The sequence below is a fragment of the Rhyacophila brunnea genome, unplaced genomic scaffold (genome assembly GCF_057557595.1).
Source record: "Rhyacophila brunnea isolate RB1 unplaced genomic scaffold, BYU_Rbru_1.0 scaffold_5, whole genome shotgun sequence".
Classification (NCBI taxonomy): domain Eukaryota; kingdom Metazoa; phylum Arthropoda; class Insecta; order Trichoptera; family Rhyacophilidae; genus Rhyacophila; species Rhyacophila brunnea.
The window spans coordinates 47,842,161-48,995,593 of NW_028233170.1; the positions used below are offsets into that span (position 1 = coordinate 47,842,161).

Here is a 1,153,433-nt window from a genome sequence, read left to right on the forward strand (position 1 = left end):
CAAACGCGCCTAAAGAAGTAGGTATAACTTCAAAAAATAAAAATTATTTAACATATTTTTGTAATGTTGCGTAAACCGAATGAGATTCTAACTTTCATCACTCAATGTCCAGGTGAGCGTTATTATTCAATATTAATTTATTATCAATACGTGCAGGATTCATGCAAAATATTACAAATAAAGGTGTTTAAATTTCCGACAAGGAAAGTGATTTTAGAATTTAAATTAATGTACAAATAATATGACTGACATGATTTATAGGTTTGCTTCGGGAGTTATCCTAGTTTAGTTATGACGTCCTTGTACTTGCTAATATTTAATAAAGTTTATTATGAGAACGAAGCACATAGCGCATTATATATTTTATATTGATTTTGAATATCATGTGAAGATTTTTGATCCCAATTTTTGGTTCGTTTCAATGGTTACAAAAATGTGATAGATAATCCCTTTTTAGTCAGTTATTTTTTAATTTTTTTTGTTAACCATTGCGTATATTAAATTTATAACAAATTATTGGTTATTTAAATATTTATCTATCCTTTTTCATTTAAATAAAAACATGACATTATTACAATTAAAAAAAAAATTGTGCTTTTTCAATATTATAATAAATGTTGTTTATACAATATTTTAAATATAGCAATACTAAAACATTACTATGTATGTACTATTATTCTATAACGTTGGCCCCTGGTTGTCTACCGACTATAAAATATTTAAAAAAAGTGTGTTTGATATTGCTTTAATATAGGTAATAAAACTGAATTTACTTCACAGCTAAAATACATATTATTGTAAATTTTGTGTTATTTTTATAATTGAAAATAAATAATAAAAATAATGATAGTAGGTACAGTAATTCTTCCACATCACTGGTGAACTCTAGCGATGCAATTATGAGACAATATGTAATTAACCACAATTTACTGAAAAATATCTATAAAATAGTTTTAATTATGTAATCAATACATAGACACCTATCTTAAAAAAGAATATTATGAAGTTTGCATTCATTGAGTAATAAATAGTTTGAATATTAGTATTCAATTAATTATTATGAATGAAATGTGATTTGATAAGTTGATTGGCATTCTTCATTGAACAAACATAATTTGAAAACACCTCACATATTATGTATAGGTACCTTATTAATTTCGTCATAATTAGATAGGACGCACATAGTTCAATTGGTAAAGCACATTGACGCGAATCCAGTGTATGCGGGTTCGGGTGTCGCTGTGGGTTAAGATTATTTCTAGTAGGTATACATATATCTGAAATATTGTCTAATTATCTATATTTTTATTTGTTTTAAAATCATCGCAAATGTTTTCTACTATAATTCTTTTTTGTTTACATCTAATCGATCCTCGGTAGTGTCACTCCACCTTAAGAAAAAACGTGATATAATGCAGAGAATAGCAATGTATCGTTTTAATATTTAGCTAGTTTTTATATTATGTGAATGAATTGTAATTCATTACCCAAGTAAACGATTAATTAGTAAAGTAATTCATTATATTTTATGAGATTTTTTGTTACTCTTCTCGTTTCTTTACTTCAGTGGTATTTTTTTATTAATTTAATAGACTCAGTTTTCATCTACATAGTTTATTTAGTGTGGTATATATTACTGTAAATAAAAATATATATTATGATAGAATATACAATATTATTATTGTAAAATAGTATACTTATACCATTTTATGTAGATATGATATCAATCTACACTGCAAGGAAACAAGGTTTGATTAAGGTACGTTGTATCAAGTTAAAATCATTTTAATATTATTTAAAATAAACAATTAATCAAAATAGTATATCTTTCAGTGTTTTTGTCATTTTTTAACGCTGTCAATTTATGGTGTCACTTGTTGTAAATTGAACGTTTAAAATAATCTAAAATTAGGAAGTATTCGTTCTCATTTCTCTTTCAGATTTTAACAAAAAGCATCTTCGGTCTTTATGGTAACACTGTATGTATATAAAATTACTATCGCATCACAAAATAATAATATGTAGAATAATATAAAAATTAATAATTATCAAAAGCGAATATAACTTACTAGATTTAATATGTAGACGAGTGCAAAAGGAATATAACTAAATAAACTTTATTTATCATTATAAACATATGTATCATCTAAATATACTTAAACTACATATTATTATAAAATATTTGGCTAACACTTGCCTTTAGAATAGTTCTTGGTCCTTGGGCCAGCTAATTAAGTAATTATTTATGTTATATAAATATTTTGTTTACTCTAATAATAATTATAATAACCACGACAATGTAGTTTGATTATCAGATATCTCTATTTTTGTATTTCAAATACAAGAAAAATTTTAACGTAGGTATAATAAATACCCACAAAAAAAAAATATTTTTTTTCAACTATAAATTGCAATTCCAAGATCCACCTCGATTTTGTGATGATCTCAAATTGCTAAGTAGGTAATAACTCAAACAAAAAAATCTTTACATAACACTCTGATGCATGAATTATTCAATGATAAATAGCATTGCTCCATCCGTTTGTAACTCCAAATTGTATCTTTTGCGATATAAAATTGTTTGCTCATCTTAATATGTACTGTTTCCAATAATATGAAGACATTAATGTGAATTAACTTCTCCACATAATTACGTATGGGGCATGCATTACTTAGTGCCCCTAATTTTCTACCCCTAAGTTAGGGGTAGAAAATTAATAAGGAATGCAAATGATACCGTGATATATAATAGTTTCCGAAGAGTCAACTCATTATTTGTGGCATTTTTTTAGCATTTATATAATATATTTTGTTTCTTTATCTATTTTAAATAGCGAAATATTTTAATAGAAGAATACAATGCATTTACATGACATTGTAGACATTAATGTACACAGAACAGCATTTTGAGTTCGTTTAAAGACGGATTGATTCCAAAAGTTGAGAAACTACGTGAAGAACAGCAAGCATCTTCTAATTGGTAATTTTAAGTGCGCCATTAAATATTATATCGACCGTGTTTAGGAAAAAGGGCGTAACCCTCACAGAACAAATTTTACACGAGGGGCAAAAAACGTTTTTTGAATGATTTTAGTTTCATATTTTTAAAAAATAGGCACTGACATTGGGCGCATGATGATTGATGATTTGGTGTAATATATTTTCGATCTAATAATAATTCAAGAAGTTATTATAGAAAAATCATTAAAATTGAAGGTAAATGCCTTTTTCCTTAAATTAAAACTTAATTAATCTCAATTAAAACCTGAATTTAGATAATAATTCGGCATTTGCGGCTTACTTCCTTTTTATAGAATGTGTACGTCCTATTTCCTAAACACAGTCGATATTTAGACAAAAGGTTTGAAAACCACCGATCTCGAAAATTAGTTTATAATTAAAAATATTTTTTCTATTACCTACCAGATTTGAATAAAATATATAATATCATGCTAAAACTATAAAATACTTAATAATATTATAAAGAAAACGTTACCTACGTAAAATTGCGGAATATATAAAACCCGCATTACTTAGGCCAAAAACTCTTTCCGGAATTGCAATCCTTGTTAAAACAATACCAATAATATAGACAATTTAAACATGAAAACCATTTAAACAAATACCTAACTTCAATTAATTATAAAAAATAGTAGTTTGTTATTTTAGAAATTTCAATGGATTAATATGTCACTTACAAAATATACGAACACATTTTCTATACATGTAATAAATATATCTATATACTAAATCTATATATTATTTTCATGAATTAAATTCAGAAGGCACTTTACTCATATAAAATATGTTTCCAATACGATCTAATTATAGTTACAACTTTCTTAAATTTAATATACCTAATTAATTTAATTAAAAATGATTTAGTAGATAGTTATTAATTAAAATTCACAACGAATCAAAACATTCTGTTCTATATTTAAAAATAAATAATAAAACGAAAGAAAAAAAAACATAAAAACCAACAAGCAGACCGTTTGCAGTAACTTGTTAAAATTGAGGGGCCGAATATTAAATTAGTACAAGTGACATATTACATCATACATTAATCCATGAAATATGATGTAACTACTTTTTATTAAAAGTAATAAGTAAACTGTTTAGTCTTAATATTGGATTAAATTACATGGACCCCTGTGAAATATATAAATATTATAATGTTGTTATTCATAATAAAGTACATATGTACCTACAATGTTTGAGGCTTTCAAGGTTGTTTTTTTTATCATAGTAGATTTTTGGGTTTCCACCGTGTGTCCTTCTTCCTTCTTTAATCGACGTTTCGGGCTTATTGCAGAGGCCATTATCAAGAGATGATATGTTTTATGATGAAAATGTAGTGTAGGTATGTGAATGTAGACATTGCTCTAAGAATGTCAAAAGGAATCCGATTAGTCTCTGGTAGCCTGGTGGTCTGGTGGCCTCTGCAACGAGCCCGAAACGTCGAGTAAAGAAGGAAGAAGGACACGCGTTGGAAATCCAAAAATTACTACGATACATATGTACCTAGTTATTTTTTCTTTAATTTATAACATGAATAAACATAAAAAATATCAATATTTTTTGTAATAGTAATACTTAATGAAATAATTCTAAATATTTTTAAACAAGACCAAATTTACAAATTTTGATGTAGATACTCGTATATTTAATCTGGTCAACGGTACACTTGTATTTTTAAAACCCTCATCTATTCTAAAATTAATAATCTATACCTGAATGTTAAAATAAATATTTGTTATCTTATTTGACTGCATGTATAAACTAGTAATAAACTCAGAATTTAAAAAAACACATAAATCTCCATCGCGTTCCAAATAATAATCACGTTATACTACCTAATTAATATTAATTTATTTGATGTTCGTTGTGTTATGTGTTACATGTGAGAGTCAAGCCTGTCTATTCCTCCCTGGTAAAGATTTCTCGCATTATTGGCCAGTTTGTTTTGCAGGGGTGCAACTTTACCGGCGGCCATGCCGGAGAATCCGTTGGCCACGCCGGCGACGTATCCGTTCGCGTGGCCGTTAGCGTTGGACAGTCCGTTGGCCATGTGCTTCACGCCGTTTGTGACGGCCGCTCTCATTGGCGCCCCTGCGTTTTGCACCTGCTGGCTTATTGTGCTAATACCTGGAAAAAATCACATCGAAACATTAGTACGTGCATGCGCGACTTATAACAGAATAATATTATGACTTCGCTATCAACTTTTGCATCATGAATGCAGCATGAAAGCCAGAAATTCAATGTCATTTTAATTTCATCACCACGTTACAACTTGCTATAAGAATAAAAATACTTTTTTTGAATTGTCATCACTTATGATCTCTCTTAAGTGCCCAGGAGTCTTTATTATCCGAAATTCTACTTTACCATACATTATATACAAGCATCGCCCAAATAATTGAATGCGATCAAACTTCTAAAAAAAACAACTATAACCTACTATGCTATTGAAAAAAAACAATAATCACCATGCCATAGTATCTGACACTTTGTTTTCACGATAAATAACGTTTTTTTAACAATGATTGAAGTGTCTACGTCATGATTATAAATACTCCAAAGGTAAACAAATAAATAGAAAAAAATATCCAGATGGAAATATAACGTATATCCGATAAGAACTCTCCATTAATTTTTTATGTGGATTAAGTTTTCAAAACCCTATTAACTGACAATTAATACGCCAAACTTACAACAAGTCAGAAACAGGATGATGATTTAGTAATAATAACTTCCAAAAAATAATATATATTAATAACACAAATTAATAGTAATTCAACTAAGAAACACATTGTATGCTAACCTATTTTTTTGGTAATCTATTGTGTCCTAATAACTATAAACCCTTGTGCTTGCCTACATTCTATCTATAACCCCCGTTTCACACGCTGCAAATTTTATCACCGCTACAAAAATACAATTCCAGTGTAGCATGGAACTGTAAAGCAGCTTTCACATTACACTGAAGCGGTTTTTTCCCGCGGTAATAAAATACGCTGCGTGTGAAACGGAGATAGGTATCACTACAACTTCTTAACACTACTTGTAAGGAAACGCATCTTACTAAAACCGTCGTGAGAAAATGTCGCATTGTACATTTCCATCTGTACACTCTTGATTGCATTTTTAATACCAATTTCAATTTGAGATTAAAACCACATCAAATGTTTTGTCTATAATTTCTATTATTATAGTTGTATCAGCGTTAGGGTAGAAGTACGCGGCAACTAAAATTTAAATAAGACATACTGATATTCTATCATGTAAAATTTTAACAATGGACACTTAAATTGAATGATTTTTTTTTACGGAAAATATACGCAAATATTAAATCTAGATTAACCCGTGTCCGGAAATTCGTACGTATGCAATTCGCTGTATCACACTTCACAGTGAAATGTTGTATCAGAAATACATGATCGTATATTAAAGACCGTCCAACCTCTATGGGTCATATTATAGTACTGAGATAAAATTCATTTCTAAATAAAACACGGTTCTCGTCGGTTTACAAGAAGCCACCGTTAAACATATTTTGAAAATAGCCGATATAATAGATTATTAATTGTTAGGTGAGGTTAGGTTTTCATTCTTGAATTCATGAATTTTAGTACATATATGGTCATCTCTTTCCGATAATAAAGCTCACGGTGAATTGTGCTACGGTGAAATGTAATACGTACAATTACATGTAACCAAATTTACCACTAAAAAAATGTTCTTGGGTATTGTATGGCCACATTACACGAACAATCTTGTCGACCGTTGTGGAATTACACAGAACGCTTCAGATACCATTCGGATGGCGCTTATATTTGACGCATAACACACTACGTATTACTAGTCATAATAATAATAATTAGACCAAATAGTCAAAAAACTTTTTTATTAATATATTTCTTTTATGTGGATTAGCGTCAATATTCTAAGCTCATAGTTTTGTACAACTGAAAACTATTGGAGAATGTGTTGAATAAGTAGCGTGAACTGATAATAATAACTGTATTAGAAGTACTAGAGTACTGCTAGACTATTAATGAATCTTCCAAGCTTCCAAGCAGAGTCAAAGTGACAGTTCATGGTGCCGATCGTTGTGCCAGACAATCGAACGGGATCGATTATGTTTGTGTGTTTTGAACACATAAAAATAAATATTGGATTTCTAAAGGCCAATACATACAACGCTGTAAGTTGCAGCCAATTTAAGACGCATGCAAGTTGCCGCGTTGACGTGGATACTAGGTTGGTCTTTACATAGACAATGCAATGCACATCTGGCATAACCAAACAAAGTATTCGCAGCGCAAACACGGCGACTTGCAGGGCCGTATACCTTCAATTTGCTGCGACTTGCAGCGTTGTGCATCTTAGCTGTAATGTCAATATTATCGTTAATTATTAATATACATAATACGGCAAGAGTCACAAACACAAGTGTAAAAAAATCCCAAGACATCACACTATGATTGCAGATAGATCTAAACATAGATACGTATGATGATGTCAAGGGACCCCACCTATACGCACCTGGAAAAGCCGGGGCGGCGTTTGACGCGGCGGCCATAGACCCGGTGGCGCCACTTGCCATTTTGGCCGCCCTTGCCGCCGTGGCCATATTATTCCGACCTGCGCCGGGATTTGAACCGGAGACTTTTGACGGTGGCTGCGGCGCTTGGGCCTCTTGCATATGCTGCAGCATGACTCGGTTGAACTCTTCCTGGACGGGTACTGTATCCGTATCGCCATCGATCTGGAAATGAATTTAAAATTATTAAATATTGTTGCGCTCTCACTCTCAGTTATTCGCATTTAATTAATATTGATTAGTTTTAAATAAATACTTAATTATGATTGTATCGATAGCATGCTGTCTGGTGGGCGTGGCCTTCTTTTGATGCCAAGTTTTAAAAGACCTACGTATTTTTTTTTTAAATATGAAAGTACCCTACATGTAGGTACGCTGAATATTATATGACCACCCCCAGTGGCGGCTCGACGACTTTTTAGGTGATGGGGTTTTGCCATTAATTATTATCAAATATACATACCTATTCATTCTATTCATTCTCATATTATTATACATTAACTTATAATAATATGATTTTATTAATGAGGAAATGAGTAATTTTTCAGAATAAATAATATGATTATCTGAGTCATTACTTAATCACATTTAAAAATCGTGCTTAAAAATATTAACTTAATTAATAATAATTATAGATTTACCATTATATGTTTTGAACAACAACATAAACAAGCGTTTTGCTAACCTATGTGGTCATTTGATTCAGTCCCTAGTATGCATACAGTAACGCTAATGCATTCGCATACTTCGCAGAAAGAGATTTGTACCGCAGCGACGGGATGGGACTGAGTGACCCCAATCAGCGAAAAATAGACGCCATAGCTTTCTTAATTTGTACATAGGTGTCACCATGAAATAGGGCGTATTTAATTTAATAAGTTATTTTCATACCGCGTAATCATCATTATGTTATCACATAATTTACAATTATTGCATTATTTATTTGTATAATAATAATAAATATCTCTCTAAAATTTCGACGGGTTTTGATAAATGAAATAAATTAAATAATTGATTTAATCATTTAATTAAGTAGGTATATTATGATAATGATAAAAATATCGGACGTTTTTTACGCATTTTCGACATGATAACGATGTGGGGATGGTCCCTATGAACCCTTAAGGTAGAGACGCCCCTGATTCACCCCAACTCATCTTCCTCAAAAAACATAGTAGTGAGCTTAAAAATATCTTTAAAGCAATTATTGAGGTCCCCGGAACAAATACTTGGTACAGTAAATATTAGACATCAAACATTATTTTATAAAACAGTTTATCACTTGATAATTACCACATACAAAAATATCCCTTTCCAATTACAAATTACCTGCCTGTATACCTCCCACTTCAAAGTATTAACAATATTAATTATAACCCTACACAAATTCAAATGTAATTTTCGGTGTCCATACTTGGAATAACTTACACAGTGAACGGAAAACGTGTCATAGAAACAAAGCTTATAATATAAGTAGTAAATGCCAAGCAATAACCTGTTTCATAAATAAAATTATAACATGCTGAATGTCAAATGAAAATTATTGTCTTTTAAAAACAACTTAAATAAGTATAAATTTGAAAAGAAAATGAATTAAACAATAAATTTAGCTCTATTTTTTACATCTCTCTCTTATTTCCTACATTAATATGAATAAATTTCAATAATATCTATCGTAAAATTTCAGTTTCTTATAAATATTATTGTGATAACATTTTTTCACAATCCCTAAGCCTGTTTATACCTCTCATATAAATTCTTGTTGCCTCTTCTTACTTAAGTATTGTTACATAATAAATTTCTGAAAGCTGTTGACGAAATACTTATTCCAAACTATAAAACAAACGTCTTACTATAGTTAGCCTCTGGTCTGCATCAAGAGCCTTGAGCATCGGAAGTGACAGCTCCCTGAAGAGTTCCAGGCGGCGTCTGAAGGCGGCGACGCTGTCGTCCAGACGCCCTCTGCCAAGTTGCAGCTTGGAGCAGTCGAGAAGGACAACGGCCGGTTGTTGATGGAACTGCGATATCAAATACACAATTGCAATATCTCGTAATATAGTGATAAACTAACACAATTCAAATTACAGTATATAGGTGGAGTAGTGAAAGATCGTCCTTGTCTAAATCTGTGGATCGCACGTTCGAATACCGCGGCCGGAAAATTTACAATATTATCTTGATTTTTGATACCAAAGCACTGAATCTAATTGAAGTACATCGATTGAATTATTAGCCACATGATTCTGTATTGTTTGAAAAAAATACCCATAGAGTAAATACTTGAAGAATATCTAATATGGTTCCTCTTTTCACATATTTTTAGTACGTGAGTCCATTAAAAACAATTGTCTCTTTTGTAGAATGAGTTAAAGACTTTATTCATAAGTGCTTCAAGCCCAATTAATGATAATAACTATTAACTATATAGTTTATACAATTTAAAAAAAACCTTTGAATAGTCTGCAAGTAAAAAATTACTTACACGAATAAATTACATATAATGATTTCATGTTGAGTTTTATATAACCATAAAAAAATAATTATAAAAGTAGATAAAAACTTGCAATTATATTTTCCTTTATATTTAAGTAAATAATATAACCTAGATAGATAGATACATGTGTAGGTACTTAAATAAATTCATAATTAGGTATTGTACTCATTTACTATTGACACAGTTTCAAAGAATATAATATCAATACAAATACATAGACTACAGAACTTGCCGATTTTCTAAAATGTGATATTCTACTTATGTGTGTCCGGCCTAATTCCCAGGAATATGAAATATGCAAAGGATCGGCAAGTAGATATTATTTTTTCCTATTCATAGCGCCATTTTTAATCGGTGATTATTTGAGAACAATAGTTCAAAAGTTTGTACAAATTAAGCATAATTGGTACGTGCGTGTATTTGGAAGATCAATATTATTAGTATGACGTACGTATATTGAGTCTAGGACTATTTGGCACCGCGAACTGGCATCCGGCGATTGGCCTCCGGTAATTGGCCGCCGGTACAATCGGACGCCGGTCCAATTGGACGCCGACCCAATTGGCCTCCGGGAGGATTGGACGCCGCACAGTTGAATTAAATGCGCAAAGGAATAGACGTACGTTACGATTTGTTGGAGTAAATAAGCAAGTCAGTTTAATATTCTTCTATCTTCTCAGTAGTTGTACCTTATACATTTTGCGCTTGACACATTTTTAATAAGGATTGAGAATAATTATTATGCTTTATGATGTTTATTAAAATAAAATAATTCTTCCCTCGTTAAAAATTAAATATGTGCATAATCAATTAATTTATTGTCTATACATGGGTACTTATTTATATTTACAACAAATATTAAAAATAATGTTAGATGTTAGAATGAAAATACCATTATATTTCAGCGTTTTATCGACTTAATATTATAATAAAGCTTAAACATGTATATTATTATGCATAAATGCGTATTTTAAAATAGTATGAAATTACAAACAAAATATTAAGTAAGTTATCTGCTAAGTGTAAATATTTCAGTAGTTTGATTGATAAACTATTTAGGTACTGGGTGCCGGACGAAATCCCGAAGGCCGAAATCCCGAATGCTGAAATCCCGAATGGCCGAAATCCCGAAAAATGAAAAAATACAAACATCAATAATTGCGCATCAATAAATCAATGTTTGTATTTTACATTTTTTATATTTCCACAAAAAATGGGTTTTTGTCTCTCTTGCAAAAATTGCGCAATCATTGATGTTTGTATTTTTTCATTTTTCGGGATTTCGGCCATTCGGGATTTCAGCATTCGGGATTTCGGCCTTCGGGATTTCGTCCGGCACCCAGTACCTAAGTAGTTTATCAATCAAACTACTGAAACATTTATACTTAGCAGATAACTTACTTAATATTTTGTTTGTAATTTCATACTATCTTAAAATACGCATTTATGCATAATAATATACATATTTAAGCTTTATTATAATATTAAGTCGATAAAACGCTGAAATATAATGTAATTTTCATTCTAACATCTAACATTATTTTAAATATTTGTTGTAAATATAAATAAGTACCCATGTATAGACAATAAATTAATTGATTATGCACATCCTTAAGTTTTAGCGAGGGAAGAATTATTTTCTTTTAATAAACATCATCAGGCATAATAATTTTTCTCAATATATATTAAAAATGTGTCAAGCGCGAAACGTATAAGGTACACCTACTGAGAAGATAGAAGCATATTAAACTGACTTGCTTATTTACTCCAACAAAACGTAACGTACGTCTATTCCTTTGCGCATTTAATTCAACTGTGCGGCGTCCAATCTCCCGGAGGCCAGTTGGGTCAGCGTCGAATTGGGTCGGCGTCCAATTGGGCCGGCGTCCGATTGTACCGGCGGCCAATTACCGGAGGCCAATCGGCGGAGGCCAGTTCGCGGTGCCAAATAGTCCCATTCCCGTTATTACTCTCTTTTCTTCCTTCATGTGCCCCCTAAGCGATGCGCGAATGGACGTCACTACAAGACCATTCAACCGGTAGAGCTTCCTGTACCCGTTCATTTTTCGCGGCAGAATGCAGACAGCAATTTCTGGCAGAAGAAAAACATCGTCGTTCAAGAATCTCAGACTAGTTTGAGATACATTTCAGACAAGGAAATCGTGGCTAAAATCAACACCGACGTCCAATTAACACAAAAGAAAGACTTCGTTATTCACGGGATTCCTAATTTATTGACCTTCACTTACTTATATTTAATTTTTCGTCGTTACGTTATTATTTGCATCAATATATTATTATTATTCAAACGAATAGTATTTTTTTCATTAGGTACGATTAGAGTTGGGTATTTCCCGAGAAAATCTCAATCTCGAGATTCGGGATTTCCAGAAAAGAATTCTCAATAATTCTCGAGATATAGGGAAATTTTAAAAAAACCTGTAAAATACTAAAATCAGTGTAAAAACAGACAAATTCCAAAAAAATATTTTTTTAGGTAGAAGTAGGTTATCAAAAATATTTCAAAACATTACTTATTAAATGGAATTTCAAAAACGACAGACCGTCAATCGCTGCGTCTGACAATCGCGTACGCTTTTGAAACACAAAATTCCCAGATGTTGCAAAAATTGCGCTCATTTTGAGTCGACGTTGGCTTAATTGTGTTAATTAATGCTCCGATCAGTCTTTGAACGTTTTGTGTTTTCTGTCCACTTTTTTCATATAGAAACTCGTTTTTTCAATTAATATTTGATAATAAAGAAATCTCGAATCCCGAGAAAAGATTCTCAAGATCCGGGATTTCCCGAAATGTTAAAAATTTCAATTCTCGAGATTCGGGATTGAAAATCTCGAAAATTTCTCGAGAATTCCCGTCGGGAAATTCCCGAAACCCAACTCTAGGTACGATACCTTTGATCGATAAAAACGTCTAATATGACATCATAAACGATTTCCTTCTAATTATCATTATATATTGAAAGGCGACAACATCTTAAGCTGTTACAGTTTTATAAATATGAATTTTAATATACCACTGCAGTATTAGGTAATATACAATAATACTTCGTTTCCGAAATGGGTTCCAAGGGATCCTGGGGTATTGCAATATTATAGTCAAATGTAATGAAGCTCAAAAAAAAATCATTGTCTCAGGCCTCCACGCTCTATAACACCCAATCTTATACTACTATATACATTTATAACCAGGCATACATAATTTAAAAATGCCTCAGATAATATACTCGTTTACCTACTTGGTTGGGCCATTTATAGTCCCATTCCACTCCTTATCCCCTCACCCACCTCATAATCCCCAGTGTTATTGTTACCAGACAATCAATAACCAATTACGGATCATGAGAGACGGTGTTACAAGTAACATTCAGTTGCATCTCGATAGCGGGTGTGAGCGGGCTTCTAATAGCTTTCCGTCGCTTAAGTGATTGACTCAATAAATACAGACTCATTCAGAATCTATCATCATCATTCATACACCCTCACATATAATCCCTAAGTGTGAGTGTACGAACCGGGTGACCCAAAATAACAATACCGCGCGAATGACAGTGGAAACCAGACCACGGAGCCATCAAACATCATCACAAACCATCACAGACCTCCTCATCATCCCTTAAAATAATTACAGTCCACTTAAAAAGCTCTACCACGACTCAAATACGACGCCCAATCTTCTCAATATTTTTTTTCCATTGGTTGTACACCTGAGATTTTCAAGTCTTGTGAGTTGTTCGTTGAATAAAACAAAATGTTTGTTACATTATTACCAAATGCAAGTAGGTACGTAATAACTAATATTTGCAAAGATTCTGTCGCCGTGTAGGTAATTGATAACTCCATTAAAAACACAAAAGCCGTTTGCCAAAATTAACACAATTTGTTAAGCACTTCAAAATGTAAAAAAAACTATTGTCTATTAGTTAATTTTATCGTTATTAGATAGGATGTACGTTGCTCAATTGGTAAAGCACGTTGGCACGAATCCAGTAGATACTGGTTTGAGTCCCGTCGCGCGTCCTATTTTTTTTTTTTAAGATTTTTGGTAGGTATATCTGGAGTGTTTTTAAATTATATATTTGCTCAATAAAAGAATGTTATGATATTTAATATTTGTCGAATAAAAGAATAAAAATAGTTTATGTAGCAGGTATTGAATTAATTTTCTTACCTGTCGTTCAAAGGCGTGCGCCTGTTCGACGTCTCTTGGAAATCCATCAATAATCAGCCCCTTCGCACCAGAAAGCGCCACCATTCTCTCCTGAAGCATCTTGAGCACAATATTATGAGGAACCATTTCTCCGCCGGTTATTGATTGGCGAGTGACCGACGCGTCAGATCCTGGCCGGAGATCACCACCCTCGGCTGAGAGGCGTAAATTGCGCCCGACACTGAAAACAACATTAAATATTTATTAACATGGCGTCTTATAGTATCTTCCACGTAACTTTGCAATTATTGTACACCGTGACAAGATTTGTGTGTAATGCGCACTGCATATTAGTAAATACCAGGCGCCTGATTGGCTGATTTCATCAAATAATTGAAATTTGAAATTGAAAAAAAAAATCTATTCCAAATTGCAAGGTTACGTGGAGGGTGGTCTAATATGCTAGAAAAATAGTAACTTTTTAGAATGCATCAACAGGGCATGAAAGCCTATCAATTGTTATGATTGAAATTGAAAATGTATCTAAAGAAGGCAATGTTAATTTTATAAATTTACATTTTGCCGCCTTTCTCAGAGCCCGACTGAAAAGTCTACATAGCAGAGTACGAATTGAGCAGACATTTTTCAGGTCTACTAGAAATTTAGTCCAAGTAATTTCTTATATTGTATGGGGCGAACTATTAAGTTAAGCCCTGAAGCTTCAGTCTATAATTTAATTTTATAATTTGTAGTTTTACTGTAAAAATATTCATATAACACTCTAGGAGAGGGCTCGCCTGCACATGAATCATTTATTATGATTTACCACCCAACCTTCTCAAGAAATTCCAACTTCCAACTTGTAGACTGTTATCTATTCAAGTTAAGGGCATATACAAACATTAAAACAGTTTGTAGCGGAACAACTTAACATTGAATTTGCGCAGATTACAATTGTACATCTTTTACTGAGCACGAACTACATTGGTTAAATTTAATTATTGTCTTCGTTATTATTTCTGACTGCTCACACTTACATGAAGCCTATTGCATAATTTTCTCTCGCTCGACGTCGCTCTAAGTACGTCATATTTTTTGTCAAAACCATCGAACTTCACGCTTATGTGGTATGTTTATAGAAGAAGAAGCAGATAAAGAAGAATAATATGTACCTAGTACATAGCTTAAATATTCTCAATTCTATAATAGATAACTATAGTTCTACTACTAAATGGTTCATTGTTCAATTTATGATGACGAGCTTATTTTTTAGTACAATAATAATTTTAAATTTTTATAATAATTATCATATTCTTTATAGTTACCGGATAGCCTAATAATTCGTAATACTTGCTGCGAAAAATCACCATCCTCAAAAATTGAGCATTTAAAGTTTTGGATGAACAATGTTATTGGTAGGTTCATAATAATTATTATTAATTTAGAGTAATAAAGATTTTTTTTTTTATTAAATTATGATTTATTATAGACTTCACATTCACGAGTTTTAAGAATGTAGCATCATCCTATTTATTGCAAATACGTCATTTCAGCGGAAATAATGTGCAATTTTCATAATAACAAAACTGGGTTTTTAGAGGTCACCGCGCTAATCTAAAAGACTGTAGTGATGGTAAAACTGAATACAGCAACTTGAAAAATCATTCTATGAAAAAGTGAATATGCCTTTTTCTATACAAGGATGATTTTTATTGTTGTCAATAATAGACAACTATTCCACAACCATGCTATTGTTTTAATAGTTTTGATAACGACTATAACATTTTGCTCAACTTAATAAGCGTTACCTGGCACTGAACACTGCTTTGATCTAATTAATTAGTTTTGTTGTATAACTTACGTAATTAAGTCATCTATTTACCTGACATGAACCCATCCAGGCATCTGCGTGGCAGCCCGCTGACAAAGCGCAGCCTTATTACTCCCGGGTCCACCAATCACCCAAAGAGCTGCCGGTGGAGTACTCTTGGCAGAAGTATCATAACCTGCTTCCATGTCCGCCGCCTTTACGGTTATGACATCGGCTTGGACTACGTGCTGTGTAAAAATAACAATGATTATTATCTTGTTTGCCACCATGGAACGGTCGAAACTTTGGTCCATGAGTTTTAATTCCAGTAGTAAAATTTATATGGGTAATATTAAAAATAAACAATTGTGAGCAAGGAGCCAAACAAATAGGTTTAACTGTCTCTTACTAAAAATTGTTTCATGATCTTGAACATTCACTCTTTTAATTTGTAGAGTTTATTATTTTCTAAGGTTGGGTTTATATCTAGAAATCAGAGAAATGTAGAATTAACAGTAAGAGCGTCATTAAATAATTTTATTAAAACCTAACGCCATTTATATTAATGTTATATAACATCATAAATTGTCAGGTGTTCAAATTTAGAACTAAGTTCATTACAGTTAGGGATTGTAATATCTAATAAAAATGTCAATACCGGTTTTTCGGTATTTATTATTGAATGCCGGTATTCGTTAAAACATTAAAAAACTGAAGTACTTATCAATGAATAGGTATAGCTATTAAAATCTCTTTAAAACATTATTTTAGCCAAAACCCACCTACCTACATTTATTATGTTGACATCTAAAAATATGTATTGATCATAATATTGTAGAACTAGTGATTTTTACTAGTGACGCCCACGGTGGCCGCGCGGCATAAGCGTTGGACTATAAAGCCGTGGGTCCCAGGTTCGAATCCTGGGTCTGGCAAGTACACATATTGTTTTTCAATTTGTGTGTGTCAGGGTATGGACCTAATAGGTTGAGCAAGTGGCTGACATCCATTTCTCGTAAAAAACAAAATCTGTCAATACAAACCTCCACTCTGTGGAGGCCCATATGATCCTATCAAGATCGGACATGGTCGGGGAAAGAAAAGTGATTTTTACAAATAATTTGAATATACTGATAATTTAAACTAAAGCCCTCAAAAAGACGTCTAGTTCATCAAGTGCAAATATGTAAGTCCGGCTGCAGGAAAAGCGTCTTAAATTCAACGCTTGTGCAGCCATCAATAATTATAGAATAATTGAACATTTGTCACGAATATTTTCTATTTCGAAATAATGCTATAATAATTCATCGCGACAATTATATTTATATGAATTTTCTTTTATTATTATTTCACCTCTGTATGATTCAGTCAATATGTTTGAATTTAAGCAGCACATAACTTATCAAAAACGTAAACGAGTGTGCTTTCTTAATACCGTAAATTCCGGTATTTTGGATTTTGAAAACCGGTATTTCGGTATCGATAAATACTGGAATACCGGTTTTAAAATACCGGTATTGCAATCCCTAATTACAGTATAAAAAGTATTAAATTACATGTCAAATGTTAGCATGAGGCGCCTTCACTCAGCGGACAACTTATACTGGTAGGTCTATAGTATTATCATTACTTAAATTAATCACAAATCTGATTGCCCTTCCCTGGTGAAAGTCTAAACCTCGGATTCCGTATTTGTTAGAATTAATTCCTATGACTATAGACGGATTGATAGCTTGAAAAGTGATATCATTCTCCGTGAAGCTAGTTCGATCCAATTCGATCCTATTTTATTTTGTTTTTAAAAATATACTTTTTCAATAATAAGTATATTTCGTAATAAGTATCTTACGTATATTTCGTGATGAATAATAAAATAATTGTTTAATTAACAATTCTGCATTTAGGAGTAATTTATAAAGTGAAAAATAAATGCGTTTGGAAGATATTTAACCAAAGACTCATCAAAATGTGAATAATTCAGGGCTTCGAACCAAAACTGAACTGAAAACCAGAAAAACAGTTATTTTTGTTCGAACGAAGCCGAAAAAATATATATATTTCGGTTTTTTCGGTTTTGTATATATTCAATCATGCGCGTAACCACGGTCTTACTCCCATTTTCAGCTGTCGTTCAGTTGTCGTGACGCATCTCGACATAATTCTCATAATTTATATATATTATGTGCAGCATAACCATTGGTTTCCAAGCGTGGCGACTGGCTATCATACAAGTACCATAAAATGATCTAAATTATGGTAAAAAATAAATGCTTAATACCTAGAAATAAAATATTTAAAAATTGATTACTCGGAGCTGAACCGGAAACCGGAAAACCCGTTATTTTTTTCGGAACGAAAACCAGAACCGAACCGAACCGAACCGACATATATTTGTTTACTTGAACCGGAACGAAAACCAAGCCGAAAAAAAATAACGGTTCGAAGCCCTGGGAAAAATAAAATAAACTAAAATAATCGTTTTGTATAGAACTACACTTTCATATTAGATTACTTACCTACTCATATATTAAATTCACGTGTTCAGTTAACTGTGAGTACGTTTCTAAATTTTAAATTACTTTCTGCATCTTTAATAACTATGAACAATCAATCAGTAACGCCGATATGACTCAACTGTATTCACTAAGTAGTGTCGTCAAACTATGAGTCAAAAGTCTCATTACGAATTTATCTACAATAGAAGTTATCGAACTTTCTCAGAAAAAAATTATACCATAAAATTATTCAATATAAAAGCAATTGTCTTGACTGTTACTAGAAAATACTTTGATTCATATAATATTATAATTCACAGAATACATGCCAAAGAGGGATGAAAGACGAGATGGAAATTACCTGACCAGTTGAAGGAAAGAATTGATGATGTCCTAGACTCGAGGTTGAGTTGTAAAGCAATGTGAAGAACATAATATTATTATATTGTGGATCTGAGTTACCAATATCCGCATATTGATTCTTCTTGGGATACTGATATTTAATAATAAATTTATTATAATAATTGGTCAAAGTCACAATTAATTGTGAATAGATAAATGAGCTCAATTCAGATAGGGCAGAAGAGTGAGAATGACGCGTAAGACTGGAATCAGTGACTTCGCTTTTTGACTCAATATATTTTTCATAGCCAGTACGTCAAATAAAAAAGTAATGATAAACTGCTTTGCTGAATCAAAAGCAATCCTCATCAATTGTACTCAAATTGAGTGAGTGAATAACTACATCTATCTTGGACAACAAATGTCAATTGACGGGTGGTATGTATGACGAGATTGCTCGCAGAACCAAACTTCCATTCAGTGCATTGGCGCGCCTGAATAGTATCTTCTGTCTTAAGTATAAAGTGGTCAATCAACGTGTGCTACCAACGCTCATGTATACATATGAGACATACTCTTCATGTAAAAGAAATTTAAAAATTACGAGTAGCGGAACTTAGTATAGAAAGGTGCATGTTGGGCATAACGCGTAAATATCACAAAATAAACGGATAAAGATCGCTAATCAGATGAAATGGCAATGACTGGACATGTCACTCGGTGAGTGGATAACCGCTGGACAAATGCCGACTAAATGCCTACCGAGATGCCCTAAAACCCGCTGGTTAGAGAAACTCATAAAGTTCGGTAGATGCACGTGGCAGCAAAGGAACAAACTAACGATCGAGAAGAGTGGAGGGAGCATGGGAGGCCTTCATCCTGCAGTCCAGGGCAAGGTGACATGTCAATAAGTACAGGAAGTGGCGATGGTTGACTCCCTTGTTCTGCCTATATACCTACTCTGAAACTGAGGCATGATTGGGTGAAATAATTATTTTACTAACTTGTGAGTCAACTCTCGGCATGATGTTAGGTATCGCTTGTGCGGCTACAGGCATTATTGGAGCAGGATCTACGCCAACTATTTCTCCTGGTATTCCGTCAGCACCGGTTCCTGTCACTCCGTTCGCAGCTCCTGAAGGATTTTCCTGAGCGCCCAACACCTTCAGCACTGCCGTTCTGAAGTCTTTGTATACTTCGCCAGGATTTCGTTCTCCGTTCACCTATAACCAATGTATACATTAAATTAAATATACACTTTAATTATTATTATGCTATGAGTTGGTTAGATAATAGATTTATCTAATGTAATAATGAACGCGCTATAATTTACTTTATTAAAACACCTCAATAGGAATTCCATAATTTTTAGTATAGTTATATTTGTCAATCTGATGATGATAACATGCTTTAATTACTTTTATGCATACTGCAATTTACGATTATATTTGATCTTTCAGGTTATAATAATGTAAATTGTACGTATTACATTTTGACGATAACGCAGTTTACCGTAAGCTGTATAATCAGAAAGAAACGGCTGTATAGCATTGAGATATAAAATAACACGTTGCTCTTGGAGCATTTCGGATAGTAATATTCCAATTTTATTAGATTCAATAAGAACATTAATTTTGATATTGATTGACAATGCTGTTATATGCAACAATGTTATCAGATATTTGATTAAGGCGATACTTCAGTGAAACGGCAAATAATTTTCAACTAGAGGCGCGACGAAATTTTGGACTTGCTGGCAGTCTGAGAGCAAACGTCGAGGTGTGAATACGTCAATTTGTTTCGTGATGGCGACGGGGGTATTAATTCTTAAATCGTGTAAAAATGACTAAAAACGTTACCCATTTGCTTTAAAAAGAAAACATGTCAATGAATATATTATTATTGTTAATAATAGAATAATAAACAGAACATTAAATGGACGCATGTTGGATTTATATGACAAATTATATTTCGTTCGGCATGCGTCATTTGCACCAGCGACCCGCAATCCGCGCATCGCCTAGCCACGATCTTTTAGACCATGCCTCAACTGAGGTATAGCCTTAATACTTACGAGCACCTACCAGAATATTTATATGATATAGTTGTATTTATAAATTACTTATGAACCCATTTTCACCTGTCTTTCCCTTTTATTCCGATAGTTTTTATTACGCATTGTTAAGTGTTTTATTTAGACACGAATTTGATCTCAATACTATACAGCCATCTATTTCTAATATAACAGCTCACTCAGTTAATTGCACAACAATGGTTCACTTATAGACAACTTATATAGGTTTGTAATACTAATAAAAGGCGTTTTTATCATAATTAAAATAATTTTAGGACCACAAGTATCGATCATATTATAAATTAATCTGCAATGTAAAATTACTTGCTGTTAATTTAATCATTAGCCAAAGTAACATTTCTTTGGTTTACTTCAATATGATAAAGACTTAATATTCTTATAACACTATTTTTTTTCTTCAACATCTTTTTATCTATTAATTGAGTTAGCATTTACTTGGTAGAATTCCATTTTAAAAGAAATGAAAATATAATTAATATTAAATTCTACAGATTTTTTAAAAAGGTTTGTCGATAGCTATTTCAGTTGTAACACCATTATCAAGACTATTCAGATAGCCCGTTTGCCTTTGCTTAAATACTATACGCATAGGTAGAGACAGAATACATTTTCTTATCTATCCATTTACTTTTATAACTGATATAATATGTATAAATTCTGAAAGTTTTGATATTTTTTCCACTAATGATGCCTAAGTTAAAACGATTTTGCTATTGCTTTGATAAAAAAATTAAATATTCATGTAGTGGAGTTTAAAAAACAAGTGTATCTTACCATGTAGATACATAACGCGGCCCAAGTAAGTGAATAGCGAAAAATATGAAGCACCCATCCCTTTATTTAAGGAAATAGTTTTTTTAATTATTTAGATTTATTTTATTATAAAAAACAAATATTATAGATATTCCTAGAGGCCACTGGCTCGATGAAATAGATTCTGCGGAACTATCTGGAAATGAAATGCACCGATTCAACTCGGAGACGGCTACATCCAAATAGTGAATAGTTTGGGCTGATGATGATAACGATAATATACTAGGACCTTAATATAATGTTAACCATTTAAGTGCTCCGAGCGAGTTTATTTGTCACAGTTTTTATGTACAGTCACCCCATAAGCGAATACTCACGATATCTTTTTGACGCCATAGCAAGGTTAGTAGTAGTGCATGTATATTTTCAAACCAATATTTATTTTTTCAGTATGAAAAGATGTCAATTTGTTATTTCATTTTCCTCGCGTCATGTATTTTATTCCAAAAATAGCTGATCTAGAGGTATCCCATCATAATTTAATTGTATTTGTTAATTTTTTCTGGCAATGAAAAGGTTAAATGATCTTAATTTAAAAAACATAATATTTGAGTCTTCACCACTATATTATATTATAAAGACCAAATAACTGACAGATTCTGGAACGTACGCTCTAGACTATCTTCGACCCAACTATCATCGATCACTCAGTGAATCATCTGCGAAAAAAGGACTGATTCTATTTTGGCCATGACTTCAATGAACGATCCAAAGTGACATTTCACGATCGGGTGTGAACGGCACAAACAATCATCGTGAGTCGTTGCATCTGATTGGGTCTACGAGTTTGCCAGTGTAATTTGAACTTAAATACAACTTTAATCAAATTTGCGATCTTATAATGAATTTTACAATCTAAACAGGTACAAGGAAATAAAAATACATATATAAAATACACACAAAAATAAAAATAACCCAACCTTCGATTTAATGAAAAAATCAAACAGACGAGAGTCTATTATATTCGAAGGTAGTATCGAATTTTTATTTCTACTGTGATATGAGTCCCATAGAACTGCATGGTACAAGCATATGAAAAAGTAATGGCAAAATACACAAACGTTTCGCCTTCTTACTTTCTAAGACTCCCCATCTCCACCCTTAGCCCAACCCTCTTTACGAGAGTCAACCTATAATTTCACCCTCTTAATTATTCATATTTTGCGCCTCATTCAAAATACATCGGCGCAATATCGAACGATAGAGTTTTTCACTAACTAACCGCTTTCAGCCTTATTGTTTACAGCCGAACTGTTTATTTCTAGGAAATGCTTTTTAGACCGCTGACTTCTTTGCTTGCCATTCTTATGGAGCAATGTGTCGTAAATGATTCATAATAGAAACCGTTAGCCTCACTTTTCCAAAATGCAAATAAGTGCCTATAATTCTGACCTCAAAAATGAATAGCCAAAACTTTAATCTATATCAAATGTGAGAATTAAGATTTGGGAAGTAATTTTCATCTTTTATCATCATCTTCATCTTTTATCAAAAATATTTAAATTACTTAGGTGTTCAAGATTTAAATACAACTTTTTGGTTGTGTTGTATCTTTTTCTGTTGGAAATTTCCTTATAAACGGACTATTTAATTACTTACAAAAATTCCGTGAATACCCATAATATGATCTTCTTACTATCAGAAATGGCTAAAAAAATACTAGCTTAAAAATACTGAGTGGCACTATTTAGCTAACAATGGATAATACTTACTATTTTTTATATAATAAGTAAAGCAATATTATGGTGATCAAATTGATAGCTTAATAACGTGTCAATTTTAAAACCGAAACAAAATGCAAATACGTAACGCACATGTGAGGGATGCAACATGGATGATCAATTTATGCGACCAAGCAACAAAGACGAAAACTCATGCAAATATACATGCGTCAGAGGGAGACAGCTTATGCGTTACATAAAGAGTGACAGACGGATATATAAATCAAGACAAATATATGTTATATAAAAAAATAAATGTTAATTATAGATGATATAATATATTTTATTTAGTTTTTAGTTAGTCTTCCTTTATCAGTTTTAAATTAATCAATTAATTTAAAATCATAATCGCTCGTCCACGATCACAATACCAAAGCTCGACTTGATATAATAAAAAGTGATTTCAAGCTATACGCATTTAAATTTTCTTTAAAAAAAATCGTTTTGAAATTAAAAGAAAATGCTTTCAAATATATTGAAAAATATCACTGATACAATGAAAACTTAAACTATCTACATTTGTATGATTAAAAAAGTAATTATAAATAAATATGACATAATAAAGTGCTATTTTTCAATGAACGTACGTTAGTTTTTAAGTTGAAAGATTATCCTTTATCATTGTTTTATATTTAGATAATTACGTATTGATTATTTGATGCCCCTAATAAATAAACAATAACACTACACTGTATTTTTTTAATCAAGCACAAATTTAATATACTGAAAATATCAGCTGATAATGTCCATTTAAATATACGAAACTGGTTCTTGTCGTTATTAATTTATTGTCGATTGCGTACCTACTATGTAATACTTAATTATTTTAAAAGTTGACAGTTAACACTATCAAAGTGATCTAGGTACCTAATCAATTTGATATTTCATGAAGTAAAAATGCCTATAAATAAGTCTACATAATGTTATATATCACATACAATCATAATAGCGATGCTAATTTATAATATGTACAAATAAAAATATAGAATCAGAATATTTTACCACAAAATTTTCAAAATTCAAATAAAATTTCAAATTTTCATTTTTTTACATACTTATAGTGAACATTAAAAAATATTAATTTAAGACGTTCACAACATGACATTATTTAAGAAATAAATAAATATTATTAAAACAGTACCGCATAAAAAAGAAATGGATTAGTATTAAGTTATTAAACAGTAGAAAGTGTAAATTCTTAAAATAATGAATTAGATTCCTATTTTAAGAATTTATAAAACAATGCCCACCCATAGTCACCATCACGTATGTGAAATATGTCAATATCTGAAGTAATTTGGTTGAAAAGAGTTATTGCCTTCGCAATTGGCATCATCAATGGCAGGTTAGTTATGCACCTTGGGATAACAAACAACTGTGCTTCCGATTTTTACGATAGTTTTCAGGGACACACATGTCAATACTTACAAGAATGGCAGAATTATCATTTTCACCGCGTATAAGTTGAAAAAAATACTTGGCCAGTTATAAGTGGCGTTATAAATATTTACTAACTGTATCTACAATATTGAAACTGGGTCTGATTGTTATTCAATTGTGCGGATATTATGTGTTATTTTAATGCATACAATATTAATTGTTCCATATAATTCGAGATGGCGCAATAATAAATTGTCATGTTGTTATCAAATTCTTGGCTAATTTCTTACAATCAGTAATCAAACAGCAAATTTCCATTCAATTAATTGCTGTTTACTTTTCGAACAACGTGTTAAAACAATCGATATTTTTGAGCGAAGATAAGCCATTTTATTTACATAGTTGTTTTGAAAGTTTGCATTGACGTTTTTAATTTGTTTGACAATGAGTTTATTGATAGAAATTAAAGATTCACACCATTACAATAACAAGATTTTGCATTATAAATAATTACAATAAATCGATTCGAAGGTTATGTAAATTTATTTTTGTTGTCACACTATAATTACTATTGATAAGTCATTAGCCCTATCATAGGCTAAAACTGTATATGAACGACAACCAAAGCTTTTTAAAGTACTCATGTCTGACTTTTCCTTTATAAATTTTAAATACTAATTAAATAATAATTTGCATATTCCTTAATAAATTATATTAAATTAACACTGACCCAGTGCAAAGACACAATTTTATTTTGGGTGAATACATAAGTACGCGCATTACTATGTTTAATCCTATTAGGATTATATGGGGCTCCACAGAGTGGAGGTAGTATAAACAGATTTTTGTTTTTACGAGAAATGAATATCGGTCACCTGCTCAATGTATTAGGTCCATACTCTGGATTGAAAAACAAAATGTGAATTTTCCACACCCGGGATTCAAACCTATGACACTATAAGCCGACACACGATCATCATGGGCGAATAGTATTTTATTATTATGAACCAAACCTTCGCATTTTCTTATAAAGTGGTAATGTTATTGGTTAAGGCAGTGTAAGGTGCATGAATGTGAACGCCATGATTTTGAGACTAAAATATTTGGTCGGAATATGGGATATTTTTCACGATTACTAAAGAAAGCTATCGAAATGCAAAGGAACCCTGACAATTTTAATAGGGAGGATGGGTTATGTTTATACTTTTGACACTTTCGAGAAAATCCAATATTCAATCTGGTATCTCTGCTAGTTACAACCGACACAGTACACTATCACCCTTTTTACTCTGAGCAACGTTTGCTCTCAACACAACAGATCCTTGTTCGACATACGTCGAGGGAAGAAGGATAAATAACACACGATGATAACCCAAACATCTAATACTACACATAGTACGTATTTTGCATTTATTGAGTGGGTTATACAGAAAGATTAAAATAATATTTGGTTCAGTAGAAAATATTCAAAATTTCTATTAGTAAAGTCAAATATTAATTTAACATTACATATTATTTTAGATTTCTGTAGTGAGTCCCATTCTATTTCCTTATATTTTTATGGCCAGTATTATATATTTTGTTTTGTATTTCATGTCATTTTTGGAGGAGTCTGCAGAGAACTCTGTGAGCTTATCGCCACTGTTCCAGTATTAGGCGGTCGTTAATATTGCGAATGGTTTATTATTCCTCATATAAAAATCTGTTAATATTATGTTTACTCTGTAGATGTGTATATAATGCTTACACTTAACAGTAAACATTGTAATTTACTTTTTAACTAACATGCACATATCTGATATTAAGTTAAACTTGTCGTATTTAGATAGATATATTGTAATATTATGTAGCTACAAGAATGATTAATTAATCGAATGTGTGAATTAAGTGGATAATGCATGTGCATTGAATAAAACTGAAATGAAATTAAAATATTTAGTAAATGATATGATTTTCATGAAAGAAACTATTATTTTGTAATGTGACATCGTTTGTTTTAGAAATGGCAAAACGCAAACATAAACTCTAATGGATTTAAGTTTTGTACTATTCCATTTAAGTAATTTTTGCGACCCGGGTTTCGCCTTTCGGCATCTTCAGGTGCCATGTACACTCACCAAAGGTAAACACAACTGATTTGACCTTGACACTACCTTTGGTGAGTGTACACGGCGCCTGAAGATGCCAAAAGGCGAAACCTGGGTCGCAAAAAAACGACTTAAATGGAACAACTTAAGTCCATTAGAATTTAAATTCAAATTCCATCAAGTACCTTCAGTCGATAGTATTAATATTGCAAACATAAACTTTGACTGTTGTGTGTACAATATTTTTGAAAAACCATATAAGCATGGCTATTATAAAACCAAATCTTAATTAAACGGAGTTGACACAACGTGGCGTAGAATGTGGAAGAGGACCGACAAATTGTATGCTTCCCCTATGCTTCGAAGCAGTGGCGTGATAGAGTGAAGTAATTAGAATATTCTAGAAGTTACAAATGGCTATGACGTAATACAACCATTTCTCTATAATAACAATATAATAATGACTATAAACAGGCATAAACTAAACAACCGAATATAATATCTATCTGTCTACACATAATCATGCCATTTTATAAATAAATATTACCTAAAGTTAATGTGTTGTTGACATAACGCTTTAATAGTACCAAATGGAACCACTCATTTGGACAGTTGTGATATACGCCGTTATCATTTTTTGCAGTATTTCCTAACTAACATATCGACTGTAGAAATGAAAAAGCAAGTAATCTACAAAAATCAAATTTTACAGGACTAATTAAATTTTAATTTAATTATTAGTGAAAGAAAACTAGCAAGCTACAAGGATCCATACAATAGCGTCCATATGTTTCAACTGCAGAGCAAATAGTAAGGTCATAAAAGTTTTCCGTATGTTGGAGCCCGTTGACTATATGGTGCGAAATTATATCAAGCAAAGTGAGTAAGAAATATGTTGTTTTTGTTATATGATATCTTTTGAATATGGAATATATACGTATCTTAAATTAGCTAAAAACTATTGTTTATAAGTACTAATGATCTATTATTAGGTTTGACGATTTATTATAATATGCATATCGAGTGTATCGATTAATAAGATAGGGGTTTTTTTTACTAACACTTCAACTATTCATAATTTGTTTGTTACATTTGTTATTATGACCCTTGACTTGATAGGTAGGTAATGGAGTTTTTACCTACTTTACTGTATTGATTTAGTATATAAGTTAGAGTGCTCGTTATCAGTGTGTGTTCGCCTTTGGTGAGTATACACAAAGCCTGAAGATGCCCAAAGGCAAAACCCGGGTCGCAAAAAAATTACTCAAATGGAATAATACAAAACTTAAATCCATTAGAATTTAAGTGTAAAAGTTCATTGCAGCTGAAAAAATTAAATCGAAATATACAAAAGACTTGTTTGAAACCGTTAACGTTTTTATTTACCATTATTTAGTGTGATTATTGAAAGCTAACATTATCCTATTAATTTTTGATATCTACAGTTATTTATTTTAAATCTAGAAGGTAGATTAACTATTTAAATGGTTCAAACTTAATGACGTCTACGGGGCGGCGTAGAGGCCTCGTAGCACGTACACTTACGCGTATAGGTTTGCATTAATAATGTTTTTTTTTTAATCATCTATTATTTATTCATGTTTGGTGTCTTGTATCTTTTTAAATAGTGATTCCTTTTAAACTGTCACAACAAGATCTGTATCCTGTCGTCCGTAAACTGAGGGTATTGGGTAATCCGTAGAGCGTCCGTCATTTATTCGGACCATTATGTAGGCGACCTCTTTCTTTCCTTTAGAGCCTTTATGTTTTTACTGAAAATAACTCTTACAATGTTGCATTACCATCTGACTATAAATGACAAAATAATTGCAGACATATTTTAGAGAGCGGGGTTTTTAATTTGTGATTTTGCATCATAATAATTATGGCACAATATTTAAGAGCATATTTCAGTGAAACGGCAAATAATTTTCAACTATAGGCGCGACGAAATTTCAGACTGGCAATCGGAGAGCGAAAGTTGAGCTGTGAACACGTCAATTTGTTTTGTGATGGCGTCGGGGGAATGAATTCTTTAATCGTGTAAAAATAACTTAAAAACGTTACCCATTTATTTGAAAAAGAAAACATGTCAATGAATATATTATTATTATTACTAATAGAACAATAAACATAACATTAAATGGACGCGTGTTGAATTTTTATGACAAATTATGTTTTGTTCTGCATGCGTCTTTTGCACAATCTTCGCGTCGCGTAGTCATGATCTTTTTAGACCGTACCCCAGCTGAAGTATAGTCTTAAATGAATCTACGATAGCCGAGAGGTTACGAATCGGGCTTATAACGTCGTAGGTCATGGGTTTAAATCCAAGGTCATGTTGTTTTTTTATGTGTGTATGGACCCAAACTACATACTTAATACGTTGAGTAAGTGGCTGATACTCAATTCTCGTTAAAAATAAAATTCTTCTAATACAACCGCTACTTTGTAAAGGCATGATATTATTCTCACAATCGATCGTGGTAAAAAAATATTCTTTTTAGACTCGTAACAGCAATGAAATGCGTTTTTTAGTGCGGCCTTTAAATATTATAAGTCTTCGAGTATACGAATGTTGTTTGAAACTGGCGCCGTTTTAGCAAGATGCGCTGTCTCCTGGCGAAAACGGTAACTAAAGCACTTCGACTGCAAGTGCATGATGAGCAGTCGTCCTTCCACCGTGTCACTGTTAGCAAGTAACCGAGTGTCCGATTCAACATGTATGCCCGGTTGCACATTGAAAATCGTCTCGACTGGGAAATAGTCATAAATCAAATCTGGGCGGAATATTTTAAGAACTTTCTTCTGCGCGCATAGGCGAGGTCATGTCAAGACAGTCACGTCACACGTCTAGCCGAAATGAATAAAAAATAAAATTAAACTCTGCATGCTAAATGTGTTGTTTACGACACCAGCTGTTTTTTCTTTCAACTAAAATGTTGCATTCGACTTGTGTGCGTAGATGTATTAAATTACATAATATAAAATGAAATAATAAAAGTGTCGCAGTCGAGACGACTTTAGGTGTGTGACCTGCTAACTTCACGGGGCTTGCTTTTTTCAGGCTGAGAGAGCGTGTTGCAATCTCGAGCCCCGCATATGTTAAAAATCAATTTTATAACGGTGTATAATACTATATAAATATTCTTCAATGGGATTTAAAATAATAAATAATAATAAGATAAAAAGAACTTTATATACAACGTTTTTAAATTTTCTGTTGAATAATTATGCTCAATTTGCTCAAACTTGTACTTGAAATGAAGTAAATAAAAAACAAACAAACAAATAAATATAGAATACTGAAATGTCATTTTCACATTTCATTTTGATTTCCATAGTAACGCACGTATATATAAATAATTTGGTTGCTAGGACCACCCCCTTAGCAACCAATAATAGTCTTTTACTTTTTACGGATTTTTCTGAAATAACTGTCCACACAAAACAGAATTAACTAAAAATTAATTCAATTCTGCTTAAAGATGGCTAAAAGTATTAAAAGAATGCATTGGCATCGTGTTCTGATATATTCTAAAAGTTTCAAATGCCTATCTAGTCGGAAAGTTAGTTAAAAATCGATTGCAAGATTTATACTGGACAAAAAACCACCGGACAAACAAGAATACGAGCTAATAAAAACGCTGTAAAAATGTGTTTGGTCAGACCCGACCGTAAATGAAGTGTACCTAATTTTAAATACCTACACCACGGTGATTGGCAGACAACTGGATAAATCCAGTTGTCTGCCAATCACCGTACCATTATCCTAGTATCACAATATATATTATATGGAAATAGAATCAAAGAAGCATAAAAGAAAGTTTTTCTTCGTCATTATTGCATTTAATATTTAATGCATTACCCACTTTTACTTCGACGACGTTGATAGAAACGATATGGTCGACCAACTCACCCATTCGGGCGATATACAAACTAACGCAAAAGTATTTTTCTTATTTGATAAATCTTTTTTGATTTAAATTTTTAATTTTAGCTTATGGACAAATACACTGTACCACAATGAGCAAAAATTATCTATAAAATTAGTCCCCCAGCGCATCTATTCTATACACAGGGTTGTTATCGAGGCTAGTTTATCATATTTATGTATTGAGGCGGTTAATTGTTACAATAATTTAACCGTCTGAACTGTCAAAAAATGCTATATTTTAACAGCACCTCTCTTGGCTGTGTTAACTTTTAGAGCGAGATAGGGAATTTTGACAGTTTAGACGGCTAACTTGTTGCAACAATTATAATACATAAATATGATAAACTACCCTCTGTAGTTGCCGGTAGCCACCGATTGCAGCCTTATTTATATATATCGCAAGATATGCTGGGGTGTTGAAAATCCCAGATATCTTCATTGAAAATCTCTATATCAAATTTAAGTATCGGTTTAATGTGCAATTAAAATTGATAAAAGTATTATTTCTTTTAAAATAATCATCACGCTACTAACTGAGGACAATTGTCGGGAATGGGACGATTGGCCTCCGGACAATTGCACGCCGCACTGTCGTAGACACGTGTAGACGAGGTATTTTAATCAGTTTCTATCTACTACTTTGTAGTTTGAATTCATTTTACTCTTAACATAATGTATTCTTTATCGCGGATTGAGAATTACCATGCCTAAGACTTTATATAAAATAAAAAACTCTTTTTTCGTTGGAACTTAAACATATACACGATTAATCATTGTTTACGTCTGCATATTTACATTCTCACCAACTATTAAATCATATAATCATTGAAATATAAATAATATTATTGAATATTATTTTTAAAGTACCTAACGTCTATTTATTTTCGAATTCCGTGGCCAAATCGTCCTAGACCCCAATAGAATATTGAAGCTCGATTTGATACAAATAAAAATATTTAACACTTAATACTTAACATAATAAACTAAATTTGAATGAAAAACAATAATTGTCATAATTATCCATTAAATAATATGAAATTTGAGTTTATCGTTGATTTTAAATATTAATTTTGTCTCATATTTTCTGCTTATCTCTGCAGCACCTACATTTGGTTTGTTAAGCTTTCATCCGAATACATTGCGTTTATTTCAAATTTATAAGAAAAATGGACGGGAAAGTTATTTTCGCACCACCCTATATAGGCCCAAACTATTCCCATGACCTTACAATAACGAGCGTCCTTCAAAAATATAATAAATTAAACGTTCTTATAATGTATTAATAATCGATTGAGTGGACATAAGTTTAGATTTTATTCTTTCGCGGATCATAGAGAAGAGTTTTTCAACAGTTTAGTACGATTCATCGGTAGAGTTTTAAATATTTAATAGCCACTCGTACTGGCCGGTTCGATTGATTTTATCAACTCGACGGACAAATATAGTTTACAGTAGTAATAATTGGAACTAACAACTATCAATCAAGAAGTATTTTTCTAGAAAGTGACGGCCATCTTTAAGAAACGATTATACATGCTTAAACCAGAGCTAGAAAATGGAACCGAAGCCAAACTCTATAACCTTGAAAACCCTTTAATTATTTTGGAAGCGGAACCGCTACAGGAAACCATTAATTCCGAATCTTGAGAACTTTTTTAGTCTTTCGGGGTTTCGGAGATCCCATTATTTCTTAAGGGGGGACATGCTCAGCGTAGGTGAAAATGGAGCTTTTATTGCATTTTCAAAACACAACCCTGGACATTCCTTAAACGTTGTAGATAATCTATTTATATAATTTTGAAGACTTATTATCCTTTATATTTATTTTAAACATTTGATGACTGCATAAAGTATTTTTATTACATAAAATAGTATTCTTTTAAACCTCTCGCTCTATTTTTTTAGAATATAGTCATATTTCAGTACATCAATATGCAGTGGTGTTAAGATTTTTTACATTTATTAATTTTAAACGCATTTATAAAACCATTAGTAAAATTTTTGTTGACATTATTATAGTGAAATATTTAAAATAAAAAATTATATTGATAATCTCTGTGATCCCAAATTTGACAAGAATTAGGCATTTTATTATTCAAAAAATGGGCAAGATTAACACATTTGAATAATATAATTCTAAAGATACTTATTATAATCTATGTCTTTGAACATTCAAGTGTGATAAACATCCTACGAATAATGATTGCTTTATAATAATTATTGACCTAAGAATAAGGTAGTGTTTTTTTGAAATACGCAATTTCTTTTGGCATTCCCCAGTGGTTAAGCTACAACATAAGGGCATAGGCATAAATTGACAAACTAAAACTGAAGTAGGGAGTAAGATCATGTTAACGCGCGTGTTTGAATACCTAACCTTTGTACCTAACCGATATTTTTTTAAAACGGTACATGTTCAAACACGCGCGTTAACATGGTTAATATAATATCTATATATATATATATATAAAAATCTCGAACGAAATGATTTATGTTGTTGACTGACAGATGGCGCTACATCAGAGAAGAATGCAAGAGAAGCATCGCGTCATTTTGACATTTCATTCGGCATATCACAACGCAGTGCGTGCAAAATTTTGTACGATTTATTTTAATTTATCTATTTGTGTGCATGTATTACAGTGAACAATGCCAGCAAGACGCAAGGGGGCCCATTTGGGCCGTCGAATGAATAAAGCAACAAACATGCGAAACAGTAGAGCAGAAAAAACAGACGAACAAATCCAACGAGATAACAAAAATGTGCGTGTGAGCATGTCGCAATTGCGTGCATCTCAATCACAAGAGGCACGAGCTGAACGAAATCAACAACGACATTTGGAACGGAGCCAAGCGCACCGGTTCGTAGTTGACACACGCAGAGCAAATGACCGGCAACGCCAACAAGTACATCGAGCATTTACATCCGCTTCGTTTCTTCGTCTCGCATTCGAGTACGAGCCAGAAATTGAATATTCCGCTCATCCGAAAGTGCTGATTGGTGCTATGGACAAAGAATGTCCCCATTGTTATGCGCTCAAATTCAAACATAAGTCAGCCGGGATGTGTTGCGCATCAGGAAAAGTGCAGCTACCAGAAATTGAGACACCACCAGAACCATTGAACGGCTTGCTCATCGGCACGGTTCCAGTTTCAAACCTGTTCCTGAAGTCCATTCGTACATTCAATTTATGCTTCCAAATGACTTCGTTCGGAGCAACAGAAATAGTTTACAATACTGCGGCATTGGTCAACAATTCCATTCAACGTTCAAAATCAAAGGCCAAGTGTACCACAAAGTAGGCTAATTGCTGCCAATGCCAAACAAACCACATATTTTTTTTACAAATCTACTTCATGGGCGGTGAGGACATCAATCGTGTGGATGCACGTTGCGGCTACAATAAACTAAATTCGCCTAATGCCAGGCGCATCGTCGGCGAACTGGACGCCCTATTGAATGAGCACAATGAATTATTGAAATTCTTCAAATCACACATGCACGAATTGCAAAGTGACAATCACGCTATTGTCATCAATCCTGATAAAACACCAGCAGGAGAGCACGTGCGTCGATTCGATGCGCCTGTTGTTGACGACGATGCTGGAATTATGGTTGGCGACCGTACATCGACGCGAGAAATCGTGAGTCGAAGAAGAAAAAATAATCTGGAGTTCCTCGCTGACACACGCCGTTTGTACGACGCTCTCCAATATCCGCTAATTATCTGGAAGGGATAAGACAGATATTGCATAAACATTAAACAACGAGATCCCGCCACAGGTAATTCATTCATTATGAACATAATTACTCATTTTGAATTGAGAAAATGAATGGTTGGTGTTTTTTTGTTTTTATCGGCGGACATCGTCTACAGCGCTCCATTCCCTTTTCTGTCATAGATCCCATCCTCTCACACTTACAATACATTCGTTATTTTTTATTTAACAACCAAAATATTCACTAGAAATAATTTATATGGCAGAACAACGTTTGTCAGGTCAGCTAGTATAATATAATAATTAAGAATACCTCGTTTACAAGTGTACGGATGTACTTCTGACAGTAAGTATTATCGCGACCGTAACAAGAAAATGTACGTGTAAACAATATGTATTATCCTGCAGTTGCTTGTTGAAGCTTCTGAATTTTCATCCGACAGGTGGGATTTTTTCGATCTGCCCCTGCGCAGTAGAAAGTGGTGAACCTGCCCGCATAAAAACGAACTACTCCGCGGAGAGACTCATTTTGAGGTTAACTGATTTTTACGACCTATCAAATGGTAACATAAAATGACAACATCGCGTCTCACTTACTCTTGAAGAATGCGATTGGAGGGACAGTCAGAACTTTTACGTGTAAACAGCTTTGTCACAATAGTTTAAATACACACTATTGCTGTCAGTAAATCCATGCACATGTACAGGCGCTAATATCTGCCAACTACTAAAAATATCTTTAAAAAAATGTACTGACGCTTATAAATATAAGTACTCGTAAGTATATTCTTTTTTTAATGAACCGGAACCAAACATTAAATTGTGGAGCTTCTCATAGCTCTGGCTAAATCTCGTCAATATGTTCAGACAGTAATATTATACTATCTCGTAGTAGTTATATAAAATAGGTAACTAATTAAATAACATAGTAATAACCCGATTTAACATTGTACAAATATATCATAATGAAAAACATCGGAACTATTGCAATTAGAAAGAATCCTAAGAAGATAAGCTGGGACGAATGGGATTCGAACTTGCTTCATTTACTGTCTGAATTAAGGATTGCAATACCGAATGAAAATGTCAATATCGGTTTTTCAGTATTTCTTATTGAATACCGGTATTTATTAAACATTAAAAAAACAGAAGAAGGTGCTTATCAATAAATATAGCTATTAAAATCTTTTTAAAATATTATTTTATAGCAAAAACCTACATATCTACATTTATTATGTTGACATTTAAAAATATTTATTGATCACAATTGTAGAACTAGTGATTTTTTTACAAATAATTTGAATATATTGATAATTTCAACTAAAGCCCTCAAAAGTTCATCAAGTGCAAAAAAGTCTGGCTGCAGGAAAAGTTTCTTAAATTCCATAATTACAGAATAATTGAACATTTTTGTCACGGATGTTTTATATTTCGAAATAATATTATGATAATTTGTAAAATATATTTGATGAAATTTGTTTTATTATTTTTGCACCTCTGTTGGATTCACTAATTATATTTGCATTTTAGCAGCACATAACTTATAATTCATTTTCAAAAACGTAAACGAGTGTACTTTCTTAATACCGAAAATTCCGGTATTTTGGATTTTTAAAACCGGTATTTCGGTATTGATAAATACTGGAATACCGGTTTTGAAATACCGGTATTGCAATCCCTAGTCAGGATGAGTGATTCTATCCATAAACTGTCAACCCGTCTATGACTATATAATTAGTATTCATATTAGTATCAAATTAGTATTCGTATATAATTAGTATTCAATACATACGCTATTTGGGGGTTCCCAAACTATATATTTTTCATACAAAAAAATCCATTTGTTAAATCTTGCGTATATTCAATATGTAGGTACCTACATATTTATAAACAAAATAATATAACTAATAGCATTATAATGATAGTATAGCTATTTTATTCATGAATTCATTTTTTTTATTATTCCTGGGTGAAAAAATAAGGATAAAATCTAATCTGAGACAATATTTTTTCTGGTAGGTACTTAATTTTAAATATATTATTTTAAGTCGTAAATTTTAGTGTACCATTATTCTTGTCATTGCTGATAACTTGTAATTTGTGTAGTCACCTATCTTGTATGTTTAATCTACATGCAATACTTTATTCTACTGTTTTTTTTTATTATGATAACCTATTGTTTGTACATATTATAATAGGTACCTAAGGTAATCGAAGGCATTAACAATTTATTAATATTATTATTTTCCAAAAGCATTGCTTTGAAAATTCAACGAATTGTGCAATGTGCAATGTGAAATTGTGAATTGTGCAATGAACAGTGGCACGGTGAATAAACGTTTGGTTTGATCTATTTTCAGTTTAGATATCTTTTTTTATTTTGAATGCACCGTTTGTAAACAAATAAATAAATACTTAATTAAACCATATAAAATGATGTATACTTACATATATTTATACGATTATATTTTATATATTTGTCTTGATTTATTTGTCTGTAATACAGCACAACACAACTCCCCCTCTCTGTAAGCGCATTGAACACATGAATGCATTGAACTTGTTGACAAGAATGTTGACAGCTGGCACTTTGTATTTTTTTCTAGTTAAAAAATAAGGTAAATGTGCCGCAGAGATGGCCATGAGATTTTACAACTTTCTTTTTAGACCAAACCTAACCTAATGTAACCTACGCCAACCTAATTACCTCATATAATCTTAGTTTGTGATAATGGTGCATCAAAATGTATGAACATTTTCAATTAACGATTATTGGATCGAAAAGCCGATGCGTCGACAGAAAAGGGTATTTAGTATATTTCTCTACATAGAATAAACTGTTTTCGTAAAAAAAAAATATAAAAGCTCATGGCCACCTCTGCGGCACAATTACCAAAAATAACACTAAACGCAATATAATATCTACAGATTAATATTAATGTTAAATTAGATAGCATATTAATTTTGATCCTCAGATCATAGTAGAAGTTACCATAACAATTTTTACCAGGAATGGTTGTTAGCCAGATGCTCGACCCATTATGTCCTTACTCGAAATATATCAATCATATAAAATAACTACCTGAGAAACTTCGTTGATTTATCTTCAATAATCATGATGACTTCATTAAATATGCTGGGAGAATGTTCGTAGGTTGGCTCTGCATTAGTTTGTAAGAATATCCTCACCAAGACTTTCTGTATATTTGTCCCGAAGGCTTTGTGGATTCCATGCAGTATGAATTATGATTCAGTTCTCCACACGCTCCAATAGTCACGGTCACATTCTAGCAAAGAGCTAGAAATTCCGCCATTATGATATTGTCGATTTAAACTGGACGAATCTTGTCTTTGAGCAATATCAACATTCGCCCATATTATGAAAGGCCTCTTAGATAATAATCATTTGTTTCCATTTAAAATAACTGTTTAATCTACGGATACATTACGTCAAAATCAAAATTATTCTGACAGCATTAAAAGTCAGATAAAAGAACACTAATTATTTCAAATATAAACCAAAATATGAAAACTTTACTTAATTTAAATTTGGAAGGAACAAACATACAAAATATCAAGTATCCATAGTACATACTACATAATAATAGTTTACATTAATTTCCAATGTATGCAATAACGATTTTCATTAATACATTGGAAAAATATCAATAAGTAAGTACACAATTGAATATGAATCAATGATTGCTCTATCACATGTTTGAATAATTAATATCGTATGTCTGTACTATAATCACTAATAGCAATGCATTTTATATATTATGCAGGTACTAATTTTAAAGTTACCATACTAATAATCAATTTATAGCAATTATTTCATTCAACGCTGCGGTAATGCTAATAATATTTCTTTGTAAAATGAGTAATTATTTATCAAACAGAAAACGATCGATACCAATGCACCGTTTCTTTATTTTTGACATAGAGTGTCATATACTTTATCGTCATAGAATAAATTGTGCTAATATTTTAGAGAGAGAAATGATTATATTTGAGTAATTTTGACATAGAATTACGTCTTCCATTGTGATATGACCGGCGATTCATGATTACAATGCTGATCGAATTTAATTCGGTGGAATTAGTATGTCATATAAACGTAGTTATTAGAAATAATTCTCATTAATTTTAGATGGATCGATAGTTGAACGGATAGACTATTCACCCTAAAAGTGAAAGATGTGAACTCGAGCCCAGCTCGGTTCAACTTTTTTCTAGAATTTTTCTAGAATGTTTCCGATATTTTTCAAAAAGGTGTATTTTCTATATTCTTAAATCTTGTGTATAACTATTCAGTATTGCATAAAAAATAACATTTTATTTTTTCATATCCTTAAACCCTATAATACTTATATAATAAATTATTTATTGAAAACCAAGAAGCGGTTTTTTATTTTATTTTTAAAATCGTGTTGTTAGGTATTTATATGTTATTTTATTTAAAGTTGGATGAAGTATAACGACCATTACCCGTAATTTTATAGCTGACAACACTAAACGAAATAAAAACGATACTGTAATGAGCCGAACGTCATAATGTATATTTGAATATTATTTGTTCTACACACAAAACATGGACATCATTATATACACAGGGTGATTAGGAGTAGATAGCACATATTTTGATAGATTCTGCATTGCATGGAAAATTTGAATGTACACAGTATTACCACATAAGAGTCGCCGTTTCCAATAATTTTATTCACCTTACACACCCACTTTTTTTAAAACACATATTTTTAATATTTCGATGATTAAGTACCGAAATTTCATTATCTATCGATAGAAAAAAAATCAAAGCGACGGGACGTTAAAAAAGAATTTCACTGCACCAAGTAAAACAGGCAACATCCACATTTTTCCATAATCTCTTTGGAATTGAAAAAATTACAATGACACGATTATGTACATTCATGTGATTCAATTTACTTGTGAGTAACATAATAATATTAATGACAGCTGTATTGAGAAGTGCCGGAGTACACTCGTCTTAGAAGAGGTCCCGGGTCACTGACCCGGCGCATTCCTACCCTATTACACCATTGACCATGGCCCCCACAAGGGGGGGCTGACAGGGCCGTAGCCTGGAGGCCCGGGCTCAGGAAGGGCCCGGCGAGGTGAGTCAACCAGATAAGATAAAAAAGCGCTATTTTCTTTCAATAATAATACTATTTAAAATTATGTGGTTGTATGATGCAATTTGTAAGTATGTGTCAATGACATCTTCATAATTCAAATGGATGTATTAAAATATACAATAAAACACTAAATACCTATACACATTGATTTTACCGCGTACACCATTTGGAAAACGCTACTGTAGAGCGTCACACTGCCTTTATCCTTAGCGATAGGTAGGGGGGCCGCCAAAGATCCCAGCCTGGGGGCCCGTTTCATGATGTGGGGCCCATGCCACTGACCCTTGTGTATTTCAAACTATCGATAGTCACAATATATTCGCGTATATTATCAATACGAAACGAGATAAATTGTTTGACAACATGTTGATTGTCTTCTGGTTGTGGAAGGTTGAGTTATCGAATCGGACACCATTTCATTTCTAAGCCCTCTTTTTACGTCTAAATATTTAAATTCATGATAATTATTAGAAACTTTATGATGGAATCTATACTTATCTAAGAAATGCCTCATGTAGGTATAATGACAGGAAAAAAATGGTACCTAATCCAATCATCATTATAAATTATTACCACTGTCAAGGAAAATATCTGTACGCGTGTATAAAAGTATTATTTCCACAATTAATAATTAATGCCCATTTAAATGGGCAAAATGTTTTCTAAAACCTTCCAATGAATAATCCTTTTCATGCTTTGTAAAATTTTACTCATTATTTAAAAAAAAAAAAAAAAACACTTAAGTATTTGATACCTATTTTTTCAGTTCGTAATTCAAATGTCACCAACACTATTTTTATTAGGTTTGTGCATCTGTCATCGACTTTATAATAATGTTTCCGTACGCATTGCATATCATATAATTTTACAAAACATTTATAATCCTCCTGAAACACACTGTATGCATTTTGTTATTATTGATTATGAATAATATATAGATGATTTATTATGGTTTAAACTTTTAGCATGCTTTAAGTATGATAGATTACATGTCTAAAATATGCCATTAAAGAAATGGTTGTTTAAGGTATAAAATAAATAAATGCACGGACATGCTATTTTTATTGATTCAAAATGCATAATATGAAAATATATGACTGTATTGTTTATTAAATTCGATTTTATATATTGACAGTTAAATTAAAGCCATTTTTTAAGCCATTGTCCGTTAACAAAAAATAATGAGTGTGATATCTATATATCTATCTATCTATATATATGTTTATTTTTATATTATATTGTATATATAATATATCTGACTGACTAGAAATTTTTCCAGGAAGGCCTCAGGTTACCAATCCACCACTGGCAACATATAGCTATCATATTCGATGACAGTTCAGAGAGATTCGTTATAAGATGAAAGATCAAAAGAAGAATGAAAGAGACGGGTTACCTGATTAATATTCTGACCAAGGGAACTACGATGAAGTCAACATAGATAATATAGGTATCAGAAAAGATCGAGAAAACAAGTTGGACCGAGTGGAATACGAACTTCTTTCACTGTGCTCTTATCCATCGAGCTATAGATGCGTATATGATGTATGAAAATTATTACTAATAACTTCTCTCAAAAAAAACTTTGTCAATTGAAAGGGAGCCAGTTTTGTAATTAATGAATGTAAGTGACATTACTATCTTATATTGGAGTCCGGTATCAAGTAAATTTATTACTTAACTTTCGTAACAAACAAATAGTTTTTTTTATTATTATTCAACACTGAATGTACACGAGAATCAATCATCAACATATTCTACTGAATGTACATAATTTTAAAACACCCCAGATTATATATTACCAACTAGAAAAAATCTTCTTTTTATTAATACGATGCCCGACGGAAAATCTAATCACTGGATTTGCTTCAATGTGCTGTCAGGCGTCGTATTAAAAAAAAGTGTTTTTTTTCTAGTAGATATAATGATATCTGAGATATTTTCAAATTATTTGTGTTCAATATATCTGTATACCAGAGGTAAACTATTTTACCTCCAAAAATCGTGAAATGGAGTTATTGTTATATTATTACTTCATTACTTATCCTGTATACGTGGTAACAGCTGTAACTCATATTACTCTTATTATAAAAATTAAAAATTAAAAATGTCATTGTAACTCCATAACTATTAGAGGTAAACAACAGTAAGAAAACATACAATTCTTTTCATGAAACATATATATTATTTTATATTATTTATTTATTTTGATCTTTTGATCTTTTTGATCAAATTTGATCTTTTTCCATTCACGAATGCCAGAAGTTGAAAGTACCAAAAATCACAAATTCGTCTCTCCTGTAAAGTTGTCATTTTGGATATACCGTAGTTTACCTCTGGTATACAGATATAGAATGTTGCTTTCTAGAATTTTGTGAATAGTATTCGTTTAATAAAAAAAAATGGTTTATTATATTATATTCTGAGGTTATATAAAGAATATAGCCTCAGGACAGAATTATTTTTGTGGTGCATGAATCTAGTATTCTTAAATCATGTGCATACCGAATCAATACATACTGAATCAATACTGATTGAATTAAAAAATAATAATAGTATAAAATATGCAATGGAGGTAGTCCTTTGAATTGAGTCAAGTTTCCAATGATGACGGATCGATCAACGGGAAAAAAATATATATAATATGTCGTTAAATATCTCATATTGATTGATTTAAAACTTTTGTTGGTTTACTTGCATCACGCTCTTTGATTTTTCACCACATATCCTACAAGGAAGTCGACAATCTAGAAAATCTGGAGTAAGTAGAGAAGTCTCCTACTTGATGAGCCAACCAAGATCTGGATTTCACTGGTTAGTGTACCTACTAGTGTGCCAGAACTAAAACTACTATCGGTTATCCTGCATTGCACTTTTCGTGTTTTGCGACATAGCTCGCAAGGCGGATAATCTGGAAAAATCATTATATTTCGGCCAGAGATAGGTACATATAGATTCTAAACCAAAGAGTCTGAAACTTATTTGGTCTATTTCTCCCTGTTAATAAAAAAAAATACTCGCTGCTACTAGATCTCCCTAGAAATTTATTTACATTTTAAGCAATCAAACAGAAAAATGCAATGACATATTCACGCTATGTTGTAAAAACTTACCGCTATCAACATATTGCTCTGGTCGAAGTAATCAGCTACCGGCATGACATTTTTGTAGAAATTGCTGAGCTCCATCCTGGCTAAGCTCAGGACAACGTGACCCAGTCTTGCTCCATACTCTATCTGACGCTCCAGAACCTTCTGTCTCCAGCTCACCAGGATGACACCATTCACCACTTGTATCTGAAAAAATAGGCAAATAATATTAATGGTATTTAAAGTTTGAAGACGTTTGTTGTTAGGATGCTACTACCAGTGGCGGCTGTTCTAACATCATACAAGTGCACAGTACTTCTTATGATTTTGTAAAAGAAAACATCATTAAATGCTAAGATTTTAAGGTATTAAAAAAGATACATTTATAACTCATCCATGTATCATTTATTTATCGGCCTGACTCAAGCTGACATGTGTGTATGCAAAACAAATTAGCGTCAAATTCAAGCAAAATTTAATATTACCCCACCTATCACTGGGTACTTTAAAACACCTCGAACCGTTAAATACATTAATCTTGATGTAAATACTTATATAGTATACACTGTATAGTTTAGTGGGGAAGGGTGGAGGTAGGCAGTTAAGATCCGACATAAATAGTGCACACAAAAGTTTGTCAGTCAAACGTATATTTTGTTTTCATTGAACAAAGACTACAATGGTAGATAGTATTGGTTAATTATTAAAATTCAATTAAACCCTGTCAAATCCAAGCCATAGTAGAGAATAGTCAAAATATATTTGCTTATCTAAAAAAATATCTAAAATGATGCCATTGAATCACACATAATTTTAGATATTTTCATCGATTATGATTTGGTTAGGCCGGGTTTTATGAATTTAAAAAAACCAACCAACACCATCTGTAATATGTATTCTCATTCAACAAAAGTAAATAAGTATGACTGAAAAAGTGTTTTTACTATTTTTTCGGATTGCCCATAGCATACCTAAACTATTATGATTTGGCTTAGGCAGGGTTTAATTAATCTTTAAAAACTAATCAGCACCGTCTGTGAATTGTATTCTTAGTTCAATGTAAACAAATAAGTATGACTGAAAAGTTTAGTGTCCACTATTTATTTCGAATCTTGACAGCGATCTAGGTATTGAGCGAGCAAGTTAATTGTAATTATACATATCATTTTAACTTAAAGAAATTAAAACTGTACCCCAAATATAGTCTTTAGGATATATAAAATTAAGTTTATGATAAAAGTGAACGAAATAAAATTATGATTTTTTTACTAGATAGAATGCCCAAAATTTGTTGTAAAGATGTTAATAATTTGAGAAAGCATTTAAGTAAAGTAACATAGAGATATATAATGTACTTGTAACTAATCATAATTAATATATTTTTACTAAAAAAACACATTCTAAATTACAGTACATACATGAGGTATAACCATTCTAAAATGGTATAAGTACTAATAAAATAAAAATTTTCAAATTTACCAGTGACACATACGACCTTAATGTCGGCTTTGCAAACTCAAGTATTATCTTACTACGGTAAATTTCCATAAACCTGGATTCAATATTATTATATTATATATTCTTTATTAGATACCGAATACGCAGACCGTATGTGCAACCTTTATCTATGTAAAATCTCTAAGCGTGTAACGTCGCCTTTAGATATTCATCATACGTAATTTGAGTGATACATAATAATTTTAAATTAGACATCACTAATCATTAACGTCGCGGAAATTAAATTTTTTTAAGTTTAAAAATCAAGGAGTATCATGTCCATAATGATGCAGCGGACTTCATGCGGCCATCTCTATCAAGTATCAAATTCAACGTGCAGATGTTTCAAAAATTCACGGTTATATTCTTATACTTTATTTGCACTATGTGTTATAGTTTTATTTCCCCAGGTATAATATGTAAAAAATGGCTACCTGTGAGTAGGACCGTCCTATCGATAGAAAAATTATCGAGACTTGACGTCGGTATATCGTAGCGAAAGAAAAGTATCAGTCAAAATGTACAAATCTACGGCTGCACTAGGGATTGCAATACCGGTATTTTAAAACCGGTATTCCAGTATTTATCAATACTGAAATACCGCGTTTAAAAATCCAAAATACCGGAATTTTTGGTATTAAGAAAGCACACTCGTTTACATTTTTGAAAATGAATTATAAGTTATGTGCTGCTAAAATGAAAATATATTGAGTGAATCCAACAGAGGTGAAAAAATACAAAAAAAATCGTTAAATATATTTATATACGAAATTGTCGTGATAAATTATCATAATATTATTTCAAATAGAAAACATCCGTGTCAAAAATGTTCAATTATTCTATAATTATTGATGACTGTACAAGCGCTGAATTTAAGAAGCTTTTCCTGCAGCTGGACTTATTTACACATGATGAACTTTTGAGGGCTTTAGTTAAAATTATCAATATATTCAAATTATTTGTAAAAAAAATCACTAGTTCTACAATTATGATCAATACATATTTTTAAATGTCAACATAATAAATTTAAGTATGTAGGTTTTTGCTATAAAATAATATTTTAAAACGATTTTAATACGTATATATATTGATAAGCACCGTCTTCTGTTTTTTATTAATGTTTAAGAAATACCGAAAAACCGGTATTGACATTTTCATCCGGTATTGCAATCCCTAAGCTGCACATTGTGAACTTTTGAAAAATCGTATGAAAGCGATATTATCCCACATGAAATAGTACAGGTTAGTTCACTATGCAGGTATACGCGATAAAAGGGGTGAATTAATACTATTATTTCAGTTATCGTTGATGTACGTATGAACAATACAATTGAATTTAATAATTTAATATTCACAAGCATTGCCCGCTAGCTGATATTATACAATATATCCATTACCGGTAATACTGAGAATGCCCAATAAAGTCATTAAATATTTAGTTCTAATAAGTGTAAGTAATGCATTCTAACATTGTTTTTTAGACCATTAAAAGCAACCCGTATTATGTAGGTGTACGTCCACATTATACAAATACTTATTTAATAAACTATTCATTTTATGCAACTAATAATTCAGCTACCTAATAAATAGCATTTGTACTTTATTTATGTAGATATACGCTCACGATGCCCGAGAGACTTAAGCGTCGGTTTATAATGTCGCAGGTCCTAAGTTCGAATCCTGGATCTAGCAAATATACATTTTGTTTTTCAAATTGTGTTTGGAGTCAGAGTATGGATCTATTAGGTTGGGCAAGCGGCTAACATCCATTTCTCGTAAAAAAAATCTGTTAATACAACCTCCACTCTGTAGAGGCCCATATGATCATCTGAGGACCGAAAATGGTGAAGTAGTAGTAGATACAAATTAATAATAAACTAAATCTGTTTGTAAAAAATCGTCGAGTTTTTCTCCATTCTTGAAATAAAACCAATAAACGAATAATTTAGACAATCAAATAAATTTAGAATTTAATAATGGCGGAAATTGAATAAATTGTGTGGAAATACAGGGGAAAATATTAATAAACGCACCTTTCTGAAACATGTGGTGGTGGTCAAAAGACGAAAAAGTCCACCAAATAAACAGAAGGTTTCAAAAAAAAACTAAGAAAACAACGACCAAGAATCGTAAGAGAAGAGGAAAAAGGTAACTACAAATCAGACAAGATGATCTCAAGGGTAAGATTTTCTTATGATAAATTTCGGTAAAATACTCCAAATAATATGAAATAAATTAAAACGTGATAATTTCGTACAAACTACCACAATGTTATCTAAATATATAAATTCCAATTAAATAAATATTATTAAAACCATATTTAAATAATTACGTTTTTATATTTTCTGTTGAATTATTATGCTCAATATGCTCAAACTTGTACTGGATATGAAGTAAATAAAAAAACAAACAAATATAGCATACTGAAATGTCATTTTAATTTCCATAGTAACGCACGTATATATTTATAATTTAGTTGCTAGGACCACCCACTTAGCAACCAATAATAGTGGATTGGATTACGGATTTCTTCCGAAATAACTTTTCATACAAAAGAGAATTAACTAAAAATGAATTCAATTATACTTAAGGATGGCTAAAAGTATTAAAAAAATGCATTGGCATCGTGTTCTGATGTCTAAAAGTTTCAAATGTCTAGCTAGTCGGGAAGTTAGTTAAAAATCGATTGCAAGATTTGTGCCGGATAAACAACCACCGGACAAACAAGAATACGAGCTAATAAAAGCGTTGTAAAAAATAAGTTAGGAATAGTTTTAAAACCTACACAATATATTAATGCGAAAAACAGGATTTCAAACGTTTAACTGCTTTGCACGACAAGTTAGAGCGGAATGCAGAAACATTTGTCATAACTAAAATTTCCTTAGCAGAAAACACTATGCAGAAACACTGTCCTTAGTTAAGATCATTTTTATTGAAAATAATACCATATTTAAAAAATTCTCGTTAGGTAAATTAGGTAAATTATTTTATAATTGTTAAACGATGACAAAAATATGACAACTGCATTTTATAAATGCAATAACTATAAATACATATTAATATTTAATTATAATACTCTTATGTTTCCGTTATAAGTCATTATACGTGATTCCACAGGCACCACAAGATTTTTTTTTAACATGGTAACACTAGCATCAAGTGTCATTCTTCATCTGGTATTTTGTATTTCTGCGGGCTGGCGTATAAAAATAAAATAATATTCTGCAAGTACATGCCAAACGAATTAACACTATCAATATCCATATTGAGATACATTGTTAAATGAATTTGAGTGTATGGACTGTGTTAGAGACATGCGAATTTATTTTGACAGCAGCTGTCAGTGGTAAATGGTAATACAGAAGGGGGCGTGTTCATAACAAAAGTAGTCTATGGTTAAGGATTCCTTAACTCTATACTCAGGATTGTCTATAGTTAAGTCATGCTTTTCGGCGACTTATCCTTAGGAACGAAATCTTAGATTGTGCATTCCGCTCTTAGTTTCGAATGCATTTTTATTAAAGACTATTCATCAAATTGTATTTTGGCCATTCGGGATTTCGGCGTGCGGTATCTCGGTCTTCGGGATTTCAACGTTTACGTATTTCGACTATATAAAAATTTCGGAGTAATAAAAATATTAAAATTTATTTATTAAATATCTACGGAATAAATAAATTAATAATTTAGTTATTGGCTCCGATTTAAATAATTCATTTTTTAATATGCCTATTACGGTATAGTAGCTAATTCAATAATAGCATATTTAATTAGTTCAGTTTATACGCTCGTGTCTACCAACCTACCTACCGCAATCAAATTTTAAATATTATACTGTAATTCAAATACAACCAATAATTAGGTTCCGGCTATAGTACGCTAGAATGTTATATCAAGACTTATCAATTTTAAGCCGATATTAATAGATTGGTCTTATTATTATATGTCTATAAATTTTACTTACATTTTTTTACTAGCTCCGTATTGTCACCATATTCTATCAATCGGAAAAAAAACTTTAAATTTAAATTGTTACTAATAAAATTTGTCTTGGTGTATCTATGTGTATCAGTGGCGAAGGGTGGAGGTAGGCTGTTAAGCTCAGCCGTACATAGCGCACAGTAAACTTTGTCAGTCATACATTGTCAGTCATCATTGAAATAAAACTACAATATTTTACAGACGGTGTTGGTTAGTTTCTTAAATTCAATTAAGCCCTGCAAAACCAAGCCATAAAATTATAATAATAATAATAGTCAAAAAATACTCGTCTATCTATAAAATATATAAATTTCCAATTAAATCACGCATAGTTTTGGCTATTTTATATGGAGTAATATTTTTATATATTATGACATGGTTTAAGCAGGGCTTAATATTTTTTTTAAAACAGATCAACAATATGTGTAATATTGCGTACCTATCCTTAATCCAAGAAAACAAATAATAAATAAGAATAAAAAAGTGTGCACACTTTTGTCGTATCGCCCAAAGTATACCAAAACTATTATGGTTTGGTTTAGACAGGGTTTAATTGATTTTTAAAAACTAACCAACACAATCTGTAAATTGTAGTATTAGTTCAATAAAAATAAATACATATGACTAACAAAGTTTAATGTGTACTATTTATGGGGGATCTTTACAGCCTACCTCCAGCCTTCGCTACTGATGTGAATATAATATGTATGTCTGTAACGCATAAGGGATAACATATTATGTAAATGCTTAGTAAATAGCGAGACTGGATGAAGACGTATTAAAATAGTTAAGGTGAGAAAAAAATGCACGTAAACACAAATAGGTGCTAAATTTGATAAATTAACTGTTACGCATATAAAGGGATCTTTAATTTTAATCGGGTCGTGAAAGACAATAAATTATGGGATACTCTCATAATAGTTTAACAGGTGTGTACAGTGCAGTACTAGCGTATTACCTAGTATTATATAGAAAGTATTGATCGGCAATATTAATTTGTGACAAATTGACAAAAACTAAAGTCGGATTGGAAACACGATTTTGAAAGTTTTATATCTCTAAAAATGTAAATTTTTATAAGAATATGCTCGATTATAATTGAAGAAATTTAAAATAATTTATTTTGCAGAACTAAGCCACATTCAATAATGTTGACAAATGGCACTGGCACCTGATGTTTTCTCCTAATTTCTTAATAATAATATTAAGTGTGATATTCGAAGCATGGGTATTCATAAAATGTTCTTCAGAAAAACATAATATTTTTGTCAATGACGCTATCGATCTGAAGCTTTCACTGAGAGACAAATATCTTCAAGATTATTTTCTCGATTGTCTCTACAATACAATATGGATCTCGGTTACCTTGTGAAAAGATGTCTGAACAGAATTTTGTTTTTACGAAAAACCAAACTCACATTGAAAAAACAAAATGTAAATTTTCCAGACCAAGAACTTGAACCCGACACATTACCGATTGTGTATCGCTGGCTAGCATACAATAAGAAATGAATGTAAAAAATAAACATGGGTGTCGTAGATTAGTTTTTCGAGATAATGAAACATAAACATGACATCCTTGGATGAATTTTTGATGTAGCAAAAGGTGGCTCTGGGAGGGGTAGAGCTTCATTAATTTAATTGTTCATGTATATATATTATTTTTTTACCATGTCCGATCCTAATAGGATCATATGGGCCTCCACAGAGTAGAGGTTTGAATTAACAGATTTTGTTTTTTACGAGAAATGGATGTCAGCCACTTGCTCAACCTATTAGGTCCATACCCTGACTCACACACAAATTGAAAAACAATATGTGTACTTGCCAGACCCAGGATTCGAACCTGGGACCCACGGCGTGATAGTCCAACGCTTAAGCCCCGCGGCCACCGTGGTGTATAATTACAACGCAATTTTTCAATAGCATTTTAAGCTATTTCTTTTCACATTATTTTAGTCACCATGAAAGTTATTTAAAAAAAAGTCAACGGATAAGTCGCATATACATAGTAAAAATTTAACAAAAATACGTACCTATTTGTTATGTTATTTATAATTTCACACAATATGTAATTATTATTTATCAAAACGCGTCAAAATAATACAAAAAATACATGTTGATACGTAGAATTTTATTTTCCAAAGGATTCATCAGCTAATAAAATACAATAGGGCGGAAGAAAAATAACATTGAAATGTATACTTATCGGAATTTGAAAATATATACTTCATACCATGCAAACCAGCGCCTGGATAATTATATGTTCACTGCAACGAGATATATCCTGAAACAACGTACTACAGACCTTGACGGTAACATGGCTGTGTCAAAATAATAAGCACTCATATAGGTGAGTCCCACACAAGGTCAACCGGCATAATATTATTTCAACGACATCCCTCTAACTGTGAGAAATGGTCTAAATTCTAAAACGAATATCATCGGTGCGTAATTCATTTTCAATCAATATATTTGTTTTCGACCAATTGACTGGAAAACACACAAAAGTAACGTATCTTTAAATAACTAAGGAAAGCAATAAAACAATAATAATTTACTTACTGAATTGTGTCGTATCTAAAATGTTCCAAGGTTGGATTATTATTTTATTTTTAACATATATGGAAAAATTCTCCCGAATAAATTAATGTACCTACCAATAATAGTACCGGGTAAGATGTTTATCGGAATCTCTAAACTAAAATTCAACAAAATGCGACATCTGATCGGTCTCTTTTCTTAACAAATTTGTATTATTTAATAATACAATACCTCAGCAAATCTCTACTTCAAAATACAGTTCGTATATATACTTAAATTGATAAGTACCTAATAATATTAATTAAATATATTTTCCACCAATTCAGACTATACCTACACGTCATAATGTCTTCATTTCTTTTGATCACATCTGATCCTAATAGGATTATAAGGGCCTCTACGGTGTGGAAGTTTGTATTAACCATTTCCGGAAATTTTTACGTATGTAGTTCGCCGTATCACAATTCACCGTGAAGTGTTGTATCGGAAATATATGGTCGTATATTAAAGACCGCTCAATCTCTTTGATTCATATAATACGGAGATAAAATTCAAGTCTAAATAAAACACAGTTTTTTTGTTTTAAGGAAGCCAGCGGCAATTTTTGAAAATAGCCGATATACTGTATTATTTGTTAGGTTAGGTTAGGATCTAATAAAATTGGAACATTATTGTCTGCAATGCTCCATGAACAACGCGTATTTTTTCATCTCCGTGGTATAGAGATGACCGTATAGTATGCGGTCATCTCTTTCTGATAAGAAAGCTCACGGCGAACTGTGCTACGGTGAAATTTAATACGTACAATGTACATGTAACCATTGTTAAAAAGCAAATTTTTGATCTTTTCAAGACATTAAGCATATTATAATTTGTTTTTACAGATTTTTGTTTTTACGATAAATGAATGTTGGCCATTTGCTTTACCTCTTTGGTCCATACTCGGACTCCAAACACAAATTGCAAAACAATATGCGTATTTTGCAGACCCAGGATTCGAACCTGGGACCCACGACATTATAAGCCGACGTCATTATTTAAAAATATAATATTATTTTATTGAAAATAACTAATATATTTTAAAAAACTTCAAATAAAAACATATTGGACAAAACCCAAAAAAAAAAAATCTGGTGGGATTCGGAATCACATCTTCTAATATCCGTTATCCATATAAGCTACCGATCTTACTGTCTTGTTTGCTAATAATTACTAATAAGTAATAACTATGCTATCTGAGGTTTATATTCCGTCAAGAAATGGTAACCGTCTTTAAATCGAGGTTTATAGCTACTATAGTCTGATCGTCATGTCAATTCAATGCTTTTAGTTTTTTTTTTGTGATTTTACCGAGGCTTTGACTGCAACTCGCTGTCATATCGCCTCTTCTCTTCTAGAAGGGGATCCGTCGATCAGTTCCTCACTCCTATTCTGTTAAATAACTTTATAATTATGTTGCCTAGCTCTTCCGTCTTTCTTTCTTTCTTCTTTAGACGCCAGTGTTTTATGCACCAGAATCGTTCTCCTCCGTATCCCTCCCCTCTGTATTTTCGAAACATCGTGTAATCATTGAATTTCAGATAGACTAATTCAGACCTCAGCCAAGTCTCTGAGATTAATGCTATTGTTATTTTTTGTCTTATTGAGTAAAGTTCTATATCATTCTTTTTTGGCTTCATACTTCTGGCATTCCATTGTAAAATCCTAATTTGTTTTTTACTATCCATTTTGTTGCAGAACCTCCCCTAGAATTTCTCCTAAATTTCCTTCTTTGAAGTTTTTGCATACCCAGTCCACTGCTTTAATTATTAGTTGTTTAATAATCTGCTGCCAGTCTCCCCTTTCAGCAAGACTATAATTTCTCCCATAATGCTTTTAGTTATGATTTCGTACTTGCTAATAATATTTCTTTTATTAAATCAAATAATTATCTATACATTAGGAATATAATATTATTTTTATTGAAAATATATAATTTTGAAATAGCTCGGAAACACATTCCTAATAGAAAAAACCAAGATTTTTTTTTCACTTTTATTGACATGGGTCGGTCTATTCAATAATCCACCCATCCAACTGTCCTTGAGAATGTTTGATAATAACTACGCTATTTGACTTGTTTTAAAATCCTACAATGGTTACCAACTTTATAATTAATACTATTAATAGTATTTTATGATAATTGTCAATTTCATGGATTTTAATCATATTAATTCGCTTAGTTCTAATAGATTTTATATTCATATTTTTTTAGATTAAAAGCATCGTTTGATTATGATCGTCGTTTTAGCTTTGAAAAAAACCTTCAATAAATATTTTATCACACATTTGCAATTGAATTATTGAACTCGGGCATACGTTTGTAGTACTGATATGCGTGATACATTATTTAACAAATACTTAACGTTCAGTTTATACTAAATTATTCTTAGATAAATTGGTATCGAATATGACTCACATCAATTGTAAATAAAAGTAAACACGTTAAGAAATTTACAGAAAATTCGGAAGGAAATAAATAAAAATTGTATTCTGACTTTGAGCTTCACAATCAATCAAATTTTTCTCATAAATTTAATGTTTGTACATAAATCAAGAAGAAATTTCACCGTAAACGACTTAGATTAATGTCAAATTTGACCCTTTGACTCTGAAATTATTTGTATTGGTTTTCGTTTAGTGAAAAATTAATGAAAATCGTGAGACATGCGTGTTGTCAATAAAAAACCACCCTCAAACAGTGTTCTTGATGCAAAAATAAAAAAAAATCAAAAAAATGTACCTATAAAGCAAGACACATCAGTGTAGATCACGGTGAGTCTAGAAACATTCATCGCCGAGAGTTCATCGCCGATATTTCACTTTCCAACAATTCATCGTCCAAATATAAGAGTTCCAATTGGTGTAACGAAATAAAAACAAAATAAATACATACACAATACAAATATTATTTTTATACCTCAATAGAAAATGACTGTTGTATCAGCGGAATCATTCGTATGTGTGATAGAATTATTGGTGATAATGAATTGTTTCTTTTGGAATTCATCGTCTAAATATCAAATCACTGTTGTACTAGCGGATTCAGTAGCATGTGTGCTTGAATTATTGTGTGGCAATGAACTCTTTCCTTGGAAGCTCAAGAAGCAATAGATTACTTTGAAGATACTTACTTACATAATTTTTGCCACGTGATATACTGTGGTATTCATAGAATTCGCCGAAAACAAATAATTGATTGGCAAAGAGACATTATTTAAAAAAGGGTTAATTGATTAGTACATTAGTGGATATTAACCACAAAATGGAGGAAATATTGGAAAAAATAAGACGTGTGAAAGAATAAATCGTTGAATAATCTAATAGCAAAAATACTAAATAAATCAGATGTACCTAGATTTTTGTGTGGATGTCAATTATTTCATCTAAATAATCAATTATATATTTATAGTATTTAAATAAAAAAAAATATTTATATATAATATTAAAACACTCGATGATTGTTTATAAATTTCAACTTTCTCATGTAAATTCACATACTTTTAGTACGTAACAATATGATAGATATAAGGGTGATAGCTTATAAAATTAACGGTATAAATAATATTAGGTTTAATTGAGCCAAAATATAAATTTTGATTTATTATACAGATATGTTTAATAAATTTTATTTTATTTGCCTTTAAATTTTAACTAATTACAGCTTGTTAAAATTCTATAAGCGTGTATAAAATTAATATTTGTATTCTTTGTGTATTTATTTTGTTTTTATTTCGTTATACCAATTGGAACTCAATTTATATTTGGACGATGAATTGTTGGAAAGTAAATTATCGGCGATGAATTCTCTGCGATGAGTTCTCCAGATGTGGACCATGGGTAATGAATCAAAGTCGTCGACTTGAAATGTTGTAGGTATCTAAAATGCACTAATGAACTCAAAAACACCGTGAGAATAATTTTGAAACACACCTTAGATGAATTCGGCGAAGGCGCTGAATCGGCCCCAGTCTGAGAAAAAGTCAAGTAAAACATCGATTTGAATAATTTTGCTCAAATGTAAGTATTCCACATATTAATCAAATGAAGACCGACCGTGTCTTCCGTACAATTAAATTGTATATTATAATAAAATGTTATATTGATAAAGCTTGGAACGGGCCGCCGTCGCGTGGAGTGCCTTGGTTAGGAGTAGAGTTAGGTTTCGGGAATTTCCCGACGGGAATTCTCGGGAAATTTTCGAGATTTTCGTTCCCGAATCTCGAGAATTGAAATTTTTAACATTTCAGGAAATCCCGGATCTCGAGAATCTATTCTCGGGATTCGGGATTTCTTTATTATCAAATATTAATTGAAAAAACGGTTTTTCTATATGAAAAAAGTGTACAGAAAATACAAAACGTTCAAAGACTGATCGGGGTATTTAACACAATTAAGTCAACGTCGACTCAAAGTGAGCGCAATTTTTCAACATCAAGGAATTTTGTGTCTGTGTTTTTTGAAATTCTATTTTAATAAGTAATGTTTTGAATTATTTTTGTTTTCATACTTCTATTTGTTTGTCTTCTTACTTACATAAATGAAAAAAATTTTTTTTTTTTGGAATTTTTCTGTTTTTACACTGATTTTAGGATTTTTTACAGGTTTTTTCTAAATTTCCCGATATCTCGAGAATTCTCGAGAACTCTTTTCTGGAAATCCCGAATCTCGAGATTGAGATTTTCTCGGGAAATACCCAACTCTAGTTAGGAGGCTAGAATAATACGACGGGTTCCAATAACCATAGCTGTAGCGGAGAACGATATTTATCTGAGGATCAAGATAAAATTAGCATAGGTAGGTTGTTCATAATTAAACCAAGTAGGTATCGGCAGATTGTCTATAGTGCAGTGATGCGTTTAGTGGCGTAGAAGCCCGACGCGTTGACTGATTTTGAGGCCCCTTTGCTTAAATTTGTTTTGTGGATTTTGTTCACTAGGTATTTACACCAGTGTTTGTTCTATGAAATCTAAAACCTTTTTAAATCCTCTGACTAATCGGTTGCGTCATTTGTCTGTTGACCGTCTCTCGTCCCGTTCAAACAGTTTCGTATTAACTAATTCTGATTATCCCGGAACTAGGCTGGTAGTTATTGCGACTCAAGCTTGTCCATATATAAAAATTAAACTGAATATTTGAAACATGTAAGTTTAGAAATATTGCGTCGTGGTCCATTACATTGACTGGCGATCTTTCCTTGCAAAAAATGTTTGGGAAATACTGTACTTTAATAATGTGACCGAGATAACGTAATTTTCTGGTCTTTATACTACGCAGAACTTATCGGTCGTTTCCCATTCGTTTCAGAACTTCAACATTAGTCACTCTGTCAGATTTCGCGATACTATATATTTAAAAATATTAGATTCTTGTTATATTATATAAAAAAAACGTTCATATGGTGGCAGCTCAGCAATACCACAAGAATCATAAATCATAAACGAACCATGTGGGGGTGTTAGGGATGCGAAACACCCGGGTGGCTGGATTCAGAGCGTGGCCAGAGTACGAAAGAAACATCTTAATGATATTATTAAAAAAAATATATGTCATTCAATTATTATATATTGATGAACAATAAAATTCGCCTGCTTCGCAATTCTCTTTCATGACCATACATATTCGTAAATAAATGCTTATATGCCCCATCGATACATATCTATTGACTTAACAAGCTTTATATTATAATTCAGAATGTTACATTATTAAATAGGTGAAATATATCAATATTTTGATGAAAATACAATAACTGTTTCAACTTTTCTTTGACTTCTGTCATATTTCCAATAAAAAATACTTTGGGGTGAATGATCATTTATTTTAACTTCACTAAATGATCAATTTCTGTTGCCTTTATTTCTAGTAAGTCGGTTATTGCCTGTTAAATGTTTTACACTAAATTTGCTTATTGTTTTTACAGTGCGGTAATTTTTTGTCTAAACAGAAAAAATTATATCTCTCTGTGGGAAATTCTATATTTTTATGGATGCATCTTACATCACTTTCAGCGGATTGGTAACCTCTGGTAAAATGGAGTCATACAGTGGTATATAATTGATACCAAAGGGACACTGAGTGACGACCGAACCGCCGTAAAACCAGGTGGATCGTCAAACTGATTGAAATAAATGGAAATATGAGTCTATAAACTATTAACAACCAAAAGATATTAAATAATAATTACAAGATAAAAAAAACTTTTTATATACCTACAACGTTTTTAAATTTTCTGTTGAATCATATAAACTTGACTTGACTAGCATAAACGATCAAAAAAAATGTACTTGATAGAAATAATACTGAAATGTCATTTTGATATTCATTTTGATTTCCATAGTAACACACGTATATATTAATAATTTAGTTGCTAGGACCACCTCCTTAACCACCAATAATAGTGGATTGGATTACGGATTTCTTCCAAAATAACTTTTCATACAAAACAGAATTAACTGAAAATTAATTCAATTCTACTTAAAGATGGCTAAAAGTATTAAAAAAATGCATTGGCATCGTGTTCTGATATATTCTAAAAGTTTCAAATGTCTAGCTAGTCGGGAAGTTAGTTAACAATCGATTGCAAGATTAATTGTACCGGATAAACAATCACCGGACAAATAAGAATACAACCTAATAAAAACGTTGTAAAATAGTAACAGCATTCATATATGTACGAGTAACATGGGAACATAAAAATAAAGGAAGCTTGTTACCTTCTGGGTGAGACTGTAAGAAGGTATAATTAAAAAGTATGGATAAATATGGAATAGATACATAGTAAAAGAATATTGATATTATTTTCAATGGTTAAGTATGTATCATAATAATTCATTGAATGTTTTTCACGTAAACGAAATGCGTAATCAATATTGATAATATTTGAGAACACTCAGCGGGCATTGTTTTTAAAAAAATATTTTATATAACACTATAAGTATATAATATATAAGTTATAATAATTATATATATATAATTGGTTCTTCAATCCGGTATGGATCTTGGTTGCCCTACGCAGATGTTTCTAAACAAATATTTTTTACAATACATTGATGTTAGCCACTTGCCCAACTTATTAGAATCATAGTCCGGGTGCAAACACAGATTTAATAGCCTGTGAATTTTTCTAGACCGAGGATTCAATCCCGATACTGTCAACTCACTAAGCAGATATATCACCCTATGATCTGCGCAAATCCAGTCTAACATGTAATTATCATTATAATAAGACCGTACCTACTCTCCGTAATCATCACATCTGACGTATATCTATAATATATATATCTATAATGACGACTCTTCCACTACCTGTTATTTAAATAAACCACAGAATTGAAAGAATTACAAAAAAATAATTAAATGCCTGTCTTCATTTTAAGATAGTAAAAGATTGTTTTCACATCGGAGATTTTTACAATAATTTAGAAACACTATATTAAATTGAGTAATGAAATCTTTATCATAAATTACATGATATTTCCTTGCGAATTAAGGTATTTTGTCATCACCGTTTTATGTGAGTGATGAGTAATTTTTTTGATGAGAGTTTTATGATTTTCTCATACGTAAAAATAGTTACCAAAGCAGGTTTTTTACAATATAACTATGTATTATTCCAGGGCTCGAAATGGACCGGAGCGCCGTTCCGGTTCGTAAAATCCCCAAAATTATCGCTCCGTCTCGTGGATATAAAGGGTGAATACCCTACCATCCAGCATGACTTGGTAGGAAACCATTAATTTATAACTGAGCAAAATTGCAAAACAAGCGATTTATGTGAGTCAATCAAACTTCAACAGAAAGCTAATTTAGCAAAATAATGTAATAATCCAATTAATCAATAATATCGCAAATTAAGAAATAATCCTATGTAAGTTTACCATGATATGCACAAAAGTTGTTTGTATGAAAATCAATCTTGCTCAATTATTAAAACTGCATAATTGTTCAAATTAAAATCGATTCTTTATAATTTACGAAACGAATCATGCATTGCACAAAAAACTTCATAAGCATGATTATCAAAAATATTCAAGTAGTTGATTGCAGCATTTTCTATTGTATCGAATCAATATAAAACACTCAGTGGAAGAAAGCAACATCGTCAAAGAATCAACCGTAAGGTTATCATTTCGCTTCGCCCGATTTATCTCGTAATCCATCAGAACGCATACTCGTGATTTCACTCGCTAAATTATAATCTGTAAACTTATCTGTAATAATCAAATTAATATTCATTTGGAAGGAGATAATAAAACCAGGGTTCATTTCATTCACGCACCAAATTCTGAGTTATTCATTTGGGAGTCAAACCAACCAACCCTGTCTATTCCCTACCTCATCTCCTAACCAAATATATATTAATTTGACCGTCTGCACATGCAATTAGATAACTATGTTAGATAATATTTTCGTAAAATTATCGAGCGCTCCGGTTCGTAAAATATTCCATTTCTAACGCTGTATTATTCATAACAATTGCAATATACACCTAGCTTATGGCACATTATCTTACGGATTATTATTTTTTAATGTGTTAATTTATAATTAGGGATGGTAAAGATAATGTCATTTTAAAATTAATGGGGTATGGTTCGTTATTGAAGTCAACCATGCGATGATACTCATGTACCATTAGCAATAAGTAAAATTAATAAAGGACACATACTATTACCATCATTGATAATAGCGATCGATAGTAATATCTTTTCCGTACTGACACACTTTCTTCGAAACAAATAAGTATTAACTAATTGAAATCTAATTACATATTGTTAGTCTTTTTTATTTAACGAATAATTTACAAGAGTTCATTGAATGAAAACATAGTTTTTAGTCATTTAATTTAACAAGGGCGAGTACGTTAAGATTAAAACTTCGAGATATCCTGACATCGGTTAGGAATCAAGATGTGTCTTTAAAATTTTACGTTTACTCTATTTGAGGGAATTGACTCCTCTCTCAAATATCTGACCACTTTCAATAATAAGAATCTAACTATTTAAGTATTTTGTGTGTCAGAATTAGACATCCTACCATCCAGCATGACTTGGCAGAAAACCATTACTTCATAACTATAATGCAATGATATTATTAATAGACAACGCACTCAATACAGTAGCTAGCAAGTAAATTCACGCATAGCGACATTCGCATACATATAGGTAGACGTCACGCAATTTCCATTATGCGATATCACGCATCGAGAATTTATAACAATATCACCTTTATTGTAATGGCGTTAGAACATTGTTTCTAGTGTCAATATTTATTTGAGCGAACCCGTTAGAACCGAACCATTCGGCAGACCCGACAAAAAGCATCGGGAATTTATAGCAATATCACCTTTATTGTTATGGCGTTAGAACAGATTATGCCATTCGGCAGACCCGACAAAAAAGTGAGTGTCATTTTTTTCCAGATGCTTCGTCCATATTAATGTCATTGCTATAATGTAGGTATATCACAACATCATATTGTTCAAAATCGTGAAAACAATACTTATGGTGAAACAAGCCTTTTATGTAGGCCAATTAAATTTCAAAATAAAGCTGATTTAGCAAAAGTTATATTAATATGTATTTACAATTTACTAAACAAAACACACCTGGCTAAACATTTAAAAATCAAACATGCTTTTCATTGTCATTGCAAAATAGTAACACACCAGCAAATTTTCAGTCAATAAATAATGCACTCGTAGACAGTCACATCTCACTCTTTACGAGCATACCGGTAGAGTAACGTCGACTTCACTCGTTACGTAATTCGTAGAATAATTCATATCACCATTTTTCATTCTTACTATAAGCGTCATTGCCGACTCAAGACGAAAGCCGATACATTGACAACGACAGGTCCTACTTTTTTCGCCCCTCCCATTGAATGGGCGATGGATCCTAAGGATGACCTGTCATTGCCTGTCATTTTTCTATAGAGTGCTCACACTGACGCGTATGTCGTATTCACACAGGGAATGGTTTGATTTGAATATATAAGTTACATGATAAATAATACACACGAATTAACATACCTTCTACAAATGTAATGCATAGATCAATGCTACATATTTTTTGAAAATCGATATTACCAGCAGTTTTTGTGTGAAGGACTAGTCTGACTTTGACAGCTGATGAATAACAGGAATGTATATTATTTATAATTTATAATATATTTGATTTGAGAATTTTTTATAATTCAATTTGAAATGAGAAAGGGCGAATCAATATGTCAAGTAATTCAGGGATCTGATTTTGACAGCTGAACAGTGGACCACTCGTTGCTTGTGCAAAGATATATGCTCAGGCTTTATTAATCTAAAGATGGCGCTGATAAGCATGCATAATTTTCTTATCTGCGAAATTTGAATCGCATAGTATTCAATTGTAACCTTGTAATATCATAATATTTATATTTTTAATGTGGGAGAATAAACTGGGTAAATTTTATTCTCACACGCATCCTATCTGCATCCTAACCTCACCCACCCTCGTCCTTATCTTCATTCTCCATATGTGTATTCAGTATTGAATAAGACGTACTAGAAAAAAAAATTAAAATAATTTAGATCAAGTGGCAGACCAAACCTTATATCTTTCTATCCGGGCGAGTGTTGTTATCCTCTTTGATGTATCAGTAGGCCTATGACTCGTGTAAATTAAACCTAATATTTAGGTCATCGCAAATGTTTCAAATAATTGTATATAATAAAATAATAATTAGCTTATTTTTGTTTACTTTGTAGTCTGAGAGGGGATAATATCATTAAATACAGATTTCAAGTAATGAATGATCTAAGTATATAAATGGAACATTGTTATTTTCAAATAAATAATATATTTTTTAATTCAAACACACATACATTATTGTGGTTACATGTAAATCGTGCGTAAAACATTTCACCGTGGCACAGTTCGCCGTGAGCTTTCTATTGGAAATAGATGACCATATACTATACGGTATCCAATTTTATTAGATTCAATATGAACATTAATTAATTTTTCACAGCTGATTTTGGCAAAATTCATGAGTGAAAACCTAACCTAACCTAAACAAACCTAACCTAACTATTTTATGTCAGTAGGATACGATCCAAAGAGGTTGAAGTGTAATACGGCGAGCTGCATACGTACAAGTTTCCGGACATTATTATACAGGTTCAAAAAAGTTAATAGCTAATTATTGAAAATTCCTTTCGGATTTAATACTTTTTGCCATATTTTATATATCTGTATGATGGTTTCGACTAATTTTACTTCGTACAAATAAAAATGCTTTCAACAAATTTACCGGATGCGACAAATAATATCTTACCTCATTTTATAGCTTACATTAACCAAAATGTCCAGCACAGACTTGCACTCATTGCATCATAACAATAAGTCAATTTAAAATCAATATTATATAATAGCGACGATACAAAAAGTGATGGTAAAATGATAATATTCATTGGATTAGTGGCGTGACGCGGTGATGGGACAGTCGGGAGGCGCCGGAGAAGGGGTTGAGGGAGGACGGCATTACGGATGGGGTCGTACAGTTAGGAGAGGGTGGTAAGGCGGCAAGGACTATTCCGTATCAATGAAAAACCACATATGGCGTACTGAATACAGTATAAATAAATCGATTGTAGACGAAAAAGAACATGTGACATCACGCTAGCGCATGGCTTATAATATATTAATTTTGTTTTTATGATCTGTCCAAGAAAATATTGAAATTAAGAAGTTTTTAGATAAAAGTGTAAAGTTAATTTGATACTTTATTTTCCATAGACCACCAGCCAAGGCTATATTATAATATATCAATGTAGGTAAAAACGAGAGGGCTTCTCTTCATTACATACAATTCTACATTCTACACAATGAGATAAGCGGACAAATCCATTGTTTACACTAAAAATACAACCTTAACATTACAGAGAGTGGTTGATGTGCATTTAAAAAATGGAGTGAAGCCTATTTGCTTCAAATATATTCAATTAGAGACACATATATTGTTGTTTCACCTATTTGGTGTGATTAAAAATAAAAATTGGGAATACGGATAGATTGAAAATCGAAGGCTAAACGAACTTACTTTTTACCACGTTTTTTATTAGCTCGTATTCTTATTTGTCCGGTAGAGATTTTTTCTTGTGAAGTAGAAATTTTTTCTTGTTTGTCCAAGATTTTTAACTAACTTCCCGACTAGCTAGACATTTGAAACTTTTAGAATATATCATAACACAACGACAATGCATTCTTTTAATACTTTTGGCCATCTTTAAGCAGAATTGAATTCATTTTCAGTTAATTCTGTTTTTTTATGTTTCAGAAAAAATTCGTTAAAAGTAATATTTATTACTCACTATTATTGGTTGCTATGGGGGTCCTAGCAACTAAATTAATAAAATATACGTGCGTTACCATGGAAATCAATATGATATGTCAAAATGACATTTCTGTATTCTATAATATTTATTCAGTATTTATATCAAGTACAATAAAAAGTTATGTACATAGATTGTCAAGTTTATATGATTCAACAGAAAATTTAAAAACGTGTTATGTAAAAAGTTCTTTTTATCTTGTAATTATTATTTTAATATGACAATATCTTCTCCAATTAAGGGTTGGTAATATATGGACATATTTAATCCAGTTTTATGTAATACCTATCTACCAGAGTATCTAATAAGAAGATTAATTCCGAGTCGATAACACAAAATAATAACAGCTGTAGTAAAAGTCGAGAGGTATTCAGGCAACATCGCACAAAGAGTCAAAATTCTTGCCATTTTTTCTTAATTTTTTTTTTACTAAATTGAATATATTGAAGTACATAAACAAAATTTATGATTAATATAAATTTTAATTAATTTAATATTTTCTTGATCAGTACAGCTGAAAAAGAGTATACTAGATTCGTGTATTTTTTTTTTTAAATATACATGGCAATAAATTCATTATAGCATACTATAGGTCTGAGACTGTGTATGGTACGTTGTTATGTTCTCTCAATTCTTTTCTATGGTATGGAAGTATGGACGCTAAGCCAAGAGATGTCACGGAGACTTGAAGCTTTCGAGATGTGGCTGTATAGGCGCATCCTCAAAATTCCTTGGACTAACCGGGTGACAAATGTTGAAGTTCTCGATCGAATGGGGAAGGACCGAGAAGTTCTACGTAGTATCAAAACCAGGAAACTACAGTACCTCGGCCACATTATGAGAGGACAAAAATACAGCATTCCCCAACTTGTCATTCAAGGAAAGATCAATGGGAAGCGTAGCAGAGGACGGCGCCGCATTTCGTGGCTTAAGAACATCCGTGATTGGTACGAGTGCAGCTTCACTGAACTGTTCCGGGAAGCAGACGACAAAGATAAGATGATGGTGGTGATGATGGCCTTGATGGTGGCCGACTTCCGCTAGGGGATGGCACAAGAAGAAGATAGCGTGCTAAGATATCATCCCTTTACAAAATAGTTTGTCACCGTTGTTGATAATTTAATGAGACGTATTTAATACTGCCAGTATTTAAATTATTGTATTTACTCTATATTATAAATATCTTAAACATGTACTTGAAAGATAACCATAGCTTTTCGGTTGTTGTTTGCGTGTATACTCGCAAATCGTAACTGACAGATTTTACCTGTCACTAGTCATATGCGCATGTTTTTACACTCACCACGTGTCGGTATCAGCGCGACTAGCGAGTACATACTAATGATTAGTTTATACTAAGCCCGCGTAAACAATCTCTAAAGCAGAAAACTAGCGTAGTTATTACAATTCACGATATTCCATGCATCTCGACCTTAAAAATTACATATTTTTAAACAGGGTTCTTTTGATACGAGTATATTAAGTACTTTTACCCGCCATATTATGTGCTATGGGCACGAAAATGATGCTTGTGACCCTGATGGGAGCGGAAGGCAATTGATGCCATCGAAATATGCTGATGGCACACAATGCTTCGTATTTCTTGGACATAGCATAGAACGAACCAATCGATCATCCAGAGACAAAAAATAAAGGAACGGCTCTCGAAAATATACTTAAGATGCATTCTGCAGTTTTTTTTTTTGATACATTGTCCGGCACACAACCTGGAGAGATCGGTGGTTTTGGATAGTCTCCGGTGAAGGTCCGACCAAGTGAAAGAGCTTACCGAGGGAAGCCTTCACTCTGTCCTGAGAACAGCAGAGAACCGAGAGGGGTGAAAAGTCTTGGTTGCTCAAAAGATGATAGAATTTCAAGCGGGTGACGATCTTCAGCCATAAGGAAACGACCAAGAAGAAGTACTTTTACGCTAATACCGTTGAACATTTGGAAAAAAGTTAAATAACGGTTTATAATAATCAACGCATTGTCTTTTTAGTATAACAGGTGTCTTCTAACTTCAATAAGTTTGACTTGCGTAATGTATACTAACCTGTACGAAAATATGTCCTCAAATACAATAATTATGACCTTTGATACGCATTTGAACCCGAAGTGGCACAATATTATCGAAATATGTCCAATGACGCTTGTACGAGTGTTGACATATATTATTCAAACAAAACAGGCGCGGTGAGACGGCTCTCTGAAAAATCAGCTGAAAACCTTCAACCCTCACAAGGTTGGAAAACGCGATGAAAATAATATATTAAGTTTTAAACAGTTTTTTTTATTACTGATTATTACTTTCTTTCTGAAAATTTGTTCGTTTGTTTCTTGACCCTGATAGGCAAATGTGGCGTTTAATATTTCACGCGTGTAAAATTCGTAGTTAACGAAGGCAATAATTTGAAACTTAACAATAATAAAAAAACGGTTGTCATATAATTATAGTGCTGAAAGAAATGACTTACTTTTCAATACATATTTCATCACCTAGTTTAAATTAAAAGAAGCTTGAAAGTTACATAAAGGTCACACCGGACATATATTATGAATTAAAGAGTTTGATATCTTAATTTTTTAGTGGCATTAAGTCTTGGTGGATAGCCAGAATTTCAGTGACGACTTTCTTTTACGGAAATGACGCAAGCGATTCGTCAGAAAATAAAAATGATTTTTTTTTTATTAAATCCCTACTCAAATTAAAAGTATTATCAGATATCTACATATGTGTAAGATTTTTGCACCCATAAGACGTCTAATCAATCTTATAATTCTATTTCTTATATCTACATTTAATTAGTATTCAGCATCATAAAAAATAAATCGACAATTATAATATACAATTTTAATTCTGGCCACTGTTTTCAAATTCAAATACAAATTTATATATAAAACAGCCATTGCTTTCAAAAATTGTAATATTTGTATTTGTTCTTTCATTCGCCGCCCTTATGCAACGCATGACGCGCCAACCCCCACGGGACGTCACTGCTCATTGATCACGCCAAAGTTTATTCTTCTATACAAAAGGGCATATTTTTTATGTTATGCCGTTGGACTATAATACGTACCTACAGTGGTGCAGGGCGGAGGTAGGCTGTTAAGATTTGACATAAATAATGCACACTAAATGTCTATCTTACTTATTTGTTGTCATTGAACTATGAATACAATTTGCAGATGGTATTGGTTAGTTTTTAGAATTCAATTAAACCATGCCTAAACCAAACCATTATAATTTAGATATCGACCGTGTTTAGGAAAGAGGGCGTAACCCACACAGAACAAATTTTACAGAAGAGGCAGAAAACGTTTTTTGAATGATTTTGGTTTAATATTAATAAAAAAAATAAGCACAGACATTGGGTGCATGATTATTGATGATTTGGTGTAATATCTTTTCTATCTACTAATAATTAGAGAAGTTATTACAAAAAATCATTAAAATTGAGGGTAAATGCTTTTTTCCTTAAATTTAAATTTAATTAGAGCTCAATTAAAACCTGAATTTAGGTAATAAATCGGCATTTACGGCTTACTTCCTTTTTACAGAACATGTATTTAGTTGTATACATTGTTAATATCTAATAAAAGCACTTTTTGAAAAATCGTGGGTTACGCCCTTTTTCCTAAACACAGTCGACATGTTATAGGCGATCCGACAAAAATCGTGTACAGTTTTTCAGTCATATGTATTTTACTTATTTGTTTTCGTTAAATTAAGTATACATATTACAGATGGTATTGGTTAGTTTTTTTTTTAATTTCATTAAGCTCTGCCTATACTAAACCATAATCGATAAAAAATATTCTTCTATCTATAAAATATCTTATTATGTATGGTTTAATGGCATAATTTTAGATATTTTATAGATGAATAAATATTGTTTTACTATTATCTACTTACTATGGCTTGGATTGCTTGGATTTGGCTTGAATTTTGAAACTTGCAAACATTATCTACCCATTGTAGGCTTAGTTCAATGAAAACAATAATACGTTTGACTGACAAAGTTTAGTGTGTACTATCTATGTAATAATATGGTCATTTATTTTGTATAAAGAGTTCGTTCTTCGACTACATTTTTTGAATTTCAAAATTTGAATATAACATAAATTTGTCGGTTTCTAATGTTTTTTTACTTGTTTTTTTTTTATTTTTGAGTTTTATTAGATTCATAGAATGAAACGATTTTCTTCTTTGCACCATTAGAAAAAAGGACAATGTAGGTAGTCTATTTTGTTGTAGGTATTTACTTAAATTTCTTAAAGATAAAACACACACACCGTTCATTAGTAATTTAAATATTATTATAAACTGTTTAGACGGCCGACTTTCGTGTCGATTCAGATCATGTCCACAACAATTTAATAATTGTTTTTAATATTCCTTTGTAGATTATAGTGTCATCACATATTGTATTCTTTAAGTAAATAGAGGCTACTTTAACAATATGATAGCTACATTTTCAATTCCGGCAAAACATTATGATATTGATATCTATCCAGTTTTCTATGAAACAGTGATTCACCAGATGTGTGGGTGTAATAATTTATCGTGCCGATAATAATATTGTGATGGTTTTGAAAAACATCGATAATTTCATAATGGCGTATTAGAATCATATACAATGTATTTTTTTTAATACTTTGCGACACAACATCGCCAAAGAATCGCTAACAATTTTCAATATTGTATATTTTTATTTGACAGTACGTGGAAGTAAAGCATGATTATTTTATTTATTCATTTATTGAAATAATCCTAATAAGAAGGATGAACCTGTTGTGTCACAACAGAATTATTAATATTCGGTTCTATTATTGTCATCAGCATTCTTAAATCACAATTTGTTATTTACAGTCAGTTTCTTTTCTTAGTCAACAGATTTGCGACCGCGCTGAACACACGTTGCATAAATATGTAATATAACGTTTATACTATAGCCCAATGGTGGCGAATCTATGGCTATAGATGATTTTTCATGACACGCGAAATGTTTTATTTTTAAAAGAAAAAAATAAAAAAGCAGGTAAATACTCCATGAATAAGCATTTCGTTTAATGTAAATATATAATTGTATAGCTCGGTCACATATAATATTATCGCACTAACCTCATCAGGCGGCGGGAAAAGCCGCGCCGCGAACCCCTGATTTTGATCGATTTACAAATGCTTGAGACCATTGTAGCGAGAAAATGTCTCATCTTATTGGAGCAATTCTGGTGTCAATTTGTGCGTAAAGAACCAAATTAAGTAATACAGTAACAAACAATTTCATTTCTACCAACAAAAATAGCTATACCAAATAAGAAAAAAAACTTGATGGTCTTAGCATTCTTAAAATACTATTTTTCTCCATGAGAAAACTGCTCGGCACGTCAAACAGTCGAGAAATAATATTTGGGAAATTTTTACACGAGTACGTAAAAAGGTTCACCAACCTTGCTATAGTCCATAATCCAGGATAACTTATAGGTATTTGCCTTATATCGAAATAACTTAGAAAATAAAACATATCAATGTTATGATTCTGTGCGTTCATTTGAAATAATTACAAGATAAATAGAACTTTTTATAAACCACGTTTTTAAATTTCCTATTGAATCATATAAACTTGACAATTCTATGTATTAATAATTTAGGACAAATAAAGCAATTGTCAATATATACATTTCGAGATGTAATAAAAACATATTGAAGTCTGGCAGTCTAGTGCGTAAGGCGTTAACCTTTCATCAGCGAGCTCCGGGTTCAATTCTTGGTGAAGTCACAATATATTTTTATGTTATTTTCTCGAAGCCTTGGTGTCTGTGATTGTTTCACTTATATTACTAATTACACTACTGTGTTATTCCATTATGTCTGGCTTTGTTGATTACCTGTTATAGTGTTAAAATACGTATTTGATATTACAAGCGAACGTAGAATATGTTAAAATTGTCCAACCGCGTTTCTAACGCTACACGCGTTTCCGATCAATCTATGGCCAGTTTTTAATGTCAAGATCATTGTCCTCGTGTGACACTTTCCACTCAAATTAACACAGAAAAAGTAGGACACCATAATTATTACTACCCTACACTTTAATATCATTATGCTTCCCCTTTTATGGCTTATTACTAAGCAGTGAATCCCTCCGCTTATGCATATCCATGTATCTTATAGAAAAATATGTCTTTTAAAACTATTAACGATTGGGTACATCATTAGAACTATTTTTCATGACGTCACGAAAAATTGATAGCACTCGTAGGTCACGTTCTGGTTCTCACGCTCGCGTCAATCAGTGAAGGTTGTTATACACCTTCTTTTGATTGTATTTTTTAATTCAAAGTGCGAAAACGTTAAGGTGCAAAATTGCGATTCCAATGAAATTATTTATCACCTTTCTTTCACATTACCAACAAAAAGCAACATTCGCCCTTGGCACGGGGCGATACCATTGTATTGTAAAAAAATTCACCGCTAGGTCCTTAACCTAAAAAAGTGTATTCAGTATAAAAACCCTTCCATATTATTTATTATAATACGCAGGGTTTCCAGAATTAATCATTAAAAAACCACAAAAAACATCTTTTGTTTCCACTCAAAGAGCTTGGAATATACTTGGGAAAGTCACTTTTTCTATTACAGCATGCAATGTCAATTATTATTCCAGAACGATGTTATTCAGTGGCGTAGTGATAGATAAAATTTTGTAGAGTCGTTGTTTTTATAAATCTTTCTTACGATACATACTGAAAATTTTATAAAAGCATAACTTACTAGTATCGATGGATTAAAAAAAACGAAAGATTGAATTTCACAGTGCCAAGTAAAACTGGAAATAAATTATCACCTGAAAATCGGAACGATTAATCGTTTATTTCGTATTTAACGCCAGGTTAATTTTGATTCGGTTTTTTAACGACATAATTTTCTATATTCAATTCGTCACCCAATTACTACAACTAGATAACTAATTGATGTTCACTTTTTTGAGATAGATATTGAATATGATTCTACAGCCCTGATTAATTTAGTATATGCAGTAAACACTAACAACTTTATAGCAAGAAATCATATTGTAAAATAAAATTAGTATAGTCATATTACTTATGATTATTATTTAAATTGTATGGCAATTGTGGTCTTAAATATTTATATTCCCACAATATTATATCGTCACCTCAATACTACAACTAGATAACTTGATTTTCACTGTTTTTTGGTTAACTATTGAATATTATTCTACATTTTTCTTCTCTACAAAATGATTAAAGTAGATAAGTCAGAAGTTAATGGGAATTGTATTATTTGTGTCTTTAAAAATATTAGATAACTAACCATAAATGCATTAAATAAATAACATAATATATATACAATATTTTTTCTTACAATTGAACATTATTTAATCCCAATTAGACAAGCACATTTTTTTATTTTAAATAATAATTATAACCTAAATTTATGTTAATCAGGTAAAGTATAAATTTTCATTTTCCCAACAATGACCAAATCAGAGTAATCTAGTTGTAGTATTGAGGTGACAAATTGATTAAAATTATTGTATGTTACATAATATTGATGAGAAGTATCTGGAGAAATAAATAAAGCAGTAAATTGGGTATACAAACACTTCAAAGAAGGACATTTAGGAGAGATTCTGGGGGAGGTTTTGCAACAAAATGGATAGTAAAAATATAATTCGGATTGTGCAATAGAATGCCAGAAGTATGAAGTAAAAAAAAATGAAATTGGAAAGTTCTTTAGCAGAATAAGAGTGAGGATCTGAGCGACAGATCCTCTTCTAGAAGAGAAGAAATGACAGCAATTTGCAGTCAAAGCCTCGGTAAAATCAACAAAAAAAACTATCTGGAGAAGAACAAAAAAAAGTTCTGCTCGCCAACCCGGCGCTCTCCACCACACTGATTTTAGAATGGTAGAATTATTAATAACAATGTATTTTAATTTAAATATTAATCGTATATCTTTTTACGCATTCCATGCCCGTCAAAATGTCATTTAATATAATATTTCCTATTCTATTGCTTGATTTTTTTTAAATCAAATTACTGAACTAAATTAATAAATACACGAAAAATTCCATATTATTATATAATGTTAGTTTTAAAATCAAATTGTTTTATTATAATGTTTACAACTGCACTATAAATACATAAAACAAAAAATAAAAGGGGTTTAAATTCCGTTGTGCGTATTATGATTGAATGTGTTTTAACACGTTTAAAAATAAAATGCAATATTTTTATGTATAGTTTTCGTGATGAATTGCTGGAAAATATTAATAGTAAGCTGAAATGCTGTCAAAGTGAATACTTTTATTTTCTTACCTTATCTGAGTACTCAGCGACGTCTCTCATAGATCTTGGATATCCGGAGACTAAGTAAGTCTTGGCGGCCGGAGCCATCTTCATTTCCAGCATCAGAACTTCAGTCACTGTTTTACTCGAGAGTGTTCCGAAATCTTGCATATCTGAGAAAAATAAAAAAATAAATAACTTGAACTCGCAAGCATATTGTTTGAGGCGATTATTATTCTGACAAAACCTACACTCAAACGGTAGTCATATAAATCATTTAGTATGAACATCCCAACATATTCATTCAACAAATTAATTCTTAATTTCGGTTGACTGTAAAAAAAAAGAGGTTTTTTTGTATATTATCTTTATGGATTCTTCGCATTTACTATCAAGGTTTCTTTAAGGATTTTGGCATGCAAACTACTCTACCTGATGCTTAAGTTAAATAAAAATTGCGGCAGTTGATAAAAATGTCCTGCGCATCTATTCTATACACAAGACTGCTATCGGCAGCTATCGAGGGTAGTTTATTATTTCTTGTATCGAAGTATTAGCACTTATTATAACAACTACAATACGTTAGTTGTAATTGTTGCAATATTACCTCTCTTGGCTGTGTTAAATTTTAGAGCTTTTTTTTCGACAGTTTTGACTGTTTAGACGGCTAATTTATTGTAATTGTTACAATAAGTGCTAATACTTCGATACAATAAGTGAAAAACTACCCTCGATAGCTGCTGATAGTAGTCTTGTATATAGAATAGATGCGCAGGTATTGCTGATTTGGATTCGGCCAAGGCCTGTAAAACCGCCTTTCAAAAACCCTGGAAAATTCTTTGTAGCACAAGGCATATTGGAGAAGATACAATAAAGGTTCTTAAAAAGTCTACTATTTGTAACCACACATATCAGTAAGCAATCTTTCTGACGATATTCACTATCACGAAATCAAAAACGTCATCTTGAAAACTGTTTTTTTACCAGGAATTACGAGTTTCTTTCAAGCGTCGACTTAAATATTAAAGTTATTTTCTCTTATAGTATAGATGATGGCCAACCTATGGCACGCGTGCCACTAGTGGCACGCGAAATGATTTTGAATGACACACAAATGTTTTACAAATAAATATATATTATATAATATTAAAAAATAATGACGACATAGCCATGCATATTTTCTTCGGTTTTAAAAATAGTATTATCAATAATATTTACCAATCGATGCGCAAACCGAAACGACGAAATTCATACTTAAATGACAGATCACATTGTATAAAAAATAGCAGGCAGATAGTCTTCAAGAATAAGCATTACGTTTAATTTAAATTGCATAGATCGTTCCTTAGGTTTTAAGCGTCAGACATAATCTTAACGGACTGACCTCATCAGGCGGCGGGGGATACCGCGCCACGAATCTCTGATTTTGATCGATTTATAATCATTTTACAATTATTGAGACCACTGTAGCGAGAGAATGCCTTATCTTATCTGATCGGAGCAATTCTAGTATCAATTTGTGCTTAAAGAACCAAACTAAGTAAAACAGCAATACTTGAGAACTAAATTATTAAAAAATTTGAACCTTTTTAATAAAATTTATATATATATATTTTCCATATGAAAAACTGCTCGGCACGTCAGACAGTCATAAAATAATATTTGCGATATTTTGGCACGCGTACGTAAAAAGGTTCGCCAACCATGTCCTATACAATACAAGAATGTCATTAAAATACCCAATATATATTAATTAAAGAATTTGTTGTGATTTGAATAATGTGTCGTGACATAAAAATATATTGAAGCACTGGCCTACGCCATAGCTACAACTCCGCTACGAATCCTCTACGCCGTAGCATATTTATATTATTATATATTATATTATATATTTATAAGTAGAGTTATTTTGATTTAATGTATGCAAAATATAATCGCGAAATTTTTAATTAAATGATTAGAAAATATTATCATCATCATCATTCGGGGTCGATCCACTGTTGGATGAAGGTGTCCCCTAACTCCCTCCACTGTTCTCGGTTCCTATTTTATCGCTACCACGTAGGTACATCTACTAAATTTTAGAGCTCGTGTATCCAGTGAATTTAAAAGCATTTCTGTATTCGCTTAGTGCCCATTGTAGGAATTCATTTATCCAGCGGTTATCCACTCACTGGGTGACATATCTACCCCATTGCTATTTCATCTCTTAGCAACCACTACCACATCGCATGCTCTTATCTGGTACTACATCGATTGTATGTTGTGTCTTTCTTCGCTATGCCCAGGGAACTCAGTAATAATGGGAACTAAAATACCTAACGAGTGTTGAGAAATAGGCAACCAATCTCGAGTGTAGAAGAATATGGGGTAAACTTAATCACGTGTTAAAAATACGCTTGTATTTCGTTCTGACAACTGCTCTCGTTTTATGCACTGACGCTCATTCTACATTGGTGTATTTGAAATTGCAACACTCTATAGCACGTCTATAATGTGTGGTTCATTTTCATAGGACACTCACATATTCAAAACCCTGCGTCAAAATGTAGTGTATTGGGATATAGCCTATCGGAATTATATTTATTAATATGTTCTATGGTTATGCCCAACATGTAAATTCCCATGCCACAATGCTATAAGAGTCCGTGTTTCACACGCATACATGAGCATTGGTAGCACACACTGGTTGAACACTTCACGCTTAAGACACAATAGGAGGTCACTTTTAAAGAATTCAGGCACCCGAATATACTATTTACCAATTTGGTTCTGCGAGCAATATCATCATACATGCCACCGTAAATTGGCATTTGCTGTCCAAGATAGTCGATTGACGTAGAGTAGGTATAAATTATATAACTCTGCACTTGTTTGCACTCTTTACTATACTGATATGCCTCTTTGTCTGATTATCTTTCATAAAATTAGATCAAATGATATTTACTTGTATTAATATATGTAGTAATAAATAAATAGACTGATAATATATGTAAAAAATATATTTTTATAATATATTATATCATTTTCATCCTAGAGCTGGGGTGCAAAGTTATGAAGCATATACTCTACTTGTTGATCAAATAATATCTACGCGATTCATTAAATCATTACGGCGGCCAATATATTGAATGTTTCATAATATTATAATATTATTGAAATATATCAAGCTTTCACAATGACGCCTTCCTGACAAACGTCACATGTCAACAAAATTTTCGCGGAGGCTTTCAAACAAACAATGTGTAATACATATTTCCCGGAACCGGTGTTCCTAACCTACCTTCACTGTGTGATAATCATTTTTGTTTGTCAACATTACGGGTATAGATGCAAGTAATCACTTCCATGCGGTCATATTATTCCATCTAACAATAGAAAATTCTACACAGCGTGTAGCGTGTTTTGTCGTGTTGTTGTTTTTATTCTTACCAGTGGCGAAGGGTGGAGGTAGGCCGTTAAAATCTGACATAAATACTGCACACTAAACTTTTGTCAGTCAAACGTATTTGTTATCATATTATTAATATTAATACTATCGACTGAAGGTACTTGATGGAATTTGAATTTAAATTCTAATGGATTCAAGCTCTGTACTATTCCATTTAAGTCGTTTTTTGCGACCCGGGTTTCGCCTTTCGGCATCTTCAGGCGCCGTGTACACTCATCAAAGGTAAACACACACTGACAACAAACTCTCTTTACTCTAGCTTATATAATAAATCAATACAATAAAGTAGGTAAAAACTCCATTACCTACCTATCAAATCAAAGGTTACAAAAAATACAATAAACAAATTATGAATAGTTGAAGTGTCAGTAAAAAACCTAATTAGTAAAAACCCTATCTTATTAATTACAATACACTCGATAGCATATTATAATTTCATTGAACAAAGACTTTAATGTGTAGATAATATTTATTAGTTTTTAAAATTAAATTAAGCTCTACCTAATCGAAGCCATAGTAGATATTAGTAAAAAAATAGTCGAAAATTGCCATTAAACCATACATAATTTTAGATATTTTATAGATAAAAGAATATGTTTTATCGATTGCTGCTTGGTTTATGCAGGGCTTAATAAATTTAAAAAAAACTAATCAATACCGTCTGTAATAGTATGTATTTTTAATTCAACGAAAACAAACAAATATGACTGACAAAGTTTAGTGTGCACTATTTATGTCAAATCTTAACAGCCTACCTCCTTTATTATATAGATATTTATCCACTGTATGTAAACTATTTTTTTTAATTCAACGGATAATTCACAAGATTTGAGAATGTAACATTATTTTTTTGAATATAATTATTATATAATTAATTTGAAATCACCTCATATTACACCTACTAGAAAAAACTCTTTCTTTATTTTAAATACAACGCTTGACGGGACTGATTTATTAAGTGAGCCGCATGCGTCCTATCTGATTCACTATATATATATATATTTCCGCAAATCCACTGACAGCTTTTTTGCTTATTTTATGATCAAATAGACTCTATGATTTCATAGAGACATGAAATTAGCTACAAGTGTCACAATCGATGATAGTGTAAGTACCTACTATAATATTTAAATATGAGGCTATTTCAATATTCCAAATTTTCATTTGAACACTTACAAAAAAATACCTTTTGTCTCTTAAGTCTAAAATTTTTATTAACCAATTTCTCGGTAAATGTAAGTAGCGTTACTATTATAACCTTTTTGTTAGAATTATTAAGCATCTAAGTCGAAAAATACACATCTGCGCATCTATTCTATACACAAGACTGCTATAGGCCACTATCGACAGCTATCGAAGGTAGTTTTTCATAAGTGCTATGTTTTAACAGCACCTTTCTTAGGTGTGCTAAAATTTACAGCGAGATAGACAGTTTTGACTATTTAGATGGCTAACTTATTGTAATTGTTACAATAAGTCTTACTACCTCGATACAAAACTACCGTCGATATCTGCCGTAGCGGCCGATAGCAGTCTTGTATATAGAATACATGCGCTGGTATATGGCATTAACTTTAGTATTATCGACATTATAATTAATAATATCTTAAGAGCTCTCGCAAAGAAGCTTTAATTATTACACCATATTTTTTTTTAACTCAGATGACGCAATCGATTCATCAGCAGATTTAAAGGAGGCTTCTAAACTGTTCAAACCAGTTATTACTCCATTAAATTATACCAACATCTTAAATAAATACGTATTTCTCATAAATTCAGTATAAAATATTATTACCCAAAGTTTAAAAAAATCTCTGCAATTAACATCAAATAAGTGAGCCTAAAAATGTAACTTTATAAATGAATGTTTATAATTCATTATTGTTTTCAGTGTCATCGAAACATCGAAAAAATACCGGTTAATCCCGAACAGCTGTTCCATTTTATATTCACAATGTCAACATGGCCGGATAAATTAATTGTCAAGTGGCAACGCTTTACCAATCCAATCATGCAATCGGACTCAAATCGTGTCACGTGATTACGGAGTGACGTTGCTATTGCTGACCATGGCTTTGACACCGTCATGTCAAATTGACAGCTTATGCGACAGTTTATATCTCCCCTCCCCATCTCTGTTGTTTTGTTGCCCCGCCATACGGGGGGACAGGGAGGACATTGAGTTTGATTGTAGGAAATTATGTATATGCAACTGGAAAGGGTTAACCCTAAGTAACAGGAAATAGACTAATCATATCTTGTCAATGTGTTCACACTTGTGTAATTGTATATTTCCTTCTCTGTTTTTTATACCTGACTGTTTATTGAGTTTGGTTTTGAATTGCGAATTATTTTGATGAACCCGAAAAGGTTAATGATGTTTATTGTTAGTGATAAGAATTGAAATTTCACATAGAATTTTCAATACCGCACTACGGAAATCTAATTCAGACGAATTAAAACATTGTTTATGGCATATGATACTGTCATTTTTTACTAACAACGAAACGTACAACAAACATATAAATTATTGATACATACATATTGGGCGGGTCTAGGACGATTTGGCACCGGGACAACTGGACGTCACGGAATTCGAAAATAAATAGACGTTAGGTACTTATAGGTACTTAAAAAAAATATTTAGGTACTGTTCGGTTATACGGAATACAGCGGAAAACACATTTTGAAAATACCTGATATACTGGATTATTTGTTAGTTTGGGTTAGTTTAGGTTAGGTTGGGTTAGGTTAGGTTAGGTTAGGTTAGGTTAGGTTTGGTTTGGTTTGGTTAACCTAACAAATAATCCAGTTTATCGGGTATTTTCAAAATGTGTTTTCCGCTGTATTCCGTATAACCGAACAGTACCAATATTTAATATTATTATTTATATTTAAATGATTATAAATAATGATTCAATAGTTGTGAGAATGTAAATATGCAGACGTAAATAATGATTTAATCGTGCATATGTTTAAGTTACAACGAAAAAAGAGTTTTTTATTTTATATAAAGCCTTAGGCATGGTAATTCTCAATCCGCAATAAAGAATACATTATGTTAAAAGTAAAATGAATTAAAACTACTAAGTAGTAGATAGAAACTGATTAAAATACCTCATCTACGTTCTGTACACGTGTCTACGACAGTGCGGCGTCCAATTGTCCGGAGTCCAGTCGTCCCATTCCCTATTGGGCGACTTAGGAAAACAAGCCAGAGCCAGTGTTCGTCGGCCAAATAAACGGAGTTAGTTGCAAAGTTTACCACGTTTTTCTTAGCTCGTATTCTTGTTTGTCCGGTGGTTGTTTATCCAGTAAAAATCTTGCAATCGATTTTCAACTAACTTTCCGACTAGCTAGACATTTGAAACTTTTAGAATATATCAGAACACGATGCCAATGCATTCTTTTAATACTTTTAGCCATCTTTAAGTAGAATTGAATTCATTTTCAGTTAATTCTGTTTTGTATGAAAAGTTATTTCGGAAGAAATCCGTAATCCAATCCACTATTATTGGTGTCGAAGGGGGTGGTCCTAGCAAATTATTAATATATACGTGCGTTACTATGGAAATCAAAATGACAGTATTCTATATTTGTTTGTTTGTTGCAAAATAGTAAAAAAATGATTTGTTGACAATTGCCTTATTTGTCCTAAATTATCAATACATATAATTGTCAAGTTTATATGATTCAACAGAAAATTTACAAACGTGGTATATAAAAAGTTCTTTTTATGTTGTAATTATTTAGAATACGTTTAAATATTTTAATGTCTAAATATTAGCTTTAATACAGATTACATGCCTAGAGCGAGGCTGCCCAGTTCCAGGAAGGCAGACAGTAGGTAACGAGACGTGTTATTTTGATGTACCCGACAAGGTTAATGATGTTTATTGTTAGTGATAAGAATTGAAATTTCTTATGTAATTTTCAATACCATACTACGGAAATCTAATTCAGACAAAACCAGTGATATTTGGATTTTTTTAAACATTGTTTATAGCGCATGATACTGTCATTTTTTACTAACAACAAAACGTAGGTACAACAAACATAAATTATTGATACATACATCTTGGACGCCTTAGGAAAAACAAGCCGGAGCCAGTGTCTATGTGCCAAGTAAACGGAGCTAGTTGCAAAATTTTAGAATAAGTTTAATTGTAATATCTAAGTATTAGCTTTTATACAGATGACATACCTAGAGCGAGGCTGCCCAGTTCCAGCAAGGCAGACCGTAGGTAACGAGACGTGCTATCCTACATCGGGATCGTTTTACTACCTACGTTCCAAAAATGGATCTAGGACGATTTGGCACAGGAAAACTGGAAGCCACGGAATTCGAAAATAAAAAGACGTTAGGTACTTATAGGTACTTTAAAAAAAATATTTAATATTATTATTTATATTTAAATGATTATATTATGATTTAATATTTGGTGAGAATGTAAAAATGCAGACGTAAATAATGATTTAATCGTGCATAATTATGTTTAAGTTCCAACGAAAAAAGAGTTTTTTATTTAATATAAAGCCTTAGGCATGGTAATTCTCAATCCGCAATAAAGAATACATTATGTTGAATTAAAACTACTAAGTAGTAGATAGAAACTGATTAAAATACCTCGTCTACGTTATGTATACGTGTCTACGACAGTGCTGCGTCCAATTGTCCGGAGTCCAGTTGTCCCATTCCCTCAAAAATCCATCGGCATTTAAGTCAAACCACACTCAGTCTTCATTGGGATTCAAATGGAGATAAAGTTAGGAAATTGTTTGTTTGCTTTAGTTTTGTAAAGACAGCTAATATATATTTTACATTTGGTAAACATGACAAATTACAAATTTAAGGCGTTCACAACTAGACATAAGAAGATAGAAAACAATATTTAAACAGAAGAGGTTCATATAAGAAGAGTAAATAATTGACCCTATAAAATACATAAAAAAACGTCCATCTAAACTCATCTCACGCAAGCGGAATATATCAATATCCGAAGCTCTGCACTTTGCAAGAACAAACAACTAAGTCTCCCGATTCATAATATAGTTAGTTATCAGACCAGACAGGCCAATACTACGAGAACCTACAAAGAATGATGAGTTTATGATTGTATTAAAGTTGCAGATATATGAACACTTATATAATATATAACAGAATTTTGAAGGCATCTACCGCTTAATCATTTTCATATAATATACATATATAACCGTGTTTGATCCTAAGTGGATCATAATAATATAGATCTACACAGAGTGAAAATTGTGAATGTTTTACGATAAATGGATATTAGCCAATCGCTCAACCTATTAAGTCCATACTCTGGATGCAAACGCATATTTAAAAACTACATGTGAAATTACCAGACTCGGGATTTGAACCCTGGAACCACGACATTATAGGCCGACAAGCTACCTCTCTTCCATCATTGGCCACCCAGTATGAACGTGATGTTATGTATTTTAAGAGGGCTGTATAGAAGTTAACATATTTATTATGTATGCTGTCACACTATAATTATTATAGCTATAATACCTCTTTTTTTCTGACTACCTCATCGTAAATTTGCATGCAGACCTTAAATGCATCAGCGATAAAAATAAAATATGCATGAGTAACGATCCTTCATCCATGTGACGTCATGCATATTACATTAAAACACATATTTGTTTGACATCGTATATTGATTGCATTTTTGCAATGACATTATTAGTGGACGACGCACTCAATACAGTAGCTAGTAAGTAAATTCGCGCATTCGCATGTATAGGTAGACGTCACGCAATTTCCATTATGCGATATCACGCATCGGGAATGTATAGCAATATGACCTTTATTGTAATGGCGTTAGAGCAGTGTTTCTAATGTCAATGTTCATTTGAGCGAACCCGTTCGAACCGAACCATTCGGCAGACCCAACAAAAAGCATCAGGAATTTAAAGCAATATCACCTTTATTGTAATGGCGTTAGAACAGATTATGCCATTCGGCAGACCCGACAATAAAGTGAGTGTCATTTTCTTTTCCAGATGATTCGTCCGTTGAACTGCATAGTAAGTTTATTAAGACAAATTTATTTACGAAAATACTATGACGAATTATAAGCCTTCCATGGAGGTCAGTGACGAAGACTCCATACTAGGCGATTTAAATAATCTTCATCATTTTACATTCTACAAAAAATATTATATATTTGCCACGATATCTGTCTGTAAGTATCTTTTATAAATGATTGCCACTTGTATAACCCTGACCGACACGAAAAAACATAAACACATACACAATCTCAAAACCAGTGTCATGCTGTCAAGTGACCTGAGGCTGTAGGTTTTTAAGCATAACGGGCCTTCCAGTGCGTATAGCTATATTTTTATAACGTTTTTATTAGCTCGTATTCTCGTTTGTCCGGTACAAATCTTGCAATCGATTTGTAACTAACTTCCCGACGAGATAGACATTTGAAACTTTTAGAATATATCAGAACACGATGTCAATGCATTCTTTTAATACTTTTAGCCATCTTTAAGCAGAATTGAATTCATTTTCAGTTAATTCTGTTTTGTAAGGAATGTTATTTCAGAAAAATCCGTAAAAAGTAAAAGACTATTATTGGTCCTAGCAACTAAATTATTAATATATAGGTACGTGCGTTACTATGGAAATCAAAATGACATTTCAGTATTCTGTCTTTTTGTTTGTTTTTTATTTACTTCATAGCAAGTACAAGTTTGACTAGTGAGCATAATAATTCAACAGAAAATTTAAAAAACGTTCTATATAAAAAGTTCTTTTTATCTTGCAATTATTATATAAATACATTCGTTTAAGCTCGCTGGACTCAATGCCAAATAGTTGACGGTCAAAACGTCCAATCATCATGACAGTACATTTTTAGCGGTTAGGCATTACCTTTTTAATATATAATATATGTATATTACAATTATATATTAAATATTATTTTAAAAAGTGCAGTACTAGTATATCGAGCGTATAGAAAGTATTAACAGTATAGAAACACGATTTTGAAAATGATATAAATTTCTGAAAATTAAAGTTAATTTCTAGAAGAATATGCTTGATTGAAATTTCAGATATTTCGAGTAGATAGATCGAATTTCCCAGTAATAAATTGATAAGTGGCAGCACCTGGTATTTTTTCTAGTATATTATATTAAGGCTATACCTCAGCTGGGGCACGGTCTAAAAAGATCGTGACTAGGCGATGCACGGATTTTGTAAATTACGCGTGCCGAAAGAAATATGATTTGTCATAAAAATTCAACATGCGTCCATTTAATGTTCTGTTTATTGTTCTATTAGTGACAATAATAATATATTCATTGACATTTTTTCTTTTCAAGTAAATGTTTAACGTTTTTTAGTCATCTTTACACGATTTAAGAATTAATACCCCCGTCGCCATCACGAAACAAATTGACGTGTTCACAGCTCGACTTTCGCTCTCCGATTGCCAGCGAGTCCAAAATTTCGTCGCACCTATAGTTTAAAATAAATTTGCCGTTTCACTGAAGTATGGTTTTAAGTCAACACTGACCAAAAGGTAACAAATTTTAACTCGATTTTTGCTCTAATATTTCGATGCTGCATATGTCTGAAAGACACGACAGCGCGGACGACACAAAATATTCTAATAATTATAACCGTTAAGCAGTGGCGTTTTTATCTACGTAGAGGCCGACGCACTGATTTTGTGCCCCCTTACGATAAAAAAATCAAAGATACAAATTTACATAGGGGGCGCATTTTTTTGGTTTGTTCAGTGATTGTATCTACCTACTTAATTAAAGTATTTTTACTTGCAATCAAGAGTTATTAGAACTCCTACTTTTATGGAGAGATTTTGTTAGGCTTTGGGCAATACCTATTTTCTCTCACTTTGTGAGAAATATGCATCTTTTTTCTAATTTCAATTTAATTTAAATAAGCCTTCTTTTGAATTTTCTTACGAATCGGTTGCGTCATGTTGCGTTAGAGAAACACACATCTGCCGTTAAACAATGCGCATACGATAACCACTTGTAGATGCGACAGTTCGCAATAATTCATAAGTGAACAACTGCAGACCAAGTGTTAAATGTTGTAATTAAAGTGCGGAGTATGCAGATATTTAGCGATTGAAGCGAATGGATTCTAGGTGTAAATATGAAAGTCTATGACAACTTCTAGATTCCCCCCCCCCCCTTCCCGCCGCGTTAAAACCAATAAAACATATTTTGGATTTTTTTTCAAAATCAACCCATATTTATGTGTGCGCGTCAGTGTTTCCAACCGTACTATAATTATAGTATGTGTACTATAATTTTGGCCCGCGTACAATGTACAATATAAAAGTCTGAAAATACTATATTTTTGAAGTTTCGGAAAATATAGATGAAATATAGGAGTACAGTTGCTTGAGAGAGCTAAAACGGAATTACTTGATTTTGCTGGTAAGAATTTTATCTAAAAAAAAACTCTCGTTAATCACTTTAGGTATAATTTCTTTGAATACGAAAAAAATCACACATTTTGGCTGGAAGACGACCTAAAAAAGTAAAAAAGGTCTCTGTGGTATCGTTAATCACCTTAGGTGTGTAATTTTTTGAAAATACAGAATCGGTCATTCTATGAGTGCTACATTTTTTGCTGAAATACTATAATTGTTATGTCTGCGTACTATAATTCGATGACAAAAATATGGCACCACTGGTGCGCAGCCTAAAATAAATGCATTATAATTTAATATCTACATAAATAATGTACAAAAGCTTTATAGCCACGGTAAATTGTGATTTCTTTCTGTATATCGTTGTCTTATCGAAGATAATCTTGATATATCAGTATTTGCAGTAATTTATTATAAAATGATTAAATTCTCACCATTTCCTATCGCGTACTGTTGAAGAAGGTCAGTCATGTTGATGTGGACGACACCTCGCTTCTCCTGCATCAGGTTGTCACAATGTGTCACCTTTCCGCTTCCAGGGCCGCCTGATATACATGGAGAATAATGTTAGCGCACAGTAAAATGTTATTGTAAAATTGTTATACGATACTTGTACGAATACAAATTGGCCGAAAGCATTAGCACGGTTTACAGATGGTACTCGTAGAACAGGACGAATGAGATTTTAGTGGATCAGCATTTTTCTAACTAAGCAGTAATTTAAATGTGAAGCATTTAATTTGTTTGAGATACAAAGTTTATTCGAAGACATAGATATTCTATAAATTGTATAAGTTTAAATAAATTTGATAATAATTATTATAGTAGTTACTTACTATCTTCAAATCGTTAAAAATGCTTCCGGTACTTATATTAATTATTGGAAGAGGATAACATTTTTTTGAAGTTTTACTTCTTTTGGTGCGTTTGGGAAATCAGATCAGAGTGTATTTTTGGCGTGTGACATGTAACACATAATTTATTTTTTCACACAAAAATAAACGCACTCGATTGGATTCTAACCACCAATTGTTCGGTTATCAGCCGAACGTACTACTTTTACGCCACAGTATAATACTGCAATCGTGACGTGTAGTTTAGAATCGTTCCGTTGCCTAGGCAGCGAATTTATTATTGTCGGCCATTTACATTTCCTTACGTAAACAAACTATTAAACGTCAGAGTGGCAGTTGTTACTTTAAAAATAAAAATAACGATAAATAATTATATAATTTAGTAATATAAGTTAAAGTGTACAGAAATAAACCAACGGCGTCCTTATAAGCTTATTTTAATAAGCGGTCCTTTTTCTTGAGTGTATATTTTAACAAAATAATTAAGAGCTAGTCGAAGAATCTAGGTTATGACAAGTTTTGTTTTTGTTTTATTACGCCAAAGAAGTACCTATAACTTCTAACGCGCGTACATAAGTACACACACCGATTTTTTTTAAATCGAGGAATTAGTATTTAATATACGTAACATGACATTTTGAAAATTGCCTTATATAAGAATACCTAAGAGTAATTTGAAACCACCCAAAACATAACAATTAATATTACATTATTACCTAATGAGATACATTTTGATACTTTCAATTTCTAACAATACGTTGACCTCTTTGTGGTTGCTGAGAATTCTATTAAAATTTAATAAGTACGTAATTGTACATATAATTTTATCAATTTCTATTTATCTGTTGACTCTTTAAAAAAATGCAATGACTTGAGAAAATAAATATACCATTTTGATGCACAGTTTATTTGTTGTGTAATTGCTTAAATTGTTTGTTTTCACATAATGCTAACTTATCTCTAAAACTGTGAAAACAGGGTATACATTATGAAAATACAATACGATAACACAAACGAAAATAATTATAAATGCAAATAAAACTGGATACATAACATTTTTTTTAATTAATTTGAATTTTTAATTACGAGTAATGAATGATGTACCTAGTGCAGTTTCCATGAAGATCAAGATGATCTAGGACTGAGTTATATTGTGTAGAAAAAAGCACAGCACCCCTGAGATTGGGGCAGTGGAAAGACTTTCCTGCAGACATATGAGGATAAAGGTGTCTCCTGGAGACGGCCAAGATCCACAGTGGAATGAATGCATATAATCCTATGCTAGTGGGTTAAATCCGATTTTAAACCATGATTTCTTACCGAGCACGAATATAACAGGCACTTTCGGCGTCTCGAATTTGACATGGCTGTTGTTCTGCATGGGGAACTTGCCAGCTGGCGGAGTGCTGAGAGCAGCTGCAGCCCTTCCACCGGCGCCAGCGCCATCCCTGCCGGAAGACCACGCCGACTGGCCCTCGCGGTCTCGCAGCTCCTGAGACCCATTGTGCTGCTCTGGAACAGACATATATTAAATAACAATTAGACACTGTCTTGATATTGAGGCTGTGTGTAGACAATAGTATCCGAAAAACTTGGATAATTCGAAAATTTAGAAATATTAGTCTGACGTATTGATGCATAGGTATACGGAGCTTAAATTAATTTACTTACAGTGTAGATAGTGTAATCTCACTTAAGTATAAAAAAGAAATATTGAGATACTGACGGTCAAACGAGTACTAAGTTACATCATTAAAAAGCCGCTATCTGAAAATTAGTTAGTCTTTTCAATACTTTCTCTACTTAAAGCGCATTGACACGGTCCAAGTACGATCCAAGTACACTTGGACCGAGTGCCATTCAAGTGACAGCTTCATACTAATTATTCCTATCCAAGCTACTCGGACCGCGTCCTACTCATCCAAGTTAGCTTGGATAGGAATAATTAGTATGAAGATGTCTCATACGAGTGCGCTTGGATGGCACTCGGTCCAAGTGTACTTGGATCGTACTTGGACCGTGTCAACGCGGCTTTAATATTAAATTCTTAGTATACCTACTTATAGTGAAGAAGAATGGATTTTCCCGAAAATCAAAATATATCAAGCTTCGATTTGTAAAATTTGGCAATATTTATTTATCTATTTTTAAAAAAACACACGTTGATTACATAACAAATTATTAATTCAGGACGTTCACAACATCACATTTAGAATATGTCGCATCAAGTATAATAGTGTCAGATTCTTGCGGCAACGCAGACGACTCGTTTAGGTATTGGTGACGTTATTTTCAAATGACACTAACACAATTGCAAAGTAATTTTGTCGTGGCCGCAATGCCAGAAGAATCTGTCCTTCGTCTTCCTGATAACGCTGAGTAAATAGTTTTTATGCCAAAAATCGTCAAAAAATATTTTATTACTGTTTAAAAAAGTTATTGCAGTAATAATATAATTCAAAATATAATTTTCAGAGGCTTTAATAGCTTCAACTTTCTTTCCCACTTCAAACTGAAGGTGATCCGAATAGCTAAGTGTATCTACCGTTTGTCTTACTTACGATATTTTTGTATAATATCAAATTTCAATATTACGCTATTAACATTTACATAAAATTTGCATTACATTTAATTAAATAATTAATATATAATTAGTTCAACGGTTTTCACTGCGAATGCATGTTGGGAATTCGCTAAGTATATAAAATTATATCGAATAAATCTCACAATTACTATTCACGATATTTATAAACCGCGTGATTAAAGGCTTGTTTCCATGGGCTTAGTGGTAATCATTAACTCAATTGTGCAAAAAACCACGGCTGGCGCGGTTTGGAGCAGTTGGCCATTCGATATAATTAACATGTTATTTAAATGTGGTGATTAAAATGTAATTGAAAATTCAGCAGTGATTGTGTTAATATTCACTACTCACATCAATACCGCCATGTTTAAACAGATCAAATTAGTAATGAGAAGGACCCCGAGATCGTTGCTCAGTCTTGTCGAAAAAATAAGCTAGGTAGGCCATGTAACAAAAAATCTAACACACTTATTTTTATAAAATATATATAAAATTAGATAGATATATATTTTCAGAAAATTATCGAGCGCTTCGGTTCGTATAATTTTCCACTTCGAGCGCTGGAATAAGCATTAGTATTCGGCCTGTTTACACGTGTCGGTATTATTGCGAGTAGTTAGTACTAAATCCTTGTAAACAACTCTAAACTATGCTTAGGATGACATCGATAGCTTTGTTTATAAAATATTTTGTATAATTTAATATTCATTTAAATTAATGAACGCTTTAACTTCATTGTGTTCTTAAAAATACATAAATAATATAATTTCCCCAATTATTCTAAATGCTTATAACACCAACAGGAATAACTAAGACAAAAATAAGACAATATGCCTTGTCAAAAAACGAGAGTCTTCTGTCAGAACTCTAGTGTCGGCTTTTCGAAGTTATACATAATCTTATATGAAGAACAGTCAAACACTTCTTTATTCTTTCTTTCGACCATGTCCAATCCTAATAGAATTATACGGGCCTCCACAGAGTAGAGGTTTGTATTAACAGATTTTGTTTTTTTTATGACAAATGGATGTCAGCCACTTGCTCAACCTATTAGGTCCATACCCTGACAGACACAAATTGAAAAACAATATGTGTAATTGCCAGACCCAGGATTCGAACCTGGGACCCACGGCGTTATAGTCCAACACGGCTATACCTCAGTTGAGGCATGGTCTAAAAAGATCGTGGCTAGTCGATGCGCGGATTGCGGGTGCAAATGACGCATGCTGAACGAAATATAATTTGTCATATAAATCCAACATGCGTCCATTTAATATTCTGTTTATTGTTCTATTAGTAACAATAATAATATATTCATTAACATGTTTTCTTTTTCAAGTAAATGGGTAACGTTTTTAGTCATCTTTATACGATTTAAAAATTAATACTCCCGTCGCCATCACGAAACAAATTGACGTATTGACACCTCGACGTTCACTCTCCGAATGCCAGCGAGTCCAAAATTTCGTCGCGCCTATAGTTGAAAATTATTTGCCTTTTAAGACGATAGTCTTAAGCCGCGCGGCCACCGTAGGTTTTTCCAAACCCAAATTTTCAATATTCTAATATTATATTAGTGTACTTTAATTTGTGCCCGCTCCTCCATTTATTTTTATACTTAATAATAAAAAAACATTACAACACGTTTACAAAAATATTTTATAAATTGTGTTATTATAATATCATATTCACTCACACTTTTACAAGGTTCCGATGCTAAAATTAAATCTTTTAAAAATTACGCACCTGTAAAAATTCATCACGAGTAGACAAAGTAGTGAGATAACAGTCACGATGGACCGAGTGAGGAGATGTGCGATTAGAGAGGAATGGACACATATTGAACTTGTTTGTATTCTTATCTGTTCGCAAACTATCGATATAGTCAAATTTAAAATACTATTCCTGCTCTCAGATAATATAGTATTCTATTTTTTACATCTATAAAATATCAAACAATCTTTAGAGGGAAGCCACAATGATATTCGTGTTTGCAAAGTGGCAAGCTATATTTGGGGGTAGTAGGTATATAATAGTTTATAATATTTTTCCACTCGAATTTTAATAATACAAAGCCATATTATAGCACTGCAATTCAGTACTACACAAATAATAATATTCATTGTAAAATGCATTAATTTGCATCAATTTATTAAAAGTACTTTACGAATGTGTTACTTAATATACAAATAAAATTATTATGAGAATATGACGTGCTTAATTAAATATTGTTTATAAAATTTGCATATAACAAGGACCTACATAATATTATAAACAAAACGCTATGTTAACAGCCTATTGCGGAATCGACTGTATATTATGTAGGCACTTACATTATTTTAATCTGATCAAATAAATTACTCGTTCTTCTACCACTTCTGTCGCCATTATTTTTATCGTTTCGTGCTAACAATGTTTGAGGTTACTTATAAAAAAAATGTTTACTTTCTTTAATTACTTCATTAAATTTTTTGTTTGTGGTTTTAAATTAATGAAAGTTTTTCATTCAATGTGATGTGAGGTGTGTTTTTTGGTTATTAACTCCACTAGAAGATATCAATATTATTTTGGCACGTATTTTTTTAGACTTATACGTGATGTAAATGAGAACTGCCATTATTGGTAGTATTGACTTGTGTGTCCCTGATAACGGTCTTAGAAATCGGGAGCATCAGTTGTTTGTTCTCCCAAGGAACATAACTAAGCTGCCATTGGTGATGCTAATTGGGAGGGCGATAACTCTGTCCAACCAAATCGCATCGGATATTGATATATTCCACCTACGTGAGAATGAGTATAGGTGGACTTTGTTTTAAAAATTCTTAAAATAGGGTCTACTTAGCTCATTCGGTGTACTTCCTTCCAGTTAATTTATATTTTTTATATCTACACTTTTCTACTGTTTAATAACTGATACTGATCTATTTCATTTTTATATAATACTGTTTTAATAATATTTCTTTGTTTCTAAATGTCACCGTCGTTGTAAACGTCTTAAATTAATAATATGTAATGTTCACTATACTGCATTTTTTTAAAAATTATTATCTCATTTTCACTGATCAACTTTATTTTCCTGTTATCTAAGACTTTCATTATATATTTCATTAATTTATAACAATAATGTTAATGCCAATCATAGCATTCAAGGAAAATTGGCTGCAGACAATATATTTTAATTCCAGGGTATTTTTAAGATTTTTTTATAATCCGTATCGTTGCTACAATATTCAAGAATGGATAAAAAGAAAAATCTATTGCTGTATCTAGATAATTCGATAAGTTGTCTGTAAACTTAAATCATATAAAATAATAATTCGTATTTTTATTAAACGTAATTCGTGGTAAAAAGGTGGTCAATTATTCACAATTATTATTGCATGATAAGGTCATACTTAGTGATTGTCAATTTACTTTAATAACGCGGTGAGTAGCTATATATTTATAATATATATATCCTGCAGACCTTATACATGTTTGTCTTGAATTATCTGTAACGCATAAGAAAAAACATATCGACTGTGTTTAGGAAAAAGGGCGTAACCCATACGGAACAAATTTACAGGAGAAAACAAAACAAAAACGTTTTTTGAATGATTTTGGTTCAATATTAATAAAAAAAAATAGTCACAGACTTTGGGTGCATGATGATTGATTATTTGGTGTAATATCTTTTCGATATAGTACTAATAATTAAAGAAGTTATTACAGAAAAATCATTAAAATTGAGGGAAAATGCTTTTTTTCTTAAATTAAAACTCAATTAAAACCTGAATTTAGATAATAAATCGGCATTTGTGGCTTAATTCCTTTTTACAGAACGTGTATTTAGTTGCATACACTGTTAATATCTAATAAAAGCACTTTTCGAAAAATCGAGGGTTACGCCCCTTTTCCGAAACACAGTCGCTATTATAATAATGTGTAATAGAGAGGGAGACAGGGATAAGACGCAAATTCTAAATTTGAAAAATAGGAGTAATTAATCGTGTCGGATAGAAAACACGATTTTGAAAATGATATATTTATGAAAACGTCATTTTCTATTAGAATATACTCAATTCAAATTAAAGAGTTGGAGTTGTTAATTCTAAAAAAGAATCAAAAAATCAACCAAGTGGCGCTTAGGTAAGAAATTAGTATAGTATCTAAGAGATTTTAGGGTAATTATAATAGGGATAGGGTGCTGTAACCTACTGTAACCTTAGGCAACATAATATACAAGCAATCAAAAAATAGTAACACTATGGATGAGGAAGAATCATCAGCTAAACTGAATGGGTTCAGAAATGGCGTCAGGATACTCTACCAAGTCTCCGATAGGCATATTATGCAGCAGTTCACAGATAAATAATTAAATATAAAACACCTGCACAAATACAGTAAAACTTACACGTAAACGTATGAGAGAAGGGAAGACATGGAGAAGACGTATGAGATTATTGACATGTGTTACTGCCATTCATTGTTTTTAAATATGTTATTATATTGAATATGATTCAATCAACGCCAAATTAAGAAATTTACTTTGCATACATTTTTTACTACACTCTTGTATGACATTAAAGGTTATGTTATTTATTTTAAAATATTATTGATTACAATACACAATGATTTGTAACGCTACAAAGTATGTTAATAAATTATCAACCGTTAATCGCAAAGAAAAATAAATTTTGAACTTCACCACTTTTAATGCAGTTAAAAAATACACCGACGTGCAACATAAATGAGAAAAAAAATCTTACTATTTTCGAAAGGTTGTGTTTCGTTTTTCACTTTTTTTCCGAAAAAACTATACCATCGTTTTGAAACCTTTTTAGGTTCCATTTTCGATGACGATTAACTGTTTTGTGATAGAATAAACATAAATTAAGTACCGTTGATAACGTCAAACGTTGCTCCAAGAAATTTGATTGTGTAACTGGTAACAGGTGGTGAAGGTAATTACCTGAACGCCAATTTTATTCACAGTCTGAATTGTGTGATTTTCACACCTTAACCTTTTATTCGCGCGAATTTTAAATACACATAAGGCCGACCTACGATCGTGCTTTCAATAGCATATTCAGTGACGTCCATCATAAGGCAAGTACCTATCTACCGCCTGTAAGCATATTATTTAAAATACTGCCATCTACCATTCATAGTATAATGAAAAATACCTACTATATAAATTGTAAACATAATTTTTGTTTTTTTTTCGGATATCTTTAACACAAACATAGACCCCTCCAAACCAACCGGCTCGCACCATACTCGGCCTTAATCAAGCGTATCACGAGTCCTTGCGTTTGATGTAAAGCATTGGTAGTTTTTCTGTCTGGAAATGTATCAGGTGCAGATACTCAAGACTAAGATCACCACGCACTCAAGAGTGGTTTGACTGATTATACAACGACTTTTAATACAAATTTCCTATGGGAGAGAGGAGCACGATGAATTAATAAAAAACAGATGATTCTAATTAATAATTATATACTTACTATATAGTATACAATAAAAGCGAAAACAATAATATAGACATACACAACTATGCATGCGAAGAGGCATTCTCGTTTAATTTTAATTTAATTAATTTTTTTAAACGCAACAAAGTTGGCCTTTGTGGTGACCATCGGGGTTATTCTATACACAAGGCTGCTTTCGGTCCGCTACGGCAGCTAAATATAGTAGGAAAGTATCGAATTATTAACACTTATTGTAACAATTACAATAATTTAGTTATAATTGTTACAATAAGGACTATGTTTTAACAGCACCTCTCTTAGCTGTGATAAATTTTAGACCGAGATAGACAGTTTTGACAGTTCAGACGGTTAACTTATTGTTATTATTACAATAAGTGTTAATAATTCGATACTTTCCTACCCTATTTAGCTGCTATAGCGGACCGAAAGCAGACTTGTGTATCTCACTATAAAATTTATCACAGCCAAAAGAGGTGATGTTAAAACATAGCACTTATTGTAACAATTAATTGTTACAATATGTGCTAATAGAAGGATACTTTCCCACCCTAGATAGCAGCTGAAAGCAGTCTTGTGTATAGAATAGATGCGCAGGAAAGTAAACCGGACGATCGGCAGTCAATTGGCAGGCCCTAACACCGATTTCGACAATGAAGCGACAGCTAAAGAGACATCGAGGATACTGGCCTACTGGCGTATGCATATAACAGCTAACTGCATTCAAGCTATTTAATGCAAATTCGCATGCATAAACCTAAATAGAGGGAGATAAAGGAACTTTTTGGGGGGCGCTAGAACACACCCTAGATCGTTAAGATACTAATGATGTTAGTGCCGCAGGTGAAAAAATATTGCAATATCCGCATTCATTTCAAAAATTTCCGTCCCCTATAATGTGTTACCCTTAGAGTACCGTATGATCTGACTACCCCTACGGGACGTCACTGAACACGCTTCACTCACAAATATTTGGAAGCAATAGCAAAAATATATACGCATTTTTATGATATTTTGTGCCGGTACACATCAATAATGTTGCCACGATTTCACATAATAAATAACATTTGATTTAATATGTACCTTTTCATATTTCGCAATATACTAACAACATGGTTAGAATATATTGTACTTTTATATATAATATTATTGCACTCCCGGAAAATACTGTCGTAAGTCTGAAATCGTAATTTTATAGTTCAATTCAAATATGGTTCAATTCGATTTTATTTGCTATTCTAATCTTCGTATCTCAAACTAAAATACCGCCAGCGAAAGAGCTTGTTATACAGTGCCTATACTTTGTCAACACTACTGAATCTAGTAAAATACTGTTTTAACTAAGTTACGACATCAAAAGCAATATAAAAATTTAAGGCAATATTATTAAAAAAGTCCAATGTAAGTACTAATAAAATACTGTCGTGACACAGAAAGAAATTAAATATCTCCATTAACTTATGTTTTAAAGACAAATGTGGTTAAAAAGATATCATGCTTTTCCATGAAAATAAGTACCTACTCATTCACTATTCAATCAAACATACATTGAAAATATAACACCCATATTATTAAATTTTACAAATAAGTTATTTTATCAAGAGTCTTTAATATTGCGAATCAAATGCGCACTTTAGGCCGACGTAGAATGCCGCCCTTTCGATTTTTAGGCATTTTTTTTAAGTAAGTACCTAAACACATATTTTATTATTTATTCTAGGCTACCTTTAAGCTGACAAATTTCATAAAAGTATTTATAATTTTGAAATACACGCCATCTACTTACTACGTTTATATTGTATAGTTACGGTAGCGGTATAAAAATAGGCGAAACATGTCAGCGCCGCAGACAAAAAATATCTCATTACCTCGAAATCTACCCTCAATGCTTATATTTGCATTTTTTGATCTTTCATTTGCCGCACCTAATACCTCTATGGCCGCACCTTTTCTTTTCTTTCAACCATGTCCGATCCTAATATAAGATCATGTGTAGGTTTGTATTTTGTTTCTACGAGAAATGGATGTCAGCCACTTGCTCAACCTATTAGGTCCATACTCTGAATCATACACAATTTGAAAAACAATATGTGTACTTGTCAGGCCCAGGATTCGAACCTGAGACGCTATAGATAGACCAACGCTTATGCCGCGCGCCCAGCGTGGGTGTCAGTGAATATTCTGCCTACCCCCTCTTGTAACGTCATTGGATGTAGTTACGTGGTAGATCTTGATATTATTTTGTTAACATATTTGTTAATTCTATGTTTTAATTTTTAATTTTGAAAGTTATTTCAGGCTACAAACCCAATACCAGAACAATATATGGTGACCGCATGATCTTTTATAACTTACTTTTTAGACCAAAACCAACCTAACCTAATCTTCTTTTCTTTCTTCTTTCGACCATGTCCGATCCTAATGGGATCATATGGGCTTCCACAAAGTAGAGGTTTGTGTATTGAAAGATTTTGTTTTTTACGAGAAATGGATGTCAGCCAATTGCTCAACCTATTAGGTCCATACCCTGACACCCACAAATTTAAAAACAATATGTGTACTTGCCAGACCCAGGATTCGAACCTGGGACCCACGGCGTTATAGTCCAACGCTTAAGCCGCGCGGCCTAATCTTAGTGTGTGATAAGATAATGATGCATCGAAATGTATGAAAATATCAAACTTTAAATTAACAATTATTGGATCTAAAAGCATCTACGCCGACAGAAAAAGGTATGTAATATAATTGTCTACATGGGATAAACTGTTTCCGTCAAAAAAATTGATAAACGGTCATGCAGTCGGCACTATAATCACCAATATATCGCAAACTGCTGTATGTGTGAAATGTTATATTTACCTGTATCTAAACAGATTCCCATAGTCCATGAAGATCACATATAGTTGCCTTAAATTGTTTTGTATATACTATGAAAATCCATTGACGCACGTCACTTTGATACAAAATCACGGCCTGTGATAATGTTCATAAACAATCAAACACGGCAAAAGACGTACGCTATCGTCGAAACGAAAACAATAAGCAAATAATTATTATTCGTCCGATTATTTAAAACACTCTGTTCATAATTGCACTGTTTTTAATTTATATTCATTTCAACTGTCTCATTTTGTAGGAATAGTTAATTTGTGTGTAGGTACTATTCATGTTTTGGGTTTTGGCCGATAGCTTAGAAAAACAAATAATAGAGTACCTATGTACTATTTTTTAGCGGCGTCTGTTCGAACATTGAAAACTGCCGAACGAGCCATACTACGCTATCGATTTCACGGTCGCATTCCATGTAGATTGATTATTACTGTGTATTTTTTCAATATCGCTTGAAACAAAAATGATCACACCATCAATTGACAATCAAACCAAGTGAAAAATCAAAGTATTCCAAATTTCCCTATAGATAAATTCAAAATAGATACACTTACTCAATCAGTGTATGTTTTTACATAGTTAACAATCAATCACTTAGGTATTAACTACAAAATTACACAAATATTATTGTTAAAACATTTAATAAGACATCAAAATGAAATTAAAAAATCTTGTAGATTGTGTATTTATACGAGTATTTATTGTTTAGCTACTACGTAACGAAAATAACATTGTTATATTTTATTCAGTAGACGACACCTTGTTTTTAAGTACCTACCTAAATTGTAATAATATGTACCTGTTTGTATCACATTTATATCAAATTTCAAGATTTTTTAATACGTCTTATATTGATGATAAATAATTATTTCACACTGTTATTTTGAGCCGGTAATATTTTTGTTTATACCACTTCTGAAAACAACTAAAACTCTTTAAATCTATAAATAATTATTGGTTTAAAACTGATTATTATGTATAAGAAAAACTTTTTCACGGAAATTAACTAAGTATGTGAGTTTGTCTGTCTTTTTTTTGTAATATTTATTAAATTTGCGTTTGATAGAAGCAGCCAAACGGACAATGCTCGATAACCGCCAGTCACGCGTTAAATGAACTCGATGGCCAATAATTTATCGGCGATAGCCTTTTTCCGTCGAAGCCTCATTGTCCAGATAGGGGTGCGTCACCCCTTTTGCCATTCAATGTCGTTTGATGGAACGCTTTAATAGATAGCACACCACATCGCGATACTTGGTACCTTTAAAAGCTTAATTGGAATAAGTTTATTATATTAGTAATATTAATGTGTTCAAAATAAATTTGTAATATTTACGACAGATAGAATTGATATACAGGACCTTTATAATACAATTACATGGCGCTGAATTTAAAAAAAATCCTTGGTCTTTCACAAAAAACTGGTTTACCTTTTTTCTCCTTATGATTTCCCAATGGTAACATTTTCTTACAAAATTTACATAATATTTTTATGAATTTAGATCACAGAAAATGTTAAATGGAAGAGCCAAGAAAAGATCTCGACTTTTATTGGCGGATTTGGCGGAAATTTTTTTTAAGCATGATGTTTGCGTAAGGGTCCAATATTAATTCTAGTTAAGATATTTTTAGTAAATACCCAAAATAAGACAGCAGAGGAGATAAAAATCCGCCTTATCTCCGGGAATAAATGCTGGCATGCCTGCAAGCGACTGGTGGGGTCGAAAATTCTAGGCCGAAGAAGTAAACTTCTAATTTATAAAACAATTATAAGGTCAGTGGTCACTTATAGCTGTAAGACTTGGTGCTTAACTTTACTCAAAACGAGGAAAATAAATTAGCTGTCTTCGAGCGCAAAATACTCCGAAAAATCTTTGGACCCACGTTGGAAAATGGGAACTACAGAATAAAAATGAACCACGAGTAGGAAGAGCTGATTGAACGGCAAAAAATAAGATACTGTAAGTCCCAAAGACTACGATGGGCGGGACATGTGGAGAGAATGCCTGAAGTTAGAGCGCCAAGGATCATGACGAAGTGGCTACCCCAACGGACGCCGTAGAAGTGGACTGGCTTCATATAGGAAGACCCGGTAACCGGAGAAGTGTAGCGAGAGACCGGAGTGAGTGGAGAGCGGTTGTGGAGGAGGCCAAATCCCACCCCGGGATGTAGCCCGTGGAAGAAGAAGATGTTTGCGTAAGGGTCCAATATTTCTAGTTACGCTACTCCCACTTTGAAACAGTCTATTACTTGCCTACCTCACGGGACGTCACTGACATACACTGATATACTCATGAGTAACAAATCGCACTCACAGCAAGTTAAAACTGGGACGCCATTATAGTGTTATCATCATGTGTAATTCGCCAATCCATTGTACGTGCTCGCATAAAAAAATGTTGTCAAAGTTCATTGCCACCCCTGTCAAAATGGGGTGGTGGTCAGACTGCGAGAAAGTTCCACTGGGCGAGGTGGACTTCTTGTCAACTTTCCCGTTCTCCGCGACATTGTTTCTCAGCGCTGTGAAATTGACGCCTCCCTAAATATTTGATGGACCCCCGACCAATACTGCCAGTTGTCACATAGCGTTTAATAACGACTTAAAAATTCAACAAAAATAACCGCCTTTAATCAGCGGCCGCAGTGGGAAATATTACGTCGCAGAACGCTCTAAAATCTGATCGAGCGTTTGACGAAAATAATAAATTGCATACTATCTATAGTCTATGATTGTATACGATTTATTTCCGCTGTGAACGGAACAGTATTCAATTCTATAATCATCAACAGGCAGGCAACAGTAACGTCTCGTGGCTGTAGGGTTAGGGGTCTAGGACGATTTGGCGCCGGACAACTGGACGTCACGCAATTCGAAAATAAATAGACGTTAGGTACTTATAGAAAAAAAATATTTAATATTACTATTTATATTTAAATGATTATATTATGATTTAATAGTTGATCAGAATGTAAATATGAAGACGTAAATAATGATTTAATCGTGCATATGTTTAAGTTTCAACGAAAAGAGTTTTTAATTTTATAAAGCCTTAGGCATGGTAATTCTCAATCCGCAATAAAAAAAACATTATGTTAACAGTAAAATGAATTAAAACTACTAAGTAGTAGATAGAAACTGATTAAAATTCTTCGTCTACGTTCTTTCTGTATAGGTACGTGTCTACGAGAGTGCGGCGTTCAATTGTCCTGGAGTCCAGTTGTCCCATTTCCAGGGGAAGGCAGGTAATGCGTAATATATAAATAGTGACATATTCCAGGAGGCAGAAAATTAAATAAAATATGCAAATAACTATGTATCTATAGTAACTTTTGGGAGCACGTTTCATGAATATGATATTTTTAAGGGCACGTCATAAAGCCACTAACGAAAATGGCGAGATTTGAAAGTCATGTCACCACATTTTATATTCTGTGATACGAATGCGCGTTAACATGATCTTACTCCCTACTACATTTTTCGTTTGTTAATTTATGGCTACGGCCGTATGTTCTAGCTTAACCACTGGGAAATGCCAATAGAAATGGCGTATTTCAAAAAAATACTACCTTATTCTTTGGTCAATAATTATTATAAAACAATCATTATTCGTAAGATGTTTATCATATTTGAATGGTCAAAGACATAGCTTAAAATCAGTATCTTTAGAAATCAAGTAGAATCAGTATCTTTTATCTTCAAATGTGTTAATCGCGTCCATTTTTTGAATAATAAAATGCCTAATTCTTGTCAAATTTGGGATCACAGAGATTATAAAATATAATTTTTTATCGTTAACATTTCACTATATATTGTTAACAGTAATTTTATTAATGGTTTTGTAAATGCGTTTAAAAATTAATAAACCTAAAAAATCTTAACACCATTGCACATGGATGTACTGAAATATGACTATATTCTAAAACATTAGATCGAGAGGTTTGAAAGAATACTATTTTATGTAATAAAAATACTTTATGCAGTCATCAAATCTTTAAAATAAATATAAAAGATAATAAGGCTTCAAAATTATATAAATAGATTATCTACAACGTTTAAGGAATGTCCAGGATCATGCTTTGAAAATAGCATAAAAGGTCCATTTTGACCTACGTGGCGCACGTAGGCCGTTAATATATGGTTCATTTTATCGAATTTCTAAGAATTCAACGATTCGATTTCGCAATATACTGCACAGGGAACCTGCGTTTTAAGTGTTTTACAATCGAGTATTTGATTAAATTAAAAACCAATTTATTCTTGTTGTTTCAAAAATATTATGTGTCTTTTTTCTTCGGCGCTCAGAGCGACCTGGTCCTGACCCAATTGGTCCAAACCGCTCCAAGACGGCAGTCTGTATTTACAGTAGGTACCTATAAGTACCACCCCCACTTATTACGTTAGCTCAACGTTTTCCGAATGAGTAGCCTTGAGCCCAGGTAAAGGGTCCCGACAAAACACTTTCACTACATGGCATATTGACTAAATTTTAGTAATTGTACTAACCGAGAACTGTAGTCTTTATACCACTCCACCTACCTATGGTATAGGAATGGGATGATTCGGCTCTGCTGCAGGCAACTAGACGACAAACATTTGGGCGCCATTAGATGAACAAAATGCAATAAATTCATGTACGTTACGACTTGAACGTACAATTAATAGAAAAGCAAGTCTAATATAAAATAACTACTTATAGTAAAGCGAGATTTGATTGATGCAAAGATTCATGTGAATGGTGTGCTTTCATATTCCAATATTGCACTGAGCTAAACGGTATTCCGCACCGCATAAGTAGGCAGGTACTGATTCAAAGATGACGCGTTCTGCGGTTTACTTATAAAATCGCTAAAAGAAGTTTCATTTTGACATCAGTGCCATTATTGTATGAAAAAAATATAAAAGCACACTCTTGTTTGAAATTTTGTATTAAAATTAGAAGTCCTTTTTGCTTCATTGTTTAGTAAACTTTAGGCTCTACAGTTTACCTTACCCTATGGAAGGTTTTCTTTAACATCATTAATTCTATAGTATATTCAATTTATTATTTATTTTCATGTAAGTACTCCCAATGCTAAGTTTTGGAAAGAGAATAATAAAAATACAATTAAAAAGACAATCAATTATAACATTTATTTTGGAAGCACTTGAATACATTCATAACTACAAATTTTATACAGAATTTACACAATAGTATAAAATATTTGCTAAAGGTACAACAGATGGCAGTTTATAATCAAACATCACATCAATTCATAAAATATTTTAAATATACGGAATTAAAAATGACAATATTTAAATACTTTCCTATGCATGGGATACTATTTCACAGATACAGGAGCTTAAATCCCACTCGAACCAATTCTAGGATTTTTGTGATAGGTAGTTTCTGACGCTTTTTTAAATTACATATTTTTAATATCTCTAATTGACAGACGCAACCAATAATACTGTCTACATACTTTTTATGTTTCTTAAGTGCCTATACAAAATCATTGCTTTTTTGTCTAATGATATTATGTTTAATTTAACATAATGTCATACATAATTAAGAACCTCAGAAGCATACCTACAGTAGAACATTGATTATCTGGACTTCAAATATTATGAGCATCAGTTTTATATGATAAAATAAAAAAATCTAACACAAAAAGGCTGAACCTTCAGAAGTAAAATAGATGTTTAATTACTTTTTCCAATCATCAATGGTTGCCATCATTGACAGTGCTTACGTTACGTGTACGACACTGTGTGATCCACACCAAAAATATAGATCTTCAATGTAATGCGGTATGTTTATAGTTTGGATAATCAAGGTTCTACTGTATTAAAAAAAAAATTACCAAAAAGGATTTGAACCCACATTCATTGCCATCCAGGTGGTGAGCTTTACTGAGACATTAGAATCCATATTGAGGTTTCGAAAAGGTCAGACAAGCATTTGTTTGGCTCTTCTGATACTGATTAAATTGTTTGTATCGATTCTCTGGTTTAGACCACATCAAATAATTCTTTCTACACCTTTTAACAGATCAACAGTCAAAAATAAACTTCAATCTTAAAATTGCACAGACTGGAAAGTGATAATTCAACTCTTGTTATTCGTGTCTATATTTTGTCTTTTTTAGTAAACATTTCAACAATTATATTAATACTATCGACTGAAGGTACTTGATGGAAATGAATTTAAATTCTAATGGATTCAAGCTCTGTACTATTTCATTTAAGTGTGTGTTTGCCTTTGGTGAGTGTACACGGCGCCTGAAGATGCCGAAAGGCGAAACCCGGGTCGCAAAAAAGGACTTAAATGGAATAGTACAGAGCTTGAATCCATTAGAATTTCAACAATTATTATTGACTCTGAATTTCTCAGTCAATTTAAATGGATTTAAATGTATGTGGGCGTTAATCACAGAACAGATAATAAATAGAATTCCGATAGGCTATATACCAATACAGTAAATTTTTGATGTGTGAGTGTCATACAAAAATGAACCAAGCACTATAGACGTGCAATAGTGGGTGTACACCAATATAAAATGAGCGTCAATGCATAAACCGAGAGCAGTTGTCAGTATTCGACATGTGACATATTCTTGACACGTGTTTAAATTTATCCTGTATTCTTCCTTACTCGAGATCGGTTGCCTGCTTCTCTTTACCCTTTAAGTATTTCAGTTCCCATTATTTCTGAGTTCCATGGCGTTAATGTATTACACTAAAATTATGAAGGACTTAGTCTTGTTACACATCGCTGTTTTTTAGAAGCAAAACAATAACCACCAAAAACACTAGTCATCCTATTTACACACATTTAGATGTGATATATAGGGAGCGGATTTATATGTAGCAAAAAACATAATTATATGCATGCACGTATGCACTTAAAATCAATAAAATATGCACTAAAACCGAAGAAATATGCAGTTAAAAATTGTCATTTTTTGTGGAAAAAAATTGTAAATACCCACTTTACCCAATATTACTGACAAAAAATCGAATAACTAGTTCGATATAATACGATAGCAGAACAAAAAAACACAAACAATGAATATAAAGTTAATCAATTACAATTTTCAAAATAGTTTTTTCACAAGTACAAATAATTGAATAATAAATGAAATGTAAACCAAACATAACTTTAAAAAATAAAAACGACACACTTAACTATTCCTAAATACGATATTCTGTTTTTTGCCTGAAAAAAATTACAATATTTTTTTTATTATGCTCTGGCATTAAATTTTTCCCCATAGGCATCTGTCAGTATTTTGTTTATATGCGGAAAATGACCTTTCAACGTCCACAGAGGTGATTGGACAAAATTTAAATAAAAGTGGTCAAGTTGAATTCACTATTACTGATAAATCCACAGCTCGAAGATGGCATTAAAAATGCAAGTGCATCTAAACTATCTACCTTCCTAACTTAGTTATATTTCGATTAAATAATTTAAAAAACTAAAATTATAAATTCAAAAGCTCTAAAATATGCATTTATTTATGAAATATGCACTAATGTCTCAAATATGCTCTAACGTCTCAAATATGCATTTATATGCACAATAAAATTTTATTTTTGGATTCTGTGTCTTTGAAAACAGATTTCTGTGCAACTCTCATAGTTGTGCATACACCCTAACAAAACATGCACTAGCATATAAATCCGGCCCCTATATATTATATATTATGTGACATAAAAGTGGCGTATGTAGTGTTTCTTAAAAAGAACAATGTGTAAGGAGACGAAACTTGGCTTTGAAACTTGTATTATAACAATCGAATACCTTGTAATTTTATTATTTATTAAACATCTCTTATAAGCTTTTAGCCTTAAAAACAACATTAATACTTAAAAACCATTTTATTGCAAAAACAATTTAACTTAAAATAGGTATAAAATAAATTCTTTCATATTAAGTATCTGAAAATTGCGAATATGTACTTAATCATAATTATAACATTCAATGTCAATATTCTATAAACGTTTTATCATTGTGTTTTTTATATATATTATCATGTCTGCTCAAAATGGCTTAGGAGATTTTTGTCAGAATTACTTGCATTTCATTCGCACAATTTATTTACAGGGTGACTGAAAATTTGGAATAATAATTATTAGTCTTGATTTATTAAACGCACATTGCAGTATTTTGAAATTAACAAAAAGCAACATTTTCCTAATATGTATGCAAAACTGTAACAATATATATCGATACACCAGTTCAATAGGGGAACAACTCAAAATTTAAAGGTTTTGAGTTAAGAATACCATTTGATGTAGAAATGTCTTCTCTTTATAATTCAGCAAAAAAAATAATTAAAAATTTCTTCAATGTGTCATAAAATCGAATAGTCCTTTCTAAGATTAATCAGTAATTCCATTATATAATCAAATTTATTTGTTAATTCGTTATTAAAATGTACAATTTCATTGTGCATTGATGAATTCCACTAAATCAAATACAAAAAAATATACACTTTCATCGAAATCAAGGCTTTAAAATTAAAATAAGAATTACTGCAAAAAATTCAAACGCCATTATCTCGGAACAAGGTTTTATGAGTTGTTCCCCTATTGAACTGGTGTATTGATATGTGTAAAAATTATAAAATAAATCAGTTATTCTGTATTTTGTAAAAAAAAAATGGCGACAAATCTATCATGGTTAATACACAAATTATAATCAAAAAGATAAATTTTAAATCACAAATGTTTAATAAAATGTATCCCCTTAACATTAACTACATATTAATAAATGGATAAAATTAATAAAATTCACATTTTACAGTACTTAAGTCGAGCCGTTTTATTAAACAATAAAAATATATTATTTGTCCCAATTTAGGTTAAATATTACAGATATATTTAGAGATATTTCCATGTCAGTCTGTTATGCCAATATTAATTTTTAAACAAATATAATATATTAATTCCATGCTAACCTTTTAATTAGGTATCTACTAATATTATATAAACAATAAAAAAATACTGAAACAGCAGTACAATTATGAAAATAAAAGTAAAATTAGTTAATACAATATAGGGGATGTTTAAAATAGTTATCAATAATATAAAAATATAACCATTTAACCTTTCAGTAGGGGAAGATGATGGAAAAAAGCTAATGTTCTGGATACAAATACAGATGCTCAGAACTGCTGATCTAGCTGTGAATTGTGCCTGGGAGCTCTCCCAGCCAATGTTTTGTGTAATAGCACCTGTCCTGATCCAGATTTCCCTCTGATTAGCGACGGACAAAACATCGAGAGCGCCGACAGCTTCAAGTACCTGGGGGAACACATCACGGAATATGGCATTTTGTAGAAAGAGCTCGCGATCTGAATGGGAATGGCTGGAGTAACATTCAACTCAATGCGGAGTGTCTGGGACTCACGAAGATTGTACTCGGTCAAAACCAAATGCCGCCTATTCGACGTTTCTGACGGTGCTGCTTTACGGTAGCGAATCATGACACCTTACGAAGGCTCAGAGCAACCGTATACTGAGCTTCGAAAACAGATGTTTCACACCAAGCAGCCTCTCATCACACTGAGAGTGAAGAGGCGACGTTGGACCTGGCTCGGCCACATGCTGCGGATGCCAGAAGAGAACCTCAACCTGGCTTGCCTGTTCTTCAAGTTGACCGGATTCCGGCGTCCTGGAAGGCCGCTAAATACTATCTATAGTGTATACGGCGGAGCTACGGGATGCTGGTTTGACCTGAAACGAAGCAAGACTGGCGAGCGACAAGGATTCTTGGAGGCGCCGCGTGGTGTCCATATGCTCCAACTAAGGGGCGGAAATGGCCGAAGAAGAAGAAAAAGCTCTCATATGGAACATTCTATCGGCTAAGGTAGAAAAAGATAATAATACTTCATAATTAAAAGCAATTATTTCAAATTAAAAACTGCAAGCAATTATCATTCTATGACTTAAAAAAATACAAACTAATTCTGCCATGCCATCTTTTAGAGAATTGGACATAGAAAGATGCTTCCAACAAAAAAATGTCCTTTAAGAAAATGTGTTTTAATTTTCATAATAAAATAAACTTAATGTTTGATATACAGTAGGCGCTCGGTAATCCGATGTTCACCAATCCGGCACGTCCAATAGTCCGGCATTTTGCAACTCAGCTCTCTTGCTCTATAATCCGGCAGGTTTCACATTAAACTGCCAGATTACAGAGCGGAGAGCCGTTCGCTCGGCAGTTCGGTGCCCGACTTTGACAGATAAACACGTGTTTCCTATATAAATCCAATAATCCGGCATTTCCGACAATCCGGCATAGGTGAAAAAATATGGGTGCCGGATTACTGAGCGCCTACTGTATATACAAAATGACAAAACTGTTGTTTTCAAAACATAATATTTCGGGCATTCTGACTCATCGCTAATCAATGTCGTATAACTATTGCAACCGGTAGGTGTTCAAAAATCTATTACGGCAAATAAATTTATCTTAACAGAACACTCATAAATATAACAGCAAAATTTAACTAACTGAATTATATTTTTAAATCTACATTTTAAATAGGCATCTAGTTATGATAATATTTAATCGAAACATAGTATTTGAACTCCATGTAATTGATAAAAAACCATCTATTAGCTTCATACAAAATAAACACATCAATCATTTTTTTGGCTCTTAGTTATTTTGCCAGATTCCCCGCAATATCTCAATTTATTCAATAAACATTATAAGAATATTAGTAACATAAAATGATTGCAGTTATTAATATAAAAAACAACTAAAACATAATAATAGTCATTACACATATTGTGTTAGTTTACAATAACAATAAAACAAATATTGTAAATAGTAATTATAAAAAACTTATACTATAATATTAATAAAGTTAGTGACAGTTTTATGACATCTCATCAATTAAATTTTATTGAGTGATTTTATTACTTATTATAAATTTTTACTATTATAATCAATCTTGGATTTCATGTAGGCTGTAAATAAATCACAGAGCCCCAAATATATAATTATAAAAAAAAAACAATAATTCTTAAAAAGTAAAATGCTTTTCCATCACTGCATGTGCATACACTTATACATATGAAACGCTTAGTTTAAATGGTCTTCACTTCCTTTTACATCGGCTATTGTTACGATTTTTTTATTAACTCATATATTTTTATATTTTTTCAACACTACTAAGAGCCCCATTTACAGTACCTATTATAATAGTAGCAGAAACACCCCAGGTTTTGATAAAATCATATACAGGTAACCTCGTTCAGTGCAACCTCGGTGTTGGCGAATTCAATATATTATTGAGACTGATTTTTTTATAATATTTTTGTCCCGCACTTGTTTTCACATGTGCAACATGCCAGGAATCATAATGAGTGGAATCTCGAGCTTATAATCTTTCTCGCTCGTTCACACATAATTAAGTTTACAAGCGTGAGTAAAATAAAAGTAAGCCAACACGTCACAGACAGGCACCGCAGGGTAAACTAGATTCTTTCTTGCAACGTGGAACAAAATAAATGTTATTTTTTTAGTTTATTGCAAAGTTATATTACTTTTATTTTGTTTATCTTTATGATGTATTCTGTTTTTTTTTTTTAATCTTTTGATTATTGTGAAATTTCGCTTATCCATATTGTATTCCCTGCAATCATCGAGGGGATGTTACCTGTATTATGCCCTCACCAGGAATCAAAACCAGAGCTGGATGGATATATTGACCCAAACCCCTTCCAAACCAACTCATATGTTAGGTATCCATTTATATATTATACAAAACCAGCAATGCATATATTTGTATAAAATTTTAAACTCAATTGAAAGAAAAACGAATAAATCGCACTTACAATAAGTTAGAACTGTGGTGACGATATGTTAAAATTTCCGTTACCCAACAACACTGCTATAAAAATTCTACTCATCAATTATTACAGTACAGTAAAACCTCTTTAGTAAGAACACTGATAATTCGAAATTCACCGTAATTCGAAATTTTTGGGAAAAAAAAGTCCCTTGAACATTATTTTCATATAAAACCATACCTTTAATTCGAATTTCGTAATTCTAAATTATTTCAGTGTCCTGGCATATGAAAATATTCAATAAATCGTAATAACGTACACTATTCCATTGAAAATTGTGACAGACTTTTTTTAAAACATCATAAATTGCTTATTTTACGAAGGTAATAAAAATAATCCTGACATTTTATGACCCAATTTGGTAGGCACATTTATGATCGGAAACGAAATTAATGAAAAAAAAAAATTTTCCAAATACATTTCATAAATCGTAATTCGAATTTTTTTTTGATTTTCGGTCCCATGGAATTCGTATTAACGAAGTTTTACTGTACACATGTACATGGTTTTACATAAATCTTATGCTTTTGACACTATTGTCTATTGCAATTTGTCATATTATTATGTTCTCAAGAAACCTAATGATTCCTCTAAAGAAAAAAAATATTATTGGCAAAATGTATTTTAAATGAAGTTCGATATATTACAACACAAACTCATTGAATTAATAAAAAAAATACCTACAAGCCTCATATAAATTATATTATTAAATCAGTTTTTCGGCTCTCCTGTAATGTTGGTAATATTGTAGATAGGCCATATTGACAGATACGACTGTCATGGGTTATGGACACTGTATTTATGTCACACGTACCTATCAACGGAAGGTACTGTACGAAAAATTCTCACATTATTACAATCAATTCCTTTACTTGGGTCGAATCTTCTCATAGAAAAATGTTTGAACAACACTATTCGGGTCTTTATTCAGTAATGTTTTCTTCTTCATAAAATTAAATTGCTCAAGTGCGAATTCATAGAGTTCATTTTCCATCTTCCAAACCGTTGACTTCTGCATTTTACTCACTGTTTTGTCGGAAGGGGTTACTTTGGCCGTGGTCAGACGCAGATGTGACTTGTTGCTGCTCATAAAATGCTCCGTGGCTCCCTTGAACATCCTGGGCAGGGTTAATTCAAGAATGGAAATAAAATCTAACATCTCTTCAGTAACGCCGACAACGAGATAGTGATCCAACAGATTTTTTTTAGCCTGTTCAAGCGCCCATTTATTTCCTGGTTTCCTGTAAATACCACAATACATATTTATTAACATTGCATTATAAATTCATACTAAGACCTTATTTTACCACGTTTTTATTAGCTCGTATTCTTGTTTGTCCAATACAAATCTTGCAATCGATTTTAAACTAACTTCCCGACTAACTAGACATTTGAAACTTTTAGAATATATCAGAACACGATGACAATGCATTCTTTTAATACTTTTAGCCACCTTTAAGCAGAATTAAATTCATTTTCAGTTAATTCTGTTTTGTATGGAAAGTTATTTCGGAAAAAAGTCGTAAAAAGTAAAACACTATTATTGGTTGCTAAGGGGGTCCTAGCAAAAAAATTATTAATATATACATGCGTTACTATGGAAATCAATACGATATGTCAAAATGACATTTCAGTATTCTATATGTATTCAGTATTTCTATCAAGTACAAAAAAAAGTTTTTATTAATACATAGAATTGTCAAGTTTATATGATTCAACAGAAAATTTAAAAACGTGGTAAGTATATAAAAAGTTCTTTTTATCTTGTATTATCTATCTATTATTTTGATTTAATTAAAAGAATCGTCATTAGCCAATATAACAAATTATATAAAAATATTTACCAGCAATCGGCCGCATGTCCACAGAAGAAAGGAATTTGAAGCCACATATTGTTCGGGTCACAATCGGCCTGATTTAGTTCGACACACTCGTCAAATGTCTAAAATGGAAGAAACAAGTTTATAACAAAGGTAGCTGACAAAATGAGGTCTTATGTATGATCACAATACTGAAGCCCCATAAGGTCCAACTGTTGCATTAAAATTCAAAAGCTGCTGAACTTTTTTGATCCATGCATGCAATCTTGCAACTTGCACGATAATTTTCTTATTATGGCCACGACAATACGTACTGTCAGCAGTAAATCCATGCACATGTAAATGGGGTATAAACTTTAATGACAAAAACAATCATAAAAATATTATGTAATTCATAAGATGGACGAATGCACATTTTATAATAATTTTTTTTAATTGCAGTTAAGTACAGGCGGTCCTTGACTTTCTGATAATGCAAAAACAGCAAGTAAAAGCAGGTTCAACAAATTTAAACTGTAGATATTCGTTACATAATATTAACCTAATCACTGCCAGCCAGGCCATTTTCGGAATAAAATAAATCCTTTAAAAAATATGAAATAGGAATGGAATGATAAATATTTGTGAAAACTTAGCAACACAACATGTTTATCAAGTTTATGGTGAATATTTTCACATTAAAATGGTAAATATTGTTGAGAAAATATATACGGAATGTTTATTCAGAAGTTATGACGTTTACAAGAACCCGCGAATATATTCGTCCGTGGCCTGACGCGCCATACATGCTTTGGCGAGTTAATTCGTCCGTGGCACGGATCAGGTTAAATTCACTGGAGAAGCTGCCAGTACAGATAAAGGTGTTGCAAATGAATTTATTTCCTCATTGTCCAAAATATTCAAAAATACACTTTTTGACTTTTTTTTTACATTGCTCCACTTTTAGCAATTATGTACGAAAGTCGAGCACCGCCTGCCTGTACATTGTATCTTTGAATTAAAAAATATTTGTTTTTCTTTAAAAAGTTTCTGGATACCTACTTACGTATTAATCAATTAAAATACTTCTTCTAAATCATTAATAAATTGTATTAGATAGAATTCGTATTCTATCGCTAGATGCCCCTAGTAAAACTACAGTAGCAATGGACTTAATTTCCCCCTATAACTTGTAAATTACTGTTAATTACTTTCTAGAAAACAATCAACTAAACATATTTTTAGTTATAATGAACGTAATTTCATACAGAAAATAGGTACATTTCAATAAAGGTAGCCTTGCTAGTAAGTACTTTGCGAAAACTATTACGTATAGATATCGCTATTATCGTGTAATAAATAACTGAAGAGGTCACATGAACAACGCTGTATGATATATTATTATTTCGGGCTTTATTGGCTCAAGTTTGCACAGTTGCTGTATATCAAATTACACACAGTTCACACATTCAATTTCAGTGAAATTTGATAAAAAATATAATATTAAAATTTATAATTGATTAAAACACACATTGAAGAGCATTTTTTACATCATTAACTGAAATAAACAGTTTTTTTAGTTCCTGTAAAATCACCTCCAAAATGTGCCATAGGTACAGCATTGTTCAGTCACCCGAACGACAATAATTACTTCAATAATTATAAAAAAATCGGTGTGTGTACTTATTTACGCGCGTTAGAAGTTATACTTCTTTGGCGTAACAAAACTTGTGATAAACTAGATTCTTCGACTAGCTCTTAATTATCTTGTTAAATTACACACTCAAGAAAAAGGACCGCTTATTCGCTTATTGGAACACAGTTGGTTTATTTCTATACACTTTAACTTATATTACTAAATTATATAATTATTTATCGTTGTTTTTATTTTTAAAGTAACAACTGCCACTATGACGTTTAATAGTTTGTTTACCTAAGGAATTGCAAATGGCCAACAATAATAAATTCGCTGCCTAGCAACGGAACAATTCTAAACTATAATATTATACTGTATAATCGTCACTATTGCAGTATCATGGTGTCGCGTGATGGTTGTGCGTTTGGCTGATAACCGAACAATCGTTGGTTCGAATCCAATCGAGTGTATTTTTTGTGTGAAAAAATAAATTATGTGTTACATGTCACACGCCAAAAATACACTCTGATCTAACTTTCCAAACATGCCTAAAGAAGTATAACTTCAATAAAAGAAAATTGAATCCGCAAAAATGTTGTATTAGATGGTACTTTGTATTATCTTTATAAAATCATAAATTATTTTTAACGTAAAAAGTTGGTGCACGTTGAAATAACAAAGAAAGGCAGAAAATACTATTTTATAAATTATTTCATAGGAATATTGTAATGTAACCAAACCTACCAAAACTTATTAGTAGGAACTATAAATTATCTAAATACTCTGCATCGATATAGGTACAGTACAAAATAAAATACATACCGTTGTGTCTCCATGTTTTTTTCTGATCAAATTGGCTCGGAAATTATCTCCGTTCCTAAGAAAGTAGTAATATGATACAAGTCTGTCTAGAGGTTTCCTTATTAAATTAATATACATTGGCTTCGAAGTTATTCCTAATCTGTGAACAAGCAACATTGAAAAATTAGTAAAAACTAAGTTAGTTCAAAGGGTTCGGACTATAACTGGCGATTCCACAACATTCTTAGTGAAGACGAATTGATAGACATAAAAAAAATATAACTCTGTATGTTAGCATATTGAAACTCTTAGTCGGCTCGCACATCGGAACTCGTCTTGCCTAAAAACGTGTCGAATACGTCGATGTGACGTCATTGTTATTTAACGAAACAACGTAACACGCGTTGCCAAATGGAGCTTCGCAGATTGATCGAATGCAACTGTTTCGTCTGAAAAAAACATCTGGCTGTTGCATTCGACATGTTGCATCCTTCTCGGGCTCCGAGTCGGAGGGTCGAAGTCACAAAAAAACACCTACGAATTGGTCATTCCTATACCGGCTCGCCGATTACTGCATTTAAATATAAATACGTTTCGAAGGCTACGCACGACTGTCGCTAGATAGATGTGCGAGGTTGTGTCATGCAACACTGGCCGCCCGTTGTCGGAAGTTTTGATTTATGGTCAGGCACACGAGGCGAGTTGTGATGTGCGAGCCGGCTTAGGCTGCAGACATACAGCATTGCAGTAGACGTGCGTCGACGCAGGGTCTTATGTGATTCCGATTACATCCGATTAGAATCACCAATTAAATAAAACAAATCCAGCTGGTGATTCTAATCGGATGCAATCGGACTCAAATACGACCCTGCGACAACGCACGTCTACTACGATGCCGTGTATCTGCAGCCTTATTTACAACCCTGCCATGACGTTTTATTATATTTCAGTACCTACATGTGACATACTGTTTGTGGTTTTCTACATAAATCTCTAATTAATGATGGTTTATTGTATAAAAAAAGTTTTACACTTATAATAATCATGCGAGGCGTTTTATACAAATGCAGTCCTGACAAAGACATCTAGTGTTGATGTTTGACAGTTAAAATTATAATGCTCACCACCCACCCATTCGTAACAAATTCAAAATTCTTGGTTTACCTTGACTATATTCTACACATCTACATAATAATTTATGGAATTGACTAAGTGAATCTAAAATTGTTTAAATGCTTGAAGTTTTTGAAAAATGTGGGCAATAGTGTAAAGTTTTGCTGCAAATGAATCTGCCATGTGAAATTATTATAAATTCAGATTCATCATATCGATGATACCTTAGTTCTATAGGGAAATAACTCAAAATACCTTGTTCTAAGATAATGGCTTTTGAAAATTTTGCACAAATTCTCATTTCAATGTTAAAACCTTGGTTTTTTAAGTAAATGTGTATATTTTACAATTACAACGTTTTTCTTAGGCCGTATTCTTATTTTTCCGGTGGTTGTTTGTTCGGTACAAATCTTGCAATCGATTTTTAACTAACTTCCCGACTAGCTAGACATTTGAAACTTTTAGAATATATCAGAACACGATGCCAATGCATTTTTTTAATACTTTTAGCCATCTTTAAGTAGAATTGAATGCATTTTTAGTTAATTCTGTTTTGTATGAAAAGTTATTTCGATACCATTATTGTTTGCTATGGGGTCCTAGCAACTAAATTATTAATAATATATACGTGCGTTACTATGGAAATCAATATGGAATGACATTTCATTATTCAGTATTTCTATCAAGCACAATTTTTTTGATCGTTTAAGCTAGTCAAGTCAAGTTTATTTGATTCAACAGGAAATTTAAAAACGTTGTATATAAAAAGTTCTTTTTATCTTGTAATTATTTTTATTTAGTTCAAATGAACTTAGAAATGCACAATGAAATTTTACAGTTAAAAAATAATCAACTCAGGCATTCCCGTTTATAATTGAATTAATGATTAATCCCAGAAAGGGTTATTCGATTTTTTGATCCATTGAGGAGATTTTTGATTGAATTCTGAAGATACGACCTTTTTACATCGAATGGCATTATTAACTCAAAATATTGAAATTCAAGTTGTTTCCCTGTATAGGCAGGTTATCGATATATTTTGCCTGCATCTTCATAGTAGATTTTCTGCAAAATCTTGTATTGTTTAATAAAAAAGATTACTTCTAAAATTGCTTATTTATACTCCAATTAAACAGAATACTTGAAATAAATATCAAGGCGATAAAAGTTATCAATGGATATTAATATAAGTAATACAATAAATATGATAAGATGCATGTTTACATTGCAACACTTCCGATGCATTGACAGATACAAGACAATAAATTAAGTGTAAAACATTTATCTTGACCCTGGCCTGTATGGGCCATGTATTTTCTTCATTACATGTAACATTTAATAATACTGATTAGACCGTTTCCTTTGTAATTTTAAACACTACAGTACATCCAATTAGATGATGTTGAAGAAAACTTTTCTCTTTAGAGATAGATTATAAATATATGAAAATGAAACAAAATAATTACAAGATAAAAAGAACTTTTTATACCTATACCACGTCTTTAAATTTTCTGTTGAATCATATAAACTTGACAACTCTATGTATTAATAAAAACTTTTTATTGTACGTGATAGAAATACTGAATAAATATTATAGAATACAGAAATGTCATTTTGACATTTCATATTGATTTCCATAGTAACGCATGTATATATTAATAATTTAGTTGCTAGGACCCACTTAGCAAGCAATAATAGTGAGTGGTAAATATTACTTTTAACGAATTTTTTCCGAAACATACAAAACAAAATTAACTGATTCAATTCTGCTTAAAGATGGCTAAAAGTATTAAAAGAATGCATTGTCGTCGTGTTCTGATATATTTTAAAAGTTTCAAATGTCTAGCTAGTCGGGAAGTTAGTTAAAAATCTTGGAAAAACAAGAAAATTTTTTTACTACACAAGAAAAAATCTGTACCGGACAAACAAGAATACGAGCTAATAAAAACGTGGTAATAAAAAGAGGACCCCTGGTCTACTATTTCTCATACAAACACTGGAAAAAAAAGCAACTCATTGTTTGTTGCACAAAAAAAATTAAACTAGAATTTGCTTCAGCGATTTTGATATGGAAACCACATAAAGAATGCAACATCTTTGCTTATACAGTGGAACCTCTCATAACGAGCAATTCGCATAACAACCAAAACAAATTGTAAAAAAATGGCTCCCTTAACGAGCATTATTTCATATAACGAGTCAAAAACAAATAGACAGCTTTCTAGTAAAAAATAATTAGTTATTATCATAAATAATAATAAATAATTTTTTTTCAATAAACGTTACAAATAAAAACAATTGAGTATTTTTTTCAGTATGGAATGCATTATCGTATTTTACATTAATTTATATGGGAAAAATTGTTTCGCTTAACGAGTGCTTCACATTACGAGCAATGTTCCCTCTAAGGTGTGCGCGTGTGCACGAAACCATCACATGTACAATTCTTTGACTCATTTCTCGGAAGGTGAAGGTCAAGTGTGACTAAGGCAAGCACGCAAGTGAAATTTTACATTGAGTGGGATCACCATATCCCTCCTGTTCTATCGCGGGCCAAAGTATAGATACGAAAAGAAGATACGTATGTTAGTGTTTATCATTTTAATTTAGCTTCTATGCTTTCTGTATAAGATATTCATAGCACAGATATTCCTGAAAATTATGCATTCTATTTCTTTGAAAATTTACCGCACCGGATGACACCAAGGCACAGATGCGTTGATGATCCGCACACACAATACAAAAATTAGAGGGAACGTTGATTACGAGTAAGATTCTGGAACGAATTATGCTCGTTGTGAGAGGTTCCTCTGTACTAGTATTTTTTAATCTATTCCTTAATTATCCAGCAACCAATAAATCGATTTTAATAACCCATTGAAAACAATCGGCGCCAATTTGATGCAGCAATATTGACAATACGGACAATCAGTGTCAATTTGGCACCACTTGTCCTGGAGTAAAGGATTTTTTAAATATATTTTCTAAAACTCTATGTTAGTACCTACCTAAGTACATATTTTAAAAAGACAATTATTAATTGAAATCATTGTAGAACTAAATATTGAAAATAAATATATAATAAAAATGTAGCAATTTCTTGTAAATTTTACTACAGAATTAAATCGGTTTAAATTTGTATCAATGGATTAGAAAAAATTCATGTAGGTAAGTACCCAAAATTTTACATTAGCGATCAATTTTCTATGAATCAATTGCATGCATATTTGTGATATTGGAGTGTCAATATATTTCAATGAGGTTTGATTTTTTCTCTGCCCCCATATAAAAGAAAAATGGGTACTGTTCGGTTATCAGGAATACAGCGGAAAACACACTTTGAAAATACCCGATATACTGGATTATTTGTTAGTTTGGGTTAGTTTAGGTTAGGTTAACCTAACAAATAATCCAGTTTATCGGCTATTTTCAAAATGTGTTTTCCGCTGTATTCCTGATAACCGAACAGTACCGAAAAATGTATATTGCCCACTTTCAGTTTGGGCTCACTTGCATTATAGCGATATAGAATCTCAGTGGCTGAAAACCACTCCATACTACATAATGAGTTGATACCGCATTGACTGTATAACTGTATGTTTCGTATGCATCAAATCTATGTGAATTTAACTAAAAGCTTATCTTATATGGTAAATCAATGACATTTTTATTACCTGTCAAAATTTAAAAACGCCATGTGCCCATGGTAAAGGGCTGGCTTAACAGCATTCCATGTTGTAATATTCTGAGCAAACTTGTATTGGTTGTTGAGAGACATCACGTGCATGTTGGCCGTTATGTTAATGTGCAAAACTTTGAATGCGTTCTTTTTGCAGAGGTCATACGCGACTCCGACAAAACTAGTTGAACCCGTCTTGGGAACCCGATTGTAAACCACAACGAGTTCATTGTCATTTTCTACATTGCTAACTACTCTGCTTGGTTCGTGGATCGGTGGCTCTCTTAAGCGAACCCGTGCCACTGATAATTCTGAAACAAAAAAATATTATTAATACCCATCTTCTAAACATTAGTATTTGTTCATCTAATTAATTTACTTTATTGTTATTTCTTGGTGGTAGGCCAAATTAAATGAAAACACTAATATTCTTGTATTATTTTTATTGTACCTTTTCAACATTCTATATTTAACAATAATTAACAAAGAATCAGTATTGTCCGTTAAGACATTTTACATTAACGGGTGACAAATCATTAAAAGTCAAACAATTTAAACTATTTAGTGCAACACCACATCCTACTTGAATTTGAATTATATTTATATTTGAAAATGTCCTCGCTCAATCATTAAACGTACGAAAAACCCACTTCCAATTACTATATTCACACCCATTTTGCAGTGTAAATATAGTTCATAATTGCATTTGCAATTTACATCTCATTAAAATTGTAACAAAGGTCACATGGACATGTCGAACAGATAGATTCCAGTCTCGCCCTTTGTCTGTGGTGTTTGCCAAGCTCATAGAGCTTGCCAGCCAGTGAAACCGCCATTTCCAATCAAAAATTGACTGGTGTAATGGTCCAGAGTCAAAGCGGTTATTCATCATTTAATATCAGGAAAGAACAACTAAGTATATTGTCTGCGTGCCATTGACAATCTGGCGCTATATGAATGGATGAGACAACTTTGACAGGCATTGTTTTCTCTGTACGTGTATGGAAAGTGATACACTTTTTAATCTTATCATATCAGAAGTGATTTCTTAATACAGTCATGTTAGAATAATACATATACAAGCATAATAATGAGGGTCAAAGTCACATGAAATGGTGGTAAGTACTTAAAATACATTAATAATTTTATATTGAATATTATATTTAAATATTCGAAATGAAATTAAGTAAATAGAAAAAATACAATAATGATTCTTTACCTAAATTTCTGAATTCATCTTCTACTCGGGATAACTGCGATTGAAAATAAACAATGATTAATGTGATGACAACTAAAATTAAAAACACCCACAATCTGGGATGCATTGTTTTCGATTGCTACCAGTAAATTAAGTACAAAAGGTCATGGACGAAATAATGAGGTTCATTATTAAAATCAACAATATAAACTGTAATCGTTCGAAATAGAAATCGACGCTACACGGCGATACGTGACAGATTTTTTACGACCCGACCACCTACGCCGATAGCCATTTTTTACACAATGTTGAGTGTTGACAAATCAAACGTCAAACCTGACAAGCACACTGCACAGTAGGAATCTTCTATACCCACCATCTACTATCGAATTTAACAGATGGTACGAATCTAGGATAAATTGATACAACAGAGAGGGGTTGAATTCTTTGATAGAAAACTATATTAGTATGTGGCTAATTTTTAGACTAGCGATATCTAGCGACAGAATAAAAAGCATGCAATTTAGTAAGGCTTTCAATTTTATTTATTCAAGTCAATATTCAGTCGGCCTTCCGGAAAAATATGCACCTAGCGGAAAAATATGAAGCTTACAATTTTAGAGTATTTTATTGATAATGTGAATGCGCTCAAACACCTAGCGGAAAAATACTAAGCATGCAATTTGAGACATTTTTTGGTAAAAACATATTAGGTACCTACCTACGTCATAAAAAGACATTTTTATTGAAACTCAAAAACAAACGTACCTACAATGAATTTAAAAATATATAAAATGTGAATTTAGTTAAAGAATGTTTTTCTGACGTAGGATTGAAAAGAATTTTGACTAAGTAATACAAAGTTTTAGTATTTTTTTATACTTACCTATTTATTTTAAGCAACATAGATTTTTATAAAAAAAAGTGTATTACTTATTTATATTGTTTGACGTTAGTAGACTGTAAACGGATAGGAAGAGTCTACAAATATTGGAAGGGCACTGACAGGTTTGGAGGCCCCTTGTATTTTTTTACCTGTGCGGTTATAAGATGTCTGGATTTTTTATGGTTTCATTATTTTTAAAACTAAGACATTGTCGGCACTAACACGCGACCGCATCGTCTGCTTCGTGGAAAACCGTCAGGCGCCACGGCTCTCAAAGGTTGTATAATATTCCTTCATCTGCCGCCCTTTATAAAATGTCGCCCCTTAACAGCGTACCTCCTGCCCATGGAACTTTACTATTTTGCGACACCTTAGCTACGTCACTCTTACGCAGCGTACGTATTCGAGTAGAAATGCAATAACTATGGTATGGTATCATCACTTCCGTTTTATGCTACGTCCTACTATCAATGTACATATTTATTATATTGGGATAAAAATGGAAAGAGTGTATATTCTTTTTTATGGATGACATGGTCAAAGATGAAGGAAGAAAACTTTCCTTCAAAAGTAAACACATACTTTTTGAATGACTCTTCTACATAATTAGTAAGTATACAATTAATAGCGCAATAGGGGACGTGACATCCCGTGACGATAGGCAGCCCATGCGTTGCTTAGGAGAAAATTATAATTGGCGGCAAACGAAGGAACGAATACGATCCATTAAGATATTAAAAGGAGTAGTTAGGTATGCACCTAATAATAACATAATTCTACATACAGTTTGTGACCACAAATGAAAGGGGACGGCATTCTAAGTCTGCCTAATGGCGGCACTTTGCCTATGTACGTCACCGATAGGATATAATCAGCTTAAAGCTTTGTAAATGTGTAGGTACATCAGAATTTAATTGCATTCATCTGATTAAGATAACCGAGAAGTAAATAAAATATGACAGTTATTTATTTACATAAAAGTTGAGGTGGTAAACATGGGAGGGGGCGGCATTTTTTAGTTTGCGTCAGTGATGGACAAGTAGACAGGGGCGAACTAACAGTTATATTACATTTTATAATATCGGAGCAGCAGTATTTTTTTTTATGCAGGTGACGCAATCGATTTAAAAGAGTCATAGATTATTAAATTACACCAAACTCTTAATAGATGCATATTTCTGACAAATTGAGAAAAAATATTATCCAAAGCGTAACATCAAAGAGGTCAATAAGAATATAACTACTCAAACAGATACGTAGGTGGACACTAAAAAAACATATTTTATATTTATATTATGTGTCATATTCAAAAATAATTAATTTTAGACGAAGGACGTGATGTGAAGCGCCTAGTTTCAAAAGCCCTTAAAACGGTTTTTGAAAATTTTTGAGTTAGTTATGTACTTAATTAGATGGATATTTTTGTTACCTATATGATGGCCAAAGATTGAACATTAAAAAACGCCAAAAACAATCAATACGTATGATCAAAAATTAGGGTAAATTTCAAAACCCGCTAAAATGGTTGGGTGTACTTTTCAAATACCCCTAAAATGGAAAGCCAAAGTACTCCTTAGAATGTGACGAATTAAAAATTATTAATAGATATGGTTTTTTCTCATTTTTCTCAGAACTTCCTAAAATCGTTTTAGGGGCTTTAGAAACTAGGCGCTTCATGTATGGTTTTTATTTTATCGTGGAAGCCTAAAAATCAGTCAGCTCGTCGGCCCTCCGCTCTCGATATATTAACACGGATAATATCAATTGAAATGACAATAGCTACCTACAATTAGATCATATTTGTTTAAATATTATGTTTACTATTTATGTAGATACCTACTTACCCTGTAGATTTTCTAATACACCCAGTTGAAAAGCTTAGATATTGTGGTCGCCTGTTGCGTCAATAACTTATTATTCAACTATGATTATTAAATTTGTATTATGTATTGAAAATGTAGATACTTACAACGATCCGATAGGTAACCACATACACCTAATATTCAATATCAAAGTAAATTAACAAGCCTTATTCAGAATCCTATGCCCCCCACACGAGGGAGATTGACAGGGTTTTGCCTGGGGGTCTGGAATTCTGGGTGGCAATTTTAATGATCACCTTTCCATGTATCCATCGAATAAATAGCCACGAGAAAAATAATAGGATTTGAGAATACTTATTTATACTTAGGTACCTACTAAAATATTATCGTTTATCCATCTCGGTCCTGATATGTGTAAGCCAGGTAAGGTTTCCGATATTTTACAAAATGTCTCAAGGGTTCCGCTATTCAAGAATGGTTAAGAAACACCGGTGTAGATACTATATTATTATTTTACAAATCATAAAATCATTAATTTGGAGTAAGAATTTAACTAGAATCTAATTAGAAAATTTTCCGGTGAATAAGTAATTTCCTTTGCAAATAATGGCGCAAAGATAATCCTAATGCGGGCCAGATATTCTTTACCATTGTTAATTATAAAACCTAGGTATCCTTTGAGAAATTTTATTTCAGATAAGTGAGTCATAACGTGGTCCATTTCCGAACCCACCCACTACCAAACAGCTGTCATCTTGACAATACTTTACGCGAAATAGAGATAGTTACGAAAATAACCAAGCACAAAACGCTAATTTTGCTAACACAAATCCACCAACTGCTTAGCGCAGCTCTAACAGCGTCGCAGCAAACGCATCTTGACACAATTCCACCGATTGTTGTCTTGTTAATTTATGCTAAAAGAATATCTTTAGAGTATAATATAACTAACTGTGAAAAAAATTCACCCCCTTTCAAATTCCATGTTTGTTTTAGTTCTCCATCGAAGTGATTGTAGTGAAGTTATCTGTATGTGACATAACTGTAGTGTTGCTATTAATACATATTTTGACATAGTGGTCGTTTTCTAGTTTCGATGTAATGTGAATTTGCAACAGAACTGCATGCTGAAAAAATGCCTGCGATGGTATGTACGGTGACAATTTTTTACTCTAAATACATTAAGATTAAACCAATAATTAATGGCTAAAATAAATCTAATATTAATTATATTGTGTTTGAATAAGCAAATGTTTATTTATCTCAAAAGTTATGTGTGCAAAATAGAAACACGTGTTTAGAGTAAATAGAAATTATTGAGTGAATCTTTTTTTAAATAATTGATGCCTACTCGCCAAATAGGTATGTACGTACGTGTACGATAAAACACATTGAAAACATTCCCAATTTCTCATTATACGTTCATTGTTGACTGATTGCCTCCTCTATTTATTCTCAGAGTACCCTAAAAACAGTCTTGTATAGGGAATCCAATCCCGAGCCAAAATTTTGATCCCGGGATTTCGGGATTACAATTTGACAATCCCGGGACTGGTCCCGGAATTGGCATTTTTTTCCATTGTTAATATAAAATTGTTATATTTACAAATAAGATTGATAAAATCGGTCAAAAATAAATCTAGTATAATTTATACTATTTAAGACATTTATTCTTAATATTGTATACGTTCAATCTTGGAAATACATAAGTTTAATGGAGTAAATAATATTGTAATATAAATAATAATGTGAATTTAATATGAGATTGCTGTTTCTGATAGTAGACTTAATGAATGGGTTAGCGAGATTTAAAATAGTAAAGCAAATCATGGTGTACTCATGGCCTTTCCGCTTCATAAATCGAATTAGTCAGCCAAATATGAAACTGCCGTAAAACGTATGAGATCATGGTGGAATTACTTTGTTAATAGTGCGAAGCATTGTTCTTTTCCAATCTTTCTCATTTTTATTAAGGCAACTTACACATGGATATAAATCAAACTTCATTCAAACTCAGTTTATTTCTAATGTAGTTAGTTATTTGCTATTAAAAGTATTTTTTCTGTTATATTTTCGTTTTTATTTTATTTTCCATAAAAATTGATAAAAAAATCAATCCCGACAGTTTCGGGATTATGTTTATCAATCCCGGGATTCATAGGTATCGAAAATAGCTCGGGATTCCGGGATTGGAATCCTTAGTCTTGTATAATTATTAATTTATAGATGTGTCATTTATGCCTTATTAAAATCAGAAAATTTTAACTGTTATTAATTTTCAAATAATATTTATTGTAAAGCCCCTTCTTTTCTAAAATTCACGTTCTTTGATTATTTACACCTATTCGTTTTACATACCTACCTAGAATAGTTGAAAACAAAATACCTAATAATAATTTAAATTGTTTTGAATTTGAATCTGTATCTGAAAATCCCCTAGTAATAATATTATGCTTAATAATAATTATTATGGGTTATAATATTAATCAATATATTTTATATTATAGCTCTTCATATTGACCTATGGCAGGAGGTCGGCATAATAGATGGAATGTTGTTTTTTTTTAAGTTACGATTGTGCAAGAAATTCTTATTTCAGGGCATCTTACTAGAAATAGAATTTCCAAATAAAATATTCTATCAAACCTAACGCCCATCCGATGACAAATACAACGGATTGTGATACAATTTTATACTGATTTTATTATACTAGATTTTAATCCAGACGGAAGATAATATACTTCAAAATTTAGAATTATTGTGTGGATATTAGACTAGACTAAGATAACTAAGATAAAACTAAATGACTAGATGACTAAAAAACTAGATGACTAAGAGACTAGATAACTAGACTAGACATTCGATCGAGCCTGTTACATAATTAAGGGGGCACACAGAAAAAATATTTAGGGGAGGTCCACTTAAATAATATTATATACCTACATAATATTTTATTATTATTTTTAAGGTGTCGGGATTAACAAAATACTTACTTTCATATTTACCCCGCCTACTACTAACAATGTATCGTCGCTTTAACCGCGGAATATGCACTTTCCTAGTACATTCTCCATACCCAGGCACTCTGCGCTTTGAGTCTAGTGATAAACATCTAGTCTGCAGCTATAACTACGCGTGCTCACTTATGCGTCAATTACATTGAGCTGCTTGTTGGCGAATTTACATAATGCCTGTAAAGTCGCCCAGTGTCATCATTGAATAAGCTAACAAGCAGATTGTAAACAATCTAGCGAGAAAAGTTGAAAGCCTGTCAACTTTACACGCTACACGCCGGCGTGTGGGCCTACTGCGTCTGCGCAGTAGAGCGCAGTAGTAACCTCCCGGTAAAAAAAACGAACTACGATCTGTCAAAATAGTCGCTGGCTTGTGGCTTCTCAGCGAATGGAAAGTTTTGTGTGTCATCATCACAATCGCAGTAGCTGAATCGCTCGCTTTTAAATTCGCCAACAAACAGCTCGTAAAGTAGCTCAATGTAATTGACGCATTACGAGTTATTGCGGCCTTTTTCCCATCCACAGGTGATTATCGAATGTGTGTGACCTAACTAAATGTCATAATAATTATTAGGATCTTTTGCGTCCATTTGTGTCCTGTCTTGTCCTTTAGACATGCCATGTCAGAATATTAAAGCATAGATTGGATGCCCCAAATGGTTACTTTAATTCATTAGTGCCACGTGTGGGTCTTGTGTGTCGTAGAATGCCGACAGAAGTGTTCCCATCTCACTGAGAAGGCTGTTTGACAGCCAAATCATCATGAAGAGCTGTCTTACGCGAAAAAAATGGCCACATTGCTATAAAAAAATAACACGTTCTTCATTGCAAACAGCAAATGTTTCAATTTTATTAGATTCTACAAGAATATTAATTTTGCTAAGCTACTTTTGATTAATTCATAATTATATATTTAATTTCCTATTTTCTTCTGTCTTATTTTCCGTTGCATTCCGGTGGCTTTTATTACTTACCTATTTTTAAGTGTCTTATTTAGACATGAATTTGATCTCAATACTATACGGCCATCTATTTTCGATACAACAACTCACACACGTACAAATTTCCGGACACGCTGGTAGGTACCTATCTATATGTCGTTAACAAAAAAAATAGAGATAGATAATAATTATAATCATATTTTTCAATCCATAGTGAAAAAAATTAATCCCTCAAATTGTATTTACGTTTTCGTTTTGTGAAGCCAACCCCATCATACTTGATCCACGCGTAGCTTTTCTATTTTTAAACATTTTTTTTGAGTATTTAATATTCAAGTAGGTATCCACCGTCGTTCTTAGTTCTGATGTTATATTATTATACTTACTATGTACAAGATAAATTAATAATATATGGGTAGATATGTGAACGAGTAATTAAGAGGGTGATTGCTAAAAGTGTGTCGTCTACGACCCTTAGAAACGAAATCGGTATCTTATGGGGGATGTGTATTTTAAAAACAAACATTTACACCCCTTAAAACCAAACCGGAAGAGATCAATATGCATAAAGTGAAATCACATGTTTTTGTTTTATTTATGGTAGTAAATATAGAAAGAACAGGGGGTATTTTTATTTTAGAAATATTCGACCTTTCAAATAAGAAACACTTATTATGATAATAAAAAATAGGATTTAAGTGATATTAACTAATAAACTGATACGTATATAAACCTTTAAACATAAGAACTACAAAATGTAATTAGTTTCTTAGTCAATTTCAATAAATTACCAAACCCTTTTCAATAGACATTAAATTTGACAGGACGTACACGCCTACAAAAAAGCGGAAAAGTTTATTAATTGCCACAAGCGAGTTTTAAAAGATTCCTTATGCAAATAACTACAAAATATATAAGTACATCAAAGTTCTCATTTTTCAAATTAGTTTAAGTACCTACATTACTTCCTACCTAACCCAGTGAGAAAATATAATATTTTATAAATATAAGTATAGTAATTACATTTGTAACCCAAACATTTTCAGCTCGCCCCCTTTTAAATAGTGTATTTCCTTAGCACTGATGCATTGAAAACTTAACTTAAATAATAAAAAAATTACCATATTTTTGTTTTTATACACACATAACTTACCACTTAAAAACATATGAAATGGCACATTAGTACAGTTACATGTAAATTGTACGTAAAAAAAATCACCGTCGCACAGTTCGCCGTGAGCGTTCTTATCGGAAAGAGATGACCGTATACTATACGGTCTCAAATTTTATTAGATTCAATATTATGAACATTGCTGATTTTGGCAAAATTCATGAATTCAAGAATGAAAACCTAACATAACCTAACAAATGATTCAGTATATCTGCTATTTTCAATATTTGTTTGCTGCTGGCTTCATGTAAAGTGTATACCGACAAAAACCGTGTTTTATTTAGACTTGAATTTTATGCCAGTACTATACGACCCAAAGAGGTTGGGCGGTCTTTAATATACGGCCATGTATTTCCGACACAACATTTCACGGTGAAGTGTGATACGGCGAACTGCATGCGTACAAGTTTCCGGACACGCATACTGGGAAAGTTCCATTTAAATTTGTTCAAATACCAGCAGAATGTTCGGTCACTTGAAAACACATAAAATTCCATAGACAATTTAAATATTTATTATTTTACATGCATAAATCATTATGACTAAAAAATCCCAAAATGTTGTACACACGTGAAGTTAAGAGGTATCGATTTGTACATATTCTTTGTCCGCTTTGTTCCCTACACATAAAGTCATGTCTTCCATGCTGATTTTTCATTAGACCTATGGTAAGCAAGCGCATCCATACGAATTTATTCATAAGATGTATAAATTTTCATTACTTGCACCTTTTAATCAGCCTAACGCCCCTTGTCTTCCAATGTCCCTCTACCACCCTTCGAGGGCTCCCTGTGAGGATTAAAAGATATATTCATCGCCTTGCCCTTTATCTAATATTAAATTATTTGTGAATGAAATGTGAATGTCTAACATTATTATTAGTTTTCAAGTAATACAAAGACAATAAAAGCTGGACAGAAGAGAGAAATCGTTTTATTTTCAGTTGCTTTTCAATTTCATCTGTGACGAAATTTTATTCGGTGTTTCAAAGCAAACCACGTTTAATGGCTGCTGTAGCTAATTAACCACATCAAACCCGAAACAAATCGCCTATGTTACTTCAGACTTACTTAAAACAATAACAGACTCTATCCAAACAGAAATGGGAAAATATAGAACCACTACCAGTTTTTATAGACCAAATGCTGGGATCTTTTTCGTATACATAATATGAGAGGCGCTTTTTATTTTGTGATTCGTTTACCTGAGACAATAGTATACACGAAAAATTATGGCGAAGGAGTTCTTCGTACTGTTACGTCCCCAAAAAGTGGAATAGTTTAAGTAAGATAGTTAATCACTTTCACTAAGTCTTTTAGGTTTCGTAATATACGAAATTAAATAGTCTTTATACTTGTTAGGTATTATTTGCTATTTTATTATTATTATACAGAGGACTATGAAATAGGACTCTGTAAAAGTCTCTTTTGATTTGTCAGGAATAGCGAAAGAGGGCGGATATATTCACAGGAGATATCAAATCGAAAATAGAAGAACTTTTGATAGATGTTTGATTTATTAAACGGTGATAAATTACAAGTAATACAGATTTATTACAATTGACAGAAAGCCAACTTACATAATATAGGTACAATGGTCGACAAAGAACTAACAAATTAATTACGTGTACAATGGTTCATATATAGATTGAATAATGTTCTAGATGTTTCCAATTATCAAACACAAATAACATGATATTATTGTTTTGTGGTTTTCTAGAATTAATTAGAATAAAATGAATCAATATTTAAATTGACAATATTATTGATATCAGAGGATGCTATTGTTATCACAGGAAGTTGCGGTTTCTCTAATTAGAATCTCTTATCGACGTATCGATCTAATGCATAACAGTACATTGGTAGTTGTATAATGTGATTTATCATTTCAGTTTCTTTCATAATTCGTCTACTTGTAGGGCTCTTCTGACATATCACATCAATAGCATGAAGTAATATGCTGTATCGTATTCAGAGAGTTAATTATCCCGGGATGTGAACTGTCACGCGTAATGTTTTTTAATACCTACTGTTCCTCGTGACCGTATGAACTATTTTAGAGCGAGATAGAGTAGGTACGACAATAATTACATATTGAGATGCAGCGATTTTGAAAATTAATACTAATACTAACACTAGCGCCTCCAGTGTCATGAAGTATTACTGCAACATATTTTATTAAACAACATCATACTGCAATGGCAATATCTTACTTGATTCAAAATTAATCCGATTAGAATCTCCAATTGGATTGTGTTACCAATTGTAGATAACCGTATTGTATAATTATGGAATTATTCCGAGTGATATATTATGTACCTACGTGTTATTTTGGATCAAGAAAAATAACCTCCCTCTAAATTCAGTCGCCCTTGTGCAATGCATATTTCACACGTCATATAGACGGGACGGTCCTGTCCATGGCCCCCACATCCTGAAGCAGGCCCCCAGGCCAGGATCACTGGCGGGCCCCCCTTCCTATCGCTAAGGTAAAAGGCAGTCTGATGCTCTACAGTGGCGTTTTCCAAAGGGTTTTCAAGGTGAAATAAAATTCAGTACAGATTATTTTAACACACAACAACCAAAAGTTGCATCGCACAGCCATATATTTTAAAATGGGAATAAACCTGGAGTAGAATAGCGCTTTATTAAATAGATTTTTTACTACTTATTAGAACACATTTAAGATGTGTGTTTATTCCATTTATCTGGTCGTCCGCCTCGCCGGGCCCCCCTCTGCCAGGGCCCTAGGCTAGAGCCCTGTCACCCCTCTCCCTTTGTGGGGGCCATGGTCCTGCCTATGTGTACCGAAATGTATGAAATTTTACGTCAGAAAATACAATTTCAAACAGACACTGAACGAACAAACTATCAAATATTAAAATCGAAATTGTATATTATTTAAAAAGTTGTCGGGTCTACTTTTCATTAGGCATATCCGGTTATATTTTCTCAAAATACACTCCTGTTTTTTTTCAGGCCCACACATCGAAATTGCATGTTCGTCTAACCTGGGTCGTAAATCTTGATCATGTCTGAGTACTTTGAATGCACTACGAGCAATAAATTAACAGACGTATTGAGTTCGCCCTCATCTCAGACTAACTTGCATCTCGAATGACGTCATGTTTTCCTGATAGGTTTTCCCTGATTGCCTAACTAAATGGAGTTATCTGTCTGCGTTCCTCAGGTAATTGTGTATTTAAAATATACGTGACCCATCCATGAACCAACAAATGGAAACTTTGAAGATACTGCTACTCTGTATTCCTGAACTGAGGAAATAGTTTTGTCGGTATATATTTCCAGCCACTGGCACGGTTGATAATTTTGGAAAAGGTTAAAACAGAGTTAGTGGCGGTTTTCCATGGAGGAAATACGTAAAAAATCAATCAAAGGATTTGTTAAATTCAAAATACATTTATCACAAGCAGTGGCGGCTCGACGACTTTCTAGGTGTTAGGGTTGAATCATTAATTATCAAATATAAATCTACAAGTATATACCTACCTACATTCTCATATTATTATAGGTAAATTATGTATGAAACTACTTATAATAATATGATTTTATTAATGAGGAAATGAGTAATTTTTCAGAATAAATAATATGATTATCTGAGTCGTTACTTAATCACATCTAAAATCGTGCTTAAAATATAAACTTAATTATAATAATAATTATTATAGATTTACCATTATCAGTTTTGAACAACAACATAGGTACAACGAGCGTTTTTACTCATCTATGGGGTCATTCTATTCGGTCCCTAGTATACGTATAATAACGCTAATGCATTCACATACTTTGTAGAAAAAAATTTGTATCGCAGCAACGGGATGGGACTGAGTGCCCCGATCAGCGAAAAATAGACGCCATAGCTTTCTTAATTTGCATATAAGTGTCACCCTGAAATCGGACGTATTTAATTTAATAAGTTATTTTAATACCGCGTAATCATTATAATGTTTATACATAATGTACAATTATTGCTTTATTTATTTGTATATTAATAATAAATATCTCTTGAATAATTGAATAAAAAAATTGCGACGGATTTAGATAGATGAAAAAGAAATTCATTTAATCATTTAATTAAGTAGGTATATTATGACAATGATAAAAATATCTGACGTTTTTTACGCATTCTCTACATGATAACGATGTGGGAATGGTCCCTATGAACCCTTAAGGTAGAGCCGCCCCTGATCACAAGAATAAATTTTGGTAAGGGGGCCACCCAGAACCCGTGCACCAAAAGCGATAGTGCGCAATAGTATTTACAAATTCGATTGACAACAAAGATGTTTAAAAAAACCTTCGTCTATAAATTATAGATCAGTGTCTGCCAAACTGTGTGCAGCGACACACTAGTGTGTCGCGAGAAATTCCAGGTGTGCCACTAAAGTAGAATCACATGTTAGAACTGTGGACCAGAAAAGTTGAAAACTTACAGTTTGATTGCTTCTCAGGCATATAAACTGCTTCAAACAAATTTAAAACCTTTTCAAATGCAGAACACTTGATTATGAAATGTACTTGTAAAATGCATTGATCATTTTATAAGATATGGCTGGCGGTGCAAGAAAATTTAATAAACTTAAAAAACGATCCTGTGCACAAATTTTATTTCTATTTCCTCAGCATTTTTGATTTCGGGTTGGAGTAAATAATACCTATTCCCGATTGGCTACTATTGGGTATTAAATATCTGTTGTCATTTGGATCGTATATCTTTGCGAATTAGGTTTCTCAGTTCTCATGGAAATGAAATAATAATAAAAAACGGGAAGCGTGTTTGTTTATCTAATTAAACACCGCGTCATTACATAATTAACCAATTGCATCCTTCTCACAAAGAAAATCATTATTTATATTACCTACATAATATGCATAGGTATATTATGTTGATAAACAATATTCCCCAGTGTGTCGTCGAGTAAGAAAGTTTGGCATGAAATTTAATAAACTACTTTTTTCATTCACCGAATGATTTACAAGATTTAAGAATGTAACATTCTTTTATTGAACATATATAATTTGAAAATACTTCTGAGAAATATATAACAACGTTCCATATTATAATAACAACTAAACAATCAACAGTATTGCGCAACCAAACGATCAATAGGTATTCAAGATGTTATAATATAACTATTTTCTTGATAACGGTTTCTACGTGAGCGATATACGTGAAATAAAATAATTTTAAGGAGATCTATGCCTTCAATGGATCCCATCGCATATGGGCATTGAGGGCAATGAAAGGGCAGATGATCTGGCAAAGGAAGCCGGCCATTCAGGGGTACCATATCAGTAGATACCAGAAAACCTGGACTGGAATGAGGCTATAAAGAAAATGTGCCATAGTATGTGGATAGATTTTCACCATAGGGCATCATTAGAAAAGGGGAAATGGAGTAAGTCTATTCTACCATCACCACGAGAGGTGCCCTGGTTTGTAGAGTCTTCTTTGACGAGGAATGAGCTTAAGTTAATACTGAGGCTAAGAACAGGGCACACCATGAGCAAAAGATTTGATGTCCTCATGGGAAGAAGCGAATCGCAGCTCTGCGATGAATGTCATGTTTTAGAGGACATTGTACATATAGCACTGCAATGCCCCAAATATGAAATTCACAGAGTACAGCTGCGAATTGCGGATATCTATGAGAATGTCGACGAATTGAAGGGTGTCCTGGCGGTGGGTAAGACGGAAGAGCTAGGCAAAATTGTAAAGTTATTTAACAGAATAGGAGTGAGGACCTGATCGACGGATCCCCTTCTAGAAGAGAAGAGGCGATATGACAGCGAGTCGCAGTCAAAGCCTCGGTAAAATCAAAAAAAAAAAAAAATTAATACCAAGCGTCTATGAACAAGCGATAATCACACTTTATAAATAATTTTTTATATTGATCATAGATTTAATATAATATGATATTGGTATTCGGTATTTCTACCGGAAAAGGAAGAATAGTCTCGACATCGTTTATCTGATTATAGAACGATTAGTAATCAAGTAAGTATGAAGTCTTAAGTCTGAAATTATTCAGATCACCGCCATGTGTGGTATTTTGTAGTGTGGCGCCTCTATGTTTATCAATGACTTTCAGTGGCGTGCGCTTCGAATAAAATAAGTTTACATATTAATAAAAAAATATCCTGAAATTCACACGGATCTTCTGCAAAGTTTCAATTTTTAAAATATTTATTTGTCGATGATATTTGGATGACTTTACTATTATTATGAATTGTATAGATAATACTGCTACATCCGGAAGACATTTTCCTTGGCAGTGGTAAAAAATGATGATGGAATCACATACCAATGTTATAGGGAGAACTAGGTAATATTTTTTCTGTTATTTTACATGAGCCACGTATTACATATAGAATGATATCACCATTAAATGGGCAAGAATTTTGATATTTTTCGTACATCCTTTGACGGACTTTCCACCCAGTCTGGAACAAAATAATGTTAGATTAATTACTGAGAAACAATTAAAAATTCAATTAATTGTGTCCCTTTTATCTGTTGGTGTCATTGGTACTAGGATAGACAGTCAAATACAAAATCTCAATAATAATATTATTAAAGATGTTACGTTTTTCAGAACATGACTAAGACATTGGTGACTAAGCTTTTAACTTCGCTGGGTTACATTAAGTGAAGAAGAATTCTCTTAGGTCTCGCTCTTTACTGTCTTTTTTAGGTATTCCTGCCAAAAATAATTCCGTCCAAAAACAACCCTAGCGAGCTTTTTTTACTTTTTCTTTCGAAAAAAAAATCTTCAGTTCGATCAGCTTTATATACATACGTTTATTTACTATGTATTATACATACATTTACTATACATATTACATACATACATACATACATACATACATACAAATTAAGTACAAAACTGTCTTTTTGGGGCATGGCCTACATTTCTAGGTACCTACTCTGTGCCTGCGAGTTGCAGATTAGACACGCTAAGCTTAAAACATGACGTAAATTTGTAATAATCTTCTATATTTAAATGTAGATAGATTTAACTTTTATTTACATACCATATTACTACTATGCAAGTTTCATCAATATTGGTTGAGTAGTTTTTGAGTTACAACGGAACAAACAGAAAAAAACTGTATTATGGGGCTGGGACAATGACATTAATATGGACGAATCATCTGGAAAAAAATGACACTCACTTTATTGTCTGGTCTGCCGAGTGGCATAATCTGTTATAACGCCATTACAATAAAGGTGATATTGCTATAAATTCCTGATGCTTTTTGTTGGGTCTGCCGAATGGTTCGGTTCGAACGGGTTAGCTCAAATGAACATTGACATTAGAAACACTGCTCTAACTCCATTATAATAAAGGTCATATTGCTATAAATTCCCGATGCGTGATATCGCATAATGGAAATTGCGTGACGTCTACCTATACATGCGAATGCGGGAATTTACTTGCTAGCTACTGTATTGAGTGCGTCGTCCATTAATAATGTCATTGGGCTGGGGCCGCATTTCGAGGTACCATATTATTGTGTCTACGGATTGCAGATTGAACACGTTTTGTTTAATCATTCATATGTAAATGTAGTTAGAGTTAATTTGTATATACATGTTATATTGCTAGTGTGCAAGTTTCACCAATATTGTTGTATAAGTTGGTATTTGAGTTTCAACGGAACAAACGGAAAATAATATGTACAAAGCGAATAATGTTGGAATCGAAGAATTTTTGCAGTTAATGTATTTATTGTACAATAATACTTATATGAAAATATGCAGCGTATTTTTTTTTTAATTTGAAGTAACGCCACTGTGCATTATGGTAACATGTTACAAATTGTTGGAGGCAAAACAGTAGATGCATCAATTAAATTAGAACAGTGATTTAAAGCTTATTAAAGCTGTGGTTTCAGCTTTCAAAAAAGCTCCGCGATATTATAATATTAGACAAAGATACATTTCACATGTATCATTCGGTTGACTTGGTAGAGCGATCGTTAGTGAAGTCGTGGGATTGATCCCATATTTTTTCTTCCTTCATATCATTCAGTATGTATATCCTTTGAGCAGTGGCGAAGGGTGACTTTTGTAAAGAGGTAGGCTGTGGAGTAACCACGCTTGTCAGATATATTTACGGGCAATAAGAAGATAACCCAATATTACTACTGATGAATAAGTACACTAAATCGATGAAATTTCAAAGGTTCAATTAGTTTGATATAATTAGTTTATGTTTATAAATAAGCAATTAGTTTGAATTATGTATTTTCCTAAACATTTATAAACGTAACATACCTACCCTCAAAATATATTACCTATCATCTTTGAAAATATCAGTTGTTGTGTATAATATGTTCCATAACAATTTATAATTTTACCCGTAAAACTAGACATTTTAAAATACTTCTATATTTAAAACACAGACTTTGGTATAAATAACTGATAAATAAAAATCGCGAGATAAATTATTTTATATTTTTAACAATCAATATTTTTATGTGATTGAATCCCATAGAAATTATTTTTTAAATTATCTTATCACTGGGGAATGACAAAAGAAATGGCGTATTTCAAAAAAACACTACCTTATTCTTAAGTCAATAATTATTATAAAGCAATCATTATTCATAAGATGGTTATCACACTTAAATGGTCAAAGACATAGCTTATAATAAGTATCTTTAGAATCATCTTCAAATGTGTGAATCTTGCCGATTTTTTGAATAATAAAATGCCTAATTCTTGTCAAATTTGGGATCACAGAGATTATCAATATATTTTTTTATCGTGAATATTTTACAAAAATTATCTCGTAATAAATTATACTAATGGTTTCATAAATGCGTTTAAAAATTAATAAACGTAAAAAATCTTAACACCACTGCACAGTTATGTACCGAAATATGACTATATTCTAAAACATTAGAGCGAGAGGTTTAAAAGAATACTATTTTATGTAACAAAAATACTTTATGCAGTCATCAAATGTTTAAAATAACTATAAAGGATAATATGGCTTCAAAATTATAAAAATAGATTATCTACAACGTTTAAGGAGTGTCCAGGATCATGGTTTGAAAATACAATAAAAACTCAATTTTGACCTATGACGAGCACGTGGGCCGTTAAGAGGCGTTTCATTTTATGAAAGGATGATGATACGAATATCTGATGCAATATTTTATACTCACTGTAAAGTGAAGTTTATTTTTTTTAAGAGAAGCATATTTCGATTAAAACACGTTTGATTCAGAGAGTTAATAAAATAAACAATGAATGTGTTTATCCCGAACTGTTTATTTTCTGTTTCGTACAGAAAACAGAATCCATCGAAGCGCACTGGAATTTACCGATGTAAGTCCCAACGTAAACTTACTTAAGAGCGTACATAAGTGAAACGGCAAATAATTTTCAACAGTATGTGGAAAGAAATTTCGCAGTCGTTGCCAATCGGAGACTGACAGTCCAGGTATGAGGACGTCAATTGGTTTTGTGATGGCGTCGGAGGAATATATTCTTAAATCGTGTAAAGATGACTAAAAAACGTTCCGCATGTACTTGAAAAAGAAAACATGTCAATGAATATACTATTATTATTACGAATATAATAATAAACATTACATTAAAAGGACGCATGTTGAATTTTTATGAAAAATTATATTTCGTTCGGCTCGCGTCGATTGCACAATCCGCGCATCGCTTAGTCACGATTTTTTTAGACCATGCCTCAGCTGAAGTATGGCCTGAATGAAAATGCAGTTATAAATAAATTTAAAAAAAATCTTAGGCAGGTTATAGATACCACATTTAACTACTAATTAGGTATCTATCTTTAAAGTTTAGGCTTAAAGCAGTGATGCAACTTGTTTATTTCTCGACGCCCTATGTATGTACCATAGACTTTTCGTGGCACCCTTAATAATATCTGGTATTTTCGCAAAAAAAAAATCCGGGCTCTGTTGTGACGGTTTTCTCTATTGACAAGTTATGACATGAGATCTCATGACAATCAAAAATATTTTCTTAAGAATCCCATATATACTTAATGGAGTTTTGTAGCTTTTCTGACGCTTTTCTTTTTCAGAATCACATTCGGGAGCTTTTTTAAGCTTTCCTAAACGGTGTCGATCGGTGGTTGTCCGTGAAAAATGAAACCGTATTCGATTATCACCACATGTTTAATATCTGCAATAGGTAAATCGGTAAATGTCAATTTACATTTCGTTATCACCCAAAGAAAATGTCCACCGAACCATACGAATCTATCATTGTGATCGTGCATCAGCGCACTGAAGTAAGATTGTCTGATTTTTTTTCCCAACAGCCTGCAGCGCTCCGAGGAAATAATGGGATATATTAATTCTGTAGTGAGATGGCAAAACACGATATGTCCGTTTTTTAAAATGTTCAGGAAGGCAATTTTAAACTTCGAAAAATATTCAAACAATGAACTAACCACATATGACACAGCTTTTTTCTCTCTCAACCATAGACGTATATATACTTACCATATTTTGATATCTTGTAGATCTCACTGAGACGAGTCTGAAGATATACATAACTGAATTTTCCAAAAAAATACATACATATTCTTATCATATTTTGCCATCTTACTATAGATTTTTAATTCAATTTTTTTGTGTTTATTCTAAATTCGAATATGAATCCAAATAAACAATTTAGTATATCTATAGACCTGTTTACCATGACATTTGTGTTGGTTTTTCATTATTTTCACAATGCATCAAAGATTTTGGAGACACCCACCTTCTGCAGGTTTTCTTCGAGATTGTTGGGTTTTTTTATTCAATAGGTCCTGACAATATACAAGATTTAAGAATAATTTTAGATTCCTCATTTCGTAAATACATAATTTTCAAAAACCCCAGAAACATAATTATTCGAAAAAAGTTGGACAGACAGGGACGCGAACTCACATCTTACATTTTCCGGGTGAGTGCTATATTCTGTAATCCATGAATCCGTCTAACATTCATGCCAATTATTTTTAATAACTATACTTATCTGAGACTTCAAATTCCGCCAATTGAAAAGCTTTGTAATCATTTAAAGTAAATTAAATTACTTACTTAATTGTCACCGATGGCCAGCATTAACCATATAACTTAAAAGATAGAGCATTCACCCGTAAAGTTGAAAGATGTGAGTTCGAATTCCACTGGGTCTAACTTTTTCCTACAATTTTTCTAATACTTAAGTGTACTTCTAGGGTTTTTCAAAATTATGTATTTTGTATAATGAAGAATCAGTAATTCTTAAATGTTGTATAATATATTCAGGACCTACCGAATAAAATAGACCCAATAAAGCAGTGCTCGAAATGAAAAATTTTACGAACCGGAGCGCTCGATAGTTTTTTGAAGATATTCACATAGTTATCAAATTTTATGTGTATTTCATAAAAATAAGTGTGTTAGATTTTCTATTATATTATGGCTTATCTAGCTCAGACGGTCAAATTATTTTTTCCACAAGACGGAGCAATAATTTAACTCGCGCTCCGGTGCGCTCCAGTTCATTTCGAGCCCAGCAATAAAGATCTTGAAGAAAACTTGTCCAACTTTTTTCTAATCGTTATGTTTTTCTACACAATAAATTGGGGTGGGTACGTATTATTATTGTTAGGTACTCGATATCTTTTATGACGATTAACGTTAACTCAATAAATTTACAAGTACATAATCAGGGTATCTGCTAATTTCGTATTCAATAAAACAGAATTGGGTTGAATATCGATTGATTATATGTGACATATACAGAAGATAACTGGAATCGAAATACATATTACATTACTACTGGAAGCACTTGGCACAGAAATAGGCAATTGAGGCTTTCCACATTTTCCCCGGCAAATCGGCATTGAGGGGTTTCTGTCACGTGGAAGCCATACAAGTGATCTTAGCTAACCATTAACAAGCTAAGCAGCAGTTAAAAATTCAGTATAGGAGCGCGCGCGTCCGCGACGGTCGTGTGGTTTATTTTTTCAAAAGTGGCAACATTTTATTTTTACATTCGATTTTCAAATTCGAAGAACTGTCAAAATATATTTATTTGTGATATCGTATTAATTTAATTCGATAGAACTAATTACTTATTTAAATTCACACTAATAATTAATATTGTTGCAGTGACCATTTTAAATACAATAATTAAGTAATAAAGAAAAAAATAAGCATTTTTATCGACGATTATCTGCATAATGGCTACGTTGGCAACAGTAAAATAGATTTATTGGAAATTTAAAACTAGGCAAACTAATAATGTTAAATTGTAACGTGATATTTCTACATTATGCTAACAACAACAATAATATTGTGAATAATCTGTTTATTTTGTTATTCTTGTGCGCTTTATTACATTGTCACTAATTTTCCCATCTTATGGATACTTGAATCTATTCTCAAATTATTTTTTAAGACCATTTAATTGTTTAAATTAAAAAGTGTTTTTTTTAATCAAATACAAAATATGGAAACGGATCAAGTGACGTATATCTTCGGCAGTTTCTCGCGGCGCCGTCAGTCGGAGGAGCCGATCGCAGCCAAGCGTCGCTCGCTGGGAGCGGCGATAGCGGCGGGCAGCGGTGCGGATAGTGCCGTGGACAGCGGCGCGTGTAGCGGCGAGGGTAGCGGAGCGGGAACGTCAGCGGAAGAGCGGTTCGCTTGCCCCCTGTGCAGGAGGGCGTATTCGGAACCGAGAGTGTTGCCATGTCTTCACACGTTCTGCACGAGATGCCTAAAGAGGCTCAGGCCACCTGCTAATGAAGATACGTCAGCGCTGCCGTGGAATGGGGTCGATGATTCAGATGGTAATTATTAATAAGTTATTTTCTTATATACACATAATATGTCACATCGTAGTGTAAAAACTAACATTTATTATGTAAAAGTAAAATTTTAATTTTTATCTATGTATTATAATAAGTACCTATGTATAATTAAATACTATACATACTTATAGGTACCTACTTAGTGTAAAATAGTACTTTATTGAATATACATCATTTTGAAAACACTTCTGAGAAAATAATATATTATAACCAATAGAAAAAATCTTTTTTGAAAAAAGAAAGACACCCAGCAGGATCGAACCTGCATCTCTCGGGTTTCGCGCCCATGCACACATACCACTATACTATACGCGCCTTATTTATTTGCAACAAATTTTAACTAATGGCTCTTAATAGTCTCTGAAGCGCTTTCCAAATAGTAGTATTTTATTGTTTGTTTTTCTAGGTAAATGCACAAAATGAAGAAATAATATACTAATTCAATTTAGTTTTCCGAATCAATAATATGCACAATGCTTGGATCTAGGGGCGCGTCTCATCACTGCTAATCTGACCACTAACATTGCCTTGAAAATGCGTTATTTTTTTGATGAAAATGAGTTTTATAATATTAAGGTCGGACCCCTTTGAGATATCGAGATAAACCTCTAAGAAATTAGTTTATTTTAGTAGCAGACTGAACAAATAAGCAGACAGACAAAAATAAATTTTAAAAACTATATAAATAACGACATGTATCATGGAGATCAAATCGCTGATTAAAGAGCAAATTGACAATTTAACACTAGATATTCGATTCGTGAGTGCAAAATTTTAGTGGTGAGTACTCCTCCCGTCTGGATGCTGCGTGGTGGTGCTAGGGAGTTCTACATTTAGGGATAGACTAGAGCAGGGTTTCCCAAGCTATGTTCCGCGGAACACCAGTGTTCCGCCGAACCTGAATAGGTGTTCCGCGACAATTTGGAAAGGTTTTATACAATTTTGCAATATTTTCTGAAAACTAGTAAGGACGATTCCTGGGTTCGAAATCCATTTGTATAAGAGTGCCCCAATTTTTCAAAACAAGCTATTATTGTTTTCATGGCCCCCACAAGAGGGGCTGACAGGGCTTTAGCCTGGGGGCACGGGCTCTGGGTGGGCCCGGCGTGGCGGGTTGATCAGATAAGTGAGATAAACACACATCACAAATTTGCTTTAACAGTTAAAAAAAAAGTCGCTATTATACTTCATGAATTATCATTTGTTAATTTTAAAAATATATAATTGAACGCTATAATTTTTGATTATTGCGTATTGATACTCGACAACTCCACGATGAAAGTAGATGTATTAAAAATAGAAAAAAATATTTAATAATACACTGAATAAGGGCCCTCAATTTGAGCTGTAACAAAATCTGAAAAATGTGAATGTGATATGTCACACTGCCTTTAACATTAGAGAATTGTAGGGGGCCCGCCAAAGATGTTTGGGCCATGATTGTTTTACTTACGTTTTCTACTAATTATTTATCCGAAGTGGGATTTTCTATTTATGCTGCAACGAAGTCAAAGTGCAGGAACAGGCTCGACGCCACACCAGATATTAGAATGAAACTTACCAATATTGTGCCTGATATCAAGAATATATGCAATTCAAGGACTCAAAATTATCAAAGTCATTACCTATGTGCTTTATTTATTCATATTTTCATGTTATATTATATTATAATTGTATATTTAAAAATATATAATTACTAAATAAACAATGTGTTTTAATAACATTTTTTTTTAAATTTTAACTAGTAGGAATGAATCTAAAAGTGTTCTGTTAAAATTTCCGGGTTTGCGAAGTGTTCCATTGCAGAAAAAGTTTGGGAAACCCTGGACTAGAGAACGGGGCACAGATGAATTATATATTGTAAAATATGTAACAGCATAATATTATATTAAAACACAGAGGTTAAAGTGAAAAGTCGTCAGGACAGACTCGTTTATTCATTCAAACAATTAAACAGTAGACCAGTGCTCCGCAACCTTTTCCCACCCACGGCACACCAAAGGTACTTCCCATAATTCCGCGGCACACCACACGTAAAACAATTTATACACCAAAACATGGACCCCACATCCTGAGATCTTTGGCGAGACCCCCTACCTATCGCTAAGGTTAAAGACAGCGTGATACTCTAAAATAGCGTTTTTCAAATAGTGTTGGAGGTAAAATTAATGGTATTGATTTTATGTTTACCGATTTTTCGTATGGTTATATTATATTAATATAATTATAGTTAGTTGTCGGGTTAGGAATAATTATTTGTCGAGTATATGACACAATAATAATAATTATATCCTACAATCAGATGTTTTAAAATATTAATATTAACGTAGTAAAATAGCGCCGCAGGCGACTTTTTTTGACTCTACAGTGGGAATTGAACTGCGATAGCCTTGTCTGAAATCGGAGGATATTTTTTATTAACCGAAATCCAGAAAATAGCCAATGGAATATCGGCGAAGTTCAGTTTTAGCGTCCCGTCATTTATCAATTCAACAAATTCTTCTCGAATTTATAGGAAAAGCGCTTCTATAGAATTTTCGGCATTGGTTGCAAAAGGGTTTCGTCTCCAGTCGCATTGATTGTATGAAAGTAGGTACTGAATTTATTTTGCAGCAAAGTTAAATGTTTTTGAGACGGATCAAAAATTGATTGCTTGTTTTCAATGGTGGTCTGGTAGTTCCTATGGACCATTTGTAGAGATCCTTGCCTTAACTTCTTCTGCCGAAGTTCGAGTTTATTTTTGAATTCTTTTAATTTATCATAGAACGTCAAGATATTTTCATTCTGACCTTGCATTATTTTATTAAGTTCATGCAGGTGCTCAAATATATTACTAGCCATGTACGCAAATTTGGCTATTGCATCGCGGCACACCTAGCATTGTCTCGCGGCACACCAGTGTGCCACGGCACACCGGTTGCGAAGCACTGCAGTAGACCATACACTAAGATTATTATAAGGTGAAAAGTTAATATTACATAGGAGGGATAACATTATAGTTTGGTGTTTGTAGGTACACGAATTACAGTTTCTACGGTTTTACATGTAGGACACGATAAATCATATGCGAAATCAAAAACTCTGTGGCTAGGTACCTATATATTTTTGGCTCCATGACAAAACAGAACAGTGACAAATCAGAACACGATAAAACAGAAAATGACAAATCAGAACATGATAAAACAGAACAGTGACAAAACAGAACAACGATATAATATGACCTTTCAGGAAAAATATTAATTTAATATTGAAATTTGTCCTATCTCTATTATGTTGATAGATTTTTAATAGCACAGATTTTCAATACGCCATAATAAATCTAATTATATACTTACCTAATTTCTGCATTCCTAATCGCTAGAAAGCCTCAAATTAACTCGGTGTTGCCGGCAAGCTTAGGATATATTATTCTCATCTTAATCAATATAATATGTTCAAAATGATTGGGTGACTAGGTATAACGAAATAATGACCTAACTTAACCTAAATAGATTCCACAAAAATGAATGTTTCATTTTTCCCCTGGCTGTTCTGTTTTGTCATTTTCTGTTTTGTCCGGTTACCATATTTTTATAGTTGGCTATTTTCTATTGTATTTACCTTTTATTCTCTCATTGCATATCACTATTTATATATTACTCAATTACACTTACTAAAGGATAATAATATCTGAACCTGTGCTTTTTATATCCAAGTCGTAGCACATCATTTAGGCTACAAATCAACTAGATGTGCACACGGCAAACTTTTTTGGGGGAAATAATATTATTTTTTTTTGAATTTTTTGTGGCGGCAGAGAAAGGTTAACAAATCCAGCAGATGCTACTAACTTCTGAATTTACCCCGCCTACTACATAACTTATTGTAATTTTTACAAGTGTTAATAATTCGTTACTTTCCTACCCTATTTAGCTGCCGTAGCAGACCGAAAGCAGGCTTGTCTATACAATAAACCCGCTGGATTCATTTGACCTACATTGTCGTATTTAGTAATCATTTCCGTTTTAATTTGGTGATAAAATTAGTAGGTTGGTAGGTAATATATTCTTATGTTTCTAAACAAAATTTCACATTCATGCAAAAGGTAGCTAAAATCGTTCAATATTTTAAATATTATATTGCATTGCTTAGTTAAGCCACGGGTTAATTTTAATCCAAGCTTTCATAATATTTACAAAAGAAGCAACTATAAATCGTTATGTCTGTAGCAACATTTTATGTGTCATGCTTGATATTATAATATTATAATCATATTTACAACGCGCTTTTAGAAACATGACATGTTATTGGTTGCTTGTTAAAAACGCGACAAATTAATTCTTGTTTTGTGATGGACGTTTGTGATAATATTACGAAATTTTTCACTAAGCCTTTCTGTGGTTTTACGTTGGACAGTTACGGAATTAGCGTAATTATAATCTGATATCAGCTGATTAATTAGAAGGCGAAAGCCATTGAATAAAACCTATTCTACTACAACTACACAGCAGTGGCGAAGGGTGGAGATAGGCTATATCCGCCATAAATAGTGCACACTAAACTTTGTCACTAATACGAATATGTTTTCATTAAAATAAGACTGCAATTGACAAATTGTGTTAGTTAGTTTTTAAAATTCAATTAAACCCTGAGATAACCATCTGGAAATTGTATTATTAGTTCAACGAAAACAAATACGTATGACTGACAAAGTTTAATGTGCACTATTTATGGCGGATCTTAGCAACCTACCTCCACGCTTCGCCACTGCTGCACAGTGATTGCCCTGCGTGTGGCGCTGCTCGTAAATAGGCTAAAAATGCCGTATTATATTACATCTTATTTAAATTCATAATTTCATATGGTTTACACTTTACGCCTACCGGAAAATATGATGAAAATCTTCAGTTTTGTCTTAACAACTGTAAATAGAGGTCTGGTCTTGAAAAAGGTTCGGAACCAATGTATTAATTATTAGAGTATCACAACTGTTATATTATATATATTATGTTATAATATATTATATTAAGTATATATTTATAGCAAGCTCTTTAGAGACTTTCTGTTAAAACACAAACCAATTTTAGAGGTACCAAACTTTCTATAAACCATTAATTCAAAATCAAGCAGAGTTTTATTTGAAATTTGATTCTGCTCGCGAACTTGATCTGAATGTCCATCGGTGTCTTTGGATGGGAAGTTGGCTAAAAAAGAAGTTTTTATCTCTCTTCATTCTTGCTAGTGGCAACACATTTCACTTACGGAGGAAATTCAATAATCCCATGACCTGCTTGGAGCATATTGAATTTTATTTAATGCGGAGAAACCCGCACCGCAAAGCCGATTATTGAGAAATAGATTTTTTCACCTCGACTAGGTCAACAAGTAAAGTAGAAGCCACATATTAATTAGATTCCTATATGATACACACCGAAATAATAATATATAGTTAGTCCAGTGCACGATTATTATTAACTTAGGTAAAAATTAAATCAGCAATCTAACTACAAGTTTCATCATAATCGGCTGTATTTTACGTTCTACAACCTACTGTGGGTCAGAAAACGTATATATCGATTCTCTCAGCCTTCTCTACTAGGGATTGTAATACCGGTATTTCCCAGTATTTTTCCATACCGAAATACCGGTATTAAACATTAGATAATACCGATATATTCGGTATTGACATTGGAAACAAAATGTATTAATTATTAACATAAAAGGCTTAACGGACTGTATTTTTTGTTAGGTTACGCGATGTCTGGTATACTTCCGTGGCCCTTCATCGTCCTTGGTGACCATCAATGCAATACAAAAATATTATACTTTGGTAGATACCTACTTCTGTTTTTTTTTCAATTATTTTACGAATACCAGCATTAATACCGGTATTCAATAGGTATTTTCATTAGGTATTGCAATCCCTACTCTCTACTGACTTAATTCCAAGAGAGAGAAAACTCATCTATACATTCAAACTAGAGTTCAAGTCTCAATTTTATTGTTCGGAGGGTTCACAAAAATAATGGGAAGTGGGTTACCTTCTGTGCGAGGCTGTATAAGGGTTTAATCCTCTAGTATGAATAAATATAGGATCCACTAAACTTAAAACACTCGTTAATGAATATGGGTTTTTTTCAGAAGCTCTCTGTATCATAATATACATTAAAGTTTGTCATAAACGCGTATTCAATATTGGTAATATTTAAAAGCAGTCAGTGTGTAAGTCGTAAGTTCTTGTCCACATAGCGCGTTTTGACTCGCGGGCATTCGAGGTACAGGTACATGTGACCTCATTTAGCCGTCCACAAGCACTCTCGCCGGCCGTGATGACTGTCGCGCACGGTCGGGGTATAGATGACCTCATAGAGGTGTCCACATACACTCGCGGCGAGACACGCGCCATGTGGACAAGGCGTTAAATAACCAAACATGGTATCTCAGTTTCGCAAGCGGGCAATAATTGACATTGACCAAAAATTACACGCGTGCACAGATTCACAAACATTTTCAACATATGTACTATAAATATCGTAGATACTGTTTGCGAAATTGATGAAAATTAATAATGACAATACAAAACAATAATCGTGATAGATTTTTGGGTTTTCACCGCGTGTACTTCCTCTTCTTTTCGTCGTCGTTTCGGGCTCGTAGCAGAATACATTCTCAAGAGATAGTGACGTGTTGATGAAGTGTACTGTATTTATATAAATGCGAACGCCGCTGTCAAAAGGGATCCGATTAGCTGATAAAACAACCTTGAATTAAAATATAACTTAGTTTATTGTCTACGCTCAATTCTCCGACACTTACAATAATTTATTATTTTCCGTGAACTTCTCAGTTTATGACTTGTCTATCGAAGGAAGAAGGGCCTTTCGTCTGATTGGGTGCGGTTCATCTTTTTGCGACATTACCTTCCCGATGGATTTGTAATGAGTGAATCATCATCAGCCTGAATCTGTCCATTGCTGGAGGAAGACCTCTCCAAGCTGATTCCACTTCTCTCGGTCCTGTGCGTTGCGTTGCCACGTACTTCCGCAGAACTTTACCATTTCATCAATCCAGCGGCCTTTGTCTACCTTGCGGACGTTTTGTACCTCTTCCAGCGTCCAGCGATTGTCCCTTCTTCGAGCTATATGTCCAGCCCATTTGAGGTTTTTAGCAAACTCTATTACCAACATCGCAAACCCTTGTCTGTTTCCTTATCCACTCATTCCTCTTTTTGTCCTTTCACGTTATGCTCAGCATGCACCCCTCCATACCACGCTGTGCTACTCTAAATTTCTGGATTTCTCTTTTACTTAGGGTCCATGTTTCACATGCATTTGTGATTACGGGAAGTACACACTGCTTTAGGCACAGTGGGAGGTTATTTTCGAAGACACCAGCTTTACTCTGCGAATAATTTCATCAAAAATATCTACATCCATCCATAGACACTTGTTGTTCCAGATAGACGTAGTTTTTCACCTGTTCGAGCTGAGTGTCATTGATGAGGATCTCTTTTTGGCCCGCAAAATAGTAATTCACGAATACGTATACTGTAATATTGATACTGCTAGATAAATCTGTTATGTTTTATTTTTAATCAAGAATTGATATTTAATTCTGCACCAAAAATCGGAAAGCGCAAAATATTAATTATTATCACACTGCTTGTCTTGTCACGGCGATAGAAAAAAATCAAATCTCATGCATTTTTATATCCGGCCCACATGCGGTGGCGTTATGTGATTTTGGGTTCGTTTTATTAGTCATAAAACCATTCGCGTGTTGCTTCATTTTCGTGAATTAATAATATTTACAAAATAAAAAATCAAATAGTAACTACGATTTTTTATGCAACAGTTTATATCTTTAAATGGCACAACAAGTGTTGATTTTTTTATCGAGCTAGTGCCAGAACTCCAAGGAACACAAATCTGTTACCTATTCAATTTTTTTATCGTCTTCAGAGGTCGTTTAATAGTCCGATGAAATTGTGTAGTGCCTACCTACCTATCTATCATGGAACCATCATTATCTATAAAATAAAGTAACCTGGACTACGTTAGGTAAATTAATTAAAATCTTCTTCTGTCTATAGCTTGCTCTATTCATGATTCAAAACACTGTAAATATGTGCATAATCTTATATATTAGCACCAAATGGCAATACCTACCACCTGCCAAAATTCGCATGTTTCTTCTCCATAACATGAGATGAAAAACAAAGAAATAAAAGCAATATTAGTACAAGAGTAGTAATACAACAATATATTATGGTAAATATGTGAAAGTACGCCGAAAGAGTTTAAGAATATATAAAACCACGTCTACCTTAACTGATCCTCACGTAGGTGGAATGTATCAATAAATGAAGTGATTTGGTCGAACATAGGTATTGCCCACCAAATTGGCATTACCGATGGCAGGTTGGTTCAGCACAAGAACAAACAACTCAGTGAAAACAGAACAGTGACAAAACAGAACAGCCAGGGGAAAAATGAATCATTAATATTTGTGGAATCTATTTAGGTTAGGTTAGGTTAGGTCATTATTTCGTTGTACCTAGTCACCCAATCATTTTAAACATATTATATTGATTAAGAGGAGATATCCTAAGCTTGCCGGCAACACCGAGTTAAGTCCCGTTTATTTGAGGCTTTCTAGCGATAAGGAATGCAGAAATTAGGTATATAATTTGATTTATTATGGTGTATTGAAAATCTGTGCTACTAAAAATCTATCAACATAATAGAGATAGGACAATTTCAATATTCAATTTATATTTTTCCTGAAAGGTCATAGTTATATTTATCGTTGTTCTGTTTTGTCACTGTTTTGTTTTGTCATTTTCTGTTTTGTCATGTTCTGTTTTGTCATGGAACAGTATTTTTGTACATTGGTGACTATGGCATGTCAATACGTAATATGCAATCAATACAATTTACATTATGCACCATTTTGTGTAATAAAAACGCTTTGGATGATATTATAACCTCGCCTAACGTGTTCACACTTTAAAAATGGTTTCCAATCAGTATCTTGTAAAGCTCAGAACGATGATGTTATAAATAAATATATCGGAAGCAGATTTAATCGTAAGGGCCATCTGTCTCTTGAGAATGCCGCCCTGAATATTTCGTCTGTGTTTCTTCACTTTGATTTAACCGCAGAAGAACAACAAAATACTGCATCCAGAGTATAGAAATTTTCTTGTTTTTACAGGATAAGTAAACTGTGAATGGATTTGTACCGCCTGAGAAGCGACGGATTGAGTAAGCTGTTTGTGAGATTCCATCTTCGATTCGATAGATAAAAACATCAATGGTTGTTACTGGCCATTTGGATCGTCTCACATGCCTACAAAATAAACAAATATACCTATATAAACTAGCAAATATTACCGGGTGCCAGTACCACCAGCTGTTACATTCACATATTATGTACCTTGCTGTTCCTTTCCTAGGTGTTTCGGTAGCCTGTATGTATATCATCGTTGCATGATGGTTTCATGCAGTGTTGCCAACTGTCATCCACAAAAATATGCCAGATAGGGAACGAAAATAAGCTACATGGCAGAAAAAAATGCTAGATTTTCTCAAAATTCAAAAGGTGTCTAGAAACTAGCATTTCAAAAAAACATGTCATAATTATTAACAATGTTTTCACAATAGCAAATTAAAGATTGAAGAAGAAATTCGTGTTTTAAAACTGGTAAATTAAAACATAAAATCAATGCAAGTAAGATGTTCAGTAATTTTTTATATGAAGCATTTTTGTTATTAGATATTATAATGTATAAACAATCACACTATTAATTTTAAAGCAAATTTGGTATAATATTCTAGCTTTATTATGAGAAATTGTAAGGTGTTTGCGGTGCCGAAAAGCGCTAGATTTAACGCCATACGCCAGATACGAATTTTGCAAGCTAGATGCCTATTTAAAAATGCTAGATCTGGCAAGAAAAACGCTAAGTTGACAATGCTGGTTGCATTATAGTTTTCAGTGGTTAGAGTGCTACCCACAGAACAGATAATAAATAAAATTCCGATAGGCTATATAGGTACCAATACAGTAAATTTTGACACATAGTTTTGAATGTGTGAATGTCCTATGAAAATGAACCACGTATTATAGACGTGTAATAGTGTGTATAATACACCAATATTAAATGATCATCAATGCATAAACCGAGAGCAGTTGTCAGTATTCGACGTATGACGTATTCTTGACACGTGTTTAAATTTATCCCGTATTCTTCCTTACTCGAGATCGGTTGCCTGCTTCTCCTTACCCGTTAGGTATTTCAGTTCCCATTATTTCCGAGTTCCCTGGTGCTGCCAATACACAGTACTATAAAGATTCCGGAAACGGTTATAATACTTACGTAGAAATCGTTTTATTACCTATATATTTATAATATTGTTTTTTTTTTACTGAATTACTGGATTTAAACAAAAATATGTTATAATTTTATTTGCGATTAACTGAGGACAACTTGAAACGTCAATGAAACTAATAATTAGATATTGTTACATGACGTGTAGGACTTTTACCTATACATGTAGGTATACACAATAGATAATGTATGCACGTTTTGCGTCGATATAACAATTTGAAAAAGATATTTATGATGTTCCAGAATGAATTAGTTTTCTTTCTTAGAAATGTCTTGTCTCAAAAACCCCTAAAATTGTAGATGGAGTACTTATCACCATATGGCTTATTTTATCAGATAGCATCGCTTTGTTTATTTACCTTGTTCCCTAATATAACTACATGCTTCCTCAATAGAATTTACCGTGGATCCAATGTTTTTATATTCAACACACTGTAACAATGTTTGTATTTCATTTGTAAATGTTTATTTTGTCTTTATTCAAACTACGACTCTGCTTTAATTCGAGATTTAAATGTCTATAATATTCATATATTTCTCATTATCTTTTAAGTGGCTTAGGTGTTTTTACAATAGCATTATATTATGAATACTACTGTAGCTGCAGAATAATAAGTGATCGAATATCTATTGTTTATAAAAATATCAAATTACTTTGCAGTAATAATATATTCCCAATCCATTTCCAGTAAACAACGCAGCTAGACCAGCAAGTCGATTAGGCGAAATAAGAGACGGTGTATTATTACATCATATCACAGCACTATACCATTACGGTGTATGAGCTGAATAAACATTTCTCATAGTATTTTCTTACAACTGTATTAACAAATAATATTTCTTTTCGCTACTCAATTTAAAACGCTGATTCTATATTTAGTTTAATATGATTATGTAACAGAATTTAATGTTAATGTATTAATTTTTATTGTATAAATAACGAAGAACAATTTATCTCAATGTCACTCGAATCAGAGTACTTAGCTAGTAACTATCATGTATAATATACTATTGTACCGATACGCTACTAATAAATCTCACCCTGCTACATCATAGACTTCGTCATTATCATCATCCTCTACCTACACATCGAACACCACACACGAGTGACCCAACACTACGATTATTTTTGCATTAACCCTTTACTGCATGATTTTTTTTTTCGAAAATTCCATTAAATTTTGTATGTTACTGCATAGTGTCGCAGATTTACGACATTAGGAAATCTTACATTTCAGTATAACAAAATACAAAACCAAATGATTATAAACAATTATAAAAAATTAATGTACACACCTTATTATTTTGATGTGTAGATATTTTTATTCAACCAATTTCAATCTTCTGTACATTTTTTTAAATTTATTTACAAATGCAGATTTTCGCGTACATACGAATTCGTCAACTATCAAAGCAGAAATGCAGAGACTATAATGCAGAAATACTTTATTTCTTGAAATGTCCAGACAAAATCGGTAAAGTAGGATGTTTATGGTTAAACAGTTTTCTAGGCATCGAAAAAGGATATTATTTGACAATTTACACAGATGGCATTGGCTATATCGAAATAGTTTGAAATGGCGCAAATTTGCGACACTTTAAAACAGAAAATCAAGATTTTAGCACTTGTGGACCTTGTGGTCCTTTTGTATTGGATGGGCGAATGATGTTAATCTATCATATGGCAAAATGCAGTGATGGTTTTCGATGAAGCTTCATCGAAAAGTTTAGATGAGAAGCATTATCACTTTCTTGTGCCTGGAAATGTCCCAGGAGCAGTTATCCAAGACTGCGGCCACCACACGCCCTGCCGAACATTAAAAATCACCTCGATAAGGAAATGGTCATAAACCAAAACTGGGCACAATGTTACAACTCTTTTCCATACGCACAGGCAAGGCCATGCCGAGTCAGTGACGTCAAACGGCTAGCCAAGACGAATGAAAAAACAGTTGTGCGCCAATGCGTCATTTTTCAAATAAAATCAGTTATACGCGAAAATCAGATGTTTTTTTCAGTGCACCAATACATTAAGTTACATGTGTTTTGTGAATGGCACAAAATCTCAGACAGTTCACATCACGAGATAATTGACTGTATGAATATGTACGATACAGCATATTTATAACTTTTTGATTGATTTTGAAAATTTGAAGTGATATGTTAGAATAGCCGCTGGATATTAGGATAGGTAGAAGGGAAATGTAGTTTATATTCCATGAGGCAATTCTTTTTCCAACTTCTTCGCCTGAACACTGGCTGTTATTGTCTCATAATAACGACAATTCCAATAATCGATAAAAATACATTATGTTATGTTTGCTGTTTTAGTATCCATCAACGGCAAAGGCGAGGAGGGTTCGGGTTCTCATTCCGGATCGGGTTCGGCGGGTTCAGGCTACGAGAGCGAGCAGAGGGACACTTCCTCCGATGGAAGCTGGACCACCCACTACAACGGCGATAAGGCCCCCAAACAAAAGACTCCTCGACATTATGGCGTTTACACAAAGAAGGTATTTGTTATTAAGCACCGTTTTACGACGGCTTCTGCGAATTTACGAGTGCATATATCCTTCGCGTTATTAAGTGCAACACTTCTCCTTTCAATTGCCACAGTTGTAAAACTAACTCGTTAACCGGCAACTCCTAATCCCGTCTTGGCAGAAATCAAATCTATATGGAGAATTCATTGCATTGTGTGCTGCCATTGAAAATATTATCATAATTAAGTTTACAACACTGCAATATAAATACATTACTAATAATATTTCAATTTATTTATTTTTAACATATTGTGGACATTAAAAATTATAAGTTTAAGACGTTCACAACATGACATTTAGAAACAAAGAAATATAAAACAGTATTACATAAAAAATAGATAGGTCAGTATAGAGATAGATAGGTAGTTATTAAACAGTAGAAAAGTGTACTTACATACAAAAAATATAAATTAGATAGGTACAAGGAAGTACACCGGATGAGTTACACAGACCCTATTTTAAGAATTTATAAAACAACGTCCACCTATACTCATCCTCACGTAGGTGGAATATATCAACACCCGAAGCAATTTCGTTGAACATAGTTATCGCCCTCCCAATTGGCATTACCGGTGGCAGGTCGGTTCTGCACCTTGGGAGAATAAACAACTGATGTTCTCTATTTCTAAGATAGTTATCAGGGACACACAGGTCAACACTGCCCAGAATGGCAGAGTTCTCATTTATACCTCGTATAAATCGAAAAAAATTCTTAGCTAAATAAAGATTTCTTCTAAATTGCAGACTGCAGTATGTAAGCATGCCTAAGAGAAAGTCAGTTGGATAAAGCCACGGATAGTATCCATATAACCTCAAGTAAAGGTGTCTCAAGAATTTCTTCTGAACCCTCTCCACCATAAGGCCATACTTCAACAGATGCGGTGCCCAAACAATAGACCCACTCTCAAGTCTGTTTCGGACTAAAGAATTAAATAAAAGTTTTAATACCGTAACATCCGAAAAGACCCGGGAAGTACGCATGACGAAGCCCAACATTTTAAGCGCCTTGTTACAAATGGTAACTATATGGCTAATAAATGTCAGTTTACTCTCAAACGTAATGCCAAGATCGCTTACAGATGATATTCGTGACAGAGCTCTGCCATGCATCGAGTATTGGAAAAACAACACTTTTGAGGCTCTGATAAACGACAAAAGATTGCATTTATCAATATTGAATTCTAGTTTGTTACGCCTGCCCCAATCTAATATACTTATAATCATTTTATAACTGAAGAAAATGCAATCATTATTATTGAATCATTACAGCACCAATAAATTCGAAAACTAAGCAATGTTTTATTATAATTTCTTCATTTTGTACCTCTCATAATATCTAGATTGATTTAGCACAGTGGCGGGTTTAGGGACCATTGACGCCCTTAGACAAAACGCTGCCCCTGGACAGCGCCAAGATGCCGCTCCGTTTTTTTTATACAGTATTTTTTTATCATCCGTGCCCATGTCATTTCTAGTCACCAAGGACGTCGAAAGACAACGGAAGTAAACTAGATATCGCGAACCGGACAAAAAAAAATACAGTCCTGTTAAATCTTTTATGTTAATTTTATACATTTATATTCTGTGGATTTTTTAATGGAAAGATATTTTCGTTATCACTAAGTTTAGGTAGCTATTTCTGTATACATAAGTATATCAAATGATTCTCCTCAATTTGCCGCCCTTTGAGTAACTGCCGCCCCCAAGCAATGCTCAATTTGCCTACCCCCACGGGACGTCACTGTTAGGGATATCAAGACACGAGGTGTACAAAAAAAATAAAAACCGTAAATTCCATCTATCAACGTAAGTAACTAGTAGAAAAAATATCAATGAATCTCTTTCTAGAATTATGTCACGATCACAGTCATGTGGTGGCACATAATAAATTATTAGTAGTTTTTTTTGTGTAAAAGTACGTTTATATTGAAGTGGTTATGTCAAATGGAGAGGTTTTGTTGTTTTATGTTGTATACTCATTTTGTGAGAAATACGTATATTTTTAAGATTTTGGTCTAATTTAATAATTGTATGGCTGGTTTAAGCCGTTTACGCCATATGCATCAATTAAAATTGTCTCTGGTTTCGCAATATAAATAATGTCTACATATTTTACGTTGGCTGTAACACAATATATTTTCCTATCCGGATGAATTTCACAATTTCACAAATTAAGCTGTGTAGTTATTAGATATCATTGTTCGTGCATCACTGTGTTGTCCCATAAGGTACTCGTAGTAAAAGATACCTCGATTTTCCTCAGTTTATAGGATCTCATTGAAATTGCATGTTGTTCCATACTTTGCGTTTCTCCCTACTTATTGACTTGATCAGCAGAGAACCCCATTTTAACATTTATTGTTGTCTCGAATGCGTTCTACAATGTATACCATAATTTCATTATAAAGTTTGCATTGAAAATAAACGGATGACTATATATTTTTTCAGATATCTGGTAAAGCAGTTCAAATCCTGGTGTGTCCTACGTGTTCAGCGGAGAGCCGATTACCTGCTGCAGGGATTCTGGCCCTCCCACCTAACTTCGTCCTGCAGCACAGGATGTTCGTTGCAGCCCTTAATAGAGACACTTCAAGACTTTTGTGCGATCTATGTTCCTCAGACGTTCCGGTAAGTTGAAATGACTTCTTGGAGACGCTTCAATATATAGGTAAATATATAAATGAGACCGGAGCTCACGTTATGGTCGATGGAGGTCGTTACCCATGATCAATGATTTTTTTTTTTTTAAATATGGATGGCATTGATCGAGACGAGGTGCGATTTCAACAGGATGGCGCTACGTGCCATATTACGGCAACTACAATCATCGACTTATTGAAATCAAAATTTGGTGATAAGTTCATTTCGGGAAATGGACCTGTCAATATTATCAATTAAACCTTTGGATAATTTCCTGTGGGACTACGTGACGTCACTGATTTATGCTGATAAACCATCAACAATTTGACGCCTTGGAAACCAAAATTGTTCGTGGACGTCCAGAATGTGCTTCGTCAAGAACAGCCGCGGTGGTCATATGCCCATATGCATTTTCAAATGTTATTGCCATGGGCCTATTGCTCTTTCGAATATTGTTTTTTAATAAAAGTTAATTTATTGTGGTATTTTTTACAATTTCTAATTCTATCGGAATTAAAAAACACCTTTATCCCTCATAATAATATGTAGATAATGGTTTCGCACAGTGGCGGGTTTAGAGTCATAGAGGCACGAGACATTGACTAATTTTTAGGTTTCCCCTAACGTAAAACATAAATTCCAACTATCAACGTATATAGGTATTGCTTTTTCTAGGCAATGTTGGGCTGGCACCCGGGCATCAACTGCCCTTGGTGTGGCCCTGCTTAGGTGCCTTCTTCACAGTTGATGCGTTGTTAATCCCAGTCGAATTCGTATCCCTTTTTAATGGATGTTTCTTATTTGGTTTAAAACACACTTCACCTACTTTCGCATCTGGCGAACAACCTCATAATGTGGCATTATGCACTACAAAGTAACCATATCAAAACATTAAATTTCTTTGTACGAGCTTTACGCAAGCTTAAACGACTTCTTATTTATAGCTTAATGATCTCCGTCCTATAAAAAGGTATCTCGTAAAAAGGAAGCTTTAATTCTAAGTAAATTGAAGATTCATACCAATCAAACGTCAGACCGACGGATGTATGAACATTAGAATGATAGATTCACGGATGTGGTAAACATACATCATAATACATTCTATCAAAAATAAAATTCTAGAAATAAAAAGGCGTTTTTCTTCAACGAAATTATTTAATTACAATTTTAATTCCTGGAAATCAATCAATCATTGAATAAATTAAATTACCTACACGCTTTACTTTACTTTACTTTACCTACGCTAACACCCACGGTGGCCGCGGTATAACGCCGTGGGTCCCAGGTTCGAATCCTGGGTCTGGCAAGTACATATATTGTTTTTCAATTTGTGTGTGAGTCAGGGTATGGACCTAATAGGTTGAGCAAGTGGCTGACATCAATTTCTCGTAAAAACAAAATCTGTTAATACAAACCTCTACTCTGTGGAGGCCCGTATGATTCTATTAGGATTGGACATGGTCGGGGGTGACACACTTTATAGATATAGATACTTTTACCAGTAGAAATGTCCCTTTCAATCAGACGAAACCGGTCCTGGTTATCAGTGACGTCCCTAAGCAATACTTACATATTAAAATTATAATTAATAAATTAATATAGTGATAACGTCTGTATTTTTATAATTCTTACCATTGATGTAGCGGCAGTCCATGCAGGTCATGCGCTGCTTATGTGCCTCAAGTTATGGGAGAAATTTGAATATTACAACCACAGAAAAGATCGATAAGATAGAAATGTGAAAACCAGAACCAATAGAACAAAGACACAAAGCGCGCCGACTATCCTCGAATACCAATTGAATGCGCGATTCGTTTACGTTTACATGACCAATATATATGTAACTATTGAAAATAATAAACACATGTTACGAAATACGCTTGTATTTCGTTATGAAAACTGCTCTCGTTTTATGCACTGACGCTTAGTCAATATTGGTGTATTTTAAATTACAACACACACTATTGCACGTCTCTAATGTGTGGTTAATTTTCATAGAACACTCACACATTCAAAACACTCCGTCAAAATGTAGTGTATTGGGTTATAGCCTATCGGAATTCTATTTATTCATCTGTTCTATGGTACATACGTGTTGAACATATTTAAACTGAAGTATTGACAACATACGAGTTGCGGCACCTCCTTAACAACACGTGTTCCTCAAAGCGCAGTCAAAGTTGGCAAGTTTAGTATTACGATGTGTTGACAAGCGGATTTAATCGTCCGTTTAACGGCTGCTTAAGCGCGACTGTTTCGTAAAAATAATATCGAAAATAGCCATTATGAACCCGAAATCTGACAGATGTAGCGGATGCGAAGCATTATCATCCGGTTTAATTGGGAAAGCGCGGTTTTTTTTCGCCCGCTCTTCGACTTTCTTTATTTGAATAATCTGGCGCTAACGTCTAACGTGTCGAATGTTGCAATTAATGAAATTCATATTTCTTCCGTAGCTTTTTTATTCTTTCCTTTTTCCGAAATTCGTTTCCCATACATATTGTAGAAATTTAATAATAATTAAATTCGTTTAGCTAATACCATATGTAACCACAGACCCGTTTAAATCAGTGGTGTACAAATAAATTAAATATGTAATATTAGGTATAAAAAATAAATTTTAAAACTTATGATCTTAACGCGATGCAGAGTCCCTAAGATACGAAAAATATAAAATAAAATAATGTAGACTTCTTTACAAAGAAGTAGGTAATCCAAATTTCTTCCGGTGCAAACTTGTGCCTATACTAGGTAGGTACATATACATAATACTATTAAGTTCACATTCATTCGGTTATCATCAATATATTTAAATATTATCTGATAAGAAAAACAGCAGTAGATTTTCAACATACAGTATTATAACTAGACAAACATTCTGAACAGCTAATGAAAACATATCTAAAAAGATCCTTTAAATACAATATCATTTTTATCGAAATTATAAGACGGGTCGTTCTTCCCATAAATATTATTTTCTTTTCACTATTTCCGGTTTCTACTTAATTTTCCCACAAATCTGGAAACACTGAACTGGTGTTTGGTGCACAATTTACTAGAAGGCGAAATTCTCGCGGGCCATTATTCACTGTGCGTTTATTACACTGATTTACTCTTGATTAGAGTTGGGTTTCGGGAATTCTCGAGAAATTTTCGAGATTTTCCATCCCGAATCTCGAGAATTAAAATTTTTAATATTTCGGGAAATCCCGGATCTCGAGAATCTTTTCTCGGGATTCGGGATTTTTTTTATTATCATATAATAATTTTAAAAAAAAAACGATTTTCTATATGAAAAAAGTGGACAGAAAACACAAAACGTTCAAAGATTGATCGGGACATTTAACACAATTAAGCCAACGTCGACTCAAAATGAGCGCAATTCATGGAATTTTGTGTCTCAAAAGCGTACGCGATTGTCAGATGCAGCGATTGACAGTCTGTGTTTTTTAAATTCTATTTTAATAAGTAATGTTTTGAATTATTTTTGTTTTCCTACTTCTATTTTATTCGTCTTCCTAGATAAATAAAAAAAATCATATTTTTTGGGAATTTGTCTGTTTTTATACTGATTTTAGGATTTTTACAGGTTTTTTTAAATTTCCCGATATCTCGGGAATTCTCGAGAATTCTTTTCCGGAAATCCCGAATCTCGAGATTGAGATTTTCTCGGAAACTCTCTCTTGATAGTATCATTACCACTAAGCACAAATACCTATCATAAATAACTGTATTATTTAAACGCAGAAGTTTTGAAAATAGTACATTAGCAATAGCTTAAAATTGTACTTTATTTGGTTCAATTTTAAAAGAACACTCCTAGGTCTACGCCCTCCAACTATTTTTGAAAATTGTTTAAGAAATGTGTGCATGGCGCATGTACTTAGTAACATTCTTTTGAAAAACATTTTATTGGCCTGTAATTCTGAATATATATTATAGTGTTACATTACCTACTTACTAGTTCTCAACATACAAAGATTGAAAAATTAAAATTTGAATGTTCAACTAAACTACACTTCTGTGCCAAAACAACCATTTGTTACGCCACTGTACCCGCCATTCACACCAATATTATAATATTAAAATACATGTTCCTGATCAAACCGACTGGGAATCCCTGACTAGCATCTAGCTAGGATTTACAATACTGAGAACCCACTCGATATCATAATCCCAAAATTACGGTAGGTTTATAAATAAAATACATTCTAATTAAATCTATACATAATACCAAGCTTTAACGGGATCGGAAATAGTTTGCATTGCAGGGCTCGAAATCGACCAGAGCGCACCGGAGCGCCGTTTCGGTTCATAAAATCCAGAAAATTATCACTTTGTCTTTGGAAATATTAAATTGACCGTCTGAGCTAGATATGCCATATAATAAAAATCGAATACATTTATTTTTATAAAATATAAATAAATTAGATACATAACTATGTTAATATTTTGTAAAATTATCGAGCATTCCGGTACGTAAAATTTTCCATTTCGAGCGCTGATGCATTGATATAATTAACATTGTATAAGCGGAATCATCATTATACTGCCACTAAATGTGAGATTTTACGGTAGGTACATTATACGAGTATCTTTGTTTTTCCATGCAGTTTATAATATAAAATCTAAGTACACGGTTAGGTTAGGTTAGTTAGGTTAGGTTAGGTAGGTACCAGAGTTTTTTTAAGCAACATTTCACAATATAATACCTGTGTCTAATCCCGAAATCGATTAGAATTCCCTGATTGCATTATTGTGGAATGTAGGGAACATTGTTTAAAATGTTCCCTACATTCCAGTTGGAACGACATTAATAATAGAATTATTCCACGTTCCACGACTCTTAAAAATATATTTAACTAATTAAACCTATAAAAACCAAACAGAAATAAATTTTCGTATGAATACTGTTATCAAAAACATCAATGGGTTATTGTAAAATAGGAAAAGCCAATGCGAATCGAAAATTGAAAAATGCTTTTAGCTAGCGCGATAAACAGCTTTCCTGGTGAAATATACATACTAAGATGTGAGTCAACTATATTGGTGGGGCCGACCTTGTTAAAATGTTTTCTGCAATTAAAATCTCTCAATAATGGCGGTGAAGTTTTGCATAACAAAACGGATGCATGTTTTATATCGAGATGAAGTTCGACTGAAGTATAAACACTTGAAAATGAATCACTGAATTATCTCAATGATTTTCTGTATGTAGATAGATAGCTACATAAGCTTGCAAAATAAAACAAAATGATTTATTGATACGATTTTGTACTCATCTATTCTGGGACTTCATTTCGGCTGTTTTTAATGCTAATATTTAGTTGTAAACACTGATGTCCCGTGGGGGGTCGCGAGCCATGCTCTGCTTAGGGTCAGGCCACACGGCGCTGCAATTTAATGTTTCGTTAATAATTGTTGAAAAAGCCAAACGTTTAATTTTTAAATAATTATGACTATTTTTATCGGAAAAAGTTGTTTCAAGCAAACTATTCATATCTGCTGATGAGAGAAACCCCGGAACCAGTTTTCGAGGGAAAAATACCCATACCTAGGGGCTCGCCTCACTTTTCATACAATTTTCGAACGGTTTGTATTTTGTGTACATTTACTCGCCGAACCAATTTACCTATCTTGGTCTGGATTAGGCATTAGAGCTTGTTTAGATTACGTGTGTCTCACCACGAGTGCATGTGGACGGCTCAATGAAGTCACCTGTACCTTGACGATGAGCGAGAGGTAACTCGTCAGGAGTGCGTGTGGACGGCTCAATTAGGTCACATGTACCTGGAATGCGCGCGAGTTTTTACGCGCGAGTATCTGGACAAGGCCTTACATGAATATCTACTGGATGCAAACCATGGCAACAGTTAGTACTACTTTCCATGAAACCCAGCGCTCGGAATGGAGCGGAACGCCCCGGAGCGCCGTTCCTGTTCGTGGGATTTCCAAGGATGGCGTTCCTGTTCGTTAAAACCTCGAAAATGGCGTACCGGTTCGTAAAATATCCGACGGACAGCGAGTCGTCTAGTAAAATCCTCAAGCGTCATACTTAATATTATTACGTTCCGGGTTAGATTTAAAATTTACAAAAATGAATTAATAGGTACAAAGGTACAAAAACATAAATATTTTTTTTTATTAAAAAATAATTTTACTGGTTTAGAACCACTGAATTTTCTATGACCCGTACATAATGTACTTAATTTTTTTGAAATAGTCATAGAGTAAGTGTAAGACAACGTATTTGAGAACTAACCTTCTTTCAAGACAATACTGTTTTCAACGAATTTTGCCTTGAATGCACTAATAGACAGACCCTTTTGCGTCAATGGTGATAAAACAATAAAATTGTATACAAAGAAATGCAGTAAGATTTATTGCATTGTCGCACGTATGGGACAATAATGTACTTATTTTGAGAAAAAAAAAAGGTTTTTATGACTGTACGGAAAGGTTGGAAGCTATTTTACATTGGAATGTAGATTTACTGTAGTATTAATTTATAAAACGAGACACTTATTTTTTTGCAAGTTCATACATATTATTTTAATACAGTTAAGGTTAAGGTACATGCCTAAATATAGTGAGTTAATAACGTAATAGTTATAATGCACACTGGAACTTTAAATTTTTTTAAATAAAACACATTAAATACATATATTATCTTTACTGTATAAATGACTTAATTGATTTGTTAAATATTGCACAAAAATAACATACTAAAAATAGTGTGAATAAAACTACGTGCCCTACCTAAGTATCTACCGAGATAGGTATACTATATCTGTCCTACCGAGGGTTGAATTTTTTGAGCACGTTTATGATCAATATGGCAGTGGTAGGCAATTGTTTTTTATAATGAAACTTTAAATTTTGTATCGAGACAACCATAATTGACCGAATTGTCCATTTATCATAGTATTATGTTAGCGAAATTTACATGGGTTTGACGCATTCATAGTTTTTGTATTTCATAATGCAATCGGGGTCGTTCATTGGTCGCTTATCAATATTAAGTTGTATGCAGCCCATTAATGATAAGCGTTTTCATCAGAGGAAGCGACAAAATTAGACTCCTTGTTTTTCCAAATTTAATCATTTTAAGTTGTGTTTTGTTGGTTTCCCATTACCTAACCCCCATGCTTTGCTGGTCTACGCTAATTTATTTTTTATATTTCTTACATTATTGATGAATTCATGAAGTTCAGCGGAAATACTATGCAGTGAAAAACTAAGTAGGTACCGAGAGAGATGGAATAAAATAAGGGAGGCCTTCATCCAGCACTGGATCGACCAAGGTTGATGGGTTGGGTTCTAAATAATCATTATTGCATACATGAAAAAACCTAACTATCGCAGCTGCTTTGCTAAATTTTTAAATTTCCGAAAAACTTGTGCTCTGACATCGTTTAAAAACTCTTTGTAGGTACTTAATAGCTTAAATTGTTGTTTAATAATTTCTGAGGGGGTCAAATATTTCATATTAAATAGTAAATACAATGCTTTTCCCTGTGACCAGAACATACGTATTTGCTGTTTTACCTACCTACTCAACGTTACGGAATCGCCAGATAATAATTATTTATCCTAATCTATTATAATATTTTACATTGAGTGACAAAAAAAAATAAATGTCACTTCCTCATATATTTTTATTGTTTTATTTTTATATAGATATTTTTCGGGTTGAATGAACTGTGTTTTTGATGGTTAAACTTATATAATAATACATTTAATAACTTAAATCAAATAATTCCATAATTAATATAGATACATATTCGTGAACATCGTATGCATGTTAAAATTTTTTGTATTGTTTAAGGTACAATACGAAATAAAAATATTTAAAGAAATCAATCAGAATCCAATGGGATAAATATATGAAAAATTTCCCTGTATATAACAATTTCTATAACATTGGAAACCTATTAGAATAAATTATCCTACATATCCACATGACGTAAATATATATTTTTTAATAATATGTGCCTACACTTCTGAGGTTGTTTAAAATTATTCATATTTAATAAAGAATGCTACATATGTAAATCTTGCGTATTACATACTTTTTTAATTAATTTATTAAAAAACATGCCCTTGCTTTTTCGTATACGATGGATTTTAATTTGATTAAAAAATAGTTTACCATAATCAAAATATTTCGAATTTACGAAAAATCAGAGCTTTGAAAAGAGCGGCATGTATTTTGTTTAAACCGAAGTATTTTCACTCATATTTCTATCCACTCTTAGTTGCATATTTTTAATCAAACTACTAATGAAACCAATGGGAAATTGTCATTAGTTTGTCTATTATTTCATGTATTTTAATAATGTTTCCCACTCCAATTAGATTCATATACGTTTAGTTATTTATATATGCATAATTATTAATGTATTTTTTAGAAAACGATTTCGTAAACTAAAATGACTCTATATTTGTATGTTACCACTAATTGTTATAGCCGATATGATGATGATGATGATGAAAAAAGTACATCATGTAAAACTAAAAGATATTTTTATGTTACAGATATTATTATATCTAATATCACACATTTTTGGAAAATTGTCGAGCGTTCCTGTTCGTGAAATTTTCCATTTCGAGCACTGATGAAACCTACTAGCAAACTCCCCTTACGGATTTATTTCGATAATACTATGATTTTACTACAGAAGGATCTCGCATTTTAAATGTTTTATATATAAGTACCTACTTATTCAAATAATTTACAGTAATCAAAAACCAACAATCTATCGTTTCTTTTGTTTCGGCTTCAGGGTGGGTTGAAAATTCACTGTTTTTTTCCCTTTGTTAGTAGATACTTACTTAGGTATACGAATAGTTCGATGATTTTTATACTAACAAAAAATTGGGAATCTTATTTTTTTTCAGTTTTACTGTACTTTTTATTGGTTATTTGATCCATATTATTTAATAATTCTGTTAATGGTAAACGGACACTATCGAACTTAGTATTTATAGGTTAGTAGTAAGTTTGCAAAGGTAGATTACCTACAAGTTTTGTATTACGTAAAGGGCGCATTTTTTGTTACACCCCCGGGCACTAAAATACCTTGCTACGCCACTACTCTTCTTCCACCCATGTCCTCAATTATTTATTTACTTATTTAAAACAGACACATTGAGCACATAAAAAAATATTAATTCAAGACGTTCACAACATGACATTTAGAATAAAAAGTACGGGTAAATTAAATTAGTAGAGAAAAAAACCAAAAAATTATTTTATAGCATGGAAATAAAATTCAAGAAAAATACAAATTAAACAATAAAACAGAATTTTAAAAACAAGATAGGTACATAGCACATCACTAAAAATGTCTACATCTCTAGGGAGTGCATTGACCAGCAGCACAGCCCTCGTTATTGGTGCCTGATGAACCTGACATAAGGAAACAGTTTTCACCCAAAATAGGTCATGGCAGCTGCGACCATGCATGTAATTGACAGGTGTATAAAAATTCAAATTTTCCAGAATTTCTGATTGGAAACAATAACATGTGGAGCAGAGAAAAATGCTTTAAGAGCAGAAGTGACCTTCGAGCTTCAAGAGACGCTAGTCAGAAAATACTCGTTTGAGAAACTGTCTAAAGAAAAATATTTATGTACATTAAAATAAAAATGTTGAAGAAATTTCAAATAATATTTGTTATGTTGATTATGTTTGCAAATATTAATTTTAAATGTTACGGCTACGATGGTTTAAAATTAAGGAATAGTTGATGATTGATGAAGCACTCCCCAATAAAGTACAATAGTCATAATAATATATACATGTGGTCCCCAGGCATCAACTCGCTGCACCACCTGTCTGATTAGCCTGTGCGGAGGGTGCTGCGCCGCTCACCTGAGGCAGCGGGGAGCTTCCCGACACTCTGTACTGCCTCTCGCTGACGCCACCCTTACTCTTCGGAGGCAGCCGCTTTGTCCCAGGCATCCTGACAATGAGCTCAAGCTGTTTTGTACGACATGCTGCCAGGTGACACATAAATAATTGCTTCTATTCTATTTTACCAAATGCGCACACAAGAGAGGATGGGGGTTGGTTGGTTTTTAACATTCAATTAAATCCTGCCTAAACCAAAATAATTAATATTCTTATATCTATAAAATATCTTAAATAGTGCCATTAAATTATACATAATTTTAGATATTTTATAGATAGAAGAATAATTATTATCTAATATTTAATTGAATACCTATTAAAAACTAACCAACACCATCTGCAATTTATATTCTTAGTTCAATGAAAACAAATATGTATGACTGACAGAGTGTGCACTATTTTTGTATTATGGCTTAAATTATCGTTACAATATTTTTTTTATGGTGTTTTATTATAATTCGATTAATGGATTTTTTTAATAAGTATGCATACACCTCTATTGTATTTTTTAAAAATTAGTTTATTAATGGTAAGTGTAAATTTTTGGAGTAACAATACAAAAATCATGTGTATACATTGTAGGTAATCTGCAGAGACTGTTGCCTGATGCTGCACAGCGGACACTCCTTTGATCCGGTCTCGAGGGCAGCCGAGTCATACATCAGAAGCATCCGAGAAGCCGTTGACAGAGTGAAGCCGGTAGCAAGACAGACCACCACCGCTCTCGAGAAACTACAGGGTGCCGCCAAACGGATTCAGGTCTGCATCTCTTTTGCTTGACTGCTTATTTATTGATTTTAATCATAATCCTATAATATAAATCAATAGTTATTATATGATTGGAACACTGTGCTTAGTGTGGCTTACCTAAGAGGAAGCCAGTTGGATGAAGCCACGGAAATTGTGTGGATTTATTTATATGGAAATAAAGGACATGTTGTAATAGTCAGCTTTCCAGGAAACGCATCTCAGTCGAAAACCGAGGTATTAGTGAACCATGAATAAAAATCAACCATGCAAAAACACAAATATATCGGTTGCCATGGAAATCGCAACATCTGGATATATCCACAATACTACAACCATATTCACACAACTATTTTCTTTTCAGATAAAAAGTGGAGTGGTGCAAGATGAAGTTGAACAATTCATAGATTCCTACATCAGAGCTGTCGAAGAGCACCGACAAACCTTACAGATGCAAGCCATCAAAGCGAGAGATGTAAAAATCCAAGCAATCACAACACAGAGGATAGAACTTGAGAAGCGAGCCGAGAATGTCAACGATGCAGTTCAGTTCGCCGAAGATATCCTGGCGGAAGGAACAGATGTGGAAGTTTTGAGCTTTGTAGGACCTCTACTCAGACGATTAGAATGGTGCTCTAATACCGAAGGACTGTTCGATATGAGGGTATCAGAAAACCTGCAGCTTATTAGAGAAGAAAAGATTCTGCACTACGGTGGCGGTAATCATCAGCTGTTTGGGACAGTTTCAACGCAGAGCGTGGAGCCTCGATTTTGTGTTATAGATTTAGAAGGTATTGAAGTCATGATTATTTTCATTTAGAGTAACCATGTCCCGGGTTGGCAAACTAGGGTACGTGTGCCACATGTATTTCTTTGATACAAGTATGCGGTGAGTCATAAATATTAAACTTATAGTTGCGAATAGATCCACACACAAAAGTTCGATAATTTGATGCCTAAAACGCCATCTATTTTTTTGAGACTATAATTATTCCCTTTCATAGATGGCATCTCATTATATCACAATATGAATTGTAAACATTTTTGTTATTGTTATGACTTAGTCATCACCAGACAGTGCAAAAACAAGTTTTTCAAAATTTTTGGTTTTGTCTGAAATAATATTATTTATTTTGTGATATATAGTTTTCAATAATTAAACTTTAAAATGATAAAAACAAAGTGTACATTTACCGATGTTTGTTTCCAATTTCAATTTTATTTTATCCCGGTTTGTAAAAATAATATTTATGTTAATCTTACCTATTTATATGCAGTAGGGTGGAATGAACTGAATCCAAAAAAAATCAGCTATCAATGTTATTATCCTTTTTCTTCAGCACTTAGAGGGGCACGTGTCCACAGAGCTCACGAAATAATCGTAGAAACGAGAGACTCTTCCGACCAGCCTCTATGTCGAGGCGGTGAATCGGTTCTCGGAGTGTTGAGGAAACCAAACTTCCGCCCGCGACCAATCACCGTCCACGACAGGCGGGACGGCACCTACATGCTAACCTTCGTGCCTGATACTCCAGGCAATTTGCAACTTGCCATTCTTGTCAATGGAAAATCAATCAAGGTACTATAGAATAATTGTAAATTTAATATCAATTGTATTACTTAGTTTTAATAGATTTTGGTTGATCCACCATTATCAAAAGCTATCAACTAAAAAAATCAATAAAAATAGTGATTAAACCAATAACTTACAATATAAGATAGGTTTACACCTAACTTTGCATGGATTACTCATACATAATTTCTGACACTTCGTAAGGTAGTCTGTCTTCTACAAGCTGGCGTGCGGTTTCACCCCCCCCCCCCCCCTCCGCTTCAGCATTCCCTCTCGTTCCCTCCCATTGAAATCTTGCAACAGTCGAACGCGATGGAACAATACTATCCGTTCGCAAACGACGTGACGTGCATGCCAGTTTATAGAATGCAGACTCTAGTGTGGGCCATTCATTGGTTGGCATAATATCAAGCAGTATCCAGCCAATGAGGTGTTGACTGATTGGTTTGGAGCGGTTTGCAACCAATTTGATTCTATACCACTAAGGTAAAAAAAGTGAGTCCAAACTGAATGTGAACTGTAAGATTTTTGTTTGTAAGGGCATCTTGAGGACAGCGAAGAATGTCAAACTTAATTATTGAATTAAACCATTTTTTGTCAAATAAATAATACACAAGATTTAAGAATGTAGTACCTATTCTTTATTGAAAATAATATTATAGATTTGGTACACCAATAGCTATGACGACACTCTTGCATTTTTTTCGTTCGATAAAGCACTGTATTGCAGGGCCAGTGTAGCATGCACATAGACTTGCCAAACCAATTTCGAGGTCACCCTTTTGTCACGAAAGTGCTAGCGCACATAATTCTACCAGCATTGAATTTCTGTTCAACATCATGTCAGCACTCCACACTTTCAACCAAATGATTCCACAAAAAAATTTATAATAGTGTATTATACTGAAATTTTACAGCAAATAGCCAAAAATACTAATATTTGAAAGATTCAAAACAAAAAAAGTTCAGTGTGGTTTTTTTCAGATATAGGTATTGAAATTTTTAGATTTTAATAAAAATATGGCTACACCGCTTCTCGTGAGAGATTGAAACCTATTTGACTTAAAAGTGTAGACAGTTGAACGAGTGCGTCCAACACATTCGATCCTAGGCATACGCAAAACCGCTCGGTGTTAAAAGGCAGAATTCCGAGTTTAAGAGAACTCGAAGATGAAAATGAACAGTGCTTAAAAACAAATCTATTAGGAAAGCACAGCACGTAGATTTGTGATGGTTTTGGGTTTCAAATCTCATTTGATACAAATATTTTTCTAATGACTGTCTTTCTATTCCAGGGGAGTCCTTTCCTTTTAACAGTCAGGAGTATTAACCCTCACCACGGTAAATTCCACTGCTGTACCTTTTGCTCGAGCGGAGGCAGCAAAGAGGCGGAGTGCGCGTGCCAAGGGCGGATGGCGGGCGGCTACAAAGGGTGCGGCCACGGCCACGACGGTCACCCGGGAGCCAGGCACTGGTCTTGCTGCGGCAATACTCAACAACAGTCTGAATGCTTGAGGGCTAACTCAGCTATTTACCAATTTTCATTATAGGGCATCACCATTACAATAATCTGTGTTATTCTTCCAAAAATATTTGTGGCATTCGGGCAAAATTTGATTACTGAACATTATTAATCTAGGACCTAGGTCAATTGGTGCATGTTAAGCCAAAACTGACAATTTGAAAATTACAAGAGATTTTTTTTATTTGGTTTATCATAATATCATTGAAAATTCGAAATCAATTTTGTGTTGTTTGCAAAACTTTACCTAGATGCATTGAAGAGACTATGATTTTAATAACTGCATTCCTAGAATGTAGATATGTTTTGTTAAAATAATTCCAGAATATCTTTGATCCATAATCAATGAACCTTTTCCTCCAAAAATGTTGCCTAGTTTTTTTTGTATGCATTTAGCTGATTGGGTCATTGAAGCCGATTTGATGCCGCTTGTCCTCGGTTTTAAAAAAATACGACATCTCATTGTCAGTGTGCATATCTTCATTTGTTCCCATGGTCCAAAGTGGACTAACTAAAGTAACTAGTCTTGACTATTTATAGCCTACGCTTGGCCTCTTATATCTGAAACTCATACATACTGGATAATTTTCCAGATTCTTGGTTTCTCGCTCGAATTTTGCCAAAAAATAGAGAAATATCTAACGGAGATTATTGCCTTTAATAATATATTGTATCAATAAGTTCAGATAATGCATATTATAAATCATTTACGTAATTCAAAACTTCTCATATTAAAAATAAAATTTCTGCAGTAAGCATAATCTTTTGCCAAAGTCCACTCATTGTGCTATTAATTATAAAATTTGCCAAGATATTATATACATTATGTTTCTCTTCTTCTTCTTACTTAGTACATTCCAAACTTTGACCAGTGTAAATAATAAACAGTTAAAAGTGCCAGAACTTTACCAGCTTTCATGTGGTGAAATTGAATAAATAAAATCGCTGATTCAATTGTCACATGTTCGTCAATCTGTTTCTAACTCGTAAAGGAAAAAATACTTTTCCGTAAGTATCACTACTCAGAGTTCTATTCTTCCATATACACCAGCAGATATATTTGGATCATCGCACTTAAAATGAGTTAGAACTGAGATGACGAGTTGTAGCCATGCCTATACATATTATAATTTTAATACTGTACCGATACATTATTATATATTTAAAAATATATTATAGATAGCATTCAAATATAAGAAAATGTAATAAAACAATTTGTTGCAATTTAGTCTTTTAATTATAAGTAGGTATTCAATTGAGGGTAATTTGACAGAGTAATAAAATTCATTAAAGGTGATCAGGAATCATGAACATTGGATTTATAATAATATATGTACCATTTATGTAGTCAAATTCGTAATTATTGTCTTTATAACTATTGTAACATGTAACAAATCCAGTTTATTTTTATTGTAGAAAAAGTTTGTATTTACAAATACATCAATTTTATTATATATTTATTGTAATATAATTCATTGTTCACGATAAATTTAATATTGTAAATAAAATTTAAATATATATATATAAACAAAGAAAATCTATATTAAAATAACCATTTTTTACTGTGTGCATACAGATATCATTTTAAGGGGGAGAGGCATAGAAATTCATTATCAAATTAAAGCTTTAAACATATTTTAATCGATCGATACCTATCTAAATACAATGGGAAAAATAAAATATATTTTTTTATTTCAAAGAGAATGCGACAAATTTGAAAAAACGGCTAAAAATAAGGGTTTTACTAAAATAAATATTTATTGTTCCAAGTAATTTCTTGAAACAAAATTATCGATTTAACATTGTTTAATAAGTTTTCTTGGAACTGGCGTATCTCTTTTGTCAATTAATTATAGTTTTAATGTTTTTTTTTCAATCTAAAATCAATCGATTTTTACGAAAAATAAAAATGTTCAATTTTCATTAATTGCATCAAGCGAATACGTGAGCCTGTTCAATATATTTTTCTTACTTTTTAGGTATATTTAACGTAATATTTTAATTTATATTTATTATGTTATTTACTAATTTCCAATTAAATACAGTCGTCAAGGACGTGCTGCCTCTAGCGGCAATAACGTGCGATACCGAAATAACTGTCATCTGTATTAGATTCTAGTTCGCATGAATAATAGGTACCTACCTCGTATGTAGATACGTGGCGGTTAGTAGGCATTCACAGAATATTTTATTATCTATGCAGATGTGGCAACGTTGCTAACTGGCAACATCGCACTTTTTTGACATTGATTTTTATTGTTTACAGTTTTCCATTGCTTTCGAAAGTTAGGTACGGAAGTTGTGTCGATAGATACCTAATGTTAGTTAGTTAGTGTTGGTTTGATATTGCTTGGTGGAATAGTTAGATTTTTGGGTAGATAGCGGCTGTAACAGTGTCTAATACAAGTGTTGTAACGTGAATTCAGTTCATATTTTTTGCGGTTTTTCTAGGTAGATAGGCAGGGGTTTTAACTATGGAGTTTACAGATTCTCTTGTATTTGTACTTGTATACATTCCAATCAGTACATCTTGGCTAAGGACACGCAGAATTTACTGATTGGCACATTACAGTGGCCACCGAGTCCTAGAAAAGGAATACTAAAAGTTTCACTGAAATATGAGATGAAAAAATCAAACATATCATGCTATTCAAAAATTTTATTTGATAACGGGCTAGAACAGTCAGCGGAAGATACTGTCGCATGAAAGATTCATGTGCGGACAGATCCATAACATGGATAATATAAACAGAAGCTATGGATATGTGGTTTTTATAGAGGCGAAAAGATCATGTGGCATATGAAAATGGAGAGACTGCACTCGTTTGTTCAGGATGAAAAAAGTTTTTGAAGGAGGTCAAGACCCGTTGTAGTGCCATAAATGATGGTGGGCATGTAGTACCGAAACATATTCATATTTGCCGATATTATATAATATATTCCCACAAGAAATATTTTGATGCATTCTAACGTTGAATTATACCCATAATGTTATACAGCACCTGACTATTGTTTCAATTAAATTGTAGTATATTCATTGTCGTCCCTGTCTGTCCACAGCTTTGTGAATGTGAAATACTCATAAATTTTATTATCATCGATTCCAGTCTGAACAAAATTATAATACTTACATATAATTTCATAATTCACATTGATGCTCGCCTCTTTGTGTACCCGAGGAAAATTCTTTATATATGAAGTTTACACGTATCATGAAATAATTGATATAATAAGCAAAATGTATAAATCAAACAAAATTGGAGTCTTACCTATGCCTTGTGGGCTAATTAGCGTCGTGTGACCGTAATGTAAAATATTCAATCAAACACTGTGAATATAAAATAAAAAATAAGAGCCCTTTAATAATTATAAAACTATTTTTTTATGTTGAATGTTAATTTTTATGTATCTCCATAACAACAGTAAATGGTTGTTGGTAAATATAATATGTAAAGAAGCATAATAACGATATATTTCACCTTCTTGATTTGATGATAGTATAGGTGGGCATTGTTTTATGAATTCTAAAAATATGGTCATTCGGTGCACTTTCATGTATCTACTAGGTATATAATTTTTGTACTCGTATTTACTTTTTATACTGGTTTTATGATACTGCACTGCATCTATTTCTCTGTTTTTTTATAGTTACTATTTCTCTGTTTTTAATTGTCATGTTGTGAACCTCTAAAGTTCACCATAATATGTAAAGTAAATAAATTTGAATAATCAATCGATGTCTTCCAAAACTCATAAATCCCATTTTTGTGTAAAATATAAATTTTATTGTCTACACTATCATCGGCGAATATCTTTGAAATCTTGATTTTTGCACCTTTTTGTCATTAACATTTAAAATCAACATAAGTAAAAATAGTCTCTATGAACATTATAGGCAAACGACACCTAACATCAATTGGACATGGATCACATTGTGAACTGCACTTTTCTGGTAAAGAATCTGTTCTGCAAATTGCCATCATGCCAGTTATCATCATCTTCGTCTCCCCAATCCAGAGGGAGGGGGGCTACTCAAGGTAGCAGATTCCATAGTGGCCAAAATTGCCAACCGCTTCTTTCAAAGATTCATGAATACTGACACAGCACTGGCAACAACTTACCTCTGACTCTAACATTCAGCTATTCTTCGACAACAGTGATGAAATCTCAAGAAAGTTACCCATAAGTGTGAACAGTTACTGTGAAGAACTGAATAGGTTGATAATTATCGAACATATTGGCATAATACAGACATTATAAATAATTGTAGACAAAAATATTAGGTACACAGTGCAATAGTCAGAAATAAAGGCAAATTATGTAAATTGTAATGAAGCGAATTTATCTATATATTTCATTATGAATGTATATATTATATAAAGAATGGTTGTCTATTAAAATATTAGCAATGACGAATGTAACATAAAATTATGTCCTGATATAAATTGTTTTATAATAAATAAAAAACATTGTACACCAAGATTCTTTTTCTTTCAATCCTCCACTGTGGATTACTGTTGAATTCCTATCTAAAATCGTGGTACGGTTCGATTCCGGCAACTGCAAAAAACACCCCTTTTTCTTTTTCCCTTTGTCCTGAATGGCTTTGTATTCCGCAGCATCATGAACGGTATCCACCTATAAATGATACATAATTATAAATTGTAATAAATAATCATAAAATATATTATTGTAATTAAGTATGTATATGTACCTATGAGTAATATATTTGTAACAAAGCTTCATTGTCAATTAATTTATCTCATACATAATACCAAATAAATAATAATAGAACTGCGACATTATACTATTTTTTTGGCCATGTCCGATTTTAATAAGATCACAAGCGTCTACATAGAATGGACGTTTGTATTAAGAGATTTTTTTGTTTTCACGAGAAAATGGAAGTTAACCACTTGCTCAATCTAATAGGTCCATATTCTGACTCCAATAATTAAAAACAATACGCATGGGTATTTGCCAGACCCAGAATTTGAAGCTAGGACCCACAATATTATAAGCCGCTCGGCCATTGTGAGCGTAATAGTGATTTACTATGCAATATATAAATAAATTCAACGATTCTGAACATACCTGAAGTAGGGGGTATCTGATCTTATGATACCATATCTAATGTTTCATCGGTGACACAAGAGTTTGGTTTGTATGATAAATTTGAATCAATAAAGGGTTCATCGATTTCAATTTCATTATTCCATTCAAATGGGCATAACTCAATTAGCTGCTCGTTGCCTGGAAATATTAATACACGATTAACATGCTACCTACCTTATAAAAATAAAACGTATTTTGGTAACTCACAAACAAACGTAAACTTTTGATATTTGATACATAACAATATTATTAGTATGAATTAATCTTACCTGAAAATAAATTCAAGATTTTGTTGGTTTTAATATTTCTGATAATTTTTTGCCACGCAAAAATTTTAAATATGTACAACATGGATAATAATTATGATAGTAGAACAATATTAAGTCAAACTTTGAAATTGAGTGAAACACGAAATATTTTAGGTTATGTATAGATACCAAATGTCATGCAAATACCATAGACAATATACATAAAAAAATATTATTATCACCAACTTGATAGGCAATCAAATATTAAATTTAAATATTATTCCATAATATTATATAATTTTAGGACATTGTACAATAATATATTCATTAGAATGACTATAAAATCCAGAATCTGGACTATTCAGTTACATTCATATAATTATTATTACTAGGTCGATTTTCAGTATTTTTATAAAAATATGAAGACAGTTCGATTGAAATTAAATGCAATATGTTATATAAATGTATAAAACCATTGTTTAAATAACAACTGTAATTATAACACTGGTTTTTCGATTTTTTCATCGATTTTTAATACGGAGACATCTAGTCAAGATGACTCGAAGGTTCTTTGAATTGGAATGATATTCCAATATGATTTTTCGTATATGCTTTGCAAATCGTGTAATAGATGTCTCTATGAAATCACAATTTTTGATGACATCCCCCTTAAGCGAACAGTAAAAATATGAGATCACATTGAAAACTTAAATAATGTATCATCTAAATTAAATATGTATGAAAGAAATTATACTTTTTGAAAAGCTTTCAAAAAAAGCTTTAATGAATATGTTTTGTTTTCTTCATTATTTCAATCGAGACAATATGTATTTATTACATTATCAACATGCAGAGGTTAAATAACACTAGTAAAAGAATATAAAAAAATATGCTTTTAAAATCAACATCTGCTGATAAGCCTGCAGTCTTTCCGGCGATAGAATGCAAATGCCAGATGTTTGAACAACATGATGCTTGTTGAATCGTAACGGACTGACTGAGATCTTCGGTGGATGACACAAATAGAATAAACGACATGCCGATTACTCTGCATCTACTTTTCCAAAGATAATGCAAGAGAAAGAAATAATTTTATTTCAACAAAATATTACTGACAGATAACTTTTAAACCCAATGTTAAACGTAGAGTGATCAAGTAACACTAGATATCGAAACAAGTTAACCATAGAGAAAAGTTCATTTAAATATCATAGAAAAATTATTTATATACCTAGTGATGTACCTAATTACATATTTTATTACATTACTATAAAAAAATATTTCAAATTCATCATTTTATTAACATATTCATCATGCACAGCACACAGCAATTACCCTGTTTTTTGCAACAATGAAAATATAATATACATACATATAAGGAAGTTATTAGGACAACGTTTTGTAATGATAGACCAAGCAAAGTATAAAAAAATAGTTATAAATGCCATCTGCTAGTTCAATCTTCAATATTAAAAATTTAAACAGGCAAAAAGATTGATCGACTTTACTATAAGACAGACACAGAGCCCACAGAGGATGGCGGGGCAACCACATGGTTGTCAGTTTGGCAAATGGTGCAACCACTTATAACGCAGAGCCTAATAGTTGTGCAGGACGATTTCATCGGCGCACTCTGGACCACAACAGGCATGTTTTGCCAAAAACTATTTTTTATGGTTGTCAGTGCTAATCAATCTTCTATCGATTCTAGTTGGTAGATTTTCAAATAGAAATTATATGCTGTCGATCTAGATTCCGAGATAATTCATAAAGGCAAACATTTGAGAAAACAACTCCTTGATGATGATAGCGCGACTAAACTGTGGAATGCGGTGGACAGTCTCTTGGTGTGAGTGCCGAGTGTGCCACGTAAGCCTCTGCAAGATGTCAAGGTCCACACCGTTTTCTGTGAGCTCCATAGTTTAGAGATTCGAATTTAAACCATTATGCAAATTATATCCATATATTTCTCTTTTGAAACATTTTCTATGCTTTCGTGGGCTAATAATGGTAATAATAGATATACTATTTACAGGAATATTAAAACTTATATTATGCTGAACGAAATTACAATCATTTTTTCCGCACCAAGTTGTTTGTGTTGAATTTACAGAAGATGATGTTATTCACGATTTTGACAATAATTGAAATGATTTTCTTTTGATATCAATTGATATCAGTCATTCCAATTCTGCACATTACACTGCAAGCCGTATGTCTCTCCATATATAATTGATTACTGGACAACTGCAAGAGCAGCTGTTATTGTTGATTTAAAATTAAATACCCATCAGCAGAGTAGTGGGAGAATGCGGTGTGGAATCAGACTGCGGGCTGCAAGCTTGCCTGACACTCATCTCCCAAGTGTCTAAAAGTTGACTGAGGGAGAACTTCCTGGGCAGAGCGGCAAGGCGAGCTCCGAGAGCGGCGCCCACCCGTCGAAGGAAAGGCGTCGCCGCGTAATCTGACGACGGCGGCAAGCATGTCGGGGGAGATTCGGGGTAGTCCCGCGGGACGGATACTGACACGGGCGGAACGCACGGCAAGCGAGAATCTTCCAGTTGGGCCACCAGCCGTACGGCCCCGCTGCCTGTTCCGACTTGTAGACCTTCTAGTGATACCTGCAAGGAAATATAACAAGTGATGCTTGCAAACATAATCAATCATAACCACAAAATGTAGTCTCGATAATGGCGTGACATCCGAAACAGTCATCGACTAGTTAAAATTTGTGAAATTCAACAAGTAATTGCTATATTTGATTAATAATTCTAGTGGTATCACAGTGAGAGTATAGTGCACAAATATCATTTCATCCCCTCTGCAAGAAGAACATAGGCGGGATTGCCTATCACCGAGAGTTTTAAACAGAAACCCCCCCCTCCTACCCTGTCTTCTTATACGCTTGAAATGTGGAACCTTACCTGCAATGAGATACATTTATAAAACCTATCGGACAGTAGTCAAGCTTTCAGGATGTGAATTTCAAATTATTCTCGTTTCAGAGGTTTAAAACATAATATTTTGTATAGTGCGAACATATATATGCGGCTGGCACGTCAATTAGAGAACTTATCCCCTTTACTTTTTATGTACAATCTCTATGACTTCGTATCTGTCCATTCACAATCTTTATAGCGCTCTGACGTGTAGGCCACTATATAAAAGTAGAACTGAATATATAACATTCAACAAAAACCATATGTATTTATACAAATAATATGTATCGAAACATTTGCCTTTTGATCAGTATTTTGATATATTATTTGAAGCACAAAATACAAATATTTTGAATGTCTGTTCTATTACAAAATCCAACCATACCTTAAACCTGCTATCTAATCGTGCTATTTCGCCTTGCAGTACATCAGGAATGTCAGGGTTTGGTTCCTCAATTTTGGTCTTTTTGAGCGGTGGGGGCATATTTCTGTAATAAAGTAAAAATAAAAATTGGATTCATACCAAAGACGTTGAAGAAATCTAGAGCCTAAATATCGTGGTTATTCTGCGAAAAAGCACTAAGTCAAAATTTTGCTGTTTTGACTTAATGATGAGGTAATCTTATTAAGAGTACGCTCTATAGTCTACAAAAACACACACAGTCATATCTATAAAACTGGCGAAGATAATTTATGTTATAAGTCAAAAAGACATACATCAATTCAGAGAAAAGGCACTAAAGGGACTTAGTGCATTTGCTTCTCTCATTCTCATGCTGTATTCACAAAATTCTGCGTGCGAAACTGCACTAAGTCATACTCAAATCAATATCGCAGAAAGGAATTTGCCTTTTATATGCATAAAACAAGTTAAGACCGTCCAAACTTTCAAACTCGATTATCTCAAAACTAGTATTTTTTACTTAATGCTTATTCGCAGAATACCCACGATATATGAAGGTGAAAAAACATAATGGACAATTAATGTTTAAATTAGCTACATGTCATTTTGCATTCACTCACATCTGTCAAAAACTGAAAGGATTTTAACACAATTGAGTGAGTGACACAAGTGACTCACAATAAAAAAAGAATAGAACGATAAATCAAAGTTTTTAATTCAATCAAATATTTGAATGTGCAAAAAATTTTAAACCATAAAAATCAATAATGACACGTTTCCAATAAACCTATTCAGGACCACTATTAAAAAATAAATTGAAAATTAGCCGATTGGCATCACGACAGGTGCAGAACAAATCATTTTTTCGCAATTCGTTATTAAATTTATCTGTTTGAAATTGCTAATGTCGATTTGTGACATTTCATGAATTGGGCTCTTATAATACAGGTATATAAATTTTTTAAACAAGAGTTTTCCGTTAAACTATTCCCACACAATAACCCACACCCATAATATAACTAGGGGCCTCGCGCACATACTCTAATCCGACCTTGTGCTTGCCGGGACTGGCTCTGGATACACGATGATTACCGCGTCGACATTTGTAATATGCGATCTTCTTGGAGATCGCTTGTATTAAGATGTTGCTTCATCTGAACTGACTCCAATGTTTATTGAGTTATTGAATATGGGACCAGAGTGAGGTAAGTATTATGTACAAACATGATTGGCTCAAGCACCAAGTTTAGTTACCTTATTTCGGGTCCAAATAATGCTTCTACGCATGGTCCAAACGTTCTTTTCAAGGTATGGTTGGCGACAGGGGACTGGAGAGCATTGTTGACTACTTCCAGGAGAGGACAGAATAATTGCTGTTCCTGAAACACAATTATAACAATACTTGGAAGCATTTCAAAAGGAATAAAATACAATATAATATACATACAAAGAAAAATACTGCCTTAAAAAAATCTTTATAAAGCTCTGTCATCACTTAATGATTGACATCATGTGAGTCACATGGCGAAAAAGCTACATTTTCATCCAGCCAACGCCATTTCTGAATGCTCTGAATGATATGAAAACTGATAGAAAATCCATCCTGTCTCCTCTCCGTTTTGGTTTCAGTCGGCCACTTACGTTTTGCATTTACACGTCAGTTTAACGGACAGCTCGACGGAAACGGAGACTGATTGGACAGCAAAACTGATCGTTTAAAAGCACCTAAAACACATAGTGTCGTACAATATAGAATGAAGTTACCTTTGCTTGTAGATACAGTGGATTGGATTGCGAATGAAGAGACATTCCCTCACTCCTTTTAAAATCCAATTTATCTAAAACCACTTCACATTTGAGTAGGGTTTCTAAAGGCATTCGTTTCGACGGATGGGACAATATGTCCAAAAAGTTCTTCATCTTTGTCAGCTTGTCCACATCTGTAAAAATATTTAATAAATAAATAGTTAAGCAGATACATATAGTGGAAACCCGATTTTACGTGACGGAGTTCACGTTTACCACCGTTTGCATGTAGTTTCAGCAGTCCCATTTTATTTTATTACATTTTAATTCCCGGTTTAAGTTTTTATTTCCCGCAATTTACATATTATTTATTATTTACTTATTTTAAGATACGTATATTATAATATTATATGCACAGTAATCATTGAAATTGGAAGTTGCAAATGCACAACCGCATTCCTTTTTTATAGACACGGTTGCAGTGTACAAGGCCAAGTTTATACAACGTAGCTGGTGGGCGATCTTTTACTTCAGTCAGAGTGGGCACACAGTATTTTGTAAATATTATTTTGAAAAAACTTAAAATAGTATAATAAATAGTGTGTGAACATAATTATTGTTTCCTAAGAATGTCACTCGCTGCGCAGCTGCCATGGTACAATGAGCAGTGTATTTGACTGTTGAACAAAAAGTTGGCAGTTCTAGCCCAACCGGGGACATTTTTTTTTTCACAATGAAGTGATTCGTGTTACGTTCAGTAGATATTTTCGTCAATCTGAACCGCAAGAGTGGTAGAGCATTCGATTGCAGATCAAAATGTTGGTGGTTTAAATCCATCCTGGTGCACTTTCAAGTGGGCAGTGAAGCGTTTTCTTTATGTTGCAGCCGGTTTTACTGTAACAGCAATTTTGCTGTTTTAAATTAAGTAACCCGTATGATAAATTTAAATTAAGTACTCACTCTCTCCGTCAGTGATCATCCTGGAAATCATTCTACGCAGCGGTTCAATATACTTGGAGAGCTGGCGCACCTTTTCGCGGTAAGTGTTCTCGTCGTTGACCGACCCGACGCCGAGAGGAGAGGGAGCCGCACCTGCCCCCAGAGGGGTATTCAAAGATGACGATGGACTAGGGGCCATTGTCCCGGACCTGACAAAAATACCAATATCTCATTACATTTTTCTTAATCTTCTCAAGAAATTCAGTGTTTACTTAATGGTAAGTAATTCAAGATAATTTATAAACAAAATTTCCCACTTTATTAATTCTAATCATATGTAGCAAAACACTGTAAATATGTGCATAATCTTATATACTAGCAAATATTATCAGGTGGCAGTACCATCCAACATTCTCATATTATGTCTTCTTCCTGTCATGCGTTTACAAGTATAATGTCTCTCAGACTCAATTATTTGTCTGTTAACTGCTGTAACACCCTGGCGGAGTCGTAATCTCCCGACATTGCCGAGCATGCCATCGCTGAACTTGTTCATTTGTCAAACTAATATAAGGGTATAATAATTAAATTTATGTTTTCGTTCACAACCCTATTAAAATATACGATTCCTCCGATTTTTCAAATTTAGAATTTGCGTTTATATGTGTAGGTATGTATAATACGTCTTCTCCCTGTGTACTGTCTCGCCCTCTCTTACATATTTACATAATTTATGTTTTCTCTCATGTGTTCCAGATAATTCAAGATAAATATATGTATGCAGTAATAATAATCATAGTCATGTATCGTAGCATGATATTTTTCAGTAATTATTGCTGCCAATGCACAGTGTAAAGCTTCCGCTAATGCCATTTACCATCATTTTATTACCTATATATTTATAATATTTTTTTTCTGAATTACTGAATTTAAAAAATACATATATTTTTTTGCGATTAACTGACAAAGACCAACTTGAAACCGCAATGGAACTAATAATAATTATTGTTATATGAGGTGTACGACTCCTACATTTATACACAATAATACATAAATACAGTATGTGCACAGGTCTACTGCACGGTGATATGACTTGAGCATCGATATTACATCAAGCTTCATTATACCTATTTGGAAACCATTCGGAAGATTCAGCAGGCTTTCAGCGATAGCGATGATGCAATGGGAATCACACAAATTAAGGTGTGATACAACCTATTCAAAGATGGCCGCACATCATTGGAGAGGAAATCATGTTCCGATGGCTCACAACAAGCTGAAATGACAAGGTAATCGATAATGTGCGGACATTCATCAAGCAAGATCGACGAGGTACCATTCGATAAATTGCACATATGGTTGGGACTAAGCACCGGTTTGGAATGAGCTTGTTGAATATTAGTGACATTAGTGTATCATTTATCGGTTCTGATTCAGATACAGCACACTTCTGGTTCGATTATTATTATATATATCGTCACCGTTTTAGCAAAACCATCTATGTGTCACTTTTATCAAAAATGACTTTTAAATACCAAGTCATTCCTTATTTTTTTCTCTATAGGCCAGTAAAATGATCTATGTGTTGGGTAAACTCGCTCCGAAGTTATTTCAAAAAATAAAAAACAGCTATGTGTAAGGTTCAAAAACCACGGTTCACAAAAACAGCTATGTGTATATTATAGTAACATATAGATAGTATTTTGATATCGAGAGTGTAATGTTTTTTTACAGTTTGGCTACACATAGTTTGTTTCTATGTTATATGCTATGCATTATGGTCTTGCACGACGGTTTGAAAGATGCTTTCTCAAAAAGAGAGACAGGAAATATTCAATAATTTCTGGAAGATGCCAACATGGTCAATAGGGTATAGGCGAGAATTAATTTAAAAGTTGCATAAACAACTACAAACGTCTCGATGACAGTGGCCAATTGAAAGCAACAATGACAGGTAATACGAATCTGACTGAAGATAAATAATTGGTAGTGCAACCAAAAATCAAAACGCAGAGATTTGTGGAAAAATGTTACATTATGGTTACTAATTCCATCAAATAATGCATGATGAATATAAAAAATGGTCTCTGAAAAATGGTCATAAAGCAGCAGAATATACTCCAGTATATTTAACACCAACAAATCAGTATCCACCAACCACGTAAAGATCAGTGTGCCATCACTGCCATCTGCTGTAGTTATAAAATGAATAATGTTTCAGAAATGAAATACAATAGCCACATTATTAAAAAAAAAAAGATGCTAGAAGACCAAAAATGAAATGAAGGAGAGTACCAGAAGTATTACTGGACGGTTAGTAATCACAATGGATCTCCAAAGTGTGCTGCTATGTCCAAAACACAGGCACAAATGTATTATAAACAAAAGCTGCAACTACACAATTTCACCATATACATTCTTCATAATGTATCTTCTAATGAATTTGTCTCATCTCATCGAAAGCAGGACAATACAATGAAATAATTCTAATATCGGATGGGTGTGGATATCAAAACCGAAATAAATTATTCGCTACTGCTCTAAGTTATATCTTTAGAGAGAAAAAACATCGAGATTCAACAGCTTTTTCTGGAAAAAGGCCACACCATGATAGAGGCCGATAGTGCACATGCCACCTAAGAAAAGTATTTTAAGCCTCCAATATATTCACCATCTGATTATATAGCACGTATGCGGCTAGCAAGACCAAAACAACCTTATAAAATTAATGTCATTGATTTTAAATTTTTAAGAATTATGGATAAGATTAAATCTGGATTAAGTTCAATCAGACCAGGAAAACGAATCGGAGATCCTGTTGTATATGATATTAAAATGTTACAGTATCTACCAGATGGAACAATCTTTTACAAACTCAACTTTATCAGTGCAACCGTTTGACTGCCTTTGTAATATATATAATGAATCATTGCCAATATCGCAGTCGAAATACATACATCTTCAGGAATTAAAAAGTGTAATAGAGAAAGATCACCACTATTTCTACGATAACCTAACATTTAAACCTGCTAATAGAAAGTAAACGAACTTATAAATATAATATCATCTCACTATTGCATTAATAATTAATAAAATGATATTGCAATTTATCACTAACGCACTATGTATATTTCAACTATTATTTATGTAACAGTTTTTCATGAATTTATTATTATTCACATTTTGATGAATAAATTAAACTATGTGTATTTACAAAACGGTCAAAACAACTTATGTGACATCACAAACTGTATTTTTATTATTTTTGTATTAAAAATAAAAGATTTTTGTAAACAAAATAATAATCTTAGACCATTTTCTGATTATAATAAAGCATTCTTCATAATTTTAATGTTTAAATGTAACATTAATTTTTTATTCAGTTTTATCCTTCTCCTGCACAATTTGAGAAAGTGCACATAGATGGTTTTGCTAAAACGGTGACGATATATTCAAATATTATTATTACCTATGCTGTTGCATGATCTGTTGAGGGTGCAATTGCTGCTGAGGATGGTGAGAGGAGGGTGAGGGGGCAAGAGCGGGACTGCCCCCTCCTCCACTGCTGACACCTACTCCCACTCCTCCCCCGAGTCCACCGCTGCCCACAGACATGGGAGATGCCATTGGAACACCCATTAGACCTGATCAAAAGAACAGTAATTATAAACTCAATTACATACATTGGCGTCGATAATAGATATGTAAAACATGTCAGTTCTTTGAGACCACTTTGAATTATAAGTAAAAAAAACTGACATCGTGGCGTGGATACATAATAAGTGTTAGAGACATCCAGTGACCAGCACAGGGTTACTACAAGGGCGCCGTGGAGGTTACCGGTGACCAGCAAAGAAAGCCCACCTTTGAGTTGTTATTCAGTGCCGCAGACACGTGTACTGTGTATTTTCCTATATGGGGTGACCGCCATACCCTTTTGTATGTTTCCGTGTCTTGGCCTGAGAATCTCAGGAGGCTTTCAGAAAACAAGCGACCCAGCATTATTTTTAATCTACTGACACTCCTCTGACAAAAAGTTAATTGACAATCTATAAGTAATTTCTAGTATTTTTCCAGTCTTCTTGTGTCAAAGGTCATTTTTTCATAATAAATTGTATTTAATTGCATGTATCATATTATTATTGTCACTAAATTAATGCTTCCAATACCTACCTATTATATACACTTCCATTAGCTTCCAAACAAATGCTCGACTGAAAATATTTGAAGAGAAAGACTTACCCATTGATGCAGGGCTAGGACCTCCCATGGCAGCGGGTGAGGGCGCAGAAGGAGAAGGGCTCTGTCGCAGGAAGTGACCCCCGCCACCTCCGCCCCTAACCCCGCCGCCCTGGAAGCCTCCGCCCACTCCCCCGGCGGCCCCCATCATCCCCGCCATGCCCTCTGCACTCTTTCGCTGTTGTTGCTGTTGCTGTTGTTGCTGCTGGTGCTGCTGCTGTTGCTGTTGCTGTTGCATGTGCAGCATGTTCATCTGGCCGCCCCCCATGTTGCCTACAATATTAATCAAACAACACAACTGCTTAATAATATTGAACTAATTTGAAAATACAATATGATAAAGAATAAAGTAATGTTAAAAGTTGAAACCAACCATTTACGCTTGAAACGCAAAAATTACGTTTATAAAAAATTAAGGGAAGAAACGAGACCTTGTAAGTGACATTTTGTTCAAAATACGTTTTTTGCATTATTGAACATATTGGTAGTATCAGCATCTACCGAAGGTGAAAATTCTTAAAAAAATATTTAGCTCCCAAAATCGTTTGAAATGACATTTCATATCTACTATGTCAACTATTCTAATTCAACTAACTAATGATAAGTCGTAAATGCATATTCTTTTACTGATCCTCATACTACATACATAAATTTACTATAGATGACAAAACACTGTTATATTAAATACATAGTGTGCAATCGAGGTTTTTCCCTCTCCTGTAAAGTTGTTATTTTGTCACTTACGAGGTTTCGTTTCTTAACCCTCAAAATGTTGAAAAGGGGAAATAGACGCTCAAATTCAAACATTTCGTTTGACTACTTAATCACCAAAAAAAAAGTCTTACTCATTTGTCCGCCCATCTGATTTGGTCCCACCATTTGGCCGGACATGTTGGGAGCCATCTGATTTTGGGCCATCTGCCCGCCCATGGGATTGTTTCCGCCCATCGGATTATTCATAGGGTTCTGTCCGGGCATATTGGGATTGTTCATCTGCCCTTGCATCCCTCCTGCTGCGAGTTGGTTGGCCAACTGATTCATCATCTGACCTGTCATCTGATTGGTGTTCATCTGACCGGGTCCCATGGGGTTTTGATTGGGTACCATACCCATCCCGGGGCCCATCTTGTTTTGGAATTGCTGCCTGGTAAGCAGTAATGTCCCTCCTAGTATCGGAGGTTGCTGCTGAACGCCCTGTTGCCCCATCGGCCCTTGCTGTCCCATTTGATTCTGCATGCCGCTCATTTGGTTTCCGGGCCCCATATTGCCTTGGGGAACCTGCATTTGCCCCTGCGGACCCATGTTATTGTTTCTGGATCCTTGACTAGCGAGATTTTGTAAAGCGTTGATAGGATCAGTGGGAGTCCCTTGATTGCCCCCGGGGCCCGGTTGATTTCCATTTCCGCCTTGATTAGGATTGGGTGCCCCACCGGGATTCTCCTGACTACCGCCCGGACCGCCAGGCAATCCTGTTAAGCCTTGGGGTGTTCCACCGCCAACTGCCATTGAGCCTTTCTTTGTATCTGTTATTAAACAGGATTAAAAAATTATTTAGTCATTTAAACAACAATCACATAATATTGTATGATATAATATATATTATGATACATATGCCTAGTGGACTAAACCACTTGGAGCGGGTGATCAATTTCATATACCTTGGCTCAAGCCTCAATGACTGCAGTAGCAGCGAGAAAGAAATTAGGCGAAGAATTGGGATGTCCAAGAACGCTGAGACATCTTACCATGGTATGGAAAAATCGTAGCAACACAAAAACCACTAACAAAAAAAAGACTTGTTAAAACACTAATATTGTCAATCTTCCCATACGGTGTTGAAACCTGGACTTTCAGAGAAGCCAATAGGAAGAGAATTAACGCATACGAGTTGTGGTACTGGTTCCTAGCAGCAGGTACATTTAGTGCTTCATTTACTAATGCTCAACCAAAATGCAACTCAGTACTTTTGTTAAAACTAGAGTTGATTGCCCTACCACTTTTCATTTCAATAAATTGGTTGTGTAGGTTATTAATATTGATAAAATTTTCATGTAAGTCATTTTTACTTCAAACACAGAACAGATTACTATTATAGAAATATGAAAGTCAGTCACCATAGATCAAGGGTTTGAAGCCACATTTGGTTTATTACTTCATGACAGGTTATAAAACGTAAGAAATACAATACCCATTCATTGAGTGTCCTGAAATATAATCAATGCGCATTTTGTTAAAACTTAATGCATTTTACAGTACAGATATAACTTTTGAAAATAACAGACACGTGTTTAAGTTCATACCATATTTTACACACTTGAGAATTATACCTTCATACAGCCTCACCCAGAAGTTAACTCACTTTTTACAACGTTTTTCTTAGCTCGTATTCTTATTTGTCCGGTGGTTCTTTGTCTGGTGGTTCTTTGTCCGGTACAAATCTTGCAATCGATTTTTAACTAACTTCCTGACTAGCCAGACATTTGAAACTTTTAGAATATATCAGAACACGATGTCAATGCATTTTTTTAATACTTTTAGCCAGTGGCGATTCTCCCTTGAGAGCGTTGGAGCGGTGCACACCCACCCACTCAATTTATGCGAAAAGACTTTTTTTAAATGAGTATTTAATTTATATTTGATTAATTAAAAGTGTTCTGATCTATTACCGTAGTCATTAATTCATATACAAAAACAAATTCTAATATGTGTTTTTAACCGGCTATTTTAAATAATAATATTATATGTTGATGTGAGCGATATTCGCCATCGCTCGACCAAAGCGCCCAGTAATCTAATTTCGATTTCTTTGCAATGAGAAAGAGCGTCGTCTGGCGCGTGGAACAGCAATACGTAAATATTTTTTCTACGTGCTCGGGAGCGACAGTTCAAGTCGCTCTCGGCCCGAACGCAGATTCATCGGTTTTAAAACAATACATCCCGTATCACACGTACAATTATTGTATGACAATTTTTATTCAATATTATTATAAAAATAAATTCTTTTCACAGTACGCATTTAAATTTCTGCACATGTTGACAACATTTCTCAAATTTAGGCGAAGTACAATTTAAAAATAAACTTCAAGTTTTTTTTCAGTTTGATAACTAAATTCACAATGTTTATCAATTATGATATCTCTTCAAACTAGCTCTGTAATACGTCTGACTTTTGAGATAAAAATAAACTCAAAAATGAATTGTCTGTTATTTACAGCTTGGATAATTTTTATAATGCTGATGGCGCCTCAGCATTATAAAACATTTTAATCGAAAAAAATCTCATTGACACATTTACGGAAACGGTTTTACTATTAAATTTAATTTTTACTATTCCGATGACATCAGTGGAAAGCGAAAGATGTTTTTTCACACTCAAACGGATCAAGTGTTTTAGTAGAAACACCATCGCGCAATCAAGATTGAACGCATTATGTATGCTCAGTATCGAAAAAAGAATGATACAAGAGATTCCTGACTTCAACAAATGCGTAATTGAAAAATTTGTGTCGATGAAAAACAGAAGAATGGATTTCTCATACAAATGAACAATAAATCCCGGTCACTGCCAGATACGAGATATTTCGGTACTACTAATAATTCGGTCAAAACAAAATAGTTTGTGTTAAAGTTTAAAATCCATTTTTTTCAAGAAAAACTGTTTTTAGAGGTACAACAAATAATAAATAGTGAGTTATTTATTATTTCTTTTAAATGTACTAAATTAAAAAAACCAATAGTTTTTTTTTTTGATTTTTTGGTGAAGTTTTGATGAAGGCAAATGCCTTTTTACGGCAGTCAAAAGGTGAAAAAAGTGAACTCCCAGTAAAATAACTCACCGGTCGCCACTGCTTTTAGCCATCTTTAAGTAGAATTGAAATCATTTTCAGTTAATTCTGTTTTGTATGAAAAGTTATTTCGACACCATTATTGGTTGCTAGGGGTCTGGGGTCATAGCAACTAAATTATTAATATTATATACATGCGTTACTATGGAAATCAATATGACATGTCAAAATGACATTTCAGTATTATTTCTATCAGGTACAAATTTTTTTGATCGTTTAAGCTAGTCAAGTCAAGTTTATATGATTCAACAGAAAATTTAAAAACGTTGTATATAAAAAGTTCTTTTTATCTTGTAATTATTATATTTTTGTGTTCCCTGACTTGAGCATTAAATATTTGTAGTTACCCCGGGAATGTACCGATCAAATTGTAGCATTGATTTAAATGCAAACCTTCAACGGACAAAAACCTTAAAATGGTAGAGAATATTATTACTCTAACTAATGGTTGAAAATATTTGGCGACCCAGACAATATGTGAATCGACCCAATTTCGGGCCGTAACCGATTGGTTAAGGTGACGCATCAGTGAAACGCCAAATAATTTTCAACTGTACGGGCGACGAAATTTTGGACTCGCTGCCATTCACTGAGAGAATGTTGACCCAGGAACACGTCACTTTGCTGCGTGATGGCGACGGGTCAATTAATTCTAAAATCGTGTAAAGATGACTAAAAACGTTACCCATTTACTTTAAAAAGAAAACATGTCAATGAATATATTATTATTGTTACTAATAGAACAATAAACAGAACATAAAATGGACGTATGTTGGATTTATATGACAATTAATATTTCGTTTGACAGGCGTCATTTTCACCCGCCACCCGCAATCCGCGCATCGCCTAGCGACGATCTTTTTAGACCGTGCCTCAACTAATGCATGGCCTTAAGAACCTCTACTGTACATGAATATTAGAAACATAAGAAACTTTCAAACTCACTAATATCTCTGACGTGAAGTATCAATCTTGCAACCATGCTTAAGTATTCTTCCCTGGATTTTGCCTTTTGGAAGACATGGTTTTCCATTTCTATGCTGTTCCGGGAGGTCGGTATCCCGGTTCTTTGAATGGACTCATCGCTGAAAGTAACATATATATTGTTTATTAAAATTTCTACTTTCTTACATAATCTTTCAATATGTTTACACTTCTTTTTTTTGCTCTATAGCAGCGTTTCCAAATGGTATTCTGTGAGGGTTGCTGGTTTTGTGTGATTTTGTCAGAGGGATTAAAGGAGGCTAGTTTAAAAATATTTAATTTTCATTGTGCCAGACAAAGCTGTCTAGATTATTAATTTTATTCAAAATTTACAAGTGGACCATTTTCGATAATTTAAAATTATATGTGAAGATATTGGTAATCAGCAGTCGCCCTCTGCTTTAATATTCAGAAATTCAGTGGCATTACGAAAAATCATTAGAATGTTTAAACTGCGACAAGAGTTGTTGTAATATTTTCTGGATTATAGATTTCGATTAACAAACGTTTTGTTTCTGAATATGAACTGGAAGAAATTCACAGTGAGAAAAAGGGTCACCTGCATAACATTATTTATTAATGAGCAATAACATAATATTTAAGGAGTTTCGTTATGTTGTGAAAAATATAAAAGGGTACCGTAACTCAAATTATTTGGGAAATGCCGCTCTATGAATTGCTACAAAGGTTAATTTCACTAGATCTGATGTTAACACTCGAGCTCGCAGGGCAAACGAGCAAAATATATTTTTTTGAATATCCGTCCTTCTCGCACCATCTTGCTGGTCACTCTCACAGGCTAAGTGAAGATGTCAGACAGGGCGAGAAGAAAATTCGATCTATCAATTTGCAAATGCTGGAGATCAATCAACATATTGAATAGTATAATTGTATAACCGAGCACCGCTCTGCAAATAGATTTAGTTTTTGCAATCTGATTGAAGAAATAATTTCGTGGCACTCCTACTCTTAGTGCAGAAAAGATTTAAGACTGCCTTCAGCCGGGGAGGAGCCACATAGAGGATCACACTCTTCCCACAGCTTCCTAAGGAGTTAGGTTAAAGGAATTGAGCAAAACAAGGACAACTACTTTTTGATCTATCTTGGTGACATAATATCCTATCTATTGATCGTAGAACACTATCAATATTTAGATGGTTCCATGGATATATTGATGAAAATATTGACCTCATAGTCTATGAGTCATAGAGATAGACAGATGTCTTATGATTTCAGTCAGAATTATTAAGTACGGTGTATATTTATCACTGTACTCTATATCATTTTTGTGGTTAAGCTGTAGTACTCTTTCTTTGAAGGAAGACAGTTATTTTCGTGACAGCCGGAATAGCATTATTTAATGATTCATACTATCGACATTGACACCGCATTTCCTTCGAATAATAAAAAATAGGAATATACATACATTTTAGCGACCACGCTCTGCCTGAAGTTTTGTGTTCGCCAAGATCCCTCTTCCAATCCAATATTGAATGGCTTTAATTCATTCATCTCGATAACGACGTCATAAACTGATAAAATCCCACACAAATCAACAACTCGCAAACAAAATGTCTCGACGTTTCGTATTGTTATAAGATATTATAACCATAGACTAGAGCTGTCAAAAAAGTATCTACTTACAAGTATTGTACTAAGTGTTGATACTTCGATACTTACAAAACATGCTTGCAATAATCGTTATCGATACCATTTTCCTATAATCTAAGTCGATACCTTTTCCCTTCTTGAAAAATATTTAAATGCCGATTATGTACCTACCACGATTACTTTTATTTTTGGCATAGTTTTTTTTGACATTTTTGCTCCCGGTGGAGCATAATATTACAGTGCTCGAAATGGAAAATTTCACGAACAGGAACGCTCGACAATTTTCCAAAAATGTGTGATATTAGATATAATAATAAATCTGTAACATAAAAATATCTTTTAGTTTTACATGATATACTTTTTTCATCATCATCTTCGCCCAATACGCTATCGGCTATAACAATTAGTGGTAACATACAAATATAGAGTCATTTTAGTTTACGAAATCGTTTTCTAAGAAATACATAAATAATTATACAAATATAAATAACTAAACGTATATGAATCTAATTGGAGTAGGAAACATTATTAAAATACATGAAATAATAGACAAACTAATCACAATTTCCCACTGTTAGCAGTTTGAATAAAAATATGCAACTAAGAGTGGATAGAAAATATATGAGTGAAGATACTTCGGTTTAAACAAAATACATGCCGCTTTTTTCAAAGCTCTGATTTTTCGTAAATTCTAAATATTTTGATTATGGTAAACTATTTTTTAATCAAATTAAAATCCATCGTATACGAAAAAGCAACGGCATGGTTTTTTATAAATTAATTAAAAAAGTATGTAATACGCAAGATTTACAAATGAAACATTCTTTATTAAATATGAATCATTTTAAACAACCCCAGAAGTGTAGGTAGGTACATATTATTAGAAAAAAAATATTTACATCGTGTGGACATGTAGGATAATTTATTCTAATAGGTTTCTAATGTTATAGAAATTGTTATATACAGAGAAATTTTTCATATATTTATCTCATTGGATTCTGATTGATTTATTTAAATATTTTTATTTCGTATTGTACTTTAAACAATACAAAAGAATTTAACATGCATACGATGTTCACGAATATGTATCTATATCAATTATGGAATTATTTGATTTGATTTGATTTGATTTGAAATAAAATATTGTGTGTCGCCACATATTAAAAATCATAAGCTTGATAAAAATGCATTTAAATTTATTATATATTTACTTACCTATGTAAAAATATTTACAATTAATATTTTCCCCATAAAATATTATATAAACATTACATGTCTATTTGATTTGATTTAAAGTGTTTATGATTTTTACATTTTGTTTACCGTAGTTTTTTTTACAGTGGCAATACAAGGGTATCCTGTCCAGTCAATGAACCAGATTTTTTTACGTTGTCAATACGAATTAATATAAATATTTTTCTACAGTAAAATTCATTTATAGTAGTAAATGAACATTTAAGTACAAATGTTTATAAGATTGAGTTTAATCTTGTACAATTGACAATTACATCGAATTTCTACTAGAGGTGGAATAAAAGAATGATATGAAATGAATAGCAAAACAAATGCCATTCGAATTATTATTAAACAAAATAAGGAATATACAGTTGTACTTAGTTATTACTAGGAAGGTTGGACCGGCTGAATGTGCTCGTTATAAGCGGTACTCGTTATATCAGAGAATAGGTATTTTTATTGTCGGCGAAACCAACAATTAGACACTTAACTAGTGTTATAAACGTAATCTGTCCCCGGCGGCATCCTGTCCGATCGGATTTTATTGCTTAGGGTCGAAATGTCTTTAAACGATCAACACATTACCAGTATTTTAGCTCGGTATATCCGATAAGTATCTCGTTATAACAGTGAATAAAAATGTACGGAGAAAATCATATACCAAATGTCAACGACTGTTTCCTCATTAAATCCGAGATCTCGCTATGTCCGAGATTGTAATAACCGAGTTCGACTGTAGTTATAATTATGACAATGTCGATATTATATAGACATCCCAATTCATTTCGTTTCAACCATGTCCGATCCTAATGGGTTCATATGGGCCTCCACAGAGTGGACGGTTTGTATTAACTAACTAACTATATCTGAGATAAGAATAAAGTAAGACACGCAACGAATTGAATAAAAAAGAAGTTGGAGGTAAGAAAAAACGTAAATAAACATGCGAACAAATCTTGATAAGCAAACCCATGGACAAAATAAGTGACAAATTAAAAAAAAAATTGTAAAACGTAAGAAAAAAATTTAGAATTTGAAGTAAGTGCACCACTGATTACATAATATTCTAAGAAAAAGACAGAACGTTATTTCTTTGAAAAAATCTAATGTCGATTTTAAAGAACAGTGCAAGATAAAATAAAAGATAGTCTTATTTATTTTACCTATAAATGTGTAAGTGAAATGGATTTGGAGATATAAAAAGAAACCTTATTGGCCCAGTGGTTTCTAGGTGTGGACTTTTGTAATTCCCTGAAGATCTCGAATAAATAATTAAAAATTATCAACACCTATACCATATTCCTAGGTATCTACTATGATTGAAAAGTAGATCTTAATTTTTTGTATTTATGATTGCTTCATAAAAAAAAATATTTACGACTTTATGATGTAGCAGATAAATGAGCAACTAAATAGTGATCCAAATATTATGAAAAGTTCAACTATCAAAGCATCACGGCATAAAATTAGTAATACCACGGTTATACACAATTTATTGTACCTACCTATTGTTATAATTTTCTTAGTTCATTTAATCGTTTTTAATTTAATTTATTTTCAAATTCACCTCTTATGTGTTCATTCACTGAATTGTTTACCCTATATTTTATGGAGACTAATAATAACTTCTATTTTCTACATACTAAATTATCAACCTCCACTTTTTGACAGGACGGCATACAGTTATATAGGCACGTAGATAATAATTTTAAGGCCGTAGACAGGAATGAACGTTTGATGGCCCAAATATAGTACAATAGTATGTATGTAATTAAAGTTAGGGTACAAGTCGGTTATCCTGGATACAGCGGCAAAGACATTTTGAAAATAGCCTATATACTGGATTATTTGTTAGGATTACCTAATCTAACTTAAACTTACCCAAACTAACAAATAATCCAGTATATCGGCTATTTTCAAAATGTGTTTGCCGCTGTATCCAGGATAAACATATAGAACAAAAGTTAGTGAAGTGGAAGTTTGTCGAGGCTGTTTTGATCGGGTTAATTTGTCTTTGAATAATATTGTGACTAGAAATTTTAACAATTCTTATTATTTTTAACATTGTATATTGTTCATAATTTTCGCGACTACCACGTGAATAGACGATTTTTTTTTTACTTATAACATTTTAAACACTTAACATAAATATGGATAAATTGTACAGTTACTAGACAAAGATTAAATTTGATGTGTGTCAGAAGTATCTTAGGCATTTTCGCTCGTATGCTTTCTTTATATTATTATGAAACTATATTTATTTTAAAATCGCTTTATAAAAGGTAGGTACGTCAAAACAGTAATAAATATCTGAAATAATTACACAACACTATTTCAGAAAGTGGAGGTTGATATATGTAGTCCATTGACATATGCTCCAATATCGCAAACAAAAATTATTGACAGCAGAATTAACACAGTTTTTGTCTTCGTACCTGGCGAACCTTTATTTTCAATGTATGCGTGTGTGTATGTATTTTTTAATCTATGCAAGTACTGTTTCAAAAATAGTTCGATTTATTTCCGCGTTAGCAGCATATGTCGATAAAGTCTTGTCAAATATTCATTTTATTTACAATCGATTCGTTAATATACAAAAATACAAGATTAAATTTAAATAACTAGCCTAAAAATTATTAAATAATATTTTTAATAGAAACGCTAAGCGTTTTTTGCGATAAATTAAGTCTGAACCGAGATGTTTCGATTTTAATTGCATGCTTTCTAACCTTTAAATCGATGTTTTTTAAATTTGAAAAAAAAGATATAAGGATATAATAAATTCCAATTAACGTTTAGCGTTTCCCTAGGTAATAGATTTACGTACATTTTTATCGTAATTTTGATAATAAATCTTATGTCATTCATTCTTACCACCCGATAGAAATGTACCGAATTTGACACGTATTTTTGGTATATAGAACTCCACGATACATCTTAATTTTTTATTTTATTTTTCTCATTACTTTTGAATATATATTTACCGATTAATAAACTTTTCTAGCTATTTTTCGATAACAACTTTACCTAGAGACATCACCTTAACCATCAAAAACACAGTTCATTCAATCCGAAAAATATCCATATAAAATTAAAACAATAAAAATATATGAGGAAATGATATTTATTTTTTTGTCACTCAAAGTAAAATATTATAATAGATTAGGATAAATAATTATTATCTGGCGATTCCGTAACGTTGAGTAGGTAGGTAAAACAGCAAATACGTATGTTCTGGTCACAGGGAAAAACATGACTGTATTATTAATATTTAATATGAAATATTTGACCCCCTTAGAAATGATGATTAAACAACAATTTAAGCTATTAAGTACCTACAAAGAGTTTTTAAACGATGTCAGAGCACAAGTTTTTCGGAAATTTACAAATTTAGCAAAGCAGCTGCAACAGTTAGGTTTTCTCATGTATGCAATAATAATTATTTAGAACCCAACCCATCAACCTTGGTCGATCCAGTGCTGGATGAAGGCCTCCCTTATTTTATTTCATCTCTCTCGGTACCTACTTAGTTTTTCACTGCAAAGTATTTCCGCTGAACTTCATCAATTCATCAATAATGTAAGAAATATAAAAAATAAATTAGTGTAGAGCAGCAAAGCATGGGGGTTAGGTTATGGAAAACCAAAAAAACACAACTTAAAATGATTAAATTTGGAAAAATAAGGAGTGTAATTTTGTCGCTTCATCTGATGAAAACGCTTATCATTGTCTGCATACAACTTAATCTTGATAAACGACCAATGAACGACCCCGATTGCATTATGAAATACAAAAACTATGAACGCGTCAAACCCATGTAAATTTCGCTAACATAATAATATAATAAATGGACAATTCGGTCAATTATGGTTGTCTCGATACAAAATTTTAAGTTTCATTACAAAAAACAATTGCCTACCACTGCCGTATTGATCATAAACGTGATCAAGAATTTCAACCCTCGGTAGGACAGAATATATTGTATACCTATCTCGTTAGATACTTAGGTAGGGCACGTAGTTTTATTCACACTATCTTTACTATGTTATTTTTGTGCAATATTTAACAAATTAATACAGTCATTTATACAGTAAAGTAATATATGTATTTTATGTGTTTCATTTAAAAATTTAAAAGTTCCAGTTATCATTATATCAGTTAGCATTATAACTATTACGTTATTAACTCACTATATTTAGGCATGTACCTTAACCTTACTCTATTAAAATAATATGTATGAACTGGCAAAAAAAATAAGTTTCTCGTTTTACAAATTAATACTACAGTAAATCAACATTCCAATGTAAAATATCTTCCAACCTTTCCTTACAATCATAAAAACTTTTTTTTTCAAAATACATTATTGTCCCATACGTGTGACAATGCAATAAATCTGCCCCAGTGCCTTTCTTTGTATACAATTTTATTGTTTTATCACCATTGACGCAAAAGGTCTGTCTATTGGTGCATTCAAGGCCAAATTCGTTGACAAAAGTATTGTCTTGAAAAAAGGTTAGTTCTCAAATACTTTGTCTTACACTTACTCTATCACTATTTCAAAAAAACTTAAGTACATTATGTACGGGTCATAGAAAATTCGGTGTTTCTAAACCAGTAAAATTATTTTTTAATAAAAAAATTATTTATGTTTTTGTACCTATCAATTCATTTTCGTAAATTTTAAATCTAACCCGGAACGTAATAATATAAAGTATGACGCTTGAGGATTTTACTAGACGACTCGCTGTCCGTCGGATATTTTACGAACCGGTACGCCATTTTCGAGGTTTTAACGAACAGGAACGCCATCCTTGGAAATCCCACGAACAGGAAAGGCGCTCCGGCGCGTTCCGCTCCATTCCAAGCGCTGATAATATATGAATTAGTACCTAGTAGAGGTGAGAAAACTGTGTCGATTTTTATATACTTACTACCAGTATAAAAAAATACTTAGTATCAAAACTTGTTCCAAAATACTTACTAGTATTTGGAATACTATATAGAATAGAGCGTTTGGCGTGCGTAGTCTCATACTAAACTGGAACTAAAACTTAACTCCACATTTTATATACTCCGTATTTGAAATATCAGCTTCAATAGAATTGCTAAAAATACACTGAGCTAGTCTTTTCGAAATTTCCCATTTATTATAAAATTTAAACACATTTAAAATTTATGAGTTGTTTTTATGTTAATATGTTATAATATTCTGTTAACAAAAAATTAATAACAATGATTTTTTTATTGTAAACTGCGTCACCTCAGTCACTCACCACATTTCCGAGGGAATAATATGCTGCTACAGAAAATTTATGATCTATTGTTCATACATAAGATGATGTCATTCGCATGCATAGACTACCTAATAAATTAAAATATAATTGTATTCGAGTGCGCATTTAATGTCAATAGTATTGAAAGTTTACCAACTAGCCAGCGACTCGCGATGATATTATCATTACAAGTTTTTTGGAACAAGTTTATTGAGCCACACGTACTGAGTATGGGTAGTTTCATCCGATACTTGAGTATACAAACTGGTGACAGTATTTCCAACTCACCTCTAGTAACCTAGTATTTTCTTTTAGTACCTACCTAGGTATTCTTTGTTCATTGAAATTCATTCACACACTTTTTCATAAAAGCGACAATTTTAAAATTTCAATGAACAAAGAATACCTAGGTAGGTAACCTAGGTATTCTTTGTTCATTGAAATTCATTCACACACTTTTAAAATTAAATATATTTGGCGGGCCGCCCTTTTGTAAATAGTTTCTGTTTTTAAAACATATACCTACCTACTTGTTTTTTAACTGAATATAGAAACCTACATTAATATTACTCTAAAAACAATATTGAAATTTTTTCATCATCCGATTTTTTATCAATTACAATTGTTTGTTTGAAATTAAATTCTGCAATATAGGTTCACATTTTTTGGTGTGAATACGCAAAATATGGCCTCGAAATTTCTCAAATTCTCCGATATTTTTTTAGTGAAAAACAAAACTCCTTTACATTTTCAACAGCTGATGACAAGGCGTCAACGAATAATAACAAGGCATAGGTAGGTACAATATTTTTGCGGAAATAGGTAGGTAGGTACTAGGTACAATTATTATTTATGGAAGTGAACTCGGAGGTATAGACTAACACCATAGACACACCATAGATAATATACGTAGTAAAGAAGTAAAAATTATCTATGGAAATAAAGTAAAAACACGGAGAGCTCCCGCTGCGTTGTTTGTATTTGTTCGTATTTCAGTCGACTTATTTATATTATGATTTCTTATACACACCTAAATTAACCCTACCGTTGTTGAGGTTACTCGACTTCTTTAAAGTAGGTAATTCCAACTAATTTGACTCGGAAATTTCTAGAAAATATAACTAATTTACCAACATTACTTTTTAGGTTATAAGTATTGACAATTCACATGATAATTATTATCCCCATTCCTATATAACAATTAAGTACTCTAAAATCTCTTCGACAACGCTCTGATTTCGCTATATTATATTTAATCAAAAAAAACTTTTATAGCCTATGACAAACAGTTGTCATGTTTTATTTATTACTCATAGTATGTGACCTTTTTGTATTACGACTAGAAACCAAAATATTGTCATTTCACATGACTTGTTTATTAATTTGCTGATACGTATTTTCAGATACGTGATTGAAAAATTATTGAAGAATGACATCTACTATTGTACGTGTGAAGAGGCGTTTGGAAGAGAGTCCCCTAGAAGCAGTAGTCTTGCATTGTAAAAAGTTTCGTAAAGATGAGAACACCGAGCTATCTCCGTCGGTTTTTATATTCTCTGGAACTGTCAATGAAGAGGTAAGAATAATATTGACGAAATTAATACAGGAATCCCTCATACTTGATGATTGTACAGGCCGATTTCGTCTTCGAGGGTAACCGTTCGGTTCAGGGACATATTGACAACTGCGGATGTTCCTAAATGCTCCAGGTTACAGTGTGATTATGTAGATAATGATAATGCGAATGATTAAAAGGCGGCTGGCGCGCTGCGTGCTAGCCGCATTAGATGTTGACTTGTCATGAATCCAGAGCAGAGTAATAATTAATGATCATAATAAATAATCTCACCATGTATCTGCTCCGTGGTGGAGAGGGGGACTGCATACCAGCATACCGCCGCGCAGTATATATCCGATTTCATATAGTGTTGCCACAAGGAATTTGCAAGTGCTGCACTTGGCTTGATATTTTTATATATAAAAATGAGATCTTAAATACAAAAAAAGATCCCGAATGATGATAATATTAATGTATGGGAAATTAAAGAATTTAGGTACATTAAGTGCTGAAAAATTCTTCAGACAATTCTCTGGTCTTCACACTTGATATAGCAGGGGTGGCGAACCTATGGCATTAGTGGCACGCGAGATGATTTTGCATGGCATGCGTTTGAAGAGAGAAAAAAATACATATAATAATAATACATGACAGTCGCATTGTATAAAAAAATGCAGGCAAGTACTCTTCAAGAATAAGCATTACGTTTAATGTAAATATATAATTGCAGAGGTTGGTCTTTAGGCTTTATGTGTTACATATAATATTATTACACTAACCTCATCAGGCGGCAGAGGATGCCGCGCCGCGAACCTCTAATTTTTATCAATTTACGATGCTTGAGAATGCCTAATCTGATCGGAGCAATTCTCGTGTCAATTTGTGCGATAAGAACCGAACTAATTAATGCATTAACAAACAATTTCATTTCTACCCACAACAAATTACCACCAAATAAGAAACAAATACTTGGTGAAGCTAGTAGTAGTAATTCTGGCACAGTTTCAAAATTGGTGGACCGAAATGTATGGCATTACTGAAAAAAGTGATAAAGCTATACGTGTGCTATGTTCTGCGAGTGGTATCTAGAACATCACTTTTTTAATAGGATTTTTAAAAACCGTTTTTTTCTGATAAAATACCTACTACTCGGAACTTCAGACAGTTAAAAATAATATTTTGGAAATTTTGGCACGCATACATAAAAAGGTTCGCCAACTCTGTGATATAGTATGTGATAACCCCCTTTTTTACTCGGAACAACATTTTCTCCCAGGTAAACAGTTCCCTATTCAATATATTTACAGTGTGGTTCACATTCATATACCTAACAGTATACTTCAATACAACTCCTGTGTATGGCCTCTGCAACGAGCTAGAAATATCTAGTAAAGAAAGAAGAACAACACGCGGTGACAATCCATAAATCTAATACGATATCATTATAGTCATTTATATTATCATATAGAACAAGAAATGAAAATATAATTAATATTAAATTCTACAGGTTTTTAAAAAAGGTTTGTCGATAGCTATTTCGGTTGTAACACCATTATCAAGACTAGAATGGTGTTACAACCGAAATAGCCATCGACAAACCTTTTTTAAAAACCTGTAGATTTTAATATTAATTATATTTTCATTTCTTGTAAAATGGAATTCTACCAAGTAAATGCTATCTCAATTAATTATCATATAGGTTTAGAAGCAAACGTGAGTGTCCAATGTGATGTCGCTGTATCTGGTGAAATGGTAGTGGGTTAGAAATTTTGCTTGACGAGTAGATAGTCATGGGATAAATACCATTATAATTATTATATCAGTGTAATATTAGTTAATTTACCTCATGGAGTTTTTTTTTTATTATATCTGTTCCAGGATAACAATTCACCGCATATCAAAAAAGAATGGCTTCAAAATCATGACGCAGAGCGTACCTTAAAAGCTACAAGAAATGTTTCTGATATAATCAACAAACTAAAGGAGGAGCATAAAGATTCTGTCATAAGCAATAGGTTGAAAGTTATCAATTACAGTAGAGGTTTATCACTATGTCCTGAAGATATTGCTACCGGTAGTGAGAACACCGACTACACTCTTCTCGATCTGCATGATTCCAAAGATGATGAAGAAAAACTGACAGCAGGACGTGAAGAAAAATTTGCTTATGATGTGTATCTATCACAACAGCGTGACTTTGATTTTGGGATGCTCGATGACATTGTCAGGTATGTATTACATTATTTAAAGCAGGGAGGGACGGTAATTTCTCTAATGTTTTAATCATCTATCTCGAAACCGACCATGAAGAATCGATTGATAATGATTTCAGATGGATAGGACTAATAACAAAAAAGATAGTTATTGGCTTGCAAATGATGTAAGAGGTGTGTGCCGTTTGAACAAACCTCGTGGTGATAAAATGGAATGCCTGCACCTCATATCTGCTGAGTCTGCACTATTAGTTATCATTGTACTTTGGTTGAGTAGTCGTTTTCGTCTGCAAAACTGACACCCACGCCGCCACCACATTGCTTTCCGTGAGCTTCCACCTAAACCCAGTCGCACATTCTTCTTTTCTTCTTTCACCCTGTCATGCTCCAGCATTTTGGCAAATGGCAAGCATAAGTTCGCGTCACTTCCCTCGGTCCATCACCAACTCTCGTGCCTCCCGCCATACCAGTAGATCACTTTTGTAGTATCGCTGCAGGGTGAGGGTGGGCCAGCAACGGCGATGGAATCCTTGAGGCTGTGCCACAAGGGTACAAAGTGTCGCACTTTCTGGCGGCATCCGGAACACAATGTCAATTTTGTCAACAATTTGTGTATACATGTAAAGCAGTGTGTCCCAAAGTTTTGACATCTGTTTATAATTTACGTAACATTGAGTACCCCTCGTCAAAAAAAAATTGCATATACTTTAATAACAATGAAAATATATTTATTTTTTTCCTTTTTTTAGCAAGTATATAAACAAAATAATAATAAACGAAAAATAAAATTCATTCATAATAAAATATAAATAACATTCATTATAATCAATGAGAAGTATGAAATTGTTCATGTTGAGACAGATCATCATAATTTGGTTCCCTGGTTGTTAATTTTAATCTGAGATGCAGTTCCACATCCAAAAGCCTGTTCCTTTTTTTGACTTATGTCTACAAATGCTGAAAAAGCAACTTCACATAGATATGAACTTGGAAAAGGCAAGATGTATTTCAGGACTTTCTTTTGTAAAACTGGATACATATGTTGCATTCGCAACCAGAATAATATTAAAGTACCCTCCTTATATTTATTTTTCAAGAATCCGTCTGAAGCTAATTCCAACAATAATTGCTCTTCTTCCGTATGCGATAAACCTCCTAGCATGGATGTTGTATTGATGTCGTATTAATGCTTGTTGCACCAGGCGCAGCCAAAGCCCAGTGCAGCGCGTACCCCCACCAAACTCTTCCCGTACCCCAGGGGTACGCATAAAGAATCTACTTAAAATTTATATATAACTTTTCCAGGATCGATCCATACAGTTCAAATTCGTTGTACATGTCGTTCCGAGATAACGGCAATAAATCTTCAGATGATGAGGAACAAGATGATGACTCCAATGATGAAAATAATTACCGCAATGACTATCCCGACACTGATGCCGATGACGACAGCATCAATGAAAACGATATGGCCAACGCAATGCGAAGAATATCGTTAGGTTTGTATCCTTATCGTAACATAATAATTTGTATCATCATCTGCTTCTCAAACACTTTTGTGCACAATAACACATTGCTAATGTGTTATTGTGCACTCTCCAAATTGTTTGCAGTTTCGTCATTGCATTTTTTGCCACTGCTATTATCGTTTTGAAGACAGTCTCGCATCTACCTTTATCAGAGATGCCCGATAATCATAATCGCTGACAGTCTTGTCTTTTAGCAACAGCCTACAAAGTATTATTACAATCTATGAACAAGTTTCATTTCAGTTATGTTTGTCTGTAGTTCTATTGATTCACTTTCTTTTTTAATTCGGTAGTGCAAAATAGCCATCTCTTCGGGTAATTTTCCATTGATTAAGGTTAACTGTGGTAAAAAATATTGTGTTAATACTTCAACGTCGTAGCGTAGACCACGTGGTTGATACGGCTCCTTTGACTAACTTTACTGTCACATCCATCGACTGTTTTTTTGTTTTTGTGTACATGTTATGCTTGTAGATAGCTCTACTACGCAGTATGCCCACACGCCGGCGTGTAGCGTATAAAGTTGACCGGCTTTCAACTTTTCTCTGTAGATTGTTTACAATCTGCCTGTCAGCTTGTTCAATGATGACACTGGGTGACTTTACAGGCAGATTGTAAATTCGCCAACAAGCAGCTCGTAAAGTAGCTCAATGTCATTGACGCTTTAGACACATAAGAAGTTTTTTTTTTTTTTTTTAAATGATGGTAACTTTTTCCTACAGATGAATTATCCTCGGAAGATGACTACGATAAGATGGATGATGAAGCACTAAAAATGCTGAATAAAAATGCAGCACAGTACGGACTATCCTTTCCCGCTCACACCAAAACAAAGAGGGATCTGATCGATGGAAGACCCAGTTTAATAGAATATGAAGATGATGTGGATGATTCATATAGCGCCGAGGGATCCAGAAGTGGTTGCTCCGAGTCAGACAGTCATGAAATGGCCGATTCTGATGGTGATTAGGCTATTAAGTATTTATATAGAAATCTTGTTTAATGTGTGTTAAGAATTTTGTTGGGGGAGTGATATTGAAAGTTGAATAGAACCTTGAATTAACAGACAAAATTTCTGGAATATATGTCGTGAGTCACCGGTTGGAAATAATGTTCGGCATGATGCATGTTTAGCAGGAAATGCATGAAAAGCAGTCAAAATCTTTTTCCTAGTTCAAAAAGAGCGAAAGGTAATGTGATAGATTTCGAAATGGGATGTCTCATAATGTATAATATCGTCGTTTCCCGCACAAATCCTATGTGGATTTTCAACTGTTTAAAAAATTATAGACTAAAGTTTTTAAAACAGTTTTCTTTATTATCTCCTAATGTGCTAAAATCCACACAGGATATATTGTGCGGGAAACGACGATATGCACACATAATTTTATTACTTAATATGTAACTATTTTTTAGTGCGTAATGTGAATGACATTATTTTTTTTTATTTTGTTCATCTGTCATCGACTTCAAAATAATGTTTTTGTAATTGGAACTGCGCAGAAGATCTGTGCGCATTTCAAGCCTTATTTTTTATACCTATATAAGATGTAAGATTTAAAATAAAAGATCTGACCGGTTACCATAGCGAATCATAAAAGATTTCTTTTTATTAGATTGTGGAAGAAAGTCATAGGAAAGAAACACAATTTTTGAGGTTGTAATTGAGGACTTGGATAGGAGATTGGCCCAATTAATATTGTGGTGTTTTAATGTGACACTCATTTCTTGTGACACATAATATATAAATTACGTCCCTCTTCTATCTAACTTATATTATTGTAATGTTATGATTTTTATCCATGTAAGAGTACAGCTTTTGATTTGAAGCATTTAATGTATAATCGTAATAGTACTTTTTGTACTCTGAAGAAATTCAGCATTTAATTGGTCGCATATAACATATTTTATGACACATGCTTTGCTTTATCACTACCTATATCTAATAAATGAGTGTGTGGTGAGCGCATGCGTGAGAAGTGAAACTTTTTGTGACTCAATTTATTAGTTTGCATCTAGAATATGTAATAGTTTTTGTTTATATGTAGATAACGTTTTTTTGTCACATTAGTTGGATTCACTCTCCCGGTAATATTCGTATTCTGCATATAAAAAAAAGGATTCCCTTCAATAAAAAAAAACTACTTGATAAAACTCACAACTACAAGCTATAATTATTTATTGTTATGTAATATTAATTTTGTATTCTTGTAATATTAAAAAAAATAAGCGTAAATACATAATACTGTTAGCATTTGAATTCTATATTTTATTGATTATTACAATCTAATTATTATCAAAGAGTTTGAAGGCACCATCCCACCTCAGGTAATAAATTGAGCTCCTGTTTGTTACCATGAAAGCGTTCTTTTTGGCTTGAATTATGTGTCTTAAGCAATCAACTAAGATTTGCACATCATGTCTGTTGGTTTATGAAAACTCAATACTTTACTGCCATTATCTCGGAATGGAACAATATTTGTAATAAATTTTTCTTTTCTACAGACGTAATAATTGATCCAATATTTTTTTTGATAGGACCAAGAAAATTGGAAAATAATAGTTGTTATTCAAAGAACACATGGAAATTTGTTTATTGTGTAGGTATTGAATGTACTAAAAAAAAAATCGTTTTGTCTGTTGTTATTCCCAACATTACCATATTGTTACTTTTATAGGTTTTTTTAAAGAATTGAAATAAATATTTTTTTGTGATAATAGTATTGTTTTTTTTATTATTTATTACCCATGTAATAGATTTTGTATTCCGTTAAATAGCAGGTAGGTTATGTTAAAATTGAATCCATCCATCGATATCATGTCTGCTATTGGTGTTCCAATTAAGAAATAACTGAAACAAGTAATCGCTGCACATCTCGTTGTTAAGTAAGACCTCATCGTACACCTTACCTTTAACACTGTTATCCCAACTTACATGGATAACAGGCACGAGCTAGTTCAGGGTATTGGGTTGTCGCTCTATCTCTCTGGTGAATTCCAATCCAATACGGAAAGGACCGTTGGATCCATTTGGTATCCGACAGATATATTTGTCATACCGTTGCAGCGGTTAATTGCGAATAGGTGATGAACCAATTAACGAAAGGGCGCCAGCAAATCTTTTCTTATTGAGAAAGAATGTAAAAGAACATAATAAAGGAAACAATTATATTAAATGAAACACCGTGATGTGTTAACCTCACTGTATTTAATACAATATAACAACAAATAGTTACGTTCATCAAATGGCAATACAATGCCGTGAGAAATCTATAATAATTATGCAATCATCCCTCAGCAACTTAAACCTATATCCACATGTGAGGCAAGAATAAACAATGAAATAAACTAAAGAATAACACAATATTTACAACCCCCATATTTACGACCCCCAGCTTTATCGACTAACAAAACAAACATCCAACACCAGCGAGGATGTCACGCCCGCCTTATGCCCGTATGCGTTCCTATACCATTCATCCGATTACAATGAAATTTTGATCAAGTATTGTGCTCACGCCCGCAAAGGTTTCTGAATTTGTACAACCATCTTCATTATATTTTCTTTTATTCGTATGGTTCCTATATCATTTAGCCGATTGCGATGAAACCTTCGTCAGTTGTTGTGGTAACACCCGTAAAGGTTTCTGAATTAGTACAACCATCTTCTTCTTCTTCTATTCAATATTCTTCTATTCGTATACGTTTCTATTGCATTTATCCGATTGCAATAAAATTTTGACCAATTGTGCGCACGCCCGTGAGGCCGCAGGTTTCTGAATTAGTACAACCATCTTCTTCTTCTATTCGTATGCGTTCCTATACCATTCATCCGATTGCGATGAAACCTTCGTCAGTTGTTGTGGTAACACCCGCAAAGGTTTCGGAATTAGTACAACCATCTTCTTCTTCTTCATCATTCTTTTATTCGTATGGTCCTTATAGCATTCATCCGATTACGATGAAACCTTCGTCAGTTGTTGTGGTAATACCCGCAAAGGTTTCTGAATTAGTACAACCATCTTCTTCTTCTTCTTCTATTCAATATTCTTCTATTCGTATACGTTTCTATTGCATTTATCCGATGGCAATAAAATTTTGACCAATTGTGCACACGCCCGTGAAGGTTTCTGAATTAGTACAACCATCTTCTTCTTCTTCTATTCGTATGCGTTCCTATACCATTCATCCGATTGCGATGAAACTTTTGTCAGTTGTTGTGCGCACACCTGCGAAGGTTTCTAAATTAGTATTATATAATAGTATTAAAATATAAAGTTTGTTGTTTGTTTGTTCCATCCAATTTTGATTTTTTTTTACTACATATTAATAATATTAATAACGTTTTCATATTTTGGATTCGATTTTAATTTAGTGTTCTTTTGTTTGACCTTTACTCCTATTAGAATTATTTTCATAATACCATATTGTATTACACAAATATTTTAATATTAAAAAAATAATTACTTCTTATTATTTTTTAAATATCTAAAATAAATATAACCACGAAGCGACCCTGTGCGAAGCCGGGTACTTCAGCTAGTAATTAATAATAATGAATACTTTTTTGGGTTCTGGGGCTCACATAGTCAAAATATTCATAGTCACGCCAATAGATGGTGCCAGTTATAGGGGGCATCCTCTTGTATGGAACTTACGAATATCGTATAATATACGGTTGCCGACGATGGTGGTATTTCCAATAAGCTTGTTATCTGCATGGGTACGGCGGGCTGCATTCAGCGAACTTGGAGTCGCATGGAGGTCAAGGCAGTATTCTGTGAGGACCAAATGTCGTTTATTCAACGCGTGTATGGCTGTGAGACATGGCATCTTACCAAGCTTCAAAAGTCTAGATGTATGTAAAGTATGTCTGGAAAAAACATATATGTGTGCCGGCCCTTGGTCGATTCGTCCCACTTTCGCTGCCAGGTCTTAATGGCCGCATCGAGCGACATAGGTCTAATTCTGCGCTTCAATAATGCTACTCCTTCGCCAGCTAGCCGAGGAGGGGGGACGAGGTGAAAATCACCAACGTCGGCCTCCTCGCCCTTGAGGAGCAATAGTGAAGCGCCGCTGGCCTAAATGTGCAGGTCAAGTGGGAGAATGCCGGCCAGGACCGGGAGCGCGTCAGTTGAGGTAGTACGGTAGGCCTTGGTAATGGACAGAAGCGCGATGCGCTGTCCTCTTAAAAGAGAGAGAGAGTCCTCTAGAAAGAGAGAGTTTGACACTTTTGGGAATGCGCGGGCACCGAGCACTGGCGGCATAAGCCGCGATTCCCATAAAAATGGCGCCGTAGGCGATCTTGAGTGCCCTTACTTTTAAGCCCCATCCTTCACCAGCCATGCGGCCGACCCTCTGGAAGGCCACCCCAGCCTTATGGACTTGGGTTTCGGCATGGTGTTGGAAATTTAATATTGTGTCCATTTTGACGCCTAGATAGGTGACGATCTTCGACACTTTCACTCTCGTGTCACCGAATCGGACTGTAAGTGGTCTCGAACAGCTGAGTCGTCTTGGTCCTTTGTCCTTGGTCCTTCTTGGAAGGTGCGAATGATAGTCTAGTTAATCTACCCCAAGTCTCAATTGATGCTAAGGCTTCGCCAACAGTGCTCTCAATCTTCGCCCTGCTGTCGGCCTGGACCAGCAGCAGCGCATCGTCTGCGTAGGCGATGACAGTACAGTCGGTTGGAAGTGGAATTCTAAGGAGATCGTCGAAGAGTACGTTCCAGAGAAGGGGCCCGAGGACTGAGCCCAGGGGACATCCCATGCTGGTGTTCCTCTCTATTGTGGTTGATCCAACTCGAAAATCTATTGGTCTATTCTATTCGATATATTATATCGATCTATTGGTGAAATAACTTTGAATTGAAGCGAACAAATTTCCTGGTAGTCTCTTGAATCGGAGCTTTTGAATTATAAGAGGCCAAGACGCACTATCAAACGCACCTGCAATGTCCAGGAAAACTCCTAGGACGTATTTACGGCGGGAATTTTCAGCAATGGCAATCACATTCCTTATGGCGTCGACTGTTGATTTGCCTCTTCTGAATCCAAATTGCTTGTCGGAAAGCGGCGAGTGTGTCTCCAGGTGGGCTTCAATCCTGCGGCACAGTAGCTTCGCCAGCACTTTACCCAGAGCGGGCAGAAGTGTTAGAGGGCGGTAGGCTTTGGGGCTAGACGGTTCCCGGCTGCCAGCTTTGGGGATTACCTTAAGTAAGCCCCTCTTCCAGCAGTCGGGGAACGTGCCGCTCCTGATTCAGTCACTGAAGAGGCGTAATCTCTGGCGCGGCGATGGCCCATGTGCGTTTGACAAGTAAATTGTCAATGCAGTCCGGGCCTGGGGCTTTGCCAGCAATCAACGTGCGTACGATGTGGTTGATCTCCTGTTCGGAAGGCAACGATGAGTGATCCGTATCGATGGGAAGAGAAGCCTCGAAGCGGGCCATCCTCATGGCATCATCATCCCTGGATTCATCATCCAGGGGGATGAAGGCCTCGAGTAGGACCGCAGCCGTTTCAGACTCAGTACTGGTGAATCCGCCACCCGGTTTCTCGATACCGCACAAGAGGCTCGTCGGTCTGAGTCCCAGCATCAATGCGTGGTATGGAGGACCCCAGGGGTCCGAACCTCCCTCGATGGTGACGAAGTTACGCCAGTAGTCTTTCTTGGCTTGAGTGATTGCTTTCTTGTATTCCATTCGGGTAGATTTGGCCATGGTTGCAAGGGGATCGATGGAGGCAGGTGGTTGCTTGCGTAGGCGTGCACGTTGATGGGCCTTGCGTGCTTTTCTGAAAAGGTCACGCAGGCGCGAAACATGCTGCGTCCACCATGGCGACTGGCTTGGTGGCTTGGGCTTGCAGCGTCCGAGTGAAGCGTCGGTTGATCCGCTGATGTCTGCAGTCAGTCGTGAGGCGGCCGAGTGTAGGTTCGGAAAACGGGTTCTAGATGTCCTGTCAAGCGTTTTGGAAAGCACCTCTTCAAACTTTTCCCAATTCCCGTCGCGCGTTCTAAATCGCGTAGGCGGGGGTTGGGATACGTCAGAGACGCCATCGTGTGAGGAGTCAGCGGCCAGCTCAAAATTGATCAACCGGTGATCACTCATGGAAGCGCTCTCGGAAGGGGTCGTTGAGGACGACCAGGTTGTGCTGGTGCACCAGCTCCTCGATGACATCCGCGTCGCACAGGGGGATATCCACGGGCGCCCAGAGGGGGGATTGCGAGTTGGCATCCACACAGATGATGACATCCCTGCCATCAACTACGCGTAGAATGCCGTCGAGCACTGATGCCACATGTTCCTTTGTGCTCTTAAAGCTGAAGTAGGCGGAGATAACCACCACGCTGCCTCCTCCGGGAAAGCTTATGTCTGCGCACGCGACTAGCTCAGTTAACAGGTGCGAGAGTGACAGCACGCCAAGGCGGGGGTCAAGAGCGAAAACGCAGGCCTTTGGCTCTGCACATCTGGCATTGACGACAAGGCCTGCGCACCCGAGTCCCTTTTCAGTGACCTTGGGGCCTTTATCAGAGCCCCAGTGGTTCGGTTTCTGCACCAGCGCCAGAGACAAGCCCGCGGCCCGCATAGTCTCAATCAACTCCGCCGAGCGACGAGCCAATGTTAAATTTCCAACACCATGCCGAAACCCAAGTCCACAAGGCTGGAGTGGCCTTCCAGAGGGTCTGCCGCATGTCTGGTGAAGGATGGGGCTTAAAAGTAAGGGCGCTCAAGATCGCCTACGGCGCGATTTTTATGGGAATCGTGGCTTATACCGCCAGTGCTTGGTGCCCGCGCATTCCCAAAAGTGTCAAACTTAGAATCTCTCTTTTAAGAGGACAGCGCATCGCGCTTCTGTCCATTACCAAGGCCTACCGTACTACCTCAACTGACGCGCCCCAGTCCTGGCCGGCATTCTCCCACTTGACCTGCACATTCAGGACGAATCGACCAAGGGCCGGCACACATATACGTTTTTTCCAGACGAACCAGCGAATGGAGATAACCAAATATCTGACTCCATACCATTACACCAGTCAATTTGTGACTGGTCATGGTGGATTCGCTGGCAAGCTCTTCGAGCTTGGAATTGCAAGCCGTCCTACATGTCGATGCGGAGGAGAAATACAGGATGCCAACCACATCCTATGGAAGTGTCTGAGTATGTGCTCCGAAAGGGAGGTAATGCTCAGGTCAGTCCAACCAGCTGTTGAACCCATCGGCCCGTCCGACCTGGTTGCTACTAATGCCAATTATCTTGCTTTCAAAAAATTTGCGGCATCTTACTACGGGCGTGAAGATCTGTTCACATAAATTTTGCTGCCTGTATGATTAGCTTCGTTCTTTGATTTAATAAACAAGTAGCTTCATTTTATTTTTAGTAATTTCCATGTGCTTTTTCTCTCCCTGGCACTTTGCATTAGAGTAAACTCAGTCAGAGCTCACTTTGAGCGTGGCAACTTAAGTCTTGGGCATCTTTTCCCAGGACACTCCCAGGCCAATTCTTAGATGCTTCACATCACCAATTGACGGGTCTCGTGATACTCTCGATTAAGACCGAGGGTGGTACGGGGCGGGTTTGGTGAAGGGAATTTAACTTTAATGTAGATGCTAGTCGCCGCCGTTGTGTGACTAGAGACCAGGGCACCAACCTCAGCTTCCTTGTGAGGTTTTCACGGAGGTGCCACGCGTCGCGCCGGGACACTCCATGATAGCGCCGGTTCCAAGGATAGAAGTCTGGTGATGGGGTTTGGTTTTGGAAGTGGGACCTTGAGTTCTTGAGGAGCGTCGTCTTCTCGCACGTCCAAGGCGTCGAAGCGGTTTGGCCATAGGTGTCGTGGTTTTAAGGCGGGCGTGACATCCTCGCTGGTGTCGGATGTTTGTTTCGTTAATCGATTATGCTGGGGGTCTTGCTGCATCGCTGGAATCCTCCGCGTCTCACTTATTGGCTTCCGCTTCAGTCTTCTTGGTCCCTCACGGTTGCAAATCCAATGTAGCCTTGGGCCATCGGCGATTGAGGCGATGTCTGATGTATCTGCTGGTCACCGGCGACCAACCTCGGCTCGCCGTAAGGTATATCACGAAGGTGCTGGGCGTCGCGCAGGGGTACTCCGTGATAACGCCGGTGTCAAATGATAGGCGGCTGGTTATGGGGTAAGGTGCTGAAGCTTGACCTTGAGTCTCTACGAGGAGCGTCGTCTTCCAGTGCGTTAAGACCCGCTAGGCTTGATAATGCTGGTGGTTATGCTAGGCGAGACATCAGCGCCGGTGGCAGATGTTTCGCCTGGGTTTGAGGTACGAGCGCCGTTGGCTGGCACCTCGCTATGCTGGGTGACTTCGGTCACGAAGAGCATCGGCGTCGGTAGCCGGGGCATCTCCGTGTAGCGTGGCGACGCCATTGGCCATGACATCTGTGTATGACATGTATTCCTCCGTAGGCCAGGGTCGACGGATGATACTGCTGGTCGGAGGAACATAGCGATGCTACTGATCGACGGCGTCGCCATATCTTGGAATGGAGCCGATGTCGATGATGTTGTTGTCAGGCGCCACTTGGGGGGGGGGCTGATGTCCAGAGTTCGGGACCACGCGGCTTTTGCGTGGCCCCCAGCATTGTCGTGCTATGTTGGCTGTCAGGCATCACTGGGATGCTGATGTCCAGGGTTCGGGACCACGCGGCTTTTGCGTGGCCCCCAGTATTGTCTTGCTATGCTGGCTGTCAGGCGTCACTAAGGTGCTGATGTCCAGAATTCGGGACCACGCGGTTTTTGTGCGGGCCCCAGCATTGTCTGGCTATGCTTTCGCGATTTAACATAAAAAAACTGGCCGTGCGTTTCTCCCACGGTAGAGTGAGTACTTGCAAATGTCACTTGTTTGATAAAGTTCACAGTTGTACTCACTCTGCTGGCGTATCTCAGGGTCGATGCTGGCTTCGGGGCGGACACAATTCTGCCCACAAGCCCCACGTTGGGCGCCAAATGTCACCTCCGAAAGGGGGGGGGGGGGTAGCGTAGGAGTAGCTCTGGACCCCCCCTGATGAAGTAATGTCATGGCTATCGTCTGCTGGCTTCTCCTTTCGGGGACATGCTTATTGATTGACAACGCGGAATTACAGGCGAAGACAGGGCGTTTTATTGTTAAGAATACATTTACAGTACAGCGTATAAAGTTACAAAAATATTTATAAAAATAATTTTTAATTGGCGAAGGCACCGGCGAGCGCGGCGCCGCGGCCGACGTCTCGCTCGAGAGTTTGAAAACCGAATGAATCTCAACCTTTTTGAAAGCAGGTCAACTCTAGGCAAGAATTAAAATTATAACTTACAAATTCTGTCACTGAAAAATGACAAAACACCCTCTGGCATATGTACCTGGCTTGTAGGTAGGTACCTTAGGTCTCTTATTTCTGAGAATTCTGGCTCACCACAGAAATAATCAACCAAACCTTTTCTAGGTACATGCTTTGAAAGGGGCTGTGCATTTGTTGGGATTATTATTACTGCATTTCTTTGCTTGATAGGTACATATTTTGAAATATCTGACCTACAAAATGAACAAAGACATATTCTTATAAATAAAATCTTAATATACATAATTTTACACTAGACTTATACATTAGACATTGAATGGCTTGGAATGAATGAATTTATAGGTATTTAATTATTATTATGCATGACTTTAATATAAGTAGGTAAGTAAGTGCTTTTACGGATGTTCTTTTTTAATAAAGCTAGGTCAATGATTTTTTTTATGCTAGGGACGAATTTAATGGCAAGGCTTCTGATAAAATTATTAATGCTGAGAAAGTAATTATTCTTAATACCTACGTATTTATGAAATAATACTTGATTAGTTTAGACTTTGTTGGCTAAGTTTCTAAAGGGTGATTATAAAATTTTCTTATATCTAAGCTTACGGGCTAGAAATTTCCGTGTCGTAGTCGATCCGCTCATGTTTGCATGAATCCGCCCAATGATGATTCAGGCCCCATGGCCTTGGATCCTCTGAGGATGCCAAGGTTTAGGCGGTATTAACAGTTTATTGCAATGATAATAATATTGACATTATGAATAACAACATACATTTATGGAGACGTAATTGTATAATAATAATCCCCAATTAGTGGTAATTATTTGTCAGTACTTCCTATCAGATTGAAGACTTCATTAATTTCCTATATGTAGCTTGAGATTTCATTGTAATTTTTTATCGCTTATGTACTGTTATTCTGCACAATCAAAAACCCCACGATCGACAAGATATTGATGTAGATTCTGAAACAATAATTCTAAAATAAAGTGACAGTGGTCGCCATTTCCATCTTTGTAAGAATGCGCAAGTATAATATACATTTTATATGGCACGTAATTGCAAACGTAAAAATTATAATAGCTTCTATCATTATTCCGATGCCACAATTGCATAGAATTTTCAAGGGACATATTATAAGCGTATATAAACATAATATTTTTTTTTCTTTATTCGGAAGCAATTGAGCTCTTCTCTGAATGGAAGACTATTCTGCTTTACAATCAGGGCTCGAAATTGAACGGAACGCACCGGAGCGCCGTTCCGGCTCGTGAAATTTGTAAAATTATCGCTCCGTCTCGTGGAAAAAATATGTTGACCGTCTGAGCTAGATAGGCCATAGAATAGAAAATCTGACACACTTATTTTTATAACATACACATACGATTTGATGACTGTAAATATCTTCAGAAAATTTGTCGAGCGCTCCGGTTCGTAAACTTTTCCATTTCGAGCGCTGTTTACAATGGTTTACAAAAGTATACATACACCTTTTTAACTACAAACATAAATAGTTACATTATTAATAATACAGAATTACATTTTTGTTACACTATACACTAGACATTTACGTTACATTTTTGGAGAAATTCATGTATAATTTTCATAACTGAAATATTTGGTTTTGCCAGGAACGAATTAATCGTGAAAGGAGGGTATAACCTGCATTTTCCCAATTTATTCATTAACACCTCTCTCTACTGGTCATAGGCATCACATTACCAGACAATGTGGTTAAGATCTTGAGTGGGATGCCCACACTGACACTGAGGGCTATCTACCACTTTAATTTTGTACAATGATTCGTTGAGACTGTAATGCCCTGTCATGCTTCTAGCTATTGTCACTATTACATATCCTTCGCTTTATTTTACAATGTTTACTAAACCAAGTTTTAGGAGATCTATTATAATAATTTTGATAGTAGTATGTTCCCTTTTCTTTCCCAAGATTTTATAAATATTTACCGTTATTTTCGCTCATTGTTTGTTTAAACTGGGTTTTAAAATCTGTGTATGGAATTTTTATATTTTCTGATGGGTATTTTACGGATTTTTTTGCCAATTGATCAGCAATTTCATTGCCATTAATTCCTTTATGTGCTGGAATCCAGTATATCTGTATATTTGTACCGTGTTCGTTACTATTGCTAAATTATATATAAACATAATATAAAAGCGCAATTATCAATAACAGGCCGATTTACAAGCTTCCTGTTTTTGAAAAATTACTAGAAAAGATCATCTCCGACCAAATATTTGCAGCTCTACGTAACTCTATCATATCAAATCAACATGGTTGTTTTAGTAGACGCTCCATAAAAACAAACCTGCTTGAGTTCACTGATTTCATACTTAATTAAGGCGATGTATTTACCTATCAGAGGCACCTAGCAGAAAAATACGAAGCTTGCAATTTGACACATTTTTAACTTCATTAATTGATAAATATGTATCTATGATTATTGACCTTTTCGTCTATAATTATACAATATTCTTTTTTTATTTCACTTTTGTAATTTTACATTCTCTTACTTTCTATCTTGTTAGGCTTTACTATATTATAATTTAAATATGGAAACTTTGCTGGTTGCAATATTTTCTCTCTAATATATTATATTATACATATTTATAATCAACGTAACTATTTTTTTATTGTAAGTACTGAAAAAAATCATTAATTCGTTTTGTCTGTGGTTCAAAACTGTTATTTTTAACATTGCCATGCTACGATTTAGTTTTTTCACTAATTCTTATTACTATTATAGATTTTTTAAAAGAATTTAGCGTTTCTCATTAATTCGGAAATTAATTATTGTTTTATAACTTTGTCACAAATATGCACGTACCTACATTAAATTTTGTGCCACAATCAAAATACCTACCTAATAATTATCGAGATAAAAGGTTTTAAATGACAAATAAAAGAATTATCTGCAAGGCTATTCTAACTAGTAACTAGTACACTTTAAGCTTTCTAAGCTTCTTTAGCTTTCTAACTAACACAGTAACGCGTTTTCGTTATTTTTCTTGATCCAAAATAACACGGATACCTATCACCATCCATTGCGTTTCTCTTGATTCAAAATGCATCCGATTAGAATCTCCAATTGGACTTTCTTTATCCAATTGGATGTATTTGGAATCAAGTATGACGTGTTAAAAACTATGTTGCAGTTACTACTCATCTATGATATTTGACAGTTCGCGGTTAACGCGGTCATGAGCGGCCGTGTTAAAAACAGTACGAATGACAGGTAACTTCACGTATAATTAACTGCCTGAATACGACATATTACATAGTACACTATACGTCTCATTAGTGCGTAGCATTTTTGAATATGGGTCGATTATCTGGTGTCCTTATGAGCAGTGCTCGAAATAGAAAATCTTACGAACCGGAGCGCTGAATAATCATTAAAAAATATCAAATTATGTTAAATATTTTTCGGATATCATAAGGGCGATATGCCTAATAATCAGGGTTTCATTTTTACTCTTACTCTTTGCGCTAATACACATTACCCCCCCCCCAATACAACATTAAAATGTAGTTTTTTTTAAATGGGTACTTACTCATTTTTGCAAAATCACTTATTTTTTGTCAATTTTCTTAGAATTGGGCTCTTATCTTCAAAATTCTAGAAGCTCGTACATTTGTGTATTTTTTCGCTGCAAGGTTTTTTTGTGATTTCAAATTATTTTTCAGGTTCCGGAGACCTACTAATTTAAGGTCCTGGACCTGTAACCCTTTAGCCCTTTTTGTAAACACATCTGAAGTCTGAATAGCCGATATTATATTATAGATATTGTAGGAATAATCATTAATAAATAATAAACACATTGTGTCAGCGCCGCAGGCGAATTTTTTTCCCACGAATCAGTTCTTACAACTTTAAAAACTACATACCTACATGCAATATTATCTCAATAACATGAAACGGAACGCAATTTTCAAAGAAGCCACGAGCCGGAACGGTATCTTTTAGAATTTCACGAACAGGAACGGCGCACCGGTGCGTTCCCGTCTATTTCGAGCCCTGCTTATGAGGTTTCCTATAAGCTTATTTTAGAACGCGTCCAGAAGAAATTTCTTCGATGTCTTTATTTTAAGACATTTAACTGTTTTTCTTTCGATAATTCGTCAGATGATTATTTTCCGACTGCCTTTCTACAAGGCATGTTTACTTTTCACTCTCTTGAATCTCGTCGTTCTCTTCTGCTCTTGAAACCCTTTTGCCTGTTGTCGCGACGGATGGTTTCCAATCCTGGTGTCCTAATGAATTTGAATTTTCATGCGCCTGTCAATTATCTACGTGGTCGCAGCCATGATTTATTCTGGATTGGAACCGTTTCCTCGTGTCAAACCTATCAGGCACCATTAGCGAGGGGTGCAAGATTAGTAAATGCGCTCCCTAAGGACATATACATTTTCAATGATGAACTTTGCATTTTCTTTTTGAAACTGTATTTTTCTGTATAAAATTGTGTGTTTTTTGTTTTCAAAAATTATATTTTTCTGTATTAAATTATACTTAGGTATGTTTTGATTTTTTGTTGTTATTATTATTATTATTGTTATTATATATTTTTTTCTATATTCTCTTCTCTATTGTGAGGGTAATGTTTGACGTATAATGTAAATCTCATGTTGTGTACGTACGTCTTGAATTTAGATTTGTTATGTCCACATTGTTTTGTATACTTAAATAAATAAATAAATATTATTATCATATTTATCGCGTTTTTTTAAATGATTTTTGAGCTAAGTGATATGTCAGAATAGCCATGCAGACTAGTATATTTTTATTATTTTAGTTTAAAGTCACCCTCGGTTGTGTGTCGCTCGGCTGAGACCGTCGTTTGGCACATCCCTGATCTCGCGGATATATCCAACTAGACATGTTTACACGCATGAATTTTTTGCATTCGAAAAGAGATAGGAGGCTGCCGTTAAATTTTTTGGCCTGTATGAATTGTGCACAGAGAGAAAAAAATCGAATCGTAATTCCATAGATCTGGCAGCGTTTCGCGTTCCCCTCAAACGTATCTAGTAAACTGCACTGCGAGAGATAGTGGCGGATTTATCCACTCGCCTACCGAGTATTTTACTCGGTCGCTTTTTTGTACGGTTGTTACGGATGTGATCAGTGCCGGATTAGGACTCTCAGAAACGACAGGCGCATTTATTGAATCAGTCACACTGTTGGAAAAACTTCAACTGATTCGATTGGCAAATCAATTTCTCAGGACATTCGGGGATTTAATACATGTTGTATAATAGTTCCATAAATTTGAAACCTGGAGACTTAAGCGCGAATCAAATTGAAGGGGTTATCGCAAGATCGCATATGCCACATAATTATAAATTTGTTGATTTTGCATAATACCAATTCCCAGGGCATACACTCACGTTTTACTTAAGACACTTTTTAAAAAAATACACCGATGTCTCAATAATTATGATCAATGTGTAGTTCTTACAAATTCAAATTTTGCTAAAAAAATGGTTATAACAGTAATATTATGATATGCCATGCCAGTCATAATTGATATCGGTCAGTCATCCACGCCTTCTACTCCAAACAGAATAATTAGATGTGAGATAGAACATTTTAATGAAGATAGTAATTTTTCCTGTTGCAATACTGAACAAACGAGAAGATTAAATTGGTCATATCTCCAAACTATGTTTCTGTGGTAGGTATATCATTGTCTTGCGATAACCCCTTCAATTGAGGTGCACACAAAAATTGTATCGCTAACCACATAATTTTAAATAGTAATACTATTGAAGATAAATAGCGACTTTTTTACTATTCGAGAGAATATTTTGTGATGCGTGTTTAAATCACTTATCTGGTCTATTAACCACGCCGGGCCCCCAGGCTAGAGCCCTGTCAGCCCCCCTTTAGGGCCAGGGTCATGTGTAAGACCTAGGGGCGGCAGGTTATATGAACGTATGGTGAAGCAGGCAAGTATGGTGAAAAAGTATGGTGAGGCAGGCTGGTAATCAATTTGCGGCAAAATTTCCACGTTAACATTATATTATATGGGTACATTATAATGACCAAAGTAAATCCTCCGTGATGCCCTGAATTTTTTTTATCGCGTCGATATTTCTCGTAAGTTGTCGGCTATTGTTGGCCTGCTTCATTCAGTTGTATGAGAAAGCCGATTTCTTGCCCCTCTTTTTATTTAATACCTCTATGTGTAAGTCAGTAAGGTACAATTCGTCAGCTGAATGCTTCAAATAACTCCCTTCTAAAATATTTCAAATGTGAGTTAAAATAGTTCTGCATTTAGCTGACGAATTGAGATGTTTTCGAAGTGTGTTTTCGATTTATTTCTCATTGTTTGTTGTCACATTAAAAATAATGTAATCCATACAGATTACCAATTAAGCAATGTGCGATAGAAAAGTTAAATATATAAATGGCAATTTTACTAATCTAATAAATAAAACAAGACATCATTAAGATTGATAAATAATTTATTGTCTCGGATATTTTTTCCATCATAATAATATGTATAAGATATTTTAACAAAATCACTTGAAGAGATGCACTCTTTATCCATAATGCCTAGCTCTACACTTTTACAAAAAGATCGAACTCTCGAACTCGAATTGCAATAATAAGATTATTGATTAATTTTAACGGTAAATCTTATTAATATTACAGATAACTTATTGACATTTCAAATATTGATTACATATTTTTTACAATCGTCAAATTTAATTATAGGTATGTCGTTTGGAATTACCATAAGCGGCCTCGCGCACACAAACTCGACGCAACCTCAACTCTCCAATTGCTGACTTACACAGGGTTGACTCAATATTTTTTTTTTGATTATGGAATTAAATTAGTAGCAGCGTGGAATATTTATCGGTTTCCGCTATTGTCATCTTTCAAACGCACTACACAAAAATGAAGGATGATTTTAATAACATTTTTTTCATATAAGATAAATATTCAGTTATGTATATAAATAGAATATAGCTGTTTATCCTTTTGCAAGGGTAACTTACTACTTCTTATTTGGCAAAAATACTTATGCGTCTGTTGACATTTGTTCAAAAATATTTACATAGTTATGTATTGACATTTTGGTTAATATGAATACCGGAAAAGCAAATTTGTTATATTAACTGACTTCTAAGTTGTTGTTGCGTCGATTCTCTGTCATATGTTCCAAAAAGTGATATAAATTATAATTAGGCAGATACCTAATAATAAGTTTTTCTTAATATTTTATAATATTTCTTTTACTCACCTTTTCAAAAGGGCTCTGGATTTTTAAATAAAATTGAATAAAGAACATCAGTAGGTACTTACAATTATTTTTTTGTTTTGTAATGTCGTAAAAGTTTTGAATGCTATTCAAGTTTGACATTATTGAATTATATATTTTTTCTATTACATGGAAACTTATATTAATGAATATAAAGTAATAATATGGTGTTAGAGAGTTAAAATGAACCCTAATACTATAACAAAGCCTTTATCAATATTTCTAAGCTGGCGCGATAAAAATTGTAGTTCAGACATACCTATAGATTTTTATATATTTATATTTTAAGATACTAAATAAATGCTCTTGCAAAATATATTGATGTGAAAAAGGGGAGGCAGGGGTAAGCTTTGACTTTGATAAAAAATATTTTTAAGAGATGGACTAAAATAATCTTTGATCAGCAGATACCTAGATATTAGATTTATTAATTAAAAGTAATTGTAATATAATTGTTCTAGTATGAGCACATTTTAACTTTCTATTTACATACGTACTCGAGACCGAATTCCTGACATCATCATACAAATTATTATAATAAAATTCTAAATGAGTACATAAAATATTAATTATGTTTCCTACAATGATCACGGTGATAAATGCATATTATCAGATAGCTCTAGCAATGCTTTGGCATAGAGAAAATTATGGTATTTTAATTCATTTAAAATTAAATAAGGGTATCAATATTTTATTTGATATCTATTACACTATATTTATATATACAGTTATTATAATATTATAAACATTTTTTAACACATTGTAATAATTAAACACCACGTACAAATAATAACTTTTCCAAGGAATGCGGTTTATTATAATATTGTAGTATTGCATTAAACTATGAAGAATGATATGGCGTCATTTAGATGAGCGGCAAATGAAAAAACTTAACAAGTAAATAAAAAATAAGTGCCTATTTGCATAAAAAAATCTTATATTATATTATATCGGCGAGATATAAGATCTGAAGAAAAATATAACATTTACACTTTTTTTTCTCTTCAATATGTCATGGCTAGAAAAATAACCAATCGATTAGATACAGTGATATTATTACATATTATTTTAAATGACTTAAAAAGTTAGTAATAAGTATACTTAGCTAAAATACAATATGTACAGATTATTACATTTTTACGATTGGAATATTTGAGTGATATTAATATATAATATATTATATTATGCTCGTTTAATAATGAAATAAAAATAGCATTGAGATTTTTTTTATTTAAAGAATCTTAAACCCTAGTACAGACTAATAATATTATCCTATATTATATTCCTGCAAATAAATTATTCATTAATTGTTTGTAAGCTTTTTTCGCCTCTGCGTGAATGTCCACACCACCTGCAAACGTTGCTATCAAATTAAATGTAGTTAAGACAGTCAGCAGTCATATCTCTACACTTTTTTTCCAAAGCATATCATTTGTAAATGTTTCCCATCTTTGGCGGAATACAAAATGACATGGTAATTTGTACAAAAACATTTTAACTTTTATATAATTTTATTACATTTGTTTGCAGACAGATGAACGTAGTTCTGTACTAGGTTTATAAAACAATATTAGTAACTGATATTTTTATATGATACATTCTAATGGTGACTTAGAAACACCTCATTAATGAGTTCAATAAATAATTTAAAAAACCTGAGTCAAAATGACTCAAATATTAATTTTTTTAGACTTAACATTCTCATACTGTTTTTATTTTCACACTTTGGGAAAGAATTACATCATTAATATGTAGTATAATGAGTTTGCCATGAAATGATTAAAATGTACAGTAGTATTTGGTTACCCCGATATTCAATTATTATCTCCAGGTTTACTCTATTCTGAAAAAAATTAACAAAACAAAAATACATTTTTTCCATTATTTTCGAAAGCAATATATTATATTATAACAGTATGTATTCTATGTTAAATACACAGTACTTATGCTACACGTATACAATGCCATTTTTTGGAAGTAACATACTTAACCTAATTGCTACTTATTCAGTACGATTATCGGACTTAACACCTAATACATTTAAGTATACTATGCTTAATATGTAAAAATGGATAACAGTTTCCTTCAAACTGGAAATAATTACAGTAGTAATAAATGCACCGTATATATAAGTAAACATATTGAATAGCACAAGTTGAAATACTAACCTAAAAATATTATTTTTACCTTTATAACTGGCCCTCATCATAGATTCGTGTTTGGAGATTTCTCAGTATTAACTTTCATAAAATATGTAACTAATATTGTATATAAATGATAAAATGAATCGTTACAATAATTGTTTATTTTACATTTAACTCTATACAATAATTGATATTATTTGAAGAATATGAATTTAAAGTTAGATTTAGAAATAAATTGGCATTACGAAGTTTAAATTTATCTTAAATTTAAAAGTGGCATGACGTTTCAATCGATGTGTGCAAGAATTGAAATTCATTCAGTGTCTCAAAGCTGCTAATCAAACGTAAAACGACATTGTATTATTTTTATATCCAATCTGCGTTATTATTTAATGTTGTTCGTGTTTCGAGAACGTGAAAATGATGATTTTTTTTAGAGAACTGAAGCTTCTGTGGCCCTCGCAGTCAAATTGTTATTTCCCGCTACGTTTTCTCCAGCGTGACTCGAGCAGTAAAATTTCTTGTGCGCCATGAATGTTGACATGTATTTGAATGAAATATCACAAGACTTACAGTATTTTGGACCAAGCTTTGTGCTTTCTTCCAAGATCTCTGCTTCAGAGACAGAAATGGCTAAATCTTTACTATTTTCTTTTTTTATATCGTCTGACTCGATCATGACTCTTATATCTTTTTTTGTGTCATCGTCTTCTGTGTTTTTGATGTCGATGTCTGCCTCTGGAGCCTCTTGCTTTACAATAACATTTGGTCTTATAGACTCTTCCTTGTCTAGTATGACTTTGGTAATATGGGTATCATTTCCATTGAGAACAAGAGATTCTTCTCCTTCGCCTATTAGGGATAGCCCTGGTGATTTGGTCCCTGAAGTACTATGAACTAGTCTAGCGTGCCTGACGACGTTCCCTTTGTATGTTGAGCTGTAGTTGCAGGAATCGCAATAATGCAGTTTGTCTGATCTGGTATCAAGACCCGGAGATGGCGTTGGCGGAGGTGGTGGTGCCAGGGGTACTCCGATGGGGGGTGGGGCAGCCTCTGAACCTCGCGAAGCTTCGTCTTCTAAGATGCAAGTGATAAAGTTTTCCTCCTTAAAAAAAAAACAAACACAAATTAGTATGGCATTTTAATAATACACGTTATAGAATGCATGAATTTTTTTAATTTTTTTTTTAATTGGAATTTAGAAGAAATCAGAGATATCATTCAATATAAATTTTAACAGTTAATTTGTTAAGGTTTGAAAATTATTGACTGGGTACACAATAATTCAATTTTTCAAAAAATAATAGTTTTTGAACATTTTTTTACCACAATGAAAAATACGACAGAACGTTTTAGGTGTTGTAGGACAATACCATACATATTTTGTTTCAGAATATTATGGCAGTACAAAAGTTATAATTATATTTACTTCTTGACACCTGCACATCTGTTCTATACACAAGACTGCTATCGGCGGTTATCGAGGGTAGTTTATCATAGGGTTGCATTGAGGTATTATAATTGTTACAATAAGTTAGCCGTCTAAACAGTCAAAACTGTCTATCTCGCTCTAAAATTTAGCACAGCCAAGTGAGATGCTGCTGAGCACTTATTATAACAATTACAACCAACTTATTGTAAAAATTATAATACAAAAAATATGAAAAACTATCCTCGATAGCCGCCGATAGTGGCTGATAGCAGTCTTGTGTATAGACTATAGAATAGATGCGCTTGAATAGCGTAGTTATTAACATTTTATTCATGACATGTGTTCACCTGAAAGTGAAAGTGACTTCAACTCTCAATCGATGTAAAAATCTAGGATTTCATAATATATTATGTCACATTATGTATGTTACTTTTTTCAAAATAATATATTTCCATAATGAATTTTTAACATTGTTAAATCTTGAATAACAAAATAATTTAATTAATTAATGCCAATTTACAGAGAATTACAGTAGATTCATAATGAGTACTTAAATAGTTAATTATAAATTTTACGTAACTGTTAGATAGAAGCAAGTGCCTACCATTATTTTGCACAAAACGGTTACTTTGTATTTATAAATAATGATTTACTTTCAACTCACTTGCAAATCAGAAGCTCTCTTTTGGAAGTGCATCCTGATGTGTGTCCTCATCCCACGCAAAGTGTTTCCTTTGTATCGACATATGGTGCACCGGAAGGCTTTGACGCTGCTGTGCGAGTCCATATGCCGCTGAGCAGCGCTAGCCGTGGCACTCACAACATCACAGCAAGGACAGCGCCAACCACCTCCTTCCGAAGTCACGACACCCAGTCCACCTGTATTACTACACACGTGCCCATTTTCCATTATTCCTTTACATTTTTGACACTTTCGTAACTCTGGTTCCACAGATTTTACCTGAATCTCTGATCTCTTTAAGCAATAATAAGATTGATGTGCTGTTAAATTGTCTAGAGACGTGAATTTGATACCACAGGCTGCGCATATCAACTGCTGGTATTGGGTGATGGGACTAGTTTTTCCGGTCACATTGTTTGGACTAATTGGCGGACTGGTTGTAGATTTACTGCCGTCGCCATCTTCGTGCTGACCTCTGGCGGAGCAATAATGCTTTTTATGTGCTAAGTAATTTTCGTATTTGCAAAAAACAATATTGCATTCTTTGCACTTTGAAACGCCCTGCTTCACTAATATTTGAGGAGAGTTTTGAAGCCCTGGAATTTCGGCTGCAAGTCTCATTGCAATTTCAGGTGTCATCAATGATGCTCCCGATCGCAATAGCAATGGATGAAGTGAAGGAGGAACGGAAAATGGCATCATCTGAATTGGAGTTTTACATTTTGGACTTAGCTGTATACTTTCATCTGAATTAGATTTAGGGGTTAGCGTAGTCCGCTTAGGGCTATTGCTTCGTGATTCTTGATATTTCCGCTTCGGTGAACTACCCGAATTGGGTGAACCACCTTGTCTTGGCGATGGTGTTAATGGCGGCGAGCCAGGTAATGAAGGAGCGCAAACGATCTGCTCCGGTGTTATGGATTGTTGCAATCGATTTTCTTTCTCATGTTCGTCTATATCCATTCCAACATTGTTTCGGTGTGATTCAGGAGTTCTTCGGACACTCAAGTCTAAGGGAATCGATGGATCTGTCCGACAAATTTGTGTTTCGCGTGCTTTATTAACAGATTTCAAAACTTCTGTAGGTGTGTTCATTACGGTTGCTCTTGAAACCGAAGAAAAGGCATGAGCCATAGATTGTATTGTTCCATTCGGCATCAAAAAACAAGGAGTATCGGGATTAGATAGTCCTGGGACGGTTGAGCCCGCTAGTACACTAGCTCCCCTAAATAATGCATATGGTACTATTAGAATTGGGTTTGTAGGTAGAGCGAGAAGAGGCTGCGATGTATTCGAAATCGAAGCAGGCGATGGCGGTGATTTGCAGACGTCATTCGGTGATGGGGGCGCAGATCCAGAAGTACACGAAGACCCACTTTTTACTGCAACTGAAGGGGCCGCAGATGCGGTCGAATTGGGAGTAGACTTAACGACTTGTCTGGTGCTACAGTAATGCATTTTATGTGCTCTGAATGTTTTGGTAGAACTGAATCTGATATCGCAATCAGCACAATATCTATCTTGGACTAGTTGTTGAATCGGAGGGGATGATAGATCTGGATTAACATCTCCATTCGATGCTGTTGAACTTGGCAATGACGGAGGGCTCGGAGACACGGAGTGCATTCGCATATGTCTATTAAGACTGACTTTTTTGTCTGCACTGTAAGAACAATGGGTGCACGTATACTGTTTACCAGTTCTTAGCGCTTTGTTAGATATCTCCGACGTCGAATCATCATTAGACAAGCCAACATTACTCGTCGCGTCTGCTGCTGATGATGTTTTGTCGTCAGCTTCATTTGAAGGTTTTGTCACTCTATGCGAGCAGTAATAAGTTTGGTGAGCTTCGAGGGTACTGAGAGATGAGAATCTGATCCCACATGGTGTGCACATGTACAGAGGGACGGATAGTTGTCGAGGAGTAGAATCATCAGTCACTCGCGGTGTTGAGGATACAGGGCCTTCTACCGGGAACGGCAGAGGGAATAATCCGGCTGCGAGGGCAGACTGCAAGGCGGGAGGTAAAGCAGACTGCAAAGCTGGTGGTAATGATGACATAAAGTCGTGAGCTGGCGGCGGAGTAGGGGCTGGCCCTAGCGATGATGCGGGCCTGGAAGTGTTTCCTACAGCAGGATCTGTAGCCAGACTTGCGTTGAGTCTCAGCCGCGGCAGAGGAGGGCTTGAAGCTGGCACCTCGGCAGGCATGGCCTCGCCGTCGTTTCCCCATTCCTCGTCTTCACCTGGAAGAGAAAAAATCCTTAGTTAGATTGGTTGCCATTGTTTGTAAAATACCCATTGATGCAAATGATTATTTTTTAACTGTCATATTATGTCATATCACACGTATATGATCAATTTAATATACCAATATAAATCTTATATTATTTGAGTATGTACGCATGTTATATTCATAAAAAAAACGATTTTTATTACAATTATAATATTATCTTAAGGATGGGAAAAATATTTAAGTAAATTATTACTTTCCACCTTCCGTCCATTGTAACAGGAATGAAGGATTCAGGTGTAAATGATTATACATAAGCCTAACCAATTGAAAGCTACTTAGGAACCTAATTGGACAATCAGGTTTACTAAGTATTATCATACAGTATTGTTACTAATCACTTGGTTACCTATTTACTTACAGGATATAGATAACTAGCTACAATAGCTGCCCGTAGCAGTAGTGACTGACATCCATAATATTACCATTGCTATCAGTCAGTCGCAATATAATCGGCAAGTAAATAATAAACAGCAATAATTTTACATATTATCAGCACTGTCCCCGCCCCGATATATATTGAAAGATAATAAATTGATTACATAAATGTACCTACTACACCGCGAAATGAGGGTTGCGTACAAAGCAATGATAATTTATCGCTAATGAATTCAATACTGGCTTTAAAATACTTTTGCATAAGAGAGGCGAGCCTGATGTCGAGCCGAGCCCGTTTGGGAAAACAGATCAGAGTGCATTTTTTGCGTGTGACGAAGTTGCGCGCGCCGATGTAACACGTTTGGCATGTGACGGAAGTTGCGCGCGCCGATGCAACACATAATTTATTATTATGATTATATTCATTTCGGTCTCAGGGGTAAATACGCATGCGCATAGTGTCATTTGGTAAGTCGTTCAATACAACCAAGTAAACAGCACGTGTTGTAAACATAACCAATATTGTGTTATAATAAATATATATGTTTATAAACAAATTTCTGGAGACTAACATTCTACACTGGTAATTTATATTCATAAAACTTTATTTATATTGGAGTGTATATTTATTTTTCGTTGTAAAGATTGTGTATCAAGATTTGAGGCTATATTTATGTAAGTATTATTTATGAGTAAAAATTATATATCAATAAATAAATAAACTTTATGAATGTTGAGTTGGTAAATAATTCAAAAAATATATTAAAATTTGTTTTTTTATTAATTCATCATTGGCACTTCTGAATCGAATATAACCGCTGTATGGAAAATATGAGTTTTGATCCAATACAATAATTAAATTACAATTATCATGTGCTATATGAGACACAAATGAATCGCGTACGTTTTCATCAACCTAATCCACTTAGACTCTGGTAACGGCTTATTTTGTTTTGTAACTCCAAAGAAGTATAACTTCTTACGCGCATAGATAAAGTACACACACCGATTTTTGATAGCTTGATTTCTACGAGGGAAAAATTCTCAAGTTACCCCTAGTAAATAATAGTGGTTGTAATTTAGATGAGTTAGGAAAATGGTGTTTTCCAAAGATGCCACATTATTGTTATCAACGCAGGCAGAACCCGCAAGTTAAAAATAATAATGTATGAAACACTACATAACGCATCTAATAAATACGTAAACACCCGATGACCGGCGTAGATACCCGATCGGCGTATTAGGAATTAATAAGCCTGAATGGGAGTTTTTAGTGCAGGGGAGATAGAGATCTTTAATTAGAGCTGGGAATGTGAGATGGCGCGATTGTGATCTTCACTATCATCGTGTGGGTATTATGGTGGACGGAAAATAATTAATAAACGGATGGACCGAGCGGACGGGGCGATAACATCCGAGCTTCTTGAATAATACATCGTTTCGCTGAAGATCGTCTTATTACCCGGGCTCTTTTTTCTCGCTTCTTCAAATTAAAACCAGACCGCTCGCCTTTTTGGTCTTTTCACGTCGCGGAGTGATAACAAAAAACAAATATCTATGGTCATCGGATACTAGAATATTATTGTATTGATTCGATACCAAACATATTATAATAATCGAAATTGGGTATAGTTCGGTTATGAGGAATACAGCGGCAAACCCTTTTGAAAATAACTGATATACTGGATTATTTGTAAGGTTAACATAACCTAACCTAAACTAACCCAAACTAACAAATAATCCAGTATATCGTGTATTTTCACAATGTGTTTTCCGTTGTATTCCTCATAACCGAACTGTACCCGAAATTCTAATGGATTTAAGTTTTGTACTATTCCATGTGAGTCGTTTTTTTGCGACCAAGGTTTCGCCTTTCGGCATCTTCAGGCGCTGTGTATACTCACCAAAGGCAATCACACACTGACAACAAACACTCTTAACTCTAACTTATATAATAAATCAATACAATAAAGTAGGTAAAAGCTCCGTTAGGGACCTAAAAATACTACACTCGCTTACTCTTGAAGAATGAGATTGGCGAGACAGTCAGCAGTTTTACGTGTAAACAGACAGGTAGAGTTATTATCGCGATAGTTTAAAATACACACTATTGCTGCAAATAAATCCATGCACGTATACTATGCTCCCACGGAGCAACTGAAATCCGACGGAACTGAAACTAAAATTACAACCAGTATCTAGCTAATGTATTTTAATGGCTGCTCGCTGATGGCAAGACTGAAATCTTTCAGTTTCAAAACAGTCGCGAAGAGACGCGACATGCTAGTCACGCGTTCTCTCAAGTTTCCAGTCACCGTAAAATAGTGGTACCAATTTCAGTAGATTCGGTGAAAAATCACATTTTCTTACCAAAATTGGTAGCACTGCGTAAGAAGCGTCATGCTTTAAAACCCATAACAACCTAAGACGTCAAAAGTACAAGATAATCAAAATTGAAATAACCTAATTGTATTCGAGTAAACGCAGCAGCGTACGTGTTGTCAGTTATTGTACAAAACAGCTGATGGTCCAGTTTGACAGTTTGAGGTTATGTGATTATTATTTCAAGTGGGTTTCAGTAGCGCCGTGTGCGAAACATCACATTGGCCAGTTTATGAGTTCCATCACCAACCAGTTGCGCCGTGGGAGGAGGGCCTAAGCGACAAGCGTGCAATCGGGTAGTTGGCAAGACGAATAATCACGTAAAACACAGAAAAATGCATATATTATAGGCATGGCGCCCACATGGGAAGGGCTGACAGGGCTCTAGCCTGGGGGCCCTGGCTTAAGGGGGGCCAATTGACACAAACACACGTCACAAAATTGCACTAATGGTAAAAACATATCGTCTGCGGCGCTATTTCACTTAAAGCATAATTCAAAATATGTGGTTATGCGATGCAATTTTTGATTATTGTTTGTTATTGTCGATAACTCCATATTTCAAGTGGGTGTATTAATAATAAATACACAAAAACGCTAAAAAATACCCATTTTTTTACCTCGAACACTATTCAAAATACACAACTGTAGATAGTCACACTGCCTTTAACTTTAACGATAGGTAGGGGGCCCCGCTAAAGAGTCTAGCCTGGGGGCCCGCTTCAAGATGTAGGGGCCATGATTATAGGTTATGTAAACAAATTGAATAAAAATAAAATAATGATTTTTTTACCGATACAACTAAAGAAATATAATCGCTTGATTCGAAAATCGAACAGCTTTCGAAATTCCTAAAACGGAATGCGTATAAAACTCCTTCAGAATCAAAATTATTTAGTTTTACAGTTTGGTTGCTTTAAAAAAACTCTAGGAACACAAGTTTGCATTTTTATTATCGCATAGCGCAATATAGCAAAGTGTATAATAATTATGCAACAAAAAAAACGATCCAGTGGGTCTATTCTATGCTTATCGACCGCTAAAGTGATAAATTGATAAATAGTATCAAACTTAGGGTAGGTTTGTATCAAAATATTAGCACTTATTGTAACAATTACACGAAGCCGGTTTTTATTGTTGCAATAAGTGCTATATTTTAACAGCACCTATCTTGCTGCTGTTAAAATATCGCACTTATTGCAACAATAAAAACCGGCTTCGTGTAATTGTTACAATAAGTGCTAATATTTTGATACAAACCTACCCTAAGTTTGATACTATTTATCAATTTAGTGTTCGATAAGTATAGAATAGACCCAATGGAAAGGTTTTGTTAACAATAATTGTTACCTGTTATAAAAAGTTGTTCGAAAAATGTGTGGATCGACTGAGTAGGTTTTTCTTTATCAATAGATTAATGCAAAAATGGTGTTGTCCCGCATAAAATTATGAATAAATTACGATTGTTTAATTTAAATTTTTGTCAAGATAAGCGTAGCGTCAAAATATACATACAATTCAAACACGCATCGCGAAATATTTCACTAGTCGGTATATATTTTAATAATATTATGTACACCCACCCATAAAATATCTTATATTGCCCTCAGGTTTTTCAATGAAATGAATCAAATTCAAAATAATTTTCCATAAGAAATTATTTTTAACGCTTGGGTTGCTAATAAAATGATTAATTAATCAACGATGTTAAGGCTATACCTTCTATCTAACAGTTAGGTCTATCTATCCAAGATGTACTGTAATACTGCAGATAGACATTTCTTCCACCTCATAAATGAGTCGATGCAGATAGACACTATTTCCGCGTCAAATTTGAGCACTTTAGGATTTTTTTCGTAGAACAATAATATTTCAATTCGATCCGTCACCAAATTTTGTACAAAATACCTACACCAATAACCCAGAATTCGCCAAAACTGCAGATAGATACTATTGTCAGATCACCGTCGATATTTCGTCTATATTCCATGGTATGCATTTAAATATAAAAGTATAAAAACACAATATACTAAAAATCTATATTAATCCAGACACCATTTACGAATTATTACATTTAGTAATTATTATCAGCTATGAGAAATGTTGAAGAAATCATCAGGATACGTATGTATAATGTATGTAGGTAATAGAAATTGTACCCAGAAGAACGATAGTTGAATGATCATAGCACTTGTCCAGCATGTCAAAGACCCAAGTTTTTGTAATTTTTCGAAGTGGCGTATGTCGATGAAAAGCGTCTTTTATAAAGGTACCCACCAATGACATTATTAATGGACAACTCACTCAATACAGTAGCTAGCAAGTAAATTCGCGCATAGCGATATTCGCACATGTATAGGTAGATGTCACGCAATTTCCATTATGCGATACCACGCATTGGGAATTTATAGCAATATCACCTTTATTGTAATGGCGTTAGAACAGTGTTTCCAGTGTCAATGTTCATTTGAGCGAACCCGTTCAAACCGAACCATTCGGCAGACAGACAAAAAGCATCGGGAATTTATGGCAATATCACCTTTATTGTAATGGCGTTATAACAAATTATGCCATTCGGCAGACCCGACATAAAAGTGAGTGTCATTTTTTTCCAGATGCTTTGTCTATATTAATGTCATTGGTACTCCGCATAAATTGTTATTATAGGTGTTGTACAAGTTATATTGCGAATGTCTGACAGATAAATCCATTTTACACATGAAATGAAAACGGCAATCCGCGATAATACGGCGAATCATATTTCCATTAGCGCCGTGAATCCTAAATCGATGCAGCCTCTTTATCAATCACGCAGGTTTAAAGGATCGCGACTGAGGCGTTCGGCGATAGCGTGCGCCACCAGACGTAGCTTGTGGCGGGGAAAACAGCATAAACCACTCACTCCATGCGGAATAATTTATGCGAGATTGCAAACGTTATTCGTTACTCCCTCAGCTGACAGATAAACGCCGCAAATGGACATTGAATCAACTGCAACGCTCATCTTACGAGTTTAACCGATCACGAATCCATGTTCGGACTAAATACATACGAATATCGGTGAATCGTTTGAAAACAAGGATGCCAACACTATCATGTTTTTTCAACGTTGTTTACATAGTTGGTAATAAGTGATAATTTGTAATATATATTTAAAATTAGAACGTGTTCCCTGATGTGGCGAGGTTTATCAAGTGTATGCAGAGTCAAAATTTAAAATTTTACCAACCGGATCGCTCGACAATTTTCCAAAAATATTAACATATTTATATAATGATTTTAGCGTTATAGACCTGGAAAGCTCAGACGGTCAAATGAAATAACAAATCGGATTTCACAACACGTCATGAATATTATTTTTCACCACGATTTTGACAACTTTCGTACAAACTTAAAACATAATCTTGAATGCTAATCTCGAGGATGTCACGAACCTGTTGTGTTCCGGTTCATTTCGAGCCCTAAGTGTCAGTACTGTAAATCATGTATTTTTTTTAACACTACAATAGGTCATGAGGCCCAATGATAGTAATGTAGTGAAACAGTACCTAGTGTAATAAGTAAAATAAGTGAAACAATCGCAAACACCCATGATTTAAGAAAATCACATAAGTAAATATATTGTTACCTCACAAGGAATCGAATCCGGATCCCCTGGATGAAAAGGCAGCGCCTTACACAATGGACTACGAGAGCCGCCGTATAGAAATGCTATAGTTTGTGGTAGAGATAGAAAAGGAGATGTGTAATAATAATAGCATTAAATCGTTTGAATTTGGTTACGGACGGATGGTTAATTATATAAAAAAGCGGGCTTGTATCACTAATACAAGTTGTTTTTACGTCAGTGCGGTACTGGAAAATAACAAATTACAACTCATTAACATTAGTAACCCCTTTTCAGTTTCAGTTTCATACATAAAAGCTCCACCAGCAATGAAAATAAATACGATTTTTAAATAATCAAGTTGATATAACGCAATAATTATATTATGTAGGTAGGTACCTACAGTATTATGTTTGGACAAGAATTATTTATATTATATATTATTCGAAAGATGCAAAAATTAAAATTAAAACTATATGAATAAATCACAAATTTAATAATTTATTTATTAAGAAAACAAACAGTTACATTTCGAATACAAAAATATGTTAAAAAAAGAATAGTGAAATTATATAAAAATGTCTTGCATACGCCGCATTCTCGAATGATTAGAAACAATTAATTATTAAATTTCTAATTTTATTATAGATAGGTATTTTTTTTTCTTCCACTTCCACTTTGAACACCAAAATATTTATAATATTTTGCCCATAGTCTACGTACTCAATTAAATGTGAGTTTTGTTTATTATATTTTTGAATCATCGTTTTATTCCTGGAAATGCACGCAAAAAAGACAAATGCAAAATGAGCACAATCTGAAGTGTGCAGTTGCCTCGTATTTAACTGGGGAGTGAATGTGTAATCCAGTGTTACCACTGCATTAAACGGAGACTGTATCTCAACATCCTAAGTGGTTCGAGCAGGCAACATTATTTATTTTTCCTATCATTTCCCGCCGCCTGCAGGAAAAACATGATGACGTGATGATTTAATAGCATTAAGAGCACAATGCAAGAGAGGTGGGTGTGCAAGTTAACACAATTAGCACGGATTTAGTTTTAACATTTTTCATAAAACCTTCACATTATATTTACTTAATTAATGGGACCTTTTAGTATTCTATACTATATAATCACAAATGAAGTTACACCCTATAATATGCGTTTTAAAATGGAATACATCATGTACCTATGAGTTAGTTATCCTTACATGCAACTCTTTTTTATGTGATAGAGAGACGAGGAGCAAACGTAGGTAGGTATATCTCATACTATGTAGGTATTATCTATATATCATACAATATTATTACATTTTACACGCTAAAATTAATTACCAATTAATTAAGTAGTTTCCTAATTAAAATTAATAATATGTATTATGGAAATAATAGACAAAGCAAATCAAAAAGAAGATTGTTGAAATCATAGAGTATAAATTAATCAAGTTTAGTTTGAATTTAGAAAACTCGCGCGGCCTTTAACTTTAAAAGAAAAAGAAAAGTAAAGTGCAACTGTCACTTGGAGTTAGTAGGCAGTTTAGATTTTCTGCGGTAACTGGCGCTTTAATGAAGACATTAGAAAGGGTATCGCAATCAGAGTTCACGTCTGTTGCCTACCTCCCACATGAGACAATTGCAATACTTGCTTACGTGGAACTGGCATTTCATATGTAGAGTGTAGACAATGTGGGACAGTGGTAGAAAATGCAGATTGAGCCTAAATATTTATATAAACTCGAAGGTGAAAAAAAGTGACTAAAACTAATGTTTATATCAGCTGCAAGTAATTGTGAATTAGATACCCATTTGTAGTGAGAATCACACATGTCTTTTGTAATTTATCTGCTAGGGTCACACTGACATAAAAAGTCCTTTGCATTTATTTTATAATCCAAAAATAAGTTCTTTAAATAATTAACTACATCATTGTTTAGGTTTAGATGAACAATTATTACTAAAAATACTCAATATTGCCAATTGTAGGGATACTTATTTTGTTCTAAATAAACATTTGGTTAATAAACCGGTCATTCTTAAATTGATATAATAGTAAAAAAAATATGATTCCCTGTTGTTCAATTTCTTTGTTTCTCACAGGATAGGTACCTACACTTCAATGGTATAAATTAGTACGTATTTTTATGGGAAACATGCTACATTTTTAAACTACATTTCTAACTTGAAAATGGACCTATTTTAATATTCACGAGTTATGAGTAGGGCCCGGATTTATATGCTAGTGCATGTTTTGTTAGGGTGTATGCACAGCTACGAGAGTTGCACAGAAATTTGTTTTGAAAGACACAGAATCCAAAAATTAAATTTTATTGTGCATATAAATGCATATTTGAGACGTTAGAGCATATTTGAGACATTAGTGCATATTTCATAAATAAATGCATATTTTAGAGCTTTTGAATGTATAATTTTAGTTTTTTTTAAAATTATTTTATCGAAATATAACTAAGTTAGGAAGGAAGATAGTTTAGATGCACTTGCATTTTTAATGCCATCTCCGAGCTGTGGGTTTAACAGTGGAAAAAGTGAAGTCAACTCGGGCACTATTATTTAAAGTTTGCCCAAGTGGACGTTTAGAGGTAGTTTTCCGCATATAAACAAAATACTGACAGATACCTATGCGGAAAAATTTAATGCCAGAGCATAATATTGAAAAAAATAATGTAAGTACTTATTTTTTTTCTGGCAAAAAACAGAAAATAGTATTTAGGAATAGTTAAGTGTGTCGTTTTTGTTTTTTAAGTTATGTTTGGTTTACATTGCATTTATTATTCAATTATTTGTAGTTACTTGTGAAAAAACTATTTGGAAAATTGTAATTGATTAACTTTATATTCTTTGTTTGTGTTATTTGTTCTGATATCGTATTATGTTGAAAAATTATAAACTAGTTTTTGTCAGTAATATTGGGTAAAGTGGGTATTTACAATTTTTTCCCACAAAAAATGACAATTTTTAACTGCATATTTCTTCGGTTTTAGTGCATATTTTATTGATTTTAAGTACATACGTGCATGCATATAACCATGTTTTTGTTGCATACAAATCCGGGCCCTAGTTATGAGTTATGACAGTGTTTAAGTTGTTGACATATTTAAGAAACTCATTTTAATTTGTTAGATATATTTTAGTGTAATAAGTAGTTTGGTTAGAAGAATAAAGTAATTATTGTATTAAGTGCTTTTTCGCAGACATTATTTAGGTTTGAGATACGAAAGTATTTTATTAAATCAGCAACAAAAAAAAATCCAACCATATCCATAACTCTCAAACGACCATATCAGATTTCTTTTAAGATGTTGCATTGTATTAATTAAAATACAAGACAATATCGTGTAATACTAGTTCCACTAAAAATATTAGCCAGGAAAAATAAGTGGAACTAGTACTACGTAATATTGAGTTTAATTTGAATTAAAACCATATCAGAGTTATGACAGTATTTTACTGGGTGTGACATAGGTTCATTCCCTACTTTCCCGCCGTTATATTTAATTTTAAATCATTTTTGCTAAAAAAAACAATTGAATGATAATTATTGTTAGCAATGTTGCCAGAATGTAAAGAATAAATCAGATGGTACAAATAAATTGCCACGTTTTGTCGTTACAGCGACTAAGTAAGAGATCACGGTGCCATATTATTTCCAGATCTGTATTGCCCTCAACCGCAGTATACAATATGCAGAAACTTGCAACCAGTTTGCATTAACATCGAACTAGTTGTTGCGAATGACTTCATTATTGAATACACGCTTTACTGACACCTGTATTGAAAATAATGTATTGTTTAAAATGCATAAAATTATATTCGTGAAGTAACGATTTAATTTTAAGCCATGATCGGAATTTTAAACACCCTGGTATATATTGATCATCGTTGGATCTTATTTTACATATTCATAAGAAATTTACAGCGGTATGTACCTAGCGACTGGATACAAATCGTGCATTTTTTAAATACAATATTCTGATAATTCATTTTTTATGGAATTTAATTAATCAATGTCTAACATCACAAAGATACCTATGTTAAAATATTAAATTTAATTAAAAAAAATTTGACGAATGCACATTCTTTTATTATATTGAATAGAAATAAAGAACTACAAGTACAGACGTTGAAGAATGTAATTATTATTTTTTTCTTAAGTAATAAATATAAATGTATATTAATCAATGTAGCGATTTCGTGCGAAGCCGTGTACTTCAGATAGTTTCAGTCTGTAGCCATTCTACAGATAAGTGTGTAGGTCTGTATATAGAATATAGATACTTCTCTTATATAGAATTAATATTTTTGTCCAGAAACCTAAAGGGGCCCGTAAACGAGCATCAAAAATTGCAGATTGCCGATAAAATTGCCAAAAAAATGGTGCAACTATTGCCAGTTGCTGGGCAATGTATGACTCGTCATCAGTGTCGGGCAAGTGAGGCTGATGTATTTTGTGTGTACACGTGGCAACAACGGCCGGCAATGAAGTTTCTGCACCATATAAATAATCACATAAACAATTAATCCAAAATGGAAAAGGATTTGGACCGGGTCCTACTTTTAAAGAAACGTGAAACACTAAGTAATATAAACCAGGAATTAGTTATTGATAATTATTTATTTAAAAACTGTCAAAATTTGACGTTTAGTGAAATTTGATGTTTGTGCAGCTTTGTAGTTGGCCTTTTCATATTAGGATCATTATATTATAGTTTAGATTCGATGTACCATAGCTCCGGAGGTAAATAAACCTCATTAATAAGCTCAAATACCCTGTCATTTGTCCATTTATTCATTGTACGTAGTGTGAATTGACGATTAGTAATAACACCATAATAATATTAATAACGACACGGCGAAAAATTATAACAATGTATTGTCAAATCGGCTGTCACTAATGTTTTATTGTTGCAAGGGGTGAGATCAAAAACATAGACGCACATATTATGCAGCAGAGAGAGAATGAAATAGATTTATCTAGCAATTTGTTATTGCCATATTTTCATTGAGTTCGATATTCGATATATCGACCAACGATGTTTCCAGAAACAAAGGCAATAGATGTAAAGTTTCGGCAACGTAGACTAGATTTTTCGTATCTTGGGGAACTATTAACGGCGACACAATTGCCGTATCAAATTGCCGTAAAAATGGTTCGTTTACGGGCCCCTTAAGGTTGCTAAAATGAGATATGCGGTGTTATAAAGTCTTGATATGCAGTCATAATAAATCAACATCGAGATGTCGTTCAATTTCAACAATCTACAATAATTTACTCCTGATCGGATGCCTTTTACCGTTCTATCATTTTAAATTCTATGTGGTAGGTGTATTGAAAATGAATCAGCTCCTAATCTAATTGTATCTGACAATGATGGCAATATTATATTTCTTTCCTATCGGATACTGCCAGATTACGAAAACGAAATAAAAATTTGCCATTGTTAAGGAAACCGGTTATCGTTTATCGTGGCTAGAAAGTAATTTTCATAATTGGATCGCGTCCTATTTTTCGCACGAACATGATATTATTATTTCATTGTGTTTTCACCTAGATGCATACAAAATCACCACTTATAAATATTAATTATACTAAATGTACTCACGTTTGAGTAAGTATACGTCACACGGCATTTTCGAGACATGGAAAATCGTTCCCCTAGTATACATATGGAAATATGTTTAATTTATTTTATTACATCATAGTTAGTTTTTTTTTCTCGCAACTGCAATCAATTTAGAATAGCAAAAATATTACCAAAATACATATAGTTAGATCTTTTGTGTTTCACGTATGTATATAATATGCATTTGAGACGCGGCTCTCGTGGTGTAGTGCGTAAAGCGCTGGCCTTCCACCCGAGAGTTATGGGTTCGATTCCCGGCGAGGACACAATATTTATGTGATTTTTTCAAAGCTGGGTGTTTGTGATCGTCCAAAATTACTAACAACCACCTTGTACGAAAAAGCAAGGACATGGTTATTAATAATTCTATAAAAAAAAGCATTTGTGACAGAGACAGTAAATACAAGAGAATGGTAGAGGCTAGACGCTATTGAAATGTGGTGCTGGAGGCAGATGTTGAGAGTTGAATCAAATCAAGAATGTCAAGGGTTTTCCACTGACACTGCGTGCCGTTAAATGCCTAGAGAGACGGAGCCAAGCCGTGGAGAGGACTGTCCGACTGCTAAATCATCCGGGTCGCATTCCTCAGTCATGAGGATGAATATGAATATGATTAAGAGCATTCACCAGTGAAACGGCAAATAATTTTCAACAATAGACGGGACGTAATTTCGCACTCGTTGCCAATCGGAGAGCGATAGTCGAGCCGTGAGCACGTCAATTTGTTTTGTGATGGCGTCGGAGGAATATATTCTTAAATCGTGTAAAGATGACTAAAAAACGTTACGCATTTACTCGAAAAAGAAAACATGTCAATGAATATATAAATATTATTACTAATATAACAATAAACATAACATTAAATGGACGCATGTTGAATTTTTATGGCAAAATTTTTGTTCGTCACGCGTCGTTTGCACAATCTGCGCGTCGCGTAGTCACGATCTTTTTAGACCATGCCTCAGTTTATAGCCTTAAGCGATAGCAATTGACAGACGATCAATTTAATAGAGTAATTTTCATATCACCACATACTTACCTATTTATGTGTGAAACTTGACTTAAACGTGTAACTGATGTTAATGAAATAAGCAGTTTATTGAAATATTGTAGTAGGTATATATTATCTCGTACACAGTATATTAAATGTCGTTATTTTTGTCATATGAATCGTATATATTATTTTGAATATTTACGCTTTACTTATTGTCCTTCTAATACTAAAAACATGTATATAAATAGCAAAATAGTCAATACTATTATTCTTCTATTGAAACTTGCAGTAGGGTTAACACCTCCATATGTCATATCAGATCCCCAACGTCTTCGAAATTGAGCATCCTTCTACCTACGTATCTGTTGAGTTGGTCCCTGCATCATGAGTTGGAATAAATCATACTTCTAATTGTGGAAAATATGGCCAAAGTATGCAGCTTTTCTTCGCTTGGTGGTAGCGATAAATTACTTTGTCGTCTATGCGCGTCTTAAATTACCCTCGTCGGTAATTTGATCTACCCAGTATATCTTCATGCAACGCCGTCACAGCCACACCACGAAGGCATCCAGTCTACTAAACTTACTAACTAGATATAGAGAGGAGGAGATCTATGCCTTCAATGGATCCCGTCGCACATCGGTATTGAGGGCAATGAAAAGGCGGATGATCTGGCAAAGGAAGCTGGCCATTCAGGGGTACCATATCAGTGGATACCAGAAAACCTGGACTGGAATGAGGCTATAAAGAAAATGGGCCAAATTATGTGGATAGATTTTCACTATAGGGCATTATTAGAAAAGGGGAAATGGAGTAAGTCTATTCTACCATCACCACGAGAGGTGCCCTAGTTTGTAGAGTCTCCTTTGACGAGGAATGAGCTTAAGTTAATACTGAGGCTAAAAACAGGGCACACACTGGGCAAAAGATTTGATGTCCTCATGGGAAGAAGCGAATCGCAACTCTGCGATGAATGTCACGTTTTAGAGGACATTGTACATATAGCACTACAATGCCCTAAATATGAACTGCATAGAGTATAGCTGCGAATTGCGGATATCTATGAGAATGTCGACGAATTGAAAGGTGTCCTGGCGGTGGGTAAGACGGAAGAGCTAGGCAACATAGTAAAGCTATTTAACAGAATAGGAGTGAGGATCTGATCGACGGATCCCCTTCTAAAAGAGAAGAATCGAGATATGATAGCGAGTCGCAGTCAAAGCCTCGGTAAAATCACAAAAAAAAACTAAATAGAGAAATTGTCATTTTTTTCGAAATAAATAATGCCATTAGGTATTAAAAATATACAGTTTAATCACACGAAGAATCTCTGTGAAGAAGAGGTGTATATTATTGGAAAGTATTTTTTGTAACAAAGTCCTCACGGGCGATATGGCGTCGCGATAACAAAACATTTACCTGACCCTCAGGATGTATCCATTGATGTTTAATCAGCAGACCGAAAGAGTATTTTAATTCACACCTCGTTCAAACCACAATCGGATGATCCATCTAATTTACAGCCCGTCCTCTTTCCTGATTTGTGAGCCTTCCTTTCCCTTCTTCTGCTGTTGCAAAAGCCACCTCTGAATCGATCGCTCAAATGATTGTGAACACACAAATGAAAGATCCCTAAAGACAATGATATTATTTCGCCAATGGAGATACACATAAGTCGGGTTTCAATGAAAATACGATTTTTCATAATATGCAGGCTGATGTCAGAAAATTTTTGTTACGAAATCTTGATTGACTGTATCATTAGTCCACGATTATTTTAACCTATTACCAAGTATCAACGTAAGAAGTAAAATTTAATAAACCCATACATTTTTAAAAGTATTATTTTATTGGATATTATATTGATTTAATTTACATTATTCATTTTAAAATGTGAGTCAACATGGTTTAACATTACTTTTGATACCCAACTATTTTTCTTTATACCTATAGATTACTGCCTTTAGAATCACTTGGTGTATTTAACTAAAAAATTACAAAATTGCAAAATGTGAGTTATGACTCTAGGCGACTCAATTATTGAAGATATTAGTTTCAAAGTCGGTAACCTTTATTATTACTTTTTTAATTCATTTCTTGATTCTGATTCTGTAAGAACTTATCTATCAAAATATCTTCTCGAAAAACCTTGCGAAGTCAACGGACTTCTGACTGCGAAAGCCGTATGCGTTAACTAGAGTCATAACTCACATTTTTCAATTTTCTATTTTTTTATCATCGTATCACGTATCAATATATTTAAAAAAATAGTTGGATATAAAAAAATCACTATTAATTATGTCTAAAATATTTCCAAAAATTATTTGCATTTTTCTCACATTTTCACGGAGAATTTTACATCTTAATAAGGGGACATATTATATTATGAGATCCATGTATACTTTAAAAAATTCAAATCGACAATGTCACACATATATTTGTCATGATGTTTCATTACTATATTGTGATTAAGAAAAATAGTGCGAAATATAGTGTTTTTTGCGATTTATTCAAAACTTCTTGATTTATGGAGAATGTGAGTTTTGACTCTAGGCGACTCTTATAATAGGTTTAAATTAACGTGATTGTATTAGTCGACTGTTGATAAAATTAATAAACTATATCACTTCGTCTAGTACAGTTTGTAGTCTTATTGAGATATTTTAGACCGTCTTCTTCAATCCCTTTGTCAGTCATTAGATTTCTTTCTAAATCTAGCAACCCTCCATTTGTGTAACCCATTTGTGAAACGCTGATATAAATAAATAATTTATTTGTATTTCAATACAATATGATCAGACATGTGAAGGATTTTAGTGGTATCATGTATATATTATTACACTTTGAATAGGTAGTGGAAACCAGTACTCAGGAATTAAAACATTCGTGACTTACGCGTGTCTCTGTGGAGTCAGTTGAGATCAGCAGAATCTCGAGACCAGGTCCGCAAGTCCGACGAGCTCATAATGAAAACATTTGCCAGTTGCTTTAAAAAAAAGACGCGAGTCCATGCGCTATGTGGCTGAGACGATACCATCAAATTAGTATGAGAGGACAAAATAACAATTGAAAGTATGTTGCAATGCAGGGTGACTGCCGGTTGTCATGTAAATAGATGATCCATATAATCTATTATAGAACACACATAATTCTGAAAACACTCATGAGAAAATATAGCCAATAGAAAAAAGTAAGACACTCGAATCGAACCTGCGTCTCTTTGGTTTCGCGCCCTCTTTTTTCGAGTGTTTTCAGAATGTTCAATAAATAGAATGGTACATTCTTAAAATCTCGTGAATTATTCGTTGAATAAAAAAAATAGTTAGTTAATTTATTATAATAAAATATAAGAGAATTACCGTTTTTTTCTTAACGTACGCATATTATGGGTATTTACTTAAAAATCTAAATCTCTAATAGGACGTATTCAGACATTGAAGTAAATGGCCACACCAAACCACATTCGTCCCTCGTCACACCATAACTTAATCAGACGTAAAAATGTATCCTTCGTTTGGATATAAAGCATCAGTATGTTTTTATGACTAGAAATGTCTCGGGAGCAGTTACCAAAGACTTAGGTCACCATGCAGTTAAGTGTGCTTTGACTGAATTTAGATAACTTAAAATTAAAATGTACATTGAAGAGAAGAGCACATAGACACAAATTTAAAAAATCTCAACGTTGACACTATGGCGCTAGATTTTTTTAAATGCAACAATATTGGCCTTTGTGGCGACCAGGTTGGACGGTCCGATGGGCCCAGTAGCTGGTTGAACTGTCGTGAATAGTGATTCCCTTTCCACATACATGTCAGGATTTTGCAGACACTTACTGCGATATTAAAGAAACTTGATTTAATTAAGTTAATTAGTTAATCAGTTATCGTGATATAAACTTATTTTTAAGTGTATAATGGTAGCTAGCTATTCGACCAAACCGCTGAGTCTATCCGCTGGTACAAAGACACATTGAAAAACATATCATGTATTTTATGGGATTGTGCTGGCTACATGGGTGGAACATGGCTTCAGAGACAAGTATCTACCAAGTACGCTACCGTGGATTTGAAATCTCTATGTTTTTTTTATATTTTATATATTATATTTCATGAAAATGACTAGGTTATTAATACATTTTCCTTTAAATTTGTGGATATAATAATAAAAAGATGAATTGTACAGGTAGAAAGAAATATCAAAAGAAAAAAATAATTGAAACCACTAATGTATGGTTGTTAAGAAAATTTCCGCAAGATTAGCATTGTATCAAAAGCTTCATCACCTTGGATTTCGGTCCATTCGATATTCAAAAAGAAATAATTAATTATAAACATAAAATGAATAAAGACCATGGCCCCCACAAGGGGGGGCTGACAGGGCTCTAGCCTACGGGCCTGGGCTCAGGAAGGGCCCGGCGTGACGAGTCGCCCGATAAGTGAGATAAACACAGACCACAAATTTGGTCTAATTAGTAAAAAAAAGTCGTTATTTTAATTATTTAATTATGTTAGTTTAATAATTGTTAATAATTATAATATTTGATTGTACCATGCAATTTTTAACTGTGTGCCGATACTCGACAACTCCATAATTCAAATGGATGTACATATTAAAAACACAAAAAATCGCTAAAAATACACCTTAATTTTACCGCGTACACCATGGAAAACGCTGCTGTAGCGCGTCACACTGCCTTTACCTTTAGCGATAGGTAGGGGGGCCCGCCAAACATCCTAGCCTAGGGGCCCGCTTCAGGATGTGGGGGCCATGATTAAGACACTGATGATTAGGCATATATTCGAAATTTTAATTTAATACTTGTTAAGTGGGTACAATTTCTAAATTTCATATTCGATAATATTCGACAAATAAAAAATTATCAATGAGATATTTTTTTTTAAATTTTGGGTTGGAGTAAAAAAATATTCATTCACTAATTAGTATTGATTCGATAAATTCAAATTTTAACGAAAGTAATGAATTTTTCATTTAACGAAAAAATATGAGATTAATAAAATCCTATTAATATTATATTATGTTCCAAATACTGCTCAGAAATGTGGTGTTCCCATTTTCCGGCCTTGTAAGGGCCCCTCATACGGTTACGCCCACCAGCGATGCTTATCAGCGATCCGCGAGCCAGCCGACCTCTGCCCCGCTGCTCTCGTCTCCATCGATCTTCAACTTCGCGTCTAATGTTGACCATGGCGTTTGGAATGGACATAACCCGATGTTTGCTTTCCGCTGAACCGTGACACGAGATAAAATTTTCTTCCACCCACATTGATTCATTTAGTTACTAAATTATAAATACTTTCCTATGATGTTGTTACTTGTTAGCACACATTCAGCTCATAAAAATACAGCATTTTAATCATTGTAATGCATTGTTACAATAAATCGAAGGAAATTAAAAGAGATACTGATAATTGAAAGCATACAATTATTGTCATGTGCATCGGTGACTAAAATGGCTTCAAAGATAAATATGAGATTGTAAATTTTACACAACCGCGTTTAACATTCTGTAAAAGATGATGGCTTTATGGGGACGAAACGATCACGTGACATGAAATTGCAGAAACGGCCACGTGCATAATATAATACCGGATGAGTTACAAGTTACAAGCAATAGGTACGCCCCCCTTGATGACAGTCACGTTCCGTGGGGGTAGGCAGGTCATGCGTTGTATAGGGACGGTACATTATAAAGGGCGACGAGTGAATGAAAGAATTAAAAACTTTTAAAGAGTAGTAACGGTTTTCCACGAAGCAGACGATTATATCGCTTCATTATAAATACGCCATTGTTAAAAAAAATCGAACCATAAAAAATTCTTACAACATAACTATTATTGTAATGTAATACACATTGTAATCGTAATAGCGGTTTATAGTATAGGGGAATTGCTTTATTTATAAGAAAGTAAATGATGTGTATGTAAATTTAAAGATTTTTATGTATTGGTCTGTTTAAGATCTTTTTAAGAATTTTAAACTAAAATAATGAAAAGGGATGGTGTTATAATTCTGTTTAAGGGCGGCGCTTTGCCCAGGGATGTCACTGCCTGAATATAACAAACACTTGAAACATAATTTTTATTTTAGATTAGTAGATAAGAACATCATATGGGCCTCCACAGAATAGAGGGTGTAATAACAGGTTTTTTTATTGTTTTAATGAGAAATTAATGTGGGCCACTGTCCATACTCTGACTTCAATTCAAGACTTCAAGCCCGGAATCCACGATAAGCCGATGCGGTAGCCGTTTGGTCGTTGCGGGCGTATATATGTACAATATACATAATAATAAAAATCGCACCAAACCAAAAATGGACGCTTATAATAATTTTGCCAGTTCATATCTCCAATTTTAATCTAACTTAACCGCGCGGCTTAAGCGTCGGCCTATAGCGTCGTCGGTCCCAGGTTCAAATCCTGGGTCTGGCAAGTACACATATTGTTTTTCAATTTGTGTGTATCAGGTTATGGACCTAATAAGTTGAGCAAGTGGCTGACATCCATTTCTCGTAAAAAAACAAAATCTGTCAATACAAACCTCTCACTCACAAACACTCTGTGGAGGCCCATATGAACTTATTAGGATCGGAGATGGTCGGAAAAAAAGTCAATGTAGCTTAGTCCGTTGATTATTTTCCTCTTTTGATGTAGTTGTCACCATGTTTTCTAGGTGCCTTGGATGTGTCTTGATAATATAATTACAGATTGTTTCATTTACGTCTTTCATAAGCCATGAAATGCACGATTTAACTACTTGCCAGAGATTTCCATGATTAAATAAGCTTCTCTAAAGAAAAGGGTATTTCCCAATGGGAGGTGTGCTCAATTCGATTTCGCCGATTCGATCAAGCTTGAAAGTTTCTTAATATGCTTTATAATCTGTCACGACCGGTCGCCATTCTGGGAATAACATTTTAATGAGTGCCAACATAACAAATAAAATGTTGTGAGATCAAGCTCTGACCGTGTTGAACGCTGAATAAATTAAAAATTATCGATTGAATATGGGATATGTCACGGGCAACATTATATTTTTCTATTCTATTTTCAAATAATAATAATAATATAGTACTTATAGAGTTTACTATACCAACGATGATTATTAGAGTAAACATAATTGAGGTGGTGTGTAGGAGTAACTATTAATGACATATAATTAAAAAATAGTTAAGAGAATTTTTAACATTGCCACATAATATTATTTTATGTGCGAAACAGAATTAAAATAATATACAACTGCTTTGTATGAAAAGATGTAAGCATTTTATTCCTAATATCAGAGATGGTATGTGAAACATCAATAATATTTTGATAGTAGGTAACCGTATATAATTTTAATAAAAATATTCTCTTTGCTTGGTTGTTTCCTCCCGGCTGAGGATCGTGACTAACGTGAAATTCAGTCAATTTCTGAGCGACTAAGACTATCCACCCTCTCACATCTTACAGAGTGAAGGCTACCCCTAGTAAACTCCTTCACTTTTCCCCTGTTTAACCTTCCACGGATGCTACCCAAAACCACCAGTCTCTCTTTCAGTCAAAGCCAAAGAATACGTCCAAAAACTGCAGTATGCATCTCAGACATATTGTCGAGAGAGTCGAGAGACATTTCTTTATTTGGAGTCTCTGCATGATCGACTGGTTCGATCTGTCCAAAAAATAATTAAATAGCTTCCACTTCATTGCTCTCAGAGTTCATGACATAGCACTGAACAAACCATATGGAGAACACCAATGTTTGCAGGAGCAAAATTTTCATGGGAATTGAAATTCCTCTCTTCTTCCATATATTAATAATAGAGCGATAACTATGTTCAACCAAATTGCTTCCACTTGCGTGAGGGTGAGTTTAGGTGGACGCTATTTTATAAATTCTTAAAATAAGGTCTCCTTAGCAAACTTGCTGTACTTATTTTAACTTATATTTTCACTGCTTTTGTATGTTTAAATTATGTTCTCTTTTTATATTTTCATTTTTATAGCTTTAATTACTTTTTTCTTCTTATTTATAATAATGTTACGTGTCATGTTGTGAACGTCTTAAACTTATATTGTGTAATGTCCACAATATGTTAAGAAATAAATTGAATATAAATTTAATTGAATTGAACGTGTAATCGCATTTTTTGCAATATTTTTGCGCTTTTGTACTTCTGCTTCACATCTGCATTTTGTGCAATATGGGCACGGCATTAGGTATCTCAAATAATAAAATTGTACTTAAATTTTGATAAAGTTATACAATTAAAACAGGAAAAAATCTTAAATTACTAGTATTAGCCAGGTACCTAGTTTCTGATGAAGAAACCACCTCACCTGCTTCGTGGAAAACCGCTACTAAGATAGGATCTAATAAATTTCAATAGGTATTACATGTTCATATATAACATCTTATATTTCAATTTAAAACTATTCATCACTCACTCGACCATAGACTATTTTTTAGCGTAGGTATAGACAAAAGTAACGCTTACTATTCTACCATATCAGAAAATTTCTTCCTTTGTCTGGCGCGAAGCTACGTTGTTTGAACATCAGTTCTCATTTTCTTTCGAGATGCACTCACAAGGTGGCAGCACACGTCGCAGCTAACTAAAACGCGACATTTCAATTGAGTCGTACTAACCTGTCGGCGTTGTAACGACACGCCGCTCGGGGAGCAACACCGACGGGCTAATCTTCAACTCCGGCTGACGTCCGCGCCCAAGGGGTTTAAGCCACAGATGACGGGGCGGGGTGACATCTGCGGGTGGCTTGTTTGAAAACATCAACGGGCGGCGCAAACGGGCTAACTAACATACACGGAGTAAACATTTCGTGTGGTTAGTGACACGGTTGACGACAAATAAGGCGCATTTCAAAATGCATAGAATTTTAACGGCAGTGACGCCTAGTATTTATATCTGCGAAATGAGTAATTATTTTCTTTTCCTCTATCTAGTCGACAGTAGGTAGTTTTTAAGTCTCGCCAAAAGGTGGCAGTACTTCTTATGTAGAACATTACATTTTTTGGTAGTGCCACGAGATACAGAGTAGAATACATATAACAAGTGTTCGAATTTTAAAAATTTAAGCCCGACTTGCGCTCGTCACTGCTGTACAGTTCGAATTTAAAAAATATTATTTCGAAATCGATGACAGATAAACAAAACAAATGAAAATAGCGTTGCTGTCATTCGCATTACGCATTACCTACTGAAAGATAGTTGTTACTTAAATTATACGTGATTTCTTTATATTGCGGTGGTTACTTAAAATAATGGCGAAGTTTTTAAAAGACATTCTGGACAATTGAAAAAATTCTAGTACTTAATACATAATATATGCAATACAATACGATTATATACTTTTTAACACTACAACAGGTAATGAGGTTCAATGCTAATAGTGTAGTGAAGAAGACAACACAGTAATGTAGTAGTAGAAGCGAAACGATCACATAAACATGCAGGCTTTGAGAAAATCGTATATTGTTACCTTACCGTAAATCAAACCCGTAGTCCAGTGCCTTGTGAACTTAGCCGCGTTGGGCCATTGACATTATTAACGGCGGAGATAAAACATGACGATGGGACTAATTATCAACCTGAGGCAATGTTTTTCTGTTATTTTACATGAGGTACGTTCCTAAATTATAGATTCCAGAATAAACTTCCTACCAATCAAGAATTGAGATATTTTCCGTACAAAACAAAACAAAATACTAAATTCTGTTATACAATTGAATTATACGTCAGGGTTTGTTCTCACAAAGTAAATTCTTTAGTAAACTGATGAACACAGTACAGCTTAAAAAATGAACTATACCTACATATATTGCGATAAGGGTGCATATTACAAATTCGCGTTCACCCATTTGACCTATTCTGCTAACGTAGCCGCTTTAATATTGAAATTAGGTATGCTACGCTGATTCTTGGTATTGGTCAATCTGCCGAGCTAACCTGCTATCGGTTATGCCAATTGGATGGGTGGTCACTCTGTTTAACCAAATCGCTTCGGATATTGATATATTCCTATAATAATTATAAAATATGGTTCACTTAGCTTGTTCTGCATACTTCCAAGTACCTACTTTATATTTTTTGTATTTACTCATTACACTATTTTTATAATACTGCTTCTCTGCTTATATTTCTTTGGGTCTTAATACGGTTTTAATGTTATCTCTTTGTGTTTCCCCCCCTATGTCATGTTTTGAACGTCTTGAATTTATAATTTGTAAAGTTCACTATAGTATTTAAATAAATAGATTTGAATTTGAATACACAGCAATACAATAAATATATTTTTTATGAATATCATTGTGCTATATTATGTAGGTTAAAGATACACAAAGGTAACAATTTTATTTATGAATTATAATATCTTTCCAGCAAAAATTGTTTCCAAATAAAGCTAAAATAAATAATGGCACTTTGTGGTTTAACTGAAAACAGACGGTGTTTTTTCACTGATCATTTATATCGAACTTCGGATATAACGAATCATTTTTTCCCGGTACACTGCTGTACTGTAATTAAAATTAATTGTTTGTGTATTTTATTTTGAATTCATTAATTGTGAGATTTAATTACGCTTAAATAATGAATAACTTTAATTGCTATGATTCTGAGTCAAGTTAATTTCAGTCCAATCAATCAAACTTCATAAATTTGATATAAAGAGTACCTACCCATAGTATAAGATTAAAGTGAGAGTTGTTCGACGACTAAAAACTAATTACACGGTTTTTTTAATATGGCGATGAATAATTAGCGATAATAAGGAAATAAAAACGGGTACGTACTTAGTTGCAATCGAGAATTTTTTTATGTAAATATCATTTCAAACCGATTATCTATCTGACAGATCTAATGATAAAATATCAATCAATCCGATTAAAATTACGTGTCAATATCTTTACGGAACATTTTAATCATATGCACTTTCACTATTTATCTTGTCTATAGGTTCTAACTGACAGCGCTTAAACATTTCAACTTTCGAACACGGTTTTCTAAATTCGAACGGTTTACGCGCGAAACGGTCTGTCACGAAAAGGCGCGAAAAGTTGACTTCAGTTCTCGCCCACGCCGCATTCACAGACAGATTTGTATTTCAGATAAAAATGGTGACGCGTGGGATGTGTTTAGCCCCAGCCCCAGCCCCAAAACAAACACAACGGCAATTAAAAATCAATAATAATATATTGTACATTCATAAAATTTTGAATAATCTAAGTTTTGAAATTATATTCATGCCAGTGCAGTGCGGTTTGTAGATGCTATAGATGAGAAGCAGTGATACTATTATTATGTAGAAATGAATATTGTATGTATGGTAAATTTCAGCCATAGACTATACTACTTATATCGGCCGCCCACAAAATCTTAAGCAGATAATGACCGATGGGTCATATACATGTATTTTTTAACAGCATTTCTACAAGGAAAGGTCACAATAGCCAGAATGGAAAGTTGATGTGGCCAGATTGTTTGTAATACCATATTAAGCGACCTATAAGTGCATCAGTAAATATTATTCCATGGCTAAGTTACAATAATTATTTTTGGTCAGGTTGGTGGAAAATAATATATGACGGCAGTGACGTCACGCGAGGGTAGGCAGGTAATGAACTGCATAGGTGCGGCATATTCTAAGGGGCGGTCAGCGAGATGAAGCTTTTTCGCCTACCATTCTATCCACATCTTATAAAACTCAGTAGATGAACCGAATTAAAAAAAATGTATTGCATTTTTTATATTAGACACTACCAAAATATCATAGATATTAATTTATATAGTGATAGATAACAGTATCATTATTACAAGAAAACCTTTTTAATTCAATGATCTTGGCGTGTTGAAAAATCTTAATTGGATTAAAAAGTGTATTTCTAACGTACAAACAAACGGAAAACTTCTGCCATACGAGTAAAATATATATAGACATGTACATATTATTATACAATAAAGGCATTAATAAATTTGTGGGTAATCGAAAGAATAATATATTATACCTAATTATTGTTTTAATTATATTTTTTTATGAATAATGGATAGATTGCTAGTGTCACACGCTATTGATTGGAAGAAAATTAACCGACCCTATGGATTATTTTATATATATTATGTTGGTGCTGATGATGAGCACTGATTGACGTTAGAGAAGATGCCACCACACCAGCAATCCGTAGAAAGTAAACAAACCATTTTAGTAACGGGGTCAAGACATCAAGACGTCACTTTTCTATTCAATCTACACGACGTCATGGTGACTCATATTGAAGACAGAGCGATATGGAAACGGAAACGGCACTGCAAACTTTTCAGTGAAAATAGACGCGGAATATTTTACTAATGGCAAGTAATTTTATATTTATTTGAATTATAAACATTTTTTTCAACAAAAACAAGTTAACGAAAGCTCACAAAACGTTCAAAATAAATTTAAATGCTATTGACAAATTATTGTTAACAGCACTATAGATTTTGTATGGTATTGATGTCTATGATGTGTAACGAATAATATTAATTCTTTAACCGAATCTTATATAATATATTTTCTTGACCGACGATAAGTAATATTTTTTAAGTTACCAATGATTAAAAGGATATAAGTGACATAATATAAAAATGATTTAAGGGTAGTTTTCATGGGAATCGGACAACTGGGTGCCACGACAATTGGACGCCGCACTGTCGAATAAAATAAATAGACATTCGTTACGATTCTATACAGACAGTAGATGAGGAATTTTAATCAGTTTCTATCTACTACTTAGTAGTTGTAATTAATTTTGCTCCGAACATAATATTTTAAAAGAATTATTTTCTCGATGGAACTTAATCATATGCACAATTAAATCATTATTTACGTGTGCATATTTAAATTCTCACCAAGTATTAAATAAAAATATAATAATTTAAATATAAATAATAAAATTAAATATATATTTTAAAGGTACCTATAATTCATGAACGTCTATTTTCGAAATTCATTCTATTGCGTGGCGTCCAGTTGTCCTGGCGCCAAATCGTCCTAGACCCGTTTTCAAAACATTACAAGATTCACACTAGTAAAAACTTACTTACACATGATATATAAAAGTAAATAATTCTCATAATCGTGGAATAAATTATTCAGCTGAATATAAGTTTAAATTTTTTGCCCAATGATTGGCTTCGGATTTTTTTTTTTATTTAGTCATCAAAAGTCGTTCTATATGCATCGTTATTTATGTAAGAAATATAACACTTTTAATCAAATATACAATTATTTAAAAACGGTATTGAACTGACTATAAAATAGTTTAAAAAATACCAAATATTTCAATTATTGTAGCACAACTTAGTTTATTTTTTTTAGAAATATTAATTAAATAGGTATGTTTTAAAACAAATATATTTTTTGAAAATTTATAGTATTTATTACACAATAAATAAATCATAGACAACCATGATACCTTTAATGTGTCGTTATAAATAATACTATAGTGGAAAAAAAACAAGTTTTGATGATGGTTGTTTAAATAAAATTGCTTCAAGTATACGGCTACCGGTATTAATAATTTATATCGAATTGATTTGACTGCGTTCAATTTTACCAGTTCAAAATACCAAAAGCATCATTAAAATACATTTTCGTCGTTGTTACTTCAATAAAATAATTAATACAATCTATCAATGACGTTTTCAAATTACCACACTTACTCAAAACAAATTATAATCATGTTGAATTTTATTCATGTATTCATATAACGGCCAAAGAACGGATAACGATCTCCATTTTGAAAAAAAAAACATAATCTTAGTGACATAGAAGAAAAAAGGTTTAAGCATACAAACGCAGCATTATGATACGAAAAAAGCCACAATGATTTACATGTAAAAATATAAATAATAACAGGCTCCTGGCTTTATGTAAATTTACAGCTGATTTGATTGACAGGTCGACAATGGTTTATTTGGAAAATAGTACGTCGGTAGTGAGGCGATAAAGATCATAATTATATGCTTATCTCTCGACGAGATTGATACAAATGTATGCGTGCCTCGGGTAGATAGATGTCCACGCTGGATGAATACTGTGCACAAATAAATATTCTTTAACAAAATTGCTTATTCTAAATTCAAAAAATATTGTCGTGTTTTTTATTTCTTTTTCAACACGTATAATTCGGAAACACATCAGAGACATAATATTAGATACATGTTGGAAAATGAACATGGTCTTGTCCGAGACTATATTTTTTATGTATGTTTCTGAGGCCTTTCCAAATTAAATATTATGTTCAATAAAGAATGTTACATTATTAAATATTGTAAATTATTCTATGAATAAAAAATAGTTTAACCAAAAATGTGCCTCTTTAGAATATGTAGTTAATAATAATTAGTTAACTACGCATTTACTAGGTAGAATTTCATTAGTTCAAACTAATAATATTAATTGAAAAATTCATAATGGGAAAATTCTTATGGGTAAAATAAAAATATGTTAATTCACGACATGTACTTCAAAATACTCAAAAAATTTCAACTCTTCAGATTTTCTAAATACTTCTTTCCTTAAAAATGTTTTCATGTTATAATATTGATTTTGTATATACCTAAGTGAGAATTAACAATATTCTGCGATAGTATGAATTTGCCACTGGCGAGTGTGCAACTGTGCATAGTGCCTAAAGATGCCAAAAGGCGAAAACCGTGTCTTCCAAAATGACTCCTATCGAAAAGTAATCAGTGTTAATTTTCAAATTATAATAGTTGATATGCTACTGATGACAACATTTAATACATCATATCAATGGATACAACAACACGTGTTAGTAAAAAAAATGCTGTTAATTTTTCATTCAAAACGGTTACAATTTTTCATGTGAATGAATCTGCCTCTGGCGAGTGTGTAACTGTGCATAGTGCCTAAAGATACCAAACGGCGAAACCCGGGTCTCAAAAAAATGAAATAATACACATGTTAATACACAGGATAAAACACATGTTAATAAAATGCTGTTCATTTTTCATTCAAAGCGGTTACAGTTTTTCACGTTGTGTGATGATTACATTTGAAACGGGCCTTACTCATAAAATCACGTCAATTTTTGATGACGACAAACTCCATTTTGTCGATAATGGTCATAATATGAAGTCAATCATAATTCGATATTCAAACTGTTTGCATAGTGTGGCTTATACAAATCGAGCTTATTAAGAAGTTATATGCGTTGTATGTAACGTTACATACCGCAGATTCGAATTTGGAACGGATAAATAGACCGGCCCGGTAAAAAAATAGATAGGGATCTCCACTGAAACATATTTAGCCTCGGACATCACTCTGTCGGAATCTGACACAATCACGCCTTTGGAAGTTGAAGCATAGATGCTAATGGATGATAGCTGTCAATCTACGGAGCGATGATTGTCTATGGTTGTGTGAAAATATTATTATACATTGGAGCATGTCGATTTGTCATGCGAAGCGTCATGGCGGAAAGCAAATATTGTTAGCGTTCATTAATGAGGAGAGTATGTCAACCGTAACGTGTTTTATGAAACAAGAATAAAATTTTGGACTATGCAGGTGTTATGTAGATTATATCGATTTATCTTTTACGGATTATTAAACGTTTATGTTGTATTTTTTGTCATTACACGACAAGTTTTGTATTATAATATATAATAAATGTGAGTTGTTGTGGACAACAAACCACTAACTGTGGAATATTATGTATTTTCTTATTTCCCGGATAATTAAATAGTAGTCAAGTATAATAACATTAATAATCAAAGGTATTTTCATTTAATTGACGTTGGAATTACCTGAAATACAATGGAAAAGCCAATAGCATTAATTACTTTTAATATCACTAATCCATCATTCATTACGTACATATTTAATCTTTGTTGTTTTAATTTAAAACGAATTGTACCTATAAGTATAACATTAACGAAGACTCGATACTAAACATTTACTATGACTTTTGTTAATGATTTAAGTAGGTGGAGAATTTTTAAAACACATTGCCAGTAAACGTAAGAAACTACCGCCATCTTTAAATAGTATTAAATTATTGAGTCTGTAATCGCAATTAATATTTTTATGCACATGGTTATTAGTGCCACACTTTGTAGGCACGTAGGTATAAGATCATTTTCTGTCGGGCATAATAATTATAAAAAAATTCTGAATATATTTCGTTTTAAATATTCTAGTTGAGCCAAATTGAACCGTACATATTATTATATATATACTGCATAATATGTTTTATTACCCATTATAATATATTCATCACACATTAAGTGTGCATTATTCTTTTAGTTTGTTATAAACGATAACTTTCGTCCAATAAACTTATTTGTAGGATTGTAGGTATGTAGGTACGCAAATCATACAGAACCCATTAAAAATCGAGAAAGAAGAAATTGTCATTTCATACGACATGAAAAAGAGATAGTGGTGACATCTCGTACACAGAGAGTAAACTATAATAATAAAAAATCGAAACAGGAGTAAACTCAATTTTAAATATCGAACGATTTAATTAAAATGAAGTCAGTTACGAAAATTCATTCCGACTTTTCCCGCATGGCGACCCATCCGTCGCGACGCCTGGCTTTGCGTCTCATCATAAACTATGAAAAAAAACTAGCCGAACCCCTCTCCCTCTCTTCCGACACCACACTCCCCCTGCTTTCCCTACAACTGGCCGGGCCTGAGAGATATGCAAATGACTATCCTGATCGTGACGCACGACATTCATCTAACGCTGTGTTTAACTCTTGCTGCCGCACCCTGTACACCCCACTCGCACCCTCTCACTCTACTGACAGAAGTGCTAATGTACAGGGTGGTGTTATAGGTATCATGACTTCATGATATTTATGATAATCATATTAAATTTACGGTACAGTTCGGTTATGAGGAATACAGCGGAAAACACATTTTGAAAATACCCGATATACTGGATTATTTGTTAGGTTAACCTAACCAAACCTAACCTAAACTAACCTTAACTAACAAATAATCCAGTATATCGGGTATTTTCAAAATGTGTTTTCCGCTGTATTCCTCATAACCGAACTGTACCAAATTTACTTATCTATAAAAAGAAATATAAGAATATACATATGTAGCTTATTGAATCAATAGCTCCAAACTAAGAGTACTGTCTAGACCCGAAGCCCACTAATAGTCAGGCCGTGACACGAAAATGTAAACTTCGATGATTGTTGCATTTTTAAATAAATTGTAACAATTTGAACGAAATATGCAACTGAAAATATACATTTAGTATTATTAGGTATACTTATTGATACTATTGTCACAAAAAATTGCAATAAAAAAATATTGCATCAAGTATTATTATTGATGTACATAACTCTTGCATGTACATAATAATCCCCTTTCCGTTTTTACACTACGTATTATTATAAACACAGCGATAATATTTTCGTTGTTTTGTGCTTTATAGTGGTTGCATATTTATAAATTTAAATAATATTTTTAGCTCCTCCAATGTATTCTAGAATGCTATCAATCAGTATGATTAAAGAGTACCTACTTACCGACTTGTTTTGAGTACTTAGTATGTCTTACGTGACTAGAGTATTTACAAAAATACGACTACTGTAAAAGCGTAATGGTTTCTATTATGTCAGTAAATTTTGGAGACTACACATTTTTTCTGTATAATATATATTCTTAAAGCGAATCATGCCGTATAAGCGCCAACAATGCATTCAATTCTGAATCGCATCTCCGATGCAGTCGCTCACGTTACGAAGTGAAAATCGCATGCACATTTCACAGGCCACACACAGAAATACTTTCATGGGTTCAGTCCGCGACGTGACTATCCTTTCTACAATAACGTATGAGTTATATATAATCCAAAGCAGAACTATACCCAATTTAATATGTATAGTTATCAATTTTAAATGGTCAATATCTTTTAAATAATCAATTACTTTTACGGTATATAATTTAAGTTAACCCTGATAGTAGTACTGTCGATATGTAAAGGTCCAGTAGATATTTTACTAAGCATTAGACCCAAAACAATATGAAGAGATTGCAAATGTAGCACAGAGGAAACTGCGAAAAATTTGTGAAGATCTGTCCGCTCGTTGCATCCAGCTGCAACATCGATGATATTATTATGTTTATAGCCAATGACACTGCCATCACGATGACTTAGGTGTTGTTGGAATATATATATATCTACCGCATGGACACGACGGAAGAATATCAAGTTTTAGTGTTATTAAAGTATCTTTGTTTTAGTGAGTTTTGTCGACACACACCTGGAATGATTACCTTAATATTATATGAAAACCTGTAAGAATATGTGGTAAGAAAAAGTAAACTTTCGGATATAATTTACAACAATAAGTTTAAGGGTAAAATGTGTCTTGTGTAGCTAAACGTGAGTGTCTAGGTAAAGAAATCTTATACGACTGCCTACGATCTAATTAAGTCAATAGACTGGCAGGTAGTCTCACCATGGTAATGTCGGTTACCCTAGCATATATTTATTCTCGACAGGATCGAAATAAAGCACACTATTATTAGTAAACATTGTATTAAAAATACAAGAAAACACAGTACTAGAACGTGGGTAATTGTTAATTTCATATCTTTATATTCAGATATGGTTAAATTAAGTGCTACGCACATGGTCTACGCCGTAGACCTAGTGAGCTTTTGCTGATGAATGTTTATTTTTAAATATATTTAATGCAAAAAATAAAAGCATCAAACAAACACAACTTTTACGTATATTTTTTTAATTTTGTAAAGAATATAAATTGTGTACATATGACGTAATAATTGCAAATAAGAAATATATGGCAGAACAACTTACTTGTAGGTAGCTAAACATATTGAAAAAGTATAATAATTATTAAAAGAAAAATAGACACATCATATTTTTAGCATTTCATATGCTAAAAATATGACATATTCAAGTTAAATTTTAAGTAGATGTATGAGTTAAGGCGACGTCTTTACCTACTAGAACCACCTAGCGGAAAAATACGAAGCTTGCAATTTGAGATATTATTTTGATTATTTAGAATTTCAACTGTATTATTTAAAATTTCGATTTTTGACTAATTCGTAGTTTTTATATTTATTTAAAAAAACATCGATTTTATAAAAATATAAATGTGTATAACTTGAAATCCTTTTTATTTATATCAAATCGAGCTTCAATATTGGGACCATACCTAAAAAATACTTGGATTTACATTGAAGAGAAGTACTAAACAATACACACTATTATTTATATACATAAATATAATAATATACATGTTTGATTCAATTATTAGTTATTGTGTTTGACTAATTAAAAGCCATTGTTGTGAAGAGTTTAAACTATAACTAAAGAATACAAACTATAATTAATTTAGAAGTAGTATCTTGTAGAAAATATTTTTTAAATTTTCACTTCATTTGGATATATAGTAATATTAAATTCACATCGCGACAATAGTAATAATATTGCAGTTTGATATTAAAAGTTTAATTAGTTTTAATGTGCCATGTCACATTCCTGATGCGAACCTGTCATCCTGAAACAAAAAAGGATATTGTTTCTGTTAGCTACCAAAGCGGGATTTAATATGGTTGTGTGAGTGTCCAATTGGATGTGTAGAGGTATGAGTATATCTGCTAATAGATATCTATGCAGATTCGAGTAACTCTAGATGTTCCGATAAGAAATAATGTGGATTTAACATACTGAGGATTAAAGAAATGCTTTGTTTTAAATGAGATGCATCTATGAACGTGCAGTACTGGGAATGTCTCAACAGAATAAACATCACGTACCTAGTTAATTAAATTTTATACAACGTTTTATTGCAATTTTGTTTGAATACCCACTGTAGTGGTGAAAACACAGTTATTCAGATTTATTTTCCCGCGTAAAATATTTAATTTAAAATGAATTAATAGTAAACAAATTTTCAATTCCAGCGATTATAGTTAGAACAATTGTAATGCGTTTAATACTTTTCTTGAAGACATATTTCAATGCATTTTAATATAATTAATTAAACTTTTGTGTTTTGCCAATGCAGTAATCACGGTGTAATATTATATACTGTTACAAAATGGCAATAAAATACTTTGTAAATTATCACAAGTATATATATTGCTATTATCTGATTATAAACGAAATATACGTTGTATTATTCAAAAAGATCGTGTAAAATTCATGAAAACAATCTTCTTTAAATTATACACTATTTGCTTCTTCTTCGTCTTTTCTTGGTGTCATATTATGCTATAAAATACAACATAATTGCAGTAGGTAAATTTCCATATTCAGGACCAGACGTATCGGATAATAAATGCTATGGACATTACGCCACTTTTGTATAAACAAGAGAATCATTGTCTTACTATATTTCTGATATTATCTGCATTTCCCTGGTTTATCATTCTAATTAAGATGATTTATAAAATCTAAATTGAACGTAGTTATGCAGAATGTAGCCAGTCCACAATAATGTCGAGCTGAGATAATGGCCACTTTAGTAACAACATGATTGTTAAAAATGTATGTAAAATGTCAAATTGTAAATAGTATTTTATTTCAAGAATATTTTTTTACGGCTTGGTTATTTTCAGCAGAACGTAGAGAAAACCTTCTCGCATCTGATCTATATCATATCTATTTTTTTTTATTTTTTGTGGACTGGCTATTTTCTGCATAACTATGTCCAATTACAGGTGTACAGTATTTCAATTAAGCATAACGCATGTTTAATGCATTGCCTAGTTATAAGTAAATTGCACGTATTACATTTTACCGTATCACAGTTCACTGTGAGCTGCCGTACCGGAAAGAGATGGAAGTATAGCATTGAGATTAAAACTATGACGGGTTGGTCGTGGAGCATTGCAGAGAGTAATGTTACAATAGTTTTGAATCATCCAGAATTTTATATAAATGTAAAAGATAATAATATGATTATATTTCTAATTTACTTACCAACCTATTTTTTCTATAGTTTGATTGTATTCCGGTACAATATCTAACTGTGAACCTTGATGAGGTCAACTGCATACGTATAACTTTCCGGATACGGCATTGACCATAATAATATGTTACCAAAATTTCTTTTGCTATACATATTTTCCATTTTATTTACTATATCGTCGCTATAGGATTGGTTTGTCGAATATCCGTTTTTGTCGAAAACGACCTTTTAATGCAGAATGTTTTTTTGTATCTAAATGGACCAGAACCATCCTTTTCTTTAAATTACTTTGTAATGGTAATGAATACGTCATCTTTCATATGCTGTAAAAACAACAATTTAAATATCTCCATATATTTAAATATAGGATTAAGAAATTTGTTTTTCATCTCCTGAACATTTAGTCTATTCGACAAACCAATCCTACAGCGACGATTTGTCACTCTGTGAGTATGTACCTTCCCAATAAGAAAGGCCAGTATCACATTGTTTATTAAGTCAGTGGTGGGGAGAGGGTTGGGTGCGCCATTCGAAGATTTTTTACTCGAGAGACGTACGAGGAAGGGGGGGGGGGGCGTGAGTGCGACAAGAGATCGAGACGATAAACAGCCAACTGAGGATGTGTGTATAAGATTGAAATAAACGCATATGGACGTACAATTCAGTCACAATATGCCCTGGATTCAAAACCACTTTTTTAAAATTAACTTTAATCATTCATAACTATAGGTAAGTATTAATAATTCGAATGTTTACATAGTTGCATTCTGAAGATCGGATATCGAAGTTATATTACGTAAATAACATTATTTTGTCACTATAGTTTATCCGGTTACATGTAAATTATACATAAAACGTTTCACTGTGGCACAGTTCGCCGTGAGCTTTCTTATCGAAAAGAGATGACCGTACCATACGGTCTCAAATTTATTAGATATAATATGAACATTAATTCAATTTTCATAGCTGATTTTGCCAAAATTCATGAATTCAAGAATGAAAACCTAACCTAACCTAATAAATAATCCAGTATATCGGCTATTTTCAAAAATTGTTGGCCGCTGGTGTGAACCGACAAGAACGTGTTTTACTTAGAAATGAATTTTATGTCAGTACCATACGACCCAAAGAGGTTGGACGGTCTTTAATATACGGCAATATATTTCCGATACAACATTTCACGGTGAAGTGTGATACTGCGAACTGCATACGTATAAGTTTTCGGACACAAGTTTAACCGTCATAAGAAGTCGGATCGGACAAGCTATCTCTGTCTGTTACGCATGTTTGGCGTATTTAGTATCCAAAAATAAGTCAAACAGGTAATTAAATTTAATTCATGACATTTTCATTAAATTGGATATTTTTCTCTTAATTTGTCATCAGATGAACACAGCCTGCTCAAGAACAGTACAAATCAAAAATATAAACCGTCCACATTAAAATTCCACCGACATTACTATCAATAGTTTAATAATATTAAACAAATTATATTTCATTGTATTGTACTGTAACTAGTAAGTACATATTATAAGTAGTTGAATTATATTAAAATAAATTATAGTTGTGTATTGTTAAAATACAACATTTTTAGGTATCTTTTGGGCTGGCTGTATTTATATATTACATATGTAACATTTTCCGTGGTATCTATAGAAATGGGGAATAGTCTTCAATGAGAATAATATAGGCAAAGTTAGTTAACATATTTATTTTGTAATGTATCATTTTATGTATCAATTTATCAAAGACCGAATTTAGCCGAATTTGGCCGAATAGGTCGGGGCACTGAATTGTGAGTTACGATGTTAGTGCTGGTTACAGATTATTTTCGAATGCAATTCGGTAACCTGTTCGCACCAGATGACCACTATACTAAAGGAACCATACTTAATTGCGACAATTTTTAACTTTGGCTTTTAATATTCACTGAAGTGCTTTTCAAATTGGGCTACTATTGGCGATCGGCTTTTGTATTTTAAATCAAAGTAGGTATCACTTTAATTACTAGCCGACGTCACGGATCACTCCAAGATTTTTTGATGTACCTACCTTACGGGAACTTGCTAATAATTTTTAATTAACTATTCTTTTTATTCAACGAATAATTCACAAGATTTAAGAAATTTAAATCTTGTGAATTATTCAAGATTTAAATTTCTTAAATCTTGTGAATTATTCGTTGAATAAAAAAAATAGCTAATTAAATATTACCATATGCAACAATTATCATTCATATTGCACTATGAGCAATAACTAGCTCTACGATCAAAATTTACAATTTCGTGTCACTGTCAGACTGTTAGGTAGTGGGTTTTGGTATTTATCATAGGCAGATAGAGATGCATTTTATTGCATACATCTACCGAATGGTGAAATCCGTGCCGCTAAAACTAAGTAACGGAATAGTAAAAAATATCATTAGTATTGAAAGTCGATAATATTATTTTTTCGGATGTAATTTACCTCCGTAAAAGTTACCTATGCGTATAATATATATGTATAAATCTAAGTGATTTAACGACTTTTGTAAAGAAATAATGTATGGAAATCATTAACACCTGGATTAAGAAAGTGGAAATAGTTTTAATTACAAAATAACAATCAGTCGGAAATTTGTATAATTCAAACAAAGAAACTTTAGTTTCATTATGATTGATTGATAGATAAAATCTTATTTAAAGTGAACCTTCATTTCAGTAAGTTTAGTAATGGTGAAACGTGGAAATAAACAACAAAGCATTGCAGTCCACCACAGTAAAACATGAGGGGGGCATTTAAAAGATTTGCATAAGGAAATATGGCACAGCCTAATATCAAGTCGCTTGCTTGACAAGTATGTTGTTACAGACCAGGCCTTTCCAATATTGAAAGTAAGAATCTAATAATTTGTTCACATTATTTTTTTTATTGTATTTTGCTAATACTTTAAGATAGTTATGGAATAAGCCATGATGTGCATTATTAATTATTTTTTTTACTTAATGGATCATCACTGATGAGAAGAAACAGTCAATGATTGTTGGAAGCCATTGACTTTAAAAATGTTGGAATTGTCCTTCTAAGCGAATAAAACGGGTCCCGATTGTCTTAAAATACAACTGTTTTAATATGTAAGTACCTACCTATCACTTATCGTCTTTTAAAGGTAAAACTCAACATGTACGATATAAAGCAAAAAAAAAACGGGCATTTTTAATAACAACTTTTAATGACACACTATTATAATTAATAGTAATAAGTACAATTAATAGGTATATCTACTTAGTTGGTTTAGCATTTGAAAATATTTTTGTTTTATTTTAATTTATATAATATTATCAGCAAGTACTTTCCCAAAATTTCTCTTCGTTATGCTTAGATTAGGTTTATGTTCATTCTTTATACATACATAATTATAGGCCATCCATGGACTGAAACCGTATGCGGTTACAAACCGTGTGCTATTTATACTAAGCTTATCTTTTCTGGTCATGGAAATATATTTTCACAAAGTAAATTATAAGCATCTGATTGTAACCGTTTATACCATACACTTACAATTACAAATTTAGTGAAAATATATTTTCATGAACAAAAATCATAAGTTTAGTATGGCACACGGATCTAAACCGCATACGGTTTCAGTCCATGAATAGCCTCTTAGTATATGACTATGTTTCAATTTCTAAAGTGGTAATGGATTGTGAATGCAACGGATAAGTTAACTCGCCAAAGTTTGGTTTGTATATACTGTTAAGCCACAGGCGAGATAACTCACGACATCATTGTTGTACACATCACGTGTATTTTCTATAATATTTAAGTATATTTTTTCATATTTATTTTATTTCAAAAACAGCTGGTTTACAGGTAATATAAATTTGCTTTGCAATGAATAGATTATAAAATGTGTTCACCTCGGAAAGAATAATTTGTACTAAATATATGTACCTATGTATGGATTTGAAATGTGCATTAATATTGCCACTGAAGTACGCAGGTAACATTAACAACACAGGTGTAGCATAACGGGTGTTGCCAGAAACATTATTTTTTTATGATTTAACTTGTGAATTATATTCAACTCCGGTATCTGAGCCCGTGGTTATCATTAGCGGAGTGTCTGTGGGTGTAGGGCCCCCTAAAAATGTATCTCAAACGAAAACAAAATTTGAAAATATATAAAACTTTGAATTCTTACGATTGAACCGTTTATTGCTAAGAATTAGCGCGGTGAATAAATCACTGGGTCGAAAATGGGTGTAGAATTATTATCTTGTCTAAAAACATCTATTGTTAAAATAAGAAACGATTTTTAATGTGAAAGGTCCCACTGTCTTTAAAAGACAAAGTGCGATGACATGAAAAAAGATATTCGACGATAGTGACCAATTTTAATTAGAAAGCAATAATGTACTTTGGAAACAGTCAACACATACTATGACAATAATTATATTAGTTGTTGAAGGAGAGGAGTGAAACAAATAAATTATATTTAATAAATTATTTTGAGAGTTACGGTCTTTAAAAATTAAATAAACATTATCGTATGGGGGGGCACATATGGATTGCGCGAGTAGGCCCTCCGACTGGTTAAATCCGCCGTGGATGATACTTGATCAGGAACCTACCGTGTTGATCTTTATTCTAGTACCTACTGTATGTTCCTTAAACAAATTTAAAGATTTGCAGATTCATATACGTACGTTGGACTATCATTATGAAATTCATGATAATGAATGATGTCATAGTTTTAACAGATAACTGGTTATGTCAGACATTATAAAAAAAAAATAGATTTACTCATTTCAGGTTTGGTGTACAAAGTAGTTTGCAGATAATATTTACTTTGTAAACATGCCTGTTTGATAATGTGGCCGTGTGTGCAGCGCTCTCGTTTTATATCGAATGCAGTCATACTGCACTTATAACATCCACATAAACTGCGGCCATCTATAAGGGTAAATACTTCATGTGTTTAATCTACGTATATTAAAGTAAAATAAGGTGAAATTTGCATACCAATCGGGCCGGGAAATCTATGCAAAAATACAATTTACGATGAAATCGCGTTTTTTTTTCAAACTCCCTACACGTTTCAGTAGTGCCGGGCCCGCCGTAATGGCAGTAAATGTTTCAAACAATTTACTTTTTAATATTATTCCATTCTTAAAGGCACGGAAAGTTGAGGCCACTTTTTTCCTAAGAGACGTATTATACTCATTGTGAAATTGGTTTGCATATTTAACAACAGAAAGGAATGAAATACAATGTTGTGGCGGATTTAAGTTGCCAAAAGAAATACACGTGTTTGCCTAAATAATGCTTCATTCGGTTTAAAATGGTGTATTGGGGTATTGCCAAAAATTTATACGCTATATTTAAAGTAATTGCTATCACAAAAGGTACTTTACCATTATTTTACACACATACACGATAGGTCAAGTAATGTATAAATATTCTAACTGCATTGAATCTGAATAATTAGTCTTCCATATTTCTATTTTGTAATTTGAATTATTGCACTTCATTCCATTTAAATCTTTTGTTTGCTACTTGGATTTCGTCTGTTAGTATCTTGTATCAGTATGCAAACTAACCACTAACAAACGTACAACTGACGCAGAATATAGCTACTCACTATTATATCTATTTATTTATTTAAGAAAACAAAACATTGTGAAAATAACAAATCGAAATTCGGGACATTCATAACATGAGATTTATATTATAACTAATCACAAGATAAAAAGAACTTTTTATGTACAACGTTTTTAAATTTTCTGTTGAATAATATAAACTTGACTCGACTAGTCAATGATCAAAAAAATTGTACTCGATAGAAATACTGAATAATGAAATGTCATTTCATATTGATTTCCATAGTAACGCACGTATATCATTTAATAATTTAGTTGCTATGACCTCCTAGCAACCAATAATGGTATTGAAATAACTTTTCATACAAAACAGAATCAACTGAAAATGAATTCGATTCTTTTTAAAGATGGCTAAAAGTATTAAAAAATGCATTGACATCGTGTTCTGATATATTCTAAAAGTTTCAAATGTCTAGCTAGTCGGGAAGTTAGTTAAAAATCGATTGCAAGATTTGTACCGGACAAATAAGAATACGACCTAAGAAAAACGTTGTAAAATATTACCCTCACATGAGAGAAGACGAAAAAGAATGTTTAAAATATCGAAAGATTATGAAAATAATTTAATTCGAAGTATATAAATTACCAGGCATTGGAAAACTGAGGTGTTGTACAATTTGTTCTATAAAAATACTTACTGTTTAATGTTTAAAAGTTAAAAGTACACAACTACGATTTTGACGGAAATACATTGTTTTAATTAAAATAAAATATAATAATATTATACAGTACTTATTCTACATAGTTTAGTAATCATCAGGACCGGTCGCATCTGCTTTAATGGGATGCCAGTTGAAAATGTCCCTTTTAGGCGGACGAAACCGGTCCAAATTTATTAAATAATAAAAGTGGAGTAAGTACGAAAAAAATTTGCGTTTTATTAAATTAATCAATAATACTTCGCCATTTTGTTGACTTTATTTCCCCCGATACGATGCCTTTAGGAATATATTTTTTTAAGTCAATCTAAATAGCAAAAATTGTTTTTCTCCTGTACCTACCTACCAATTACAAAAATGAGACTTCCGGACCACAAAGTCGAAAATGGGTATAATAAATTAACATTGATATTTTTTGACATTAAAAGTGGGTAGGTACATACTTTTAATAATGTCAAAAAATATTTTAATTATGCAAGTACTTATTAACGATGCAAATTTGAATAAATTTCCCGTACATTATGTATTATATTGTGTAACGCAACATTACGTTTGATTGTGTTAATTACCGCAGCCGTTTAGCATAACGTCTTACCGGATACCTGTTACTATACCGTTACTATTATCAAATAATAACCCAATATATACGTAATATATTTAATACTTATAGGTACTTTGACTCCGTACTTGGCAGGAAAAACAACTGCTACCGGCTAATCAGTAATCTCAGTTTACTCGTCACGATAATATTACGCCACTTGACCGTTTTTCCACCCCCTGTCTCTCCCTTTTCTATTTCCGCCCACCCCTTCAGAATGCCACCCTGCGGTATTTGCATATGGGCGGGTCCGCGTCATATTTTGATCCATAACTATTTAATTATTGCCTCACCTATTCGTCATTTTTTGCTTATTAAAATAGTTTGTACTGAAAAACACAGATGGCATCAGCAACATATTTTTTTTTTTTTTAATTTTATTAATATTATTTTAATGTAAACTTATTAATTATTGAGAAACAAAATAAACTACAGACAAATCGCACCCTCGCAACTAAACCGCCACAAGTCCAATTTACGTGTTTTGAGTTAATTACTACGTTTCATAGTATATGCACCGAAAATTTCATATCTCTAAGTCATCAAATTCAAGTCAAAACTTCATTCAATATCTAAACATATTTTAAAAACACACTACAAAAATGCGAAAGGTAAAAACTTCAAAGCTGATTTTCTCTGTTTGACGTTTTTTGGATTGTGGTAGTTTGGTAGCGATGGTGCGAAATATCCAATGATTATTCTGGCATGCTCTATCTTGTTAATATCAACTATAAGTAAATCATTCTACATTGAAGTAAATGCAACAAACCATACCTAGCCATAATTGGGCGTATCACGGGACGCTATTTTTGCTGTGAAGCATATTTTTTTATGACAGGAGCAGTTTCCCTAGACTGAAATCGTCATGCACTCACATGTACTTTGAATGAATTTACACGACTTTAAGTTAAGAGTATCCATGGAAGAGAGGATCACGTAGGTACAAAATTAAAATTTTAGTAAATAACCAGAGTTAATACAAACTGTCGAACGTCTCGGTATTAGTGTGAGTAGCGAGTACTAATGATTAGTAGCAAGCTCGTGTAAACAACCCCTACCTGTAAGCCGTTTTTGTCGCACTCATGGTGCTACATTAGCGATACCTAGTACCAATGACATTAATATGGGCGAATCATCTGGAAAAGAAAATGACACACACTTTATTGTCGGGTCTGCCGAATGGCATAATCTGTTCTAACGCCATTACAATAAAGGTAATATTGCTATAAATTCCTGATGCTTTTTGTTGGGTCTGCCGAATGGTTCAGTTCGAACGGGTTCGCTCAAATGAACATTGATATTAGAAACACTGCTCTAACGCCATTAGAATAAAGGTCATATTGCTATAAATTCCCGATGCGTGATATCGCATAATGGAAATTGCGTGACGTCTACCTATACATGCGAATGCGCGAATTTACTTGCTAGCTACTGTATTGAGTGCGTCGTCCATTAATAATGTCATTGCCAAGTACCTGCTTATTATGTCATCTTATGACATTACGAATCGTACCGAAAGTCGATTATAATTAATACTAAGGGCATGTTTACATGGACTTAGTACAATCATTAGTACTCGTTACTTACACTAATATCGAAATATGGTAACAGGATGAATACTAATGCTTATTATTAACTCAGACTGTTTACACACAAGAAATTAACAAAATGTGCCTCTGAGGTGGACGAAACTGGTACAGATTTAATAAAATAATAAAAGTAAAATAAGTACTAAAATTTTTTGCGATTTATTAAATTAATCAATAATACAATGCAGTTCCACCATGAATTGACAGTTAACACAATAAAAGAAAAAAAACAGTCACGAAGGGTGGAGGTAAGCTGTGGATATTGCCAAAAATAGTGCTCACTTATTCATTCTGCTTTATTTTAATATAATTAAGAATAAAAATTGCAGATAGTGTTAGTTAAACAATCAAACCCTACATAATCTTAATTATAATAAAAAAAAATATTTTTTATCTATATTATCTCTAAATTTATGTAAGATTTAATAACATAATTTTAAATAAACTATTTCTTTTATTCAAATGAAAAATTCACAAGATTTTGAGAATGTAACATAATTGAAAACACTTCAGATACATACCCACTAGAAAAAATCATATTTGATAAAAATATGAACCTCGACGGGATCTGAACGCGTATAACCATTGGTGTCGCGCCAATATGTGCATTAACAAAACCAAAACAAAACTTGTGATAAACTAGATTCTTTGACTAGCTCTTAATTATCTTGTTAAATTACATACTCAAGAAAAAGGACCGCTTATTGCAACGCCGTTGATTTATTTCTATACACTTTAACTTATATTACTAAATTATATAATGGTTTCTCGTTGTTTTTATTTTTAAAGTACCAATCGTCTATCTGACGTTTAATCATTTGTTTACGTAAGGAATTGCAAATGGTCGACAATAATAAATTTGCTGCTTAGGCAACGGAATAATTCTAAACTATAATATTATACTGTATAATTCTCACGATTGCAGTATCATACTGTGGCGTAAAGGTAATGCGTTCAGCTGATAACCGAACAATCGGTGGTTCGAATCCAATCGAGTGCGTTTTTTTTCGTGTGAAAAAATAAATTATGTGTTACATGTCACACGCCAAAAATACACTCTGATTTGATTTCCCAAACGCGCCAAAAGAAGTATAACTTCAAAAAAAACTAACCAACACCATTTGCAATTTGTATTCTAAGTTCAATGTAAACAAATACGTACCTATGTCTGAAAATTTTTAATGTGCACTATTTATGTCGGATTTCTACAGCCTAAATCTATACTCCATGGTCGATATAATGTTATGCTAATTGCGTTCAAAGTCTGTTTGTTCAAATTACCTTTCCTGCTAATTCCAATTTTGAATTAGATTTTAATTTGATATTTATTTGTTTGACTTAGCTGTCAGAGTTATTTTCAATTTGATGGTGTATGCCTAGATACATATCGTCACCTCAATACTACAACTAGATAACTTTGATTTGGTCATTGTTGGGAAAATGAAATTAAAACTTTACTTGATTAACATAAATCTAGGCTATAATAATTATTTAAAATGAAAAATGAAAAATTGTGAATTGGGAATAATTAAATAATGTTAAATTGTATGAAAAAATGTTGTAGATATATTATTTTATTTATTAAATGCATTATGGTTTTAAAGTTATCTAATATTTTCAAATACAAACTTGATACAGTTCCCATTGGCTTCTGACTTACCTAGTTTTATTATTTTGTAGAGAAGGAAATGTAGAATCATTCAATAGCTATCTCAAAAACAGTGAAATTCAAGTTATCTAGTTGTAGTATTGAGGTGACGATATGTAGTAATAAATGACGCTATTTTTTTTAACTACGTGTGCGTCCGAATAAAAAACTGTATTATGTAATATATTATATTCTTGGTAGGTATATACATATATATTTTAATTTAGTGTTTTTTTATCATACATCAATCAGTACATCTATCTAGGAATAAAACATGTTTTTTAATGTCAAAACAATACTTAAATCGCGCATAAATCTAAATAAGTTGACAGCTATACGGCTGTTGTGTTTGATATTCCACAATATTATCACATAAAATCACAAATTCTAGCAAATTTACCGCAATCCACTCTCGGCCTAAGGTTCTGATAGGAAGAATTTTCCTCTACAAATAAACTTAGCATATATGAACAAGGTTACTACTCACACATTCCCAAATATTTTATGAATAATATGTATTTTATGTAAATATACATGTTAGGTAACAGCAAAACACACAAGCATTACAAATAATTAAATAATTTCTTGACTCATTAAAATCCCTTGCCTAATTTTCATATACTACATTAATCTATTTAAAGTTGAATAGAATTGAATTATATTATCATCATCTTTAACCGTAGGATTCGGATCTTCTCCACCTCCATGATAATTCTCTACGCCAGTCTTTTGTGATGTGGTTCTCGTGTTTCGAAGACACGATGTGATGGCATCTCTATTGATTCATTCAAATCGCCTTAACTCGGGCCGATTTTTTTTCTTCCTTTTTAGTTTTCGCTTTCGTTTGTATTTTTATGCTAGCGTTTTCTTTAAAAAAAAAAAAAAATGCAAACGCACTTGGCACAGTAGATAGGGTGCTTAGTTTTGTACCCAAATGAAATTCGGTATAAGTCTATAGATGTATCCCGTTTAGCAGACGTTATTTTGTGGAAGAAAATGATTAATATTTTAAAAATCTTACACACGGGTGAGAGTGGGTCAGGTCAAAATTCAGGATACCTAACAAACGTGTCATTTGGTATTTTTTTGAAAACTTAGTTTTATGAGTAAAGTATGTTTAAACATTGTATAACTTTAAATATATTCAGAGAGGTAAGTCAAATTTTTTTTCTTTTCTTTAAATCAATAGAAAAAAAAACATTCGCGGTTTATATACCTAAATATTATTACTATGTTGACAATTTAACTCACATTATATCAGATTAGTACAGTTGAAAATTGATAAAATTGAATTAAGATCAGTAAACCATTAGATATTGTACAATATTATAAATACAATTTAAAATATCTACATATAAAATATAATTCGCATAAGTTTAATTCGTATCTACATATTTATTGACATTTCGTAAAATAGTGGCGGTTCATTTGTCAGCCTATTTGTATTAGGCTGTGTGTAGACAGTTACGTCACAGGTGATTGGTATGACTAGGTTTGCAGCCAATGAGATTTTATATCGCAAAGCCGCTGGTGAGCCTAAACTGAAGGTGGACTTTGTACGATGTTCACTTGTAATGGTATCTCTTTGAGCAGTGCGAAAAAAAATAAGCCTCGTTGTCTAAAACCAACATTATTTTGAATGCATTCAAAGGTGAAATAATATATGAATTCATAATATTATATTATCTTAGTTTGTTGTTATGTTTTGTGCAACATTATCAAGTAAGTTAAACATTTTATTATAATAGTATCTAAGCTTGCGTAAAGTTTGAGAAGCACTCGCGTTAAGCACAAGAAAATTTATGGCATAGTCGACGGCCATATCGCGGGGAATCGTAAATAAATATTGCATATCAAAAACGTATCTAAACTTAATAAATAAAAAAAACTCGACAATTTCCATTGCTTTTTTTGTTTATTTGCTTTGTCGCTGATTTTTTTACCCTCAAGATAAGCAGACACACACACAACCATATACATTTATATATATAAGTATATAAAGCATTATTATATTCTACATAAATAATGGAAGAAACTACAATGAACTTAGCATGGGTTATATTATTGTGTTATATCACTATAACTTACCTAACAATATAATGTGCATTATTATAATTGTTGCGACGAATACAATAATATTTATTATATTATTATTGTATCAAGATTTGTGCTTAATAAATAAGTAAATGGTCACCAACTATTTCTAGGAAAAAATCTGTTACAAATATCAAAGTGATACTTTCAATTTGCTATTTTCTAATAACACTAATTTATATTTGTATATTTATATATTAAATATCTGTATCAAAATGTGGCTTCCACGAACGGAAGAATTGTACCATAATAATGACTATTACAAAATAAATTATCATTTTTAAACGTGTTAAGTTAAATTTAAGTTAAGCTAACCTAACAGATAATCCAGTATACTGGCTATTTTCAAATTTGCCACTAGTTTCCTTTACACCGACAATTTTTAGCATTCAATACGGCCCTGATACATAATGATGAATTTTGGTTTCACTTTACTGTTCATGAGATTTTGCGGTTTAATTGTTGCTAGAAAATTAATAAATAACATTTCCCAATATGTTTTTCTGTTCAGTGTTCCAATATCAATATTAACCATTTTACGCTATTTTAGTTACGATCATTCTGCGGACAGGTGTCGATACGGCAAAAAGTCGAAAATTCCACCCTTATCTTACTGCGCCCCTATGCCACCCACTGATAACAGTGATGTATCCATTGCTGACGTCACACCTAGGCTCAAAGAAGTCCTTATCGCGTTGACTAAACTCCTCGGACAATCCTTCTTTCAGATAGCAAACACTGTCAAGTGGTTATGTTATCCAGATACTTTTCGTTCTGTAAAAGCGGAAATTATCACGGATACGCTATTCTTTGTACGTTTATATTATCATGGATGTTAAAGAAAAGCCTTAATCTATGCAGACAAAGCTTTTTATACAGGAATCGTATAGCATTGTAAAACTATTTAGAATACTATCTAGGCTCACCATAAATCCTGATTTGACCAGGATTGTCCCTGTTTAATGGTGGGTTCTAAAGTTCTGGTCAGTTTCTCATTTTGTTTTGCCTTATGATGTTATAGTAACACGCAAGATATCGATAATTTGAGACATGAAACACCAAAAAAACACATTTAGTCAAGATTATGTACCTTTAATAAATATGGCGTCACATCATACAACATGAATTGTATGGATGTTGTTATCGTTTGTCCGTTATCGCCAAACAGTGTAAAAACGAGATTGTCGAAATTTTTTGTTTTGTCTTTGACAAAATAATATGTGATTCTTAATTAACTATTTTTGTTATTCAACGAATAATTCAAAAGATTTAACAATGTACTAAACATTATAATTGTTGAACATACATAATTTTGAAAACACTTCTGAGAAAATATTCTTAGGAAATATCTAAAAAAAAGAAAAAATATTAGCAAGTTCAAGTAAGTTACAACAAAAAATCTTGGAGTGATCCGTGACGTCGGTTAGTAATTAAAGTAATACCTACTTTGATTTAAAATACAAAAGCCGATCGCCAATAGTAGCTATATTTGGAAAGCGCTTTAGAGAGTATTAAAATGCAATTAGTTAAAATTTGTCGCAATTAAGTATGATGCCTTTAGCATAGTGGTATATTTGCATGAGCGAGATACTCGAGCCTGCTACTTTTTTCTATTGGTTATAATGTAATATGTCATTATCATCATGATCATTTATTTACAAAATATAAGCCTCCAAACGTCTTATTGCAATTTTAAAATACCTCATAACGAAGTTTTTCGATTTTATGAATGGAAAAATGATTTTTATTAATAGTTATTAATAGTTTTTAAAATCATTTTGTCTCCGTTTAGAAAAAAATAATTATGATAATCCTAATAAGTACCTACTATCTAATACAAACTAATTAGCTAGGTGTATTTTTTCAATTAAATCAGTTTTTTTAAATATAATAATACTGCGACCGAAGTCCACTATTATAGTCAGGCCGTGACTCGAAACTATAAAATTAGTATTGCTAATAGTTATTGCCCATACTTCGATTGCAATATGCTAATGTGTTTGTAGAAAATATTTGCATAATGAAAAAAATGATAATAATTTTATTGATATAAGTATGCATTCGAAAATCTTCATCGATTGTAAACAGATTACAGTATTGCATTTGAAGATAATCAATAACTAGCACTACAACCGAATTAGTAATTTAGTGCCACAGCATGAATATGCCTATTCTCTTCTGAGTGATGTTAAGTTTTTCAGGACCCCAATTCTGAAACTAACTGCATGGGCACGTTTCCGTTTCCGTTATAGATTTTTATGAATAGAGTATTAAATTTAATAACTTAATAATATAATATATGGCCATAAAAAGATTCAAGTAGTTAGGAAATTTCTATCACGCCAGGTGACTGTTTTATCCAAGCGTTCTGTTCTGTGATTGAATTTAAAAGTGGCAGCACTATCGATAAATCAATCAAATCACGTTTCCCGAGATACCGATAAGCGGGAGAACAAGCTCGGTTTACCGCCAATAAATCGCGACATGTCAAACCTAACCTCAAAAACAGTGAAGCGATCCAAAGAATACGTACGAATATAGCTTCAGGTTGGATCGAATAAATTCGGATAAGAAGTTTTTAAAAAAAGAATGACACTGAAAATTTGACTTTCATATAATTATTTTACAGTTATTGATAGTGAGAAAGAAATATCAGTTTTAAACAAAACATGAATATTTTAGTTTCGGTACGAATAAATATATATATAATCACATATGAGGTAAAGGTAATTATCATAGGTAATACAAGGAATAGTATTAATTATTAATGTTGGGGAAAATATGGGAAACCACACTTTTTATTAAGAACCATTTGTGTGTATTATTTTACGCAAAAAGATAATAAAATCATCTACGATGTTGAGTGTTGACTGTTCTGATAAATTATTAGAATCACAGGGTAACTTTGAGCCACAATATTTTCTCTTCATTAATATGTTGAAAAAGTTTACCGAATGTTTTCTTATTTTCAGTGGTAATTGGTAAATGTAAAAATATACGGCTAATTAAAATTGAGTAGTTAGTTTGTATAGTATAAATAATTCATAATTAATTTAATTTGTATGAATACCGTGCAAATAGCCTACTGCGAGATGGTGATGAGAAGCCTCAGTTTAAAGCGTGGAAATTCATATATGTTTTCACACTCCTGCGAAAGGCCGTGAGTGATTCAATACGAATCAAATGATACAGTGAAGTCTTCCTTCTAGTTAATGCTTCCCTTTCAAGATGTTAGTCAAATCATTTGTTTTACATTTTCACGACCAAAATCGCCTGATTTACAACAATAAAATAGATCCTAAGCTAAGTGAAATGTTTAGTAATTGAAATAATACGATATCTTAATAAATTACATGTTTGATTCCCGACGAGGTCACAATACATTTATGTTTTTCTTAAAGGCCGGGTATGTGTGATCGTTTCACTTATATTACTATACTACTGTCATTGGGCCCTATGGCCCTGTTGTAGTGTTAAAATGAATATATCTATATATCGATTAAAAATGTATGAATAGACAATAGATGACGATTTTCCTTTTTTTATTACATCGACTTAACTTAATATAAGGTTATAGCATTTTTATACAATTTTAAATTAATTAAAAGTAAGTCGAATCAGATCCAATTGCCTTAAAAAGTGTGTGGTAAAAAAAACCATTTACATAGAAAATCATATATTACCAAACAGCGGGTAAGCAAATAACACTATGTGCGGTTATAACCTAGTCAGTCTGACAAGAATGTGTGTCAACTGGTAACTATCTGATAGATACGTCTGGTATATTGTGTATGGCAGTGAAATGTCGTGATAGAAGGCGTCGAGGGCGTGTGTCATTTTGCTATTCAGTGACGAGCTATCGACAGGCGGCCAACCACCTGTTTGATATTTACTCGCTTATGTACGTTTGTCGATGAAACCAGGCATTTTTCTTTGAAAAAATCAGTCAAAATACAAGCATTTTTAATCGTTTTATGGATAGATAAATTCTTTTCTTAATATAATATAATCGCTTCATTATTAATCTAAAACTTGCTTAAAATTACCATTTTTATCATAATCAAAGCAATATAGAGTTACAACTAATATTCATAGTTGAAGAACGCGTCGATTTGGTTATCAATGTGTGTGAGCGAAATGCATATACGTGAATAAACGATTGCGTATGAAAGGGACATAACGTGGGTGTTATATTTATACGATCGCGCAATAAAGACGCAAACTCTTTCGCACGTAAATGTAAGTACGGTAAAGAGAGACATATTATGCGTTACAGACATACAAATAAATGAGGACAAATATATATTATAATAATAATTAAGTTTACTTTAGGGCTCGAAATGTATTATAAATAGTGGATCGCAGTGGAGCGACGGTAAATAGGTTCTAGGTGATGAATTATCAAGAAAATAATTAAATTCGCTTAGGATATTTCTTTTTTATACGGTTTAATAAAAAAAATTGATTTAATCACCGTAACAAAATAATATTTTATAGAATATGGCAAACCCTTATTGGCGACGAGAAATATAAAGTGAGAAGTACATTTCATAGAAATAAGATATTTTTTTCGCTTGCGACGCTGAAAAAATTTACCTGTCATAATACTCAGAAGTTTCAAGCCTTTTATTGCAGTTGTCAATATAATGTACGAATAAATATTTTAATAAAAAATAAAATAGGTACCTACACTTTGAGTGCGCACTTTAAATACACCCCGGTTATGGAAATCTGATATTTTGGGGGGTGGTTGGTTTGGTTTTAAAAAAAATCCGACTAACATTTTATATTCAATTGTGACAGACATATCAACATATGACCTAACACATCCTAGCTTAACTTTAAACATTATGCGTAGTAGCAATGAAATGAAATCATACGTTAAGTATATATAATTCTATACTCGTGTAAATAAACAAGCATCATGGAGAAATAGTATTGTTTTTGATTTCATGCACCAGAGCGCAATTCTGACTGACATGGGACTGAGCGTAAGTTTCGAGGGTTTTACAAACCAGCGGTCCCTGCTCCAGTATATCTGAAGAATTAAAACTAATTCTTTTAGAATAGTAAATTCTTCAAAGGAATTTTCCAAGTATTAATAAAGATAATGGTGATTGAATGATTTTCAAACTAAATGTTTACTCAAAGATGCAGAACATAAGATATTTTGATAAAGATTTGTTTTTATTCATTCACTCGCAAGTATTTGTTTTTTATTAAATTTAGCTTGGCTATAGTATTTGTATGTATTTATTAAACTTACAACTATACGAATAACTACATTATTTTGTCATATTACTTCTGCTTGAGTGCATGGCGACCTAAGTCTTGGGTAACTACTCCTAGTCATAAAAAATACTGATGCTTCACACCAAACGTAAATGTGATACGTCCGATTAACACCCGGTGTGTTGGTTGGTGGGGTATATATTTTTTTTAATAGGTAAGATTTTTATATTATGTATGTAGCCATTCCAAATTCAAATGCATTATTTTATACAATATATAAAAATCAAAGAAACGTTCCATATATTGTCACTTAGATACAATCTACATTTAGGTAACAGTGTCACAGTCTAATATCAGAAAGTGTCATTTTTAAAACGTATTTTTGTTTATGGTTGCTACGAATTTGAAAACCTACATGCAGGCATGTGATGGTATTATTCGATCAACAAACAACTTTTCTCCACCAGAGCTTTTAAAATGTATTTTCTCTGTTGACGTATGATAAATAAATTATGAACTGCTCATCTAACACAATTGCGCGTAGAGTGGGCAAGGTAAAAAATATCAAATTATTTACTAATTAATTTTATGATCATAATATTCCAATTTTATGTAGGTGATATTAAAAACAAAATTCAAAATGTACACATCCAAAAGAATTGCATGTAGAGTGGGCAATTTAAACGTTTTCAACCAGGGAACTCAGAAATAATGGGAACTGAAATACATAACGGGTAAGGTGAAGCAGGTAATCGACTCCGAGTAAGGAAGAATCCGGGCTAAACTTACATACGTGTCAAGTATACGTTTTACCTCGAATACTGAAAACTGCTCTCGGTTTATGCATTTACGCTCATTTAACGTTGGTGTATTACACACACTATTGCACGTGCATAATGCGTGCTTCATTTTTCGTAGGACACTCGCACATTTAAAATACTGCATCAACATGTGGCGTATTTGATATAGCCTATCGATATTCTATTTATTATCTATTTTGATATATAGATATATAACAAAAATTAGAATTTTCCACTATACCATTATTTTTACTAATGACACCATAAGCTTCTATAGTTCCGGGCAGCTAGTTTTAATTAAATGTAGATATAGAATAATATTCATATGAAAACCACAATGCGTATACAATCTAAAATTCATTCGATAACCAAAAGAGCGACCTCATTCAACAATGGAACAGTTATTCTCTTTGGGGTATCGCATTATCTGAATGGAAACGATATGTTTACCTCCGTTCAATTTCTGACTGCCACTTTGCGAGAAACCAAGATGATATCTCTTCACAACAGGAATATTCCTGAAAGCCTGAATGGCACAATTGATTTCCTCGATGTCGCTTCCGCAATCTGCACCCGCCCCCGCCCTCACACCAGCCCCTGACGTACTTCGACAGCTCAGCCGCCCAAAGTCGTCCCCAACCTCGCCTTAACTTTACCATTGTGACATCGCACTGTGAATTTACTCGGACGATGATTTAATCATGGAAATTTTATTTTGGTGACTTTGTAGAGGTTTACTCAACCCTACAACTGAAGTATTATTATATATGCTCATTTATATAGCATAGATAATAATAGGAACAGGAAATTACAGACAATAAATTAGTTGCATTCTGGCCAGTGTTGCCATCTTTTCAAAGTGGAATTATAGTACAGACTACAGAGCCTCAAAAATTGTAGTATTTGGGGGGAAAATATAGTACGCGTTGTCGTCTGCTGAAAATATTTAGGTTTTCTATTTCTCAGAAAAAAAATAACGGAGAATTTGAGTAACTCCGAGACGCTTTTTTATTTAGGTACCTCTTCCGACCAAAAATGCGTACAGAAGAAATCAAAAAATGAGATTTGGAGAACTTGAAAAAAAAATCCCTTGACATAGGGATTTTTTCTACGTTTTTCGAGCATTTTTTTTCCAAGTTCTCTCCAAATCTTCTTATATTGCGAAATTATAGCACTTTTCACCAATTTATCGAACGGAAATATCCAAATTTTAGTATTTTTTACATATGTTTTCCGATATTCAAAATTATAGTATTTGGGCGTACTATACCTGTTTTATATCGTACATAGTACGCGGACCAAAATTATAGTACAAATACTATAATTATAGTACGGTTGGCAACACTGATTCCGGCTCTTAAATGGCACAGTCAAGTTATGCGCGCAACTCTGCATAACCTTTCAACCTTAAAATCATAATGTCAATACTACTAAATTCAACATAAAAACGAATGTGCCAGTCCTGTGTATTGCCGTGTGTATCCAAATTATTATCTATAATACAAAACCAAGAAACATCAACACTGTGTATTATTTAACTGTGTCCCGAATAAACCATGTCACGCATTACACATCAACGCAACCTTCCAGAACAGATATCAATAACATCGGGGCTACCTCAACATCTTCAGAGTAACCCCCGATACATTTTCCTTTTGTACATCTAGATTAGTGATTTACACTGTGTGGGAAAGGAGTGGAGGGGGGGGGGGGGGGCGCTGATAAGACGAATAATATCAATCGATGCTTTTAACGCATTATCTATATCTGAAGAGTAAAGTAAATGGGAATCGTCAATATATATTATATTCATGTCATTTCCACGTTACAAAATAGCATAGACATTGCAAAATTCGTGCATTTCAAACAATTAAATTATAACTTGCCGGTGTTTGGTTAAAGAATAGAGTTCTTGAAGCTAAGAGACCAGATTTTCTGAACATGCTTTTGTCTTGAACTCCCGGGCGGATTCGTTACGAAAAATCGCACAGGCGCGGTAACGAAAAATAAAGTCATAAAAGTAGCGCGGCGCGGGCCGCGAGATATTTTACAGTTCACTCGGCCGCGAACGGCGTCAACGGCGATTCGGGAATGACGTGTAAACTTGCGCCTCGCAATTTATTTTATTTTATTTCGAATTTGGACATCCAGCATTCATAGAATCAGTAGGCAAAGCATGTTCCATGTTTAAAAATTTTGATCGTCAGGGTTTAAGTAACCATCATCTGAGGGGCCCAGGGTGGGAGAATCCCAACCCGTGGGGCGCAAAGGGGTTTTTTTATAAGAGTTTTTTTTTTCACTTATAATTATGAGATAGTGTGTGTGTAAAATAACAAACATCAGAATTTAAATACGTTTATGTTGTGTGTGTCATTTTATGTGTTTTAAGTGGTGACATATTCTGCTTGTAAATCACAAAATAGTAGTATATTATATTAATAGTTTTTTTACCAGTACATATCTATTTTACGTGCTTTTGAATTAGAATACTGCTTGTAAAATAATAAAAATATTGAATTAGGTTATTATTTTTTTCACCAGTACCTAGTGTGTTTTTAACCCACGCAACCAATAATCCATATTTTATAATTGAAATGTAGGTACTATCGTAATCTTAATTGAACTTATTCGAAAAAGGCTGAGCAAAAATTTAATTTTTCGATCAGCATTTATTAGTTATAAAAAAAAGTTTTTTATTTAATATATCGGCCGCAGTGTGACGTTTCAAACGCACTGTGCCGCGTCGTTGATTCCCGTCCCTCCCGATGGGAGCGATATTGAAACCATTATGTCGAATATCTGGGCCATTTTCATTCAATTACAATTTTCCCCGAACACGTTTCAAAATATGCAATCGCAGATAGCAGAGCCTCATTATTATTTTAGTTATAATGGCTAAATCTGTATTATGAATCCGCCTTTATATTTCAATATCAATCGCAATAACGATATACCTACATATTAGTATTACCTACCCATTGTTTTTCACCAATATGACCATAGACATGGCTCTGTGAATATACATATTATTCGTTGTTCATTTGAACTCTCTTGTTTATAGTATTTCAATATGCATGTTTAAAATTAGAACGTCTGATTAATAAGCTACAAAAAATTATGGTTTGAATATTATAATATTAATTTTTTGATTACAAGAATAAGTACACTTTAAATTACCACTTTTAATCCAGATAGATCAAATTTAAACAACATTAACTTTTTAAAAGGATTAAAAATAAATTAATTTAAGGCGTGGGAAAGATAGAATTACAAACTCATCGATTCTGGATATAAACATAAAATAATTCCAAGATAAAAAGAACTTTTCTGTTGAATCATATAAACCTGACTTGACTAGCTTAAACGATAAAAATATTGTATTTGATAGAAATAATACTGAAATGTCATTTTGACACTCATATTGATTTCCATAGTAACGCACGTATATATTAATAATTTAGTTGTTAGAACCCTAGCAACCAATAATAAAGGATTGGATTACGGGTTTTTCTAAAATAACTTTCCATACAAAACAGAATTAATTAAAAATGAATTCAATTCTGCTTAAAGATGGCTAAAAGTATTAAAAACATGCATTGGCATCATGTTCTGATATATTCTAAAAGCTTCAAATGTCTAACTAGTCGGGAACTTAGTTAAAAATCGATTGCAAGATTTGTACCGGACAAATAAGAATACGAGCTAATAAAAACTTTGTAATATAGGTACGTACCAACAAATATATTTTTTTAAATAACATACGAATTTAACACGATCCATGGACTCACCGACATACATTAGCAAACCATAAATATATTCAATTGTATAGTCAGCATTGATAACTAACTAACTATTAACTTTCCAAATACGCATCTGGCGTTGACGGGGAATTAAAATTTCTCATGAAATGCTTATAATCATTGCTTCAGATATCCTTGAAAAATCAACAAGCTTGTCTCATTGTATCTTATATTTAAAAAAATAAAATAACCCCAATACATCCAATACTTACACGATGAGAACGTTTTGTGAGTAAATTAATTTTTAATTTTGGACAACTCTCGTGAAAATATGTTCAAAATGTTAACTTATTAAAAGTGATACCAATTTGTAGACATATTTTTTACTCGGTTTCATAGTAAATTGGTTATTTTCTTACTCTATCTGGCATTTTTTTCCAATAACAGTCGGAAACACTGCATATAGAATACTAGTACAGATATACAAACTTACCTGAAGAATGGGATGGGGAACCACTGTGAAAAACCACCCAAACAAGACTCGTAACTGGACAAAATCTGACATTTTCAAAATGGCGTTCTATGGAAGTTTGTAGTTCCATTTTTGACCATTATACAGATAAGTTTGTAGTTCTGTACAGTGCTTTACAGGCTTATGGGTCTCGGTCTCCTGTGGTGCCGTAGGGCTTCTACGAAGGACCGCGAAATGTTTTAAGGGGGGACATGCTCGTCGAAGGTCAAAATTGAGTTTTTATTGTATTTTCAAACCATGATCCTGGACACTCCTTAAACGTTGTAGATAATCTATTTATATAATTTTAAAGCCTTATTATCCTTTATAGTTATTTTAAACATTTGATGACTGCATGAAGTATTTTTGTTACATAAAATAGTATTCTTTTAAACCTCTCGCTCTAATGTTTTAGAATATAGTCATATTTCGGTACAGAACTGTGCAGTGGTGTTAAGATTTTTTACATTTATTAATTTTTAAACGCATTTACAAAACCATAAGTATAATTTATTACGAGATAATTTTTGTAAAATATTCACGATAAAAAAATATTTTGATAATCTCTGTGATCCCAAATTTGACAAGAATTAGGCATTTTATTATTCAAAAAATCGGCAAGATTAACACATTTGAAGATGATTCTAAAGATATTTATTATAAGCTAAGTCTTTGACCATTCAAGTGTAATAAACATCTTATGAATAATGATTGCTTTATAATAATTATTGACCTAAGAATAAGGTAGTGTTTTTTTGAAATACGCCATTTCTTTTGTCATTCCCCAGTGGTTAAGCTACAACATACGGCCGTAGCCATAAATTGACAAACTATAATTAAAGTAGGGAGTAAAATTATGTTAACTCGCGTGTTTGAACATGTACTTAACCGATTTTTTTTTTATTTTTTTTTTAACGGTACATGTTCAAACACGCGCGTCAATATCATTTTACTCCCTACTTCAATTATAGTTTGTCATTTTATGGCTACGGCCGTATGTTGTAGCTTAACCACTAGGGAATGACAAAAGAAATGGCGTATTTCAAAAAAACACTACCTTATTCTTAGGTCAATAATTATTATAAAGCAATCATTATTCATAAGATGTTTATCACACTTGAATAGTCAAAGACTTAGCTTATAATAAATATCTTTAGAATCATCTTGAAATGTGTTAATCTTGCCGATTTTTTGAATAATAAAATGCCTAATTCTTGTCAAATTTGGGATCACAGAGATTATCAATATAATTTTTTATCGTGAATATTTTACAAAAATTATCTCATAATAAATTATGCTAATGGTTTTATAAATGCGTTTAAAAATTAATAAATGTAAAAAATCTTAACACCACTGCACAGTTATGTACCGAAATATGACTATATTCTAAAACATTAGAGCGAGAGGTTTAAAAGAATACTATTTTATGTAACAAAAATACTTCATGCAGTCATCAAATGTTTAAAATAACTATAAAGGATAATAAGGCTTCAAAATTATATAAATAGATCATCTACAACGTTTAAGGAGTGTCCAGGATCATGGTTTGAATATACAATAAAAACTCAATTTTGACCTTCGACGAGCATGTCCCCCCTTAAAGGGACTACAAATATTTATTAATGAATATTTTTTATAATATTATATGTGTATATATTTAAATTTGTCACATTATACGAAATATTTATATTGACTGAAAGATGATATTTTCGTCTGAGACGATTGAAGAATGCAGGTGAATGCTCGGTCTACTGTCACGACTTATTTTATTTTGTTTATGTATTTATAGTAATAATTTTATTTTTCGACAGAGGGGGGCCGCGGTATGAAAAAGTTTGATAAGCACTGGTCTAGTAGGTATATTGTATACATAATATTATTATCAGTTGATAAACATCAGTGTTTCTTTTATTTAACCAAATATGATGTAAACTGACAATTATTTTTAGGTAGTTAAGTAGAACATAAACAAAAATACAGTAACATTTTGTAAGTAGTTTATTCTATAATTTATAAATAAGCCATGACAGTTTTCTATTTGCTAATAATTCATCAAAATCACTCATTAACATAAACGGCGCCATCTCTGTATTGGACTTGTCTGTTTTATCTGTTCGTATCTTCAAGCGCCAAATTCAAAATTAAATATCGATTAAGGTCGACGTGTTTAAAAATCACGATATGTCGTGACCATCTAAAATAGCACATAATGAAACCATTACGTACCATTTTTTTTTCTATCTGCCACCTACGGTTCTTAAGTGTTGACTTTTGAACTCAGTTTGACAAAATAGTTTATTGGCCGAATTGATCGGAGTATTTATTATGTAAGTGTTAGTGATCATAATATCATGCAATATAGTTAAGAAATCACAGGCATGTCGATCGCGGGAAGGATTTTGGTCGCACTATGGGTGCCGGACGAAATCCCGAATGGTAGAAATCCCGAAAGCCTAAACCCCGAACGATTTCAGTATTCGGGATTTCAGCCTTCGAGATTCCGGCCTTCAGGATTCCGGCCTTTGGGATTTCGACCCAAACCCCGCATTATAGTCTCATGGGGGGGGGGGGGGGGGGTTGGCAGGCCATACGTTGCATAGGGGCAGCATATTAAAAAGGGTGTCGAATGAAGGCACGAATACAGCCTGCTGTCGCTTTATTAGAATTATCTCAGTTTAAAAATAATCGAAGCATAAAATATTCTGACAATATAACTATTATTTTATAGCATTTGATATTTTAATGTTGGTTTATTACACAGGCAAATTTTTAAGGGTGCTTCCAAACCTGGCAGTGTCACAAACCTCGACGTACCTAAAACCACCGCTGTTTAAGAATATGTTTCGTGGAAATTCTCAATATATTGTTCGTATGTCAACTTTTTTTTAGTGTATTGTATGTTTTTTTCCGACCATGTCCGATCCTAATAGGATCATATGGACCTCCACAGAGTAGAGGTTTGTATTAACAGATTTTGTTTTTACGAGAAATGAATGTCAGCCACTTGCTCAACCTATTAGGCCCATACCCTGACTCACACACAAATTGAAAACAATATGTATACTTGTCAGACCCAAGATTCGAACCTGGGACCCACGGCGTTCTAGTCCAACGCTTAAGCCACGCGGCCACCGTGGTGTTAATTGTGTGTTTAGGTAGCCGAAAATAAATAAGTACGTACCTAACGAATTTTCAGATAATATGAAACTAAAAAAGAAAGGGGACGGAATTCTAAGTCTGCTTAAACAGACGTCAATTAATCATAACAGCATTGATAGTGGTGTGAAAATCTAAATAGCTATCAACAGGAGAATTTACTATAATTTATTATTTTGATAAAATGTATATAATATTATTAATCCCTAAAGTTTCAGTTCGAAGAGTCCGTCAATGAACATGTCGTAATATTAAGCATTCTCAAACGTTGCATAGATAATCAGAGGTTCCTTGAGGTGCATTGGAGCAAACAGATATGAACGATTGTAAATCATTTGGTTATGTTAATGTTCCTCGTCTGATCGATAGATGTTATCAAAATCCGCTCCAGTGGCGGTGCAGGAAGTTATAAATCCAGCCGCGCTGCAGGCGACGCGCCCCCACCTAGCGCCCCTTTCTCCGGCTTAATACTCTTCCCCTTTACTCCCGACGCCTCCACTCCACGCCACTGCTGGGGGAATAATAATTGAGTTATTCTTCTAAGTACACCTCCGTTTTAATAGATGTGTATCGCTGAAGTAACAGCCATACACCCAATCGCATTGTCGTAGGTTTTGCTTAGCGTTGTTTATTAACGATAGGTAATAATTGAAAGGCCCGTAATAAAGCAGTGCACACCGTCATAATTTTTGTTTCGAGAAATTTCATAAAAGTTTTATTGAATTCGAGTATCACAATTTGGTCATCTGTAGGTATGCACTACCATTAATGTGTGGTTGGCACTATTTTACAAAAGTTTTGAAATAATTTTGGATAAAAATATTACGTAGTCCAGAACAAGGAAGTGGGTTACTTTCTGGGTGTGGCTGTAAGAAGGTATATTTCTCGAGTATAGAGAAACATGGGATAAACATAAATAAGTGTTTTTTTTTTTTTTTTTTTACAACACTACATGCAACAGGCCATGCGGGCATGACAGTAGTGTAGTGAAATGGAGTATTACAGTAGTAAAAATGAAACATCGCATTAACACCCACTGTACCCAGGCTTTAAGAAGATTACACAAATGTATTGTGACCTCACCAGGAATCGAGCCTGGGGCACACGTATGAGAAGCCAGTGCGTATGTCAGGTAATATGTTATTTTCATATTATTATATTAATATGGATAAAAATTTGTCACGTAAATGAAGCGAGCATTACATATTGGTAAATAGTTCAATAATAATTAGATATACTTAGTAAATTCGCGCCCGAGTTTGACGTGTGACAGAATATCTGTTTCTGAAGAAGAATATGGCATGTATTGTTGTATCCAGACAGTGGCTCCCAACCTTTTTTTGTTTGACGGACGTTTTATCAAATTTCGCAGAACTCCTACTTGAATGGTAGGTACACACTAATGGTAATGGAAATGGCGATAAACTACAAATTAGCGCCACTGGTGAAAATTGTAATTTCAACGTTATCTACTATCAGAAGTTGCATTATTTGTATTGCAAATCTGCTGCCTTCGCAGAATGTCTTGCCCTAAACAACGCACGACCTGCCTACCGCCACGGTATGTCACTACCGATAAGGTAAACAAAAGTTAGTATGTACCTACCTACGTATTAAAAATATATTATAAAATTTGTTAATAAAACTGAATTCATCAATTTTTGCTTCTTCTGTAAAAATAATTATCTACCCAAGGTGAATTCGCTCTACTTGAATAATAACTATGATGCGATATCTAAAACTAAATAAACTAGACTTTCTAAATCGACATTTAATTGTTTAAATGGAGGTTATATTAAACCTTCCTTTTAGCCTATTACTAAAAAGATTTTAAAGATTTACCTACCTTTTGGGTGAGCTTTTTCGAATTCTTGCGGAACTCAAGTGTTCTGCGGAACTCCTGTTGGGAATTACGTATCACGAGCAAGGATCTAATAGGCTGAACGAATGGTTAAAAACCATTTCTCGTTAAAAAAAGATTTGATGATGAGCTAAATTTAAAATAAATAAAAAATAATAAAAATAAAATTAATTTGAAATAAATGTAAAAACCAAAATTGTTACCGACCAAATTTTGTAGAGCCCAAATCAGTGTTATGATTAAGCTTGTATTAAGTAAAATAATGATCGTAAATTATAGAAACTGTTTATGCCACATGCCCACCTACATACTAAATATTATTTATCGACGATAAGAAATATCAATAATAATATAACTTATCTATATTTAAAAAAAAATATTATATTAGTTTACTACCAAATAATGTATATTATTATATACATGTTATATAGAAGATTGACTAGTCAAATAGACGACAGTACAACATCTATTGAAGATACATATGTATGTTATAATGTACACTAGGGATTCCAATCCCGGGATTGGTAACCATAATCCCGAAACTTTCTGGATTGATTTTCTTATCAATTTGTATGGAAAATAAAATAAAAACGAAAATAAAACGGAAAAAAATACTATACCTAACTACATTAGACATAAACTGAGGTTGAATGAAGTTTGATTTATTACCCATGTGTTGCCAATTCATTTTGTTTTTTTTTTACATAAATTAATAAAAATTGGAAAAAATAATGCTTCGCACTTTTAGAAACCAGAACTAGAAACTGACTACCAGAAAATGCTATTCTGAAGACCCATTGGTCACAGGGGGAATCACCGGATAATAAATAATAACCATTTTTTGCTGCCTTACGCAATGGTAACACTTCAGAATAATGTTTTAATTACTTACCTACTTAAATCTTTAATTTTTTTAATATTGTATCTATTGTCAACACAATAAATGTTATTTTTTATTTTAATTGAACTTGTATTAGTATTTGTTATATTTTCATAAATAAATAAAACTGTTTTACTCTTACATTATTATTTATATTTACAATATTGTCTCTATTAAACCTATATATTTCCAAGATAAAACGTACACAGCATTTACAATAAATGTCTTAAATAGTATAAATTTAATTATACTAGATATATTTTTGACCGTTTTAATCGTTGTTTTTTGTATATGTTACGCCGAATGTACGAAATTGACTATTACATAAAATGGGCAAAATTTTGCCTAAATCATGAAAAATGCAAGCCCGTTGCCTTATTCATGAATTAGACAAAATATCTGGCGAGTGCGTGAATTCGGCAGTATTTTTTCTGCCTAGTACATGCATTGGACAAATTAGATAGTAGCGCTACGGTGGTATTTTTTGCAACTAAACTAAATGTGTCAAATGCCCATGCATTGGTCAAAATGTACGTATATTATCTATGGTCAAAATAGATGATTGCGCTCTGGTGGTGTTTTTTGCAACTAATCAAACTAACCAAATGTGTCAAATGTCATTGACTACTGACTGACTACAATGACGTTTATATCCATTTACTATGCGAAAAAAAAATCTAGATCTATAATATGGTAACGGAAGAATTTTATTGAAAGGTATTTTCGCGATTTGATTCGTGCTTGGGTATCAATCGTGCAATGGTCGATTGTATGTTTGTGATAGTTTGTTGACACTTGTTAGCTAACCTCAAATGGACATTCAGTTGAATAATTCAATTCAGAATTACAAAACCTAACCTAACCTAACCTAATAATAATAATATTATATTATGTCCAATTATAACTAATAAAACCATCCGTATTAAATTTACTTTTTCTTCTGTCATGTTGACAGTTTAAGATTTCCATACCCTAGCGAATTCGTGTACTCGGCATAAAATTTACCTAATTCACGAATAAGGCAACAGGCTTGACTATTACATGAATTAGCCAAAATTTTGCTCATTTCATGTAATAATCAATTTCGCACATTCGGCGTAACATATATATCAAAATTTTATATTAACTATCGAAAAAATGCCAATGCCGGGACCAATCCCGGGGTTCCGGGATCGTCAAATTGTAATCCCGAAATCCGGGGATAAAAAATTTGGCTCGGGATTGGATTCCCTGCTGTACACTATAAAGAGTATAAAGCTATGTATGATTCTATATTTCCAACTTAATAATACTGAAACAATTCGATGAAGACTATCTGAAATTGATCTTAGTGACCCGCTTATGCATCGCTGCTGATATTAAATTCATTTAGCCCATTCCAAAGACCTCGAATGAGGCTTCCTGGATCGAGGACGACATTAGAATGTTAACATAATAATATTATTCAAAGTAGATTTTATAATAATATAGTACAGTATGAGCTTATAATATGCGACAAAATTGAATAGAACGAATTCAATACTGATTATCGTATTGTATATTATTGAATACTATTTTTATTGCGTCATATTTTTATTTTACGTAAAAATAGTGTTCTATATTTGAAATAAGTGGTTACAATATAATTAAAATCATCGTAGGTATAAAAACCAAAGACAATAATTGAAATTTCATAGCAAAATTCCATTGTCTATTTTGCCTTTCCTTCTATATTTAAATATTATTAATATACAAAGCAAATCGGTATTTTTTTCTATTTATCTACGTATAGGTACGCATAATCCTTTCAACACATCGTAGGTATGTGTTTGTTTTGACAGAGAAAATGAAAATGGCTGGATAGTCTTATAAATTTTAAACACACGTCAGATTAAAGTCACTTAGTAGTGTAAGCTCTGAATTGATTGACTGCCTTACTTCACATAGGTAATAATATTATATGTACATACAATCTAAATTACTGACAATATAGGAAGGTTAAAATAACTTAATATTATTATGTATTTAACGGTTTTTAAATTTTGATTTAAACAACGAACCAATTGTTTTCTTTAATTTTTGTAATTTTTGTACATCAATGAAAGTCATTCAATCAATCAATGAGGTCGGAAAGATAATAACATAAACACAAGACCTTATCCAGATGGCACGATTTGACTCGCGCGCATTCCAGGTACCGGTGACCTCATTGAGTCGTCCACATATACTCGCCGCGTCTCACCTCTCACGCGCGGTCGAGGTACAGGTGACCTTATTGAGCTGTCCATATGCACTCGTGGGGTATCGCGGCGAGACACGCGTCATCTGGACAAGCTTTATTGCAACAAAATAATATTTATCATATTATGTAACTCTACCGTTTAAATTACCATATCATCAAAAAAGAACACAAATAAAAGATAACTCACAAAGAATCAAGCTTTTAAATATGACTATGTATATAATACTAAAATACTAGCTAAATGTATGTGTTAACAATGCCAAGTCTTATAAGTACTTATATGTATTTTGTTTATTTATGGACAGCGTTATGCATTGGTAACATTAATATATTGAGTTTAGTTATATTAACTGAAAACTGATAGATGTAATAACCTAGGTTTAATATTTTGTCATTATTTCAATAGACAGTGACTGGCAACTAGTGGGTTAAATATATACAAAAATGAATATAACTGTAAAATGAAAAAGAACCCCCAGTTAATATGATTTACATAATATAACAAAAATCTTTACCTGCAATCTACATTGAAATTTCCTTTGACCCATTACATGGATTCGGCGCAATACCTACACGTTGTTAATTCTACTCTCATTTTGTGTAAGTCGGTTGATCTTTTAATGTCTCAGATTAAATTAAATAATCAGATGTAGTGCTTAGTTTTTATACAGGAAAACTAATATTATGTGTTATCTCCTTTTTTTGTTCAAAGGAGACGAACCCAAATATGACTATGACAATGGCATGGTATAAGAAACCACATTTTTAATCGATCTATACTCTGGATTTGGTTAAGGCATAATGAGCCCCATTTACAAAGCACCATAGCGTGTGATATATTAACAGTCGTTAAATTTTGCCATTTAAAGTGGATGTCTAAACAGATCTAATAAAGTAAAATTTGTTTTATTTTAAAAATAATTCGAACGTAGTCTATGGTCACGTAAAATATTTTTTCATAATGCAACACCATCGAGAAATCGTTGATCAACTTTGTGTTATTAAAAGCACTGTCGAAGTCCGATAAAATCTGGCTCGAATGAAAATATTTATATTACGACGCCCAAAAAAGTGGCCTCGGAACAGGTCCGGATAAAGCATCTGGTAGATTAGCTGTTAATGATATTTTTATCAGATTATAGAGCGTTGATAAATTGGCTGCCTATTTCATTATGATAATAAGAGCAGTTTATCGGCATGATTAATAAACATTTTCTCCGAGAAACGTTACGAAATTTGTTTTCGGAAATTGTAGTATTTATTTACGTACAGTTGAAATTGGATTACTTTTTATCCGGCAATAATATGTAGAATATTCGATAAATTAGATTGTCATTACAGCATATATTTAATTGCAGTAATGTATAATTAATATCCCTATAAATAATAGTTTCTTACTTTATATAGGTAGTCTAGGATTATGGAAATTTAAACATATTATATATTTAATATACCTACACAATTTGAAAACACTTCTGAGAAAAATATAACCACAAGATTTTTTTAAATACGACCCAGAAAGATTCCAACCTGCCCCCCCGGTATTCGCGCCCATGTGCCCCGATCACTAACCTATGCGTGTCCTATCTAATTGTGACGAAGTTAACTAATACTGTTTAATCAATAGGCTTTTGTGTTTTAAATCAAAGTATTATATTACCTTAATTACGAACCGGTGTCAGAATCACTCCAAATTTTGCACTTCTATTTTCTTTATTCAACGAATAATTCACAAGATTTAAGAATGTAAATTTTTTCATTGAAAGAACATAATTTTTGAGAATTTAAAAAATAATAATTGACTACATTCGGAAGTACATTTAAAATATACCAATTCATATCTAATGTATGATATAATAGCACCATAATGGTCATATAATAATAGTTTCCCTACATATTGTTAGCTATTGCAATTTTTCAACCCAGTTGAGCTTAAGGGTAGGTAAGTTTTATTAATTCTATTTCAATTTCAATCAATTTCAATCAAAATATATGCGATAGGTACCTATATTTGCATATACGGAAGACTGACGCTTACCGAAGAGAGATGTCATTTCACACATTTGTGCTAACTGATGGCAGTATCAATGTTTTTGTAATACATTGGGCTAATCATGTACAACGAATGAAATTGGGGCGGCTAGCCTGGAAAGTTTTTAGTGAGCGAATTATTGGGAGACCATATTGGGGGTTGTTGGTTGGCGTGGCTCTGGATGCATGAGCGATCCAAATCCCGGATTGAAAGATGATTGCGGACGATGGAGACGATGACTTTAGGAGGCCAGTATCACCCCGAGCTGTTGCCTATAAATAAGCTATGAATATTATGTTGAAATATAACTTGACTTTTACAATAATTATTATTGTAATACAGTGAATTTATGAATGCGTGGAAATATCTTGACAAGTTAAAAGTTAGCTGGATTGCCCACAGAATAGATTAATAAATATAAATGTAAAAGCCATCGCTGTGGAACAATATTTTGAAGCAGTGTATTTTATAGCGGTCAAGTCATAAAACTCGAACATAACAAAGCATGTCGACGGCACTCAATATTGGATGCACGTTACATTTACGTAACGAAAGTTAACGCATATTATTATCATACATACGTAACTATTGAAAATAATATATTCGAACACGTGTTTAAGATTATCCCATATTTTTCCACACTCGAGGTCCGTTGATTGTTATACTACACCGAGTAGGGTAAGCCAGTTACCATTAATTTTGTGTTCCCTGAGACTGCCAGATTCAGAACAAAGAAGGAAGTGACGAATACGGCCGTTGCGTGGCACTCGCGTCGGTTTGGTTTGGTTTTTCTAGTACTTTTCGGGATGACCTCGTAGGATCTATTTTTCACCACATGTTACATCTCTTCCTTTTTTCCCTAGCGATACGTTGTAAATGGTAAATTGTATTTGCTTATATAAATAGATATTATATTGTTGAAGTGTAATGTAACAAACAGTCATACGTCATCAAGTTATTTTAATTCGTTGCCACTGACATTAATTTAGATTTGGCGCGCAGTGAACCTAATCTAGCACCGGTCCTGCACCGCGATTTCCTAACTCTCGTCTCGTGTGGCACCAGACGAGATGACGTACTTGTGACGTCACGCTCGAGGCATGCCGACCGCGCACAGAATAACCATAGAAAATTTTATTATGATACACCTATATGTGTATGGTGACAATGAATAGCGCCGCTGTCTGACCACTCGCTATTTTCTCGAATGCTATTATCACTCCGGTAGTACGTCATAATGATGTCATATGACGTCATCTCGACCGGGAAGCTTGCACTCGCAAGTTCTAACATAGAGCCCCTGGAGTTAATGTTATCGAACAGCATGGCTAATTGATTTATTGATGCCTCCGATCAATAAGATATGGCCACGGCGAGGAAGGCCTCGGGGCCGATCTGATGGGTAAACACTCGCCTTTTAACGATACGGAATATCTCGGTTTTATCGGAAAGTGCTGCTTTTTGATTGGCATCTCGGATATGCCAGCAGATACATAATTATGCTTTAAAAATTCCGAGATAATAATAAGCTCTTAGTGTTGTTTGTATTATATTTATGTTTTCATCTGCTTAGCTTAGACCAATCAAGACTTTTTCATAATACATTTTATTGTGCTGCTAAAAATCTGGATTTTTTTTTCTTATTTCGTATACTTAATAATATATGTAAATGTACTTATAATTCCGATCCTCAAAATTCCACGAATACAAGTATACCGATAATCAATTAACTAGTTGAGTAAATCGACTTAAACGTTAAAAAAATATGTCGGTGCGTATTACGGAAACAACGATTGATCTAAAAATTCATGCAATTTAGCGTGATTATTTAACTATTTCGAAACGAAATTCTATCAAGTAATTACAAACTAAATGAATGTAATATTGATAAGCTATGAATATATGTGATTTTGAAGTGGACCGAATGTAATTCATTTTATTTACGTATTATTTGTAGGCACCTAATACATTCGGGCAAGAGGGCCGATAAACAAAATCCCGTGGCTGATCATTCAAGTATCAAAGCTAGAAATGCTTTTTATTTTTCCCCCATTGGCGCTTTATCTATTTTTCGAGAGAATAAAAGAAAAAAAATACACCGAGTGTGATATCAGAGACAGACTGGGCCGGCTCCGGAGCCATCTCTTGGTATCTCCGGACTTGGTAATTTATTGGGAGTGCCTTAATGTAAATGAATAAATTGAGATAATTAAAATTCAAAATAACCGAATGCTTATATTAATGCGAGATCTCATCCACGTTGAGATTTATGGCCGTTATTCTGATTATCTATTTATGTGTTACGGATTCGAAAATGTATCGATGGATTAATATTGATGAGCAATTTAAAAGATTTCAGAAGTAGTAAAACTCCGGACTCGTGACGTAATAATATGAACCTGACATATCCAAGATAATTTATTTTCAGCCAGTGTGTAGGTAATCAAATATGCATGCGAAATGTGAGGGGTCCCGACAAAACCGCCCGGACATTGCCGCCCAGACATTGCCGCCAAAACAATTTAGAAATGAGAAAATTTTTATTTCTACATAATATTATTATATTTTAGATAAGCACACAAATAAAAAAAAACATACGAATAGATATAAAAAAATATCTAAAATTAAATTTCAATATTGTGTGCTAACTTCATTAAATATTCTAAATTAGAAATACTACCATACAAAGGCAATAACTAAGAGGTTTGCTTTTAAGTTATTACTCTAACTAACAGCTGCAATGGGTTAAATCTCAAATTACACTTATTATCGTAAGTATGTAAATTTCTATCGATAAGCAATAATTCTAAAAACCAAATAATTACAAGATAAAAAGAACTTTTTATATACCACGTTTTTAAATTTTCTGTTGAATCATATAAACTTGACAATTCTATGTACTTATTAATAATTTAGGACACATAAGGCAATTGTCAACCAATCATTTTTTTGCTATTTCGCAACAAACAAACAAATATAAATTACTAAAATGTCATTTTGATTTCCATAGTAACGCACGTATTTATTAATAATTTAGTTGCTAGGACCCCAGACCCGTAGCAACCAATAATGGTGTCGAAATAACTTTTCATGTAAAAAAGAATTAACTGAAAATGAACTCAATTCTACTTAAAGATGGCTAAAAGGATTTTAAAAATGCATTGGCAACGTGTTCTGATATATTCTAAAAGTTTCAAATGTCTAGCTAGTCGGGAAGTTAGTTAAAAATCGATTGCAAGAATTGTACCGGACAAAGAACCACCGGAAAAATAAGAATACGGGCTAAGAAAAACGTTGTAAAATCGATATGTGGGAAAGCTGCATTAGCCTCGGTGTGACGTATTTCTAATTGATAAATTTGACAATCTAATCACCGTAGTACGATTGCATTTGTCAAGTGGTATTTTATGTATGAAGCACATTTTAAGATTTGTAGTAAATTCTAGATAAGTACATAAATTCTACATTTTATTAATTCTTAAAAGTATCCGTACAATGTCGGGCAAGGCACATCATGTCGCCATGATTTTTAAACAGTTTTCCAGTTCTGATGTGTCGTTTTACGACCTTTGAATATAATCAATAAATTTACATTAAAAACTACGTCATTAATCATACCGAAAGAAAACAGTACTGACACAAAGAGAAATGTATAATATTTACATACAAGTTCGATTTTATGATAGATTTTATAGCACACAAAAACGCCTTATAATATATACTATTTTTTTTTAATCTTCGTCAGTATCTTAACTAAATAAAAATAGTTGAACAATTAAACTGAATAAATTCAACAAAAATTATTTTAAGGATGTAGCTAATTTTTTGAGTAAATAATATAATAATACAAAAACAAAATAAGTGAAAGATTTAAAAAAAAATCGTCAATAGAAATACCTATTGTGGACCGAAATTTATTTATTAGTATTTTTGATAACTTTATAACATAGTTTATACCGACCCCTTCAAATGAGCTATTACAGACAAGGGATCGGTTGAGAAGGGGGTGTTGAGTTCTTTCACCTTCAGCGTAACATCATTGTATGCGTCAACTTATAATGTCGTGGGTCACAAGTTCGAATCCTGAGTCTGGAAAATATACATATTGTTTTTCAATGTGTGTTTGGAGTCAGAGTATTAACCCAATAGGTTAAGCAAGTGGCTAACACTTCTCGTAAAAATAAAAAATAAACTGTTAAGACAAACTTTCACATTGTGGAGGCGCATATGAACGTCTTAGGATCGGTCACGGGAAAAAATGTGTTAAAATTGTAGTAGGTAAACCATGCGTGCATGCACATTTATTTAACGGGTAATTACCAGTATGTGTCATTTTATTCGTTAAGTAGCGACATTGCTCTGCATATTATTATGTGAGAATCACATTTTGAATATGTACATACATTTTTTACAACATTTTTCTTAGCTCGTATTCTTATTTGTCCAGTGGTTCTTTGTCCGGTACAAATCTTCCAATAGATTTTTAACTAGCTTCCCGACTAGCTAGACATTTGAAACTTTTAGAATATATCAGAACACGATGCCAATGCATTCTTTTAATACTTTTAGCCATATTTAAGCAGAATTGAATTCATTTTCAGTTAATTTTGTTTTGTATGGAAAGTTATTTCAGAAAAATCCGTAAAAAGTAAAAGACTATTATTGGTTGCTAAGGGGGTGGTCCTTGCAACTAAGTTATTAATATATGTGCGTTACTATGGAAATCAAAATGAAATGTCAACATGACATTTCAGTATTCTATATTTGTTTGTTTGATTGTTTTTTTATTTACTTCATATTATCAAGTACAAGTTTGAGCATATTGAGCATAATAATTTAACAGAAAATTTAAAAACGTTGTATATAAAAAGTTCTTTTTATTTTGTAATTATTTTTAATTACTTTAATTTTCGTTGTATAATAATTGTGGCTCACTTTACAAATGGGTAATTTTTGATGAAATAAAATATTCTGGGTGGGAAACTCTGATCTGCGCGTTTGCATTGCAGCCATACACATAGGTATATGAATACGGTAAAGAAGAAATTAAAGTTTAATGTATCGCTTGTAAAAAAGTTACAATGAAACGAAATTTAGAGCGGAGGATTAGTTTTTCCATCTTTTTTTTTTGGTGGAAAACATGGGTTCGTTTCCACGCTAGTTGCGACTGCACGCAGGGCAAGCGGCCGGAGCGCCGCGCCTCGGCGGCACTAATAAACGCTGACTTTATCTAGAAAAATGTTAATTATTGCCGTTATGCTAATGCCAAAAATGTTGTACCGACCAACTGATAAGCTGGCATTTTTCTGTCGCTCCAACACAAATAAATATAAATAATACACTCATATTTCTGGGTTACCGTGTTGACAGCGGCGGCGCGTGCCCGACGCCAAACGTTAAAAATAAATTATTGTGTGTACTCTGTCTCCCTTCGCTATTCATCTTGGAAAACATAACACTTCGGGGTGATTGTTTATTCATTCACTCATATGGCAGCAGGGATATACTTAGACGTATCCGGAAATTTGTACGTAAACAGTTCATCGCATGACACTTATTCGTGCGCCGCAGTACGTGAAACATGGGTTCGTGTAACATTTAATCAAATGACGAGTTCTTCGTTGAACATTTCACCGTGGAGTATATTTGTATGTATGCTACAACATGTGGCGAATTTTATGAGATGTCTTTACTAGGTTAGGTTGTGTTAGGGTTAATCTAATTGGAACAGTACTATTTGCAAACTATCGCCGCATTTTATAAGGTACGTACAAATGTATTCTACGGTGAAATGTTCAACGAAGAACTCGTCATTATTTGATAGAATGTTATACGAACACTTGTTTCACGTACTGCGGCGCACGAATAAGTGTCCCACGATGAACTGCATACGTACAACTTACATGTAACCATACTTAGAAATACATTTTAAAGATGTACATATTTTGTAGGGAACTTCCACTCGGGATCCCAAGTAGTACGCTCCATAAATTTCAGTTTAATTACCTACCATCTAATTGTTGGAATTTCTATTATATTTTTGACTACTTATCTATTATAATTATGTAGTGTACTCCAAGCCCTCTAAGGTGCATATTTGCTATAAACAAATACATATTTTGTAATATTTATTTCAAGATCTAATAATTATTACTATTTTATTACGTTTTTATTAGCTCGTATTCTTGTTTGTCCAGTACAAATCTTGCAATCGATTTTTGACTAACTTCCCGACTAGATAGACATTTGAAACTTTTAGAATATATCAGAACACGATGCCAATGCATTATTTTAATACTTTTAGCTATCTCTAATCAGAATTGAATTCATTTTCAGTTAATTCTGTTTTGTATGGTAAATTATTTTAGAAAAATCCGTAAAAAGTAAAAGACTATCGAAATCAAAATGAAATGTCAAAATGACATTTCAGTATTCTATATTTGTTTGTTTTTTATTTACTTCATATCAAGTACAAGTTTGAGCATATTGAGCATAATAATTCAACAGAAAATTTAAAAACGTTGTACCTAAAAATTTCTTTTTATCTTGTAATTATTTTCTATTTAAATTTATTATTACAAATTATTGAGGTTTTATAATACGTACAATCAATGAAGGTTTATAGCTTAGTTTCTTAGAAGTAGAAAGCTTTAACCGTATCCGCAAGATTAACTTAATGTATTATTTGATTATTGCATAATATTATATCTGTTTATTATACATGACAAACATTTCACCGAGACATTATTATTATTGATATGTACTTACGCAATATCTTAGTTATATAATTTGCGATTTTTTACGCTTTTATGTCGGGTTTATGCGTAAATTTGTTATTGGAGTCACAAACGTACTTTAAATTGACTTCGCAACATTGATAAAATAATAAAACTAAATATCGTCGTATGGTTTTTAACTTGTCGCACGGGAAATATCACTTTTTGAGTTGTCATCGGTATTAAAAAAAATGTGAACACTATTTAATATGTATTGTTTTGATATATCGGCTATCCGGAATTCTACCGTAAAGTACATATTATATACAGACATCGTATACCTATTAATTATATTTCAATTTAATTCAATTTCAAATTAACTCAACACTAATGAATCCAAACTGAGTACAAATGTGACGATATATCTCTCCATGATACAAATAGGTTAAGTTAAATTCAGTCTAAAAATAATACACATAAGATAATTCCTCGCAGCACAATAACTATTGTCCGACAACAAGAAATTGAAGACTTCTAGTGGCGTATCTGTCATGGCGGCAACACGTGCTAGATGCGTGTTTAAATAATCGGCTCTACTTTTAGATACTACTACTTTTCTACTTTGCAATAAGCCAAAAGTTTACTAATAATAATTCTAATATCACTCCTGACCGTTTTATGCATATTTTTATTATTATATATATTACTTTAAAATTACGTCAATTGACGGATCCATACACCACAGAAGCGTAAATTAAAATGATAAATTTGGGGGCGTTCTTCATTTAAAAACGGAAGTGTGATTAGCTACACTGGAGGGGGTTGTTAATTCATAGTTTTAACAAGTTCTTTTTCAACAGTATCTATTAAATTACTGTCGTAAATAGAGTTAATAAATAATTAATATAAAAATAATTATGTGCCGCCTCTGTAAATTATTGCGGCAATATAGGCGTCTCCCTTACATGCAAATAAAACAACTTAGCAGAGTCACCCGTGAAATTGTATTACCGTCTCCGTCCCGCACGCCACTGGTTTCGTTTTTAATACTACCAGATTTATTGTACACGAAGAATTACGAGGGATGAGGTAATGCCCCGCCGCAACCCTTAGGAAATGTTGATTGATGTTAACGAAATGTTTCAACAATGCTGAAAATTCGTAGGGGGTGGGGGTGGTTAAAATATTTACACGTCATAATCTATGCTAGATTTTCTTAATGGCCAGACTTTGCTGAAATATTGCACCTACATTTTTATTTTAAATTATCGATAGTCCACGACTTTGTCCACTTGAAACACAGAAATAAAAAGTAGGTATAATTTTATTATATACAGAATCGAAAAGTTTTTTTAATCAATGAGTTGGATCTAGGTGTGCGCTCTTCTACCTGCATCTCACATCACCACTCCAATACTTGTGCTAAATGCTTTATTTTAACTTCAAAATCTTTTGTCGAAAAATATATTATGACGAAGCTTGTTGTGATGTTTTCGGGTTTATAATTTCGTTATAATTACACATTTTCCCATATATCCCTCATAGAGATTAAAAAAACAAATTATTGTGAACCCCGATACACCCCAGGGGATTAGAATTTTTTTATTCAACCCTGTACACAGGGTAAGTTATATAGTGTAACATTAATTAACAATCCATTTTTTTGCACTACCATTCAATCACCAAACTTTCAATTGCAAACCTAACAAGAGTCAGTCAAGTACCTACAAGTTTACCTTTATGCATCACCCATCATCCTGAATTTATCCACTATTGGATTAAGGCTTCTCCAAACTGATCTCACTCATCTTGGTCCTATAAGTTACGCTACCACATATTTATACATAGCTTAAGAGCGTACGTCAGTGAAACGGCAAATAATTTTCAACAGTAGGTGCGACAAAATTTCTCACTAATCGCCAATCGGAGACTGACAGTCGAGGTGTCGGCACGTCGATTTGTTTTGTCATGGCGTCGGATGAAAATATTCTTAAATCGTGTAAAGATTACTAAAAAACTTTACTATGTACTTAAAAAAGAAAACATGACAATGAATATACTATTATTATTAGTAATATAACAATAAACATTAAATTAAATGGACGCATGTTGGATTTTTATGACAAATTATATTTCGTTCGGCACACGTCATTTGCACAATCCGCGCATCGCCTAGCCACGATCTTTTTAGACCATGCCTCAACTGAAGTATAGCCTTAACTATTCGGTGTCTAGATGTACCTTTTGGAGGTTTTTTACCCCTTGGATACCACAAGATTTTTCCTGCGATAATTTTTTTTCATATCAGTGAAAATTAGAAAAAAATAGTTCAAAAAGCTTCTATTTAGTTACATAAATCTCAGTCGCCATTATGCAGCAAAATTTAAGCTTCGTTTACGTTTACACAAACTGTAATTTAATATTAATTATATCATTAATTACACAATAGTCGCACAGTGCGGTACATTAAAATATTAAATCTTCATTATGTTTATCTACCGGGTGTTGCAAAACTATTTATCTAAAAGGGACCTAGTCATTAATGAGTAATGATATAATATGAAACCTTTGCAAATTTTCTTCGCCAGTGTATTGTTACTTTGTGAAACCCAGTCCATTGAAAAATAAATAGCTGATGCCCCAAATTCATTTCTATTCAGATTACGTTGATACAATGTATAATTAATCGAACTGAGCTTTACGTGGCAGAACTCCATTCGAAAACATGACTCATTAGAACAAAATTATTATCAAATTTAAGTTTTAGTCGTGTATAGAGTTAGAGGACTTTCATAACATTGAAACTAGAAAAGTTAACTTTATTTTCATATATGATGATGCATTTATATTAGGATACATTTAAGTAACATTCATATTAAGTTAAAAACTATATAGGGCTAACTAAATCAGTCATCATCATCATCATCATCAGGTGCGCGACAAACCGGCGTGGGTCTTGGCCTCTTCCAACAGCTCCCTCCACCTGTCCCTATCCAGTGTGGCCGCTTTCTAATTCGGTACCCCCAGGATACGGCACTGGCAGCTCCATCATGTCTCCCAATCTTAATTGATTGAAGTACGCTGCAATCTTCGTACAGCTCGTAGAGGTCAGTGTTTTATCTTCTCCTCCAGTTGGTGTCGTCCCTGATCGGTCCATATATACGGCGGAGAAATTTTCAATCTAAAATTTTCAGGGTGCGTTCATTTCGCAGAGTTAATGTCCAGGTTTCCAATGCGTAGGTGAGCACTGACTTTACAAATGTCTTGTAAGGAATGCTTTTAGTTCGGCGAGATAGTATGCGGGACTTAGCATTAACTAAATCAGTCATAAGCACTATTAAATTAGGTGGATTAAATGCCTTCTAGGTATGTATATATTTTTAATTATATTAAATCTTGTGAAAGTACTACGTTAAAACTAAAAAAAATGAGGGATCCTAATTTCCAACGCTATATAGGAATCAATGTATGTCATCATCATCATCATCAGCCTGAATCTATCCACTGCTGGATGAAGGCCTCTACAAGCTGATTCCTCTTCTCTCGGTCCTGTGCGTTGCGTTGTCACGTACTTTTGCATGACTTAATCATTTCATCGATGCAGCGGCCTCTAAATCAACCTTGCGGACGTTTTGTACCTCTTGGGTAACACTAGATGACTTGATTTTTCCAACGATTTTCCCTTCTTCGAAGCATGTATCTACCTATCGTTAAATACTTTTTAGAGGAAAATTTATGAACGCAGGTTCAACTCTTATATATATGCTTTTGAGGTGTTCTATGTGTGTATTTTGGTTGATTTTTTCCTAAATTATTACAATATAACTAAATTAGACTTTTTAAACCATTTAATTATTTTGTAGAACTAGGTATATAAGAAATTATTTGTTCCTTAAGCGTCAATTACATTGAGCTTCTTTACGAGCTGTTTGTTGGCGAATTGATAATCTGCCTGTAAAGTCGCCCAGTGTAATCATCGAACAAGCTAACAAGTAGGTTGTAAACACTCTACCGAGAAAAGTTGAAAGCCGGTCAACTTTACACGCTACACGCCGGCGTGTGGGCCTACTGCGTCTGCGCAGTAGAGCGCAGTAGCAACCTCCCGGTAAAAAAACGAACTACGTTCTGTCAAAACAGTCGCTGGCTTGTGGCTTCTCAACGAATGGAAAGTTTTGTGTGTAATCATCAAATCGCGGTAGCTGAATCGCCCGCTTTTAAATTCGCCAACAAACAGTTCGTAAAGAAGCTCAATGTAATTGACGCTTTAGGGATAAATCATTATAATTAAACAATACGGTACGAATATTTTTATTTATATTAAGAATGGCTTCGTATGGTAACTGCAAATAACTAAACAAAACGTGTTCCTAATTATTGAATACTAGTATTGATAATATTTCAAAATATTGTTTTATGTATGCATTCTAGTAATGTAGTGTAGAATGTAGTCCATTCATATTACAATACATGATTAAATGCTGTTTTTTTTATATTCGTTTACGAAACATAGCTAATCCCTACTTAGACTAATTAATTAACTAGCGTACAAAATAAATCCCCTCGTACTTGACAACTCGGACATTAAAACAGAAATACAAAATGTCTGACAAGTTCTTTCATTCAATTAATAAATCAGAGCTTTGTAACACAGAAGCAGATACAAGAGTGAACTTTTCAAATAAAACCAAGAGGTGTCGGGTTCGTTTTCCACCGACGACTAATTACTGACGTCACACGAGAGTAATAATAAGATATTTGTTGTGAGAGTGAGAGGGTGCCACCGAGAGGACCGGAATGCTATAGAGAGAGAAAATAAAGAAGAAGATGTTTTGTGTAATCAATGGTTGGCATAGTGAAGACGGGTTTTGCCTAATGAGTTACTAAAATGACTACCTCTGGCGATAACGGCCATTTTAGCAGAGGTTTGAAACTGTTTATTCGAAATTATTGACAGAAATATGTAATTCTATGATATAATTAAATATCAACAAGATTTTTTTTAAACCGATGTTTTTTAGCCAACGATATAGGTGTTGATTTTCAAACAATAGTCGCTGCATTATGTGATAATTTTAAAATACTTTGTTATAATTAAATATAATAGAGGGAACTGACAACCCACTTAGAATGACAGAAAGCAAAATTATAGTGACTGAATCAGTGCATATAAATTAGGAGATGATTTATTGCAATCACGTATCACGGAATTGCACAATATCGTGTGAACTTTCGCCAAAATATATATTCTTTAATATATAAGTTGAAGTATCTAAGTTGAACGTCTATTTATTATTTATTCGATTGTCGTAACAAAAAAAGAGGTATCTACTAAAAATCTCACATTCAATAGCTAGCACTTTTATGATTTGTGATTCAGTTGATACAATGTTTTAAAATAATTCCGCATATTATTTTCCATCCCGTCATCTCTTAAATGTTTATAGATATTTTTCTGTGATTCCGGTTTATTTTATTTATAAAACAATTGCTTTCTTTAAGTTTAGAGTATTATGATATGATTCCGGAATCCCGGGATTAGATTTTATTTAAACTAAAAACTTTACCGATATTTGACGGATTGCTTGAAGATATCGAAATATATGGAATAATTAAGTAATTTATTAATTTATATAGGTAATCAATAAACCAACCATCTGTATAACTAATTTGTTATTGAATTACACATTATTAGTGACTACGAATGAATTCTTTTTGAAATTGTTACTATACTGGAATCAGTTATGGCTATACCTCAGCTGCGGCATGGTCTAAAAAGATCGTGGCTAGGCGATGATCGGATTGCGAGTCGCGGGTGCAAATGACGCATGCCGAACGAAATATAATTTGTCATATAAATCCAACATGCGTCCATTTAATGTTCCGTTTATTATTCTATCAGTAACAATAATAATATAATCATTGACATGTTTTCTTTTTCAAGTAGGTAAATGGGTACCTAACGTTTTTAGTCATCTTTACACGATTTAAGAAATAATACCCCCGTCGCCATTAGTTGAAAATTATTTGCCGTTTCACTGAAGTATAGTCTTAACCATGAGTATTCAGATATACGATTTTTTGTCATACGCAGCAATTAAGCAGAGATTGCATTGTGTTATCTCTTGTTTCGTGCAAAAACTATCGGTTATGTGATAGGTATGTCTATACGCGAGTTTATTTGCACGTAATTTTATGGTTTTACATTAAAGCAAATCCGCAGTACCTAGTAACAATGACTTTGTCTTTCAATTTCTTCTATAGTTTATCTGCGGTGTGGTTCATATTAAGTCGTTTTTATAATTGAAAGTCGTACCTGAGCAGGGAATGGGACGACTGGCCTCCGGACAATTGGACGCCGCACTGTCGTAGACACGTGTAGACGAGGTCTTTTAATCAGTTTCTATCTACTACTTAGTAGTTTGAATTCATTTTACTCTTAACATAATGTATTCTTTATCGCGGATTGAGAATTACCATGCCTAAGGCTTTATATTAAATAAAAAACTCTTTTTTCGTTGGAACTTAAACATATGCACGATTAAATCATTATTTACGTCTGCATATTTACATTCTTACCAACTATTAAATCATAATATAATCGTTGAAGTATAAATAATAATATTGAATATTATTTTTAAAGTACCTATAAGTACCTAACGTCTATTTATTTTCGAATTCCGTGGAGTCCAGTTGTCCGGTGCCAAATCGTCCTAGACCCACCTGAGCATGGTTTTTAAGCGGTGTTAATTTAAGTTGATTACAAGGCAACTATTGGTTAATTCAGAAGACAAATCAATACATTTTGTCATTATGCAAAACTTATATTCGTAGAACGTAGATACGTATTTATAAATTGGCTCTTTTACAGCATTTCACAACTAATAATATCATACTAGGTATCATATAGGTAGTATTTATAAATAATTGGGTACGTTTTGTCGATTTATATTTGAAAAAAAAAGTAGGAAGGTCTTATTAATGCCGAGGTTGCATTTTCAATCAAATGCTACCGAATAAAAACATAGATTAGATTTCTAATAAATGATTCTTAGATAGTTAATGTGATAATAATAAAATTCTAATCAGGAATATCAATTAAACGTCGGATATAAACTGGTCCAACATAGATTTAGACGAAAAAACTGTTAATAATTAGCTGAAATTTAATGAAAACAATCCCAACATTCACATGAGTCCAATGTCAGAAGCATAAAAACCAGATAATTAAATGGTTCTTAAAAGTAACGCGCTATATTAAAATTATTAATGAGTTTAAACTATATTTCCAAAAAAAATCTTTATATGGCGACGAATAAATCAAAAGGTTTCTAAGCTATGAAAATATGCACTGAATTAAAAATGTTAGGTTAAACGTGTGACCCATTATAAATATTTAGGTACATGGGTCAATGAGAAATGGGACCAGTCTCAGGAAATAAAAACTAGAATTGAGATCGCAAGGAGCGCCTTTCTCAAAATGAGACGCCTCCTTAGCAATCGAGATCTTAACCTAGGTCTGAGACTGCGTATGGTACGTTGTTATGTGCTCTCAATTCTTTTCTATGGTATGGAAGTATGGACGCTAAACCAAGAGATGTCACGGAGACTTGAAGCTTTCGAGATGTGGCTGTATAGACGCATCCTCAAAATTCCTTGGACTGACCGGGTGACAAATGTTGAAGTTCTCAATCGAATGAGGAAGGACCGAGAAGTTCTACGTAGTATCAAAACCAGGAAACTACAATACCTCGGCCACATTGTGAGAGGACAAAAATACAGCATTCCCCAACTTGTCATTCAAGGAAAGATCAATGGGAAGCGTAGCAGAGGACGGCGCCGCATTTCGTGGCTTAAGAACCTCCGTGATTGGTACGAGTGCAGCTCCGCCGAACTGTTCCGGGTAGCAGACGACAAATATAAGATCGCCTTGATGGTGGCCGACCTCCGCTAGGGGATGGCACAATAAGAAGAAGAAGATTCTAATAAATGAAAACGCATAATTATTATAAATAACATCTGAAACCTACATAGTGAAACTAATCAGTTGACTCCGTAGTTAGTATTAATTCAAACGATTTATAGATGCATCGGTAGCTTAAAAAGCACAGTGAAAATTCGGTCTACATAAAAATATATATATATATTTACTGATTGCATGTATATGATTCCAATTTCAAAATAAGATATATATACTCATAGATACAGTTTAAATGTAAAACAATAATACACACATCGTAAATAGCCTTTCGAATAAATCAGAACTTTTCTTTGCTCATTGCACCAATGTATACCTATCATAATTCATAATATTTACAATGTACCCCTTTGCTTATTTATGCACGAAAATTTATTTCTTATGATCGCTCGTCTTCGTTTCCATGTAAAGTTATTTTTATTATTTATCAAATTATCACATAGGTATTTATTATGTTTTATTTAATTAAATACATATAATGGGTATCATGAAGAATTTACACTCAATAAACATCAGACAAACACTTTTTATTTAGAGAAATTTGAACAAAAATATTAATAGGTAATATTGATGCATTCCTCAAAATATTTCCGAGATAAGGCAGCGGTCACCTACAATAACCCGTCACACACCGGTCAAGTGTACCAGCAGTAGGTGAGTTATTTTTTTATTCTAAAATAATTTATCTACAAATTCCGCTCCTACCTCATTAGCGGGTCCAGTTAAAGCATCTAACATGATAAATTTCATAACAAGCGATAATTATAAATTCAAAATGCCCCCGACGCGATGTCAACAGATAACCCGTCATGTGTCTTCCAATCAGCCGCGACTCTGACTCAAAATATTCAATAATTTACACGGTGATCGCAAATAATCTTCCCATTTTGGTTGGTCATAGAATAATTGGACGTATGTCTGCAAACAAGATCCAACCCACACGTGTGTAATTCTGAGAAAATTCATTGTTTGACTGTAGATCATATTTTTTAAATCAACTGCCTCTCAAATATTGAATTTACTCGGAGTACTATAATGTATGGGTTGGATCTTGTCTGCGGAAATACTCCAATTTAACAAGAGATATCAGGAGCTTACCATCTATTTTGTAATAATCTAAATCGAAATCATTACTTGATATTTTTCAGTAGGTTCCTAAATTATTTTCTAGAAAACGTCAACACTTAGAAACTTAGAAAAATAAATAATTATTCATTTCACTCGTTATCTACTAAGTATCTATATCTTTCATCGATTTTAAAATAATGTAATTTATTATGTATCCGCATATTATTTTGATCTGTCTTTGATTTATCTTTATCTGGCTTTTTTACAACAGATCAAGCTAAAAATTCGTTCCAACAAACCAGTAATAGATCGAAAGGGGTAAATCATGGCCCCAACATCCTGAAGCGGGCCCCCAGGCCACGATATTTGACGGGCCCCCAACCTATCGCTAAGGTTGAGGGAAGTGTAATGTTCTATAGTAGTGTTTCCCAAATGATATTCCACGGAATTCCGTGTATTTTTAATGTGAAAATGAAAATAAAGGGTATTTCGTGTATTTTTAGCGATTTTTGGTATTTTAAATAAATCAGCTTCAATAATTGTTAGCACTCAGCATTATATTATAGAGCACTGATCGTGATCCTGTTTGTGATAGCCCCAGTTACATGTGTGACCCTTCGCCATGTTGGACAAATAATCATTTGTGTCAGGAAGCACTAAAATTAATTATAAAATAAAACTCCATCCGGTTTATAGCGCCGCAGGCGACTTTTTTACTATTAAAGCTTATAAATTTACGACGTGTTCATCTCACTTAACTGGCTAATATGCTGGGCCTCTCCTAAGCCGGGGCCCCCAGGCTAGAGCCCTGTCAGCCCCCCCTTTGTGGGGGCCATGGGGTAGATATTTTCACACTTGCCAAACTAATATGAATTAGGTATGTAAGTATATATTTTTTCTCGTGTCCGGAAACTTGTACCTATGCAGTTCGCCGTATCAAACTTCAACGTGAAATGTTGTATCAGATATATATGGCCGTATATTAAACACCGTCCAACCTCTATGGGTCGTATAGTACTGACATAAAATTCATGTCTAAATAAAACACGGTTCTGGTCGGCTTACACTTTAAAATGAAGCTAGCAGCAAACAAATTTTTAATATAGCCGATATACTGGATTATTTGTTAGGTTAGGTTAGGTTGTCATTCTTGAATTCATAAATTTTGCCAAAATCAGCTATGAAATATTGAATTAATGTTAATATTTGAATCTACTAAAATTGAAGACCGCACAGTATCTATACGTTCATCTCTTTCCGATAGAAAGTTCACGGCGAACTGTGCCACGGTGAAATGTATTACGTACAATTTACATGTAACCATTTTTTCTAGGTGAAAAATATGATGGACACTTCGCGGACACCGTGTAGTTTTAATGACCCTCTCTCGGCCGTTATCTGGCAGCGCCGAGTCCATTAGGAGCATTATTTTATCTTGATGCAGTCGCCTCTTGATAGACTACTTGTCTTTACTGCTTTATTCCCACGTATTTTTCGACCGAGAACTGTTATCATTTTATGAAACGATGGATCCCAAACATAGCCTGATGCCACAACTGTGATCTTCTTGGTGTTTCTAGATAAATGCTGATGTCTTATTCTTCGTCGTGACAGACGTTCAATGGCTACAGGTATCGCTTAAAAAGCTTGCAAAACCAACGCCATTTCCCCCAGGATCTTGTTTAAATTGCACTTTAGTGGAATTTTTTGCACGAAAATAGATCTACTTACTTGCAAGCTTGATTACTATATTGTCTCTAGTGCCCCTTACCATAGTTCACAGTCTATTAAGAATCGAGGGATAGATACTCACTAGGCGAATACATCGGCAATAATAATTTGACCGCTTCATCGTTTCAGTATATTCATTTATGTCAAGAAATCGGATATTCTCGTATCTCTTCTTCTTTTTCTGTTATATCCGTTATCAGACGTCAGTGTTGATTCATTAATCTTTTTCGTATATCTGCCACTGCTCTGACTATCTCTATAGATAGAAAGCTGAGCTTAAACCTATCTCTGAGATTTTCAGTATTGGGCCTCGGAAATCGTATTCATATGTTAAAGCGCTTGTACACATGCATGGATTTACTGGCGGCAATAGTGTGTATTTTAAACTATCGTGACAATAACTGCTTACACGTAAAAGTGCTGAATGTTTCTCCAATCTCATTATTCAAAAGTAAGCGAGACGCGATGTTGTCATTTTATGATATTATTTGACAGGTCGTAAAAATCGGTTAACCCCAAAATTAATCTTTGTTAATGTAGTGCGTTTTTTTGCCGGCAGGTTTGCCACTATCGTTTTACTGCGCAGGCGCAGATCGGAAGACTGTCGCATGAAAATTCGGAAGCTTCCGATTTTTTTTTGATTCCTGCATGCAATTTTGCAACTTGCATTACAATACATAATTACATCCATGCACGTGCAAACAGTGTATTACTACTTATATTGCATGATGTGGCCAAAGTATGCTAGCATTTCACTTATGATTTTTTTAATTAATTCTTTCACTTTTTAAAATAGTTTTTAATATTCTCAATGTTTGTAGTAATTGTAATCTCCCAAATCTAAATGATATTAAATATACGTCTGTCTGTAAGTAGGTATATTAATGTTTAGAAAACTTTAAGTTTTTTTTTACCGTAGTGTCACAAGTCCATGCCTCTAATCCATACAACAGAACCAGAAAGACACATCGTCTTACCATTCTTGTTCTGAAGTCAACGCAAAGGTCATGACTACTCTATGACAACATCTTCTTGATTGAATTAAAATTGTGATTTTTTTAAACACACTTCCATTATAAACTAATAAGCTCCTCCCATTTAGTCGACAACAGCGCCTTCCTTCACGTAGCCAAGAAGATGTTGTCGTACAATACATAGTAGTTTTCCGATTCATATAAAATCCAAAAATTACGTGTCATCAATTACGGATAGCAATACTTCATGTTTACAACAATTTTAGGTAGCCATTAATACAATGATGTTTTTAATAACTAATTTTTATTGCTAGTTTTAAATTATTGTTTAATGTATAGTATAATCGTATTTGTAGCAGACAAACGTGGTAAATAATACATGTTTTATTTAATCATTATTTAATGTAAAAACATTATTCAGTAGTTTGAGGAACACAGTAGTATTGAAATTGCCCTTCAGTAAAGATATGAAATAACGAAGCTAATGGAAAACTGATCATATTTGATTTCAGGGGTATTGAGGGTAAATAATATTCATTTGATGGAATAATTATGTAATGTAGTGTAATGTTTTAATATAATATAAATTTGTTTAAAGTAATTATTTACTAACTATTTCCTTATATTATCAAATGCTCACTACTGAGAAAGGACAGGATTTTGTGACGTGGGTTTTCTTCTCTGTGGAGAAAATTAAGAAATATCTGTATTAACATAACATAATTAATTCGTCCAAATTATTGTATTATTTTATTATTTTAAGTGTCACCATAAACATCAGACCTCGAAATCGACGGGAACGCTCGGTAGCGCCGTTCCGGTTCAAAAAACCCTCAAAATTATCGCTCCGTCTATACTTATTTTTATAAAATACACAGAAAATTAGATAACTATGTTAATATTTTTGTGAAATTACCGAACGCTCCGGTTCGTAAAATTTTCCCCATTTCGAGCGCTGATAAACATTTTGTTTAGGCTGTGTCTGCTCTATCAGAATATTGAAAGTATCTATCCACTATTACTAATTTCTAAGGTACCGCCGACACAAACCACAAGACGCTGAGTTTGACTCCGCCGCACGCCTCTCGAACCTTCTGCTGTAAGGAAATATAGGAGACAATCGACGGGAAACGTCTGCACGGAGCATATGGCAACACTGGTTTATAATGAATCATTGCAAAAAATCATTCTCACATGTAAATAGTTTAAATACTATACCTGGAGTGGACATGGTGATTAAATATACCGCCTGATAACGATAATAATTATGTATTATTTGACAAACAAAATAGATAAAGGGCATTATTTATTATTATGTATGTTCTTAACTATGTATGACGTAAGAATTTTTAATAATGATTATATGTTATGATGACATATGTGTGTTAAAAGTATTTCTTTGGCGATAGTTACTTATTAATGTTGTTGTTTTTTTAATAATTATAGATTATTGATTTTTTCCCGTCAGTTTATGTACTTATATATTTAGAGTTTTTCGCAATAGTTATAATGTCAGTGCAATATCACTAAACTTGTGTGTTTGATGAGTGTTGATTCATTTAATTTCCTACTACATAGGTATTTTATGGGAGGATATTTGATTAAAATGGCAACACAATTTATTTCATAATATTATAATATATGTTCCATAATTGAGTATTTCATAGATAACTCTGAAACCTATTGTATATTTTGAAATCAGTCGGGCACAGTCGATAAAACAGTCGTTTGTACCACCGACCGACCGACCAGTAGGTAGGTACCGTCGAGATACTTCGCTGATTACGACGTCTTTCCTCGAAACGTAAATTATGCAATTAAATTCAGGTTATAAAGGAGCGATATCGCATTTTTAAGGGCGAATGCGATTTTCGAAGAGATATCGCTCGTAATGGCCGCCTCGTGGATTTGCATCTTGAACCGAAATTGCACCTCCTTGGGCGTACATTGTCGAATTTTCATTCGGGATTTGTTGAATAGGCTCAAAGTGTGAATTGGGCTTGACATATCTGATAATTTAGGTTCTAATTTGTACTTTTAGTAAAATTAGAGAAGAGATTAAAAATTTAAATTAAAGGCACAGAGTTAAATATCTTGTTGTTGTTGGCAAATGTTGCCAAGATAATATTGTTAGTAGGTATGTATTTAATAGCCTGTTTTGTATGGATGGACTTATGAACCGAGTAAAGTCTGTAGCTGTAACTGTCATACATTAATAATTATGAGGATTAATGGAATTTGTTTATAAATTCATACATTTAAAATGTGTTGCTGCAAACAGTGAAAGTGAATACTGAGAATTTCGTGGACAAATGAGTCGAATATCAACAATCTCAATATATGAGACAAATTCTCCTCGGCTTACGTGGGCCAGATTCTCTGATATTTTTGCCATATATCCCTCAGGGAAGATGCAAACCTAGAGAAACTCGTGGTGCCCGAAAAAGTGTCACGGGTTTTCTGCTGATACGGTCTCTGATTGTCGTTGAATGTTGAGAGTAAAACGATAAAAAAAAAACAAATATATAGTTCTCATAATATCGATATGTTTAGACTACATACGTGATTTTATCTTATGTATAGGTGCTAATACTTATATATAGGTAATGTTACATTTTCCAAATCTTGAAGTCTGAAATTCGCACGTCTCTTCTTTGTAGTTCTAATTAAAACAACAATATTAATTAAAAGTCAAATAATGACAGGACAGAAGAACAAATCAAATGAAAATAATGTTGCTATCATTCGCATTACAGTATTACATAATGAAAAAATAGTTAATACAGTTCTTAAAAAATGTTGGGGAACATTTTTACAACGCATGACCAAGATTTATTGGAAGATTATAAAAAACACTTTTACCATTTGATTGGCTTCATTAAATATTAATTGTGGAAATAATACACATTTAAAATATGATAATGGTATCAGATAAAAGCTTACTGTGAGATCTGTGGCAATATTTTCTTTTGTTATTTTACACATTCTTAAATAATAATTATAGATGCCAGCATAAAGTTTCTAATATTTAACTTAATATTTGGTCGTACATCTCTGAATGGAATTTCCATCTAGTATTTAATAAAACCACTATTAAGAAAATGGGTGACAGTTGAACAAACATAATGCAACTCTCACACAAAGGAGGTATGTCACCATTGATTTGCGATATGTTTTTTATTGTTCAAAGGCACGCAAGGATCAGCGGGAAGGTATTCTGTTGCACAGATATTTTATCGGAGATAACGCGTCTCAAGAATAAGGACAATAACGGCAAAAAGTCGCAATAAAATGTTATTTATTACCGCTAACAGCGATATTAAATTTATTCGTAATATACTACTGCCACGATAAGAGTATAATAAAATTTTGAAATTTAATTTAGACTAAGTGGCCATTCATTTTTTATGTTTTAAAAACATTAATAATTACGTACATATTTCTCATTTCAAAGTCAAAAGTCCAGATGCAGAGATAAGTTAATCTAACTACTATAAACGGAGCCACCACTTACTTTATAGTGGTAAACTTGACAAACGTATGTGACATCAAAATAGTCAACTATAAAGTACAATGAACAAATAGTTTTAGAATGTCTTTTTAAAATTTTATTGTGCAACCGGAAATTTGATTTAAATTCGAAAAAAAACGAAATCTCTGAAAGCCTCTACTTCAATTCTGCCACTATATTTGTGGCGTTAGTCACTAAATTGCCAATAGCTAATAAAAATGTCTAAGAGAAGATATCCAGTAAATAGTCAGTATCATCATACCTGTATGGATACACGAATCTTCTGTGTGAGACCGATGCAACGATGACTAACCACATAGATCCTGAATGTCTAATTTTTCTTCTGATTGTATTGGTTTGAATAATATTTTTGGCAAAAAAGGCTTGGTAAAACCCTTTCATAATAAAGATGATTTTTAAGAACCCTTATCTTTGGCTGTATTTATTAAAATAAAGGATATGGTATTAGATTAACAATTTTACACATATTACACAGTTTGATACGCAGCATTTTTTTTAATTTATCGCCGCAATAAAAAAATCACTTAATAATTTCCCGCCGAGCGATTGCAGTGGTGCATGGAACAATGCAGGTTTTATATTAAACTGACACGTCGTGGAAAAAAACTGCTTCAGTTTTATGTGAAAGCTCCTTTTTATACTGTTCCGCACTCCAATGCGATACGAAAAATTATCGCGTTGATAAAATTCTCTAAATGTGAAATGGTTGTGAGGCATACAATTGGTTATAAATAAAATAATATGATCGATATTTTAAATTTGTTTAGAATTTAAATAGATACCTACCTGTATTATAAAGGAAGCAATATGTTATTGGTCTTATACAATAGAACGGTATATTTATTTCAAAAGCAAGCGATTGAAGAATGAAAATAAACAAGGCAGTGCCGTAGTCATTATTATTCAGAATGCAGACAGTATGCGCTGGCTACCTGACTTACGCAATGGAAAATAAGCATAGGCGGCACGTCAAAATAATAAGTAGATACAAAATAATATATTTTTTATTGTTTTTTTTTTATTAAAAAAATAAGTAAACATAATCAATCCTAAAGACTACACAGGCAAGTGACACCAGCAAACTTGTACTTCTTTGAACTACTATGTATGTAAACGGGGCGTTTTACGTGGGCGAAGTCGCGCGAAGCGTTGAGCGGCACGCGCAACTCAAACGTATAACCGTGTGTGAAAATGTTCGTAAACAGTCTTTTTTGGTTGTACGTTTATACGGTTATACGTTTGAGTTGCGCGCGCCGCTCATCGCTTCGCCGACGTCGCTCACGTAAGACGAGCCGTTATTGTATTTTCACTGCGTTTGTATGTTTATGTTATGTTCTCTTTTTATATTTTCATTTTTATCCCTTTTATTACTTTTCTTTTCCTTTCGTCTTTATAATAATGTTTCATGTCATGTTGTGAACGTCTTAAACTTATAATTTGTAATGTCCACAACATGTTAAAAAAAAATTAATTGAAAATTAATAAAACAACAATTAAATAAATTTCGAATAATATAACAAAAATAAACCTGCTGCCCTACGATATTCATTAAAATAATTTATAGTGAAGTACATATAAAATTATAATATAGTATTTATACCCAAATATTTTAAGAACTCGCCAACATTTTTTGTATTTAGGTACGGTTTTTATTCAGTAACCATATCAAAATTTGAAGAAGAATGATTTGATATTCGACATTAATAAAATTGAAAACATACACTATGACTTTTCATGATGGATATTTTATAAATATTGAGGTTTGTTGCTATTGTTTCATTGTCCGATATCTTCATTAATCTCACAAATTGCTTTCTAGATATTATAGGCATAGACAATTTAATCGATGTGGGTACAATATTATAGTTTTAAATTAACAAAAATACGTGTGCATGTTTTATTAAAAAGATACGCATGCGCACAACTTAAAAACTGACATATCAAAATGCTGCGCGCGCATTCTACACATTGTGAACAAATTATTTGGATCGCACGTGACCGCAGCTTTAACGACGCGACCTCTCTTTTGAAAATCGAACGTTTTAACGCCGCCTTTTTGGAAAAGACAAGAAAAAAGACAAGAGGATTTTTATTAGCCCGTCTCGAGGCTCTTGGTGTGGTATTTTGTTTATTTTCTTGTGTTGGTAAAACATTTTAGGCGGCAAAATGTTGACGTGGATGCGTTTTAAAGATGTCTCTATCAAACGATCTGAATACTCATGCTAAATATCTACGTACAGTGAGAATTAAAGGAATGGACAGAAAGATTTTTGGTGTTGGAATTTTTTAATGTTGTTTCGTAAATTTGTGGAGAAGCAATTAGAAGACAGGAGATAGTACCTACTGAGATTTGACGCCAAAATATCATTGTAAATTATGATTATAATAAATAGAATTATAATATTATGTACATAATTATTGTATCCTGTTTATTTTGTATACAATACACCACACAATATGTGAAACATATCGATCGCGGTATGTATTTTGATCGACCATGCCATACACATGGGAATTAAGCCGTGGAAATTTAAAAAAAGAGTGGAAGTTCAATAATTGTAATATAATAATATGATTTCATTGAGATTTTGAAGGGAAAGCATTAACCATTTACGTTTTAATTTCCGAAAGTAATTGTCAAACTAACCATGGGGATGCCCGCTTTGCTTATCACTTGACTAATATTTCATCACTCGCAGTCTGTCGCAGGAGTGAGAGAAAGAAAACATGTGAATCGTTGGGCTTTAAACTTAGGTGTAGATTCCTCTTACAGTCGCAGTAGGAAAATAGTTAGACGATGAGTGCAATAAATGCTCAAAAGAAGACCAACACTTATAATTTACACGACGGATGGGAAACTAAGTATTTATTTGTAATGGTGAATGACAAATGTTGGTCCTCGATTAAATAAGTTTATTTAAGAATTAAAATGGAAGAGTATGGTAGATCACTGCCAGTTTTTATACTGTATAGGTAGATCACAGCCTACTTGAAGTTGGACTTGCCTGCAATACAACATAATATTATTTAATGATCACACAGTACTTTGTGTTCTTTATTTATTTTAGATTCTAACATTAATTCAATTAAGTTTAAATTGTACTTAGAAAATCTTGTTCGTTAAGCCACAGTATACACAAGGACGCGAAGACGTGGACAGTGGTTGAGGGTGAACATCCTTCTTTTGCATTTTTTGTCAGCCGATATAATATTATTTTATGTTGCCATTTCGAAAAAAAATATATGTTCATTATGCTATTGGCCAGTAATTCATATTATATTGTACGAGTATAGGGTACCATAAGGCTAGTGCAAAGCCTGACCATCCATGGAAATAATTGGTGTTTAACCGTCCGTACGTGGGAATCCATGTAGCGACATGACGTTTTTATACGCCTCTCGCGGGATTTAAACATCTACAATGAATGAGTTAAAACACCACCATAACGGATGGTCGGCATTTTTTTAAAGCGTTTTAAATCGTGGTGAATTGGGCGATATATAAATGGATTGCTTTGCGCAGTGCCGAAAAGGGAGTTTTTTTTCCTTTTCAGCTAATTTAAAGCGAAAGATTTACAAAAACAAAAACGAGAATAATATGTATGTATGCACGTAGAATAGGTTAATATATTAATCTATATTTTATATAAAAGTAAAAATATGTTTGTTTGAATTTTTTTCCCTACTTGGCAATAACTAACATCTATGTACAGACCTACAAACTTATCGGTAGAATGGCTAAAAATGGAACTACGAACTACCACACGACGCCATTTTGAAAATTTTATTCAAATGTCAGATTTTGTCCAGTTACCGAGTCTTGATTAGGTAGTTTTCGATAGTGGCTCTCCCATTCCATTCTTCAGATAAGTTTGTATGTCTGTATGAAAAATACAAAGTTTGTTTATACAAATTACCGTTCTTGCCAATTAAAATTTTTCATAATATTTTGGATTCGATTTTTATTTATGTTCTTTTGTTTGACTTAGCTGTCAGAATTATTTTCATTTTAACATGTTTTAGGTAGGTATACCTAGATACAGAATTGATATTATAATAAGATAAATGTACTCGTATATCGATCATATAAAAATAAACTTTAAAGATCTTAGTGAAAGCCTAGCTAGATGATAAAAACGTATAGGTTATAAATGTATCGTTGATATCGTGCGTACTGTCACGATTTTTTCTAAGTAGGATGGCACATATAGATAGAAATTCGAAAAAAAAACTTACAATTAATATTAAACATATTTTTCTGCAGACGCCTACGATGGCCACGCGGCTTAAACGTCGGTCTACAACTTCGTGGGTTTTTCAATTTGTGAATTGTTTTTCAATTTGTGTAGTCATAGTTTGGACCTAATAGGTTGAGCAAGTGGCTAACATCAATTTCTCGTAAAAACAAAAATCTGGTTAATACAAAAACATCCGCTCTGTGAAGGCCCATATGATCGTATCAGGATCAGATATGGTCGATATATATTGACAAACAAATAAAAACCTTTACCATACCTACCTACTAAGTTTTTATTATTGGTTAAGGTATGTTTGTAAATTCATAATATATTTTAACCAAAACGTTAAAATTTAGAATGAATATGTTTAGGTACTTCTTACGATGGCCGCGTGGCTTAAGCGCCGGTCTATAGTGTCGAGAGTCCCGGGTTCGAATCTTGGGTCTGGCAAAGTACACATATTGTTTTTCAATTTGTGTATGAGTCAGAGTATGGACCTAATAGGTTGAGCAAGTGGCTGACATCCATTTCTCGTAAAAAAAAAATCTGTTAATACAAACCACCTCTCTGTGGAGGCCCTTATGATCCTATTAGGATCGGACATGGCCGAGAGAAAGAAAAGACTTCTTACATGTAAATTGATTAAAGTCATTATTAAGCTGATCAATCGTATTATTAAATATCTACTATAATAGCAAGTTGATGACTTCAATAAAATATTAAACGGTAATTAAAAATAATGATCATAAATACTTACAATGATAGGCGGTACTGCAGCTGGTAACCCGCTGACATTAACGTACTAACCAATTCCGCCCAAGAATCAACGGATTCCGCCCTCCCTTCCGAGTCCATGTAAATGCAAGCTTAACTCACATAGATGGGCGGTGACTTTAATGATAATTCGCAATGAGAAAGCTCCGAAGCAACGAGCTTAAAGCACTGATTGTTCGCTCTTCGTGAGCATTGATATATTAAGCTTTGTTCCAAGCGGGAGTATAATATTATGACGCCTCCGGATAGTTGTTTAATAGCCGAGGTAAGTGTTGAAAAAGGGAGTCACGATTGCCTATTACTCTAATAGAGTTAAGTTAGATTTAGCTAGACGGTATTTTATGGAGAAATGTAATATTTATGAGATAAATAGGTAGATTTACCCTGCAATGTATTGTGATAATAAACAATGCATTAAATTTAATTTCAATTTTAATTAACACCACTTTATTGCATCCAAGCAGAGTGATTAAAAATTAAAACACTATTGGAAAATATGGACACATAATAAAAAAGTACTGAAACACAATAGAAATGATAACGTGATCAACGCACAACACAAAAAATTAGATGACGGGACAAGTAAGACTATGCGTAAGTATGCGATCTAATGCGGCAAAATATATTACGCAAAGGAGATATAACAATTGGATACTCGGCAGGGCCATAGATTCAACTAATATTTTTCATATTATTTCAGGCATTATAAAAGCATTTAAACTAACACTAGTCGAAGTCTTTTCTCTGAACACCTTTTCAATGAATTTTATAATTGATTGTAATACATACATGGTGTTGTGTAATAATATGATACATAGTATATACTTCTATTATTTAAATAAACATTTTCTATAGAAATTTTAATTAGGTATGTAGTTTTTTCTGAAGAGTGGTAGTTACTAACTACTGTTTATTTTACCATATCACAATGCATAAAAGAAAATATTGTATATTTTAAAACGATATTACTATATCACTCTTGACATTCACTACATAATATTTGTGTCATAATTATTTTCTTATATGGTGAATACATAGGGAATAAATGTGGGTAAGTAAATGCTGAATAATGATTATGTATGGGTATTTTAAGTATACAATATTTAACATAGGTACATAATTTTGAAAACACTTCTGAGAAAATATATTATAACCAATAGAAAAAATCTTTTTGAAAAAAGTAAGACAGGAATCGAACCTGCATCTTTCAGGTTTCGCGCCTATGCACATATACCACTATGCTAACGGCGCCACACTTAATTGCGACAAATTTAAACTAATGGCTCTTAATACTCTCTGAAGCGCTTTCCAAAAATGTATTTTTCAGGTTCGATTCTTTCTATTGGTTATAATATATTTTTTCAAAATTATCTATGTTCAATTTTTAGAATGTTACATTCTTAAACCTTGTGAATTATTCGTTGAATAAAAAAATAGTTAAGTAATTAAAAATAAAATATTTAATTGATAACAAAATTATAGATTTAAATTTGATACATACATTGTATATTCAAAAAATTAGACGAGAAAAGATAGACATATAAAGAAAGTTAAGTTTTTAATCTAAAAACGTCTCAGAAAGTATATTGTATATATATTGTATATTACCTATACTATGCAGTGATTTACGCTGAAGTCTCAATATACAACCAATAAACAAAGTCGAGTTGTAAATATTCCTTGGCGGCACCAGAAACACTGTCAAAGGAGCAGTGGCAGGAGCAAATAAGCTGACGTGCGGCACTTCTTCGCGCAGGCCTATTGCTGTGCCAGCTCCGGGACTTGGAGATGGAGATGGAACGCCAAGATACGGAGAAGTTGAGCGGGGAGTTATGGTATAGGCGAGATTGTTTATGTCGCAGATGTTCGGCGAATGAATAGGCGACTCGTAAATCGGGGGGCTTTGCGTAATGAGGTTACGCTGTTGGTCGATTCAATTTAAGCAGTATAATTATATTTACTTATTTGACTAAAGTTGGACACTTGACCCTCTGACAAACTTTGCAAAACGAATAACCAAAAAATCATCGACGTACCGACTTACTAATAGTAAATTATTAGACATGCCGTTCCATATAAACAAAGTGCGATTCACACAAGCAAGACTCAAGCATTTATTTCACCACACATTTTTTTTTCGACCATGTCTGATCCCAATAAGATCATATTGGCCTCCACAGAGTAAGTAGAGGTTTGTATTAACAGATTTTATTTTTTACGAGAAATGGATGTCAACCTATTAGGGCCATACTCTGACTCATACGCAAATTGAAAAACAATATGTACTTATATAAAAATAGAAATATAAATAGTAATAAATACTTGCCAGACCCAGGATAACCTGGGACCCACGACGCTATAGGCCGACGCTTAAACCGCGCTTCCATCGTGTGTTGATGTATTGATTCATTGATTCATTTCAATTAAGTTATGAAAAAAACTTCAGTTGATCTCAGGTGCTGACTATATTTATTAAACTATTCATTTTTAAACTTTCACTCAAAAGGTAAATGGTTAACATATAAAAAAATATAGGTAGGATAACAAATAAGCAGATAAATAAATATTACAATAATGAAGAAAGTGATTTTAATGATATTTAGTTTTAATATTATTTCATTGGTATGGGTTTATAACAGATTTTATGTTAGGTATGTATATATGCTAGCGCATTAGAAGGGCTCAAAGTTTGAAATACACTTTTATAGTAGGTAGGTATATAAAATAGAATAATTTTTACGATGAATAGTTACTAGCAATTCGTCCAACCATTTACGTCATGTTGATCTAAATATGTATGTCGAATAAAAAATCAATATATGGTTATTTGAGGTTATTTTATCAGTTATAAAAACTAATAATTTGACAATTCAATATTTGTAATAAATTACGTTTTTGTGCTTCAGGCATAACTAGTTAGTTTTAACGTTTTTTATTGTCATATTTAATTTATGAATTTGCTGATAAACCCCATGCGACACGTAATATGAAAAATAAAATTAGACATATCACTATTATTTACATCACTTTAATTTAAATACTCGGCTTCTTTAAATCATTACGTTTTTAAGCTCTCTGTATAATGTTGGCGCGTTTATAAAATATCATTATAGTGTTAAATTTCTCATAGACTATGTGCCTATGTATTTAATGTACAATTTTGACCATACGTGTGACTTATCGGTTTTTGATTTTAGACGCCTTAATTTTAATCTAATCACAGGTCACGATTTTCATATGTAATCTTACCAAAATAATATGGCAATGAAATCCTTCATCCTACCATTACACTTGATTCATGACGTCTTTTCGTGCAGTCTCACCAGCCATCATCCTTTCCTCGTTATAAATACTTTAGAGGCCAGCTCGATGGACGTTTCAATAACGATATATGGACGTCTCAACATTTAAACGGCATTGTATGCAAAGAGCCTGACCGCAACAGTGTCCGGTGGACGCGCCTTAGGGTCTACTGCAGCAGAACTGGTACCCAACTACCTACCTAGTAAACTTGTTGGAAGCTTATTGCATGGAGCGAGGATAAATTTCAATAGAAACAACCTTTTATGGCAGGAAACAGATGAGATACATACGTATATATTGCAGAAGTTCTGAATTTGTATTGAATTTGACTGGCGAATTTAAAATAGTATTATGTAAGTTTAGTCAGTAGCGAAGGGTGGAAGTAGGCTGTTAAGACCCGCCATAAATAGTGCACATTAAACTTTGTTAGTCATACGTATTTGATTTTATTGAACTAAGACTACAATAATTTATAGATGGTGTTGGCTAGTTTTTAAAAATCAATTAAGCCCTGTCTAACCAAACCATAATAGTTTTGGTATACTTTGGGCGATACGACAAAATTGTGCACACTTTTTCATTCATACTTATTTGTTTTCGCTGGATTAAGAATACATATTACACATATTGTTGGTTTATTTTTTTTAATTCATTAAGCCTTACTTAAATCAAACCAATTATTCTATCTATAAAATATTCAAAATTATATATGGTTTAATTACATCATTTTAGATATTTTATAGATCGACGAGCATTTTTTGATTATTATCTATTATGGCTTGGTTTTCGCAGGGTTTAATTGAATTTAAAAAACTAACCAACATAATCTGTGAATTATTGTAGTCGTATTTTAATAAAAATAAATAGACTGACAAAGTTTAGTGTGCACTATTTATGGTGGATCTTAACAGCCTAACTCCACCCTCCACCACTATACCTAGAACGTGTTATATGTAAATCAATAATGATGCTACTTGAATAATGATGCAATCAAAAAAAAAAGGGCTTTAGTTGTTCGATGTGCTTAACATTTTATACCGTGTCCCGCCCTTAATTTCATACTCACAGAAAAATGTGAAAATAAACCGAATTGAAATAGGTACTTGATGCATAGTAAAACCGGCGCATGCGTAGGTCAAGTTAGGAAGGGTTAAGTGAGTTGTAAAATATCTAAACATTATACATATACACATTAAACACACGCAAACGCGTTTTTTACAGATAGCACTTACAGTATTAAATAAACTCGTATTCTTTATTTTCCAGATTCCATCATTTTGACGCTATAAGACCGATCTACGCGCAGCGGTGATGATATGCTCAAAAGCGTTCGTTGTGGTGATCGGACAAGGGGAAAATGCGTAAGTGTGATAAGGTGAAGTAGGTAGTTGTAATGGGCTTTACTTTGCAATTCACTGGTCGAAGAAAAAACAATCGCTGGACAAATCTAGTCATCCAATGGTATACAAGAGAGGACATACGTGGTAATGCAATAGATAGGACTGAAAGGAGTTGAAATTACCTTTTCTTTATCCAATAGTGAATAGACTCAGGTTGATGACGATATCAAAAAGCCTCTCATTATATGTATCTATTTACCCGTAGATGGCCAGGAGGCCAGATTTTCTTTAAACATTACATAGTTTGGAAAAATCTCATAAACAAACTAAACGTAAGAAAACTCCCGACCAAATACGATTTTAACTCACACCTATCGCTTGCCGGTAAGGTGCTCTAGAAAAATATATAGTTTATTATCAATCAATATAATATATTACTTTAGTTATCTATGATATCAGAAATATATTCGCAGATTTTCACGACAATATTGCCGATGGAAGCCTTTTTGAAGTGGTACTACATACTCCATTATTAGTGGCGATGGTAACCAACATAATATAAGAGCCGTCTGTGGGGCCATGAGATGCGGGTTTGATCCCGCGTCTTGGTAAAAAAAATATTTATTATTTTTCAATGTGATCAAGCTTAAGGTATTAATGTGTTGGACGAAAGGCTAACGACTAAAAAACTGTCTGTTAGTATAATAAATATAAAATGATTTGTTTTAATTGGTTCCATGACAAAACAGAACATGACAAAATAGAACGGTGATAAAATAGAACATCACAAAACAGAACAGTAACAAAACAGAACAGCCAGGGGGAAAAAATCATTTTTGTGTAATCTATTTATCTGAATGAATCTGTTTTGTCACTGTTCTGTTTTGTCACGTTCTGTTTTGTCAGGTTACCATTTTAATTCATTAAAATGACAGTTTGAGAGCCACGAGAATGAAGCGTCACAGTGCGTGTCGCAGGAATGTCTTGCGTCTGTCAATCAATCTTCAACTATAAATAAAATTGTTGAAGAAATAAATGGCAAGGAATGTCAGATTGAAAATTTCCACGCTGTTAGTTCGAAGATGCATCTATTGTATTGACAGTACTTACCTAATAATTTCCATGAGAATGCTTGAATATTTCTAACAATACGGTACTTTTCAAATTTGTTATATACAATAATAATATATTACGTTTACTGAAACCTGTTACATTTTCAGTTAAAATATGTAATCAAAGATGTAGAATCTATTTCCAGATGGACCATTCTGTCAATGACTCAAGTCAATTTTAGTTTGACGTAAGTGCCACTTGTGTATGGAAAAAATGTACCCTAAACACGATGATTATCTTAAATATATTTGGCTTACCTACTTATATAATATATTTATATTCATTTATTTTTTTCATGCGCCTGTATTTTTGCTCATGGTCATCATACGACAGTGGAGAGGGGTGGATGTAGGCTGTTAAGATCTGACATAAATAGTGCACACTAAACTTAGTCAGGCATACATATTTGTTTTCATTGAATTAAGAATACACAATTCAGATAATACTGGTTATTTTTGCCCTGCCTCAACCAAATCATAATAGTTTTGATATGCCATCCGATCCGACAAAATATTGCACATTTTTTCAGTCATAGGTACATATTTGTTTTCATTTAATTAAGAATAGCGACTTATTACAGATGGTGTTGGTTAGTTTTTTAAAATTCAGTAAGCCAAATTAAATATTCTTCTATCTATAATATATCTAGAATTATATATGATTTAATGGCATTATTTCAGATAATTTATAGATAAACGAATATTTTTTGACTATTATTTATTTTGGTTTGATTTACGCGTAATTAAAAAAAAACTAACCAACACTATCTCCACATTGTAGTTTTAGTTCAATGAAAACAAATAAGTATGACTGACAAAGTTTAGTGTGCACTATTAATTTAAGTCGGATCTTAGCAGCCTACCTCTACTTTTCGCCACTGTCTTGCAAATTTGGAGAACATGTTGGGTCTGAAATTAAGCCGGCTCGCACATCACAACTCGCCTCGTGTGCCTTACCGCCATAAATCAAATTTTCCGAGAACAGGCGGCCAGTGTTGCATGACACAACCTCGCACATCTATCTAGCGACAGTCGCGCGTAGCCTTCGAAACGTATTGATATTATTTCAATGCGGCGATCGGCGAGCCGGTATAGGAATGACCAATTCGTATGTGTTTCTTTGTGACTTCGACCCTCCGACTCGGAGCCCGAGAAGGATGCAACATGTCGAATGCAACAGCCAGATGTTTTTTTCGGACGAAACAGTTGCATTCGGTCGATCTGCGAAGCTCCATTTGGCAACACGTGTTATGTTGTTTCGTTAAATAACGATGACGTCACATCGACGTATTCGACACGTTTTTAGGCGAGACGAGTTCCGATGTGCGAGCCGACTAACATGAATTTATTTCAATGTTGGTAGGATTCATTTTTCAACTGCATGCAGTATGTTCGAAAATTAAATCAGAAATTGCAATGTTTCATCGGAAGTAGCAACGCATGGTCTCGTAGAATGCTGTTTTGATTAAAGAGCGTAAATTTATACAATGTAGACTGTCAAAACTGCATTTAATTTGATACCAAAGTTTTTAGGGGTGAACGTGCATTAATGTTTAACGATTGTTCATGAATGAGTTGCCTGGAGTCATAAATCGCATATTACAAAAATCGAGTTTTGAAATTATCGCAAAAAAACTACCAGAACACTGTTTTTTATAATTAGAAGACAAGTATTGAACTCCCTTGAATATAAATGAGTGAGTCGATTTACATTATTTAGAAAATATATATTATATAATACTCATAAGGCTGCAGACACACAGCACACTATGAGAAATAGAGCTCCTTGATTGGTTAGAAAGACTTTGGTGACAGAAACATTATTCATTGAAAAATATGAGTTTTGACACCAACAGTCAACTTTATCAACTATTTTCACCTGGTTTAAAGTAAAATTTGATACTCAACATATAGATGAATGCCTTTAGAATCACTTGGTATATTTAACTCAAAAATGACGGAAAAAAAGGCGACTCATTTGTGTTTGGTAAGATACTTGCATCTATTTGTGTAATTTATGTATTTTTGTATAGAAAAAATAATGTTTATTGCTTACGCCACATGTTTCTTTCGTAGGTATCTAAACAATCTTCATAACATATAATGATTAATTTAAATACAGATTAAAACTAAGCCTTGTCTTATGATTCTTATAAATATCGTGATGTGCGTCGTTATATTATTAACACAAGATCAAAAAAATAAAATAATATGTACATGTATTAAATGTTATCCACCCACACATCAGAAAAATGTAATTCATATGCAAAGATATGAACTTTCGCATGCAAATATTTTAATACTATCTTGATGCAATGTTAAGATAAAACTAACATTATTAACGGTACATTGAAACGACTTAATTGTATTTTCTCTTCAAAGGAATATAGCACATATCAAATCACGACATAAAGCATATATTCTAAGATCAACTACTTTTACATATTCTATTTTTTAGTGCATTTAAAATATCGACAGTCATGTATTTATTTTTTTAATTTTATTCACCGATTTGAAGTGCGTGTTTTAAATTTCTTCGCAATAATAACTGAGTATCGATAATTACGTATTTCCAAAGTATAGGTACAGCAATTTAGCACTTATTATCCATCAAGATAAAGGTGCGGTGAAGTAATTTGCGTTATTAATTGTATTAAAACAATGCAAAATACATACATTTCGTTCAATGCGTTAGGAGTGGTTATTGCAGACCTCGACATGGGAAACATTAGGTACACTTCTAGTTTTAACTACTGTGTGGCATAGTGTTATTCTCTGGAAGTTTTTATTCTTATATGATTATGCATTAGCCGTTTTTGCATATAAATTATTTTGAATTGCGCTCTGTACACTGTAAAAGTGCATTCTCTTGGCCTAGTTAATATAACTTATATAACGGAACTATAGTTTAACGTATTTATTATTATTTTTATATTATAAAATACTTTGTAAGTTTTAGTTCGCGTTCATGCTTCCAGGTAATTAATGCTTATGATACTCGTACGTTAGACGTAATGCCAAAGATAATTAATTATTGATACTATCGACCATAGCCCCCAAGGGCTGACAGGGCTCTAGGCTCAAGTCTACTAGAAGTGAGATAAATGCAAATCACAAGTTTGCTATAATAGTAAAAAAGTTGCCTGCGGTGCTATTTTCCATAATAGATATTTATATTTTTTAAATACGTTTTGGGTTAATTAATAAAATAATATTAGTAGAGGGCAGTCACTGGGGTATGAATATATTGTGGACAAAGTTATTAGAGGAAGACTAAAATTTATAAGGGTTTTTGTATTCCTGATTATGATAATATACAAAGATTTGGAGTAGAGAAGGATTTGACGCCCACAATAGCCTAACGGTTACCGCGTCGGCATATAGTGTCGTGGATCCCGAGTTCGAATTCCGAATCTGGCAAACTCACATATTGTTTTTTCAATATATATACTTATGTACATACAAATATAGAATTATTTCAACTGTAGAATTCCATTAAATTGGATTTGAGACATTTTTTGTTAATTTCATATTTTTATTGGGATGCTACTAGTGCTCTTGCATTGCAATGATACATCAAACAACGACGAGCATCGTAAAATGTCATGAAAATGTGCATAACAAGGTAACGATAACGAGGATAAAGCAAAAAATGAACCAATATTTATATAGATGCAATATAAGTATCCAAGTTCATGACCTAGCAATGAGCCGGAAATATCGCTCGGTGACTGGATAGTCACTGGGAAAATGCAGTCATACAGCGACTGGTATCCAAGGGGCACTAAATAACCACAAGGATGTCCACATGTCCATATTAAGTTCAGCGGATGTCCGTTGCATCAAAGAATTAGGTACCGATAAGATTGAGAAGAGAAGACGCTAGGGGAGGTATTCATGCAGCAGTGGATCGATTATCGGTTGATGATAGGGTTGAGCGCTATTTCGAACTAAAATGAATCTTCGAAATAATTATAAACAAATAATCAACAGTTAAAATAACAGGACAGCTAAAGTTTTAACTGTCAAAATGTCGCGGCAGAGTGCAGCAGTTTAATTAATTAGAATTGAAAATTGTGATAATATAATGCACGCGTTATTATTAACTAATAAAGTAAAATTTATAAATACAAGCGCGGAAGCTCCCAGGAAAAAAAAGCGTCGCCGAAAAGCTCTACATAAAGGCCGCCATCCATTTGTTAGGCGAGCTTCGAAAGTTCACAGGCGAGGCCTAAGCGGTGACACACGCCGACCTGTTGCGATTTATTACCCCTAGCTTTATAAGTATGTCAGACTGTACACACAACACATCTATACAAGTTCACGTTTTGGGTAGGGGAGAGAACATTAGCAAATACCGTATAAAGGAGCTTTTGATCTCAAATAAACACCGTGTGCTTAAATGATTTATCGGCATTATTGATAAAAAAAAGTAGTACGGTCTAATGCGTTTAAAAAGATATCTTACGCAAATAATGGGTGAATTTTTTACTTCTTTAAATATATTGCAGAATCATTATGCCGTATTTTATATTGTTACTTGATCATATATCATTTCCATGCTTAATATTAGGTATATATGATAATATAATCTGTATGTAACAAACGATGTTTTTTATTCAACGAATAGGTAATTCACAAGATATATTATTACATATTCGTTGAATTAAAAAAGTATATTTTACTAAAATATTTACAAATTTAACGACAGTACGTTAAAATTTAAATTTGATCCTGACGTCGGCTAGTAATTAAACAAACTACCTACGTGCCTACTACTTGTGCCTTGATTCAAACAGCTTAAAGCTGATTGCCAAAATTTACGCGCTTCAGATGTATTAGGGAACTCAGAAATAATGTGAATTGTAATATAATGGATCTCGAGTGTGGAAGAATATGAGATAAACTTAAACATGTGTCAAGAATACGCGTTCGCGTTCGTTCCGACAACTGCACTCGTTTTATGCACCGACACTCATTCAATATTGGTGTATAACACACACTATTATACGTCTATAATGTGTGGTTGATTTTCGTAGGACACTCACACATTCAAAACGCTGCGTCAAAATATAGTATATCGGAATCATTTTTATTAATAAGTAATTAGGTAGGACGCAGGTGGCTCAATTGGATACACGTTGTCCGGCATCTTATTTTCATGGCCGATACGGCAAAATTCATGAAATCAAGAATGATAACCTAACCTAACAAATGATCCAGTATATCGGCTATTTTCAAATTTGTTTGCCGCTTCCACTACAATAGACAAGAAGCGAATATTGTATTTATTTAGTTTTTATGCATTCAATAGTCAATTGAGAATAATCGTGCCAAGTGAACGAAATTCATCCTGCGCATTTATTATATACACAAGACTGCTTTCAGCCGCTACGGCAGCTATCTAGGGTAGATTTGTATCGAAGTGTTAGGACTCATTGTAAAAATTACAATAAGTTAGTTGTAATTGTTACAATAAGAGCTATGTTTTAACAGCACCTCTTTTGGCTGTAGTAAATTTTAGAGCGAGATAGACAGTTTTGACTGTTTAGACTGCTAACTTATTGTGCTAATACTTCGAAACAAACCTACTCTAGATAGCTGCCGTAGCGGCCGAAAGTAGTTTTGTGTATAGAGTAGATGCGCTGATATTGAATAATGTAGAATGAGTAATTGGTATAATATTAAATTGTTTTATTTTAATTTATATAATACAATTTACCAAGAATTTACAGATACTTGAATTAGTATCTTTATATTGAAAATTACAACCTCACAATTCGTCGCGTTTATAAATGTATGAATAATTAAAACTATTCATTTAATGACGACAGTGTGTAACCTGATGTATACCTATGCTTAAATTATTCTAATTGATTTCATCAGAGTGTGTTGATATTTTTCGTGAAACTTAACCGAACCAATTTTTTCAAAAGATTTGCCGCTGATTCCAAGCCTCACGTCTCCACGGCGTGCTCTTTGAAGCCTCAGGTAATTAGGATAGCGTCAATACTGAATTAATAGCTCGACGCGGATAACTAACTGCTCGTGGACAATATTCTCGAGGTGCACTCTTACGCATCCAATGCACCTGACCGCGTCGGCTGGCCGGGCTGGGGCTATTGTCATGTCAGGATAATGGTGCGACGGCGCAAGATCTGAAGCCGTGTTAAGGATGAACGCTAATATGCGAACAGGACTCGATGCAATCTGCCTCGTGTGCAGCGCCGAACGTTTGTATGCAATTTGTAGCAGCAAAAAATAACTGCAGTCGCGTGAATAGACAATGGAAATTTATTCCAGATCTTTGAATAGATTTTCAAGATGGAATATTGATTTTGAAATAAGTGTATGTTGTAACATATTCTATTTGAATTGTATGGGAATTGATTGTGGGAAATTTAAAGATTAACGTTTACACAAATATACTAATCCAATCTATGATGAGCATGCGTCATCCACATCATAAAAATCTTTAAACTGACAGAGTGTTAAAATTGACACCATCAAACAAACGGGTGTAGTATGAAAACCACAGAACTACAGTACCTACCTTGGCCACATAATAAGATGACAAGTATATACCATTCTCCAACTCGTTATCAATGGAAAATCAACGGAAAACGTAGCAGAGAACAACGCCGCATTTAATGACTTAAGAACCTACATCATTGGTACGAGTACAGCTTCACCAAAATGTACCGAGTATCAAATAATAGAGCAAAGATTACCCTGGTGTTAGCCTACCTCTGTTAAGGCTGGTTCGGATTAGTCGAGTAATTTAGTCGAATGGTGAGTAGTTTAGTAACTATACATGTATTAACAGACAAATTTAGTCGAGTAAATCTATATTCTATTTTTTTGGTCGAGTAGCAACCCCACCACCTCTCACTAAATACCAAAGAAGCCACGAGACATGTCTGAACAGTGATTTATTCATTTTGATACGTCACTCACTAATGTACTGTATTTGGACACTTTTTTATTTAGTGGTAACTAAATCATTACCTACTCGACTAATCCGAACCGGCCTTTAAGGAATGGCACGATAAGTCGTTAATATCGTGGAATAAAAATCTTAGTTGTTTAACTTCATTCATTTGTATAGGTATTAAATAACAATATAATTGTTGCTAAATAAATTCTCATCAATATAAACATAGCTGCAAGCTAGATTTCAAATATTTTGTCCACCATCTTGCAAAAATATGCTAAAAGGTGCATTTTGTATTTAACTCTACAGAACAAGTCTGTTAATATAACCTCCACTCTCTGGAAGTCTGTATTATACTCAGTGTGTATTTAATTTTTAATAAGTTAATTTCTGCGAAATCTTAGAACATAGAGAAAATTTACCGCAGATGGTACATTATTTTGATTCCAGGGTTTTTATTATAATTAATGTAAGTATTAATCATTTATTACGTTATTCTTCTAATATATCTCATTTCTCATCTCATGTGTAAGTATTCAAAATTGTAAAGGAAACACTGCAATATTTAATATTATGAACCATTACGTGCCCTGAAATATAGTAAAATAATAGTACTTATACAATATTATTGTTTTGCAATGTTATGGCGATTATTAATTTTTTTCAATATAACAGTAAGTAGGTAGTATGCAAAATAGAGCTCCACTATTCAACGTTACGATTATACAAAGAACGTTATAAAGCTCTCGATAAATCCAACCAATTAAATCGTACCACAAACAATAATTAGGAATACGGTAAAAAAGAATAATATTGCTAATTAATAGCTACTTTATTTCACAATATACTTAATGTAAGATAATTAATTTATATTACGATAAATTCTGTTTTCAGGGATTTTTATTTAACAAACAATAGTATTGTATTACTATTCAATATACATTACAAGTAACTTTAAGTACTAATATTGTCAATGGGTTTCTTACAGTACCTATTATCGATAAAGACGTTAAGTTATTCAATACATTGGAAAGATACTTCACTTAATGTTACCTTAATCCCCCAATATCGTCCCATACAAGAGCGACTTGCCACACAAGTTAAGAATTAAAACTACACCAGGTAATACATTCATAGAAGCAGGACGTAAATCTTTGCACCGGAATTAGGGGGACACCCTTACAGAATGTCTACCTTCCAGACGATTCGTCATCGGACAGAAAAAATACATTTTATTTTACACACTGAATAAAAACTTTTAAATTTGTTAATTTTCGATAGTAACACTCAGTAAATAGTCTTCCCTTCGGGGGTTAAACGGGAACCGGCTTCTGACAGTCTCATAACTAGGAGTTTGCTTCAATTTTGTGTACAATTATTAAGTTTTATTTTTAATATACTTCTGTATGTTACGCATTTGATTAGATTTAAGAATTGAAAATTGTCACCGACTGCATACACAGACTGAACAAGCTGACTAAATTACGAGAATACTCATGTTCGTCAGATCGCTCTAAAATTTTAATACAATATAACATTGTTACTGCATTAGCACATGTGAACTAATTTTAAGGTTTCTGGGTATACAGAAACTAGATGAAAATTTAATGTAATAGAAAAACGTTGAAGGTTTTAATACTGTAGTATAATTTTTAGCAAGGAGCGGCACAACCTGAGCTATTTATTACAGATGGCAGATGCAGATATTCGAGACCTTCCGAGGACCATGGCAAACGAGGCCGGAAGAGATGCACTTTTTAATTTCTGTATTGATGTAATAAAATAATAAAAATAATAAATGGTGACATGTAATGATGATTCATGCCTTTCAGATCCAGTGATTGTAGTCATATAAGATAGGATAATTCGTATATGCTCAGAATATCAGTCCTATGCGACATTTCTTTTACCACGGGAAAATCTCGGCTATAAATCGCAATTCTCAGTTCCCAATGAATGCGACAAAATATTCATCAGAATCACCATCGCCTTGCGCTACAAAGAATTTTCCAGGATTTTTGCAAGGCGGTTTCATAGGCCCTGGCTGAATTCAAATTAGCAATACCCAATGCGGGTAGAAGAATAGTTTTCATTAAGGCATATTTCTCAGCCGGCACAATTTTCATTTGACTAGCATCAAGTAGAGTAGTTTGCGTGGCAAAGTCCTAAGAGCGTCATTCAGTGAAACGGCAAATAATTTTCAACAGTAGCTGTGACGAAATTTCTCACTAGTCGCCAATCGGAGACGGAAAGTCGAGGTGTCTGCACGTTGATTTGTTTTGTCATGGCGTCGGATGAAAATATTCTTAAATCGTGTAAAGATGACTAAAAAACTTTACGTATGTACTTAAAAAAGAAAACATTGCAATGAATATACTATTAAAATTAGTAATATAACAATAAACATAACATTAAATGGACACATGTTGGATTTTTATGACAAATTATATTTCGTTTGGCACGCGTCATTTGCACAATACGCGCATCGCCTAGCCACGATCTTTTTAGACGATGCCTCAACTGAAGTATAGCCTTAAAGAAACCTCGATAGTAATAAAATTAAAATAAATACTGTAATGTCGTGTACATTAACGCTTTCGCTGCTGAATAGATAATGAGATTTTAATTGCCCCCTTTAAAATGCACGTTAATTACATCGATCGGCCGCCAGGTCATTACGCACCGTGTGCGTCTTCCGCGTCCAAAGTATTAAACACAAAATATAAGAAATAGCAATTTAATTGGATAAATACAACTTGGAAAAGCGTTCTATCATACTAATATAATTAATTATACCTATTTAAGGAAAAAATCCAGAGAAAAAGGCAAGCTGTTTGTGGGACGAGTGTTCTAATCCCAATAGGTTAAAAAAACTTTTTTTCTAATATGTGTTTTATACTGTGTATTCTGGGTTTGAAGTTATGTATTCTTAATACAAACATATTATGTCTGGAGCTAAATTGTTTGTCTTTCAGAGTCAGGCATGGCCTCTCAGGAGTTATCAGAGAGGGCGGGGGGTGATGGGGCGGTTTGGGCGGACGCTATTTAGCGCAATGTATAAACACACTCGCACAGTCGAGTTGCATTTGGCGATATTTAAAAATACATTTAGCGCCGGCCGCCCACCCGAACTTCTCGCCTGCTCTCGCCCCCGCCAGCCCCCTTCACATAAATTAGAAAGCCCACGTTTTCGCCGGTGAAAACGGTGGGCCGGACTCCGATTGAGTTATTGCTCAAGCCGAACGGGGCGATGAAAACGGGCGGGCGCAAATTTTCGTAAAAATGAAAAATTAGATTTAAATGTGTGTAATAAGGATAATAAAAAAATGAGAGGGGGTCCCGATACAACTAGAGTAATGGAAACAATGTCAGTGATGGGATATCATATCATTATACTATAAGTACTGTATAAATCAACCTCGTCTAATTCTTGCGTACGCGAAGAAATAGTATCTGCGCACTTTACTTCATGACATAATAAAATCGACTTTTTAATATTTATAGTTTATATGACATTTTTGATAATATAACTAAGATATTAAAAAATCAAATTCTCGTGAAAAACAATACACCTATTATAAATTCACAATAGAATTTTGCATAGTACAAATAAACTATTTATAATATATAAATTGGTTTATATCGATAATTTTATTAAATTTAATCAAATACTTCGAAATATGTGGAGTATGTAGTTACAGGCTACATTCTAGAAATATTATTTTTAACACGAACGTAAAACGGGTTAGTCTATTTAAATCACTAAATAATTTCAATCAATTGCATGTTATGCACTATTGTTTTACTTACAACATTATACATTTATAACAAATGACTAATAACGATATGATTTTCTTATAAAAGTGTGGCTAATTTTACATGCACAAATTTAAAATTATTACAAAATTAAGGATACACCCATTTATATTAATGCATTGCGTAAGAATTCTTTTGGAAGCTTATCTTAAAAATTCTATGGTTTATTTAATGGTTAATTTTTTACTTAATTAAGTATTTTTTTTGTGCGAATAAAAAATAGCTGAGATTTTTAAAAATATCTGTTAGCAATATCCATCTGAACAAATGAGGCTAGTCTTGATGATTATTAAATTATATGGATTATGTGTGTATTATAATATTATATTGCATTGTATTTTAATTATTATAATGTTTCCTCACTAAGAATAGAGTTAGAACTATTATTTTATTGAGTCGTTGAAATGATTTAAAAAATAATATAAATAATGTAAATAAATTGCATTTCGGCCCTGTCCACGAACCATACATAACGATCGACATAACGATTAACGATTGTGGTGGCCGTTAAAAAATGGCTGCCAAACGAATCGTTACCGAGATAAGAAACGGAAAAAGCTCACTTGGTAGTGCAAACCGAGCCTGATCGAGCGAGGCCGAACCAAACCGAAGAGGAAGCTCGCGAAAAGCTCTTTTGTTAGCCTTCCGTATAACACTTATCATAAATTTTATGTCAGCCTAATGGAAAAATAATTTTAATATTACATACGTTTTACACACAAGTAGAAAGAACGACATAACGGAGCATTTAAAAGATACGTTCTTATTAGTGATCTCTTACATACATTTACATAGATGCGTTATAAATTATGACATCTTTACGTAATGTTTTCTACTATTTTTATAATAAAATATAACTCTATGGGTGTATAATCAAAATAACAAAATATGCAGATAGTCAAATAAAGGATGCCTTCAAGTGTCATCACTTTTTTAATATTCATATTTCATTTTCCTCATACTGCTAATAAAATGTTTATTTAAGGTTAAAAAGTTAGTCTATCAAATAGTTAAAGTTTGAAACACTGTGTTTAACGTGATAGAAAATTCTATTTTTATATCTACCTCCTTAAACTTATGAGATGAAGTTAACAAATAAAATTTATCGATTGTTTTTCTGTTTATATCTAAATACGTGTATATTATTTATATTTAAATGATTGTCGCATATAGGTCTCAACATAGGTTATATCAATAAACTCAGAGAGTCCTTGATCTGAATCAAATGTTCGACAATTAACAAACAAATACCTTTATATACATTATACAGATATCTTTCCACTATTCCACCACGAGGATGAGACCATTTGAGAGTAATTTAATTATTGAAGCATATACAAACGTGAGGAAACATTCAGAATCCTGATATTAAATAACTAATTGGTATTAATTACGTAGACATTGAAGTTAAAGTCCCTCCACCAAACCCGCCCCGTACCACCCTCGGTCTTAATCGAGAGTATCACGGGAGTACGGGTTACGTAGACAAACAATTTTTCTATATTAGATAGTTTATGTGTGTTAATTTATCGCTATAGTTACCATATCGAAATGATGTCAGATAAATCATATCGCCTGCTCAGTGCCTTATAAAGCTCGAAGAATGAATATGTATGCAATACCTCGCTCAGCAATTGAGCGTTGATAACTTACCTGAAAAAGAAAGAAAACATTGGAATAAATATTTTGCGTTATAATTAAATTGACCATATTGTAATAATTATTGAAGTAATATGTTGTAAATTTAAAAAAATGTATAGACAATTGATACAATCAACCAAGGATACTTTTTCATCATTAAATTTCATGGATTTATACAGGCATTATCATGCAAGTAGCAAGCTTGCATGCATGGATCAAAAAAAGTTCAGAAGCTTCTGAATTTTCACACAATAATTGGTACTTGCATGGCGTATACGCATGTGCAGTATAACGATAGTAGCAAAACTGCCGGACGAAATACGATTTGTACCGCGCAGAATATTTTGACCTTTACCGATCATCTACGAACCTGTCTAAACCTTTAAAATACCATAATACAATGACAACATCGCGTCTCGCTTGCGCTTAAAGACTGAGATTGGACAGACAATTAAAACTTTTACGTGTAAACAGTTATTGTGGCGATAGTTTAAAATACACACTAATGGTGCTTGTACAGGTTCTATAAGTTCTGTACGATTCTATTTGCGTAATTTTTTGCCACCTGTAATCTTACCTTACTTTAATAATTGTAAGAAAATTACGTACTTATATGTAAACCTCTTAAAATGATATTTTTGTTTACTTTAAGCACTGTGTGAAATTATGTTACAAAAACAGTAATTCTTTCAAATGAATAATAATTAGAAAATAATGTTTGCCATGTAAAAAAATATGCAATCAATAAACGAAAAATTATTAAATTCAAACGCAAAAAACCCACAGCATTCAAAAATTAAATTTTAAATTAAAGCAAGAAAAGAAAATTTTACACGGAAGTCGGTGAAAATATTGCTAATTACAAACAAAAAAAAAATGGCACTAAATTTTTTTAGTGAAGTAAAACGATCTCATTACCTTAACGATGTTATTATTTTAAAAACGTTTTTTTTAAATGGCCATTATGTGGAAAAATGAAGATGGTAATGTAAAAAATATATTTCAGGTACATTTGTAGGTAAAGCAAATTGCATAAAAAATAAATAGAATATTTAATAATAATATGTTGATTAATTCATTCATTATTAACATAATCCTATTTCGTCTTCAACATCTACGTCCAGGATACACATGCAGATTATGTTACTAATTTTTGTTTTGTATTATTTGAACTTTTTACTACTATTGTCTTATCTGATCCATTGACGTTTTGTATGTGAACAATATCTTTCATACGCGGTGAAATACAAACAAATATGGATATATTTTGTATCAGAACATCTTTTAATATGTACTTAAACAGTTTTTATACAATGTTCGCGTGTTAATTTGATTGCGATTCCTTAAAGTTTCTAATGCTGTTGAATTGATAGTCATATAAATAATAATATACTGCATATTGAAAGGTGGTGGCCATCTATATACCCTTTTCTATAACCGCCATATTTTGATGTTCGTTTTGACGTTTCGTTATTTCCCACGTTTTTTTGTGATTACACCACTAAACATTCTTAATTTGAATGTTTCTGTCAATTTCGCTATGCAGTTATAGTTTCATATTTTTTGTATTATAAATAATATGAAACATCTGCTTCTTGTACAAGACGAACATGTTTCATATTCAAAACTATTAATGTATGGAGTATTTTTATACAGTAGGTATCATCCACTTTCAATGAATTAAAATTCAAACGGTTTATCTTGGGAATTAAATAAAATATCGATATATTTAGGCAAAATGGTTCAATTATAACACAATAAATGTTATAAGATGTACAAAAAATATTTTTGAGTAATTTTGGTTCAATATTAAAATATTTTATACCATTATTATGCACTTACATGGAATGCATGATAATTAGGAGTAGGAGTACTGTGTGAAAGTCGAAAATTAAGAATTTGGGGCATGTCATTATGATACCTCGTTTTTCTCATCTTAGAAACGAATATTTAATGACCGTATAAAATATATTAATACCATAAGAGTATTGTTATACCTAATAAGAATATCGTGTTAATATTGAGAATAAAGTCATTATTTGGTAGATTCACTGTCAGTGGTTATGGCACTTTTTAAAATTATTATTTTGTCAACGTCGCATTATGTTTTTATTTTTCATAAAATTTAAAATAGGTATTATAGTCAAATATATTTTGGTAAATAATTATTACTCATATTTTTGGAGAAATGGCAACATTTTGCGTTTCATATTTCCCTTAATAATATAATATTGACATTTTATGACAGTTTTATGTATTATAATGTGAAGGTCCATTCTTTCATATTGAAAAAAATACATATATTAAAATTAAACTATACATTTATATTAAGTATAAACTTTGGCTTAATAATGGAACGAACCTAATTTTAAGTGTCTTAAAATATCAAATTGAAGACAGAACGCCGATGAAAAACATCTGTTATTATAAAGTCATGTTTCGGAATAAAAGAGATTCTTTTCTCTAATTAATTTCACATTTTTTGATTGGGAAACAATGTATTTTCAGAGAATAATATACTTATAAAGCTTTTATATATCGAGGCAAATGCGGATATCAACGTTGTTAGAATTAACGGACTACCAAGGCAGTATAGAAATGTTTTCAATTTTTGACAGATGCGGGCGATAACAGTGTTAAATTTGTTATAAATTATATAATTATAAAAAGTACTTGCAGCTAATTTAATTTATCGCTGGGTGGAGGGAATGGAGTGAACGTGTGCTTTTAATATAATATGTACTCCGACGTCGCAATGTAGCAGGATGAGGTAAATTGAATTCAATAATAACCTGGATAAGTATTAATTAGAATGAAACTAATCAAAAAAAATCGTTTCAGGGATAAAGGGCAAGTTATAATTACATTGTGCACCGATTGTAAATAAAATAAAAGAATAACATTTTCAAAAAAATTGTCAAAGTTATCGTGAGATAAATGACAAATTTCTAAATAAACGGACAAGGAAGCACACAAAAATGGGCAAAAAATTACCCACTCATGATAATAACAAAGGAGGACCAATATCTAACAAGAGAGGAGAATCAGGGGCGTAGAGCAGGGGTGGGGGTCGCTTTTCGCAATAACGGTGTCACAAAAAACTAAATCATCGAGCTTAGCGACCGCTCGCGGCGAGAGAGGAGTAATGCCCGTCATTAGTAAGTGTCCGTGTGTTGCGCGATAAAATTATACCGTAATGTAATGGGTGGGGTCGCGTGGGAAGTGAGAGGAGGGGGAGAGCTCACCCTATAGTTTGCTTTATGACAGGACGCCACTGGTTTAGTTTTCGTGGACATTATTAATAGTAAACAAAATAAGTTCTTCGTAATATCAGAGTGTCAATTATTGAAGTGGTTAATTTAACTTAAATTTAAACAAATGAAGTTTTGCCAATATTTTTTTATAGATATGAAAACACTTTAATAAAAAATTATATCAGAATAATATGGCTTTACAAACGTATTCTCAAAATTTCTTGGACCGACAAGGTGACAATTAATAAATGCTGACGTCTTCAAACAAATGTGAAATGATTGAGAAACTCTGCGTAGTATCTACACTAGAAAACTACAGTACGTCTTCCATATTATGCAAGGAAAACAGTACAAATTTTCCTAGCTAAGCAACCAATATAATATATCAACTTTATACGTAGCAAAAGAGGACTAAACATTTCGTGGGTTAAGAAACCTCAGTAATTGTCTCCAATCCAGATACATAATTCCTGGGTTCACTATTTTTGGTAGACCTCTGATTAGGGATGGGTCAAAAATAAGATGTAAAATAGGTCGCTTATTAATTAATTAACTCTTATTTATAATACTTACGTTTTATAAATTCTTTATATCCTTTAATTTGATATGTGAATTGTAAGCCTATGATAATTACAAGCCAATCCACATGGTTCTTTTGAAACGTCGAAATAATGAAATATATCGTTTCATAAAAGACCCCGTACTACCAGATCGTAGGGGATGTTTTTTGGTCAATATGGAGGTTGAAGGCCAAATTTTAGCTTTATACCTCAGACATTGGCCACTCGCATATTCTGATCAAACTTGAGTAGTCTTTTATCTTATCGATGGAATACAAGAATATAATATAGTATACGACTACTTTAGAAATATCACTATTTATTATTGATAGTTTTAGCACCTACATTTAGAATATTTATTATAAATCTAAATTAATTATATCTTCTGGTAAGAATTGAAGGAACAATTAGTATAGTAGTAAAAAAATTATAATAGTATAATAATTATTTGAATGAAAAATTACTAGTTGAACAAGACGTACAACTGTTCATCGCAAACCCTATCCAAGACAGTCGTGCAAAGTAAAAATATGTCCATCATTGTATCAAACCTCGATGAAAAGAAAATTTTACAGAAATTCGGATACCGTAGGTTTTTAAATTAATAATAATATTATTTCAGACTTCTTTAAGTTACGTACTATAAGAAATCTACATAATTTATATTATTTGCCATTCTTCATGGTCTTCCATCATAATCATGTGATTCTTTGAAGATCATTAATAGTGTAAGCATAAGCTAACGTATTTTAATAATTTGTGACAGCGCTCGAATTGGAAAATTTCACGAACCGAAGCGCTCGATAATTTTACGAAAATAATAACATAGTTATCCAATTGTAAGTGTTATTTTATAAAAATAAGTGCGTTCGATTTTTATTATATGGCATATATAGCTCAGACGGTAAAATTAATATGTTCACGAGACAAGGCGATAATCTTGAGGATTTTATGAACCGGAACGGCGCTCCGATGCGCTCCGTTCATTTCGAGCCATGTTTGTGGCATATATAAGAAACAAAGATAGACCGTCAGGTAATAGAAAGATGGACCAAAGATGTGTAAAATCGATTATGTATATTTTTTTATTATTCGTCTTGGAAAGAAAGTCATTTAATCGAAAATAAAGACATCTTTTAATAAATCATAGTACATATTATTATTTAACTTCAAACATAATATTACATAAAAAAGACAGCCAGGAAATAAATAGATGAACCAAACGGTTGTCCAGTAATGCTCCAATATGCGATAAAATATGCGGCAATTTGTGATTATATCGTGTTGAATCAGTCTATAGGAAAGTGTGAAAAATAGTGAAATAATAACCGATAATGTACAATTTAAAAAATCGGGCCGAATTCTTTCGCACGGTGTGTGTCCCGCGTACCGCCAGCTGAGGTCCGCGGCGCAGTAATTAGTCTGAGAGTAAAGGTTCTAGTCCCGGCGGGGCGATAAGGGAAGTGGGTGCCGGCCGACGGGCGCTATCATTCCGTAACACATTTTTAGGGTTGCCACAAATACGTTGACTAGCGACACCCTGAAAAAAAGCAAACTTGTAAAAAGTATATTATGAAATATAATTTAGAATTACCTATGTCTTCCGATTGTTAAGCTATTGTTACTGATTTATTGGATTAGGTATATATGGCTACATCGGTTATATACATACAGAAAGTATATACTAATTGATTAATTCAATGCCATCTGTGTGTGGATAAATATAGGTGAATATTGTTTCATAAATTCTTATAATAGGGTCTGCTTAGCTAATTCGGTGTAGGTACTAACTTGTATCTAATTTATATATTTTTTTTGTATTTACACTTTTCTACTGTTTAATAACTTTTATATTTTAATAATATTTCTTTGTTTCTAAAGATCATGTTGTGAACGTCTTAAATCAATAATTTGGAATGTTCACATGTTATATTATGTTCTAAGAAAAATCTCTAAGCTGAAAATCTGCTCATTCAGATGCGATTATGTACTCTGGATAGGTAATTTAAATAAAACATAGAATATAGTTTATGTGTGACGTATTGATAAATCCGTCGTCATAGATGAGTAGTGTTTATTTGCTTTGCTTAATAAATCAAAGTATTATGAGTTTTTGGCAATTTTACTATACTTATATTATTGGCGAATAGTGGATGTAGGCTGTAGAGATTCGACATAAATAGTGCACACTAAACTATGTCAGTCATGCTTAATTATTGTTAACAAACAGACAAATACGCTAAGTAAAACTTGTCTAATTATTGGCAGCCCTGATATTTTCCCGCCATTTAATATTTCGAGGGTGGGGCTGCGACATTCTGATAACAGATCTTTTTACCGCCACTTTTTTTGTCGGCCAAAAGGGGAGCGGAATGATGTACACTTTGTTATGTCAGACGTTAACCGTTTCGATGTGGATTACATTTTTTTCACTACCGGAGGACCTTTTGATAGCATCTTATCATTCTTATCAGGCGTAGAAAAATAATAGAATCAATCGATTCAGGTGATACTTTTTGAGTAGTTTTTGACATATTCGTTAGATTAGACCAACATTGGGTTCACGCATCAATTAAGGTGTAGCTGTCAGTATATTAGTGATCAAATATCTATTTTTTAATGTATCAAATTATTCGACCGCAACAATAATTTCTCAGCGACTCATATAACGGTAAACAAGTTTACTGTCTAGCTGGATCAGCAGATTGATTGGCGATATGAAATACGGTATCGCAATGGAAAATTAGTCGAATAATCCTTTCCCATCCTTCCCAGCGTTTATTTAATGTTATGTTTATTGTTATATTAGTAATTATAATAATAGTATATTCATTGACATGTTTTCTTTTTCGGGTAGGTACATGAGTAACGTTTTTTAGTCATCTTTACGCGATATAATAATATATTCCTCCGACGCCATTACAAAACAAATTGACGTGCTCACATCTCGACTGCCGCTCTCCGATTGGCGACGAGTGCGAAATTTCGTCCCACCTATTGTTGAAAATTATTTGCCGTTTCACTTATGTGTGCTCTTAAGTGAATGAAAATTCTGTAAGTTCTATGTAGTATCTATATATTCGCAGTATGAATAACAACACATAATTAATATGTGGGAGTCATGGTGTGATGGATGAAGAGGTCGAGATTTGGTGGTTGCTCCGATAGATGAAGGAGCGAGTTTTATTTGCAACGTAAACAGTCGGTAGAAGAGTATGTTACAATACTTATGATAATGTTCCGAGGTCCGAATCTCGGTAGAATGAGATGTTGTGCGGAGCGATAAATAGACTGAGATACTAACAGATCGGGAACTTATATTCGAGTGACATGTCCAATGAATTATGATCCGCTATTTAACGTAACTACTCACAATCAAAATAATATCTTGAAAAGAATATTTTGGATAATTATTATAATTGAGTCAGCTACTATAAAGAGTTTGCGTCGTCGGATATAGCTGACTATGTGCAAAAATGGATATCGTGGGAATTATCATGGTAGTCAGCTATTTAATGAGTTTGCCATAATTGGACACTACGGGAAATGGATATTTAATATCGCCGATCAATATGCTGACACGGATTTGTCATAAGTACCTAACGTAACCATGTAATATTATATTATAATATTTAATGGCAATTATTCAATAGTAAAATTAGTACCTAGCTACAAAAAAAACAGATTATGTAAGAAGAAAGGGTGTGGTTATAAATAACATCATGTTTTCCAATTATTTATCTAAATATTTTAAATAGTAAATAATGATGGTTCAGTATATTATGTCGTTGTTTATGTACTTTACAATGAGTTATGGCTGCATTTTGTATTAGTACATAAATGATTTGGTTCTGGTACAAGTCAAATGAATGTATCTACTTGTAGTTTAATTTAAATAAATGTACATATATTTTTTGCCTATTGATTAAATAAACACAATTTAAAGTCAAATTCCATGTTTCGTAAGTCTGTCAATATTAAGTATCGTTACATTCAGAACTTAAATTGACTCTCTTACTAAAAATAATGATAAGATTTATTGTATATATCGGTTAATTATTAAATCATTATCAAAGGGTTAATAATAATTTTATACTCGAGGAAAAGTCCGCGTGACGCCACGTGACAGAAAGATGACAAATGATTTTGTTTGGAGTGGGCGAGTGGTGTGGGTTGGTGGGGGTCATTTTGGGCAGAGCACCGCGCCGTGCGGTTTCCCACTATCTCGATCTCCATGGCGGTATTATCGCGGGAATTTTAATGGAAGAGCGTATTAATTATGTCTCATGTTGTTGTCATTAAGGGTGTAAAATGGCGCGGCGGACAAAGGAAAATCGACGGAAGAGCGTCGAGAATTTTCTGAAAAATGTTGAAAAAAAGACTTCATAAAATTGTATAAATTTACATATAATGTTTTTATATCTATAACTAGCCGAGCGATAGCCCACAACTTTTGATTGTGTAAAAGTACCTAACCCTCTTGCATCGATGCGACAATATCGATATACGCGATGCAAGGTTCACACAATATTAAGGCTATACCTCAGCTGAGGCATGGTCTAAAAAGTTCGTAACTATGCGACGAGCGAATTGTGCTAATGACGCGTGCCGAGCGGAACATAATTTGTCATAAAAATTTAACATGCGTCCATTTAGTGTTATGTTTATTGTTATATTAGTAATAATAATAATAATATATTCATTGACATGTTTTCTTTTTCGATTACATGCATAACTTTTTTTAGTCATCTTTACACGATATAAAAATATATTCTTACGACGCCATCACAAAAAAAAATGACGTGCTCCCACCTTGAAAGCCGCTCGGCGATTGGCGACGAATGCGAAATTTTGTCCCACCTATTGTTGAAAATTATTTGCCGTTTCACTTATATGTATGCTCTTGACTTGAATATTCCACCTACCAGAGGCATCTAGCGGAATATGAATAGCTTGCAATGTGAGACATTTTATATAAATATATTGTAAAATGTTTCTAAATAATAAATACGTAGGTATCTCTAAAGTCAAAGATGAATTCGTTAAAGGATCCCATCCTCAGAGTAATGACATATAGAGAACGCACATTGTTCGGCAAAATGAAGCCGCGTTTCTTGCGTATAACGCATAATAGAACCTCGATTTTATTATTATCAACTTAACTATGAAACTTTATATTATCGTGTTGCTTCTCAGTACACTCGCACTTATGGTTCGTTTTTGTTCATGCCTTGGTCCCATCTTATTATTACATATTATTTTATTGTCATGTTTATTATTAAAATTTAGTTTATTACGTTTTATCTAATGCGTAGTAAACATTTTTAATTAATTTATAGTTTTATATATATGAAAAAAAGACAGATCGAGCTGCAATATTGTTACTATACCGAAATTAGAGTCGAATTGATTATGATCAAGCATTATATACTAGCCTCTTTGATTGATTTTATGTATTATTTAAAACAATAATTAATTGATAACGGTTCTCCGGTCATCTTTAGAGAATTTATCTACGTTTTAGGGAATATGTGCGTGCATGTGGCACGTAGTGTTCACGGTAAGTTTTCGGAGTCTAAAAAGTTAGTACTAGAGTTATCAATTAAACTGATTAAATTATGAAAAGTGTCCTCAAAATGATAAGCTCGTAATTATTCATTAAAAATCACGCGACGTGTTATCTGCAGGTACTACATTAACACTATATAATATACTGTGTGTTTTTTTATAAGAAAAAATATAAAAGTAATTAAATAATTGATTTTAACGTCATATTTCTAATTGTAATAGCTTAATTAACAAAAAAAAACTATAAAACACGTTTATTAATTGATTTATAAAATATTCATTAATAGCTATATTGAGTATTAAAGAATTGACGTAAGTATACATAAATGGAAAAACAGTTTTTACATTACCATATATATAGTAATTACATTGATTCAAACATATAGGTAATTTACATAATTTGGAAAAACCTTAGAAATTTTTGCCGATGTACTTTCTCAGTTAAGCCAAGGGCGTCTTAACTAATTACGAAGAAATTAGCTAGTAGTTTTTACATTTAGAAATGCTTATTAAATTTTATAAAAAAAATAACTTAGAATTAGAGGATACATAAGCCAAACACAAAAAACTGTAATATTTCGAGACAATTATTTTCATAACAAATAGCTTATGAAGCTTACAAAATTAGATTTTTTCGAAAAATAGATACTTATGTATTTACTTATATAATATTTTAATGCAATTTTCAGAGGTTATATCATAACCCATTGAAAACAAAATACCAAACATTTGTGTCGAAATATCGAATAAAAAAGAAAAAAAAGTCTAGTTTTTAATACCTACTATAATCTATGTAGTACTCGTATTTAACTATTCATTTAGCTATTTCATTTTTTTATTCACTTCGGAATTATATTGATAATACATCAATGTTATCATTGTATTATTTTGGGACTATTTTTAATTGGGTATAGAATCTCGGAAGCCCCCCACATTTTTAGCCTTTCCGACCAGCGTTGCCATGTCTACTGAAATTTCAGTAGATCTACTGATATTTTTGGCAATATACTGAATCTACTGATATTTCTTCATTTCACAAAATTCCCAAGAGCCGGGAAAAAAACTAGCCATTTTTGAAAACTTGGGAATCTGCGGCCCGCGGCGAAATTTTTTCTCCTAAAAAAACGAGCCGACCATGAAAAATAGGGAACCTGCGGCCCGCGGCGAAATATTTTTCCTAAAAAAAACAAGCCGACTATGAAAATCTGGGAACCTGCGGCCCGTGGCGAAATATTTCTCCTAAAAAAAAAGCTGACTATGAAAATCTGGTAACCTGCGGCCCTCGGCGAAATATTTTTCCTAAAACAGAAATCTACTGATATTTTGTCGAATCTACTGAATTTTTTTACACATTCTACTGAAATTAAAAATTTTGACTTGGCAACATTGTTTCCGACTGTGATAGGCGTAGGCATCAGACGTGGATTTTCAGCTCCGTTAGATTTGAATTTGTCACGTGTTTAATTGCAATTCTAATAATATAATTTAAAAAAAAACGTAACTGAAGAGTCTATGTGGGCATTCAAAAAAAGTATTCCACTGAATATTTGTATACTCCAGTAGGAAAATAATGAAAAAAAAATCGATGGTGAAGTTAAGCGCCCTCCACCGAAACCCGGCTTAAGATATATTAAAACAAAAATTATGATTGAATAAATCATATTATAGGTATCGTCCATTTGACAGGAGTCAATTTAGTTGTCGCGAAGGAATTCGATTGCAATTATTTCGCGACTATTGTAATATGGCCACTTGTGTGTTGCCTGGTGGACAAATTTTAACATACAATGTTGACATAATAATCTCTTGCTAGCTAGGCAAGACCTAACTACGATATAACCAAGAAGAAAATTCAACCATAACTACGAGTATCTAAATTATTCACCGATAAGCAAAGACGAGACCAACGCACATTCCAGCCCGATTACAATATAAAAAGAAAAACATACACATTTTTAACTGCGTGAAAATAAAAGAAATCACTTCGATCGACAATCGACAAAGCTGGGTAGGCGCCAGGGCTCTGATAAGGGCCCACTCGCCCCCGACTGGGGTCTGGGACCCCTTCCCGCGACTGGACCGACCGATAAGAGCCTCACACTCCTCGGAATCGGAGACCTGCATTAGCCGCGGTGATAAGGACGGCCGGCATGATTGAGTGCTGCGATGTGTTTGATCGTCCGTTCTCGAAGGTGTGGAGCGATTGGATGGATTTTAAGGCGTTTGGAAGTATTTGGAGGTGCAAATTCCAGAATGATTGTGAGGAAGGTGTGATATTATAGTGGATTTGGATATTCAATGAAATAAAAATCTACAGTAGGTAATTATTATTACTTAGGTGCTCATTACTAACTAATTTTCAAATATTCCCAATATTTGAGACTTATAAACATAACAAACTTTACAAACCTTATTGTTGTCAGTTGTATAATATCTATGGTAAGCGGACTTATGAGTAGGTATAAGTCCAAAAAGATGATTTTTTAGGAGAGAAAAAATAAAGTTAGGTAGGTACAAAGTTAATTTCTGTAGTCATTTGTATATCAATAAAGCTTATATTCTCCAGAAGATTAGTACAAGTTTTATCTACTGATAAAAACCGATTGGGTTGATGCAAATTATTATATTTTGTTGTGGTTTAAGAGTATAAGTTTACACTTATAAACTAGTCACGGAATAACGATCAACAGTATTAACACACATTATTATTACTAAAGCATTATGGCCGTAACTACTGCGATACTAGGCCAGTTCGGACGAAAGTCCGAAAAACTAAGGTACGAGGGTGGGTCAATAATTGCTTAGAAAAAAGCATTAAAACAGTTTTTATTTTTGTATTTTTTTTTATTTCTCAACATAATTTCCTTGGAGCTCAATACACTTGGTTAGACGTTTCTCAATTTTTTTTAAACCATCAGAAAAATAAGTTTTCGGAAGGTCCTCAAAATAAGCATTTGTCCGATCGATGACTTCTTCATTTGAAAAAAAACGTTGTCCACTTAGCCATTTTTTTAAGTTTGGGAAAAGAAAAAAGTCACTGGGGGCTAAATCTGGCGAATACGGTGGGTGGTCGACCAATTCGAACTTCAATTCTTCAATTTTAGCCATTGATCGTAAACATGTGTGAACACGGGCATTATCCTGATGAAAGAGGATTTTTTTCCTGTTTAAATGAGGCCGTTTTTCTTCAATTTTGTTTTTTAGCTGGTCCAATAAAGATGCATAATAATTCCCTGTTATTGTTTTTCCTTTTTCCAAATAGTCAACGAAAATAATTCCACGTGCATCCCAAAATACAGTAGCCATAACCTTATCAGCTGATTTTACGGTTTTCGCCTTCTTTGGACATGGTTCGCCTTTCGCAATCCACTGCTTTGACTGTTCTTTCGTCTCGGGAGTATAGTGGTGTATCCATGTTTCATCTACAGTCACAAAGCGACGAAAAAATTCATCCGGATTGCGTTGCATGAGCGACAACAGGGCTTTAGAGGCCACCACCCTATTGCGTTTATTGTCGACTGTGAGCAAACGCGGCACCCATCTTGCAGAAATTTTTTTCATGCCCAATTTGTCATGTAAAATAGAAATGACGCTACCTTTTGAGATCCCTGTAACCTCAATTATCTCACTCAACTTTAATCTTCGGTCACTTAACACCATATCGTGGATTTTATTGATCATTTCTGGTGTAGTCACCTCTACAGGATGTCCTGAGCGTGGTTCATCCTTTGTTGATGTACGACCACGTTTAAATTCATTTAACCAGTTATAAATAGTTGCAAGTGAAGGAGCAGATGTGCCGTGAACTAAATCCAACTCATTTTTTATTTCCTTTGCTGTTAACCCTTTTATATTAAAATGTTTAATAACAGCTCTAAACTCAATTTTCTCCATTTTCCATTTTTCCATTTTCCACAAGCAAATTTTTTTTGAAATGTACGAGAAACACACAACAACCCGACCAATCTGATTGAAACTTCGCAGCATACTGAATCGGTAGTGCCGCTGCATGAAAACAAACCGCTTACAGTACTAGTCGCGCCACCTGTCGGCTTTTCTAAGGACTTATTGACCCACCTTCGTATATTAGCCGTATCTATGTCGGATAAGGCTAATATCATTTAGTAAATGATAGTTACAACTGAATCGTTTAGTATTTATAGAGTTTTTTTTCTCAAACTCCCTAGATACGGCTATTAAAACCCTTGATTTCTCCGTAACTATGGCAGTTACGGCTTGGATTTATTTACCGATCTTATACAAAAACTCTGCAGAATCTAAATATCTAAAAACATGAAAATACCTAAATACGTCAGTTACGACCTTTGTGCTTAGTACGGCAGTATACTTACACATAAATTATTTTTTATTTTTGTAGACTACCTGCGACTTAAACTGTCGATGCCAATGATGCGTTCTTATATTTGGAATATTTATTCGTACTTATCGTAAAATGACCGAAAATGACGTTATACTTATAAGTCCGACCGTCATAGATATTTATCATACATACGAGTCTGAAGATGCTGAAAGCTGAAATCTAGGTTACTAAAAATGATTTTTAAGGAATAGTGTGAGACCTTTATCAATTAATAATATTTAAGTTTAAATTCCATCCAAATTGGCATCCGCAGTCGTTAGTACCTATTACCGATACGACTGACCCATGATTAGGAGGTTTACTGCAGTTCAGTCGACAACCTTCAATAGAAAACGGCACCGTAAGAAGAAGAAGATGATGATCATAATTTACTTATTTTATTCCGAGATATAATAAAAATATATTATTATGTGATCATTTTAATTGTAAGATAGTAAAATACAGCATTCACATAAATTTTATAAACACCTACAATACATCGTGACAGTCATATTTACCACTAGGTAGTAAATCAGTTCTCAAAAATTCAAATTACGAACAAAAATCAGAAAACTACTGAGCTAATTGTACGTATACACTGAGTGTGATTAGAATTTGATATTTTTTTACATTTTTTGCAATGTTTTTATTAGCTCGTATGGTTGTTTGTCCAGTACAAATCTTGCAATCGATTTTTAACTAACTTCCCGACTAGCTAAACATTTGAAACTTTTAGAATATATCAGAACACGATGCCAATGCATTCTTTTAATACTTTTAGCCTTCTTTAAGCAGAATTCATTTTCAGTTAATTCTGTTTTGTATGGAAAGTTATTTCAGAAAAATCCGAAAAAAGTAAAAGACTAGTATTGGTTGCTAAGTGGGTGGTCCTAGCAACTAAATTATTAATATATACGTGCGTTACTATGAAAATCAAAATGAAATGTCAAAATGACATTTCAGTGTACTATATTTGTTTGTTTTTTATTTCCTTCATATCAAGTACAAGTTTGAGCATATTGAGCATAATAATTCAACAGAAAATTTAAAAACGTTATATATAAAAAGTTCTTTTTATCTTGCCATCATAAAATCAACTACTTACTTCAAAATTCCCAAGAATTATTTTTTTTCCTAATCGATGATGTCCGTTATGATGAAACTAGTCATTTTTGTAATTAATAATTAAATATGGGATAAGGACAAAATAAAATTAATGTGTAAATTAGAGTGTTTTACCATTTTAATTTAAAATTTTATGAATAAAACCGATAAATTATTAATTAAAGTAAAACATAATATCTCAACATTCAGTTGAGAAGGTTGTTTTAATTATATGAAATATATATTATATATTCATATTGTGTTTTATTTTAATTACCTACTACATCTACAAGAACTTTGTCTTAATATGTGCCAGAAAAATCTATTACATTTGCGTAGCCCCCGATACTCCGAATCACAACATAAAATTGCACAAGTGTGCGGTGTGTCTACAATTAACCCCTGCACATTTCTGAATCAACATACACTTAAGGCTACCAAAATAAGGCTATATCAAATATTCAACGGCCTCCCAAAAGAGGCTCGTCTGTACATACAACAGTGGTCGTTAGACCCTAATCCACTTGTTGACAAGAGCTGAGTTGACCCGCAAAGGCCGCCAGGGAAAATTACTTTCAATTTACAAGCGATAAAAAGCTTCGAAGGTAATCGAAGGACGATTCGACATGTCCGATACGGCTAAGTGTTTACCTTTTGTGTTAACTTTCCGTATAATGTATACGAACGATGTTCAAATTTGATATCGACATTATTGCTATTTAAGTTTTGATTTCCATTATGATTCTCTGGCCGTAAACGAAAATATACGATGATATAAAAGAATCAGATTTTGTGATATCTACAACTACTTAGTCGAAATACTTAGCGCCAGATGAATACTCATTTATGTATGCATTTATTTATTTAAAACAACAAACCATTATAAATATAACAAAGCAGAATTCAGGACGATCACAACATGAGATTTAAATAGCAAAAGTAATCAAACGAGTTTATTAAAAATACATAATAAAAGTATTAACTCTCAGAAGAGAGAAGAGAAAATAATCAAATTTTAAAAGATATATATATATATATACAGTACATCAAAATGTCTATATCTCTGGAAAATGCATTGATTAGTCTCGTATCTTTATCTAAACCTTTGTCCTAATCCAGAAGCCATGACTGCGACCACGCTTGTACTCAAATAACATGGTTTTAGTTATCTCACACACGGAACAGATTAATTAGATACAAATTTAATAGTCAGTCGCCATGGACCTAAATTTTGAAGCTTAGATCGGTTTATTACTCAGATCATAAATCTCAAGAAACAAATAGAGCGAGTGTCATAGCAATATTGAATTCACGTTTTGACTATGTGGCTAACTTTAATTTACCTATATTATGATACAGATGTAACAATTGAGAATAACGTATTCTTTAACACGTCAGGTTTGAGTTTATCTCATTTTTCTCCTATAAAAATGTAAAAGCACACCATCGACACAGGTCTTTGCAATAAACATAAACTCCGTTTCATTATAGATAGATGCTTGCTGATTCAAGTTGTAATGTAGCCACGTGAATTTCTTCACGCATTTCAATCGTCTGTAGCGGCACCAGGGCTTGAAATGGACATGAGTGCATCTGATCGCCGTTCCAGTTCGTGAAATTGGTAAAATTATCGCTCCGTCTCGTGGAAAAATTATTTTGAGCGTCTGAGCCAGATAGGCAATGTGATAGAAAATCTAAGACACTTATTTTTATAAAATACACATACAAATTCATGACTATGTAAATATCTTCAGAAAATTGTGGAGCGCTATGTTGTAACTCGGGACATTGAAGTCACTCGAAAAATCACGTCATATGACATCATTGTGACGCATTTGTCGACCCTACTGGAGTGAGTCATATACTCTTCGAGAAATTTACGCTACTCAGATAGCATCGTTAACAATTAATATCCCCATATACAAATAAGTGTGTGGGCATAATAATATCTATGGTGGGCATGCGCATTGGGTGCCTCGCGTCTATACGTGTATTGCGCATACGTCACAATGACATGATTTTGCGAGTGCCTTCAATGTCCCGAGTTACACCCATGTGTCAGTCGTCCAGGGCCCCGATTTCCTAACTATCGACTGGTGTGGCACCAGACAACATGACGTAATTCTGACGTCAGCCAATACACGCTCAAGGCATGCCGCCCGCGCGCAGTGCTCACCGTAGATAATTATTACGATGAAACACCTATATGTGTATGGTGACAATGAATAGCACCGCTGTCTGAGTAGCGTGATTTTCTCGAGTGCTATTATCACTCCGGTAGTACGTCACAATGATGTCATATGACGTCATGTCGACCGGGAAGCTTGCACTCGCAAGTTCTAACATAGGGCCCCAGTTGTTTCATCGTTCATTCTTCCCATTCCATAAAAAGGCAATATGCCGGACATGTTATTGAAGTTTTGCACAAAACATTATAAATTATCTTAAAGTGCGAAAATTATAAGTTGAAGTGTCATGGCCGCCGTCGTGGCGCTGCGATATATTATGAAAGAATTGTCAGTATTAATAATTGTAGTTCTCGAAACGGCCACGCTTCACGTTAAACTTGACGCAGTCTACATACATCAATGACGTAATGTATTTATTTTAATTTTTAAGATTTGAAGAATAATGAAGACGCTTTGTAAATCATGCAGATAAGAAAATTAATGCTTGCCGAGTAATTCGTTTGCTATTTCGGGTAAACCAGATCTTCATAATAATATTGGTTAATGACTAATAATATCTCCATCGAGGCGCTTATCTCGGTCGGAAAACAACTCGCTCTTGCATGTGGATCCACTTATTAGTGAAGAATTTTATTTTCGATAGATAACAGTATCTCATTTTCAACCCGGCAGGCACTTATAGCGAGTCGGGAGTTCATTGAGTCTGGAATTGTGTATGAAAATAACGACGTTCATAGTACTTATTCAATTATTTAGAAAATTAATACTGTGTTCACTAAGATTACATACTTAACGGAAATTGAATTTTGATGAGGAATAGGAGTTTTGTATGCCATTACGGCTACCAACCGTCTCTAATTTTTTACAAACTATACATGATCATCAAAACACTGTGACTGATCACGCATGACACAACCGGTACAGAGGACAACCGTTTTGCTGTTAGCTCTTGAGGCGTCCCGACCGCTCCTCTCACGACCGGCAAAACGTTCGTGTAAAGAAGCATATATTATAATTTATTTATTTAAAAAAGACACATCGAGCACATAACACATTATTAATTCAAGACGTTCACAACATGACATTTATAATAAAAAGTACAGGTAAATTAAATTAGTAGAGAAAAAACAAACCAAAATTTATTTTTTTAGCAAAAAAAATAAAATAAAAATTCTTAAGAATAATTAAAAAAAAAGTACAAATTAAACAATAAAATAGAGTTTTAAAAACAAAATAGATAGGTACCTATTGCATCACTAAAATGTCTACATCTCTAGGCATTGACAAGTCGCACAGCCCTCGCTATTAATAAGTCTGTTTACATCCCTAAACATTTTTGAACTGTCCTTTAACCAAGGCCAATAGAATCAACCTATTGCGTCGTGGGTCTCAGGTTCGAATCCTGGGTCTGATAAGTACAGTCATATATTGTTTTTCAATTTGTTTATGAGTCAGAGTATGAACCTAATAGGTTGAGCAAGTGGCTGACATCCATTTATCGTAAAAATGAAATCTGTCAATACAAATATCCACTCTGCGGAGGCCCATAGATACTATTAGGATCGGACATGGTCGAAAGAAAAGAAAAATAGAATCAAATATCAATATATTATTTCCTCTCGCAATTTAGCGAGAGCCGTATTCATTCGCTTTCCCCATAAAATTATAATTATAGGTACCTGAAATACCGATGCGTCGCAATTTAGTTCAATGTGTATTAATATAAAATAAAATAACGCAAAGTCGTAGCTAGTCATATTACTCGTTGGTGAGCTTCCATAGTTATAGATACAGTCAGCTTTTTATCACTAAACTCAGAGTGTTGAATGTCTGGGTATGGTGAAAGTACCCATAAATCAATGGTATATCAATATAGAGTATATTAACCCCCCCATATTATTTTTATGTGTACGCGCCTGCTCAAGATTACTATAGGGTGGGACCACTAAATAACCATTTCATTAGAAAATAGAGTACATCTTTTATCGCCCCTCCGAAGATCACACTACATCCCTGAAAATCTTCTAAGCATTCATGGCTTTGGCAGATAAGGGAATAAACTTATAATTTAACCGGACGATAACGGCGCGAACGAATTGTCGGGTCCGCTGTACAAGTCTCGGCGCCCCCTCGCCAGGCGTCCCGATAAAAGCTCTATCGAAATCTTAACAGCCGACCGCGCCGTAAGAGATCTCAGGATGCGGACAATTATTACAAGTTGTTGTGAGGCAGTTCGTCACCGGAACAAAGCTTGCTTTGCTGTAGAGAAGCATATACTAACCTTACGACATGCTAGAATCCAAGAGATCCGATTTTATAACCTTTGATGACGAATTATTTGTTTAATTGTTTTTATTTATCTGAACAGTCAATTGCAAATCATCTTTTTATATTGAAAAGTAATAATTTCTCGCATTAGCGACAATATTATCTTTTCACTATGCAGAGAAAAATTACATCGTTATAGTACCTACCTACTATTAATTATCAACACTACATTTAACTATTTCTTCTGTCATTATTTATCACTTTTTGAAGATAAAACATTGTTTATGGTAGATAATATAACACATTGGCTATATATAATAATAATGTTAAGCTAATTAACGAAGCCGAGTTAAGGTGTAGGTATTAATCTCTACCTGGCTTAAGTAAACTAGTTTGATTCTTTAAATACTTGAACAGTTAAATGGGATAAATGCGTACAATATTATAAATTGGTACACAACGATATATAGGCCGGGTCATCGAGACGTACTTTCTTCTCAGATGATGGACGTTATGTGGATATGAATGTGAAGACTGCTACATCAAAGCGTCATCTCATCGATCGATCGATGGATCGTGGACAAATGGCCTTAAATCTTAGCTTTATATATATTCTGCTTAACACTATATACACCATGAAGCCCAATGACAGTAGTGTCAATCAACCACCCAAGTTTAGAGAAAATCAAATAATATAAATATATAGTGACGACATCAGGAATCGAACCTGCAAAGCTTTTCTGTGCACAAGGCGGCTATCGACGGTACTATATCATATGTAGGTATGGAGGCGGTTAATTGTTACAATAAGTTAACCGTCTAAACTGTCAAACAGTGCTATGTTTTAACATCCCGTCTTTTGGCTGTGTTAACTTTTAGAGCGAGATATAGAGTTTTGACAGTTTATACGATTAACTTTACTTCTTGTATTACTTATAATACTTCAATATACCTATAAATATGATAAACTACCGTCGAAGCCGTATTGTGTATAGAATATTATACCCCCTGGATCCAAACATGAAAACCCAGTGTCTTATGCATTAGATTACGGGTGTACTATACTGATGGGACTATACTTTTTATTTACGTACAATCTACGATTGCAAACAAGTCTAGTACGATAAAGATACTACAATTTTAAAGTTGCATTCTGAATTTGACTATTAACATGTTCTAGTACATAACTCAGGAGAAAGAGGGTCTAACATTGTTGCGGTGATTTAAGAATAAATAAATAATGGCAGGATATTGTTCGAATTGTTAGCGAACTCATATCTCAGTACGCACAGTCTGTATTTAGAATTAGATAAATGAGATATTAAAAGCTTTTAGTCCTGGCCTGGCGATGGTCTGCCTTTCAGATAACGAGGCATACCGATTGACTCGACTGGAGCTTTTTTAAGCCGATCACTATACTATAAACAAGATTAATGCATGCTTACAATGAATAAGCTCATTGTACTACATCTTTATTCGAGACAATATCGTAATACCATATAACGTTGATTTTGTATTCTTGTGTTTAATTATTATAATATTTCGATCTTCATAATGTATTCTATTATTTAGGTATTTATTATTTTTAGTTAAAACTCCATAAGCCTGTAATGACTGGATGGTTAATTAGTAAGGAGGAAAGAGAGTGGACTATGCAGCTTCATAGCATTGATAGCGAAGATGCGTCATTGGACCTGGATAGGTCACATACTACGGATGCCTCAAAAGAATTTCAACTTCAATCTTGCTTGCCTATTTTTCAAACCATTGTTCAAACCAAGATCAAAAACCAGCAACATGGTGTATACGGTGAGGCTGTAAGATGCTGGCATGATCTGGAAAAACTGAAGAAGTCTGGTGATCGACAGGGATTCTTCGAGGCGCCACGTGATATCCATATGGTCCAACTGAGGATCGTACATATATCAAAAAGAAAGAATGATAATTATTGGGTATTCTTCATGGATTTATTTATAATCCTTCTTTAGCAGTATATTTCAACTATTAAGTTCTGGCCAATGTAGCTTGTACCTCTGTTGTCGTCATGCAAACCCATTTAAGGACAGATATAATGTTTTAAATTGGGTTATTTTGTAGTTATTTATATATTTTGAATTCTACTATTGCTTAAACATGTACTTTCTATGTACCAATTACTCTATATACCTAGTTATGTATATTTTATATAGCTCTACGAAGTGGACGGAAAAATATAGCAGCAAGAGAAATAAAAAATCTTTCGATTTTTTCTATACGAATCTGAACATTGTCTCTTCACACAATGTGGATCGGTAAAGCCGAAAGATTGGACACCCATGCCATAAATAATCTGTTTACTATCAAAAATATCTAGTGTGTATCATATAAATTAGTGTATAAAGTAACATAAACTTTTTTATAAAACAAATCATGCCAAACCTAATATTGATAATATAATGTTGTATGAGAACTGAAAAAACTTTCGACTAAAAAATCTAATAATAATAATAATATGTAGAATTAATTTCTAATAGGTAAGAACTTGTTTATTTAAAATTAGATCTATATTCTAGTGTGAATTTTAACTGCCTCCTAAAGAGGTTTCTAAACAAGACATGTTACTATCTCATGTACCTACATATGTGTTTTTGATCCAGATTCATAACAACAACAAAATAATATTATTGTATTGACAATTAAAAAAATTCAAGTTATCCATAACGAATATTACTTTCTATATTATTTACCACTGACACTATTATTTGTAAAATGCAATTATACCTCAAAACTTAGTAAATAGTAACATAATACTTTACACATGAGAATACCTATTCCGTTCGGTTGAATATCGGTTATTGCCAAACAAATGTATTAAAGCGATTTAGATAGATATTACCTACAAGTTAAGTATATTTTCAGGTGTACATGTGCAATATTGGCATCATAACGCCTTGTATGACATTTCCTCTAAAGGTGCACTAACGGCGCATGTAACGCGTCCGCTACAAAGGGCGTAACGCGCGATCGGAGTGCATCTGCGGCCGTTAGAAGCGTAATTTCGCCGAACGTAGCATCTTTGCCACAAAAGCCACCCGTCCCGTAAGCAAATCTCGGAAGCTCAGTCAGCCTGACCGCCGAGTTCCGTTAACGCGCCGTAATCGGGCGATAACGGCGCCGTTAGAGGCCGTTACGACCGGCGTTAGCGCCGTTAGCCACTGTTGGCCGCCCCCACACGTTTGTATCGAAGGTGATCATCCCCTAACGCGGCGGGTCGTGTTGGGATAGAGATAGTTAACTGCCGGGTGATTCGCCCGGTAAAATAAGCTCAATACTAATCTACATTGTTAATCTTGCGAACTACTACGTATAGATTACAAATAAACGATGCAATTTTAAATAATCATATTCATTTTAAATTTCGATACCGTGTCAATGAATAAATCATTAGTGAGTAGTATTTTTAGACAATGATTTAAGGGGGGCCGTAAAATTTGGGATCACAGAGAAAATCAATATACTTTTTTATCGTAAATATTTCACTATAATAATGTCGACATAAATTTTACTGATGGTTTTATAAATACTTTTAAAAATTAATAAATATAAAAAATCTTAACACCACTGCGCATGGATGAACTGTAATATGACTATATTCTAAAACATTAAATCGAGAGGTTTAAAAGAATACTATTTTATGTAATAAAAATACTTTATGAAGTCATCAAATGTTTAAAATAAATATAAAAGATAATGAGGCTTCAAAATTATATAAATAGATTATCTACAACGTTTAAGGAATGTCCAGGATCATGCTTTGAAAATAGCATATAATTTCCATTTTGACCTACTTGTTATTATTATATTGTTATAGTTATTTTTTGGTTAGGTTCTTAATATATTGATTTACATACAAATATTTTTGTTGTTGATCTCAATACTATGAATTGTCCAGCGGGCCTCGTTTTTCTATGACACTGGCTTCTCATCAAAATACATTTCATACGAGGTCATAATACATTTATATTATTTTTACAAAGCTTAAATGTTCTGTGGTTGTTTCACTACTACTTTCATACTGTCATTGGGAATTGTAGCCTGTTGTAGAGTTAAAAAGAGAACAAAACAAAAAAAAACATAAATATGTGTATATATTATATATAAAACGTTTAATTATATAATCTACTAAATTAACTTTTGGCTGCGGCCGAGACATCCTTGAAAGGATAATTATTTTTCATGGAATGTAATTCACTAGAAAATCTATTGCCATCAATGACATGGCCTATTTAAAATATGTAAAGATTCATACAGCTAAATTCCACAGTACTTACTTATTCGAGAATAATCCCAACCCTCAAAGTGATGACGAACATTTACAAAGAAGATTGAATGTTATATGAAAAACACCACCACGTTAGGGTTAAATTAAATATAAAAAACATTAAATACACTGATATAGCCTATTACCACCCCTTGCGTTTACGAAAATTTTCAAAAGTTTCTCCTACCCTGCCAGGGGAACGTTGGAGCGTCGCTTAATCGCACACAGACGTCGCGACGTCGAGCTACAGGTGTTCTGAGATTCCCGCGCAACGCGAAAAACAATTTGAAAACCGAAGCACACTCAGGCGAACCATCACTGATTCGAGTCAACGAAGCTACGACTTATTTATTATTCGAAGAGGAACATAATACGAATCGAATTAGTAATGCATTAGTAATTATAGTCTAAGCCAATGAAATATATTTTTAATTCATCTTTTTTTATTCAATGAATAACGATATTAAAGAATTTAGCATTATTTTTTAAAACCTAGATTATTTGCGATAGTTGTGAGTTTGTCCCTTTTGGTATACGTACTTAATATTTAAGTATTCTAACTTGTGTTTACTTATGCAATAACAATATAATTTATTAAAACCCGATATTAATAAATTAATGTAGGTTATTGAATAATTTTGGTATGAGCTATATAGACTTATATTAATTTCATCACTATTATTACTCACTGTTATTTTGTTATTCTATATATTAATTCTATTATCTATGTAATCTACGATTTAGATAAATATAGGTACGTATGTTATATCAATATAAAATTAAAATGGAAGATTTTTGGTAAATTCAACAATTCAATAGCAACGGTAAAAAATACTATTATTTAAAATATGTATTTTTTAATTTTCTTTTTTCTCTTGTAATCGAGCTAAAGTAAAAACTAAAAATCGCCTGTTATATTCCAAGATGGCGTATAGGTATTACATGTTATAACTGGCCAATAGCATTATAGCGCATGTACTCGTGCATGGCTTGACTTGCACCAACGGTGTGTATTTAAAACTATCGCGATAATAACATTTTCAAGCGTAAGCGAGACGTAATGTTGTCGTTGTATGGTGCTATTTGACAGATTCAGACGTGTGCATCTCTTGTTATGGCCGCGATAATACGTACTGCAGTAAATCCATGCACGTGTAAACGGGGTATTATACATATTATGCAAATTGAGAAGCTTTAGGAAAATTATTTCCAGGTAAGCAGTTGTTTTGACCTAATTAATATGACTAGACGTATGGAAAACAATTGAAACTAACCTAGTATTTAGGAATCAGTGGGTCTATTCTATACCGATCGACCGCTGAAGTGATAAAGTGATAAATATTATAAAACTTAGGGTAGGTTTGTATCAAAATATTAGCACTTATTGTAACAATTACACGAAGTTGGATTTTATTGTTGCAATAAGTGCTATATTTTAACAGCACCTATCTTACTGCTGTTAAAATAAAGCACTTATTGCAACAATAAAAACCAACTTCGTGTAATTGTTACAATAAGTGCTAATATTTTGATACAAACCTACCCTAAGTTTGATACTATTTATCACTTTAGCGTTCGATAAGTATAGAATAGACCCACAGATGTAGATGAACACAATGATAGAAAACGTTAAGCGCATTCTTCAAAGAAAATAATATTATAGATAGGTACTATCCGTAGCTATAGAAACAACACAGTACACAATTAAACTCTGAGTACAGCCGATATTCTATAAAATAATATTGTTTGATTTACAGTTACATAAGCTTCGTATCAACCACACACTATCTCATCGACACTCACACCCACATAGTATCTACGATATAATACACTAATACACCATGTTTTTTCTTCGTTTTTTTTTTCTTTCGAAAAACACAATTCGTTTGGAGATCTGCCCAGTCTGATAAATGCGAAAAGCCTCGCGCCATAGCATTGTATTTATTTTATTTTGTATCGGACAATTATTATTATTTAGGTAAACACAAACGATGCTGTGGCGTATTGTGTATTTATTACGATAAAATTTTTGCTGAAAATATTACTACATATTGTGCAAGTTTTATTACCAACGAGTAAATATATTTTTAAAAAATCTTTCTTTTCTATGATTGTATGTTATTGTTTATATTGTGAAACATATTATGTGAATTCTTGTATAAATAATTACATAATAATATTGATTGATCGATCCGTATACGAAGAAGTTAGTTTTCAAATTAAATCAAATACATTTTTTACCAAAAAAAGTGAAAAAAATGCGATATTTTTATTCCTCCTTTTTTCTTTAAGTTTGTAGCAACAAAACAAATACGTCGTCTCTCTGATTACGTTAATAATGTAGAAAGGGAGAAATAATGGGAACTGAAATACCTAACGGGTAAGGAGAAGCAGGTGACCGATCTCGAGTAAGGAAGAATACGGGATAAATTTAAACACGTGTCAAGAATACGTCATACGTCGAATACTGACAACTGCTCTCGGTTTATGAATTGACGCTCATTTAATATTGGTGTATTACACACACACAGTATTGCACGTCATTTTCATAGGACACTCACACATTCAAAACCCTGCGTCAAAATTTACTGTATTGGTATATAGCCTATAGGAATTATGTTTATTAATTTGTTCTATGTGTATAAATATGTCTACATTTCATTTTTTGATTTGATCACTTCATCTTCCACTTCACTTCAACTTTTAAATTTTGATTTTAGTACCAATTATTATTTTTGCGTATGCTTTAGGTGGAGCGGTTTAAGCGTCGGCTTATAATGTCGTGGGTCCCATGTTCAAATTATTCTGAGTCTGGCATATACACATTTTTTCAATTTGTGTTTGAAGTCAGAGTATGGACCGAATAGGTTGAGCAAGTTGCTAGCATCCATTTCTCGTAAAATGAAAATCTGAAAACCTTCTCTCTATGGACGCCCTGCCATTATGATCCTTTCAGGATCGAACATGGTGAAGTAAGTAAGTAAGTTGAAAAAATGTTACACACTGCGACAACTGTCTACTACACTACTTGTACCTACATCAAGTAGTTTTAAGGGAAATAATGTCACACAAACATGTAAAAATTATAGTATTTTTAAAAATACACAACATTTCTCGTTTAGAATCCTTCAGAACTGTGGTATTTTTGGCTTATTAGGCGTAAGATTATAGTGTATTATACCACTACCTATACATTTTTCGTGAAATGATTTGGTTGGAAACACTTACATGATGTTGAAAAAATCCCCACCGGTGATGAAGCTACATTCGCTAGCACTTTCATGGCGATAAACGGCCATTATGAAACCAGTTTGAAGCAGGCAATGCGCAGAATGCACACGCACTGCATTGCGTTCATCTAGCGAACGAAAAAATACACGAACGTAGACAGGGATTATGGCATCCAGAAAAATAGCGTCTATCATTGCACAGGTGTGATTGGTTGAAATGGATTTCAATCCGTTTGAAAATAAACCTGCTTAAATTTGTCCACTGACTTAAAAATTAGTCCTATATTTAGTAGGCTTCTGAAAATCACACAATATCAAGTGTTCTCGACAGTAAGCATAATTGGAGTTGACAACTTTTGAAAATTATCTCCCGATATATGTATCGAACGATAAATAATACACATTATGATCCTTCTTCAGCTAATAACAATCAACTAAAGACATTAGTTGAATCAATACTACATACAACAATTCAACAGTTCTGCCCCACTTAAAACAATTAGAAAAAAAACAAATAAGACAGAAGAATGAAAAGCCATAAGCCGCAATTATTTTTCTATATATAATATTTAGACATGTAGTTATTTCTTGCATCATTTACTGATACTATAATATATACCGTAAAAAATACATAGATACAGCATACCAATATCATTAAACCATATTCGGTAGCCGTCCCACTTGATAAGAGGAGATTTAGTGATGTTTCTTGTGTATTCCGCAGCTGCTTAAAGATTCGATCTTAATTGATATAGCAAGTAATATCACGTGAAGGTAATGAATTGCATACAACCGATGCCATTTCTGATTGTGAACTGCATTCGAATGCAATATGGCGTAGTCATAAAGCACGGAGACAGGACCGTATTTAGGAATAATGAAAAGTTTTCTCAGATATTTCTAAAATTAAACTGGAGGAAATAGAATACTATTTGAAGGTATTTTTTTAGAGATACTTAGTGATATTTTTATTTATTACTGCCTTTTATCGGTTGGTACTTAAATAATTTAAACAAAACATCAACCTATTGACTGCATAATCTGCAAACCAGCTAACTGCACTTTTGACCAACAATAAGATTTTCATGGCATTTTGTTATAAAGCAGGTTTTCTACGATCACACATTTTTTCAATTCAATTTTACAAATAAAAAATCATTACAAATTATTAATTTAAGACGTTCACAATATGACATTTAGAAACAACGGAATATTATTACAACACTATTATAATATAAAAAAATATGTATACTAGTATTATGTTATTAAACAGTAGAAAAGTGTAAATAACTAAGCAGACCCTATTTTAAGAACTCATAAAACAACACCCACCTAATACTCATCCTCACGCATGTGGAATCTGTCAATAAGTGATTTGGTTGAACAAAGTTATTGACATTACAAATAGGAAGTTAATTCTGCACCTTGGGAGAATAAACAACTGATGCTCCCAATTTTGAAGTTAGCTATCAGCGACACACGCAAATACTACCAATAATGGCAGAATTCTCATTTTCACCACGTATAAATTCGTAGCCAAATATAAATATCGTGCTGCAAGGTATCCAATATCTACTTAAATAATAATAACGCCAATTCAGCGACATATTATATACTTACACCCAATGACATTAATATGGACGAAGCATCTGGAAAAAAAATGACACTCATTTTTGTCGGGTCTGCCGAATGGCATAATTCATATTTTAATATCAATACATCATTACAATAAAGGTGATATTGCTATAAATTCCCGATGCTTTTTGTCGGGTCTGCCGAATGGCATAATTCACATTTTAATATCAATATCGTTCGGTCAAATGAACATTGACACTAGAAACACTGTTCTAACGCCATTAAAATAAAGGTGATATTATTGCTATAAATTCCCGAATTTTGTCACTTGACGTCTACCTACACATGTGCGAATGTCGCTTTGCGCGAATTTACTTGCTAGCTACTGTACTGAGTGCGTTGTCCATTAATAATATCATTGCCTACACCTAACTTATGAATGGTTACTACATCTTGGGTATCACTCAATGAATAGATTTTCCCAAGGATTGTTCCCTCTTAGGCATAAAGCCCACCAAAGCGGCGCTCGGTGCGCTCTCTACGAAGTAGGCCCCTTCCCACCCGCGCATTACCCTTCACCTATGTGATAAGGGGCACAAGAAGCACAAAATAATTATTATTATCAGCGTCTCTCATAACAAAGCAATAAAAATATTATTAAATTTCTCGGGGCTTGTAATTAATATTCACGCTGACATCATTCTACCAGCGAAATATCGGACACGCAATAACTAAACAATGAGTTCACTGTTATTAAATAATGCCTTCTCGCCCGTCTATCGACGACGCTTCCAGAAGCGTGATTTTGCTTGCCGTGTTCAATGAATGGACTACGTTGTATTTTCGTTAATTCGTCATGCTGAGAAGCCAACCAACGGTGAATCATAGGCCGCGCGGGCACAATGCGTCGTCAAATCCAGTGTGCGCTGGCGTATTTGATTACGTTGTATTTTCGATGATTTACGCGCCACTTGTGAAATTTTGCGCGAGTGCCCCACTCGCTGCGTTAAGTGGGTTTTACGCCTTAGAATTGGGTTATTAGAAAACTATAGTACATCGGTTACAATATCGTGTTTATGATTATTGCGACGGTGAAGAAAATTATATTTAATCCACAAAAGACCTTAAAACATCGTTATGCCACTCTGTTCAAGTATAACACTGTTCTATTCTGCAACCATACCCCGCTATATGAATCAATAACGCATTTTGATCGAGCTCCGCCGATAAGTGGAAGCAAAACTGCAATTATTTAATGGGGCAATCGCTTTAAAGTGTTTTGTATAAATTTCAATAGTGATATATTACCAAAGTAATAATGATTTGTCGCTTAGCTTGTAACGTTAGAACGAATCAATTATGTACCACATAATGTTCCATTTAAGGGTGAATACTCAGTTACATGTAAGTTGTACGTATGCAGTTCATCGTGGGACACTTATTCGTGCGCCGCAGTACGTGAAACATGAGTTCGTATAACATTTTATCAAATGACGAGTTCTTCGTTGAACATTTCACCGTAGAATACATTTGTACGTATCTTACAAAATGCGGCGATAGTTTGCAAATAGTACTGTTCCAATTAGATTAACCCTAACCTAAACCTAACCTAACCTAGTAAAGACATCTCATAAAATTCGCCACATGTTGTAGCATACGTACAAATATACTCCACGGTGAAATATTCAACGAAGAACTCGTCATTTGATTTAATGTTACACGAACTCATCTCATGCTTCACGTACTGCGTCGCACGAATAATTAGTGTCCTGCGATGAACTGTTTACGTAAAAATTTCCGGATACGTGAATGCTCGTAGAACATACTATGGCAAATATGGATATCTAAATTCGGTATGTTAATCAAAGGCTTACTCTTATATAAAAGAAAATATAATATTATCTATGCGTGTTACCCACATCTAAAATATTGACATTGAGTGAAATGAATAAATTATAAATATACATAATTTTATATAATATCTGGGCTCCATCGCGATGCGCTATCGATGACATAGAAACAGAAGTTAAAAACCGACAAGTGTTACTTTGGAAATAATAAATATTTATAGACTCAATTGCTAAACAATGCGTGGTCGCAGCCATGACCTATTTTGGATGAAAGCTGTTTCATCATGTCAGGCTCACCAGGCACCATTAGCGAAGGCTCTGCGGCTGGTCAATGCACTCCCTGTAAGTATATGTAGACATTTTTAGCGATTCATTATGTATTTTGTTTTTAAAATACTATTTTATTGTTTAATTTGTATTTTTTTTGAATTATTGTTGTTTTTTTTTTGCTTTGTTTTTTGTTCTCTACTAAGTTGATTTACCTATACGTTTTATCTTCAATGCAATGTTGTGAACGTCTTAATTTAATAATTTGTTATGCGTTCAATGTGTATTTTTTTAAATAAATAAAACTCAAGATCGGTACATATATCAAAACATTTCTGGAGCCAGTCCTCCTGTATGGGCGAGAATGTTGGGTCAGTAGTAAATAAAAGATTAATAAGATGGAATTCCAAAAAGATTCAAAATTCCCACGATATTTAAGGCAGTTTCGGTGTTTGACTTATTTTATTGTTGTGTAATACATTATTTTTCACACTATAGCAGGCCATGAGGTCTAATTACAGTAGAGAAGTACAGTAGTAGTAACGAATCGATCACATAATCAATCAAGCTTTCAGGAAACTACATTCATATATTGTAAGCTCACCGGGAATCTAAAGCAGAGTCATGTGGGCCGCCATTAAACGAAAGAAATCCAAAGTGCCCATGCATGTCCTGAAATATTACCAATATCATATTTTTCAAAGCCAATTTACCCTTTTTTTAAGTATGCTTATTCAGCATAACAGAAACTTGAAAACAAATATCTAAAATGAAAAAGTCGTACGTCGCCGAAATGTCTGAAAAGTCTTAAATTACATTTTCCTGTACCTAACTGTTCTTTTTTTTAATTTTAGATACAGTAGTTCTCGGGTACAGATTTAATTATATACATATTTTAACAGTAGTTGTATTTATATTTCGCTGTACAATAATCTGCGTGGTGGTTTAATCGTAATCGGAAAGTCCGCATGGAAAAAAGGGCAAGTCCATACAAAGCACATGTTATTCAAGTTTTAAGTCGGCCAGATAAGAGGTGCGGATCCAAGGGAGAGAAGCCTTATCTCGCGTACGATATGAACGATGGAACTCTCGGGCGGTCGCGCCATATCTCCTCGCTCTCAGAGTGGAAAATCAAGCGAGATTAGCGTACCTATATATGACGTGTTTAATACTATTTTAATATATACTTCTAAAAATATAATATGTTGTTCGATGTAACAATTTGGGTACATTAATTAAACGGAGAATTGCATGAATATTTAAATTATATTATCATCATTAGCTGAGGATAATCCACTGCTGAATGAAGGCCTTTATTTTCACTCTTAATGATCCTTATAAGAAATGTTATATTATATTATTAAGGCTATACTTCAGTTGAGGCGTGGTCTAAAAATATCGTGGCTAGGCGATGCGCGCATTGCAGGTCGCGGGTGCAAATGACGCATGCCGACCGAAATATAATTTGTCATATAAATCCAACATGCATCCATTTAATGTTCCGTTTATTATTCTATCAGTAACAATAATAATATATTCATTGACATGTTTTCTTTTTCAAGTAAATGGGTAACGTTTTTAGTCATCTTTACACGATATAATAATTAATACCCCCGTCGCCATCACGATACAAAATTACGTATTGACACCTCGACGTTCGCTCTCAGACTGCCAGCGAATCCAAAATTTCGTCGCGCCTATAGTTGAATATTATTTGCCGTTTCATTGAAGTGTCGGCTTAACAACTGCAAGTACGTTATAACTAAAATTTTTATGTGATCCGGACGATTTAAAACACAAAAACCGATAGTCAAAATTAACGCAATTCACATAAGAACTAGGTACTAGTTAAATTCCTCGTAATAAGGTAGGATGCCTGTAGCTTAATTGGTTAATGCACATTGGCGGGAATATGACGGTTACAGTTTCATGTCCCGTTGGGCGTGGTATTTTTTTCAAAAAAAAAAAATTCTAGTACGTGTTTTCAAATTATGTATATTCGAGAGAAATTTATTTTGAAATATAATGGGACAGGACATGAGGAAAAATACAGAAATATCTACTTACTTAGAAGTACTAACAATATTTATAGAAAAAAACAAAATAATTAAAAGAATAAATTTATACATTATAAAGAACCTATAACGAATGAGCTAATCAGTCTCTATTAAAAAAAAATATATATATAAAACAACTTCCACCCGAACTCATTCTCATGCAAGTGGAATATATCAATATCCGAAGCGATTTGATTTAACACAGATATTGCTCTCCCAATTTGAGATTATCAATGGCAGGTTAGTTATTCTAATAACTAATTCTCCCGATTTCTAAGACAGTTATCACTGTTATTAGATACACACAGGTCAATACTACCCAGGTTGCCGTGTATAAGTAGGAAAACATATTTGGCAAAATGTAGATGTTAATGGTTAACAAGTTACATTTGCCGACGTCTAAGCTGACCTGACCAGTTAATTACCACAACTCGGTCGGTGCTAAAAACACGCCTGGCGTGTACCAATTAGCATGATAATTAAATGTGGTAATTAACTGGTCAGCAGTGAAAGTATATGTATCTAATGGCAACACGCCAGGCGTGTTCTTAGCACGGAATGTTCAGATGTTGAAGTTTAAAACTGCGTTAATAATATTTTTCCATCAGTGCGGCGATACGTAAATTATTCTGTGAAAACTTTAAAGTTTGATCTAATAAAGTTTCCCAAAGTGTCTTTTGTTTCTTCGTCATAAAGTAGCCGGTATCGGAAATATGCAAAATCGGTGCTGATCGGCAAAGCGAAGTGGCCCGCACAGGGAAATCTTCCGCCCAACACTACAGCTATTCTCAAAACATAAATCATTATACTTACATCCTTTAAACTTAAATCGTATATAAAAATAATACACATATTAAACACACATAATTTGAAAACATCCCACATATTATAATATATCTACTAGAAAAATATCATATTTGAAAAAAATACAATGCTCGACGGGATTTGAGCCTGTATAACCACTGGTATCGCGCCAAATGTGCATTAACCAAAATATTTGGCGAGAACCGGGCGTGGGTTAGTAATTAAGGTAATTAATATTCCTTGATTTAATACACAAAAACTGATAGTTAATAATAACGCAATTTGATAAGCATTTCATGTATAAACTCCTAGTTGAAATTACTGCAATTATATAGGAGGCTCGTGGCATAATTGGTTAATGCACGGTTGGCGCGATACCAGTGGTTATAGAGGTTCTTTCTCAAAATCTTGTGAATTATTCGTTGAATAAAAGAAGCGGTTTATTAATACATTATATTAATTATTATGTTAACAACATTTAGTATAATAATATGGTACTTGGTTTAAATTATTTAATAACGCTCAGAAATATTTCCACTTGCGCGTAAATTATCAACTGACAATTAAATTGTAACATCATTCAAGATATTAATCATTTTTCATCATATGCAGAATAATTACTTATGGACATATATTTAATATACAGGCTGTCATTGATTTGCGATCAAAATCATAAATTGATATTACTATGACGAGGAGTGGAGGTAAGCTGTTATGATTCGATATATATTCGATATAAAAATACTAAAATCTAGAAAAAATACACTGTATGTTTGTGATATTGTGATTTGTATGGAAATTTACTGATGACGGTCTGCTATAAACTTCTGCTATAAACGTTTGGTTTGACTCTTGACCGTTGAATAAAATATTTTTCTTATCGTGCCATCCCTTATCGGAGGTAGGCCAACATCAGGACAATTTTTGCTTCATCATCTGCTACCCATAAAATCATGGAGGTTCTTAAACCACGAAATGCGGCATCATCCTCTACTATGCTTCCCGTTGATCTTTCCGTGGATGACAATTTGGGAAGGAACTTTTGTCCTCTCATAACGTGGCCGAGGTACTGTAGTTTTCTCGTTTTAATACTACGAATAACTCCTTAGTTCTTTCCCATTCATATAATAATTACTAGTAAATAAAAAATACTACATTATTTAATGGAAATTTGATATCTTAAAAAGGCATGTACCTACTCGTAGGAATCTAATTGGTTACTTAATAATATTTATTAGAATTTTTAGAATGTATGACTTTTCAAATGAGCATTTTTTTTAATTCTCCCCTCCGACAGGCACTCTTTTTAACGGACACATTATTACGTTTGTGATTTGGAATGGCTATTTTACAACGTTTATATTATGTCGTATTCTTATTTGTCCAGTGGTTGTTTATCCGGTACAAATCTTGAAATCGATTTTTAACTAACTTCCCGACTAGCTAGACATTTGAAACTTTTAAAATATATCAGAACACGATGCCAATGCATTTTTTAAATACTTTTAGCCATCTTTAAGTAGAATTGAATTCATTTTCAGTTAATTCTGTTTTGTATGAAAAGTTATTTCGGAAGAAATCCGTAATCCAATCCACTATTATTCGTTGCTAAGGGGTCTGGAATCCTAGCAACTAAATTATTAATATATACGTGCGTTACTATGGAAATCAATATGAATGTCAAAATGACATTTCAATCAAATCATATACATTTTTTTGATCGTTTAAGCTAGTCAAGTCAAGTTTATATGATTCAACAGAAAATTTAGAAACGTTGTAGGTAAGTATATAAAAAGTTCTTTTTATCTTGTAATTATTTTTTGTACAAAATACTATCATTAGTAAAACGAAACATATGTGTCATATTATCATAAAAACCTATTCATATTCTAATACTATTGTTTATTATCTCAAAATAATCAAACCTACATTGGTTGAGGAATACTGGGATGGACCATGCTTCCGAGGAGGAACCTGATGTTCCAAGAATACGGCAAGAAGTTGAGGCAATAAACCGGAGCTATCTACCGTCTCCAGAGCCCGCCCCGCCCGCCGCTGCCGGATGAAGTTGCCCCCTTATACCTAAATATACATGTATCGCGGCGCAATATCGCGATTTTAACTTTGTTCAAAACTTCGTCATATGTTCGCCGCGGCGGCTATGCTGGGACGCCGCTGCTGGCGCGTGATAGCCGCGGAGCCGGGACTCACAGGGTTACTCGCTGGCCACGTGACTTGGCATAAGGTATACATTATACCACAACCATTATCTAACACATACTTACATTAAAAAGACTGGTAATTACCGATAATAGAAATTACCATATGAACCAACGACACGAGTTTGGCCTTTTGGCATCTTCAAGCACTATGTATATATACTCATTGATGGCATATGTATGCAAAGTCTGCTACCCATGGCCACTCACAACATACAAAATGATCTCGTCTACGGTATGGCCATATATTTTTTAGCAATGTTGCAACTCTCTCCCGCGCACATAGCCGCTATGCGACAATGACGCGCGCGACATCTGAAACGTCAACCACAAAATCTAGTTAAATTAGTAATATTATTACTTTAACTTAATCATAAAGTCTTTTATATTATTGATTGTCAATTCATGGTGGAACTGCATTGTATTATTTGATTAATTATTTGTTTAATTAAATAAAACACCATTTTATAGTACTTATTCCACTTCATTAATTAATTTTGGTACCAGTTTCGTCCTCTTCAAAGGGAAGAGGACACCAAATTTAATTAATAAAGTGGAATAAGTTCTATAAAATTGTGTTTTATTTAATTAAACAAACAATTAATCATAAAGCTAGTTGGGTTTTTTTGGCAAAGTTTTAAACACATTCGATAGCATTCTTATTATGATGAAAATATAATATGTACCACAGGCAGATTGATAGCTCAAGGATAAGAACACTCGTCGGGACAGTAAAGTTTGTTAAAGATTCATTTGAATATGGATATTTCTTAAATTTATTTTTTAGTAATGTATTCTATGTTATCAGAATCAACTTTTTGGAATCTATAGCTATCGTCTTTTAATGCCAGGATAGTTATATACTTTAGAATGTCCAACCCAACTCTCAAACTGACACATTATTGTCTATGCTCATGTTTAGAGCATAGACAATAGAGAGTCGGAAATGACAGTTGTCTAAAGACCTTCAATATATGTACAGGTTACAAGGGCACTCAGCCCTTTTCCAAACCGTCAAGTTAAAAGAATCAGGATAAACCATTACACTCAAAAACATACTTTAATATAACTTCATGCAAACGTATTTGTGCCATATATACTATATAAAATACCAACGCGTGTTTTCTTTCAACACTGCCCATACAGCATCACATGTCACATACAAAAGCAATCGTTCGAATATAAAAAAAATATTACAAGATACTTTTTTATACTTACAACGTTTGTAAATTTTCTGTTGAATTATATAAACTTGATTTGACCAGCTTAAACGATCAAAAAAATTTGTACTTGATAGAAATAATACTGAAATGTCATTTTGACATTTCATATTGATTTCCATAGTAACGCACATATATATTAATAATTTAGTTGCTAGGACCCCAGATAGGACACCAATAATAGTGGATTGGATTACGAATTTCTTCCGAAATAACTTTTCAGTATTCAAAAAATGCATTGGCATCGTGCTCTGATATATTCTAAAAGTTTAAAATGTCTAGCTAGTCGGAAAGTTAGTTAACAATCGATTGCAAGATTTGTACTGGATAAACAACCACCGGACAAATAAGAATACTATCTAATAAAAACGTTGTAATAAAATAATAACAGGGGTAGTTGACTAAACAAATAACAACTACTCCCCTTATAAGAACGGCTTAGGACAATTTACTGATGTTCCTGATGTGATATAATTTAAGAATTAACGTAGTCGAAGGGATCGCCGTTCCAATATAACAATACAATTTATCGACCTCATAAAGCAGAATCATGAATGAAAATTGTTACATATTGGCGGATGCGAGTTTAATAAAAAGTCCCAAAATCAAAGCCATGTCCGCTTCGGCGCGATGACGAGGTGAGATTCGCGAAGGAGGACAATCGGGCAGACAGACAGACATGCAGAATGACGCTTTTCTTGGACAGGGCCGCGTGGGCAGACGAGGACAGAACAAAACATTGCACACAATACAATAATACGCCAAACACAATACACTCAGAAGTTATAAGACATTCCTCGGCGGTCTGGAACGCATCGTGTAGGAGGCCCGTTTTGATTTTCGCGACGATAAGGTTTGAGGAAATACAGTACTGAACACTCTTTCCTTCCCAACGGCGTAATATAATATTTTTTGTTAATTATTTTAAATAAAAAATACATTGAAAAGAACCTTCGTCTTGAGCCTAAACATAATATGAAAATGGAACAAAAAATACGTGGAAAAAACTGAAATGAGTACTTAAGTACGTCGAAATACGTTGTTTTACCGCAAAATTTCGTTCAGAGATGAGGCTTAATTTTAGCTTAACTGGTTTGTTAATAAACAAATTTGCCGCATATGGAGTAAGATCAATCCAGAAGAGTCCCTACAGACTACTTTACATCCACAAAAATGTACTTCTTGGTGCGGTTTACACGCTGGTGGCATCATCTGACTTTATTTTTTCAAAAATGAGGCTGAAGCTTGCATTCTGGTTAATGGAGATCGGTACTGGCCCATAATCATTTATTTAAAAAAGTGAATGAAATTAATTTAGATGAGATGTGGTTTCAACAAGATGGCGCTACGAACTTATATTACGACTGCAACCATCGACTTATTGAAATCAAAATTTGGCGATAAGTTTATTTCGAAATTACGATTTGACACCTCTGGATAATTATAAAGTCACAGGTTTATAGTGATAAACCAGCAACAACTGACGCTTAAAGCCAATATTATTAATGAAATTCCTTTCGAATAAAAAAAGATTTAAAGTTAGTTTTTTGTGCTATTTTTATAATGTTCTGAAGGCTTCAAAAAACACTCATTATAATAAAAGTAACTCTAGATTTATCACAGTAGATGCGAAATTCCCGAGAGATTTAAAAGAACATCAATTTACATATTGACTACGCAATTATCATACATCTCAGGCCCGTTTCAGACGGGACACCGGTGTCATGCCCGTATATAATAAGAAGGCATTTGTATTCGATAAAGGGGCCTTTGTATTATGTTTATAAATACCCCAGAGCTAATGAGTCAACTCGTGTCTGGTACAATTTTCCGTCGGCCGCTACATTCTCAAGCCGCCGATATACTTGTTTTTATTACTGCAGCCGGTTTTAGGTTCTAATTTATAATACAAAGGCCTCCTATAGTATATCGAGTGCGACACCGGTGTCCCGTATGAAACGGGCCTATGTCTAATAATCGTAACCTTTGGTTTTATAGGACGCGAAGATAATAATAGCGCCGACAAGAAATTACCTGTAATAATATAATAATAATAATAAATAAAAAAAATGGCACCATATATTATACCTACAGAGAATTAAATAATTATTAGAAGTGCCAAAACGACGATTATGATAATAGTTTTCCATATCTTTCATCACTGTTCCAAAACTTCCCTTACAATTATTGGCAAGACAATATGATATAATAAGGTTTCTATTATAACTTAGCCTGCAGGTACAGGAAAATAAAAAGTATGAAATAATAACCAATAACAAATAAATCTACTATCTGAGAAAATTTGGAAAAATTTGAAACTTCCGGAGCGACGCTAGTAGCCGTTTAAGACAAGGCGATGGAGAAGAATATTGTAAAATGAACTTTCATTAAGGGGCCACATGCGCCACGTAAGTCAAAATTGAGATTTTATGGTATTTTCATAGCATAAGCCTAGATATTCTTTAAACGTTGTAGATAATGTATTTACATAATTTTGAAGCCTTATTATCTTTTATATTTATTTTAAACATTTGATGACTGCATAAATAATTTTTATTACATAAAATAGTATTCTTTTAAACCTCTCGATCTATTGTTTTAGAATGTAGTCATATTTCAGTACATGCATGTGCAGTGGTATTAAGATTTTTTAAATTTATTAATTTTTACACCGCATTTATAAAACCATTAGTAAAATTGTTGTTAACATTATATTATAGTGAAATATTTACGATAAAAAATTATATTTATATCGTAACTGTCAATATCAAATTAGCAGAGTATTTGAATCTAAGTTTTTAGTTAGTACAATATTGTATTTAGTATGCATATTTCTGTGCGCGTATATCTATTCTGGAGGGGAACCTGGCCGACCAATAAATTTCATATTAACTTCGTCCTGAGTTGTTTGTCTCAATTTTTTCGTCTCCTCTCCTCTGCGTTGTCTCTTTTTCCTCTTGATAAAATTTAATTTATACGAAATGAGTTGGCGTCGGTTATTTATTCACTGCGCGACATTTTATCTGATGTAAGAGTATTGTGGAGATTTTTTGTGGGAAAACAGATAAGGCGAAACATCGCGGGGCGAGGGTGACCAAGTATTGCAACTTTCACGTCTGTGTTTTTATACAGACATATTTAAACGTACCAACTACATATTGAAAAAAAATCATATAATCCATATTCACAAATTGTATTCAATGCATCGTAACGTAAATATTTCATCGGTTTAAAAAAAATACATAATTTTAATAATACTCCTATAGTGAATATTTGACGTTGTTTTATAGTCTAGGATGTCTAGATCATGGTGGTCTAGACCAGTGGTCCGCAAAAAATTTCTGCAGTTCAAAAATAGTTACCCAGAAACCTAACATTTGAAGTGTTATTTTTCGACAATTGTTTCAAAAATAGTGTAAATATAAAAATATTTATTATTTTATTATAATGCTGATGGTCTGCAAAACATTTTTTCATTTTTTTGTGGTCCCCGGATGTAAAAAAGTTAAGAAAAATTGGTCTAGATTATTAGTTTTAAAACTTTTTTGTTTCTGGTTAGTAGATAATTGCAGTAAAAGTGAGCCTAGTTACATTCCTAGGCAAAGTACTGCCATTAAGCAGAATCAAAATGATACCTCGTTCAATTCTTTATACTGATATTGTGGCTAACATCTTACCTAACGCATTTCATCATTCCTTTTTAGATAATGAAAATCTATAGAGTTATCACATTCCCATCTAATGATCACACAACATCTCCATTTCACGATAATTATTTTCAAAGAAAGTACCTATTATCATCTTTCCTTCCGCTATTTTCCGTTTATTTGAATGTGCCGCCGTAAGTAATATATAATTATTTACCTACCTGTTACCACAAGACATCACTGGGTGAGCCTGTTGTTTAAAACAGATTTTCTTAAATCTTGGCATCTAACTATACAAACCTATCACAATTTATCTCGGGTCATAAATCCAAGTAAATATATTGATATCACTGTATGCAAAATTCTTGTTTTGATTTTTAATGTTAGTTAGGTGAAGCCTACGTTAAGAAGAAACTTTTTCTTGCCGTATGACACTACGAATGTTTGTCTCTCGTGGAAACCAGGCAATATCCAATCGACTCTACTCAAGTCGAAGGCTCAAATGTCAGAAGAGATTTCAATAATTTTCAGTAACTCACCGTCATCGTAAATGTTTAGGACTTGCCACGGAAGAGGGACGATATCTACTTGATGACTTGACCAAGTAAAGGACACAGTAGACTACAGCCATTCAGATGGGAGAATACAAAATTTGCCGAGATAACGATATGAGACGAACAGTCAGATATAATATAATTAAGATATCTATTCTATCTCTTATGAATTTTATTAAATTTTTTAAACTAAATAATGCATTTTTCTGTATGTTCAATTAAATTAAGAGGTTCGGATAAAAATTGAATGGTCACCTCATTTGCGAGTGAAATATTGACTTCGAATGCACGTCCCACCGCGATAACACCAAGACATTGTTATATTCTTAAAGAATGATTTAGGCAAGGTTATGGTTTGGTTTATCAGCACAATAATGAAGGACATTAAAATGCGAGCCTTATCAGAGAGATTCACCTCAGTGGACTTTTGTAAAAAGCCTACACTATGCAGAGCTTTTAAAAAGTTTTAGTTTAAATAAACTTGCTTGCCCAAATCAAACTATATTAATTTTCATGTTCAATTTTCTTTTGTATTTGTAATTTATTGTGATGTATAAGTAGGTATAAGTCATTTTATTAAATTTTACAGTTAATATCACCTGAAGATGCTGAAATCTTAGTTACAATTAGGGAATCCAATCCCGAGCCAAAATTCTGATCCCGGGATTTCGGGATTACAATTTAACAATCCCGGGATCCCGGGACTGGTCCCGGGATTGGCATTTTTTCCATTGTTAATATAAAATGTTTATATTTACAAATAACATTGATAAAATCGGTCAAAAATAAATCTAGTATAATTTATACTATTTAAGACATTTATTGTTAATATTGTATACGTTCAATCTTGGAATACACAAGTTTAATGGAGCAAATGATATTGTAATATAAATAATAATGTGAATTTAATGAGATTGCTGTTTCTGATAGTAAAGACATAATGAATGGATTAGCGAGATTTAAAATAGTAACGCAAATAATCATGGCGTAAATAGCTCGGGATCCCGGGATTGGAATCCCTAGTTACAATTACATTAAACCAATTTCGAAATATAATAATTTATTAACTGAACTAATTTAATTAGATTTAGGTATACGAATCTTGTTATGAGAGTTATTAAATTATAGTTCATTAACTACGTACTATATTGTAATTTATTTTGCCAAGTAGTACACACCTACGTTACACTTACATCATCATCAGCCGGGCTTGATCGACTGCTGGATCCCTAGCTCCCTTTACTCTTCTCAGACCATAGTTATTCGCTGCCACATATATTTACTGAAATTTATAAGTTTGTCTATCCAGTGGATTTTAGGGCATCCCTATCTCAAGTGCCCATTGGGTACCACTAGGGATTGCAATACTGGTATTCCAGTATTTATCAATACCGAAATACCGGAATTTTCGGTGTAGAGAAAGCACACTCGTTTATATTTTTGAAAATGAATTATAAGTTATGTGCTGCTAAAATACAAATGTATTGAGTTAATCCAACAGAGGTGAGAATATAATAAAACAATTTTCATTAAATACCTATATTTATATAAGCAATTGTCGGGATGAATAATTATTATAATATTATTTCGAAATAGAAAACATCCGTGACAAAAATGTTCAATTATTCTATATTATTGATGACTGTACAAGCGTTGAATTTAAGAAGCTTTTCTTGCAGCCGGACATATTTGCATTTGATGAACTTTTGACGGCTTTAGTTAAAATAATCAATTATATTCAAATTATTTGTGTAAAATCACTAATTCTACAATTATTATCAATACATATTTTTAAATGTCAACATAATAAATGTAGGTATGTAGGTTTTTTCTATAAAATAATATTTAAAAAAAATAATAACTATATTTATTCAAAAGCACCTACTTCTGTTTTTTTTAATGTTTAATAAATACCGGTATTCAATAAGAAATACCGAGAAAACCGGTATTAACATTTTCATTCGGTATTGCAATCCCTAGGCACCACTGTATGACGGAATTTCTTCAGTAGTTGTCCACTCGCTGAGCGACACGTCCAGCCGACTGTCGTTTCATCTGCTTGCTTTCCTAACCAACTTTCCATGACATGTACTACTCGTATTTTTTTGATTTCTCTTACATTAATAGTCAATGTTTTACAAGAATATGTGAGCGTTGGTAGCACACATTGTTTGAACACTTTCCGCTTAAGACACAATAGGGTGTAACTTTTGAAGATGCTATTCAAGCTCCCAAATGCGCCTCATGCCAGTTTGTCTCTGCGACTAATTTCGAGATTTTCACGTTGAATTATTTGCGGTTTGTTTTTATAACATTTTTATCATATACTTTAAATTTTAAAAGGTGACAATGTTTTTCTTTTCACCTCACATTAACAATAGTATTTCTCAGATTGATAACATATTAGTAAAGCACGTCATGTTTAAGGCACACTGAAAACTTTCCCACATACTACATTGTCCTACGCAGACGCCAATATGCCGTACAACTTTGCGTATTATCTATTGAGGTATCAAAGCTCTGTAGGAAACTTCCAAACTTATAAGCTCCCAGCCAAGAGCTTTCCGATAACAATACTTTCATATAACTTTTTAAAAGACTGATACAGACTATCACTCAATTTTTAAATAAGCACACATTGTGGTTATAGGAAAAAAGTGTAATAATTAGAAATAATTTGATATAATGGTCAACTAACTCTACTTCCTCAAAAATGATTTTATTATTCCATAGATATTTTGAAAATCTTTGAAAGAAAAATATTGTGAAAAGTCTTTTAAGCTGTAAATGATCTATATAAATGGCATGTGCATAGGAAATGATATAGCTCAGAGGCGAAGGGTGGAAGTAGGCTGTCAATATCAGACAAAAATAATATCATCATCATCATCAGCCTGAATCTATCCACTGCTGGATGAAGGCCTCTTCAAGTTGCTTCCACTTCTCTCGGTCCTGTGCATTGCGTTGCCACGTACTTCCGCAGAACTTTATCATTTCATCGATCCAGCGGCCTCTAGGTCTACCTTGTGGACGTTTTGTACTTCTTGGATACCACTGGATGACTAGATTTGTCCAACGATTGTCTCTTCTTCGAGCTATGTGTCCAGCCCATCTCCATTTAAGGCTTTTAATAAACTCTATTACATCGCAAACCCTTGTCTGCTTCCTTATCCACTCATTCCTCTTTTTGTCCTTTCGCGTTATGCCCAGCATGCACCTCTCCATACCACGTTGTGCTACTCTAAGTTTCTGGATCTCTCTTTTACTTAGGGTCCATGTTTCACACGCATATGTCATCACGGGAAGCACACACTGGTTGAACACTTTGCGCTTTAGGCACAGTGGAAGGTCACTTTTGAAGACATTATTCAGGCGGCCAAAAGCACTCCAGCCTAGCTTTACTCTGCGAACAATTTCATCAAATATACATCCATCTATAGATACTTGTTGTCCCAGATAGATGTAGCTTTTCACCTGTTCGAGCTGAGTGCCATTGATGAGGATCTCTTTTTGGCCTGCAAAGCAGTTGAACATGACTTTCGTCTTTGTTACATTTATTTTCAAACCTACTTTGTTGCTTACTTCAGCGAGTTCCTGCATTCTGCTTTGGAGGTCTTCTGAGTCTTGCGAGAAAATTACTATGTCATCGGCAAAGCGCAGATGACTCAGGTATTCTCCATTTATGGGGATCCCTTTGTCATTCCAGTCAAGTTGCCTGAATAAGTCTTCAAGGGTAGCTGTAAATAGTTTAGGTGAGATTGTATCACCTTGTCGGACTCCTTTGCTGATAGGAAATCTGCGCGATGGTTTATGGAGATTTACAGATGCTGTTGCGCTACTGTATATATTATTGAAAATATTTATATAGCGTCCAGGGATTCCTTGTTTTCTGAGTGCGTCGAGTATTGAACATTTCTTTATCGAATCAAACGCCTTCTCATAGTCTATAAAACCCATGCATAGTGGCAGTTTGTATTCCTGGTACCGCTCTATGATTTCTCTGACGACTTGGATATGGTCCATAGTGCTGTATCCTCCTCTAAATCCGGCTTGTTCTCTCGGTTGGTTCTCGTCTAGTACATTTTGCAGACGGTTTGAGAGAATTTTTGTGAACGTCTTGTAGAGAATAGGGAGTAGACTTATTGGACGATAATTTGCTAGGTCTTCTCTGTCACCTTTTTTGTGAAGAATGACAATGCTGGCATTTTTCCATACCTCTGGGACATCCTCTTTGCATATGCAGGCTGTGAACAATTGTGCAAGTACTTCATTTGCATCCTTTCCTGCTTTTTTGAGGATATCTATCGTTAAACCGTCTTCCCCGGGGGCTTTCCCACTTTTCATGTAATTTAAAGCATGGGTTACTTCCCAGGATGTAATTTCGGGAGTATGGTCTTCCGAATTTCCATTTCTCTGAAGATCTAAGTCTATAGTCGTATTGTCAGTGTCATCACTGTAGAGATCGCTGTAGAACTCTTCAACTCGGCTTAACAAGTGTTCCCATTTCTAATATACCTACCTACAATTTGCTTAATTGTTTTCATTGAATTAAGAGTACAAATAAGTATGACTGACAGAGTGTGCATTATTTTTATCGGATATCCACAGCCTACATTCATTATGGTGGTTTGATTAAAACAGGGTTTAATTGAATTTTGAAAACTTATCAGAACCATTTGCAATTTGTATTTTTAGTTCAATGAAAACAAATACATATGTATGATTGACAAAGTTTAGTGTGCACTATTTATGATGGATCTCAACAGCCTTCCTCTACCCTTCACCACAGATATAACAATAAACTGTTCGGTGTAAACTTGTACGGTGGTCAGAATGCGGTGACTTCGTTAGGCAGAGTTTTTTCAATGATGGACCAGAAGGAACTTTTTAAATTAATTGTAAATTGATCAAAAATGTACCGTTATTTTAAAATGAAACATTTTTTTTACTATGCATTAAATATTAGATGCACACCTTAGAGGGATTGTAACAACCTCTCTTCGGGGTTCACACCGGAACCCACTTCTGGTGGTATTATAACAAAGAGTTGCTTAAATTTAATATACAAAATTTTTAGATGTGTAAGACGATAATATACTTTTACCTGAATGTTCTGCCAGTGAGCCATTTGTAAGCAAATCATATCGGTGCTTGGCACCGGGGTGAGACGATGATTAGATAGTATAGTCACTGGATGTTGTCTGAGAATTATTGTAGGTGACAGCAGTTGAGAGCTCACTCTTCGCCAAGCGATGGACGAGCTTTATATTTCTCTAATTTATAGAATAATTATTGTAAACTGTACACTGTCTGTCTTTATCTGTAAAATATAAACTGTTCTCTCTGTCAAGTTATTGTTTATTGGATTTGCAAAATCTATGCTTTCAACGCCGTAGGTGAAATAAAAACACGAAAGTGAGCATACGATTATAGTGTATTTGATAAATTACTAAAGGTTTTACATTTGAGTAAACTTAGCGACTTACAGAATATAATTCAGTCTAAAAAGATATATCGGATGCATTAATGTAATATATCAATGATTGGATGCTATTACATTATTAAAAAAAACTCAAATAAATCTATTGATAACCTAGATCTATAGATCACCGATCACCATAGAGATCCGAATAATACCAGTCGTAAAACGCGGTCGATGCCAACTAAAACCACGTATTTTCAAATAAATAATTATTATAAACTAACAGTTATTAGTTTGCAAACAAGTCGTACTGACATTATTTTACTGCTGGTGTGTTTTAACTTTAACTTGCAGTAAGTAAATATTTTTATTTCCCACATTAGAACTATAACAGCTGAATGCAGAACTATTCTAACTCACATTTGAAATATTATAACATAAGTTTTTTTTGAAACATCATATATAAGTTGTTATCACATTTATCCATCATTATTTTCGTCAATGGTCCTACTAAAATATGATCTACCTATACATTTATTTATAAAAGTAATAATTGTAATAGATTGTTTCAAAGAACTCCCTTCTAGAAAGATGTGAACGCCTCACGCTTCGCAATTTAATGTATAATTGTTTTACTAGTATTGGATACATGGCGTAAGAATTCATACGTATTATTCCACCACTTATGTGTCCTACTTCTCCGCAGATATCTTAGACATGTAGACAAATAAACATTGTGGCAGGCATTAAGTCGATATTTCAAGTCTTGCTAGACATGTTCTTGTGGTAGGTTCACTAGTGCTAATGATAAAGCTACGTCTTAAATGTATACATGGCAACATTATAGCTTTAAAGGCAAATAAGCAATTACTATAAAATAAATATAATATAATATTTAAATAAAATATAAAAAGTAGGTATCACTTAAATGTCCATTAAATAAAACATATTTGATTAAGATTACGCGCTTTGAATATGATTATAGGTACTTGTAATTTGCGAAGTGATTGTTCTTTATTTTTGAGTTAAAATATCCTCTATATTCTAGAATAAGGGGTCTAGAAGGCAGCTCTCGTGGTGCAGTGGGTAAGGCGCTGGCCTTCCGTCCGAGAGTTCTGGGTTCGATTCCCGGTGAGGACATAATATTTATGTGTTTTTCTCAAAAGCCTGGGTGTTTGTGATTGTCCAAAATTACTAACAAACACCTTGTACGAAAAAGCAAGGACATGATTATTAATAATTCTAAAAAAAAATAAGGGGTTTAGAACGATTCGGCGCTGGGACAACTGGGCGCCACGCAATCTATAAATAGACTATACAGGGAAGTTGCGCGGTAACAAGGTGAAGCAGTGTTGCCATATTTTTCTATGCCGATTATAGTACAAAGGCGTAAAAACTATAGTATTTCTGAAAAATATATAGTACAGGAACATTTTTCGTCTTGAACCCTTTAAAATTATAGTATTTTGGTATATTTGGCGTAAAATTATAGTATTTTACATTTTTCGCTGAATTAAAATTAAAGTATTGTACTATAATTATAGTACGGTTGGCATCACTGAGGTGAAGTCAAGTGAAGTGTGAATATTATATTTTATCATATTATCATTTTTGTATATATTTAATATAATTTGTATATATTTGAGGAAATGAAAGTAATTATTTAATGAAAATCTATTTAAAATATATTTATAGTTACCTAGATACAATTTTTACCCAATATTTCTATCGTGTGGTACTATACAATATTTAGTCTTCTTGTGTACAGCGTGTCGATCCAATAAACACGTAAAAGTATCTCCAAGCCAGCGAGCCAATAAAGACGCAAGCCATGCAGTGGAATGAGTGTTGGATGAAGGTGTTACATCCCAATAAGGCAAACTGCTACAAGCAAAACGCCAAGGCGGCTGGTTATTTGTTGAGCTTGCTAGGGTGGCCATAATTATAATATTAACAGCGGGATATATGTGTGATACCTACATAATATAATTAAAAATGTAAACAAAATATTAAATAGTAAGTTTGGTAGGTTATGTAATATGCATTAATATCGTAGAATTCCATTTTGAACAATTATAATATAAATTAATGGTGAAATAATGGAAACTGTTCTCCATCAATTATTAACCAATTTCTAAAGTTCTATATCAGCTTTTTTAAATTTGGTTAAATATTTGATTATTAGTCTCTAAAACTCTAGGATATTCTTACTATGAGGCCAGTGACATAATACCTCGTACATACTTGCAAACCGCTATTATAAACAGCGCAATAACACATTATTTTCCACGAGCAGCACCTAATGAAAGACTAACGAACAAGTTACGAACCAACTGAGATTTTACCAACACTTAAATTATAGAAATACGAGAAATCACGTCAGTAACATTACGTTGCACCATTTAACGTCCGCAGAGTGCCCGTTTCGCGAGATAAAATATTATTTATCCCGACTGCACGGCGTCAGCTAAATTCTTTGAGGGAATGCGTAAAATTTGTAAGGCATGTATTGGCCGTACGTACACACTTGGTTCAGCTCGCCTAATAGTCGCAGGTATGTACCGGCTATAAGGAGGTTACTAAACGTACATTATAGATAAAAAAATAACTTATTACATATTATTTGTGAAAATACAATATTAATTATTTCAATAACTGTATTAATATAATCGAGCAAACTGTTATTATTTATTTATTTATTTAAGAATACAAAACATTGTGGACATAATAAATCTAAATTCAAGACGTACACAACATGAGATTTACATTAAAAGTCAAACATTACCGTCACAAGAGAGAAGAGAATATAGAAAAAGAAATATATATATAATAACAATAATAATAACAAAAAAAAATCAAAACATACTTAAGTACATTTTAATACAGAAAAATATAATTTTTGAGAACGTAAAACATACAATTTTATACATAAAAAATCAGTTTCAAAAACAAAATGCAAAGTACATCATTGAAAATGTATATGTTTTTAGGGAGCACATTTACAAATCTTGCACCCATCGCTAATGGTGCCTGATAGGCTTGACACGAGGAAACGGTTCCAATCCAGAGTAAATCATGGCTGCGACCACGTAGGTAATTGACAGGCGCATGGAAATTCAAATTCATTAGGACACCAGGATTGGAAACCATCCCTCGCGATAACAGGCAAAAGTGTTTCAACAGCAGAAGAGACCGACGAGATTCAAGAGAGTGACAAGTAAGCATGCCTTGTAGAAAGGCAGTCGGAAAATAATCATCTGACGAATTATCGAAAGGAAAATAGTTAAATGTTTTAAAATATGAAAGTGGTACTCTAGTAATGTACAGTCACTTTATACGTTCTTACAATTTTTTTCAAACGCCGTCATACGCGTGAGTCGTAAAAAATGGCGCTACTTTTTACTTGTATGTGTTAAATCGAAGCTGGCGGGTGTGGCGGGCATTTGTAACGCTGCTAAAAAAGATAAAGTGTAAAAGGTTATATTAGTTCACAATTTTAAAAATAAAACAATAAAGTACTTACTGTAAAAAGTGGTCATCATAAAATAGCAGTGTTCGTCAATAATTTAAACGCGAGCAACCTCCAACTACGCGTCGCCTTATCGCAAACTTGCACGAGTCTCTTGAAACGGCACTGCGTCGATTTGCTAGGCTTTTATTGCGTTGAATATTGCACTAATTGTTTTATTTTTATTATTTTACAGACGAAAGGAATTTGGAAAAGGAATTTGTGGTTTTACTCAGTTAGACTTGTTAATTTTTCACAAGCACATTTTTATTTGCTACATAATACTTTGGTTAATATCTTGAAAATATTAAATTAATTTCTTAAATTTACATTGATTTGCAAATGCATAGGTACCTACATCATTTTGAAAAAAAACCTCAGAAATATACCATAATACTTAAAAGTATTTAAAAATTCTTATGCCATGTATATATTAAGGCTATACCTCAGCTGAGGCATGGTCTAAAAAAATCGTCGCCTAGTCACGAATCGTCAGCCTCAGCGGATTGTCCAAATGACGCAAACCGAACGAAATATAATTTGTCATAAAAATCCAACATGTGTCCATTTAATGTTATGTTTACTGTTATATTCGTAATAATAATAGTATATTCATTGGCATGTTTTCTTTTTCAAGTACATGCGGAACGTTTTTTAGTCATCTTTACACGATTTAAGAATATATTCCTCCGACGCCATCACAAAACAAATTGACGTGCTCACAAGTCGCGATCGCTCTCCAAATGGCAACGTGGCCGACATTACGTCCCGCATAAAGTGTTGAAAAGTCACTCCAGTCACTCCAGCAATTATTTCATATATTTTTGAAAACCATATTAACGTTTTTAGCTCATAAACGACTCATTTAACAAATTGATTTGTTTTTTTTATTAATTAGCGCAATTGCCTTTACATAGATACGGAAACTTTACAAATGTTAAATTCTTGCACTGAGTTTCAATGCCCCAGGTCTAGATGAATTGAAGGAAGCTTTAAATGTTTACATGTAAATTGTATGTATTACATTTCACCATAGCACAGTTTGCCGTGAGCTTTCTTATCGGAAAGAGGTGACCGTATAGTATACGGTACCTCTTTATAGCACCGAGATGAAAAAAATACGCATTGTTCGTGGATCATTGCAGACAATAATGTTAACTCAAGAATGAAAACCTAACCTAACCCAATAAATAATCCAGTATATCGGGTATTTTCAATTTTTTTTTGCCGCTGGCTTCCTGTAAACCAACAAGAACCGTGTTTTATTTAGACATGAATTTTATCTCAGTTCTATACGACTTAAAGAGATTGGACGTTCTTTAATATACAACTATAAATTTCCGATGCAACATTTCACGGTGAACTGCATACGTACAAATTTCCAGTCACTGCTTTGAATACGTCCATGATAAAACAACATAATATGATAATATTTAATTACAAGTTTTGATACATGATGACTGATGAATGAAATATCTAAAGTATAACTTTTAAGCCTGCCCTCCTACAGTACCTATGTAGTTGTAGTATGTAGTAATACTACAAGCGTGACTTGTGCGATGCAGGTTTGACATACTATAAAGACACGAAAGACGTGGCGATAAATTGAAAGAAACGCCACGATCATGTCCATACCTTATGAGATTTCGGAAGTTGGTGTAATTAAGTAAACAACTGTTGAAAGGTAGGTATAAGAACTATTTATTAAAAATTCAACAAATATAATAATACATAATATATAATATATAAACACGTTGTCGTGGGGTAGTGCTAGATTACTTATCTCTGAAACAGTGAGCGTGGATTTGATGTCGAATCTTCCATAGTGCTGTTTTTGCAATGTGCGTATAATACACACTTAGCAAGAAACCCAATGAAAGTAGGGTAACTTGTTAAAAAAAAATCTATTAATACAACACCCATTCTGTAGAAACCCACATGCTCTACTTAGGAACACAAATGGTGAATATATATGTTTAAAATAGATCGTATTTAGTATCTCCATGGAAATTTTTTTGTGTTAATATATCTAAAGCTTCAAAAACATAACAGTTGATATTTCGTAAGTGTCAACTTATCTGTATTATGTTATTGTATAGAAAATATTATATAGAGAAGACTCTAGAAATATATGGGGTGTTTAATGTAAATGCAAGAATAAACAAGGTAAGTAAGTATCTACTAATACTTTCTTCTACGCATGTTACCCCATAGCTCGGCTCGGTAACATTTGAACTGCGTACACGATAAACAACTTTTTTTGGCGCGTTTTTCACTTTTACGCCGTTCCCAGATCGAAAATATCACCCAGTCAATAATATCACACGACATTTCGTAATCCAATTAAGATAAGGGCGCAATTCTGCGATCAGGGGCGCATAAAATCGGGGCGTAAACCGCGAAGCGAATCGGATATCGGGGCGCTAAGATAAATGCTCAATCACTCGCGAAATCGTTAACTCAGTCGGTATCTGAAGAGTAATAAATTCGGTCGTCTCTCATCACCAGCACCTAATGCGGTATGAGCACACGGTATTCGTTTGGATTCTTCATTTTAGACTATTTGGAGGCAGGGACCGGATGTATAATTTTGGCAGAAAAGACGGTTGAATTACCATTATTGCTCCTGATTGGAACACGTAGGCCTCTTCGTATTATTATAATAATCATTATCATTATAATATTATACCACATTAACGCAGACCTTATATGATCAATATTACTGACAATAATACCGCTAAAAATTGCATCCATACTTTAACGACATTACACGATCAGTTAATAACTATCTGTATATTATTATTACACTGATATATTTGAAACATTTAATTTTTTACCACGTTTTTCTTAGCTCGTATTCTTGTTTGTCCGGTGGTTGTTTATGCAATACAAATCTTTGAATCAATTTTTAACTAAATTCCCGACTAGCTAGACATTTGAAACTTTTAGAATATATCAGGACACGATGCTAATGCATTCTTTAATACTTTTAGCCATCTTTAAGTAGAATTGAATTCGTTTTCAGTTAATTCTGTTTTGTATGAAAAGTTATTTCGGAAGAAATCCGTAATCAAATCCACCATTATTGGTTGCTAAGGGGGTGGTCCTAGCAACTAAATTATTAATATATACGTGCGTTACTATGGAAATGAAAATGAAATGTCAAAACGACATTTCAGTAGGTATTCTATATTTGTTTCTTTGTTTGTTGCAAAATAGCAAAAAAAAAATGATTTGTTGACAATTGCCTTATTTATCCTAAATTATTAATACTTATATATAATTGTCAAGTTTATATGATTCAACAAAAAATTTAAAAACATGGTATATACAAAGTTCTTATTATCTTGTAATTATTAACATGTTTTACTAAATAAAATTTGTGAGGTTGTAATAATATACTTGTTATAGGTAACTAAAGGCTATTCATTCAATTTTCGACATGTTTTTTTATCAATCGAAATAAATAATGATTTAATTTTTTTGGCTATTACTTTAGTATTATCAATTTTAAACATACTACTTAATCGTAGTGAGTGGATAAAAAACCAGATAAGAAACGAGAAAATTATACCCATCTAAATATATTATCTATGTTACTAATATATGAGTAGATCTACTACTTTGTCTACTTTATCTACTGTGATTTTATAAAACAAAAACCGATTGCCAAAGTAGCTTGATTTAGAAGAACGCTGATGAGTAGGTATTAAAAAGGCCAATAGTTAAAATTTGTCGCAATTAGTATGTCACTGCGTAGCATAGAGGTAAATGCGACGGACGGGCGTTAACCCAGGAAATGCAGGGTTCGATTCCCTACCGGCGTGACCTACTTTTTTAAAAAGTTTTTTTCTATTGGTTATAATAAATTTTCTCAGAAAGTGTTTTTCAAAATTATGTATGTTTAAAATTTAATATTTGCTTATTTATTGTTTATTTTGTTTTGTTCTATCAACACATCTAGCAATTACGAGTAGTACACAACACTTTGATTATTTAGATATTTAAAAATAAATCTATTACAATCGTCATGGAAGAAGTGTTTCCTCGATTCGGTCCTGGCTAAATCTCCCGCCACCCTTTTGTCTGTTTCCACTCTTATCGACCATAACACGCGATTGAATCGCAAAGAGCGATCGTTCTTTCCGAGTGCGTTCTTCATATTATATCTGTCTCCGTACTGAATCACCAGTGGCGTACAGTGAAAGGGTGCGAAGAAATCAAACTGTCAATATACTACTAACATACCTGGTATTTGTCCCTACTTGTGATGTGTATGTATATATAAACGTTGTTCGGCATATACTAACTAAGAGATACATTGGTATTTTTAGTAGCTAGATATGTTGGTAATTATAATTTATTTATTTTATTTTTTATCGTGGGGTGGCCTCAAAATCAGTCAGTTTCTCGGGCCTCCACATTCGTAAAGTTACCACTGGTTATATACCATATTTATAGAGGTATTTTGGATTGAAGTACCTACTACAAGTGCACCGGTGACCAAGTTGAGTAAATCAACTTCGCAGTTAAATATGCGATTATAAATTCTATATTATAACGGTTTTCAACATTTAAATTAAACACGTGACTGTAAATTCAATAAATAACATTAATTTATATACGTGGTATAATCCAATATTAAGAATAAAAAAATGTGTCTTGAGAAAAGGCAATCTCGAATCTCCAGAAATTAATTTCCGAAATTCCGAGAATTCTCGAGAAATTCAATTTTAGCGAAATTAGTTTTGTAGAAATTTATTCATAAAGTATCAAATCTTTCAGAGCCAATTCACTTTTAAAGTCTCGTATCCATTAAATGTATTTAAAAGTAAAATCTCAAAATCCGTTTTTCCGGAAGGGTCGCTTTTGGTCTACACAGATATATAGTGCTTCTTAGGTACGGGTATTAATGGAATGATAGAATATAAAGTACTTAATCTTTTGTTAATTCAAAGAAAACATAATTTCTATGTATTATTTAATTCACATGATTTAATTATGTTGATGACCAGGTTTGTCTATTATGAAACTATTTATACTGTTAGTAGTTTTGAAAAAATGTGAAAACGTACCTTAATTTGCATAAGATATTATTGGTAAGCATTGTAAGCAAGCAATGATGTAAAACCATAAAAAACAAACAAATTTCCAACCTTAAGTAAATTTTAACAAAAGCTATTTATTCTTTAAAGGAAGTACTTATGTTTTATTGTTTTGTTTTGTTCAGAATTCATTCCGCTTTTTCGTATTTCCCACCTGAACTATCCTTACTTACAATGTGGTACATTAATTATATCCAACAGTTATTTTTTCTGACTGACTTATATAATTTTTACCCTTTTACCAGACTATCTGGCACGCCCCAATGCATATCACCTTGCGGGAGGAATCCATATCTCTGCCGTAATTTGGAAAGTGTCGGAAGTGGATTTTGGATCGGTTGGTTCTTGTTTGTACCTACCTAAAGCTCACACTAGAAGCTTTTGATATATTTTATAAGAATGCGGGAAAGTTGAAATTGCGATAAGCGCTTTTAATAAATAGTAGGTATTGAACAATTTTTCAAAACTATAGTAAGTGATGCTTACTAGTATTATAAATCGTCGTATTTTGTTATACTTTGGATAATATTAATGAATCAAACATCAATGAAAATAAATTTGGTACCTACTGTAAATATTTATTTGATTATATTGCAGTTGTTTTGATATGATTTGAGCAACATTTCACACTCAATCTATGATAATATTTTAATGATTTTTGTGACTATTTCAAACTTTTTTGAGGCCCTGTGGGGGGTCACGAGGTTGTGGAAGCCATGGTATCATGAACGAAGGAGTCAAGATTTATTTGCAGCGTAAACAGTCTGTACAAGAGTATGTTACAGTAGTTATGTTACAATACTTATGATATCGCTCCGAGGTCCGAATCTCGATAGAATGAGATGTTGTGCGGAGCGATATAGAGGCTGAGATTCTAACAGACCGAAAATTTAAATTTGAGTGACATGTCCAATGAATTATGATCCGCTATTTATTGACGTACTCACAATCAAAAGAATATTTAGGAATAAAAATATTATAATTAAGTCAGCTACTCTATATGGAGTTTACGTCATTGGATATGGCTGACTATGTGCTGAAAAATGGATATCGTGGAAACAATCATTGCAATAATACTATCTGCTGAGTTTGCCATAATTAGACACTAAGGGAAATGGATATTTAATATCGCCGATCAATATGCTGACACGGATTGAGTTTTTTATCCCCTATTTAGAATTTTCTGATGAATTCAGTGATGTCCCTAGACAAAATGCCGCTCCTAGGCAGTGCCAAAATGCCGCCACATTTTTTATACAGTACTTTTTATCATCCTTTCATTAATTCAATATCTAATATATGTGTTGTATGGTTATATCAATAACAAGATATACATCACTAAATCTAATTTAAATCCCATCTCTGCTTCAATAGACAATATTACGAGTCCACTGTTTCAGATAGATACATTTAAAAATACACAAGACAATTTCCAAAATTCGCGAGTGACTGGCAAACATATTTGGATACATTTTAAATTAGATAAGTATGTAGGTACCAACCAATAATTCAAATATAATTCGCACATTTGCATTCACCAAGAACGTGACGTCCATGGAGTCAACGGAAGTAAACTAGACATCGCGAACCCGACAAAAAAAATCTGTTAAATTTTTATAGTACATACCTAATAAGTATATTTTGTTTCCAACCAGTGAGCTGATTTTTTTAATGGAAAGATATTTCCGTTGTTACTAAGTTTATGTAGCTATTTCTATATATACTTAATGTCTTATCTCGATTTGCCGCCCTTTGGGTAACTGCCGCCCCCAAGCGATGTTTAATCTGCCTACCCCCACGGGACTTCACTGGATGAATCGATTATCTCTTCTACGTCAAAGAAAATCACCGCTATGTATTTTAATTAATACGATATATCTACATAGAATTTGAATAAAATAAAATAAAAATATAAAATTGATAGTGTAAGTAAAGAATATAAAATGAAATATCTTATGGAACACAATGAGTATGTTAGTGCGAGTTCAAGCCTTCAATAGCCTCCACTATCCTCACAAAAGTGAACGAATGTAAACATCGTATCCCGTAAATTATTATTAGTGACGAGCTCAGTAAAAGTTTTAAGGGACCGCATAAAGTCTGTCGATTCTTGATTATTTTTTTAATGCTCGCCACTAAACCATTTTCTCTAGTCCTCGCATCGCAGAGTTTGTCAAACTAGTGAGACTTGTTCTTTTGTTATTTCTCTTCAAAGTAATGTGTGAAGGTCGAAAATTAATAATTTTGAGTATGTTTACGAGCTTAGCCTAAATATACAATATACAATATACTTTATAAGAAAGATGTAGGGAATATTACATCGTTATGATTCCCTATCTGTTTTATTTTACAAATTAACATTTTATGATCTCACGAAATACAGGTGTTCGCCGGGAAGGTTTACTACTTTAATTTTGTATAAATTTATGGAAAATGAAAACAAAATGGCTTAATGCTGATAAATGTTTTTAAAAAATGTTGATAATTACGTATGGAAGACAATCACAGATAGATGTCCGTCTCTGAACCTCACAAATGCGAGCTCTTTTTACAAAATTTTTCATCGAATTTTCACACATTTCAACCGGTATTTCATTAATTTCATCACTAATGTTTCATTTAAGTTGCTGTAGTGTTTCTGGTTTATTGGAATAAACCTTGCTCTTTAGATATCCCCACACAAAGAAGTCCGGAGCTGCTGAATCCGGCGACCGTAGAGGCCAATCGACATCACCATTTCTTGAGATAATTTGTTGTGGAAACAGATCTCTCAGTAATGCCATTGTAACATTAGCTGTATGTGATGTAGTTAGAAGTAATACCAAATCAAAAAATAATTAAAATATCGAACAACTACATTTCCTTTCATCCTTTTTTATCAGCACATGACAATGTGTCGAATGATTTACGAGACTGATAACAAATCTACAGATTTTTGATAAAACTTAATTTACAGAATGACTCGAAAAAATAAAAGTTTGAGAGTGTCAGGAGGTCGTCGGAAACATTTACCGTAGTTAGTTGGTGCGTTTATTGCGCCACTAGATGTCGCTTTTATTTTCTCCGCTATAATTTTTATGACAGAAATAGTTTTGCATTAAATGCGGCGGCTCCGTGCCATATCACCCCATTTTCCTCTTTTATTTAATGCCCCAAGACGGAAAAATTAAATATTTCACGACAGATTTATTTTGCATGCAGTAATTTCATCGCGGTTAGACACTTTTAGTGACATGATAATACCTAACGGCGGAATTAATGTGTGCATACTTTGACTGCCTACATAAAAAACTTTTCACCGCGATGTTGACAGGATTTGACAACTTCCATAATAGTAAAATTCTAAAGATATTCTCTCTTCATATATTATGATAATATCCCAAATCTATTAACGGCCCACATGCTCAGCGTATTAAAAAAATATATTTTTTTCGGTTAGGTACATGTTCGAACACGCGCGTTAACATGATCTTACTCCCTACTTCATGTATTGTTTGTCAATTTATGGCTACGGCTGTATGTTGTAGCTTAGCCACTGGGAAATGCCAATAGTAATGGCGTATTTCAAGAAAAATACTACCTTATTCTTAGGTCTATAATTACTATAAAGCGAAAATTATTTGTAGGATATTTATCAAATTTAAATGGTCAAATACATAGCTTATAATCAGTATCTTTATAATTTTATTATCTTCAAATGTGTTAATCGTGCCCATTTTTGAATAATAAAATGCGTAATTCTTGTCAAGTTTGGGATCAAAAAGATTATAAAATATATTTTTTTATTGTAAATATGTCACTATATAATGTTTACATTAATTTTACTAATGGTTTTGTAAATGCGTTTAAAAATTAATAAATCTAAAAAATCTTAACACTACTTCACATGGATGTACTGAAATATGACTATATTCTAAAACAAAGAGCGAGAGGTTTAAAAAAATACTATTTTATGTAATAAAAATACTTTATGCAGTCATCAAATGTTTAAAATAAATATAAAGGATAATAAGGCTTCAAAATTATATAAATAGATTATCTACAACGTTTAATGAATGTCCAAGGGTTATGCTCGGAAAATACCATAAAAGCTCCATTTTGACGTACGCTGAACATGTGGGCCCTTAATCTCTTAAAATCAATAAAATATATTATTATTAGATTATTTTAGATACACTACAGATTTAAGAATACAGCAATCTTCATTGGCGAACTTTTAAATAACACTTCAGATCAGTGGCGTCCGTAGGCAAGGTGCCGCTTTTAAGCAGACTTAGAATACCGGAAAATTTGGTAAGTAGGTGTCTACTTATCTTATTATTATTATTTTATTTTTGGCTATCTTAAACAGGCAAATCTTTAAATTGACATAGTACACGTCATCATCTAATGAAAATTAGAGAATTTCCACGAAAACTACTCTCAAACAACGGTGGTGTTAAGTACGAGAATATTTATAGTTTTTGACAGGTTTGGAGGCACCCTAGTGTAAAATTTTGTATGCTTCAATTACGTTTTAAACTAAGATGTCTAATGAAGCGATCGCATTGTTTGCATCATTTAAAACTGGCACTGTTCTCAAAAGTTGTAATATTTTGTATTCATTCCTTCATTCACCGCTCTTTATCCTGTGTCACGTATATGCAACGCATGACCTACCTACCCTTCTGGATCATCACTGCATCAGATGTATAGTAGTTAAGATCAGAGCTGTTAGAATTCTTATAAAATATTCGGTTCTTGTGGAAAAATCGAATATGGTTACCTAGATATTGGTACATATTGCAGATATTTTATTTTAATTTTAAAATTATTGACCTCAATTAGATACCACAATTTTATTTGTATATACTATTGAAACCACAGAACTGATTAATAAGTTCCCTGATTGAACCATATTAGCACAAATAAATTGAAATAAAGGGTTTCGCAGGTACATAATATCTGGCGACATCTGCATGAAAAGCAGATAAGTTCCTTCGCACGTGCAATCGTTGCATATTAAATGCATTCATGCAATAGAAAATGGCGATACTAGGTGCTGCATTTGCATGCATTCAACCCTCAAAGCAGCGTAACACATAATTTAATTAGCATATATTTATGACCCAGGGCGTGTGGTGAGCGTGTTTCTGGTTACACTATATTATTGATACTGTGTGTTTATTCTATTTTCTTGTCATTGTCTATAACATAGTATAATAATTATTTGCTTTTGTTTTTAATCTTTAGTGAAAATGTTTAATTAAACCAGTACAAGAAATACAGACTATAATAAATAATCTCAAAAAAACGGAAAACGATAAAAATGTTCGTGTTAATACAATTATGATTTTATTGATTTAAGAATTTCGGGTTTCTGTCACTTGAAGTGATAGATATGATAACGCAAGCATACAATTTTCACTAATAATATTCGGTGAAATTCGACATTGCATACTCTGGTTCTGAAGTATAGGACGGACAGCCATGAATGAACGACCAGAAAGAATAAGAAACATTTTGATGCGTTTGTTATTTACTAATAACATGTCGTTACATCATAAAATAACAGGTATAAAAGTGATAACAATATATGAGGGAATGAGACGACTGGGCACCAGGACAATTGGGCGCCGCACTGTCGAATGAAATAAATAGACTTTCGTTACTATTTTATACAGAAGGTAGACTAGCAATTTTAATCAGTTTCTGTATTCTACTTGGTAGTTTTAATTCATTTTGCTCTTAACATAATGTTTTATTGCGGATTGAGAATTATCATGCCTGAGGCATTGTATAAAAATAAAAGAAGTCTCTTCTCATTGGAAGTTAAACATATGCACAATTAAATCATTATTTTTACGTATTCATATTTAAAATTCTCACCAAGTATTAAATATTATAATGATAATGGAAATATAAATAATAATAATTAAATATAAATGTTTAAAGTGCTTATAATTCATTTATTATTTTCGAATTTCATTTGATTGCGTGGCGCCCAGTTGTCCCGGCGCCAAATCGTCCTAGACCCCAATATAATATTATAACTGTATACAATTTGTTAGTATAAAGTAATAAGAATAAATATTATAATTGGATACCTGCCATGATAAGTTAAATACGAAGATTCGAGGGTTATCGTATTGCACGTACTTCCGTCAAAAGTAAAAACTGCAGCGGAAAGAAACTTTCTCGATAAATCACGAAATGCAAATATTATGCAGTTTATGTATGCATAACGCTCAATTTGCCTTATCGCCTATTTCATATTTTAAAAATATATAACATGAATTACGTACTGCAGATAAATATACTTTTATAACAATTTACAAAATATAATACAATTACTTGCATCATTACGTTTTATTTTATTTCTACTTACTCAATTTTATTCAGGCCAAAGTGGATGTTATTTATTTATTATTTTATCAATATTCTAAAATCTAAACCATTCTTTTAATACTTATTTTGGCTGAATTTGATTTATAAAATCTATTTTTGTTTAAATTTGTCTTTGATCGGGTCGGTAGGTATGAGGTGTTTGAGAGAATAAAAAAGTTATAAAATGGTTATCCATCTTTTAAATATCTTAAAGACTTATTATATTCAGCTCCAGTTTTAGTATATATTTCTTTTACCATTTACTTATATCGTAGACTTATTGATTGATTTTATCTTTGTCATTTTGTATAAAAAAGCAAAAAAAAACACAGAGTTATATTTAACATGTTTTCTTGATTCCACTAATTCACAAAATTTAATAAAAGAATTAAATACATATTAAAATTTAATGGATATATTTAAATTAAATGAATAATAAAATATAAACACAAGTAAAAATATTGGGACCATACCTAAATAAGATTTATACAGTTTAAAATGTAAATTATCATAAAAATGTCTCAAATTGCAAGCTTCGTATTTTTCCGCTAACTGCCTCTGGTAGGTAGATGTATCGCTTTAACTGACGGCCAATAGCGTCGTGGATCCCAAGTTCGAATCCTGGGTCTGGAAAATACACGTATTATTTTCCAATTTGTGTATGAGTCAGAGTATGGACTTAATAGATTGAGCAAGTGGCTGACATCCATTTCTCGTAAAAACAAGATCTGTTAATACAAACTTCTACTATGTGGAGGCCAAAATGATCTTATAAGGATCGGTCATGGTCAAAAAATATATATTTATTGGGTATTTTTCTATTTTTTTATTATTATATTTATTATACCAAAAATGCCTTCAATATATGATTTGTATTGATTACTTTATATGAGTGATATAGTTTTGATTTGATTTTTTAATATTTTTTTGCCCTTATGTAATGCATATGGGCATGTTATCATATTAACCAATTTGCCTACCCCATGCTATGTATATAACTTTCATCATGTATTTTCAACTAGACGATCGAACCCTCACCTACAACTGGCACTCTACCGATTATGCCATAGTATGAATCTAATTTACTTATAATTAAGTAAAAATAAATTAAAATAGTCTTAAATTTAAATGTACCATTAATCATACAAAGTAAAAACTGTACAATTATTCATAAATAGAGCTTTAAAGTGTTTATTAAAATTTTACTTACGAAAGCTTCGAAAAAAGTGTACAAACTACTTAAATATATACGATAAACTTCTTACGAATTCAGACAGTTTTATGCTGTTTTCCCCAATAATCGAGAACAGTGTCCAGTTTACACAGGAAGAGCTGATATTTGCGATAAGCAAAAGGAAGTACTTACTAGTACTTACTAAGAAGTATGTAAGTAATACCTATGCATGCAAACGCTGAAAGCTATCTCATCCGATAAAACTAAGACTGGCTTCTCGAAAGGGGGAGAGGGGTTACTTGTGCACGTATTACACCTGATGATCCGATTTACTTGCTGGGCAAAGATACATTTCAGTCTTTATTTCATAGTAATTAAGAATATAAAATCTAGTGCTATGGAATTACACAAAATTACTCATTCTGGTGAAATGCGACTTAAATATAAACAATGTGACTACTCATTTCTACAATCTAGTGCGATGAAATCATACAAAATGACTTATTCTGGTGAAAAGCCATTTAACTGTGACCAATGTTATTACTCGTATAAGAAAGTTGAATGAATGAGTCACACATAGGATGTGACATCAATTTTTAATCTATGATTTAAATTTATTGAATAATACAAATTTTCTCGATCAATGAAGATCAGCGTATTGCAGTGGCGAAGACTCCATACTAGGCGATTATTTAAAGCCTACCTTCTTTAGAAAAATAATTTTTATTTTCATGTTGCCGTATTTATATAATCACAAATAATAATATATTCAATAAGCCCAAAGACATCTATCGTAAAATTGACATAATTTTACGATCTTTTCCAAAATTTCAATAAACACCATCTATGGCATCTCTCGAAAGTTTAAAAAATAGAACACACCGCGTTTTGCTTCACATATTGTATAGGATTATTTTCGCGTGAAACGACGGGTTTTTCAATATGAAGTTTTTTTCTCATTATTTCAAAATGTCTGGCGTCCCGCATACAAATGTACAAGCTATTTCGTTAGCGCTTGCGTCGCGAGAGCGCATTTATTCAAAATAATTAATAAGAAGATAATTTTAAAAAAAAAATTTCTATTGGATTAAATCACATAAATATGTATTGATTGTTGTTAAAAATATAAAATAATTTATCTCGTGATTTTTATTTATTTATTAGTTCACTCGTTAGACAATTAAGATATCTGATATTGTACCTATCTAAGTCTGTGTTTTAAATATAGAAGTATTTTAAAATGTCTAGTTTTACGGGTTAAATTATAAATTGTTATTGAACATAATACAATACAGCAACGGATATTTTCATGGATGATAGGTAATATATTTTGAGCGTAAATGTTACGTTTATAAATGTTTAGGAAAATACATAAGTAATTCAAGCTAATTGCTTATTTTTATGAACTAATTATGACAAACCAATTAATCTTTTGAAATTTCTTCGTTTTAGCGTACCTCAGTAGTAATATTGGGTTATCTTCTTATTTCCCGCAAATATATCTGACATGCATGGTTACTCCCACAGCCTACCTCTTTCAAAAAGTCACCCTTCGCCACTGGCGTATTGTATGTTCTAAACCAGAATTTTTCATTTGTTGCTAATTTAAAATCAGATATGGATATGAAAACTTCACTTAATAACCGATTAAAATTGTTTAGGTCAATATATTTGTAGCTCTCAGTATAGTATTGATCAAATATCTATTTTTAATGTATCAAATTATTCGACCACAATAATAAATTCCCAAGGGACTCATATACCGGTAAACAACCGTTTACCTACGTCATCAGATTGATTGGCGATATTAAATACGGTATCGCAATGGAAAATTAGTTTAATATCCATTCCATAGTATCATATTATATTATGACGGTATAATAAATAAAATTCTTTCTAAAGTATTTAAACCACTGACTCGTTCAATATAATTATGTACTAGAATATAATGTTTAGGTATTACTTTCGACTGTATAAATTACGAATAATGATTTATCAAAATGTCATTCGCATATACGTTTCCAGTCTGTTACTACCGCAGTCTCTATATTGCTTCGCCCAACATAGATCCTCACATCCGTACCTATCATAAGTTTAGTATTGTACCATAACTGCTGTAACATACTATTGTACCAACCGTTACGCCTAATAAATTCGCTCCTGCATACATCTTCGACTTCTTCATCATCATCCACAACATCTTCGACTTCTTCATCATCATCCACAACACATAACCTACGATACATCGACGACTCCCAAAGTGATAACCCACGCATCCAACACCACAGTGGTGACCTCTGCCGCAATCTTCTACCGGCAAGTTCAGCAAGCTACAGTGGTGAACCCGAGTGGGACATCGAACACAACATATTATTTGATATAAAGGCCATTAAATGTGAACTCATATATAATGTATCTTATCTTATCCATCATTTATTTATTCATATATTTATAAAACAAATGAGCCACTTATCTGTTAATTATCTAATATGAAGATAATGCTATTTTGAGAGGAGAGCATACCTACTTAATTTATTGTCATCAATTACAAATAAGGTAAACTGATTCTATTATAATGAAGTTCTGCAGTGTAAATGCCAGTTCGATTATTAATGTAAAATACGGTAAGATTGTTTCTATTGGTGATCCATGACAAAGACAGAAATAATGTGCATGGAATTTATATGAAAAATATTTAGACGTTGAATGAAATCGTAAAAAAAATACTATTGGTTGCTGCATCACGTGTTAATCGACGTCAAGGCTCTTCGGGTCCGGTTTGATAATTGAGGCTTTTCAGTGTAATGTGGACATTACATGGCCCATAGAGGTGGGGGTGAGTTAGGGGGAGGGTCGCTGGCGGTGTATTTAGATATTCTAATAGCGGGCGCTGATAAGGGGCGGCGGTACGGGCGCGGGCTGCGACGCTGAGATAAGGCGCCGCGGCGCTTGCTTGCCGCGCAGTGCCGTGCCTGCGACGCGGCGGTCCCGGGGGCCAGCAACTGGCCGAAAATAGTACTCGCTGTCATGATAAATAAACACTTTATCTACATTTTGTTATTGTAGATTTATTTACCGTGAAAAAATAGATGGATATTGATATAGCGGTCTCAATGAAATAAGAAAGATTAGATACAGTGTATTTACCATATAAATATCACAATTATTCACATCTCATATTATCCATTGGCTTTTTCGACTTAACAATACATTAACTATTTTTTGTATTTAACGAATAATTCACAAAATTTAAGAATGTAATATACTAATTATTGAACATACATAATATTATTTATGTAACGTAAGTTACAACAAAAAATTTGGAGTGATACGTGACGTCAGATTGTAATTAAAGTAATACCTACTTTGATTTAAAATACAAAAGCCGATCGCCATTGTAGCTCAATTTAGAAAGCGCTTCATTGAGTATTAAAAGCCAGAAGTCAAAATTTGTCGTAATTAAGTATGGCTCCTTTAGCATTGTGGTCAATGTGCATGGTCGCGATACCCGAGAGATTTTTCTATTAATTATTTCTCACAAAATATAATATAATGTGATTTAACTATAATGAACTATAAGCGAGTGAGAAAACATTCGGCACGCTTATGTCTCCGCAATATGCGTTAGAGTAAAATAGAATTTCTACGGCTGAATTAAATATTTTTTGTACACGTCGCCGGTAAATATTGATTTGAGTGACTACAGTCATTTAAAAACTGCGAGCAAGTGTTGCTGAAATTTATTGCTTTTGCGTTGTGTACTGAGAAGCAACATGATGGTATAACGTTTTATAGTTAAATTAATAATAACAAAATTGAGGTTCTACTGTGCGTTATACGCAAGAAACATGGCTTCATTTTGCCGAACAACACCCACTCTGTTTTTGTTATTACTCTGAGATTTCAATTCATCAATTATTGGTTTTTTAAATAAATAGGTAACGCAGCTTTTATTTTAAGAAAATCCAAATATCTAGATTAATAAAAATAAATACGTAGTGTTTATTCCATCAAAAAAACCGTGTTTTATCACCATACTTTTAAATAAAAAAAAGTTTTACAGCAAAAAGTTTAAATTTAAAATTATACACACATTATTATCGGCACATAGATCACAAGGTCCCCAGTAACGCCTCTGTTGCTATCGTCTCACCTACCCCATCTCACTCCACCTCAAAAATGTTTCCCCATCCTCTAACCTCCCCATAGATGTCTCTGGCTGCCCGGATATGTGCCGCAAAGATACCTATATTCAATTCTGCAAACCACTATTTTGCAATTATCGAATGGGGCCATAGGCGAGATCAGGGAAACTGCAGTATGATATTCAATACGGAGTATTTTTTAATTTTTTTTAAATATTAATACAAAAATACCATTTTATTTTTCAGTTATTTCGTCTATTGCTATCAATCTACATTTTTATTTGAACATCCTCATGCTCTCTTACTATAATGGATCGAATTGGACTGGACCTAACCTAACCGACTGGACTAATCTGTTCATACTACACTCTTTTCTACCATAGAATTTTAAGTATTATTTATAAATTAATTGACTTAGAATTAACTTAAATTAAACTGTAAAATTTAAGGTGATACATCAGTGAAACGGCAAATAATTTTCAACTATAGGCGCGACGAAATTTTGGACTCGCTGCCATTCGGAGAGAGAGCGTCGAGCTGGAAACTCGTCAGTTTGTTTCGTGATGGCGACGGGCGTATTATTTCTTAAATCGTGTAAAGATGACTAAAAACGTTACCCATTTACTTTAAAAAGAAAACATGTCAATGAATATATTTTTATTGTTACTGATAAAACAATAAACAAAACATTAGATGGACACATGTTGGATTCATATGACAAAAAATATTTCGTTTGACATGCGTAATTTGCACCCGTGACCCGCAATCCGCGTATCGCCTAGCCACGATCTTTTTAGACCGTGCCTCAACTGAGGTATAGCCTTAACGTGAAGCGTAGCCGTTTCTAGAACTACAATACTGACAACCCTTTCATAATACATCGCAGCGCCACGACGGCGGCCATGACACTGTCAATGAATATATTTTTATTGTTACTGATAGAACAATAAACAGAACATTAGATGGACACATGTTGGATTTATATGACAAATTATATTTCATGATTTCAAGACATGCGTCATTTGCACCCGCGACCCGCAATCCGCGCATCGCCTAGCCACGATCTTTTTAGACCGTGCCTCAACTGGGGTATAACCTTAATATAATTTATATTATTAATATCTGTAATTTAAAGTATACGAGTTATTAGACAAAATAATTACGATACAAGAGTTTATTAATGATTGTTATAAAATACCGAATCAATTGTAATTATATTTAGGAAATATTTGAACACATTTTCTAAATCAACTTGATTTTCGCCCGATCATATTAATTAATATGACACGCCTCAACGCCAGTCATACGGGTGTATAGTGTGGCGTAACGACCGTTATACGCAATTAAAGGTTGTATTGACACTTTCTAAAAAGCTATAACACAAGGTTTTAGCAGACACAATATCTCTGTGTAATTCTTTTATGGTAAAGCTATTATCCCGACTTACTGGTCTAACTGTTGGGTTAATGCTTTACCCAAAATTCAGGAATAAATTTAGCGGTCACGCCGAAGTTATTAGTAGATTTTTTTATAATATCTGGGGGTTATTTCACGGATAAAATAAATATAAGGCGCATGGCACTTTTAGCCATTTAAAAAAATAATAATCCACTGAAACTATATCGCTGATAACATTTACCATCAATATAATAAATATTTGAATGTATTAAATCTATTTGTAGGGTTAAGTTAATTTAAATTTAAAAGTTAACCGCTTAATTAACTATAATGTTTCGTAATTCGTTACGTAGTTTGGCTAATGTAATAAATATGTACAATACAGGTATCCGTGAGTTGCTTTTATACCAGTGATTTTCCAAGTTTTCGCCATCATCTTATTGTGGCAGCCTAGGTACTGAATTTGAGAACTATTAATACCATGTAGCAATCAATATAAACAAATTTTATTTGATTCCTAGCAATATTATTTTACGAAGTTCGGTCTGTGTGTGTTATTAAGATGTAGATACATATTATTTTTTTAGTGAAACTTATTTAAAAAAAAAAAATTGTCTTGTGCAGAGCATATTGGCATCCATTGGCATTGGAGTGAAGATTATAAACAGATTTTTAAGAGGAATGGTTGTTAGCCATCATTCCCAATTGGGTTTTTGCTCTGGATCAAACACACAATAAATATGATTTCTGCGCGACGCGGAATTTGAGCTAGAAGCAACAGCTCCACAGACTGACATACATAAATTGTATGTCTCGATGAGGCATGCATATTTTATTTCTTCCAGTTGGCAGTGGTATATTGTGGTAACTTGATGCGTTACCAGATTTTGAGAAAAAATGTTATGTGCAATAATACAAAAATAGTATTCAGGATTTTTGGTTTTTTTATGCTCAAATTATGAAAAATATAGGTACATCTTACTGTACTTTCTGACAAAGGAACCTCTTCAACTGCTATGTGAACATGGAACACAAAACGAATGGGAACTGCATGGCCCCCACAAGGGGGGGCTGACAGGGCTCTAGCCTGGGGGTCCGGGCTCAGGAGGGGTCCGGGCTCAGGAGGGGCCCGGCGAGGCGAGTCGACCAGATAAGTGAGATAAGAGAAAAATTTACTTTAATAGTAAAAAAAAAACTCGTCTGCGGCGCTATTTTCATTCGATAATATTATTATTTAAAATTATGTGGTTGTACCATACAATTTTTAATTCTGTATGAACCTCCATAATTCAAATGGATGTATTAAAATATACAATAAAATACTAAATATACACATTAATTTTTCCGCGTACAGCATTTGGAAACGCTACAACTGCAGAGCGTCACACTGCCTTTATCCTTAGCGATATGTAGGGGGTCCCGCAAAGATCTTAGCATCGGGGCCCGTTTCACAATGTGGGGCCCTTGGGGAACTGACTTACCCTACTGGGTGTTGTATAACATGCTAAATATATCGAATGTGGAAAAATATGGGATAAACTGAAACACGTGTTTAAGAATATGCTATTTTCGATAGTTAATTAGTTTGTCACGTTAATGTAACGTCCTTTCAATCTTTGGGAACAGTCGGCGCGGTTTTTTTTACTTGGGTTTTAAAACTAAATAAACTACCCTGCTTCTGAACTTTGCTCCATGGCGATGGCTTTTACATTTCTATCTATTGATCTGTTCTGTTTTCGTGGATGACCGACATAGCCAACGGATAATCAAATACAGAATCTGATTAATTCTATCTACATACCTAACCACAGTGGCCTTGCCCTGATATAACAATATATCAATGAAGAATTCATGCAAATTTCAAGGACACCATGTACTATTACATCACACAATAACATACCCGTTAATCCGATATGTAGGTAGTTACAGCAATATATTGTACACATTGCTTGCCTATAGTGTTAATAACGCAAAGTGTATGAGTGTGCATGCAGTAACCAGAAATAATACAACCGGGCAGAGTGCAAGAGTATGTCGATGTATAGAGATGGGCCGGTAAAGGGCTCGCTATAGTTTTTTTAGTTACCTACCGTTAATTATATCTATCGTCAATTTTACCTGACAAACTATTCGATGTTATATTACATGTACCAATCTAAGCTTCCTAGAATATATATATAATCAACAGATATTTTACGAATAAAATCAGAAAACTCGGCTCACTGAAGTGTAATTTTAATCCTGATTTTGATCTCATAGTCTGGGCTCATCTTCCTAGGTTTTCGCCGGTTTATAGCAGGTTTACCCTCAATGATTCTTTTGGTCCATTTATATTCTGTATTAGAAAGAGTTTTATACTCATTTCGAATTAGGATTTTCGAAGGCAGTTCGATTTTTGAATCGAACGATTATAACACGTGCCGTTATATTGGTAACAAGTTTGTTATTTTCTTCTTATATTGGCAGCCCAAAAAACAAAATGTATGTTGCTTTCTTTACATAACCAACAAACGCATTCTTTGTAATTTATTTGCTTATTTATATTAAAAAAATATGGTCAATGTATTGATTTATTGTATTTACGCCCACGATGGCTGAGCGGCTTAAGCGTCGGCCTATAATGTCGTGGTCCCAGGTTCGAATCCTGAGTCTGGCAAACATTTCTTGTTTCTTTCGACCATGTCCGATCCTAATAGGATCATATGGGCCTCCACAGAGTAGAGGTCTGTATTGACAGATTTTTTTGTTTTTTTACGAGAAATGGATGTCAGCCACTTGCTCAACCAATTAGGTCCATACCCTGACTCACGCTCAAATTGAAAAACAATATATGTACTTGCCAGACCCAGAATTCGAACCTGAGACCCACGGCGTGATAGTCCAACGCTTAAGCCGCGCGGCCACCGTGGGTGTTTTGAGTTTTGTGTATGGTCCTAATAGATTGAGCAAGAGGCTGACATCCATTTCTCGTAAAAAAACAAAAATTGTTAATACAAATCTCCACTCGGTAGATGCCCATAATATGATCCTATTAGGATCGGACATGGTCAAAAGAAGAAGAAAGTATTGACTTTTGGATATGAACATTATATTAACAAGGAAGTATTTTTCCAAATGTATTTACAACTGAATTTTAAATTCAAAAGTCTACTTTGATACGACAATAATATATGAGATTCGTTAAATAAATTATAAATTTAAGTTTTTACATAATATAATCATGTACATATATATAATATATATATATATATATATAATATGTATTTTACTAATTGGGTGAATCTGAAATTAAAGTTCTCTTCAAATAAACTTGCAATACGGTACATGTTCAAACATGCGCGTTACCATGATCTTACTCCCTACTTCATTTATCGTTTGTCAATTTATGGCTACGGCCGTATGTTGTAGCTTAACCACTCGGAAATGCCAATAGTAATGGCTTATTTCAAAAAAAATCTTCAAATAAACTTGCAATACGAAGTCACTTGCAGTTCACTTAATCAGTAGACTGCACGTCCTTTTTTGCATCAATGTAATTGTAATACATCTAGGTTCAATCTATATAGAGGAGGGTTGTTTTTTAAAGATCTTTTTGATTCACTTTTGTTTTCTCTCGTCTATTGCTCCATAATAGTTTAAGCAAAATTAAATGACTTATTGTTAGATTATCTGAATGGCTCGCTAATTATTATAAAAAAAATAACAAGAGGCTCTCTTGTAAAATAATAAGGGTGTGTATGTACCGTGATGGGGGTGTGAGTACCGTGAGGGTGCTGTATGTATGTGTGCCGAGTATAAAACAGCGGGCAGGGCGATAAGACGCGCGGCTGGCTGGATGCGATAAGGCTCGCCCGCCGCACGCCGCGCGGGACATCTATCGGCGCCCTCCGCAAACACCCGGGCCCGCCGCGCCACCCCCCAGCGACCCACCCCTAATAAATACTGATGTAAAGCATGTTTCATACGTGCCGCCACTGCTCTGCGACTGTCTGGGGTTACTGGATAGTTGTGTTTATTATTCTTTCATTGATTGATAACATTTTGACAATACTATGGAATCGGAAAATATTAAATTATTTTTACAGATACCCCACCAAATAAATACTATCGGCCATCAGTAGCTTTGACTGATTTTGAGCTATACCAAAAATAAACCAATAAACTTAAGTAAGTACCTAAGTTTTATATATGTTGTATAAAATTTACATGTAAGTTAAATCAAGGCTGCTGTAATATATAGTGCTGTAACTATATTCACCCCAAGATGGCCGTGTGGGTTAAGCGTCGGCCTATAGTGCCAAGGGTTCCAAGTTTGAATCCTCCGTCTGACAAGTTCACATATTGTTTTTCAATTCGTGTGTCAGAGTATGGACCTAATATGTTGAGTAAGTGGCTAACATCTATTTCTGGTAAAAACAAAATCTGTTTATAAAAACCTCCACTCTGTGGAGGTTTATATGATCTTATTGGGATCGGACATGGTCGGAACAGTATTTTATTAGTATATTTAATTTGATCAATGTTAGTACATATTTTTTTTCGTTTTACGGTTTGTATTTTATGACAGGTTTGGAGGCGCCCTTATAGCATGTGCTAGAGGGCGCCAAATAGCTGTGTTATCTCAGTAATCGTATTGTGCTGTAATGATTTCAGTTACTAACATTATATTGTACCTACTTGCAACAGTCATAATATTATTTGTTGTTATTATTACTTTTTGTCAAAGCGAGCGGTTTCTACTTTTCAAGGATCATAGTTGCCTGATATATTATATTTGCTATGGATTATAATATTGCGATACGATAAATCAAGAAGTAAGCTGTTACTAATATAACAAAAATAAACAAAAAACAAACTTTTGTTCCTAAATATATAAATAGGATTATTTAAAAAAAATATATGTATGTATTCCAAAACAAAAGTCAAAATATATTGATTGAGTAACTGTCCAGATATTGTCGATTTTCTTCAAAAGACTTTATTTATTTATTTAAAAAAAAATAATATTGTGGACAAAAATTCAGAACGTTCACAACATTAGATTTAATTTGAAATAATTACGAGATAAAAATAACTTTTTACATACGACGTTTTTAAATTTTCTGTTGAATCATATAAACATGATTTGACTAGCTTAAACGATCAAAAAAAATTGTTAGAATAAGATAGAATATAGAATAATAGATAGAATAAGAATACTTGATAGAAATACTGAATAATGAAATGTCATTCAATATTAATTTCCATAGTAACGCACGTATATATTATTTACTAATTTAGTTGCTAGGACCCCCGAGCAACCAATAATGGTATCGAAATAACTTTTTATACAAAACAGAATTAACTAAAAATGAAATCAATTCTACTTAAACATGGCAAAGTATTAAAAAAATGCATTGGCATCGTGTTCTGATATATTCTAAAAGTTTCAAATGTCTAGCTAGTCGGGAAGTTGGTTAAAAATCGATAGCAAGATTTGTACCGGACAAATAAGAATACGACCTAAGAAAAACGTTCTAACGTTGTAAAAAACGTTGTAACGTTGTAATAAAAAAGCTGGTTCTATGCAAACAAAGTTAGATAAAAATACACTCTTGTATAGCATTACCAACACAAGGGAAAAGAAAAAAAACAGATACACAATGTTATACACTAAATTAAAATTTCAAAAACAAAATACACAGCACATTACTGAAAATGTCTTTGGGGAGCGCATTGACTAGTTTTGCATCCCTCACTAAGAGTTTTCAATTGACCAATGCGACGATTGCTTACAACCTCCAAATATATAATACTATTAAAGAAAAAATAATAACCTAATTAAGAGGTAACCTTACTTAATCTAAAAACACTTAACTGTGAAACATTTCTCAATCATCATTTATGGATAACTGAAAGGGACATTTTGACATGTTTGCTATAATATTAATACATACAATATTATATGTACCTAGCAGTAGTGAGGGGCACTATACTTTATCAGTCATACTTATTTGTTTTCATTAAACTTAGAATAAAATTTGCAGATGGTACTGATTAGTTAGTAAAAAAACAATTAAATGCTGCAAAAACCAAACAATAATGTATACTATAGCTGATTGAACAATAGAGTACATACACACTTTTTGAGTTATATTTATTTGTTTTCGTTCAATTACCTAAGAATACATAATTATAGCATATGGTGTTGGTTAGTTTTTCAAAATTCATTGTGCCCTTCCTAACCATAATCGATAAAAAATATTCTTTTATCAATAAAGTATATACAATTTTAATAACATAGTTTTAGATATTTTATAGATGAACAAATATTTTTTGACCATTATCTACTATGGCTTGGATTAGGCAGGGTTTAATTAAATTTTAAAATCTAACAAACACTATCTTCACATAGTAGTCGTTCAATGAAAACAAATACGTTTGACTGAAAAAGTTTAGTATGAACTATTTATGTCGGATCTTAACATCCTACTTCCACGTTTCGCCACTGGTACTCAGTTATTATATCTCGATAAATAAAATATACAAAAAAATATCTGTCTTTTTTGATTATCGTTTTAATGAATGAATATGTATAAAACGTTATTAGTTTTAACATTATTCACGAGATAGCCAAAACAAAATGAAAATACTTTATCTTGTAAAACTTATGGTACGTAATCTCTAGTTTCTTGGAGATCGATACGAATCTGAAAGTTGTAGTTATCCAACGAAACGTGCTTTAACCCTAAGTAGGAATACAATATTTTGCATTCATATTAATATTGCATAAAACTTTGCTAAATACGAAATATAAAGTAAGTTTTTCACATTTTTATATGTTTAATAAACGTATGTTTGATTTCAGGGTAGGTATGTATGTTTGACCCCAAAAATTGTTTTTAAAAGCATCTAATGATTGGTCGTCATTTTATGGAGTCGCATATGGGTTTGAAGGAAAAATTATATTTTTTTTGACTGGTACTTGTGACACAAAATGCATATAAGGTACGTATAAATTATTTAAAAAAAATAGTATCTATGTAATATCTAAATCAGTAGAATTAAATTTAGTAAATAAAATGAGACAATTTTGGATTTTAAGTAGACATGAAATTCTCGTACACGTTTTTCTAGTGCTGGTAATTTTTCTCTATCTTGCTTCATAAATATTTTTTTAAATTTATAAGTATAATTTTAAATAATAATATTAAACTAATTACATTTTCTGTTGAAGGTTTTAATATTTTAGTATCAAAATATTTCTCCATCTCTCTTCTCATTTCTAAAATGTGCATATTAGATTAAATTTGTGTCCATGTTTTTTGCGTCAAATAATTTTCTATTTTGCCAAATTCATATTTTATTTTGTGAAATAAATTTTTGCATCGATTATAATATCAACCACTAATACAATTCTTATTATAGAGTAAAGTTAAAATTATGAACTTACTAATAATTGTGATGTCTGTATATAGAAGATGGTGTACTCACCTGGAAATAAAAAAAAAATAGAATAATTAGTTGGTAGAGAAATACGTGTCCGGAAACTTGTACGTATGCAATTCACCATATCATACTTCACCGTTAACTGTTGTTACGTTTAATGTTGTATCAGAAATATATAGCCATATATTAAAGACCGTCCAACCTCTTTGGGTCGTATAGTACTGATATAAAATACTGTTCTTGTCGGTTTACACTTTACAGGAAGCCAGCAGCAAACAAATTTTGAAAATAGCCGATTTGTTAGGTTAGGTTTGGATTTCATTCTTGAATTCATGAATTTTGCCAAAATGAACTACGAAAATTGAATTAATGTCTATATTGAATCTAATAAAATTGGAAACCGTACTTATACGTACGTACGTATACTTACGTTCGTCTATTCTCTTTCCGATGAAAAAGCTCACGGCGAACTATGCCACGGTGAAATGTTTTACGAACAATTTACATGTAACCATATAAATAAAGTATGTCATTTTAAGATTCCTAACATTGTATATTGTTATTTAATATAGATGTTGTAAATAACTTCTCAGGAAACTGAGACAATTCAAAATGTATACCTTCTTATAGTGATTATCAAACACTTTAATCCTTACAGCGCTGACGGCACAGCTGTTGTTTCGGCATTAGATAGCCATTAGATATAATTAGCATGTTATTTAAATGTGGTATTTAAGTAGTAATTAAATTTTCTGCGGTGAATGAGTTAAATATAATAATTACGTACCTATATAATGTTACTTAGATTATAAACAAATACGCTCTTCACCAGTTAATGTTAAAAGCTTATCTGTTTGTTGATATTTGTCTTACAGTACAAAACCTGAATCAAAGTTTTCCACCCAAGTCCGTGTTGTGCTGCCCACCGCCTTACATACGCTGATTCACTCCAACGTGGGTTTATCTGGGAAGGATCGGTTAAAACAGACCGCAAGTCCAAACGAATGTCCATTATATATACGATGATTAGATAGGTCACCAATGTGTGGGTATTCCAATTCATAATTTACTGTAATAAGATCGCCGTAAAAAAAAAGAGAGAGCAAACAGCAATCATTTGCATGGCCTGAATAGTATGCCTCTTATTAGATTTCTCGACATATTATCTCTCAGTCATTGCCATTTAATTTTCATTGATATGGCACATCTGATCCAGATAGTGCAGTTTCCCAATAATTGTAACTGATTAAACCTTACACTCACGATGGCCGCGCGGCTTAAGCGTGGTGGGTCCCAGATTCGAATCCTGGGTCTGGCAAGTACACATATTATTTTTCAATTAGTGTATGGCTCAGAGTATGGGCATAATAGGCTGAGCTAGTAGTTGACATCCATTTCTCGAAAAACAAAATCTGTTGATACAAACTTCCACTCTGTAGAGGCCCATATGATCTTTTTAAGATCGGACATAGTCGAAAAAAAAACCTAACTAGATTTCGCAAACAGACTGGAGACCCTAAGCATCGTAATATTTTATAAAAGTGGTAGTGACATTCACTAAATGTACCCCTACGGATTCATCACTAGATATGTATCGGATATAAAGTTACAATTGGACTTTACAAGCACATTCTAAAGCATAATAACGTTAAAAATATTTTCTATAACTATAGACTGTGGATGTTTTTAGTTCGGATGTCAGTATATAATCCATCTCGCAAAAAATCAGTAATACTTATTAAGCAACGTAATTTAGTTAGCTACCAAAACCCACGTTTGGTGCCCTGGTTTTTAGAGTCTTCTTTGAAGAGAAATGAGCTTAAGTTGATACTGAGGTTAAGAACAGGACACACAATGGGTAAAAGATTTTATGTCCTCATGGGAAGACGCGATTCGTAGCTCTGCGTTGAATGTGATGTTTTGGTGGACATTGTACCTACATATAGCAGTACAGTGCCTTAAACATGAACGACACAGAGTACGGCTACGAATATCTTTAATCGTAAGATGGAAGAGCTTGGCAAAATTGTTTGAAGACGTGATCGGCAGATCCTCCTCAAGATGAGAAGAGGCGATATGACAGCGAATCGCAGTCAAAGCCTCAGTAAAATCATAAAAAAGGTCAGCTACCAAAAACATCTTAGAAGTATTGAAGCAAATATGTAATTGTTATTCACGTTTACTCATTTTCACAAATCGCTGATAAAGTGATGTTAAAAGCTTACTCATTCGACATAACAAAGATTCATTCAAACCGGTATCGCCTTATCCCTATCGCGCATCAACGATACGAAGCCACGCGATATCTGAGCAAAATCTCAAGTACGTACATGACTTTTCGAGACTGATACGAGAAACTGACTAGATATATTAGTGTACAAAACACTCCAAGTAAAGAGAAACAAACAGCTCGAGTACATACTGTCGATAGCGTACTTACTCTCGAGATCCGCCTTATCTTGTTCTGGGTATTGTGTATTAGTTGTTAAAAGCTCTAGAGTTACGATCGGACGTTGAGTACTGATATACATAACGATATTACTTATCTTTGTTCAAAGGAAATTCAAAAGGAAAATGAAAATGTAGGTACACAATTTATTGTTCGGTTTATCACAGTGATATTACATATTGCACTTGAAAACATACTCACCAAATTCAAACAGGACAAGTGGGTAATTGTTTATTTTGATTTAAAATTAATTACTTTAAAATTTGGACTCTTTTAGAATATAGGAGAAATCTTATAAGCATTCTCTATTAGAAATTTTGAAGGTTGTTCGATTTTTGAATCGAACAATTATAAGTACGTCTACTTGTGTTGGTAACAAGTTATTTTTTTCTTCTAATGGTAGCCCCAAAAAAACAAAATGGTTTGAAGCATGTGGTTTTGTTTACATAACCTATATAGGTAAGCATTTTTCGGTAGTTTTCGTGTACCTACGTATTGTTTTTGGCTATCTACGTAAAATCTATGATGGAGTATCCTTCCACAGGTATTTATAGTTGAAATTTATATTCAAATGTCTGTTTTGATACGACAAAATGTGAAATGTCAAATGGAAGTCGAATTTGTTTATACACTATCGTATCTAATCGTGCAGCCTACGATGGCCGATTTATTGTAAAAATAAAAATTGGTTAATACAAACCTTCACTCTGTAGTGGCCCATAATATGTCAATAAAATAATCCTATGAATTTAAGTATTCAAAGATTAGTCAATACTTAGCCCATAATATGGGCCTTATTATATGATCTTTTTAGGATCAGCGCATCTATTCTATACACAAGACTGCATTCGGCCTTTACGGCAGCTAACTAGGGTAGGAAAGTATCGAAATATTAACACTTATTGTAACAATTAGGTACAATAAGTTAGCCGTCTGAACTGTCAAAACTGTCTATCTCACTCTAAAACTTATCACAACCAAGAGATGTGCTGTTAAAACATTGCTCTTATTGTAACAATTACAACTAACTTATTGTAATTGTTACAATAAGTGCTAATACTTGGATACTTTACTACCCTAGATAGCGGCCGAAAGCAGTATTGTGTAGGTATAGAATAGATGAGCAGATGTAGTCAATAAAAACATTCTATAAATTTAAGTATTCAAAGATTAGTCAATACCTGTACAAATAATCGTATATTATGTAATGGCGCCTGTACACTGCATGGATTTACTGGCAGCAATACTGCGTATTTTAAACTATCGTGACAATAACTGTTTAGACGTAAAAGTGCTGACTGTCTCTCCAATCTCATTCTTCAAGAGTAAGCGCGACGCGATGTTTTCATTTTATGGTACTATTTGACAGGTAGTGAAAATCGGTTAACCTCAAAATGAGTATAATTCGTTATTTTGCCGGCAGGTTCACCACTATCGTTCTACTGTGCAGGCGCAGACGAAAAATCCCTACTGTCGCATGAAAGGAGGCCATATGCAGGATAATACATGTTTACCAATACATTTTCTTATTATGGCCGCGATAATATTTACTGTCAAGAGTAAATCCATGCACTTGTAAACGGGGTATAATGAGCTAATACTTTGAATTTGATATATTACATAATATAAACGCTGTTCTTTTATTTGATGAAAAAGAGTTTTGATGACTTCTATTGACTTACACCAGGAAAATCAGACGAATATACCTCATTGTGACCGTGCATCTCACATTCAATTAATATTACATAGATTTTTTACAATCTTGCAACGCCCCAGAGCACCGTACTTTAAAAGCCACTGATTTAAGAGATCAATTCAACGTTAGTACTGATTTAGATTTTAAATTAATAAGTCACTTCAAAACGATGCAGATAACATTTAAATTTTCAATCAAAGTGACTCGGGAATAATATATATTATTTATAATGCTGTACTAGATATTTAACAATGGATGATGATTAGTATTGGCACACTATCAACAAATCGATTTCTTTCAATCGGAAGAAGTAGGAAGTGCAAAATAGATTTTATTGAGAAGATCTTTCGCGCTGCCTTTATGAGGTTGCCAATATCGGACAGTCTGCGTCATGCCGATCAAAATTATTGATTTCAATTACTCGAGCCAAGTCCAAAGTGGTGACAGTAAATCAATCTTATTTCAGACTAAGCCAACCGGATACAATATTAATCATCTAATAATTTTAAATATAACGAAAACAACCATATAGTCCAGGATCCCATAGACTTTTCGTATACATAATATGCGGAACGCATTCTGACAATTATTGAAATAGGTTCTAGGGGTTACAAAGATAGTATATAATGTCGATATTGCCAGGCGATATTACTGGTAATTTTTTTTTATTGAGGTTTTAATTTTTTTTCTTATAACCCACCAAAAATTGTTCTGAGTTCTTCAATACAACCAAGACCGAATCAGGGATTGATTGAAAATGCAATAATTGTACCATGCCATCGGCATGGTCGTAGAACGGTTCGTCCCGTTTGAAAAAATAAAAATAGCGGGTAGTGCAATGTGTTCAAAATTATCGATTCTTAGGATCCTCCTTGGCTTAAATTATTTTATTTAGTAGCATTTTTGTATAGAATCACCCAGATTTGTTTCTTTACTATATCTATGCATATGACATAAGTGTAGGTTGCATAATATATAGGTAGGTGAATAAATGAGATAATGATAACCACTTAGTACACATTTATTAAAAAAAAGAAAAAACAAGTCAAGTGTTCACACCGCTTTAGGTATCATGATCACAGTTTTTACAAATACTACTTACACATTTGCACAATGATATACGTCATGTCAACGCCGATTTCTTATAGCTACATGATAATGTACGGCAGTTAGAATTACATTTGCATGGTTTAACTAAATAATTTGGTAGAGTTTTATTCGTCATTTGTCTTGGATACAAATTATTTTCTCGTAACTCATAGTCAAGTTGTAGGAAATCAATAGGCTCAAATAGTGGATCAGATGAGCTTTTTTTGCGATGTTACATGAATATTAATATTCATAACAAATTCAAGATACAGAGTAAATGAATCTTGGTAATATTAGCATATTTAATATCATTTGTGGATATATTCTATACACAAGGCTATCGACGGTAGTTTATCATATTTATGCATTGAGGTGTTATTATTATTATTATTACAATATGTTAGCCGTCTAAACTGTGAAAACTGTCTATCTCGTCCTAAAAGTTAACACAGCCAAGAGAGGGACTGTTAAAACGTAGCACTTTTTGGCAGTTTCGACGGTTAACTTACTGTAACAATTAACCGCCTCAATAAAAAAAATGAAAATAAAACTAATCAAAACACCCATAGTTAAGTAAATACAGTGGTTATCTATTCAATTACTGTATCAAAGTGGCACCTGCAACCATCAAGTGTTGTAATGAAATAAGGCAGAATTATAACTAACGAAAATATCCCTGGATGCAAACACTTATAAAATTATGGGTAGGTATAATAATATATAATAGCTGTTAAATACATATTCAACATCTTGCTTAGGGCCACCGACTGAGTACTCCTGCATGTATGCAGATGATAAATGCACCTGATTGATGATTGTGTATTGAAATAAAATAAAACCGAGTGCGCATGTGCGGCCCACTTATGTATAGTCTGCACCTCCATGCAGTTTGAAGAGATAAATCGAAAAGTGCATCGGCGCAATGCAATGCGATTGATCTCAGTTACAATGATTCATGAATGAGATATCGCAGTCGAAAATACAGAAGCAGTAATGTTGACTGGCTATCTTGTATGTTACTAGTCACTCCTTTTGTAGATAAAAAAATAATACGTACAATTTATTATATTTTTGCAAAGAAAGCTAAATTATTAACAAATAAATAAATTCTTGTGCAAACACTCAAGCATATATTTTCAATATTAATACTATTGACCGAAGGTACTTGATGGAATTTGAATTTAAAATCCAATGGATTTAAGTTTTATACTATTCCATTTGAGTAAATGAAATGGAATAAAATATAACTTAAATCCATTAGAATATATATTTTTATATGAAAGGTATTATAGTTCCAATTGACATTAATCGTGTTTTGTATGAAAACGTGACAAAAAGAAGCACGCGTACCAATCTTTTCTTTAGTGATTATTCGTCTATGAATGGGTCTACGGCACGATATTCTCTGGCCCAGCGGTTTCTTGAAACCTTAGACTATAGATACACCTAGACGTCACCATTCGCAGAACGCATTCGTATACAAATGTTTGAGACCATAGACCATTTCGCTAGTGCTCGCTCAAAGTGCTCGCACTAGACGCTCAGAATTAAAATATAATTTTCTATTTTTTTATGTTATATAGTATTTTTAAGCGGTCAAAATGCAACCATTAGGTAAAGATATCCATAATTTAAGTTATTTTAAAGAAACACTAGGTCACTTGATGTTAAAATACATAATAATACACAAATAAATTATCACGAACATGTATCAACTTACCTATGGAACGTAATACCATCTTCTTGCTTATCAGTACGGCTACCACATTTTAATATAACATACAGAACCATCTTTTCTACTCAATTAACTAAAAATATTTACCACTGACTTTATGTTTAACACAAAAAATAGCAATTTTAGCAACACGGTTATCGACGCTTAGTTAAGCAATAAAGTAAGATTTGGCGGCGACACCATAGCAAACCATCTCCCACATCTGTAAACCTTTTATCTTACTCTAGCGCGTGTCGCAGAGATTATAAGGATGCCGAATACATTCCCACTCGCACTTATACATCGTTTTTGTTCAGGCCTTGCTTGAAACAAACTAAGCTCGAATATTCCTCTGTTATGGCTAAATTTTAAGATAAGTGATATATAACGGGGACAACAACCTTAATTTCTATGATTGCTTGCGACAAATGAAGGTTTTTAATCAATGATAACTCTTGTTTACAAATAAGTTATGTGTTAAGCTTTTATTTATTACATATATATTGGTGCATAGTGCTTCTAGTAATAATTGGGATCGTTCTATAAACATTTATTTTCTATAAATACGTATCCATTATCAGGACGTTATAAAATATTACAGGTATTTAATAGGAAACACTGTTTATTACAGTTATGGACAATCATATATCTTAAAACCATGGGGAGTTTTTTTCCGATATATTATGTGTATAGGTATGTCACCATTCTAAATTTAAAACGGGTTCTTCTGAAATCCCACCTACAATCACTTGCATACAACTATGTTTATATGACAATGTATTGTATGATGTTAGAACGTGTCATTTTTAAAACGTATTTTTTAGGGCTCAAAATGGACCGGAGCGCACCGAAGCGACAAGCGAGTCCGGTTCATGAAATCAGTAAAGTTATCGCTCCGTCTCGGGGAAAAAAAATTGACCGTCTGAGCTAGATGGCCATATATAAAAAAATCTAACACACTTATTTTTATAAAATACACATAAAATTTGATAACTATGTTAATATCTTTATAAAATTGTCGAGTGCTCGTATTCGTAAACTTTTCCATTTGAAGCAATGGTATTTTTATTAAAATCCGCAGTTCAGCAGTGCATTTACGTTTTTGACGGGTTGGATTCTTAACATCGCAAACATTAGCATTTGATTCCAATTTTTCAATTAAATTACTATTAGTTAACTCTGTAGGTCGATTTTTTGACCGTAAATTTCACGTAATACCAGTAACGTTGTTCGGATAGATTAATTTTCGTTAATTATATTAACAATACAGTTAGTATACCCTTTACAAGTATGTATCTTTCAATGATGATTTTACAGATTTTTTTTTTGACCATTTCCGATCTAATAAGATCATATGGGCCTCCACAGAGTGGATGTTAGTATTAACATATTTAGTTTTTACGAGAAATGGATGTCAGCCACCTGCTCAACTTATTAGGTCCATACTACTATTGGGCTTCACGACCTGTTGTGGTGTTTAATAAAGAAACAAATAATAACAATAAAAAAAAACATACGCCAGTTCTTGGTAGTATGCTGGAATGGGATGTAAATTGTACGTAAGCAGTTCGCCGTATTACAGTTCACAGTGAGCTGTCGTACCGATAGCAGACGGCCATATGGCATTGAGATCGAAAAGGTATTTTATGAACACCTACTGGCTAGTCTACTTATCAATTATATTTTAATATATCTACTTTTTTACCATGTCCGATCCTAATAACATCACATGGGCCTCCACAGAGTGGAGGTTTTGTATTAACAGATTTTTTTGTGTTTACGAGAAATGGATGTTAGCCACTTGCTCAAACTATTAGGTCCATACTCTGACTCATACACAAATTGAAAAACAATACATATATGTAGGTACTTGCCTGACCCAGGATTCAAACCTAGGACACACAACGCTATAGGCTGACGCTTAAACCGCGCGGTCATCGTGGGTCCAAATAATACTGAACACAAATGTCAATTTTGATGAGAATTAGACAATACAAATGACTGCTATGACGTTTTAAAAATATATAGTACTAATTTGGTAACCCTATATTAGGGGTGAACAATGAAAAGGTCCTTAGTGGCCATGGAGGTAAATAGCAAAATCAGGAAAGAGTTCTTTTTCCTCCATAATAAACACTTAGTAAGCACGAGACGAAAATAATACTTTCATCACGTAAACATGTAGATAACATTTTTGTGTCACTCAAAATCAGGGTGCGAAATCTGTCGGGCCGCAATAATTAAAAGCGCCCTAAAACATCATCACCAGAGCAGAGATAGCGGTCGGGAATGTCGCGTCCGCGGTGGCAGCGATGGACAACTGGTGGCGAGTGAAGAGAGAAGTGGCGAATTCCGGCAGTGACGGGGAACGATACGGGCAGTCATGCCGGGAAACTCGGCTAGGCTTTACAAAGATTGTCAAAACGTGACGAGTCTGCCTATTTTAATAAGTATTAAATTCATATTGTTTATTTTTCTTTCGTTAATATTGTTTATCATCGGTGTTCAAACGAAATATTTTTATTTTTCTTAATACGTCAAGACATTTCTGGATTATTACATAATTTTTGTCGGTAAATCAATAACCATTTGTGGTCTGATACAACTAGCATTGCAATTTGGTGGCCAACTTTGGATAGAAGTCAGGACCTAGAAAAGAATAAGATATATCACATTCAATCCACTTAACTAGCAGATACGCAGTATTTTTCAAAGGGAGAATGGTTTATAATTTACAAGACAAACACAGACCCCTCCAAACCAACTCGCCTCGCACCACACTCGGTCTCAATCGAGCGTATCACGAGGCCCTACGTTTTGATGTGAAGCATCAGCAGTTTTCCGCACGGGTTTCCGCACAGGTAATGACATTACCTGATACATTATCATTACGATGGCCGACCAGCTTAAGCGTCGGCCTATAACGTTGTGGGTCCCAGATTCAAATCTTGGGTCTGGCAAATACATATATTGTTTTTCAATTTGTGTTTGAGTCAGAGTATGGACCTAATATGTTGAGCAAGTGGCCAACATCCATTTCTCATAAAAACAAAAATCTGTTAATACAAATTGTTTGGATCGTACATGGTCAATATATTATATTTTATATGTGTCAGGAGCAGATACCCAAGTACTAAGGTCGGCACGCTAGTGAGCTTTAACTGAGCTTTGTCTGGTGATATTACGTTACCGAACAAAAAACGAAACTAATCTGACAGCAAAATTTATGTGAAGAATTTTCTTAAAAACAAAATAAAGAAATATTAAAAAAAAAAAAAAAACAAACCAAATATTAAAATTCGGCAAATCGGTCAGAATGATTTGAATAGGTACTTCGTCCATTTCAACGGACGTACATGAAGACATTCTAAGAAGATGTGATTGGATCACACACAATTTAGTATTCTTTATTTTGCACTGACATGATAATATTACAAAATATTTTTCGAGAACTTTCGCGACCCACCCGTGCAGAAGCGCTGCCATATCGGCAACCAATCAGTTCTCCTGTTTACCCGTTGCCTAATGAACATAGATCAGCGATAATATGACCGGCGACCAAAATCTTTTGTTCACGGAACGGCAGCATGACTGGCCGACCGTTTGAGGAGATGCTCCGGACCGATTCCCTGCTGCCGATCGGCCTTGCGATATTGCTTTTAAATAGACCATTGCACGCTCATATCGACTGCCCGTTGAAAGATTTTTACTACCAACACACTTCGTTGTCAAAAATCTGTGGACAGTCACTGACTGACGATGTTGTTTTTGGAGAATAGCGACTTCCGTTGATTGAATGTTAATTAGCTACGTCTTATGTGATTTCATAAAAAAGCTTGTGTACTCGAATTATTATTTTAATTTCTAATAGATTGAAGTTGTGTACTCTTCCATTTGAGTCAAATTTTTCGACCCGGGTTTCGCCTTTCGGCATCTTCAGGCGCTGTGTATACTCACCAAAGGCAAACACACACTGACAACACACTCTTAATTTTAGCTTATATAATAAATCAATACAATAAAGTAGGTAAAAATTCCATTACATACCTACCAAGTCAAGGGTCACAATAAAAAATATAACAAACAAAATCATGAATAGTTGAAATATTAGTAAAAAAAAACTAATTAGTAAAAACCCCTATCTTATTAATAATAATACACTCGATAATCACATTATAATAAGTCGTCAAACCTAATAATAGATCATTAGTACTTATAAACAATAAAAATACTACACTCAAGAGGTGTAAAATCGTCAATTCTAGGAATAATGGTACCGTATTGGAAATTAATGGAGTTAACTAATGAGATATTATATATATATCTATATATAGAATTTAAATTAAAATTCCATCAAGTACCTTCGGTCGATAGTATTAATATTATTATTTTAATGGTTATGTGTAAACAGTCTGTGAGTATTCATTATGAATATGTAGGTAACAGTGGCGAAGGCTCCATACTATGCAATTATTTAAACACTACTTCTAAGAAAAATAGACTTAAAACAATATAAAGTTAAAAAATAAATAAACACACCCATCTGTCATCAGAATGTTCAAGTACCTATTTGAATTTAGAATTCTAAAAAATATGCGACAGCGCCGTGTGTCTTCAACTATTGTATTTATACGATTATTTTGTTAGGAATTCAGATTTATTTTGTATGACCGCCACGCGACCTCCGCGCCCATAATGTTATTGTCAATGAAAATAATTCATAATAAGATAATTAAAAAAAATCTATAGCATTCACTCACATAATATTATAGGTACAATACATTTACAACAGGTACAATATTTTTTTAAATAAAAAAATATTTTTATCTAATGATTTTTGATGGTATACCTTATTAAATGTTTACGAAATTAAATACATATTAATTTAAACTCATCGCTCAATTTTATATCGTCAATGAGTTATTGAAATTTCATCGATTTACTGTGTCGTTGTCATTATTGTGTATCTATCTACTCATCAGTAGTAATATCATAACTTTTTATTACCAGTGACTATAAGTATACGTCCCGACAAGTGTGCTCTGGTTCTCTGATCTCCACAGCCAACCTCTTTCCAAAATTCACCCTTCGCCACTGGTAGGTTAACAGCTTTAACAGTATTTAATAGCTTTTTATGCTAGTTTTTTAAATAGACATTCATACAAGAATAGTTGTAAGTTCATTCGTTGTGCCACGCCTAAAGACAATCCGGTTGTCATATGGCAGAAGGGACCATCTGCAACTTTTTCTGTTTTTAAGTTTTGTTCTACAAAAGCTTTGAAATGCATTAATATTCAATGTGGCAAAAGGACACATCTGCAAGTGCGCTACAAACACTAAAAATGTCGAAAGAGCCATATGAAAATGTAAAAAAATAACGTACTGGATGCTAGTTGGCACTTCTGCCATAGAAACTTCTGAGGATTTTTATACAAATGGCACGTTATACATCACATGCGGACCATCAAAAGAAATTAATATGCACCTTATGAACAATATTTAGTATAGCTTGGAATTGAAAATGGCGTGTCATCTGGTGGACTTCTGCAGCTACTGTGGCCGCATATGAGAACCACTGGTATAAATATATTCTACAACCTAAAAAAATATCGATTTAAATACACAATCTTACAATAATGGAAAAAAAAAATTACTACCTATCTGAACAAGACAAAATCAGACATCTGACAAAATTGCAATAACATTTTCATGACAAAAAGGGCCATTTGCATTATATTGTCAAATATCTTGGTTAAGCCGAATATGATTATTTTTTTCTTTAAAATAAACAAATAACACCCCAACAATACTAAAATTTTATGTATATAACTCAATTACTTTGTTTACTAAAGTAAATTGAAATCTTATTTTTGCTCTCCTGAACATTCTCGAAAATGACAGATGGTCCTTTCTGCCATATGACTACCGAATTGTACATGCTCAATAATCGGACATCGCATATTTGGAGAACCAGAAGAAGAAGACCACTCTACCATGTGAACAAAATGGAAACCGGTAGACATTCCAATATTATTAAGTTGGTATCGTAGTATTGATTTCAAACACTTTTCAATTGCCTAACACTAAGTTTAAGAAACCGCGAGTTAGTTATAAGTACTTATTGTAACCACGTATATTTGTATTTATCTCTCTAATATCACTCGTTACCTCAGAAAACAATGACACGCAAAGCTGAAGGAAAATCACGATTTTGGCAAAACGAGGCACGAAGTGTTTACAACTCATTAATCATATTGCACCACGGCTGTCATGTAATAGAGAAATGCACCGTCAAATAACAATATGTCCGCCGCAATTAATGTCAAAATTAACACCTCATTCATGACAATGCAAGTCACCAAATTATTTATGGACCAATGACTCAAATGAATTAGCGTTTGTGCTACAATAAAAAATGCAACGTCATTTTCTCCCAGCTGTGTGCAACAGTTAAATCCCAACTAATATAATGCGATCATGACGTGATGAAGGTAATAATAATAAGTGTACATATACATATTTGCAGATTTTTAAAAGGTATAAGTAACCCTTATTTCACACTATACGGCTTTTAGCGCACGGAAAACAATCGAACGGTAAAAATCCGAATCGGCAACACGTTCACGATCTTTTCACACTATACGGTTTATGGACGGTTTTTTTTCCGTCACAAGTTAAGTTTGCGGTTGAGTATTGTCGATTTAAAACCGTCTACTGCGAAAGTGTGCATTATACCATGGTCACACTGGCAACCTCATTAAATTTCGATTAAAATAATTTTTGGTCAAACAAATTTTGATAATTATCGTGAAATTTAATGAGGTTTCCAGCAACTTGTTGCCGGTGTGGACACATTAGGTCACGTACACCACTGTGTCATCGGTGTCCATCCGGGTGCCGTGAATACAGTGGTAATGGACGGCTGCTATACGTCGCCGTTTCGGTTTTTATCAGTCACCATATAATGTGAAAAGGGCCATGCTCTTCTTCACGCCACTAAAGGGATGTCACCATTTGTTTTTTTTCCGTACGGTCAAAACCATATAATGTGAAAGGAGCGTTAATCTACTGTTACCATTATAATATTGCATCGGTGTGGCTTGTTAACAAATGCATTGGGAAAATTTGCATATTCCTAAGTAATTTTGGAATACGCGAGGTTCAAAAAATAATCAACACACTCCTTCTCGATCACACAGTGGCGAGTCGATTGCCTATCTCCTACATACCTTCTCAATTAACTGCCCACTTTCAAGTTACTTGCAATGTTCTCACCTAAGAGAGTAAAATAAAATATTTTAATAAATTAATACCATGATAATACCAATAAATACGATTTTAAAATAGTTTAAAATGTAAACGACACAAATTTTCTTATTCAGAGGCTAGGGAAGATATTTATCAATACTCCGCCTTCTGTAATTAAGTTGATTTAACAGTATGATACATTATGTATTTCCTATATTTTGTTCTAATGTTTTAAAGTACTTGTATACTTCAATAAAATTGACTGGCCCAACGACCTCATGTGCAGTGTGTGTTTTGACAATTTCGGGGTTCTGTTATAAATAGACTAAAAATGTGACAGGTCTGTACTAAACTCATTTCCGTTAAACTTGGATTGAATACAGTCTAGTTCTGAGGTACAGATGTATACATATATGTAGTTAAAGCAATGACATTATTAATGGACGACGCACTCAATACAGTAGCTAGCAAGTAAATTCGCATGTATAGGTAGACGTCACGCAATTTCCATTATGCGATATCACGCATTGGGAATTTATAGCAATATGACCTTTATTGTAATGGCGTTAGAGCAGTGTTTCTAATGTCAATGTTCATTTGAGCGAACCCGTTCGAACCGAACCATTCGGCAGCCCAACAAAAAGCATCAGGAATTTATGGCAATATCACCTTTATTGTAATGGCGTTAGAACAGATTATGCCATTCGGCAGACCCGACAATAAAGTGAGTGTCATTTTCTTTTCCAGATGATTCGTCCATATTTATGTCATTGAGTTAAAGTATCACCAATTCAATTAAACCCACTAATACAAAGCTATAATAAAAACTCTAAATTAATACAACAATGCATCATTTTAGGATGAATATAATTTTTATAAACAGTCGATTGAAACGTAGTTACTATATCATTCTCTAGGAGAAAGTCTAGTCACTCCTTGAAGGGTTTGGTCCATATTCCAGAAGTACGATGGTAATCTATAAATACTAAGTTATGAATTGATCACCTAAAGTTGTGCGGAATTAACAACAGTGGCGTTCATGCAATTGGAGTAGCGGAGGGAAAACTACAGTTCATATCCAAGTAATTAATATAATTTTAAATCAATAATTAAAGTTAAAATTAAATTAAGTTAAAAGATGAAATACGTGTAAAGACATATAAATCACAACTGTTTATTTAAGACAGCGATTTCCAAACTGGGAGGCGCGGACTGTCGCTGAGGGAGGCGCGAAAAGTTTAACATACAATATGTAGCCACAGGTTTGCAGTTTGCAAGTGGTCCATAAAACGGCCACTAGTTATATACTACATAAAAAACAGTCCTATAAAAGTTAGGTTGTTTGCAAACCTGTCTGAAGATATGGTGACTATTTTTATTATACCTCACTTCTATACTTACTATTGTGAAGTGCGCTAGCTATCTCATGAAAACATTATATTAAATGGTGAGATCATATTGAAGAGACAAATTTGTTTGGTCTATCAAATTTATTGCAAAACTTGTCTATTTGGTTCAAATTGAGTGAATAAATCAATACAGGTCCGTTTAGTAGAAAAAGAGCACTTTTTGCCAATAAAAATAAGCACACCAATCGAATGAAAAACAAATATATATATAAATGAATATATAGTAAAACCTTGTTTATTTTCTTAATAAGCTTTTTTCATTTTTTTGTATTAGTATATTTGTAGACGTAAAAATGTGTTTTTTAATTAAAGAAAATAAGAGTAGGTATTCTACGTTCAATATGAAACCAATTCTATTTGACAAAAATCGACATGCATAATTTTTATCGAGAAACGTAGAACTATTCATAGAAGACTGAATTAAATCTCTCTTTGATGTGCATGTTTTAAGTAAAATTGTATCGTAATTGAACATCTTGCATTTATGGTATTATGTTTTCTATTGTAAATTAATAATTCATTAGTATTGGGGACTTAAACGGAAACTATATACAATATTATATCTTTCTGTTCTACGTATGACTTGCTAGCACGAAGCAGCTGTTAACGTCAATATAATATGATTTTTAAGCACGAAACAAAACGGTATTGAGTGATTGCTAAGTGTGTCTTTACTTGAACTTATTACATAATATTATATTCCCCACATGCTTTCATCTAGTGCCTCCACTGTTTAAAATATGAATACAATCGTGTGATAAAACAAAACGGGTCACATCAGAACAGAGCAGAGCCGGATGTCATCGTGAGGAATTACATTGCCAATAAATCAAACAGTTTATCTCGCTGAAGGCATTCCGATACGTGCGCACTGCTCGACAATCAGGTGGACCCAAACAGTTCGTCAGAACCCATGGTCACTAATACTTAATAATATTACACATACTTCTTACAGTATACCTATTGTCTCTCATAAATATCTTAGCATTATGGTTTTATATGGCGATTAAATTCAAATCGTATTTTTAATAAATTTATTATCATTCGAAAATTTTAAGTTTTCAATTTAAGCAAAAAAAAATATTAAATAGCTTGAAAACACCTCAAATATATACCCACTAGAAAAATCATATTTGAAAACATATGATGCTCGACGGGATTTGAACCCGTCTGATCACTGGTATCGCGCCACTGTGCATTAACCGTGGAATGTTACATTCTCAAAATCTTGTGAATTATTCGTTGAATAAAAGAAATGATTTATTGAAAATTGTTAGCAAATTCAAGTATACGTTATAACTAAAATATTTGGCGAGAGCCGGGCGTCGGTTAGTAATTGATTTAATACACAGAAACCGATAGTCAATAAGAACGCAATTTGATAACCATTTCATGTAGGACCTACTTGCATAAAGTGTCGCAATTTGATAGGAGGCTCGTAGCATAATTGGTTAATGCACACTGGCGCTATACCTGTGGTTATATGAGTTCAAATCCCGTCGAGAATCGTATTTTTTTCAAATATGATTTTTTTTCTAGTGGGTAGGTATATATCTGAGGTGTTTTCAAGTTATTTATGTTCAATATATGATATGTTACATTATCAAAATCTTGTGAACTATTCGTTGAATAAAGGAAATGATGTATGATAATGATAAATGAAAAAAAACTACCTGGGTCATCCATTAAAGAAGTTCTAGAACAATTTGTTAAAATTCTACAAATGTCTACAATCCGAAACATTTTAATTTGAAACACGTACACTTAGATTATAGTATATTTAAAGAAAATGTATCGATATATTATATATTCACGCATAGTTTAAAGTGTTTATATTTGAAAATATCTATATCGAATCGTCTGTCTGCATAGGAAGAGAAATTATTCTCTGAGTGTCTCAAAAAATGGGTAAAGGCAGTGGAGCATCTCTGTATATACAGTGACGTTGCTAATCAAAGTATCGCCCTTATGCAGACTTAGCAAGCTATGCCCTTTCATTTTTAGTCTCAAATTGTAGCGACACAATTCGAAACGAAAACTAAAATAGCGGTATTTTGGGAAAATGGGGGTCTGTGACACTGACATGTTTTAAACTTAAACTAAAGTATCGGTACTTTTTAACGAAGCGACCGCATTGTTATGCTTCATAGAAAATTGCAACTGCTTTCAAAACATGATCATATTCGTTCCTTCATTTGCAATCCGTAAGTAATGCATGGCCTGCCTACTGGTACCCTAACCAGTATTTTTTATAGTGAGTTTGAGTGTTTATAGTGGTTGAGAATTATGTAGAATTTTTGTGCACATTAAAACATAGAATTAAAAGAAACATTGCTTGCAAATAGCAATGGTAGAAGGTTTACCTGCCAATCTGCCAACTTGGTTGACGAGTTGTTATGGGGTTTGAACCAACGGTGTGGACCAGTTAAATTTTACCTTGATAAGAAGCAAATCATGCCGCAGATAATACGTGCAGTACATGGAATTTCGTTTACTATCTATCGCCCGAGTAAGTTGGATTGTTAGACACTTCGATTCGGACGTAAAATGAATTGGTAACCTTTCGACATTGTGATAACGAAAAGAAAGCTGACCTCCATCGCGATTAGATATTCACCACGAATTGTTACATTCTTTATAAATAAACTTTCATGCTTTTTTTTCATTTACGCTTCAATCTAATATGGTTCTTGGCCGCCTTCCGAAGGGGTTTTCAAACAGTTTTTTTTAATAAAAAACGAATGTTAGTCACTTGCTCAACCTATAAGATCTACCGATCCATACATTAAAAAACAACATGTGCATTAATTGTTAAATATGAGATAAGTACCCAAGGCGACTACACTGCTGACTAGATAATGATTTTTTAATTACCACCTTTAAAATGCACGTTAATTATATCATTACGCCCCAGGTGCGTCTTCAGCGTCCAAAGTATTAACAGGCGATATTCTTCGTAGATTTAAATGCATACAAAAATATTCCACAATCTTGTCGAACATCATTAGTAGTTGTATCACTGATAAGAACTGTTTAATAACAGTGATTAACCTTTTATAACTGAAATACATCCTAACTGGATTTCATATAGCATAGCCCATATTTAAGGCTATGTATAGCGGCAGGCAAAAAATGGACTCAATATGTTTATATTATTCAACCAAATGCATAATACTCCAACCATTTATTGTAACAAACATTTGATAATGTAATTCCTCTATGTGAAATATAGATAAAATCGTTTGGTTTTCGTGTTTAATGTAAAATAATTTGAAATCACTTGTATTGAACAGCTTTTATGGTACATGAATAAATTGTTGATACATCTATGAAGAATTCTAGATATTTTTATTAAGTAACTTGTAAAGGTTTTGTATATAACCCTACAACTGTCATGCTGTTGCCTATTGTAATTTATAGACCATAGACAACAACGCAACGGAAATAAAACAGTTGTCTTTCGGCCTTCCTATAATGTAGTAGACACGTGCCACTCTTCCGTGTCTTTCACCATATCTAAATTTCAAATTAATGTAAACCTTTCAACTCAAACTAAAATCAATGTGATAGTCATTTCTTAATGCAGTGTTAAATTAATATGCGAACTGTATTACTATAAAATAAAACCAAGAAAATACCAACTTGTGTATTATTCATCACTGTCCGAACATACCATGTCGCATACACTTAAGCAACCTTCAAAATTTAAAATTAACATCGGGGGTAAGAATAACACAACGTTCATCCCCCCGATAAACTTACAATTCCATATTATAATCTTTAAAATTAAATCAACGGTATATTTTTTTACATTTTTTCAACATTTCAAAACATTCCTTATATTTTCGTTGAGTGATCGTACCGCTTGACAAATTAACGCGCGCGCCACCGCCTCATACTTTCTATGGGATTTGCACTTTTCAACAGCCACGGAACTAGTGCCAGTTTTTTTGCACACAACGTATGAATGGGCATTGTTAAGTTGACAAGAGTCTGTAATATGCAGTTGATTTTGATCTGTAGTATAGATTATTTTATTAATCAAGATTATATGAAGACGTATTATGACTAACGTCTGCAATACAACCCTGCTTAAAATCAAAAGCTTTAAGCATTGACAAATTTGACAGCGGCGTCCGCAAAGCTCGACGCGGCCTGGGCGTCCGCGCAAAAAGCTTCGCATAGCAAAATCTCCAGCCGTCTCGCGTAGGCGCTTCCCCCGACAATACGAGGCGCTATCTGCGGCGGCCAATCTAAGGCTTTCGGTGGGGCAGACGACGCTGAAAAACACTGCAAGGACAAATATGCAAGTCTCTTCGTTTCCAATAGACAAGGATGCCGACAGACTACCCAAAATGCTAATAAGAAATTCTGACCTGCGATTAAAATTAGCCATATTATTTTTCTGTCCAGTTTGTTTATTGTTCGATTGTGATACGTTCTACTGTCTGAGTATTCAAACCATTCAAAGCTTTCTGATTTAAAAAATATATATCAGTAAGCAGAGTCCATATTATTTCATCATTAAATCATGTTTATCTAGCTAGACTCACTAGAGGATTTGGAATATATACAAAAAAAAAGCTATCCACATTAATAATTAATGTAAGGCACATTGTACTTTTGACGAATCTTTAACAGCTATGAAAATAGGTGATTCTTTATATAATGTATGTCTTATTACAATAAGGTTGCTATATATTATAAGTGTTTACGCACACAATAATGTTTTCCATATAATATAATATTATGTCATAGATTATTTACCTAGTGGAGTTGACGATTTTTATATTGCCATATATTATGTACAACTCCGCGACAATAAATGGCAACAGATTAATTTGTTATTGCTTTTTCCAAGATTTAATAAATGAGTCGAGCCATGTCAACTCCAGACAAGCCACTATATAAGGGTATATGAAATGTCATACTTCAGAATACGGTTTAGTTTAATACAATTTACTATACTTAATTTATATTTCAAATTATTTTAAATAATCCATAGTACCTAATCTATTACACACACAATGTTAAAATGGTTATTTTTCTAACTAAATGTATTTTAATCAATTATCTATATTGAATATTGTGAATTTGAATGTAATATAACATGACTTAAAATAATTCCACTGAATAAGTTTAAAAATTCCATATAATCTAAATAAACCTACCAAACAGTGACTATTTACTCACAGAACAAAAATAATTTACGAAGTAAAAACTGAAATAAAAGAAGATAATTTTCCTCGCGTTTTAAAATACTAATAGCACGTAATCGATGCGACGATCTTCGAAATGCCGATCGCGACTGCTGATGTGTTGCGGCCGGCAAAAATGTATCGCGCGATATGATCGCTTGACGTATTGTGTGTGCGCGGGCCCTCACCAATCGAGATGCAGATAACGCGTTCTGGCCGCAACTAAGCATGACGGAATATTTCAGATATTCGGGAGATGTTATTGTGCTGATTTTAAATATTTTTGTCTGAAAAAGTGTTACGCTATCCCCCGAATTACGCTGGCGGAAGAGAACACATTCTAGATCAGTGGTTCTCATGTGCGGCCACAAGAAGATTTTGCTGCGGCCACCAACATCATTTTCAGTATTTAATTTAATTAACTGGGCTAACGTTAAATATGCATTATTGGAAATGAGCCACGACCAAGTACTTAAAAACCATTTTAATAATGCCACGGTTGAAAAATTTTGGTCGAACTTATACGTTGACCAAGAATCAAAGAATTGGCCACAAATTATTGCTTTATTAATATTGTCGATTTTTGCTACTAATGTATACTGTGAGAGATCATTCAGTGTAATGCACTTCATAAAAAACAAATATCGAAGCCAGTTGACAGATGTAAACTTAGAAGCAGCCATACGGCTCGCATTGGAAATAAGGAGTATTGAGGAATTTCCATTTGCATTCATTTTAAATAAATAGATATGTACTAAAATGTCCAAATGTCTTTTATTAAATGCATTTTATATATACATTGATCCGTTTTTTTAGTAAATAAAATTTCGGTTTAATTTTTTCGATCACAACAAAAGTGGAATTTAGTGCGGCCACCAGACGTTTCCATAGAACTGTCAATGTCAAATTGTGCGGCCACAGTCAAATTTCACGTAAGAACCACTGTTCTAGATAGGTAAAAAATATATACAGTAAGTACCTACCTATATAAAATAGGGTCACACACTGAACGGCTATTTGATCATCCGAATGAGATCATTCCAATATAATTAATCACACAATTCAAATATTATTCACAAGTGTCATTCCAACCATGTCCGGAATATTGTACGTACCTATGCAATTTGACATAGCATAGTTCTCCGTGAACTGTTGTATTAACAAATAGATGGCCGTATAGCATTGAGATCAAATTTATATATAAATAAAACAAAAAAAATATATAGTAAAAACTACAAGGAAAAGACAGGTGAAAACGGGTAGGTAAGTAAATATTTAAGATGTTTAACGGCCCTACGATGGCCGCGCGGCTTAAGCGTCGGCCTAGAACGTCGTGGGTCCCAGGTTCGAATCCTGGGTCTGGCAAGTACACATATTGTTTTTCAATTTGTGCATGAGTCAGAGTATGGACCTAATAGGTTGACCAAGTGGCTGACATCCAATTCTCGTAAATACAAAAAAATCTGTTAATACAAAACCTCCACGGAGTGGAGGCCCATATGATCTTGTTAGGATCGGACATGGTAAAAAAAATAGATATTAGAAATATAATCATATCGTATATATTTCTAAGTATAGACTTCTGAATGATTGACAAGTAGGCTAGTAAGTAGGTGTTCATAAATACTTTTTCGATCTCAATGTCATATGGCCGTCGGCTTCCGGTACGACAGCTCACTGTGAACTATAATGTAATACTCACTCAGTAATACGGCGAACTATTTACGTAAAATTTACATGTAACCCATGCCAACATACTAGCAGGCACTGATGTATGTTTATTGAACATAGACAATAGGATACTGTTTTAAAATTAATAATTTTAATTAATTCTGCCATTAATTATTTGAATAAATTTTCACGACTACGATGTACATTTACGTACAACACTGTTAACATATAATTTACTTGTAACTTGTAACTGTAAAATACTCGTATATACATACGACCATTCGAGTATATACTACATACAATATTTATTCTGCTGTTTATAGCATTAATATGATTTGCTAGAAATTTTACTCATCATGAGTATCTAGGTATCTAGCATACCAATACGTAGCATTATTCCAATAATAGTCAATAGTAAATGTGATACGAGATGACCATTTTAGATATAGAAAGGAATTACAATAATAATTACAATATTTTATCAGAGCGATCTACTTAATCCATCACTTATCCACTTCGCATTTGCAATATGTCGTGACATGTGTTAACAATATAAAAAAACAATATTGAAAACTGCATCACAATATAAAAGCAATAACAACGTACAATAGTTTCCGCTTGAGCAGGTAATGTAAATATTTATTAAGGGGGTACATGCTCAGCGTAGGTAAAAATGGAGCTTTTATTCTATTTTCAAAGCATGATCCTGGACATTTCTTAAACGTTGTAGATAATCTATTTATATAATTTTGAAGCCTTATTATCCTTTATATTTATTTTAAACATTTGATGACTGCATAAAGTATTTTTATTATATAAAATAGTATTCTTTTAAACCTCTCGCTCTAATGTTTAAGAATATAGTCATATTTCAGTACATGCATGTGCAGTGGTGTTAAGATTTTTTACGTTTATTAATTTTTAAACGCATTTATAAAACCATTAGTATAATTTATGTCGACATTCTTATAGTGAAATATTTACGATAAAAAATTATATTGATAATCTCTGTGATCCAAAATTTGACAAGAATTAGGCATTTTATTATACAAAAAATGGGCAAGATTAACACATTTGAAGGTAATTCTAAAGATACTAATTATAAGCTATGTCTTTGACCATTCAAGTGTGATAAACATATTACGAATAATGATTGCTTTATAATAATTATTGAACCTAAGAATAAGGTAGTGTTTTTTTTAAATACGCCATTTCTTTTGGCATTCCCCAGTGGTTAAGCTACAACATACGGCCGTAGCCATAAATTGACAAACTAAAACTGAAGTAGGGAGTAAGATCATGTTAACGCGCGTATTTGAACATGTACCTAACCGAAAAAAAATAATTTTAAACGGTAGACTGTTTGGGTAGAGTAGGTAAAAACGCCGAAAGTGTGGGACCATTAGCCTTAATGTTATAGTTTATGGATGAAAGTAGTTATAGTATGCGTTGTCGAAGGCGGGTTAAGACACTAACTAAATTTTAATCCACCCTGTTGCATTGCGCTTCCGGTTGTACTTATACTTTTCGCGTTGGTGGCACGTAAGACACTAGTATCTTTGTCTCATTAACTGCGAGTAGAACACCAATTTTTACACAGCACTCAAATGGTTTGGATATTTGGATACTAATATTTATAGCAGTTATGATTTATATGTATTCTGTTAGCGTTAGACAGAATCAGATATGCTATATACAATATATTTGTATTATGCATATCTAAATTTCATATGTTCGTATATTATCACGTTTGGTTTTCAATATTTTTTAATTATAATTTATCCACTCTTATTTTGAAATACCTTTACTGTCCGTCGATTTACCTTTCCTGCAATCGATATCAACTGTTGAATCTTTAAACGGTTTGTAAGCAACATGTGACAAGCGTATAATTATATTTATAAATAAATAGTAATAAACACAATGCATTACAATAGATTGATTTTTTTCATTCGAAAATTTTTGACGTCATTTTTGATATTTACCATCAAACAGCTGACAGCTAATAATAGGTAAATTAACTATATTTCCTATTACATCATCACAATCATTGATTATACAATCCGTTGTGGACCTTGGCCACCTTCTGAAGACGTATTTTAACAGATTTATTTATTGGGAAACGGTTAATAACTATTCGCTTAAATGCTCTGGTTAATAATACTGCTCCTTACCACTGGCGGCTCCCTCTATAGGTCATTCGGTCATTGACCTGCCAAAATAAATACCTTACAATCGACATAATAATATTAATAATATGTGCAATGTCATATATAATAATATTAATAATAATCGGTGGATTTGAAATTATAGGGCGCGCGATATTGTGTCAACCCAGTCTATTGGGCTTTTTTTGTTTGGGCGATAATTCCCCGAACAAAAATATTGTGTTCGCCGGCAGTCTGAAAATTGACCCAAATTGAATATTTTTATAAAATTTTCTCTCTCGTTTCTCATACATAAGACAGAGATCGATATAACACAAAATACGAGATCGAAGCTTGTAACGGTGCGTGAATTACTGTAATATCGGCAATGCCCGAGTGTGAGACAAAAATTTTTTTCACCTAATTAAATGAAACAGAATGATAACACTGACTAGATAATTGGTCTCAAGACGCAACTGTGTATGCGGTTCGGATTCGTTGACAGGTTTTGACGAATGTCTTTGGTTATTTTAATAATATATAAGGAGTTTTTGGTGATTTATAACATTTTTGTGAAGCAGTTAGTACGCACGCAGTAGCAATTGAAGTCTGTGATACAATTATAATGGAAATGGAAGCACGATTTGCATCCAACGATCATCTCATTATATCCGATTTGTTCAATAAAGAAAATTACACTGATTTTAAAAATAATTTTCCCACACGTCAAGTAAATTTGGTAAAACTGTTAGAAGAAATAAACATAATCAAGTTAAAAAATGAATTATTGGTGTTTTATCAACGAGATGATTTGCATGGCGCTATTAGTGCAGTTTCTCTTCTACATTTTTTACTCAGCAATAATTTCAACGAAACATTTTCCGAGTCGATCAAAGTTCTCCAATTTATTTGCGTCATACCAATGACAACAGTTGAAAGTGAAAGATGTTTTTCCACTCTCAAAAGAATAAAAACCTTTCTACGCAATAGGGCCAGGATAGACTGACCGCTCTTGCAATGCTCAGTATTGAAAAAAAATATGTGGGAAAAATAGACAATTTTTATAATCGTGTGATTAATGATTTTTCAAAAAGCAAAGAAAGAAAAGTGGACCTGATTTACAAAAAATTATAACGCGTTGTGTGCAATTTCGGTTAACGATGGGTTGGCGTTATGAAAAACGGACATTTTTTGAAGGGTTAGTAGGTACCGACCTATAACAATTTCTAGCACTTATTCTATAATGTATAAAAAGTCAATTTTCAATACGTCTTTTCAGTTTACAACGAAAAGGCAAATTAAAATAATATATTCAAAATTGACCTGCTAGGTTTTTCCGGATTAAGCCGCCAATGCTCCTTACATAAGCAAAGGTGGAGCAGTATGGAACTTGTTGTAATTAATATGCTTTCGTTTGCTTTCATTTCATTACGCTTCCAGTTTTGTTATGAAAATTTTCTGAGGTTCTGTCATTGAGAATTAAAAACAAATTACCTATGGTTTTCTAAATTTGAATATCCGGTGTAACAAAGAAATGTTACATTATAATAAACATAATATATATTGTTCTGCATAGACCGGATAACCTGCAGAAACTGGAGTTTTTGAGTAGCCTCCAGAGAAGTCGAAGCAGAGGAAGAGCGTCGACGCGTTGGAGCGACCAATTGAAGGAGCTGACTTGGAGCAGCCTTCACTTGGTCGCTTTTGGACCGAGAAGGGTGAAAAGTCTTGGTCGCTCAAAAGACGACAGAATAATTTAAAAGTGATCATGATTATTAGCCACGAGCGAACGACAAAGAAGAAGAGATAAACATATATGACTATATTATACCGCTTACTTTTTATTGAATAAAAAATTAAATAACAAAATAGATAGGTTTCATTATAGGTAATATTTTCTCTAGATCATTTTCAGAATGTAGGTAAATATACGTAAGTAGATACCTAAATTTATTTATTTTAAAATGGTAAAATGATTAGAACTTTGATTGAAAAGTCAGCTAAATATTAAAATAATGATCTCTAAATATTTAATTAATGCTGACAGACAAAATATAACTGTACCGACCTACATAATCCGTAGTTGTTACTTTACTACATATAATTTTGAAATTCACTTTAAACTGTAAAATCCTCAAGAATAATAATATAAAGCCAGTCACAAAAGACTACAAAATGACTTCGTCATTGCAGTGAATTTGAGCACATACATGTTATATTTTAAAGACATGGTTTTAATTGATCAAACAATTTTAAAAATACTAAATGCTCTTGTTTTACAATAAACTAAATGATGATTTAATATTTTTTATTGAGAAATATAGCTAGTTAATGTTATATAACCGCATTCAAACAGACATATTTCTGACATTTATAAACGTGCGATAGGTCAGTTTACCTCTAAAGCATCGACGAAAGAACAGACTGGGTACAACTTTCACCCTTAGACTCTTAGATAGACAGAGAAGGGTGGAGAGAGTATTTTTATAAACATACATTTTGTGGGCATACATTACACATGTTCGTTCCAAAGAGGATCATATGGGCCTCCACATAGTGGAGGTTGTATTAACAGATGTTTCTCTTTACGAAAACTGAATTTTAACAACTCAACCGATTGGGTTTTATATATTATTTAATAGTTTATTTGAATATTATGTTTATATGATACTAGAGTATATGCATAGTTCAAACTCAGTGCTATTCTATGTGGGGTTTGTGTCAGTATTTTCACCAAATGATTTCTGTAACCTGTGTTATTATATCAGTATTAGACTACCAAAGAGTAGTTAACGATAAAGTTTTGTAGTGTTTCCAGGTAATTGTAAATAATATATAAAGAATAAACTATTTTACTAGATGAAATATGAATTAGTAACCTTCAAAGCGTGGTATTGTTATAATCTCATAAGTACCTTCTAAAAAATCATGCAAATGTGATTTTTAACCAAATATATTTTCATACGAATATCAGTAGATCTACTGAAATTTTCAGTAAACTTAGCAACACTATTGGGTAATTAATCCACTGATGTTTTGACAGCTTATTATAAAATACAAAATGAAAGACGGTAAGAAATTAACCAATAAAATTATTGATATCAGTGATCTGGAATGATTCAGGGAACTCAGAAATAATGGGAACTGAAATACCTAATGGGTAAGGAGTAGCAGGTAACCGATCACGAGTAAAGACGAATCTGGTATAAATTTAAAATTGTCAATAATACGTCATAATACGTCGAATACTGACAACTGCTCTCGGTTTATGCATTGACGCTCATTTAATATTGGTGTATTGCACACACTATTGCACGTGTATAATGTGTCTTTCATTTTCGTAGGACACTCACAAATTCAAAACCCTGCATCAAAATGTAGTGTATTGAATATAGCTTAACGGAATACTATTTATTGTTCTGTGGCTATATTATAATAATCGCCACCCAAATTACAAAAACAGAAATAAAAGTCTGAAAACCTAAATGTACACGCTTATATAAATTCATTGTTTATTTTAAAAAGTTAAGTTTTATAGAAGACTTGACTTTGACTTTGGATATTTCTTTATCTTCTCGATATTACGGGGCACCTGTGCTGGAAGCCCTTATCCCCTAAAATAAAAATATATAGATATTAAATATTTACTAAAATATCTTTAGTAGGTCATAGACAAATTTTAACCACGTGAATACATGAATCATTATGATGTCATTGTAATAAGACGTATACGCATTATGAAGGTAAAAGTTATATCTATATATCACATGGATTTGTTGTAATAAAAATAAATATTTATTATACATACGTAAAATTATTTATTATAGTTTGAAAGTGGATACAACTCGTATTAGCATTTTGAAATTATCTCATATTATTTGAGTTTCCCATTGTTCGGGCAGCCCACCCGTCCGCCTTCTCAGCTAGACCACACATCATTATCTGAGATTAACTTTGTATCTTGGATCATTTCGCTGTGGGCATTTTATCATAAGGCAAGTATGTTTTCTTTTCGAGCTGTTATCGACGTATCAATCACGATTTAATGCTATGGATTTTTACAAAATGCAATCGTTTAAAGTTCAGATATTAATCAATGAGACTGGATAATACATGGATGTATCATGTTGAATATGTATAACCTCCAACGACTCAAAATACAGGTTGTTATGCAAACACTACTAATACTCATATCGACCATATCCTATCCTTATGGCTTCGACCACATAGGCAGGTGCTTCGCTAGTCCTGAGCTAGATCATATGCTTGTCTACTAAAAACACTACTGCCACATTGCACGCTGCGTGCTTAAGTACAAATTCATTTGACATTTGGCTAAAAAAGCTACTTCCATTATGGCTTGGTTTCGCATCGTTCAATTAAATTGTAAAAACTAACCAACGCCATCTGTAAATTGTAGTTTTATTTCAATGAAAACAAATACGTTTGACTGACAAAGTTTAGTGTGCACTATTTATGTCGGATCTTAACATTCTACCTCCACCCTTCACCACTGATATGCATAGTATATGATTACACTTTACGCAAACAAAATATTATATACTCAATAATTAAACTGAAATTTGAATAATAAGACTTTTTAAAAATATGATAAAATCCGACAGCACAGTGACGCGCCCCCTGATATTTATTGCAGTTAATCAGTCGTATTAAACTTTTTTTTAAGTTTCACGATATTCTCCAACATCCTCCCGTCTCCCCTTTTGAACCCGGCTGGGGCTTATCGCTGACTAGGTTTGTCATTTCCCCGGGCAGTATATGAAAAATATATCAACTTTTCCCACCACTCTTAAAAGTTAAATATTTTCATAATATTTACAAATTTTTATGTACTCGACCAGAGAGACAACAACCGGTATGCCATGATTTTGGACTTATATATATGTTTGTTTTAAATAATATTTTAACAGCTTATTTCTTTAATCAGGTAATAAAATTGGAGATCACATGGGGTTGAGTTCAGCTGTTTATAATTATTAGCATCATAACCATCGAATATTCTTCACATACCTACTCTGAGCATAAATAATTATGATTAGGAAATTATCCAAAGAGAACGAAGAAGAAAGATGACTAAAATCATCACCGTCTTCTTCATCATCATCTTCTTTTTTTGCTATATCAGTTATTGGACATAACAGATATAGCAAGAAGAAAGATGTAAGATAGGTTGATATTTAATCTATAATATTATTAATTAACTGCGACCCAATTTGATTTTAATTAATTTGGGGCATTAAAACTGGGTCTGGCAAGTACACATATTGTTTTTCAATTTGTGTATGAGTTAGAGTATGGACTGAATAGGTTGAGCAAGTATCTGACATCCATTTCTCGTAAAAACAATATCTGTCAATTCTAACATGTACTCTGTGGTGGCCCATATGATCTTATTAGGATCGGACATGGTCAAATAAGAATAATAAAATTAAAATATGCCTATTGTAACATATTATTATGTAGACAGAATTTGTTTAGATACGTTTACGTACTGACTAAGAACTGTCAGACCTAATTCACACTTCTCTATTCATAACATAAACACGAAATTTTTAAAATAATATAATCGTAAGAACATGAAAATACTTAAAAGGCGTTATCTCTAAAGGAGTTAGTTTATGAGATAAACTAATCTGGCTCTCAGACACATATTAAATCGTCTCTGTTCTGGCAGAACACACTAACTGGAGAATACTAGTTTTGAGTAATTTGACTTTGAAGTTGTTAAAATGTTTGAAATGGTCTATCATGTGAGTTTATTAAGTAATCGTAAAAAGGATGACTTTAAAATAAAGACTGTTTATTTATTAAGAAGGTTTCCAGACGGTAAAGTTTTAAATAAGGAACATTTTGGTATAACTAACTCAATATGTAATTTTTTCGAATTAGTGTCTTCTGCCAGAACGTGACGAAATTATCTTCTTCAATGACCGTGTACACTACTCAGATGTAGAAGACAGACAGCACACGGTGACTCCAAGAATCACAGTTACATTACTTAGTATATTATAGCTTGTTAAGAAATTGTGAATGATAACTATCATTTTCGATGGTTAGGTTGCATAAAGGCAATTTAAGTAGCTGAGAAAATTTTGCAAAATAATAATCGCAAAGCGTTATAACGACACCCATTTACAATCTTAATGCCCATTTGACTCAATAAAACCGGCGAATGCAAAATTAAAAGAGATATTTTTCTCCATTACTCTCGATGCTTCGCTGATAACATACTTAAACAAGGCAAAAATTTACGATTCGGAAACCCTTAAAAGCCGCTACCTTTCGCCATAAAGACAATGAAAAACCACTGGCGTAATCTCTCAAGTTATATTTACTCAGGTTTCGGGAGATACAATCAAAGTGCTCTCCCGGCCTGGGCAGGTTAATCATTTTTTAGGGCAATGAAACGCTCTTCATTCTTTTATCATTATGGAAGTTTAGGATAAGAAAATGCGAATCTCTCTGTCTCTCTCTCGTTCTTGTGGAATTGCTTTCTTTTTCCAACAGTTTTATAATCTACAATTTTTCAAAGTGACGTTTTGCTTGGTGGAGCTAATTTTTTTATACATCAACTGAAAGTTTGAAGATGAATGTTTTTGTAAAGCGTAAGGTAAAGCAAGTTTTTGCACGATAATTCACTTATATGAGAGTTAATCATATTACATTTAGTTTAATAACTTTTTGTACTATTCAGACATGGATGAATTACTCATAATATATTTGATATTTAAGCACTTATGTCAGATTATTTGGCGTTTAAATAAACATTCTTCTATTGACCATACATAATTTAAAAACGCTTTTGAGAAATATACCTACATACTTTTTACAAAAAGATTTTTTCTACTTGTGATATACCTCAAAAGTTTTTTTTTAAATATGTGAATACTTAATTTATTATGTATTCAACTAAAACAGCGATAGTCATTCAATTATTATTACAAATGAATTGTTGCACAAACTGATACTATTATGATGAGAAAATTTTACTGTCGGTACGCACAGTACCTACACTCTCAGTAATCCGCCACCCTAAAAACCCAGACACGTGTCCAATTAGTGAAAACGGTTATAGTACATACATACAAAATATGGTAAACATTAAAACAGGTATTTCGTAAAAATAGTTTTTTTTTTCAGAAATTAGTACTAGCAAATCACGGTTTTATTTATAATCACAATCAAGTATTTACTAAATTATACATAGTTTATTAACTAAATATTAAACAGTTAATTACTTTACACAACCAGTTGTTCAGTGAGGCAGATATTCTTGAATGGCTTAGGTTTCCTGGCTTTCCCTATGACCAAAGTTTTCAGTTTGTGTGTCCCAGTTGCATTGGAGCACGGCATAATTGTGATGCGGTCTTTGGGCACTTTCCTTCCTGGTACATTACTTTCTTCGCGATGAACGTACGTTTTACGAAGGAGAAGTTTCCAAAATAAACCCGTCTTATCTGCGTTGTATACTTGTACGAGGCGGACTACTGAATTTGACAATCGAACACCGGCGAAGTATAGAGCTTGATTTTGTGCTTTCAACTAGTGGTTGGGCCATTTATGTTCCCATTCCACTCCTTATCTCCTCACCCACCTCATAAGCCCCAGTGTTATTGTCACCAGATAATCAATACGCAAGCAAGAAGCAAGGGTCATGAGAGACCGTGTTACAAAGAACAGTGGAGTTGCATCTCGATAGCGGGCGTGAGCGGGCTTCTAATAGCTTTCAGTCGCTTAAGTGATTGACTCAATAGATACAGACTCATTCAGAATCTATCATCACCATTCATACACCCTCACATATAATCCATAAAACTGTGTCACAAAGTGCTTGAGTGTACCGGGTGACCCAAAACAACAATACCGCGCGAGCGAAAGTTGAAACCAGACCACGAATCTATCATACATCATCACAAAGGTCAGTGTCTGGCATTCCATCCAGAATCCCCTACCCCTAGATCTGACCTCCTCATATTCCCACAAAATAATTACAGTCCACTTAAAAAAGGTCAACCAACTAATAAAAATAAATTAAACCAAACCATTAAAATGTAAGGTAAAAAATTCTCTGATTTAATAGTAATACCACAATGAAAATTTAACCTTCAAAATAAAATTCGGAAGACAATTACTGTTAGACAAAATTATAGAAAATACATACGTAGGCAGGTACATACATATTTTTACACACACTTGTAACGAATGAATAAGTACGTAAGAAGATAACTCTATTATCAGTAGTGGTGTGAAAGATTTATGGCTTATTCAAAAAATGTTTATCCGCATTTGTTCCTCATCAAGTTGTAGGGTAACTATTACTAGGGGATGCTAGCTTATGTGGGTAGATATGCTTATAAGTCTAGACTAGTTTAAGGTAGCGTTTATGAATATGATCAATAGTGGTTTACGATAGAAATTTGAACTGATGTTGAAAATGACGTCGAAGAAAACATTCTTATAATATTCAAATTCTCCTATGCAACATATTTAACCTAATAGTATTTTTAATACGGATTTAGTTGAATATATAGGACAGCAGTGGCGAAGGGTGGAGGTAGGTTGTTAAGATTCGCTATAAATAGTGCACACTAAACTTTGTTGATCATATGTATTTGTTTTTATTGAACTAAGACTACAATTTACAGATGGTGTTAGTTAGTTTTTAAAAATTAATTAAGCCCTGCCTAAACTAAAACATAATAGTTTTGGTCTAATTTGGGCGATACAACAAAATTTTGCACATTTTTTCATTCATAGTTATTTGTTTTCGTTGGATTAAAAATACATATTACACATATTTTTGGTTAATTTTTTTATTTCATTAAGCCCTGCCTAAACCAAACTATAATGAATAAAAAATATTATTCTATCTATAAAATATTCAAAGTTTTGTATGATTTAATTGCATAATTTTAGATATTTTATAGATAGACATGTATTTTTTGACTATTATCTATTATGGCTTGGTTTCTCAGGGTTTAATTGAATTTTAAAAACTAACCAACACTTTCTGTAAATTGTAGTCTAATTTCAATGAAAACAAATATGTATGTCTGAAAAAGTTTAATGTGCACTATTTATGGCGGATCTTAACACCCTACCTCTACCTTTCGCCACTGTAGGACATAGGTGATATTATTACACATTTATACACACATATTTCACAATATTTAAGAATGTAACATTCTAATTATTGAACATACATACACAGTAACTCAATTTGGAAAACGCTTCAGCTGGTATTGAGAGCGATTAGTTAAAATTTGTCGCAAATAAGTATGGTGCCTTTAGCGTAGTGGTATATGTGCATGGGGGCGAAATCCGAGAGATGCAGGCTCGATTCCTGCGGGGTGTCTTACTTTTTTCAAAAAAAAAGTTTTTTCTATTGGTTATTATATATTTTCTCAGAAGTGTTTTCAAAATTGTGTATGTTCATATTTATTATGTTTAAAAAAGTAAAAAATCACAAAAAATAAAGGTTCTCGTCGGTTTACGTTTACAAGAAGCCAGCGGCAAATAAATTTTGAAAATAGCCGATATACCTGATTACTTCTTATATTAAGTTAGGTTAAGTTATGTTATGTTAGATTAGGTTAGGTTTTCATTCTTGAATTCATAAATATTGCCAAATTCGGCCTTGAAAATTAACACGGTTCCCGTCTGGCTTCCAGTAAACCGACTTGTAAAAAATATGTTAACTGCAAAAAGATCTCTCACTGTGTCAGTAATGGGTGGTCTAAAATCGACCAAAACTCGTTAACAATTAATTAGAATGCTAACATTTACATATATAGAGTCATCTTTATGTTATTCGTATGCGGATATTAGAAACAACATTAATTTATAATAAAATTCATGTGTTTTAACCCACTATAATAATTACCCAATAATATTTTAAAGTAAGAATAAAATATTTAAACAGAAGCTGTTGCGAATTCGTCGAGAATAAGGCCCGTTTCAGACGGGACACCGGTGTCGTGCTCGATATAATATAGAAGGCCTTTGTATTCGAATAAACGGGCTTTTGTATTATGTTTATGTACGTCCCAGAGCTAATGAGTCAACGCATAATTTTGCGTTATAAATTAGAACATAAAACTGGCCGCTGCAATAAAAACAAGTGTATCGGCGGCTTGCAAATGTAGCGGCCGACGGAAAAGTGTACCGGACACGCGTTGACTCATTAGCTCTGGGGCGTTCATAAACATAACACAATGGCCCCTTTATTCGAATACAAAGGCCTCCTTATTATATACGAGCGCGACACCGGTGTCCCGTCTGAAACAGGCCTAAGAGTGACATTTTGCAAGTCTTCTTCGGATAAGAGTTTTGCGATAAGGATTAAAAAATGCTAATCACTTCCGTCTAGCCAGTCGACAATGTGATAACAGGGATACAAGATTTTCAACTGCTTCCTGTCCGTCAAGAATTGATTTGCATTTATAAGCTATGATTCAAGTATGAGATTCATAGAAAGTATTTTATTATACGGAACATAATTATACATCTTTAAATCAATAATATCTACTATTACCTAGATAGTTTCTCAGGTAGACAGCTTACGTAAGAGCTTCTCAAACTTTCGGATTTCGTTCAAGTTTATGATTCGAAATAGCGTAAGCAGAAACATTTTTTTTATAAAAGATAAGTTTAAAAAACTGCAATATGTATATTTTTTTTCAATTGGAATAAATATTAGAAGTCGTTATAGACAAAAACAAAAATCTTTCCCATTAGTTACGGATTTTTTTGATGAATCTTACATTGAACTTGAAAAACAAATTCATATAGAGAAAAAGGGAAACGCTCTGCGCTAGACAAAATAATAATTAATAATCAAATCATGTATCCATCCACTTGCATCATGGACCTGCTTGTCAGCAATTCTACTTTATTAAGAGCGTACATAAGTGAAACGGCAAATATATATAAATAAATAACAGTATGTGGGATTTAATTTCGGCCGCGTTGCCAGTCGGAGAGCGATAGTCGATAGCGATAGTAAAGATGACTAAAAAACGTTCCATTTGATTAAATGTTACGCGAACTTATGTTTCACGTACTGCGGCGCACGAATAAGTGTCCTGCGGTGAATTGTTTACGTACAAATTTCCGGATACGGATAATATTATGCACATATGCAATTTTTTTTCTTGACTTGATCTTGATATCAACCAATGCCAACTTTTGGGCATTAGAAAAGTTTGTTGCGTCATATGGAGGACAGCATAATTCCGATCCCTCCTTTAGATCCATCACTTTTGTCTTCTGACTCCTCTGTTTTGGCAGAGTTTCAGAACACTTTATGTCACTAAAAATAAATGATAGCAAAGCAAGTCGAAGATTCCCTTTTTTATTTTCTAAACTCTTTCTTTAAGCACCAAAGTGCGTGGTTGTTACACCAGTCTCGTGCAGTTACAATATGTAAATTGTACGTAAAACATTTCACCGTGGCACTGTTCGCCGTGAGCTTTCTATTGTAATGAGATGACCGTATACTATACAGTCTCCAATTTTATTAGATTAAATATGAACATTTTATAGCATTATATTATTAATTTTCATAGCTGATTTTTGCAAAATTCATGAATTCAAGAATGAAAACCTAAGCTAACCTAACAAATCATCCAGTATATTGGCTATTTTCAAAAATTGTTTGCTGCTGGCTTTCTGTAAGTAAAGTGTAAATCGACAAGAACCGTGTTTTATTTAGACATGAATTTTATGTCAATACTATACGACCCAAAGAGGTTGGACGGTTTTTAATATATGGCCATATATTTCCGATACAACATTAATTCACGGTAAAATGTTATATGGCTAACTGCATACGTACAAGTTTCCGGACACGGTCCCGTGCAGCTTCGTTTCGGGATAATTTAATGTGGCACTATAATCTTTTTATTCTGACACGTTTATGGTGTCATGGAAGGTGGCCGTACACAAATTTCGGTTGCATATACATGACGGGTGGAGATAGAGTAACTCAAAGCATTGTCTGTTTAAGAATTTGCGAAAATAAAATATTTATGCATCTATATGCGCCCAATAATATTGTGCATAGAATTTGAGACTAAAGATGAAAGGGGATGGTATTCTACGTCTGCTTTAGGACGGCACTCTGTCTATGGACATCTCTTTTTTTGTCTACTTAATTTCGTCTTGATAACTATAGCTTATAAGTGCATAACATAATGAGTAGTAGGTACCGCCTAGTTGATTGTGTTTGTATAAGTAGTTTAAGACAAGAAAATATTGCTCAATATAATATCTGATTGTATTTTGGTGTTTGAACAATTGCATTTTTTTTTATTATGTTGCTACTAGTTTAATGACGTTTCAACAGTCCATCAATCAATGCACTGTGTGCACAGTGCACCCAAAAAACTAAACTCATTAAATATGTAGTTGTATGATATATCATTAAAAGTAATGCAACAGGTGTACACATAACAAAAAAATATAATTGAGATTTATAAAAAAAGTAAGAGATTATAAATGATATTTAAAGATGTTTATTCAGGTCAGCAGAGTAAAAAAAATGACAACTACCATCGAAAACAGTCAGTTTAATTAAAAACAGCTAACGTTAGCAAACATTACAAGTGTATATATTTACTAAACTTATGATACGCGTGTGAATTTTTTTCTACTCTCGTTGTATCTACATAGAGACTTCAAAATTTTGTACATATATATAGTAATGCGATGTGAATGAATATATGATTCAGAATAGAATATAAGTGTTCATATTCATAATAATATTATTTGGTCGAAACTGTTGCAATAAGGAAATGAAAATTCTCTTATGTGATGATTATTTATATTTACGATGGAATTACCACAATATCGACTATATGCAGGCCGTGGAACTGAATTGCGAATTACGATAGTAGGTAGTGCTAGTTATTTGTTATCTCCGAATGGAATGCAGTAACTTGTTCGCAATAAATAAAAAAATCATTTTCTGCAAACAATTTCCCATATTATTTAATTAGAAGTATGAGAAATTACGAGTACCATGCATTACCATCAAAGTTTGCAGATTGTTTCATGTCACAGGCTGACTACAGTGGGTCTTGATTTTCCATGAGGTAGCATTAATCTTAATCTTCACGGAAATTGTATATTTATGGAACATATTGTATAATTTAGAAAAACCCTTTCTGAGAGCATATATTATAACAGTTGCAATACTTCCCACCAAAGAACTGATAAACATATTGAATTTAGTAACATTTATTAGAAAGTACTATTGTTTGGTCACCCCATAGCTTCACTTCACAAGCTTCACTTGGAGGGAGTTTATTGAGACAAACATTGGCGGCAACCTATTATAACCAATAGAAAAATTCTTTGCGACAAATTTTAACTATTGGTCAATTTTAATACCTACTCATCAGTGCTCTTCCAAATCAAGCTACTTTGGCAATCGATTTTTGTTTCTTAAATTAAAGTAGGTAACTATTTACTTATTACTTTGATTACTAACCGACGTCGTGGAATTTCTCCAATAATTTTTAGATGTAACTACTTGCACTTGCTTGATTTGGAAGAGCACTGATGAGTAGGTATTAAAATTGACCAATAGTTAAAATTTGTCGCAATTAGAATGTCACCTCGTAGCATAATGGTAATGCAACGGATCCGGGCGTAAACCTGGGAGATACGGAGTTCGATTCCCCGTCGGGTTGGCTCACTTTTTTTTCAAAAAAGATTTTTTCTATTCGTTATAATATATGCTCTCAGAAAGTGTTTTTCTAAATTATATATGTTCAATAATCAGAATGATATATCCTTAAATCTTGTGAATTATCCGTTGAATAAAAGAAATAGTTAAGTATATTTATGGTGACACCCACAGTGGCCGCGCGGCTTAAGCGTTGGACTATCACGCCGTTCGAATCCTGGGTCTAGCAAGTACACATATTGTTTTTCAATTTGTGTGTGAGTCAGGGTATGGACCTAATAGGTTGAGCAGGTGGCTGACATCCATTTCTCGTAAAAACAAAATCTGTTAATACAAACCTCTACTCTGTGGAGGCCCGTATGATCCTATTAGGATCGGACATGTTCGGAAAAAAAATATTTATGGTATGGTTGGCTTTCAAAAAATGCTTTTATTATTAATTTTTTTTTCAAATTTAAAGATTGAATACAGTGGCCTTATCTCTTCCAAATGAGATCTCACAACACATTTTTAACTATATATCCTGCTAGACGTGGTTCTATATTTCCCAGATGTGTTTTAAAATTAGTTTGCTATTTCTATCAGTACATTATAAGCTGAATTCTCTGTACCCAAAGACACATTTAAAGTAAAGTTTTGACTCCAAAAATTGAATGTAATGTTGAATATCCCCATTTGCAAGGAAAAGTTGCTATATATTCACCAACTCTATGGATTGTTGCACTGAATCACACATTTAACACATTTTCCAAATGCGTGATTTTAACTTGCACCCACGGCTTCAGAGACGAGTTTTCCACCAACTGCTCTACCATGGGGCATTTAGAAAAATCAACATTTCATAAGCGAACGTTCTACCACGCGACATTTGAATATTGACAATTTCAATTTGGCATTTTAATAAAAAATACAATATTAATTTTAAAATACGCCTAACCTACTAACAAACATTCTATATTTAAGAATTATTAATTTCATAAAAATATTTTTACTTAGGTACATGCTTTATATAAATGTTATTACTAGGTACATATTATTATTTTTTTTTTCAATTTAAAAGAATATTTGAAAACCAATGAACTCCAGAAATTATATGAAACACCTAATCTAACCCAAAATCACGCCCCGTATTTGAGGTTTCCGACTTTTTTGCACACCTCGAAAGGTGAACCCCTAAAAGTCCATCCGTGATGCCATATGCAATTAATATCCAAAGCTTTCGGACAACTTCCGGTTGTGGATAAAAAAATCAGTGATAAAAGATCGCTTTAATAATTTCATTCGACAACAATAATATAAATTTATATATTGCTATGTCAAGTATATATAATAATATATTTTTATACCCTTCGAAAATATTTAGATAATAATATGATATAATAAATTAATTTAGAAGGATCTTTAGGAAAACCGATACTAATTTTATTAAAACTGAGAACTTTTCAAAATTTTCTTCTAGAGCTTTCAAAAAATTTATCAAACCATATTTAATTGATAAAAATAATCATGAAAAACAAATAATAATCAACTTAACCCGTTCAACAAACAACAATTAAAAAAAAAATCAAACATCAAAAAGTTTAAAACAGCAATTATATGTTTCGTAACACCGTCACAAGATGTGCATTCATAGTTGTACTATACCCCTTAAATTGAAAGTGAAAGCATATTGTTATACAAATATCCATCTTACATCACGAAACACAATGCCGCCCCTAAGACACATAATAAACACTAACTGTAAACCATCTTTGAAATTCGTAAATACACATCCATCGTAATTTAAAACAGATAGGTACGTAACTAAATCTTAAAAATATTTATAATCATCACATTCTTTCCTGTATTTGCCTCCACTTATCGTTAGTTGAGACCGATAAACATAGTATGTCCATAAATAAATAACAATTGGATAAAAACTTTCTACAAACCTTTGTATAGAATAATTCTATAAAATAACCTAACATCTGCTTAAGGCTATACTTCAGTTGAGGCATGGTCTAAAAAGATCGTGGCTAGGCGATGCGCGGATTGTGCAAATGACGTGTGCCGAACGAAATATAATTTGTCATAAAAATCCAACATGCATCCATTTAATGTTGTTTGTTGTTATATTACTAATAATAATAGTATATTCATTGACACGTTTTCTTTTTTAAGTACATACGTAAAGTTTTTTAGTCATCTTTACACGATTTAAGAATATTTTCATCCGACGCCATGACAAAACAAATCGACGTGCAGACACCTCTACTGCCAGCCTCCGATTGGCAACTAGTGAGAAATTTCGTCGCACCTACTGTTGAAAATTCTTTACCGTTTCACTGAAGTACGCTCTTGATTTTTCAAACGAACATCTACTTATAAATACCTTTGAAATAATTCTGGCATATGTATATACCCACTGACATTTAGCGATGGTAAGTACTACACTAATCTTTAAAAATTATAATATTCACATTCCTTTCTTTATTCGCCACCCTTTATTCGTAGTCTTGACTCAGGTAAATGTGTCAATAAGCAAACGTTTTTTATCTGTTTCGTCGGAAGTAGCGACGCGTGGTCATGTGGAATGTTATTTTTATTCTGCATCTTCCTTAAGAGCGCACATAAGTGAAACGGCAAATAATTTTCAACACTATGTGGAACAAAATTTTGGCCGCGTTGCCATTCGGAGAGGGATAGTCGACCTGTTCGCACGTAAATTTCTTTTGTGATGGAGTCGGATGAATATATTCTTAAATCGTGTAAAGATGACTAAAAAACGTTCCGCATGTATTTGAAAAAGATAACATGCCAATGAATATACTATTATTATTACGAATATAATAATAAACATAACATAAAAACGACGTATGTTGAACTTTTATGACAAATTATATTGCGTCATTTGCACCCGTGACCCGCAATCCGCGCATCGCCTAGTCACGATCTTTTTAGACCATGCCTCAGCTGAGGTATAGCCTTAACCATGTCCGCTTCCCAGTTAGATCATATGGACAGAATCTATGTAGGTCGACAGTCCACTTGCATTATTTGTCTAAACTACATTTAGTTCTATAGCAATGTTTGCTTATGTGTACGTGCATTGAGTTTCAGCGTCAATATGTAGCGGGAAATCTTATAAACCACTAGAATTATAATCTGTTTATGGACAGATATAATACGAGTATCTTGATCTTGACTAGCCATTAGGTGTACCGCCCTTAAATAGTATATGACCTGTATTCCCTGATGTGACGTTAGTAAATAAGGAGGATAGTAAATATTGAAGGTTATTAAGAAAATTGTAAGTTTTGTAACGGGTTAACTGAAATATAGTTTACGGACGGCAGTGTATACATATTGATATATCGAATTCATTCGCAAACCAGTGCTTCACAAACGCTGCAGTAGATAAAGCGAAAGAAAAAAGCGCGACCACCCCGTAATCTCCGCCAAGGTGTAGAGGCACCTATACAGAGTGCGGCAGAAGCTAATACGTAATCGCATACGAAAGACCGCTGCACCCCCCGCGCACCCGCCCGCCCCACACAATGATTTATTATTTTTATCAGTACAACAGTTACACAAGAAAAAGTGCTATGAATAAAAAAGAGAGTCTCTCTCCTCTCCATAGAGTAATGTCTGTTCTCTCTCTCACCGTGATTGTGTTTCGTTTGCCACATACTGGCCCGGGCTGATAATATTTGAGAGTCGAATGTTGGAGAAGCGCTTGTCCGTTAGTGGTACGTAACATTACATTAAATATTATATAATTAGAATACAAACTATTTTTATACTCAAAGATATGTTAAGTCCGCATAAGTAAATCTTTGAAGTGGCGCTGTTTGCAGTCGACTGTATATTTTTAAGGTTGATGTGGATTCCGAATCTAGGGGTGGGGGCGATTTAACAGAATGCCAGACACTGACCTTCATGATGATTTATGATGGCTCCGTTGTCTGGTTGCACTGTCACTCGCGCGGAATTGGTTGTTTGGGTTACCCGGTGCGCGGCACTTGACGGTACACTATTTATGGATGATATAATATGGGGTGAATGAATGTTGATGACTTCTATGATTGAGCCCTAACAGACTTAGTGCAACGAAGGTCGAACAGATATTTTTTGAGTTAACTTTTGAGCCACGCTGTAGGTAGGAAGCGACGGTGAAGTATAAAAACTTTCTCACGTCCGCTTGCTGGGTGTCATTCGAGATAACTGAATTTACTTCGCAATTATGGTCGATTCCTGACCCGTAATTGCTAATAGTCTGGTCTTGTGACAATAATATATAAGGGAATTTGAGTAGGTGGGACTAAGGATGAATGCGACCGCAATTTGGCTCAACCATGTGATTATAAAAATAAATAAACCAAATGAAGCAAAGCCACTATTGTGTGCAAATGACAATTAATTTAGCATAACAGCAGACCGAATAGTTCAGAGACTGGTGGTTGTGGGTAACCAAGGAAGATAGTCGAAGTCGAAAAAAGATTGATTCTGACAAAACACCACTTGTCAACAACAGTTTGTTGATAAAATCTCACTTGTCAATGAATTCTGGGATTTTGTCGAAAAACTAAAAATAATAATACCAAACGATAATAAAACTGGATGAAACAATATGCCCGTGAGAAAGTTTTTTCTCTCTCTTGAAATATCGATAAATTTGACAAATGGGATTCTGTCAAAAAGCCTTATTCTCAGCCATGAGGGAATCACAAAAAATAATATGTATAAAGTCAGAAAATGAATATTTAGGTACTGAAACGCAACGAAGGATAAAAATATACTGAACTCCATAAAAAATGAATCAATTGAAATATGTTGAGTATGTAATGAAAAGAAATAGCCGGAAATACAGTATCCTTTAGCTTTAGACTATATTAAAGTAAGTTACCGCTTTCCTAAAACGGAAGTTAGAGAAGACAAAAATGGTTACGTAACATCGAATATAATTGATGTGCAAAGAATATATTATGAGACTTCGTTATCCTGGCGGTATCTTGTAATACCACAGCTTGAGAACCCCTGAGTAATATGGGAGATCCATCTTTATAATATAGAGCGGCGGATGTGAAGTTTAGATTACCTGCTAGCCTAATGATCCTCCATTAGGAATGCAGGCGCAAAAAAGCCAGGCCCGCGTCCCGTCCCCCGACCCGCGCGCACGCAGTCCTCCTCAGACATTGTGGCGCGTGTGGGATGGAAAAAAGTGGCGACAAAAGGATTTTTTTTTCATTCGACGTTCTTTTGTTCAGGGAAAGTGCGATTCGGGCTTAACCCACTTCCGGTGAGGCTTGATATTTAGCTATACAATAACGAATTTTTCAATGCGCTGAGTACCTACATGTGCATATTTTTTATATTATAGAAACTGTCATATTAGTATAAAAATATATTATATATGTATGTGTTACGTCATATAGAAATGGTATAAATATTATTAACAGTAAAAATAGGAACCGTATACTCGTTAGTGTACACACTATACGCCATTTACAGGGATCAGTCTCTAGAACCCCCCAGCAAATCTGTGACAGGCGCGTTACATATTTACGCCACTTTGTACATCCAAAATGATGTAGAATACTGTAGAATGTAGAATGTAATGTGAAAGCATGCATTGTTCATACATTCATAATATACGGTCTTTACGTGCTTCCCTACAATAACGGTGATTGTTTTTGACGCAGATTTTAAAAGGGTCATCGAAATAGTTCAAACCATTCGAACAATTAATAAATAATGCCAAAATCATAAAAGTATGCGAATTGAGTATAAAATATTATCAAAATCATAAAAAATTCCCTGAAAATAACATAAAATAGACACTTAAAGCCAGGTACTCATTAGCGAACCGTAACTGTAACCGTTCCAGATTCTGTAACCAACTCTAGATGGAAAATCAAACTAATTATTTGGCGTCCTTACTGGTTAGTCTATCTGCAACTATCACAATTATGAATCGTTAATGAGTAACCGGCATAACATAACCACTGATACATTATTATTTTGTGTCATCACTGACATCCTCAATAAAAAATATTTTCAGTAAAAGGGTGTGATTTATGGTTTTTATTTTTATTTCATGAGGGGGGGGGAGACTCAAAATCGGTGCGTAGGGCATCCATATTTCCAAACCCTTATATATCTCATTATAAATGCTATTATGGCTTGATGCATAGTATTGCATTGTTGACATATTTGTACGTTTTCCTGACCGCCTAGGCTGCTGAAAAATATCCAAAAGTCAAACATGAAAACATTTTTTTTATATTAATTCGTTTTTGCTTTTTTTAGCGTAATTCAAAAATGTGAGTGCCATCATCACTTAAGAATTACATTATAATCATATCGCAATTACTTCGTAATTTCTAGAATGCCTGTGTGGCTATCATCGGATTCCCAGATCTCAATGATAACATTATTTATTAAATATTCATTTTTTACGTACATCAGTCAGTACCTATATATAATATGATTTCATAATGTTATGAGATAGCGGATCTGCAATTTCATTCGTCATAATTTTAAAATATTATTTTATAGTGTAAATATGTATAAATAGAGAATCAATTGGATATCTCACTCGATTACAAGTTTCCGTCAAAGATACATCGCACCGCACTACCGTTAAATTTATTATATTACATAGATTGTACCATTGCAGTTATTTGAAACTGTACTGGTACATATTTTGCAGAACAATACTGGTCGAAGAACTATTGGCGAAGAATGATGTTAGATCCATTAAAATTCATCTATAGATACTAAGGAGTTTCATGAATGGTATGAATCTGATCCGTCGATCGGATTTTCAAAGATTTGTCTACGTATGTGTCACTAATTTCGGTGGCAATCAAAATGATTGAGGGTCGTTGGCTGTCAAGAGGATATCCCAAAGATCATTTTGAAAAAAACTGCAAGTGCGCTGCTTTTTTATGAGCCCTTAGTGAAATTCGATGCGGGCTTAGATTGTCTCTCTACACACTACTGGGAAAAAATATAAAGAAATCTCATTTGATACAACATCGCATTTCAATTTATACTACTATCAAATACTAAAGATTGTATATATAAAATAGTACGTAGATATGTACCCATTCGATTATAATAATTGATTTGAAACACTCACCTAACGCCATTTTTACGACTTAGTTTAGGTACTGTACTCACCTGAAATAAAAGAAAATATATAATTAGTCAACACACATATACATAGACACATAGAACAATTCTAATAATAATTCAAATGAAAACATTAACAGTCAAGGACAGACATTAATAAAATCTCGCGACTTTCTTTCGGTTACATGTAAATTGTACGTATTACATTTCACCGTGGCACAGTTCGCCGTGAGCTTTCTTATCAGAAAGAGATGACCGTATGGCATAATAATTATGTATAAGTACTATACAGTAATCTCTATAGAACCGAGATGAAAAAAAATACGCGTTGTTGGTGGAGCATTGCAGACAATAATGTTCTAATTTTATTCGATCCTAACCTTATCTAACTTAACCTAAACTAACAAATAATCCAGTATATCGGCTACTTTCAAAATTTGTTTGCCGCTGGCTTCCTGTAAACCGACAAGAGCAGTGTTTTATTTAGACATGAATTTTATCTCAGTACTATACGAATATATATATATTTTCCGATACAACACTCCACGGTGAAGTATGATACGGCGAACTGCATAGTAAACATTTCCGGAGACGCTTGTTTTCTGGGTGATAATTGGTGGAAAGTGTTAAACATATAAACTCGACCTGAATTCTGGACGAACTATTTTTGGTCGAAATTAAATATAAAGTCCGGACATTGATTGATATTATTTTTATACGGAGTGCGAATATTGATCAAACATTTCTTACTGGTACGAAGCATATAAAAGGTTAGGAACTCTTGCTTACAGTGGATCCGTTTAATAGTGCAAAATTTTTTTAAATGAATTTTTGACGCAATACTAAAATCAAGATAATATCACATTTATTATTATTATTAATTGGCTCTACAATCTGGTGTTGATCTTGGCCGTCTCGCGAGGAGGCATTGTAATATTATTTTTCACGAGAAATGGATGTTAGCCACTTACTCAACCTATTAGGTCCATGCTCTGGATTCAAACATTGATAATATGTGAGTTTTGCCAGTCCTTAAATTTGAACCCGAGACCCTCGACTTATCAAACGGATACGTTACCACTCGGCCATCGCGGGCGCATTATAAAGTTTACGAAGGTAAAAAGGATTGCCATTCTTCGCATTAAGAAGCTCAATATTACCACAAATCGTCACTTTCAGAATGCAAGTTTTGACTGAATACATAACTATTGTAAGTCCAGACATTTCGAATTGATTTGAATAATGATACAGCGCTCCAACTATTCAAATTCAGATAACGACTTTTGCTTGCAAAGTTCTATCTCTCTCCTGTATAGTGAGGCACCTATAACCTGTCGATTAATCATAAATTAATTAAATACGGTTTTATTTAATTAATTAATAATCAATACGTGATGTACTCATATCTGATGTAATGCAAGATCCCAAAGCTCTTCTAGTTATACCTAGATACTTATTGTGCTATATAAATTGTACTATGATGCTTCCATTCCGTACGAAAGCTAACAAAAAAATAATGTTTTATTAAGAAGGTAACTAATGTTAAGTACATTTACATACAAATAGACGTTATCGATTAATACAGCGCCAGTTGAATATTATTTTTATTTGCTGAATCAATATTACACCCGAAAACTATCTCGGAGGTAGTCACAGAGGCGTATTAAGAAATTTATTACTCATGGGCAAAAAATGTTATTTAAAAACTATTTTTTTAAAGTCCTATCGAAGAAATAAAAGAATTTGTTTTACGAGAAAATGACTTATATTGAATGCAGCATTCTTAATTGATATAATATCTTTTCTGATTCTTATGTAAGTATTTGCAATAAAAGGAGTTTAATTCTTAACTATTGTGAATTATTAAAGTGCAGGTACCTATAACAAAAATTTGGAGAGATACTGACAGCGGTTAGTAATCAAGGTCAAATAATAACGGAATTTTGAAAGCATTTCAGTGGGAATTGTAAAATCCACTAGTTAACTTCGTCGTAATTAAACAGGATACACAAAGTATAGTGGTTAGAGCAGATATGCGCGAGCCCCAGAGGGCGCGGGCTCAAATCCAAATTTAATTATGGAAGTATTTTAAGTAGAAAATGGAAGTATTTCAAATTCTGGTGCAGGGGACGGATGTTGAGTGTCGTATATGACCAAACGTAAAAATATCTATATATATTTAAAATATTAATACATTGAACGCTAAAGACAACGATTAAGGTGGCCATTCGATATAATTAGCATGCTATTTAAATGTGGTAATTAAAAACTAATTATCTAATCAGCAGTCAATGTGTATCGACCGAAGGTACCTACTTGATGGAATTTGAATTTAAATTCTAATGCTTCTAAATCTAAAATTCTAATCCATTACACTTTAAATATTAAAAGAAGTCAATTTTTTCTGAATATAAAAAAAAAGACAATTCGTTCATTTCGAATACGACAAAGGCACGAATGACATCAATCATATTATGTAAAAATAATATTGCTTGAAGTACGTATTATTGTATTATCACTATTCATATAGAGAGAGATATATTCGATTAACTCGCATTGTCCATCGACATAGAATAATGTTTCCTACAAACTATGTATTTCACATAATTTATTATAATTTTATATGAAAATTAAATGGAACATTACAGTTTTACTTTACTGGATAAATATTTGGTTTATAAGAAATAATTTGCATCCAGTCTTCAAGCATGTTATTTGGTGAATTCTTAATGAAATATTATATGTTATGGATTTCCTGATTCGTCTCTGAACGAATACATGAGGAGCTATTGTAAGAACGATAACTACTTTTTTTATTCCCCATTGTCGATCCAATCTTAAGATACGAGATTAATAGCGTAACTGATGCGGACCTCTCCACAAACTCCGCTAACAATGGAAGAGATTGCTTTCAGAGAGTATATTCAAGCAAATCGGACCGGCAATATTATATTATTATGAGACATGTCATATGAAATATCTTTCCTCGTTTTGATGAGAATGGCATAATAGTACAGTGGATTGATATTTATTAAGTAAATCTTCAATATAATATCATATAATTTAATATAAGTGTGATTTTATCAATCTAACAAGATTATCATCCTTTGGGTCTTAGTTTTAACCTTATTTTTATTAATAAATATAACGCTTTCTTCATTTCAATAGAACTTTTTATGAAGAAAAAAATATTTTATAATTTGAATAAGACCAATCAAATGGTTTTAGATCGGTTTAAGCTTCTACCAGCGGAAAGTATATGTACTCAAAAATCTAGAAACTGTGGACCGAGTTTGTATATATGGGATCAACCATTAGTGGAAAAGGCGGATATGAAGCAGAAATAATAAGACGCACACATATTGCCAGAAATGCGATGACACGTCTAACCTATATTCAATGGAACTTTCAATAAAATTTCTACGAAAATGATGCTTGTGCAAACATTAGTTATCTAGTTATTTTTGTATGGTGTTGAGTTATGGACCCTATGAGGAAGTGAGTGGAAGGCAATTGATGCATTCGAAATGCGGTGTTGGCACTGAATGCTTTCTATTTCTTGGACAGATCAGAAGACGATACAGTCAATCATCCATAGACTCAATATAAAAGAACACCTCTCGATTATATTATGTATGAGGTGCATTCTACAATTTTTTTGGACATTTGGAGTTTACTGGTGGTAGCCTTCACTCTACCTTGAGTGAGACAAAGTACCTGCACCTTTGAATTAGTTAAATTACAAATTAAATTCTGGAATAGACAACGCAACGTACAGAACCAAGAGGAATGTAAACAACTTGGAGAGACTTTTATCTAGCAATTGATTAATTAAAACTGAAGATAATAATAATGAAATGAATAGGATTATAAAATAAATGTGTAAGATGTCATAACTTATAATAACGATCATTTTCAGGTAATATACAGGTATATTATAAAATGTCAAATTATGAAAACTAAAAGCAAATAATGAACACCATTTCATAGTGGCCTGAGCTCCCTAATAAAACAGCGACCTTTTCAATGGATCATTTTTATTAAATCCGATTGTGATCGCATTTTATAGCTTGGCCTTAGTTCAATCTATTGTGGCCGTTCCTCAATGAAATATCAGTAGGTGGAAGCAGATGCTCTCAATTAATCTGACAATCTACATTACACAAAATTTTTAATATTTACTTTATTGATACATCCAACGTAGATACCTGCGTTTAATAACACAATCATATTGTTTTTTAGTACCTACTTAAAATATTATAAGTCACCGGAAAAAATAATGTGTAGGTATCTATAAGTACATATATCATTATCAGATACCGCCCCTTTTATCACTATATTTGCAGATATTTAAAAAAAAAAACATAAGTGCAATTTGTGAACGAATCAAATAGACACGGCATGTGTCTTTAAAATTCTGACTGGAATATTATCTACTAAAAAATCATACATTCTACAAAATATACTGTCATAATAATTGTATTATTAAATTTGTCATTCATAATTAGCATTTATGTTACAATCAATTAATTCATTTATTTGACAGGAAAATTAATTTCTCTTGTTTCGAATGTTCTTATTATTTAAATTTTCTTGTTTTTCGTGTTCACTTAGTTCAAAATCGAGTATTTTTTTTTGCATATTATGCTGTTCTGATTATTTTGTAATGAATCATATTTCTTTCTTTCAGGCAATTTTACACCACGCAGCCTGAAGAAGTCATGCTTCAAAATATCAACTTATTATACCTTTAACCGACGCTTTAAAATATATATTATTATACAACTAGCTGACCAGGCAAACGTTGTTCTGCCATATAAATTATTTCTAGTGAATATTTTGGTTGTTAAATAAAAAGTAACGAATGTATCGTAAGTGTGTGGGGATGGGATCTATGACAGAAAGAGGAATAGAGCACTGTAGACGATGACCGCCGATAAAAACAAAAAAACATCAACCATTCATTTTCTCAATTCAAAATGAGTAATGATGTTCATAATGAATGAATTACCTGTGACAGGATCTCGTTGTTTAATCTTTATGCAATATACGTCTTGTCCCTTCCAGAAAATTAGCGGATATTGGAGAGCGTCGTATGAACGGTGTGTGTCAACGATGAACTCCAGATTATTGTTTCTTCTTCGAATCACGATTTCTCGCGTCGATGTGCGGTCGCCAACCATGATTCCAGCAATGTCGTCAACAACAGTCGCATTGAATCGACGTACGTGCTCTCCAGCTGGTGTTTTATCAGGATTGATGACAATAGCGTGATTGTCACTTTGCAATTCGTGCACGTGTGCTTTGAAGAATTTCAATAATTCATTGTGCTCATTCAACAGGGCGTCCAGTTCGCCGACGATGCGCCTGGCATTAGGCGAATTGAGGCTATTGTAGCCGCAACGTGCATCCACATGATTGATGTCCTCACCGCCGCGCCCATGAAGTAGATTTGTAAAAATGTATGTGGTTCGTTTGGCATTAGCAGCAATGCGCCTACTTTGTGGTATCCTTGACCTTTGATTTTGAACGTAGAATGGAATTGTTGACCATTTGCCGCAGTATTGTGAACTATTTCTCTTGCTCCGGACGAAGTCATTTGGAAGCATGAATTGAATGTGCGAATGGACTTCAGGAACAGGTTTGAATCTGGAACCGTGCCGATGAGCAAGCTGTTCAATGGTTCTGGTGGTATCTCAATTTCTGGTAGTTGCACTTTTCCTGATGCGCAACACATCCCGGCTGACTCATGTTTGAATTTGAGCACATGACAATGGGGTCATTCTTTGTCCATAGCACCAATCAGCACTTTCGGATGAGCGGAATATTCAATATCTGGCTCGTACTCGAATGCGAGACGAAGGAACGAAGCGGATGTAAATGTTCGATGTACTTGTTGGCGTTGTCGGTCATTTGCTCTGCGTGTGTTAACTACGAACCGGCGCGCTTGGCTCCGTTCCAATTGTCGTTGTTGATTTCGTTCAGCTCGTGCCTCTTGTGATTGAGATGCACGCAATTGTGACATGCTTACACGCACGTTTTTGTTATCTTGTTGGATTTGTTCGTCTTTTCTTTCTACTCTACTATTTCGCATGTTTGTTGCTTTATTCGTTCGACGGCCCAAATGGCCCCCCTTGCGTCTTGCTGGCATTGTGCACTGTAGTACACGCACATAAAAATAGATAAATTAAAATAAATCGTACAAAATTTTGCACGCACTGCGTTGTGATTTGCCGAATGAAATGTCAAAATGACGCGACGCTTCTCTTGAATTCTTCTCGGACGTAGTGCCATCTGTCATTCAACCACATAAATAATTTCGTTCTGTTGGAAATACGAACGACGGTTAAATTTGTTCATACAAAAATAATAAAATCGCGATTAAAAAATGGGAGGATGGGGGTAAGAAAGTGAAAATTTGAGGTTATAGGTGTTTTTTTATGCCAAATAATAAAAAAAATACAAAAAAAAAATTGTCAAAAAAATAAAAGAAAATTTTTCTGGATAGAGATACCCTAATCACCTAGCGGTATGAAATATACTTGTTGACCTATTTTCATACCTAAAAAATATACATAAAAAAAATCATAAAAATCGGTCGAGCCATTTCGGAGGAGTTCGACCACAAACATCGTGACACGAGATTTTTATATATATAGAGATTAGTTTTTCCAGGGAGATAGTGCATATTACATGGAAGTTTTAATTTCCAATTTAGTTGGAAACATAAAATTGCGGTGCCATACAACACAATACAATAAAAAACTACATTCTTCCTGTTATGGTTCAATAAATATTCTGATGAATTAGAGAGTGGTAGAGAAAACGATAGATTATAAATATTATATAGTGTTACCATACTGATATTAAGGCCTAACTAAATTATTTATTTATTTAATTTATTCAAAATGTCCTCCTTTTTAGGACATAATTTCAAAATATACCAATAGTCGTTATTCACCCGGTCAGTAGATTGCTTGTACAAAGTACCTGAAGTAAGGACTTTTTGAAAAACGGCTGTTCAGAAAGGCCGGGTCATACTGTATTATATAGCATGCTGTACCCAATGTAATCATCTAATATATATTGTCACACCTGTTCTTTTTTCTATATATTTCTTTTTTGTTTTCGTTTTCTAGATACTCTGTTGATATATGCTGTTATATTTTGGACCAAATCACTCATTATTAAATAAAAATACAGCACGTTGAATAAGACAATTAACTGTCACTTTGAGGGCAATGTTAACAATTGACAGGAGACACCATTTGTAATAATTAATGCTTCCTTATTGGTCGGTTTAAAAACGCGCGAAATCAACCAAGCTTTAAATAATCTGATGTATAGACGTATTGTTTTTGTATTAAATCAAGATTTAAAATATTTATTTTCTTAGGCTTTTGACGGGTTTTGAATTTATCGATTATCACATATTATGTAAAATTACATGTAGAAAACGTAAGTATTTTTTTCTCGGTTTTGACCAAATGTGGACTTATCGCTTTTTAGAATTATACGCCTCATATAATAGGCAATTTGATAGCTATGATAACAATGATATTCATAATTAATTAATTACATTCGTTTTCTTATTAAGTACCTAAACGTTGTAAAATTACATGTAGAAAACGTAAGTATTTTTTTCTCGGTTTTGACCAAATGTGGACTTATCGCTTTTTAGAATTATACGCCTCATATAATAGGCAATTTGATAGCTATGATAACAATGATATTTATAATTAATTAATTACATTCGTTTTCTTATTAAGTACCTAAACGTTGTAAAATTACATGTAGAAAACGTAAGTATTTTTTTCTCGGTTTTGACCAAATGTGGACTTATCGCTTTTTAGAATTATACGCCTCATATAATAGGCAATTTGATAGCTATGATAACAATGATATTTATAATTAATTAATTACATTCGTTTTCTTATTAAGTACCTAAACGTTGTAAAATTACATGTAGAAAACGTAAGTATTTTTTTCTCGGTTTTGACCAAATGTGGACTTATCGCTTTTTAGAATTATACGCCTCATATAATAGGCAATTTGATAGCTATGATAACAATGATATTCATAATTAATTAATTACATTCGTTTTCTTATTAAGTACCTAAACGTTGTATACTTACATAAAAGATTTTTTTATACTGATACCAAATATTTTTGTTTAAAAGCACTTATCTATTGAATAAACTCTTGAACAGCTCTGCTTTTATCTTCGGTGAAAAAATATTATAAACCGAAGTAGGTACTGCAACAATAGAAGACCACCAGCCGCGAGCGCGTGGCACCTCCTCAGCACTGCTTCACAGTTCCTGTTCGTTTTCTGTTACCCTGATACTTCACTAAGCCATATCTACTTCTTGGCTTACTAAAAAATTAAATTTGAAACACGAATCAATCAATTATTAACTGTATAAAGATCACTTTTTAAATTGACCGTGAGATAAACCATAAATCAATCGCATTGCATATTATCTATAACATGTAATTTGCACTAAAATTAATAAATTGCCCGTTTCGTGTTCTCCTGATACTACGAACTATTGATACATTCAAAACAATTTGATTATTGGGTTAAACATAATGTCTTAGGCCCGTTTCCGACGGGACACCGGTGTCGCGCTCGATATAATATATGAGGCTTTTGTATTCGAATAAAGGGGCCTTTGTATTATGTTTATGAACGCCCCGGAGCTAATGAGTCAACGCGTGTCCGGTACACTTTTCCGTCGGCCGCTACATTCTCAAGCCGCCAATACACTTGTTTTTATTACCGCAGCCAGTTTTATGTTCTAATTTATAACGCGAAATTATGCGTTGACTCATTAGCTCTGGGGAGTTCATAAACATAATACAAAGGCCCCTTTATTCGAATACAAAGGCCTCCTATATTATATCGAGTGCGACACCGGTGTCCCGTCTGAAACGGGCCTTAATTCCAAGGCGACAATGCTCAAGAAATTTGATTAATATATACAAACTACAACAATTTTTAATGTACTGTTATTTATTATTATTATTACACTTTTCACTCATAAGAACATAGTACACAGTGATTGAATATCATTTTTATTGGGTAAGTACCGGGTGACAAATGTTGAAGTTCTCAATCGAATGGGGAAGGACCGAGAAGTTATACTTAGTATCAAAATCAGGAAACTACAGTACCTCGGCCACGTTATGTGAGGACAAACGTACAGCATTCCCCAACTTGTCATTCAAGGAAAGATCAATGGTAAGCATAGCAGAAGACGGCGCCGCATTTCGTGGCTTAAGAACCTCCGTGATTGGTACGAGTGCAGCTCCACTGTTCCGGGTAGCAGACGACAAAGCTAAGATCGCCTTGATGGTGGCCGACCTCCGCTAGGGTATGGCACAATAAGAAGAAGAAGTACTCTTATGATTATTGTAAAAACATACTAGAAACATTTTAATTCCTAAAATTTACTCAGTATCCGTCGATTCTCGATTATAAAAATGAATATTTGATATTTCAACCAAATTTTATTATATAATATAACCCAATAATATTTACCTTTAAAATGTGTGGATATGAATCTTACCAAACATAAATATTTTAAAATTAGGTAATAATAATTATTTTAAATAGGTCTACTTAATCATCCATATACAATTTTGTATTGTAATTTGTAATATGTTTATTCATTCCTTCATTCGCCGCCCCTATGCAACGCATTCCCTGGCTGCCCACACATGACGTCACTGATTGCACTATTATATGGTGAAGTATCCTTTTTAGATGAACTATTTTTAGGTAAGGTGTTATTTTGACCTATGACTGAAGTAGTTTGTGCAGATTCGGTTCTCACTGCGGATTCTTTTTTTTCCATTTTTTTTGTGATATCTCAAATCAATGATCATCGAAGTGGATGCGGTAAAAATGCAAATTGATATTTATTTCATAAAGATCCTTCATTATAAATCTAATAAAAGATGACGCAGTACAAAACGGTACGAAACTTGTTACGTAATAAAATATAATAGAATCAGATAAGGGGTTTGATCGAAAGATCAACTTGTGTACTTGTTAAAATGGTATGAGAAAATATTTAATTAAGGCGGGGCTGTAAAAATATGCCAGGAGGTATCCACGCTATCTGTGTTAAGAAATCGAGAAATGTTCAAATTATTTATTTATTGTGACACGATTATTATTAATCTGAAATGTTATTTAGTCATTATTATATTGTAGCAGCAGATCGTTGAGTAATGAGAAATTGAAGGGTTGATTACAAAAACAACATATGTCAGAACTGAACAATTTTACAGGAGAGCAAAATCTTCCTTGTAATTTATTAATTAAATTTCTTGATGCGATAGTACACAATATGTGCTCAATATTTATTAGACAGATGTTATTTGACATACTTATTATGATAAATAATATAACTCTTTTGTCAAATGTTTTTTTTTGCTAAAGACACTTTTAGACCTTTTACCTCATGTCATGTGTTTTTTTTGAAATAACGGTAAATGAGAGCGTATAGACAAATGTTTTAACAAAATTACATAAAAATCTCAAATAAGATCAAAACTAACATAGGTTAGTATGTTGTTTTTATAATCCAGCCTTCAATTATGACGTCTTCACTTGTCTACACACGGTGGCCGAGTTGGTAAAATGTATTTGAAACTGTGGGAAACGACTCGATGTGTCACAGACAGATCCAAGGGGGTATCCATGGAGGAATTTAATTGTAACTCATTAGAGAAAACATAATAATATTATGTAAATGTGTAGGTGAGAGCTAGGTGAGAGAAAACATACACAAAGATTTAAATTCTAAATTTGAAAAATAAACTGATGCGAATAAGGAAAGCGTTCATTTTAATCGGCTCGTGAAAAAAAAACTCTCAGAATAGTTTGACAGATGCTTACGATGCAGTAAGTACTAGGATATCGAGTATATAGAAAGTATTAAACGACATTACAATTTGTGATAGATCGACGGAAGCTATAAAGAAGTATGGTGTCGGATAGAAAATACCGGATTTAAATTGTATCAGAACTAAGCTAAGATCCAATAATGTTGACAAGTGGCACTACTACCTGGTATTTTTTCTAGCTAATTAATGAAATTGATTGTCGGGGGGGGGCGGCGTGGGGGGGGGGGGCTATTTTCCTTAAAAGTATTGACATTTTACATTATGTGGCTGTGCGATGCAATTTAATGACATATGATTGATATATCAGTATAAGTATACGAGTGTATCTATATATTCACGTGTAGAATTTTATTCTATAATAGCTGCCCTGACTAATCAAAATGACTATTTATCCAATATCGACGATGTCAAGTGTCGACAACTCAATAGTGGAATTATTAAAAAATATAATATATAATAATCGCTAGAAGTACACGGAATGCCCTTAACCATGGGTTTCGTACCGTTCCGAATACCATTTTTGGAACTGTACTATAAAACATCAAACTGTCCTAAACCATGGCTATAGGTAAGGACCCCGCCAAACATCCTCGCTTGGGCGGCCGCTTCAGGATGTGGATCCCACGAGTAAAAAGCTATTTGCATAAGAATTGATTTTACAAAAATATAAGTAGGTATTTAGATAAAACCATGCAATAAGAGAGAAAGGTCATTTTTCTGATTGTGAAACATCAACAGGTGGTTATATAATAAATAATTTTAATATATATGAAATGCTAGGGTAGATTGTTGATAAAATTATTTTTTTGTATATATATAGTTTTGTACAATAATGTGATTCTCGATACACTGAATTGAACACGAAGATTTCTGCTTATCTTTCAAGTCAGTCATCACAACATGCACTTTACAGCTAACAACAAAAAGGTCAAAACGCAATATTGTTTTGCGACTGCATATCGTCTCGGTAGAACATGGACAAGTTTCCTCGCGAGGGGTGGGAGTAACTTTTGTATGGGAGCGGAGGGGGAGGGTACTGTCCTGCATGAAGTATGATACAAGACATCGGAGTGATATGAACAAAACACAAACGCATGGTTTGTATCAGATTAAAAACTTTCCAACGCGTAGAGGAACATCAACTTAACTTTGTTATTCTTAAAAAATAAAATTAATATGAAAAAAAAACTTTATGAAATATTAATGTAGTGGTGTAATCTATATATTATATGCAGTAGTGTTAGTGTTACATAAAATAGAACCGGGCACGTATGGCCTGTTTCAGTAGAAAACACGTGTTACCTACTCATTAATTGGTGCAAGCATACAATGGTTGCTTCAATATTCTGACGCAGTATGTCTAAAAAACAAGACAGTGCTGACAACACAAACTGACACTAATAATAATTATGACCGTTAGGCCTATAACCTCTTGTGGATGCGATAACCCATAGATGAGCATTTGCACTCTGCAATTATAGCATCAAGTCAGGCGTTTGCAGCTACACTCAAAAGTGGAGTAGTTGTGTATTGGGAATGTATCCAGAAAAATGACGAGAAGCTATGGGTAGTAGGCGGGGTAAACGTGGAAGTCAGTGAACTTGTACGTATCAAGTTCACCGTATCACACCGTGAAATATTTGGCCGTATATTAAAGACCATCCAACCTCTTTGGGTCGTATAGTACTGACATAAAATTCATGTCTAAATAAAACATGCTTCTTAACGGTTTAGACTTTACAGGAGGCCAGCAACAAACAAATTTTGAAAATAGCCGATATACTGGATTATTTGTTAGATTAGATTTTCATTCTTGAATTCATTAATTCTGCCAAAATCAGCAATGAAAATTGAATTAATGTTCATATTATTGAATATAATAATATTAGAGACCGTATAGTATAAGGTTATCTCTTTCGGATAAGAGAGCTCACGGCGAACTGTGCCACGGTGAAATGTTTTACATACAATTTGCATGTAACCATTCCCAATGCCTTAAAAATAAAAAGTATTACGGATACCTTTTTTTAATTGAAACCCTCCGATACTATTATTCTGTGTGCGCGCCTGTTACTACATACTTGATTTAATTAAATTTAAATGAGATAACGGTGTCTACTAGTTCTATCTCAATTTTTAAGGTACCTACTGTAAAAAAATATTGTGTGAAAATTTAAGGCATTTTTCCTCTGAAAAGAAACGAAACATCGCACACTGGGTAGGTAGGTATATAACCGCGTAATCGCTTGAGACATCGCATCCAACGGAACAACTCGCTAAGTGTTCATCCGTCCACACAACTTCTACTCTGTTGCTTTCTGCCAGATTGCCATCGTCATCGTAAAGCATGGAAAAAGTAGACATGTACCTACATATCGAAGTAGGTACCTATTTATGCACTCACAATATTAACATTTTAAATTATTTCAATTGTTTTTTTACCAGGAAGATCATTACAATAAGTCCTATTAACAGATTTTTGTTTTTTTTTTTACGAGAAATTGATTTCAGTTACATGAACAACTTATTAGGCATATAATCTAGGTCCAAACGCAAGGACAACGAGTGATTTTTATCGCCAGACCTACAATTCGAAACAGGGACCCATGACATTACAGGCCGACACGTTATCCTCTCGACCATCTTGGGTTCAAATTATATCGTTTAGTAAGTATTAAATATTACAAAATTATCTTTGTTGCGTTTTGTTAATAATTATCATCGTGTAGTTATAATGACCACATTATAATAAGCCGAAAGTACAGCATTCTCCAACTGCAATCCAAGGAAAGATTAATGGTAAACGTAAAAGAGTACGCCGTCGCTTTTCGTGGTTTAAGAATCTCCGTGATTGGTATGAGTGAAACTCCACCGAACCGTTTCGGATAGCTGATGATAGACACAAAATCGGCTTGGTGAAGGCCGACCTCTGTTAGTGGAGGGTAATGTAAGAATAAGAAGTTAGGTTATAATACATTATTATTGTGTTGTACACGTCAACAGAAAACTTTATGAACATTATGTTGTGTAAACATTTGTTACCAATTAGGCATAATAATTGAAGACACAAGTGGATAAAGGAGTTATGTTACAAAATCAAATTTTTGAGTAAATTGAGGTCAAAGTTTTATTATAATTATAATCCATTTCGTCACCGTTGTAATATAAAAGCATAATACACTTATATTTACACAATATTTAAATATTTAACATAGTAGACCCAACCACCACTACTTCAGTGATTCCGAACCATCCAGTGAACCACAGAATCATTCTATTAGATCTCGAAGAACCCCCTACCTAACTGGCACAGAAAAATACAAAATTAATTCTTTTTTCAAAGCAAGATTACCAAAAGCAATAGCGTCGACATAGAACATTAACGTCACTCGACAACGAATGTCTGTATATATTATCATCCGAAGACGAATACAGTGGTTTTTATATAACGGACTTTCGGCTTTAACGGTCACTCCCTCACCTGCATTAGTCCGTTATATGGAGGTTCTACTGCGTTGTCAAATTTTTCGAGAATCATAAAAGATTTACTGTCTCCAATGACATTAATATGGACGAATCATCTGGAAAAGAAAATGACACTCACTTTATTGTCGGGTCTGCCGAATGGCATAGTCTCTTCTAACGCCATTACAATAAAGGTGATATTGCTATAAATTCCTGATGCTTTTTGTTGGGTCTGCCGAATGGTTCGGTTCGAACGGGTTCGCTCAAATGAACATTGACATCAGAAACACTGCTCTAATGCCATTACAATAAAGGTCATATTGCTATAAATTCCCGATGCGTGAAATCGCATAATTGAATTGCGTGACGTCTACCTATACATGCGAATGCGCGAATTTACTTGCTAGCTACTGTATTGAGTGCGTCGTCCATTAATAATGTCATTGACTGTCTCTAATAAAGTTTTGGTAAGTACGAACAAATGCCTGAATAAAAACTAACCGTAAGTGCGAGTGAGAAAGCATTCGGCATGCGTATTATCATGCGTATTAACTCTTTAGAGTAAGATAGAAGACATGAATAAATGACTTAGAGAAGTTAGTAGATACGCTGGTAAAGTATATTGGTTCGACTGATTAAAACCAGAAGTACGTGTTGCTGAAATGTAAAGCTTTTTGTGCGAAATATAAAGTAAGTGGTCAATATTTTTAATTAATTTAGTAGAAAAGATAATTAAATGTATTATGGTAATCATGCTAAGAAGCTAGATGATGGTATAAAGTTTCATATATAAGTTGATAATAATACAATTTAGGTTAAATTGTGAGTCATACACAAAGAAAACGGCTTGATTTTGACAGACAATACTCACTGTCTTTGGTAGAATATTGCTTTGAGGTACAGACAATCTACGTTACGATTCAAAAGACAAACATGCAATAAAACGTAAAAAAATATTTTATGGAACTGAAACACAATTGTATTTTGGAAGTAATTAGCACAGTCTGTGATACATTAGTTGTGGGTTTAGAGGAGAGAAAGAAATTAATTTTCACACTATTATTTATAGGTTTTAAAAAATAGTAATAATGAAATGATATTTCCTCTGTGTTTTGCCGTTTTTAGGTAGATAATATATTCAATACATACTTTGCCAAGTGGAGATCCAATGAGTGCTAATAATTTACCCTGTGACCATGTAAATAAAAAGACACATTCTTATACCATGGTTTACCCAGGTTGAGGATAATTTAACTAGTGATATATTCAAGTGGTAACTAAGGATCACGCAATTTTACTAATGCCAGAAATAGTTTGTTAAAATCTTCAAATGTGTAATTTATTTATAAAAACATATACATGACACCTACATCCACTAAAGAAAATAACAAAATAAAACTAAAATTAAAAAAAAATAAAGTAACATAGTCCTTTCATCCCTTTTCGTAATGCCAGACCAATGATTATTTTAAGATGTTTGATACATCCATATGAATTATGGGTATATAGCACCTTCATATACGCAATAAAAAGACTTTGTCATAAAATGTAACATAACACCCTCATGCACTTGTGTCTTCAATTAATACATACATAATATTTAAGGGTTTATTTTTTACAAAACCACGTCTTTCCATCAAGTTTTATCGGTGAAAAAATAATAATATTACAATAATAATCATCGGGTTGGGTCAGTTCACTACTCAATGAATGCCTCCACATACTCATTTTCTTCTTCGCTGCCATGTACTTTTGAATAAAAGCAAGATGTCCTTTTAACCCTTAGCCATGGCATATAGGCAAACAACATAAATGTTATATTTTAAAACGCTATGATTGTATTATATTTATATAACCTAAAAAATAATGCACCATCGCCAAAATGGCGAACGAAAACCATGACACGGTTTGTTTTTGCTTCAACAACACAATTCGTTATGGGTACCAATTTAATCACTTTATTTGAAAACAATGTAGGATAATTATACTAATATAACATTTATTTAAAACAGAATACGACGAATAAGCTTACATTCCATTTACCACAAATACTTACACAGTTAAATAACTTGAGTTTTAATAACTCTCCGTTAAATAATTTCGACTTTCCAAGGTCAAAATATTTGTTAAGAAACGTATACAAAGAATTAGTAATATCACGAACAAACAAAACAATTTTATTTGTTAATAATTTTAGTTAAAAAATGCACCATACTAACGGGTACATTATTTTCCAGTGGATTCAGTCAATAATAACAATATAAATTACGGAAAAAAACAGGATACTTTCCATTATGTAGTTATTACTTCTTTTCATCCACTTCCCAGCAGCATTTAATGCCGGTATCAAGATGCCGCTCAGCTGTGCTGTCAGCCGGATATTTCGACTCTTCATTCTTTTCAGAGACGAGGAGGATACATCAGGTATATATATCCTCTTCCTACTTTCAGAAACTCCTGCCTGACTCTTTACAGAGAGATGAAAAAATCAGCAGTCTCAAAAGGACTTAGTCGTTTTAAACTTATACGTGGTTGTAATACGTATATTATTAAATATTTTTTAACAACGTATAACATAGAAATACAATCAGCTCGAATTTCTTCAGACTGAATTATTTGGCTATTTTGATACGCATATATTTTAACCACGCCATTACTAATTAGTAATTATTCTATAATTTCCGACTTTAATATTTGTTTAAGTACATAAATTATCGCCACCTCAATACTGCAACTAGATAACTCTGATTTGGTCATTGTTGGGACAATTAAATTTAAACTTTACTTGATTAACATAAATCTGGGCTATAATTATTATTTAAAATAAAAATGGAAAATCGTACTTTGTCTAATTGGTAACAATTAAATAATATTCGATTAAATAAAAAAATATTTTAGATATTTTATTGTATTTATGGTTTTAAACTTATTTAATATTGTCAAATACAAAATTAATACAGTTCCCATTAACTTCTGACTTACCTAGTTTTATCATTTCTTTTATTAGATAAGGAAATATAGAATCATTTATTCAATAACTATATCAAAAAACCGTGAAAATCAAGTTACCTGGTTGTAGTTTTGAGGTGACGATATTATATTTATGAAAAACAATTATACGTAATCAATAATTAAATATCTACTTAAAACACCATAAAAATAAATCATAATTATTACAACGATATAATCTCACCGCAATAGTCAGTATCACACATCATCGCGATAACTATAACCACTGAAAATGATCAAGACTTATATTACGTCATTTATATTTTTTAATTTGAATCTGGCAACATTGATAAAAATAACTTTATTTTAAATAACAGACACCGGTCACATAAAACATATTATAACACATTAATTATTTCATTGCTATTTATGAAAAAACGGCTTCGCTATAATATTTTTGAAATAATCATTACTGGTATGAAACTATCAAACTACCAGCCTTCAACGAATAATTTTCTGTTATGTGAATAGCATTTATTTAAAGCAGATATCTTCAAACATAATATTATGAAAGCTTTTAATTATATTTATATTGAAATAATGGTCATTTTGTATTTGATGATTGTTTTGTAATTATGATAATATCTTATATCCCCACGGTGGAGTAAATAAAGATTACCTGCATCTGAAACAGTAGGCGCAGCTAGCAAAAAATACATGTTGTTTTTTTCAATGTACATTTGAACCAGAACTGAAGAGAGGTAGGGCAAAAGGCGTAAAAAGTCCGTTAAAATATAATCTCTGTCAATAGATCGTGGCTAGGCGATGCGGGGATTGTGGATCGCGGGTGCAAATGACGCATACCGAACGAAATATAATTTGTCATATAAATCCAACGTGCGTCCATTTAATGTTCTGTTTATTGTTGCAACCGAGGCCAACTTTGCGGCATATTGCGGTCGTATGGGGAGCGGGATAATCCCGACTCTTCTGTAGACTCATCCATTTCAATTCGTGACACTCAGTATGCGGGTACACAAAGCGCTTAACGTCAGCGGACAGCAGAGCCAGTCCAAACAACCAAAAATTTTCTTTCTTAACTTTCTTCTTTAAGCACTACGGTGCATGGTTGCAGCATCAGTCCCGTGCGGCTCCGTCTCGGGACGGAATGAGCACTTACAATCACTTCTTTCAGACACGTTTAAAGCGTCATAGAAAGCGGCCGTGCATATCCACGGGTGTGCATATATGACGGGTGGTGGTGGGCACTTTAACGTATGTTCTATTAGTAACAAAAATAATATATTCATTGACATGTTTTCTATTTCAAGTAAATGAGTAACGTTTTTAGTCATCTTTACACGATTTAAGAATTAATACCCCCGTCGCCATCACGAAACAAATTGACGTATTTACATCTATAGTTGAAAAGTATTTGCCGTTTCACTGAAGTATCATCTTAAGTATATTCCTCCTGTTTGTTTCAATAAACAAGTTTTTTTCTCGTGTTAGAAATATTGTTTATTTTAATTTTTCAAAAAAATAACTGGTATGTATGGGCATACGAGTGGTTTGGTAGCCTTGTTCCGTATGTACTACAAAATTTATTGTTACGTTGAAATCTAACAATGTTGAAACTGCACTGGATGAAATATTATAATAGAAACACATATAAAATGCCGATAAGATAATCTCGATTGAATCGCGGCTTATCGGCATCAAATAATCGAGGCCAAACAAATAACAATTTTTCATTCCATAAATTTATTATTGCCAGCAATAAACTCAATCACCACGACGGAATGGTTTCCGATTGATTGTTTCCACAAGAAAACGCCTAAAAATAATATAAACTAAAATCGAAATTTGATGGAATTCGTCTATTTTTTTCGGCCATTCTGTATCATCTCCTAAATAATAATAATTACAAGACAAAAAGAACTTTTTATATACAACGTTTTTAAATTTTCTGTTGAATCATATAAACTTGAATTGACTTGCTTAAACGATCAAAAAAATTGTACTTGATAGAAATAATACTGAAATGTCATTTTGACATTCATATTGATTTCCATAGTAACGCACGTATATATTAATAATTTAGTTGCTAGGACCCCAGACCCCTAGCAACCAATAATAGTGGATTGGATTACGGATTTCTTCTGAAATAACTTTTCATACAAAACAGAATTAACTGAAAATGAATTCAATTCTACTAAAAGATGGCTAAAAGTATTGAAAAAATGCATTGGCATCGTGTTCTGATGTATTCTAAAAGTTTCAAATGTCTAGGTCCTGGCAACTAAATTATTAATATATACGTGCGTTACTATGGAAATCAATATAAAATTTCAAAATGACATTTCAGTATTCTATATTTATTCAATATTTCTATCAAGTACAATTTTTTTTTGATCGTTTAAGCTAGTCAAGTTTATATAATTCAACAGAAAATTTTAAAACGTTGTATACAAAAAGTTCTTTTTATCTTGTAATTATTTACTAATAAGTATAAGTTCTGAGGTTTTTAAAAATGATGTATTTTCTAATACCTATAAAGAATTTGACGTTCATATAATTTTGAACACGAGCTATGTATAATAATATTCAGCATTAAACAGAAACATCATATAATATATTATTTATACTGTGAAAATATTATACGTCCGAATAGCGAATTTAAGTAGAAATTGATTAAATTTCGATTCAAAATTTTCCAATTCGATTTTCTCAAAACACACGTCATAATATTCTGGGCACTACTAACATATTATATATAATATATATATTGATGAGCATTTGCAGGGTAGATATTGTCAATGGGTATTTATTGAAAATATATCGTAATTAGAAATTAAGATACAACGAGCAAAGAAAAGTACTTATCTATGACGATGACTTATCTGCGACGTGTTTACCATTATTTTAATTTAAAAATTTCAAGGTGTTAATATTTTTTTTCAATAGGTAGTTGTTTTTTTTATTAAGGAAACAAACAGTTACATATTGATTACAAAAATTTAAAATATAATAATTAAAAGTTATTGCAACCAGCAAACTTTCCATGTATACAACATAGAGAGATAGAGAGTAAGAATAACATAAATATAAAGAAATTACATGAGAAAAATGAGGAAGAATAATGAATAATTAAATTATATAAAAAAAAGTAAAGTAAAAAAATATATATTTAAGTATATATATTTATTTATACAAAATTTTGGAGATAGCGCGTTTAAATGAAACATGTGAATTATTAAAAGGATCAACGGTGGAGAAATACATATTATTATAATTTGAACAAGTTTAGTTGTAATCGTACATTTACTCTTCCGATTTATATATTCCCATTGGTTTTATGAAAACGTAATTTTTTATAATTATATTGGCACGCTATTTGTTTGCGTCAATTATCTTATCCAGGTACATTATTTATATAGTAAACAGATTATTAAACAAACATATCGTGGCGATAGGTACCGCCAAAAGTTGGTAAATCTCGAAATCATGTTATGGAGCAATAATTGTAATTGGAATTATATTGCAAATATTTGATATTATGTCCTCTAAAATGGCCAATCATCAAATTTTGGCAATAATCCTACGATATATTCATCCAGGTAATTCTGGTAATACAATTTCGTTACTGAAATAATATAATACTTAAGCACATGTTGTATAGTCGCTATAATGCAGTCATTCTGTGAGAACGAAATGCTATAAACGGACATGAAGGCTTGATGTCGGTAGGTACCATTAAGCTTAATAAAACGGAAAATTAATTAAACTTCACTAATTAAAAAATGCAATAAGAAGAATGAGCATACAACTTTGTATTGCGATAATAAAAATTCACTCATTTAATATCGTTTACGGAAGGTGTGAGATGTTTTAGCATTAATTATTAGTAAGTATCCGTAGTTTTTTGCATTTCATCATTTTAACAATGATAATATTTTCTTGCCATTGGTATATAGATATTAATATATTCAGCATATAATGTAAATTTGCAAGACTATTATAAGCAAAGCTGCTGATCGTATTTAATTATTCTAATATTGAGAGTATTCTTGCAAGTTTAATATAAATCAATAAAATTAAATTCATACGATTAAAGAAAAAGACAATACAACCAATTCTATGATGCCAGCTCACTATACTTATAATTTAAATGTATTCTCATAAGTCATATTCTTAGTAAGTACCTACATCAGGGATGGTGAACCTTTTTAGGTACACGTGCGACAATTTTCCAAATATTATTGTTTGACTGTCTGACGTGCCGAGCAGTTTTTTGAATAGTTCGAGCAGGAAAAAAATGATAAAATAGTTATATGAATTCGAATGTGTGTAAATGTTTATGAAAATACATAATTCAAATTCATTGTTCAATTTTATATCATCAGTGAGCTATTGGAATTTCATCGGCTTAGTGTGTCGTTATAAATTAGTGTGTACCTATTCATCAGTAATAATATCGTATTTTCTTGTTATTTCCCGTAAGATATCTGACAAGTGTGCTCTTTTTCTCTGATCTCCATAGCCTATCTCTTTACAAAAATCACCCTTCGCTACTGCTGTTATCTTAGAATTTGGATAATTACTGATATAAATTAACATAATAAATGCCTAAATCCCTTAATCAAAAATCATCTAATCGTCAGAGTTGGGGAGATAAATATTAAACTTGAAATAATATTTATAACTTTTAAACGGGACAAATATTTTAATATAAGGACATTTAATATAAGACAAACCTTCTGACATAAAATCCTCTATATCACTACTACTGGATTCCAAGGGAATGTAGGAGAAGAATTAGTATAAACACGACTCGAATTGGATTATAGCGTAATTGGAAGAAGAATTCATTCGTTCATTTGCCTGTCTCTTGTAATAACAATACTAATATTTTTACAATAAAGACATCACGTGTCCCTGGAAACCAGTGGCGTGCCTTAATCAGCAATTATTGCACAGGTTCAATTTAAAGTTTGCGGCGATTGCATGCCAAATAAACATCGCATTTGATAACAATTATTTGCACAAATATATAAAGAGAGTGAGCAGTGTGCTGACAACCCGACTGGATCGGCAGACACTAGTTTTTTTAACGTTGCACGCCATCTTAAGTTAGGTATTCCAAGAAAAATAACCTTTATTATTTTACCACACCATACTGTCAATTACCTATTGTGGCTAAAAATGCATTATTCTGTTATATGCATTCAAGAAATGCGGGATTGTTTTGGGTTGGAATTAAAATATTGACTTAATAAAATATTCGAGCTATAATAAGCTTTCGGGATGTGGGTGTATAGACGCATCTTCAAAATTCCTTGGACTGACCGGGTGACAAATGTTGAAGTTATCAATCGAACGGGGAAGGACCGAGAAGTTCTACGTAGTATCAAAACCAGAAAACTACAGTACCTCGGCCACATTATGAGAGGACAAAAGTACAGCGTTCCCCAACTTGTCACTCAAGGAAAGATCAACGGTAAGCGTAGCAGAGGACGGCGCCACATTTCGTGGCTTAAGAACATCCGTGATTGGTACGAGTGCAGCTCCACTGAACTGTTCCGGGTAGCAGACGACAAAGATAAGATCGCCTTGATGGTGGCCGACATCCGCTAAGGGATGGCACAATAAGAAGAAGAATAAAATATCATTTATTCAAGTAAATTCGTGTGATTCGTGCTGAGATTTTATTATTCCAGAGTTGCAGAAATGATAAAACTTTAGTTTTAAATTCAATAAGTTTTTTTGTCGATAGCTATTTCTGTTGTAACACCATTATCCGGATTATTGACCGCAGCAGATATATTATGCGCGGTGTGGTTCATAAGTTTCTTCAAAATCACTGCAATTTTGACGAAAATTAATAATCACTTTGACATTACAAAATGAAAATGATGTATTGATCTCTTACACTTTGTGTTTCGATATTTTTTTTTAATATTATGGATCGGAATGTTTTGTTTAGACATGTTAATAGTTAGAGATTACAGCCAATAAAATGGGTTACTTACAACTAGATTTTTGTAGCTATTCATTCATTCATGAATAATGCAGTAACCCAAGTAAATAAAGAGATATAAAAAACCTAGATTTAAAATTTGAGAAAATCAACTCTTTTTTTGACGTGAACCTATTGCATAAATGGTTAATGGTATATACCTACATATACACTATCTTCTTTTCTACCTAACGGGAATTCTGCCAAAACTTTACATTCCAATTAAAACTGAACCCGTCAATGCATGACAGATCCGGTTTTAATTTTGCAATAAAAGTTGCGCTGATTTCAATAACGCGAAAGTTTGATTTGACAGTTTTTTTTTCTCCGACGCGTAGCACGTAAAGTTTTATTATTATGTGAGAAATTTCGACGCCTGGTGTTGGAAAATCTCATTAATAAAAGTCACATTTCAATTTGAAAGTGTCACATTCATTATTGAACCAAGGTGGCAGAATATTTGAGGAGGAACGTATTCCGACTCGATGTGAAAACAACTATCCCAGTTTGTGAAATGTTTGTCCACGCTGAACGTTACCCCACGTTATTATTATCATTGACTACCAGAAAGTATACATATCTATTTCAAGTTGCAAAAATCTTGATAAAAAATTAGACGTCTTCAAGATATACTAGAAAAGTTATTATAAACCACTTTCCTCGTCAAAATTGAATTAATTACGATAGATTATTTTAATTGAATATTTAGATATCACATTCTTTTTAAATATATTCTTCTTATCGCTCGAGTAATTGGCTGAGAAACACTACTTTTCTCAGCTTATAGGATCTTACTGTATGATATTGGATGTGAGTACATGAAATTAATGTTCTATATTATATTGAACATATATAATTTGAAAACATCTCTTGCATATACCTTATAGAAAAATTCTTTTTTTAGAAAAAACACTTGAACAATGAGATTCGCGCCAATGTACTTTTCTAATAATTAAGCTACGGGCATCCTACTTAATTACGACGATTTTAACTAGTGCTTAGTTCTTACATGAAATTGCGTTCCAATGTTGACTATCAGTTTTTGTATATAAAATCAATGTATGTTACATTGTCAAATCTTGTGAATAATTATTCGATGAATAAAAGAAATAGTTTATTAATGCCCTATGGTTTGCGTTTTTTGGTAGTTTGGTCAATAGAGATCCGTAATTTAAAATATGGATTTTTAATTAACTATTTCTTTTATTCAAACGAATAATTCACAAGATTTAAGAATATATCATTCTGATTATTGGATATTAATATTTTTGTGTATTGCTACATTTTGAACAGTGCAATCATAAAACCATATGTATTATTTATCATGTAATATTTTAGTGCAAAGCAAAAAACTCTTGGATGATATTTCTCAGCAGATAAATTACTAATAAACGTTTTACGTTTTACGCAACGGAATAGATACGCAGTGTCAAATGGATATCGTTGGATAACCTTGGGTTTTTCAATTTTAATATTTTCCGGATGTATTAATTTGTATAAATATAATAGCTGAGCTTAATAAATCCATATTTCTAATCTTAAAGTTTAATTAAATGATTAATTGCTGCAATCAACGTGGACAACATACTATGCGTACCTATCAGGCGCACAGAAGTGTCCCAGGCGCGGTCGGACGTTGGATGCATGAGTGACATATCAGCGGCCGGCAGGCGCTCCACTAGTTAGGCATTCCCTCCCGCAGTAGTCCGCCCGATAACACCTTACCCCCTCGTGCATACAATATCGTGACACCGTCTTGGACTTCTGCTAGCCTAATACTTGACAGCCGCTTTCACGAACAAAGTTTTCTTACAAGTTGGATTCAATTTGAATGAAGGAGACGTTTCCAATTTCACTGAATCAGGTGTTTCAAAATTCAAACTTTCCATGAAAATGACAAAGTTAAAAAAAATATATTTGCATATTTTCTTTAATAGCCAATATGGAAAATACTGTGAACACATAACGTGAGGTATTTATCTTATAAATCTTCCAGTATAAGTTTTCCACTGAGTGAGGGCACTTCACGATAACATTTTTAAAATAATTCAGTATTTAATAAACCATTTATTTTATTCAACTAATAATTCACAATATTTTGAGAATAAAACATTCCATATATTCAACATACATAACTTGAATATTTGAAAAAAAAATACTTATTACAATTTAAACTAGTAGGTCATACATAAAATGCTTATCAAATTTATCAAAGTTAATGCACAGTTGACGCAATACCAGTGGTTATACGGGTTCAAATCCCGTCGAGCATCGTATTTTTTTTTCAAATATGATTTTTTCTAATGTTTATAATATATCGGAGGTGTTTTTAAGTTATGTATGTTTAATTCAGTATTGTTTATACTCTGTTAAGCTTAATTCCAAATACAAATATCAGTCGATTTATGTTGGTACCTATATCTATTATAACAAACATTACTTTTAATATTATATCGGTGGTTAACCTTTTGATCAATCCCTTTTTTCCCAGTCTTTGTCATTTTAGCCTATATATTTTGCAAATCTAACTATGCTTAGTAAGACTGGTGGAATACACTGAATCGACATTTGAAATGCATTATTTACAAAATACTAATATGACCGATTGGCACCGTATCCCTCAATAATCGGGTGCATGACAATGAGAGCCAACATAATATCGTGTAGTCCATCAAGTCGTACTGCATTAGAAGGCTATGCCGCATATTATGATTGACGCGATGCATGCAAAAAAAACTGACATCCGAAACACTGGTTAACCTCATATAAAATAGAGCAATATTGACCTTAGTAGTCCAAAACTTGATAGAGGCGTATATTGTACAATCAGACAGAATAAAATGATAATTTTAGACGATTGGATTAAAACCTGACATTTTACTTGCGCATTGTTTGTGATAAACAATAATAACTGACAGTCAATTTGACGATAATAATTAATGTTGTCTCATCGTACCTATTGCCACACAGGATAAAGAAGGAATGGTACAAAATTTATAATTGATTCTGTTATAGTTTCCAGATAAACTTTGAAAATACTTCAATATAACACCTACCAAGAGCCTGCATGGAATTGTCATGGTGTAATGTAAAACTAACTAGTTAAGAACGCTACGCAAAGTCGAATGACAGATAATCAAAACAGTAACTGACATGGAAACATCGCTTTCCGAGATTAAGATTTGTTAAATTAGGATTTTTTGTAAATTGAATACTTACATAAATTCTTTTTATGTGACACAATGGTAAAAGTAGAAAAAATACAGAATTTTAATTAAAAGTGACAAATTTTAAATAGAGCCCACGATGGCCAAACGATAACGTATTGGCTTATTGTGGGTCCCCGGTTCGAATCCCGGATCAGGCAAATTCACATTTTCAACATGTGTTTGGGCCTAATGGGTTGAGCTTAGCCACTTAGCATTAATAAATTTATCGTAAAAAAAATGGTAATACAGCCTCCACTCTGTATAGGCCCATATTATGATCCTCATGAACGTGATGTAATTAGTAAATCTTTAAATAGTCAAATGGTTATTTTAACAGTTTGTAAATGCATGCACCACAGTATTAATAATCCCACCACTATTTTTATTTTATATTGAAATATATTACGCTCTCTATGATTATTAAGATTATTCACAAATGTCTCCATTGGTTAAATGCTTTCAAATTGTTAATTCCTTTAAGTTGGTATTTACGTAGATAATCAGCACTCAATATAATCTTGTTCGTCCGAAACTACGTTTAGAATTTAGACAATATACCTGCTTACGAAACGTGATTATTTGACAGCCGCTGTCAGTGTTGATTCAATCTTTCACCACCAGAAGCGCCATCCATTATCGAAATTCGTTATATAAAATCGACTGACTAGTGCATAAGCCGACATGTTTAAATAAATACTACTATGCATATAAACCCAAAATATTAAAATGACGTACGTCTGAACGAGTACAGTCATTTGATTGAAATCTTGTGTCATTCCTTCCATGATCATTTACGTTTTATTATAACATGTATTTTTTACTGCAATAATTGTGATATTTCATTGCCTATTTACAATCGCCTACCAGTCACCTGACAAAACAAGTGCAGGTGTAGTGTACCTTTTTGAAAATGAAAAAACACTGCATTCACGGTCCAATAAGCGGGCGGGGGCAGACACCACGAGTGTCGGGCGGCGGTCGTGCGGAACGCAGATAGCGGCCGCCCTCGGCGAAGGCGGGCGTAGCAATCCGCCCTTGGCCACCCCTGTCGCCTCTGATGACGCTCGTATATCTTCAGTGTGCAACTACTGTCGCCCAGGTGCAATACGTAATGCATTCTATAATAGATATATCACTTTGAAAAGCCAGGTTATGACTGATTGAAGTAATTATTCAATAAACGACTCATGTGATGTTATTGTCTCAAAGATAATTATAGTTTTATTGTTCATCGACAATCTGCCGCCATATGAGTGAATTAGTCCACACTAGGCAAATTTACTAAATAAGGTTATTTATAAAATAATATATATCGTCGGTGTTTTGTAAAAAGGGCGAATTATCCAAAATGCAATTTTACAGGAGGATTTTTAACTTTTGACATTTATTTATTAATTACATGTGGATGATTATAAATGTCTAACTAGTTTGTAATAAAGCTTAGAGAGAATACTGTCTTTATAATAGGCATTATAATATAATATTTTAAAAGTCCTAATACGTCACATTCGCTTTTTCGTAATACTAAATGGATATTAGCCCTTACGATTATCGTTTTTAAGTACTTTCCTGTGGAGATACAAATTCACCGTTTTTACACAACAAAACTAGTGAGGTACATATTGTTTTGTCATTAAGATCTCTATTTCCCCAATATTCGCCCTTTTTACAAAACCAAATCATCACTCACGAGATCTCGACAAAGAAGAAAGTTTCTGAGAATGGTTGAATGTAAATTGTACGTATTACAGTACATAGTGAGTTGTCGTATCGGAAGGAGATCGCCGTATAGTATTGAGATAAAAAAATGATACTTTGTTCGCGGAGAACTGTGGACATATGGTAATGTTTCAATTTTATTTAATCTATAAGAACATGCATTTGACATTGATTAGCGTTATTATCAGATAATTACTATTATTTAGATATGATTTTATACATAAATATATTCAATACGATTGTATTTCCAATTAATTTACCTTTATAAATTCAATGCTATACGGACATTGGTTTCTGATGCAACAGCTCAAAGTGAACTGTGATACATACAGCCAACTGAATACGTAGGCGGCTCTCGAGAGTTCTGGGCTCGATCCCGGTGAGGACACAATATTTATGTATTTTTCTCAAAGCCTAGGTGTTTGTGATTGTTCAAAATTACTAACAATCACCTTGTACGAAAAAGCAATGACATGGTTATTAGTAATTCTAAAAAAACTGCATACGTACAAATTTCTGGACATGTCTAAGTATTTAATATATTATATAAATAAATATTAATTGCGATGTAAATTATTTGAGAGGAAATAATATTGAATGTTGTAAATACATAATAATAATCCAGGTAACTGTGTACTAGGTTTCGTACTACAGCAGAAAAACTTGAGACCACAATTATCGCAATCCGGGCGTTGTGCTTTACTGATTAAAGTTGTGATCATATTGAGATGCACGTCGCGTATTATCACGTGACATCACAGTAAGATGTGGCTACGGGGAAAAGTGTGTAGTACCGTTTTTCTTGGTGTTAAAAATGTTATCAGACTGATACTCTCATCCCGTAGCACATTTTGAACCTTTAAACGAACATTGTCAGTTAGCAAAATCTGCCGAAATCACCAGAACAACAATGAGATCACCTCACGCTATACCGCACTGCATCGACACCTGCATGACTCAATGAACGTTTTTTTATCATTTTCTACGTGCCTACACATTTTCGACTCGTGTCAAAATCGCTTGTTTTTTTGTTTTTAGGGATTAGAACTGTGTATTTTCTATTATCTATGGTCTGCAAGTTAGGTTCCGTTCAAAATATTATCTATGGATATAATATTGCAAGTAATTTTAACGTAGGCACACGTAGAAGCTGTTAAAATAAAATTTTAAAAAGTTAGCATTAATAATGAATAATAATTCAAAATACTAATACATTAGAGTTGGCACTCTCCATCATTGAATTTACAAAGGTGGTGATCGTTCAAATTATTCTACAAAATGACGAAACCGTAGACAAAATTTTTCGCGGTAACAGCATGACAGTACGCGACGTGCATGTCAATATAATTACAACTTTAGCCACCGATGCACTAACTTACAACGCCAAAATGTATGAAAAGCATGAAAAACATAATATTAGAAATATAACATTATTACATTGGGCATTATATAGATAACAAATATGCCATACGGCTACAATATGATCACGTCCAATTTCCCAATAGACAAAATAACAAGTACAAACAGTAAGTCGGAGTAGATTTTGATAGCTAAGCCGGCCGGGCTGTGACAAACCGGCGGTACTTAGTCCTGTTCAACTCGAGAATAATTTGTCATAATATTTCACGTGGAGCCACAGGGAGGGGGAGGGTTGTGGTCGTGATAAATACTAGCCTCTGGGAGGGTGGGATGGGGGATGACTGTATTAAAAGGACTTAAAACAACACTCAGTACATGACTTTAGTTTGATGAATTTAATTGACGATAGCATTAAGTTGTCTAATGCTAACTGCTTGACGATTGACGAGTAATTCAGGGAAAAGGTATTAAGTATATGCTTTTAATTTCTAAATTTTAATAAATTTACTCTGTATGTAGATATCAAGATGTATTACCTATCTGCAATAAGGAAATATGGATTAATAACTTATTGGTAAAATCGAACGGCAACCAATATATAAATATATGTATTTAATCAACTATAAAGATTTAAAAACGCAACAACCTTTAATGAACATACATAATTCGATAACAGATTCCCAGATTCTAGAAAGAACATTTTTACATCTTGTGAATTATACGTTAAATTTTAAAAAAAAGTTTACTAAACTATTAACAGGTACAACTACGTTAATACTAGTGACTGCAATCATATAAGATAGGATAAGTATATACTTAGAATATCATGGGAAAAAACTCGACTACAAATCGCAGTCCTCAGTTCCCAATGAATACGACAAAATATTCATCAGAATCACCTCCGCCTTGCGCTACTAAGAATTTTCCAGGGTTTTTGCAAGGCGGTTTCATAGGCCCTGGCCGAATTCAAATTAGCAATACCCGACGCGGGTAGAACAACAGTTTTCAATAAGGCATATTCTCTCAGCCGGCACAATTTTGATTTGACTAGCATCAAGTAGAGTAGTTTGCGTGCCAAAGTCCTTAAGAAACCTCGATATTAAATGCGAGGCATCTAGAAAAAAAAAAAAAAAAAAACTACGTTAATACTTGGAGAGATCCAGACTTTGGCTAAGAAAAATCAAGATAATGAATTACCTATTATTACTTGCTGGTAAAAAGGACAATAATCGTTTGCCAATATTTCTAAATAAATAACTATTAACGATATTTAAGATACGCATCAGTCGCGCGACCATTAGTTAATTTTGTTGTACTTAGGTAGAGTGCAGTTGCCCCTTCTCTAAATTGTTATGGTAAAAAGCAGAATTATAATGCCGTGGGGGCCGGGTTCGAATACCGGGTCTGGCAAATTAACGTGTTTTTTTTCAATATGTGTTGGAGCCAGAGTATTGACCTAATATGTTGAGTAAGTGACCATATCTTGCAAAAACAAAATTCAGTTAAGTAATAAAACCTCCACTCTTGAGAAGGCTTGTATGATATAGGCACGTACTTAGGATTGAACGTGGTAAAAAAATATGTAGATATAATAATTAGTATTACATCTTCAAATTTTGCTCGGCGTACGATTATTTCTTGGATACGTAAAATATATAAAAAGCATTTCCAAGTGATTTTTGTTCAATAAAGAATGTTACATTCTGTCAAGTCAAGTTTATCAATACGAGTACAACCTCCATTCTATTTATAGCGCCACGTAAGCTCTGCTTACATGTTTGTTTTTTCGACCATGTCAAATCCTAATATGATTATATTATGGACCTCCACAAAGTGGACGTTTGTATTAACAAATTTCTTTTTACGATAAATGGATGTTAGCCACGTCTTGTTAAATCTATTATGTCCATACTCTGACTCAAAACGCAAATTAAAAAAAATACATATATGTGTATTTTCACCACCCAGGATTCGAACCTGTGACTCACGACGCTATAGACCGACGCTTAAGCCGCACGGCCATCGGCCGCCATGTTTGCATGCATTCTACAAATTATTTTTAATACTGCTTCGACAAAAGAATATAATTTAAATATTTTTTTAATTTAAAAAAAATCTAAAAATGCCTCGATAAATTTGTGCTGTGGATACGGCTGTTGAGATGTCGCAATGATTAGTGAAGCCTTTGTCTTGGTCTTTTTGCAGTCGTTTCACTACTTATCCGTAGAATTATAAGGGGCGACGATTGAATTCAAAACCTCTCGTCTGCCATCGACTCCTGATCCATGTCACGTTCTAAGCGACTCCATACCCATTCAACTTTCCATGATTTGAGACTATTTTCTCGATATTCATTAATATAATGCTCGTTATCACTTAGTTACATATTATTATATTAAGATATTTATAAAAATCATAAAACACTAAAAAGGCTAAATTTGTGTGGCCCATAAATCATAGTTACTTTGCCATAAGTCATTTAAAGTGACGATTAATCTGATGAATCTCAAAGGTTATATGATAGAAAATTCATTAAAATTTAACACATTACTGTAGTTATTTTACAACGTTTTTATTAGCTCGAATTCTTATTTGTCCGGTGGTTTTTTGTCTAGTACAAATCTTGCAATCGATTTTTAACTAACTTCCCGACTAGCTTAACATTTGACATTTTTAGAATGTATCAGAACACGATGCCAATGCATTCTTTTAATACTTTTAGCCATCTTTAAGCAGAATTGAATTCATTTTCAAATAATTCTGTTTTGTATGGAAAGTTATTTCAGAAAAATCCGTAAAAAGTAAAAGATTATTATTGGTTGCTAAGGGGGTGGTCTTAGCAACTAAATTATTAATATATACGTGCTTTACTATGGAAATCAAAATGAAATGTCAAAATGACATTTCAGTATTCTATATTTTGTTTGTTTGTTTTTTATTGACTAGTTTGAGCATATTGAGCATAATAATTCAACAGAAATTTTAAAAACGTTGTATATAAAAAGTTATTTTTATCTTGTAATTACTTATATGCTTTTCTTTAGGTAGGTACTCAAATAAATAAATTGAAACCCGTGATTTGGTTTATTAAATTTGTTTATTAAAACTACTAACTTTGGTGGTGATAACTGTCAATAATTATTCTCAGTGAAAAGACGTTGTATTAAAAAGCAATATATCATCATTAGCTTGAATCTATGCATTGCTGAATGAAGGTCTCTCCAATCTGACTCCACTTCTTTCGGTTCCGTGCGTTGCATTGCCACGTACTTCCGCAGAACTTAATCATAACATCAGCGGCCTCTAGGTCTACATTGCGGATGTTTTGTACCTCTTGGGTAACACTGGGTGACTAAATTTGTCCAACGATTGTCTCTTCTTCGAGCTACTTCATCTGCATTATAATACTTTCAATCGAACCGTAGTATATATACAACATAATTTAATAATGATCAGGACCGGTTTCGTACGTTTCAATAGGACATTATCATTTTATGTCCGTCTGTCTTTTTTAGCAGTGGATTAATCGTCACTAACGATTATAATGATGAATGTATCTATTATAAATATTGGTGCAGTCTAAATTCTCGAGACAGTTTTCATATAGGTATGTTACATGCAGTTTTGAGTCAAATAAAATGATGAAGCTATTATTTTTAACTTAGAAACAATCATGAATCAGTAGACTAGGCGATGGTAGTGGTTAGTTAGCTTAATTTATAAGTAATTATGGGAAAATGTATTCATTCAAAATGCATCCAATCGCTTCGTATGTTTTGCCTACCGACAATCGTCGTTATTGCTGTTACGAAATTTTCGATAAATAATACTAAAAACTACTAACACATGTTCTTTAGAAAATTTGGGGATGGGAGGGGGATGGGAGGGGGATGGAAAATGCGAGGGATGGGATTTAGAATGTTTAAAAACTCCGACCCGGTACTATTTTATTTAGCACTATAACATTAATCATAAAATACTTGAATGCATTTATCAATATTTTTTAAACTACAGTGACAGTATAATAAATGAATTAGGTACGTAGGAATCTTATAATATTTTACTTCGTGATAATGATTTTATCTTTTACGTATTTTTTCTTCATTTATCTCAAATGTTGTAATTAGATTGATTTAACAAATCGTGACAAATATTTAAATTAAAATTATTGAATTGATTATGAGTGTCATGAAAATTAGTTTTACATATTCGACGCTTGAAAACTTCTTTCCCACAAAACTTTAGTATGCTGGTAACATTAATTGATATCTCCCTAATTCATAAGGCTTCGAATGTAAAAGAGCAACCACTCAAAAGGCGAAGCGTCGATTACTTCGTCAGATTGGAAAAGCGTCGACGTCGCTTATTCGACGCCCACTCGTGGCTGACACTTATGAAAAACGACGCCGGGGAGAGTTTTTTTTTATTTCCAAAGTATAACTATAAACTGTGTATTAATAAATTATACGTATTTTATGAAAATATTGATAATTAAAATTTACAATTTATTTCGTGATAGTGTGATTGAATCGAATTAGCTGTTAGTTATATATCTCGAATTCGAAAGAGATTGATCGAGTGTATTTTCTATAAATTAAATACTATAACGAAAAAAATGCTAAAGATAATTTAGCACATAGTTACTACGTAAATTTTGACAAAATAACATTTTTTCAATTAAAACAACTAATGTATCAATTCATTAAAAATAAAATTCAAACGTACAATAATTCAGTAGGTTAGACACCTGTCTCCATTTTTTAAATGCACATTACAGACCTACAAACTTATCTGAAGAATGGATGAGGTAGCCACTGTCAAAAATTAACCAATCAAGACTCGTAACTGGACACAATTTGACATTCGAATGAAATTTTCAAAATGGCGTCATATGGTAGTTTGTAGTTAAATTTTTGGCCATTATACAGATAAGTTTGTAGGTTTGTACCTTCTCTGTAATATTCTAATTACACCAAATAACGTTCTTATTTTAAAATTAAATATTGGTTGAGCTATTTCAGTAAACTTTATTAACATAATCTTACATAACTTATAATATAGGCACCTAAAACTGAGTAATTAATTTTATCCACATCGTTATATTATATAAGTGATGTCTTAAACTTAATTGCTAATGTCCACAATTTGTTAAAAAATAAATTAAATTGAAATGAAATTGAAAATGAAAGTGACGTTGATTGGGATTTCAGAGAGTAGACTTTTTCTATTGATGTACATAATTTTAATATCACGTTACATTATTATCAATTCACAAATAAGAATATTTGAAAACCAAATTAGCTACCAGATATAAATAAACCAATTTACAGAGTAAGTAAAGTAAATTAAGTAAGTACTAATAATTACAAGATAAAAAGAGCTTTTTATATATTACCACGTTTTTAAATTTTCTGTTGAATCATATAAACTTGACAATTCTATGTATTAATAATTTAGGACAAATAAGGCAATTGTCAACAAATCATTTTTTTGCTATTTTTCAACAAACAAACAAATATAGAATACTGAAATGTCATTTTGATTTCAATAGTAACGCACGTATATATTAATTATTTAGTTAGTAGGACCACCCCCTTAGCAACCAATAATATTGGATTGGATTACGGATTTCTTCCGATATAACTTTTCATACAAAACAGAATTAACTGAAAATTAATTTAATTCTACTTATAGATGGCTGGCTAAAAGTATTAAAAGAATGCATTGGCATCGTGTTCTGATATACCTATTCTAAAAGTTTCAAATGTCTAGCTAGATTGCAAGATTTGTTCTGGATAAACAACCACCGGACAAACAAGAATACGAGCTAAGAAAAACGTGGTAAAATGTATTAATATTTTTCTAAATGTATTTTTTTATATTGTTTGATAATATTTTCTTCACCGTGTCACTAAAATTAGTACGATCCAATTGCTACTATTATGTACTTACACTTATTAATGTGTTCTTTTATTTTGTTAACTGTCAATTCATGGTGGAACTGCATTGTATTGTTGTTTTAATTTAATGAAACGCAATTTTTTTGTAGTACTTATTCCACTTTTAACTTATTAATGTTCATAAAATTTAAATATTGAATAAATTATTAATAACTTAGTTTGGGTGAAGTGCCTACCGGAAAACGCGCGTATAAATCTTTTTATCAATCAATTTCGTGTATAAAGCAAGTAAAAGAGGCAGTAGCTTGTACTGTTTTATTATTGTAGTCACTGAAAGGAAAGAATAGTGAGCGAGTAACTGGCAACTCGGTACAGTCGTATTAGGGAGAATGGTGCTTAAAACGGAGTCACTTGCTTTATTCCAGCCCGCTAAGAGAGAGGAACAAAGGCGCGGACCGATAACTCGATACCCTTAAGGACTGTGCCAATAGAAAACATTCAATAATAAAACTATACTTACTATTAAATTGTTTTGGCTATACTTTAGTAGATTTTATATTGGTACATAACATACCTGTTGTGCAATGATTTAAATTCTAATTTTATTATTTTACTCGAGTTATTTTTTGCAACCCGGAATTTGACTTACAGCATCTTTAGACGGTTAGATGTAAATTGTACGTATTACATTTCACCGTAGCACAGTTCGCCGTGAGCTTTCTTATCGGAAAGAGATGGCCGTATACTATACGGTTTCCAAATTTATTAGATTCAATATGAACATTAATTCAATTTTCATAGACGATTTTGGCAAAATTCATATATTCAAGAATGAAAACCTAACTTAACAAATAATACCGTATATCGGCTATTTTCAAAATTTGTTTGCTACCGGCTTCCTGTAAAGTGTAAACCGAAAAGAAGCGTGTTTTATTTAGACATGAATTTTATATCAATACTATACTACCCCAAAGAGGTTGGACGGTCTTTAATATACGGCCATATATTTCCGATACAACATTTCACGAAGTGTGATACGGCGAACGTCTTTAGACACTATGCGCACTCACCAATGATAAATACACACTGACAACGAATACGGTTGATTCTCGTTGACATAATAAATTAATAGGTACATTTACAAAGCGATCTTTAATCAATTATAATTAATCGGTTGATAGTATTAATTTTCTAAATGATAATTGATTGTAGTTTATATTGGTTAAAGCAGTATTATATAAAACAGGTTGGTATATTAAGACACTTCCAACGGAAATTGTCAAGATCCACACCGGATTTTAAAACTATTAAAAATGGAAAATATATTCATTATAAAAACTGTATTTCACACTAAAACTGTATTTCATAGCGAATTAAAAAAGTCGATAAAAAACCATGGTGACATTTTCGATGTTATAATAATTAGTGTAGTCGTTTAAATATGTGATTCTATTTCAATATTAGAATTCATTATAAAAAATAGTATCGCAATAAAGATTGCCATCTTTTTTATTACATTTAATCATATTGGGCTGTCTCGTAGTACAATACATAAAGCATTGGTCTCTCACCCGGGGGCTACGAATTTGTTTCCTGGTGAAATCACAATATATTTATGTAGTTTTCTCAAAGCCTGCGTGTGACCGTTCCGTTTTTACCACTGTACTATTGTCATTAGGCCTCGTGACCTGTCGTAGTGTTAAACAGAATAATATATCAATACCTCAGTTGTTTCAAAGTATAACAAGTCAAATATTTGCAATTTTGAGTTTAGTATGAGGAAATACTTAGAATACCGATATCTACCAGTTCCAAAATGTAACAAGTGATAATATGTGATTATTTTAGAATACAGTGGTTGCCATTCTTTAGAATTATACGTCAATCCTAAGGAAAACTCTAAAAACTCCTATACTATTATAAATATAAATATGTTTTTAGATAATCCTAGAATTTCATTAAAATCTACAAAAAATAGATGTGCAGTAGAAGATTAAACCTGCCGAAAATCTTGTTTCCCGATTATTTCAAAAGTATGTTTTTTCAGTTGTTACACTTTGAAACTGAGGTATCAATATGTAAGTATATTACATATAAATTTTCATTTAAAAAAATTCAAACACTGCTCTAAGTGTGTGGTTGGTAAGTAGTTGGAATTTATGGAATTGTTTTCATTTTATTTTTTATAGTGTAGCCTTAAAATCTCGCAGTGTCTCGGGCCTCTAAGTCCCTAAATCTGTAAACTGTAAGCAAAATTTAATTAGGAAAAATATTTTTTATAAAATAGTTTTTCACTTCACGGGGTTTCCCCTTGGCATAAACTCTTGCTAATTCGTTGACACGACGAGGAGAAAGATTTATCTCTCCCGCGGAGCTTCATTTCCTGTCAGCCGTTGTATTTGTTTCGTCTCTCCTTCAGTTCTACGCCTGTGAATACTGAATAATCATTTTCTTTTATTAGCTGTTGCCTCAAGTTGCAACAACAGCGAAATTAGATTAAATTAATAGATTTGACGGGCCGGTGTAATATTTCATAGAAGATGACGCCCGATAGTAGCTCTGTATTCATTTCGCATAGAGAAATATGCCAACATCACTCGTTTATTATGCTTACACGATGATCGTTTTCAACGACGCAAGATTGTACGTATTATGATACAACGTTTGGGCGAAGGCTTGACTTGGCAAAATAAATAACGGTTACGTCTCGTCTCATTAAGGATTTACAATCTATCAACGAGATGATATTGAAAGTAATGAATTTTTGACGTGATCTACTCGTGGTTAATGACTCATGATTTACGGTTAATACTAACACATACCTACAAAAAATAACCAGCAATACCTCATACCTAATTACATCATAACAGAAATATTTATGAAGTATGTAATGTCATCACAGTAAAACTTATGGTAACTTGGTGAGCAGCTAAAAACTCGCCATGATTCCATTTTGAAAAGGTTGAGTAGTAGGTAATTGCAATCAAAGAGGCTATATCACTTTAAGTAACATTACAGCAACGGCTGGGTTAATATGTTTTTTTTCGATATTAAATAAATGTTGGTTTAAAAAATAATGAAAACATAGAGGCTTTGCAATTTACATCGTTGACATGCTGGTCAAAATATCGTGCTAATTTAGATATTTTTAATTAAAAAAATATAGGATGACTAGAGAAATAATAATATTATAATAATTAGTGTCTTCTTCTTCCACGGCGCTACATCCCGGGGTGGGATTTGACCTCCTCCACAACCGCTCTCCACTCACTCCGGTCTCTCGCCACACTTCTCCAGTTACCGGGTCTTCCTATATGAAGTCAGTCTACTTCTACAGCGTCAGCCCATCTCCTTCTTGGTCGGCCTCTGGGTCTCTTCCGTTGGGGTAGCCACTTCGTCATGAACCTTGGCGCTCTAACTTCAGGCATTCTCTCCACATGTCCCGCCCATCGTAGTCTTTGGGACTTACAGTATCTTGTGAATAATAATTAATGTAATCTAAACAAAATCAAAGATCGTAGGTATATAACTATATCACCAATTTATTTTACCCATTAGCTTAAATATCAAATAAGTAGTAGGTATGTAATTGTGTGCATGTATGTGTGTACGATTTTTGACTATATATTTATAGATTTTTTCCCATGAACTGTGCAGGTAAATATTTGGAACATCCGACCTAATACGAGGATTATAACACAGTTTTCATGGCGCCAGGTAAATGATACGCGCAGCAGCGATGTGATAATTGATAATTTACCACCTGCTAGAATATTGTGGTCACTAGAGACTTGTGTGAGAATAGAAATTTATTTTCAAAATTATCAACATAATTATTATGGCATTAGTACAAATATTATTTCATACCTACTTCTATATCGCTATGAAAAAGGGTTTATGTATGCAATATATTAATAAATATATAATTATTAAAGTAAATGATATTTTTATGTTGTGAACTACATTAAAACAGACATAACAATCCCTGTTAATGTACTAAGCTAACCATACAATAATTCTAAAAATATTTAAATTGGTAACTAAGTATTCTAATTATACGAAGAAGAAAAAATAAATAATTCGGCATGTATATTATTATTATCCAATATACATAATATAAATGCAAATTTACATCGTCGAATGCACCTCGATAAAAGTACTATTTTACATGTCAATATTTTCGAAACTAAATGTCACAATGTTCGACACGAATCGCAATGTTCAGTCTAGTTGTGAAGTTGACATTTTCATTATATTTCGCGCCATAGCTGTTGACGAGCAGGAGTGAATTTATAATACATTTATTATGTTTAAAATTCAGTCACCTTGCAGCAATATTAATATTCTTTTTTGGCAAAGCTTTTTTTATTTTTATTTTCTTTTTACACACACTATTAAAATAAATGGTATGGCGAGGATTAAAATAGTATGTAATTGACAAATACATTAATGATAAGTAAAGACCAGTTATACATATATTTGAGTGAAAAAGAATTAAAATATGTCACTGTATTAAAAATTATAAGCATTTGAAGTTAGATTAACTACCTACTGTAAATATGTTTTTATTTATTATTTTGATAGCAACGTAAGTAACTATATAATTCGAATATTTTGTCTAATATGTATTGTTTCAAAATCTTTTATTATTCAATTATCTAAAAAATAGATATTAAATTGACTGAATGTGTAAGTCTAAAATTAGTAGAAATTTTAACGTTTTTTGACAGATATAAATAAGAGTCAAAATTTTCTACAATTTAATGCGAAATAAAATGCAGCTCATTTGATCATTAATATTTTTTTCATTTGATTTACAATCCGATGTCAATTTTGACCACCTCCCGAAAAGTCTTTTTGTACGAGAAAAATATATTAGCCACTGGCTCAACTATGTCCATTTCTAGGTTATATCTATCGCACAATTAAAAATGGTATGTACTAAATTAATTTCGATGCCCTTTTCATATAATTAGTGTGGTTTATATATAGAGATTTTCTTCAACATTTAGTAAGTTTTTAGAGAATTTTAATACTGAGTATCTTAAAGTATGTTATGTCACTAACAACAGAAATCGAGTAATAGTTTCTACATCACCCCACCCTCGGAGTCATGTTTGCATCAAATGCCATTTGAAGACGCCGTAGACTGGAAAGTCAAAGATATCTTGTTTTATTTATAATTAAAATAGTTTCATTGCGATCATAAAATATGTATGTGACAACTCAAATCAAATTTAAATAAATCCTTAAATTTACTAACTGAATAACTCATATATCATAAATTTTCATTACAATATTATTGCCCCTAAGATAACTATGCAACTTCCCAGAAGTGATTTTATATAAAACATATTATGAAGCGCCCTTTCATCATAAGGTTTTCAAGGAAACCTTCAAAACTGTCTGAACTATGTATTATTCTGGAATATGTAGAAAAAAATAAATAGAAGGTCCTAGAAAGGAGCTGAAATATTACTTTGAAAATGAGTTTTATAACATTTACTATGGGTTTTATTACAAAGTGTCCTTATAGTTTATTGGATGGAGTTGTCGGCTTTAATAGCAATTTATGTTACAAATAGTCATGGCTCCCACATCCTGAAGCAGGCTCCCGAGCTAGGATCTTTGGCGGGCCCCCCTATCTATCGCTAAAGATAAAGGCAGTGTGAAGCTCTACAGTAGCGTTTTCCAAATGGTGTCGGTTCGCGTTAAAATTAATGTGTATATACTATATTTAGTGTTTTTTTTGTATATTTTAAATAGTCGAGTCGAGTATCGATACATATCTAATTAAAATTATATCATATAACAACATAATTATAAATAATAACATTATTGAAGGGAAATAGCGCCGCGTTTTTATTATTATAAAGAATTTGTGATGTATGTTTATATCACTTATCTGGTCGACTCGACTCGCCGGGGCCCTTTGTGAGCTCAGGCCCTCAGGCTAGAGCCCTTTGTGGGGCCATGCAAATATTATAGGTAATGAATAATAAAATTTGATTTTTCATATTTAAATTTCGGATTCTAAGACGAAGCCATTGTTGAGAGAGTCTTGAAACATTTGTTGCGCCTTGTTATAAAAAATTAATAATACCCATGTGGTTACTAAACACCAGTTTACTGTCAAACGTAATACCTAAATCCCTTACAGATATTGTCATTTGTATATTATAGAAACCTCAAAATCATAAAGTACGAGCGTCGGGTCTCCACGATACTAATATATAATAAAAAAATTTATAAGCGTCACATTATTTAACACGTGAAAAATTCAAAATGAAATTTAAATTCATAGATGGAATAGTGATATCGTTTGAAAGCTTTAACGTTCTCCCTGGTATAAGAGCTTTAAGCTTATCTGAGACTGATGACTTTTCCCGTTTCTAGATGCGTCTACTAAAGTGGAAAGTTGTGATCAAAAATTGATCCGTCCGCAGATTGTGGAAAATGTGAGGAAATAGTTTTCCGCGGCAAGGAATATGACATGCGTAGATCTGTCCTATACGAGATGCCTCTCAAAATATCATACAAGAAGCGCCACGTTTTGATTACATACTGTTTAAATATACGGTAACTATTTTTTTTAAATCAATTGGTACTTACTACGATGGCAAATAGTTATAGAATTTGTCAATTTAGTATGATATTACGTTCCTTATAGTATAACTAAAGATGTCAAAAAGGTATTGATACTCTTTGACCGATACTCCGATACTTTGGTATTGATAGATTTATTTTCTTTCGATATGGTGTCCTTATGTATACCCCACCCCTTTGATGTAGTAAAAACATACAGCTGCAATTTATTATATTTACCGACCTGCAAAAATCTCTATACTTATTATATTTAGAAACACAATATTATTTATTGTTTGAAATGACAGATGAATTTAAATAGTGATCTTAAATAAAATTAAATGTACGTTCATAAAAGAAAAATACATTGAAAAGGAATTCAAGTATTCTTTTTTGAAGTTATACTTCTTTTGGCGCGTTTGGGAAATCAGATCAGAGTGTATTTTTGGCGTGTGACATGTAACACATAATTAATTTTTTCACACGAAAAAAACGCACTCGATTGGGTTCGAACCACCGATTGTTCGGTCATCAGCCGAACGCACTACCTTTACACCACAGTATGATACTGCAATCGTGACGATTATACAGTATAATTGCTTAGAATTTTTCCGTTGCCTAGGCACGCGAATTTATTATTGTCGGCCATTTGCAATTCTTTCCGTAAACAAACGATTAAACGTCAGATTGAAAGTTGGTACTTTAAAAATAAAAACAACGAGAAACCATTATATAATTTACTAATATAATTAGTTATAGTGTATAGAAATAAGCCAACGGCGTTCCAATAAGCGGTCCTTTTTGTTGAGTGTGTAACTTAACAAGATAATTAAGAGCTAGTCAAAGAATTTAGTTTATCACAAGTTTTGTTTTTGTTTTGTTACGCCAAAGAAGTATAACTTCTAACGCGCGTACATCAGTACACACGCCGATTTTTTTAATATAAATTACTCTAAATTTTATTTTATACTTTCTTGCTTAACCGTTAGATTTGAAAGCTTTAAAATCCTATAAAATAGTACATAATTAATCTTGTCAGTAATTAAGTAGACTACTCAATTCCACTTCCTTCTACAGTTATTCACTTCCTGCACTTCTGTATAGTATCAAAACGCTGAAGATTCTTTCTGATTCACCAAACGTATTGAAGCCTTTTTGTATCGCAGTCGTTTGGCTTTAAAACATCCTGATGACGTTAGGCTTATCAAAAAGTGTAAGAATAGTAAATAGTCTCATATTTCAGTTGGTCTTATTTTGTTTACAAAATGATAGCGTTCGCAATTTCCCTCCCAATTTCTAGATCCGGGAAACCCCTAGACCAAAAATCTTATAGGATTAGTTTTTATATTTATTTTATATGTGTATAAATAAAAATATATTGAAGTGCTAGTGTCTAAATGCTCTAAAGTCTAAATTTTAGAGATGCCTATGTCGTTTTTATATATATATTATTCATATTTAATTCGGCACAAGACACTAAAGATTTTTTACAGGATACTAATCCTGTAAACACAATGCCTAATAATTACGACAAGACTGATAAACTATTTTTTTTATATCAATGAATAATTCACGAAATTTAAGAATGAAACATTTATAATTGAACATATTTAATTTGGAAACACCTCAAAAATAAACCTATTAGAATGATATTAAAAAAACATATATATATATACATATATTGCCCGACAGGACTCGAACGTGCATGCATCGGACTCCGACTAATGTGATTTAAAATTAACCAATCTGTATTCTACCCGATTACGACGAAATTAACCAATAAGTATTCATGGTTCTTAAACACTTAATTTTGTGTAATATTGGCTACCGGCTTTTGTGGTTTGATTCCTAGCCGGCGTCCGGATCTTTCCAAATTTTAGTATTATCACGCTAACAATTTAATAAACTATTTATTTAGTTGACGAATAGTTCACAAGATTTGTGAATGTAATACGTTTATATAATTTGGAAACATCTCAAAAACATTAGAAAATGTTTCCCAGTTATGTGTGACCAGGACTTATCGTTTACATAACATAAAGATACCATAGTATTATAGGTCTGTTACCTATAGTTTAAGCGACCAGAATACTCACACAGACGCATTGTTTACAGGAACAGTGTGTTTAAAAATTTTAAATCGACTTTTAAAAAAAGGAGATTCTTTGTTTTGATTTAGGAAAAGGAACAGCCTGTAAACGAATACTGTATTCTTCAAAAATACACCATTACACACAATCTTTCGTATCATTGTGATCGCCCCACTTTCGGTAACAGACCTATATACCAATACCATATTATGTTTTATTCTTTTAAGTCTAAATTGTAATGTGCTACTAGCTGGGGTGGGGTTGTCTGATACGTCTTGGAAACATAGTTCTTGGGCAGGTATCTGCTCTGTTTTGAGGAGCACTGCCACGCGATGGCATAGTGTGTCGATGATATCCATCGCAATCTGGATCGGCTGTTCAATTTCCTCCCTTCATCCGGCGCACGACGCGACGACGCGCCACTCCAGTTTAAATATCGCGGATAATAATATGAAATGACGCGGAGTACAGCTGTGACAGACTTCGCGACACACGTCGACGTACCAGTGAATTGAACACCAGCTACTTGATGTGTGTAATAGTTGCAATAAAAGGAAAATATTTATATGTAAAAGACTGCATGCAAATGAGTGGGCTATATTGTATTGGAAATAGTGAATCAGAGTTTTATTATAATGGATTTATGGTATGTATATAAAAACCATGTTACCTATTTTGGTATACGTAAGTACTCTTTCTGTATTTGTAGACTTTTTTCAATGGGTTTAGTTTTATTTACATTTAAGTAATTCATAATAACTTATAAATAATAAATATAAGCTTCGAAAATATTGATAATTTAAAATAAGTACCTATCACTTTTACGACAGGTGTTTCGCTCACATGGTAAACATTATGAAATATTAGTATAACCATTGTCAACAATGTGTGATGAATGTGGAAAAAATAGCCTTGTTTTGTGAGAAAATAATATTTCTAAATTGAGCAGGGGGGTAAAAATTCTCTCTCATTATAAACTCCACATATTTAATGATAAGTATCCAGTTTTTTATAGAAAAATACGAATATCTAATTTATGCTATGTTAAAAATACGTCATATCATTAGAAGATAAATCACCATTGCTGGTACTAACTAAAACAAATTACGGTTGTTCTCAAGAGTGGAGATTATATTAATAGTATTATATTGCCTTTATATTTATCATATCATTTATGTGAACGTCTTAAATTTACAATTCGTAATGTTCACTTCGTCTAACCCAGCGGTCGGCAGAAGCGGCTCGCGAGCTATATGCGGCTCTTTCCATATATGTTTGCGGCTCTTCAGACATAAACTTCAATTTCACCTCATCTCAAGCAGCCTTATAACTTATGAGTTTATGAGATAGAGCCGCCGAACAAACTTAGACTCGTACGGAGTTCAGAGCAAATAAGACGACAACTAGCTTTTATCGTACGTCCTCTCAAAATAAATGTCAATGAACTTAACTTGACACCGTTCGACACAGATGCTGGTTCACTCCAGTGGGTCTATTCTATGCTTATCGACCGCTAAAGTGATAAAGTGAAAAATATTATCAAACTTAGGGTAGGTTTGTATCAAAATATTAGCACTTATTGTAACAATTACACGAAGCCGGTTTTTATTGTTGCAATAAGTGCTATATTTTAACAGCACCTATCTTGCTGCTGTTAAAATATCGCACTTATTGCAACAATAAAAACCGGCTTCGTGTAATTGTTACAATAAGTGCTAATATTTTGATACAAACCTACCCTAAGTTTGATACTATTTATCAATTTAGTGTTCGATAAGTATAGAATAGACCCACAGGTGCAGTTTATAGATTTAAAAAGCAAGGAACACAGATCCGACCAGCCGCTTGGAAGAACTCGAAAGAGAGAAATCCAATTTGATTTCTCAGCACAAGTGGACAGCTATAAAACAACTGCCTAAAATAATAATACCTATATGTGGCTCTCTTGCACCTTTTGTTATCCTGTTTCCTTGACAATTTGGCTCTTCTCACTTGACAAACTGCCGACCCCTGGTCTAAGCAAATAAATTTGATTTATTAAATTGTTTTTTTAGACGTTTCTATTGAAAAACTAATGATAACCATTCGTATAGTACATATTATAACCCATTAAAACGTTGCTTTGAATCAAGTACCTGCCTAGAGATTATAAAAAAATAATAAGTATGTGATTTTTTCTAGACGCAAAAATTCTTATTTCTACCAGCGGCTTACTCGATCAAAAAAATAAGATAATATTATTAACCGTCTTATTCCTCATTTCACTGCATTTATATTTTTAAGTCGATATAATTAGAGTGTCTTAAATAGGGTTTTATTAGGTTACCATTAATGTAACCAATAATAAATGGTTCCTATCCTGAATGATCAACTTCTTCATGGTATAGATACGTTCGTGCGCTCTGCCTTCAATGGAATTTGGACCATCTTCCTCCAGCACCACATCTCAAAACCTTTCAATGAGTGTAATAGGTAACTTTTATTCGCATTTGTATGCAAATCAAAATCAATTCACTTACTCCATTTTGTTAGAAATGAATATTTATTGAAAATGATAACCGTAAAATATGACGGCATAAAAAAGAGCGAAACGAAATATATTTCCACTCAAAATTTTACAGTTTTTTTCAAGGAATATCATAAACGGGAGAACGAAAATCAGATAAGTAGCATTTAACGGCAGCCCTTCCCGGGTTTATCCTTAAAAGAGTATAAAACACAAGTACACTTTGTCTATCAGACGTAATATTTCATCGTTTCTCGGAGAGATAACGTTTGATTCGAGGCAATAAATCGTCCGCAAGATGAATACCAATCCGACGTAATCAGTATGAGACTTATTAACCGATGAAGATAGGTCGAAGACGTAAAACGAAATCGACATACCCGGAGATAGCATCGCAATTGAATGCTGTGACCAGAGATTAGTATATAAAAACCACCATGTTAATTATTTTGACAGATCAATAAGTGAACGATTTGACCATAATCTACACCTCTAAACTAGAGTTGGTAATTAATTTCTTTTTCCCAACAATGACCAAATCAGATTTATCTAGTTGTAGTATTGAAGTGACGATTTTTATCACGACAACCTTAAAAAATAGCACATTCTTCCTTTGCGCCTGGTGTAACAAGCATTAATACGACATCAACACAACATCTATGCTAGAGGGTTTATCGAGTGCGTAAGAAGAGCAATTATTGTTGGAATTAGCTTCAGACGGATTCTAATTTAACCTTTTTCTTGCCAGATCTAGCTTGCAAAAAACGCATATGACTTGTAGCGTTTTTACTAGCGTTTTTTGATGCCTCCAACAGCTTTAAATGTATTGAAAAAACTCTAGATATATAATTTATTTATTTTCACGCGCATCAAATTTCTGACTATCAGGTACTTAATACAGGTAGGTCTGTAACTATTTTAGTGAGAAATGAAACACGGTGAAACAGTTTCATGCATTTTTTAATATTTTCGTACTTATATTATTCCGAATCTCCGCGAATATAAAATAATAATTTAACATTATTATTCACTTAAAATGCATGTTTTTTTTAATTCTCTATGTCTGTCTTACAAGAAAGAAGCTTTCGTCTTCAAACATGAAACGAAACTTGAACACTTTTGACACAATATAGGTTTTTGTTGTCAATTTTGAAATATATTTCTGTTTAACACGTTCTGTTTTAAATGTATCAATTTTTGCACTTTTTTCGATACGCAAAAGCAAAGGTATTGACTTCGTTCTTGGTAGAATAAATAATACTTGAAATTTTATTTTCACAATATCTAACATTTTTTACAGCCAAATAGCTTATTTTCATACCCCGTCTGGCATGTTTTAGTCAAAGACAGTTGGCAACACTGCTCCAAACATGTAAGCCGCGGCTAGTTCAAATCCACATGTAGTCATCCACAAAGCAGTACCTTCTAACCAGCGTTGCCAATTTAGTGCTTTTCTTACCTGATCAAGTATTTTTGAGTAGGCTCTTGCATATGGCGTATGGCGTTAAATGTAGCGTTGTTCGACACCGCAAATAGCTTACCACATCTCATAATAAAGCTTGAATATTATACAAGATTTGCTTGAAAATCAATATGCTGGTCTATTGCAATAATAATAATTCTAATAAAATAAAAGTTTAATACAAAATAATCACTAAATTACTTATCTCACTTCAATTTTACAACGTTTTTCTTAGGTCGTATTCTTGTTTGTCCGGTACAAATCTTTCAATCTATTTTTAACTAACCTCCCGACTAGCTAGACATTTGAAACTTTTAGAATATATCATGACCATCATTTTGGCCATCTTTAAGTAGAATTGAATTCATTTTTAGTTAATTCTGTTTTGTATGAAAAGTTATTTCGATACCATTATTGGTTGCTAGGGGGTCCTACCAACTAAATTATTAAATAATATATACGTGCGTTACTATGGAAATCAATATGAAATGACATTTCATTATTCAGTATTTCTATCAAATATAAATTTTTTTGATCGTTTAAGCTAGTCAAGTCAAGTTTATATGATTCAACATAGAGTTTAAAAACTTAGTATATAAAAAGTTCTTTTTATCTTGTAATTATTTGTATATTTTTCTTGAAATGTTAATTTCTAGACACTTGAATTTTGAGAAAATCTAGTATTTTTTTGTTATTTAGCTTATTTTCTCACCCTATCTCATATATTTTAATTACTGACAGTGTGCAGCACTGCTTATAACTACAATTAATTATAAACTAAAATGATTAACAATTAGTTCAATATTTACTTATATATATATACTTATATATCAATTATGTATATTGACCTATTTTTTTTATGAAATAATCGCTATCTTTGTTGTTTATCTATTAATTATGAGATAATGCATCGCTAATGCACTACAAAATGTAGTTATGAAGTAAGTAGGTACATACTGCATATGAAAAATGTACTAAGTATAGGAATATAACACGTACAAGGTATATCGTGGGGTTGGTGCCTTTCATCAATTTACATATTCTATTTAATAATTTTATTGTTAGACTTACTATTGGAAAAAATGATCATCTTATATATTTATAAAATGATGTATTATTTAAACAACTTACCGATAAGTCATCTATTTAGTTACGATGAGAAAATCATCCTCCTATTTACTTGCTGATTTATTAGGGTACTTATGCAAAAAAAAATGTATATAAGTCAGAAATTAAGCAATCTCAAGTAATTATCAGTAAAATTTCAGAGATCGTAAAAAAGTACACACCTTTTAAAAGTGCGTGTTAAATGTTACCATATAGTAGTTCAACAACGTGGAAAATATTGGGTATGCAACGTCCGTATTTTCATATTTTGTGTAGGTAATAAATTACTTTTTTTTTCGAAGATAATCGAAGACACGATTTATATGAAAATTCTACGTATATTTCAATCAAATCATTACTAAGGCGATATTATTTTACTTTTGATTTGAAATAATTCATCAACTAAACAAGTTGTTTTCAGTCATATTTTTACACAAAGATCGTTAAAATATCAGATAACTATGTTTTTCAAATGATAATATATGTTATAATATGTAATTCTACCACGTACATAAATGCTCACTCAAATAATACTATGTTTTTCGTTGAATTAAGCGTATCGGCTAATGAGCTCCATTCATATTCTGCAATAATATTGCAATAAAAATAGTGTATTCTATAATTGCTACGCAATCTATTTTATTGCCAATAAAATAAGCTAGTGTTTTATTGACATTAATAGCATTTTAGATAAATTACTGATATATGTGTAAAAAAAACTGTTAGTGGTAGGCTTGTCATAGATTCACCATCCCTGCCGTAGATGCCTAGGAAATTACGATTTTCGCTACTAAGCGGAGTAATGTGTCTCTACACTCTACAGGATATAGATTCACCTACGTATCGGAAACCTGGACATTAACTCTGCGAAATGGACGAGCCCTAAACATTTTTTAAAGAAAAATTCTCCGCCGTATATATGGACCGATCAGGGACGGCACCAATTGGAGGAGAAGATATAATGCTGAGCTCTACGGACTGTACGAAGATTGCAGTGCAGTTCAATCAATTAAGATTGGGAGACTGCAATGGCTAGGTCATGTGCACCGTATGAATGAAAATGAACCGGCAAAGAGAGTGATGACCAGCAATCCAATAGGGCATAGAAGAAGAGGCAGGCCAAAGATTCGCTGGTTGGATGGAGCTGCCAGTGACTGTCGTATTCTGGGGGTACCGAATTGGAAAGATTCCACACTGGGTAGGGACAGGTGGAGGGAGCTGTTGGAGGAGGCCAAGACCCATACCGGGTTGTCGCGCCCCTGATGATTATGACAGGGTATAGATTATATTCTTCCTAATCAATCGGTTTCAAGTCATCGGTTTCTTCAATTTTGCTATCTTGTGATTTTGTTTGGGTGCACCTAAGAAAGGTACAATATTTAATCTGTGTTTTAAATACAAGCCACAATGATACGCATTCTTTATCACACTAGATAAAATCTTCGTTATATATTTTCAGTATTATTTCACTAAGATGCCAATCATATTAGGTAATGTAGATTATTACAATCGAATTAAACTTAAAGGGCGGGTCACCCTAATGCCGTGCATTTAGAAATGTACATATACGTAATTGTTAGTTGTGAATCAAATCACATACAATCGTCGGCCGGCCACAAAAGAAATTGGCCAAATAAATATTTTACGTATTCCCGAAACGTCGCATCGGATGTCAGCCGAAATGACGATGAGGACCGCCGCTCGACGATAATCATTTCATTTTATTCGTGACTGGCCGATTCGACGAAATGCGAGAATGTCTATAGATCTTTCCACCGTGAATAATAATTGTCTATAGAGATGACAAGAGAACATCGGTACTTTTGTTTCAATACAATATCGGTATCGATACTCGATTTCGGTGCGTTACAGATACCAATTATCGATATTATTATATTCGATGCATTATTAACTAGTGGCGAAGGGTGGACGTACGCTGTTAAGATCCGACATAAATAGTGCACATAAAACTATTTATTTATGTGTATTGAACCAAAACTACAATAATTTATAGATGGTGTTGGTTTTTTTTTTATATATAAATTAAACTATAGTGCTATTTGACAGATTCAGACAGGTTCAGACAAGTTCGTTGATAATCGGTAAATGTCAAAATATTCTGTGCGGTGTGGTGCGTATTTCTTCCGGTAGGCTTACCATTATCATTTTACTGCGCATGCGCACCCACCATGCAAGTACCTACCAATTATTGCGTAAAAATTCAGAAAATTCGCAACTTTTTTTTAACCACGCATGCAATCTTGCTACTTGTACGATAATACGTGTTTACACATACATTTTTATATTATGGCCAAGATAGTAATATGTACTGTCAGCGGTAAATTCATGCACGTATAAATGGACTATTATATAGATGCGAGACTTCTTTGGCGCCAAGCTCGGCCAATCTAGAGACAGTAAAGCATGGCCCCCACAAAGGGGTGCTGACAGGGATCTAGTTCGGGGGCCCGAGCTTAAGGAGGGTCCGGCGTGGCGTATCGACTAGCCAAGTGAGATAAACACACATCTGAAAATTGCACTAATAATAAAAAAAATGTCGCCTGCTGCGCTATTTCACTGCAGGCATACTAACATTTTAAAATATGTAAGTACTTGTGCGATGCAATTTTTGATTACATATTGTTTATTATATCCACAATTTAAGTGTGTGTTTAAAAATACAAAAAATCGCTATAAAATGCCCTAAATTTTACCTTGAACACTATTTGAGATACACAACTGTAGATCGTCACACTGCCATTAACCTAAGCGATAGGTAGGGGGGCCCGCCGAAGATTCTAGCCTGGGGGCCGCTTCACGATGCGGGGGGCCATGCATTAAAGTTGTGCGTATTATCGTTCTTAAAAGGGAAACCTTTTCTACCAATACTTCAAATGCAAAGATTATTGTCCTAGAAGATTCTCTATTCTAGGTTTTAATATTGTATAAGAAAATTGACAATATTTTTTTATAATGCGAATATTTTTTCAAAATTATTTTCCGCAGCTATTCAAGCCTGAGCTAAAGGATAAAACCGTATAAAAATATTCAATCTTAGATTATGAATGGGTATATTTGGGTAGACGAGAGTTTACTTCCGACACGATGGCAGTATCGATACGATACCTTTACCGAGTATCAATATCTTTTCACACCCCTGGTTGTATAATATTATAATATTATTCAACGAGTTAACGCTTTGATTTCTTACGTAAAGAAGGCGATTGCGGAAGATGAGCGTTTTGTAACGCTTCTGTGAACGCGATGCTATCAGCTGACGGCGAAATTTAACATCGGATACGTTTTGACGGAGAATGAAATTAGTAAATCGTCACATTTTCCTAAACTGCTTTTTACGCATCAGAATTGATTCTCAATTGTACACATTTACAAATCGGATACGCCTCTTTTATTATCTAAAATCAATCAGACCCGCTAATTGCAGAACAAATAATATTTTCGCGAAACTGACATATTTTTCAGTAGAAGTAAAAAATGAAATTCTGTCTTAATTTTATAGAGTATATATTTATATTTGGCGAGTTAAAACAATATAAATGTAGTGTTTCAATACAGAAAAACTACGAAATAGTATGTCAAGGAATTTAACATGGTGCTACTGTTTTTTTCATTATTAGTCATACGACTGTGACTCGATGCAAATGGTGACTTAGGTTACCGCGTTTTCAATCGATATAGGTATACCCTCGGACTATCTTCGCGATGAATATTGATTAAATTCTAATTACTTGATTTAAATTTTATACTATGTAGTGAATTTGAACCTTTTTTTGGTCAACAACATTCTGGTGTATTTGTTCGGTGTATATAAAATAGTAGATAATTCAATGTACAAAACACTTAATTAATGTTTATATTGCCTTGCATTATGCAGTATGTTGATTTAGTACATATTTCATACCTTAGTTCGAAAGGGAAATAACTCAAAACACGTTGTTCTAAGATAATGGCGTTTGAAAATTTTGCACAAAATCGCAATTCAGTGTTAAAACCTTGATTTTTTAAATAAATTTGTTTATTTTTTACTTAGTTCAAATAAACTTAGCAACAAACAATGAAATTTTACAGTTTAAAAATTAATCAACCCACGCATTCCCGTTTATGATTGAATTGGTAATTGAATATACATTTTTGAAAACATCTCATGCATATACACACTATAAAAATTTATTTTTGTAGAAAAAAAAAATACGTTACCCGACGGAACTTAAGCCTGTATCTGCTATATTCGCGGCAGTATGCTTTTCCAATTAAGCTACGGGCATCTTATTAAATTGCGACGATTTTAACTAGTAGCTGTTACATGAAGTGCTTATCGAATTGCGTTATAATGTTGGCTATCGATTTTAGTGTACTTAATTAAGGTAGGTATCAATTAATTCCTTAATTACTAATCGACGTCGTACCACTCGAATATTGTGTCTAACTCGTTGAATAAAAAAAAAAAGTTTATTGAATTGATAATTAATCCCAGAACGGTTTATTCGATTTTATGACCCATTGAAGAAGAAAAAATGTTGAATTATAAAGAAAATACCTTTCTACATCGAATGGCATTATTAACTGAAAACCTTGAAATTTTTAGTTGTTTATCTATATAAATTGGGAAACAATTTATAAACAGTAAGTATTTAGCTGCATTTCGCCTACGTTGGTGAGTGTACATAGTGCTTGACGACTTCGGAATGTAAAACCCGGATCGCAAAAAAAGATTACAAAACTTAAATCAATTTAAATATAAAATTTAATCAAGAACCTACTCTCAGTTGATTGTATTAATTTTCTAATATAGTTTAATTTAAATAAAACTAAACCTATAGTAATTAATCTATATAACTTAATAATAAAACGTTAATCTGCGAATATACTTTATTTTACTATACTTAATTAATATTATAATCTACATCCATCATGAATTGACAGATAACACTACATGTATGTATTTTGGTTACATGTAAGTTGTACGTATGCAGTTCATCGTGGGGCACTTATTCATGTGCCGCAGTATGTGAAACATGAGTTCGTATAAAATTTTATCAAATAACGAGTTCTTCGTTGAACATTTCACCGTGAAATACATTTGTACATATATTACAAAATGCGGCGATAGTTTGCAAATAGTACTGTTCTAATTAGATTAACCCTAACCTAACCTAACCTAGTAAAGACATCTCATAAAATTCGCCACATGTTGTAGCATACGTACAAATATATTCCAATGTGAAATGTTCAACGAAGAACTTGTCATTTGATTAAATGTTACACGAACTCATGTTTCACGTACTGGGGCGCACGAATAAGTCCCCTGCGGTGAACTGTTTACGTACAAATTTCCGGATACGATATATTTTTTTTTTCGACCATGTCCGATCCTAATAGGATCATATGGGCCTCCACAGAGTAGAGGTTTGTGTTAACAGATTTTGTTTTTTACGAGAAATGGATGTCAGCCACTTGCCCAACCTATTAGGTCCATATCCTGACGCACGCACAAATTGAAAAACAATATGTGTACTTGTCAGACCCAGGATTCGAACCTGGGACCCACGGTATGATAGTCTAACGCTTAAGCCATGCGGCCACCGTGGGCGGCGTATTTTAAGGTACAGCAAAACAGTTTCATATCAGTAAAAATACCGCAAGTTTTTTAATGAGGTTATTCTAATGTGTACCTGGATCAAAACGAATTCCAATTAAGTCACCTTACCTCTCGCGTTCATATTATTACCCACACGTGTACGCAGGTATTTTTACGTGTGCAGACAAGCCCCAAACACGGATCCACGCCGTCGCACTCGCGCTGCAATCAGTATTGCAACTTGCAAGACAAAACAATGCAAAGCCGAGTTGATGATGCGCAGATGGATAACGACTGAGGGTTAACGGACGGCCCGTCTGGATTTTTGCGGTCTCCAAGATATCCGCTGTAGATACTATCGTCCACGCACATACGCCCAAAGAAATAAATACCATAATAAATACCTTCCATTTTACCACGTTTTTCTTAGCTCGTATTCTTGTTTGTCCGGTGGTTGTTTATCCAGTACAAATTTTGCAATCGATTTTTAACTAACTTCCCGACTATGTATAAATGTTATTGGTTTGCGGATATTAAAACGACTTTAATTAATAATAAAGTATATAATATATATGTTTTAATCCTCCAAGGTATAACATAATATAATAATAAAGAACACACATGATTTGGAAACATGACGGGACTTGAACCTGTATCCGCTAGATTCGTGTCAGTGTGATTTACCAATTAAACTACGGGCATCCTACTTAATTACGACGATTTTTACTAGTGGTTGTTACATGAAATGTTTATCAAATTAATTAATCGTAAACGTATTTTTTTCTACAAAAAGATTTTTTCTAGTATGTATATGCATGAGATGATTTTAAAATATGTATGTTCAATATTTAGAATGTCACATTCTCAAATCTTGTGTCTTATTCGTTGAATAAAAGAAATAGTTTATTAATAATTAAGATAATCTTCAATCGAGACGAGTAACGATGGACAATATATAAATACATAATATGAGAATTAGTCCGCAGCGTGTGGTTACTTCCGGTGGCTGCTGTTAGCGGTCGCATCTCGCGCTCAGTTATTGGCTGTGTTTCCTATTTATTGTGAATCTAGGTTTATATAATAATAATTATGATGCTTACATCATTTTAAAAATACTATATCAAACTCTAAATCTTTTAGGCTGATAGCTGTTTCAGCTAATTGAATCAAAATTAATTAAAAAAAAAAATTAAATCAAACGCGTGTAGTGTAGGTACTAAACTTGCAGAACATTTATTTATTTGCAAATAAACGCCGCACGCAACTTAGTAAAAAAATATATTATAGTCTTTATTATTGCATTGACTTAATTATTAGTCATTGAGGCGAACGAGTAAAATACATGTTCCACTTATCTTAATAGCATTCATGTGTCCTTTGTTTAGTACCTATTCTTACACAAAATAAGTTAATTATTATATCGTTTCAGTACGGCATGGTATGAACGATAAAGACGATCTTGGATTAACTTGTATGCATGCACTGCAAGTAAAATGACTTACAAACACTGCAATATCAATGTATCTTGATGCACTTTCGTATAACTGTATATATACAGTATGGTGTATGTATGGCAACATGTGATCGTATTGAGATTGCAAGGTTAGTATGAAGTGATCAAAGGAGTATTTTTATTTTGTATAATGAACACTATTTCGTATTAAATAAAAATGTAAGTAAATTTAAAGTAGAAACTATTTAATTTTGCCATGCTTTGCATAGTAAACAATAGATTATTGCTACGGGTTGCAATTACAGGGTAATTATTGTATCGTTTCAATGTACAGTTAAGAAGGTAATGAAAAAATATCTAATTGGTTTATGAAGAGAAAATTTATAATCGACAGCTCAGTGGTATCCGGTCATTGATTTAAAATACTGGATGAACCATATTCATCTTAAAATGACCCCCAACAGAAAAGGCAATATATTATGTAAATTTAATATGCAATAAATATTACTAACATAATATTTAAAGAAATGAAAAGTAATATTCCCAGTTTGTTCCTGATTACTTTTGAATGTCATAAACAGTGTTTTTCAAAATCCCTTGGAATCACTATTCCATGCACAGAAATTAAGTTTTACAGCCCTAGTAAATACGACTGATATTCGGAAATCCGTGACAACGGTCTTAACGCATTATACCTACAAGGAAATATTATAAGGTGATATTCGTAGTATCTTTTTTTGTTGTACAGTTTTAAAATGGCATTTGTATGGAAACTACTCATCTAAGTAATATATCAATGTATCCGGTACTAAATTATCAATCGAGATCTAAATGTACTACAGAAAAAAATATCTCGAATCTGGTTTTGAACGAAAAATATACACAGCCCGATTTAAAAAGAACGTCATATTTACAGCCCAAAATAGTTATCAACATAAGAAACCATTCGAGAAAATCTTGAAGAAAATAAGTATATTATAGTTAGTGCTGGATAAGACTCGAAACTGAGCTCAGCGGATTCCGGCCAATGTACTTTAGCAATTTAACCATCTTCTCAGATATCGTTGTGGTTTAAATCAAGGTTCTTTTAATAATTGGTTCCTTGATTCCAAGCCGGCCTTCGGATCAATACAAATTTTGTATTTGCTTTTACTACTTTTTTATTCAATGAATAACTCACAACATTTAAAAATGTAACATTCATTGGGGGTTGATAACGGGACATTAATGTCCAGGATATAGATAATTGTCCGAAAACTATTATTTTAATATATCAGCTGCGTGCGGTCCATAGATGCTGCGTATGCGAAGTGTCCCCAGATATAATCGGTACAGTAATATTATTATATGTTTTCGTACAATTGAGAAAAAACATCATTTTAAGTGTTAAATTTACATTGAAGATACAATTAGATAATTACGAAACCATAAGTAGATTATAATATACCTAATAGTAAATGTATTTTTTCAACACTTGCCCACTATCAAAAGTCACCGCACTCTACTGTTATATATTATATAATTTATATTAGGGGTGTATTTTCAAAGTGAACTTATTCCACTGATTACGGTGTTGATTTTACATACTTATATTATATTTTTAGTATTGGAATAAGTTATTTTTGTAACTAACAACGATTTGAAATTGATTTTTCTAATGGATTGAACGTTATTAGGTTCTTATATACAAAAAATACTTGTTCAAAATGTTATTCTTTAAATTCGGGCATTCATAACTCAGTTTCTTCAAGTAGTGAAATAAGATCACTTTGAAAATACACCACTCATAGAATACAAATAACTAGTGACGAACAATTAATATTATAAGAAAAATTAATAAAATAGCAATTAAGACGTGTTAACAAAATCAGCTAATAAAAAGCAAAATATACTAAATGGATAGCTATTCAGAATGTAGGCATTAAACTTATAATAACCCTGTATTATTGCTTTAGTGTAACGGTGTAAATTATAAAGGTGCTAGCGCTAAGTGTTATCTGGGCGTTACTGCTTGTTTATGAATACGGAGGCGTGGTGCATTTTAGCTTTGGGGCATTATTACGTGAATCAAGGCGTCTGCAAGTTTTATCATCAGCAATACAATAATTCGCCGATATTATTATGAATTATTCACATTTACACCCTACATGAATAGTATGTCTCTGAATACAGAGTTCACTAGTCATGGAATAATCCGAGCCGGGTTGAGGCTGTACATTAGTCACAATATGACTGTAAAAATCAGTGGCGAAGGGTGTCTTTTGGAACGAGGTAGGCTTTAGAGATTAGAGAAAAAAACACACTTGTCAGGTATACTTACGGGGAATAAGAAGATAATACGATATTACTACTGATGAATAGGTACAGAATAATTCGATGAAATTTCAATGAACTCACTGGTGACGTAAAATGTATAATTATATACAATTATTTTTTTATTTTAAAAAGAATCTATATTTATTTATATGTGATTGAATGCCATAGAAATTATTTTAATAATATATTATACGCAAAGATTTAGGCTTTAGAGCATATCGTTTTGTATGCAATGCTTCAAACATCCTCAAGTCACGTGACATAAAGTCCATACAGAAACCATCATTATTCCCGGTAAATAATTAGAGAAATTTGTTAAAGACTGATGTCGCGCCGTGGCATAATCTTTAGGCACTGACGTAATCTGTATTTATTTATATTATATATTTATTTATTTATAATACATTCCAACTTTCTTACACATACGACATATGTCATTGGCAAATTAAATTAGTTTTAATTAATAAAGTGTACGTCAATATGCAATTAAAATTATTTTTATTATGGAGGTACGCGTTAAACAATCGCTTAGTATGGAGTCCTCGCCACTGGTAAAAATACACGATATTAGGTGATTTCTCAAATCTTGATTTTTTTCTGATTAAATAAAATGTGTGGTAGTTTTTCATCATTGTTTTTATGCTGGGATAAGTAACCATTGAAGTGGTTTATTTTCTAAGGTTAAGAACAGAGTTTTTAATCCAGCGCGTGAAAATGTACGTCGTGAAATTAACACCGTGCCACTGCGAGGCGATGCATGACTAGAGTTGGGTATTTCCCGAGAAAATCTCAATCTCGAGATTCGGGATTTCCCGAAATGATGAAATTTTGAATTCTCGAGATTCGGGATTGCCAAAAAATAATTCTCGAGAATTCTCGAGATATCGGGAAATTTAAAAAAACCTGTAAAAATTCTAAAATCTATGTAAAAACAGCAAATTCCAAAAAAATATGTTTTTTTTTTATTTATGTAAGAAGACAAACAAAATATAAGTAGGAAAACAAAAATGATTCAAAACATTACTTCTTAAAATGGATTTTCCAAAAACACAAACTTACAATGGCTGCGTCTGACAATCGCGTACGCTTTTGAGACACAAAATTCCCTGATGTTGCAAAAATTGCGCTCATTTTGAGTCGACGTTGACTTAATTGTGTTAAATGCCTCGATCAGTCTTTGAAAGTTTTGTATTTTTTGTCCACTTTTTTCATATAGAAAATCGTTTTTTCAATTATTATTTGATAATAAAGAATCCCGAATCACGAGAAAAGATTCTCGAGATCCGGGATTTCCCGAAATATTCAAAATTTCAATTCTCGAGATTCGGGATGGAAAATCTCGAAAATTTCTCGAAAATTCCCGAAACCCAACTCTATGCATGACTGACGATTGAACAGCGAAGTAATTTTAGTTACTGAAATAGTCCCGGCATTCATGTTTTACCGATCTAATTTCGAAGTTTATTATAAACAAAATAGCTAATTATTACTATTTCAATATTATTACAGTATAGTAGATATAAAAAAATAACAATTAACGCTTTTATTGCTTTGATATTTCGATGCAAACAATTGTCTAGCTAGAGTAACCATGGTTACCAATAAATAACAACTGAATAATACCGTCGGGATACAGTCCTACAAACTTATCTAAAGAACGCTCAAAAATGGAACTACGAACTAACATATGGACGCCATATTGGAAACGTCATTCGAATGTCAGATTCTGTCCAGTTGCGAGTCTTGATTGGGTAGTTTTAAACTGTGGCTCCCACATCTCTGCGGCTCAAATTTTGATGAGCAAACGGGCTAAGACCCGAAGTAACACACGATAAAGATGCGATTATGGATGCCAATCTTGCTTTTGGCCTTCTCTCAGTCTTCGTGGGAGCACCGGCTGGTGCGGAAGAAGATGACCCCGGCTCTGGATTCGGACTGGACGAACGCCAGACCCCACAGGCTGAACGCTGGACTCTGCAAAGCCGGACAGAAGCGAGATGTGGGGTGGGGAGAGGTTGGGGGCCTGTGACGGCGGCGGTCCTTGTTGTTGTTTGTTCAGAAGAAACACTTTTTAAATATACTTACTAGAGATTCCTTCACCCAGATCCTAAACCTGGTCTCGGTCGGTCGCGAAACCGCCGAAGCCAGGTCCTCTCACTCCAATCATGCTTCACTCCAGATAGATACTTCATATAAAGGGGATAGACGCTAAAAACCGTCTAGGTGGCCCAAATGAATAAGCACATACCCTAAGTAAGTAAGTATTCTTTAGATAAGTTTGTGCAATTGAATAAAGACGCTGCTCAGTGGATCTGAGGAGTATTAAAATGTCGATTTTAAATTACGCATATCTACTAAACTGACATTAGAAACGTAAATATTCTAAACTTAGTTTTTTGTAACAATCATGCCATGTAAATAAAAGCGGACAAAAGAATATCAAATTAAAATTATCCATGCTCTGAATCCAACAAAATATGTACTATGTGTAACTTTAAAATTCTATAATTAATAATAATAAATGGTCTTATAATAATATAATAAAGTTATTAAATTAACTTGATTAATTTAAATTATTTTAAAAGCAAACCTTTCAATTCGTGTAATTGTTGTGTATTTTAAAGTGGCTGTTTATCGCTATCGAAAAATCTAATCGGAATACATTCTTAATTCAAATACAAAATAAAATACACCGAAGTGTTGGCACACGTAATAAACACGTAAAAAGCGGAAAATAATAAACAATAATAAAGTATTTTGAATCACATACATGTATTATAATATTACGTATGTAGGAACATCGTGATACAGCGTTTTTTGATTTAGAGTTAAATTTTTCCAAATTTAATTGTTTGATGTCCGTAAAATCGGATCAAATTGGTAACATAACAAAATTAATGTAGTAATCGTATATATATTTTTTTGCCACGCTATTTCGAACAAGTACTAATGTGCATACAAAAATCACGGATAGTTAGCAGTTTTACTCTCCTTAAGGCTATACCTCAGCTGAGGCATGGTATAAAAAGATCGTGACTAGGCGATGCCCGGATTGTGAAAATGACGCGAGCCGAACGAAATATAATCTGTCATAAAAATTCAACATGCGTCTTTTTTATGTTATGTTTATTATTATATTCGTAATAATAATAGTATATTCATTGACATGTTCTCTTTTTTAAGTACATACGTAAAGTTTTTTAGTCATCTTTACACGATTTAAGAATATTTCGTCAGCTGAATGCAGAACTAATCTAACTCACATTTGAAATGTTTTGCAGAAGAGTTTTTTGAAACAGCCTACTTCAGTTATTGACTATTTATATGAACAAGTGTATGCACCATTTTTTACATCAATAATCCTACTAAAATATGATGCATCCATTTATCCATAAAGATAATAAATAATTTCAGTAGATAAGTTGTTTCAAAAAACTCTCTCCTCAAAAACTTCAAATGTAAGTTAGAATAGTTCTGCATTCAGCTGACGATTTTCATCCGACGCCATGACAAAACAAATACGATAAAAATAAAAAACGATACCTCGACTATCGCTCTCCGAATGGCAACGTGGCCGAAATTTCGTTCCACATACAGTTGAAAATTATTTGCCGTTTTACTTATGTACGCTCTTAACACGACATGTCATCTTCATCAGATACGCCTCCGAAAACCCTTGCTTCGTCTTTCTTTTTAATAAGGCCATGCTGATTTATAGATTAGTATAAGCATGGTCAATGTTTTGTAGAGATAATATCATCCACTAAACTAACCCACCTTCGGAAGTTAGGCCGGAACTGGCTCATATTTGCATGATGTGTAATAGCTAACAAATATCAATATGCATTAACAGTCTCATACAAATTCAAGATTTTCCTCAAACATTTCACATAATTAATATATTGAGAAACAATACTAATGACATAATATTCATAATATTGATACTAAAAATATCTAATAACAAATTCACTGCACAGTGATAATCTCCTGTAGTAGTAAATATTTTTTTTATTTGCTCCATTCTAACGGTTATAGCTACGTAAATACGTCATGATTTCAAATCCACCATCCTCTCTTTCTCTCTCACTCATTCAGGCATTAGTGGGTATACAGCCTCCAACCCTTTCCTCCGTTTTCCGAACACCCCATTGCAAAGTTCCAGAGTTATCTGATTGCGAGATAACGTCCGGAGGAATAAAAATAACATTGAAACAACGATGTCTAACGATTTACACAGTAGACTGGGTGTTGGAACTGCCCAGATAACGATCATTTATTTTTTTTAATCCAAGGAAAAACAGCACAAAACTTATAACAGAACACTGCCTGATTCGGGTAAATATTGAAATTAATATTTAATGTTTACCTACTTTGTTTTATAATGGTAATACCTTTTTATGGTTCTTCCTGTAGCTTAATCGGTAAAGCTCGGCATGGGAGTAAATCATAATTGGTATTTTTTAATATGTATGTTTTTGACGTTGTTTCAAATTGTGTATTTAGTGTTTCCCAAAGTGTGGTACGCGTACCGCCTGGGGTACGGGAAGAGTTTTGTGGCGGTACGCGCTGCACCGGGCTTTGGCTGCGCCCGGTGCAACAAGCTTTAATACGACATTAATACAACATCCATGCTAGAAGGTTGATCGCATGCGGAAGAAGACCAATTGTTGGAATTAACTTCAGACGAATTCTTGAAAAATAAATATTGTAAGAGTAAAGAGTGTACTTTAACATCATTCTGGTTGCAAGTGCAACGTATTCTGTATCCAGTTTTAACAGAAAAAGTCCTGAAATACATCTTTTCTTTTCCAACTTCATATCTATGTGAAGATGCTTTTTCAGCATTATTTGTAGACATTAAGTCAAAAAAAGGAACAGGCTTTTAGAATCCGGGGAACCAAATTATGATGATCTGTCTCAACATAAACAATTTCATCCTTCTCATTGATTATAATGAATGTTATTTATAATATAACTTTTAATTTATTTTATATAAGTATAATTTATTATGAATGAATTTTATTTTTTGTTTATTATTATTTTGTTTATGTACTAAAAAATTAGGAAAAAGTATATATTTTTACTGTCATTTGGGCCTAATATGTTGGTATTAAGGCCGATGATCTGGGTCAAAACCATCAATGGTCAAATCACAAATTTAAAAAAAAACAATGTGTTAACTTACCAGACAGTATATTGATTCGCTCGTCTATCGCAGACTTTCGCATAATATATTCTATTAAGTAATTGAATAATGGTTGTTTTCAGATAGGTAAATAAATTACTGTTTTGCACAAAAGTGTGCATCCATCTGCATGGCATACTTAATAAGTATATACTCAATGATGAGGTAATTACTTAAGATTTCTGATTATGGATACTTCTAACGTAAGTTCTAAATTAGAAAAGCTTATAATAAGGCAATATTAGGGCAATAATTTGACAATTTTTAAAATTCCGCCCATTTTTTAATAATTCCTATAATATTCCCTTGTACCAAATTGACATTATGAACCTATATAATATATAACTTTTATATAAATAATATATTGTCAACTAAAACACATGATATTTTACATATTATTATGTCCGTTTATGAAACAAACTGACACATTTTATGGTTCATATTCATATTATGGTTATCTCAAATAGAAGACAAAGGAACATAAATTATCCTAGCAAAGATAATTGAAACCCACGTAAAATTTGTTTGATACGTAAAGTACCTACTATATATTATGATGAAATTTCAAGCATACCAGATTACTGTAAGTACAGAATGAACTAAAAATCGAATGCTATTTTTATAAAAATATTATTTATTAGTTTAGCTTTTCATAATAGGTATAATAAATGTATTAACGTTAGCATCGTAATCTTCGAGCGTTGCATGTTCGTGATGTGTTTCATTGGTGCATAGTATCTCACACAAAACTGCATTTCATATTAGGGTTGCCTCAACATTATATACCATATAAAAAACGATTCAAATAGAACACCAAAAACTTAAATTATTTTAATGTGAAGTCAAATTCCATCAAGTATCCGCAGTTGATAGAATTAATACATAAAACATATAGAAAATACACACTAACAAGCATGTCCCCCACAAGGGGGGGGCTGACAGGGCTCTAGCCTAGGGGCCCGGGCTCAGGAAGGGCCCGGCGTGATGAGTCTACCGATAAGTGAGATAAACGCACACTAAAAATTTGCTTTAATATTAAAAAAGTCTTAGTTAAATAATTATTAATAATTAAAATATTTGAGTATACGATGCAATTTTTAACTATGTGCCGATACTCGACAACTCTATAATTCAAATAGATGTATATATTAAAAATACAAAAAATCGCTAAAAATACACCTTAATTTTACCGCGTACACCATGGACAACGCTACTGTAGTGCGTCACACTGCCTTTACCTTTAGCGATGTAGGGGGGCCCGCCAAACATCCTAGCCTGGGGGCCCGGTTCAGAATGTGGGGGGCATGCTTACAAGATAATATCGCTATTATCTATTGTGTACACACTGCATTATTTTTACATATTATAATACGTCGTACTATAAATAAAAACACAGATGAGATACAATTCAAGAAGAAATTTTATATTATTTAAATATTCAAAGTGAAAAAATCTAGAACTTCGCCAATTTTTAAATTGTCTCGATGAATTAACATATTGTCCCATTCGATTCGAAATAAACTAGATTTTTTCTATCTACTGAGGTACCTATGTTTTGGAATTAGGTATGATCAATGAACATATTAAAATCTTTTATATTATTCAGGATGTATTTAATAGATTAATTAATAATTACGTAACCTAAAAATAGTTTTAATAAAATAAAACTAGTGAAGGATCATCAATGAAGATCGTAAGATCCAAATAAATATAACAAATCAAGGAATTGTATAACGCAATATTCAATTGCGTATGTTAGACAGAAGATACAGGACATTGATGAATTAATAGTATGACATTTGATGACATAAATGAAATCATATATATATATTTATTATATTCACGTTGGTAACCCTGCATGCAACAAAAGCGTGACCCAAGAGAAGTACGTACTTGGTGGCCAAGAGAAGAGCCCGCATTTTTGAACCGCGGAGTACCTCTACCAATTTGTCGATAGTGGGGATTTATTGGAAGCGATTTTATCTAAAAGCATTGTTTGTTTTTTTTTATTCTGTCTGTAAATATTTGCATAAAAATCACTTCAGGGGCGTACGGTATACATTTTAATAACGTGTGAAAAATTCTTGACCAACGAGGAAAATATTTAGTTATGACTAATGGCAGAATTAATGATCAATATCGCTGTACGCCGTAATAATATTATATTTAAATTCGACAAAAGTGCTGTCAGAAAGACACTAATGACTACAATCCTCCACATATCGTTACCTGAATACAATACCGACATAAATCAAATTATTTTGTTTTTACAAAATCGGTGGTTTCTTTCCAAGTATAGAAAGTATATTTTTTACATCGAAATAAATAATGCAAAAATTTCGCAAAACTTTTAGTGTGATGCATTATCGATTTAAAAGGTACTTTTGAAAGTTTAGGATAGTTGCATATTATTGCATTCATAGTAAAACTACAGTGGCTTTTTAAAATAACAAAAACGAGTCTTAATAATTAGTTTTTTTTATTTCAACTATGGATTATTAAATAATTTTAAATCGGAAAAAATGCATTATGGCGGTTTTGATTTTTAAGTCCACATATTATAATAACATGTTTATGAGTATTAAAAATATTTGGAAAACATGTTGTAGGTAGGTATATCAAAAAAGTTTTAAATTATCTCTTTTTTTGTCAAAAGTATTTACAACAATAAAAAAAATAACATTGTGTTGCTTTCAAAAATGATACCTGCATTTTATGGCCTATTAATATTAACTCAGTCATCTCAACATAAAAATTACCTTCTAAAAATAAAAAAAATAAAGATAATTATGAATACTTTTATAATATATCCAGGAAATACTAAATACGTATATTATGTTGCCGCAACCTGTCAGAACACTAAAATTAATCAGCATGTACTATAGGTAGCTTTCTAACTATTACTAGATGTTGTTGGCTATGGTAGATCTTAAATCGAGAAAATCGAAGCAAAATAGTATTATCAATGACATCAATTTAGTACTTGATTTAGTGTCAGACGCAGGTCTGCTTTAACGGTACGGTTATGAAGATGCATTTCAGAAGATGACGCATCTCTATTTATATTCATAATTTTCCCGATGAATATAATGATAACACACTTAGCACACTTTCTTTAGAATTAGGCAATGGGTGACAATGGGCAAGATCAATGCCTGCGATGGCTGTATGATAATGTATCCGCTAAGTAAGTTAAGTCTGGTAAAATTTACATGTTGTTTTACAATGTGTGTTTGAACACAGAGTATGAACTTAATAAATTGAGCAAGCGGCTAACATCTATTTCTCGTTTAAAAAACTTTTATGAAACTTCCCCGGGAGGCGGCCAAGATCCACACCCATAGAACAGATAATAAAGAAAATTCCGATAGGCCATATACCTACCAATACGATAAATTTTGACATAGGATTTTGAATGTGTGAGTGTCCTGCGAAAATTAACCACGCATTATAGACGTGCAATAGTGTGTGTAATACACCAATATTAAATGAACTTCAATGCATAAACTGAGAGCAGTTGTCAGTATTTGACGTATAACGTATTATTGACACGTGTTTAAAATAATCCCGTATTCTTCCTTACTCGAGATTGGTTGCTTGCTTCTCCTTACCCTGTCAACTACTCCATTATACCCATTATTTCTGAGTTCCCTGTCAACACCAGATTGTAGAGCCAATGGATATAAAGTTATAGCAATTTGTATAATATTATAATTCTGAATATAATTTGTTTTTGACTACTGTAAAATTAAACTGCTAGCACAAGGAAAAATAATAATTTAAACTAAAATGAATTTTGAATAGGTATATTCGAATGTTACTGTCGTCTGAATTTATTTAATAAGCACATAAATTAGTTTTCGGTACGGTGTTAAAAGGCGCGAAAACTGTCAAAGAACAATGTTGCCTAACTACGTTTATGCCGCTAAAATATTATAACAATCCAATAAATAGAATAATAAAGATTTTTAAATTCAAAATATGAAGTTTAAACTATAAAACAGTCGCCATTTTGAAATTGTATTGTTCAAAATGGCCGACTATAAAGATGATTAAGTTCCCAACTATCCACGATCGTGAAGATTTTAATAGTTATTTAAGATCGTTTGCAGCGCGATACGAAATTTGAATTATTATTGCAAATACACTTATTTGAGCAAATAAGCATTTTCCTGCATTGCGAAATGGCCGGGCGCTATCTTTATTTTGAGATCGGAGCGCCATTTTCTTTATCACCGCGCTTTATCTCGGCTTTGATTTATGAATTTCATCTGATTGTGTTTCTTTTAGCGTTTCGCGAAAATATTCGCTCTAGCTCTATATCGGATAGTTTACATTTTTATTAATGGAAGGCGATGTTGAAATCCAGATAAGATTGTTTGCCAGTGAGTTTTCGCGGGGCCAATCTGAATAATAAATCGGCCGGTTGAACCGATTGGCCGAACTTTCTGTTCTTTTCTTTTCAATCTTTTCAGAAATCTACCAAATCATATCGAAAAATCGAAACAGTTGATAAGAAAATGTGATGGATACATCGACATTACACTATGCTAAATCGAAAAGGCGTTAATTTTATTACAATAGAGCAATTTGAAAAACGAACATAGACTATTCTACGAAAACTAGCTGCAACTTCGTAAAGAAATAACTATTAATAATATTAATACTTTCGACTGAAGGTACTTGATGAAATTTAAGTTTTTTACTATTCCATTTGAGTCGTTTTTTGCGACCCGGGTTTCGCCTTTCGGCATCTTCAGGCGCTGTGTATACTCACCAAAGGCAAACACACACTGACAACGAGCACTCTTAACTCTAACTTATATACTAAATCAATACAATAAAGTAGGTAAAAACTTCATTACCTACCTATCAAGTCAAGGATCACAATAAAAAATATAACAAACAAATTATGTTGTTGTTTTAATTTAATAAAACGCAATTTTTTGTAGTACTTATTCCACTTTTACTCAATAGATTAGGACTAATAATACACTCATTGCTGCGCATCTATTCTAGACTGTTTTCGGCCGCTACGGCAGCTATCTAGGGTAGAATATTGTATCAAGTATTAGCACTTATTGTAACAATTACAAAAAGGTAGTTGAAATTGTTACAATAAGTGCTATGTTTTAACAGCACCTCTCTTGGCTATGCTAAATTTTAGAGCGAGATAGGCGGTTTTGACTATTTAGACAGCCCCCTTGTGTATTATATTAAATCATGGTTAATGCACAGATTGGCGTGACACTAATGGACGTGAGTTTAAATCCCGTCGAGTTTCGTATTTTATTCAAATATATTTTTTCACCCATGATGGCCGCGTGGCTTAAGCGCCGGTCTATAGCGTCGAGGGTCCCAGGTTCGAATCCTGGGTCTGGCAAGTACACATAATGTTTTTCAATTTGTGTTTGAGTCAGAGTATGGACCTAATAGGTTTAGCAAGTGGCTGACATCCATTTCTCGTAAAAATAAAATCTGTTAATACAAACCTCCACTCTGTGAAGGCACATATTATGATCCTATGAGAATCGGACATGGTCGAAAAAAAAAATTATAATACAAAATGACAAAATTTTTGACCTGCATTCATTTTTATTTTAAGACGTATTTTATTAGTTGATATTAAACAAGAAATCCTTCTTCGATCTTTATTTTTGTGAAAATAATGTATTTTTAAATGATAGTTGATCGGACATGTGGGTCTATTCTATACTTATCGAACACTAAAGTGATAAATAGTATCAAACTTAGGGTAGGTTTGTATCAAAATATTAGCACTTATTGTAACAATTACACGAAGTTGGTTTTTATTGTTGCAATAAGTGCGATATTTTAACAGCAGCAAGATAGGTGCTGTTAAAACATAGCACTTATTGCAACAATAAAAACCATTTTCGTGTAATTGTTACAATAAGTGCTAATATTTAGATACAAACCTACCCTAAGTTTGATAATATTTATCACTTTATTACTTTAGCGGTTGATAAGTATAGAATAGACCCAATGGTCGAAATAAAAGAATATTTTTTTCTAGTGGGTATATATCTGACGTGTTGTCCAGTTATGTACTCGTATGTTCAAAAATAATTTTGTGGAACGGAATACAATTAATGTACTCACTATGCAAACACATCATTAAAATGATCATCCATAATCAACAGTAAGGCGTTACAATATTTTGTAATAATTGCACGAGAGTAGCGTAATCGTGAGATCTATAGATAAGACAGTCAATAACCTCGTATTATTGGTCGATAAGTACAACGAAAAATCATAATAAATTACAAAGAATTGACGCCTTCTTTAATTAACCTGCATCGAATAATTTACTTCACAAAAATCGATTCGTCGCTGTCAAATGTGTTTCACGCGCCCCGGCCTCCCCTCCCCGGCAGCTATCAGCAGCCGAGATCGGTCGGGGTATAGATCGAAAGCGTTTTTCGTGCGATAAGGGCGGACCGACCCCCCGCCCTCCCATCCGGCGCGGCGTTATCAGCCCCACGGCGCTGCAGCCAGACGTTGTTTATCAGCAGCGGTGCCTGATTGATGAGGAGCGATAAGGGAGCGCGCCTCGAGACCGCCGCATTCACCCCGCTGCCGCCGCCCTGGTAGCTCCGCGCTGCCACCTTACCCCATGGACTGACTTACCCCCGTTCACCCACTTTACTCTAGTGTAGATAAACAAACAAAAGATTGAGGGGACAATCGATCGCCCCATTCTTGGCTACATAGATCTATTTTCGATTAATAATAAAAAAATATATTTGATCAAAACCTAGGTAAAATCCAACGTAAAATAACACTTACAAATGGCCTTTCGACCCTGATCATAATATATAGGGTCTTCAGAAATTGGAAGTTGTATGTTTTTTTTTATGAGAAACTCATGTTAGCAACTTGCTCACTCTGGGTCAGAACAGACATATTATGAATAAACCAGACCCAGGGTTCGACATATTACTGCGAGGCCATTTTTGGGCATAAATGGCACAGTATGATAACAAAACCGAAAAAATACGGGATAATATTGAAGAAGATACAATGTAATATACGGACACCCATTCCATTTTCACTATTTAGCGCCCTGTATATATACTTATATCAGTGGCGAAGGGTGGAGGGTGGAGGTAGGCTATTAAGATCCGACATAAATAATGGACCCTAAACTTAGTCAGTCAAACGTATTTGTTTTCATTGAACTAAGACTACAATGTTTAGATGGTATTTGTTAGTTTTTAAAATTCAATTCAACCCTGGCGAATCACCTATAGCATGCCTAAACCACTATGGTTTGGTTAGGCAGATTTAGTTGATTTCTAAAAACTCAATGAAAAGTTCAATGAAAACAAATAAGTATCTCTGAACTTAGTGTGCACTATTTATGTGGAATCATAACAGCCTACGTCCACCCTTCGCCACTGATATATATTTATATTATGTATATTATTTTGTTTATTTCGCCATGTACCTATGACATAAAATATCAATAATGTATTTGTAATACTACTAGGTAGATAAGTATAGATGAAAAAAATATGTGAATTATTTAAATTGTATCAAAATATTATCTCATTAATGGTGTTTACTGATAATTCTCGATAGAAAGACACTGTAATGATAGAAATAAAACACGATAAGTAATACTTATTCCAAAGAACTTAATAACGATCAGGGCCAGTTTCATCCGTTTCAATAAGAATTTCTCAATTGATGTAGAAAGGTTAGTTATAAACTTACAATGAATAAACGTAGGTACTTATTAAATTAAACAATTAACCTATCGATGCAATTATTAATCATATTGAATTTTCCTAAATATAAGGATCCAACCGAAGTGTTATTATACGTGAATATTGGCGACCTTTGAATCAAGGCATCATTGACAATATAGGTAATAAGATGAAGTGGGTACAAGTCCCATTGGTACAAATGTTTTTTAATAAAATCAAATCTTATAAATGTATGTTTCAGAGACGATTTAAATTGTATGTCACATCTCATAGTCAATTTGTAAACCTACTACAAATAATTGAATGCACAATTGATAATTTACTTTTCTGTCTCTTGATTTATCGTTTTTTTTCATATTATAACAATGAGGTTGTTGACTTATGCATCTTGCCCGAGCGGCTACGTTGCCGACGCCTCCCCCGAGCCCCCTAAATTTAGAGATAAAAGACATGGGGTGGCGAGAGGTTACTCTCCCGACCACCTCCAGAAGATAAGGTGACGCAGCTGTGTTTCCACCATAGATGGTAGGATATCAAGACGGCAGAATCAAACTTGACAAACGTACAGTAACCCGATATGGAAATTTGTTATCATTGGTAGATATATAGACGTGAACGTATTCTAAGATTCTTTATCTCTGGATGACTTCCTTTATAGTATAGTAGAGAGATTTTCTTCCTACTATCTCGCAGGTACAAAAACAGTCGAATATTATGGTGCCTAATGAAAATATTTCTAAAATATATACATAGCTTATGATATTAATGTGATACCTACATTTAATTCGGTGGAGACATCCCTTTTTTTTCTGCCAGGTCTTCAACGCTGCATCTAGCGCCACTAGACTAATACTCCGCTTCCTCGTGAATTGTTTTTTATCATCAAGCGGCGTAAAATCAAAGTCACCGACGTCCGCCTCCTCGCCATTCCAGGTACATGTGACCTCATTGAGCCGTCCACATGCACTGGGGGCGTGACGTCTGTCTCGCGACTTATGCATCTTAGTAATAAGTTGAATCATGAGTATATATTATGTAAGTTAAAAAAAATCTACTTAAAATATTACCAACGATCAAAATTTCATCACGAAATCAGTGATAACAAATATATATATATAACTTAACGAAATCAGACAATCAAACATATTTTCATAATCACGTTCTCTACAGCAGAATAAACCAATTTAAATGTTTTTGCACGATCGTCACCTCCCAATGATATGAAGTCACTGATAATAATAAAATCAAATAAGTATACAACATATTATATTTATATAATATATATGTGAGTTAAGAAGCGTGAAATATACAGTAACAATATAATAAATATATGAGTAAAAGATCCAATCAAATATTAGCTCAATAAGACATAGGCATGGCGATCTGATGACCTCTGACATAAATCAAAAAATCCAAAAGATAGATAATAATAAATATAACGGGCCACTATTTATTTTAATATAAGAGATAGTATCACTGTATCGCTTTATCGTATTGTAAAAAAAATATATAATTATTATTATAAAAATTACCGCGTGAAAGTATTGTACCACGGTGTGAAACTATGTAAGACGGTATTAATAAGGTAACAGATATGCCCGATTCTCAGTAAAGAAAATATTAATTGATGCCATGTTATGTGACATAGCATTATTATTTTTAAATATGCAAAAAAATACTGCAAGATTATAATATCGACGATCTAACATTAACATCTCGTATCTGATATTAATATTTTTTTGACAGGGGGGAGTTAAAATGAAATTAAATAAAAACAATAAGGAAAATGTATTTTTGTTTTTATTTATTTTGATTACGTGATTTTTATAACATTTTAATTCCCCCTATCAAAAATATTGAATGGCAGATACAAGTTGTCGATGTTAGAATATCGATATTTTTATTTTTCCTAATGCTAATAATGGAACAACCCTTGAAATTTCTTGTTTTGCGATTGCGACGAAATTGCGATTTCTTCTCCTGCGCACGAATTACATAGGATAATTTTAATTATTGTAACCGTTCTTATTTCCGACTGCTCTTGCATAAAGCCTTCATGGGTTCTCTCCTAGGGACGGCAACGTATATGAAAGTATGTGAGGCAGTCTGGTAATCAAGTTATGGTAGCACTTCAACGTGCGTCACATTGACGTTCAGTTTGCATTGGTAAATCAACGCGGAAGGTTCACCTGAGCCATGTAATATTCAGTAAAAATGGTTGTGTGTAGTGTGTTAAATTGTAAAAACGACAGTAATGAAAAGAATAAACGCTTAGGAGCCGTGACGTATCACAAATGAGTATACTTAATTAATTTTATACGTGTTAAAATATAACGCATGCTTAAATTCGTTGCGAATTACTCTGTTTACATACCATTACACAGCAGTCGTGTTTGTATTGCTCAGGACCGCATTTAACTGAACGCATTGACTATTAATATTATAATTGAATATAAGTAACACATTTTGATTGTATCGTATATTTGAGCATTGTTATATCATTGTATGCGTTGATACTTTGATATTATTCACTTTTTAAAAATTGTGAATAACGTGATATATATTTATTTATTTATTTATTTATTTATTTATTTATTTATTTATTTATTTATTTATTTATTTATTTATTTTGTTTACAATATTAATTGATTATGAGACGTGTTTGTGTTCAGATATTTATAATCCATATACCTACCTATAGATATGTACGTACTATATATTATATAAGTTAGGAAAGGAAAGTTGTTTATATATTATATATATTGTAGGTATATACGAGTATATTATATTGTATTATAACTTAATTAAACCCGAACTAATTACAAATGTGTAAGTTAAACTTAATTAAGGCTGAATTAATTACAGTGATGGGATATTTGCAAGAATTTAATAATGTGTTTTCTATATCTTTATGTTAACTTTATTTTTGACTAATATAATATGACATAATATATATTAATAACCTTTTATAATTTTATTTACTTTAATTACTTTATTACTTGTATTACTTTTGAAAGACATATAGAGTAAGTACATAAATAACCTACCTATCTTTTCATAAATTCCCAACATTCAAATATAATTATACTAAAATCCTAACAGTGTTGTTATTTTAAACCTTCCTCCGCTGAAAATTATTATATTATATGAGTACGTAGTAACTACGTAAGGTACTACGGTCAAAGGGCCAACGTAAATCCTCAGCGATGCCCTGCGTTTTTTTATCGCGTCGCTTTTTCTCGTAAGTTGTCGGCTGTCGTCGACATGCTTCATTTGGTTGCATGAGTAACCCGCTTCGTTGCCTATCTATATATTTAGAACATCTATGGTTCTCTCACTCGGCGTTGCTATAACTATGCCATATTTTCTAGTGAAAAATATCGAACTTCACCCTTATGAGGTTTGGTTATAACAGATATTACAATATTTACGATAAGTATCTACTTATATAAACGAATGTTTCATATTAGTATTTTATTATAATAACTATTGTAATAATCAATAATTCATAATAATTAACTTCACGCTTTTTTCAAGCAGCGAATATTACCTATTGCGCGATAGTGTTCCCTCCGTGTGAAACGTAAAGTGAAGTGTTTTTATTTCACTACCTTTAAATTCGCAGTGATCTTTAAAGGGATTGTTTAAAATTCTGAATTATATACTGTGTATTAACGTATATTATAATATAAACTAGTGGCGAATGGTGACAGTAAGCTGTTAAGATCCAACATAAATAGTGCACATTAAACTTTATCAGTCAAACGTTTTTGTCTTCATTGAAGCAAGACTATGATGTGTAGATAGTATTGGTTAGTTTTTAAAATTCAATTAAACCCTGCCTAATTCAAGCCATAGTAAATAATAGTGAAAAATATTCGTTTATCCACAAGGGTTTAATTGAAATTTAAAAATTAACCATCACCATCTGGAAATTGTATTCTTAATTCAATGAAAACAAATAAATATGACTGACAAAGTTTGGTGTGCACTAATTATCTCAAAACTTAACAGTCTACCTCCACACTTCGCTACTGATAGGGAATCCAATCCCGAGCCAAAATTCTGATCCCGGGATTTCGGGATTACAATTTAACAATCCCGGGATTGGCATTTTTTTTCCATTGTTAATATAAAATTTTTATATTTACAAGTAACATTGATAAAATCGGTCAAAAATAAATCTAGCATAATTTATACTATTTAAGACATTTATTGTTGATATTGTATACGTTCAATCTTGGAAATACACAAGTTTAATGGATTAAATAATATTGTAATATAAATAATAATGTGAATTTAATATGAGATTGCTGTTTCTGATAGTAAAGACATATTGAATGGATTATCGAGATTTAAAATAGTAAAGCAAATAATCATGGCGTACTTTTGGCCTTTCCGCTTCATGAATCTAATTAGTCAGCCAAATATCAAACTGCCGTAAAACGTATGATATCATGGTGGAATTACTTTATTAAAAGTGCGAAGCATTGTTTTTTCCAATCTTTCTCATTTTTAATAATTTATGTGAAACAATAAAATGAATCGGCCACCTACACATGGGTATAAATCAAACTTCATTCAAACTCAGTTTATTTCTAATGTAGTTATTTTTTATTAAAAGTATTTTTTCTGTTATATTTTCGCTTTTATTTTATTTTCCATAAAAATTGATAAAAAAAAAACAATCCCAAAATCCCGGGATTATGTTTATCAATCCCGGGATTCATATGTATTGAGAATAGCTCGGGATCCCTAGCTACTGATATAAATATAATTAAATGTTTCACAAGAATCAGACAGTATGGGGGTGACCTAATACACTTTTTACAACTGTAAGTTGTTTAACAATTTATAAACCATTCACATTTTAATCTTTACTTAAAGGGTGGGAATATGGTAGAGTTAAGTGATAACATTAAAATCATGCATATATTGGAAGCAAATACACAAATATTATATTGATTGAAAAACAAAAACCAACACTTTAGTTTACTTACATCTATTTAATTTGTAATGGTTTAACCAAGTGTGTGCGTTTCCATCCCAATTTTTTGTATTTATTTAGGTCAACCAACAGGATCAATCACAGAGAATATAATATATTATGAATACAAAATAGAAAGAAAAAATGAGATGGTCCCAATAATAGGCGGACACAACACAAACCACTTAACAATTGTAAACCATGACAGAAAACATTACGTATTTTAAGCCAACGAGTATATTGTGTCTATTCAATTATCAATCTAACGCATTATAAAATTTAATGCATACCTAAAAATTATGCCATCTTTGAAAGTTATGGTTATTTGTGCCGATGACAATAAGAATTATTCAGGCATCCGTTTTTCAGCAGTGCAATGTAATAGAACACTATAATTACTTAAATCAATATTTATATAAGTTAATAGAGACTTCCCGTTAACACAGCCTCAGAGCAGCTGCTCTTCGACGCCGTCTCTCGCTTATTATAATAATTTATAATCTATGAAAACTAAAGCGGACGGTTAACACACGAAATAATCTGAAATCAATTATCTTCGGGAACGTGACTTACCATACCTTAAAAGTCATAAATTGAAAATCGAACGAGGTGAAAAAAAATCATATCGACATGTCGACGTTGGTGTTGCCATAGAAAACTTACAGAATAATTCCCCAATTATTTTAAAGAGTTGATGACTGTACAATTATAAGAAAAACTAGAAAAAAAATCTAGTTGGCAGTGCCACCTGTTAAAATTATTGTACTATTTAGCTAACAATAATATCATAATCAAAGCATTTTTTATTTATTTTTAATTGGCTATACGATCATGCGTGGATCTGGGTCGCCTCACGAAGAGGTTTCGTAACAGATTTTTGTTTTACGAGAAATGGATGTTAGTCACTTGCTCAACTTATTAGATTCATGCTGCCGGTTCAAACACATATTAAAGACAATATGTGATTTTTTTTCCAGATCAGGGATTCAAACCCGCAACATTATAGACCTTATCGTAAGCAATATAGAGGTTGACAATATTCATAGCCAAAGAACGCATCGATTTCGACGCACGATGTAGATTGGTATTATCTATTTCGATAAAACCGGTGTATTTTACTTGAGTTTCTTGCAGAGTGCGAAAGCATTTCTGGTTGTAAGTACTTGAGAACCAACATCTCAGAAAAAAACGTCTTAGAACTCGTCAGCAGATAGGAGTGGGAATGTAGCAATTTTTGCATTGAAGAGTCTATACATGTCCAAGGTGCTGTACAAGAAAGCAAAATTTCGGGTATACAACATGACAGTGAAACTATAAAATTGATATGTGTGTGAAACCTGGAGCATGACCAAGAAATATGAAAAGTCTATACAAGTATTCTAAAATAAACTTCTCTGAAGAATAATTGTTAAAGAAAACCAAATATGGAAAACCAAAACCATATTAACGCTGAGGTACGCAATAGTTAAGGTAATATATCGAGGGTGTGAATGTTCAGATGGTCCCTGTTTATCTTCTTAGATATGATAGATTTAAAATAAGGTCTAATAATATAATGATGTGAGTATATTATAATATCTATATTTTAGACGTATTATCTACTGATAGTTTCAATAAATAAATTTAAATTCTGATATCCGATGAATACTTTTACAATAAAACAAAATATATATCTTTGTAGTGGGCGATATGGCAACACTTTAATAAAACCATTTTTAAAGCACGAGCGCTTCAATAAACAAACGGCGAGATACGATCGTTAACAAATTTTATTGTTGAACAACCTTCAAATGTGTGTTCGGTTACACTCGGCGAGCGGACAGCGAACGGACAGCAAACAATAATTGAACTGCAATAAAACAACAACCTCCCGCCGAGGTGGCCAGCCTGTTCCTACACTAGCGCCCTTCGCGAATGGCGGAAAAGCCGGGAATCGTTTTTCATTTATAACCATTTTATTCGTTCATATTCATATAATAAATAAATAATTTATCATTAGTATCGACATCCAGAATCCAAGTCTTACATTACTATCATCTGATATGCAGTATAAAAAAATCTCTATACATTAACACAACATCATTGATATAAAATAGATACATAGACAACCAATTATTTAAGAAAAATAAATATCTAGTAGTAAGTGACTTTCCCGCGTAATATGAATTCCCTGTTCATAACAAGAGAAAACTATTATTCCATATTAAACCATTTTTATTCAATTAATTTAAACAGTTTACAAGTTTACTGCATGTAGTATCAAACCATTCACACACAAAGTACTTTCTTATACAGTGTTATTTTGATGTGATTATTTGATAGATTAGCGCTCAAAATGAAAAATTTTACGTACCGGAACGCTCGATAATTTTCAGGAAATATTTACATACTAGTATTTATGCACTTTTAAGTATATTATATAAAAAAGCTGTACATAATATTCTTTTTGTTATATACTTGCCACCATCAGATGGTCGAATGGAATCTATTTAAAAATGGGGATTTTGGGGTGATAAATATTATTTTTAACATGATTCCGGCAAGTTGAGAATAAACTGAAAATATGTACAATATATATATCATCATCATCATCATCAGCCTGAATCTATCCACTGCTGGATGAAGGCCTCTTCAAGTTGCTTCCACTTCTCTCGGTCCTGTGCATTGCGTTGCCACGTACTTCCGCAGAACTTTATCATTTCATCGATCCAGCGGCCTCTAGGTCTACCTTGTGGACGTTTTGTACTTCTTGGATACCACTGGATGACTAGATTTGTCCAACGATTGTCTCTTCTTCGAGCTATGTGTCCAGCCCATCTCCATTTAAGGCTTTTAATAAACTCTATTACATCGCAAACCCTTGTCTGCTTCCTTATCCACTCATTCCTCTTTTTGTCCTTTCGCGTTATGCCCAGCATGCACCTCTCCATACCACGTTGTGCTACTCTAAGTTTCTGGATCTCTCTTTTACTTAGGGTCCATGTTTCACACGCATATGTCATCACGGGAAGCACACACTGGTTGAACACTTTGCGCTTTAGGCACAGTGGAAGGTCACTTTTGAAGACATTATTCAGGCGGCCAAAAGCACTCCAGCCTAGCTTTACTCTGCGAACAATTTCATCAAATATACATCCATCTATAGATACTTGTTGTCCCAGATAGATGTAGCTTTTCACCTGTTCGAGCTGAGTGCCATTGATGAGGATCTCTTTTTGGCCTGCAAAGCAGTTGAGCATGACTTTCGTCTTTGTTACATTTATTTTCAAACCTACTTTGTTGCTTACTTCAGCGAGTTCCTGCATTCTGCTTTGGAGGTCTTCTGAGTCTTGCGAGAAAATTACTATGTCATCGGCAAAGCGCAGATGACTCAGGTATTCTCCATTTATGGGGATCCCTTTGTCATTCCAGTCAAGTTGCCTGAATAAGTCTTCAAGGGTAGCTGTAAATAGTTTAGGTGAGATTGTATCACCTTGTCGGACTCCTTTGCTGATAGGAAATCTGCGCGATGGTTTATGGAGATTTACAGATGCTGTTGCGCTACTGTATATATTATTGAAAATATTTATATAGCCTCCAGGGATTCCTTGTTTTCTGAGTGCGTCGAGTATTGAACATTTCTTTATCGAATCAAACGCCTTCTCATAGTCTATAAAACCCATGCATAGTGGCAGTTTGTATTCCTGGTACCGCTCTATGATTTCTCTGACGACTTGGATATGGTCCATAGTGCTGTATCCTCCTCTAAATCCGGCTTGTTCTCTCGGTTGGTTCTCGTCTAGTATATTTTGCAGACGGTTTGAGAGAATTTTTGTGAACGTCTTGTAGAGAATAGGGAGTAGACTTATTGTACGATAATTTGCTAGGTCTTCTCTGTCACCTTTTTTGTGAAGAATGACAATGCTGGCATTTTTCCATACCTCTGGGACATCCTCTTTGCATATGCAGGCTGTGAACAATTGTGCAAGTACTTCATTTGCATCCTTTCCTGCTTTTTTGAGGATATCTATCGTTAAACCGTCTTCCCCGGGGGCTTTCCCACTTTTCATGTAATTTAAAGCATGGGTTACTTCCCAGGATGTAATTTCGGGAGTATGGTCTTCCGAATTTCCATTTCTCTGAAGATCTAAGTCTATAGTCGTATTGTCAGTGTCATCACTGTAGAGATCGCTGTAGAACTCTTCAACTCGGCTTAACAAGTGTTCCCAATTTCTGACGATAGAACCATCTTTTGCTTTTAGTGCTGTGATTTGACGTTTTCCTATCGACAAGCATTGCTTGTTTTTGTTTAAACTTCTGCCTGCTTTCACAATTGCTTGTATGAGGTTTACATTGAATTTACGAAGGTCTTCTCTAATCTTCCTTCGGAGGGTTTTGCAAAGTGATGAAAACTCCATATCGTTTTGCGCCTGTCTATCGCTCTTGGTTTTCCTTCTCTGCTCCATAAGATTCAATGTTGCCTTCGAAAGCTTGGTGGAAGGTGTAACTTCTGAGCTTTTTACGCCTGTTTTTTCTGCACATTGTAGAATAATATTCGTTATATCCTCCGCGTTGGATAGGGAAACGGTTTCGTTCTCATCTAAGAAAGCCGATAGTGCATTTTTGAGTTCATTTTGGAATTCAGTATTGTTCTGCAGGTATACGCGAGCATTTGACTTCTTCTGCAGTTTGGATCTTTCTGATTTGACGTTCAATCTTATCTTACATCTCACCATCCGGTGATCACTGCCGGTGTTAAACTGATTGATCACCTTACAGTTTAAAAATGTATATTTTCTGTCAGTGAGGATGTAATCGATTTCGCTGGTCCTTCCTGTCGGGCTTCTCCACGTCCATTTACGTGTAGGTTTATGTTGAAAAAAGGAATTCATGATGTGAAGATTGTTGGTTTCAGCAAACTCCACAAGCATGTCCCCTCTACCATCCCTTGAGCCATGTCCGAAATGTCCGACCGCTACGTCATCTCTTTGGTATGATCCAATACATATATATAAAGTAAGTGAATTTAATTATGTTTTAATAATTTACTGAACGCAATATTTATTTTTTCTACGAAAAAGAGGGATAATCTCAGGGATTTCACGAATCGTAGTTATGCCTCGGTGCGCTCCGGTTCATTTCGAACCCTGTAACTAGCTGGATGTAATACTTTTATTGGACTATTTCCAATGATCAATAAATAAGATGGCAGTTTGATAAACACACAAAATAACACTATTTACACAAGGCAATAACTACACAAGGTGGATAACCATGTTTCTGTTTATATTAATAGCGTGTCAGAAACGGTAGATTTCATTTTTTTTACTGTTTTTAGCCAATAATGACATCTTTACCGACAATAATCAAAAATAACAATGCAATAAAAACTTTAAAATAGTTGCTTTCAACGTGTCAATTTTTTACATAACAGTCAAGTTAAACAAAACTTTATATGTGACAACCGTTATTATCTTTCAAACATGGCAAAAAGTTTGTTTAATACCATCATTTTGCCATCTTGTTTGTTATAAAAGAAATTGAAATGTGAATGTATGGTAAATTTAATGTTGTTTCTAGATTCTTGATTTAAATCAAATATGGAAAACAAAATGCATGGGTACCAACTTACATTAAATTATACAGTAAATATTTTTATTATTATTATATTGATTTCATAATCATAAGCAAGTTGAACATTATGCAATATAAGTTCTGGGTACCTACCTGTAGTAGAGATGTTTTCTTCACAATTGCAGCGAGCCCATATGTTCATAAATATTTATGTTTGGTTATCAGATTATGAAATATTAAATGTTATCCATATGGCTGGTGCTTATGGGTAGATCTTCACAATAGATTTTTTTCCCAATAAGAAATCATGGAAGACTGCGACGCGATACGAAATCAAATTTAAAATTCGAACAAACTGCTTCCCGCCCACGGTAAATGCCTCGGGGTTGCCATGGCGACCATATCTCGAACTAAAATCGAGTGCGCGCGCATCCAGACGTAGTATCGGAACTGGAGATCTATGGTTACTCAGAATCATGCCTCATGCTACGGCTGCTGCTAAATGCAATGCAGCTGAAAAAAGTGACGTTTTGCTAATTAGTTGTGTGGAAACAGATACCTTACGGTTAACCAATATATCCAGATATGTCTATCATAGAAAATAGAGTATATTATAGTAAGGGAGAAAACAATATTTAACGTTCACAATTATACGAATAGTTCACACCCGTTAGGGTTCTCAACATTTTTCAAAGATCTATAATCCTTATAAATAAGAAGGGCGTGTTATAAAAGTGTTTATTTTTCAGTGTAGTGGAAATTAATTTTAAATATTATTATTAGTATTATGGATCCAAATTTTGAAAAAAAACGCTTTATAATTTTGATTCAATCGTGCGCTTTAAACCACTACAATACTAGGTAATATATAAGGAGTGCATTTGATTTAACATTATGTGAGGAGTCTTTATGAGGTGCTGGTGATAACTTTAACGAGTCCATTATTTTTTTTGTTCCTAACCTAACCTAACAACACTGCTTTTAGGCACAGCTGTGTACAACTAACGTATCTTACTATACCATTTGGATATACTTAAGATAATAACTACCAATGTTAAAGCCGCGTTGCCACGATCCAAGTACACTCGGACCGAGTCCTACTCATCCGAGCTAGCTTGGATAGGATTAATTAGTATGAAGATGTTTCGTACGAGTGCGCTCGGTCCAAGTCAAATTGGATCGTACTTGGATCGTGTCAACGCGGCTTAAGACTCCCGCACAAATGATTCCATGTTTCCCCGCACACAAAAATTCTATAGAAAGTAAGAACAAAAATCGGATATGCATATTATTCTGCAATTTACTTACATTTAAATAATTACTTACTATCTAAGTAGGTACTTTCTTTCGCGGAATAATAATTTGACAATTTTATTTATCTACGCAAAAAATGATAAATAATAATTATCACATACCTACTTACAATTATTTTGTTCCATATTTACATTTCATGTGAGATTATGATACGCACAAAAAATAGAGGGAACATTGGTTACCACTATGTACAATTATTAGATTTCTATTTTTAGCCAAATTGATAACAATTCAAACTAAGTAAAAAAAAACATGGACGATTACTTTTTTAGTTGTTCAATTTATTATATTTTGTTCTTTATGGTCATAGAAAGTTTTGAAAATAGAACACTAGGGAAATGTTTCTGCGATTGGTATTAGTGATTCTTCTATTGGCATTCTTACAAATATCTACGAATTTAAATATCGAATCAAAGGTCTTCGTTCGGTTTTGTTTGGTGAGTATATTTTAATCCAAGACACGATCGTATCTCTCTCTGTAATCTAACGTCAAATCTATCGATCCGGGCATTGGGTTGGGAACATAGAAATGATGTAAATCTATAAATGTAAAAATACACAAGAACAAAAAAAACTATCTATGTACTGACATCACTTCGTACAAAAATACAAACCTGTCAATGTGTGTATAATCATTCTGTCAGTGTAAATATCTGAATATGATAGCAATTTTACAGAAGATGATGGACGACTCATTCACAATACCTACTAATTATTAAAAATTGAGCTTTGGTTAATATATTTCCGAATAAAAATCAAAATCTATTTTTTTTAAATTAAATACCCTATCGCTCCTAATTATCTTTAAACAAAATCAGTCCGTCAAAAACGCCAGCGTAAAATCAGTTTTCAACAATTAATATTAAAATAAATGATTAAGTAATATTATTGTTTTTTTTATAATAATAATAATAATACAGTAATTCAATTATCACGTCATTATCAAGGCTTAAGATTATAAACGATTCTAGAATGATTTTTATACGGTACAGAACTATAAAAACATTTATATTTTCAATGTTGGCAGCGCTTATTGAAAATTTAAAAAAATGGCGGTCTACTGATGTTGTCTTGCTTACTTGTTACTTTCTTACATATTTATTGTTATTTGCACTGTTACCTGATTTTTCGTCAAAATTATGGAGGTTCTTTATACAAAGAACCTTTATAATCAGTATCACGCCAAAATTATAATTCAATGCTTTCTTACCTTAGTGCGGCTTTCGAAAATAAATACCTATCAAAATATGAGTGTGAATCTTCCTGAAAATAAATATACAATGCAAACTGACTTGCATTAAATTACATTATTAGCGTTAGTAACATTTTTTCAGACTCGTTTTAATTACTTATAAAAACTCTACCCGCATTGAAAGTTTTGTCTTCAACATCGTTATGGCAAACTTTGAATTAAGTAGACTTGAATGAATGGAAAAAATATAAATTACGCTGTATCTACCTACCTACAAAATCAATAATTAATCGGTTTTTGAAGTTATACTTCTTTTGGGGCGTTTGGTAGAGAGTGAAATTGAGCGTTACGAAAGTGTGCGACAGTCTGTAGTTAGCTGCGAATCAGTCAGCTGTATACAATCGCAAGTTTGATACGAGTAGTAGAATAATTTTATTGTTCTGTTGCCTAGCTAGGCAACGAATTTGTTATTGTCGGCCATTTGCAATTCCTTACGTAAACAAACGATTAAACGTCAGAGTGACAGTTGTTACTTTAAAAATAAAAACAACAAGAAATAATTATATAATTTAGTAATATAAGTTTAAGTGTATATAAATAAACCATTGGCACTCCAATAAGCGGCTATTTTTCTTGAGTGTGTAATTTAACAAGATAATTAAGAGCTAGTCGAAAAATCTAGGTTATCACAAGTTTAATTTTTGTTTTGTTACGTCAAAGAAGTGAAACTTCTAACGCCCGTACATAAGTACACACACCGATGTTTTAAATATATTTGGGTATTTAATTGATCATTTAAATGTTTCAAAATTCTCGGCGGTTTTCCTCGTGAAATCTCAAACTGAAAATGAAGTTAAATTACTCATCTCCTGCAAATACCACCATAGCACCTACAATTGTGTTGGTGTTTCAGGGCTCACAACTACCAGCGCACATTGCCGAGTGATCCGTTATCAGTTAAACTAGTAGTGGCGGGAAAGATTTAATCAGCTGCTCGGCTCGTGGCTGCGTCGCGGAGGGGACGCCAAGTGTTTTCCGCGCTGGCTCGCCGTCTTGTCTCGCATGAACACGGGGAAACCCATCGACAAGTCGTATTCGAGAAATCATAATATTAATCCCCACAGACAAACTGTCACATTAACAATACGTCCTAATCAGTAATTACACCACTAATAACTATGAATTGCATTGTCCTTAGCTGAATTTACATTGTGTATGCAACGATGTCTTTTAAGGGGGTGAGTGTCTTCGTGTATCAATGAATACTTGAAAATATCCACCACAATGACTCAATGATAGGATGGGATTATATCGTCGGCGTTTTGTAAAAAAGGCGAATTAACCAAAATGCTATTTTACAGGATGAAGATTTTTAACTTTTGACATTTATTTATTAATTACCTGCGGATGATTATAAATGTCTAACAAGTTTATAATAAAGGTTAGAAAGAATACTTTCTTTATAATTGGCTTTATAATATTTTAAAAGGCCGAATATGTCACATTCACTTTTTATCCGTAACACTAAGTGGATATTCGCCCTTACGATTATCGTTTTTATGTACTTTCCTGTGGAGATACAAATTTGCCGTTTTTTCACGAAAGATTGTGTGTATTGGTGAATTTCTGAAGAATACAGTATTCTTTTACAGGCTGTTCCTGTGTGACAAAACTGTCTATCTCGCTCTAAAAGTTAACACAGCCAAGAAACGGGCTGTTAAAACGTAGCAGTTTTTGACAGTTTATACGGTTAACGTATTGTAACAATTAACTCCTTTTATTTTGTTAACTGTCAATTCATGGTGGAACTGCATTGTATTGTTGTTTTAATTGAATAAAACGCATTTTTTTGTAGTACTTATTCTACTTTTAATCAATAAGTACGTAACGTTTTATTAAATTAAAACAACAATACAATTAACCGCCTTAATACATAAATATGATAAACTACCGCCGATAACCGCGATTTGTATAGAATAGCTTCGCTAATGAAAGAGTACCTAATATACCGGTCGCTAGATTAGTGTATGTATATCAATTAGAAAAAAGCAGTGACACGGTGATACTCGATGTGTACTAAACGATCATAGAGGCGCCATAAAACTCACTGAATCAACGAAATCGTCAAGTTCGGCAAATGAGAGCCAGTGAAAAGAGTTATGAAGATACCTTTATCCAGTAGTAGATCGACGTCGGCTGATGATGCTGTTTTACTTAGTTAATAGTGTTAGTAATACATAGTTCAATATTGTCTGAAAAAAATGGCGAAAATATTTACATAACAAATAGAAAATAGCTTGTCTTTGTCGCGAAATAGTCGCAAAGATGTTGAAGTAACCCTTAATTTTCGAGATGGAGTAGATCATGGTTTCCCTATCAAAATCGCTAAACTAATTTTTAGTTTGTACTACAACACTATTCATATGCAACAAACCATACGGAAGTTAACCATTATTCAAAGATTGTTTTGCTTTATTTTCATAATACGTTTTGACTACATCTCTGAAGAAGGTTTCTTCAGTACCTACCTTTAGATAATCACCATTTCCAATTCTATTAAAATGTACACATATATAACTTACATGTATTATTCGATGGCAACATCATAAGGTGAGAGAAAAAATCTACCGTATGATTCCAAAATTGTCACACAAAAACTATAACAAACCGTTGACACTAAATTAATTATTATTCTTTATTGTCTATGTGTATATAAATTAGTTTATTTATTATTTTTGAACACACTGTAATATTTTTCACAGATTACTGAAAACTTATCCCGGAACCGGCATCAGCGCACCACGCGGCGGAAAACTAAAACACAATCGAACACAAAACTGAAACGTCAAAACTTGACAAGACTAGTTGAACGTTAAAAATGGCGCGGAGATTCGCTCGGCGCTGCATCCGCGCGACGTGACCCTTCGCGACTGATGCAGCCGGCAATCGCGCGGCAAAAATCGCTGACATTTCCCAAGATAATACCCGCCGAACGGATAGATACACTATCAAAACAAACGGTATCTAAGAAGTTATTTCGCAAGCAAGAGATATTGCAAGGTAGGAAACAGAAAGACGTGCTCCGTACTAAGACCACGCTAGAATAATAACAAAAGACTCGAATATAATATAAAATCTGAGACGTTACCTACCTATCGCGCCAATCTAATATTATTCTGAGAATGGCCTTAATAAGTCAGTATAGAATGTTATCTGTAGTATTTTATCGCTTTTTGTGGCTGTTACGATTAAAATCAGAATCCAATTAGCGATGGCTGCGCGTACCTCGACAGACTGATAGGTAAGGTCTCAAACGGTCACGACTCGTGATCCTGGCCCGTCATTCTGTTGTGTGTGTCTATGGTTTTGTTTGTTTGTTTTTTGCCACTATATGTTTGCACTGTGCGCTGTCTCGGGAGGCAATTTACAGAATTGATAGTTGTCGGAACAAACGATACGGTTTGCACATACGTCAACAGGTAAAAATATAATATGCATAATTTGACATCACCTTTTGCCACATATAATGTTTTCTCATTGTATCATATATGATATAAAAAAATACAAAGCTTAGTGTGCGATGTAAATATCGTAACTTGAATCAAGATTAGAGAGTATAGTAGAATTATTATTGAATAAGTATATAGGCATGGGCCCCACATAATGCAGCGGGCCCCGAGGCTAGGATCTTTGTCGCCCCCCCCCCCCCCCCCACCTATCGCTGAGGTTAAAGGCAGTATGACGCCCTACAGTAGCGTTTTCGAAATGGTGTTCACGGTAAAATTATGGGTATTTATTGTAATTTTAGTACTTAAATCGACTTGAAATATGAAGTTACACAATGAAGAATTGCATTGCGTCACCACACCTTTTAAAATATCAATATTATTGAAGTAAAATAGCGCCGCAGACGACTTTTTTTACTGTTAGAGCAAATTTGTGACATATGTTTATCTCACATATCTGGTCGACTCGCCATTCCGGGCCATAGACGCGACGAAATTTTGGACTCGCTGGCATTCTGAGAGAGAACGTCGAGCTGGGAACACATCAATTTGTTTCGTGGTGGCGACGGGGGTATTAATTCTTAAATCGTGTAAACATAACTAAAAATGTTACCCATTTACTTGACAAAGAAAACATGTCAATGAATATATTATTATTGTTACTAATAGAACAATAAACAGAACATTAAATGGACGCATGTTGGATTTATATGTCAAATTATATTTCGTTCATCATGCGTCATTTGCCCCGCGACCCGCAATCCACGCATCGCCTAGCTACGATCTTTTTAGACCGTGCCTCAACTGAGTTATAGCCTAACACAGTGGTCGGCAAACCGCGGCTCGCGAGTCGCATGTGGCTCTTTGGGTATTGGCGTGCGGCTCTTTGCCAAATTCCCAATTTTTACAAAAACTTTTGCAAAATTCAAAATTTTTATTCTTTGTCATTGATTTGTACACTTATTATATTATATAATGACATTATCGCGAGCCTAATTTTTCTTCCGTGACGATTGATGCAAAAAGGTATGATTGTTGTTGTTCTACAGTAAAAGCGTTCGTAACTCGGTACAAGTTAACGGACTCTCATTTGAATATAACATGACCTGTGCGAATGTACGAATACGTACCAATTTATATATTATTTCCCAAATAAAACTAACAATATTATTTATACAAATGAAGCCAAACCATCTTGAATAAATACAAAGAACACAAGTCTTTGAATGGAAATATCATAATGATGAAAACAGAATATCAGTTGATTAATGTTTTAACACACAACTTCCATAGTTTATAATCATGCCCCCCACATCCTGAAGCGGGCCCGCCTACCTACCACTAAGGTTAAAGGCAATCTGATGCTCTGCAGTAGAGTTTTTTAAATGGTGTTCGAGGTCAATAAAAATTCAGTGTATGTTTAGCGATTTTTAACACATTATGTAGACGAATTATGGAGAACACACAATAACCAAAAATTGCATCGCACAACCAAATACCTATTTTATAATGGTAATAACCCTTAAGTAAAATAGCGCCGCGAACGACTTTTTTTACTATTAGAGCAAATTTAAGATGTGTGTTTATCTCAATTATGTGGTCGAGCCGCCACGCCGGGCCCCCTCTTAACCCGCCCCCCTAGGCTAGAGCCCTGTCAGCCGCCCCCTTGTGGGGCCATGCTTATAATATGTTCAAACAATTTAATATGGAAATATTATATCTATTTATAATAATATTGTTAGAGGGTATCAATATAAATATAATCGCAAAATCATGCATTAGATGTCATATCGCTTATCTTATCAATTTTATATCATGTTTGTTTATGTTATCATTGAAAAAATAAATTTGCTGATTTACCTAAACAAATATTTAAGGAACGTGCAAATGTCGTGTGGAAAGAGAGTAGAGACACACTTATGCAACATAACATATATTTTACATAAAGCTATTGAAACTTTTTATTACTACATATATATTATTATCTAATATAATATCGTTTATGACTTATATATTATATTACGTCTTATCTTTCTCTTTATCTGTTTGTATCAATATACATATTATTATATAGGCAATGTTCAATGGCACAATATTGATGTAAATTATATAAAATATTTAAACAGCTTTCATCTTATCAATTTTGTCATCTAAAATAAAATTGGATCAACTTATCAATCGTTTACTTATCATAATATCATTATCTATCATGTCGTATATAAAATCCTCTATTTTTTTCTTTCCCTCACCGTTATCCAAGCTATGTTCGATTATGTACATATTTTGTGTGGGAGTCCACTTTGCCAGTGGATAGGTGTTAAAAACGGTAGTAGTCGTTTGTAATGTGAGGAAAGAGAATTTATTTACTGTTCAATAATTACAAGGGTACAATCGGTACAATAACAATGCGGTGAGATGAGTTTTAACCGGGAAGTCATGTTAGAGTGGCAATCCCAATCCGTTGTGATCAGCTATTTAAAGACGTACCAACTCGCAATCAAAATACTATCTTAAAAAAAATATTTAGGGAATAACTATTATAATTGAGTCAGCTATTTTATATGGATAATTATATATATTGGCTGACTATATGGGAAACAGATATTAAGGAACTCGCAATTGCGGTCAGCTATTTAATCTCGCCGATTTATAGGTATGCTGTCATGGCTTGGGTTGTTGATTTCCATATATGAGGCGTCTAATTCCAAAAAGCGATAAGTCCACATTTGGTCAAAATCTAGAAAAAATACGCACGTATTCTTTGTATAATTTTACACAATATGTATTGATCTATAAATTCCAAAACGCGACATAACCCTACGAAAAAGTTTTAATTTTTAAAAATTTTAAGTCTCGATAAAAGCGCCAAGTCCGTGTTTCATATTATTTAAAGCTTGGTTGATTTCGCGCGTGTTTAAGTCGACCAATAAGGGAACGTTCAATATTGAAAAGGGCGTCTCCCATGCTGTAGCATCTGGTAAACTCATGACAGTGCTACGGAAATATGTGCCTTATGCGGAGTAAATTAAAAAGTTAGCTACAAATAGCGCTACGTCCAATTTTATTGTGCCTATATTTATTACATTTAAGAGTTTATCGGCTGAAACAAATTGCCATTTGGTTCTAATTTTGACATAGAATACAACGGAAAAAATAATCTCACGTTAAAACAAATAATCTAAGCTTGAAACATAAAAACGTTGTTTCCCGAAAATATTGAATTGTGGACTTGTCGCTTTTTGTAATTAGACGCCGCCTCATATGATCAAATACTTATTTTTTATATTACTAATTTAACTGAATATAGATACGATTTAATAATGTTAGATTTTCATTATTGAATAGACATAATTTTAAAAGACCCCAGAAACATTAGAAAATCATAGAAAAGGTCGCATCGAATGAGAATCTAGCTCTTATCTTTTTCCTCCGGGTAACTGCTCGTATCCTTATTGATCTGCCTATGACTCAAGCGAATCAATTCTAATAACTACGCTATCGGATGTAATTCAAACTTCGCCAATATTGTCTTATTGCAATGTACGTAGAAAATATTTTCCAACCACATGCAACATACTATGTTATAACAGTGTAGGTATGTGGCAATATTTAAGCGTAGACTTATTGGTAGCAATACTATAATACCTACAAGAGAGCGAATTTTCAATATGCATTGCAGGTAGATTTCTATATTTAACCACATCCATCCGTTTACGAAAGAATAAAATGTATTTGGATATACCCAGATCTCTATAAGCAGTGTCGCTTACGAATTGCAGTTTGCTACATTTCAAAGAAATAATTACAACTGTGGACAATTTAACGTAGGCGAAAAACTAAGTAATATTTTAACTCCACGATTTGTTAACCATACATTTGTTAACTTTGCGATTGCTGGAATATACGAAACCGATAAATGTACTGTTTAGTGTAACTATATAATTTTTGTTATAGTACCTATATGGGAATAGTGATTGACCCCTTCGCCGGAAAAGGAACGTCATCGCAGTAATGCTAGTTTTCGGTATATTCAAATTTCGTGTAGGTACCAGTCAAAAATCTTTATTTTATCTAGATGGCACTATAAATATTATTAGAATAGTGATGCGTGGCGTGGTTTTTTGACTTTTTAACTGATTACGGTACTTTTACAGAGCAGGACTCAAATATGAATATTGAAAAATTAAATATTAAAAAAATGCAGTAGGTAAACACCGAGTATTTCAAAGTAAAGTTTATCTTTGAAACAACTCTATAAAATATTCTGATTCGTATCAGTTTTCATTATCTCTGTGACTTTTATTGCGAAAGAAAATCCAAAAGACTTTCTAGATAAAAAAAAAAATACATACTAAAGAGGTTTAAAGTGTTGATAAATTTTCAAGAAAAAACGTATGAAATTTGGTAAGTAGTTACGTCTCTATCTTTACGATTCGAAATAAGGAAGATTCGATAATTTTTAAGATTATGCTAATATAGGATACTTAATAGTAATCATTTGATGTCTGATAACGTTATCTTAAGTGCATATTGCCTTATCTTCGTTTGACTTATAACCTCATAGCTAGGAAAACGTTTTCCCTAAAAGGTCTGCTCGAATTTTCCATGCATGAGCGCTGAAGCACTGATCAAAGAATTTTTACTATAACTAGTGAAAATTTTAGAATGACGATTTCTAGTATGGTTTAATTGATAACCATAAAACATATTATATACGTTGACGCGACGAAAGAAAACAGACTATGCTCCGTAACGTATATCCCTGATATATTAGAAAACGGAAAATAAAGTTGTTTGTTTTCCCAAAGTGCAGAATTTAACGGCCATTAGTAATGCCAATAATTTGGTGTTAAAAACGCTATTGTGGAATAGAGCAATCGAATACGAATATGTGTGGTAAGGTGTGGAATTTGCTAGGGGATTACGAGACATTGCTAAAAGCACTAAAAATCAGACGTTGTCGCACTGTTGAAGAAGTGAAATGTTTGCCTTTCGTTATCCTGGAAAATATATCGAAGGCATATTTTTATATATTTCTATAAACAAACAAAAAAAATACCGATATGATCAATAACAAGAAGTGACGTGGGTAGCGTCACCGATTAATTGAGCACACCGCTTTTGCCCCATCACATTTTGTGATAATTTAGTTTTACATTTTCGCGCCGTTGCCCGGAAATTTGTACGTACGCAGTTCGCAGTATCACACTTCACCGTGAAAATGTTGTATCTGAAATATATGGTCGTATATTAAAGACCCTCCAACCTTTTTGGTTGTAAAACACGGTTCTTGTCGGTTTACATGAAGCCAGCGGCAAACAAATTTTCAAAATAGCCGATTTATACTGGATTATTTGTTAGGTTAGGTGAGGTTTAATTGGAATATTATTGTCTGCAATGCTCCATGAACAGCGCGTATTTTTTTCATCTAAGTGCTATAGAGATGACCGTATAGTATCAGCTATCTCTTATCTATTTCCGATAAGAAAGCTCACGGCGAACTGTGCTACGGTGAAATGTAATACGTACAAATTACATGTAACCCCAGGGTTTACACCATAGGATTCACATAAAATGTACGAAGAAAAAAATACGCTACTGCAGCGTTGTTAAAAATCATGTTGGAGCAAAATGGCTATGAACTGATAAAATTGACGAAGTTGTTGAAGGGCGGTAAGATTTATCATATTTTCTTAGGTCATGGATGATGATGGTGTGTTATTTTTGCAGCAAGCGTATAATTTTTCCGGTAAAGTGCATCGCTCCTTCGTGAAAAATCTCCCAATATCTCTGCCAATCGTTGTTTATATTATCTTTTAGCATGTAGTGGCATCGCCTGCGGGCAAAATATCCATCTAAAGATTATCAGCCAAATTTATGATGGCCATTTGTCAACGAAGCTATTTAAGAATGAAAGCAATCGCTTGAAATATCTCTAATTACATCTATTTCGACAAAAGGATGATTTAAATTGTTATTCTTTTGTATGTAAAAATAATGAAAATGCTACATTTTTCTCGTACCGTAATAATAAATGAATCCGCGAAACAAATGGATATTTCAATCTTTAAATGGTATTTCTGCAACAAAAAAGGAATATAAACCTCAGATTAATGTATTTTCGAGCATTTAATTCAGCATTTTGTTATAATACTTATGTAATTTTGTAGTTAATGATGTAACTATCAAATATTAATAGAATGACATTGTATTAATTGCAACTTACGTACTAGTAACTAAATACTTTCATATTTTAATTTTTTAAATACTTACTTAAATATTTCCATAGAATTTCATTTAAGTATTATCCATATATTCGATAAATAATATTGCCTTTAAAATTTGTTACTTAGTATAAAAAATAGCATACGATGGCTGAATAGCTATCGTGGGTCCCAGTACCAAATACACATATTATTTTTCAATTTGTGTTTGAAGTCAGAGTATGAACCTAATAGGTTGAGCAAGTGGCTGACATCTATTTCTCGTAAAAAAACTGTTACTACAAGCTCCACTCCGTGGAGGCCTATAATCCTCTCAGGATCGAACATGGTGAAGTAAGTAAATAGCTGTTATATTGTATATATTTAGTATCAGTTGGCAATGTCACATTGAACCAGATGAAACCTGTGATGAATTAAAAGATAACCTTCAATCACAGCATGCAAAATATCGTAATTAGCCACTATTATAGTGTGTGTGCAGTTTTTGTGGAATAAGTACTACATACCTATTGCGTTTTATTTTAATTTATAGTACCTACTGTACATAATATATGCGATAATGTAAAATTTAATGTTTCCTAAAATTCTATGTTATGATATTTATAAGTTTTAATGTTGAATTGAATGGAATTGAAAATGAAAACCATTATTCACAGTCTGTGTGTAATAAATAATCAAAGATTTTTTTATTCCTTTCTTATTTAATTATTCCTTATATTAACAGCTAATGACGGTTCATCGCACATGCGAAATTATTGCAATTAGTTAGTGATATTGATACCCGTTTAGGGGTGTAAACATATCATCAGGACGATTTGACGCAATTGTATCATCAATGAGGCCCTTACTATTATTATATGCATGTTTTATGAATACTGCTATAAGCTACAGGATATGGTACTCGACGCAATTATGGCCCAACCCCACGGAACAAGTCATCAAGCAATCAATAATCCTACCAGATTCGTATACATTTAGCGGAGTTGATATACATAACGCAAATCTTTTTGTGAGGCTGGAGTACTTTTTAATGTAAAATATATCTCTTTTTAAATCCCGATAAATAAAAATGACTTGTTCACAAAATTACGAATCTCACCGTGATAAACATTTTTCCTATAATATCTACCTGCCTACAAAATGAATAAATTGAAAGAGACGGGGAGCCACAAATAATACAATGGAATGAGAGGGCAACATCATTTCTTATCGGATGATCTTTCACGTTGTTAATTTTAGGGGGAAAATGGTACAATCCATAAACGTACTCATTAATGATACCGGGTGACTGCAGAGCTATTTATCTTACAGCTCGATAAACCCCGAATAGCTATTCACCATCATCATTAGCCTGAATCTACTCACTGCTGGATGAAGGCCTCTCTAAGCTGATTCCACTTCTCTTGGTCTTGTGAATTGCTTTGCCATGTACTTTCGCAGAACTTTGTCATTTAATCGATCCAGCAGCCTCTAGATCTACCTTGGGGACGTTTTGTACCTCTTGGATACCATTGGATGACTAAATTTGTCCATATATCTCCACCAATACATCGAACTATTCGAAACATTGTTAATTATTGTTCTAATGCCATGCAAAATATACTCTTGTGTCAGTACAAAATTAAAAATAGTATACATATCAATTAATTTTGATTGAAATATTGAATTTATTTGAAAGGAAATCTCTGAGAAATATGTTTAAACGCAAATTGAAAGAGATTTAAGGAAGAATAATACATAATGAAGAGCTTTACGATAATATGTCAAATGTACTGAGATTCTCCATACTGGTAGGACTTAAAGTTGGCAGAACATATCCACAGTATGCCAAAAATATAGTTCCGAAAAAATAATCCTCACTGAAAACCCAGACGGAGAGCGAAAGGTCATCCTCTGCTACGTTAATCACCGATGGTTGACTGGACAACGAGTTTGAGAATGCTGTACTTCTGGGGTACTGATACTTCACAGAACTTCTGTGTCCTTGTGGGTTTTCAGATATTAAAAACAATATTATTTTTTAATAAATTTCATATACTTATTTTAATTCACTAATTAAGATATAATCACACAATAAATTAATAAAGTGAGAAGTACAGAATACAATTTTAGTTATAAGTGAATTGTGAAGGCTTAATTACATTGGCAGACGCGCAGACCCAACCCGATCCAACGATCCACGCCGACCGTCGTGGCCAACGTTTGTACACTATTTGCAATTACACGTAACGATTCAATTGCGTTGGTCTTTGTTTTTGATTGGTTTAAAATAAACGTAGTGTTGCTATTATTAAAAATATAGGTTGACCGAAAATTATTTCTTCGTTAGATTGGTGGCAACACTGAACAGTATTCCCGCACATATTTATGTCAAAACTGAGCTGTCAAACCTAATATGCAGTGTTCGAATATCTTCGTACGTTCTCGGCAATCTTCGCTTGGATCGGGACGACGGAAAATAGAATTTATCCCACTTTACTCACGATCGCTCCTTATCCTTGGAGACCATAGAGAATAGATTTTGACAGTCGTGGCAGACGATCGGGCCAGACGCAATCTCCCAATGTAATTTTAGCTTGAGACGTCCGAGATAAAGGACTAACCACCAACGGATCTTAATTGCTTCCCATCTGGCCAGTCGATGATGTTATAAGGTGTGATTCACGATGATATTGGTATTAGATATTTGCAATATAAAAACAACTTTTCTATTCGTTCAAATATGTCAACATTTATCAATCTATCAGTTGAAAGAATAATAAGGATGCGTCTAATTGACAAAATCTCGAAAGTCTTAACTCTCCATGATATCGTAACAATTTTTTAAAAGATCGAAAAAAACATGTTCACTATATAATACTATTTTTATGTTTGCAGTTCTTTTTTAACATTCTGTATTCGTCTGTATACAAACGCTGCATTAAGGACTGAAGTAGATATAGAGATAAACAGATACACACATAGATACATGGTGGTATAGAAAGAGAGATCGTATAACTCAGATATCATAGATTGGCACGGTGATAAGAGCACTATGATGGTGTGGCTCGCGGTGTCAATACTGTGGCGCATTCCTGAGATTATTTAAATCAAAACTAAAATAATAATTGACGTGATAATATGAAAAATATATTAAAATGGTTAAAATGTTCAGGCAACATAATGTATATAAATAAACCCTATATGAAAACATTTAGTCCTACCATGTCTAAAGGTTTATTATATATTTTTACATCTTTCTCTTCGTCTTTCCTTGGGTAGGATTTTTTCAAATTTCATATTTATAACGAATATCACATTTAAAAAAATGGGTAAGTACTTGAGTAACATAAAGGGACTTTATAAGACTAACAACCAGTTTTTGCAACAATATAATATTACGATTACAAAAATGCTTATACTAACCTATTTTTATTAAATATTGAAAAATATATAGTTTGACATTAAATCGTCATATAGTTAATAAAACACACAATCTTTCACTGAATATGCGCTTGTAGTTGACGAGTGGCATAATGTCCGATTCTGAAGCTGTGGGTTACGTCTTTAAATTGACTATAAGTCGAACGAATAGCTAAAACTGCTAAAATACAAACTTTCCTTTAACAAGTATGTTACAAAACCCATTCCGGAGCTGGCTATGATCCATAATGTATTGTAATAATGATGATGTTAATGAATATAATCCAATTCTTGAAGATTTATTATATATTTTGATTGTTTTTTAGAAATTATCCAAAATTAAATAAATATTATTTTCATCCTAGACTGCACGGCGAGTCCAGGCCATTTGTTAGCAGTCCCGCGCATGGAACTTATCACCGGATGAAGAACAGAGTAGATAACAAATCTCCAATGGGAATCCATTTTTAACGACTTATCTCTCTCCATTCCATAATATTATTTGAAAAAAGAACTCTTAAAAATAGAACAAATTCAAACTATTCTAAATTTTTAAAGATAAGTTTAGTTTCAAGGAGAACCGCCAGACGACCAAATGTCATTTTTTTTATTTATGTTATATTCTTTTTGTTTTAGAAGATTTTTATATTCTTCGTGTTTTGCCAAAATCAGATAAGATCGCTAAATAAGATTATATGGAAGCTTTTGCGTTGAGCTTTGACATATATAAATAAAGACATACATAACCAAATACTATGGAAAGAATATGTAAACATTTATTTAACATTTAGAATAATTTATGAACATACATAAATTACTTTGTCTGCTAAATATAAAATAATCCAATTAAATAATGAAATTTATTGTATTATGCGTAAAACATTTAATTTTAATAAAGTTAAACTTCAACCGTTCAGTTCAACTAATTAATTATATGCTAATTAAACGACATTTTGAATAAAATTGATAGTCCAAGTGACGTTCCCACGTAATGTTTTATAATAATACGCTAAAAGTGGCACCTGTTAGTTTTGTTGACTCGCCCTTCCCGCTACCTTAAAATTCAATACGTAATAAACTATAATGACATGTAATCATATACGTCATAGGCGAAGGGTGGAGGTAGGCTGTTAAGATCCGAAAAAAATAGTGCACATTATACTGTGCTAGTCATACGTAGGTACTTGTTTTTATTGAACTAAGACTACAGTTTACAGATGGTGATGGTTAGTTTTTAAAAATCAATTAAATCCTGACTAATCCAAACCACAATAGTTTTGGTATATTTGGGGCGATCCGACAAGATTGTGCACACTTTTTCATTCATACATTTGTTTTAGTTGAGTTATAAATACATATTACACATTTTATTGGTTATTTTTTTTAATTCATTAAGCCCTGCCTAAACCAAACTATAATAGATACAAAATATTATTCATTCTATAAAATATCCAAAATTATTGATATTATATTATAGAAAGATGAGTATTTTTTTACTACTATCTTTTATGGTTTGGTTTTCGCAGGGTTTAATTGAATTTCAAAAACTAACCAACACCATCTGTAAATTGAAGTCTTAGTTCAATGAAAACCAATACGTATGACTGACAAAGTTTAGTGGGCACTATTTATGGCTGATCTCAAATCGAACAGGTGTTCTATGAATTATTGTATAAAATTATTTGGAAATAATTAGATTTCAAATATTTTTTTGAAAAGAGGTCATAATATGGTACCTACATTATAATAATAATTTTATCATAAGCATTTTCCAACGTATAAAGTGCGTTATCAAAGTGGGATTACCTCAAAATATTATGTTAATAAAAATAACACATGATCAAATCCAAAAGATGTCACTGATCACTGATAATATAAAAATTCATCAAGATAAAATTGAACAATAAAATACATACATATTATAAAATCTAGCAATATGCATATAAAAAATAACGACCAAATTTTGTTCAAACTGAGATCAAAGATCGTCAAAATGGTGATTACATTTCGATTATGTATTCATAGATTAAATTAATATCTTATTAGATTATAATATCTTTTTTATATTCCATTAAAAATCTTGTTTATACATACGTAGATATATATTTCTGATAATGATAATAAATAATAATAATGATTTATTTATTTACACACCACTTATATACATCAAACAAATGCTATGTTTGATAGGCTACCATTTAGATATATATCTTTTGATAATTTTAAGAATTCTTTTCCAATAAGTATAGTAATTTTATGTAATTACACATTATCAATAATATTAATACTGATTATATATATATATATATATGTATATAAATTTTATTTTCCGATAATGTATTAATGTCGTGATATAAATCAGTAGATAGTTAATTAACCATACTTATATATTATCTTTGTAGATTTTAAAAGTAAATTTGGGATTAATTACCGATTTGACAATATTGATTGATCCGATAAAAATGATTACACGTAATGTATTGATGTTAACATAAAAATTGTTATCAAAAATGATTAATGATAATAAAATACGAAATTTAAATTTATATTATTAAATCCACGTATTTTGGTAAATTTAATATTATCGTCACCAGTTTAATCCTGTTATGTTTTCGGCAACGGAAATCCTTACCAACGGGCCCCGATCCTTTACGTGGTCCAGTGGAAGGTTCATGTCAGTAATAAGACTCGATGGATGTTAATCTTCAGAGATGTTTATTCATCAATACTCAATTTACAATTACATGGTTTATAAATAAAAGGGAAAGAACTCAATAGAGTTCGATCCGCAGTGAAACAACTCGGTGAGCAGAGCTGAATTATGTTTGAACAAGTTGAATGGTCCGAGTTGAATGAATCCAAGGATCATTTACAATAGTATTAATATGAAATAGTAAGTAAGTAATATTAGTGACGTTTAGTTCATGTAAAAGGGTCGTAGGTCACTTCTGCTCTTAAAGCATTTTTCCTTGCTCTCACGTGGTATCATTTTCAATCCCGATATTCTAGAAAATTTAAATTTTTACACACCCGTCAATTACATGCGTGGTCGCAGCCATGACCTATTTTGGGTGAAAGCTGTTTCCTCATGTCAGGCTCACCAGGCACCAATAGCGAGGGCTGTGCGGTTGGTCAATGCACTCCCTAGAGATGTAGATATTTTTGGCGATCCATTATATATTCTGTTTTTTAAATTCTATTTTATTGTTTAATTTGTACTTTTTGAATCATTGTTGTTTTCTTAAATTTTATTTCTTTTGTATAAAACTATTTTTGCTTTTTTTTTTCCTCCACTTTGTTTTTTCTGATTTTGTGATTACTTGTAATTTTTATTCTAAATGCCATGTTGTGAACGTCCTGAATTAATAATTTGTTATGTACTCAACGTGTCTTTTTCAAATAAATAAATATGTGTGTAGTAACACAGCTAGATAGGGTGGATAAATTGGGGTTGATCAATAATATAATATTGAGTAGGTACATTGTAATAGTCGAAATCACACCGATCGAATATTCTTAACAATAGTACATTATTAGTATAGGTAAATCGTTTTACAGTGACACCATGGGTACGGCAAATGCGGCTTGCAATTGTAGTGGTATTGTTTGCTAGCATTGAAACAGGCATTGTCGCAAGCAATTCAATACACGCGCGAATCGCCTATGGTGCCACTGTAGAATGATTTACCTATAACTTAGGGTATTGATGAATCAAACAAAAGACAATTTATTGTCATTGGTTAGATATTATACAGAGGGGAGTTACAGATCCATAACAATCCAATTAATATCACGCAACTACTACTTGTCCTATTTTCCATACTCAAACACGCCGATTCTAGAGTTATCTAGGCATTTGAGGTAATTTAAAACTAAATTATTTGATATAAGTACGGGAAAAAAACTTACAAGCATTCATACCAAACGTTTTCCTACCGTATGTGTCAATGAGTATAGATTAGTTCTGACATGGGAGGGTGTCCCAACCGCAGAGCGCGGTCCCCGAAAGCAATATTTCTACGTTTATAGCGCGAGTATATCTATCTCCAAGTTGTTATCGTTAGTTAAACACACACGGACACGTCTATCCGCATGCCCCGTACAAATATATGTCCGCGTCGTCTGAAATTCTATTTCCCGTTAACCTAAAACTCAAACCAAAAACCACCCCCATGCCCCGAGAGGGAAAACTGCCCTAGTGGAAGGAAAACGGGGTGAGGCAATGCCGGGGTGCCGGATGGAGAACTACATATTCAAATGATCTAATAAGATTTGATTAAATATTCAATTATTTTTGAGATTACATACTTTCACTACAATAGGAAATAATATAGTACTTAAAATTTCAGCAGTAAAAATGAATGACCTTAAAACTGGGAAAAAAGCTGCATGTAATTTTTTATTGTAGATACCTATATAATATGTACATTTATAAAAGTAAGTTTACACTTTTCTACTCCAAGATTAATTTAACAAGTCTTCACGGAGTTAAAAAATAGTCTATATTAGAATTACCGACAAGCGTAAAACAAACTGTTATTTATAATTAACTATTTCTTTTCTTCAAAGAATAATTCACAAAATTTAAGAATGTACCATTCTAATTATTGAACATACATAATTTTGAAAAAAACACTTTCTGAGAAAATATATTATAACCAATAGAAAATGAAAAAAGTAAGCCACCCCGGCAGGGAATCGAACCCTGCATCTCCCGGGTTTACGCCCCATCCGTCCATTACCTCTATGCTACGCGGCGACATACTAATTGTGACAAATTTTAACTATCGGCCACTTTTTAATACCCACTCATCAGCGCTCTTCTAAATCAAGCTACTTTGGCATGATTTGGCAGATGGGGCGTAAACCCGAGAGATGCAGGGTTCGATTCCCTGCCGGGGTGGCTTACTTTTTTCAAAAAAGATTTTTTCTATTGGTTATAATATATTTTCTGAGAAAGTGTTTTTCAAAATTATGTATGTTAAATTGTTATTTGTTGAACCATAATTAGATTAAATATTTGGGGATGAACAATGACAAAGATAGTAAATTATAGTAGGTACCTACATGAAAATAGGTCGGGTCGAACTTTGATTTATGCCACCAACTTTCATTCGCATATTCGCGAGTATTTTTTGGCTATTATTTATTATGGCTTGGTTTTCGCAGGGTTCAATTGAAATTTAAAAACTAACCATCACCATCTGTAAATTGTAGTCTCATTTCAATGAAAACAAATACGTATGACTGACAAAGTTTAGTGTGCACTATTTATGGCGGATCTTAACAGCCTACCTCCACCCTTCGCCACTGGTACTTGATTACAATGGCAAAAAGTAACTGTCAATAACACAAAATAATATCTTTTCAATCTCCGCCATCTCTCGGTAGTCAACACATCGATTCATTTTTTATTCGTAAAAAATTGTTCCGAGAATCGAAACAATTAACTAAGCCAGCTTTGTTCCTCTGATATCAGAGCAATAACAAAGTATCTGCCCAAGTGTAACACCATTGACGCCAAAAAAACTCTCCGATATGATCAAATAATGTAGCGGACTGAAATGAATTTAATTTCTTCGTCTCACAATTTTACCCGATAAGAATTTTTCGATGTGAGTTATTAATTGGCCGCTAGGAGTCGCCCATTGTATTGTGATTCGATACGAGAATTTGAATAATGGTGGAGATATTCTTGCCTCAGATATCACCATGTTCTCTGGTTTACGCATTATTTGTAGGGTGACGCTCACTTGGATATTAAATTCCCTAAACATATTTACGCTATCATCAGATTTGAACCAAATTATACAAGGCTTCATTAAACTTCAATAAAATATGACATTTGAAAAAACACGAGTAAAATATAGCGGCGCACAGATCAAAACTTTTTCAAATTTACATAACCTAACATTTCGTTGTTGACTTGTTAAAACCTCCGTTGTGATAATTTTGTCTAAATATTTTTTTTATATTTCCTCCTAGTTTATCAAAATCCTCAGGTTTATATATACCACCAAAATAAGATAACAATATAAATTTACAATTTATCGAACATGCTTAATTTTAATACGTGCGTAATATCTTATTTGTTAATTAATGATTGTGAGCCTCCCACTAGATGTTATTTATAAAAATGAAAATACAAAAATAAGGTCTACCTTAATCTTTGTGTTTTTTTAGATTTTTTTTTTTGTTTCTTTCGTAAAATTAGATTTTTGTCACATCAGAGGTTGTTACCTCTCAGCAATAATTTTATTTAAAAAATAACAAAAAATAAGATGCCTAGTGGGACTCCAACCCGCACCGAACCATATTATACGTCCTATGGAACTACGACGAAATTAATTTATTAGTAGTAATTGCATTTTTGAACCACTTCACAAAATTCGTCTGCGTCAAAATGTTTTAAATCGTAGTATTAATTAGGTACTTTAATTACTAACTTGCTGTCTGAATTTCACTACATTATTTTTATAGCGTACCTACTTGCATTTGCTAATAATTTAATAAACTATTTTTTAATTGAACACATAATTCACATGATTTGAGAATGTAACATTCTTTATTGAACATTCATAATTTAAAATATCTCAGATATATTACATTATAACTACCAGAAAAAATCTTTAATTGTTTTGTGAAGATTCAGTTATCTATCATTTCCGCCATTTCATTCCTGGAGTAGAAAAATGGAGGGGATAATTCCAGGATTGAAACTTCTCTCTGGAATTACATGTAATATTAATAACATATTTTTAATATTTCTAAAAATGGTCACCGTACCCATATTCTATTACAACTAAGGCTAGGCCAGCTTAGTTAGATCACGGTCTTTATAAGGAATTTCGCCATCAAGTTTATTTTATAGGCAAATGCTAATTTTACAGTATGCCAGAGTAACTTACATAGATTATATTTATATTTATGGGATTTGATAACTCAATACTTTTTTATCGAATATATTATATTATAACAGACCGTACCAGCTTTCCAGCTCGTTGCGGTACGGATATCGTATCTCAAGAAAGCGTATACACAATAAGGAAACTATATTAAAACGACGGCGGTATAACGATTTGATTCTGATAAATATTACAACATTATCATTGTTATAAAGTAGATATTTACAAGTGGTTGGGCCAAATATGTTGGCCGTATTTATTATTGTCACAAGACCAGGCAACCAGTTCATGAGACGACCGTAATTGCGAATAACATTTAGTTAGCTCGAGTGACATCAAGAACGCAGTTGTGTGCGGACTTGTTATAGCTTAGCCATCGTTAACTACCGAGTAACTCAAAACGCATATGTTTGACCTTCGTTGCGCTAAATCTGATACGGTTTGAGCGAACTTCGCGTCTATCATTCATTCTGAACTTTTCATCAGCATTAATCCTAAAACCAAGTGAAACCGTGAGAGTGACATTCCGAACCGTCCGTTTACCAGTGCGTGAATGCGTGAACACCGAACCGGCACCAGCGCGCGCCAGCCCTCTCCTCAACATAAAAAGATCAATGTCTGGCATCCTGTTAACCCCCTACCCCATCCTAGATCCGTAATCCACCAACCTTTACCTTCAAATTATAGTCGACTGCTAAAAGCGCCACCACAAGAAGATTATTTTGAAGTATCAATCGTCATCATTATAGTTTATGACGTGACAATCTAGGGCGCATCGTAGCCTCATATATCCCTATTTACGTAAGTGTCCTACAGATATTTGCACCTACCACCCTTCCATCATTGTTGATGCCGTCCAACTAGCGCGAGTTGAGACCAGCCAGTCAACCTGCAACTGTCTGATTTTCCATCCGTAATAAACCTCGGCAGTTACGCACTGTACTTACGCGAATTGTAAAAATCGACAATCGTTCATTGAAAAAATATCATTCATAAAATCAATGTTAATACTCACAAATGTCTTCTCTCAATAGGTACGCCTTTTAAATGTCAGAAACACTTACCTAAAATAAAAGAAGAAAACAAATATGTTAAAAATGAATACAATTTAATCAAACACATGTAATTAAAATATAATTTTAAACAATATTACTATTCTAGCGAGTCGGGAGTATATTTTATATTTCACTGAAAACACTGCTGGGACGGTAACCTGGCTAGCATGTCCCGCAGAATCGCCATCTTATACCTATAATTTATTTTACACTTTTTGTAAGTCGCTAAATCTAGCCATTGCTTTGCGCGTGTTTAAATTTAAATTACATATATTAATTTCTTGCTAAAAATTTGTACAGTAAAGTGAAATAGATACTAATTATCCGATTCTGGCACTACCAATATACCAAAACATGTTTTACGTACATATGTATATTTAAATCGTGACAATGTCAAAATCACAAAGATCATAATCGGTCGTAATAATAAAATATAGTATATCGTGTGTATATTGTTATTTTCTTCTTATTTTAATACTAAAAATATCATGTTACATTTAAATTTGTAATAATAATATGGCCTCCCACTTCTACCAGTTATCAGTGGTTTAGAATTTTGTTAGGATGTCTTAAATAGGCAAATTATATTAATTATACTATGTTGAGCCATTGTTGCTACTGGGAGTTTCAAATTTCTGTATGTAAAAACATCACACACATTTGGATTCGAACTTAAATCTCAATACATACAAAACTAACAGATTTCTCTATGTTCATTATTGAAAATCAATTACCACAAAATTACTTATCATTACCAAATCTCATTATTTTATAAGAATCAAAAGTATAAATTAAACAAAATTGAGGATGCTGCTAACCATAATCCGTAATCAAGAAAAATATATATGTTTTAGTCATTTTTATTAGCATTTACTTTATCAATCCGATAAATTGTACGTATACATAATTTCCGTGAACATTTATTCAAATAACATATGTTAGAATATAATTACGACCGAATGACACGTTCTTCGTCGATCATTTCAACGAGCACTAATTTGTACGCATTTTAAATACATCTGCATTAAATACGATAATAATGAATATATTTCAGTATTTTATGTTTTAATTAATATTCTGCTATCTGTTATTTTAATAAACGTTCACGGCGATAATGTATACGTACAGCCATGTACGTACAATTTACATGTAACTGAATATAATATTATGATCCACTGTATCGAACTTGAACAAAACACCATCATCACTAGCATACAAAACAAAACAATGTATGTACTTCGAATCCATCTTGGGCTTATTACGAATAACATTATTCATCATCATTTAATTGACAGGAGGTGAGCTGATAGCTGATACAGTCACTGCAGCGCAGCTGTATAAATAATTACATAACACCCGCTCAGGCCATCTTAAAAGAGCCACAATAAGAGCAAAAGAACAACAATAAAATTAAAAAGTAATAAAAAACAAATGTTTTAGAGAGTGGCAACTCCGAGATGAGTGACGCCAGATTTGTGAGATGAAAAATGAAGGTAAGGGTCGAGTGGTTACTAACAGTAGCTGCATGTCGAAGATGTAAGGTTTACGAGTGATATAACCAGGGACGCAAAATTCCATGGCCAATATTATTATATCTTTATTTTTTGTTAATTTCGTTTATAAAATATTATAATGATATCGAGCCAATAGATAAAACAAGTCAAGATTTGGTCTTAATACCGTATTACTACGAATTTCAGTGTCTAGATTTAGACAATACCACCACCACGGCATCATACTGACGAGGGAATCTAGAGGAAACCAGATATCAAAGAAAACTTTATTGTATACAGATGCTGCCTAAAGATATAAAAATGATAATGGTGAAAATTTGATAATTATAATAATTATATTATATACCGACCTATTATATGTGTTGAAAATAAGTCTACTATCATAACACTTAGATAGTTCAATGACTAGATCCAGGTGTGCACACTGAAAATGGTATAGGGAGGTCCATTTTTTAAAATATCGATATTTCCTAATTATTTAGGTATGATTTTTAAGACAACGGGAGAAGCGGGGTTAACATAATATAGTAAGTGCACTGATCTTACCACGTCTACTAGATACGCACTTTTTCGTGTACATTCCTCATATCCAGACACTCTGTATTTTAAATATGGTATACACCTGGTCTGCAACTATAACTAAGGGTGCTCACCTACGAATTATTACGACTTGTCACATCCACGAGTGGTTTATAATCAAATGCGCGTGGCTTAACGGGCATTATTATTAAAATGGCTTGCGTCCTTTTGTATTGTCCACTTTGTCTTTTCTTCTAGAGATGCTACGTCAGAATATTACAGCAAATATTGTATCCCTCAGATGGTTGTATTTATATTTTTTTCATTCCGAGGGCTGGATAACTTTTACGACAATTAGTAAAAGATGCGCATTATAATTCCACTCGATCCAAAAAAAATCAACATTTTTTTAAATATGCATGTTTGTATATTATTGAGTCTAGCATACAAATAATTATAATGAAATATGAAAGATACTATTGATTATTTAATTAGATAAACGTTTATATATATTGGGTATTCATTCGCTGTAAAATACTAAGAATGTGTATATAATTGCAAAATAAATATTTATAGTTTTTTATGAAAACAGTCTTCGATTCATTTGATTATTTTCCACGAAGGCCATATGTAGAGTGACAACCCTGTTTTTTGAATGTTTATTTGAGCTGTGTTAATGCTTGTTTAAGCGGTTTATTTATTTTTTGTTGTGGCATCTCCGGTCTTAAGAGCTTTTGTCTAGCCATCAACGAAATGAGATTATTTTTGGGCGCGAAAATTACATACATAAAATTTTGTTTATTTATATCCATAGATAAAGAAACATAGATACATTTTTAGAGACGCAACATCTTAAAATTATCTACTATCTATGCATTCACTATAGATATTATTTAGAAACATTTTTTTAATTTAAAACAATAGTAAGATAAAATTGATGAATAAATATTGTGTCATATCATTTACGTACCTATCCACAATATACCTATAATTATAAAATATTCTCAGCTGTGAGAAAATGGGCTTTACTTAATAAATAAAATTAAAACACATTTATTTTCAGTTTATCTTATTATCATACAAACAAGATTATATTGATCACATACAAATGATTTATTCTATAAAACCCTACCTACATATGATTATGTATATATGCTTTTAGAAATTAGCTAATTTAAACAATATGTATAATAGTAGGTATTATTAAATTAAAATTATACTGGTATAATATATACTTATGTATAAGTATGTAAAAAAAATTGTGCCGCCAGATTCTCCATTTAATAGTGCTTAATACCTACTCGATGACAGAAGATTTAAAAAGAAATGAATTTACCTACATTGCATTCATTTTCTGCCATTTCTTACTTATGGAGTGAGCAAGTTAAATTTTATTAAGTAATTCACAAATTAATTATTAATAGTGACTAGTAGAATAATCTAGTTATAATCTTAAATTCACTGCCAAAATCCCACACCACCTAGCTAGTACCTGCATACCATTGAATTATGGTTAATAAAGCAATATGGTGAATGCATGAAACAAGAGGGTAGGGTAGGTGACAATAATTATGAACTTTGCAGAATAGCAATTTGAAATTATAATAATTGTATTGGGCTTGTCACATATTTTCCAGTTACTACCCTGCCAAAAAAATAATTGTAACTTCGTCAAAAAATAACTTTTGCTTACACACTATTTGGATGCATAAAATGTCATTCTAAACCAATGACATTAATGTATGGACGAAGCATCTGGAAAAAAATGACACTCACTTTTTTATCGGGTCTGCCGAATTGCATAATCTGTTCTAACGCCATTACAATAAAGGTGATATTGCTATAAATTCCCGATGCTTTTTTTCGGGTCTGCCGAATGGTTCGGTACGAACGAGTTCGCTCAAATGAACATTGACACTAGAAACACTGTTCTATCGCCATTACAATAAAGGTCATATCGCTAAAAATTCCCGATGCGTGATACTGCATAATGGAAATTGTGTGACATCTACCTATACATGTACGAATGTCGCTATGCCCGAATTTACTTGCTAGCTACTCTATTGAGTGCGTTGTCCATTAATAATGTCATTGTTCTAAACAGTCTAATCCCATAAGTAGTATTGCATTCCCGTATTTATCGATATTGAAATACCGTGTTTTTAAATCCAAAACATATGTGTTTTCTTTATTAAACAAATCAGAAAAAATGCAAAAACATGTACTTATCTAAAATATCTAAAATCCGACAAAAGTGAAGTAATCATATTAATTTTGAGAAGGAAAGTTCTCAATTTTGATTTTGGACGAAACTTTGTAAGAGCTAAAAAAATATCTCTTGGCGTCGGTTTATGGACGGATTTTCTGTCATTTTTTTCAAATGTTTTTGAGGAATACCGGAAGAATTGATACCGGGTTTCAATATGAAACACCGAAATACCGGTATTGGTGCTTTTATTCAGTATTGCAATCCTTACCCATGAATAGCTCATCCTCGCCAAAATGTTGTGATACCCACTATTATAAGCATATATATGCAATACCTACCGATATTATACAATAACTCCATACAACACAGATACGACATAATAATATTTAACAAATTATTCAGTAGACGTAACAATAATGAGCGCACTAGTTGTTTAAAAATATTAGTAAGTACAATGTATAATTTTCCAGGGGAAAGTGCCTTACTATAAACAGTATAAAATAAAGTTTAACAAATAACCGTTTATTATAAGAGTGTCGTCTCATTTGAAATTCCATACTGGTGCCTCACACGTCATTTCTCCGCATTAGGTGTGCGGGGCCGCAGCCAGGAGTTGTCCCGGGGCGCGGGTGGCCACGTAGTGTCCGCACCCTGGATGCTGAGGGTGGCGGGAGAGTCCAAAGCCTGTGACAACTAAGTTAACACTCTATAAGGGATAATGTGTTATACGTGCAGTGGGAAACACCTCGTATTTGATTTACTGTTTCCATACATGTGCTGGTTTTGTACTGTTATTAATACTACGAACGTTGCTTGGAACACGATTTGAAATAATAGAATACTATGAAAATCAAATATTGTATAAAGTTAATAAATACAATGCATTATAACCTAACCTAACCGGAACTAATGTATTTGCTTTTCACTGATCGACAGCAGTTTTTTTTTTAAACAATTGTGTGGTGTATACATCCTACCTAACCTAAGTCATCAATGTACTACTGGACGAAGACCAGACAAGCTTTAAGCTGCGAATAATTTCATGAAACATGTGTCGCTAGATTTCAAAATCAGCCAAGTCCATAATGGATGAATAGGAGAAAAACAGCTTTTTGTTTTCTCAAGTACACAGTCACAAGGGTGAAAATTTATAATATTTCGATTATAGAGTATTTAAAATTAATAAGTTCCACATTTCGATAATGCAGAAATGTTAGAGAGCAGTAGTTCTTCAACAATTCACAAAAAAAGTCAAAAATACCTAAAGGTGGACTTGGCTGATTTTGAAATCCAGCGACCAGATCCATCCCCAGGGACTATGCCGCCCTTTTCCGATGTATAAAAAGCCGCTGCCAATACATTTTTTTTTAAATGCATTCATATATTTGCGCCTAAAGTATTATACATAATGGTATTGTGAAGTGTAGGTAGTTCCAAACTAAAATGCACACAGGTTGCTATGAAAAGCATCTGCTATTATCTTAGTGAGTTTACGAAATATCATTATCATCGCCATCATCAGGCCGAGGTCAATTTACTGCTCGCATCGATCCCTAGTTCTTTTGTACCACGTACATCCACCAAACTTTATGAGTTCGTCTATCCAGGTGATTTTAGGTCATCTCTGTGCTCGTTTATGCCCCTTGGGTACAACTGTATGGTGGCATTTATCCAGTGAGTCTAGCGGTTGTCCACTCGCCGAGCGACATGTACTCCACATTTTTATTTCAACTACTTGAAAACTTGTATTCCAAATACGAGTATGTCATCATCATCATCAGCCTGAATCTATCCACTGCTGGATGAAGGCCTCTCCACGCTGATTCCACTTATCTCGAATCTGTGCATTGCGTTGCCACGTACTTCCGCAGAACTTTATCATTTCATCGATCCAGCAGCCTCTAGGTCTACCTTGCGGACGTTTTGTACTTTTTAGATACCACTGGATGACTAGATTTGTCCAACGATTGTCTCGTCTTCGAGCTATGTGTCCAGACCATCTCCATTTAAGGCTTTTAATAAACTCTATTACATCGCAAACCCTTGTCTGCTTCCTTATCCACTCATTCCTCTTCTTGTCCTTTCACGTTATACCCAGCATGCACCTATCCATACCATGTTGTGCTACTCTAAGTTTCCGGATCTCTCTTTTACGTAGGGTCCATGTTTCACTCGCATATGTGATCACGGAAAGCAAACACTGGTTGAACACTTTGCGCTTTAGGCACAGTGGAAGGTCACTTTTGAAGACATTATTCAGGCGGCCAAAAGCACTCCAGCCTAGCTTTATTCTGCGAACAATTTCATCAAAATATACATCCATCTATAGACACTTGTTGTCCCTGATAGATGTAGCTTTTCATCTGTTCGAGCTGAGTGCCATTGATGAGGATCTCTTTTTTTAGATTATTATAGCTTATACCTAGATCAAATATAATAATATTAAAGCCACATTTCTTCAGAAACAAAAATAATTTTAAAATCTGTTATATGGATCCTTATCAGGTTTGTGTAATTCCAAAACAAATTAAAACTGATAGCTACGTACCAAACGGATTTATTAATTAAAAATGTAGAAGCAGGCAAAATTTCCTGTTTTCTATACAAAGCCAGTCTACAGTATCATACAATCAATATTTCATCTTACAAAATAATTGCAGCTCTCCTTAATTTTTACTGAGTAAATATTGATCGACAGATTATTGAAAAAAAACCTCTGAACTAAGCAAACATACTATTTTAAATTATATACACCGTAATTACACATTTTTTCTTACCGAGTTAATTTGGTTACGCCTTTCAGGCAATAACTTAAATATAAAAAAACACACGAGACACGACGTCATACCCTGAACAATTAAGATATAAATCTATCTTTTAAATCGCGTCTCTGCATACGAGAAAATCTTAACAAAATACCTGGTATTCTTTACATTCATCTCAACGTGGGACAGGTAAACATATCGACGTCTCCTCTCCGCTCGTCGCATTCAGACGCTAAATAGAATTACGGGTTGGACATGGGTTTACATCGAAAATAACTCCGTGTCTGAAATCTTTCAATTAGGTTTACATCGCACATGGACCATCAGTCATCGTCCGCCCACTGAAAATCAAATATTTTATCACCTAGAAATATTTCAACACGCTCCAAGCCAGGAAAATCTTCTTTATTACTTTTGCGTACACTTAGCAGATAATTATAAAAAGTACAGACATGATTTATATCTTGAATAGACTTCAAATATTTCTAAAAAAAATGATAAATCCATTCGAAGATTTGTCACATTATTGTTCCAATTCAATATAAAAAATAATTATATAGCATTTAGTTACTTGACAGAAGTCCAATTTATCAAATTATAATAAAAATATATATTACAAGTAAGTATATTGAAAAAATGCGATGTTTGTTGTAAAACTACCAAAACGAATCACGACATAAAGAATAAAATAATTACAAGATAAAAAAAAACTTTTTATATAAGCAACGTTTTTTAATTTTCTGTTGAATCATATAAACTTGACTTGACTAGCTTGAACGATCAAAAAAATTTGTACTTGATAGAAATACTGAATAATAAAATGTCATTTCATATTGATTTCCATAGTAACGCACGTATATATTATTTAATAATTTAGTTTCTAGGACCCCCTAGCAACCAATAATGGTATCGAAATAACTTTTCATACAAAATAGAATTAACTGAAAATTAAATCAATTCTACTTAAAGATGGCTAAAAGTATTAAAAAAAATGCATTGGCATCGTGTTCTGATGTATTCTAAAAGTTTCAAATGTCTAGCTAGCCGGGAAGTTAGTTAAAAATTGATTGCAAGATTTGTACCGGACAAACAACCACCGGACAAATAAGAAAACGAGCTAAGAAAAACGTTGTAATGAAAGGACACATCACGATGTCTGTTCAAACAAAAACTAACGCAGGTGCCCTACACTTAAAAACATAATAACTTGTGTATTAAATAAATAAATAAAGTTCATCAAATAAGTGGCCGAAAATTTACTTTTAGTTGATTTTGCAGCACATCACAACCGCTGCCACACAGCCTTGGCATGTACCAACAGGTCGGTGCACTAATTAAAATAGTTCAAACTACAATATTGCTATATTGTTAACAGTTATATATTTTGAGATATCGTCGTAGTGTCAACTCACTTTTATGTCAACTCACTTTTGTGTCAACCCACCTCGGTCTCCCCTACTGGTGAAACCCATTCCAATCCAATGTTTATTTTGTTCATGAACAAACTACGTATAAATCCCTAGACTCAAATAATTATTTCATAAGGGTTGAAGGACTACGAGACTCAAGGCACTGACTAATTTTCAGACCGCCACGGTACAAATAAAATAAAAACCATAGAATCTAACTACAAATGTACCTAGAGAAATACCAATGTATATATATCCTATTATTAATTATTGAAGATGACAGCGATGTTTTCTTTTTGTGGTTTTTGTTTGAGTGGTTATTATGTTATGTGCCCATTTGATAGTAATATAAGGTAATAATTTATATGCAATATGTGAAAAATGATATCCACGCACCTTTTTCAAGACTTTGGTACATTATAGGTCACCTTTTAAATCTACTTGTGAATCGATTGCATCATTTGCATCAAAGAAAATTTCTGCTGTATACAGGTGAAGATGAGGTGTCGATCTGTATTATTTGCCTCTTATTAATCGTCATATTGCCTACCCTGTTCCAACGCTTTCTTATCACCCTTTATTCCGAGGAATCACTGGTTTTACTGGATGAAATCAGCCTCACTAGTTATTTAATTATACGGGTTAAGTCCTACTTATATAACTTATTTAATTTTTTTCTTTCAGTTTCATCGTTGACTTCACCAGCGGGTCTATTCTATACAAAAGGCTGCTTTCGTCCGCTAAAACCGCTAACTAGGGTATGTTTGTATCAAATTATTAACACGTATTGTAACAATTATAATTAGCTGGTATTAATTGTTGCAATAAATGCTATATTTTTACGGCACGCCCCCTGCCTGTGCTAAAATTTAGAGTATGAGCGATAGAGAGAGAGCGAGAGAGAGACAGTTTCAACTGATTAACTGATCACAATACAATTACAATTATAATATTTCAATATAAAATGTATGTAATAAATACTAACACATTATAACGTTAGCACGTTAGCGGTCGATAGTCGCCTTTTGTATAGAATAGACCCGCAGGTGTTAAATAACACGTTAAGCGATCCAACAAGAAATGATCAAGCAGGTATGACAGTACTACAATGTCAATGCGAGTCACCCGCGCAAGCTGGAACGAAGAAGGCAACAACTTCACTTTGAACGAGAGTATAAACAGAGTTGTCGCAGTATTAAATTTATGGTGGCTGCGACGGGTATAATGGACGGATCTGTTTCTTGTATCGAGATTAAAACGTAATAATCGATCATGGCGCTGTGCACATTGTGTTTCTTGTTTGAACATTAAAAATTTAAACGTTTATACATATTTTTTTACTGTTAATTTTATTCTTAGTGGAACCACATGTTATCTAAGTATTTTTTTATTCATTTATCGTGCCTACTAATTGCAGAATTATTTTTATATTACATCCAAAACCAATTTCATCATAACGAAAATATTCAACTATAGGTACCTAATATGCGTTAGGCGGTTCCATGAATAAACAGAACATGAAGAAATAGAACGGTGACAAAACAGAACACCGATAAATATAAATATGACATTTCAGGAAAATATATCATTTAATTTTGAAATTGTCATATCTCTATTAGGTTGTATAAATTTTTAATAACACAGGTTTTCAATACGCCAAAAAAAATCAAATTATATAATTTGTGCGTTCCTAATCGTTGTAAAGCCTCAATTAAGCCAGACTCAAATCGGTGTTGCCGGCAAGCTATGTATATCCCGTCTTAATCAATATAATATGTTCAAAATGCTTTAGTGACTAGGTAAAACGAAATAATGAGTTTAATTGTGCATGATTATCAAAATCAAGCAGATAAATTGAAGTTTTTACGGCGAATGGCCAACATGGAGTGATTATATATATTAAATATTTATATTTATAATCAATTTCTTCTTTTACTTGTGTCCAGTTTAAATGTTTTCCTAAAGCCTCATCTCACGATGGAATGTTTGACAAAACGTAAACAAAAGCTCGAAGGTGTTTAGGAATGTTGCTTGATGGTTATCTGGAACAGTTGAAAAACACACATCGTGTGTGCTTTGTTGCGTGCAAGGTTACACTTCGTTTGTGGCCGCAACGAATTAATCACAGAAGTGTTTGGCTATAAATCATAACAATAATTTGATATCAAATTATTTCAACCATTTTAGTACAAATAAGGCGAGAGTTAATAATAATTGTATTGGTAGCAGTATGGTTAAGCAACTAAAGATTGCTGTAAAGAAATAAATAACCATTGAATTATCGATTTTCACTTATACCCCGTTTACACGTGCATGGATTTACTGTTCACAGTAAGAAAATGTATAGGTAAACATGTATTATCCTGCAGTTGGCAAGATTGCATGCATGAATCAAACAAGTTTGGAAGCTTCTAAATTTTAATGCGCAAGTAAGATCTGCGCCTGCGCAGTAGAACGATAATGACGAACCTATCGGTAAAAAACGAACTACTCATTTTTAGGTTACCCGATTTTCAATACGTCCTGTCAAATAGTATTAGTTATTATGACGATAGTTCAAAATAAGCACTATTGCCGATAGTAAATCCATGCACGTGTACAGGCGCTAATAGATTCAGTAATATATTATACTCGTAATATGTATAGGTATATATAAAAGTCAAAACATGTTTGTTTGATTTCCTTTTCTTACTTGACCTCGACTGACATCTACATACAAAAAAACAAATTTTGTTAGTTAAAATTACATATCCTGCCAATTCTAATTTTGAATTTTCACGACAGATAAAGTTTGCATATTATTGTTTTGGATTCGATTTTAATTTATTGTGTTTGACTGGGCTGTCATAATTATTTTCATTTGACATTATTATACGCCTAGAAACAAATTTATTAATATTGAAAAATGTAATTAATATTGTTTTGTTACATACGATAATAATGTATATCAAACAATGAATGAACCAACAAAAATCAAACTTCTCGAAAATAACGCACATGCAATAATTCATCAAGAGTAGATCAAGTTTCCAGATACTAGTGGTGGAGCGGTGAGGTGAGGCACAAGTCCAACTGATTTGATATAAAAAACAAAACAAATCAGTCTATATTCTCATTCTGTATTTATGTTATAGTAGCGGACAAAGTCGCGGGAAATCGCTCTAATTTAATAAATTAATGTCATGGCCGATTTCATCCGCTATGGCTTAGTCCAGAGATCGACAACGTGGTGCTCGTAGGGAATAGTTATTGCATCCTCACTTCATCATCTGGATATAGGTATGTCTTAATATTAGTTGTTTGACAGAAATACCTAATATGGAAACAACATATTGTCCTAATGATTGATTATACAGATTAGCAGAAAACCTTCAATTAACCCTAAATATCACAGCAATATGCTGTAGTAATTCATTCACTGTAAGTAGATATACGCCTACACATTTATTTGGATTCATAATATTTTGGGTGATATATTATAGAACTAATTTAAACTCTTTAACGGAATTTAAATATATATGTATATAATGCGGCCATGGCGTTAATAATAATAATATATGTATTGCGCTATTTGCGTCCTTCATAACAATGAGGTACCTAGTCGAAAGTAGTGAAAAACTTAAGGGGGGACGTGCTCAGCGTAGGTCAAAATGGAGCTTTTGTTCTATTTTCAAAGCATGATCCTGGACATTCCTTAAACGTTGTAGATAATCTAATTATATAATTTTGAAGCCTTATTATCCTTTATATTTATTTTAAACATTTGATGACTGCATAAAGTATTTTTATTACATAAAATAGTATTCTTTTAAACCTCTCGCTCTAATGTTTTAGAATATAGTCATATTTCAGTACATAAATATGCAGTGGCGTTAAGATTTTTTACATTTATTAAATTTTAAACGAATTTATAAAACCATCAGTATAATTTATGTCGACATTATTATAGTGAAATATTTACGATAAAAAATTATATTGATAATCTCTCTGATCCCAAATTTGACAAATTTTATTATTCAAAAAATGGGCAAGATTAACACATTTGAAGATAATTCTAAAGATATCGATTATAAGCTATGTCTTTGACCATTCAAGTGTGATAAACATCCTACGAATAATGATTGCTTTATAATAATAATTGACCTAAGAATAAGGTAGTATTTTTTTGAAATACGCCATTTCTTTTTGTATTCCCCAGTGGTTAAGTTACAGCATACGGCCGTAGCCATAAATTGACAAACTATAAATAAAGTAGGGAGTAAAACGATGTTAACGTGCGTGTTTGAACATATACCTAACGGAAACGGTACATGTTCAAACACGCGCGTTAACATCATTTTACTCCCTACTTCAATTATAGTTTGTCAATTTATGGCTTTGGCCGTATGTTTATTTTGACCCACGCTGAGCACGTCCGCCCTTAAGAGCTTTCCACAGTATGTACTTACCGCATTAAGTTTTCTTATAAGACATTCACTCAGCCCTCAAAATAGATTTTTTTACGAACCGGAGCGCTCGATAATTTTACGAAAATCTAAGTTTATGTATATTTTATAAAAATAAGTGTATTAAGTTTTTTTTTGTTATATGACCTGTCTAGCTCAGACGGTCAAATATTTTTTTCATGATACGGACTAAAAATTTTAGGGATTTTATGAACCGGAACGGCGCTCTGGTGTGTTCCGGTTCGTTTCGAGCCCTGCATTCACTGTAAAATATTCTTGATAAAATAAAACCATTTAATAATATATAAATCTATTAACATTAAGTAGTAGTATTTATCACTGATAACTCATTAATGTACGTATTTTTTAACAAAGCAAAAATATTCTGAGCACAAAAACAGCTTATCTGCCGAAATCAAGGTCCTGGCGCACCGCAGCATGGAGCATCCGGTCAATGATAAGGATCCATCGAGGAACAATAGTGGACGATGATACCCTCACACTCCTCGGCCAGAAAGCACCGGAAGACGATTCCTGATCGCCTATCAACATCAAAACACCGCGGCAAATAAGTATTTACGGCTCGTGAATAAAATGTGTTTTTGGCAACGCGGCAAGTTCAAAAGTATTACCTGTCCGGTAGGTACCTACATAGTGACTTATTGCAGGTATTTTTTGAGACGATCGATGCATTTGATTTAACTATTAAGATACCTGTATACAATTTTATGAATGCGTTCGTCATTAACAAACTATTAAAATAAATAATATGTTTAATGAAACTTTGCAATTAATTATAGTCTGTCAAGTTTTATCAACTTAGTTCAATCAATGCGTACATAGTTGAAGTAGGTAGTAGCATATCGAAATCCTACCACCTTTAAAAATGTGGATCACGTAGGTTTTCAAATTTTGTGGCTCAAATCCATATGTTGTGTAATCAACAAGGCAAAAACACAAAGGTTAGAGGTTTTCCGTTTCAAAAAAAAATGTCTCGATGTCCCACACCCTGTGAAGGCTCAATTGATTCACTTCTAAGCAAAATTTCAAACAAAAATGGTAATTTAACCCAATAATTTTATTCCTTTATAAATATAGGTTCCCACATGTTTAATCCAGCTAACTTAAACAGTAGGTAAAACTTTAATCAATGATAACATTTATGTGTTCATAGATATATTATATGAAAGTGATGCTGACAAAAGATTTCTCAAGTTAATGATTAATTTTTTTAAAAAATGTCGCAAATTCATTTATAACAAGCTTTCCATTTTTGCTTTGAGATTTATTTTATATCGCCACGTTGATTTAAACGCCATAGCATTATTAATTGGTAGAATTCCATTTTACAGGAAATAATAAAATTATAAAATAATAAAAAAATATATAATTAATAATATAAACCTGTAGAATTTAATATGAATTATATTATTTTCATTTCTTGTGCCATTACATTAGTGTTATAAGCCCACAAATATTTTTTTACACCTACAGTCAACCATCATTATTTAGATGAAAAACCACGTAATTCGCAAATTACGTTATGTAGGTAAGTAAACAAAGCTGGCCATCATAATATGAATGTTCAAGTTACGATGAATCGATTTATGTGTTGGGCTGACTCTCTTTACAACACCCTATACTGTAAATACAAATATATATATATACAAAGATAATAATATTATTATCATGTTAAAATTGTACTGAGGGATATTTTCTAATCCTGGCATACTAAAGAATTAAAATTTATATGCCCTGTCAATTATTACCTACGTGGTCATGACTTATTCTGGGTTAGAATTGTTTCCTCAAGTCAAGCCTATCAGGCACCATTATCGAGGGGTGCAAGACTAGTAAATGCGCTCCCTTAAGACATAGACATTTTAATGATGTAGGAACTTTTCATTTGGTTTTTGAAACTTTTTATTTTTTATTTGTTTCTTTGTTAAACACCACAATAGGCTGTGAAGCCCAATTACTGTGACAAAACTCCCAGGCTTGAGGAATTTACATATTAGATTATGTAAATATATTTTGACCTGACCGGGAATCAAACCCGTAACTCCCGGATCGAAAGCCAGCGCCTTACGCACTGCACCATGAGAGCCGCCCATTTATTGTATTCAATTGTTAATTTATTTTTCTTCTCTCTTGTGAGAGTAATATTTTTTATAATGTAAATCTCATGTTGTGAACATCCTGAATGTTGATTTTTTATGTGCACAATGTTTTGTTTTCTTAAATAAATAAAGTTGGTGCCTATTTTGGTATCATTATCCTAATATATATAAATAGATAAATATAAAGTGTATATAATTATCTTTCGAAGTCAATCTCTTGGGTGTTATAACTCGCCTCACCTTCCCTAGATGAATGGATAGACTACCAGATAATCGTAGAAGCACTACCTCTCTAAACATATCCAAATAGATTGCGTCATCAGATACCCAACAATGCATACTAAAGATCGAACAGATAACAGCTTCGCAATTTGTTTAAGTGCAGATAAAATTTGGTGGTGTCAGCCTCACCTTGGACGAAGTTAATGATATAACGTTCGGCTAATACTGACATTTTTTTTTGTTAAGCAGACAATGCTACGGAAAAATAAAACAACAATGTCGCGTCATATCGAGCGGAAAATTGAATGGTCACAAATTATTATTATCAAGTTTTGTTTTATAATGCAGCGGTCCTCAAAAAGGGTACGCGAGACAATCTAAGACGTGAAAAAGTAATTTCTAAACATTTTGGAACATTTTCCAAGACAACGTAAATTTATTGTGTATTCTCGTCACAAATAATTCATTTACCTACAAAAAGAACTTACATATAACAGTAACACAAATAAAAAATAAGTATTTTTCTTTCATTTAATATTAAAACAACTATACAATTAATAGTATAAAAAAATCTGTGTGTGTGTGTACTTATGTACGCGCGTTAGATGTTATATTTCTTTGGCGTAACAAAACAAAAACAAAACTTGTGATAAACTAGATTCTTTGATTAGCTCTTAATTATTGTCTTGTTAAATTACACACTCAAGAAAAAGGACCGTTTATTGGAACGCCGTTGGTTTATTTCTATACGCTCTAACTTATATTACTAAATTATACAATGGTTTCTCGTTGTTTTTATTTTTAAAGTACCAACTGTTACTCTGACGTTTAATAGTGTGTTTACGTAAGGAATTCCAAATGGCGGACAATAATAAATTCGCTACCTACGCAACGGAACAATTGTAAACTATAATATTATACTATATAATCGTCACGATTGCAGTATTATACTGTGGCGTAAAGGTAGTGCGTTCGGCTGATAACCGAACAATCGGTGGTTCGAATCCAATCGAGTGCGTTTTTTTCGTGTGAAAAAATAAATTATGTGTTACATGTCACACGCCAAAAATACACTCTGATCTGATTTCCCAAACGCGCCAAAAGAAGTATAACTTCAATATGTTTATTTATAGATAATGTATTACTAACTAAGAAACCCGCATATTAGTTAGTTTGTATGCATTTTATTTCACATGTGTAACATAATATAATAGATTATGTATAATACTAATTACCACTTTCCATTTACTTTATATTAGTATCAAATAAATTATCCTATTTACAATAGGTTAATAATTATTCTAATTGATTTAATTTTTGTACCTACTATTCCTTTTACCCGGGTTTCTCCGTTCGGCATTATGTGCATTCACCAATGCTAAGTGCACACTGACAACAAATACCTATAGTTAACTTTCGCTTATATAATAAATTAATACAATACAATAAAACAATAGAAATCTAATCGAATAAAGTAACAGATCAAGTATTTAAAAAAAACGAATATTAAGTGTTTGTAAAAACCCTCGTTGCAAATAACGACTCAAGTGGAATAATTGTACAAAACTTAAGGCTATACTTCAGCTAGGGCACGGTCTAAAACGATCGTGACTACACGACGCGAAGATTGTGCAAATGACGCGTGCAGAACAAAACATAATTTGCCATAAAAAGTCAACACGCGTCCATTTAATGTAATGTTTATTGTTCTATTACTAATAATAATAATATATTCATCAACATGTTTTCTTTTTCAAGTAAATGGGTTACGTTTTTTAGTCATCTTCACACGATTTAAGAATTAATTCCTTCGTCGCCATCACAAAACAAATTGACGTGTTCACAGCTCTTTTTCCCTCTAAGATTGCCAGCCAGTCCGAAATTTTTTCGCACCTATAGTTGAAAATTATTTGCCGTTTCACTGAAGTACTGTCTTAAGTCAATTAAAATTTAAATTCAAGTTCAATACATTCGGTCAATTGACTAGTAGCTAGTATTAATATTATTTATTAAGTTTAATTATTATTGTTATAAATTCCACAAAATGTTCTTCAAGTCTATATCCTAAACTTAGTCGGTTGTCGTAAGTAGGTGATAAAAATATTAACGAATACCTATTTAACCTATTAACTCTCGATTTTACGTAAGTTTTATAAAATACTATCGATGTATAATAAGCAAACCAGTAAACATTCGTAATTCACAATAATATCACACGACCAATATGCTCACTATTTCTTTCTGGTGGATGTTCTCGGTATTTTATTATCACGTATAGTTTAAAAATTCACCTATTGTCCTTAAGATATGGCGACAAATTGTGTACTAATTATATGGTGACCTAACAACAACAATATATAAGTATATATAATTATAATAACGCTCACAATATTAAAAACCTCTTATCACTTTTCGTTATTTTTCAAAGTCGAGAGAATGCAGTATTGCATCAAATTTATCAGCTTTGATAAGAAGTCTAACATTAAGCATCAAGCGAACACATCGATTTTAGCAATATAATATATTATTATACACACATTATATAATAAAATATTAAAGGGATGTTGAACGATTAAGATCGCGATGGCGATGAATGGAAGTGAATGAATTATTAATAATGAATAAAGCGACCAAATTAATGCAAAATACTAATCAGAGTTTCCAGACATATTTGGCTCATTTCTCTCTTTAAAAAAAATTCAACGCCCACTTGGAAATCTACCTTTTATAAGCGAATAAAGATGTAGGTTTTTCCTTCTGTGTCTGTGTTTTTACCTACTAAATATATTAGTAAAAAATATTGTAAATAAAATGTCCTGATGCATAAATTATAAAATTATTAACTAAAGATAATCACAGAAAATTAAGACAACGAAATATAATTAAAATAAAAATTACATATCGACTGCTTAATTTGCAAACCAGCTAACTGCACTTTTGACCAAACATGATATTTTGATGGCACTTTGTTATATGCTCTTTATATGCTCACACAAAATTTCAAGCTCCTAAATCTATAAATAAATGCGTTATCGTTATTCATACAACACAGCCAACTTCAGGTGCCAAATTTCCAATATCATAAATGGAACAACTCCGCTCTTTTTATAAAATTGTATTTATATGTAAAAGGGAAGCTAGTAAAGCTAGTAAATAAAATATTAAAATGAATTGTTAAATTATTAAGTTTTTTCTTTTTCCTGAACAATTTGCCAAAGTGGAGTTAGCTGCTTTCCATATTAAGCAGTCGATATTATTATCACTAAAAATAATCATAGTATAAAGAATGAACCTATTGATTGATGAATTATTTGTTAATAATTTGTGACCATCCTTAATCTACGTTCCACTAAGAGCCGGGCCACACCGGGCGACTCTGGTCTCGAGACCAGTCGCCGAGACCAGACCGATGTATGCAGTTATATGGACCATGCCACACCTGGTCGCCCAGTAGTCGCGCAAGCAATAAAGTCGGGCGATCAGTAAAATCTCGTTCTTGCGCTCGGTCTGGTCTCGCGGTATCTCTGGTCGGGCGATGGGTAGCGATGTATGAAGACATGTAGCATTGTATTGAGCGCTGCCACACTGGGCGATCAGTCGCGGGCAGTCACGCCGCGGAGAGACGTATTTTTGCATAACTTGTGTGTACATTCGTTATTATCATTTAATGGCTGCCTCTCTGGCCCCCTATGTTAGAACTTGCGAGCTGCCAGCTGCCCGGTCGACTTGACGTCATATGACATCATTGTGACGTACTACCGGAGTGATAATAGCACTCGAGAAAATAACGCTGGTCAGACAGCGGCGTTATTCATTGTCACCATACACCTATAGGTGTTTCATCGTATTAATATATATGGTGAGCACTGTGCGCGGGCGGCATGCCTCGAGCGTGTATTGGCTGACGTCACAATTACGTCATGTCGTCTGGTGCCACACAAGTCGCGGTGCTCGTCGCCTGCAAGTCGCCCGAGTAAATCGCTCGAGAGACCAGAGTCGCCCGGTGTGGCCTGGCTCTAAATGTGATTAAAGAAATACAATTTAAACTTTTGGTATGGGTAGGTAAGTAAGGTAGCCAGAACTTTTGGTGTCCGTAATTGAATATAAATTGCAATTCCTCGTTTATTGCTACTTCTATAAGTATTATAATTTATAATAATTTTAGAAACACTTCTCTGTTTATATGGTCCAAAAATCCAATCCGTCATTAAATCTTTCTTCTGCTTTCTTTATGCTTCTTCCTCCTTGTTTATGTTCAACGTCACCTAATTGCTATAAACGCCTACTTCGGTATACACTGCTTTAAATGGAAGGAGATTATTGGCAACGCTAGTAATTTCAACAATATTTATTTTTATTTCAATTTCAAGGTATATTAAATTTACTACCAAATGTCCCACACCCACCATAGCTGTTCGCATTAGAAGCAGTGCCGGATGGTTTGTATAATAATAATGTTTACATATTATATACATAATGATGTATATTGATCCTATTATCATATCACAATAAAAACAATTCTTTAGATAATGTGCAAGAAAGTTTATTGACTTTGAATAATAATATCATTGTATTGATTACATTTCAATATTGTGTAGACATCAACCTTAGATCTTTTTCATTTCAAAGATGTCCCTGATTATGTCTACTTTAAGCAGTTGTTCAAAACATTGCTAGATTCATACAATTAATATTTATTATTTTATCATATACATGGATTTAGATTATGAGAATTCAGAGAGGCTTGTTATCAGTAATCATCGAGGAAGATTCCTTACAAAAAATAATGACGCTATGGATATCTCGTTACCTTCGATTTATTACCGATTAAATAGAGATGTGACGGTAACAATACAGACTATAAGTAAAAAGAAAATCATTAATTTTAAAGATATGTTTAAAAAGATAACCCAAATTTTCTGTCATTTTGTCACTTCAGACGTGAAATTTGATACAAAATATTCTTATGGGGTGACAATAATGCATTCAATTAAAATTTTGAGACCTTTTGGTGCTCAAAACATAGGTTTGCCATACAATTATTTAAAAAAAACAATTGATAATAGTGGTCAATCTAAAACATTTACTAATAAATTCCTCATGGACGATTTCCAAATAGATTTTTTTTTTAAATATGTGTGTCGTAGATTTATTTTTTGAGATAATGGCACGTAAAAATTGCATTATCTTCGTTGGTTTTGCGCGAATTTACAAAGGTGAGTGGAAGCTCTCACGATGTTAAGTGAACTCTTTTTATATTTCTCAGATATACTCTTTATATAATTCAAATAACTTTTATAAAAATTTTTGAGCATACATTAGATGCTCGCCATTTCGTATTAGTATATGATAATGAATTAAGAGGGCGTGTATACTACGCGATATGACAGAAGTGGCGAAGCTGATGAAATACTGTAATTTTGTTCACTAATATTACTACCACACTACTGTAAGTGGGCTCGTCGCCTGCTGCAGTATTAAAAGAAACCAATGCATTATAGATTGAATATTATAAATATTAACACCCAATAATGGTAATGATAAAATATCTTGGAGCGCACTATGTATGACAATTTCCAAAATTATTATTAATCTTGTGGCAAATAAGCATCAGTCAAATAAAATAGTATCCTCAATGTAAGAGAAATCCAAAAATTGCGAAAAGTGCAACGTGGCATGGAAAGATGCATGTTGAGCATAACGCGGAAAAACCACAAAAGAAACAAATCAATAAGAAAGCAGAAAATTTAGTATCGTATAAGCAAATGAAATAACAGTGGCTACCCATATCGGCGAATGGACAACGGCTGGACAAATGCCGTCTTACAGCGCCCACGGGGCACTAAACGACCACAAGGATGCCCTAACACCCGCTGGATAGACGAATTTATAAAATTATGTATATTATGTACGTGGCAGCGAAGAACTAGGGACTTATACGAGTGGAGGGAGCTAGGGAAAGTTTTCATCCTCGAACATACATAATTCGGAACATGTCAGAAACATACATTTATAAAAAAAAAATGACCCGGGCGGAACACGAACCCGCATCTTTCAGAGAACTATATTGTGTTTTATCAATTTAGTCATAAGCATCGCAACCTAGGGGCGGCAGGTTATATTATAGTATGGTGAAGCAGGCAAGTATGGTGAGGCAGGCTTTTAATCAATTTGCGGCAAAATTTCCACGTTAACATTATATTATATGGGTACGTTATAATGACCAAAGTAAATTCTTCGTGATGCCCTGCAATTTTTTTTAAGTGCAAGAACGTAGTGGTCGCGCGGGGGCGGTGCGGCGGCGTCTTTCGAAACTCAAATGTATAACCGTGCGTAAAATGTTCGTAGACAGTGTCTTTTTTGGGGCATAATACACACGGTTATACGTTTGAGTTTTGCAAGACGCCGCCGCGCCGCGCCTGCCAAATCACTACGGCCGAGCACTAAGTTGTCGGCTATTGCTGGCCTGCTTCATTCAGTTGTATGAGAAAGCCGATTCCTTGCCCCTCTTTTATTTAATACCTCTATGATCGTAACCTATTACCGAAGTTGTTATTTATATTAAGGTTAGTCCGTAATTATGTAAGTGATTGTATTGAAAAACCCAGATAGGTTTTTTTGATAATCTTATTTTGAGTTGTGATTAAATTCAAATCTACAATTTTATTCAATAGAATCCAAAGAATAGACCTGTTAATATTGTCATTTCTTAGGTTTTTAATGTATAGAAGTTGCAAATCACTGTTGTAGACAGTGAACACAGTATTATATTATTATCATAAACAACAGGTCAAACATCTCATCTTATTTCTTCAACATAAGATAATGGAATTATCATATTATTTAATTGTACTAATTTAATATGATGACTGTTTTAGCTGCTCATGTGTAAAATGTATCAAAGTATCACCAATATGAATTGCATTGATCAATTCGTCAATATTTAAAAAAAAAACATACAAATACAATACTTCAATAATTAGTATAGATTAAGTAACTGTTTAAGTAATTTTATCAATGATACAAATTAATAACTAAATGTATCTGAATTTTTTTATAAATAAATTAATGCTTCGCTTACCAAAAATAAAAAGGTTGCAAATTGAAACAGTTTATTAATAATTTCATTTTAAAGAGTCTCAATTAATCAATATGTGTCTAAAAACATTAAAAATAAAAATAATATGTTGTTATACTAGTCAAAAACAAACTCTTATTATTATCTCTTATCCCATCTTCATTCAAATTTATCATTTTTTTATGAAGCGAAAATATTTTTGAATAATTTAGAGTTTTTTATGTATTTTACAACGTTTTTCTTAGCTCGTATTCTTATTTGTCCGGTGGTTCTTTGTCCGGTACAAATCTTGCAATCGATTTTAACTAACTTCACGACAGACACTTGAAACTCTTAGAATATATCAAAACACGATGCCAATGCATTTTTTAAATACTTTTAGCCATCTTTAAGTTGAACTGAATTCATTTTCATTTAATTCTGTTTTGTATGAAAAGTTATTTCCCCCTGTCTGGGGTCCTAGCAACTAAATTATTCATATATACGTGCGTTACTATGGAAATCAATATGAAGTACAATTTTTTTTTTGATCGTTTAAGCTAGTCAAGTCAAGTTTAGATGGTTCAACAGAAAATTTAAAAACGTTGTATCCAAAAAGTTCTTTTTATCTTGTAATTATTATATTTATTTTAAAATACTATCGATTTTTCTAAAAAATGTGAGTAGCTTGAAATCTTTTTTATTTATATCAAATCGAGCTTCAAAATTTTGGCCGAACAGTAGTTTATGAAACAGCAATGTGACTTTATTAGTAGATAATCACTGGATAAATTTAGTCTCACAGTGGTACTCAAGGGACACTGATCGTGGACAGGACCTGCTGGATCGACAAACTAGCAACAATGTATGGGGAGGCCTTCATCCAGCACTTGTAATGATGGTGATAAAATTGGTTATAATATATCATTATGCATCCACTTTACCACTGTTATCGGTGTATAATATTATTATATTTGTACAATTATAACAATGTGTCAAAATTTGACAAAATGTATAACAAAAGTAAATACATAATCATGTCCGAAACGAAGCATTATGTAATGATTAATTTCCGAAAATAAAAATATTGTCATATCAAATCCAGTTCGTCGGGAGACATTAAAAAATGAGAGATTTGATATCGAGTTTGTGTTAAGAGTATAAATATTATCTCGTCCGAACTGCTGCCTTATCTGCCGTTTTGTCCCAAAATATCAGAGACCAATATTGATAACCAATGAGAACTTTTGAACTCTGACCCAGAGATAGATCTTTGGACATGATATTATCTTAATATCTGGGTACCCACTTTGACAATAATATATGGAATATTTTTGAACTCATCGACGGCTCTAATTTCGAGGAAACATTTTTATCTTGTTTGTATAACGATACCCGATTTCTTTATCTTATATCAAATAATATCACTGTGTGCTGACGTGATTGTTTTCTCATTTAATTGTAATTAAAACTTAACACGATAATAATAATTTAGACTATTCACTTATAATTATATTATGAAATAAAAATCGATTAAAAAAATATGTTCTTGAATGTGTTAGTTAGTTAAACTATCAAATAATTACAAGATAGAAAGAACTTTTTATTTACAACGTTTTTAAATTTTCTGTTGAAAAATGTAAACTTGACTTGACTAGCTTAAACGATCAAAAAATTTGTACTTGATAGCAATAATACTGAAATGTCATTTTGACATGTCATATTGATTTCCATAGTGCACGTATATATTAATAATTTAGTTGCTAGGACCCCAGTCCCCTAGCAACCAATAATGGTGCCGAAATAACTTTTCATACAAAACAGAATTAACTGAAAATGAATTCAATTTTACTTGCATTGGCATTGTGTTCTGATATATTCTAAAAGTTTCAATTGTCTAGCTAGTCGGGAAGATAGTTAAAAATCGATTGCAAGATTTGTACCGGACAAAGTACCACCGGACAAAAAAAAAGACGAGCTAAGAAAAACGTTGTGAAATTGAGTTCCACCAGATATTAAAATTAGACTAAAACCGAAAGCTAAAAAGTTACAAATTCAGTGAAAACCCTCAGTCGATGTTTACACACTATGCAACCAGTAGCTAAATATGGTTTTATAATAATTAAGAAACCGGATAGTGCAATGACGCAAGTGCTAAACTACAGTTTTGTGACAATAGCGTTTAAATATATGTATATCCAAATATTTACTTTTAGATTACTAATGAAATTTAGAGACTCAGGTGTTTCTGATTATGGGAATAATAAAAATAAAATAAAACCCATGCATTCGAACTACCAACGTATTTTGTAAAAGTATCAATGTATCTCTTTCCTATAATCACATCATCAAGCTAAAAAACATAATTATTGAAGATGACAGTGATTTCATATAGTGGTTTATATTTTATGTATGCCTGTTAGATATTAGTGGCAGATTTTTTTTTACGCTTTGGGTAATATCATTGTATACTCAAAATGTAATAAATACGCACTATTTTAAGATTTTTGAAATAATTATATGACTTGTTTGAACCGTTTCGAGGCCCCCTTTTTAAATATTTTTGAAAAATCGATTGCGTCATCTGAGTCAAACAAAATCGCCACTGGATCGAAATGATTGTTCTGTATGCATATCGTGATACATATATGAATATAGGTACTTATTCACTAACAGTCACTTTCATATAATTTAATTATATAAGTATTATAGTATAATCCGCCAAAAAGAAATTTCATATAAGCATCTCAGATGGTGAGTTGGTAATGAACGGGCCAGATCAACAGGTGCTCTCGGCCTGTAGTATGTTCCTTCCCTCCCCTAACGTCAATTTTCCCTAAACCGCCCCACAGGGTTGCTATATTGAGAACTCTGCATTCTTATCAAAACTTGAAAAGTAAAAGCATTGAGTAGGCAATAAACAAAAATAAATCAAGATTTTTATTTATTTATATTGTGTACCTACAATTTATTATTGACAGGCGCGGTATATACCTAAGTGTCTGCCGTTGAAGCCGTGGGTCCTGGGTTTGAATCCCGTGTCTGTACTTGATACTTAATTAACCTTTTTATATTTAAATTCTAATAAATTAGTATTATATTTCTAATGGTTGTCTATTTGAAAGATTTATTAATAATTAACTGTAAATAAAAATTATTATTGATCCAAAAAAATGAGAGTTATATTCTTTTTGGGTTGTTTTAAATAGACACGATATTCTAAAATATTACTCAATTCATTTGAAACCAGTAAAAATCGATTGCTATTGGTTATTCAAAAAACTCTGTTTGTCATTTAAAATCATAACTATGATATCATAATGGTACTCATCATTAATGTATTTTAGTGGGTCTAATTGTATAGTAATTTTGTATGGTTTTATTTATCTAATAGCATTTTTTTTATTAGTGTAACATGATTATAATAAAAAAAATGGTTTTTAATAAAAATATTCAATTGCATTTTTCTCACCACCCATTATCATGTTTTGCGGTTCTCACGTAGCTGATTTAAAGGCGTGTACTTACCTGAAAGTAATAAAAAAAATACAAATTAATACATTATAATATTTCCAATCCAAATAATTTTAACAGTGTGCCGTTGTTTTTTCAACGAGTATTATTTGATCTAGCGGAAAATATAGTAAGCTATCGTACTTTGGCCACACGATGCCATACCTCACAAGAAGCGTCAACTTCTGTATCTCAAAAATTTTGGAGACTGGCTTGACCTTAGTAGTCTATCGATATTAAGAAAAGCAGAAAATTATCACCGATGTCCAATAACAGATATGGCACAAAACTAGAAATCTGTTAGGCAATTGGTTTACCTATTTTACTAATAAAATTGCCTTTCTACAACTACCACTATGTGGAAACCCACAATATAAAATAAGAAAATAAGAAATGTATTTATTTTTCCACTTTTAACTACGGTTATAATCAAAATATCCTTGTGTGTGCGTATAATAAACTCATTTGAGCAGTAAATTTTATACCAACAATGTTTAACATTTTTGCATAGATAAATGAACTCGAAAAAAAAATACGTAACTAAAAATTATATTGTATGGGTATAGTAATCCAAAAATAAATAAACCAAATAGTATCACATCATTGTTTTATAAAAATTATGATTTATGTGTGCAGAAATTGGAAACATTTGTGCAGATACTTCATTCTAATCGGATGTATTTGGAATCAAGTAAGACCTGCATCGACGCACGCCAACTGTAATGCCATATTGTGTCTGCGCGCTTAGAAAGAGCATTGGTTATAATATTATTAAGTATAGAAATCCTCTTTTAATAATTCGATTGATTTGTCACTATGGTTATAGGTACCTTAATGTGACGTCAAATCAAAATAATTACAGGATAAAAAGAACTTTTTATATACAACGTTTTTAAATGTCGAATCATATAAACTTGAATTGACTAGCTTAAACGATCAAAAAAATTTGTACTTGATAGAAATAATACTGAAATGCCATTTTGACATTTCATATTGATTTCCATAGTAACGCACATATATATAAATAATTTAGTTGCTAGGACCCCAGACCCCTAGCAACCAATAATAGTGGATTGGATTACGGATTTCTTCCGAAATAACTTCATACAATACAGAATTAACTTAAAATGAATTCAATTCTACTTAAAGATGGCTAAAAGTATTAAAAAATGCATTAGCATCGTGTTCTGATATATTATAAAAGTTTCAAATGTCTAGCTAGTCGGGAAGTTAGTTAAAAATCGATTACAAGATTTGTATCGAATAAACAACCACCGGACAAATAAGAATACGACCTAATAAAAACGTTGTAATAACTGGGCGTCTCCCAATGCAATCACAATATGGCCAGCATGTAAAAATAGCAAAGATAAAAGTAATAAATCTACTGGCAACAAAGTAAACACGCCATCTGCGAGAAGTCTTTAAATAATTTAACAAATCCCCTCTGAAAGTTTGCCGGCTAAACGGCAAGAAGCCGGGCGTTGGTTAAAGCGAGCGGTTTAGTTTTATTTCCCTGTTGCGAGTTTATCTCATTAATTTGTTCCGCCTTCGAGCGTGAAGGAACAAGTCTACGAATTAATTTCGCCGAAATAGGTTTTTCGGTATTAGGCGATCATATGTACGCAGGAGGTCGTATCAGCGGTTATCAATCTAATGCTACGCCTCGCTAATGGAGAGCTTCTCAAAATGTGACAACGAGAAATAAACAGTATAATAGTCGTATGGAACGATTAACAAAATCGAACTCTAATCGTTCATTTTTAGGTTAGGTTAGGCTGTTTGTGATGTTAGGTTAAGATGGTTTTACGAATTATTTATTTTTGTATATTTTGAAATGTTTATGCTAGCGTAGGTTAGGGTATATATATACAAAGTAAAAAAGTGAATACAAATATAAATGAAAAATTTTATCAATCACTTTAAAATTTGTGAAAAAAGTGAGGTTATAGTAACCTTTTTTGGACAGTATGACGATGATCATTCGGGTGGAAGAGCAATTTGAGAGGCATGTTGTTGCAATAACGAATATGCCTCAAGTGCATACATTATTTAACGAATTTTAAGCCGTTATTCCACATGTGTTCTCAATTATATGTATATGACTTACAATGGATTTAAATTATTAATACTATCGACCGAGGGTGCTTGATGGAATTCGAATTTAAATTCTAATGAATTTAAGTTTTTTACAATTTCATTTGAGTCGTTTACGTGACCCGAGTTTCGCCTTTCGTTATCTTCAGGCACTATGTGCACTCACCAATAGGCAAATACAACTCTAACTTATATAATAAATCAAGTCAATGAAGTAGGTAAAAAAGGGATCACAATAAAAAATATAACTAACCTACGCTAGCATAAACATTTTAAAATATACAAAAATAAATAATTCGTAAAATCATCTTAACCTAACATCACAAACAGCCTAACCTAACCTAACCTAACAATGAACGATTAGAGTTCAATTTTGTTAATTGTTTAGTTATTTAGTACCTATTTCTTCTATGATTTTACAACGTTTTTATTAGGTCGTATTCTTGTTTGTCCGGTGGTTATTTATACAGTACAAATCTTGCAATCGATTTTTAACTAACTTCCCGACTAGCTAGACATTTGGAACTTCCAATGCATTCTTTTAATACTTTTAGCTATCTTTAAGTAGAATTGAATTCATTTTCAGTAAAATCTGTTTTGTATGAAAAGTTATTTCGGAAGAAATCCCTAAAAAGTAAAACACTATTATTGGTTGCTAGGGGTCTGGGATCCTAGCAACTAAATTATTAATATATATGTGCGTTACTATGGAAATCAATATTGAAATGTCAAAATGACATTTCAGTATTTTATATTTATTCAGTATTTCTATTAAATACAATTTTTTTTGATCGCTTACGCTAGTCATGTCAAGTTTGTATGATTCAACAGAAAATTTAAAACCGTTGTATATAAAAAGTTCTTTTTATCTTGTAATTATTTTTATCTAGATTAGTTGTATATTTTATGTCAAAAAGTCAACTTTAACTTGAAAATACTAGTTTGAATAACCAAATATTTTAATAATTAAGACTAATAAAATCTAATGTAAAAACTCCACCATTACTTACATTAAAGATCTTAGGAAAAGAAAAATTAACTATCACTTTGCATCATACTATTTTTAAAAAAACTTTCAGGTCCGGATATATGTTCCTATATTTGACCAGGTCTTGATGAGAATCTTTTTACAGACAGTGAAACAGCATGACTTTTGTATATCATATACAAAACCCCTAAAATTAAAATATGTTACGTGAAACACTATAACATACTGATACGATTTTGACTGATGTTCTTAATCATGGCCCCACATCTTGAAGCGGGCCCCCAGGCTAGGATCTTTGGCGGGCCCCTCTACCTATCGCTAAGGATAAAGGTAGTGTGACGCTCTACAGTAGCGTTTTCCAAGTGGTGTAAGCGGTCAAATTAATATATTTAATGGTTTTTTTATATATTTTAATAAAAATACATCCATTTGAATTATGGAGTTGAGGGTATCGATACATAATTAAAAATTGCATCGTCCAACCACATAATTTTAAATAATAACATTATTGAAGGTAAATAGCGCCGACTTTTTTACTATTAGAGCAAATTTGTGATGTGTGTTTATCTCACGCATTTGGTCGACTTGCCACGCCGGGCCCTTCCTGAGGCCGGGCCCCCAGGCTAGAGCCCTGTCAGCCCCCCCTTGTGGGGGCCAATTTTTTTAATAACTGTAATGATTAATAAAAGAATAATTTATTAAAACAAATGTTGAGAAACAGTCGATTCCGCCAGGGGAACGAATGAAATACACGCCACGTAGCAAAGAGACCTCCTGCGGATTTCTGTCAGCCTAATATGCATAAAGTGTCACGCACCTAATAACACCTGATATTCATTTACATCTGTTTGCTAAAAGAGTTTACTTTGTCTTGTAAATGAACCGTAGCAGTTAACACTTAACCGATGGGGGGGAAATAAACCGAGATCTTAAATCAATTCGCCATGAAAGCCTTAGAAGGCTTACGTGTACGTTATTTTTAAGCCAAGATCTAGGGGGGAAGGTGGTTTTATCTGATCGGGATTGTGGACTTTAGAAGGGTATTATTGTATACTTTAAAATAACTAAATTAACATCACAATAAGAATAAATATTAACGTCGTTGTATATACGACATAAAGGAATTTATTTTAGTATGCAGAGCTTTCTGTTGGTTTAAGTTAAACAATACAAATAAGGTTGAAGGAGGTATGCAAGTATCTTTTTAAGTTTTTTTTTATTGTATAGTTAAATAAATCTATACACTAAGAACTGGGACATCTGTATGTAAAGTATAAGAGATACCTACATGCAAACCTCAAAATTTGGTTTTTTTATCATTCGTCATTAAATTTCACTGTTGTTGTATAGCAAATATCATATAGGTACCAGTGGCTAAGGGTGGAGGTAGGCTGTTAAAATCTGCCATAAATGGTGCACACTAAACTTTGTCAGTCATACGTATTTGTTTTCATTGAAATAAGACTAAAATTTACAGCATATAATTTTGGTTAGTTTTTAAAATTCAATTAAACCCTGCGAAAACGAATCCATAATAGATAATAGTCAAAAAATAGTTGTCTATCTATAAAATATTTAAAATTATGCAATCAAATCATACATAACTTTGAATATTTTATACATTGAATAATATTTTTAACTATTATAGTTTGGTTTAGGCAGGGCTTAAAAAATGAACCAACAATATGTGTAATATTATGACATTTTTAATCCAACGAAAACAATGTAAATTGTAGTCTTAGTTCAATAAAACAAATACATATGACTAACTAAGTATAATGTGCACTATTTATGGCGGATCTTAAGAGCCTAGCTCCACTCTTTGCTACTAATAGGTACCTATTATAATATATTAAATATTTAGTTGATATAATTATTGTTAAATCTTATATAAAATGCTGATTTATTTTTTTGTTCGTCAATATATCTACAATATAAAAAATCATTAAAGTTTTTAAATTAAAGTCTAAAATTGAATATAGATGTGTTAAATTTAAAAGAAATATTTTGAAATGTTAATATTGAACACGGTATCTGTAGTACAGGAAATTTCGTCAAATTGGCAATATGAAAAATTTCCTTTGAATATAATATTGAAATATATAATTTATTGTACACATTGCATAATTGCAACATTATGTGGTTCCGTAAAGAGGAATAACCATTATAAAAAACAATGTTTAGCTTTTAGATGGGGGTGTGTAAAAACGAAAGTACTTATAGGTACCTGAGCTATCTTTATAATTCATTAATACATTTTCTTCTACCACTTGATATAACAAAAAATAGTGCCCCGAAAATATAATAAACTCGTAAAATTAAACCTATCACAAACGATATTTTATTTTTGGAATTTTCAATAATTAATATTCTCTAATAAAATTTATTCTCAGTATCAATAATTAAAAAAAACTATTTAACTTAAGTTGATTAAAACAAATCATTAAACTAATGTTATCTTATTTGTGAAACAGGTTATCAAACAATGATAATACACCTTTTAATTAGTTGTTTATTATATCAATAATTTTTATAATATTTAATATTTATAACCTGTTATGTTAATAAGAATAAATAATTGCATATGAATAATAATTACAAATCTATAATGTATTAAAAGTATAAAGAATCTCAATAATAATTTTCAAATACAAAAGTACGACATATTGTATTTATTATGTCTTCAAAAAAGCTGTAAAGAAAAACAATCAAAAAACATGGTGGTTTGTCCATGTGCAGTGACGTATGGAGAAACGATAATCTCTTTCGTACAGTCGCTGTAGCATAAACAAACTTGCAGCGTCCGGCAGGATGGCAACACTGCGCGGAAAAACTCTTTTTCCTCATTTTGCCGCATTAATGCCGTAATGAATCGAAACAAGTGCTCAGCTAGGAAATGACTGAAGCGGATATAGGAAGAGCATTAACTGAGCAGCCGACCAAACTTTGTAATATTATTATTATGAAAGCCTTAACTTTGCGGGGCGGTATCACGTGGCCATCCGGCCTCACACCCCTGTGACGCGATAGAGGAAAAAGGACGCCCGTGGAATATAATGGATATGTTAAGTACGAAAAGGCCAACTCGTGAAAATACCGATGGCGGCGGGAGAAATATGCGAGACGGGAAACACTGAGAATCGACTATGACGTTATGAATTATGGTGAACGAAATATATAACACAGAATACGTTTTTTCAACAATCATTAGATTATGATTCAGATTATAATCTGACACAAAGTTTAAAGTAGCATATTTGAGATACACAAATAATATACGAAATAAATTAGGAACTATATCTCCAAAAAGGTAATGCATTTGCAAAAAAATATATATTTCAAGTTTCTAATCAATATCAAAGATGGAGTTGGAAATGTGTGCCACACGTTTTGTTGAAGTGGTCAACAAGTGCCCAAATGTCAGTTATATGAAAATGGATGAGATTAGCGGTTAAAATAACAAGCTCACGACCCTTCCTCAACGGAGTTGAGGTGGTACTTTTAGGTGGTTTTAGGTAATTTACCAATGATATTGTGCTTTTCTCAAATCGCCATTAATACATACGTAAAGTTATTTCCTATGGTGGAACACTATTTTTTCAACCATTTTTTATATGGTCATGTTAATGGTGTTTAAATTGCTTTTTTACAATATATAATATATTTATACAATTTACTTTCATAGATAATATATTGTAAAAATACAACTATTTCAAATAAAACGATAACATGTTATTAATGTTTTATAATGTATTTTAATATTTTCTACCAGTTCTTCAGCTCGCACGTTTTCTCAAATATATCATAGTTTATGTATTAAATAGAATAAGATAAATATTATATTATCATCACGATGCGCCCTTGGGGTCATGCAGTGTGAGTTATATCCACGTTTCACCATATAATATTTATATTCATATGAATATAACACCGGCCAGAATTGATTTCTTATAATAGAGTCAGAGCGAGTGCCTAGGTGACGGGGAAAGGGGAAGGCAGCATGGGGATGGTCAGGGAAAGAGGGTGAGGGTGCTTTCTGAGCGGAAGGAGTGGAGATGAAACGTGATCCATTCCAGGGTAGGGTTAGATAAGGCTGGGAATCTTTTTCATAGTTATGTTTTTATTATCGTTATTATTTTAATAATATTTACATAGTGAAAAAACTTTTCTCTACAAAAACGTGACTGTCATATTATCTACTGTTGATTTTTCTTTACAATATTCAGATAAAATAGATAGTTAACTAAATTACTCGAATATGAATAGTTAATAACACTCTCGAGCAACGTTCCCTCTATTTTTTTCTATTGAGTGTACTAAACCTTAACACAATTTTTTTTACAAAAAACGTGCAGAAAATAACCATGTTTTGCGTAAATGAGTTCTTCAAATTATTATACCGTTAAAGAAAATACATACCTAACAACCTTGAATCTGTTAAGGTTAACCCAAATATCTGATATAACGTACTACTTTCAACAATATGCGTATATGCAAAGTTTTAAGAACACATTAATTTGAAAGCAAATGATCGGTGTGTTGGGCGAATTATACTACCTCCACTCCGTAAATGCCAATCGTCTGCGTATGAGTAAAAATGTTAGTTTACTTATTTTTATAGATTAAAAAAAATATTAAATCTATTTTATACATTATTTATATACTCATTCATCTATATGGTGGCAGAGTTTCGTCGACGGCATCGTAAATTAACAAAAGGAACATCACATACGTTATTTTCTTCTACATTTCTTGGCCAATTTTCAATAGTATTTTTTAATTTAAACGTGCTGGCAGAAAGCTCGATATGATTTCGGTTTGAGAGATAGATAATTTGTAATGTATACTTCATATACGGTTCGATCCAACTAAACACATTTATTTTGTTACTAATTAACGTCAAAGCACATTTATATAGTAATTATAAGCGAATATGGAAATGATTTTTAACTTATTAGTGGTATTAACAGGGTGGAAAAGTAACTGATCTTCCAAGAAATATGAATTTGGAAGCGCTTATATTATTGGCTCTCGCTATATGGCGCCGTTAAAACAGTGCGGATTTAAAACAAAAATCAAACTGGCTCTGCTTTTTTTCACACATGTATTTACATAATATTTATTTTTTTTGTAAATACGTTGTATACTTATAAATAATAGTTATCTTTATATTGATCTATCGTAACAATTTATTATTTAATAAACCATTTATTATATTCAACGAATAATTCATAACATTTGAGAATGTCACATTCTATAATATTGAATATATACAATTTAAAAACACCTCAGTATAATATAGGTACCTACTAGAAAAAATCTTTAAATTATTAGCAAGTATGTTATAACGAAAAATTTGGAGTGATTCGGTCGTCGGTTAGTAATTAGAGCAATTAATGATACCTTAATTTAAAACACAAAAACCGTTAGTCTACATTAACGCATTGATAAGCATTTCATGTAAGAACTACTAGTTAAATTCGTCGTAATTAAGTAGGATGCCCGTAGCTTAATTTTGGTAAATCACATTGGGCGTGGTATTGTTTTGACCAAAAAAAGGTTTTTCTAGTAGTTATATAATAATATATTATATGTGTTTTCAAATTATATAACTTAATATGCGATTATAATCGTACTACTTGTTGATTCAATGTCTAAAGATTTATTTTAAATTAAAAACTTTATATATTATTTTCTTAGCCTCGACATAAAATTAGTTTTAATCACTTAATCAGATTTTTTTTAAATATGGTATTAAAATTCGTTATCCCTCCTGACTGCACGATTCAATATTAATTAAGTTCAAATATTAATTTATTTTAATTTTAAACGCTAACTAATCGAATATAATCGATGTTAAAACTTTAACTATGTACTCAATATCAATATCACATTGCAAAACGTTAACGTATCGCCATTCTGTTATATCCTCGACTTTTATAAGCACCTTTATGCTAGAGAGAATTGAATAATCGACAACGTTGAAGTCATTCCGCCCGCCGCGAGAGTCGCAGGGCGGGATGGGGCGCCCTGGGTGTGGGAACGGGGGCGCAGGGTGTCGGTTTCAGGGTAGGCGGCTGAAGGCGTTGCTTATCGCTCACTCGCAGATTGAATATATTTCATATATGTTTTCACAGAGGCAGCGGCGCTGGGCGGAAGGGGGAGTGCGGAAACGGCCAGGGCGGTGGACCTCACTGGAAAACCATAACTATGATAATAAAATCCATGACCTATAAAAAACTTAATTTACTTTTTTTTATAAATATATATAAGTGTATTATATATACATATGGCGGCAGATTGACAAGGACACAAATACTATATCACACCAGCCATGCATGTGTTCACAGTCTACTATAGTCATTTTGTTTACAAATAGGTACTCACTCTCCGTTAAGGATTTTTTACTCGGGCTTAGTTATAATCAATTAGCAATAGACATTAGTATTCGGCCTGTTAATACATGTCAATATTAGTGTAAACAGAAAGTACTAATGATTAGTGATAAGCCCAAGTATATGATACGTATGCTAACTAAAATCAATAAATTTTAATTTATCGCTGTATTTAGTACAATATTTTTCCATAATTAACCTTTACGAACCGAACCAGGCGGCTCTCGTGGTGCAGTGGATAAGGCGCTGGCCTGCCACCCGAGAGTTCTGGGTTCGATTCCCGGTCATGACAAAATCATTTATGTGTTTTTCTCAAAGCCTGGGTGTTTGTGATTGTTCAAAATTACTAACAAACCACCTTGTACGAAAAAGCAAGGACATGGTTATTAATAATTCAAAAAAAAAAAAAAAACCTTTACGAACCATCCTGTGATATTTAATAAATGTTTATTATTAAAACATCAAAGAGTTTGCAGAAAAAAAAACAAATACAATTAAAATAACTAGGCACTTATCTATAATGAATACTGCCTCCGATTGTGTCTTAAGCGTAAAGTATTCAGCCAATGTGTGCTACCAACACTCAAGACACAATGTAAGAGAAACCCAAAAAAATTACGTACCTATATAGTATTATAAATTGAACTAGTTAAAACTTGTGATAATCTTTGACCGGGTAAATAATGATATCCTCAACTTTTCTGCATTAGTAAACTCAAAAATTAATTTTGTTTGAGATAACAATAAAAAATTAGGGGTGCAACATGCATACCATTGACAAAGATTGGTAAATTGACTTTATCGACTAAATCGATTCTACATAATTGTTCAACATTTGATAAATGGGGTTTCGTTCTCAAGTAATGTTTTTTATACGATTCTACCAAAAATATTTATATCTCTATAATATGTTTACTATTTGTAGAAAGACAATTCAAGCCAAAACAGTAAAATTATATACGATTGTTAATTAAATAAAAACAATATTATAATTATTAACTTCCATTTTATCCATGGGATATACGTTCCAATGCTGGAAATGAAATATTTAGACCTTGTCATACAGATCAGTAACATGTTTCAACAACTTCTAACTCATTTTTGTCACATGTCCTCTGTTAATTCTCAGCAGCTCTATAATAATTGAATTTAAAACTAGTAAATGATAATTTATACGTAGTACGTACAATACTTTGATTTCAATGGAATAGTGAGTATTGGAATTGTTTTTGGTCTTGAAATAATTTTGACTAGAAATCGTGCAGTAATTTTCACGCCTGGCATGTGAATGTAATTTATTGATAAATATAATTACTGTCTTTTTCAAATTAATTTGGTAGATACACTGTTAGATACATTTTAATAATGATTGTTTTTATTATTAATAATGTGACAAATTTATAGTGAGATCACGGTTCGAGGTTTAAAATATCGATCGTAACGTCTTTTATAATATAGCTACCATTCATGAAGAATTTCAAAAGGATGCAACCGTAAATAATCAGGTATTGATATCACAGAATCAACAATAAACGTCAAACTGTACCTATTTGAAAACAATTTTAATTGAATTTGCAAAGACGCCACCAGACCAACGAGTTTCCCCTTTTTACGAGATAGAATCGCGAAAGCTTATCAGCTGGTTCCAACCAGTCCCCCCCCACTACCGCGGCCGATTTTGTTTTATTTCAATAAGCCTTCACTCCCCCTAGCGCGAAACCTACCCCAGCTCACCCTTTGATGGGGCGAGGAGTGCACCGAGGCAAGTGTTGCCGTTTGTATTGTGATTTCAATCGCAATAAATATAGCAATGGTTTATTAGATTTACTCTTATGTACCCTCGAGAATTCAATTTGAATCATTGTCATTATCAAATATATAAAAAAGTTAGTTGCCTACTATCAAATTAATACGTACAACCCTAATAAAATAACAACTTCATTTTTCTATAATCCAACGTAACACTTAAAATATAATAAAAAACTGTCACAAGGAAATGTAATAATCGTCAAAATTAGTCTAACTGTGTTACATTTTGGAGTTGGGCACATTTGGAGATATTTATACATAAATGTAAAAAAGGTAAAAATAATACTTGTTTAAAAAGACAATTTTATTTATTTAACGTTGAAGATTTTTTTTCACTCACACATTTGGTGGAGTGCCTGGCTATGTATCCCATGGCCCCCACATCCTGAAGCGGGCTCCCAGGCTAAGATGTTTGGCGGGCCCCCCTACCTATCGCTAACGGTAAAGACAATGTGACGCGCTGAAGCAGTATTTTCCAAATGGTGTACGTGGTAAAATTAAGGTATATTTTTAGAGATTTTCTCTATTTTTAATAGGTACATCCATTAAAATACAGTAAAATTGCATCGTACAACCAAATATTTTTAATTAATAATATCATTCTAGTAAAATAGCGCCGCAGGAGACTTTTTTACTATTAGAGCAAATTTGTAATCTATGTTTATCTCACTTATCTAGTCGACTCGTCACGCCGGGCCCTTCCTGAGCCCGGGCCCCAGGCTAGAGCCCTGTCAGCCTCCCCCCCTTGTGGGGGCTATGCTGTATCCATATTATGTTAATGGTTTAATCCGGTAGACATACCAACTAATGTGTTATTTTTTAATACGTGTACCTATGTTCCTGTGGACTGACTGAAAAGGTTGAGGAAATGGCTGACGACCATTTATCGTAAAAACTCTGTCAATATAACCACCCAATCACCGGATTTCCATAATGCTTCGCTCAGGAGCAAAAATTGGCAATAACATATTATTTTCTCTAAGAATATAACTATTTGGAATATATCTTGCGATTTAAATAAAATATTAAGACATTTTTTAAATCCACTTTTATTTACGTCACCTCAACTTCTTGCTCTATAAGTCATCTTATCAAATTATTATTTTTTATTATAATAATTCTTATTCGTTTATCAAAATACCATTTAACATAATAATTGGTATATAATTATGATAACGCTGTCTCAGCTAAGAAGGTACGCGCGTGTATTTTTTTAAAATTGTATTTGGGGCACCACAGAGCTTAATTATTTTAAAAAGACAATAAAAAAGTGATAAAAAACTGAGCAACAGGCAAACATACTATCGCTACAAAACATAGCAACGCGATAATGTAAAAAAATCTTATATTTTTAATAACAATCAACGCTAATTTATATGTTCTTAAAGTCATAATAATATATTATTTATTTTATAATACATAATCTTTAGTTTCAGCTCTTTTGACAGAAGACAACAAAGCCAAGAAATATCACCAAATTATAGGTATCGTCTGTCGCCTGTGTTTCGAGGTATTTGAACTCTTTGGCACACTCTGCTTTGAGGACGGTGACAGAGCAGTGGTAGCTTGACTGATAGAACATATGAGTGCAGCTTAACCGAGTATCTGATGCAGAAAATAAGCTTAGAAATCCAAAAAGATAATGCTGTTGCTGTTTTGGTTACTCTTGAGTAAATTAGGAAACGTTTCGGATGGGTATTTAGAGTTTTACAAATATTATTTCATTTTTAATTTCACATTGCTGCTGATTAATATTCTGTATGCACTTTCAATTAATATTAAATGTACAAAGTTTGTACATTCAGTTGTAAAATAACATGATTTGAGGGGGAAACATTAACCATGAGAAATCCCGCATGACCCGATGGTGCTACTTGATTTGAATTACGTCACTCACGGCCTATTACAGGAGTGAGAGAAAGAAAAGGTGTGAACCTTTGCACTTTAAACTGACACGCAGTTTTCCTTAACTGTCGCACAGTATGCTCTTTGCAATGTAGGATAATACTTTGACGGTGAGTAAGTAACGCCTCGGTGTCCTCAACCAATTATAATTCGTTTGATCTAATCAAAGAATGACATTGTGATAGTGTAGTAAGTCACTGCTAGATTTGATGGTAGAAATGGTAGATGCATACTCCGACATACTTCCGGAATGAGAAATACGATTATTTTTTATTATTATTATTTTAACCAGTGGGTCTATTCTATGCTTATCGACCGCTAAAGTGATAAAGTGAAAAATATTATCAAACTTAGGGTAGGTTTGTATCAAAATATTAGCACTTATTGTAACAATTACACGAAGCCGGTTTTTATTGTTGCAATAAGTGCTATATTTTAACAGCACCTATCTTGCTGCTGTTAAAATATCGCACTTATTGCAACAATAAAAACCGGCTTCGTGTAATTGTTACAATAAGTGCTAATATTTTGATACAAACCTACCCTAAGTTTGATACTATTTATCAATTTAGTGTTCGATAAGTATAGAATAGACCCACAGAAACAGAAATTGAATGCAGCGGATGCGTAAATAGAAAGATATTTTCGAATACGTTGGTTTAACTTTTGATGAAAGACATCACCAGGAAAAGAAAAATAACTTTCGTTTAAGTTCGATTAAAAGTATATGCATATAAAAATAATAAATATATCGTCTATTTCTATTGTGTTATAATCCTTTGGCGGGTTAATGTATAGTTGCTGTGCTTACATAGGTATATCTAGTTTGTATGTTTTGAGAAAATCGAATTTTAGATGATTGAATCAATAGAAATAAATGTTGTGATGGAAATATTATGAATGTCAACGAGACAATATTTTCTCAAATATTCTATTTGGGCTTGCAGTAATAATATATTTACACTATAAAGGTAGGATGCACACAAACGTTTTCTGTATAATAACTCAATTTCGGTCAAACTGGACACACAATACTTGTGAAGTAACCCATTATTGTGAGTATGTATACAGAATATGGAATCTACAAAATGTCGTAAAAAATAATTTCAATTTATAATACCGCTGATAAAGCGAGCCCACACGATATGCCAAATATGCGAAAGCTCGGCCGACCTCGCGGGGGCTTTTTAAAAAGCTCGCCGTCTCAGATACATCGATATCCGTTATGAAAGCACATTATTGGCTACCGTCCACGTCAGCCTCCCTCAAAAGCCTGGCGATAGTCCTCAAAAAAAGGTTTTTCTCACGCAATATATGAATAAACGGGCGATATCGCCTTTAAAAGGTCCCAGAATCTACATCTCTCTCTCCCTGTATATATTATAAATGATGTACACAGACATGGGCTGCAGCGCTATCTGTTTTTGCCACGATATGGAGGAGATTCCGCCCCGCCTACCTTCTCCTGCTCTCGCCTACTGCCCTATCTCGCAGCACCACGAAATAACAGAATAACCGGGGAGGGCGGGGTGAGATGGCGCCGTGGGCTACCGGTTCAGATTACAGGATTACGGTTTAAAAGTATATCATTAAAAATATTTTTAAATCAAAGTTTTCTTTTCAATTTAGCATACCAATATAATATACTTAACTGTATTTTTTTATTTCCTAACATGCATAAACATAAAAAGAAAGAAAGAACAGTATAAATCACATATGGCATCTTTATAACTATAATTATATATAATAAGCAGACGCAGATTATTTAAATTTACAACATCTAGGTATCAATAATTGGAGCACTTTTTACAGTACAACCACTGTCAAGTCAAACAATAACGTATTACATGTTAAATAATAATCCATAAGATCAAATATATTTTATTTGTAAAACGTACTGACCATTTAAATTTTATTACACGTACATTAGACTTCAGCGCATCTATTCTATATACAAGACTGCTTTCGGCCTTTACGGCAGTAAACTAGGGTAGGAAAGTATCGAAACATTAACACTTATTGTAACAATTACATTAAATTAGCCGTCTGAACATAGCACTTATTGTAACAATTAAAACTAACTTATTTTAATTGTTACAATAAGTGCTAATACTTGGATACTTTTCTACCCTAGATAGCGGCCGAAAGCAGCCTTGTGTATAGAATAGATGCGCTTGAATTTTTACCATACTTTTACATATTATAATAGTTATGTACCCCTTTCTAAATAACATAGGCCTTATCATTTCCAATGATTTTTTTTAAAGTTTCTATGTGTATATCTATTTCACAGTAATATAATATTATGACTTGCAGATTGGTTAATAAATTATTACCGGTTTCTATTATTTTAAAGATCAACAAAATATTCATAAATAAAACAATGATTGTTAAATTTTGTTAGACAAAAAAATATTAATCTAATATTCTTTTGAATATTTTGAAACTAGAAAGAAAATAAAAAAGGCCACCAATCATTATTGCAAATAATTGCACCAGAAAACTATTCTAGTTTTTTTTTTATAAAGAGGAAAAAAATTGAAATCTTCTCTTTCAATTACACGTACATTTAACCACTTAACACAGCCAAACCTAAACGGTAAAATCTTATTTTTTTTTAAACATGTAAAAATGTTGAAATCAGATTCTATTATCTTTTAGGTTTTTCCTTCGAATATGATATTAAACACTCAATAAAAATGTAAAGGTATGGAAAACATGACGGGGACAAACCCCACAGCGCCCTTCTTACCGCACAGAATGGGGAAGTGTGGGAGAAATAGAACGGGGGGCAACTGCCAGATGAAAAATCTAAAGGAAATCAAGTGTGAGGTACATCCTTATCTAACGCGGACTCCATGCAAGCTTCTACGCCTTACAAGGAATATTTATAACAACCCCTTGCGCAGGGGATATATTGAATATAGTTAGCTGCATTAAATAAAAATATCATGAACATCATAAATCACTGCTGTATTTTAATGGATGTGGAAATGTTATGAAAGCGAGATAAATGGAAAACTTAATTATTATACTGTAAAATGAAAGTTTTCCTGTTCATAATAAATCATATACTAGTCGTATAATTGTTTCTGCAGCGTTACTATTATTTCTTGTTAATTGTCAATAATATATTAATAATATTTATATTATTAATTGGAAAACTACAAAAAATGCCTCATTCTTATGTATGAATTGTAAAGTAGTAATAATATAAAACATGTTGATAAATTTGCATTACATAATAAAATATTCTTGGAAACTAACATTTTCAGATTGCAAACCCAAAACACCCAGGTGACTCTTTGCAATGTTACGGTAAACTTATTATAAGTTAAAATTTTATTGGTTTTGTCAGATTTTTTTTTCGTCCATGTCCGATCCTAATAAGATCATATGGGCCTTCACAGAGTAGAGGTTTGTATTAACAGATTTTGTTTTTTGGGAGAAATGGATGTCAGCCACTTGCTCAAACTAATATGTATATACCCTGACTCACACACAAATTGAAAAATAATATGTGTACTTGCCAGACCCAGGATTCGAACCTGAGACCCACGGCGTGATAGTCCAAGGCTTACTAAATACTATACCAAAAAATAGTTCATCGTGGAATAACTTTTACTGATCAATGTTGCCAACTGTAATTTACAAAAAGTGGCCAGTTATAATAATAAAATAAGCCAGATGACTGAAAAATGTTAGATTTTCTCAAAACTCAAAAAGTGTGTGGAAACAAGCATTACAAAAAAATCTCATAATTAGTAATCTTATTTTACAAGAAAAATATCGAAAAAAAAAAACTAATGAAGTGATATTTAAAATTATTAATACAGGTAATAAATTTAGTCATCATTTTATATGTCACATTCGTAAGATAATAATCTAAGGTACTAAAGACCAGCATGTTGATTTGTATGCAAATCTGTTATGATATTCTAGCTTAATTATGAGAAGTTTTAAGCTGTTTGGAAAAACGCTAGATTTAACGCCATACGCCAGATGCAATATTTGTAAGCTAGGTGCCTATTTAAAAATGCTATATCTGGCAAGAAAAACCCAACGCTGTTACTGATGCATTTTGAAGATAACATTCTAAACTAAACAATCTAAACCTGTAAATCATGTTGGCCAAAAAAAATCTTACGATCTTTTGGCTTAGCAACTTGATTTAATGTCATTTAAAATTAAAGAAACTGAAATCAAAAGTGTATAAAAGTACTATGGTGCGAAGCGGGTTTGTTTTGAGGGAAATAAAAATTTACTACTTGGGTAATCATAATAGTAAACATGAGAAAGATATTATTATTAATATAGTTGCGTGCGACGCATTGCTACAAAAATCTCGATTCAAAATGATCATTTACTATTTTATCTGTTTTGTAATAAATTCTACTGATATTTTCATAAATTCTTGTGTAATTTATGCAAATTATTTTATAACCGATTTTATTAAAAAAAAAAAACAAGTTATCAAAATTTTCCATACGTATCCCTTGCTAAACCGTTATCAAGATATTCATTTCCGAAAGAATGAAACAAAATAAACACCCCCTCGCACAAAATATTCACCTGCCTCACGTCCCCCACACCGCCCGCGAAACACCTTACCCCAGAGATGAAGTAGGCCCCGTCTCCCCCGCCTACCTTTCTCGGTCGGGACACATGGACCACGTTATCTTTCTACAACACCAAACATTTTGATCGCGATTTGTGCAACGCGGTGGCTGCCCTCACCTCGGCGGGCGGCAGTCGAAGGGCGGGGGGGACTCCTTATAATATTCAAATGTACCCATACTGAAGATTCTACCCTCTGAAAATATGAAAGCCTTATTTTAAACTGATATATTACATTATAAATTTCAATATTAGTGGCACATGATTACCAAAAAAAAATTCGTCTTAAAATTTATTTGCATAATAATTATATGTAATAATTAAATCTTTTTTTAATTTATCGTGATCTCAATAATATCGTCGATGCTTTGTGAAATCGAGATGATAATGAAAAAACAATACATACTTCACCTCCTCACTAGCTTTATTGTGTAAAAACGGCGAATTTGTATCTGCACAGGAAAGTACTTAAAAACGATAATCGTAAGGGCTGTCCTACGAATAAAAAGCGAATGTGACGTATTAGGCCTTTTAAAATATGTATTATATTATAATGTCTATTATAAAGACAGTATTCTTTCTAAGCTTTATTATATACTTGTCCACAATCATCCACATATGATTAATAAATAAATGTCAAAAGTTAAAAATCCTCCTCCTGTAAAATAGCATTTTGGTTAATTCGCCTTTTTACAAAACACCGACAATATGTACTGTAGAAATAGTAATTATAGAATAATGTTACTTATTTTTTTTTAAATATAAATATTTGAATATTTCTATGATGACGTCAATTATTTAGCTGTGGTATTTGAATTATTTAATACTTTTTTTCACAATGTATAAAAATGAACATTTTCATTGGTTGTGATATTTTCAAAGAAATTAAGAGATAATGCAATTGAAATTCATGATTTTGACGAACCTCAAAAACATACCTACTAGAAAATAAATTAGACCAAGTAGGGTTTTAACTAACATATTTCGATTGTGAAGTGTGAAGACCCGGTAACTGGAGAAGTGTGGAAGAAGAAGAAGATTTCGTTTGTGTGACTGCTCTCATCCTTTAGCTATCGTCCTGGACATGACTCATTTAATAATATATAGTAATAATAACAATATAGTTTGATTAAAGAAACAAAACATTATGTAAAGGTGTCGGAGAGATCGAGGCAGAGAGGAAATATTAAAAGGGGTAGGGTGAGAAAAAACATGTGAACATGTGTGTGAGAGAGGGATACAGAAAGAATATATTAATAGTGTAATGGTGGGAGATAGAGAACGTAAACGTATTGAGAGATCTTTAATATTGTTAATGAAATGAATGTTAAGGGGGGACATGCTCAGCGTAGGTCAAAATGGAGCTTTTATTCTATTTTCAAAGCATGATCCTGGACATTCCTTAAACGTTGTAGATAATCTATTTATATAATTTTGAAGCCTTATTATTTTTTATATTTATTTTAAACATTTGATGACTGCATAAAGTATCTTTATTACATAAAATAGTATTCTTTTAAACCTCTCACTCTAATGCTTTAGAATATAGTCATATTTCAGTACATAAATGTGCAGTGGTGTTAAGATTTTTTACAGTTATTAATTTTTAAACGCATTTATAAAACCATCAGTATAATTTATATCGACATGATTATAGTGAAATATTTATGATAAAAAATTATATTGATAATCTCTGTGATCCCAAATTTGACAAGAATTAGACATTTTATTATTCAAAAAATGGGCAAGATTAACATATTTGAAGATGCTATGTCTTTGACCATTCAAGTGTGATAAACATCCTACGAATAATGATTGCTTTATAATAATTATTGACTTAAGAATAATGTAGTGTTTTTTTAAAATACGCCATTTCTTTTGGCATTCCCCAGTGGTTAAGCTACAACATACGGCCGTAGCCATAAATTGACAAATTATAATTGAAGTAGGGAGTAAAATGATGTTAACGCGCGTGCTTAATGAAAATAATGATATTGTTTTCTAAATAATATGTAGTATTGCTGAGTGCGCCTTGTATTTTCTTCTAGCAATACATTAATCGTTTAGAAAAAATATTTTTATGTGAGATTGATATTAAAAGTCTGCTATAATTTCTCAAAAAAGACTTAAAGTTATTAGTCTTAATTCAATTTGAGAGACACCACACAACAGCAGAATGAACTGAGAAAAACCAAAGAACAAGAATAGGTAGTAGTGGTGAGTGAAGTAGCAGAGATATGGGTAGAAAGCGAGGCATTCGCGGGTGCTTATCTTTTTTCCACCGGTCCCATTAGCTTTTCACAATGGCTCGCAGCTCGCCGCCCGACCAGCCTCACACATAAACGGGCCGTTATCCGTTATCCGCACGCCCAGCGACGGGCGCCGTTATCAACGGACTAACGGCCGTTATGACACTCTAAGTGATATCTTTAGTCTGGCCGGGGGGGGCGTGCTCTCCCGCGGCCCGTCTTTGCGTCAATCTTGGGATATTTTGTTTATTGGTGAGTAGTGTCGGAATTTGTGGTGCGCCTGCGAGCCCTGATAACGCGCCGAATGTCGTCGTTGCCGGCGCCGTGATAAGAAACCGAAAACTCGCAACGCCAAAAGGAAACTTTAATAAACTACAACTAGACCGCGCCATAACACTTTCTTTAAATTATACAATTTTGAGAATAAGCGCAATACATTTTAATATTATTTTTAAGCTCATCTAACATTCAATGCTAATTATTTCGCCTACCAACTTAGATCTTAAAATTAATGCTACCCATTTTGGAATATTATTACTAGATTATTCATCTAATTAATGAGTGAAAAAAACATTAAAAAAACGTTTTTTTTTAACTTTTAACACTTGGATTTTTCACTTGTTCTGCAAGTTATATAAATTTACGAATTTTAAGACATATCACATTAACATCCGGTACTAATCCAATAAATGACGATGTGTTTATCATAGTTTTACAATATAATAATGTACTAACCAGCGGCCTCTAGGTCTACCTTACGGACGTTTTGTACTTCTTGGATACCACTGGATGACTAGATTTGTCCAACTAGGTAGACCTAGAGGCCGCTGGATCAATGAAATTATAAAGTTCTGCGAAAGTACGTGGCAACGCAATGCACAGGACCGAGAGAAGTGGAAGCAGCTTAAAAAGGCCTTCATCCAGCAGTGGATAGATTCAGGCTGATGATGATGATGAATGTACTATAGTATTGATTTAAATTATTTTGAAATCGTAATCATGCCTATCGATTCGGTGAACAAATATTTCTCTTATACTTCATAGAAAATAGTTTATGATTACCTTATTAATTTACTTACTAATGATTACCAATTGTTTACTAATGATCTATTATAAGGTTTTGACGATTTATATTATATGCTTATCGAGTGCATTATTACTGATAAGGTAGGGGTTTTTACAAACATATTATATCCATAATCTGTTTGTTATGTTTTCTATTGTGATTCTTGATTTAATAGGTAGGTGATAATTTTTTTACCTACTCTATTATATTAATTTTTTATATACGTTAGAGTTAACTGTATTCATTTTCAGTGTGTATTTACGTTTTGTTGAGTGCACATAGTGCCTGAAGATGCCGAAAGCAGAGACTTGGGTCGCATAAAATGACTCAAATGTAATAGTACAAAACTTAAATCCATTCGAATTTAAATTCAACTTCCATCAAATACCTTCGGTCGATAGTATTAATATTATGAAAATAGAAGTGTTCGTATATAATTTGTTTCTCAAATTATTCAATCACATATTTATTATTTAGTTATATCAACAGATCTTGGAAAATATTTATATAAAGAAATTATTTTGCCAGAGAATTTAAGTTAATCGAATAATCAACAATGCTGAACATATTGTGCTACCTACTACATATTCTATTTTTTCAAAAGGTACAAACCGTCATACGACCATGCCAATGGCATGGTAAAATAAACTAATTATTTATTTTATATTTCGATTTATGCTCCGAATATGGTTTCTACAATGCTCTTCTATGCAAAGTAACAGATATTAAATTTTGTATTTTTTAAAGTATAAGTATGTGGATTTTGGATGAAACATTATTTAGACCGATATTAATACACCCGATCCTCTTTTGCACGGGGGATACGTTCCAAAGACTACCGTGCAAAACAAAACCGTGTAAAAAAATTAAGGTGTCCTTACAAAAATGGTAGATAGGTTACATTGCTTAAAATCAACTCAAAATACGAAATTCTTGCACTCAAAAATAAATAAATTTTATTTAATATTTATACTTAAAAATATGTTACATACAAATATGTAGTTTTCGATTTAAATTAAATTTAACATAGAGAAATATATTCATTCAGTGTCGCTACTTGACAGAGAAGTTAAAGTCCCTCCACCAAACCCGCCCCGTACCACCCTCGGTCTTAATCGAGAGTATCACGGGACCCGTCAATTGGTGATGTGAAGCATCTAAGAATTGGCCTGGGAGTGTCCTGGGAGAAGATGCCCAAGACTTAGGTTGCTACGCTCAAAGTGAGCTCTGACTGAGTTTACTGAGTTTACTCTAATGCAAAGTGCCAGGGAGAGAAAAAACACATGGAAATTACTAAAAAGAAAATGAAGCTACTTGTTTATTAAATTAAAGAACGAAGCTAATCATACAGGCAGCAAAATTTATGTGAAGAGATCTTCACGCAATAAAGTGCCCGTTTACTGCTGTTTTACGCTGGCTAAAAATCACTCTCATCGCTGGAAATATTTAATGACGCTGACGCCGAAGTATACGACGCGTCTCTCGTATCGAACCCAAAAGTGACTGACTAGTGGCGCCGTGTATGTACGTATGTATATCTGGGTGGCATCCGGTGACAAGAGATGTATGCACCAGTGGCGTACGGTCCATTGCAACGCAATTTTTTGATAAATATGTACATACATATTTTTATTTTTTTTAGTTTTTTTAAACCGTGTTAAAGCAAAAAAAATCAGTGAAAATAAGAAATAATCGCTACTTTTTTTAAACCGTGTTATTTCGAAACCGTGCAAAAAAAACCACGCAAAAAGAGGATCGGGTGTATATCAGTCAAAAATTCAAATGGATTTATCTACTTGATTTTAATATTTGAATGGACAGTTTGATAAAAAAATACCATTTAAATTAAATACGTATGTTTCATTAAAATAGTTAAATGTTATGAAAATTACTCTCTCATGACATGGGATTAAATTGAATAGCATAATATATAAATGCGGATTCGATTCTGCCTGTTAAGAATAGGTAAGTGTTAGAGAGCTGGTGGCAAGTGTAACGGGGTACGAGATCGACCCTTCACGGTCCACTGGGCAGACCAACTTGTAATATATCGCGGACATCCGCTGCGAGCAAGATCATATTCCAATCTAACATGGTTCAGATAACACCGGAGAGTTACGTGAAATGGTTAAAAGCTACCCGAAGGTTTATTTCAAAGATAGCGTAGCCTTTAAAGCGTAAATATGGATATTATAAATGTGCTTTTGAAAGAATCATGTTTACACAAATAGAAATTTATATAACGCTATAATGAAAACTAACCTAAAAACACACTTATTAGAAACGTCTTAGAAAAAAATGAACACCTCATTGCATCATTGTCAATGATTTCCAGAAAAGGTTAAGTACTTATAGACATAATATGTCAAAACATATCTGGAAATTTGTACGTATGCAGTTGACGTCCAGAGTCTAACGTGAGCTGTTGTATTGGAAATAGGTGGCCGTATAATATTGGGAGTAAATTCACGATTAAATAAAACACTTAAAAATATATATTAATAAAAACCACCGAAATACACGGAAAAGACAAAAAATGGGTTGGTAATTAAATTAATGTTCTTATTGAATGAAATAAAATGTAAACATTATTGTGTGTAATGCTCCACGAGCAACGCGTTTGTTTTGATCTAAATGCTATACGGCCATCTCTTTCCGGCAAAAACTGTGCTACGGCTGTGCAAAATAACTATATTATACTATTGATTCAACGAACAACGGTTTCTTCTAACTTAGAAACTTGTCATTAACCGATTTTTTTTCATGTTTTACATTATCAATAATTATCGATAATCCGCGACTTCATCAGCGTAAAATATAGAAATAAAAAATTACATATATAAATTAGTAAACAAATTGATTAGATTTGATTATTTATAAATTAAAGAATTTGACAACGGTTGGATCTAGGCGCGCATCAGTCTACTCGCTTCTCACCTCACCATTCCACCGCTGTTATCTGACCAATTTACTTAATCATGGTAAGTTTTTTTATAATACGTTTTATAGTCCGTGAAAACACGGACTGTTGGGTGTTGGATGTAGGCGCGCGCCGCTCAAATTTTCTTATACACTGAACCACATGTATGTTGTATATATGTTTTGACCAATAATATAATTTTATTATGTGGTATTGCACAACACAACTTCAAATGTATGTCTACAATATGACTTTTAAATATGGCACCACAGGTGACTTATTTATATAACATAGAATTAATTAATTAATAAAAAAAAAGCAAAAAACATTATGATTTTTTATCAGAATTGGCAAGACTTAAAAGAAATGTAGAACCTATTTATTATCCATGCCATATTACGGCTGCTTTTCTTATCTCGTTTAGCATATTTTTGACAATAAGAGTAGATAAACTGAAGGAAGACGCTTAAAATATCCTTCGATGGGTCACTTTCAACAACAATAATAGTTGGAACGTATACTAATTAAAATTAAAATCTAGTCTGGATTTTATTTAAATTATCGTATGTTGATATCACATCTAATAATCAACTAAAATACGCAACCATTGCGATCCTCCCAACTTATGTTCCATCTCATATTACGATCTGAGAATATACACAAATGCATTACGCTCGATCAAACATCCGACAGCGAAGTAAATTTTAATCGCCTCCCTTATCAGTCCCACAAACAATAAAAGCATTCAGCTCATTCTATCGGCATTAGGATACAGCCATAAGATATTAGCTTCCTGGGGTAAGTAAGGGTGGATTTCGCACCATCCCGCCTACCTATAATACTCACAGTGGCGTGCGTGGGTGGTAGGCTCAAAAGCGCAACGAGAAAACATTATCAGTAAAAACATTTATCGGGTTCTTAATCCGAGATGCATAGAATATCGAGTTACGTTAAATAAAAATAGCACACACAATACACTGCTAAACTTTTAATTGGTAACGTCACATTGCATTTCTCATTCCCATTGTTTAATCTTTGATTTCTCTATTTCCTACTGCTTCCATAAAATTATCCAAACGACACAATATAAATTAATGGTCAATGTCTACTTTAAATAATTTAATGGTTGCTTGTTAACTGAAGTAATTAATGCAGTATAAATAGATCAAGTATGCCTAGTATGACGGAGTTACAATGTATCCGTTTATTTTTTTATTAATATGGCAATAATATTTATAATTTTTCAAAATGGCGTGTGTTTACGTTTTAGATGTGACAGTGAAAATAATATGGCATAAGACGCATTTAATAATGTTTTTACCTATTTCGTGTTTTCGTGTACTTTTCGATACTTACTCAATATATTTTCATTTTGTCGGAAAAAAGTACCTAATCGATGTTGGAAACGATTTACATATTTAATTTCTGGTTAAAAATTACAAATAATGTAATATTATCAGGCTATCTATCAGTGTGATACATACGGCACTAGTCTCCAGCGCAGTTTCCAGTGATTTTTTTATATCTACAAGAAAAGTAAATAAACGTGCAATTCTATCTGGTATGTATTATATTAGAATCCTCTCGTTTCTAATAGAGAACGCCACTGTGCGACGCCTACATCGCAGGTAATGGGCTGCGAATAAGAGATAAATGAATAATACCCTCCTCTGTCTCGTTCGCGCGTTCGTTTTTGACGGGAAGATGAAGAATCCTTATCTGTCAGTCAATAAATATTGTTTTGTGAACCAGATCTGTCATGTGTCACGCGCGTGTGTGCCGTGCCGTGGAATATTTTCATTCAGCGCCGCGCAGTAAATCTTTCATGGCCAAATAGTTTTCCATAATGGGGCACAATTTTCAGCGCCGAGCCTTTTTTATTCGACGCGGTAATAAATCGCACGATTCATCAGGCTACGAATCAATCTTATCGCTTATATTATGATATTGTAGCGTTTTGTAAGCAAGCCGGAGACATCGAGCTAAAGACAGTTTATAAAGTGACATTTTTTTCAATAATGGCAACATGTATCTATGTATTTTTTTTAATTATCAACATAAAGAAGCAATCAGTATCTACCATATTTTCTCAATATCGCCACATTGACATTTGTATTGTATTTATGTATCTATCTATTGTATCTTATATCTATCAAAATTGTATTATACTGTATCTGATGTGTGGATATCCTACTGCCCTTCTTAAGAAGAAGGCAGTAACTCGCAAAATTTGTGAAATTGAGTTATGAATGCCATCCGTTAGGTAATTTTGAAAGCTATATATTCTGTTCACTTTAAAATCAGTATGATCACTAAAATACCGTTAAAATCCTTAGTGAAAAAATAGACATCTTCTAAAATAATACATTTTTTTAGCAAAAAGGCAGTAATTACACATATTCATTGCAGTTACTGCTTGTTTATTATTAATTTATTTGTATTTTAACGTCCTACTATTAAAAATCACAACCGTTTTTTTATTAATTCACAGTACTAAAGTTTGAGAAAAAACACATTTTGTCATTTATCTCGAAAGTGTGTGAGAGTCAGTTACTGCATTCTTCCTAAGAAGGGCAGCCTAGACATTGACTGATTTCGACCACCCCTTTGATTATGACATTCAGTTTTATTACTTTCAATTAATTTATACAAATAGGAGTCGACCTACGTACCTACCCAAGAATCTATTTCCTGTCTTTGTTAAGATTTCATCAAATGGGTATGTTTCCAAATTATGTATGTCCAATAAATATATCAAATTTATGAATATTGTCTCCTTCGGTCACATTGTTAAAAGAGATCCGGCCATCTCGTAGATTAGAGTTGATCACTATTGGCAACGAAGGCGAGGGAAGGGCATTCATACCTTCCAGTTGTAGCAACACCATCAAGGAAGCGACTGAATTAACAATGATTAGAGCCAAGGTCGACTGTAATCAGGCCTGACACGAAACTTTACTGCTCGTCATTGCTCATACTTTAAGTGCAATATTGTAAACTGTATATAGAAAATGATGATTTATTCATTTTGGAATAAATTGTAATAGGTACGGTAGGTTAATTGATTTGAACGAAATATACATTTAAAAATCTTTATTTACTGCCAACAGGTTACCTCGCTTTGCATTCGAAAATAATCAATTACTACCATTACCATCGTAATTATCAATTCAATACCCCGATCTGTTTACAGTAGTTACATGTAAATTGTACGTAAAACATGTCACCGTGGCACAGTTCGCCGTGAGCTTTCTTATCGGAAAGAGATGACCATATACTATAACGGTCTCCAATTTTTCCAATGTCTCCAAAGATTCAATATGAACATTAATTCAATTTTCATGGCTGATTTTGGCAAAATTCATGAATTCAAGAATGAAAGCTAACCTAACCTTACTTAAAAAATAATCCAATATGTCGGTTATTTTCAAAATTTGTTTGCTACTTACTGGCTTCATGTAAATTGTAAACCGACAAGAACCGTGTTTTATTTAGACATGAATTTTATGTCACTACTATCGACCCAAAGAGGTTGGACGGTCTTTAGTATACGGCCATTTTATTTCCGATACAACATTTCACGGTGAGGTGTGATACGGCGAACTGCATACGTACAAGTTTCCGGACACGGTTTATAGTTTGTCTTGGATTGAAGCAATAGTTTAAAAAAAACAGGATCGCTTATGATGGAAGAAGATTGTTGTGCTATATAAATGTTCAATTTATTTTTAAAATGAACAAAGCAAGCCTAATTCGAACATAGGTAGTTAAAATACTAGCAGTTTACGATAAAGAAAAAGAAACTTGTCGTTTATTACGTTACAAAATACAAGTCAACGTGTCGCACATTTAATACGCTTTTCAGAATTAACAAGCTTATCAAACAAAACGTCTTAACAACGAAAAACCCACCCGGCGTAATCGTAAAACACAATCGCAGTTCACCGAGCGGCCGCGGAACAGAACAGGTGAGAGGCGCCCGCGTCGCCGACGTAAAAGCTCGCGAAAAATGTTTTCGGCGGGAAAGGGAGCGAGTAGGTAGTATCGCACATCCGGCGGAAGGCGATAGGCGGCCATTTGGCGAGATGTATAGCCGCGATATGGCCGGCCGAATGGCCCATAAAACTCCAACGTTTTTGATTGAATAGGTATTTTGTATGCCGCTTGCAGTTCGGGATGTGAGACGCGAGCCGCCCGACCACCCCGCCACCGCACAGCCCCCTTCGGTCGCGCAAGAGGTTAAGGAAATGAATAAGGTTTCCATAATGGAAACTGGCTTCCTGTTAATCTGACCGAAGACCGAACGTAATCTAAATGTACATTTTGTACGTAGTTTTATTACTGGCAATATTATATTTTATTTTGATTTTTGGTATACAGCGTTTGGAGCAAATAATCATCATCATCTTAATCACTCTTGATCTACTACTGGATGAAGGTCTTTCCTTGCTGTCCGCTGTTTTTTCTCAATAGTTTTTTGGTACCAAGTACAGTAGAACCTCGATTATCCGGACTAATTGTGGATGAAGATAGTCCGGATAAGAAAAAATCCGGATAATCGAAAAAAAATCATAATTGACAGGGAAGGACAAGTATATTCAGTATGAATAATTTTTATTTGTCTAGATTTACATGCGTAGGGTGTTCGACCAATGTGTGCTACCAGTGCTCACGTATGGCTGCGAGACGTGGACCCTCAACACGAGAGATGTCCAAAGACTAAAAGTCGCACAGCGAGGCATGGAGAGGTGTATGTTGGGCATCACGCGAAAGGACCGTAAGAGAAACGAATGGGTTAGGAAGCAGACAGAAGTACGCGATGTAATAGATGTTGCCAAACAGCTGAAATGGAGATGGGCAGGGCACATTGCTCGCCGAAAGGACGGCCGCTGGACATATGCCGTCATCCAGTGGTACCCAAGGGGCATAAAACGGCCACAGGGTCGCCCTAAAAGCCGCTGGATTGACGAACTGGTAAAGTTCGGCGGAAATACGTGGCAGCGAACGACACAGGATCGAGAGAGTTGGAAGAAGCTTGGGGAGGCCTTCATCCAGCAGTGAATTGACCCCGGCTGATGATGATGATGACATATACATAGACATATGTATAATAAATTATATTTTATTAAAAAAATCAATTGTCGATTTTTGCTTAAAGCTTATTGCAGGTTCTACCGCGTTATTGGAACTTACTAATGGTCTTTTCAAAATTTTCAAAGTTGACTCATCTAAAGAATTCCAACTATCTTCTGCCATGTAGCAACAATCTGTTAAATTTAATTTCTTGTATAAGCTGATAACTGTTTCTTCATTATTTATGTCTGCCATCAATTCGAGGGCTTAGTGTCAAACAACACTATCTACAAAAGTGCAACTTTACAGGAGAGCCAAAAATCGTTATTTTAGATTCTTGTAACTCAACAAGGGAAATGTTTATTTAAACCCCAATGCTAATATTTTATAATTTATTGTGTATTGTACATTTATCTTGCTTATGATAATGTTAAAATTTATAGGGATAGTTTTAAAAAAATATGAAAACAAGGGTAACTTATGTAGTTAGCGTTAAACTTTACTGACGATTTAATAAGAAATTAAAAAAGATTGACATAACGTTGTTTGACTATCATGTAGCCGTAAATGTATAATAACGTTATCTCAAAAAAAAAAAAAAAAACACTTTTTTGTAGATAACGTTGTCTGACTTTAAGCACTCGAATTATCGTCGAAGCATATGTTTTCTATATAAACGTTTGAATGTTTCTATTACGCCTTGATCCATCGGTTGTATTACCGACGTGACGCTTTCGTCTTTGTATGAACCACATAAAAATACACTCTTCAACTTCTCCATTTCCTGATATTTTCATAACTTTCCGCTCTCAGCTTCCTTCCATCTTCTGACATTAAACAATTAGTAAACTTCATATAAATCATATAAAACTTTAAATAAAACGAAAACTACATAAATATATTTTTTTATAAAAAGAAACACTATAAATAAATATGTCGTCAATAATTTCAAAGTAATAATTTATCCGCAAGAAATACAATTTTAATACGTAGGTAATATGTCAGTTCCAATAGATATTCCATATGCATTGATTATTAGTTTTATCGATGTACAAAAATATATTAAAATTTCATTAATATTATTCCATTATAAAGATTATATTTAAAAAAAAATAAAGAAAATTCTTTCATGTTGTAATAGCGGAATTTAGAAATGACGGACTAAATCCAGATCGTGTAAAGATTGCAGACCCCCGAGGTACAGGTGAAAATACCTGACAATGGATTGATATTGTAGTGTTGGTCGTTCACTATAAACCCATAGAAAATAACCTTAGGTCTATTGAGTCCTATTTGGGTTAAGTGCATAGCTGTTTTATCGTGCTTATTGATCGATTTATAACTAGAAACGGTTAAGCTTAAATAATATAAATCACGATTTAAAAAAGTTAAATACTTACGCATATCCAGTATCCATCTTGGATATTTACAAGTATTATTCACAGTATATTGTCATTATTGTAATTAATTTAGCATACTGTACACCCATTGCAGACATAAGACTTCCCTGCCTTCTCCACTTTTGCGCTGTTGTCATCTGTGTAACCACATCTCAGAAAACTGTTTTATCAATTGAAAGCAATCAACAGACGATCGACAAGCTGCATAACAATTATTCGTTTCGTGTTTAAAAAATCAATGCAAACTAAACCAACGTCTGGTGCAATAGCACCTGCCCTGATTTCCTGAACGCAGTTCAGTCTATTTTATTCTATTTCAACCAAGAAACCCTTACCAGTATGTTAACCACCTTGGTTTTGATATGAATTAGTAGTTTTGTTCTGTCCTTTATTCCTCAAATTCATTCACCCGGGGGCTTTGTGCTCAATTCCGGTGAGGTTACAATATATTGACATAATAATGTGAATTCCTCAAGTCTGGGAGTTTTTTCACTTTAATTGGGCTTCACAGCCTGTTTTGGTATTTAATAAAGAAACAAATTTCATAAAAAAATGTCACTTGTTTGCAAAATAAACAAAAATGGTGAATTGGTTGATTCTGTGGACAAAATATTTTCTGCGACATATTTAATGTACCTTAAGGCTATACCGTCACTGTTCTGGCAGAAGACACTAATTTGAAAAATGACATATTGAGTTAGTTATACTAAAATGTTCCTTATTTCAAACTTTACCGTCTGGAAACCTTCTTAATAAATAAACAGTCTTTATTTTAAAGACATCCTTTTTACGATTACTTAATAAACTCACATGATAGACCATTTCAAACATTTTAACAACTTCACAGTCAAATTACTCAAAACTAGTATTCTCCAGTTAGTGTGTTCTGCCAGAACAGAGACGATACTTCAGTTGAGGAAAGATCGTGGCTAGGCGATGCGTGGATAGTGCAAATGCGTGCCAAACGAAATATAATTTTTCATAAAAATTCAACATGCGTCCTTTTAATGTTATGTTATTGTTATATTACTAATAATAATAGTATATTCATTGACATGTTTTCATTTTCAAGTACATACGTAAAGTTTTTTAGTCATCTTTACATGATTTAAGAATATATTCATCCGACGCCATGACAAAACAAATCGACATGCGCGCACCTCGACTGTCGGTCTCCGATTGACGAGTCCAGGCGACATGTGCAAAATTTCGTCCCACCTACTGTTGAAAATTATTTGCCGTTTCACTGAAGTACGTTCTTAATATTTAGAGGACGGCCAGTTTAGACGACGGCTTATTATTTTTTCTTTAAGCACCACTATGCATGGTTGATACATCGCTCGCGTACAACTTTATCTCGGGGTATGAAATTAACACGTTTATAGTAATGTCCAGTTTATTTTCCAATCCTCCCCAGTATGTTGGCCACATTAATTTATATGTGTTTCTGTTTTCCTTTATAGTAGCTCTATATGTTAATAGTTTGTAAAATAAAGAACATTTGAAGTGTTATAAATATTATTTATTATCATTGATTATGTTGATTACAAAATAGTTTCTGCAATATAGGGAAAATTATGCAATGCTTCCATATCTGTTATTTTGATTGCGCAACCGATAAGATATGATATCTAATATAAATATTGACATAACTGTTCTCATTAATTTAGAAATTGCAGACTACTAAAGTTGGTATGAAAATACTTCACGTGTTACATTTCCCCGGATTTTCAATAAGGCTCAATATAGCAGAGTTCGCAAAACTTTCCGACTACCGCCTTCAGAGCATTTATTTCATCGTCTCACCTCAGCAAGCCGGCAAAAACACGTTTATATTTAAAATTTTATATACAACTAATTAAACGTGAGGTTTGTTCTTATAAGCGCAACATATCCTCACGTAAAATGGACTCAGTAAAAAGTCATTAAATCTAAATGCGATATTTATTCATATTGTATATTATTATGAATAAATATGGTACTTTTAATGAGACAAACTGGGGGAAAATAAATAACAATTCTTATTATTATTTATTATTGATTATTCTTTTCATGAACCAATATCGCTCGACTCATGAAGACTACGAAATTCATAAAACTTTAGAAACACTGATATAATGATGCTTTTATGTGCATACATATATATTAATACTATTGGTAAAGCCTCAATTACATTGATTCAGCGATTCAGCTACTGCGATTTGATGATTACACACAAAACTTTCCATTCGCTGAGAAGCCACAAGCCAGTGACTATTTTGAAAGAACTTAGTTCGTTTTTTTACCGGGAGGTTGGTACTGCGCTCTACTGCACAGACGCAGTAGGCCCACACGCCGGCGTGTAGCGTGTAAAGTTGACCGGCTTTCAACTTTTCTCGGTAGAGTGTTTACAACCTGCTTATTAGCTTATTCGATGATTACACTGGGCGAATTTACAGGCAGATTGTAAATTCGCCAATAAACAGTTCGTAAAGAAGCTCAATGTAATTGAGGCTTAAGGCTAAATTTCTCTGCAATTTAATGTAATTTAAATGCTACAAATAGATTGATTTATATTAACAAAATATTTTTCGATGAATGATACATACATTCACCGTTTAAAAATATAACGTAGAATGTTTCTCCACGCACTAGAATTTAATAATACCTACGACTGATTTAAATGGCAGTTTTTTTAGTAAGAAAATTTTCTGAATCAGATGGGTGTGGAAATTACTTAGTTGGTAGATATATAATTTGGGTACTTAATGAAATGTACTGTTTTATCCACTTATTTTCATTATTAATTTTTGTATTGCTGATGAACAATAAATTATGGTGTGTTTAATACGAGTATTATACGCGTATTTGATATATTACATTTATAAATAACCGCCTACAATCAGCAGATTTTTGAATTTCCAGCTGAAGTTATCATATTTCCTAAGAGTAATATTTAGATATGAAAACAACATGTCGTAAGTAATCAAAAAATGGCGGCGATATGGAAGGCTGCGCCGACATCAAAACTGCATTCGGAATTATTCGCCGCGCGATAAATGCAGTTTATTGCACTTGGCCAGAGATAACGAAAACACGGCGCAAGTAGGTACGCGAAACGGCGACCCACAACTCGCTATCAGGGGTACCATCTAAAAAACACATAATTCACATTAACCCACTGAGCTCCGGGGCGGAACAAAGACAAATGGACAAAAGTGACCATAGAAAACCTGGCTTGGACCCGTAAAGCAAATAATTCAATCGACCGGAGATAACTTTATGCCATCATCAAAGAGATAAGGAGGTAGATTTGATAACCGCAGAGGGTTTGCGTTAGACACGCTTTTGCCTTTTTGGGACACAATCTTTTCCTCTGTGTTTCACAATACTTACTGGCGTCATGAGTATTCTTAATGTCTATATCAGTCAGTGGCGACTAGTAACTTTCGGAACCATATAGATTATAGGCTATGCGAATCATAATTCGTTACCTCTAGACTAGTTAACTAGATAACTCTGATTTGGCTATTGTTGAGAAAATGAAATTCAAACTTGATTAACTATTATTTAAAATAAAAATGGATGGTTATGCTCGTCTAATTAGGAACAATTAAATAATGTTCAATTGTATGAAAATATATTGTAGATAAATTATTTCATTTATGGAATGCATTTATAGTTTTAAAGTAATCTAATATTTTCAAACACAAAATTAATACAGTTCCCATTAACTTACTTACGTATTGAATAGAAGAAAATGTAGAATAATATTCAACAGCCAACTCAAAAACAGTGAAAATCAAGTTATCTATTTATGGTATTGAGGTGACGATTACGATTAATGACGTTAGTCATACATATGAGACTTTGGTAGATAATATAAGTAGAAAATCATTTATTTTCTATTTTCGATACTTAACCTAACCTAAAGACATTTCAAAGGCAAAAAAATACCAACAGAGTCAGACGTCTTTAAATATTGAATTAAGGATTCATATACACATAAATATATTATATCATAGTCTATTAAATCTTCTACTAACATACTTATAATCCAAAGATTTTTTGTATGACGTTTGACAGCGGCTGTCATTGAGATCTTAGAACTGTCTACTTTCTTATATTATCAAACGACTAATGCTTTCACAACGCCTTTGTAATAACTTTGCACATACTTTATAATTGCTAAGTATGTTATTTTGCGCTGAGTCAACAAAACACGGGTGGCCTACCGGACAAGAACCCCAACTAACAAAGCCGTAGATTTTTTAGCACAAGTTCAATTCTCGGTTGGGCATCATTGCTTTTAGTTGTATCTTAACCACTGAGAAATGCCAATAGAAATGGCGTATTTCAAAAAAATACTACCTTATTCTTAGGTCAATAATTATTATAAAACAATCATTATTCGAAGAATGTTCATCACATTGGAACGGTCAAAGACATAGCTAATAATCAGTATCTTTAGAAATATCTTCAAATGTGTTAATCGTGCCCATTTTTTGAATAATAAAATGCCTAATTCTTGTCAAATTTGGGATCACAGAGATTATAAAATATAATTTTTATCGTAAGTATTTCACTATTTAAAAATCTTAAAAATCTTAACACCACTGCACATGGATGTATTGAAATATGACTATATTCTAAAACATTAGATCGAGAGGTTTAAAAGAATACTATTTTATGTAATGAAAATACTTTATGCAGTCATTTATTTATTTATTTATAAAAAAGAGTATTACGGCATTACAGCTTTTGGCCAATGCGCCATAATACATACAAATATATAAAAATATCTTAATTACAAATAACAACTAATATGACAAGAAAGTGGAAAAGACAGCATGTGTAAATATTAAAGAAATATGATAATATATACAATTATAAATTTATCCTATTTAAAACGTCTACAAACATTATATAATTAATAAAAAACAAATCAACCTTTATGGTGTCATCAAATAATAAGCTAATTGCACGATACACAGCATCATGAAACATAACATCTGTCCTGCGACGAGGTATCTTGAAGACCGTGGAGCTGCGAGTGATATTGGTGGGAACATGAAAATTAATATTCGCCAGTATATGCGGATTGTAAATGAACCCACGAAGAAGTAAAAAGAAATGCTTTAAAAGAACAATCTCTCTTCGGGTAGACAGGGATTGCATTGATAGCATACCCAGAAGAAAACGAGTCGGGAAATTCATTTTATTGTCATTATCATAAGGAAAGAACCCGTATGTTCTTAAGTAGAGAAATCTAAGAAATCTATTGTGGACTCGATCCAGCTTAATTGTGTGCATGAACCTATTAGGACTCCAAATAATGCTGGCATATTCAAGAATACTCAACACAAATGATACGTATAATGTACGTAGCACTCGGACGTTTTCGAATGATTTTGAAACCCTCATAACAAAACCAAGCATTTTGCTAGATCTAGTACTGATGTTAAGAATATGCTGATTGAAAGTGAACTTTGTATCATACAATACTCCCAAATCTTTTATCTCCGTTACCCTACTCAATATTATACCTCATCAAATGTTTAAAATAAATATAAAGGATAATAAGGCTTCAAAATTATATAAATAGATTATCTACAACGTTTAAGGGATGTCCAGGTTTATGCTCTGAAAATACCATAAAATCTCCATTTTGACCTACGTTGGGCATGTGGGCCGTTAAGTAAATGAAACTAGTAAAATACTGAAGATGAAACAAAATTCAAATTCAAGTCCCGTAAATATAACTATAACCATCTTCAGTCTATACCTACCTACTACAATAACTAGTAGATTAAAAGTAGAGGTCTCAATTTGTCACTCTTTGAATGTGCTTATAAGTGTTGAACGTTGGCGTCACTTCCGGTAGCACCTGAAGTTAATTTGTATCGCAAAGGTTAAAAACGTCGTTAAAATTTAACTATGCGCCACGTAAATTACTTGTACGGTTTCAAGTGTTGAGATAACCAATAGCGATTCACTATATTATGGAGATATGGATCGACAATAAAGATTGTAAGATTCATATTAAATAAAACATTTTTATTTGTTTTGCGCAAAAACTGAATCGTGAGAAACTTAACTTGACGATATGGTAATTCGTAAATGTGTTAATATAATATAAAACTAGAAATACTGTAACAACATGATTTTAATAAAGGCCAACGCAGGCTAATATAGATCAGAGCACATGTAACATAATTCATGGTGAGAATGATTAATTAAAATAATACATCGTATTTAGTACACTCGCAGAACAAAGCTGGGATGGGGTGCTTTCGGACGTCTGAATAGTATCAACAAGAATTACCTACCATTATGTCTTAAGCGTAGGATGTTCAACCAATATGTGAGACGTGGACCCTCAACACGAGAGATGCCCAAAAGCTAAGAGTCGCACAGCGAGGCATGGAGAGGTGTATGTTGGGCATCACGGGAAAGCACCGTAAGAGAAACAAATGGGTTAGGAAGCAGACAGGAGTACGCGATGTAATAGACGTTGCCAAACAGCTGAAATGGAGATGGGCGGGGCACATTTCTCTCCGAAAGGAAGGCCGCTGGACAAATGCCGTCATCCAATGGTACCCAAGGGACACAAAACGGCCACTGGGTTGCCCTAAAAGCCGCTGGATTGACGAACTGGTAAAGTTCGGCGGAAATACGTGGCAGCGAACGACACAGGGCCGAGAGAGTTGGAAGAAGCTTGGGGAGGCCTTCATCCAGCAGTGGATTGACCCCGGCTGATGATGATGATGATTTAGTACACTACATAGTCCAGGAAATCAGGACTAATTTTATCAATGGACACATAATTACATTTTCATAGTTTTTTTAGAAACAAACAATTATTAATATTAATCTTTAAAAAGACATGAAACTAATTAAATTCATCCAGTCACCACCGACGTTATTGTTACCACCGTAACACAGTTCTAACCTAACTTAACAAATAATCCAGTATATCGGCTATTTTCACCGAACACCGAAACCGACAAGAACTGTGATTTATTTAGACATGCATTCTATCTCAATACTATACGACCCAATGAGGTTAGACGGTCTTTAATATATTTTTTGACCATTTCCGATCCTAATAAGATCAAATGGGCCTGCACAGAGTGGAGGTTTGTATTAACAGATTATTGTTTTTACGAGAAAGCCACTTTAGAAAGCCACAGTTAGCCACTTGCTCAACCTATTAGGTCTATACTCTGACAAAAATTCAAATTGAAAAACAATATGTGTATTTTCCAGACCCATGATTCGAACCTGGGACCCACGACGTTATAGGCCGACACTTGAGCGAGGTGGGGTGGGGTGGAGCGACACTCGTGGGGTACGACCATATATTTCTGATAGAACATTTCACGGTAAAGTATGATAAAGCGAACTGCATATCTACAAATTTCCGAACACGCGACGTTACAACTCAACGTATGTCTTTGGCTGCCTGCAGAAACGGCTAATTCCCCTTTGTTTATCTCTATCTCCCTCCAGCACCTTAGTTTCAGAGATAAAGTATGTCTTTCGGCACAATCCAACCACTATATAGCCTAAGCTCGTAACTCTAATTTTCTCTTCTGGTATACTGTAGATGAGACTCTTGATAGTTAGGTGTCTATTACAGCTAATTAAATACAATACTTGTTCAAGTTAATGGCTAGGTACATGGCCAAGTATCAGACAATGTTTTTAGATAGAATCGAGCCAGGTGGCTCATCACAATCGATCAAATCGTTGACAATAGCATTTCCCACGTGTACACGTGCGTTTCCGGGAAGTGCATAAGGATTACGCGTATAACTGTGTTCACTGTTTTAATGCATTAGTTGTGTTTTAGTTGAATGCATATTTAGTTAGAAGTGTTATTTATTAGACTTAGTAAATTAAAAATTGTGTTATTAAATAATATATTGATACTTTTATTTCAAATTTTATTTTAAATAACGGACATTTTTAATAAAAACATAAAAATTAGAATTACCATATATTAATATCGTGATTAAACGGTAGAACTATCAAAATATGAGGTTACGTCATGTAAATTGTATATTTTTGTATGGTAGCATCCGTAGCACAGTTTACCGTGGGCTGTCTTACCGGAAAGAGTAATAAGTATAGCAATGAGATAAAAAAAAATAATGCGTTCATTGTAAAGCATTGCAGACAGTAATGGCCCAGTTTTATAATATTCAATGAGAACATTAATTTAATATTGATAATATAATATTGAACCTACTTTTAAATCATTCAGAATTTCATGTAAATATAATATATTATAATATAATATATTATATTATATTATAATATACGATACGATTATATTTCTAATTAAACCCTACTTATTTTCTTCTGTTTTTTCCTTGTATTCCGGTAGTTTTTATTAAGACATGAATTTGATCTCAATACTATATGGGTAAGTATCATCTCCACATCTCACGGTATGGTCAACTGCATACGTGAAAATTTCCGTACTTACACGAGTTTGGCCGCGTAGATCAGCGTACATATTGTCTCTCTGTGACTGAATAACAGGATTTTTTTTAGGTAATTTTATTTAGTTTGCGATGTCAAAAAATACTAAATTTAACGTCGTACGTCAAAAGCGTTTTTTTTTTAACTATATGCATAAATTAAATTGCAATAAATTCTGCCAAGAAAAACACTACGCTGGAAGCGCTGCTCCATTGTTGTGAATATTAACTACTAGCAGTAATTTAGCACATAAAAACATTAGTATTATATTCTTAGCTTAGACTAAAGTGCATAGCAATCGATTTTGCCGCCATTTTATTATTACAACGTTTTTCTTAGGTCGTATTCTTATTTGTCCGGTACAAATCTTGCAATCGATTTTTAACTAACTTTCCGACTAGCTAGACATTTGAAACTTTAAGAATATATCAGAACACGATGCCAATGCATTTTTTTAATACTTTTAGCCATCTTTAACTAGAATCGAATTCATTTTCAGTTAATTCTGTTTTGTATGAAAAGTTATTTCGATACCATTATTGGTTGCTAGGGGGTCCTAGCAACTAAATTATTAAATAATATATACGTGCGTTACTATGGAAATCAATATGAAATGACATTTCATTATTCAGTATTTCTATCAAGTACAATTTTTTTTGATCGTTTAAGCTATTAAAGTCAAGTTTATATGATTCAACAGAAAATTTATAAACGTTTTATATAAAAAGTTCTTTTTATCTTGTAATTATTTATCATTAATTCGGTCACCATAAAAATGTGGAATTAATGACTCGAAATATATTTATAATAAAAAATAGTCGACAAAGAGTAATTTATAAAATGGATTAAATTTTATATTTATTTTATTAGGTGCATGTAGCGTAAATCCGATATCAGATTGAAACACACTAAAAGTTTAAATATTTTTACGATGTGATATCACCGGCCACGTTTCGCTACACAGAATATTCTTGGAATTCAAAATAATATTAAAAATTGGATAAATGGAATAATATTATATTTTTATTGCCGATACATTTTTCGCTCAATAATCGGCCCTTGGCACGAAAAAAGATTGTGTAGGAATTTTATCGGCTGTGTTGCCATAAATAAAAAATCAAGCTCTGTGACAAAAAGCGGATACTAAACGGCATAGGGGCGATCGACTGTTGACTCGCTCGATAAACATACTTTCTAGCGGTTATAAATAGTCAGGTGGTAATATAGTGTACTAGGATTTTTTTTAAATAAGTTTTCCTTTGTGCACATTATACAGTGGCTCCCTCATCAATTACTAATTGAAACATGTATATTATTTTTGTGATAATAGAGAAAATTGCAATATTTTGTGTGCTTGTATTGAGATGATTATGGCTATTAATAATAATGGTACTGTTCGGTTATACGGAATACAGCGGAAAAGACATTTTGAAAATACCCGATATACTAGATTATTTGTTAGTTTGAGTTAGTTTAGGTTAGGTTGGGTTAGGTTAGGTTAGGTTAGGTTAGGTTAAACTAACAAATAATCCATTGTATCGGCTATTTTCAAAATGCGTTTTCCGCTGTATTCCGAACAGTACCTATCGACTGCTAAATATGCAAACCGGCTAACTCCATTTCAGAAAATTGTTCAGGAAGGAGATAAAACTTAATAATTTAACTATCGAGCGGAATTTAACAATTCCAAAAATACACTTGGAAATTATTTTTTTTACAAATAAGCTGTACTATGAATTAATACACTATTTTAGTTTCCCTTTTATATATAAAGAAATTTTATATAAAGAGCGGAGTTGTTCCATTTATGATATTGGAAATTTGCCACCTGCAGTTAGCTGTTTTGTCTGAAGAACGATAACGCATGTATTTATAGGTTTAGGAGTTTTAAATTTTGTGTAATCACAGAAAACATGCTTTATAACAGAATGCCATCAAAATCTCATTTTTGGTCGAAAGTGCAGTTAGCTGATTTGCAGATTAAAGAGTCTATATTTGAAATGTGTGAAGTGAAACAATAGTGTATTTAGTATAGAAGAGAAAAAATCACAAACGCCCAGGCTTTGAGAAAATCATATAAATATACTTATGACCTCACCGAGAATCGAATTCGTCCCCCTCCTCCCACAAAGAATAAACACATATAAAGAACAAATCGATACCATAAATAGGGAAACAATTGAAAAAAAATGTTCTATGATAATTTATTTTAAAATTTTGATTTGTTTCCTTATAGAGCTAGGGTAAAAAGCATTAAAAATACTGCGACCTATCATATTATTCTGTCATGTCTAAATTTTAAAATATCAGTTAGGTTAAGTCAGATCAGTTTAGGTTAGGATAAGTTATGTTTGATTATGTTACGTTTAGGTTCCACTTATCAAATCAATATAAAATCCATTTGATAAAGCCACCAACCAAATTCCTCGGCATATTGTTCAGGATTATCAACAAGACTCAAGTCCATTTCTAGTAAGTATCTCGAATAAGGTTTAGGATGATTTAACACCATCATCTGGACTCCAGGAGAAATGGATGGTTGCTAACAGGCGATTGCCATTTTCTATCTATTGCAGACATTGTACAACACCAAATTATGTGCATTGCGAAATATTGTTGATCGCCTCAGAAATTTCACGTTTTTTTACCAGCGCCAAGATGGCGACCGTACAGATGGTGGAGCCAAATAGTTTCATTCTTCCCAAATACGTAAAACTGTAAAAATCTATCCTTATAATATATAATACTTAACCGGTAAAGCGGTTAAAAAATGTATTTTATACTGAAACCTACCCCAACCATAAACCATTCTGAGGCTCACGCTAAATTCACTATGAGGTATATTTACATGCAACGTTTTGAAAACAATTCTCACGTAAGTCACCTCTGCGGCCGCGAGATAAGGTAGATTCCTGCTTTATCTTCCGCCGGTTTTTAGAGAGGGCTCGACGAGATGGGGAGGGGGGAGGAAAGCCTCTTTTAGTTGCCTCATTATTTTGATAACTAAATGGATAACATATTATCGCACCGCAGGCGAAAACTATTAATCATAAACAATTATTATAATATTATAAACTACTACACATTAATTAATACTTTTAATAATTTCTTTGTATTTTTTTTGACATCGCCATTTTACAACGTTTTTATTAGGTCGTATTCTTATTTTTCCGGTGGTTGTTTATCCGGTACAAATCTTGCAATCGATTTTTAACTAACTTCCCGACTAGCTAGACATTTGAAACTTTTAGAATATATCAGAACACGATGCCAATGCATTTTTGTAATACTTTCAGCCATCTTTAAGTAGAATTGAATTCATTTTCAGTTAATTCTGTTTTGTATGAAAAGTTATTTCGGAAGAAATCCGTAATCCAATCCACTATTATTGGTTGCTAGGGGTTTGGGGTCCTAGCAAATAAATTATTATTATATACGAGCGTTACTATGGAAATCAATATGAAATGTCAAAATGACATTTCAGTATTATTTCTATCAAGTACAAATTTTTTTGATCGTTTAAACTAGTCAAGTCAAGTTTATATGATTCAACAGAAAATTTAAAAACGTTGTATATAAAAAGTTCTTTTTATCTTGTAATTATTTTTAGTTAAGTTAATTTTCATTAATAAATAATGAAAAAAAATGTCTCATAAATGATAAATTCTCTCAATGGAGTTAATCGAATTTTATTTTGACTGACATGAGCTATATCATTATAATTGTATGTGATATAGATTTTCCAAACGTTTTATATCCATAAAGTAACAAATAAAATGAAAACATTTCTCAAAAATTAATATTACGTCGGTATCGAAAAGGGTCATCATTAGTAATTAAAAATGTTATCTCAAGTTTCGTTAGTGATTCATTTAATGTCATCCTTGAAGATGTTCAAATCGTCCTGGTAATAGAATAAAAAAATATTTAACGTGATATGTTCAAACAATGAAATAATTTGAAAAATAACATTGATTATAATATTATATTAGCATCATACAGGTAGTAGGAAGGAATGAAGAAATAAAAATCGGAGATTTCCATTGTCAATAACAAACGCTGCCGCCTACTACGCACAGTTAATTTTGTGTTTGTCAAAGGGTCTTATGCGCCGACTAGACGACAGTGACTTGCCTGCGCGGTATAGTATGTGCAAAAAATACGGAACACGCAGGCTGCGCTTTTCGGTTTGCGCGAGCTACAGTTTTCCCGTCCACACACACGAGGTTCCCGATACAAACCGGTTTGCGCAGGTAAGCTTGTGGTAAAACATCAGCGTCTAGCCGGCGCTTTACATTTATATTGTAATTATGTATCTTTCTTCATCTTAATGTATGTTACTAATATTTAAAAAAAAAAATGTTTCAAGGATTCTGCACAAACAACAAGTCGTCGCTATAGGATTTGTTTCCCGAATATCCATTTTGTCGAAATCGACATTTTAATGCAGTTCAATTTCTTTTATCGAACTCTACCGAAATCATTTATAAAAACAATATATTTTTATCTAGGAACAGAGATATTTTTTTGAAAAACCCGAATACGCCATGTTAAGTTACAATTACTCCGTGTTGTTCTCCCGAATGTCCAACTATTCGTACCTGAATATCCAAGTTAATTTCGGTCGAAATAAATCTCTGGCTGAGTTTTTATTTCCCGAATATGACTTTTAGCCAATCAAACCGCGCTGACGCCGTGCATCTCGCTCCCACATTCACGCTGTCTAGCTCTAAAACAATTACGCCCACTTTCATATTTTTCGGCCGTCCGGAGTGCTCTTTCAAATTTCGTCTTATTGATATTGTTTTTAAAGTTACTATTGTTTTAATAGTGAATTCATCAAATTTGAAGAGATCATTCATAGCTGATACATCACCAGTTCGCCCTGAACTTACAGTAGAGTTATGGAAGTGAGTATTTTAACCTAAATAACTGCATTTTGTTTTGATAAATGACACAAAATCCCAACGGTTACATGAATTCTACAGTATGACCCGGCAACTACTATGACGTAAAAATAATTATTATTTCAAATTATTTTTAATCAAACATTGTTTGTCTTTATTTTACTTTTAATCTAGGTATTTCTATAAAAATAAAGGCGATGCTATTATTTATTTTTGAATGCGCTGATAGTTAATTTAATTTAATATGTATGTTAGTAATTATTTATTTGGTGAATATTATATACTTAGGATATTGGTATCTACCTAATATTAGCAGCCAATGGTAATTAATTTATAGATGGTATTATTTTGTGTTGTCATTCCAATAGTAAATATATAATATTTATTTGATGGTTTGTAATAAGTTTAATTGTTAATTATAGAAATATATAGATATAATAATATACAGATATATTATATACGTAGTTTTTTTTTTTTTTTTTGGAAAAAGTATTAATATAAAATTGTTAGCAAGTACGAGTAAGTACCATCATAAAATATTGGAGAAATCCGTGACGTCGGTTAGTAATTGAAGTAGTAGATACCTACTTTTATTTAATAAACAAAAACCGATCGCCGATAGTCGCTTGATTTTGAAGAATACTGATGAGCAGGTATTAAAAGGCCAATAGTTAAAGTTTGTCGTCATAAGTATGTCACCTCGTAGCATAGTGGATAATTCGTGGACTGGGTCGTAAACCCAGGAGATGCAGGGACGATTCCTGCCGGGTGTCTTACTTTTTTCAAAAAGATTTTTTCTATTGGTTATAATATATTTTCTCAGAAGTGATTTTCAAAATTATGTATGTTCAATAATTAGAATGGTACATTCTTAAATCTTGTGAATTATTCGTTGAATAATAAAAAAAGATTATTAAAAACTATTTTATTACTTATTACGAAAAAAACCGAAAAAAGCGAATGCCGCATGTTATTATTACCTATGAACTTGGGTTATTACGATAATTAGGTATTTAAATAGTAAAAGTAATCATTAACAATTATCGTGTAAATAAATATAACATTTGAGGTGCGTACTTTTTGACCACTCAGTAATCCGTGGGCCGTGCAGCAATACGCTACGGTCTTAAGTCCCGAACGTCCTTGTTTTGTCCCGAATATCCATTATTCTGAGAGAGCGCTAAAAATTTCCCGAATATCCACAACGAGTACTTGTAAATAAAACGCATTTTCTGTGCATTTACTGATTTATACCAGTATATTATTCTTGGAATCTATTCTTAGATAATGTTGCAATCATACAGTGTAGAAAGAATGATTGATACATCTACTGATATTTCAATATACGACAATGAAATTTGTTTTTCGTCTCCTGAAAAATTGACATTTGGTCTATTCGGGAAACAAATCCTAAAGCGACGAAGTGTTAGGAATCACTAGCATGTGGATTCGTAGGGTCAATGAGATATTATGCAGGGGCGGCAAGCAGAGTAATGATTTACTGTTGATTAAGTAAGTAGGCAATGTGTAAATTAGCCATATGGTTGAGTTGGAGACGATAGAGTATTTATTTTTTGTATGCAACATCACAATGACGAGCGCTGAAACTGAGGCCGTAATAAATAATCGATATGCTTTAATGTGGTTCCTGAAATAAAATAATAAATATAATTACCCAATATTGCGCGACAGGTTACAAATTATAGCATTTGCCGTGCAATATTGCATCCGTTCGAGGCCGTTGCCATAGAAATGTATGTGCCTTATCAGTCTGAGTGCGTAATCAGTTAGTTGTGCGGTGCACGTTTATAATAATTGCAAGCAGTTACCTTTTACAACTGTTTGCCGGAGTAAACATCGCGGATTCCTTGCATAGAGATCACTATCGATCCGTCCACGTGCAGCAAAATTAAATTATACAAAACGTTAGCTGTATATTGGATTTTAAATTTGTATCTCAGAGCCAGTATCTACGATTGTGTAGTCAATCAGTTAAGTACGTTATTCTATATGTAAAGTATCGTATCGTATCGAAAGCAAATTTACCTTTTGTATATATCGGGCGCGCACACAAAGGTAGAGAGTTTCGGATTCGAACCCCCCCCCCCCCCCCCCATAAACGGAAAAATAAAAATTATTTATGTCACTGGAAGACTATTTTTTTTCACTTCGTCAAGACCTCATGATTATTGGTCGTAGCCAGGATGATTTGTCTGTCAGCCTTCTCAACGGGTTAATCCCACTTCTGACCGTTGGAAAATCCATGGCACTCATGGATGCACCCATCTGAGGCATCCAATGTATGTTGTAATATTAGGATGAAGCTTGGTTAAAAGGTTACAGAACGAGGATGACACAAACAGATACTAACAATCCTAATAAATATTATAACCGCTTGGCAAGACGCATTCGATAACCACGTGTGGGTGCGACACGTCACTATTATCTCGTAGGTGAGCACACGTAGTTATAGCTACTGATCATGTATTTATCGCTAGACTTAAAGTGCAAAGTGTCTGGGTATAGGAAATATTCTGGCAAAATACGATGTCCGTCATTGAAGTCACGAGAAGTTGTTAGTAGTAAGCAGCGATAAAAAGGTTGGGGACCACTGATATATACCAACAAAGAATAGATACTGAGTGATATACGCAGGCCCTTTCCACCCACACTCACTCTTGAGTAAGTGTCATATTATCATCTGAAAAAAACGGTCCAACATAAAAAATATATGCATGTAAGTATATAATAATAAATAAATTAATTAGTAAGTTTGTTAATATTACCCTCTACTCTTGACACTTTGCTTTATGCACCGATTAGGAACAAAATTTATAAGTTACTTTTAATAAGACTAGTTCTAGTAGGTATATTACATAATTCTTCTTTCTGTGCCTTATCTGTCATAGAGCGATAATTTCGTTTTCCTTTGTTTTACATTACATACACCTGCATATTATATTCATAAATATCATGTAAAAATAACTAGTGTACAGCATACAGCTATTTTGACAATAGGGGCGCAATGAAATATTGAAAACAATAAATTCATAGGTTAATATCCTGCTAAACTTTGTCAATAAGAAATAAATTTAATGTGTTAATATCAGGGAACTCAGAAATAATTCTATTCTGTGGTTAATATATTATTATGGTAGGTATTAGAATAATAGATCAACGCAAAAAGCATGAAACTTTACAAAGCATATTTATTATCTTCATATTTAAATATAAATATAAAGGTACGTCCAAAATGTACGAGTAGTGTTATGGAATGGTGGGATCAACTTCATATAAAGACCTTTTTATTAGAAGGTAATATAATATATAATAGATTATGTTTTACAATAACTTGTTAACAGTCAGATTTGATACAGTGACTGAATGCAATCGATGCGTCCTTCTTAGGTTGAGGTAATAACTGAATTTGATTCTGTATAAAACAAACTGAGTAGTATTAGGTAGTGGTAGAGGTAATAGGTGTTAGCACTAAATGAGTAAACGGTGGCCGCGCGGCTTAAGCGTTGGACTATCACGCCGTGGGTCCCAGGTTTGAATCCTGGGTCTGGCAATTACACATATTGGCAATTTTTCAGTTTTTGTGTGAGTAAGGGTATGGACCTAATAGGTTGAGCAAGTGGCTGACATCCATTTCTCGTAAAAAAAACAAAATCTGTTAATACAAACCTCTACTCTGTGGAGGCCCATATGATCCTATTAGGATCGGACATGGTCGGAGTTAACTCATTTAGTGCTAACACTGCGACTGGCGCGTTTGGAGTCGTTGGCTATTATATATAATTAACGTGCTATTTAAATGTGGTAATATACGGCTCACGCTTAAATTTGTATGCAAAATTTGGTATCCTGGTAGTTAATATCGTCACTGTTATGGCAGAAGACACTAATTCGAAAAAATGCCATATTGAGTTAGTTATACCAAAATGTTCCTTATTTCAAACTTTACCGTCTGGGAACCTTCTTAGTAAATAAACACTCTTTATTTTAAAGTCATCCTTTTAACGATTACTTAATAAACTCACATGATAGACCATTTCAAACATTTTAACAACTTCAAAGTCAAATTACTCAAAACTAGTATTTTCCAGTTAGTGTGTTCTGCCAGAACAGAGACGATATTATGTACCAATAGACCGGTGGCGAAGTGTGAAGTTAAGCTGTGGAAATCTAACATAAATAGTGCACATTAAACTTTGTCAGTCATACTTATTTGTTTTCAATGAATTAAGAATACAATAATTTGCAGACGGTGATGGTTATCTTTTAAAATTATATTATAATCTGCCTTAAAATCAAAATATAGTGGAGGTAGACTGTGTAGATACAAAAAAAATAATGTACACTTGTTCAGTTATACTTATTTGTTTTCAGTGAATCAAGAGTAGACACAATTTTCAGATGGTGTTGGTTAGTTTTGAATATGCAAGTGCCTAATTCAAACCATAATAGATAAAAAATATTCTTCTATCTATATAATTAGTTTAGGTGGAGTTTAATTGAATTTTTGAACACCATCTGCAATTTGTATTGTTAATTCAATGAAAACAAATAAGTATGACCGACAAAGTTTAGTGTGCACTATTTATATTGGATTTCCACAGACTACCTTCACTCTTCGCCACTGCAATAGAATTTAAACAATATTTAACAATGTTCTACCTTTATGAGTTAAAAATAAAATAAACACAAAGATAATAAATTATACCTAGTAATTTTAGATATTTTGCATGCAAGAATGACTATCAAGATACAGATTAAACTAATTTATTGCATCGCTTACCTGATAACTCTGTTATCAGATACAGCAATAATATAACAATTCTTTGCAGTCGCATACTGAAGATGCAGAATCGGGGAGAAAAATTCTGCATACAATCTCTTTGCGATAAGAAAGGTGAGTTGAATTGCATCTAAAACCACTGTAGTGCTGTTAGATAAAAAATGAAAATAACCTAAACGTTTATGAGACACAATTATTAAAAGAGATACGTCTTACTGCATGGTATACGAAGATACCCGATAAGATAAGTTACAAATAACTTACAATAACTGTTATTCTACATTATTATGTCTGATTTTAAAAGTGGAATTGAAAATATGTAATTCGCTTCAGACATGAAAATAAATTGCATAGTGTTACCATCGTAATAAAATATCGATAGCACGTGTGAAAGCAGTTCCAATTTGATTTTGTTTGAAATTGGCGCGTTTTTAGCAAGACGCGCTGACGGCAGAAATTAATAACATAGTCTTCGACCAGAACCCTAATGTAACACACATTGTCCTAGTGTTCTAAATCTTTAACAAACGAAACAATGTATTAGGGCACACAAATTTTTTAAACGGCATAATAATAGTTATTTACAGGGAACTCAGAAATAATGAAAACTGAAATACCTAACGCGTAAGGAGAAGCAGGCAACTGATCTCGAGTAAGGAAGAATACAAGATAAATTTAAACACGTGTCAAGAATATAGTTCAAACGTCAAATACTGACAACTGTTCTCGGTTTATGCATTGACGCTTATTTAATACTGGTGTGTTACACACACTTTTGCTCGTCTATAATGCGTGGTTCATTACACATTCAAAATCATGCGTCAAAATTTACGGTGTTGGTATATAGCCTATCGTAATTCGATTTATTAATTTAGGAGGGATCACAGAATATTACCAGTTATATTGTTAAGAGCGTACTTTAGTGAAACGGCAAATAATTTTCAACAGTAGGTGCGACTAAATTTCTCACTAGTCGCCAATCGGAAACTGAGAGTAGACGTGTCCGCACGTCGATTTGTTTTGTCATGGCGTCAGATAAAAATATTCTTAAATCGTGTAAAGACGACTAAAAAACTTTACGTAGGTATGTACTTAAAAAAGAAAACATGTCAATGAATATACTATTATTATTAGTAATATAACAATAAACATAACATTAAATGGACTCATGTTAGATTTTTATGACAAATTATATTTCGTTCGGCACGTGACATTTGCACAATCCGCGCATCGCCTAGCCACGATCTTTTTAGACCATGCCTCAACTGAAGCCTTAGCCCTAATAATCTTATACCATTAAAAAAAAAAGCATTTACATTCGGTATATTACGTCTAAGCAAAGTTTTTTTTAAGTATTAGGCGCACAGAAGTCCGTCGGGTATAATTTCAGGGTTTTATAATATGGTAACATCGGCAGAGTCGCCTGCGTGGTGTGTGATAAGCCCGCGAACCGCATCCATTGCGAGGAACAAAAACGTCGACAAGTGACTGCCCAGTATCGCCGACCGCCACGCGCCAAATGAATACAGCTCGCGCCAAACCGAACACAGCGTGCGCCAACTGAATACAGGCCTGTGTCCGTGTTTTGGACACGGCGAGTCAAAACGGATTATGTCCATTATGTGATGATACTGGTTGCAATGTCAGTTACATACCTAAAATAACCAATCTTTTCGGGATATTCACAAAAAAACAAGCTATCATACTCAGAATTGTTAATACAATATTAATTATATTAATACTATCCACCAAACTCACTTAATGGAATTTCAATTTAAATTCTAATGGATTTATGTTTTGTACTATTTTTTTGAGTCGTTTTTTGCGACCCGATTTCCTATATCTACGCTTATCGAGTGTTTTATTATTATTGTTGATAAGGTTTGGGTTTTTTACAAACACTTCAACTATTCATAATTTGTTTGTTATATTTTTTTATTATGATCCTTGATTTAAGAGGTAGTTAGATAGAGTTTTTACCTACTTTATTATACTTATAGATTTGTTATATAAGTCAGAGTTAATAGTATTCGTTGTCAGTGTGTATTTGTCTTTTGGTGAGAGCACATAATGCCTGAAGATACCGAAAGGCGAAACCCCGGTCGCAAAAAAACGACTCAAATAAAATAGTACAAAACTTAAATCCATTATAATTTAAATTCCATCAAGTCGATAGTATTAATATGTATTAGATAATTAGGTACAATATATTTAAAAATATGCATATATTTAATCTGAATCTATGTGTATGGCTCCTGGTGACATAACTATTTCTGTATTTTAACACAATGCTTACGGGCCCTTTTAATTAATTTTGTAATTAACGTGTTAATTTGCATTTGAAAAGTAATTAGCAAATGTGCGGCTCGTAAGCATACTCAATAGTGGTGTATTAAACTGTAAAATGCTATTTGAAGCTTGCAATTTCCAAATTTATCGGAAAATTGGGTACCTATGTAGTACATTAGATATCAGTGGCAAAGATTCAATACTAGACAATTATTTGAAGCCTATATTCGTAGGAAAAATAGATTCTAATAATATAAAGACATTCCAAACATACCAACAGAGCCATAATATGTAGGAGTATTGAATCACTCGCACCATGCTTCAGTGTATTAAGTCAAAAAATTATAATTTTTTAGTTAATAATATAGTTTTAATCACCACTTTTTGGTTTATTTATTGCTTTAACATAGTAACACAAATAAAATGTTAAATTCGTTGTAATTGAATTACTTCACTAAAGTATTTTCAAAATATTTTAAAAAGTTGACTGCTTTACTATAATTATTATTAAATTATAATATGGTAATGCATCAATGTGATGTATATTTTTGGTGAATTAGTGTATTATTTTACTACTGTTTTTAAAATATTCCGTCTGATAATTTGATTAGTAATAAATATCTGTCTCACGTCTTTTCATAATGTTGTGTAAAATGCATGTTTTGAAAATAATTACTAGGTTTAATATTATGATAAAAAAATAACTGTTTACTTTTATATTGAAATAAATACAATAAAATTGAATATTATATAATTATTGCCGTATCAATCTAAAATCATTATTGTAGCATCCCTTAATAAAAAAAAACATTTTAATAGTGTAGTGTATTAAGTCAAAAACAATAAGAAATTATGCAAAAAACCATTTATTTTATATATTTTGCGTGTGAGACAACCCAAATCCCTGTGATTTACAAAAAAAATCTAAAGAAATTAATTTGATAAAGAAATTTGTAACTTCAAACGCTTATATCTCAAAACTATACTTTTGGATTTAATACACTAAAGTACTGATGATGCGACATTATATATGCTATAATTATCCAATTCTATCACGTAAGCAAAGGCTTGGGATAATCCATTTTTTTAGATAATTAGATATCAAAATAGAGTCACCATCCAGTAACGGGCACAAGAATGAGAAAGAAATTTAAACAAAATTAAAAAATGATTATTTATATAAAATAAATAGGTCAGAATTTGAAACCGGCCATAGAAAATATAAGTAATTGTTTCAACTTCTTACTTGAGTTTAATCATATTGATGGAAATTAATGAAAGCAAAAGGCCTTATCAAGATACTTAACATTTTACATAGTTACGCTACGCATTCTACTATAAAAAGAAATCTATTTTGTTTTTTTTATAATACCGAAGAAAATTATTAAGGGTTCATTTGACATTTCGCTTTGGTATATTAATGTCTTTGATCACGAAATTAATTTAAAGGGGGTAGAAATTTTTTCGAAATGTGTTTTTTTCGATACATGACAAAGTTCATAAATTATTACGACCGAAGGCAGAAATTTCTCTTTGATCCCGATTTCAGATAAATGAAATTTTACGTGCTTTTGAATATAAATAAAAATAACAATTTCATGAAGTCCGAATATTTATGATTTTCATCATAACAACTTATACTCTTATTTATTATTAGTTTTTTATAGATTTTTTTTATAAGATTCGTAGAAATATCTGTAACCCTTCGGGTTAACCTTACTTTACAGTGGACAGCAGAAGCTACAGGTCGGGAATTCATCTTGGGGAGAGGTGTAGTCATTGATAACAGATACTTTATTTATTTATTTAAGAACACAAAACACTATGGACATAACAAATCAAAATTCAGAACGTTCACAACATGAGATTTACATTATAACAAACATTACTCTCACAAGAGAAAAGAAGAAAAAAAAAATATTATACAGTAAAATATATTTTCAAAAATAAAATGCACAGCACTTCATTAAAAATGTGTATGTCTTTAGGAAGCGCATTGACTAGTTTTGCACCATTCGCTTTATGGTTGGGACCCCACCGGATACTTTTATTTGTATACTAACGATAAAGCACATTAATGTTGTAGATGTAGGTACAATCGATTTTTAACATATCAGAAGGGGCTCGAGAGTACAAAATGTCCCTCTTTACTATTAAAAAGAAAGAGTGGTACGAGTAACTTTGTGAATAAATAATACGCAATACATTTTTATAGGCCATTCAACAGGAGTTGAACGGAGGAGAACGTTCATATAGGAGTATTATAAGTAAACCACTATTTTAATCATACAGATTTAATATATTTATATATATTAGTTTATTCTAAATTTAAACTAGTGCTTCAGGATTAAAGATTCCTACGCTTATCTTTCAACATTTAACAACAATTTACAGTGTGGTGTCACATCATACACTTTTTACGATGATTGATTACTAGTTATTCACCCAAATACACTCTGCGATTGAAAAGGAAGCTTTTAATTGGAGGATACTAACTCACTCAGCATTGAACCGTCTACGAGCCGTTTCACATGAGACACCTGTCTCAAGCCACGGTATATCGAGCGGCTGCATTAACAAATAACTGAATGGGCGTGTCCAGACGGGGACACGAAGGTCGCGTTCATTTATATGTAAATGCGGCATCATAACATATCGGTGGCTGGACACAGGTGTCCCGTGTGAAACAGCGCTACCTCTCTCTATAGTGGACAGTGAATTTTAAATTTGTTAATTCAATTCATCAAAATCAACCGAATCGATCATGGATACAGTTATAGCCATTTCCTAGCTTCGTACTCTATAAACACAAGTAGATAGTGTATGAAATAAGAAACCTCAGGACTGGGTTAACAATAGACAATAATCGGCCAATAAGTGGTGCATAAATCAGGATGATTGTATCAGATGGCGCGCGACTCACGAACCGGACGCGTGCTTTTACAGACACAATTAACGCACGACACAATATCGGCCGATAAGACAAACCCACGGGCAAATCTTAGACAAAACCGAGTTTGTAAACCAATTCGCCGGAGTAAATTGGTTAACCCCCTAACCACTTAAATTCGAATTGCCTGTTAGTCACAAACACAAAAATTTGCAAGTTTTCGAGATACTTATTTTCACAACAAACATGGTATGATTAAACCAATATATGAGTCGTATAGTATCAAAAGTCTGTTGCAAATATATCGAAATTTAACTAAGTATGCCAAATTATTCTTCTGAGCATAATGTACGACTAGCAATATAATATTCGAATCAAAATCATATCTGTGTGGTATAAAATTGTGATGGAAAATAGGGCTTGGTATCAGAATTATAACTGTTCAATACTTTGGAAACAAAAGTAGAACTGTTGAATTTGAATTGAATTTGTAATTTCTAATGTAGAAACATATTTCATGCTATTATAAAACAAAAAAACCCAAAAAAACGTTTTTCGTCATTTTCTTGAAATGATAATAACGCACAGATCTACTTTTGATACTATACGACTCATATATGATTCTTTCGGATTATAGATATGCTTATGTAAATATAAACCATTTTTTTTATGTAAGTATATAATATTTATTTATTTATCCAATTTTCAAAGGTTACTTTAAAACTGAACCCAAACAAAACATAAAAAGTTTGCATTAAAATATCAAAGAAATATAGTCGATAGTCATCTGGGAATTTATACCCTATTATATTGTAATTATATATTAATTCTAATATAAGCTACTTTGTTTTTTTTTAAATTAGACATTATATCGCTAAAATATACAACTTACAATAAAAATACTACTCCACGAAACATATGCCTTCTCGCGTATCAGATTCGTCAGATGGGCAACACCAAAAGTGGTAAGACTTTAATTCCGCGGCAGAATTTTTCACGTGCTCAATAGTAATTTTTAAGATAAAATTACAAAACAATTAGGTACTTAAAAACTCTACTCTTGCCCTTGGAAAATAAATCATCCAATGTAATATACACATAATTCCGTCTAACAGAAACCCACAATACGAATCAATTCACTTGATGAAATAATAAAACTAATAAATCACAATATAATATTGTGTATTTTCACAATCCACACGTTTGCACCACCTTATTACTTCGCAATAATAAACATCATTAACATAATAGAAAATTCTTTAATAAAAGGTTTCTATATTCATTTCATTGACCTTAGTAATATTGTATTATCTTAATAAACGTTTTACGAGGACAGAAGATCAGCCTGATTCAGTCAAAACTTGGGTGTTCATTTAATACAGATTTTGATTATGAAAAAAATAACAAGTGGATATAATCCAGTCAGAAGAATTGGAACCAGCAACCTGACAATTAGGATCGCAAAGCTCCAATTTATTTCCTATGATAGTTAGAGTGGCAAGCCAAAAAGGCATGGCAACTCTATTTAAAAGAACTAATTACTTTATTGGTTATATCAATTTCATTTTACCACTAAAACTTTACAAAAAAAAATCTATAACTATGTCGTGGAATAACTCTTTTTAACATACTTAAGATAAGATTCTAAAAAAAACCACCACGATTATTGACTCATTTTCACCAATATGACTTTTACATATTTTGTTTGGATGGCGACTTTTTTAAAAAATATTAATAACCATGTCCTTTCGTACAAGGTGTTTGTTAGTAATTTTGAACAATCACAAACACCCAGGCTTTGAGAAAATAACATAAATATATTGTGTACTCATCGGAAATCGAACTCAGAGCTCACGAATGGAAGGCCAGCGACTTACGCACTGCACCACGAGAGCCGCATTAGGGTTAGCAACATTATAATTAAAATGTCTTTACGAATTTTATAACTAATAAGAAATAATTACAAGATAAAAAGAACTTTTTATATACAACGTTTTTAAATTTTCTGTTGAATCATATAAACTTGACTTGACTAGCTTAAACGATCAAAAAAATTTGTACGTGATAGAAATAATACTGAAATGTCATATTGATTTCCATAGTAGCGCACGTATATATTAATAATTTAGTTGCTAGGACCCTATACCCCTAGCAACCAATAATAGTGTCGAAATAACTTTTCATACAAAACAGAATTAACTGAAAATGAATTCAATTCTACTTAAAGATGGCTAAAAGTATTAAAAAATGCATTGGCATCGTGTTCTGATGTATTCTAAAAGTTTCAAATGTCTGTCGGGAAGTTAGTTAAAAATCGATTGCAAGATTTCTACCGGACAAATAAGAATACGAGCTAAGAAAAACATTGTAAAATACTAGTACAGTAACATATATTTTTTGTAGATTAGTCTTGAATTAAGACAGTCTGATTTAAAAATCTGCTTTTAAAACAGTAAGTAATAAATAAGTTTTAAATATGGATAAATGTCACATTTTCGCGCATGGATGAATATAATATCTGTATAAAACCGCACAGATACGAGTTTTTTGAGGTTTTTAAAAAAGCAATGTTTATGATATTCATTAAAAAAAATGGTTTTCGTTATCTGTGTTATCATTGAATCCTGACCAAGACTGATAAAATTGATAATAATATCATCCTTTCATTAGAAGAGGTCCTGCGGTTTTGGGTCAACGTTAAAATAACCCATAAAAATAATTTATGCATGGCATATATTTTAAATGACTCATTATTTAACGATAAAGATGGCATTTAGAATCACAACTTTTGTGGTTTATTTTTATCAGTTAATCAGATAATTCAGTCTCAACGTTCTAGATTTGGTTTTCATACCTACTACTAGACATTATTGGCAGTGCACTGTATTTATTTTTCCTGCATATGGAAATACTAATTCATTGAAGTGATTATAATATTTTCCGTTTGTTTTGACATTTCATCAAAATTTTACATTCAAGTTTATTTACAAAATATATTCATCATCATCAGCCTGAATCTGTCCAATGCTGAATAAATACCTATCCAATCTGATGATTACATATGGATTTTACGTATGGCGTTTGACGTATTACAGTTCACCGTAAGCTGTCGTACCGAAAATAAATGGCTCCATAGCATTGAGATAAAAAAAAAATATGACGCATCGTTTGTGGAGCATTTCACGGGCACCTACTTGCTAACCTACTTTTAAATCATTCAAAATGATTGATACGAAATGATTGTATCTCTTGTATTCCGGTGGTTTTTATTACGTATTTTTAAGTGTTTTTTTATTTGATCTCAATAATATATGGCCGTCAGTTTCCGATACAACACTGTAACTGTAATACGGCGAATCTGTCGACCACATTATGCATTGGGTTGCTACGTATTTTCGCATCAAAGGTACTACCGAATGAATAGTTTATCCAACCATTATCCTGCCATTGAGGTACATACCATGTCCAGCCTATTTTCATTCAAGATTTTATAGTAGGTACTGTATTACGTCCACGATGGCCGAGCGGCATAAGCGTCTGCCTTTAACATCGTGGGTCCCAGGTTCGAATACTGGGTAGGCAAATACACATATTGTTTTTCAAGTCAGAGTATGGACCTAATGGGTTGAGCAAGTAGCTAACATCAATTTCTCGTAAAAACAAAAATCTGTTAACACAAACCTCCACCCCGTGGAGGCCCATGTGGTCTTATTAGGATCAGACATGGTTAAAAAAAACTGTATTACGTCAGATACCATTGTTTGTTCCTTTATTGAATCATTCATTTTTGTCTGAATGTTTTGTTCATCTGTCATCGATATCAAAATAATGTTTTTGAAATTGGAACTCCGCAGACAACCGGTACACATTTCAGGCTTTATTGTTTGTAAAACGTAAAATTATAAATAAGATATACAGTTGATATTGCATTATACTATGTTATACACGCGGTTGATATAAAAATAAAATAACACGAGATAACAAAGCGCACATCGCTGATGTAGTCCTTGGTGCAGTGTTGATTGATCACCCGGAATATCAAGATAAGTTGTCAATAAATATGCTAAAATGAAATAGGGATTCCAGTCCTAACAGTTTAATCTTAAGGGCTAGATATGATGAAACGTTACTTTCATAAGACGTATGATATTTTAAATGTTATTATATTAATACTGCCGACTGAAGGTACTTGATGGAATTTGAATTTAAATGCTAATGGATTCAAGCTCTGTACTACTCCTAAATGGAAGAGTACAGAGCTTGAATCCATTAGAATTCAAATGTTATTATTATAGTGTATATGTGATATTATTTCAACTAAGAGTTATTTGACAGATTTTATTCACGAGAAACAGTTATTACTCATTCACTAAATCTATCAACCACGCTACAAACAAACATATACCCTATGCCAGTGATTCTAAATCGATGTTCCTCTATAGCTGTTTGGTTATTAAGTTTACGTTTTTGAGATTTGGAGTCAGAATTAATTAACTAATACACAGAACTGTTTTTTTATAAATGTTTATTGATTGATTTCTGTGACGCAACTAAATTACAATATGATCTGAGTAAGTCTTTTTTGAGGATTGCTGCATTATCGACGGTTTTTGTTGATAGATGTTACTATATCTCGAGACGTGTTAGGAGCTCTACGTAAATTCACATTTCGTAATAGGTATAGCAAAAAAAGGGTATTGTGACGATTTTTAATAATAATGTGTTGAGTATTTTTAATTTTAATATAAAAATCTACGAATTTAGTTATCAGTAATGAAGGTCACCGCCTAGTATGTGCTGTTCATTATAGTTCTGTGAAAGTGGTTAAATTTTTACGATCACGTTATAGTTACAGCACAGAAAATAAATATTACTATATGTACTATATTATATTGGTGGATATGTATTTACTGGCATAAAGTTATTTATACAAAAGTATGCTAAAATAACTATCCCATCAAAATGCACAAAAATCGATACTAAAAAAATGAACAAAAAACAGAAAAATCTTGGGAAAAAGGGTGTTTTCTGTCAATTTAAAAGGCTGTTGGTTGGCATATTATCTCGGTATATATTTTATAATTGTCTCATCTAGCTAAACCTTAATATGTGTTGGTCAGATAGGAGTTCTTTGAGTTTCTATAAATATCACATGGGTTCGCCAAATAAAAAGGTTAGGGATCACTGCCCTATACAGAAACAACAACAAAAAATCTTGTATTCAAATAATAGTGAATATATTTTAGCACACATTTTCATTACAGTTTAATTTTGAGGAAAGTAAGTTTTTTATTAGAAATTATTAATAATTTTAAAGTTGAATAAAGAATTTTCCCAAACGTTCCCGCATATAATGCAAATAATTATAAATAAGAAGTGTTATTTTTGATCATTTTCCATTGAAATTATGAATGAATATTTAACTTAAAACTTAGAAGTTACCCAAAACCTTCCGTATAGATTTAGAATATCGATATTGGAAAAAGGTAGGATATAACCACACTGATTCCAAACCTGACATTCCACCACTACAGTTTATTCTATTCTCGACAATACTTTTATCAATTTCTTATGGCTAACAATATATAAGATATTATATTGATAATAATATTTTGAATATACACTCCTTAGATATGTTTTTGACAGATATGAGACAAAATTAAACATAAAGATAAAATTGACAGTTCCATACAATATGCCAACCCTACGTTTTGTGGTTTCGCTCCCCTAGTTTTATTGTTACAACGCAACATTAATTATATAAAGGGCAGGACTCTTGGGGATCCAAATAAAATGGATGCCACATATTATTCTATCTGTCGAAGATCACATGGTTCATTTATAGTGAAAAATTTGTAGCTTTGATATACTTATTAAGCAGTTTTACCATACTTTGTGAGTTATGTTTATCCAATTCAAGCTATTGAAATACCTAATGGTATTTTTCGGTGATTAGTTCTATACAATTAAATATTGAAGTTTTTTTTCAGTTTGCAGAGAAAAATAAAGCTGGAAACTCTGAAAATGTTAACAAGAGAAACCAATCGTAGATACTATAATATGAGTATCATGACTCGGATAATAGCGCTGACAGCCTTTTCAACGGTTTGGCTCCATCCTCCTCGGAACTCAGCAGCATGCAGTGCCCGCGTCAGTGATAAACCGGTGGTAGTTTTAAAAATAAATGATCCATCTATCTTGCTAGAAGGAGCTCTTCCACGTCCTTTTCGACGTTCGATCTAACCAAATACTACTAACATTTCATCCTTCCTGCAAACCACATCGATGGCTCAGTTCCATAGAAGGAGAAGTCCAGAATTTGTTGTTAATTTGAGTTATATTACCCATTATATTAGAATATTGCTCCTTTTCAGTTCCACAAAAGGATGTCATGATCACAAAAAAATTTTAGAGTTTAGTAAAAGTAGCACCAAGGAAAGTATTTCACAAATTTCGAATTGTTGATTCGTTTGGCCATCCATGAGACTATCATTTTTACTTCTAACACTACCAATCGCATTTACCATCCAAAACTTAGATAAGAATATTTACAAACCGGTAATACTCGTACAATAGATCTTACAATACGTATTTTAGTAACGTTTATAATGTCTTTTTTTCTCTTCCAAATTTAATACATCACTATTAATGAAATACGAAGTGGCATAATGGAATTTTAATTCTAAATTTATCAAAAAAAAAATCATTACACTTGTGATCCAATGACGAAAGAGACAGTTCTAAAATTAATGTGTATAAAAATATTGGATGTATGCAAAAAATGTTCTACTTTAAACTATTCACTGATTTGTAAATATAACTATTATCAATTACCCCATTATAATTATATGAAAAAAAACATCTGTTCGTCGATAAAAACGGTTCACTGATAAGATTTATCTCATTTTATTCGGATAACAAACTGTAAATTTTAATGTTAAATAATGCTGATATTGTCAACAATTAGATTTGTAATAATATGTCAGTAAATAATAGATGTATCAACAAAATTCACCATGCAATTATTTTTCATAAATGTGTAATTTTGTTTCTGAAAAATCTATTATTTAAATTTTTGAAAACAGTGAAATTGCATGATAATAATAACATTATCTACTTACTTAATTTTTTATTAAGGTGCATAGGAAAAGCCTAAGGAAAATATCTACGTTAAAAAAAATTAGACGGAGTGATGTGTTGTTGTAATTTATATGCGTACTACGCTTACCAATCTATATCTCTAACCATTAAGCTACTGACTCAACCACATACTAATCTACCAAATTTTATTCAATAACTATGCTATATGAGGTATTTTCAAATTCCGTCAATAATATATACCTAATATACTTGTAATTTATGTACCTAGTAATGTGATTCACAGATTTAAAACTTTACGACGTAATCCATAGTTATGACAGCATGTATCAATCGCTACTGCCGAACGAAATCCTTTCCAAGTCTTCTCAAGTTTCCAGTTTCTCGTTATTCCACGTACAGGTAAATCGTTAAGCAGTGCCACTATAGGCGATTTGTATGTGTATTGGGGCAGTTTGCTAAAATGCCTAATTCAATTCTAGCATTCATTACCAATACAACTGCGAGTCGTTTTTAACGTGTCCATTGCGCCACTGTAGAGTGAATTATTATACCAAAAGCGCACGATCTTGTGATATTTAAAATGATTTCGTACCTATATAGTAATTAAATTATAATATCATTGATGAATTTACTACAACACTATAATACTATTAATGGGTTAATTATTTGACCAGTAACTCTTGATAGAAAACCATTAGGTACATAAAATAAAATAATTCAAACAAATGCTTATTATATTAAAAGGGTTATTTTAATTTTCAAAAAAAAATTTGTTTTCAAAATGAAGAGCTATTTTATTGTTGATTCGAGATAGCTATCGTCACAACCAAGAAGAATTCATAGAATCAGAATTCAAAGTAATTATTTCATTATCGTAAAATAATAACTCAATTAACAAACTAATGATTTTGGATAGTATGTTTGGTTCTTGTCAGTTTAAAGGAAGCCAGCAGCAACAAATTTTAAAAATAGCTGATATACTGGATTATTTATTAGGTTAGGTTAGGTTTACATTCTTGAAATTATAAATTTTGCCAAAATCGGTTATGAAAATTAATGCGGTTCCCATCTGGCATCATGTAAACCGACTTATATTTTTTATTCAATTACTTTTGCCTTGCACATGCAATATAATATTATCAATTTTTATGTATATATATATATTTTTTAAATAAGCTTGTTTAAAAAACACAGTTTTGCAAAAAGAGCATTCCAAATATTATGACATTTTTTATATTCATTTCTGTTATCACGATTTTTTTTTTATATAAAGAAGGGCTGTCAAAGTGCCAAGGGCGGCCCTGATAATATTATGAATAGTGAGTTCACTATCAGGCAAGCAAGCATTTGGGCGCACAGATACAAACTGTTATCACCACATTCATTTCCGCCCCTGGCATGTTCGGGAGTGATAAGGCTCCAGATAAATTGTGTATAATTTATTATGCTTCGAGAGAAAACGAGATAGCGAGTTTCGTTATCCAGATGTGCGAGTTTGTTTGAGCACCCTGTACCCCCCTCTCTCTTTCTCTATCGCCAAACGTGTCCAAATGAATGCCATAGTGCTGCAAAAGCTTTTACCTATATTTTTTCACAAAATATTTTAAGTATAATAATCTAGTATTATATTCTCCGTGATTTTATCAATATTATTCTATTATTAAATTCTATTCAATTACAAAGTATTTTTTTAAAGGGTACATACTTTACAAGAAATGAAAATATAATTAATATTAATTTCTACAGGTTTTTAAAAAAAGGTTTGTCGATAGTACTTTTTTCTAGTTTGTTTTTTACTAATGATGTATGTTCAATAAATAATGTTTTTTTAGAATTATTAATAGCATGTACTTGCTTTCTCGTACAAGATGGTTGTTAGTAATTTTGAACAATCACAAACACCCAGGCTTTGAGAAAACACATAAATATTGTGTCCTCATCGGGAATCGAACCTAGAGCTCTCGGGTGAAAGGCCAGCGCCTTGCGCAATGCACCACGAGAGTTTCCCAATTAATAATTTTACACTATTAAACCTTGTAAATTATTCATTGAATTAAAATTGAAATTAAGATAAGTACCTAACTATTACTATTATTGATAGGAATCTTGATTCCTACCACAAAAGTCGGTAGCCAATATTAACGAAATTTATAAAGGGCTTCCTTCAGTTGCATGACTACCAATTAATTTCGTTGTCATTGTGAAGGGTACAGGAGGCTCAATTGGTAAAGCACATTTGCCGGATTTCGATTGACGCAGGTTCATGAGCTGCCCGTTGCCATATTTTTTCGAGATTCTTTCTAATAAGTTTCTGATTTATTTTCAAACAATTTACGTTCAATAAATAATGTAATATTTTTAAATCTAGTAAATTATTTGTTGAATGAAAAAATAATTCACAAAAACCCCAACTATTTATTAACCCCAACTAATTATTTAATATGTACAATAAATGATGACTTCCCATTAGGACAGGTGTGCTGAAATTTAAGTATCGTGATATCTACATACATAATAAACATTCGGGAAATTGCTATTGCCAAATTAAAAAAACTATATAATACATATATGTAGGTAGTAAAATTCATTTCCGGTTACTTGAATACGTGGACAATAAAACAGTGCGCGTGGATAGACACGCATTGAAATAACTCTGATATCTACCTAGTAGATACTCACTGTAATAGTCAATAGATAATCACTATGATATTACAAAACTATTCATTTAACAGATTTAAGAAAGTAACATTTTTTATTTAACACACACAACTTTATGAACCATGACTAACTAAAGGGGCACGTATAAAAACTGGAAATTAGCGGTTCATAGGATAGTCAATATTAATACATTTAGTAAGCGTATTAAAATATCATTACCAATAAACATGCCTCCCCCCTCGGGCTCCCAGGCCAAGATCATTGGCGGGCCCCCTACCTATCGCTAAGGTTAAAAGCAGTCTGACGCTCCAGTTACGTTTTTCAAATAGTGTTCGAGGTCAAATAAAATTCATTGCAATTTTAAGCGATTTTTTAACACATTAAATTATGGAGTTGTCGAGTATCAAACACACAACAACCAAAAATTGCATTGCCAAACCATATATTTTTTAAGACTTTTTTACTAATAGAGCAAATTTAAGATCTCATTTATCTGGTCGACACGCCACGCCAGGCCCCCTGAGGCCGGGCCCCTAGGCTATACGGTCATGCCCATAAACAACGGAACTAGGTAAAATCAGTGTGCATTTACCACTGGTGAGTGCGCGTAGCGTTTGAAGATGCTGAAAGGCGTAACCCGGGCCGCAAAAAATGGAGTAGTACAAAACTTTAATCAATTAGAATTCAAATTCCATTAAGTACTCTCGGTTGATAGTATTAATGCTAGTTAATTAAAAGATTATGTACTGCTTATTTTTTTTTTTTAAAAACACAAACGTTTTATTTTGTATACTTACATACATAGTTAAAAAGCATTAAGTATTTCATATTATTTTTATCCACGAATTTAGATTGTCTTTCGAAAATATTGCAATACTTTTACAAGACATATTGTGCTCATTTAAAATTCAATATACTAAAACACTAAACTGATATCTTGATGGTAAAGAAGTTTATAACGATTTCCATTCAAAGTTTTAGAAAATATATTACTGATACATACGAAGTTAGAAAACATCTCACACCGCCATCGCCTAGTAAAACCAATATTATCATATTCAAACTAGACGCCATAAATATACACCATGCTTACTATAAGTAAGAGACACAGAGAATAATTGCATATGTGTGTATGAATCTGTCCGTAACGAAGTCATATGAAAGCAGATTATACAGACTTTCGTCGCATCTAATTAAAAAAAAACCCAGGAGACAGCATGGCGAAGTTTGGAATTCGGTTACATGTAAATTGTACGTAAAACATTTCACCGTGGTACAGTTCGCCGTGAGCTTTCTTTCGGAAAGAGGCGACCGTTTACTATACGGTCTCCAATTTTATTAGATTCAATATGAACATTAATTCATTTTTTATAGCTGATTTCGGCAAAATTCATTAATTCATGAATAAACTAACCTAACCCAACAAATAATCCAGAATATCGGCTATTTTCAAAAAAAAATTGCTGCTGGCTTCCTGTAAAGTGTAAACCGACAAGACGTGTTTTATTTAGACATAAATTTTATGTCAGTACTATACGACCCAAAGAGGTTGGACGGTCTTTAATATACGGCCAAATATTTCCGATACAACATTTCTCGGTGAAGTGTGATATAGCGAACTGTACACGTACAAGTTTCCGGACATTCATGGGAGTATTAGATATAGGACATAGGATAGGTAGATATAGGATAGTATTAATAATATAATAAAACAAATACGTATCGTACGTACGATTTTTCGTGAAAACTACATTTTTTTCATTTTCTTTCTCTTCTTACCTTTTACAATATTTCCTTTTACTTTGCGCATATTTAGAGCATAGTAATTCAAGTCCTTGTAAGTTATTTCCAGATTCCAGATATTGTTAAAACTCAAAAATTATACCCATCAATACGAATTTGCAACGTATGTGTAGGGTAGGTCTCATTACTAACATTTGTATAACAATTAACATAGTTATCACGTTATTTTACGCTACGTATTATAATACCCCCATACTTATGTATGGGTGAGTGTTATCAATGTCATTCTTACCTAACTAAATATTTAACCGATAAACATTTATATTATGTCAAAAACTTATCGTCAGAACGATTACAAAAACATGTTTCAGTAACAAAAGTTATCAGTTCTTATATGCTACCTACTGATAATTATAAAATTACCTGTAATGTGTTTATCGTCTGTATTTGTGAAGTAAAAACCAGCATGTAGATAACAAATGTGGCAACAAAATGTCTACATGTCAATTATATCAATAAATAATAATGTATATAAATCATAACATTATTGATATGCTAATTATTGACTGCGAAAAATGTAATTAAAACGATTTAATGTTTGTTATCAAGAGAAAGGGTATATAAGACAATCACAATATAAGCCCACATATAACCCGCATCCTGTAAGTGGTTATATAGACAATAAGAGTAGCCTACAAATCTAAATTAATACAAAAATAAAAACAAAAAGTCACTTCGGTATAATGAAGTGTCTATGTTACAAGGCATTGAAACAACACCTGTGCATCTATTCTATACACAAGACTACTTTCGGCCGCTATAAGCAACTAACAAGGGTAGTTTTTCATATTTTTGTATCGAAGTATTAGCACTTATTGTAACAATTAAGTACAATAAGTTAGTTGAAATTGTTCCAATAAGTGCTATGTTTCAACTAGGGATCCCGGTATCCCGAGCTATTTTCGATACATATGAATCCCGGGATTGGTAAACATAATCCCGAAACTTTCGGGATTGATTTTTTTATCGATTTTTATGGAAAATAAAATATAAACAAAAATATAACAGAAAATATACTTTTAATAAAAAAATAACTACATTAGAAATAAACTGAGTTTGAATGACGTTTGATTTATTTATACCCATGTGTAAGTCGCCGATTCATTTTATTTTTCCACATAAATTAATAAAAATGAGAAAGATTGGAAAAAACAATGCTTCGCACTTTTAACAAAGTAATTCCACCATGATCTCATACGTTTTACGGCAATTTCATATTTGGCTGACTAATTAGATTTATGAAGCGGAAAGGCCATACACCATGATTTGCTTTACTATTTTGCTAACCCATACATTAAGTCTTTACTATCAGAAATAGCAATCTCATATTAAATTCACATTCTTATTTATATTACAATATTATTTACTCCATTCAATTTATGTATTTCCAAGATTGAACGTACACAATATCAACAATAAATGTCTTAAATAGTATAAATTACAGTAGATTTATTTTTGCCTGGATTGTCTGGATTGTACCTGGATTGTCAAATTGTAATCCCGAAATCCCGGGATCAGAATTTTGGCTCGGGATTGGATTCCCTAGTTTCAACAGCACCTCTCTTGACTGTGCTAAATTTTTGAGCAAGATAGGCAGTTTTGACTGTTTAGTCTTATTGTAACAATTATAATACTTCGATATAAATACATATATGAAAAACTACCCTCGATAGCTTCCGATAGCAGTCTCGTGCATATACACTGAAATACATATTGTACAAAATATTAATACAACCGGCCGTTATGTATATGATTATTGCTTTATTAAGATAAAACACAATATAATACTTATTCCACATAATTTAATCAGGACCAGTTTCGTCTACTTTCAACTTATTTGTGTAATGTGTAAAAAGTATCCCACAGTGGCCACGCGGCTTAAGCGTTGCACTATAACGCCGTGGGTCCCAAGTTCGAATACTGGGTCTGGTACACATATTGTTTTTCAATTTGTGTGTGAGTCAGGGTATGGACCTAATAGGTTGAGCAAGTGGCTAACATCCATTTCTCGTAAAAAAAAAAATCTGTTACTACAAACTTCTACTCTGTGGAGGCCCATATGATCCTATCAGGATCGGACATGGTCGGAAAAAAATAAGTATAATATTGTGGTTATATTAATTTATACAATGACGTTCATAATTGATTCAGCATTTAAAATTATAACATAAATTACTGATAGTATAACATTAATACCTCGTAACAAACATTTAGGATTTTTTAAAGGAGTATAACGTTATAAAAATCAGGTAATTAAATTTAAGTAAACATAATAAGTACGTAACTTTGAAAAATAAAGAATTATTTTTAGACTTAAAGAATTTTTGTTTGTATTTAACGTTTATGTATTTAACAACGTTTTAACTGTCCCATGCCCTGTCAAAAATGTTGATTATCTTATACGATGTGTCAATGTCATACAATCGATAATTTATTTTATACTTTGATACAATGCCTTATTCCTATTCATTAATCGAGGCAGCATTTATTTGGTAGAATAGATTAATGATAATATAAATTATATTAAATTCTACAGGTGTTTTCTTAAAGTCTATGGTTATTTCAGTTGTAACACCGTTGTCAAGACTTACTCATATTCATCTAACGTGTACATTTTAATATTGTAGTTATGTCCTGATATACTTAAGTCAAAGTAAATAAACAAATAAATAATACTAACAAGATAAAAAGAACTTTTCATATACCACGTTTTTCAATTTTCTATTGAATCATATAAACTTGACAATTCTATGTAGGTATTAATAAATATTTTGTTTTGTACTTGATAGAAATAGATACTGAATAAATATAGAATAGTGAAATTTCATTTTGACATTTCATATTAATTTTCACAGTAACGCACGTATATATTAATAATTTAGTTGCTAGGACCCCCTTAGCAACCAATAATAGTGTACTGGATACACAAGAAAAAAATTGTACCGGACAAACAAGAATTCGAGCTAATAAAAACGTGGTAAAAAGTGAATAGCCACCTCTTTTATTCATTAGTCACATTACTTCAGTATTCTTACAGATAACTGCATCAAAAAAATGCATTCTCACGTGAATGCAACATGGAAAACTATATTAATATTACAATTATCTTCAAAGTGCAGTGGGCAACAGCGTCCGATTGGAACCGGGTAGACAGCACAGTACAAAACATCACTATCATAGCTTCCATTGTTTTCCACAGATAATGACAACTGACGCAGTGCATTTTTATCACTAGGGTCATTATGCATTCTCCGATCGTTAAGTTTATCCAACAACTGCATGACATTAGGTCTTATCGCTGACGATACGGTCGCAATTGACATGGCTGACCTGATGTACTCCGAATCAACTGTCAAACGGTTCGCAAGTATACAAAATCTCATTTTAAAGGTCATGTCAATCATGCAAATCAAATCGGAATCCTTTTGTTATTCCAAGGTATTATCACCATGTGCTTTCTTCTGTCAATAGTTCTATGATGTCTGGACTTAATAACACCAACAGTGGAAAATTATCAAAACTAGACAGATGCACTGATTGATTTTGAGTACCCCTCGATAAAAATATAAATATAAATAAAAACCATAACTATCAACGTACCAAAAAAAAAATTAAATGTAAGTATATCTTTTCTAGAATAACATTATGTAAGTAAATAAAAATAATAATACCCCGTTTACACGTGCATGGATTTATAGCTGACAGTACGTACAGTACAAAAATATATTCGTGTAAACATGTATTATCCTGCAGTTGGCAAGATTGCATGCATGAATCAAAAAAGTTTGGAATCTTCTGAATTTTTATGCGACAGTTAAGAATTTTTCGATTTGCGCCTGCGCAATAGAATTATAGTGGCGAACCTGCCGGCATAAAAATAGAACTACGAACGAATTTTGAGGTTAACCGATTTTCACTACCTGTCAAATAGTAGGTACCATGAAATGACAACATGGCGTTTGGCTCATTTTTGAAGAATAAAATTGGAAAGACAGTCAGGACTTTTACGTGTAAACCGTTATTGTCACAATAGTTTGAAATACGCACTATTGCTGGCCGTAAATCCATGCCGTGTACACAGTGACTTCCCTAGACAAAATGCCGCTCCTTGGAAGCGCCATAATGCCGCCCCATTTTTTATACAATATTTTTTATCATCCGTGCTCGTGTCGTTTCCGGTCACCAAGGACTTGGTCACGAAGGGCAACGGAAGTAAACTAGACATTGCGAACCCGACAAAAATAATACATCCCTGTTTAACCTTTGCATTTTGCTTGCAACCAGTGAGCTGATTTTTTTTAAAGGAAAATTATTTTAGTTATTAAGTAGGTACTCAGTTTTGGTATCTATTTCTATATATACCAAATTATTCTCTTCGATTTGCCGCCATTCGAGTAACTGCCGCCCCCAAGCGACGCTCAATCTGCCTACCCCCACGGGACGTCACTGAGTGTACAGACGCTATAATTATTAATGAAGATGACAGTAATGACATATAATATTAGTACGTTTTTTGTATTACAACTACGTATATTATGGTTGAGTGGTTATACTATGGACCCCTTTGATGTTATAGTATTTAGTGCATAGCTTGTCACTTCACCAACACGAATATTATTGTCTCTTTCCCTCCGAGGATCATTCATAACATATTTTATGAACGTAAAAAATAGAATACTAATAATATATAAAAATACCTATAATAGTTTATTATTTATCTCATCATGAACGAGAGATAAAATATTACTTTCGTCAAGTGATATTATAAAAAAATTACGATAGTTGCAGCGATTTTATTATGCCTCCAATAATATTTTATGCTCAATTTGTGAGAGATACGCAAGATTTGTAAATAATTTAATAATAATTGTGTGACTGGACTGGTCCCCTGTGAAGTCTTCTGATGAATCGATTGCTTCATTTGCGTCAAATAAAATTGCCACTAATTTTTTTTTTTGTTTAAATAGCTGCAATACTGCATATTTTGTATTACTTGACAATAACCCTTGAAGCGGACGAAACCGATCGTGATTATTTTAATAAACTATATAGAATAAGTACTACATATTTTGTTTTATTTTAATTAAATATATATAAACATCAACACATTTAAATCTGAAACTACCAATAGCCGAGAAGTTTTATGATGACTTCCTGCCTCAGTATCCTGATGTCTTAGTCAATCATGGGTTAACCATATTATATAAAATAGTCAAAATATATCTTCCACACCGATACGATATTTTCAATAACGTAACATCTGACCTATATACATTCTTTTACATCTACTGTAATACAATCCGAATTCATAATATAACGCCATATTCTTTTTGCCTGTCTATGTCAGATCTTGAAGACACCGCGAGGCGATTTCAATAACCCCCGTTGCTTACTAGCTGTGACGTCTCATGGGTATAGGCAGGTCATGCGTTGCATGTGGACGGCACATAATAAATGGCGGCGAATAAAGAAATGAATACAAATAATATACGTTTGAGTTTCGCACGCCGCTCACGCCCCGCCGAACGCTGTCCACTCAGGCCGTACCCTTACGCATCTTGTCCGTCCGACCTACATACGCTATGAATGGTAGGTATCTAGTGGTCTTTCATGATGTCGGAATCAGATTGACTTGTAACAGCACGTGGCCATGCCTAATCTATTCTTCAATATTCTTTGATTCATAAAACATTTGTCATATTGTTACAAAGCTATATCTTGCAAACATAACCTTAATTTCATGCGTTCGTTAAAGTACATTGTAATATTCTGTAGTGATTCGTAATTATGATACGTATCGAAATAATAATTTATCTAAATTTAATATTTTAACAACCGGTTCTACATTTTTTTACCAGCTTTGCATAATCCAGTTTGTCACGATCAACCCTGGTGGGACATCACTGCGTTCGTATTGTCCTCGCACTGTCATTGCAAAGGCCCTGTCCTCAAGAGAGATAGTGGCCGTGGAGATCGCAGACCTTATCACACAGAGCGAAATAAAGTATCGATTTTTTTGACCTCTGATCGAATTGGCTATAAATAATAACAGTGAAAAATAATATTGCATTATCCTATCACCGAGGGACGTTGCATTTCGAGACAACAGCTTCTTATAATAATGCACTCTCTCCTAGACAATGTCGTCAGATTGCGGCCTGTAAAATAATATTATTTATTTAATATCGGAATTATCCTTAATAAGTATTAATTAAAACAATCGAATAAGTATATATTCTAATAATATAACAATGTTAAAGTCGCATGTTCTATTCACAGAATAAATTATTTAGATACGTCTCGAAAGATATTATTTAGGCCACCAAAATAATATCTTGTATAGTTTTTACATCATTCACAAAAATATGCTAAATAAGGTACGAAAAAAATGCGAGATTTTCTTAAAATTTTAAAAGTGTCTATAAACTAGCATTTTTTTTTTTTAATAATAACATTGTTTTTACAAGAACAAAGATAGAAGAACTGGATTTTGTGTTTAAAATCAACTATTGAAATACGTCTTAAATTAAAAATAAATGTAGGTTCAGAAATTTAGTCATTTTGTATTATAATATTTATTGTATATACCTACCTATATAAGATATAGGCTATAAAAGACCATCTTGTTGAATTTCAAGCAATATTGATATACCTACTATTCCAGCTTTATTGTGAGAAGTTTTCGGTGTCGAAAAACGTTACATTTAACGCCATACGCGCCAGGTGCAACTTTTCCAAGCTGCGTGCATATCCAAAAATGCTAGATTTGGCAATAAAAACGCTAATTTGGCAATGCTGCTTAAATTTAAATTATTTCTTGCATCTAAAAATATGCCAGATAATGTAATAAAATAAACTATTTGGTTGAAAAGGTGCTAGATTTCAACAAAAATTTAATTACCTTTTCAATAAGTGAGTTATAAAACCAAAAATAACAAGAAGTAATTATTATTTAAAATCATCCATTTTACTGAAAATTAAGGCTGATACGAAACTTTGACATCACTTAATATGGTGCAATATTCTAAATTTTTGGGAGAATTTAAAAGCAGTTTTCGGTGACAGTAAACTCTTAATTAAACGTCATATGCCATATATATATATATTGAAAGCCATATGCCTATTCAAAAATGAAAAATCTGGCTTGAAAAAAGTTTAGCTGACATGGTTGACCTTGACTTAGGTCAATTCTACAGTGGAAGTACTTACGATGTAACTTAGTGTATATCTGCATTCTGTAATTAAATGGACATAACATTTTATTCATTCAAAATAAATAGTTTTTATAGTCCACTTGCCATACATAGGCACTCCACATTTTTGTAAAGTAAAAAATGAGTATCAACTCTTTGTTTTGTCTAATTACTGAAATGTTATCATCGCCAATAAATTTATTTTTATCAGAATGGTGACTAATAGTGTTATTCTTGCCATGCATATATGTTTTTATCTAAACCGCACTTTCTTATCGCAGACAGTAAACTGACAATTGCGACAGAATTACACAAAGAAAATTCATTTAAAATATTCAGAATTTTAATTTAGATATTACGTTAATGATAATTTTACAACGTTTTTCTTAGGTCGTATACTTATTTGTCTAGTAGTTGTTTGTCCGGTACAAATCTTGCAATCGATTTTTAACTAACTTCCCGACTAGCTAGACTTTTCAAAAAACAGAATTAACTGAAAATGAATTCAATTCTACTTAAAGATGGCTAAAAGTATTAAAAAAATGCATTATCATCGTGTTCTGATATATTCTAACAGTTTCAAATGTCTAGCTAGTCGGGAAGTTAAAAATCTTCAATTGTCCAATATAAATCTTGGACAAACAAGAAAAAAATTGTACTGGACACAAGAAAAAATGTGTACTGGACAAACAAGAATACGAGCTAATAAAAACGGGAATGGGACGACTGGCCTCCGGACAATTGGACGCCGCACTGTCGTAGACACGTATACAGAACGTAGACGAGGTATTTTAATCAGTTTCTATATACTACTTAGTAGTTTGAATTCATGTTACTCTTAACATAGTGTATTCTTTATCGTGGATTGAGAATTACCATGCCTAAGGCTTTATATAGAATAAAAAACACTTTTTTTGTTGGAACTTAAACATATTATGCACGATTAAATCATTGTTTACGTCTGCATATTTACATTCTCACCAACTATTAAATCATAATATAATCATGTTAATATACATAATAATATTGAATATTTTTTTTAAAGTACCTATAAGTACCTAACGTCTATTTATTTTCGAATTCTGTGGTGTCCAGTTGTCCGGTGCCAAATCATCCTAGACCCAATAAAAACGTGGTAAAATGAGACAGACTAATTGAAATTATTTGAACAGTGATGTATGTGGTGGAATATAATATAAGTATATGGGAATATAATAGAATATAAGGGAATGGTGAGACCACTAAAACATCAAATAACTTGTGAAAAACTATTAAAAATTGATATACTTAATGATGAATTAACCACTATAAAATATTAAAATGATATTCAGATAAAACACCAATTTATTACGATGTTTATTATTATGCACGTAGGTATAACGAATCGCTACCACTAAATAATAATAATTACAAGATAAAAAGAACTTTTTATATACAACGTTTTTAAATGTTCTGTTGAATTATTATGCTTAATATGCTCAAATTTGTATTTGATAAGAAGTAAATAAAAAACAAACAAATATAGACATTTCATTTTGATTTCCGTAGTAACGCACGTATATATTAATAATTTAGTGGCTAGGACCACTCTCTTAGCAATCAATAAAAGTCTTTTACTTTTTACGGATTTTTCATGTCAAACAATTTATTTTCGTAATAATTATAATAGTTGAAACGGTATCATCCCATTGTTGAATAATATATTCAATTTAGATAAATACTGGCTCTTGTTATAAAGAAGATATCCATTTTTCTACATTTATCATTGTCCAGCATAACAAGGAAAACTGGCAAAGAATCTATGATAGATATTACTCGGTTGCGATATAAGGCATTAAGTCATCAATCAAACACCTTCTTACATATTCATTACTAACACTCTTTTCTCACTCTCATTTCTAACTGTTTGAGAGGCAGAAATAATGGTTATATTCAACAGCAATTTCAAGACAAGTGAACAAAGAAACCTTTCCATCAGATTATGGGATTATTTTATTGCAGTTTCATTCATTCACTCGCATAGCGGCAGGGTGGATAAAATGACATAAAAATATATTGGACATATTAACATAATCCACCTCGTGTCCTCATACATACCTGATGGTAATCGGTGCAATTAAATGATGTATTTGATGCATTTTTTTATGCCTGTGAATATTTCAAAAGTAATCACCGAAGTCACAACGCACTAAAGTGTGTTTTTATTAAATGTTCTTCAATAAAATGCTCGTTGAACAGAGGACCGAAGTTCAAGCAAAGCTGTTGAACTGACTGATTGAAAAGGGGTCTCTTACTGGTTATATGATGCTAAATAATTCCAAAAAAATCTGAAATCAATCCATATAATCTTAATTAAATACGTTGATTCATATACTCTTTGCTGCGGACGATGACAAAATAATTAAAACTGCTCTTCACTTATCGTAGACATTAAGCAAGGAGTAACAGTCGTATATGGCTTCACTTTCAAAGAGTCAATCACCAATCAGCACCTTTTAGAAATGCTTAAAAAATCTCTATCAAGTATAATCTGATAGTAAAAGAAACATTGTCGATTTGTTACTCATAACATAACATACATTTTTAAGACGCTTTAATATATTTATGATAAAGGCACGATGAAGCGGAAAGGTTTGAAAACTATTAGGTTGTAAATATTTCTATATCAATATAAGAATTGATCATAGTATAACTTTATATTTCACATTTGATTATGATAAAATCATGCATATAAATATGTGTAATAATGATATAATTAATTATAATTCGGTAGATATTATATTAATATATTATTCTTGTATAAATATTATAATGTTTGAATAAGGTTGTATATTACATATACTATAAGTAAAAACGTAAGTATAGTTAACGCGCTTTTAACGGGGTGGCCGCTATAGACCCAGTGAAGCTCGCCGAGTGAAAACTAACGAACGGCCGGCGAACTTTTCACGGCGCAAAGATAACGGCCGTTATCGGCTCCATGTTGCGCCACAGCCATACGACGAATAACAATCTAATATAATATAATGCTTCCACCACTGACTCACTAAAACCCACCTTTGTGGTTCGGTTCATAGATAAATGAGGGCCGGTTATCTAGGATTCAGTGGCGGGTTTAAACAGTGAGATCATAACAATACCATAATAAAATTAAGAAAAACTTCAGTTCGATACCTAATTAGTATTGAATTGTTGTAATACTCTACATACTATGTAATTAGTAAGTTTTCCATATAATTATGTTAACGATATATTCATGTAATGAACTAAGGATTCATTCTTAAGATTAAGAATTGTTAAATGTAGGTACATGATCATCTTTTAACTAGGATTTTATAAATGTTATTGAAAAAAAATGTTTATACTTAAACTGATTTAAATGTGTACCGAATTGTATTTAAGTATGTACTTAAATGTATACAGACACCCGGTGAAATCTACAGGCCTCTAGTAGGCATTCTACGCTTTTTTGCTACACCACTGTCTACGGTTTATCAATTAGGTCTACGCGATTGCTCTCGCTAAGCGCTTTCATATGACCGCTATTTTAATAGCATATCTCTCCGTAGCCCATATGATTGCGCCTCTAGGCACAGATTAAAGCTCTCTTGCATATACTACGCGGATGTAGACCTATTGGATTAAAATTAACTGTCATCGGTGATCAGATGAGGAGACCCCTATTTTTATATGATGACATAGATTCCATTAGATTAAACAAATAAAGTAAATCATTGAAAATACTTACATACGAGTGAAATGTGTCATCCATCATCAATATGAATTCTATGAAGACTTACCTGGAAGTAAAATTAAATAAATTTATTAATAAAATTGTTATCACAGTAAAAATATGCATACTTAATTTGTAGTTTAAAATCAGGAAATATAAAAATAATAGAAAGTGCAATGAAGCATTTTTTAATTCTCAAGTGTGGAAAAATATGGTATAAACTTAAAATACTTGTCAAAGAACATGTTATTTTCAATAGCTACATGTATATATTATCATAATATGCATTAAAGTTTGTCACATAAACAAATCGGACTATATTGGTAATAGGAGGACACTCGGCGTGCTTTTGTTTTTTTTAGTTTTATTTCTCGACAATCCTTACAATCTTTTTTTGACCATGTTCGATCTAATAAGATCATATGGGCCTCCACAAAGTGGTAGTTTGTATTAACAGATTTTTAGTTTTTACGAGAAATGGATGTCAGCCACTTGCTCAACCTATTAGGTCCATACTCTGTCTCATACACAAATTGAAAAACAATACGTGTACTTGCCAGACCCAAGATTCGAATTTGAGACCCACGACGCTATAGGCTGACGCTTAAGCCACGCGTCCATCGTGGTTCTTGACAATCTTGACAATCATTAAGTCGTTAATATAAACTGGCTTACAAGTTATGCAGGTCTAATAATTTAGGTTGGTAGGCATGACGGTCAAATTCGTATATTATGTTCGTGCTGCTGAACCCAAACGGATAAGACCGAACCAGCGCCATATAGTCATTAATGAGCCGAACACAAGAATTTTGTATTGACACGTCAGACATATCAACATCACCTACAATTTTATTAGTCATGTCATTGCGATTGTAGTAAAACAGTCGAGTTTTCCATGTCAATTCTCAATATTTAAAATTGACGTACTCTGTCTCGTTCTTAAAGTTAGCACGGCCAAGAGAGGGGCTGTTAAAAGATATCATCTTTTGACAGTTCAGACGGTTAACTTTTATTACATAATTAACCGCCAGAATACGTAAAGTGATAAATATTATATATTATTTATCACAATTATCTCTTTTTGAATGTTGCGTGATATGTTAGAATAGGTCTCTTGGTACATGATGACTGGTTATCGCATCTCTATCTTATTAAACTGTTCTGCGGTTAAGGCGGATACTAAATAAAGATAAATCACCACTTTCGTACCAGAATAAGAGGTGTATAGACCCCCACAGCGTAGAAGTATCTTAATATACATTTGTCAATGGTTGGTCGCTAGCCATTGGTTAGATCACTTGAGTTGATGCATTAGATTTAAACACGACACACGACAAATTTATTAAAAACAAAACAACATCGACATTAGCAATCCTCTAAACCAGAAGCAGTGGTTCCCAGCTACTATGCCATAGTGGGAAAAAATTATTATAAATTGTAGTTACTTTACCCGATGAGGATAGTTGCTAAATTAAAAAATGCCTTTATTATGTTTATTAATTATTATAATATTCCGCTCTCCGCAGGGCTGCTGAAGGTTTCGCGAAGTCTTATTAATCAGAGCAGCGATTAATTATGTTCATTTTTTATTTTTTTTACAAACATAAATTCGTTGATTTATATTTACTTGGTCTCAAAAAATAACACTTTTATGGTATTTTGAGATAGATGTAAATTGTAACGTTTTGCTGACACGCCAAATTTCAATGTTTATTTTATACGTATTTCTACGCCATACTGGATTACAGAACATTTTCAAAACAGAATAATTTATCATTTACTGTCTTTACTTGCGTGTGGAGTGGGCAAGCTAAATTAGAAACTTTTTCAAATTAGTTATTAATAAGTATATAATATATTTGATTATAGTATTTCACTTTTAAATGATACTAAATTCACTACCAAATAGCCATACCCACTCACATCATATTTGCTTACAAAGAGAGTAGCACCGGGAAAATAGTGTAGGTACCTAGTTGTTATTCGATTTCTCAATGATCAATTTGTCGAGGATTTATTTAGTTTTAATATAACAATATTATAATGTACAAACAAGTTTTTGTTTCTTTCATTTGAACAATGATAATATGAAATTTTCTTTTAGCAAAAACTATTCGGTAGGGGAGGTAAATAAACCTTGGAAGGTGTGCGATAAAGCAAGTGTTATTTAAACCCCATAACTAGAGCTACGATCTAGCTCATATTTGTATCATGAGTACTAGGAGTAGAAGTCAAAAACAGAGACTTTTTAGGAGACCAGTTTTAACTTATAACACAGTGGTGATACTTGTTGGGTAATTTAATATATTGAGATCTCTTTCTAGTTAAAATAATAAATAGCCGAACTCATATCTACTATTATTATTAACAAGTCTTTTTTTATAATAAAATACAATTATGAGACTTGTACTCTTATATTATGACCATGTTCTTAATATTCTTAAAATGAGTAAAACTGAGTAATGTTTTACTTATATGTACAACAATGATAACATTTATACACTGCCACCAGATTAAGGTAACGGGTGCCATAACTTTAGAATTTTGGTTTTAACAGTGGCATTTTATAGTATTATTTTATTAATAGTAGTTATGAAAAGTAGTTACCGGGCGACTTGCTTTCTCTCTTTAGTATAAAATAATAATCCATTCTTTTCTCCCTTGTTATCCGTTTTTATAAATTATGGTAAATACTTTGTTGTATCAGTATTTATTTGGATATATGTTGAACCACGGTACCAATGCTGTGAACACATAGAATTTTTTTTGTAGTGGACTGTTTAGCTTCATAATTTGTTGTAACTTTTAATAAGCAATCTGTCCGCAAAACCAATACGGCGCTGCCCAAATACCGTATTTTTTCTTTACAATAACCGTTTAAATCATTTTACGTATGCTAACTGTCTTAGAAAGAGGTACCGTCACTTTGCTCCCTCTCACCATCATCTCAATGTACCAGGAAGGAGGATATCAATACAACCCTGCTATTTTAAATGAATGAAAGTTATATTGTCTCAACTTTTTCAATAAAAAAAATGTACCCACGTACCAATAACATTATTAATGGACAACGCACCCAGACAGTAGCTAGCAAGTAAATTCGCGCATAACGACATTCGCACATGTATAGATAGACGTTACGAAATTTCCATTAAGCAATACCACGCATCGAGAATTTATAGAAATATCACCTTTATTGTAATGGCGTTAGAACAGTGTTTCTAGTGTCAATGTTCATTTGAGCGAACCCGTTTGAACCAAACCATTTGGCAGACCCGACAAAAAGCATCAGGAATTTATAGCATTATCACCTTTATTGTAAATGGCGTTAGAACAGATTATGCCATTCGGCAAACCCGACAAAAAAGTGAGTGTCATTTTTTTTTCCAGTTGCTTCGTCCATATTAATGTCATTGCCACGTACCTACAATCGTTTCAAAAATGAATCCACAAAAATCTTTTACATCACACCATGGCAAAAATGCAAATATCGTTAATACGAGGAACCATCGTCAATTTGTATAAAGAGTTTTTCTTTGTTGTTTTTTTATTTCGGATTTAAAAACTTAATTTTAAACAATACTGAGACGGTTTTTACTGTATCCTGATTTTATACTGGTTTTACATGGTTTGTATTTAAAAGGTTCACAAGATAGAACGACTAAATTTATATTGATACATTGACATGAGTATTAAGTTTTGCTCACTTAAACCAAGATAAAACAAATATTTAAAATTGTATACATACCTAATAGGTCTGTTTGTGAAATTTGTTCTATATTTAGCACACATGAAGTATCTACGATTGTAGCCGCACTGCCGTGTGATGGTACCAGCATACGAGAGATAAAATGCAAGGATAAGAAACACCACACAGAACCGAATTCTGAACAAGTGAAAATAATCGTTTAATCTTATTCTGGACCCTCGAAGTAAGACGTGTTAGGTGCAAATGAAACTTTTATAGTAGAGGTACGAAATGAAATTATCATTGATTTTTTTCACATTCTTTTACTTATTAGACGACGGATATTTCAGCATTTTTAACCGTCTCTCACATCTGAACTCGCCTCGTCTGTCGCACAGCCATAAATCAAACCTTCTAGGAACGTCGTCTCACTATTGCATATGAATACCGCGCACATCTACGTATATACATTTGGATGCGGCGACTGGCGAGTCGGTATAGGAATGACAAATTCGTAAGAGTGCGTATGCGTTCTGGCGTCGTCGACAAGACGCATACGATTTGTTGAAGGCAGCACTAGATTTTTTTTTCAAAATAAAAAGTCGCATTCGACCAATCTACGGATCTCCATTTGGCAACGTGTATTTTGTAAATAACGATTACATCACATCGGCGTATTCGACACGTTGCAGACGAGACGAGTTTTAATGTGCGAGGCGGCTTATACTGCAAAATATGATGTAATGACAAAATATTCAAATTTAAGTCCTTATATCACGAGTTGCTTTAAACACAGAGTTTGAATAATTCACATGTGCATTTAGTGATTAAATATAATTGAATATAGTATCATTTATAATAAAATTACAAGGACCATTTACTTTATGTTAAAGTGTCAATAAACTTAATTAAATAAGAACATCAATTCTACTTAATACTCAATGATAAAAGATTTACAAAACACATGAATGTAGTATTTTCTTTATATTATGCTTGTATGTGGAGTAGGTAGTAATTTCAAATTTTATTAACTTATTAACAAAATTAGTGCATGATAATATAATATGACGTTATAATATCCCACTTTATATGAAATAACTATATACCATATAATATGTGACCACGTAAAGAGCAGTACCGGGCATATAGTTAATTACAATATTAAATTATTAAAAATCAACTCAATAACCCACCGAAATGGTTATCGACAACTAAATATTGGTGGAGTATAGTATACCAAGTAAATGCTATCTAAATAGTACTCAATCTTGTATTTTTAAAGTCTTCTGCAGTTTTTTAGCAACAAACCCAGATATGTTAATACACGATGCATCATGATCATCGTTAATTACCTTGACTACTGTATCGATAATATTTATCGACACTACACAATACGTACACGACGGTAATCGTAATTATTATCCTACGAATTTAAATTTGACGTTTGTAAAATATGCTGAAAATTATCTTCATAATCCTACACGATTGTCAAAAAAATATTCTGAAATATGTTGGCTGGCGGCTATGTCAAGTTTGTGATACTTTGTCAGACGTAATGTTTCTAAGAATATACATAATTTTTGAAAACACTTCAGAGAAAATATATTATAACCAATAGAAAAAATCTTTTTGAAAAAAGTAAGTAAAAGTAAGTAAAAAGTAACCTGCATGTCTCGGGTTTCGCACCCACGCACATAGACCACAATGCTAAAGGTACCATACTTAATATTTAATTGTTTTATTTTTCATTTGCGGCCCTGTTATTAGGTAAACGATAATATATTATAATGATAGTGTTCTAAATAGTTTTCTTTCCAAGAATTATTGAAATACCTAGTGGCTATCATTATCGATATGCTTCCGCTGACTAAGGCGATAAATTAAAACAGGTAAGTAACGAAAAAAACAAATTTCAACGATAACGGACAGGTAACGATGTAAATAGAGTGATTTAGATAAACAACGAGCCGACAATAACCAATTAGAACAATAGTTAAATTATTTTAATAAATTTTAATTCTTCAAATTGTTTATTTATTCGACATGTTTCAACAATATTACCAAAATCCAAGACTATAAAAACAAACAACTTTCCATTGCCTAAACATATTTGGTACAACAATAAAAAAACATTATAATCAATAACGTACATATTCATTACCTGATAATTTAAAAAAGACTAGGTACCATTTATTTCCCGCATTATCATCAAAGACAAAGTAAGAAAAAGTCTACTGACATATCGACTACCTCATGGAATAACACACCAACTCAAAATAGTGTGTTTTATGTTTTTTGAACTATTGTTGCATAGAAAAAAATACCACCTGTAGTTGGTATCACAAGTTATTGTTATTATTTTTTAAGATATAAATTATAATTTCAATAATATTTGCATAAAATTAACGGATTTTGCTACACATTTTTTTGATTGGTTTTTTTGCTCTCCTGAAAAGATGATAATTTAGAGTTAGTGTGTTATTCCATGAGGTAGTCGAATTATTTTGAATTACCAAAGAATAATAATTCAGTGTTATAACAGTTTTGACAAACAGTACCATCGCATCTATTCTATACACAAGGCCATGGCCCCCACAAGGGGGGGCTGACAGGGCTCTAGCCTGGGGGCCCGGGCTCAGGAGGGGCTCGGCGAGGCGAGACGACCAGATAAGTGAGATAAACACACAAAAATTTGCTTTAATAGTAAAAAAAGTCGTCTGCGGCGCTATTTTCCTTCAATTATATTATTATTTAAAGTTATATGGTTGTACGATACAATTTTTAATTGTGTATCAATACTCGACATATCCATAATTCAAATGGATGTATAATACGTACAATAAAACACTAAACATACACATTAATTTTACCGCGTACACTATTTGGAAAACGCTACTGTAGAGCGTCACACTGCATTTATCCTTAGCGATAGGTAGGGGGGCCCGCCAAAGATCCTAGCCTGGGGGCCCGCTTCACGATGTGGGGCCCATGCATAAAGCTGTTATCGGCAGCTATCAAGGGTAGTTTATCATATTATGCATTTATTTAGGTGGTTAGTTGTTTCAATAAGTTAACCGTCTAAACTGTCAAAAAGTGCTATGTTTTAACAACACCTCTCTTGGCTGTGTTAACTTTTAGGCGAGATAATACAGATTTGACATTTTTTACGGCTAACTTATTGTAAAAATAATAATACCTCAATACATAAATATGATAAACTACCCTCGATAGCCGCTGATAGCAGCATTGTGTATAGAATAGATGCGCATATTATGTTATCTAAATTGGATTAAATAATGTTTTTTAATTGTAACAATTAATTTAATCTGCTTTCATACATAGAAAAAAATGATTGCATCGATCAATAAGTAATGTTATTATACAATAATACATATTAACTGCTAATTGCAAGAGATGCCAATGTTGTCCAACATTTTAGATTTTATTATGATAATATTGAAACTATTATAAAATGTAATATTTAATAATATTGATAAATAATACAAAGATGAAATACTTTACTTTCAATTCCAGTTTTTTCGTGATCCCTCGCATATTTTAATATTAGTTTTTCTAGAATTATTAACGTTTATGTTTTGGTACAAGTCAAACAAGTCGAACCGGTCGGCTATCCATTAATTAATAAAATAATACTACGCACGTTTCAGGGGTAATCTACAGCTTCACAGAATATGTACTTAATACATTATGAAATTGATTATTTAGTTAAATCTAAAAAAATATTTACGGTGTTTGACGGTTGAAGGTGATAAAAGTGTTAATTTTGCTACAAAGTAATCCGAATTGTGAAATAACTCCCAATTAATTAAATGGTTAGTCTATGAATCATCTTTTTCATGTTTTTGGCTCCATCTAGTAGAAAAAGCGTTGTTCGGCGGTATATCTATAGATATATATATTATAGTAATTCTATGCAAATACGGCAGTACCAAGAATTAATTACCAATTCAATTAAAATAAGCTTGTTTTCAATTAATTTAATACATTATATTAAATAATATTTCTTACGATTTCTCTAAAAGGTAGGTAGCTACCTATGTTAGCACGTGCATATCTCCACGTGTGCACTTTGAAATAACACAGTGGCGGGAAGTGATAACGACAAGCACCCTTTGTTTTCAATTTACACAGTACCCCTGTATGTATTTACACCCTCAGCACATTATCGCCACTTCCTACAGAAAACACGAGTGCATATGTTAAGAGGGTGCGTTCATATTCAAATGATAGTTTCTTGGACAGTCATCCATAACATAGTTAGAATTTAGTACATATTATATTTATATTTGTGGACCTTAAGACTTAAAAGCTTTACCTACTTATGTTTTGTTAGTCAATAGGTAACCTACAATTATAATTCAATTATGCGTTTGGGTATTTTTATATATTTAATTCATTCTTTAGACAAGTTATTCAGAGTATTTGTTTTGAAGACAAACAAAGATTTTGAAGAAAATCTATACTTATATCGGGATTAATAAAAGTAAAGCTGAAAAACGATTTAAAAGGGCTAATGATTAAATATAATATAAGCTATCAGTCCTTTCTTATTACAGATTCACACTCACTACTTACATTACTCACACGTGTGCTCTGAGATTTATATATGAGTGCAAATACTCTTTCCATTCGCATTACAAACTTAAAAGAAGTCTTAATCACTATAATTAAAATTAAAATCAAGTGAATTTTAAATAACCTTAGGTATCCACTATTAGGGCGGGGGAGTAGATGAATCCAATAATCAACAACAATATGACGGCAGAGAAGTATTTATTTTGAAATGAAGAGGATTACAGCACATTCAAAAAATTATAAATATATAAATGCTAAGTGACAGTAGCCGAGTGGCTTTCTATGTGTGTGCGTGACCTCAGGTGTCGACAATGTTATTACTAACCATCGCGCATTTCCGCTTCTGTTATACAGTCATCGTATCGCTGAATTATCGTGTGCCTTTCTTATAACGTTGGTTATATAATAATTAATAAAATACCACTTAATTAAAATATTAATAGTATTAGATAAATTGCAGCCAACGCCTGGTTGTAAGACCGTCAGAAGACAGTGTTGACCTAATCCTCGAGGAGGAGTCAATTTAACGCATATTACAAGGTACATAAATAATTAACCAAAATAAAGCGCCAGTGACAGGCAGCCATTTTCTTTGTTTTATAAACAATGCATTCAATACTGACATTGCAGTTGATATCATTTTATGTAACTATTTTGACCATACTATTGATTCTATCTATATTCATTTCATTTTTTCACGCTTCAACCACCTTAATCTAGGTTCTCTATCTTTTCTGTCCTAATTTCTTATCCTTGAGCGAAAATTGTGAGTTACCTTTTCGATTACGAATAAGTTTATTTGACATATAAAAACACGACTCCTGGAGAGAACGGTTGTGTATTTACTGCTTCAGAGTTAATTTTTAAATCTGGTCCTACCCTTATTTCACTGAGACATCTAAATCGCTCGCGAAGGGGCGCCTTACAAAGGGGTCGCTGGGGTGACGAAAAAGGGGGCGCAGTGACCGGCAGGAAATGAATTTTAGCCACCCGCCATTTCGCTTTACGTACATGTATGCTAGCGCGTCAACCCTATTCTGCCCACCTTTCAAGTATTGGGGAGATGCCACTGAAGTCTGTATCAGAGATTCAACATAAATCTGTTATCGAGTGAAATTTATGTCACCCTGATACTTGCATTCAATTTATGCAACCACGTTATTTCATATAAAAAAAAACAACCTTTTACCCGTTAATTTGAATGATAATTTTAATAATAATTTTAGCATAAGTAAACAAATAAGTTAACTTGTCGGTTCCCATAATATAATTAAACTATTGACTATAAGAAAATCTATGGAAAATTCTTCGGTTTCAAACGTCAAAACTTCCAAATAATTTTTACTCATATTACAAATTGTCGTGATTATATTTTTTACTTTAAATCTTTAAATAATACACAAGATTTACGAAACAAACCAGTGAAAAAAATATCTACCGTTACTTGTTTTTGGGAGGACAGAGGGTATGTACTAGCCAATCGGGAACTATCCCTCGAGTGTCGACCATCGCGTCTGTATTGAATTCGCCACCTTTTCACGCCATAGTGTACGTGAACGTGAAGTATTGATAATAATTAGGTAAATCATTCTACAGTGGCACCATAGGCGTTTCGCGTGTGCATTGGAATTGTCTACTGCAATGCCTGATTCAATGCTAACAAACAATACCACTACAACTGCAAGTCGCTTTTTCCGTACCCATGGTGCCACTGTAGAATGATTTACCATACCCGAAACAATCTATAAATCTTAAAAACGAAATATACTGAATATTTAATTTCCCCGAATCTGAGGTTTTAATTATCGTAAAACAAAACCCCCCGGAACCCTTACATATCACTATGTATCATACATAATTTGAAACATATCTAAAATAATAGTTATTTTACTAAAATGTTCTAAATTATGTAGGTATATGCTTACAGTTCTTTAAAATTACGTATTTTCATCCAATCATCACGATATATTGATTTCTTATTGACTTATAAGTAACGCACCGACACATTGAAAACTTCAAAAATAAAATGAAGACGTTACCATAATAAATTAAAAACACGAACGCTAACTTTCAATATGCATCTTTATTGTAATTTAAGTAGAGTTTATGTTTAAACCGAATGCAATGTGAATACATATATCAAGTTTTCAAAAGAGCGCACGAGAAATTGATTGTCGCAAGTAGCTCAATCGAGCTGGAAACCTAAACATAATTTAATGATATTAAAAATATAATGATAACTATATTACTTCTATTATGGCCGTAATCCGATTGATACAGATTCGAGTCCTATCCACTACATTTCTAAAGTGTTAGTTGTGAAAATAGTACTTATTACTAATTAGAAAACTCGTTTCCTTAAGGGTTTTTTCTCCCTCAATAATAGCAACACTTATTTATACTTATATACAATATTTCAGCCTAACAGCAGCAACTTCTGGAAAAAGACACGTTATGATAATTGCCAAAATGAACTGGTTTTTTTTTTAAATTGATATACTACTTATTATTTACTAACGATAGGTAACAATAAGTAATAGTTAATATACTTTATTACACATACATATTTATAATGACTTCATTGAGTGAAAATATTTCCTCAGCATATTAATTTCCTGCGTCTGACAAATTGAATTTAATCAGTTAGACGAGATGGCTTACTAAGCCGCAAATAGTAGAACGACAGGCGATATCACTCGGGAGATTCAAATGAACGGTAACGACACTAAACTCGGCCGAGTCCGTAACAAAAAAAACTGTGTCAATATCAAAAGTTACACCGTGTCACCGTTCTCAAATATAAAATAAAAAATAATTAATTTCATGAATTACTTTCACTGCTCCCTGTTTTAACTACCGTATCCGGAAATTTGTACGTAAACAGTTCACCGCAGGACACTTATCCGTGCGCCGCAGTACGTGAAACATGAGTTCGTGTAACATTTAATCAAATGACGAGTTCTTCGTTGAACATTCCACCGTGGAGTATATTTGTAAGTATGCTACAACGTGTGTCGAATTTTATGAGATATCTTTACTAGGTTAGGGTTAATCTAATTGGAACAGTACTATTTGCAAACTATCGCCGCATTTTGTAAGATACGTACAAATGTATTCCACGGTGAAATGTTCAACGAAGAACTTACTCGTCATTTAATAAAATGTTATACGAACTCATGTTTCACGTATTGCGGCGCACAAACAAGTGTCCCACGATGAACTGCATACGTACAACTTACATGTAACCGTTTTACTACAGCATCGAAGCATATTATTATTTATTATAAACTATTGAAAGTATAAGCCGTGATAAATCGTGGAGGTATGCAGGGCATGCACTCCTTAGAAGCAGGGCATTTTAACACAATCACTGTTGACCTGTTAATAACCGCATTTAAATATCATGTTAATTATATTTAATGGCCAGTCGCGGTGTCAGCACTAAATGAGTTAAAGGGCGAAAAAATAAGGAATAAATGCCAACAATACAAATAAATGGGAGTAGTCGTGGATAAGACAATATTTATTCATCGCCTTCTTCGATGATAATATAAGTTTTAATTTCTTGGATGATTTTTTTAGCAATTCAGAGTACCTACGCTCTAAAAAATAATGAAATACAGTAAGTAAGCGTGTAATGAATTAACATGCAATTTAAAAATTACATGTTTTAGGGGGCCACATTTTGAATCTGCTCAAGGGTGAAAGTAAATATTTTTTCAACAACTACAATTTAGTACATTTTACTGATAACTTTAGTTTTATCCTAATTTTAGCCAATTAAAAATATTATTTTTTTAGTTAAAAAATAAACTTATGATTAAAAGTATCAATATAAAATGGACGTTTATTGGAATCCGATTTTTATTAGTATATTATATTTTATAAATATATTTATCTTTAAAATATATTTTAACAAATTCTTTAGAAGATGAAATAACATTTTTTTTTAATTCATAAATTCAGTTTGTGATATTTTGTTTGTTTAGATTGTTCTTAATTTTAAAAATATCGCTTATTTTTAGAAAATGTAAATGTATATAAATTGAAATCCTTTTTATTTATATCAATTTGACTATACTATTTGTTAAGTAAAAAAATCTTTAAACGCTTATTGATTGTTTAAAATGAAAGTTATCAGTTTTTGGTAAATACTTTCGTTTTGACGTTACTGCACAGAGGAATCAAGAAGAATATGCAATTTCACCTACCTAACTGTTGGTGATTTAGTTATGCTTCATTTTTCTATTAAATATTATGTACGTACAAAATATCAATATAATAAAATAATATTGGCCAAACAATTTTAAAAATTAAATAATATTATGGGTAATGTATGTATCTACATGTTAATAATAAGACAGAGGTTTAAATTTGTGGATTAAGCAACGTTCTTTTGCAAAAAAGGAACATAATATAATAATAATTGCCGTTAAAGTTTCAAATTGTCTTCAATACCATAGTTTTAAAAACTTAATTTAATTTAAGTATGTGGTGTCGGCACAATTGAAATGATTACTTCCTTCAACATCGTTAAAAATAATAATTACTATAAAATACAATTGGGCATAATATTTTGCAGAAACGGCGAAAGGAAGATCCGGGGCACAGGAAGCGCCATTGTCGCGTACAGAAAGAGAAATGTACGAATAGCGTGCGGCATCAGGAAATGAAACAACAGAACGTCGTATGAATATAAATTGCCTTCTCATAAACACAGCTCCATACTTACTTAATAATAGTACTGTATACCTACCAGGCGATCAGAAGCAGTACGAGATTGCTCAAAGAAAAGATGCTGCAGACGTGACTGCGTAGTGGAAACTAAATAATCTACGTTAGACTATTAAATATTATTTTACGCATTATAATTTTCTCATATGTTACATATCTATTACAGAGATATATTAATAAGACGCTGTGTCATTAGTGACTAGTATATTTCACAAACGTAAATGATTTAACATCTTATTCAAAGTTTCATAAACCCACGGTGGCCGCGCGGCTTAAGCGTTGGACTATCACGCCGTGGGTCCCAGGTTCGAATCCTGAGTTTGGCAAGTACACATTGTTTTTCAATTTGTGTGTGAGTCAGGGTATGGACTTAATAGGTTGAGCAAGTGGCTGACATCCATTTCTCGTAAAAAACAAAATCTGTTAATACAAACCTCTACTCTGTGGAGGCCCATAAGATCCTATTAGGATCGGACATGATCGAAGAAGAAGAAGAAAATCCACCAGTTCACGCAGGTGAATAAATAATAGGCATCTAATTGAATCCATACTCATATGTGGTTGATAACTATTTCACCTGAATAACGGTGACGTTACATAAATTCAAAACCAAATTGCTGATAGTAGGTTTAAGTGACCTTTGATTTCAATTACTTCAGCGATACCTACATAATACACACATAAGTTAAAATTCAATAAGACATATCCAATTTCATATAGAAAAAGAAAATTAATTCTTTAACTTTTGTGTAAATTCAAAGTGATTACAAAATATTACCACATATCTTTATTTATTTAAAATACGATATTTTAATTGAATTCAAAAAAAAATTCTTGGTGTCAGAGAGATTCAAACATACGTCCTTAGCTTGAAGGATGAGGGACCTTGATAACCTTACAGATATAAAATAATAACTACACCAGTGTTTTTGGTAAGCAAAAGATGTGTGTTCAAATCTCACTGTGCTCAATACTTTTGCTATGATTTCTCAAAGACTTGGACGCATTTCTGCGCAAACAAGATCCAATCCACACATATAACACTCTGAGAATATCCAATATTTGAAACGACAATTGATTTAAAAAATATGATGTTTGTTTATTTAATTTAAACATCTGAAATTATTATTTTAATTATTTTATTGAAAAAAATACGTATTGTACATTCATATTCACTTTTTTACTGCTATAGAACTATTAATTGTAGGAATTATATATAATAAATAAAAATAAAAAAGCCTTTTTATTTCTTACAAACAAAAGTAAATGACAGTGAAATGACTATATCTAATTAATATATATATAACCTATGAATATATCTATTATGTATATATATATATATATATATATATATATATCTATCTATGGTTGTATTATCTACTTATTTTCTAGTTTATATAATATTAATTATTATCATTTTTTATATTTTTGTATAATACATAAGTACCAATATATTAAGATTTTTTATTTTTGTATATAATACTATTGGATAATGTTTATAAATTAAACAATGATTTGTAATTAGTTTGTTTGGTTTGTAAGAACCCCTCTTCGGGCGAAGGCCTCCTCCAAAGTGTTAATCTCTGGCCTCTCTAGTTTTAGAGGAATTATATATAGTTAAGTCAAATTAACTTTAAAATCCCACACTGTTATTGCATGGGTAGTTTTTATCGATTATGTTTGGGCATGCTCCGCATTTACAGCATCTAAATACCGCACGCCACTGATTAAAATATTGTGTTGGCATAATATAAGAGGCTTCGTTTCAATATTATGAAAAGTATGTTTATTTGACAATATTGGTATGGCATCTTTCAAGTTACTTTGCATCACCCGATAAGCAATGTTTATTCATAAATAAATTAGAATACGTTTTAAACGCAGCTTTAAAGTAAGTAGGTCCTGCTAGAGAGGGAAACCCGATCACTCCCGTCCGCGAAAGCTGTCGAAAATCTTTATAGAAAATAAATATAAGATAAACGTCAAAGTGATCCGAAGAAGAGGAGAACGGGAGCGTTTGACGTGCCCCCGTCATCTCATTTAGTTTCTGGCATGGCCGGAGACTAGGAGACATAATGGAAGCGATGAAAAATTGCGTCACATAATCTCTAATTTATATTCCGCCGGCATGTCGGCATCGCTTTATCAAACATCACAAAGTGTTGACAGCCGCCCCCGCCCCCGCCTCCGCACGCCCCGTGTGCCATCGCGGGGACGCGCCCCACGGTTAACACAGATGCGTGCATTTTGGGGGGTAAATGGTCAAACTATCTGACACCCCTGTAAAATATTAATACAGTCGAACGTGGTTATTACGAGGAAGATGAGACCGACTGAATTTGCTCGTTATAAGCATTACTCGTTATGTCGTTATATAACATTTTTCGCGCCATGTTCTATTTAAGCATAGAACATAAAAAAAACTGAAACAATAAATAATTGCAAGATAAAAAGAACTTTTTATATACTTACCACGTTTTTAAATTTTCTGTTGAATCATATAAACTTCACAATTCTATGTATTAATAAAAACTTTTTATTGTACTGAATAAATATTATAGAATACAGAAATATCATTTTGACATTTCATATTGATTTCCATGGTAACGCACGTATATATTAATAATTCAGTTGCTAGGACCCACTTGGCAACAAATAATAGTGAGTAGTAAATATTACTTTTAACAATTTTTTTCCAAAACATATAAAACAGAATTAACTGAAAATGAATTCAATTCTGCTTAAAGATGGCCAAAAAGAATGCATTGTCGTCGTGTTCTGATATATTCTAAAAGTTTAAAATGTCTAGCTAGTCGGGAAGTTAGTTAAAAATCGATTGCAAGATTTGTACAGGACAAACAACCACCGGACAAACAAGAATACGAGCTAATAAAAACGTGGTAATAATAAAATCCCCGAAACCATGGCATTCATAAACTACTAAAGAAGTTGTTTATCGTAATGAAGTGCTGAGCCGCCGGCGCTGGTAGGTACTGACTGACTTCACAAAGCTTGGATTTTTTACATGCAATTTCACCGCACTCGTAGGTTTGGTCATCGGAGAACCCCCCCCCACTTCACCATATTGCCATACCAAAAGACGCTGAATCTAGATAATCGGTACGACCTTGTGCTCACCTTATGCTACAGTCTATCAGGGTGTCTATAAATATATTTGGCAAAAGGTACAGTTTTTGTCATAACTACAGTATATTTATTATATATTTTATTTCTACGACAGTAATTTGAAAATTTAAAACAATTCAACTCGACTATATAAACTCAATTTAGTGTATTTTTTGTTGAACATCGACTGTTTTCGTTAAAATTTTCGCACGCCACTGGCGAAGGGGTTGACATTTCGGCAGCGCTAATGTGACTGGAGATTCGTAAGATGATGGATTTGCCTTTCTTTGTTTAATAAACATAACATAAGCCTCCGGTTTGGAATCGATTGCGAAATAACTACGTTAAATAAATAGTTACCTTCAGCTTTTTTTATATGTCACTTACTTACCTATGCTGTTTGGTTTTCAGTCTATGATATTTTTAATGTTCTATAGTAGCGAATACTCCCTAGTGGAAATTATTTAGAATAAGCTTGAATAAAAAAAATCTTAATTATATAGTGGGAAAAACATCGTAGCTTACTTATACATGAAATTATGCTGTGAAATCTTGATTATTGCAGTCCTTCCATGTATTCAACAGAAAACACAAAAGTGCCCTTCGCCACTGGTATTATATCGTCGCTGTAGGATTGGTTTCCCGAATAGACCAAATATTCAGGAGACGAAAAACAAATTTCACAATCCTATATTTAAATACATGGAGATATTTAAATTGTTATTTTTACAGCATATGAATGATGTATTCATTACCATTACAAAGTAATTTAAAGAAAGGGATTGTTCTAGTCCAATTAGATACAACAAAACATTCTGCATTAAAAGGTCGATTTCGACAAAAACGGATATTCGGGAAACCAGCCCTATAGCGACGATATATTATAATATTATATTTTTTACTGTTAATTCTTCATGGAGCGACATTATATGAGAAAATTGCAAATATAAAACAGTTTTACCTATCATTTGATTAGTAGGTAGGTACTTATTATAGGGTGTACAAAATATATGGTATAATGACATAACTACATCTTTTCTACAAAGTCTACAGATTGTACAACGTTTTTCTTAGCTCGTATTCTTATTTGTCTGGTGGTTCTTTGTGCGGTACAAATCTTGCAATCGATTTTAACTAACTTCCCGACTAGCTAGACATTTGTAACTTTTAGAATATATCAGAACACGATGCCAATGCATTTTTTTATACTATAATAAAATTATAACTAAAATTTTTGAAGTGTTTAATATTAATTCTACCTCCGTGATTGGTACGAGTGCAGCTCCACTGAACTGTTACTGAACTGGGCATACAATAATATGTACGAATGAAAATAATTCAGATAGTCAAGACAAATAAAAGAAATTAAAATCGAATCAAAACTTTATCTGTCGTGAAAATTCAAAATTGGAATCGGCAAACCAACTTTTTACCACGTTTTTCTTAGCTCGTATTCTTGTTTATCCGTGTGGTTGTTTATCCAGTACAAATCTTGCGATCGATTTTTAACTAACTTCCCGACTAGCTAGACATTTGAAACTTTTAGAATATATCAGAACACGATGCGAATGCATTCTTTTAATACTATTAGCCATCTTTAAGTAGAATTGAATTCATTTTCAGTTAATTCTGTTTTGTATGAAAAGTTATTTCGGAAGAAATCCGTAATACAATCCACTATTATTGGTTGCTAAGGGTGTGGTCCTAGCAACTAACTTATTAATATATACGTGCGTTACTATGAAAATCAAAATGACATTTCAGTTTTCTATATTTGTTTGTTTGTTGTAAAATAGCAAAAAAATTTGTTGACAATTGCCTTATTTGTCCTAATATTATTAATACATAGAATTGGCAAGTTTAATGATTCAACAGAAAATTTAAAAACGTGGTATATAAAAAGTTCTTTTTATCTAGTAATTATTTTATAATAATTGTGTAGATATCATTTGGGACTAAATAGGAATCATAGAACATATTTGAACATGTCTTTCCAACAAGAATTTAATAATGAAAAAAAGTACAACTTCATTAACTTCGCTGTCTCTCTCTTAGACCGTCTTAAAAAGTATGGTCTCGCTAACGGAAATACACTCCGTTATAAATTTTATTTATATAAACAAAATGTCCTTTTACTTCCGGAAACAAAACAATAATCAGAACAACAAAGTCATTCGCGTCTTTCCGTTTTCTTCAAACATAATTATATTTCTTCGTCCAGAAGTGTGTACTAACATAATATTTTCTTTCGCCTTTGTTTTTCCATTTAAAAAGAACCGTTCCGTTTTCCTGCTGGGCAAAGGGAAATGAGACGACATACTTCATGGTTTCCGCGATAATCTTTCATATTTATTTATTACTGATAATTTCCTCACATTCTTTTCAAAGCTTTTTGTTTTTTCAAATAGAATGACATTAAGGAAATTTTAATTAATGTTATTCTGGCATCTACCTCAGCATGCAGATTATATGTTAATTATGCATATAGGTAATATTGTACGTCCATATCATAAATGTGTATGCAAAATGAAATTTATATGTAAACCTTTTCAAAGATTTTTTTTCTAATGTCCTTTTACATTTACACGGACAGGGAAAAGCCGTAGGTTACCGGCTACCGACCGCCTTTAAATTTTACAAATTACATGTGACTCAAAACTGGCACTTAATCTGAGCGCGCAAAACACAAACACTGAGACATTGATCACGCACGAAGTTACGGTATGAATGAAGTAACCGGTACAGCGTCTCCAGATACGTTCCGACCGCTGCCCGTTTTTTGAGCGCCTACTCCTGCGTGCATCAAAACGGTCATCTAGACAGGCTCATTTTAAATCGATTGTTCCGTTTGATAGCGCGATTTATAACCGATAAACCGAGACGCCTCACCTGCTCGTGTAGAGTGACCTAATGATATGTTATGTCGAAAATTAATGTGAAATACTTCACAAGTTAAGTATAGCACTAATTTCAAATTCGCCATAAATTTACTTGTGCAGTTTTTTTTTTAAACAAAAACGGGATACTAGCTGTTAATTAGTGTATTCAAAAATATTTGGTTTTGTGTAGGTATGCTAACGTCTAGATCTGAGCTGACACTACATATGGTTCGCTGTTATGAAGCACTACCATCGGAGTTCGCCACTTCGTACCGCGGCCTGACTATAGACGATCTTGAAAATAACACATCTTGAAACACCGATTACTTTCTGAGTTTTAAAGTTATTATAATTTTCTAATTGGTTGAAAGTATCGCACCAATAGTCAATAGTGTTATTAACTGGGCTGCAATTTGATAATCGCTATTTTTAATTATCTTAATTATAATGACGACCCAAGTAATTACACGCACTAATTATACAGCTTTAGAATACCTTGTCAAAATACAATGTAGATGCTATCCTTAACGATTTTGTTAGGAAATGACAACAAATGTCTCATTTTTTGCCTTGTCACCCTCGAACACACTACCATCGCGTGATGGTGGATTCTGTATCATGAAATACTTAGAAAGACGATGGAACTATATATATATATATATATATATATATATATGGCAACAAACCTGTGTAAAATATAGCTGATACCTTATTTTATCAACTTTAGATTAAGATAGCCAATTACTGTGGCATGGTATACCTAAAGCAAGGTACACCATAGACGTCACCCTACCTAGATTAATTTTTGTATGGTGATTTCGTTTATATAAAATGACAAACATAGATACTACTAAAAAAAACTGATTATTCTAGAATAAATTAAAAAAACGATTAGCACATCTCAAAATTTGTATTTCACAATGCTTTTTAGTATTTTTATTTTATCAAATAATCGTGAAAGTTTTCTTTAAAAGAGGCATATCAAGTTACACCTTCTCGAGGAACGTGCATTATTAAACAACATAAAGAGGACAATATTTTATTTTAATATCAAGAAAAGTGGGAGTACTCTTGACTGCTATATTGTTTGAGATTGAGATTCATAATGTTCAAAGATGACAATGAATTCTTAACCCTTTCTATGACAGGCAATTGTAAAATCATACAAAATATTAATTTGCTTCTCTATGAATTACGATACGGAGAACATGGAACTAGCATATTTAATTTGATGGCCCAACCAAACCACGTGATCCCACGTTTGCTGTGAAACAACAGTATTTTGTATAGCTGGGAATATCTCGGGAACAGTTACCCAAAATGCTATGCACTTAAGTGTGATTTAACTAAATTTAAATGACTTAAAATAAGAAGTGCCCATGAGAGAGAGGATCACGTATAAACAATTTATTTAAAAAACAAGTGACAAAAACTAACACAAAACTGAGGAATATTATTATAATTGAAGAGATCTTCATGATAACATAAATTTTCTAAATGCAACAAATTAGCATTTTAATACAGTACAAACTAAATTGAAATGAAAGTAATGTGACTATTTTTCCACCTGCACGCCACCAATTGAATGACGAGATAACTGGACAACTGACATTTGGGCGCCGCTACAGATAATTAATTTTTTCGTATAGATATTTACTCATAGTTTCAAAGTCTTTAATTTATATCTGTATAATTTTACGATAGAGAATTAATAAAAAAGCTCTATAATTAATTGGTAACCTAATAAGTATTGTATATCCGGTACAGCATCCGTCTCCAAAGTCGCTGCTGCATGCTCGAAGCCCAGGCCTGACAAGTGGGTACCACACCTTTTCAATGTGTTATCGATACAGAATTATACCCCAATGTTCTTGGCGAATGGATGAAAACTATTTCTTGTAAAAATAACGTATTATAATTTAATAACCACATTGAAGTTCGAAAATGTTAATTTACTTTTTTTAAATGAAATAATGTGTTGTAAAAGTTAATTAAAATTCAAAGTATTAATAAGAAAAAAATAAAACGCACCACCTATTTTAATACATTTTGGGGTATTTAACTCTCTTGTGTCTCTCAGGTATATCCTGTATTATTCAGTAAATGACGTGTGTAACAAAAATCTCAATTTTAGTACTCAAGTACGATAATAAAAATATATAAAAATGTATAAAATATAAATAGTATAAAATATAAAAAGTATAAATATGTCGACAGTTTCATATACCTTGCATCTCTTGTAACTCGACATAATGATATTACAGAAGAAATCAACAAGAGAATCATGTCTGCGAACAAATGCTCGCCGAACTAAAAGCACTCTTTACAAGACACTTGTAAAGCCAGTGCTCACCTACGCATCGGAAACCTGTACATTAACACTGCGAAATGAACGAGCCCTGGATATATTTGAAAGAAAAATTCTCCGCCGTATATATGGACCGATCAGGGATGGCACCAATTGGAGGAGAAGATATAATGCTGAGCTCTACGGGCTGTACGAAGATTGCAGCGCAGTTCAATCAATTAAGATTTAGAGACTGCGATGGCTAGGTCATGTGCACCGTATGAATGACAATGAACCGGCAAAGAGAGTGATGTCCAGCAATCCAATAGGACGTAGAAGAAGAGGGAAGCCAAAGATTCGCTGGTTGGATGGAACTGCCAGTGACTGCCGTGTTCTGGGGGTACCAAATTGGAAAGCGGCCACACTGGATAGGGACAGGTGGAGGGAGCTGTTGGAGGAGGCCAGGACCCACACCGGGTTGTCGCGCCCCTGATGATGATGATGAATAAAAATGTATTTTGTTAATTTATCACATCACTTACCTTGGTGCAGCTACCTCATTTAATCATAAAACAGCAAGATGCGTCCATTAACTTTGACTGTTACTTACTTACAGGTGATTTTAATGCACCATTATAAGAGTTCTTCGAAGTGTTGATTTAATGTATTCAGTGCTTTGACGTGGGAGAGAGGTACAATGTCTTTTTGAATGGGCACTGAGCAGGTGATCAAGATACCTGCTTGCATTGCGAAGACGCTGTACTCGTAGTATCAAGATTACGACAACCTAAATGTCATATCAGCTATGTACCTACTCATAATATGATTTCATTCAACTTTGGTAATGCATCATGAATGTTTTAAAGTTCATAAAATCATGAATCAAATGAGTAATAAAAACAAACAAAAGATTGTAATCTTTTAAATAATTTAATTGTAATTAAACTGTAGTGATATTACGATATCAATATTAAAATATATTTTTATAATCATTATTCAATGCAGACTAACGATATCCATAATCGGCAAATTCTACATTTGAATCAGACTCCCTTTGGTTTGTCTTGCTCCAAAATTGTCCTAAATATGTCCAAAATAGCCTACACCCTTACACGGAAGACAACATTTTGGAAAAAGATAACAAGAAAGAATTCCCTCCAGATAGACAAATCAAATCAAAAATATCACAAGAATGATAGAGATCCCGCGTGTCACTGAATGCCAAGAACGATGGAACCAAGCCACGAAGAATGTTGTCAGACGGCCAAATCATCTGCATCACAATGGTCAGTGATGGGGTCCTAGTACCGCAAAATTTGGGTGGCTAGTGTTGTTTTAAAGAGTTGTTATCCATATTGTTTTTATTTATAAACTGTTTTCGGTAAATGTGCTGCAGATAATGTCATGAGATTTTATAACTTTCTGTGTAGACCAGACCAAACCAAACCTAACCTAACCTACCCCAACCTAATATTGCCTAATATAATCATAGTTTGTGATAATGATGCATCAAAATGTATGAAAATTTAAAATTTTCAATTAACAATTATTGGATCAAAAAGCCTATGCGCAGACAGAAAAAGGTATTTATTCTAATTGTCTACCTACATGGAATAAACTGTTTTCGTAAAAAAAAAATATAAAAACTCATGACTACATCTGCGGCACAATTACCCTTTTTTCTTTAAACTACACCTTATCAATTTACGCAAACTTATGTTTTTACTTGATTCATTTAAAAACTAATGCCGAAATTCTTGTTTTGCAACAAATTTAATCTTGGTATTTTGTTGATAGAAATCTACTAGTAATCCCGGGACTTTAAACCCTAGTTTAAACAATTCTATATTGTAACTGCGCTTTAATAAAAGTTAAACACTTCGCGGGAGGTTATTCGTTTCTATGGGTCGATGGGTCGACTTTTAACGTTTAAACAAATGATAAATTATAGTTTTGTTTGAATTAACGCTCGTCGAGGTATCGCCGTGTAAAACTTGTTTACACGGCCCGTGACTGTGACGAAGATGTTCGGATGTCACGCTGTAAATCACGACAAATGGCGGCCGGTAATAATTTATTTATCTCGCCGGGCAGTGACACGGGCCTGTTCAATAAATTATCGTAGAATCGTCGCGCCTTAATGGACAACGCGGTAGGAATAGATTACGAACGCACCGCGTTTCCATGATTTTACAAACGCGAAATACTCACCGATTTTAGCTATTCCATTTTCAAAAATAAAACTATTAAGCTGTTTCCCTCCCTCAAATCAAATATACCATTTTAAACACATCGGTAAGCCCGTATCATTTCATTATAGGATAATCAAAGATGGGTCAAAACGTTATATGAAAATAAATGGAACCATTTGTCAATATTAGTCATTTCGAGATGTATACAGGTACTAGCATGGCCCCCACACCTTGAAGCGGGCCCCCAGGCCAGGATCTTGGGCGGGCAGTAAAATAGCGCCACAGGCGACTTTTTTACTATTAGAGCAAATTTAAGATGTGTGTTTATCTCATTTATCTGGTCGACCCATCACGCCGGGCCCCTAGGCTATGGGTACTAGATTCATGAGGTTTGATTTAGTCATTCTACACAGTTGAAATAATAATAGTATTTGATGGTTAATTTTATAAAATTTACTACTCCTGTTTATTTTCACGGCTTACGCGTAAAAATTAAAGATTAAAAATCTCCTATTGAAAAATATAAATTTGACATTATTTATCATACATTGACTCAAGACCACAGATGCCAAACTCAGTCTACAAAAGAGTTACCATTAATTTAATGAACTGAAAATCATTTCGCAGAGCAAGTTTATTTGTACCAATATGTTCATACTTGAGGGTCAAAATGTATTTACACAAGAAAAAAAAATATTTCATTAGTGTAACAATAAATTCTCAAAAACATTTTATAAACAATGGATCATCATTATTTAGTTGAACAATCGTATAAAATTGCAAATTTAAGTACTTAAACAAGTAATCAAAGCGAGCCCACAGTTTTCTTTATTATTTACAAATAGCATTCAATTCTGCCAACATGATGAATATATTTTGTTTAATGATTAACAATCAAAGCATACTAAAATCATAGGTACAAAAACGTTTTTATTATGGTTTTCGGTCAAAGTTAAAATACAAAATAGACATAACCGTGAAGTGTATGACAATTAATAATTTGGTTTTTATATTCCTAATCTGATATTAATTATGGAGATAATTAAAGAAAAACCAACAAAAATGATTGTTAAGTGGTTTTTCCCATGGTTTCCCATGGTTTTTCCCACTTCACTTCCTTCCTTTTTTCAAAATTCCCAGCTAAATACATCCCTTGGACACAACGTGTATTTAGTCTTGTACTTATAACGTTATTATCCAATAAAACTTATTTTGAAAAAACTGAGGGTTACGTCCTTTTTCCTTTCTACATCAAGTGCTACAAAAAAATCATATTAATCTTTAGATTAGTTCAATAAATATTTAGCAATAATTCAATTACTTAATTTATTTTATTTCATCTAATAAAAGCAGTTTCCAGCAAGCAATAAATAAATTTTCATAAAAAAATATTGCGTGGGAGTAAAAAACTAAAACATTTTTTCAGAGATATATTAATAATAAATATGTAACGTAAATCACTGCAAATTATGGTGAACATTAATTTATTAGGTCATATTCGTTTATTGCGCAATATATATTATTATTTGGTACTTCAATACGTATAAATGATTTTTATATAATATTCATTTATTGTTGTATACAAAATTATGTATCGTGACTTCTTAAATATTTAATATTGATATATTCCACTTTAGTGAGAACGCGTTTAGGTGGACATTGTACAGTGTACCTACTACCTTGTACTTTTTTTGTGATTTTTCTATTCACTTTTCTGATGACGTTATTTTTGTTTAAATGTAGGTAATTCTGAAAAATTTAAATAAATAAATTTATAAGTGAATTATTTATAAAAAAAAACTGATAAAAATATTGCGGTGTGAATGACTATCGTCGATTTTCAGATGTAAGTCATTGTGACAGCCAAGTTTCATTTGTTTTTATTTACGAATCACGCATTGCAATGTATTAAATGTAATTGTTTTCTCGTTGCAATTTTGAATGTCCGATTGCTGCGCGATGTTTCCCGACGAAGTGTTGAAGGGCTAGCGCGGGCTGAGAGGTCAAAGCAATAAATTAGAACAAATATTATTGCGCTCGGCACCCACGATTATCTCAGCAATATAAATGCATTCACACCGTGTCCAATTGCAGGGTTGAACAATGAAATAAAGCAAATACCATAGGGCATACTACAACAAGTGAAATAAAATTGTATTTGAAAGCTTTCAATTTTTGCAGCTTTTGAAAGCTCGAAAATAGATTTAGGTGTTTGGTAATAATAATTAATGTTCTTAATATGAGGTTACAATATTAATTTAATGTATTTTTCAAGAAAATCAGTATTTTAACTTCACGTCGTCGTAAACATGTCTAGTGGAGAAATTAATTCAAAATACCGTTCTTTTGTCCTCGTTAATTTGACAGTTTAGATTCTACCAAGCAAAGAAAAAATAATTAGATAACTAAATAGTATAAATCGACATTCTAAAATATCCAAATATATAATGAATTTTTACTAATTTTGTCGATTGTTTGGGTCCCGTATTTATTGAATTACGGCCTAGTGGAAGAGAGGGATCAGGAAATGTGGAATTTCTCTAAGCATGTGTACATATTGTAGTTAAAATTTAGAAGATTATCTTTATTTGGCTACATCTCTTTACAATTTATAGGTGGTGTAAATATTGTTTGTCCCCGACAATTACTATCTAAAAGCTAATAGCTCAGTTGCTTGTTATATCAAAGCGCTGAAATAACCTACCATTGGTGATGCCAATGGGTATGGTAAGAACTGTGTACAACCGAGTGGCTTCGGATGTCAATATATTTCACTTGCGTAATTGTCAGGCGACTCTCGTGGTGCAGTGCGTAAGGCGCTGGCCTTTCATACGGGTGCTCTGGGTTCGATTCCCGGCGAGGATACAATATTTATGTGATTTTCTCAAAGCCTGGGTATTTATGATTTTGTAATTGTTCCAAATTATTAACAACCACCTTGTATGAAAAAACAGGGATATGGTTATTGATAATTTAAAAAAAAAATGCGTTACTTTCGATCGGTGTTGTTTTATAGATTGTTAAAATAATGTATATATAACTATATCTGTGTCTTTGTACTATCTATTATTTACAATTCTTGATTTTGTAGTAGGTATGTACCTATATATTATTTACCACACGCTTTTATACCATATTGTGAAATTCTTTAACAAAATTATGAAATAAAGTTGAAATCGAATTAGTGGAGGTGATTGATCAAACTAATACAATAGCATACAAAGAGCACAGTGCACACCCCTTGTTGCGAGATATCAGCATTGGGCCAGCTCCACAGCTCGGAGTGTTGTGTGTTGAACACAAGATGCGATAAAGACCGTTGCATGGTGTTGAAAAATAAATCCGGTACGACACCCGGATCGCAGAAATATAAGGCGGGGAAACAAATTACTCCGCATTTCAAGCAGATCCCGAGTGCCAGATACCAGGAGTAAATGCGCGGGAAGAGGTGGCGAGAACTGCCAACGGTGTCGCAGGCCACAGCTGCCAAACGAACTCCTCTACTCTATTTCGTTGGCTTTTCTATTTCTCCTAGCGCTCTCTGCGCGCCTAATCACGAGCTAAGAAAAGCAATGTTTCACACTCTTCGCGGGGTGATATCATTTTAATTTACTGGCTTGCCTTCGCTTGATTGTATTTATAACTCGGATAGTTCGTGAGCGAAGCAAACTCGATCGGTACCATTGACTTTATTTACCAAACGAATAAATCTAATTTTTCACCTTTGTATACGCAACCACTATAGGCACTTATTAAGGCTATACCTCAGTTGAGGCATGGTCTAAAAAGATCGTGGCTAAGCGATGCGCGGATTGCGGGTCGCGGGTGCAAATGAAGCATGCCAAACGAAATATAATTTGTCATATAAATCCAACATGCGTCCATTTAATGTTCTGTTTATTGTTAACAATAATAATATATTCATTGACATGTTTTCTTTTTCAAGTAAATGGGTAACGTTTTTAGTCATTTTTACACGATTTAAGAATTAATACCCCCGTCGCCATCACGAAACAAATTGATGTATTCACACCTCGACGTTCACTCTCCGACTGCCAGCGAGTCCAAAATTTCGTCGCGCCTATAGTTGAAAATAATTTTCCGTTTCACTGAAGTATCGTCTTAACTGATACAAGACATTGCCTTACAAACAAAATGCCAATATAATGTTTGAGGCTTGTACGGTTGTTTTTTATCGTAGTAGGTTTTTGGGTTTCCACCGTGTCTCCTTCTTCCAATATTCGAGCAGGTATCTCTGGTCGTAACGATTAACACATTACTCTGAGCAACGTTTGCTCTTAGCTAATCGGATTCCTTTTGACATTCTTAGAGCAACGTTTACATTCATATACATACACTACATTTCATCATAAATATAATATCATCTCTTGATGATGGCCTCTGCAACAATCCCGAATCGTCGAGGAAAGAAAGGAAGGACACACGGTGGAAACCCAAAAACCTACTACGATAAAATGTCAATAGTATAATTGACAATTTATTTAAAGTACGGAACGTCAATTTGCATTACAGTAGGTACCATCAGGGAATACAAAAATAATATAAGTGGGTTGCCTTTTGGATTAGACAATAAAAAATTTAATTTCCGAGTGTGGATAAATATAAAATAAGCTTAAAACACCTCTGAAAGAATGTGTTATTTCCAATAACTACATCATAACAATCATTACATTTTGTCACGTAAACCAAACGCACATTTAATATTGGTAATACATATTTGAAAACAACCGGTGCGTTTTTTTAGCGTTTTATGGTTTGACTGTTTTTTTTTTATTAAGAAAACAAACAGTTACATTTTAAAATAGAATAGTGAAAAGATATTGCAACCAGCAAAGTTTCCATATTATATAAATTATAATGTAGTTAAACCTAACAAGATAGAGAGTTAAGAGAGTAAGTAAAGCAATAAACCGAATCTAGCTTCGAAGCCTTGGTCTATGTCGACCGGCCTTCACATTTTTATCATATTAATTTATTACATGAGTACAATTCATTTTTGAAGCACATCCAATATACAATGCTTATTGTACCTGGCTCAATATAGGTATAGTCAGGCCGTAACACGAAACTGTAAACTTCGATGGTAGTGCTATAATATAATGGTGAACTGTTAGTAGAAAAGAATGATTATTGCATATTTAAATAAATTATAATAATTTGAACGAAATATACTGACTTATAACTACACTTACATATTATACACTTACAAATTTATTGAAAATATATTTTCATGAACCAAAATCATAAGTTTAGTATGGCACACGGTTCTAAACCGCATACGGTTTCAGTCCATGGATGGCCTATAAGTTATTTAGTCGTTGAACTCGTTGGCGAAAAAAAACATGTTTATTCCTAGTCGATATTTTTAATAATCACTTCTCGAATCGCATTATATTAATCAAACATTGCCTTTACGAGATAATATTGTTTTCGTTTGTATGTCAAACCTATAAATTATATCATTCCGTTAATAAATTGTGTGCTACAAACTTTATCATTTCAAATCTGTGAGGGGGACAAGATTTTTATAAAGTTCGAAGTTCGGTAATTTGCATTTTAAGAAATCGTCTGCTCGGCCAAAATTAATTTGACATATTTTTTTTGCTGCATGACAGCCGTTTGACATATTGCCGTGATTAAAATGTATCGACGATTATGTTGTGTTGTGAATTTATAAAAAAAATCCATGTATAAAATAATCTAAAGCGATATATTTTATAGTGTTTATATATGGACGTTCCGTTGACGTTGATCAGTTGACAATGTCCATTTAAGTGTACGTAGCCGTTCATGATCGCGATTGAATGTGTGGAAATATCTACTATAATTTATTATGCTTTAAACCTTTACATTAATTAAAGCCCAAAACCAATAAATATTAATAATTTAACGTCATTAACTAATTACAAGACTTAAGACGATACTTCAGTGAAACGGCAAATAATTTTCAACTATAGGTGCGACGAAATTTTGGACTGGCTGGCAATCGGAGAGCGAAAGTCGAGCTGTGAACACGTCAATTTGTTTCGTGATTGCGACGGGGGAATTAATTATTAAATCGTGTAAAGATGACTAAAAAACGTTACCCATTTACATGAAAAATAAAACATTTCAATGAATATATTATTATTATTAGTAATAGAACAATAACATTAAATGGACGCATGTTGACTTTTTATGTTTTGTTCTGCACGCGTAATTTGCACAATCTGTGCGTCGCGTAGTCACGATCGTTTTAGACCGTGCCCCAGCTGAAGTATAGCCTTAATTAAGCGGACGAAATTAATGTCTAAAGTAGAACATATAATATTATTCCATTTTACCTACACAATTAATCAGTATAAATGTATTTATTCATTACCCACTGAATAAGGAAGCCGATACATTACACGACTGGTCTTACTTTTGGACCCTCCTGTTGTCTATGGATGACCTGTCATTGTCTATAGCGTGCTCATACTGACGCGTCTGTCGTGTTCACTAGTCGGGGTAGTCTTAATTTCAGATTTCTTTCAGATTATTTTAACGTATCTTGGAGACCTTGGAGTTCATCTGATTTAGTGGTTATGTGTTATTAATAATTGGAAGTGACGATCAAAGTAAGTAAACTTCTTCTGTGTATAATAATATCATAATACACTAGGACGTTTATCAATGTGACAGTCGATTCTAAACGACAATAACTAATAACTTATTTACATTCTTCAGTCATTATAGAATACCAAACTCTGCTAAGTACGATATCAATAAATAGTATGGCAGTGGACCACTCGTTGCTTGTGCAAAAAGTTATGTTCAGACTTCATTAATCTAAAGATGGCGGTGATTTATTCCATTTAACATACCTAATACAAATTTAATTTCAGATAAATTAAATTTAATAGAAGCTCCCACGCTTGTCAAATTTGGAGACGACTGATTCAAATGATTCATTTGACAATAATTATAGTTAGCCTTTTCTAATACTTATAAGTACTATCATCAGTAAGTATGATTAAGCTGTTAATGCTGGTTTCCACTTTCCAACTACATTCAACATTCTAAATAGGTACCTATCTATATAATTTTTAAATGTTTAAATTAAATAACAATAAATGGGCGCCTTTTATTCCCTCCATACATTTAATCTCTCATTTAATTTTTAATAGAATGCCTATTATACCTACACTATCTGCATGAACTCTTCACACGGCCAAGCCATGTTTCTTCCCGACCTCTAATTGCTGGGCTCGTTTCCCGTCGAGGCAAATATTGCACAAGCGTCCCCAGGTCATGCACGGGAAATCCATAAATAAAGCACAACACAGATAAATCAGCGAAAGAAGAATAATATTGCCATTCGCGAGCGAGAGTTGTCGACGAGATAAACAAGTGTCCCCGACATGGAGGGCAATTAATTGGCAGCGCGGACGCCAGGTGAGTTTCCCGATCAGGTGGGACCCATAGATTATAAATGGAACGCTATTGGTTCATGTATCCCCGTACGTACATTCACTCGTAAACCAGAAATGTTGTCTATGTCTTATGTATTTATTTTTATCTGTGTTCTGTATTATAGTCGTGATGCATAGTTAGGATCATAATTATTAACTCTTATAAGACTATATTGTATTTTTTTTGACCATGTACGATCCTAATAGGATCATATTATGGGCCTTCACAGAGTAGAGGTTTGTATTAACAGATTTTGTTTTTTTACAAGAAATGGATGTCAGCCACTTGCTCAACCTATTAGATCCATGCCCTGACTTATTACCCTGAATTGATAAACAATATGTGTACTTGCCAGACCCAGGATTCGAACCTGGGACCCACGGCGTTATAGTCCAACGCTTAAGCCGCGCGGCCACCGAGGGTGTCAAAATATATTGTGTAAATATAGTGTAAAATATAGTGTGTACTGGTACTATATTGTATAAATAGTTCAAAAGATCCTAAAGCATCAGAGCTCAGAATTTAGACTGGTCAACCGGTACGGAATATTAGTTCTTGAATCATATTTATCATATTACAAAAAAAAAAAAAAAAACATATTTTTATAACATACCGGTTCATTATACTTTATTATTATATATTATAAACATTAAAGTTAACAAACCCTAACCCATTATTACCAATATAATAAAAACCATGTATTTAATCATGTTATTTAATTTAATTCAGTATCGATTACTCAAATAATTGCAAAATCGCAACACGCTATTGCGGCAATCTAATGAACTAAAAATTCCCTCGTTTATCATCCCGATATGAAATTTCCGCCCACACACTATTTCTTCAATATGTGCTTGGACCCAGAGTTAGTTCAGCGAATGCCAAACAATCATTTCTCCTGTCTACATTAATCCCTCCTCGGGAGTCGACTCAGTTCCACATCGTACTTTAGAAGGAATGTATAAAACACATTATTTACTTACATAGGTACTAGTTTATTTAAATACTTACAATATCGAAAAAGAAGTAAATGCTACATTTGGTAAAATATCCAGTATAGGTAGGTACTCTTGAAACATGTATCTAGGTATCAGTGGCGAAGGGTGGAGGTAGGCTGTTAAGATCCGCCATAAATAGTGCACATTAAACTTTTTCAGACATACATATTTGTTTTCATTGAAATAAGACTACAATTTACAGATAGTGTAGGTTAGATTTTAAAATTCAATTAAACCCTGAGAAACCAAGCCATAATAGATATTAGTCAAAAAATACATGTCTATCTATAAAATATCTAAAATTATGCAATTAAATCATACATAACTTTGAGTATTTTATAGATAAAATAATATTTTCTATTTATTATAGTTTGGTTTACGCAGGGCTTAATGAATCAAAAAAATGAACCAAAAATATGTGTAATATGTAGTTTTAATCCAACGAAAACAAATAACTATGAATGAAAAATTGTACACAATTTTGTCGTATTGCCCAAATTAGACCAAATCTATTATGGTTTCGTTTAGGCAGGGTTTAATTGATTTTTAAAAACTAACTAATACCATCTGTAAATTGTAGTCTTAGTTCAATAAAAACAAATACATATGACTAACAGAGTTTAGTGTGCACTATTTATAGCGAATCTTAACAGCCTACCTCCACCCTTCGCCACTGCTAGGTATGCATAGAGACTGGTTAACCAGCGCTCAATAATTTTACGAAAATATTAACATATCTAGTTAGCTAATTGTATGTGTATTTTATAAAAAATAGATTTTTTTTATTATGTGCCATATCTATCTCAGACGGTCAAATTAATATTTCCACGAGACGGAGCGATACTTTTGGAAATTTTATGAACCGGAACGGCTCTCCGGTTCGCTCAGGTCCATTTTGATCCCTGGGTTTACCCTCACAAAATCCGCGCCCTGGATTAATTAATATAAAAGGCATTATTCTACAATCAACATAATATTAATATGACAACGTAAGTAAATGAAATACATATATAAGATACATAATTATATAATATTATTATTAATCCGACTTTAATTTAGGTGTAATTATATGATAATATGAGTTGCCTAGAGTCATAACTCCTATATTCCAAAAATCTAATTTTGAGATAATCGCAAAAAAACACCAGAGTTGTTTTTTGTAATTAGTATACAAGTATTGAACTCCCTTGAATATTAATGAGTGAGTGAGTTGATTTACACTATTTATTTTTTAAACACCTAGGTATATGTAATATTCATAAGGCTGCAGGCACAGCACACTAAGAAATAGAGCTCCCCGATTGGTTAGAAAGGCCCAGTGACGTCCCTAGATAAAATGCCGCCCCTGGGCAGCGCCAAAATGCCGCCACATTTTTTTATACATTTTTTTTATCATCCTTTCATGAGTCCAATATCTAAGAAATGTGTGTTTAGATACATTACTAACAAATATATGACTAATTATTCGCAAATCTGCACGTGTCGTTTCTGGTCACCAAAGATATCGAAGTGCAACGGAAGTAAACTATATATCGCAAACCCGACAAAACCAGTGAGCTGAAAATTTTAATGGAAAGATATTTTCGTTATTACTAAGTTTGGGTAGCTATTTCTATATATTCCAAATGATTTTCCCCGATTTGCCATCATTCGAGTAACTGCCGCCCCCAAGCGATACTCAATCTGCCTACCTCCACGGGACGTCACTGTTGATGACAGAACTCACAGTAGGTATTCATTGAAAAATTGGTTGGTTCTGACACCAACAGTCAACAGTCAACGATTTTCACATGGTACCTATAAAGTTTAAAGTCTCTTGATAGCCAACTATTTTTTTATATGGATTTAGAATCACTTGGTATATTTTACTTAAAAATGACAAAATTCCTAAATGTGAGTTATGACTCTAGAGTCTAGGCGACTCATATTATCTTATTGTATTAATTATAAAACATATTATAGGTACTTATACATTATAGGTATTTCATTATATTTCATAGCTCTCTTTATTAACCAAGTTTAATAATCATTAAATAATATTTTCAAATTAAAATATAGTAAGTATGTATTAATTAATCACAATCGGATAATAAAATAATCGCATCGCAACGAAAAAAAGTAGTCGTGTCTGCGATAGGTCCTCAACATAACCGAGAAGTTCACAATAGTATTACAAACTGGTTAGGCGACGCGAGGCGGGTAGCAGATAGAGCCTCCGCCTTCGCGGGGAGGGGGCCACGCCCACCGCAGAGCCTGCGTGGAAATCGGCGGGGCGGCGCGAGGGAAGGGGGGCGCCGACTCGCGATGGCGACACAACGCGGCCGCCGCTGGATCTACGGTAGACTATTGCATTTCGGCTTATTGCGAAGCTCCTAGGCGAGGCGTCGGAATGTAGGAAAGGGCGTCGATCGTAGCATTGTTATTAATTACCAGCGTATTTCACCGCCATAATATCACAGATTATAAAAATGTATTGTATCTATAATTGAAGACAAAAGTGGATGTAGGAGTTATGTTACAAAATCAAAGTTTTGAGTAAATTAAAGTCAAAGTTTTTTTGATGTATTTGTTTCAGTTGAGGATAATTTAACTAGTGATGTATTCAAGTGGTAACTAAGAATAACACACAATTTTACTAACGTCAGAAATAGTTTGTTAAAATCTTCAAATGTGTAATTTATTTATAAAAACGTGTACCTACATGACACCTACATCCACTAGATAAAATAACAAAATAAAACTAAAACTAAAAAAAAAGTAACATAGTCCCTTCATCCCTTGCCGTAATGCCAGACCAATGATTATTTTAAGATGTTTGATACATCCATATGAAAGATGGGTACATAACACCTTCATCCACGCAATAAAAAGACTTTGTCATAAAATGTAACATAACACCTTCATCCACTTGTCTTCAATTTAATGTACCTACCTACCTATAAGTAGATATCCAGTTTTTAGCGAAATTACTTTTATCATATATTAATACTGTTAAAATATTGTACGACCAAAACAGTTTAACTGGAATCATTATAAGTGCATTAAAACCATGAGTAATTCGCAGGTGCATCAGTACTGTCGAACAAGACTTTCTTGCCAACGTGTTAAAACTGTGAATTAATACCTAAGCCCCTCCTCTTTTCAACCGCACTTCGACTACAACGATTACCGGTTATCGACGAGTTGTCCACGTGTTAAAACTGTGAACTAACAAACACCTACTATTTAGTTCGCACTTCGATTACAGCGACTTCCGGTTATTGCCTAGGTGCCCTCTTGTCGGACAGTAGGTATAATATGTTGCTACAATGCCTGTTTTAATGCCAGAAAACTTGACCATTAATTACAATTGCAAATCAGTTTTACCTTACCCATGGTACCACTGTACAATGATTTCACTCTAGGTATTTAAGACATTGTTTCAGCCAAAAACATAATAATAATATTATGTCCATTTTGTCTTCGATTTTCAATCTTTTCGATTTTTCTTCAAATTTTCTCACACTCTAGAAGTCTACAAAACTAGATAGGTGGGTATGGTGCTTTTAGTGCTGAGCCATTTGCATTCATACAAATTTTATTTAGGATTACAGATCAGTAATCTCATAGATTTTATACTTTGATGTCGCTAGTTTCATCATTGACGTAACGATTGAATTACAAACAGATTTTCATTAATTTTATTAATCGCATTAGGGAAATCAATAACTAAAGTCCAAGCCGGGGTACGAAGTTGCAAATTTTAATCGTAGTACCGGTAGTTACTTATTTTTAGAATCCAATATGGTAAAATATTTGTATAAAATGATGATTGTTGTATAAGTAATGGTAATTGCTAATACATTATAATATAAATAATTTGATCGAAATATTCAAACGAAAATCTTCATTTACTACGAATAGGTTACCACATTTCATTAGAAGATAATCAATAGGTAACTAGCACTACCGACCATTGTAACTCGTTTTTCAGTGCCCTCGTTTGACTATAGTCGACCTTGGGTTACAGGCATGGCCCCCACATCCTGAAGCGGGCCCCCAGGCTAGGATCTTTGGCGGGCCCCCCTACCTATCGCTAAGGATAAAGACACTGTGATGCTCTACAGTAGCATTTTCCAAATGGTGTACGCGGTAAAATTAATGTGTATATTTAGTGTTATTTTGTATCTTTTAATATATCCATTTGGATTGTGGAGTTGTCGAGTATCGATACATAATTAAAAAAATTATCGTACAAGCACATAAATTTAAATAATAACATTGTCGAAGGAAAATAGCGCCGCAGGCGACTTTTTTTACTATGAGAGCAAATTTGTGATGTTGATGAGTCCAGGCCCCCAGGCTAGAGCCCTATCAGCTCCCCCCCTCTTGTGGGGGCCACGGTTAGAGGGATACACTTATAAAATGAAACAAAACGTTAACTACGAACAAAAAAAAATATCATAAAACATTCGAATTTACGCTATCAGAATTAACCAAAACAGTATTCCTTCTACGTTTTCTGTATTTCTACGCACTACGCATAATTCTCCACTTATTCTTCTGACAAAATAAAATAATAAACATTAAAACTCCTCACCTAATGTTTCCGAAATATTTTTGATGACATTTAACAAAAAGAAACATGTTTTTCCAAAAATTAAAACGCAGATATTTTGAGGATAGGGCGGATATAATAATTGGTGCTTATATCAATCACCATGTGGAAAATCTTTGTTATGATCGTTAAATCTACAATTAATAAAAAAAACACTCCAAACAATCTATCTGAAATTTAACTTGGAATAAATAGAAAAATAACCATTGTTTGTCACCAATCCCATGTAGGTACCTATAGTTTTTGTTCTACATCTTTCCTGGGCACCTAATAATTTAGTGGCTTAACAGCTTTGGTGCCACTATCATCTATTTGAGTTCGCTCCGCCGGCTGTTAGGTACACAACATTAGTAGGTATCTACAGTTACTTTGCGATACAAAAGTGATATAGGTAGATACACCGTGTGTGTGAATCAAGGCCTGAACAAAAACGATGCATAAGTGCGAGTGAGAAAGTATTCGGCACCCTTATAATCTCTGCGACACGCGCTAGAGTAAGATAAAAGGTTTACAGATGTGGGAGATGATTTGTTAGGGTGTAGCCGCCAAATCTTACCGTATTGCTTAACTAAGCGTCGATAACCGTATTGCTAAAATTGCTATTTTTTGTTAAACATAAGTCAGTCAAGTGGTAAATATTTTTAGTTAATTAAGAAGAAAAGACGGTTCTGTGTGCTGTATTAAAATGTGGTAGCCTTACTGATAAGCAAGAAGATGGTATTACGTTTCATAGGTAAGTTGATACATGTTCGTGAAAATTTATTTGTATATTATTATATATTTTAATATCAAGTGACCGTGTTTCTTTAAAATAACTTAAATTATGGATATTTTTACATAATGGTTGCATTTTGACCGCTTAAAAATACTATATAACGTAAAAAAATAGAAAAATATATTTTAATTCTAAGCGTCTAGTTCGAGCACTTTGGGCGAGCACTAGCAAAATGGTCTATGGTCTCGAACATTTGAATACGAATGCGTTCGCTCGCCCACAAACCAAACGCACGGCACGCAGCTTCATTTAGCAATGCAATGGGTGGCATCTAGATGTATCTATAGTCTAAGGTGTGAAATTTTGAGAGGTCGACGACGCCTAAAAATAAAGCCGGTGCTCAGAATGTGGGACATGCCGGCCACCTACAAACATTAGGTGAGTTCCCGGAGTCCCTTATCACCGACATTAAAAATCCAATACAGTCCACTAATTATGCAGCAAGCATGAAATAAATAAAGCGATATACTGAAAACGCAACAAAGGCAAAAAAATTTACCTACCTATCTATATAGTTCAAAGCGTAATATTGACTTGCGTATTGTTTATTATAAGATAGTATGCATACATATTATGTAGGTATCTCTATTATATAGGGTTTCTCTCTTCTGGGGTCGTAAAACTTAGCCGCGCGTCATTTTTTATGAAAGCCTATAATAATTTTAATACGCAATCTCGGGAGAGGTCATCAACACACATCGCCTTACTCGTAATATTCCATAAGACAGCGGCTTTTCCCAAAACGGCCCTTTCAAAATAATACAATGTCCAATAAAAAATATACGTACGTCATAATAAACGCTGGCTATCGCGACAAAATCTCGCGCTGGTAAACACGGCGGAGAACTTTCCTCGGCCGGCCCTGTCCATACCTCGGAAGTGGCGTGCGACAGTATAATATCTAAAGGTAGTATAAAATAAAGTGTCTTTTATTTGTCTGCCATATACGCAGGATAGGCTTTTAACTTAATTCGCATAGGTTTGACGGGTACCTACATAGTTTTTGACATGTTGTAAAGCGATCGAAGTCATTCATTGCTGGGCCAATTAGGTAGTACTATTAGGACATTACGTCGAATGCATCCAATGAGGTGTTGCTATTGCTAATATCGCTAAAGCGTACACATAAGTACAGCGGATAAATATCAAGCCTCATCGGTATAAATGAAACTCTAATATATTCTTTGCTTTGATGTTTTAATAAAAAATTTCACGTTGTGAACGTCTTGAATTAAAAAGTTGTTATGTTCACAGCATTTTTAAAATGAAGGAAAATTTTAATTCTAGTGGATTTAAGTTTTTAACTATTCCATTTGAGTCGTTTTTGCGACCCGGGATTCGCCTTTCGGCATCTTCGGACGAGTGCGCATAGTGCCTGTAAAAAAATTACTCAAATGGAATAGTACAAGACTTAAATCCATTAGAATTTAAATTCAAATTCCATCAAGTATGTACATTCGGTCGATAGTATTAATACAAGAAGGAAAATTTATTTATGTAGCATTATTTACTCCGTAGAATTCCACTTAACACATAGATTATAAAAATTGTATTAAATTCTACAATTTTGTGTATGAGTCGATAGCTATTTTACCGATTACCTAAACTTACCCTTATCACACTATTATTAACACTACGATCGTTATCAAGAGACTGTCTTAATAATGGTGTGACAACTGAAATAGCTATCGACAATAATTAATATATCTGTCGAAATTAATATAATGTATAATATATAGACGACTGCTTGAAAAGCATGGACGAGAAATAATTTAGAATTTCTACGTACAATTCGGCGAATGCAGTACACTGTTTTATCTAACGACGTAGGTACACGTAGGCACATCGTACATCTATTACCTCCTGGACTGTACGAAAGTTACACACGCCACTGATAAGTGAGCATTACCAGCGAGATGCTGTTTTTCATTTTATTATAACAGACTTGCAGATGGCAGATTGTGCTTCCTTTGCGTTGATATTACACGCAAACCATCGGCCGAAACATAATAGAAACTAATACCTACTCTGCGCTGAGTGCGTGGGAGAGATTTGCATCTAAGCCGTCGATTTGCTGGCTACATTTTTCGCATGATATAAAACGGGGAGGCCGTATCTATACATCGACAGGTAATGCAATAGGAAAAAGGGCAACCTAACCTTACTTATTTCTCAATATGTAGTATTGTAGGAAACTAACCACGATTTACGGCCATATTGCACAAGAGAAATAATGCAGTTTTGGATTAACTTATGAACTAAGATACTTTGTTTTCTATTTCGATGATTAAATGCGGTAGGGTATTTTTCTAATTATATTTTCTTTTCCTTTAACCAGTGGTGACTTTCCATAAATCACATGAAATGGTATATTCATCAGAAAATACTACAATCTTTAACAGTAGGTTTATTTATCATAGTAAAATCAGTAAATCGTATTTTTCTCAATCTGAGACAAAAACATAAACCAAAGAAATTATATCTTGAATTTGTATATTTTCATCACCCAGTGATAGTTTATCTCTAAGCCAAAAAAATCACAAGGAAATCTCTAAATCAGTCAGAACCTCTGCCTTACATGTAGGTAAGTATCTTTAACAGCAACTACCTGCCTTTGTACGAAAGAATAAAATATGTTTGTGTGGATTCTGGCCATAATAGTCAATCAATGATATTGGATCATTTTAAATGCGAAATATTTTCGACTTATACCGGAAACAAAACATTGACATTGCATTACAATTATTATAGCTACATCTACTTGTGAAAAGATAGGCGTTCATCAATAATTATTGTAAAAGATACGCAGGCAAATACACCTAACCATCATTGTTTAGAATACTTAAAATGAACAATCGCCAAACAAAGCAAACGGTATGTCATACCAACGTAATTATCTTCTTCCACGGCGCTACATCCCGGGGTGGGATTTGGCCTCCTCCACAACCGCTCTCCACTCACTCCGGTCTCTCGCCACACTTCTCCAGTTACCGAGTCTTCCTATATGAAGCCAGTCTACTTCTACGGCGTCAGCCCATCTCCTTCTTGGACGGCCTCTGGGTCTCTTCCGTTGGGGTAGCCACTTCGTCATGATCCTTGGCGCTCTAACTTCAGGCATTCTCTCCACATGTCCCGCCCATCGTAGTCTTTGGGACTTACAGTATCTTATGATTGTTTGCTGTTCAATCAGCTCTTCCAACTCGTGGTTCATTTTTTACGTAAATACCATAAATACGTACCAACGTAATTATAAGAAAACTTCAAAATATGCTACCTTATTAAATCGCAAAAAAACATAATCTATGTTTAACAATTCAATCACACTTAAAACGGTGTGAAAAAGTGTTGTAATACCTACAACAAGTTCGTATCTCTCCCTCTCTCTCTCTCTCTCTAGTTATAAATTTATTTTTTAACTCTTTATCATAAGGTGCTTACATATTTCGATAGAATACAATATACTATAGACAAGACGGTGATTTTTATGTAAGATCTCTGTTAACAAAATATACAGGTAAGTACGTAATGCAATACATACTTTAGTGAAGTGGTATTGAGGCGCACGCAGGTGAACTTATTCCCGGGTTCGATTCCCGGTTGCGATAATCCCTCGCGATGAGAGCCTGCTTACAGGCGGATTGGATTGGCCGTGCAATATTGTCGGATAACACAGTGGTAGTGCGGAAAATTAATTAATAAGGGGATACTACCTATTAAGAATACATTATTTTTTATATTACTTTGTGAATTCATCCCAACAGTGTTTTATGCGTACTTGTATTCATCACTTAACTTGACGTTATTAACAAGAATTTCTTGAATATTCTTTTCTATTCTATTTCCTTTTCCTCTATGTTAACACATTTTTCCTGTATATTTTATTTTATATGAGCCCCGCTTTCCTTGTGTATATTTTATAGTATTTCATTGTTGACAGGAGTATGCTTTTGTTTATTTTGTTTTGAGGTATCTACCTATCGAATAATAAAATGTTTAAATATAAATTATTTCGAAAAATAAATCGACGAAATACGTTTTATATCTGTCTGGAAACCGACCACGAGAATTCAATATATATATACACATACTTATATATTATATCCGTAGGTTTCAGATCGATCGAAAATGATGAACTCTTCTAAATTGATAACAACAATCTCATATAATACGTTGAAGATTCATCAATATTAATTACTCTAGTAAGTTTTCAGACGACAAACATGTTTTATTAACTAGTGGATATATTATAGTATAGTTAAAAATATAGTTTATATTGGAATGTCATATTTTTTTATAGAGTAGCAATATTTGAATCATAAGTACTAATCAAATGTCTCATTTATTTAACCTAGAGCTAGGGCGATTTTACCTACTAAACCACATCAGCTGATCACTATGCATAATGGTATTACCATAAATATGTTGATACATATTTGATGAAAACACACATCCTATATTTTAACAAATCAATAACGCAACCAGCCTTATAATTTAATATCAAGGTTTGTCATAATTAACCCCACCCGGTCCAAGATTTTTTTATAAATTTATCTAATTGATAATTATATTAGTATTCAATGAAAAATATTGCATACTTAAATTTTGTGTTTTGTCTTGAACAAACATAATTGAAGTTAATATCAGAGGTTGGAGCGGACCCTTTTTTGAGTTGCTGCGCTCCAGAACTAATACTTGCTCCAGCTTCGCTCCAGGGTCAGCTTCGCTCCGGGTAGGTATAAAGGTATTATATGTATGCAAATGTTAAAAAAATAATTAGTAATAATTTAAGGTTTAGGTATAGTTTGTCCTTTACATTAATTCTAATTATATTTTTAAAAAACCGACACCAAATCGTCTTTCATTATCTGCCTCTTTTGTCAAAAAAAAAGTGAAGTTATTTATCGTTTGGTAGTGTTGTATTTCAAATAATTCCAGTGCTGCAATGTGTCAAATATTATATTTTCATTGGGTTCTAGGACAAAAATTAAATATTTAATAATAAACACATCCGGCGTAGTGCCAGTGGAGCACTACAAATTTTCGGTGCTACGGAGCAAACCTTATTGCTCCACTGATCCGTACTTCTACTCCAAGCTCCGCTCCAACGCTCTGATTAATAGTACTAGCTTACTTACAAAATTTGTATTTACGGGTTTAAAAAAATAAAGCATGTACTTTGAAATTCATTCAGTTATCGGTACATTATTTTTCCAAATAGTGACTCAATCAATTTCGCGTTTGAGCTTAATTTCACTATATTGGATAAAAAGCGCTACCCATTGCCATCTGTCTCTCCCCGTCTATGGGCCACAAGAGATCACTCGATGATTTACGGCTGGGATGTAGTTGAAATGGGTTATAATGCGCGTGCGTTGTTGCAGTTGTTTCTTGCTAGCTGCGTCGGCGTGATAGATTGAAATTCGCCGATATCTTATTCGCGAAGAACGACGGACACCACCAGTGGCGTCGCAAGATGGATTGTGATTGTTGGGTGGGGTGCCAAAATTTAAAAACATAAAATATCTAAACATTATACTGTTTAAACTTCTTATGTAATATAAATGTGTGAATTATTCTACAGTGGCATCAAACATATTAACGGTCCACATGCTCAGCGTAGGTCAAAATGGAGCTTTTATGGTATTTTCTGGTATTTTCAGAGCATAACCCTGGACATTCCTTAAACGTCGTAGATAATCTATTTATATAATTTTGAAGCCTTATTATCCTTTATATTTATTTAAAACATTTGATGACTGCATAAATATTTTTGTTACATAAAATAGTATTCTTTTAAACCTCTCGCTCTAATGTTTTAGAATATAGTCATATTTCAATACGTCCATGTGAAGTGGTGTTAAGATTTTTTACATATATTAATTTTTAAACGCATTTACAAAACCATTAGTAAAATTAATGTTAACATTATATAGTGACATATGTACGATAAAAAAATATATTTTATAATCTTTGGGATCCCAAATTTGACAAGAATTACGCATCTTATTATTCAAAAAATAGGGCACGATTAACACATTTGAAGATAATTCTAAAGATACTGATTATAAGCTATGAAGCTATAGAAGCTATCTTTGACCATTCAAATATGATAAACATCCTACGAATAATGTCTGCTTTGTAATAATTATTGACCTAAGAATAAGGTATTATTTTTTTTGAAATACGTCATTTCTATTGGCATTTCCCAGTGGCTAAGCTTCAACATACGGCCGTAGCCATAAATTAACAAACGATAAATGAAGTAGGGAGTAATATCGTGTTCACGCGCGTGTTTGAACATGGTTAGATAAAGTTTATAAATTATTGAACCTCAGATATCTACTACAAAATTTATTTTTGAAAAAATACGACGCCCAGCGGGACTCGAACTCACATCCACTGGATTCGCGCCATATGCATCCTATCTAATTACGATGAAATCAACTAGTAGTTTTTACATCTTGAAACGCTTCACAAATTGCGTTATTTTTGGTAAACGGCTTTTGTATTTTTGAATCAAAGTATCAATTACCTTAATTAGTAACCGGTGTCAGGATCTCTCCAAATTTTAGTTATAACTTACTTGCACTTGCTAATAGTTAAACTCTTTTAGTGCTGACAACGCGACTGGTGCGTTTTTTTTAACAGGTCAGGAGTGATTGTGTTAATAAACTATTATTTTATATTTACATCGTGACGTAGGTTTTAATGACGTCTGTATACGATGGCTCAGAATGACAAGACAAACAAATTACAAGCTGTAAGTGATAAATTTTCGACCATGTCCGATCCACATAGGATCATATGGGCCTCCACAGAGTAGAGGTTTGCATTAACAGATTTTGTTTTTTACGAGAAATGGATGTCACCCACTTGCTCAACCTATTAGGTCCATACCCTGACTCACACACAAATTGAAAAACAATATGTGTATTTTCCAGACCCAGGATTCGAACCTGGAACCCACAGCGTTATAGTCCAACGCTTAAGCCGCGCGGCCACCGTGATAAGATGACTATAATATATATTTTTTTTATTTTATATTCTAATACCGATGTATTGTTATGATTTATCCCGCCATTTATTCGCTATCAGGACGTTACTGAACAATTTAAACCCGTGATGATGGCAGTGATGAGGTAAAATAAAAATATACAATATTATTCTTTATATCGCGATCGCCTCTCAGGGATTGTTTATCTTCGATTTGCCATAGAATTATTGTTCGAGCATAATGCAACACTTTATTGTTATTGAGGGCGCATAAGCGATTCACTGCCAATCGGGATTTTTCACATGTAAATCTAGTAACAGCATGATTTATTTTAGTACCTATTTTACAGTCGAATGTATATTAAAAGAATCAACCGTGCAACCTTTTGTAGAATCGAGAATTTTCTAAGATAAAATGCTACATTCACTTTTATTCAAACACGCAAACGTAAAGGCTTTCATATACAGACTCATTTTTGCGGTCGTATTGACCACACGATGCAGCTGTAGTTGCCATCCCATAAAATGCTGCTGCCGTAAAGTATACACCTATGTTTGTTCAGGGAATTATAAAGGAATTACAGTTTACTGAGACGCAACTTAATTTTGCGACCCATTTCGATCGCAAAATGTAATCATAAAACGTTACATGGAAAAATGCTTTACACACTACTCTTACATCTGGGTTCATCATTGCACATCTTGCTCGCTTACAATATTGATTTAATAAATAAATGATTACTATTTATGAAAAATCAAAAAAAATAACAACACTCATTGGTCAACTAACATTAATTTAGGAAAATTGCGTTACATATAGGTGGTAAGTACCATTAAAATAAAATAGTATATACGTACTACCTCAATCTTAGATTTTTTTGGTAGGTAAATTGTTGTGTTTTTTCCCTATACAATCATTCTTTTTGAAAAATAGCACCTGTCTATGTTTACTTGAAGTGAATGAACATACACACACCAACAAATTTATCAAACGGTCATAATATTGACTTTCAATTATTCCAATACAAATTATACACACAATAAAGCTTAGCAATGCCAACTTAGTGCCAGATCTAGCATTTTTTCAATAGATAGATTTTAAACTTCGCGTCTGGCATATAACGTTAAATCTAGCGTATTTAGACTTCGATAAAAGATTAAAACTTATCATTAAAAATCTACAATATTATACCCCGTTTACACTGCTGACAGTACCTACGTATTATCGCGGCCATAACAATAAAATGTATGAGTAAACACGCATTGTCATACAAGTTGCAAGATTGCATGCATGAATCAAAAGAGTTTAGAAGCTTCTGAATTTTCACGCGACAGTTGGGAGTTTTTCGATCTGCGCCTGCGCAGTAGAACGCAAACTGCACCGCGGAGAGCCTCATTTTTAGATTAACTAATTTTTACGACCTATAAAATATTAGGTACCATAAAATGACAACATTGCGTCTCGCTTATTCTTAAAGAATGAGATTGGAGAGACAGTCAGCACTTTTACGTGTAAAGTAAACAGTTATTGTCACGATAGTTTAAAATACACCCTATTGCTACCAGTAAATCCATGCAAGTGCACAGGCGCTATTACACCAGTTTTGGTTAAAAAATCAACATGCGTACCTTTCGTACGTTGTCATTGATTATCAATATATTACTAATAAAATAAATATAATGTAAGTGTATTATATGCCTAGTACTAAATAGAAAGCCATTTTTGAATTCATACTTCTTTTGGAGCGTTTGGTAGAGGGTGCAATTGAGAGCTCCGCGCGCACACCGTTACGAAAATACGCGACATTAGTAAGTTAGCTGCGAATCAGTCAGCTGTATACAAACGCAAGTTTGATAGTAGAATTGTTCAGTTGCCTAGGCAACGAATTTATTATTGTCGGCTATTTGCAATTCCTTACCTACGTAAACAAACGATTAAACGTCAGAGTGACAAAATAAAAACAACGAGAAATAATTATATAATTCAGTAATATAAGTTAAAGTGCATAGAAATAAACCAACGGCGCTCCAATAAGCGGCCCTATTTCTTGAGTGTGTAATTTATCAAGATAATTAAGAGCTAGTCAAGGAATCTAGGTTATCACAAGTTTTGTTTTTGTTTTGTTACGTCAAAGAAGTATAACTTCTAACGCGCGTACATAAGTACACACACAGATTTTTTTTACATGCATTATAATTTAGTTTTTAGTGAAACACCGAATTCTTTTTCAATTTTATGTCTCGCGAAAATACAATAAAATGATAAGTATGCTTTTTTTAAATTTTGAGAAAATCTTAATTTTTTTTCAGCCATATTTTTGGCGCTATTTCAGCCATTCATACTGAAGAAGATCCAGATTCTCGGTAATATTATTTAAATAAAAATCAATTCTACACATTCATTCAGAAAGAAATTACATTGTTTCTGTTTACAACACTACCGATTATTATTGTACAGGTACCCACTTATTATTTGTATTGAAATAATGTTATTAGCCCAATTTTCGGTGAATTGTTAACCGTGGAATCAGTCGGTCGCGCATCGTCGCGTTTCGTCGCAAATGGTCGCTCGCCACAAAAGACCGGCGATTTGATTTGAATAGGTTTGGAGAGTACCGAGATATCGCACCGCATGATCATAAATCATCTCTACTAATGTCATCGCGTTATCGCGGCACTGATATTATATCGCCGAATACTGTGGCCACGATTCCAACAATAAATAAAGCAAACTCTCGATTATCCGAGAAGAGAATTATCCGTGCTTGAATAAGGTTTCAATAGTTTAACAGTTAACCAAAACAGTGAAAGGATGAGGATGCAAGCGAAAAATAAAATAAATATCTATCGTATTTGTCACACCACGGCACTGACTTTTGTTGACACTTTATTTGAGTATATCGACCCATGGGGATTCATATATAAAAATATAATACACTTAAGAAAATTCGTATGTAAGATAGGTACCGATAATAGACAATAGGTAGTTCTCAAAAAAACAAACAAAAATCATAGTATTATTCTTAACAAATATTACGTATCATGACGTAAAATTATCTGCATTAGAAAAGTTATATGGTAGTATTTCAAAAACAAAACAAAAAAATAGTTAGTACCCATTCATACCGACTTTTTTGAATTTTCATCCATTTTCATTCGTAAAGTTGGATGATTTTTGTTGAAAGATTTGCAGAAAGAAATATGGGTACAAATTATTATATACTATTGATGGGTATTGGTTTACGTAGGGTGTTGATTTATACTTTTCCACTTATTAAAAACACGGATTCAGGGATATTAAGTATAACGTAAGTATACTTCGCTTGACAAGTAACAATTAATTATTAACAACATTAATTTGTAAACGCACGCTTTGGCGCGGAGGTTGGAAAATTGTATTTAGAGGCGACGTTCAAGGCTCAGGGTAGGTTACCGACTGACAGTACCTACTCTCGATCCTTCGTCCGCCCAGAAACAGATAACGGTACTTTCTTTTTGTTTGTTTCGCTGTGCATCCTGGTCTAGCCTTGACTCATTTACAGTTACAATAATATTATCATTATATTCCCAACTCTGTCGATTGGAGGATTTTTGATGGGGGATTTAGGCATTGTGATATTTGGTATCACTATATAGTCCGAAGAAAACAGTCCAATGAAACTCATTTATTCTAGCAAACTATTCAATATTAATCAGTAACTTAATAACTTTTATTGTGTTGAGTAAAAAGGAGGGAGGCCCCGTCTCTCGTTTCTGTATAGTCTTGATAATGGTGTGACAACATAAATTATTTTGAACTAATAAATCAACTTATATATCTACCTGATTTATGTTATAATTTTGGGGCCTGAACAAATCAAAAAAGCAATTCTGACTTGTGTCTGATTGATTTTAAAAATGTGTGATTTATTAATGGTTAAACTATTACTAGATTGTATCTACAAAATTGAAACATTCTTGGTCACCTCAAATTTAAATAGTCAGCAAAATAATCATCGCGATACAATGTCAATAGTTTGCCGTTTCACTCAGTTAAATTGCAAATACCTAAAGTGCAAATGAGATGCGGCAACAGTTTTCAGCGTTATCTGATGAAACATAGTGACAATAGATCATCCCATCATAATAATATAGTATCATTTTGATAATTTACTTCACGGACCACCACTGACGCTAAATAGCTTAAATTGTATACATATTTCAAATAGTCCATTATGTAAATTGTAGCCATAAAAATAAATTAAAAATAAACCGCAAATACCGATATTTTGTATAATATTATCGACATAGATTTATAAACAAAAATGATGCTTCTTGTAAAACTTATTTACATAAGTTGTATAAAACTCTTGGAACCGTCTCCTACCTAAGGTAGACTACCAAATTCCAATACATATTCTGATCCTGCACCAGCCGTAACATATCACCAACACTTTGGACACTGTGTCACTTACGGAGGATACGTCAGTGACGTCCCGTGGGGGTAGGCAGATTGAGAGTCGCTTGGGGGCGGCAGTTACTCGAAGGGCGGCAAATCGAGGAGAATCAATAAATATATACAGAAATAGGTACCTAAACTTAGTAATAACGGAAATATATTTCCATTAAAAAAATCAGCTCATTGGTTGGAAACAAAATGTACCTACCTATTAATTAGCATAATCGGTTGTATTTTTTTGTCAGGTTCGCGATGTCTAGTTTACTTCCGTTGTCTTTGGACATCACTCCTTGATGGCCAGCAATGACACGTTCAGATTTGCGAATTATATTTGAATTATAGGTAGGTATATAATTATAGGTAGGTATATACGAGGTACCTAATTAATTTATCCAAATATTTTTGCCAGTCATTCGCGAGTTTTGAAAGTTGTCAGGTGTATTTTTAAATGTATCTGAAACCGTGGACTCGAAATATTTTCTATTGAAGTAGAGATGACATTTAAATTAAATATGGTGGTACTTATATATTTTGTTGGATAATAATGTATTTCTTAGATATTGAAGTCATGAAAGGATAATAAAAAATACTGTATAATGGGGTGGCATTTTGACGCTGCCTAGGGGCGGCATTTTGTCTAAGGACGTCACTGGGTTATGTAGCCAAGAGAATCTGCTGTTCTGCGGCGCTTTTGCTACCTTAAAGAGCATCGAATTCTTATGTCCAACATGTGGTGCATGCGGGCAGCTGAACCTTGGAATGACCATGAGACGACTCTTGAAATTATCTCCAAACTGACCACTCCTTGATTCGTCGGTCTTCATGAGTGATTCATTTCATCTACAATTATACATACATAGGCACAAAACAATATAATTCATTAATTAAAAATATATTATATTAGAAATACCCTTCATTTAATGTGCCTGTATATTGTCTTCTATTATCGATATTATACAAACGTGTTATTGTTATTTTGGTGTGTTTTATATCATGAAACAATACATCTTGTTGTGATATATCACGCCAGTCTGAATATAAACAAAAAAACTATGGAAGAGTACGATGTTAAAGATTGGTAATTTATGATTAATACTACTACCTGTCACTGGATTATGGATAGGAATAAATTGTATTTCTCATGGCAGAAAAATTGGCTCAAATGGACAGTTTTTTCTGCGTTTGATGTTTACTTTTTAATCATAAAAACAATAGGTTTATAGTTTCACTAAGTTTTTTGGTTATATTGAAAAATATTACTTTTGTAAATATCATAAATTTACTTCTGCTATATTATGTAGTGGTAAGTGTGCCGATATAGTTGTGGTGGGTTTAGTCTAAAAAAGTAAGAAAACCGGAAGCTGGCAGATTTGGTTCTTGTCTGTCTAGTGGAAGTCAGCGGTGAACAAATTTTGAAAATAGCCGATATACTGGATTATTTGTTAGGTTAAGTTGTCATTCTTGAATTCATGAATTTTGATTTTTTCAGCCATGAAAATTGCCGCTGTTTCCGCCTGGCTTCCAGTCAACAGATTTGTACCGGAGATTTCTTTTATAAAAAAATCGGCGTGTGTACTTACGTACGCGCGTTAGTAGTTATACTTCTTTGGCGTAACAAAACAAAAACAAAACTTGTGATAAACTAGATTCTTTGACTAGCTCTTAATAGTCTTGTTAAATTACACACTCAAGAAAAAGGACCGCTTATTGGAACACCGTTGGTTTATTTCTATACACTTTAACTGATATTACTAAATTATATACTTAATGGTTTCTCGTTATTTTTAATTTTAAAGTACCAAATGTCAATCTTCTGACGTTTAATCGTTTGTTTACATAAGGAATTGCAAATGGCCGACAATAATAAATTCGCTGCCTAGGCAACGAAACAATTCTAAACTATAATATTATACTGTATAATCGTCACGATTGCAGTATCATACTGTGGCATAAAGGTAGTGCTGTCGGCTGATAACCGAACAATCGGTGGTTCGAATCCTATCGAGTGCGTTTTTTTTCGTGTGAAAAAATAAATTATGTGTTACATGTCACACTCCAAAAATACACTCGGATCTGATTTCCCAAAAGCGCCAAAAGAAGTATAACTTCAAGAAGCATCTTACAATAAGTAAAACCTGATGACATATCTAGCAATTACTGCATTGAGCCACCAATGACTGTGAGAAAGTGCTTGGAAAGCACTGTTCTAAATTTAAAGTATAACATTAAATTTCTTAACACTATAATAAAAATCAACACATAAACATATAAAAGTATTTTAAGCCTAAGATAAAATAATTTACCTAATCCTTAATTTAAAATGTTTCATTCATTCTTATAGAACAATGTGCAATAAAATGCTTGTTTAGTCACTTAAGCATACCTTAGCGGCTAAAAGGTTAAATGTCTACGGAAAACAAATAGAATTTAATCTAACCCGTGAGACTTGTACTATGACCATTATGTAGAGAGTTTAAAATATAACGTAATTCAGGTTATTTTATCACAGATTTGCGATTCAATCAAGTGACCGTTTTATTGGAGGTATTTATTATTAGTTTTGGCCAGTTTAGAGTAATATTGGTGCAAACTACAAAATTATAAGATAGTTAACTGAAAAGAATTATCTGTCAAATATCTTGGATTGATCTATAGAATACATGAAGTAATAAGTAACACACCTTCAGCGAAACAATACAAGCTGCAATCAAAATATAAATTGTCTTATGGATTAAGCTGAGATAAGCGATTGTGGCATTATTTGAGTTCAATAAATTAACATCGGAAGATCGATAGTCGCGTGGGTGGATCGGAGAACTTGTACCTTTATGGCCAGGGGTCGAAGCAAACAAAGAGGACAAACGTTTAAAATGTTTAAGAAAAACTTATTGCCAGTGGTCGTCAACTAAGAAGGATTTAAAATACTCCCAACAAATCGTAATTTTAGTTGTAATTTAAATTAATTAAATATACAAACGATACTAAAAGCCTTAAATTACAATAAAATCATTTAAAATTAAGTTGAATGTTATAGAATTTAAATATTTTTTTATAAATATGAATCATAAAGATTATAAATATATCTATTATATTCTAAGTTGTCTTCTGAATGCTTCTAAAAAACACCACTTCTCTGCCAATTTCACAAATTTGGCGTTTTTTTGTACTTATCATTTGACCAGTAAAGTTCACTACTTGTAGATAAATAAATTTAAATTTGAATGTTTTTGGATCTTTCTGATAAAAAGGCTATCCTAGTTAACTACATAAGCTACTGGTTTCTCATCCCGTTGAAGTCACAAGCTAAAATCTGGAAATGTGTGTGATTGTTTCATTGCTACTACCACATCAACTACTACACTACTTTCATTGGGCTTCATATGGCATGTTGTAGTACTAAAAAGAAAAGCATAATCCTCGTCTGGTCGACTTGTGTCCTTACGCTCCTTTAAGCTGACCCCAAAATAATGGCGCGTGCGTTAGGTACCTTCTGGGTGTGATTGTAACAAGGTTTAAATTAAATATAGAGTGTGGAGAAATATTAGATACACTAAAATAGCCCATAGCATGAATTAAAAGGTGTTAAAGTTTTTTTAATCCAGAAAAAAAAATCAATTGTCAAAAAAGTTTTTATAAATACATACCTACATCATGATAATTAAGTCAAATGACATCTGTCTATTACATATTTTTCTAAGTATTATTTCTCATTAAAAAATAACCACATATTATTGTATCTCATAAGATTAGTATTAGGTACAATTAGTATCACATAAAAAAAAACATAATTCACAAGTAAGAGATTCTATTAAGTTTTTTGCTCTCCTGAAAAATTGTTTATTTTTGCTGTTTTTGTAATCCGACCATGTCCGATCCTAATAGGATCATATGGGCATCAACAGAGTGGAGGTTTGTATTAACAGAATTTATTTTTACGAGAAATGAATGTCAGCCAATTGCTCAACCTATTAGGTCCATACCCTGACTCACACACAAATTGAAAAACAATATGTGTACTTGCCAGACAAATGATTCGAACCTGGGACCCACGACGTGATAGTCCAACGCTTAAGCCGCGCGGCCACCGGGGGCGTCTAATCCACCGTTCATATATATTATTATTTTTCACGTAAACGCAACGCGCATTTAATATTATTTGAGTGGGTAGTAGGGACGCTTTGTGTCGTAATAAAGCAAACCCTGCTTCAAACTTTAGATCCATCGCAATTGGGCTTTCACATTTATATCTTATTAATCTGTGTGACATGAGAAAAAAATAGGGTACAAGTCGGTTATGAAGAAGCCAGCGAGAAACACATTTTGAAAATAGCCGATACACTGGATTATTTGTTAGGTTGGGTTAGTTTAGGTTTTCATTCTTGAATTCATGAATTTTACCAAAATCGGCTATGACAATTTAGCGCCTGGCTTCCTCATAACCGAATTGTACCAAAATTGGTAACGTAGAAGTATACAACTGAAAGAGTTTCCTCAGATATGTTTTTATTTATAAAACAAAATGGTTGATGATCAAGTAGTTACGTAGCATGTTAGGCAGCTCGGGAAGGAACACAATGGGTCACAACGAGATGCCAAGACAAGATAATACCGATACAATAGGAGGTTCGTAGGCCGCTGCGACTGCCGCTAAATGGCCAATGTTCATAACATGTACTCTCATACGTACTTAACAGAACTCCATTGACCACTCCAACACACTACACGATGTGCTGTAGAATCGTTTTATTGGATACGTTTTCACTTTTAACTATAAATGGCTTTTATTACCCGTTGAAATTCTCACGGTATAGTGGTTCTGTCACTTGGGTCGTTAAACTATTTACGACAGTTTTACTGAATAAAATATGTATAGGCCATTATCATCCAGTGGCGAAGGGTGGAGGTAGGCCGTTAAGATCTGACGTAAATAGGGCACACTAAACATTGACAGTCAAGCGTATTTGTTTTCATGGAACTAAGACTACAATGCGTAGATAGTGTTTGTTAGTTTTTAAAATTCTATTAAACCCTACCTAATCCAAGTCATAGAAGATAATAGTAAATAAATATTTGTTTATCTACAAAATATCTAAAATTATGGCATTAATTAATAATATACATCGATTATGGTTTGGTCAAGGAAGGGCTTAATGAACTTTAAAAAACTAACTGACACCATCTGTAGTATGTATTCTTAATTCAACGAAAACAAATAAGTATGACAGAAAAGTATGTACCTACCATTTTTTTCAGATCGCCCATAGCATATCTGAACTATTATGGTCAGGTTTAGGTAGGTTTAATGGAATTTTAAAAACTAGCCTGCACCACCTACAAATTGTATCATTAGTTCAATGAAAACAAATAAGTATGACTAACAACGTTTGGTATGCATTATTAATGTCGAATCTTAACAGCCTACCTCCACCCTTCGCTACTGTTATCATCATCCTGAATCAATTCACTGCTAGGTTAAGATCTCTCTAACTTGATTCTGTGCACGTAGACCCTGTGTGTTATGTTGCTAAATATTTCCGCACACCTACAAAAGGTAAACTCTAAACTAAGCTTTCTCCGTGACAGTACCTATGCATTTCTTCGATAATAGCATAACAAAATTATTTATAATATTTATATTTAAAGAATCGTTATTAGAAAATAATAATCTTTTAAATGTGCTAATCAGCTTGGATGTACGCTATGTGCAATACTTTAACAATCACACTTGTATGAATATTTTCTGCGCCTATTCATATTAACATTTAGTTCAGTGGTGTTTAATTTGTGTTTTTTATCGAGAAACTTGGTACGAAAGGATGACTAGATTTGTTCAGTGATTGTCTTTTCTTCGTTCCATTTTATTTGTATTTTTTACAACAATACTGTGGGAGTCATGGTGTTGTGGATGAAGAAGTCGAGAGTTGGTGGTTGCTCCAATGGATGGAGGAGCGAGTTTTATTTGGAGCATAAACAGTCGGTACAAGAGTATGTTATGTTACAATACTTATGATACTATTCCGAGGTCCGAGTCTCGGTAGGACAAAATGTTGTGCGTAGCGATACAGACACTGAGGTACTAACAGACCGGGAACTTATATTCAAATGACATGTCCATTGATAATCTATATAATCCTAATATAAGTCATTTGATAGTCCTAATATAAGTCATTTGACAATCAAAATAATATCTTGAAAAGAATATTTATGAAATAATTATTATAATTGAGTCAGCTACTCTATATGGAGTTTACGTCATTGGATAATATGGCTGACTATGTGGAAAAATGGATATTGCGGAAATTATAATTGCAGTAAGCTATTTTACTGAGTTTGCCATAATTGGAAACTATGGGAAATGGATATCAATGAATTTGTAATTGGGGTCAGTTATTTAATATCGCTGATCAATATGATGACACGGATTGAGTTGTTTATCCCCATAATACTATATTACATCGCATCGCAATATTATAATTATTTCGTTTTTGTCATTACGCGTTCTGCCCAGCACACACAGTGGCTTTAGGGACTTGAATACCCGAAGCACTGACTGACTTTAAGCCCCACCCCCCCCCCCCCCCCCCACGATAAAAAAAACTACCAATGTATCTAGTAAAAATAACAACGCATCTTTATTTCATCTCTTCAATGCATTTCGATATTGTTGACACTTATTTTTTATATGTGAAAGCTTTGATTTAAAATTTTCCATGTTCATTATAATAATATCTATAAAATAAATAAATAATTAGAATTAAAATAATTAAACTAAGTTTCAATCAAATAATGAATCTTTTCCCTAATCCATTATGTATTATGAAATGACAGTAATGAGTTGATGACACATAGGTACGTACCTAATAATATTAGTGATTTATTTTATGTACGGGTATATACCCGTTTATGTGATTGTATTATTTAAAATAATATTATCGAAAAGTATTAAAAAAAAAAATGCTCGCGATGACCGTGCGGCTTACGCGATCCATGTTTAAATCCTGGGTCTGGCAAATACACGTCATATTGTTTTTCAATTTGTGTTTGGAGTCAGCTTATAGACCTAGTAGGTTGAGCAAGTGGCTGATATCTATTTCTCGTAAAAACAAAAATCTGTTAATGCAAACCTCCACCCTTTGGAAGCCCATATAAGCTAATATATTTATTCAATGGTTCTTCAATCCAATATGGATCTTAGCCACCTCGATTTATCAACATTTTTATTACTATTATTGGCCCATGCTCTGCGTCAAAAGACACATTGAAAACATCATGTGATTTTACCAGAACCAAGACCAACGTCTTCATAAACGGACACGTTACCACTCGTCCATCGCGGGTGCACTAATATTCTCGTATATGATTTCTAACGCATTGATATACTTACAAACATTCGTAACCTAATATATCCAAAATTGTCAGTCATTAATTATTATTTATAAATAATAAAAAAAATACTGAGAATACCCGGACCAGAATGCGCGAGGTGTGATAGCTTATTTGCTTACCTAAGCGCCTATGGCCGTGTAGCTGATGCCTGATACATATTGTATTGTTACTAGTGAATGATCAAATTGAATATTAATCAAAATATGGCACAGCCGGAGTCAGCTATGGGGCGCATCAGAATTTTTTATGACATTTTATTATATTTAAATTATTAAATACTGCCGTCAATAACGATTACATGTTATTTGTACGTATTACAATTCGCCGTGGCACAGGTTACCGTGAGCTGTCTTACCGGTAAGAAACTCCTGTATACCATTGAGATAAAAAAAACGATATTCGTGGAGCATTGTAGACAGTTCTATTCAATAAGAATTGATACAAGAACCTACTAGAATTTTATATAAATTGATTAAGTACATTTCTAATTTACTTATCAACCCATTTTTCTGTCTTTCCCTTATATTCCGGTGTATAACGTATTTGTAAGTGATTCATTTAGGTAAGGAATTGATTTCAATATTTTATACGGTCATTATTTATTTCCGATAAAACAACTCACGATGAACTGTGCTACGGAAAACTGCATACGTACAAATTTACGGACACCAATCTGAGAAATATATATATTTGGAGCCTAAAAGGAAGATGTAGTGTGGTGTATAGGTACATAACAACCATATTCAACGAATAATTCGAGGAACTCATTACAATAAATATATATAATATTACCTACAATATAGTTCAGGAAACATAAAATAAATGGGAACTTGTCATGGCCCACACAGACGGGGGTGACAGGACTCTACCCTGGGGGATCAACGTGGCGAGTGGACCAGTAAGTGACATAAATAAATATTGCAAATTTCTTCAAATAATAAAAAAGGCGCTATTTTACTTGAGGAATAATAGGATTTTAATATACGGGGTTGTGGGATGCATATATTGATTAACTCGATCACTCCATAATTCAAGTAGATGTATTAAAAAATAAAAATAAATAGTCAAAAAACATTGCTTTTGTAATTTCAACCAGAATCGCCCTTGCTGATAAACGTAATTCTTAATTCATAAACTTTTTGGCTCATTTCGCTATCAAAATATGAGAAAAATATTTTCCTACGAATTTTAAAGCCCCAGCAATAAATATCTCAAATGATTTAGGGTGTTTTTGTTTTTAATAAATTTAATATTGTCAAAGTATCACCGAGTCCACCAGTTCGGCTCTGGCGCTCGCTTCACATGGCGCTATCAGCAGACACGATCGGTCAGCGGGGTTACGATGGAAATCTGCCTCCATAAAATCCAAATTTGCTGGTCACTTTGTATTTACGAGATAAACAATGTACGCATGCGTGCGCTGAGTTGTGGCACTCGTTTTCTGGTGGCCGGCCAACCTCACCTCACGTTCACCATTTCAAGCACTGCCTTTTCTTCTTATTCGGAGCGAAATTTTTGGCGGGAAACCGTTTTGCGGACCACACACGATATTTTAAAAATCGAACGATATCTCTTTTATCCATCTCTCAATATCGTTAAACCGTATAGAGCGCAATATATAAAATGCTTTTTAAACCATTGCTTCCTATTTTTTTTCGTGTGACGGCATATTATTTAAAACATAACATTTTTGCGGCACACTGAAAAATACTATTTTTCGTGCGTTTTCTCATTCCAATTACATCAGTGTCAACTAAATAGGATATAATATTTTAGAATTTTTAACAAATTCATAACTAGGTACATATAGACGCCACAATTTTTTGTCATATTTAGCCGGCATTAGTCCAATGATCAAATTAAATTCCTCATCTAAATGTGTATTAAACTTGTTTTAACTTATTTTTAGATCACAATCCAAGCCATACATGCCCAACTTCAAGTTTGATCTACTATCCAATATCAAAACTAGTAGTGATCTCTAACACTCTACCATGATCATTCTTTATATTTGGCTGAGGACACTGAGATCTTACAAATTAAATAACAATATTATTGTTTTTATTACAAAAAAATACTCAATTTTCTATGTATCGTGAAAATGTCTTCTATTGGGCACTCATCGTCAAACTACGAGTATTACCATACTATACAAAGAGCCTACTGCGCGACTGTAAGATTAAACTAGTCCTCAGTTTTAAAGCACGGGGATTCACATTATCTCTCCCTTTCACTCCGTCAGTAGGTATATATGAATACAATACGAATCAATTGATATGATTAGGTCACGCGGTCTTTCTCGTAGTTAATTTGAAAACGGCATTCACATAAGCTGGTTAGAAAAATAAAAATGGTTAAGGCTTCCTCTTCAAAATCGCAATGAAATTATATTATATTTACTACAACTGAACATATGCGTTTTTTTTATTTCCCTAGTCTAAGCTATCGGTTCAATGGCCAAAAAAAATTATACTTACAGATTTTTTTTATTTATTTTTTCTTTTATTGTGTTAACTGTCAATACGCGGTGGAACTGCATTGTAATAATGATTTATTTAATAAAACACAAATATTTTTAGTTCTTATTCCAATTTTATTATTTATTAAATCTGGATCGGTTTCGTCCGCCTCAGAGGGACATTTTCAAGTTTTTTTTTTTACATTTTTGAGATTACAGGAATTTGAGGTATTTGAGTTGAAAATGTCCCTCTGAGACAGACGAAACCGGTCCAGATTTATTACATAATAAAAGTGGAATAAGTACTAAAAAAATCGTTTTATTAATTTAATCAATATTAAGATTTTTTACAATCTTTTTTCTGCAACCGTAGTAAAAACTTTCTGCGGGTCTATTCTATACGCAAGGCTGCTTTTGGTCCGCTACGGCAGCTAAATAGGGTAGGAAAGTATCAAATTATAAACACCTTTTGTAACAATTACAATAATTTGGTTACAATTATTGTTACAGTAAGTGCTATGTTTTAACAGCACCTCTCTTCCTTGTGATAAATTTTAGATAGAGATAGACAATTTTGACAGTTCAGACGGTTAACTTATTGTAATTGTTACGATAAGTGTTAATAATTCGATACTTTTCTACCCTATTTAGCTGCCGTAGCGGACCGAAAGCAGGCTTGTGTATAGAATAGACCCGCTGGAGTCGTCATTAAGTGAAAGTACAAAAAATCATATGACTAACAATCTCTATGTTCAAAGTCATGGGTATTCATGCTAATTTTTTTCTGAGATCGTTCAGTACGTATTTATCTATTGCTTAAGTAAAATGATTTAACATTTATGTTACCATAGAAACGTTTTAATTTTATGATTGTCTTATTTACGTCTTATGTGTGTTTTATTTATTTATTTATTTACAGTTGCAATTAACTGCATTTTCCACGATTCAACAGATTCCGACGCTTTCCCCCCCGCCGCATCGGGATTCCACACTTGCCGATTTGTTGAATGCAATTCGTTTGCAAGATAACATCTTTGTTTAACGACTAATGCGATTTCACAATTGAACAACGACAGGATCCGAACCCATGATTATTGCATTGCGCCCGAATGCAGACGGATATGCAGAATTATCGATCGTGAACGATTAAACATCACACAATAAGTACCTTTACGAAATTAAACTAAACACGATACATTAATAAAATAATAATCATAATATTTATAGTGTTTACTTATTGTTGGATTTTGGATTAGCAATCACAGAATTAAAATGCTGAAATCCTGGTATTTCTTAATTAGCCTTAATATGATTGCTATATGATAAAAGATATAAAAACAATATTGGTGGGTTCATTAAATAAAAAATAGCCTACTTTACTAAATAAAAAATGCTGGTTCCTTCATTGGTTTTGTTTTTGTTTGTATAGCCGTGCTAATTACCGTGCATGTGCTGAACGGTTGCATCTAGAGAACAGAGAATTAATGCGAACTGAAATACATAACGGGTGTGGAGTAACAATCAACGCGTCAAGAATACCGTTGTCGTTCATTCTGACAACTGCTCTCGGGTGATGCACTGACGCTCATTCAATATTGATTTATTTCAAGGTCACTCCACACACTATTGCAAGTCTATAATATGTGTTTCATTTTCGTATGACACACACACATTCAAAACCCTGCTTCAAAGTGTAGTGTATTGGGTATAGCATATCGTAATTCTAATTATTAATCTGTTCTGTAGATGCATCATATTATTATATACTTCCAAGTGGGGTAGTAAAATTATTAATGTGGTTTATACTGATATACTACATACTGCAATTTACTGTAATAAAATATTAGCTAAAATTAGCAACGTTTTTTGGTTTTCCGTTTTTTTCGCCATATTCCGCTTATTTTCCGTGTACCCAGAGACTTAAAATTTGGTACACAAGTGGTAGTGCATTGACAATTGATTGAATAATCATTTTTTTGTTAATGATCCTATCGATCTTAAATACTAATAGGTACCCCAGAAAAGATTTCCAGATATAAATATTAAGAAAAAACATGGGTGTCTTCGATTTACTTTTCGAGATATTGAAACATGTACTTTGTATTATCGTCGTTCATTTTACACGTGCTGTGAAGGGACGGTAGGGAATTTTATTATGATGTTTATAGTACCTAATAATACATAGCAAAAATGTGATGAACATTTGAATTGCTGCTAAATAAATACGTAGGTACCTATGGTTTATATTATAATTTCGAATATGCAAATATGTTATGCTTATGTTGTCGGAAAAAAACATGTAAGTATCATCAAATGCCAGTGAATACATGTTTATTTGCTTGTGTGATTTTATCAGTAGGCAAGTACTTAAGTTGCATAAAAGTTTACATAGGTACCGACACGATTGCGATCGCTCAGCAAGAATATTCACAAACTGAAAATATTGCAGATAAGACAAGAGGAGGCCGCCAGCCAAGGCTAAAGAAAAAAAAACATATATTATTATAATTTAACAGTTATTTCGAGAAACGAACAATGCGCGCTTGTCTATATCCTGGAAAAATAAAATGCCGACTCATTTATACAGTTAATGAACGAATGAAAACTCACGTATGTATGGAGGAAGTATCGTATTTTTGTTTTTTTGGATAGATTCTGCTGATTGTCTGTAAACACTTACCTGAAAACACAAAAAAAACATATTATGTTAGTTATATAATTATCTATTTACTAGAATATAAATACCAGGTGGATGTGGCGATATGCTAGTACTGCACTGTAAGCATTAGTCTATTGTCATATTCATGGCCCGCACATCATGAAGTGGGCCCCCCTACCTATCGCTAAGGTTAAAGGCAGTATTATGCCCTACAGTAGCGTTTTCCAAATGGTCTTCACGGTAAAATTATGGGTGTTTAGTATATTTTACAACGTTTTTATTAGCTCGTATTCTTGTTTGTCCAGTGGTTGTTTGTCCAGTACAAATCTTGCAATCGATTTTTAACTAATTTCCCGACTAGCTAGACATTTTAAACTTTTAGAATATATCAGAACACGATGCCAATGCATTCTTTTAATACTTTTAGCCATCTTAGAGCAGAATTGAATTCATTTTCAGTTAATTCTGTTTTGTATGGAAAGTTATTTCAGAAAATCCGTAAAAAGTAAAAGACTATTATTGGTTGCTAAGGTGGTGGTCCTATCAACTAAATTATTAATATATACGTGCGTTACTATGGAAATCAAAATGAAATGTCAAAATGACACTTTAGTATTCTATATTTCTTTGTTTTTTATTTACTTCATATCAAGTACAAGTTTGAGCATATTGAGCATAATAATTCAACAGAAAATTTAAAAACGCTGTGTATAAACAGTTATTTTTATCTTGTAATTATTTAGTAGGTACTTAAATCCACTTGAATTATGGAGTTGTCGAGTATCGACACACAATGAAAAATTACATTGCATCACTACATACTTTAAAATATTAACATAATTGAAGTGAATTAGCGCCGCAAGCGACTTTTTTGTGATATGTGTTTATCTCACTTATCTGGTCGACTCGCCACGCGCCGGGCCCCAGGCTAGAGCCCGCGTGGGGTCTATGGTCATATTATTTGCTTTCTTTCACGACCCGATTGAAATACCTTTACTTGCGTCTCAGTTTTTTTTTTAAATTTAGAATTTGCCTTTACGTGTAGGTTTTCTCTCACCTTACCTCTTTCAATACGTCTTGTCCCTGTCTAGCTCTCTCCTGCGCATTGATATATATTTTCTCTCGTGCGTTACAGACAGACATATAAATAAATCAAGACAAATATATATTGTAATTGTTTAGTTGCTTATAATTATTGGTGAATGCACCTAAACTATGTACACACGAAAAAATATAGCCAGCATAAAAAATGTTTATTATCACTATAATTTAATAAGTATGTATGTCTTATATAAATTTGCACCCGCAGATGACTTAGATAGATTACACAGATTAGAATCTAGATTGATAAAATTCACCTGTTATTTGTAACCAAAGCAACGGATCAACGACGTGTTTTTGCGAACAGTAGGTACCTATTTCTAGTAAAAACTACCAGAATTTGTTAAACACATGACTAATATAATTGCTGAAAATAGTAAGTATAAGTATAACAATGTTGTGTGCTATCTCTAAGTATTAAAATTCTTCTTCTTCATTATGTACACTATGCGGCGCCTCCATGAATCCCTGACACTTGCCAGTCTCACAACATCTTGAAATTACAGCACAATAAATTGGTGATGTTTATAAGCACCATTGCAAAGACTATTGTGAGAAATTATTCAACAAATTGATATATTTAAAAACACTGGCGTCGCGTTTCCACGAAATAAGAAAAAAAATTAAAATATTTATATCTGTACCTACCTATATGGAAAAATATAGGTACTTATATAAAATAACTTACTGGCATTATTCTTTTTGATAATAATATATGTTGTATTCCGACAGATGTTAATTATTAATTATCCCGATAAGCAATCAATAGAAAAAATCTTTTTGAAAAAGTAAGAAGAAGCAGGAATCGAACCTGCATCTCTCAGGTATCATTTGATAAAAAAGCTCGGGTAAAATTTGTCGCAATTAAGTATGACGTCTTTAGCATAGTGGTATATGTGCATCGGCGCGATACCCGAGAGATGCAGGTTCGATTCCTGTTTACTTTTTTTTTAAAGATTTTTTCTATCGGTTATAATATATTTTTTCTCAGAAGTTTTTTTAAAATTATGTATGTAATATAATATGTCTTATTAGAATAGTATTAAAATATAATCGATGTTCTGTGCAGCAGTAAATAACGTGAATGGAGACTTGTCCATATATTTGCATATTCGATGACCCTTCGGTCAGATAAGCATAGAAACAATGAATTTTTATTATCGTTAAGTTATGTATAATGGTATAAAAAAACATTTATTTATTTCTTATAAGCCGTTTTCCGCCAGCACGTTTGTAGCATTTGCATACAAATGAATATTGCTTTTATCTCAACTATAGTAATATACCATACCATGCTATCTTTATTATGTTCAAAATAATAATAAAAAATATGTTTACACTTAAAAGAGGTTAATATTCTGGATAACAACGGATAATGCAATTTTTTTATAAAAATTTTAGTAGAAATATTATCTACTCTAAAATATTAATTACCTACAAAATGCAATTAAAATCTCAACTACCTATATAATTCCATATATTTAATATGCACGTGTTATAAAAATATTCAAGAAGCATAAGGCCGGATCTATACTAAAAGGCGCTCTGTACTAATACATATTAGGGACGACGATACAAAAAATGTAGAAATCATCATCATCAGCCTGAATCTATCAACTGTTGGATGAATGCCTCTCCAAGCTGAATCTACTTCTCTCGGTCCTGTGAGTTGCGTTGCCACGTACTTCCTCTGGATGACTAGATTTGGTCCAACGATTGTCACTTCTTCGAGCTGTGTGCCAGCCCATTTCCACTTCAGGCTTATAGCGAACTCTAGTCAAATATAGTAATGATCAACCCTAACCTAACAAATTTTATGGAATTGTAGTAATACGTAGGTAATCTTCTTACTTTGTTCGAAAAATTACATTTTATCATTTTTTTTTTAAATTAAATAAACTTTGTAATTGAATGAAAAAAAATATTAGCAAATGCAAGAGCTTTAAAAATAAAATTTGAAGAGATTCTACGAGTTGTTATTAGAACACATTGATTCTAAATTTAAAAAAATGGTTGGCAATATTAACGGAATTTTATTTTACGTCCCAATTCCACTATGGGCCCTTTTCAGGCTTTAGGGGTGATTAATTCTGGCCTGGTAGCATTGTATTGTATATTATAATATTGCTAAATATATATAACATTTAATTACTTATTATTTTGTTTAGTGTATCTCATTGGGATATCCTGCATTATGTTTCTCCTACTTTACTATCAAATTTATTATCTGTGTATTCCAGGGAACTCAGAAATAATGGGAACTGACATACCTAACGGGTAAGGAGAAACAGGCAACCGATCTCGAGTAAGAAATAATACGGGATAATTTTAAACAGGTGTCAAGAATACGTCATATGTCGAATACTGACAACTGCTTTCGGTTTATGCATTGACGCTCATTTAATATTGGTGTATTACACTCTATTTTGCACGTCTATAATGCGTGGTTCATTTTCGTAGGACATTCACACATTCAAAACTCTGCGTCAAAATTCACTCTATTGGAATATTATTTAGCCTATCGGAGTTCTATGCATTATCTGTTCTGTGGTAAACACATTCAAAATCGGTCTATACTGATTGATGATGACTGATGAGTTAAATATTATGTAATAAGAGTTAGCCTGTAGTTAGTTTGTAGTCCAGTACGCAAGGCGCTTCCCTTTCATATAAGGGCTCCGGGTTCGATTGTTGGTGAGGTCACAATATATTTATGTGATTCTCTCAAAAGTCTGGGTGTTTGAGATTATTTCACTTATATTGCTAACTACCTATGTCATTGGACCTCACGGCATGTTGTAGTGTTTAAAAGAAAATATATAATACATAATTATTTACATAATAAAATATATCGTATATTTTCAGATTAAAATAAACCGTGGAATCAGTCTCAGATCGATGACGTTTAGGTTTAGATGAACCGAAACGTGACAATGTCGTTTGACGATTTTAAACCTTAAAAATACGGTGCGGCAATTTTATTAATTATTCCATAAGGCTATGTTATTATTCTCTATTGTGTAGAAATTTCTAACACATACAGACACAGGGTCACGTGCTCATGTTGTGCCTACGGCAACATTCCTACCACACATAAAGATTCAGCTGACGATAAGCAACAAATAGTCCGATCAGTTTCAATGATGCTTATAATTCCGCGCCTATCTCTTTCCTGCAAATTGAATTTTAATAAGCCCGATCGTTATCATTTCTCTCTCTAACGCATGCAATCTGGACTGTAATGGTATTCGGCGCGCACCTGTGATGAATACATATAGGAATGTAGGGTAATACATGTTTAAACATATAATTTAATACGTTTACAATGGAGTGACTTCGAATAATGAGGTTGCTTTGAAATACTTCGAATAAGCCTTCGATAGTCATTCTGATTTATGAATAAATCAATCAGGCTTTGCAAAATATGTGGTCGCAGTCAAAGAGAACCTACTCGATGATATTTTCTTTGAAGCAGATGGTGCAATCGATTCAGGGGACTCAAAACAGCTCAAAATGCTCATTCAATTATTAAATTATACAAAAATTCTAAAAAAGATTCCTTAGCTTGTTTGAATATTTGAAAGTATGCCTAATCAAGGAACGCAATTTTGTTCGGTTTTCTGCCTTTGGATTGAGTTGGTGTTGCGTCGAATGTTTGTGTGCACGACGTCTAAGTATTATTTGATGTATATTGAAACTGAAATATGTCGTCGATCTACGTTTCGATATAATGAAATGCAAATATTTTCAATGATCCGCCATTAAAATAGGCAGTGTAGTGAGTGTCCAATTTTTTTATTCTCAAATTTCACAACTAGCTGTGTCGCCTACTATGGACTTTCTGCCTAAAACCGCTTAAAATTGTGACATTATTACATTTGAGGTTAAAAATACATAAGCGCACATAAAATATTTAATAAAATACTTAGAGCGCCATTAATGATCACATCAGAGGTTTCATAAACGATTGCGTATCCAGTATTATGACCTTTTTTCACGTTTTTATCGCGGCGATAACATCTTGAAAAGGTACCCATTTACCTGTCCGGCTCATTACCGGAGCCGTGGTCACCGCATCCATCACGGAGGGTGTATGAAGACGCGCGAGCACTCTTATCGGATCGCATCAGGGGGACCATTACTCACTGATAGCAGTGGGTCGCTCTCAGCGTATTAATTGTTAGAAAACTGAAAAGTGATACATTCCGAGCACAGCTGATAGTGGGATCAGTCCGGCGAGAGATAACGGAGTTTAGATAATGCTTATGGCACCCGCAATCAACTCTCTGAGAAACAAATGCAGCGTTTCATGTACTGGCAACATTAAATATATTTGATTTGAATTGATAAGTGTTGCCTACCGGAGAGATAGATCTACTATATTTTATCCGTTTTGAATTTTATTCACATAATAATAATTACTGGCAGAAACATCCAGCGGTGTCAGTTGCTCTGCTAAGACATTAAAGGTTGCCCCTTCGACACAATCTCGATTATAGTTTATGATAGACTTAACAAGGATCGGATTTACCATAGGGCTAAAAGGGTTACAGTACAGGGCCCCTGATTGATATGGGCCTCGAAACCAAAAAAAAATATTTACAAATATATCAATGTTATCACTCTACTCCAATCACAGAGATTTAAAAAAACACGTCATACAATTTGTTGAAGAATTTGAGAGAGGCTTGTGTTGAATTTCACTTTTTATGTTTGCAACTTGACCAAGCTTATTAAAAACTACCAATAAATAGAATAGTTTAAAATTTAAATTAATAGAACAATAATTTTGTCATTGGACTGATCAAAATTCGCTTGTTTCAATTGAATTGTTTAACTGAAATAAGTTGAGTTTTTGGTGGCTCTAATCTAATACGCATTAATTAACCCAAGTAAAAAATATTGTTATAATCTGAAGAGTCATTTTACAATCGTAATAAAATAAGTGTGCACAAACACATGTGATAATTCGATGACAATACATTATATTAAAATGGTGGCGATCAACATAGGTGTCGCCGATTTATTTTTCGAGGTAATGGAACTAAAACATAGTCGAGGAAGTATAGTCTAGTTTTTTACGCATGTTGCGAGGGGTGAATAGAGGCTATAAATTTGAATACACTACTTTTTTTTTATTCAACGAATAAGACTAATAAGAATAGCCAACATTACAACGAAAATCGATAAGCATTTCATGTAACAACTAGTAGTTTAAATCTTCGTAATTTAGTAAGATGCCCGTAGCTTAATTGGAAAAATATACTGGCGCGAATCCAGCAGATACAGGTTCTAGTCCCGTCGGGTGTATGAGATATATGAGTGAGAGTCTATAAATTATTCCAATTAATAAAGATAGACAACGATCAAAAATAACTAAACCAACAAACACAATACGATGAAATTTTACTATGTATATTGACGATGTATGAAATCAATAACCACCTCATTCGATAAGCATTGCGATCGCAAATCAAAGTAGTATCTCACTATGTAAATATTTTTCGACGAGGGGCTTCGACTAGTTGCGAGAGGTGAGAGGAACCCGTCGACGTGCCCATATAATTATCCAATAAAATAAAGATTTTTATCGACAGATCGCGTGTTCGTCGCACGCCCACTTTAATTTATTCGACATGCCAAACTTCGGTGACGAATAACTGGATCTCATCATTCGTCGTTGTATTCAATATTGTCGTTGTCTACCATTCGAAGTGTTCGGCTGCCTTACAAGAGACACATTTTGTAGTCGATCAAACTAGCATACAATACAATTTCAAACATATATTCATAATACAATTTAGTGGCATGCAACACTCCATTTAGTATTTCTCCCAGCGGAACAACACCGGGATAAATCCTAGAAGAGAGATAAGTACCAAATGCAAATATGTTAAATATATTATTATATATGTGTAAACAGGGAACTCAGAAATACCTAACGAGTGTGGAGAAACAGGCAACCGATCTCGACTGTGGAAGAATATGGGATAAACTTAAACACGTATCAAGAATACGCGTTCGCATTCCTTCTAACCTAACCATAGACTAATATACTATATAGGTACTAGTTCTGAAAACTATTCCCGTTTTATGCACTGACTCTAATTCAATATTGGTCTATAAAGTTGTAATCAAATTGAGATGCATGTCACGTCACTGTCACGCTGTCTTCGTGACAAATTTAGTCTATCGTTTCGTCATTTTGCAGAATATTTTGAACGATCGCCACCTCTCTAAATTCAATTATAGAGAGTGCCAACTCTTATGTATTAATATTTTGAATTATGTTTTAATAATTATTCATGCTAATTTAAATTAATTTTAACAATTTATACGTATGCGTACGTTAAAATTACTTGCGATATTATATCCATAGATAATATTTTGAACAGAACCTAACCTGCAGACCATAGATAATAGACAATATTCTTATAGAAAATATACAGTGCCAACAACTAAAAACAAAAAACCTGATTTTTACATGATTCGAAAATTTGTAAACATGTGAAATATAATAAAAACATTCAAAACGTCGTGCAGGTGTCGATGCAGTGCGGTTCAACGTGAGGTGACCTCATTGTTGTTTGGTTGATTTCGGCAGATTTTCCCACTGACAATGTTCGTTTAAAGGTTCAAAATGTGCTACGGAATGGGAGCATCAGTCTGATAACATTTTAAACACCAGGAAAAACGACATTACATACTCTGATGTCACGTGATAGTCCGCGACATGCACCATAATATATTTCGCGCTTAACACACACTATTGCACGTCTATAATGTTTGGTTCATTTTCATAGAATACCCACACTCAAAACCCTGCATCAAAATTTAGTGTATTGGGATATAGCCTATCGGAATTCGATTTATTAATCTGTTCTGTGTGTGTAACATATTATTATATTTAGGAATCTATATTTTTTTCAATATGAGTAAGTATGTGTTTCTGACGTTTCTGACAAACTCATTGAAGAATGTTATTTTTTTCAGTACTTACCTACCTAATTTAATTTATCGAAATCTTTAATTAAGATTTATCTGCACCTGAGAGTCATACTACATTATGTTGAAAAAAGACTTTTGGAAAAATGTAATTTAAGATTTTCATGCTCTTAATGTTATTGTAACTACGGCATATCAACAATATCGGGACTATGTTGTAAATATACCCAAAGTGTGAAATGGGCCTGACAAATATGATAATAATTAACACTTCCGTTACTGCTATTTCACCTTCAATTACGCAGCCATATTCATGTTTTAGCTATTCCTAGAATTATAAATATTACCTACTTCTAATTAAAATGTACTTAATATTTTTCGAAACCGATTGCATTAACAAGTAAATACATATAATTTATAGATTTTCGCGATTCATTCATTTTCATTTAACTATCATGAATTGTAAATGCATATTGCAAACAGAGCATTGCATTACATTACGAAGAAAAGAGATATATCTAAATTATTATGCGAAAAAATATAATATAAAAGTAAGCAGTGCGATCAAGATAGTATTATCACATGTATAGAAATACTAGTTAATCTCGTACGGTATCCCAAATTGACATCACCGAAACGGACAGAATTTATTAGCATCGTAAAGGTAAGGTTAAGGTACGAAATCCGTAAAAACGAATCACTATGAGGTGTACAAATAAATTTTATTTCTTTCGTTTAATTTTAAATATTGTAATGAAGAATCGACATATTTCATCATAATTGTAGCATTTTAATAAATTAGATATTCGCATAATGAATAAAAATGATTTGTAATTTATCAAAATGATCAAAATGAAAGATTCACAGTATCAGGGCACAATAAGTTTACAGCGGATAATAATGTTGCAGAAATCAAAATGATAAAAATCCCGCATTCGGGTTTATTTGTGACCCGACAATAAAACTCAACATTCTAATTTAAATTCTGATTATCTTCAGCGCATAAAATGAATGTACTGCAAGTTGAATGCCCAACCATCGACATACGCTCTCGAATTTAAAAAAAATCGAAGTCAATAATTATATTGTATAAATTAATGAAAGCCTTATGAAGATACTATGGTGATTTTATGAAAAATTGTGACATGAGATCATTTATTATAAGTCTGCGGAGATTTTGATTGCATTTTAAGCACGTTTATACAATGGCAAGACAATAATTTTATTTTAATTGTTTACATTTCAACTGTATGTAACTATAATGATAGTTGAGCATATGTCCTAGATGTTGGATACCGGATGTTCCCTAAAATTAAATATTGAAAGACCACTTTAAGGGTGTTTTTTTTTGTTTATATGCTTGATTAGTTTGTCATTTTAGTTTATAAAACGCCCCCAAAACAAAGAGGGTATGAATTCACAAAGAGGCAAAGAGGGGTTATAATACCAGTAGTAAAATTAACTATTATTTATAGTTATTCTGGATAGCGGCCACGTTCTCTAATACTCGATTTCCAATATCAGGGTGTAAATTTTTTTAAACTTTGATTTAGACAAAATATATTTATAAAAAAAAACACTAGGCAGAAGCACTTATGATTAGTTATGGTATTCAAGTGGCCTCAATCGTTAAATAATTTCTGTGCTCAGAACCAGTATGTCTCAAGTCCAATGTTGCCGAAAATAAATTAAATACAGATTTCGTACCAAAATTATTACACGTAGGTATCTTTCTGAGCTAATTCACACTTTGACTAAGTAAAAAAAATGAAAACCATAAAGTCTTAAGTCCGTGCGTGCTATTTATTTATTTGACTTAAGATCAACTGGTTCTCAGATACAAGTTTTAATTTTAACGCGTGTGCTCTACTTTTTCAATACTTTTTTTTCAGCGGTTAACAAATCAGTAGTTAGGATGTTTTGTCAGTCATCATACTAAAATGTTCACCGCATCTGTATTAAAGCATGCATGTTGTTCGTACGCCACGATTCCAACAGATAAAGCAGCAACCAGAATTCGTAAAATCTTCAATAAATTGTTCGTACACATGCCGGGTACTGCCGATGCGACCAGATAGCGCATATCTGAATGTAATTATGTAGCGACTTATTGATTTTCCGCGCGATAGCCGCTGTGTATGAGGTACAACATCAAGATGGGAATACAGATAACGATAACTCGACAATAAATCATGTTTCGACTGATCGATAAGAAAGTACCCACAGCACACGTAACGCTTGATATTAGCGACATTTTGTGAAATTTGAAACAATCGAATCGATTACGGGCAGTAGGAAATTAAGTCGACTTTTTGAAAATAGAACGTCAAATAAGTAGCCCTAACAAACAACACAAAAACATGTATATGCATAACAATAAGAATTAGCGATATGTTCTCTTTTAAATATGTAATATGAAAAAAAATAGTGGCACCTCATTCTAACGTCATATTATAACATTTAACACTAAATTAACTCTCTTTTGAAGACTATGCCGGAACTGGCTTCTAACGGTCTTATAACTAGGAGTTGGCTGCAATTTAGCTAAGATCAATATAATTTTACATTTATGTTGTTGTACATATTTGATTAGCTTTGAGAATTGTAAATTACTTGCTGAGACAGAATGTTTTGCCAGTGAGCCGTTTCTGAAAAGGGTACATGGCACCTACGCCCAGAGGGTTGGATCGGACCCTTTTTTGAGTTGCTCCGCTCCAGCTCCACTCCGGGACCTAATACTTGCTCCAGCTCTGCTCCAGGGTCTGCTCCGCTTCGGGTAAAAACTTTTAATCGGTATTATATGGGCGGCTCCCGTGGTACAGTGGGTAAGGCGCTGGCATTCCACCCGAGAGTTCTGGGTTCGATTCCCGGTCATGACAAAAACGTTTATGTGTTTTTCTCAAAGCCTGGGTGTTTGTGATTGTTCAAAATTACTAACAATCACCTTGTACGAAAAAGCAAGGACATGGTTACTAATAATTCTAAAAAAAAAAAAAAAACGGTATTATATGTATACAAATGTTAAAAAATTAAAGAAATAAGTAGTTTTAAAATAAGGTTTATTATTCGTCTTTTTCAATATTAATTCCATTAAACAAAATTACCGCCAGCAAATCGTCTTTCATTATCTGCCTCTTTTGTCAAAAAGTGTGAGGCTATTAATTATCACTTGGTAAATGCTTCGCCCCAACGCTCTGCCGGCTACGCCAAAGCGGCTTAGTAAAACATATTCCACACACTTAATTTATTCTCCTTCCTTCCTCGTCGTAACCCTCATGGCAGAACCGTGAACACTCCAGAATCGGTACTGAAACATTCTGGATCAGTCTTTGCCATCGCTCCCTATCATCGGTGGATGCAATCGATTTTCTAGCGAATACTTTCATTTGGCCAATCCACTTCATTGGTGTTTACCCTATGCCAATTTTACCTGGCACATTTACCCAAATCAATTAGTTAAACGAGACTTTCTGGGCCACGTCGAACAGTATGCCCGAATACTCGCAAAACACGACATTGATATAGATTTTGGCAACCTCATTTCAATATACAGACTACATCTCCAAACCCTATTTATCGGAAATCTGTGCTTCGCAGTTGCCCCTCTACGCGCCTATATCGCTATATCACAGTATTGAAGTAAGTATCGGTAAAAAAATATTGATACTTTTTTGGATATTCCTAGTAACTATCCTGCATCGAAAATTCAATAAATCTTGGATGTATCTTAGTTTTTACAAAATAATACTGTAACTAAGTATATAGTATATATATACACAATATTTCGTGGTGCATTGCGTAAAGCGCTTGCCTTTCATCCGAGAGTTCCGGGTTCGATTCCCGATGAGGTTACAATATATTTATATAATTTTCTCAAATCCAGCGTGTTTATGATTGTTTCATTTATATTACTAAATACACTACTGTCATTGAGCCTCTTGTTCTGTGTTAGTGTTATAAAGAATATTCGTGGGGTTGCTGCCAAAAGTTGGTAAGTCGATAATTTAAGCATTTAGAGTTAACAACGGATTATGTCTCTATATATAAATATGTTTGCTAGAACAAAAATTCAAGATCTTTCGATATTATATGACATGCACATAAAGCACAAAGATATATTAATTGCATTATTTTTAGAGCGTACTATGTCAAACTTCAAATCGCAATAACTCAATAATTTGATTTCAAGACATACCAATTTTTGGCAGTAACACACGATACATATTATAATAAGAAAAAAATCTTCTGAATTCCGGTAAGTAATGGTTTGGAGCTATAGTCTCTATAGGCGACGTTTAAAAATACGGTCGCCAAAAGTTACATCGATGTTGGCGCGAAAATTGCGACCGTCTTGCTTTCTGATAAGTCGGGTGTGTAAAGACGCGTCCAGAACACCCTTAAGCCGGCTCGCACATCACAGCTCGCCTTGTGTGCCTGACGGCCATAAATCAAAACCTCTAAGACTGCCGGCGAATGTTGCATGATCACAACCTCGCACATCTGCCTAGCGCTGCTAGCTCTAGCTCTGCCAAACGCGGTGACAGTCTCGAGAGAAATGACCGATCCGCCAATTGTGCGCTTGCGCGGAGTCGACTTTTTTTAGATACAACATGCAGGCTGTAGCAAATGCGACATGTTGCATCTGCGGATCGTCTCGCATCGCAGTTGCATCGGCCAATCTGCGAAGCTCCATTTGATAACGTTTGTTTCTTGGTTTACGATGACGTCACATCGACGAATTCGTCGTAAGACGCATGCGGCAAGTTCTGATGTGCGAGCCCACTAACAGTCGTTACCAGCTCCATATTTCGATTGTATTCGTAGTAAGTTGAAATTAGTAAATTATTATCATAATTCATTTGGCTGTGTTTAAAAGATTACCTTCGTTGCTACATTAGTGATTTAATCATAGAGCGACGATGAAATAATTACATATTAATAATCTGGAGAGCTATAATACAAATAATAATAATATTAGTTCAATCAATAAATACACCACCGAGCAACAAATTGATTTATTGTTCACGTTTCGATAGCAGTTTATTGATTAATGGATCAACATTTTCGTGGTAACTACCAATTAATTTTTAATAAACGATAGCTGCCATACCGATTTCACGATGCGATCCAGCTAAGTGTATAGGTACATTTTCAACGTATTATAGATTAGGAGGCTTGAGCAAACAACGTAAAACCTGATTTCGTTTGTGATTTATTAGGGAAAAAATGTAATGTGAAATGTTACGGAAATAAGATAGTGTTTTACAATAATCGTGACAAGATATGCGAAATAATATTGCTATCGAAATTTGTCGATTGCAAATGTTTATTCAATACATATTGAAGGTTTGAGAATTTTAGATTCTTTATTATACAAAAAAAAACATAAATTTAAATTCTAGAAAAGTACATAATATGTCTTCAAAAGTGACCTTTCACTGTGCCTAAAGTGTTCAACCAGTGTGTGCTTCCCGTGATCACATATGCGTGTGAAACATGAACCCTAATTAAAAGAGAGATCCAGAAACTTAGAGTAGCACAACGTGGTATGGAGTGGTGCATGCTGGGCCTAACGCAGGAAGGAAGGAAGCAGACAAGGGTTTGCGATGTAATAGAGTTTATTAAAAGCCTTAAATGGAGATGGGCTGGACACACAGCTCAAAGAAGAGACAATCGTTGGACAAATCTAGTCATCCAGTGGTATTCAAGAAGTACAAAACGTCCGCAAGGTAGACCTAGGCCGCTGGATCGATGAAATGATAAAGTTCTCCGGAAGTACGTGGCAACGCAATTCACAGGACCGAGAGAAATGGAAGGAGCTTGAAGAGGCCTTCATCCAGCAGTGGATAGATTCAGGCTGATGATGATGATGATGACATAGTTGGACTGTTGGAAATTACGTTTTCTGACGACATGCGCAGGATAACGAACACTTTAGATGCTTGTGCGTAGATAAAAAATAATCCAATTTTATAAAATGCAATGAAATTCTATACTCATGTAGTGACGTCCTGTAGAGGGTAAACAGGTCATGCGTTGCATAAGGACGGCACATTATAAAGGGCGGTGATTAATGGAATGCAATGACATTATTAATGGACAACGCACCCAGTACAGTAGCTAGCAAATAAATATAGCGTAGCGACATTCGCACATGCATAGGTGGACGTCACGCAATTTTCATTATGCGATATCACGCATCGGGAATTTATAGCAATATCACTTTTATTGTAATGGCGTTAGAACAGTATTTCTAGTGTCAATGTTCATTTGAGCGAACCCGTTCGAACCGTACCATACGGCAGACCCGACAAAGAGCATCGGGAATTTATAGCAATATCACCTTTATTGTAATGGCTTTAGAACAGATTATGCCATTCGGCAGACGCGACAAAAAAGTGAGTGTCATTTTTTTTGTCTAGATGCTTCGTCCATATTAATGTCATTGATGGAATGAATATAAATATTACAAATTTTGAGAAAGCATCATTAAAATGTATCGACATCATAGTTTAAAAAATAATCGCAGCATAACAACATGTACCTACATGACATTAAATCATACAAAATTTTAGATATTTTATAGATAGAATCTATATACCTAGTCTATCTAATTGTTCTAGTCATATTTTCGTTCACTTTTCTTATAAATTATTTTATTTGTTGCCACTACCATGGAAAATATCTTGCCTATAAAAAAGTATTATTTCCTAAATTAATAATTAATGAACTAATCCAAATTCTCAGAATGTCTTCTTAAATCTTCCAATAAATCTTTTTGACATTTTGCGAAATGTTTAACATTGTTTTAAGGGGTTACATGTAAATTGTACGTAAATCATTTCACCGTGGCACAGTTCGCCGTGAGCTTTCTTATCGGAAAGAGATGACCGTATACTATACAGTATACAGTCTCTAATTTTATTAGATTCAAAATGAACATTAATTCAATTTTCATAGCTGATTTTGTCAAAATTCATGAATTCAAGAATGAAAACCTAACCTAACAAATAATCCAGTAGATATATCGGCTATTTTCAAAATTGTTTGCTGCTGGCTTCCTGTAAAGTTTAAACCGACAAGAATCGTGTTTTATTTAGACATGAATTTTATGTCAGTATTATACGACCCAAAGAGGTTGGACGGTGTTTAATGTACGGCCGTATTTGTATAATGTATTTCCGATACAAAATTTCAAGATGAAGTGTGATTCGGCGAACTGCATACGTACAAGTTTCCGGTCACGGTTTTAAGGTGCCTCCAAAACATATTGTTACATGCACGTGAAATTTATGAGCCATTTTCGCTTGTTCAACCGTCATCGACTTCAAAATAATGTTTTTAAAATAGTATCTGCGCCCAGCCCATTGCAGGCTAAATTATTCATCTTCAAAAAAGGTGTTGTGAAGTATCTTTTATCAAACATTATAGACCTAGGAAATTAACACAAAAATAGGTTCTTGTCGGTTTAAGGGAAGCCAGCGGCAAACAAATATGGAAAATAATACTGGATTATTTGTTAGGTTAGGTTAGGTTTTCATTCTTAAATTCATGAATTTTGCACGGTTCTCGCCTGGGTTCCCTTAAACCGACTAGTACCCAAAAATATTCAATAAACCAGGCACAAGCTCAGGTTTCGCCACAGTTCCACTTTCAAAATCACATCGAACCTATTTTACATTTATTAAGGAAGTCCACGAAAGTATCCTTATAAGTTTTAAAACATGTTTAATGGTTACACCATTTTCTATGTTTTAGAAAAACAAAATAAGAAAATATAAACAAAAATCTACTTTTCTCTACCGAGATTGAAGATAAAACTTTAGGTAATATCGATTGAAACGGATAAGTCAATAATTTATCTAACGCGCGGCCGATAAAAAAACCATTCAATATGGCCGATTCGGAGATATTTGTCTATGTTAATATCCGTGTAAGTGAGCTTTTCCAAAGGCATTAAAGATATAATAGTAAAATAAAATCCATTCGGCCGTCCCCGAAGGAGAATAATAATTATCTTAATTGCACGAGCGGACCGTGTTGGATGGGCCGTGGACCGTCAGAACGAGACGACCCGCGCTATCGACCAATCAGATCGCGTGATTAATAAAATATTCAATTCGAGAATTTTAAATTCTCTAATCATGTCAATATCGTTAAGTACACCTGTATAATACCATTTTTGTCGATTTTTTTCATTTTCTTGGGCAAGTAAAGTTTTAGTTTAATACACTGTATTTTTTAGCTGTATGTAGATACAAAATAAGAAACTTTTTTTTTATTAATGAGTTGTACGTATAAATAATAATAAACATTCGAACTATCTATGGTTAGATCGTAAAAATAACTATTAAAGTAAACCGTTCTAACGAATGAATATTATTTCTATGAAATTTATAAATTAACATTTTAACGCGAAATTCAAATAAAAGTAATATCGTAAAAATAATTAATTCCAAACAACATAATAAGTTTTATAATATTATTATAAGGCATTTTTCATCAAGCAGTCTAAATATTTAATTGGGGTGCTGAGGATTGAACAATTTGAATAAATCAACTTTCAAAGTTAAATAATATACGATTCTAAATTTTATTATTAATAGGTATAATAATATATAATATTAATCAACTAGAGTTGAAAATGTTCCTCTGAGGAGGATGAAACCGGTCCAGATTTAATTAATAAAAGTGGAAAAAGTACTATAAAATTTGCGTTTTATTAAATTAAATTAATGAAACAATGCATTTCCACCATGAATTGAGTGTTAACACAATGAAAGATTATAAATTACACTTAACTGTTTTACTCTGTAAATGAAATATATATTTTAATTACCATTTTTCACAAATGTTTATTAATGTTTATAATATTTGAAGGAGGATAAATCAAGCCAAAACAATCAAATTATATTTGATTTCTATAAAAATAATAATAACCTTATTACACAAAACGTCTATGGAATATAGATACTATAATATTAATAATAAAATGGGTATATTTTTACATTTTTACATACATACCAATTCCATGTTTGAATCCTGTTTCACGCATAAATATTGTTGTTTACATTTTATTATCAAGACTACAAAAATAAACGACGTGAATGGTGTTACAATTGAAATAACTCGATAACTGTATTCTGACTGTCATTTTATCAGCAATAACTTCGTGAAATTTCAACCAATCTGTAATTTTGAGATATTCATTCAATAAAGAAAATAAATTCAAACATATTATTTGTTTTGATACTTACCCCCCCCCCCCCCCCCAGTGCCGACAAAATATCTAACGTTTATAGTGAACCACTGATTTTTGTACATTTATTATCAAGTTTTCCAGATTAATTTAGTTTCTTTATTTTCAGTTGTGTGTTATTGTCTGTACTTTATAAATAACGGATTCCCAACCTATGGGTGCGACTCAGAGTGTCGCCAAGGGTTTACTGTGGGGTCACCGGTTGAAACAATAAATATAACAAAACATTGATTTATATCCAAATTTCACCCCTAGTATCCAACAAGTATGTACAAAATCCAACGAGGAAAATTGACATCTTGATTTATGGTTTGGAAAGTATTTCTCTTATCCATAATTATGACATATTTTATTTTCAGTATTATCTGCTGATAATTGATAAAGATACAAAATTTTACAAGGTTACAACTGCATCGGTTTATTTTTAAGCTTGGTATTACAAACGTTGGAATGCAAATTAATACTATCTAAAAGCGGGTGAATTTTGAAGCTGGTTGGTGAGTTATAACTTCATACATCGCATTAAATACGACTTAAATTAAAATTATATGAATAAACTGCAAAATCTATTTTCGATGAGTTTTCTTCGCCATATTAAAAAGGTTTTTCACAATTTATCGGGGTCGCGGGTGACTTGGCTTCGATAAAATGGTGTCACGGCAAGAAAAAGGTTGGGAATGTGTGTTATAAATAGTCGAATACATGCCTCTGTCAGTAAATGGCTGTATTTCCTAGAACTAATTTTCTTCACGAAACAGTAAATACCAAACTACCCAGCATTCGTCATCAAAGCTATAATTAAATCTCAAGGTGACCTCTGGCATTAAGATGGCATTGTAATATAATCATAGCATTAACAAAGCCTTATCTCACCCTCGATCAGTATAAGATTACGTTAATTCTGACGATAAAAACTCGTTATCCCAGCATTTATCAACAAAAATAATGATGTAAAATTAGAAACAGATACGATCTAAGTGCTTATCTCGAGGAAAAGGACTGATCAATAATCATATTCATAAACTAGCTTACAAACGGTGATAAAATTCTGATTGTGGAAATGATATCGTCAGTAAAGTATTAACTGACTTAATTAAGAACATTTCACGATATTAAGCCATACCAAATCCTTGTAAGCCCAGTTTGTTGCATAATGACTAACGTAAAAATTTTATAAGAAATTTCGACGAATTCATAAAATAAAAAAAATCGTTGTGTGTACTTATGTACGCGCGTTAGAACTTTTACTTCTTTGGCGTAACAAAACAAAAACAAAACTTATGATAAACTAAATTCTTCGACTAGCTCTTAATTATCTTGTTAAATTACACACTCAATAAAAAGGACCACTTATTGGAACGCCGTCGGTTTATTTCTATACACTTAAAGTTATATTACTTAATTATATACTTATTGGTTTCTCGTTGTTTTTAATTTTAAAGTGACAAATGTCAATCTTCTGACGTTTAATTATTTGTTTACGTAAGGAATTGTAAATGGCCGACAATAATAAATTCGCTGCCTAGGCAACGGAACAATTCTAAACTATAATATTATACTGTATAATTGTCACGATTGCAGTATCATACTGTGGCGTAAAGATAGTGGGTTCGGCTGATCACCGAACAATCGGTGGTTCGAATCCAATCGAGTGCGTATTTTTTCGTGTGAAAAAATTAATTATGTGTTAGGCATAAAGCCCATTGACGCAGCGAGTGCGGCGCTCGCGCAAAAATTCTACAAGTGGCGCGTAAATCAACGAAAATACAACGTAATCAAATACGCCAGCGCCCACTGGATTTGACGACGCATTTTACGTGCGCGCCGCATGAATCATCGTTTTTTCGCGAATCACCGCTTCTCGGCGATACTAATGAAAGAAAATACAATGGAGTCCATTCATTGAACACAGCGAGTAAAAACACGCTGCGCGAGGCATTGTCGATCGACGGGCGGAAAGCAATTATTTAATTACAGAGAAGTCATTGTTTTATTTTATTGCGTGTTCAGTTTATCGCTGGTTGAATAATGTCATCGTAAATTTTAATTACAAGCCCCGAAATAATATAATATTTTTATTGCTTTGTTATGAGAGGCGCTGTAATAATATTTATTTTGTGCTGCTTGGGCCGCTTATAACATAGGTGAAGGGTAATGCGCGGGAAGAGACGTGTGATTATGGTTATGAATAAACACTGCATACGCGGACTTCGCGCGCCCGACGCGTTCTGTGGGCATCATCGCTTACATGTCACACGCGAAAAATACACTCTGATCTGATTTCCCAAACGCGCCAACGTCCAATTGCATTAAATTCGTTAGATGACATCTCTTTGAAAGACAAAATTGAATGATTAAACCACAGATTAATAAATAGAATTCTGATAAGCTATACCCCACCTCAATACACTTCATTTTGACGCAGGGTTTCGAATATTATGTGAGTGTCTACGAAAATGAACAACGCATTATAGACGTGCAATAGTGTGAGTTGCAACCTTCAAATACACCAATATTGAATGAGCGGCAGTACATAAACCGAGAGCAGTTATCAGTATTCGACGCATGACACATTCTTGACACGTCTTTAAGTTTATCCCATATTTTTCCACACTCGAGATCGGTTACCTGTTACTCCACACCCGTTAGGTATTTCAGTTTCCATTAATAATTCTGTGTTCTCTGGATAAAACTAAATTATATTCGACTGACTGTTTCATAAATGTTATGTCGAAATATTATTATATTGTGGTTTTCGTGTATTATCAAGACTATCATAATTATAAATAAATTCTACCTCCTTATACCTAACACCCACTATGCCATTAGCAAATAACGTGTCAATCTGTAATGTCGTGGATCCCGAGTTCGAATCCCGAGCCTGCACAAAAAATCACAACGTGTCTTTGAGCCCAGCGCATTTATTCTATACACAAAACTACTATCGGCGGTTATCGAGTAGTTTATCATATTTATGTATTGAGGTATTATAATTGTTACAATAAGCCGTCTAAACGTCAAAACTGTTTATCTCGCTCTATAAATTAACACAGTCAAGAGAGATGCTGTTAAAACATAGCACATATTGTAATAATTACAACTAACTTATTGTAGTAATTATGATACCTCAATTTTAAATATGATAAACTACCCTCGATAGCTGCCGATAGCAATCTTGTGCATAGAATAGTTGCACGTATATATGGACCTAATAAGTTGAGCAACTGGCTAACATCCATTTCTCCTAAAAACTAACAAAGCAATCCGTTAAAACATATTTCTATAAAATATCCGTACATATACTTATAATGTAAATTATACACATAGGTATATAAAATAATATTTTTAATTCATTCCAATTAAAATTATTATAAATATTAATATTCTGATCGATTTCACAAATTAATTGTTTATGATAATGAATATAAAAGGAAAAAATATTATTATCATTGCAAACAATAAAATTATTATTGTTTGCGTATATCTCCAGCCATACAGAATGCATTTTTTTTTCTTAAGGACGATTACAGACCCCGTATCTTATAGACTAGGACAATGCACTCTATTAGGTGACAAGTAATAAATTGACTTTTCCATAGCTTGTAAACCATAAATATGGCCAGCGTATCTCCGTCGGTCATAGAGGGGAAAACAATTCAGCGTGCAATGAGTCACTATCTCAAAGATATAAAAATGCAAATAGGGTTAACTCCACGACGAAGATGGTATCTTATTGCATTTGCTTGTAAGAGATCACTAGTTTTCTTTCAAAGTCTGCGACTTTCTTTAATCAATTCTTTTTGTTATCCTGCATGTATGTTTGTTTATCCGGTGACTTAGTGCCTTGTACGCTTTTGCGATTAAGAAATCAATATTGTTTATAATTAGTGTCATAAAAAATAACAATATTGTCATTTTATAAAAATTGTAAGTGTTTGTGTAGTAAACTATTTTATTTTATGACAGTAACAGATATAGGCACAATGGGAGCCCGCTTCAATGATACGGATTTTATAATACCCTTAAAACAATTACACATATTTTCAAATAATAAAACCAAAATAATTGTATTTTGTTTTTAGACTGTCATTAATTTAATTTGTCTTTCCGTTCGTCGTCTATTAATATGGATGATAGTACGTTTGAAAACGTCATGACTTTCTGCTCTTTCAGCAAAATCCAATGTCCGGATTTGGTATCTCTTGTGTCAATTAATACAAGAACTATAACATTGTTTACTCTGAATAACGTTTGTCAGCTAATACCAGTGAACTGAATGGAACCTAACGGGTAAGGAGTAGCAGGTAACCGATCTCGAGTAACGAAGAACCCGGGATAAACTTAAACATGTGTCAAGAATACGTCACTCGTCGAATGCTAACAACTTCTCTCGGCTTATGCATCAACGTTTATTTAATATTGGTGTATTACACACACTATTGCACGTGTATAATGTGTGTTTCATTTTCGTAGGGCACTCACACATTCAAAAGCCTGCATCAAAATGTAGCGTATTTAATATAGCCTATCGGAGTTCTATTTATTATCTGTTCTGTGGCTAACACTAACATTAATCGATTCACCTTGAAGAAGCGTTTTCATTTATTTAAATTTACCCTAGTATGTATTTAGAGTGAACCCGACACCTATTTAAAAAAAGAGAAAGGAGGATATATGACGAAAGCCTTAATATATAAACAATGATTCTAATGATGATTAATGAAAAATGTAGACTGCGTTAGATCGGTGAGGGTGAATATCTAGACAACAGTAACTGAGATGGTGGGACTAATATACAGTAGCTTTCACAAAATGAATAACTTTAACTTTCAATTTGTCAAAGTGGAATAAAGGTTTAACGATTATTTGTCTTTTATAGTTTAACAATAATTTTACCAAAAACATTAATATTACACATTTTTCCGAGATTTTTATAAAACATTCGTATACAGAACTGCATAGTACTTCGAGCGAACTAGGAATCCGCATGGAAGTGGCGGGGTGCATTCAGCCAGCATAGAGACACATGGAGGTTTGTTATTGTGAATCTGTATGGCTGTTAGACATGGCATCTTACTAAGATCCGTTTCAGACGGGACACCGGTGTCGCGCTCGATATAATATAGGAGGCCTTTGTATTATATTTATGAACGCCCAGAGCTAATTAGTCAACGCATAATTTCGCGTTATAAATTAGAACATAAAACTGGCTGCGGTAATAAAAGCAAGTGTATCGGCGGCTTGAGAATGTAGCGGCCAACGGAAAAGTGTACCGGGCACGCGTTGACTCATTAACTCTGGGGCATTCAAAACATAATACAAAGGCCCCTGTATTCGAATACAAAGGCCTCCTATATTATATCGAGCGCGACACCGGTGTCCCGTCTGAAACGGGCCAAAGTTTCAAATGCCTCGACTTCTCAGCTTTGAGAATCGACCTCGTTACAAACACTCGAGTTGGTGAGCGGACACGGCAGCCATCTGTGATTGAATTAATCACTAAGAGACGCTTCACGTGGCTGGAATAGGTATTCCGGAATCCGGATGCCACTAGAGAGTGCGACACTTCGTACCCTTGTGGTACAGCCTCATGGGTTCCGTCGCCGTGGCCGGCCCTCTCTCGCCCTGAAGCACTGCTTCTAGGCGCTGTAGGTCTGGCATAGCGGGAGAATCGAGAATCGGCGATAGACCGAGGGAAATGCTTGTCCTATACCTCAATGCTGTAGCGTGACAGGGTGAAAGAAAAAAAAGAAGAAGAATACATAGCAATTGACAATGTCCTTCGAAGCGAAATTAACCACTAAACTAAAGCATGTGAATTAGGTAGTATGATATATTGTGATGTATTTCAATTAATAGTTATTTTAATTACATCTTATACCTACAATTAATAGCAAAAAATTGTATCGAACAGTTTATATGCATATATCTTGATAATCAACTTATAATATAGCGTTAAAGTTAATTGCTTGAAGATTGCAAATAGGAAATTTAATGATGCTTGACCAAAATATTGTAAAAACGGTTTAAAGAAGAGGCAAAAAAAAAACACCATGGGAAGTGAAAATGCAAAAAAAAATCCCAAAAAAAAGACAAAGAAAAATATGAATTTATTTAGTGAGCTAATTTTCGCCATGTTTTAGCGGAAATATGAATGTAAATAATAAGTTGGTACATGATGAAAGTTTTCTTAGAATTATTAAAACAATATCCATTCGTACCAACCGCACCTTTGTCCGAAAAACTAATTATTTTACTTCCCGTCCAACAATGGAATAAATCAGTGGCGTAGCGAACACTTGTTTATAACTCAAATCTAGTCACGAGGATAAATACTGCTTATCGAATCGTATTTATATCACATTTTAAATCTATTAATCCGATTTAATCAGAGTAAAGGATTATCTAGATTTAAAAGTTGGCGACGTAATCACAGATATCGAAGACGATAAATTTAAGGCCCTGGAGCAAAAAACAAAGTCAAAAGTGCGAAGTATTTCAGCACCAACTTACCATATACGTTATATTACAATAATACTTTAACTGTAAATATTTTTAAAACTTAAATAAATATACAAAAAACATCAATTGTGGTGCTTATGATTAAACGAGTACAACCGACTAATTTGAAAACGAACTAGGTACATTTTTCACCACACGACATACCAGTGGCGAAGGGTGGAAGTAGGCTGTTAAGATCCGACATAAATAGCGCACATTAAACTTTGTAAGTCATACGTATTAATTGTTTTCATTGATCTAAGACTACAATTTATAGGTGGCGTTGGTTGGTTTGTAAAAATCATTTAAACCCTGCCTAATCCAAACGATAATAGTTTTGATATGCTTTGGGCGATCAGACAAAATTGTGCACACTTTTTCATTCATACTTATTTGTTTTCGTTGAATTAAGAATACATATTACGAGTATTATACATGTTGTTGGTTAAATTCATTAAACCCTGCCTAAACCAAACCATTATAGATAAAAAATAATATTCTATCCATAAATATAAAAAAATATGTATGATTAAATGGCATAATTGTAGATATTTTATATAATATAGACTAGTATTTTTTACTATTATCTATTATGGCTTGGTTTTCGCAAGGTTCAATTGAATTTTAAAAACTATCCATCGACCATCACCTTCTGTAAATTGTAGTTTTAGTTCAATGAAAACAAATATTATGAATGACTGACAAAGTTTAGTGTGTACTATTTATGTCGCATGTTAACAGCCAACATCCACCCTTCGTCACTGCCTGAAATAGTACTCGTAATTTATTCATACAAGAGGATTCAAAAATTTACTTGAGAAAACAAAACATTGTGCACATAACAAATTCAAATTCAAGACGTTCACAACATGAGATTTACATTATAACAGCTGATATTACCCTCACAAGAGAAGAAAAAAATAGAAAACATAAAAAACACTATTCACACTGTCTTTTCTCATGTAACAGCATTGTATAAAAAGTATATGCATTTTATTCCTGACATTTGAGTATATTCCATGGACATGATTTATTAAATTATTATATAAAATATGTCATAATTATTTTTATAGCAACCATATAATAATTTGAATGTTTTAGTTTGACTTGTTCTCTTTCAGTAGTAATAAAGTATCACTTTAAAACCTCTACGGACTGCACTGAAAAATATCGAATGGCCATAGAGTTTAAAATAATAAAGAACTTTTTAATCGGGCTGTCGATGCAATATAAAAATAACGGCGATCGTGAGCGCGGGGCGTGGATGGGCGTAGGTGGAGATTTGTTCTTTGATTACCAGAAACAGTTCTGCCAACATTACAATATTATGAGGCTTGTATTACAAATGTCTGGAGTAACCACTATCGCTTGTTAATAACCTGTTCAACTCGCAAATAATATCGAGATCGCTTCATACCTGTAATGCCATTATAACCCGGTAAGGTATAAATAACCTAACAAGCACCAAAGAGGCGCAAATAGGATAACAAGGATATATTCTATGATAGGTGTTTCTCCTTTAATTTTTTTAACTGCTTTTCTTAAACCTTCACGAGGTTTAATTTCATTAGATCAATGTCTATCAATGTGTGTTATGCGTATTCCCGTTCTGTGTGAGTAGGCAGGTTGTGTGTTACTTAGGGGTGGCACATTCAAAGGGGCGGTTAATAAAAATAGGAAAGAAATATTACGACCACAGAACAGATAATAAATTGAATACCGATAGGCCATATTCAATACGCCGCATGGTGAAGCAGGATTTTGAATATGTGAGTGTCCTACGAAAATGAAGCACGCATTATGCACGTGCAATGGTGTGTGTAATACACAAACATTAAATGAGCGTAAATACATAAACCGAGAGCTGTTTTCAGTATTCGACGTAAAACGTATTATTGACACGTGTGTAAGTTTAACCCGGATTCTTCCTTACTCGAGTCGGTTACCTGCTATCGCCTTACCCGTTATGTATTTCAGTTCCCATTATTTCTGAGTTCCCTGATTACGACTTTTGAGAAAAGGTTGTGTCTACGATGAGAGAGCCATAACGTAAGTTGTGAGTCAGTGGCTAATATACATTTCTCGTAAAAAATAAATAAAAATCTACTCCGTGGAGTTCCACACTCCATTAAAGTCAGATGGCAATTTATTTACTTTCTTATATACTTCTTTTCCATGCTGATGCCCATGCTCATCTGATAACAATATGCATGATAATATGCAAGCTCTATGCATCAGTGGATACGTATACCAGAATATTGAAGATCTTTATTACATTTATCATTTTCATATGAGGGAATACCATGCAATTGGCTCAAACACTAACTTTTCCCGGACTCGAAAACTCTCCACCTACTCACCCTCCCCTTCCCAACATTGTGTGCGGGCCTGATCTAGACTGACATGGATGGACTGCGTAGAAAACCAATGCCTGAGGCCAAGACAGACAGAGAGAAGTGGAGAAGATTCCTGAAGGCTGAAATGGAACCTACACACAATATGTAAATGTGTCAAAAAATTACTTCCGTGACCGACTATTTAAAAACTACAAATTTGTACTTCCCCATGTCCTATATTTTAATGGCAATTGCAACAAACTGGAACTGGCTGAAAGGTTCCATTTGGACTAAGTTTCAACGTATTTAAGTCGTAATACAAATACATGTTTAATATAATATTTAATTGTGTGTGAAACATGGAACCTAAGTAAAAGAGAGATCCAGAAACTTAGAGTAGCACAACGTAGTATGGAGAGGTGCATGCTGGGCATAACGCGAAAAGACAAAAAGAGGAATGAGTGGATAAGGAAGCAGACAAGGGTTTGCGATGTAATAGAGTTTATTAGAAGCCTTAAATGGAGATGGGCGGACACATACCTCGAACATGAGACAATCATTGGACAAATTTAGTCATCCAGTGGTATCCAAGAAGTACAAAACGTCCGCAAGGTAGACCTAGAGGCCGCTAGATCGATGAAATGATAAAGTTCTGCGGAAGTACGTGGCAACGCAATGCACAGGAACGAGAGACGTGGAAGCAGCTTGAAGAGGCCTTCATCCAACAGTGCTGACGATGATGATAATTTAATTACAAACATACGTAGAGCCAAATAAGATCAGATCGCGGGCCACGGCTTTTCAATGCCTGTTATATAGCAATTGATATAGTATAGTATCGATCATACAACTTTCTTTCAATCTGATATTTTAATTAAATAAATCTAATCGTCGCCTAAGAAAATGACGACGATCCATGGTATTATTAAAAAATAAGACGGAAATTAATTTACCGTGAAAACAGGACATGATCTAGTTAAATTTAATGAATTTGGTTTATTTTAAGGGGGGACATGCTCGTCGAAGGTCAAAATTGAGTTTTTATTGTATATTCAAACCATGATCCTGGACACTCCTTAAACGTTGTAGATGATCTATTTATATAATTTTGAAGCCTTATTATCCTTTATAGTTATTTTAAACATTTAATGACTGCATGAAGTATTTTTGTTACATAAAATAGTATTCTTTTAAACCTCTCGCTCTAATGTTTTAGAACATAGTCATATTTCGGTACATAACTGTGCAGTGGTGTTAAGATTTTTTACATTTATTAATTTTTAAACGCATTTATAAAACCATTAGCATAATTTATTACGAGATAATTTTTGTAAAATATTCACGATAAAAAATTATATTGATAATCTCTGTGATCCCAAATTTGACAAGAATTAGGCATTTTATTATTCAAAAAATTGGCAAGATTAACACATTTCAAGATGATTCTAAAGATATTTATTATAAGCTATGTTTTTGACCATTCAAGTGTGATAAACATCTTATGAATAATGATTGCTTTATAATAATTATTGACCTAAGAATAAGGTAGTGTTTTTTTGAAATACGCCATTTCTTTTGTCATTCCCCAGTGGTTAAGGTACAACATACGGCCGTAGCCATAAATTGACAAACTATAATTGAAGTAAAGAGTAAAATGATATTGACGCGCGTGTTTGAACATGTATCGTTTAAAAAAAAATAAAAAAAAATTCGGTTAGGTACATGTTCAAACACGCGCGTTAACATAATTTTACTCCCTACTTTAATTATAGTTTGTCATTTTATGGCTACGGCCGTATGTTGTAGCTTAACCACTAGGGAATGACAAAAGAAATGGCGTATTTCAAAAAAACACTACCTTATTCTTAGGTCAATAATTATTATAAAGCAATCATTATTCATAAAATTTTTATCACACTTAAATGGTCAAAAACATAGCTTATAATAAATATCTTTAGAATCATCTTCAAATGTGTTAATCTTGCCGATTTTTTGAATAATAAAATGCCTAATTCTTGTCAAATTTGGGATCACAGAGATTATCAAAATAATTTTTTATCGTGAATATTTTACAAAAATTATCTCGTAATAAATTATACTAATGGTTTTATAAATGCGTTTAAAAATTAATAAATGTAAAAAATTTTAACACCACTGCACAGTTCTGTACCGAAATATGACTATATTCTAAAACATTAGAGCGAGAGGTTTAAAAGAATACTATTTTATGTAACAAAAATACTTCATGCAGTCATCAAATGTTTAAAATAACTATAAAGGATAATAAGGCTTCAAAATTATATAAATAGATTATCTACAACGTTTAAGGAGTGTCCAGGATCATGGTTTGAAAATACAATAAAAACTCAATTTTGACCTTCGACGAGCATGTCCCCCCTTGTCACCTAATTAAATGTCTAAAGGCATTCATGTAAACTGAACGCGTCTCTATTTAAATTTAACTTACAGCCCAAAAAAACGACAAAATGGGCAGCTGTTACTAAGCTAAGATGTATTTTTTGGTTTTGACATCATTATAATTAGATGCAGAAGAACTGATTAAAAATTCCCATCGATTTTATTAAAATTCAGTATTTGAGGAGTGATATTCTCCGTCCATTAATCTTGAAAAATATGGTTTCATGTTAGAATACAGTTCGCACTGTGAAATGAAATCATTACAATTGAAATGATTAATTACCCACTATTTATAATATGTTCCTTATTCAAAATAACACCTGCAATTCTGTAGTTAGTACAACGTTTTTATTAGCTCGTATTCTTGTTTGTCCAGTACAAATCTTGCAATGGACTTTTAACTAACTTCTCCGACTAGCTAGACATTTGAAACTCTTAGAATATATCGGAACACGATGCCAATGGATTCTTTTAATACTTTTAGCCATATTTAAGCAGAATTGAATTCATTTTGAGTTAATTTTATTTTGTATGGAAATTTATTTCAGAAAAATCCGTAAAAAGTAAAAGACTATTATTGGTTGCTAAGGAGGTGGTCCTAGCAACTAAATTATTAATATATAAAGTAGAAATCAAAATGAAATTTTAGTATTCTATATTTGTTTGTCTGTTTGTTTTTTATTTACTTCATATCAAGTACAAGTTGAGCATATTGAGCGTAATAATTCAACAAAAATTATAAAAATGTTGTATATTATAAAAAGTTCTTTTTATCTTGTAATTATTTTAATATGAAAATGATTATGTTCACATTACGCTATCAATATCATCAATTCATAACATACAAAATATGAATCAGTAATAATCTTTCAAATTAATTTTTGTTTTGCATTTTCTATAATAATATATTTTCAAAATTAGTGGATATAAAATAATCTTTAATTAGTGACCCAATATGATTTTTATCGAGAAAAATGTATAACAATAAGGACATCAAAGAAATTATTGTTTATAGAGATGAAACATAAATATTTGTTTAACGTTAGTTAATTTAGATTTAAAGGTTAATAATAAATTATCTGCAAGTCATTTCGCATTGCAGATTCGTTTGCTGCTAATACCAACATACAAAAACATTTATTTTCCAGAAGTTCACTGCGTAAAAGTTTTTTTTATTCAATGTATTAATCAAAAATATTTAGATGAACAATCCCAAATAACTGAAAATAACACTGTATCAAACAACAAAACGTGAAACAATGCCGCCATATTTTGGTATTAACTTCTGTATATGTGTATCAATGTAACAATACTATGCACATGTAAGTCTATTAATTATAGACCGAAATGTTTGGTGGTAAATTATTTTTCGTAAGTCAAATTATTTATATAAATAATATACTTATTTACATAATTTTGAAAACACTTGAGAAAATATATTATAACCAACAGAAAAAATCTTTTTGAAAAAGTAAGACACCCCACGAAACGAACCTGCATCTCTCGGGTATCGCGCCCACGCACATAAACCACTATGCTATAGATGTCATACTTCATTGCGACAAATTTTAACTAATGGCTTTTAATATTCTCTGAAGCGCTTTCCAAATTGATACTACTATTGGCGATTTGTTTCAAAAAGAGTTTTTCTATTGGTTCTAACATATTTTCTCAGTAGTGTTTTCAAAATTATGTATGTTCAATAATTAGAATGTTACATTCTTAAATCTTGTGAATTGTTCGTTGACTAAAAAATAGTTAATTAAAAACTTATATAAATAATAATATAACGCTGTATAGCTATGTAATAAAAATATATTACCTATTAATAACAGGCTGGTTTATTCGTTATTGACACACATTTACATAATAGATATATCATAATGTATATTATATTATATATAATAATTATCTTTTTCTAATTTGAGATAATCTTTATCTTTCGTTGGAATCCGCTTAAATAATTTAATTATTATTTTAAGTGCCTGTTTTATTCAAATTCCTTTATCGCCATAAATCGTCCACATCTAGAATTCATCTCAAAATAAATAAAAATTCTAAAATTTAAATATTCTAACAGGTACGTGTAAATTGACGCACGGCCAGAGTGGTTTTGGTTTTTTTGAATGCTGTTATCTTGGTATCGTGTCTATGAAACACCTGAGCTGGTCAAACAAAATAATAAACAGGAACAAAAAGGAGAAAAAAATGTCTCACCAACAATACCTCTTCTCCCAAATGAGAGGGCGCTATAATTTATTCTAACAAAATGTTTTCATCAGTCGAGCGCAGCATCATTAATAAAATTAAACAGCCAACTATATTTTTACACAAAAGAGTACACTGTATGTAATCCGGAAAAACCTCAAAAAACATATTAAGTATCTCCGCCATGGCCCCCACATCCTGAAACGGGGCCCCAGGTTAGGATTTTTGGCGGGCCCCCCTACCTATCATTAAAGACAAAGGCAGTGTGATGCTATACAATAGCGTTTTCCAAACGGTGTACGCGGTAAAATTAATGTGTATATTTAGTGTTTTTTTTGTATATTTTCGTCACTAGTCGGCAGAAAACACTAGTTCGAAAAAATTACATATTGAGTTAGTACCAAAATGTTCCTTATTTCAAACTTTACCGTCTGGAAACCTTCTTAATAAATAAACAGTCTTTATTTTAAAGTCATCCTTTTTACGATTACTTAATAAACTCACATGATAGACCATTATTTCAAACATTTTAACAACGTCAAAGTCAAATTACTCAAAACTAGTATTCTCCAGTTAGTGTGTTCTGCCAGAGCAGAGACGTTTTAATACATCCATTTGAATTATGGAGTTGTCGAGTATCAATAAATAATAAAAAAAATTGTATCATACAACCACAATCTTAAATAATAACGGTATTCAAGAAAAATAGCACTGCAGGCGACTTTTTTTACCTTTAGAAAGATTTTGTGATGTGTGTTTATATCACTTATTTGGTCGACTCGCCACGCCGTACCCTTCCTGAGCCCGGGCCCCAGGCTAGAGCCCTGTCAGCCCCCCCCTTTGTGGGTTCCATGATCTCCGTCAGCCCATCTTTTGCTTACCGGACATGCCTTTCTTTATTTGATTTTTCTGAGTAACTTAGTAAACAATACAATGTATATGTTCTCTCCTAAGTTAAGCACAATATGGGCTTTCACTATTATTTCCAATTACGAAAACCCGAAAATGATGAAATTACGTGGTTAGATTTAGTCTAATAAATAGGTATTTTAGATAATAATAGGTAATATTAGGTAATAAATAGGTAATTACGTATTTTAATTTACTAAAATTAACATTAGACATGATTGTGGAATCGGAAACAAATATAAGAATGTATCTTTAGGAACAAATCTTTTAGCAACTAAATTAAATCAAAATACAAGATGTAGGTACTTATAACGTACTAGATATCGAAAAAATTTAAATATATTTGTATGGATTTTTTAATTAACAAAATTTGAAATAGTTGCCCCATAAGAAGTAGAAAATTGTGAAAAGTTTTTATACAATATTTTCAGTAATCCCGGAAACTAAAAACCTCTCCTGGATCATATTCTCTAGTTAAGTTTATAGGTATTTAACAGACGTTTGACGAGGAAGAGTTGTCAGGAATATACCCAAACCATTGAGATTTTGCTTTAGATCGAACACACGTTGGAAAAAACAACATGTAATTTTTGCCAGACGTCCATTCCCAACTTTCCAGCATGTGTAACTTTTTCTTTTTTTTTCGACCATGTCCGATCCTAATAGGATCATATGGGCCTCCACAGAGTAGAGGTTTGTATTAACAGGTTTTGTTTTTTTACAAGAAATGGACCACTTGCTCAACCTATTAGGTCCATACCCTGACGTCACAAATTGAAAAACAATATGTGTACTTGCCAGACCCATTATTCGAACCTGGGACCAACGGCGTGATAGTCCAACGCTTAAGCCTCGCGGCCACTGTGGGCGTTTAATGTGTAATTTTAGTGGCTAATAATTATTTACATTAATAATTCAATGTAGAAAATACATTATTAAGAAGTTTTATCATCTTTGGCTGTACAATAATGTGTCGATGTAAGCTGCTTCTAGGATATCTCTCCACGACTGTCTGCTAAGTGATTTTCCAGTTTTGAAGACCCAGTGTTGGGGACCACTTTCTTTTTGATCTTCCAATATAATATTGTATTTATTTTTTTCACTCTGCTTCCATTCAATACGAATAATATGTTTTTTTATAAAAATACAAAATATCTCACTGTTAAATTTTGAATAAATAAAGCCATATTATAATATATTATATCGTTCTCAAATTGAAGTCATTCAATTAAAATTATGTGAATTAAATTAGGTTCCCTACTTCCAAAATTAAGGTGCGCCTACATCTTGTTTTACCTGTGACAAAGAATTTAACAGGTATAAAATAAAAAATGTTGCGTTGCAGCGTGAATGAAGTCAAAATCACTCGAAACTCTTCACGAGAGAGGCTTTAGTTTTTAGTTTGAGTTGCACGCTCGATCGTAGATACGAGATTAAAGATTTGTGTTTTTTTGGTGTCTGCCCTACAGGTAATTTATTTTTTCCCCCCACAGACGTTTGAAGATAGTTATGTTTTGTCAGTTTATCGGGCGATCGCCGGGGTTAGATACACGTCCAGTGCATTTACGGTAGCCCGAGTCACGAATCTTGGAGCTGGTTCATCATTTGAGATCAAGAATCGAGGTAATACGTAAACACGTTAGTTAATTTGTTAAATACCTCTCTAACGGCGGAGTTTAATGAGTCGATGCAAACGAGGCAGGTTCAAATCATTTAGATTAGAACCATAGATCTCCGACAAACTTAACATATTGTAATAGGTTCGTTCAGAAAATTCCTTAAATACTTTCTAATATTCAAGTACCAATGTAAGACAAATATTGAAAACTATTTAGTATTAGTATTAAAGGCTAATTTATTTTATTGCTGTATAATGGAGTCTGTTGATTATTATTGTAATATGAACAGAGATTTTTAGTACCAAATCTTTATTATAAATGACCATTTTCTATTATTATATTAATTTACATAAAAATATATTATTATGTTAACACCTAACAATCGAATGAACAGATAGTTTAGCTACAAATCCATTTCTCAATAGCGGAACTGAATTCTGTGTTTTAGTATCACAGGGGCCAAACTACAAAAATGCATGTTTTGAGTTAGCCCCGGTTTCGAAATCATGTTTACTGGTGACACAAAGCTCAATTTCGTACATACATATTATATCCATTTACAAGAAATAGTTGAGTAAAGTGTGCTATATTTAATAAATTTCATAGTAGCATCTCTCTTATTTGCGTTTATCCAGGGCTCGAAATGGACCGGAGCTCACCGGAGCGCCATTCCGGTTCATAAAATAATCATGTAGGTATGTACTTTTTACAACGTTTTTATTAGCTCGTATTCTTGTTTGTCATGTGGTTGTTTGTCCAGTAAAAATCTTGCAATTGATTTGTAACTAACTTCCCGACTAACTAAACATTTGAAACTTTTAGAATATATCAGAAAACGATGCCGATGCATTCTTTAAGCAGAATTGAATTCATTTTCAGTTAATTTTGTTTTGTGTGGAAAGTTATTTCAGAAAAATCCGTAAAAAGTAAAAGACTATTATTCGTTGCTAAGAAGGTGGTCCTAGCAACTAAATTATTAATATATACGTGCGTTATTATGGAAATCAGTACATTTCAGTATTCTATATTTGTTTGTTTTTTTATTTACTTCATATCAAGTACTAGTTTGAGCATAATAATTCAACAGAAAGTTTAAAAACGTTGTATATAAAAAAATATTTTTATCTTGTAATTATTTTAAGATAAAAGAGCAACTTTTTGGTATTTCATTCGAGGGTGGCTGTATTCGTTGGGACGGGCCTGCATACTTGATCCATCCAACAATCAATTCCGATGGCAACTATACAGCAAGCAATATTGCCCAGTGTCGGAATACACCGGTTACGATATGTAGAACAGACATTGTGTGGAATAATGTGTATGTTGCATCATTCCGAGCATAATGAATGATATCAGACAGGCAGTAAGAGAACATACGACGAATCTCTGAGAACCTTATTGCACGGCACACTCCTCACTTCAGGGCAGTGTTTGCCAAACTGTGATACATATTGTACTCCCGGCGTGGTAGTGAGCGAAAGATTTAATGGGAATTTTCCGTATGGATAATATGAATTGCTTTATAATATATTATTGACAAACATATTCGGCAACTGCCGATTAGCTGAACTATTATGACTGTGCCTAACGTTACTAAAATAATTTTAGTATACCTATGTAAAGGCCCACGATGGCCGAGCGGCTTACGTGTCGGCTTATAATTCCGTGTTCCCAGGTTCGACTCCTGGGTCTGGCAAATACACATACGGTTTTCAATTTGAGTTTGGAGTATGGGCTCAATATGTTGAGCAAGTGACTGACATCAATTTCTTGTAAAAACAATAATCTGTCAATACAAACGTCCACTCTGTGGATGCCCATATGATCGTATTAAGATCGGACATGGTCAAAACAAATTTACCTAGTATGAATCTCTGAGAATCTAGTATCGATATTAAACGATAAAAGTATGGACAGTAGCGAAATTGAGGACGTGAAAGCTCGAACAACCGACTGATTTTGAGGGCTTTGCGATAAAAAATAAAATACAAACTAAAATTTCCAACTACCAACGTACCTAGTAAAAATGTGTCGCTAGATTTCAAAATCAGCCAAGTCCATCTTTAGGTATTTTTTACTTTTTTGTGAATTGCTGAAGAACTACTGCTTTCTAACATTTCTGCATTATCGAAATGTGGAACTTATTAATTTTAAATATTCTTTACTCGAAATAATATAAACTTTCAACCTTGTGACTGTGTACTTGAGAAAACAAAAAGCTGTTTTTCTCCTATTCATCTATTATGGACTTGGCTGATTTTGAAATCTAGCGATACAAATATCGATGTATATTTTTCCTAGACTCACACTTTTATCTAAAAATAATAATTGTCATTGAAGATTATAGTATCTAATGTCACATAATACTATGAATAGTTTATTGTTTGTGTACAAGTACGTGCATATCTGTTTGAGTGATTTTTACCCAAAATATTTTTTCATTTCTGTATCTACTGCAATTCAGACAGAAATACTATTTTTATGGTGTTAACTGTCAATGCATGACGGGAACTAGGAAGGCATTGTATTCATTAAAATTAAACAGCATTATATAGTACTAATTCCGTTTTATTTTAATTAATAAATATTATTAATTAAAAATACGAAAAATAATACGCAATATTTTTCAATTGCGCAGGTTAGAAGAACGAAAATGGTCTGGAAGCTGCCTCTGTGATCTAGAATCTCTCTCTCTTAAAGGGTACTAGCATGTTGTAAATTTGAGAATCACTGCTCAAGGGAATTCTGAATTCCGATATCAAGAAATGACACACCTCGTGTTGTACTCTGGTGGATGCTAAATCTCAGCCCAGTGCCACACGTGTGGTTATTAAAAACTTAAATTAGTATTTTAAAAGGTAAAACTAATGTATAAAAAAATATTATGTATCTAATTATTTGCTATGTTCATTTCGATAATATAAAAAAACTCGGTACTGTTCGGTTAAAGCGGATACAGCGGAAAACGCATTTTGAAAATAGCCGATAAACTGGATTATTTGTTAGGTTAACCTAACCAAACCTAACCTAACCTTACCTAACCTAAGCTAACCCAAACTAACAAATAATCCAGTTTATCGGCTATTTTCAAAATGCGTTTTCCGCTGTATCCGCTTTAACCGAACAGTACCAAAAACTTTTTCACACAACATACATTACTTATGATAACTGTACGAATTTTAAATTTCGAACAAATATTTAAGAAGTCTTTGTAAAGATATTGAAAAGGTACAAAATGGATTTAATTATTGCTTGATGGTATTTGTTAATGAATGTACAAGTGTGTGCGCGTGTTTACAGGTTATGCGGTCGCAATCAGGAGACCGTAAAGGGCACCTCACCACGCCGTGCCTCATTATACAAAATGTTTTGATCGCAGATTAAATCTTATTCCGCACCCAACATAGGATGGGAAGCTATTTGACAAGAGAGCATAGTATAATAATGCTTATTGTCGTATGCAGTCAATCCCAGCGCGATCTATCGATTGAGTTACATATCACTACAGTTACAATACCATAGAGATTACGACATCGCTGTGATATTCTAGATTGCTATCTATGAATAAATATTATTGTTAGTAGGTATTCCTATACTTAACTGCTTCGATAGATAGTTGCCTTGTACTCATAATTATACCTGCCCACGAAATAGTTTTAACTCAATAATACTATAATATGTTTTATATTATTTATCGTCACCTCAATACTACAACTAGACAACTTGTTTTTCACTGCTTTTGAGATAGCTATTGAATATGATTCTACATGTCCTTCTCTACAAAATGATAAAACTAAATAAGTCAGAAGGTAATGGGAACTGTATTAATTTTTAATTTTGTGTTTGAAAATAGTAGATAAGCTTAAAACCATAAATGCATTAAATAAATAAAATAATATATGTATCTACAATGTTTGTACATACAATTGAACATTATATTATTCCCAAACAAGCACAATTTTCCATTTTTATTTTTTATATTAATTATACCCTAGAATCTAGATTTATGTTAAACAAGTAAGTTTTAAATTTCATTTTCCCAACAATGACCAAATCAGTTGTAGTATTGAAGTAACGATATAATATGAGGCATTTACAAATACCGATAAACCAGCAATTCAATAGCTGTGGTAAACGACATTTCTTTCTGTTTCAAGCGTAAATTTATATTTTCCATTTTATTGTATTTTTTGAATTACAATAGTTAGTTCAGACTCAATGGCGAAGGGTGGAGGTAGACTGCGGAGATTCGACATAAATTAAGCACAATATACTTACTGGAGATATTATTTAATTTTCATATTTGTGTAATCGTACAGATATAAATATTAATCAGATTTTTCCTGTTTTTCAAAATTGGAATAGTATTCTTTAACACCTTTTATTTTTTGACAGCTTGTTCTATATTTTTAAAAGAGTAAATTTTGCTTCCATATCTCACTAATGCGATGGCCAACTTATATCCGCCTATAATATTATTATAAACAGTTTAATTCTTTTTAATTTACCAATAATATGTGATATCTCTTATACAATTATTATTTATTATTTCAAGTTTATTTTTTTACAATAATAAAACAATCAAATCAAATTACAGCTCGTTTCTCGGAAAATTTTGTTTTATCGCAGCAAAACCGCGACTTTTAGACAAAACAAACATGATTCATTCTATAAATTTATAGCAAAATATTTATTATTAGACCTCTTTAGAATGCATAAGAAAAAAATGTCTATTTTTTTGCGATGACTTATCTGCCCGATTCGTATAATTTATATTCGAAACAAAAGATTTAATCTGAGTCCGAAACGACTTTACAATAAATTTTCAGATTCAAACGATAACTTAGGAATACACAAACGATAAATATCATTATTGACTCTGGAGTTTTATTAAAATACATCAAATAGTTATTATAATAAATATTACAACTTACTCGCAGAGGTGATAACTTAGGGGAGGGGGAGTAAACGATTTACAATCGAAATAAACAAAATATACATTAAATGTATGTAGTCTAATACATAAGGCACTGCCTTCTCATAAAGGGTTCAATTTATGGTGAAGTCACAATACATTTATGTGATTTTGTGTGATTATTTCGCTTCTACTGTTACCCTAGTGTTATTGGGTCTCATGCCGGCGCTCTATTGGCACGGAAGTCAGACGATTTAGTCTTCGGATTTTTTTTTCGCGTGGAGCACCCCAGATCTGCGGACTTTTTAATCCGCAGACCAGGCTCGTTGGATTTCAAACATGTTTGATATTTTACTCTCCGAGTTGCCAGACTTCGTCCGTCGATCACTATGCAAATTCGATTTAACATTAATACGCGATCATTCAGACCGAAAAAAATCTATAATTGTTTTAAACATTTTCATTGATTAATTTGTTAATTTATACATTATTTATTTTTAATTTATACATTGTTTATTTTATGCAAGTCTACATATAAATTACACAAAATTATAGGATTATCGGAAGAAATTACGAGAATCGTAACTTTTCACTTTTGACAGCTCGACTTTTTTATTCGTTCGTCGATCAGTAGCAGAGCATAGGCAAATCGGACGAATTATTGGCCTCGGACTTCTGGCTCGCCAATGGAGCGCTGTAGCATAAAAAAAACGATTTAGAAAAAATGTAAATCTAGGTAGCCACCAAACTTCACGCTATATGGGGGGGAAAGGATGAGATAATGTGATGATATGATGATATGTCAAGAAGGGGATAGAGGGGGTTTATAAAATGTAACGTCATAAGAGCCAAAAAATATAAAAGATTTTTCTATTTCGGTAGAACATTGTATTGAAATTAATCACTTTCAACGGATTGATTTTTGTTAAAAATGTGCTCATTTAGGCAGGGGGTACATGTTTTTATAACGAAGTGCGAGGAAAGGTAAAGGGAGTCAAGAATATCTAAAATCATGTGACGTCATTTTTGGACGACCCCTAATACAGCAAGCCAAATTTCACTCATAGACTAATATAGAGTTGTTTTGTTTAAATAAATAAACAGATGCGACATGAATCTGAAACCAATCGTTTCAGTGCTTCCCAAACTTGTTCATACCACCACAGCCCTAATGCACTGATAAATAGATTGTTTTGGTTACAATATGAAAAAAATACTATAAGTGAAGCCTACAATTTAATGGGATATGATAACAAATATTTGTAATTCTACTGAAACATTTCGCGACCCCCCGCAGAAGCCCCCTGAGTTTGGGAAGCACTGGTTTATATTATTCTGAATGATCAAGACATTGTTTTAACGTGTTAGTGGAAATAAAATCATCACGGATAGATATGGGTGAAGTTTAAAATAACATAAGGATGGGCAGATGATAAAAATAAAAAATATTATTTAAAATGAACAAAATCAATATTTTATGGTAGGTATGCATAAAACGTACCTATAATTGAAGTTATTTAATTTTATTTGCAAAGCAATAGATATACAATGTATACATTTAAAAAAAGCTCCGGTTAATTACATAGGTAGGTAAAACTAAAAACATTTTTTTTTATTCTTTTTCATTAACCTTAGGTAAGATAGAGTCACCCTTGATTATTCATATTCTTCTTCATATTCCAAGCATAGCTAACATTCAAACCTCTAAAACTACTTATAGAATATATTTTATGGTTAACGGTCAATTTTGTATTAATGCAATGGATATAATCACACAAAATAATTGTATCTCTATTAATTAATTTACGGCACTAACATGTTCATTCAATTATAGCGTATAGACAATAATTATTGTTGTGTATTAATGCTTGTCAGTTGTAGAAGTGTACATCACATACAATATAAAATAGATACCATTGTACAGTAAAGTACCTATTCCAGAATTGGATATGTTCATTGAAGTATCTCCCACATGATCTGCCGCTTACACGTGACACTAAACAAGCCAAGACAGTATTGTGATAGTCCCCGTGCACTTCCTTCCCATAGGCGTCAAATAACAATCAAGGCGCAAGGGCGTCTCGACGTCGCGAGCCACAAGCGCCGCGACGCTATCACGGGAAAATCATTTCGGCGAGAACTGACGGGGGAAATGCAATCAAACCGATGCTGGATTGGCGACACAGATGCCAATATCAAACCGCATGTTAAATTAGTTATAATTCCAATTGCTAAGATGCAAATAACAATACAACATACAATAATATTATTATTGAAAAGTGACTAAATTAGGATTGATGTAGGAACTTTAAAATTAAAATCGTCTCTGTTCTGGCAGAACACACTAACTGGAGAATACTAGTTTTGAGTAATTTGACTTTGAAGTTATTAAAATGTTTGAAATGGTCTATCACGTGAGTTTATTAAGTAATCGTAAAAAGGATGACTTTAAAATAAAGGCTGTTTATTTATTAAGAATGTTTCCAGACGGTAAAGTTTGAAATAAGGAATATTTTGGTATAACTAACTCAATATGTCATTTTTTCGAATTAGTGTCTTCTGCCAGAACAGTGACGAAATAATATTAACTATCATGCTATAAACATATTGAGCGCTGTGAGCTCACGGTATTTTCACACCACGGGCAAAAAAATTGCAATGCTGTTTTACTTAGTATTTTAAATGTTATCAGAAAAATGCTACCATTCCATACCATATTTTGAAACGAATATTGTCAGTTAGCAAAATTTGCCAAAATATATCAAAACCATACTAAGTACACGTTACACTTATCACGACACACCACCAACCCGGTGTTTATTACAGTTTTTATTATTTAATGTTCTGATTGTTATATAGCACATGAGCTCACGTGACGAATGGGGATGTATTTCTAGCATTAGGTACTATCTTACTTATATTGCGTAATTTAAATGCATCAGCTATTTATATGCATGTAACATAACGAATTATAAATTTAAGATATCCACAGCAAGATATATGAAGAAGATAAGTAACATTATTGGAATAAGATTATACAAACGTATAAACACAACAAAGTTCAAACAAAAAACAGCGTAATAAAAGTGTATATACGTAATCAAAATAAGTACAAGAAAATACACCGAGTGAGCTAAGATGACCGTCCACATTAATTCACTCCACGTAAGTGGAATATATCAATATCCGAAGAAATTCGATTAAACACAATTATTGTCCTCCGGATGTGCATTACCAAAAGGCAGGGTAGAGGTGCACTGTGCGAGAACAATCATGAGGTATTTTTCCCAATGTTTAATAAATTTTTAAAACCAAGATCCCTATCGGTTTGTGAAAAGTAAATGAAAAGGTTTTAGTCAACATGCCAAGCACTATTACGTGATAAAGTTTGCTACATGGACAAAGCACGTATCGTAAAAATAATTTCATTTATTATCTGTCACTTCATTACAAATATGCTTTAATATTATAATACAAAATATAATCGTGAGACTTGCTAATTATCATGAAATTAAATGCGTAGATAATACAAGGGATTAAATGTTTCAAAAAAATATGTAGTAGAGTTATGATGAATAATTAGAATATGCCTCGATATCAGGGTTATGCAAATGTGAGAATATACCTATAATAATTTTAATCAAAAGTTGTCACTTCAAAATTATTAAAAGTCATTGACAATATAGTGGCACAATAGTTTCAAACTTATATTATTATACCGGCTTTGAAATTTCAATGACAAAGGGGAGACGCGTGGCGGTGCACGTGTATCGAGACCACCCCACGTGGGACAACCAGAATGCACGTACGGAGCTACATGTATACATATTGCAATAACATACTCCCGTAAATTTTTTGAGGGTTCACAATATGCGATATTCAAGAGATTATATTGCATGAATGTGACCAAAATTATTTAAAGCAAATTATTATTATAATATGCGTTACGTGTTTTGGATAGGAAATAATAAATACTTTACATTGTTTTAAAACTCTACTATCATCCACTATGCTGGGTTCTGGTTTAATAAAATATAAAATTGTATATAATTTAACTCAAAAATAATTATAATAGTAAATTATGATTCATATGTATGTAATAGGTACTTATATCATTTTTATTTGATCCACATTTTTATGGTAGTCATTCAATACATTGTTTTTCAATATCTAGAATCTGGACCAGGAGTTATGCCAGACCTTGCCAAGACCAGGACTTGTTAATTTATAAAATAAAACAAACATTGTTTTCTGCCAAAAGTTAGTAAGTGTCGAAATCATGTTGTGGAGTAATTCCAATTGACATGCCCTCTGAAATCAGGCATATTGCTAATTTCTCTGTGTTTTATTTGCATGTTCTATATATCGGATGACCATTTTTTTTCTGGCATATATATTTATAATAATATAATATGTTGTTAAATATAAATACCTAAATTATCAACTTACCAACTTTTGGCAGCAACCTCACCAAATAGATTACTTAGCACACATCTCTTTTAATTCGACTAGGATATGTTTCACTCGCGTAGAAGGACATTGTCACAGTCTAACATACATTTAATTGCATTATTATTTCATGAAATATTATGAATAGGTACGTGATTAAATAAGTCAAATATGTATGTATATAGATATAACTATTCTATTCATCGGTCAAAAAAACTTTAGAACATGATTTTATAACTATAAATATTATATTAAAACAATTATTACGACTATTAAAATTCTAATTGGTTTAAGGCTATACCTCAGGTGAGGCATGGTCTAAAAAGTTCATGACTAGGCGATGCGCGGAGTATGCAAATGACGCGAGCCGAACGAAATATAATTTGTCATAAAAATTCAACATGCGTCCATTTAATGTTCTGTTTATTGTTCTATTAGTAACAATAATAATATATTCATTGACATGTCTTCTTTTTCAAGTAAATGTGTAACGTTTTTAGTCATCTTTACACGATTTAAGAATTAATACCCCCGTCGCCATCACGAAACAAATTGACGTGTTCACAGCTCGACGTTCGTTCTCCGATTGCCAGCGAGTCCAAAATTTCATCGCACCTATAGTTGAAAATTATTTGCCGTTTCACTGAAGTATGCTCTTAAGTTTCTGTGAATTGTATTAATTTGTTATAATAAACTAGTATTGACACGGTATTCTGTGTCCGTGTACATTGGTGAGATTAAGGCAAAGGCCGGTCGCAAAAAATGCTCATTTGGAATAGTACAAAACTTTTAAATTGAAATTCCATCAAGTATCTTCAGTCGATAGAGTTATAGAGATAGAACTTTAATACCATAATTTAACTGTATTTGTTTAACATATTTTGAATAACGCACTATTAGAGTAAATTCAATGTTAAATATATAGGTACTTGTGAATTAGCACACGCTTTATTTGTTATGCAAACTACCATCTTTGATTCTTCTTTAACGTTGAACGGGAACCGAGCCCGTCCAAAAATGCTGTGTATGTTCTTCCAAATACCGAACGGTAGCACTCATTTTGAGAGTTTGTTGCAAGCCATACAATGAACCGTGTGGCTTATGAAAGGCATTTGTGTTATCTGATCCCAGATCTGACATCGAGTCAAATGCTTTTTGTGGGGTGATAAGCTGCTTATTTGTAGGGTGCTTATTCCCAAGTTTCGAAAGAGCTTTTGCGATGTTGTTTATTAGTTTAATACTGACGACGCGACGTTACGAAGATTTTTGAAGTGTTTAATAGAGAAGCAAATGATATTTTTATTATTTAATACGTTGTGATACTTTTGTGGAGAAAACATGGTTGTAGTCGACATATAATGATATAATGGCTCGTTGAATGGCCCACATTATGTGATTCATTGGTGACTTGTTAGATTGTTTTAGTATTTAATTAAATGAATAACTTTTAATTAAATTCTTCGACTTATCTTTTTAGTCGAGAGTAAATTTGGGTTTTTCCACAGTTTTTGAACCGATAATAGTGTGGAAACCTGAAAATCAATTTATAAACAAATATTGTAGAATTTGTTTGAATTAAAGTTTAAATAATAATAATGAACCCTGCTGCAAATCTTGGGAATAAGAATTTTAATTATTTAGATCTTTTTTTATTACGTCTAAACGTGTTAGGTTTTTGTTAAATGGGCTTAAACCATTACTAATTAATGTTAATACTATTGACCGAGGGTACTTACTTGATGGAAATTGAATTTAAATTCTAATGGATTTAAGTTTTGTACCATTCCTTTGAGTCGTTTTTTGCGAGCCGTTCATTATATTATTATTCCCAATACGTTACCCAGTAATTACTATTTTACGCCTATTAAATGTACATATTATTAGTAATTAAGTAGGTTTTTTTTTCACAAACACTCCAACTATTAATTTGTGTGTTATAATTTTATCAGAGACGTCCCGCGGGGGTAGGCAGATTGAGCGTCGCTTGGGGGCGGCAGTTACTCGAAGGGCGGCAAATCGAGCAGAATCATTTGGAATATATAAAAATAGCTTCCTAACCTTAGTAATAACGACATATCTTTCCATAAAAAAAATCAGCTCACTGGTTTTGTCGGGTTCGCGGTATATGGTTTACTTCCGTTGCTCTTCGACGTCCTTGGTGACCAGAAACGACACGTGCAGATTTACGAATAATTAGTCTGATATTTTGTTAGTAATGCATCCTTGCCAACATATTGGGCTCATGAAAGAATGATAAAAAATTAAGCGGCATTCTGGCGCTGCCTAGGGGCCCCATTGTATCTAGGGACGTCACTGATTTTTATTGTGATTAGTAATGCGTCAATTACATTGAGCTACTTTATGAGCTGTTTGTTGGCGAATTTAAAAGCGGGCGATTCAGCTACTGCGATTGTGATGATGATACACAAAACTTTATATTCGCTGAGAAGCCAACACGCTAGCGGCTGTTTTGACAGAACGTAGTTCGTTTTTTACCGAGAGGTCGCTACCACGCTCTACTGCGCAGACGCAGTGAAGTGTATAAAGTTGACCGGCTTTCAACTTTTCTCAGTAGATTGTTTACAATCTGCTTGTTAACTTGTTCGATGATGACACTGGGCGACTTTACAGGCAGATTGTAAATTCGCAAAAAAGCAGCTCGTAAAGTAGCTCAATGTCATTGACGCATTATCAATAGTGATATATGCGCATCTATTTTATACATAAGACTGCTATCGGCCGCTAACGACAGTAGTTTTTCATATTTTTATATAGAAGTGTTATAATTGTTACAATATAATACCAAATAGCAAGTGTCGCACCACATTTTCTTACACAGGGAATAGCACCGGGCAACTGTGAAATATATTAAGTTAATAGCAGTCACTGATGAACTTTGAACTATACAAATTAACCTAATCCAAATAAATTAAATTATTTTCAAAAACAGTTTCATTTGCATTACAGGCGTCGGAAGTAACATGAAGAAAAACGACTATAGATTTCATCTTCCTAAAGGACATCCAACTGTATTATTTTACTATCAAAACTAAGAATTTACCTATCACAAATTACACATAAACCACAAGATATTTTAAGCCTAGATAAACATGGTAAAACATGATAACACATTATACCTACAAACAAATACGACGTGTAAGAATCACTAAAAGCTTAGAATTTTATCTTAAGATTCGGGTATTGATTACACACACGATTGTGCACCTATAACAAATTCAATACAGATATACACTTTGTACCATAAATATGTAAGCCATGTATACATTTTGATGATAAAATTGATAACAATCTTATCGCACGATGTTATCAAACACATCCCGGGAAAAGGTCGTTAATAACACACTCCTTAGTAGGCAATACGTATCTTATAGATTATTATAAAGGTAAAAGGTACTATATTATGTGTATTGTAGATACGCTGTTTTTGCAGGAACTCATTGACGATATCTAAACAGGGGATTAACACTTTAATATTTGATCGATATAAATTCCGTTATCAATAACATAATGTGGTGATATTATCACCGTGATATACTTGCTTATCATTTTTTATCACACCCATTATCATTAGGTTATTCTTATCACTATCTTATCAGTCAGTATATTTAATCAGATGTTTTTTTCAGTAGGTATATTGTGTATGTATTTTTATGGACAACATCCGATTCATGTATCTACAATCTACATTAATTATTTATATTGCGCTTATTAGAATAAAATGATATATTTTATCTGAGCCCATTGACATCAGATGCCTACTGTCGAATTATTCGTCTGTAAAGTTGTTGAATAGCAGCGATGGAGTGGCGAGGTGAGGTGCGAGTGGAGGTGTGTGCGCACCTAGATCCAACCGTTGCCTACACCATTAATATATATTTTTTAATTGATTATTATTTATTATATTTATATTATTGTTATAAAAAGTCGCGTGCTAACGTTAGTATATAATACAATTGTGACAATACTAATTTTCATCGACTAAAAAATAAGTCGTGGAATTTTATGTAAGTAAAATAATAATTTTTTTTATTTTTTACCATGTCCGATCCTAATAATATCATTTGGACCTGCACAAGTAGAGGTTTTTATTTATTTTTACGAGAAATGGATGTCAGCCACTTGCTCAACCTATTAGGTCAATACTCTGACTCCAAATACAAATTGAAAATGAATATGTGTATTTGCCAGACCCAGGATTCGAACCTGCGACCCACGACATTATAAACCGACGCATAAGCCTCTCGTCATTAATATATTTACACTGCTATATAATTTTTGTGTATATTTATTATTTTTATTAAAATGGGATTATTTTTTGTATTTATTTAGGTACGTGATAATGTTAATAATTGTCGTATTAAAAAATATGTTGTGTTCATAACTTAGGTACAACACTAATGTAATATGTTTTATTATCTCAAGGCAGCCCTGAAAAATAAATCCAAGAGTACAAACGTATGAATTCGTGCAAATTAATCTTCACTGCAAAATGGTTTCAACTAATCTTTATTTTTACTTTCGTATATTTAGGTTTCGTTTCCATAAAAGGCCATTTTCAGCTCCAATTTGTTTAAATCTATTTCATTCAGTAGTTCCTTTTGCAAACATGAAAGAAGAATATATTACTCAATGAAATGTTAAAGTACCCCGTACCTAACAGCATAGTAAATTTGTGTTTCATCAGTATATTTTTATGAATAAATCTCATTATTATCACAATTCATAGTGTTTGTTAGAATCGACTGAAACCAGAATAGATCCTACTTACTGCATACGATAAGGTGTAATAAATACTGTTTCGTAAAATGATTCGAGTGCTGTTTAAAAACATACGATTGATTTAATGAAACAAAAACATGGAAGTGCCAGACATATTTTGATAAAAAAGAGTATTATTTAACCATATTGCATTGGATAAAATCACAATGACTTTATTACATGGTTAGCTAGACAAATTACTTTACTGCAAAGAATGATAATTACTTTATGTCACATGACGTTAATTTGCGTGTGGCCGGTATGCTTACGTGAAACGATCTATACCGAGGAATATCATGAACGAATGGTATATCAATATCATGGAATCCAGGAAGCACGCTTCGTTGATAAGGATTCTTATCAGCTCCCAAGAGTGGGGGGCAGCATCCCACACACGTTCAGCCCACACTCGACGATAACTCAGATCAATATGGCTGGAAACGTATCCAGTTTCGACTTCTGACTACGGAATCTTGAGAATCTATATAATGACTGCTCAGTTTTAGAGACATTTTATCCCCGTCTTAAATTAGTCAATTCTCATTTGGTTAATAATTCTCGACGTTAATACAATCTCCTTACAATTAACCGTAATGTACTTAACTATAAAACTATCTTAAAAGTTTGTGTGTATAAAATTGGAAGACTAGTGGCGAGAGGCGGAGGTAGGCTGTTAAGATCTGATATAAATAGTGCTCACTAAACTTTGTCAGTCATTCTTATTTATTTTCATTGAATTAATAATACAAATTGCAGATGGTGCTGGTTAGTTGTTAACAATCAATTAAACCCTGCCTAACCAAATCACAATATTTTAGGTGTGCACCGTGGAGCATTTAATTACTATTTAATTACCACATTTTAATAACATGCTAATTATATCGAATACGTATCCCGTCCGCGTTGAAAGGATTAACGGTCTACCTCCACCCTTCGCCACTGGAGAGACATATTAATATATAACCTAACTTGATATGATATTCCTGGCATCATCATCAATCATGCTATAATAACCATGTACCTATGGTCTAATGGCAGGTTTATTATGGCCGTGGAGGCCCGATGCACTTGTTGGTTTTAAGCCGCTTAGATAGCTGCCGTAGCAGCCGAAAGCAGTATTGTGTATAGAATAGATACGCAGATATAATTCGAGTTTGCAATTTTTACAATTTCACTTACCTGTCGTAACCTGATAACTGTGATAACAGTCAGATACTACCTTCTCGGTAACCGTATGACTTTAAGTAGAATACTTTTGATAATTTTGTTAATATGACATAATACCCCGTTTACATGTGCATGGATTTACTGTTGACAGTAATTATTATCGCGGCCATAACAAGAAAATACATGCATGCATGTATCAAAAAAGTTTGGAAGCTCCTTAATTGTCATGCGACAGTATGGATTTTTTCGATCTGCGCCTGCGGAGTAGAACGATAGTAGACCTGCCGGCAAAAAAACGAACTATACTCATTTTGAGGTTAACCGAATTTCAATACCTGTCAAATACATAGTACCATAAAATGACAACATGGCATCTCGCTTACTCTTGAAGAATGAGATTGGAGAGATCGTACTTTTACGTATAAACAGTTAGGTTCTGATCAAATTGAGGTGCATGTCGCCTACTGTCACGCTGTCGCGGCGACAAATTTAGTCTATGGTCATTTTGCAGAATATTTAGAACGATCACCATCTCTGTAAATTCACTGAAGAATGACACTAATGAAGAGTGCCAACTACAATGTATTAGTATTTGAATTATTATTAATTATTTCTACATTAACGTTTAACAGTTTCTACGTGTGCGTACGTTAAAATTACTTGCGACATGACATCCATAGATAATATTTTGAACAGAATCCATAGATAATAGACAAAATTCTTATAGAAAATACACAGTGCCAACCGAAAATCAAAAAACACGTGATTTTGACATGACTGTCGAAAAGTGTAGGCATGTATAAGATGATAAAAACGTTCAATAAGTCATACATGTGTCCATGCAGTGCAGTTCAATGTGGGGTGACCTCATTGTTGTTCTGGTGATTTCGGTAGATTTTGCCAACTGACAATGTTAGTTTAACACAATCACTGCCGACCTTTTAATTGCCACATTTAAATAACACGTTAATTATATCTAATGGCCAAGTACTCCAAACGCACCGGTCGCGGTGTCAGCACTAAATGAATTACGTCACGACGTCACGTGATAGTAGACGACATGCACCATAATTTAATTCGCGCTTTATTGTCACGATAGTTTAAAATACGCACTATTGCTCCCAGTAAATCAATGCACGTGTACAGGTGCTATAATGAATGATTGCTCCATACTCTTATCATTAATAGCCTACCACTCGCCTACTTGATAAACTCAATGTTTACCTACGATGTTCTTTGCAGTTTTTTTTTTGCAAGAAATGCAAAGATGGCACTTTCGAAACTAACCTACGCAGTTCATATGTTTTATCGGTTGAAGCCGTGGCGGCCGGGTGAATAATTTATCGAATATTGCGAGCGTGGCTTGTGCGGATAACGCATAATGGGGGCGCGGAAGTTTCTTTTAAACCGCTCGCAGATAGCGGGCCGACAGTTGAATATCACCGCCGTGGAAGAGATAGCGGCCCAAGACTTTGCGGCGACATCCTGCATAATGCGGGAGGTATTATAAACAGCAGGCACCAACAACTGACGGCCCGCAAACAACACAAACCGATACTTAGTACAAATACATTACTATAATAAACTAAATTAAATGCGAATAATGCAACCACACCCTCTGGGAATGTGGTAATGTGCTCCGAAAGGTAATTCAAAATTCAAATTCATTTTTTTACAATATATAGTGAACATTACAAATTATTAATTTAAGACAAATTAACAAAGAAATATTAGCAAAACAGTATTATATAAAAAAAGAAATACAAATACATATTAAGGCTATACCTCAGTTGAGGCATGGTCTAAATAGATCGTGGCTAGGCGATGCGCGGATTGCGGGTCGCGGGTGCAAATGACGCATGCTGAACGAAATATAATTTGTCATATAAATCCAACATGCATCCTGTGTTCTATTTATTGTTCTATTAGTAACAATAATAATATATTCATTGACATGTTTTCTTTTTCAAGTAAATGGGTAACGTTTTCAGTCATCTATACACGATTTAAGAATTAATACCCCCGTCGCCATCACGAAACAAATTTACGTATTCACACCTCGACGCTCGCTCTCCAATTGCCAGCGAGTCCAAAATTTTGTCACGCCTATAGTTGAAAATTATTTGCCGTTTCGTTAAGTTCTTAAGTTATTGAACAGTATAAAAGTGTAAATACAAAAAAATATAAATTAGATACAAGGAACTACACCGAATGAGCTGAGCAGACCCTATTTTTAAAAAAAATATAAAACAACGTCCACCTATACTCATCCTCACATAGGTGGAATATGTCAACATCCGAAACGACTTGGTTGAACAGAGTTATTGCCCTCCCAATTGGCATCATCAATGGCATGTTAGTTTTGCTCCTTGGGAGAACAAACAACTGATGCTCCCGATTTCTAAGATAGTTATCAGGGACACACAAGTCCACGTCACACAACACCACGTATAAGTAGAAAAAAAATACGTGGCCAAATATTGATATCTTCTAGGATTCAAACTATGGTATGTAAGTATACCTAAGAGATGCTAAAGTCGGTCCAACCAGCTGTTGAGCACATCGGGCTGTCCGACCTGGTCGCCACAAAGGCAAATTTTGTTGCTACATCTTATTGCAGACATGACGATATTTTCACTTAGTTTTTATATAGTTAATATCAGGGAAATCAGAAATAATTGGAACTGAAATATCTAACGGGTAAGGAGGAGCAGGTAACCGATCTAGTAAGGAATAAATTGGGATAAACTTAAACACGTGTCAAGAATACTGACAACTGCTCTCGGATTACACATTGACGCTCCTTTAATATTGGTGTTATTACACACACTATTGCACGTGCATAATGTGTGTTTCATTTTCGTAGGACACTCACACATTCAAATCCCTACATCAAAATGTAGTGTATTGAATATTGCCTATCGGAACTATATTTATTATCTGTTCTGTGGTTAAAATTTATTAACTATTGGGTATTTTGTATTAGAAAGCCTCTGTAACATCAGTCAAAGTACAAAGTTGTACGACTTGGGTATCTATTCCTGAGACATTCCCAAGCTTAAAAAATTGTTGATGCTTCACATCCAAATGTAGTGCCTCATGGTACACTCGATTAAGACTGACTACGAAGTGTGGTGCGAGGCGGTTTGGTTTGGATGTGCCTATGTGTGTGTTGTCCAACACAATGACTAGAATACGCATCTAAACATACCTATTCATGATTATTTTGTTCCACTAGATAGGTATATGAAACATTATCTGTTTATAATTCTTTTTTATTAGTTTAAAATTTAATTATAAAGTGATTCATACCTTAAATATCGTAGTAAGTGGGTAATAGTTTTTTTAATAATCTTCGTCAAGTGTTCAATTCATACCATTATATATTCAGAAAACCTTACCTACTTTGTAAACTACGCAATCTGGAAAATGATCTCTACGCCAAGAAATATAGATTGTATTGTATTTTTTTTAATTTTTACTTAATTTAATTTATGTCATCATCATCATCATCAACAGCCTGAATCTATACACTGCTGGATGAAGGCCTCTTCAAGCTGCTTCCACTTTTCTCGATCCTGTGCATTGCGTTGCCACGTACTTCCGCAGAACATTATCATTTCATCGATCCAGCGGCCTCTAGGTCTACCTTGCGGACGTTTTGTACTTCTTGGATACCACTGGATGACTAGATTTGTCCAACGATTGTCTCTTCTTCGAGCTATGTGTCCAGCCCATCTCCATTTAAGGCTTTTAATAAACTCTATTACATCGCAAACCCTTGTCTGCTTCCTTATCCACTCATTCCTCTTTTTGTCCTTTCGCGTTATGCCCAGCATGCACCTCTCTATACCATGTTGTGCTACTCTCTTTTACTTAGGGTCCATGTTTCACACGCATATGTGATCACGGGAAGCACACACTGGTTGAACACTTTGCGCTTTAGGCACAGTGGAAGGTCACTTTTGAAGATATTATTCAGGCGGCCAAAAGTACTCCAGCTTCGCTTTACTCCGCGAACAATTTATATATATATATATACCTATAGATATTAATTAACTGGCCAAGGGATATTGATCTGTTCTAAAAATTTCTACTGCATTCCTAATGAATTATTATTCGAAAACTATTGTTATCTTTGATAGCAATATGTTCGGTGTCGATTTTATTGTGTTGTCAGTTTCTCAAGTTATTTTTCCCCACTTTTCTCGGGGTTGTGCATACCTGCCTGGTGCATTAGCAATGGAAAGAAACATGAGAAGCGCCGCCTCCGGAATGGCATGGAAACACATGTACGAGTCGAGACTGCACTCGATAATTTTCCGAAATGCAAATGGACAACTCCCACGGAACGGTCCGACTGCCCTTCTTGACTTTCGAGCGCCAATTTTGACATCGCGCTCTTTTGTTTCGAACGGATTCAAACTTCGAATGAAGGCGATAAAACAGGCGACTGTAGCATACGTTGAATTTTAAGCGAGGAATCAAACGTGACACGGAATGTCTGTTTTGGCTTTATCATTTTTATTTTGATCAAGATTTAAATTAATACCTACCAAACCAACGTTCTTTTGCATGACGGTGGCCAGTGGCGAAGGGTGGAGGTAGGTTGTTAAGATCCACCATAAATAGTACACACTAAACTTCAGTCATATATGTATTTGTTTTTATTGAAATAAGGGTACAATTTATAGATGGTATTGGTTATTTTTTTAATTCAATTAAACCCTACGAAACCAAGCCATAATCGATAATATTATAATATAATAAATATAATATTTTTATCTATTGTAGTTTGGTTGAGGCTCAATGAAATGAACCACCAAAATGTGTAATATGTATTCTTAATTCAACGAAAACCAATAAGTATGAATAAAAAACGTGTGCACAGTTTTGCCGTATAGCCAAAAATATACCAAAACTATTATGATTTGGTTCACGCAGGGTTTACTTGATTTTTAAAAATTAGCCAACACCATCTGAAAATTGTAGTCTTAGTTCAATATAAACAAATACGTATGACTAACAAAGTGTAATGTGCACTATTTATGGCGGATCTTAACAGCCTACCTCCACCCTTCGCCACTGACGATGGCTATTCCATCATCTTTGTTAATTAAAACTACGAGAATTCTAGAAATACATAAATTACTATTAATATACTATTTGATTAGACTATTAAAAAATATATCAGATATCACTGAATTACACCATTAAAATTAAATTTTATTGCTCATTAAGTAAGAGTAAGTGATGTCTCAAAAGATAATTTAGCAAAATCATATTTATATATTTCTATATATTGAAAGAAGACATCACCGAACTAAAATAAAAAATGCGAGCTTTGCGACAATTGTCAATCCTGGCTCACTATTACGCTTCGAAAGCCTGAACACAAATTCTGCGAGAATAACTAGCCCTAGCGAAAAATCCTCTGCACTATCTGTGAGCCAATCAGTGATAGCAACAATTTAAGGAAAATATACAAGGATTGAGCTCTAGGGTGTGTACAAAGATTCAAGCGAAGTCTAAAAAATACGATTGAGAGACTGCGCTGATTAGGTCATGTGTACTGTTTAAACCACAATGGACTAGCAAAGATCGTAACGTCAAGCAATCCAATAGGACGCAGGAGAAGAAAACATCACTAGAGAAATTGAGCTACTGACATTAACTGCCATCACCGAATTTCAGCGTGCGAAATTTATTCAATTGTTTGTACCATATTTTATAAAAATAAGTGTTAGGTAGTTTTTTTTTGTTATATGGCCTATCTAGCTCAGCGGGTCTATTCTATACACAATGCTGCTTTCGGTCCGCTACAGCAGCTAAATCGGGTAGGAAAGTATCGAATTATTAACACTTATTGTAACAACTACAATAATTTAGTTATAATTGTTACAATAAGTACTATGTTTTAACAGCACCTCTCTTGGCTATGGTAAATTTTAGACTGAGATAGACAGTTTTGACAGTTCAGTGGGTCTATTCTATACTTATCGAACACTAAATTGATAAATAGTATCAAACTTAGGGTAGGTTTGTATCAAAATATTAGCACTTATTGTAACAATTACACGAAGCCGGTTTTTATTGTTGCAATAAGTGCGATATTTTAACAGCAGCAAGATAGGTGCTGTTAAAATTTAGCACTTATTGCAACAATAAAAACCGGCTTCGTGTAATTGTTACAATAAGTGCTAATATTTTGATACAAACCTACCCTAAGTTTGATAATATTTTTCACTTTATCACTTTAGCGGTCGATAAGCATAGAATAGACCCACAGACGGTTAACTTATTGTAATTGTTACAATGAGTGTTAATTATTCAATACTTTCCTACCCTATTTAGCTGCCGTAGCGGACCGAAAGCAGGCTTGTGTATAGAATAGACCCGCAGATGGTCAAATTAATTTTTCCATGAGACGGAGCGATAATTTTGAGGATTTCATGTACCGGAACGGCGCTCCGGTGTGCTCTGGTCCATTTCGAACCCTGCCGAATTTGAATTTGCTGGAAGAAACTTCGAAAGTAAGAAAGGAAACCAATGCACTCCATATTATAAGGATATAATTTAAAATATACCATGGATTAGCATAATACCTACTAAATTCTCAATTAAAGATATTAAAACATCTGGTCACACGTCTTGTGTATTTGAATCGTGACTATCAGTCGTATGACATCTTATTGGAATTTGATAGTGTTTATTTAATAGACATATAAATGACATAACTAATTAATAATACGTTGAAAAGTAATAAATTATTTAGAATGATTTTCATCCGAAAGTGCCACATACGGTTATTCAATTTCTTGTTTCTCCAATCAGTAGGTATTTATATACATTTTATAGCAAACATGTATTTATATGTTGAGTTTTTTTTAATAAATAGTGTCTACCCATTATTTTTTACACTTGTTTAATTTCTCGAATCACAAATTATATTTAAAACATATTGTGCACGGAATAAAAATAAATTAAAACATTAATTTCCAAACATTGACAGTATGTTCAGTGTAGGTATCATCATCATCATCAGGGTATTGGCCTCCACCAATAGCTCCCTCCACCTGTTCATATCCAGTGTGGCCGCTTTCCAATTTGGTACCCCTAGAACACGGCAGTCATTGGCAGCTCCATCCGACCAGCGAATCTTTGACCTGCCTCTTCTACGCCCGATTGGATTGCCGACATCACTCTCTTTGCCGGTTCATTGTCATTCATACGGTAGTGTAGGTGTGTGTTTAAGTGTAGGTATATAAAGTGTTAAAAATCTGTCCATTTTTCGTTTCAAACTATTGTGTGTGCTATGTAGGGAAAATTCAGCCGGTTAGACCTAAACATCGAAAGCAGTAAATATCTAACTGTACTTACACCTTTGGATTTTACATATAAAATACTCTCATAAAAATTCTGGTAATTGTAAAATATGAAAATCATCTAAGAAAATTGTGTTCCTGCATCTTAGTTAGTGCCTCGTCTCGGTTGTATTCATAAATGTTATATTAATTTTGTAAACAACAAACCTCAATAATCGTGTTTGATCTGTACATAATAGATCCTATACCTACGATAGATTTAAATCTAATTTTCGTTTACAAAATAAAACTATTTAATTCAAAATATCTGTTGATAGGTGGGCACTAGATTTACAGATGATAGATAAACTAGGTACGAGTAAAAGGTATTCAGGTAAATCAAATCCATTCGCAATCCATTATTAAGGATGCACCTCATAATATATAAACATTAATATAATTAAATCTAGGCATTAAAACTGGTTGTAATAACAATTAAACTAACAGCATTATTAATAATTTACAATGTCATATATTATTTAATTGTAATTATCTCTTTTGAAACCATTGTCCGTCGGCAATAATATTATGTCAATTTACTCTAAGAATATTAGGCGTATATTGTAACAGTATCTAGTATGCGATTTAACTAAGAAAATATACTTGCATAATAATTATTAAACATATTTAATATTTAGAAACCTTATATTACGATACCTATATGTAGGTATTTAAATTATGATGTCATATTATTTTAACAGTCGCCATATTTAATTGCATATTCATTTTCAGTACCTACACTGTTGTTTATTGTCAATTGTTGTCGACGGAAAATTACTAATAAATCTAAATATTTATTTTTAATTTATCAAGGCATTACCAAGTATGATGAATTCTGATAACGTGTGTTGTGTTATCTACAAAAATTAATAACGATTTCATCTGAAGGGTGGATTACAAAATGAGCATATGTCAGAACATAATAATTTTCAGGAGAGCAAAACAATTTAATAGAATCTCTTCCTTGTGACTTATGATTTTTTTTATATATGAATAGGTACTAGACAACATGTGTTTATTTTTAAATGGAAAATATTAATCATTCGAACTTTCGAAGTACCTTTCAAAAAAATATGTAATAGACAGATGTCATTTGACATAATTAATTTCGCTGGAATCAAAGAAATTTTAACACATTTTAACTCATGTCATGGACTGTTTTTGAAAAAACGGTAAATGAGAGCATATAGACAATATTTTTTAAACAAAATGACATAAATCTCAAATATGAAAAAAACTGACATATTATGTTGTTTTTGTAATCCACCTTTCCTGTCCATGATTAGAAATACATCGACCAATTTTTAATATATTTATGTAGTGATATTTTTGGTATTTTTTGGTAGGTAGTGTTTTTTTAATTATTTTACAAAGGTAACATAAATAATTTATATTATTCAATACCAAGGATTTATTATCTTTTGAATAAAGAAAAATTCATCTATTGACATGTTCAATACCTTCATTCAGACACTCAATCATTGCACTTGTCTTGTATATCTAATGTTCATTTCATTTTACTCTTTTTTGTTCAAATGAGAACTTGTAATTGTTTAGGTATTTATATTACACAATTGTAATATGTTATTAAAGAGTTTATATACGTCATTCATCCATTTGTATCTTAAACTTTGTAAATGTCATTCTAATGTGCATACACCGTTAATGTATAAGTACTTAAATAATTATTATATATTATCAAAATTTACAGTGACTCATTCGTTTCTTGCTTAAATATGTACCTACTTATTTAATTCTACTGTATCTTACGTTGTGAATATATTTAATATAGTAGGTACCTAATATTAATTATTATATTATGCTGTCTATAAATAAATAAGTTACTTCATAAAATGCTTAAATATAACATAATCTTATAAAATACATATATAAGTAATTACGTCAGTGATCATTATCTTCTTCATTTGATAATATTGTGATAATATCATTCTATAAGCTATATACATACCTATGTATATATTATTATTTTAATTAAATTTAACTGCTTTGTGTTTAATGGGTACTATATAATAATAACTATTAGACCCATTGATGAATCGATAACTGATAAAGTGATAGCATTGGTAAACATACTTAATTGTTATTTAATTAGGGATATTTGGTTATATTTTCATTTATCATAATAATAATAGTAGTAACTAGTATTTACCTACATTTATTCATAATAATCGAGAAGTACAACGATTACTTATAAAGATACTAATAGTCTTTATTACAATTAATTATTAGATAGATATTCAATGTAAATTTCAAAAATGTTATCATTATAACTGCACAGGTAATAAAATGTTGACAACAGAACATGGTGATACGGTACTATACAAAAAAGGTGAGAGTAAATACGGATATGTAAAATATTTCATAATATTGTGTCATTTTGTGCACCGTGAATAAAGAATTCAAATTTTCTCACAGCTCTCTTATCAACCACGCAAACAACTTTATTTCGATCAGTATATCGGAAACTCATTAAAATACCTACCATTTATGCACAATTACCTACTATTTAACAATAAAACAATCATTTTATGAATTGAAAGTGTTGAATATAACATTCGTATCTTTCAGAGCAGTTTTTCGATGCAATCAGAATTTCGGAAAAGCGGAACTTTGGGGTGAAATAATGTTTATTCTGCATATCAAGTTAATAGTAACATGTAGGTATGTTCAATAAACAATGCTATATTGAACATTCTTAATTTAAAAACATTAGTAAATAAAAGTGCATTTAGAATTATTGTAAATAAGTAGACTGACTGACGTCTCTGAATCTAGATTAGTGTTTATGTCTTATCGCCTAATTACCGATATTCAATTTTTTTAAAAATTGTTGCATGTCGTTAGAGAATTTCAAATGCCGCAGATCACAGCATGCTTTTTTATAACTTTCTTTTTAGGCCAAACCAACCTAATCTTATCTTATTGTGCGATAATGATGTATCAAAATATTTAACTTTAAATTAACAATTATTGGATCAAAAAGCAACTGCGCTGACAAAAAATGTATTATAAATTTTACAAATTATATATAATTGTCTATATCTCATGGCCATGGCCCCCACATCCTAAAGCGGGTCCCCCGACCAGGATCTTTGGCGGGCCCCCCTACCTATCGCTGAGATTGATGGCATGTGTGACGTACAACAGAAGCATTTTCAAAATTGTGTTGGAGATAGAAGCAAGGGCTTTCAGTTTATTTTTAGCAATTTTTGTAGTTTCTACTTGAATTATGGGGATGTTGAATATCAATACAAAACAATAAAAAATCGCATGTTACAAACTCATATTTTAAATGTTTATTACCTGCTCGTGAAGTAGCGCCGCAGGCGACTTTTTTACTATTAGAGATAATTTGTGATGTGTATTTTTCTCACATATCTGAAAGACCCGTCACGCCGGACCCCGCGAGCCCGGCCCCCTAGACTAGAGCCCTGTCAGCCCCCCCTTATGGGGGCCATGCTCATGGCTGTATCTCATCGCTCGGATAGTGATGGTTATGGGTTCAAACCCCATTCGGTATATTTGTTTGTTATTTTCTAAGTTACATTTCTAATTATTGTTCCTAGTTATATTATTATGTACCTACCTTCTTAGTATTGTTTATGTTTCGGGCAATTTATTCAGTAATGGGTGCCTGTCAATATTATCGGGGGCGATAAAGATGTCAATTGGTTATCGTGGGGTTACTCACGTTTTAGAGGCTTGGGGTTGCTCTGCTTCCGGCGAGACATGGCCTCCGCAGGCGGCGGGTTCGGAGCGGCCGGCAGGGCTGGCTCGGGAGGCCTCTCCCCCTGCCGCCCACGAGCGCCCGCCCTTGCCGACCCGCCCAATCCGACAAATCCTTCCAATCCGACCGATCCCGCAACTCCTGGCAGATTTCCCTCGGCTCGCGGAGATCAACAATTTATAATTCAACAACCAAGAAGAAGTAACAACCAAAATGAAAACAACACAAAATGCACAGAACAGAATATAAACTCAAATTAAATACGCAATAAATAAAACAATTTGAAAGTTTTCTTTAAATAATTTTTGAAAAACTTCAATACACAAATTTCGATGGCACTGTCATGACGTTTTTTTTCTAATGTTTTGTAAAAGTTTTACGAAACTAACTTATTTGTTTTTTTTTTATTTGGGAAAGTTTATTTCCAACGATTGTCAAATGTTTATATTATTTGAAACAGAAAAAACGCGTCGAAATTATGATTGTCGATCAGTTTCAGTGTGTGATAAATCTTCTTTTATCGTATGTGTATCATTTTCACTTATCTGAATTTAAAAAAACGCGAGTCGCGTTGGAGGTATAAAGAATAACAATATCGCAAAATAACCAAAACTGAACACAATGCAATGAAAATAGGCACAAAAATAATGCAGAAACAAATTATAATAATGTAAAATAAACTTCACGGGCGTTTTGAAAACATGCTGAAACTTCGAGTTGTGGATTGTTTACGTGAGCGAACGTCAAATTCGGTTCGCTTTCGGACAGCGCTACACACAACCATTCGGCGTCGCAGCGTGCGAGCAACTGGCGAACCGGTGCTTCGCGCAAACCCGCGCCCTCCGCCCCTCGCATTTTTAAATCCGACGCCGACGGCGACGTCTAGTTGAAGGGTTGAATTACAACGATATGATAATTGCAAGATTTTGACAGTGCAAGTAACATTTTAGTCCAACAATTTATATTCAACCGCAGAGACTTTAAATGATAAAGTCGAAATATAACCGTATTCAACGAATTGAATTTGCTATAATACACAATCCATTGTCATCAGTGTTGCCAACAAAAATATGCCAGACAAAAATAAACTAGATTTTCTCAAAATTTAAAAAGAGTCTAGAAACTAGCATTGCAATATAATATGTCAAATAATTAACATTATTGTTACAAGCACAAACAAAGATCAAAGAATGATTTTGTGTTTTACAACAACTTTACTTATGAAATAAGTCAGATATTTTATCATTTTTTTATGTAATATTTATTTTACAATATATTGGGTTAGTCCATTTTTGAAAAAAATATCGTTTGTTTTTTCTTGATTTTAGGGGGGCGGAAGGGGGTAGGGTTGATTTGAGTTACCCCATCTCCACCCGCCATGTATATGCAGCCGCGGCTTGTGCACGGCCCCCTTCCATGACGCTATAAACGTGTCAGAATGAAAAGATTTTAGTGCCACACCTCCTTGTCCCGAAGCGATGCTGCACGGGACTGATGTAGCAACCATGCACCTTAGTGTTTAGAAAAAGAGTTTTAGAGGGTTAATAAAATCTATCCGGTGCCACTAACTTCCACATTTACTCCGCCTACCGCTTATAGCTTCTCAGCGGTTCAACCGCGGGATACCGCACTTGTCCAGTTACATTCCCCATACCCAGACACTCCATTATTTGTGTCTAGCGATAAACGCCTGGCATGAAGTTTCACCTAAGGGTGTTTACCTACAAGTTATGCGAGCTATCGAATCCACAAGTGGTTACAGAATTCGCATGACATAACGGTCATATTTAATAAGATCGTTAGTGTCCGTTTGTGTTGCCCGCGCCGCCTCCAAACATGCTGAATCGGAATATTAAAGCAAACATTGTGTGCCCCAAGTAGTTGAACCAATTTATGAGTGCCACGAGTCTTCCAGTGGCCACGGGCCTTGCTTGTTGAAGAATGTCGAATCGAGAGGAGCCAACCCATTGATATGGCTGTTCAGGCAAATCATTTGGGTCACGATCCTCAGTCATGAGATCCTGGCACAAGAGGTAATATTCATGTACATACATAATTTGTTTTTTTTTCTATTTCTGGGTGGGTCCGGATCCGAACCCCACCTCCACCCATGTATGCGCGCCTGTTCAAAATCATTAAATTTTGTATAATAACGTCAGTGATGTTTTTAAGGCTATACCTCAGTTGAGGCATGGTCTAAAAAGATCGTGGATAGGTGATGCGCGGATTGTGCAAATGACGCGTGCCAAACGAAATATAATTTGTCATATAAATCCAACATGCGTCCATTTAATGCTATATTTATTGTTCTATTAGTAACAATAATAATAAGTATATTCATTGACATGTTTTCTTTTTCAAGTAAATGGGTAACGATTTTTAGTCACTTTACACGATTTAAGTATTAATACCCCCGTCGCCATCACGAAACAAATTGACGTGTTCACAGCTCGACGTTCGCTCTCCGATTGCCAGCGAGTGCAAAATTTCGCCGCACCAGTTGAAAATTATTTGCCGTTTCACTGAAGTCCGTCTTAATGGTGTTATCAAATTTTTATATTCAATAAATTGGATACAATTTTAAAAACAAAATAAATTATATTTTATATCTCAAAAATAGTAAATATAATAATCATACAATCTTAATTCAAAAGTAAATAGAGAGGTATTTCATGGAAACTGAATTTGTTTCATTGAGCAGACGTGTTTCGTCTTATGGTATCTTTGGACTTTATAGGTATATGGTTAATAAAATTTGTAAGTGCCCATAATTTTGTATTTTAAAATACGAGTTCGCCACTCCATTGGCACGCAAGTCAAACGATTTACAGTCTTTTTTTTCGCGTGGAGCACCCCAGATCTGCGGACTTTTTAATCCGCAAACCAGGCTCGTAGAATTTCAAACATGTTTGATATTTTACTCTCCGAGTTTCCAGACTTCGTCCGTCGATCACTATGCAAATTCGATTTGACATTAATACGCGACCATTCGGACCGAAAAAAATTGTAATAATTGTTTTAAACATTTTCATGGATTTATTTGTTAATTTCCACATTAGGAAATAACAGATTTATCAATAATTATTTTATTATTTGTATTTATGAAATTCATAAAAGAAAACGTAAAACTTGTGTTGTTTTCACTGCTATATTATTTTATGCAAGTCTACATATAAATAACACATAATTATAGGATTATCGGAAGACATTACGATAATCGCAACTTTTGACAGCTCGACTTTTTTATTCGTTCGTTGATCAGTAGCAGAGCATAGACAAATAGGACGATTTATTGTCCTCGGACTTTTGGCTCGCCAATGGAGCGCTGGCATTGCAATTTGAGACATTTTTTTGATAATTTACAATTACATCTGTATTAATTAATAAATATGTATCTGAAAACATTAAAAAGATTTTTTTTAAGTCAATGATATACTTACAATTGTAAAAAAAAAATAATAAAATGTTAATTTGTCGTAGAGTCCCATCTTATTAATTAGCACATTATATTGTATGGTCATATTTATTATTAAAATTTAGTTTATTAAGTTTTCAATTTTTGACCGTTTAGATTTTTGACTAATTCATCGTTTTTATATTTATTTTAAAAAACATCGATTTTTTTTAAATATAAAGCCGGTGCCCCATTGGCACGTAAGTCAGACGATTTACAGTCTTCGGACTTTTTTTTCGCGTGGAGCACCCCAGACCTGCGGACTTTTTAATCCGCAAACCAGGCTCGTTGGATTTCAAACATGTTTGATATTTTTGCCAGACTTCGTCAGTCGATCACTATGCAAATTCGATTTGACATTAATACGCAATCATTCGGACCGAAAAAAAATCTGTAATTAATTTAAACATTTTCATTGATTAATTTGTTAATTTACACATTAGAATATGAGAGATTTACCATTTTTTTTTTTATTTGTATTTATAAAATTCATAAAAGAAATCGTACAACTTGTGTTGTTTTCACTGCTGTATTGTTTAATGCAAGTCTACATATAAATAACACAAAATTATAGGATTATCGGAAGAAATTACGAGAATCGTAACTTTTCACTTTTGACAGCTCGACTTTTTTATTCGTTCGTTGATCACTAGCAGAGCATAGACGAATCGGACGATTTATTGTCCTTAGACTTTTGCCTCGCCAATGGAGCGCTGGCATAAATGTGTATAACTTGAAATCCTGATTATTTATATCAAATCAAGCTTCAATATTGGGACTAGGGAATCCGATCCCAAGCCAAAAGTCTGGTCCCGGGATTACAATTTGACAATCCTGGGATCCCGGGCCTGAACCCGGGATTGGCATTTTTTTCCATTGTTATTATAAAAATTTTATATTTACAAATAACATCCATAAAATCAGTCAAAAATAAATCTAGTATAATTTATACTATTTAATACATTTATTTTTAATATTGTATACGTTCAATCTTGGAAATACATAAGTTTAAGGGACTAAATAATATTATAATATAAATAATAATGTGAATTTAGTATGAGATTGCTGCTTCTGATAGTAAAGACTTAATGAATGGGTTAGCGAGATTTAAAATAGTAAAGCAAATCATGGTGTACGTATGGCCTTTCCGCTTCATAAATCTAATTTCTCAGCCAAATATGAAACTGCCGTAAAACGTATGAGATCATGGTGGAATTACTTTGTTAATAGTGCGAAGCATTGTTTTTTTCCAATCTTTCTCATTTTTATTAATTTATATGAAAAAATAAAATGAATCGGCAACTAACACATGGGTATAAATCAAACTTCATTCAACCTCTGTTTATTTCTAATGTAGTTATTTGTTATAAGAATATTTATATTCTGTTATATTTTCGTTTTTATTTTATTGTCCATGAAAATTGAAAAATAAATTCTAGAAGAAATATGCATAGTTAGCTCTTAATAATCATCGCCAATTTAAAGACTTTTTAGTTTATTTAGCTGGAGAGTGAGTACGCAGATCTTCTGTTGCATAACAAGGTACGTTGGTTATCAAGAGGATACGTATTAAAACGTTTCGCTTCCTGATTAACAGAAATTATTAAAACATTTCTCCTTGAGAAGGGTGTTCACTATCCAGAAATAACAGACGATCAGTTGATAGACTCTTGGTAGACGTTACAAATCAAATTTATTTATTTTACATATAGTGAACATAACAAATTATAAATTCAAAGCGTTCACGACATGAAATAAAATAAGTGTTAACATTTAATAAAAATACAGAGAAATGTGAGTTAATAATACAATAAGAAATAAAATAAGAAATAAAATAAGAAAAGAAATATAATTAATAACAAAAATAAAAGTAAAGGTGGAAGCACACAGAGTGAACTATTGATAGACCCTATCTTAAAAACTTATTAAACAACGTCCACCTAAATTCACGCACACGTTAGTGGAATATATCAATATTCGAAGCGATTTCATCAAACATGGTTATTGCTCTCATCAAATCAACTTAATCGTAAGCTGCAGGGGAAATATTCGATGTTAGAATCTCATTTTGCTCAAGATTTCGAAAGAGAATCTTTGATTCACTTTCTAAGCTTGCTAAAACATCACCGAGAAAATAATTCTGATATTGACATTTGCTATTTCAAAACAACAATTTTAATATGAGGTAAGCTTTTCTCAACAGGTTTCAGGAATTCTGAAACAGCAAAGCGACATTAGTCTTTGTTAAAAACACCTATTAATGCTACGGTAACAGAATTAATTTGTCTCCCTTTAATGTTGAAATGCAATTGCAATGGCTATGGAGCACAGCACAAGTAGTCTGCTTTGAAAGATCTGGAGAAGGAAGACATGATGATTTTTAACACCTGGAATAGTATTCCTGACTCATAATATAATCAGTTGAAAAAGCTAGCGTCGCTGTTCTTTCCCTTTTCGGTTTCTAGATCTTCATGCGAACAATCTTTTTCAAGCATGAACCTTTTCAATAGTAAATTGAGAAGTCGTCTTATTGATGAGAACCTGGAATCGTGCCTAAAATTAAAAACAACATACAAACCTGTTTTACCCAAACTTTTCAAGGTTATGAAAGGCCATTGTTCACATTAAGTGTTTGTCAGTCATTGTCATGATTCAACTTTATGGATATCTTAGTTACAGTAATTAAATTTTTATCGATAAATAGGATCATTATTATGTATGATATCAAGTTTTATACAGTGTAACTAGAGTTCAATTAAGGCTCAAGACTTTAAATAAAGTTAATAAATAGTGTACCTACTTATATATTTTAAGTTTAAGAAATTTGGCTCTCAAAAGAAATCTCAATCGTTGTACTGTTGATATTTGGCTGTATTGACTAATGAGTTTGCCGACCACTGGACTAGGACTTCGATTTCAACGAAATTGTTCACCGCTTCTCTGGAAGATCTATTCTGGCGACTTGACTACGACGGTGAATACCCAGTCACTTGCGTTTTGCAGACGACATCATTGTCTTTTCGAATGATCCAGATGACCTTCAGAACAGGATGCAGGAGCTTGAAAAGGAAAGCCGTGAAGTAGGTTTAAAGATAAATAATTCAAAGACAAACTATTTTGAACTATTTTGCTGAACCAAAAGCGATCCTCATCAATGTAACTCAAACCAAGCAGGTCAGCAACTACGTCTATCTCGGACAACAAATAATGTCAATTGACGATGGGGTGGTATGTATAACGAGATCGCTCGTAGAACCAAAGTGGCATGACGTACATTTGGGCGCCAGAATAGTATAGTCATAAATGACCTCCCGTTGTGCTTAAACGTAAAGTGTTCAGTCAATGTATGCAAAAACGTGTCTTTCAGTGCTAAAGACGCGCTAGGCGCATAATGATTAGGTGGCCATTATATATAATTAGCATGCTATTTAAATGTGGTAATTAATAGTTATCTGAAAACATTTAAAAAAAATTTAAGTCAAAGATAAACTTTACTTACAATTGTGAATGTGAAAAATGTGAATTTGTCACAGAGCCGCATCTTATTATTACATTATTATTTTATGGTCATATTTATTATTAAAATTTATTTTATTAAGTTTTCAATGTTTCCTCGTAAAGATTTTTGACTAATTCATAGTTTTAATATTTTTTATAATTATTTAAAAAAAAACATCGATTTTTATAAAAAATATAAATGTGTATAACTTGAAATCCTTTTTATTTATATGAAATCTTATTTAGATATGGTCCCAATATTTAAGCTCGGTACCTATTTTAAAAATAATCACGCTGCCTCTTATCGGCTACAGTGCCAGTATAAATGTTACATAGGCCACTATAGGTACCGGTAATCAACCTTGAATGGGTTGTGTTATAATTTATAATCATTCAAAACCGAGATCCTTGATCAGTGACGTCCCGTGGGGGTAGGCGGATTGAGTGTCGCTTGGGGGCGGCAGTTACACGAAGGGCGGCAAATCGAGGAACACTTAGAGGGGTACGAGGGTACCTAAACTTAATAATAACGGAAACTTTCTATAAAAAAATTCAACTCACTGGTTGGAAACAAAATGTATTTACTATAAAAGTTTTAATAAGACTATAATTTTTTGTCGGGTTAGCGATGTCTAGTTTACTTCCGTTGTCATTGGACATCATGTCCTTGGTGAACAGCAATGACACGTGCAGATTTGCGAATCATATTTGAATTATAGGTAGGTACATACTTACTTAATTTTGTGTAAAATATTTGCCAGTCACTCGCGAGTCGTCAAACGTATTTTTAAATGTATCTGAAACCGTGGACTCTCAATATTGTCCATTGAAGGAGAGATGGCATTTAAATTAAATTTAGTGGTATATAATATATAAGATAATATAATCTTGTTAGCAATGTTTCCATACAACACATTTCTCAGATAATGGAGTCATGAAGGGATGATAAAAAATACTTTATTAAAAAATGTGGCCGCATTTTGGCGTTGCCTGGGGGCGGCATTTTGTCTAGGGACGTCACTGTCCTTGATGCATTCCACTCACTATAGGATTTAGAATCAATATCACTAGTTGCATCGGTTTGCATTCCAAAATATGACAACCATGTATATCGCCTGGCCACATCGACTTATATCTTTGTGACCCCTAGAACCTATATCAATTGTGAGAATACGTTCCGCATAATATTATGTATACGAGACATCGCTCAGATCCTGGACTATTACACCCAAAACCATATTTGAATATCCATAGAAGCTCTAATAATATATTTTTTGGCACTTAGACATGTATTTAGGATATTGGCGATGACACATAGAAATTTTCTGCTTACTCATTTTTTATACGCACTTCGCTCACCCGCTTCTGAGCACATTCACTGCATTGCAAGTTTTGTTATTTATATAAATAAAAAAAAACTATTTCAAGATAACACCAATTAAAGTCACCAATAAAAGTAAAATCACGTAAAATACACCGGCTTATAAAAAATAATAAATATATACGTACCTACTAATATGCTATATTGCAGTGGTGAGGACTGGATGTAGGACAAAAATAGTGAACACTTAACTTTGTCAGTCATAAATATTTCTTTTCGTAGAATTTTAGAATACAATTTCCTGATGGTGATGGTTAGTTTTATAAATTCAAATAAATCCTGCCTAAAACAAACCATAATACTTTATGTATGCTACAGTGTTGCCATCTTTCCAAAGTGGAATTATAGTACAGAGCCTCCAAAAATATAGTATATGGGAAAAATATAGTACGCGTTGTCATCTGTTGAAAATGTATAGGTTTTTTGGTTCTCAGAAAAAAAAATAACGGAGAATTTGAGAAACTCCGAGACCCTTTTTTAATTAGGTACCTCTTCCGACTTCCGATTTATGTTACAGATGATGTTGGTTAATTTTTTTAAATTCATTAAAGCCTGCCTAAACCTGATCATAATCGATCAAAAAGATTCTTCTATCTAAAAAAAAATGTCTAAAAGTATGAATCGTTTAATGGCATATTTTTGAGACATTTTATAGATAAACGAATATTTTTTGACTATTATCAACTATGGATTTGATCACGAAGGGTTTACTTGAATTTAAAAAAAAACTAACAAATACCATCTGGAACATGGGTGGCAAGCCTTTTCAGCAGCCGGGCCAGATTCGTATGCAAAACAAAAAATAAATATATTGTATATATTAATAAAATAAAACAAAAATGAGAATCTAACATATTTATTAGATTAGATTTTTTTTAATAATAAAAATACTTAACAAAATAATATAAAAATAATAAATTTTAGTGTGAAGTTTGATTTTGTGTGGCAGAACTAAGTGCATCAATATCGATATCGAGTGTCGTTGCTCCTACACACAAACAGTTTTCCAAATACACATCAGTGATTCGTGTTCTCAATCGGGATTTGATATGCTTCATCCGACTAAAAAGCTATTAACTCGTGTAAGTGTTTCCAAATAGCGAAGTCATCTTTAGAGCATATTTGTAAAATGCAGGATATTTCTCCTTGTCCAAATATCTTTTGTAAAACTCTTCCAAACCAACATGATGAAATTTCTCCTTTAACTGTTCATCGCAACATATTTCACAATATTCCATTTGTAAATTTTTCGGTAATAAATTCACGTCTACGGAGAATGGCGTTGCAAATGGAGCAAAAAGCACTCGGTTCTTTTTAAAATCTTGAGCCAATATCGAATCTCAATTTGCGAAATTAGCACATCTAGCGGCAGCATTTGATATTATTTTTATTTTCTCACTGCTCCACGGGCCACTAGTTGACACCCAGCGAGTTGGCTAGCCATGATCTAGGACCTAGGTACATTTTGTACTGTTAGTTCAATAAAATCACTGACAAATTTTAGTGAGCACTATTTATGTTGGATCTTAACAGCATACCTCCTCCACCCTTGGCCACCGCTCAGTGACATCCCTAGACAAAATGCCGCCCCGTTTTTGTATAAATTTTTTTTTATCATCCGTGTTCGTGTCGTTTCTGGTCACCAAGGACGTCGAATGGAAACGGAAGTAAACTAGTTAAACGTTTTACGTTAATTAATGCATTTTGTTTCCAACCAGTGAGCAGATTTTTTGAATGAAATATATTTTCGTTATAAAGTACCTACTCAGTTTAGGTAGCTATTTCAATATATCGCTCATGAGAAAACAATACCTCGTATGCCACAAAACACGAGATGAAGAAAACTCTCTCTAGTCACTATCGAGGCATAAAAATTCTTCATTTTTTGTATCACTATTAAGATTAATCGTAGAATACGAAAAATACGTGATAAATTTGATGGAATCATAGAGAATATAGATATTTTTTCATCTCATCCACAAAAAGTGTCATGTGGCATACGAGGTATTGCTTTCTCATGAGCGATATACCAAAAGATTGTCCTCGATTTGCCGCCCTTCGAGTAACTGAGTAACTGCCGCCCCTAAGCGACGCTCAATCTGCCTACCCCCACGGGACGTCACTGAGTCCGCTATATTAGTAGGTACCTAGTCAGATTGACGAGTTCTTTAGCTATATACGAATATTGTTACCCATTATTGTTTAGTTTACGATATAAAATGTACTGTTAATTATTATAATAAGCTAAATAGTATTATTGAGCGCATTGACAAGAATGTTGACAAGTAACACTGCCTCCTGGTAATTTTTCTAGTAATTGCAATATTAGGTTGTGAGACATCTATTAAATTTTGTTGTACCTTAGTGTGATAATAACGCTGTGGTGTAGATCTTGGCTAGTTCAAGAAAATGGTACGTATTAATTTGAAACAACACTAACATCTATTTTATAAAATATTTTTTAAATATTCCAATAGACTTCGCTGTTATCCCATATTTTATCCTAGCTTTTATTCTTATACTACAGATGTCGCTGTAAGTTAAATATTGTTATATTATTCTTTTTCAAAATATTTTATAGAACAGTCGTAATGAATGTTTCATGGACAAAATATAATCGATAAATTTTAATCATTTATTGCATTATTTTACATCTATTCACACCGTTGCTAGAGAAAAAATCGATGACATTATCGTTTATTTAAATCAGGCGTGTCCAACCCATGGGGAGGATGCAGCCCCGGACAGATTGTAATGCGGCCCAAGTAGGTACCTACGTAAGTAATGGTAAATTTTGCATCATTATACCTACCTATCCTTGTCCTTGTCTAAAGGTAAGAGTCGCACAGCGAGGCATCGAGATATGTATGTTGGCATCACGCGAAAGGACCGTAAGAGAAACGAATGGGTTAGGAAGCAGACAGGAGTACGCGATCTAATAGACGTTGCCAAACAGCTGAAACGGAGATGGGCGGGGCACATTGCTCGCCGAAAGGACGGCCGCTGAACAAATGCCGTCATCCAATGGTACCCAAGGGGCACGAAACGGCCACAGGGTCGCCCTAAAACCCGCTGGATTGACGAACTGATAAAGTTCGGCCGAAATACGTGGTAGCGAACGACACAGGACCGAGAGAGATGGAAGAAGCTTGGGGAGGCCTTCATCCAGCAGTGGATTGACCCCGGCTGATGATGAATACATATCCTTAATTTACGAGGAGTCCTGTATTTGAGTTTGGTGGTCTTTAAATTTTTTTATTTAATAAAAAAAAACCTGTTTTAACATTTATTTAGAAAAGCATAGGTAAGTACTTCATTGTGACATACCTGGTAAAACATCCAGCACCTTAGGACAATATTGCGACTTTCGGTGAATCTTTTAGAAGAAAAAGGGTAAGTTGACTTTTCAGGAGAGCTAAAAAAATGCTGTCGATTTTTATTCTAGCGAGCATTTTTGTGCAGAAGCTGACCGTGTTGAGGTATTGGAAGGAGGAGATAAAAGACCTCTCGATTTGAATTTTGGACGGTTTGTAGAACAATATTTGTTTTATTGAGGAAGAATAGAGCACACCAAAATTATCATGTAGGTACCTAGGTACCTTTGTGTAATATCTATTTCATAATGGAAGACGGCAAGAAATTAAACAACAAAATTATTGATTGTTGAAAACGATAAATATGAAATGCTCTAAAGTAGAAATAAAATAATGTAAACATAAACGTGCAAGCTAACATTACATTCGCCATTTTTTAATCTAACCTTTTTTAACACCTTGTGTTGCGTTGCATAAAAGAAATAATATGCCTATCTACCTACTTTAAACATTTGATAAAACATCTTTGTCAAAGTTAATAGTTTAATAACGGCAGTACCAAGTAAATGATTTAATAAAATCATACCCGCACGCGGTTTTTTTATTTATTAAAAATTAGCTAACTAAATGTAACTCCAAATTCAATGAAAAGTCAAAGAAAATGTTATAAAACGAGTTAGCGACAGTTTAGTGCCATTGCTTATAATGGTGAAATATTTCGCTAACACACGCAATAAAGACGAAACAATATTTCGTCAGTCCAACGACGCATTACATGACCGGCCCACAAACGGAATAATATTGGCTCGGCTGAAAATACAGTGTATCAACCTGACGGTACTGCTTTGTGAACAGAAGTGAGTATCGTTGATTTGATTATTATATTTTTGTGTGGCGAAGGTCGATTTGCCATCGCCCATCACGCAAACCACGCTGCCAGCGCATGGGAGCCACTCCTCGGTGGCGTGTGAACAACAATAATATTGTCAGGTCTCCCAGAACTAGAGCGCGTGAATTATTTTTATATAAATATTTAAATAGTTTTATTATAAATATTTAAATAGAAAATAGTTTTGTTCATTGGAGATTTTCAATCAACAGCATTTCTTTTGGTAGGTAAATACATACCTATCTGTTATTGTTTACAGTTTACATAATATCATTAGCATACCTAGTTAGAACTCGATGCCAGTAAAAATGCATTTTGTTTTTTCAATCTGTGTTTTTGATCCGGTGCAAGAACCCAATGGGCGAATGCCTAACAACTATCTCTTGTAAAATATCTGTTATATTATAACAAATAGAGTTCCAAGAGACTCTGTGGAGTACCAAAAAAGGCCTTCGCTTAGGCGTAGACTGAGATGCATATTATATACCTACTTAATGTGATATAAGATATAAGTAACGCCAAAATGTAATGACAGCTGAGAAAGACGCGAAGTACCTACTTATTCAGGCAACGTCGAATACGAAATAACAATGCTCGGCATTTTTAATTTTCGAATATTAAATAATTTTTAATTGTCATACCTAGAATGGTAAAAGTAAACGGCACAATATAAATTACAATATTTAATTTAAATGTTAAATACATAACTTGATAGTTGCAAGTATATTAGTCTATAATGGTTAGCTAGAGAGTGTTTGTATGTGTGCTCCGTTGTGTGCGTTGCGTTGCGTTACAGTGACGTCACGCGGCTAGCCGAAACTAATGAAAATGCAAAATCAGCATTCTACCTGCAGCCCATGTCGAGTAAAATTTGTTACATGCGACAAGAAGATGTTATTTTCCACTAAAAATGTCACCCCAACCCTATGTCCAGCGGTACATTAAATTACATGACGTGTTTTGTGATTGGCCAGTTGTGCATTTATTGTCTATCTGTCGGAGTGGTGTTAGACAATTATTATTCAATTCATATCTAGATCCAAACCCACCTATCCGTGTCAACGCGGCACATGTTTGCAGCATGCAGCATGCAGAGCCTTGTGTCAGCTCTTACTTAGTTACCCTGAACTACCTGGGTGCCGGACGAAATGGCCAGAATCCCGAAGGCCGAAATCCCGAAAAATAAAAAAATACAAACATCAACAATTGCGCAATCTTAAATTGCGCAATTTTTATAAGAGAGACAAAAGCCCATTTTTTACGGAAAATGGGTTTTGTAGATTACGCAATTTTTTGCAGAAGAGACAATTTTGTGGAACAAATGGATTTTGTCTCTCTTGTAAAAATTGCGCAATTCAAGTTTGCGCAATTATTGATGTTTGGTTTTTTTTTTTTTTTCGGGATTTCGGCCTTCGGGATTCCGGCCATTCGGGATTTCAGCGTTCGGGATTTCGCTATTCGGGATTTCGGCTTTCGGGATTTCGGCTTTCGGGATTTAGGCTTTCGGGATTTCGGCCATTCGGGATTTCGGCCATTCGGGATTTCGACCCAAGCCCGAACTACCTTTATATGGCCACATTCGATGACAATTCGAACGATTTTACGGGGCAGTTTGAAGTGCATATATGTACGGATCTGCAGTTTAAACTGCCCCGAACAGGACAGATTAATAAATAGAATTCCGATAAACTATATCCCAAATCCCAATACATTACATTTTGACGCAAAGTTGTGAATGTGTGAGTGTCCTACGTAAAAAAAAATGAACCACGCAATATAGACGTGCAATAGTGTATGTTGCAACCTTAAACACATCAATATTACATGAGCGTCAATGCATAAACCGATAGCAGTTGTCAGTATTCGACGTATGACGTATTCTTGACACGTGTTTTAATTTATCCCGTATTCTTCCACACTCGAGATCGTTTGTCTGCTTCTTCACACCCGTTAGGTATTTCAGATCCCTGGTGCCGTGCCTATTAGTCCTTCAACCCTGGCGTGGTCACCTGCATGTCGAACTTGGCGTGTGGTATAATAATTGAGCAAAAAAATATGCTTAAATCTTGAAGAACCACTGGAAAATTAGATGCTTCATAATGAAAAAAATAGTAACAACACAAAAGCAAACCGCGCCTCCATGGGAACGCCACGTAAATAGTAAATAGTTTTACTGCATACGTAGGATAGTTTCGTCAAAATTAAAATTAAAAAAATATGTACTTATAAAATATACTAATTGCTATTATATTATTAAATTTATAACTTGAATTAATTGAGATAAGTACGTCGTTAAAAGTTGGTCACGATTTCCATTATTAGATACCTACTATTATTATTAACATGGCCCCCACATCCTGAAGCGGGCGGGCCCCTTACCTATCGCTAAGGGTAAGGGACGCGCTGCAGTTTCGTTTTACAAATGGTGTACGCGGTAAAATTAAGGTGTATTTGTAGTTTTTTTTTTGTATCTTTAATATGAAGGTACATCCAGTCGAATTAACTATGGAGTTGTCGAGTATCGGCACACAGTTAAAAATGGTATCGTGCCTAGAACTAAATATTTTTAATTATTAATACCATTCAAGTAAAATAGCGCCGCAGGCGACGTTTTCTACCATTTGAGCAGATTTGTGAACTGTGTTTATCTCACTTATCTGGTTGACTCACCATGCCGGGCCCTTCCTGAGCCCAGGCCCCCAGGCTAGAGCCCTGTCAGCCCCCCCTTGTGGGGGCCATGATTATTAACATACCTAGATAAGTATAAAAATAATTGAATTAGTGTACATTATTTAAATTCGACAACTAGTATATTAGATTAGATCATATTGATTCTTAATATAGTAGTTAGTAGTTATATTGATTCTTTATTTATGCAGGATTCTTGCTCCTGCAACATGCCTATATAAACCTTGTAAATAATGACAGTCGTATGGCAGTGGTACTCAACCTTTTTATCAATAGTGGGCAATTTATTCATGTTGTAATAATTATTGTTTACGCCTTGCTGCCCGCTCCCTAATAGGTACCTACACGCAGTGACGTGCCGTGGGGTTAGGCAGATTGAGCGTCGCTTGGTGGTACGGTAGTTACTTAAAGGGCGGGAAATCGAGGAAAATCATTTAATATATACAGAAATAACTACCTAAACTGAGTACTTAATAACGAAAATATCTTTCCTTTCAAAAATTCATCTCACTGGTTGGAAATAAAATGTATTAATTTGTATAAAAGTTTTCATAGAAGTTTATTTTTTGTCGGATTCGCGATGTCTAGTTTACTTCCGTTGCCCTTCGACCCTTGGTGACCAGAAACGACACGATAACAGATGACACACAATATTGTATGTAAAAAGAGACTGCATTATACTGCCCAGGGGCGGCATTTTCTCTAGGGACGTCACTCCAAGTCAAAACGCCGCCACTTACAATTTTAGATCCAAATTGTATTAAAATCCATGAGGTAAAACACAATAGGTAAATAACCATATTTTTGATCCTAAAAGGAACATACTGGGCACCTACAGAGTGAATAAAACTATCTTCATATAACCTACCTCACAAAATATATGTCATGAAAATAATAATCAATGACAGAATCTTGGTATAACAGTGTCAAACGTGGTGTGACCACAATATCATCTCGTATTTATTTGTTTACCTCGATTTTGTTAACTTATTGCAGTTTGTATCATAACATTGCGACACTGCTGACAATGCAAGGTTTCATATACATTATGCACAAGGTGCATTACCTACCTTATTACATTCGTATTTTATTTTATAGTTGTATAAAATTAAGGGGGATCCTTATACCAACAGAAGCACCTAGCGGAAAAATACAAAGCTTGCAATTTGAGATATTTTTGTGACCGCTTGGGACACCGCGTGCCATTGTCTTTTTTTTTGTACTTTTCAAATAATCTTTTACGTCACAATAAAATTGAAATAATGTCAACTTACCGATGTATAATTTTGTACGTACTCGTATTATAACAACTAGAATAAAAATAGTTCACGTGTTTGTAGCGAATACCTACTATTTGGATGGCCATGGAATCGAGAACGACACGAGCCGTTCGCTTCTCTAAAAATATATTTTTGTATTTTCCAAAAACCTATACTTACTATTTTATATGCGGTAAATATTAAATAGTCCATTGGGTCTATTCTATACTTATCGACCGCTAAAGTGATAAAGTGATAAATATTATCAAACTTAGGGTAGGTTTGTATCAAAATATTAGCACTTATTGCAACAATTACACGAAGTTGGTTTTTATTGTTGCAATAAGTGCTATATTTTAACAGAACCTATCTTGCTGCTGTTAAAATATCGCACTTATTGCAACAATAAAAACCAACTTCGTGTAATTGTTACAATAAATGCTAATATTTTGATACAAACCTACCCTAAGTTTGATACTATTTATCACTTTAGTGTTCGATAAGTATAGAATAGACCCACATGACCAACTGTTTAGTAAGTTATCGAAATTGTCGATTTATCACTAAGTACTACAATATGAATTCACGATTTTATTGATACCTACGTGAGGAGTGAGGACCCTATATTATATTATGCATAGTCATTGGTCGGCGACCCGGTACTTTTTTATTAAGTATTATTTTACCACGTTTTTCTTAGCTCGTATTCTTGTTTGTCCGGTGGTTATTTATCCAGTACAAATCTTGCAGTCGATTTTTAACTAACTTCCCGACTAGCTAGACATTTGAAACTTTTAGAATATATCAGAACACGATGCCAATGCATTCTTTTAATACTTTTAGCCATCTTTAAGTGGAATTGAATTCATTTTCAGTTAATTCTGTTTTGTATGAAAACTTATTTCGGAAGAAATCCGTAATCCAATCCACTATTATTGGTTGCTAAGGGGGTGGTCCTAGCAACTAAATTATTAATACATACGTGCGTTACTATGGAAATCAAAATGACATTTCAGTATTCTATATTTGTTTGTTTGTTGCAAAATAGCAAAAAAATGATTTGTTGACAATTGCCTTATTTGTCCTAAATTATTAATACATAGAATTGTCAAGTTTATATGATTCAACAGAAAATTTAAAACGTGGTATATAAAAAGTTCTTTTTATCTTGTAATTTATTTCTATACCGAAGCACGTTTCGGTATTTCTTCAAACAGCTGTCATCAATAATTTTGAATCACCTGAATATAGACAATAAAATTATGTCATTGTTATTTATATAAGCAAACACTAAACTGGTTTTAAAAATGTTGCAGAAACGATTAATTATTTATTTTATTTATTTAAAAAAAGACACGTTGAGCACATAACAAATATTATTAATTCTAGACGTTCACAACATGACATTTTGAATAAAAAATACAAGTAAATCAACTGGAGAAAAAACAAGGTAGAGAAAAAAACAAAGCAAAAAAAAATATTTTATTGAAAAGAAATAATAAAATACAACAATGATTCAAAAAAAATACAAATTAAATAATAAAATAGAATTTAAAAAACAGGATGCATAATGCATCGCAAAAAATGTCTACATCTGTAGGGAGTGCATTGACCAGCCGCACAGCCCTCGCTATTGGTGCCAGGAGAGCCTGAAATGAGGAAACTGCTTTCACCCAAAATAGGTCATGGTCACGGGTGCATAAAATTTCAAATTTACCACAATATCGGGATTGGAAACTATACCACGTCAGAGCAGGGGGAAAAAAAGAGCAGAAGTGATCTACGAGCTTCAAGCGAATGAAATGCGAGCATACCTTGAGGAAAATACTCGTTTGAGAAGCTGCCAAAAGGAAAATAATTATATACTTACCTACATTAAAATTTTTTTCTATTCCGAAGTGATTATGTAAACAATAATTTTATTATTTTTCTATCGCACGCACACGATAACTACTAGACGTTTCGAGACATATTGTGTGCGGTGCAAGGATGACTTGGATAATTATGGGTAGTGGTTGTGGTCAAGAATTTTCGTTTCGAGAACTTTTGAGAAAAATATGATTCTCATATTCATTGAGAATCTGAATAATTCAAGAAATTGTACAAGGAAAAAAATGCTGCACCATGCCGCATCCATTAATATATTGACTCAATAAAGGTCGCATCACACCTAATGCCGGGCTCAGACACACGACATTGCAATATGCGTATGTCGACGCAGGTCATGATTCAAAATGCATCCGATTACAATCACCAATTGGATAATAAAAAAAAATCAGTCCTGATTATTAAGGTCGTTGGAGGCATGACGTAGTAAATACACATATGTTACATAGGAAGAATAAAAATAATACAAAATCTTTAAGTAAACCTGCACACATTAAAAAGCAACTGTGCAGGTGCAGGTGTGGGACATGAGCATGGTCCCCCACATCCTGGCCCCCTATGTTATAACTTGCGAGTGCCAGCTGCCCGGTCGACATGACGTCATATGACATAATTGTGACGTACTACCGGAGTGATAATAGCATTCGAGAAAATAACGCTACTCAGACAGTGGCGCTATTCATTGTCACCATACACATATAGGTGTTTCATCGTAATAATATCTATGATGAGCACTGTGCGCTGGGCGGCATGCCTCGAGCGTGTATTGGCTGACGTCACAATTAAGTCATGTCGTCTGGCCACACGAGTCGATAGTTAGGAAATCGCGGTGCTGAAGCGGGACCAAGATCGTTGGCAGGCCTTCCGTCCAGGGCTCGGAATGAACCAGAGCGCACCGGAGCGCCGTTCCGGTTCGTGAAATCGGTAAAGTTAATGCTCTATCTCGTGGAAAAAATAATTTGACCGTCTGATCTAGATATACCATATAACAAAAAAATCTAACACACGTATTTTTATAAAATACACATAAAATTTGATAACATTGTTAATATCTTCAGACAATTGTCGAGCGCTCCGGTTCGTAAACTTTTCCATTTCGAGCGCTGCTCCCGTCTATCGCCAAGGTTAAGGCCAGTGTGATGCTAAACACGTAGCGTTTCCCAAATTCTACAAGTAGGTTAAATAGTATAAAACAGGAGACATTTTTTTATTATTGAAGCAAATTTATGACTTGCGTTTATCTCAATTAGCTGGTCGACCCGCCACGCCTCTGTGTCCGGACCCCCAGGCTAGTGCCATGTAAGCCCCCCTTTGTGGAGGCCATAGACATGAACTTCCAACAATTGAGAGTATTCCTTGGAATCTAATCTGATACATTATTTAAATAGATTTTTTAACCAACGCTACAGTATCAAACGTTCGCAATCACACCGCGTTTATCTTTTGCCCCCGGTGGAAAAAGTTTATGTTATTTTTATTTATATATCGTACCAAGATATGTATATTGGACTCGTATCGAAATTTTCAAGGCGCAATAAAAATAATGATAATATGAATACTTCTGCCAAAAATAATCTCAAATCTGGTTCGATCTGGTTCACTCGTGGAAAAATTAACTGACGTCGATTTGCTAATAGAATTTCAACGAAACGTTGTGATGTACATATTTAACTGGTGGAAGAAAACACTATTTTCATCCAATTAAACTAAATAATGTAGGTGAATCGAGAATATTAAAATATTGCCATTTTTGTCGGAAGCAGTGACCACCCGTGGGGGTAGGCAGGTTGAGCGTCGCTTGGAGGCGGCAGTTACTCGAAGGGCGGCAAATCGAGGCGAATCATTAGATATCGTCACTGTTCTGGCAGTCGAAAAAATGACATATTGAGTTAGTTATACCAAAATGTTCCTTATTTCAAACTTTGCCGTCTGGAAACCTTCTTAATAAATGAACAGTCTTTATTTTAAAGTCATCCTTTTTACGATTACTTAATACTTTGCACGCGGAAGACGCACCCGGCGCGTAATGACCAGGCGGCCGATCGATGTAATTAACGTGCATTTTAAAGGGGGCAATTAAAAAATCATTATCTACTCAGTAGCGAATGAGTTAATAAACTCACATGATAGACCATTTCAAACATTTTACAACTTCAAATTACTCAAAACTAGTATTCTCCAGTTAGTGTGTTCTGCCAGAACAGAGACGATATATTACATAGAAATAGGTACCTTAACTTAGTAATAACGGAAATATCTTTCCATTAAAAAAATCAGCTCACTGGTTGGAAACAAAATGTATTAATTAACATAAAAGATTTAACAGGACTGTAATTTTTCGTCGGGTTCGCGATGTCTAGTTTACTTTCATTGTTTTTGGACGTCACGTCCTTGATAACCAGCAATGAGTTTTTTGAACGTTGTGAGATGTATTTTTAAATGTATCTGAAACCGCGGACCCGCAATATTGTTTATTGAAGTATAGATGGCATTTAAATTAGATTTAGTGGTGTTTTATTAGTAATGTATCCATACAACACATTTCTTAGATAGGTCCTGAAAGGATGATAAAAAGTATCTACTGTATTAAAAATATGGTGCGTATCTTTGGCGCTGCCTAGGGGCGGCATTTTATCTAGGGACGTCACTGGTCGTGTGGGAAAGTGTGCGCCACACGGCCACATTTTACGGTGTAGTCCTAATCCAGGCCAAAAACTTCGGAAAACAAAAATACGTGAACATTTTGGAACAGAACATATTAAATGTTCATTTTTATACAACAGCGTGTAGGTGTACACTGTACAACGTACAACAATGTTCATTTATTCAGTGAGCCGACGTAATATCTAGTTCTAGTTTGTAGTAGTAGCTGCAGTTTGAGAAATTGGTACTTACCTACATTTTTACCAAAGGAAATTGCAGTCTGCGAGGGGAAAGCTCGATAGCAAAATGATATTGCATATAAACATTTGGGACTAGAATAATATAGGTGAAAAACATGTACATGGTACTTTGGTACAATTGTATGGCGTACCTGCTAGGTAAATCATTCTTGTTTGATGTGTTTTACATTATTATTTTGAATGAATCAATAATGTAGAAACCGGTTTTAATAAGTTATTCCTACATAATGCAAAAAACATTTTAAAAATTCGTACATACGTAAATAATAAATACTATGCATATAATATTTTGATGTTGTTTTGTTATTATACTTACAAAATGTCATCTCACTGACATAGGTACATGGCCAATGAATAAAAATATATTTCAATAAACTTTCTATTTGCTCTTTCGAAAAAAACGATAGATTAACATTGTTTTTCTTTATATTAATACGAACATATTTTATTGGTGAATTATAATATAAGTAAGTACTTACTTAAATAGGTAGTTACGAAAGATATCAATATTTTTTCACACATATTCCGTGTATTTCATGTACGTACCTTCTTAGTTACCATTTATCAGATCAAAATGAATATTAAAAAAATATTGATAGTCTCAAATGGTACCACTCTAGAAATATCCATCCACGACGAATACACAATTGACCTAATTCTAATATTTTTTTACCATCCTCCAAAGGTTAAAATATTCGGTAGATTCATCAATAATTATTTTTTATCAGCAATGGCGGATTTAGGGATGTGGATGTCCGAAGCACTCACTGATTTTGAGCCCCCACCGAAGATAATACAAAAATTCCAACTACTAAAGCTGCAGACACACGACGTTGCAGTCGACGGAGGTCTTATTTGAACCCAATTGCATCAGATTAGAATCACCAATTGGATAAAACAAATCCAATTAGTGCTTCTAATCGAATGTAATTAGAATCATATAGGACTGCGTCAACGCACGTCCACTGCAATGCCGTGTGTCTGCAGCCTAACGTAGGTAGATACCTAGTAAGTACCAAGTAAAAATTTCAATGTCTCTCTTTTCTAGAATCACAATATGATGCAACTAAAAATAATGATTATTGAATATGACACATAATTATATTATTATTCGACTTACAACCCTTTAGGTATCTGTTTGTGTATGGTTACAGTGTTTATGTTACGGACCCCTTTGATACTACTGTCAGGGATATTATTATGTAATCAGTACCTACTTACTATTATTTTATGGTTAACTACATTTAAGATTCTGATACAATTTAATAATTGTATGACTAGAATGAACTTACTATTTCGAGGCCTCTTTTTAAATCTTCTGACGAATCGTTTGCGTCATTTTACTCAAAGAACATCAGCACACTATTATCCATTTATTATATAGGTACCTACTTACTTATGTACTACCTACCTATTTGTTTTTATATTCCCTTCGAAATCACACGACGGTAGGTAGGTAGGTATAATACCTAGGTAGCAATATGTTATCATCCAATTAATATTTACTTAAGTAGTTATATGTATAGGTACCTACCTGCCTAATTTATTGGTTTCTAATAAGTATTATGAGAGTCTAATTCTAATAGCATTTTTAGCAAATATAGTAGGTATTATGACAGCCTTAGTAAGTATCTACCTACCTATCTACCTAGAAAATGCTAGTTTACGTGACGTAAGGGACTTGTGTAGATTTTCAATATTATTATAGCCATATTGGGTATGTCCAATTCAGGCATACTAAAATTAGTCATTCTGCAGTACAAAGTATTGCGCCAGTGTGATTGTATTTTACTATACATTCTTTGAAGTGGGCTCGGCAACTTGCATTTGGGAGCGGGGAGGCGAGGGAAAGCGCGGGGAGTTGACGCTTGTGAACACGCGCGGCCCTCATGAACAGCGATGACGCGATCGCGTGACGTCACGGCCCTGTCAGTCGGTGAGCACGTGAACACCACGCTCCTGATCACGCGGCGGCCGGCTGATCGGCGCTCTACCATTGGCTCGATCTGCCGAGCCCCCCTCGCTCATTGGCCGGCGCGCGCACGCCGCTAAAAACACACAGAAGGCCCGCACAACAACACGCAGAGCCCGAATGAAACCTCTCATTTAACAAATACCCGTCATTGTGAGGGGATGCCGTGAAAACAATATATTCAGAGCGACCTCAAAATAAATACTATTTAACTATTTCGCATTAGACAGTGAACATCTCTCTCCTCCGCGGAGAAAAGAATAATTTTAAAAGTGGAACAGTAATGTTGGACAGAACATTTCTTATTTGAAACTGTTATATTATTTTCAAATACAGTATTCAATAAGACTACGTGTTATTATTTATAGACAATTCGAAAGTGAAATTAGTTGTTTTAATGTTTACATTGTTAAAAGCGTTGAGGACATTACGCGCTTTTTGCTATACGAAGCTTTAATTTTCGCGCTGTGGGAAATACCGCGCGATTAATTTGAAAGTGACATCGATGAACATTGTGACAGTTGTTGTGAATTATTTTAATCCACCATGGTCTGCAGCAAGATGGAAATCGCCAGGAGACAGAGGAGCATGGACAGCCAAATGTGTGCTCCACTCTCGCCACCTTCTACACCACCCCTAAATGAAAGCAAAGTAAGTTTAAAAAGTTTTTCTTAATTATATATATCTTTTCGATACCTGTTTCGGGAAATTAATTTGTTTATTACAAGACAACGCCCGAAATTATTAAATTTAATGAATTTACGGTGTCAAATTATTAATCATGCATTCGCTGCGTGGTAATTAAATAACATTAGCATTCATTATTCATTCATAATAATTAATTTAATGAGATTGTTGGCACTTAGTTGTTTTAATTAAACTGTAAATATGATAGTAAACAAATTGTTTTATCGTTTACATTAAATTTAACTACCTATGCAAATAGTAAACAAAATATAAGTAAGTAAATTTAATTAGGTATGTAGTACGTTAATGTTTTATCTTTCACAATAAATATGTAGTGAGAAGCTCGAGTCTGTATCATTCACAGACCTCGTACCGTTACCAAGGCGTTTTACTGTGTGCCTGTGTATTTGTGCGTTTCTCACACAGGCGCGCCTTGTTTACACCGCGCACGTGCTCAGCGAGTGATCGAGATTCTAACGTTCTGTTTACTTTGTCCCCAGGTGAACTTTCATTGCGTTGAGACGTTCCTCTCATCACCGCCGCCATGTCTACTTACCCCACAACATTCAGATTCCGAAGGAGAAGACAGCGACATGCGCATTCATGATCTACCAGCGCAGATATCATCCAGCTTCATTTCTGCACCTTTGACGCGCCCTTCTGTCATCATGAGGGCTAACCGGGATGGAACATACGCCCCTGAAGACCTCCCGTTCTCACTCAAGAGGCCGAGGGTTGAAACAGAAAACATCTTAAAAACTTTAAAGTTCAAAATGGGAAATAGAAAAGAAAGAATCATCATTAACAGTAAAGACACCGACCATTTTACGGGTTCATTTGTCACCAATACTCACCCAGTTCCGTTTTTTCAAGCACCAAATGTAAAAGACAAGTGTACGAGTGAATCGGATGATAACTCAAAAAATATTCTTCCTAGTATAGTTGTCACAGACGTTTCTGATGCAACAGTGTCAAGAATTACCACAAATTCAGTACCATATAGAATACCAGTCGCCAAAGTTATACCGACTGTCGTAGATTCACTAAGTCCTAGTGAAATTGCTTGCAAAATATACCCTGAGATCTCAAATAGACTATTGGCGAAAACGATGCCAAAAGCAAACGTTCCCGTCGAAGTCACAAAAAAAGAATCCCACTTAGCAGTATTGAAACCGGCAGAGAATCCTCAAAAGAAGGCGCAGACGAGTTTACCAGCCTTGGCACCGCGCCCGGCTCGCGCTCTCCTCGTCGGAGGCGCTCTGTTGCTTCTCACCCCGCCGCCTCCGGCTCGTCGGCGCCTTTATGAATGCTCGCACCCCAACTGCGGCAAGAACTACTTCAAATCCTCACACCTAAAAGCGCACGCTCGAACACATACCGGTGAAAAACCATTCTTGTGCGCGTGGACAGGCTGCGAACGAAGATTCAGCCGCTCCGACGAGCTCTCCAGACACAAGCGAACGCATACGGGAGAAAAGAAATTCGGATGCCAGGTCTGCTCGCGTCGTTTCATGCGCTCAGACCACCTCGCCAAACACGTCAAAAGACACAGCCGGCCGATGGCTTCGAGTCCTCGACCGGCGGTGCCCATTCAGCCTCTCATCGCGCTGTACTGAACATCGAACCCGGCATCCAATTGACTGAATTAAATTACCTCATGATGAATCTTTCGAAGTGTGCGACCGAGCGAAGTATAAAAGTATAAACTCAGCTGAGCTCATTATTTGATCTCACGGCTCTTTCGGAAAGCCACTCGACAGAAGCGTGATCGAAACGTGCACGCTATCTGACTGCCTACTTACAAAACATTGCCTTTGTGTGTGTAATCGGATATTACGTGAAATTTGTGAGCAGATTACTTTTCACCAGCGAAAACATTCGAAACGTGCAATAACTTAAAAATAGTGTAGTCGTTTCGACTTTTTAAACCTAGTCTTACTATGGGAAAAATGATAACCCAAATAAAAGGCACACCTATATTCTATTCTTCCAAAGTTTTCCTTTTAATGATTTGTTATTCTCTTTCATCTCTGATCAATTAATTTGTAAAGGGACCGGAAGACCATTCCGTAGTGTGTGTGCTACCTCGCATAGAGAGGCAGTCTTGTACTGAACCGCTTTAAAAACCTAATAATTATTATTAATTATTAAGAATAATGCGGCTTATCATGGCCAGTATATCTGTGATTTTCATTCTTACAGTGTAAGAGTATTATTGTAAGAAAATATTTATTTTCCATTGACTTATATAACTTTAAAGCGTTTATTTACTTACTTTTAGGATTATAGTTACACCATTGTAAATGAAAGCAATTCACAATATTGTGAAATATGATATATTAAAAACAAAACAATACGAATATAATTATGACTTTTATTTATTACCAATTTTGTTTATTCACCATGTACCTACATGCCACCTGTCTACACACACATATCACTGATAATAGATACTACTAACTACTTACTATATTTTACATAATATTACAACTGAAAAGTAAAACACATTTATTGATAGGAAAACTATTTCTATTCATACATATTAAATGGTGCAAACAAATTATTCTTAATATTAATACTATCGACCCAAGGTACTTGATCGAATTTGAATTTAAATTCCAATGGATTTAAGTTTTGTACAATTTTTGCGACTAGGTGGGTGATTTAAGTTTTTACATACTTTTTTGTATTAATGTATTATATAAATTTAAATTAATTGTATTCGTTGTCAGTGTGTACCTGTTTACCTTTTGGTGAGTGCATATAGTACCTGAACATGCCAAAAGGCGAAACCCGGGTCGCAAAAATCGACTCGAATGGAATAGTACAAAACTGAAATTCATTGGAATTTAAATCATTTTTAGTTAAGTATTTAATACTTTCGCGGTTGTTAATCTCATCTTTCAAAAATTGACAGGATTTCTGTCAGAAATACAATTTTATTAGAGCTAAAGGTTTGTAGAATCTCTCAAGCTATTTTAATTATCTTGCATTTTGGAGGAGAAAATAAATTAAATTCACCCACTTCACACGTTCAATTACCAACATATAAATACAATAACACGTTGAGACACAAATTGAAATATCCCGTGGATTATCTAAATTCTAAACTACTAACTCCATACTATTTAGTCTCTGTACACACAGTCATAAAAAAGCGGCCGAGACAACCAAAAAAATAATATATTTGTATTTTTGCAAAAAAAAAAAATTAAATTTGCGGTCAGCAGACTAACTGGTTAATGGTTTTTATCGACCTCATTTTGCGACTGGCTTATTTCTATCATTAGGAGTACCGCACCCGTCCATCGATATCACCTCGATTAAATAACATCATTTTGTTACATAAATATTATTTATTATTGCAGAGTTTCAAACAAACAATATCTATTTCGGAATTAATTATTGATTGCACATTCGTTACAATATCCAGTTTAATAATAGTAGTAACGACCTCGGTGGCCCAACGCATTTGATAAGCGAAACTCGAAATAGATACTCACATCGTCAAATCACGCGAGCTCCGCGTGTACATGCTGTGTGCTGACCCGCACTTTGTCCACGCCTATCTTTACGACGGTGATGTGATGTTTCTTTATTTATTTATATCTTCGGCTCAATCTCATCGCATGGTCGATGGGTTGATCTCAATAAAAATCTTACAACGTAGGTGGGTGTCCCACAAGGGGATCGCCCCAGTTCATGGCAATAATATCGGATACCGGTTCCTAAAAATCAGTCAATGTCCCCATACATGCAGTATTGCCGGGCAATATTTGTTAGAAGAAAAATTGGCCGAAACTATTACGCTGATTTACAAAATGCATAAATTGAGATCAATTCGTACGATGTTACATCATAATAGTATTTTTTATTGCCAGTATCTAGCGTTTTAGAGTAATATGCCAATGAAAACTTCGCTAAAAAAGCCAAAAATAATCCAGTTAAATTTGATTCTGAACAGAGTTTGTTAAATAATTTACAGACAGAATTTTTCCCCAAAAACCTAAAAAATCTTGACTTCCATTTTTAACAAAATTTGTGAAAATCGTAGATGAAAAAAGCTCTCGTCTTAGAATCCGGACGGAAAAAAATATGGGGAAATTCATAAACGTTTGGTTAGACGTAAAGTATAAATAAAAGAATTTTCATTATCTCGAGAAATAAACAAACCAATGTTGACTTCTCGAGAATCGAAAAAAAGTCGAGAAATCACAAGCCCTATCCATGAATGAATAATATAATGCGTGACAAACATTACTATTATTGTAATTAATTAATAATCTATATTTATTTTATCATTTAAAGCAGGGGTAGTCAACCTTTTTATTCCTAACGCCCACATTTGTATCTCTGTTAGTAGTAAAATTTTCTAACCGCCCACCGGTTCCACAGTAATGGTGATGCTGCAAAAATAAATACCTACTGGATATCTGGCTCAACTTTTGTGTGGAACTAACGAAGTTCTCCTCTTTCGGAAATATTCGGGCGGTTTCTTTCTTTGGTCATAATATGATTAACAGCACTTAAGTCTGATTCCACAAGATATGAGGTAGTGAAAGGTCAATAAACTGAATATCATTTTCCACATATTTGAATAAAGACTGCTAAACTATGCGAGGGCGATACAGATAGTAAGTATATTTCCTGAAATTGAAATTGTCACGGGGAATTTTATGAAAACATGATGAAAATGTTTTTAAAACCAGGACCAGGTGGACTATTTGATGGACTTTTGGATGATTTGGTGGACCCCTGATTTTTAAAGAAATAATATTGCTTCTTCATAATGACCCCAAAGTGACAATAATCAGAATTTTCATGATTTATTTTTACAATATTGGTTAACCACGAAGAAGCTGACTCATCACCAAGAAGGACGCAGCCTTATATGGTTTCTCTATCACTAAAGCTAGTCCCAATTTTACGAAGTGATTCTTTGTATAAAAATGTAGAAGTACCCCACATCGGTAATTGTATGAATATTAGATGTTCATTTTTACCTCATTTTCATGTTCATTTTTACCTCATTTTCATGTTCAGATTCCATCTTTACACAAAAAGCTTCTTTTCAATATCGTGGTTAACCCCATACAGTTTTGGCGAACCGGTAGATAAATTAAAACTGGACACCACATGATTATATCCAATAAAAATACAGATCTATTACATTTCGCTCTTCTTCAACTTTCAAAGAAAACGATAATACAACTACTATAACTCAATAGGTACTAAATAAATATATTTTTTAATAGTTTGTTGTTATAATCTACATATCGAAATAATTGGTTGAAATTGACGATTACTGTTAAAACAATAGATTTTACAAATGGTAGGTATTGTCTTGCAACTCGTCATACAAATTCACACATTTTGAATTAATATTGTCATTAATCTTATTCTTGGTCGTATACTCGTGGCTGAGGATCGTGGCCACTTTGAGAGATCAATTCTCACCACCCCTCATAGTACTCTGCTTCTGTAACGGCAGAGTGAAAGCCCAGTATGCTCATTCATAGTCTCCGCTTCGCCTTCCCTTGTATGCATATTATTATCAATAATTACGTGAATACGAGACATCCAAGTGTCCCTACCACTAAATTCGGGACAGTGTGACAAAATGTAAAAAAAACAAGACATGTCCCTTAACTACGGGACGTATGGGCACCATATAATATAATAATAATTATTAAGCTTAGATTAGATTTTATAGTATCAACAAAATTCCGGAAACTGATGAATACTAAAGTCTCAATTTTAATCGAAAAAAAGCTCGAGGTAATCATCAATTTTATTTGATACAAAATTTGTTAGATATTGATTAAAGTTTCTAAACATTTAGAATGATATCCTACATCGTACATATTCATAATAAAAGCGTACCTTTTATCAACAAAGAATCAAAACAAATCTGTAGGTATGTACATACACAGTTTGTTGGTTATGTTATGTTTAATTAATTTCCGATATAAATTTTAATATAATGCATTGACCTTATGCCAATTTGTTGTGAATTAAAGTGGTTTTAAATACACCAGAAAAGGTCATATAATTATCATAATAATAAAATGTCTCTATGTTTATGTATGTAGGTATATCAAGCATAATTATATAAATTACTGTAACTTACTATTGACAGTAAAACAAGACAGAACTGGTGAATATTGCTATGTAGTATTTTATAATTTACCCACGTGTTTATAAAATTGTTATTTTTCGATGGTAAGTTTTTAACACAGCGGATGTCAAATTGAATGTAGTGAGTGAAAACAACACTAGATACAATAGACCAGCGGGTCTATTCTATACAAAAGGCTGCTTTCGTCCGCTAAAACCGCTAACTAGGGTATGTTTGTATCAAATTATTAACACGTATTGTAACAATTATAATTAGCCGGTATTAATTGTTGCAATAAATGATATATTTTAACGGCATGCCCCCTGCCTGTGCTAAAATTTAGAGCATGAGCGATAGAGAGAGAGCGAGAGAGAGACAGTTTCGACTGATTAACTGATTACAATACAATTACAATTGTAATACGAGGGTGGGTCAATAATTCCTTAGAAAAAAAGCATTAAAACAGTTTTTATTTTTGTATTTTTTTTTATTTCTCAACATAATCTCCTTGGAGCTCAATACACTTGGTTAGACGTTTCTCAATTTTTTTTAAACCATCAGAAAAATAAGTTTTCGGAAGGTCCTCAAAATAAGCATTTGTCCGATCGATGACTTCTTCATTTGAAAAAAAACGTTGTCCACTTAGCCATTTTTTTAAGTTTGGGAAAAGGAAAAAGTCACTGGGGGCTAAATCTGGCGAATACGGTGGGTGGTCGACCAATTCGAACTTCAATTCTTCAATTTTAGCCATTGATCGTAAACATGTGTGAACACGGGCATTGTCCTGATGAAAGAGGATTTTTTTCCTGTTTAAATGAGGCCATTTTTCTTCAATTTCGTTTTTTAGCTGGTCCAATAAAGATGCATAATAATCCCCTGTTATTGTTTTTCCTTTTTCCAAATAGTCAACGAAAATAATTTCACGTGCATCCCAAAATACAGTAGCCATAACCTTACCAGCTGATTTTACGGTTTTTGCCTTCTTTGGACATGGTTTGTCTTCGCAATCCACTGCTTTGACTGTTCTTTCGTCTCGGGAGTATAGTGGTGTACCCATGTTTCATCTACAGTCACAAAGCGACGAAAAAATTCATCCGGATTGCGTTGCATGAGCGGCAACAGGGCTTTAGAGGCCACCACCCTATTGCGTTTATTGTCGACTGTGAGCAAACGCGGCACCCATCTTGCAGAAATATTTTTCATGCCCAATTTGTCATGTAAAATAGAAATGACGCTACCTTTTGAGATCCCTGTAACCTCAATTATCTCACTCAACTTTAATCTTCGGTCACTTAACACCATATCGTGGATTTTATTGATCATTTCTGGTGTAGTCACCTCTACAGGACGTCCTGAGCGTGGTTCATCCTTTGTTGATGTACGACCACGTTTAAATTCATTTAACCAGTTATAAATAGTTGCAAGTGAAGGAGCAGATATGCCGTGAACTAAATCCAACTCATTTTTTATTTCCTTTGCTGTTAACCCTTTTATATTAAAATGTTTAATAACAGCTCTAAACTCAATTTTCTCCATTTTCCATTTTTCCATTTTCCACAAGCAAATTTTTTTTTTAAATGTACGAAAAACACACAACAACCCTACCAATCTGATTGAAACTTCGCAGCATACTGAATCGGTAGTGCCGCTGCATGAAAACAAACCGCTTACAGTACTAGTCGCGCCACTTGTCGGCTTTTCTAAGGACTTATTGACCCACCCTCGTATTTCAATATAAAATGTATGTAACAAATACTAACACATTATCACGTTAGCGGTCGATAGTCGCCTTTTGTATAGAATAGACCCGCAGACGTCGCTATTTCCGATGAAAGACTAAAAAAATCCGCTAACATGTCAACACTAATGTCTATAATAATGAAAAAAATGCACAAACTTTCAGCATGAGCATTTTTACAAAAACACTTTGCTTTAGAAAGGAAAAGGGGCGTAACCCTCGGTTTTTTTAAAATAGGTTTTATTGCATAATAACGTTGTACACGACTAACTATACGTTGTGTCCAAAGGATGTGAGCTGCAAATGACGATTATAATCTAAATTTACCTAACAATAAAAAAAGAAGTGACGTGGGAAAAACGACTTAACCATCATTTTTGTTGGGTTTTTTTTAATTAACTCAATAATTAATATCAGATTAGAGATATAAAAACCAAATTATTAATTATCATGCTCTTCAAGGTTATGTCTATTTTGTATTTTAATTTTGTGCGTCCTGTAAAATTTCATTTATTTTGTGTGGTTTTCCTTTCCACAGTCGAAATGTTTGTAAACTGTTTTTTATATACTTACCTAGTTTTTATCTGTTAACATGAAGATGTATTTTGATCTTTACTATGGCTAAGTATGTATTACAAATTACAATCCCATTATTACACAGAGTTAGATATACGCAACAATCATACAAAATGTTTTGTTTTTATTATTCTATTGATTGGTCTGTTCACTATTTATAGAATGTATTTCATGTCGAATCAAGAGGAGACAATACTTTTTTTCGTGCATACAGATATTATAAATAGTGTTCCACAAATTTAATGTTAATGTTATATATTATTTCTGTTGTTTCTTGCGAATACAAATTGTTACCTACATCGTAGACCCACCTACGCCGATGTCTACGCCGTAGAGCGTGGGTGTACGGCTACGCTAATACATTTTGATTGAATGATTTAAAATTTTCTTATAGAAGTATCAAATCTTTTCTTTCAGATTTTATCTTCGTATATTATATGATATTTTTCAATATAATTCAAAAGAAGTATTTTTATTATAACGCATTAAAATATATTTTCAAAAGACTTTAAATAAGATAAAAAAATCCCTACAGTAATTTTGGGGGTGATCAACGAAGATCATTTACTTAGTTCTTGGTGCTCGATAAAAAGAACTTCGATGTAGGTAAGTACCTATCTTCCTCCCTATCCAGATATTAATTTATATGACTCTGTATTATATACCTAATACCTAGTATTTATATTGTATATTAACTATAACTTGTATATTAACTAACTGTAACTCGTGCTTGGTGGCATTGACCTGTGTGTCACACTGTCTTACACGTTGGATTCAACTTATTCTCCAAAGGTACAGTAGGTACTAACCTGCTATTGTCAATGCGAATTGGGAGAGCAATGACTGTATACAGCCAAATCGGTTCGGATATTTTTTATATTCTTCTCGCGTCAGATGAACTCAATATATGGTCAAGGTAATTAGCTATAATTCTATACCTTTTTATTGTAATAGATTTTGTATTTAATCTCATTACGTTGTTTTTTTTTGTTTGATTAATATAAATATTAACTTTTTTTTCATTTTATCACTTACCTAAAAATTACATGCAGTCCATAGATGCTGTAAATACGGAGCATCCCCAAAAATAATCGATGAAGTACTGTGTAATTATGTTATGATGTAGGTGATTTTATAGGAAATATGTATGTGTATTTTTTCATCAGCTTATCCCTACAATGAAAAGTCTCCGCATGCCACTGCTACCTAACTGCTTGAGCCGATATAACATCAAGTAGGTACACAACTGGACCGGGTCAAGCCTGGACCCGACAAAGTGTCAAGAACGATCTTATTTTATAATCAAGTCACAATAATACGATGACGACCCACGTGTAAACAACGTGATCGTGAGAACTGAAAATGATAACATTGATAACGATGATTAGATAACGTTATATTTATTTACGTGATAAATCATTCTTAAAATTAAATAAAAGTCATTACAAAGCGATAAGAGAGAAATTTGTGTTTCTAGGATTTTGGTATTATGATTTGTTTATGATTATTCGGCTACCTTATGGTCTACACCAGGGATCGGCAAACCGCGGCTCTCGAGCCACATGCGGCTATTTGGCTATTGGCGTGCGGCTCTTTGCCAAATTCCCAATTTACAATTTTTACAAAAACTTTTGCAAAATTCACAATTTTTATTTTTTGTCATTGATTGTACACTTATTATATTATATAATGACATTATCGCGAGACTAATTTTTACTCCGTGATGGTTAATGCAAAAAGGTATGATTGTTGTTGTTTTAAATCCGCCCAATGCAAAAGTCGTCAAATTAAATTTGATATTGACATGACCACTTTTGAAATACAATTTTATTGGTGTATTTAACAAGCAAAGAGTTATGGAGCTCCAAATTTGTAGGTCTTGCCACCAAAATTGAGGATTTGTAGAGAGAAAAATGCAATTTAATTTCACAACACAAGTGGAGTGCTCTGAACTACATAAGGTAGAATGGTAGATACTACGATTTTTAATATATGAAATAGCTTTCCTAACTCATAATCGAGTCTACATAATTAATATGCGAACAATCATTTTCAAACATGAACAATATAAATAGCATTTAGAGAAGTCAAATAACCGATGAGAATTCGGAGTCGCACCTGAAATTACAAACTACAAGTTACATACCAAACATACAGAAACTCTCCAATGAAATGCAAGGAAGGTCATTGTTCACATTAGTTTTAAGGAATGCGTAAAAATTGTATGTAATTCATATTCTGTAAAAAATATATTTATAATTTCAACAATAAAAACATATATTTACGTTAGTTTTATTCGGGAAATCTTCTTCATTTATTAATAAGTAAACAATTATAAAATGTAATTAATTCATTTAAATATACATATGGCTATCGATTTTTTTTAACCGTTGTGCCACTCATATTTGGCTCCTTTGGTCCAAGAGTTTGCCGACCCCTGGTCTACACTCATGGACTCTATATTTTACAATTTCAAATTAATAAATTAGGTAGGCAGGTACCTGCTTATAGATACATAACCCCCACGTTTTGTTTTATTATCGTCAGCCGGGGTTGATTCACTACTGGATGAAGGCCTACCCTAGCTTCCTCCACTCTTCTCAGTCCCCAGTTCCTCGCTGTCATGTAAAGCCACGGAACTTAATGAGTTCGCCTATCCAGCACATTTAATAATGATCAGGATCAAGGCCCCACATCCTGAAGCGGGCCTCTAGGCCAGAATCTTTGGCAGCCCCCCCCCTACATATCGCTAAGGTTAAAGGCAGCGTGATGGTTTTTCCAAATGGTGTTCGAGGTAAAATAAAATTGAGGGTATTCAGTGTATTTTTAGCGATTATTTGTATTTTTAATACCTACATCCACTTGAATTATGGAGTTGTCAACTATCGACAGACAATATGTACTCAGAAATTTTGTAATTAAATGATCGAATTATGGAAAAGCAACCTTCGTTAAGAGCGTACATAAGTGAAACGGCAAATAATTTTCAACACTATGTGGAACGAAATTTTGGCCGCGTTGCTATTCGGAGAGAGTTAGTCGACCTGCGCACGTCAATTTCTTTTGTGATGGAGTCGTATGAATATATTCTTAAATCGTGTAAAGATGACTAAAAAACGTTCCGCATGTACTTGAAATTGCATGTCAATGAATATACTATTATTATTACGTAATGAATATTTATTACTGTTATATAATAATAAACATAACATAAAAAGGACGCATGTTGAACTTTTATGACAAATTATATTTCGTTCGGCTTGCGTCATTTGCACCCGCGACCCGCAATCCGCGCATCGCCTAGTCACGATCTTTTTAGACCATGCCTTAGCTTAGATATACAGCCTTAAACCATCCGTCCCCCCTAAAATCTAGTAAAAAACGATATTATGTTTCAATGTTTCATACATTGAATAAAATCGTAGACGCCTCAGTTTTGTTTCCTGTTTAGTGATTTACAAAAAAAAACAGTGCTTAGGCTTAGACTCTAATTCTAGACGATCAAAAAATATAAGTAAGTACCTAAGTAGTAAAATTGTTTATATTTTTTGATTTTCATAAATTATTGATGTTTCCTTGCAAATAAATAGACCCACCACACTAATTTCTTGATCATAATTTTTATAATCAAAGGAGTGGAGGGTCGAAAGGTTATGTCCCATGCCCTGATCAAAACTGGTTGGTAACCGAGGAACCCATTTTTGAAAATATGATCCATTTAGCTCAGTCCACTGTATTTTCCATAAATCATAATATTATAGTGAAAGTCTGATTTTTTTGTAATGTAATGCAATGGAACTAAGTAAGTAAAGTATGTAGATACATACTTTAGATAGTCGGGATCGATCCACTGCTGGATAAAGGTCTCCCCATGCTCTTCTCGTTCTACATTGCCATTTACATTCACTGATCTTTCCATCGGAGCTTAGGGCGTTTTTATGGTCGATTAGTGCCTCTTGAGTACCATTGTATGACGGCATTTATCCAGCAGCTGTCCACTCGCCGAGCAACATGTCCAGCCAATTACCATTTCATATACTTAGTAATTTCTAACACATCGCGTACCTACTCTTTTCTGCCTCCTTATCCATTGGTTTTTTTCCGCGTTATGGCCTACATGCACCTTTCCATGTCATAAGTATAGTACATATTTCACATGCTTACATGAACCACTGGTAATACAAATTGGTATAATACTTTAAGCTTAAGACACAATAGGAGGTCATTTTTGGAGATACTATTCAGACGCCCAAATTTGCTCCATTCCAGTTTAGCGAGCAATCTCGCCGGGCAATTAACATATTATGGTGTCTATATGGTGAGATAGACGTAGTTGTTGACCTGCCCGATTTGAGTACCATTGATGAGGATCATATTTGGTTCAACACAACAGTTAAACTTTCAACTTGCTCCCTGCTTAACATATTGTCATAATTATATGTACATTATTTGTTACAGTAATAATTAATGATGTTAATGTATATTATTAATAATATGTAGGCACCTACTAATTTGTAATGTCTAGGGGCCGGATTTGTATGCAACAAAAAACATGGTTATATGCATGCACGTATGCACTTAAAATCAATAAAATATGCACTAAAACCGAAGAAATATGCAGTTAAAAATTGTCATTTTTTGTGAGAAATAATTATAAATACCCACTTCACCCAATATTACCGACAAAAAATCGAATAACTAGTTAATAATTTTTCAACATAATACGATATCAGAACAAAAAACAAAAACAAAGAATATAAAGTTAATCAATTACAAGTACCTACAAATAATTGAATAATAAATGCAATGTAAACCAAACACAACTTAAAAAACAAAAACGACACACTACTATTCCTAAATACTATTTTCTGTTTTTTGCCCGAAAAAAAAATACATTATTTTTTTCAATATTATGCTCTGGCATTAAATTTTTCTGCATATGTATCTGTCAGTATTTTGTTTATATTCGGAAAACTACCTCTCAACGTCCACTTGGGCAAACTTTAAATAATAGTACCCGAGTTGACTTCACTTTTTCCACTGATAAATCCACAGCTCGGAGATGGCATTAAAAATGCAAGTGCAACTAAACTATCTTCCTTCCAAACTTAGTTATATTTCGATAAAATAATTAAAAAAAACTAAAATTATACATTCAAAAGCTCTAAAATATGCATTTATTTATGAAATATGCACTTATGTCTCAAATATGCTCTAACGTCTCAAATATGCATTTATATGCACAATAAAATTTTATTTTTGGATTCTGTGTCTTTCAAAACAGATTTCTGTGCAACTCTCATAGCTGTGCATACACCCTAACAAAACATGCACTAGCATAATAGCATAATAGCATAAGCTGAAAATAAATGAATTGAATAATTCAAATCGATTATTATATTAGATGGTATAAATTAAATACTACTGAATATTCTTTATATGTAAATTAGTGAGGTAGGCAGATAGTTAGGAATTCCTTGAAATCGAATACATACAGGTGTATACGTATTTTATTTACATATTAATGTTATTTTAAAACAATCGCTGTTAGAAATATTCATAAATATTTGTTTCCTGAAAAAGTTTTCCGTTATTATTTTATACGTAATAAATAATATTATGTAGTAGGAAACCTATAGATAGTTATTATTATTATCATGTATCAGGTACCTTATATTTTTATTGAAATAAAAAACTATCATCTACGTCAGTACTTCTTAAACTGGGGAGCGCGGCCCCCTAGGGAGCCCCGGAGCTCCTGCCGGGAGTCGCGAAATATTTCAGTTTTTGCAAAAAAAAAAAATATTCATACAGCACGGTTAATCATAATAATTCCTTTTGCGACAACATACCTATGCGAAACAGCATTTTCATCATTAAGGGTAATAAAAAATAAACACAGGTCGTGTCTTCAAACGGGGACTTTGGAGCAAATCCTGTGAATTAGCATTGCAAACATTGTACATTGTACCGGATTTTGATTTTTTATGTAAAAATATGCAATCACACCCCTCTCATTAAATTGTTTTTGTAGGCTGTGGTTGTAATAATTTTTTGTGTGTTTTTTTATTACTTTTGCTTTACAAGCGAGTAAATTAAATGTTCTATTATTTTTATTAACAATGTACATATAATAATAATAATTAATGGTAAATATAGTACCTACTGTTAGTTACTAAAGAAAAAAAATTTGGGCGGGGAGACTTGGATTTTTTTTTCTGATTTCGGGGGCCGTGGTATGAAAAAGTTTGGGAAGCACTGATCTACGTGACGTCAGATCGTGACATGTTTTTTTTTTTAACTAATGCATCCTTTCCTTGTATTTTTGTGAATTTGCGGGGGACTTTGGCAATATAATATGACACGCCTAATACGCGTTAACCTCAACTAACCCCCGAATCAATATTTACACAACATCATCTACAGGTTTTGTAATTATTTATAATAGTTATCAACAAATCAGTGTTCGCAGAAAGCGCCAGACAAGCAACAATTCACAGAATCGTCCTGACGTCAGTATTGCAAAATGTTTACCTGGATCTTTGACCGGTTTAACAGGTTTTGCGTGTTGCAAGCGTTTGCGTATTTTTTGGAATATTTCCAAGGCTGGGTTTTGTTTGTTGATGTCCGATTATTCTAATTAGCGGTGAATAATATCCGGCAATGGTCACGGATCCGGTAAACACAGCTGATCAAAGTTCCAACAGTCGTGTGACTTCATTAGTATACAGAGTCTTCTACAATACTAACGTAGCTCAATCCTGCATTGAAGGCGTGTGGAAATCAATTTAAAATCCATCATAAATATTTGTTAATAATTCCATTATTTATCTAGACGCCTCGGTGTTACAAAACCCAGTAGATATTTACAGATGCGTTTTGTTTTATTTAAAATACTCCAAACGTCAATTGAACAAAATTGCTGCAATTAGGCTCATATTTCGCAAAGTTTGTGTCTACACGTGTAGTGAATGAACCAGGGAACTCAGAAATAATGGGAACTGAAATACAGTAACAGGCAACCGATCTCGAGTGTGGAAGGAAAAAGGGCGTAATCCACACAAATATTTTTTACAGGAGGCACAAAAACGTGTTTGTTATGGTTTTCGGTCAAAGTTAAAATTCAAAATAGACATAACCTTGAAGTGCTAGATATTTAATAATTTGATTTTTATATCACTAATCTTATATTAATTATTGAGTAAATTAAAAAAAAAATGGTTAATGAGGTTAAGTCGTTTTTCCCAAGTCACTTCCTTCTTTTTTGAAAATTGTTAGCTAAATTAAGATAATAAATCAGTATTTGCAGCTTACATCCTTTGAGCACAATGTGTATTTAGTCATGTACATCGTTATTGTACAATAAAACCTGTTTAAAAAACACTGAGGGTTACGCCCTTTTTCTTTTCTACGGTCGATATGGGATAAACTTAAACACGTGTCAAAAATACTCTTGTCCTTCGTTCTGACAACTGCTCGTAGTTCTCGTGGTGACGCTCATTCAATATTGGTGTATTTGAAGGTTGCGACACACACTATTGCACGTCTATAATGTGTGGTTCATTTTCGTGTGACACTCACACATTACTGCGTCAAAATGTAGTGAAATGAACATAGCCTATTATACACATAATATTGACCCATTATTATTATAAACATGTATTTATGAAGGTCACTGGTCAGTGGTCACTAAGCTGTTTTGGTCGTTATTATTAAAATCTAAATGTGAAAGCCAGTCGCCATGGCCCAAAGATTTGAAACTGGAATCGGTTTATTAAGCGCAAGAGACACAAAGAGCTCAGTCACCTGAACTGTCTGTTAGAAACAATGTTAGAAATTATATCGTCTGTCTCTGGGTTTCGAGACCATGGGGTCCATCTGCTTTGAAGACGGTGACTGAGATCTGTCGTCGCTCGACTGGTAAGAACCATTCAACTGAGTACCGGAGATATTGAATAAGTACAGAAATCCAAAGAGGTAAGGCAGTCGCTGTGTTGGGTACTCTCGAGGTATCCAGGGGACTAGAGGCGATATTTGACATACCTAGAAGGGGAATCCTGGGATATCTATGGTCATTAGTTTATTATATTATTCAATTTTACACCTTTTCTGACTGTTTTACTCTTTTGCTTTTGTTATTATTTAAGTACATATTTATTAATTATTCTCCATGTATTTATTTATCAGTGTAATATATTATGATTTTAATAATATAATGTTTGAGGCTTTCGCGGTTGTTTTTTATCGTAGTAGATTTTTGGGATTCCACCGTGTGTCAACCCATCATCTCTTGACAATGGCCTCTGCAACGAGCCCGAAACGTCGAGTAAAGAAGGAAGAAGGACACACGGTGGAAACCCAACAATCTACTACGATGATTTTAATAAATTTGTAATATTTAATCGGGAAAAAATTATACATATCTTGTAAAATAACTGAGTAGGTACACAATGTTATCGTCAAAATACGTATGTTTCATTACCTACTACACTTGAATTCCTCGGTGTTTGGTTTATAATATTAATCCTCATGTCATAGCTAACTGTATCTTTATCACATAAATGATAGAATGTACCTAATATTGATATACCTACTCGTCTTATCAGTATCATGCACGGACAGGAAATATTTAGTGTAATATTTTCTTACGCATACCAGACATACTTAGTAACACTGATTTTACAGAACTTTCCTAACTTTTCCATAACACATCTGTCACACGGGACAAACGTGAAAGTATGTAGTACCTACGTATTTCCCGAATCCTGATATTACGACGTTATAAATTTATATATATCTGGAGATTTATGTGATAGATAAGGCAACCGTTTTATCATCTCATAGGTATATACCAACTGTATAGTATTATAAAAATTAATAACCACACGTTTTGAAATAACGATGACCGCGTGCGAATAATCAAGATACATCGGCTATTTTCGGAAACTGAAGAACATTCAGTTTCGGCAGTTACGTCCCGTGGGGGTAGGCAGATTGAGCGTCGCTTCGGGGCGGCAAATCGAGGAAAATCATTTGGAATATATACTATAGAAATAGCTACTGAAACTTAGTAATAACGAAAATATCTTTCCATTAAAAATTCATCTCACTGGTTTTGTCGGGTTCGCGATATTTGTTTTACTTCCGTTGCCCTTCGATGTCCTTGGTGACCAGAAACGACACGTGCTGATTTGCGAATCAGTATTCTGATATTTTGTTGGTAATGTATCCAAACAAACATTTCTTAGATATTGGACTCGTGTGAAAGGATGATAAAAATAAGGCGGCATTTTGGCGTTGCCTAGGGGCGGCATTTTATCTAGGGACGTCACTGAGTTTCGGCGAATGAACCGAAAGACGAAAATGTGAAGTCTAAGAAACAATGCGTGTAATTATCTTAGTATGTTATCCATAATAAATTAAACCATTAATATACTACATTTAAAAAAAATGTATCAATACTTTATATGCAACTAAATCTTTATACCCTAAGAATAACTTTAAAAAATCATTCAGTAACCTAGCTTTTTACAATGTATTTATATCAGGAATTATATAATTGGTATAAAATAACAATATTAGATAAATATAAAATTATACCCTTTTCCCTCTTTCGTGTCCTGCTTACCCCTCCTACCCCTTTCTCCGTGGTGTCAATGCCGAATATAACCGATGCTTCATAACTTAATGACTCTGCTCTACCATCTGAAACCTGTTCCCACAGAAGTGACATCCCGTGGTGGTAGACAGATTGACCGTCGCTTGGGGGCGGCATTTTGGCACTGCCTATGGGCGGCATTTTGTCTAGGGATGTCACTGTCGCACAGATATTGTTGGGTGGGTTACAAAGTGATTTTATTTTTAGATAGTGAGTGGCATTCGATTGTCATCACTCATCATCATCATCATCATTATCATCAAAATATGCATACTCATTGATAAATGATTATTGCACCATGATAGTTGCACCATAGTTGGTCAGTTAGATGCGCAGTGCGCGTGACACACAAACATTGCGTCACGAGTCACGACGTGGGTTTCTACCCTCACAACGTTTCGCTAGGCGCAATAGTATTAATTTTAATCAAACCGAAAGTACCCGGATTTATTATGTGTAGATAGATAGGGTACCTATCTAATATTTGACATACGCGCGGTTAAAACGTTTTTAAAACAAATCTTTTTCTTCCACGGCGCTACATCCCGGGGTGGGATTTGGCCTCCTCCACAACCGCTCTCCACTCACTCCGGTCTCTCGCCACACTTCTCCAGATACGGGGTCTTCCTATATGAAGCCAGTCCACTTTTACGGCGTCAGCCCATCTCCTTCTTGGACGGCCTCTGGGTCTCTTCCGTTGGGGTAGCCACTTCGTCATGATCCTTGGCGCTCTAACTTCAGGCATTCTCTCCACATGTCCCGCCCATCGTAGTCTTTGGGACTTAGATTATCTTATGATTGTATGCTGTTCAATCAACTCTTCCAACTCGTGGTTCATTTTTATTCTGTAGTTCCCATTTTCCAACGTGGGTCCAAATATTTTGCGGAGTATTTTGCGATCGAAAACAGATAATTTGTTTTCCTCGTTTTGAGGTAAGCACCAAGTCTCACAGGCATAAGTGACCACTGGCCTTATAATTGTTTTATAAATTAGAAGTTTACTTCTCCGGCCTAGAATTTTCGACCCCACCAGTCGCTTGCAGGCATGCCAGCATTCTTTCCCGGAGATAAGGCGGATTTTTATCTCCTCTGCTGTCTTATTTTGGGTATTTAGGCTAGATCCGAGATACGTGAACTTGTCCACCCCTTCATATGCATGCTGTCCTATGTCTATATTCTGCAGCGGTATCTGATCGCGTGTGCTGACCATACACTTAGTTTTTGACTGCTTTATTTGCAGCCCAGCGTTTTCTGCTTTTATTTTCATAGATCCACCATAGATCACATCCATCTCATGAGGCAAACTATGGAGAAAGCGCACGAATACAACCTTACACTCCACCACCTGTTTATTGATTTTAAACAAGCTTTCGACAGCGTGAATAGGGATAAGATGCTGCAAAGTCTAAAAATACTGGGAAACAAATATTAAGTATATTTTGAGATAACGAGACTTTATTTTGAGGGTTATTGTAAAAAATTGTAAATTGTATGTATTACGTAGAAAGAGGTGGCCGCATAGCATAAAATTTTTAAAAATACGCGTTGTTCTTGGACAGTAATGTTTAAATTTTATTAGATTCAATAAGAACATTAATTTGATATTTATCGGTATGCATATATCTAATAATAACACTTCTCGTTGTTACCTACATTAAATATTAGGTATGACTTGATACTTACGAGAACCTACGTGCTAACCTACTTTTGAATCAGAATTCAGAATTTTATATAAATATATAGATACCTATGATAATATGGTAGGTATTTTTAATTTACTTACCTACCTATTTTCTTCTGCCTTTCCCTTGCGTTCCGTTGGTTTTTATTACGTATTTTTAACTGTTTCGTTTACAGACGAATTTAATCTCAATAATATACGGCCATCACGGCGAAATTTGTAAAAACAAAGAATATGTAAATTAAGCGTTGCCTTTCCCCAGAAAAATATTTTATGAAGGTGTTTTGTTTAATATAATATAATCTCGTTGTAATCTTTAATATCTAAATAATATTTAACAAAGTTTTGATTATTAAATTAATTAATATGTACCTACAATAATAATCTAGAAAAGTAAATCGACCACGCCCACGATTTTTTGCGATCCTTTGTTTGGTTTAGGCAGGGTTTAATTGAATTTTAAATACTAACCAACACCACCTGCAATTTTTTATTCTTAGTTCATTTAAAACAAATAAGTATGTCTGATAAAGTTTAGTGTGCACTATTTATGTCTGATATCTACAGCCTACTTCCACCCATCGCCAATGGGCTACGACCTGCAGTAGGTGTACCTTCGTTTCAGCGATTATGTAGCAGGTGAGTAAACGCTCAACAATTAATGTAGATCATATCCATTTCATCTGATATAGTTATTTTTCTTGCAGTAAAACAAATAAAAATGTTTACTTATGTAGGTAGGTATATAGACGAGGTTATCATAAACTTCACAATTTGAAACAAATTGTTGCAGAAATTTTGAAAGGAACACAAATCTTTGTTGACAGTCATTTAAAACAAATAAGTATGTCTGATAAAGTTTAGTGTGCACTATTTATGTCTGATCTCTACAGCCTACTTCCACCCATCGCCAATGGGCTACGACCTGCAGTAGGTGTACCTTCGTTTCAGCGATTATGTAGCAGGTGAGTAAACGCTCAACAATTAATGTAGATCATATCCATTTCATCTGATATAGTTATTTTTCTTGCAGTAAAACAAATAAAAATGTTTACTTATGTAGGTAGGTATATAGACGAGGTTATCATAAACTTCACAATTTGAAACAAATTGTTGCAGAAATTTTGAAAGGAACACAAATCTTTGTTGACAGTCTTTCTCAAGAGCAAAAATTACATATAAATATGAAAATAGTTGAACGCAGGAATATTATTATTTGTCCGAGAAAATGCGGAAAGCCGTTAAATATATGTTTATATGGGTCAGAAATCGTACACTTTTTGTTTATTATTTTCTATTCTAATATTTATAAATATATAATATATTATGTATATCTACCATCTACTTAATCTACTTATATAGACGAAGCCTAAACGTATGAAAGCAAAGTTGAAAAAGATAATTAAGACTAATGATTAATTCAACTGATTAATTAAACTGGAGATAAGTAGGTACATTAGCAGAAAAATAACACTGTTATCGCCCGCATCTGTAGAAAACTGTAAAGATTATTCACCACATTGTTAGGCATAAAGCCCACCAAAGCGGCGAGCGGGGCGCAGTCGGCATGAGAAGCGTATATACATAACCATAATCACACGCCTCTTGCCGCGCATTACCTATCACCTATGTAAAAAGCGGCGCCGATCACATTTCGCCTCGTGTTTCTTTGCAAAGCTATAAAATTTAGTAATTTATTTGTCCGCTCTAAATTAATTTTCACAATGATGTCATTGTGCTAGCATAGTAAGTTATTATTTGCAATAACAATAAGCGATGTAAGCGCACGGTATATAATAAATTAAAATATGTATGCAGAATAAGCGCGCGCCTGTTTGACAACGCTCCCGCCGCCGAGTAAATTAGTGACCGTCGCGCCCCTTTCGCTGGTCGGTTTCGCATGGTATTTTCGTTTTATTGTCGTGCTATGACGTCAAGGACGCCGCGCTCGATTCTGTGTGCGTTGAAATATAAGGCGCGCGTGGCGTTATATTCGTCATACGCTGTGTACCTTCTATTGTATTCCCGGTGATTCACCGCAAAAATGAGCGAGTGCCCCGCTCGCCCGCTTTAGTGGGCTTTATGCCTTAGATTTAGTATCAGTCAATTCCTTCTTTCTTTCTTCTTCTTTTGCCATATCCGCCCCTTAACTGGAGCATATGGACACCACGCGGCACCTCTAAGAATCCCTGTCGCTCGTCAGTCTCCTTGCTTCGTTCCAGGTCAAACCAGCATCCCGTAGCTCCGCCGTATACACACATTGTATTTAGCGGCCTTCCAGGACGCCGTAATCCAGTCGGCTTAAAGAACAGGCAAGCCAGGTTGAAGTTCTCTTCTGGCATCCGCAGCACGTGGCCGAGCCATATCCAACGTCGCCTCTTCACTTTCAGCGTGATGAGAGGCTGCTTGGTGCGTTCGCTTATCTTATCTCCTCGTTGCTCCTAAAGTCAATTCCAGTAATTATTAATTGTGCACAATTTGACACCTTGGAAATCGATTTTTAATAAATACTAATTAATGTTAAACTATCACAAAAATATCGTAGTATGTATGTAATTGTCATATAACCATATAACCAATCATCAAAACATGTATGGTTAGTTCAACCATGCTAAAAACGTTGCGTTTTAAACATGAGGGAAGCACATGGTCGAACCAGTTCCGTCTGTCTATCGCCACGCCTTAACCTGCAACGCGTAGATCGCTTTTGTAGCACCGCTGCAGGATGAGGTAGAGTTGACCAAGTTAACAGAAGCCTTGAGGTTTTGAGTGTCGCATCCAGAGCCCAGAATACTCATGTATTGCTCATGAACTCGAAAATTTGTTACACTCAAAATTCAAACGGTGAGCCATGATAAGGTGCCACGTCTCACAGTCATGCAGGGGCACAGATCGCGCGTACGCGTTGAATAAACGGAATGTGGTCCTCATAGAATACAGGGTTGACCTCCGTTGGCTGAATGCAGATCGCGCTATGCCCATGTGGATTCGGAGCAGTGTTGCAATATTTTGAAAGTGGAATTATAGTACAGAGCCTCCAAAATTATAGTATTTGGGGATAAAATATAGTACGCGTTGTTTTCATAGTCGGCTCGTTTTTATTAGGAGAAATATTTCGTCGCGGGCCGCAGGTTGCCAATTTTTCATAGTCGGCTTGTTTTTTTTAGGAAAAATATTTCGCCGCAGGCCGCATGTTCCCAATTTTTCATGGTCGGCTCGTTTTTTTTAGGAAAAATATTTCGCCGCGGGCCGCAGATTTCCAAATTTTCGAAGACCACTCGATTGCGAAATGGCAAATGCAAAATTATAGTACTTTTATATTAAATTATAGTACGATTTTCAAAATTATAGTATTTTGGGCGTACTATATCTATTTTATATCGTACATAGTACGCGGACCAAAATTATAGTACAAATACTATAATTATAGTACGGTTGGCAACACTGATTCGGAGTTTATAGAAATACTGCCATCTTTGGAAACAGTAGCAACAACATTTTTAAACAAGCAAATTATTACCTGCGTCCAGTGTTGCCAACCGTACTATAATTGAACGTAGTTATGCAGAATGTAGCCAGTCCACAATAATGTCGAGCTGAGATAATGGCACTTTAGCAACAACATGATATCAAAAATGTAAAATTGTAAATAGTATTTTATTTCAAGAATATTTTTTTGCGGTTTGGCTATTTTCATCAGAACGTAGAGAAAACCTTCTCGCATCTGATCTGTATCATATCTAATTTTTTTTATTTTTGTGGACTGGCTATTTTCTGCACAACTATGTCCAATTATAGTATTTGTACTATAATTTTTGTCCGCGTACTATGTACGATATAAAACAGGTATACTACGCCAAAAATACTATAATTTTGAATATCGGAAAAAAATATGTAAAAAGTACTAAAATTTAGATATTTCCGATCGATAAATTCGTGCAAAGTTCTATAATTTCGCAATATAAGATGATTTGGAGAACTTTGAAAAAAAATCTCTTGACTTTGGTTTAAATCGAAATTTCTTGAATTCGTCGGAAAGCATGTTTGGTCGGAAGAAGTACCTAAATAAAAAGGAGTGTCGGAGTTTCTCAAATTTCCGTTTTTTTTTCTTCTGAGAAACAAAAAACCTATACATTTTCAACAGATGACAACGCGTACTATATTTTTCCCCAAATACTATAATTTTGAAGGCTCTGTACTATAATTCCAATTTGAAAAGATGGCAACACTGCCTGCGTCAATCGGGATTTTATACAGTTCCCATTTTAAAAACATCATTGTCAAGTCGATGACAGATGAACACAACAAAAATGTTGATAGAATTAGTTACCAACTTTATATGAGTGGCTTTAGGCAATCTATTATTTTACTTACAATGTGAGACACGTTTCTAAATTGTAGATGTCAGCATAAAGTTCAATAATTCAGATATTTCTTCGTACATTTGCAATATTGCATATTGCAATAATAAAAATTGTTTGTAAGCACAGATAAATTAATTATAGATGGACGTTGAAGTGTGGTGAAAATAGTATTTTCAATAAGTAAAAATAAATAAATATTTAATTTAAAAGAGTTGACGATGCGTGAAGCGATCACCTCCATTCCGATACGAGCGGCCATGGCTGAGAAATATTTCCATTGGACTTTGCTTTTGGGAAGAACATAAATAGAATTACTACAGTAGCGTCCTGGCAACATAACAGCTGATTTTTACATGAGTCCTACTTATTAATATCTTAATCAGAATAAGCGTCGAGATTAACCTATTGGTATCTATATCATTGTATGTATTTGTTGCTTAGGATTGATGTTTGATCACGGCGATAGGAGTACTCTAAGAGTAGTTGTCGAGACCTTTTCTTTAATTTAGCCACAATTCAAATATTTTACGCTCTATTTGTAGTTTAAAGTTTTTGTATGATTGGTAGTTCTACAGATCTCCACAAAGATGTTCGCAACCATAAAGCCGGCGCTCTATTGGCACGCAAATCAGGCGATTTACAGTCTACGGACTTATTTTTCGCGTGAAGCACCCCATATCTGCGGACTTTTTAATCCGCAGACCAGGCTCGTTGCATTTCAAACATGTTTGATATTTTACTCTCCGAGTTGCCAGACTTCGTCCGTCGATCGCTATGCAAATTCGATTTGACATTAATACGCAATCACTTGGACCGCAAAAAAATCTGTAATTGTTTTAAACATTTTCATTGATTAATTTGCTAATTTACGCATTAGAAAATGAGAGATTTACCAATTATTTTTTTATTTGTAATTATGAAATTCATAACAGAAAACGTAAAACTTGTGTTGTTTTCACTGCTATATTATTTTATGCAAGTCTACATATAAATAACACGAAATTATAGGATTATTGGAAGACATTATGATAATCACAACTTTTGACTTTTGACAGCTCGACTTTTTTATTCGTTCGTTGATCAGTAGCAGAGCATAGACAAATCGGACGATTTATTGTCCTCGGACTTTTGGCTCGCCAATGGAGCGCTGGCATTATATAGTTGTAAGCGTAAGGTAAAGTTATACTTTCAGTCACACGAACCTGACGTAAATCGCTGGCAGTTTCCGAGCGATTGGGAGATTTTAAACAAAGACAGAGGACTTTTCTGTTTACCAAACAAACAATCTTATTTTTTTTAAACACTTATTTGTCGCTATTATCATTATAATACTTTTCGTTTTTGTGTACCTCATAGTTCACTCACTCACATCGTGACTTCTTACAAATTTCTTAGTAGTTTTTTCAGCAATCACTAAGTTTTGGCATTGAGCATAATAACAGATTAATTAGATAATAATGTGAAAGCTAGTTATACTGGACTAAGTTTTTGGAGCTGGGCTATTTTTGTTATTTTATGACCAAACCCAAATAACACAAAGCGCGTCCTGAATTATTTAATGTGTGTTATGTTTATGTGACAAACTTTAACGTAACTATTGAAAATAACAGATAATTTAACACGTGTTTAAATTTATCCCATATTTCTCCACACTTGAGATCCGTAACCTGCTATACCACATTCAGTAGGATAAGCTAGTTACCATTCATTTTATGTTCCCTGTCTCACGCTTATCTGACACAAGTGGAATATATCAATATCCGAACCGATTTAACTGAATACAGTCATTGCTCAGGTTACTAATTCTTAAATATATCACGTATTTTACCACACTCGAAAAATGAAGCCTGTGGCTGTTATACCACACCAGGTGGAGTAAACGAGTTCTCATTAATGTTATGTTCCCTAGTCGTACTGTTATAATGAAGCATCACATCTATTTGATCTACAATACTATTTTAGCATCATATAAACTTAAAGCTTTTAAAGTAAACAATATAATATAATATAAACATTTATGTACCCACTTGACTGTGTTAACTTAAGAAATATTCAAAGGGATCTCACAGCATTCAGGTCACCATCTAAAAGCAGTAAATTAACTAAAATAACGTCTTGAACCGAATGCACACCTGCAATAATAAATAAGATGATATATGTATCTTTTTATATAAATAGCACTTTACCCTATTTTAAAATACTGACACGAGTTAAGAAATACATTTAAGTGATAATTATTAATATTATTTACGAGCTCATGCAATCTGTTCCCACCCTTTTGGGGTAAACACCTGCACTTAACTATGTTGATTTAAACAAATGCATCATTATGAAATTGCTCTCACGCTTTTGCAAGCGTAGAAATAAACCAGAAAATGCACTTAACTGGTAAACATCAATACTATTTACGAGCTTATGTTTAATATTCAGGGTAAAGCAATCTGTTATCTACATTAATTGCACAAATGTGCATCTTTTTGGATTAGTTTAGACACTTATGAACACCTGCATAGTCAAATAATGTTATAAATGTTATTCCTTGTTAATGTAAAGCATATATCATAACGAACACGTGCAGTCTGTTCAAGTCAAAAACCCATTAAAGAGAATAGTATAAAATCTCAGGGAATGTCACTCCTGTTGTCTTTAGTCTCCAACCATTGTACAGTACGTAACCTCTGTCTGTCAAACACTTTGTACTAAAATTATTACTGAAATAAATAGTAATGTTTTACTTCACGTAAAACCCTATTTGCTCCGCCGTGTTCATAATCAATTACAAACGCCCACCGCTCAAGCATCCTATAAGGTAAATCTCCTGACAAATTACCTTCAAAGACGTACAGTCTATAAATGTACAAGAAAACTGTGAAGAATTCAATGACATTTATATGGACGAATCATGTGGAAAATAAAATGACACTCACTTTGTGTCGGGTCTGCCGGATGGCGAAATTCATATTTTAATATCGGTATCCTTCGCTCAAATGAACATTCCGCTTGCAAGCGGTCTGGCGACACCGCTGGGTCTGCCCATACAAAATATCGATGCATTTCAATGACAGAACAATTTGACAGAAATGGCCGAACATTTTTACGCAGGCAGCGATGATTTCTCCGTTCCTATAAGGGCTCAACGCACAAATGGTGATTTATAAATTTGGTCCGTATTGTAATGACAGTAAGGTATATATTCGGTCAATTTTTCAAATATGGTAGTACTGTTTGCACCGTACTTCAGCTAATTGATTTGCATGAACGGACTGGTAATATTATTTTCAATTTATTATATGTAATTAAACATATTTTTTGACATCGTTTGTTTAATTTAAAATACTTTTTGTCGCGAAATCGATAAATGTATTGTGAAGTATATATTTTTATAATTGAATCGCTACAAATTAAAAAGTGAAATAATGAAGAAGGGAGAATAGTAGTATTATGTCAATGGATTTAGCGGTTTTATTGTCATTATTATCTCTCATTAAATTTTAGAGTTCCTCGCAAAGCAGAAAGGCGATTACATTGGACATATATACTTAGAGTATTAAGATGCGATCCATGTTGGACACCATCGGATGAATGTGTAATATGTTCTGATCATTTTGATAGAAAACATTTCATCACGGCAAGGAATGGACTTCGTCGATTAACAAAAGATAATAATCTCATATCATGTGCTCCATTTACTTTTTATGAATATTTCTATTTACTTTCTGTTGTTTTCTCTGTTTGCTTGCTCTCTGAATTATTAAAACATGCACCTATAATATAACGTTAATCGTGTATTTTTTATAACTTCATTCTTGATTTTATTGTCATTTCTTGTTGTGATTCTATAATATTTAAATAAATAGTAATAGAATTGTTATCATTTTCATGCTGAAATAATATTTTCTCCAATAAACTGATATTGGTTTTGTCATTAAAACATTTTCAACGGATCAATTTTCAGTTTCAAAATATTCTTATTAAACGCCGCTTCAAATTATACCAAATTATTATATTGCAATTCAATAACCATCATAATATGTTATTGTTTAATCTCAAACATCTTAAGCAAAGCAATATGATCAAAACGTGAAAATCTAATTACATATTCGTTGATATTTATTTGTTAGCGCCGTAGCAAAGAATATTTTGTTTAGACAAACAACTTTTCTCAAAACTACGTAATATTCGTATTTCTTCCATAATTTGCCGCCCCTCATAATGTGGCGCCCCTAAGCAACGTTTGGTCTGCTTATCGTGTATTTTTTATAACTTGTTTCTTGATATTTTTTTGTTTTGATTGTTTATGTCATAATAATTAAATTAACAATACCATTGTTATCATTACCATGATTTGATAATATACGGGTATCGTTGTTATAACATTTTCCACGGATCAACTTTCAGTTAAAAATGTCGTAATGATGAAACTGGTATCGCCTGTTTGAAAATAAATGTACGAAGATACATAAGTCAAACATACAATAATAATATATTTTTATAACTTGTTTTTATCTCGAATAAATGGCGTTCAATAAAAATTTTATTGTGTTTGACTATTTTTTTTTGTTATATTTATCTACCTCCGTTCTCTTGTATTATTATCATAGGTACCTACTTTCTTCTGTATTCATACTTCGAAACTGTGTTATTAATTGATAACAGGCATGTATTTATTATACACACAACAAAAAGAATAATAATATAAATAACGAGTTACAAAAATATTTAAAGTTATTAATTAAGGGCAGAATTCCCAGTTTGCGTCTGGAATCGTTTCGCTGAATGCCTGGAAGCGTTTCGCTGAATCTCCGGAAGACGTAAGTAACCCGAGAATTCTAACGCGATGACATTAATACGCCGTTACAATAAAGGCTATATTACTCTAAATTCTCGAAGCTTGATATCGTATAATGGAAATGCAACGTCATATGATCACGTGATGTCTACCTATACATCTGTGAATAAGTTTCGTGCACTATTTCTCGTGCTCGCCGATATGAAATGAGTTGTCCATTTAATACGTCATTGGAAGAATTCCATCAAGGAGTTTCACAGAGTGTCCCAATTCTGGTAAGAAACTTAAGGAAGGTTAATATCATCAAACCATACAGGACCTGCCAACCCAGATCTCCTACTTCCTCAAGCTACTCATCACTAGGACATAACAGTACCATCTCATCGTCAAGACTTTCTCCTTCGTCTGCGCACACCATCGATATTTTTAGTGATGACGAGCCTTTTTAAACTATCGTTTCCCCTTATGGCTATGTGACCAAAGATCTACAGAACTATTTGCAGACGCGTTTATTTCTTTCACATCTGAGACATTCTTTGCCCTACACGGAATCGTTAATCGCGTCCAACCATCTCAAATTATAACATCTCATTAATAATTTCCCATTTATTGAATAGACACCCTCCATTCATGCACGGCAATGTCGTGTTTATATGCAACTAGAAACACGCTTCGCAACACGCCTATTTCTGATTCCTTCATTTTTCATTTTAAATATAAATTGTTTTTTGATTGTTAAAAAAACCATATTAATTTAATAAATATAGGTGTCGGACAGCATCTTTGCAAATGGAGCCGTGTTCTACCAATGGCTGAAGATTATCGACGAACATTATTAATTACTTCAAAACCATTATCAAGATAAATCCAGTGACGTCCCGTGGGGGTAGGCTGATTGAGCGTCGCTTGGGGGCGGCAATTACACGAAGGGCGGAAAATTGAGGAGAATCATTGGGTATATATTGAAACAACTGTGCCTAAGCTTAGTAATAACGGAAGATTTCCATTAAAAATTTCAACTCACTGGTTGGACAATTAGGTACTATAAAGGTTTTAATATGACTATAATTTTTGTCGAGAGTTCGCGATGTCTAGTTTACTTCCGTTGTCCTTGGACATCACGTCCTTAGTGAACATTAATGGCACGTGCAGATTTGCGAATTATATTTGAATTAGGTATAGGTAGGTAGATAGTAAGTGAGTACATACTTACTTAATTTTGTGTAAAATGTTTGCCAGTCACTCGCGAGTTTTGGAAATTGTCGTGTGTATTTTTAAATGTATCTGAAACCGTGGAATCGCAATATTGTCTATTGAAGCAGAGATTGCATTTAAATTAAATTTGTGGATATAGCTTGTTAGTAATGTATCCATACAACACATTTCTTAGATATTGTAATCATGAAAGGATGATAAAAATACTCTGTAAAAAAAGTGGCGGCACTTTGTCTAAGGACATAACTGGATAAATCATAATAATATATTAGGTATCTAGATACTAATAATTCTAGATACACAAACTGTAGGACAAGACACACTGCCGAGTTTAGAGACTTGTAGGCCTGAGGCATTCATTGACTGATTTTGAGACCACTATAAAAAATAAAATACAACCCATCAATTCCAATCACTAACATACCTAATAAAAATATCAATGTATCTATTTCTTAAAATTACATTCTGTAAACTGTAACTAAAGATAATAATTATTGACACATATTATAGAATCTATAACCCCTACCATCATAAATCGTCCGGTGTTCAAATTTTGAACTAAGTTCATCACAGTATAAAAAAGTATTGATTGATGTAATAATAATTATAAAATGTTAGCATGTGGTGCCCTCACTCAGATGACAACTTTACGTATCCTGGTTTTTTTTTTGCGAACAAGAACGTAGATATCTCTTAGAATGGTTACTTTATAGGCCTCTTCGATGTTAGTTGCAGGGATTTTGTTATTCAATTTCAATTTAAATTTATTCATTTTTTAACATATTGTGGACATTACAAATTATAAGTTTAAAACGTTCACAACATGACGTTTAGAAACAAAGAAATATAAAATAGTATTACATAAAAAAAGAGATAGATCAGTGGATAAATTAGATAGGTACAATGAAGTACACCAGATGAGTTAAACAGACCCTATTTTAAGAATTTCTAAAAAAAACGTCCACCTAAACTCATTCTCACGTAGGTGGAATATATCAACACTCGAAGCAATTTCGTTGAACATAGTTATCGCCCTCCCAACTGGCATTACCAGTGGCAGGTTGGTTCTGCACCTTGGGAGAATAAACAACTGATGGTCTCTATTTCTAAGATAGTTATCAGGGACACACAGGTCAACACTGCCCAGAATGGCAGAGTTCTCATTTATACCTCGTATAAGTCGAAAAAAATACGTAGCTAAATAAAGATTTCTTCTAAATTGCAGACTGCAGTATGTAAGCATGCCTAAGAGAAAGTCAGTTGGATAAAGCCACGGATAATATCTATACAACCTCAAGAATTCGGTTACAATATTATATATTCAGTTCGTGAGAAATACGCTTAAGCATTTTTAAGGTGTTGGTACATATAATTTAATAATTGTACAACTTTGAAATGTTTCGAGACCTCCTTTTATATATTCTGATTAATGGATTGCTTCATCTGCGACAAAGAAAATCTCCGCGGTAATTAGAATCCAACATCGCAGTATTAAAAGTTTATAGTTATACGGGCTTAGTGCTAAGCATTAGTAAACACTACCGGCAATAATGTTAAGTACCCAGCCGTGTAAACAAGCCCTCATGCCTAGTAATGACCAGTAGATATATTAAGGGTATACCTCAGTTGAGGCATGGTCTAAAAAGATCGTGGCTAGGCGATGCGCAGATTGCGGGTCGCGGGTGCAAATGACGCATGCCGAACGAAATATAATTTGTCATATAAATCCAACATGCGTCCATTTAATGTTCTGTTTAAGAAATTTGCAGCGTCGTATGGGGAGCGGGATAGTCCCGACTCTTCTGTAGACTCATCCATTTCAATTCGTGACACTCAGTATGCGGGTACACAAAGCGCTTAACGTCAGCGGACAGCAGAGCCAGTCCAAAAACAGACATTTTCTTTCTTAACTTTCTTCTTTAAGCACTACGGTGCATGGTTGCAGCATCAGTCCCGTGCGGCTCCGTCTCGGGACGGAATGAGCACTTAAAATCACTTCTTTCAGACACGTTTAAAGCGTCATAGAAAGCGGCCGTGCATTATCCACGGTAGTGCATATATGACGGGTGGTGGTGGGTACTTTAACGTATGTTCTATTAGTAACAATAATAATATATTCATTGACATATTTTTTTCTTCAAGTAAATGGGTAACGTTTTTAGTCATCTTTACACGATTTAATAATTAATACCCCCGTCGCCATCACGAAACAAATTTACGTGTTCCCGGCTCGACGTTCGCTCTCCGAATGCCAGAATGAGACCAAAATTTCGTCGCGCCTATAGTTGAAAATTATTTGCCGTTTCACTGATGTATCGTCTTAAGCTGTCCGATAAACACAGTATAAAAATTACGTTTAATTTTATAACAATATTTCAAGGTGTGGACGTTAGTTGAATTTCAAACGAATGACGTGCATTTGCGTGGTTTACGAAATATGACTAGGTATAACATACTATGTATACGGATCTACTATTGGTCTGGAGTCTGGACTCTGGACTAGTCATCAATAAACAATCCCTGTAACTGTATGTATAGGAAGAAAGAATAATTGAAAAGGTCATTCATACCAACATATTCTTTTTTTCTTTTCAGTATGTCGGCATTTCCGTGAGATAGTAATTACATATTATAATATATTACGAGTAGGTATTATGGAAATTATGACTGTTTTTCCTGTTATATAATTTAAATAAAATATTTTTCTTTATCTAGCTACTCTTAGTAGGTATCTAACTCACGATTATTTTTGCTAATAATTTAAAATCAAGTGTTGAGTATTTATTTGTTTATTTGTGTATCAATCTCATAATTTTTATTACCTATGGGAAACTTGAGATAGAACAGGAAATTCCAGTAAAAACTAGTGTAAATTGTAAGTTTATTACGTGTATTTACCGGAAACACAATATGGACATCATTTATCTTAAATTTAATACGTGAGGTCACACAAGTCCGCCTGATTGTTATTATATTATAATAATGTAATTTTAACTGTTAATGTAGCATTAATTTCTATTATTTCGAATGCTTATCTATTTAAATGTTGAGTATTAACTTACATAATAATTATTTTATTCTAATCAGATGTGTATAATATATATTAGATATAAATTCAGTTATGTGATCTTTCAAATTATAAAAATAATAATAGTTATTTTAAGGTCATTTTATAAATAATTTACCATTGTGTCCAACCAAAAATAACTCTGTAGGTGTAGACTGTAGATCATGGGTTGCCAACCTTTTCATCAGCCGGGTCAGATAAATCAAACATATTTATTAGATTAGACTTTTTTTAAATAATAAAAAATAAACAAAATAATACAAAAATAATAAATTTTAGTGAGAAGTTTGATTTTGTGTGGCAGAACTAAGTGCATCAATATCGATATCGAGTGAGGTTGTTCCTACACGCAAACAGTTTTCCAAATGCACATCAGTGATTCGTGTTCTCATTCGGGATTTGATATGCTTCATCCGACTAAAAAGCTGTTCTCACGTGTAAGTGTTTCCAAATAGCGAAGGCATCATTAGAACATGTTTGTAAAGTGCAGGAAATTTCTCCTTATCCAAATATGTTTTGTAAAACTCTTCCAAACCAACCTGATGGAATTTCTCCTTTAACTGTTCATCTCAACATATTTCACAATGTTCCATTCGTAAATTTCCCGATAATAAATTCACGTCTACGGAGAATGGCGTTGCACCTGCAGCAAAAAGCACACGGTGCTTTTTAAAATCTTGAGCTAATATCGAATCTCAATTTGCGAAATTAGCACATCTAGCGGCAGCATTTGATATTATTTTTATTTTCTCACTGCTCCACGGGCCACAAGTTGACACCCAGTGGGCCGCATGCGGCCCGCTGGCCGCGGTTTGGCCACCCATGCTGTAGATGAAGAATAACCGTTTCGCGATTTGCAGCTTCTGTCCTAACTGTAAATATTAACAATTTAAATTTATTCAGTAGGTATTCATCTGTTACAAAGTAGAAACAAGAAGAAGTTACAATTTTTATATATGATGTATTTTTATGATTATCATACGTGTTCAAGTTAATTGCATATTATAACTCATTCGAGCTAAGAACTTAAAAGCCAAAACACACGTTGCTAATCAATTAGATTCAAATGCATTCAAAATATTTGTGAATTGAAAAATAAATATGGGAAAGTATGTATATAAAAAATCGCCTCTAGAAAGTTTTCGTATATCTCCAAGAAACTTTATGCCATCTCATTTCTGACTTTTTTCATGCCTGTCTATAATCTATAGTACCGCACAAGAAGTGTTTACAGTGAAATTATGTATCTAGATTTTTGTACACATGTGCATCATAAAATTAGAGGGAACATTGCCAACGGAGTTTTTGAAAATCTTAGGGGCAATTTAACATTTTGTCACCATTGTGCCAATGTACAATGATTTACCTGGTCTGAGGATTTACGGGATTTATCTATACCAACACAAATTATAAAAGCATTCACAGTAAAATAATATGGCCATCAAACTAGGTTACCATGCCAATATACTATAGAAATAGAAAATAATGTGTTTAGTTAAACATTCATACTTAATCCTATTACATTTGTCGACAAAAGATATGCTTACTTATTTTGTACACTGCCGAATCTATTATTCTTTTTAAAAAGTTCAACCTACGTCAATGGCGAAGGGTGGAGGTAGGCTGTTAAGATTCGACATAAATAATGTAAGTATACTTACTAAACTTTGTCAGTCAAACCGCACCGTGAGTGTAAAACCAAGGCATCTGCAAATTTTTCAATTTCGAGATTAAATGCAAAACAACTGCAAAAGTCGTAAACTTGATAATGTAAAAGTGAAGTAACTGAAAGAACATGCAATATAATGTAGATAATATAAACTAAATGTTATGTTTATTTTTTAGAAACTCTATTTGTCCTTACAAAACGAAGACTTCAAACCCTAATAAATCCAAAATATGTATTTTACACTTGCCTTGGTTTTACACTCACGGTGCGATTAATTAACGTATTCGTTTTTATTGAATTATGGCTGTAATGTAGAAATAGTGTTCATTAGTTATTGAAATTCAATTAAACCCTGCCAAATCCAAGCCATGGTACCTATATTATAATAGTCCAAAATATTCGTTTATCCATAACATATTTTTATCGATTATAAAATCCTAACCAACGACATCTCTAAAATGTATTCGTAATTCAACGAAAGAAATTGGGATGACTGAAAAAGTGTGCACTATTTTTGTCGGATCGCCCATAGCATACATAAACTATTATGGTTTGGTTTAGGCAGGATTTAATTGAATTTAAAAAATTAACCAGCACCATCTTGCAAATTGTATTCTTAGTTCAATGAAAACAAATAAGTATGACTATTGTGCACTATTTATGTCGAATCTTAACAGCCTGTTTCCACCCCTCGCCACTGACCTACGTATAGTAGGTAATTACACATAACGACAATACATAGTTGGAATTATGAAAAAAATGCGTAGTTTTGGTCAGATAGGTATATTTACAGAAAATCAATATCTTGTTATACCTACCCGACGACGGTTTGGCTGATTCTGACAGCATTCGTAAACACTGGTAATAAATACAGATTTCGTCAGGCAACTCAGAAAGTGTTAATTATTGTTTAATGTTAAATAAATTATCTGTTTTGTGGATTTCAATAATCAGCATTCCAGGTAATGTCATTGCTTCCAAGACATCGGGGTCCGGGATGTATTACATTCTCAGAAACAACATGATACTGTCCAACATCACGTAGGTAGAGTTGTGTATTTCCCGAGAAAATCTCAATCTCGAGTTTCAGGATTTCCCGAAATGATGAAATTTTCAATTCTCGAGATTCGGGATTAGCAGAAAAGAATTCTCGAGATATCGGGAAATTTTAAAAAAAAAACTCTAAAAATCCTAAAATCAGTGTAAAAACAGACAGAATTCCAACAAAATATAATTTTTTATTTATGTAAGAAGACAAACAAAATAGAAGTAGGAAAACAAAAATAATTCAAAATATTACTTATTAAAATGGAAACACAGACTGTGAATCGCATAGGCTTTTGAGACACAAAATTCTCTGATGTTGCAAAAATTGCGCTCATTTGGAGTCGACGTTGGCTTTTGTGTTAAATGCCCCGATCAGTCTCTGAACGTTTTGTGTTTTCTGTCCGCTTTTTTCATATAGAAAATCATTTTTTTTTCATATATTTGATTATAAAGAAATCCCGAGAAATGATTCTCGAGATCCGGGATTTCCCGAAATGTTAAAAATTTCAATTCTCGAGATTCGTGATGGAAAATCTCGAAAATTTCTCGAGAATTCCCGTCGCCAAATTCCCGAAACCCAACTCTACACGTAGGTATCCTCCGTTTCAAAATTTACTAGTTATTTACAAGTTACTTACTATACAGATCGACGTTGGCCATTTTCTTGGACATCTCAAACGCAATTTTATTTGCTGTCAATATTCGTAACATAATTATGTACACGCCCTCCTAATTATAGACAGAGTGATATTCTTCAAAAATAATTAAGCCACTTGCCCACTGTTATTTTTCAATTTGGCTGTTTTCCAACCAGAAGGAAACTATTTTTCATTGCAGTAATTAAGACACTAACGATTCTGAGTATTTTGACCTACATTATTTTAAATTGTGTGATTAATTTCTATTTTAATATTACGAGTATTATACGAAGACTTCACAGTGTCAAAAGGGTGGCGATTTGAAAAATGTGTAAGTATTGGGAATATAGATATATGTAGGTACTATTTCAACATTATTTTGTTCTCGCCGGATATTCCAATTTTGAAATAAGTACCTACATACATTATTTTTTCTTAATAATCGATAACAAGAGATCTTCAAAACAAATGAATATTGGCATTAGCTGTTATTTTACATGTGGAGTGGGCACCATAAATTTTAACTCATTTACAAAGTTACAATTTGAAAGTGATATTATTATTATAATAGGTACTATTTCACTTAAGGCTATACCTCAGTTGAGGCATGGTCTAAAAAGATCGTGGCTATGCGATGCGCGGATTGTGCAAATGACGCGTGCCGAACGAAATGTAATTTGTCATATAAATCCAACATGCGTCCATTTAAAGTTTTGTTTATTGTTCTATTAGTAACAATAATAATATATTCATTGACATGTTTTCTTTTTCAAGTAAATGGGTAAAGTTTTTTAGTCATCTTTACAAGATTTAAGAATTAATACCCCCGTCGCCATCACGAAACAAATTGACGTGTTCACAACTCGACGTTCGCTCTCCGATTGCCAGCAGAGTCCAAAATTTCGCCGCACCTATAGTTGAAAATTATTTTCCGTTTCACTGAAGTCTCAATAGTAAACTCACTACCAAATAGCAAGTAAAGCAATTTATGCGCACGCAGTTGCCCGTAGCATAGTTAATCGTGGGCTGTTGTATCGGAAATAAATGACAGTATACTATTGATATTACAGTCCCACGGTGGCCGCGCGGCTTAATCGTCGACCTATAGCGTCGTGGATCCCGGGTTCGAATCCTGGGTCTGGCAAGTACACACAGTCAGAGTATGGACCTAATAGGTTGAGCAAGTGGCTGACATCCATTTCTCGTAAAAACAAAATCTGTTAATATAAACCTCCAAGACAACGATAGATATTATCAGATATTTGATACTAATCAATATTAAATTATTGTTCTTACGGAATCTAATAAAATTAAAATATTACCGGGTCTCTGCAATGCCACGCAAACAACGCGTTATTTTTTATCACAATGCTATACGGTCATCTCTTACCGGAGAGAACTCAAAGCTCGCAGTGAATAATAAATAATGGATGCGGAATGCGGCAGACAAAACAAATCATATTAATGATTCTAATCGGATGCAATTGGAATCAAATAAGACTCTGCGTCGACGCACGTCCACTGCAATGCCTCGTGTCTGCAGCCTTATATAGAATTTAGCGACGCGAACGAAACAAGCGAAGTCTAAAGCATGGTTGATTTGTTTTCGTCAACTAGGTCCTAAAAGATGAGAAAACTTCTGTTGCTTTTCCAACATCTGTAGTGACACTCCTATAATTATATTATATTAACCACTCAACACAGTGATGAAAAACAAACCAATTAGGCTGCAGACACATGGCATTGCAGTAGACGTGCGTCAACGTAGGGTCTTATTTGTTTCCAATTGCATCCGATTAGAATCATCAATTCGATCTGTTTTATCCGATTGGTGATTCTAATCGGATGCAATTGGAATCAAATAAGACCTGCGTCGACGCACATCCACTGCAATGCCGTGTGTCTGCGCTCTTAATAGCGTGACACTCGTCAATTTTTTCATTCATTCGTATGGAGGCAGGGTGCAAGCGACAACATAGAGATATGATATCCACAGAGCCAAACCCCTTGTCAACAAGGAGTTATGAATTACAAAATCCCATTATACGCTTCTTTGACCTTTTTCGTGATAGATAAGCCTGTTCATAGTTAGAGTTTTTCTTTTTTTGAGTTCTTAATTGTATTCAATTGACATTCAATATAACTACTAATGATATAAAAAAACAAATGAAATTTGCTCATTGAAAAATAGCATGAATTACATTTTATCGTCAACATAGGCCACATTAATTGACCGCAGTATATTCACTAAAATAAACCGTGAAAATATTATTTATTGAACATCATATTCTTCAATTCGTAAAACCGATTCAATATCACAAAGAAACGCACAAGACCTTCAGTCGAAATCATATATTTACAAACAATATATTTGCAATCTACCGATACCTATATATTCTAAATTTGAAATACGTAAGTATCAAATTGGCCTCGGAAATGCATACACAATATTATTTTCTCGTGAAAAACTATGAAAATATAATATTATTTCAAACAATATTTCATTTTAGCAAAGATTGGACATATAATTATAATCTAACATCTAAGTACCTACCTATCGAATAATATCTATAATATCTACCTAATTAGTTTGAATTAAATAGTTGTAAACCTCGTCTTATAATGTTGTGAGTACTGAGTTCTAATCCCGTATCTGGCAATTTCACATGTTGTGTTTTTAATGTGTTCTCGGATTATTCTGATCATAAAAGGATCTGACGTATGGCGTTAAATCTAGCGTATTTCGACTAAGCAAATAGATTAAAACTTTTCATCTTAACAACAGATTTACTGAAAATCAACATGCTGTCCTCCATCTTCTTACTAATAAAATTGATTTAAAATGCAATGCATATTTAACTTATAAGCAAAATTCGTGCATGCATTAATTTTTAGTTTTATGACTTTTTTATTAATTGTGATATATGAAACAATAAATTCTTTTTCAATAATTTTTCTAATTCAAACAATCTTGATATTAATTATTTTTTAAATGCTAATTTCTGTGCTTTCTTTTTTTAATTTTGAGAAAATCTAACTTTTTTTATGCAATTTATGTTATTTTATTAACCTATCTGGCAGATTTTTGATAATGGCAGTAAAGTTGGTAACACCTGTTATAAGTCGTAGATTACTTTGTTCAGTTAACGTTAATTATCGACGATTAGATAGTTTGATGTAACATACATTATCAAGCAACTTTCTGGTCGGATTTCATCATTTTGTTTAAAAAAAAAAAAATAGATCAATGATACGTAATTTGTCATGTTCAATAATGAATTGTATATTTTTAAATCATTATATTAATATGTATTCAGAAAAAAGGTTTATATTGAAAAAATTCGATGATATAAAAAGTTGTACGGTACCTATGTTAAGGCTTAATTAGATTGGCAGACGCCCAGACCCAACCCGATCCAATAACCGTCGTGGTCAACGTTTTAACACTATCTGCAATTACACGCAACGATTCAATCGCGTTGGTCCTTGCTTTTGATTAGTTTAAAATAAACATAGTGTTGCTATTATTAAAAATATAGGTTGACCGAAAACTAGATATCTCTTAGATTGGTGGCTACACTGAACGTATTCCCGCGCAATTTTACGTCAAAAAAACTGAGCTGTCAAACCTAGCGAGCATCTGTTGAAATTTGCGCGGCGGTTTGACATTTTTCGACTAGGCTGTGTCCTCAGCGCTAGTCCATACATTTTTTTGAGATTTCGCCATTTTGTAGTTGTTAAAATCGAGCAGTAGAATGAACGATCATTTGGGTGACTCGCGAGCGGGCGCGTATTCGGCTATTTTCGTACTCCTTCGGCAATCTTCGCTAACTAATGGATGGATCGCACGACGGAATAATAGAAAATTTTCCACTTTTGTCCCGATCGCTCACGATCCTTGAAAACCATAGAGAATAGAGTTTGACAGTCGTAGCAGAATATCGGGCTAGACGCAATCTGCCAATGTAATTTGAGCTTTATGTTATCTCATATACAGTAGAGTTAAATAAAACCTTTTGTTAGTTTAAATCTAAATGAACCCCGTTGCTTTCTTTTCTCATTGCAACAGTGTCGACTAAATATAATGGTGGAATTTTTGGTATAGATACATATCCAGATATTAGAATCGGCTGAAGGACACCACATACCCGAATACCTTTTGATTAGGGATTCCAATCCCGGGCTATTTTCGATACCTACGAATCCCGGGATTGGTAAACATAATCCCGAAGATTTCGGGATTGATTTTATTATCAATTTTTATGGAAAATAAAATAAAAACGAAACTATAACAGAAAAAAATACTTTCAACAACAAATAACTAAATTAGAAATAAACTGAGTTTGAATGAAGTTTGATTTATATCCATATGTAAGTTGCCGATTCATTTTATTTTTTCACATAAATTAATAAAAATGAGAAAGATTTGAAAAAAACAATGCTTCGCACTTTTAACAAAGTAATTCCAGTAATTCCACCATGATCTCATACGGTTGACGGCAGTTTCATATTTGGCTGACTAATTAGATTTATGAAACGGAAAGGCCATATACCACGATTTGCTTTACTATTTTAAATCTCGCTAACCCATTCATTAAGTCTTTACTATCAGAAACAGCAACCTCATATTAAATTCACATTATTATTTATATTACAATATTATTTACTTCATTAAACATATGTATTTTCAAGATTGAACGAACACAATATTAACAATAAAAATGTCTTGAATAGTATAAATTATAATAGATGTATTTTTGACCGATTTTATCAATGTTATTTGTAAATATAAAAAAATTATATTAACTATGGAAAAAATGCCGATTTCGGGATTACAATTTGACAATCAGAATTTTGGCTCGGGATTGGATTACCTACTTTTGATACATTCAAAAACTATAAATGCCATAATTTGATATCATTGTATCGACACCAATGCAATAAGCTAATAAACGCTCTCATCTACGACGATGGCGTATTTTTAATGTTATACATTTAAAAAATATAAACTAATATTATCAGCATTCCTGAATCTTATGAGTTCCGTTTGTTAAATAACACTATATTCAGTTACATCACTTACGAGTCAGAAAGTCAAAATCATCGTTTGTCACACAATAAAATCAAAATTTATAATATTTAAGTAGAGACTGTCAGTAAATATATAATTATTATGGAATACTATGTTAGGTATCGAATATGTCTGGCCATGCTCTGCGTCCACAGCATCTATGGACCACGCGGCACTGATATAGTAGGTACATAACATATACATATTCAGATCATTATTTTTTAACTTCAGTTATTTAATTTAATAGCCAAAATGATGAAATCCTACCAGAAAGTTGCTCAATCTTATGTTAATCAACTTAATCATATAAAACTATCAATTTGCCAATATATTATATAACTGCATAAAGCCATTTATCAACAACCTAGGGTACCCACGTACTTAAATATATATATATATATATATATATATATTTACGCTATCTATAATGGCCTACGGCTGAATTATAAATATTTTTTTGTAATTTTGATCAATTTGCCAAAATGCAAATACACAGCAAATGAATAATGAAAGCACTCTCATGAACAACGTTGCTTATAGTAACCGCAATTTATGATAAAATATTTCAAAAAATCTATCTACATTTCAATGACGGTGCATATTTAAAATCCCCACTATTGTCTTTACGTTTACATCATTGTTGTTCTATTCTGCTAAAGTGCCCGCAGGTGACAGCTCAAATATTACAACAAACTAATACAATTCATTGTTGAAAAGTTAATTATACGATAATTGTATTAAGGGTGATGCAAAGTGCAAATATTGACATGTTCTATGTGAGGGTGGATCCGCACCACATTGTACCTACCATTATATTAAGTATTATGCTTTTTTTCAAATGTGTATTTTAGAAGTGGCAAAAACCAGTTTTTTCAAATTTTTTTAGCAAAACTATTAATGGAAAAAAAGGTTAAATATCTAAAAATATTTATGAATGGCCTTTTTTCTTCAACACATTCAATGTTTTTTTATTATAAAATATGTTAAGTAGGCAAATGGGTACATAGGTAGGTACCCCATAAAAAGTTGTCATCTATGACGATGGCGTATTTAAGACGTGTTTCCTTAAAACTTATTTTGAAATCGTAATCGTGCGTGTCGTTACAATGACCAACTATTCACTTTAGAAACTTGTCTATAATAATTATAAATTAAGATGTTTGTGATTTTTTTTTAATCTTTGTAAAAGTTATATGAGATAATTCCAAAGGGTAATTTTCGTGCGTAAATTTTATTTAATTACATTTCTCGTGATTCCGTCAGGTCGTTCGTATGGTCGTGGATAATTGGCGATTGTTTTTCATGTGGCTCTTCTAGTTTTTGTATTGCGCCAATGTAATAAATCTATATGAGCCATAAGATTCAGTTAAGATGAAATCCAATAATAACAAGTTTAAATTATTTTCGGGAATCTGTTATGAATTAACTCAAACGGTGAATAGGTCGTGAGGTAGAAAAACTGTGGGACTTAACTCTGACTTCGGACACACTATCTCTGATGCACAGAAATAATGTAATAATACTATACACGTGAGATATAATAATAATGTAATGTAATCCATAGTTAGATTAGTTCTTGTTTCAAATTGTATGAAAGACTTCAACCATTTCCTGTGGAAAAAAACTTTGTTAAAAAACCTCATATGATAATATTATTATGGAATGCTAAAGCTATGGAAAAAAAATCTTTAGGTAGGTAGTCATTCAGTAGGTATGCTAAATTTAGTAGTCGTTATGTGAATTTTTAGTTAAGTAACTAACTAATTTAGTCTAGACTTTCAAAATTGTCTGATAATAAAATTGTTACTACGTACCTACGTAAATACGTGTGTAAATATTATTTTATGTAGTAATTATGTTATGTGATTAGGAAAAAGTATCGTATGAGAAATTTTACTTGTTTGTTAAACGCATTGTCTCCAAGCGGATAACAGATTTTATATCAACCTTTTACTTTGACGGTCAAAAAGAAATATTTTTTGGCATATGCTTATAACGTGATTAAATTAATATGAATTGTTTATTACATAGACGCATGTTTTTATTTAAGTTGTTTTCCAGTTTTTAATTTTCTTGTCATGATATTATGACGTTTAGTTTAGATCTTGCGCACACTAGGATCAAAGTGCAGTTCGAAGAATTTGGTGCTCAAGTTAAACAAGAAAACTCAACGTAGTTACCCTGTTTCTATTTGTTCACATAACACCCACCAACTTTCTATGGCGCACCTGATAAAACCGTGTGTAACCGCGCACACTACGATTATTATGTCGCCCGATCGCGTCATTCGATCGAAAAAATCCAACTGGAGATTCTAATCGGATGCATTTATGCTCAAATTACATTAGCAGATTGCGTTTGGCCCGTTCGTCTGCCACGATTGCCAAAATCTATTATATATTATTATGGTTTTCCGGGATCGTGAGCAAATTGGAACCAATCCTATTTCCGTCTGCCACGATTCACAAAGATTCGAGCGAAGATTGCCGAGAACGTACGAAAATATCCGAATTTACCGCCCGCTTGCGAGGTTAGGTTTGCCAGCTGAGTTTTGACGGAAAAACTTTTAAAGGAAAACTGTTCAGTGTAGCCACCAATCTAGCGACGAAATAGTTTTCCGTCAACCTATATTTTTAATACTCTACAATATACACTACACCGGGACTGTGATGTCACGCGGCTAACTGAAACGAATGAAAAAGTAGCTTCTGCACATGCATCGATGCGACATTTTGCCTTTATATCTGCCCCCCATGTCAAGTGAGTTTTTTTATTAAAAAATTGCATCAACGCTATGTCATATATGACCCATTACATTAAGTTACATGTGTGCTGGAATGTCATTAACATCGACAAATTTGACGTTCCTACATATTGCAGTGTAGGTATTCAATATTTTGATATTTAGGTAGATACCGGAAATTTCGAATTTCATCACTCTAAGTAAAAAAGGTACCTACTGCATGTGAGATTAATCTCTTTGAAATTGGACTGACTAATCCATTCTCTCTCTGATTTATGGACAGTTTACTGGGTATTCTCTATTTTTGTCCAAATTAAAAATTACGGCATAATGTTCTATAATTACGTGATTCAACATTATTTTGTATGCCTAATACATGGCCTAATATCTTTTAATATTGATGAAAACTATTTAAATGCTTCGGCCTGGAAGAAACTTCCGGGTCGCTGGCCACTGGATAAGAGCCCATTTATGTGGGTGCGATGGATCAGTGCCAGAGTGTCCGTCTCTACACTGTGCTCGGCTTCAAGTTCCATGCCTAGTAAAAATCACATGTGTTTTCAATTAGGCTAAGGTCACATAGGCGGGTGCCTTGCTTGGTGGCTACGTGCTAGGTGACATATCCTAGCGAACGGACTTACACTATACTATCGCAATGGCCACACTACACGCTTCGCCCCTCGCTACGTGATTATTAGTCACCTAGTGAGTCTCCCGGCGAACAAACGTATTGGTTATTTTTATTGTGTAACCTAGTGATTTAGCAAGATGGCTGATGTTTCTTCAGTATGCCAAACGTCAAACACCTTATATTTTGAGGTTATGAATAAATGAAGCATGGGATGAATTGACATTATGCACCCAACAAGTTTTGAACTTAAATTCTATGTGAGAAGTATCTTTTTGGTTAATTTTGAAAGTGACAACGTTGTTGACTTGAGCGCTCCCAAAATGTCAAATGAATTTGTACCTAAGCACGTAGCGTGCAATGTGGCAGTAGTGTTTTTAGTAGCCAATCATAGCACCTAGCTTAGCACTAGCGAAGCACCTACATATGTGGCCGAAGCCTTAGTGATTGATCGGGATGGACGACACCACCAATAATTGTAGCTCAGCTCACCGGTGTAACTACTCGCAGCTGCACCCCACGTGTTCACCACTCGTATCACAGCGTCGAGTCCGTATGTTTGCGTGGGTGGACGAAGAACCGTGGCATGTCACACGTGTTTGACAGAGCGGCTCTGTGTGCGCGATAACTGGGCACGGTGGATTCACTGCCGAGCTCTTTGAGTTTGGACTTGTCACCCGACCAACATGTCCATGTGACGTAGAACTACATGATGCATCCTCTGGGAATGTCCGAGAATGTGCTCCGAAAGGGAAGAGATGCTCAAGTCGGTCCAGCCAGCTGTTGGGGCCATCGGGCCGTCCGGCCTGGTCGCCACAAAGGCAAACTATATAGCTTTAAAAAATATTGCGGCGTCTTAGTAGTACATCCGTATTGTTTGAGCTTTGTTGTTACATAAATATGTAAATTAATTAGAATCATTTATTTTTGTTAATTCTCCATGCTCCTCTCCCCCATGGGCACTTTTATTAGAAAGTCTATGTAAACTCACTCAAAGCACACTTGAGTGCGTGGCGACCTCAGTCTTGGGCATCTGTTCCTGAGACATTCCCAAGCGTAAACAACTTGTGATGCTTCACATTCAAACGTAGGGCCTCGTTATACGCTCAATTAAGACCGAGTGTGGTGCGGGTCGGTTTGGTTTGGAGGGAACTATTAGGTAGTATGAAAACTGCAGTACGCAGCGTGTGGCATGTTGGCTGTGGTTAACCCCCGTTTCAAACAGGACACCGGTGTCGCGCTCGTATATAATAAGGAGGCCTTTGTATTTTAATAAAGGGGCCCTTGTATTATGTTTATGAACGCCCAGAGCTAATGAGTCAATGCATAATTTCGCGATATAAATTAGAACATAAAACTGGCTGCGGTCATAAAAACATGTGTATCGACGGCTTGAGAATGTAGCGGCCGACGGAAAAGTGTACCGGACACACTTTGACTCATTAGCTCGGGGCGTTCATAAACATATTACAAAGGCTCTTCTATTCGAATACAAAGGCCTCCTTATTATATACGAGCGCGACACCGGTGTCCCGTCTGAAAGCGGGGTAATAATCGTGTGCCTGCGCATTACCTAACTGTTATTCGTAAAACATGCCGAAAACATGCTAATATAACCATAACCTCTCTAGATACGCATGTTCTGATAAGAAGCGGAAATGGTAATTTACTTAGTTTTAATGCCCTGATAAGATTGTTACAGATTAGGTAACAATTATTGGTAATGCAGTGTGGTAGTACGTGAAAATATTATTATTTAATTATCTCAGATTATGTCAGTATCATAAATATTGACATAGATGGAGATATCACGACAAAAATCAATACACAACTGATATTGCGATTTTCATGCGAATGTCAGAATAGCGTTTATTACCCACTTATACAGGTATTTCCTCGATGCGTCACTCTATACCTAGATATCATTTCGAAGATTTTATTAAATAGTATCACATAGATTTCAGTGAGAAACGTTGTTTGTGCTGTATAGTCATAAAAGTTAATAGTCATACACATAGAAATACATATTACAAAATAAGATCATATTGTGTTAAATCAGCGATTTCCAAACTAGGAGGCGCGGAGTGTTGCGAAGGAGGCGCGAAAAGTTTAACACAAATGTAGATACAGGTTTTCAGTTTGCAAATTCATAGTTTATAAAAAGCTTGGGGGCCCGGGCATAACACACATCACAAATTTACTATAATAGTTTTAAAAAAGTCACCTGCGGCGCTACTTTATTTCAGGACTATTGCATATTTTTAATATGTGGTTGTGCGTTGCAATGATTTGATGTAATACCTAAATGATTATTGCTATACTTAAATGATAACTCCCGTGTATAATTTAGGAAACACTACTTCAGAGCACCACACTGCCCTTAATATAGGTAGGTGGGCCCGCCAAAGATCCTGGCCTGGGGGCCCATTCAGGATGTGGGGCCCATGATAGAATCCATTTGTGAATGAACGATGATGAATTTGGATTAACTACTATTGAAAAGGAAAAATTGATAGAATTATCATGCGATATTTCATTGAAACAAAAACCCTAGTTCAATTTTGGTTGAATCGAAGTGAAGAATAATATATAACTTTGTCAAGAAAGGTGTAAGTAAAGTACTGCTACCAATCATTGATTCGTAACATCATATTTATGCGAAACGGGATTTTCTGCATTAGCTGCAATGAAATCCAATAATTATCGCTCCAGCTTAGTAGAAACATAGCACTTTGTGCTAATAAACAAGCACATCCATCGCATTAAAAATAAATTAATTTAAAAATGAATAATATAAGTAGTAAAACCTTGTTTATTTTTATAATTAAGTTTTTTTTTCATTTTTGTATTAGTACATTTTTGGCTATTTAAAAAGGTGTCTGTATTATTTAATGAAATAAAGGGGGGGAGGCGCAAAGATTTGATTTTTTTAAAAAGGAGGCGTAGTAAAATAAAGTTTGGAAACCACTGTGTTAAATAGAAAATTTATAAAAAAGATCAAGTAAATATGTACTAACATAACGTTATACAATTATTTATTGCAATCTACAAAATAACATTTTTTTGTCCACTTAGCGCAACTTTAATATGTACAAAATAATTCACTGCGGATGCAAAATAGAGCCGAATGATGATTGCGCATTATTTATCTTATCATTTACTAACTCCAAAATCAATAGAATAAGTGATAAATTTAATATACTTTGTCGTATTCAGACAGTTAATTATCCCGGGATGTGAACTGTCGCTCGTAACCATGCCAACCATTTTAGAGCGAGATATGAGATGCAGCAATTTTGAAAAATAATACTAACATTGCGTCACTAGCGCATCTAATGTCGTTGAGTAGTACTGGAAAATATTTTTTTAATATTATTATATTGCAATGGCAATGTCATACTTGATTCCAAATGCATCCGATTAAAATCTCCAATTCGAATGTGTTACCAATTATTGTAAATAACCGCCTTGTATACGGAATTGCCTACTAGAGTGATATCCGAGTTATTTTGGATCAAGAAAAATAATCGAAACATATCAACTAGTAAGTGTAGAGGTTTTACCCAACTCTACAACTAACACGTCATTATTTAGGGAATAGACAATAGCGAGTCTAGCTAGAGACCTTGAATCTATGTAGAGGTTAAAAGGGCGCTCAGCCGCTTTCCAAATTATCAAGTTAAAACCTTTACACTCAAAACATAGTACTAATATAACTTCATGCTATCTGCCATGTAATAACCACTAAAATATTTGTGCCATATTATAAACATAAACGAAACAAATACCAACTCGTATTTTTCTTCACGCTGCCCATACAATGTCACATACTCAAACAACCGTCTGAATATCAGATAATAACGGGGGTAGTTGAATAAACAATTAACAACTATACCCCACCCCCTTAGGGCGCAGACACACGGCATTGCAGTGGACGTGCGTCGACGCAAGTCTTATTTGATTTCAATTGCATCCGATTAGAATCACCAATCGGATAAAACAGATCGAATTGGAAAATAAAGATGTTGTTCCGTTAAAATTTCAGGATTTGGGAAGTGTTCCATCGCAGGAAAAGTTTGGGAAACGATCTGTCGCACCCACAAGTAGGTATCATTTGCATGTAGTCTTACTTTTCGAAAATGATTTTATTTGATATGTATTCTAAAAAAACTCTTCTAAAATATTGTCTGGATCCGGGATTTAAGATAAGTCAAATCGAAAATGGAGGCACATGTGATCCTGTTAGGTTTGGACATGGTCAAAAGAAAAGAAAGACATTGAATATGAACATTGCTGTTTTTTGGCAGAGGAAAGGTACAATATAACATCACTTCAAATAATAGTACACCAACTTCACCTCTCGGGGTTCAGTATTATGTTATGAAATTGCAAAACATACGAACATGACAAATGCATAGTTGGTAAGCATCGAAATAGTTTACGAACCGGAGCGTTCGATAATTTTACAAAAATATTAATATACTTAGTTATCTAATTTTATACTTATAAATAAGTGTGTTAGATTTTTTGTTATAATATAACCTATCTAGCTCAAACGGTCAAATTATTTTTTCCAAGGGACGGAGCGTTAATTTTCGTTCCGGTCCATTCCCAGCCCTGATAGTTGATTGATATCAGAGTCTCGGACATATTGGTCGTATTGTCATTCACACACAATAAAAATCCTGTCAATTTTGCGGACATCGTCCTTCAAATTCAACACAACACAAAACGTTTGAGAACTGCTGATTCATAATGTATTTAATTACTATTATTATAATAAATAAATATTAAAAAGATATTTTAAAAGCAAGAGATTACGTTTGTTTTCGACTCTTTCTGCTTTTATCGGTCGTGTCGAGATAGATATTAATTAAATTTCACAGTCTGTGTTTGTATGCATAACCTCCGTTGCAAGGCTGTCCGCCTGATAGGCGAACCAAACCAAAATAACCTTCCGCGGGTCGCTGACTCTCGTATATATACAAATCAATTAAATTTGCTCAGAGGTGTGCTCCATAAGGGGTCAGAATGTCATCATCAGTCAACACGTATTATTGTAATGTCTGTGGCACGAACGATAATAATTATTGTCCATGAATGACATTTTAGTGCAATTTATTGATAATACGAATAAGTACCTACATATAATATAGAAATTATGTCAAAATTCAGTAGGTGAATTGAACGTAGTTATGCAGAATGTAGCCTGTCCACAATAATGTCGAACTGAGATAATGGCACTTTAGTAACAACATGATTATTAAAAATGTATGTAAAATGTCAAATTGTAAATAGTATTTTATTTCAAGAATATTTTTTTTGCGGCTTAGCTATTTTCAGCAGAATGTAGAGAAAATCTTCTCGCATCTGATCTATATCATATCTCATTTTTTTTTGTGGACTGGCTACTTTCTGCATAACCCTGTCCAATTTTAATTTCGAATAAGTAGTAAGAACCTACATCTTGAAATTTTATCTAAATTTTTCAGAAACAATTACATTGTAAACCCGCTCAACGTCCACGTAGCCGAGAGGTAACCAGTGTTGCCAACTGTCATTTACAAAAATATGTCAGATAGGGTAAGAAAATAAGTTAGATTGTAGAAAAAATATACCTCATAATATCATAACGTGGATTTTACGAGATCAATTAATATGGAAGAAGAACTTTATTATTTTATAGCCAACGTAAATAAATCATACAGTTAAAAACCATTGTATATACCTACAAAATTGATATTGTACGTAAGCCGGCTCTCACGTCAAAACTCGTCTGGCGTGCCACACAGCCATAAAACAAACCTTCCGAGAACTGAGATCCAGTGTTGCTTGTGAAGACCGCGCACATCCGGCACATCTACCTAGCGACAGTCGCGCGAAGCCATCGAAACATATAGATATTTGAATGCGGTGATCGGCCAGCCGGTACAGGAATGACCAATTCGTAGGTGTTTGTATGTGACTTCGACTCTTTGACTCCGAGCCAGAGAAGGATGCAACTTGTCGATTGCAAGGAGCAGATGTTTTTTTTTCAAACGAAACAGTCGCATCGACCAATCTGCGGAGCTCCATTTGGCAACGTGTGTTTTGGGAATAACGATGAGTCACATCGACGTATCCGACACGTTTTAGGTGAGACGAGTTTTGACGTGAGAGCCGGCCAACAGTTATTTTATTGATAAGGTACCTATAAGCCAGGGTACAAAGTGCAATCATGTAAATTTTCAAGCATATCTGGTATAACATTCTAGACGTTTTAAGCTATTTGCGATGTCGAAAAACGCTAAATTTAACGCCATATGCCAGATGAAAATTTGGCATACCTATTAAAAAATGTTAGATCTGACAAGAAAAATGTTACGTTGGTAGAGCTGGCCGCAACGTGTCGACTTATAGTGTCGTGGGTCCCGGGTTAGAATTCGGGTCTGGAAAAACTCACATGTTGTTTTTCAACGTGTATTTGAAGTCAAACTATGGATTTAATACGTTGAGTATGTGGCTAATATGTACTTCTCATGAAAGCTTTTGTTTTGTTACTACAACCTCGACTCTGTGTAGACCCATATTATGATCATAACATGGTGATGTAATGTAAAATGTAATACCACAGAACAGATTCCCTGTGTAATACAGTCACTCATTATACGGGGTTTTCTATAAGGATCTTTTTTATGAATTTCAGATATTTGGAATGTATATAATGAACAAATAATCATTATTAATATTAAAGATTACCTACAAAAAGTTAATAGGCATTCTATTGATTAGTACGCCTTTTTGTAACCGCTACTGTATTTTATACACGTGTGAAACGAAAATGACAGAAAGATATATACCTACATGAGAAACTAGTTAAAAATAACTGTAATCAATATAATATACTCCACTTACATACACATTTATTTTGGTTTTGTTGGCATTCGTGTAATATTTTGTACATTATTATAAAGTTTATAATGCTTCAACTCTAGCCATATCTTCATTGAATGAAGTTTTGGTACTATTCGGTTATCAGGAATACAGCGGAAAACACATTTTGAAAATAACCGATAAACTGGATTATTTTTTAGTTTTACCTACCAAACCTAACCTAACCTAACTTAACCCAAACTAACAAATAATCCAGTATATCGGGTACTTTCAAAATGTGTTTTCCGCTGTATTCCTGATAACAGAACAGTACCGAAGTTTTTCCCTTACGTCAAAGTTAGGAATTTCCTGCTTTTAACTGTCAATTGATAATTATTTTACCTTCAAAATCTCATTCGAAATCATTTTTGCTTTTCTAAGCTGCTACCTAACCAAATTTTTTTCTTTCCGAATCACTTAGGCATGAGGTTTTTTTTATGTTTTCAAAACTACCAATCAAAAATATCCCTATCAAAATCAGACGAATCAATGCTTTCCAAGACTTTTTTTTTAGTTTTATCATTTCCATCATAACCAAAGAGTAATTGTAGGGAATAAACACCGATTTTCATAGCCCCCACAAGGGGGGGGGGGCTGACAGGGCTCAAGCCTAGGGGCCCGGGCTCAGGAGGGCCCGGCGTGGCGGGTCGACCACATAATTGAAATAAACAGACATCTTAAATATGCTCTAATAGTAAAAAAAAGTCGCCTGTGGCACTATTTCACTTTGAAATTATTACAATTTAAAAATATATGGTTGTGCGATGCAATTTTGGTTTAATGTGTGTTGATAGTCGACAACTACACTGAATTTTTATTGACCTCGAACACCATTTAGAAAACGCCACTGTAGAACGTCAGATGCATTTAACCTTAGGGGGGCCCGCCAAAGATCGTGGCCTGAGGGCCCGCTTCAGTATGTGGGGGCCATGCCGATTTTTCTCTATAAGATAGAAAATGCTAGCACACGCAAAAAAAAATTAATACATCACGATATGACGTTTCGCCTTTTTATGTCATTTTTTTCATTTTAATTGTTTTACCAAAGCACTTTGTACCTTTCAATGTAATGATATTCGATATGCATTTTCGATCCCAACCGTTGAACGAAACGAATTGAACATTGAACCATGCGGATAAATCGGTTGAATCATTTTTTATCACTGGGAGGACGCTTGTATATTGTAAATTGTATATAATATTCTTTACAGGTTCCACTTGGAATGGTGGTTCGTGAACTGTTCTGTGTATTTTCTAAACCCAATTTGTTGTTAAATTAGTATTGCCCTCCCCTCCACCCCCCGACTTCAAAGTAAAGAAATTCAATATTAATACTATCGAACGAAGGTACTTGACGAAGGTTTACTATTAGTATTCCATTTGAGTTGGAATAGTACAAAACTTAAATCCATTAGTAAGAAATTCAAGCTAATTGCTCCTAAGAAGAAGAAAGAATAACAAACTTCTTTCTACGTTAAGAATTAATAAATACCTCATGTTGTAATTAGCAATGTCACATATACACGTATAATAAATGAAACATTCATTTCATTCAAAACATCACCACTTTTATGTTTTCAAAAAATGGTGTGCTTCAGTTAGTTTCATTTTTCTTAATAGCAACATTGATGTCAACAATTAACACATTAAAATCTGAAATCAGAGCAACTCGGATGATATTGTCTTCGACGTTCAAAGTTCAACCGATTTCTATACATTTGTGACGCTTCGCCATATTATGCACTTTTCAAACCCCTTGCAGTTTATGATACCCAGAAGGATGAGAGAACCATCTTGTCCTTAACTTCCATGCGTGCTTCTCTGCTGGAGTGTAGTTCAAGAAATGTTTTCTCAAAATCTGATACCTACTTACATTTTTGTATTTTTTTCCGTGCCCCAAAAATTTTCATCTTTACCTCATTTGGGGTAACTTACTTTTATTCCCTGATCGACTTTTTTTTAGATAGATATTTTTGTCTGCATAAAACATTTGTATATTTTCAGCAATCGTAAATATTGTTGTTTACAGTGTGATATAGTCATCATTATTATAATGTACAGCGGAATAACTATAAAAACGAGACGATATTATTAATTTTGAAGGTCTGCTTGGCGATAAAGAAATTTAATGCAATTTAACCGCGGACATAATGGCGACCAGGCGACATATGAAATACCACTTCCTCCTTGTGATAAATAAGAGACATTATTCATAGAAATTCCAAATCATGATAATATCTACTAATTATTAAAGAATTTATATAAAAGATACAAAATATTAAACTGGCCAAATATGGACACAGCTAAGGCTGAAGGCGGAAAGTTTAAAAAAAAAGTTGCTAAAGCCATGGTAAGAAGTAAGTAGGTACACCCGCCTAATTGTTTGTTGGGAAACTCAATTGATATAATATATACATTGCACAGGATACACCATTCCATATAATATATGAACATGAAAATTGGTTACTTTTTTTCCAAAACATGTTAAGGTTATTTGACAAAAATCTAGAAAAAACGCCGATATTACAATGTAGATAGGTTCAGTTTTAAGTACATACATACAAATGTGTTAATCACCGAAGAGTCAGGTGAAGATCTTTAGCATAAAATCTAATCATCTGCAAGCAGAGCCATATTAAGACCTTTGTAGGCCCTGGGCCATTCGTTGTTTTCCCACAAACGTAGCTTGCTGTCTACAAGTTCTGTGAATGGAAATATATAGTAAGTAGATATATTGAAATATATCATAGACAAATTACGTGTATTCGACACCGGCCGAGAGATGTAACAGGAGGGCGCAGGTGGCTCAATTTGGTAGGGGAAATGTGTACAAAATGACATAGGTAGTAGGGCAAGACGAACTTTTGCTCTACTACCGAAATGGTGTAGTCGATCATTATTCAACTTGCTCAGGAAGAATCCATGATACGTCAATTAAATACTCACCTATATTTAGTTCAAAGCTCAAAACAGCCATAAAAGAACATTATGCAGTGGAAAGATTTTTGAACCAAAATTTTAATATTTTTTATCAATAAATTGATTTCAATTACAATCATTTTGCCCTTCCCCTAAAGTACATTAGCCGGAATCAAGTGGATGCGGGTGTATATCCCGACTGGCGTCGTATTTTCTCTGGTAGGTATATAATAATAAATGCATCTTAGAAGTTTTCAAAGAACGTAGGTATGTTCAATAAAAAACGATATTTTCTCAATGTTGTGAATAAAATTGTTCGTTGACAAAAAACAGTTCCTTATGTAGTTACTCAGTTGATAAATTATTTTTTAATCTTTGTTCTTATTATTGTTATAAATTTACAAAAATCTTTTTCTGACAATCACCTTTTGAACCATTACTGCAGCCAACTACTTGCTGGAGATGGCCCAGGGGACGACTGCATATTATTGAAATTCTTTCGTAAATCTTCTGGAAAATTCTGGATCCTCGCATATTCTACGTGATGTATCCATTCACTGATGTCTATAGTACTTTCATAATTATATTATTTTTTGTTGTCTGCTGTCTTAAACAAATACACCAAATATCTTTAAATGTATACACCATCCACTGAGAATTCGATCATTTTCATGTAACCTACTCTCAAACAATAGTGGTTTTAGGTAGGTACCTGAAGGTCTACAGCACTGGCAGGATTGGAGGCATCATTCTAAAAATGCTACATAGCTGATAAACATCCTTTATAATATGCATTGCAATGGTTATTACACAACAATAGTTGGATGTTGGATCTCTTATCCTTCGATATTTTTTTAAAATTTTAATTGATACTTTCTAATGAAGCGACAACTGTGTTTGCTTCATGGATGAGCACTACTTTAAAAAAATTACTATTTGTATTGGTCCCTTCACTCACCGCATTTTATAATATGTCGCCACTATGCAACACATGTCCTGCCTAACCCCACAGGACGTCACTGTATCCAGCTTAAGATTGTAGGTATTCGCGATGTTAGAACCATGCGCATGACACCCACAAGGGGGGGGGGGCTGACAGGGCCCTAGACTGGGGGCCCGGGCTCTGGGGGGGCCTGGCATGGCGGGTCGACCTGATAAATGAGATAAACACACATAACAATTTACCCTACTGGGGAAAAAGTCGCCTACGTCGCTATTTTATTTGTAGAGTCTTTACATTTTAAAATGTTTAGTTATTTGATTACTTTATGTTATTCTATTATTATTATTCGTTAACTCCATAATTCAAGTGGATTTATTCATCAATACAAAAAATCACTAAACATACACCAAATACCTTTAATTTGACCTGGAACAACATTTAGAAAACGATTCTGTAAAAATTCCCACTGCCTTTAACCCTGGCGATTGGTAGGAGGGCTCGCCAAAGATCCTGGCCTGGGGGCCCGCTTCAAGATGTAGGGGCCATGACCATGCGATATGTGTGGTTTTCGGACAAGTATTTATTGGAGAATTAATTTGTTTTCAACACCCAGTTGTGCTTGCGGAGTAAATAAAATACACAGGTGTGAGTAAGGTACGAATAGTAAAATAAAAATAATATTATAGTTATGTATGTAGGTATGTACCAATATGGCATAAATATTTACTTGTATGGATGTGTTAGTCAAAGTGAAACCAGTTCAAGTGTATTTTAAGACCACCAGTATGTTTACGTTTAAACACGATGTTCACGTGAACACCGCATGCGCTCTTATCTAATGGAGACTTTTTCTCTCATTAACCGGCATAATAATAATTATTATGTTCATCCAATATGTGGAAAAGTCGTATCTGAAGTGAACATTCGTAGAATAATACACGGAGACGTGACGCATTTAGTTTATGGAATAATATTGGAAATATACGCCTTCCAGCGTTGCCAACTTAACACTTTTCTTGCTGTACTAGACAACATAAGCATAGCAAGCGTTTTTTTAAGTTAGGGTGGGCTCGCAAGTTTTCGGTCAATTACGAAAACGACAACCCGTATTACACGTAGCAAATCGTTAAAATTACTTTCAATTTGAATTATTAAATTACTTGCAATATAAATCGCGCATTACTATGACATCTCATCTCATCTGATGTACTATTCTGTTCTGAAAATAATAATCATCGCTGCTATCCGTCTCCGCACCAATGTATATTATCAAATTTTCCATAATGTTTCCTAAATCACTTGCCCCAACTTTCCCTATAAGAATCTTCGATTTTCATATCGTGCTCACAGCCTTTTTCCCATTTATTCGGAGTGTAATTAAGGAATAACCGATCAAAAAATTTATGTTACGTCTTATCTATCGATTTTTTGCCTATCCACATTACTGTCTCTGAATGGTGGTAAGTGGTAAAAGGTATGCCAGTTGCTTCGCTTGCCGATTTTTTACATTCTTTTTTAGTTGTACGACTCATTTATTAAGTAGTTGCATTTTTTTTTTGTTCTCGTGAAAACAATGTTTTTGACAACAAACTTCTTTTTAGCGAGTTTCTAATTTTTCTTTGTTATCCTATTTGGCATATTTTTTCAATGACAGTTGGTAACACTGCTTATGAGCAGTGCTACATCCACGACTAATCAGCCATCTAAAGATCTAAATAATATGTGATTGGGATACATATTACCAGATATTATTTGGGTCGCCTGATAAGTATAATATTAATTTGAATACAAGGTAAACGGGGTAATAGAAAATAAATGGGTCAAGTGCATAGACCCATCTATAAGGACCACAAGTAACCACAATTTACAATAAGTAATACAGTACATCGCAGAATTTACGAGACATACCTACTCAACTCCAAGCAGCCAGAGAAACCGTAGGTTATAACTAAATTTCTCTTCTGTGGTTGGTTGGTTGATGGACAGGAATCAGTGAAGAACTAAGACTAAGCCAAACAAAAAACAAATCATAAAAACCTTTTCAACAATCTGATATTGCGGAAAATAGTAATGGTATTTATTATAGATATTATTAGAAATGTTAACACTAGTAGGTATAATGTGATAAGAGAGAATATATTTTCGTGTGTTATCTATGGAAATGCCACAGGTTACTCTTTGTTTTCCACTTCGGCCAGTTACTAGGGCAAAACATGTATAATAATATTATATATAATATATATACATAATATATGAAATCGAACACGGATGAAACGATGACAGATATCACTGTTAATTATTTACATAACAATTATCTATTCCCAGTGTGACTGATAAAATAAATGGACTGAAAAATGTAAGTGGGTCTATTATCTGTCAAAGGGCAACAGAGAATGACAAAGGACAATAATTAATCGTAAGCTATGTATCTAGGTACTATCTAGTCATGTTTCTTTATGGATGATTGGTTAGAAACAAGCGAAAGAATATATAATATGTATTTATGTATATTAAGCCACGAAGTATCAGCTGAGGCATATTTACCGTTACTACTCAGTGATTATTGATTATAAAAACAACAACACAAATACATATTATTCATAATAAGTACATAAGATACATATTACCTTCGATCATGTGATACCTATTATAATGGCATGTTACATTCTCTCAGAAACACTTGGATACACAAAAACGCTTTGTTGTTTGGCTGAGCTATAAACATTTCTAGATTAAATGGTACCTAATTGATATTATTTTAATTACTTACATTTTTTTAATTCAAATTAATAGCTACCCAAAATAATCAAAAACATAAAGTTTTCTTTACTAACATGGGCTAGTCATGTTCAATGAATGGACCCAGGCGGACCAATCCGCAAAGTTTTTGATGTCGAAGCCACCTGGTTGGAGGAGTATTGGAAGACTTAAATTGCGGAGGTTGGATAGCAATGGACCAGGATAAATTGGATCCTGGATTGGGGGAAGATTGTGGAGGGTATACCGGACTGAGGAAGGCAACTTAGGGAGACCAGGCTGTTGCGCCACAAATGATGATGAATGATTAATACAGAAGTTTTATAATATTTGTGTTCGTTTTCGAACATAGCTACATCATTAATTTGTAAAGTAATATCCCGGAATTCGATGAATACAGATGGATACAATAAAAAAAACTAATAAAATATTATGTTTCTGAAGTGATCCAAATAATATTATGAATGTTAAAAAAGTGCTAAAATGATTCATGACGAAATACAAACATCTGGAAAATCTTAAACCGATCGATAAACAAAGTACCTAACATAATATTAAGTAGCTTATATTATTAGGTAGTACCTATATCAATATGAAACGGAATTTTGAAAATAGTGAATGTGTAATAATACTAATAATATATGATTCACCTCTGAGTTTTATTGTTTACATATTGTTTTCTGGAAAAACGTAAATTATGAGCAGATTATTGTAAATATTGATTTTTACCTAATAATTGTAGTACTTAAATACTCGTATTTACTGAGTGATTGGTCGGCACTAGGGAATTCAATCCCGAGCCAAAATTCTGATCCCGGGATTTCGGGATTACGATTTGACAATCCCGGGATCCCGGGATTGGCATTTTTCTCCATTGTTTATATAAAAAAATTATATTTACAAATAACATCGATAAAATCGATCAAAAATAAATGTAGTATAATTTATACTATTTAAGACATTTATTGTTAATATTGTATACGTTCAATCTTGGAAATATATAAGTTTAATGGAGTAAATAATATTGTAATATAAATAATAATGTGAATTTAATATGTGATTGCTGTTTTTGATAGTAAAGACTTAATGAATGGGTTAGAGAGATTTAAAATAGTAAGCAAATCATGGTGTACCTACTTATGGCCTTTCCGCTTCATAAATCTAATTAGTCAGCTAAATATGAAACTGCTGTAAAACGTATGAGATCATGGTGGAATTACTTTGTTAATGGTGCGAAGTATTGTTTTTTTCCAATCTTTCTCATTTTTATTAATTCATGTGAAAAAATAAAATGAATCGGCAACTTTCAAACATTCAAACTTAGTTTATTTCTAATGTAGTTATTTGTTATTAAAAGTATTTTTTCTGTTATGTTTTCGTTTTCATTTTATTTTCCATAAAAATTGATAAAAAAAATCAATCCCGAAAGTTTCGGGATTATGTTTATCAATCCCGGGATTTATAGGTATCCAAAATAGCTCGGGATTCGGGATCCCGGGATTGGAATCCCTAGTCGGTACCATGATATTATTATACGATACTGCATACACTTATGTTTGCATTACAAATACACCACACTATAATAAAAAACAATTATTATCGATTTTATTTGTTTGTAGAATTTTAGTTTCACTCCTTCTTCGATGTTGCTGAAGACCAGCTGAAGTTGAGCATTGTCCTATTCCAGGGGTCGGCGAACTCTTGGATGAAAGGAGCCAAATATGAGTGGCACAACGGAAAAAAAATCGAGAGCCATACGTATATTTTTATAAATATGATTTATTTAAATGAATTAATTACATTTTATAATTGTTTATTTATTAAGTGATGAAGATTTCCCGAATAAAACTAACGTAAATTTATGTTTTTATTATTGATAATTTTTACAGAATATGAATTACATACAATTTTCACGCATTCCTTAAAACTAATGTGAACAATGACCTTCCTTGCATTTCTTTGGAGATTTTCTGTATGTTTTGTATGTAACATGTAGTTTTTACTTTTAGGCGCGACTCCAAATTCTCATCGGCTTCTCTAAATGCCATTTATATTGTTCATGTTTCAAAATGATTGGTCACATACAAATTATTATGTAGATACGAATATGAGTTCGGAAAGCTATTCCATGTATTAAAAATCGTAGTATCTACCTTATGTAGATCTTTTAAAGCGCCCCACTTGTGTTGTGAAATTAAATTGCATTTTTCTCTCTCCAAATCCTCAATTTTGGTGGCAAGACCTACAAATTTTGTGCTCCATAACTCTTTGCTTGTTAAATCCACCAATACAATTGTATTTTAAAAGTGCTCGTGTCATTATCAAATGGAGAAAATTTTAATTTGTCGGCTTTTGCAGTGGGAGGATTTAAAACAACAACAATCATACATTTTTGCATCAACCATCACGGAGGAAAAATAAGGCTCACGATATTGTCATTATATAATATAATAAGTGTACAAATCAATGACAAAAAATAAAAATTGTGAATTTTGCAACAGTTTTTGTAAAAATTGGGAATTTGGAAAAGAGCCGCACGTCAATGCCCAAAGAGCCACATGCGGCTCGCGAGCCGCTGTTTGCCGACCTCTGTCATATTCCACAATATTATTAAATATCTCACTTTCGTTGGGCCGGTATTCTTTGCACCTTTTTTGACACTAATGCAAGAATTTTTGGATACCTACCCGCGTCTCCCTGTATTTATGTTTTTTTTCTTATATATTATAAAATAATATGTAAGTAAGTAATAATTATTTATATAATCGCTAAAGCAATAAAATTAATAGCTTCAATTTCCAGTTGGCTTTGTGTTTTTTTTCATAAACATTATCTTGCAAACCAGTTTAAAAATGGTATATTTAACAAAAAGCCAGTTGTGTTATCAAAATTTCTCTTATCTCATAAGTGGGTGGCATAAATTTTTGTGAGTACTTTCATTTTAAAATTAAATGTAGCAAAACGTATGGAAATTTTATTTCTTCTTACATAATGTTATGATAAAATAGATAAATACCGCATATTTTTTTTAAATATTGTTATTTTTTACTTTTATCGCAAGATTGATAAAAATTAACAACGAACAAAAATGGTTGCCAAATATTATTTTGCCGACGGGATTCAAGAAAAAAAATATGATCAATATGGTATTTATTTAATATATTATTTATACTTATATATATTTTTAACACTACGACAGACCGTGAGGCCTAATGACAGTATGTTACGACATTTAAAATAAATAATTTCAAATGTCCGATGAAGTATGGCTATGTTGGCAAACTTCACAAATATTAGCATCGCTCAGTTACCATTCTGAATTTCTTATGTACGCAATGGATGCCATGTTTTATGTTACTTAATTGTGATTACTTACTCGTGTGCAGTTATAAACAGTTTTACACAAATTTTACATGATGTTTCAATTAAATAATAATGCCAAATCGTAGTATTATCGACTGCATGTCTACTCATCGTGACGGATTGTCCTTTCATACTTTTCAAATTGTCAAATAAAGATGCTTGGAGTATTGTGAAGTTCTCTACTAACAAACATACAATGTGAAGTCACCTGTAGCTAACTTAATCAGTGGACTAGAGAGGTCTTTTTTGCTTCAATTTCATTTATTTAGGCTCCATCTCCATAGAAGAAGGTTTTTTAATCACATTTGCACCAATAAAATATCGACATCTTTAAATAGTATGCAATTATTGGCATGACCCCCACATCTTAAAGCGGGCCCCCAGACAGGAATCTTTGGTGGGCCCCCTACCTATCGATAGGGTTAAAGGCAGTGGGACTTTTTATAGAATCATTTTCTAGATGTTGTTTCAGGTAAAATTAAAGGTATCGACATACAATAATCAAAAATTGCTAGACATTTTAAGATGTTAAAACTCAACCAAGAAAATAGCGCCGCAGGCGACTTTTTCCGCATTAGGGCAAATTCGGGATTTCAATTATCAGGTCAACCCACCACGCCGGGCCCCCAGGCTAGAGCCCTGTCAGCCCCCCCTTTGTGGGGGGCATGGTTATTGGTACCTGCGATCGTAACTAATATTTTTATGAAGACAAGCAAAAATTTTATACAAAATACTATTTAATAACATTACTGAACATATTATTTAGTACCTAAGTATGTATTTTTATAATAGGTACTTAACTGTCTTTATTGTGCATGATATAGATATATATTATATAATACATAACAAACAAAGCGGATGTGTAAATCTCCAATAATCTAGAACCTAGATCTTTATTATACAAAACTGTACGTATGGGGAAATTACCGCATGTCAATCGAGATTACATAATTACACGCACAATAATTAGATAGCCAACTTGATCTCCTTGCAACCCGTAGATGCAAGTCACGGAATGACTAACCAATTACCGACAGGTAATAACGTTTACGTTAAATGATCTCTAATCAGTAATCATAAACCAGTAAGATCCCACCTGACGCATTGCTTTGATTTGTTAATTATTGTTATCGATTCCAGGGCATGCACGCTTGACACGGCGGTTAGCAATAAATGTTTGTCGAAAAGTATTTTTTAAGACTGGCAATTTTGGCGAATTAGTGTTTGATAGGATACTCCCTCGAATACAAAATCTCACTATTAAAGTAGAAACTTTAGCAGAATAGTATTCGTTATATTATGATAATATGATACTCCCAATTTGAATACGCCCACAGAAAACTAGTATTAATTAACAACATTGTTTACAATATCTTTTAAAAGTAATAATTTTATTACAATAATAATAAAAATAATTACAAGAACTTTTTATATACTTACAACGTTTTTAAATTTTCTGTTGAATTATTATGCTCAATATGCTCAAACTTGTACTTGATATGAAGTAAATAAAAAACAAACAAACAAAAATATAGAATACTGAAATGTCATTTTGACATTTCATTTTGATTTCCATAGTAACGCACGTATATATTAATAATTTAGTTGCTAGGACCACTCCCTTAGCAACCAATAATAGTCTTTTACTTTTTACGGATTTTTCTGAAATAACTTTTCATACAAAACAGAATTAACTGAAAATGAATTCAATTCTGCTTAAAGATGGCTAAAAGTATTTAAAAAATGCATTGGCATCGTGTTCTGATATATTCTAAAAGTTTCAAATGTCTAGCTAGTCGGGAAGTTAGTTAAAAATAGATTGCAAGATTTGTACTGGACAAACAACCACCGGACAAACAAGAATACGAGCTAATAAAAACGTTGTAAAATCGTTGTTTATCCTATAATATAATAGTATAAAATATAAATAATTTAATTGTCATCGTGGTAATGGTCAGTTAAGAAGTGCCACGCCTAGAAATTGTGACCCCGGAACATTTAAATATACCTATTCGCCATACCCTAACAATTAATAATTGGATATAGGATAGAGTCTGAATATAATACTGCCTACGCACTGTTTCGTTGATTCACCTGTTAATTCTCCCATGTTGTTTTTTTTTATGAGATTTTATTTATTGTTTAGTAGGTACTTATATTTAATTCATTAAAAGTCTAATTATTTTTTTTTAACATAATCTGCAATAATAATCCACACTGTAATATAGGTGAAACTTCATTATGAGACGATATACCATAAGTATTTAAAATCCAATATACATTCAGCTATATACGAGTTAACAAATTAGGACAAGAATATTGTAATAACAAGGACACTGATTTGCATTAATAGCCCCTACTGTAAATGTATATACCTAGAGTTATATTTAACCAGTCATTTACTGTGACTCTTTTATGTCTCGTACGCTATGCGGTATGCCCAACGAATTAACAAACGACATCTTTAAATAGTATGAAATTATTGGTATCTGCGATCGTAACTAATATTTTTATGAAGACAAGCCAGCATCACATTTTGGAGATACATCTAAAAAATCAGAAAATTGTATACAAAAAACTCTTTTACATTACCGAACATATTATTTATTAAGTATGTATTTTTATAATAGGCACTTACTTACTCAACTTGCTTTATTGTAATGTTTTTTTAATGTTATTTATTTATTTATTTAAGAAAACAAAACATTGTGGAGAAAGCTAAATTCAAGACGTACCTACACGACATGAGATTTACATTGAAATAAAAAATATTACCCTCACAAGAAAGAAGAAGAGAATACATCATTGGGTAGCAAGGCCGATTATTGTCAAGTTGGGGCACTGGATAGCGAGTTGCAATGGTAGTGTATATAAAATAATACTTAATAATAATAAAAGAATAAAATAAAAATGAAAACATACTTAAGTATGTACTTAGGTACCATGTTATACTTACAGAAAAATAAAATCAATTGAAGAATTATTTTTTTATTTATTTATTTATTTAGAAAAATAGTATTATGGCATTACAGCGATTGGCCAATGCGCCATAATACATAATAAATACAAATATATAAAAACATGTTATTTACAAATAACAATTAATATAACAAGAAAGTAGAAAAGACAGTATGTGTAAATATTAAAGAAACATGATAATATATACAATTATAAATTTAACCTATTTAATACATCCACAAACATTATATAGTTAATAAAAAACAAATCAACCTTTATGGTGCCATCAAATAAGCTAATTGCACGATACACAGCATCATGAAACATAACGTCCGTCCTGCGACAAGGTATCTTGAAAAATTATGAGATATTATGAAAAGGAAAATAGTTATGTCTTAAAATAAAGACATCGAAGAAATTTCTTCTGGACGCGTTCTAAAATAAGCTTATAGGAAGCCTCATAAGGATACCAGATAACCGACGTGTAATACTAATGACTAGTTAACTTTTCAATGTTATTACTTATTTATAGATTTCATGAAAAGACTTTCCCGACGCCCTTGTGGCAACCCTGCCACCCGCCAAGCGATGCGCCTGTATGCGTCAAGAGTGTCGTGCACGCGTCGGGTCGTGCAAATCACGCCGTCGACAGCTGACCGGCCCCCGCGCTGTTTTCACTTACGAAACTCACACACGCAAACCACAGCCACATACTATTATTTACCTTTAATAATAGCGACTACGCCCAACCCGTGCTAGCAACTGCAGGCAGGTTTAAAAATACTCACAAGTAACTGTTACGTGTACGTTCTGTCGTCGATAGTTCTCTCTCAACACTCTACTTTTACGTTAAAAGTCAAACGACGAATAATATTAGTAGTACCTAGTACCTATCATAATATAGTGTATATTCCTCATTAGCATTTTACAATTCTAAAAGGAACTAAACTAAGAGCTCTATGCAGAATCCAAGATTTCGATCTTAAGGATAAGTTGCCGAAAAGCATGACTTAACTATAGACTATACTGAGTATAGGGTTAAGGAATCCTTAACCATAGACGACTTTTGCTATGAACACGCCCCCTTCTGTATTACCATTTACCACTGACAGCTGCTGTCCAAATAAATTCGCGTGTCTATAAAACAGTCCATACACTCAAATTCATTTAACAATCTATCTCAATATGGATATTGATAGTGTTAATTCGTTTGGCATGTACTTGCAGAATATTATTTTACTTTTTATACGCCAGCCCGCAGAAATACAAGATGCCAGATGATAGAATGACACTTGACGCTAGTGTTACCATGTTAAAAAAATATCTTGCAGTGCCTGTGAAATCACATATAATGACTTATAACGGAAACATAAGAGTATTATAATTAAATATTAATATGTATTTATAGTTATTGCATTTATTAAGTGCAGTTGTCATATTTTTGTCATCGGTTAACAATTATAGAATAATTTACCTAAACTACAGGAAAGAGAATTTTTAAATATGGTATTATTTTCAATAGAAAAAAACGAACGAAGCTTTATAAGACGAGGTGGACCATAGGCAACATGATCTCAACTAAGGATAATGTTTCTGCATAGTGTTTTCTGCAGTCTCCCTTAACCTCCACTGACGGTGATCATAAAGTATAAATTATTTCCTTTTCATTTTACTCTGTAATCGACAAGTCAAATTCCGTGTATTTTGATACACACAATAATAATATTATAATTTGTGAATTTAAATTGTCATCATAATATTATAATATATGCACACGCTACGCTACGGGAACACAGTATTTTCATATCCAGCCGGTCTTAAATAAATAAATTATACATTACGATTTTTCGCCACGTGCCTGCTCTATATAAAACACTTACACTTTGACATAATCATCGTAGATGCTAAGCATAATAATAGTATCAATGTCGAAAAATACGTAATATTGTTTGTCACACTGGCGTAGGATGTAGATAGTAGTTTTTGAATAATGATACAAATTGCAATTCCAACATAAACAGTTTTAAAAAATTAAGTAAATTTTTCTGCAGGAATTTGATAGTATGTACGATAGTAACTAACCGCCCTACTGGCAAATAATATGTTGTTCATCGCGACAGAGAAGGGATGGAATCAGGAAACTCAGAAATAATGGGAACTGAAATACACAACGGGTAAGGCGATAGCAGGTAACCGACTCGAGTAAGGATGAATCCGGGTTAAACTTACACACGTGTCTAGAATACGTTTAACGTCGAACACTGAAAACTGCTCTCGGTTTATGCAGTTACGCTCATTTAATGTTGGTGTATTACACACACTATTGCACGTGCATAATGCGTGCTTCATTTTCGTAGGACACTCACACATTTAAAAGCCTGCTTCACCATGCGGCGTATTGAATATAGCCTATTGGTATTCTATTTATTATCTGTTCTGTGGATGGAATGGATTTAGCGAGAATGGATGAAAACTGATTATGAAAACTAATTTATTGAGGTATAAAATAAATTACAAATATACTTAGTTAAAAGTATGTACACTTACTTAAGTACAACATTTTTGAAAGAGTTTAGGAGTATGTAGAACGCGTCAAAATATCATTACATTTTAGTCTCCAAGCGTACATAATATGGTTGCCTTTCATAAAAAATAGGTGTCAGTAGGTATTTTTAGTTTTATTATCAGCATCAGACAACACGTGAATGAATTTTTGGTAGTTATTTGTTTTAATATCAGTGATGCCAAATCGTGGGAAATCTCCTTATATTAATTACCTAATACTCAAAAGAACAAAACTATGGATAAAGCGCGTGTGTAAAAATGTTCCTAGACAGTGTTTTTTTGGGGTATTTCACACACGGTTATACGTTTGAGTTTCACGCGCCGCTGCCTGCGTGTTCACTCTGGCCAAGCACAAGAATGTATACGGAGATATTATACTAATATATAATACAAGATACTAGAAGTATACGACCTTTATTGCTTGGAAAGATAACCGTAGGGCGTATAAGATCATAATATAATCAAAACTAAATTCCAATAATATTATCTTTTCGATGTCAGCATTTATTTACATATTATTATTGTATTATGTTTATAATAATAAAAAAAACACTTCGCAGAAGTTGTGAATGCATTCTTTCTACCAGAAATCTATCTCATTAATTTTATTGGCAAGCAAAATAAAGTTAATTTATAAAAAAAACACAGTTTTTCTCGGAAGACAATATTATTGTTTTTACACTATGCGACATGACTGTTGTCATGCTTAGGAAATCGACATGTTTACAATATTCAATAACTAATAATTATATTGACAGATGTTTTAAAAATACTGTCTGACAAAAACGTTTCAATATCTCAACATTCACAACTAATACACAAACAAACCCTGTGTGTTTGATGCTTATTAAAGCACGTAGACAGTTTGTTGTTATTTACGTAATATTATATGTAAAGTTTACAATGTTATCAATACAACTATTTATATCCACCCATAAAACATATCACGCCTATTTACAATAACCATTCATGCTCTGTTTGTTATTTTTAGTTAAAATATTCCTCGCTAATAATAAACTCAATGATAAATATATAATTAGTAATTACTTAATGAGTAAACAAATCAATATGTAAATAATTGGAACACTTCAATAAAATAACATCTGATTACGACTGAACTATAAGTCCATGTTATACAAAAGGTCAAAGCGACTAATAATGTCACACAAACTGAACAATTGAAATTCCCACATTTTTTTGCGTAGGAAGTTGAAAATTGCTCTGTATCCATCACTGTGGAATACCTATGGGAATACCATTATATTTTGAGTAAAGTAACCCACATTTGTTTAATGTTATGATGTGATCAAAGTCCAATAATTGTTTTCCATCTTTACACTAGTTATTCAATCAAGTATCCCTAAGCCGGCTCGCACATCAAAACTCCGTTTGAAATGTGTCAAATACGTTGATGTGACGTCAGCGTTATTCAAAAACACACGTTGCCAAATGGAGCTCCAAAGATTGGTCGAATGCGACTTTTTAGTTTGAAAAAAAAATATCTAGTGCTGCTATCAACAAATCGCAGGCTTCTCGGGCTGCGAGTCGAAGACGCCAAAATGCATGCACACACCTAAGAATTGGTCATTCCCATACCGGTTCGTCGGTCGCCGCATTCAAATATATATACGTTTCGAGAGGTTACGTGCGACTGTCGTTAGGTAGATGTGCACGGTCTTCATACGCAACATCGGATCGATCGAGGTTTGATTTATGGCTGTGCGGCAGACGAGGCGAATTTAGATATGAGAGCCAAATAAGGGCATACAACACAGTTTAGATCTGATTAGAATCTGCAATTGTATTTTTTTAATCGAATTAGAGATTGTAATCGGATACATTTGGAATCAAGTAAGACCTGCGTCAAAGCAAGGAAAATACAGTATTGTGTCTGGCCCCTTATTTGTATGCATATAAACTGACTCATGTACTTCTAACAATTTCTACTGAAGATACCTGTATGCCTATTCTAAACACACTCCAAAATCATGCAAGATTTAGTATGAAATAACACTTTAACTGTGTCTTGATCGCACTGAACAAACACAACCTCGCCCAAAGCACAATGAGTTCGAACTTCGGACTCAACACGTGTACCAACTGCCTTAACCGCAGATGAGGTTTTGCGCACAGAATATACCGCATTGGGATTAGCTCGGATTTTGGAAATATAATAAAATGGTGATATTGGGTGTTATGGAATTATTTAGTTGGATTAGATTTGCAGTGAGAAATCATAGTATGTGGGTGAAATCTATATAGTAGTCAATTATGGTAAGGATAATAATTTTAATGCAAGGCACGTAAGCAAGATTGTTAGCGCCCGTGAGAGTAAAAGAACTTCAGAGGCTTTTGCTGCAATTATAAACGTCAAAAAGTAGCTAGGTACCGACACTCCAGACAGAGATTAAAATCTCAGTACACAATTTTGTGACGACTGAATGATAATAATTATAATAATATTATGTATATACGACAAAATATAACTGGGGTGGCGAAGCATAGATTCTATTTTTCGATGTGTCACGTCTTGTGATTAATATGCCAAATATTCAGATTTAGTTAAATAAACAGATATACTGTTTTCATATAAAAATGTTGCTTGATAGTATTCGATAAAATTTACTCCAATTTTGAGAATCGTAAATGCTAAACACGTCAAAAAACACCATGGTGCTATTTTTTACAACGACAATAATTCGACATACTTCTCTGCCAGCAATGACAATGGGCATACTAAAGGTGACCTCGTTTTCAATGGATATGGTATATGGCAGCTGAAAATCGTCGAACTTGAAGTATTTTATTTAAAGAGGTCAGAACCATCCCCGAATGGCGGAAGAAGGGATGAGACTGCAATTCACTACAAGAACGACGGGTCTGTAAAAAAACAGAGATTTCCGAAAGAAAAAATATCCAAGGAGGTGTTCGTTGGTCTTTTACCAGACCTGAATTTACGAAAGACCTGAAGGAACTTTAAACTCAGGGGCCCCCAAATTAGCAGAGGTGTGGAAAATTGCCATTTTCCAGATTGCTACGACAGCAACACCACTGTCCAATGTCTATCATGCCTCACTTTGAGTAATGTCAATAGAGTGATTAATTAGAATAATTAGATGATAAATATTATACTTAGGAAATTTTAAAAGAAACATAATCCAGAAGGATATTATTAAGATTTTTTTGAATTGGCCAAATCAGTCCCCCGTGTCCGGAAACTTGTACGTATGCAGTTCGCCGTATCACACTTCCCCGTGAAATGTTGTATTGGAAATATATGGCCGTATATTAAAGACCGTCCAACCTCTTTGGGTCGTATAGTACTGACATAATATTCAAGTCTAAACAAAACATGGTTCTTGTCGGTTTACACTTTCCAGGAAGCCAGCAGCAAACAAATTTTGAAAATAGTCGATATACTTACTGGATTATTTGTTATGTTAGGCTTTTATTCTTGAATTCATGAATTTTGCCAAAATAAATTATGAAAATTGAATTCATATTGAATCTAATAAAATTAGAGACCGTATAGTATACGGTCATCCCTTTCGGGAGAAGAGAAGGGTGGATATAAGCTCATTAAACTGTGTTAGTCATACGTATGTTTTTATTGAACTAAGACTACAATTTACAAATGGTGTTGGGTGTTGGTTAGTTTTCATAATTCAATTAAACTATGCCTAAACCAAACCATAATAATTTTGGTATATTTTGGGCAATACGACAAAATTGTGCTCACTATTTCATTCATACTTATTTGTTTTTGTTGGATTAAGAATACATTCATTAAGCACTGACTAAACCAAACTATAATAGATTAAAATATTATTGTATCTATAAAATATCCAAAGTTATGTGTGATTCAATTGCATAATTTTAGATATTTTATAGATAGGCGAGTATTTTTTGATTAAGTATATCTATTGAGTCTTGGTTTTCGCAGGTTTTAATTGAATTTTAAAAACTATCCAACACCATCCGTAAATTGAAGTCGTATTGCAATGAAAACAAATACGTATGCCTGACAAAGTTTAGTGTGCACTATTTATGGCGGATTTTAACAGCCTACCTCCACACTTCGCCACTGCAATTTACATGTACATACCCGTATTCGTCGAGTACTTATTAAGGGAGAATTCGGCCCTGCTGGCAAAGTTAATTTAATTTATATCATGACTTCATGACGAATGAAGTCTGCCTATGTAACATAGTAAGTCAGTAAGCTAAACATTAGTGTTATTTTTACTTTCAATGATCTTTTCGTAATTACAGTGGCGCGCGTGACAATTTCAACGTAGGCCCGCGCATCCGAAAAAAAACACTCTCACGGCCGTCGTCAGTGTAATGTTTACGGATGTGACCAATCAACAGGTAGGCAAGTGGCAGGTAACGAATCCAATAATAAAGATGCTTCGATCATCCTTCAGATAGGCTCCTTTAGCGCCTGCGAATCGTTGTATTTGCATTTGTTTCGCTTTTGTTTAGTGCCAAGGTGATGGTGACTGATAGAATATGGCTGGTTCGACAGCAACATATCTGAGTCAACAGCGACTGCTAAATGAAAATAATATTATGATAGTTTCAACACAATAGATTACCAAGTACAGTACATAAGCAAACGCCAAGTGTCACTGAACAAAGGAATTTGAATATTATATTAATTTATGCATTTGTGCAATCATGTAGGTATACGTTATACCTAATACTCTTCGCTTAGTAAAATATTATATAATACAATGTTAAAAATACATAATATTGAAATACTTACCTTGAAAAAATATTAGAAAAAATTATAAACGAAGTGGGACTCGAACATCTCACACAATATGCTCATTGTCCGGGTGACTGACTACTCTTGGTCCTTATCAGCCCCTGAACATACCGATAGCTCAAGGGACAAGACTAGTCACTAAAGCGAGGTTCGAGTTCCATTTTGACTACCTTTTTTCTAGGGTTTTTTTTCCGAAAGGTATACTTTTTGAGATACTTCAAAATAATGTATTTTCGATATGAAGAATTTAACATTCTTAGATCTTGCACATAATATATATGCAGTATTGAATAAAACATACATGTTATAATATTATTTAATAATCCTTTGGCTCTGTTGGGCAACGATTCCCAACCAGGGTTCCGCGAAAATTTAGTTTGATAATAGAGTACAATGGAACCTTTTTGGTGATACCGTGAAAACAACTATTGCAGTTACAGCACATCACTGTGTAATGTTAAGATAATTCATATATCCGATTTTCATCGATTCCAGGTCAAACCAGCATCCCGTAGCTCCGCCGTATACACTCTATAGATAGTATTTAGCGGCCTTCCAGGACGCCGGAATCCAATTGGGTTGAAGAACAGGCAAGCCAGGTTGAAATTCTCTTCTGGCATCCGCAACACGTGGCCGAGCCAGGACCAACGTTGTTTCTTCACTATCAGCGTGATGAGAGGCTGCTTGTTGCGTTCTTGTATCTCCTCGTTGCTTCTAAAGTCATACCACCGCACACCCAGTATCCGTCGCAAACATATGTTTTCGAAGCTCAGTATACGGTTGCTCTGAGCCTTCGTAAGGTGCCATGATTCGCTACCGTAACGCAGCACCGCCAGTATTTACTAACTCTACGTCCCTCGTGGATACTGGATAGGCAATTCACGAGCTGTTTAGGACAGCCAACAAATTCTCTGATATTGAATGAGCTGAAAACTAATGTTTAGCTAGGTACTATCAGATGAAGATTATGGTCTGCATGAGCAGTTTGCTCCGTGCTTGCGATTCTCATACAGATGATTCTACTGAGAAAATCGCTAACATTGATCCTGTCCAGTATCGTTTTCGACTTTCACCATTTACGCCTGACCAGTTTCTCAATGCTGACACCGAAAAGAACTATGAATTGAAACCAGCGCTCGAAATGGAGAATTTTACGAACCGGGGCGCTCGATAATTTTCAGAAAATATTAACATATTTGTCGTTTTTATACCATATCTTATACAAAGACATGCGTGTTAGATTTTTATTATATGCCATACCTAGCCCAGACAGTTGACTTAATTATTCCACGAGACGGTGCAATACTGTTGGAGATTTCATGGATCGGAACTGCCCATTTCCTGGTCCATTTCGAGGCCTGATTGAAACATTATTGTAGTAAAAAATCCGTTTCATTTCATATTTCTCACGTTGTTCCCAAGTTGTGCATTCTCTATGTACTGTTTGTTAATATGTTAATAAAATAATATATACCTACTTATCGGCGCAGCAGGCAATGTATTGTTGATAATATAAATATAAGTAATACCTTTGAGTATTTTACAAAAAAACAAAAACAAATAAATATCAGGATGTCTAAATAATGGAAAAATAATGTCAACCTAAATTAAAAACTCTGGAATTTTATAAATATGACGTCACGTTACAAAATATTTTTTATTATTTCCTATTTTTATGACGACAGATGTTTATGTATTTGTGTTTTTAAACGAAAACAAATTCTAAAATAACAAAAACATAATCGATAACAAAGTAAGAAATCGTCTTGGCCATTAAATTATTTACAATAACGTGTGAAAAGCTTATTTCACAAGTGAAGAATAGAAGCAGAATAGAGGCAAGGGGAGAAAAGAGGCCATAGGTCTAAAAGGGCCTATATCAAAACTCATTTAAGATACTAAAGTTAGGACCGCTGCCGCCCAACGAGAATCGAATAATAATGAAGTGGAAAAACACAATTTTATTAAACTATTCTTCGAGGAAGTCTTTTCATATCCGGCAGGAAATACCAATTGAATGAAAGACCTCATTAAAACACCGCGCTGAGATCACATACGAGAAACCGGGAAATTTCAAATTTCGAACAGTGAAACGTCAGAGAGCATTTTCAGAGGGACTTTTCCACGAGAGCAGACGCACGTCAGACCGATGAGTGTGCGGTGACGTCATGGCCGCCGGTGACGTCACGCGGCGTAGCGGTCCCCTCGCGACCGCTGCGAACGAGAATTACGTAGGCGTGTACTCGGAAAATCAATAGACGGAGAAACGTCATGCGTGACGCGTCATCGGCCGACTCGCCTTTATTGTCTATGCTTGTTGCTTTTTCGAACGCTGATGCAATGATACGAGGTATCTATTCTTCGTAATTACAGGAAAAAATCGGTTGCCACGTACCGTAAATTGTATTTTCATGAAAAACATTGTAAAGAAGAAATTTTAGACCGTTTTAAAACGAAAACAAGTAAGTATGTAGTTATTATTAATTAAACGGGAAACATTCAAAGAGTTTGAACTATTAAGGTGTGATTATATTGAGATGCACGTCGCGTACTATCACGTGACGTCACAGTAAGCTGGCGCTACGGGAAAAAATGTGTAATGTAGTTTTTCTCGGTGTTAAAAATGTAAACAGACTGATGCTCCAACCCGTAGCACATTTTGAACCTTTAAATTAAACGAACATTGTCAGTTAGCAACATCTGCCGAAATGACCAGAACAACAATGTAATCATCTCACGTTGTACCGCACTGCATCTACACCTGCATCACTCAATAAACGTTTTTTATCATTTTCTACATGCCTACACATTTTAGATTCATGTCAAAATCGCGAGTTTAATGTTTTTAGCGGTTGGCACTATGTATTTTCTATAAAAATGTTGTCTATTATATATGGTCTGTAGGTTGGGTTCTGTTCAAAATATTATCTATTGATATAATACTGCAAGTAATTTTGACGTACGCACACGTAGAAACTGTTAAAATTAATTAAAATTAACATGAATAATGAACAATAATTCAAGATACTAATACATACATTAGAGTTGGCACTATCCATCATTGAATTTACAGAGGTGGTGATCGTTCAAAATATTCTGCAAAATGACGACACCATAGACTAAATTCGTCGCCGTGACAGCGTGACAGTACGCGACGTGCATCTCAATAACATTATAATCACAACTTTACGTTTTCTTAACATGGCGTATTACCCGTGTGAAAATGCTCTATGGTAGATATTACATCGCAGATGATACAGACCTACAAACTTATCTAAAGAATATATGGGGGAGCCACTGTCGAAAATTACCCAATCAAGATTCGCAACTGGACACTATCTGACAATCGAATGACGTTTTCAAAATGGCGTCCATTCCGGTTCGTAGTTCCATTTTTGACCGTTCTTTAGATAAGTTTGTAGGACTGTTGTACGTTGTGTAATTTAGGTTTCCAATAAATTTATAAGTATATTTATGAGATTCTGTTTATTTGAATGAATCTAATTTATAAATAATTATTAATCATTTAGTTATAGACCAGCGATAGCAAAGATTTCCCTCCAAGTCGCCTATTTGATTTTTACAGATAGGTACCCAACAAAACACTTCATTATAAAATATAAAAAATCTGTCATTAAGCAAAAAGGGTCTATCAGCGCAGCTGATCATAAAACAATGGTTCCGTCCATAGAGTTATTAAATAAAAAGAGGGGCAAGAAATTGGCTTTCTCATACAACTGAATGAAGCAGGCCAATAATAGCCGACAACTTACGAGAAATAGCAATGCGATAAAATAAATGCAGGGCACCACGTAGAATTTGCTTTGGTCATTATAATGTACCCATATAACATAATGTTAACGTAGATATTTTGCCACAATTTGATTACCAGCCTGCCTCACCATACTTTTTTACCATACTTGCCTGCTTCACCATACTTTCATATAACCTGCCGCCCCTAGGTTCCGTCGCTACCATCTACGCACAAACATACAATGTATTTCTTTCAATTCTGATTAACAGTTAAAAAAGTGCGAAAATTAAATTCATTTATTTCAAACAAAAATATAAAACAGTCAAAATACTTGAAAAATATAAGTACATACTCATTTACCTAATCTTAGTCTAATGAAATTGTGTATCCAAATGTATATAATCTCTAACTATAAATTATTATAATACCACATGACTGATGCTAACATTGTAATTATTATGGAGGTACCTACCTACCCCTTATGAATAATATTTATGTATTTTTGGTTTGTTTTTATTTAAAATTAACTAATAACAGTAGTTATATAAATGTACACAGCTAAATAAGCCTCAACTGAGACTTCTTAAATAAATTTTAAAAAAATCTGTACCAGTCTGTTTACTGGAAGCCAGGCAGGAACAGCGGCATTGTCATGAATACTCATGAATTCAAGAATGATAACCTAACCCTAACCTAACAAATAATTCAGTATATCGGCATTTTTTCAACATTTATTTGCCGCTGGCTTCGACTAAACAGACAAGAATCAAAAAATCTAAGGAAGTCCATGATTTTTGAGGATATTTTTTTTAACTTGGGTAGTTAGTTAATGTGGTGACCAGTAAAGGAACCAGGTAGTGTGGACTGTGGAGAAATATGTGATGAAGAATATGTCATGTTCTATTCTATGGGTTGTGTCATAAAATAATAGAACCTTGGTTCAGGGCAACTGGTTCTCACATTTTTTATCTTATTAATCTGTCTTATAATAATGTGCGGTATTAGAGTGGTCTCAAAGATCAGCTTTAGTGGAATTATAGATAGGTACCTACTTGCAATTCTAAGGGGTATAATACACTTGAAATTTATTATTGCCTATCTTTATTTAGACTTTGACCCCTTTGGAACTTTGGCTGGTAAACTTTCTGCAATAGAATCTGGTGCATATCTAATTTTTTTCAATACATTCATGATTTCCAAACGAAATTCAAAATTTTCACGATCACTCATTTTTTTCATTTCCGGCAGTAATGACATTAAAAAACTCTTGTCGGGATTATCTTCTGTTTTCTCTGTCATCATTTTAGTTAGAGTTTTTTGAAACACGGTCATTTTTCGTTTTTTGTTTGCCTGTAAAATTACAGGTGCAGTGCTTTCTTCAATTAAAGGTGGCAGCGCTTTCAGATATACTGTTTCAGGTAAAATTTCAATTTTAGATTTATCGTCTTCTTCGATGGGAGAGTTCTCGCCGATATTTTGGACAGGACTCTCAATGTTTTCTGAAATCGGTCTGGACTCTCTTGCTACGTCCAAAAAAGTCAGCATTTCCACGTATGGAGTTTTTCTCTTTCTACCAGTTGCGCTGGCTCCCAACTTTTTCTTTTCACGGACATAATAGTCTCTAAGATGTTTCCACTTTTTTAGTAAGTCATCGACTGGAAAAAAATATCGACACTTCAGTGATTTCCAATTGGGTTCCGCGAGAGCATGGAAGTATTTTAGTTTAGCTTCATTAAATATCACGTAACACTAATACAGAATGCTTTTGACCGCCTACTATGCACTGTTCCCTTTGTTTCTGTCCCAACAATAAAAAAGTAAACAAAATGGGCTCGTGAATTTGAATCCGACTAGACCAGTGGTTCTCATGTGAAATTTAACTGTGGCCGCACAATTGATATTGACAATTCTATGGAAACGTCTGGTGGCCGCACCAAATTTCACTTTTGTTGTGATTGAAAAAATTAAAGCTAAATTGTATTTACTAAAAAAAATGGATCAATTTATTTATGACCATTTAATAAAAGACATTTGAACATTTTAATAAGTACATATATATTTATTTAAAAATAATGCAAATGGAAATTCGTCAATTTCGTCAATTTTCCTTTTTTCCAATGCGAGCCGCATGGCTGCTTCTAAGTTTACATCAGCTGTCAACAGTGTCAACTATCTTCGATATTTGTTTTTTATTAAGTGTATTACACTGAATGATCTTTCACAGTATACAGTAGTAGGAAAAATCGACAATAATAAGCAATTGTTACCAATTCTTTGAATTGACTTTATTCTCAAAAACGGACTATTTCACACGTCATGATCTCATCACAAAAACATATTATGGATCATTTGAGCGTGGAAAGAAATTTAAGACAAGTTATGTGTCAACTAATTTTATAAATAAATTTTTGATAAGTATATTATTCTGTAAAGCACTGGTGGCTGCACATGAGAACCCATGGACTAGACGGAAATTGATAAAAAAAATAATTTTGATGGAAAATTTAAAAAAGACAACTTTACTTTAAATCGACGCACAGGAAGAACGTATATGAACTCCTTTATTTATAATATTTATATCAACAAAAGATTGTCAGTAAAGTTGTCACTGTAATTTTATGTTCCTACAAGTAATAAAATAACAAGGCCCGGTATACTCAGATCCCACATACCTGTTTGTTGTTTTTGTTCCGTTGTAAACGAGCTCCAGTTCTTATTAAAAATCTCCCCGATTTCTTCCCATTCCCTTCTCTTGGCGATTCTATCATTGTAAGACTTATCTTTGCTGTTCCACAGACTATTTCTAATGTTAACCTCGAGTATGAACCTTTCGGTATCAAACATTATCAAATTTGATTGATTCAAAATTTACAAACTAGCGTAGGTACACGTACACATCGGCGAACGTCCTGCGTCAGAATAGGCCGGTCGTTTTACGTTGTTGCCACGACCGAACATCCGTCGAACCGAAAACGCCCGCGTTCGGCCGATTCAGCATAGCGTTCCGCCGTTCCATTCGGCTGGAAGCATCTGCAGCCATTAGTGCGACTGAGACCGCAATAGACCGGTTAATAATAATTATAATATTGTATTATAGGTACACCAGTGATTCCCAACTGGTCCGTTGGGATCCATTTGGGGGTCCATTCATTGTTAATATTGTATACGTTCAATCTTGGAAATACATAAGTTTAATGGAGTAAATAATATTGTAATACAAATAATAATGTGAATTTAATATGAGATTGCTGTTTTTGATAGTAAAGACTTAATGAATGGGTTAGCGAGATTTAAAATAGTAAAGCAAATCATGGTGTACTTATGGCATTTCCGCTTCATAAATCTAATTAGTCAGCCAAACATGAAACTGCCGTAAAAAGTATGAGATTATGGTGGAATAACTTTGTTTAGTGCGAAGCATTGTTTTTTCCAATCTTTCTCATTTTTATTAATTTATATGAAAAAATAAAATGAATCGGCAACTTACACGTGGGTATAAATCAAACTTATTCAAACTCAGTTTATTTCTAATGTAGTTATTTGTTATTAAAAGTATTTATATTCTGTTATATTTTCTTTTTTATTTTATTTTCCATAAAAATTGATAAAAAAATCAATCCCGAAAGTTTCGTGATTATGTTTATCAATCCCGGGATTCATAGGTATCGAAAATAGCTCGGGATCCCGGGATTGGAATCCCTAGACCGACCTAGCAAGACTTTTACTCACGAGAAAAAATATAGCAACAATGGATGAAGGAATAAAAATTGTTGAATTTATTGGTCAGTATTTACCCCGTTTACACGTGCATGGATTTACTGCTGACGCGGCCATAACAAGAAAATGCACGTGTAACACGTATTGTCACGCAAGTTGCAAGATTGCATGCATGAATCAAAAAAGTTCGGAAGCTTCTGAATTGTCATGCGACATTTGGGATTTTTTCGATCTGCGCCTGTGCAGTAGACCGATAGTGGCGAACCTGCCGGCAAAAAAACAAACTACACGGTGGAGAGATTGGTTTTGAGGTTAACCAATTTTAACGACCTGTCAAATAGTACCATAAAATGACAACAATCGCGTCTCACTTACTCTTGAAGAATGAGATTGGAGAGACGGTCAACACTTTTAGGTGTAACCAGTGTCACGATAGTTTAAAATACACACTATTGCTGCCAGTAAATAACTGCACGTGCATAGGCGCTATAATGAACGTTGCTACTTTTGCCACCTACTATGCACGGTTTGTTTTGATTATGTAAGTAAAGCGTTTCAAATAAGTACTATAACATAACAGTTAGGCACGGTAAAGTTTTAATAATTCAAAAAAAATAATATTTTGTTTTACATTGTTTTTTTACAAATGTCATTTTGTACCTACTCCCAGTATTCCCCAGTGCAGATAGGTGGATCACGAGTTATTTATGAGCATCCAGTGACGTCTTGTGGGGGTTAGGCAGGCCATCCATTGCTTAGGGGCGGTAAGTTATAAAGGGTGGCAAATGAAGAAACGAATACGGTCATTACAACTTTTGAAAGCAGTAGTAGTTTTCCATGAAGCAGACGATGCGCTTGCTTAGTTAGAAAATACCGACACATTTGTTTAAAAAAACATAAGGGGTCCCCCAAATAGTGCCACAGCCATCAGCGCACTAATTCGTGAGTGCCGCGGGCGAGTGGTCTTACGTGTCGTAGAATGGCGAATGATGTTGGTCTAACTGATGGGAAAGCTGATCAAATCCTCAGTCACGAAGTAAGTGCTTACAAAAAAGAAGTAATGTTCTATTCTACTACTTAAATATTTTTTTATTTTTTCGGTTTCTGGCGGGGGGGGGGTTTCAGACCTGAAAGTACATAGTTAATGGGGTAAATATGGAAATCTGTGGCACCTGTTAGATTTTGTCAACCCCACCCCTTCGCTACCTTAAAAATGTCACGTGATCGCTCGATTGAAACCGAGTGTGCAACACGGGTTGGTTTGGAGGGATCTGTGTTTGTGTTGCCCTAAAAAGTAATAATAAATGGTAGGTACTTAATAGATATTTTTTCAAAATGGAACACATCCCTGAACCATTTTTCTATGTGCGCGCCTCCTAGGTGTTTATTCACGACAGAACGTCATTTGTTATTATAAAGATGGAAGTAAATTCGTCAGCCACGGAGAAATCTGAAAATCCTCATCAAATAAATATTGCAATCAATGATATGATTAAGTACAATATTTTAATGTGTAATAATTATACCTTTTTGCAAATGTCATATTATTAAAGATAGCATTTTGTAGGTACAAGATTTTGATAATGATATAAATATAAAAAGATAAAACTTATAAAAGTCAATAACAAAAATAATCATCTATCAATACGCCACGCCTACTAGTCAAAGTCAAATTATTTTTTTTACCAGTGTCATACCTATATCATTATTTTTAAAAAGTGTATCATTTCATATCAAACGACTTCTATTGAATTATTGGCTAAAATACAAGTACCTATTTCGCAGTGACGTCAGTCCTGAAGTTAATGTTATTATTATACCTCCTACCGGTTTTAAAAATTGCTATTTATAACTTTTAAATATAAATTATATAATCATCGCTAAAAGTTACAAATTGCGTGGGCAAAGTAAATTCTTAACTCCTATTATTTTTGTGACGTCGCCAATTTTAAATATATACACACTGCGATTGATTTCAACCCCACGCCAATATGACGTCCCTACTCGTTCATTAACGATCAGGGCAGATTTTGTTATGTAGTTGACAATCAGTGTCCCTTCCTTCTGAGCCGTAGAAACTGGCCCTAATCGTTTTTAATTTTTGTGGATTAAAATACTATCATACTGTATTATACATATTGTCATGGCCCCCACAAGGGGGGCTGAGAGGGCTCTAGCCTGGGGGCCCTGCCTTAAGGGGGGCCCGACCTGGCGAATTGACCAACCAAGTGAGAAAACACACATCACAAAATTGCACTAATTGTAAAAAAATGACACCTGCGGCGCTATTTCACTTACACCATAATTAAAATTTTTAATTATGTGGTTGTGCGATGTAATTTTTTATTATTGTTTGTCAATATTCGATAACTCCATAATTCAAGTGGGTGCATTAAAAATTAAGTATTAAAAACCCTAATTTTTACCTCGAACATTATATTTGGAATATACAACTGTAGATAGTCTCACTGCCTTTAACTTTAGCGATAGGTAGGGGGGCCCGCCAAAGATTCTAGCCTGGGGGGCCGCTTCAGGATGTGGGGGGCATGCATATTGTGTTTTATTTTAATTAATGCAGCATATTTTGACATGAAGTTTATTAATTTTAAGTATTAAAAATTCTCAACACGATATAGAGAGGTTTCAATCCAACCATGCCATCAGTGACGTCCTTGGGCAAAGTGCCGCCCTTAAATGTCATCATTACCTTTCATTTTTAGTTGCAAATTTACGCGCGAATTCGTTATGTATCTACTTAACATTACCTCACTTTAAATCGATAATTAGGTATCTGACATATTGGAACATTTTCACAAAACCTAGGTGCTCTCAAGCAGTAGTAGTTTGCGTGAAGGTATGTGGTGCTTACAGGTTTATAGACATCCTTGTAAAAATGTCCGATAAACCGCCATTACGATATACCTATAAATACATGAAGAGTCCATTGCAAGACCGGTGAATATGAAAGTAAAGTGATTTTGAAATTGCAATTGATTGCCATTGCCATGAGACATTTATTGCCCAGGTCACGTATTTTTGAACTGCGTAATAATGTGTATTGTAATACAACAATAATTATGCTTCGATTATTAATATGTAAATTAAAATGTCGATTGATTGTTTCATAGGAAACCACCACTGCCCTCAACAGTTGTGGTATTTGTATGCGTTCCTTCATTCGCCGCCCTTTATATCGTACCGCCCCTTTGCAAAGGATGACCGGCCGACCGTCACGCGTCACTGGTTGCCATGTACCATGTACCCCCAGGAAATGTTTAAATAATGTTTACAAAACTACAACAGCACGAAGATGGAGAAGTCATTAAATGGAGAAAAAATAAAAAAAAATGTGTTACAATGAACTCTCCATCACAGACACTTCAAAAATGAGCTTAAAAGAGGCTTAAAATGTTTTAAATCGGGAAATTTTACTTGAAGCCACAAACAATAATTTAAGTTACTTGTGTGGAAAGAAATAAGTTTCTAGCTAGAAAACCGACGATAGTAAAATCACTCCCTACAATCACTACACTAAGATGGGTGACCTTTATTTTGCCTGTGTCCATGAATATTTTGAATTTCCCGAGGTTTCCTTGACCGCGCCCTTCCGTCGCTTTTCCAAGGGAGCGACGTAACCCCAAGGGCGCCATCTACGTCACGGCTCACCGTAAACGAGATTGAAGGCCGAATTACAAGTCTGCAAGGCTGCCGTGCCGCATCGAGAAAATCAATATGTACTTACTACGTACAACCTCTTGTACCTAGCTAACAATATAATTTGTATGTAGGTATAACCATTTTACTTTCGCCGTCTTTACCTACAACACATAGGTAATCTAATATTCGAAATTTAAATTGAATCTATCTAGGTCTAGGTACCTACTCACTGTATTAAAAATATGTAGGCATAAAAAACGTAAGTACTACATAAGCGTGAAGTTCGGTACTTAGTTTTGTAGTAGAGCGACGTCAAGCGTCATGAAAACGATGCAATAGGCTTCATGTAAGAGCAGTCGGAAATAATAATGGTAACAATAATAAAATTTACCCTAAGCAATTCGAGCGCAGTAGAAGAAATCGCAATCTGGGCAATTTCAACTCGTTTGTTTTTAATTTTATTTAAGGGCAGAGAGACGCGGTTAGTAACATTGAGGGGCACTAATTAACAATTTCGTGTCTATGAAATATACTCAATAGATGTAGGTATGTACTTATATAATTTTAGCAAGTTCTCTCTTAATTTGGTTGCCCATTAGCAACGCATGATCTGCATATTCATAAGGGACGTGACTGATTTTAACATTGTCAGTCGCATTTGTATTCGCATTCGAGCGTTTGTTCCATAAAATCTAAATCGATTTACCTACCTACCTACCTACTTAATCAAAGAATTAAATTATCAATTTGTCAGAAATATAATCCATTTTATAGATTTTTGACATTTTGGTAATAATTTTATCACTGGTTTTGAACTGTTTGGAAGGCCCTTTTAATTTTTCCTATGAATCGGTTGCGTCATTTTCTTCAAAGAAAATCACTGCTACAAAAATATTATGTAAGTACCTAAAACCAATTTATCTCTCAATTTGTTCTCTTTTTCTTATTTATTATTTCTTTTACATCCAATGTCCTACATCATATAATTGGATATAATAATAATTTATAATAATATAACTACCTATGTATCAGAAAATTTACTAGTAAAATGAAAAACTGGTAACGTTATGTGTATTATCTTAAATTCATAAATTTTGCCGCTCAGAGCATCCGGCCCATTAGCTCAGTTGGTTAGAGCGTCGTGCTAATAACGCGAAGGTCGCGGGTTCGATCCCCTCATGGGCCAATTTTTTTTTCAACGTTCAAACATTTTTGTGTTTACATTTTTTTCTTATCAATATCACGTGCGCATGGGCTGCAAATGAATGAACGTATCACTTTATAAGAACGTGATACTATTGAACTTTGCACATCCCTGTTGGTCTAGAATTCGATGAAATTTTTCGATAACATGTAATTTTGTTTAATGCGGATAATGCGAACTGTTTATAAATATATTTTTATAATACTAATGATTCATTGAAATCATTGCTTCTGGCACAAACAGTCAGCGATATTTTAATCGGTCTGGAAACAGCGAATAATATTTTATTTTAAATAAGGTCATTTTAATCGTTATTATTAGACTATTTTGAGTAAGTATTACGTAGTAGAATTAATTATTGAATGCTTATAATAATAAAATTATACTGTTACCATTTAGGTATTATTTTTAAATGGTGGAAAAAAATATTAGGTACTTCACACATTATTTCTTCGGTGGGACCGTAAACCCTGTTCGTAATCCACTGGCAACGTATTTAAAATAAATCAATTATTACTTACTATATTTTCCACTTTATAATTATTTAGGTAAGTACCTACAATAATATTATAAAGTATTTGACATAGAAAATAAACTCTTTTTTCTCGAAAGATTGCCATCTAGCGGACTCATTCTGCGTTATAAATTGTTTCGTAAGATAAGATTTTGTGGGGAACAAAATGAGAATTGTGTATTCATTTCATTAATTTGTATTGTTCGTAAACAGATTATAAAAACTTACCCCCTCTATACACGTGCATTGACTTGCTGCTGACAGTGAGTAATTCAGAAGCTTCCGAACTTATTGATTCATGCATGAAATCTTGCCAACTTCACAGAGATCGAAATGGACCGGCGCGCACAGGAACGCCATTCCGGTTCATAAAACCTCCAAAATTATGGCTTCGTCTCGTGGAAAAATATTTTAACCGTCTGAGACCGTGATAGACTATAAGTAGGTACCTATAACAAAAATCTAACACAATTATTTTTATAAAATACATATAAAATTAGATATCTATCTATGTTGATATTTTCGTATAATTATCAAGCGTTCCAGTTCGTCAAATTTTCCATTTCGAGCGCTGCAGGATAATTAATACTTGTTAACAGTACATTTTCTTGTTATGGCCGCGATATACGCACTATTGCTGGCAGTATATCTATGCACGTGTTCAGGCGCTATGCAGTGACGTCCCTAAACAAAATGCCTCCCCTGGGCAACGCCAAAATCTCACCCCATTTTTTATACGGTATTTTGTATCATCCGTGCACGGTGTTATGGAATAATATATCACTTATATGAATATATCTTGTAATATATAAATTTATTAATAAAGGCTGCGCCAAACCATTTTGTTAGCCAGTAAGTGCAGTAACATGAAGTATCTTAAATTATAAAAGATGTTGTGAGCCCTTTGTTCGGGGCTTGATATCCGGGAGGCGAAGGCAGGACCGTCTGTCCGCCGGAGCTCCCGCGATGATTGTCGATCTCTTTAAAATGCCGTATCGTTAATTAAACATTTAATTAATAAACTGCCGATGTCAATTATGTTAAAATAACTCTGAATAAATTCAACCAGTTTAAAACGTTATTGTTTAGAGTTCATTATTGCCGCGGTAGTTGGCATGCGGCGCGACCTCCACCTTTGCGTTGCCGTGTTGGGCTAAGGCTTCCCAATGAAGCCGTTCCCTAACACGATATTTGGTGTCAATGGCAGTCTGGTAAATCCGTGCTATAACATTAAATTGGTGTCAGACAGTGCGATGAGACGAGACGTGATTAGACGAGACGAGATGAGATGAGACGAGACGTGATGAGACGAGATGAGATGAGATGAGACGAGATAAGACGAGATGAGATGAGATGAGAAAACCTGACAATAAGATCATCTCATGAAGAATCCGTAAACATACATTAATTAATGAAGAAAAGATGGAAACAGCAAAAGTACCAGTGAGACAGCAAAACCGTGAGTCAATCAAGTTAATCAACTCGATTTGTTGCAATGTCCATTCCCATGTACTTACCTATCCCAATTATATTGTATTATATTTGGTGTTATGTATGTTTTCTTATCAATTTATCAGTATTTCATTATTAGATTAATATCGCATAATAAATTGCGTAATTAATAATTTTGCAACTATAAAATATTTTAAAATCAAATGTCAAGAAGTTAAATACTGAATCTATAATTAAAGTAATACGTTTAATTTTTGAATTATCGACTAAGTGTCAAAAATCATAATGGGTTTCATTTGTCTGCAAAATAAAATCAAGTGTTAAAAATCTAAGCATTGTTGCTATAGCAAAATTAATACGTTTTATGAATTATTAATAACTATATCTCGGATATAACCGGAATAGTTAGATGTGCAGAATAGTCATCTGTTACGATTGTATTAATTAAAAGTACACTCTCATAAATTATCCTTATGTGTGAAACTAATCTAAATCGAAGTTAGAAAGTTATTATTGCTTAGATCAGAAATGTAGGAATAACGAATATTAGAATCGTCAGTAGGTATTCGTTATAAATCAAAATGTATCAAATTAAAATTCGTTATAAATCAAAAATTAATAATGTATTAAAAATAATATATAATACTCAGTTTTCCCTACGGAATTATAAATAATCAATTATTAATGTATTAAATATAATATATTAATAATACTCAGTTTTCACTACGGAATTATAAATAATCAATTATCGTAGGTTGTCAGTTAAAGACAAGTATCAAAATTACGTTATTAAAATGTATTGAAATAAATTTTCAAGATAAAATAGTAATTAACATAAAGCAAGCGAATAATTTAAATAGACTGAAATGTCAATTTTTTTAAGTATCAAAGTTCTTTGTAAACTCCCAAAAAAATAAATAAAGGGAAATAACACATGCAAAATATGATTATTATATGATAACTGTGTTTTATAAGCTTCATATTAAAATATTATCTTATGATGACTTTGTTACAGATCCCATACGAAATTTCGTGTGTTAAATACCTGTTTAAGACAATTGTTAAATAAATTATTTTTTAATATGATAAAATCGTGAACTACTTATTTTAAAATAATTATGGCAGACTGGTTAATCCGTGCCATAACATTGTTGGGATAGTGTTCAGGTGATAAAAGTTACTATAATCAATCAATATTGTAGAAAAAAAACCTATTATAGTTTGCGTAATATCTACACGCGAGAAAGCATAGTACATGTAGATTATGTCTTTTATAAATTTAAATTTCATGTTTTCAAAGTTAAATTGTGAAGTAAGATGAGTTCAATTGTGTTCGCTAAATGTTAAATGAATGTATTCAATTAAATACGAAAATGTGGTCCAGTAAAAACTACATTAAGCATTAAACTAATGCTAATTAAATGAAAGAAAGAATTATTAAAATTCGTATTTCCGTGAAAAGAAACGGATAATAAATGACAAAATGTGTCAATGAATATAGGTATTCAAAGAAATACGAAAATGTGGTCCAGTAAAAACTACATTAAGCAAACTAATGCTAATGAAATAAAAGAAAGAATTATTAAAATTCTCGTTTCCGTGAAAAGAAACGTATAATAAATGACAAAATGTGTCAATGAATATAGGTATTCAAAGAAATACAAGAATGTAGCCCAGGAAAAACTACATTAGGCAATCTAATGCTAATTAAAAAGTGGATAAAATAATTAAAAATAATTGTGTTTCCCTGAAAAAAAATGCGTGATGACAAAATGTGTCAATTTGAAACCGTATGCCGAGTTTTACGAGTTTTTATAATCTTTATCGATTAAATGCGCTTAGAGATCAAACGATCTTCTATATTATGTACAAGCATCAAAAAACCAAGTGGAGTGTTCTCTTATAAAATTAAATATTATAGTCATGTGATTTATGACAAGAAGAAAAATAATATTGCCAATCAGTTCTCAATTATACGTAAATTGGAAATCAAATAAGTGGTAAATAGATTTTAACGTGTTGCGTAAATCTTCATATTATATTGATAATTAATTATTGTCATAATTAATTGATGCGAAAGCATAAAACCTTATCTATATTTGGTGGGTTCGATTGAATTACACTTACAAATATAATCGCTGTAATGATAGTTCTTGCCAAGACACTTTATATTATATAGTGAAAGAAACGCGAAATCTTGAGCTGTATTTTAGGTAGTTTTGTTAAAATGTAAGATATCGTCAGTGATAAGAGAGGAGAATAAAAATAGAAGGGTTAGAGAAATATTGTTTTATATCGTAAAGTAAAAAATGAGAATTGAGAAAATGGTAGATAAATGTATGGAATGAATTATTTCAAATTAAATCAAATTTATAAGATCGATTGAGAACACACACGTAGAAAATTAAGCAATGGTTATCCTTATACCACTAAGAATAGAAAAAAAAATCCTTTTCGAAACAATACGTTAGAACGAAAAAGTTCCAGGAGAAAAAATGCTATACATTAGCTAGGACGTGTTTAGAGTGTCAAAAATTAAATACAAAATAAGAAATACTTTCATAAAAAAAAAATAGTGTACTTACCCAACATAATAAAATACATAGTTATGTTTTTGTGAAACGCCAGGTGAAAAGGGAGGTAGACAATTAAATAGATAGATACCTTACACCGTAATAAAAATCAATAGGTATGACGCTAGATAGCTGTCACGAACAATAATTAAAAAAATATACATCAAGAATACTTTTAGGTAAAATCCCATAAATTGCCTTAATTATTACCATGGGAACGTTTGTCGAATGCAAGTAAAAAGAAATCTTGCAATTTCCATAGAAATTCGGTTGGTATACAATAAATAAATTAATAATGCCGACCCTTACTTACAAAATTGTTTAGTATTTGCCCAGACAATGGTGTCAAGAATATTTTTGAAGTCAAATCCAATAAACTGCTATATTTATTACAGTGAAAAATGCCGCATTATGCAATTTAAGAGAGAAAAAAAGTATTGCAATATTCAATAGAATAAAGAAACCCCAAAATGGACAATGTATTCGTAAATGCCGACCCTTACTAACGATGTTGAGATTTGCCGGACAATGAGTTGTTTGTGCGGTGGCCAAGTACAGATAATTTGTTTGCCTATGCAGTTACAACAATGTAATTTTTAAAATCTATTATTTAGTTTAGATACCTTATACAAAAGTTAAAACTATAAATAGAATATTATTGCGTTCATAGAATCTATGAAATCTATTTCAGTATTCATTTCAAAACAAGATAAAAAATATCAATCAAGCACAATTTTGTTCTGTTATACGTAAAATATAGAAGCGTGTTAATAAGGAATATAAAGAATAAAATTAAATGAGTATAAGTAATAACTTATTATACTATATTAAAAGCATACGTTTTCTTAATAAATTCTAATAAATAAATCTAATAAATTCTCTTATCCATTGGAATGAAACATAAATGAAGTTAAAAATAAAAATAAATTAATGAATAATGTGAGCATAATGAAAAAGAATTAAGTAATCAATTAATCAAATCATTACTTTTATTGCATAATAACTGTTGTTATTTGTTATTTTATTAATATACATGTAAAACAAAACATGTAATATTTTTAGATAAATTTGTTGACAATCAATAATTAATTGTCAGAAGAAGTGATTAGAACAGTTCATGTTCATATAGATACTGTTAATCGAACAAGATAAAAATATACTTGTATATCAAATTAGACTATAATAAAATAATACAAAGGTATTATAATAGTTATATATATATAGTTATATCTATAATAGCATAATAGTATAATAGTTTAGTATAATAGTATAATAGTTATATCTATAATAGTATAATAGCTATAAAAATTATAGTATGCATTAGCTAGAAATTGTAATTCTGAGGAATGAATTAAATGCGTGAAATTAAATGCAACGAACTGCCAATTAAATATAATAAAATAAACATTTTTCTTTCTAGTTTTCAAATCCTAAGTTTGTAAAATGAGGTCTCATGAACCAGAGGTTATAATCCTCGTTGTATTAGATCCCATAGATAAATACATAAGTATAATATTTGAGGTGAAAATCTCAAAATTGAATGATGAATCGAGGTTAAAAATCCTCTCAGATTAAATTCTGTAATCAATGCGTTTATAATCAATTAAGATGTAGTGCGTAACGCATATTTGCAAACATGCAAAATTATTGGAACTATAATTATGTTCATAAGAAGAAAAAATTAAGCAAGAATCGTAAAAGTGAAACGATGAAATGTCATTTAGTTGTGCGAGTAAACAAAAAAATGAAGTACCTGTTTATGAATGTTAGTAGGTAACAATGAAAAAAAAAATAGTGTGTAGTAAATCCCAAAATTTTAAAGGTTATTGCACTACCTTTTGTCAAAAACCGTTAGAAATCGAAAGTGTTTTGTTGTAAACATAAATACAGATCAGCTGTTTTAAGAAGTCTATCTTTCGAGTAAAGTTATTGTCTATTATAAAATTAAAATCCAAATTATTGTCATTTAATTATTAAAAATCTCAGTGAATCAATTATTGCGTATATAACACTTATATTGCAAGTTAGACAATTATAAATAATTTTCCAATCTATCAAATAATTAAGTAGATTGTTAGAGACTAGATAGTTACCAACGAGTTATAAATACACGAGAGTAAAGAAATATTAATATCATACTAATAAAAGCTAATTAAATTTAGTGTATTATGTCGATTAGTTTTATTCTATCGAAATATTTTAGAATCTAATTTTAAATGTAAGTATAAACATGATGCCATACGTAATGTTATCATGAATGAATAAATATACGTCAATGTGTTAAATTTTGTTGAAGAAACAATGTGTCTAATTAATTAAGATTCAAAATTAAAAACAAACCATAGAATCAATGCAGAGAGAGAAAAATAAAGCTCTCTATAGGTACATATTATTTTAATGCGAATAAAATGCATTTTGTAAACAAGTATCTAATAAGAAAAGTATCTTATTATTGTTTGAGATATTAGAATGTGTATTTTAAACATTCGGGTTTAAAAAATTAACCTATTTTTCGATCGTTATTAATTCGAAAATATCGATTTATGATTAGAAAATAATCAAATTGTTTTAATAATAACATGTAAGTTATATTAAGAAAAAATTAACATACAAATCAAATCTCATTAGAGGATATTTTACTATTAATTTTATATAATCCTTGTATCCAAAATGTTCCAAATTCCTTGTAATCCTGTATTATTGCATTAATCGAAAAATCTGCGAAAAAAAAATACCAATTGGAAAAAACTAACTGAAGGATGTCACACAATTCGAAATGGAGAAAAGTGAATCTTATTATGGATGTAACAAAAACAAATATTATGCCTAAGCTAATAAGGCATCATCATAAACAATAATTATGAAATCAATTTTAACCAAGGAAAAATATTATTATCGAAATGATCATCATCAAACAATTATTGTGAAATCAATTTTAACCAAGGAAAATATTATTATCGAAATGATCATCATCAAACAATTATTATGAAATCAGTTTTAACCAAGGAACAATATTATTATCGAAAGATTATTATCAAACAATTATAATGGAATCAATTATTATCAAATCAAATAATTTACAAAATCAATGGAAAAAAGAAGTACTTAACAAAAATGTTAATTTAAGAAGAAGGGATGTCATTTAAAATATAAGATGACACTCGACAATTTACATCAAATGCAATCAAAAACATTTGAAATCAACAATTACATCAAATGCAATCAAAATCATTTGAAATCAACAATTTACATCAAATGCAATCAAAATCATTTGAAATCAACAATTTTACATCAAATGCAATCAAAATCATTTGAAATCAACATTAGTTATCAACGACTGATGTAGGTACTATACCAAGATGTTCTCAAAACTTAATCAATTCAAAGAAGAGGACAATATAATATTACCATTATGGAGACGAACTTATCACCAATGTAATCGAGGCCACAACTTATAGATTATTGAATCAAGGTCAACGCAGTTCTTCAATTCAAAACTGATGTCACATTTTTACGATGTCTTGAAGAAAGAAACAAACTACTCCACGATTATTCGACGCCTGTAAAGCAACCGACATCGAGTCTGCTACTTTACTCTAACATTGGGGTTGTTATGGAATAATATATCACTTATATGAATATATCTTGTAATATATAAATTTATTAATAAAGGCTGCGCCAAACCATTTTGTTAGCCAGTAAGTGCAGTAACATGAAGTATCTTAAATTATAAAAGATGTTGTGAGCCCTTTGTGCGGGGCATGATATCCGGGAGGCGAAGGCAGGACCGTCTGTCCGCCGGAGCTCCCGCGATGATTGTCGATCTCTTTAAAATGCCGTATCGTTAATTAAACATTTAATTAATAAACTGCCGATGTCAATTATGTTAAAATAACTCTGAATAAATTCAACCAGTTTAAAACGTTATTGTTTAGAGTTCATTATTGCCGCGGTAGTTGGCATGCGGCGCGACCTCCACCTTTGCGTCGCCGTGTTGGGCTAAGGCTTCCCAATGAAGCCGTTCCCTAACACGATATTTGGTGTCAATGGCAGTCTGGTAAATCCGTGCTATAACAACGGTGTCTTTTCTTGTCACCATGGACGTCGAAGGGCAACGGAAGTAAACTAGACATCGCGAACTCGACAAAAAAAATACAGTCATTAATTAATACATTTTGTTCCCAACCAGTGGGCTGAATTTATTAATGGAAAAATATTTTCGTTATTACTAAGTTTAGGTAGTTATTTCTATACCAAATGATTCTCCTCGATTTGCCGCCCTTCGAGTAACTGCCGCCCCAAGCGACGCTCTATTTGCCTACCCCCACGGGACGTCATTGGCGCTATGACACACTAAAAATCTTAAATTTACATAAGTACACACAATCTACGGAGAATTCCTATGTCGAGGTGTGTGGCACTGTCTCTCTTCTTGTGCGTCAGAATTTTTCATGCTTCAATTATTTTTTAAACTAAGATGTCGATAATTTCTAATGAAACGATCGCATCGTTTGCTTCATGGAAAACCGTCACTGCGTTCAAAAGTTGTAATATTTGTATTCGTTCGGCGTAACGTAAGTTATATGAAAGTATGGTGAAGCAGGCAGGTTATATAAAAGTATGATGAGGCAGGCTGGTAATCAAGGCCAGAGTAAATCCTCCGTGATGTCCTGCATTTTTTTTTATCGCGTCGTTATTTCTCGTAAGTGGTTGGTTATATTGTTGGTCTGCTTCATTCAGCTGTATGAGAAACCCGATTACTTACCCCTCTTTTTATTTAACACCTCTGTGGTTCCTCTATTCGCCGCCCTTTATTGTTTGCCGCCCCTATGCAACGCATGACCAGCCTAACTCCACGGGACGTTACTGTCCTTTATGCTTTAATAGCATTAATACTATCGACTCAGGTAGGTACCTACTTAATGTAAATTAGTTTGAGTTTTGTACCACATAATAATATTTCATTGGAACTGGTTTCAACCAAAGACGTTGTAGAATCGTCTAGACTAGATTCTTTAGTTTTGGCGACCGGCCGACCTTAAATTCGACGATGAACCCAGGCTCGCTAAAACCTATTCAGATGAACTAGTAAATACAACTCTCTAATAGTTATTGTCGAATAAGGTAGGTAGACATTGCCCCCACAAAGGGAGGCTGACAGGGCTCTGGGGGGGGGGGGGGTTCCGGCGTGGCGGGTTGACCAGATACCGTACATCAGAAATTTGTTGTAACAGTAAAACAAGTATATTATTGTATTTCATGGCCATTAACATTTTAAATTATATGATTGTGCTGTGTAATTTTTGAGGGTCTAGGACGATTTGGCACCGGACAACTGGACGCCACAGAATTTAAAATAAATATACGTTAGGTACTTATAGGTACTTTAAAAAAAATATTCAATATTATTATTTATATTTCAATGATTATATTATGATTTAATAGTTGGTGAAAATGTAAATATGCAGACGTAAACAATGATTTAATCGTGCATATTATGTTTAAGTTCCAACGAAAAAAGAGTTTTTTATTTTATATAAAGCCTTAGGCATGGTAATTCTCAATCCGCGATAAAGAATACATTATGTTAAGAGTAAAATGAATTCAAACTACTAAGTAGCAGATAGAAACTGAGTAAAATACCTCGTCTACACGTGTCTACGACAGTGCGGCGTCCAATTGTCCGGAGGCCAGTCGTTCCATTCCCATTTTTGATTATTGTGTGTCTATACTCTACAACTCCATGATTAAAGTAGATGGATTAAAAAAATAAAAAAATCGGTACCAATAATACACTAAATGGGTACTCTTATTTTGACCTGAAACACAATTTGAAACACATTGATGTAGTGCGTCACACGACCTTTAACCTTGATGATAGGTAGGGGGCCCGCCAAAGATCCTAGTCTGAGGGCCCGCTTCAAGATGTGGGGGCCATGTAGGTAGGTAATACTGATATTATCTTCTCATAATCTACAAATCGTCAATAATTGTTGTCAATTTACGTTGTATAGGTACTAAACTATGAGGATTTTATCATTAATATAGTAATAACCTAAAATGTTACAAAAAATAAACGTTATTGGTTTTATTTTCAGTATGTTCACATCAGACAATAGAAATTTTAATATTCATGTTGCATTATTATTTTGAGTCAGCCTACCACAATGCGGTCAATCTGAATTCAAACAATAAACATAATTTTATTACTTATACTTAGATCGTTAAAGCGTGTTTGAATAATATTATTTTATCGCAAACAAAATGTTGATAAGTATGTTGAATTTCGAAGAAACCGGACACTATGTATTCATTCGGCATAAAATTGAAAGAACCTGAATGGCGTCACAGCGGATCACCCCAGAAAAAGGCTCGTCGTTGACGTCATAGCACTGTTGAAGCCTCAAATGTCAAACGTTCACGCGTCACTCCTCATTGAATGGAGACCCCGGAGACGGTAGACGCAACACCTACGCTATAGCTGTGGGTGTGGGTGCTGAATAGAGCTTCAAATTAATACATTTTAGCCAGTCCGTTTTACCCATTGATGAATATAATGATTTTACCATTCAACATTTTTAAAAACCTTTTCCACCTGATGAATATGATATGTCGTAGTCATGGCCCCACAAGGGGCGGGGGGGGGGCTGACAGGGCCCTAGCCTGGGGGCCCGGGCTCAGGAAGGGCCCGGCGAGGCGAGTCGACCAGATAAGTTAACTAAACACACATCACACTGTGCTTCACTAGTAAAAAAGTCGCCTTTTATGTGTTTGTACGGCACAATTTTTAATTATGTACCTATCCAATACTCGACAACTCCATAATTCAAATGGATGTATTAAACTATACAAAAAAACACTAAATATACACATTAATATTACGGCGTACACCGTTTGGAAAACGCTACTGTAGAGCATGACACTCCCTTTATCCTAAGCGATAGGTAGGGGGGCCGCCAAAAATTCTAGCCTGGGGGCCCGCTTCAGGATGTGGGGTCGTAGACAGGCAGAACTGTCAGGCATGATATTTTTTACCACGGCCGCCCTGTCAAATGTAGTTTACTTGATTCCATATGCATCCCATTGCAATCTCCAATTGGATTTTTTAAACTAATTAAAGATTCTAATGGGATGCATTTGGAATCAAGAAAGACGTGTTAACTGTGCTAACAATTATTGTAGATAACCGCCTTTTTATGGAATTGAGTGATATCCGTGTTCATGCCCCCCACATCCTGAATCTTCTTTGGCGGGTCCCCCTACTTATCGCTAAGGATAAAGGCAGTGTGACGCTCCACAGTAGCGTTTTCCAAATGGAGTACGCGGTAAAATTAATGCGTATATTTAGTGTTTTTTTTTTTAAATATTTTAATACATCCATTTGAATAATGGAGTTGTCGAGTATCGATACACAAATAAAAATTGTGTGGTAGGTACAAACACATAATTTTAAGTAATAACATTATTGAAGGAAAATAGCGCCGCAGGCGACTGTTTTACTAGATATTAGAGAGAATTTGTGATGTGTACTTATTTATATCACTTATCTGGTCGACTCGCCACGCAGGGCCCTCCCTGAGCCCAGGCCCCCAGGCTAGAGCCCTGTCAGCCCCCCTTTGTGGGGGCCATGTCCGTGTTATTTTGGAGCAAAAAAAATAACAAAAACGTTTTACCGTGTTAACTATTTAAAACACCCATGCTGATGTATTATTGTATGTAGATACATGTCAACGTAATGCCGTGTCCATACTGGCAACAAGTTGCTGGCAACCTCGTTAAATTTTACGATAAGTATGATAATTATCGTAAAATTTAACGAGGTTGCCGGCGACTTGTTGCCAGTGTGGACCAGGCATAATGTTTATCATCAACATCAAACATAATCATCTTGCAACGTCAATAAACCAATTATAAATTCTCGAAAATGGAAAAAAAATCTTAATTTTCTCGTCTTCTCGATATTAGAAACCAATCTCAAGCAGCAACGAATACAGCCACTTTCACTAACTACTTGGGGGACAAAAGACATTTCAAAACTTAAAAAATGTCACAAAGTTAACATTTACACAACGACTTTGTTTGTACCTACATATCAGTGAGAATATATACATAAATATTTTAAACTAAAATTAGTAGGTACCTATTGTGTTATTAAGATGTAATTTATATTTGGATTTGAAATATTTTAGATTTACACTCAAAAGATTCGTGGGCTCAAGTGGCCCATGGATAAATCGGTCTTGTACAGACTACAGATATCCATTATCTGAATCCTAACAACTACACTTATCCCATTGATTTATCGTTATAGGATAAGCCTTTAGCTAAATTTACATGGTTTTGATGCGTACACAATCTCTATCAGATCAAAACGCATTGAAAGCCATTCATTGGTCGATGTAGTGGTATTAAACGATATGTTGCCAATAAAGGCATCGACTGATTAGGATGGAGTGGTTATCAGCAAATGAGATTTTATATCGCATTTACCCAAACTAAATGTGGGCAATGTACAATTTTCATTTTTAAGAACGTCTCCACGAGTACAGCGAAAAAATTAAACCTCATTGACTTTGGAGCCGTCCATATAATATGATGTCACGCTCTATGGGGGGGGGTCTGATACACTGTATTGCGACGAAGGGGGAGAGTCAGAGAAAATGTGACGTCATAAAGTAAATGAAAAATATAAAATGATCTGACAACACAATATTGGGGATCGGGAAATTACAGATACCTAGGTATAATAAAAAAAACATTTCTTCTGTTTTTAACGTTTAGGGGGGGGGTCAAAAATGCGACATAATATTATAGACAAGGGGTAAAAGGTTATTTTTCGATGGGGGGGGGGGGGGTTAAAAATAGGCAAAATCGTGTGATGTAATATGTGGGCTCGTTATCCAGTTATGCGTTCAATATGATAAAAAGGCGCACGCACTGAACATCATTTAAGATTTTGGTAAAATTTTATAATTATATGTTTGGTTTGAAATGTTTGAGGTCCCTTTTTAAATCTTCTGACGAATCGATTACGTTATATGCGTCAAAGAATATCGCCGCTGCATTTATCAACATCAATTATTATTATTATTAGTTTTTTTAAGCCGTGGGTAGGCACCGTTCGTAGGTACCCAGAACCTTCTTTTGCGTGGTAGTCCAATACTTTCAGTCGACACAATAAATTGCAGTAAATCCATGGTCCGGTTGGACCGGTTTTTATAACCGCATCGAGTAATTTTCCACGATCAAGAATGACGTTTGGCGTAGAAAGATTTCGTCATCTTCGCGGTGTTTGTGTAGTATTGACGTGACGTGAGTTGGTAATCAAAACAGTTTAAACTACACTACAGTATTGCTTTTCCCTCCACCCCACTGATATCTTTACACACCACTAAAGACCCGCTGTCGTGGCGTTTATCCATTGACGTCCCTAGACAAAATGCCGCCCTTAGGCACCGCCAAATTGGAAAAATATTTTCGGTAAATTTATTACTAAGTTTAGGTAGCTATTTCTATATATTATACCAAATGATTCTCCTCGATTTGCCACTCTTCAAGTAACTGCCGCCCCTAAGCGACGCTCAATCTGCCAGACGCGCTTCCTGTTCTGGCAGGGGTGCTGCCCCTCGACCTGCACGTCCAAGTACGAGGATCGATCACCCTTCTCTTGAGAGGGATCAACACCACCATTGAGGGCGTCCATCTGACGCCTCCGCCGAGATCTGAAGACGTGCCTTACAGGCATACTGTTAGCACGTTAGTCTACATCTACAAAATAGCATTCGATACATGGCAGTCGAGGTGGTCGGCATTCACCAAAGGACGACAAACGTATCTGTTTCAGCTTCAGCTTCAGATGAGATAACTAAGACCAACACACTGGGTAAGCAAGTTCCTGATCGGCCATGGTGACTTCGCAGCCAAGCTGCATGGTTTTCGTCGGAATGCACATGCGGGCACGACCATCAAGACGCTGAACACGTCCTCTGGGACTGCCCGTTGATGGCCCGATTGGCCACGCCGACTTGATATCAACCAAGGCCAAATTTGAGGCATTTGAAAAATTTGCTGCGTCGTAATTATGGAGGACGGAATAATTCCGATCCCTCCTTAGATTCATGACTTTCAACTCCCGACTCCTTTGTTTCGGCAGAGTTTCAGTACACGGGTACAGAGGACACTTCATGTCATTAAAGATAAATGACGGCAGAGCAAGTCAAGATTCTTTTTATTTTCTACAACTCTTTCTTTAAGCACTAAGGTGCATGGTTGCTACATCAGTCCCGTGCAGCATCGCTTCGGGACAAGGAAGTGTGGCACTAAAATCTTTTCACTCTGACACGTTTATAGCGTCATGGAAGGCGGCCGTGCACAAACCGCGGCTGCATATACATGGCAGGTGGATATGGGAAAACTCATTGCCCCCACGGGACGTCACTGGGTATACCACGGCGTAAGGGGCATTTTAGATTGGACGCCTTTCGAAGTGGTTTCGAGAACGTCCTAGAATTTATGTGTTCGGCCCGGTATGCATTACAACTCCTGTATTTTTATGTTACAGTCAAATCTTAGAGAATACACTAGCTAGACTTAGGTCGTAGATACTTAGGCTGCCCGCCCATGGTGAACCACACGTCAGTCACGTTCCCACTTTGTACACCGCGCAACATACAATACACCGCATTGCTCCTACAATCGCTACTTACGTATATTGCCTATAAATTATCATCCTATGATCGCTACCCCCGAAAGGTGAAGGCGTGTGGGCGCCCATACTACGTGGTTCAATGTGGTTCACCCAATGACATTATCGAACGTCACAATAGGCAAGAGATTTTTTTGTAAAACATTTAAAACAGTCACTCCGTTATTTGCGTTTCGAATAAAGAAATTCAGGGAAACACATTCAAAATACGCTCTTTGGGATAACGGAAGAATGAGTATTACATCTTATTGTTGGGAAAATAAAAATATTAAAATGTTTTTATTCATGTATGTATTAGGTCATCATCCATCAAAATGTCCAGTAAATTGTTAAAATAAATATATGTTTCAAGTAAATTGTCATTTCAAACTCTCAAAAGTTGTAATACATAACTACCTGTTTGTATTCGTTCCTTCACATGCCGCCATTGATAATGTGCCGCCCCTATGCAACACATGACCCGCCTACACACACGGGGCGTCACTGGAAATAATAATAAAGTAAATAGGAAATAGTGTTGAAAGTTCCCCATTTTTTACGCAGGTTCATTTTTTTACAATCCGGTATAATACCTAGGTATATTTTTCTACGATGTAGGAAATCAATTTCTCTATACAAATGTATGTATTTAATACATACATAACAAAGAATGATAAACAAACATTTCATATTATTAAAATAATGCTATTTTTACTTCGAGCCAAAAATATTTGTTTCTATTAACGATAATTTGTATGTCGTTAATCCGGTTTTTACTGGTTTTTGTTTTATTTAAATGTAAATAATATTACATTTATTTACATAATAATGTAGCTTAGCAGTATTATAGCACTACGTATCACGTAGTTTATAAACAGTTAGCTATATGTGCAGTATAAAGATAATATTAGATTTACAATACCCATGTAAAAACTTGTATAGAAAAATACCTATTTAAATAATTAATATTTTATATACGTAACGTCTGACCCACAGAACAGATAATAAATAGAGTACCGATAGGCTATATTCAATGCGCCGCATCTTGATGCAGGGTTTTGAATGTGTGAGAGTCCTACGAAAATGAAGCATGCATTATGCACGTGCAATAGTATGTGTAATACACCAACATTAAATGAGCGTAAATGCATAAACCGAGAGCAGTTTTCAGTATTCGACGTAAAACGTATTCTTGACACGTGTGTAAGTTTAACCCGGCTTCTTCCTTACTCAAGTCGGTTACCTGCTATCGCCTTAGAGCTCTCACAGACGGGATTCCGGTGTCGAGCCACCGAAGAATCCAGCCACTCTACACTGCAGTGGCTATGGCAGCCACTGAATTCATATCGCACCATCACAACTAAACCGCCACAAGTGCAAAATTATATGATTTGAGTTAATTATTACGTTTAATCGCTTCACCGCGGAACATTTAATTACTATTTAAATACCACGTTTAAATAGCATGCTAATTATATATAATGGCCACCAAATGAGGATACAACAGCTGTGCTGTCAGCGCTTTAAGGATTAATAGTCTATCATTCATAGTAGGGGAAATGTGTTCAAAATGGCACAGTGGGGAAAAATAAACTTTTGCTCTACTGGCGAAATGGTGCAGTCTAACATGACGCAAATAGCTCAGGAACAATGCATGACCCTTCTTTTAAATATTCAGCCATATTGAGTTTACTCAAAACAGCCGTACAAGAAGATACAGTGGAAAGATTTGTGAACCAAACGAATATTTTTGCAGCTTGTCGACAAAAGGTAATATTACATGTATTTTATATTATTAAATCTATATATATATATATAGATTTAATATGAACCAGCTTATGTAGCCGTTATTAGTGTTCATGTACGATGTAAATTTATCATAATTACTGAAGTGTAAACTGCATTTTTTTTAACGAATTTGCCAAATTCATTTGATTGGGATAAAATGGCATACATTATGGTAGGCTAAAACGGCATATTATGTGATTAATGATTTTATTGTTTCTGAAAGATTATGTTCCGAAATTACCTACGTAAAACTCTGTAAGAGACATGGAATACAATGAAAATAAATCAGGCAGTTTTAGCTGTGAAAATGAAAGGCATTTTTTAAATAGAAATAAAACAATAAAAACGGAGATAAACATCTTGGAAGATTTATGACTACTTTTCCAGTGGAAATTGAATGTCAAAATATGAAATTTTTATTTGATAATATATTTTTGTTTCTATTTTTGACAAATATTTATGTCGTTTGCCATTTTGTACAACCGGAGGGGTGAAATGATTTTTAATTAACTACACGTTTTTACTTCTTTTTTTTAAGGTAGTTTTACTTTATTCATGCTCCGTTTTTATAATAAATTATACGTTTTGATATTCTTTTTTTCATTAAACTAAACACTATGCCATTTTGTACACCCTTCTCCTACATGTACCAAAAATTTCATCTCTATAAGTCAAAAGATCGTTCAATTTCTAAATATATTTCGAAAACACAGTACAAAAATGTGAAAGGTAAAACCAATTTTGCGTTAGGCGGTTTAATTTAAATGGTGCGGTTTCATTTCGATCGTCTAATTAATAATAATATAATAATAATCACATGTTGGTCGTCGAATACAATACTATTATTATTATTACGTATTATTATTATGACGGTGAATCTAGCCGCAATAAAAATGTTCTTTGGTCGATGCAGTAATAACAAACCATTTATTTTATACAATGCGTATAGAATACGTTGTTTAATAATTATATGATATCTAATAGCTTTTTCGCAGGTACCTATAACTAATATAGATACATACAAATACCAACTAATATATACCTAAAGTAATACTATAACTAACTAAAATATACTAAACGTTAATTTATTTAGATTTAGAATATTTTATATCTACTTATCCGATATGCCACACTATACCACTTACCGTGATTAAATTAGTTATAAGACCTTAAGTAGATAAAATGCAGGCTAACGTTCATTTCTAAAAGAACACACGCCCGTTCTATTCAATCATGTATTTAGGTATTACAGGAGCGAAGGGTGAAGGTAGGCTGTTAAGATCCGCCATAATTAGTGCACATTAAACTTTTTCAGTCATACGTATTTGTTTTTATTGAACAATTTACAGATATTATTGGTTAGATTTTTAAAATCAATTAAACCCTGCCTAAACCAAACCATACTAATTTTGGTATATTTTGGGCGTTACGACAAAATTGTGCATACCTTTTCATTCATACTTATTTGTTTTCGTTGGATTAAGAATAAATATCATTACACATTTTGTTGGTTGTTTTTTTTTAGTTCATTAAGCCTTGTCTAAACCAAACTATAAAAGATTAAAAAAAAATATTCTATCTTTAAAATATTCAAAGTTATGTATGGTTTAATTGCATAATTTTAGATATTTTATAGATAGGTATTTTTTTACTATTATCTATTATGGCTTGGTTTCGCAGGGTTTAATTGAATTAAAAAAACGAAACAACAGCTTCTGTAAATTGTGGTGTTATTTCAATGAAAAAAATACTAATACCTGATAAAGTTTAGTGTGCACTATATATAGTGGATCTTAACAGCCTACCTCCACCCTTCGCTACTGAGGTATTATTATTTGATTTAAATATATATAACGTGGAAAGACACATGATTCATGACATGCAACGGCAGGTACCTTCCTACATATTTCATTCAAAAAACACTTTTAGAAAATAAAAGGTTTTTATTTTTTTTACTTTTTCCACATTTTATTTCATAATTTTGATATACAAGCGCTTTTATCCTAGCGTAAATTTTCAATTGAATGACAGTAAAAAATATAGGTACATATTATTGAATAAAAAAAAATTATAGAGAACGTCGGTTTCGATTGTTTACTTAAATTAATACTAACTTGTTGGTGATATTTGTACTTATTTATATACATTATGATATTGCCTAATTTTATCATAGAAAAATTTGCTGTGTTTAAAATTCACCTACCGTATGTTAAAAAAAGGTTCCCTATCAATGACAAATTTTGTATTGTACATTGTAGTTCTGTTATGAATGCTCGATAAATACAAACTTCATTATTCCCAATCCTAACCAAATAATAAAAAAAATATATTTCCTATCTATAAAATATCCAAAGTTGTGTACCTATAATTTAATCGCATAATTTTAGAGTATTTTTTACTATTAGCTATGGTTTTCGCAGGTTTCATCGAATTAAAAAAACTTAGTACACCATCTGCAAATTGTAGTTTTTTTTAATGAAAACAGAATAATATTAAATACGATTTAATAACAATAAACAATAATTTAAAATTTATTCTGCTCATTATGCTCTGCCTAATCAAATAATAAAAAATATTATCATATCAATAAAATAACCAAAGTTATGTACCTACCTATAATTTAATCACATAATTTTAGATATTTTAGATGCCTATTAATATTAATTATGCGTCAATGATAAATTAAAATTTACAAAATAAATAGCGCCGAGGAGTTCAATGAAAAGACAATAGGTAATTAGACCTGGCTTCAGCAATAAAAATAATTACACGACAAAGTATGGCAAATACATTGAGAGAAAAACTTGTTAGTATTTATTTCTTTACATACCTACTTAAGTAGGTATTTTGAAGATGCTCGACCAAACTGATCTATTTGATTATAAACTATTGTCAATAATGAATTTCATCAAATCGATCGTAAGAAATTTTCTCACCAACACCACCATCTGTAAATTGTCTTTTTTATTGAAAACAGAATAATAATAATTTTTTTTTTCAGAATCTGGATCAGTATGAAACACTGTTTTCATTTATGCATTTTATTTTGAAGAAATTTCTATTTAGCTAAAAAACATGCCTATTAATATTAATTATGTGTCAATGATAAATTCATTTTCAATAATAATAATAGCATACGTGTCGCCGCATCAAAGCGGTCTTTGTATTAATTATTATTTTTATTACGATCGCCGGAGTTTCGGCCGAGGCAATGCATAAAAAAAGGTAATAAAAACCAAGCTCGCAAATAATAATGAGTTCGAGCGGCTTGACATTGTGGCGGGCAAAGGAAAAGTGTGCGATTCTCGTAAACACGAGTATCTTCCGTCTGAACGCTCCCATTTAGTTATGTGTAAATGCGGAATCTCCGCCACACAGGTGGCTTAAAAAAGTGCGATACGGGTGTCTTCCGTCTGAACGCTCCCATTTAGTTATGTGTAAATGCGGAATCGAGCCACGCCGGTGGCTCGACACCGGAATCCCGTCTGAAAGAGGGCTTAGGCCATCCTCCCACGGCGCAACTGAAATCTGATGGAACTGGTTTGTGAAGGAACTCATAAACTGACCAATGTGATGCTTCGCACACGGCGCTACTGAAACCCAGTTGAAATAATAATCACATAACCTCAAACTGTCAAACTAGACTATCAGCTGTGTTGTACAAAAACTGACAACAGGCGCGCTGCAGCGTTTACATAAGGTTATTTTAATTTTCCGATTAATATTTAACCAATTTTGGTAAGAAAATATGATTTTTCACCGAAATCTAATGATGTTGGTACTACTGTTTTACGGTGACTGGAAACTTCAGAGACCGCGCGACTAGCATGTCGCGTCTCTTCGCGACCGTTTTGAAACTGAGAGATTCCAGTCTCGCCGTCAGCGAGCCGCCATTGAAATACATTAGCTAGATACTGGCTGGAATTTTAGTTTCAGTACCGTCGGACTTCAGTTGCGCCGTGGGAGGATGGCCTTACCCGTTATGCATTTCAGTTCCCATTATTTCTGAGTTCCCTGGTCTGACCAGTGGTGTACGCAGCGGGGATAAAGCAAAAATTACCCGCAGGTGTGTGTCTAGGCGCCATTTTTGCGGAAACCATATTTTTTTATATCATATTTTTATGTTTGCGAATCCGTCAGTTGTGCACGGCAAAATAACTGTCTACACCTAAAATCACTAGGATCAAACGCTGGCCATCTAGGCCAAATATCCAACAATAACACCTCGCAAACAACCGGTCCAACTATTCTAAGATTTGTGAATTTTCATACTGGTGGCTGTAAATCAGCATTGACCAACCTTTCTTTAAGCAAGGGTCAAACTAAAAACAAAAACATGAGGACCTTACACGTCTACATCGATTATTTTTAGGAGAGCAAAATTTTATTGATTCTTCGACATATTATAATAAAAAAAATGCTGGACTGCAAAAAATCATCCCGTGGGATTCTTAAATGCATTTTGAACAATATTAAAAAAATCGCCGTTCCTAAGCAAAGCATGGCTTGCCTATCCTTACGGATCGTCATTAAAGTTATTTATCCGATTAATTACTCCGCTCAAATCTCCTTGCTTTATGTGGCTTAAAATAATTTGAAGTACCTAGGTAAATATTTTGAAATTTTTAGCATAATTTGCATAAAGTTATTGGATTGCTAATTTAAACGTATCGATTTGACGGTTTGAAAAATATGTAAATTGTGAATCAAATAAATATGCTGATGCCTTTTACAGGTGCCCTTTTTGTAACTTTTACCCCACTGGTTGGAAATTCTGCGCTTGCCACTGACAGCCTCTATTACTACCTACTGTCGACTTCAACGATTAGTTCACTTTTATAATACATATTACTTTAGGGGCGGCAGGTTATATGAAAGTATGGTGAAGCAGGGAAGTATGGTGAGGCAGGGTGGTAATCAATTTGCGGCAAAATTTCCATGTTAACATTATATTATATGGGTACGTTATAATGACCAAAGTAAATCCTCCGTGATGCCCTGCATTTTTTTTTATCGCGTCGCTATTTCTCGTAAGTTGTCGGCTATTGTTGGCCTGCTTCATTCAGTTGTATGAGAAAGCCGATTCTTTACCCCTCTTTAATTAATACCTCTATGATATTACTACTTGCTTAAAGTTTGCAATCAATTGAAAATAAAAATAAATTGGTGCAAAACAGTAGTTTACTTTGGGGGGGGCGCGAGCCGCTAAATGCAGTCGGCCTTGACCCGTTTCGTGGCACATGGCTGCCGCCTCCATGCACTACCTATCGCCGCGCGACGACGCAAAAAAACCAATGCATGGCGCTCAAAATAAACCTTGAATTTATTCTAAATTAATCGCAATAATTATTATTCAAATTATTTTTGTAACGTGTACCATACCAGTTGTATGCTAATTTGAAATACCAAAACACAAACTCGAATTCATGGATCAATCAAACAATAAAATTATTACCCACCATGACTAGGGATTCCAATCCCGGGATCCCGGGATCTCGAGCTATTTTCGATACCTATGAATCCCGGGATTGATAAACATAATCCCGGGATTTTGGGATTGATTTTTTTTATCAATTTTTATGGAAAATAAAATAAAAGCGAAAATAAAACAGAAAAAATACTTTTAATAAAAAATAACTACATTAGAAATAAACTGAGTTTGAACGAAGTTTGATTTATACCCATGTGTAGGTTGCCGATTCATTTTATTTTTTCACATGAATTATTAAAAATGAGAAAGATTGGAAAAAAACAATGCTTCGCACTTTTAACAAAGTAATTCCACCATGATATCATACGTTTTACGGCAGTTTCATATTTGGCTGACTAATTAGATTTTGCAGGTTGAGCAAGTGGCTGACATCCATTTCTCGTAAAAAAAAAACAAAATCTGTTAATACAAACCTCTACTCTGTGGAGGCCCATAATGATCCTATCGGGATCGGACATGGTCGAAAAATTAGATTTATGATGCGGAAAGGCCATAAGTACGCCATGATTATTTGCTACTATTATAAATCTCGCTAATCCATTCATTATGTCTTTACTATCAGAAACAGCAATCTCATATGAAATTCACATTATTATTTATATTACAATATTATTTACTCCATTAAACTTGTGTATTTCCAAGATTGAACGTATACAATATTAACAATAAATGTCTTAAATAGTATAAATTATACTAGATTTATTTTTGACCGATTTTATCAATGTTATTTGTAAATATAAACATTTTATATTAACAATGGAACAAAATGCCAATCCCGGGACTAGTCCCGGGATCCCGGGATTGTCAAATTGTAATCCCGAAATCCCGGGATCAGAATTTTGGCTCGGGATTGTATTCCCTAACCATGACCATTCGTATCTGTATTTCCTAAGGTACTATTCGAAATATATCCAAGGTCAGCGTTTCTCAAACTACGAAACAGACAACCTAAGAGAACCAACTTTAAAATAAACATTATTACCTACAATATAGGTACCACCGAGGTTCTGCTCGTCTGGCCTCCTTCGGTCGACCAGTCGCTTCACTAAACGCGCAAAAAGATCGTTGCTAGGCGATGCGCGGATTGCGGGTCGCGGGTGCAAATGACGCCTGTCAAACGAAATATTATTTGGCATATAAATCCAACATACGTCCATTTTATGTTCTGTTTATTGTTCTATTAGTAACAATAATAATATATTCATTGACATGTTTTCTTTTTAAAGTAAATGGGTAACGTTTTTAGTCATCTTTAAACAGCGCTCGAAATGGAAAATTTTACGAACCGGAGCGCTTGATAATTTTACGAAAATATTAACACTGTTACGTATCTAATTCTATTAAGATTTTTTTACAATATGACATATCTCGCTCAGACGGTCAAATTAATATTTACACGAAACGGAGCGATAATTTTGGGGATTGTATGAACCGGAACGGCGCTCCGGTGCGTTCCCGTACATTTCGAGCCCTGTCTTTACACGATTTAAGAATTAATTGGCCCATCGCCATCACGAAGCAAAGTGACGTGTTTCTAGCTCGACGTTCTCTCACTGAATGCGAGCGAGTCCAAAATTTCGTCGCGCCTACAGTTGAAAATTATTTGCCATTTCACTGATGCGTCACCTTAAGTACCATTATATCAAAGAGTAGATCGACAACACTCAGATTTTTTTTTATTTCTATATGGACATCACCCACGAAAAATCTATTAGTGAAATATAACAAAATAAGTAAGTAATTTTCAAGAATGTTGTAATGGAAACCGATGATTGGAGTATTGGACTGCCCCCATATTTGGATAGAATGTGTTGTCAGCACCTGTGTATCGTAATGGCTTTATTTTTTGTCACAATTCAACTCGATACAGAATATCCAGGAATCACGGCTGTACTTGGTTAAAAGTAAATAGCCTGTTGGACGTTTGAATTCGAACAGTGCTGCTTTACAGTAGTAAGTAATGGCATCTTACGAGGGCTCAAGATCAACCGTATAATAAGCTTCGAGAACAGATACCTGTGGTAAATACCAGGTGTGCGAGGATATGTTACGAGTAACAAGGAGATATGCCTCTCGTCACATGACAAGTGAAGAAGCGATGTTGGACTTGACTCAGTACACGCTAAAGATGCCTCAATTGAGTCTCAACCTGGACCGCCTTTTCTCCAAAGCATCATCACCAGGGTGATGTGAGAAGACTAGCGAGCGACAGGGATTATTGGAGGCATCACATGGTGTCAATATGCTCCAACTAGAGATGGACTAAGAAGTAAGAATATTAAAATTTAAAACCATCAACTTACCAACTCCATTTATTTTTGGGTGACTTAATTTATTAGAACTTTATGTTTTGAAGTGTGTCATTTTTGAAAGTGTAACAGTGGGTAGTGAATCTTAATAAACTCTTGATCTTGACTCTTAAATCTAAAAATGATTCACCTAATGAGTGGGTTACAGTTCATAAAGATTAAGAAACACTGTAAATAATCTTGAAAAAATATGAAATATTATCTTTCAATGTCTATTTATTTACCTTGTTTACAAAACCACTCCTACAAAACTTGTCTACGTATATTCCTACCTACCTTTGAACCAATAAAGAAAATAGACACCAATACAATAAATAATAATATAACAGATAAGTATATTTTTTGAACTGTGTTTATTATGTCTTATAATCAGGTGAGCTGAAAAATTAATTTGTAGAGGGCCAACCAGTGTCTTAGCTACCTGATTAAGAGTCTGCAAAGCAACGGGACCCGGCCAAACAAGAGGCCCTAAATCGCAATTCGATACTCCGTGACATCCTGGGTAGGTAGGTCGTGCGTTGCATAGGGGTGGAAAATGAATGAACGAAATCAATTATTAGTTATTTTGAGAGCATTGCGTCGTTGAAACTAGAAAATTGTGTAACTCCAAAAACGCTACAGACAAATAGACATTGACAAAAACAATACGGTTTCCTATTCAAATATATGGTTATGTAGTTAAATCATCCATGATTTAACAATGTTACAATTTGGGATTTACATCATTTGCAAGACGAGTAGATATTAACAACGGCCACTGGATGGCATTTAAAGTCAATTTTAGATTAAAACGGAGATTTTTCTAGTTTCAACGACGATTGGCAGTTTTCCATGAAGCGGATGATGCAGTCACTTCATTAGAAAGTATCGACATCTTAGTGTTAAAAATGGTTGAAGCATATAAATCCTGATAACACAACTATTGTTGTATTGTGATACCTAGGCAACATTTTCACAAGGGTGCCTCCGAACCAGAAACGTCCGCTACCTAAAACCACCACTGTTTGAGAGTAGGTTTTGTGGAAATGTTTTGACTTAATGATGTACCTAATTCAATCTACAAAGATCTTTTCTTTGCAATTCAGTAACAAGTCAAAAATTTCTTGAATGTGTCAGAATGTTTGGGATGAGATGATTATAAAGGTACCTATTAATTATTGAATTGTAAAACTTTATTTAGCAAAGCTAAATTCTTTCCAATCAAGTTTCAATTACGCTTTTTGTATTGACATTAGAACTTGTGCGAAAATTACAAACACCATTGTCTTATGAGGACATCCATAGATTGAAACCATAGAACCGTGTTTCCAATGACATTATTAATGGACAACGCCTTCAATACAGTAGCTAGCAAGTAAATTCATGCATAGCGACATTCGCACATGTATAGGTAGACGTCACGCAATTTCCATTATGCGATATCATGCATCGGGAATTTATAGCAATATCACCTTTATTGTAATGGCGTTAGAACAGTGTTTCTAGTGTCAATGTTCATTTGAGCGAATCCGTTCGAACCGAGCCATTCGGCAGACCCGACAAAAAGCATCGGCAATTTATAGCAATATCACTTTTATTGTAATGGCATTAGAACAGATTATGCCATTCAGCAGACCCGACAAAAAAGTGAGTGTCATTTTTTTTTCCAGATGCTTCGTCCATATTAATGTCATTGCGTGTTCCATACTAAACTTATTCACTAAGTTTGTAAGTATAAATGTATGATAATATAAATGTGTACGATTAGATGCTTATAATATAATTTGTGAAAATATATTTCCATGAACAGAAATCATAAGATTAGTATTTATTATCACTTCCGGTCAAATATGAGAGGGAGAAATGTGTTATGTATGTACTCCCTCCCGATTATTTGGGCGTCAGTAGACATCATCTGTGGCTTGGTAGTCTTCGGAGCGATAAAAAAAACACGGATAATGTTTTGAAGAAAACGGCAAGGTTTATTTTATTGCTGAATACAATTATGATTGTTACATTCTGAATAAAATTATTAGTATATAAAAATGTGCAAGGGACGAACCGTGCCAACAGTTTGAACGGCCAAGGGTGTCTGACAAGACGCTTCACAAAATCTTTCTCGGAAAATCGAACGGCATCTGGCTGCCACATGTGATCAAGATTCTTGAGTGTAATATGAATATTTGAAAAATATCTATTAGAGTATTAATCTACTAACAATATCTGCCGGTAAATGATATCTGATATTTCCTTCCTAAGACCGGCATAGAAACATTTACTGAAAATAAGAACTAAGAATGACTATTATTTAAAAATGATGAGTATTAATTAAGTCGTCAAAGGGTGGCTATAAAATGTTATTACATGCTAGAAATTGATCCATTCGCAATCGACCCTGCCATACTACTATGAGTCCACCCGAAAATGGTTCCGGCCTCAATAGGTATCCAGAGGATTTGGGGACGTGACAGTATGGCAGACGGTTCTAAACCGCATACAGTTTCAGTCTATGGATGGCCTCTTAGAATAAGTTTTTTTTTAGTTGTTTCCGTATTATATCGTTGACAAAAAATATAGATTCGAAATAAACTGGGCGATTTGAAGGAAGAGCAAAAAAAAGCTGGCGACTTCAAGGGACCCAATATTTCTAGCTACGCCACTGGCATTAATATCCATGAAAGTATAGTAAGCAGGTTTATTTTAATTATCTTGATGTCTAATGCATGGTTTCCCAAACTATGGGTAGCGACCCACCAGTGGGTCGCGAGCGAATATTGAGTGGGCCCTCGCCACTGTATACATGAATTTTAAAAAATAGGAAGTGATAAATTTGATCTTTCATTCAGCTATTTATAATTCCTAAAAATTGAAATAAACTAAAGTTGAAGTTGATGCTAAAACTGTAATGAAGAAGAATAAGAAACAAATACATCCTTCCCATTGAAATAACTTTGTAAAAAAACCTTGCAGGTGTAGGTATTTAAGTAATTTTTTTTTTTTATTTAAGTTGTGTTTCTTATTTCAAAAGTCTTTCATTCATATAGGTAACACTTATAAAATATATTTTTTTTATTTCAATTAGAACAAATAAGACAGCATTAAGTAGTTCCATGACTCGCCACTAGGGAATCTGAGCATTACTAATATTTATGCCCTCTTTTCTCTAAGACAGCTAAGAGGTGGGTCCCAAGATTGGAAATTTTTGTTAGATGGGTCGGAGCCCAGTCAACTTTGGGAAACACTGGTCAAATGTATGGTGAAATTAAATGTGTCAGCAATTTTCATAAAAATATATTATCTATGTACTTAAATCATTATAAAAAGTTTTTAACAATCGGCATGTATTTTTAAAACATAATCTAAAGATGGAAGATGTTATCTTAAGTTCTTTGTGGAGGGTGCTATAAAATATATCAAAGTATAATGATCCAGATTACACACACCTTCATATTCATTGAAGTATTATTATTTTATAATTATTGGTATTTAAATATGCTTATTAACTCCAAAAATAAACCTTTTATCCACCTAAATCCAAATAATTATAATATGTTTTCTTATGCAGGTAGTTTATTGTTAGGAAAAAACAATCACATCAGTCAAGCTTGGCAAGACCGCCTATCCATTGTATTGTTACATTCTGTATTTTTTAAATATCGACTCTGGAAAGGAAAAAAAGCGTAATCCACATAAATTAAATTTTACAGGAGGCACAAAAATGTTTTTATGGTTTTCGGTCAAAGTTAAAATACAAAATACAGTACACTCTCAGTAATCCGCCGCTCGATTATCCGACAACTACTATAATCCACCGTTATTATTACTAGATGAAAGCACAAAATCAAGCTCTATATTTCGCCGGTATTCGATTGTCAAATTCAATAGTCCGCCGTGTACAAGTATACAACGCAGACGAGACGGGTTTATTTTGGAAACTTCTTCGTAAAACGTGCATCGTGAAGAAAGTAATGTACCAGGGAGGAAAGTGCCCAAGGACCGTATCACAATAATTATGCCGTGCTCTAATGCAAAGCGGGACACACAAGCTGAAGCTTTTGGTCATAGGGAAAGCCAGGAATCCTAAGCCATTCAAAAATATTTGCATTACTGAATAACTGGTGGTGTCAAGTGATTTACTGTTTAACATTAAGTTAATAAATTTAGTTTATAAATATGTATAATTTAGTAAATACTTGATTTTGATTATAAATAAAACCGTAATTTGCTAATACAAATTTCTCAAAAAAAAACTATTTTTACGAAATACCTGTTTTAATTTTTTATGTATGCACTATAATCCGCCGCTTTCACTAATTGGACACTTGTCTGGTTTTTGGGGTGGCGGATTACTGAGAGAATACTGTAGACATAACCTTGAAGTGCACGATAATTAATAATGTGGTTGTTATATCCCTAATTTGATATTAATTATTGTGTTAATTAAAAAAAAACCACAAAAATGATGGTAAGTCCTTCCTTCCATTTTTTTTTATTGTTAGCTAAATTTAGATAATAAATTAGCATTTGCAGCTTACATCCTTTGGACACAACGTGTATTTAGTTGTGTACAACATTATTATGTAATATAACCTATTTTGAAAATACTGAGGGTTACGCCCTTTTTCCTTTCTACAGTCGATATGTATTTTTATTTACACTGCCAAAACCGGGGAATTTGATAACTTATTGACAGCAATAGATGTGAACAGCAAGAGTTAAAAAATTTGAAAACATTTTAGGCTTTTTGGTCATGACCAAAAAGCCTAAAATGTTTTGGTCATGACTAATATTCCCGTAAATTTATGTTTAGATATTTGCACAAAAAATTATGGATAAACACTGCAAAAGCCAAAATCGAGATGACATAGTGCCACCAGATGACGATAAAGATTCAAATGTATTATGATCATGTTATGAGCTGTCAGAGTAAGCTACCGATGCGGGAAAAAGTATGTAATGTCGTTTTTCTTGGCGTTTAAAATGTTATCAGACTGATGCTCCCAAGTTTAGAATTGTTGTAATACATTAGAGTTGGCACTCTCCATCATTGAATTTATAGAGATAGTGATCATTCAAAATATTCTGCGGAATGACGAAACCATAAAACTAAATTTGTCACCGTACCTGCATGTGACAGTACGTGATGTGATCATAATGTAATCGCAAATTAACAGTTTACCGCCTTACTGAATAAATTCCTGTTTCATATTAACTAAAATTTGATTTATACGTCATGTTTTAGTGTATGGAGTAGTAACTGAGGAAATGAAGTTGATACACTATATCGTTTTACCATAATAACCCATCCTTGTCTCTCTAGAGACCTAAAATTTAGTGTTTAGTTTGTAGTTTTTGTGCTCACTCCCTTTCCAACATTCAGACAAATTACTCATCGCGGTCAAGACGTCGTATTTGTCTAGTCAGGGTAATAACTAAATTATTTGCTACCATCAGTGTTGCCATCTTTTTCTATGCTGATTATAGTACAAAACCGTAAAAATTATAGTATTTCTAAAAAATATATAGTACAAGAACATTTTTCGTCTTGAATCCTTTTTTTTTTGTTCGACCATGTCCGATCCTAATAGGATCATATGGGCCTCCACAGAGTAGAGGTTTGTATTAACAGATTTTTTTTTTACGAGAAATGGATGTCAGCCACTTGCTCAACCTATTAGGTCCATACCCTGACTCACACACATATTGAAAAACAATATGTGTACTTGCCAGACCCAGGATTCGAACCTGGGACCCACGGCATGATAGTCCAACGCTTATGCCGGGCGGCCACCGTATATTTGGCTTAAAATTATAGTATTTTATATTTTTCGCGGCATTAAAATTATAGTATTGTACTATAATTATAGTACGGTTGGCATCACTGGCTACCATGTAAAATCATGTTTAACTTGTGGTAAATGTGTAACCTATAATAATATTTAATACCTCAATAGACGAGTAGTCATGTATATTGTTCATGTGTTCTTAGTACAACAATATGTATCTCATGTGCCTGACATCCCTCGTCTTCGAGTAGTGCCCAAGAAATTTAAAAATAGGGTTCAACACTAAAAATGATATAAGCATGTGACAATTAATTCCTCAGACACCCTCGCAAGCACAAAGCTTACAGTTAACACTGGTCATGTCTATTTGCAGATTTCGATTTAGAAGTGACATTGATTTTTTGTGTAATTTTGAATAAATTTTAATCAATTGAGTAAATAAACACTTAGGATTTATTTACGTTTCACTTTTGCTTGGAGTAAATTACTATTTTTCTCTTTATATTACAAGAAGTGTACAATTTATTATAAATAAGCACATGGTCAAAAAGCATGATAGACAAATCATAAACACTTAAAAAATATTTTTATGAATTGGGAAATCGTTCATGCTAGTGATTTTTCATCACTTATGCGCATCTATTCCATACGCAACGCTGCTATCGGCAGCTATTGAGGGTAGTTTATCATATTTATGTATTGAGGTACATATTATAACTGTTACAATAAGTGCTATGTTTTAACAGCACCTCTCTTGGCTGTGTTAACTTTTAGAGCGAGATAGACAGTTCAGACCAGGGGTAGTCAACCTTTTTATACCTACCGCCCACTTTTGTATCTCTGTTAGTAGTAAAATTTTCTAACCGCACACCGGTTCCACAGTAATGGTGATTTATAATGTAGGGAAGCAACTTTACTTTATTAAATTTATAAATCAAGTTAAAGCATATAATAATAATTCTTATTTTTTCTTTCGACCATGTCCGATCCTAATAGGATCATAGTAGAGGTTTGTATTGACAGATTTTGTTTTTTACGAGAAATGGATGTCAGCCACTTGCTCAACCTATTAGGTCCATACCCTGACACACACCAATTGAAAAATTGAAAAACAATGTGTACTTGCCAGACCCAGGATTCGAACCTGGGACCCACGGCATTATAGTCCAACGCCTAAGCCGCGCGACCACCGTGGGCGTATGATTACTTACAAAATACTTTATGTCAGACTTTCGCTAGATAGGCAGAATAAATCTTTATAAAACTGCTTACTGTAGTTAAATCTATCTTTTTATTTAGACTTTGCATACATAGCAGTCTTGTGTAAGTATATAATAGATGCACTGGAATAAACAAAAACCTATAATCATTTTTGAACAAATAATATTTTATTATATATAATATGAATATTTAGTACAAAAAGCATACTAACAATTATTTAACATTTACATAAATACATTTTTACAGGCACTTGCAGATTAAAATAACTGTAGATTACCTTACATAGGGTATCTAATTAAATAATAATAAATATTTGTGAGTATTGTAAGCAAACTTTATAGAAAAATTTTAAGGATAACCTTGCAGATTATATAATTTAAAACATATTTATATAAAGCCTAATGTATATTAATCTTGTTTATTGGACAAACTTGACTTGTGGAATATGTAGGCTTATCGATGAATCAAAATGGTCAGTATTTATTACGCAAAAAAGATGTCTTCATGAGCCTACTTTAGACAGGACACTCGAGGCATTAATAATGACACATTCAAACCGGCGTGCTTGTTATATCATTGTATTTTAGCTAATTAATGAATATATTTTGATTGCTACAACAGGCAGCACCTTATATGAAGTTAAACCACCATTTCAGCTCCATGCCGGAGCATATAAACATCCACAAGTATTTTAACATACTCTTTACGAGTATAGAGCATTAGCTATTTACTTAAGCCATTTCGTCTCTGTTCTGGCAGAACACACTAACTGGAGAATACTAGTTTTGAGTAATTTGACTTTAAAGTTGTTAAAATGTTTGAAATAATGGTCTATCATGTGAGTTTATTAAGTAATCGTAAAAAGGATGACTTTAAAGTAAAGACTGTTTATTTATTAAGAAGGTTTCCAGACGGTAAAGTTTGAAATAAGGAACATTTTGGTACCAACTCAATATGTATTTTTTTTGAATTAGTGTCTTCTGCCAGAACAATGACGATTTGGTCCGTGGTCGTCTGATTAAACTGGTGCATGCTAACTTCTGGTCCACAGCGAATTCAATATGTTTTCTAAACATGTATGTAACAGCAAAATAGTCTTAACGACTCAAATAAATGCAACATTAATTTATATAATATGAGAAATTATGATAAAAGTAATTGAAGGGTTTATCACACAAAACTGAAAAATGACATAAGGTAACACTTACATTTCCACGTGTATTTTTATCTACATTAATGATAAAGTGTAAAACAAATCATATTCCTCCGAAAATAATGATTTCTCAATAGCCAGTACAAGATACAAAAAAAGTAGTTCTTTTTCCACCAATACAATACTAGGAATGTCCAATGTGTTCAAAAATTTAATTGTTAACCGGATGGCTGCCAATGATGTCTTAAGACGCAAACTTTTCCGTGAACGGAACGCCGCTCAAACAAAAATGACGTCTTTGGACGTCCCACTTTAAACGGGATTTTACTAACGTAAATCAATTATTTTAAACATACAAATATGTTGAACACACAACATATATTAGGAATATCGTAACATACTCAGAATTGAAACACAGAATTCGTTTTTACCACTTGAAATGTAAATTGATTTTAATTTTTTATTTTTGCAATAAAATTCGCGGCGTGCAAGGTACCGCCATACATACACCTATAGGCAGTAAAAAGGTTAATTACGACAACTATTGGTTTTGTGACATTTCTTGTTTAGCATGTGTACCCTTCAATTGAGCAAACTTAATATTTGACTTGATTGAAATATATTAAATATTTTAAAAAATGTGATGGGACCACAAAACTTGTTGGTTTCTTACAAAAATAGAAATTGGTTAATTCTGCTAGATTTATCAAGGGTACTGAATATTCGGTATGTATAAAGAAATTTGTAATATTGATTGTTGTTTAATTTAATAAAACGCAATTTTTTTTGTAGTATTTATTCCACTTTTAATCAATAAATTAGGACCGGTTTCGTCCGCCTCAGAGGGACATTTTCAACTTTGTAATATTGAACCTTATTATTACATGGTATGTCATTCTGGCTTCAATTGAAAATATTAATCTATTCTACAAAGGAACCAATCATATAGGTAGCGTATACAACATGCTTGTAAAAGTATCACAAATTGTCGATGATAGAAATGGATCAACATCTGACGGAAGTTAACTGCTTGCTGATTGCAGTAGCGAAGGGTTGAGGTAGGCTGTTAAGATCCGTCATAAACAGTGCAAATTAAACTTTGTTGGTCATACGTATTTGTTTTTATTGAACTAAGACTACAATCAATTAAACCCTGCCTGACCAAACCATAATAGTTTTGGTATACTTTGGGCGATACGACAACATTGTGCACACTTTTTCATTCATACTTATTTGTTTTTGTTGGATTAAGAATACATATTACACATATTGTTGGTTCATTTTATTAAATTCATTAAGCCCCGCCTAAACCAAACTATAATAGATAAAAAAATATTATTCTATTTATAAAATATCCAAAATTATGTATGATTTAATTGCATAATTTTAGATATTTTATAGATAGACGAGTATTTTTTGACTACCATTTATAATGGCTTGGTTTCGCAGGGTTTAATTGAATTTTAAAAATTAACCAACACCGTCTGTAAATTGTAGTCTTATATTAATGAAAACAATTAGATATAACTGACAAAATTTAATTTGCACTATTTACGGCTAATCTTAACATTCTACCTCCACCCTTCGCCACTGGTTGATTGTAATGTTGGTTGATCGCAGATTGTTGATAATTCTGCTAACATTTCTGGATGACTTATTTAATGAGTCGCTGTAGGCTCAATATTATATAATTTTTTAAACATGCGCCTTGATGCCATTGAAAGACAAATGTGTTTCGTATGTCTCTTTAATACATAGTGGCGCAATTATACGCAAGCACGCGTGCGACTGTATGAGTATGAGAGAAAATTGTATACAAGAGACGAGATACAAACTACAAAATTTTTCAGATTTATTGTTTGTTGAACATATTTTTATGTACAGTTAGTTACATACTACATACTTTTAGAATATCTTTGTGGTTATGAATTAAATACAGTTTATAATATAATATTACAAATGAAGACTCATTACACCGTAGCAAAAAGTAAATTTATAAAAATTTCACTTTCAGATGAATAAAATAATAATATTTATTAACAAAGAAATAAAAAGGCGATTAAAAGAGGAATTCTCTTTATCTCGACTGCAGGTTTATAGAAATCACTGTTTTGTATCATAGGATATTAAAGCTCATAAAGTATTTTGCCACTAAAATTGCGGAGGAAATCAATCAGTGGTCGATTACGAGCCACTTTTGATTTGTCTGCTCGATTTGTTTTGTTAGCATCGGATGGCGGACACGGATTTTCACTTCCAGTTTGCCGCCGACCGCCTTTCGCCCGTCCATCAACTGTAAGAAATAAAATCAATTGTATTTGAGATTGAAAAACTTTTAAGCATACGAAACTAAAATTAGACCAGTCATTTCTTCATAATATACGCCTTATAAACAATTGAACACATACAAGTTCATATACCACTGGTGGTGAACCTATGGCACGTGTATGTTTGCATGCAAAAGAATTGAAGAACCTCAACCAGGACAATGCAAAACGTCATGTAATATAACGGACACCAACAAGACAGCATCGCAAACGTCGAAAATCGATTCGGATTCTGGACGCATATCAATTTTCAGAAATATAGCCAAAAAAAAGTTTCAGTTCTAGATGGAAATTTTTGAAGGGAAAAATGTAAATTGGCACTATTGAAAAATTTAATTCATTTTTTATTAAAGAATCATATTAATTGGTTTCGTGCATAATATGTCAACATGTTCTTTCGCGTTTTCAAGAATGTTCTTTTTCTCTTGAGCTGACAATGTTTTTCTTTGCCGAGACATATTTTTAACGGGTATTAACTTCTTCACTGCGGAGCATTTAATTACTATTTAATTACCACATTTAAATAACATGCTAATTATATGTGCCGTCCGCGTTGAAAGGATTAACAAAAAAAAAACAAATAACTTACATAACAAAACGTTAAAATTATGTCATCAACAAGTGACTGTAACATTCAATCCAAAATGCAGAATGATAAACAATGACCACCCCTAATTGTCTACAATAAAATATCGCCCACAAATCGTGTTGTGTAACCCTAGCCATGGGCACTACATACGTGTCTATAAAAAAACACGTGTGTCTGCGATTCATTTTAATGTTTGCAATGCGTTTAACTGAATTAATAAAATAAATTGAATTTTTAATTTTTCAGACGTATATTACAGAAAATAAAAATGTACTAGAGGTAAACGGGACTGCAGAAACTACACACAAATAGCGGGAAAACTTGAAATCCGGATGCGGGTCGCCAATTTTCTAAGTCGGCCATAGATAACATTTATTTTATACCGTAAGATGTCGTATAATGCATCGATCTGAAAGCTCATTCTTGCCAAAAGTGTTTGAATATGTTTTTCGTATCGGCTTGTCTCACTCATCCCCCATCCCGCACTTTCTAGTTAACCAATTAAAATAGAACAATAGAATAGAGTAAGAACTATTGAAACTTACTTACATGTACCACACATTTATAACCTATTGCTGAATTTATTGTTTAGATAATGCAGGATTAAGGAGCAAAATACATAAATCGACAGCATTTTAAATTATAACTACCATGTTTTGTGAATTATTTACCTCTTACTATAATTAGAAAATTGAACACAACATTGTTTAACATTCTAAATTTAATAAAAGTAAATTAAATAACTATGAAAATTGGGTTTCATTAATAACTTACATCAAAGGAATCGTGCAGGACGGTTTGCGTCTCGAGGGGTTGCAGCTTGACGATGATGGTTCCGATGAGACTGTCCCGACTGAAGAAGCCACTGAAAAATGACAAGGGGCAACTGCAGGGTCGGCCGCAACACCTATACCAAACATACGCACACTTTCATCTCGCTAACACACAATTCAACCACCACAAGCACCGGTAGGTATTATTAGAAAATTTTGAAAATTTATTAGTTACACAATATGCCTTTAATATAAAAAAAAGAGTTTTTACAGAAATAATATTATGGAAAAACTAAGGGAGACTTCTCATTGTAAGGGAACTGTTTGCAGTCTTTTTGACTGTGTGAAGATAAATTTGAACATATCATGCATTAACACAGAGCTATTGAAAGGGAGCCACAAGGTGTTAAAAAAAATTAGTAATTACAAAGAATCTTAATTCAATGCGCAGGTGCACGATCACAATGATAAATGTGTATGCTGAGGTAGAGAATTAAACAAATCGATTACATATTTAAGAATATACACAACTAAAGTGAATTATTCGATATTCACTAAACTGATGCTTGATCTATTAATGTATAACTTTGTCCAATAAATAAATTGGTACTGATGTCATAAAATCACAATGCAGGGTCTCCCTTGGTTTTACCACACATCGATAAAATTAATTTTGTACACTGAACTGAATCAGAAATATAATTTATGTTATAAGTCATAATTAAAATGATGACAATAAAGCCTGTTTTGCAAGTCATAAATTGCAATAGTTTATTATAGTCATATTAATAGCTTTATAGATTGTGCAAGAAAGAATAAAAAAGTGTTTTCTTTATTACTATATTACAAAGCAAACTTCAGCAGAATATAGATATAAAAATCATGTTTGCCAATATCAATAACATTTGTTATAATACCTTTAATATATAAGAAAAACAAAATTGCTCGTTGAAGTAATTCAACACATCGAAAGCAGTGAAGTACATACATTCAGTAGCAAGCTAAATTATTATCATTTTATAGAGTGAGTTTGAGTTTAAGATGAGAATCGTCACGAATTTATTGTGCTTGTGTCATTCAGCCCATCACCACAGAAAGTAAGGATAGTGCATGCGGCAGGAATACGGTGTCACGTATTTTATGCTTACCCTCTCGAGTACACTTCTAATTTGACGGCATGCCTTTTGAATACCCGGAGGCATGGCCTAGCAGTCCTGTTGATGGGAATCGGGAATATTGCATTATATTCTGGACTATTTGTGTCTTTTACTAAAGCTGTCTTATCGCGAACAGGTTCTTCCTGAAATGTACACAAATAATAAGACAATTTAATAATTTATTACACAAATTATAAGCTTGTGTTATAGACATTTTATAAATTTGAATAAAACCACCATATTCGTCTGTGTTTTGTAAAAGGGCGAATTAACCAAAATGCTATTTCACAGAAGGATTTTTAACTATTGACATTTATTTATTAATTACCTGCGGATGGATTATAAATGTCAGACAAGTTTATAATAAAGCTTAGAAAGAATATTGTCTTTATAATAGGCTTTATAATATAATATTTTAAAAAGCCTAATATGTCACATTCGCTTTTTATTCGTAATACTAAGTGGATATTCGCCCTTACGATTATCGTTTTTAAGTACTTTCCTGTGGAGATACAAATTCGCTGTTTTTACACAACAAAGCTAGTGAGGTAAGTATATATTGGTTTTTTCATTAAAATGTCGATTTCGCCAAAATGGTTGATTCGCCCTTTTTACAAAACACCGACGATATAGTCCTATATATAAATTGGAGCGCATCGAGTAAAATTGACAGATATTTTTATTATTGTTTGTTTATACAGCACATACAGACATATTAATAGGTATCACGATTTCAGTTGTCTAATAAATGCGTTGGCTTATAATGTCATGGGTAAACCATTATACATATTATGATCTTCTTAGGATCAGACATGGTCAAAAAAAATTAATTATTACTTAGGGTTTATCTCATGTAAACCAGAAAGTACGCATTTTTGATGACATTGAGTGATGACAAATTAGGTACGGCAGTATATTGCTTAAATTATGAAATGTGAGTAATAACAATAACTTATGAATATCATTTACAGTGATGATGATTTTTAAAAATTGTGAGGAGTGCAGTGCATTAATGTTAGAAACAGCCGCCACTGTTCACCACAATGGTGATGATATGAGAAACTATTAAATATTCTACAAATTGACAAAGATTGTTTGATAACATATAAGCGACTGCCGATACTGTCTTCAGAAATCACACTAATAATTAACTAATAAACTTGTTTGCAGTAATATTTTCATTTTGATAAAAACTTAAAAGTAACGTGGAGACTGAAATACTAACCTGTGGATAGGGAAATTCGAATTTGACATACGTGTCTATGTCTTTTGGATTATCTACGGTGTAACTAATGCCTCTTACGATGGTCAGTTCAAGGTCATTATCACCGAGGTCCGTACAGCATTGGACAATGGAAAACTGTTTGTTCTCGTAGTGGAATTTCAAAGCGTGTGTTTTTAATCTGAAAGAGGTCAAGAAAACCTTAAAATAGTATAGGGTTGAAACGAATGTGGCATTATTATGCTTTTTTCTTTGTCGTGAATGTTAAAAAGTTGGCTTTTGCATCAAATATATTATGATGCACGTCGCGTACTATCACGTGACGTCACAGTAAGCTGCCGCTACGGGAAAAAAATGTGTGTAATGTCGTTTTTCTTGGTGTTTAAATGTTGTCAGACTGATGCTCCCATCCTAGTAGCACATTTTGAGCATTGTCAGTTAGCAAAACCTGCCGAAATCACCAGAACAAGAATGAGGTCACCTCATGCATACCACAATGCATTGACACCCGCACGACTCAATGAACGTTTTTTTATCATTTTCTACATGCCTACACATTTTCGACTCATGTCAAAATCGCGTGTTTTTTGTATTTAGCGGTTGGCACAATGTTGTCTATTATCTATGGTCTGCAGGTTGGGCTCTGTTCAAATATTATTGATGGATTTACTATCGTAGTAATTATAACATACTAGTAATTGAGGCGTCTAATTACAAAAAGCGCCTCAATTATAACATACGCACACGTAGAAATTGTTAAAATTAATTAAAATTAGCATGAATAATGAATAATAGTTCAAAATACTAATACATTAGGTTGGCACTTTCCATCATTGAATTTACAGAGATGGTGTCCGTTCAAAATAATCTGCAAAATTACGAAACCATAGACTAAATTTGTCGCCGTGACATTGTGACGCATCTCAATATAATCACAACTTTATTGTCACTGTAAGATACATAAAAAATTATGCTTACTCATATTATTACTCAAATTAACTTTAATGCTGTTTTCAAAAATAGTTATTTATGAATCCAGTTCATTTCTACTAACTGTAATAAACAAAACTTTTAATCAAATTGAAGAGACAGTTCAATATAAACAACATAAAATATAGAATAAACAATGGGTTTATGTAATGTACCTGAATTTACCATCAATCAAATTTAATAAATGATATGTATTATCAAAAACATGAGTCAATTCAATTAAACAGTAGGTAATTGGGTATAATATCATGTATCACATATACAGCTAATCATGAGAAAATTGTGAATACCTTTTTGCCATTTTAACTACATCTAAATCTTGTTTGACATTGAGAGCAAGATGTTCAAATCTGTTCATTCCGGCTACGTCACCCAGAGCTTTATGATGGTCTCTGGTCTCCATGCAAAGTTTTAATTGGCTCGTCAGTTGTTCTTCTAGGCGGCTCGTTAAATCGCTGGGATCATCATCGTCGGGATTACAATCTTCGGCAGCGATCATGTCATAGCTGCAAGAGAGTTTTTCCTTACATTATAAAAGTATCCTTATTGTGAAACATGGACCCTTATTCAAGAAAAATCCAGAAATGAGAGTAGAACAATATGGCATGGAAGGATTGTGTGTTGAGCATATTGATAAAACCGACTGGATTAACGAACACATTAAGTTCGACAGAAGTATGTGGCAAAACTAGGAATTGAGAAGAGTGGAAGGAGCTGGATCGTCTCCATTGCAATTATGATAAAAGGGTTCATTGTTAGGTTAGGTTTGTAATCTGATTAATATATGATAAGAAAGTCAAAGTAAGACATTAATAATAATATGTTTGAATATTCCTTATCAACGTGACAACTATCCAAATACTTGACAATATGTTGGAATGATCCATTTTAATGTTTTTTTTTTTTTTTAGAATTATTAATAACCATATCCTTGCTTTTTCGTACAAGGTGGTTGTTAGTAATTTTGAACAATCACAAACACCCAGGCTTTGAGAAAAATACATAAATACTGTGTTTTCTTGACCGGGAATCGAACCCAGGAACTCTCGGGTGGAAGGCAAGCGCCTTACGCACTACACCACGAGAGCCGCCTTCCATTTTAATGTTCAAAATAACTTTTTCAATGTGTATTTTTCTAGTAATATGATATGCATCAACTAACCTCTCTTCCAGTTGTACTTTAGCTTGCGGAGGTAATGGCACCGTGTTTAAGTCTACCGGTAAGCCTCCTCTTGCAGCTTCAATGAGAGGATCAAGACCTTTAACAATCCTAAGATACTCCTTAGCTTCAGCAATTTCACCTGAAAATTATCAAAATGGAAAAATAAAAAAAACAATGCTAAGATTAATAAAATATACACATACTGTCCGACAAGAAATCGGCGATAACAGAAAGTCGCTGTAGTCGCATATAGAAGATTTCTCACTGATGTACCTGTCATGGCGGCAACACGTGCTACAGACGTGTTTAAATAATGCACCGGCTCTTCTTTTAGATGTGATTCTTTTTCTTCTTCGCAATAAACCGAATGTTTGCTAATAATATTTCTAGGAGTGATGTTCTGATCGTTTTAGACATATTTTTATTATAAAAAGCTTCAAATTATGTAAATTGATAGATCCGTAAACCACAGGAGCGTAAAATGAAATGATAAATTTGGGGCGTTCTTCATTTGAAAACGGAAGTGCGACTAGCTGCACTGGAGAGACGATTATTAGTTCACAGTTTTAACACGTGGACAAGAAGTTCTTATTCAACAATACATTTTTTCAAGACCACGTTTTATTGCATTACAAGGCAGCCCAAAAATGTTTTTCATAACTGTCGGTCGATGAAAAATTGGCCATTGTGGGCAATCAGGGAATACAAAAATAATGGAAAGTGGGTTGCTTTCTGGTCAAGGTTTAATTCTCGAGGGTGGAAACATATGGAACAAACTTAAACACAATAAGTAAAAGAATAATAAATGTATTTTCAATAGTTGCGTTGGTATAAACAATAATAGGTTTGTTTTTCTTATGAATGTTCTGCACGCATTGTCGGTTTGAATTCTGCACCCTGACCTAACCTAACCACACAAGAATAAGGAGCTCGGAGGCTTGAACTTTTTTCAAATAACTCGACAAATGAGATGACTAAAAGGAATCTTAATAGTGAGTGGTATGATATCAAATTAATGATTTTCTCATTTTTCCCACCAGAATCAGTTTCCAATCGTTTTTGTTGTTGTTGAGAAATGGTTGTTAGACATTTGCTCAACCTGTTTGAATTCAATGGACGCGAGATTCGAATCGGTGACCCACTGTTTCAGAAACAGAAATTCTGCTGGTCAACCAATATTTTGTAACAATCAGTATTCATTAGAATAGTCTACGACATTGAGAGGACAGATTACCTTTCTTCTTGGCATTCAGAGCTGATTCTTTAAACTCCTTCTGCCGCTGTAATAACACTGCCAGCTGCTTCTCCGCGTGAGTGGTGACCAGATGGTTTCCCATTTTTCTCAAAGAGTTCGCTCGTCCGGCTTCACTCAGCTTTCCAGGTCTACTATCGCCACCTGGTTGGGCAGGCTTCGGCTATAAGAACAAATCATAAATCAAAAACATGGTATCACAATAAAGTAATATTATCCAGAGGGATGTTATTCAGAGGTGGAGCCTTACCATAACTAATAATTAAATTAGCAGAAAATCATTTCAAATAGAATGTTTATTTGTAGCAAGTTTCACATCTTCGCTCGGAGATTAATTTTCCAGGGTATACTGAGATAAAAACACTGCATTAGTGTTACATGCCTTTTATACAATGAACCAGTGGCAAGCAGTGACTTTTAGAACTAGGTTGACTATGGGAATCATAATATATAGGTAGATTGGGTAGGTTAGGTTAGGTTAGGTAGGTACTTGTCATACTTAAGGGACATAAGAAGAGGATAATAATAATACAATATTACTAATGATGAGTACACACTGATATCAGCATACAATAATATTGTAGAATTAAGAAATTAATTAAATTAAATTTCCCCTCAAAGCACTCAACACATTAAAAGACTCTTGGGTGTTTATTATGGATTGTCCAGAGTAAGCATATGTAGAACATAAAAAATCTTAAAACCATCGTAAAAATCCCCGAAACAAGCATGGCATTCATAAATTACGAAAGAAGTTGTTTATTGTAATGAACGCGGAACTACGGACTTCAAAAATCTTGGATTTTTTACACGCAATTTCAACCATATGGGTGTATACTTTTTCAATATTGTCGGCGAAATCACCAATTAGGTAGGTACTTAGACACTTAAATAGTGTCATAAACATAACCCAATCTCGGCGGCATCCTGTCCGATCGGATTTTATTGCTTAGGGTCGAAATGTTTTTAAACGATCGACACATTAACAGTATTTTAGTTCAGTATATCCGATAAGTTGCTCGTTATAACAGTGAATAAATGTATGGAGAAAATCATAAACCAAAATGTCAACAAATGTTTCCTCATTACATACGAGATCTCGCTACGTCCAAGATCGTAATAACCGAGTTCGACTGTACTATAATCCTCCGTTATTTTTACTAGTTAAAACATAAAATCAAGCTCTACAATTCGCCGATATTCGTATGTAAAATTCAATAGTCCGCCGCGTGCCTATATCAGCTGTCCGCCGTCGTATTTAATGTAGCTGAGGCATGGAACAACCTACCGGGACGAGCAATAATTTAATCATGAAAAAAGCTGTGGCCCTCCATGAATCAAGATGACGAAAACAGGGAACTGGAAGACTTAGTTCCATTAGAAGAATTGATTCAGAGGGCGACTGAAAACTCAGAACTAACGCGAAATGTTTTAGAAGAATGGATAGCGGAAAGTCCTGAGGGGTATGCGCCACTTCCGACTGAAGACGAGCTCGTAAATACATCAAGAGGCTTGGATTCTGAGGATGTTAGGTAATAATTGAGGCGTCTAATTCCAAAAAGCGATAAGTCCACATTTGGTCAAAATCTAGAAAAAAATACGCACGTATTCTTTGTATAATTTTACACAATATGTATTGATCTATAAATTCCAAAACGCGACAAAACCCTACGAAAAAAACATTTTAAGTCTCGATTTATTACAAAAAGCAAAAATAATCTCACGTTAAAACAAATAATTGAAGTTTGAAACATAAAAACGTTGTTGTGGACCTATCGCTTTTTGTAATTAGACGCCTCAATTGTCAACCGACCGCAGCTCATACAGTCAAATCAGAAGATGCACTAGCCGGGACTGATGCATTACCATTAAATGGGCAGAGGAAAATAATGCAACCCTCAACACATTCATCATGTTGCATAAATTATGAGATGACACAATCTTCAGAAAAAAACAAACAACACTGAACAAGTGGTTGTGTTAAGTGATTTACTGTTTAATAATAATATGTATGTAGTTAATAAACTTAGTTTATAATTAATATGTATAATTTAATATACAATTGATTTTGATCATAAAAAAAACGTTAGTTGCTAGTACAAATTTCTCAATAAAAACTATTTTTACGAAATACCTGTCTTAATTTTTACAATATTTTGTATTTATGCACTATAATCCGTGGTTTTCATTAATTGGACACTTGTCTGGTTTTTGGGGTGGCGGATTACTGAGAGAGTATTGTACACACTAGAAAAAATCTCTGTAGAAAAAAATATGACACCCGACAGTAAACAAAGCAAGATTGTCAACAGCAGGCCGCCATTTGTATTTCATATACAAACACAGAGAAATTTAACAGAGAATACTAAACACATTGTGGAATCGCTGGAATAGTATTGTAATTCAACAGGATTCTTCTTTCATCAGTCCAAACTATTTGGTTTCACCTTATGGCATCACCAACATCGTCATCGTTTCACCAAAAACTTAAAATTCTAATTGGTAAGTGTCGGATAGTGTTTTTACCTGAGCAGGTGCAGGGGCTGGTTCTTCCTTGACTGGAGCGGGGGCTCCCGGAATGGGGCCATATCCTGGAGGAGTGGGGAGCTCATCGAAGGGAATAGACCTCCCCGCCGCGTGAGACTTGATGGCTTGTTGATATTGCTTCACAATGCGGCCCATACGCCGGGCTTTTGATGTGTTACCCGCCTCCTGAGCAGCTGCTTCTTGTTTCTATCAATATCCCAAAGATGTTATACAAAGACCTTCATCTATGAAGATGGAGTTTTTACATATGAAAGTGAAGATGATGGTAAAGTTACTGAGAGTAATGTTCAAATAAGTTGCACATTCGCATAATAGGTTCATTTGTAGCAAAATTCACACTTGTGCTCGGACACTTGGACGCAGACACCGATGGTATAATTTACTTACTTTTTCTTCTAGTGCACAGCAATTAGGTAGGGTGAATGTGATTATTGTTACGGTTGCTATTTTCGACTAGCACTACCGTCAAACCTATTGCATCGCTTTTTCACGGTCGGCACCGCTCTGAGTATGCCTTGTTTTCTGTCAAAACTATCAAACCTTACACTAAGTAATGTGGTATGTTTATAATATAATATCAAATGTCAATACTCAGATAGGGGAAAGTATGCTATATCGTACCGTTAGATAAATCGTACCACCCCAATATCTCTAAAACTAGCCAACATTTTTTAAGACTAGTAACATTCGGCGAAGCGTAGCCAAGTTCATAGTTGACCTGTCATGTTTGATTTATGTTTAATGCACGCGTTTAATTTTTCCTCAAACAAAGTTTTGATAACATGTTCATGCAGTTTAATATTGAGTCACAGTAAAAATGTTTTAAATATATAGGTTATGTTTTGGTGATATTAATCTTACAAAACTCAGAGTTGGATAAATCGTACCTCCCATGTCAAGTCGTACCGGTACGATTTACCTTACCACAATATAACCATTAGTTGTTTTGTGACAAACTGTTTCATGTTATCATTTCAGATGACATCGACAAGAAAATATTACCAATGGTATTTTGCCAATTATGGCCAAAAATATTTTATTTTCCTGTTTGCAAATTTGAAATGTTGAACCTAGGTACGATTTACCGAACTTGTGGTATGATTTATCCTACCAGTTCGTCAAATCATACCGAAAGCCTTTTTTTTAAAACTTGATAATTTAATGTCTCAGTTATTAAAAAGTTTTTGTTTTTATAAAATATTATCTGAAATTTGATAAACTTTCATTTAAATCCTCTTTCACTTCCAGATTCTTTTCAATCAATAAATAAAGGGAGTTAAGTACGAAGTGGTACGATATAGCATACTTTCCCCTATACTTGTTATATTTTTAATATTCAATATGAAATTAAATTTCTATATTTAAAAAATAAATGTTAGTTATGCTGTAGGGTCAAGAGCACACCTGCGGGCACACTGTTGGATTCAACAAATCGGACAATTAATCTTTGATTTATCACGACGATCAATCATGCAAAATCGCAAATAATAGTAATTAAGTAAGTAACCAAAACGAGTGTTATCAGCAGGCCCATTATAGTCAGGCTGTGACTCGAAACAGTAAACTTCGTTGGTAGTGCTAGTCATTGCTCATATTTCGAATGAAATATTATGGTAAACTGTAGAAAATGATGATTGTTCCATATTGAAAGACATGGTAATAATTTGAACGAAATGTGCAATCGAAAATCTTCATTGCATTCAAAGATAATAAACAACTAGCACTACCATCGTAATTCGCAATTCAGTGCCACTGCCTGTATATACGGGAAACTATATAGTAGGCACTTTTCCATAGCTACTTACCAATTAGCCACAGGTACTAAAAACAAGTGTTTGATAGGCTCCTTCTTTATCAGTTCAAATTCTTTGGTTAAAACTGTGTAATTTTTCGAAAATACCAATTTGATCTGTAGTGTATTAATTTATAGTTCACAAACACAGTTCAGATGGGAAACTAACAACCAACTACATAATATAATATATTATATTATATGTGACCACATTTAAATGAATAATGTCTATTGATTAAAATACCTGATAAACCTCCAATCTTTGTTGGAGTGCTTCTTCTGCAGAAGATGCAGTGATGAGAGCTTCAGGAGGTGTGTCCTCCTCTTGTACCGGGGCTGGAGTGTCTTCTAAAAGGAAAAATTTAGGAATAAGCTAATTACTACTAGCTACTTAGTCAAAACATATTAGGGTACATGTTAAATAGCCCCACACAACACAAAGCACCTTGTCTCAACATGTTTAATGTGACGCACAGTTTAGGCACCGTATATTCATTTGGAAAAAAAATGAAAAACTAATGTTAAGACAGTTACAGAACTACGAACATCTGCCCGCAAACAAATAAATAAATGTATACAGTCCCATAAACTTATTTGCAGAATTGATAAGGATACCACATTCGATAGAATGATACATACAGGGCCCGATTTACACTTACTTATTGGTACAACCTAATTTAAAAAAAATATATTACACATAATATTTGCTGAAGTGGGTACCTACGGAAAACTATTATAATGTACTGTCGAACTCGGTTATTATGATCTCGGACATAGCGAGATCTCGGATGTAATGAGGAAACAGTAGTTGACATTTGGTTAATGATTTTTTCCATACATTTATTCACTGTTATAACGAGCAACTTATCGGATATACCGAGCTAAAATACTGTTAATGGGTCGATTGTTTAAAAATATTTCGACCCTAAGCAATAAAATCCGATCGGACAGGATGTCGCCGGGGGACGGATTAAGTTTATGACACTAGTTAAGTGTCCAATTGTTGTTTTCACCGATAATAATGAAAAAGTATCCATGCACATGGTTGAAAAATTCAAGGTTTGTGAAGTCTGTAGGTACCTACCAGCGTTCATTACAATAAACCACTTCTTTTGTAATTTATGAAGGCCATGCTTGTTTGGGGGATTTTTAAGATGGTTTTCAGATTTTTTATTTGAAAAATACCTATTCTCTGATACAACGAGTACCGCTTATAACAAGCAAATTCAGTTGGTCCCATCTTCCTCATAATAACCAAGTTCGACTGTATTTATTATGCATTATTATTATTATTAAACTGGCGCTAGGGGCCGTTCAGGTCCATGGCCGACTGCACAACGTTTCTCCAGGAATCTCTATCCAGCGCTCTCTCTTCCCAGTTGACTATCCCCAGCCTTTCCGCATCCCTTTGAATGTTGTCCGCCCATCTCCGTCGAGGGCGGCCAAGAGGTCGAGTGCCAGCTGGTGTGCCTTTGTAAATCCTATAGAGAGTTCTAGATCTTTCAGATCGTACAACGTGGCCCGCCCATCTGAGCCTTCTTGACCTCAGAATATTAGTGATTCTAGGTTGGTATCGGTCGAAGAGCTCAGCGTTTGTGCGGATGCGCCACCGGTGGTTCTCATTGACGGGTCCAAGTATTCTCCGGAGGATTCTGTTTTCAAACACTTGGAGCGCCTTTTCTTGTTTTTCTGTTAAACCCCACGTTTCACATCCATACATGACGATTGGTTTGATGACCACGTTATACACCCGGAATTTCGTTTTGATGGACAGCATTTTGGACCTGAACAGACGACTCAGCGCGAAGTACGCTGCATTTCCACTTCTCAGTCGGTCAGAGAGCTCTAGGGACATTTCATTTTTAGAGGTAATGTTGGAGCCCAAGTACTTGAAGAGAGAGGTTCTCTCGAACGAGGAGTTTCTTATTCCACTGTTTCCAGTGGGTTCAATGCCTCTTGTCATTTTCAAATACTTGGTCTTTCCCACATTTACTCGTAGGTTCAACCTTTTCGCTGTGTCCTCCAGAGGAGTGAAAATATCTCTGACTTCTTCTTCAGATTCTCCGAGCACCACCAAATCATCTGCGTAGCCCAATATTTTATGGGACCCATTCAGGGTAACTCCACCTTCTGCTTTCAGAGCTTCTCTAACGGCTTTCTCTAAAGCTAAGTTGAACAACATGGGTGATAAGGAGTCGCCTTGTTTTAGTCCTGCTGTCACCTCAAAAGATTCTGATATACTACCTTGCATATGAATTCTACTTCTGGATCCGTCCATGCATACTTTTATTATATTTATAAGTTTTGACGGTATTTCGAATTCTTTCAATATATTCCAGAGAGCTTCTCTATCAATAGAGTCATATGCGGTTTTAAAATCTACAAAGAGACAGTGTACATCTTGGGCGTATTCCCATTTCTTTTCAAAGATTTGGCGCAGTGTAAAGATTTGATCGGTAGTACTGCGGTTTCGTCTGAAGCCGCATTGGTAGTCACCAAGAATGTTTTCGGCATATGGTAGAATTCTTTCGAGAATAATGTTCGACAGAACTTTGTATGCAGTAGGAAGAAGAGAGATGCCACGGTAGTTTGCACAGTTGAGTTTGTCCCCTTTCTTGAAGATAGGACAGACCAGTGATTCTTTCCATTCTTCAGGGATCTTTTCTTCCTCCCATATTTGTTGCAGTAGCTCAAGCATGGCACTAAGAAAGGTTTCTCCTCCATGCTTGAGAAGCTCCGATGGAATATTATCGTTTCCTGCCGATTTGTTATTCTTTAAATAACTCAGTGCTCCCATCAACTCTGCCTTATTTGGTGGCGGTATAAGAGGTTCTGCTGTCGCGATTTCTGGCGATTCCAAAGGTTCATCTGGTACAGAGCGTTGAAGTAAGTTTTCAAAATGGGACTTCCATATGTTTAGCACTTGCTCTTTGTTTGCCACTATCTGACCCTGTTGATCTTTGATTTGTAGCGTGCTAGGTTGAAAGCCTCTTTTTTCAAAGCTCACTTTCGAGAAGAATGATCGAGTTTTATTTCGTTTTGCTTCTTCTTCCATCTGCTCAAAATTACTTTTGATGAAGCTTCGTTTGCACTTTCTCAGATGCTTTCGGACATTTTTGCACGTCTCGCTATATCGTTTCTGTGCTTCTTCGCTCTGCGTATTTTGCAGATAGAGCGCTCTTTCTGCTCTTCTCTCCTCCACCATTTGTCGGCAAGTGTCGTCGTACCAAGGGCACTTTACTTTCTTGGGTGCCAGTCCTATCGAGACTTCAGCAGCTTTTACCATTCCTTCTTTTAGTCTCTTCCACCTCTCATCGATACTCCAGGCTTCTCCTTCGGTGAGTTTTCCGATTTGGTTTTGTAACTCTTTTCTGTAGCTATCTCTTCCGTTTGGAGTTGTCAGCTTTTCTATATGGTACTTCACTCTCGTCTTCGCATTTGCGTGGGCTGTCTTTTTAAGTTTTTCCCTAAAGGTTGCTATCGATAAGTTGTGGTCCGTATCACAGTCAGCGCCTCTGTAGCTTCGAATGTTTTCAATAGCTTTATGGTGTCGTCTATCAATTAGAAAATGGTCAATCTGGTTAAAGGTCTTCCTGTCCCTTGAATTCCAAGTCACTTTATGTATATTTTTACGAGGGAAAGTGGTACTTCGGGCGATTAAGTTTTTGGCGCTGCAGAAGAGAGCCACTTTTTTACCATTTTCGTTAGAATGATCATGTAGGCTCTCTTTTCCAATAAAGGGTCTGAATACAGCTTCCTTCCCTATTTTCGCATTGAAGTCTCCTAGCACACATTTGATATCATGTCCCGGTAGCCTGTCAAAAGTCGCTTCAAGGAGATCATAGAAATTATCCTTTTCGGCCTCTTCTGAAGTCTCTGTCGGGGCATGTACATTCACAAGTGATATATTAAACCATCTTCCTTTGATTCTGAGCACACATATGCGCTCGTTTACGGGTTCAAAAGAAAGTATAGCATCTGCTACTTCTCTGGCGACCACAAAACCTGTTCCGAAAACATGTTTCCCCTCTGTGTTTCCGCTATAGTAGATAACATGCTGTCCGACTACAAGTTCTCCGCTATCCGGCCAACGGATTTCCTGGATGGCGGTAATTTGGACCTTATATTTTGACAGTTCTTCCACTAGGTTTTGAGCTGCGCCAGCTCGGTATAGGCTAAGTACGTTCCAAAATCCTATTCGTAGTCCATTTTTCGGTCCGGGTCGTCTATAAGCGGTTGCCATATGTCCGAGGCATTGTGTAGTATTAGTAACCTTTGGTGATTTCACGGGAGAGAGTGGTTAACCCTCTGCCCAACCCCCAACCTGGAGGGCCAGGTCTGTTGGTCCGCGGGAGATATTTTATTTTTCTCCTACCCTTGATTAGGGCATTCTCCTATCCGCCGAGACGCGCTCTCTAGGGGTTACAGACTCCCCCGAGAGATTTATTATGCATTGCAGTTGTAAAAAACATGGTTCCTCAATATATTTGATTTTCCCACAAATTTTATGTGTTTAGTCATGGGATTGCGGGATATATTTCTTCCGGTGACATATTTGTTGTTGCAGTTAATATCAATAACATTCTATTTTTATCGGGCTCGGCGCAGAGGTGGCTGCTTCCTCTGACTTGAGGTTTTAACGTGGATTTTTCAATTTATTTTTCAGGATCCGAGGCTCCCATCAATTTGGTGGCCCTGAGCTATAGCACCTTTAACCCTATGGTTAATCCGGTGCTCCATATATGTATTTATAAAATCCCATTTTTATCCGCTCCACAGAAAACTTTTTAAAACTGTAAAAACTGTATACAAGCATAGTATGCTTTTAGCCATGTGTTTGTATTCTGTATACATACATGTTTGCGGACAAATTTTAACTCCTTCACTAGAAGTAGCGTGACACACTGAAAAATGGTTTCATGGAGTGTTGTTTTGATAAAGGTGAATTTAGACCAAATGAATAAGAACATAGAGCGAGAGCTAGAGCATTCTGTTCCTGCTCGCCTGGTGTAAACACCTAGTGAACAAAATCCACAAAACAAGTTTAAACTAAAAGAGCTAGAATATAGAACACTGCAAGCGAATGCTCTGGCTCTCTTTATATGTTTTTGTTTGTTGGTTTAAACTATCACATTTGTTTGTTCGCGAGTGCACGACTTGGTCACGTTTTTAGCTAGTCAATTTTTATTCCCGTGCAACATGTAACAATGCGCAAAAATGATGTAATATTTAGTAATCGTATGGGTATGTTCGGCAGCGAGCAAAGAACACTTTGATGAAACCGCTCCACCAACGAGCGCGATACAACACGAAAGAATGCTCAATGCAGCTGTGCTCTCGCTCTAGCATGCGATCAGATCAAACGAACGAGCATTCTAGCTAAATGCAGCGAATCTCCGTAGAATCCAAAAGAATGCTCGCTCGCTCGACAAAAACCGTTTACGCCAAGAGAATTTTGCTGGAGTGGGGGAAGAACGAACATTCACGCGCTTGGTCTAAATGTTGCTTTAAAGCAGAATGGGAATTTTAGATTTTAGATTTCAAATAACCTTCAGTTCTCCATAGTTGAGATATTTTAAAGTGATAAGATTGTTTTGACGTGCACTGCTATGTATGTGATTCAAATTAAAATGCGTTAGTACCTAGTAGTAGTAAGTACCTTAATAATTAAAATGTAAAGTAATACCCGCTGATTGCTGTGTGTGCTCCTCCTGTCTGGCAGGCAAAGCGGGCGGCGCAGATGACGCTTCGCCGGGAGGTCCTGGCATGTCACTCAGGTCAACCGTGTGGCCGTTTTTCACTGCTTCAATCACCAATTCGAACTGCTTGAACATCTTCATGTGAGAGAGAGCCGTCTCGCCGTCTCCCGCTTTCTTTGCAGTCAGGGCTGCGACCTTGTATTGGTCTTTTCGATCTGCAGAAAACACAACAACAAAAAGAATACAATGAACATTATTCTAAGATATAATGATCAATGCTTTACTTGGCGCCATTGGTAACCTTTTTAAGGCGCATATCTATTAGAAAAACAAAGATAAGTTTGTTTCAATCTATCGGTCTCAGTTAACAAATTTCATTTACTATATTATTTGACTATAAATTTTATTTAACAGCATTCATCTCAATCCAAATTTCCACCTGGCTAGCAAGGAGCAAAATATCGAGTATCGACAGCTTTAAATACCCGGTGAAGGTGGATATCATGGAAGATGCCACTTCATAAAGAGAACTCACTATCCAAATAAGAATGACTGGAGCAACATTCACCTCGATGCGGAATGATAAAACCAAATGCAGCCTATTCAACGCATACATTCTGACAGTGCTGCTTTACAGTAGTGAGCCATGGCATCTTACGAAGGGTCACAGCAAATGTATACAAACAAATGCTTGCAGCAGATACTGGGTGTGCGGTGGTATAACTTTACGAGTAACAAGGAGATAAGATGTTGTTGCTATGGATGCCTCAAGGTTTTAACGTGGCCTGCCTGTTCTTCAAGCCAACTAGGTTAAATAGCATCTACAGGATGTATATGACGGAGCTTCAGAATGCTGGCATGATCTTGGAAAACGAAAGAAGACTGGCGAGCGACATGGATTCCTACATGGACCATGTGGTTTCTATATGTTCCAACTTAAAGGTGGATATTATAAACTAAAAAATGTGAGACGCTCTCTATTGCTTATAAACCATATCGTTACCTCAATACTACATCTAGATAACTAGATTTTCACTGTTTTTGAGATAGCTACCCAGTGTTGCCATATTTTTCTATGCTGATTATAGTACAAAGGCGTAAAAATTATAGTATTTCTGAAAAATATATAGTACAGGAACATTTTTCGTCTTCAATCCTTTAAAATTATAGTATTTTGGTATATTTGGTGTAAAATTATAGTATTTTACATTTTTCACGAAATCAAAATTATAGTATTGTACTATAATTATAGTACGGTTGGCATCACTGTAGCTACCTATTTAATATGATTCCACATTTCTGTCTCAACAAAATGATAAAACTAGGTAAGTCAGATGTTAATAGGAACTGTATTAATTTTGTGTTTGAAAATATTAGATAACTTTAAAACCATAAATGAATTAAATAAATAAAATAATATATCTACAACTTTCATACAAAGGGACATTATTTAATTGGTCCCAATTAGACAAGCACAATTTTCCATAATTATTTTAAATAATAATTATAGTCTAGATTTATGTTAATCAAGTAAAGTGCAAATTTCATTTTCCCAACAATGACCAAATCAGAGTTATCTGGTTGTAGTATAAATTGAGGTGACGATATATCGTGATGTCAATTTCCACATTTCTATATTTACAGGATATTGCATTTTTGTGTTCCATGAAAAAAACGCTAGTTTCTATTTTTCACTTGGTAGTAATAGATCATTACATATTGTGTGAAATTATTATAGAATCCATACCCATCTATTGTTAGATTTTTATAAATTTATGGAAATTGACACCTCATAATATTGCTCTGATTTAATCAAAACAATGTGACAAGGGATGATCGAACTGTCTCGAATAGGTGTGCCCCATTACTGTTGAGAACTGCCACTACGTTGAGACATCCACAGATGAAGTTATCAGCCGTCTATGTTGGCGTCTTCTTAAGATCTTACAACTCTACATAAATAATCCTTTCTGTATGCTATGGAATCATGAGCAAACTTATACATTCAACAGCTACGTTCAGGCATTCAAGGATTGCATTAAATGAAATTTTTGTGTTATTTACTTTAGTTGCCTATTAATTGATATCCTTTTTAAAATTGCTTATTCTATATTTTACTTGATTCTATTTTTTTTATTTTCTTAGACTCATTTTGATTATTTTCTTTCAAGAGAATCACCCTGTACAGGGTAGTAATTCATGATAATTTATAAGATGTGTTTATCCCTTGGTATTCACCATATATCAGTGGTGAATCGTTGAGGTAGGCTGTTAAGATCCGACATAAATGGTGCATACTAAACTTTGTCAGTCAAACGTATTTGTTTTCATTGCAATGTGTAGATAGTGTTTGTCAGTTTTTAAAATTCAATTAAATCCTGCCTAATCCAAGCCATAGTAAATAGTCAAAAAATATTTGTTTATTTATAAAAATATCTAAAATTATGCCATTAAACCTTACATCATTTTAGATATTTTATAGATAGAAGAATATTTTTTATTGATTAAGGTTTGATATAGGCATGGCTTAAGAGCATACTTCAGTGAAATGGCAAATAATTTTCAACTATAAGTGCGACGAAATTTTGGACTCGCTGGCAATCGGAGAGCGAAAGTCAAGCTGTGAACATGTCAAATTTGTTTCGTGATGGCGACGGGGTATCAATTTTTAAATCGTATAAAGATGACTAAAAAACGTTACCCATTTACTTGAAAAAGAAAACATGTCAATGAATATATTATTATTGTTACTAATAGAACAATAAACAGAACATTAAATGGACGCATGTTGGATTTATATGACAAATTATATTTCGTTCGGCACGTGTCATTTGCACAATCCGCGCATCGCCTAGCCACGATCTTTTTAGACCATGCCTCAACTGAGGTATATATAACCTTAATGAATTTAAAAAAACTAACCAACAACTTCTGTAATATGTATTTTTAATTCAAAGAAAACAAATAAGTATGACTGAAAAAGTGTGCACTATTTTGTGGGATCGCCCATAGTATACCTAAGCTATTATGGTTTAATTGAATTTTATAAACTTTCCACCGCAAATTGTTGCTGTTTGCTGTTTTGTTATTGTTATTATAAATTGCTGTTTTATTATTTTAATGAAAACAAATAAGTATGACAGAGAAAGATTGATGTGCACTATTTATGTCGAATCTTAACAGCCTACCTTCACCCTTCGTCACTGCCACATATAGAACCTAATTTATTTTATTCCAAACAACTTAATCGAAAATGATCATGACTTTACATTTTACATAAGAGAGTAATTTTGAAACTCTTTGATCACGCAAATAGAGTTGGTTTAAAAATTAATTATTAAGAATTCCTAGAAATTTTAACAGCAATAATCAAAGATGTAGAAGAAAACCTTCTTCTATAGAGATGGAGTTTAAACATATAATGGTGAAGCAAAAAAAGACCCCACGTCTACAAGTTTTTATATAAATCGTGAAGAGTTTGAAAGGCATTCATTGTTTGCTTCGTAGAAAAATCGCATTTACGACAAACTTCAGCGACTTTGATAGGGAAACCACAAAAGACTAGCATCTGGCAGAAGGGTTTCTTCAACGTCTATGGCAACAAGACATTAATAATTAACAATATTTTAAACCCTAATTGCTCCTCACTCCTCGCGTTCTTACCATTCAAAATTAGACCCTCTCTACTCAATTATAAGATGGAATTTATCAACTATTCCCTTCCCACATTCCAAGGGTCCTTTACTACCCCCACCACACACAATATTGACAATAATTATAACATTACACAAACTAAAACATACATTTCGGTACTCACCATGTGAGCGAAACTTGTGTCGTAAAACAATTTTTATATGTGGTAAAACAAGTGATAAAACACATTTTATAAAGTAATCCATTTTTTTTATTTTATTATCTTCTATTTTTACTGCTTTTATAATTATGAATATCGTATTTATGCCAGAATTATTTATAACCATAAACTGTAAAATTTTATTCTAACATGCACTTCATCTTCTTCTTTTGGAGCTGTCTTCTATCGAAGGTTGGCAACCAATTTATGGCCATCCATAGACTGAAATCGTATGCGGTTTAGAACCGTGTGGCATAATAACTCCATTTTCTAGTTTCAATGACGATATGTACTAAGCTTATAACTTTGCTTACAGTTCTAAACGGCATACAATTTCAGTCTATGGATGGCCTCTTACAGTACTTCTTTCTGCCTATTGTAGGCCAGTCACATCAAATCACCAACGCCTTGGACATCGAGTCACTTACGGAGGTTGCGTAGCCAAGAGAATCTCCTTCTAATTACGCTTCTCCTGCCCTCTAACTTCCACTGTATTATTAGCTGGAGTATAACAATATGTGTATTTGCCAGACCCTTCGAACCTGGGATCCGTGACATAATAAACCAACACGTTAGCCGTTCGGTAATCGTTGGTGAATAACTACGACAATGATTTTATATTGAACTGGGTATATTAATTGATGAACAATGATGAACAAACAGGCAATCAAACGGTCATCGGGATTTGGTAAGGTAAGGTCATTTTTAATGAAAGTCGTATCTGCGGAGCACGAGCGTTTATTACCGAAGAAAAAGATTACAATTGGCGTAAGGGAGAGTTACAGAGTATGGTCTTTGATTATGGTCTGAGAGAGAGTGATCCAGAGGCGACCCGGGGATACATATTTATATTGTACCGAAGTGCGTGGATAGCGGGCATTCGTGAGATCCATAGTGGATCTAGGCAAGAGCGAGAAATGTTCATGAAATAGATGAAAATGCAGGGACATTTTATACAATAAGAAAATATAGTCTTACATACTAAAGGCACGTCTAGAGGCATAACGAAAGGCACAATTTTACTGAAGCTAAATAAGAATGATTCTTATTTTATAAAATTTATCATCACTTGATATTCGCTACAATATACAAAAATTATTTTATACATTTCGCTCCCGTTTTAAGTTTTAATTAAAATTTTACATTTGAGTTATTATAATAATAATATAATTAGTGTTAATCATATGGAATGACTGAGATAGCCGAGCGGCTTACTCGTTGGCTTATAATGTTGTGGGTCCCAGGTTCGAATCCTGGGTCTGGGAAATACACATATTGTTTTTCAATTTGTGTTTGGAGTTAGAGTATGGACTTAATAGGTTGAGCAAGTGGCTAACATCCATTTCTCGTAAAAACAAAAAACTGTAGATACAAAACCTCCACCCTATGGAGGCGCATATGATCTTATTAGGATCGGACATGGTCTAATAAATAATGCTATGAGGTGGGAGAGTGGGCTATGAATAATGTGAGAAAGGGACAGATGACAAAATTTCTAAGATAATATAAATTATTGAGGAGTAGAGTGAAGGATAGAGTGGGGTGTACTAAGAATAAATTTTATAAAATGATCACCAAGTAAACGCAGAATCTCTTGAAGAAAGAGTGATTCTATATAAAACAAAGGCAAGTATATAACTAAGCCAAATAACTACGTATCAAGGCCGTCTATGAGAGCTCAAGGCAACAGTATGCAGAAGGCAGGTGTTGGACGTATCATAATGTAGTTCCACTCGACGTTTGATGTAATCCAAATAGATTATTTACCTGTCAGCAGCTGGACCATGGCCTTTGTCTCGTCAGATAATTGTGCAGCGGCAGGAGGGGGGTCGGGCTGGGCCTGAGCAGACGGTTCTTCGGGGTGCTCGGCATTGGCGGGTGGCGGAGGTTGTGCCGGAGCGGGCTCATGTTTAGCCGTGCTCACCGGAGGCGGAATCTCTTCCTCATTCAGCGCTTTACCTGCCTTTGCTTGTTTCATTAAGTCTTTCAGTGTTTTCAAACCACGATTAAGCCTGCAAAACGAAAAAGTCTCATTATAATCAAAGAAAGATAAAACAAAAGATGTTGCATATAGAAGGAACCGTGGTTGTCCTATCAAAATCACTGAAGCAAGTTTCATTTTCGCATAAATTTGCCATTTTTCTATACAAAAAACAATGAGTTTCTTTTTATCTTTTGAGAGTATGTATGATAATTAATAGCCCAGAGGTTCATTTTTGTTTGACTTTCATATGTTTTTCGGCTGCATTTCTTTAGAGAAGGTTTTCTTCAGTGTCCATTATAACATAATATAATAATTATTTAAATTTCTAAATAATCAATGAATTTGCTAAGTCATAAAGGCATATCGTCGCTAATTTTCTACAAACACGTATCTCAATTTTTGTCAGTTTTGAGTTGCTTGATGTAATGAATTAAGAATTTGAATACGCACATATTCCACTAACACGTATCTCAAAACATACTTTACAACATAATAGATTTAAGCAATAACAAAAACTCGTATCACAATAAAAGACTTTTATAAATATTATAAACTCGTATCTTGAGTTACGTGTTTGTAAGTATACAGAATACTGAACTCCCGACAGATAATTGTACTGAAGCTCTTTCTCATAAGTCAAGATACGTGTTTGCTGCAGTAATATTCACAGTAAAGTTGCAACGCATTCTCGTATCTCCGACAATATGACTGATCAGTCGAAAGTATAGTGCGATAAATTGAAGAAACATAACATTTTTTTCATGAAAATATATAAATATATAACTATACTAAATGGATATTTCAAAGAAGAAATTTTATTTCTAAATTAAAAACTGAGAGAATAAAATTGTTATTTGCCTCTCCTGAAAAGTTGTGATTTTTAAGATACGTGTTTGTAGAAAATTACAGATGATATGTAACAATTTGTGACTTTGCTGAAAAGCAATTTGAAATAAGAATTTTATTAGAATCACATATTTTTCACCAACTACCCTATGAAGAAATAATTGTAACTTCAACGCAGAATATATTCTGCACTATCAGAACACATGAATAAAGATAACTACGAATGAAGCTCCTATGTAAAACGACTTGCAGTAGAATTCACATTCATATAGAAAAACTTCTTTTTCACAGAAGAAGGTTATCATCATATTAATAATTTAGTGATATAATGTTGGTATTAATTGAAAAGGTACCTTCTGGCGCGACTAGTTTCACCAGTGGCCTTTGCATTCTCCTCAGCGATGGTATACATCTGGATCCTCTCCTGTAGAAGAGAAACAGTGTCGCCTCCGCCCGAAGAAGCGGGCGGAGCCGGGGCGGGTCGGGAGACTTTTGGCGGTTCGCTTTCCACTGGAGGCGGTGCGTCATCTTCACCCGCCAGTTCCGACAACTCGTTCATGATATCCGGATCGTCTTCTCCATCTGAAAGTATATTATGAGCCTATGTATTACTGAAATATCTGTATATACTTACTTAAAACTGACCATTGGCATATATGTATAATATCCGATACAACATAATGATTGCATAATCTGCAAACCAGCCAACTGCACTTTTGACCAAAAATGAGATTTTGATGAATTTTCTTATAATACCCCGTTTACACATGCATGGATTTACTGCTGACAGTACATATTATCGCGGAAATAACAATAAAATGCATGTGTAAACATGTATTGTCATGCAAGTTGCAAGATTGCATGCATGAATCAAAAAAGTTCGGAAGCTTCTGAATTTTCATGCAACAGTTGGGATTTTTTCTATCTGCACCTCAGAACGATAGTGGCAAACCTGCCGGCAAAAAACTAGCTGCACCGCGTAGACTCATTTTGAGGTTAACCTATTTTTACGACCTGTCAAATAGTACCATAAAATGACAACATCGCGTCTTGCTTACTCTTTTAGAATGAGATTGGAGAGACAGTCAGCACTTTTACATGTAAACAGTTATTGTCACGATAGTTTAAAATACTCACTATTACTGCAAATTAATCCATGCACGTGTACAGGCGCTATAAAGCATGTTTTCTATGCTCACACAAAATTTCAAGCTCCTAAACCTATAAATAAATGCATTATCGTCCTTCACACAAAACACTCAGGTGCCAAATTTCCAATCGTAAATGGAACAACTCCAATCTTTATACATAAAAGGGAAGCTAAAATAGTGTATTAATTCATAGTGCAGCTAATTTGTAAAAAAAAAAACCAAGTTTATATCCATATTTTTGGAATTGTTAAATTCCAGTCAATAGTTAAATTAGTATGTTTTTTCTCCTTCCTGAACAATTTGCCCAAATGGAGTTAGCCGGTTTGCCGATTGAGCAGTCGATAAGTGTGAGTCTTAATTCAATAATAGGAATTTAAAGATGTTTGTTTAACGTTATATTGATAAACTTCATGAGATTCTCTGCAACTCCAGCTAGTTCTCTACCAAACATATTCAAGCTATTTTCTAGCTATTTGTCTGGAGATATGCTATTGTGAAGTTTCTATTGCATATTGGCACAACTAGACAACTTACAATATGACTCAGTGGCTCAATTCTACAGGACTATAATAATTAATTATCTCGGTGGTTTGTTCTCTTGACTCATTCAAGACAAGTTGCTCCAAAACTACATAATTACCATTTATAATAAATGGATGATTTTTCTCTTTTATATTATGTACTGTTGTTTTTTTTTTTGTGTGTGTGTTTGCTTAAGCAACTATTTGTTTTCCTGTACAACTTTTAAATAAATATTTAAAAAAAAAAAAAAAAAAATATGACACTATTGTCGTATTTGTTGCATAATACATAAATAATATTTGATACTTATCTCGAAGTAATTTGTCTTTTAATTACTTCACTATTGTACGACAACATCTTTTTGGCTACGTGTTAAAACTGTGAACTAACATGCTCCGCCCATTTTACCCGGAATTCCATTATAAACTAAGAAGCTCCTCCCATTTAGTAGACAGCAGCGCCTAGAAGCGTAGCCAAGAAGATGTTGTCGTACAATACATGTTTATACTAGAAGGAATGTTTCTCTACAATTAATTTGATCTATGGAAATAATTATTCTAAATATTGTAGACATTGTTCGCTTTCGTTATAATCATAGAGAGACAAATGCTTAAATATTGTCTTAAACATTAATAATAAGTCTTGAGACGGGTAGTGAGAGTATCGAAATCATTCCATACAATCTATACAGCACAACACTTTTGAATGTGTCTTAGGAAACTGTATTTGTTTGAGTAAAAAGCATATTCGTCCAACGAAGCCTTCGATACTCTTTCTCGCTGCTTTCCAAGGGATTTTGGTTCAGGGGTACACAATGACATATTAAATGGACAACTCACATATCGGCGCGCACGAGAAATTGTGCATGAAAGTCATTCACAGATGTATAGGTAGACGTCACGTGACCATATGATGTATCCATTTCCATTATGCGATACAAGCTTCGAGAATTTATAGTAATATAACCTTTATTGTAATGGCGTATTAGTGTCATTACTCATTGCGTTAGAAACAGATTCTAGGTTACTTACGACTTCTTGGAGATTATACGTTGTAGATTGTATGGGCAGACCCAGCGGTGTCGCCAGACCGCTTGCAAGCAGAATGTTCATTTGAGCGTAGGATACCGATATTAAAATATGAATTTCGCCATCCGGCAGACCCGACACAAAGTGAGTGTCATTTTATTTTCCAGATGCTTCGTCCATATTAATGTCATTGGGGGTACATACCTGACATTTCTTCATCGGATGGAATGTCTCTCATACTTTGGGCGACCAAGGAATCTAGGTCAACAGCAGGAGCCGGCTTAGCCCTCGCCTTGGGACGCGGTTTCCTCCCTCCTCCCGATATGGCAGCTAATTCCGCTTCCAGATCACTGTCTCCCTCGTCAGAACCTCCTCCCATATCGTCCACATTATCAGGCATGTCGAATAGTCCGTACTGAAAGCATTCCACATTCAAATAGCCACAAGAAGATAAAACAGATAAGTAACAAATTAAATATTTCTGTACACTTTCTATAAAGGCGCATTTTAGTCATTTTACGGGTCATCCATATATGGCGCCATGGGGGGAAGATTCTGATGTTGATTGTGTCGAAGGAGACCCCTTTGGTTGTAGAAAATGTGATATCACAAAATCAACAAAATATAAATTCATTTCTGAGAATACAACATTACATGAGAACTTTACTTGTACCTACAGAAATCTATAATATTTAATGAATATAATTTTATAACTATTCAGAGGGAGAGTTCAAAATGTGACATATATATCGGTTTGGTTTCGGTTTTCGTTCCAAAAAAATAGAGGTATTTCCGTTATTGGCTATCGCCAGTTGACTATGCTAGTCATCATTGTTAGGTTGGCAGTTCAAAGTAAATTATTAACACAAGGTCGAGTATATTATGTTGGCATGATTCAAATTTTATAACCAACACTTAACAATCGTCAGAATTAAGTTATATGATCAAGATGAATACTTACATCCTGTTTAAAAATCAGTGGGTTGATATACGAATGTTTAGACAAAATTAAATGAATTTAAGAAAATAAGGTAAGTACCTACCCAATTTTATAGTACCTACTCCATATCGTTTTTGTGATTGAGGTCTTTTGAGACGAAAAACCAAACCAAAACCTAACACAACCTAATGTAACACAATAATAAGTAGGTTGTGTTAGGTTTTGGTTTGGATTTTCGTCTCAAAACACCTTAACCAAAATGACAATATGACTATAATATTACCGAAAATAAATATTATAAAGACGATGTAAACTACGAATGGGATAGTGCTAAATAGGGTAGAAAATAAGAAACTTATAAATTATGCCAAACTTCATCTGATATTTGTATAGGCAGTTCAAAATATTGTACAACGCAAACGTTGGCGGACAAACCTGTGAAAGACTTTGTCCTGATCTTCGGGATGGTTTCACTTCTTTTTTCTTACTGAACATTGTTGCTAATTAGAGGATTTACTTAAATAAAAATATATTTACGCCGAGAAGAAAATACTGTCACACATTATTATTACTCACAAAAATGACGTTTATCCTATGTTCATCGAATCTTTTGACAGCTAATACGGCTAACAGTAACTAGCCGGCGTATGTTTTTGTGATTTACATTGTGCATAATTAAAAAACTACAATCACAAGCATCCATTTATTTTTCCAATATAATCCATTAATTTGAAGCCATTTTTTACTATTCAAATAAATTATGGTAGGCTTGACATGAAAAATGAGGGTTATCAATAAAAATAATTTACCAGCTGTACAATGAAATTTACCTACACCAAAAAATATGCACCTAAAACCAAAATGGTCTTTTTTTATTTATGTATAAATTTATGATTTATTTATACCATAATAAAATTATTGTATTGTTTTCGTAATATTATCATTACTAGGTTTCCCTCAAAATATTGTAATGGTGATGATAATTTTGCTTTTAATAATAATATTGTTATTACATACATTAATTTTAGTCCAGTGTGTCCTGAGCTGAAAAAGATTTTAATTACAGCAATGTATTGTATTTCTTCTTCATTAGGTATTCCTTTTTTAAATTTTGAATCATGATGGCATGATGATTTTTTCATAATATACCTAATTAAGATTCATTTGACCATTTCAATTAAAATTTTCACAATGTGTAAATGTGCTTTCAACCCAAAGGAGCTTGTGTATAGCTGTTATTTACTTGCAGTGCAGTGCAAGTGCTTCTTGGAGTGCAAGAAAGCATAAAGCTCTATAAATAGCTGTGTATGTTTTGTTTAATGTTAATATTGAAGGGAATGGTCTTTTAAAAAATAATCATAAATATACTAGCTGAGCCAGCTGGCTCTCGCCAGTCTGTCTCGCTAGTCATAATAATATATTATTAATGTTTTACAGCTTCACAGGCCCGGGACCGGCCGCATACTATCCTGAAGATAAAGGTGCCTATAGCTACAGGTATGCGCAATGTTTTTTATTTGTGTTAACACGTCATAGTAGAATTTCAATCATTCATTCACTTATATGGTGGAAGCTAGTGGGCGACAGCATAGAGATATTCAAACAAAACCATAATCACAAACACAAAATAACATTGCCAAGCAACAGCAGTAAAGAGGCACTCGGAGAGTCTCAATCAACGCCAACATGTTTCTATCAGTTTGGTGGATGGCACTTACTAGATGTCCCCATGGAAGGCATACAGAATGCACGTCTGGACAGCATGCTCAGGTGTTTGGATTTCTCCACACAGAAACAGAAGAGGAATTTAATCCCAACCTATAAATGTTTTATGCAGATCGGGTATGTCTTCAGCGTATTATGCGATGTAGGCCAGAGGGAATAGGGCTCCCGGAAACTCTACCATTGGGTCTATCACCAGATGGGGGTTCCTTACCCCGCATGCCTGCCATTCATGGCACCAGATTTCTCCAAGCTCATCGTTCCTCGCAGTCAGCTCTTTCATTGAAAAATAGTGCAATCATGATGAACAATAATTCAATGGATGTTGAAAACCTGAATGTATGGACAAATTCTGAATTGATAAGATACTCAGTTTTAGTGGGAATTCTCCACATATCTAGTACTAGTTTTACCAGGGTAGCGAATTCCTAAATATCGAGGTGCATGGTGTGACATTATAAGTTAGTATCCTCCGTTTCATGACATCGTAGGATAGATGCATGCCGGAAGCTACTCATTATGACACTGATAGGAGTGATTTAACTCGCAAGTGATGAGTTGGCAAAACCGCCAGAATTTCATAATTATATTTTTCATAAAAAATCATTCCAAATGGTCTGGAGAATATTTTTGGCTTATTTATATAAAACTGTTTCAATATTATAAATTAATTTTAAGGTTTCATCTTAAACATCATCAATCTCGTAAAACATTTGAACCAAAATGGAGAATGACAAAAAATACCCTGTGGCCACCATGGCTAAAGTAAAAGGTCGCCCGCCGTCGATAAAAGTCATAAAAGATCGCCGTGTAAGCTTGGCCATGTACACTGCAGATGTGTCCACAAAAAGGAATGCGCATACGCATCGGAAATCAACCACACTGTAAACTTGGTCATGGACATGGCAGACATGTATATTATTTATGACAGCAGGCGTATCTGTAAAAAGAAATGTGCTTACGCGTTTGCACCTAAAATTTTCAATAATAATTGCTGTTCATACGTTCGTAATTGAATGTGTTAAAATAAATTCAATTGAATCTTGAATAGGTGTGTATTTCCAGGAGAGTATCGCAGGAGAGATAAACGTAAACCAGTACTAAAATAAAACTGGACTGCAGAGCAAAAGCGGGAAAACGTGAATCCCAGACACTTAAAATCGGGATTTCTGTAGTTAGTCGGTACTCATCTCCTCGACCCCGAAAATGGGGGAAAGGGGAGAAGAGGAAATATCACTAATATCAATACCGATCTAATTGATAATACTAACGCCTTGGATGATCATGGATGTTGCAAATAAAACACAATGAATAATTTTATCACAATTTATTATAAATTTAGCACTTTATTTATTACATTTTTAGCTGATCAATATATTTCAATATGTATGTATTACAATGATTTTTGAGTAGGTAATAATAATACATAACTATCTGTAAATTAGAAATTGAAAGACAGCTATGATAACCAAGCAACCCAAACAATATGTCTTTCTCATTTAATAATTTAAACATCTTATAATGCTGAGCAGTGAGGTTAGATAACTGTTAGAAATGAACAATATCCTAATTTATTGAGATACTCAATATAAATAATATCAAATAATCCATCGATGCTAACGCATAAACTAAATAGAGGTTTTCAGTAAAATAATGTTCTATCATTAGTTTCATATGGCAATAATGAACATTTACCTTGGATGTAAACTAAAAACGTATGTTTAATAATTTCACTGCCAGATTATACGCCGGCGACATTTTTTTTTGTAAAACAACCAATCAATAAAACCCATATTTCTAAGTTACCGGTTAGATCTAATCACAAAGCCTTAATTACTTTTGAATTTTATGTTATCCATGGCAACATGAAGTGTGAATTATTAAATGTATATAATTTACGTAGTATTCGAAAGCTAACTTGGAAAATTGCAGACACAAAATGAAACTATTAACAAAAAAAAAACTAATTTTCACATTATATGGTAAGTATAAAATACCTAGATTGTAAATAACATTTTGATAATAATTTGTTAATATAAAATACTTTAAATATTAATCCACCTAAAAATATGAGAAATCAAGCTTAAATTATTATAATAATATAAGTAATATGGAAATAAAATTCACAACTTTACACAGATAGCGGGAAGTACTAGAGATGAGATTTTTTTACAGTTTTCAATTTAAAAATAAATATTACATGTTATTGAACAAACTATTGATTATGAAATATTGTATCAAATAGATTATTATTACATTAAAAAATTAACTGATAAAAATGACTTTTAAGGCTTTCATGTAATTTTAATAGAAATTAATACAATATTATCATTATATTGGGCCACTTCCTAGAATATTCTACTGAACCCTGACTCTGGGGTTCTATAGAAAAAAAAAATATGGATACCGATTCAACAGATAATCAGGTAACAAATTAAATTTCATTTCAAGTAACCGGAAGTGACAAGTTGTATGATTTATAGTCGTACAAGAACTTCTTGTCCACATGTTAAAACTGTGAACTAACAAGCCCCTCATGTTTAGTCGACTACAGCGACTTCCGGTTATCGACGAGATCTTGTTGTCGGACAGTAGGTATGTATTTATATAATTTGTAACATCGACTTTTTAATTTTACAGTATTTATAATAAAAAATATGTTTTTTTGTAATTCTCAATTCACATGATCCCATAGCCGTCTTAACAATGTCATTATTTTATGCATAACCCTTCACCTCTTTACGTCAGCCTTTCCAACTCCACTTGATTATGTAAGGATACATTGAAGGGTTTCATTGTATTAAATATTTTTATATTACAGAATACATCGTATTGATGGGTCCTGCGGGAGAACCATATCGAGCAACAATGGTCCGACTCAAAAATATTTCTGTTAGTATTTTTGACTTTAAATTCATTTAAAATATTCCAAATTATATAAATTAAGTATGTAATAACACATGCATAATATTGTGTCACATGATATCTTATATGCAGTACATAATATACTATATAAAATTTAAACCTTTTATCACTGAAATAGACTAAAACGAATAAAAATTAATATTACTTTTAATAAATACTACATTTTAGAAATCGGCATATAAGAGAAACGGAAAAAGAATTCACATTAATAATAAACAATAATCAATTAGGAAGGTAGTACAATACATAAATTAGTTATAGTTAAAGCGTTTCGTAATTTAAAATATCCTATATAATCGGGAGCAATAGCTGCTTTAAAGTAAAAAAAAATCCCCATACCACTAAAAATGCGGAATAAATTGTAAACATTTTACGAAAGTATTCCATAAATAAATACTATGCAAATGATTTCGGATAAATCTCAATTAATAATACGCTTCCGTACAATCTGAACTCGGCCACGAGCCGAGGTGGAAACGGCCGATCAATAAATAATTCCATGAGCGACAAAACATATTGCCGCCGATGTCTGACGCGGGCCCGGACACAGTCCGCGGGATAAAAATATAATTTACAATTAACCTAACCTAGAAGCTGTGGATTCTGTTTAACATAATATTTCTGTTTGTACAAATAGTGACTTCATTGTGCGTCTTCTAAGCCACGCCCGGGGATGCTTCGCACTTTTCTCTCGCTTGTCTTCACGGAAGATCACCAATTGAACCCCCGACATGAGCCGAACACACGCCGCATTTTTTATTACGATTCAAACTATCCATCAATACATGTAATGTTACTGTAGATCAGTGATTCTTATTTTTTTTTCGGTTGATGAAACCCTTCGTAAAATCTAAGAAAATCCTTACTTGATATTGTATTCGATAGGAATGAAAAAACAAACATTTTTTCTTTGTCTATCTTACTAGTTACATACTTGTGAATATATTTTGTGTTAATTTAAATGGTTTTCTTTATAACCTTGTTAGATAATAACTATTACAAAAATATCTAAGCAAAGCTTTCAACATTCTTTAGTGCTTTGGATCAAATGAAAATCTTGATTATTTAATTATGTTTTTTTGGAATGGATGTTAGCCGCTTGCTCAACCTATTAAGTCCATACTCTGGGTCCAAACACACATTGAAAAACATGTGAATTTGCCAGACCCGGGATTTACCATTATAGACTTTTCAAAGCAAAACTCCAATCGGAAAGTGCGAGCCAATAAAAAGAACCTAATACGTGTTTCAAATGGACAGAATCAATCGTCAATGTTGAAGATTTCCTTTTATTTCTTGAAATATTGTAATTATAGAATGAAAACTATAACATGCCACCTGACAAAAAACATCTGAAAATGGATATTGTACGAATTACTGCATGTAAAATTTCACTAAAGTATCACTACATGTATGTCCAGATAGTACAAAGGTCCTCAAACGTTGAGTATGCATAATAATGAATATTTATCATCACAACCGTCTGGGACACGATAAAAAGAGCAGTTAGCGATCACCAAAAAGGTGACATTTTCAATAGTATGTTAAAGCTTACAATTACGGTGCGACAAAATAAAATGGTGGCGTGCCTTCGTGTTTAATTGATCTATATACATTGAGACGCGAGTTACGGCTCAACAGGATGATGATCCCGCGGGGGTTCTAAGGATTGTCGAGACACACCTAACACTCAGAAGCATTCAGATCGACAGTGGGCAGCTTCTTGGCGCGGGTGAGTCGGTCTAGTTCGGCAGCCGCGTCGGATCGAACGGCCGCTTTATCGGGAGGAGTCGGAGAGAGGGGCGCATCCGGGGCGGCGGGAGAACGCGGTGAACCGGGCCCCGGGGGGCCACCTGGTGCTCCCGTCTTTTTGTACAGCAATGAATTGAAGAAGTTGGCCAGAACCCCTTCTCCACCCAGCGTGCTGGATGATCCCACTGCCATTTTACTACCATCCAACTGTAATAAAAACATTTAAACCATTTACAATATGTAGTGAAGTAAACTTGTACAGCTTGCTAGCATTCGCCGATGATATTAATTGTATTGCCATTTCAGAACCGGCACTAAAAAGGGCATTCAGAGCACCGCTAGCCTGGGCTAAAGGAATGGGGTAGAGATAAACGAGGCTGTAACAAAATTGTTTATTACACCACAAGTAACCATACCTAAATTAAACATCAGTATGTAGAAATTTGATACAGTCAATAGTTTCATCTACCTTGGGTCTAAACCGATTTAGCGGTACGGAACGAAATTAACAAGAAAAACATTTCAGCAAACAAGTATTACTACGGTCTATTGAAACATTATAAGCCCTGCCTACTATCTTCCTGCACTAAGCACGCTTTAGAAGACGTTCTTGAAGGCTGTGCTCACCTACACCTTGAAAGAAAAAGTTCTCCACCGCTATTAATGAGCCAATAAGGGATGGCAACAATTAGAGAAGAAGTTACAATGCTCAGTTGTACTGTTATATGAAAAATGCAGTGCAGTTCGTTCAATCATGATTGATAGATTGGGTGACTGTGGTGGTGAGCTCATGAGTACCGTATGAATGATAATGAACTGGCAAAGAGCGGTCCAATAGGATGCAGAAGAGCCAGGCCAAACGACGGAGTCACCTATGCCTTTTGTATACTTGGGGTACCGAATTAGAAACTACTACAGATGGAGTTTCTAGAGGAATCCAGAACCCACCTTGGGTTATCGCGCTGATGATGATGGAACTTTATTAGTGAGCCTCTATGCATTCGTCCCGAGTCAATGAAGCTGGTGATTTTTAAAGAATGTTGGGTTCATTTGGTAGTAGAAAAACATTTATATGATCATTTTATACATACACATGATCATTTAATTATAGTCAATTAATAGTATGTAATTGCATAAATGTGTTAATTTATAGTAAGAGCTTTGTTCTTTCTTTATGGAAAAGAGTCTGTTGGACGAAAGTAAAAGATTTTTTTTACTGCAGTGCAACGTTAATTGTTTTCTCTGAATTCCTGGACGAAAAATTGCACAAAATCGATTTACTATCATTGCATTCATAGAAGTTGCTTGTTTCTCATGATGTAATTTCAACACGTCAAATGAAAGCTCTGCATTATCAATTTGATAAAATTTACCTTCTTGGGAGAGCTCTGCGAGTTGATCTGCGACGGCGTCCTAGCAGAAGAGCGCAGCGGCGATTCTCCGCGAGGCGACTGTGCTCCTCCCACAGACAGGTTGTTAGCCCCGCCCCCGCCTCCTCCTGCGGCCGATGCCCCGACTCCGCCTTGAAGTGTTCCCAACTGGCGCTGAAGGAACGTTTGCTCGTCTTCTGCATGGACTTCCGCCTCGCGACTTGACCCACTCTGGAAAACACCATCAAATTACAACTTCTATTGAATTCATTAAATTGTCACCGAAGATATTAAAGAAAAACCATAATTCGATAAGTCAGGTAGTTCAAGCTCTGCATCGTTTCTATTTCAATTTTTTAAGTATGATAGATTTTCAATTATATAATATATTAAAGATAATTGCTTTTTGCAATACATATCACTTTTTTTGAGCACTTGAATTTGTTTTGTTTTGATCAAATTTTATATCTATTTTTTGGTCTGCATTTCATCATGACATTAATGAAGAGAAACGTTCCTAAAAATAAATGCTACTAAAAATTAGATTGAAGATTAATATAGTGGAATCAAGAACATGCGCAGATATAATTTGTTCTTGTGCACAGAAATTAGGTAGAGTTAATTTGATTATCGTTATGGTTGCTATTGTCGACTGCACTTTGCATCAAGCCTATTGCATCGTTTTATCACTCAGCACCCCTCCGACTATGTCTTGTTTCACAACAAAACTATCAAACCTCATAATATTGTGGTATATTTGTCTCCCAGTTTCGGTAGTGCAAACAGTAATACAAAGTTTAAGTAACTCAATAATTAATATGTTAGATGGCGACTAACGCGTCGGCTAATAATGTCGTGGGTCCCAGGTTCGAATCCTGGGTCTGGCAAATACACATACATATTATTTTTCAATGTGTGTTTGAAGTTAGAGTATGGACCTAATAGGTTGAGCAAGTGGCCAACATCCATTTCTCGTAAAAACAAAGGTCCATAAATAAATTTTTAGGATGGTCAAAAAAAAAATAAAGAATAACATGTAACAAAATGACAATGTGAGACTGTCATACTGCCATATGAATATATAGATATACAGTGAAACCTCGATTCTACGGTTTTCAAGGGACCCTAAAAAAACGATAAATGCGGGATATATAAAAATGCATTTTTCTCCTGGATTTTTTTTGACGTCTTGAATTATTTTCAGTTTCTCGGCTAGAGTTCTAGTTTTCTTCATGGGGGGGTATTTTAGTTGCGACTTAAATTCGTGATACGAGATGCGACCTGTGCAAACAAAGTGACGCAACTGAAAGGTCTGTGTGTATCATAAACAATTCTACGAAAGCAAAATGAAAAATATTCAACAAAAATGGTCAATCGGGATAATATTTGTGACGGGACCATAATATTTAGATGATAGATCAAGGAAAACGATAAATCGGGGAACATTGTTCTTACGGGTGTTTGGCGGGACTTTCAAAAATGAACGATCCATGCGGGAAAACGATTTATGCGAGATCGGTAGATCGGGGTTCCACTGTATATTATTATATAATATATACTTAATGTAATATAAAAAATAATATCTAAAAGCATGTCATATTTTGTCATATGTAATAATTGAAGACATGTACATACAGATCCTCTTTAGACTTCCGATTCAATATTGGTAAATATATAATAAATATTCTTCAGGCTACTATGCAAACCGTCTATGTCTGTTTTATGTAAATGCTCAGGAGAGAGTTATAACGTATTATTAAAAACATTTCTTTTATAAATAAAAAAGATATTTCTATTTGCATAGTAAGCCGACGAATTATATAATATATAAGTACACTCTGTTGGGGGGGGCGTCATAATCTCTTTAAAGCTTAATCAATCGAAGGTTTCCCTCATCAAAGGTTTGGCTATCAGAAATAGGTTAGAAACTGCTGCAATAATATCGTCTCTGTTCTGGCAGAACACACTAACTGGAGAATACTAGTTTTGAGTAATTTGACTTTGAAGTTGTTAAAATGTTTGAAATAATGGTCTATCATGTGAGTTTATTAAGTAATCGTAGAAAGGATGACTTTAAAATAAAGACTAGTTTATTTATTAAGAAGGTTTCCAGACGGTAAAAATTGAAATAAGGAACATTTTGGTACTAACTCAATATGTCATTTTTTCGAATTAGTGTCTTCTGTCAGAACAGTGACGATATATACATTTCATAATACCTATTGGCATTAAATTCTTAAAACGTTGCCAAAAACTATTGATGCAGAATGACATCAACTGCCACCTTTGTCTCTGGCGAAATTACTATTACAATAAGGTCAAACGATGAAGCAATGCCAATTAAAACATTTGAAGAAAAATACTAACTTTCCTTGTGACAGGTTGGGCGATGACATCCCTATAATAATCATCAGGTTTGCACGTGTGCATGTTTTCATATAAAATGCTTATTTTCTTTAAGGTATCCCAACCAGCAGGACTGAAAAAAAAAGAATAACATTACATGGAAGAAAAAGATCAAAAACACAATAGCTAGGATGGAATCTTATACTAATGCAATTTTGTATGAGATTTATATCATGTTGCAGACACATCATTAGGGAGTATGTTGTTAATCTTTTTATTATTCTAAAATGAAACAGTATAATATTGGATTCTGAATTAAATGAGTCAAATTTGCATAGTAACTACCGATTGGTGAATATTTGATTCTATATTACATACATACACACATATCTTTATTACCATATCGTGAACACTCAAGTGAATATACTCTAGACATGGGTCATGTGATTACATAATCACTTAACAGATTACAGTATGTAAACAAAACAACCAATGATTTTAATTATGCATAGCAATGGATTTATATCACTAATAACCAATGACATTATTAATGGACAACGCACTCAATACGGTATAGCTAGCAATTAAATTCACGCACAGCGACATTTGCACATGTATAGGTAGACGTCACGCAATTTCCATTATGCGATATCACGCATCGGAAATTTATAGCAATATCACCTTTATCGTAATGGCGTTAGAATAGTGTTTCTAGTGTCAATGTTCATTTGAGCGAATCCGTTTGAACCGAACCGTTCGGCAGACCCGACTAAAAGCATCGGGAATATATAGCAATATCACCTTTATTGTAATGGCGTTAGAACAGATTATGCCATTCGGCAGACCCGACAAAAAAGTGAGTGTCATTTTTATTCCCAGATGATTCGTCCATATTAATGTCATTGCTAATAACCAATAACTATTTATTGACTACATTTCATTCCCGACTGCTAGTGGCCGCGTTCGGTGGCTGTGTGTGCGGAGGCTCTAAATGATTTATTCAATAATATTGAAGATTTTCAATTACAAACAATATACATATTTTGTCAAAATTTGTGACACAATCCACAAAATGAGGTTGAAAAACCGACCAGAAAAACACAACTGCTTTTGATAGATTATTATCATGCAATCCTCTCTATCCGAACGTATGTCAAGTTTTCTGGTTGGTATCGACCACTGTGTCACTTCCTTCAGTCTGGTATCTACAGTCCCACGGTGGCCGCGCGGCTTAAGCGTTAGACTATAGCGCTATAGCGGGTCCCAGGTTCGAATACTGGGTCTGGCAAGTACACATATTGTTTTTCAATTTGGACCCAATAGGTTGAGCAAGTGGCTGACATCCATTTCTCGTAAAAAACAAAATCTGTCAATACAAACCTCTACTCTGTGGAGGCCCATATGATCCTATTAGGATCGGACATGGTCGAAAGAAAAAGAATTACACAGAACAATGAACCCAACATCAATTCAAAAATTTCAATAAAGTCTGCCGGATGAATAATGATCTCGCATACAACCACCGCAACACCATTTGCATTCATATGATCATGTCAAGTGTATGATGTGATTATGTTGACATTGATGCCAACACTATTGGAAAAAACATCTACTGCCACATGCGACATAGTTGGAAGTGCTCAGCATGAATGTCGCTGAGTGTGATTTCAAGAAATCACTACCGCTTATCGGTTCACAAGAGAAAGAATGAATATCACAATGACAGCGGTCATGATGTAATGACATTTTAGGTTAAGAAATATCCTTATAATAAGCAAAGGAAACACTGTGCATTGGTATATTCCTAATTAACGAATGTACCTAATATTTCTTACTATTAAATGCCAATATAAAATCATTATTTCTTTGTCTGATATACAATGACTTGTATCCGGCTTGAATATTTTGATAAATTGAGTTTTTGACTCAATGGATTAAGTCAGGTATGTAAGCGTGGTAGTGAATTTTGGCATTTATGAATTGGAATAAGTTGGTGTCGATGTCAAAATTTGACAATGAAAATGACAAATGAAAATCAAATGATCTTAGTAATGATCGCAATTTTACCACAAGTAACAAAGATGCAGTGGCGACATGTAAATCATATGAAAATCATATGAAAATCTGTAAAATAAAATTGAAGTCGAGCTAAAATGATCACTCTAGACATTGATTTTGAAGAGAAAAAAATTGGGCAGAGAAGCCGATCAGATTAGAGAAAATTTTGGAAGGAATAGCTAAAAAATGCTCTTGAGGCTTGTATAGGCGAAACGTTTCTATCTACGCCACTGCTATTTGTGTGTCATGTAGACAAGTAACATGTGCCCTGTACCTAGATGTCAACTAAATTGGCTACATATTGGATAAAATTAATAGGTTGTGGTAGCATTAAGCTTCTGTGTGCTAGGTTGCTAATAAAACAATCATCTTTTACTACAGTTTTACAAAAATTTTCTACAATAAATTGTATAGTATATTGAGAACTTAGTTTGATGTTTTCACTCACATTAAAACAGCGTCCTTTTCTACAACTAACGCAGGCGTTCTGAACGGTAGTCCGTAAATCTTATGAGTTAAGTATTTATACAAGAGATCACAGTTTTTATCTTCTTTCGCACTAGTGTAAAATAAAGCAGCTCCGTGTTGAAGGCAAAATCGTCTAATCCATTGTTGCATGAAGTCAAAATGTTCATCTCGGTAATCGTGCTCTTTCTCAAGTGTTGTCATGTAATCTGTCTGCCGGGTGAAAAATAAAACAATAATTAAAAACTGACAACACATTATATTAGAATGTGTCTCTAAACATAATTTTTTAATGACAACAATAAACAATTATACAATTATACATTTCTCTGCTAGATAATTATTTTATTTTGCTATCTAAATGGCTTGGCTGATAGACCACTATGCTCAAATTAAGAGCTGATAGTACACCACAAATTCATCACTCCGATTTATACATATGGTTTAATACACTAACAAGTATTGGTTGTATTTAAGCATCGTAGTAAGACCGAGACATAAGGCCACGAGCACACTGTAACAATTTATCGGTACAACTAGTAAGCAAGCATGCCTATCAATTGTTATATGTAGCTGCAAGTCACGTGGGATTCCTGGCTAAGAAGACAGACCCGGAATAATCGCGAGGCGAGGTAAGGTAGTGTGTGAGATAATAACAGAAGTCAGTCGCACCAATAAGCTGTGAATGTAGCATGTGCACGACCCTCACAACTGTATAGGAAATGCAGTCTGTACCATGTTTAGGTAAATCATTATATAGTGGGACCATAGGCACGGCAAAAGCAACCTGCGGTTGCGGTGGTATTGTTTGCTAGCATTAAAACAGGCATTGCAGCAAACAATTCCAATACACCCGCGAATCGCCTATAATGCCACCTATAGCTCATCATCATCGGCACCATAACTACACGAAACATCTCCACTCTCCATCTGCCGCAAGCTTCCTCTAAGTGTCCTCATCCAAGTGATTCTCAGGGTCTCGCTAGAGCGATTTACATTAAGTCTTCATATTATGTAATAAAATGACCAGCAAAATAGAATCATTACTTACTTTGGTGACAACGACAACAATATCCAAGCCTAAATTCGTTGTGAGAACGGATTCGGGTAAAGGCATTCCATCGTCACCATCTACTCCCAATTCCATTTCGTCGTTAAGGTTCCTCGACGACCGCTTCATGGGCGAACCCGCTTGCTCCATTTCATCACCGGGCTCCGTGTATTGGTGCCACGACTTGACGCATTTATGTCTTGCATCTTGCCGTTGTTCTAAAAGTTAAGTTACTCGTACATATAAACCAATTTTGTACCTCAAAACCACTATCACATCATACCAAATAAAATCAATTTTTATTTTTAGCCCGCCCTTCAATTTATACTACGTATTAAAGATTTTCGATTTGTATGTACCTACATTAAACATAGAGATAATAGATGATAGATATCTGTAATTTTTCTGACTTAGGCGTGATGTCAATGAAAACTCTTGCTATTGTCAATCTATGTATCCCTGATTAACTATCTAAGAAATCAGAACCATCAGGTCATCCAAAGGTGCAGAACTAGCACCTGCTATTGATGATGCCATAACTGTGTTCAAACAAATTGCTTCAGATATCAATATATACCACTTTCGTGAGTGTGAGTTTAAGTGGTTGTTGCATTATAAATTCTTCAGAACATTTTTATTTACAGGTAACCCTTGTTATTGGTGACACCGGCGAATGCAAATTTGTTATATCGTGATCGTTTTTCAATAATATTTTTTTATCATGCACTTATTTCAACATGAGCCAAATGCCATGAATCGTCACAATGAATGCAACCACGCTTGTACAATCGGATTATTTGACAGTTAATGGCAAATTTTACAAAATACGTGCAGACAGACCAGACAAACTAAGAAGTTTCTTTTTTGCAACACGAAACAAAATTAATGTTATTTTTTCAATTATATTACTTTTGCATGACGTTTATGTTGATATTAATTTTGTTTAGTTTATTAAAAAAGTGTTTATTGCAACTCTGTCCTAAACATATACCTCGCGATCCACCTGTATAACGTATCATCTCATTGTATGTCAATAGTGTTACATACTTCTTTTTCTTTGTACATTTTCAATCATGTTGCGGAATGTCTTAAACTTATAATTAGTCACGACTAATGTTAATTTTAAAAAGTCGAGTTTGAAATGTAAAATCACATGTATATGCTCATCATGTTACAGCGTTACAAGACATATCGAATAATACTATATATTGGTGCAATATCTTTTCAAAAACCTAAGTAAAGTAAAATATTTTTATGGCATAAAGGTATAATACGAACAGGCGTTTAATGTAAAATAACAGAGTTTCTGTACACTAACCCATCAATGATGAAATATATCATTGGTAAATTCATGAAAAACGTCAAATTTCAATTTTTAGTAGAATAATTTGAAACTTTAAATTCTCGCTATAAATCGACATAGGAGTTGCAATGGAAGTTTAAATTAAACCAATTATCAAATAATATCATTATTATTTCAATAGTTTGAATTGACCAAATGGAAGAATTCAGAAATCTTAGTAAAACTGTATACTATCTATAAATTACCAACTTCGCAATTATCATAGTCGACTATAGACCGCAGACACAATATCATGTAACCATTACAACGATTGCAAAAATACAATCCTAGAATTTCAAGTAAAACATGTAGTTCTTACCATTATTAAGATTTAATTTATCTAAGTGGTCTCCTAAGATGGAGGCCCAACTTTGTAATTGGTCTAGGAGCCCCCACGGTGTCGTCATAGCAACTGTCAATATAACGAGCGTGTGCGGAAATGTCTTTTCATTCAGTGCAAATTTCAATAGATTCGTGTGGCCTGGGTCACCATCCAACACCCATACACTCAACCTAGTGTGATCTGTGAACACAACACACAAAATAATTATATATTTAATTGCAGACAGATTTTTGTTTTTTTTTTAACGAGAAATGGATGTTAGCCACTAGCTTAACCTATTAGGTCCATAATCTGACTCCAAACACAAATTGAAAAACAATATGTATGTGTATTTGCCAGATCCAGGATTCCTACTTGGGACCAGCTGCGGCTGGTCTAACATTATACAAGTGCACTGCACTGCTTGCATTGCTATGAAACATCGTTCAACATGGTAAATCATATTTTTCTTCATAGGTTTTTAATATTATCGCTCACTTATTGTAATGTAAACCATAAACCGATGTGCCCATATTGCCAATAGGCGATAATACAGGCACTATTCATCGTATATATCATCTTCACTGAAATCATTTGCGCCCCGGCAATATATTAAGTTTACTTAAAATGAACCCAAAGCTTAGTATGAACTAAAGCCATTATTAAACAACTTAAACCGTGCTAATCGTTTTCACCATGCGTTTCACCATACGCCGACTGGGTAAAATGACATAATATTGGTCTGAGTAGAGAGCAATTACAGATTTGAATTATGGTTTGTTATTATAGACGCTGCAGCTTACTGTTCACGCTCAAATTATGTTTAGTATCATATTTAGCAATCTCGTATGTAAAATGCCTGTTAACGGCCGACATGCTCAGCGTACGTCAAAATGGAGCTTTTATGCTATTTTCAAAACATGCTCCTGGACATTCCTTAAACGTTGTAGATAATCTATTTACATAATTTTGAAGCCTTATTATTCTTTATATTTATTTTAAACATTTGATGACTGCATAAAGTATTTTTATTACATAAAATAGTATTCTTTTAAACCTCTCGCTCTAATGTTTTAGAATATAGTCATATTTCAGTACGTCCATGTGAAGTGGTGTTAAGATTTTTTATATTTATTAATTTTTAAAAGCATTTATAAAACCATTAGTAAAATTTATGTCGACATTATTACAGTGAAATATTTACAATAAAAAATTATATTGATAATCTCTGTGATCCCAAATTTGACAAGAATAAGCATTTTATTATTCAAAAAATGGGCAAGATTTACACATTTAAAGATAATTTTAAAGATACTGATTATAAGCTATGTCTTTGACCATTCAAATGTGATAAACATTCTACGAATAATGTTTGCTTTATAATAATTATTGACCTAAGAATAAGGTAGTATTTTTTTTAAATACGCCATTTCTATTGGCATTTCCTAGTGGCTAAGCTACAACATACGGTCATAGCTATAAATTGACAAACGATAAATGAAGAAGGGAGTAAGATCATGTTAACGCGCGTGTTTTACTACTCAATTTGAGCAATCACACCACATCCACCATTTTTCACAAATCGACCCCATCATCTAGTCTTTCTTTATGTTACGTTTAAAACAAGGAGTGATCAAAATGATAATGCAAACTTATGGCAAAAACACTTAAATCTATAAGTTGTTCAAACTTTTTTCAATAATATGCTCACGAGTTTTATGTCATAATATACCCACTTAAAAGTTATTTTTTGGATGTCCAGTAATTTGTAAAAATTAACGTGGTTACTTAATGCACACAGGCTTACCGTCTCGGTATTCATCGCGGACATCTATGTATGCATATTCTAGTCCAGAACCTTTTTTAGGATCTTCTACACCTTGTAATTTTGCTATAAGTGTAGTTTTTCCAGATTCATTGTCACCCAACACTAAAACATTTTTACACGTCGAAAGCTTGGTATTCCCTTGATTTTGCACTTCTTCTAATATGGAAGACCTGAAATGATAAAATGTCAATCCAAATATGAGCCAGACAGATTAATTTCCATGATACCGAAGAAAGTAAACACACATGAGTCATCCATATTATATGGCTTGAGGTATAAAAGGTTATCATTTCAATGCATACCGTAAAAATTCTCACAGAGCTAAAAAAGTGCCGAGAAAACGTAGTGAGAAAGTTTGGTACTGGAATAATGTATAGACATCATCTGTTTGACAGTTTCCCATGCTACTTTTTCCCAACGCACTGATGATGTTATACAGTACAAGGTGTGACACATAAATACCGTATATGGAATATTAAAAATCTATAGGACAGAAACAAAACATGAACGTACCAAAGATTTTCTTTGACTTCCGCTTTTTCCTTCTTTTTAGGTTTTAGGCCGTTAACCTGGCCGGTTAACTCCATTATTAGGAAAATGTCAATGAATTACGACAGCGCAGCAAAGAACCGATCTACAATCGTACGTCAGAATAACATAGACAACAAGCTTGCCACAAAATTGATGATCTCAACTTTATGGCTTGTAAGGGCTGTACACTCTCTTTTAACGATTTTTTTTACCTCGTCTGCGGTATATAAATAATTATTTACTGTCATTAAATTTGATTAATTATATAAACTAATTACAAACATTTAAATGTCGCTTTCAACCCAAAATATCGTCACTTTTATTCTTGTTCGGTGCGGAGCATTTAATTACAATTTAATCACCGCATTTAAATAACATCCCAATTATATCGAATGACTAATTAATTAGTGTACAACTGGTGTACCGTCCGCGTGGAAAGGATTAACTACCTAGGTAGGTATTATGATTTGTATACCTAGATATTATTTAAAACACCCGTATTTTGGGTATTATAATATTTCGTGTCAATTATTATAGAAGACAACTTACCATCGTGAATAAATTATTTTCAACGTTTTTATTTTTATTTTAACCGCCCAACTCTTTGATTTGATTGCCTGAAATTGATTGAAAATTATGTACCTATAATTGAATGAAACTATTATTTCAATGGTAATGCTTCAAATACACTCTATGACGATCGGTCATATATATGTCGAAAAACCCGTTTCTTATGTTGGCGTCCTGTGTCAAAGGGTGACACAGAGTGTAAATACGATGTCATAGCTCTCGTACAATATGTATGTATAATATGTCGGAATGGCATAGATTTGACCATAGAGACTAAAACGCTCTTAGCATATATGTGCCCGATCGTCATATAGTCTATTTGAACCCTAAGTTTAGGCATTTCTCTCCCTTCTCCCACCTAGTCTATGCTCTCACCCATAGATAATATACGTACCGGAGAACAAAATAGAAGATAATGGAATGTTCATATAGCTGTCAAAGTTTGTGGTTATGTTCGTAATCATCTGTTTTCAGTAGTTTCTGAGATAAATTATACAACAAAATCATTCAGGCACTATTTATGTTGTTTAAAAAGAGAAGTAATGTATCGTGAAAAGTTTTTTTTAGAAATAAAAATCATATTGTAGTCTAAGAGAATGGATAAATATCTGTATTTGTTTCGAATCTGTGTATCGCAACGCCGCTGATCGGTTATAAATAAGCAGAATGGACTCGGAACGGGAAGTTTCATCGGAATGGGATGAATTATCCACTGTTGATACATTTGATGAAGGTACCTATGTAAAAAAAAAAATAAGTAATCGACAAACTTTTAGTAAAGTTAATCGTTCTCTTAACGTCAAGTTGTAGTTGTATCGAAATTCGATATATTCGAATATCGAAAATATGAGCTTCTTCTTAATTGTTTTTCGTCATTGCTGAGGGTCGTGACCTAAATTTGCAGAAACGACATTGAAGCTTAGCTTTTAGACAATTCCCTGACATGCCTACACCTCCCTCCACCCCAAAGGGTTTTAAAATGAATATTTTTTTTTACCCTCTCGCATCATTCAATACCCGTGGTGTTGAGCAACTTAAAAAATATTAAATAGGTATCTCAAAAAAAATCATAAAAATTTTACCAACTAAAGGTTCTTTATAAAGGAACAATTTAATAAACAAGAATATTATATTATTACTAGGCTTAGGATTCTTAGGTATTTCATTATTTTTTTTGAGCGGCCCCACAACCAAATATATCTATCTGTTGCAGACAATTTTGAATTTGTGACAAATTTGAGTCCAATTTGTTAGCACCTATTTCTAAATATTTTTGGATAATTACTCACATATTTTTACATATTCTAGGTTTAAGGGGACGCTCTACAGAATCGGCCTTGAGAATTGAAAATATGATTTTTTTACATGTGGTCCATAATAACTGGTCTACTAGTTAATATAAAAAGGTTGCCGCCAATGTTTGTCTCAATAAACTACCTCCAAGTGAAGCTTGTGAAGTGAAGCTATGGGGTGACCAAAAAATAGTACTTTCTAATAAATGTTACTAAATTCAATATGTTTTTTTTTTTTTTTTAATAACCATACCCTTGCTTTTTCGTACAAAGTGGTTGGGTGGGTTAGTTGCATTGATGTGGGGCTAATTAGGTGCCTCCATTTAAATCTTTAATTTTCTTTATGGCCAGGATTAAATATTTTGTGTAGTGTTCTTGTGTTGTTCTATTGCTTAGTGCTTCGTGAGGCTTTTGGAGGTCAATTTCGTGATTATGTTGTCTACATCGAGTCCTGAGAGTCCATCGCTCCCTTTCTAGTATAGGGCAGTCGTTGATGACATGCCACACAGTTTGAGATGTGTTGCCGTCACATGGACAACAGTCGTCATCCCTCAATTTAAATCTTTTTAGATAAGCTCGCACCGATCCGTGGCCTGTTAGTATCTGTGTGAGTTCGTGTGATATTTTTAAGTTCCTGGCAAGAGTGATGGCACAGTTTATGTTTGGAATAAATTTCTGCGTTATTGATCCTGTGGCGGATGTTGTGTATCTGTGGTTCCATAGCTCTATGGTATCTTCGTTTAGTTTTTGTTTTGCGTAACTCAGAGGGAAGTGTGTATAGGTTAAAGGTCTTTTGTCTGTTGTGGCTTGTTTAGCGTATTTATCAGCTTCCTCGTTTTCGGCTATCCCTGTGTGACTTCTTATCCAGAAGAATCTGGGGTTTGTTCCTATCATTCGAAGCTGTGTTGACAGTGTTAAAATGTCTCTTACAAGTGGGTGTGTCGATGATGGGTTTTGGAGAGCTACCAGACTGGATTGGCTATCTGAGAATATGTTTACATAGTCGTGTCTGTGGAACTTTAATCTTTTGAGTGTCCACTCGAGAGATTCTCTGATAGCAAATATTTCTGCTTGGAAAACAGTGCAGTAGCTTTCGAGCTTAAATTTTCGGGGTGTTATTAATGTTCCATTTTCGTAGGCTACAAAAGCTGCCCCTACTTTGTTATCGATTAGACTGCCATCTGTGTAGATCTCCAATCCTGTGATGTGGTATTTTGTTTTAGTGTCTTCGTCAACTGTTCCTATGTGTTCTATATTTTCTAGATGTCTGTTACCAGGATGTGGAAGTTGTGTGTAGTGTATTTTGTTTTCGTATGTTCTGTCTGTAGGTAAGTGTCGGGGAAGTATGTGGCTTGTTTTAACTTGGTATATTCCTGTAAGTTCTTGTATTTTTATATCTATTGGCGCTATTCCTGCCAGGGCTTGTGCTGACGTTAGCGATATTGTGCAATATCCCTTGCAAATTGATATTGCGAAAGGTCTTTGCGCGGAATTCAGTCTTTTTTGGATCGACTTTCTGTGAGTTGCTTTATTCCAGACCGATGCCGCGTAAGTTAAGGTTGGCTCCACAGCTCCATGATATATGATTTTTAAAACTTCAGGAGACGCCCCCAAGTGGCTCTTGCTGTTTTTAAAAAGAATTTTCCCATTTGAGCTGCTTTCTTACATATGTAGTCGACGTGTTTCGCCCAATTGATGTGCCTGTCTAGTATTATGCCAAGAATTTTAAAGGAATCGACCAACTCTTTCGGTTTTCCTTTCCACTGGATTTCTTGTGTTCGTATTTTCCTTTTGTTGATAAACATTATATTTGTCTTAATATCTGAGAAGGTTAGTTTTACGTCTTCACCCCATGAGTTTACTTTTTGAAGCACGCTATTGGTTTTTAATACCAGTTCGTCGGTGTCTTTTGCTGCTATCAATATTAACACATCGTCAGCAAAGGCTTGTATGTGTGTATTGTGGGGTAAGAGTATTGTTAATAGACTGTCTAAGGCGATATTCCATAGTGTTGGGCCACAAGTTGAGCCTTGGATGCAACCTTGGGTTTGGTCTTGTTTTATTTCTTCGTCTGCATACTTTAGTTTTACTTCCCTATCTTGTAGATAACTGCAAAACAGTTTGTACAAGTTAGGCGGTGTTGACTTGATTGCAAGGGCGTTTTTTATGTGTGGCCACCATGCGTTATCAAATGCACCTTGAATGTCTAGGGAAATTGCTATGAGTGATTCTTTCAATTCGAGATGCGTTGAGATTATGTGTACGGCTTTGTTTAGTGCGTGTTCTGTTGATGTTTGAGGGGTAAAGCCAAACTGTTTAGTGCTCAATTTGTTGTTTTTTGTAAGATGCCAGTGCACTCTCTGAATTGCTAGTTTTTCTAGCACTTTTCCGAAAACGGGAAGGAGGCCGATAGGCCTGTACGATTTTGTGTCCATAGCATCTTTCCCAGGCTTAGGAACGGCCTTAATGATCGCTATTTTCCAGGATTTCGGGAAGTGAACGAGTGTCAGACATTTATTGTATAGTAGTAGAATTTCTTCAGGGAAGTTTTTTGCAAAATTTTGGCAGATATCTAATGTGAGATTGTCGTGTCCAGGTGCCTTTTTTGGAGTCATATTCTGTAAGGCGGATAGGATCTCAGTAAGTGTGTGTTTGTTTATGTATTATGGTGTATGTTTATCAGTTCTTTGGTGGGAAGTATTGCAACTGATATGATGGATATGACAACTTTTTTGATTATGTGTTAGCCACGATATAAACTTAATAATATATTAATAACTTTTTAACCTGAAATTGTCCGAGAACTAAACATACGAAGGATGTTGAAATACATATCTACCTACATTTTTATTTCATGTGCTATCCAAAAAACATTACTAATGAATAGTGTTTATTTGTAATGTTTAGGACCTACGTATTAAAAATAATAGGTATTGTTTAATTCTAATGCATATTTTTTAAAATGTAGAATTTAGTGTCTGCCTATTATAAAAAGAAAGTGACTTCTTATTGCCTGCGCAACTTCACTTTTATACTAGTGAAACAAGTGGTAGGTAGTACCATTTTTGTATGTAAAGCCAATGGGCGAAATAATTTACATCATGAGTGCCTAAAAGTAATTATTAACATACAGTCACTAGACACATTATTTTTTTATTAGTCCATCCGACTGGCGGGCGTATAAAGAATGACGCCAGGGCTGTCGACGCAATTAATTATTTTGTACTTTTTAAATTTTATTTATAAAATATTTTATTCAAGTTTTGTGCATCTAATGCCGGGTCCACACTGGCAACATGTCGCGTGACAACCTCGATAAATTTTACGATAATTATCATAATGGCTTAAGAAATTTTACGATAATTATCATACTTATCGTAAAATTTAACGAGGTTGCCGGCGACATGTTGCCAATGTGGACCCGGCATAATATCCACTGTGGTTCACGTAGTGGAATGGACCTGTTGTTTCTGGGGTCAACTAATTCAAGAAGTAAACACCCATGATAGAATTTTTCCAGTTTTAGTTGCATTATATTCCAAAACTCATTTCCGATTTTATAAATGGAAATTTCTTGGTGTACATAGTAAACAAACCTACGAATAAAAAAAGACAGGAAGGAACATACTGATTCATTGCCATAAAAACTGGCAACCAAATTCGCCATTTTGGAAAGCGACGTCTTTGCGTAAACAAATATCGCGTGGTCTGCACGTGTGCGGTAAACTTAAATAGGTAATTTTGTGTATTTTATGTTTGTGTATCATGCATTGTTGGCCATATTTTCCGGTCTTTCTTGATTGCCGTGACACAATATGTTCCGTCCAGTCTTTTTTATTCATAGAAAAAAACAGTATGTTCTATTAGTTATATAATGTATTATGAATCTGTAATAAAATAATACACAATTAAAATATTTTCAAATTGAAAAAAAACACATTTTCCAAGCTTTGAGCCGTGCTCACTCATGAATGTCATTCTTCATTTAGGTAAGTATATACAAATTTTGATGTTATCTTGCAAATTAAACAGGTATCTGACCTTTTCACTATATTATACATGTACCTACATGCAAATGTAATGTTTTCAAATAATTGATATGGATTATATACCATCGTATTATTTTCTCGAAATCATAAACATACTATAATAGTATTTGAGTATCAACCTATGCTCAATTTGAATTAGGTAATAATTATAATATACCCGTAGATATATCAATAGTATGTTTGCTACGATATCCACCCAAGTTATCAGTATGTACTTACAGGTTTGATTAAAAACTATGACGAAATTAACATTTTAAAAATATTAATCCATATAATATTTTGACAGCCCTGTTTTCTGATCGGCGGACACGTGCAGTTGTTTATCAAATAATAATGTGTAAGACGGCCGACAATACCAATAACAATTTTTTTTTTTTTAATAAAATCTCCGATGATTAGTGATTTTTGCGAAAATATCGATTTAAATTAACGTCCTAACGACGCCGATGTCCTTTTTATACTAGATTATATTTCAATCTCCTTCTCTTGAGCCCCCTCTTAAGCACATATTATTTACACATAAACACAAAATTTCAATGTTCCTGGACCAATTAAATAGTGTTTTAAATAAAAATACTGGACTTCAAACGCTGCAGAATATTAAAGCTGTTTTGGAAAATCCATCAGATTCCTCAGATATTTCAATCTTGTTACTTCAGAAATAGTTTCATTTACATACGCAATAATAACATCTGTAGAAGTGGAAAGAAGTTTTTCCATGTATAAAGATTTGCTAAGATCAAATCGTCAAAGATTCACTTTCGAAAATTTGAAGCATAATTTTATTATTTATTGTAATAAAGCGTTTTTTGTTTGTGGATAAATAATAAATTAAACTGTTGAAATATTTATATGATTTATTGTAATAGGTAGTTATTTAAATTTTTAGCACCTATTTTTATTTTTTAGTACATATTTATGAAATTTTAATAACATATTTTCTTATTATATCGACATATTTTAGGTACCTATTATTCATTTTTTAGCACCTAAAAATCCTAAGCCTAATTATTACTATTGCAGACATATTGAGTAGGTATTTTTTATTTGCAGAATCAATGTCACAGAGAGATGCGTGTCCGCCCACAGAGCCGGTGGGAAATACTTTTGTCAGCATTTCTACATCCGCAGTCTCAACGCCCATAAGCCTCTTGGTTCAGTCTCTGATACAGCAACTCTGCATCATGCTGGAAAACGATCAAAAAAGAGCAAGCCACCTCTACCTTACCATCTGTGAAAAACTACATCAAATGAAACTGTTGGACGACTCATACACCATGGGTGAATTTGAAGTCATGCGTCATCAATATCAGAGAGCTCTGAGCCAATTAGTCAGCGTCGCAAATGGGTCAGAACTTCCCCACTCTTTTAAATCTAGTCTTCAAAATTGGCCAATATCACCCAGTTCGGGCTTGGAATGGTCAAGATATCACAGAGAATTCGAAGAGATCACATTCATAGCGAGTGGTGGTTTCGGTAAAGTATATCAAGCGAGAAACCGCCTCGATGATGTCAACTATGCTATTAAGAAAATATGTATCCGGTCATCTGATATTAGTACAGTGCTGAACCATTTTTCAGAAGTGAAAACGTTTGCCAGTCTCACTCACCAGAATATAGTAGCATATAAAGCAGCGTGGCTGGAACCTCTCCTCAAGCATCCCCCTAACGATTACGGATCTGACGGTGCTAGCACAAATACGAGTGAAGAAATTCCAAATGATACCACAAGCAAAAACTACCCGCACAGCTTTGATGAAAATAGTGAGTATCTTTCTAAGAAAAGTAAAAATTCGGATTCTCAGATTCGCTTTGAGGGCAGTGCCCCAGAGTCTAAACTGGAAGTAGCTAATGATATCAAAGTTCTGTGTAAACTCGATAACAAATATCAGATGGAAGGCTCTCATATTGATCTCAAATGGGCCACCCTTTACATACAGATGGCACTGTGTCAAAAAACTTTAAAGATGTGGCTAACGGACAGATGTTCATCGTTCATGAATCAGGAAACTCCATCTCCAATTATAAATAGTTTCAATGGCGATCCGATCGACTTCACTCCTCTAATAACGACATCGAACCGCGAAGATGTGCTCACCAAAGTGTCACCAGTTAGTGTTTTGGAAGGGCCTTACATACACGTGGTCGTTGAGATGTTTACTCAGCTAACAAAGGGGTTGAATTATATTCATCAAAATGGAATTGTGCATCACGATGTTAAGCCTAGTAATATATTCATTGGAATAGACAGTAATGCAATCTGCGTTCAGCTCGGAGACTTCGGACTGGCTTGCCCGCTTCAGAGGTCACACGATGGGATCGCATTAGGAACCCCTCTGTATGCAGCTCCTGAACAGTTGAAAGGACAATGTAATATCAAGGTAAGATGAAGGAAAAAATCTCTTTGCTTGCACTGCATATCCATTTTTTTTTTAAATTATTAGATGAAGGATTTTTACCAAAGACGTTAAAGAGACCTTCGACCTTCTTGTATGAAGATGGAGCCTAAGCGCATTGTGATGGTATAAAAAAGTAGGAATTATATAATATGCTAGACAAAGTAAGATGTAACTGTATGGTTAACTTATCATTCGATGGTTACATTATAAAATGACCTTCTACCGCCTTGGAATTGATTACTGAATTTTGCTGGCTATTTGTGTCGAAATTATATCGTATATAATTACTATGTTTTCGTTGCCATACACAAAATTCCTTTTTATATAATATATACAAAGAGATTAATAATCACATCTTACCAGTACTGTAGAACTTTGAATATTTAGACTAAATGGGGATGTGGATGGTCAGGATAATTGGAAAAATAATAAAAAGAGTGTGTTACGAGGACAGAAGTTAAGCTTTTTGTGTTTTGCTTTCCATCCTTGGACACTTAAATTGCATATTACTTATATTTTTATTATTATATATTTTGCATAAACAATATTATAATATACCTATATAGTCCGCTTTATATCACACACGGCAAACGCCAAATGTAGTACATACACAGTGCCCATAGCGTTTGTTTTAGTTTTTATTGAAACAGCTACACACCTTTCGAATCATTCATAAATGCCTTGCAATCTTTCACTAATATCTTTAGTTTCAATTATTGACACTACCTAAAATAAATAAAAACATTTTAACAATAATTATCATTAGCCGGGATCGATCCACTGCTGTATGAAGGCTTCCCCTAGCTTCCTCCACTTTTCTCGGACCCTATTTTTATTCCACAACCTTCCACTGATTTCTTTAGTTTCAGTTTACACAACCTATAAGAATGTCAATGTATCCGACACGAATATCACAGAGATAATTTAACCCGAAAAAAAACAACAAGCAAACATGATTATATTATGGATAACCGGCATTTTTTCAAAATCTTAATATTTTTTAAATTGTACCCTTTTCTTTTAATCATAGGAATCAGATAATCATATAGAAATCCAGATAACCGAGGTTCTATTGTAGCCCTTTTATTTATCTGCAAAGGTTTTCCAACAATGTTTTAAATAGTTTTATTTTCTGTTTCAGAGCGATCTTTACAGCATCGGCTTGATTCTTCTAGAGATGCTTGAGACGTTCAAAACGGATATGGAAAAGATAGCAATATTAGAACAGTTACGCAAAGGTACGATACCGGCTCACGTCTCAGCAAATTATCCAAAATTGGCACATATTATCGGAAAACTTGTCGAAATGAAGGTTTCCAAAAGGATTTGTACCGGCCAACTACTGAAATTGTTGAGTGGATTGAGGGAAAACAAAGACAAAACTATAAAAGACCTTCAAAATGAAATAATCAGCAAAGACGAGACTAATAAGGCTCTCCGAGAAGAAATTGTCTCCAAAGATGACGAAATTGCAAGATTGAACAAATTATTGCAAAGTCAAGGAGAAACAATAAAGTTATTAGGTGCTCATGAATGGAATCAAACATTAAAATAAGTACTTAATTAATTAAAATCCTCATATTACATTATTGACAGTCAACCAACGAGTTTCTATATTAAGATCGAATGTGTTCATAATTTACAATTATCATTTTGTACCAGAATAGTTGTGATATTTTAGATCAGTGTTTTCCAGTCTTACAACATACTAGTACAGGGGGTCCTCATTATCCGAATATTCATTATCTTCTATTCAAATTTGCAGGAAATGCAAAAAAAAACTATAAAAACACAGGCGCAATAGCGCACAGTTGTCAACTATCACATTCAATCCTAGACTCTACTATACTCTACACTATTTCTGTCTTCCTCACATGTCTTTTTCTTTTCTAAACGTGTCCCAATTAAACCCATTTACTAATAAATTTTGTTCTCCGTTTTCAGCGGATTCGCTTTAAGAGGTATTTTTTCGGTCCCAATTACCCTCGGATAACGAGAGTCCCCTGTATCCTTTATTATTGGTATAGATTTTATCAGCGAACCCCACTTTTTTTTGATTATCCCTTCTGCTTATAAATACTATTCTTGTAATAATACGGTTGGCAGGTACATTTCTGCTATTGTTGAGCGTGTTCGTCGTCGATCGCTTGCTTCAACTCTATTTGTGTTGTGCAACAGATATAGCAAATGATTTTAAATTCACACAATTTCATATCTTTCATATGCACCCAGGGATACCGCAGTTTGGATAACACTATTAGTTGAAATTGAGAGTTGTTTTGAATATTTGGCAATTTTGTCATATTGACTGAAACAGAAAAATTTTATGCTCAGAATATTATATTGTCTAATAGTATGTCAAATTTTGTTTACTGAACCACATTTCTGTTGTACATATTTCCAGATGATGCGTAATTGTAATAAATAAAAATTAGTTACCTTTTCAAATGTCGTCGATAGATGTATTAGTTGACTCAAATCTATGAATTATTATTTTTAGTTCAGTAATCAATAGACATCACAATGAACAAATGAAGCTGTTAGTTTCGATGTCAGTAACCTCCATATTTTGCCATTTTTAGATAATTGCAAAAAACCGTTATTTAGGACTGCAAATAGAATATTTTCTTTTTAACAATTTTAAAAAACGAATAGCTAAATAATATATCCAGAGTCATTAAAATTAATGAAATCATGTTTGAATATAAAAAAAATGTCAGCTGTTGAATATAAATGACTTACTTACAGAATCAGAATAATATCAATAAAAGTAAAATGGTTGTTACTGATTTTGGAACCAATAGCCTCACATGACCATATTTTTGATATAAACATAAATTTTCATACTTTTATTCAACCGTGAATGCATAATTATTGTATTATTTCCTTACCTGAATCAATGGTATTGGATTCTTTAGGATAAGTATGTTACGATAGGCGCAATCCTCCGTCAACATTATCATCTTGCGGCTATTTTGTTTAGACGCAGGTAAGACTTATGAATTATTATTGCCTACTTATAAATAATGGATTCCTATTTGTCAGGCTTGTCACAAAGGGATACATGTAAATTGTGCGTAAAACATTTCATCGTGAGCTTTCTTATCGGAAAGAGATGACCGTATACTATACGGTCTCCAATTTTATTAAATTCAATATGAATATGAAAATTGGCAAACGCTCAACTATAGCCAAAAACACGAATGTAGCTAGTGTAATTATTACTAGGGTTGCCATATGTCATCTTATTGAGGCCTTATATTTGTCTGGCCGAATTTTTGAAATATTTATTGGATGTTGTTTGTTAAACTCGCCGCTGAGGTCTACCAGTGAATTGAAAGGTTGCATACAAAGGAGTCGATCAGACTCTGCGGTAGGAGTAGCCAATTTACAGTTACCGCCGAGCTTGAACTTGAATATGAAACAGAAAACGATACACCCTTGCAACTCGTGTAACCATAATATCGTGGGCATTCTGGCAATATAATAACCCTATCCACAAAATAACTAACTTCACAAGGAGAACCAAAAAACTGAGCCAAGCATAAATATTTTATATGTTCAATAAAAGAATGTTACATTCTTAAATTTTGTGAATTAGTCATTGTAATTTAAATCTTATTTTTCAATCAATCTTTATCTTTACTATTTAAATGCAGATATCAGGAAAATTATGTAGATAGACATTATTAGTATTCTGAGAAGATAAAGTTGTTTTTGAGTACCTATGGCCAATTGCAATAATTGTGGGAAATTAATTCGCTACCTATTTAAACATCAATTTCGTCAGAAATGTCAAACAGGACATATTGCAGAATGCTTGCGATATGCATGGTATTAACTGATACTTTTTATATTAATTATTATAGAACGAATATGGTAACCCTACTATTAAAATTAAAAAAAAAAAACTACCAGAATTAAAAATTCTTAGAAATTATATATTTCAGCTGTCAATTTTTTATTACTGAAATCAAATAGATCTCAAAAGAATCAAACATCCCTAATTCTGATTAGGTTTGTCGCATTCAAAAAATCCGTTTATTATCCAGAGACCAGCCTAGTCATCATGCAGCACACGCAAATGATCTGATCCACGTTCATGACAGTAAGTGAAATTTGGTTGAATCACAGCAGTTGATAATAATTACCTATTGCAGATTCAATCTACATAATATTAATTTTTATTAGTTATCGATTTGTACAATACAATACAAGTATTAGACGATATCAAATATCATACATAAAATTATAATATATATTTTGGAAATTTAATGTATTATTAATTGTAATTATTTTATCTACCAGAATTTATTCGTTATTTTTATGTGATGCTTGTTTATATAATAATACAATATGCTGAAATAAAGACTTTTTTTTCTATGATTGACTTTTCAATTTACCTAGTGACTAATATCGTCAGTGTAGTATTGTAAACGCAATATTGAGAATAAACCATTTATGAAAATATTCAGGAGAGATATAAAACTTTATTGTCTACTAATACTAGGTGCTCTCCAGGCCTCAATATATGAGGGTTGTCCGTAAAATAAGGTCTCCAGGCGCTGGAGTCACGAGGAATGCTTTACCGCAAGATTCGGCAACACTGGCGTGTAGTTTGATCTGCCTGCGACACTTAGTCTTAGTTTGGTAGCTGTTCGCGATGGAGTTTCCACTCTGCTACCGCCAGGTGTGAGTTACGTTCTATTCGTTTTTTATGTGTACTACGCCTATATAAATTTATCGACAGTTATGTGAAGTGTGTGGAAATCAAAAATGTGCGAAAATGGTGCAGAGTTTAAAAACGGACGTACAGACGTCCATGATGAACTGCGTGCCGGACGGCATCGGTTTCGGACGAAACGATTGCAAAAGTGGAGGGTAATGCTTGAAGATCGACGGATGACGATTCGGGAGCTGTGCAAATTTATCCCTGATGTCAGAAAGACTACTATTGACAAGATTTTGACAGAACATTTGCATTATCACAAGGTGTGTGCAAGGTGGGTCCCCAAAATGGTCAACCGAGTTGAAGCGACCCACAGATTTGATTGATTGCTACGCAGAAGAGGGCGAGGAATTCTTGGATTCAATTGTCCCCTTACAGCCCGGACCTAGCACTAAGTGATTATCATCTCTTTCCTGTGTTGAAGTCACACCTGGGTGGGACAAATTTCAGGACCGACGAGGAGTTGAAAGAAGAGGTTATACGCTACCTGCACGCCGCTGCGGGAGAGTTCTATGACACGGGTATACGAAAAATGCTACATCGCATACAAAAATGCATCGATCGCAACGGGGATTATGTATAAAAATTGTAGAAAGTCCAGGCTTTCCAAATTGCAAATAAACGTTTTTCTTTGTGAAAAAAATTAGAGACCTTATTTTACGGACAACCCTAGTAGACAAGAACATAAAATCCTCAAAATATTCGCTCCTCTAATAAACCTATTTTTATAAAATACACATAAAACTAGAAAACTATGTCAACATTTTAGTAAAATTTTCCATTTCGAGCGCTGGTGCTGTCAATAAAATATTGATAGTTTTTAACTTCAATAACAATACTTTTTTCTGATACAATTACACATACCAGTATTGATAATTTTTGTCAATATCGAGACGACAGTTTTTATGGACATTCACGCACACTTTAGTGTTCGCCAACCAAGGTTATCAGAAGTTGCTCCTGTGACACTCAGCATAAAATTGAAGGGCGCCGAACATTCGTTACCCCACGGTATACGCCTGCTTAACAGGTGTGGAGATGTGGTGGAGGGAAAAGCAAGTGTCCTTAATAGAATTAGTTGTAAAACTCTTATTATTTGAGCAAGTTGCCAAGAATAAAATCATGTTTTAAATAGTTTTTTATACAAATGAAGTTTATTGTAAAATAAAGATTAAGTATAAAGACCCGTTATAATATACAGATTCATTCTTGTACAACAATAAAAAAATCATTTTTATAAGTAACACAAAGTTATAGAAACGAAAACACACGTGAAAGAAATGATACATTTCAGATTTGTGTCATTAGATTGGTACATCAGTACATTGATATCGGATGAGACTCCTCATTGAAAGTTAGCATCGGTACACTATATTAACAAACAAATCAATAACGGTAGTAATCAGGTTTGTATGGTCCCTCGACTGGTATATTGAGATAGGCGGCTTGTTTGGCTGTCAACTTAGTGAGTTTCACTCCTAAATGATCCAAGTGAAGGGCGGCGACTTCTTCGTCTAGTTTCTTGGGCAAAATGTGAACACCGATGGGGAAGGCGTCGGGCTTGGTCCACAGTTCGATCTGGGCGAGGACCTGATTGGTGAACGAGTTTGACATGACAAACGAAGAGTGGCCGGTGGCGCAACCCAAATTAACTAAGCGTCCCTTTGCCAGCAAAATAATATTATGTCCATTGTCTAGTGTGTAACGATCGACTTGGGGTTTAATATTGACTTTTTTAACTGCGTTCTTTTCCAACCACTCAACGTCGATTTCACAATCGAAGTGACCTATATTGCAGACGACGCTGTCATCTCTCATGCAGAGGAAGTGATCTTTGGTGATGATGCCTTCACAACCAGTGGCCGTGACAAAGATTTGTGCTTCCTTTGCTGCCGCGTCCATGGTTGTCACTTCGAAACCTTCCATAGCGGCCTGCAAGGCACTGATGGGATCGATTTCTGTCACAATCACTCTGCCGCCAAAGTTTCTGAGGGAATGAGCGCATCCTTTGCCGACGTCACCGTAGCCTGCCACGACGCACACTTTCCCGGCGATCATCATGTCGGTTGCCCGCTTGATTCCGTCCACGAGTGATTCACGACAACCGTACAAGTTGTCAAATTTGCTTTTGGTGACTGAGTCGTTGACGTTAATAGCGGGCATCTTTAGAGTTCCGTCTTTGAACATTTTGTACAAATTGTGAACACCAGTTGTGGTCTCCTCCGTAACACCCTTGATGCCGTCAATGTATTGCGGGTACTTGGTGTGGATCAGATTTGTCAAATCTCCACCGTCGTCGAGAATCATGTTCAACGGCTGAAACAAGCAAAAAAATTCAATCCATCATAATAATATAATTATTTTACAATACAATGAAATGTCGATATAACAAAACTAATTTGGATGCAGGGGTGTCCATTAAAGTAAAATGTCTGTTTAAATTTTATAAGAATTTTATAATATCGCGATAACAGCGTTTAGTTCGGCGTGCAAATTGTTTTCGTTATTCGGTGGAGGGAATTAGCAGTAAAAGTCGGAATTGAAGGAAAAAAAATGTTTTTATTTTTTAGTATAAAGTTCGTTGTATTATTAAGTATTTCATTACAAATTTATTCAGGCCGGAGTTTTTCTGTTTTCAAAAAAATAGTTTGAAAATTGGTTTCTTACATCTCACGCTGTGACGGAGGAACTGTTGTTTCGTCTATTACCTGAGAATTTATTCGTAGTTGATTCTGTAGCAATATTATTTATAATGTAATGATTTTATTTATTTATTTATTTTATTATTTCGAAAAAGAGTATTACGGCATTACAGCAATTGGCCAATGCGCCATAATACATAATAAATACAAAATTATAAAAATGTCTTAATTACAAATAACAACTAATATAACAAGAAAGTAGAAAAGACAGCATGTGTTTATGTAAATATTAAAGAAACATGATAATATATACAATTATAAATTTAACCTATTTAACACGTCCATTAACATTATATAGTTAATAAAAAATAAATCAACCTTTATGGTGCCATCAAATAAGTTAATCGCATGATACACAACATCATGAAACATAACATCTGTACTGCGACGAGGTATCATGAAAACCGTAGAGTTACGAGTGATATTGGTGGGAACATGAAAATTAATATTTGCCAGTATATATGGATTGTAAATGAACCCACGAAGAAGTAAAAAGAAATGCTTTAAAAGAGCAATCACTCTTCGGGTGGACAGGGATTGCATTGATAGCATACCCAGAAGAAAACGAGTCGGGAGATTCATTTTATTATCATTATCATAAGGAAAGAACCCGTATGTTCTTTCTTCTTCTTTTCGTCTGGTGGCACCCAGAAGAAAACGAGTCGGGAGATTCATTTTATTATCATTATCATAAGGAAAGAACCCGTATGTTCTTTCTTCTTCTTTTCGTCTGGTGGCACTCCTCTCCGATTAAGTAGAGAAATCTAAGAAATATATTGTGGATGATGATCAAAATTACCTTCGAGATCTCTTATAACATTGTGTGAAATGCATGTAGCTATTATTATTAGACAAGCATGTTCCACGTTCGTTTCTATCGCTTTACTCAATATACACCACTTTGCATATAAACTCCCAAAAACACATTCAATACACTTCCGTGCGCGAGAGAGACGCTTATTAAATTTTTCACTTCGGCTAAACTCTCCAAACGCTCGCTGTGCACTAAGGACAGATCAGAGAACGCCGCGCTGCACGCAACACCTACTGAGGCCGTACACTGAGACGAAATTTGTTGCCGTACCAGCATGTGATAGTACATGACGTGATCATAATGTATTTGAACCTTTAATATTGTCTGGTATAAAGATACAAACAAAATTATCGCAAAGTAAAAAAAAATATCAAGGTTTCATAAAATTAATCAGGATCATCAAGTATTGCTGGATCGATTAAAAAAACATTGTTGACTACCAATATTCCATGGATAAAATTATTTTTTTTAAAAAAAAAATTGTATTTTTCCCCCCATACATTCCATATTTCGTAATTCAATTTTTTTATGATTTTCAGTCCCGTGAAATTCGTATTAACGAGGTTTTACTGTATTGATGAGCTAACTAAAATTAATGTCATTGATTCCATGTGCTGTAAAATAGTGGGGTCAAAAATTACCTTTCCATCAGCGAAGACAAGAGTCTGTTCTATGCACCAGATGTACTCCTCATCGGTTTCTCCTTTCCACGCATAGACGGGAACGCCGACGGCCGCCATGGCTGCTGCAGCTTCATCCTGTGTGCTGTAGATGTTACAGCTAGACCATTGGACCTGGAAACAAAGACAAACAGTCATTACCATTTTGTCATCACAAGATAATAAATATGCAGTTCACTGTATCACACTTCACCGTGATATGTTGTATCGGAAATATATGGTCGTATATTAAAGACCGTCCAACCTCTTTGGGTGGTATAGTACTGAGATAAAATTCATGTCTAAATAAAACACGGTTCATATCGGTTTACAGGAATACAGCGGCAAACAAATTTTGAAAATAGCCGATATACTGAATTATGTGTTAGGTTAGGTTATGTTTTTATTCTTGAATTCATGAATTTTGCCGAAATTGGCTATGAAAATAGGGATGGCCATATAGTATACAGTCATCTCTTTCCGATAAGAAAACTCACGGCGAACTGTAATATGTACAATTTACATGTAACCGTTATGTACTTGTCATTATAATGCCTTTCCATCAAGACAGTAAACCAAATTAATATCTATTAATCAAATCTTCTGCTCTTTCATTATTTCATATTATGTAGATGTAAATCGTAAACCAAATAAAATTTAATAAAACCCAAAAACAACTTCTTATGCAGAATAAGATTTTATAAAAAAAAATCAGCATGGCAAAAATAAATAAACTATTTCATTATCTAACTGAGTCATTGCTATTTGAAGATTGCAACACGAAGATGTTGATGTTTAATATTCACGATAATTCAAACTTATTGTTGCTTACAATAAAATTTTCATTACATAAAATATAATATTTAGTTTAGTTGTCAGCATTAATCTTTTATGTCCAGTTTTGTATGTGAAAATCGAATTTGAAAGATCAACTAAAAATCAAAGGCAAAATATATGTATTTGGATGAGAAAACATCCTCTCAGATACCGTATTGGAATGTACAATATTTATACAGCATCAGGCTTTGGCCACATAGGCAGGTGCTTCGCTAGTCCTGAGCTAGATGCTATGCCTGTCTAGTAAAAACACTACTTCCACATTGCACGCTACGTGCTTAGGTACAAATTCATTTGACATTTGGGAGCACTGAAGTCAACAATGATAATATGTCACTCTCAAAACTAACCAGAAAGCTACTTCTCACAGAGAATTTAAGTTCAAAATTTCGAAAGTCTCAAATTCGAACTTCTTGAGTGCGTACTGTCAATTATTCATAACCTCAAAATATATGGTGTTTGACGTTTGTCATACTGAAGAAACATCCGCCATCTTGCAAAATCCATAGACAATGGCAAAATCACTAGGTGACACAATAAAAATAACTAACATGTTTGTTCGCCGGGAGACTCACGAGGTGACTCCTCATAATCACGTAGCGAGGCGTGAAGCGTGCAGTGTGGCCATTGCGATAGAATAGTGTGCGTTCGTTCACTAGGATATGTCACCTAGCACGTAGCCACCAAGCAAGGCACCTGCCTATGTGGCCGAAGCCTAAGGGCTTAGCACAGATGGATGTTTTGTATATAATAACCAGAGTTGCGGGGGAGAAATTACCTTCAGCTTTAATCATTGCTAGCCTCTGTCACCCTTTTCAGCTACACTTTCATCATATAATTCCATTTGAATAGAAGGTTTTTCTTTAAGGGGACGCTCTAAAGAAATGCCCTTGAGAATTGAAAATATGATATTTTTATATGTGGTCCGAAATAGTTGGTCTACTAGTAATCTAAGTAAGTCTAATAGTGCCTCAAAAATAATGGTCACTATATTTAATTTAAAACAAACTCACTCCAGCTAAGCGAGTATGGGGTGACCAAAAAATAGTATCTTCTAATATACTTAAATGTTACTAAATTCAATATGTTAATCAGCTGTTTGGTGGGAAGTATTGCAACCAATATGGTTGATATTGTGACGTTTTTAAACTTAGAGTTTAGTTTAGTAGTTTAGAAACATAGAAATAGATTAATACCTTTTTAACCTGAAATTGTACGAGAACTAAACATACGAAGGATGTTGAAACACATATTATCTACATCCATTTTTATTTCATGTGCTATCCAAAAAACATTATTAATGAATAGTATTTATTTTTAATGTGTAAGACATACATCATTATTAAAAAAAATAGGTAAGTATTATTTAATTCTAATGCATATTTTTAAAAAACGTAGAATATATCTAGTGATGTACCCGATTGGTTTAAGTTTAGTCTGACACTTTTACAAACTAGTAACGCAACTTTTTTATAATATGTACTAGTGAAACAATAGGTAGGTACCATTATTGTATTTTGTTGGTTGAGTAAAGCCAATGCACGAAATAATTTATAACGCCTAAAAATAAATATTAGGTATCGTGCAGGCACCCCATATACTTTTATTATTTTTCACATTGTTTTACATTCGGCCGGCCGGCGAACAGCGGTGACGGAACCTAATAAATCATTGCAATGAATTGCTCTACCGACAATAATTATTATGTCTTTAAAATAAAATCTTCGATGACCAGGGATTTTGCTGTAAATTTGATTTTAAATGACGTGGTACTCGCTCTGCGGACTCTCTTCGACTGAAATATGAATCACACTGGCTCCTGTTATACCCACTCTTAACATCCTTAATTTTATACATTCATAATAATAATATTTTTCTTTCTTTCGACCATGTCCGATCCTAATAGGATCATATAGGGCTCCACAGAGTAGAGGTTTGTATTAACAGATTTTGTTTTTTACGAGAAATGGATGTCAGCTACTTGCTCAACCTATAAGGTCCATACCCTGACAGACACAAATTGAAAAACGAACCTGGGACCCACGGCGTGATAGTCCAACGCTTAAGCCGCGCGGCCACCGTGGGTGCTTATTAATATACAGATGAGTAATGTTTTGCCAATCGTAAATGAGACATCTTTCATTATTTATGCTAACATTCAAACAACCCCAGCAATCCTTAATAATTAGATTATATGCAACATACACACAGCGATGTCAATGGCAAAACATTTTATTTTCCTATAGACAACGTTGCATTATCTCTCGTGTGTCAACGCATTAAGTAAAATATCTTTTATGTATGTCAGGCTATCCACTAGCTGCAAAATGATCCGTAATCCTCCGGCGACGCAAATGTACAACTGTGAAAATGTACGATGGACGTGTAACAATAAGAACTATCTTCGGCGGATGAGACGCTATGCTCATTTAAATACGTTTGTACAAATAAACCTGACCCAGCCATTTCATTGATGCTCCATGCTCTTATGGTACCACTACAGTCATAACACAGACTCTCATCATGCGAGTTCCATAATATGACAAGAAATATGTATTTAATATGTGAAAAGGGGTCTTAAATGGTATGAGGCTTTTATAGTGATCAACATTATCTGAGAATGTAAAAAATACAATTGAAATATTATTTGTACGCACAACATGAGATAAAACCCAAATATGTTTTGCATATTTTGTAAAGACGTCTTCACATTTTATGTAACATTGGCGGTTAACAACAATGTGACTAGTGACGTAAATTAAAAAAGTGGATCATGAGTCAAATAAATTAACATAATAAAAAACAAAAAAATATTTTTGAATCGTGTAGAGATGACCTATTGATAAAAGGGTTACGCTTGACAACAAGAATTTTAACTGAGAGAATCATCATTTCTCACTCCACGTTTTTTATCATCTGATGATTGATAAACTTTTATATAGTTTGAAAATAAGACAAAACTTATCACTACTTCTCAATAGTTATCAATACTGAAACATGTTATTGACATTTCTGCGGAAATATGACTAGGTAATTGAGTTTTGTACCATTCCATAGTACTTGTAATATCAATCTTATCGACCGAGGGTATTTGATGAAATTTTAACCTTATCACTGCCAGCCAATTTCTACTAGGTGGACATTTGTAGGCCAGTTATTTTTGGAATAAAATAAATCCCTTAAAAATATGAAATAGGAATGATAAATATTGTTTAGAAAATATACACAAATAGTTTATTCAGAAATTATGACGTTTACTAGAACCCGCGAGTTAACTCGTACGTGGCACTGATCAGGTTATTTAAATTTTCAAGGCCTGACATTTTTACCAATTATGGATTATTGATACCCATTGTTATTTATTATTAATAGGTACTTATATTACTGTCATTTCTCATTAGTAAACTCCATTAAATTCCCAAAACGTTACCCAGTAATAACGATTTTACGCCTATTGATTGTGTTATTAGTGAGTAGTTATTTAATGATCTATTATTAAGGGTTTTGACAATTTAAACCCGGGTCACAAAAAACGACTCAAATGGAATAGTACAAAACTTAAATCCACCACAGTAATTGAACATAGTTATGCAGAATGTAGCCAGTCCACAATATTGTCAAGCTGAGATAATGGCACTTTAGCAACAACATGATATTAAAAATGTAAAATTGTAAATAGTATTTTATTTAAAGAATAATTTTTTGCGGCTTGGCTATTTTCAGCAGAACGTAGAGAAAACTCTCGCATCTGATCTATAGAATATCTCTTTTTTTTTATTTTTTGTGGACTGGCTACTTTCTGCATAACTATGTCCAATTGGTTTTAGCAAACCTGGATTTTGCCTTCCGGGATCTTCAGCCTCCATCTATACTTGTTAGAGAAGGTATTTGCAAGACTAAGATTAAAATATATTTCTGTTTATACACTAAGTTGGTTAAATAATAGTAAACAATAGAAAACTTAAATCTAGATAATATTATAACTATACATAGAGCATATATTTGGCATATCCGGCCAAATCTCATTGCTATGAACAATTTCTAATGCAATGCTCATATCAACCAGAATATAAATTCAATTTCCGTAAGTAGCCATAGTACATAGCATTAAGTAATATTCAAATCATTACTATATTGTAATTACACCCACGATGACCGAGCGGCTTAAGCGTTGGCCTTTTGCGCCATGGGTCCCAGGTTCGCATCCTGTTTCTGGCAAGTACACATATTGTTTTTCAATTTGTGTATGAGTCAGAGTATGGAGCTAATAGGTTGAGCAAGAGGCTGACAGCCATTTCTCGTAAAAACAAAATCTGTCAATACAAACCTCCATTCTGTGGAGGCCCATATGATCCTATTGGGATCGGACATGGTAGAAAGAAAAGAAAAGAATAATCGAAAAAAAAATATTTTAAATTTCAGTGGAGTAGAAAGAAGGTAAAAGAATTGACTCCTATTCCATGAATTGCGGGTTCAAATCACATGTTATTTCAAATGTTTGATAGACCTGCAGCTTGACTTCATATACCCAACCAGGCAACTTGAGTCCATGCCACAATAATCTGTCGTGGGAAGATTCACCGATCATGTAACAGGGTAAATTGGCTGCTCAATCAGCGCATGCGGATTTTAACAAATTATTTACAACTTTTTGAAATGCACATGCGCACTAGAGAATATGAAATATCATTGGCTAATTACAGTATTGTAAATATTATGTGTTGCTTTTAAATTATAAAATGACAATGGTTTTGCAAATGACAGATGATTTACTACGGTGATATATTTCTCACCTTAGGATGTCAATCAGAATGGATATTTGCAGAATCAAAACAATACTGTTATTATATGAAAATCACAGAACTTGCTTGAACATTTTGACTAAACATAAACTATGCAATTCTAGGTGAAACTTTGTACAAATTTTATAAATACAAATTGTATTGGATTGTAAGTAACATTTAAACTTACTCACAATATAATTAATACGATTTCTATACACCAATTGACAGTAACATGTATATGAATATGGCGTATGAAAGATGTGCGCAAATACATGATGGCCGAGCGGTCTACGCGTCGGTTTATAATGTCGGGACTCCCAGATGCGAATCCTCGGTCTGGCAAAAACACATATTGCTTTTCAATGTATCTTTCGAGTCAAAGTATGGACCTTATAGATTGATCAAGTGGCTAACATCCATTTCTCGTAAAAACAAAAATCTGTTAAAGCAAACCTCTACTCTGTGGAGAGGTCCATAAATGATCCTATTAGGATCGGACACGGTCGAAAGTATACGAATAAATACTATCTCAGTCTATAGGGGTTGCTAAAAAAATTCACAACAGAATCTTAAATGAAATATCAAACTTTCTGCAATTGTAACGGCAAGAAATAAGATTCCATCCCATCCGCGTATGATTACGCGAGAAACTCCGCGATTTGAAGATAAGTGGAATAAAGATATCATTTATCACGGATACTATCATAATTTAGAATACTCGCAGTAAGTTGGAATATAGCTGGTGGTTGAGTTAATGGCTATAAACAAATACTAGCTAAGATACATCCACACTGTGAGGATTAACATGCTCCATCTTTACATTTTTTATTTGGAAAAAGAAAAACTTATCTTTATATACATTTATATTATTATGATTATAATTTACTAAGTACTGCATATGTTTTCTTAGTCTGCTGATAAAAACATGTTAACGTCATAACATGAACATGTCATGAACTTTGCAGTTTTATTGTAAAATTAAACAAGTTCAAAACATTATATAATATTTTCTTAGTATTTATTCTGCTGAATAATATAATTTTGAATTAATACCATATGGATAAACAAAACGATAACTATGTTACACATTTTTTACTACCTAACGAACAAAGCTATTTATTTACTCTGTCTGCAATATTTATTTATTAAAGTTTTATGGTTATTTACTTTGAGTGAATATAATAATTAATGGAATTAATAACCTAAGACAATATAAATGCAATCAGCGGCAGCTGGTCTGACATCATAGAAGTGCACTGCACTGCTAGCATTTTTTTAAAACATCGCTCTACATTGTGAAGCATATGTTTTCAATATAATCAAACCATAAACTGTTATGCCTCAATGGGATCTTCCTACATTGAATAAACAAAATATATTATTATATACAAATTTTGTACTGCAATAATCTAGATGTACGAAAAATATAACTATCCTGTCAATTAAATCGCGTTGAATTAAAAACTATGAGACTCCATCCAAACTACCTACTACATAAAGTAATTAGCGTGCCAAGTCAATGGGTTTCACGATGATTAGACTTTTTTCATCATATTATTAAAAACCAAGACATATTTCTATTAAATTAGGACGCCAAGCGACCTGCAAGGTCTAGAAAAAATAGAATAAATCAAGAAGGACTTAACTCACGGCATGTTTTAATTATAAAATATACAGATAATTTCCCAAAATGAGACAATTTAAATAAAGCTTTTTCCAATCAATAACAACACCGAATAGATCTCATTTTTCAATAAGGCTAGTTTCCAGTGCACCCTCAAAAATTGCAATCCAAAAAATCACCAGCTGCCGCAATACGCTGTTTTATTATGAATAATCACAGACGAATATCAGAAATCACATACACTTCAATCTTATCATTAGTATAGATATTTTCAAAGTATTTAAACATTCCTTTCGCAACTAATTTGCTATGACGTGTGTTTGTCATTTTCGTAGATTATAGTCATTTTTGGCTTAACGATGTAATAATAATATGAAATAAGTATTACCTCAGCTCCTAATTCCATCAAAGTCTCCATGAGGACAGCGGTCTGAATGGTCATATGAATACAGCCAGCGATCCTTGCTCCCTTAAGAATTTTCATAGGTCCATACTTTCTTCTGCAAGCCATCAGGCCGGGCATTTCATTCTCAGCCAGCATGATCTCCTTGCGGCCCCACTCCGCCAGACCCATATTGGCTGTAGAATACAACATCATATTCATATCATGACCAACAGTCTATAAATCTGGCAAAACCATCACATTATGGTGAAAGAAGACATTTTATTTAGTATCGGCATCTTTCACAGCAGTAATTGAAGTCAATACATAGCTTAAAGATAAAATATGATAACAGGTAATAATTGTAGGCCTACGAGTTGTAGCACTATTCTGAATAACTGAATCCATTCCTCTGGATCATAACCCCACCCCGGCAATTACACCTATGCCCTATGGGTCCACCTACAGATTTTCTATATGCGAAAAGTAAACAACAGTATATTCAATTTGGTGAAAATGAGTTATTACCAAGATAAAATTTCATTTTTCGTCCTCTATACCAGTGTTCTTCAACCTTTTAACACCCGCTGCCTGGTGAACACAAATGAGAAATATTTCGCGGACCAGTATTAGCCAGAAATAATAGCCATTATAGATATAATTTTATTTATTAAATCTTGTGTTTTAAAATTACAACTTTTGGTTAGTGCCACATCTGCTACTACTTCTTTGTATGCAAATTTGATATACGAGGTTGCAGCATTGTTTCTGAGAGACGAAGCGCTGCATTAATATCCATTCGATTTCTCTGTTTGGTTTTTATTACTGACATAGATAAAAAGTCTTTTCACATAAATTCGGAAGTCGAAAAAATTACCAATAATCTGATCTTTATAATCCAGAGATGGATATTCTTTATCAAAGGATATCCAAAATTGAGACAATGATTGTATTTTATGTCTGGACACCAGAGTGACATCAGAAGATAAGTCGATCAGCTTTTCTCTCTCACGAGGATCAAGTGCGCATGATTTAATATCTTCCAAAAAGGGATTATTAATACAGAGGTTAGAGGTCGGCCTTTACGTAAATATTAATTGTCAGAGAAATATTTATTAAAATTTTCAGGTAATGCTTTTAAATGTTGGCTTATGATGTTGAATATGACTTTCTGATCAATATCAGCAGCATTCTAAAATTCTCCCAGCATTTCATCTAGTGCGAATTCCCTGAACCGTGTAGCAATATAGCCAGTTGATAGCGTGGTGAAAACTTTCGCAGACCGGTAATGAATTCTTGTGGACCGGCATCGGTCCGCGGACCACCGGTTGAAGAACACTGCTCTATACCATGATAATGACAGTGTTTTTAATAATGAAGAAAAATTTAAATCTCTTATGCCTTGATTCCACGTAACGAGTACAGTGGCGAGACAGCAAAATGTCACTAGGCCGAGAGAGTGATGTGGGCAAGAGAGTGTTTATACGTATTTTTCTCTTTTCGATTTATATGGTGAGTCAGTTCACTTTCAATCAAGAAGCAGGCTAGTTTTGTGTACCGAAACATGAATCGTAAAAGTTACATTAAAAAATATACTAGCTACTCATACCGCCCCTCATAGAAGAATTTAATGAATTCTTGCGCAAAGAAGATAAACGTCTTTGAACAAGACAATGGATTTTAGGCAAACCAGATCGTGGTGCAACATACACTCTTTTTAGTGATTTGGAGTTAGAAGACCCTGATGAATTTAGAGCTACAACATACGGCCGTAGCCATAAATTGACAAACTATAATTGAAGTAGGGAGTAAAATGATGTTAACGCGCGTGTTTGAACATGTACCGTTTAAAAAAAAAAAATTTGGTTAGGTACATTTTCAAACACGCGCGTTAACATCATTTTACTCCCTACTTCAATTATAGTTTGTCAATTTATGACTACGGCCGTATGTTGTAGCTTAACCACTGGGGAATGCCAAAAGAAATGGCGTATTTCAAAAAAACACTACCTTATTCTTAGGACAATAATTATTATAAAGCAATCATTATTCATAGGATGTTTATCACACTTGAATGGTCAAAGACATAGCTTATAATTAGTATCTTTAGAATTATCTTCAAATGTGTTAATCTTGCCCACTTTTTGAATAATAAAATGCCTAATTCTTGACAAATTTGGGATCACAGAGATTATCAATATAATTTTTTATCGTAAATATTTCACTATAATAATGTTGATATAAATTATACTGATGGTTTTATAAATGCGTTTAAAAATTAATAAATGTAAAAAATCTTAACACCACTGCACATTTATGTACTGAAATATGACTATATTCTAAAACATAGAGCGAGAGGTTTAAAAGAATACTATTTTATGTAATAAAAATACTTTATGCAGTCATCAAATGTTTAAAATAAATATAAAGGATAATAAGGCTTCGAAATTATATAAATAGATTATCTACAATGTTTAAGGTATGTCCAGGGTCATGCTTTGAAAATAGAAAAAAAGCTCAATTTTAACCCACGCTGAGCACGTCCGCCCTCAATGTGCGAAAAATTATTATTTTGCCTCTCCTGAAAGTCGTCAATATGAACTAACATAGTTTACTCTCGCATATAGATTTTGAGGATAGCGTTAAATGAATCACTAATCAATCATATGATAAAACAATGCATTTTTGCCCAGTCTCGAACCATGGCTTCAGATGGCCACTTTACCAATTCAGCTACCCTCGGTGTGGTGTTTTATTGGTACCTACATAATTTAATGTTCTTGTAAAATTCTAACATTATTGTAATTTGATTAATGAAATAAAGTTTTAAAAATGTGTCAACAGACAGTAATGGCCCAAACACATGACCAACACATCACTATCTATCTCATCGTGACAGCATGTGACATGATGGTAATTTGTTTGGACCATAATGATTAGTGTAAGTCGTATTGACTTAATCATACAATAAGTACCATATCAAGGCCGACTATTGCGAATTACGATGGCAGTGCAAGTTATTGATTATCGCCGAATGCAATACGATATCCTGTTCGCAATAAAGAATGATTTTCGATTGCATATTCCATTCAAATCATTACCATTTATTTCGATATGCAACAATCATTGTTTTCTACAAACAATTTACCATATTAAATTTGAAGTATAAGCAATACTAGCACTACCATCGAAGTTTACAGTTTCGTTTCCAAAATGCTTGACTACTGTTTGCCTTGGGTACGGACTGTTATTAATATTATAGGGGTACATAACACTCCTGTACACAATTACCCGGAATAATAAATGAAAATGTAATTTTCCACGGGTAGGTAAGGGAATTAAGACTAGTAAATTTGGGGGTATTCTCAATTTACAGAAAACCCAGTTAACCTAATATTTCTATAATCTAAGCTAATATTAATTGATAAACAATGATTGCATTCAACATGTCTATCAATTTCTATTTTCTGACATAGGATAACTACTAAAATAATATTTAAAGACGGTAAAATTTCCATAGATAAACCTGTAGGTGCATAGGAAAATGTTTTTAAATTTACACTTTTTGCCACAATTTTGAATTATTTAAGGATTTAAAAAAAATGTATAATCATAAATACTTACCAACTTTGTAAGGTGGCTTGACCATTGTGAGAATGTTTGAATTCTACAGAAAAACCTATATAAAAATTAACAGAGAAGGATCACTTCACCACACGAGACAGCCTCAAAAAACTAAGTGGATAAATATTTCGAATTTCTTTGATAAATAGCCCTGCAGCCTACACACACTGCAGCACGTGTTGGGAGACGTAAAGGAAAGACATTGCCAGTAGCAAAAAAAACTTGTCAAAATTTTAATTTATGAAAATCAAAGAGGTTGGACTCAAATCTCCTGAAAAGAATAACGAGGAGAATTTCTGGGTATTCAGTATACCTACCGTGTGGTATTTAGGTATCTTGACCATTTATGATAACAATAATAAATTTAATTACCATAATATGGTGCACTGCACATTGCGGTTTTTATATAGCTACATACCTACCTACCTATGAGAACATAAAAAATCTTTTAAATCCGCTTATTTTTTGTAATCTGAATGTAAAAAATCAAAATCCTAGCTGTGGAACTATTGCTATAATATTATGTTTCACACCTAATGGCGGTTTATTGCACAAGCAAAAAAAATCGCAATGCAATTCAATGCACCCTCCGTGAGGAAAAGGATTCTGCCTCTACTACTAATAGGTATGATGCTAATCTGGCTACCATGACATTGTACCTAGTTCGCTGTGAAAGTTTAATTGAAGTAAAAATAGTATTGTCCTAATATCCCGTTTACACGTGCATGGGTGTACTGTGCACAGTAAGAAAATGTATGGGGAAATATATATTATCCTGAGTTAGCAAGATTGCTTGCATAAAAGATTGGAAGATTCCAAATTGTGATGATTTATTGCGCGCAAGTAAGATTATTTTCGATCTGCGCCTGCGCAGTAGAGCGATAGAGAACGTGCCGGTAAAAAAACGAACTAGTCATTATGAGCTCAGATTTTCAATACGACCTGTCAGATAGTAGGTAGTATAAAATGACAAACTCGCGTCTCGCTTACCCTTGAAGAATGAGATTGGAGAGACAGTCAGCACATTTACGTGTAAACAGTTATTGTCATGACAGTTTAAAACAAGCACAGTTGCCGACAGTAATTCCATGCATGTGTACAGGCGCAATAAAGCCCGCCTTGTCGTCTGACTAGCGCGGCTATGGAGCACCGGCTTAAACCCGCCAAACCGCTGTATCGTCCGTTTATAATATGTTATTATTTGTAAGTGAAATAAACCGATAAATGGTTCTAGAAATAATAATGGTTTTTGCAGATTCAACAATAATTATTATCCCTAGCATTCTCCACCAGTAGCACCACGTCGCTGTCGTAACTTCCATAGGTAGGTAGGTAGTTAATTAATCGATAGGTATACTAGGGTATACCATTAATCTTTATAGGCACCTACCATTTTATTTTGGGTGTCATAAATAATTAATAACTTTTTAAAAATTTATTTGATGAAAATGAAAAATTATTTGATGGTTTGATGCTTTTTTGAATGATCAAGTAGAGTAATAATATTTTGGGTGGGAATGCCAAATAAGCTGATTACTTCATGAAAATTCAGCTAGGTAGGTACCTATAAATTTAATTTCTACGTCCTTCAAAATTGATTATTGTCTACGGTTTTTTGCTGATGTCTATTCTATATTGTCTATGCAAACATCATATGATCTGACTGTGGGTGAGGTGAAAAGTCTGCCAGAAAATATCACCAAGTAAATCAAGATGTTGGGCTGCCTATTTAATATCGACGGTGGTTATCTGGAAGGGCTGTGTCGCGGTTTCAAGTGCGGAATATTGAAGCAGGCCGACTACTTAAATTTAGTGCAGTGCGAAACATTGGAAGGTAATTTGGACTTGATTTTACTGTCATTGGTGTTTTTATTGAACTAGAGACTTTTTGTTACCTTATAATATGAACGACGAACAGGGATATAACGTAATATCTGTCCTATATGAATAGTAAAACTTGGGATATAAATTTCTTGAGAAGCACCACTCGTTTGTACTATAGACAGCTGGCAGTTCCTGTAGGAATGACTATAAATAGTATTGAGAAAATCGATTGTGTTGACTATTCATACTGTTAATTTCGAAGTATGATTCATTTCCTTGCACCCCTGTATTCTTACTGTCGCCAAGCAATAACGTATTTGCCTCTTTTTTCTAGATCTCAAACTCCATCTTCAAGGCACCGACTACGGCACTTTCCTAGCCAACGAGCCCAGTCCACTTTCGGTATCGACCATCGACGACAAGCTTCGCGAAAAGTTGGTGATCGAGTTTCAGCACATGCGCAATCATGCGGTGGAGCCTCTGTCCACCTTCTTGGACTTTATAACGTACAGCTACATGATCGACAACATCATTCTGCTGATCACGGGAACGCTGCACCAGCGTCCTATCTCCGAGCTGATTCCCAAATGCCACCCGCTGGGATCCTTCGAGCAGATGGAGGCCATCCACGTAGCGGCAACGCCTGCCGAACTCTACAACGCCGTCCTCGTTGACACGCCGCTCGCCCCATTCTTCGTTGACTGCATTAGCGAACAAGATTTGGACGAAATGAACATTGAGATTATTCGTAACACTTTGTACAAGGCGTATCTTGAAGCTTTCCATGCGTTCTGCAAAGAAATCGGAGGCACCACTGCCAACGCTATGTGTGAAATTCTCGCTGTAAGTATTTCCTATTTGCATTGACCAAGACACTCATTTTCATCAAAATTTCAATGTTAAAGCGGACAAGATAACAGAATGGGTTAAGAAATGAATGTCAATTTGCAAAGATCACCTATGTATACAGAGTTGATTTTTCAAGTATATTATGCAATATGCAGATATGTTGGCAGAAATTCTAATGAGTAGACCCAGATGTCTATGAGCAGGCTCGTTTTATTCAACACAAACTGTCCATTTTTAAAGCCAGTATTAAAGATCTTAGATAAAGATGTTTATTAATAGCATTTCTTTAACAAATATCTTTTATGAAGAATGTGTTTTTCATAATGAACTAATCTTTGGTAAAAGATTCTGTTTACCTTTTATAAAATACATATTTTATAATATATAGACATAGACTAATACACTAAAAGATTTTATAAAATATTCTTCATAAAAGATCTTTTGTAGTCTAATACCACGTCAGGTTTAACCGATAAAAATATGTATGAATGAGTGAACGATATGTAAGTAAAACAAAATATTCACTGTATTTTAAAATGTTTGGCATCTGTGACAAAAATGTAAAACATTTTTTCTTTTATTGTGAATTCATATTTTGAGTGTGGCATGGAGTGTGAGTATGGCAAAATTGTACATGTCTAAAGACAGCACCGTGGCGTATGTGCTTCGTAATACTTGGCCACCTATGTTGGCGAAGAAATGCTAAGTATTAACGAGTATAACAATATGTGTCTCACGTGGCATTCCAAACAAATCTCATGATTAAAATAGCCAACACATGTATGTAATGCAATATCAATTAATTTGGAGTGTCTGGGATTCTTTGTTTTATCAGATTTACACCGCGAAACATTTAACAAGGGCAACTATGGCACTTTCTTTAATGCTGATACATTTCAGAAAACTGTCGCAGTCAACTTGAAAAATGACAAAGTACCCACAAATCAGCTCAGAGCTAACCTTTCAATCTGCAGTCAAACCCTCTACCACTGAGCTCTATCTCCAGACTCAGATTGGCGAAAATATCTCATGTTATACTTCGTCCTGTATTATTTAACACAAAAGAATAAAAAAAATAATGCCTATGGATGATAGACTGAAACCGCCAACTTTCCGATCTATAATTGAACGCTTCTATCACCGGACTCAGTTTGGCATAAATATCTCCTGAAATATTTCATTATGCACATACTATTTAACAAGAAAGCGTGAAAAAAATAGCATCCTTGTTGCTTCTATAGAAGTCTGTCCCATGTGTTTTTTTTTTATTATAACGCTTTTTTTAAATTTCAGTTCGAGGCTGATCGTCGCGCTATCATAATTACCATTAACTCCTTTGGTACCGAACTGTCCAAGGATGATCGTGCAAAGTTATACCCTCGCTGCGGTAAACTGCATCCCGACGGGTTAGCTGCGCTCGCCCGCGCCGATGACTATGACCAAGTGAAAGCCGTGGCTGAATACTACGCAGAATATTCTGCCCTCTTTGAGGGAGCCGGCAATAACGCTGGCGACAAAACCTTGGAGGATAAATTCTTTGAACATGAGGTAATTGGTAATTTTATTTTACTAGTAATGTACATATTATACCGAATTACTTTTAAATTGAGGTTTTTTCGAATATTTTTTTTTCTTCCACAATGCTATAAATTCCAGTCATATGAACAATTTCACTATCATTACATATTATATCATATTATTAAAAAGATTTAGAACTTGTTTCAGCAATATATTGATTATTGTTATAAAATAAATTATAAGCTTTTGTTATCATTGACATTTGTGAAATTGATAATAAATGATAGTGTATCAATATAAATATTTCAAAAATGTGATTAATCCTCAAATAGTATTTTTTATTATCTGGTATCTTTGATTTTTCCATAATTCTTAGCCTCCCCCCACTTTATCTTTATGCTTCAATTGGTGGGTCAAGGTTTCTGTTGAATCAATATGCTTATTTGCATTGCCAAGACGTTGGAACAAATGGCTAATAACCAATCTTTACAAAACCAATTCTCATTTTTTGTCTTTAATACATTCACTGCTGACCACTTATTTACTTTTTCCAATTCCAATGAAAACAAATCCAGATTGTTTGATACCTGCTGTTTGTTCGTCATTTCTTAACTCATAAAAAAACGGGGAGAACATCGCAATCAACCATGCTCTATCTTATACCATGTCATATGTTACCAAAGGGCAATTATTCAACTAATTGATACATCTCCGGTTGGGATTCAATCCTTTCAATATGTCATAAACCACCTATTGCGATGTTTTAATTTATTATTATTTTTCAGGTGAGGTTAAATGTACACGCATTCCTCCAGCAATTCCACTTTGGCGTATTTTATTCATATCTGAAGTTAAAGGAGCAAGAGTGCCGCAATATTGTTTGGATCAGTGAATGTGTCGCACAAAAGCACCGGGCTAAAATTGATAACTACATACCGATTTTCTAAACAATTCACAAATTCTGATTACATACTATAATATCAATGTATCGTTCGTTGGCTGTGTCTGGTTTGTCATTGCATCGTTGACTTAAAAAAAAACTACCTGTTTATGTACTGCCGAAATATACTTTATTTCTATGACAAACTAAATGATGAATGTTTTGAATGACGGGAGATGATGTGTTTCATTGTTATTCATAATATTTCTATAACGGCACAGCCCCAGTTATTGTAAAAAAAGATAGATTAGTTAATAATATATATTATAATATATTACGTCAGTGTTCTGAGCTACGCAAAGTATTATTCATGTTAAAATATATATACTCGCTTAAATCAATACTGTAAAAATCATTAAATTATAATTTCTTTAAATTGAAATATGTATATTATTGTTTTGTGAAATATTGTAGCTATCATCAAAGCAGATTGTAAATAAATGTTATTTGAATCACATTCCTTATTTTATAAGACGTATTTATTCTTCTACATATATCAATGCTTGTTGTACTGACCATCCAATGTTAGGAAATTAAAGTGAACATTAGAATCGTCATAAGTAATTTATTTCCTGGTATTTAACATAATGTTATATAATGATGTCAAGATGCATAAAGTGTGCGGGTCGTTATTTAACGGAGTTCATCAAATTTTCTTCCTACCCCCCCCCCCACATTGTCATGTCTAATATTATGTGGTGTTTGTAAAAATTGACATGTAAATTATGTAAGGTAACTCATCCAAATAATAAATATGAATGAAAACAAGTGTTAAGAAGTATCCTCTTTTAATCTCACCATTCTTTTTTTTTGCAATTGTTCATTTACCAAGATTGACATATTTTCAGATAAATTGTAATGTTCAGCTTTTATATCATCTAATAGTTCATAATGCGTTTTCCAAAACTTTTCTTGTATCATATCGTCGTGGATATCAATTATTATTTTTCTATTTTTGTCTATTACTGGATCGGTGACAATTTTCCTCAAAAGTGTTGTGCCTTTCTTGAACATTTCAGGTTCATTATTGTAGTTGATATTGAATTTGCTAAATAGAATTTCATTTTTGTCAGCAGAAAGCGTACCACTCAGGTATTTTTCAGCCTGAAATGTGAACAAAACACATTAACCCTTTATTGAAATTGGTTAGTAACAGTGTATATTATATTTAGTTATATGACAGTCTGTTTATATTAAGGGCTATGGTTCTGGATACGTTCAGACATTTAAAATCACATTCTATAATATAAATTGATTGTTTAATTTAAGCATTTTTTGAATGGGAAAGAATAGAGCTTTGGCGTTTAGCTAATTAAACTCAAAATTACGATCAGATTATTTAGCCTAAGCTTGCAAATATACCTTAAGTTCTTCATTTTCGACCTTCACACAGCACTTTTACAAGTTATTAGTACTACTTAAGTAATTAATAAAAATATTTTCTCTTCTGAATGTAATCAATGAAAAGTTTTGATAATTTTCTCTCTGGAAGAATTAAACCTCGGTTCAGACACGGCGGATTCCGCGTGGACTCAATTTGTACTAGCTTCTATATATTCGTTCACACTTGTCCGCGGCTGAACTAGTACAGATTGACTCCGCGCGGTCCAGTCCGCTGTGTCTGAACCGAGGCTTAGTATAACAAGTATATTGTCATAAAATAGAGATGAAGATGGTGATATTAAAGGCTTCAATAGTGTATTTAAGAAAAGTTCTATCAATTAGTATCATTACCTCTGCGGGAGTCATGTTTGCTTTCAAGACTAAATTCCAGAATGTTGTATTGTACAGATTGTTGATATGAACATCTCGTCGTCATACAAGAGAAAGTGACCAAGTGCAAAATAGTAAATTGTTCAGGAGAGCCATTTTAACATTTGTAATCAATCTAAAAAATCTTTATATTGCATTCACATTTCTGATTATTTTTGTGGGTGTAAATATGATATTTACTTTTAAAATGAAATTTTAAATAATATTTGAAAAAAATCACTTTTGTTCTAGCTTTTAAAAATACGAAATGAAGTTGGTCAGTTTTACCACCCATGAATTAATGGAAAAATTGCAGATAGTCACTTTTCATTCTTGGAATACAGGTAAAAAAAAAACGAAGTATAGGTATTTTCCTTTTAATTGACTTTATTTTGAGTGCATTCTGAATAGAATGGCAAAAATAGAATACAATTTTTTAATTTTCTATGGAAAATATACCCAGTTGCTTTACATGAAAAAGTACAAAATTCACAAAAATATACATTAAAATAAATTAATGTAAAAAATTACTCTGCTTCAGATTCAGAATCCAAGTTTGATTCTGATGCCCTCTCTGGCATGTTATTTTCAGAAAGTGATCTGTACCATCCATGATAATCACGAGGAATTGCTCCAGTATCACACATCTTTACTAAATCCCTTTTTTTTAACCTGGTGATACTGAGTTCTTCTTTGAATAAGTATTTTAATGGGGGAAAAAGTGGTGGCTGACCTCTCCCAAACACTGACAGGGTTTGAAAATCGACGTTATAAGAATACTTATAGAGAATGTGTCCTGGTCTGTCATGCTCATACCGATTTTTCATTATTTTGGCAGCAAGTAATTTAAGATCTTCTTCGACCATAACAGCCCTTTAGTTTGAGCATGTGGACACCAGGCGCCTCCAAGAATCCCTGTCGCTCGCCAGTCTTCTTGCATTGTTCCAGGTAAACCAGCATCCCGTAGCTCTTATCGTATACACTTTATAGATAGTATTTAGCGGCCATCCAAGACGCCGGAATCCGGTTGGCTTAAAAAACGGGCAAGTGAGATGCCCGGGGTTCCAGCGGCTAGCTCAGGTGTCCATCGAACCCCGGATTCACAAAAAAAGATAAAAAAAAGGATTTATATATGTTGGTAAAGTTAAATAAAACACTAAGTCTTTCTCGTGCGATCTTAGCGTTATATATTTTAATATTTGGTTGACAACATTACTTTGTAGTCTTTTACATATTTTGTTTTTACAATTAGTTACGCAGGTCCGTCCACGGTTTACAAAGGACGCTTACTGACTTTTTTCTTTTTCAAATTCCCCGTACCCACGCCGTCCAGCAAAAAGGACCCTCGTGATTGGCCAAATTTTATCGTGTGATGTTTTTGATTTGACGAATCACGAGGACCACCCCGGCGCAGGCGCGTGGAGATTTTAAAGTTGCCGGCAAGCGCGGCAAAATTTATTATATATGAATACTTATATTTAGTCTTAAAATTATCTCTCTCATCCATCATCATTTATACTTTTTAAATCAAATTAAATTTATCTTAATTACACCTCCGCCCAGTATAAGATTTTCACACACCGGACGAAGGCCTTTACTTATGAATAAAAAATACTTACGTGGTTGAGCAAGGAATCAGATTAGATGTTTTATGAAGCCGTTTCTAGAGGTCAGGGTTACGTTTCGACTTATAGCTACTAAATGATTATTTTACACCGGGAGAAGCCCGCCTGTAACAGGGGTGTATCACAAGCCAGGTTGAAATTCTGGTCCAACGTTGCCTCTTCACTCTCGTGTGATGAAAGGCTACTTAGTGCGATTTTTTATCTCCTCGTTGCTCATAAAGTCATAGCACACCCAGTATCTGTCGCAAACATCTGTTTTCTAAGTTCAGTATACGGTTGCTCTAAGCCTTCGTAAGGTGCCATGATTCGCTAAAGCAGCACCGTCAGAATGCAAGCGTCAAATACGCGGCATTAAATTTGGTTCTTAACTCATTCACTGCATATGGTATCACTATTTTTATTTTTATTTCGTTGGGATTGAGCTGCTCTGAAAATGTTTATGTTTATACAATGGATAAACAAATAGATTCCAACTCACCTCTGAATTGGTTTTGACACATTTCCACCATTAATTTACTTCTACAGATCATTTTATGAACGAATTCCATCTCTTTACAATGAGATAAAATTGATACGTCAAACGTTTCGTAAGAAATAAATGACTAACTTCACTACTACAGAATAATTACTACAAGGAAAACTGTCACTTGGTCATTTTTTATTGTAAAAGATTACAAAAAGAAATGACCATGTATCTAATAGTCAATTTTGCTTGGCAAAAAATGTGCCTTAATGCAGATAGTCATTTTGATAAATTCGAGATAGTATGCTTCCAGGCTGAAATTCAATTGGTCATTTTTTCCAGACAACCATTATGTTAGTAAGATGTCAAATAGTCAATAAAACCAATTTCGTAAAAAATGCACTTGGTCACTTTCTCTTGTATGACGACGATTTGCTTGTCGCCAGCTGAGATAGTCAATCAAATTTCTGTGTCCATATGCTAATATTATATCTAAATACTGCTCCATCACGGTCAAAGCTGCTCCATGTATATTGTAAATCAAACACACTTTTTGAGATATTAATATTTCATTGATCAAAGTCAATATAGTATTCCATACACAAAAATAAATTCAGTAGCCAATTGGTTAACTGGGGCAATTAATACTGTAAATAGAATAATTACTTGTGTGGTTTTTTGCCAGTGTGGGTGCGTGTACGCCTGTGGTTTATGAGAGTGCCGAGCGCCGTGAACCGCATGGGACAGACATCACACTGATAAGGCCGTTCCCCAGTGTGTATGCGCTTATGGTTTACAAGGTTGCTCAATGTGGTGAAGCCGCCACCACACACATCACAGACAAATGGGCGCACCCCGCTGTGTTTGCGAGTGTGTGCCTCCAGTTCTCCTTTTGACACAAATCTGTAAAAAAGAGTTTAACTTCAATTTGTAATTTTGGTTACATCATCACCAGGTTTTCAATACTTACCTTGAGTCCATAACTCAGTCTCTAAAAATCAAGTATTACTATTTTTCGCATTTATAGAAAACTAATGAACTCCCATAAATTATTATCAAGAGGGGGCTCAAGAGAAGGAGATTGAAGTATAATCAAGTATAAAAAGGACCTCGGTGTCATAAGGACATTAATTTAAATCGATATTTTCGGAAAAATCACTAATCATCGGAGATTTTATTTAAAAAATAAACATTATTATCGTTATTGGTATTGTCGGCCGTCTTAAAAATTATTATTTGATAAACACCTGCAAGTGTCCGTCGATCAGAAAACAGGGCTGTCAAAATAATACATGAATTAATATTTTTCAAATGTTAATTTCATCATAGTTTTTAATCAAACCTAACCGATTTTTTTTATATATGTATATACAACGCATTATGTTTCCTTCCTGAAATACAAAATTCGCCATGACAGTGTGAAAACTCCTGATTGGTTAGAAAGGCCTTAATGCCAAACACAACTCATCCAAGAGTGTTCTTTGGAAATGATTTTTAGTTAAATTATAGTTTAGTTAGTTAAATATTAGTGCATTTAGAATCACTTGGCAGGGTTTAATTGAATTTTAAAAACTAAACAGCACTATCTTTAATTTGTATTCTTAGTTCAATGAAAACAATTAAGTACGACTAAATATAGTGTACAATATTTTAGTCAGATTTTAATAGCCTACCTCCACCCTTCGCCACTGCTATAGTTACACTAAGCAACCAGGTGACTCGAATGATGATTCACTGTTAAATTGACAAAGGTAGAAAGGACCTCAACCAAGGCCTGAACAAAAATGAACCATAAGTGCGAGTGAGAAAACATTCAGCACGCTTATATCTCTGCAATATGTGTTAAGAGTAAGATAGATTTTATACAGCTGAATTAAATATTTTAAGTTATAAGTCACTGGTAAATATTGATTTGGATGACTAGTTATTTAAAAACTGCGAGCATGTGTTGCTGAAGTGTATTGTTTTTGTGTTAAATATAAAGTTAGTGTTAATTATTTTCAGTTAATTTAGTATAAAATATGGTTAACTATGTTGGGCTTAAATTTGGTAGCCGTACTGAGAAGCAACATGATTGTATAAAGTTTCATAGTAAAGTTAATAATAATAAAATAGAGGTTCTACTGTGCGTTATACGCAGGAAACACGGCTTCATTTTGCCAAACAAAACCCACTCTCTTTATATTATTACTCTGAGACAACTTAGTTCAATTCAACATAGATAAAGTTTGTTGAAATTTGGTTCCCACTTATCAATTGACTTTCAACTGTCAATCAACATATTATTATAGTTGAATATCAAAAATAGTCACATGAGAAAGTGGCATTAATGTTCATAATAGCAGTACAATAAAATAATAAGCTCACGTTTGATCACAGTGATCGCATTTGAAGGGTTTGAATCCTTGATGTCGGTGAACATGTTCCTTAAGGTTGGCGCTCTGACTGAAGCCACGACCACAAGTGGAACACAGAAAAGGCTTCTCACCTGTGTGTGTTCTTATATGATTCTTCAGTATGGACAGCATGTTAAAACCTGGATATTAAAAATATGTAAAATAAGTTTTTTTTGTTAAGCTGTACCATTTTTGATGGTTATGCCAATAACTACTATAAAAAATATATGTAGGTATTAATTATGATTATACCGTAAAATAAAAATGGATTATTACATGCCCGCCTAGTATTAATAAAATATTTACATCAATCCTCTCATAAAGAATTTATGTGCACTGCAAAATCAATATCTCGACTAAATAAAGAATATCAATTAACTTTTTTTTCTCCCCTAACTTTATTTCACAGGGTTGAGGTTATATGAAGAATTTTTAGACGAGGAATGGTTGTCGGCCACTCATCAAAAAAGTTTATTATTTTATACGGGGGTTTTGTTCAGGGTGTAATTGTCCTAGAACCTATTATCTGGAATGTGGAAAATATCATTCAATCAAAAACAGCATGTCTCAAGCTACAATAAGGGGTTTTATACTAGCCTTTGTCACAAAAAGTACATTGGTGTTTCTTCAATCCCTTGTGATTGTTTTGATGCATTGCAAAGCTGTCTTGTCTGGCAAAAGCTTTGGGACATAGCCCACATTTGAAGGCCTTGTCCACGGAATGTGTCAGCACATGTCTGTTTAAGAGGGCACGTCTTTTGAATTCCCTGTAAATACAAGAATCCTAACTAACCTTGCATATTCAGGTCCTGATTATCAAAATACTTACTTACCATGCATAATATGCCTATATAGAAGTTTTCTTCAACATCTTTGATTTAGACATTTTTTTTATTGTAGAGCATTTACCCCAAAATTTTAAATTATCTCGATAGTTTTGAGGATTGCTTGCTAGCCATTTGTACAATTCAAATAATCCACAGAGGAGAATAATTAAGGTGCTAACACCAAAAACATCACTCAATGAAAATAAATACATAATAGTAACTTACGAGTAATAAAATTAACATAATCATGAAGTATTGCCATGCAGGATTTGAATCCTGTGCCCACCGTATGATACTTGATCACTTCTAACAAACTACATAAATTACAACAATTCAGTGATAAATAGATGAGGTATACCTCTTGCAAACTTCGCAAGTGTGAATCTCCATAAGCTGGTCTTCATGTTTTTTGAGATGCAATGTCAAAGTGCTTTCTTTTGAAAATTTCCTTTGGCACATGGTGCAAGAATAAGGCACGTTTCGTTTAATTTCCACACCAAAACCATTGACAGTCTCATTATTTGGGAAAGCGTTATTAAAGTTATCAATAGAACGGTTAGAAAGCAATGTCTTCTTTTTCTTGGGTCTGTCATAGCCATTCTGACCGGAAGTGTGCCTCTGAGATTTGAATCTTTTAGCTGAGGATATACACTGAATTTTTCGGTGAATTTTGTACAATTTCAAAGGAAACGATGTGTGGCATTCGGTGCAGGTTTTTTGCTTTGTTTTTTCAGGAGGTCCAAAGATGGCATTTTCTAAGTCATTGCAAGTCACTAAAACTGAATCCGGTTCGAGTTTGATGCGATCTGGTTCTATCAGAGTGTCGTCATCGTTATCAGAGCTATCTTGTCTGCAATTTTCAACGAGTGGCGTGTCACTGTTAATCTGTAACAGTAACAATATATATTTTTATAAAAACATAGAAACACACTTTAATATGGGCGATTATATTCCATGTATGTGATGTCATTTGGATTTTCAAATCACAGAAATAATAAAATTATAGAAACGCTGGTTCAATATTATCATAATGGATAACATTCAGAGAATTTCATTTATTTTAACATAAAAAATGTATTTTTGTATGTCTTAAATCACATGGACTAATAAAATTACATAGTAATTTTATTTAGAACGTTGTAGCAATTGAGTTTTGTTTAGCTTTCAGGCGATTACTATACATCATACAGATATAACCTATTAAAAATTTGTTTTATAGCAGTTGTATTATTGATATTCATAACTTCAAATCTCCATAACATTTTTGCTGCAGTTATCTACTTAGAACTTTGTTCTTGGGTCATGACATGTTAAAACTGGACAGATGGTTGACGACAAATTTATGTTTTGTGATATACATAATCTTGTTCTATAAATTGTAGGTAGTTTAGAGTGAAGAATTGGTAATTAATTATTACTACAATCTGCAATTATTTTCTTACCACTTCTTCATTGATTTCCTTATCTCGGGATGGTTTTGGTGCTATTTTAAGGCATCTTTTAAAATGGGTGTTATAATTTCTTTCAGATATAAATTGCTTTGAACAAAGTTCACATGAGAACTTTGATTTTGTCAATTTCAAGCCAGTTGGTGCGATTGTTTGTTGAGATGAAGTATCAGAAATATTTTCAGCAGTCAATTCCTCATGTACTTGATTAACATGTCCTTTCAGTTCACTGCATGTTGGAAATCTGGAAAGAGAATTTTTATCAGACACATCCTATAACTAAAAAATTATCCAATTGTAAAAAAATATCTAAATATTGTGTCTTTCTTGATCCAAAATTTCAGTCCATTCAATTACCGATTATTGCAAACAGCAAACTTGTAGGGGTTTTCGTTTTGCAATAGGATATCATCTTCTGCATTGCATTCTTGTTCCTCCTTGATGGGACCGATGAGAAGGTTGCTTTTCTTAAACGCTGCTTGAGCCTGCACAGACTGCTCTTTGAAGAGAAGAGCCGACTGGGCGAGACCAACACATGGGTTGCAAATTTGTTTTGGGTAACCATCATGTTCTTCAATCTGAAATAAAGAAAAGAAAATTAAAGAGACATTATAGATAGGTGATCGTGGACAATGTAGATACCAAATTTTCCCAGATGTGTTTGTTTTGTTATAATGCAACTGTGGTCACTGGACTTAGACTTAGCTGTGTATTACTTACTGGCCTTGAGGCATTTAATTTAAACCCATTTTCCTTGAATTGAAGCCATATCATATGACAGTTTTTCCTGTTTTTTTATATTTTTAAATGCTGATAAATGATTATCATATATTATAATTTTTGTAATTATGTATTAATAAATTTATAATTATTAATAAACATATTATTCTTCTTTATTGTGTGATGGGACATCAGCCACATTATTTTGGATCACATGACGCAGCAATAAAACATGTCATATGAACATTATCATGTTCACGATAAACAAGTATGAAAAAGAATGTGAATGAATAAAAATGTTGGCAATTTTAATTACAAGTATACAACACAAATGAGACGGATTTATTTTGGAAACTTCTCCTTCGTAAAACGTATGTTCATCGCAAAGAAAATGCCCAAGGACCGCATCACAATTTTATTATGCTGTGCTCCAATGCAACCGGGACACACAAAATGAAACTTTTAGTCATAGGGAAAGCCAGGAATCCTAAGCCATTCAAGAATATCTGCCTCACTAAACGGTTGTGTCAAGTGATTTATTGTTTAAATATTTAGTTAATGAACTTAGTTTATAAATATATAATATATATAATTTAGTAAATACTTGTACGGCAATATTACATATTACAAATTAAATGGCATTTCCATAGTATCAGTTATAGCAAACTTTACTTACTAGCTCGATGACTGCAACAATAATCTTTGTATATCTGTTCCCACTTAGTTAGTTAATAGCTGACTAATTATTACATAATTATAAGTTGATAAAATAATAATTAGTATATCACGATTGATCGAAAGAGAATTATTCGATTGTAAGTTTTCGACAGAAGCACATCGCTCTGTGATGGAATTGTACCAGTTGTACCCCTGTACTTACGAAAATTAAATAAACTCACACTCGTGGAGGTATTAAGTAAAAAGAGGGGCAAGAAATCGGCTTTCTCATACAACTGAATGAAACAGGCCAATAATAGCCGACAACTTACGAGAAATAGCAATCAGGGCATCACGGAGGATTTACTTTGGTCATTATAACGTACCCATATAATATAATGTTGACGTGAAAATTTTGTCGCAGCTTGATTACCAGCCCGCCTCACCATACACGCCTGCTTCACCATACTTTCATATAACCTGCCGCCCCTAGCTCACACTCTTCCATAATCACGACAACGACTTCTCATCTTTCCTTGGCTCAACACCATCGGCCCTCGCATCGACGACCCCTACACTTGATTTTGATTATAAATAAAACCATAATATGCTAGTAAGTACAAATTTCTCAAAAAAACTATTTTTACGAAATACCTGTTTTAATTTTTACCATACTTTGTATGACATATGCATGTACCTCTTGCTTTCACTAATTGGACATTAGCGGATTACTGAAAGAGTAGGTACTGTATTGTTATTTCTATCATTGAAATGTAGTTAGATAAATTCTCTGAAAGGAGCAGAGAATAATATTTAATAATTGATACTTTTAATGTAATGAATTATATTTAATTAGAAAATAAATAAGTACGTGACTAGATTGTAAGATTGCTAGCGAGGGGAGATGTGGTGACCAATAATTGAAATGCGTTGTTGGACACAAATGGACTGTCTCCGCTTGCGTGCTATCTTTTGTACCCAATCTTAACTGGACTCTAACTGGAAATCCTTTTTATTTGTCATGTTTCAGTATCATGAAAACAGTAACTGAAGTCTGACTCTCCTAACAAGATGTTATGGCTGCGAATTATAGTGTAAAAGATACAACAGGGGGATGAGAATGAGTGAAGGGATTCATGATATACTTAATAATGGCAAGTCTGTTTACTATTTTCTGAACCTATGTTACAATGTCTAAAGATTGGAAACGTCTCCTGTTCGAGCAGTATTAGTCATTTTTAAATTATCTCAAGTCATATGTCCCGGATTTTTTTCCTATTTGCATGTTTTCCATAACCGACAACTTGGTGTAAGCATTCTGAAAATCTTTATGATACCTCAAACAAATTTATAATTAACTATTTCTTTTATTCAATGAATAATTCACAAGATTTAAGAATATATCATTCTGATTATTGAACATATATAATTTAGAAAAACACTTTCTGAGAGCATACATTATAACCAATAGAAAAAATCTTTTTTGAAAAAAGTAAGCCAACCCGACGGGGATTCGACCTCCGTATCTCCCAGGTATACGCCCTGATCCGCTGCATTACCATTATGCTACGAGGATTAATACGTACTCATCATAATTAGTTATTTCGCTCATAAACGATCATTATAAATCGTTAAATTAGTGTTAAGCTAGTAATTAAATTTGGTGTTTCATAAAAATTTGTTAACGTTGTACAAATTGTTTCGATTTAGTTCATCTTATATTTATAATAATTATTAATAATAACGATTTTGTAGTTAATAAATAAACGGGATAGCTTAATATTGTAATTTTGTAATTTCTTATTATTATTATGGATTAAGGCAACAATTTAATATCGTACTTTGTGTTTAGTTATAATGACCTACACTCCGGTAAAACTAAGTGATCTTGCAAAATCCTAAGGTAGCAACTGTTCAGACATTTAAATCATATTGGCAGCAAAGGCATAGTAATATGCCGCTCAAACGGACCCCTCCTCATGGGGAATCGCTACCGGACATTCCAGGCCCTGCAAAAACTGCTTCAGGAATCGGAACACGCGTACGCGAGCGGTCAAAAAAGGAACGCTCGCCGAAGAGCCCCAAATCACAACAAGATAAGGCCTCTACTGCTGAAGATGGAGAAAGAGAGCCAAAGCAAAAGAGAACCAAACAAAGAAGCCACCAGCCTGCACCCCCGAGTACGTTGGATGTCGAAAGCGACTGCAACGTCGTTATAGATTCAGCAGTATCGGACACCACAACCGAGCCTGAAAATAATGTCATCTATGATGACATACAAACGTGCTTACATGAAGTGCACTCCTCCCTTAGGGCTGACTCTAAAGATAAGCTACATAATGCCCTACTAAGCCTTTCCGAGGCTGTTGGAAGGCAGAATTTGTGCATGGCCAAGCTGGAGATAAAAGTCGTAGAGCAGGAATGCGAGATTAAGGGCCTGCAGATTCAACTTCGTGATAGGCAATTAAGCATTGAAAATCAAAACCTGGCCATTGCTGATTTAAGAGAGCAGACGAAAACTCTCAAAACTGCCACATTACAAATCAACAAGGAGCCTGCCATCACTGCCCCCCCTATTGATACCACCTGGGCTACTGCGTTAGGAAGGCGGCAGCGTCCGGCTGCGGCGCCATTCACGGCACCTGCTGTCACCGGGTCAGCATTTCCTTCGCTGTTGCCGCTAGCACCAAGGCCTGGAGTCCTCTTTTTCCCTACGGGAGAAGGAGAAAAACGATCGGAAACGACAAGAGAGCTCATCAAGAAGTCCCTTAACCCCAGGGATATTGGGGTACTCTGGAGACCTCAAAGACTGCTCTGAGTGTTAAACTTGCAGGAAAAAAGGAGCCTCGCATTATTATTTTTAATATGCCGGCTTCCACTACAGAACCCCAGCTTCGGGAGGCAATTTACAACTCTACAAGAGAGCAAACGGGTCTATCTGAGGAGGCCTACCAGGCCGTACGCCTCAGCCACAAGGCGGGTCCCAGGACTGGCAGATGCCATTATATCACGTATGTACCTGCCGCGGTGTGGTCTGCTCACATTGCAGATGACAGACTGTACATGGGGTGGGACTCTTTCCCACTCCAGAACTATCTAGGGGTAACCAAGTGCAATAAATGCCACTTATATGGGCACATGGCCAAATCATGCTCGGCAAAAGACGTCACCTGTTCTTACTGTGCCGAACCAGGCCACGACCGTGCGGACTGCCCCGTGAAGGAAGCTTCACCAAAATGCGTTGCCTGCCGCCGTCACAAGCGGCCATATGACCACCCGACCCATAGTGCAACATGTCCGGCTCGCCTGTATGCGGAGCAGAGGGAGCGATCAATGACGGACTACTCAATTGAAATCCCTCACCCATCCACAGCATGACTCGCTTATAATAAGCATCATTCAACAACTTCCGCACCTCGGTCATGCGAGATTTATTATCAAAATGTAAGAGGCCTAAAAACTAAAGTAAATACATTTAAAGAGGGTATATTGTGTGCCCGACCATCGATAATTGCTCTAAGCGAAACATGGCTCGACGACACCATATCGGCCAATGAGCTGTTCGGAAGTGAATATTCTTTGCATAGAACAGACCGTCGAAATGGTAGACGAGGTGGGGGCGTTTTGCTGGCAATTAGAAATGGGGTAGCATTATCCACACAAACTTTATATCCAACCAGATCAAATTTGAGTGAATATGATTTTGATTTTAATTTGTGTAAAGTTAATTTTAACTTTTGTTCACTGTACTTGGCCGCTGTATACTTCCCTCCCGGCAGCTCAGCGACTACATACAGTGACTTTTTTCACATAATAGAAAATTTGGTACTGCCCAACAAAAAACTAATTATTTTGGGAGATTTTAATTTGTATTCCGCTGGTATAATTGAATCTGATTATACCAGCTTTAATAATTTATTTAATTTAAAACAATTTTCTTCTGTGAAAAATAGTCTCGGTCGGACGCTTGATTTGGTGCTATCTAACGTTGGTTGCACGGTGGTCAGCGCGTGTGACGAGCCTCTCGTTCCTGAAGATGTCTATCATCCCTCTACTTGCACAATTTTATCTTTTAAGCATGTATCGCACAGAAATGATTCGTCGATTCCTCCACTGAATAGGCATAATCCGCAATGGAATTTTTCAAATGGAAATTTTTTAGCGCTGTATAATTCTTTGAGTACTACAGATTGGACCTCTTTATATGAACAAATTGATGTAAACACGGCATTAGCTATTTTTTATAATAAATTTTATAATAGTCTAGACTCCTGTTTCCCTCGCCGGCTCGTTCATCTACCGAAGTACTCATATCCTAAGTGGTTTACGCCAGAAATTATTTATAATCTAAGGTCAAAGGCATATTATCATGCACTGTGGAAAAAACATAGACGGACTGCAGATTATAGTAAATTTTCCTGTCTTAGAAACTCATTGAAGTGTGACATCTCTTCGGCTCACAAATCATATCTAACGTCGATTGGTCGAAATATTGTCTCAGATCCTAATTGTTTTTGGAAATATATTCATTCGCTTAGTTCCAGTAGTACTACAAAAGACAATGCCATGATGACGTTGAATAATGATCCTATAGAGAACCATGTTATATCTGATGCATTTGCTAAGCATTTTGAATCACTTTATAGCTCAATAGAACCGCTACTTGACCCCAATTCTGCTGGTCCTTCGTCTGCAACGCAAGATATTCAAATCTCAGCTTTTGACGAGAAAGATATGGAATATGGGTTTTCAAATTTGTCTCCCAAAAGTTCATTTGGTCCAGATGGCTTGCCACCTTATGTGGTTAAGGGCTGTTATGAACATATATCCTTTCCGCTTAAACATATATTTAATTCAATCATAGCATCCAGCACTTTTCCTGATGCATGGAAAATAATCCGCCTAAGGCCGCTTCATAAAAAGGGATCTAGATCAGAGATCTCTAACTATAGGCCAATAGCAGTTCTTTCGGCTCCATGTAGATTATTTGAATCGATATTACATATAAACATCAACCGTCAAATAGACTCTCGCCTCTCCGATTCGCAGCATGGTTTTCGACTTAGGCGGTCCACAGTAACAAATCTTATAGTGTATAATAATTTTATTTCAAATTCTATGGATAAGTCAATTCAAGTTGATTCTGTGTACACAGATATTTCCAAGGCATTTGATCGTGTTGATCACGATATTTTATTACAAAAGCTTTGTACATTTGGCGCGTCATATAGTATAATATGTTTTTTTGCTTCTTATTTGAAAAATCGCCATCAATTTGTTGATTACCATGGGAATGAATCGCGGATTTTTAGAACAAACTCTGGTGTTCCTCAAGGTTCAAATCTTGGCCCAATTTTGTTTTTAATATTTTTTGATGATATTGTCAAAGTTATAACCAATTCTTCTTGTTTGCTATTCGCAGATGATCTTAAACTTTTTCGAACTATTGAAACCCCATTATGCTGTGCGATGTTGCAGTCTGACCTAGATGCTATCTCGCAATGGTCTATCTTAAATAAACTTGAATTCGCTACCTCCAAATGTAATATTATTTCATTCAATCGTTCAAGGCACACCTTATTGTTCCCATACACATTGTCTGGTATAATATTGAGTAGGGTAACGGAGATAAAAGATTTGGGAGTATTGTATGATACAAAGTTCACTTTCAATCAGCATATTCTTAACATCAGTACTAGATCTAGCAAAATGCTTGGTTTTGTTATGAGGGTTTCAAAATCATTCGAAAACGTCCGAGTGCTACGTACATTATACGTATCTTTTGTGTTGAGTATTCTTGAATATGCCAGCATTATTTGGAGTCCTAATAGGTTCATGCACACAATTAAGCTGGATCGAGTCCACAATAGATTTCTTAGATTTCTCTACTTAAGAACATACGGGTTCTTTCCTTATGATAATGACAATAAAATGAATTTCCAGACTCGTTTTCTTCTGGGTATGCTATCAATGCAATCCCTGTCTACCCGAAGAATGATTGTTCTTTTAAAGCATTTCTTTTTACTTCTTCGTGGGTTCATTTACAATCCGCATATACTGGCAAATATTAATTTTCATGTTCCCACCAATATCACTCGCAGCTCCACGGTCTTCAAGATACCTCGTCGCAGGACAGATGTTATGTTTCATGATGCTGTGTATCGTGCAATTAGCTTATTTGATGGCACCATAAAGGTTGATTTGTTTTTTATTAATTATATAATGTTTGTAGACGTTTTAAATAGGATAAATTTATAATTGTATATATTATCATATTTCTTTAATATTTACACATGCTGTCTTTTCCACTTTCTTGTCATATTAGTTGTTATTTGTAATTAAGATATTTTTATATATTTGTATGTATTATGTATTATGGCGCATTGGCCAAAAGCTGTAATGCCGTAATACTCTTTTTTATAAATAAATAAATCAGTGTTATTCCAAATCAAGCTACTTTGGCAATCGATTTTTGTTTCTTAAATCAAAGTAGGTAACGATTGCCAAAGTGGCTTGATTTGGAATAACACTGATGAGTAGGTATTAATCCTCGTAGCATAATGGTAATGCAGCGAATCAGGGCGTATACCTGGGAGATACGGAGTTCGAATCCCCGTCGGGTTGGCTTACTTTTTTCAGAAAAGATTTTTTCTATTGGTTATAATGTATGCTCTCAGAAAGTGTTTTTCTAAATTATATATGTTCAAACAAATTTATTTGTACCAAGAATCATCAAAATGTATTTTCGAAAAAATTACAAGGACATTCTTTTTTTATGTTTGACACATTACTTGAATGAAGTTTATACAAGGGGTGCATGAACAATGATCATTTTTAAAAGTCACACCAGTGATGCCAACCGTACTATAATTATAGTACGATACTATAATTGTAATTCTGCGAAAAATGTAAAATACTATAATTTTACGCCAAATATACCAAAATACTATAATTTGTAAGGATTCAAGACGAAAAATGTTCCTGTACTATATATTTTTTAAAAATACTATAATTTTTACGCCTTTGTACTATAATCAGCATAGAAAAAGATGGCAACACTGAGTCAACCCATGTTTCTCAATCAGTAGATGTTTCAACCTATTATAGGCTAGTGGACAGTGGCGCACCCAGGATTTAATATTGGGGGGGGGCCCAAGGAGGAGAATGTTAATTAGTCCCATAGACTCTTTTTCTTCTTCACAGCCTAATTTCTCGTTGTCTACTGTACTCGGTGTACCTACACCATGTTCCCCACATCCTGAAACGGGCCTTCAGGCTAGGATATTTGGCGGGCCCCCTACCTACCGCTAAGATTAAAGGCAGTGTGAAACACTACATTAACGTTTTTCAAATTGTGTTTTAGTTCAAATTAAGGGTACTTATACAGTGAATTATTGGCGATTTTCAATACATCCACTTTAATAATGGAGCTGTCGAGTATCGACATATAATAATCAAAAAATATATTGCACAATTATATAAGTAATTGAAAATGTTCATGACTTTTTTTACTATTAAAGCTTATTTATGATGTGCTTATCTCACTTATCTGGTCAACCCGACACGCCGGGCCCCCCACAGCCCGGGCCCCCAGGCTAGAGCCCTGTCAGCCCTCCCCAGCCATGACCTACACCACTCCGGAATTCGGGTGCACACCGAGAATTTTTTGACAGTTCCATTAGGAATTGTGTTTCTAAAAGAACCTGACATTGGTGTTTCGAAATTTTTGTGTTAGAAATTAAAATTTAAGAAATTGTTTTAAAAAGGGTGCTGGAAAATTACAAATCATTTTATTGCCAGTGTTTTTATTTGTCTAAACCCAAAGGTTTATTGGCTTTCAATTTCAATGGTTAAAATTATTCTTATAATGTTCATGTTTGGGGGGTGTCAGGGCCCCTTGCCCATGAAAAATCAAACATTCGTACATAGCTTCCATAGAAAATAAATGCAAAGTTTTTTTTAAAAACGCCTGTTTTTAAAGGTCTGGATTTGATGAAATTTACCATATTGGTATACTACAGGTTTTAGCACTGCGGTAATGTTTTCGAAACTATAGATTCCCTGCGTAAATAAAACAGTGCGTAGATATAATGTTAGTGTTTCTTGTCTTTGCGAGCTTAACAAATCCTTTAAATGAGCCTAACATTGACGGAGCACCATCCATACAAATTCCTCCATGATATTTCAAATTTTTCTAAATATGAAGAAATAGAATCAAAAACATCTTGTCATGTCATACGCTTGGTGAGTTCTTTGCAGCATAGATATTGATCCATTATTTTGTTTTCATTTATGAAATGAAAACCTGTGAGGCCAACGGTAGACGCGTGCGATCGATTCGGCAACATCGAAATCACATTAGATATTTCATCAGCTTTCATAATTGCATGAAGGACTTTTTCGGTTTTCGCTATTTCGCGGATTTTTCTGCTTTTATCATTATTTTCGCGGTGCACTTGCAACAAGCCAGCGGTGCACCGGTTAAGAACCACAATATTTATGCTGAATTCCACCGAAAGATTTTTTTTTTAAATTTACACCACCACCGACTGTGGTGGGCATGGCTCCCACATCATGAATGTTTGGCGGGCCCCCTTACCTATCACCAGGGTTAAGGAGAATGTGATGTTCTACAGTAGTGTTCCCAAGTGGTATTCCGTGGATTTATCTATATTGTTAAATAATTCCCTTGAATTCTTGATTTGTCGGTCCTCATATCATAATATTATCGATCGTTATCATACTATGAACCACTGGTCGCGACCCCCTCTTGTGGTAGCCAAGAAGCATTCGACCCTTCGATATTGGATAAATAACCATTTTTATTTTTCTAGAAACACTTAAAATAATTGTAATATAAAATGATACACGTGAATTATTATCATGTAGTTACGTATATCATATTTTCATCATACTTCATATTTTTTATGTTAATTTTGATGAAGTAGTATAGCGCCACATGCGATTTTTTTTATAATATAACAAATTTCTGGTGTGTGTTTATCTCACAATTAGACGAGCCGCCACGCCGGGCCCTCTTAAGCCCGGGCCCCCAGGCTGTAGCCCTGTCAGCCCATGGTGGTGGGTGTAGTCGTACTTTTCGCCGAATTTTTATCGTCGATTTTGTTTTTTTTAATAGTGAAGTTCCAAAATTTTAATTGAAAATGGAAAAAAAGTATTATTGCATTTAACTTATAGGTACACAAACCTACCCACAGAACACAGCCTAATTTCTAGTTTATCGGACTTTTGTCTATTGCACTCGGTGTACACCAAACCGAAATTCGGGTGGACACCGAGAATTTTTTGAAATTCCATTAGAGATTGAGTTTCTAAAAAAACCCGACATTAGTGTTAATTCTTTGTGTTAGAAATTAAAATCTAAGAAATTTTTCTAGAGGGTGCTGGAGAATTTCAAATCATTTTTTGCCGTGTTTTTATTGATCTAATCTATTGGCTTTCAATTTCAATGTTTTTGGGGGGGGGCAAGGCCTCTTGCCCCCCCCCCTGGGTGCGCCACTGCTAGTGGACCACTTACTTTGATTCCTGTCACATATTCGATAATTTTGGCAAGAGACCTCTCTGCGGCCTTCGATTCATAGAATATGGGTTGTAATTTGACCTCCTGACTCATGCAGGTTCTGCAACGAGCGTCGGAGGCCATATTTGTTGGTTCCATGGTGGTTGTAATTCACTTTAACCGGGAATATAAACCTAGCTTCCAACTCTCTTCATATTCCCATAGAGCGCGTTCTCCCATCCAACACCATTAACAATAATAATGAGTTGAATTTATGGATCGCAATGCACCGGCTGCAGACTGACGGCGTTCGTAATCGAAGGATACGATACGCGCGTCGCCGCCTGGCATCACCTCTTGTATATCAATAATATTAGTGTATTGTAGAACAATGTACTATAATAAATACTTTTGGGATGTCCAGGCGGCGAGCTTTTATTATATTGAATGAATTGAAACTGCAAGATAACAAGTGTCTTCAAATAACAAAACTTGTATTTATTTAGTTATCACGACCGGACTCGTAAGCAGAGCGGCATAGACTAATGAGAGCGGAATGCAGAAACATTTGTCACATACCTAGCTAATTATACTTTTAAAATTTGATTTTAAATTTTCTACCGATGTTTGCAGTGCTGCCAGATGAAATGAACTTGCCAGTTTATTATTATTTTTCCAAGATGGAATTTTATATTAATTATTTAATATAAGATTAACACGAAATAAATAAACAACACCATAATAGATATAAAGATTTAATTTTGAATATTAATCCAATATCCCACAGGCCAGATTGGCATGAAAAAATAAATATAAAATGACACTGCCATCTATCTGGAGTGGTCGACTTAGTGCTCGTCCGTGGTGGTTTGGCGAGCGCGGGGCGGCGGCGGTGCGGGCAACTCAAACGTATGAACACGTCTCGACATGTCCGTAGACAATGCGCGGGGACGGGTGTTCGCGCGTGTTGTTTTGGCGCGTGTAGCTTGGCGCAGACAAGATCGTACATGCGGCGGTCTCTTCCCATACTGCGCGCATAGAGATGTCCGCACTGAATGGACGGGCGCCAATGCGGGAAACGAGCGAGCAGCGGGTGTCTCAAACCATCATGAGCTTACCGCGCGCGTCTATATATCTTACTATAATACGACATTTTAATATTTTTTGATCACTAGTCAGTTTGTCACACTTACCCCGATATTGGGGTAAGTGTAACTAAATTCACCATTGTTCCAAAAGTTCTTCAAAACCATAACGTATTACATGTATAGAAAGGTAATATATCATTTAATGGATATTGATTCTTAAATTAAAGATTTTGTATAGATTTTCAACAAAAATGATCTATATCATTTTTTTTGGGGTAAGTGTGTCATACTAATGTATGTAGAGCTAGTGATGTCCCGAAACAAAAATTACGTTTTTTATTAGGTAGGTACTTAATTATTTAATGTGGTTATCTTAGCAACAGGAGTGGTAGGTAAATGAATCAAAGGCTTTTGAAGATTGACTTATAATTTTATTTGTCTCGAAAGAGCACAAATACAAAGTATACAATACAAGAATGCACAGTAACCCTAAAAATAGTCAGTACTTACATGACACGGCATGAAACGTACTAATCATTCATGTAAATTCAGAATCCATTATTTTATTAATGTGAAAAACATGTTGTTTTAGAAGTAATCTTAGCACATATCCATTAAATGGTTTTCAGTGAAAAAAAAATATTCACAAAATTTCCTAAGTAATTATTGATTACCTACCTAACTAACTTGTGACATATTATTATAACTGAGAGAATTACGTTTTCAATGTGTATTTTAATAAACTATGAGATTCTTTTCTTTTAAAATTTAAGTTGATTTAGATTAAACTGGCAATAATGAATACACAGTGACCCTTTGTTTGACAGGACTAGTTCACTAGTTGACTTAATGAGTTGACTAGACGTTTTTATTATTGTTAATGGAATATTGAAGCATTTTATTTTAAATATATAGGTAGTTACCCGTTTTTTACTGTGAATGTGTATGACTCTAGATTAGATTTTCGTAAGGAATAACATTCTTATTTACTTAAGTACTAAGTATTTTTATTCTTGAAAACACATATTTCGAACTAGGTAGTTCACCATTAAATCACTTTTTTCACTGGTAAATACCACGTACTTAACACTATTTTTCAATACTTCATCGTCCCCATGCAAATTGACGATTTTTTTTCTTCTTCAGAAAATTCGATTTATAGCGATTTTCGCGAATTCGAATTCAAATTTTCAGGGTCCCTTGGATTTCAAATTATCTAGGTTATACTGGTATACAAATTCTTACATATAAACATTCTATTTTAAATAACGAACATTTTCGATCTTCGATACTTCGATCGATATAAATAATGCGTCATGTCCCATTACTAGTTAAAATATTGACTTTGCAAATTAATATAAAATATATGGGGGAAGTGTGACACAATACAAAGGCACACTTACCCCACGTGTTTACTTTCGTGGGGAAGTGTGTCTACTTGATTAAATGTTTCAAATGCTTATAAATCAGTAAAACAATAATATAACGTGAAGCAGCGTATCAAAACACATATACTCACCAATTTTTACAACCACAATGTGCAGATTTCCCTGTTTAAAAAAATATCTTAGTAACAGCTACCATCTCACTCGTCGACTTCAAAATGTCGTCTGGAGAATAATCCATGTAGTCACCTCAGGAAACACGGTATCGAGGACATTTCTGGTTATTTTTATAAATCAGTGTGTTTGCTATCATCTTTCTATAGATGGCAGCATCCAATTTGTAGTAGATACTGAGATATTTTAGTAGCTACACTTACCCCAAAGTCACACTTACCCCGACTCACCTTATGTAAAAATAATATGTTTAAATTTCAATAATTCTTAACACACATACTTATAATATTGTATACTTATCTTACTTATATTTATTGGTAAGGGGATCGCAAGGGAATTGCAAGGGATTTGCAAGGGGATTGCAAGGGGATCGATGGAGGCAGGTGGTTGCTTGCGCAGGCGTGCACGTTGATGGGCCTTGCGCGCTTTTCTGAAAAGATCACGCAGGCGCGAAACATGCTGCGTCCACCACGGCGACTGGCTTGGTGGCTTGGGCTTGCAACGTCCGAGTGAAGCTTCGGCTGATCCGGTGATGTCTGCAGTCAGTCGTGAGGCGGCCGACTGTACGTCTGGAAATCGGGTTCTGGATGTCCTGTCAAGCTTTTTGGAAAGCGCCTCTTCAAACTTTTCCCAAGTCCCGTCGCGGGTTCTAAACCGCGCGGGCGGAGTTGGAGAAACGTCAGAGCCGCCATCGTGCGAGGAGACAGAGGCCAGCTCAAAAGTGATCAACCGGTGATCACTCATGGAAGCGCTCTCATGGACTCTCCAGCCGCTGATTCGTCTCGCAACGGATTCAGTGGCCAGGGTGATGTCGATGTGGGTGCTTTCCGGAGTTTGCGTGCGACACGAAAGTCGGCATGCTGGTGGGGTCGTTGAGGACGACCAGGTTGTGCTGCTGAACTAACTCCTCGATGGCGTCCGCGTCGCACAGGGGGTTATCCACAGGCGCCCAGAGGAGGGATTGCGAGTTTGCATCCGCACAGATGATGACATCCCTGCCACTAACTGCGCAAAGGATGCCGTCGAACACTGATGCCACGTGTTCCTTTGTACTCTTAAAGCTGAAGTAGGCGGAGATAACCACCATGCTGCCTCCTCCGGGAAAGCTTATGTCTGCACACGCGACTAACTCAGTTGACAGGTGCGAGAGCGACAGCACGCCAAGGCGAGGGTCAAGAGCGAAAACGCAAGCCTTCGGCTCCGCATCCCTGGTGCTGACGACAAGACCCGCGCACCCGAGTCCCGTTTCAGTGACCTTGGGGCCCCTTTCAGAGGCCCAGTGGTACGGTTCCTGTACCAGCGCCAGAGACAGGCCTGTGGCCCGCATAGTCTCAATTAACTCCGCCGAGCCGGCGTCGCTCAGGTTGACGTTCAACTGAGCGAAGATAATCATCGCGTGGCAGTGTAGTCCACCATAGCCCTTTCACGCAGCTCAGCGTGGAGCCTTGCTGGGCAATCGAGACTGCCGGTGGAGTGATCAGATGGCTGCTTGTGCTTGTAGCAGGCCACGCATTTGGGTGGGTTTCCTTTGCTGGGGCAGTCCTCACGGTCGTGGCCGGAGGTGGCGCAGTGGCTGCACGTCGGCGTTTTGCTGGTGCATCCTTTGGCCATGTGACCAAAGAGGTGGCATATATTGCACTTCACTACCCCAACGTAGTCCCTAAGAGGGAAGGATTCCCACCCCATGTAGAGTCTGTCCTCTGCAATAAGGGCAGTCCAGATGTCCGCCGGGGCGAAGACCACAAAGTGGCATCTGCCGGTTCTTGGCCCGGCTTTGTGGCTCAGTCTTATGTCCGCGTATGCTTTTTATGGCAGGCCGGTCTGTTCACGGGTGGAAGTGAAGATGGCTTCCCGGAGTTGTAGTTCTGTGAGTGTAGAGGGAAGGTTGAAAATGATTACACGAGGCTGCTTTTTCCCGGCGAGCTCGGCTCGTAGGGCAGCCTCCGAGGTCTCCAGGGCTTTAATAAGGGCCTTGGCCTCGACTTCAGAACGGGGGTGAACAATTACACCTCCGTTCCTTATATTACGGATACCCGTAATTTGAACCCCAAGAGACCTGGGGTCGAAGGCCTTCTTAAGGATCTCCTTCGTGGTATCCGATTTCTTCTCCCCAGATCCGGTCGGGAAGAAGAGAACTCCCGGTCTGGGGGCGTGGGGAAGCAAAGATGGAAACTGTTGGTTGGCGGAGGCGGAGGAGGTAGAGGGTGCTGCATGTGTTGACGTCGTGGCCATGGGAGGGCGGCTTTTCCTGCCCAATGCCGTGGCCCATGACATAGGGGCAGGTGTCGTGGCGGCGGGTTGGGCATTTGCGGGCGCTTGAGGCTGGATGGTCTTTAGTATCTTGGTTTGAGCGTGCAAGTCCTTAATGGCCTTCTTTTGAATTTTGAGGCCATAGGTCCTATCTTTGAGCAGTTCTTCCAAGTGTAGTATTCTGGCTTCTTGGACAATGGATTTTCGCTCGAGTTTGGCCATGGCGAGATTCTGCCGGCTGTGGGCTTCAGATAGGCTCAGCAGAGCGTTGGATATTCGCTCTTTGGCGCCGGCCTGTTTGCCGCGGAAGGCCGATATAATCTCGTTTAGACAGGTTGAGACTTCGGTATAAATGTCGTCGTGTTGATCAGGGTCTATCCTGGAGAAGTCCATGGGTATCCCGATGTCTTCGCCGGAGGAGGAAGAGTCGTCATCATCTTGTCGAGGGGGCGCCTGATGGTTTTTTGATTTGGCCTTTTTTGGCTCCGGTTCCGTAATTGTTGGAGAAGAGGTTGCTTTTTTCGTTGGTGTTTTTGGCGAACGTTGTTTAGTTTTGGCGGTCCTAGCCGAAGATGGAGCGTAGGCAGTGGATGCCGTGAGGGACGAAGAGTTGTCGGGGTTGGTAGGATCCGGGGCCTCCTGTGGAGGAGTGCGCACCATATTTGGCATGTAAGTGCGCAATGGTGTGAAAGTAGAGAGTGAGAGAAGGCGGATGGGATCTGTATTTAATATGAGGGATCGTTACACGGCCGGTAGTTTGGATATTGTCCAGTGTTAGTGTTTTAACACTTTTGAAATGGTGGAAGAGGCCGAAGCGATGCGATAGTTGTGGTATGTTGAGTATACAACAATAGTGCCTACTTGCCTACCAGGGGTGCTCAAGTGTAGGGTCGGGGTCCAAATGGGGTCCCTTGACTTTTGGTCAGGGGAGGTCTAGTTGGGCCCGCAGTCCAAAAATGGTCCCTATCCAAAGTTGGACAGGGACACGAGGGGGGGTACGGCGGACCTCAGAGACGATGTTTTGGCGAGGTTGACGTGAGTATATGCTGTGGTAACGAGGTGACGGGGGGAAAAGCGTGAAAAAATTCTAAGTCCAAAATGGGCTTGATGTAGGTATATAATAAAGAGAAAAAGAGAGAGGTTTGGTGAAACTGAGAGAGAGAATTTAAAGGTCGGAAATTGAAATATGAAATATTGGTGCTGGTAAGGAGAGGTGACCGCCCGCTTTGGACGGTCGCCAAAAAGCGACTGACGTCAAAAATTTAAAAAGTGGGCGTGGATTTTGAAATATGGGCTTAGGATGGAGGGGGCTTAATGGCGTTGTTTACTCGTAGGGAGTTGGCTGGTGGGTCATTTGCAGAAGAATGATCGTGATTGAACTTTGGTCTTGCGCGTTGATTGGATATGCTCCTGTTAATCGATATTTGATGTTGCTGCGATGGCAGCAGGCGGCGGGTTCAAAGTTCAATGTTAGTGATTTGTGACGGCGATTCACGTGGAAAAACCGCGAAAAATCACTGAGATTTCACACTATTCACATATGAGTAACGTTATTATGTTAGGCAGACGGTTGCTCATTCACTGTACGAGTTTGAAGAGATTTGAGCGTCTGGTTCAAACTCAGAAAGCAGATTGCTGTCACTAAACACAAAAGTCACAATAGTCACAAATTCCCGGGAAAATCCCGAAAGAAAGCACTCGAAAAAGTGTCTGATCGAAGTCCAGGGGCAGGCGCGGGTAAAAATGTAAAAACGGGATCGAAAACAGTGGAAAACTGGGTCAGAAATTAGAAAATTGCGAAAGAACGGTGAAACGGCGTAAAGACAGTTGCGGAGCGTAGCAAAAACACGTCTACTCTCGGCAAAGGTCGCATGTCGCGTCTCTTCGCGACCGTTTTGAAGCTGAGAGATTCCAGTCTCGCCGTCAACGAGCCGCCATTGAAATACATTAGCTAGATACTGGCTGGAATTTTTGTTTCAGTCCCGTCGGGCTTCAGTTGCGCCGTGGGAGGATGGCCTAAGCGCTTGGCCGTAGTCATGGGGCGTGTACGACGCGGAATAGGCGCGGGGACGGGCACGGGTAGAGTGTCCGTAGTAGCCCGCGCGCGTCCGGTCGTGTTCAATGTCAAATCAGGGATAGGAAACCATAAACACAGAAAAGTTTTTGCTGGAAAACTCTTATTTGAAATGGCAAAACTTTGCAGCAAAATATGGGGACAATGAAATCAATATCGAAATCACTTTAACAGAAGAATTTTATAACTTATACAAGAAACTGCGGGAACAACCAGACAAATTTTTCGAATAAGAGTAACATGAGCAAATATTTGATTAAGTATATTCTAATTGATTTAAGGTTTTTACTACATCCTCTGGGATTGCCGGCTTATGGGATTCGAACGAGCGGAGCTGTTTGCCAGGGTCTGTCCTCACACGGGCCCAATTGGTCATGGAGATCTGGTAGCAACCGAGGCCAACTTTGCGGCATTTGAGAAATTTGCAGCGTCGTATGGGGAGCGGGATAGTCCCGACTCTTCTGTAGACTCATCCATTTCAATTCGTGACACTCAGTATGCGGGTACACAAAGCGCTTAACGTCAGCGGACAGCAGAGCCAGTCCAAAAACAAAAATTTTCTTTCTTAACTTTCTTCTTTAAGCACTACGGTGCATGGTTGCAGCATCAGTCCCGTGCGGTTCCGTCTCGGGACGGAATGAGCACTTAAAATCACTTCTTTCAGACACGTTTGAAGCGTCATAGAAAGCGGCCGTGCATATCCACGGTTGTGCATATATGACGGGTGGTGGTGGGCACTTTAACGTATTATTCTTTTTGAGTAATTTTTTGCGATCCGACTATTGCCTTTTGGCATCTTCAAACACCACCAATGGTGAATACACACTGTCATCTGATACAGTTAATTCCTGTTTATTTGGTAAATTTATATTTATGAATTTAAATTTAAATTCCATCAAGTACCCTTGGTCGATTTTATAATTTGATTATATATTGGATAATATGTAAGTTAAAGTTTAAAAAAGACTTTTCGGTTCATATGGTGTAAATGTAGGTGTAGAATGTACGCTTCATAACTTTGCACCCCGGCTCTAGGATGGAAATGATGTACCGGTATATAGAGATGTCCGCACTGAATGGACGGGCGCCAATGCGGGAAACGAGCGAGCAGCGGGTGTCTCAAACCATCATGAGCTTACCGCGCGCGTCAGGTGCATTTGTGGTATTATCTTCGCAAAGCATAGATAGTGCGAAGTGATGTAAAATAGGTATACGTTTTATAATTTTGCACTTTTTACTATATAAATAATATATGCAAAAATAATATGTTTAAATTTCAATAATTCTTAACACACATACTTATAATATTGTATACTTATCTTACCTATATTTATAAAGGTACTTAAAAAATGTTTTTTTTGTATATAATTATTCAATATTCTTTCTCATTTATCTCTTTATCTAATTTCTCTGTATTTTATGTTCTTCTTGCTTTATATATTGTTAGGCTTAACTATATTATAATTTATATGGAAACTTTGCTGGTTGCAATTTTTTTTTTCTAGTCTATTTTATACATATTTGTAATCTATGTAAATGTTTGTTTTCCTTAAAATAATATAAACATAATAAAAATAAAATATATTGAGTAGGTACGTCATTTCCATCCTAGAGCCGGGGTGCAAAGTTATGAAGCGTATACTCTACACCTACATTCACACCATATGAACCGAAAGGTCTTTTTTAAACTTTAACTTACATATTATCCAATAAATAATCAAATTATAAAATCGACCAAGGGTACTTGATGGAATTTGAATTTAAATTCATAAATATAAATTTACCAAATAAACAGGAATTAACTGTATCAGATGCAGCGCTCGGAATGGAGCGGAACGCCCCGGAGCGCCGTTCCTGTTCGTGGGATTCTTAAGGATGGCGTTCCTGTTCGTTAAAACCTCGAAAATGGCGTACCGGTTCGTTAAATATCCGACGGACAGCGAGTCGTCTAGTAAAATCCTCAAGCGTCATACTTAATATTATTACGTTCCGGGTTAGATTTAAAATTTACGAAAATGAATTGATAGGTACAAAGGTACAAAAACATAAATATTTTTTTTATTAAAAAATAATTTTACTGGTTTAGAACCACTGGAATTTCTATGACCCGTACATTGTTTACTTAAGTTTTTTTGAAATAGTGATAGAGTAAGTGTAAGACAGCGTATTTGAGAAATAACCTTTTTTCAAGACAATACTTTTTTCAACGAATTTGGCCTTGAATGCACCAATAGACATATTACTCTTTTGCGTCAATGGTGATAAAACAATAAAATTGTATACAAAGAAATGCACTGGGGTAAGTAAGATTTATTGCATTGTCGTATGGGACAATAATGTATTTTGAAAAAAAAGGTTTTTATGATTGTAAGGAAATGTTGGAAGCTATTTTACATTGGAATGTAGATTTACTGTATTATTAATTTATAAAACGAGACACTTACTTTTTTGCAAGTTCAAACATATTATTTTAATACAGTTAAGGTTAAGTTACATGCCTAAATATAGTGAGTTAATAACGTAATAGTTATAATGCACACTGGAACTTTTAAATTTTTAAATGAAACACATTCAATACATATATTATCTTTACTGCAGTGGTAGGCAATTGTTTTTTGTAATGAAACTTTAAATTTTGTATCGAGACAACCATAATTGGCCGAATTGTCCATTTATCATATTTTATGTTAGCGAAATTTACATGGGTTTGACGCGTTCATAGTTTTTGTATTTCATAATGCAATCGAGGTCGTTCATTGGTCGTTTATCAATATTAAGTTGTATGCAGCCAATGATAAGCGTTTTCATCAGAGGAAGCGACACAATTAGACTCCTTATTTTTGCCATATTTAATAATTTTAAGTTGTGTTTTTTATCTTCTATCATATATTTTTATTGTTTTAATTTTATATGGATATTTTTCGGGTTGAATGAACTGTGTTTTTTGATGGTTACACTAATATTATAATAGATTTAATAACTTAAATCAAATAATTCCATAATTAATATAGATACATATTCGTGAACATCGTATGCATGTTAAAAAAAATTGTATTGTTTAAGGTACAATACGAAATAAAAATATTTAAATAAATCAATCAGAATCCAATAGGATAAATATATGAAAAATTTCCCTGTATATAACAATTTCTATAACATTGGAAACCTATTAGAATAAATTATCCTACATGTCCACATGATGTAAATATTTTTTTTCTAATAATATGTACCTAAACTTCTGAGGTTGTTTAAAATGATGCATATTTAATAAATAATGCTACATTTGTAAATCTTGCGTATTACATACTTTTTTAATTAATTTATTTAAAACCATGCCCTTGCTTTTTCGTATACGATGGATTTTGATTTGATTAAAAAATAGTTTACCATAATCAAAATATTTCGAATTTACGAAAAATCAGAGCTTTGAAAAAAGCGGCATGTATTTTGTTTAAGCCGAAGAATCTTCACTCATATTTCTATCCACTCTTAGTTGCATATTTTTATTCAAACTACTAACGAAACCAATGGGAAATTGTGATTAGTTTGTCTATTGTTTCGTGTAAGTATTTTAATACTGTTTCCCACTCCAATTAGATTCATATACGTTTAGTTATTTATATTTGTATAATTATTAATGTATTTTTTAGAAAACGATTTCGTAAACTAAAATGACTCTATATTTGTATGTTACCACTAATTGTTATAGCCGATAGCGTATTGGGCGAAGATGATGATAAAAAAAGTACATCATGTAAAAGTAAAAGATATTTTTATATTACAGATATTACGAGTATTATATCTAATATCACACATTTTTGGAAAATTGTCGAGCGTTCCTGTTCGTGAAATTTTCCATTTCGAGCACTGATCAGATGACAGTGTGTATTCACCATTGGTGGTGTTTGAAGATGACAAAAGGCGATAGTAGGATCGCAAAAAATGACTCAAAAAGAATAGAAAAAAACTTAGATCAATTAGAATATACTTAATCAAATATTTTCTCATGTTACTCTTTTTCGAAAAACTTGTCTGGTTGTTCCCGCAGTTTCTTGTATAAGTTATAAAATTCTTCTGTTAAATTAGTGCTTTCCATATTGATTTCATTGGCCTCATATTTTGCTGCAAAGTTTTGCCATTTCAAATAGGAGTTTTCCAGTAAAAACTTTTCTCTGTTTATGGTTTCCTATCCCTGATTTGACGATGAACACGACTGGACGCGCGCGGGCTACTACGGACACTATACCCGTGCCCGTCCCCGCGCCTATTCCGCGTCGAAAACGCCCCATGACTACGGCCAAGCGCTTAAAGGTTCAAATATACTATATGACGATCGGGCACATATATGCTAAGAGCGATTTACTGTCTATGATTAAACCAATTCCTTCCGACATATTATACATACATATTGTATGACAGCTATGACATCGTATTTACACTCTGTGACACCCTGTGACACAGGACGCCAACATAAGAAACGGGTTTTTCGACATATATAGGACCAATCATCATAGAGTGTATTTGAAGCATAACTCTATACTCAGGATTGTCTATATTTAAGTCATGCTTTTCGGCGACTTATCCGGATCGAAATCTATTGTGCATTCCGCTCGTGCTCGTCCGTGGTGGTTTGGCGGGCGCGGCGCGGCGGCGGTGCGGGCAACTCAAACGTATGAACATATTTCGACGTGTCCGTAGACAATGCGCGGGGACGGGTGTTCGCACGTGTTGTTTTGGCGCGTCTAGCTCGACGCAGGCAAGATCGTACATGCGGCGGGCTCTTCTCATACTGCGCGCATAGAGGTGTCCGCACTGAATGGACGGGCGCTGACACGGGAAAGAGCGAGTAGCGGGTGTCTCAAACCATCATGAGCTTACCGCGCGCGTCTGGTGTATTTGTGGTATTATTTTCACAAAGCATAGATAGTGCGAAGTGATGTTAAGTAGGTATACGTTTTATAACTTTGCACTTTTTACTACACTGATACGCCTCTTTGCCTTATTACGTCGCATAAAACTATATCAAATGATATTCACTTGTATTAATATAATATGTACTTCTAAATAAATATATATTATGTAAAAATAATATCTTTAAATTTCAATAATTCTTAACGCACATATAATATTGTATACTTATCTTACTTATATTTATAAAGTTAAGTACATAAAACTGTTTTTTTTGTCTATAATTATTCAATATTCTTTCTCATTTATCTCTTTATCTAATTTCTCTGTATTTAAATTATAATATGATTTACTATAACTATTATAATTTATTTGGAAACTTCGCTTGTTCAATATCTTTTTGTAGTCTATTTTATACATATTTGTAGTCTATGTATCTGTTTGTTTTCCTTAATAAAAAAATATAAACACAATAAAAATAAAATATTTTAAGTAGGTACATCATTTCCATCCTAGACCCGGGGTGCAAAGTTATGAAGCGTACATTCTACACCTACATTCACACCATATGAACCGAAAAGTCTTTTTTTAATTTAACTTACATATTATCCAATATATAATCAAATTATAAAATCGACCAAGGGTACTTGATGGAATTTGAATTTAAATTCATAAATATAAATTTACCAAATAAACAGGAATTAACTGTATCAGATGACAGTGTGTATTCACCATTGGTGGTGTTTGAAGATGCCAAAAGGCGATAATCGGATCACAAAAAATGACTCAAAAAGAATAGAAAAAAACTTAGATCAATTAGAATATACTTAATCAAATATTTTCTCATGTTACTGTTTTTCGAAAAACTTGTCTGGTTGTTCCCACAGTTTCTTGTATAAGTTATAAAATTCTTCTGTTATGCCGGCGCTCCATTGGCACGCAAGTCAGACGATTTACAGTCTTCGGACTTTTTTTTCGCGTGGAGCACCCCAGGTCTGCGGATTTTTTAATCCGCAGACCAGGCTCGTTGGATTTCAAACATGTTTGATATTTTACTCGCCGAGCCGCTGAAATTCGTACGTTCACCACGCTTTACCGTCACATTATTTATATCTATGCCGACGGACGACAGCGCCATCATTATTTTACTGTCATTCAAAGTGTTCGGACATCTCACATCGATAACAACAATGGTAGATCTACGAGTGCATTCGAAAAGTTTCTTGGAAGATTTTATTAGTTGTTTTAAAGACAACCCATCGTTGTGGAAGACGACCAGCCCACTATACAAGAATCGTGATGCCAAGTCCTTGGCGTATGCGAAACTTTTGGAGATTTTAATCAAGGTGGAGCCGCAGGCAAGGGTCGACGATGTTAAAAAGAAAATACAGACATTGAGGTCGGGTTACAGAAAGGAGAGAAATAAAGTAAGGACATCATATCGAAGCGGAGCCGGCACAGACGCAGTTTATCTACCCAAACTGTGGTACTATAAAAATTTGGAGTTCTTGAACGACCAAATGGAAGGTACGTAGGAATGCTTTAAAGCTATTTATTATACACGTGCAGATTATGAAATTGTCGTACCTAGCTCTGAAAGTGACATCGCATTAGATTAGCTACTATTAAGCAATTAAAACATACAGCTATGAATCATTTCTAGTCACAATAAAATTTCTTATTCTTTGCCGAGGTAGGTAATAAATAATAATAATATATAGGTACGAGGGAATGCTTTAAAGCTATTTATTATACACGTGCAGACTATGACATTGTCGTATCTCTGAAAGTGACATCGCATTAGATTAGCTACTATTAAGCAATTAAAACATACAGCTATGAATCATTTCTAGTCACAATAAAATTTCTTATTCTTTGCCGAGGTAGGTAATAAATAATAATAATATATAGGTACGAGGGAATGCTTTAAAGCTATTTATTATACACGTGCAGACTATGACATTGTCGTATCTCTGAAAGTGACATCGCATTAAATTAGCTACTATTAAGCAATTAAACATACAGCTATGAATCATTTCTAGTCACAATAAAATTATTTATTCTTTGCTGAGGTAGGTAAGAAATAATAATATATAGGTACGATCATGGCGGTGGAAGCGCGGCTTATTGAGTCGTGGTCGGGTCCCAGGTTCAAATCCTGGGTCTGACAAGTACACATTGAATTTCAATTTGTGTATGAGTCAGAGTATGGACCTAATATGTTGAGCAAGTGGCTGACATCCATTTCTCGTAAAAACAAAATCTGTCAATACAAACCTCCACTCCGTGGAGGTCCATATTATGATCGGACATGGTCGAAAGAAGAAGAAAAGAAATGATCATAAAATCAAAAATCGCTCGAGTTAGGTTCCTTCAGAGACAATCAATAAATCGTCAATCATCAATCAAAATTAATGGTACAGTTTGGTTATGAGGAATACAGCGGAAAACACATTTTGAAAATACCCGATATACTGGATTACACCAATTATACCAATATCAATATTAACCGTATGAAGGAATGGGTACTTAGGGGAGAGATAATAAAAAACAAGTTTGAGTATTATGTTGTATTTTAACAATTTACATTTTGTTTTACAGAATCGAGCTCAATATCCAGCATGGTGGACGATTTGGAAAACATGTCTCCTGATGAGAGTTACTCCAACTCGTTAAACAACGAAGATTGTATTGAGGTAAAACATTTTAACTAAATTGTTACATTGGTTTAATTTATCTATTGCTTATCATACTTTCTTGCCATGTGACAGCCCCGGTAGTATTAAAATATTTTTCGAAATCTCCTCGCGCTTTCTTAGCATTGGCAGTCGAGTTCCGATTAGTCGTTGCTTCCAAAGGCGCTAAGGTGTCCTGTGACCTCAGTCCGAGCTCTATTAAACCTGTCTCAGGATTTTCCCTATCAAGGTCATGAGAAGGAGTATAAGTATGTGTTGATTTGCGACGAAGAAAGTTGTGCAGCACACAGCAAGCTAATACAACTGTATTGATATTTTCAATTTTCATGTTTATTGGAGCTTGAAAAATGCGGAATCTAGCAGCTAATATGCCAAAAACATTTTCTATAATTCGCCTGGCTCTGCATGTCCGATAATTATATATTCTTTTACTGTGATTTAATTGCCTTTGTGAATACGGCTTTATGAAATCGTTACGTAATGCAAAGGCTTCATCGCCAATATAAACAAATGGCAGTGCATCAGAATTAGCAGTAGGTTTTTTTGGTGCAGGTATTTTTAATCTGCCTTCGTCTAAACGTTTGAAAAAATCAGATTTTCTCAGTACGCCTCCATCAGAAATACGTCCATTTGTTCCAACATCAACATAAATAAATTCATAATTAGCATTTGCAATCGCCATCAAAACAATGCTGTGGAAATGTTTGTAATTATAAAAGTGGGAGCCGGCGCCTGCAGGTGGCACGATTGCAATGTGTTTCCCATCAACTGCGCCCAGGCAATTTGGAAATTGCCATTTACTATTAAATTCTTCTGCAATCGTCTCCATTTCTTCGTGCGTATCAGGGAACTGCAACAAAAAATAATCAACATTTTATTTACAGATAGAATATTCGCCTTCAACATCCACGTTGTCGACTACTCCAAGGTCGAATCTCAATAGAGCACCAGAACCCCCATCGTTCAAACGAAAAAAATCGAATGATAGCGCCAACAAAGTGTTAGAATTAATCACCGACAAACTAGGCAAGACTGAAGATGAATTTGATGTTTTTGGCAAAATGATGGCCATGAAACTACGATCGATGTCACAGGGACAAAGATTGCTGGCCGAGAAGCTGATGCATGAAGTTGCCTTTATGGGACAAAGTGACAAAATAATGCCAGCAACTACTGTTCACACTCAACCAGTTTATCGTATATTAAGCAAAAATGTACAAAAGCTGGTATAATAAATTAATGTTTTTTGTATGAATAAATATCTTGTAAAAATATTTGTTTTTTTGTTTGTTTTTATGCCTATAAACCTTAGCTTAAGCGATACAACAAATGGTAAGTATTTGAGCTATGTTAGCAAACCTATATTATTATGTGGCCTCATTTAGAAATCAAATTCCATGCTTGCTTTTCGAAGAATATGACTAGTATTACAATACATTCAACAGGAATAATTAAGCAGCTTGCTTACAGCCTATATGGAGAGTCCTGGCTAGGTACAGCATTCTAATGGTCTATTGAATATTTAGCATGTCAACGATGGCCTTATTTGTGACTATATATATACCTATCTCAAATGCATCTTGTCTGCCATTCTTATGATGTTGCCGTCTATGATTTATATAGGTAAAACAATCCACTAAACGTTCACTTTATAAGACCAACCAATGTCTACTTGTTAATGATATATTTGTAAATTTGCCCAACTTTATTAGATGACGTATAATATAATACACACCTTGAAATATTCTCCTTTCAAAACGTCAATGATGACTTGGCAAGTTTCGGGAATTATCTTGCCCAGAGTTTGTCTTCCAATCGCAGTTCTATAATGCAAGTCAGTGAATGTTCCGCCGGCAGCCAAAAATCGCAGGGTTGCACATAATCTATCATGAGGAGAAATAGCTTCCCTCATCATAGTATTTTTTTTTTAATAAATGGGGAGACCAAATTATACAGTTCTGTGTATACATCCTCCGACATTCGCAAATAATTGCGGAAATCGCTCGGTTGCAAACGCAATTCTCGTATTAAATTTGTGTGGGATAATGTCGTTCGTTTCCTTATCCAATGTTTCACCCAGTATTTGTGTACCCTTTGCTTCGTTATTACATTATCTGCCACCCAATAACCCAAAAAACATAAAACGTCGGTATCATTTAACGCCATCACGATTTAACTGTCAGATATACGTATATTATCTATGCTGTCAAAGTCGACTGTTTTACTCGTCAAATTAATTATATACTCGTTTCGTTGAACGTCTGTTGGCCAGTAGCAGAACGTAGAAAAATCTGAAGACTTATTGTCGTCGGACTTTTGGCTCGCCAATGGAGCGCTGGCATTAAATTAGTGCTTTCCATATTGATTTCATTGGCCCCATATTTTGCTGCAAAGTTTTGCCATTTCAAATAGGAGTTTTCCAGTAAAAACTTTTCTGTGTTTATGGTTTCCTATCCCTGATTTGACGCTGAACACGACTGGATGCGCGCGGGCTACTACGGACACTCTACCCGTGCCCGTCCCCGCGCCTGTTCCGCGTCGAAGACACCCCATGACTACGGCCAAGCGCTAAGGATAGGGCAGTGTTGTCATAATTTTTTTTTAAATCATAGTCAGTGTTGCCATCTTCAAAGTAGAATTATTTGAGGAAAAAATATAGTTGTCATCTGTTGAAAATGTTTAGGTAGGTTTTTTGTTTCTCAGAATAAAAATAATGAAAGGAGTTTTACCTGCCAATAAAACTCTTATTATTCATGTTGACTTTGAAGTCCTTGAGATAGGGTTTGCTCTTGCTTCTTCGCGTGAAGTTATATTCTACTAATTTATTTTCCTTTTTCTTGTCGTTGGTCATTCCTCCCTTTTTATTTAATGGTCATACCCGCGCGTCCATCTTTTATGTAGGGAGTTTGGGATCCCTTTGTCTTCATTATGATATGGCTCAAGGAACCAGGTAGAAGTTACCTGGACTTCAAAGTTGAATAATAAGAGTTTTATTGATAGGTAAAACTCCTTTTGACACATACCTGTTATCCATTGGCGGCCTTAGGCCCGAAAAACTGGTAGGTCAATTTTGAATATATTATTTCAATTTGCCTTTTCGTTGTATACTTAAAAGACGTATTGCAAATTGACGTTTTATACATTATATAATAAGTACTAGAAATTGTTATAGGTGGGTACCTACTTACCCTTCAAAAAATGTCCATTTTTCATAACGCCAACCCATCGTTAACCGAAATTGCACACAACGCGTTATAATTTTTTGTAAATTAAGTCCACTTTTCTTTCTTTACTTTTTGAAAAATCATCAATCACACGATTATAAAAATTGTCTATTTTTCCCACATATTTTTTTTCAATACTGAGCATTGCAAGAGCGGTCAGTCTATCTTGGCCCATCGTATTGCGTAGAAAGGTTTTTATTCTTTTGAGAGTGGAAAAACATCTTTCACTTTCAACTGTTGTCATTGATATGACGCAAATAAATTGGAGAACTTTGATCGACTCGGAAAATGTTTCATTGAAATTATTGCTGAGTAAAAAATGTAGAAGAGAAACTGCACTATTAGCGCCATGCAAATCATCTCGTTGATAAAACACCAATAATTCATTTTTTAACTTGGTTATGTTTATTTCTTCTAACTGTTTTACCAAATTTACTTGACTTGTGGGAAAATTATTTTTAAAATCAGCGTAATTTTCTTTATTAAACAAATCGGATATAATGAGATGATCGTTGGATGTGAATCGTGCTTCTATTTCCACTATAATTGTATCACAGACTTCAATTGCTACTGCGTTGCTATTGTCATCTATCCGTCTCTTTTTTGGTCACCCGTTGCACAGCTGGAATTCGGATTAGTGCTAGCTTCATTTCTGATTTCGGAAATATATTTTTTTAAATTATCGATGTATGTTTTTATCTTAATAGCGTCTAAGTTTCTTTTTTGCATTTGTTTAAATAAAATTTGACAATGAGGCATTATTTTGTGAAAAAAAGTCAACCAATAAATAAAAGTGTTTTTTTCCAAATTATTTATTAAGTTTTGGGCTTGACTTAGGGTATTGGTGTCATTTTCTCTGTCCAGTATTGAATTTAAACACTGTAAAATGTCTTCTCGGTACAAAAAAACTGTCTCCACACATTTAGCATTGAAGCACCATCTAGTTGGAGCTGCTTTCGGTAGACGCACTTTGACGAATTCATCTAATATTTTCGTTCTTTTTGGTGATCTCGAAAAAAAGACAGAAAATGATTGGACGGTGGCAAAAAAAACTTTCAGACCAGTGGTTATGGTGGATGCTTTTTGCATAACTAAATTAAATTGGTGAGCATAACAGTGGATGTACTGTGCTAGTGGAAAAGTTTCGCGGACTCTCGTCTGAACTCCTCCAGTTTTCCCACTCATTATTGCCGCTCCGTCGTAGCTTTGCGCTATTAGCTGTTGAGCATGAATTTCCAAGATTCTCAGCTCTTTTAAAATTTCTTCTGTTAATCCTGTTGCCGTGCACACCTCTGGATTTACAAACTTCCAAAATCTTTCACATACTATATTGTCTTTTAAATATTTTACAACGAAAACCATTTGCGTTTTTGTAGAGCTGTCTGTCGTTTCGTCAACTTGAATAGCTACGTAATTAGATTTTTTTATGTCACATCTAATTTCTTCTTGAGTGACTTTTAATATTGAATCTAGCAATTCGTTTTGGATAGTCTTCGAAATTCCTTTGAATGAAGTTGACCTTTCTAAATGCTCCTTCATAACAATATCTATTTCCTGCATGAAATTTATTAATCCACGAAATATACCAGGATTATCAGACTCTTAAGACTCATCATGGCCTCGTAAGGCCAGCTCAGACGATCCACAAAATTGAATACACTTTAAAATTTTTGTTAAAATTAAACGATTTTTATCGACAGTTTCATTGTGATCAGCAATCGATCTGCGGTATGCACTATCTAACTGAATTCGGATGTCTGTTGTTCCTAATAAAACAAAACTCATATAATTATTTATGTGTGCTGTTGACTCGCTATGCTTTTTTATTTTTTCTTTAAGATGTTTTAGATCACCAACACCAAATTCTGTCCATTGCTTTTCATTTTTGCAATCAAAAATTAAACAATGAAAACAAAAAAATAAATTCCTTTCATTGTAACCACATATCCATTCCCATCTTTGCTTTTCTCTTTTGTTGTTTGAATTATTTTCATATCCGGCATGTAGGTACCTGCCAAATATCTTCGCTTGTAGACGTTTATCATAGTTAAATGTCTCATTCTTTATTTCGTTTAAAATATAATCCACTGAATTAGACATTTTGTGTCAGTTCAAACAAATAAACCGTCGTAAATTCCACAAAACTTCACGAAAATGTAATAAATCACTAAAAACCAAACTTTGTGTGTAAATTCGTATAATAACTACACCAAAAACTATTTAAATACGTTTAAAACAACCAAAAGACATTCGTCGAAACTTGTCAACTGTCAGAACAAAATACAGTATACAATAATTTTCGGCGTGGCAGTAGCATGGGACTCCATAATTCAGTCGACTTTATCATTCTGTTTCGCAAAATTAGCTGAAAATATTTTTTGTTTCACACTCGGACAATGGGCGAGAGGCCTGTAATGCACGGATCTTTGGAACTCAAAGCGTCGAATATTAAATTTATCTTTCTCTGTCTAATGTATGGGAAATGAGAGAGAAAATTTTATAAAAATATTAATTTTGGGTCAAGAATTGAATTGTCCGGCAATTGGCGGGGAATTCTCGCCTGTCGAGAATACAAAACAAAAACAAGCGTACGCCTTATAATTTCAAATCCACCGATTATTATTATATATGACATTGTAGATATTATTAATATTATTCTGTCGATTGTAAGGTATTTATTTTGGGAGGTCATTGACTAATTGACCTAAGGAGGGAGCCGCGCATGCAGTGTTATCAACAGGCTTTTGTTGGTTTCTGTAAATATTAAATAAAAAACGGGCCGAACCGCTACCCTGATCTCTATAAACAATTCAATAAAACACCTGATCTGGTTCCCTGCTCAAAACCACGTTAATATTTTATTTATGAGTAAAGGCCTTCGTCCGGTGCGTGAAAATCACTTACTGGGCGGAGGTGTAATTAAGATCAATTTTAAAGTATAAATGATGATGGTAATTTTAAGACTAAATATAATATAAAAAAAAATAGAATTCAAATGTTGTAAATTTTGCCACGCATTGCGCAGCGGTAAAATCTTCGCGCGCCGGCGCCAGGGTCAGGCTCGTGATTCGCTGAATCCAAAGACTATTCGATCAGATTTGGCTAATCACGAGGGCTCTTGGTAAGTCGGCGTGGGCTCGGGGGGATTTAAAAAAAAGGGAACCCCGAGAAGAAAAGTTAGTAAGCGTCCCTTGTAAAATGTGTACGGACCTGCGACTCTAATTGTAAAAACTTAATATATAAAACTGTAAAAAAGACTACAAAATAATCTTGTTCAAGAAAAAGATTAAAATATATAACACTAAGACCCGCACAAGAAAGACTTCGTGGTTTTATTTAATTTAACAAACTTAATTTATCCTTTTTTTTTAATCCGGGGTTCGATGGACACCTGATCTAGCCGCTGGAACCCTGGACATCTCAAATGGCGCCCTGGCAACATGAGGCATGAAGAATCGCATTGATTCTTCCGAACCCGCGAACGCTAAATAAAAGTTTATGAGTAATCATACTGTGTATCAAGTGTTAACGAGATCCAGGAGCCGGAACAACCAAGAGATGGCAAATGAAAAAGCGGACTCTGACGTGACCCTCATCGAAGAAGAAGTGCTGCCTCCAACATCAAACCAGGAGAGCCCTCCTCGGATGTTCGAAATGAGGACGTGAATTTGCCGACTGTAGCGTCATCGACAGCCCTGAAGCCTATGTCAGAAGCAGTGCCGATCACACCACAATTGTACCAACCTTGGGGTTTGAAGCCGGAGCTTGAAGTCTTCTACACGGGACACCCACTATATCAGGTGTCAGATTTCATCAAAGGGTGTGAGGCGTACTTCGCCGCAGCTAAGAGCCCGCCCGAAAGTTGGACAGGACTCGCGCTAAATCGATTAAGAGATGAGGCAAAAACATGGGGGAAGACGATATCTTCAAATACCTGCTGGCAGTCATTTATTCACCTGCTGCGCCAGCAGTTCGAATCGTCCCTCAAACGTCGCCAACAACGGACGGAACTGCAGAACTTGGTAAACGACCGGATGAAGATATCTTCGGGTTTTTGTTAAACAAGCAGGATCTGGCGCAGTGTTGCCATATTTTTCTATGCTGATTATCGTACAAAGGCGTAAAAATTATAGTATTTCTGAAAAATATATAGTACAGGAACATTTTTCGTCTTGAATTCTTTAAAATTATAGTATTTTGGTATATTTGGCGTAAAATTATAGTATTTTACAATTTTCGCAAAATCAAAATTATAGTATTGTACTATAATTATAGTACGGTTGGCATCATTGATCTGGCGACAATATTGTTACCATATATTCCTGGGAAAGAGCTTGGTGAGTTATTTTTCGACTTGCTAAGTGAAAGGGATCAACTGCGGGTGGGCCAAGCAGGCTGGTCACACCTGGACGAACTACTGGTGGTGGCTCAACGCCTTATACCAACTACAATCAGACCTCCCATAGCGATAGCCACACAACGATCGGGACGAAAAGAATGCGGCTGCCTATGCGACTGTGATCAAAACTTAGAACAGTCGAGCGCACGTCCAAAGCCACGTCAACAAATATTTAAGGCTGAGGCACGCCCTGAACTGCCTCCGCAACCACGAGAATCAACAAATGATAATCAGGCCAGAACCCTAAACGGAGCCTTCCTGCCTCGAGGAGGCTAACAACGAAGAGGTGGAGGTCCATGGCGGAAACCGTACGCCATTTTATGACGTGAACGGCATTCGCAAGTGTCAGTACTGCGAGTTCGGTTACCACCAGAACCATACATGCCCGAACTACCCTGCATGGATACGCAACCAAGAATGGAGACCACGGTAAACTGAGCAAGAACATTGAAGGGGCGCCGCAGAACCGAGAAGCCGCCTTGGGCTCTCGAGGAGGCCTCGTGATCCTGCGGATGCCACCTACAATGGTATTCAAGAAAATAGTGATAAGTGCTGTGTTCGGGACTCCCTTACGGCGCCCATGAAACCTAGTGTTAAGTTAGATAGTGACTTTCTTATGAAGCCTATTGTTGACAATGTTAAGTTGAATAATAATTGTAAAAATGTATCGACAAGCATCGCCGATTTTTATTTGTAACAACTTCTCAAAGTAAAACCTTCAGTCAAGAATAAAACGAGAATATTTCGCTGTAAAAATAAATTTAATCACGTCAAGTCTAGCTGTGTGCCGCAAGGTAGCGAAGAAATTAACTTAAATTCCGATTTCATTGATACTCCACAAAGAGTGAATGAAAATCAGTCGGTGTTGTTCGTCGAAAACATAAAATGTAATAAAATTAAAAAGGTTACAAAGATGATGCACGAACGAAGAATGTGTGATGCACCAGTTCTTAGTGACGAGTTCTCCGGAACAAACCGTACTGCGAGCACCGATGAATCACCAATCGTGAGTAAAAACCTAATTGTACCTAGCGATTTCAGTGATCGATTTGAACAAACTCTTAAAGTAAAGCCGCCTATTGACTTGCCTTGGAAAAACCTATCTAACTGTAAACTTGAAGCCATAAGCATTGATGGAAATAACCTTAAGGTGATTCATCAGTGAAACGCCAAAAAATTTTCAACCGTAGGCGTGACGAAATTTTGCACTCGCTCCCATTCGGAGAGTGAATGTAGAGCTGAAAACACGTCATTTTGCTTCGTGATGGCGACAGCTGTAATAATTCTTAAATCGTGTAAAGATGACTTAAAACGTTACCCATTTACTTTAAAAAGAAAACATGTCAATGAATATATTATTATTGTTACTGATAAAACAATAAACAGAACATTAAATGGACACATGTTGGATTTATAAGACAAATTATATTTGGTTTGACATGCCTCATTTGCACCCGCGAATTTGATCCCGTTTTCACTTTATTACCCGCGCCTGCCCCTGGACTTCGACCTGACATATCTTCAAGTGCTTCCTCCCGGGATTTTCCCGGGAATTGTGACTTTTGTGACTTTTTTTTTTGTGTTAAGCGATATCAATCTGCTAATAAGTGCGAACCAGACGCTCAAAGTGCTCCAAATTCGCACAGCAAATAAGCAACTGTCTGCCCTACGAAACAACGGCTTTCCATAAGTGATTGTGTTATAACCACGGTGTGTTTTTCACGATTTTTTAATGTGATACGCTGTCAAGATTTACAAACATTGAACTTTGAACTCTCCGTCTGCTGCCATTACAGCAACATTAAGAAGCAATCATCAAGAACTCACAAGTGACCTCCAATCACCGACCAAGTCCGAAGATTTATCACCATCATTCTCTTGCTAACGACTTGAAGGCTAATACTGAGGAAGTAAACAAAACAATTAAACCCCTTCCAACCTAATCCCATATTCCAAAATCCACGCCCACTTTTTGAATTTCTTGCGTCAGTCGCTTTTTGGCGGCCGACTAGAGCGGGCGGTCATTTCGCCCCACCCGCATCTAATTTCTGATTTCGATTTCGACTCGTAATTTTATTTTCTCACTCATTACACCTCCATACCTACATCAAGCCCATTTTGGACTTGTAATTTTTTCTCAAATTTTTCATTCCAACTCAATACCTACGGCACTTAGCCAGACAACGCTTTTTCTCCCTTCACCCCATTTTTTCACCCAATACAGCATATACTCGCGCCAACTTCGACAACTTATTGTCTCTGAGGTCCGCTTTATCCCCCTCCCCGTGTCCCTGTCCAATTTTGGATAGGGACAATTTTTGGACCACGGGCCCAACTTGGCCTCCCCTGACCGGAAGTCAAGGGACCCCATCTGGACCCCGACCCCTGACTTGGGCACCCCTGATAGCCAAGTAGGTATCCACTTTGTATACATAACTACTGCTTCGCTTCGGCCACCCCCGACAAAGTGTTAAAACACTATCTAAACGTCAAGCTACCGGCCGTGTGACGGACAACCAAATCCAATATAATCTCCACTCGTCTTCTCTCTCCCTGCCTACACACCATCACGCGACTGCATGCCGAATATGATGCGCACTCCTCCCCAGGAGGGTCCTGATCCTCCCGAGACTGACAACTCCCCAACCCTCGCGGCATCCACTTCGGGATCCACAGCATACGCCCCATCTTCGGCCAGAACTAGCAAAACTAAACAACGTTCGCCCAAATCACCAACAACAAAAAAAACATCAAAAAATACTTCTCCGACAACAATCACAGAACCAGAGGCGAAAAAACCCAAATCCAGAAACCATCAGCCGCCCCCCCCCCCACAAGAAGACGAAGACTCCTCCTCCTCTGGCGAGGATTACGAGGTGGACTTCTCCAGGATAGACCCCGACCAGCACGAGGACATATACACTGAGGTTTCAACATGCCTGAACGAGGTTATTACGGCCTTCCGCGGCAAACAGGCCGGCGCCAAAGAGCGCATAACAAATGCCCTCCTGAGCATGTCGGAAGCCCACAGCCGACAAAATCTAGCCATGGCCAAGCTAGAGCGGAGATCAATCGTCCAAGAGGCTAGGATCCTGCACCTTGAAGGATTATTGAAAGACAGGACCTCCGGCCTCAACTTACAAAAAAAGGCTATCAAGGACCTGCATGCTCAGTCTAAAATATTAAAAACTATCTAGCCACAAGCGGTCACAAACGCCCTACCTACAGCAACGACACCTGCAATGTCATGGGCCACAGCATTGGGCAGGAAGAGCCGCCCACCTACGGCGGCTACAGCAACACTTGCTCCACCCTCCACCTCAACATCCGCCAACCAACAGTTTCCGTCCCTGCTTCCCCTCGCCTCCAGACCGGGAGTTCTCTTCTTCCCGACCGGATCTGGGGAGAAGAGGTCGGATACCACGAAGGAGATCCTCAAAAAGGCCTTCGACCCCAGGTCCCTTGGGGTTCAAATTACGGGTATCCGTAACATAAGGAACGGAGGTGTACCCCCGTTCTGAAGTCGAGGCCAAGGCCCTTATAAAAGCCCTGGAGACCTCGGAGTGAAAACAGCCTCGTGTCATTATCTTTAACTTACCGTCGACTCTAACGGAACCACAACTCCGGGAAGCTATCTTCACCTCCACCAGGGAACAGACCGGCCTGCCAGGAAATAAGACTGAGCCACAAAGCCGGGCCAAGAACCGGCAGATGCCACTTTGTGGTCTTCGCCCCGGCGGCCATCTGGTCTGCCCTAATAGCAGAAGACAGACTCTACATGGGGTGGGAATCCTTCCCTCTTAGGGACTACGTCGGGGTAGTAAAGTGCAATATTTGCCACCTCTTCGGTCACATGGCCAAAGGTTGTTCTAACAAAACCCCGACGTGCAGCCACTGCGCCATCTCCGGCCACGACCGCGAGGACTGCCCCAACAAAGGAAACCCACCCAAATGCGTGGCCTGCCATAAACACAAGCAGCCGTCTGATCACTCCACCGGCAGTCTCGATTGCCCAGCAAGGCTATACGCTGAGCTGCGTGAGAGGGCTATGGTGGCCTACACTGCCACGCGATGATTACCTTCGCTCAGTTGAACGTCACCAACGAGACCATGCGGGCCACAGGCTTGTCTCTGGCGCTGGTGCAGGAACCGCACCACTGGGGCTCTAAAAGGGGCCCCAAGGCCACTGAAAAGGGACTCGGGTGCACGGGCCTTGTCGTCAGCGCCAGGGGTGCAGAGCCAAAGGCCTGCGTCTTCGCTCTTGACCCTCGCCTTGGCGTGCTTTCGCTCTCGCACCTGTCAACTGAGCTAGTCGCGTGTGCAGACATAAGCTATCCCGGAGGAGGCAGTGTGGTGGTTATCTCCGCCTACTTCAGCTTTAAGAGCACAAAGGAACACGTGGCATCAGTGCTCGATGGCTTCCTACGCGCAGTTGGTGGCAGGGATGTCATCATCTGTCCGGATGCAAACTCGCAATCCCCCCTCTGGGCGCCCGTGGATATTCCCCTATGCGACGCGGACGTCATCGAGGAGCTGGTTCACCAGCACAACCTGGTCGTCCTCAACGACCCCAACAGCTTGCCGACTTTCGTGTCGCACGCAAACTCCGGAAGCACCCACATCGACATCACCCTGGCCACTGAGTCCGTCGCGAGACGAATCAGCGGCTGGAGAGTCCATGAGAGCGCTTCCATGAGTGATCACCGGCTGATCACTTTTGAGCTGGCCACTGTCTCCTCGCACGATGGCGTCTCTGACGTATCCCCAACCCCGCCCACGCGATTTAGAACGCGCGACGGGAATTGGGAAAAGTTTGAAGAGGTGCTCTCCAAAAAGCTTGACAGGACATCTAGAACCCGATTTTCGGACCTGCACTCGGCCGCCTCACGACTGATTGCAGACATCACCGGATCAGCCGAAGCTTCACTTGGACGCTGCAAGCCCAAGCCACCAAGCCAGTCGTCGTGGTGGACGCAGCATTTTTCGCGCCTGCGTGACCTTTTCAGAAAAGCGCGCAAGGCCCATCAACGTGCACGCCTGCGCAAGCAACCACCTGCCTCCATCGATCCCCTTGCAACCATGGCCAAATCCACCCGAATGGAATACAAGAAAGCGATTACTCAAGCCAAGAAAGACTACTGGCGTAACTTCGTCACCATTGAGGGAGGTTCGGACCCCTGGGGTCCTCCATACCGCGCATTGAGGCTGGGACTCAGACCGACGAGCCTCCTGTGCGGCATCGAGAAACCGGGTGGCGGATTCACCAGTACCGAGTCTGAAACGGCTGCGGTCCTACTCGAGGCCCTCATCCCCCTGGATGACGAATCCAGGGATGATGACGCCATGAGGATGGCCCGCTTTGAGGCTTCTCTTCCCATCGACACGGATCACTCATCGTTGCCTTCCGAACAGGAGATCAACCACATCATACGCACGTTGATTGCTGGCAAGGCCCCGGGCCCGGACTGCATTGACAATTTACTTGTCAAACGCACATGGGCCATCGCCGCGCCAGAGATTACAGCCCTCCTCAGTGACTGCATCAGAAGCGGCACGTTCCCCGACTGCTGGAAGAGGGGCTTACTTAAGGTAATCCCCAAAACTGGCAGCCGAGAACCATCTAGCCCCAAAGCCTACCGCCCTCTAATACTTCTGCCCGCTCTGGGCAAAGTGCTGGAGAAGCTACTGTGCCACAGGATTGAAGCCCACCTGGAGACACACTCGCCGCTTTCCGATAAGCAATTTGGATTCAGAAGAGGCAAATCAACAGTCGACGCCATAAGGAACGTGATTGCCAATGCTGAAAATTCTCGCCGTAAATACGTCCTAGGAGTTTTCCTGGACATTGCAGGTGCGTTTGATAGTGCGTCTTGGCCTCTTATACTTCGAAAGCTCCGGCTAAAGAGACTACCAGGAAATTTGTTCGCGTCAATTCAAAGTTATTTCACCAATAGATCGATCGAGTTTCGAGTTGGTTCAACCACAATAGAGAGGAACACCAGCATGGGATGTCCCCAGGGCTCAGTCCTCGGGCCCCTTCTCTGGAACGTACTCTTCGACGATCTCCTTAGAATTCCGCTTCCAACCGACTGTACTGTCATTGCCTACGCAGACGATGCGCTGCTGCTGGTCGAGGCCGACAGCAGGGCGAAGATTGAGAGCACCGTTGGCGAAGCTTTAGCATCAATTAAGGCTTGGGGTAGATTAACTAGACTATCATTCGCACCTTCCAAGACAGAAGCCATTGTCCTTAAAGGACCGAGACGACTTAGCTGTTCGAGACTACCCACAGTCCGATTCGGTGACACGAGAGTGAAAGTGTCGAAGATCGTCACCTATCTAGGCGTCAAAATGGACACAATGTTAAATTTCCTACACCATACCGAAACCCAAGTCCACAAGGCTGGGGTGGCCTTCCAAAGGATCGGCCGCATGGCTGGTGAAGGATGGGGCTTAAAAGTAAGGGCGCTCAAGATCGCCTACGGCGCCATTTTTATGGGAATCGCGGCTTATGCCGCCAGTGCTTGGTGCCCGCGCATTCCCAAAAGTGTCAAACTTAGAATCTCTCTTTTAAGAGGACAGCGCATCGCGCTTCTGTCCATTACCAAGGCCTACCGTACTACCTCAACTGACGCGCTCCCGGTCCTGGCCGGCATTCTCCCACTTGACCTGCATATTCAGGTCAGCGGAGCTTCAATATTGCTCCTCAGGGGCGAGGAGGCCAACGTTGGTGATTTTCACCTCGTCCCTCCCCCTCGGCTAGCTGGCGAAGGAGTAGCATTATTGAGGCGCAGAATTAGACTCATGTCGCTCAACGCGGCCATTACGACCTGGCAGCGAAAGTGGGACGAATCGACCAAGGGCCGGCACACATATACGTTTTTTCCAAACATACAGTGGCGAATGGAGATAACCAAATATCTGACTCCAGACCATTACACCAGTCAATTTGTGACTGGTGATGGTGGATTCGCTAGCAAGCTCTTCGAGCTTGGACTTGTAAGCCGTCCGACATGTCCATGCGGAGGGGAAATACAGGATGCCAACCACATCCTATGGGAGTGTCTGAGTATGTGCTCCGAACGGGAGAAAATGCTCAGGTTGGTCCAACCAGCTGTTGGACTCATCGGCCCGTCCAACCTGGTTGCTACTAAGGCCAATTATCTTGCTTTCAAAAAATTTGCGGCGTCTTACTACGGGCGTGAAGATCTCTTCACATAAATTTTGCTGCCTGTATGATTAGCTTCGTTCTTTAATTTAATAAACAAGTAGGTTCATTTTCTTTTTAGTAATTTCCATGTGCTTTTCTCTCCCTGGCACTTTGCATTAGAGTAAACTCAGTAAACTCAGTCAGAGCTCACTTTGAGCGTAGCAATCTAAGTCTTGGGCATCTTCTCCCAGGACACTCCCAGGCCAATTCTTAGATGCTTCACATCACCAATTGATGGGTCCCGTGATACTCTCGATTAAGACCGAGGGTGGTACGGGGCGGGTTTGGTGGAGGGACTTTAACTTCAATGATAATAAACTTAATTTTAAACATGCTAATATCTGTACCTCAGAGGCAGACGGATGCAACTCCATTTTTGGGAAAAATGATTTTTTTTAAGAATCGTCATGCTAAAGGCTTTATTTATTAGAGGCAGAGAGATGGAAGTCCTAGTCCAAGATATGCATAGAATAAAGATGCAACTGCCATACCTATTTTAGAGGCAGAAGGATGCAAATCCAATAATCCACTAAGATAAAATTCTCTCAAACCGTCTGCAATATGTACTAGACGAGAACCAGCCAGGAGAACGAGCTTTAGAGGAGGATACAGCACTATGGACCATATCCAAGTCATCAGAGAAATCAGAGCGATAACAGGAATACAAGCTGCCGCTATCCATGGGTTTTATAGACTATGAGAAAGGTTTCGATTCCATAAAGAAATTTTCAATACTCGATGCACTCAGAAATCAAGGAATCCCCGGAAGCTATATAAATATTTTCAATAATATGTACAGTAGCGCAACTGAGGAGCAATATTGAAGCTCCGCTGACCTGAATATGCAGGTCAAGTGGGAGAATGCCGGCCAGGACCGGGAGCGCGTCAGTTGAGGTAGTACGGTAGGCCTTGGTAATGGACAGAAGCGCGATGCGCTGTCCTCTTAAAAGAGAGATTCTAAGTTTGACACTTTTGGGAATGCGCGGGCACCAAGCACTGGCGGCATAAGCCGCGATTCCCATAAAAATGGCGATGTAGGCAATCTTGAGCGCCCTTACTTTTAAGCCCCATCCTTCACCAGCCATGCGGCCGATCCTCTGAAAGGCCACCCCAGCTTTGTGGACTTGGGTTTCGGCATGGTGTAGGAAATTTAACATTGTGTCCATTTTGACGCCTAGATAGGTTACGATCAAATGATGGACAAACAAGAAGCGATCATTGACACGAAGCGTCGCTGTGTACACTTTGGAAACCACGTACGACAAACAGTTCACTGTCAAACGACGAGACCGCCATTGCCTAGCGAACAAATTACTTTGGCAGAACTGTCATCCGACATTCCTGAAAAATCACGCGTTGCTTTAACTAAAGTTATGACGGACTTTAGCGACAGGTTTACCGAACACGGAACACCGAGTAGAACCACAGAATTTTGGATTCATTTAAAGGATACTACACCCTTCAGGTTGGGACCTTTTAGACAATCCAAAAATAAGAGAAGGCAATTTTAGTTTAATAAATTTTAGGCAGATGCTTGCGGACGGTTTAATAGAGCCTAGCAACTCCCCGTACTGCTCTCCTGTACACTTAGTACCCAAACGCGACGGTACCACCTGGTTTTGTGTGGATTACCGAAAACTCAACGCCCTCACTAAAGAGGAGGCTACTACCCTGCCTCTTATTTAAGAGACATTTAAGGACCTAGGCACTGCCACCATTTTTAGCAGCGTAGATTTGCGTAGTGGTTACTGGCAGGTAAGACTTGATAAAGAAACCCGACCACTGACGGCTTTTGCTACGGCTGATGGTAGCTGCTATCACTTCAATGTCTTACCATTTGGTTTGCAAGGCGCCTGTGGCGCATTTCAGAGACTTATGAGCCAAGAGGTGCTGGTCGGACTCATAAACAATATATGCTTAGTCTATTTGGATGACATTATTATGTATAGTCGGTCGTGGGAGGACCACGTGAACCACTTACGAATGGTAGTTGAAAGACTACAATACCATGAACTAAGAGTGGCACCGAAGAAGTGCCAAATTAGTCTCAGAGAGGTCGACCACCTTGGGCCCCACATTACAGCTACCGGAAATGAATCACAGTTGCATCACCTGCAAGAAGTAGAAGCGGCAACCCAGCCCACAACTAGGAAGGAGGTGCGCAGCTTTCTAGGATTATGCAGGTGGTTACGGGAGTACATACCTAGATTTGCTGAAATAGCTGTCCCTTTAACACAATTACTTAGAACAACGGTAAAATTTCACTGGACTAATGAAGCCACGGACGCTTTCAAAAAAATAAAAGAGGCCATGAAACAACCACTAAAGCTGGCCAGACCGGATTTCGAAAGGCCTTTTTGCCTACAGACGGACGCTTCGGGACGTGGGATTGCGGCCGTGCTGTTCCAATGGAAACAGGACGGTGGACGCGATGTCATAACCTATGCGAGTAGACGCGCGAATGAAGTCGAGAGTAGGTATCACAGCAATGAACTTGAAACCCTGGCGGCGGTTTCGGTATTACAAAATATCGAGGATACCTCGAGGATCGAAAGTTCACGCTGATTACCGATAAACGAGCACTCACTTGGCTAAATACGGCGAAAAATCATAAGGGTGAATTAGCCCGGTGGGCGATGCTTTTGAGCGAGTTTCGTTTTGATACGGAATATTACCCAGGCGTTGAAAACCACCTGGCCGATCACCTTTCAAGATTTTCTCAGGGACCAGCAGCTAGCGCTGAGGACGCAGAGGAAATAAACAAACGAATGGAAGCACCCATGCGGAAACCTGCCCCAGTTACAGCAATGTTGCTCACAACGGTTGCGCTGCGACAAAGAATTAATGATAAACAACAAACGGATGCGACGATACGAGACTTAATACGACGTATAAATTCGAATGCCCGGCTAAGCAGAAGACTCGCCGGCCTGATTGCGAAAAACGGTATATTGGTACGAGTAAGTGAAAGTCAAGCGCAACAAATCGTACTGCCGGCCTTGCTTAAAAAGGAGGTTATGAAGATTTTTCATGACGAAAACAGTCACCCAGGATCATTAGAGACCGACTACGCTATCCGTGATGAATTCGTGTGGCGCAGGCGTAGACGTGAAGTGAAAGCTTACGTACGGGCCTGTGGCATGTGTGCCACCCGGAAGCGTGGTGCGTTGCAACTTAGGGCAGCTGAAACTTTCGGAAGTAGAAGCTAAGCGGCTGTGGGAGATCCTGGCATTGGACCCAATGGGACCTTATCCGACCACGCGTTTGAAAAACCAATTCATTTTGGTGATCACCGACCTATTTTCGCGGTGGACTGAAGCCTTTCCGTTGCGATCCTGTCGGTGGTATCGAATATCATCCCTCTAGTGTGCGATCAAATCATCCTTCGTTATGGAAGCCCACATGCTCTTTTAACGGATAATGGAACTCAATTTAGTCACTCGGCATGGCTCGCAGCTTTGGAGGAATGGTACTGTTTGCAGTGGACGACCGCTATTTACTGGCCCAGACAAAATCCAACTGAGCGCCGTAACCAGGAGATTAAAAAGGGGTTGCGTATTCGGTTGACAGGCCTTAAGCAAAACACGTGGGACGAACATCTCGCGGACATAATGGGTGATTTACGATGCCGACGCAATGCAGCAACAGGATTCACCCCTGCCGAAGTACTTTGGGGGTCAAAAATGTGTAGGCCCGGATATTGGTCTAATTCATTGAGATCTAGAGAGACTAACGTGATTGAGCGAAACTGTGACGAAATGAACGCTGCTGTTCTAGCCAACCAAGAAACTTATTTCGAGCGAAGAAGATGAAATCAAACAACCGAGGCACCAACTTATCAAGTGGGGGACTCTGTCTACACAAAGGAATACCCTAAAACCAGACCAGGTGCCTGTGCGGGATTACATCCAAAATGGACAAGGCCTCACAAGATTATTTGGAAAGTTGGTAGAACATTGTATTACGTGGAGCGACGTGGCCGTCCTTACAAATTCCATGTGGACCGGATTCGGAAACATCATCCTCCTGTGGAGATTGAAGAAGAGGACGTCTATAACGAAGACGAAGATGATTTGGATGTACCGAGGGGGTCGCCCCTTGAAGATAACGACACTGAAGGCGTAACTGGACAATTTGTCACGCCGGCGCTCGGTGAAGAGGGAATTGATCACTTCCCGCTCTCGTCGCCGGCCAGCAGTGAATCTACGGACGTAATGCCTGAAGAATTTCGTGACACGCCTAGTGATGCTCCCGAAGTACTGCCAATCATAAAGGGAGTGAAGAAGAAGAAATGGAAAAGGATACTTGCGGCTAAAAACCATCCTACTACCGGTGAGAAAGCCATGCCGTCAACGAGCCTAGCAGTTATACCGCTAAACCATGCTTTTCCCACAGTGGTAGGAACGGGTGCAAGCACAGTATCTGCCCATGAGGTGCTGCTTCAAAGACCAGCAGATGAGTGGGAAACTTTCCACAGAAAGATATCCGCTGCTCGGGACGAGCCTGGCCCAGTGGTAACGCCACTATCTCGCCCTCGTCGCGAAGGCAGACGACGCCCGGCTAGGTACGCTCCTATAGCGCCAGAAAAAAAAGAAGTGCGTAACGAAATAATAATTCCGAACGAGGGTCAAACGTTTACGAATGTAGCCCCTCGTAATACAAAAAAAAAACTGGACAGCCCAAGAGTCAAAGACTGCAGCTCCGCGACCCCTCGTGTGACTAGCATAAAAGAACGAATAAAATAACAAAAACATTACGAAAACAAAATAAACGCACGACATTACAAGAGAAAAATAAAAAAATAATAAATTAATGACAAATGATAATAAGAAAGGAAAATAAATCAAACTCTGACTTATTCAGGAGCATTGCAAAGCATTGCTTTGAGCAGGAAAATAGTAATTAAAATAAATATAGAAACAATACGTAACTTTAGTTGTATAGAGTTTTATGTTAGAATAGTTAGATTGTAGTTGTATTTAGTATAAACCGTTATAACATGTACCCGGCAGATTATCCAGGTATGAGGCATGTGGCCGTGTGATCAGAATGTACGTCGAATCCGCAGACAGGGGGATAAAATAGCTTGCCGTCCCCACATCGGTCTATTCTGATGCCTACATCCGTAAACTCCGACGGTTAGACAAGTCACCTGATCAAATTCCTTGGTAACCTGTCTGGATAGGAATTAATAAAATATAAATGTTGACTCCGAAGCTGGAATCCATCTACCTACTTGAATATATTATTGTTTTGTTAAATTACATACTTAATAGATGAACAGGGAACGAGATAGGTGATCAGTGAGATCAGGGCATGCCCTCAGGCTCCACGTTTAAAGGGGCGAATGACACATACCTGTTATCAACAGGCTTTTGTTGGTTTCTATAATTATTAAATAAAAAACGGGCCGAACCGCTACCCTGATCTCTGAAAAATTGAATAAAACACCTGATCTGGTTCCCTGCTCAACTACGTTAATATTTTATTTACGAGTAAAGGCCTTCGTCCGGTGCGTGAAAATCACTTACTGGGCGGAGGTGTAATTAAGATAAATTTTAAAGTATAAGTGATGATGGATGAAAGAGATAATTTTAAGACTAAATATAATATAAAAAAATATAGAATTCAAATGTTATAAATTTTGCCGCGCATTGCGCAGCGGTAAAATCTTCGCGGTGCCACTAGTAAGTACTTCCCTTTTGCTGAGTTCAGGTGCGCTAGGACTCGTGGAAGTAAGTTTGATGGGGGAAATATCCACGCCAGTCTGAAGTCCTATACTCGGCTGAAGGCGACGTGAAACAGCGCGCCACTGTCTGTAACGTCTCGTGAGACATACGTTGCAACGACATGTGCTGTTTCGCTTGCGAATATATCCACCTCGGGAGCTCCCCATCTTTGAAACAGGGGGGTGGTTGCGGTGTTGATGAGGTGCCATTCGGGAATGAGTTATCTGCGGGAGAGATGATCTGCCACGCAGTTGTAATTTCTGCGGAGGTATTGTGCAGTAACGTGATGTTGGCTCAACTGGTAAATACTAGTATCTGTCGGCATAGTTTTAGGAGGGTGACAGATTTTGTGCCGCCCTCGTTGTTGATGTATGCCACCACTGTTTTGTTGTCTGTCTGCAGAAGCAGATCTGATCCTATGATTGCTTGTACCTTGTACCCGAGATTGAATTGCAAACATTTCCTTCCTGTTGGAATGCCATGCCATGCTAACTGGTCTTGTTTCCACGTACCTGATAGTTGGTGTTCATTCAGTTGGCTCCCCAGCCAGTGTCGGCTGCGTTTATCGTCAGGAAGTGATTGAATGCCGTTATGTGTGTCAACTCTGAGGAGCCTATCACCTGGAGCCACCACATGATATCCTGTTAGGCCTGTGGTGGGATTGTCGCCTATTGGCGAGAATGGGACCTCGACAATATTGATGACTGGAGCTTTGTAGCCGTCGGCAATGCAACCTTCCTCGTGGAGGTAGGATGCGAAGTTAAGTCGCTCCAGAAGGGATTGAACATGTGCCTGTCTGAGGGACCAACTGCCTTTTTGTACCTGCGTTGTGTCAAATCTAAGGATCTTATCGCCTAGGGCCACCACATGATGTCCTATTGGGCCTGTGGTGGGATTGTCATCAATTGGCGAGGATGGGGCCTCGGTCATATTGATGACTGGAGCGTTGTAGACGTCGGCAATACAACCTTCCTCGTGGAGGTAGGATGTGAAGTTGAGTCGCCCCAGAAGGGATTGGATATGTGCATGTCTGAGGGACCAACTGCCTTTTTGTACCTGCGTTGTGTCAACTCTGATGATCCTATCGCCGAGAGCCACCACATGATGTCCTGTTGGGCCTGTGGTGGGATTGTCATAAATTGGAAAGGATGGGACCTCAGCCATATTGATGACTGGAGCGTTGTAGCCGTCGGCAATGCAACCTTCCTCGTGGAGGTAGGATTGAAGTTGAGTCGCTCCAGAAGGGATTGGATATGTGCCTGTCTGAGGGACCAACTGCCTTTTTGTACCTGCGTTAGCAGATTGTGACGGAGTGCTACACACTTCTCCGGAAACAGAAACCTCCGCTTGTCGTGTGTGTCCCACGTGATGTCCAGGAACCCTCATTGTTGGCTTGGGTTCAGACAGGATCTTTTAATATTTATTAACCTCCCTAAAGACTAGGAAGGTTATCCTGTATTCCACCTGAACCGAGACTGTTTCTCGGATTGGTTGGCCACTAAGAAGTCGTCTAGGTAAGTGAATATTCTCAGCCATTTTTTCGTAGGCGTTCGGTGACCCAATTGGTCAGGGATGCAAACATAATCGGAGCGGCTGACAGCACGAACGGGAGACACGTGAATTATTGTAGGAGCTCCCCTTCGTAGGCTAGTCGAACGAATCGACGATGTTGAGAAGCCATGGGTATCTGGAGGTACGCCTGGCTTAGATCTATTATTACTAGCCAGTCTTCTGTTTGTAAGACGGCTGGAACCTCGTGATGGTGAATTAGTTTGAATGGCTTTGGCTGTAGGAACGCATTCAAACGCTTTCGGTTGAAAACAGGGCATGGCATAGGGTCCCGTCTTGTTTCTTGATCAGAAACAGAGTTGAGAGAAAATTGGGGGTTGGACCCCCTTCTTCTAGAACCCCTGAGTTCTTTAAGGCTGCGCGCACACGGCAAAGCGAAGTTTCGGATTCATCCGCCAAACGACGTTTGCGTTTTGTTTGCGAGCCGATTGCGTTTTAAATACGTGTCAAATGCGTCAATATTTCGACGATGCTGTCCAAGAGAAAACACGGTTTTCAAGGGGATTCATAAACGCCTTTTTTTGAAACTGCACCCTGCTGCGAGAGTATTTATCTTTCATTACAGTGGCGTACAAGGGTAAATAAATCAATATAAAATCAGTACATAATATTGCATTATACCTACATTTATTTTCCCACTATTGCTTCTTTTGGAGCTGGACTGTTTTATATCGAAAGCGTTTTGAAAATTACCTATTGTTGAGCCTATTATATACCATCATCATCAATACTATCGACCGAAAGCCATAATATATAATAGTAAAAAAAATACGAAATCTAACATAAATTTGGATATTTTATAGATAGGATAATACAATTTATCTATTACAGTTTGGTTTAGGCATAGCTTGATGAATTAAAAAAATGAACTTACAATATGTGTGATACGTATTTTTAATCTAAAGTTAAAAAAATAAGTAAGAATGAAAAAATGTGCACAATTTTGTCATATCGCCTAAAATATACCAATACTATTATGGTTTGGTAAGACAGGGCTTAATTGATTTTTAAAATCCAACCAATACCATCTGTAAATTGTAGTCGTATTTCAATAAGAACATATACAATTGACTGAAAAAGGTTAATGTGCACTAGTTATGGCGGACCTTAACAGCTTACCTGCACCCTTCGCCACTGTTCCTACATTTATTTTCCCACTATTGCTTCTTTTGGAACTGGACTATTTTATATCGAAAGCGTTTTTAAAATTACCTATTATTGAGCCTTGTATGTATCATCATACACTCTGTCTGATTAATACTATCAACCGAGGGTACTTGATGGAGTTTGAATTTAAATTCTAATTAATTTAAGTTTTGTACTATTCCACTTGAGTATTTTTTTGCGATCAGGCTTTTGCCTTTCAGCATTTTGCGCACTCGCCAATGGCAAATACACATTGACATCAAATTCTAGCTACAATAAAAAAAGATTATAACTTAATACACGAAGAAAGGGTAAAAACCTTATTACCTAGATACCTACTAAGTAAATGATGAAGTATAAAAACATAATATTTTGAATAATTTGAATATTTGCAGTGTTTCTAAAAAACCCCGTTGTAAATACGATTAATACATTCGGTAGGTAAGCGTATTAAAATGTCATTTCTCGTAAACAATAGTTTTCTCGTTGTGCAATATGTTGGGAGTTTAATAATATTAACTAATGAGAGATGTCACCAACTGTAACTACTCACTAAATAAAAAAAACGAATAAACAATGTTAAGGTATAGTTCGTAATATGCAAATTTAAATAATTTTTGATGAATACCTATATACCTATACCGAAAATATTTATATAAGTACCTATAGATACGTATTGAATTACCCACCTACCTATTCATATTATTATGAAATACATATTTAAAATAACACCATTCTTTTGGGAATAATACAAGTAGGTGTGCATTTGGTTATATTCGATATTAAATAAGTATGTATCTTTAATAGAATCATGCCTCCTTTTTATGATTGTAGAATCTTTATGTAGGTATCGAATCTATAAAATATTTTTATTAAATTTAATCTGTTTTTAAGCGTGAAGGCTCGCCATAACTATAAGGTAAACTAAACCATTATTATTTATTTTGTAGTAAGTATGTACTTCTTTAATTATTTTTTTTATTAGTTGACACTTTTATCTTCTATAGATACACTAAAATGGAAACGGGTGCCAATAATAACATATTGAAGTGAGAATAATGAATACCTTCCTACTACTATCGATAGGTATGTTCCTGTGTACTTGTGTAGGTACATGTATATTTATATTAATTATTGTTTTCGTGTTATAATATATTGTTTGCGATTAATTGATAACAAAATTTAGATAATTTATCTATTCACCCGCTACAGTAAAATCTATAAAATATTTTAATTAAATTATATCTGTTGCTCTACATTGCATAAACGCCACTGTAGCAATGGAGTAATTAATTATGTTATACAATACGTGCCATGAGTATCCTACCTACCACATGTTCTTTTAAATCTTCCCATTTAGGCCAGGACCGAACTTTTGAAAACTGAAATTTATGGGGGCGCGTATTAAGAAATATTACTGATTAACCACATAATTATGTTCAGAAAGGCCTAATAAATTTTATTTACCAATGACAAACTCATGACCGGATGAGTGGATATTTTTCATTAAAAAAATGGTTCCATGACAAAACAGGACAGTGACAAAACAGAACACCTGGAGGAACAGGAACCTGGCTGTTCTGTTTTATCATGTTCTGTATTGTTATTGTTGTCGAAGTCATGATGAATTGTTTGCAACCAGAAAGATTCACTTGAATGCTTAATGCTTATTTGGACTATGTCTGCATTTGCGTATAGCTAACAAAAATCCGCATGAAAGTCATTAAAAATAATTTCTACACTATGAAAATATCATCAAATTAAAAAACGCTTTCGATATAATATAACAGAATTCTATTCCAAATCAAGCAATAGTGGAAAAAATAAATATAGGTAAAATGGTAAAAAAGAAATACTTAATAATTATGTAGGTAATGTTTACATATTATATTTTTATATTTTATTTTTCTTAGTTCGCCACTGGCGACAAAAAAAAGTTTTTTTTTAATTCTTCGGATAGTGCAATAAATAAATTCTTGAAATATCTCCCCTTAAAATCTGTTCATATTTCCAATAGAATATTATTGCTTAGAATTCAATAGCTACATATTAAAAAGATAGCTATTGTAATGAGACTATATCAGGTAATTTTGTGTTAGTGTACCTACTAATATTTCAATCTATTTTTTATGAAAGGTGTTTTGAATTCATAACTACCAACTTTTTTTGAATATGTAATTGAATATGGTACTGTAGCGGCTAAATAGATAAATTATCTAAATTTTATTGTCAATTAATCGCAACTAATATATTATAACAAAAAAACAATAATTAATATAAAATAAATATACTTGTACCTATTAATACCGACAGAACTGTCTGCCTTCAGCAAACGGCCCCTCTAGGGTACGAAAAGACCGGATCATCGCCCTCCAGTCTATTAGTCAGCTGGTCTTGAATAAGTAAGTAACCCTCCTCCTAGCTACCATTCAAATATAATAATAATATTAAATAAGTAGTATTAATTATATTAATATTAATCAGTCATAATATTCAAAATATTATGTTTTTGTACTTAATCCTTTACTTAGTAGGTATCTAGGTAATAAGGTTTTTACCCTTTCTTCGTGTATTAACTTATAATCTTTTTTTATTTTATTAATAAATAATAATAGTACAAAACTTAAATCAATTAGAATTTAAATTCAAACTCCATCAAGTACCCTCGGTCGATAGTATTGATGATGATAGTATATAATAGGCTCAACAATAGGTAATTTTCAAAACGCTTTCGATATAAAACAGTACAGCTCCAAAAGAAGCAATAGTGGGAAAATAAATGTAGGTATAATGCAATATTATGTACTGATTTTATATTGATTTATTTACCCTTGTACGCCACTGTAATGAAAGATAAATACTCTCGCAGCAGGGTGCAGTTTCAAAAAAAGGCGTTTATGAATCCCCTTGAAAACCGTGTTTTCTCTTGGACAGCATCGTCGAAATATTGACGCATTTGACACGTATTTAAAACGCAATCGGCTCGCAAACAAAACGCAAACGTCGTTTGGCGGATGAATCCGAAACTTCGCTTTGCCGTGTGCGCGCAGCCTAAGTCCTCGATCTCGAGAGTGACCTCTGCTGATTGTTGAGTTTGAAATTCTTTCCGTAAAAGTAAAGAAGGACTTACCAATGGTAGTGTCCAAGTGATTTAGTAGAGTGGCGAGTGATTTAGTGAATTAGTAACTGATAAGTGTCCGAACACAGTGCATTAGTGAGTGACGTGTCAAAATGAACAGAGCGTCGAGAGCGACGGATATTTCAAAACGGACACCATTCGCGCGACACGCGTCCTGCGAATGTTGCCGTCTGTCGTAACTTCAAAAATAATTCAAATGACACTATAAAAAAACAGCGTTATTGAATTGAATCGATCTATGCTCCAAATTTATTCCTATTGATGAATACTAATTTACATAGGATACCTACCTATTATATTGCTGTGGTTTCGTAAATTTTTGTATGCTTACCTATGTATTGTTGTAGTTTGTTTAAGTAATAAATAGGTACTTTATGCACAATATTAAAACCACACCAGACATATATCGAGTCGCCAAAGAAATATCTTGCACATTCCCAAATGTAGAAATATTTTTTTAACAATCCCCTTATCTAATGCATCAGGTGAAAGATCGTTTTCTGTTTTAAAGCGTGTAAAAAATTATTTGATAAGTACTATGGGAGAAGAAAAATTTAATAGTATGGCCATTTTGTATATAGAGCAAGAAATTTTAAACCGAATTGACGAATTTGCAAGACAAAAATTTATTTAAAACATGTTTTTTTATTTTATTTCTATTACCTTTGTTATATTTTATGTTAATAAATTAATGAGAGTTTCTAAGTATAAAACTTTTTTTTTCTAACTTGAATTTGGGGGCCCCGAAATTTTTACCGCTCAGGGCCTCCGCTCGACTTGATCCGCCCCTGATTTTATGCTCCATTGTCCTTACTGACTATAAAATATAAACAGATGATAAATGAATATAACTTATAATTATTCTTATGAACACTACGATAATGTGTACCTACCTCTTTACCTACTCTCAATAACAAGTTTTCTGTGAAATATTGCCATTATTTATCAACGAATTATCCACACTACCTACCGACATGGCATAATATCCTTCATACTGAGTATACAGAATAAACGAAATAATAAATGAATATAACTTATAAGATGATGTCTACCTCTTTACCTATCCTCAATAACAACAAGCTTTCTGTGAAATATTGCCATTTACCAACACACGTTCGTGACGGTTTGTCGCGAAGTATAATAATTATACATTATAAGTTATAGGTATTATTTAAAATAACATCTTCGTTCCAACGCTGTGTCATGCCTACGGCAGTCTTCAACTAATGAACTGGCCTGTTCAGACTTGTTTCGTGGCTTGGTTAGTATAATTATAGTGAGAGGTGGTGGGGGTCGCTACTCGCCCGAAATAATAGAATAAAATGGATCGGCTTGACTGACCATTTTACTAAACTACTCGACTAAATTTGTCTGTTCAGACACGGTTTTTTACCAAATCACTCGCTACTTTACTAAATCACCGGCACAGTCCGAACAAGGCTTAAGCGGCCCCCAATGTTGTTGGTCGTCCAGATGCGGTCACCTCCGCTTAGGGTACGGATCCCTGGTGGAGCCCGTACCTCCGATGGAAAACTCCCTTCCCACAGGACGTCGCACCTTGGGAGTACCCGGGCCATAATGTGAGTTCGAGGGCCTTCCGGGACTCTGAGCTCGGAGGAATCCTTGATAGTGCCTCCCGAGTGAAGGTATCCTTCCGGTAAGGATCTGAGTCATGTTCTCGCAAATTTTATTATGCGTTGTCCCCAAAACCCCCTTCGATTTTTTGGTACAGGCCCATCGCTGTTATGATGTTTTGAGGATTGGTTGCCCAATCCACTAACCCTTGCATACCCTTCCAGAAGCTGTCCCGGTGGGAAAACATCGCATTCTGGAGCGCCGCGATGGTCCTCTCCGTCAGATGGTTAGCTGATGACGAGTGGTCACACTGACGGAACTTGTCATTTAGACCTAACTCTACGACCGTAGGGGCCACCAAGAATTGTTTTTTGGGCGTTGTGCCACTCCTTGCCGGTCCCCCTGCTGAAATAAGGTACGTAACGAGGATACCTCAAACATCAGCATCTTAATCGACGCTCGTACGTTGAACTTTTCCTCCTGTGGCAGTTCTGCTTCGCCGTCTGGTGTCCATTGCTTTTAGAATATCCTCCTCACGGTCATTCAGATGTTGCGCCATAATCACTGATCACTTAACTATCACTTAACGTTCGTCCAAGATATTTTTTTTTTATAGTTAGAATTAACTGTCAGACGCAACATGTAAACACTAAGAAAGTCAAATCCAGAATGAAGACAAAGGGATCCCAACTCCCTACATAAAAATGGACGCGCGAGTATAACCAGTAAATAAAAAGGGAGGAATGACCAACGACAAGAAAAAGGAAAATAAATTAGTAGAATACAACCTCACGCGAAGAAGAAAGAGCAAACCCTATCTCAAGGACTTCAAAGTCAAATTCGAATAATAGAGAATTTGAGAAACTCCGAGACCTCTTTTTATTTAGGTACCTCGATAATCGGTTTTACTAAATTAAGACATGTACAGAATCAATGAAAGTAAAGCAAAGTATGTCGTATTAAATGTCACGGATATTTAATAGTTGTTCAACAGTTTTAATTTGCAATAGGTAATTAAAATCGTATTACCTACCAACGTACCTAGGCACCTAATCTTTTTCAATGGCGTTTTTACTTTACTTTATTTACTTTAAATGACAAAGTACCCACAGATTAGCTCAGAGCCCACCTTTCAATCTGCAGTCAAACTCTACCTCTACCACTGGGCTCTATCTCCAGACTCAGATTGGCGAAAATGTCTCATGTTATACTTCGTCGTGATAGGCTGAAACCGCCAACTTTCCGATCTATAATTGAACGTTTCTATCACCGGACTCAGTTTGGCGTAAATATCTCCTGAAATATTTCATTATGCACATACTATTTAACAAGAAAGCGTGAAAATAATAGCATCCTTGTTGCTTCTATCTATAGAAGTCTGTCCCATGTGTTTTTTTTTATTATAACGCTTTTTTCAATTTCAGTTCGAGGCTGATCGTCGTGCTATCATAATCACCATTAACTCCTTTGGTACCGAACTGTCCAAGGATGATCGTGCAAAGTTATACCCTCGCTGCGGTAAACTGCATCCCGACGGGTTAGCTGCGCTCGCCCGCGCCGATGACTATGAAGTGAAAGCCGTGGCTGAATACTACGCAGAATATTCTGCTCTCTTTGAGGGAGCCGGCAATAACGCTGGCGACAAAACCTTGGAGGATAAATTCTTTGAACATGAGGTAATTGGTAATTTTATTTTACTAGTAATGTACATATTATACCGAATTACTTTTAAATTGAGGTTTTCTCGAATAATTTTTTTTCTTCCACAATGCTATAAATTCCAGTCATATGAACAATTTCACTATCATTACATATTATATCATATTATTAAAAATATTTAGAACTTGTTTTTTCAGCAATATATTGATTATTGTTATAAAATAAATTATAAGCTTTTGTTATCATTAACGTTTGTGAAATTGATAATAAATGATAGTGTATCAATATAAATATTTCAAAAATGTGATTAATCCTCAAATAGTATTTTTCATTATCTGGTATCTTTGATTTTTCCATAATTCTTAGCCTCCCCCCACTTTATCTTATTGCTTCAATCTTTCTGTTGAATCAAAATGCTTGTTTACATTACCAAGAGGTTGAACAAATCGCACCGTGAGTGTAAAACCATAGCAAGTGCAAATTTTTCAATTTCGAGATTTAAATGCAAAACAACTGCAAAAGTCATGAACTTGATAATGTAAAAGTGAAGTTACTGCAAACTTAAAATTTTTCATTAAAAAAGATAGATATTTGGGTTTTACAATACAAAGATTTACTTCCATTGTTAATGTAAAACCATAGTATCTGCACATGATTCGGTTTCACATTAGCCATGACTAATTGTGAAACCCGAGCATCAGACGCATTATTTTGGTGTATGCAATGTGGCATTGTTTTTATTATTGTGATAGCAGGCAATTATTGAAATGATTCAGTGTTAAGACTTTGATAACGCATCCAGACGTATTCTACAACACATCATTGTTTCCTTTGATTGAAGTAATGTAGTGCAGTGTATTTTGTTTTTATCAAATATGAGTTTAAGGATTAGAATGATGGTGGAGTTAGCTTTAAAAGCTGAAAAACTTCTAAAAAGGTAAGACTTATTTTTTAGACTTACTTATTATACTAAAATGATATACAAAACTAACCTTAATATTATTATTGTTATGAAACTTATTATTATCGACTTATCTTATGTATGTATTTATTTTATGCACCAACAATAATAAACTCTTTCAATTAACACAACAGTATATCAATCAGATCTCTGATATTTTTGTTTTTGCAATGTTACAGATTTTCAAAAATGTGACAAGTACATTTCCTGATGCTGAAGAACCCATGTTGGATATAGATAAGGATGCTGCTGGTTTGCAAGAGCAACAATACCCATTACAGGAGGACCTCGACTTTCGCACATAATTGGTTCCTGAAAAGGTGTGCGAATGTTGAATGTTCGAAAGTAGAGGGAAGTAAAAAAAAATTAAATTGTGTGTATTTTGAAATATGTATTTATCAAGTAAATATAAGATGTTTAAGAGACATGTTTAAGTGGGGTTTGCGGATGTTTCCCTTAAAAAGTTATCAAGAGTTAACTGTTTGCCACTCTTCTTTTTCTTATTTTAAAATTTTAAATGGTAAATTATTAACTTTACAATATTGCTTAACTGCTGGCACGAAATGTAAAGTGAACCAATCTTTTAATATTAACGCAGTAAACCCAGTTTTTTTTATCTTTATTTGATTACTGGAAGCAATTCTTTATCCTTCCCTTTCAATGCCCTGGGATTTTCTGGTTGATAAATTAACATTGGCATCAATTTTAAATCACCAGCCAAGTCTTCACCAAGAAGCATTGTCAATCGGTTTTTAGAAGGTTTATGCCAAGGGGCAACTGATTCTTCCTTAGATAAGAATGTACGACTAGGCATTTTTTTTCCAAAATAAACCTGTGTCATCTACATTAAATATTTGACTAGAAGAATATTCTACATCTTCAATAATTTTGGATAATGAGGAAATAAATTCTCCGCGAAAATCAGCCGATTCTCCAGTGAATTTAATATAAACCAATCGTTACTTACTTGAAAAATCGTGTTAGAATCTTCTTTTAATCTAGCCTTCCAATCTTTGTGCAAACTAAGAGCCTTCGCTTGAATAATTGAAATATTCAGAGGGACATCTTTTTGATGTTGGTCGTCGATCCATGATGACAAATATTTTTCCATTTCATCCATAACTATGCCGTGTCTTTTGGAAACAACCTTTAAAGATATATTTCCACAATTTTGAACGTATTCCTTAATTTTATTTTTATTTTTCAAAATTGAACATATCGTAGTAGACCTGTTTGTATCATACGAACGTCCGATTGAAGAAAAAGATTCACCACAATCAGAACGTCGTGTGAAGTTTATAAGTCCTTGATTTCTCTTTGTTCGTATCAACACTGCAGTTTTTCTGTTTCTCACTCTTGTTTATAAATCTTTAGGGTGAAATATTTCAAATGAATAAAATTAGCAAAACGCACAACATAACACGCCCGCACGCGCTCCTGCGCAAGACAAAACCTATCCTAGCTAGCTCACAAGCAAAGTGACGAGTGCGAGCAGGATGCAAGTGACGCAAGAAATGCACTTACTTATGAGCGAGCGAGAAGGGGATATCTTAACCCCACGGCCAACGCGACGTTTTAAAAAAACGATTTTTTTTGAAATGTGCGAAATAGCGAATTTTGCGAAAGTCGAACGTTCGTAAGTCGAGGTCCGCCTGTATAATATAGGCAAACAAGGACCTATGTGACTTTTGTGAAAAATATAAAAATTGCAGCAGCGAAGAGAAAAATATAATTCAGGTTAAATAATTTTATGACATTCATCAAAAAAATAAACAATTATCGAGAACACAGAAGGCGAAAGACGTTGAAGAGGCAGTAGCCAACAATAAAATAGTATGTTGTTATAATCTGCAGGCCGTATTATCAACACCAAATGCCCAGATATCAGTGCTATATTATAAAAGAAAGCTTTCAACCTATAATTTTACCATCTTACACACATTAATAATAAAAATGGTTACTGTTTTATTTAGCATGAAGGGACTACAAACAAAGGGGCCAATGAAATTGATTCTTGTTTTAAAATTTTTGGAAGACCAATCAATTGGGAAGGAAGTAATTTTTTATTTGGATAATTGTGCTGGACAGAATAAAAATAAATTTATTACAGCAATGTATTTATACCCCGTCCAGAATTTTAATATCCCAAAAATCACACACTACTTTTTGGTCGTAGGACACAACCAGAACGAGGGTGACTCTATACACTCTTGCATAGAGAAACAAAAAAAAGAGTCTTGAAGTCAGGTCCAATTTATATACCAATACAGTGGATTCCAGTGATTCTCTGGAAATTGGCACTGATAAGATTTTTGATTTTCACAAGTTAGCAAATGAAATGGGCAATAATTTTCAACTCAACGAAAAGGTTGGGTAGACATTCGCGTTATTGAAGTGAGGAAAAACAATCCTTATTGCCTGTTCTATAAAAATAAGTATGAAAAAGAAGTGTTTGATGTAATAAATATTAGAAAACGTCAGGGCGGAGGATCAGTACAACCTCAACTACACAAAGCATTTATAAAACCACCTCAGATCTCCGAAGCAAAATTAAATGACTTGATTTCCCTATGTTCATCAAAAGTGATACCAGAATACACCACAATTTTTATAAAAAAACTTTCATCTACACATTTAAATACAGATTCAGATAATAATTGACGTCGATAAAATTAATTATAAAAACATTACAATTATTGTAATTTGCTATTTTTATTTTAGTCTTAAATTGTATGCATCTATTTTAATAAATTATAGTTAGTGTAGCTGCAGAATAATAGCAATCAAATATATACATCTCCGGTTGGGATTCAATCCTGAGACTGCTGTCAGCTAATTTGACACTGCCAATTAGCTACGTACATAACTGAAGTGAAGGGTTAGTTAGACATTGAAAGAATATGTCATAAACCGCCTATTGCAATATTTAAATTTATTATTATTTAAAAGAGTGCCGCAATATTGTTTGGATCAGTGAATGTGTCGCACAAAAGCACCGCGCTAAAATTGATAACTACATACCGATTTTCTAAATAATTCACAAATTCTGATTACATACTATAATATCAATGTATCGTTCGTTGGCTGTGTCTGGTTTGTCATTGCATCGTTGACTTAAAAAAAACCTGTTTATGTACTGCCGAAATATACTTTATTTCTATGACAAACTAAATGATGAATGTTTTGAATGACGGGAGATGATGTGTTTCATTGTTATTCATAATATTTCTATAACGGCACAGCCCCAGTTATTGTAAAAAAAGATAGATTAGTTAATAATATATATTATAATATATTACGTCGGTGTTCTGAGCTACGCAAAGTATTATTCATGTTAAAATATATATACTCGCTTAAATCAATACTGTAAAAATTAATAAATTATAATTTCTTTAAATTGAAATATGTATATTTTTTTTTTTTTTTTTAGAATTATTAATAACCATGTCCTTGCTTTTTCGTACAAGGTGGTTGTTAGTAATTTTGAACAGTCACAAACACCCAGGCTTTGAGAAATACACATAAATGTTTTTGTCATGACCGGGAATCGAACCCAGGAACTCTCGGGTGGAAGGCGAGCGCCTTACCAACTGCACCACGAGAGCCGCCGAAATATGTATATTATTGTTTTGTGAAATATTGTAGCTATCATCAAAGCAGATTGTAAATAAATGTTATTTGAATCACATTCCTTATTTTATAAGACGTATTTATTCTTCTACATATATCAATGCTTGTTGTACTGACCATCCAATGTTAGGAAATTAAAGTGAACATTAGAATCGTCATAAGTAATTTATTTCCTGGTATTTAACATAATGTTATCTAATGACGTCAAGATGCATAAAGTGTGCGGGTCGTTATTTAATGGAGTTCATCTAATTTTCTTCCTACCCCCACATTGTCATGTCTAATACAGTATAACCTCGATAATTCGAAATCCAAGGGACCCTGAAAATTTGATTTCGAATTAGCAAAAATCGCTATAAATCGAATTTATCGAAAAAAAAATTTCGTCAATTTGTATGGAGACGATGCAGTATTGAAAAATAGTGTTACGTGGTATTTACCGTAGTTGGTATTTTCGTTAAAACACGTGCATTTAATAATGATAAATAATTATACATCTCATAAATTCGAATATAAAGCAATGTATGTGATTATTATAAATGGTGATCCAATATAACATGAATATTAATCTGCCACGGGACCCATTTAGATAATAAAAGGTTAGCAGTATATAAATAATAAATGCTTGCAGCCATTGAATAATATTTAAAAAATCAAATTTTGAATTAAAATTTAACATTAAATAACATAGTCTTCCGTTGCGGGACATTCATATCGAAACAAAATTTATTTTGGGTATTATAAATAGGTAGGTATATAAAATCACAAATAAAAAAAAATATAGCAATTTATACGACCAATTAGAGTAGAATTAGGTTAGGATAACCTTCATCCAGCAGTGGATTGATCCTGGTTGATGATGATGATGATTATGATGACGATATGAATATGTAGATAAATAACATTAGCATTTTTAATAAATATAGAAATTCAATACTGTCAAGAATCAGATTGCGGAACCCTTCATCCAGCAGTGGATTGATCCTGGTTGATGATGATGATGACGATATGAATATGTAGATAAATATAATATCACTGATTTTGATAAATACAGCAATTCAAATGACAGAAAGGAGTAGAATCAGGCTAGGGAGGCCTTTATCCAGCAGTGGATTGGATCAGGTCGATGATGATGAGAATGATAGAAATAGGTATAATATCACAAATTTGTTTAACCGCTAGTAGTATAATCAGGTTGAGGAACCCTTCATCCAGCAGTGGATTGATCCTGGTTGATGATGATGTCTATATAAATATGTAGATAAATATAATATCACAGATTTTGATAAATACAGCAAATCAAATGACAGAAAGGAATATAATCAAGCTAGGGAGGCCTTTATCCAGCAGTGGAATTGTTCAGGTCGATGATGATGAGGATAATAGAAATAGGTATAATATCACAAATTTGTTTAACCGCTAGTAGTAGAATCAGGTTGTGAAACCCTTCATCCAGCAGTGGATTGATCCTGGTTGATGATGATGTCTATATAAATATGTAGATAAATATAATATCACAGATTTTGATAAATACAGCAATTCAAATGACAGAAAGGAATAGAATCAAGCTAGGGAGGCCTTTATCCAGCAGTGGAATTGTTCAGGTTGATGATGAGAATGATAGAAGTAGGTAAAATATCACAAATTTGTTTAACCGCTAGTAGTAGAATCGGGTTGTGGAACCCTTCATCCAGCAGTAGATTGATCCTGGTTGATGATGATGACTATATGAATATGTAAATAAATATAATATCACAGATTTTGATAAATACAGCAAATCAAATGACAGAAAGGAATATAATCAAGCTAGGGAGGCCTTTATCCAGCAGTGGAATTGTTCAGGTCGATGATGATGAGGATAATAGAAATAGGTATAATATCACAAATTTGTTTAACCGCTAGTAGTAGAATCAGGTTATGAAACCCTTCATCCAGCAGTGGATTGATCCTGGTTGATGATGATGACTATATACATATGTAGATAAATATAATATCACAGATTTTGATGAATACAGCAATTCAAATGGCAGAAAGGAATAGAATCAGGCTAGGGAAGTCTTTGTTCAGCAGCGGATTGGTTCAGGTCGATAATGATAAGGATGATAGAAATAGGTATAATATCACAAATTCGTTCAACCCATAGTAGTAGGATCATGTTGCGAAACCCTTCATCCAGCAGTGGATTGATGATGACGATATGAATATGTAGATAAATAACATTAGCATTTTTAATAAATATAGAAATTCAATACTGTCAAGAATACAATCAACGTAGAGAGGCCTTCATCCAGCAGTGAATTTATTGAGGCTCGTGATAATAAAGGCATTATATATAGATAGGTAGATAATAATATAATATCACTGATTTTGATAAATATAACAATTCATGTATAAGTAAGGAGTAGAATAAGGCTGAGGAGGCCTTCATCCAGCAATAGATAGGTCAAGATTGATGATGATAGGGACGATAAAAATAGGTAGATATTATACAATATCACACATTTTGATGACTATAACAATTCGTATTAATTTCTTTCATTGTTTGCAATGGCAACTTTGTTAGTTTAATAAGACTATATTCTGATCTATGGAAATAAGTAGCCTAGGTAATTATTCAATAAAAAAGGATTGAGTGAACAGCCACAAAGAAGTACTTAAAACAATCAAATTTGGAATATCACGTTATCTATGAAATTGCGGACAGTGGCGAACGGCGCTGTCAGAAGATATTATACGTAGTGAATTGTACTAAGATTATGGTTTTTTCACCAGAAAAAAGTGCGCCAATGCCTACATTACGATATTTGAATAAAAATAATCGAATTCGTTTGTCAAATAAAGGATTAGAAGGTCTTAAGCGACGAAGACGTCATTCTGCGAGGCATAAACAGAAAATATGGCGATTGTATACGGTGTGTAAGAAAATATCGGATAGAAACGTCACGTACATGTAAAATAATGGAAAATTTCTGAAATGTGTTCAATTCAATCGGTAGATGAATCGGTAGCGCACATTTCGAAGTGAAGATGTAAAAATAACAATAAAATGTCGCTTAAATGGGCTGTCGGTGCGTTTTCCAAAATCTCTTAGGATAATAATATATAGGAGATGAATGAAAACAAGTGTTAAGAAGTATCTTCTTTTAATCTTACCATTCTTTTTTTTTGCAATTGTTCATTTACCAAGATTGACATATTTTCAGAGAAATTGTAATGTTCAGCTTTTTTATCATCTAATAGTTCATAATGCGTTTTCCAAAACTTTTCTTGTATCATGTCGTCGTGGATATCAATTATTATTTTTCTATTTTTGTCTATTACTGGATCAGTGACAATTTTCCTCAAAAGTGTTGTGCCTTTCTTGAACATTTCAGGTTCATTATTGTAGTTGATATTGAATTTGCTAAATAGAATTTCATTTTTGTCAGCAGAAAGCGTACCACTCAGGTATTTTTCAGCCTGAAATGTGAACAAAACACATTAACCCTTTATTAAAATTGGTTAGTAACAGTGTATATTATATTTAGTTATATGACACGTCTTAAGTTTAATTTAAGCATTTTTTGAATGGGAAAGAATAGAGCTTTGGCGTTTAGTTAATTAAACTCAAAATTACGATCAGATTATTTAGCCTAAGCTTGCAAATATACCCTAAGTTCTTCATTTTCCACCTTCACACGTTATTACAAGTTATTAGTACTACTTAAGTAATTAATAAAAATATTTTATCTTCTGAATGTATACAGGTTTTGTAATCAATGAAAAGTTTTGATAATTTTCATATCAGTGGAAGAATTAAATCTCGGTTCAGACACGGCGGATTTTGCGCGGAGTCAATTTGAACTACCTTCTATATATTCGTTCACACTTGTCCGCGGCGGTGCTAGTACAAATTGACTCTGCGCGTTCAAATCCGTCGTGTCTGTACCGAGGCTCAGTATAACAAGTATATTGTCATAAAAAAGAGGTGAAGATGGTGATATTAAAGGCTTCAATAGTGTATTTAAGAAAAGTTATATCAATTATCATTACCTCTGCGGGAGTCATGTTTGCTTTCAAGACTAAATTCCAGAATGTTGTATTGTACAGATTGTTGATGTGAACATCTGCTTGTCGCCAGCTGAGATAGTCAATCAAATTTCGGTCAGAAGGATATAAAACAGTCCGTCCATCAAAACTCGGTGGATATAACAGGTCCGTGTTCTCAAAACTTTTTCTCCAATGAAATACATAAGACGAAGTGAACAAGCTTGTAACAGTTGACATTACTTTATTAACTCGGCGGTTATATAAAATCGAATCTTTTCTAAAAACAAAAGAGTACTCATCGCTCTGTCCATATGCTAATATTATATCTAAATACTGCTCCATCACAGTCAAAGCTGCTCGATTCATTAACTGTAGTCCTCTAGAGTCATTTGGCTTTTCAAAGTTATGCTTGTCGGCGAATTTATGAAATCCTTTTCCGTCAACACGGACTACAATCCAACAGTTCGGCAGCAACATTTCGTGGCCTTCAAACTGCTTAACATATTCGAATTTACTTTTTGCCATAGTGTATGAAGATCGAAAAAAACGTTTGGTTTTGATATTTACGACACGCCTGATCTGTTCAGAGAATAATGAATTGATCATCCCCTTATAATTTCACCAGGGTTGTAAACTTGAAACTGACGTTAGTAAACTGCTGTCTTAATAAATGATTGATCACAGTATAACCTCGACACTTTAAATAAAAAAAAACATCAGGACAATGACCATAGTTCGTATCATTGAACCTGAACTGAACGAATCAAATGGCACCGTTGGATTTATTTGATTTGGAACCGTTTGGTAGAATGTCCACGGAAACGCTTTTCTGACAACTAATTAGTGTTGCCAGTACTTAAAATTAATTCATAATATATTAGTCTCTAAAACAGAAACATATTTGAAACGTCAACTTGTTATGAAAATCTAACCTCCTATCATGGTCTACAATAATACAAATTTAACAAACTGTCGTATTCATTCATTTTAAATATACAAAATATAAAGAATGCTTCATAAATAGGTAGCCATTTAGTTAATTTATAAGATTTATAGGTATGACGAGTTTTTAAAAATTAGCTAGAGCTTTTCATAATTATTGACCACTTGTTCATGTCGACAGTATGATATTGTGACTTAGACGACAATCGAACATATTAAATTCGTTAGGTAATATAAAGATCATTCCGGGTTGATTTAACACAGTTTGTAGTTTAGAATCTCCGTTACAAAATATAAATAAAATGAAAATAAATTCTTTGTCTGACATAATAATTATAATAATGATATTAAATCGAACTTGCATAGAAAATAGTGCTGGATTTTGAGATAATAACACCAAAAGCGGCGTCTTGTTCGCGTATGGTTACTTATGAATAATAGGTATTGATTATTAATCTATAATACATATAATTCAAGTGAACTCCTATGGTGTAAATATCTAACATATTAATATGAACACCTCACGATATATAAATGCCGAATAATGCTTATCAACACTTTGACAGATTGCCATTAGTCTATGGATCGTCCGAATTGGTTTGACGTTTCATGTCAAACCATTTCTGATGGTCCGAGAACGGTTTGATTTTCAATGATACACTGAACCAAACGTCAAATCTCAAACCATTTCCGGTCAACTACAATTTGTATGTATATTGTCTATGGTTTAATTTGATTTGTTTTGTTCATGTTGAAAGAAACGAACCTCTATATACTGTCAGGAGTCGGGACAAGCTGTCATTTCATACACCATAGATCATAGAACTTGTCAGAGAAGAGAGTTAATTCAGTGCTGCCATCATTTTTTACACCGAATTATATAAAATTCGGCGGAAATACGTGGCAGCGAACAACACAGGACCGAGAGAGTTGGAGAAAGCTTGGGGAGGCCTTCATCCAGCAGTGGATTGACCCCGGCTGATGATGATATAAAATGCGGTAAGAAATAAGGTATAATATTTAGGCAAAAATTATAGGTACCTAGTGCGCGTTGAAAATGTATAGGTACATAGGTTTTTTGATTCTCATAAAAAAATAACAGAGAATTTGAGAAATTTTGAAGACTTTTTTAGTTAGGTCCTGCGGACAACATATCATATTAATACAAGTGAATATCACTTGATTTAATTTTATGCGAGGTAGGTAATCAGGCAAAAAGGCGTACCAGTGTAGTAAAAGGTGCAAAGCTATAAAACGTATAATATCTATATTAGACGTATAGTATTATCTATGGCACTTTGTTTGACAGATATATTTTATTATTCGTACCAAGCTTTGAACTATTATTATATAAATTTGAATATGATGTCTCCCTTTTGTACCAGATAAGCCGAATAAACATAAATTAAAATAAATACTCGAATAACCATGCCTTTACATCTACCGGATTCAGACAGTGATGATGAACTACCACCAGGATGGGAAGAAAGAGCAACCCAGGATGGATGTGTGTACTTTGTCAAGTAGGTATCTTATAAAGTAATATTAAAAACAATAACTTTTGCCTTCTCACAATGCTTAATTGTGAATAAAATAAATTGTATAATGGCAAATAAGTACCTAGATATAATAATTTCTTGACAAGAAGTCATCACGTTATTTGTTATTATTCTCCAGAAGGCTAATATACTATGGATAAAATTTGGATAATAATATATAAATCGAATATGTAGAGACAAAGGCGATTAAAACACTTTTAGGCATAAAGCCCATTGACGCAGCGAGTGCGGCGCTCGCGCAAAATTTCTACAAGTGGCGCGTAAATCATCAAAAATACAACGTAATCAAATACGCCAGTGCCCACTGGACTTGACGATGCCTTGCGCCCCGCCTGCCGCATGAGTCACCGTTTTTCGCTTCTCGGCGATACGATTTAATGAAAATACAAAGAAGTCCATTCATTGAACACGGCTACCAAAATTACGCTGCTCGAGGCGTCGTCGATCGACGGGCGAAAAGCAATTATTTAATAACAGGGAACTCTTTGTTCCGTGTCCTATATTTCGCTGGTTGAATAATGTCGTCGTAAATATTAATTACAAGCCCCGAAATAATATAATATTTTTATTGCTTTGTTATGAGAGACGCTGTAAAAATAATTATTTTGTGCTGCTTGGGCCGCTTATTACATAGGTGAAGGGTAATGCGCGGGAAGAGACATGTGATTATGGTTATGAATAAACGCTTCATACGCCGACTTCGCCCGCTCGACGCGTTCTATGAGCACTATCGCTTAGACGGAATGCAATACAATGTTACCAAAATCAACAGGAATCATAGGTAACATTAGCTTTCTGGCCCTCACTGGAAGCAGCCATTGTATTGTGATCAATGAGCCCATATTATGTATATAATACCCATACCCATAATGGTAAATGTGCCGCAGAGGTGGCCATGAGATTTTACAACTTTCTTCTTAGACCAAACCAAAACTAGCCTAATCTAACCTACACCAACCTAATATTACCTCGTATAATCTTAGTTTGTGATAATGGTGCATCAAAATGTATGAAAATTTCAAATCAACGATTATTGGATTGAAAAGCTGATGCGCCGACAGAAAAAGGTATTTATTATAAATGTCTACGTGGAATAAACTGTTTTCGTAAAAAAATAAATATAAAAGCTCATGGCAACCTCTGCGGCACAATTACCAAAGTAATTAGTATAGGCCCCAAAATTCATGTATCGTTGCCGTCCAGCCAGACAACTGAACTGAACTTCATGAACACTATATTTCCGACCAAGTGATGTTGAATCAAGCTTAGTACCGGAGATATAAATGTGTGTAATACTTTATTTTAGCCACTTGACTAAAGGCACGCAGTGGACTCATCCTAGAACTGGGAAGAAAAAGATAGTTTCCGGAGAGTTACCATATGGTTGGGAAAGAAAAATTGATGAATCTAATGGAGGGATAATATTTGTAGACAATGAAAATAATCGAAAAACCTATACCGATCCAAGACTTGCTTTTGCTACTGAAGAAAAATCTCATAAAGATGACTTCAGACAAAGGTTTGACTCATCTACCGCTGCCCTTCAGGTGAGTTAATCATTTTTTCAATTAGGCCATCTTATAGATCCATGGTCCCTCACTAGCATATTGAAACAGCCTATGGCGGTTCCAAGAATCCCTGCCATCCCTGTCAGCTGCACAGATTCACCTTGTTGATCAGGGGTTCCTGTACTTTCATTTTCATCAGGAGCACATTTATAGCCAAAAATGAAATGGCAGACAATTTTTTTCCAATGAAACTTAGACAGAGATTAATCATTGTCTTCTTTATATTTGTTGTTTGTATAACATTATTTTGTCAGTATTATAACTAAGTTAACTAAGTTAGCTGCAATGTATTTTCTATCTTTAAATATGATCTCAATAAAACATGAATTAGGTACCTTATAATATATTTGTCTTGATTTATCTGTAACGCATGAAAGAAAACATAATATGTAAATGTGTAGGAGAGAGCGAGAGAGGGAGAAGACGTTTTCAATGGAGTATTGTGAAAGAAAAACACGTAAACGCAAATTCTAAATTTGTAAAATAAACTGACACGAAAATAAAGGAATCATTTATTTTAATCGGTCGTGTTGTGAAAGAAAAACAAATGATAGGGTAGTCTCATTGTAGTTTGACAGATGGTTTTAAAGTCTAAATGTGATTTTAATCAAAATAATTTATGTTGCAGAACTAAGCCACATCCAAGAATGTCGACAGGTGGTACTGCCACCTGGTAATTGTTTTTAGTATCTAATTATATATTTGACAAATAAATAATATTAGTTCCATTTTTTTAATAATCCCTAGTGAAATACCCTGTACTGATAAAATTTTAAATATTATTTACGTTGAATTTATAGGTTTGTTGTTTTTTATTTGGAGTCCTTATTTTTAGACACGTCAAAAAATAATATACCGTTACAACTGAACACCCGCACAGCTATAAATAGACTAAGTCTGCATCTTTATCCCGCTAGGTGGCAGCACTGCTAATTGTGCTTTAACAAATGTCGGAAGTTTCAAACATTTATGAAGTAAATTAAGGTGCTTGTTTAACCATTTATTATATTCAATCAAGCAACACAAAAATTCAATTGCAAATATTTTTATTAATCGATTTAAAATATTATAAGTGATATTTTTGTTTTTTTCTTACATTTTATAAAGTGGTAAAGGCACGGTTTAATTTTTTAAAAACTAACAAACACTATCTACTATTTATGTCAGATCTTAACAGTCTACCTGCACCCTTCACCACTAGTGAATGATAAGCTCTCTAAGCATCCCATTTCTGATAATATCTAAGCACTTACTCCCAATTGTCGCTGCAAGCATAATATATTCTCAACGATTTGTGGAACTTTGGCCTTAGATTTCTTAAGGTATCATTTCTTGCTGTAAACCAGCACCGTCAGAATGTCATTGAACATTTTTCTTTGGATGTGACATTCCACATATAGTTGAATGTCGCTCCGGGTATTCTCATTTGGATAGTGAGGTCCGTTTGTGAAATTCCATCTCACATGATGTCCACCACCAGGTACGTGGACAGGTATGTTATACCATTTGCTATATCCTGTGCTCTTTGAATCCAATTACTAAAGCCAGCGGTTTCACGCGTTTGTCTGCCAGTCTTAAAATTCATGATTGAATTCTTTCACAAGTTAATTTATTAACTAGATTCAAATATAAGACCTTTTCTCTCAAAATCATAATATTAGGATTCATTTCAACATACCACTGATTTTTTCTGTGGTCGCCAGAGTTGAAGCCCCAATTTTTTCAGGTCTGGTTCCAGTGCATAAATCAAGACCGTGGTTCTGGTTCTTTAAAATACTAATATACTTACACGTAGTCATAGAAATATTATGGATATTTTATTTTATTTAAAAAGTCAAAAAGTAGATGTCTTATTACTATTTTTTTAAGCTGATATCTTTACTGGGCAGAGCATATTATGGACACCAAAATTTGTAGGTTATATCTTTTTATTCGGAATAACTAGCTCCAGCATAAGTGATGAAAAATAATAAATATTACGTAATTAAAAAAACAATGGAATTTCCAGAACTCTATAATTTTTAAGGAGTTCCGGTTCCGGGTTCTTATGAAGATTTTGAAGCAATTGTTCTGGTAATAATTAAGGTGTTCTCAGGGTTTGGTTCCATTTCAAGTACAGGTTGTAGCCTGGTCAGTCATAAGAAACTTTTTCAGGTTCTTCTCTGCATATTGTTTACAAAATTATTGAAATTTATTTTTATTACTTTTGGGACAGGTTCTTCACGGAAGAGACTTAACAGGAAAAACAGCCTTAATAACTGGCTCAAATTCAGGGATTGGATTAGAGACAGCCAGTTCATTGGCGAGACATGGCTGTAAAGTAATAATGGGGTGCCGTAACATAAACGAAGCCAATAAGGCTGTGAATATTATTAAGGCTGAGAAGAAAAAAGCTGGAGATCTTTGCATTCCATTGAAACTAGACTTGTCATCTTTGAAAGATGTGAAATCATTTACTGAAAATCTTGCAGCTCTTACAAAGTAAGTACTAAAAGAATCATAGATGTCAGTCGATAGTGAAACAACTTTGATGGATTGATCCATTTCGTCATTAATATATAGCTATTGAATGTATGCCTCAGAAACGTACGCATTTGTTTTGTTTATTATTTTTGTGTTTCAAATTATGCATCTTCAATAACGAATGCTACAATACAACAACAAAAGTAGTTGAAAGAGGAGCTCATCGTGACTCTGTTATTATGAACCACTTTGACGATTTCAATTTGAATGTTCGCTCCCGACTGATTAATGATTTTTGTAAATGTTTTTGGGGAAGAGACGACGAAAAAAAACAAGTGTATGTGTTCTTCATGATTTCTAGTTAGTACAATCAAACCGTGCGAACAAAACAGCCTCTTCTTGTCCTTAGTTTTCGGAGAAATACGACCCTGTCTGGGCGGTCTTGGCAATGTTCTGAATATTGACTAATTAAATACATATTTGAATCAAACTAAGAAATATGTTTTTTTCCTCAGTTAATGAACGATTTATAAATGGTTTTCATTTCCTCTTTTTTTAGGAAATTAGATATATTAATATTGAATGCTGGCGTTTTTGGACTTCCACACTCGGTTACTGAAGACGATTATGAAACAACATTCCAAGTCAATCACTTGAGTCATTTATATTTGACTTTGCTGCTTGAGAAATTCTATACTAGTGGAACAAGAGTAATATTCGTGTCTTCTGAATCACATAGGTTTGCATAACATTTTTTTTTTTAATCAACTATGAATAATAATATTATTTGACGGATAAAACAAGCAACTGAAATGCCATATAGCTTGACACAAAGCAAGACATCTTTCGACTTCTTCTACCCTCAATTTATTATTATTGTGTCATGAATTAATTTCAATCTAAAATTGTAACAGCGGGTTTTTTACAAGCTTTCATATATTCAGCGACCTACCATTAAATATGTAATAATTATTGTATAATTATGCAATATTGTGAAATGTTTCAGTAAAGTTAAATACTAATGTGGTTTGGATCGATTCGAGTATTTAATTTTTGAAAAATTGATACCAAGTCATAATAAAAACCGTGTGTTGTGGGTGGGGCATTAACTATCATTGCAAGTTTTAGCTCAAAACTCGACATAAAATGAAATTTTTTAGGCTGAGATCCATAAAATGTAACATTTATTTACCTATGTTTAACCGAAGAAATGTTAAAATCAAAATAACTGCGAAAGCCTAACCTAACCTAACGGACATTGTCAGGTAAGAATTATTCAAGTATTACTGATTGCATAGGCCCGTATTTTACACATTTTTTATACATTAAAAATCGTCTTTGCCACTAGCCACAATTTGGTTGAATATTTATATTTATGTATATAACACCTGAACTCACTTTTTTCACTTAACAAATTTTCTCCAGTTTTCTTTTAATACTAACTATAATTATCATAAAGTACACCAGTGCATCTATTCTATACACAAAACTGCTTTCGGTCCGTTACGGCAGCTAAATAGGGTAGGAAAGTATCGAATTATTAACACTTATTGTTACAATTACAATAATTTCAGATTTTTCAATTTCATTTCAGATTCGCAAAGTTCGCTGTTCCGACTGACTGCTTGTCGGGAGACGTATTTTCGCCGAGCGCCGAAAACTTTGGAAGCATGATGGCTTACAATAATTCAAAACTGTGTAATGTTCTATGCGCCAGAGTCTTAGCTGATAAATGGTTGGCCAAAAATATTTGCGTCAACTCTTTACATCCTGGAAATTTAGTTTCAACAAATTTAAGTCGTAATTGGTGGCTTTATAGATTATTTTTTGCGTTGGTGAGACCATTCACCAAATCCTTGGTAAGTATCATTGATTTCTTACATTCGTTAAAGATTCTAAGTATAGAGAGAGTTAGCGAACTAGTTACTTAGTTTATGAAAACAAAGCGTGGAGAAACCCCCAGCACGGTAGAAAGATTGATATATGAGACATATATCGTTGGTGTAACTGAAATACAGCGAAAGTTCTGAATTCTGTATATATATGTTATAAATGACAAAAGTGAATTAATTTTTTTTATTTTGTTGTATTCTTTGGTTCGGCGGAGGATAGGTATTGCAGGTGAGATACGGTAGTAGTTGTTTGTGATGATAGAGGAGGCGAGATTTTATTTACTGTTTCAAATAACTACAATGGTACAATCAATATAATATAATAAATATAACGGTAGTTCGGTGCAATGTGTCATTGACGGAAACTTGTAATCGAGTGAGATGTCCAATCGATTCTGACCCGCTATTTATACACATTTACACTATGAAATAATATTAATTCGCAATGTCATGAAATTGCAGATCCGCTATCTCATAACATTACGAATCATATTATATATAAGTACTGACTGATTGTAAGAGAAAAATGAATATTTAATAAATAATATTATAATTGAGATCTGGGTTACAGGAATCCGATGACAGCCACAATTTTTATAGCATTAAAATCATGGTCATAATAGAATTGCATTTATTTAGTACTATCTACATGCAAAAAAATCGGTACCATGAATAAACAGAACATTATATAACAAAACATGAACAAACAGAACACGGATAAACAGAACTATGACATTTCAGAAAAATATAACATTTAATATTGAAATTGTCGTATCTCTATTATCTTGTATAGATTTTTAATAACACAGGTTTTCAATACGCCATAAACAAATCAAATCATATAATTTCCGCATTTCTAATAGCTGGAAAGCCTCAATTCAATGGGATTTGACCCGGTGTTGCCGGCAAGCTAGGTGTTTTTCGTCTTAATCAATATAATATGTTGAAAACGCTTGGGTGGCTAGATACAACGAAATAATTCTGTGGGGTTATGCATGATTATCAAAATAAAGCAGATAAATTATTGAGGTGTATTTAATTAATAAGTAGATATGACAAAAATGAATGTTTTATTTTTCCACTGGCTGTTCTGTTTTGTCCGGTTACTAAAATAATCACCTTCCGTTAATAATTCGACAATAAAGAATGCGAGACAATCAGTTTTATTATATTAAAATGTAATGGCCGCGATTTCATATCACTGTATGTAGTGTAAAGGATGGATGCGGGGATCGAGGAATAGATAGATATGTGAACAGGGCCGGTTCTAGAGAGTGCATGGCCCGATTGGAGCATTTTTGCATAATGCCTTGAGTCAGCCTAATGGGTTGAGCAAGTGACTAACATCTATTTCTCATCAAAGCAAACTGTTAATACAAACTCCACTCTGCAGAGGCCTAGATGATCCTCTCAGGATCGAACATACTTAGTGATGTAATGTAAATATTCCTGAGATAAAGGTCTTGAAAATCATTATTAGAAGACATTTTTGAATAATGGGTTTCAATAAATTTTCAGTATAGATAGATTTACAGATTAACGAATATTTTTTGACTATTATCTATGGCTTGGGTAGGCAGGGTTTAATTTAATTTAAAAAATTATTGCCACATTGTCTTTGTTCAATGAAAATAAATATGTTTGACTGACAAAGTGTGCACTATTTTTGTCAGATCGCTCATAGCATACCTAAACTATTATGGTTTGGTTAAGCAGGGTTTAATTTAATTTTAAACACTAACCAGCACTATCTCCAAACTGTAGTCTTACGAGTACTTAAATGAAATAAAATAAGTATGACTGACAAAGTTTAGTATGTAGTATTTATATCAAATCTTAATAGCCTATCTCTACCCCGCTCCACTGATAGGAACCCCCCCGCGTTTTAAATATTTTACAATCAAATATTTCATTCAACGTGAAGGCCAACGTTTTTTCTTGTAGTTTCATTTTTTTGTTATTATTGTCAATATTAAACATGCCGATCGTCCAAACTGACGTGTCTATCTGTTAAATCTTTTGTTTTTGTAATTCTAGCAACAAGCAGCAAGCACCTCCGTGTATTGTGCGACAGCTTTGGAATTGGAAGGAACTACCGGCTTATATTTTAATAATTGCTATCGTTGCGAAATGAGTGATGTAGCCAAAGACTATGAACTCGCTCAGAAAGTGTATGATATTTGCGTCAATATGATACAGTGCCGAATGGGTCAATTTTAAATGCCAACGTTGTATAAGATGTTGAATTCTACTGCCAAGAATCAAAATGATATTTTACAATCCGTCAGTTCAAAATAAAACGCTTTTTATATGATCTTACGTGTTATTATTATTATTTATACCACAAATACTAAAAATACTGACCTATCAAATAAATATAATAAAAGCTACAGCAATTCAAAGAAAAATTAGAAGTCTGAAACTCGGCCCTTTCTCTCCCAGTCTCCATAGCGGGTGGGTTCAGGTCCTCTGGGTCCATTTATTTCACCTGTGTGTGGGTTTGTGTTATTTGGCCATGGAGGGAGTGGTTCTTTTTCTTGAGCTGGGTGATTGAAGGGTTGTTCTTCGAGCTTTCCCAATGGTGCCTTCTCTCGAAGTTTTTCTTTAAACTCTTTCATTTTAGAACTCATTGGTTTGTCTTTATCTGAGGATGAGCTGTACCTTTGAACTGTTAAAAGAAAATATGGCAAATTCAATATATTTGGATGAATGTCTATGTAATCTGTGTAGGTACTACATAATATTATGTATGTAACAATAAATCTCAACACATTATATTATAAGATATAATCGAAAGGTTCGTGATTTCACAAGCGTATATTATGACGAATTTACTGAAATAAAATAGGAACAGTTTGAAGGAAAACAATTTTATTGTGGGTGTATTAATCCATTGAAACCAAAAACGTATCAAAGTAGTAAATTAAAACAACGGTAAAGCTATAGTATTCGATATCGTCCTTATGGTTAAGGTGTTTTGAGACCAAAACTAATTATTTTTGGGTTATGTACCTACTAGGCTGTATTCTGTTATGGTTTGGTTTTTGGTCTCTAAAGACCTCGATACGGCGTATTATAGTTTTACTAAAACAGTTTGTATACTCACTAATTCTATTACTGCAGTTTCGCAAACGTAAGAGACTTGTGAAACATTTTTCCATTTTGTAAAACGTCAAAATCTACAAGGTTATGTTATCGATGATCGGTCTAATTACCATAGACTAAATAAATAGTTTGCCATCATAAAAACTAGACTAATTATTGATCCGGTCGTATTTTAACAAATAACATGTTTTTCTAATAATATTAAAACATTTATGATTCAAAGATACGGCCAACACATATCTATTATTGCCTAATGCTGACGAGTCAAGAGAATAATATTAAATAAAAGAATCATGCATACTGGCAATTCATTTAAGAACGTCACAAATTGGTTATCTATGGCTGTCAGTATGCAAACGTCAGTTGACTGTCAAAATATTTTTGCTTTTCTCGTTTTGTCATTATTGCTGTCTTATTTTAATATCATTCGTTTGAAAAAATAACGGTAACATGGGTGCCGAAAAAGACGAGAAGTCTGATGTGAAAAAGCGCATAGGAAAAATTTTAGAAACTCGCCATGAGACTGAAAAAGAAACAATAGATGCATTGAGAGCTCTCTCAACATTCTGTACAGTTAATTCATCATTGGCACGAAGAAATTTGAGAAATCAAATTGAAAAGAGAAATTTAGAAACATACGAAAATTTCGTTCGCGCCTTTGGAAAAGTTAAAAATCATTTGGATTTGATTTATGAAGATGTCCTAAAAATTAATTCCACTATTGAAAATATGGCATCTCGCCTTCAAGATTCCAAAGATAAAACTCACCATTTAATATCGCAGACGAACTCGCTTCAAGACGAAAAGAAAAAAGTCGAAAAGCAGCTAATCTTAGCTGATGCCTTTATTTCTCATTTTCAATTGACGGCTGCCGAGAATGCCACATTACACGGTGTCACCAGGGACTCCCCGATTACGAAAGACTTCTTCACTGTCCTCGAACGAGTCGATAAACTGCACAACGATTGTAAAATCTTGATTCATTCTGGTTTTGAAACTGCTGCTCTAGATATCATGGAAAAGATAAGCCTTCACCAGGAAGCGGCCATCGAACGGCTGTATAGGTGGACTCAGCACGGCTGTCGGAATTTTGATGTCACGGATCATACGTCTTTGATACCTACCGCCATGTGTAAACTGCAAACTCGACCGGTTTTATTTAAGTATGTCGTCGATGAGTATTGTACTGCAAGGAAATCAAATCTTGTCCGTGCATTTATTGATGCGCTGACAAAGGGTGGAAGTGGCGCTGGAAAACCTATTGAGCACCATGCTCACGACCCGAAACGTTACATTGGTGATATATTAGCGTGGGTACATCAATCGCTACCGATCGAAAAAGAAAACTTGACCCTTCTTTTAAAGAATGCAGATAAAATAAATACGAAAGAAGAAATTTATTCAGCCCTTGTAGAAATCACCGAAGGATTATGTCATCCGTTGAAAGTGAGGGTAGAGTTGATTCTCACATCCGACCGTGATGCAATTCTATTATGTGTCGTGACGAATCTTATCCGGTTTTATAGTAAGATCCTATCAGCTGATATACAAGGAGGTCTTCTTTTGCTGACACTGAATGAGTTACAGCAACAGAGTGAAAACGCATTCTTATCAGCAATCGAAAAGAAAGTAATGGCTGACCTTTTGCATGGAGTCAAGGCGCCTCCGTCTGATTTGACACCTTCTTCAGTTGTTACTGATTTATTAAGCTTTCTACGAGAAATTCTGTCAATCACTTCTGCATCCGATCCAAACGAACGTTTGGACATATTAAAAGCCGTATCTTGCATCATCGATCCACTACTGAAGGCTGTTAATGAAACCGCCTGTCATCTGTCTACGACTGATATGGCCGTATATTTATTGAACTGCATTTACCAGATCCAGTGTACTGTTTCTCTTTGTCAGTTCACTAATGATTATAATGAAAGGTTGCAAGCGCAGTCGGATGCGCAGATGGATACGCTGACATCAGAGCAGGCGAGTTCTCTTGTAGCAAATTTAAATCTGGGGCCTATCTACACGATAATGCAGGAGCAAGAGAAGGGTCCTCTCTCAATGGTGCCGGGAATGGAAGCCGTAATGCTAAAATCGTTTATGAATAAATTTGACAGTTTTATTGCAATGCCTGATGTGTTCCTGTTACCTCAAATCACATTGCTAATGAGCAGTTCAAATAAATCAACTGTGCAAAAGAGATCTTTCGAGGTGATAATCGCAATCTACAAACATCTGTATTCCACTGTTCATGATCCAGCAAATAAGTACGAAAATCCTGACTCAATAGTGCGTAGAACGCCCGAAGAAGTAGCTGAACTGCTGACGTTATAATTTTATGCAATCAATGTACAGAATGCACCGCCTGATGATTATAAAAATCATTAACTATTCATCAGAATACACTGGCAAAAAAAATAGCGGCAACCGGCAAGCAGATTGAAGATGGATGTTCTAACAAAAGAACCTTATTTCTTGTATATTATATATATTATGTTTAATTAACATGGTACAAGGAATTACATAAAATTACAATATGTCTATATGTAGAGATAATAATAAAATAAGCTACAAGGTTTACTGTATTTTTAAATATACTGTTGGTCTTTTTCAATCGTGGCCAGAAAGTTTAGTCGCTGACGGGTAAAATGACCTTACTGCTTGACATCTATCCCTATCTATTGTAAGCGACTTCTTCTTAACTATGATGTCTCTCTCTAAATCACCTCTGCTCTTCAGAAGTTTGCCTCGCACTTCATTAGCATGGTGCAATTTATCACGTAGTGATGTCATGCAGTCAGATATCGTTCTCACCTCTTGTATCAATCTGAAATATGCAAAAAAGCATGTATTAATATCACAATGAAATTACTCACTCTGGTAATCTATAAGTTAGAAATTGCAGATTTTATTTAAATATGTATACATAATATTACTTAATAAAAAATAACAACTTGCTAACCCGAGTTGTGGAGGATCTCGACAGTGTTCAACATTTGGTCTTCCCAAAATGGAACGATTGTCCAATCTTGTTTGCACCACTTTCATGGAGAGATCCATTTTTCGCAATGCCATATTCAGCTCTTCACAAAGATTTTCAACTTCTGTCAATTTTTGTAGTATCTAAAATAGAATGATGCATTGTTTTAAACACTTTTATCAATTCAGTGTGCGAAAGGAAAAGTGATATAAGCCTAAAATATTATTCAACACATCCCCTTTCTCATTTGCATTATTAAATTTTTTCACACACAGAATTAATTATTGATGGAAAGATATTGTATTAATTGATATAAATATAAAACATAGTACAGTCCAACTTGGTTATTGCGAGGAAGATGGGACCGACTAAATTTGCTCATTATATATTATAAGCGTTACTCGTTATATCAGATATATAACATATACATAATATAACAGATAATAGGTATTTTTAAATGAGCGGTCACATTAGATAAAAAGTCGAAAATAAAAAATCTGAAAACCATCTCCAAACCAAACCCGAAACAAGCATGGCATTCATAAACTACAAAAGAAGTTGTTTATTGTAATGAACGCTGGTTGTAATGAACATACGGACTTCACAAACCTTGGATTTTTCAAACATATCGACTGCCTCATGTAATAACACACCAATTCGAAATAGTGTGTTTTATGTTTTTTGAGCTATTGTTGCGTAGAAAAAAATACCACACCAGCCAATTTTTTTTTGGATTTTTTTCTCGAAAAACACCCAAAATACTGTTTAAAATAATACTCGTAAGTAGAGTTATGATTATATAACATTTTTTGTAAAATCTTAAATTACATGGAATAATAATCCACTTGTAGTTGGTGTGTTATTACTCGGAAAAAATATACATGCTCCCTACACAAATCATTTTAGTGTATCATTTAACTATGTTTTCACCGTGGAATATGACACTAATTCAACTTTCACCTTCAAATCTCGCCTTTATCAACATATAACAACACTGTATTGAAAAATCATTATCCTTTGTAATGAATCGCACCTACTTTCATTATCACAAATTGCTTTTGTGATAGTAAAAATGTATTATTTTTGTTATTGTGTACAAATGTACTATCGGCCTATGGTGGGTATTATTGGAATTTGAATTTAAATTCTAATGGATTTAAGTTATGAACTATTCCATTTAATTAATATGTCCCCAACTAGATCTCGGCGAATATTACAAGCTCAAGAGACTAATAAAATAAAGGATGGAAACAATAAAAAAATAAATCTCCTCCTTCAGACAACACATTTTTAGGTTATAATTATAAATGATTCAACCTTAAATATTCTGTCTGTACCTACTATTGGCTCCTACAGGATGTTCAATGTTTATAATATTCTGTATTTCGTAATATAAACTATAACTTCTCTCTTCCTATCATTAGTAAGCATCATATAAATGCATATTTGCACCATTAGTTTCCAATTTACAACCTAAAATAATTATTCTTCTTGTATTGATTCCATGACGACTTGTGATAAGTAAATAAGGTAATACTTGCCTATTTTTGCATATGTGTTGACCTTTTTACTATATTTTTATGATAAGTATGGTAGTAAAAAAAGTCTAAAAGGCTAATTGCATGTTTGGGTGAAAATTGGATAGTCCACGATGATAAACAGGTTGATTTTATCCCCATCTGAAGACTCCGAATAGTCCTAGTGATCCTGGATTGTCGGATTTTAGTTGTTCTTCCAGTGTGCCATATATGACGCAAAAATTTGGAGGAGATTTGGGAATGATTGATGATTTGATCGAATAAATTACGAAATCTCCAGCAGATCTTACACAGAATGAAATATATCGCTCTATTTCAGAGCATAATAAATAACAGTATACTTCGGTCAGTACTTTGCCACCTTTAAACATAAATGCACTTGTAGACATCACGTTGTCCCTACTTAGTGCATCTGTTCAAATTATTTCCACTATAAATTGACACACCTGAATCGAGAAAAAGAAGAGAGCTGTAATGTAAGACTTGTGTAAAAGGAAGAAAGCCAAAAAAGCATTCAATGCAGGTGAAGAATATGTGAATGAATATAAGAATATTTGAATACCATGGAAGCACTGTATAAAAATTCTTGCCAATTCAAATAAGTGCCCAAAAAATGATTGAATCCGAACGTCAAGTTAGTTTTGATTCATTTTGTATTATTGGCAATCATGAGAAACAATGGGATTACATCTTACGATATGACAAGTCAGTGCAAAAGAAAACCCAAAAACTACCAGCTTCTTTAAGACGTTTAAAAGCACTTATTTATGGTTTGTCATGCAATAACGAAATAATAAAAGTATGTAAAACTATGTTTTTACAAACACTTTCAATTTCAAATATGTGGGTGGTGAGTGCTTTTAAAAAAAATGAAGAGTCAGAATTGCTATTGTATAGTCAAGGCAGACACAACAACCGTTCTCATGCTCATGAAGCAAAAATAGTGTAATTGAACATGTTAATAATATATTTTATAAGAAAAGAATCCCACTATGTTATAAAAAATAGCCAAAAAGAATATTTAGACGAGAATTTGAATATGGTGAAAATGTTTCCCCAATATAGCATATGGTTTGGATCAAAATAATATCAATTTCCAATTGCTACTGAACGCCAATATAAAGGCATATTTTTCTCGTATTTCTTCGTCTGAACAGGAACGGAAACAATAATTGAGTAAATTAAATATTTAATAAAAAATAAAGTGATTATCAGCAACATTTATTATTTACAGAACGTTCAAGAGAAATGAATCAGGGTGATATAAATCGTGCAAAAGAAAATCACATTACAGCTGTTAGAGCATGTTTTGATTTACAAAAGTTTTAACTGTGTCACAAAGTGAAGTACGAGTCTTTCATTATAAGGGAAAATAATATGCCATCTATAATCTCACTGTTCATGATAGGATGGCTATTAATTGTTATCTTTGGCATCTACAAACAGCTAAGTGAGGTGCGATAGAAATAAGTAGCTGCATAGAAGTATAGAAGTCTTATAAGTACTATTTTTACATATTTTAAATCTAATTTTAAGAATACAGTTGTATATTAGTTGATAGTTTTCCTAAACTTAATTTAAAAATGTTTAATTTATATAACGTTTATAATTATCCATGTAGGTACCTATTTACTTGACAATGCTGCAACGTAATTTACGTAAAATATATAGGTAACAAACTATCCTGTAATTTCTTAATTTATACTATCAATCATTATTATGTTGAGTGGAATATTCATTAAGTAACTTTTGCAATTATTTTACTATAATATTATGTTCTGTAAAACAATTTCCTGAAACTGACTGAATGGTTAAAATACAGTTTATTGCGATAAAATATTGTTTAATTAAAAAATCTCCTCATATTCCATCAGAATATCTAAACCTATTTTTGGTTTAATCAAATATCATCGAGAGAGAAAACACTAAGAGCACATAGTATGTCATTCAAAAAACAAAAATCTCTCTAAGTCGAGATATTTAAGATTATCTTTCAGAATTAGCATGGAAAAAACACCATCTCAAGTTACGTGGTACTTTTTTTATGAAAAAAAAAAATAATTACGTGGAAAAACACATCAAGTATAGATATATACACCCTCTAAAAATATATAAACGGGAAAAATCACACCAAATCTAGATGTAATATTTTAGTTGTCAAACTTAACGTGGAAAAACACATTTAGGGTATTATTTCCCAAAATTATGTCTTGCAAAAGTTGATTGTATGCTTAAATGATACTCTATTTAAAGATATAAATTATAATTTAAATAATATTTGCACATAATAAACGGCTTTTGCTACACATTTTTTTGAATGGTTTTTTTGCTCTCCTGAAAAGTTGATAATTTAGAGTTAGTGTGTTATTCCATGAGGTAGTCGATTATGCGTGTATACTTTTTTATTATTGTCGGCAAAACACCAATTAGGTAGGTACTTAGACACTTAACTAGTGTCATAAACGTAATCCGGCCCTGGCGGCATCCTGTCCGATCGGATTTTATTGCTTAGGGTCGAAATGTTTTTAAACGATCGACACATTAACAGTATTTTAGCTCGGTATATCCGATAAGTTGCTCGTTATAACAGTGAATAAATGTATGGAAAAAATGATAAACCTAAATGTCAACGAATATTTCCTAATTACATCCGAGATCGTAATAACCGAGTTCGGCTGTATATCGTTGATGTAAGTGCAATAAATACCACAGAAGAGCAAAATTAAGCATTGTCCTGCCGCATTCTGTTAAATGACACAAGACATGTTGGTTGGTTTGTTAAAATTGACCAATAGATTTCTAGTTATTGGCTTTAATCATAATGTAATAAAATATTATTCGAATTACGCAGAAGCACAAGCAGGAAAAAGGTTTTTTATGTCCTAAACATTTTCATAAACGTTTCGCTTGTCGATATCTACTTAATCCAAATAATTCAATAGATTGATCAGTTGACGATGTCTTCCTAAACGAACGAAGCCGGTCTTGAGCAATATTAAATTATGTGTACTAGGTAGGTACAAGTTTCATTTTAATTAAATTTTTTATTACAGTTGAAGTCTAAAAATCTAATTGTCAGTGACACTTAATTTTAACGGTGAATATCGACCTACTCACTGAGATGCTCGACTCTTGCTGAATGAATTTCATCATTCAATAGTATCTGAGGATACTAAATAACACAAAGAACGGCCAAATGCCCATTAGATTGAAATAGTATATAATATTACCATTGGTCTATCTTGTAAACCTCGTTAATTCAAAACAAATATTCTTTCAGGAGACTGTATAAAAATTGTATAATATTTGTTTTAAATGAAGTTTCGAAAATTGATAGATTGTTAGATTTCCTAGTGAAAATGTAATTTTCGACCAAAATGGGATTTATTAGTTTGACAAGATAGACTGATGGTATCGGATTTAGCAGAAGTAGGTTTGTTGCAATTTGTAGTGAATGATCAAGAGGAAGGTCTGCTCTGCTCTGGATTGAAGATGTTATGACAACTTTACCGTTAAGTAGGTGCTAGTTTTGTTATAAACGATTTTCCATACAAAAAGTACTCTCCATTAAGAGAAGACCGAGTAGGTTTTATTCGCTGTTCTTTGTGTGGATTGCAATGTAAATACTATACCTTCGTTAGTTCATCTTCGAGTCTAACCCTCAGCTCGTCAGTGCACGATGCCTTTTCTGCGAGACTTTGATCGACACGATCTGCCTGAGTACGAATGTCCCTCGCAGTGTTGAGTAGTATGGCAACGAGTGCCGCACGAACACACATGGACTGCTGCCTCGTCGCTTCGGCATCTACCAAATTTTCTCTAGAAAAGTGTTCCCAATAGCCCACTGTCGATTGCCTATTGAAATATGTCAAAATGAAATAATATAGTGACAATCTTACCTGTTACTGAACAGTAATTTAATACAAAATTATCAGGAAATACTCACCCTTCTGGAATTCTAACCGAAGCCGGTTTAAGCATAATTGTATTTGACTTATTACTCAATCCGACGTTTAAAGATTCCGTATCGTATGAAATCATTTTATCGCTCCAATCAAATTCCAATTTAGCTTTTGCAGCTTTATTGTTAACCATTTGGGCCTCGACTTCTTTCAATTTGTCATGCAAAACGCGTCTTATTTCTGCTATGAGCGATAGTTCTTTGATCAGTTCTTCTTCAGCACAATCTCTTACTAAATCCGGTTCCAAGCGGTTTGACCTCAGATCCAAGCATTCTCCAGCTGTAAAACACAGTGTCATTATTGGGTCTAGGTCCTAGGAACATGCTTCGCCGCTAATATCGAAAAAATATATTTTTGATAATATGTACCTAATTATTACATCTATATTATCTACTTTTAAATTAATAAAAAATGGTTGCACAATAGCATGCTACCTATGTAAAATTTAATAAAATCATTTCATATGAATTTATTAAAGGAAAGTTTTACACGTAAATAGTGCAGCTATCTAGGGTATTTTTGTATCGAAATATTAGCACTTATTGTAACAATTACAATAAATTAGTTGTAATTGTTACAATAAGTGCTATGTTTTAACAGCATCTGTCTTGGCTGTGTTAACTTTTAGAGCGAGATAGATAGTTTTGACAGTTAAGATGCCTAACTTATTGTAACAATTATAATACTTCAATACATAAATATGATAAACTACCCTCGATAGCGGCCGATAGCAGTCTTGTCTATAGGATAGATGCACAGGTACACTAAATAATCTTTCCTCTTCTACGCTCACTGAAATAGATAGGTAGTTACAAAAATTAAAGAGCAATTATAATACATAATTAACATTACGCGTTAATCGATATTTATGTTTATAAATATATCACCATCATCAAGATCAATTTTTTTAGCCATGTCAGTGAGTGTATAGGGAGAAACATCATTATTTTCAGTGACATTTCGGTAAATGTGCGGTTTTTTGCGACAATCTCAAAATGGCAGATTATGCAGGTAGCAGACGTAGAAACCAATAGCTTAAAAATACATTTTTTCGATACACACAGCGAAGAAATGTGGGGAAAGAATTTTCCAGACATTGTCAGTAGAACATGTTCAAAAAGGAACTTTTCAGTTTATAATTAGGAGTGCAAATTGAATTTTTTATTTTTAAAACCATCAGTAAATATTTGATATAGTTTTTTTTAGCTTACCGATAGATTCTGGCAATAAAAGAACTGCCAGAGCAGCTTTCAATCTTTGGCGATGTTCTTCCAGGACAACAATTTCTTCAAACATTGCCTTAATGGCAAACTCCACTTCAGACTTCCATCTATATATATCCTGAGCTCTATATTTAAGGAGTTCAGTGCTATCACTGAAATCTTTATCAGATACAGCATAAGCCTTCAATAAACAGTTCTTTGACTCAATGTCCAATCTGGAAATGATAATATGAATATATTTCAAATTGCTACAGGTATAATTTCCTCGGTAACGTCCCGCGGATGAAGGCAGGTCATGCAGTGCTTAGAAAGAGTAAGTTTCGTGGAAAGGAGATTTATTTCATCTGCAACATTGATAATCTGTGTTCTTTAGATGCCAGTAGATATGCATGTCAGAAGTTAAAAGATTTTATTGCATTTATGTTTAAAATAGCCGGAAAGAAATAATAAAATATGGTTGGTATTAAATTGAAATATATTAACTAATAATAGAAAGAGGCGCTACTTTGCCCAAAGACGTTACTGAACTTCTTAGCCATGTTCACTCTTTACTATAACTTTTACAAAACCAATGAATAATACCAATATTAATTTGAAATAAGTTTGAGTATTTGGCAAATATATTTCATTGTTAACCTGGCAGCTTCCCGTATTGGCTCTCCCTCTAAAATTTGAGCATTATGGTGTCGCCATTCACCAGTAGAATATCTCGTGATTGAATACTTATCCACAACAGGGCGAGTTCCAGTCATACCAGACAAAGGAGTCCAATCAACATGGCCAGTAGCCCATGGACCTATAGATAACAAATTTGTTGAAACATTTTCTTCACACGATCCTCTATTGTAAGTATTTCATTATCTGTGCCTGAATGTGACATTTACCAATTGTTCCCATATCCACATCTTTGTTAGGACACAGATCATTTTGATGCGGCATATAACATGCAGGTGTATGGGGCGGCTGCCATGGTCGAGTGGGAATCGGAATGATTTGACCAGGGACATATCCACCTTCATCATGGCGATTCGGTAACATCATAACACAATCAATGCAACTGATGATTAATATTAAAACGTTAACGTAAATATGCCTGCAGATTCAGTACTTTCTTTGTGTGTGATTTTACAAAGTAATCTGGTTTTATTGCATGGACAATAAGAAATGAAATTAACATAAATTAGGATTTTATTGATGTAACAAGAATAAATTCTAAATATGTAGGTGTGCTGGTTGTCATAGTAACGGGTCCAAACAACATTACTATTGACCACAGACATGACATTCTTTCATGCGGAAAAGCAAAATCCTAGGTGTATAAATCTTTGTCTGTGGCAAATAATAAAATTGATGATAAACATAATATTATATTTTACCTAGGGATATTAAAACCATGAGAGGTATTGTTGTTTTTATTTAATAAAATGCAATTTTTTGTACTACAGTACTACAAAAAATTGCGTTTTATTAAATAAAAACAACAATACAATGCAGTTCCACCATGAATTGACAGTTAACAAAATAAAAGAAAAAAAACCATGAGAGGTATTTTCACATGTAATAATAATATATCTTGTAAAATTATTTTGGCTAACATCCATTTCTCGTAAAAACAAAAAACTGTTGATATAAATCTCCACTATGTGGAGGCCCATATGATCTTATTAAGATCAGACTTGGTCAAAAAAAAAATATTTTTGGTTAAAAATTAGACTTCTATGCAATAATGTGAGTATTATCGAATATCGACCTCTGTATAAGATTTTCGCACCGATAACATAACTAATCTTTTTAAAAATCCTTCCACAAATACTTCCTAAATCAATTATTATCCAAAACTCCTAAATACCAGACGTCAATTTTCCAAGACGAATTTTAACTAAATTTAGCCAGATTTTACTGCCTCTTGAAAAAAAATGGATTTATGCAGAACGTATAAATGTAACATTTTTTTGTCACGCTGGATATTCCAATTAAATTATTTCTATTCCATACCTGATGGTAGAAGATTTTATAAACAAATAAATGTAGCATTTGCCGTCACATTCGCATTACACACTGGAGTGGAATAGGTGCCTAAATTTTATATTACATTACATTGGTGTTTAATGGTAGAACTTAAGGCGAAGTCTTCACTGAGCCTTTTTTAAAGAGGCACCTAGCGGAAAAATACGAAGCTTGCAATTTGAGACATTTTTTTGATAATTTACAATTTCAACTGTATTAATGAATAAATATGTATCTGAAAACATTAAAAATAAAAATATTTTTTATTTTAAGTCAAAGACAAACTTACAATTGTAAAAAATGTAATAAAATGTGAATTTGTTCTATCGATCCGCACCCTATTATTACATGTATTTTATGGTCATATTTATTATTAAAATTTAGTTTATTAAGTTTTCTAAGCATCACCTAAGCGATTTTTGTCAAATTCATAGTTTTAATATTTTTTATATCTATTTTAAAAAACATCGATTTTTATAAAAAATATAAATGTGTATAACTTGAAATCCTTTTTATTTATATTAATATAAATATTTTATTTATATTTATAAAAATAATTGATTTGATATAAATAAAAAGGATTTCAAGTTATACACATTTATATTTTTTATAAAAATCGATGTTTTTTAAAATAGATATAAAAAATATTAAAACTATGAATTTGTCAAAAATCGCTTAGGTGATGCTTAGAAAACTTAATAAACTAAATATTAATAATAAATATGACCATAAAATATATGTAATAATAGGGTGCGGATCGATAGAACAAATTCACATTTTATTACATTTTTTACAATTGTAAGTTTGTCTTTGACTTAAAATAAAAAATATTTTTATTTTTAATGTTTTCAGATACATATTTATTCATTAATACAGTTGAAATTGTAAATTACCAAAAAAATGTCTCAAATTGCAAGCTTCGTATTTTTCCGCTAGGTGCCTCTTTAAAAAAGGCTCAATGAAGACTTCGCCTTAAACAGATTCATTTTATGTTTTGTAAATGACAGAGGCGTTGTGAGATTTCATTATCATTTACAAGGAACGAAACAAATCTGTTCTCACACCCCACACTCTTTTACTGTCCGAGCTAAGATTTAATCTGAACATGAGTGCGCTAAGAAAAACACAAAAACATCAATTACTCAAAAAATTGCATGAGACTGTTGATTGACCACATATGTTATTTCGTAACTATTGTGCTAGGCAACACATGTCGCTTCAGTCCAAAGGAACTATGTTTTAAGACATTGAACCGCCACTTAAAATACATCTTGTATTGAACACTAATAAGCCCAGATGTCATGTATGGCTCTGAAACCTGGTGCATTTGAGCGGAGCGTGCTGCAGGGTATCTTCATAGCCATCAATGACCTACAGCCAGAGTGGAGTTGCAATAGCGAGCTATACACTATCTACAAGAACCCGCATATCATATAGTCCATCAAATTCGGCCGACTTACATGTTTGGGGTAAGTACACAGGATGGACAATACAGCCATGACAGAGAAACTGTTTTCAAGAAGCCGGTAGGCAAACGAAGATGGAGGAATAGTGTTAAGATGGATTTAAAGACCTTGTATGTCTAAAACTGTACGGTTGGATAGACCTGAATGGAGACAGATGGAGTAGGCGAAGATCCACATTGGGTTTTAGCACTGAATAAAAAAAAAGTTATTCCTACATCGATAAATTAAAGAACAGTTAAAAAAAAACCCATTTATTTTAATTGATTTACAGTGAGATTTCAGTCAATTTTCAGCTAATTTCGATCTGCCGATAACTTTAGGCATCTTCTTGTTTGTGGAATCCTCAAGTTCCTTCGGCTTATAATAATGTGGAGCAACATCCAACAGCCACTTGCTTTCAATCTCCGTTATTTGTCTCATAAATTCTTTTGTTGTAAATACTAATTCGTGATACAGCACCCACCGTGGCAATTCTTCAAATAGAGCACTGTTTGGGTGAATCATTACAGTCTGAAACATGTTAATAAACATTTACCTATGAGAATAAAATCATAGAAGAAAAATTACAAAGAGTTAAGACTAAATCCGTAAGGGGATTATTTTTAATAAAACATATCATAATAATTACAATTTATTGGTTGAATTGAATTGATGACAAATTTAGTCTATGGTTTCGTCATTATGCAGAATATTTTGAATGATCACCATCTCTGTTAATTCAATGATGGAGAGTGCTAACTCTAAAGTATTAGTATTGTAAATTATTGTTCATGCTAGTTTCAATTAATTTTAACAGTTTCTACGTGTGCATACATTAAAATTACTGATATTGAACAGAACTGTCTGAAGTGTCTTTCCAAAATTGATTTCTCGTTATGTGCCAGTTTGTTGCAAAAGTTTTTGTGAAAATTGTGAATTTGGCAAAAAAAGAGCCGCACACGGCTACCCCAGTAACCGCGGTTTGCTGACCCCTGGACTGGGTAACTACAAGTCGCCAACGGGTGAATGAGAATTTATATTGATCTGAGAATATTATGTAGCATAAGAATTTTATGCAAGAATAGTAATTACTTGATTGTGCTTGGCAGTTTTATAATTTCCTCCCTTTGAAAGTTTTGCTATGTGATAAAAATATCCAGCTGTGATTGCTTTTCTTATGTTGGCATTCTCTTCAATACTGGAGACCATGTCTATTTCCACCCGCTGCATCAGCCCCACCAGCTGTTCCCGAACGTCTCGAGCTCTCTTCAGGGATCTGTACTGGATGAAATTTTCATAGCACCACTGAACGGAAAAATCTGACTCCGCCCACTGATTGTAAACATTCATTAAACTTAAGTGATCGCCACCGATATGGTTGAAATTTTTTCTCGCCGTATCAGCGTGGATGATTTTGTCTTTCGGGCGGTAAAATATTGCCCCATTTACAGATAGCATTGCAGAGATTGTGACTATTTCCTCGGAACATTTGTATCTGGAACAGAGGAAATACGTTTGAACCTTTTTGTAAGTTATAAAAATTCATATTGTTAATATTAACAGTACATTCGGTAATAAAATAAAACATTAATGTAACTATATAAATAAATACTAGCCGAGCGCCACTGTGTAAGGGATGTTGTCAAGGGCATGTATGTTTTACGGATTTAAATTATTGTGTCAAAAAATATGGTATTTACTTTTCACTGGCTAGAAGCATCTTCGCCATCATTGGATTAGTGGGAAATTCAGCCATACGTCTGCCGGCTTTGGTTAACTCTCCATGATGATTCAAAGCTCCGAGAGCATACAGTTGTTCCAAGGCCAGAACGAGGGTTTCATGCGGAGGTGGATCCAAGAAATCAAAATTAATTAAATCGTTAATACCTAAAGCTTTGAGAGTGAGCACTGCATTACCTAGATTTATTCTTTGTATTTCTGGAATGGTATTGTCTTCCAATTCATGCTTGTAAGCCCAGGCAGTGTACAATCGGAAACATTTTCCAGGAGCAACTCTTCCTGCTCTGCCGGCTCTCTGGTTGGCTGATGCTTTTGATATAGGTACTACCATTAAACTCTCCATACCAGTTCGAGAATTAAAATTGTTTTGTTTTGCGAATCCCGGATCGATGACGTAAATTATATTGTCGATAGTTAATGAGGTTTCCGCGATGTTAGTGGCTAGGACCACTTTTCTAGCTCCCGGAGGTGTCGGGTCAAATATCTTAGCTTGCATTTCACTAGGAAGATTAGCGTACACGGGTAGTATAATTAATTCTTTTACTTTCGATCCCAACCTTTTAGTTCTATCTTGCAGCATTTCATTACAGGTTTCGATTTCATCTTGGCCAGTTAAAAATACAAGAATGTCTCCTAACGGCTGCGTCGCATGTATCTGAAGAATGGAGATGACACATGCATCGACATAATCCGCTTCAGGTGCTTTCGTGTAATAAATATCGACAGGAAAACGCCTTCCGGGTATTCTGAATATCGGAGCGTCATCGAAGAACTCTGAAAACTTTTGAGCGTCCAATGTCGCACTGGAGATTAGAAGTTTCAGATCTGGTCGAAATCGAGCGATATCTTTGACCAAGCCAAACAGAATGTCAGTATGCAGTGTTCTCTCGTGGGCTTCATCGATGATCATGACACTGTAAGTCGCCAAGTCCGGTTCGGAGAGAAACTCTCTATGGAGAGTACCGTCCGTCATATATTTCAAAATAGTTCTTTCTGAAGTGCAGTCTTCGAATCTTATACTGTAGCCAACTTCATTTCCTAGTTTAACGCCCATTTCCTGTGCCACACGCGCTGAAACAGACATAGCGGCGACTCGGCGAGGTTGAGTACATCCAATCATTTTGCCACCTTCGGTAAAACCGGCTTCATGTAAATATTGAGGTATTTGAGTCGTTTTGCCTGATCCAGTCTCCCCTTCGACAATCAAAACCTGATGTTCTTTCACTGCAGCTATGAGATCGTCTCTGAATGGGTATACTGGAAGAGATATCTTTGTTTCTTCTATGTCCATCTTTTTCTTTTCTGCCACGGATACGGATGGTTCCTTTTTAGTAGTCTCTTTATTGCCATCCAAACGGAGAGCTTGAATGAACTCAATTCGATCATCGAGTAACAGCTCATAGTCCCGGTTAGAAGTAGCAGCTTCTTTAGCTCCGAATTTATATACAGCAGAGGCCATCTGTTCTTGCTCCCATTTTCGCTGTTCAGAGTTGGGATGTTTCTCTCTCTCGTCCACCTCCACATAATTTCCTATAATAAAAACATAAAAAATCACTACTATTTTTCATAAAAAACATCTTATGAATAAAATACAATATGATTTTTTCAATAGATCAGTGCTTCTCAAACCTTTTCATACCACGGCCCCCGAAATCAGAAAATAAAAATCCAAGACTCCCCTCCCCAAAAATTTTAGTCTTTAGTAACCAACAGTACTTTATTTACCATTAATTATTATTATAGGTACATTTTTATTATACTGTTTATTTTTTATTACCAGTAATGATGAAAATGCTGCAATTAGGTCAATATAAATTTTGTATATTTTGTTTAACTAAAAAATCAAAATAATTTATAAATATTAGTAGATTAATTATCCATATCGGAAAAAGCATTGTGATCGCGTGAAAATTCGACCTCATATCGTCCAGTGATATGAGGTCGAATGACATTTTTATGATTTTTTTTTCAAATACTGAAATATTTCGCGGCTTCCTGGCAGCAGCTCCGGGGCACCTCAGTTTGAGAAGTACTGCAATAGATGGATGTATTACTATGAATCATCATCATCATCAGCCTGAATCTATCCACTGCTGGATGAAGGCCTCTTCAAGCTGCTTCCACTTCTCTCGGTCCTGTGCATTGCGCTGCCACGTACTTCCGCAGAACTTTATCATTTGATCGATCCAGCGGCCTCTAGGTCTATCTTGCGGACGTTTTGTACTTCTTGGATACCAGTGGCGAAGGCTCCATACTAAGCGATTATTTAAAGCTAACCTTCTATTTTCAAGTATTTAATTTAAATAAATAAATATCTATACTGTCTAGGTTATAATAAAAATATTGATTGTCATCTATCGTCGTTATTTATAAGTAGAGCGTTTAATTTAGTCAAGTTTCAAATCAAAAATAAATGGCGGAACGTCACAACGTGAATGCTATTTTTTGAATTATGTCGACAATAATCCAAGCCGAATTTTCTACCGCAATTCAGTTGCCAACTTTATGCATGTCTGCATTTTTGTTCCCGACTTAGAAGCGTAAACAGGACAAGCTTATGCGCTATGTTGATTTGCTTATTGTCTATGATTATCTTTTAAAGCAAATAATAAATAATAAGGATGATTAAAAAAATAATAACTATTGTGTTCGATCACATATAATTTATAAATTGTTTTTAAAAATAAATATTGTATTAATTCGCGATTATTATTTAGGTTACTTTAGTCATAGACAAACATAACATGCTATTCACAGTTCATGTCATTTCGACATTTCAAAGCGGTGATAAAGGTTTATTTTATAATACAAAATTCAGCATGTTACTGTGTTTTGAATGTGGATAAATTATCTCATATTGTACCGAAATCATTCGCCAGTGCTTTAAATATATAAGTATTTATTAAATTGTGTAGTGTCCCTGTTGTAGTGTAGTGTTCATTTAGATTTGAATACAACAAAAAAACTTATATTAGACATTTTCACAACAATTTATATGATAAATATTTGTTTTTGACTGGCATACATTAAACAAACTTTTTTGTTGGCGATGCGTATTGTTTGGTAAAGAAAAGTATGCGTGGAATTCTACTGCCATAAGTGATTTAAATAATTTGACAAATTCAGCGGTGAAACCTATTACCAGTGTGTCGTTGTCATTAGTGTGCACCTACTCATCAGTAGTAATATCGTAAGTATTATCTTCTTATTTCCCGTAAGTTACCTGACAAGTGTGCTCTTTTTCACTGATCTCCACAGCTTACCTCTTTCCAAAAGTCACCCTTCGCCACTGTTAGATACCACTGGATGACTTGATTTGTCCAACGATTGTCTCTCCTTCGAGCTATGTGTCCAGCCCATCTCCATTTAAGGCTTTTAATAAACTCTATTACCATCGCAAACCCTTGTCTGCTTCCTTATTCACTCATTCTTCTTTTTGTCCTTTCGCGTTATGCCCAGCATGCACCTCTACATACCACGTTGTGCTACTCTAAGTTTCTGGATCTCTCTTTTACCTAGGGTCCATGTTTCACACGCATATGTGATCACGGGAAGTACACACTGGTTGAACACTTTGCGCTTTAGGCACAGTGGAAGGTCACTTTTGAAGACATTATTCAGGCGGCCAAAAGCACTCCAGCCTAACTTTACTCTGCGAACAATTTCATCAAATTTACATCCATCTATAGACATTTGTTGTCCCAGATAGATGTAGCTTTTCACCTGTTCGAGCTGAGTGCCATTGATGAGGATCTCTTTTTGGCAGTTGAACATGACTTTCGTCTTTGTTAGATTTATTTTCAAATCTACTTTGTTGCTTACTTCAGCGAGTTCCTGCATTCTGCTTTGGAGGTCTTCTGAGTCTTGCGAGAAAATTACCATGTCATCGGAAAAGCGCAGATGACTCAGGTATTCTCCATTTATGGGGATCTCTTTGTCATTCCAGTCAAGTTGCCTGAATAAGTCTTCAAGGGTAGCTGTAAATAGTTTAGGTGAGATTGTATCACCTTGTCGGACTCCTTTGCTGATAGGAAATCTGCGCGATGGTTTACGGAGATTGACAGATGCTGTTGCGCTACTGTATATATTAATGAAAATATTTATATAGCGCCCAGGGATTCCTTGTTTTCTGAGTGCATCGAGTATTGAACAATTCTTTATCGAATCGAACGCCTTCTCATAGTCTATAAAACCCACGACGCTATAGATAGGCCTACGCTTAAGACGGTTTTCTACACCTACATATTTATTTAAATGATAACCGAGTATTAAATATACTAAAATGAAATGGGAGTGCAGAAACTACGTACAAATACCGGAAAAACGTAAAATTCGAGTTTCACTGCATATAATATTCACATGCCTCAAAGAATTTTATAAATTTAAAATGGACTATCACACAATTATAAATTAATAGTTTTACCCTTTTCTCCCTTTTTAAGATCACGGGGCATATGATATCGTTGAACATTTTCAAGTTCTCTCGCCCTCTCATGTTCTCTGGCGATACGTAAGAGTTCCTTTTTATGGTCCCGTTCCTTTTTTTCACGTTTAGTTAATCTGAAAAGGTTAACAGACAAATAGTTTATACTGCTTATTGTCAAAAGTAAATACGCATCTCATCATTGGCTCTATAATTCGGTGTCGATTTCAATTTCCTCCTGAAGAGGTTTCTTAACAGTTATTGCTTTACAAGAAATAGACATTCGCTATTAGATACATGCAATAGCGGGCGCCAAAATACACATATGTGGTTCAAAACGATCTCAACAGAATATTGTTGATGAAAATACGTGTATTAAAAAGTTATTTATTCAATGAATAATACACATGATTTATAAATGTAGCATTCGTTATTGAATACGTATACATAATTTGGAACATCTCAACTTCATACGAAGTAATTGGAAATAATATTAAACACAGAAATAAAAACAGAAAATGACAAAATGGTCGTAAATCACATTTTTTAATGTAAAAATCACAATGACTATTCCACACCAATTTACAAAATATTATATCATTATCAATAATATACATGATTCGAAACGACTTATCGATGACAGAGGAAACAAAATGTAACGATTTGCATCACCGAAATTCATCCGTCAACTCAACAACAATGAACATATTGGTCCAATGTTGCCAATTATTTACCAACAGTTTGTTATATATGTTTATTTGTTCACATACAGATGTATCTCGTTCTGTACTAGGCATAGTAGGTATGTTTCGGATTGTTTATGTTTACTTTTCACTAAAAAAGGTAGACAATTGAAACACTTACACTTTCTCGTCGAATAAGTATTCATCATCTGCGATATCCGCTTCCAGTTCTGCAACTTTGTCGTCTTTCCTCTTTTCCAGGTATTTGCGCCTTGACTGTATTCTGAGAATAGGAAGCATTTTATCTCTGTCTTCGGCTTCTATCTTGAGTCTCTTGGCAGCATCTTCGAAAGATCTCTTGTCAGACGACTCAACAATTTTCCGAGTTTTGTGATCATCTTTTTCTTTGAGCCTTTTGGAGAATTCATCACGTTCTTTCAAATCTTTCCTCCGTAACTCTTCAGCGCTACCCTCACTGTTCGAAGTGCTGTAGCGACGACTGCGCTTCTTATCTTTATGCTTGCCCATGATAATCTTTTCGATTGAGCTTATTGAATGTAGAAATTTAACGATTTAATAACATTGTTAGGTTGTATATTTTTATGGATTTGTATACGTACTACAGTGTTGCCAAGTCAAAATTTTTAATTTCAGTAGAATGTGTAAAAAAAATGCGGGCCGCAGGTTCCCTATTTTTCATGGTCGGCTCGTTTTTTTAGGAGAAAAAATTTTAGCCACAGATTCCCAAGTTTTCAAAAATGGCTAGTTTTTTTCCCGGCTGGTGGGAATTTTGTGAAATGAAGAAATATCAGTAGATTTCAGAAAATATCAGTAGATTCAGTATATTGCCAAAAATATCAGTAGATCTACTGAAATTTCAGTAGACATGGCAACGCTGACGTGCTATGACCTTATCTGTCAAACATTCATGAGCGACTATTTGATCAGTGCTGCCATCTTGTTGTCACCAAAATAGTAGCTAGGTATAGCCCCTGCAGCCCGATTTCCTAACTATCATCTCGTGTGGCACCAGACGACATGACGTAATTGTGACGTCAGCCAATACACGCTCGAGCGGGCGGCATGGCAATAAAATATGGAATAAAAATGCGTTCATTATAACATAGGTACCTATATATTATTTACTTATACTGAAAGTTACAATTCAATGAAAACATCGTGTATTATTATTTATTTAGTTGGGATTGGGAATATAACAATGTTTTGGAATTTATGAATTAGCCTTAAGGGCGGACATGCTCAGCGTAGGTGAAAATGGAGCTTGTTTGCATTTTCAAAGCATGATCCTGGAAATTCCTTAAACGTTGTAGATAATCTATTTATATAATTTTGAAGCCTTATTATCCTTTATATTTATTTTAAATATTTTATGACTGCATAAAGTATTTTTATTATATAAAATAGTATTCTTTTAAACCTCTCGTTCTAATGTTTTAGAATATAGTCATATTTCAGTACATGCATGTGCAGTGGTGTTAAGATTTTTTACATTTATTAATTTTTAAACGCATTTATAAAATCATTGGCTTAATTTATGTTGACATTGTTATAGTGAAATATTTACGATAAAAAATTATATTGATAATCTCTGTGATCCCAAATTTGACAAGAATTAGGCATTTTATTATTCAAAAAATGGGCAAGATTCAGTGATGTCCCGTGGGTAGGCAGATTGAGCGTCGCTTGGAGGCGGCAGTTACACGAAGGGCGGCAAATCGAGGAGAATCTTAAGACACCTATAGAAATAACTACCTAAACTTAGTAATAAAAGAAATATCTTTCCATTAAAAAATTCAGCTCACTGGTTGGAAACAAAACGTATTAATTACTATACAAGTTTTCATCGGACTACAATCTTTTATCCAGTTCGTGATGTCTAGTTTACTTCCGTTGTTCTTGGACGTGACGTCCTTGGTGAATAGCAATGACACGTGCAGATTTGCGAATTAAATTTGAATTATAGGTAGACACATACTTAATTATAATTAAGTAATTAACTTAACTTAATTTAAAAAATGTGAAGGCATGCGCTGCCTAGGGGCGGTATTTTGTCTAGGGACGTCACTGGCAAGATTACCACATTTGAAGATAATTCTAAAGATACTAATTATAAATTTATAGATAACTAAACAATTAAAGACAATTATAATACCGTAAATACATAATTTCGTTTGCAATGTCATTTAATTATACATATAATCATTAGGACTTCGGAGAACAATTACAAATGACATTTTCAACTATAAGTATAATGCTGTTAAAGTAAAATCAATAATAGGAAGAACATAATTTCATACATTAGACACTTAAGACGCGCCCAGCTATATAGACAGCCAGATAACAATCACTATATGAACACACTGTAGACGACTCCAAAGAATGAGTTTATGACTTGTTTATGACCAGGGACTTTCAATAACAATAGAAACTCCGCCCTTTACGCCCCTCCACTGTACGCCTAACCAATTGGTGATACGGTAATAATTGCAGGCGGTTCTAAGTAGGGTTTTATTACAGGCCTTAATGCATACACACAAATAATACCAAGAGCGATGCGAAGCAATTTTAGCGTACAACACTGACTCTGTAAAGTGTTTTACCTATACGCGGTTCTAAAAATTATAGTAAATATAGTAACTACTTACCTACGCACTGTTTACGGTAGAAAATGACTGCATAGGTTTTTTGTTTGTCACAAAAAAGTAACTTAAAAAATTGAGTCATATTTTTCCAATCAAATTTTTTTGTTACTTGTCCACATAGTGGAAGCCAGAGACAAACAAATTTTGAAGATAGCCGATATACATATTGGATTATTTGTTAGGTCAGATTAGGTTAGGCTATTATTGAATTCATGAATTTTGACGAAGTCGGCTATGAAAATTGTCGCTGTTCTCGCCTGGCTTCCTGTAAACAGATTTGTACAGTCCTACAAACAGGTAGGTATCTAAAGTACGGTCAAAAATGGAACTACGAACTACCATATGGACGCCATATTGGAAACGTCATTCAAATGTCAGAGTCTGTCCAGTTGCGAGTCTTGTTTGGGTAGTTTTCGACTGTGGCTCCTCCATCCATTCTTTAGATAAGTTTGTAGGTCTGTACTAAGGCCTGAACAAAAATGAATCATAAGTGCGAGTGAGTAAGCATTCGGCACACTTATTATGCCGCTCTATGCGTTAGTAGTGGTTCTCGCGTGAAATTTAACTGTGACCGCACAATTGACATTGACAGTTCTATGGAAACGTCTGGTGGCCGCACTAAATTTCACTTTTGTTGTGATTGAAAAAATTAAAGGTAAATTTTATTTACTAAAAAAATCGATCCATTTATTTATAGATAAGTCCATTTAATAGAAGAGATTTGAGCATGTTGGTACATAATATCTATTTATTTAAAAATAATGCAAATGGAAATTCCTCAATACCTATTCCTTTCTTTTCAGTGTGAGCTGGTTTTGATATTTGTTTTTTATGAAGTGCATTACACTGAATGATCTTCCACAGTATACAGTACCTACCTAGTAGAAAAATCGACATTTAAAAATTATTGCTGCCAATTCTTTGAATTGACTTGATTGTTGGTCAACGTATAACTTCGACCAAAATTTGTCAACCATGGTACAGGCGGACCTCGACTTACGAATGTTCGACTTTCGCACAATTCGCTATTTCGCACATTTCAAAAAAAATCGTTTTTTTAAAACGTCGCGTTGGCCGTGGGGTTAAGATATCCCCTTCTCGCTCGTTCACAAGCAAGTGCATTTCTTACGTCACTTGCATCCTGCTCGCACTCGTCACTTTGCTTGTGAGCTAGCTAGGATAGGTTTTGTCTTGCGCAGGAGCGCGTGTGGGCGTGTTATGTTGTGCGTTTTGCTAATTTTATTCATTTGAAATATTTCACCCTAAAGATTTATAAACAAGAGTGAGAAACAGAAAAACTGCAGTGTTGATACGAACAAAGAGAAATCAAGGACTTATAAACTTCACACGACGTTCTGATTGCGGTGAATCTTTTTCTTCAATCGGACGTTCGTATGATACAAACAGGTCTACTACGATATGTTCAATTTTGAAAAATAAAAATAAAATTAAGGAATACGTTCAAAATTGTGGAAATATATCTTTAAAGGTTGTTTCCAAAAGACACGGCATAGTTATGGATGAAATGGAAAAATATTTGTCATCATGGATCGACGACCAACATCAAAAAGATGTCCCTCTGAATATTTCAATTATTCAAGCGAAGGCTCTTAGTTTGCACAAAGATTGGAAGGCTAGATTAAAAGAAGATTCTAACACGATTTTTCAAGTAAGTAAAGATTGGTTTATATTAAATTCACTGGAGAATCGGCTGATTTTCGCGGAGAATTTATTTCCTCATTATCCAAAATTATTGAAGATGTACAATATTCTTCTAGTCAAATATTTAATGTAGATGACACAGGTTTATTTTGGATAAAAATGCCTAGTCGTACATTCTTATCTAAGGAAGAATCAGTTGCCCCTTGGCATAAACCTTCTAAAAACCGATTGACATTGCTTCTTGGTGGAGACTTGGCTGGTGATTTAAAATTGATGCCAATGTTAATTTATCAACCAGAAAATCCCAGGGCATTGAAAGGGAAGGATAAAGAATTGCTTCCAGTAATCAAATAAAGATAAAAAAACTGGGTTTACTGCGTTAATATTAAAAGATTGGTTCACTTTACATTTCGTGCCAGCAGTTAAGCAATATTGTAAAGTTAATAATTTACCATTTAAAATTTTAAAATAAGAAAAAGAAGAGTGGCAAACAGTTAACTCTTGATAACTTTTTAAGGGAAACATCCGCAAACCCCACTTAAACATGTCTCTTAAACATCTTATATTTACTTGATAAATACATATTTCAAAATACACACAATTTAATTTTTTTTACTTCCCTCTACTTTCGAACATTCAACATTCGCACACCTTTTCAGGAACCAATTATGTGCGAAAGTCGAGGTCCTCCTGTAATGGGTATTGTTGCTCTTGCAAACCAGCAGCATCCTTATCTATATCCAACATGGGTTCTTCAGCATCAGGAAATGTACTTGTCACATTTTTGAAAATCTGTAACATTGCAAAAACAAAAATATCAGAGATCTGATTGATATACTGTTGTGTTAATTGAAAGAGTTTATTATTGTTGGTGGTAGACAAATATAAATAAATTAATGACGATAAATTGTTGATCTGACATGAAATATAGGTAATGATATTAAGTCGAACTATTTGCATAGAAAATATGGCAGGAATTTTGGGATAATAAGACCAATAGTGGTTTCTTGTTCGCGTATGGTTACTTATGAATAATAGGCATTGATTATTGCCCTTGTAAATGAGTGTCCTTATTAAGATAATTTACCTAGGTAGGTACCTAATTCAACTGAACTCCTATGGTGTAAATGTCTAAAATATTAATATCAACATCTCACGATATATAAATGCCGAACAATGATTATCATCTATTTTTTTCTTAATACTATAAATATTATATTGTTTATGGGCAACGCAATATGTCGAGAGACAGACGGAATATAATAAAAAATGACTATCATTTTTAGGTTACGTCCTGTTTGGGCCGTTATCACTTTGACAGATCGTCAAAAGTAGTTTGACTTTTCATACCAAACCACTTTTGACGGTCAGAAAATGGTTTGAATTTTGCTGAAACAGTGAACCAAACATCTAATAATCTCAAACTGTTTCCGATTTACTTTTTACGCATGCGCATTGCGCCAATTTATGAAACGTCAAACGTATATTATCTATGGTCAAACACATAGGCCAATCGGTTGAGAACTTCACTTGAACTATATTAGTCTATGAGCACCTCATATTGACAAGTTAAAATTCTAGGTTATGCTATATACTTTTAGATTATCCAACTTACTGCAACGCCAGTAAAATTTGTAAAAAACTAAAGATGAGTATTAAAAACGTAACCGATAAAGCGTTGACGATGCTTAAAACATTACCCAGAGTTTGTTTGGCAAATATTCGGAATAACCCCGGGTCTAATAGAACTGTAAGTATTTCATGTTCATCTCCGCCTGTCTTATTGCGATAAACATTTGTAAATATGCTACTAATATAAAAATAAATCTGAATAATATAATATATGACATGTCGAATATTTATGTGAGTTTTGTTGATCATTGGTAAGGACTAACTTTTCCTGTTTTTATACTCACCACTATCCATCTAAAATAATTATGTTGATGTCTTAGTACTATCTCTGGTCTTTTTCTCATGTAGATATATCTAGTTTAAATTGTTATCATTCAAGAAACCGATGATGATTTGATTGTTAATCAGGAAAAACGTGGCAGAGGTCAGTATGGCGGAGATAAACATGGTTGTGGAAACAAGGGATCAGGACAGCGTATGAACTATATGAGATTGGGCTATGAAACTGGAAACAATCCATTTTATTTGAGATTCTCTTTTGAGCCATATTATAAAGGACATCAGTAAGTATTAAATATGACTTTTAAAAATACGAATAATAAAATTAATACTCTGAACCGTAGGGTACCTTGTTGGCTAAGCATGGTAAACTTGAGGCCCGCGGGACACATGTATAAAAACGAATATCTTTGCCTTGGACAGTCAGCACTATTATGTGTAAACAGTTATTATTGCGATAGTTTAATTTACACACTATTGGTGCCAGTAAATCCATGCATGTGTACAGACGCTATAACGCCGAGTTGTTTTATCCATGCTTTAGATTAACTATGTGAAATGTACTGTGTCAACTGTCTACACTTGTACATTAAATTGTTTTCAATTTTTAATGGGAAGTTGTCATTTTTTTATAATGCTCCCTTTAATACTAAGATATAAAAATTATAGTATTTTAAAAAAACTATAGTACACGAACATTTTTCGTTCTGAATCCTTAAAAATTGTAGTATTTTTGTCTTATTTGGCTTAAAATTATAGTATAATCTACTGTTAATACATTTTCACGGAATCATTCGGTTGGCAACACTGCCGTGAAGTTGATCAGAATCCAATCAGTGGTGGTGCTACTTGCGCTAGCACTTACATCACGAGAAATGGTCATTTTAAAACTGGTCTGAGACAAGCTACGCGTGTACTGCCTAGAAATGAAAAAATTCACAAATGTAGAGACGGCTAATGACCGATCACGATAGCCATGATGCAACGATGCAGTGACCTTATCCCCCCCAGATTCATATCTAGTATTACTGACATTCACTTTGGTTCAGTTTTGAAAGTAATCACTGCGAACAAGATTTCCCCCAACTAGAAAAGATAGTAGTACAGAAGAGATTACAAGTAGTGTTAGTAAAACATTTAACATTGTTCCTGCTTATACTGTACTTTTCGAAATAAACATACGTTTTTATGCAGCCCTATATAAACTTAAACCTTTGTTATTGGTCCCGTGTGAGGCTTTGAGTTTGACATTCTTGTTGTAGAATATAGGGTTTTGAGTGCGATTCTGATTGAATGAATCCAAAGTTTGAAGAACAAATCTAAATCCAAAAATAGTTTTTATAAATATGTTTTTGTTCATCTTTTATTGTTTTTGCTTTTCTTCTAATGAACTTGATCTCAACTTGAAATACCAAAGATACCGTAGATCAGTGGCGAAGGGTGCCTGTTGAAGGTAGGTAGGTCGCGGTAGATATTTACAGTTCAGTAATACCCCGACTTACGTGAACTCGGAGTTACCCAGTTCTTTATCCGACACTTCAGACCCAGTTCCACCAGAAAAGCACATGACAATTGCAAGCTTGACAGAAGGTCTCAGCTTAATTGAAATGGGCATAAAATTTTTAGAAAACATTGACTCCAACGAAGAACGCGTTATAGCTATAATATATAGCGAATTGTACTGTCAAAGCAGTCAGGCGTTTCGACTGCGAGACTGTTTCGTATCGGGTCCGGCGCACCAAAAAAAAAAAAAAAAAGTGTAGGCTTACGTACCTACAGCCTTGGGTCACGTGATAGTATGACACTGGTTTTGACATTCTATGTTTATTAAAATATGTGTGTAACCCTATGTATGTGTTATATGGGTGAAATGTACCAAACTAGTTGAAGCCTTCGTTTGATTATGGACGTTGGTATAATAACTGCTTACGTATTAGTGCCAATAGCTACATGTCCGTCTAGTTAAGCAAGCCGGCAGTCAATTTATAATACCTACAGACATATTTTGTCGTTGGAAAATGATATCAATTTTGTAAAATATGAAATAAAGAAGATTATTTTTAAATCCGTTAATAGGCTTAAGGTAGTAAGTAATCGCCTAGTATGGAGTCTTCGCCACTGCCATAGATTCCTTGAAATAATCCTTCCCGACTGACAGTCAAATGAATCATTTGTAAGTCATAAGAGATATTTTGAGGCCCACTATCTATGCTGATGATTTAGTTCTAATGCAACTCCAGAAGTTAATTAACTAATACCTTAATTCCCCTGCTACCCCACCGCAGGTTTTATTGGAATACAGAGATGGGTTTACACACAGAGAATCATGAAATCAAACTCTTAATTAATTAATATTTCAACCTCTTCTAGTTGAAGTCTCCTAAAGAATCACAGATGGAATTGATTCTCAGAATCTAACATTGTCAAGATCTTATTAACTCAACTATGAATACCTATAACTAAATATGAGAAAATGTAACAGAGTGTTCATGCCTTCGGCACAAGTGCGGTTTTTTTCAATTTAGTTAGTACATAGTAAAAACCTGCCGCTGTAAGATTGCTTACTAGGGGAAGCGCAACGGAGGCTACAGGTGAGGTGCGTGTAAAGTGGCGACCAATTTAAATGCGTAATTGGATACAAATGGACCTTCTTCACCTCCCCTGTACCCACTGCCGCACTTCCTCTTGTAAACAATCTTAGAGCGGTGCGTTAGTAATTAAATCAGTAAAATTTCAAATAATAACTAATGAGAGGAATGAACCTGGTGTTGTGTTACCTATTTAATTTGTGTATAATATACATTATCAGATATTATCAGGTCAATATGTCCTCAGACTCTCATCTCTCCAGTGTCCACAGTGGGCCGGTAGCACCACTTTAGTAAACCATGCTTTAATCTAAATGGTCACACCCTAATAATTTTTGGTAATGCATTAATTGAAAAGAATAAATAGTATTTAGAGCAGTTATGAGCAACCCTGGGACAATTTCCTGCCGATCAGAATGGATGAATTTGAAGTTAACACGGTGCAATTTCTTTTTTTTTTAATGCACGGATATAAAACAAACAAGCTGCATCGTGTACCTACTAGTTATGCACAGAGTCCAGTGGAAGAGGCACGCATGTTTTGGATGGTGCGGGGGGTACCTAGCATTTGTTCTGTGTACATTGGTCTATGGGGATAAAATGTGTAGCTAGTTAGTCAAACCGTACATGAAAGTGAATTAATTTTATACGTTAAAAGTAATATTGTACAGAAAGTTTTTTTTATTATGAAATCTGTTTTCAGACAGGATTGTTTTTGATTTTGTAAAATATTCGGTTGGACAATTATATGCAAAATATATATATGCTTATTTTGTATTGCATTGCATATCACAAATATTAACACGGCAATATGTTATGAATGATTACATTTTGATTGATTCTTCGTTGGAAGCCATATATCGGATGTCGACAGTGTTATTATTTAACAGACAATATCATCCTTGGGATACTCTAGTAGTTTGGTTAAAAATTTTATATTGGTTAGCATTATATCCAGCTCAAAATGTCAGTGAATCCTAATTCGTTATTGATGACTTTTACTAATATTGTAAAATAAATTTGTTACGTTCTAAGACTTATAAAAGATGTGTTTTTTCAGTTTAAGGAGACAGTACCCACCTCTCTCATTGCTCCAACTACAGACACTAATTGATACCAATAGGATTGATACATCGAGGCCCATTGATTTGGCTGCTCTCATTCAGACAGGAATTTACAGTATTTCACCAGAACACCGCCATTTTGGTGTAAATCTGACAGATGAAGGCGCTGATTTCTTCGCTTCTAAAATAAACATTGAAGTCCAATGGGCCAGTGAATTAGTGATTGCGGCGGTAGAAAAACATGGAGGGGTCATAACAACAGCATATTACGATCCACACAGCTTGTTTGCCATCAAAAGCCCTGAAAAATTCTTTCAAAGGGGGATTCCTATTCCGAAACGTATGATGCCGCCTCCGGATGCAGCGGAGTATTACACCGATCCGGCGAAACGAGGCTATTTGGCAGACCCAGAAAAAATCTCGCAAGAAAGATTAGTTTTGGCCCAAAAATATGGCTATGAATTGCCGAAAATCGAAGACGATCCAGATTATGAAGCCTTAACAGTGAGGAAAGATCCGAGGCAGATATTCTATGGTTTAGATCCGGGCTGGGTCATCAGCATGAAAGATAGATGTATTCTTAAACCCAAAGATGAAGAAATGTTAAAATATTATTCGTCATAGAAAAACCCTAACCATAGTTACACAGTGAAGTCGTATTAGAATTAGATCATTATTTGTAATAAAAATGCAATTATTAGACTATTTAATTTGTTAATAGAAAAATATGCTATAATTTTTTTGGTTTTTATTATTTATTTTATGAAATATTTTAAATTCTTTCGATAGAAATCCATCTTCATTTTACATCATTCAACATACCTACACTTGATACCTTGCTATACAGCTTTTCAATATAACAGACTTTTTTAATTATGGTGCAATTTCGGTTTACAGTTGGAAAAAATACTTTTCGGTATAATTTCAACATCAATTATTATAAATCATTTAAAAAGCAGTCAATAAGATACTTTGAAATAATCAGTCATATTATTATGCTAAGAATATGTTATAGCTATGTACTATGTCTTTTTGTCTGCATATCAAAAGAAGAAACAATGAAACTTGTAAACAAGCATGGATTTACCAGTACTCAGGAGTAAGGTCTCTAATTTCAAAAATAGGCAATTCATTGCCAACAAGTATTGAATAATTATTATATTTTAGATAAGAAATTGACAATAAATTATGAAATATGAGGCTTCAAACCATTTCATGGTGCCCACATTTTCTTAGAAAAATAAAGGACCAATCTGAAAAAGGTTCATAATAAAAAAAAGACCTTTGATATTTTTATAATAATTTAAGCAGAAGGTTTAACCACTTTAAAATTATACATTGTTGATAAAAAATATATTGTATAAATACGATACAGTAAGACATGCTGCAGGTGTACACATATTTAAATGTGATTTTTGTTCATATAAAAGCAGCAAGATTAACCATCTAAAAAAGGACACTTGAAATGACAATTACTAAAGAAATTCAATTAATTGTACTATCTGTGTTCTACACAATCAAAAGATATTTGGAAAATACGTAATATATTAAAGTGATTCACCCAGTTGAAGATTCTGTGGAATTTGTAATCACATACTTTGAATTCAGGTATAGGATTTTTCTCCACTGTAAACCCTGTCCATGAGTTCTACGACTGATTCTTTATACTTTAAATGCCGAAGAGCCGAATATAGGATAACAGTGAGTTAAACACAGAATGAATCTGAAGAATTGTCTCTATAATAAAGGAAGTATGGTCTTCGTACTTATAGGGGACAAATTGAATCTGTTTCTACCTTATTTTAATATTAAAGCCAGTTATCGATAACTCTTAACACCTGTCAATATTAATAACTCAAAAAATTGTAGGATGACAATATTGTCAAGTCCTATGTATGCCTTACCTTCAATTACCATAATATTATATGATAGACTCTTAGGTGAATTAGGTGGTCTTATGTTATTCCTAGATCATGGCCCCTACATCTTGAAGCGGGTCCCCAGGCTAGAATCTTCGGCAGGCCCTCCTACCTATCGCTAAGGTTAAAGTCAGTGTGACGATTTACAGTTGGGTAATACAAATAGAGTTCAAGGAAAAATTTTGGGTATTTTTAATACACCCTTGAATTGTGGAGTTGTCGAATATCGATAAACAATAATCGAAAATTGCATCGCACAAGTACAGTAAAAACAAAACAATAATTCGGTTGGTGGATTGTATGCGTACGAATACGTATACTGTTGTCAGCGCTACGAGTACATCAGCTGCCAGATGCTTAGTAGGACTAGTAAGGGTAAACATCCGCAAGCACACCATCGACCAACCAAATCATTGTTTTGTTTTTACTGTACATATTTTGAAATGTTAGTATGCTTGAAGTGAAATAGCCATTTGAGTATATCCAGGGTTTAGTGACTAGCTCAGGTGTTGATAGAACCCCGGATTCACAAAAATTAAATAAAAGAAAAATAAAAAAAAGTCTTGTTCGTACGTGGTCTTATATTTTCATGGTTAGTTTTACAAAAGTTTATTTTCGGGTTTTTACAGAATTACAGTGATTCAGGTCTGTTCGCTTTGACCAAAAGACGCTCACTGCTCGCCACGGGGTACCTCTACCACCCTTCAACCCAAGCCAGCTTTTTTTTAAGGAACCCCCGTGATCGGCCAAATCCGATCGGATGATCTTTTGATTTCACAAATCACGAGGTGGACCTCAGCGCCGGCGCGTGACGAGTTCAGCGTTGCGCAATGCGCGGCAAAATTACAATATTTGAACTTAATTTAAAAAAAATTTTATATTAATTTTTTATATTAATGAAAAACAACGCAAAAAGTACAGTGATGGGCCACACTCAGATAGTGATCGGCCACTTTCCAGACAGTGATGGGCCACCCGTCTTTTTCTGCATAAATTAAACAACTAAGGCTTACTTTTCAATAAAATATTAAATCAACGTGTCTAATCTTATGATAAATTCAACAAACATACTCCTTTATCTCACCGTTGATGTAATAAAAGAGGATAGAGTGACAGAGAGTGTATTCTAAGGTCTTAGAAAATTATCGACCTATCTGTTGAATACTTCATCACCTGAGTCACTAAATAAAACATCAATCTCAATTGGGACATGGACCTGCTGAGATTTTGGAATGCAATTTGAATGGAAGCTATCTTTATACACTGAACATTCTAATTTATTAAGATATTTTATTATTATTTCACAAATCGCACAACGATTTTGGCCGCCATTTTTTAAACTTTATTATTTTTGATTGCCTCTACTTTCAATTGCCTCATTAAAATGTGCTATTTTTTAATCTTCCTCTGCACTTTTTTTGTTTTCCATTTTTTGGTCTTAAATATCTCTATATTTTTGCAAAGTAATGGCGAATGGAACTCTTTGTAAAAAATGTTTATCGTTTATTTTTGGTATCTGAGGCCATGATAATGTTTGAATTAGAACTGTAGATATCATATTTACCATATTTTTATTTATTTCTTCCAAGCGTTCAGTATCTATTGCCATGTTGCATTCTCTCTCAGCACTGACACATTAGATAGGAACATTTAATTGGGTTATATTTTCTATGCTCTAGCTGTTGTCAGATAAGTTTTTTCCGCAATCAGTAGGTATGGTATAAACAATGTTTTATCTGTTTACCTCCGCTAGTATTTTGAATACTTTTAAGGTTTTTTTTTTTGTTTAATTGCCCACTACATCGTAAAATCTTTAAGGATGAAAACAGCATTTTGCGATATTTTGCAGCTTTAACTGGAGGGAAAACAGTTATATCTATAGGCTGAAGAATCCTAGGTGCATTAGAATTATAGTGCTATAAGATGTATTTCAAATAAATTTTTAGACAAAGCTCACTAACTTGGTAGATAGGATGTGACTTATGCCTTTCGATAAATAACATAGGAAACTATACCCACAGAAACCAGATTCGGATAGAAAATATTTCCAATGTATTGATATCGATCGTGGCACTCCGATTTTTTTTGCAACTTCACATAGTGATCCCCATAAATTTTATATGTTTAAAAAGTTATAAAAAGTATGCAACAGCATCATCTATAGTTTTAACATCATATTTTAAACTTAAATTATTCAATATTTTGATATTCTAAAAGAAATGGGAAGTTAAATGTTTCTAAATACAGTGATCGGCCAGTACAAATTCAGTGATCGGCCACGTGGCCAACGACTGTTTAAAATTAAAATAACATAAAAATAAAAACGGCAGGTACCATATGATACACCCCTGTTACAGGCGGGCTTCTCCCGGTGTAAAATAATCATTTAGTAGCTCAAGTCGAAACGTAACCCTGACCTCTAGAAACGGCTTCATAAAACATCTAATCTGATTCCTTGCTCAACCACGTAAGTATTTTTTTAATTTAAAAAGTATAAATGATGATGGATGAAAGCGATAATTTTAAGACTAAATATAAGGATTTAAAAATAATAAATTTTGCCGCGCTTGTCGGCAACGTCCAAATTTCGACGCGCCTGCGCCAGGGTGGTCCTCGTGATTCGCCGAATCAAAGATCACGCGATAAAATTTGGCCAATCACGAGAGTCCTTTTTGCTGGAATGGCGTGGGTACGCGAAGTCCCCTTTCCGATAGGATAGGACCTGCGAAACTTATTGTTAAAACAAAATATGTAAACGTTTAAAGAAAATGTAAAATATAAGAAGACCATGTTACGAGCACGAAAGACCGTGTTTTATTTACACTCCAACCGTTTGAATTTCTTTTTTTGTGAATCCGGGGTTCGATGGACACCTGAGCTAGCCGCTGGAACCCCGGGGATCTCACATAGTGCATTATAAATATTGTATTTAGCATAAAAAAGTTAATTAAAAGTAAAAAACCATTTTTTCAGTCATGGGCCAGCCCGGCCCATCATACAACTGCTACATATATTTAGTGCAGTAAATGGCCACCCAGCTAGATGTGTCATTTTAATTTAAAATAGTCATAGACTTAACATAATTATATGTTTGAATATCCAGCATAACGATTATTAAATAAAAAGTATAATTAGATATATAGTTAAAGAGATCTTACCTTACAAAGTATGTTATTTCCTTAACAAAAAGTTAAGCAATTGTCAGACAAAATGCAAAACGTGTGACTTAGTATACAAAATGGTCACTTATATGGTCAGCCCTGCTACCTATACAGGAAATAATGTGCTAGAACCGAAGTATATGATGTTGTGAGTCACATATAGGAACAAATACCCATCATTTAAGTTTTTAAATACTTATTTTTTGGGTTTTAGTGCTGAGTGGCCCATCACTGGAGGGTGGCCCACGATTGTACCTCTTACCCTATTTTTATATAAAACAAATTTATTATATTCTTAAACTATTGATTGCATACATCATCTTTCATACTTTAATATTACCAACGCTTGCTTTTCATCTTCGTCCGGCATGTTACTTCCAGCGCTACTCCTACGCCCCCCCCTCCCCCTTTCGGAGGTGACAACGTAACATTTTTCATTCTGAATCCTTAAAAATTATAGTATTTTTGTCTTATTTGGCTTAAAATTATAGTATAATCTACTGGTAATACATTTTCACGGAATCATTCGGTTGGCAACACTGCCGTGAAATTGATCAGAAACCCAACAGTGGTGGTGCTACTTGCACTAGCACTTTTAGTAGAAAGTCATGTTTGATCGTCTAATTCGTCAAATCCTCAAGTTCTTCACGTTTATAACAATGTGGAGCAATTTCCATTATCCAGTCTATCTCAATCTCCGTTATTATGTCCATCCTTATAATATCATCAAATACCAATAATGTGTTGTAGACCACCCAACGTCGTGACATTTGTTGTAAAGCAATAATTGGTCTAACATACACAATCTGGAAAAAAGAATAATATACATCTATAATACTAGAAATCAGAAAGTTATCCTGTCTCAAAGACTCCAAAATTTTTACCAAATGTTTTTCGGCGATTTCTAGGTTAGCGCAAGTATTTTGAGCCCAATGGTGTGGTCAGTGACGTCCCGTAGGGGTAGGCAGATTAAGCATCACTTAGGGGCGGCAGTTACTCGAAAGGCGGCAAATCAAGAAGAATTATTTGTTATATATTAAAATAGCTACCTAAACTCAGTAAGTATGTAATAATGAAAATAATTTTCCAATAAAAAATCACCTCACTGGTTGGAAACAAAATGTATTATGTAATTTATTAACATTGTTTAACAAGATTGTATCTTTTTGTCCGGTCTAGCTTATAGCTTATTTCCGTTGCCCTTGACCGACATCCTTAGTGACTAGGAAAGGCACGTGATTACTATTCTGAGAACACATGCAGATTTGCATTATTTTGAATTATAGGTAAGTTACCAAGGCCTGAAAAAAACAAACCATAAGTGCGAGTGAGAAAACATTCGACACACTTATAATAATTTACGTTATATGTGTTAGTTAGAGTAAGATAGAAAGTTCACCACTTTCGTACACGCAGCTAATAAATAATATTAGTTGGTCAAAAACTGCGAGCATTTGTTGCTGAAATTTATAGTTTTTGTGTGAAATATAAAATTAGTGGTAGGTACTTAATTATTGTTATTTAATTTAATAGAAAAGATGGTTAATTTTGATGACCTATAAATGTGCTGTAGCCGTACTGAGAAGCAAAAAACTGGTATTACGTGTCATAGGTAAGTTTATACATATTCGTGATAGTTAATTTTTTGTACCTAAGTAGGAATATTATTATATATTTTAATATCAAGTGATGTAATGTTTTTTACTAATAACTTAAATTATTATGGATCTCTTTACCTAATGGCAGTGGCGAGGGGTAGAAGTAGGCCATGGCCCCCATATCCTGAAGCGGGCCCCCAGGCTAGGAACTTTGGCGGCCCCCCCTATCTATCGCTAAGGATAAAGGCAGTGTAGCGCTCCACAGCATTTTTAGCGTTTTCCAAATGGTGTACGCGGTAGAATTAATGTGTATATTTTTAGTTTTTTTTTTAAATCCATTTGAATTATGGAGTTGTCAAATATCGATACACAAATAAAAATTGTTTTCCTATAAACACATAATTTTGAATAATAACAGTAGTGAAGGAAAATAGCGCCTATACTTTTTTTACTATTAGAGAGAATTTGTGATGTGTATTTTATATCACTTATCTGGTCAACTCACCACGCCGGGTCCTTCCTGAGCCCGGACCCCCAGGCTAGGGCCCTGTCAGCCCCCCCCCTTTGTGGGGGCCATGAGGTAGGCTGTTAAGATGCGACATAAATAGTGCGCACTATACTTTTTGTCAGTCATCCTTATTTGTTTTCATTGAACGAAGAATACAGTTGGCAGATGGTGCTGTTAGTTTTTAAAATTCAATTAAACCCTGCTTAACCAAAGCATAATAGTTCAGGTATGCTATGGGCCACCCGCCAAAAATAGTGCACACTTTACGGTCGTACCTAACTGATTTGTTTTCGTTGAATTAAGAATATATATTAAAGATGGTATCAGTCAGTTATTTTTAAATTATTTAAGCCCTGCCTAAACCAAACCATAATCGATAAAAATTATTCTTCTATCTACATATATTAAATCTATGCTTCTATCTATAAAATATCTAAAATTGGTTTAATAGCGTTATATTTTGTAGATAAATGAATATTTTTTAATAATATATCGCTTAGATTAGGTAGGAATTGAATTTTAAAAACTAACAAACGTTATCTACATACACATTGCAGTCAGTTCAATGAAAACTAATATGTTTGACTGACAAAGTTTAGTATTTATACAATATGTATACCCGATATGCACAACCTACCTCCACCTTTCGTCACTGTCTAATCACTAATGGTTGCATTTTCACCGCTTAAAAATACTATGAAAAAACAAAGTCAAACGTTTAATGCGAGCATTAGCAAAATGATTATTCATAGGCGTCCGAAAAAAGATGTAACTACGAAAAGAAAATTTTTGACGATATTTTTGCTCGGTATATTCGATAAGTAGCTCGTAATAAATGTATGGAGAAAATCATACACTAAAATGCCAACGAATATTTCCTCATTACATCCGAGATCTCGCTATGTCCGTGATCGTAATAACCGAGTTGGACTGTATTTTAGATTATTTTATTAATTAGTAACCTTAGTATACTTACAACAAAATTGTCTGAAGATATTATACAGAGTTGTCTGAAACAGGAATAGAGCAAAATTCACCGATGATATCTACAATCGCACTGGTACTGATCGAAGATAATATTCTCAACATTCTTAACCCTTCACTGCATAGTGTCGTAAATTTGCGACATTTCAAACTATTTTGATATAGCCAATGCCATCTGTGTAAATTATCAAATAATATCCTTTTTCGATGCCTAGAAAACTGTTTTACCATAAACATCCTACTTTACCGATTTTGTTTCGACATTTCAAGAAATAAAGCATTTCTGCATTATAGTCTCTGCATTTCTGCTTTGACAGTTGACGAATTCGTATGTATGCGAAAATCCGCATTTGTAAATAAATAAACAAAAATATACAGAAGATTGAAATTGGTTGAATAAAAATATCTACACATCAAATAAGGTGTGTACATTAGTTTTTTATAATTGTTTTCATTTGGTTTTGTATTTTGACATACTGAAATGTAAGATTTCCAAATGTCGTAAATCTGCGACACCACGCAGTAACATACAAAATTTAATGAAATTTTCGGAAAATATTTTATTTTTTATTTTTTCTTCACTCACAAGGCATTAACAAGTAAGGTAGAGGCAATGACTTGAATAGTAGATACTAATAATTGAAAATAGGGTAATGGTTCGAAAATCAACGCGAAGAAAACCAATTTTTTATGCAACAGCACCTGTCCTGATCCAGATTTCCCTTTGATTAGCGAGGGGAAAAACATCGAGAGCGTTGACAGCTTTAAATACCTGGGGGTACACATCACGGGAGATGGCATTTTGCAGAGAGAGCTTACTATCCAAATGGGAATCGCTGGAGCAACATTTAACTCGATGTTGAGTATCTGAGACTCACGATTGTACTCGAATAGAATAGCGAATGCTGTGTCAGAATTGGAGACACTGTCACGGAATGGTTCGGGGTCACGACCGGAGTCAGACAGGGTTGTGTCCTTGCACCGTTTCTCTTTATCAATCTCTTTGACTTAATACTACGGAAGTCAATACCACCCGACCAAGGCATACCTGTTACCCCCACGGTGAAGCTATGCGACCTGGAATACGCCGATGATGCTGTCCTATTCGACAACTCAATCGAGGGCATTCAAGAGACAATCGACAGGTTGCATAACAACTCCTCTCGCGATGGTTTGAAAATCAACGCGAAGAAAACCAACGTCTTGTGCACCTGTCCTGATCCAGATTTCCCTCTGATTAGCGATAGACAAAACATCGAGAGCGTCGACAGCTTCAAGTACCTGGGGGTACACATCACGGGAGATGGCATTTTGCAGAAAGAGCTCGCTATCCGAATGGGAATGGCTGGAGCAACATTCAACTCGATGCGAAATGTCTGGGACTCACGATTGTACTCGGTCAAAACCAAATGCCGCCTATTCGACGCTTGCATTCTGACAGTGCTGCTGTACGGTAGCGAATCATGGCACCTTACGAAGGCTCAGAGCAACCGTATACTGAGCTTCGAAAACAGATGTTTGCGACAAATACTGGATGTGCGGTGGTATGACTTTAGGAGCAATGAGGAGATAAGAGAACGCACCAAGCAACTCCTCATCACGCTGAGAGTGAAAAGGCGACGTTGGACCTAGCTCAACCACGTGCTGCGGATGCCAGAAGAGAACCTCAACCTGGCTTGCCTGTTCTTCAAGCCAACCGGATTCCCACTAAATACTATCTATAGAGTGTATACGCTGTCTTATTTGACAACTCAATAGAGATCATTCAAGAGACAATCGACAGGCTGCATCACAATTCATCTCGCATCGGTTTCAAAATCAACGTGTAGAAAACCAATATTTTGTGTAATAGCACTTGTCTTGATCCAGAATTCCCTCTGATTAACGACGGGCAAAACATTGAGTGTCCAATTTTTAAATCCTTGCATATCACGGGAGATGGCACTTTACAAAGACAACTCACTATCCGAATGGGAATGGCTGGAGCAACATTCGACTCAATGTGGAATGTCTGAAAGGATTGTTCTTGGGTAAACCAAATGCTGCTGCTTTACGGTAGCGAGTCATGACACCTCACGAAGGCTCAATGAAATCGTATACTAAATTTCGAAAATAGATGTTTACAATCGATACTGGGTGTGCGGTGGTATAACTTTAAGTGTAATGAGGAGATAAGAGAGCGGATCAAGAAGCCCCTCATCATGCTGAGAGTGAAGCGGCGATGTTGGACCTGGCTTAACCATGTACTGCAGATGCCTCAAGAGAATTTCAACCTGGCGTACTTGTTCTTGAAGCCAACCAGATACCGGCGCCCTACAAGGCCGCTAAATACCATCCACAGGATGTATACGGCGAAGCTACAGGATGCAGGCATAACCTGGGAAGATGCAAGAAGACTGGCGAGCGACAGATTCGTTGAGACGCCGTGTGGTGTCCATATGCTCTAACTGAGAAGTGGATATGATCAAAGAGAATTTTGCAAATTATCATTAACGCCTTTTTGGTATATCACAGTTGATATATTATACACACTGCACAATATATAGGTAGGTAATAGAATATTTACATTAAATTTGTTTCTTCTGACATCTGTCACTAATAATTGCATTTCTCAATGTTGTCACTACGTAGAGCGGAGCAACTCGTTAAACAACTGATTACGGCTGACTGAAACGACTGAAGCTAGCCGCTTGTGCGAGGTGACACTTGTCGCAGCTTGAGCGCAAAACATCATCACTATGGCAACAGAGCATATCGCTCATCCGATAAAATAGAGTCATAAGTAAAAAAACACGATTTTGAGTTAAGTATATAGAAATATTCACAAAAAAATCTCCATCTGCTAAAAAATAGTCATAATTTTAGCTTTAATATTTAACCACTAAATGGAATTTGAACGTGTTCATTCTTGACTGACAACAGTATCATTTTTGACTTTACGACGCGTCGATGTGTGCACGTATTGTATTTTGTGTCTCAAATAATATAGTCAAAAAGTGGAAAGTGACTATATTGTCCTAATTCGAATTGAATATTTTTTCTGGAAACATTCCCAAAACTTATATCAATTATATTTCAATTTTAGCATATTCACCACACACGGATTTGAATGTACATCGTATAAGTATTTTCTTTTGCAAAATTTCTCTTTTATCGAGTTGTGTAGTTTGAAAACACCGATTTAAACAATCATCATCATTTATGGCACTACAACCCTTGGTGGATCTTGCCCTCCTTCAAAATCTTCCTACATCCTGGATGATCCAGCGGTGACACTTTCCAATTGCTTTGACTGAGCATTTTTAAATCTCCCGTGGCGCAGTCCAGCCATCTCAATTCCGTCTAGGTCATCTATTGCCATCGGGGATTGCGTACATAGCCCGCCTCACCGGGATATCCTCCGGCATTCTATGGACGTAGCCGATCCAGCGCAGTATCTCAATTTTCATATGTCACGTGTTCTTTTCGCCGTCATAAAGTGTGTGTAGCTCCTCATTATAACTTGACCTCCAAATGCAACTTTTTGAACAGCCCCAAAGATTCTTATCAAAACTCTCCTCTCAAAGATATCAATACTTCTCTCATCAGTGCCCAGTATTCTGATCCATGTGTTAATAACGGTTGCTTAAGTTAATTAAGTGTCACAACTCAAGTTTTTCACAATTTTATTTCTGTAAAATGAGTTTTTTTACAATGTAACATAGCATTTTTTACGAAAAATCAAAATGTATATATATAACATGGGCATTGCTCTAAAAAGTAATGCGGAAAACATAAAAAAACCTGATTTTGACCTTTTTCAGATTAGTTTTTTGGCTCTACTGAAAAATCTACTTTTTGAGTTAAGACTCTATTTTATCGGATGAGCGATATATTGTTCATGGTAATGATGCCTATCTCTGTCTGTTCGAACGGCTAGCTGTAGGTTATGTGATACATAAGGTCACTTATATAGATAAGTATGATCATGCATCTGGCCGATAGCCAATATAGGGGGTCGAATTCCAATTTAAGTGATAGTTTTATGGTTTATAGCCATATTGGTAGGAGAATAGGTACCTACTACTGAAATAAAGAAGAAATAAAATTTATAAAAGTACAATAATTACTTACTTGTTTGCGTTTGACAGTTATATATTCTGAATCCTTTAATTGTTTTGCTATGTTAAGAAAATATCCAGCTAAGATTGCTTTCCTTATGTTACAATCCTTGTTAATACTGGACACCATCTCTATTCCAAAATGTTGCATGAGGTTCACCAGTTTCTGCCGAAATTGTTGAACACTTCTCATAGTACTGCTCTGTATGAAGTTTCTAGAGCACCAGAGAGAACACTCACCTGATTCCACCCAACGATTGTAAATATTCATTAGTGTCAAGTGTTCGCCTCGGATATGATGGAATTTTTTTCCCCCCCAGTCATCGTTACTAGTAGAATTACTCGAAGGGTAAAATATCGCTTCACTTGCAGACAACATCGCAGAAATTGTGACTATTTCTTCAGAGCACTTGTACCTGCAACGAAGGATATATAAGTGTATTTTATTAACTCTTTTTTAAGGTGGCAATGTTGACAGCTGTTTCAAGCCATCGTTTACCATTCATAGTATATTACCACTTACACTCAGATAAAAACATAGATATGTGAAATATGCAGATTTTTATGATACCACGCTAATCGCTGCTGAAGAAAGAGAACTCACAGAGCTGCTACACCTGGTAGAGGAAGAGAGTCGCAAATACGGCCTCCTTAATAGGAATAAGACCAAGTCAATCGTTGTCGATCAGGCTGACCTTCTACCAGCAGCAATTATACTCCAAAACTTTGAAACAGTGGACGAGTTTGTACATCAGGGATTGACCATTAGTGGAAAAGAAAGATGTGAGGCAAAGATAAGAAGGCGGACACAGATTGTGAAAAATGCGATGACACGTCTTACCACTATATGGAAGGATCGGGGAATTTCAATTGCCACAAAAATGATGCTTGTGCAAACATTAGTGTTCTTCATATTTTTATATGGTGTCGAAAATTAGACCCCGAAGGCAAGGGGGCAGAAGGCAATTGATACCTTCGAGATGTGGTGTTGGCGCTGAATGCTTTGTATTTCTTGGACAGAACACATGATGAATCAGTCAATCATCCAGAGACTGCAGATAAAGGAACGGTTCTTGGGAATATGTCTGAGAAACATTCTGCTGTTTTTTGGACATATTATCCGGTGCGGGCCAGACAACCTGGAGAGATTGGTGGTTATGGGTATCCTCCAAGGAAGGCGAAACAGAAGAAGAGCGTCAGTGCGCTGGAGCGAACAAGTGAAGGAGCTGAGTGAAGACAGCATTCACTCTGCCCTGAGAGAAGCAGAAGAAAGGGATGGAAAGTCTTGAATTAATCTCTTAAATTCAAAGGTGGTCACGATCCTCAGCCATGAGGAAACGACAAAGAAGAAGTATAAATACCAAAGCTGGAAATGTAACTGAACCCTGTAATTATTTTGGAATATGTACCTATCAAAACCCTTGATAATGAATGTTGGGAATTCTAAACCAGAACCGGAATGTCTTAAAAATGTCGTGGTCATAGAAGTTCCATAGATTTTTAATTTCGTAATAGTTAAATAACTCTATTATATTCTTATAACGCCGTGGGTCCCTGGTCCGAATCCTGAGTCTGCCAAGTACATATATTGTTTTTCAATTTGTGTATGAGTAGAGTATGGACCTAATAGGTTGAGCAAGTGGCTGACATCCATTTCTCGTAAAAACAACATATATGTTAATACAAACCCCCACTTCGTGGAGGCCCATATGATTCTGTTAGGATCGGACATGGTCGAAAGAATTATATTCTTAGTCATTGTTCTTATAATTCTGTAGCCAGTTATTCTAATGCCTAGTCCAAACCAAGAAACAAGGGTTCGGTGAAGATTTCTGTTTGCGAAAAGAAAAGAGGATAAGTTTAGTCTAAATATTGAAAAATGAGACTCAATATGCTTTCGACTCTGTTAAAAGTGGTGTACTTATTATTATAGTATTCCATATAAATTACGTTTTCCAATTTTTACGAACTAAATAAATGAAAAATAATTAAATTATGGCATCCATATGCTCCACCTGATATGAATACCTTGATACAATAGTAGACATCTACTTTTTAAGTTTTGAAATAACAGTAAAATATTCATAATATGCCTATAACTAGGAAAGTGGTTATGTATATTGATTTTTAATGAACTCAAACCTAGCCTCGGAATCGGGGCTATGTTTTAATTTGATGGATGCAAAACTTTGAAAAAATTGGGGGTTTTAACAGCTCTGATAGATAGTGCATGGTAATTCGTACAAATTAATAAAATAATATAGTAAAGTTATTACTTTTCACTTGCTAGAAGCATCTTCGCCATCATTGGACTAGTGGGAAATTCAGTCATTCGTATGCCGGTATTGGTCAATTTTCCTTCATGATTCAAAGCTTTGAGAGCATACAGTTGTTCCAGGGCCAGAGCGAGGCCTTCATGCAGAGGTGGATCCAAGAAATCAAACTTAATGAAATTGTCGACACGAAAGGCTTTTAGAGTGAGCACTGCATTACTTAGATCTATTCTTTGTATTTCTGGAATGCCATTGTCTTCCAATAAGTGTTCGTACAATTGGAAACATGTGCCAGGACCATTTTTACCTGCTCGGTCAGCTCTCTTTTTTGCTAAGGCTTTGGATATGGGTACCGCTTTTAAACTTTCTATACCAGTATGATAATCAAAGCGGATTTGATCTTCCAATCCTGAGTCGATGACGTATTTTACATCGCCTGTAATTGCTATAGGATCGATGTCAGTGATGACGATATCATTTCTTTTATTTCGTATTTCATCATATAAAGTAATTTTAGTATAATGTGGCACTAGCGTCAATCTAGATGGAATAGACTTTATCATGATTTTCCTCAAGGTTCTTTTTTTATCTTGTCCAGGTAAAAATACAATTATACAAGAATTTTTAGAATGATCTTTTGCATGTATCTCATATATACAGTCCACACATGCTGGGAAATAGTCGAGAACTTCTTTATAACATATATCAACAGGCAACTGCCTTTCAGGTAATCTAAATATGGAAGCGTCATTGAAGAAATCTGAATACTTTATAGCATCAAATGATGAACTAAGTATCAGAAGTTTCAAATCCAATTGATGTTGAGCAAAGCCTTTAACCAAGCCCATCATCAAATCAGTGTTCACTGTTCTCACGTCGGCATCAATGATCATAACACTATAACTCGCCAAGTTCTGCTCAGCGAGGAACCCTCTACGGAAACCACAATGTGTCATATATTTCACACTTATTCTTCTTGAATGGTATTCTTCCAAACATACACCGCGTCCACTACAAAAATTGTACATGTCCCTTTCTATATATATTAAAGAATCCGATTTGACAATTAGGCCAGTTGTAATATGTCCGATCATTTTCCCTCCTTCAGTAAAACCAGCGTTGTATAAATGATAATGTAAATACATTTTGTGTGAACTAATATCTCCAGCAACAATCAGAATCTGATCTTTTCTCACTGCGGCTATGAGATTCTCTATGTATGGAGAGTATTCATTCTGATTCTCACTCATTGATCGATGCTCCAATAACTCCATCATTTTTTTTCTGACAGACGGTTCCTTTCTAGTAGTCTTGTTCCTAAATTATATGCAATGGCGTATAATTTAGATATAACAGAATAGAGTAAATAGTGCCCATAGATATCAGCTTATCTCTAACCAGTGGCGGCCGGTGATTTTTTGGATTGTAATTTTTGAGGGTGCACTGGTAACTTACCTTATTGAAAAATGAAATCAATTCGGCGTTGTTTTTGATTTGACAAAAGGTTATTGACATTTGGGAAATTACCTGTATATTTTATATTTTTAATAAAACATGATGCGAGTTACTTAAATCTTTATTGGATTAGTTTTAAGAAACGATTGTATCTCTTATAGTAGATAATTACCTCTTACTTTTAACGGAAGCCATCTTATTCTATATAAGTACATTAGGTATCTTTAGCAGTTTGTACACTGTATGAATAATGATTATTATGAAACTGCACTTTGTGAAATAGTATTAAGATTTATTAGCTCATCACTAGAATTCATGAATTAATAATTTTCTATATTATAAATAACCGACATCATCGCGTTTAGTCAACATACAGGATAATGAAATATTAATTTTCAACAAATGCGGTAGGTAGCAAAATTATTTTTATCTTCACTGATTTAAATTGAAGTAAGTACACATAAATCAGAATATCTTACCGACATTGTATTTCTTACCGATTTTAAATTTATAAAATAATGAATTCTATTGTTTTTAGTTTTACAGGCATTTTACATACGAGATTGCTAAATATGATACTAAACATAATTTGACCGTGAACAGTATGCTACAGCGTCTATAATAACAAACCATAATTCAAATCTGTAATTGCTCTCTACTCAGACCAATATGATGTCATTTTACCCGGTCGGCGCACAATATTCTGGAACTTACGCATGGCGAAAACTATTAGCACGGTTTAAGTTGTTTTTTAATGGCTTTAGTTCATACTAAGCTTTGGGTTCATTTTAAGTAAACTAAATATATTGCCCGGGCGCAAATGATTTCAGTGAAGATGACGTATACGGTGCATAGTGACTATATTATCGCCTATTGACAATATGGGCACATCGGTTTATGGTTTGCATTACAATAAGTGAGCGATAATATTAATAACTTATGAAGAAAAAATATGATTTACGATGTTGAATGATGTTTCATAGCAATGCAAGCAGTGCAGTGCACTTGTATGATGTTAGACCAGCCGCCGCCGTCTCTAACATATATATGAGGAGTTCATTATCAAACACAGCCAAGTCATGTTCACTTTTTTTTCAGGAGAGGTGAAAGTTTGTTCGACTACCTTTTCATGAAATTTTATGTTTTTATGCCATCTATACAGATTCATAATACTCTCAATAAGACAATTGAAAAAGTATAATTTTATTAAAGATGCTTAGTTTTGTCAAAAAATCAGCTTGAATACATGACTTGGCTACTTTTGAAACTAAAATGAGTTGAAATTGCATTTAAAATTAAAATTGACATAGACAATTCAGTTTTACGGCAGTGAGTTATTTTAGCTCATTATCAATCATTCATTTATTCTTATTAATTAAAAATAAATATAATCAAATGCTTGACCAAACAAAAGAATAATAATTATGTACCATTCATAATAAATAATAAAATTATTGCTATGCTTCATTTTTATTATCCTTACTAGCGCGTACCCGGCATGCATTGCAATGCCATCCAAAGAAAGTGTTTGTGTTTTAATTCTGTTTATTGAAGTGCTTATTAAGTGCGTACACAAATAAATTAGAAGATTTTCCAATATTTGAGTAGGCCACATACAGCTTGATACCGCCTAAACCATGGCATCCTCAGAGGATCCAAGGCCATGAGGCCTGAATCATCATTGGGCTGATTCATGCAAACATGAACAGATCGACTGCGAGGCAAATTTCTAGCCCGTAAGCAAATAGTAATTATTAATATCATTTTTTAATATTATTACCTACATTTCATCCAATTTTGACCAATAGGTATTAAATTCGTACACTTGCCTATATAAATATTGGAAGCAAAGTTCCCAGCCATACAATGTACCTAATACCTAGAATATCTGATTTGAGATTATTTTGAAAAAATATGTATTTGTGTACCTAGTTCAAATATTTCAAAATATGTACCTACAAGCAAAAACAATGCAGAAGGTAATAATAATTTCAAGAAATACATCCCCTTTTCAAAGCAGGTACCTAGAAAAGGTCTGAAATATGAGACCTGAGGTACCTACCTACAAGCCAGGTATGAGGGTGGGTCAATATGGCATCGGAGATATTTGATCATAAAGAATTTTTATTGAGGTTCATGATCGAAAATGTTTGTTCACCCATAGATTGGGTTGATAGGTTGATCAAAAAATAACGAACATTTTTCTTGCATAATCTTTAAGTTGGTCGAATTTGTCTGAATTAAGGGCATTGTAAAATTTGGAGATTTATTCACGACGATGCAATTCAATTTCTTAAATCAGTGTCACACTGCAGATCAATAATCTCAAGTTGTAGCTCTGTCGGTACACTATCAATATCTATTGAAAATGGATCGCGTACCTACTATTGCTAAACTTGTCTCAATTTTTCGAAAGTCACCAAATTTTTGTGAAAAATCGTCACTCAGAGCTTTAATAATTTTACCATATTCTTCAAATTTATATTCCTGGTATATTCAGCAACTTCAAAACTGGAAAGTAGTCCACGTTGTTATTCGATATTTGTCGAAGGAATAACTTGAGTTTTAATTGAAATCCATTTAAACTTTTTACCATATCATGGGCATATATTTTTTTTCCTTGCAACGAGGAGTTAAAAGTATTTAAATGTGTCACGATGTTCAACGTAGAAAATAGTAGTTACATGGTGTGACACGAGACGCAAGGAAGACGTACTGAGATAATACATTTACGAAACAATGAATTCTTCAAATTTTAATCTATTGTCAATATTTTTTAAAAAGTTATTCGTAATCAGAAGTACAATTAATGATGGCGGGCCGCAAAAAAATACCCGGCGGGCCACAGTTTGCCCCCCCCCCTGGGTTAACCTAACAAATAATCCAGTATAACGGCTATTTTCAAAATATGTTTGCCACTGTATTCCCAATAACCGAGTTCAATGATTTTGTCACTACGCCAATGACACGCCCTGCCCTTTGCTGGCTTTCTTGAGAAGTTGAAGGCTACATCCCGGGTGTATTCCTCATTTCCGTACTGCACTGGTTTTTCTAATTCAAAAACCTTCACGGGTGTGCACACAACAACTAATAAAAGTTTCATCGCAATCGGATGAATGGTATAGGAACGCATACGAATAAATAAGATAGAATGAAGAAGAAGAAGAAGAAAAAGATAGTTTTTCTAATTAAGAAACCTTCGCGGGTGTGCGCACTACAACTGACGAATGTTTCATTGCAATCGGATGAATGGTATGGGAACCAGTGGCGGCCGGTGGTCTTCAGAATAGCATTTTCCGGTAGTGCGCAATGGTTTACCTTCTATAAAGAGAAGATCTTCTTCTTTCACCCTGTCACGACCCAGCATTGGGGTATAGGGCAAGCACAAGTTTGCGCCACTTCCCTCGGTCCATCGCTAACTCTTGCGCCTCCCGCCATGTCAGACCTGCAGCACGTAGGTCGCTTTTGTGGCACCGCTGCAGGGTGAGGGAGGGCCGGCCATGGCGACGGAACCCTTGAGGCTGTGCCATAAGTGTCACACTCTTTGGCGGCATCCGGAACACGTATCCTAGCCATGTAAGGTATTTTCGTAAAATGTTGGCGATTCATTAAATATGTTAACTGTAAAATTGATAAAAATTAACTCGCCAACATTGTTATAAAACAGAAACTGGCATTTTTGTTTCTAGAGTCCTTCGTTTCGTGCGGCGATCTAAAAGTGTGTAAAAAATTGTATACAAAACGCCATTACAGGAACATTCAACCACCGTTTAAGTAGTATACAATGACCTCATTGTAATCCTGTGCAAACTGAAAATCTATTTGGATCGCAATCGCTTTGCACTCATGAATGGAGTACTGTTCATAATACTGCTACATGTTCTACTTCGCGAAGTGAGTGATACACGTATGAATAACAATGAAAAGTTGAGCGATGTCTTCAAAAATGCAGGGAGTGCGTAACACTTGCATGGTATTAGAGAAGCTGCTGATGATGGGAACCATACGAATAAAAGAAGATAGAATGAAGAAGATGGTTTTTCTAATTAAAAAACTTTCGCAGGTGTGCGCACAACTGACGAAAGTTTCATCCCAATCGGATGAATGGTATGGTAACGCGTACGGGACACAGCTAAACATTCATTTTTATATATCGTCGCTTAAACAACAACACCACAAGTCCCCATCTGGCAGTTTTGAGTTTTGAACAACATTCAGTAGGTAAAAAATTCCTGCAACATGTTTCTTCTATGGAAAAATTCTATAGACCAATCACGAGACGTTATAGTAATAGCGGTGATACTGCTAACTCCGTGGCTCGCGACTTTGTTAATAACACCGCGGATGTCAGTGGATCAGTCTGTTTCCGTACGCCGCGGTGACCACAGGTGAGTGTCCATTAAGTTTTTGTATTAATAGCATTATTCAAACTGATTCGTTATAAAGTTAATTGCTAATATGGTAGATACTTAATTATAAATATTTAACTGTATTAAATTCAAACCATTCTCAGTCTCAATCAGTTTTTCGATCATTTAAAAATGTTGAAAGACTTCCGCGGTGTTTACTTTATAATATTTATAATCAGTGACATCCCTAGACAGTGCCTAAATGCCGCCCATTTTTATACAGTATTTTTTATCATCCTTTCATGACTCCAATATCTAAGAAATGTGTTGTATGGATACATTACTAACAAAATATATACCACAATACCACTTAATCTAATTTAAATGCCATCCTACTTCAATAGACAATATTGGGAGTCCACAGTTTCAGATACATTTAAAAATACACCTGACAACATTCAAAACTCGCGAATGAATGGCAATAATATCAGGATAAATTAATAAGGTACTTGAGTACATATACCTACCTATAATTCAAATATAATTCGCAAATCTGCATGTGTGATTGTTGGTCATCAAGGACGTGACGTCCAAGGACAATGGAAGTCAAGTAGACATCGGGAACCCGACAAAAAAAAATACAGTCCTGTTATACCTTTTATATTTATTAATAGACTTTGTTTCCATTCAGTGAGCTGAATTTTTTAATGGAAAGATATTTCCGTTGTTACTAAGTTTAGGTACCTATTTCTATATATCTAATATATAAAAATCAATATTTGTTTGTTTGTTCGTATTTTATCGGCTGCCATACCGTTCATCCGATTGCGATAAAACTTTGTCAACTTATTGCTTGCACTTTCACGAAGAGTATAGGCTATATCTTATATATAAAAATGAATGTCTGTCTGTCTGTCTGCCTGTCTGTCCCATATGCGTTCCTATACCATTCATCCGATTGCGATGAAATTTTGGTAAGTGGCTGTATGCACACCTGCGAAGATTTCTGAATTAGAAAAATCATCATCTTCTTCTCTTCATTCTATTTTCTTTTATTCGTATGGTTACTATACCATTTATCCATCATCATTACAATTATCATTTATCTTGTAAAATAAATTACAAAGGTATGAATTAATTAGGTATTTTTAATTAATGTTATTTCGACGAAATTATGTTAGAAGAGGCATGGTTTGATATTACCCTAAAATTGTAGTGTTAAATAACTCACTTTTTTGCTAATCCAATGTTTTTTTCAATTGAGATAGGTTTAGCAATCGTTTCCGTGCTTTAAGCGTCAATTACATTGAGCTTCTTTACGAGCTGTTTCTTGGCGAATTTATAATCTGCCTGTAAAGTCGCCCAGTGTAATCATCGAAAAAGCTAACATGTTCGATGATTACACTGGGCGACTTTACAGGCAGATTATAAATTCGCCAACAAACAGCTCGTAAAGAAGCTCAATGTAATTGAAGCTTTATCGAGAGTAACTTCTGTGACATGTTGTTGAATTTTAATACTAATTAACTTTAATATTTACGAAACAAGCAGGCACTAAATTTCAATTTGCTAAACGTCATTGAAGTTAATCCCTCCAAACCAAAACCCGCCCCGCACCACACTCGGTTACTAAACGTCAGGCAAAAATAACTCCGTACAAAAGATTGCCCGATTGCAAACAACTGATTGAAATGCTGCAGTCTGATTGGTTCCTTGATGACTTGGCTGCTTTGATGATAAGATGCCTCTGACTTGGCTGTTTTTGATATTGAAAACCTATTTTAACTTGATTTTAATACATTGTTAGTCCGAATTTGATACTGAAATAGATTATATTGAATTGTGGGCATTGAAGTTCCATACCGGAATCAATCAAAAAGTGAACATCGGCCAAAACATGACTGGGCCGTGTTTGATAATGAGCTCCTCATATATAATTGGGGAATATAAATTCACACAATAAAATAGACTGTCTTCACGAAACGTTGACAACATTAATATATTATTAATTAAGTGTTAGCTCTCGGTGGAACGGTATTGATACCAGATAGAAATCTCCCACAGGAGACTACCTCAAAGGGCGAACCGAACCATCAACTTTCCCAGAACACCACAGCCTACGTCCACTCTTCGCGGATCTCGCAACCCTCGGCCAAGTTGAGCCCGCCTCCCCAAAAATTCAAATTCGTCAGCCCTCCTGCCAAAACAGACGCGGTCTGTCAAAAACAGCCGCTCGCGCCGCCACTAGTCAATCCGTCGGTAAAACAGGGAGGTTCCCGACCGACGGACGAACATGACGCTGCCTGACAGTTGGACGCGCGCGAAAAATCTCTCTCTCGTATCAGACGTCGACCAGCCAGGATCTCTTCTCGCCTCTGTTCACCTCGGACGCGAAGCCAAGCCAGCATCCCCTATTCTCCAGCCAAAAGGACCGCGTCAAGATACCAAGCTAAAAGCATTCCGGACAGCCAGCCAGCATTTCCAGCCAAAAAGACTGCATCGCCACGCCGCAAGCACCGACTCTCGCCTCGGATGCCACGCATCAGCAGCCCGCCAAATCGCCATGACCAACCCACCGCCACGACAATAACCTGTATCTACGACGATAAATAAACCAGCCTCGACATTAAACACCGTGCGTTTCTGTCTCCCACCCCCGCTTTGGCATTGACATTATCACGGCCTGCCATCTCCGTTTAAGAGCGCGCAGAAGGCCGGTGATAGTATGTTATTAGAAATAGATGATAGTGACATTGAAAATGAATGGTTTTCATCACAAAACAGATTAATGTTATAACACATTCCGACCGGTTCCCATTATTTTACAAATAAGTGACAACTGCTTCACTATGGAAAGAAATAATTCTCACGCATCAGTCGGATTATCATAATTAATTACACATATTACTTGTACATGAATTAATATTATTTTGACCGTAGACTAATATATTATATTAAAATATTAGGTCGTAACGTCCCTAGACAAATTGCCGCCCCATTTTTACACATTATTTTTATCATCCATTCATGACTCCAATAATATCTAAGAAATGTGTTGTATGGATACATAATGGATTGTAGGATTTGTAATGATATTTTTAGTCTGAGATCGCAAAACTTTAGTCATTATTAAATCGATAATCTAACTCTGTAAGAGGGGGGCTGGTGTATCTTTAATTTCGACGGCCAACCCAACTTCCATGCGCACTGGTTAATAAGTCAAACTGTAATTATTCACAAATCTGCACTGTTGTTTCTGGTCACTAAGGATGTCAAAGTGCAACATAAACTAGACATCGCAAACCCGACAAAAAATTAGAGCACTAATAAATCTTTTATGTTAATCAATACATTTTGTTTCAAACAGTGAGCTTTTTTTTTAATGGAAAGATATTTTCATTATTACTAAGTTTAGGTAGCTATTTCTACAAATACCAAATGATTCTCCTCGATTTTCCGTCCTTCGAGTGACTGCTGCCCCCAAGCGACGCTCAATCTGCCTACATCCACGGGACGTCACTGTATTAGGTATATTATATAGGTATCCAAATTGAGTAGGTAATGAGATAAATATATTATACTTATTGACATTGTAACTAAATAGAAATTTAATTCAAATTGCCCAAATTCTTGGGATATTTTTAAAAATCTTGAGAAACCCCTGCTTGGATATAAGCACTTGAGATCCCCGGGGTTCCAGCAGCTAGCTCAGGCGTCCATCGAACCCCGGATTCACAAAAAAAAAAAAAGAAAAACGGTTGGAGTATAAATAAAACACAGTCTTTCGTGCTCGTAACGTGGTCTTCTTATATTTTACATTTTCTTTAAACGTTTACATATTTTGTTTTAACAATAAGTTTCGCAGGTCCTATCCTATCGGAAAGGGGACGCTTACTCATTTTTTTTCTTTTTCTCAACTTCGCGTACCCACGCCCAATGACATTAATATGGACGAATCATGTGGAAAATAAAATGACACTCACTTTATTGTCGGGTCTGCCGAATGGCATAATCTGTTCTAAGGCCATTACAATAAAGGTGATATTGCTATAAATTCCTGATGCTTTTTGTTGGGTCTGCCGAATGGTTGGGTTCGAACGGGTTCGCTCAAATGAACATTGATATTAGAAACACTGCTCTAACGCCATTAAAATAAAGGTCATATTGCTATAAATTCCTGATGCGTGATATCGCATAATGGAAATTGCGTGACGTCTACCTATACATGCGAATGCGCGAATTTACTTGCTAGCTACTGTATTGAGTGCGTCGTCCATTAATAATGTCATTGCCCACGCCATTCTACAAAAAGGACTCTCGTGATTGGCCAAATTTTATCGCGTGATGTTTTTTGATTTCACGAATCACGAGGACCACCCTGGCGCAGGTGCGTCGAAATTTGGACGTTGCCGACAAGCGCGGCAAAATTTATTATTTTTGAATCCTTATATTTAGTCTTAAAATTATCTCTTTCATCCATCATCATTTTTACTTTTTAAATTAAAAAAAATACTTACGTGGTTGAGCAAGGAATCAGATTAGATGTTTTATGAAGCCATTTCTAGAGGTCAGGGTTACGTTTCGACTTGAGCTACTAAATGATTATTTTACACCGGGAGAAGCCCGCCTGTAACAGGGGTGTATCATTCGCCCCATCTGGATTAAAGTCGAAAGGTACGCCCTGATCTCATCGGCCACCCATCCAATTCCTTGTTCATCCGTTAAATACATGGCATGATAACAGTTTATATAAAAAAAATTCAACTACAATCTAACTATTCTAACAAAAAAAAAAAACAACTAACTTTACGTATTGTTTCTATATTTATTTTAATTACTATTTTCCTGCTCAAAGCAATGCTCCTGAATAAGTCAGAGTTTGATTTATTTTCCTTTCTTATTATCATTTGTCATAATTTATTATTATTTTATTTTTCTCCTGTAATGTCGTGCGTTTATTTTGTTTTCGTAATGGTTTTGTTATTCTTCTCGTTCTTTTATACTAGTCAGCGAAGGGGTCGTGGAGCTGCAGTCTTTGACTCTTGGGCTGTCCAGTTTTTTTGTATTCCGAGAGGCTACATTTGTAGACGTTTGGCCCTCGTTCGGAATTATTATTTCGTGTTACGTTTTTCTTCTTCTGGTGCAATAGGAGCGTACCTCGTTTGGCGTCGTCTGCCTTTGCAACCAGGGCGTGGTAGTGGCGTTACTATTGAGCCAGGCTCGTTTCGAGCAGCGGATATCCTTCTGTGGAAAGTTTTCCACTCATCTGCTGGTCTCTGGAGTATCACCTCACGGACAGATACTGTGTCTCCATCTGTTCCTATTACTGCGGGCAAGGCATCGTATAGCGGTACAACGGCCAGGCTCGTTGACGGCGGCACGGCTTTCTCACAGGTACTAGGATGGATTTTCACAATAAGTATCCCTTTCCCTTTCCTTTTTAGATGGTTACACTTCGGAAGTACCTCTTGTTGTTTCACGATATCTTTCAGGCGTCACGTCCCTAGTCTCTCCATGAACCTGCGCGAGAAAGGAGAGTGCGCACTCTCCACACCATCAAGCTTTGGTATCATGAATTTTCGGCTACGCTGCCTTTGGATGCGCTTACTTCGAGAGGTGGCTCCCTTTGTCCTTCCAAATTGTCTTCATCTGTATTTATTCTTTTTCTTTCTTTAGTAATTTATTCGTTCATTAGACTTCCTGTACTTTAAATTTATTCGAATTTACTTTATTAATTACTCCTACCCCATACATTAAATAGCTACTAATTTTATATAAAATCTTCCCATTGTACGAGGGTGGGTCAATAAGTCCTTAGAAAAGCCGACAGGTGGCGCGACTAGTACTGCAAGCGGTTTGTTTTCATGCAGCGGCACTACCGATTCAGTATGCTGCGAAGTTTCAATCGGATTGGTCGGGTTGTTGTGTGTTTCTCGTACATTTAAAAAAAAAATTTGCTTGTGGAAAATGGAAAAATGGAAAATGGAGAAAATTGAGTTTAGAGTTGTTATTAAACATTTTAATATAAAAGGGTTAACAGCAAAGGAAATAAAAAATGAGTTGGATTTAGTTCACGGCATATCTGCTCCTTCACTTGCAACTATTTATAACTGGTTAAATGAATTTAAACGTGGTCGTACATCAATAAAGGATGAACCACGCTCAGGACGTCCTGTAGAGGTGACTACACCAGAAATGATCAATAAAATCCACGATATGGTGTTAAGTGACCGAAGATTAAAGTTGAGTGAGATAATTGAGGTTACAGGGATCTCAAAAGGTAGCGTCATTTCTATTTTACATGACAAATTGGGCATGAAAAATATTTCTGCAAGATGGGTGCCGCGTTTGCTCACAGTCGACAATAAACGCAGTAGGGTGGTGGCCTCTAAAGCCCTGTTGTCGCTCATGCAACGCAATCCGGATGAATTTTTTCGTTGCTTTGTGACTGTAGATGAAACACAGATACACCACTATACTCCCGAGACGAAAGAACAGTCAAAGCAGTGGATTGCGAAGGCAAACCATGTCCAAAGAAGGCGAAAACCGTAAAATCAGCTGGTAAGTGAGATACCCGGGGTTCCAGCGGCTAGCTCAGGAGTCCATCGAACCCCGGATTCACAAAAAAAATAAAGTTACAAACGGTTGGAGTATAAATAAAACACGGTCTTTCGTGCTCGTAACGTGGTCTTCTTATATTTTACATTTTCTTTAAACGTTTACATATTTTGTTTTAACAATAAGTTTCGCAGGTCCTATCCTATCGGAAAGGGGACGCTTACTAATTACTTTTTTCTTTTTCAAACTTCGCGTACCCACGCCATTCCAGCAAAAGGGACTCTCGTGATTGGCCAAATTTTATCGCGTGATCATTGATTCGGCGAATCACGAGCCTGACCCTGGCGCAGGCGCGTCGAAATTTGGACGTTGCCGACAAGCGCGGCAAAATTTATTATATTTAAATACTTATATTTAGTCTTAAAATTATCGCTTTCATCCATCATCATTTATACTTTTTAAATTAAATTAAATTTATCTTAATTACACCTCCGCCCAATATGTCATTTTCACACACCGGACGAAGGCCCTTACTTATAAATAAAAAAATACTTACGTGGTTGAGCAAGGAATCAGATTAGATGTTTTATGAAGCCGTTTCTAGAGGTCAGGGTTACGTTTCGACTTGAGCTACTAAATGATTATTTTACACCGGGAGAAGCCCGCCTGTAACAGGGGTGTATCAATTCGCCCCATCTGGATTAAAGTCGAAAGGTACGCCCTGATCTCATCGGCCACCCAACCAATTCCTTGTTCATCCGTTAAGTACATGGCATGATAACAGTTTATAAAAAAATTCAACTACAATCTAACTATTCTAACAAAAAAAAAAAAAACAACTAACTTTACGTATTGTTTCGATATTTATTTTGATTACTATTTTCCTGCTCAAAGCAATGCTCCTGAATAAGTCAGAGTTTGATTTATTTTCCTTTCTTATTATCATTTGTCATAATTTATTATTATTTTATTTTTCTCCTGTAATGTCATGCGTTTATTTTGTTTTCGTAATGTTTTTGTTATTCTTCTCGTTCTTTTATACTGGTCAGCGGAGGGGTCGTGGAGCTGCAGTCTTCGACTCTTGGGCTGTCCAGTTTTTTTTGTATTCCGAGAGGCTACATTTGTAGACGTTTGGCCCTCGTTCGGAATTATTATTTCGTGTTATGTTTTTCTTCTTCTGGTGCAATAGGAGCGTACCTCGTTTGGCGTCGTCTGCCTTTGCAACCAGGGCGTGGTAGTGGCGTTACTATTGAGCCAGGCTCGTTCTGAGCAGCGGATATCTTTCTGTGGAAAGTTTTCCACTGATCTGCTGGTCTCTGGAGTATCACCTCATAGATGGACAGGTACTGTGTCTCCATCTGTTCCTATTACTGCGGGCAAGGCATCATATAGCGGTACAACGGCCAGGCTCGTTGACGGCGGCACGGCTTTCTCACAGGTACTAGGACGGATTTTCACAATAAGTATCCTTTTCCCTTTCTTTTCTTTGTAGATGGTTACACTTCGGAGGTACCTCTTGTTGTTTCACGATATCTTTCAGGCGTCACGTCCCTAGTCTCTCCATGAACCTGCGCGAGAAAGGAGAGTGCGCACTCTCCACACCATCAAACTTTGGTATCATGAATTTTCGGCTACGCTGCCTTTGGATGCGCTTACTTCAAGAGGTGGCTCCCTTTGTGCTTCCAAATTGTCTTCATCTGTATTTATTCTTTTTCTTTCTTTAGTAATTTATTCGTTCATTAGACTTCCTGTACTTTAAATTTATTCGAATTTACTTTATTAATTACTCCTACCCCATACATTAAATAGCTACTAATTTTATATAAAATCTTCCCATTGTACTTATGGTACTTACTATCACTTTTAATATTTTACCCTAATACCCATAATTATTTTGCAACATTGTATTGACTGTGTAAATCACATTGATATTAAAAATTGAAATATTCCACCCTCTCATTATATTTATTTCTGAATCAGTACACTTAAAACTGTGTAATTAACTTTATTTTTAGTGAAACCCATTTTATTTTAAAAAAATTGTTGTTTCGTTTTACGCGCCCGACATCCTATTCCAAAGGCGCGCCGCGCCGATTTGCGGTGCCTCTCACGTTTTATTATTATTATTTTTTTTTCATTATTGAAACCCCGTTGAGAAATTTACGGCTTATTGACTAATTTTTTTTTTTATCACAAGCATACAATCTCTACTTTCATCCTCTTATACCTAATTTTAACTTATTATTAAAATTTAACATAACAACTTTCGTCGAGCGATGCCTTATTATTCCCGTTCCGTTTTCGCTGTGTTAAATTTACGATTGGTAATTTGTAAAGAAATAATAGTGAAGGTCGTATACTATTTTCCTCGTTTCTCTTTGGATTCAAATTATTAACACGGCGTAACTTTGAAACAGGTTTCGCGCTACTGTAGAATATCCTCTTTCCCGTTTATAAAATTGTTTGCGATTTTCAATGTTAATGTTTTCGAATTCATTCATATTTACTTTATTTGAACGGAAAGAATTGGCGTCACTTTGCGAAGTGTTATTTTTAAAACTAGAATGTACATTTTTCTTACTAATGAACTTAAGTTTACAAGGCTCAGAAAGTGGGTCCTTAATTAACTTTGTATCCGTAATTAGAAGAATTTCCGGATGTTTTATTCGTATAATCTACACATTTCACTTCCAACAGGAACTCGGCGTTCACCCTTGACTCGAGGGTTGGCGACTGGTCCTGCTTCATCTCCTCGTGGTCGAGCCTGCGCCCGCACAGCTTCTTTGATTCCTCTCAGCTTGCGCGCCTTCTCAGCCCTCTTTTGAGGCTCCCTGGCATCCCGTTTCCTTTTTCTCTCCTAACCGAATATCCCGTGGTCGAATAGAGTACACAACATGTTAGTGATACCCTAGGAAAATCGGCATTTTGCTCGCCGTTTTTCGTCGCGAGTGGGCCGTGGCCTCTACGAGCCCTCCTCGCTGGATACCCTCGATGATGTGTCTGGTCTCCATAGGTGGGATTTGTGCAGCCATTCGTCGTACTGGAGACGCGCTGGTGCTACGGTCTCCAGCACGACGCTAGGCGCGGTCAGCTCCGTATGTGGACTGTCTTCGAACACCAGAGGAGGGCTCTCCCGGTTTGATGTTGGAGACAGCACTTCTTCTTTGATAAGGGTCACGTCGGATT

General features: G+C 33.7%; 24 protein-coding genes, 2 long non-coding RNA genes and 1 other non-coding gene across 40 annotated transcripts; 13 read left to right on the top strand and 14 right to left on the bottom strand.

Moving 5' to 3' along the window:
- Positions 1-4,897: 4,897 nt before the first annotated feature.
- LOC147066515 (adenylate kinase isoenzyme 5) lies at positions 4,898-95,348 on the bottom strand. Its single transcript, XM_085956212.1, has 11 exons — positions 95,327-95,348; positions 85,736-85,927; positions 83,996-84,106; positions 71,691-71,833; positions 42,941-43,123; positions 19,971-20,141; positions 16,154-16,329; positions 14,293-14,512; positions 9,463-9,627; positions 7,651-7,774; positions 4,898-5,148 (listed from the first exon to the last, which is right to left on the bottom strand). The coding sequence occupies exons 1-11, from the start codon at positions 95,346-95,348 to the stop codon at positions 4,898-4,900; spliced, it is 1,758 nt and encodes a 585-aa protein (XP_085812338.1).
- A 5,115-nt stretch (positions 95,349-100,463) lies between these two features.
- On the top strand, positions 100,464-103,540 carry LOC147066516 (uncharacterized). 2 transcript variants are annotated; one of them, XR_015071575.1, is made up of 3 exons: positions 100,464-101,481; positions 101,692-102,300; positions 102,787-103,540. It is a non-coding gene; the product is annotated as an uncharacterized LOC147066516 (long non-coding RNA). The 2 variants fall into 2 exon arrangements; XR_015071576.1 differs by having other exon boundaries at positions 101,692-102,200; positions 102,730-103,540.
- Positions 103,541-104,429: 889 nt separating this feature from the next.
- Positions 104,430-105,823, top strand: LOC147066517 (uncharacterized). Its single transcript, XM_085955181.1, has 2 exons — positions 104,430-105,430; positions 105,785-105,823. The coding sequence occupies exon 1, from the start codon at positions 104,826-104,828 to the stop codon at positions 105,207-105,209; it is 384 nt and encodes a 127-aa protein (XP_085811307.1). The 5' UTR covers positions 104,430-104,825; the 3' UTR covers positions 105,210-105,430; positions 105,785-105,823.
- A 695-nt stretch (positions 105,824-106,518) lies between these two features.
- Positions 106,519-117,737, bottom strand: Hs2st (Heparan sulfate 2-O-sulfotransferase). The gene is made up of 5 exons (XM_085955180.1): positions 117,455-117,737; positions 116,231-116,546; positions 111,465-111,603; positions 109,052-109,149; positions 106,519-108,448 (listed from the first exon to the last, which is right to left on the bottom strand). Exons 1-5 carry the CDS (start codon positions 117,558-117,560, stop codon positions 108,076-108,078), a joined length of 1,032 nt encoding a protein of 343 aa, XP_085811306.1. The 5' UTR covers positions 117,561-117,737; the 3' UTR covers positions 106,519-108,075.
- A 20,026-nt stretch (positions 117,738-137,763) lies between these two features.
- Positions 137,764-168,769, top strand: LOC147066519 (E3 ubiquitin-protein ligase TRIM45-like). The gene is made up of 8 exons (XM_085955549.1): positions 137,764-138,103; positions 150,828-151,009; positions 153,488-153,667; positions 163,497-163,688; positions 164,178-164,354; positions 164,707-165,133; positions 165,683-165,921; positions 167,211-168,769. The coding sequence occupies exons 1-8, from the start codon at positions 137,764-137,766 to the stop codon at positions 167,463-167,465; spliced, it is 1,992 nt and encodes a 663-aa protein (XP_085811675.1). The 3' UTR covers positions 167,466-168,769.
- Positions 168,770-171,323: 2,554 nt separating this feature from the next.
- On the bottom strand, positions 171,324-172,980 carry LOC147066520 (uncharacterized). Its single transcript, XR_015071610.1, has 3 exons — positions 172,822-172,980; positions 172,532-172,690; positions 171,324-172,075 (listed from the first exon to the last, which is right to left on the bottom strand). It is a non-coding gene; the product is annotated as an uncharacterized LOC147066520 (long non-coding RNA).
- Positions 172,981-173,687: 707 nt separating this feature from the next.
- Positions 173,688-189,478, bottom strand: MED15 (mediator complex subunit 15). The gene is made up of 10 exons (XM_085955635.1): positions 189,322-189,478; positions 187,857-187,996; positions 183,912-184,589; positions 183,070-183,339; positions 182,297-182,471; positions 178,849-179,036; positions 177,907-178,082; positions 177,397-177,521; positions 176,125-176,227; positions 173,688-175,421 (listed from the first exon to the last, which is right to left on the bottom strand). The coding sequence occupies exons 1-10, from the start codon at positions 189,405-189,407 to the stop codon at positions 175,080-175,082; spliced, it is 2,283 nt and encodes a 760-aa protein (XP_085811761.1). The 5' UTR covers positions 189,408-189,478; the 3' UTR covers positions 173,688-175,079.
- A 7,458-nt stretch (positions 189,479-196,936) lies between these two features.
- On the top strand, positions 196,937-204,030 carry fs(2)ltoPP43 (female sterile (2) ltoPP43). 3 transcript variants are annotated; one of them, XM_085955650.1, is made up of 5 exons: positions 196,937-196,998; positions 197,419-197,591; positions 199,452-199,801; positions 201,092-201,285; positions 202,038-204,030. In XM_085955650.1, exons 2-5 carry the CDS (start codon positions 197,445-197,447, stop codon positions 202,283-202,285), a joined length of 939 nt encoding a protein of 312 aa, XP_085811776.1. In that variant the 5' UTR covers positions 196,937-196,998; positions 197,419-197,444; the 3' UTR covers positions 202,286-204,030. The 3 variants fall into 3 exon arrangements, with proteins under 3 accessions (XP_085811776.1, XP_085811774.1, XP_085811775.1); XM_085955648.1 differs by having other exon boundaries at positions 196,951-197,089; XM_085955649.1 differs by having other exon boundaries at positions 196,960-197,093.
- A 17,366-nt stretch (positions 204,031-221,396) lies between these two features.
- Positions 221,397-787,937, bottom strand: ush (Zinc finger protein ush). Of its 2 annotated transcripts, none has more exons than XM_085955234.1 (3): positions 787,093-787,937; positions 223,155-225,415; positions 221,397-222,163 (listed from the first exon to the last, which is right to left on the bottom strand). In XM_085955234.1, exons 1-3 carry the CDS (start codon positions 787,130-787,132, stop codon positions 221,492-221,494), a joined length of 2,973 nt encoding a protein of 990 aa, XP_085811360.1. In that variant the 5' UTR covers positions 787,133-787,937; the 3' UTR covers positions 221,397-221,491. The 2 variants fall into 2 exon arrangements, with proteins under 2 accessions (XP_085811360.1, XP_085811362.1); XM_085955236.1 differs by lacking the exon at positions 787,093-787,937 and adding an exon at positions 545,504-545,517.
- Positions 787,938-810,457: 22,520 nt separating this feature from the next.
- Positions 810,458-813,401, top strand: cbt (Kruppel like transcription factor cabut). Its single transcript, XM_085955569.1, has 2 exons — positions 810,458-811,024; positions 811,561-813,401. The coding sequence occupies exons 1-2, from the start codon at positions 810,920-810,922 to the stop codon at positions 812,674-812,676; spliced, it is 1,221 nt and encodes a 406-aa protein (XP_085811695.1). The 5' UTR covers positions 810,458-810,919; the 3' UTR covers positions 812,677-813,401.
- Positions 813,402-895,490: 82,089 nt separating this feature from the next.
- Positions 895,491-895,564, top strand: TRNAI-AAU (transfer RNA isoleucine (anticodon AAU)). The gene has a single exon. It is a non-coding gene; the product is annotated as a tRNA-Ile (tRNA).
- A 33,762-nt stretch (positions 895,565-929,326) lies between these two features.
- l(2)gd1 (lethal (2) giant discs 1) lies at positions 929,327-958,955 on the bottom strand. Of its 2 annotated transcripts, none has more exons than XM_085955238.1 (14): positions 958,802-958,955; positions 957,631-957,841; positions 955,079-955,307; positions 953,663-953,907; positions 948,030-948,257; positions 942,588-942,691; positions 940,531-940,737; positions 937,987-938,167; positions 936,753-936,891; positions 935,881-936,096; positions 934,604-934,781; positions 933,370-933,521; positions 932,223-932,313; positions 929,327-930,825 (listed from the first exon to the last, which is right to left on the bottom strand). In XM_085955238.1, exons 1-14 carry the CDS (start codon positions 958,859-958,861, stop codon positions 930,706-930,708), a joined length of 2,361 nt encoding a protein of 786 aa, XP_085811364.1. In that variant the 5' UTR covers positions 958,862-958,955; the 3' UTR covers positions 929,327-930,705. The 2 variants fall into 2 exon arrangements, with proteins under 2 accessions (XP_085811364.1, XP_085811363.1); XM_085955237.1 differs by having other exon boundaries at positions 932,223-932,355.
- A 3,800-nt stretch (positions 958,956-962,755) lies between these two features.
- On the bottom strand, positions 962,756-976,189 carry Dlic (dynein light intermediate chain). The gene is made up of 8 exons (XM_085955357.1): positions 976,061-976,189; positions 975,527-975,717; positions 973,717-973,920; positions 972,056-972,273; positions 970,988-971,217; positions 968,503-968,614; positions 966,139-966,366; positions 962,756-964,972 (listed from the first exon to the last, which is right to left on the bottom strand). The coding sequence occupies exons 1-8, from the start codon at positions 976,132-976,134 to the stop codon at positions 964,697-964,699; spliced, it is 1,533 nt and encodes a 510-aa protein (XP_085811483.1). The 5' UTR covers positions 976,135-976,189; the 3' UTR covers positions 962,756-964,696.
- Positions 976,190-976,981: 792 nt separating this feature from the next.
- On the top strand, positions 976,982-988,281 carry LOC147066528 (eukaryotic translation initiation factor 2-alpha kinase 1-like). 6 transcript variants are annotated; one of them, XR_015071581.1, is made up of 5 exons: positions 976,982-977,381; positions 983,043-984,370; positions 985,530-985,943; positions 986,333-986,393; positions 987,307-987,437. XR_015071581.1 is itself a non-coding variant. In XM_085955243.1 (5 exons), exons 1-4 carry the CDS (start codon positions 977,315-977,317, stop codon positions 986,344-986,346), a joined length of 1,506 nt encoding a protein of 501 aa, XP_085811369.1. In that variant the 5' UTR covers positions 976,982-977,314; the 3' UTR covers positions 986,347-986,393; positions 987,307-988,281. The 6 variants fall into 6 exon arrangements, 5 of the variants coding, with proteins under 5 accessions (XP_085811369.1, XP_085811367.1, XP_085811368.1 ...); XM_085955243.1 differs by having other exon boundaries at positions 985,530-985,626; positions 987,307-988,281; XM_085955241.1 differs by lacking the exon at positions 987,307-987,437 and having other exon boundaries at positions 985,530-985,911; positions 986,333-986,484.
- Positions 988,282-990,242: 1,961 nt separating this feature from the next.
- On the bottom strand, positions 990,243-1,004,738 carry Ahcy (adenosylhomocysteinase). 2 transcript variants are annotated; one of them, XM_085955993.1, is made up of 5 exons: positions 1,004,544-1,004,705; positions 1,000,926-1,001,116; positions 996,520-996,548; positions 993,275-993,427; positions 990,243-991,433 (listed from the first exon to the last, which is right to left on the bottom strand). In XM_085955993.1, exons 4-5 carry the CDS (start codon positions 993,371-993,373, stop codon positions 990,504-990,506), a joined length of 1,029 nt encoding a protein of 342 aa, XP_085812119.1. In that variant the 5' UTR covers positions 993,374-993,427; positions 996,520-996,548; positions 1,000,926-1,001,116; positions 1,004,544-1,004,705; the 3' UTR covers positions 990,243-990,503. The 2 variants fall into 2 exon arrangements, with proteins under 2 accessions (XP_085812119.1, XP_085812118.1); XM_085955992.1 differs by lacking the exon at positions 996,520-996,548 and having other exon boundaries at positions 1,004,544-1,004,738.
- A 1,428-nt stretch (positions 1,004,739-1,006,166) lies between these two features.
- VhaAC39-1 (V-type proton ATPase subunit VhaAC39-1) lies at positions 1,006,167-1,010,452 on the top strand. Its single transcript, XM_085955798.1, has 4 exons — positions 1,006,167-1,006,377; positions 1,006,702-1,007,210; positions 1,008,510-1,008,764; positions 1,009,520-1,010,452. The coding sequence occupies exons 1-4, from the start codon at positions 1,006,257-1,006,259 to the stop codon at positions 1,009,679-1,009,681; spliced, it is 1,047 nt and encodes a 348-aa protein (XP_085811924.1). The 5' UTR covers positions 1,006,167-1,006,256; the 3' UTR covers positions 1,009,682-1,010,452.
- Positions 1,010,439-1,011,478, bottom strand: LOC147066531 (putative tRNA(His) guanylyltransferase). The gene is made up of 2 exons (XM_085955800.1): positions 1,011,409-1,011,478; positions 1,010,439-1,010,778 (listed from the first exon to the last, which is right to left on the bottom strand). The coding sequence occupies exons 1-2, from the start codon at positions 1,011,421-1,011,423 to the stop codon at positions 1,010,446-1,010,448; spliced, it is 348 nt and encodes a 115-aa protein (XP_085811926.1). The 5' UTR covers positions 1,011,424-1,011,478; the 3' UTR covers positions 1,010,439-1,010,445.
- A 30,523-nt stretch (positions 1,011,479-1,042,001) lies between these two features.
- LOC147066532 (uncharacterized) lies at positions 1,042,002-1,050,547 on the top strand. The gene is made up of 4 exons (XM_085956213.1): positions 1,042,002-1,042,488; positions 1,043,563-1,043,657; positions 1,044,542-1,044,806; positions 1,050,405-1,050,547. Exons 1-4 carry the CDS (start codon positions 1,042,002-1,042,004, stop codon positions 1,050,545-1,050,547), a joined length of 990 nt encoding a protein of 329 aa, XP_085812339.1.
- Positions 1,050,548-1,073,060: 22,513 nt separating this feature from the next.
- LOC147066533 (V-type proton ATPase subunit d-like) lies at positions 1,073,061-1,118,767 on the top strand (the record flags this gene model as incomplete). The annotated part of the gene is made up of 3 exons (XM_085955667.1): positions 1,073,061-1,073,324; positions 1,117,607-1,117,786; positions 1,118,711-1,118,767. Coding segments are annotated over 3 exons (501 nt in total), but the record flags the coding sequence as incomplete, so codon positions are not given.
- THG (tRNA-histidine guanylyltransferase) lies at positions 1,077,884-1,082,669 on the bottom strand. The gene is made up of 3 exons (XM_085955799.1): positions 1,081,931-1,082,669; positions 1,080,962-1,081,357; positions 1,077,884-1,078,193 (listed from the first exon to the last, which is right to left on the bottom strand). The coding sequence occupies exons 1-2, from the start codon at positions 1,082,531-1,082,533 to the stop codon at positions 1,081,025-1,081,027; spliced, it is 936 nt and encodes a 311-aa protein (XP_085811925.1). The 5' UTR covers positions 1,082,534-1,082,669; the 3' UTR covers positions 1,077,884-1,078,193; positions 1,080,962-1,081,024.
- On the top strand, positions 1,083,698-1,092,665 carry Wwox (WW domain-containing oxidoreductase). 3 transcript variants are annotated; one of them, XM_085955797.1, is made up of 7 exons: positions 1,083,698-1,083,880; positions 1,084,255-1,084,392; positions 1,085,735-1,085,975; positions 1,088,212-1,088,477; positions 1,089,019-1,089,198; positions 1,090,054-1,090,318; positions 1,092,389-1,092,665. In XM_085955797.1, the coding sequence occupies exons 2-7, from the start codon at positions 1,084,298-1,084,300 to the stop codon at positions 1,092,569-1,092,571; spliced, it is 1,230 nt and encodes a 409-aa protein (XP_085811923.1). In that variant the 5' UTR covers positions 1,083,698-1,083,880; positions 1,084,255-1,084,297; the 3' UTR covers positions 1,092,572-1,092,665. The 3 variants fall into 3 exon arrangements, with proteins under 3 accessions (XP_085811923.1, XP_085811922.1, XP_085811921.1); XM_085955796.1 differs by having other exon boundaries at positions 1,083,698-1,083,868; XM_085955795.1 differs by lacking the exon at positions 1,083,698-1,083,880 and having other exon boundaries at positions 1,084,148-1,084,392.
- On the bottom strand, positions 1,092,640-1,093,568 carry Sirup (Starvation-upregulated protein). The gene is made up of 2 exons (XM_085955801.1): positions 1,093,458-1,093,568; positions 1,092,640-1,093,019 (listed from the first exon to the last, which is right to left on the bottom strand). Exons 1-2 carry the CDS (start codon positions 1,093,510-1,093,512, stop codon positions 1,092,760-1,092,762), a joined length of 315 nt encoding a protein of 104 aa, XP_085811927.1. The 5' UTR covers positions 1,093,513-1,093,568; the 3' UTR covers positions 1,092,640-1,092,759.
- Cog6 (conserved oligomeric Golgi complex subunit 6) lies at positions 1,093,785-1,096,033 on the top strand. The gene has a single exon (XM_085955794.1). The coding sequence runs from the start codon at positions 1,093,907-1,093,909 to the stop codon at positions 1,095,785-1,095,787; it is 1,881 nt and encodes a 626-aa protein (XP_085811920.1). The 5' UTR covers positions 1,093,785-1,093,906; the 3' UTR covers positions 1,095,788-1,096,033.
- Positions 1,096,064-1,104,194, bottom strand: Tektin-A (Tektin A). The gene is made up of 6 exons (XM_085955668.1): positions 1,104,041-1,104,194; positions 1,103,145-1,103,459; positions 1,101,918-1,102,212; positions 1,101,604-1,101,826; positions 1,096,416-1,096,576; positions 1,096,064-1,096,280 (listed from the first exon to the last, which is right to left on the bottom strand). The coding sequence occupies exons 1-6, from the start codon at positions 1,104,192-1,104,194 to the stop codon at positions 1,096,064-1,096,066; spliced, it is 1,365 nt and encodes a 454-aa protein (XP_085811794.1).
- Positions 1,106,865-1,114,080, bottom strand: l(2)37Cb (DEAH-box helicase 16 lethal (2) 37Cb). Its single transcript, XM_085956216.1, has 5 exons — positions 1,113,636-1,114,080; positions 1,112,772-1,112,908; positions 1,108,309-1,109,878; positions 1,107,701-1,108,103; positions 1,106,865-1,107,139 (listed from the first exon to the last, which is right to left on the bottom strand). The coding sequence occupies exons 1-5, from the start codon at positions 1,113,980-1,113,982 to the stop codon at positions 1,106,912-1,106,914; spliced, it is 2,685 nt and encodes an 894-aa protein (XP_085812342.1). The 5' UTR covers positions 1,113,983-1,114,080; the 3' UTR covers positions 1,106,865-1,106,911.
- Positions 1,118,768-1,119,307: 540 nt separating the features above from the next.
- mRpL15 (mitochondrial ribosomal protein L15) lies at positions 1,119,308-1,124,078 on the top strand. Its single transcript, XM_085955507.1, has 3 exons — positions 1,119,308-1,119,529; positions 1,119,820-1,119,974; positions 1,123,339-1,124,078. Exons 1-3 carry the CDS (start codon positions 1,119,428-1,119,430, stop codon positions 1,123,964-1,123,966), a joined length of 885 nt encoding a protein of 294 aa, XP_085811633.1. The 5' UTR covers positions 1,119,308-1,119,427; the 3' UTR covers positions 1,123,967-1,124,078.
- An 8,019-nt stretch (positions 1,124,079-1,132,097) lies between these two features.
- LOC147066541 (putative pre-mRNA-splicing factor ATP-dependent RNA helicase mog-4) lies at positions 1,132,098-1,139,162 on the bottom strand. Its single transcript, XM_085955669.1, has 4 exons — positions 1,139,029-1,139,162; positions 1,138,654-1,138,818; positions 1,137,889-1,138,425; positions 1,132,098-1,136,028 (listed from the first exon to the last, which is right to left on the bottom strand). The coding sequence occupies exons 1-4, from the start codon at positions 1,139,160-1,139,162 to the stop codon at positions 1,135,575-1,135,577; spliced, it is 1,290 nt and encodes a 429-aa protein (XP_085811795.1). The 3' UTR covers positions 1,132,098-1,135,574.
- Between the last annotated feature and the right edge of the window lie 14,271 nt (positions 1,139,163-1,153,433).

Bases quoted from the DNA above. Each gene is read 5' to 3' on its own strand.
- LOC147066517 (XM_085955181.1), top strand. From the start codon at position 104,826: ATGACACCTTACGAAGGCTCAGAGCAACCGTATACTGAGCTTCGAAAA.
- LOC147066528 (XM_085955240.1), top strand. From the start codon at position 977,315: ATGGACTCGGAACGGGAAGTTTCATCGGAATGGGATGAATTATCCACT. The intron at 977,382-983,042 runs GTACCTATGTAA...TTTTATTTGCAG, and splicing joins TGTTGATACATTTGATGAAG to AATCAATGTCACAGAGAGAT. The intron at 984,371-985,529 runs GTAAGATGAAGG...TTTCTGTTTCAG, and splicing joins AAGGACAATGTAATATCAAG to AGCGATCTTTACAGCATCGG.
- Sirup (XM_085955801.1), bottom strand. From the start codon at position 1,093,512: ATGGAAAAATGTTTCACAAGTCTCTTACGTTTGCGAAACTGCAGTAAT. The intron at 1,093,020-1,093,457 runs GTGAGTATACAA...TTCTTTTAACAG, and splicing joins AAACTGCAGTAATAGAATTA to TTCAAAGGTACAGCTCATCC.
- Tektin-A (XM_085955668.1), bottom strand. From the start codon at position 1,104,194: ATGTTACCGAATCGCCATGATGAAGGTGGATATGTCCCTGGTCAAATC. The intron at 1,101,827-1,101,917 runs GTGAGTATTTCC...ATATTTCAATAG, and splicing joins TCGGTTAGAATTCCAGAAGG to GCAATCGACAGTGGGCTATT. The intron at 1,096,577-1,101,603 runs GTATAGTATTTA...ATTCTATTTTAG, and splicing joins TCGAAGATGAACTAACGAAG to ATACTACAAAAATTGACAGA.
- Ahcy (XM_085955992.1), bottom strand. From the start codon at position 1,004,568: ATGGTCAAGCCACCTTACAAAGTTG. The intron at 1,001,117-1,004,543 runs GTAAGTATTTAT...TGTATTCTACAG, and splicing joins CAAGCCACCTTACAAAGTTG to CCAATATGGGTCTGGCGGAG. The intron at 991,434-993,274 runs GTAATTTTTGAC...TGCTTGTTTCAG, and splicing joins TTGTCTTCGCTGATGGAAAG to CCGTTGAACATGATTCTCGA.
- LOC147066519 (XM_085955549.1), top strand. From the start codon at position 137,764: ATGGAAACGGATCAAGTGACGTATATCTTCGGCAGTTTCTCGCGGCGC. The intron at 138,104-150,827 runs GTAATTATTAAT...TTGCTGTTTTAG, and splicing joins TGGGGTCGATGATTCAGATG to TATCCATCAACGGCAAAGGC. The intron at 164,355-164,706 runs GTCTGCATCTCT...TTTTCTTTTCAG, and splicing joins GTGCCGCCAAACGGATTCAG to ATAAAAAGTGGAGTGGTGCA.
- LOC147066515 (XM_085956212.1), bottom strand. From the start codon at position 95,348: ATGGGAATCTGTTTAGATACAG. The intron at 85,928-95,326 runs GTAAATATAACA...TGTCTGTTCCAG, and splicing joins GGGAATCTGTTTAGATACAG to AGCAGCACAATGGGTCTCAG. The intron at 43,124-71,690 runs GTAAGAAAATAA...CTATTTTTTCAG, and splicing joins TCGCTGAGTACTCAGATAAG to ATACAAGTGGTGAATGGTGT.
- Wwox (XM_085955797.1), top strand. From the start codon at position 1,084,298: ATGCCTTTACATCTACCGGATTCAGACAGTGATGATGAACTACCACCA. The intron at 1,084,393-1,085,734 runs GTAGGTATCTTA...ACTTTATTTTAG, and splicing joins GGATGTGTGTACTTTGTCAA to CCACTTGACTAAAGGCACGC. The intron at 1,085,976-1,088,211 runs GTGAGTTAATCA...CTTTTGGGACAG, and splicing joins CATCTACCGCTGCCCTTCAG to GTTCTTCACGGAAGAGACTT.
- Cog6 (XM_085955794.1), top strand. From the start codon at position 1,093,907: ATGGGTGCCGAAAAAGACGAGAAGTCTGATGTGAAAAAGCGCATAGGA.
- cbt (XM_085955569.1), top strand. From the start codon at position 810,920: ATGGTCTGCAGCAAGATGGAAATCGCCAGGAGACAGAGGAGCATGGAC. The intron at 811,025-811,560 runs GTAAGTTTAAAA...CTTTGTCCCCAG, and splicing joins CACCCCTAAATGAAAGCAAA to GTGAACTTTCATTGCGTTGA.
- mRpL15 (XM_085955507.1), top strand. From the start codon at position 1,119,428: ATGAGTATTAAAAACGTAACCGATAAAGCGTTGACGATGCTTAAAACA. The intron at 1,119,530-1,119,819 runs GTAAGTATTTCA...ATTGTTAATCAG, and splicing joins ACCCCGGGTCTAATAGAACT to GAAAAACGTGGCAGAGGTCA. The intron at 1,119,975-1,123,338 runs GTAAGTATTAAA...GTGTTTTTTCAG, and splicing joins CCATATTATAAAGGACATCA to TTTAAGGAGACAGTACCCAC.
- ush (XM_085955234.1), bottom strand. From the start codon at position 787,132: ATGTCTCGCCGGAAGCAGAGCAACCCCAAGCCTCTAAAAC. The intron at 225,416-787,092 runs GTGAGTAACCCC...TTTCTCTTCCAG, and splicing joins CAACCCCAAGCCTCTAAAAC to GTGAAGACGAGGAATGGGGA. The intron at 222,164-223,154 runs GTGAGTTGAAAG...TTTTTTTTTAAG, and splicing joins AGAGAGCTTCTGATTTGCAA to GAGGAAAACTTTATCACTTG.
- VhaAC39-1 (XM_085955798.1), top strand. From the start codon at position 1,006,257: ATGTTGGGCTGCCTATTTAATATCGACGGTGGTTATCTGGAAGGGCTG. The intron at 1,007,211-1,008,509 runs GTAAGTATTTCC...TTTAAATTTCAG, and splicing joins CTATGTGTGAAATTCTCGCT to TTCGAGGCTGATCGTCGCGC. The intron at 1,008,765-1,009,519 runs GTAATTGGTAAT...ATTATTTTTCAG, and splicing joins ATAAATTCTTTGAACATGAG to GTGAGGTTAAATGTACACGC.
- LOC147066541 (XM_085955669.1), bottom strand. From the start codon at position 1,139,162: ATGATGGAGTTATTGGAGCATCGATCAATGAGTGAGAATCAGAATGAA. The intron at 1,138,819-1,139,028 runs GTATTTACATTA...TGGTTTCCGTAG, and splicing joins GATATTAGTTCACACAAAAT to AGGGTTCCTCGCTGAGCAGA. The intron at 1,138,426-1,138,653 runs GTATTCAGATTT...TATTCCATCTAG, and splicing joins TCATCATTTGATGCTATAAA to ATTGACGCTAGTGCCACATT.
- LOC147066532 (XM_085956213.1), top strand. From the start codon at position 1,042,002: ATGTTTGATATTTTACTCGCCGAGCCGCTGAAATTCGTACGTTCACCA. The intron at 1,042,489-1,043,562 runs GTACGTAGGAAT...TTTGTTTTACAG, and splicing joins CTTGAACGACCAAATGGAAG to AATCGAGCTCAATATCCAGC. The intron at 1,043,658-1,044,541 runs GTAAAACATTTT...TTTTATTTACAG, and splicing joins ACAACGAAGATTGTATTGAG to ATAGAATATTCGCCTTCAAC.
- Dlic (XM_085955357.1), bottom strand. From the start codon at position 976,134: ATGGAGTTAACCGGCCAGGTTAACGGCCTAAAACCTAAAAAGAAGGAA. The intron at 973,921-975,526 runs GTAAGCCTGTGT...TTGTGTTCACAG, and splicing joins CCGCGATGAATACCGAGACG to ATCACACTAGGTTGAGTGTA. The intron at 964,973-966,138 runs GTAAATTTTATC...TTTTTATTACAG, and splicing joins CGCAGAGCTCTCCCAAGAAG to TTGGATGGTAGTAAAATGGC.
- MED15 (XM_085955635.1), bottom strand. From the start codon at position 189,407: ATGAATGAATTAAAGCCATTCAATATTGGATTGGAAGAGGGATCTTGG. The intron at 187,997-189,321 runs GTATGTATATTC...TGTTACTTTCAG, and splicing joins CAGAGCGTGGTCGCTAAAAT to CGATGAGTCCATTCAAAGAA. The intron at 175,422-176,124 runs GTATGGTTGGAT...ATTTCCTTGCAG, and splicing joins GATTAGATAGCAGGTTTAAG to GTATCACTAGAAGGTCTACA.
- Hs2st (XM_085955180.1), bottom strand. From the start codon at position 117,560: ATGCATCCCAGATTGTGGGTGTTTTTAATTTTAGTTGTCATCACATTA. The intron at 109,150-111,464 runs GTATGTATTTTA...CTTCCATTTTAG, and splicing joins AAAAACATGGAGACACAACG to ACATTTGACGAGTGTGTCGA. The intron at 108,449-109,051 runs GTAAATATTTTT...TGGTATTTACAG, and splicing joins GGACATGCGGCCGATTGCTG to GAAACCAGGAAATAAATGGG.
- THG (XM_085955799.1), bottom strand. From the start codon at position 1,082,533: ATGATCAATTCATTATTCTCTGAACAGATCAGGCGTGTCGTAAATATC. The intron at 1,081,358-1,081,930 runs GTAATGATAATT...TTCACATTTCAG, and splicing joins CAAACATGACTCCCGCAGAG to GCTGAAAAATACCTGAGTGG.